We start from the raw sequence: 1,011,908 nt of genomic DNA, 5'->3' as shown, positions 1-1,011,908 counted from the left end.
AAAAATTCATATGTTGTGCCTCAAGGTTTTGTCTTTCTAATACTTATTTACAAATAAGTCTTTATTCCTTACGAGATAAATAGAGCCAGCAGTCTTAAAGTGACCGTAAGGCCACGTTCAGCCATATGGGTTTATTATGAAATTGTTATTCAAACTGCGACATGTTGCTAGTGTTAGAGTATGGGGAGAAAAGCAGCCAGCCAACACACACCTTGTACTTCATTCGCTTACGGACCAGAAATATCATCAAAATCGGTTTAGTAATTTATCTTTATAGTATTAATCCAAAGTTATGCTAAAGAGGGAAAGCATGTGTATGTAGTACATACAAAAAAAATATTATAAGAAAGTCAAAATGGTTTTTTTCCCATGCTAACAGTTTCGTAGTACAAACATGTTGTTTGAATTTCCTCTACGAATAAAAAAACACCCTGTATAATCATTAAATAGCGTCAGAACAGACTATTGAAGAATAGTCTTTATGTCAGACCAAGAAGGTCTTTAAGAAATACTATGTAAGTTTTTTAATGTTAAAGTTAATAAGTGACAATAGCCATGGCTCTACACATTATAAACCCACTATTGTTTGGGAACCCATGTAAGTATATAGACTGTATAAATTATGAAGGATTACATAAGTGCTCCTGTCACGTCTATATTCCTTATGGGTGAGACAGAATTAGTGAAAAGTGTCAAAGGTTGAAATTCACATTCAGTGACAGGTTGATAGGCTATCGAGGCTTGAACAGAAATAAAATACGTAATCTCACTATCGTAAGTATATAATTGGTTTATTTTACTTTCGTCACCTGGGTGTAGATAGTATACTGATTGGGATTGGGTTATACGTTAGGACACCTTTTGAACACCAGCTTAAGTTTCTGAGCAATTAAAAAAAAAACTGATAAACTATGAAACCTGAAACACAAAAAGTGGGGAAAAATGTTTTGTCATTAACATCCTCTGTAGATAATTCTGGTTCCGTCCCTTGCTTCTTCAAAAGGATTTTAGTAAACCCCGGACTGTGATATTGGACTGCAAATACATATTCTTTTGAAACGTTTTAACCAGCTTCGATGGTCGAATCGGTAAGGTCAATATGTGTGCATATAAGCACAGTTTGAAATCCCACTTCAGCGATACCAATGATTATTTTAGAATATATGTATTAATATTAACTGATGCTTGACGGCGAGGGAAAACATCGTGAGGAAACCTGCATATTCAGGCAACTGGATGTATGTATAATCATGATACAATGCGGGTTAGGTTCCCCTGCAAAGGTTGAGAAGGTCAGATGGAAGTCGCTTCATATAAAAACCTAACTCATCCAAGCCTGGATATATGTTATTTTTGGCTCAGCCCGGACTCCTCTTCAGAGTGGTGAGGAAATAACCGTAACTGTATCCAAGAGAAAGAAGATTCGTTCGGGTTAAAAAAAAATATATCTTTTTCATCAGCGTACATACTATATTTACTTTGAATAAGTTTTTGTCTACACGTACATAGATCGTGTGCCAGCTGCTTCTCTCTCTGCGCAGGTTGAAAAAGTCAATCAAGGGAAAGGCTTATAAACTTGGAATTCTTCTTCAATGCGATGAACTAAGCAACCTGTGAATCTTAATTCCATCATTATACATACATATGGTCACGTCTATATCCCTTGCGGGGTAGACAGAGCCAACAGTCAACAGATAGAATTGAGATTCAAATAGTGACAGGTTGCTAACCCATCGCCTAAAAAAGAATCCCAAATTTGTAAGCCTATCCCTTTGTCGCCTTTTACGACATCCATGGGAAAGAGATGGAGTGGTCCTATTCTGTTTTGAATTGGTGCCGGGAACCACACGGCATATTATTATTCCATCATTACATACGGGATATATGCGTGTATGTAAGAAAATAATTATGTTCGCCACTATTGTGTTACATACATTCATATAATCACGTCTATAACCCTTGCGGGGTAGACAGAGCCAACAGTCTTGAAAGACTGTCAAGCCACGTTCAGCTGTTACTAGTATTTTTTATGGACAAAGATTTTGATTATATAACGAAATATTTCACTGAGCCACAGGATTACAACTACTCCTAATATTTTGTACGCTTACAAAAATTCTGCTACTGAGGTAAAGCCCTCAGTCCCTCGCCATAAACGAAAATTGGAATTTGGGCGAAGGGCACACACGTGTCAGATTCTCACGGTTGAGAGGCACGTACCTGTTGGTTCCCGAGATTCGACTCCCAATTTGTAAACCAAAAGGGATAGGAATTATGTTTCTATACAAGTATTATAAATGTGAAAGTGTATTTGTTTATTTGTCCGGTTTAGCTTCATTAAATTATAGGTATATATAGTTAGAAGTTGCAACTGAAAGAAAATAGGTAACTTTAATTTCGGGAACCTATTTTTAAACTAGCCGGTGGGTATTCATAATAATTTCAGACCACCAGATCGACTCTAGAAAAAGTTTAAATCAATCAATTTACAATTAAAATAACCGATATGAAAAGTGTGTCTGTAAATTAAATAAATAAAAAAAAATAAGACACCTACATTGAATTTACGTTAAATATATCTGTGTTGAATATATTTAAAAAGTTAAATTAAATATCCGAAGAGTCCACCCATTAGTTCCAAAGGGAGCCCAGCGTTCAAATTAACAGTGCGGTCTTGTGATGGCCCGGTATAATTGGAAGACTGTTTGCTCCCATCCCCTCGATTGTGAATTTCACGAGGTCACGACATGACAAGGTTGAGGAATATCGATGAATTTAAAAGAAATTTAAGAATAAAGTCTAATAATGGCCGTGTGGTTCCCGGTACCAATATAAAATAGGCAGCGTTACATCTCTTACCCATGGATCTTGTAAAATGCGAGTAAGGGACAGGTTAATAAATTTGTGATTCTTCTTTTAGGCGATAGGCTAGCAACCTTTCACTTTTTGAATCTCAATTCTATCATTAAGCCTAGCAGCTGAACTTGGCCTGTCACTCTCTCAAGACGTCTGGCCGTGCAAGGGATATTGACGTGGTTATATGTACGAATATGAATGAATGAATGAAGTCTAATAATTCAATAACTAAAAATACTGCATCAGTTCGCTGGCATAACATAGGTATGTATTTCTAAAAATATACAAGTGACAAGGTTTTACCCAGGACTACGCTGCTCGTGATCAATTGGACATTTCCAGGGGCCGTCACCCTTATTGATGGGCCATCAGTCTCGTTTCGACTACTTTCAACGCACTCGCTGATTAACTGTTTTGTTATATGTTTACCATTTTCTTATTTTCTTAAGGTTGACTGCTAGAAAGTGCCTATAATATAATATAAGTATAAATATAAGTCAATTATACCTGCTGTAGCTGAAAAGCTAAATTAAGTTTTTAAATTATTAAGTTGTATTTCTATAATTAAAACTACCTATATTAAATAAATTATTTGAAATTTCGCTCGTTAAAAACGTTATGTTATCATCATATTGTCACGTCCTGACTAACTTGTCTAACTAAACAAATTCAAAAAAATATAGTAAACTTATTGCCGCTATAATTATTTTATTTATTAGTTCGGTCTTTTGGTTCTAGTTAGACGTCCGTTATAATTCACAATCAACCTTTAACAGCTAATCGTACCACAAACAACAAAATTCCGCTGACTGTCCATTAATTAGTACAATTGTGTTGTATAGAGAACGAATGCCCCACTAATGTGTATGGGACACGCTACACACGCATTACAACAAATATTTTTTAAAAGAAGGGAATGTTTACCTTTCAATCGTTGACTGATACATACTTTGAAAGTATTACTTTTCTTAATGTACTTATAAGTGTTAATAATAAGTCCACGTGTTGCTTTACGACTTATAATTCGTGTAATAAAGATTATGATTAAAAGCTCTGAATTAAGTAGATTTGACCCGAGTTTCAGAAAACCATTTGGTTATTATATTTTTTTTATATTTATTCTATTTTAATGAAAATGCATCAAGAACATTGAATAAGGTTATTAGATTTTAATTTATTCATAGCGGTTCAGAGGCCATTTTATTAAGAACCTTCTTTAAACCACTGGGCATTTTTATACAATGAGCAGTTTACCTTACCATCAAACTTCAGAATTTTTGGTTGCGATGTGGGTAATTTTATGAGACCAGGTAAATGAACCGAAGAGCTCAGATTTAATTGCTTGTAAAATCTTTGACGAATAGATTATAAATGATTTATTGTCCTGAAATAATGCAAAATGTAACATTTAATATTCACAGAATATATAATATGGTACTACAAAACCAGTTCAACGATAATATTAAATTTGGTAAACATGACTTTCTGTGCTTACTTTTACTGTGTGTTTGATGTGACCCGGGGCTGCCAACTATTTGGTGTTTATAACTGTTATCAAAGGAGGAATATTAAGTAACTTGACGATTAATTAGTTTCGTAATGTGATGATTGTAATGTAAATAATTAATTAAAAAAACATGGGGATATGAGTTTACACAAAAACATTTAAACACCCCTAGTTTATAAGCCTAACGATAGAAACCTTAGTGTTAGATATAAAGCAACTTCTGGATTTCAATTCGATGTTTAACCCCTCCAGTTATACATAGCTTTTTGAGTCTTATGGCTATGGGATAGTCTATCCTTTAAAAAAAGAGTGTACAATCATGTTGTCAATTTTAAACGGGCCTGTTATTGTTTCATTCCGTAAAACAGGTTGAAAACTTACAAATGACAATATAAATACGCAAGTCATTACCATATTTGATAGATACATTACACAGAATGTGCCAACTTGCTTTATTAAGGGCAAAGTTCTTCATTAAATTTAACGCACGGCCGTTAAAAATATTCAAATTAAGTATCAGTTACTACATACTACGTCCTTACCTCTTTTGAGAGCCCTGGGTTCCACCGTGTCTACAATCCAGCCCGGGTGCTGGTGTCTTACCCTAGATTACCTTGCAGGGTGTAATTACCTAACCTAACCCATATGCTATGATTACCCACCGATTTGACTGAATGTACTTTTCCTCACGATGTTTTCCACGTCTTTCATATCAGAGTACCTAAATTTAAAAAAAAATGTCTCAGAATTGCTAACAAATTAAAAAGATACAATTCTCAAAACGTATTCTGTGTCAAGTTTTCCATGACCTGCGAAATTGATGATACTTCTGTTGACTTTAAACTTATCGACAGAACATCTATTTTAACTTTACGGAAAAAAAATATCGATGCCAAAACGATTACATTGTAATCGAAATAAATTGGCGTAAGTATTTTCATTTCAAGTATGAAACGTTTTTTTGTTATTGCAAGCATATGGATATTCGAATAATACATACTCGTACGTATACATAAAATACGCCTTTACCACGATCTTGTTTCGGTTCATCGCTTCAACTCTCTTCATGCAAGGTCGGTTTCGGGTACTCTTGAACTAACCTTTTGCCAGGACGTCCTTAATTTGATCAAAGTACTCGTACGTTCGTCTAGACCTGCACACTCCTACTTTTCTATCCAGTCTCTTTGTAAGTACATTTGCTTAGTCAACCTGCTTCCATTCATCCTCTTCATATGCCCAAACCATCTGAGCATACCGTTTTCTATTCCCATCACGATATCTTCTTTCATATCGTTATATTCTCTTATTCACACTGTTTCTTATCCGGTCACTCAATTTCAGACCGATACTAATCATATCATCGTATAATAATGATGAATAGTTAAAAAAAATCAAAAAAAATAAGGCGGCACGCACACACGTGCATTTTTGACATTTGCGTGTTGGGTCTGAAGTCTGTAAAAGTCCGAATTGCGTGGAAATAGTTTAGGGTTGTTTGGAAATGTCAATGTTCCCGAGTTCAGGGGTGAAGATGTTGAAATATGCATCGGTACCTAGTTGTTGCTTAGTAATCTCAGAATTGATATGGAATAAAATTTAAGTAATGAATGTGTATTACTATCAGTTTCCACGTCACATTTAGTAAGAAAAACCACTAACCCCGTCTATTTTATATATTACTTACACACATATAATCAATTCTAGGTATATCCCTTGCGGGCCAACAACATAAAAGTTTTTATATATAATATAGTTTTTATTTCTATTTCAGAAATAACTATCGAATCAGCATTTATGTGGGACATTGAACGCTGTTAATTTACCAATTGTAGCTTTTATTTAAGTAAAGGAGTAATACAGCAATAAACTCATTAGTTTTACAAAACATATCTGTAAAGATTAAACGGGTAACTAAATATATTTGCAAATTTAATTATAATAGCACCGGCTTCTTCCACACAGAACAGAATTAAAAATTATGACATTGACCTTATCAGAACCATTTCATTTCCACAAAAGTAAAATGTATTGACATATACCACTTCGAGTCAGCTCACTGGCCGTTACGCAGAACATACGGACATAATTAACATGTATTGCAGTATTATGATAAAAGTTGATTATTCATTTCTGTAACGCAGATGTACTTATATTTGCATAAGTTGGTACAGGGTTTATTTACTTGTTTTAGTGGAAAAATAATTATGATGGATAAGAAACATATAAATCTCAAAAATTGAGAAATACTCAATTTATAATCTAGACTTGTAATTGATCTATACAGTATAATAAAACTAACTGTGAACTTTCTTGGTGCCTACTACCAAAGAATAGTTAGCATCATCTTTAAAGCTTTTTTTAAAATAAAGTCATTTATCCAAGATAATTTATTTTTAAGAAGATTTTTGCCTTCTATATCATTTTTTAAATCTTAGCTAAAACCAATATGTAAGTTAATTGACCACACTTAAGCTCATTATAGGTACCAACGATACATAGACTTATAAGGGCCTACTTCCATGAAAGCCATTTGAAGCCTTTCGTACAATTCTTCCGATTCCAGGCGACACTTCAAATCAAAAAAATGCACAGCGCCGACAATGTCACGATTAATTTTTAACGAGGACAATATATTCTAAATAATTTTGCAAAAAATTTGAACAGAGAATTTAAATACGAGAATTTTAATTATAAAAAAAATTTAACTTACTTGCCAGTATCGCAGAGTATTTTTTTTGGCTTTTCACAGGAACTTGCGTTGTAATTGTAACTTCTTAGTAGATTAGTCAATCTGAACTTCATACTTATGTTAGCATTACTTGCGATTTCGGAAAATTGATAGATAATTAAGCGTATATATTTTTTTATCCAGATTTTCTTAAGGATAAAGCTAAGATTAAAATAATGATTAAAACCAAATTCTAAATCACGAAAATGAGACGGTCAAACAAAATTTTATAAAAATAAACATTAATAAATCATTGCAATATTTCATGCCTTACGCACCTAGTTCACCTGTCCGAAAATATAAAAAAGTAAAGACGAATCCGCCTCGAAAATGCCACAGAGTAAAATTAATTATTTTTTTTCTGGGCCCTAAAACGCTATAGCAGAAATTATTTGGTGTTTAGCCGCCAGAGGGCGTGGTGAGTGGTGATTAATATATTTCTAAGGAAGAACATTTTAATGACTTTGCCGGCCACTGATGCTCGTTTTTGGAACTGGTAGAAAAGGGTATTTTTTATTTAAATGACCGTACTATTCTTATTGTTAACATTTTAAAACAATCATTTTGTACAGAAGTTCTTTCGATCGTGTGGTTTTAAATGAATCAAAACTCCTGTCCATACATATTTGCATCTAACTAATCACGCTTTATGTTTATTAGTGCACCTTAAAATTTAAAGCAAACAGATGAAAACAATCTATATTTCCAGTTTATATGCTAAAATAGCTGGTTATTCTTATGGGTTCAAATTGAAATGTATGAAGCTAGCTTTTTATAAAATGAAATAGAGAAGAGATTTCATATGAAAAACCTATAGTGTACCTTTGCACCTATTACTTTATTTTATATTATTGTTCTTGTGTACATTATTTGATAAGTTAATCACCCAAACTAACAAAGAAAATAGAATCTCCTGCGATATTTCAAATCAGTAAAAACTAATTAAATGCGCATTAAGTGTTAACATCACTTTGAGCACTTTTTAGTCAAAGACCCTGAGAACTGAAAAGTATCATCATTTCCATGAAGTCATTCGAGTTATTTTTTTACAAATCTTTTTGCACGTCTGGCCGAAATTCGGCGACCACGCCTCCTGGCTTGAGAATTTGCATCCAAAATCATCTGTCATTGTTGGAAATATAGACTATTTTAGTATAGGCTATTTTGGAATCCACTTGCTAAATCAATTTAAGGATGACTACAAAATACGAGCTTCAGCCTAAGATACAAAATATATGTAAATGTGCCAACAGGTTAAAACCCTAAGGTGACAACTGACTCTCTTCTCGTGTGGGTAGTGTCTTAAATTCAATAAAGGGAAAAGCTTCGATTAGGTGACTAAGGTTGTTGCTATCTCTAAAATTCCATCTTTTAGCATCCAGTTGAAGGTGGCTACATTTGAAGAGCAATAGATTTGGCATACATAGTTAAAAAAATCTTCTTCATATGTCGTGGATAGACATAATTTTCTTAATAGGCAGATATAATATACAATATCACTGGTTGAACAATGTTTAGTACTGATGTCAAAAATTTAAGTCATATTAAAGACAAATACGGTATTTTGAGTACTCTGTAAAACTTGACCCAGCCAATCCAGGTCAAAAAGCGCACCCCCGGCTGCTCTCCAGAGAGGTGAATATGTATCCGGGACTAACGCTAGTAGAGAGACTTGCTCCTATGATATCCACAAAAAGTAATTGCGGGCCGATCGCCGCTTCGTAAATTTTAGTCAGCCGTCTGTCAAACGCGACTTGGACCGTTATTACGATCAATTCCATGTTTCCATTGACTTAAACATTTATAAATTTTCCTCTCATGTTATGTGGAGAGGATGAATGAAAGCAGGTTGACTAGGCAGATATACAAGGAGAGTGTGGAGGGAAAGGTCGGAGTGGGAAGACCTAGACGAACGTATCTTGATCAAATTAAGGACGTCCTGTCAAATTAAGGACGTCCTGGTAAGGGGGCAGGTCAAAAGTACCCGAAACCGCCGAGCTTGCATGAAGAGAGTTATGAATGTGGATGAAGCGAAGGAAGTATGCAGAGATCGTGACAAGTGGAAAGAGGAAGTCTCTGCCTACCCCTCCGGGAAAGAGACGTGATTTTATGTATGTATGTATGTACATTTTCCTCTCTCTCTCCTGGCGTGTGTCCCGCTAATATCCTGACCTCACTGGAGAGGTTTTTACACGAAACGGCTTGACGAAACTATAGCGGCTACCTAAATTTCCATTGCATTATCACAATATAATAATCATAATCCAGTTGCCTGAATGTGGAGTTTCCTTCGTTGTTTTTCCCTTTACTGTAAGAACATTAGTAATTATTTAAACTAATAAACATAGGTCACGAAAGCTTGCTATCTGGAGAACAAATTTGAGTGAATTGACTCAAAACTGAGAATACCAAAAGCAAATTGAAGGAATCCGAAGAAATGCAACTAAAAACAATGTATGAGTAAGAATAGTATAACAGACAAACATAACAATGGAAACGCTCAGCGAAGGCAGACAAAAAAAATATCTTAATATTCATATTGCCGCTTCGCCCGCGGCGTCTTCGCGAAATTATAACAAAATAAAAACTAAACATGTTTGGGATTTATAATGAAAAAGGCATAAATAACATTGTCCACTAAATGCTGACCTCTCATTGTTCGAGTTTATAGAATTACTTGGAGTCTTAATAAACTGGTTTTTATTGCGAAACAATGCTTTGGAACGCGGTGAGACGTCCGCGGTGGATATATTTGTCTGTATGTCATTAACATATACGGACAGACAACCCGTAAACAAGATATGTAAATGATACGGCATTGCCTTGAGGACATATACATAATAGTATTACGCTTATTAAAGCTACGACAACATGTAATTTTCGCCTTTAAACTGTTGGGACTGTTTATTCTCAAGTCCATTTAAAAATAACTGCTAAGGGGTTTAACAGACCTTCTTGGAGTAATTTTACGTGTTATTCTCGCTATATATTTTTATCTAGTCTTAATTCTTACCGTCAATCACTTCATTAGCTCACTATCATCATCAATACTGATTTTCATGAGGAACACCACAAGACAACTGGATACATTACCTGTAGGTACATTTAGACAAATGGATATTATAACCACTATCCAAATAGTGTGAGGTTACTCTTGCAAGGTTTCGAAGATCAGAAAGAAATCCCTTTTATATAAAGGCCTGCCTTGGCCACTCCAGGGTTGTGAAGAAGGTGAAACCAGGACTATTCTGCAAAAAGATGATGACGTAACTGAAACTAAGATACGTCAGGAGTAACTACTCTTTTGCTTAAGACAAGATTAATTAAGAGAAAATTAGAGATTGACACTGAAGTGGATCCGTCACCCACCTTAAAAATTGACGAACACAATCACCTTTGTTCATGTGTTAAAAAGTACCACGTTTAAACTGTTAACGACAAACGTTTCAGAATTCGAGTACTTCGAGTACACGTTGAAAACATTGTCTCACCGTTTATTTAAACACGTCAAAAAATAAAATTAGAACGCTGTCATTTACCATACAATTGGGATCAATTATATGTATATCTTTCGGTAGCAATGCTAGCGGTGGTGGGCGTCTGGCTTCCATATAATATAAGAGGGAATTTGGCCCAAGGCGCCTCGATGTTTGCGCCTTTGCGTGGAACGAAATTTCGTTCTTTTTTTTCTATTTGCATGATTACTTTCCTTGAGAATTTTCTTTTTTTTTTATTATTTTCCGCGCGGGAAATGTATTCGTGATTTAAATTTAGAAATTGCTTACGTATTTTCGTTGGTTGAATTTCTTTTGTTTCGTGTAAGGGTTTTGTTGGAAAAGAAAAATTTAGATAAAGCAAGGTGTGTGTTCCGGAATAAGTAGAATAGGAGCACTTCATCTCTTTCTGCAAATGCCGTAGAAAGCGACTAAAGTACCAATAAATATAGTGCATCAAATTTATCAAAACATACTAGGTAAGTACCATACTAGTAAATTCAGCATACGGGACAAACTTTTACTTTTTGCTGTTTGCTCTTATTTTGTTTATCTATGGTACAGATGTTAGGGCGTGCACAGACTGTGTTCAAACCACAAACATCTCCTTCCAGATAATTCTACATGTTCACGCGGTTGCCTCGGGCGTTGGAGCCTGTGTATCGAATTGATTTCGAAAATATTATAATGTGATGAGTTTACTTCAAATTTATGAGATGTTATCAGTGAGAAAATGATGAAATTTTATTTAGCTATTAGCTATTTCTATAAAATTTTAAAATAATATACATAGGTAGGTAATAGGTATATGGGTAGGTATATAGTACTTAGCATACATTATTAATAGATATAAAATTCACGATATCTCTTACAACAGCGGGGTTATTTTTAACTGATCCAGTTATCGAAATTTAGTATAACGTGTAGGTACCTAAGTGTGTATAAACCATCATTTTCTAAAATCATTACTTTTACTATGAAAAAATTAATAACTATTCCAAAAAAACATATTATGACCTGAATGCTCTCCGAACAACATCAAATATACCTCAAAGACATTTTATATTCTACTCACCATTTTTAAAAAATTACAATGATGATTAGCCAACCTAAAAATAAAATTATAATTATGGAACAAATAAGAACCCTTTTACGATACCCCGAAGCGGAGGTGGAGACCGCATTATGCTTCCGCTACCAAATAAGAATGGTTCTGACTCGCCGGCGGCAGTGTGACCACACCCTTACATTAGTTGGAGCTTTAAGTTTTATTTTTTGTTCATGAAAATAGTAGATATAATTACTTAGAACATTCATATTGTATTTTCAAATCATTGCTAGTGGTTTCTTTCGCGTGAAGTTTAACTTTTTGTAAGGCATCTTTTTCTTTCTAGTTCTGGTTTATGAGGATTAAAAACAAAGTGAATAGGTAAACAAAATACTAATACTTATCATAGAAAGTAAATATATAATTAATTCATACATCAAATCAAATTGATTTTATTTAATGAAAGCATTTAACTTGTGACTCCTCATAAATTATTATAAAGTTTTAATATGGATAATGTGTACGAGTACTAGACAGATAATTACTGCTAGCTTTTGCCTGTGGCTTCTTTCGCGCAAATTTGATTAAACCAGAATACTAGACAGTGTTCCTATTCCTGTAATAGTCTGTTTTTGGCGGCCGCACACCATCATATCTCGTAAATCACGCGAACAAAGTCGCAGACATCCGCTATTCATCGTACCTATATACGAGATAACTACCTATCTATATAAGTAACAGAATATAAAACTTAAAAAAAAACAAACGTGGTCTACGTGTTTTATTTCTGCTGCCTTTCCCACAACCACGCCTCGTAAGAATCGCTTGGTCATCGTTACTTTTTTATAATGTAAAATAAAATTTTAATCACAGTTTAATCTGTTCTTTGAATAGATAGTTTTTGTACGCCTTAGCTTATTATATCGGCTACCGGCTAGTGTAGAAAGTTAGGTATTATTTGCTGTTGGTAGCCAGCACAGAGCTCAGAAGTTTAGGTACTCTGTGGCACGAGGCGTACGAGGTATTTAAATATTGTGAATAAATGTGTTACACTACTTTTAGGAGCTAAAGTAACTAAGTATTATTAATAATATATTATTTGTAAAAGAATATTTTTCAGCAAGATTTGGTTGCTATTCAGATTTCTCTCCTTCTCATCTTTGCATGAAGTCCCTTTGCTACTATGCTTCCGAGCTCTGAGGTCCGTCCGACATTTTTTTTCCACATTGTCCGGTCTCCTACGTCTTCAGAACTCTTATAGGTTTACCTACTTAAATTTTCACCGAATATAATAACACTTAAAAGTTATTTTATTTTTAACTCCATCTAATGTTCAAAACTCAGGCTCTAAATTTACATAGCTATGTCAAAACGAAATATAAAAAAAAATCCAACGATTTGAAATAAGTACTTACTGTTTTAATTGTAAAAAATGGCAACATACAACATATGTACATGATGATTTACAAAACACGCTACCTATCTATACTGTCCCACTAGTATCTATGAAATATTTATTCCAATTTTGAATTACTAGGTAGTTATCCTTAGAGAGGGAAAATTAAAAATATGAATTATCCGGTGAACAAAACATCAAAATTCGAATTGAGAAAAGTGTAATTGGGTTCAACCATCGACTACCTACTCGTATTTACGAGCATAAATTATTGTAGATGATTTTTTCGGCATAGGTACCTACTACTTACTAAACAAAACTGTTTTTTTTTTAATTTTTACCATGGAATTGCCGCTTATACTAAAACAATTCTGAATTTACAGACTATATTTACTGCAGTCTGCATTAATATCTGCCTCCAATCTCGTGCTCGGGCGGCGCTCCAGACTTATAATTACGGAGGCGGGCGCTTCCTGCCTTCATCTACTGGACTTTTTCTCGTTACAAAACCCTCTCTGGATTACCTATCTGAAATCTGGAATTTGTTGAGGTAGCATAGAAATAAGGAATGTTTATTAGTAACCAGACAAACGCATAAAGGCTTAGAGTTTTAGAATTCTGATTGCATTTGAAAAAAGAAAATTATTGTTGAAATATAAAACAAATATATATAATAAGCCATAGCAGCAATAGGATTTTTACCTACCATAATCTACCATACCTATTAAATAATTAAAAAAAATATTTTCCAACAAAAAGATGTAAGTTTGTTTCAAGATTGTTTACCTGACTGAATAGACTATAGACAACCAGAGAGATTCAGTTGTATTTTTTATAAGTATATAATGCTCAAACTCTTTCAATGAGTCTATGTGGAATGTGCTTCTACTGGATGCAGAGTTAAAAATACTAGATAGGAACACTTCGGGTCTGGCGAGTTTATTTGTTTGTTTGTTATATCTATATTGCATAGATATTTACACAATAAAAAGTAATAGTACATAGTTATAGTTAGTGAGTACTTCTTACATTTATAAATAATGGCATCTGTGCATTTGAAACGCCTACAAACTTACACAGTGCAAATGTTTAACTTTGCAATGTAAGTTTCTTATAACGGGATTTTCATTTACGTGTATCTGTGCTTAGAGTGCGTATTTCCAGAAAAGTGTATATTTTTAAATATTATGGAAAATTTCGTGAAAAAAAGGTCTAGACCGGTAGAATCGGTTTGGACCTGAAAGTAACTGCCAGGCAGTTATACGAGTATACTCTAACAATGATAATTTTATTAAAAGTGTTACGATCTGTTATTTTAAGGCGATGATGGGCTAGCATTTTAGCATAGGAATACTCTATTAGGATTTGAAATGCTAACAAACTCATTGGCTACCAACCAGTCCTTATTTAAATCTCAATTATGTCATCCAACTGAACGTGGTATTTTAGTTTTGAGACTGTCTACCTCGTAAGGGATAAAGACTTTTTAAGTATGTATTCATTATTAATTCCTCCTTAGCAATTAATTCCTCCCACATCACATATAGACACTTTTTAGTTTTCACAGAACGGTGTGAAAACGTATCGATATACATGATTAATTATTATCATTTAGAAATACATTATTGCTCTCACGATGCACATTATATTAAGCGTATAGTATGCCTTAAGAAAAAAAGAAAAATGCGTATAGGATGGAGGGCGGTGCGACCAGCAGTCTCTAATTATGGGGTAGTGTAGCTTCTTGGTTGAATCTGTTGTCATAGATATATTACATGACAGGGAATATTTTTTTGCTTTAAAAAATGATGCATAAAAAAATCTTGAAGTATAAACTATGTATGCTACGATGTTTTAACATGTAATTTTACTTAGAAGCGGAAAATGATAAATAAAGTTTTAAGAACATTTTAGGTTAAATTATACTATATATATATACTATATATAATGAAATATATAATAAAACAAGTTCTATATATATAAAACAAGCCAAATAGCTGAACGTGGCTATTCAGTCTTCTCAAGACTATTGGCTCTGTCTACCCCGCAAGGGATATAGACGTGACCATATGTACATAATGTATGTAATAGTAACAAGTTGAGATTTTATTTGCATGATAAATTATATGTCTCAATCTAGTTATCCACCATATATTTTTTTCCATAATTATTCGATGAATGTTGGTTATTAAAGTTATTTCTTTTTCTATAAGAAAAATGTAAAAATTCTACTAAGTACTTTGTAATCGTGTTAGTTAGTTTTACTCAGCCGAAGGACTATAAGCGTAGACTTTTCCATTTTCAAAATCATATCTAGTGCAAACATTTATGAACAAAGCACATCCACGGAATTCGTCCCTTCTAAGTAATTTTGAATCTATGGCACAGCTCAGTGGCATAACCTCTACACTAGTCTATGGTAAGAAAGTATAGGTATATAGAGTGGGCTCACCCGGTTGGCGTGAAGTATAAATATCTAGTGCTTATCTCTTTCAATCAGCGAGAGGAAAATGGAATATAATTAGAGAATGGGAGGATAATGATAAGGTTGTGAAGATTGGATAGATAGGCTGTAAGATTTACTGATAAACTCGTACATAACTAACAGTCCATCACATAGTCACAAAACCTGCTTTTGACAGATAAATCATGTTACATCTTTCTTTTATACAGGTTTGGTGATAGTATAATCAAGAAGTGATTTCAAGTTGTTCTGACAACAGCCTCTAACACTTCAGCTGCCTGACAATAAAATTATTCGTATTGAAAAAAACTTTACTCACTGTTTTTTTGGGAGTTTAATGAATAAAATATACTTAAGTATATAATCACGTCTATATCCTTTGCGGGGTAGGCAGAGCCAACAGTCTTGAAAAGTCTGATAGGCTACGTTCAGCTTTTTGGCTTGATTATAGAATTTAATCGAATTATTTAAATTTTGTTACTTTTATGTTAAGGAAAGTTCTTTTTGTCTTACGATAGCAACAGAAAGAGACAGGTAGTGACCCTGTTTGGTCTATCCTATATATAGCTTATCACAAGACGTTCTTCACACGACCTATCGGTAATTAAAATAATAAAAAAAAAATTCATGAATGAATGTTCCCAAGATAGGCTCATGTTTATTAAAATCTCGGATGGTATCTCAGTTCGGTTCCCGCCAATGATTTATGGTCGGGGGAGCGACCGCCTCCATTCATTTGTTGTTTTTTTAACCCTCTCTCGCGTTGTACTGTTTTGTTTGACCATTTTCGTATAGGCTTGATTAGTTTTAGTCCGGATTAATCGACTGACTTCTTTTTTCGTCGTGTGCTCCCATGTTTAGGTGTTTACGGGTTGTGGTTGCTAGTTTATTTCTAAAACTTCTCTTTTATTTTTCCACAGAGTTATGAAAAACTCTCAGATTTATATAACTTTTTAATGGTTATTCAAACCGTCTTTCTTATTTTCCTGGCGTTAGTTTCAGGCCTAGGTTACATCCTCTCTCTGGAGAAGAGCTCGGGGTGCGCCTTTGACCATGATGGGTAGGACAGGTTTTTACATAAAGCGCCTCCTATCTGACCTCCGCAACCTATGTAAACCTAATTCATATTGGATCATAGTCAAAGCTAAATGAGCCTTTTCCCTTAGTTGCCTTTTAAAGCATATGTAGGAAGGAAATAGAGTGGTCCTATTCTAAAGAGATCCATATTAGAATATGACTAAAATTTGACAATTGAAATTAAATTCAAATAAAGACTTTTCAGTCGTCAGACAGGTCTGAGCAAAAATAAAAATGCATTGGTTATGGTCGTGAGTGTGATTCATAGTACCTACTCTCTGGTTCATTTAGCTTGTAGGCAGTTTGTGTGACTATAGCACACGCTTAATGTAAGTACTATATAAATACTCGAAGCACATACACCCATAGTACCCATTGGAATTAATCGACTATACCTACTTATATAAAAGTAAAATTTAACTTTTATAAGTACCTACCTAAATAATATATATAAATATACAGCATACTGAAATTTCTCACGTATAAACTTTACGGTTTGTTATTTTTACAGAAATTGTCTCATCCAAACCGTCAAAAGGCGAGAATAACCGCAAGATTCGTTTCGAGCAAATTCATACTCCATAAAATGTGGTCGCCAGTCCTTTTTGTTCGGAAACAAATGAGGTTTTCTTGTGAACATACTCGCTTTTGTCAGTTGCCGAAAACATTTTACTTTGTCTACCTTAGTAGATAAATACTTCTTGCAAAATTTATTCACATTTACGCTATTAAATTTTCATGTCTACACTTATCAATTTTTTTTATAATTCCAAATCAATTAACTATGAAATCGGAAGCCCTATAAAAATTTGTGAAAAAACGGGAATGTTGTCATCCGTCACCTGACGTCATATGCGCAGGCGCCGATCGGACGACCGCTGTCAATTTTGAAATTGGAACGTTTACCAGTCTTCGATTCGCTACCACAAACAATTTCAAACTTTAATCCCTACTCTTAGGATTTGAAACTGTTATTTTACAAAATAGTTCCATTTTTGAAATTCAAAACTATTTCGTCTTAAAACTACAACTGCATTTATACAATTTTGAGTTGTGTGCTTTCAAAATTAGGGTTAAATTTAGTTTGAGTAATTTTTCTATTGTTTCGGTCGGGCGGGTATAATGACATAATGGGTCGCGGGTTCGATCCAGCGCAATTACGCGGCACACGATCGATTATTGTGATCAATACAGGGGTTAGCCGACGGTTCGCTGCCAATTTTACATCTTTTTTCATATAATTTGTTACAAATAATGCGGTTGAGATGCGGTATCGATAACTCTATTTTGAAACAGATGTTTGAAAGATAGTTGTAGATACAACATAACTTTAACAGGATACACCTTTTGATTTTATTTTATGATATCTGTGGTCATCATATCATGTATATACATACATACGTTTAGTCACGTCTATATTCTTTGCAGGGTAGACAAAGCATAGCTTTATGGTGAAATTGAGATTCAAATAGTGACAGATTGCTAGCCCGACGCCTACAATCGGAATCCCAAGTTTACAAGCCTATCCCTTAGTTACCTTTTACGATATCCATGGAAAAGATATGAAATAGTTCTATTCTAAAGTACGTAAACTACACGGCAAACAACAACAACAATTTGTAGATAAATAACATTGACAGATATAGGATTGTTTTTTATTTTATGGGATTCGTGGTCACATCACATCATATTTATCCCCTCCCTAATTGGGTAAACAGAACCAACAGTCTTTTTAAGACTGAAAAACCATTTCCATTTCATTTATTATGCCAAGTGAAAAAATGAAGGCTCTGCCTCTGGGAAAGAATCCGCAGCTTAAAATGGAAAATATAGTTTGGAGTAAACGAAGATTTGGGATATCCAGTCTTATTGCAAAAAAAACCAATCATGAAAAATTTCTGCTTCTTACGCTTATTAGTTTTGACTGTACCTACTTGTCCGGACGGTCTGCCAATGAGTAAAACTATATAAATAATAAACAAGGAGAATCTGAAGGAAACCTACATCTTTTACACCTACATCGGTTGGAAATGTCTAAAAAAAAGAAGAAATAATGAGCATACTGATTACTTTATTGATTCGTCGTAGCGTCATAAAAATCTTATTATCTGGCATAAAACTGATAAATAGAACCCAATACAAATTTTATTTCCAACATGACATTCGCGGATCAGTCAGAATTTTCAATAATTATTATGAGTACGATGAAATCTGAAATCTCGACTAACCAAAACTATCGATGAAAATCGATTGCGCTTCACTACGATCATCCGATCCGATACTGAGTTGCCGACATGGATCGACAATTTTGTAAATTGTGCACCGATTAGCGATCGATTACGACTATTACGGACAGACGGACACCCGAGCACCGATTAAAATAATCGGTAACCGATAAAAACTTATAAAATAGTCCCCGTTTAGCGGTAGTCGTTTTTGAACACATTTGGAGGTTTAGGAAATATTAAAGTAATTGTTTTATGGGTTTCCCGTTATTATCAAGGACGAATAGGACGGGAAGGCTTCATGTTATTTTAAAAATAAATTATTAAATCTAATTTAGATAACGTATAGACGTATAACCTAGCTAAAGAAAACTTTCGCATAGTTACGGCTGAGAAAATTTACAATAACGTAACTCTTTTCTGCTTTCACATGAAATTGTAACTTATATTCTACCAGAATATACTCGCAGCTCCGACAGCGTATGCAGAACAAATAATACAGTTATTGCCGTTCCCACGAGAAATTCGGGAAACCCTCTCTTAGACCACAAAGGAACCTTCATGCCAAATTTCTAGACCACTAGGCGAATCGGTAAGGTGCCCGGTTAAAATGCGTGAGGTGCAAAAAGGCACAGGTTCGAACCCCACCCCGGCCATGTACCAATGACTGCTTTAGAAGTTGTGTAAACATTAGTATTGACACGTTACTTACTAACGTTTCAATACTAACCGATGCTCTTAAGGTAAGGGAAAACATCGTGAGGAAACTTGCACATTCAGGCAACTGAATGTGTTACCATGAATTGATCCCATTCGGGTTCCCCTGCAAAGGTTACGGAGGTCAGACGGGAGTCGCTTTGTATAAAAACCTGACTCACCTAATCCAGGGTCCATGGTCAAAGGCATACCCCGGGCTCCTCTCTACAATAGTGAGGATGTAACCGGGACTAAAGTTAAGAAGAAGAAGATGCTTACCATTTTGTTATCTATTGCCGACAAAAAAAGAGAAGTGCAAAGTTCCCATTGAGACAGCTGCTCATCCAGCGTTTAGCTATAATCATAGGGCTATTGAGCCATTTGGGCAATTTCATAAATTGTTGTGTTTACGTTTAATCGTAAGTAATCACACGTCTTGATACGGAACGGTTTTTTATTATGAATATTATTATTATACAAACTGTTTGGTATGACTTGTCTATGCATTCAGACCACCGGGTTGAAGTTAAGTCAAATACTTTAAGTACTTTATTACTATAAAGTAAATAGTACTACTTACTTTGTATAGTACTATTTACTTTCAAGTAATAGTATTTGACTAAGAAATCTATATTGACACAGAAACGCCAATATTCGTCTCCCCTCTACTGGAAGAGATTTCTATTGAAATAAGTAGCACCTTTGTACTAAAATATCTGTGGTAAACATGAATAAATGAATAAGCTTATTTTAGACCTGGCTTATCGTTATGTATGGCTGTCGAAATCACTATACAGGAAGCTTCAAATATGAGTCGTTTGGAACCTACTCATCATCACTGACGGTTGCGTCCGCTCTGCACTGCAAGCCCAGGGTCTCACGACTATGACACAATTGGAGGGAAATAGGTAGTCTCTTTTGTATTTTTATTTATTAGCATAGTTCTGGATTATAAATGGATTGGTATTGAGGGCGATATGTACATACTGATTGCACGTTCTTATCCTTAGCTTAAGAATCACTTAAAATTGCAGGATTTATTAAGCTTTTATTACGCTTGGCCCTATATTATTTATTTAAAACTTTCTTGACCCTCAAAGGTACAGTAGGCGAATTTAATGTTAATAGCATTATCTACCAGTCAACAATTATAAATAACAAACAGATTAATAATCCTTGTCAATATAAGAGTAAAAAAAGTGTTATGGAAAGAAAATACAAACAAAAGCAAACACATCAGCTCACAAAAGCACGTTTTAAACTTTAATCTTCGAACCAAAGCATTGAAATAGAATTTCTACATCAGACTTAATTCAAATTCACCACTAGATAGGTATACCTACCTAGGCACAGGTGCTCGTCACACCATAGTTAAGAAGATATGTAGAAATCCTCACGAGACATGTCAAAGCCTATCCTAATTTAAACAGGCTGTTTACGTCGCGGGTCTTGGGTCACAGGGATGAGGTAGGGTGCCAGTGATAACGGTTGTAAAAATCATGCGACCTATAAACGACCTTAAGATTTTACTTTACACTCACATCACGACTAATTTCCTTACGGAATAGTTTGAAAATATTGTTACAAAATAGATGAAATTTTAAGGGAGCTGTGAGTTACTGTTGAATTAGAGAAAAAAACAAATGTTTTGTTGTATTAATGAAAAAATATTTTATTATTAAATGCAACTCGTTTATTGTTTAATTAAATGCAACTCGCATACATATCAAGCTCTGTTTAAAAAGAAAAGAGATAACTATTCGTAGCAATATCATTATTGTCCCCGATCTGTCCCAGTCCGTGAAAAATGCAAATGGGAGCACGCAAAGATAAGATTTCTTTACGTATGTATTTTTACCTACTTTACGTCTTTCCGTTTCTATAAGAATTTGTTACAAGAAATCTTATGCTTCATCTTTTGATTTTCAGCCTTTTTTTATAATTGTGAAAAACTCACTCACCCAGTTATGATAACTGAATTACATGCTTAATTTTTGTAATAATGTCATAATGCCTCTCATATTAACACATTTAAAACTGTGGAGATAGGGAAATAAATGTGGAGTTTTTTTATCGACAGCAATAAACAAATACGTTAGTGCAACGTCCAAAATATGTTCCAACTTTTATTTTGTCCACCATTGCGCTCTCATAAGGATTAAAAAGAGTGAAATATGCACAAAAACAAAATCTAACAAACCACTTTTCGGAAATCAACAAAGGTGAGCTGTTAGAGAAAATAATCGCGAGAGCAGCGCATGATTCGGCTCGTATAGTTTGGAAGAGACATTAGCGGTTGTGTCCCGCCAACACTGCGACCCCATCACACGCCAAACTCATTTCAGGGTTGAGCGCGCACCCATCCCGCCCACGGAACCCCTACGGCGGTTTGTCGAAACATTCAACATTATTGTAGGTACATGAAATCTGTCACGGTTGACAAAAACACCTACTTACAAACTTATGTGGCAGATTTCTTCCACATAATTTTAGTTATTGAGAAGTTTTAGATATGTTTATTATTAGCAATTCGAAATTAAAAATGATGTATGTTTGTAAATTTTCTTTAATAAGACACCAAGAAGTCTGGTAAACCACTGAACAAATATCTTAATTTCTTTAAATTTGATAAGAAGGTAACAACATTGATCAACAAAAATAATAGTTTTATATATAGTTTTATATAATAGTATCTAATGCCCGCAATTTTTATATAATATCTTTCAATCACTAGTTCTAAATAATTAAATAATAAATTCTTTTATATGCGGCGGTTAACACGTATTGTTTTCCAATTTCTATGGTCAAATCAATAAGTTATAAACTACGATAATGAAGTTGGTCAACATAACCTTTTTTGAATTACGAACAAATTTGCAATGCGGTTGGTAATACCTTACTTGTACCTAATATAACACCGAATACTACATCCACAACTAATTTAAAGAAGGAACTTTCTCAACCGCCGTAACTGACCACAACATTTATCCTACACCACAGATAAATCAGTGTTTTTTCTTAAAGCTCCGTACTTTAAAAGACAGAGAGAGACCAATCATGGAAAGGCCTTATATTGGTCTAGAAAGATGAACACTCACGCCAACAAAGCAGTACAATTTGATAATACTTAACCGTGTTAATAATATGTATATTTAATTGTAAAAAAAATATTTAAAAAAAAGTCCGATTTTTATCATTACTACATAATATAAAACGAAGTCGCATCACGATGTCTGTTTTATTAATTTTTAAATCTTAATCTAGACGTGACTAATTTAATGTAATGTGATTTTTAAATCTTAATCTAGGTATATAAAATCAGAATTAAATAAAATACCAAAAAAAAATACAATTAATTTAGAGTAGTATTAAAAAAATATGAACAACAGGCGCCAAATGTGCCCACTAATCTAACCCTTCTATTAACATTCGTCAAGGGGGCACTCAATTTTGCAACATTTTTGACAAATTTAGGGAACCACAGGGCGCTTTTACACCCTGAGGGTTGAATGGAGCCCCGCGGCGAGTATGAACAGACATATGGCCATACACTGAAGATATACTTTTAATCATGTTTTAGAGTTTTGAACGAGTTTTTAAGTTGACAAAGAATGGGCATATGTTACGCTATAGAGTATGCATGCTCGTATGTTTTTTTTATATTATGAATACCTATCTAAGTTTTTTGCGTGTGTGACAACGGATAACCAAGGTAGTTATAGGTTACCATAGACTGTAGTAAACATCCCTATTAAATAAAATTATAAACAAAAAATGATAAAATTTTTGTATTATTTCTATACAGGTTGCTTCCAATAGAGCGATGTGGAAATCATTGGTAGCCTTTGTTTATCACTGGACGTCCTATGGCTGATAAGATGATGATGATTATTATTTGTAACGTAAAATCTCAAAAATACAGATCTGTTAATGAGATTTATCACATAGATAAGACCTCCTGATAAACGTTAGGCTACTTGTTTCTCTTAATTACCACCGAAGCGAAGCCCCAGGAAAAAGTCTAATCATAAGATATGGAAGGGTATATAATCACGTCTATATCCGTTGAAGGGCAGATAGAGCTAACAATCTTGAAAAGACTGACTGAGATTCAAATAGTGGCAAGTTACCAACTAGCCCATCGCCAACAAGAATATTAACTTTGAGAAATTGATAGCGACCGGCAGAAACTTGTAGCAATCATCATAAGCTCAGCCGAAAGAACGCCTCTTTTTGATAGGAGGCTTATGTACAATAGTAGACTTCTTGCAAATGAAATACTCTATAGATTTCCAACTTTGGTCAAAATAAATCTTTTCCCTTCAAAGTTCGCCTAGTGAATGTATAAAAGAATACAAAAGAACAAATTAAAAAACGTATTTTTCACGAAGGGATAGTCAGAGATCACCTACATCTTTGTACTTGCCTCTTCTTCATACTTCTTTCACCTCATCTTGATACTTCTTTCACTTCATCTTCATTTATCAATCTCTTCATGCAAGTTCGTCATGCATGGACAATACAATACAAATTATCTGTATTGCCCATAAAAAATACTTTGCTACTTTACTTTGTTGGCTCTGTCTACCCCGCAAGGGATAAAGACATGACCATTTGTATGTATGTAAAAAATTACATATGTAGTAGAAACATACATTATGAATATGTTGACCAAAGGCGGACTTCGTAGATTTGATCAAATCTATTCCAAAATAAATATGGATTAGTTTTACGATGAAGGACAGTTTTATATGTCAATGACTAGAATTAGAGTTGGGCCATTAATTTACTGACGCGTAAGCTCGGACCCTGATAGACCAGCACGTGTACTGATTGTTTTACGTTAGTTTCTGTTACTAAAAGTGGATAGTAAGGGGCTGGATAAAATAAATAGAATGTGTACAAAAATAATTTAGACTTAGTGATGGGATATAACTTGGGATTAATCTTGTAGGCGATGGGCTCCTGTAGCTATTTGAATCTCAATTCCATCTTATAGTTCAACATGGCCTTTCAGTCTTTTCAAGACTGTTGCCTCTGTCTAATCCGCAAGTGATAATAATTACGTGACTGTGTATTTATATGAACAAAAAATAACTTTCTCTTTTGTAATAAAAATTAGGTTTTAGTTAGAAACCAGTTTTCCGCAACAATGTAAGAACGAAATCGATTACACCAATCTCTTTCCAACACAACATCATATTCCCGCCGAGTCTACATAAGCGCGTACCTAATACTAGTTACAGATACGGTAGTAAATACCTGTTCCAGTACTATCCGTCACGTACTATCCCACTGTAATCAGAATCTGCGAACACTATAATTTGTGATATTGCCCGCTACGGCGGTAGCTTGATTAAAAATCGGATGAAATTGGCTATGGATAGACGCGGTGGGGCTGTGGGAACAGCGAATGTATTACAGTTGATTGACTAGGCTCGGTGTTCAATTGCATAGCATTTGGTTTTTTTTTATTACTGAATTTACTGAAGCCGCGCCTAGGTACTTATGAGCCATTTCGGTAGGTACTGAAATAAAAGAAACATGTTGTTGAAAAATACATTTCTAAAAATAAAGTGCGGTTAATTGAAAACGTAAGTATTTCATTATGACATTTGTGATTTCATATTGATTTTTATCCGCAAAGGTATATATTAATTTTAAACGTATTTTTCAACGAAGATGGTTTGGAAAAAAAATAACTTAATCAAAATATTCTGCCGTGTACCTAGTTCAAAGCACTTTCGAATAGAACCACATCCCTTTTCCATAAATGTCGTATATAGCGACTAAGGGAATAAGCACTTTCATCATACTTTCATCATTCAAGCTCCACTAGAGCTTTTATCATCCAATATGAGTTAGGTTACGTAACAAATTTAACGGTCATTCAAGGGTCATTTCGTGTAAAAACCTGACACTCCAATCGGATATCTCTCCAGAGAAGTGAGAATGTAACCAGGATTAAAGCCAGGAGGCAGAAGGAGTGAAGGAGAAAGAAGTAGACCTTGATTGAATTTCAACAAACTCTCGGTCGCTCGGAAAAGTATTTATGTTTTTCTTCCAAACTCTTCTTCCAATCTTAATAATCAATTCCATAACAGGAACATGTTACTGAAAGTGGCCTTTCAGTCTTTTTTGAGACTATTGTCTCTGTCTACCCCATAAGGGATAAAGACGTAATCATATTATGTATATATGTTTTCTTCTGTGCGTGACCAGCATTAAATTTAAGTATATACCTATGTGCATCGAGGAAGAAAAAATACAATAAGAACATAGACTAAAGAAAAACTTTGTACAAGGCCAATAAGTAGTTATTTCAACAAAAAAAAATCTTTTATTTGTAAGTTATTGTAGCTTAGCTTATGAGTCGCACAAAGTAATGGCCTCTGCACTCAATGTCGCGTGTGATATGTGTCGAATGCAACATGATGCACGTGTTTTATGCAATTATGCACGCAAGTGCGCTCTACTCAATCGTTGTTGGAATGTTGTACGGAGGAAAATTTTGTTGATGCGATTTTTGAATGTGCCGGAAAAAAAAATAATAATGAAAGCTTATTTTACGATATGACATTTTCAAAGATCTTAATTCTAATTTACTGATCTATTTATAGTAGTAACACTTTATAATGAGAGTATGGGCATGGAATATTTTTCATTCAATTGTAACTATAAAGAAGTGATCGAGATTCTCCATCCATACATCCAGGACAATTGTCAAAGAGTTCCTCTTCAGTTCCTGCAGCCAATTGGATGACCTATATTCAAGTGTGAAATTTTAGAAATTTAGGCTGTAAAATAAGAAAACTATCTATATTTATATTATTGTCAGTTAATAACAATAACTCAAACATAATAAGATGTTTCATTCAGATTATTATGTAGATACGTTCTTCCATGAATCATAATTATACTTATCTATAATTAAAAGTTGCTTCCATATAAGTATTTAAAAAAAAACAGTAGTCAAAGGTCGAAATACAAATATGCAGCTGCAAACAATGGCCTTTATCAAATTATCTCTATTTTGTACTGGCAAAAGCAATTTTATTGAGCGAATAATCGAAACCAAAAACCAATGGGGCCTGACCATGATTATAACATAATATGCACAATTTGAGGGTGTGTTCCCTATGATCTTGTAGATTCCACCCTTGCTTCTAAATATATTTCCAAATATGACTCATTTCGTCACCTTTACTGATAGCAACTCTCAAATTATACCTATTTATGTCAGAAATTAAAATTATGGTAGAACCGGTGATCTTAAGAGAACATCGTGAGGAAACACATGGCATGAGTTTGGTTACCCTGTAAAAGTTGTGGAGATTGAACTAGCTCTTTGTGTAAAACCAGTTCATTCAGAATTATGTGTAGGCGCACCCCGGGCTCCTTTCTAAAGAGGTGAGGACGTAACAGGGACTAACAGGAGAAGGATGATGTAAAACTGGGTTAGTTTTAAATTAAAAAATAAAATAGCCAAGGTCCAACCAAAGGGAACAAGATACAAATATATACCAATTTGAACGATAAACATCAACAGGAAGTTGTAGGAAGCGAGTTGGGAGGCGCGCGCGCATCGTGCCGGCGAAAATAGCGGTCCAAACCTTTTTTTTACAAAATGGATGTTAACTTTTTTGTAACTTTTAATAAGTATTAATATTTTTATAAACTGTGCCCTGTATTTAGCCATACTGTGGCATCAGCAGTATGGCTAAATGATGGAATTGCGATTCAAATAGTGACAGGTTGCTAGCCTTCTTTGTATTTCTAAAATCAAGTCAAGTTCACGAATATGTTTCTTTTAAAAACCTTACAATTCCCAGACCCTATTCCTCAAACAAATAAAAATACATCTTCAGTATAAAAAATGACCTTATACGTTTGCTTTGCGCGACCTCCAACCTTAAAAATAAAAAAATCAAAAGTAACATATAATTTTCTGACCAACAGAATGACATGGGATGACATGTTCACGACGCCGGCTTCTCTCGTGAAATATTATTTCGCGATATATGAAGTATTTATTATTCTTTATCATTGTTATAGTCTTTGTGTGTATTTGGAGTTTAAAATTGTGTTATAACATTTAAAGAGGATTATAATATTTCATTCGTTATGTCGTTATATTTTTACAAAACTGGTTGCTTTATTTATTTGTAAAAAAATTCTAAGTACTTACATATTTACACAACAACAATTATTTAACATTTTTGTTTTACTAAAGGCCACCTTCAGCTATTTGATTTAATGATAGAATTTAAATTGAAATAGTGACCGGTTGCTAGCCCATCGCCTAAAAGAAGAAAAAGCCTAAGTATATAAGGATATCCCTCAGTCGTCTTTTACGACATCCATGGGAAAGAGACACGGCACTTTAAATTGATTTAAAAGTTTAAGAATTAAGTGCTGAGCACTTTTAAATAATTTTTCCCAGCAACATAAGTAAAATACGTATCATAAATAAGTATAACACGTTTCACAAACACAACTGTGTTGATTTTCTCACATTAGAGGCGGCTTATCAGCATTAGTATCAAAATTATTCCCCCATACTCGTAGTTGGCGCACAATCCGTCATAATGGCATTCTTTATGTACAGTATGATTAAACGACGTTTATGACATGCGACCTTTTTGACCCCCCGCTAAAAAGACTGGTGCCATTATAAGTTTCAAGTCACCGTTTGTCTTAATGTGGCACTATACTCCACACGATTGATATAGGTAGGTACGTTTTTTTATCAAAAATGATGAAGCAAACACGAAATGTATTTGGACCAAAAAGTATTTAAATCTACACTTATATTTTTCGTAGATTGCTTACAGTTTTAAGGATATAAATTAAATTAAGCTTAATCAAGTCAAACGTAACTACGTTTTACTTATTACTAAAGAGCAAGTGTAGAAAAGGGGGCCTTATACATTTAAGGGGAAGGTTTAAGAAATCGAGGAAGACCGAAAAAATTATGGATGGACAGCGTCAAGGAAAGTATGAGTAGATAAAGAGTGACCAGTGAGATGGAAAGTAACAAAAGTAACTGGAAAAAACTAACATACTGCGCTGATCTCGCGGAAAGAGTGGAAAAAGGTAACGACAAAGAAGAATTGTAGGAGAGCGAACCCCCGTAAAATAGAACGCGCGACGCCGTTTTTATCTATTTCGCTTTTTATTACAATATATAAAACTCTGCGATAAGAACGGCATCGCACGTGCCATCTATGTAGGCAGAAGTAATGTAAAAAAGACTATGAAAACGATATTCAAAGTCCTTGCTAGATCGAAAATTAAATTCTTAAATTATAATTGTCAATTTTATCGACTATTATTTTTCATATCGACTATTATTTTTCTTTTTATAAATAAGTAAGCACTTACTTTTTACTCGTCTCCTAAATTTATAATCTATAACGACATAATCCTACACAATTTTAGCACGTGATCAACACGTGTCTCTTCTGTAGCTCACGCTGGAGATTTATATGCATTGATATACATTCAAGTGCTAGATTGGGTTAAGCCTCCATGCTGGTCTGGTGGCAATGAGGAAACATAGTGTGTGCCATCTAATTCTATTGCAGTGCAGATTGTTTTGTTGATTGATTTGACGACTTCTGTGTTTGTCTGTGACACCGGAGGTCCCGGGTTCGAATCTTGGCCAGGCATAATGCGAAACGAACTTTCTTCTAAGAATAGAAGAAATTATTCATTACAAATATCATCATAATTAATATAGTATCGTTAAGTTATTATTTCGTAATACAAATCCCGAACTTACTTTACTAACTCAATGTGTGTAATATATGTATATAGATATATAATGTCCCGTATATATTTATTGTAAAATTCAATCAGAAGGAATGTTAATAAATTTGAGATTTTTCTTTGGTGTATCTGCAATATTTATCTAAATCCTATAATTATGCCATACAGCTGAGTGTGACTTTTCAATCTTTTTGTATACTGAGGTCGTAACCCGTAAGGGATAAAGTTGTGATTATAATGGTTTAACTCGAATTCAATGGTAAAGTGATTTACCTTATTTTATCCGAATAATTATTGCTATTTCATTGTTATTATTTTAACTTACATATCTTTGTATTTGATGGACCTAGCAGTTATTCTATTTATCATTAGATAGAACAAAAATTACGTGTATATACATTATTAAGTCATTTAAATATATAAAAAATGCATGTATCAAGTTTTACCGGTAAGCAGACGTCGTAATTTTTTTTTAATAAATGAAATTTTGACCTCAGAAATGGCTGTAATAAGACGATAGACTTCTGTGTGAATGACGTTAAACCGGTCTGCGTTTGATACATCGTCGGCCCTACGAAAAGGGCTGGTCAGGCCCCACGCAAGGCAAAAGGCAAACGTCTGGAAAACGGCTAGCAACCCAAGTGAATAGCAAAAATGTTAATTTCACGCAATGTTTAAATTTATTAAGGGTAGGCGTAAATATATTTATTTCTATTTCAAAAATGTTTGGTACGAATTTAATAATGCATATACTATATGTACGACATTAAGTCCATCTTTTATAAAATTTTAAATAAATTAATAAATGTTTATAGGTAGGTATGAGGAAAAAACCATAAGTGTAAAATAGTCTTTACCTATATTTCTTTATTTGTTAATATATATCTATTTAAAACAATGTTATCAATGTGATTTCAATTCGATATGTGTGTAATCTGTGTAGTTACCACTATACTTCTTTATAATAAAAATCTATTTACCAAACTAATCAAAAACCAGTTAACAAAATTCGAATTGCGATATCAAAGAAACTTCCCATAGAAATCGCCACGCGACCGATTTAGACACGGTTCTAATTCGAAAAATACTCGTTCCGACAATACAATTTGTACCCTTAACTTTTACATTTATGGTTTATTTTTCAATGATGTTACAGAGTATTAGGGAGTTTATAAGCATGAAATAGATAAATAAGATTTTGCTTGGGTGTATGAAATTGTGAATGTATCGTTTGGGCGTATCGGCGCGTGGCTTTAGTTATCCTACTTTCCCGTGACAAGGCTAATTATGGGCTATGCTCACAATAAGTAAAGCAATTGTATTTTGATAAAAAAAAGTTCGCACAGGCAAAAAGCTTGTCTAGGAATTTGCTAAGTTTCCGTCTTTTTTTTTACTTCATACAAAAGGTCAACTTTCTCAATTGCGGGTCTCGGATACCTAAGTAAGTAATAATATTTTAATAGATGCACCAGCTAAGTCCGCACAGAAAGTTCATGCAATAGCTGAAATTTTTCGTTCTTGGGCTTCAAACATTGTCCTTGTCATATCTATGGATGATTGTAACTGTGTATGATGATTGTTGTCTACAATTTCTTTGTGATTCCTACGGGAGTAAAGCCTCGCGCAAAAAATTGTAATTCATAATTAACACACATGTATGTCTTTTCAACACAGTTAGCTCTGCCTACTTTGTTTTAAATGTATCTCTCACGTCACGTATATATCATATGTCACATCTTTATACCATACGAGCAAACATAGACAATAGTCTTAAAACTCGGAGGCCTAATAAGTAATTAATACACTGCAGCATTAGCTATGTAAAGGTACCGGCAATGTTCTATTGTCCTAAAGTAATTGTTTCACGCCCTAAGGTACAAAGGCATTTAATATTTATACGCGTAATGGGGACTCATTATGAGAATTGCTTATATAAACTTCCTGCTAAGAATTTTCTGTTAAAAAAAGAATACAAGCTTTGTAAAAGTTGTTAGGAATTTTATTTTCTTTTGGAGAATTTGGAACTGGAACCCCAGCACTGACTGCCTATAGCGACATCAACGCGATATTTTTTTTAAACACGCGCATATTGCTTTATATAGGAATTTACTATGCTAATAATATAAAGAAAAAACGTTCTTAACTTTGTTTATTTGTAAGGACAAATCTTCGGAAATACCTACTGAACCGATCATGAAATACCTTTCACCATTAAAAAGGTACAGATAATGGTTTGTTGCTATTGTATTGCCTCTGTACTGTTCCACAGGCGAAGCCGTGGTGGGTGAGTAGTAGCTAAAGACTTAGTTAATGTGAGTTATACCCAAATTAAGGTCAAACATACGCTATACATAATGATTACACCTCATTCCTAGTAGGCGTAAATTAATTTTTCTATTTCAAAAATATTTGCCACAAAATTAAAAACGCATAGACTATCTGTACGGCTCAGGCGTATAAATAAAGCAAGAACCAAATTACATAATGTTTGGTGATCAATTTAGGTACTCCTGCAAAACTTCCAGGATGGTGGTCACAGGCTGACCCCTTTCTTGATAGGTAAGTGCGCATCCGGAGCTAAGAGGATTTTGGTGATGCTTGGTATAAAAATTACTATTTCTTGTTTGTTATTAAATTTAGTAAACAGATCCTTTAAATGCATACACTAAGTATAAATCGATTATCTTTCGGTAAGTCTTCTTAGGCTCAATTTTTACTTAAAGCAGATTTCGAAGTGGGCAAAGAAATGCATCTCCTTAAACGCGATTTTATGTTCGAAATGAGGTATTTAGTAAACTTTACACCGACGTTAAGTGCCTATTCTATGTTACAACTGAGACGTCGGCGTTTTCCAAAGGTCCGATCATAAAACATTCGAAGTACAGAAATAAGATTTACTTTTTAGTGCTAAAGAACATGGAAGGTATATAATACTCGGTCTTTCTCGCTTTTGCTGTTAACTAACTACATACATGCTTTAAACCGAGTTACTCTCTCAACTCAAATATAAAACTATTGTCTCTATTTATTTAAATGTTTATCAGGGTTTACAGTTTGAATAAAAATTTGAAGCATTCGCTTGATTAAGTATTATATATGATTTTTTAGAGGTGTCATTTCCATATTTCCTATAGTTTTAGTAGCACTATCATGATGCTATATCAGGTGTATTCAGATCTTAAATTTTTATTCTTCATCAGATAATGCTCATCAGGCTGAACAACTTTTTTTAAAGGCATCTTTTCATTATTTATTATAGTTCAACTATCATGGTTTTCAAAATCATTTAGAAAGCCCAATGTTGCCCAGGCCTCTCGTTACTATTTATCAAATAAATGTTTTATTACAATCCGTCCAGTAGTCCCGGAGATTAGTCTTTTTGTCTTACAAGCAAACGTTAGAAAACCTTTTCTCTGTATATCACTATACTCTGTGATACTCCGCCGGTTCCTTCTGCGCTATGACGTCGTAACTGGAAGAATAAATTGTCTAATTTATGGTGTTTTTTTTTTCTTGTCAAGTCAGCCTTTCGGCGAAGCTAGCCTTACGATACATTCCAAAGTTTAGTAGATAAGTACCTAATATTTTACTAAACAGAATTGCTATTTTCCAACATAGGGGAAAATCTTAGACGTACGATATATAATCATGCTCTCTCAACCTCGGACGTAATGACTACCGCTTCCCATATTTTCACTGACGATTAAGTAAACATCTACAAATTAAGAAAATGAAACCTACGAAGAAAGCTTAATTTGATATAATAATAAAAAATAACTTAAAGTTTGGAATTTTTCATGGGCAGATTTCAAAGATTTTGTGTAACAGGAAAGATATTTATTGACCTCAATGTCTTGGCTGTGCTGGACTGACTAATGTTAAGAATTTTCACTATCGCCGCCGACTCAAAAATGGCTAACTTTTCCTACGTGTACCAATTATTAGTATTCAACATTTGTAAAACGCCAAATGCTTTGGGTAATCTTTTCATTAAAACACAAGGGGGTAAACAGAGCCAAATATTTGACTAAAGACTCGAGGGTCATGTTTAGCTGTATGGATGAATGATTGAAGTGTGATTCAAAGATACTGACGTGTTGCTATCCCTTCGCCTAAAAGAAGAATCGCAAGTTCATTAGTCTTTTCCTTGATTGAATTTCTTTTTACTTATATCATCTTTCAAAATTATTAATGTGAACAATAAACTCGTAGAACCATACACGTTGTTACTTAAATCCTTTTAGGTGTAATTTTAACTTGTAAGGAAGTGATAGTGAACAAGACGTGATACAAAGTGACACAACGCAAGAATTTAAATTCCAAATTTTTATTCATTATTATGGAACATCACTTAAATATTAGTTGACGTCGAATAAATTACTTAAAAACCATTTTAATACCGCTTCCAAAGCGGTAACAAACTGCACTGTAGCATTTTCTTCAATAACCTCAACTTCCAAACTTAGAAATAAATGATAGAATATGACGAGAATATACATTGTTACAATATTTTAATATGCAATCCAGTACATTAGACGATTTGAAGTCAGGCTGTATTAGGGATAATTATCGGGACCGCTGAACTATCCATCATCAGGCATTGACGAGCATTCGTGATTGATGATAACGGACTGTCACTTGACCTGCGTCTTACATACGTCTCACCAACATCGACTACATACGTTTTTTTGAGGGCCAAATGACTGACTGTAAATTAATAGCCGTCTTGTCAAGACAGCGCGGCAAAAAATGTCTTTTTTTCTATACAGATATACAAATATAAAATCACGCCACTTTAAGAGGTATGCAGATATCAATCTGCAAACCACTATCTCATGATCTTATTCCACTAGTAACGAGCTTTTTATACTTTTAAAACATCGAGGAAGGTCAAAGTGAACGTTCCCAATCTGATCGTGGTCTGATGAATGATCAGGTCTAGCGTTACCTGTGCCAGCGAGCTTGCATGCATCCACAAAATCTCTCTTATTGTAACGTATTCCTGTGGAACTGTTTACAAAATAAGGCACATACATACAGACATGTAATCTCTCTTTACTTCTTCAACAACAACAGGACAAACAAGATGTTTAAACAGCCTTTAAGCCTGGCTAATCTGCCTGTGACTTCGGTCCTGCAATAGGTAAGTCGGGTTTTTACACCAAGCGATTCTCAATGGGTCGTGGCTATACACTGGAGGCGTGCTGAATATGTACTTCTACGTGTTGGTCTAAAATACTACTGAAACTAAAACTACCATAAAAAGGACCATATCTACTTCGTAATCAGATAAAGCCTTACACTTCATCACTCTATAAGCACCCAATCACACTAAACGACAGCGAGATTCTTATCTCAATGTTAACAAGACGAAATAAGAAAAAGGTGTCAACCAAAAGAACGTTATAGCCAAAGATTGTCACGTTACACCGGCTCGGTAATTCATTAGTCGTTACGAGACTACGATTATCATAAAACTCTAGTAGAAAATAATCTCAAACCGGCCGATATGAGAATAAATATGCCAAGAGGAAATTTAGTACCGAAAGTCGGACCCGAGCCCCGCTGGGCGCAAAGACACCGCGCGTCGACTGTGGCGCTTCGATGCCCATTTTTTATAAACCCCAGAAAAAAAATAATACACATATTTTTTGACTGTCATCGGGAACTAATTTCGTGAGGTTTTTTGTGGTTTTTCTGTTAATAATTAGTTTGTAAAGAGCCGCTTTGTGACCGATGTTCCCGTGCGTGAGTTTCATGCTACAATACTGTTATTTATGTTGGTATGGTTAATCAAAACTGTTTGAGTATTTATTGTGTGGATATTATTTGGTCGTCTGCTTGATTGTCACTTACGAACCTTGAGATTATTTGAGGGCCTAGATTTTAATTAGTCATCCTCACAAAACACATTGGAATCACAGAGAAATCAGCAATAATTAAAGTGGTTGTGACGACCTAAGTTTCGACTATGAACATCAGCCTTAAGTCTTAACCTATCTATACCCTAATAATTCAAAACCTCTTACTATTTTAGCAAATGACAGAAAAAAAATCAATTTAAGGCAGTACCTTACATGACAACATTAAGGCAGGTTCTACTTTGTATAATTATCCATTCACAACCTTTACAATCTAGTGTTGAACGTATTTATGAAACATGTCAGGTTCATAGTCTTCCGCCTCAGGAATAGGCATCCACTGGTGACCCTGGTATAAGTAGGACTTCCCGTTTGGACCCCGGAACCCAAGCTTGGCCGCCACATCTTGGATCACCCTCTTTTTAGGAATATCTTCCGGCCTGCTCATCATGTAGGTTTCTCTACTCTGTAAAATAAAAATACATATGTAATGGAGTAATGACACATTTATTAGCTTGTTTCAAAACTAGTTCGAGACATGTGTTATAGAATTAAGATTCAACTTTACAATATTTGTGGTGATCTGGTGATGAAGAAGTTACCGAACTATCCCATTAGAACACTAGTCCTATTGAGAACATCCGTGTGGTGTGGTTCCCGGGATCATTAAAAAAAAGATTAGGACCACTCCATGTCGTTCCCATGGATATCGTAAAAGGCGACTAAGGAAAAGCCTTATAATTTGGGATTCTTCTTTTAGACGATGGGCTAGCCCAACCTGTTACTATTTGAATCTCAATTCTGTCATTAAGCCAAACAGCTGAACGTGGCCTATCAGTCTTTTGAAGACTGTTGGCTCTGTCTACCCCCGAAGGGATATAGATGTGATATATGTATGTATGTATCTATGGAAGAAGAAGACCCAAAATAATCCTTTCTAGCTTTAGAATAACACAGTCTGGTGTTAGACAATATACTTACAGAACAAAGCATAAACCCGAGATATTTTCCATTTTCGACCTGCTTGAAATTTAGGTCTGCGGGTCGTATCAATGTGCCTTTCTTTATCTCTAGAATCAAAAGAAACAAAATGTGAATAAATATTTCAGCTTTTCAGCCAAAAACTCACTCAAAAAACAAAAAGGATCGTTGATTTGCCTACTACGATGCCAAAAATTTACCAGTAATTCAAGGGAAATATTTATTAGCTTGGGTTACTTTTTTTAGGCGTTGAACTTCTCAAAGTTTCCAAACCATACCCTTCAATGATGTGCTTGTGCATGTCCTACTCTTATATGTTTTATGCTTTCTAGATTACTACTTTATAAGGTTTCAGTGCGTTTGTCCTTAATGCGTGATAGAATACGCGCAAAAAATATTTTTTGAAAATGCCTAATCTGAACATATTGATTTTGAACATAGTGCCGTGTGGTTCCCGGCAGTGCCGTGTGGTTCCCGGCAGTGCCGTGTGGTTCCCGGCACCAATACAAAAAAGAATAGGATCTCTCACTCCATCTCTTGCCCATGGATGTCGTAGAAGGCGACTTTTTTAGACGTTGGGCTAGCAACCTGTCACTATTTGAATCTCAATTCTATCATTTAGCCAAATAGCTGAACGTGGCCATTCAGTCTTTTCAAGACGTTGTTGGCTCTGTCTACCTCGCAAGGGATATAGACGTGACCATATGTATGTATGTATGTTTGTTAATTTTAACTATTAAACTTACTTTTCACAATAGGGTATTTGAGGAACTCTCCCCTATCGCCCATCTGGACTATCAACTCCGAAATGTTCGTGTTCTTCTCCGTCATTATAAACATGTGGTTCGTCCAGTTGACAGGGTATGACAATCTCGTCTCATTTAGATATTTTTTTAAAACATTCTTGTACTGAAAATAATGAAGGAATACATACATACATACATACATAAAATCACACCTCTTTCCCGGAGGGGTAGGCAGAGACTACCTCTTTCCACTTGCCATGATCTCTGCATACTTCCTAATGAAGGAATAATTAGAAAAAACTCAAATTCACAAAGTTGTAAGAGAATCTGTGAAATCACTCAATCAAATTTGATTTATGAACAGTACAGATGTAAAAATTCAATTTGCGATTCCAAAGAAAATCGTGTTAGCTTGCTCGATTCGGGTCGATCGAGTGAAACTCCCACTAACCCTACCGCTCTCTACTGTTCTTCAGCTACTTTTTACGTGATGACGAAGCGATACACTAACAATAAGCTAAACGAAATTAAAGCTTCTCATAATCTTACATGGTTTTTATGATCAACGGTAATAGATAGGAACGGTTTAATACACAAACTCCGAAAAAGACGCAACAGAAGCAAACCGCTAAAATGAAGAAATAAAAATGAAAGCAAATGAATATCTACTAAAGAATATAAAATATGTACTCACTCTTGTTGAAGGTGCTGAAAATTTATATATCCTAAGTGGACTTTGTAGTCCCCAGTAGTAGAATACCACCCAAATACTATCCAGCACCGAATTCGGATTGAACCTTAAAAGTTTTTAATTAAGAAAGATGTGTAGTTCATACATAAAATCACGTCTTTATCCCTCACATGATAGACAATGCCGCCATTCTCATAAAGACGAAAATGAAATGCCACGTTCAACTGTAGTTAATCCAGCTTAAATGGTAATTACAAAATATAAAATAACTATTTTGAAGTATAATTGTAAACATTGGGGGCTTGGGTAGTGTAAGAGATTTACTTGTTGCTACTTTTGAAGGTTAATAAGGTCAAAATCTTTTAAGAATTTCTGAGATATTAATAATATTTTATACCAAATTACATTTAACCCTTACATTTAAAACAGATTTATGTTAGTTAAGAAATCAAAAAGACATTTTGATTAGAGTAGCATTTTTTACCTGGCATGTTTGGCAAACTGTCGGCAAGTCGTGATGTCCTCATCTTCTATTGAAGGTCCAAATTTGGTGTTAGAATTTGCTGGCACTAAGAAACACGTTAGCATCAAGTTTGATGCTACTAACTTCATGACTATTTTCATTATTAATGCCACTATTTTAAAGTTGAAAAGACAATTTTAAGACTTTTACAATATCTGGTTAATAAACGAATAAAACATTATGCAGATTCCTATTTGCAAAATCATGTGCTTTTTAACGCTTTTAACACCCTAAATGTAAACGAAAACTACAAAGTATTTGTTTTTCAAAACATTTTACATTGTTTGTCGTTAAGGGTGGATTCACATGAGCAACATCTGCTGTAGAGCAATTCATATTCTTACTACTTTATCCAAATCTTTAGCTATGGTAGTAGTAGTGGTAGGTACTTGCTGTACAGAGTAATGTTAAGCGATAGTTTAGACTCGACTGCCACTAAAGGGAAGATCTTCTGCCAAAGTAGGTGTAACGTATGCTTGGAAAACCGCAGCTCCGACGATGTTGAGTCAGCGGTTGTATTTATGTTCCACCATAATTTTTGCACCTGTTTTTAAGTAGGACTGAGCCAAACATATCTCAGAACACCGCATATAAATTGGAGCAATTGATTTTGCATAATGCGAATACAAATATACGGACTAAAATTTTAAGAATAACATTTTCGATTTCTATTTGTCAGATATATTGCTATCTCCATATTGACTTTTTGCCAATTGCTTTTAAAGTACAGACACCTGTCAGTTACAATTTTATTGTGTATGGATATGGTGATTGTGAATGGACCTTAGTGCAAGTAACGATTTTAGAGATGAAAACAAGCAAACTCGGTTCCATTGTCAAATTGATAAACAAGTGCCATTAATTTTGTAAACACACTTTTTGGTAAAGACAAGAAATATTAGTTGTGCCTATTGAGTAGGGTACTAACATTCAATTATAAATTTAAATGGTATAAAATTAAGTTTTAGAGTTAAGATTTTTTTCTGCTCAATTATTATCTTCTATACAAACGCCTCCATTTGTTTTTAATTTTTCAAATACACACGTTAAAATGAAAGATTTTATATGTAAGTAAAATTTGTTTCAATTTAATTATAGATATCTGTAAACCTTTCTCTATGGCATAAATTTGGCATAACATTCTATAATACCATTTTATTTAAAGTTATCACGAGTACCTCATGTTTACCACCTTTCTAAATACTTGTTTCTTTCGGGTACGTCATCTGTAATTTTTATATATTTAGATTCTTCTTCTCTGTCCTTCTCCATTTTCAGCCATTCATCTCTCCTGATTGCTGTTTCTGTATCCAAATGAACAGGATAACCAATACCAGTGAAATTGAGGAGTTTCGCTTCTTCAGTCTTTTCTTCGTCTGTCTTAGGCACCTGACCGTTGATTGCCATTATAGTTGCATAATAATCCTCACAGTACATCATGGCTAAGTAAGGATTCACGATCTTCATTCGTAGCTGGATCACGGGGTACTCCAATTCTGGATGACCTTAAGTTTAAATGAAGCAATTTACATAGATATAGTCACGTCTATATCTCTTGCGGGGTAGACAGAGCTATCTACATAGCCACATAAACGTTGCCTATCAGTCTTAAAAAGACTTTTCTCTATTGCATAAATTTGGCATAACAGTCTTAAAAAGACTGATAGGCCACATTCAGCTGTTGTTTGGCTTAATAAGAGAATTAAGATGCATATAGGGATAGGTTTCTAGCCCATCGCCTAAAAGAGCAATCCAAAGTTGACAAGCATATATCTGAGTCGCCTTTTGCGACATCCATGGGAAAGGGATGGAGTATTCCTATATTTTTTTCTTTTGGTGCCGGGAACCACACGGCAATGAAGGAATGTATTTTTATCATATTCAATACTGGTTTTAACTTCGCCTGCCATAAAAGGAAAGAAAGCTGACCTCTCATATAGTAACCCTTAGAAAAGCGGAGGAAAATATTATTGTGTATCAGTTTTTAACCAACCATGTCAACCTTATCTTAGAAAAATGCATTCAAATAAGTCTTCCCGTGATGCGAGTACAAACATACAGAGAAAAAAACAATAATCCTTAGGGATCCTAGAAAAATTTTCACTTTATCAAAATTATGTATAAAAAATTTATTATTATCTATTAAAAAATTCTTTATTGTATGTAAGTAATAATATTGCCATTCTTACTCTTTAAATAATCAGTATCCGTCTGGTGTCTAATACCATAAAACATGCCTCTCTTGTCACCAGCTATCAGTAACAAATCAAAATTAGCTTCTAGCAGTAACTTTGGCTGGTTCCAATTAACATATCTTGGTAAATATGGTCCAAATTTTTGTTTATATTCAGCAACTGCCTAAAAATTTTGTAAACAATTGTTATACATACTTACATCAAGTAATCATTATCTATAAAAACGTGCACACCCGACAGAAAGACAAGGATAGTTAAAACGTAGGAAGCTAAAATTTTGCATGATAAGTACAGTAAAGTAGTAGTAAAGTAGTTTTACTTTTTATTTAGCGACACCTACAAAAAGCAACGAATTTAGCACCACCTAGGTACAAAAAACAACAAATTAAGCGCTATTTACAAAAAGATACTAATTTTGCGCTCCACCTACTTAACATACAGGTTTATCTCTAATCCCACAGAAACTGTAGATTTCCCCGGGATGAAAGGTACCCTAAATGTCCTTCTCCAGACTCTTATTGATAAATACGCGCAATTTCAAGAAATTTGGTTCAGTATAGGTATAATGCGTGTGAATTGTAACAAACAATCTTACTTTCACATTTCTACTATTAGTTGGGAAAGTAGAAAGTACTAGTAATACTAATAGGCTTCGAAAAGGGTAAACACACATACGCCTGTAGAAATACACGATCCCAAGTTTTAAGAAACTACAACCATGAAAGCATTAGGTTTCTCGTACTGTGCAATGAAAAATTTACAAATAACTTACTGCTTTAGTAGGAATGCTAAACTTGTGGATCACTGATAAACTGTCATCTCTTACACTCCAAGTATAAAATGGTATCCATTCTATGTCCAGTAAGTCCTTGGGATGAAATAATGATCTTCGCTTGAACTCATCACATGTCGTCCAATTACGGTAAACCAAATCATCCGGATTGATCATAAATGTGTTCGGTTGGAAAATCCCATTAATTCTTTCTATATTTTCAGTTTTGCTAGGTGTTTTGGATTCATATCTCACAGGAGGTGCAGCAGGTTCTGAAGGAAGATCAATGTTCTTGGCTTGCAATGCTGCTAAATCCAAGTATAAAGGTTCCATTTTCGTTTGATTTCGATTATAATTTTCTCTGGGATCATAAATAAGAGGTCTGGATGTTGGTTTTTTTGCAAACTGAATGTTAACTAAGGGTCTAGTTTTTAGATAATATCGTTTCTCTTCTTCAGTTTCAGGATATATCATGTGCATTTCAAGTAAATCTATAGGCTCCTTAAGTCCTGTAGCTGGATCGATGTTGTTTTCATAAAATGAAGGTGTTAGAAAAACTCTACCGTTCTCTAGTGGAGGTTCAATGTTATTTGATAACTTGTGTTTCTTTCCTGAACTCTTCGGTAGAGGTGCTCTTGATTTTTCTCCATTTATCATATGTAAAATGAATAAAATCGGTATTGCATTCATTTTGATCAGTGATATGAGAAAGAAAGGTTGCATTGTTTAAATAATCAAGCCATGTGTCATTTCAGTACAGGATAACCTTTTTTGATTTTTAAAAATTGTATAGTTTTCCTGTATAATCGATTTATAGATGGCAAATACGAGTATATGCGGAAAGGAATAATACACACATAAAGATTGTTTATCTTCATTTTTATTATCGTTTTGAAAGGGTGATAACTCTCATTTGGGAGTCTTCCATTTTAAAAGTTCTTTTTACATTGAGCAAAATTTCCGTCAGTTTTCATAAATTCCTGTATTTAATACCATACCATAATTTCAGATAAAAACATAGTCTTGGCATGGGTTAGCAGCTAGTGAAACTGTCACTTTGTATGAACCTCTATTATATCAGGAAACCATACAGCTTATTGACTCTGCCTACCATTTAAACTACAAACGCGTGATATCTTATTCTGATAGAAAAGTTCTGGTTCTATCATGTTATCTCTGTGTATAACGAACATTGTTTTAAAAGATGGTAAAAGGTCAAAAAGAAAAAATATACATATATATCAAACCATGATTAAACCATAAGCATCCTGAAAAGGTAGGCAGAGACTACATCTTTCTACTTGCAGAAACAAATATTTTTCTAAAAAAAGGTTTATTAACTATGACTGAATCGTGTTCACATAAACGATATCTGACCCAACAACGATGAACTTCCTCGACTTGTTGACATTTCTTTGGTGCAGTGACAAACAACACAATAATGCATCGTGAGATGCGTGCATACCAAACTCATAACAGGTAATAATAGTGGGTGACATGGATAATAATTTATTCACTACTAGATCTACATGAAGGGGAAAAGGAGACTGAAACTGAATGACATCTGTAACCAGAGTGAACGGTGACCTTTCTGGTCCTCATTTTATTTTGAAAAAATAAAATGTGCCGTATTAGATAGTTATAATGATTAGTATATGTAGCTTAAAAAAATCAATAATCACATTTAATTTTCCTTAAATATATTAATATAATTAAAAAAAATATGTATGTTGTATGTGATTGTATATTAAGTTGAATGTTGTGATATTTTTCGATCGATAATGAAATATCTATTCACTATCGATCGATCTTTTTTTAATTGTTTCTCTTTTTTCATTTTTGATATTACTTTTTGCTTTTTTCTCTTTCTCTTATCTTTGTATTTTCCAGGTTGCATTTGACCGTTTTGCTTCGGTGAGGAATCAGTTTAGGTTAGATCAGAACGTCAGTCCGTCCTACATTATATATGTATATACATACAGCCACGGCTCTTTCCCAGAGGGATCGGCAGAGACTACATCTTTCCATTTGCCACTTTGACCTGACCATTCGCCCGGACATCCCCGAATTGGTCAAGATACTTTTGTCCAGGCCTTCCCACTCTGCACTATAGTCATGTACGAGTATTATTAAAAGTAGTGTCACTAAGCCAGCCAATCAGAGTAGAGAATTTTCGTGCATCGCAACTTCTACTTCCTCCTCATCTTCAACGTCGTCATTGGTTTCCATCGCCTTATGCTTGAGGAGGTCCGAATCAGTTTCTTGCACATTGTAAGGAAATCCGAAGGGATGAGACACGTTGAACAATTTGGCTGCTTGCTCCAACTGCAAATAAATCTATTTTTAAGTATGACGATCGACAAATTTTGAAACAGATTTTTTATCTGCCATAACTAACTATGTTTAACACTAGATATTGCTTTTTGTTAAAGTTATACTTAAAATGATGCCTATCAGATGGACTGTCTCAAATGCTTAATAAATTATATAAAAAAAAACTCTTTAAAGCTTACAAAATTTGATCTCCCTAAATTTTTGCCTAGTGGTTTTAGATTAAACTTTAACATAAAGTACCTGATTATCTTTCGGCATCTTGTTTATTGGAGCAAATGCCAAGCAAACCTTGACGTTGCAGTTCATTATCCCCAGATATCCTGGCTCCACTAATTTCATCGCAAACATAAGTTCTGGATCCACTTCGTCATCTGTGAAAGCAAAATTTTTATAGCCAATTTCTTAAAATAGTCAGGAAAACGTCAAATGATTTACGACAAAACCTTAGTATTTCACAAATACTGTGTACTAACTGTAACCTGCATCTGAACCTGAATATGTTATTCTAATGTCTAACGAATACAAAATTTCATAAATCATCTGTTCAGTAGTTTTTGTATCAAAGAATAATAAACACACATCCACCCACATTTCTTTGCAAACTTTCACATTTATAATATTACTGGGAAGTAGAATTTTTTAGGCTTTTGGAGTAGTGAGAGCCCATATTAGGATATCTATTTTTCATAAGACTTAAAGGCCACGTTTTACCGGAAGACTAAATGATAAAACTGAAATTCAGAGATAACAGGTTTTCTCCTTAAAGTACACAGTACAGGCGTGATATAGGTATTATTTATATACACCAAGGAAAAAATTAACTTTTTTTTTAAATTAATTAACTTAGACTAAGGAGAAATTTAGTACAGCGGCACTATTAATTTCTTGAGAAATTTCTTCCAATAGTTATAAGTCTCTAAAATCTCCTAAAGCATCTTTTAAAAGTTGTAAAACCTTAATAATAACAACTGTTAAAGTGATAATTACTAATTCAGGTACTCACATTCGAAAATCAGTGATGGTATCACATGATATATGCCCGGGGTGTCTGTTCGGAAGAACAGAGCGCTCAGGTCTATAGTGGTCTCCAAGAAAAATGCTGTTTCATTCCAGTTCACTTGAGGCATAGATTTTTTATTTGTTTTCCTTTCTATCAGGGATCGGAATCTGTCAATTAACTGAAAATGGGGAAGAATATCGTTGCAACTTCTCTTGGATGGATGGATTAAAAGCTTCTCTCTCATCATAAATTTGATAAAGAAAGCATATAAATTAATAGTTCTTAGGATTTCGTGCGGATCCCGGGACTTTAGAAAAGAATGAACCAAGAACTCTTTTAAACATCTCGTAAAGACTCTTAAAGATTGTAGAATTATTTTATTGGGTCATGCTTAACACTGAAAAGGTTTAGGAGTAGCACCGATAATATGGACGGGTATGATAAGAAATGACAGGCTAGTCAAACCACCGTTTTAAGTAAGTACCAACAGTGTTAAGTATCATTAGAATTAAGTATTAAGTATCATTGAGTTAGTATCCCATACCACAAGTCCCTGACTTGCCTAGTGGTTCCTCACCATCTCTTTCTCATGTTTTTCACACAGTTTTCATTTAGTTCTTTAACCAAGATCCAGTACAGGTTCCCCTGCAAAGATTACGAATTCAGAGTCGACATTCGGGAGGCGTTTTGTATATTATTGCCTGACTTGTGAAGTCCAGGATTATAATCATAAGGGGCACTTGGGCTTCTCTTCAGAGGTTAGGATGTACCAGGGGGAAGAAGATGACGCACAAGCACCCTTTCACTTATTTCAGGACTAGCTCAATGTGTGTTTTTTGTATTTTATATACACACCGTTGGTGCAGGTAAGCTGAATATAGCCTGATACGAGTCTTCATATCTTGTATTCCACATATAAAATATCCTCCATTGTATATCTAGAATGCTGGTTTCATTGAAATTGGTTCCTTCAAGAAATTGCTCACATGAAGTCCAGTTAAGTGACGCATTCGCCAATACCAGGGGATCTTCTATTTCACCAGCTTTAACATTATGAGCCGATACCGATATTAATAATAACCAAATCATTTTTAAAGTTTTTGCACAAGGAATCAATTTATCGATTTAAAAAAATCACTGAACACAGTTTTTTATGTTAAGTGTGTGTGTAACTAATAGTTACTTCAAAAATATGTAAACACGAAATATAATAGAAACACAAAATATATATGTCTATATTATAAAGACATTGCGAATTACGACTTTTTAATTTAACGTTACCAACAACTTATTGAATATTAATTGCGTTTTGTTTTATAGTAATACACATCTCATTAAAAGATTTAATACTGACATTTTCAAGATATGTATGAACACGAGTACTGATGGTTTTATATTCAGTGAATATATCATTGTTGTTAAATCATTCGTTTTTATTTGTAAAACAAATATATACAAAAGTTGATTTGTTGTTTTTCTTTCCAACTTTCATAAACAACGCATTCCAGTCTGTAAAGAATTTTTTTATCCAATAGAATTTGTTAGTGAGTGGAATGAATGAAATGTTAAGCAAATCATTTATTAAAATTTGAAAACACATTATTTCAGGATTCCGTTCGTTTGGAATAAATATAAATCATATAAATTATAAATTGGGAAAAATTCCATTGATGGTTATAAATGTTTATTTTCTGAATACTTAAACTTATAGGTAATAATACAACTATAAAAAGTAAATAATTTATTGACGATAAAATTGGACTTTCAAAACCTCACAGTACACCATCCTCGTAAATGTATGAATTCATTGGTTAAAACCTCATATTCCTTATTTCAAACTTTCAACGATTTAATCCAAAAGATCCTGTAGAAACTCTTTCTTGAGTCCAGTACAAGCAGGTGAACCTTCTCCTAAGTCCAACTTGGTTATCACGGTGTAAATTTCTTCTTTCGAAGGCCCGGAACTTCGTCGCACTGAGAGGGACCCCACTCCTATTTTACAGTCGATCATGACCAAAAACTTCCCTCTTTCCATCAACGTGAGGTAGAACGTCAAAAGTGGTACCGAGTGTCGTGGTGGAAATATACCTGAAAATGAAATAGAAACTGTAAAGTTGGGAACTACACCGTCCAGGTTTGAGACTATAACTATACTATAACTACTTCCTTTGAATAGCTTTATTTTGAGACGTCACCTAACAAATAACTTGGACCATTTCTTATAAAATTATAAACTATCTAGATCAAACTTTTTAAAAACATTAGTCAACTTACTGGCCTTCTTAACAACATTGGGCACTGCTGTGAAAGTCCCAGCTGATCCAGGCTGAGCGAACATCAGTAGCTCGTAACGGGTTGGGCCCATCGTCATCAGCATTGTGGCTCCCGGCCATACTGGCTGCTCTTCTAAATACTCATACATATCGTTCCAGACTTCATTGATTATCTGAGAGTAGAACGTCAATTGATTTTAGTTTTTATTCGTTGTAACTGTATCTGCTTTCATATAATTTTTGTCACTCAATTTTACACCGATAATTCTCCGTGTCGTCAATACATTAAAAATTATCTAAAGTCTTGAAATTATCTAAAGACCATAAAACTAACTTTAATCATAAAATTCACCAGCACTAATTTATGTATTACATTCTGCTGTATTTCAGCTATTCTCAAATAAGATTATTACTCACAAGGAGCCAGCCATTGATATCACGCTAAACACATAAAAAAGATCCTACCTTAGTTGTAGCATTAACAAATGTCATATCCACACATTTATCATCCAAAGACATGTTCCATGTGAAAACAATACGCCAAGGTTCTCCGACTACCAATTCCGAATCAAAATAAGACTTTCTTGTCATTTTTTCACACATAGATTCATTCTTCTTTAACAACGGTATCAAACATTTACTTTTTTCTATCAGACCTAGTATGAATATTACAAAATATAATCGAAACATATTGAAACTAGTTGACTGTAGGAGTACCACTGCAGTTATAAGGACTGTTAGAACCGTGTTTGGTTTCTATAGGGCCATTCTTTCGATATTATGTCAACACGGATAGTGAGTATCAAATATTATGGGTGTATTCTTAAAAATAGGTTACACATCCGCACATTGTAATAGTGTTTATATCTACGTCTGTAGAACCAAGGCCAGTGGGACAAAAGGGTTTTCAGTTCTAAAGATGATTGGCGTGCCGAGGAGGGATTCGAATCTGTGCTCTTATGCGCAGCACGCATTTTAACCGTGCACCTTACCGATTTGACCACCGACGCTCTACTCATAGACGGTTGGCGTACCCTGGGATTGCCATAGGAAATTTACTCAGGGAATATACGCCTAAGTGGAAATTTAGAAGGGAAGTGGATCGCTACATTATGCAGTATGATTTTGAAAAATAACTTAAGTCGCTTATTGTAATAATTCCAAAAACTTCTAGTCATCATTGTTAATGGATTGGAAAACAAAAATAATACAAAACATTTTTAACAAGCTGTAATTCTATCTCCTGTTAAAAAAAATACAACCCATCAAATTTGTAATGAAATCATCATTAAAAGCTGGTACATGTTACCATTGCAAAAGAAAAGAAATCTACGATGGAATACAGGCAAACCGTCCATGTTCTACTGGCAATATTTCATCAACCAGACTTATAATCTCCTTCACCGACACAGTCTCGTCATCAGGCCTCGCCATCAGGTATCCACTGAACAGGTCACATGCCAGTAACACCAAATACTTGTAAAAAATAAACCCTTTCATAGCATACTTCATCATGTCTGTGGGAGCGTTGAATGTGAAATCTGAAAAGAAAAATCTGTAATGAATGATGAACGGTATACATAATAATTACGCCTTTTTGCCGAAATACTCGTAGTAAGAAGAGATCACATCTTTTCAAGATATTCCATGATATATTATGCCTCATTCATTATTTTTAATGCAGATTTAGAGTTCCCCTTGTTCTTGTTTTAGAAAGTCTCCGATTAGAATAAAGTACTCACGTTCATCTATCATATCACTTTCAATCTTTCCATTTACACTCGCCATGTTACTGGCTAAGTTACTATTCTCAGATATTTTTATAAAGATTCATTACCAAATCTACGAGCATTGATCACAGCTTTGTATCGTCCTCTTACTTCACCAGGGAACATCAGCAGCTCTATAGACCCGATAATTACCAACAGTTCTGCATCATACCAATTAGGCTCTTCTGTTAATGTATGACGAGAACCAATAGCAAAGCGTTCTTTGGTCTGTAAGAAAATAACTTTTTTAACCGCGGATTTTCTGGAATCAATCAACGATCTCTGTTTATCGTATGCTCTTGAAAGAGCAGTTGTGATCAATGCAATTTTTCTTGAAAGTGTGCAATACTATATATATTTTATATCCATTTATCTCGCCGTGCCGTGTGGTTCCCGGCATCAATAGAATAAAAGAAAAGGACCACTCTATCTCTTTCCCATGGATGTCGTAAAAGGCGAATAAGGGATAGGCTTACAAACTTGGGATTCTTTTTTAGGCGATGGGCTAGCAACCTGTCACTATATGTGCGTGACCGTGGCCATTCAGTCTTTTCAAGACTATTGGCTCTGTCTATCCCGCAAGGGATATAGACGTGACCATATGTATGTATTTATCTCGCAAAGATGCTTGGGGGGCATCACTCATTTCATTTCATTGACCTGTTCGATCCACAACTCATGAGATCTCACCCGAGATATTATTCCATGCACTCTACTCTGCACTATCAGGAGTTCTATTTAGTCATGTAACCAAAGTAGCGAAGGATTCTTGTGTTGACTCTGGCATTCAATGTAATGTTATTATAGGCGCCGCTATGGTTACTGGCTTAATATAAAAAATTTGGTTAATGAAACAAAAGAATAAAACATTACTTACCGAATTACTCACAGGCTTTATCATAATAGTTGTACAATTATTCAGTCTTGTAGTCCAAGTATAATAGATACGCCATCGGCCTAAAATATCTATAGGATTATAAAAAGGCACTTGAGTCAGATTCGAACAAATTTCTTCAGCTTTCTCGAATTTTGACTTCGAATTTACACTACAAAACACCAATAGAACAAGGATTACATGTGATGGTACTGATGCCATATCGAAAAAGTGAGTTTTTCGTTTAAGAACTGACCGTTTATATTTGTAATCTCGATCCGATGTTATGTTTCCACATAGGTACTCCTATATTCTGTCTCATGTTGTATCTACAAACTATGTTAGTGATACAATCATTCTACTTCTGTTTCAAAGCATCATTTAACCTCTCTTTAGACTCTAAATAGATTTGGTATCTACCTACTCCTCCGAGAAAAATATATGAGTTTATATCATCTTTCTCCTTTCTAGTATAGACTCTATGCATTTTCGTCTATTATTCACCATGTAAGTCTATAAAATGTGATAATGAATGATCAAATACGGGTTAGGTTCCCCTGCCAAAGTTGCGGAGGTAACAAAATTTTCCCTGAAAATATAACATAACACGCGTTATTTTTTTTTTCAACATTAAAAAGAGGTAATGTTAGTAACTTTGATTGTTTGTTTGTAAGAGAACCGCTCACAAAAATATTTTTACCGTTAAAAAGGTACAATAGTACATTATATCTATGGGATTACCGTGTGGTTCCCGGCACCAATACAAAAAAGAATAGGACCACTCCATCTCTTTCCCATGGATGTCGTAAAAGGCGACTAAGGGATAGGCTTACAAACTTGGGATTCTTTTTAGGCGATGGGCTAGCAACCTGTCACTATTTGAATCTCAATTCTATCTTAAAGCCAAATAGCTGAACGTGGCCTGTCAGTCTTTGCAAGACTGTTGGCTATGTCTACCCCGCAAGGGATATAGACGTGATTATATGTGTGTATGTATGTATTAAGGATAGATTATGTATTATTTGGCCGCTTGCTTATAAATACGAAGGAATAGTAATATTTTAATTAAGCACGGACGTCGAGGCCCAGCGCAAAGCAAAGGTGAGTGACTGGGAATTCTCACAAAGCTGTCACTAAATTCTGTAGTAATGGATGACCTATGGAGTTTTTGAGAAGCCGTCTGTCCAATAATAAATATGAAATTACAGATTTATTCGCTTAATCCACATCTCATGCAAGATGTCTTGTCGATGTCTCTGTTCATTTAAAGTCTTAGGTTTACAGTATGCCTAACCCGTTGTATTATAAAGTGCCGTGTGGTTTCAGGCACTTTATAATAGAACCACTCTATATCTTCCCAATGGAATGAATGGAATGGGATAGCAACATGTCACTTTTTGAATTTAAATTCGATCATAAAGTCATACAGCTGAACGTGGCCTGTTGGCTGTGTCAGACGTGACTATAAGTATATATATATATGTTACACCTTCACTGTTGTAAAACGACGAAATAAAAGAAAAGAAGAATTTTAAAACAAATTAAATTTATTTTTACTCCTCATAGTCCAGTAATAAATGACGTACAGCCTAGGTAACCTTTTCCGATATTAACTATATCAGCTACATGTAGAACCTCTTTTTCTTCAACGGTATCATTAGCCTTGACCATGATATGACCTAGACCACCTGTGCAGTCCAACAAGACCAGAAACTTATCTGTATTTAGTAGCTTCATGGCAAACTTCATGAACTTAACATCTTTCAACGCGAAGTCATACAATGAACCTGTAAAAATAAATTTATCACGTATTATTTTTGCTGGTTAGAGATAATGTTCTAGAAAAGACTCGAAGAACACATTCAGTTGAAAAAAGATTAGTAGCCATGGATTAGTGGTTTTATGGATCAAGTGCTTAACCATCCTGTGATTCTATTAGGAAGATACAAAAGTCTGAGATGTTACTAGAAACAGGGAGGTGCATTATATTTTGGCGTAAGACTGCAAAAAAATAGTCTATAAATGTTCTACTACGGTCTTTTGGCCTGCAAATAATTCAACCACAAATTTTTTTCATCATCAGGATATTGGGCAACAGGACTTATCTTCTTTGAAGGATTTGTCAATAGAAAAATCCTGTCTACCGTTCTATCGTCGAAAGATTTCGATGATGTCGAAAAAATTCGGTCAAATGCTCGAACACAAAAAATTTTAGTCTCTTTTTAGTATCAATTAGTTTCAGATATTTAGGTATTACCGAATTTAGCGTAGTTTGGAATGCCAAAATACAACCCCGGTCGTTCACCATGGAACATCAGCATTTCATATTCACCACTCCTCGCCACCATACTGGCAATGTCCCACGCTGGTTGCTCTACTACAAATTCTTTCATTCCCTTCTCAAAACGCTTTTTCATCTATAATCAGAGAAGAATCTGTTTGTGAAAAGATAAATAGCTGAAAATGCAAGATTTTTTGATTGAATTGCACTCTTTTTGTTCTATAGGTCACCTTCTATTGTAGGTTTTATTATTCTATTCTGCAATAAACCAATCGGAGCCATTTTTTTTTCTTCTTCTAGGTAGTATTCATATTTTATTTAAATAGGATTCTTTTAACCAATTTTCATCAAAAGGGTATTGTTTTTAGTCTTTAAACGGTATGTAATGAATGATCGATATCTGTGTCCGGGAACAGATCAGTAACCCGGAGATAATTACCTGAGAGTAATTACCGATAAAACTCAAGTAAGCTATCAGGGAGCCATACCTATTATATTACGTTTTACGATATAATGTAAAATATTTAAAGTTACCTGAGACGTAGCCGCAAGGAATTCCGTCTCCACGCAATGTTTCGCCACCACATTCCAGCTATAATATTCGCGCCATACTTTGCCCACAACCATCTCCTCCTTAAAGTTTGGTTCTTTCAATAACCTAGCACAATTACGTTCAATCTTGTCTCGAATGTGCTGTGTGAACTGAAATCCTGGATGTATCATCACAAGAACAAGCAGTAATGTTGAATTCATCTTTGTTCTACTTAGATGACGTGACGGTGTGATGTGTTATAACGAATGGACTTTTAAACTGTTCGTATGTAATACAATCTGGTCATAATTCTGTTTTGCAAACATACCTGATGCTAGCCGTTGCCCGCAATTGTTACCAATTAAAATGAAAGTTTTTTTTTTATTATTATTTCTGAAGATTTCAGCCATTAGCTATGATAATCCATAGACGCACACCGTGCTCCTCTCCAGAGAGTTTACCGTTTGGATATAACCGGGAACGCCAAAAGGAAGAAGAAGCTATTATAATTCCCAAAAATCTGTTATGGTTTCGTATGAAAGATAGAAGAGCTATTCCAATGAATGTTTGATGAATAAAACAGCGCAAATATTTAAGAAGGTAAAAAAGTCTAAAGTTTTTAGGATATTTTATTATCAAAAGATCAATGTCGCTAGAGAAGGTACAACAATACTTACTACTACTTCAGTAAATAAATTTTTACCTATTTTTATTAAAATCTTTTTACTGTTAAATAAGCATAGTATGTCATTAACTTGCTTCATTATAAATTAGCAAAATGTATGCTCACCATATTTTCCCAATTTCCATTTATACAACGAATACAAAAGAGTTTTCGTACATATTCCTCATAACATGCACTAAATGCTTAAAGAATACGTATAAATTAAATACAAAATGAAGTACTAGAAAGATCTTTTAATAAATTCATTTTTAAGGCCTACTATTTCAGAATATCTCCATCTTATGACCTATACAACCATGGCCTCTGTTATAACATCCTGATAACACTGTTAACCAAATCAGAACTATGTTGTGATCAGTCAAACTTTATTAACCACAAGAAATATGTCCTCTGCGAAATTGAAGTGCCTTCACCATTGAAAATACATCGGTATCGTTGACAGTGCCCGGTCGTGCCATCAAGTGACCGACGCCGCCAATGCAATCCCATCTCAGAAGGAATAAGCCTTTACGCAACAATTTGAAACCAAACTGTAGGACTGACACGCCATCTTTAAGTATGTTTTCTGAAAGGAACACAATATTAGTTAAGTATATCAATTGTAATACAAATCTTATAAAGAGAAAGTTATTTGTATTTTTGTTTTTACAAGTTTTATTTGTAACGAATAAAATCAATGATTTTGCCTCACCGTTAGAGTATCGGATAGTTATTAAACTAACGTCAGTCAAATACTTTTAATTGAACCACATGGGTATGTTTTTTGGGTCACCATTTGAGAAACCTCAACTTATTTTTCCATTTAATGGATAATTTATAGGCCTGCTAGAAAATACAAATGTTTTCAATTATTTACCTCTTTCAGTGGAGTCATCCACTCCCTTCATGACGTCTAAAACAGCCATAAACCTTCCAGGTGGGCCGTTAGGAATCATCAGCATCTCGTGGTTGTAATTTTCAACGACCCCGAACAGTGTGGCCTGATTGTAAGGAATGCGGTTGTCATATTCCCCCATAATTTTTGTATAGTAATTGATGGTCTGAAACAATTGACAATCTATTATTTTTCTGTAAGATAAAAAGAGACAAGTTATGTTATCAAGTTATATTTTATCACAGCGTAGTAGTGATCCTCAAAAAAAATTCCTATTTATTCCGTTGTTATTTAATTATTTATTTTGAAAGGTTATATATACAAATATATTTTCACAGAATGTTTCGTTATTAATATTGAGCAAAATATACGAAAAAAACACGTTGTTTGTATGGAGACACCCCTCTTATTGTATATTTTCTTAATTTTTAGTATTTGTTGTTATATCGGCAAGAGAAATGCATAACGCAAGCAGCTTTCTAGCTGTCAGATGAACAAGCGGTGAGACTGACAATAAACAGCAGTAAAATGGTGTACGGAACCATTAAAATGAATTTTTATCTTGATAATCAAGCATTTATTTTGGCTCCACTTCTGGGCTATCGCTATACCTGACTTGTGAAACTTTAGAACTATACAGCTTTCCATTAAAATATTCTAAATTAGCATACCGAATTAGAAGGTCTTGTAAACTGTATTTCTATGCAAACCGATTTAAGTTTCACTTCCCAAGTGTAGTACGTCATCCACGGCAAGCCCAAGACGAAATCTTCTCGAAAACTTTTAGTTTTTGTCAATTTTCTGCACACTTGTTCATTTCTCGCACGTACGGTTGCCTTTGGTGTCAATTTCCCACAATTCCCTAGTATCACTATTAATGACAAAATACATAATGCAAATAAGTGTTCGGTTAATTTCATATTGATTGTGTATTTGACTAATTAACTGCGACTCAGTTATAAATACTTTGTGTGTAACTGTTTTTATTGCTTATTTGTGTATGGGATGTTATACATTTTGTTTTGCCTTTTACTTCCTAAAATCAACACAGTTTCGAGTTACATCCTCTTGAGTGCTATTGTGTTATACTTTTATTTATCACTAGCGAGACTGTAATTCAGTACTTTTTGATCTGCATCTGAGTGCATATTGTTAGTATATGTTCATATTTTTCAATAGTTATTTTTTTAAAGAACTGTTAAAGACAGGACAACAAATTAATAAATATAATTCAGAATCTCATCCTTAATATAAAGTGATATTCAACTCTGGCAAAGTTAAATACCTAACATGTTAATCTAAAGCAATATATAGGTATAATGAGTAGTCTCAGTGACGCGGCCAGAAAAGAAGATGGAGAACTTTTGGACACACGGGAGTGAGAGTGAGACTAAGGGAAAGACCTGCAACTGTAATCTAACTGCCCCAAACAGCGGAATTTAAAAGCGATTGGTTTAAGAAAGTAAAGTCAAGTAAAAAGAATTTATTCGTAAAACACCATTACAAATAAAAAAAAAAACAAAGAAACAAGTAAGATGGTGTTCCCGAAAGGGTTTCCATGCGGACGAAGTCGCGGGCGGCCTCTAGTACCAAATAAAACAAAATGCAACTTTAACGATCTTCAGTTTTATTCAACTTATCCATATCAAATAGAAATCCCTCAATTTCATTCTCGTTTTTCACCGTACAAGCAGGAAATCCTTCCTTTTGCCAGACTTCCTCCGCTGTGGATAGTATTTCAGACCAGTAAACTGACTGATCGACCCTGGCCAATAGGGCGGCCACGCCGGTGTCACAATCTGCCATCAATAGAAACTTCCCTTCTCGATATAGCTTCAGGAGACGATTTGATGCCGGCATAGAGTATTTTGGTAATTGAAAGTCTGAAAATAATGTTATTATTATTAAAAATTATTAATTTTTTGGCGCAAAATGATGTTAAGGTATTTACATACATATTATAATTATTTAAATAAATACACGTCAAGTCATATCCTCCCTATATACAGTATGGTTTTGGATAAATTAGCATTCTTTTGTTTTAGTATGTAATCCTTATTCTAAGTAATTTAAACATATTAATTAAAGAAGAATTCAAAGGTGAGTAGGTTTATAGATCCAAGCATGAATGCGAAAGTTTGTAAGTGTGTATGTATAGATGTTTATTACTTTTTCATGCAAATACTACTGAACCGATTACGATAAAATTTGGTATGTAGGTAAGCTAAAGACCCAGAAATAACACATAGTATGCCGGAGCTCTGGCAGAATTTATTCCAAGCGGATGAAGTCGCGGGCGGCCTCTAGTGTAAAATAAAGACACAAAACATACGCATTTAAAATTTTAGCTTAATTAAGAAGTTTTACTATTAAATAAGTCGTACGTCTGTCTATCATAATAGGTCTCAGAAACTATATCTACTGACCAACATTTTGTGCCATATTTGGTACCCCCCTGAACCTTCCCTGCTTGCCTTCCACCGGGATGAGCAGTACCTCCCTTGGTTTCGAGTCCTGTAGGATTACAGCCGGGGTTATGGAAAGCATCAAAGTTGCCTCTTCCCATGGTAAAGTATCCCGCATGTACTCAATCATGTTCATGCCGATTCGGTCTCTATCCTGGACAAAAGGGCAGTAGCATAATTAAAAAAAAGGAGGTTTTAATTGACTGTTTTTATTATGTTTATTACACGGTCACTCGGCCAATTCTGACCGGATTCAATTTTGTTTGAAAGAATTTACATTATGTTGTAAAACTTAAATAAAATAAGTAAATCCATAAAGTGATTGTTTGAAAAATACTTAAAAAAATGAGAAGTCGGTTGGTAACGTTATATGATGAAAGCTTTTTTAACAATTTCTATATGTCCATATGATTGTATTGTTGGTTACCACAGAATTAAATCTTTAAGAAATAAACTTCTTGTGCTGGGGCATTCCCTGAATTGAACCCGGGACCTCGGTGCAGAAGCTCCACAAAACTACATCACCTTCAGGTACCTACCGAACTTGTAGCCCTCACGAACTTAACATCTAAACAGCGATCCCCCATATCCAGTGCCCAAGTGTAGTAATACCGCCAAGACACACCCAAAACTATATCCACTTGAAAATTTGGACTTCTCGACAACTTCTCACATATAAAATCCGTATACAATTGTGTTTTAACATGAGTTAATAGCAAAAAATAAATCTTTAAAACGTATAGCACACGAGTTCTAGACTCCATGATGTATGTGATGGAAGAAATCGATCAATCTGTTTTATTGTCGAGTTATTTGTAAGCGAAACCATTGTTCTTGCTTTGTATGCTATTTGTGAGCGGATGAGTTAAAACTTTCCCAAGATTGGCTTCCTGAGTAGTACAGGAAAAAATACATAAGAATTGTCTGTGGATGAACCATAGAGCACTCAAGATTGATGATTAGTGGAAATGGCCTTGTTACTCGAGCTAAAAAAAGTTTTTAATACTTTTATGGACACTTGGAAATTGAGACAGTTATTGCGATGGATTCGAAGAGATCACAACAATAAGATTGTCTACCATAGTGTATATTCCTTAATATATCAGGACAGGCAGAATAGACTGGGACTATTCAAGATTTTGTTCATGTTGTGAGAATATTTAAAGACAGAGTGTATCTCACATTCTCCAGGCTGATTGTCAGTATTATCAAAACTGTAGATCAGGCAGCCAGAAAGTCTGCTTTTAAACAAACAGCTGAACATGCATCTTTAAATACCTACTAAAAGGATGTACCATCCACTTGTAAGTCATAATTTGGTAAACTCTTGTTTATTTTTAATCAGCATTTGTTCCCAAAACGTAATAAAGGTTCGCGTGCGCACACAAATGCCGCTAAGGCTCATTTGTTGTACAGTGGGCGTTCACGGAGCTGGCCACCGATCCGTATCTTGGAAATAGGTAGAATTGGTGGGCGGAATATTATTACCAGTTGTTATACTCAGTGACAGAAGAGCTGGCTGGCCGTAATGACTGCGCCGCCCAGCAGCGGCAGTGGAAAAAATTAAAAAGTATTGTTTTTATGATGGACGATTAGCGTTCCTTTTTCAAATTTTATTTTTATCGTGGTTTGCTTGTTTAGCTACCAACATATATAAGTAATTACAAGCAAGGAAAACATTTCCGTTTTTAAAACAAAATGTATTAATGTAGGTAAAGTCGATTTCGTCAGATACATAAAATAATTTTTTATCTCTTATGGGGTAGATAGAAACCAATAGTCTTGAAAAGACATGGCTGCTGGATGGGATTCATATTTAGTAGAAAGATTTCTACAAGCAAAGTTTTTTATGAATCAACCATGTCTTTTCAAGATTATATGTCAATGTACTTACATCATCTAAAAAGTAAAATCCCAAATGTATAATACCTAAACTTGTTCGTTGATTTACTTTTACAATTACTTCAAATATTTTTACTATCTGGGATATAAGTTATTCAAGCGAATAGTATAAATGCAAATATGTCATCATAAATATTACTAATGAATGGTCGACAATTCCTTCTGTATCCAATTAGTATTCGCTTGGCGCTTATTAAGTAGGTACTTATTAAATATAAATTTGTTAGTAATAATGAGAACATACGTAGATTAAATCATAAAAATTACGTTTTAAGAGATTTGCCCGCGTTGGAGTTTCCAGAAAAAAAATATAACTTAGACTACCTAGTAACGTGTGGCTCCCGGCACCAATAAAAATAATCTCGTTCCCATGCGTTCGTGCGTGTGACAGACGTAAAAGGCGATTAAGGGATAGACAAATTAACTTGGAATTTTTTTAAGGCGAAAGGCTAGCAGCCTGTCACTATTTAAATTTCACTTTCATTATAAATTAAGGACGTCCTGGTAAAGGGTCAGGTCAAAAGTACCCGAAACCGCCGAGCTTGTATGAAGAGAGTTATGAATGTGGAAAGAGGTAGTCTCTGCCTACCCCTTCGAGAAAGAGGCGTGATTTTATGTATGTATGTATGTATGTATAAACTAGACAGCTGAACGTGGCCCATCAGTCTTTTCAAGACTATTGGCTCTGTTTACCCCGCATAGGATATAGACGTGATTATATGTATGTATGTAGACTACCTAGTCGGTCTAACTTCGGAAGCTTCCCTGTACTTACCTTTTAAATTTCATCAAATACGGTTTTAGTTTATGAGTTAACGCGTTAGAAACATATATGTTTCTACGTGTGGTTACCGACACTTTAGAATGTCACCACAATATATGAAATATTTGCCATGGACGTCAAAAGGCTAATTAGTTTAGGACTTTTCTTATAGGCGATGTGCTAGCATCCTGTCACTTTTTGATTCCAGTTGAGAAACGAGCTCATTATTTTCAAAACTGTTGGTCATGTCTACCCCGCAGGGAATATAGACGTGATTATATGTCTGTATAATTATATAGTATAGAAAATGTATCTTTGTTCCGAGTACTTTTCTCTTACCTACTTAACTGTACAAAAACACATTAACTTTTTTCAGTATCGAGATTTAGTCAACAATATTTTTTAGTGAAATAGTCGAGTCGGGAACACAACTGCAGCCCCGTCTGGCAGGTGGAGGTGGCTTGAACACGGCCTGTCAAACACACGACCGGCGGAGCACGTCAACGCTGATTAGGGCTGACACAATATTTTCGTAAACGGTTATTTATATATACATACCTACATATGGTCACGTCTATATCCCTTGCGGGGTAGACAGAGCCAACAGTCTTGAAAGGACTGAATGGCCACGTTCAGCTATTTGGCTTAATGATAGAACTGAGATTCAAATAAAATAAAGCCTAAAAAAGAATCCCAAGTTTGTAAGCCTATCCCTTAGTCGCATTTTACGACATCCATGGGAAAGAGATGGAGTGGTTCTATTCTTTTTTGTTTAGGTGCCGGGAACCACACGGCACATATATCACGGGTTATTTATACATTTTTATTTAAAATTTATTTCAAAACAAATTTATGCTTATGGCACTTTTGAAGGTCTATTCTATATCTGTGCCAAATTTTATCAAAATCGGACCAGTAGTTTTTGAGTTTATTCCACACAAACATAGGTACTACAAAAATACAAATCTTTCCTCTTTATTATTAGTGTGGAGTGTGGATAAAGAATTGTGTATGCGTAAATATCAGCAAATCAAAAAAATAAATATGGTCAGCCCTAAACCAGTGGTGAGGCGAGTGCGGCGGACGAGTGGAGTGACGGACGGAGCTCCGAGCATAAAGGGTATAAATTAGAACCGTCGCAATACTTAATGAATCGGGCTTGACTCACTACCGTGTAGCATTTGTCATCATTGCATTTTTATCTGTCAAACTACAGGACGGACGCGGGTCTACAGGCGTTTAACGTTAGTTAAATCCCATTAATTTCCATTGCCACGGGGATTCCGGAAAATCTTCTGTTACTGCACCCACATATAGACCACAAAAGCCATCCCTATAATTGTTTCAATCAATCAATCAAACCAAACGACATAATTATAAAATTTGTCTAATCTATTCATAAATCAATACATAAATTAATACTTAAAATGTCACATCAAAAACCTATTTTTACTGCACAAAACTTAGCACAAAAATGAGCCTTAAATTACAAAAGAGTAAAAACCATTTCATTAATAACATACAAAGAACCCTTTCATTTGAACTTTCGATTCCGGTAACCACCGATCGTCCTTAGCAACTGATATCACTTTCGGTTCGACTTTTCCTTTCAATGCACCGAATAAGTTAGGAAAACATTTTCGCCTCCGTACCCTCCTATAATCCTGTACCTGCAAGATATACCGTACTTACCCCGCGCAGCCACTATCATCTATACCTACCAGATGATGTTCAACACTAGGAAATTTAACCCCAGGCCAATCATCAAACAAAAATAAATTCTAATTTTTTTATAAATAAGGTTCAAATTAGTATGAGTTAGTCAGCCGCTTACGCCGTTTTGTTTTATTCAGTTATCTCCCCACCAAGCGCCTCTTTCGCCCTGCCTCATGCATTTAAATTGCTTCATTACAGAACTAGACGGAGCGCAGGGTTGTCAACTGGGGAAAATGTTTAGTACTCTGGAGATACTAAAATTGTTTGCGGTGATATTAAGGTCGCTGAAATAGTTTCAGGGCGATGTATCTGGAACTTTTTGAATACTTTTTTGAATTTAAATGAATTGTGTATGAATAAAGATTGTTTTATTTTCTTGTGTGAACCTAAATAAACTATTTCTTTTCAGTAATATAAACTTTTGATACTTTAATATTTATGAGTATTATTTAAGTCCAAAATGAAATTTTTGATCAAATATTTGGAATTTTTGATTAATACAGCTCAAATATTGGAATAATGTAATTAGTTAAAACATAGTTTCATATCTAACAAAGTTAAAGGCAACAGCTAATAAACATTAGCTTGCTTATAATCTAACTAACTTTCAACATTCATTTAAACAGAGAAACTCACATTCAACACTGATCCCAACTCGTGCATGCCCAAAGTTTTACCTTATCTAATATTTTCAACACCCTAATAAAAATCGTACCTCAGGTAGGTGTTAACCCTACAGTCACATCGAGGAGGAAAGCAGAGGCGCTCTCCCCGCCGACCATTCGCCAAATGGTTGGAGCAGACCAAATTTTGCATGCGCTGATATGCTCGGACTTGCGACTACTTATAACTGATCTGATTACGTGAATACTTGTTTTTTTATTCTGGTATTTTATTTCCAAAACCTATATTAGTACCTATTCTTAACTAAACCCATCTTCTTTTAAATCTTTTTAATATAAGGAAGACACCGGCGGATTGATTGACTGACTAATATTGTGGTCTTTAATGTGGTCTTAAGATGCACCAAGAAAATACATACTTCTAATTTATTTGTCTAGAAAAATAAACAATTTAGAAATCAAACAAATTGAGAACATTGTCAAACTACTATCGTTTTCGCTATAGAAAGAAATTTTAAAAGTCTTTGTCATCTTAAATCCACCTTATTTCCCGTTTAGCGAAGGTTCGCGAAGAGCGCTGGGTTGGCAGATAACCATGACCCAAGTGCGGAACACCTTCGTGACTCTTGTGTTAAATTTTTAATTATTATATTTAAATAATTAAATATATTTAAATAATTTATTCGATTTTAAAATAATATTTGTAACAAAAATTTAGTACCATACCCTAGATATATGAGGTTTCTTGAAATAAATATAGACTACCTAGTTGAAATAACCAGGGTAGCCTCGGAAAATGCTACCAAAACTAAAGCATTGGTGTAAACTAAACGTTACTAACAAATTATTAATGAATACTTCCAAATGCTACCTCTGTTAATACCAACATTATCACCATGTCAAACACATCTACTGAACCTAATTAAAGCATATAAAGTAGCCAATTAATATCCCATTAGGCTGATGGGTCGTTGGTTCGAATCCGAATTTTTAATTAATAATTACGTCCATGTTAATTATTTCATGTCATCGGGCTACTAATGTACCCGTAAAAAGCCAATTTTGATTCACGTGTTTTAGTGATTTCATGATTACTTTAAAACATTACCTATATGTTTTAATTTGCAATAAACATCTTGTGGTTCTTGTCCTGCGATGACTTGAACCTTGACTGTTTCAGATTTTAAAATTCATTCTAGTTCTAACCCTTTAATGCGAAACGCCAGGCACATTAAAACGACAAATAAATACCTACAACAAATAGAGATGTTCAGTAGTACCTACCTATAGGTATCGATATTTCTTTCAAAAGGGACATGCGTCTCTTTTGAACACTTACTATTTTAGGTAAATATCGTAACAGATAGATAGAAAGCGTTAGTTTGTAATTTATTGTAATTTTATTTCCAATATTGGTAGGTACTCTTGGTAACACAATGAAACAAAAGCATAGATATAAAAAAAATATTGTTTTCAAAATAATTACGTAATAAACTCATTTATTTCTACAGTAACAATTGCTCTATTTGTTTTATAATAAATAAGTAAATATAAACGGTAGTAGTTTAATTAATGTGGATTTTTGTGTCAATCAATTATTATTTATGCCCCATCCCTACTAACGGAATATTCCGACCTTGGCGTTGGACATTAATATCTACCCTTTTCCATAAATACTATCAGTAATTTCTTTAACTTTAGACTTTAATTTTAAGTCTTCTAATTATGAAACTTAAGTGTAATCAATAGTAATTAATTACTTCATCATCTATTTATCAAATAATGACACCTATTTTATATAATACAGAATCTATCAAACAAAAAGGCAGATTAAATGAGTAGTGGTATTTGACCGTAAATATCCGTCCTTGGCGATTTTAGCACAAAATTTTTTGGCGGATTAATCCGTTCTTGGCGGTTAAAGGGCTAAGTAACTTGTGAAACTTGACTCTGACTATGTAATTTGTATGTTATTTCAAATTTAAATTAATTTTAAATATGTAGTTCATTTATGTTCGTTTACGTCTAGCAAATAAGTAGTATGAATTAGTGTAGACGCAACTTTACAACTTAGTTTGATGTCATCAAACACTCAAACAAAAAAGAAAAAGTGTTCTCTCATTCTCAATTCAAATTCGTGGAATAGGTATTACAGGTAAACCGCTGCTCTGCGGGGTACACAGTCACTTTCATTGCGAATTTGAAAATAGAATAGTATTGTTCGACTTTCAAAATTTCCACACGACTGCCTACCAATAGGCGAACTGGTAGTTTGTTCAACGTGTGTGGTCAAATCGGGCTAGTGTGATCACAGACATTAATACATAATATATGTTTTTTAATCTGTCAGTTAGATACACGGAAGTATATACTTAAACAATCTGTAAAACCAACTTAAAAAAGCAGTCGCAATGAAACAAAAGTGTTATTTTTTTAATTTTGATATACCTACGGAAAACATTCAAGGTCTGAAATTGTTGTTCCCGTGTAAGTATGAAGCTTACTTATTATATATACAAGTGTTTTTGCCAAGTTACACTGTTACTGTTACTTTCAAGCAAACTTCTACCACTAAGCCAAATAGTTGAACATGGCCTTTCAGACTTTTCGAGACTTTTGGCTCTGTCAACCCCGCAAAAATAATGTAAATAAAACTCATAAAATAACAAAGTAAATACTTAGTTGTATTAAATAAAATTTTAGTTTAATATAAGCATGTTTCGTCAAGTGATAACAGTATTTAAAAGAAATAATGATATCAGTAAGTACCTACTTACTTACCTTTCAAACGTGCTAACAAAAATAGCGTAAGGGAATCAGAAATTTGTTTCTAGTAAAATTCATTTTTTTTCATTAATATAGGTCATATAAAACATCACTTATAATAATTGTAATATCTTTTGGTTTCGAAACATTATTTGACATGTAATAAATAACTAAAAAAATATTTTACTGCCGCTTTTAAAATTATTTGCGAACATTTGCCTCCAATAAGAATCGAACCCAAGGCCTCCGAAACGATTGACAAGCGTGAATGCGCTACGAAGGTCGTTCAATCTAGGTTCAATATGCTTCTACATTATTATGATAACTATGGTTTCTACATTATTATAAAGTCATAATGTAAATTACCCAATATTTTCTAATCCCTTGACAATGAAATGCCTTGAAATACTTCTTGTTTCAGAACAATACTGAGTTGCAAGTATTGCTTAAATAAAACTCTGAGTTAGATAAAAGAACTCTCAACTCGCAGCCTTGAATGTATTAGAGATCGCGAACAGATATTGCAACTTTAAAGTAGGAAGGTTGCATTTGCATAGTATTGTAGAAAACAATCATCATGTTGACGAAAGCCGTTCAGCTAAACGTGGCCTTCGATTCTTATAACTATTGGCTCTGTTTAACCCGCAAAAGGCGTGATATGTTATCATAAAACGTATGCCTATGCCTACGTATGTATATTGTATTTAAATACAAAAAGAAGTAAGTAATTATCGCCTACTATAGGTTTTTAAAACGTTTCTGCTTCTGGCTGACCGACAGATAACATGCAACCAAAAACTACTGGACGTAGATTCAAATTTAGTAATTTTGTTCCTTTGGAAGGGCTTATTAACAGTGGCTCTACAACGGTAAAAACGAAAGTTAAGAATTTACAAGTATAATTTGGCTATTATAATTTTTTTAGTTTTATTGAACAAATCGTAGTATTTTTTTTTAATTTGGTTTGTCTATTTACTTAAATACCTATGTCTGAATGTAAGTACTGTGCCTATAAGTATGATTGACCTTGGCATTCATCTGTAAATAGTAATCTTCTTCGAATTCCAAAATCAAATTATAAAACGTTTTCAAACTCCGAACAGCTGTACCTATTTAGCGCGGCAAACGTCAACAATTTGCCCATTTTACCGCCAAATCGCGCCAATTTTGCCACAATACAAAAATCAGATATCAATAACGCTACTTAAAACATCCAATCAGGTAAAGGTGTCACATTACGATCCCCTATTATTGACGCTGTAGTTGTGTTTACAAACAAAATAAGTGCATGTCATAATCTGTTTTTGGATACGTCCTTTCTATTCTCGGTCTGGCAACTTTTGGTGAATTGTTTTTTTTTCGGCGGCTCAGCAAAGGTATGGATTTCAACGCCTCTTTGTTGGTTTATCCGTACATCTGACAATGGGCGTTTTCATGAAAAAGGAAGGTAATCGCACTAAGATGCTCTTTCAATGTTTGGTGGTCCTTTATAAGGCGTCAGTTGACACTTTTGATGGGCACTTTTGTCTGCTTCCAGAAATTTTACTTTCAATGCAATCCTTTCAGTTGAATTGTTTTACTCGGTTATTTTTACGTTAGTTCTTTCCATAGTGTTTGAAACCACAAAAGCACAATACACATGACGAAAACAAAATTTTATTTATGGCAGGTTTTGAATGTTTCTAATTCTTGAATGATTTTTACTTAAAAAATAGTAGTTTGATTTTATTAGTTAACTTACGTTTAAGGTATTGGCCTTATTGGCGCAAATCTATTTCTCAGTGTTATTTTTTTTTTGCAATGACTTAAAAATTGGGATTTTACTTTAATAAATTAAATCAGTAAATAGTAGGATGATCACTTAACAATAAACAACAAAAAGTGTTTTAATCAAGATAATTTGCAAATAAAATGTGGAGGAATCGTGGCAATTAAAAAAGTTGTGGTCAATCCCCTTAAAGGTAGGTATAATTATATAGGTATGTATGTATGTTGGTATACCTGTATAGTGCATGTCTCCTGTTTGGTTTCCGTCCACCCAAAGGGTGACGGGAAGAAATTCGTTAGAGATAAGTTCGCTTTTGTACCATCTCTGTCTGTTTTGTACTGTTTTTATGTATTACCCTTATAGTGCAATAAACAAATAATCTATCTATCTATGTATGTATGTATGTCTATGAATTTGCTAGTTCCTTAAAGTTCTGCTAAGATTGGCCAAAGGAAAGCACCCTTTGACAGAACCACGACGAGAACTAGCCGACTTCATAATGACTGTGTGATTACATCCTTGGCCGTAAAAACTATTCAAAAATCGACCCATAATTTTTATGTTTTTTAGACATGATTTCTATTACAGTTTAGGGTACAATTGCATATTTCCGGGAAAGAAAAAAAAAGAAGTGATAACCATCATTCACGTGAAACACGTTCCCACCTACGCAGCCATGCAAAAATTTCGCAAAACAAACTATACATTCATACAACAATTACATTACAAACCTCGAACGTCAGACCGATCTCGTTTTATTTACTCGTACAAAAACTCCATCTAACCATTAAGCATAAACCAATAAGGCCTAAATTGGTTTGCGAAAACGTGTATTAACGGTTTATATAAAATTGTAAAGATCGAAGCGCGCTGAAGCGTGATCCCTTGCAGAGGACGGAGGGGTCCGTGGGTTATTTTTTCTTTAATCCTAACCAGGATTAGTGAAGCCCTTTTGATTGGCAGTTGCCGTCAGCTCCAAGTCTGGGCTTCATGCGGGATCGTTTTAAGATGATTTTACGCGTGAACTAAGGCGATGTAGTTTGCGTGAAATTAAACACTTTTTGCGGAGCCATTTTGCGTTTTTTTATGTGCTTTGTTTATTTGTTGTTGATAAAATCTTGTAAGTACGTTAAACTTGAAATTAAATAAACGTTACTAGAGTCCACCTTCAATATTAATCAGTACCTAGGTATTGTTTAGGGTAAAAATATTTCAAATATGATTAATAAGTGGGTAAACCTCTCGGCAGCAGATAGGTATAAGACTAATGTCTAAATTAACGTTCGTGTTTCGTGGAAAATGCACAGTTATGATGCAAACAGGGATCATTTTGGTACTCAGGTTACTAGATTGCTCCTCTTCTATTACCAGCTTCTCGACAAAGACAAAGCAGTTTTATCTTTCCTCTCTATCACTTTTCCAACGTAGAGTAAAGAAAGCTAGAGGTGAAACATGTCATACTAACGTTCTTGAATCGAGCCCTTAATAAAAGTATCAGGCAACTGCCAGCCACCGCGATGATCTTACGGTAATGAAAAACATCGTGAAGAAACTAGTACTTTCTGGCAACTGGAAGTGTTGAAGTTTTCCAATACGGGTCAAGGTTCCCCAGCAAAAGTTGCGGAGGTCAGATGGCAGTCGCTTCGTGTAAAACCTTGACGCACTCTATCTCAGGATCCATGGTCAAGAACATACCCCGGGCTCCTCTCCAGAGGAGGAAGAAGAAATAACCGACAACCCCTTTTGTTTCTTCTTTTCTACCAGACAATATACCGAAAAAATACGTAAAAGCATGATTATCATGATATGTATGGTACTTATGTCCTTGATATTATAAGCAGTTTGTGGAGCGGCCGTCACGCTGTTCTCACGCGCTACCGTGCTGCTGACGGGATTATACTAATGCGGGTCAGGGTTGCCAGATTAAATATTTACGTTCATAAAGTACTTATTAAGGTACTGACCAACTTTTTAAGTTCATGTCCTAAGATTAACTGGGATTACGATACAGGGTAGACAGAGCCAACAGTTTAAAATAAGGCCACGTTTGCTAATGATGAAAAGTCACAAATGCTTATCGAATCCTCTTAACTTTAAATTACGAAGAGCTTCTAAGAAATACAGAAATGCCAATCATATTATTTATCTAAATGTAAAGTTGTTCTTATAGGTATAGATCTCAAAAATGAAGTGTCCAACGACAATTTCACATTAGTTATAATTTTTTTAATGATAAATTTTAATAAAAAGGTAGTCATTTCATTAATCGAGAGAACAAAAGTTGCTAGCCCTGAGAGGTCTGTCAGAGCTCGACAGTGACAATTCATTCAGGCTACCTGCGCGCGCGCCTAATCCAAGTGACACATGAAACGAGCAAAGAATAATGGTTGTACAGAAGAAATTAAGTAAGTTTAATTATTACATATTCTTACGTAAATCCATCTTTATCCATACTCTCTGTAACCTCTCCAAATTCCTTAATGTGGAAAGTGGAGAAGAATAAAGGGTACTTTTGACATGACGAAAACCAGTAGTAAAAAAATTATCTACTTGTATACCTAGCTTTTTCACTATTAGGATTAAAATAATATATTTTTCCACATCTTTTGTTGCCCAACAACATTACTAATTGCTTTTTCTACTTTCAACTAGTTAAGTTCCGTGGGATAGTTTCAATTAAATATGTGGTTTTTTTTTTACATACATACACATACATACCTATAAACTGTTCACATATGGAAACTATACATACTCACTTTTAGAGTTTTTGTTATTCGCTTGGAAGAAACATTAAATAATATTATTAATAGATAATCGTTTATTTTCCTCTTTACAAAGACAAAAAAAATACCTAAATACTTAGATAAAATATAAAGAGCAAACTGGAAATTTATTTACGACCTTTAAATTTTTTCATCTTTGACAGTCTTGTCGACGATTTAGAACATTTATTGGTATGTATTGATCCCTGAGTGGATTTATTAAGGATCCACGCCTCTGTAGCTTCGACACGCTGCACAGAGTATTATCTTTAAGATCTTCCCACGGCGATAAAAATGTAGGATCTGCGCAGAAACATATAGGTATAGACTTTTGATAGTAATATTCTCGATATATAACTTAGACTTGCGTTACGGACTCATCACTCGTCGGTGGTCGATTAGTTAACCGGAATAAAAGGTTTGAAGCCCAGGTTCAAATTCTACTGAGGTCATGTGACTATCTTTTCCAAGTTATATGCCTATTATTTTAATTGCTTACTATTAACTAACCATGCTTTTATGGAAAAGAGGGAAAACATTTTGAGAAAACCTGCACATTCAGACAACTGGATGTGTAACCATAATTCAAAATGAGTTAAGTTGCCCTATAAAAGTTTCGGAGGTCAGACGGGAGTCGCTTCGTGACAAATCCTGATTTAACCAATCCAGGATTATCGTCAAAAGAGACGCACCGAAGGTGAGGTGAGGATGTCACCGGGAATAACGCCTTACCTTACTAGAAGTTCAACAGCCGGTCAGTTTTAGTTTCTACGTGAGAATTATTTCTTTATCTAAAGGTAAACAAACTGCCCCTTAAAGTCATGAACTCATGAATGAAACCATCATCGTCAAGAACCGGAAGCGCAAACAATGGAGTATCACATGAAATAGTGTGATATACACTCGCAAGACAGATTACCTTCCCAGGAGAATCGGAGTTCGAGACTGAATGCACTGTATTTGGAAAACGCGGCGTATAAACGCCCGCTTGTGGTAAACGAGAAGCAACAATATGTAAGTGCATAAATGCATTCGATGCTAATCTGAACAGTAAGCTTCAAAGCTTGGAATCTGATAAAGAAAACATGGATGGAAAGGAAGTTATGGAATTTATTCCATTCGAACCAATTACTTCATCCACTGCGGACAAGTTGCGTTTTCTCTCGACTGCGTGTGTTCTTTTCTCCTGGTTCTATGCTATATCGGGCCGGATAAGTGGCCGATATAATAGGCCGGGCTTCTCTCTCAGGGATGCAACCAAGGCAAATTCCAAGATTATAATTACCCTTACATAATATTTTTCTCTCTTTTGGCACTGCAATACACTTAAACGGGAAAAAAATTAATGACATGACGGGTTATTCTATCTTATGGGGAATATAAGGAGAACGGTAATGGTGCGTTAAAATTATCGTGACTTGTACAGTGCGTAAACAAGATGCCAATCTGGGCCGGACGCATCCTATCGGCTTATGTGTAGCATCGTCACATAATCGCGTTTTTGTATTTAAATTTTGACGATTTGAATACAATGTTGTGCTACCAAGATCGATTCCATGACAATAATGGGATGGGCGAACCATTAATCATAACTTCAATGCATTTTATACTTTGAAGCCTTAGTTTAAAGATCAAAACGAACTTCGCTATTTAAAGACTAAACTAGGTCCAAAGACTTTACACAAATTATGAGTGCGTCAACGTGCGTAAAATACATTGCTGAAAGAATTTTTGAAGTAGGTTTTTGTTATTTTTGTTCTTCAAGCACACACAGGGCAATGAGTTAATCGGATGCTTAAACAACCATGTAAAGCTTAACAAATCATGCTCTGACTTTAATATTAGTTTGTAATAATATATTTTTATCGACAAAAAGTGAACAAGTTTTGCAAAATCGGGCCTGCGTGGACAAACGTTAGTTTTCGTGTATAGTTGAAACTTTTTTATATTGCGCTGCTATACAAAAACCTCAGATTATGATCACATCTCTAAGGATTGCAAAACAACAATGTCATTCACCTCTGTTATTTATAAAAAACGGTCAAAGTCAATAAAACCCATCGAAATACGCTTTAATATCGACCGCACACATTTCAAGGGTAGTTTCCCCAAAACCGCAGGGTCCGACAAAAAAATCATTTGAATACAGTAGCCGAATATCCAGGTGCCAGAGACAAGTCGGAGATGACAGTATTTTTTTTAATATTTTTTACTTTTAAACTGAAGGTGTCACAGATCTTTATCGGCGGATGGCTTTAACGATGTTGTAAGGCGCGTTCACGTCAACCTAAGTTTTTTATTTGTGATATTTTTACGCGTCAAGCCGTCACGTCGAATTAAGTAAATCCCTTGGCTTGGGAACTGATCCTTTTGGATGCGAGCTCTGGGACCTTTAAATACTGAGTAATGTCTAGGCAAATGTTATTTTAGATTTAAGATGTGATTATTATCTCGCGAGTTAAGCTGGCTTGTTTTATGCATCATTGATATCGCCAAAAGCTGTTATAGCGTATTATATAAAATTAGCTGCAACATGAAATTTATACTGAGTAGGTACTGTCTTTATTATTTTAAGCTGTTTATTGTCGTTGTCATATATTGTGTCTGTATTCTCTTAGTAAATATAGATTTACTACCACTGAGTTTAGATGGGTGGGAAACCTGGGAAGATCCGTCACAAGCTTTAAATCAAGTCTTGTTTCCATTATGACTTCCAGAAATAAAATGAGAAAAAAATCTTGAGTGTCTATAGTGACCAGAATGTAACTCCCAAATAACATCAAAATCGGTAGTGTCCATAAAATTGTGAAAAATATGAGACTAACTTAAAATAATTTCCTATGTACTAAGTAGGAACTCGAAACCCTAAGTGCAAACTGAATACATCTGTTAAATCTGAGCATTTCTATGAACATTTGTCAATGTAAACAAGCAATTAAACATTCAAGCTGTATGGATGAGCCCCAACAAGTGTCAGTTGACAAAAGACCCATTTAATTCGAACCCCCGACCCGCAGTCGGTGACAAATTGGTTCATCGTGTAAAAAAATCGATTCAGAAAGCATTCATCATTTGGTAACTACACTTCATATTTCAATAAGCACGTGTAATTTGATAATGTTACTTTTAAAAAGGTAAATATTCATTATGTCAAGTTGGATAAATATTACATACCTACGGCAGAATTGCGTAAGTTAATTGTTTGTATGAATATGATTTGATTAATTTGGTACAACAAGGCATAGTATTCATTTGAGTTATTGCTGTACACAATTTCAAAAAAAATTTGTTTCGACTAATCGAACTTTTAAAAAGACATTTATTTGCATTAAAGCAAAATATTTGCAGTGTTCTATTCGAGTGAACCTTTAAAAGACTCGAGGATGCGTTAATTTATTGATGTTGTCTATTAAGTTATTTAATTAAATAATTTTGACAATACCGTACTCCTAACAACCTCATATACAGTGGACTACACAGAAAAGTATATCACCTTCGAAACGTTTACCATAAGGAGCTAGTATAGTTTTGTAAGTAGCCCACCGTACTTACCTAAGTATTTAAAAAATAGCAAATGTTGCTCCCGCCGACAGGCTGCCCTATCTATCTGCAAATCCAATCAGGAGCGCATCTGCGCCTATCAGCCGACCATTTATAAAGTTACCACTGTGGCCCGACAGTGCAACTGGTGCCGCGGGGCAGACGCCCTTATGGTGAAAACATACGGGGACGTGTCTCGGTAGCAGCCGCCGCGGTTACATTCAACTGAGGCAATCGAGACTAGCATAGAAAATTTTGATTACTTTTTAGTGAGTAAGTAATAAGGTTAACGCGTATTTTCGTTGTGATAGAAATTATCAAGGCTTGAAATACTTCATAATCAGGTAAGTACTGCACGGGAATTACATTAAACTTAGTTTCATCCAATACCACGTTTCACAGACAGGTTCATTTTTTTCTAAAAACCATTTTAATTTTAATATTTAATCAATCCTACTCCCACTATTAACGTTATTAATAAAATAAATTCGAAAATGTAATAAATAAAAGGAGATGTGGAGTGTTTCACAGCAAAATTTTAAACTGTGTTTTTCAACTTAACGTGGGGAGATTTTGGGGAATTAAATGACGATTTTAACAGGACTGTTTGGTCGGAAATCTCCCATCTATCTATGTCGAGCTTTTAGAATTAAATCGCGTTTTAAAAAGTCAAGTACTCATCTGTTTTTGTATACCTATCATGGCTAACCACTTCTTATGGTGAATTACCGTATTCTCCTTCGGAGACAGGCCCCTCTTCCCCACTGGGCACTATGGGCATGTGCCCAGGGCCCCGCGATCGACTGGGGCCCCCTAGTTCCTGCCAGATTACCAAATGATAACCGATATTTAGGTATTACCGAAAAAAAAAATTAATTTTAAAAACATGAATTAAGGAAAAATATGAATTTGCCACCTTTATACCATGTGCGGGACATTCACTAAACTTGGTAGGTGTCCATGCTGCTGGGTGTGTACCGGAGGCATCACAGTTTTTTGAAATAGTTCAGAAGAGTACAACTTTTTTTCGGGCTCTACCCTCAGATGGGATATGTTTACAGAACATTTAGGTTCAAAAAAAGTTGTTAAAAGTCTTTCACAAACCAGATGGTCAGCCAGAGCTGATGCAGTAAGCGCTTTGCATGGGGGTTATAAACGAATAATAGAAGCTTAAATCACCATCGCAAACGATACTGAACAGGCACGAGAAACTAGAGACGAAGCCCTTAGTCTGTCTAGAAAAATGGGAAATCTAGAATTTAATATACTAACGGAAATTTGGAGCTCTATATTGGAAAGAATACACAAAACAAATAATTATCTTCAGAAAGAAACAATAACACTGGACGTTGCAACCAATTTGTTCACTTCACTTTATGATTTTATTACTAACCTCAGAGATAAATTTGATAACTTCGAATCATTTGCCAAAGAAAAGAACCCAGAATCTGACTACAAGGATCTATCTCAAAGAACAGGACGTAGAAGCTCACGGCAGAGTTTTTTTGATGGCTCTGCGCCATCAGTCCAATTGAATGGAAAAGAGCGATTCAACGTAGAAACCTTTCTTCCAATAATCTATACCTTGAGTGTTCATCTTAAACAGCGACTAAGTTCATATGAGACCGTTAGTCAACGTTTTAGTTTATTTTTTCACTTAAAAACTCTGAATTCCGAAGAGATAGGTACGACAAGGATGCAAAGAATTTTCTGAAATCTATCACGAAGATGTAAATGAAAAAGAGTTAGAAATAGAAGTTAACATTTAAAATAATACTTAAAAAATGTTCAGAGTGAAAATGAAGCACCTAACAGTGTACAGGAAGTATATAATCTATTAAAGCAAAACAAAATTGAAGACATATTTCCTAACGTAGAAATTGCATTGAGAATATTTTTAAGCATGATGGTCACTAACTGCAGCGGAGAGCGCTCCTTCTCCAAATTGAAAAGAATAAAAAATGAATTAAGAAGTACAATGCTTCAAGAGAGATTAACTAGTTTGTCGCTAATGTCCATAGAATGTGATATTCTCAATACCATCGATTTTGAAGAAGTGATTAACGATTTTGCTTATCTTAAATCTGGAAGGGTTATAGTTAGTAACTAAATAAAAATAAATTTAAAACCATGTTTGCCTAATTTCTTTATCTATTATAACTAAATAGAGTTTTCTCAAGGTCGAAGGGGCCCCATGATCCTAATGTGCCCAGGGCCTCAAATAGTTTAAAGACGGCCCTGTTCGGAGATTTGATGTTATGTAGATAGATAGATAAACTCTTTGCACCAAATGCGTAAAACATAACAACAGCACAAAAGAGACAGAGATGGTACAAATGCAGTCCGCATTTGTCATTTATCGCGAATGCAATCATAATGCTTTAGTGTTATGTACCTAATTTACTTGATAACATATTATTAAAAGAATGCTGCATTGTTGTAGAATAAGGTTATATACCTTGAAGACATTTTATAACCAATTTTGCGTCTATAAGTTTTATTTTTATTTCAAACATTAAAAAGTTATGCTATAACTCAGTACGTATACAAACCATAGTCAATATATATAAAGAAATTCAAAATAACAAATTAGCGTGTCGTCATCGGACCATCTGACACTGGCTGGTGATAAATTTATTTTTAACACTTTGAAATATAAAGAAAAACATTTCATAGGGCACTAACCCTCAATAGGCCGGCCCATCAAAATTGTCGGCGTTATACACCCCATTGTGACAATGTATGGCTTCTTAACCCTACCTAATACACACAATTCGAAGCCAAAATTGTATTCGTAATGGTTTTTTTTTTTTTGTAGTTGTTGTCAACCAGCATTGTATTTTTTAATTCTGTGTAAAAAATAAAATTCAGGCGTGATTGATCTTTTTTTAACAGGATGGGATTACTGTGTGAAAATTTAGAATATATAGCATCGATGCTTTATATTTATCAGCTAATATACCTACTTGTGTTGTAAAATGGTTCCAACCATTTACAGAGATACATGCTTTCAAGAACTGAGATACACTAAACAACCTTAGTCTTGAAAAGACTAGACTAGAAACAAAGAACACATCGTATTCATAGTCTTAGACAGGAAGAGAAGAAGAAAGAATCCTACTTATTTACTTTTTCTAGGAACCACAAAGTAAATAGATAATTCAGTTCATTTCAGTAGGCATCCTCAATAAATAATTTTGTATCGATTACATAGATACTTAAAACAAAATTTGGGGCAATATACAAAAGCCGCGAATTCACGGCAATTAATTACAAATGGCTCCACCAGTTGTCCAATACGAGGGTAATTCATACATCGTGTTTGTATCATATCGCAACAGTTGTGGATGCTGAGAATCGCCCTCCAGGGTGTGATCGGTTGGAAGACGCGGCCGTATGGCGCGAATTTCATCGTGTTTACAATGCTATCGAACCCTTATTGTAATGCTATCTGTTTTTAATCTACTTCAAAAAAGAGGAGGTTACCTTTACTGAAAATAGTAAAGTCAAAGTTAGTCATATAAAATTACTGTGCTATGTTTGAGATAATCTAAGTTTTTCCAAATACTAATTCGATTTGAACCAAATTATTTACTTACACTATTTACTTTTCTCTCCATCCCATAAGAAGCTGCATTAAAAAACGTGTCTGTCTAGATGGTTTATCGGAATCTTTCGGACGAAAAATTTACAATTATTTAGAAAAAAAATATGACAAAACCTACCATATCACATGCCTACACATCTCACATTCTACATTTGAAAATATGACGCGTTCCCCCTTCTGATTGGTGGAGAGATAACCAGTGAATCGGGGGAGGTTATTGTTACAAAATCTGGTAGTATCGCGATAAGCGTCGAAGGGTGCGGACGGCTGCGCATGCTGCAGATAAGCTGTAATGCTAGCAGAGTGAGGGTTGACTTTATGCCTATATAAACTAAGAGATGCAACTCATTGGGGCTCGCGATGGCATGGCATAAATATTTCAAGAAGAAATCTATTGTTGTTAGATTTTATACATTTGTTATGTTTTTTAAACGGTTTTATTTAGCTCACCCCGTTTATAGATGTTGTAGACGGCCTCTGTTCTCGGGGGTCTCGGGTTCGAATCCCGGCCAAGGCATGATGAGAAAAGATTTTTGAAATTTTTTGAAATAAACTGTTATCCAACTTATTTTTTTTCAAATTATTAATGGATGTTTTACTAGAATAAAAATTCGATGCCAAAGCTCATGGTATTACCTTACCGGAACAATAAAATTAATTTCTAAATGAATGCATATCTATCCCAAAAAGAAAAACAAAATCTTCTTACTTTTTTTTGTGTTCGTTTTCATGTTCAGTAGTGACCACTCATTTAATATGCTACAACTTTCTTCCTGAATTAAATTTAACAGGGCACACGAATATAGGTAAATAAAATAGGTTAACCTGAAAATCACTAACAATAAATTTGTTCTTACTGTATTATAAAGTTATCCCATACTCCCAATTTCATGCAAGTCTTTTATATTCATTATAACCTTTAGAAAACGTTTTCTATCTCATTTGCATGCCTCTGTCTATGTGTCAATCACCGTAACGTACACTCCGAATAAAACAATGATTGATTGATCGATCTACCATCGACCGGAATCATTCATTCAGAAGACCGGTTTCGTAAACCTTTGACCCCCGAGTATACGAGTCTATGAGGTGATGAGTTTGTCTATGATTAACCCGTGTGCGATATGTTAATGTGTAGCTAGTTACTAACCTTCTTCAAAAAAGCGCGGTACTTAATTCATACATACAAGAAATCAACCCTCTCTTGGGAGGGTTAAGCATAGAGACTACACCGTTCAACTTACTGCTATCCCTGCATACTTCCTTCGCTTAATCTACATTCATCACTGGTTCAATGCAAGCTCGCAACTTGACCTGACCATCCCCAGAACAAAATAGGGGGACCTATTACGTTTACCACTTACACTCTTAATTCGTCTGTAGGTAGGTACCTACTTTATATTTTTGTATGTCCGTTAAGCGAATCCCTTTTTATCAATCGAAGCTCCTTTTTGTCTTCTCTATAATTCACCTTTCATATCTTCCCGTCGATGTCGTAGGCAGTTACAAAAGGACTAAAGCTATTATTAACAGTTGTAATCGTATATATGTATGCTGGCCTATAAAAATGCATCAAGGGAAAATATCTATATTTTACAATATTGTTATCAACCAAATAGAAAAGTACCAAGTAGGTTGTAAGTATTCGATTCTTGCCACCAAAACGAGAAAAATATTTCATTTTATTATTCAGTTTTATTTAAAAATATATCAGTTATTTTCTTAATATAAAAATAAACATTTATATAATAAAACAGTTATTTTACGGAGACATTTAAAATAAATAATCTGTAAATTTTGCTCATTCCTCTACGAGCCAAATGAAATGAAAGGTACAAAGGACCACCACGATTAGCATTAAACTAACATTTACACGACACTTATTGAATTCGTAATATCATAGGTAATATCGTAGTTAACACAACGTGGGTGGGGCCCCTCGTCATAAATCTACTAAGAACATTAAAATACCGCCCATTACGAAGAAATTGCCTAAAATGCCCCAAACATGTGTCCTATAGGGATCTGTCATCGAAGTTGCCACTAACAAAGCGAACAATGGTAGTTATTGTAATTTTTATGTTGGCAACACAGCGACAGACGCGCTCTGCGGGACGCCACCACGCCTCCCCCTTGTAACCGATTTGTTTTGTACTCTATTAATTTTAAGATTATGAAATGTACAGTACTTGTTTAATGCCTACTTGAACTGCCCTCTCAGAGACTAACTTTATAGTTATTATCGTAACCTACTTATGTAGGTACTATAAAGAAAAAATGTTGTCATAAAATAATTACCTAAAGTGTAATGTAAAGTAATACTTGAGTACATTTATGTTGAGCCAGTCTCCTCAATCATCAAGGAAAGCACACACAATTCAACAGTAAGAAGCTACAATGTTTCATAAAATCAAGAAACCTGTGATAGTTGAACGTGGCCATTCAGTATTTTTAAGACTGTTGGCTCTGTCTACCCCGCAAGGTATATGCCTGACGTGACCATATGTATGTATGTAACCTGTGATATTATTGTATGGTATTTAATGTAAGTATACAACTTTTTTTAAAGTTAAAATAAGGCCGTTTACACCCACACTAAGTATTCCCTACTCTATACTAATTATGCCTAATCTTTGCCTCAATCTATGCTAACTAGGCGTAGAATGCGCACTGCGAAGGGCTCAGTTCAAGGGCTATGTTTTGTGGAGTAATTAGGCCTTTTGCCCTAATGGCAGGACAAACGCTAATCTATATTATGGTAATTCTGGTAATGCGGTCGCCGAGGTGCTTACAAAGGGTTTACAAAATAATTGATCCTGGGTTATATAAATGTATATCTTATTCATGTTGTTATATGAAATAAACTTCCTATTGCTTGCTTTTCTCAAGTACTTACTCAGAATACTGATAGTTATTGTTAACGCAAGTTATAGGTATATGTAAATCTATAATTTTAGTCTATAAATTTAAAATTTTATTGGAATGCTATCTTTCTATACCTCATACAAAATATAATAACTATTGTATGTTTTATTAGTAATTAAAAGCATGCTACGTCGTGGGCTCACGTAGGTTGCTACGACCTTGTAAATTCTTTGTGTTAGAGGCACAAGACCGCTAATTTAATTAAATTAGCCGTCTTGTGCCTTACTCCCGTTTAATGCCGTTTGTCCTGCCATTAGGGCAAAAAATGCAGTTATGTAAAGCCATAGCAATGCTATGGCTTTACATAACTGCATTTTTTAAAGCTTCTACCAAAGAATTTTTAATCTACAACTATTAGAAATTTTTATTGAAAATAAATATAAATATGACTAATTAAATCTATAATGTAGATCGTTTGACATATTCGTAGACATTAAATGTCTATGGATAAGTTAAACGATCTTCAAAACCTTGTAAATACATCTTTCAACGGCTTACAGACTTTTATCTAGCTATATATTGCGTCATTTATTTATTTATTTATTTATTTATTTATTTATTGTGACAAAAACGGTTTACACCTATTACAATTATCACACTTTACAATTTGAAACACAGGTATATCATATTAAGTTAACCATATTAAATCATATAAAAAATTTGAATAATGAAATTAAATTTGAATACACATAAATTAAAAACAACAAAAATAATATTTTAAAAATTTTGTCAATAAAAGTTTTGTCCGTCAGATCTTATATTTAATTCATCAGATCTTATATTTAGTCATTATGTTACCATATCTACCCGGTCAGCTGCTTTTATTTTCATGCTATGGGCTAGTACCTGTCACTGTCTAAATATCAAAACGATTATGCTGAACGTCGCATAAGAGTCTTATTTAGACAATTGGCTCTTTACGGGGTGTAAAGAGCCAATTGTCTCAATAAGACTCTTAAAGTAAAGGATAAAGACGTAAGATATTTCCCTCTCAATGTTTTTTTTTATATATCCCACTGTTTCAACCGGCAATTGGTGTCAATCATCATTAGAACAAAACAAATGATAATCATTTATAGAGTCAATAATAAAAATAAATTTCCAGGTCTGCTGGACATCCACTCATATATTTGTAAGCATGTGACTAAACCCTTCGGTGCCCAGTGGGGCGGCTTCCTAGCCCCGGGCCTAAATATTGTAAGGGCCCTCCAAGTATTGACGTGTGCTCAATAATTTTTATAATCCTGTCGAGTTGAAGAGGACACTCGCTATTTATGTTACTATTAGGGCGAAGAAATTTTTTTACGGTTCGTTTAATATAAGGACAATGTTTTTAGAAATACAATAGTTTGAAATAAGAATTGTTTAAAACTACTATTTTTATTACCTATTATTTCTTATATGTATTTGTATGATGTCGAAACTAAGTACGTTTATGAATTAACCTACCTAGGTATTAAATCAAAATACGAAAATGGAAACTAACATTAAATTAAGTTTTGGCTTCAGTTAAGCTTTTTACAAAAAAAAATATAATTTGAAATTCCCTTTTAATCATCGATAAATCTCCATACTTTGCATACTAATCTCTCCTATACAATTTCCATCGGGTAAATATTTAAGGTTAATATAAGCAGAATTTGCTATTCAAATCTTTAGCAAACAGCGGACCCTATGGGTCAAAAACCATTTCGATTTTGTATAAGTTGCATTTTCTATTTTACAATACGTAAGTATGTTTTTAATATAGGTATTCTTGCTTATTTTTTCTAAATTCTACCTCATTTTATCATTAAGCCAAATAGCTGATGGTGGCCATTCAGTCTTTTCAAGATTGTTGGCTCTGTCTACCCCGCAAGGGATATAGACGTGACCATATGTATGTATGTTTTTCTAAAGCCTGTGGACAATAACGGAAATTTAAAGGTGAAGGTAAGTATTATTATCTTGTATGTATTTACGCATTTTTTTTTTGGAATGTATGTATTTTGTCTGTATGCATGTGCACTTTATCGCACCACCAACTTAGTTTTTTCTGTTTGGTCAGCTGGTTGACTGGTAGAGAATGCCAAGCGGCATTAAGTCCGCCTTTTGTACATTTTTGTTTTTGTGCAATAAAGTTTAAATAAATAAATAAATAAATAAATAAGTGGTTAACTTTCATCGCATTTAGGCTTAGCGCTATTCCGCTTAAACCTTAGGTACTATCACTAACGTCGAAAACATATTTTTCTAAAAACACTGTAAATTACGTCAGTATTAAAATCTAAAAGTTCACCAATCTATTATTTAATCTCTTGCTCTGAAAGGAGATCCTTGTTGCATTTATTGTAATACCAATGTTACCAGGTTATACCTACCGGTGTTGCCAGCTTTAACTTATGATATTCATAAAAAGTAACGATTGCAGCGACTAGCAGCACAAACACGGCCCCTCTCCAATCATACTTAGATTATACTAATATCGTTTCGGCAAGTGCCGCTGGAGTGTGAAAATACTAGTGTCCGACCGAAGCTTCGGCTTCGGCTTCGGCTTCGGCCACCTTCGGCCAAAAAATCCACCTTCGGCGAAACATTCGGCTTCGGCCCAAAATCCGGCCGAAGCCGAAGGTTTCGCCGAAGGTCCGAGCGACCGTCGAGATTGAACGAACTGTTACGAAAGTCATGAGGCGGCGGGGAGTCACTGTCAAAATATCACATTGCTGATTGCATGCATCAAAACAAGTCCGTACGTGTATTTAAACGAGTGTTTTTGTATCAAATCAAATCAAATCATTATTTTTTACCAGTAGGTAAATCACAAACTTTTATCTATACATATAATAAAACAGTAAAAATATTTTGTCTGTACATTTAGTATTTTCGACTGAAATGGATAGAGGGACACTTAGAATGAATAATAGAAAGCAAAAATATTTTTTTTTAATTTCTTGTCTGTCTGTCTGTATGTATGATCACGATTATCTCCGAAAGTACTAAACCGATTTACTTCAAACTTTCACCAATTGCTTTGTTTTAACTCAGAATAACATTTAAAGTTTGTTTCATCAAAATCGGTTCACAAAAAAAAAGTTATCGACATTTGAATGAACTCAAGGCATCAGTATGCCTGCAAATAAGTTACGAAATTAAAAATTCAAAGTCATTTATCATTATACGACTGCATTATACCTATAACATATAAATATAAGTGAAAGGCGACTAAGGGATGGGCTTACAAACTTGGGATTCTTTTTTAGGCGATGGGCGAGCAACCTATCACTTTTTGAATCTCAATTCTATCATTAAGTCAAATAGCTGAACGTGGCCATTCAGTCTTTTCAAGTCTGTTGGCTCTGTCTACCCCGCAAGGGATAAAGACGTGACCATATGTATGTAGTCTACTTTAATTTCGACACCAACGCAACGGCTTCGATGGTCCAGTGGTTAGCCCGTGAGACTGTGAAGTTGGCGGTCCAAGTTCGAATCCCAACAATTACAAGATTTTTTTATTATTAAAAATATATTTTTTTTGTATTGTTTGAGTATTTTATGTAAAAAAACTGAAAATCAAAATACTACATATAATAAAACGGTAAAAATATTTTTTCTGTACATTTAATATTTTGACTGAAACGGATAGAGAATTTTTTTTACATTTTTTGTCTGTCTGTATCTGACTGTATGATTAAAATTCAACTCGAAATTTACGCGGACGAAGTCGCGGGCAACAGCTAGTTTATCTCTAAACCAACCACCTCTATGATATATCATCAACTTCTATATGAGACAGTCAATATATAAACCTTCAATATTGAGGTTTTGAAATGATTTTAATATTAATTGTAGCTTGTAGACAATATTGAACAAAATTAATTACTGAGTGCTGAGAGAATATAAACCTTCGGCTTCGGCTTCGGCCGAAGGTTGTGGCGATAGCCGATTAATCGGCTTCGGCTTCGGCTTCGGCCAAAAATAGACCTTCGGTCGGACACTAGAAAATACACATGCAGCTACTAAAAATGAATGTGCTACTTAGAATCCACGTGAAATAAAAATTCATCTCTTTCCAATGGATGTTGTAAAAGGCGACTAAGGGATAGGCCTATAAACTTTGGATTCTTCCTTTTAGACGAGGGACTAGCAACCTGTCACTGTTTGAATCCCAATTCTATCATTAAGCCAAATAGCTGAAAGTGGCGTATTAGTCTTTTCAAGACTGTTGGCTCTGTATACCCTGCAAGGGATGGTTGGTTGTGATGCGAAAGAAAAAATAGTGACAGAAATAGAAAAGAGAATGTTTAAGTGGTTTGGCCATGGCGAGAGGATGAGAGAAGGTAAGTTCACTAAGCAAATATACAATTAATGTGTATGCCAACGATTGGCCCATTTGTGGATGATTTTACTTGTGTCAAAATCGTAAATTATTAAATTCCTGCCGTAAAGCTAAAATTCATTGCGTTAAATAATACATTTCAAATACCGTTTGTTATATTTCGAAAGTTGATCAACTACCTAGAAAATTGATCTATTAACGATTCTTGCTATTTTCCGGTAACATATAATCTGAACGTCGTCGGAATTTCAACTTTCCCGGTGTAAGCGAAGGTGTCTTTGATCAAATCGACGACGGCGTGGCGAAATCTAATCAATAGTACCTACTACTTACCCTAAAGTGAAAAAAGTATGCAGGTAGGTATTGTGGGAAATAATCTGCTGTCTCCCCGAGAAAGAACGATTTTTTTCAAAATTTCTACTCCAATTTTGACATTCTTAAATTTGTTCCTCAGATTTTTTAAATTTATTTTAAAATAAACACAATTTCTTCCTAGCTCCTTGCAGTTTTAGCGTCGATGATCGCCCCCATGAATACGTGATCAGGTGGCGCCCCCGCGCGGGAAATACCTCATCTATATGCGGGGGTCAAACAGTTTCATATTTGTGAAAATACTAACAATTCCGGTTTTTTTCATTTTTATGAGATCACGTTTTTTTAAATAGGTACTTACTATATTAAACTATTGCTTCATTAAGAAGAATGGAGATGATTACTTTTACTTATGAATAAATAAATGAAAGATGAATTTTGCAGCAGCATCTTGCCTTACTAGTTAAGTATATAAATTTTGTTGGAGAGAAAAAGGTCCGTGACGCACTTACTTCAAGTTTTTAACAAATAATATTAAATAATTTCATTATTGAGATACCCTTCATGTACCTATACCTATTATAAATAAATAAATGTTATTTCGAAACTAGTACTATGTGTCAAACACAATACACAAAAACCATTTAACATATCCAAAACTGGTTCTTTGCTTTAGAAACAAACATTAATCCAAAAATAACTATTACGAACAAATCTGTTTACGTAATCCCCTATTTTATTACAAATGTCCCCAAATAAGGAACAAAGCTAATAATTAGATAGAAACATTTTTGGCAGATTTGAGCAAAAATCGGGAAAGGACAAAAGAAACCCAATATTGACATCAAAAAATCACTGTAATTTTGTTGCATGCCACGCCCCGTACCAGAAAACTTAATCAGGACATTGGGGCTGATTGGGGCTTATATTTCTGTTTCCGATACGATGTACTATAGCGTTTGAACACAGATTATCCAATCAGTTATGATAAAGGACACGCTTTTTACAGGTCGCCATTTTTATTGGAAGTAACGGCCAAAAATTGACAAGTAGGTTTTGACGTTAGTGTAAAGAGATTAAGGTTGCGTTCGGGGTGGTTGAATTTTAGATGAAAATTCTGTTCCGTAGGCTGGTCGTGTTTGGTGTCGTGTGCAGGAGAAGTGCACGTGTGTGTCACGTGACTAAGATTAGGAGCGGCATTCACGTCGCGCGCATAAATGCGAGGGTCGCGGGCGAAACGTCAATTGTGTGCGGGTTGAGGGTGGAAATTCGCTAAGTTAGGTTGAATTTGAATTATAAATGCGAAATTCTAGCTCTTCTATTTGCATATCCCACGATGTTCGTTTCGTATTTGTTCTTTTTATTGCGTTGCATTTTTAAGGTTTTCCATTTCGAATGACTTTTAAAAGCGTCGTTTTTTATCCATATTATAGTTAGATTTAAATTAAACACTTCATATTTCTGATGGTGTGCCTAGTCTCTACGAGTACCTTAATAATCATAGTATTTAGTTTTCAAAAAACACTCGAAACCAAAATTTTTTACCTAAATTTTGCAACAAATTTGATATCTTTCCTTACGGAAAAAATTTTAGAGGTGGTAAGTATTATATAAGTTACTTGTTTCTAACCTTACTTATAAAACTTTCTTTCCTTTTCCATAAAGTCGTAAACTACCTTCCCTACATGAACTCTTAAATATAACGTGACTGTCATTAAAGTTATCAAGTTTCCAAATTAAACAACATCTAAACAAACTCGTAAAAAATAGATAGCGAGTAAACAAAGCGACACCAGTGCGACGGCAAACACTTGAGCCTTCGGGGGCTTTGGGACCGGGGGCTCGGGCACGGGGCTATCTCCTGGGACTCACACCGATGTATGAAAGTGCACTGATTTTATTCGAAACCAAAGAAATTACTATGTGTTTAAAGTTGAATTTTAGGATTTCCAGCAACTTTTATACGACAATGTCGTTTTATTTCATAATACTAATAGGATGAGTGTCGCATTATTTGATATTTTTTCATTGGCAGCTCTTTCAGTTGGTAGTATTAGGATTTGCTTATCAAATATGCCTTACATGTTAATAGAAGTAATATTGTTATCTTTTTAGAAAATGCAAAATTACGAAGATAACAGATGAGACTTCTTTGGCGCCCAACGTGGTGCAACACCTACAAAGACGCTTTACATTTTATTACATCCAGGCTGACAACAAAAGTTTTTATCTTATTTTTTTATCATAACACTATGATAAAAAAAAATTTCTTCAGCCTACAGCGTCAACCGAACTTAGATACCTGAAAAAATGCCATATCAAATATTCTAAGTTTAACGTGTCAATGAATCCGTTGTCTCCAGAGACCGGGGCGCATATTGCACTCATTTCATTATGTACATACGATCCCGAGGATCCAGGACATGTGTCCCGTCCGGGTTGAAGTGTGGTCACAATACCCGCTGATTTTTATCGTTTTTGCAATTTCGTCGTGTAAGTTTCGAATCGGTTGCTCAAACTTTAGATGAGGCGAGACGTGAAGATAAAATTATATTTACTATCTAATGTTTTCGATTGGTTTAAAAATTTAAATATAGAATGTCATAGATTTAGAGATGGCCAGTCCGCATATCATCTGTATGATAACAAGAGTGTCATGTTCTTTCCACTTATTGTGAAATGGAAACTACGAGTACGTATAATAAACGGTTACTTATTGATTGATTTCGCAAATTGGTACAGCTTAATATGGGAAGATAATTTTAAAAAGAGGTTTATTAATCGTCCTTCCCCAATGTGACAGTTTGGCACCCAAAGTAGGTAAGTACATAACTTCTTACATACACTTGACTTGTAGCTTATATTATAGGTAAAATCCAAAGCGAATGAGTTAAACATCCGTGACATCGATAGATAAACTTAAAAAAATCGTACAAAAAATTTATCTTTTAGTCTGATCCTTTTGGTTTAACAGCAAAAGTAATTCATGACATATGACATCTGTTTTTCTAATATTTTTTCCGTTTTGTCATGGCTTTATTTGTTAAAATATTTAAAACAGGATTTTTAAAAATAATTAACTTTTATCGCACTAGGTAGGTACCTACTTAAAAAAATGGACCTACTTACCATCTATTATAACGAAAATTTACTTAAATAAACTCCCTGACAATCGTTCGTGACAATAGTTTACACGAGTGTAATCTAGTAATTTCGTATTTACAAAACCGCTATCACATTAGTGACCCTTAAATTAAACGTGGCAAGCAGTGCAAAGAGTCCCGCCTTGGGAATACGCTGTTAATCATAGCCAGTTGTGTCTGGTTATAACCGGTTAGGGCGAGGGCAGTTCTCAATAGAATTTAGTTAAAAAGTGATTTATTTTATTTGATGACTTGTCTAGACTTATTAATGGATCTATAAGTTTTGTGCTACCCACTTATTACTTTATTGGGTACTTACTCAAAAACGCACATTTTTTTACTCTGCCATCTTTGCGTGTTCCTTGTACCAATTTCCGCCGCTATGCCTCGAGATATGAGGTCCTGGACTGATTTTAATGTTATTTGCCACAGAGACCAACAAAACCACCAGGACTATTATTTGAAAATTCGTATGAGTGCGAAACTGAGTATGTAATATTTAAAATATCTTTACCTACTATCAGTTAATTTCTTCATATTTGCAAATCTCGCCGTACATCATTAAGCCCCACTTGTCACGTGCTGCTGATAAGAGTAATGTATTATTTACAGTGGCTGGGGAGCCGGTTCGTTACCCGGTTCACTGGGTCATAATAACTTCAGGGAATACTCTAACACCCGCGCGGGACGTGCGCCGAAATAAGGTGCGCTAAAATGTAACAAGCTAAGATTATTCAAACGAATGTGTCAAGTTTTCCGGCTATCATATTTGAATCCAGAACACATCTGATCACTTTTTTATTTAATATTTTCCCTAAATTACAGATAACGGGTAGTACAGTTAATGGCAAGAAGGTTAACATCAAATGCCTTGTTTACCGAGGCGGTTCTTAGCTGCATGATAACTAAATAATTAATGAAACAGAGTAATTTGTAAAAAATAAACGAGTGCACGTAGCAATTACGGATAAAAGGAGTTATTGGTAACTAAAGGATAAGTATTATGAAAATCAGCTCAAAAGATAAAATTGCATTGCATTGCATCAATTTACCATATTTTTTGTAATTACTTTGCAAAATCAAAACTGAAAACTTGATATTCTTCTTTTAGGCGATGGGCTAGCAACCTGTCACTGTTTAAATGACAATTCCATCATTAAGCTTTACAGCTGAATATGGCCATTTAGTCTTTGCGAGATCTTGTTGGCTTTATCTAGCCCGTAAGTGATAAAGACGTAATTATTTGTATGTTTTTGTAAAAAATGGCAATTTTCTTAGCCGTCCATTTAATTGCACCCTCTATTAGCGCACAGGGGTCGCGTCAACCGCATCTATCATCAATGACACATGTGCCGATCGCAGCTCATTCGATCCACTGCCTTATACATATTTTATATTTCCCAAAACGCTATGTAGCATTAGGGGTTAACGCTTAAGGTTAACCTCTAGCGTAAAACAAGGGTATGTAATTAAGAATCGAAAGACTGGTATCATATCAGACCTGATATATTTTTGTGAGAATAGAAAGCACTAATCGTACACTAATGTTGTATGATATGTCACTCATAACAGATTCGGCGCGCATTAATTTCTGTTATTGTTGTACTTAGGTACCTATAAAGATTTATGTTCGTCAATCCCAAATTTTTCAATTAGGTACTAGCAAACCAAATTTACTATAATTTTTATAACCGTAGGTAATTTCGTATAAGCTCCTCAAAAACCACTCTTTACGTCTTCAAAGCTTATTCCTGATTGCATCCTGTTTAATTCGTTCCAAAGCATAGACTCTGCCAACGACAGCAGAAAGGGACACCTTACTTAAAAGATTTGCATTCTGTTCCGTTCGTTCTAAGTCTTAAGACCTGCAAACGACAACAGAACACCTTAGAAGACAGAAGGACAATCCTTGTTAGAATTGACACTTAGTTATTAGTGATTTTGTCCTCTAGATATTTTCTGCGACATCGACTTAAGGTAATGGACAGATTAATTTACTCTGCCGGAAAACACTCTACTAGTTTATGGTAGGACTTGTGATAAAATCATAGAAAATTAGCACATATTAAAATTTCTGAGTTTGTTAAGAGTGCACTTGTTTTACGCCGAACACCATAGAAAAGGCCGTATTTTGACATCGAGTGTCGAAAACTTTTCCAGTAAAAGGCTAACCTTTAGCCTGTGCTGTAGGGCAGCCATCGACGGCGGCACGCGACGCTAACCGTAACCACTGATTCGCACGTCTGACACATGACTGTACTGTCGGGCACAAAAATCTTATTCATTTCAGAATTATCTGGAATACCACCCGTATTGGAACCTATTTTTGTACGTACATACACATAATCACGTTTTTATCTAAAAAGTAGACTTAAAGGCCACGTTAAGCTGTAAGCCATTGATGGTGTAGCGGGAGCGATGATTCGGCTCGACCGCCACCAAAGGGAAGATCTTCCGCCAGGCCAGGTGTTATGCCTGGGGAACCGCGGCTCCGACGATGTTGTGTCGGAGGTTGTATATATAGCTCCAATCCGTGAAATCTCTGAAATCGCGATTTAGATTCTTCGCTGCTATTGGTAGAGCGCGTCAATTTCTTCGCGATGATTGACAGTTGTTGTGAGATTGGATGTTGTGACGAGTGGCGTAGAGATGTCGCCACAATGGAATTGAGATTCAAATAGTGGCAGTAGGATAAATTGCTAGCCCATTATATTAATCTTTTTCTTTATTGACTTGCATATAAGAGCAGCAGATAGAACATACTTCTTCGCTTCAAGACCAGAAGAAAATAACGGGGTAAACAGAGACAGAAGTCTCGAAAAACTTCAGTTCCATCTGTTCCTTTGTAAGAAGTTTTAAATTTTAAACGATTTATACTTAGTTTTAATTTGTGTTATTAATATTTTATTATTGTTTCTTGTCTTAAGTCTTTAAATAAAACCTAAACGATTGTGTTTTCGCCTGTACCCTTGGGTCTTGTCTACACTGATTGGCAGGCACGCGAGGTGTCGACGCCCGGCGCACGCAGCTCTAACCATCCCTTATCACGTGCGGTTTGATACAACGTAGTGTGCACCCGGCTTTAGCATGTTCAATTCAAATGGTGATTATCTTGTTTAATAGATAAGCTTACATTGTACTGGTTTCTCTTTAAAAAGAGTATACAAATTACAACTGAAATTATACAAGTATCTGTTACTCGTAATGAAGAAGCATAAGCGCGCGGTTTTGGCCGCGTATAATGAAAAATTCTCTAAATTTTCGTAACTTTTCTTAATGTAGGAACCCTAGACAACAAAAGGAAGCCACTTTCATGCCAAGTTTCAAATCTTTAGACCCAGCGGTTTGGACTGTGTTTTGATCTTCAATCAATCAGTCAGTGTCCTGTTTTATATAATATTCTTTATTAAAAAATCTTCTTTCCTCAGGCTTTAGTCCCGGTTGCATCCCCACCACTCTGGACAGGAGCCCAGGGTATGCGTTTGACCAGGATCCTGAATTGGTTGAGTCAGGTTACACATCTAGTTCCCTGAACGTGTTTCCACGTTGCTTTCCCTCACCTTAAGAGTAACGGTTAGTTTTCAAACTAATATGCAATATTACAAAATTTTGCACATAAAAAGCTTAAACCTAGATACGTTGGAGGTTTCAATCAATAAAAAATAAATATAAATAGGTACATTAGACTCAAAGTAAGTGCAATCAACATTCATACACTAGAGTAGTAGAGTTATAAGGGGAAGGGCCTACATAGTCTTAAGTTCTTCCGATCAAAAATGTAATGAGTCTTAAAGTCTGAGTCTGAAAAATGAGCAATCAGGCTACCTAGCTAAGCGCCCATGTAACAAAACGTCTATTTAAAACATCATCAGGTTTTTAAAAAATATCAATTCTATCATTAAGCCAAATAGCTGAACGTGGCCTTCAGTCTCTTCAGGACTGTTGGCTCTGTCTACCCCGCAAGGGATATAGACGTGATTATATGTATGTATGTCAGTTTTTTAAGTACAATTATTCTTAAGAATATTTTTAATGAATATGGATGGAATGCCGTCACTTTTATTAAGTTAAAGTATGGCTTAATGTAATACAAAAATAATAAGCCCTGAGCCAGCCACAATACCAAAGTTCTATTGATAATCAAGTAGCAGGATTATTATTCGCAGAAATCTGTTATATTTCTAAATCATATATTGAGCGAAATAATGATATCTCATCAAAATTCTATTGCCATTTTGTCGGAAAGTGAGGAAAGCAGTTGACCATCTGTCGTTTTGCGGACACGTGGTGCACTACTGGAAGGGAAGCAGAATGAAGGAACGATACAGTTTAAACATACGTACTTACATACATATAATCGCGAATATGTCCCTTACGCGGTAGACTAAACCAACAGCCTTGAAAAGACTGAAGGCCACGTTTAGCTGTAGTTTGTATATTTACTTATTCATTATTATAGGTATCTATAAATGAGACGAGAGAGATAAGTAGGTACCTACTTAATTTAATAAAAGCGTATGTATATACCTACTTTACCAAAACAACGTGATAATATTCACATTTTTAATACAATACACATTTCTTACATAGCAAACCAAACATGTATTAGATACTTACTTTAAATTTCCTATATACCTAGGTATGAATTCTTGATGACAAATAATATTTTCATTATTTTAATAAAAATGATTACAGATCTTCAACTATATATCTAGATACTTTATAATATTTAGGGTCGACTGGCAGATAGAGAATGCCTTGTAGCATTAAGTCTACCTGTTGTCTTACATTTGCATAAAGTTGAAAAAAATAAATATTAATCTTCTTAATGTGTTATTAAACACAATAAAGAAACTTTACCTATTTGCTACTTAAGAACATGGGACTTAGTTGCGTTGCGAGATTGCACCAAGCCAGTTTTCATTTGCAATTGAAGTTCCAGCCTCTTTTTATAAAAAAATAAATACGATCACGGAGGTCGGGCCGTGGAGGCAGCATTTGACAAATCCCCTCGAGGTAGTGCTATTAACCATCTCACTCGCACCAGGTCAATTCGTTATCTTTTCTTTCACTCACACAGAGCCGTTAAGGTTATTTTTCCTCGACGCGTCTCCAAGCGCGACAACGTTTATTTTTCATTTCTCAGGGGTGAAGAAAATAATTTTCCGTGAGCTTTGAACTCGTGGCGAGGGAAAAATGGGAAATTTGGAAAATGTAATTGGATTCTGAGCTAATCTCGACGCCTCTCGTCTTGGAAGGGGACTGCCTGTTGAGATATAAAGACACCAGCCTACATCTTTCGAGGGAAATCGATTACCTTGTTTTCAATTTCAAGGCAATATAGAAAGATAAATATTTACGATATTTCGTCTCTATTAGTGTAACAACGATTATTAACATAACTTATCGTTGTTCCTACTAACTGTAGATTGGTAGCAACAAGGGCAAGAAACTTACTGTAACAGAAGGTTTTTTTATAACTTGCTTTTTTCCAGCTCTCCGTCCGCGTAAAATTAACTTTTTCTCGTTCCTCTACCTAACTTAATAACCTCTGAGATATTTTAATCTCATATCTACGAGTAGATAAGTATATTTATACAAAATCAAAATGGTTTCAAGCGGTTCAGCTGAATGTACTGCGTGAAAGCGATAGGTCTGTTATGCTTTAACAGTCAGTCAGTCTTTCACGCCAAAACCACTGAACCACTATCTGTGATAATTTGCATACTTTGGAGTACAGAAGACTTAGCGTTTTTTTCACGCGGACGGAGCCGCGGGCGACTGCTTATAGAAAATATAAATGCAGAAATCATTCTACTTTGTAAAACAGACATACAATCTTTTGCATTTATAATATTATGGATGGATTGTCCAGTATGGATTTTTACATTGGCTTGCTTCCGCTTGGCTTATTGTGTATCAATCATTTGTCTAAGATTAAGTATTTGTTTAAATATGCTCCATATTTCTGTCCTCACATTTTACTAAGTACCTAAGTAGGTACTATAGGTAATGTTAATCATGCTGAGTACACTTGTTTTTGGTTTTACAACTGGCCATGTTTCTATTGTTTATATTTATATTAAGTTTTGTTGTAAAACTGTTTTGTGTACCTAATAAATAAATAAATAAATAAGTATGAATTAGATAAATCTAGGACTCTAGCCTAGGAACTACTCTTATCATAACAAGATGATTCTAGACTAGAAACCGAAGGATGAATTGAGGTTGAAGGGTTTCGAATGAAATAGAAAACACAAAATTCATTGTAAATATTTATTTCAAATACTATAAGTGCTTATGGTAACCAATGATACAATGTTACTGCTTGTAAACGGGTCATTTCACAATAATATCGCTACCTATTTCGTTAACCTAGCCATTGGCTTTAATATCACCTTTCTTTCATTTCCGCCAACGACCGCCAACATGCGAGCTAGTTATCAAAAACTACTAAATACATTCTCCCTAACACCGCCATTAAAATTTTCAAAATCACAAATTTTGTCCTCATTGATGAAATGAAATATTTATCATCAGAAGGGATGCATCCGCTATGAAACTGCTGATGGTTTTAACTAATGGTTATAGAATTTTATTTCGTTGTAATAGTAATATAGTGGCCTCCGAAAGCCTCTCGGATGCCATTTGAAGGAGAATTTTATATGGTCTATATGAATATAGCTGTCCCAATGTGAAAATTTTGAAATATTTTGGTAGTTTTAAAAGAACAAAATTCTTATAACATTATAATGTATTGAAGTAATAACTTCGATTCGATGACTAAAAATTGGTCAAATGATATACCTAAAAGTTTTAATGGTGGCAGTTGGGAACTCACGAAAACTGCCTTGAAACGAAATCAAAACTCGCATCAAGGCCTCTTAAAAAACTAAATAATATCTATAATTATCTTACAATATACCAAATAGAATCATCAGCCACACATTTTCGATATAGTGTGATTAATGACTGTATTTAATTTAATATATTTTATTAACGATTCTTCTCTATTGCTAATTGTCTATACACTGAGGCACACAATTCTTAAAACTAGCTCAGTAATTATTGTAGACATTAGTCTCTAGTGGATCAGTGGAAACGTTACGGGATAACGGCCAACGTTATACACAGTGATATTATACTTGCGCTAGTCGAAAAAACATATTGACAGAATACCCTTTTTTATTGTGACATTTCATGAGTAAAGGTAGATCTTTTGACCTTTAAGATATCACAAATATCTTGCATTCTATATATCGGTTTATGTAGAAATGAAAAGACTCATTTATTATAAAAACTACTAAACATGCCTTTAGCAATACTTATAAAAACATTTCTTTACGTAGGTATAATCAAAATATATTTTTCAATTATCTGTATAATTCGACAAGCGTAGGCATAACCCACTAATCCGCGCATAAACTAATACTATAGGCGGCCCCCCGACCCCGCTTCAAATGACCAGAGTCGGTGTGCTTACAAACTATCAATGAGTTGTTCGATTATGTACAGCTGGGTGTTGTTATTCAAAGACATTGTATATAAAACAAACGGAACTGGATGAGACAATGTGTCTAGATGTTAAGAAATTAGTTGGAGAAGTTAATGTGTAGAATAGGAGAGGACGCAAAACCTTTTGTTTTTGGTACTGTTTCTAATTGTCTATGCTCCGAACCCATTATGCTCCGTTTATTCATAAACAAAATCCTGTATGACCGAATAAAAAAAACTGTTCGATTTGTAAAATAAGCATTTGTGACTATTGTGTGCGTCTTCAAAACGTATAATTTTATCAGTGTATATTGTAATAGTCAGAGAAATAAATAGCATAAACGCAATAATTACGAATACATATTTGGTAAATGAGTTTGAGATGCATCTGATTTCTACAACAAAAATATTAAGGGAATAAACATATTTGAATACCGAGCACTAATTGCAAGAAAATACAAAATATGCTATATCAGATCGAGAAGTTAATCAGTACAATTTATGTAGCATGTACCTGTAGGACGATCCCCACAGTTGGTAGATAATGAATCAGTTTAATAGCATATCTTCGACGGTGAGCGAAAGCCAACGTTTTTGCAATACTTAAAGAAATTACACGTGAAAAATCGCCAAAAAAAAACAGTTATTTACACAATATAGTAACAGCTTAACCTATAAAGCGACTAGAACTAAACAAAATACAACCTAAGCAATTTTGAATTGTCATGAAATAAAATAATGCTTTATCAATCTGTGTTTAATAAATAAATTTGTTATATACAAAATAAGTGATTTCAATTGATACATTAGAATATGGGCGATTAGGTCAAAATTACCTTGGAATAAGAAGAATTTACCAATGTCCTTTTTTTTCTTAAAAGAATCACAGCAATCTTGAGTTTACAACTCAGCTTGGCCAAAAATATAGTTCTGCAATTAGTGTTTCATATAGCTACACCTAATAGTTTTCTTTCATATAGCCACACATAATTGAGTGATAGTGAGGTGATTTGACAAAAGTGCGCTATTGTCTAATAAAAACCAATCTGTTTTAGAAAATTAAGGTAATGAAAAGAGCCGTAAATAAGACGGACTACTAAATAGCATTGGGTTATGCTTACTTTTTTTAGATGAACTAATGCCAGATTTTATTAAATTACTTATTATTCAGCATTACGGCGAAGTATACTATACTTCTGGTCAACTAAGATAATTTATTTTTAATCTTCTGAAATTGTATTTTTTCAGTACAAAAGCAAAATCAAATTCGAGCCAGCTATATCAAAACGCAAGATAATTCTGACATTAAGCCACTTCTAACACATTTTTACTGTTATTTTTAGAATTTCAGTCAATACTGAAGCCTCTCATAGTCGGCTTGTCTAACACAAAACTAACGATAAAATATAATATGATGCAACAGCATGCAATAAAATTAACATATATAACTTTTATATACTCATTGATTGTGCAGTAATAATGTGCTGAAATTGTTGGCACGGGAAATATATTTGAGTTAGTTGCACTTTTGCGACTTACTAGAGAAGGCCTACCATATTCCTTAGGGCTCCAAAACACTTGATTACGGAATAAGCCTCCTTGATAGTTACCGAACGTGCAAATACTTCTTATTTCTATTATTGCGTTACTAGAAACTTGTCAGGACAATAGAAATTTAAAACTATGTATTACAAAAATTAAATGACCTTATCGTCGCAACCACAGACACATTTTTAAGATATCTTGTTGTCTCTTTCTGGTCATGTAAACTTAGGCAAATTTAGTCTTTGTTTAAAATAATATTTATTTTTAAGGCGGTTAATTTAGTGTTAGTTTTCTCGCACCGTTATCAAGTGATGGGTTTTTATAAGAAAACTTGTAAACAAGGTTAGCGATTTAAGCTACCAAAATTATACTATAATTCAAAATAAGTACCGTTTCGCGATACATTAGGATAAAATACTTGAGAAATAAAACTAACTCACACACAAATATTGGACTAAAAATTACCAAAACTTTTTTTAAACTCGCCTATATCGAAACGTATTTTATTCACTAATCTTATAAATCGTATCACCTCAACATTATAATAGGCTTACTCAAGTCTTTGTTTCATTAACTACATTAATAATGTGGTGAGGAAATATATCATTTTGATATGTTGTCACTGTAGTAAAAATTAAGTAAAAACTGCCAATACGCTTTGTAAAATGGAACCTCCTAATATAATTGTAGATGAATATTGTCAATATTTGGTTATTATTAGTTATACCATATTTCGTACTGTATAAAATAAATGGTCAACGCTGTTCCCAAAATTGGGGCTTGTCTAATTTATTTTACAAAAGAAACCAAAGGAGATCATACAAAAGTGCCCTCAAAAATTTATATCTTGGGCGTTTTCATAAAATTCTTAAACAACTCATCATTAGTGTTCGTTAACAGAATTCTAATCATCCTTCAATGGGTACAGTTAAACACTTTTATCTTTGTTAGCTGACATCTACGGTTACAATGTATGACATCCCACGTTCATATTATATCATACGGTAACTCAACTGCATATGATTGTAAATCAAACGCCATTGAAGTGTACGCAACGCTTCAGTGGCGTTTGATCCGTATACCGTCAGCCAATGAGCATGGATTCCATTTTTAAATCGAAAAATAACAAAACACTGCTTGTTAGTACTAGTAACACGTCTATCAATCACAATCTGTAAGGTAGGTCAAGTTATAAAATAAAACGGACCTTTTCAGTCATCTCCCCACCACTTCACTAGTCTATTGTCTATGACACGGGCGTGGATACCTCCTCGGATCAAGTCTTCCTTAGCTCGACCAGTTTGACGTCTTTTACATGGAGGTTGTGTTTGGATTTCGCGGCGAATTTTATGACAGCTTGCGTTGACACCAGAGGCACGTGTCGGAGATCCAATCTGTGGAAGAATGTTGCCATTAGACATTTCCATTTAAAAAGTACAGTGAAATAATTGATTGTTAATGGAAAGGCTAGTCAAGCTATATATGTTATATCACGTAAGTCAAATAATACTTAAGTTTTAAGTTGATTCACAACTTCTGAATCTACTTACTCGAAGCAAGGCAGATCATCAGATTGATAGCAGTATCAACCCTATTGAAAGACGTATGTAGACATTTTGTGGATCTTCGATTTTTAATTTAATTCTAAATACTGAAAAAAATTTCAATATCATGTTTCTTTGCTATTAAGCCGGATTTACATAACGAAATTAGTGGCTTGAAATTGGTTTGATAAAACTAATTTGACCAGTAATTTCACGTGTAATCGTTCAGTTTTACAATGCATGCATACATTTCTGCCACTGGAGTAGTTTTGTGCTATGCGCATATTTTTACTACGCTTTTATTAGCTTGGGTTGTATGTATGTATGTATGTAACGGAATCTTTGAGCTTAATTTTCACTGATTTCTAAACATCTGATCAACTTGGAACTTTGCACACGTATCAAGGACCGATGACAATGCAATATTTTGATAAGAGTTTCTCATTATCCTTATTAAAACTGCCAGGATTAATAAATTCATTTTTAGATCCTTCGTATGAGAGTAAGAGAGACAGAGATAGCACCAGTGCCAGTAATCTCCATACAAGAAACCAAGAAGTTCTGACGTATAATGAGTCAAAAAGAGATGTAATATATTTCCATATAATGTTACTATTAACCTGAGGCTTCTTTATTTCATCGCATTGCTCCATTTAGAATTACCATTAGAAACCATAGTAGAATTAGTAGAATATTTTAAAACAATAAAAAATATATAAGTAATAAAACAAAAGTAATAAATGAAAATTGAACAACTAAATTTACAAAAATACAAGAATAAAGTTACTACCTACAGAACTTTGCGATATTTAATACGTATTTAACATATTAATGCAATTCTTGAATTAACATTAGGTATCTTTTGCCTATTTATAATAGCAACACTGTAATACTCGTTTGGAAAATGAGTGACAGTTTTTTATGTCAAATAAGTTTTGCAGTAAGTTTTGATTGAATTCGATTCGAACACCTGTAAACTTTCTTTCTGTTGTTTTTTACCGGTGCCTGTGTATTTACCTATTTGCACTTTGTTTTGTGCTGATAACTTGTCGTTATTTGGAGTTTGGAATCTTCCGTTGAGTCGAGCTTTGTTCTTCCGGATATTCGTGTGATTTTATCATCTGAGATTGGACTCTGACTGTGTTTACTGTGTTGTGCAGATATTTTGAGATAGGACTCCTGTAAAAAGTACCTTATTATTTGAGATAGGAGTCCCAAGTTTGTGTTTGTTTTTGTGAAAGACAGATTTTACAACAAAAGTGCCACGATGTCTTCAGATAAACTTTGTTGCGTTCCTGGTTGTAAAGGCAGTGGAGGTATGTTTGAAATATTTTTGTTCCTGTATCAATCTGCCTCTTAATCTTGTGGTTTGATTCCTGGCAAGGCCACAATCGAAAATTATTACGTTTGCTGGATAGTCAAAAATATTATTAACAGTGATTTATCACTATAAAATTCTTTTCAACTGGGTTTAACAATCATCATACATACATATAATCACGTCTATATCCCTTGCGGGGTAGACAGAGCCAACAGTCTTGTAAAGACTGATAGGCCACGTTCAGCTATTTGGCTTTAAGATAGAATTGAGATTCAAATAGTGACAGGTTGCAAGCCCATCGCCTTAAAAAGAATCATGATGATGAGAATATTATGAGATTTAATCCAATCAGGCCACATATAACTTTAAGAAAGTTAGTTGTGAAAACCTCCGGCGATGGGCGCATGGTTGCGAAAGTCTTTTCTAGTAAGATAGTTATACCAGAAGTGTTAACTTCCAAAAAATAATTGTATAAAAAAACTAGAAAACTACCCGTTTTATTGCAAATCTAACTAAAAAATAGAAAATAAATAATAGTTTAAAAAAAACTAAAAAACTACGCTTTTATTGCTAATCAAACTAAAAAATAGAAAATAAAAATTAATGACAAAGGAATTCAGTAGTAGCAAGTCGAACAATCAGTTATAGTCAGTTGTAGTAGTAATTACCTCGGATTAAAATTATAACAAAATTAAATTTATAAACAAAACAATTTAAATCAGAGTAAAAAGCGTGGGGTGCCTGATGTAGTAATTATTAAAATCATTCTATAAGCATATATTTATGACAAGAGAGTTATGAAAATGAAGTAAAATGCACCCCACGCTTTTTACTCTGATTTAAATTGTTTTGTTTATAAATTTAATTTTGTTATAATTTTAATCCGAGGTAATTACTACTACAACTGACTATAACTGATTGTTCGACTTGCTACTACTGAATTCCTTTGTCATTAATTTTTATTTTCTATTTTTTAGTTTGATTAGCAATAAAAGCGTAGTTTTTTAGTTTTTTTTAAACTATTATTTGTAAAACAAATGTCATGCAAGTAATTTCTTGATATAAATGCGTCACGCCAGCGCCTGCACAGAGTGGACGTATGGTTTTTTATTGGATAGCAGACAAATACGCGCCAAAAAATGGCTTACCAACGTTGGACAGGTGATAAAAATATACAAGTTTCACATGTAGGTACTACAATTTGTTTCACGAAACTAGTTTTTACATGCATGACACTTGTTTCGTAATGTAAATCCGGCTTTAAACGCACAGAATGTCGAGCCAGTGCGGCCCACAGTCTGTCAAACCTCGCAGGAACAGAACAGCAGCTGTCAGCCCGCTGGAGACAGCCGCTGCAGCCCACGGCGTGCTCGCTAGGGCGGCCTAGTCTGTCAGAACACGCGCCTAGTTCGCACCGTGCCGGCAGCACATACCGGACGAGGTTGTCGCAGCGCGCGAGGTGGTCGAGCGCGCACTCGGTGAGCAGCCGGCAGCCCGCCAGCGACAGCCGCTGCAGCCCGTGGTGCGCCAGCTGCGCCGCGCCGGCGTCCGTCAGTCGGGCGCACGAGGAAGCGTCCAGCTCGCACAGTTTGGGTAACGCCTGGGAATAATTAGACGGAAAGATTAAGCATTAGTATCAAACTGGATCGATGTATATTTTGAAAATATATAGGTATATATATAAAAATAAAACAAAATGTTTTTTTTTTAATTTTAAGAACGTAGTGATACTGGCCACTTTTTCGAAATTATATTTAAAAATAGAAAATAGAATGCGAGTAAGGGTCAGCGACTCGCCTCAACAACCCTCATTTCTATAACAGAGTACACACTGCGCCAACGAAGATATAGCTTGGCACAGACGTTCTTTACGGATACACAGCAAAATTTTCGAGCAGAATTTCTTTTTTTTTATTATTATCATTCTCAAACAGTCATTTTTATTTAAACTCTTAAATAATATCTAACAACTAATTCCTATTTACCTGCACAACATATCTCATCGCGACATCGGTGATATCAGTTCCAGGCAGCCTCAACACTGACAATGCGGCCAATCGACTAGGTTCCGCCCCTGTTCTTGCCCCTCCCCCGGGCCTGGAATTCTCTGGAGGCGCCAGGATCCCCCTTAACTTGGCATCGTCCAGACATCTTGCGAATGAGAGATCTAACGAGGTGAGTGGTGGACAAGTAGAAGAACGTAATGCTAATGCTGCCTCGGCGGGGGATCCGGCCAGTGAGAGGGAACGGAGAGCCGGCAGTCGCGCTAGTAACCTGAAAATAATAATAGTAATAATTGGATATCTATTGTATTTATTTTGTGTTAGTTTTTTATCTAGTTGTTACGCGGTGCTAATCTATGAAGATCGCCGATGCAGCGTTGACCTAAAACAACACTGCACACGGCCCGCGGTGCAGCGTCGGCATAACGTGCAGCGCGTGACTCGCTATGACGTCAACGGTGGCTTCGCAATATCGGAAATACGGAAATCATGTTACTTTTGATTCACACTTCGATCATTGTCATTGTCTTAGAAATAATTAACTAAATGTAATTTTTACTTTAAAATTAAATCTTTTCAAATAACTTTGGTTTTTTTTTGGGACCTCCGGTTGTAGCCCACATAATTGGCGCAGTCGGTAGGATAACTCGAGCCAGTGCGCGATCGGTTTTTACGAAACGTTGCTCCCAATCGCTACTGGTTGAGCTTTCAAGCCTTCATCGAGACTTCAAGAATCTACGGGCGCTGCAGTCCAGAGGTGAATCCAGCTATCGATTCGTCCAAGAAAAAGCTATGCTGTAAGTCCTTGAATCTTTCAAGTCCTTGCTCACTTAACCTTTTAAGTAATCCTCTAATATATTTTCATTCCTAAACCTATCCTTTTAATATATTTTAATATATCGTTTTCATATCTTGTTCAATCTCTATGCATGATATATTTGCCTTTTAATTTTTCTTTGTGTGTGTTTTATTTTAGCTTTCAAAATTTTTCATCCAAGTGAATCCCGTTCCAGTAGATTAAATATTAGCAATAGAGATAGAAGTAGGCTAGCAGTAATAGACGAGAATAGGAATTTAGAATCAAACGAAATGTCGAATAACGAAGTTGATATGATCTATAAATCTCTTAGATTAGTGCCGGAATTCGATGGCAATCCGCACATACTAACTCGATTTATTAGTTTATGTGACCAATTGGTACTTACTTACTTTAGAGCTGAACCGGGTCACGAGTTAACTAATCTAGCTCTCCTTAACGGAATTTTAAATAAGGTCACGGGACCCGCCGCGAGGTACATAAATGCTAATGGTATCCCGGATACCTGGAATGGTGTTAGAGCTGCGTTAATTAATAATTTCGCTGACCATCGAGATGAGACCGCTTTATACAGTGACTTATCCATGCAGACTCAAGGGTCCAGTAGTCCTCAGGAGTTTTACGAAAGATGCCAAAATCTTTTTAGTACGATAATGACTTTTATCTCGCTTCACGAGACGGTCCCTACCACGATCGAGGCTAAACGAACGCTTTACAAAAAATTAACCCTTCAAGCCTATTTGAGAGGCCTTAAAGACCCTCTTGGATCTAGAATTCGGTGCATGCGCCCAGAGTCTATGGAAAAGGCTCTAGAATTCGTACAAGAGGAATTAAATACCTTATATTTACAACACCGCAATGATGGTGGACCTGCTAGAAAGGACTGGTCTCATGCACATTCTAGTAATCAATTTAACTTGCCTTTAAATAATTTTACTCCTAAATTTACACCGTTTAACGCTCCTAATATACCGGGACCATCAAAACCTACACCTTTTAACATGGCTGGTCCTTATAGACCGCAACCAATACAGCCTCAGACACAAGGGTGGAGGTCTAACATGCCTATGAACCAGCCACCCCGCGGCTTAACACGTACTCAACAAATGATGCGTGCTCCCTTGCATGGTTATAACCCAAATAGTAATGTATTTAAAATACCTCCTAGGCCTCAGTTTCAACCTTCATTTAATGCCAATAATACACCTAAGCCTATGAGCGGCGTTAGTCATTTTGTGTCAAAACCTCTACCACCTTCGGGTCGTGATTGGAGACAGTTTGGTAATCCTCCTCCGAGTAATTATTTTAAAACACGCGAAGTTAACCTTAACGAGTTCGATTATTATAATGATTACAATGATTATAACTACACAGATTATGAACAAGAATACTATTATAATAATGAACAGTATCTGGACCCAAGATACTACGAGGATCCATATTCTTATCAGAGTACTCCGGTTGTGGAGGAAGTAGACCATGACACAGTCACTGAGCAAGCCGAAAATTTTCAAAAGGTTTCGAAATCAGAAAAACCAAAATAGAATTAAATTTTCATATACAGCGACAACTCGGATACATACAAATTAAAAATCCCCCACTTAAGTTTCTAATCGACACCGGGGCGAATCAGTCTTTTATAAGTCCGGAAGCAGTTAGCAAATTTTATAATCATATACCACTAAACTACGAGCCCTTCGAAGTAACGAATGTTCACGGCACTACTAAGAATGATTATTCAATTACTTTACCTTGTTTTTCTGAATTTAATGAAAATAGTAATATAAATCTATTTGTGTATAAATTCCACAACTACTTCGATGGACTCCTAGGTTTTGATTTACTTGAGAAGTGGGCTAGTAAGATTGATCTTAACCGTAAATTGTTAATAACCCCGCATGCCCAGTTACCTATTGAGATGTATGATTCTCGTAATGTTAACCTATACGAGGATATCATATCCGCTAACTCTTCGAAGTTGATCCGAGTACCTATTAATACGCTAGATGGGGAAGTGCTAATAAATGATCAAATTATTTGCAATTGCCTAGTATCCAATTGCTTTACTACCGTAAAAAGTAACCGTGGTTGGGTACAGGTTACTAACCCTACATCAAATGACGTTATTTTCTCAATGGATCGTCCAGTAGAAGCTGAACTATTTTGTATTGAAAGTGAAGGTATAGAGATTCCGTCTGATCGAGTTAACGCCGTACTATCTCGTCTCCGCACGGATCATTTAAATCCAGAGGAACTCGCTAATTTACGAAATCTTTGCGCAAAGTACGCGGACGTATTTTATATTGAGGGAGAGACATTAACATTTAACAATAAAGTCAAACATCGCATCCGAACAACTGATGAAATTCCAGTACATACTAAAACCTACAGATATCCTTACGTCCACAGACAAGAGGTCAGAGACCAAATTAATAAGATGCTTGAGCAAAACATTATACGACCTTCTGACTCTGCTTGGAGCTCTCCTATTTGGATTGTACCCAAAAAGGCAGATGCCTCCGGCAAGGTTAAATGGCGTCTTGTTGTGGACTTCCGCAAGGTTAACGAGAAAACGATTGACGACAAATACCCCATACCGAATATAACAGACGTACTTGACAAACTTGGTAAATGTCAGTATTTTAGCACCCTGGATTTGGCTAGTGGATTCTACCAAGTGGAGATGCACCCTGACGATATCCACAAAACAGCATTTAATGTGGAAAGCGGCCATTACGAATTTCTTCGTATGCCCATGGGTCTTAAGAATTCTCCATCCACATTCCAAAGAGCTATGGATAATATCCTTAGAGACCTTAACAACATCTGTCTTGTCTATTTGGACGATATCGTAGTATTTAGCACGTCCCTGCAGGAGCATATAGTAAACCTAGAAAAGGTATTCAAAAGACTGAGGGAATCTAACTTTAAAATTCAAATGGATAAGTCCGAATTTTTAAAGTTAGAAACCAGCTTTCTAGGTCATATTATATGTAATGAAGGGGTTAAGCCAAACCCAGACAAAATCAAGGCAATAGAAAACTATCCTATTCCTAAAACACCTACAGAAATCAAACGTTTTCTCAGCCTGATCGGATATTACAGGAAATTTATCCCCGATTTCGCTAAACTAACCAAACCTCTAACACAATGCTTAAAGAAGGGTAGTAAAATAACGTTAGATCAAAAATACATAAACTGCTTTGAACATTGTAAAAAACTCCTTACTAACGATCCCATCTTACAATATCCGGATTTTAATAAAGATTTCATTTTAACAACAGACGCTTCTAATGTGGCAATCGGAGCTGTTTTATCTCAAGGTCCAATAGGTTCTGACAAACCTATAGCATACGCTTCACGTACCCTTAATTCTAGCGAATTAAATTACAGCACCATTGAGAAGGAGCTTTTAGCCATCGTATGGGCCACCAAATATTTCCGGCCGTATTTGTTCGGAAGGAAATTTAAAATTATCACGGACCATAAGCCCCTTCAATGGATCATGAACTTGAAGGAGCCTAACTCCAGATTAACGAGATGGCGGTTAAAGCTGAGTGAGTACGATTTTACCATAGAGTACAAACAGGGTAAATCCAATACTAATGCAGATGCATTATCGCGATTGGAACTCAATAATGAGGAGCTTTTGTCCATCGTAGCTAACCCATCAGAAAAAACACCTTCACTTGACGAATCTAGAACTATCACAGCTAATGAACCTATCGATAACTCTGGTACCGCTACAGCTCACACAGATAACGAAAATCCCATTCTAGAAGTCCCGATTTCTGATGACCCTTTGAACAAATTCACAAAACAAATAATTTTCAACATAGTAGGTGATATCAAAGGCAGAACGATCGTTACTAAACCTTTTGATACTCACACCCGTATCACTATACAAGTGTCAGAATCTACTTTAGAAGAGGATGTTGTTAATGCCATTAAAGAATACGTTCATCCAAAAATTAAGACAGGCTTATTAATTAACCCAACATTAGGTATGTACAGCATAATCCCTATCATTCAAAAGCACTTTAAAAACTCATCAATGAACTTAGTACTAACAAAAAAGGAACTGGACAATGTACGAGAATATCTAAGGCAGCAGGAAATCATTAACAAATATCATGACGGTAAAACTAATCATAGGGGTATTAATGAGACTTACTTAGCTCTATCCCATAAGTATTACTGGCCGAAAATGCGTGAACAAATAACAAAATTTATAAACGAGTGCACTATTTGCGGTCAAGCAAAGTACGATCGCAACCCTATCAAACAACAATTTAAATTAGTTCCACCTTCTAGCAAACCATTTGAGACAGTGCATCTCGATTTACTAACTATTCAGAGTGAAAAGTTTTTGTCCATAGTTGATTCCTTCTCTAAATACGCTCAGGCATATCACTTAAGGGATGGAACTGCAATAAGTGTTGTACAAGCTTTGCTCATATTTTGCACTCACCACGGAATACCAATTACTATAGTTACCGATAACGGGCCGGAATTCACAAATCAACTTTTCTCTGAGTTTATAAGATTACATAAAATCCAGCATCATAGGGTGGCACCGAATACCCCTAATGAAAATGGTATTGTTGAAAAATTTCACGCCACGATTTTAGAACATCTTCGTATTCTCAAGCTCAGTCAAAAAGGAGAATCAGTAATCAATCTCATGCCTTATGCCCTTTTGGCTTATAACAGTAGTATTCACAGTTTCACGAAGTGTAAACCTATAGAAATTATCACTGGACATTTCGACCCACGCGATCCTTTTGATCTAGATTTATCCGCACATTTAATGCAACAATATGCGACTAATCATAAAGATAAAATGACCAAAGCATATAAAACGATTCACGAGTTATGTAACGAAACCCGCAAAGAGCTTACGGATAACCATAATCGTAATCGTGAGCCGGAAGTCTATCACTCGCCCGAGCAACAGATTTTCATAAAAAATCCATTTGCTTCTAGGCAAAAAGTAGCTCCCCGTTACACTCACGATATCGTCATGGCGGATCTTCCTATTCATATTTATACGAGGAAGAAACGTGGTCCCATCGCAAAATCTAGACTTAAAAGGGTTCCTAAAACCGCCCGATTGTTACAGGACGCTCCTGATCCTTCACCTGGTCCTGCCCATGGCTTTACCTCAAGAGATAAGACTTGAGAGCCTAGACAATGGACCCGGCATCTTACCTTTCAAACTAGGCGAGGCTAAAATCATATCCCATCATCACTCCTTCATTCAGAATGTTAACTTGGACCTTTTACAAGATAAAATTAACTCCGTAAATGACCAGTTATTAACTAGCAGCCCCGATCTTCACAATAAAACTAATTTATTATTCCAGCCTCATATAGACTATCTTAAAAATAAACTTAAAAACGTGTCTGAGCAACTTAAATCTTTTGAGACGGGTCGTGTAAAGAGAGGTCTCATAGATGGTCTCGGCAGTGTCGTAAAAAGCATTACAGGTAACCTTGATTACACCGATGCGCTACATTATAATCACGCAATAAAAGCTCTCGAAGAAGACGAACATAGGCTTGCTACCGAATTTAATCAACATGTTAGTTTAACAAAAGATCTCACTTCCCAATATTCCAAAATTATCAATGATATAGTAAAGAACCAGAACAAAATGGCGGACTTAATTAATAGAATTAACGAAAGTGATGCAAGTAGGGATTATGATTTAATAAAATATGCACATCTAGCTCAGATGCTTATCATTCTTAGCGATAACGTAGATTCTATCTCACAAGAATTAACTCGTTTACAAAACATCTTAGCATTCATAAGAACCTCTACTATGCACCATTCAGCTATTAGTTTAGATGAAATACGGAATATATTACACAAACTGACAGCTATATATGGCCGAGATAGAATAATTGATTTAGACATCAGAGAATATTATGAGTTAGTTAGATTAGGTTCATATTACGTAGGAAATAATATAGTAATAGTATATAAATTCCCAATTTTCCAGCTTCCTATATATGACTTATACAAGTTATCTATCATACCTAACAGATTTCATGAAGTCCTTATACCGCCTTCTCCTTTCCTAGCCATCTTCCAGAAAGATTTCAAGAACATAGAGGCTGAATGCCCGAAGTCTAGTAAATGGTTTATATGCGAGGAAAAACGAAGTTTGCAGAACCGCCCATCACAGAGCTGCATACCTGAACTTATCACCACACAGAAAAGGAATCCAACATGCCAGCCCATCGCGATCACTTTGGACCAAATAGCTTACGAGGAACTTGATGACAGATATTACACCATAAACTTCCCATCTCCTACGAAGATTCACCTATCCTGCGGACAAGACCTTTACAAAGAAGTTAACGGCAGCTATCTACTAACTATACCACAGAATTGCTATATAGAAACATCTCAACTACATATTACTAACAAGAAAGATCGTTTGAAAGGCCACGTGCTCAAAATCATGGATCTACCCCATAAAGAAACGAACATTCAGACTCCAGCTCCAACCCTGAAACTTAACTCAATAAATCTGGAACACTTACATACTACCAACACAAAAATTATGCAAGAATCCCCACATATTATACAAGCTACAAATGATTACGGAATCTATCACACTACGATCCCGCTATACCTATCATTGTTCGGTGCATGCGCACTCGTTAGCTACGTTGCCTATCGCAAATACGTGCTAAATTCTAAGGGGACTACAGATGACAATCCACAAAGCTGTCCAGATCAACCTGAAAGGATTTACACCATCCCGGAACCCAGCGAGAGGACAAGATGTAACCAACCCCCACCTCAATTTACTACGAAAATCATCGGTGGTGGCTGTTCTTCGGCGGGAGGTGTTACGCGGTGCTAATCTATGAAGATCGCCGATGCAGCGTTGACCTAAAACAACACTGCACACGGCCCGCGGTGCAGCGTCGGCATAACGTGCAGCGCGTGACTCGCTATGACGTCAACGGTGGCTTCGCAATATCGGAAATACGGAAATCATGTTACTTTTGATTCACACTTCGATCATTGTCATTGTCTTAGAAATAATTAACTAAATGTAATTTTTACTTTAAAATTAAATCTTTTCAAATAACTTTGGCTTTTTTTTGGGACCTCCGGTTGTAGCCCACATAATTTAGTATCATATGTATTTTATTTATGTATTGGTTTTTGTATGTCTATAGACAATTGTGTGGAGTGCTGTCTCCTGTCACCCTTTCCATCATGTCTCCTATCTCGGGTCTGCTGGTTTAATAATCAGAACCTATGTACTTTTGTTTTCTGTGTTTAACATGTTCTTCTTGTGTCTTACATGAATAATAATATAAATTTATATTTCAGTTTCCCTTAATTAGTTTTATTAAGATTTATTTTCGTTTTAATTAAACATTATATGATGTTATAAGCGAACACTAGCTTTATCTAACCCTTTCCTGTTCCCCTGCAAATGTTGCGGAGGTCAGACGGAAGTCGCTTCGTGTAAAAACTTTACTTACCTACCTACATGTTCAAAGGAACATGCTCCTCGTCTCCAGAGAGATGGGGATGTAAAGAAGCAAGGCTAATGGTAACTTTAGATATCATAAGGCTCATTTGCTCAGTGCGCTATTCATAGTATTTCTCTGAGATATCAAGAATAAACAGTAGAATTCTCATCTGTGCCGTAGATTTAGCTCGCTGAAGTAGCTTTGGTCAAGAACACAGCACAAATATAACATTCCCGTAGGGTCGTTAAGTTTTGCGTATACTTAAGTATATGCAAAAAGCCATCATAAATCCATACAGCTGTAGTTGGCCTTTCACTATTTTCAAGACTGTTGGCTCTGTCTACCCCGCAGGCTATATCGACGTGACTATATGTATGTACAAAGTAATTTGCCATTGCTCACCAAGCTAGCTGCCGCCTCGCCAGATGGCACCACTCGAGCCCCAGAGACAGGGGTTGTCTCCGTGCTATACCGGCCAACTGTGCCGCGGATACTCTGACTTGTACGAATGACATGCTACGCCATAATGACGGATCCATCTGGAAAAGGAATGAATGAATGAATAAATCTTATTATTGTTTATTTTCTTTTAATAATAAAGTATTAAGTTAAACACCTGAGTAAACACAAATAAAATATTCCTTCATCTCTAAATACTAGAATACCCCGCAGCGAATCTTATTGATTTCCCTTCCCGTTAGAATTTAAGGAAATCCTTTCTACTGCATTGTCAGCTCAATGACTGAAGACTATGTAGAATTGCGCTTATATACATTACAGATATATTCTTACCGAGTACTCCGCCCAGGCTTTGCACACAAGCGCACACGTTGCCAAGTCGGCTGGCAGCAGTTTGGCGAACACTTTCAGCATGGCCTCGCGGTCCAGCCACGGAGACCCCGCCAGGTTTGTGGGGGTCGCCATAGTTGGAGCAGGACGAATTGGGTATAGGGGTTTCTTGAGGACCTGAAAAAGAGATGATTTCCGAGTGCTTTCTTTTATCTTGAATCAATGACAGATTTACTGCAGAGAAAAAATTATATTATGATCTTCGTATAATTATTTGCTTAAAAAAGTATGATTTCAAGCTTGATCCTCAAAAATGCTTATATAAAAAACTTAATTTGAAAATTTCCAAGTAGGATAAGTGTGAGACAGGCAGCCGTTAATCTTATTCAGTTTAGAATCAAGACGCCTGAAAAGTACGGTATAATGAGAAAATCTCTCTGAGTTTAAAGGACGGTTTCTCTCTGTTTCTCGCTTTTTCTCTATGAAAGCGAGAAACGGAGAAGTAGTATGAAGAATAAACAGATTCTCACCTTAGTCGTATTATGGGTAATTTGCAAAGCGTGATGTGCCCTTAGAGCGTGTTTCTTCGGCGCATCATCTTCATCGGAAGGTCTTCGTTTTTTCGAAGCCGGCTCCCACTGACCCTCGCCATCAGCTTCTGCTAGCTCGCCTGATGATAGACCTTCCTCTTCGCGTTTTATTTCTGAAATAAACAATAGAGAAATTATAAGGGATATTGTTGGCAAATGGAAAATTCGTTGGAAAATAAGTTGATGTACGGGAAATCAAATGCAATCCAATGTTTCGCTCTGAATTGAAATGAAATTTTAAATGGTGTTCACCTCACTCTCGAAGGTTTTGAATTTTTATTTGAATGCTTTTCTCAATACATTCAAAACACTGCATATTCATTACCATCCACACCAAACTTATGGGATTTAAAAGTAATCCTGAAGGAAGTTTTTGTGTCTAATTTGTACGATAATAATTAATAATTCTTTGGTAACATACCGTCTTCGGTCTTGATATGTGACACGTCGTTCTTTGCCTCTGTGTCGGAGCCCGCCTCAGACTTCACGGGCCCGGCCGAAGGCGGAGGCAGCTTGTTCTACAAACATTACATATTTTTTTATTTATAATTGAAATAAAGAAAACAAACCAAATTATTAGTTTACCAAATGACCAACGTTACCAACCAAGTGATATTCATTCATCGGTCTGCAAATAAATTGAAACTTTAACTTAAAAATGGGCGACGCAACTACCGAAATTCAACCCGAAGACAGTGCAAACAACAACGTACCAGCAGACCCGAAGTCGGAGGAAAAAGACAATAAATTAAACAATGAACTAAAGAAAAGGCTACGAAGATACATAAAGAAATTAGACGAATCAGGCACAAGCGTAACAAAAGAGGAGAGTGAGAAAATAGAAATTGAAACATTCAAACAGCTGTACAAACCTCCATTGGACGCCAATCAAGAGTCTTACAAGAAAATACCTAAATTCTACTTCAAACTACCACGCAATGACGAGGTACTCAATCAGAAGCTTAGAGAGGAGACGAGAGCTCAGTTCTTGCAGAAGAAAAGTAAAGAATTACTGGATAATAGTGAGTTGAAACATCTGTGGGGGTTGATTGAGAAATCCAACGGTAGTTATAGTATGGCGAACAACCACGAGCTGACTATAGACTATTTCCAGTTTAGGAAGATTAGGGACGAGGCTGGACCTAAATATAGGCCATACTTCACGGCAGAAGTGTTTGGTCGCTTGCAAGCGGCGGAGGGGGGTGTGGGGCGGGTGCGGGGGGTGTCTCTCTTCAACTACGTGATGAGGAGGGTGTGGCTGCAGCAGACCAGGATCGGTTTGTCCCTCTATGACGTCACGGGGCAGGGATATCTCACCGAACATGACCTGGAGAGCTACATAGCAGAACTAGTGCCTTCCCTGGCGGCATTGGACGGCCTGGACTCGTCGTTCAGCTCGTTCTACGTGTGCACGGCCGCGAGGAAGTTCCTGTTCTTCCTCGACCCGCTCAGGGTCGGCCGCGTGCGGATCAGAGACGTGCTGTCGTGCTCCTTCCTCGATGATCTGTTAGAGCTTCGCGAGGAAGACCTTCCGATGGAGCTTCAAGAACAGAACTGGTTCAGCGCGGCGTCAGCGCTGCGGGTGTACGGGCAGTACCTCAATCTGGACAGGGACCACAACGGAATGCTGAGCATCAACGAATTAGCCGGTTACGGCTCGGGCACCCTGACCCGCGCGTTTCTCCAGCGTGTGTTCCAGCAGTGCCTCACGTACGACGGCGAGATGGATTACAAGACGTATTTGGACTTAGTCCTGGCGCTGGAGAACAGGCGGCAGCCGGCGGCGCTGGCGTACCTGTTTCGTGTGCTCGATATCAATTCGCAAGGATATTTGGACGCGTTCACGCTAAATTATTTTTTCAAGGCGATACAAGAACAAATGGTGGCCCACGGCGCCGAGCCGGTCAACTTTGAGGACGTGAAAGACGAAATATTCGACATGATCCGGCCCGTTCATCCGGCGAGAATAACTCTCAACGATCTAATAAAAAGCGGTCACGGGCATACGGCGGTGTCCATATTGTTGGAGTTGCACGGGTTTTGGGCGTACGAGAATAGAGAAGCTTTGGCGGCCGCGGACCATAGCGCTTGACCACTGGACCGGGGGGAGTTTGGGACCCTGAGGAGTAAGACTTTGAAAGATGATGTCATTGCCAAGATGATAAATTAACGCGTGTGTCAGCATACGTATGACAGAATGTGAAGGAGTGTAAATCTTGACCACTGGACCAAAGGGAGTTTGGAACTCTAATGTGTGTTTGTGCAAGACGGGGTGATAACAGAAATGATAATTTAAATTCACAAAAAAATACAATCTTTAAATAGTAAATCTTGACCACTGGACCGAAGGGAGTTTGGAACTCTAATGTGTGTTTGTGCAAGACGGGGTGATAACAGAAATGATTATTTAAATTCACAAAAAATTCCATCTTTAAATAGTAAATCTTGACCACTGGACCAAAGGGAGTTTGGAACTCTAACATGTGTTTGTGCAAGACGGGGTGATAACAGAAATGATTATTTAAATTCACAAAAAATTCCATCTTAAATAGTAAATGTTGACCACTGGACCAAAGGGAGTTAACGTATAAATGAAGATGACACGGGTGTGTACATACAAACATATAGTCACGTATAGTTCCCTTACGGGATAGACAGAGTCAACTCTTGAAAAGACTGAAACGTCACGTTCAGCTTTATGTCTGTTTTAATACTCTCACGTGTGGGTGATAACGTTAAAACCCAGTTTAACTGGACCAATGAGAGTTCTTCGTCCTATGATGCAAAACGCTAAAAGATAATGTGATGCATAGCTATAAGGTAATATGATAAATTAACCTGCCTTAAAATGCCGTGTGGTTCCCGGCACCATTACAAAAGAATAGGACCACTCCATCTCTTTCCCACGGATGTCGTAAGAGCCGACTAAGGGATAGACTTGGGATTCCTCTTTAATGTAAATCCCTGCCAATCTAAGGTCTGCCGCGCCGATGGATGCATGGCTAGGGGCGAGCCTAGTCTCGAGCGTGCCACTTCCGCCATGGGGTTGGGCGACCCCCAGGTAATGGCTAGCTTTACCCTGGCATGCGGGGCTCTGCTGGGGCGGACAAAATTTTTCCCTAGCGTCTCGTGGGAATCGCATGGATGCAAATTTTTTGAAAGAGCACCTAGATGGCGGCGATGGTGCCCGCACCCCATCACGTCTTGTTCCCGGCGGGAGCGGTATGCGGTCTGCTGAAAGCCGCTTTGCGACGATGAATGTAAGAGGAGGAATGAAGGATAAGATTGGGGAAGTATGCCAGATGATGGATGAAAGACGTTTGGATGTGTTGTGCGTGAATGAAACGAAGCGGAAAGGATGCGACGCGACGCAGCACGGCCCTTACACGGCGTATTGGTCTGGAATTTCCAGTACCAGCCGAGGCTGTCAAGGGGTCGGTCTAATTCTTTCTGCACGAATGGCTGAGTGCGTGAATGAGTATGAGTGTGTCAGCCCTCGTCTTCTATGGATTAGGCTGAAAGTTGGAATCACTCGGATCTTCGTTCTAGGTGTTTATGCACCTTGGGATGTGGGTTCGAGGGGTACAACATCAGCAAAAAGCGAAAACGAGGAGTTCTGGAATAGTGTAAGAGAAGTATTGAAAGTTACCAAGCCAAATGAGAAGATTATTATGTTAGGTGATTTTAATGGATGGGTGGGTGTAAAGCGTGATGGATATGAAAAGGTGCTTGGTGCGTTTGGTGACGAAAAGGTGAATGATAATGGAAGAAGTGTATTAGAAATTTGTCTAGAGTGGGATCTTTTTGTGTCGAACTCAATGTTTCAACATAAAGAGATCCACACCTACACAAGAGTGGAAGGTATTTTAAAAAGTATGATAGACTTTGTGATTGTAGATGAAAGATTGAAGAACAAAGTGCTGGATACCCGTGCATATCGCGGTGCTGGCATTGACTCGGACCATTTACTGGTGATATCCCGGATAAGGGGTATCTTCAATCGCTGGCGGCACAGGGTAAGGGAGCAAACCAGTGCTTTGGAAAGAGTAAAAGTAGAAAATTTGCAAGATATGGATGTAGGTAAGAAGTATATTAATAGACTGAAGGATGAATTTGAAGATTTAGAGGAAATGAGCGATATTGAAGATGGATGGAAGGAATTTAAAAAAAGAATTGTGAAAGTAGCTGTTGAAGTGTGTGGTGTAAGTAGAAGAAGGAAAGGAAAAAATCACAAAAATGCGTGGATGAGTAAAGATGTGCAAGAACTTGTGCGATTAAAGAAGAAAGCATGGCTGGATTTGTTAGCAGCAAAAGCTAACTTAAGAATGCAAGAGGTTATAGATGAAGATGTGAATGAAGCACGTAAGGAATATAAGAAAATGAAAGATTTGGTTAAGAAAGCTGTGATTAGAAAGAAAGAAGAGTATAAAGAGGATTTTGATAAAAGGCTATCAGAAGACTTTCAGTCAAATCTGAAAGTATTCTGGAAATCCGTAAGGTCAGCCCGAGGAAATACTATAACCAGAGAGCTGACTAGGATCAGATGCCAGGATGGTAGCGTTGTGAAAGGAGAAGAATGTGTACTAAAGATATGGAAGGACTATTTTGAAAGTTTATTTGAAAAAAAGGAAAGAAAGGAAGGTTCGAAATTGTGGAAGCACTTAAGAGTATGAAAGCGGGAAAGGCTGCTGGGTGTGATAGAGTGTCGGTCGAGATGCTTAAAGCAGGAAAAGGCGTAGTAGCTAGTCAGTTGTACTGCCTTTTCAATTTGTGTTGGAGAAGCGGCCGAGTACCAAAAGATTGGTGTAAGGCTGTTATCGTGCCACTTTACAAAGGAAAAGGGTCACAGCTGGACTGCAAAAATTATCGTGGTATAAGCCTGCTTAGCGTCGTCGGCAAATTGTATGCTAAGGTATTGATTAATAGAGTCAGGAATGAAACTGATGACAAAATATGGGATGCTCAAGCGGGATTTCGAAAGGGAATGGGATGTACTGATCAGGTCTTTTCCTTGCGGTGCATAGCCGAAAAGTTTTTGGCCAAGAGTCAAAAAGTCTATTGCACATTCGTAGATCTGGAAAAGGCCTATGACAGAGTTGAGAGGAATGAATTGTGGTCAGCACTTTCTATGCATGGGGTGAGCAGTCTCTTAATACGAGCACTGAAATCCTTATATGAGGATTCGAGTGCTTGTGTCAGGATAAACGGAGCGCACACTGAGTGGTTTAAGATTGAGAAAGGCGTTAGGCAAGGATGTGTTGCGTCACCGTGGCTGTTCAACCTATTTATGGATAGCTGTTTGACAGATTTGAAAGAGTCTAAAAGTGGATTAAGGATGAATGAGTTACTCGTCAAATGTCTGCTCTATGCCGACGATCAGGTTATACTGGCGTCATCAGCGGAGGAGTTACAGGAGATGGTAAACTGTATGCATGAAGCTTTAAAAGAGAAAGGAATGAAAGTGAACGTAAGTAAAACTAAAACACTGGTTTTTGAAATGGAGAAAGAAATGACAGCATGTAATATTTTGATTGGAGGAGAAAAAGTGGAGCAAGTGAAAGAGTTTGTATATCTAGGATCAAAGTTTACATCAGATGGCAAGTATGATAGTGATATTGAAAGGAGAGTGAACGCGGGGAACATGGTGAATGGAGCTTTGCATGCCTTTATGAGCAGTCAGAAACTATCCAAAAAGGCTCGACTGGCTGTGCACAGGGGCGTGTTGGTCCCGACATTAATGTATGGGAGTGAAAGTTGGGTATGGCAAAAGAAGCATGAAAGCAGAATAAATGCAGTGGAAATGAGAGCGTTAAGGAGTATGATGGGTGTGAAATTGAGTGACAGGATAAGGAACAGCGTGATAAGGGAATGTTGTGATGTGAAAGAAGATGTAGTTACAGGAATAGAAAAGGGTATGTTAAGATGGTTCGGTCATGTGGAGAGGATGAATGAAAGCAGGTTGACTAAGCAGATATACAAGGAGAGTGTGGAGGGAAAGGTCGGAGTGGGAAGACCTAGACGAACGTATCTTGATCAAATTAAGGACGTCCTGGTAAAGGGTCAGGTCAAAAGTACCCGAAACCGCCGAGCTTGTATGAAGAGAGTTATGAATGTGGACGAAGCGAAAGAAGTATGCAGAGATCGTGGCAAGTGGAAAGAGGTAGTCTCTGCCTACCCCTCCGGGAAAGAGGCGTGATTTTATGTATGTTATGTATGTATGTATAAAGAAAACATTTATCATATATGCATGTAACTAAATCAATGTAACTTAATAAATCTTAATAATTACATGTTAAGGTTATATATAAATTATATGCCGTGCTGTGTGGTTTCCAGAACTTTAGATTTCTTATCTATAAATTCCATATCTTTCGCATGATGTTGTATAAGGCAACTAAAAGAAAGAGGCTTATAAACTTGGGATTCCTTTTGTAGGCGCTGAGCTAGCAATCTCAATTCTATCATGAAGCCATACAGCTGAACGTGGTCTTTCAGTCAACCCCGCAAGAGATAAAGGCGTGACTATATATCTTTTCAAAGTATATGCCTTCTTACTGGAGGGGTAGAGACACTCCTTCCACTCAGCTTAGGTCTTTTTTCCAACCATCATTTTCATACAAGATCTTCAGTTTAAGGTTTACCTAATCTACCACAAATCGCCGTAAATACAATAAAATTTAATAATAAAATAATACCGATAAACTGCCGTGGTGCTGTCCAAGTTGACTGACATCGGAGCCGACGCTCATTCGCCGAAGATCCGACGATTTCTGACGCGCGCGGAAGTGACGGGGCTGGGAACAAATACGATAAACATTGAAGAAATTTTACTAACCACTCACCCTGTTTTATCTATAACATACCTATATACCTATATATTTTATATATAAACTATAAACAGCATCATATTCTGTATAATCACCGCGTCTCTATTGTGCCGTAAGCGCGAAAAGCAAGCGAAATGCCATAGACGGCGTGTAAAATGTAACATACATTTTTCACGTTCCATTTTCATTTATATAGCAAATTCGAAAGTTTTAAAAGTAGACTTCAATTTACTTAATTTCGAATGTCTTAAAAAAGGGTGATATTAAAAGTACCCAGAATCGTCGAATATACATGAAAAGAGGAAGTGTGGAGGAAGCGGGAAAAGTCTGTTAGGATCGTAACAAGTGGAAATCCATAGTCTCTGCCTACCTCAGTGGGAAACAGGCGTGACGTTATTCATGTATGTATATAAAAGTAACCGTACCTTGTAGTCGTGGTTGAGCCCCATCTGGGTGCACATGGGGCACTCCCAGGAGTTGGGGAGGTCCTCGTTGACCTGCCCGCCGGGCGGCACGCACGCGGGGTGCACGATGCTGTAGCAGACCGAACACTCGCGTAAGCACGACGGACCGTTACGACCTGGAACAGTTGATTAAGTTATACTGATCGATCGCCATGAACGTGGTCTACGTAATGATTAGTTTCAGTAAAAAAAAAATTGAGTTGGCCCCGAAATAAGTTCGAGACTTGTGTTACGAGATACTTACTCAACGATGCTATATTTTATAATTAATAGTTATATAGATCCAATACCCAGGACAATCAGAGTAAGATCGTTTCTCGTCGTGCCCTGGCGGGAATTGAACCCGGGACCTCCGGTGTCACAGACAAGTGCACTACCGCTGCGCCACAAAGGCTGTTAAAATTTCAAAACTATAAAAAGATCTCTCATCACCCTGACTTGCGACGTTTTACCTAAACGTCATACAAATTTTATCAAAAACAGCCCAACGGCTCGAAAACAAAAGTCAAATGTTAGTAAACCAAAAACCCTTGTGATTTTCAGACCCAATTGTTTTGCGACAGTAAGTGACAATATCAAAAAGTAGAGTACCCTTTGTTATGTAAGGTGAACTAAGTAAAGAATGATGTAATTTTGAAGTTAGTGATTTCTGCACATAACAGTCATTTACACCAGGGCAACACTGATTGAGGTCAGCCTATTTTCCACAATGGCAACATCATACAGAAAGCTATTGTACCTAGCAGAAAATTATAATTTTGAGCTACAAATTAAGTAAAACCTTTATATCCATATGCAATTTTGTGTCAACAAATAAAACAATAATATTAAACCATCCATGATATGACATGTTGACCCGGTGTAAAATAACCAAAATGGCCTCTACACAATGCTTGTAATGGTAGTGAATGAGCAATAATAGTTACCCGAGTTACCCTTGGCCTGGGGCGCGACCGGGGTCTGCATCCAGCCGTCCAGGTGGCACACAGCGCAGGACGCCGTCACGGGCAACATTGGCTGAGAAACAATTTAAAAATTAGGAATCAAATGCCTGAAACGCTACTGTAGCGTTTCAGAAATGTTTGTTCCAGTCGATTCTTTCAGCGCCATACAAAGAAAGAGAATTGCATCTTTTATGTCTAGGGTTTACGCGTGTAAGAACACTATTATTATTGGTCTGGCGTAAAGACTGATCGGAACCACAACATATAAGTGTTGGGTAAGGCTGACGCATGAGAAGCAGTAGTTTTATTTTATTTTATTTTTAATTTATGATTATTGTTATGGGCAAATTTTATTTTCATTTCATATAGATATATTAAGTGTTGGGTAAGGCTGACGCATGAAAAGCAGTAGTTTTATTTTATTTTATTTTTAATTTATGATTATTGTTATGGGCAAATTTTATTTTCATTTCATATAGATATATTAAGTGTTGGATAAGTCTGACGCATGAAAAGCAGTAGTTTTATTTTATTTTATTTTTAATTTATGATTATTGTTATGGGCAAATTTTATTTTCATTTCATATAGATATATAATCTTATTTTATTTTAAACATTTATTATTAAATGAGAAAAACGTCTTGCAAGCATCTCGGATTATGGGTAATACACACACATATGAAACATACAATGGTGTTTGTAATGAGGTCTTTTGTACTAGTAATGACTTTTGAATAGAATTAATCCAATTTAATTGAGTGATGAGCCACATGTTCAAATCTCACCTCTTATTTTATTTATTTACCAATGAAATGACACTTTTCTAAATAATGTAGGTACATCAACAAGACACCTAAATATTCAATTTATAGATATTTCATATGGGTTAAGTTCCCTGCAATTTTGCAGAAGTTAGACATGTCGCTTCTTGTTCTCGTTCGCTCTCTAAAGTGGTGAGGACGCTACCTGGTGGGGCTAACGTTAAGATGATCACCTGGACTAAGTCAAAGAGAATCTGAATAGAGAGGTCAAGAGCATACTTGAACGACGAGTTTCCATGAAAATATTTATGAATATGGATGAAGCAAACATGTAGTACACATGCATAATTGAATAATATAATGGTTGCTTCTTAGATATTCCCTCAAAAAATGAGTTCATGGTTATGTCTAGCTCAGTATAGATATGTCTTATTTTTATGCTATATAACATATATGTATATAATATCCTATATACCTGTAGACACTGCCTCATAATGCAGGTTTGCTTGGCGCGGCCGAGCCCACCGAACTTGACCATGTCGTGACAGAACACGCACTCGCCGCAGTCTGTGCGTTGGCAAGCCTCGCATTTCTTACATCTGAAATTTGATGAAAATATGTATTGTGATGAGTTTTAAAAGTGGGTGGCGTAGGAATATATAGAAGGGGCAGGATTAATTAATAACCCCGAAATTTATTGACCACATTTTTTTGCACACAGTTCACCAGACTACCAATAATAGACAAACGTTACAAAGTTAAGTTTAATCGCAAACTAGTGTTGGTTTACTATCAGTCATTATAACTGTCATTATAACGATGGGCTTATCACCTGTCACTATTTGAATCTCAATTTCATCATAAAGGTATACCAGCTGAATGTGGCCTTTCAGTCTTTTCAAGACTGTTGGCTCTGTCTACCCCGTAAGGAATATAGATGAGACTATATGTATTACAATTATCAGGAAGCGAAACCTTACAAATCTGTTACCGTGGTCGGGCTCACGGGCGAGCTCCTTGACACCAGAGCGCATGATGAGAAAAGAACTTTCTCTAATTAGCGTGGCTCTTGGATGTTTATCTATACAAGTATTTACTATATATAATAAAATATAGCATCGTTGGGTTAGTATCTCGCACTTACTTTCGAAGCTAACTCAATCTGTAGTGCAATGTGCCCCGTATATAGTATACTGGTAGTGTCACTGTTACCTGGTCCTCCGCCGCCTAGGCGCGTTGTTGGCGTGGTCGGGGCGCGGGCGGGCGGGCGCGCCGCGGGCGCCGCCGCGGCCGCCGCGCGCGCTGGGCTGGCGGCGTTCGGTGCTCACGGCCTCGTCTGGCCCTGAAAATACCAGTTTTAGAAATCCATACATTATATTCTAGTCTTTATGTATATTCAATTATATTTGAATCTCAATTCTATCATTAAGCCAAGCAGCTGAACGTGGCATTTTAGTATTTTTAAGATTGTTGGCTCTGTTCCCTGCATGGGATATAGACGTGGATTCAAGCGTTGCCGAAATATCGTTAATCCTATGGATTGGAAACTTTTGCTTTTACTTAACAACCGTGGTTTATCGCACGATAACACTAATCATATAACATTTTAAGTTTACATAAAATTCGCCAAAATCATGGCCATAATAATATTACTAAGTTTCAACGTCAATATCCTTCGATCAAATTTCCGTTCATACAACAAAATTAAAAAATTAAACAAAAAATCACCTGCACCTCTAAACTTGGTTTTACAGATGAATACCATTCGAAAATGGATCTTAAAGTGCTATGATAAAGCACACAATCCTTAAGTAGAAATTACTGACGCACAATGAGCAGTTTTTTTAAATTTTAGGATTGCGATTGTGTGTTTATTGATACTCAAATTCCTTACCTTTCAGTATAGGAATTCCTGTGATAGCCAGATGCTGTTTATCATGCCTATGTTGTTCGACCAGGGTTCGCACGTCGCGGACCAAAGCTATGGGGTCTGAAAGCAACTCCGGCACGGATTTGCGAGCGGCCGGCAGCTGATGTAAATACATTACTATGGCCTGAAAAGGAATGTAAAATGTTCAGTTTTATATTATTTTATGTGAAAAAATAAACCAAATGGAAGATACCTGAAATATATGCAATGTGCTTTGGGTTGCCGGCACTTTAGAATAGAACCACTCTATATCTTTCCCATGGATGTCGTAGTAAGGGCGATAAAGGGGCCTTTCCTTTGTAGGGAATGGGCTATTTGAATCTCAATTCCATCATGAAGTCATAAAGCTGAAAGTGGCCTTTCAGTCTTTTCGACACTGTTGGCTGTCTAGTCTACGCCGCAAGAGATATAGTCATGAATATATGTATGTATGCCTTGGAGTCTGGTATTCGCTATAAGTAAGTACATGTTGCTAAATACGAAATTTCTTCTTTTTACCTCTGAAAAAAGTCTTATTTCCAAACGAATATATTTCATTTGTACTGCAAAGAAAGCCGTGGATAACATCTAGTGAAATAGTCCTACCTTCAAATTCATCACCAAATGACATAACATACATAAAATCACGCCTCTTTCCCGGAGGGGTAGGCAGAGACTACCTCTTTCCACTTGCCACGATCTCTGCATACTTCCTTCGCTTCATCCACATTCATAACTCTCTTCATACAAGCTCGGCGGTTTCGGGTACTTTTGACCTGACCCTTTACCAGGACGTCCTTAATAATGACATAACAATAACAAAGTTTTATCTAACCCATGCAGTTCATTTCAAATAAGGATGTAACGAACCAAAACATTTAAGTATCTTCTCACCACAATAATAAAAGTCTTACCTTTAATCCATGTAATTCATTTTGCGTGAGATGCATATGGTCCTTCGGCGCGGATAGCGGGGTTGACTGCCCCTCGGCCGCCAGGTGGGAGCGGCCGAGAAGAGCGCTGACGTAACGATCCAACACGTACCACAGCATCTCAGTGAAGAACGGGTAGCGGAACTTCTGTGGCACCTACAAAAAATTTTTAAAAATACTAAATCTATCGTTTGGTGCAAGTAGCTTCTTCTTGTATCTTATAATGTGACTTATACACACACACCCTCTTGATTGCATTTTTTTGAGGCCATCATGTTGATTTTGGAAAAATTACGTCTAACAATAATTGGCCAGTAATAATACATACATATGGTCACGTCTATATCCCTTGCGGGGTAGACAGAGCCAACAGTCTTAAAAAAAACTTAATAGGCCACATACAGCTATTTGGCTTAACAATAGAATTGAGATTCAACTAGTGACAGGTTGCTAGCCCATCGCCTAAAAAAGAATCCCAAGTTTGTAAGCCTATCCCTTAGTCGCCTTTTACGACATCCATGGGAAAAAGATGGAGTGGTCCTATTCTTTTTTTGATTGGTGCCGGGAGCCACACGGCCAGTAATAATATGAGAAATAAATATGTTCTCTGGCTTCCTTAGGCATAGGGCCAACAAATATCCATCGTACTACAGAGATTAAGACTACATAGATAACAAAAATATTACTCACCTTAGTGACATCTTCAACTTGGGCAATCTTGAGCTGTTTCTCAATGCCAAACTGATGAAGAAAGTTGCCACCGAACACTAGAGAATCGCTTGGTGTGTAAACTGCGTGAATCCAACCGGTGGGGATGAAGAATGTGTAGCCGGCTTGCAGCTGTAATTGATAATAAATATTTGTAAATTACGAGTGTCATACCATTACACGACTTGGGAGAATGAATAAATTGACTTTAGAAAATTACGAATTGTTATTGAATAACGAAATATCAAGATAATTCCCATTCCAGTGCGAATTTTCAAAAACCCTTTATATATACAACCAAATTTCAACTTTCTACGCTCAGTTGTTTTGGCTGTGGGTTATCCGTCAGATACTTAATAATGGAAGAGTTTTATTTAAAACTTTACTGCACAAAAAAATTAACAAAACGGACTTAATGTCGTTTGGCATTCTCTATCAGTGTACCAGCTGACCAAATAGAAAAACTTTACGATAATAAATAAATATATACATATTTGTAATTGACAAAATCATAAATAAAATATATCGTTAAAAATAGAGATATTAAACGATTTTTTTTTAAATACTCTCTCCTTTCAATGTAAGTTTTATAAAGCACATTTAATGTTTTTGTTGAGCATTGCAATTTATAACTATACTCACATGGACTCTGATGCATTTCTCTACAGTATCACCAAAGAATACATCGGATTGCTTCCCAGAAAGCACCCATTTCTCATATAGCTGTAGATTTTTCTCAGTGGGAGGGATAAGCCAGAATACTTTTGCACCTGTAAATAAAGTTACATGTCCATAATATTAAAAAATCGGCGTTACGAATTAACTTAGCAAATTTATAACCTCGAATATGTACACGTTAATAGTAGAAAAAAAATTATTCTTTACTAAATTGATTATTTAAAAAAAATTACACTTTTTTAAAAATATATATCAAATTAATTACCTCTTAAAATGTGATACCACACGGAGGTACCACCAAAATCAATGTGAAAATCTGTGTAGCACCCTTTTACAGACATCAGGCAATATTTCTGGACTTTTGGGTACATCATCTCATCAAGTGCGTTTGTGGACTCAGTCTGAAATAAGAAATTAATATTCTCTGATAACTTGAATTAAATCAAAGAATGTAAGGAATTGCGGAACTAAAATTAGGCCAGAACTGTCACTATTTTAATCTCAATTCCATCTTTGAGCCATACAGCTGAACGTGGCCTTTCAGTCTTTATGAGACTGTTGGCTGTGACTTCCCCGTAAGAGATAAAACCGTGATAATTTATATTTATGTTAACTAGGTGATAAATAAGGGATGTCCTTATCAGACCTTTTAATGATTACTCACCTGTTGATCCTTCAAATGTCGTGGCCACACGGTATCCACCCAGTCAACCTGGCGCACTATACGCGGCGCTTGCACGTAATTCTCAAGGCGGGTGTGGGAGAACTCTAATGATATCACGTTCAGAAGACGCTCCTTGTTGGGATCGTCGTAATATCTTTGCCAATCCTGGTAACATGTTAAGTGTTCATTTAATTTTGATAAGACTAAAGTAATAATATCCTATTTGTGGGAACCCACTTTTAATAGTAACTGCAATATCAGAAGTGGGATGTCAGAAATAGGACCAAGAAGTGGGTTTACAAAGACATTAAAATTCGGCGCAAATTTTTGCCAGAACAAAAACAAAGTGAAATTTATGAGCGAATCCGCGACACTATCGCAAACACAAAATAGTTACAAAAGTCTTAAAGTTCTTATCATAATTTAATAAGTTCCAATTGAAACAAAGTAGATTTCTTAAGTAGGTACCTACTATCTGAAAATCGTGTAGACATAAAGTTTATAGACATTAGAATGTAAGAATAGTTTTAATTATTTCTCCTTTTTAGTGGAGTTTACCTACTCTACTGTAATAAGAAAACAAATTGTGGATATCCCACCTTCATGGTCATCTCGATATTTTTCTGAGTGTTGACGTCCATGACGTCGAGAAGACGGCGGGAGCCGACGCACATGCGCACATCGTTCACTGTGAAGTTGCTCGTCGGAACTCTGAAACAGAGCGGGAAATATTGTAACATTTTCCCGAAAACTCCTAATCCAATTTAATAATAAAAGTATATTATTTGACAAATATGTTTTTAGTGAAATTAGCAAAAATGGGAAAAATATCAAATCGCGCTCAGCATAAATTAATTGATAGGAGGCGACTATCTCATAAATATCTTTATCTCTCTCTCTCTCTGCTATTGCACCCTCAGCGCCAATATATACCTTGGGACCCGGGGGGATCTTCGATTACATATACCTAGCAAACAAACGATACTGTCAATAAACAAATATTTAAGTTATCTCATTATAAATAGGTACAAAGTATGAATCAGAAAAATTTCGGACTTTTTTCTGAATCGACTTCATCTTCTCCGTCAAAAGCAAAAAAAAATCAAAGTTTGTCAGAAAGTAGAAAAGTTGGTAGAAAAGTTGCGTAATAAAAATGAGCACAATCGTTTGCTCAATTTGACTCGCATCAAAGTCCAGTCCAGAATAGACAGACTGAATTCAAGCAAGGAAAGGGGAAAACAAGAGTTGCACATGCGCACTTTTTTTCACGAGAGTGGGGGAAGGGAAAGCGGGAATCATTTCACAGCAGTATGCAACTAGAGCTTCGCAGGGATCGCCGTTTCAGCGCACGCAAGTTAGAACGACGCGGAATTTCAGACGACATTCTAACATTCCTATTTTATCAGAACAATAGTCGTTAACCTACTTAGCTCAAGCTCTTTTTGCTCATGCCGTGGATATTAGATTAAAACATCGACACACAAAATTCTCACTTTTGTCGCCTGTTTTATTTTATTATATTTTGAACATACTTCAAAAAAGGACAAGGTACTTAATTCGACCGCCTTTTTTTTTTGTCATTTAGTAACGGTTAACTGGGGAAGAACTCTTTTACCACTAAAATCAACTTGTTGTAGCTTTGTTTGAGTGAAATCTTACCGTTATGTTATCTTTTCTCTATTCTTTATCTTTAATATTCGGTACGATTTACACGCTTACATATACAAATAGAAAAATGTTTTTAGCGTGTATACAATAAATGTGACCGAATGGCGTAATAAAAGACACTGATGATGTAAGTTTCATGGAGTCATTACACGACTTTTCAAAAATTTCTCATAGGTAATAAATATTTAAACCAAATTTGCTTTTAAACTTCCAAAAAAAATAGTCTTATTATATGCAGCAACTAAACGTATAAATAATGATAAAACTTGATTTCAACATTGAGTTTTACTTAATCATTATCAGTGAAAGGTAACACGGACGGATAGTTGGGACATCTTAGGGAGGACAAAGGGAGACGTAACGTACATGCGCAAACTGCCCAGGATGAAATTGCGGGGAAGGGGACACCCGCAATACAAGGAAGCGGGAACTGCCGGTAGTGGTAGCCGGTAGGCAGTATGCACACTGATTTTCACATGGATGGTCGTCTTGTTAGATGAGGAGACGACGCGAATGTAATAAACTTTACGTTTAACTTGTCCAAGCGGAATTTTATCCCTAAATTCAATTGATTACATGCATTCAATCACGTCTTTATCCCTTACAGAGTAGAAATAGCCAACAATCTTGAACCGTCCGTGTTTAGCTGTAGGTGCTGTACCTATTAATGATGCAATTGCGATTCAAATAGTGACAGTGTGATCATCGCCTAAAATTTATTAGGTTATTATTCCCTTGATTGATTTTTACAATCTGCACGATAAAAGAAGCATATGACACACACTTTAAAACTAGAAATATAATAAACTTCACGTTTAAGGTGTCCAAGCAGGCTTTAATTCAATATTTTTCTATGGAAAAGGTGTGGAATAAAGGTATCAGAAAAAGGGTTAATCAAAAGAAATTGATAGGATAGGTCCGCTGCTGCAAACTGATAGTGCAAACAAACACAATTAACTAATGGCTCTTCTGATGCAATGGCATCGAATTCAGGCATAAAAATCTACTTGGACTTGAACGTGTTCCAATTCTGAACAATGCGTTAGGATATCGTTAACATTATACATATTTTCTTCTTTTTATTTGAGGATTGTCACAACATTGTCATTAACAATGTTTGCATTTTACGAATAGTTTTCCCGCGTTTGCATCGACAACTAACCAAAAGTTATCATCATAGCGAGAAATCTTTAAAACCTACAAAAAGAAATTTTAAACTGTTCAGGGAACACGAGGCTCAAAAGGGAAAATTACATAACTAACGTGTGAGATACTTCGTTGATGTGGTGTGAAAACAAAGAACACCGAAACGACGCGACATATAAACAAGTCGATTGTACTTTGCATGCCTGTGCTGCTATTAAATAAACCTGTAATTTTAAGGCCATGATTATGATAGCGACAGTGGCTACGGAATGGAACAACAGTGATAAGACTTGATTTCAGTCTTAATTTGGTTTGATAAACTTGAAATGGTCGTATAATATTTGCACATGCGCACACTGGCCAATAAATTGGGAAGCAAAAGTAAAGCCAAGCCAGTTGTCGGCAGACGCCGAGAGTATGCTAACGTGTCTACGTGCAACACCACTCCGCTCATTTTGTTCGATAATATGATCGAGGACGGAAAAAAAGTAGCGACGGGTCGGTCAGGTTCTCATTACTTACTAGTTAATAACTTTCAACGTGCCATGCCGTAAATGCTATCCTATTTATATTTTAAAGGGCACGATAATGTGACGCTACTTTATCATGCTAACGTTGTGCGTCGTCATCAGGAGGAATGAAATTTGGTATTGTAATAAGAAATGATGAAGGCGGTCATTTCTAATGTTCTAAAAATAGATAAAAAAAATCAACCTAAGGGCTTTAATAGGCCAATATGTGGCAAGCAGTGTTAATTTGCCTACCTTTAGAGATAAGGGCCTTGAAAAATTTAAGCCTATATGTTGATTACAATCACAATACGATACGCCAGTTCCAAAGGAAAAGTATTGGAATATGATCGGAAAAGATGGCCACCAGTAAAGTATAAATATAAATGATCTATTTTTATTAATATTCAATCTCTTGATATTAAGAATGATAGAAAATTTTTGCAATATGGGTTCACGCTATGTATCTACCTATAGCGTGAAGTTTGGTTGGAAATTGAAAAGATTGAAAAAGAGTAAAACACATTATCGTAAAAAGTCCATAATATAGGTGGTCTTACACAGGCACAGGTAGTAATACCTTTTTTTTAAATTTTTTTTCCAATACCTGTTTAAATGAAATAAAAATTCACCAAACGTCGATAATTTATCACTTCATACAAATAAATACTTATTTTGGAAACACACGATTTAGTGCTCCGGTGTACCTTCAGGTTCCCAACTAGGTACCTGACTTCTAAAGTCCTACAGAAAATTCCGCAGCTAAATGACAAAAACGGAACCATTATACATTCGTCTTGTCCCTTGGTCCGTCCGTTCGTTCCCTATGTAACAGCCATTTTAATCGGACCAAGCAAACTAGAAAGTTGACATGTGGAAATAAGTAGGTATTCAATAAACCGCAAAAAAAATGTCCTGTATTATTTTTTATTCGTAAAATTAAATTATAATGAAATAACATGATTGAGTGCGAATCCGACACGCACTTGACCGATTTTTTATTAAGTGGGAAAACCACGCAAGTCCATGTCAAACCCAAAAACCCCAGTGTTGCTAAGTAGGTAGGTTGATATTTAATTTTCATTTCATTAAAAAAAAAATTCAGTCCATGTAAAAATTTATTATGATCCTGTTGTATAACAGACACTCAGCTATAAACCTACTAGTTGACATTATAGTAGGAAATAAGCTATCCTTCTTTAATTTCATATTTTTTGTTTTCTTCTACTTTTTACGTTAGATCAGCACAGTATGTTATTAGGTATGTAAGCTATCATGAGAGAGTTCTGTTTTTTCCTTTAGAACTATATTAATAGTTAATAATTTTATCTTTTTTTTTTCAATTAATAAACTCATAATCTATCCAAAAATCAGGCCCAAAGTTCATTAGGAGTAAAAATCATTCCTAATACCTACCTACTTGGTCATAAAAATAATTAACCACATGGTAACATTCATTTTATTGGCATTAAGTAAAAATTATTTCTACATCATCTGCATAGGTAACTACATAATCTATTAGGATTCTTACCTCAAGCCCAATCCAGTTTTTTCTTTGAACAGCAAAGGAGTTGTAAATCCATTCTTTTGCAGGTGAGCAACAGTGATCTCTGAACCGTGCATCTCCAGAACTGATCCGGCATGCTCGAACCTGGGGCTCTCCAACTTGTCTGCCAACGAAAAGCCCCGACCTCCTTCGGCTTCATCATCACCAAGAGCCCATTCATCTGAATAGAGTTTTCTTTGCTTGCGTTCACGCTGTTATAAAAATATTAATTGAGGTTCAAATGACACAAAGTTCTTTTATTAAATCTATTTGTTCTGTACTATTAATGTGTGTGTGAGTGTAAAAAGACTGTCCAAAATACTTTTTATGTGAGATTTTTTATATTTTCGACAATAGGATCATATATTTATTATTGTGTATTCAACTGTCATCAAAGGGAAGATCTGCTGCCAGTACAGGTGTAGTAATGGGGAACTGCAACTCTCATAAATTATTGTAGAATTTCTTTCTTACTTATCTACATAAACTTCAAGTAAGTTATTATGATACTAACATAACTGTGGTCTTTTATCAATAAAAAATATTAAATGCCTTTTTAACTCATTGATAATTAGGTAATTAGGTAGAGATTTTAGAATTTGGTAGTACCTACCTATATTGGTTTGGAAGCATTAAAATACTTTACTGCCTTAAATGAGTTAATAGATAGGCACTTTGTTATTACATTAGGTATGTTAAGTGTCACATTTAAGTGTGCTGATGTGAACAAGAAACCAATACAAGGACATTGAAATAAAACCAAGCAATAAGTGCACATAAAAGTTTTGATGTGCCTAGCTGTTGTTTTCGTTTGCAATCAGAACAAAGAGCGCTTCAAATATTCGTACTGAATTTTGCAAGCAATACAAAGAGGAACGTAATGTATAGGTGGCAATGTACCTTTTAGTGTACTTATTTAGGTTCGCCATCAAGTAATTGTTCGGTAGAACGGAAGATTAGTCGAGTAATAAACTAGATTAGAAGCGCGCGACGTGTGGCCGCACAGCGCACGCTCGGCTCGGTCGCCTGCCCTCTCGGCACTCTGTGACTTCGTCCGTCGCTCTGTCCTCCGACTGCCGCGGGAGGGATACGCCTTGCGCCTTCGTCCCTATCAGAACTTCAATATGCCCACTGGTTACGCCGAAGCGCGCACCTTTTTAACTCATTATCATTTTCGATATATGACATTATTTGGATCTCCGGAAATTATTATAGATTTTAATACCTTCTCGCATGCGCGAATGCATACGGCCGCCGCGTTTTAAACTCTGTCGCGAGCAGCATGATCGCAAATAAAAAATGAGTCCGATGACCCTCAATGACGATGATCATTTCTTACAAAACAACGTTTTCTTGAAATACTTAATTATCCAAACCTCAGAATTTCGCTTGATCGATACACGATGCAGCGATGCACCATTTCATGTTTACGTGATCCCAGATAAAGCCACCATGGCGTCACCCGGGACTAAATACGTAAAAAAATAACAATTAGCACTTACCAGCTGCCGCGGCACTTGTTTTTTAGCACTCGGCAGTGCTTCCGACATGTTTATGTTAGTCAGAAACACTGCAATATGAAATTAACACTATTTTACGTAAATATTTTACACAGAGCACGAGAAAAAGTAACGCAATCCACCATTTGCAATAGTCGACACTGCTGCCAACAGTGCGAGAAGCAATCACTCCGATTATTTACTTTTGGTTGGTAGAACGCAACATGCCCTATTGGTTTATTTATGAAACAAAGTGGCGGGCATATTTAAAACATCGTAAAATGGAAACAAAATATTAAATTAACTTAAATTTACATGAAGAATATGAGACTATCATTGTGAACCTCGGATAATCTAAATAAACAATAGTAGTAGTTATGCCTCGGACAAATAGTATCACTCGATCTTGAACTGTGTTAATTCTATGAGTTTGAGTACATAATGATTGTGAATAGTGTTAGAAAATAAGGAAGTTTCGAGTCGAATCTGGTCAACATGATTGAAGAAGATACGAATTGGGTATTTAGGTAATATCCTGGTCAAAGAATATTCTAAACGTGGGGTGAACGTACCCCAGACGACCGACCAGGGTATACAAGTCATTTAGGTTTGTAGGTACATTGTAATTATCTGATTCATTATGTATTTTTAATTAAAAATGTAGTCTTACTGACTTAAACGTAAACAAAGTCTTCTATTTATGTAAAACTCGCTGAGGCCCAAGGGTTCGCTCGCGCGTGAGACTTTCAGGATAAAAAGTACACATGTACCTACAAAATTTTATTAAAATCTGTCAAGTAGATTTTGCGTGTAAGAGTTACAAACATAAGAGTTATTATTTTTATCTTCGTGGATGAGGATACTAGAAAATCCCCTTTATCCAACCGGGTCCTAGGACCATACCCTAGGTGCAGAATAACAGTTAAGTCTAGGGTTGCAACAACAATATGAAATCCGATAGGTACCAAGTATCGATAATATCGCGCAGCTATAATATCCATAGCTTCATCGACATGATTTTTGACCACAATTTTGATATGATAATTTCAAATCATAATATGCAGAAAATTTTTAGGGTATTTCAGATATTCGTGTCTTTCGCCAGCGCCATCTAACTGGTTTCTCGGAACTTATTAAGAGTGGATTGTAATTCCACCTATTATGACTAGATGGCTTTGTTCCAGTTTACCGATTAAAAGTTTTACACACTTTGCTTTTCAAAAAATTTTAAATTCAAAAACTTTTATTCATTATTATAGGATACTTCATATCGCTTAATAATATTCAAATCTATTGGTTTCATGGCATTGGTTGACAAATAATAATTTATTTGTGAACTTAAACCTAAGTTTACTGCCGCTTCCAATGAGTCAAGTGCAGAAGAACTGGTAACAAACTGCACTGCAGCATTTTCTTAAACAACGTCAACTTCACAACTATCCAAACTTAGAATAAAAATGTGGACGAAAGAATACATTGTTCAGATTAATTTATTTATATGAGATTTTAATAATAATTTATGGATTGCCAATTTTAAATACATTTATGTACAGAGTGTACTGAATTTTGATTTAGGTTCAAATCAAACTACAATTCATTACGATATTCAATATTTCCGGTTCCGATAGTATCTATTATAAGTATTATAGATACTTCAAATTCAAACTTTTATTTGCATAATACGAGTACAACAAGGTCTTAAATATTATATATAACAGATCTTCATATTTACCCTTTCGATAAAGCTTTCAATATTGAGCTTCAATACTAACAATAGGTTCTATTATTGCTGCTGACTATTGCAATAACTATAGATAGTTTTAGCCTATCGATAGAGAAAGCAATACTATCGAGGGCAAGCACGCTGTTCATAGGCCAAAACTATAGTATCGATAAAATTGTTGGATGTCAATAGTATTGACGCCGTCAATACGCCGTCAATTTGACGGTAACTGAGCTGTCGATATTATCGATGGTATCGATACTGTTGATAGGCCTATCCTATGAGTAAAAACAATAGTGTTGTTACTCAACTATCGATAGTGGTCTATCGTTCGGAAACACTGGCTAGGGTGGTGAGGTGAGAATGAGTCATTGCGTAGGTATCTTTGTTTGTTACATCGCCAAACCGATGACAATAAGTAAAGTTCATCTAAAAGAGTAGCACCAGTACCCTAACTACATAAATAGTGATTCAAATATTTTTTATCGACACTATCGAATACATTGCTTTTACTCGACTATCGATAGTAGAACATCGAACGGCAACATTATATCCTCAATAATTTTGTTACTATCTTTCTAGGTATGTGATAAAAAATTTATAGCTGTGTGATCCGGCAATTTAGAATAGGACCACTCCATCTCTTTCCCATGGATCCCTAATACACATGGGATTCTTCTTTTAGGCGAGGGGTTAGCAACCTATCACTATTTGAATTCCAAGAATAAGCAATACAGCCAAACGGGGCTTTTCAATCTATGCGAGACTTTTTTTTTCTGCTGGTGATTTGTCAAGAAGTTTCTTTTTTTTATGGTACCTACTATGGTACTAGCTTTTGTTCTTCCTCTATTGTTGTTCCTTTTTTGTTCATCAAAATCCGTTCAGTGATTTAGACGTGAAAGCGTAAACAGACAGACAGAACTACTTTGGCATTTATAATATTAGTAGGTATTTTACTGTAAATCCTGTCAAATATCTGTAAGCAAATCCACAGTGCGACATAATTCTTTCTCATATATGGATCAGAGTGGAACAAATTAATGAATCAAAGTGAAACCAGATTCTTTTATAATATGTACACCTTTTTATTTATAATACGTACGTCTTTATTCTCACATAGTACAATTAATTCACCTGGGTTAGTTCACCTAGACAATTGATTCCTTGCTGCCCAATGCGGTATATAGAATAGACTGGACGCCTGAAAATCCACGGGTCAGCTGTATAAGTCGACATAACTGAGTGAGCTTATAATCAAAAACTTGTCAACACACACACAATCTGTGATGGCAGAGAAGCTGCTGGCACTCACTATTTTTCTTTTTATCTTAGTATATTATGTACTTACTAAGTTGTATTCTGTTATGTGTTATATAATTAAATAAAAAATAAATTCAAGTAATGAGTGGTGCTTATCAAAGTTTAAATATATACTTAATTTGATACATTTTATTTAATTTGAAGTTATAATTTTGAGTAGCAAATTAAAAAATTTGATGATGTGTCAGGTTCATTATTTACAGAAATCTGATTCAGTGAGCATTAAAAATAAGCAGTTTAGAAATAAATAAATGATTGTAGTAAAAAAAAAAACAATTAAATAGGAACATACAATATTTACATTTTATTGGAAATAGATTTGACTTTTTTAAAGACTTATCACGTAGGTAACCTACTTCTTCATTTCTAGAATCTATGGGCCTTCATATCATGTATTGTATTTTTTCTTTACTTTAAAACAACGGCAATTATTATAATAAAATGACCTTCGAACCTTTGACATGAACAATTTGAGAGGTAAACGACTTTGACATACTCGTACATACTTTTAAATAGGTAAAACGCTCAACATAAAAACATTGATTTAACTTATTAAGACTTAGCTGTAGTTATTCATGAACTTTTGGATAACATGATTTCTTGATCTTTTGACAGATTTAATTTTATTTTTATGTCTATAAAATACAATATCACAGATAGATTAACAACGTGATTTTAAAGGACTTACGTCCACAACTAAACTAGATACTATTTTATTGCATTTTAACACTTGATCACGCGTGCACTGTATTTCTGATTAATTTCTCAATGTGATACTATAATATTTCGCTACTGGATCCTCAATCATGCACTCACTATCCGTAACTCCATGGTCTTCAAGAAATTCCGTATGATTCCTCAACCAATCCAAATACAATCTCAGGTATCTATCCTCGGGATCTAAATCTGTATGACTTAAACAGAATATTCTATAGGCGTCTTCTCCATATTTTCCTATGCCAAATAAATCACTTGCTCGTCGCCATTTTGATGACACGAACTGGTAGCTCATCTTCCAAATCATGTGGCCTCGTTTTCTTAGGCCTAAGTTATCAAAATATCGCTCTAATGAGGTAGGATCCTCTTGTAGTACATGATAGGGCGTTGGATATTCTTCGAAAAAGGATTTCATGTAGGGTCTGGCAGTCCTGCCGGCTGTTTTGTTTAGGAAAATTGTAGCTGTCAACATCGCCCATGGGTTTGTGGCAAATTCCTCTTCTATGACATAATGGGGCGATAATGGCATTTTCCTAGGAGATATGTTATAGAACGGTTGAATGGGCAATGGTTCGTATTCTTCGATACACAGGTTCGATAAACTTAACATGTCTACATCGGAACCAAATGAACTGTGACTCAAATCTTGGGAAGAGTCGAGGGTTCCTTTTAACGGGTTAAGAATTATTTTTGGGCTCGTAGATGCTACATTAGATTTTTCAAAGAATCTGCTGATACAAGTGTCCTCCGCCATGATTAAATCTGAAAAAAAAACCATACTTAATTTTTTTTAAGTGAAAGAAAAACATTTAAGGAAAGATTTACACACATGTAGGTATGCAGATTTCACATCTACATATTATGCATGTTCCCATTGTAAAAAATGTAAGTACACAGAATTTACCCAGATTGGATTAAATTTTATTCATGGTCGCGCCATAATATTTTTCGGCTTATCTCGACAAGATTAAAAGTAAATTGACCTCATAATCTACTTAGACGATGTCTTATTTTACGGTTAATATATTAGACAAACAATATGTCTTTACATGAACACTTAAAATTTATATGAAAATGCGTCTCTTATTTCCATGCTATGGGTCGATTCAACTTTGTTCAAACTTTGTTAAGACTTATGACCACGATTAAATCTATACTAATATTTTAAAGCTGAAGAGCTTGTTTGTTTGAACGCGCTAATCTCAGGAACTACTGGTTCGAATTGAAAAATTCTTTTTGTGTTAAAAATACCATTTATCGAGGAAGGCTTTAGGCTATAAAACATCACGCTGCAACTATGAGGAGCGAAGAAATAATGGAAAATGTGAAGAAAACGGGGTAAATTATTCATCCTTGACGGCTTCAATGATGCCCAAAATAACTATTCCTATACATCAATATTCTCTATCAGTGCCTCAAGCATATTCGCCGACATTCGATCTACTTGCACCACTTGCAACTCTCATAACTTTAATTTGATCAAACATGTTTGACCGCACGTAAATTGCCTACAATAAAAAAAAATTGATATAGCTTCAGTTTGTGAGCTATGGGTTCACAGACAGACAGAAACGTCAAACTTATAACACCCCTATTTTCCGTCGGAGGTTAAAAAGATGCGCACTTACAGTTATAATTTAATCATCCAATTGTACATACATAAATAGATAATAAAGCAAACAATGATTCTAAATATAAAGATTTTACACGTGTAATAGGCATATTTGAACATTTGTTTTAATGTTATACCAAACTCATACATTTTAAATACAAATTATTACTTAAGAAATATACATTTATAATTTTTTTTAAGAAAAACGGTAATAATAGATTAAATTAAATTTAATACAAATCCGTACCCATGTACTTTCCCTGTCGAAATCCCGCTTCCTATCCCCTATGTTCCCATCAGTTTCTTCTTAAACTACTAATTAACACCTTCGCATACCCGGTTCCCGATGTGTGCGCCGTGTGGTTCCCGGCAGTTTAGAATAGAACCATTTAATATCTTTCAACTTTCTGTACAATACCGCATTTACATTGTACAACCACATAATGGAATATACTTATCTATTAATAAATAAATAAGGAACAGATAACACAGATTTAGTTAGCCTCGAAATAAGTTCGAATCTTGTGTTACGAAATACCAACCCAACGATGTTTTGTGAAAAATACTTATATAGATAAACATCATCAGACCCATGCCAATCAGAGAAAGTTTGTTCCTCTTCATGCCCTGGCCGGGATCTCCGGTGTTACAGATAAGCGCACTAAAATATTTGTATGTGAATTTTCAAAAATGACAGAAAATGTCGTTTCGACCCTGTTGGCTCTGTCTACCCAGCAAGGGATATAGACGTGATTATATATATAAAACGTGTAATTCGCAAGAAAATAAAGCCCCTAGCAAAATCTTGTTATTCTATACATAAATAATAATCACAAAGTGGGTGCAAACACCAAAGACTTCTACAACCTTTGACATCCTAACAATGTAGGTGTAACATGAGAGTATCAATTAAAGTAGAGACAAAACACAGACAATAGAGAAGCCGCTATTGTCCATTGTCCTTTTTCCGCATTTATTAATCTATAGTCGATAATAGATTCAATCGCGTGCAAACCGTCATACATTCCGACTACTTTTCTTCAGCAACTGACCAGCCTACCACACTCGCAAAATATGTATAGAACAGGGGAGTAATCTCATCGCATTAAAAAATGCAAATACATAAGCATTTTCTTTGATGTCTTATAAATAGGTACTAGTGACTTATAAAGAGTAGTGAACTGTTCAATTATAATAAATACCTACTTCCTTAAACACAAACCGTAATGTTCATTACAATACGACTGTGTTGAATTACAAGTTACAACTTTATACGGGGCTGTTAAAAACAAGTAAAAAACCGGAAGAACTGATAATTTGTCTTACGTCACTCAATAAATCCATTGGCAATAGTATTTAAACATTAAGGTACCTATTTTATGAATATATAATATATAATTATTTATTTGACACGGCGTTAACCTGTCTTATTTTCCAATCGCACGTGTGTTTCACTTTTGTAGTCTCTATATTTTGTGCAACCGGCTCTAGTCCGTAGGTATAAACGATTATTGAGAAGAGCTGCATCGCCGCGACAGCACGCACGTTGCCCCGTGCGATAGAATCGAAAAAAAAAACGCGTGTCAATCGAATGAATCGATAAAGTCGAATCAGCTTGAGAACGACTGCGTGAATTAAAATTATTATATTTTCGGAATCGCGGATCAATCGATTGTTGATTACGATTGCGGAAGTGTTAGTAAAGTTACGGCCTTTCTGGAAGGTCAAGGAACATTAGTGTTGTATATATCGATACTCGGATGCAAGTGAGTTATGCCGTGCGATGCGCTTTTGCCGGTGTGCAGCGAACGGTAAGTTAATTGGCATGACTCAATATGAAAATGCTTGGATTGCATATTAAGTAGGTATAGGTCTAGGTCCCGTAATTTTAATGACGTAAGTAAAGTCGGTAATTCTTCGTATAGGAAGTGAAGACAGGAAATAATTAAATGTGTACAAAAAATATCGATAAGGTAGACCACATCGAGTACCACTGAAATCATAAAAAATAACTTAAAAACATCAGACACCACATTTTAGAATAAAAAAATAGGGAGTTACCTTTATAATATCCGTATTAAAATAAAACTGCCGATTAAATACCTAACCTAATAAAGTATCAGCATCAACAAGGTATAATTTAGGCAGACAAATTGGTTCAAAAGAAGAAAAATTTTAATTATTTTATAATGTTCACTTCTTATCTTTTTCTAACTCTATAACTACGAAACTAATATTGATGAAAATAAAGAAAAATATATAAAGAAAAATAAGTTAATAGTTAGTTTTCGATACCTATTCTCTTTAAGAGAGAATGTGTAAGGCAGGAACTAGGAAAAGTTTTTCAGTGTGTGGTTATCGGAGCAAGTAGCTTAAAGGTTTTTCCTTCGATAACAGTTACCCTATTTTGAAAACAGCGTATAATTACGTGTTTAACTCATTTCACTAGCTTATCATTATCAAAAGCTTAAAATGCCAACTACTCAATAAACGTACCTAAATGTCAAGATTTAATAATGTCTTTCCTCAGATTGGAAATTAAATAGCTTTTATTTTTTTAAATTAAGAGATATAAGAATCAAAATATTTTTTTTATTTTAAAGTATGTGCAAGAAATATTGTATAAATACGTACTGAATTTAACAATAACATTATTATAATGCATTGATAACCGCCTTATCAAATTCTGTCATAACATTTCTCAATTTATGTTATAAAATATGACAGTTGGCGGTGTAATAATTGTTAAATAACCTACTAATGCAAATCATATGACATGCAATATGGGCGATAGACACAGTACTTACCTACAGTAAAGCATAAATTGCTGGCAAACCTATAGGTATAAAATTAATATTAGATGGTTTTGATTACCCGAAGCAAATGTCTGAAAAACTTTCGAAATTACATATATCTACTTTAAAAAACAATTACTACAATACTTACTACCTTTAAAATTGTAAGGGTTCCTTTGATATCCCAAAAATAAAGTCTCCATAATTATGTCATAATTCGTAGAGTACTTAATGGCATCAAAAACTATACAAAAATACAATTGAATTAATAATATCTTCTTTTTTTAAGTAGTTTCAAAACAATGTAAAATATCAAAAGCGATTGTCCTTTTGATACCTAAGTCCTTAGGTCGCTCTACATATTTTGACATAGCTGTATGTAACTCTTGAAAAAAATTACGACTATCGTAAATTTTCATTACTATTTGGTACTGTGCATATTTTTGTATTAATTTCGATTAGTTTTTGCTTATTTTATTGTCATAAAAAAAAAGAAAATTGTCTTTAAAACGAGATTAAAAGTTATAATAATTTCAAACTACTCGTTTAATGTAATATTTAAGCTAACCGTTACCGGAACCGTTAACAATATGCAAAATATTGCAATTAATAAAATTCCATAAAGATACATATAATATCTTTTATTAGTTTTGCCAATTTTTGGTCTAATTGATTAGTAACTCTACCGACATGAGCTAGGAATCTATGTATGCAAAATTCGCTCACTTCTTCACACGAAGAGAGCAGCATTAAAAAAAAACCCCAACAAAAACATAACATTTAAAAACTGATTGAAACTTGTGTTTAGTACTAACGACTATAAATAGATTGTGTTCGTGTATTTATTTACCATGACCATTTTGGTTCTGCAAAGCGCTACATAATTATTACCGTTGGGTAAAAAAGATCGAGTACATTACAACAGTACAGGAAATAATTATGACGTACAAAAATTTTATAAATACATCTTCGACGTATTCGCTAATAGGTGGTCTTTTTTAGAACAGGTCGTCCCTACTGATTATTGCTTTCTAACACCGTTTACCGTTAGCTGGAAGTATTGAAATCGTACATACAATCTAGTCTTTACCCCTCACGGAGTAGACAGAATATATAAAGCCACGTTTTTGTAATTTTTCTGTGCCTACGGAGACGGAATAAATACTTTTTTACTTTTTACTTTACTTTACTTTTACGTTCAGCTGTATTAGCTTGAGATGGAATTGAGATACAAATAGTGACAGGATGTGTCCGTAGTTACCTAGTGTTAAACTTAATATATTCTGTGTTTATTTTTTACAAAATAGTCCCGCGGTTGCTGCATAAAAAACGCGATCAGAAACGATCGTTTTATAAGAACAATATATCTTGATAAAAAAAAGATTCTTAAAGAATAAAAATAACTTCTCATTACAATGTCGCAGTTTGAATTGCCAATAGTTCGATTAATTAAATCAAGATGATTTGACGAATCTACAGTCTGAGGCTACATTCCGTACCTACTAAGCCTAGCTTCACAGTCCCGTGACAGAAATAAGAATTTTCAAGAATCTGGCGTAGTTAAGTTACTGAATGTATTTTGTAAACAAGCTCTCGCTTTACTGACCGACGACTCTCCAGTTTCCATTTCATATTCGATTTCATTTCCGCGACAACACGCCGGTAGCATGAGATTTATAGCATTAAAGCTTACTGACTCTTTCCCACAGCCGCGCCCGCGTTTCTCTCCCTTAGATATAATTACGGCACTTAAAAAGGTCAAAGACATCAACTTATATAATATGAATTTTATGAATTATTAATATTGATTGATAATTTGGATTGTTATGAATTTCAATAATAATTAGACTTTTATACTATCTTTGACCTGTCCCAAGTATTTAAAATGACCAAAAAAATCGGAATAATGTCCTGTTCATTCAGATTTCTGTAAAAAGCACTTATTCTCGGTAACAAATATAGCTTACGATTTCACTTAACATAATAATATTATCATAGTTTCAAGACCTTCGATTTTACGATGGTATGGGTAATTAACGTTTCTAGGTTGGACAAAAGTCGTGATGAAATTAACTGTTAGTATGTAAACACTTCTTGAAAACTAATAACATCATAGAAGAATCAGTAAAACATTAGTTTCTATATACTTAGTTAGGTATGCGACAAAATTCAATTAATTTGCATTAAAACTCTTATTAAGATAAATTTCAATGGTGTAACTTCTGACATCAAAGAAGAAGGGGTCACAGAAGGGGCTTGACTCTCATTATTGACTTTTAAGCATAATCTGCACGGGAAGGCTATATTCCGTATACTAATAATGCTATACTAATCGTATGCTCTTTTTTCGCTACAAGAGCATTATGGAATCTTGCACAAGATGAATATATTTACCAGCCTATTCCTTGTATTTAACGACATCCATGAAAAAAATATGGAATGGTTCTATTCTAAAAGAGTTAAACTCAAACTGAACATTTTCCAATGGTTTCAGTTTATTGCACTTTCACGCGTTTCCCCACGTGTTAGCAAGAATTCTTATCTAAAACGGAGAGCCATAGCTACAGATGGAATTTATGATTTCGATCTATAATTTTCATGCCTAATTATGTTCCACTAAATGTTCAGTTGTCATGAATTTTTAGTCTGTATAAGACACATTCATCGCTAATTCAGTCAGTCTGGACAACTTAGTTTCAGTTTTTATCCTTTAAGATCCCTAAAAAGTAAAAGAAATTTATGTCCGACGACGAAAAAATTTTCATGTTGCATACCTATACATAATTAAGTGTAAGCGTTTAGCATCAATTACTGCATCTGTATGGAGTGGAGCAGGTTAGTTTTCTTAGAAAATTATCGACGCATTTCCTAAACATTCAATATAACAAAAAGAAAACTGAATTCCCTTTGTAAAAAGCAACTTAATTTTCAAAGACAATTAAGTATAAAGAATAATTTATTTTTATTTGATCCAGAACAGAACACATGTTTAAACAAAGGGCGATGGCCACACCACAATAGTTATAGGTACTCGAACGACCTTAGGCCGCCTTAGACCAGAATTACTAATAGAACTAACATGCCAGAACACTAAACAAAGAATGCACTTATTTTGTTATTGCATAGAGACATGACATGACGCATAATTTTCAATTATAATATGCACCATTGACGTAATAATGACAAAGGAAAGAACAATTAGATAGTATTATTACGGCAAAGTCACAGTTTTGCTTGATTAGAACACGTCACGCCTTGAACGAGTATTTTAACATATTGACCGGTTTTCAAAATTATATAAAGGTTGAATGCTCTAGTCACCTCTAAGTTTTCTATCATAGTAAGGCATAATCAAAGTTTCCCGTATTTCAAAGTTCTATTGCCTCTTTAAGTATCTACTTATTTATTTATAAAAATAATGAATTGCTTTCCCAATTAACGTATTTAATTATATGTCCTATTCAAGTGATCACATTCCCTTTAGCTCTGTTGAGCCCTGCCGTGAAATGCATAATTTGACCAGAAATATAGCAGACCAATCAATTGGCGCAACAGTTCTGGATATCAAATAGCGACAGCAAATAGTTATGTCATATTGAGTAAGTTGACAACAGTCTTATAGTGTCAACTTAATTATATTAGTACACTGTTTAGTTCTTAGTTATAAGTCGATACTCTAAGCTATTTAGTCAAATATAAACCGTCATATTGGTTTAGATTGGACAACTAATAATAGCGTTAGGTTATGATTACTCTTATTGAGAAGCCAGCATATTTCATTTCACCTTTTATTCGTATCATAGCAAGGGCAACACGCCCAAATGGAAGCATTTCTTCGCGGAATAGCTAGATTTATTCTTTGAGCAAAAGTGCCCACGCTTCTGTAACCGTTTGCCTCGACGGTTTATCTCCCAAAAATATCTTTACTTCCAGGCCCCAGGGACCTATTGCCTTGTCAGCAATATTGTATGTAAGTCATGTTGCTACTGAGTCGGACCAACTGATGGCCCAACGGTCAATGAAGCAACGCAAAGGGCTGCCAAATGTCATAAATCTTCACTTGACAAAGAGACGCGATGTAACACATTGCCTATTAAGGTGTTAATGGTAACCACATAAACAGTATTGACGGTGAAACGCATATAAAGTTATCTGCATGGAACTCTATGACACAGTAATAGAGGCGAATTTGCAGGTACTTTGGTTGGTTGATATGCTGTTGACTATATAGTCATTTGCATTTAATCCTTGCTAGAATAGCCCTTATGCCATTGTAATAGTTGCTAAAAGCAGAAGGTGTGTGTGGTGTTAACTGTCACGAGTTACCATCGATAACTTAGGCTTCCAAAATTATGCAACGAACAGACCAATGCAAATCCATACCAGTTTTATTTATCTTTGGCGCTGACCCCCACATTTGTGTTGTTTTCAAACGATGAAATGAGATGTTAAAAAATGTAAAGCAATAAATACGCGAAAATCATCGTGAAAATAAAACTAAAAGATTAAGGTACATTATTCCTAAGACTATTATGTCCTTCCTTCTACGCATAGGACGGACTTGAAGTCATAATAATCAATCAGGCATCTAGATCATACAAACATTCATGTACCTATTACTTTGTTATCCTTCACGGGGAAAGCAGAGCTGATAGTGGCATAAGTCGCAGAAAACGTTCAGCTAAAACTCAGTAGTCAGTTGCTAAAACCGATCGCTTAAATAAACAAAAGCATAAAAGAAGTCAAACCATACGTCTTTCCTATGATAAATCTAGATCCGCCCTGCATAATATATTGAGTAGAACAATTTTCATAAATACTTTATGTTGTAAATATTTAACACAATGTTTGTTTAAATCAGTACAACACATGGAGTTTAAAGTAAGCAAATACTACGATAAGTAATGTCAATATACAGGAAGTTGAGATTCTAAAAGAGATATAATATTAATATTTAATAATAACGCGACAAAGCTTTAGATAATGGAAGAACTATGTATATTTTATTATTTACCACATAGGGTTTATTTTACTTTGAACGGTAATACCAACTGGAATGTCATCTGCCTGCATTTAAGAGCACCAGAACTAACCTTGAACAGTGTATTTATTTATATAAAATAGATAAAATCTCAATACACGCGAGACATGTTTATCAACAATGATTTTAATCATGGTTTTACATACGATAATAATATGATAATATGATCACATCTATATCCCTTGCGGGGAAGACAGAGCCAACAGTCTTGATACTCATAGACTGTTAGGCTTAATGATAGAATTGAGATTCAAATAATGGTTGCTAGCCCATCGCCTAAAAGAAGAATACCAAATTTATTAGCCTATTACGACATCCCCTTAGTAGCCTTTTACCACGTCCATGGGAAAGAGATGGAATGGTCCTATTCTTTTGTCTATTGGTGCCGGCAACCGGTTCACGGTTTTGGTTCTTTCTATTGGCTTCAGCAACTAAGTAAATCATCTTCTTGGTGATCTTACTTGCGTTATCACCTATAAAGATTCCTTCGTATTCTTCTGATTACTTCAGATGGAGTCGGTTACGCCCAAGGTACGCCCTTGACCATGGATCCTGAATTGATTTTGTATGTTTAAATAATATTCGGATATGTTTCTATGGTGCTTTAGTCTCGTTAACTATAACACAATTTACAAACTTACTTTTGGGGTTAACCCGGTCTGGGTACCTAATTTATCCTGTGTATATTTTTTTTAATTATTCATTATTCCTTTAAGGCTACCATGTACTCATTTCTAGTACCACTTAAACAGAGGTCCTTCTACTGTATTTAAACATTATATCAAGCCAAGGAACGAACGGCACCGTCTGTACAGGGGTCTATTAATTAAATTGATTAATTTCGCAACGGTATTCAGCAAACCTAACCGCTCAAACTAACCGTGTATGGTTGGTTATCTGATTATAATAAATTATTATACACAAGTAACGGAATTTGACCCCGAACATTTTAAGTTAGTACCAACCATAATCCAATGAAGGAAGGGCAAGCTGTAGCTTGGGATTGTTTTGTTAGAAATCTGTAATTATATCTAACTAAATCTCAATTCCATCATTAAGACTGAATATTCTGACTATTGTCTCTGTCTACCCCTTATATATAAAACACGTGATCTATGTAATCTTAATCTGAATTACCTTCCTCGAATAAGTGAGCTTCGTTCATGTGGGAACTTCGTGATATACCTGCGTATTCTGTTGTAAGTAGTTACTTGATAAAAGTAAGTAGGTGCTTACAATAAATGTATAATCACGTTTTTATTGCTTACGGAGTAGACAGAGCAAACAGTCGCGAAAAGACTGAAAGGCCACGTTCTGTATGTATGGCTCAATGACGGAATTATAATGTGTACGGGACGAGAAACAGCTAACACGCGCTGTATTCTTTTTTCTTTCGGCATGGAAGTTAGTAAGATACTATATTGAATGAATTACTTTATTCATTATTTCCTACGTAAGTATAATGTATAGAAATAAAATGTAATGGAGTACTATAAGTATATAAAGTAGCACTAGACTTGATGTACTGCATATCACGAGAATCGACATAATATTCCTTCGCGGGACTTCCGTAGCACTTAATCAAGTCTAAAGCCGGTTTCCAATCGGAAGTACGCAACTTTCATTAGCCTTCTAAGCAGATTCATTAGAATTAAATAATTAAACTAGCTTGCTGCAGAATTACCATTCGAATCAATAATTAAATATCTACTATTTACAATAAATCTATATTTTTTTAAATTTATTTTAAACGAAAAGAATGCGTGCTTGGGACTAAGTATTTTTTTAATGTGTCTCGGCACCTGGCTCTGCCTTTCATTATATTTTTTAATATTTCAATGTTCGAAACAAGTTTCGCAAACAAATCTATTTTCAGGTTAAATTTTTCATCAAACTGCCAGCAACAAAACTAATCGATTGCCCATATGCGTCGAATCGATTATACAAAACAAAAAAAAAAGAATAAGAATTCGCATTACACAATCAATCAAAAATTTAATATGAAGTTTTTCGCTAGATATGTTAGTAATGTACTCATGGTCAGGACTTGAAGTAATACTTGAAGACACTTAGACACACTGCTTGTCAATTTATAATAATCACTACATAGTATAAAGCAAAAACTAAACAACGGATTAAATGGCTTTTTTAAATAGATAGAGTGGTTCAAGTTCAAAGTTTTTATGTTTAAATAAATACTATCCGTTCGAAGTCTTTGCGGGTCGCTAGTATTATATAATTGTTTTAAATTTATTATTTTTTTTTCTCTTAGAACTCTTTTGCCCAAGGCAGGTTTGAAACAAGCACTGCAAAGTCGGAAGAGTTATAGAAGTTAATAAAAACATTTAAGTGATTCTGTTGAAGTAATGGAACACGTTTTGATATAAAATATGGACTCTTTTCTTTTGATTTAATAATATAATATCAAAAAGCCACTTCACAAGTTTAAACATTGGTATAGCTAGGTATACCGGTTTTGGTAAAATATAGTATTTGAAACTTCGGCAATAAATAGTGACATAATATTTTAGTAGCTGTGTGAACTTGAACGGTACTTACAAAACCCACACATTTTGGCATCATCAAGTCAATCAAGGCTCTTTTTTATTTACAACTAGCGCATTAATAAACCTTTGCTCATCATGCTAAAGGTAAAAACATACTCGTACAATTAAACTTCTTCAGTTCAAGGGTTAAAGTCCAAAATTCAACACAATTAAAGCTGAATGCAGAGATGAGCAAAACGTTCGTGGTGAATGAACCAGCAATTTTTTTCCCAATTGGCTAAATAAACTTTTTCCAACCTTTCAATTTTAATATTTTTTTCTTAAAGAAAAAGCTTATATTAAACCGTTCCCTTACTTTTAACTGATTATGAAATATCGTCTATCATAAATAAATTTGTATCGCCGTCCGCGTGATGACATATTTAGTAATACATACATTCATACATATGGTCACGTTTATATCCTTTGCGGGGCAAACAGAGCCAACAGTCTTGAAAAGACTGAATGGCCACGTTCAGCTATTTGGCTTAATGATAGAATTGAGATTCAAATAGTGACAGGTTGCTAGCCCATCGCCTATAAGAGAATCCCAAGTTTGTAAGCCTAACCCTTAGTCGCCTTTTACGACATCCATGGGAAAGAGATGAAGTGGTCCTATTTTTTTTTTGTATTGGTGCCGGGATCCACACGGCAATAGTACGGCACGGCTAATAGTAAATATGAAATAAACATAAATGAAACAACATGGGTAGTTTGTAGGTCATTTGATTTTGTATATTGTAAAATACAAAACCAAATGACCTGCTGAGAATGACAACAACAAGAAAATCTTCATAAAACGCTGACAAAATAAAAGGTCGTATTCAAATAAAGTTTTATTTTCGATGAAAAAAGAAAATATCAAGGTGAGGAAAACTTCACTTAGCGAATTGTTATGGCAAAAAGTTAATGTTTTATTCGGTGTCGTTGGGATGTAAAGGAGGCGGCACAAAAAATAATCATTGTATGTCCATACGCTCGATTTTTTAATGTGATGAACCGGATTTGGAAATACCCAATTCACAGTTACTTAATTAAACACATAAATAATGCAAATGCTTTAAATAAAATATTTTCGAGCGCATAGTTAAATCATAAAGGCATATAGTTATGGCATTTTGGTAGATTATAAAAATAATATGCCGAAATATCTGTGTAGATTTTTTCTGTATTGATTGGTGTTTATTAAAATCATACCCTATTTTCTTTGCATAACCTTTGAACACAGTCTTTGAAATAACCAGAAATGTTTTCCCCAATTGACTACATTTAATTTTTTTCAATACCCCAAAACAACCGTTTCTTCATTATACTATTCTAGTACCAAAAAACATCAACGATTTTTTTTTTAAATATTTATTTTTGAGAATATTCATAAAATCTAATATCATATCTGTGTCGTCATCTCTATGACGAGAGAAGTTAATAACATTATTATGATGTTTGAAACTAGTTCGTACAGATGACGTCATTGCGTCGTTATGCCCCTTGAGAATGAGCCAAATTTCAAACATAAAATTTAATAAATTACCGACACAAATCAAAATAAAAATATATATTTTAAGTTTGAAATGCTGTCTATTGGCAAAATTTTTTTCTAGCTTATCACCTTTTACTATTTCTTAAAGAACTCATTAAACCCGTCCCATATTAGTTTTCAGTGATTATAAATGATTTCATAATCCTAGCGAAGTTTCGATTAATTCAAGAAATATGAGGTAATCCCAAATGAAACAACATTACATTCATTGTAAAATCAAGTTATACTTGTGCCTTCAGACAATTCCCTCAGAATAAGTTTCATAAATAAATAGCCTCTTCGCTAGCATTCTAATTCATCGACTCAGCAGTAAACCTTGCCATATCGCTCCTTTGCAGAATACAAACGTACAATTGCAACCATTATTTAAATATATTGCACGTTACAAACAACGTATTTTGCGTAAACCTCAGTCTTTTCATTGCCATGTACTTAAAACTATTAATAATTCTGTGATTGTCATCGATATCAAGTAAGTTCCTTGTTTGGAATTGCCAGATTTCGTGCGAAAAGTTAAGCAATAACGTATATTTTTTAAAATGAATAAGTACTATAGCATATAAACAAAACATTAGTCAGAATATAACTTCACTTTTAAAGCCTTCATTCATAACTTAACATTTTTATTATTACACAAAATGCTTATTCAATCATTAATATGTTCAATTATTTGAACGTAGAGCAGTGAAATAAAATGTAAAAAGATTCATAACTTTTTCAAAACTGTTCTTGACTTCTGCAATCTGTAGCATATGAGTACTTACTCAAAGCATACAGTTTCCGAGGTGTATAAAAAACAACTTCCTTTATGACAAAGAGCAATGTTCGATATCTGGTAAATGAACTAGTTCTACTTCTGCCTTATACATATGTAGTCATATTAATAATTCTATAGTTCGACTATATGTTTAGAAGCGCCAATAAATGCAAAAGGTAATAACTAGGTTGGCACGGACACATCACGAAAAGAGAGGAAGGTCATGTTACTAAAAGAGCCTTAAATAGGGAAATGGAAGGTTTAAGAAATAGGGGAAAACCGAAAAAGAGATGAATTGACAGATAGTATGAGTAGAAAGGGAGTGACCAGTGAGATGGCAAGTAACAAATGTAATTGGAAAAATCTAACATGATGTGTTGACCCAACGTAAAAAGTGGGAAAAAGTAACAAAGAAGATGTTTAGTCAGAAACAAACAACTCGGCAACCAGTCACTACTTAACTGAATCTCAATTCCATCAGTTTTTTGACACTGTTAGCGCTGTCTATGGCCGCCTATTGTTGACGATATATGTATTTTGTACAAACTTTATGTATAAATCACGTAACAGCGAGAAATATAATTTAGATTAGAATTTTTTTAGCACTAAAATACATATATAAGATTTATATAATAAACATAAGAAGAAAGAAATGTTTGGGATTAGCCCGTGGAATCTCCGATCGTTATACCGTTAAATTTTAATCATTAGGTAATACATCCATATATCTATGATATAATATAATGTATATCCCGGATTTCAAATTACTCTCATGTAGTGACAGAAGAATTAAGCAATTAAAGAATGAATGAATGTAACTTAAAAAAAATAATTATTGGTGCATATGGCCTGGCCTGTGCATCACGCTATTTTGCAGCAACGATGCACATCAATCTTAACTATACTTCTACGGATAATAACGCAACAATATAAATACATAATTCACATACTGGTGGCACTTTTTATAGACATATATGTATAATAAACATAAGCTGGTGTTATTATAGAACACGTGTCAGACGAAAGGATGTCACGTTACAGCCGGTGCAAGAACTTAACACAACACAGAACCTTTAAGAGACATCTATAACTTCTACCCATTTTACTAAATCGATGCTTCTAATCAATGGCATTGTACTAACTTTATAAATGTGAAGGTTTGTTGGGATGTGTGTGTACGTTATCTTATTTGTCTATCACACGAAATCTACTTAAAGAATTTTAAAAAAATTTTATACGTGGGTATAATTTATAAGACCTGTAATTTCATCTAGAGTACTTTTTAGGCCAAAATTCGTACGAAAAAACGGAGGACAAAAATTTGATCCGCAATTAAATCTGAGATTTCTTTTACTTCTAGTTCAGTCTAGCTTGAAAAGGATCCCTTTTCTCCTTTAAACCTATATATTTATTGTTATATGTACTTATCTATAGTTACAACGAAGTTGTAGACATAGCGATTACATATCACGGCTTTATCCCTTTCGGAGTAGACAGCGCCTCTCGAGCCTCAAAGGTCTATAGTTGGATGGACATGACAATTATGACTCAATGTTGTAGTTAGCAACAAACATACATTGCATTATTGACATAAATGAAGGCACAATAAGCTGGCCTGTTATCTACAAACTGTCATATGTGGCAGGTGACCGATAATTACGCGTTGCAAAATACTAGGCGAATGGGAACTTCCTTATTTATAAGTCGGTTAAAAGACGGAGGACGGGCTTAAATAAAACTAACGCATCTTAAAAGATCTCGTAGCTAAATGTCGAATAGTTTTGATAAAGATGAATTTACGGTGTTCCCCTGGAGGACCAGCCAGAGGATCCTGCCTGGTGAACTAGATGTAAGCTCGTATGTAAAGTATTCGGAGACTGTCCATATAGGTGCATACTATACAGTGGTTTGGGAGATAGGTGTGTTCAGTGACCCTCAAAATATTAGTGCCGTATGATTTTGAGAATTAAAAAATACTATTCAAGGGTGTTCTACGTCCGTACAGTTGACTAGATCAAGTTCATAAGAGATATGGGAAGAATTCTCATATTAAATGAAATGCAAATATTTGAATCCCAATTCTATTATTAGCCACACAGCTTAACGTGGCCTATCATTTTTGATTGTGGGCTCTGTCTACCCCACCAGGGATACAGACGTAACTATATGTATGTATGTAAATATTTTAAGGGAATTAATTATACTAAAACCAATTGGCAATGCTTATAAAATTTGTAAAGTTAATTCGAATAATTAAGTAACTCCAAGCCTATCATCAAAAACTTTCGCATTAATAATTAATAAAGTAAAATAAACATACTCCAATTTTTTAGGTATCTACTTAAATAAAGGAAAATATGGTTCAATGTGTTTACATTCTTACCCTTATACCTAACTATCTCGAACTTATAATATATATTACTAACCGCTGTTGGCAGGCAAAGTATAGAATACGCCATTAACAGGACCATTACAACCTTTTCGTGGTAGAATGGGTCACTTCACCTATTCAATAATAACATGATCATTAAACATTCCAAGTGCGTGACGGCAATGACATAAAAGGGCTCTAAGTAGTCTTGTTCTTTTCGAGTCATGGAGAAATCAGAAAGTGGCAAGTAGACACTCAAGTAAAAGAAAGGCTTTGAAATGAAATTTGGGCCAAAAAATCAACTTAGAGCTAAAATACATTTTTGGTATGTATATTGTACCATGATAACATAATTAAATTTTAAAAGGTTTTTATGAGCTGTCAATAGAATTTTTTAATCTTGAAAATACTTGAATGTTAACTAACTCGAAAGTCTAGTCTATATTATCGCAGTTGACTTTAAAGAGGTTCTTCATAGTTCTAAAGACTTCTTCTTCTGCTATTGAAAGCAGGATTAGTAGGCAAGAAATGATGTATGAATATAAGCATCTAATACTAAAACACAATTAAAAATAGATTATAATTTGTAATAATTTATCATTCAAATCAATCAATATGTGTACAGGTGTGCTACATATTAATGAGCACCAGATAGCTTCCACCATTACATAAATTGATTTTAGTATTAATAGTGATAGAAAAGATACATTGACAAAATAGTTAAATAGATATGACGTGCATATTTTGTAATAAAAAAAAATTATTAAAATAGCTTAAAGTACCTACTGGGCTTAGGAAGCTCAAAGGCATGTGTAGCCTTTGAAATATGTAGGGGAACACTAAAAGATGATGCAGGTTTTTTCCATAGTAATAGAAAATAAACAAGTTTTCATGAACTTGCTAGGTGGAGCTATTGGAACTTTATTATCTTCCTCATCTCTCCCTTATCCATTATTTAAAAAAACATAGATATTACCTATATCGAAAAAGGTGTACGCTATTTGGTAGACAACATAATATAGGCATGTTAGAACCAACAAAACCACTGTTACTATTATAAAATATAAAGATGTAATGATATTACTGAATTCAAGAACCCACTTCAAGGATACAAATTTCATTACTTACCAGATACTGATCATTACTGATTCATAACTCCTAATTAGTTTTAGAATTTAGTAGACCGAACTGTATTTGATAAACTAATCTAATATTAATTAAAAAAACACTAAAAACAAAACTTTATTACAACCACAAACAAGCAAAACTTTTGCTTGACGTTGGTTCAGTTTTGACATTGACATCGGTTTGTCAGTGTCATCTTGAAACTTTTTTCATTTTACGTCGTAGTGTAGTACGCTATGCAGCCAACCGGAATAATTAGTTTATAACATATTATCACGTTTATATCTCTTGTGGAGACAGTCTTGAAAAGGTTAACAGGTTAAGCTGACGGGTTACGTTCAGCTCTATGGCTTAATGATAGAATTGAGACTCAAATTGTGACAGGTTGCTAGCCCATATCTCATGCATATTATAAAAGAATCCTATATTTAGGTATAAGCCTATCTCTACTATCTCTTAGTCGCATTTTACGACATCAGTGGGAAACCAATAAAAAAAGATATATGAAGATGAATTATACATTAATTAATAATTTGATTATAAATACGAATATGTATCTTATCCTTAACTTATATCAATATAAATCTTAAATTTAAAACGCTATGTTATTGTTTCAGATTCGACAACCAGTACGATGCCTCTCTGACAATATATAAAAATTCCAACATGCTGGATGTGCCCGATAATGTGAGTGTTTTAGCCCGTGGGCCTTGAAATGGTATTATTATTAAGAGAGAGTGATATTTGTATTTACGTGCATGAAGTGAAAGAAGTAAGTGTGGCTATCAAGCCACACTTACTTCTTTCGCTTTCAGATTGCTACTTGATAGTAGCAATCTGAAAGCGAAAGAAGTAAAAAAGAAGTAAGTCTTTTATCTGCATGCAGCTGTGCTGCAATGCATTCTTATTCAAAGAAAGTGGCGTGACTACTGGGACAAAATCGTATCGCAGTCTCACTTGTCCCAACATGAGACTAGTGGGAGATACCGAACATTTTCAAGACTGCTTTATTTATCGCAGATAGATATTCTTTGCTTTTCAATGTTTTGAGAAGGTACTTAGTTTTTAATGCTTGTTTGAACGGTCACATACCTACTACCATACCAAGATAGGTAATTTGTAGATAAACAGCGGAAAAATGCTTCATTATCGCCGTCATCATCCTTATTATCTAAATGTAGCAAGCATAGGCAAGCACTAAAGTAGGTAGTAAAAAAAAATATTCTTTTCTAATGCAGTCAATCACGGGAACTTAGTAATCTTCTTTTAGGCGATGGGTCTGTAACTGTTCACTTTTTGAATCTCAATTCCGGCTTTCGACTCTTACGATGACTGGCTATGTCTACTCTGCAAGGGTATAAGATGTGACATGTGTTGTGTATGCTATACAAATACAGTAGTTGAAGAATATATTAGACCACCTTTATGTTATTTGCTTAAATAGTCTAAAAGAATAATTACAGAAATATAAAGGAAAATTTTAATATAATACGTTGGTATCACAATTAAAATTTTATAGCCATAATTCTAATTTTTACGGCATGGGAACAATGTCTATAAATGTATGGTTGGCATAATATTCAGTGGTTTAATTTTAGTAACTTCTAAGACTCTCATCTAGTCATATTGGAGACTGGCCAAGTGCAGTACAGAAAATTGAATCCACTGCGCTTAAAAAAGAAATTAAAATAACTAATTGCTTCCGCAACATACCTAAACGGGTTTCTTTAAGCTTGCACTAACAAATTTACCGAAAGTGCTTTAAATTTAAATTAAATAACTGTGATTGTGTAATAAAATAAGCTAATTCAGCAGTATGAATTTAAAGCAGTTGATGATGAATTTATTATAATTGGTGTGTTGTGACCGCTGCGACTTTTAAATTGACATTTTGTTATCTATATGACAGTGTACCTATGAAATCAATAACAAAACAAATATATATATGCCAAATCCGGTGACAGGACTTTCGCAGGGAGACGACGTGCCCGGAACACTTGCAGCATTTCCTAGTTGGACTACAATTTTATGTGAATATAAATTATAATGCAAAAATAAATTGGTTTATTTCCTTATTTAAGTAAAAGAACTATTTACTACGATGTCATATCAGAAGAGAATTAGTAAACACCGCCTATTGTGGAAGGTCAGTTTCGCATGCTAAATAAAATAAGCAATCATTAGGTATTTGTTATTTACCCCTACCGGGAAGACAGACGCAAAGGTCTCTATGTAATACGTTCAGCTGGATGGTATAATGATGGAATTGAGATTCAGACTATGACAGGTCGCTAGCCAATTCTATCGGCTAAAACAAGAATCCCATATTAGCATTTCCATTCATGGGAAAAGAAGCAGCTGGCACACACACGTTATTTATTTATTTATTACTTTATTTATATGTTTATGTACATGAAGGAAAAACACTAGAACTTAGACTAAGGAGAAATTTAGTACAAGGGCAATTATTTTTTTTCTTCGCTCACAATATTTCTTTACTTTGAAACATTCTTAAAAATCATTTTAACCTACATCTACTACGTTACATGTAGAAACAATGCCAATGCTAACTCTCATGCGTAAACAGACGAAAATTGTTGACACAGCATTTATGTAAAATCTTCCCTGATTGTGGCGTAATAGGGTTGCCAGCTACATTATGTTGTTGCAGTTGGCATAACTATATCATTTCAAATGGACACCAATCAACTTATACCTACATATACATCAAATAACATATTTTTGATAAGTTTTGATAGATGTTATCTACAACTATATAGATACAAATTATTGTCTCTTCAAGGCGCAACCCCCCATAATTTTCAGTTCTTGTCCATTAGACAATTGAAATCCATTCAGCTTTTTTTCTTTTCACAATCCATTTACCGAAATATCGAAATTTGCTTTATCGGAAATAAAATAATATTTTTATTTAAAAAAAAAACCGGCAATAACTGCTATTAACTATCGACACATCATTAAACAAATTGTTTTTTTTTTTATAAATTGTAATAAAATCATTTTGCCTAGAGGCTACTCTACTCTTCCGCTTCCGTTTCGAATTTGGTCGGAACTAAATTATTTGTAAGTGGAAAATTCTTAGAAGTAAACAACGCTTAAGCTGAAACTAATTATTTACATTAATAATACAACGGTTACCTATAGTACGTAGGTACACTTTTCAAAGTATTTGGCAAAGAATTCATAAATAAAAAAATATAATATTGACTATGATATGACTATGTACCCATAAATAAAATACATACATACATACATATGATCCCGTCTTTATCCCTTACGGGGTAGACAGAGCCAACAGTCTTGAAAAGACTGATAGGCCACGTTCAGCTGTTTGGCTTAATGATAGAATTGAGATTCAAATAGTGACGGGTTGCTAGCCCATCTCCTAAAAGAAGAATCCCAAGTTTATAAGCCTATCCCTTAGTCGCCTTTTACGACATCCATGGGAACGAAATGGAGTGGTCCTATTCTTTTCTTGTATTGGTACCGGGAACCACACGGCACTATAAATAAAATACAGTTTTATAATAAATGCACAACCCTAAACTTATCGCGTAGCTCGTTTAGTTTTTCCACAACAGTCGGAGAAAAACCTCCAACTGAAAATGACATAATATCGAGAACTTTCACGATTTACGATATTTTTTTTCTGCTGTGTTCCAGTGTTAAGTGCGTGATATTATCTGAAATCAACAACAAAATTTATTTGTAAGTAGGTATATCTAGTTTACAGATTATTTAAAACAATTTATTTTATTTTATTTATTTATATTGAAAATATATCCCTTACGGGGTAGACAGAGCCAACAGTCTCGAAAAGACTGTATGCTACGTCACGTTCAGCTGTAGGTGTGGCTTTGATAATGATGGAATAAACAATCTTTGAACTAGACTAATAGGTACATTACGTACTTTTCAACAAAAGGATCAAGCCACTATACCCAACGTAAAATTGGGTAATAATCGGGTAACATTTTTTATTTTATTTTTTCTAAAAGACAGACCACATACCTACCTACATATATATGATTTACGAAAAGTTTAACCCATAAATGTATAATTTCCGTACCATCCGCGTAATGTAATACTTCGACCGCTCCTTATAGCTGTGACTGTGCTGTTTCCTTATTATACCGATATAATAATATGTATGTTGTATGTACATAGGTCAGTAAATTTTATTATTATTTAAAGAATTGTTAAATAACTTGTCAACAATTATGTACAATGTCACCATGTACAAAAACAAAATACTACGCAGTATGAAATGAAGACACACGGTATTTACTTACAATTGTGTAGGTACTTTTGTGATTGTAAGTCAAATATTTTAACAAAAAAAAAAATAAAAACAATATTTTATCAATAATTTAGACAACAGTATTATATTAAAGACTACTAGAGGAGGAAGAATTTGGTAGAGAATGCCAAACGGAATTAAGTCCGCCTTGAAATAAAATGTACATTTTCTTTTTGTGCAATAAAGTTTATATTTATTCCATCTATATGTCTACACAGTTATGCAATAAATATTTTGAGTTTGAGTTTGAGTTTATAAATAAATAAGTACCTATGTAGGTAGTTACCAGTCGTTGTATCGAAATTTACTGCTGGTTTTACATCGCCTATACTAGCCTATCTACATATATGTAAGCCGGTGAGTGATACCTTACTATGTTTTGTTTTGATTATAGGTATTTTGGAAAAATTTAAGAATAATAGGTACTATATCAAAGAATACGAGTATATAAAAATGCCATTGAAAAAGCACTATTGTTCTTAAGAGTACTGTCAACAACAAGCGTTATAGAAGCGAATTCGCACTAGATTCGGGAATATTTGTACTGCAGTTTCGAATCCGTTGGTACGAGTAGCTACACTTATGAAGGTCGACCTTTGACCCTAGGTTTAACCTGAATCTGTTACATGGCAGGTAAACAAGATGAAGTTTATGATGGTACAAGCAAGCTCAAATAATTTCTTTCATGCCCAGATTTACCTGTTAAATAACAAAATAACAAAACCAGCATGTACTCGGCTGAGTCACAGTTTATTTGAATTTAAAATGTGTTTTATGCAGATAGGTGCTTTTCAGCTCGGCTCATTCATGTCGGGGATTTTTTGCAATTGTAAGAAAATACTTACCTACATCAGAAGGAAAAAGGGCTAGGTACTACTAAAGTTTTCCTGTATTCTTTTTTGAAATCGATTAACAGGTAAATAAATCTTAAGGAAATAATATATCTACGTAGCTTCGATCAATAAAACTTTAAAATGAAAAAGCGATTTCATTCCGTTTCTATAGGTACGATCTGCATTTTTAACGTTTTCTTTGTAATTGTCTAAATTTAAGTATGCCTTGTTCTAATTTAACTAAGTATGACTTGAAATAAACAGTAAGAAATTGCAGAAAAACCTAAAGCTCAATGGATTACATATATTATTTATATAAGTATATATTATTTACATATATTATTATACAAAAACTGTACTTATCTTCAAATTAATTCGGCAAACAAAAAATCCGCCGGAAAAGAACTTTGGACATTCAGCAATTGGAATAACCTATCATCTTTTGATCTTTGGAGTCTCAGTTTTTAAAAGATAACGCTCAGACGATTAAAGGTTAATTGTGCAAAAAAATTGAGGAAGTCCAAGATTCTTTTCACAGGTGTTTTACGATGACGTGACGTACCGTGTCGAGTATAAGATTTTTTCTCAATTGCTTGGGAAGGTATCATAAATAGACTAACTTAATTTATTTATTGATTAATACACACTAGAAGTTTTAAGTTGATGCTTATATCACTGCACTTGTGTTTTTAAATATTTATCCGGTCTATTTTTAAAAGTGTTTACACTTGGAGCACTCATTATTCTCTCGGGTAGAGAGTTACACATTTGACATGACACGGTTTAGATAAAAGTGAATTTTGGTTTAGCTTGCATGAGAATATTGATGGATACATCCCCATACAGCAAAAAAGCAGCTGATCTTGAATCGTCTGAGAATGTTACTAGAAACCTAGGAAGGAACACACAAAGCTATGGAAGAGGAGGCAAGAGATTGGATCTATAAAAAACCTAAGTAATAAGGAAAAAAGGAGAAACTAATAGTACTTAATGCTTTAACTGGAAAAATAGAAATCGACGAAGGATTACTTTTTACATAAATACACATCACTTCTTTATCCCTAAGGGTGGGCAATAATGCGATTCCAAAGCCTGGTTTAACTAACTGGTGTTATTATGGAATTGGCATTTAGAGAAAGTGACAGTTGCTGACCCATTAACTAAAAGAAGAACCAATGCTGAAAAACCGATGCTTTTCGCAGGAAAAGCAACAGCTGGCTCACAATTTTTTTTCTGCGCCACCAGAGTCATATGAAAATTAGGTGACAAATCCCTCCCTGCGTCGTAAAAAAAACTAAGAGGTTTTAGCTGCCAGCTTCAGCTTTGGCATTTTTAGACTAAGACTTTTAGACAATTTGTTGCTCTTTATCTGAAAGAGTGATCATATTCTTCTCTGCCAAAACCAAACTGATATATTTAATTGCCAAGTTATTTGCTCTAGATACTTAGTACTTAAAAATAATTAAGGTATTATGGTTGATCGTTTAATAAAAATCTAATGAAATGTCCAAAAACACGAAACGTGGACTTTGAACAGCTGACCGCTTAGTGCCTGATCTTTGATTTCTCTTATTAAGACTTTTATGTTAACGGTGACCATAAAATATGGGAAATCCACGGCATATAGTAAACAAAAAGGTAATAAACTTCGTAACGGATTTTCTTTTACTAGAGTTAAAGTTGCGTCGGTTAAATTTCTTTTTCATTATGTAACTAACTATACCTTTAAAATAAACATATCAATAAAAATAGATGCACTCATTATTTAAGTACACCTGTGTCACGTCTGAAACACAACTTTCGTGCATTATTTAAATATGCACTGAAGTACTTACAAACAATTAAATCATGTATGACTAGTCTTCTTGTATATATGTATACGGTACTGAAATAAAATATTTTACTAAATGCATAAGTAGGTACGATATAGGTAATCAATCTGTAACGGGAACGATGATTCGGCTCGACCGCCACCAAAGGGAAGATCTTCCGCCAGGCTAGGTGTTACCTATGCCTGGGGAAACGCGGCTCCGACGATGTTAAGTCGGAGGTTCTTATGTTGTTCTTCTTCTCTTCGCTATGATTAGCGATGTCACCACAAATCTTATTTTAGTCCATTTTTGACGGGGACGGATATACTTCTGTGAATTAAATTTTATTAAGTAGGTAGCAGGAAAATCCTGAAGAATAAGATTAATAAAATAAATATAACTTATTGCAGGCAAATATTTTATCGTATTGTAAATAAAAAAATATCGATTTGGTTCTAATACCACAATAATTAAACAACTCATTTTGTCCAAAATATCGGGGTTTCATAATTATGTAACATTATGCAACATAGGTATCTATAATTTAACTGAAGGAAAATCTAAGATGTGGTAAAAACCCAAGCTTTTGCCCATCACTACTATCTTTACCTGCTCCTACGGTAACTAATCACCAGTGGTTTTGTTTAAAACATCGGCAATGCTGATAAACCGCGTCAGTCATCATCTGTGGCGCGAAGCGCGAAGTCATTCAAAACAAATGTCATTTTTCCCGCCATAGATCAATCCGCGCTTCTTTTATAAAGTTTTTTTTTTATAGTACTTAAGTGACAAAAATGTGAATGGTTTTATACATTATTACTCAGTGAACCTGTGATTTTCAAGTGTTACATTAAAATCGGATTTAACTTATTATTGTTTACTGCTACCGATATGAAAGAAGTAAGTATGGCAAAACCAGTGCATTGGATTATTAAAATACATTATCTACTTTTGTATAATATTCGTAATTATTCCTCTTAGCAGTCTTCTCGGTTACATTCTCACCTCCCTTATTTTCGAAAGGGAAATTTGGAAGGAACCTTTTATTTACAAAGCATTTCGAAATTTGGATCGAAGAAGCTGCATAAGCCCATCGCCTTCTACGCCAACCCTGAAAAAAATTTATCATGGATTACTTTGTCCTATTTAAAAGTGCCGGGAATCACACGGCACTGTATGTATCTGTAAGTGCAACGTGAAATTTTTTTGTGTAAGTTTAAGTGCACGCACATTTTATTACGATAGACAAATTACATGTTCAGTCCTTGCGACTACGGGCTATTTCTACCCCTTTAGGTATACAATTATCTATTTAATAAAAAGGAAGAATCATTTTTATTAAATAGATATTGTAGGTTTTCACAGGATGTAATAAATTAATTTTTATTACAAACACAATTTTGCAACACAAAACTTATTTCGAGGTTCATTCAATCTGTATAATTTGTCCCGTATTATTTATATTTATTTATTCATATGCTATCTTTTGAAAACCACTGGTTTAGGAACCTAGAGAAAAAGATGAGTTGTAGAACGCCGAAACAGAAAGATAGAACACATGTTATCTTTTGCAGACGTTATGCAAATATTTTTAAACAAGATAAAAACGTAAAACAAGTTAAAGCAAACAAGTAATGATTCTTTACACGTACTTATAAGAGAGGTAGTCATCTAAATATTTACACAGAAGCACATTTACGCCGTTTACTCAAATTATGGCATAATGAGCACAAACGATCACTTCGGAGTTGTTTAGTGTTTTTTAGGCGATGTAAATTGTCTTAGTTTGGACTCTTAAAGCTTCAAAATTTTATGTACCTAAACTTTCTTATGACTAGTATAATCAAAAAATTGGCATGAAGGTTCTATAATTGATCTAGGGGTTGCACTAAGAGAGGATTTTCCGTGAGAGGAAATGCTGAGGGAATGCAAATTAACCCGATTTTTTTGAAGACGGAGATTTTTTACAAATAAAATAGATTGAGCCGCGGTTGTAGGTACTCTTGTTCTCACTCGTACATACCTACATAAAATCTAACCTCTTTCCCATAGCCACCACTCTTCATCGAAACTTTTCGGCCTAGATTTAATTTCCATCCAGAACTTATGAGTATTTATTAATGTCCCTTGTGAAACTTGTTTCATTTGTTACGTTAAATTTAACATCACACGTAATAAAAATTGACATTCATCATTTTGTTAATCACATTTTTGACCGTCACTGCCAAATGTAAGGTCATGGTAACTTATTCAAATCCCAACTAATATTATAAATGCAAAAGTAAGTTTATTTGTTAACTGTCTATAGTTCCCGTGGGATTTGCGAATCTGTATTCTTTTACTCGTATAAGTAGCGCAAAATTTTTTGAAAGCTTTTGTTAGTCCGTCGTCATTAACATCCTTTCTCAACATCAAGTACTATATACCTAATTCATCATACTTCCTGTGTCCTGCTACGATTTATTACACTGTGGTCATACCGTGTATAGCCCTGTGAATAGGCGTAAACTTGAGCCGACCAAATAATTACATAGATTGTCGCCAAAAAATTGATTTACTTAGGTTCATATTCGTTACAAAATTAACTTAAAATTTTAAAGGTTGACTGGTAGAGATTGCTACTAGTACTAGCATTAAGTCTACCTATTGTACTTTTAAGGTCCAATAGAGTTTTAAATAAATAAATAAAATTGCAAGAAATGTAGAAACTTCCATACGTATAGTCGTTTACTAAAAACGCGAAATTTCACGTGGGGAAATCGGCGGGAAAATGTCGGTGAAAAATACGTTAGATAGGTACTGCTATTGGTAGGTAGGTAATAAGTATACACTTATGGACAAAATCGTGACTGAGATTTCCTTGTTCGTTCTTCGGCTACAAATAAATACGAAAAAGGAATACCCATGATTCAGCATTCAAATCCCAACAGCAATTTCTTGGGAAAAAGATTATCTTACTGGGATCCTATAGAATCACGTAAGTACTAAGTACATAACAGATATTCTGCACGCGACATAACCTGTCAATATCTTTCAAATTCAATCGAGCGTGGCCTTCGATTCTTGTCACTTATTCCTCTGTCTGCCTCGTTAGGAACATAGCTTCATATCGTACCTATTCAAATGGCATAACCAAAACCCGCATGTAATATAAACACGAGTGGTAAAAAAGATACTATAGAATCGTCAAGAAAAGTGCGTTGTTAGAAAAATCTAACGTGAGAGCATCGCCATAATTCGGCTCCTGTAAGCCGTGGTTGCTGTGATGTTGGGCTAGTGACTTTATCTTTTTATAAAATTCCGTAATGTAGACCTTGTTTGTAATTTCCCCTTACAAACACAAGCGCGGGCAATGTTAACTCTTTCACTACAGGGCATCCACTGCCCTATCCTTGTATCAACCACCCTGTCCTCAAAGAGTCATCATTAGCAGAATTTATTTTTAAACGTTGCAAAGGCATTGGTTTCTCTATTCGGATCCAAAATAAGAATAGAAAATATAATGTCTTATCAAAATAAATGAAAGCCCCACTGGGAGAGATCGTTTGATCAAGCTATGGTCTTAAATTCATTTCCCTCCGGACTTCCGAAGTTGTTACCTAAGTATAAGTAGTTATTACACTACTTACATGTATTAAGTTCTGTAAACAGGCATAAAGATCATGAATTGCAGAAAACTACAGAGCAATTAATGATGCAGCATTGCTAGACAATACGCGACCTCCTTGTTAAACCTCAATCAAATGACTCGACCACAACTCATTCCGCATCTACTAATTAAATTCATCCTAGTGATTGCTTCTATGCTCATCTTTGCAAAAAAGAAAACATGTCAGCTGCTTGTCTTCCCGCACAGATTTTAAAAATCAGCTTAGAGAAATCCCTAGCTGAGTAAATCACAAAACAACAAAATTAACAAGACAAAGGATCAAGATTTTCAATCATCCTCAAAAATGAGGAGATTCTCAATACATTGAGAATCTACGTTCATAATTTATCCCCCGTGGAATATCAAATAATTTAAAAGTGATGAGATTTAAAGTCTGTTGATTTTTAAACGCTATTATTATTTAAATCACATAAACTGCAACATAGGTAACAAAGAAAAAAAAAGAAACATTCATTGCAAAGTATTCGAGGATCCGAAACAAGCAAACCAACGACATTAAATTAAAATCACAATGAAATATATTAATGTTTCAAGTTTTTCAACCACAGGTACAAAAGAATATAAATAAATCAGCCTTATGTGTCAAATCCTTAAAGGTTGGGTATGTAGTAAAGTCAGGCTGAATCTGTAGAAATATCATCACTAAGTATGCTACTAGGTAAAAAAGTACACTACATAGTGCCTTCACACTCATCACAAACTCTCTCTCTGAGTTTACCTGAAAAAATAGAGGTATTAGAAATTAGGTCGTTAGTAAGGAAATCAGAATAAATAACACTATAAAAGGTATATGACGTGACAACTTCCGACCATAGGAATACCATAGCGTTTTCATAAATATTTTGACAGCTTCACATCTGCTCGAAAATTGGAAGAGTCTGAGAAAATACATTCAAATGACAGTCGGACAAACATTAAATTCATTTATTGGCTTCTGCTGGTGTTATTTAGACCACACATCAATTTTTTTCCAATATCTTTTATGTACAGACATCGGTCAGTATGTTTTATGTAATGTATGGATTAGCATTTAATTATATTATATTATTATTTAAAAAAATTTAAGCATATGCCTTACCGTCGTTAGCATCAAAGATGAATGAATAAATGAAATGCCCTTTGTACGGTCGCGTTCATAATTGCAGTCATAGTTCGCAAAACTTTATAGCTTGCAGTCACCGCTGTTACTCACACATTCACACAAATAACACAATAAACAACAAGTTGGGTAACCCACCATCAAGAAGAGGGTAGTGAAAAAAAAAAGTCGTCCGCTAATCAACACAGCGACACGCCACACAGCGGAGATCCATGGTGGAACAGTACGAAAATAATGGCTTCATACCGACCAGAATATTAGCGGAACAGTTCGACACATCAGTTTACTGTTTTATGTTTGCACCGTGAGGGACTACACCACAGACAGCCAGCAAGAAAGCCGTATTTATCAGAAATAAATAAGCAAAAACGTTTAGAATTTTCTCGGCAGTATTTGGATTTTGACTGGAAAAAAGCGATATTTACGGACGAAAAGTTCGTTTATTTTATGTCATCACAACACGGTAGACTTCATTTATTTATGGCGAAGAAATGCAACTCGGTATGAAGAAAAAAATATTGTGCCTAATATGGAGTCTGGACACATCTCTGTAAATATGTGGGGCTGGATGAGTGCTGCTGGACCTGGGGAACAGGTGTGGATAGCAGGACGCGCTACAGCTGATCATTATGTGCAAGTGCTGGAAGAAACCATGTTACCAACTGTGCGGTGTATTTATCCGATTGATGATATGCCAACAATATCATTTGTGCAAGACAACTGCCCTGTGCATCGAGTCCATATAGTGCGTGAAAGGTTCTGCCAATTTATATTAAAAGTACTAATTACTTAGATAGTATTTTAAGGACAGCTTCAATATCTTTTCTTAATGAAAACGAATAATTAAGCTGTAACCTTAATAACAGGAGATAAGTGGACGATACAATTAGTGTAATAAACTATATATGTATAGCTTTATATAATCATCAATATGTAAATAAAACTATAGGTAAACTGTTTCAATAAAATTTACTAATTTTAATTATTGAATGTTTTATTTTGCTCCCTCTTGTTTAATATTTCTTGCTGATTCCTGTGTTTGAAAACACGGGTATTGTAATTCTTAGATATCAGTTAGTTGGTTAGTCAGTCAGTTACTTAGTTCAAATGGCACCTTGAAACATTAAAAATTGTCTAACACTAAAATAGACAAAAAAATCCTTGAATAACTTCGGAATCCAAGTAACGCTAGTAACTAGAACAAGCGAGTGTGAGCAAGCGAGATTATCTCATATATCTTAGATCTCACTTGCTCACACGAAGTAATAAAATTGCTACTCAATAACTTTCAAAGGAACCACTACCTATGTTAGGGTCCTGTGTAGACAAACTTTCAACCTTATTGAAATGACATAAGTCTGGCAGGCTTTCCTCTATAGGCAAATCTTATGCAAATAATGAGAGACGACGATATTTCGATCGACAATTATCGGGCCCAGTTCGGCCATCGTTGATTACCGTCTCTTTCTGTTTTGTTATGTTATATGTCATAGAATAATAAACTCTTTTACTTAGTAATCATTGGTATTAAAGACCGTATTCATTTGAAGGAATATTTATTCTTTTAAATATGCATGTGTGTGTGTATCTAGTGGAACCACAGTGCACGCTATTTTAACCCGTAAGAATTTTAAAACTATGACTGCAGATATGAACGCGATCGTACATAAGAAAAACATTACAAACAAGTGATTACTATAAAAGTACCTACTCACCAACTCTATCAGAAGAAAATTGACTGCGGTCGCGTAACGTCCCATGCAAATCATAATAACGACTTTTCATTATTAGGTACAGAGTACATGCGCATGTATGTAACACAGTAATAACTATATTGAGCCTTTTATGTGACTTTATGACTATTAGTAGGTACCCTGTATAATTTTCCGCTGTGTGGTTATAATGAATTTGTAAATATGGACAAATCTTCTTTAGGAAAATATGAGTGAATGAAACTTTATTTGCGTTAAATTTAATACATTTAAACGAGAGATCTCTTAACAATAATACATAGGTTTACTTAAGCCAGATACAGCAAGTTTATTAATTTTATGTATAAAAATCACACATTAAATGAACGGTGCTTCTGCAAGATTAACAAGGCGAAATAAAAGATTAACCTATGCAAATATAAAATACACTACAAATCCCGCAGTTTGTAAATGAGGTCCGTTGGCAACTGTTTTGCCACACTAAGTAAGTAAAAACACTCGAGGCGTCTAGTCAGTCATAAGACTGACATAAAAAAATAATTACATAATAAATTTAAATAAAATTAGTTTCATAATAATTTTTTTTGTACGATTGTCAATTTTTTCTACCTGGAGTTATAAATTTTGTTCTAATTTATAAATTAATTAAGGCATAAGAATTGTAATACAATAACAACCAACCCAGAACTGGTAAACCTGAGCAAATATTATATCCACACACCTTTCAGCTGCATGGCAATTTGCAACGTCATACCGGTAGTATAGTAAGTATAATATGTCCGCGTGTAGTGCAATCACTACTAAACGGTGTAATTATCAAAATGACAGTTTTCTATGCATTTCCCACACTCCTACAATCCTCGCACTATAATAATATTCGTCAATGGTACATGACCTTATGACATCATCCTCTTGTTGTTAGTACCCGATGGCAAAAAGATCGTTATGTTTTTTATTTGTTAAAAATGAGCTCACGACGAGAGAGATACTTAGGTACTTGAAATTTAGAGTTAGTTGCGGATGATTCAGTCGATTTTATTGCTAAAATAACTACTATGAAATATATAATAATTATGATAGTACTATTGAATCGCATATTTGAGAGTTTGAGACATCTAATATGTTAGATATAAGTATACCATATTTAGATTAATTTGTATCTTACTGAATTAGGATGGAAGATTTGTCTCGTAATGTAGTGAACTTGGCACACAGATTTTATTTTTCATTTCACAAAAGAAACATTTCGACACCTTTTTACATTTCATCTTCTTGATGAAATTTAAGAATATGTCCGTTCTCTTCTTACTCCTGGCGTTATCTCTATTACAACCTCACATTTCCACCTGGAGATTCCTGGATTGGGTAAGTCAGGTTTTTACTCGAAGTGATTCCCGTCTGACGGAAAAGTCAAAAATGTCTTAATGATAGATTTGAGATTCAAATAGTGACAGGTAGATAGCCCATTGCCTAAAGAAGAATCCCAAGTATTTATTATTAGCCCTTGATTAACTGTTAGATACTATTTGTACTGAAACCAATCGACGATATTTAAAAAAAAAATTCATCTTTCCAGATATCGGAAGCGAGTTTCGTGACGAGCGTTGAAGAGGCTCCAAGCCGGGATCAATGTACCCAGACGCCCCCTAGCGGGAAGCCCAAGCCCCGATCTCTTCAAAGGTACAACACGTCAGACCACATCTACGAGAAATCCCATAGGACCCACAGGGAGAAGCACCACCTACGACCAAAGAGCTTAGGACTCAGTGATTCGTACCCTATGATAGGGAAACCGCCCAGCTATGATGGGCCCCCCAAGTAAGGAAATATGTAAAATTTTGAGTTGTTTTTTTATTTTTTAAATCTTACTGGAATGTGAATGTGGTGCTTTAAAATAGACCCCCGTTGTAAACGAGTGCCCAATGTCATGTTTCCCTGTATATAATTTGTCCATTATCTGTCAGTGTGTTACCAGTTGTACAGTCTCGTATGTTAGCTGTGTCGCTTCCTTATGTCGCTTCATCTTCACCATTTCTGTGATCTAAATCTATGTTACTAGTGTTTATTCTATCGTCTAGATAGTATATATTTAGTATAGAGGGACTATCGTCTGATCTCCACAACTTAAAGGCAGTATCAGAATCAATCCTAATAATATAGGTTTATTCTAATTGTTTACTTGCAACGCGCTAGGTTTTTATAAACCTTTATGAATAAATTACATCAAAATCAGTTGCATAGTTTAGAAACAGAGAAAGAAGGGCAACTTCGTTTAAATCTTTTTTCCAAGACCTGCTCTGAATAATTATTTTATGATATGAATGACTAAATCAAGTGTTCGTTGGTGGTAGGTATTTGCACAGATTTCTACCAAGAAATCCCATTGAAGTCATAATTTGTAAGAATGATTTACAAAATTGTGATTAGGATAGTGGTGTTAAAACGTTTTCCGAATGACACCCAAACGTTTTTCCCAATTAATTAAGAATACAATGGCACACTCCTCGGCAGGTGATAACTTTATGTCTATTTTAAGAGTTCTAAGAATACCTACCTATAACAATAAATTGATTTGTCATAATACATGTTTTATATAACTACACCGTATTCATATATTTTTAATGTACCTACATAAGTTCATAAAACAAGTGCGTTTATTTATTGAAGTAATTAGCAATTTCAGACTCGAATGAGAAATAAGATTGTTTACAAACGAATCTTTATAGCAATTCCTATAATTTCAAGTTATATGCGTGTACACTTACAGAAAATACTTTTTTAATATCAAAACAGTTAACTACTTTTTAATATCAAAACAAATAATTAGAGAGTTTAAGAATTTCTTGAAAAGTAAAATTCAAATGAAATACAACTTTGATTTTGAAAATGCTCGGCTAAGTAAGTAACTAGTCCGTTCTTTTTTTTTTGAAGCAATAACTTAGCCAACAGCACCGTTTAAACTTACTACAGCTAAACTGATTTCATTGTCTGGTCTCCATCATGATCCCTAAATTTTTATGACCACCAAAAAATAATGTCTATTTGATAAAACAACATCAAACTCCGTCGAGTAGTTTAAATTATTATGTCAGATACAAAAAGACGCGGGAAGCAACTTTATTGTTTCTGTGTAACGTATTAATTGATTTATTAACTTAATCTTTTCCTACTACCCTCCAAGTTTAAACATCTGTCAAATAAAAATAAAGTTTGTGTGTTGGAACACGTAAATTGTCTTATATGTATCTTTAAAACAATTTTTGGGTAAGTTCAATTCACATATAATTCGTCTAGCAACTTAGCACTTCTGCGAGGCCTGACATCTAACATCAAAATAACTATCTGCATGTCAAATTTCAGCCCTAATGGTCCTGTGGTGTGGGGTTTGCGATGATACCTTGATATAACAGTACCAGCACCACCTGCAAAAGAATACACGTTTTTCGCAAATCACACGGGAACTATAGTTTTTACCGGAATAAATAGTTTCCTATGTCCTTCTCTAGGCCCCTTTAATTATGTAGATTTTAATATTTAGAATTATGTACAAGGTTAATTCAGCAGATTATCCGCGAAGAGGTAACTAACCAACAAACATATAAACTCAATCTCGCATTTATAATATTACTTAGATTGAATTACATAGTCCCATTGTCGCTTACTCTAAGGCTAAGGATATAACGTGACCACGAAATAGGATGGCAAGAAATTGCTTACATTGGAGCGAGCTAAGCCGCTGAGCTACCCAAAACATCATAATGCACATTTTCGAAATTATATTCTCAAACACATTATATTCGGAAACACTACCTATTTTCTAAATAGGTAGGTACAATATATTGGCAAAAAAAAGTAATTCTCAGAATGATATAGATTTTACGAAATTCCCATGTACGGGATAACATTGATGATTGATTGACAAGCTAGGACACTCTTGTGATTGTTAAACAATGGCACATATTGGTCAGTTTATTGCTTGCGGTTGACGATTTGTGGTCAACGCGCTTACCTCGTGACCCTACTTATAGGAAAACTATAACATACTAGTTGCACCCCGGTGCTTCGTTCCCGTGGGAATTTTGGGATATAAAGTAATATCTTTTCGTATTTTCTTTCTGTATTCTTCTTTTCGTAAGTATATTAAATTTCATCGAAATCCGTTCATTAGTTTTTGCGTGAAAGAGTAACAAAGTAGGTATTGTAGCTCTTGCCCGCGACTTCGTTCGTTTTTATTAACCCGTAGGTTTAAAAACATCCAATCTGGATTAAATTGCAAAACAGTCGCTTACCTAGTATAATGCACAAAGAATATAATAATACAACATTACCGATTTTTACAACATTTACATTAAGCGACAAAGCCGCGAGACGAATGCTAGTACAAATCCATAGTAACAAAGTTGCTAGCCTGCGAGTGGATCCTTAGTTTATAAGCCTTTCCTTTATTCGCTTTTTATGAAATCCATGAAATGGTCCTATTCTAAAATGCGCGGGAACCACACACCAAGTAAACGGAGACACACGATTAAATCTTTCTCTCCTTGCCCCCAGGTTCAAAGTAACTTCAACAGACAGCCCCACGATCTCCATAACCCCACCTCATAGTCTAGATTACGTTTGTTCAAAATACGGCAGCACGAACGGCTGTGCCACTCCCGGGATGGTGTCCAATCCATCCGCCACTACAGTGCTGCTCAGTCCAGGATACTTGCAGAGCCCTTGCCAATGTAACCAGTCTTTTAAGGTGAGGTCAACTTCTTTTTACCTACAACATTTGGCCTGGTGACTGTTAAGGGAACTTTTGATTGTGATTGAAAGCGACGGCTAATGGCGATAAGGAGGTAGTTACATTTGGAGAACAGGTTAATGTATATAATGTAACTCCTATCTATTTTTACATAGTGAATGAAAGAAATTCTAGACTCGTGTTATTAAGACAATGTAAATAATATGCGATTGTGGCAGAATTTTTTTTTAACAAACTCTAAATTATAGAATAAAAACCGAAAGCAAGGTCATTCAGAGACTAGATCATTAGGAAAAATTTTCGAAATTAATTCAGTGTTTTAAATCGTATCTAATAGGTACTTTAGACCTCAATCTACTATTAGACCCAAGATCTAGGTCAGAATAATTAATAAAAGCTGATTGTTCCGCCCTGCTCCCCTGGGTCGAGTCGACAGTTAACGAGATCCAGTTATAGGAACGGGATACCTCGTTAATTAAAAAAGTGGGTATCTCCTCCTTAAAAGGGTTCTAAAGTCAATAAGGAACCTTTATAGCGTTATGATTATGATGAATAACGAACTATTTCAGAATATGGGATTATCTTCTATGATGAAAAAGGTAACGTGGGCCTATATACAAATGTTGACAAGGTCTTACCTTCTCTCTCTTACTTCTCATAGCCTCAGAGAAAGAGAGAGAGAGAGGGAAGATAGATAGACATATTCTTCGTTCATCAAAACCCCCTTATCAGCCTGTGCGACCAATAACCACAATTGCAAGTTTAAGAATTTGTTCTATTAATTTATGTATTCGCTGTATGTAATCTATGCCTCGACTTTTCAGAGTGTCAGCGAAGTGGCGCTGACCATGCCAGCTGCTAACGGCTGGAACGGAGACACTCCAGCCAATGGACTGTCAGATGGCTTGTCCTGGAGACGACTGCACATGTCCAGGGCAAAGTTGAAAGCCACTGCGACCACCTCCGAATTACTTTCAGGTACTTTTAAAACTAAGACTGAGAACAGGTTCACGATTTCCTGTGCACTTTAGAGCTGTGCCTGTAGTTAACCGTAATCGATATGCTATAAAACTTCTTTCTTTGCATTCGAAGAACCAAAGCTTTTGATCGTGATAATCTGAATGTTGACAATCGAAGAAACGGAGTCCTTAAAGAGGGTATATGAAAAAAACGAGGACTTGCAGGCCAAAGTTTATTCCATAATTTGAATTCTGATATGTATTGAGTTTATTAGTTGACATGAGAATTAAATAAATTGAGAACTGTAATTATCCTACAAATGTCTGTCAATTCTTCCAGGTTTCGCGATGGTGGCCATGGTAGAACTTCAGATAAACGAACCAACGAATGTTCCAGAATGGTTGTTTGTCATGTTCGCTGTATGCACGACGGTGCTGGTAGCCGTCCATATATTCGCTCTGATGATCTCAACATATTTACTACCTAATATCGACGCGGTCAGTAAAATGGAGTCACCAGGGGGCCCAGCGATCGCCTTGCGGGACTCCCCACACGAAAGGATGAGGGGGTTCATTGAACTGGCCTGGGCGTTTAGTACTGTCTTAGGTAAGATTTTATTGAATAAATTTAAAAAGTATTATCGAATATACAAATTGAAATAAAAAAAAATCAGCTTCTCTGTGTGTTTAGTTTTGGGATAATCTGTAGACTTACATAGATGATCGCTTATTATCGTTATACCTGGCATGGACTTGACCACCGTTCTGGCTATGATCACGAAGGCAGCATCAAAGGGAAGGTCAAATTACTACCTACCGTAAGAGTCGATATAAGTATCCCTAGATGTTAATAGGAAGGAGGAAAGGCTGTCTATGTAAGTACAATTGTACAAAGTGGTGTAAATAGAAACTTAACGGGTCCAGGCGAATGTAATATTTTGATCAAATCGGAACGTTCTGGTGAAAATTCGAATCAAGCAAGAGTACCCTAAACTGAGGAGCTTGCATGAAAATATTATTGATAAAGCAAAATAGTTATGTAGCTATTGTTGCAACTGGAAAGGGCTTCTGGACAAACGGCATGATGTATATAGGTATATAGTATGTAATGCACCTAGACTTATTGAACAGATAGGACAAGTGGAGATGTATTATGTGCGGTGGGACGTGAACAATACAACAAAACAAAGTAATAAAGCGAAGGTATGATTTTAATTAACCGACTAATAATGAGAAATTTTCCAAGTAAATATTTGCACACATGTCTTGTATGGAGTTTGGGCGTAAGACGTGCGTGACTCATAAAGATAAAAGATAACATACCTACCATATTTATTGTAGCTGAAACTAAATTGTAATGCAATGTAAATAAATATTAACCTATTGCAATAAAAGACGCTTTTTAATGGTGTGAAATTTTGTTGAAGCCATTTGGTTTCAGGTCGAGTAGAATATGACCACTCCATCTCTTTCTCGTAAATGTAAAACTAAAAGGACAGAAGCAAAAATAGTAGGTACAAAGACGAGTTGATTGGTAACAATCGTTCAGGCAGCCGACACAAAAATTTTAATTTTTTCACAATTGATTAGGTATTAAGGATTTCCGGCGTTCTAACCCTGGCACGGTAGTACGGTAGAGTTAAATAAAACAAAAGGACCAAGAGCTACTGTTAAAGTAAAATTAGCTCCATAATCCATTATTAAAAATGTTTAATCGTTTTAAAAAGAGAAGATTATAAAATTATGCGTAAAAACTAAGGCAGTAATACTATGCTTCAAAACCATGAAGTGAAGCATCGATATATCAGCGCGGGCCCTCAAAAAAATTTCACTTCTTTTTTTTATTTCAGGTCTATTCCTGTTCCTAGTTGAAATTGCGATTCTCTGCTGGGTGAAGTTCTGGGACTATTCTTTTGCAGCAGCCACCGCGGCCACCGTTATTGTCATACCAGGTAAATTGTTTATTTCAGTAGATTTTTTTTTTATATTATGCCAAATTTAAAAAATCCATGCTTCCAAACTAATATTATAAATACAAAAATCTCCATGATCCTGATAATCTCAGTTGCAAATTCTCGTAGTGAACCCCGGGGTGGTACCTACTCGTTACCACGAGCCTAATTTGGTGAGTTAGGTTTATACAAGAAGCGACTCTCGTCTGACCCATGACCTTTGCAGAGGAACATAATCCATATGGGATCATGGTTTACACATCCAGTCGTCTGAAAGTGATTTTGTTAACTCTGTCTTTCAGTCTGTTAAGTTTTCACTTCTAAACCGGTAAACCGATTTTGATGAAATTTGATACAGAGATAGAGTTTACCCTGAGGAAGAACAAAGGCTACTTTTTACTGCGTAAATAGGGCGAAGTTGGCGAAGTTGCGGATTTCGCCTAGCTTAACAATAAATAAATCCTCACCAGTATAATTTTTCACAGTGCTTATAGTATTTGTGGCGTTCGCGATCCACTTCTACCACTCCCTGGTGGTGCAGAAGTGCGAGACCTCGGTGCAGGACATCCAACAGCTGGAGAACATGAAGAGAGACCTGGACACAGCTACCGTTAAAGTCAACATGTTTTGAAAGTTTTGATTCGTTATAATAGATTTTCCAAATTGATATTCTTTGTTTTGCAACGAAAGAAAGCTATCGTTAAAACCATAGACGTTGGAATAATATAAGACAATAGAAATGCCATATTGCGTATGTGTCGTAATCTTGTATCGCACGCAGTTTTCTGAGCAGTTGTAAACTGACAAGCAAGTCGTTATGGTGTCACAACCATCAGCTACTATTTTTCTTGTATTTATATTATTTCGATTTCTAGGTTTAACAAATTTTCTAAGTTTCTTACAATTACAAAAAGCTTCTGAAAAAGTTTATATATTCACTCGATTTCCATAAAAGAGGAAGTTCTCTTGAGAATATTCTCTTCGTTACTTTTTTTGTAGAATTTTGGTCGTCGTAAAAACCTATATCTGGTTTGTAAAAAAACTATTTCAGACGATATATTTTTTCTGGATTGTCGAATAGTTTAAAAAAAAAGTGTCACAAATTTATAAAAAATGTATTAAAAATTTTCTTAGTTTAATTGGGCTGTAAGCTGGAAAGTTGAAAAATTATGTATTGTTTTCTAAAGAAAACAGCCTTTTAATTTTTAATTTCCATTTATTGTTTTCTAATGAAATATATTAATGAGATTTCATTTAAATTTTTTTTAAATATTAGGTCCATCCATGTGACTTGTGAAATTAGCGTATTCATTTACTAGCTACTTTAATCACAAATTTCTCCCATTTGGTTGGGATTTCCAAATTCATTTATACAGCTATTTACACATGTATTTGTGTTTCATTAACCGTCATTCATTTGCTGTTTTTGTCACTCAGTTTACAAAATGGAAAACTTGAAATATCGCGTTATTTACAAATACGAGTTCCACCGTGGCAGCAGCGCTGAGGTTCACAGGGTTAAAAAAAGAAAAATATTCAACTCCGATAGGGCAGTCCAAACCGCCTTCAAACCGATTGCATTGATTCCCGTCCGAATGGTTTTTTTTTAAGTAAAGCAATCAATGAACTTATGAAATAACAAGTGCATAGATAATAATGGTTCTTACTTTGATTAGGTAAATAATATTCCACGTTTTATTACTCCTATACCAGACGCCAATTTCATATGTAAGGACCTAATATTTAATCTTATGCATGTAAATATATTTATATTTCAAAGTGCCTATTACTCGAATGCTGAAGTAATAATAGGTAGTTATTAGTTTTTATTGTTAATTTTGACCACTTGTTAAAACGCTAGTATAATTTTAAACGTGTTTTACCGATAAATCATTCACAATTTTGACCTGACGCAAACTTCACTGACTTAATTTTCATTTATAATGATTTAATAGTACACATTTAGAAACTTTGTAAAAATAAATGTATCTTCTTACGACTAAGCAGACAGATAAAAAGAACCGCAACAACATTTTTTTGGCGTCAGTTCAGAACTGCACCATCAATGGCGCAAATGAGACTAATAAGTTACATTTGCACGATTAATATGAATACAACGACTTCAACTTACTTTTCTTGTCTCGATTGCATCATTGACTTACACCACCATGGTCGCGTCAGGTAGACATTACGAATAATAATAGCCAAAATTATTGTCAATACATTATTTAAGCTTTATAATATACGGCTTCGTCGTGTACTCTTAATATGCAATATAGTTCAAACCTGTGGCCCTGGATGGTTTGGTGCCTCTATAGTAGTAAGTCACTTAGGCCTTACTTTGAAGATGTAATCCACGACTTGTGCCTTACCCAGAAGATGTAGTGCACGGCTTGGACCTTACACTACAGATATAAGTAACTTGTATATCCCTATTCGTTACGTCCTCTGCTGCGAAATGAATCAACTAATTTAATACCATTATTTAAGACCTTCAATGGACATGATTGTTTCCTCTAGACACCTTATTCCCATTTTTATTGAGGTTTGCTTTCTTGACAAATTTTCTCTAAAGAATTTAACTCTGGTTTTGTTACATATTATTTGCTATGGCTTCTGCGTTTCAAAATAAATTTGACTTCGAAAATGATTAAAGTCACAGACGTGGTTCTATCTTCAAAGAGTATTGTGCCTGATTGTACTGGGCCAAGTCTTTGAATAAGTATAATTTAAAAAATTATGTAACTAGCAATCATAATGTACAACCAATAAAGACTGTATATGTATAATTATGTAAGTTACATGATATTTATTAGTATAATCGAATATATTACGATACGAAATAGAATAATATTAAATACTGCTTTCCTAAGAGGAGAGAGTTAGTGTAAATTCGCCTAAGGCAAAGTATTTTACAAAAATTTTAAAATCCAAATGTTGAATTATACTTAATGAAAAATTTATTGCAAATTTATAGAAGAATGTGCGAATTTAATCGGTGCTAGATTGTAGACAATGTAGGAAGTCAAACAGGGAAGTACTAACCGGCGGCCTAGGGATTAAGTCTGTAAAAAAATGTACCAAACCAATAGTATGTATGTAGACAGTAGTTTTTGAAAATACCTTTATTCGCAAAATGTTAAGATTAATAAATTCTGTACTACGAACTACCAAAATATTTGGAGAACCATTAATAAAAATACAAGACTTATCCGCGAGATTCAATCGATACCATAATGAGACAAAATTGGCACATTTGGTTATTTTACTGATTTATCTTACGCAATCGGAAGATCATCAATCATTTTTTACAAAAGTACTCGTACATACGTTTTATATTTAATCTTTGCCAGTGACCGACGGACAGGTGTGCTGAACACTAATCTACAAACCTTACCTCTACATTGCCTAGGATCTGCACGGAATATCAGTATTTTAGATTATAGAACCTAATTAAAATGTGAGCTTTGTGATTTGTAAGTAATAAAAGATTTTAGCAAATAATATACTGTAGTTTTCTTTTTTTAATAATTTTCTTTTTCCCTAGTTTTATGTTTCTATGTTCAAGTTCTAAGTTCCTGCGTTACCTTGTAGAAGAACCTATTTACAGTTGGTAAATTATTCAAAGAAAGTAAAAACTGTCAGATTTTCTAAAACATGATAAAAAAATCCAGTGACGAAGTGAATCCAGGGCTGAAAGTAGGTTATAAATAATTATATCGTCAAATATTTAATATGACGTTTATTCTTAAATTTCAACAATAAAAAACCAAACCTTATATTCACTCAATTCTTCAATACGCTCAAACAATTTGACTGCAAATATTTACATCTTATATATCTAAAATACGACTTATCATTGAATTGTGCTGCTGCTCAGTCTAGTTTAAATCTTACATAATACTATAGAAATCAGAATAATATATGACAATAGAAGTGTGGGGAACCAGACTACGTAACCGATTACCTATACGTTGGCCTAAACAAATTACAATTAACAATAAAATTAACAGTGGGAAACCGCGTATCAGACACTGTCAACAAGCAGAGATTACGGGAAATCGCGAGAAAAGAGGTGTTGCACTCTTCCTCATTGTGACCACAACCAAGTATAATAAAAAAAGAATGCCATTTATATGAAACTATAGTATGAGTTCATTTTGTGTCGATGTCTGGTTCGCAGTTTTCTGCGCAGATAGAAATTTGTCAAATAATGGTGGTGATTACCATCAGTTGCGACGGCATATTTACCTTTACTTACCACTTCTATAGTCTTATATTATTTCGAAATCTATACTTACATTATAAAATGCAGATTGACAGATATCGTAGTTTTTACTGTAATAGATAATCAGTACGAAAGTAAAATAACGATAAATAAAGTTATAATTTTAAAACTATTTAGTAGTGAAGAATATTTCGGAAAAGTTGTTATCGGTGGTCAGTACTTAGAATCTACCGTGATTGACATAGGAATTCGGATATAAGAAAGGCAGCCGGGACAAAAATCACAAAAAAAAGCAATAGTTATATTTGGCCACAATAAGTATAATTAATTTTGGGTATCATTTTTTGAATACTACACAAACATTGATTACAAAGATATAAAATTAAATTAATAATTTTTAAACTAAAAACCGATTTATTTTTCTACTAGTGGTTTTACATAATATGATTATCTAACCTATGGGTAAAAGTTCACTTTGCATAATTTTTTGCAAAGGAAGGAAGTAACATTAGAGAAAACTAATTTCCAAGCAAGTAAATAGCTTGTTTATTAAATTAATTTATTTTTTATCTTTACAAAAAAAGAGGGCATTGAATCTTCTTCCAAAGGTACAGTGAAGTGCACAAAAATCAGATACCATTATCAGTTAAATAAAGACATCATCTTATTGATATTATGGATCTAGACTTGGGTAATGTTAGATGCTGGGCATTTATTCCAAAGCGGGACTTCCAACATAATTATTGCAATTTGAAAAATTAGTTTGCTTGAAATATCATCATTACCATAATATATTGCCTTTTCTATACCTTCTCCACTATTAAAAATAACAATGGCGAGATTTTTGTTCCTCACTGTACATATATAGGCCAAAAAGTACAATAAACACCTTTTCTCAATATCCCTCTGTACACAAACAGATAAGAGTATCATCTAAGGCTCAGTTGACACACTAACAAGATGCAATGCTGCCACACACTCTTTAATAGACTGATTCAAAATTTTACATGAAATAATACACACACATACATTAGTTTTCACGACATCTCATCTTTATGTGAACTGACCCTTAATCAGCAGCCAGGAGGTAAGGTACTAAGTGTTACAAACTATGTAATGTCCATATTAAGCACACATCCTTAGGATAGTACCTATTATCACATTTCCACATCCATTCCACTGTGTTCAACCACCAAAACTCCGTTCCTCTTCTTAGGCTGCTCCTCTTCACATTCCTCTTTTTTGTCTTCTACCACTTCCTTTATCTTCTCCAAGATGTCTTCTTTAGGTTTCCATACTACCAGTGACATGTGCGGCTTTTCCAACCTGATAAGAAAGGTACATTAATTTCTTTATAAATATCAATTGGACAGTTTCCTGTCTATAGATTTAAATTTATTAAATATATACAAGACAAATTACATAGACTGAGCTAGCCCCAAAATAAGTTCACAAGTAAGTACTCATGGTATTGGATACTTACTCAACACTTAACAGGAATTATATTTCATAATAAAAGTAAAGATTAAATTACTGAACAATTTCACAAAAACTTACCTTTCTATCAGTGATGGAGGCAAAAGTGGCTCAGTCTGTATTTTTTTAACTTCTTCTGAAATTACCACTGTGAATTTGTCTTTTAATTTTTCACTGAAGTTTGCTGTAGTGGCAGAAGGGGTGTCCATGTTTACATCCATTAGTTCTTCAGTGGCAAGACGGTGTGGGGTGTATTCTGAGGATATGTGCAATCCATTGAGGTGAGCGGCCATTTTCTCTTCAGTAATTAACTGCTTAGCTGGTCTGTCAAAGATAGGTTACTTTAATTTGCTTACAAAAATTATTTACTTCATGGACTTAACTAAAAGAAAACAGTTGAGCTTTCACTTTTTATACCTGATTCGGAGAATTACATGTTTTTTTTTAATTTATTTTTCTCTAATAAGAATCACAACAGCCTAAAGCAGAATGAAAAAAATATTCCTAGAAGTATAGCTCAAATATACTTTAAAAACAAACCAAAAGCACTTACATGACAGGTTCGACATCTAAACTTTTTCTCTTAGAATGAACTAGTGGATATATTTTGCTTTCCAATTGGGGGTTCTGTCCAGTAAACTGTACCAAAGTGGGTGGAGATTGCATGCCCCAGGGCAATCCTTGCATGTTCCAAGGAGCCCCGGATGGGGCAGGCATCGTACTTGGACCAGGCATGGCACTTGGACCAGGTACTACATGTGGACTACGCATTTCCTGATTGTATGCGACTGAAGACGACAATGCTTGATGAGCAAACATCTGTTTCGCGAGCTCATCTGATTGAGTATATTGGTACGGTGGATACCCGTAGACATCCATGTTTGCTTATTTCAAGTTTATTTTTAAATTTAGGTATTACAGAATCACAATCACATTCACAAAAAAATTCGCAACACAACAACAATCACTTTCTCAGTTCACTTTTCACTCACAAATATCGCAATGACTTTGACAGTCGGAACGATTTTCTCGAAATAAAAATTAGGTCGAACGAAATTTCTTGAATGTTCTTTGTTGTGTCGATGGTCACAGATTAAACTAGTACCTATACCTACGTTGACCACGGAATACGTTAACACTTGGATGGAGTAGCATGTCCGCAGTTTGTTCATACAAAACCCAGTCACTCTTTAAATGTGTGCAGTCACTAAACCCACGGTTAGAAAAAAAAATACTTAAGTACCTACGACCAATGATCTAGCAGCGTGTTGAAAATTTTTTCATAACATTTGGCGACAACATTTTTTTATTCAGGAATATTATTTTTGAATCGACATTCTGTACGTATTTTGCAAAATTGTTTATGTAAAATTCGACTGTCAGATATACTTAACAGTTAAATAGAAAGAAAGAAATTATTTTATTTGACCATAAAATTCAAGTAAACATAACTTTAAAATCTTATTCTATATCTTATAGCTATTTAATAACATTTATTCATAGGTAGCTTAACCTATAAAATCGAGACATTTTAAGTTTTTGTAATGACTAAGGGAAAGGCTAGATATTAAAAACTTGAGATTCTTCTTGTTGGCAATGAGCTATTTAGCCATACAAGTTTAAGTATAAAGTTTATATCAGTAAAACTTGTTATATGCTTTTTACTTTGTTACGTTGACTATTATAATAGATTGCTAAGTTCTGTGGCGCACACAGAACGATGCTTTTGCCAGAAACAAAAAAAGCAAACGTCAATCAACAGCTGATTTCATTTCATGTTGTGCCGTGACAGTGGGTATTGTTTACTTTTACAGGATTTCGCGGACTTTCTAGTTGTTTTTTTTTTTGTGGGAGAACAAAAACCTTCGTTTAATTATATATAAGTAAGATAAAATGTTTAACCGAGCTAGGAATATTAATTTCAAAACTCTCTGTAGGCCAATAGTTTGCGTTCCAAAACACAAACCCCCGGATCATAAGGACATTCAAATATTGAGGGAGTTCCTCACAAAACACGAAAAAGTTTTAATTCTAACTGGTGCAGGAATATCTACAGAATCTGGTAAACATTATATAAAATAGAGTATATGTAGATTACCAAGACATATGTTGATGTATCCGCCTAATGAAGAACAACTGCAATTGTTGATTATTTGCAGGTATACCAGATTATAGATCTGAAGAAGTTGGTCTCTATGCTCGCAGTAATCACAAACCAATTCAATATCAAGAATTTGTGAAATATCCCAAAGCAAGGCAAAGGTATTGGGCAAGGAACTTTGTAGGTTGGCCTCGATTTAGTAGCATACAGCCAAATGCTACACATTTTTCTATTACAAAGATGCAAAAGGTATAATGCCAAATGGCCTTTAGTTCATCTGTTGTAAATAATACATATAAAATCTGTAAATAAAGTAAAGATGGAGACAAATAAGTTAATTAAATGTTTTTATTCTACTAGAAGTGCTTAAAGATGTGTAGGTATTCAAGTAGTATTACTTACTGTTCCACCCAGTGATTGAAAATAATTTCATTTTTCTAATAAACACTTGAAAAATTATAAAAAATTTATATATTCTTAACTAATAGAGGCTTTATCTTATAAAAGCTTTACATATTCATTTCAGGCAGGTAAAGTAACAGCAATTGTAACTCAAAATGTTGACCGTCTTCACCACAAAGCTGGGTCGTCTAATGTAATAGAGTTGCACGGAACAGGCTATATAGTGAAATGCTTGAAATGCCCCTACAAAGTCTCTAGGGATGAATTGCAAGAAGTCCTTTTGGAAAATAACCTAAATATGAAAAGCAACTTTGGAATGATTCGGCCAGATGGAGATGTTGATTTGACAAAGGTAAGTAGGACCTACCTATCCACACCAATAATAAAGAGGAAAGATTTGTATTTATGTAATGAATAAACTCAAAAACAATTGAACTCTGATTTTAATGATATTTGGTACACAGATAGAACTTGTCTATTTTTGTAGGAACAAGAAGACAACTTCAAAAGCCCATTATGTCCTAACTGTGAGAGCCCTCTGAAACCTGACATTATATTCTTTGGAGACAATGTTCCCAAACAAAGGGTAGAGCAGGTGAGAAAAGAAGTATCTTCTAGCGATGCAGTCTTCGTGCTAGGGACAAGTCTCACAGTGTATTCAAGCTATAGGATAATTCTACAAGCCAAAGAAGAAAAAAAGCATATAGCTGTGTTAAATATAGGATCTACAAGAGCCGATGACATTGTGGATATTAAAGTATCTGCAAAATGTGGAGACATTTTACCAGACTTATGCAATTCTTTATGATTATTTTTATAGATTTATTTTAGTGAAATTGTGTTTTAACTACCCCATAATATTTTTGTTTGTTTTGATTTGTTATAAAAATAAAAAAAACATACTTGACAATGGCATTTCATTTTAATAATTGTATAAAAAAAAGAAAGTAGGAATACAAAATGGTCAACATTTTTTGAAGTAATCCTTCACATAAATATTTAGTTTACATTTACTTCATTGAGGAATAGTTCAAACAACGAGGTGAGATATAAGGTTAATAGGCAAAATTCAGATTCATTGTCCAAAATATAGTTATGCGCAAGTCTTGAACTTCATGAATTTCAGAGAAATGAATTTCTTATCATAGAAAACAAAAAAGATGAATGAGATCAAAATGTGTACATTTTGATCATTGTTTTCTGTCAATTTACAGAAAAATTAATCCACCATCTTGATTATCCAGCAATTATTAAATTTATCTATAATGAACACTTATTTAACACTACTTTTTGAACAGTTTAGAATTATAGTGCTGACTTATCAAATAGGCCAATACTTTTTTTTTATATACACAATCAAAAATGCAATTATAATTTAGCAAATTAGTGTGCGACAAATCCAACCAAAAATTACATTATTCGTCCTTCACTATCGATAGGACAAGGACGGCATTGCAGAATGTCCGTCATGTATCATTTTTAATGCAGAATGTACGTTGTAATTCGACCCAAAAATTTATGTGTACTCAACTGCAGAGAAACCCCTTAAGGTAGGTCTCCCTTCTGGTGGCTGTACTGTAGTCACCTACAAAAGTTGTAAAAGATGTACAAGCATGGGATGCAGGTGTAGTACATAGATCAAATTACGTTCAGGGCACTTACTGAAGTCATATGTGGCACACGAATTTACCAGACGACATCAAAAAAAAGCAAAACTCTTTTTGTTTTGACCTTAGGTACATGATTTTAAATGCTAACACAAAATAATGGTTCAACACTATTCTTTATTTATTTTACACTACGGCAGTGTTCAGATGACCATATTTGTATGTAATAATTATTACTATTGAAAATGTCCATAATCTACTCATTGTTCTTTGTGTCACATGTTTTCTTGTCAAGTCTTAACATACGATCAGAAATATCAGCATAAACAATACAAAAACGATATGTGGTATAGTTTTGACAGACAAATATTGTTATCATGCCACATCTGTGTCTAGTTAATCATTTCAACTTAAAACTCTACTAGAAATCTTACACAATTATATTGTAAGATGACATTTATTTTCACACTAACACTTACGACTAATTTTTAGGGCTTACTTCATCATTGCAATAAACAGGGCCTACATATTTGTTAAAAACTATACCACATATAACAGCGCCTAAGAGAGTGGTCAGGCAGTGATATAAGTAAAGCACTTGTTTTATTTCACTAATTAAAGATGTCCGATTAACGATTCACTAATTTAAAAAATTCAGACAAGTAAATTAGCATTATTGTTTTTAACTTTCTAAAACTACTTACTGAGTTATTAAGAATGCCTATATTAATTCAACACGTTTTTGGTCTAGAGCATTTTGATCATTATTCAGAAAGTATCAAGATACATTAATAATTTTGATATTACTATTAATCTAAGTTCAATAATCTTTTAGGAGATTAACTGTCATATAAGAGGAAAGAAAGTTTGCTTAATCTCAAATTTTACAAAACACATAAATTATACAATCTATCTTGTTCTAAATTACATTACATACAACCACGCCTCTTATCGGAAGGCTAGGCAGAGACTACATCTTTCCACTAAATTACATTATTTATAAGAATTATCATAGTGTATTCCTGGTTGCATCATTAACAGAGTTACTTCAGAGCCTGACATTGGTACTGGTTCACACAGGGAAACCATTGTCTAATCTTCATAACCCAAAAATTAAATCAATACCAAGCTTAGGAATATTTAGTATTTTACAACATATCAAATTAGATTTATATTGAACTTGTGAAAAAGGGAATTGTTCCAACCCTAATTTAGAAATAAATTAACCACAAGGAACATCATATTAACTTTAAAAAAAGTCAATGCAAAAAATTTGGTGTGTCAAAACAATACCCTTTAAGAAATATTGAACAAGGTAAAATAACTTAAAACAAAAATCCTATATTTATTTTAAGTAAAGATGAGAAAAATGACCACACTCCAAGACTCTCAAAAACCTTTAGTATATCGCTCAATATAGTAGACTTAATTATTTTACAATGAAATTGGACAATGATTATATATTGGGTTTGACCCTAATTGAATACAAATTTAAATTCTATGTAACTCAGAATTAAGAAAACTCAACACCCTAATCAACTTCGTACAGGTGTTTGCAAGGCTCCACTGACACACTATAAAACATGTCTTCAGAAGAATGGGAGAGGCGAAATTAATAGCATTATCACTTTCTGTTGACCATTAAACCAACAACACTAAATACAATCTCGCCGCTCAAAATTGGTCACATTTTTGCCCAACTTGTTGAGAAACACACAAAAAAATTGTACAATAAACACATTCAAACTTGCTACACTTACCAGTCTTAAAATCACAATAAAATATTCCCACATTGAAATGACGGCTTTTTGTCATTGGTCAACATAACTGGCCATTACCATTTCACCTTTTGAAAATGGAACTTCAATCAGAATTTTTTTGGTTAATCGGCCAGTACTAAATCGAAATGTTTTGTCACTACGTTAAAAATCTGTAATACTAGAACGCGTCGATTCTTTTTCAAATTGTCTATTGTATGGAACATTATAAAAAGTAGTCCGCTTGGGGTTTCTTTGAGGGCACTCCTCGGGATTCTTGTGGGGCCGCTTCGAATATTGTGAACTCTCGTTGCAGATTCTCGTTTAGTTCTAATATTGCTGCTACATTGCCGCATCTGTGCAATACAATACAAAAGAATTATTGTTCTGCAACACAAGAAGACCAAACAAAAGTGCACTGGCTGCATAAAGATCATGAGTGTAACGGCAAGGCAAGCAAAAAGAGGACTTGAAGGAAAGCACTATATACTATACATACATACATAAAATCACGCCTCTTTCCCACATAAGAATTGGGATAAGGTATTGAAGAAGTGGGATGAAGGAGCTAAAAAAATCTGCAAACAATCAATTGAGATGGTTAAAACGAAATCTAAATACCTATAACAGTAGTTAGGAGCTGACCACACAGTAAGAACAGTCTCGTTGAAGTGCCACTTGTACCCTTCCATGACGAGCTGGTGGGCGCGACAGATCATGTCAATATCGTTGGAAACGTTGAACTGAGCCACTACATCAGAACCGAAAAGGTAGCCTGCGCCTCGAGGCGATACGCCCCAGCCTTGTGTGTCTGGAAAACAATCACATTTTTGTTATTTCTTGTATTACTTTGTACAGGAGTTATTTGATGCGGAGGTCAGATGGGAGATGCTTCGTGTAAAAACCTGACTACTTTTTCAATCCAAGATCGTGGTCACAGGCGAATTTTTGGCTCCTCTCTTGAGTGAGCAAAAAGGACGAACGCCAGAAATAGGAGTAAAAGGTGTGTAAAAGTAGGTGTTCTGTATTGATATCTCTCCAAAATGTTTGTTTGTTTCAGAAGTCACTTTTGTTACTGTCCCACCTAAACACAACTCTTCCATTATTGACGCGATAAAAATATAACTTAAAATCAGCATCATGGTTGAAAGTCCTGCAATAAAGTTCTTCATTCATAAGTAGTATCATCACATCATACATCAAGTACTTCCTTTTTATTACTAGCAGCCCCTTATGCGACGGCATGCTCGAAAAACTGTCTCATTTCATAACCGAATGCTTGTAAATTAGGTAAATAAAAAAATATATGAAACGGTAACTTGGTCAGTTTTAAAAATCAAATAGTTTTGGGAATTACTATACATAAGTACTATTCAGACATCCAGGTGACATCAGAATTGCGAAGTACGGAAACAGCAATTGTCGACCCACCTACCGCTACTGCTAGCAAACGATTTTATTATACACTTCCTTCATCTACATACGAACGTATGATGTTGGTATAGGAAACATGACATTGGGTATTTGTAGAACGAAAATAGGTTAAGTATTATCTTCATACATATGTAGTCTCTACAAAGTCGTCCGCCTCTGTTTCTAAGCTTTCTTCTTTTATACTATGAAACCGATTTTGATGCAGTTTACACGAGACTGTTTATACTTTAAAAATGTCTCTAGGTATACCGGGCAAGCCGGGTGGGATAGCTAGACAGATTATTAATCTCCCTATCTCATTTTGAGATTACTATGGGCACTTTTTAAAATGTATTTAGGTAAAATCATCATCATACATAAGGTAGTACGACTTACTCTCTCGCCTTAAAGGCAAACGACGTGATAATTTTTGAACGGACTTAATTAGTCAATTCAAAACATTATCACGCCTTTTGCCGTTGGTCGTTATTTGACCGACATTCAAGTCCAGATAATTTATGTCAATAAATCTTTGGGTTCATTAATTTACTTATTACGCATTATGTTGGTGATTATCTACGTTTAAACAATGTCCCTAGGTTAATTAAATTTTAATTAATACTAGATTATTTCCGCAGCTCCGCCCTCGTTAAACGATATTCCCGAAGGAATTTCTGGATGTCCTCTCTTGGAACTCCCTTACACCTTCAAGGAACATACTTAAATGTCAAAATTTAGCTTTCCATGCACCATAGTTTCGGATGTTCCTAATTAGTAGGAGTATACGTGGTCTATAGTACTCACGAAAATAGTTTAAAAAAAACTAAAAAACTACGCTTTATTGCTAATCAAACTAAAAAATAGAAAATAAAATTTAAAGACAAAGGAATTATAAAACAGTAGTAGCAAGTCGAACAATCGGTTATAGTCAATTACCTCCGATTAAAATTATAACAAAATTAAATTTATAAACAAAACAATTGAAATCTGAGTAAAAAGCGTGGGGTGCCTGATGTAGTAAATATTAAAATCATTCTATTAGCATATATTTATGACAAGAGAGTTATGAAAATGAAGTAAAATGCACCCCACGCTTTTTACTCTGATTTAAATTGTTTTGTTTATAAATTTAATTTTGTTATAATTTTAATCGGAGGTAATTGACTATAACCGATTGTTTGACTTGCTACTACTGTTTTATAATTCCTTTGTCTTTAAATTTTATTTTCTATTTTTTAGTTTGATTAGCAATAAAGCGTAGTTTTTTAGTTTTTTTTAAACTATTATTTATTTTCTATTTTTTAGTTTGATTAGCAATAAAACGCCTAGTTTTTTAGTTTTTTTATACAATTATTTTTTGGTAGAAGTGTTAACTTCCTACTACTTCTACTACGCTGTATAACTATCTTACTAGAAATGACTTTCGCAACCATGCGCCCATCACCGGAGGTTTTCACAACTAACTTTCTTAAAGTTATATGTGGCCTGATTGGATTAAATCTCATAATATTCTCATCATCATGATTCTTTTTTAGGCGATGGGCTAGCAACCTGTCACTATTTGAATCTCAATTCTATCTTAAAGCCCAATAGCTGAAGGTGGCCTATCAGTCTTTACAAGACTGTTGGCTCTGTCTACCCCGCAAGGGATATAGACGTGATTATATGTATGCATGTATGTATGATGATTGTTAAACCCAGTTGAAAAGAATTTTATAGTGATAAATCACTGTTAATTATATTTTTGACTATCCAGCAAACATAACAATTTTCGATTGTGGCCTTGCCAGGAATCAAACCACAAGATTAAGAGGCAGATTGATACAGGAACAAAAATATTTCAAACATACCTCCACTGCCTTTACAACCAGGAACGCAACAATGTTTATCTGAAGACATCGTGGCACTTTTGTAGTAAAATCTGTCTTTCACAAAAACAAACACAAACTTGGGACTCCTATCTCAAATAATCAGGTACTTTTTACAGGAGTCCTATCTCAAAATATCTGCACAACACAGTGAACACAGTCAGAGTCCAATCTCAGATGATAAAATCACACGAATATCCGGAAGAACAAAGCTCGACTCAACGGAAGATTCCAAACTCCAAATAACGACAAGTTATCAGCACAAAACAAAGTGCAAATAGGTAAATACACAGGCACCGGTAAAAAAACAGAAAGAAAGTTTACAGGTGTTAGAATCGAATTCAAAACTTACTGCAAAACTTATTTTACATAAATAAACAAACTGTCACTCATTTTACAAGCGAGTATTACAGTGTTGCTATTATAAATATGCAAAAGTTACATAATGTTAATTCAAGAATCGCATTAATATGTTAAATACGTATTAAATATCGCAAAGTTCTGTAGGTAGTAACTTTATTCTTGTATTGTTGTAAATTTAGTTGTTCAATTTTCATTTATTACTTTTGTTTTATTACTTATATATTTTTTATTGTTTTAAAATATTCTACTAATTCTACTATTGTTTCTAATGGTAATTCTAAATGGAGCGATGCGATGAAATAAAAAAGCCTCTGGTTAATAGTAACATTATATGGAAATATATTACATCTCTTTTTGGACTCCTTATACGTCAGAACTTCTTGGTTTCTTGTATGGAGATTACTGGCACTGGTGCTATCTCTGTCTCTCTTACTCTCATACGAAGGATCTAAAAATGAATTTATTAATCCTGGCAGTTTTAATAAGGATAATGAGAAACTCTTATCAAAATATTGCATTGTCATCGGTCCTTGATACGTGTGCAAAGTTTCAAGTTGATCAGACGTTTAGAAATCAGTGAAAATTAAGCTCAAAGATTCCGTTACATACATACATACATACATACATACATACATACAACCCAAGCTAATAAAAGCGTAGTAAAAAGACCAACATACCTTAAAATTAACTTTCCCTCTCGCAGGTCTATTAGAAGAAATTCTATTGAAATAAGTAGCACCTCTGTACTACAATTTCTGTACGTATTAATCCTCCTGCTTTCTGTACATAAATAAATAAATACCTTCCGGGTCGCTCCACAGCAAATCACACATTGGTCCGTCATGTGGAACCTCCTGTTTGCGGTCTATAGTGCGGATCTGATCCAAGGTCTGTATGGACGGGCTGAGTCCACCGTGAACGCAGAATATCCGCCCGTCGATGATGGCTGACAGTGATAGGTAGTCGAATATCTCTGTGCAATATCTGTGGGACAAGGATTTAATAAACTGACAGTGATCAAATTGAAAGCTTCTTCCTTCTGGCTTTAGACCCAGTTGCATCCTCATCACTCGGAGCAATGTGCATGTTTCCTCACTATGTTTTCCCTCACTGTAAAAGTATCAGTTAGTATTCAAACTAATGTACATAACTTTGAAAATAGTCATTGGTACATGGCTGAGGCATTTTAACCAGGCACCTTACTGATTCAATCAAATTGACAGCATTAAAAGGTTAATTGATTGAAGTAGAACCATACTTTGCTTTACTAATTTTTGCTCTCTGCTCTGCACGTTTTTACTATAATTTCCGTGCCTTGGGTAACTATAATCATAAAAAATTTCATACAAATCAGTCTTAGCCTCTAGTTTAGCCTCCGTGACAGATTAGTAAAAGCAGAGGGGATGGGAGTCACTTAGACCTATGCCACTGAGGATAATTTACTCAGAGGTTCACATAGAACAAAATTGGTTACACATAAATAAATACATTTCTGCTAACAGCTCACAGCAGATTTATGTTAAATAATTCTTTACTTCAATTGTATGATCATATATGCACATAATACTGATTCCAGTTAGTAATAAAATATTTATAAACTATACCACCTATCAGACGACAAACTAATAATAAAAGAACAAATTAATTTTATAGAAAATATTAGTTTAAGATAATAAGCTTACTAAAAGAATTGAACTTTGAGGCTCAGCTACAAGTTTCAACTTGGTCAAGCCATGAGTGGATTTGAGTTGGCATGTGTGGACCTTATCTTCACTTCCCATAGACTTATGGGGATAAACACACTAATAATAACAAATAAATAGTATTTAAAAAAAAGATAATGTTACCTCCAAACAGTAATTGAACCATATTTCCGTAAGCACTCGTCGTAGAAACCGTATACTTGTGTGATCTGTCTGGATTCATGGTTGCCACGAATAAGTGTGATGCGATCAGGATATCGTACCTTGAACAATGTTAATTCATCATTCAAATTAAAAAAATAATAGTTATTATTTGCACCAAAAACCTTATCTACTCTTTTGCATACATGTTGGTACTTAACAGGAAACGAAGTAGTCCCAATAGCAAAATAAAAAAAAATCATAATATGAAATTTTTTTTATCTCACGAAACACTATCAAAACATGTCATAATAAAAAGTGAAACAGAAATAATGTGTCCCGCTATACCAACAGCGACCTGCATGCTAGCCATTCTACTGGGGCTGGTTAAAATTCTATCAGTAAATGATTTTTTGAACTTACCTTTAAAGCAAGTAGTAATAAAAATGTTTCTACAGAATAAAACCCTCTATCGACAAAGTCACCCATAAATAAATAATTGGTTTCAGGAACATCACCACCCACTTTGAACAACTCCTTCAGATCATAAAACTGGCCATGTATATCTCCGCAGACCTAAAGAAAAAATAATATTAGACAAATAAAACACTTACTTCCTTGTGCAGTTACTTATTATACTTGAAACTATGAGAATAATTTACACAGTTGTAAAGCTGTCAAATAAATCTCTGAATTGAGATGCAATATGTAAATTTTATAGTGCAATTATCACTTTGATGACACATTCAATTAAGCTTCCTAATTCTATAATTTTATAATGTATCATATCATGCCTACCTCAACGCAAGACAACTGTCATTTCCTTGTCATTCCTTGGAACTTACACCCATATCAATAGAAATTAACACATGGGTTTCATTGTAGCACATGATATGTATTAGGTATCAAAAGAATTAATCCTACAGGTAGTTAAAGTCAGAGTTACAGACAAATTTGAAAGATTCATGTCAAAATTGAAAAGGAAAAAATTAATGTACATTAAATTATTCTAAGTTGTTAGACAGATAGACCACTTAAAGTGAAAATTGAAGCATCAGGTAAACATAAAAAAATACCGTACAATAAACATAGCAATAAAAAAAATGCATTACCGTAACGGGTGAATCCACACGTTGAACGTTGCTTTCTTCGACAAGGATTTCCCTGGCTTTCGCGCAGAGCGCTTTAACCTCTGCCTCCATTATTATTTCGCATCTCTTCAACTGTTCTATCTGGCGATCCAAGTCGCTCGTGTCCGACATCGTATGAAACTAATAACAACGGTAAATCTGTTTTGTAAAAATATAAGGTAAACGTTTGGAAGTTGGAACGGAGGGTACGTAAGCTACACGAAATGTGGAACAATTATTATTGAGTCTTTACTATTGAAAATAACAAAAAACATTAAATGATAAATATATACTTACAGATAATTAATAAATAAACAATATTTATTTGGGTTTTAGCGAGACAGCCTAATTTTCTTCACAAACAATCACAATCACAACCAGTCCGCCATTAACTAACACAGACGCCAGTGTGACCAACTCGAAATTTAGAAATCCTACCCTACTACTATCCTCCTTCCATTATGCCGGGAGAGCATTTCAAATTTCACAATAACGAAAATTAATTACCTATTAAGTTCTATTGGAAGTATAGTATTTTGATGGGCGTGATTTATGTGCCTATGTTCATTTCTTAAACAAATATTTCGCGTTTTTAAATCTGAGTATTTTTTACACTTTAATTTTAAATCATATTAAGAATTCTTCATATCTATATGTATTTCCAACTATTTATCTGAACCTATATGTTACAGACAAATTAAGTGCCGATCACAGATGAATAATTATGATTGTAGAACTGATACTAATTAAATTTAACTATCTACTAAAGTGGCACAATTAAGCTTTTGTTATGGTAAGACCAACTTGCACCTTACAGCCATCGCTTTTTCGTTCCTTCCCTGCACGAATCATCAAAGGCAGCTCTTGTCTACCTACCAATAGGAAAGCAGGAAACTTTCAGGGATCCAAAGTGTACATACATTTTACTGGACGTTAGGTTGTCAAACTTGACACTATAAAAGTATCTACAATTGGGATTGGATTAAATTTTTGGATTGTCAGTTGTCAATGTCAAGTCAATAGTCTTGTTTGTGATCGGCGCGTTAGTGAGTAACTATTAAAATATTGATTATTGTTAAATAATAACTTTAAATTAAAAGTGAATTACAAGTGTTCAGTGCAGTCCAGTGGTGCAATTTCTAAAATGGGCAATATTCACACTGTCGGACCTAACGAGGCGCTTATAGTTTCAGGTAAAATCCAAATCTAGTATGCAATATTTAAATAACACCGATTTGTTTATTTCTTTTTTTTATTTTGATATGTTTATTTCTTCGTTTACTGTGAATTATAATAACTTCGACTAACGTTTAAGTTAAAAATTCTTTAATATTATAGTATCTAGAGCTATCCTAATAAAAATGGGGAAATATTGAGTAGTATAAATTACACAGGTACCCAATCCAATGTTTGTTTTTTAGATCCGTCGTATAAAGGTCTATGAGGCACATTTCTTTAAGAGTACACATTATATATCAGTATATCTTTTAACTACCTACTACATTTTTCTAATGCTAATCGTCATTATAACAGTTAAGGTTTATAAAAATCCATTTTAAACTCTACCTATGAGATTCAAGGACAAATAGAAGATTCAATTCATACAAAATTACTTAGTGCATTTCATATTCTCGCTCATCTTATATTATTTTTGCTTTAATGTTTAATAAATAAATTTATCAAAAATTAAACAGCTGAATTGATTGAACTAAAATTAAGCATAGAGGTAGACAAAATCCATCTGTATTAAACTCTCATATTCTCATTCCTCTAAAAATTACTGGAAAAGTAATCAATGCCTTTTTCCAATATCTAAACTGTATTTGTATCAAGTTTCATCAAAATTAAGTCAGTCGGTAAAGTTGTTTAACATGAAAGAAAACTTAAAACTTACTTCATATGGAGTACAAACGTGACTATAAATAACTAATATTAGTTGGGATGGCATGGGATAACTGATTAGACGGAAAGAATTCCATTTGACCAAACCAAGCATGTATTAAATGTTAACTTCTATTTGTAACTGATATCTATTAGTTTATCTCACCAATAGCTAGTGATAAATTGTGACTCATAGGAATAAAATGTGTTTATATTTCTTGCACAATAATATTATAGCATATCTTTAGTATTTCCCCCTGAGTATCATATGAACATCCATATGAGTAATTGTTGATTTAAGTTGCATTTTCCTGTTGTTTCAGACACAAGATTTTTTATTTTATACTAGCTGTGCCCACGACTTTGTCCGCACACATTTTTCCATTATTTCTTTGCTCCTTATAGTTGCAACGTGATGTTATATAGCCTAAAGCCTTCCTCGATAAATTCAATGCAAAAATAATTTTTCAATTTGGACCAGTGGGTCCTAAGATTAACGCATTCAAATAAACAAACAAACTTTTCCGTTTTAAAATATTAGTATAGATTTGGTCTAATGTAAAATTAATACTGTAAATTTCTTTATTAAGCCCTCTAGCTCAACATGGCCCTTGGTATATTCGAGACTATTGTCTCTCCTTCCCCCAGCGCTGTTCTGTTTCACATCATCATTTATATCCATATAGTTTTTTGAAAAACAATTTTTAAGTACAGAAATTGGTCTATAATAATTTTATTATATATTTGGATTTGAAAACTAAGAAAGAGATAAATTTATGTATCAAAATGACTCACAGTTTCTTATTCAAACTGCTCATCTTGTCATGTTGGACTTCCAATTTCAGGCTTGATGTGACAACACAATTAGCTCAATAAAGGTTAAGTGGTATCATGTCATATGCTGCTTTTAGTGTCTCATGTTAGTCATCCCATACATATGTTTCTATGTATTCAAAAACAATCTGATAGCTCAAGCTCAAGCTCAGAGTATTAATAAAAAAAATATGAAAATAATCTGCCATAAATGAAAAAAAAAAATTAAGATGATTCCTTCTTTACAGATTGTGTCATGCTGCTATCCTGATTCTGCTCCAAAAAATCATAATCCAAACTCCTAGATATCCCGTAAAACCTTAAACCCGAAGAACCTTGGCAGCTTTCTATAAATGTCCCTACAGAAATTATTGCAATGATTGCGTAAATTTTATGTTTAATTTCGTGACATTTTAGTTTCAGACCACCTTTAATAGAAAACATACATATAATCACGTCTATATCCCTTGCGGGGTAGACAAAGCCAACAATCTTGTAAAGACTGATAGGCCACGTTCAGCTACTTGGCTTTAAGATAGAATTGAGATTCAAATAGTGACAGGTTGCTAGCCCATCGCCTAAAAAAGAATCCCAAGTATGTAAGCCTATCCCTTATCTGGGCACTGTCCACTTCGATTTTTACCCTGCACTCTGTTTTATCGCCTTGCTTTACTCGTTATATCTATTTGTTCTGTGGATGCCGCGCGGTTCCCGGCTTTTTACCTTCCCCGCAAGGAATATGGACGTGACTATATGCATATATGTTAATTTGCATCATACCAAATTTCTTTGCTTGCATGAATATAAAACACTAGCAAATTCTTTAAAACTATTTGTAGTAATAATAGCGCGGTAAAAATATAAATATAATGTTACAGTGCGGACAAGTGTTTATAGGTAAATAATTTTAAAGCGAACCTTCTGACCACTAATTGTAACCTTACAGTAAAAAAATCTCATAGAACAAATGTGGTTTGGTTTGGCAATACAGAGTGGGTTGAAGCGATATTGATAGCTTGATTGCAAACTTTACTTTCACTTCGACTGGTGGTAACGCCGAACATAAATTTATCATATGTCAAAAGCTGTATGATGGATATATTACATACTTACAGAAGATTACTTTAATTAAATGTAATACTAATTTTAATGTAATACTAAACTTAAGATTAGGGTTCCTTAAAATTATTTTACAATTTGCTATACATTGTTTCTGAGCTGTTTTAAAATGAGGAGTAAATTATAACAAGCGTAACTAATCAGACGTCGTGTCGTCGACATTTATTTCCTATACGTCTTCTTATGGTACTTACTTTTGGTTCTCAGATTTACTTATTATTATATCGATACACTTTCTTGTTAGCACTCCAACTGTCTTTTATCATGTCCGCAGCTTTTTCTCCGATCATTATCGCCGGTGCATTAGTATGTGCTGAAATTGTGCGTGGTATCACACTTGAATCCACTACACGTAAACTTGAAATACCGTGTACACGTAGTTCCGGATCTACTACAGCTAATGGATCGCCAACGGGTCCCATACGGCAAGTTGCAATCTGGTGATGAAGAGTCGCAGTCAGTGTCCGAATAGCGCATTCCCAGTATTCATCCGAGTCAAACACAGTAGAACGACAAGCTGGATAGTTTGCTGGGTAAACTCGTGCCCCGAACTTTTGAAATGGCTCCGTAGCAACCAATGCCTGAATGTGGCGTATGGCTGCCACAAATGTTGCTACATCACTTGGATCACTCAAATAATTTCCATACATTCTGGGATGACTGAATGGATTTCGATCTTTTAACTCCAAACGACCCACAGATTTCGGGTGTAGCAGCATGGGAAATGCACTCCACGCGTCTTTGTTATCTATTGGTCCGAATGCTTCATTAAAAACTTCTTCTCTTATTCTCATTCCTTTTCGAACAGCCTTGCTTCCACCAGGTCCTCCATCTGCTAATATTGATCCTCCAATACTGATTAGTTCTATGTCGGGAATCGGTTCAGGATCGCTGGAGACAGGAGTTTTTATATACCCTATTCCTTCTACTGCACCAGGACTTGCCAAGTCACTATCACCATCTCTAAGCCAAGAGAAAATAGAGGATAGATCTAAGGCTCTGTTCTCGCTTAGCGTAACTCCTGTTGTGTTAAGCTCGAATATTGCGCCCGGGAAGCATATATGATCATATAAAGTTTGACCGACAGGAAGGTCTTGTATAACATGTATACCCTTTGATATGAGGTGGTCTTTGGGACCTATACCAGACAGCATCAGAAGCTGAGGTGAGGCTATGGGCCCAGAGGACACAATTACTTCTTTCCTAGCCTTGATGACATGTGTTTTTCCTTTTCTTATAAATTCAACTCCAGTTGCTGTTTTGGTCTGTGCATCAATTAGTACTCTTGCAACAGTGCTTTCTGGGAGGATGTGGAGATTTCGTCGGTTTTTATGTTTGTGTAGAAATACTTTTGCCGCACTTTGTCTGTGGCCATTTTCAATTGTTACTTGGACGTGCCCAAAACCAAGTTCATCCGGAGAATTGTAGTCTATTGTTGGATGTCCAAGTAGTTTTCCAGCTTCTAAAAACGCCTTTATTAATTTGGTTCTGAAACGTGGAAAATATTATTGTTAATTGCCCGGTTTTTATGTAGCTAATAATAATAATAAGAACTATTATTATATAAATTTAAATGAGCTCTAAAAAAATGCGTAGTCGATTATTTATTATCAAAAAGTACTAGACTAGTGGAAAACCATTGATTACGGCTTGTACTCTTCTTGTTTTTCCATCATTGTTTTAATAATATAATACAATGTATTTACCTTCTTTGCACAAACTCCACTGGCATTTTACCATCTTTGTTCCGAGTTGGACTATTTTCATATCCATCAAGCTTGGCCTTTTCAGATTTTTTATAATATTCAAGGACATCATTGTAGGACCTGCAAAATAGTACATTTTCAAATATTATATCCGAGAATTTACATATATCCATAGAATATTATGACAAGCTAAATTTGTATACATTCAGTCAGAAAAGTATCGGGAATGGATTATTTATTTATGGTTCCAAATTCAAATTTTTGTTTTTTTTTGTTGTTGTTAGATTGGCACAACTGTTTTCCATTTTTAAAACTTCCAACTGTTGCATCTGTTGTTTACATTAAATACAGTGCTATTTTTAGTTATATCATATCTAGTGTGTATTGCTAATTTCATAATGGATAAAAACATCAAACAAAGAGTTTGTCTTAAATTTTGCATTGCCAATGGAATATCGTGTTTGGAGTCACTGAAAATGTTACAGAAGGCTTACGGTGAATCGACTTTATCAAAAACTCGTGCTTATGAGTGGTACAAAGCGTTCAAAAGCGGTCGAGATGTGATGGAAGATATGCCTCGCTCTGGTAGGCCATCAACGTCTGCAACTGAAGTTAACATCGCAAAAGTGAAGGAAATAGTGACTGAAAATCCTCATTCAACTTTGAGAGAGATAGCCACCGAACTTTCTGTATCTCACGAGTCGATCCGTACCATTTTAACTAATAATTTGGGTATGAAACATGTTGCCGCTCGGCTAGTCCCAAAAGACCTGAATTTTTTTCAAAAACTCAATCGCATGAGAGTCGCTGAGGACATGCTAGAACGAGTCAATTCCGACCCAACATTCATGAAACGCATTGTTACTGGTGACGAGACGTGGGTTTACGAGTTTGACATGCAAACTAGTCAACAAGCTTCGAAGTGGCGCCTTCCAACTGAACCGAAACCGAAAAAACCACGCCAAAGTCGTTCAAAAGTCAAAGTCATGTTGACTGTTTTCTTTGACTATCGCGGTGTTGTGCACTCGGAATTCTTGCCGGAAGGTCAAACGGTAAATAAGGAATATTATTTGAGTGTTATGCGGCGTTTAAGAGAGCAAATCCGACGAAAAAGGCCAGATTTGTGGAAAGAAAATTCTTGGATTTTGCACCATGATAATGCACCTTCGCACAAGGCCATCATTGTGAACGAATTTTTAACCAAACACTCAACAAATACCATCGAGCAACCACCATATTCACCAGATATGGCTCCAGCCGACTTTTTTCTTTTTCCTAAACTCAAATTACCACTTCGTGGCACCCGTTTTCAATCGGTAGAAGACATACAAGAGAATTCGCGGCGAGAACTGACCTCAATTCCGGAAACAGCGTTTAAAAAATGTTTTGATGATTAGATTATTCGTTGGCGTAAGTGTATCGTTTCTAAAGGAGCATATTTTGAAGGTGATAAAATAAATTTGGATGAATAACAAACAGTTTGTGTATTATTGATCTTTTCCTGCTACTTTCTTGACAGAGTAGTATAACGGTTTCAGGATAAGGGATGAAATTGTTTAAAACATCCTTGTGAAACACTTGCTCTTTTCTAGACAGATACGAAAATATTATTTTCTTTCAAAGTCTCATCTTTGCGTGGGCCCAAGGTCCGCCTTTCGATTTTTATTTTTACACTTATTCTGGACTTCGGCGTCTTCAGACTTAATTCCATTGGCTCGCATATCATCTTTCGAGACGTCTAGACGACTAGTCGGGATATTTGTTCTAGGTATGTTATGATTATCACGTTTTGATTGCAGAGCATAGATATTGTTTTTGGAATCGAAAATCTCTACGTGATGCGAATTGAAATCAGTCAATGAATAGACGTTGCCAATCCTTATTTGTTAGTTACCAAGGTTCAGGTATAAATGCAATAGTCTAACAGAGTTCCTGTTGCCTTTGTCGTCGGATCAACACTTGAAGATGTAAATGTCTAGATTTACATAAGAAAAGAACCAAGTAGAAATCTTTAATTTTTCTGTTCCGCTAACTTATGTTGCCTTTTTTCGTGGAGTAAGTCGAGTTTGTTCAATCACAATAGGTGTTTAAAGTATCCACTGTCAAACTGCGAAAAAGTGCGAGAAAAAGGTGGTTTTATGTATGAGTCCGTACCATCCATAATTGCCATCTGCCGCTATTCTGTCCCATTCTTGCGGCCTTCCTCTCGTGTAGATCATGTAATTGATGACACTGGTCCCTCCCACTGCCTTACCCCGTGGCCAAAAGCATCGCTGGTTTTCCATACCTGAAATATGATTGCATCAATATATAGACTTATTTTGCAACAGTGAGTTGATCTCAACTAACCGGTCTTCGCCAGTCGTGGTGGTCGAATTTCACGGTATGCGCAGGTAGTTTCACAGAAATCTGATTATTTTTCCGAATTCCATTACAATTTTTTTATTATTTGTTCCATGAGAGGTTCGATTATTAAAATATCGAACATATAAGTCACGATCCCTGTTGGATATTACCCGTTCCCCCAAAATTTTCTGGACTTATAATCCAACGTCGTTCCAAGGTCATTGGTCATTTATGGCTAATTTTCAGAACATGCTTGCTCCTTTTTGCGTCATTGCCCGTTTGTTTTATGGCGAGCTCTGTGTCTTAACTGAACTTACCCAAACAAACTCCAGGCTGGGGCTCCATGTAGTATTGCCAGGTGTAGTCAGTAGCCTGGAAGTAGGGAGCCATTGCTGGTATATCTGTAAGCAGCATCTCTGGCTTGCCAGCTTCCAGCAGTAGAACAGTAGTGTTCCTGTCTTCCGATAGCCGAGATGCTAGCACACTGCCGGCTGATCCAGCACCTACTATGATGAAGTCGTATTCGGGGAGTGGGGATGAAAGTCCTGGAATGGTTGGGAATATATAATTAGCTATAGTATATAAATATATTACATCTAAGGGACAGACTAATATACTTGGGGTTATTCTTTAAGGTGATGGGTGCGCAACCTGTCACTATTCGAATCTTAATTGCATCAGTGGGCCATTAGCAGTTTTATCAAGACTGTTGGCTTTGTATGCACCACAAGGGATAAAGACGTGACAATATGTGTATGTATAAGGTACATCGTCGTGCATTATATTGTGATGTGATTATGTATGCATATAGATTGTGATCTCAGAAATTATCTGTGAGAAGAGATATATGCTCTTTGAGTTGAGCTGCATAGAGATACATTTTCACAAAATAGGTGAATTCCTTAGGCAAATGTGAGGCAATTTGACTTAGAAAATCACAATTGATAACTTAAACTTGCATCCTGACATAAAATTTATTTAAGTAATTTGGTATATTACGGGGTAGGTGCTGTCTGTTTTTCTGTATGGAATTCAAGTCACTGTTATTAGGTCGGCCATAAAGTAACTAAGTACTCTATTCAACGCATTATGCAGAAAGACTAACTATGTACGTCATATTGCTTTGCTGTATTTTGTTGAAAACTTCTTAGAGTCGTATTTAGTTATTTCAACTGTTTGCTACTTTTAACGTAACGTAAGCAATATGTTCGGTGTAATTGAAAACAAATTGTTCCGCCAATATATTCCTCGTTATGCCGCACAAAGATTTATGTAGAAATGGCAATGAACTCTTTTGAGAGTCAAGTTTTGACTTTACATGTCCGTTATTTTAATGAATAACGGTGAGCGAAAGGAGAATAAAACATAACTTTATAAGGACACGCCTTTTGATGCCGCATTTCTCAAGCAAGATATCTACAAAATGTTGTTTACCAAGTTTTGTACAAAATAATATTTGAGTAAATACACATGTAATTAAATATCATTTAAACGAATATTTGTATGAAAAACTATACATTTAGACAACTTTTGATAATGCAAAGAAATATTTTAATGGACGATAACAGTGAATGTTGTTATTTGTTTTAATTTTTCTTAAAACAATTATTACATATTATAATGTTATAAGTTTTGACCCTGGCAGAAATATAATTTGAAATAAAGAAAAAAGTACAAAAGTATATAGCACCTTTTTTTTTTAAATTACTCGATGTATGTATATGATATGGTTTCATTAAATAATGCGAGCAAGGTCGACCGATGAAAAGAAGTATGATCTAATTGTTCTCTTTCATAAGATAGTTTACATATTGAAGGTTAAATAATATATTAAGGCAAGTGGATGTTGCTTAATACGTTTTTTTAAATTTCTTTGCGCAATTAACGGATTTATCTTGTAAACGATTTATAAAGGCGTTATACTACTAATTTCACTATTGAAGTATAATAAATTGATATAAAATCGAATAATGTGTTTTTTAATTCAAGTTTCTTTTTTTTATAAATTGCATGCGCTATAAAAATTAAAGCAACTCACCAGGGGGTAGTCCGTAGGGATCTCGTAGGAAATCAAAATAATTGCCAATGTTTTTTTTCGGTCCATGTTTGGCAGTATTGTAAATAGCATCTATAACAGATTCGTGGTAAGGCCAAAATAACTTCCCTTTCTTTGTACCCGTACTTGACCAGACGTCGTCATCTACGGTATTATCGTCATTTGAACATTTTACTCCGAATATTAATGAGAGTATTAAAAAGTTAAGTTTCATTTTGAAAATCGAAGAAACGAAGAATAATCTTTTTTTTCTTTATAATGTTCCGCGGCCAGTAAGGATGAAGCTAGTAGTACGAGTGCGTGCCAAGTTATGTGACGCCTTGAACTTGCGGGGCGTCCGGAAAACCGTAAGCGTTGATGGTATACATACCGTTTGGAAACAAGTTAAAAAAGTACTCGCCAGATCCTTTATTTACTTTTTTCAAATTGCCTTACAACCCTTGGCTGTGAATTCTACTCCTGGATCACAAAACAGGTTACTCTTATGTCAAGAAAGCAGTCTCAAATTTTGTATTGACTGCTTCTATCCTTTAATTTTAATCTTTATTTTGATTTAATTTGATTATTTACGTGTAATATGTAATTCCATATTTTTAGTAAATTAACTTATGAGATTAACGATCAATAAGTCGAAATTTAAATGCAAATCATGTTAAAGATTCATCTTGAGTTCAAAAACCTCCATCTGGTAGGTAACTTATAAGTTAGTGGTCATTCACATGATTGATTGAAGTGTGTAGTCTATTGTGAGAATGTATTTAATGACATCATCGCTGATGATTTTGTTTTCTACTCTAACACCTAGGTTAAAATTAGCACATCAATTAAAAAATATAAAAGACAAACCACACAGACGATTTCAATAACCAGTATAAAGTTAAAGGATATTAACTCGTCTGATATGAATATTTAAAAACATATAATATAATAAAAACAAAATTCAAAATTTACGTATAATAATTTAATTAGAAGTATTATCTCCAAGTCGCTTTTATCATATCGGCTGCTTTTTCTCCGATCATGATGGCTGGTGCATTAGTGTGCACGGAAACCGTACGTGGTATAATACTAGAATCTACCACCCTAAGCCCTGCTACGCCATACACTCTCAGTTCAGGATCTACTATAGCAAGTGGATCTGTGTCAGGGCCCATTCGACATGTAGCTATTTGATGATGAAGTGTCGCAGTCAGAGTTCTCACTGCACATTCCCAATATTCATCTGTGTCAAACGTGAGGTTCCTACACGCGGGATATTGTGCTCTGTGGATCTTAGCTCCCAGCCTTTGGAAAGGTTGTGTAGCTGCCAACGCTTGGATATGGCGAATAGATGCGACAAATGTAGCCACATCTCTAGGATCAGTTAAATAATTGCCGTACATCCTCGGATGGCTAAATGGATTATTATTTTTCAATTCTAAGTATCCTACAGATTTTGGATGTAACAACATTGGAAAAGCAGTCCATGTGTCTGTATTGTCGATTGAACCGTAAGCTCCATCGAAAACGTCATCTCTAATCATCATTCCTCTTCTTACCGCTTTACTGCCTGTAGGACCACCGTCGGATACTATAGATCCTCCGATGCTTATTAATTCCATATCAGGCACGTCATCGGGATCATCAGATACTGGAGTTTTGATGTATCCTATACCTTCTGCGGCGCCAGTTGTCGACACAGCAGTATCTCCATACTGAATCCATTGAATTATGGAGTCTAATCTTGTTTCTCTACTTTCTACGAAACTCAAATTTGATACGTTTAGTGTAAAAACTAATCCAGGAAATGTAATGTGGTCGTAAAGCGTGTGTCCGACTGGTAAATCTTGAATGACGGGAATACCAAGACGGCTAAGGTGGTCTTTTGGGCCAACGCCAGAGAGCATTAGTAATTGAGGTGATGCTATTGGTCCTGCTGAAAGTATAACTTCCCTTCGCGCTCGTACTTCGTAACGTAAACGATTCCTAGCATACTGGACTCCGTAAGCAGTTCTTGTTTTGGGGTCGATGAGGACTTTTGTTACTGTGCTCATTGGTAAAATATGGAGATTAGGTCTTCTTTTGTTCCGATGTAAGAACGCTTTTGCAGCGCTGACACGTTTTCCGCCATGGACGGTTCCCTGTAAATATCCAAATCCTAGACGTTCCGGAGCGTTATAATCGACAGTTGGATGCCCTAACTCTCTTCCTGCTTCTAAAAAGGCATCGATGAGAGGAGTCCTGAAATGAATATTATATAGTTTTTGATATGAAAGTGAAAATAATCCTGAAAACGGCAAATAGATTACCTACCAGTGTTTTCCCATGAGGCATTTAGTATAATACATTCTTTAATAATAAATTAATAAAAGCAATTATTACTTAAGTTACCTTAGACTCAAATCTCGTTACTACAGTTGACTAGAGCGTCATTGGAATTAGAAAAATCAAAGGAAGGTTTTTGAGTTTCAATTAAATCCTTATGCCATTCAGCTAAAGTTAGGCTTTTACTCCGGATTCTGTCTACCCGAAAGAGATAAAGGCGCGTTATGTGTGTGTATAAAAAGCAAAAAAAGAGGTCTGTTTTAGTTTATTTTTACCTTTCCGGCACGAACTCCACATTCAGCTCGCCAGAGTTGCCATGGTAAGGCGAATCTTCAAAACCTTCAAGGCTGGCCCTTTCTGACTTCATGTAGTAATGGAGCACTTCTTTGTACGACCTGTGAAGTAATTTTAAATCCTTTTTCGAACAGCAGTCTTTAAAAAATCGACTCAAGCAAGTTTAGAAATTAATTTAAAAAATATTCTTGACATTTTTCACCTCTAATTTTGCAGTCGTTGAACTTATAATTTGTACGTTCGGACTGGTCCAGGACAAAAGCAAGAACGGGTAAAAAAGGTCATTCACAAAAGAATTAATTGAAAGAAATATGGTAAAATTTTTTACAAGAACAAAAAAAAAATGTAAAAATTATGAGAAAAACTAGCCTATGTTACAACTGCGCAGAGGTTTTGGTTTAATGTTTTTCTCTCTGTATAATCATCATTCTCGGTCATCGGTTGTCGAATCGTATATTGTAGGCGATGGGCTAGCAACCTGTCACTGTTAAATCTCAATTCCATCACAAAGCCGTACAGCTAAACGTGGCTTTTCAGTCTGTTCAAGACTGTTAACTCTGCCTACCCCACAATGGATATAGACGTGACTATATGGATATATGTATGTTATGTACTTTAGTTTAAAATTAACCAATGCTTTTACTGTGAGGGAAAACTTCGAGAGGAAACCTAAAAATTCAGGCAACTGAATGTGTTTCTGTAATCCAGTATGGGTCAGGTTCCTCTGCAAAGTTTGCTCACTAATTCAGAGTCATGGTCGTAACGCGCATCCAGAAAAGTAGGATGTAGCAGGGACTAACGTCAAGGGGAAGAAGGATAGGTTCTTCGGTCGAAGTGGGTTAGTTACCATCCATAGTTCCCGTCTGCGGCGATCCTGTCCCACTCCTGCGGCCGCCCCCTCGTGTAGATCATGTAGTTTATGACGCTCGTGCCACCGACTGCCCGTCCTCGTGGCCAGAAGCATCGGTTGTTTTCCATACCTATGATTAACGAGGCTTTATGATTTATGCTTTTGCCCAGAGATTCGCTTAGATTTCAAGTACACAGAAGATAAAGGAATGTGATATGAGTATACGTTCAAAGGAAAATGGTGGACTGCCATTAATGTGGTAGACGGTGTAGTAATTGTATTATACCTTTGCGTGTTCCATTTGCGTGCGTTTTTGCTTTGGGCCCAAAGTCAACTATAATAAACAGTAACTAATAATTTAAACAAGTATTGAACATTTATCAATGGGCTGGTTAATCAACTTCTAGATTCTATAATACTAAAGATTAACGTGCGGTTTTCGTGTAGGTATTGCTTGTGAGTACCTAAACATACGCCAGGCTGGGGCTCCATGAAATACGGCCAGGAGTACTCCGTCCTCTGGAAGTACGGGGCTATGCTGGGTACATCAGTGAGGAGGTTCTCCGGTTTCCCCACTTCCAGGACCAATACTGTGATGTCGGGGTTTTCAGTTAACCGAGCGGCCAACACGCAGCCAGCTGAACCGGCGCCGACTATCACGTAGTCGTATTCTGAGAAAGGTGACTTGAGGCCTGGAATGATAGAAATATACAAACATACCATTATACGCAGAGCCAACAGTCTTGAAAAGACCGAAAAGTTGTAGCTGTATGGCTTGATGATGGATTTGATATTAATATTGTTGCTAACTCGTCGTTCAAAATTTAAAGATACATACATTCATTACAAAGGATACTACTTATTCTTGGTAACTTAGGATAACCTTTGTGACTTTGACCGAATTCCTTCATTCTATTAATTGTGCATTTACATAATATTATTATCTAAAACTATCAGCATCGCTATTGAAACCAGTATTTAGATTCGTCATTTAAGTTCAAATGATTCAACTACTTACGCAACAGTTTTATTTAAAACCAAACCATTTACTATAAATGAATAATTTTTTTGAATCTCCGGTAACCGTTCTATAAATAATTACCTATGTGTAAGTATATGGTACAAGATTTTTCTGTTCTCAATTTTCATATTCAAGGCAAGAATTAAATTAATTAATCTATTTAGAACTTTGGATTCTTTTCCATCCGATGATTTTGAATCCTAGTCAGATGTAGATCAAAGTCTACAAAATTTGAGATCAGAAAGGGGAGGACATTCGACTTGCAGTGGAGTAAGACAGAGATTAAGAAGATTAGTAAAGTGAAAATTTGTAAAAAGAAAATACAAAAATCTACGGAATAAAATATAAATTCCTCCATTAAGATTGAGTCTGAACATGGACCATACATTAGTTAGTAACTACGCACTTCATATGTCTGCTAGTTTGCCCCTTCCTTAACTTCGCAATCGCTGTTGAAATGTACAGCCATAGATTCTATATATGTTTATTTTTACCAACCTTCTCTTATATACTTTTGTCAGTGATAGTGGCGTATCAACTCGTATAATCATAAGCGGCCCCTAGGCTTTGTGTAGGTCTATTCACAATGTTTTCATTGTAAAAGTCAGTCAGCTCTCTTCCTTATAATGTTCGTTACTTAGTCAAGTTATGGGATTTGAACCTGCGCATCATGCTTTTTGCATATGCTGCTAATGTTTGATTAATAACTTAGGTACATATCATTAATACATAAGTACATTAAACCGCGTTTCTTTCCAGGTCGAGGGTGAGACTTCTCTGATCTTTCCTTTTTCCTGCATTGTATATTTTTCGCTTCATCCACATTCATAACTACGAGTATCATGCAAGCGTCGGTTTACGGTACTTCCTATCGTCAGCATATTAGATATTATATTTTTATTGTATGGATCTATTAACCAACAAAACCTTCCCTAAAAGTTGACACCCGATGGTTAATGGACCGAAGTGGGTAATCTCTTCTGATTATATGCTTTAAACGACACGATATATTGAGCGACTTAATGCGGTACTGGGTGGCAGCTTACCTCTTTATCTTCGGAACCTTCCCCAGTTGTAGGTGCTACTTGCGCATGATCCTTGCAGACGATTGGATTTAATATCATGATGTCAAATGTTAATTGATATACCTACATGTTCTAGCATTAATTTTGTCACAACACAGTAATTTATGTAATTAACTGTTATTATTGATGATTGTTTTCTATAGATATAATTAAATAACTTTAATGGGTTTCAATCAACTGTATGTATTATTTTAGTATTGTTAGTCGATGCTGAATTAATGTCGAGGTAATCGTAATACTTGGTATGTAGCCAATTTTCGAAATATTATGAACAATTGAGCATACAAAAATACTCATGGCATGGTCCCAGTATTGTCCAACATGTAGGTCAGTATATTTTGTTAGCTTGTCTGAGTGCTTATTATTTTTTACGTATCATGAGAGATAAAGCCTCACCTCCTGGCAAGAAAGTAATTAAATCCCAAGTTTATTAGGTAAGAGATGGAGTGGTCCTTTTCCATAAGAGTGCCGGAAACCACACGGCACGTGTTGAAATTGTTTTCTTTTATTTCAGTTGGTACCATATGAAATCGACTACGTTACAATATTTCTTCTATGTTATAAATACAGACTATGGACGAGAACAAAGTTTGTTTTTGCCTAAAAAATTCCGTGTGGAATCTGAAAAAGACAAATTCTTTTCCTGCAACTTACCATTAGGCAAAGGATATTTATCCCGCAGAATATCGAATAAGTCTCCAGGGTTTTGCTGAGCAATATTTGGCGCTATTGTCTGCGCTAATAGCTCCATCATAGGTGTTTGCGGGAATGATGTGTTCGGTCTCGTCAGTTTCCCATTCTTATTCTTCGAACGCACATTTTGACCACAAACAATTATTTGTGTTAATAACAAAATTGAGCAAAATCTGGCAACACTTAACATTTTTAAGTCTTTACACATCTCGATTAAAAAAAAAAAAGAATTTTTCCGGCACTTTGTATGACACTTTTCTGGCGGTATAATTTAAAAAAGGAACGGATAATTTTAAAATTACTCCCACATCGCTTGGTAATTTTATCCAATGATTACTGAGGAGGCTGACGCACGCGACACTCATTCACATGTTTAACTTCACTGCAATTAACCATAATTTAGACTTAGATACTCGTCTTGCTATATGTAACAGGTTCTGCCCAGACCCTACAACCTTGCCTGCCAAGCATCTACTGGCCGCAGTTCAGTGTAATATTGTTTATAACACGCAAACGTTTCGAAATTCAACGAAAGCATACTTATAAAGTTATAGGCCTCACTTGAGCACATGGACTCCAAAATTTGTACTTGATACCTACCTGATGTCTAAAGTAGTTCAAAGTAAAAGTATAACAGCTTGTGTAATTTCATTGGTATCTCGAAAACAAGTTTCAGAAAATTTGCGTGTTTCAAGAACTTATTGTTTCGATTTCTTCTCAATTTTCCTAAAGGAGTGAGGTTCCCGACACTTTAGAATAGAACCACTTCATATCTTTTCCATGGATGTCGTAACAGGCGACTAAGCGAAAGGTGAATAAACTTGGGATTCTTCTTGTAGGCGATGGGCTAGCAACCTGTCGCTATTTAAATCTCAATTCTTTTCAGTCTTTTCAAGACTAGGGTAAGTGAGTCGTCATTTCTCTAATGTAACCTCTGACCAATTATAAGGCGCGTTATACTTTGTAGGTACGTTTGTGGCACCAAAGCGACCAAACAATGAGTGGATCGTAAAGTAATCGTAATTCAAAAGCTTTTTTTGGTGAAGTTGGTTCTTAGCTACTAACGTAGTAGCTAAGAACCAATATATATAATAAATAAATAAATCTTTTAGCGATTTTCGACCTTTTCCTTATGGATGTGTAATTGGGATTAAATTGAACCCAAAGTCTGCAAATTTGTCTGCAGTAACTAATTCGGTAGGATTAATTTAAAATTAATTAAATCGACTTTCAAACCTTCAAAGTAAAATAACAAAATTAAGTCGGTTTGTGTAATAAGCAATTTCAATTTAAAAGGAACTTATTACAAATCAGGGTCGTTGTGTGAAGGTGCAAGTGGAAAGATGTAATTTTTGCTTATCCCCGGGAAAAATTGAAGTGCTTACACTAATATCCATCCATATCCGTACATACTATATCCAACCATATTCATAATAATATAATAAAAGCTATTAAATATTTTTTATTACTTAATTTCTTAAAAGGCAATATTTTTGACTATTTTTAAGTATGGCAACTGTACCTTCAGATATCATCTGTCAAAAATTCTCTCTCTCTGTTTCTCCTGTTCTCATGCCCCCTTGGTGGCGAATAAACGTATTTCGTAAACCGGTGTCTAGTTCAGCCGACCACATCCCAAGAACAGTACGTTTATTAGCTCTAGAGCTTCACAATTCCCCTTCCCGTATGAATTTCGGGAAATATCTTATTGCACCCCTAGGTAACAGAATACAGTATAATAATAGAAAGATATGTGCCAAATTTCAAATCTCCATACCCATCGGTTTGAGCTGTACATTGATATGTCAGTCAGTATCCTCATTATATGTTTAGGTAGATTTACTAAAAAATTCAACACGCTTTGATTATTTATAGATTGCGATTGAGCAAGCACGGTAGGTAGTGGATCTATTTTTACTCATCTATGTCTAAATCTTAAGGTTAATATAATTTTAATTTAAGCAATCAATACGGTGATTCTAATACAACTATCCAAGGTCAATGAGCCACACTCTGAGATATACGTTGTTTTCATTCATCTTCTTCCTCTTGGCGTTATTCCCGGTTACATTCTTCTCTGAAAAGGAGCCCGGGGTGCGCCTTTTTGACCATGATCTGGAATCGGGTGAGTCAGGTTTTTACACAACGCAACTTCTATGTTACCTCCGCAATCTTTCCAGGGGAACCTAACCCGTACTGTGTTATGTTTAGTTACATATTTAGTTGCGCGGATGTGCAGGTTTTCTCAGGATGTTTTTCCTCACCGTAAGAGCATCGCTTAGCACTGAAATTAATGTTCATAACTCAGAAAATGAGTCATTGGTCGAGTTTCTTACATTCATAATACCTGCGAAATGGACTGATAGTGATATTTGCATAAACATAATCATAAGGCACTTGTTAGCAACGCGCTCACTAAGAAAAAGGAGGTCTTTGTAAAATATAATTTTAGTTTATTCTTGTGGCAGTGTCACAATTAAGAATTACGGTAAAAGGGATGTTCTTCAAATATGTTTTTTTTTAAATAATGCAGACTGGCCTCACCTCTCGTTTTTGTGTATTATCGAGTTAGTCTCGCTTTGTGCATCCTGTTTGATTCACGTGTGGTCATAAGTTTAATTCGGAGGTTTTCAGAATACCAGATAGTAACTTAGGAAACTGATTTGATGAGATTTCATTTAATCGGTGGTAACAGTGGCTATCTTCATTCTTAGCATCACTTTTAGCGCCTTTGAAAATTTTACGGCAATCAGAATCGATGTAATTTTGCTTAAATTTCACTGAATATCTGTATGTCTTATGATAATTAAAAAAATATAAAACAACCTTTCTTTGTATTTCTGAGACGATTTTAATTATTTAATATTGATTGTTTGCACAATGGCGGCCACTGAAACTCCTTTTACAGAGGCGAAAGGCATAGGTCCTCCCTACTTTCCCAGTAGGGTAGGTAGGTGTGATATTAAAGAAAATACTTGTTATTTATTTTACGACAGTATTTTATTGCTCTTAAAATTAAAATCTATTCTGTCATTTTTCTTTTTTATAAAAAGTATTTATCTCATTACAGTAGGTCGAATTCATCCACATTCATTACTCTCTCCATGTAAGCCCGTCGATTTATGTATGTAAGGCTAATATTGATGCGTGATGATGCAAGGCCGATGTGATTTTATTACTTAACTACTACCGTTTTTTTTTGTCTCTAAAACAACTTGTAATTTGAGCTGGTAATTGTTCTTTTTTCAAAATAAACTTTTTCTTATTTATTCCCGAAGATCAATGAGTGTGATTCAATGCCTACACAAAGAAAAAAGCAATGATAACATAATGAAAATTTGCTATGAACGTTTAGTTTGTACATTACAAACGTTGGTTGCATTGCATGTCGTAATTCCGTATCCGTCAGCTTGGGGAGGACGTTAGGAATACTCGGATTTTGATACTTTTATTTTTTTTCGTACTTTCTGAAATATGAACCGATATTTTTCTTTTAACGTTTTTAAATATCCCTTAGATGAGTACACTTAACAGTTAAATTTATGCAGTTGAATTAAAAGTCACCTTGTATAAATTTTTTAATTGTGATCATATTAAGTACGCTCTTTTCACTTCTGGATTTTTTAATTTTTAAGCATGCGTCATTAAGGTTGAGTGAGAAACTTCAAAAAGCAAACAGATTTTAATTCCTAATATAGACCTTAAATTTGTATGGTGGTGGTTTGAAATAAGGGTAATAATAATAAAATATTAATAAATAATTATTTAATAAGTTTACCATTTAAGTACCTACTTAGTTCTTGAATAGTTCTCAAATAAATTAAGAATATTCTTGGATTAGGATTATAATTTAAATCACAGATTTGCTTCAATTTAACCTAGATTATTTTCTAATTAAAGCTATTACAGTTGACCCCAATCTTGCTTAATCATATCTGCACCTTTTTCAGCAATCATGTAAACTGGCGCATTTGTATGACTTGAAACTATTTCGGGCATAATACTAGCATCTATGACTCTCAGTCGTTCGATACCATGGACTCTTAACCTTGGATCTACAACCGCTGTAGGATCATCTTTTAGACCCATTTTACAAGTTCCACTTTGGTGGTAAATTGTAAAAGTAAACATCTGAGCTTGACATGCAAAATACGCGTCGCTTCCAAATGGCCCATATTCTAAACAGTTTTCTATGGGCACATCGTATAATTTAGTGCCGAGTTTTCTCAAAGCAGGTTGTCTAGCTATTTGAATGGCCGTTTTGATACCTTCAACAATTTTTTCCAAGTCTTCCGGATTATCAAAGTAATTTGGTATTAAAGTTGGATGTACTTTCGGATTTCTACTTTGCAACTTTACTCGGCCTTTTGATTTTGGTCTCATTAACATAGGAAAGACCATGAAAGTATCAGCTCGTCCTAACGGCCCGTAGGTTTCGGCATAAATTTGCTCATCAAAGCCAAAATTACGAGGTAACATGGGATCAGAATTTAAACCACCACCAATTAATAATAATTCCATATCAGGCCACCCTGTAGAGTTGAATTTGTCTTTTAAGTCCATAAACACAAGGGCTTCACAGCCACCTGGAAGGGATAGCGGCCCCTTATGTGTTTTCATCCATTTAAAAACAAATTCTAAATGATTAATGATATATTCTGTTCTTACGGTAATATTCTGGGTTTTAACTACAAATTGTAGTCCGCCAGCAGCGATATGATCCATCAAGTTGTAACCTACAGGTAAATCTCTAACAACTGGTATCTTCATCGATTCAAGATGAGCTCTTGGTCCTATGCCTGACAGCATCAGAAGCTGAGGAGAGTTTATTGCTCCTGCTGATACTATAACCTCTTTACTGGCTAGTATTTTATATTTTCTATTGTGTTTTTCTAACTCTACGCCTACAACTTCGGTCAAAGTATCATCGAAGATAAGTTTTGTAACCATGCTTCCTTTAGTTAAGTGAAGATTTGGTCGTCCTTTAATTGGATGTAAGTATGCTCTGCTAGAGCTATGTCTCGTCCCGTTTTTCATTGATAATTGTAAAAAAGAAACACCCGATGGGTTGGGTCCATTGTGATCCCCGTATGTAAAACCAAATTCTTTTGCAGCTTTTACCCAAGCTTTAGATTTTGAACTACGGAAGGGAGCATGTTCTATATTTAGATAGCCATCGTGTCCGTGGTACTGAGGGTTTTCAAATTTGGGAATGTTGAAATTTTCTATTTTCTTAAAATATGGTAGAACATCGTCCCATCCCCACCCTTCATTACCCATAGCTTCCCAGGCGTCATAGTCAGGTTTGGTTCCTCTTGTGTAAATCATATAATTCAAAACGCTTGATCCTCCGACGACTTTTCCTCGCGGCCAATTGCATTGTTGGTTTTCGAAGCCAGCACAATATTTGTTGGACGGCTTCGTTTTGTATTTCCAATTTGCTGATGTAAATTGTAGATAGTTAGCTACTATAGGGATGTCCATTACGAAATTTTCGTTGACTCCAGCTTCAACGAGTAAGACTTTCCATTGGGGTACTTCGCTTAGGCGATTAGCAAGAACACAACCAGCGGTGCCGGCGCCAACCACTATGAAGTCATATTCAGTTTCTAGATTAAATACATCAGGTGGCTCGTTGTCGAGATGATTCGTGCCTTCTTGAACAAATTTCATGAACGATGAGATCGGGTCGATGTTTTGTGGCTGTGTTGGTAGTAGAATATTTATCAACACGTATAACACCGGCACAAAGCTAGATTGGTGACACCGCATCTGAAACAATGTTTCCTCATGAGAAATTTGATATATCATACCTCGTATTGCCTCTCATTCTTAAAAGATCAATGAGCAAAACACTGTATGCTTTCCGAAATGAGACCGCTCTATCACTTTCGGTGTCCCATAAAACTACTAATTAATAATAGCTTCAACGTCTTATTGTATCGATTTTTATAAAATACGTTGTAAGTAGATAGTAGAACGTTAAATATTTGTCAAAGCCAACATATCGTTTTTGGCGCATCAACTATCATTAAAAAGAAAGATAAGAATAAAAATACATTGTTATTGCCAGGGATAGATTGGTAATGATTTTAATAAAAAACTAGACTTAAATAATATCGTAATAGTTGATCCACCTAATTGATCCATGAAACTCAGAGGAAGTAGTTGAACGATGACATATATGAATTAAATGGGATACTATTCGTTTAATAGATTACATAGGTATTGTTGATTCAATGTGATCGCACGCGCATGCATTTTAATCACACTCGGACCTTCATCGTCCAGCTGTGATCAATAACAACGTGAGTACTAGTTAGGATTTTCCTGTAATTATCCGAGATAGTCTATCTTGTTGATTTAATCAATGATTCGGAACAATTGAAACAGTTACAAGAGAAATCATTAAACAAAGAAATATAAATGGAGGATACTAAACTATATTTAAGTATCTAACAATTCAAATAATTAAATTAAATATATTACGTCACTACGGTTTAGTTTTAAAATTACTTTAAAAAAGAATAGTTTGTACATAAAAATCACTTAAAAATATGTTGAAATGACATTTAAATAAATTATAGACGTCTTGTTTGTTACATATTGTGTGCCAGGTTTTTCAATTTCAGCTCAGTAAAGGTCTCTCAAGGGACTTCTTTTGGACCATGAGGTAGCAACTTGTTACTCTCTCTGAATCTTAATACATACATAAAATCACGCCTCTTTCCCGGAGGGGTAGGCAGAGACTACCTCTTTCCACTTGCCACGATCTCTGCATATTTCCTTTGCTTCATCCACATTCATAACTCTCTTCATGCAAGCTCGGCGGTTTCGGGTACTTTTGACCTGACCCTTTACCAGGACGTCCTTAATTTGAACAAGATATGTTCGTCTAGGTCTTCCCACTCCGACCTTTCCCTCCACACTCTCCATGAACCTGAATCTTAATTCCTTCCATTATTTAGCCGTTCAGTTGAACGTGGTCTTTGAACTTCTGACTATTGATTCTGCCTGATTCGTAAGGGATAAAGATATGTGTCTTAAATGGGGCATGTGAAATTTAAAATTCTAAAGAATAAACAATAGGTTTCATTTTCTGCCTCACTTAAAACAGTCTAAAGGTCTTGGACAATGTTGCATAAGTAATTGCATGATCTCTTTCAGTGTTATTGAATAAGTGGCAGTGTGAGATGAGATAATTCTAGTATTGGGCATAATGACGAGACATTAGCGCAGTCCTTGGTGCAAAACCCAGTAACCTCGTTAAATACCATACTTATAGGTTAGAACTTTATGGAGAACCAACGCTAAGGCTGATATCGGGAATTCACTAAGGCGATCATAATATGTAAGATTATGGGGTGGCAATCTCGGTACCATATCGAAACATTTATTTTTTCTGAAGTGACCCTGAGAGTGAAAAATTTTAAACACGGAGACATTTTACACGGAGTGTCTCCCGTCTGAAAAGGGAACCTAACCTATTTTGAATTAAAGTCGTCATGATCATCTACCTAATTCCTTTTCGTCTCTTTATTCTTCCCGGGGGATCCACGAAAAAAAGAAGCAGTGGTTCAATTATAAAGTGCCTGGAACCACGTGGCATAAATTACAAGTTATAAAAGTACGTTTGATTATCTTTGAATTATTATTAAGGCAAGGAAAAATATAATAATTAATAAATAGCTCTGTCTGTATTTCGTAATTCTTATGTACATATTATTTTTAATTTTGTTTACAATAAAGTAAAACAATGGTCCTGGTTACGTTAACTTCTCTCATTTTATTTTTTTCAAGATTGGTTTTTAATTATTTTTAAAACTATTATAATGATCGTAGAGAAAAGACTTGACGAAAAAGATTTGCTCCATTTTTTAAAATATGTATACACATATACCTATCATATATTGCTTACACTTACTTGCTTTTAAGATAAATTGCATACCCAGTGATTAATTTCAAAAATTAAAACAAAGGAAACCGAAATCTCAATCAAAGCTTTCAACGTGTTAAAATCAAGGTACAAATGACTTACATGCGTCCATCGGCGACATATCTTCGCGTTCGTATAACAGTAATACATAATACAACATAGTTTTTGTGAAAACAATCTAAAAATCTATTGTTATCTATGTATTTATATTATGTCAGAATTACGAGGCGTTTGCGCAAGTATTGCACTTCCTACGGTTTCATTGTCGATTGCAAGTTCAAGGGCTGCTTGCTTCAGTTCTTTTATATTGCAATCAGAGCTAATGAAATTGACTACTAGTTTTTGCGTGTCATTAATCTATAAACTATCGAAGTTACAAGGAGGGAAAAATAATATGTCAATTTACCAACGGAATCTGATTGATTGACTGTCTGACTGGCATCAAGCCCAAACCGCCGGATCAAGAGGTTTTAAATTTGGCATGCCGGTTTTTATTTAGATGGTTTAGAGGTGCCTGTGCCGTGCAAGATTAGATATCCCAAAATTCCCGCGAGAACGTTAATTTTTTTTGTTGTACGCGGGTGGAGCAGCGGGCGTACTCTAGTATCGATATAAAGATTTAAACAAATGATTTATTGAATTTATGCCTTATCGCAAAGTAACGTGATCGTGAAAGAAGATATATTGATAGGTGTAATTGTTATCTATGTCAAGTGCAATGAAACAATTTGTCGAATTGTACGACATTGAAAAATTTGCATTTACATACAGTACGACCTTTTGTATTTGGATGACACAATGATCTCTGTCTTAGATCAATGCATTTGACCATGAATTAAAATCTATGGCTGGATTTTAGGATAGAAATAACAATAGTATGATTTAAAATATTGCTTAAAAAAACAATCCAATTTAAATCAATCATAATAACTGAAGAATGATGTGAAAAAAATCACTATGTGTTACTGTTACACTGTGTTCGTGGCAAACCTCTCTGCCTACCCGTTAGGGGAAGAGGTGTGATCGAATGAACGTATGAAGGCTCATATAGTTCGTTAACGGTCTATCCTGGGTTATATTAAAAATTTGAATGTATTAATTAAAATAAAATAATGTTTGTTTCAGGTTTGTAATTAATCTATCAGCCTACGAATTTGGGTACGTATGAATAGTATGGTGCCGTGTGGTACCCGGCACAAATAAAAAAAAGTAGGACCACTCCATCTCTTTCCCATGAATGTCGTTAAAGGCGACTAAGGGATAGGCTAATAAACTTGCGATTTTTTTTAGGCGATTCTATTAGCAACCTGTCACTATTTGAATTCAAATTCTATCATCAAGCCAAACAGCTGAACTTGGCCTATCAGTCTTTCCATACTGTTGGCTCTGCCTACCTCGCAAGGAATATCCCTTATGTCTATATATACATGACTATTTGTTTGTTTGTATGAATAGTATAGTAGTATGGTGCCGGCAGAGTAGAATAGCACCACATCTTCCCTTGGGTATCGTAAGGGGCAATTGAGGGATTAAGCGGAAGGTGGGCAGCAGCGCATACCACGCTGATATGACAACTTAGTCCAGAATCAATAGATACTGCCGATCACCAACCCGCCTGTCCAGCGTGATGACTATGGGTAAAATCCCCCCATTTCTGCGGAGGCCTTAGTCCAGTCACGGACTTTAATGGGCTATTAAGCTCTCTTGGAAAAGTTTACAAGGGAAGTGACGATCGTCGTGTTTATGCATTTCAACCCACTTTTAACCTGTGATTTCAACGAATAAATCCATATGGATCGGCTGTCATTGTTTATTAACTAAACTATATCATTAAAGGTCATCACGTTAATAATTAGAAAAACTAAACTAATTGGTTTTATATTTTTAAAAAGAATTCAATAAGGCCATATTTAAATTATTATAAAAAAAATATGGGTAGGCGTCGCAAAAGACGATATGCCAGCCAATGGAGCCAGTTTTCGACAAAAAAATGTTTGGAGTGAGTAAGTCGGAAGGCGGACCCCGGGTACCGAAGCTTTACAGTGGAGGGTGCAATTGGGATCACGCAGAGATTAGAGACAGAAAATGTTAGTCACTTTCGAGTTTCAGTTGGGAATTCAAGATTTGAGATCTAGAGGGAAAACGGATGTCTATCAAATGTTTTGAATTCTTGAGCCTCGCATGCTAGTCTGACGTCAATTATTAATTTATGTTATTACGCCCGGTGAATGTTATAAACATACCTAACTTTTAGAGCCGTAGGGTTTCAGGTACTTTAGAATGGGACCACTCCATCTCATCCCATGGATGTCGTGAAAGGCGACTAAGAGAATAGGCGCATATTTGCCTAGTGCAAACTTCCATGCTTCTCTGGCAGCGTAGATCAAATATGTCGCTTCTCTTCCCATGTAGATTTATAAGTCTATCAAGGGCAAACGCTAATAGATTTAAGATTATTTAAGGTATGCTGTGTGGTTTTCGACACCAATAACAAAAATAATAAGACCACTCCGTCTCTTTACCAAGCAAGTCAAAAAAGGCGACTATGGCATAGGCTTATAAACTAGTTATTCTTCTTTTAGGCGACGGGCTAGCAGCCTGTCACTATATGAATCTCAATTCGGTCATTAGGCCAAACAGCTGAACGAAGCCTATCAGTCTTATCAAGACTGTTGGCTCTGTCTATCCTGTCAGGGAAATAGACGTGATTATATGTATGTAAGTATGTTTTTTTAAGGCGATAGGCCACCTCAGTACGAATGGGATTTTTCACTAACTTTCCATTAGGTACATCAACGCAATTTATGAATGAGTCATAGTAATCAAGGTGTATTTATGTTGTTCATCACTCAAATTACTTGTTTAAATATGAAAAAAATATTTTTATTAAAGCAATACACATGACAAGTCCCTATCCCTTACGTGGTAAACAGAGCCAGACCAGCATGGGAGTAAAGGATTAATGAAATATGCAGTTGCCCGTAGTAAGCCCTCTAACTTCCATTCCCGCGGGAATATAGGGTAATCCTGTCTTGGTGCACCACATATAACCTAAATGCCTATTTCAAATCACTAGAACCAGCTATTTGGGATGTGCATTGACTATTTGTCGATCAGTTCACAGATCACTTTATTACTTTATATATAAGACAGATTTATTAATAATATACAAATGAGGAAAATCGAAATTATGAGATTATTTTAGGCAATAAGCTTGCAACTTGTTCCTATTTATAATAATAACTTAACCGCACCTCCGCCTGTGTGAATCCAGCGCCACCTATAAAGATTTTTCGCAAATCCCACGGGAACTATAGTTTTAAACGGCGTGAAAATACCCTATGTCATTCTGCAGAACGAACGAACCTTGATCAAATTAAGGACGTCTTGGCAAAAGGTCAGGTCAAGAGTACCAAAAACCGCCGAGCTTGCATAAAGAGAGTTAAAAGATGTAATCTCTGCCTACCCCTCAGAGAAAAAGGCGTGATTTTATGTATGTGTGTATTAGTTTAGTAGATAACCCGTGAAGAGGTACCTAAAAAATAAACAGACTTTACTTTCGCATTAATATATTAGTTGGGATTCAATCATTAAGACATCCAGCTAAACGTGGCCTTCAAGCATTGTGACTGTCTGTGTGTGTGTGTTATTTTGCCTTTACCCAGAGGGATATAGACTAGACGTGATTATTTATGTGTAAAAATTTGTGCCAAAAGGTTCCATGACAAGCTGCTTACGGGCCGTAAAAGCTTTGCCAAATCATTTTAAAAAGCCTGGTGTTTTTATAAAGGCTCCGAATAAAAGTAGCAAAGGTTCAAAATAGGGACACATACCGATACGAGACACAGAGAAAGACAAGAGATGGACTGCGGTAACTAGGAACTATTGAACCTTTAAATTCTAATAAATAGTATATTTTATCCCATTTTTAAGTCTACTAGCGACCCGCTCCAGCTTCCCACGAGTAACAGGTATAAACCAACATTTCAAACTGGATCCCAATCTATCCACAACTATCCGAGATTAGTGCATACATATAGCAAGATCAAATAAAAGGAGGATAAAAGGGACTTTAACTAAAGTGTTAGTAACATAGTTCCCAAACATGAGGATCTGCGAAAAACTTTTTTTTCAAAATATTTTTACGGCTATGGATATAAGTCCTTTAAGACCGTATTAATTTATTAAATTTCTTCTTTAGTCCTATGTTCTTAGTTATAGTCACAGAGACGATTAGTCGGTCCTCATCAAGGTCCAGGCTTGATGCTTTCTTTACTTCGCTTTCCTCCAGGGCTTTTTGGGACAATATTGTAACACTCTTCAACCCTTTTTTAAAAACAATTTTTGTAAAAATATTACAGTACGAGAAATTTTACGTCAGGTTTCCCGTCAAAAATCCAAAAAAAGCTAGTTTAGGAATTAAGTCGAATTTCTTCTATTTATAGTACTCACACCAATAAATTGGATAAATAACACTTAATATGTACCTACGTACTCATAATTTATTTTTAAAAACACAATCACCATTATATCACATACACAAATGACATGACAGAAACTTACGATATATTTTTTTAATTTTTGAATTCCGAACTTCCCAACGTCACACAACACAGGACCTCACTTCCAAGTTCAAATTGTGCACTGATACCGGTGAGGGTCAGCTATCGAGTTTTATTCATCAGAGGAAATCTGCCGGCGTACGGCGCGACCGTGGCCGTGACATAGCTCTCGTTCGGATTAGCATGATAAACAGGCTTAAAGGACCCGCTCCTTAATCGTTATCAACATCAATTTCTGGAAAGTATTCAACCTTTTTCTTTTTAATAGTCACATGACATATGTGCTTTTGTTTCTTCTTTATATCACGCTATACTTATATGCGGGAAGATTTGATGATGTGTTGCCTATTCAAGCAACTGGATGTGTAACCTCGATCCAATTTGGGTTGGGTTCCAATGCAAAAGTTGCAAAGGTCAAATGGGAGGTTCGAGTAAAAACCAATCCATCATCGTCGTCATAGGTGCACCATAAGGTCCTCTTCAGCGAGATACAAGATGGACAGAGCAAATTATTTTCTTTTTGTTCCAATGTTGATGTCTCTAAAGTGATTTAGTCATATTATTAATATGTTTAACTAGATTCTAATATAAAACCTTTAAGTTACGGAATAACTTACTTACTTTTAAGTTTGAATTTGAATACTTATTTAATTTTAAATCATATTCAAACTTAATTTTAACCTTGTAACAGGCACAAGCTTTTAATGTACTTATATCAAAATAATAATAGTGCAAAATGTTTGCAGACTTTTTGTTTCTTTTGTATTTAATTTTTGCTTCATTTGTATTCTATAAGGATTTGTTTTTGTATAACATGTTTTTGCATTTAAATTAATGTCTATAACGGCAGTACCTACTTGGTACAATCTGATCGGCATGAATGTTCATACTAATTGTCTTATTTCGTACCCTGTAAGGTAAATTATATTATGCACCTATAATTATCCTGCAATTTATTTTATTATCATCGGAAAATTTTCATGAAAAAATATATTGACTTTACAATTGTTTAGCTTTTTTAACAATTAATAAACCGATAGAGTGAGTAAAATTTAAATATGTTAATATTTCTGCTTAAATTAAATTATCTAAAACACCCAGTTCACCTTTATGTGTAGTGTTTATAAGAATACATCTTTTGGCAATACTATTGTTTAAAACTGGCCTTGAACCTGTATACGAGTACATCCACTATTCTTAGGTACTTGGGATTCTTCTTGAAGGTGATGGGCTAGCAACCTGTCACTATCTGAATCTTAATTCCATCGTTAAGCCATCCAGAACGTGGCAGTGCAGTCAGTTCAAGTCAGGATCTGTCCACCCCGTAAGAAATAAATACGTATATATGTTTATATATGTTTGTTTTCTCGATAAAAATTCTTTTAATAATTTATTTATGAAAACTATTTTAATTCTAAAAATAAATCTGACTTAATGATTTGAAATCAAAATTATAGATTAAGACTCGGCATCTATTCAATTCAGGTTTTCATTTATGAGCACACCATTTAGGCGATAATCGTAACAATGACTTGTTAATTTTTATCATATGAATCATGAAATCTCTTCAAACCGATGAGTGTTATTATATAGCCTAATGCACATGCACAGTTATTGCTTTTTCGTATTTTGGGTGCGAATTATAAAAAAATATATATTTAAGTAGCATCTTTATTATTTAGATAAAATGCAATTTAATAATAATAATTTATTTGATTCTTAAATCAGCATTAACGAATTAATGCACTTTGTACAATAAATAACAACAAATATTTATAAAAATGCATTAATTTACTTCTAAGTAGGTACATGATTAAAATTACATACATATCTACTTTGTAACCAAATTCATCAAATGACATCTTAATTAATAACGTTTTTAAACACGATTATTTACAAGTTTATGATATACCTAATGAATTTGAAGAATGAAAATCTGATTAAATTCATAATTTTGTGATAATCTGAGATAATATTACGTAAATACGAAACCTAATTTCAATTAATTGAAATTGAAACTTCGTTATGGCAGAGCTCTGACATCGTAGCGTTAACAAAAGAGTCCAGTTTAGCTGTCCCTAGCCCATACATGAGTTATACAGAAAAATTTTACTTAATAGAAAATACAGTCAAGTACTAAAAATACTGGGTAATTGTCATTTCTCTTAATTAAAATTATCTATAGGTTATTGGCACGCCCCAGTCTTCTTTGATCATGTCAGCTGCCTTCTCTGCGACCATCATAGTTGGAGCATTCGTATGGGCTGCAGGAACATGCGGCATTATACTAGCATCCACGACTCTTAGACCTCGCACACCATAAACTCTTAGTCGAGGATCTACCACAGCCTCTGGATCATCTCTCGGACCCATTTTATTTGTACAACAATGATGATAAATAGTATTCGTGATGGTCCTCATAGCGCAGTACCAATAATCGTCAGAATTGAATCTGTGACGAGCACAATTCGGTAATGGTATGTCATGCAATCTACTGTTGTACTTTTGGAATGCTTTTGTTTTCGACAGCTCTATAGCTTTTCTTATTCCCTTCAGTATCACTTTCTGATCGTGTCCGCCATCGGAGAAGTAATTTGCATAAATTATCGGTTTTTTGTACGGGTTCTTGTCTCTCAACATTATTCGACCTCTCGATTGTGGTAATAATAACATGGGAAATACCATCCACGTGTCCGATGCTTGAATAGGACCATAAACTTGTTCGTAAACCCGATTATCAATTGCAAAAGCTTCTTTGTATGTCGGTTGAGATACTAAGGAACCTCCAACAAAAAGCAATTCTAAATCAGGATATCCATCGTCATCATGCGGATTCTTTGTATCAAAAAATGCTATTGCCTCAGTACCGCTCGGAGCTGATAGCGGTCCAGTGTGATGGCTAAAATATTCAATTATATTATCAAAAGTCGCTACTCTCTCAGACCTAATAGAATCAGTTGTGTTTATAACAAAAGTCAGTCCTCCTAACGCCCAATGATCTTGAAGATTATATCCAACAGGCAAGTCCACTATAGTGGTTATGTTATGTTGCGTCAAATGATCTCTTGGTCCAATTCCACTAATCATTAATATTTGTGGTGAATTAATAGCTCCTGCGGATAAAATGACTTCACGTTTGGCCATTATGGAATATTTTTTACCATCCTTGGTGAATTTTACACCGTACGCTCTTTTCGACCATGGATCTATTAAAATTCGCGTCACCATCGCGTTTTTGGCTACATGGAAATTCCGGCGACCGTTTATTGGGTGTAAGAAGGCTTTATTTGCACTCATTCTTGTGCCGTTGTTCATTGTAAACTGAATGATTGAGTATCCAATTTGTTTTTCGGCGTTATAATCTACGACTTTACCACCAGTTTCAATTCCGGCCTGTAGGAATGCCTCCGATAAGGGCGTTCGCCAGTTTGGATGCTGAAGTGTCATTTCGCCTTTGGTTGAACGGTATTTCTTGTTCTTCGCTAATTTAGGTATTTGAATGTTCTCAGATTTCTTGAAATATTTCAGAACTGAATTGAAGTCCCAACCTGTAACAAACAAGTTTTTTTTTTAAGAAAACGGAGTGTAGTTTTTCATTTGTAAATAAATCTTTTAGTTAAATATCATCGAACTAAATTGATCATTTAACAAAAATGAGGAAATGTTTAACCGCGTAACATTATGCAGAGTGCATTTATGTTTCACTGACCGGTTTTGTGCGTATGCGCTTACTTAGCATTAATATAATAAGCAATAAAGTTAATACAATAATATAATGCAACTTATAGATATAATGGTAGAAACGCTTTTCATCAAAATTTTCAAATAAAACTAGAGAACATATGGTTTTATTTGTTGGTCAACTGAGTATTTGAAATTCTATCTTGTAAAATACACCCATTTTTTTTCAAGCATTAAGTGATTTTCAATAAAAACTCGATTACAAAGTTCGAGAATTTTTTTAAATTTAAGTTCTATATTATATTTTTAATGCGAAAAGAAAATGCAACCATTTACAAACTTTGCATTAAAATAATGTTTTAGGTATGTATATTAAAATACCTGATATTAAAATAATTCAATGTTTTAATAATAGTGTTACTAAATCACGGCTGTTTATAGTTTCAAACGGATTTATCTACATTTTTGGAACAGGTTTTTCATACCACATCACAGAAAAACGTGATAAACAAAAGAAATAGTTTAAATTTATACACGAAAAACATTTTAGTGCATAACGAAGTATCATGTAAAATTAGTAAGTACAGACGGGAGCAAATAAACGTATTGGTAAGGTACTAGGTTTATACACCGTACAGAAATGTCTGGCGCTGAATGTACATGAGTAGGTTTTCATTGATATCTTTTATATGTTGACAAGAAAAACAATTATGCAGTGAGAGGAATATTTAACAAAACAAGAATGTACAAGAAATAAGAACAAGTTTTTGATATAATCTTTTGCCTACTATAAATAGGTAAAATGTCACCAGGGCAACTTATTTACGGTATTAAGTTCCTTTGCGACTGTTAAGGATATCTTACCACTATTGACATTTGAAGAAATTATAATTTCTGTCTGTTGACGGAAAGTAAGGTAAAGTTTACATAACAAAAAAAAACTAAGTACACTATGAAGGAAACATACAGCTAAAACGACACTACACTTTCAGGTAAAATATTTGGTGCGATGATTCAGGCTCGACCGCCACCAAAGGGAAGATCTTCCGCCATACTAGGTGTTATGCCTGGAGAACCGAGGCTCCAACGATATTGTGTTGAAGGTTGTTTGCTCCAATCCGTTGGCATAGCTTCGTATTATTAGCTTAGTTTTCCATTTTTAGATTATGATCATAGTCGGCACACAGATCCACCAGAAGACACAATCGAGTCGAATGTCAGGATGATAAAGGTCATCTATTAAGTCTTGAAGATATTCCAGCTTATCTTTAGTCTACGCCAAAAGAAAGGTAACTATTATAAAAATGCCACAGTACCTGGATTCCCATTGGCTGCCCATCTGTCGTAGTCCCTTTTGTTGCCTCTTGTGTGCATCATGGAGTGAAGAACTGACGATCCTCCGACCACCCGACCTCGTGGCCAAGCGCAGCGCCCGCCTCTCATGCCTCTGCAGCCACCCTCCTGATAATGAAAAAGATTTTCTTATTATTTGATATACTTATTACTCTCAAAATAAGAGAGAGAGTATGTAAGCTTTAGTAGGCGAAGACCTTAATAGACGACATTGCATTGATCAAATCGTGGATGTCCTGCTGAAAACTTTCGCTCTCCCGTTTCACGTCATTATAAAAAAACGAAACAGCGATAGTTGGCGCGCGTGCCCGCAGGTAAAGAGTAGCCTAACCGAAGAACTTGCATGAAGGGAGATATGAATGTTGCTTAAAAATGTATATTTCTAAAACTAGTTTTTAAGCTGTACAAAGTTAAACACACCTGAGAAAACTGCATCGAAATCAAAGTAATAGTTATTCCGTGATGCGAGTACACACAGATAGAAGTTATAAATATCACATTTCAATCCCAATCCAATCCATTTCAATTTTTTGGCGATGTCTTTGAAGTATAAACATCAGTCGGTTACAATTTATGTGTAAGGAAATTGATTAGGCTTGGGCAGTCAGTTATAACATAATGCATAATTTGTACAACCTTCTTGTATCTACCTTAATAAATTTATTGACGTGTATTTTTACTCAGAATACTAATTACGTATCCGGTTGTGAGTCGTTATAAAAAGTAAGTTTTTAGTCTGCTTGCGTCACGATCGCTAATGTCGATGAAAAAGCAGCAAAAAACAAGTTATTTATTAGACATAACTTAAAATTGCATGTGTGGGAAATTTGCAAAGATTTTATTAGATTCCAGACTCGTAATTTCAGTATATATTTTATTTAAAGCTTATTGTTATACGGCATGTATTGTTGCCAAAACCAAAAACTTTCGGGTGAAGGGAAATATCGGGAGAATAAATAAAAACCTACGCGTTCTAGCAACCAAGTCTGCATTTACCTTTAGTTGCACACTGACCACAGAAATCTGAACATCGGTGGTTGTTGGCGGAGAAAGGAAACGTTTTATCCCAAGCACGCTGAAGGTCGGCGATGCCGGGTTACTCGTATGTACGGGGATTTACAATGCGTCAATTGGTGCAAAAATATCTTTTACGTGAATATGTACGATACACAGGTGCGGTAGAACCGGCTTGAAGAACTACTTGAGGAACTACACCAAATTAATCTTCAACTTAAATTATGTTCTGTAAAAGGGCGGCCGTATAACATTAAATCTCTTTCAGACAACCTTAAAAACATTGAATGAGAGAGGATAAGATGCGGGGTAGTGTATAGAAATCCGTTCAAGCGAAATGCCTCGCTAATATTTTCAAGGCGCCTAACCGCAATGGTAGAAAACAAGATAGGCTCTAATCGTATAGGCACATTCCTATTATTTGGCCCTGTATATAGTTCGTTCATTACATTGTTTTCTTTCCTCTACTTCGAAGAAAACAAGATTAGAATTTTAATCAAAACATGGACATAAATTCAAGAGCGAACAGAACTTCCTCTCTACAATATTTGTGAAACGATTGCGATGTATTTAAGTTTAACACTTTTACCAAAATACGTGTCGATACATACATACATATGGTCACGTCTATATACCTTTTGGGGTAGAGAGACAACAGTCTTGAAAAGACTGATCGGCCACGTTCAGCTATTTGGTTTAATGATAGAATTGAGATCTAAATATGTAGTGAAAGGTTGCTAGCCCATCGCCTAAAAAAATAATCTCAAGTTTGTAAGCCTATCCCTTAGTCGCCTTTTACGACATCCATGGGAAAGAGATGGAGTGGTCCTATTCTTTTTTGTATTGGTGCCGGGAACCACACGGCACACGTGTCGACGCTTAGTTATTCACAATTCAATTCGATATTTGAATTGATCAAGAGAAATAATACATTTTAGAGTCTAAAATAATGAAAAATAATATTATTCAAATGCTGCTGTCAGGTAATTACGCAGCTACTCTATGTTTTTGTGTTTATTTATCTGTATGTTCTTTATTTTATGAAAACAGTGACCCCTGGTTTTGCCTTCCAGTGTGACGTTTACTGAATAGCAATCATTGGACCATGATTCGATTGAACGCATGATAGGTCACGTTTGCCGGTTCCGAGTGGTTCCGGTGGAGAAGAAGAAAGGTTTTCGTAGATGTCTGTCTCTTACGTACTGCAGGGTGTACTACAGGATATTTGTCTCATATGACTCTTTCATTCCTTTTCAATTCGACCTTGATACGGTTCTAGACTAGGTCAGACCTGCCGTCTTTTTAATGCCCCAATCCTCAATCAATTTCAAGATCATTACCTATTCTCTTAGTTGCCTTTTACGACATCCACAGGAAAGATATGGAGTGGTCCTATTCTAAAGTACTACACGTGATATTGTATTCCTCTTATACCTCAGACACACTGGTCCCAGATGATTTTAATTGACTTAAGTAATATATAGCGATAAAACACGCATTGTTCTTTTGAATATAATATTTCTTACTAATGTACGAGTCTTTATTGTGCAATATTTTTATTCGTTACATTGTAGACTTATGGGTTGGCCTTTATCAAACAGTTTATAGACTTGGGTTAGTTTTAGATAGAATTAAAATTAAAATCGCGTGCTGCAAAACGACTTGATGTCAGAACTAATTGTGTACCTAATTACCCGATTTGCACTCGATTCAAAGATGAACAAAGCATCTGACCTGATCTTAGTAGGTGTTTGGCGAAAAGGTCTTACTTAGTACATTATGAAAGGTTGTATGTGTGAAGTTTGCCTAAAACGACGAAAACGTATGCAGGAATAGAAATAACTGACGGGAAGCAGAAGCTTTAATCTGTCTACCATGAAAAAAAATGGAAGGTCTAATTTTAAAGTGTCGGGAATCACACATCATAGTGTTATGTTAAAGCTATATGGAATGATTATTTTAGTCGATTGGCTAGCAACCTGTTACAATTGCTAAATTTTAATGCCTATTGTTTAGTAATGTGACTATTGTTTCTCTCTACTCCGAAAAGGATAAAAATGAGATGTGTGCGAGTGTAAAATGGAGATGTGTGTGGAGGAGTAAGAAAGCTTAGACGAACGCACCTTGATCAAATCGGAGACGATCTGGCAAAAGGTGAGGTCAAGAGTACCTGTAGCGGGAGTGTTTATTATTATTTACAGTACCCAAAACCGACGAGTTTGCATGAAGTATGCAGGGATCGTGAATGTGTGAAGATAGAGTAGTTCGACAAAACATTTATAAGATGGAGTAGTTCAACCAAGGCCGACCCGTCCAAACGGAAAAAAGGCGCCAATAATATCTCGTCATAAAAATGACTCCCGATATTGCTTGGCATGCATGACGGCATGTAATAACGTGCACTGCTTTCTTGGTATGGACCTGTTCGTTTACCAAACTAAATTTATATAGGAGTACGTGGGCTTAGGCACGTACTTAGGCAATTTAACGTTATAGAATGATAAGTGATTATCATTTTGTAATAATATCGATTAGTAACCTCGTATGATAGTTGTCATAATTTATAACTTGTTCCTGCCAATTTCGTAGGAACAACCGAAGGAAAATAGGAGTAAAATAAATTATCCTGCAAAATTTCAAACAGTTTTAAAGGGGGCCGACATTTTGCCAAATCTTTACAGAAAAGATTGGGACTCTTGGAAACCAAAAGATGTAAAATATATCGAAAATTTCAACGCTGTGGCGAGAGAGAGAGAGAGATATATATATATATATATAATTAAATTTAATTATTATAATGTGTAATTATAATATTTTTATTGATTTCATTAGTAAAAAAAACTTCGCGTATACCGCGTAGAATGAAAAAAGGCTTATTTTTTATATTCTATTTTAATGAAAATATTAACGGTAGATGTGACGTTATCGTGACTATAAATTCTATAATTTATGTCATATTATTGATCCTTAGTCACTGCAATGAATTTAATTACAAAAACATAGTTAAACATTTTATAATTTTGTACAAGGCCTTAGGTTATTCTACCGCAATGGTGATACAAAAATAATTTCGCAGAATTTTATAATTTTCCGTTGACAAAATTTTTTTTTTCAATTTGTTTATGATCGGAATATTGTTTATTATTATTTATTTATTATCATTACAAAAAAAAAACAATTACAATGGTACACATAATTTTTTGCTTTTTTTTTAATCCTGACTTATTTTTTAAATCAATGCAATTATAGTGATCATTTATAGTGAGCACGAGCCTAGTCCTACAAACGTTAATATCCTAAAATTTAAATTAAAAATGGTCATTGCCCGAAATTGGTGACAGAGTCTTATAGTAACGAGCATAAAAGAACAAATAGTTCTCAAATGGGACTGCAGTAATTAGGCATAACTCTGCTGGTACGAACTAGAAAATTCGCTGACATTAAAATAACTACACGTTGATTAAACTGTAACTCACCACAACTATGTGCTATTAGCAATTTATTGATTACGTTATCATCAATATACTTAATGGACAGTAACTTATTTACATTACATCAATATGGTTATATAACTTTTGTTTATATACTTGATTATTTTTATATTATTGAGGCTTAACCAATCTATGTAATTTGTCCCGTATATATATTTTATGCTTGCTTCGCTTTGTGTCGCCAGAAGCTTAACCTAACCTAACTAACCCAGTTACAAGATTTGAGAACATTTTTGGTAGTAGTATGAAGAATTGTTGAGAAACATAATTTGGTGATCATAAATCCATTTAGGGAAACAAAAATATTTCTGGTGAGCGTTGAAATAAGATCCTATTTTTTTTAGTCAATTCATTATTTTAATATTTCCCTTACAGCAAATACGAGTATAATAATCTTATTTTTTCTGACGACGAAAGATAAGAATGACCAAACAGGGATTTACCCTGTTTCGTCAAGGGTGCACTTATCCCACCACCACCCGCGGCTTTGCCTACCTTCCGGCTATAGGAGCAGAATCATGAGAAGTGTGCACTACTCTCACGTTTGCTCTCAAACAGCGCGCCCTTACTTAACTCCAAAATCTCATTTTTGTCCCTTTCTTTAGTGATCAAGGAATTCACTAAAGAAAGGGACAATAACAGGGATGCCTTCTTATTTTCACGATTCTGAAAAATCTAGCCCAGCTAGATAATGGTACATATTCAGCTACGAAAACAAAGTCAGCAAATGTTAATTGGTATTTAAATTATTTCACGCATGTCAGTTAAGTATCAAGTTATGTTTACATACTAAGATCTTTTGCATGTTATTTAATATTGCAGGTCATTTTAAAGTATTTTTGTTTTCATAGCAACACCTTTTTTTACAAGGTAGGTAATGCTTTTGGGACAGAGAAAGAGAGGCAGAGAAATTATACGTTTACTTTCGCGTACAATGACGCCAAATGTTTTCGCCAGAGTTTACAAAACACAGTCTAATTGAGAACCTTCTCCTTTTTAGTGGGTGACCTTAATACAAGCGTGAAAACATAAGAGTGCTGATGGGCTTCGTTAACCGCTTACCAGGTAGTTTATACTATCGTTATACTTATTATACGTAAAAGTGTAAAATTATTATCTTCAGGCCTGAAAGTTTAGATATCTTTACTTACTTGTGGTTCGGTGTGGTAGTTCCAATTGGCGTCCGTGAATTGCAGCAGCGTGGCCAGCACAGGGATGTCCATGTAGGGCTGCTCGCTACCTCCAGCTTCGATTAGAAGAACCTGAAATGGTAACACATTGTTTTTGTACGAAATGTGAACGGATCTTCTTCGGTAAAAAGATGAAACCGGAACGAAGCAAGTGGATGAAGACTGTGGAGTAACATTTTCTAAGGGAATTACATATTTATATTACTTACATATTTTTATATTACTTTTAAAGCCTCAAAAGAGCGTAAGGACTCGCTGGAGAAGAATCTTTTCGTCTCTGGAAGTTTTCTCGTTTGTACACAAATTGTTGTTTAACGTACTATATTTTTAGAAATGTTACCTTAAAATCTTTAACTTCTGTGAGTCTATTGCTCAGCACACACCCAGCTGTGCCAGCTCCGATGATGATGAAATCATACTCCGGCAAGATGACGGGAGCGTCAGGAGGCTCCCCTGAGAAGAATTCGTTCGTGTCCCGTAGGATTCCTGCTATGGCCTCTAGTATGGACCCTCTTTGGGCCAACACTGGAGTTGTTAGGATGCATAATGTACTGAAAAATAGGTTATTATTAGTTTTGACTTCGTCTCTCCATTCGTAAATGGATATTTTTGTATTTCAAAATTTGTAATTTCCAAGAAGTCACAGCAATCGAGCGGTCGTTTGCCTCAGATCAGACCTTAATGTTCACTAAAAAAGGACCTTGTTATAATAAATGATTTTGTAAATATTTAAATAATAGTCAATGTATCATGAAGTCGCTTCTCCCAAAGTTTGACTATAACTGATTTAATTAAAAATAATTTATTTGAAAAAAATTGGGCACTAAATATGTATATGCAGGTAAGATATTAGTACATTTTATTTTACTAATACACATACACATATGCCAATGAAATTCAAAGGTCAACTTACAACATGGTTACTGGCCATCGCTAATAGAAAATGCACAAATTTACCATTTCCCTTGATTGACTTATAAAATCTATGCGGGAAGAAAATCTGATGGCAAACACTTTTTCTGCATTACCATTTCAAAAAAAAAACCTAATAAGTAGGTATGTAAATGTTATTAATACTTCATACATTACTCTTGCGTTCCAGAACATTCTGTAATTTTCACTTGAGAATCACTTGTATAAGTATATTAAATGCACTTTCTTTTCAATGAAAATGTCTTTTAAATAAATTTATATACACCCTGCACTGAATCCTTCGAGAGACGACAAAAGAATAAAGTAAATAATAATACTGGACGACGAAAGTATGTTTAACCTTTGGCCTATCTGAAAATACCAGATTTAAGTGTAATTGTACCATACATCCTTAAATCACAAGGACAATAAGCGAATTTACAAAACATACACGTCAATCAGTGTAATTTCTCCTTTTTCGGAGTCTGCCCAAAAGTTTGCTATTGTTTTTGCTATTAACTAAGACTTTCTTTTTTTATGTTTCTTTATAAGGATTTCCTGTTAAAAATAATTTTACATAACGTCCTAAATGATAAAGTTCTAGAAATGACACACGCGATGCTGACACGGCGTAGGTTTTCATAAATCAGATTCCTAAAGGTTAAATTTACACAATCTTTGTTAATACGCGACCGGGAGTTTCGCGAGGGAAGTTATACTGCTTTTTCGAAAAGGTTTTATTATTTAATTAAACTGAATTTATAAATTACTTTATGTATTTATAAAAAAACAAATACCTAATAAAATTTGAATATCTATTTGCATGTGTTTCCAATTGCACCAGTCGTTTGTTTTGGCGCCCGAATGAATTCAACATAATTTTTTGCATTAGTATAACATTTTTTAGCATCACTTTAGTAAAATATGTTGTTTTTTCCTTGCAACAAAAGTTTTGCTATATTGATACGCACGTGGCGTGTTCACACTATTTTTTTCCGTCCGATCAAAGTTTATTTTCGACCATTCTTTCAAATTATAAATTTAGAATTGATGTCCTGTGGTTAGTATTACAATTGGTGTGTTTTTTTCCACTAACGTCATCAAAAAAAACAGATTAATTTTTATTACTGTTAACTTGTATATAATATTATGCAAATAATTAAACACCTAGTTTTAAGCACACTTCACCAATGAAATTTTAAATTTTATTTTTTAAAGTAATGTTGGGATTAGTCCTACCTTTCTCCTTAGTTGGAAAAGGAATGTTTAGTTTTTTCATCTTCAAGCTTTACTTTATCAATGTTCTTGAAATAGTATACACACATACAGCAAAAATACCTTTCATACCAAAAAATACTATTTCCATGGGATTTGTGATAAACGGCTCAGTACGCGAGCGAAGTCGCTTGCCAAAAACAAGTCTACTTCAATTTTCACCTCACCTTAACAGTATAAAATAATGACACATCTTGCTCACTTGTACACTTGGACAAAAATATTTGAACACAATTTGCAGGGCCGAATGCACTAACAAAATTGACAAATGTTGAAGTTGTTTTAAATTTAATAACCTTTTGATGGGTCTGCATACGTCAAATATCTATGCCATTAGTCTCTAATGGGTGAAATATAAGTAGGTACCTAACCAATTCGTTTCTTAATGATAATGAGTACTTACGTGTAATTCATTCACATAACGCGAAAGGTTGGACTGTCAAGTGTCAACCCGTTTGTTTAATAATTAAATCAAAGGCTTCAAAGATATATTGTTTATTTTAAAATCTGATGCTCACACTAGACTAGGAGTAAACTGCTTTCAGCCTTTATCAATGTCTGACCTCCGCAAGCTTTGCAAGGAAACCTTACCAATTTTTAAAAGCTGAACTGTTCAAATGCACTAGTTGTGCCTGGGTATTATTAATGAAAGGAATGGTAACATTTTAATCTGGTTTCTTTAATAGATTCTCAAGTAATTTATATACATCTTGAAGATTTCCATAGTCCTGGTGTTCTTGCGATCTGTGTTACAGTTTTCTTACGAAACCTTTTTCAGGCGCCAGTCCTTCATAGTAATTGGTTTTAGGAGAATCGATAATTTGGCCCCAATTTAGTGCATTTTTGTGCCCTTTTTGCACTCTTTTATTTTTATGTGTTCGCTGTATGTGTCTGTGAAGGAAAAATTTAACAAATTTATTATTGTTATTTTCATAGTCTATCAATATATTTACATCGAAGGTATTTTTTTATTCCATAGATTCACTATACTCGTACTCGTGATGTATGATTTTCCTATACATTGCTGGTCATACGATTAAGGTATCCGAATAAAAAGCGTCACGCGCAAGTGGGCACAGGTTCAAATCCTTCCACAACCATGTACCAGACCAATGACTCGTTTTAAGTTTACTGAACTGTACGATAAACTGTTAGCGATTCTGATATAATCTGTGCAATGTGGCGATACTTACGCATCCGCCATGACATTTTATCCGGAAGATAGGTACTTGTTCTTCCTTATAGCAGGTGACCTATGAATTCGTCTTATTGATGTGGCAGAGTTTATTTTGGCAGATTGTAAAATTATCGAAATTTATACTTCCGCACTTATAAATTCTAAAGTCTGTGTATCTGTCTGTTTTTATCCGTACATCGTATTGAATGCTAGTTTTACTGAATACGTGTCTATTCAAGGTGGGAATTCGTGAACTTCAGGAATAAAAACTCATTCATGTTACTTCTGATCTGCAGAACACATGTTGCTCGTAAAATTTCATTCAATTTTACACAAAAAAAAAAAAACAAATTTTTCATAATAGATAAAATTATTTATACATAAAAATTACACCTCTATCAAGAGTCTACACATTTCCACTCGCCACGATCCCTGCACACTTCTTCCACATTAATGACTCACTACAAGCTTATTGTTTTATAGTAGTCTTGACCAGACCTTTACCAGGACTTCCCCAATTCCTTTTATAGATATATAGATTTTGAAAAAAAATACACAGAAATGTTAGAATACAGTGGATGAAAAATTCAAAGAAAGTTTTTGGTAACATTTCATTTTTATTCCATTTAACTTACTTTTATTTATCATTATTTACATTTACTTAAATAAAAGTGTGGTAAATCAGTATGATACTCGTTAATATTTTTTAAATAATAAATTTCAAGTATGATACCGATCAAAGAATAAAACTTTACTTTCCAAAAAAGTACATATATTAGTCTTTATTTACATAAAAACAGAGTTTTTAACTTAAAACTATATAATAACAATGAATAGAGTCATATTTTATTAAAGCGTCTCATCAATATTTTTTTTTAATATATAGTTGTGGTATAACACTGAATAAATAAATATACCAACACGTTTTTCTTAGAATTGTCTAGCTATGTACAGACTTGCTTTCCATATTATATTTCATATATTTCATACAAATAAAAGAAACAGTAATTCAACACGACCTCTCGAGTGAATTATCAAGATGTTATTAATAGATTATGAAACTAATCAACAAATTGAGTCACCTTACATTGTTTGCATAATATCAAAGGTATAATTATCGTTGCACATCCGCGGAAGATTCTTGACCCAGACAGTTTGATCGGTAGTAACATCTACTTGTAGCTATGACGCACATTCTTTGTATAAATTTCCACGATTTAGTCGCGGGTTTGGAAAATAACAAAATTTGTAGGAAAAATTTACGTTATCACAAACTGAGTTCTAATAAAGCAACATCTTTTCCATAGCCCACAGTCATAGCAGAAACAGATATTGAAAAAAAAATGCTTTATTTGGATGATTAAAATACTTTCAAATGAAAGTGATCTACGCATTTAACTTTTTACCGTTAATTTTATGCAATTTTCGATGAATAATAATACGAATAATTGACGGGTAGGTTTTTGTACTTACTGCTAATTGAGGTTAAAGAAAATATGGAAATTACGTATGTAAGTATGTTATTTAATTTTTACTAATTTACGTAGCTTTTCTGGGCTTTTCCATTTACTAATGGTAATAAATTAGAAATGAAAGTACGCACAAGAGTAATTAAGTAATTTATCTATACAACTTTAATAACCTAACACTTAGTGCAGTATGTCAAAGATTACACAATATTTTTTAATAACTAAAAGATAAACTTAACATAATAAATCTCAAAGTAGTTACTAATACTAAACCAATCTCACTGGCTGAGCTAGTTAAAATTGCTTGTGTAGTGGGATACTAACTCAATGAAAATACTTGGTTTTTTTGTTCTTTTTTTTATAAATTAAATTATGATCCAAAAGTAAATCGCCGCAGTATGCGTTGAGAAAGCGAAAAACAAAGCAACATCGGATGTAATTCGGGTGTCTATCAGAATACAAGTCAAGATTGCTAAACGTAGCAAAACGTAGTCAATATAATTAAAGGGAATAGGTGAGCTATATCAGATACGATCTTTTCTTGTTTCTATCATTAGGTACACGAGGTTTTATACTAAAAGTATTTTTTAAAACTTCATCAGCCATCAATTATCAAAGTACATGGATAAGGCAAACAAAAATTTACAGAATATGGAAAATATTTTGACACCATAGAAATAAGAACTTAGTCTTAATTATTTCGATTTCTATGCTTGACAAAATATGAAACAATTAACATGGTAGCGGATGTCAACAAAATTAATTATGGCACTAGCTATAACAGTTGCAAAATAAAAATTAAATACAATCAAATTATTATTAACAAGTAAGTATTAAATATAATAATGATTTAATTGTGATTGTGACTTAAAAACATTAAGGGGAAAGATCCGTACTTTTGAAAGCTTTAGTCAAATTTTTAACTCAAATTGATATATTTTTGATTTAAAATCAAGGTTTTAGTAAAACCTATAGAATTTTAATAACGCTTAGGTTTAAAAACGTATTTGCAACGAAAACATACTGTACCAACCTATAAAAATATAATGTGGATGTGATAGCAAGAACTTTTTAATGTTACCTCGTCGATGACAAGCATAGACATAAATAAAAAAAATCTGGTATTTACGATTTAAGTACGGATCACCAATCAATATGAAAGAATGTTACGTGATGTATCTAATACCTACTATATTAAAATTTATATAATTTTAACCTTTAATTTATCCTAAACATTATTTACAATCTTTACAAACTAAACCTAAGATTGCTATGAAATCCCAGCACGGTTTTATTGAAATGTAGTTTAACTTAAAAATAGATTACAAATAAATTTTATTATATTATTGATTTATATATTTTTATAAAAAAAAATCATTTGGAGTAAGGTAACTATGGAATACACATTAACTTCTATAAAATCAGATGGATTTTTTTGGTAACATGAAAAGAACCACGTTAAGTAAGTTATACTTTTTAAATAATAAAAATTAAAAAGTAAAGTGAGTAAAAATTTGTATCATCATAAAGGATCTTTTAATTTATTTAGGTAGGTATCTAAAGTTTATGCACTGAAAAATGTAAAACAATATGATATTCACAGCTAGTCGAACCTTTGGATTTTAACAGCTTGATAATAAATAAATAATGGATCAAATAAAGGAGAATGCAGATATTTTCGTAAATAAATCTTTTGAATAAGTCTCAATAACTGAAGGTTGATAAAAATTATAAACGATTATCTTGATAGTGTATAATGCGTTGACATTTTTTTTACATTCAGTGACATGGTATGCTCATAAAAAAATATCAACGTAAAAGTAACTTTGTTAAGAGTGATAAATTAATAATTAATCTTTTGACTCATGACTTACAACTACACACCGTAAAATAATATTAAAAACAAAAATAGAAGTTGACGTCATCCCTGAAAGCTATATTGTTTCTCCAATTTATTAATCTATCACTAAGTACAGTGAGCGACTTAGAAAAACATATTGTAGATATATTGAAGGTGGTATACTTTCTATGTGTTCCCACAGTACATATATAGCATGAATTTGGGAGCTGAAATATATAAAACAAAAGTGTCTACTAATGGGGAACAGATTTTATCAAAATGGCTACTGATTATCATTAAACAATATTGGGAATTTTCCTAAAGGAAAATTTTATACAATTCAACGACTTAAATATAATTAAATTTGGCAAAACACAACAAATTGGCATTTATTGGTAACATGAACACTTCGTCACCGTTTTCCACTCAACCAGTCCTCCTTTATTAAATCCGCTCCCTTCTCTCCTATCATGATAACAGCAGCATTTGTGTTGCCACTTACTATCGTAGGCATTATACTAGCATCTATTACTCTAAGTCCTTCAACACCATACACTCTTAATCTAGGATCGACTACAGCTTCTTTGTCCCAATTTGGACCCATTTTCGCGGTCCCACATTGGTGGTATATCGTCATTGATATCGTCCGCACTTGACACTCAATATACTCGTCTGACATAAATTTAAACTGCTTACAATTTGGCAAAGGCTTCATGTACATCCTTGAGCCAAATTGCTTAAAGGGAGACGCATTAGCTACTTGCACAGCTATTTTAATTCCTTCAACTAGTCTCGCAACATCTAAAGCATTTTCGTGATAACGTGGATTCATGATCGGATAATGGAAAGGATTAGAACTTTTTAGTCTGACATATCCTCGTGTATTTGGACGAAGTAGTAGGGGCATTATAGTAAAGGCATCTTTATTAGCTATAGGTTTATATACAGTGTCGTAAACCTCATCAGTAAGACCCAGGATTTTTCTTACAATTTGTCCATTGTCTGAAGAAAAAGAGGCGGGGGCCATATGGAACTGAATATCAGGCCACAAACCACTACTATTTGCATATTTAGTATTGACGAAAGCAACACCCTCTAAACCACCGAGTGTAGTCATTGGTCCTCTTTCATTTATAACATAGTTCATAGTTACTGGAAACGCTTGAAAGCGATTCTGAACAATGGCCACGGGTTTGTCGACTAGAAAGGTTAATCCTCCAACTCCAACGTGATCTTGCAAATTTTCACCCACAGGCAAGTCTTTTAAGACTCTTATTCCAACATCTTTCAAATGTTCTTTAGGTCCTACACCCGATAACATTAGTAATTGCGGGCTGTTGATGGCTCCTGCAGATAGAATAACCTCCTTTCTGGCATATACCACTTTCCTTACGCCTCGTTTGATGTATTCAACTCCATATGCTTTCATTGTCATAGGGTTTATAAGGACTCTTGTTGCTTGTGTATTTAACGATACGTCTAGATTCCGGCGAGTCCGAACAGGTCTTAAGAAAGCTTTGGCTGTACTGCACCTTGACCCTCTTCTTATAGTACCTTGAGCAATCATGAATCCTGTTTGTACAGCGCCATTGATATCTCTATTCTCATACCCAATTTCAACTCCTGCTTCGACAAAAGCAGCTACTAAAGGCGTTCTCCAAGGCGCTTCTTGAACAGTAAGATATCCGCCTCTACCATGGTACTTGCTCTTAGCCAAGTAAGGGTTTCGGTTGTCTTCAGACTTGATGAAGTATTTCAGAACGTCTCGGTACCCCCAGCCAGGATTGCCAGAAGATTCCCATTGGTCGAAGTCGAATTTGTTTCCTCTTACATATATCATGTAGTTGAGAACACTCGACCCGCCAAGGACCTGAAAATTATCCAAGATACTGTTATGATTGCATTATCGATAAGTCACAAAGTTTGACAAATGTAAATCTAAATAATAAATAAACTAAATAATAAATAAATGACTGGTAGATAATGCTTCTAGCATTAAGTCCGCCAATTGTGTTTACATTTGTATTTCGTGAAATAAAGTTTAAATCAATAAATAATACAGAATTCAGGAAAGAGAAGGAGTGGTCCTATTGTTTTTTCTATTGATGGACGCGAACCACAAAGGACGGGCTTATAAATTTGGGATTCTTCTTTTGAGCGATGGGCTAGTAACCTGTCACTATTTGAATCTCAATTCTATCATTAAGCCAAGCTGCACGTGTATCAGTCTTTTCAAGACTGTTGGCTCTGTCTGCCCCGCAGGGGATATAGACGTGATTATACGTATGTATGTGTAAAATCTATATAGTGGTTATCGATAATGCTTTTTGACCAACCAAAAGTCTTCGTTTTGCCCTCTTAAGTATTGCAAATTGAATTCAACAGATGGCGCTAGCGTATCGAAAAGAAGAGATATTGATTTGGAAAATATATTTTTGGATTATTTTGATGTCTCTAAACTATATCATCAACTATTGTCTCTAAACTATTTCTTTCATGATTCAATAGAAATGTATACTAACTTTTCCCCGTGGCCAGCTGCACCTACGTTTCTTGAAGCCCAAACAGGCATAGTTGGTGGGCTCTGTCTTGTACTGCCAGTCCAACTTGGTCAGCTGAAGGTACCCGGCCAATGAAGGGACGTCCGTTATCTCGTTCTCGTCTGGACCTGGAATAGTTTAATGTGGGTTCTGGGTTCAAGTCTTGCAAAATTTAAATAAGATCGCAATTTTGTAAACAGTTTCTATCATAAAAGTGGGAACAATTTTCATATATTGTTCAATTTTCTATTCTTTCTAGCCTATCCATACATTCTCCTGACGTAAGTTAGTCTCTAGATCTTTGACTAAAAAGTCTTTTTTAATCAGTCAAAAACGTGGTAATTATATTCTCTTTGGTCGGCACCTTAAATGTACGACCAATGAAGTTCTTATGTATGTGAAAGCAAACTTGTTATCCAAATATTATTTGGATAACAAGTTTGCTTAATTCTCTATTAAAAGTAATGAGTTAACCTAAGTTTGGATAATTGTCTTTTAATTAATTTCGATACGTCAAAAGAAGAAAAAAAACATCTTACCGCTTTCCAATAAAAGAACATTCCAATTTTTCACTTCTGTCAGTCTGTTGGCGACAACTGCTCCAGCCGACCCTCCTCCAACGACTATGAAGTCATATTCCTTCCTCGGCTCTTTATCCAACACCTTAGCTTCAGGATCGTAAGAATTATAATTATGATACGTTAGCGCGCCAAGCAGCAGTGGAATCAACCAGAGTCCAGTTACGCTAATGGTCTTCAACGCTGTTGATGCTAAAAGAACGTGAACTCCCATTTTGAATTTCGAATTTTTAGAATTTTTATTTTTTTTATGGTAATATGTGTTGGCAGTTTAACTTTGGTGTTTCATAGACTAGGATTTTGAAGGTTTTATAGTCTTGTGTTTGTCCGGCGGTTTGCTTCTTCGGATCGGTTTGTTTGTGGTTGGTGGTGGATGCCGCAGCGGCGACATGTTAGGCACCATCGCAGTCGCTGATTCGAAAGTCTTTCGTTGTTGCTCGAATCTGAAATGAATTCAAGAATTCTTTTAATAAAAATTTTAAATCATTTTTTGAACAACGATCAAATTTATCAACGATAACGCGATTTATAAATATTAACATGTTCAATTCTTAAGGCGTAAATGGAAGAATTAAATAAATATTTGTTTAATTTACAGGTAAGCTTTTGATGCTGAAATTTCTAGAAGAACTAGGGGGAATAAATAAGTAAGTAAATTATTTTCTTTCATTGAAAGATCTTAGATAATTTGTAAATTGAGTTTTGTAAAGACAAAAATCTAGGTGAATGTCCTTTCTGTTCGACAGATATGAATGATAATTGTATTCATTAGAGATGTACCGGATGTACGGAAGTTATAAATTTATTTCATCGGAAAGGTGGTTTCAAAAGAATGAATAAAATAATTCCCGTGTCCGCCGCTACGCAACTTTGTGGCGCTGCAAGCAATTTGATATTGCGTATCTTCTAATGACACTGTTTACTGTTATAGCGTCAACAAACACATTAAATCTACTTCCGAAGCTTAGGTTTTAAGAGAAAGGATCAGCGACACGTAATTGCGAAAAAGAGACGGTTGTATATAATTTTGTTTGGAGGGTGCGAGATGGAGAATTTCCTAGTTGTACGGAAGATATGATCTATTTTCTAACGTAAGCTCTAGGCGATCTCGTGAAAGTATTTGTTGAATGGCATAACACCCGTAGATTACAATAACAAAAGACATTTTGTTGATGTCTCGCGGCGTCGGTGCTATATTTCTTGTAATTGCTCTTTGTGCAAGTCTTATTGTTATTTTAATATTCAATTATAGGTTTTTGAAATCGATTTCGCAGACTATTAAAGGGATAAAGGGAATTAATTATGTTGAATTGGAAAGTAGAGTCGCCAAAACAGTTTCTTACCAATTATTAAGAACCAAGTAGAGGTTTGTTTTTAGTAAAATTGCTATAGTACCTACGTAGGTACTTCTTCCTTATTATTATATCGTTCGATGACTTTGCTGTGATAAATACATTAAAATTATATTGACAAGTTCCTGATGAGAAAGGGAAGAAAAGAGTATATATGTTGAATTGTATAAAATTAAATCTGAATTGAACTGGGTTAGGTTACTCAAAGACTAGACCAACGTTAGTCGCTTTGATGTAAGACTTTATGCGTCCAAGCCCGTAAAGTACGCGCGACGCCGTAATTATCGCACGAAGATCTATCGCTGCTTCGCTCTTTATTATATCGTGAAACGGGACAGCGATAGTTATTCGCGCGATAAAAAAGGCATCACGAGTGCTAAGGGGTCTGGATCGTGGTAAAAGACCCACCACAGTCTCCTCTCCAGAGTACAAAACCTTATCAAAAGCCAAAGATAATGATTTAACTTGTCCATCTTACAGTGGTGAATGGAAGCAATTACGTTGCGAAATTGAGTGTTTGCATAAAAATTTATAGGAAATATAACGTTCCGAGTTACAGATCACATTTGGTCATTCCATTGATTATGTAATGAATGATATCGTATTTGTTATAGAGAAAGTACTGATCGTTTACGTATTTTCTTCGCCGCGGGTTTGGGAATTATGGTGATTTTTTGTTTTACGCGGGCGTCCTCTAGTAAATCATATAAAAAGTAAATCAAGGTAAAAGCTTCTAATTAGAGATTGTTTTTAGAGCATGAGCTCTCGACCTGCCACTATCTCTTCCATCAGGAAAACATCAAACCTCTTAGTCTTGTGACTACTGAATATGTCTAAACCTTAAGGGATAAATACGCGATATATGTATGTGTACCAATCACCAAGCCATCTCGAACCATAGAGTTGTATTGTTATAAAAATAAACTTTTGTCTATAGATAAAATGTTACCGTAAACAATGAGTTCGGAATCAGACCATGTCGGGCTGGTCGGTAACATGTGTTATCTAATACATAATGTTACGTGATATTTACATAGCTTAGGAAATTGTTAAGCAGTGTTAAATAACTAGTTTAGGGTTCATTAGAAGTTTTGTCGGGAGCGCGGGGTCATCACACCATGAAAAGGCATCAACCAACATATTATCATAAAATAAATCAAATTCATACATATTTAATTCTTACTATACGGACTATACACAGTTTCGCAAAGACCGTAAGGCCACGCTCAGCCGCATGGCCCAAAGAGTGAAATCAAATAGTGACAGGTTACTAGCCCATCGCCTAAAAGAAGAATAGCAAGGTTATTAGCCTATCCTTTCATCGCGTTTTCAGTTAGGATAAAAATTTTAGTTACATACCTATTTTTCACAACAATTACTAAAGCGGACGAAATGGAATTCATTGTGAGGATTCATCATGTCTTTGACTTTCTATTGTTCATACAACACTATTGGTTAATTGGTTAAGTTTTATCATACAATAACAAAACAAAACAATTCATGTAAAATAACCTGTAAAAGGGATTCCAGTTTTACAGAAATTGAGAAATGATTTGAGTTTCTAAAAATTCTACATTTTAACAACTACAATCACAATCTTATACAAAATTTTGACTTTTTACAATTCAAAAGCTTCAGCTGTGCTTAGACCAATGAATCAGTAAGTTTCTTTTTTTTTATTTCTAAAGAAACCTAATTTGATTAACATGCATATATTTCGGGCAATCCAGAAAATACCTATCATTCATGTAATGCTTATTATATCATCTTTCTATCACATTACATTGCATTTTACTTGTTAGCCGATGACATAAGTACGTTGTAAATAAACCACTGAAGTTATAAAATGTTAACATGATAAAGCATTAAGAATTCCGCATGGCAACAAGTGACTTAAACACTTTAGACACCTAAGAGTAGTCTGTTTGGCAAAATTGTCATGCAACGTAGTTTCGCTTCTATATTTTAAAACCCCGCCGGTTTTTGCACTGCCTTAAGTTGTATGCTGTGTATTGCTATTTTTTATTTTTAAATAAATGAAGATACAGCTTTCATTTCTAAAATATTCATTGAATTTCGATGCATTTTTTCCAGTCAGGAGAATCAAATATTTATATTCGATTTTTTAATCTAATTAAAAATTTACATTTATATGATATACATATATGTGATCGCTCTGCTTTGACAAAAATCGAAATTCATGCGTATTTTGAAAATGAAAGCGAAACGTTGGGAAAGTGTTGTGTACAAATTAAGCCATGCAGAAGACCCTTGCTGCGAAAGTCACTCTGTTTTTTGTTTCTTTACACTCAGCCTTTTTAATACACTTTTTCATTGAATTAGATCACATTTTTTCCTTCTATTTAAGCGTTATAATGTGTAAAATGTTTGTTATCTATAGATAAATACGCAGTTCGTGAGATGTCAAAGATTGGCTCTATTGTTCGCGGGGCGTAGCCCTGGTCGCTCGCCATGAAATCGATACTAAATCGATTACAACGCTATGATATAATCGTTAAATATTTTTTGGAATATTGTCAAGTTTTATTAAGTCGTTGTAGTGATTTGTTCGGGCGGTAACTTAACGTTTGGATGACCAAAATAGCTTCAAAAATGCCTAAAGTTATTTTGTTGTAGTTTTATACTTTATTTATATAAAATTAATTCGCCCTTCGCCGCGGTTTGTTAAGTTTTCTTCTTTTACAACAAAACAAATTGATGCAGTTGTCCTTATTATCAAGACAATTTTTTCCCGGAGGTTTAAATCTATGCCAGCAGAAAGTTCTAATATAGTAGGGGTCCGATAATAAAGATTTTCGATCATTTCCATGAAATCGAAGACTTGACAAAACCAGTAATTAAAAAAAATGTTTTCATACATATTAATCTACAAATCTGTTGTTCCAAAGTGTACAGAACTGTCTGGCAACATTTCTTCAAAATTGCAACATTAGAAGTATGTCACTATCACCATATCTTTGCATATTAACACAGAATCACGCCCATAAGGCATAGAGTGACGATACAAGTTTGGTCAATAAACAAACCTTACATAATTCGACCTGTACGAAAGAGTAGTGCGAAGGCCGTCGAGAATGTTCCGTCTGTCTCATCGTAATTAATTAGTGTATTTTAAATTCAGAATGTGGTCACGCTGATGACGATAGAAATGAAATTATGACACATGGCTGTAAGTTGCATAGATTAAATTTTTTTTATATTTTTTTGGTTAAAAAAAGCCCAGTAAAATCCTGAATTACTGCTTTGTTTTGTTCTTAATTATATTTAATTTTCCATCGTAAAAGTAATAATAGAGTAATTATCGGAACTTCTTATCAAACATGTACATTTCAAATTTGTGCAAAAATAAAACTTAAAATTTTCCTTTCAAGTTTCCTTTTTTTATAACAATACTTTGCTCACCGAATGGTATATTTTACGTTTTATGAACCCACTAAATGGGTTTAAATTATTTTTAATTTTCCATCGTCTAAGACTAAAAATCCTATACTATTAAACGAGCAATATTTGTATTACTCGGTCACCCAGGTACTTATTATTAATACTTCATCGTTTAAGACAAAAAGACTAAATTAATCATCGGCTATCATGACAAGACACTCTTTTAGTAGTCTCATACAAAGAACAGCTAAGTGCTTTCAAAACAGCGCGATGTCATAATACGTCCTACAAATGTGTTGGCGCCTTTGTACTATGTTTTCTCATCATTTAAGACTTCAAGATATAACGAAATGTAACTGATTATGATCGTTTTTCTAATAATGATGCTTGAGTAACTCTGTATTCACCATGAGACTTTATTTTAAACTTCATGGGACCTATAGTACGATTATAAATGGATTTGTAAAGTAAAATTAAATATAGGTTTATAATGGGTATTTGAATCTCAATTCCATCACAAAGCCATACAGTTGAACATTTCAGTCTTCTCGAGACTTTTAGCTCTGTCTACCCCTCAAGGGAGAAAGCCGGGACTATATATACATATGTATGCATATTTTACAGCTACCAAATTTAAACCGATAATATTTTTTTTAATATACGAAATTTTGTAAAAATAATTAAAGAACTCCTTAGAATCTGTGTAATGATTCCAAAAATAAAAAAAAAATAACCACAAATTCTGTGTCGTCTTGTCTTCGTCTTCTGTTTCAATTTTTTTTTGTTTACCACCGTATTAGATGTTGTTTGTTTATACAAATAAGTTTTTATAACTGGCCTTTTCAGATGTGCAATCTAGGATTTCCAAACGGTGTTGAAACGAAACACCAAAATTACGTCGTGGCGCAACAACAAGAATATATCGAAACTCATATCTTAATAAATAATTTGATATTGACCCACTAGGTACGGTTTGGTGACAATGACCGGAGTTAAAACTTTTCATATCAAACTGTAAAATCGTTTGTCTGTCTATATCATCCAAATGTCTCCAGATATGATCACTGAGCACTTTTATGATCTTAAATCTTTCAATATTCGCTGCTATACTTTGAGGGCTGTGGTCCATTTTGTATTGACCATGTTATTATTTTTATTCTTCAACTCTTATTGTTTATCTGATATTTACAGTGTAAATGTTTTTTGAGGCTGAGTGTTGAAAAAACGGTCTTTAAATACGAGATTTTTCTTTTAGGTAAGCTTCTCTGAATATCACTTTCATCATTCATCATCGAGCTAGGCTTTAAATCTAGTGTCTGCTCGCCGCTCTATCTGTAAGGCATAACGAACTGATATGTAGGTTTTTATGACCAATAAGATTGCCTCATTTTACTTTCACACGAGAAGAAGCTCCGACGATGCAAGGTTAAGTGACGTCACGGTGTCACTGACGCGTCGGGTCGCCGCATCGTTGCGCGACTCTTGCGCAACAGTGAAAGTAATTCGGCGCGGCCTTCACCTGGTGAAATACTTTGGTTAATCGAGTCATTATGATGTGATATCTGTCAAACGGCTTCTGTTTTGGTGTTTCTGGGTCCTTTTGTATATTTGTGAGAAAAATATCAGATTTTATCAGTCAGGTGAGGTCCGGAGTACCCTAGTCCAGGATATTGCATGAAAGTAAGGAAAGTGGATGATGCAGGAGAAAGATGTATGCAGGAGTCGTGCCAAGTGTGCCAAGATGTAGTCTCTGCCTATCCCTCCGACTATAAGGAGGCCTCATTTTATGTTTGTATCAGTTGGGCGTAAAAAGATACTCGGCCGCATAAGGTTACCGATCTCGTCTGTCTGTCAAAGCAATTTTCATGAATATATATAGTATCACTGAAGTTGAAAAGTGTTCAAATAAACTAAAAAATATAACCTTTAAGTTTATTACGAATTTCTTCATCACCACTACATACCATTACATAACGTTGTTTGATTTTACCTTCCCAATTAAAGCACTATCTATCCACTTAATTAAACCTACATAATTCAAAACAATACTCCATTTTCACACCTAATTATAAATTAATCCAAACAATAACCCCACTTCAAAGATAGTTATTTTGACAAAGATCTCACAATGTACAGTCAACGCCAAAGAATCACGGTGTTTATATTTATTTGTTTAAACTTAATGCACGTAAAATGTGCAACAGGCTTAATGCCATAAAGTATTGTCTACCAGTTAAATCTTGGACCAAACTGACTTTATACAAACCGAACAGTTTCAAATATAGTTGTCGTTTCTAAGTTATGAATATCGCCTCTTGCCTAGAGGGGTAGCCAGAGACAACATCTTTCTACTTGCCATATATTCCTGGTTTCTTCTTCACGTCATCTACAAACATCTCTTCATGTAAGGATGTCGGTTAAGGATACTCTTGACTTTATTTTATCTATCAATCTTAGTCCCTTTTTTAAATGCAACGCTACCTACACAACAACGCTCTATTTTGCCTTAATGTCGCATTGAATATATTAAGCTCCTCTTACTTTGTTCCGGATTAGATTCTTATGCAACCAGTCTTTGTTTTGCTCAAAAGTATTGCAGATAAATTGATCAGATAGTACTTAAAATAATGTCTGAAAGTTCTTATTTTTAAACCGAAGATGAGTTATATTTACTGCATAGAAGAGAGCTCAATAATCGAAATAATGTACTATTTTTTTTTTGGTTTTTATTAGTAATAATAATGTTTGTCGGGCTTAATAAAACTGTTCAATATTTCTTTTATCCTTTTCATAAATGTTTAGGTGAATCACCTACCATGTTGGCGTTTAAGATTAATAATTAAACATTATAACATTGCTGTATGTTTTCCGGCACTTTAGAATAAAACCACACCATATCATTCGCATGGATATCGTAAAATGTAACTAAAGAAAAGGCTTATAAACCTGGGATTAGTATTGTAGGCGATGGGCTAGCAACCTGTCACTGTTTGTGTCTTAGTTCCTCAAAAGCCGTACAGATGAACATAGCCTTCTAGTCTTGTCAAGACTGTTGGTTCTGCCTACCCCGCAAGAAAAATAGACTTGAATATATGTATAATATAATTGAGTAAACATTAGCTGTGTGAAATACCTTATTACATCACTGTGTGTATGTATGTTATGGTTTGAATGTAAGTCGCGCCCTAAAACGCGTGCGTTACGGGTTTCTAAATGTTCTTTAATAGATTGGGTGATTGTTATAACATTTTAACCAACTGCGGTTTAAAGAGAGTGATGTCGTAATCTTTCTATTTGTTAACTGTGCGTTTCGAATCTAGGGACATAAACAGCATGTCAATATATTAGATTAAACTGCAATGATAATTCTGTTTAATGAAAATATGATAAAATAATCTAGAAGGGGGTGTTTTTGATCGACTTAAAGCGCAGCGAAAGTCATACCATAAGTATTAATAGATTTTATCTACCTAATATAAAACCTCCCACAATGCGAAAAAAGTCGCAGGAAAAAGGAAGCATTTAACTTTACAGCTGGGCTAGCAAGACGCGCGACGCTGTTTTTATCGCGCGATAAACCATCGCTTTCCTTTTCACGTCATAATAAAAAGCGTAACAGCGATAGTTTGTCGCGCAATAAAAACGGGGCAGAAATCAATACATACGATTATCGAACACAGCCGAGATTTTGTTTGTGGTTAGCAATGTTTAAGTATATCGGAACTGAGAGGAACAAAGTGGTTAAATGCTTTTCTAACTACACGCTGGGTCGTGCTTCGCTTGCACGCACAATCTCATTGATTTCACGTCACATAATGTACATTGAATTATGCGGGAACCATTACGAAAGTGTTTTGCGACTTTTATAGTTTTAAATAACTAAATAGATCGAGGTTGGGATAATTTATATCCATACCAATGCGTAAATGGAAAAGTGTGTTTATTTGTCACCTTTTCTCGCCTTATGTAAATATATGACCTACATGAAATTTTGTACGTTCGTTTGGTAAAGTTAGGAGGAGTTGGAAGTACTTTTCTTCCAGGAAAAACTTTGTTCTTATTAGTTTCCAATTTACGACAATAAGCACGGGTGATGTTGAAGGCAAAAGTTAGTTTTGGAATAATGAAATAATCAATTCTTCGGACGCTTATCTTTGGAATCAGATATCTTGTCAAAGCCTTAATACGATAAATTATGTAAATTTAAGTGAATTGATAAAATCATTAATGTGTCATCACGCAACATCAGCAACCGGTCAGTACCAGGCGGTCAGAATGCAGTTAGCAGTGCATTCAGTGATGCAATACAAGTTATATAATAAAACAGCGGTTCTGCAACATGGCTGCCTTGCAAGGACTCGCGGTCGCGACACACTTTTTGAATATGGAACTGCCTGTTATAATTTTTAAATAGTTGTCGGTCGTGGATGGACACTATACAGTATTTATTCTGTTGGTGTATGTCATCTTCAGTCATAAATTTGTTATAAGCAAGGAGATTGTGTTCTGAGCGCTAGGGTAGCTTGTCATTATTTTAATTTTTATCCTAATGACCCCTAACAGCTGAACGTGGCCTTTCAATCTTTTTGAATCTGTTGGCTTTGCCAGCCCTGTCTATAAAGGATAAAGACGAAATTATATGTTTAGTAAAAAAATATCACAGAAAAAAACATGAATTTTGTGTTCCCGCCAAATTGCTCCTGCTGCGTTAAGAAGCTTTCAGGTCAGCTTTACCGGAACCGTAATAATTTTTTTAATAATTAACTTCTTAAAAGTACAAATTAAAAAAAAACTTAATTTTTGAAGTAGAAAAATATTTTTGAATGAAAAGAAAAGGTGTAACAAATGAAAATGACAGTGAATGACTGTAACGTAACCCAGATTACGTGGCCGCGACACTGCATTACTGCACGGCGCCACTGTCGTGTTGCAACCGACCATAGCCTTGCATACGGACAAGGACTTCAGATATGCTTCCTTTGCTTACCATTTCTTTATAAATAAACATATTAATTAAAAAAATATATGTCGATTTAATTCTTTGGTTAGTTGGTTTCCCCACAGTTAAAAGTCACTAATACCAATCCTATATTTATGCTAAAACAATGAAAATGAATACACCCAATTGACAACCATAAGAATGATGAGAAAGACAGCATGTTTTTTTTTATCACTAATATAAGTAGCAGCCGTAATTTCTTCATTAATCCTTATCCAAATCTGACGGCCTCGGTGGCGCAGCGGTAGTGTGGCAAAAAGAAGGTAGCTGATTGGCCTGGGGCTTGGATGTTTATCTATATAAGCATTTATTATAAAATATATAGTTATGTTAGTATCTCGTAACAAAAGTCTTGAACTTACTTTGAGGCTGACTCAACCTGTGTAATCTGTCCTGTATATACATATTTATTTTATATATTTAATAAATTGAAAGAATAAAGAAATGATAGATAAGGTAAATTAAAGTGTAAGTGTACGAAAATCAAAATAAATATTTATGAATCAAGTGGGTTTGTTTTGTTAGCAATTAATTCATAATTTATTAAATATTATAAATAACAATTTCTCATCGCGTATAATTATATCACTTAGAATAACTCTAATCATACTTATTGATTGATGTCAGTCAGTGAATTGACATCGACCTGATTTCGGTCGTGACACGGCAAGTGTGTGTGCACTTGCCATGAAGTGGCTATCTGTGTCACTTGTACTGATCACGAAGATAGTGTGATTTTCTTGTACCTACGAGTATCTTACTTACTGGTAACTTTGGACTCTGCCCGCCTTCGCAAGGTGTTTTGAGTCCAAATCCAAAATCATATATTGACTGGGGCCTTCAAAATATATTGATTTGGATGTAGCGTGGTAGACATCTTCAAGATAGTGCGCTGTAGACGGAGGATGGCTTTTTTTATAAGTATATAGGTTGTTGTGATATGCCTTTTAATATGTAACAATAAAGTGATTTAAAATTTGGAATTTTATTTTTATATATTTTGGAAAAAGACAAGTGGAAAGATGTAGTCTCTGCCTAACTCTCTATCAAAGAGGTATGAAGATGCATATGCATAAAAGTATTACAATTTTAAATTTTTAATCTTCAATGTAACTGAATATTTTAATTTGCAATTAGTAAAATAAAAAAACTGAACTGAACCACTCTCTATATACATACACTTACGGTCTACATTATTAAAATATCAACAACTTTTAAACTACAGTCATCTTACAAATCATTGCAATAAGTACCTATAATCATTTGGAGTTATCAGTGTCTACATTATTATCTAAATAAGATCTTGAGAACGGAAGTGAGTTTATCTATACCATATTATGCGTGAAAAAAAAGAAACAGTTATTCAAGGTACCATATAAGTAGATTTTAATATATAGTTTAGCAGGCACGATATAATAATTTATTGAGCCCTTTGTTAATTACTTGGGGGAAACTAACTCGTGTTGCCATATTATGGAAAAAAATATAAAATAAAAAAAAATATCAATAAACAGCGTTACTTATAGTTAGGTTAACATTCCGAATTTACTCATTTACGAAAAAATGCATGGACTATTACAAAAAATAATATATATAGTACAAACATAAGAATATAATTTTCTTTCTATATTACTCCATTCTTTTGCTGTGAATACATAAAAAGCTACATCACTTCCCAAAATACTCCACCGATTATTTATCATAATGACAATACTTATATACGCGGTCTAAATTTGGGTTGTTCTCAAGTAGTTATCTGTTTTAAAAGAAAAATTATAACCCGCAAAAATGTGAATGGAAAAAAATTATACCGTATCCCGGTTTTCGTTCACTTTTTAATTTTCAAAGTATGATATCAGAAAGTTTTACTTTTATTACTATGATCAATTATATTACTTGATGGATTTATCAATTCAATCTGTATTACGTCAGTCAGTTAACTTACCAAATAGTAGAAATAAAATGTTAGTACTTGGCAATAGAGTATTTATGTTTGGGTCTGTTTGATTGAGAGAAAAAAGTAAAAGCACTTCGTTGTGGTCATCCGGTTCTGACATTTTCAAGGTACTTTTTTTCTGTAATGAACAAAGACGTGAATATGAGCGTTTCGATCGCTCACTTTATTTAAAACAGCGTATTACACAAAAAATAATTAGAAAAATATTAAACATTTTAGACATATTTAAATGTGATATGAGCATGCTCAGCTCACAGAAAAAGTAGTCAATAAAACGCTAGCGTCGGATAAAGCTTTTATGACAACGACAGCATCATATAAAATATATATATTAATGTTATTTCAATTTCTATGATGTTGCTGCGGTTTTACTAATATTTCGACGACAAAATTCCAAACATACTTTTGACACCATGGGAATCACCGTTCGTTTATGTCCAAACAATTTTTACGGTATTGTGATTTTCCATAGAAAGTGGCAACAAAAATAACGCGAGTTCGCACTCAGCTACAATAGAAAAGTAAATAGCAGATACGTTTTCCATCGTTTCCTAGTTGCCGCGTTACGTCACTGTTCCGCTGAAGACATTTGCATGCTTTGATCCAGATTTCACGGCTAGATATGGTTTGTATTGTAGTTTGACTGTCGGAGTTATTGACTCTACCGGTTCTGAATTTGAATATTTGGAACATGAAAGTGTAATGCGGATTTGTAGCTTTAGTGGAGAGTAAGATAAAGGCGGAATATATATGCTAAATATTTTTGCGCCAATTCTTGGTTGTCATTTAGATAAAAATTTATAAGCGGTTAGATTATATTAAATAATAAATTGTAAAGATACATAGGTAAGTATATAACAAAAGGTCATCGTTCAGGGGCAGGTCTCTGATATTGACAAGATTGAGATATGGTCTCATCTCTCTGAAGTTATCCGAGAAGATAGAAAAAGAGAGAAGAAAACATAAGCATGTCAATGTTAGTGCATATCTTCGCACCCAAGTGTAGTTTAATCTCTTGATTGGTCGGTGATAGAATGAATAGCAGATTTTTGCTCGAAAACTAAGTCAAAATAGAGCAAGAGGTTTCGTAGGTCGAGGTATACTTTCCTCTGTGACTATTTAACTGTACACAATTTGTGCGTAAATGGTATACTTTTGTCTACAGCCCACTGTACACAGTTCACGGACAATATGGCTTAAAAGTAATTAAGTATTTAACTGTTATAGTACCCTATTTAACACTTTATAAACGGTTTATTGCAGCTATTACGTTTGTTTGGTGTCTGTTGGCGCTTCCGTGTGTCCAACTATGATTTGCGCTTTTACATATTATGCAATATTCACACATTCAAGTACTTTATTTTCTACCTTAGCTGTGTACCACGCAAATATGTACAGAATCTATTTAAAATCACTGACGGGAAATATTGTTCTGTCATTTAGACAAACAAACAGCTGAACTTGGCCTATAAGTATTTTCGGGAACTGTTGACTCTGTCTACCCCGCAAGGTATGTGGACGTGATTATATGTATGTATGTGAAATATTGTTAAAAAGCTAGTTTTGTTTCTCGAGTTTGAGGTATTTTAAGGTTTGTATATTTGAGGCGTCAAAGGGAAAAATAAAACGGACAGCATCCATAGAAAAGAGATGGAGTGGTCCTGTTCAGGTAATAATTAAATCGTGCCGTGTGGTTACACGGCACAATCTAATTAAATGAATTCTATTTTAAAGCTTACGATTAATTGTTTCATTCAAATTGGTTTCGGTTCCAATCAGGCAAACAACGTCGGGTAATTGTTGCTTTGTTACGCAATTCTAATAAAATACTCAAGTTAAATTCTGGTGACTTTTCACCGCTATTTTTAAAATGATCCATGATGGATTTTAAAGAACGAAGCGTCTCGAAGTAGACGCATCTAATCGGTTTGTGAGCATTGTAAATTTGACAGTGCTCTTCAACATTTTGGTTTGTATAAACAAATTCCATGTTAAATATACAATGGCCTCTTGCGCATTTATTTAGTCTAAATAGACTACATACTTAATTTTAAACCTTTAGACCCCGTAATTTAGGCTGGGCCATCAGTTAGTACTCGTAAATGTTCTCATTTTTATATTTATTCACCTTAACATGTGAACCCAGCTTTTGATAACTATACAAAAACTTATCTTTAAGTCACCGTTTTGAAGTCGTGTAGTATTAGACATCAACGCGCCACGCTATCTCATGCAAAAATTATAACACTGTAATTTTTTTAAAGAAAATTGTTAATATTTTTTTATTGGACCAAAGCAAGGACCTGCTTGAATGCTTCCTTGCTTTGGTGTGTGTCAAATTTAAAAAATATATTTTTATTTTATTATTTAAAATATAATATAAATATCTCTCTTCTTTTAGGCGACGGGTTAACAACCTGTCAATATCCGAATCCTAATAATTAAGGTGAACGTGACCTTTTAGGCTTTTCAAGACTGTTGGCTCTGTCTACCCCGCAGGGGATATAGACGTGATTATATGTATGTATATGTATAGATAAATTATCAATATTTACACAAAAGTATTTAAGTTTTATTAGCTGCTTACATTAAGCATCTATAGCCTTATTTCCAATTACGAGTGTAATTTTGCCATTAAAGCCAACGTAATTTAGTTCATAAAATTTGGAAAATTACAGGATGCGTCCATGTCGAAATGCTTACGAACCGTGATTTCAATGTCCATGACAGAGTCTCGTGAATTATTCCATGACAATCATCATAAGTAACGAACCTTATAGTACGACAAGGCCGGCTCACTTGAAATAATTATTTAAAAAATAAAAAACACCATCGACTTTTGATCTTACACAGAAGCAAAGAGATTAATATTTATTATAGATTTTCCTAAAAATTTGCGCAAGGCTAGACAAGAATAATTTAAGAATACAATTTTGAAATTCTCACAGAAGCGTAGACCTCGGGATATAAAGTGACAATACTTCCATTAACGGAAGAAGTATGCAGGAATTCGTAAATAGAAGGGTTTGGTCTCTGCGTACCCCTTCAGAAAAGAGGCGTTATTTTATGTCATGCGTGTATGAGCAATTAACTTTATTTACTCACAACTAAATGCATTATCGAAACATTTGACTGACTTCCACGAGTTTTAGTTAAACTTTAACCTCTCAACACGCACTATCAAATTAAAAGCTGTTTAAAATCTAATTTAGATCGTAAATGATGCCGCAGAATCTTCCGCGTTACTTTCATTAGCTGTGTTCCTGCGCAACAAAGTAAGTTCCGGAACTGAACTACCAGTGACAATAAAGGTGATAGATTGCGCTCCAAGTGGAAATGCTCTGTTGTAAATTCAGATAAAGGGAATAATTGGTTTATGTTAACAAGAAATAAAGAGTTATTAAAGTACTTACGTATTTAAAACGAAATTCAAAAATATCGTTTATAACTGCGTTTAATGCCTGCGAAGGTTTTATTTTAAATTTAATTTCATATTAAGTTCAATTATCTCATAAATTTGTGATTGTGTTGCGATTAAAAAATATATTTATTTAATAACTGTAGAAGTGATCCACAAGGTTTATTGTGTGCGTGTATATGTAAAAGACGAATAGGACTGACTTATCTAAAAACGCACTTTCAAATCAGCAAAATGGGTTGGAGACGTAGGTGTCCTGCAGATGGATTTTAAAATCTTTCTCTCCCAAAGATTTTAGACCTCGCGATCACTTAAAATTTCTAGAATATTGTGAATATCTCAAAAACGACAAGACCTATTTTGATGCCTTACGAACACAAAAATTGTATTGACATATCCTACATAAATTTGAAATTTTATCAACAAACCGTTCGATAAAATTATCGAGTTACAAACGTATATATAAAAAGTATTTTCACTTTTTTTATTTAAAAAAGTGATTGGTAAACAATCCTGTTTCTTATAGATATTCCTGTTTCGTTCACCTCTTTACAGAAATTTTACGTACTCTGACGCAATTCTACGCAACACGTACTACTTATGCTCTATGCGAGTCAGTTTTGCATAATCCACGCCTTGGCGCCACACACTGCCTGACTTACGCCTTATAATGTAACTAGTTATGTCTTTGTTTTTACCAGTGACTTTAATAAATGTCTTTCAATTTAGGAATATAGAGCATTGTTAGGTCACACAATGAGCGATTGTGTAAGTTTCGGTACATAGTTAATAAGTAAATTTTTGTGTTGATAAATATGCAGATAAAATTTATTGGACTTGTTTCAAATATTCTTAATACACATTTTTTTTAAATAGCTATTATAAGCGCCCGAAATTGTAGACAAATGTTTGTTTCTCTTTTCCTTATTCAAAATATTTTTGCAACTGGAAAATTTCCTTATTACAATTAATTTATTTTCTATACAGCGATGCCGAATAGTTATTTTAATTTATCGACAGTTCTTTCGATCTCATAATAGGTGGCTGTTATTACGAACTATTCATAGAACATATTGCATATTAAACAGTGTAACTTTTTCAATAGGCGAGCTCAAAATGCTTGCACTCGATCTGATTTGGCATTTAACAATCCTACTTATATTTTAAATGCAAAAATTTGTAAAGACGTGTTTGTGTTAACTGTGTTGTTATTATTTCGGCTTAATTAAAATTTAAAGCGGGTGAAGTCGCGGGCTTGCTGTTGCGAGTGTTACATTTAAAAAAACAATTTATGCCTCTCCTAAATTTAGCGATCAACAACATTTGACAGGCGGGTTGTGTAACCGCCAACGCATGTTTTAATATAAATTTAGATAACAAAACAAATGCAAGTATTATTTGGCCTTGGCACAGCTAGCCAATGTTATGCCATCGTCAATGTAGCTTTATAATGGTTATAATTGATGGCGTAATGTTGCAGGAGTAAGGATTATTGATTTGGAAGTGGTCCGTCCTAAAGTGTAAATGCAACCGCTTAAATTTAATTTAATGGCTGTTTGTTTATCCTGGGTCTTGGATGTTTGTCTATATAAGTATTTATTTTAAAATATAGAAGGTATCGTTGAGTTAGTATCTCGTAACACAAGTCCCGAACTTACTTTGAGGCTAACTCAATCCTTGTGATTTGTCCCGTATATATTTATTTATTATTATTTATACATTTAGATTAACATTATAAATGCAAAAGTTTGTGAGTGTGCACGTCTAACAACGTCTTATAGTATACAATTTCTAAGACAAAACATACTTACGATCATCTCTGACGATTTCAGTTTTCCACCTTCCAAACGATATTCTTCAAGGCTACACAGCCCACCACTAAAGTCACTTACACCACAATTCTCAAACTAGGTTACAACACTCACTTCTCGGTCAGATCTCATTCGAAATGAGTTTGAAAGTCACGAGTCAAATATCGAATATCAGTTACGCATGCGATATCATTGTCGTATGGTTTTCCCACGATGGATAGCACTGTCGATGCACTCTGAACTTGGTTGAAGAGTGAAAACCTTTGAACAAAAGTGTCCTGTGTTAATGAAGACATCTTAGTCTGTTTTGAATTTATGATAGAATCGAAACCACATTTAAGTCTAGTAATGGCCGCTCTTGAAATCATTTGTTTGAAACATGGTGAAAATAGGTAGATACTTTTTTTTAATAGTAGTAAACAAATTTGAAAGTTAAATATCGTTTTTCTTTTGTTCTCTTTCTCATCAATTAATGCAAACACTTGCAAAATTGCCAGCAATATTTCTTTAAATATACAAGATCTGCCAAAAGTGTTCTTAGGACAAGTAAGTTCATTATTATCAATATTTTTATTATATTGATAATAATTATGTATACAGAGCTTAAAGGAACAGTAAAAACGAATATCTAAAACAATGTTGTAATTGTAAAAACCTTTACATAATCGTTCATCAGTAATCTCATTAATTATTAATGTCGTGATTATTTTAATTGCTTTGTACTTATTACAATCTTTCTCGTTTCGTGATATATAGATTAAAAATATATCATAAAGTTATTAAACCATATAATTTTACTTTCACGAAAAAAATTCTGACATAATAAATCTTTATGACCCAACAGTTTTTTGAAAAAATACTTTTAAAGAAATTATGAATGACCTAAAGTACTTACTCCATTATGTAGTGGAGTTGCACTTACGTCATTTGACCTAAACGTTAGTTATCTAACAGACACACAAAGGAAAGACAATACGGATGAAGAAGAAAATGGTTAGATTGAGCAAGTGATGAATGTTTTCCACATTGGAAAATTTTGATTTATGACTATAGAATATTTTGATTTATGACTATAGAATTTTTTGAAAAATTCTAGTTCGATTTACGGTCAGATTAAGAGAAATGATCTAATACTAGATGTTATCCGATCCGTTTTACTAATTCCCATATACATACTATTATTATGTAGCGAGTCTATGATTTTTTTGATGTAAGAGCTTTAAATTTTATGTTTTAACAAGAGTTTGAGTTAACAAACGTGAAACTTCGAAAATCAACAAACAGTACTTATTGACCAAAATTTCTAACAAATTTTCATAAAGTTTAACAAGATATTATGTTAGAAATTAAGTTAACGGTAAAGGAAGGAAAACGCAGAAAATTGAGAAAATTAAGCAATTAAAGATTACGACTTACTAATGTAACTCTAGTGCGGTATGCTTACTTGCGTCACATGTAATAAGCATTTCCCCATTATGTAGAAGTAGGTAAAATTTAAATTGATATGAGTAGAATTTGATGCGCGTGCCTATGGTCTCAAAGACGCTGTAGACCGGACAAAATTGATGAGAAATGTCGGAAAGCGGACCCTGGGGTCTGAAACATAGCGGCGGAGGGTGCAACTGGGAACACGCTTAGATGAGAGAGAGAAATATATTAGAGATAGGTAAAATGGTAACGCTAGGTATTTACATATGTAAATAAAACATGTTCCTACAGAATCTGCTGCTGAATGGAATTGGCTGAAATCGGAATCCGTTGAGGAAGAACTTTGGATTAGTGCCATGGGTGTGCACAGGTGTGAAGCACTGGCCAAATAATAGTATAAAAGTAATTCGCAGTTACAAACCAAATTTAATTTAAATAAATTAATTTTAATTTAAACTTTTATGGAACAATCGACTTAAAATACAACAACAGAAGGAAAGTTTTTTAATTTAAGAAACTAAAAGTAAAATACAAATTTTAAGGTAACATTTAAAAGATGCTTAACTAAAGGATAAACTTAAGTAATGTTTTGGTTATGTCATTCAACTAAGCGATTACTATTATCTAACAGTGATTAGTGCTGACTTAGAATTTGGTGCAATTAAGAATATTTTTTTGGTATAGGTCAGGTCTGTAAAATAATGTTTTACATACAATACTATAATGATTGATCTTTATGTTGATATTTTGTATTTTAATTCAGATTATATCGAACTTAATGATTATAAATTAATTTTATAAAAAAACAGGATTAATTTTTTTATGGATAAGGTCAGAGTAGAGCAAGTGATTTCTTAATTGTATAATCCTCCTCTTATTATTTGTAACTCAGTATACAGTTAATGAATGGTGGTAAATACTAGGTTACAAAGTTTACCTAGGATTTATGTAATAGCAACTGGATCGTCCGGTCTGTTACGTCGTCTCTAGTAAGGTGGTATAACGTCATATTACAATAACACGTCTCTGCATAACTTAACTGAAAAATGTAACAATCGGTCAATGCGATAACCGATTTTGGCAACTTGTTTGATAAAAAAATGATCTATATCTATTCGTTTAAAAAACAAAAACAATCCAAATAGGCCTAAATAAGTTCTATTATCTTTTCAAAAGCGGCCAGCCATAAAAAAAAATTATATCAAACAAAACTGTCACAAGTTAATCAAGTAGGTTAAAAAAGGAATGTGATGTAATAAAAAAAAAATAAAAACAAAAAAACTAACGAGAAAAATATCGGTGCGTTCGTTCGATCGGCTCGCGACTATTGCGCGACGCGACTCCGCGTGGACTGTTGCGCGTGCGCCGAAACCAAACCCCCACGCCGGTTGCAGAAGCTGCTGTAATGTGTGTTACGAGGTCTATGTAGATCTCTGGGTCGAATTTTGACTGTTGTGGTCTACAATGTGACTTATGCGCGGTCAATCCATCATGGAGGCCTCCATGATGGATTGACCGTACATAATCAGAGTATGTGGCAGGTGTTTGCTTGGATCGCACACCTGTTCGATTTCGGTTTGAAAATCGCATGGGAAATAAAACTAATTTTACTGAAAATCTTGTGTTATTACTGCCAAAAATTGGTACTACATAAAAAAAGTAGTGACTGAGCTTATTCGCTACAAACAACAATACAAATATTTGATTATCAGTAATATGGCGAATATTTATTTAATTTGTTTAATTATTTCGTAAGTGTTTTGAAGATTAATATTAGAATCTTTTCCCTCATGTCATTATGAAAATTTAAATGATTTCCCTAAATGTCAAAATTGACTTGGCAACTGATTATGTAATCTCACGTCACGAGTGGTCGAGAAATTCGGGCGTGTTAAGTTCAAGGATATTTCTTAAACATTTTTTTATTAACATAAAAATATAATAAATAACTTCAATAAATTTTATATAATATCGGTATTTAATTTCCATAATATTTCTAAATATATATAAGTATCTAATGAATGTTCAGTCAATCATAAATTCCATTATTACTAAAGAGAACCTGCAAACCATTCTGACATAAACTATGATTTTTTTTATTAAAATATTCATTTTTCTTGTTCTTACGTAGACCACAGGCTCGAAATTTTAGTTGATGAAACTGTGCGCACGCAAAGTTGAGATGGCAAAATTGCTTTTTTTTATGTAAATTTTCAGAAAGTTAAGATAATCGCAATATCAACCAAAGAGAGATGACAATATTGTCTTGTTTTTCAAAAACAAGATTCAAATTACTTTTTTTAAACCGACAACAACAAAGGCGGGTCTTGGTTTTATAACAAAACAACAAAACATGTGCATCTAATTCAACACTACTGCTGGTTTGTTAAATCTTTAATCGATTATTTTGCTAAATAAAAAAAAATTTTTTTTTGATTCTCCACAATCCAACTTTCCAGCCAGTGCCATAGTAAAATAGTAATCAATGAGTGTCGAAAACCATCGCAATTAAATCGATTACTAAATCGATGCGTGCGGAATCCTCGTTGTGAAATCTGAAACGATTGTTGATAGGCCTTCCTGGTGCGTGACCCGACTACAATTATATCAAAATCGTAATAAGTACAAAATTAATTACGACTCTGATGTCTTTATTTTATTTCGATATTAATTATAATGTATTTTTGAAGCAAAGTATGTTGACTCCAAGGAAAAGATGAGGTTGCCAGAACTTTTATGTTGTTCTTGAATAAGATTCGATGTCTAATGTATAATGGATATTAAAAAACCGCACTCATTGTCGAACATGAAGAATTTCACGTTTTGCAAGAAAAAACCCTATGTTGTAATCTTGGGAAATCCATTCGACTAAGCAGTAAAATAAACGAGAATGGATTTTAACATATAAATTTTAATCCACGTATTTGGTGACATATTTAACCGTGACATTTAAACATTCCAGGATCCGGTTGTAATAAAGATAATAGTTAATTTATTATCTTGTGCCCTTTTTAAAATCCTTTCGAATCTAACATAGAAAAAAGGTTTATAACCAGTTCTTTGGAATGTATTTTAATGGCCAACGTTTAAGCCTTGGAGAATATGCTTTATTAATAGGTAGTAATAATATGTAGGTATGGTTTTCTAAGACTAATCTCGTTCTCATACATACATACATATAATCATGTCTTGCGGGGAAGTCAGAGCCAACAGTTATGAAAAGACTGATAAGCCACAATCTGCTTAATGATAGAATTGAGATTCAAAACAGTGATAGTGACAGGTTGCTAGCTCATCGCCTTAAAGAAGAATCCCAAGTTAGACTTATAGCCTATCCCTTAGTCGCTTTTTACGACATCCATGGGAACGAGATGAGGTGGTGCTATACTTTTTTTTATTGCTGCCGGGAACCACACTGATGATCTCAATCTCGGTCTCCTTTAAAAGAATATCTTATTGACACTGATACATAAAAAAAGATGGTGTTTTGTTTGTACAGTTATTATACATTCTGTGACCTATTCACGTAGGCTATAAATGAACCGGTGGTAGAGATTCAGGACATTCGTTATGTAACAGAAATGACCGGCGTTTGCTGTGTGGAGTTCGTCGAGTGAATGATAAACACAGTGTGTCAATCCATACTAATATATGTACTTACATATATTTAAACGCAAACACTGCCGAAGAGACTTCACTTTATAAATAATTATAAATAGATTTTCTATTCTTGTATTATTATACTTGTATTTTTTTAACAGTGCCGTGTGGTTCCCGGCATCAATACAAAAAAGAATAGGACCACTCCATCTCTTTCCCATGGATGTCGTAAAAGGCGACTTACAAACTTGGGATTCTTTTTTAGGCAATGGGCTAGCAACCTGTCACTAGTTGAATCACAATTCTATCGTTAAGCCAAATGGCTGAACGTGGCCATTCAGTCTTTTCAAGACTGTTGGCTCTGTCTACCCCGCAAGGGATATAGACGTGACCATATGTATGTATTTTTTAAACTTGAGATTCTTGTTGTAGGCGATGGGCTAGCAACCTGTCACTGTTTAAATCTCAATTCTAAGCTTAACGTGGCCTATCAGTCTTTTCGAGACGATTGGATTTATTTACCCTGCAAGGGATAGAGACGTGATTATGTTTATATTTATTTTTTTCTTGTATTTTCTAGTTCTATGAAATCTGTGTTAATTGTTTAATTCCTTTCCTTTCGGTGAGGAAAATATAGTAAGAAAACCATGATCTCAGATACGTTAGTATATCCACTTTAAGGTCGCTCGGGACGGGCCGGGAGACGCTTCGTGTAAAACCCTTACTAGCCCAATCCAGGATAGTGGTATCATGCTGACTCCGGGCTTCTCCCTAGAGAGGAGTAAATCCAATCGAGACTACCGCCAGGAGAATGATGAAGAATTTTTTTTTTTAGAGACTGTAAATTTATAAAAGAAGTCATTGATTGAAAGACATATCAATACACAAACCAAACTACTGGATCTTAACATTTGAAATTCTGCATGTAGGTTCTTTATATAGTCTAGGTGTGCACTAAGGGGATTTTCCTAAATTTCCATAAAAACGAAATTCACCAAGTTTTTTAGTACAAAATTAAACCTCATCCGATTACGGAAAAGTGAACATTAGTTACCACGCTATGAAAGTTATGTTATGTAAAATCTTAAATCAATCATCTGCCCGATGAATGCGTGATACTGTATTATTTATTCGACAGGGTGTATTTAACTTCAAAACATGATAGTGAGAAATAATTATACAGCTGAATGTTTATTTTTTAATTAGGCATCTATGACTGATGCTCTGACTGATGACCGTCTATAAAAATATAATAGAGTTTGGAATAGTTTTAGATAATTTGCGGTTTATTACCACGGCAAAGACTTGTAAAAAAACACCACTGAGACCATCGATACTACTGACACGTTTATTTTTACAGACTCATTATGTGATAGTGTTTTGTTTTTATCTAAACTTCTTATAATTCTCTGCTAGCAATAAATTATGACCATAACTGCTTTTCATCCCGACATCGAAAGTGCAGCCAGTTACGTCATAATGGGACGAATTTGTATAACGCAATAGAATAGTAAATAGGAATAAAATTGCAGCTTTACATATAAAATAGGAACAAATGACACAGATTAAGTTAGCTCCTAAGTTTTACTTTTCCGTCTGAGTAAGAAAAGATCCCGTTAATTTCATTTGCCGTGGGAATGTAGAGAAATCCTTCCGTAGTGCACCTCGAGACTAGGCACTTACAAACTGATTCTCTAGGTAGACCCAGCGGTTTGGGCTGTGTGTTAATATGTCAGTAAGTCAGTCTACTTCCTCATTAATATATTTTATGCAATATTATGTCCACGATACTTTATGTCCCAATTATAGGCGTATTTAATATATTAAAAATATATCACGATGATATGTACGATCGCGTTCATATCTGCAGTCATAGTTTTAAAATTCTTAAGAGTTAAAATAGCGTGCACTGTGGTTCCACTAGATACACACACACATGCATATTTAAAAAGAATAAATATTCCTTCAAATGAATACGGTCTTTAATACCAATGATTACTAAGGAAAACAGTCTATTATTCTTTGACATATAACATAACAAAACAGAAAGAGACGGTAATCAACGATGGCCGAACTGGACCCGATAATTGTCGATCGAGATATCGTCGTCTCTCATTATTTGCATAAGATTTGCCTATAAAGGGAAGCCTGCGACTGCCAGACTTATGCCATTTCAATAAGGTTGAAAGTTTGTCTGCACACGACCCTAACATAGGTAGTGGTTCCTTTGAAAGTTATTGGGTAGCAATTTTATTACTTCGTGTGAGCAAGTGAGATCTAAGATATATTAGATAATCTCGCTTGCTCACACTCGCTTGTTCTAGTTACTAGCGTTACTTGGATTCCGAAGTTATTCAAGGATTTTTTATTTTATTTTTTTACTGACAATTTTTAATGTTTCAAGGTGCCATTTGAACTAAGTAACTGACTGACTAACTAACTGATATCTAAGAATTACAATACCTACCCGTGTCTTCAAACACGGAAATCAGCAAGAAATATTAAAGAAGAGGGAGCAAAATAAAACATTCAATAATTAAAATTAGTAAATTTTATTAAAACAGTTTACCTATAGTTTTATTTACATATTGATGATTATATAAAGCTATACATATATAGTATATTACACTAATTGTATTATCCACTTATCTCCTGTTATTAAGGTTACAGCTTAATTATTCGTTTTCATAAAGAAAAGATATTGAAGCTGTCCTTAAAATACTATCCAAGTAATTATTACTTTTAATATATATTGGCAGAACCTTTCACGCACTATATGGACTCGATGCACAGGGCAGTTGTCTTGCACAAATGATATTGTTGGCATATCATCAATCGGATAAATACACCGCACAGTTGGTAACATGGTTTCTTGCAGCACTTGCACATAATTAGCAGCTGTAGCGCGTCCTGCTATCCACACCTGTTCCCCAGGTCCAGCAGCACTCATCCAGCCCCACATATTTACAGATATGTGTCCAGACTCCATATTTGGCACTAAATTTTTTTCTTCATACAGAGTTGCATTTCTTCGCCATAAATGAAGCATACCGTGTTGTGATGACATAAACGAACTTTTCGTCCGTAAATATCGTCCGTATATATTCCAGTAAAAATCCAAATACTGCCGAGCAAATTCTAAACGTCTTTGCTTATTTATTTCGGATAAATACGGCTTTCTTGCTGGCTGCCTGTTGTATAGTCTCTCACGATGAAAACTCGACGAACAGTAACCACTAATGTGTCGAACTGTTCCGCAAATATTCTGGTCGGTATGAAGCCATTATTTTCGTACTTTTCCACCATGGATCTCCGCTGTGTGGCGAGTCGCTGTGTTGATTATTAGCGGACGACGGTCGCTGCGCGGTCGACTTTTTAGACTACCCTCTTCTTGATGGCGCGTTACCCAACGTTTCACCGCTTGTTGTTTATTGTGTTATTTGTGTGAATGTGTGAGTGATAGCAGTGGTGCAAGCTATAAAGTTTTGCGAACTATGACTGCAATTATGAACGCGACCGTACGTTACTACGTACTACGTATTATTTGGCTGTCACAATATAAGAGTACATTTTGGTTGGTAGTATGCATTACTTATAACCGAACTCTTATTTTGGTTCCAATACTGAATGTTGATAAAATTGACTGACTTTCATAAAAAAAATTAAGGATGATAACATCCTTACCAAAAACATTAAAAATCGATGTAATTATACCATATAACTGATTGAACGTGAATCAATTACGATATTGCAATCGCGTATTTACATTTCTGTACGCGGTTTCTCGGCAAAGGATCTTATTTCTGTATTGTTTTTGTTGCATAATACTCGTAGCTAGATAACACTTCCTTAGTACGACGTGCTTTCCATTTTTTGTCACGTAGACATTGGATCTTCGATACTGTTTAAATTTGGAATATTATTGTTCTCTTTTTATTTGCTACCTGCTTGAGTTCTTATATTTAAGTGATAGTATATGATTTCTAATTTTGGTATTCTTCAAAACAGTGTTATACGTAATAAAACTTAGAAGGGCTTATAAATTATAAGAAATGAAAATTTCCCTGCACGTATGTCGTGGGTGTTTTGCGATAAAGATTAAAATAACTATTTTAAAAATTGTATTCAAATAAGTAGTTACATACATACATACATATGGTCACGTCTATATCCCTTGCGGCATAGACAGAGCCAACAGTCTCGAATAGACTGATTGGCCACGTTCAGCTATTTGGCTTAATGATAGAATTGAGATTTAAATAGTGACAGGTTGCTAGCCCATCGCCTAAAAAAGAATCCCAAGTTTATAAGCTTATCCCTTAGTCGCCTTTTACGACATCCATGGGAAAGAGATGGAGTGGTCTTATTCTTTTTTGTATTGCTGCCGGGAACAACACGGCACAATAAGTAGTTAACCAAATGTTAACTGTCACGTCGGTTCTTGCTTAATCCGCCTTGTACTTGCCCTGTATAAGACACGTACGTAATAATACTCCTTTTTTTCAGTCGTGCAAAAAGCACCACACCATCTGCGGTTGTTGGCGCGCCATACACTAATGCCTCGTTGCATAACTTCGCCACAGAATGCATAATGGCTGTCTGCACAGAGCACGTAACATTACCAACCGGCCCTAAGAGCCTGGCGTGGGCTTCGACGCTCTGTGGTTCACTTTTGGCATACGTGAGTGCGCGCACGCCACGCTTTACTTGCAGTAATTAATTCCGAAATAACACCTGTCATTTTACGGTCAAGTGAGCTAGTTATTCGTAGGCCTAGGATTCTAGCACATCAGTTTTTTTTTCTTCTAATAAAGATTTAACAAGAATAAAGTCGTCATGAGCATGATCATTGTCGATAAGAGTTAAGTGAATCAAAGCAAAAGATAAACAGGCAGGAATCGAAAAGAAAATGTTTGGATGGTTTGGTCATGTAGAGAAGATGAATGAAAGAATAGATTGATTGATGAAGAATAGAATTCGATGTTAGACGGGACTCGCTTTGTATCAAACCTGACTTATAAACTCTTAGATCGTAGTCATAGATGAAAACCAGGATTCTGATAATAAGAGGACGATAAAAATATAATTGGCAAGCATTGCAATGAAATGTAGATTTATATAAGGAGTAAATGTATATTTATGTTAGGCTAAAAAACTAAAGTTTCTTTTTGTAGGCGATAGGTAAGGAATTTGTGACTATTTAAATATCAATACTATCATTAAAACATGCAATTGAACGTACCTTTGTAGTCTATTCTAGACTGTGGCTCGTATATTTATGTATGGAGGTTTTATTGTAAACCGTAATCGTATAACGCATTGTTGGTTCAGATTACAGATATTAATATTTAATCGCTTTTTTCATATAATATTTTTTCTCGATAGGAAACAAAGTTCGAGAAATTGTGTAGATGAATAATTTAATTTATCTAAGGAACTTAATCATCATATTGCGTGAGTGAGTGATGTTTAGTTTCGTTCATCAAACCATTAGACATCTGCCAATTATGACTTTCATGCGCAAAAAATGCAAAAAGCTTAACTACTGAAGATTCTTTTAGCCGATGAACGAGCAAGCTGCCCCTTGTGAATCTCAATACCACCATTCAGCTAGACGCGACTTTCGAGTCGTGTAACTATTGACTTTGTAAGGGATGAAGACGTGCTAATGTGTATGTATAATGATTAATATGTATGTATGTATATATATATGCATATTATATGCTGTTCATGTTGGGTCTCACAAAACATTGATGACATAATTTAAAGACTGTATAACGTATTTCGCATTGTCATCGTTTCGCATAATATTTAAGATATGCAGTATGAAGTTATGTGAAATGGTAAAAACGCTTCTATAATTAAAGTTATCTTATATTTTGACTATGGCAAAACATGTTTACGTTTTCTACTAATTATGAAATTTCATCAAAATCAAATTATTGGCTGGTTTCTGTGGTGTAAGGCTCGAGAGTTATCGCGTTACAAACATACTTATTTAATAAAACTAAATTTTGTCACAACTCGCGTTGCAAATTTTTCAGTATTCTCTGAAGAAAAAATAATAAATTCTAATGCATTATGCATAGAAGGTTTGTTGTATAAGCTTGCACGCGAATGCATCTAAACCTGTTGGTTGCATGGCTATAGGTGTTGCACGTTGGTATTGATTACCACAGTAAAAAAATTCTGTTGTGCAGGTAATATTTATTTTGAATCTAGTTGTTGCCGAGTACTTTGTGCGTATTTTTTTTTCTAGTAATAAATTATAATTGATATGAAGAGTACGTTCCCTATATGGTCCATTTATGTTGCTAAATTTTAGGTACGCCAAAAAGTTTCATAAATCCGTCGAGCCAGTAGTTCTAGAGATTATATACCTATATTAAATTATATATAAGTATTATATTATATTATCTAACAGATACACTTTTCCTATTAAAATAAGTACCTACGAGAGCAAGGATATGATACATCCATATTTCTGTGAAAGGCACGGGCTGAAATCTGGCACACCAGTGGTTCAGTTCCTACACAATAATTATGGAGTCTGATTAGGCATTAGTACCTAAAATTAAAATTAGTATAAAAACACAAAGTATAATAAAAATTAAAAATAAATAATAATATCTTGATTCCCGCCAAAAATCCCAGTGAAAGTAAACTAAATTAGGTTACGTTCATAAAAATATTCTGATATCTCTCTAATTATTGGTGCACATCGCGTGCCCACTTCAGTAAAAAAGAGTGATCCATCTTACAGTATTTAATGAGCAGTTATGAAGAGCAAAAGTAATACTTACTGACTTCCGCCTGTTCAAAATGTAATTTACCAGCAAAAAAAAATAAGATCAGACGATTATCAATGTAATATTGAAATACTACCGCCCTATGTGTTATGTGAATATTTCTTGTAATTATTAGAGCGACTTAAGTGTTTTATAATTATGAAATTGTGTTGTTTTCTAAGTTATTGCCTAAATGTAGTTTAAAATTGTTTCAAGGCCATCTTGTATTATTTTGTAGAACTACTTACTGTCTGGAAGTGCTTTTCATGTGTACATGTACTATGTAGTGCTATTGTTCTTATGTATTATTTCTTTTGCTACTTGACAACAGATGGCGCTATACAATTTAACTTAGGACAAATTACCTGTGACAAGTACATATTCTAAAAAATAACTATGTACTAACATAGCAAACACCGATGGTTAAAAGGTTAATGAATTATGCCACCGCCCAAGTTATTTGTTTTTATTCTTTCCTATCTTTATGCCTATTCGTCTTCAAAGTTTTAGTGTCGCTTAATTTAAAAAAAATAACTGGATATTGAAAAAAATCTGTTTAATATTTTCTATTATGAGTAACTCTTACTTTACATATATTCAGATGAATGTTACATTATACAGTGGTAAAACTTGGCAAAATAAAAAATCTATGGTAATAACATCAGATTTTTCAATGTTTTTACGAAACGACGCAGCCTAGGTTTTCTTCATGAGTGTTTAGTTATTTGTGAATAACTAAAAATATATATATTTTACTATATCACGTAGCAAAATATTTAATTTTTCTTTGTTATTTTATTTGGTTCATTCTATTACTTTTCGACCTTTTCAAAAGTCTTTTGTTTGATAAAAGTGTGAAAAGCCCATAATTAATTAATTTAGGAAAACAATGAAACTACAAGTTATAATTTTAATCACCTCATTTATTAAGTACTACCTTAATTATACGTAGTTAATAAAGATTACAATTACAGACTTGCCTTAACGAAAACATTTGTTGATTATGTACAAGCTTAACGCAAACTAGTGAAGCATTACACTTAAGAGTATTTTGTAATGTCAATAGCTTTTGACTGAGTATTAAGTTCAATAAATAACACAAAACACTGTCATAACACAAGCCAGTCCTCTTTTATCATGTCCGAGGCCTTTTCAGCGATCATTATAACTGGAGCATTGGGATTCCCGCTTATAATAGTAGGCATGATACTAGCGTCAACGACCCTTAAATTTGCGATACCATGCACTCTTAATCGTGGATCTACTACGGCTTCTTGGTCATGCTTAGGACCCATCTTGCAAGTCCCTGTTGGGTGGTAGATTGTAAATGTAAAATGTTTTAGACTACATTCCCAGTACTCATCACTAAACAACACAAGATGTTGACACCCGGGCAGTGGTATGTTGTGAGGCTTAGACCCGTACCTCTGGAAAGCGGTAGTGTTCGATATAGCCATGGCTATCTTTATACCTTCAGTCAGCACTTTAATGTCTTCTTTATACGCGAAGTAGTTCGGTTCAATCGAAGGCGGTTGGAACGGGTTTCGACTTTTCAGTTTTATCCGTCCTGAACTCTTCGGCCTCAACAGCAGTGGCAGTATCGTCCATGTCTCAGCGTTTTCTATAGGTTTATACACAGTGTTGTATACTCTGTCGCGTAAGTTTAGAATTTTTCTTATCTGCTCGCCACTATCGGAGTTGACGGAACTTGGTGCAAAATGGAATTGTATGTCCGGCCAGTTACCTGATGTTGGGGCGTATTTTGTATTAACAAAAGCTAATCCTTCCACTCCTTGGGTAGTCATTGGACCTTTTTCGTATAAAATGTAGTTCATAGCCACCGAAAACGTCTGGAACCTGTTCTTTTTGAACGTAACTGGCTTATTAACTACGAATGTCAGACCGCCCAGTCCAACGTGATCTTGCAAATTGTGACCCACTTTAAGATTAGCTATAACCGGTATGTTATGTTCTCTCAAATGATCAGCGGGACCGATACCACTGAGCATCATTATTTGTGGCGTCGCTAACGACCCGGCCGACATGATGACCTCTCTCTTTATTCTTACTTTATGTTTCTGACCATTGCGAACAAATTCAACTCCGTAAGCTTGTTTTTTGACCGGATTAATTAGTATTCTCGTGACTTGGGCCCCAAGGGCGACATGGAGATTTGATCTTTGTCGCACTGGTCGTAAGAACGCCTTGGCGGTACTGCATCTGCTGCCGCGGCGCATCGTCGCCTGGGTCAGCATGAAACCGGTCTGTTTCGCTCCATTAATGTCTCGGTTTTCGTAACCGAGCTCCATGCCGGCTTTGATAAAGGTCACCGATAGCGGAGTCCGCCAGGGGGCTTCTTGAACCGTGAGGTACCCTCCCGAAGCATGGTAAGGCGTGTCTGCCAAGTACGGATTTCGATTGTCTTCGGATTTCAAGAAGTATGGTAGCACTTGATCGTAGGACCAGCCGGGGTTGCCTAGTGCTTCCCATAGATCGTAGTCGTTGCGGTTGCCCCTGACGTAGACCATAGCGTTGAGGACGCTACAGCCGCCGAGGACTTTGCCTCTGGGCCAGTTGCAGCGGTCTCCGTTCATGGCGAGGCAGTAGGACCTGTTGTTGGAGGGCGTGGTCTGGAACTGCCAGTCCATTTCAGAGAGCTGGTTGTAGCCGGCGAGGGCGGGGATGTCGGAGATCTCGTTCTCGTCGTAGCCGGCCTCCAGCAGCAGAACTGTCCAGTTGCCGATCTCGGAGAGGCGTGAAGCCACCACGGCGCCCGCTGAACCGCCACCGACTATTATGAAGTCGTAGATCGGCAACAACTGAAATTGAGAAAAAATATATTGTTAGGAATTTCATAAATTTCTATACATTCAAAATAAATCATAATATGTGAACTTTCAAGATAAAATACTATCACGTTTAGGTTGCTTAAGCGAAAACTATAACTTATTTTGACATCTTTTATAATACATGAAATAAATTCTAATCTACTCTTAGTTCTTAATCCATACCCCCAAAATACTAATGTTTTTACATTTGTAATGTACTCCTTTAGTGAACAATAAAGCATTTACTTACTTACTTAGTAATAATGAGAAAAGGTTTGTATTTTTGTGTATTGAAATTCAACTAAAACATTGCTAAAACTGCTGAACCGAGATAAATGAAATTTGGCAGCAAAAGTATATTATAAAGAAAATCATTTTATCTAACCAAAACATAGACATAAAAAAATTGGCAAACATAGACTACGCATATCAACATATAATACAATAAATAGATAAATGATTTTAACTTACAAAGCAAAGGATACTCACAGCATTGACTTCCGATATGTAAGACTCCGGGTCGTACTGCTGGTATCTGAAATACGTAATTCCTAGCGCCAGGAGTGGTATCAGTCCCAGCACTGTGATGGGCGACGGTGCCAAACTCGCCAATGCTCCAGCCGCCTCCATCTTCACCCACACAACTCATCTACTAACACTATTATTTACAACTAGTCTTATCTCTCTTAAATCCACTTATCAACCTGTTTCCTCTCGTCCTCCTCAGACAATATCTTAGGCGTGTAATTCCTTATACCACCCTTCTTTTGCGTATTACTCTTATGAGCTTCAGCGTCATTCAAGTAACTGTTCAATCTATCTTTTCTTATATCTTCTTTGTCAACTTCAAACGGCAATTTGTACCGTTTCTCTTTAGATATCTTTACGGGCTTATACAATTCTTTGTTGACGTCTTTGTAATGATCGTTTTTGTATAAAGACGTGCAATAATAATCGCTTTTATAGGATCTATCTGATCGGCATTCGTAAGCGCTTGATCCGCTTCGATAGCCGCTACTTTCCGTGGAGTTATCACTTTTAAAGCTTTCGGCGCTTCGTCTGGCTTTATGTCTTTTGAAGTCTTTGTCTTTCTCTTCGTAGTCAGTTCGGAAGTCTACTGGGGAGACTGTGAAGGGTGTAGGGTCGTATTTGTCCTTATATCTCCTGACCTGGGCGACGCTAGCGTGACCAGCGTATGACTGTTCTTGACCCATGGTGCGTAGCGCGGCGGCGGCGCTGAACAGATAGTTTCCTGGAATGATAAATGAATTATATTAAGTACTGTGATGTGATACTTACTATTTTATGAACAGTTTATTATTATTTATTTTAGTGGAAAGTGGTAGTCTCTGCCTACCCCTCCGGGAATGAGGCGTGATTTTATCAATGTATGTCTTAAATTTATTATACGAAACTTTCACAAAATATATTTGGTTACTTTGTACGTTATCTGCAGTTAGACAACGTACAAAGTTACCAAATATATTTGGTTCGTTTGGGCTGTTAGAGCTAGCTGAAATTTGGCACGGATTTTAAAGTGAAAAGTATATGAGAGCATATTTAAGTTCCAAGTAAGTGGAATATAAATTAGACTTATCGATTTACTACGGAAATAGTTAAGCTAGTAAAGTATAGAAGAAAAATATAATTAAAAAAGTAACATTGAGAACTGTGTTTCACAAAATATGTTTTTGTTACAGGTAATTTCAATAATAGTTGAAGATATGGATGGTATGGCTTAGATGAGTAACACTTCAAACTGTTAGTAGTGTTAGTTATAAATCAAATTCTCTGTATTTTTTTAAGTCATGTTAATCATGCCCACTCCTGAACAAAACACAATTTCATACTTTTATACCAACACCGAATTATTGTACAACTGCATAAATGGAAACTATTAAATTAAACCCGTTAATTTCCTTTCATTATTTAAACAACCTTACCAATTTGTACAGAAATATGGTACAAGCTTTTTGCGATACTCTTATTTCCGTCCAAGTCCTAGGAACTAATGTGTTTGTATTTAAAATTGGCCAAAAACAGCGTCAGCTCTTCATCCCACAGGTCTGCGATAGTTGACCTGTGAGCGAGCGGAGTGGAATCACAGAGATTCATTTCCGAGCTCATCACTCGCTGTTCAGTCGAGTCAGTTAAGACCCTCCTGATGGCAACGATTCAAAAGTATCACGATCCTCTTGTATTTTGTACAGAGCGAAACCATAGCGCGTTTTAAATCTGCACAGCGCCATCTAGTTTTTACGCGCGAAAACATAATGGTCGTTGACCTTGTCCTTGTACCGTTAGTGATCCATAAAAGTAACAAGATTATATATAACTGGCTGTAGATTTAGTAACACATGTTTGAGCGTTAGTGGGTCATATGATTTTAAAAATAGATCGCAGCACCCATTAGGATAACGATCGTATTTTAAGTGTATTTATCGTTATTTCCGTCAGAGTTTGCTCTATAGAAAACTCACTATGCCGCAAGTGCCAACTTTCTCTTTGGTATTTCCCCAATTAAACAACCAGACTGTTGTATAGTTTGCGGTTAAATTCAATTTTCACGGCGCGTTATTTTTTGATTTAGACTCAAATTACATGTTGTGGCCAAGCAATGAACTCGGTGACTGACGTTTATTTACAAACGATAGTTTTCACTCTCAGGTGTAAGGTCTGCGGAGAGTGTTAATTGCCATGATCATAGTCACTGTCACTTTTACTTGTAAAAACGATGTTTTATTGTCATGACATTTTCTGCTTTTTATATTCAGACAATTAGAAATTATAATCTAATTAGTTTTAATAATGTTGTAAAAACAATTAGATTTTTCGTATTTTATTTTTGTATGGTTTTTTGTAACTCCGAATCGCAGCTGAGGGCCAACTGGGAATACGCGAGTGATATTGAGTTTCCGAAACAATGGATTATTGTAATTCAAAAAATTCAAAACAATTACTCTTTACGTTAAAATAAAAAAAAACACATTATAATTTAAAATAAATATATGCTGTCTGTATGTCAAAAATGTATGTAGATGTCAAAAAGTAAAAAATAAATATAATTTCAGAAATAGATTTCTCTTTTTTGAATTCAAATTGTGATTTAAAGTACAGCTGTAATTATTGCAGGTGTTATGTAAGGCGAAAGTACGAATATAAAGCAACCACATCGAAAATGGAAATATTATTTTTAAACACGTAAATTTACACAATAAGAGATACAATAGAATAGAATCATCTTTTAGATGATAATTCATTAAGCAATATCAATAAAAGAATATACTAAAGAAAATGCTTATAATAGAGAGTAAACATAATATTTATCCCAATTTCATGAAATTCATAGGAGCAGAGCATTTTTTTTTATCTCTTTTGTGTTCCTCTTCAAACCTATTTGGTATTCAGATATAGTTTCTGCTTGTTTGTTCCTAGCCAGTCATATGTATACATCAACAAAACATACCGTGTAATTCAGTAATCTCTAACTAGCCATGGAATAATGACCGTGAAGTAATTCCTAACAAATGGGCTTGAACAAAACTCCTTTTAAAATACCGCGGATAAGAGCCCACTCTGCATTGTTAGCAAAACTTTTCCTTCGTGCGTACGATCATCTGTTTCATACTTTATGGCTGCCGCATTTTGATCCTTATCACTTGCAAAATAACGTTTTATTTAGAAAATTGCAGCTTTTAAAGATGTAAAAGCAAGTTCAATGTTGACAGACTTTAAAAGCTTTCAATATTGGTTTAGATGCGCTCCAACAAAATGTTGTTTGAAAGTGTTTCAACTTGAGTCATTGTCGATTGTGTCAACAATTTAATGTTACATTAATAAACATGCGATTTTCGTGTATCCACCCGCTTCTGCAGTTACTATATTTATTAAGCGGCAGGTAACTTTGATGCAGAGTTACGTAGAGTTAAAGCCTGTGGCGACATTACTAACGTCAAACACTATCTGTCAGTCATCGCAACGGAATTGACGCGCTCACCCAATATTACCCTATACCCTTTGGTGGCGGTAGAGCCGAAACTTTGCTCATCTGACTTATTATAAAAAAAGGTTACTGACAAATCTTTCAACACCATATAAAATCTGAAAGTTTTGTATTCAGGGGCATACGAAGTCAAAACTGACGATTAGTTGTAATAGCTAGGAATTTTAAATCCACGAGATCAAAACTCCAAAAGCTACTCAGAGCAGCAGCGAAAGACAACTGAGTGTTCATATCTATTTGTCTTCACAAAAGCGGAATATTTTGCAACTTACTATTGAGTAAGTAGTAATTTAATAATCGTTGAACAAATAGCTAGGTAGATTCGCGTAGTTCCGAATGCAACGCAACTGGCTTGAATATTCTAGTATAGATCGTTCCGCGTGACGACTAGGCTAGCTTGTAATACAGTTTGCACATGCAACTAATGTAATTTTATTGTATTTGCGTTATATGGAGTAAATATTTCAGACAAAAGAGGAATCAGGTGATCTATTGTGAATCACATCTTATCTTTGCTGCAATAATCGTAAAAGTTCTTTTTAATTTTAGACATGTGCAATTTCAAACAGCAGCATTGATTGTTGTATACTCTATTGAGAGATCAAATTCTTTTAAATAGTTGAAGGTTGTTAATATTAACCAACGTCTGAAGTGGTAGCTTTTGTTTGCTCTCTTACGCCCATAGGGTCACGTATTTAGCAATGCTACTTGTAATGTTTATTTGTATAGTTAATGTCAATGGAAATCTTAACTACAGCGATATGAACATGTGTATGCTTTACATCATCTTTCTTTTCTTACTAATTTATTTATTTATTTACATAGAAAACATCCAGAATGATAAATACAAGAATCAAAATTACATAGGTTCTGCTTATTTCAAAAGAAATCTCTTCCAGCAGACCCGAGATAGGAGACATGATGGAATGGATTTTCTTTTCTCTTTTTCTCTTCTTTTTCTGTAATAATCACTTTCCTAAATTTTTGTCCTTCCTGCTATCCACTATTGAGAAAATTTTCAACATTTCCATGGCAAATTGTTATTTAAGGCGTTATTCAGGATAAATGTTTACAATGTTCACTTCTCAACCGTCATAAACTAGGTAAAACACAGCATCAATCATCATAAAATCAAGCGTTTTTCATTGAGGGGTAGGCAGATAACATGTCGTTTCACTCACCACGATCCTTCCATACTTCTTTTCCTTCTTCCACCCACATACATAACTTTCTTTATGCAATGTCATCGTTTTCGGGTACTCTTGACCATAATTGCTGTCTTTATTCCGTTCTAAAATGTGCTAGACTTTAATGATAATAACAAAGCAATTTACTATTTCGAAATCACAACCAGTATAAACATCTGAGTTAACAGCCATGTATCCTGTAATTTGCTTCTTAGTTATTATTATGATGACTAATATTATCTGCATATTTTATCGTCTGCATCTCCTCAACTTTTTAGTTCAAGTAAGAAGAGAATTGGTATAATGTGTATAAATTGAAATACATAATTCGATACTTGGTTGCCTAAAGAAGTATTTAAAAATAATCAAATTACCTACTCCTGATATGTAATTGAATTCTAAAATGACATCAAGGCTTTTGCTCAGCAGTAACTTTCTACAGACAATATTTATCTGACAGCCACAAATGATTCTAGCAAGATTTTGAAATAAGGTGCTGAGTCGGGAGTCACGGCGGCCATAATAGATTACGCCAAAAGGTGACATTAGTATACCGTTATGCAAAACCAAAAGTAATCAACACTTTATTTTTTCACCTTGAATTGAAGAGAATGGCATAAAGTGACCTCTGTCGAACATCTTCAGACCTCTTTCATCATATTACATTTAAACTGAACATCATTTTTGACTCATCCTTTTTTAAATATGCTGTTTTGAACATCATTTTCAAAATTAAATTTATACTATGTAGAAATTCTTATCCAAATTTAAGTGTTTGGAAAAACGGTTTTTCCATCAGTACACTAACTCTAACGTCAATTACTTTTATACCTTAATTGTATTAAACAATGCGTTTCTTTTCTATCTATCTAATCTACATCGGATTTTAATTCTTATACGCCAGCATTGAAATATCTTACTGGATAACAGGATCCAAGGTACGTTGTATGATGGTGAGCGGATCTTTATTGAAACACCGCCAACTTATTTTTTACGCAAAGGCTGTACGTCAAGTCACTTCTTCACGTAAGTATAGCATATGGTGGAATCGATTTCAGATTGCTAGCCCATCGCCTAAAAGAATAATCAGAAGTTTCCCTTAATAAACTCGTACAATCTGCACGGGAAGGGAAGTATCTGGCACACACTATGTTATCTCTCATATCAAGCGTGGAAACTTGCATCAGATGAATGTATGCCTTATTCCCCTAGTCGCCTTTTACCACAACCACGCACTATCTGATGGACATTTTTAAGTTCAACTGGAAATAAACAGTTCCAAATAATCGGAATGCTATAACACCAGTAGCCTACACGTACTCAGAATAACAAAACCATACCCGATGCACATTTAAAGCGATTTTTTTGCAATAGCCGGTAGCGATGTCTGCGTGTTGTTCCTGACAAGCATACATAAGTAATACACCTAAGTGATTAGTCCATTCGTATGTTAAACCTGTAATGGCGTATGTAAATTTCCACGTATATAGTTGATAAAATCCAAAATGCTGAATCTAATTTATTGATTTTGACATGTATCTGTAATTGGCTTGAACTTAGAATTTTGAAGTTTTACATACATAGAGTTACATCTGTTGCTTGTCAAGGGATATCCTTGCGGGGTAAATAGAGCCCACAGTCTTCAAAAAGACTGATAAGCCACGTTCAGCTGTCTTTCTTGATAATCTAATGATGGAATTGAGATTCAAATAGTGCCGAGTACCCACAGGGTACATTTTGTAGTTTTATCTTAATTATTTATTGCTTGAATCTTACAAATATATGTCTTGATTGGATACTGTGTATATACAGCAGCTTTGCAATTTAGGTCAGCAAGTCTTAGTATAGTTTTCCAAGTTTGTAACATACGTAACATAAAGTTATTCAAATCCAGCCTCCTCTATTGAAATGTCAACTTTTGCTGTCAAATTTACACATATCTCTTCTCTATTTGCATAGAATAAACATGAGAAATAGCAAAAATTATTTTTAGCTTCTCAGCCTTTGTAATACGTAACTTAGTTAAGATTTGGCAACTTCATTACTTCTTTTCACTAACTGAATGTAGTTTAAAAATCACATAATGGAAAAGCTCAAATTCGGTGAAATATACTTCTACAAGCTTAATTCTAGGTTATTGTTATAATCGTCTTATTAAATTTTACAATATTTTTTATAACTTTTTTCTGCCCTGTCAAAATAAATTCATAAAGCTTTTTTAAATTCCATTGCTTTCATTAAGAAATGGCGGATTCCAACCCATCTCATTTGCGAAGGCACGTTTCTTTTTTTGGCAAATACTAATATACCTAAAATCACATCCTTTGACAGTGGTTTAGACTATTAACTGTCGCACTTCGAATGTCCTTTTCAAATTGTACTATTGCTAATGATTATAAGGTTTTAGCCCAACGTTTTCTTAATAATTTTATGATCTACGACCGTCCACCTAAGTACAGTTCATTCATAATTTATAACTGGCTATTTCATTACGCCACTTGTCCAAATGTTCATGCAAAACAGCAATATAAAGCGCAGGATATTTATGGCTGTGGCCGTCTAAAGGCTGGTTACACAATTTTTGGTCAATACAAATTTATCGCACGCGTCATTGTTTCCGTTCAAATTGTCTGATGAACATTATCAAGCTGTAATAAATATAAATACGGGGCAAATCACACAGATTAAGCTAACCTCAAATAAGGTATTTTCATACCGTAATTTGACTAATGCATGTACAATCACAACACAATCTCTGCCCAGAATAATAACACCGCTCATTAATTCACCATCGATTTCATTGCGATCTTTATTTGGGACGACTGCAGCGTCAAGTGTGCCGCCGGCATCATTTCTCATAGCCTACGTGCCGGTTGAATCGTACTGACCATTAAAATTTTCATCATCATCGTTTTCAACTTTATTATCAAGCGACAAAGTCTGATATTGACTGTCGGTTGGTTTAACTAATGTCTCCTGACTGACGTAAGTGATAGATTTGAGTTAGAGAAAGCCGAAGGCTCAGCTCACGATGTTTGTTTAGACGTTAGCAGCTAAACGTGGTATGGCGTAACATTAAAATTGGGCACTCTCATTTTCTATACCTATTAACAGGTTCGTTTTAGGAACATCATTGACACGTATCGTTGTGATAAGAATTTAAAAATAGTTGTATAATCATTTCGTCACTTTTACATTGTTAACATTGTATCTTTATAAAAATCCGCTGCTTCTTTCCTTGCGCTCTACAATTTTTCTTAGGAAAACTTTCCTCACGACTTCTGAATTTAATAAGCCGATAAAATTTGTGTAAGTATATAAAAATTCATCTATCCATGCAACACGGACTTTGCTTTGGAATTCTTTCTAAATTAGATCAAATAAGTTCAGAAAATTTGGCTGCATTTCAAAATCACCCTCTATCTTCAAGAAATGTAAAAAAACAGCATGTCATATAAGAATGAAGACTAAACAATAGTGTTCCCACAAGTAACGGTTGCAAGCTGACAGGCAAGGCTGTGATGATAATAACATCTGGTTCAATGTCATTATTAAGAGAATGTGTCTTATTTTTCCATAGGGTAAAGTATGTTTCATAGCAAACATGGTGAATTATTTATCATCAGCATCATTTTCTATTATGTTATGTTGACTGTTGGAACGTTTGTTAGACTAGTTTTGAACCTTTAGACGTCTCTAATGACATTCACGGGGAAGATAGAACTATATTCGCAAACGAACGATATTTATCAAAAGGCTTTGAATATTTTTGTACACCTATAAACTGTTGGAAAATTTGCAATTTTTGAAAGAATTTACGGATACGAGTATGGTCAGCCATTGAAAACCTTTAAAAATATACAAGAAATTATATTAAAAGCGCTGTTTCTAAATGGGAGAGAGGAGTTCTAATTCTACCATTTAGAAACTTCCTGCTACCTTAGACTGATGCAATATTTATTCGTCATAAATATTTTAATGTCACAGCGGTCAAAACACAGCCAAGTGCGAATGCTAATAGTGGCGTGTAACCGTTAGATAATCAAGATCTGCAGCGGGAAGCAAATAATGGCTGCGCACACGCAAGCTTCAGAGTTTGCAGAAACGGTAACTGCAAACTATTTGTCTCAATAAATGAACAATTTTTTGGTATATTACTTTTAAAGATTCTGAAATAAAGGATGAAACTATGATTCAATTTAGAGCTTGACCCTGCAAAAATCGTGGAGGTCATACAGGAGCCGGTTTGTGTGAAACCCTAACTTACCCAATCAAGAATCATGGTCAAAGGCGAACCCATGGGCTCGTATGCTCAGTCGGACTGTTGGGGTTATAAGGAGCCTGGCATTTAATGAATACTTCTTCTTCTTCTTTTACTTGCCCGTTCTTCAAGGATTGATGTTTAATATGATCAACGAGGGTTTTAATAGTGTTATTGTAATCTATCTTCCTTCAGTTCAGGGTTAAAAAAGAACTCACAATTTCGATAAATGTGACCCACTGGGTTAACCCAAAAAAATCAAACTCAGTTTTCAGTGTGCAGCCAAAAATTGTAGAAAATCTGACCAAATACAAAACAAAAGCAAGACCAAACGTAACTGTCTTAAAAGACGGTCTGTTTCTCATCTCGGACAAATGGTCGTGTGATCACAACACAATTGTTTCATTATATTCTCGATTTGTGTTGCTCACAAAATTACGTAGAATTAGACCAGAATTGAGTAAGATTGCCTAATTACTTATCAAAGAGAGTTTATCCCGGAGGCAAGACGCCTTTTCTATCTGTAACTGATTTTAAACTTTTGGGTTGCATTATACTATTTATAAATTCTTATTTTATTTCCAACGATTCGAATCGTGTTACAATGATCCGTGGTCACCAACCTTGGTAAGAAAGCTGACCATCATTATGATTTTCTTTGCTGTCAGACCAGCTTGGAAACTTCTTTGATGGTGGAACCTATTTTTGAAGAAATAACTCCATTCTGCGCTACCGACAGTGTGAATTGGAATAATCTGAATTGACATTGAATAAGATGAATCTGAAAAAAGATGAATTAATTTAATGGAAAGGAAGAGGTACCTAGGTACATTAATTATTAGAACTTTGTACCGCCTTGCATAGCGTGTTTGTCACTTCCATTAGCGTGATTGTAATAACAGACTTCTAAGTAGGTTACCGAAATTAGTCAAAGTATCAATTAATTAATTTAATTAATAAAATTATTAAGTAAATTAGTCACGAATTCACAATCACGAAAATGATTGATTACGTTTAAAAAATTAATAACTGTTGTAAATTAATTGTTTTTCCTAAGCATTGTATCTCTGAAACTACGTAACGGATTTTAATATTTTATTTTGTACCTATATCATGTAGAAAATTTAAGTCAAGTTTCATGGAGTCACGGGTACATACATAGTTTAGCTTATTTTTAATGATAAACTTATGATTCCTACATCTGCGGTCGTGTCAAAGTTCTGTCGTGACATTCACTGTAACCTTCATGACCTTAGAGCTTTTGCAGATATAGCGTGAGCTTTCGCCTGTGCACGGAATTTTCCGTATCAGAAATCTGAAATTGCAGTTTTTTTTAGATTACATTATGTCCCTATTTTTCATAAACTTGTTGTTACAAATAAAAATAAACAAAAAGGAACAGCATATGTATTGTGGAGTATATTAATAAATAAATAACAAAATAACAGTTGCAGACTTATGCTAAATATTATTTGTTCCAGACAACCGAAATATGTAGCGTAAAAACTATGTATAAATGTAACAAACTATGTATGTATAATAATAATAATAAACAACAAACTATGTATAAATTAAATAAATATATCTTTAATGGAACAAGTATTATAAGGTGCAATTCATTTTAATTAGCACTAATTTGCATTAATACTTTATTTAATATGCGTTGCCTGTCTATAAATAAAAATCTCCGTATCCCTTCTACATTTTAATGTGAAGGTCTGTTTGTGGCCTTTCCGCCTAATCCGCTTTTTCCGCGAAATCGATTTGAATGAGGTTGGCAAAAAGACTTCTGAATCAAATATTTGTATTTATCAATTGTACCAAATCGTAGTCAAAAATAAGAAAATTTGTTCAGTTCCAGAAAATTTCAATACTTACCATGAAAAAAAAAATACCTTATAAATATCACTTTGGAGTTTGACAGCTTATTCTTTCAAATTCAGCTTATTCAACAAAATGAAACATTTGCACTCAACCTTGTTTACTCCTACGGACATCCTTCACAAAACTTGCATTCATATTGCTCCATGACCTAAGTTCACTATTTTATGTACGAAAATTTTTGTGATCCTTTTTATGGTTGTTTGTATGTTATTCCAAGGATCCAAGGTCTCTCTTTGCTTCTGAAAACAGTCTTAATTTCTGATTCATTTCATCTAGTTTAAGTTCGTCTCTAATTTCCCACAATATTGAAATTGTGATTTATAACAACTGAAGGAGGAAGATTCCTTTGCGTTGTAAAAATTACGGCGTGACAAAAAATCAAAATAAACATACATACATAACATAGATATAGTCACGTCTATATCCCTTACGGGGTAGAGAGAGCCGACAGTCTTGAAAAGACAGAAAGGCCACGTTCAGTTTTATAGCTTAATGATGGAATTTGAAACAAAGTTTCCTCGAGCCTTATTTCAACAAGAAATAAGATCAGAAAGAGATAGCTACATTTAGAGACTACGGTAAAAGCGGTAATAGGACGAAAGTGGAATCCGGCTCGACCGGACCAGTCAATCAGGAAGAGGCTGCCTTGTCCAGGGTTGACGGAACTTTCTTCAGCTTTACGACCTTTGTAATAGAGCGCAAAGTTATATTGACACTTTTACTTTTTTTATTGTCGATGATAGTTTATTGGGCCCTTTTGTTAGAGCGGGGTTGTTAAATAATTATTTTTTATTACAAATGTATTAAGTGATTTTTACTAGAAATAATTCGATTCAATTAAACATATACGAGTATTTCTTAGTTTGATAAATAACGCACAGTTAAATTTCAAAGAACAATAAATACATACATGTCTTATAAAAGAAGAGGTTACTACTTATAGGTGGTATATAAAGATTAGCTTACCTTTAAAGTCAATTTTTTGTAAGAATTTAAACTCATTTTCTACAAAGTATACTCTAAATATTGATTTCTGTCCTTACGCAATATATGTGCCAAAATCGAACGCTCTTCCTTAAACCAGGAGCCCTGTGAGATAGCATACATACATAAAATCACGCCTCTTTCCCAGAGGGGAAGCAGAGGCTTAATCTTGCCACGATCCTTGCATACTTCTTTCGCTTTATCCACATTCTTAACTCTTTTCATGCAGGCTCGTCGGTTTCTGGTACTCCTGACCTGCGCTGTTGCCAGTTCCTGGATTTCATCATGCTGTGAGAGAAGCCGTGACTTTTTAAATGCATTGGAGTAATAATTGCTAAGATACGAAGGCCAGTTTTAAGCTTCCGACGTCTGTGAATAGTGGTTTTGAAAAGTTTGCAAAGATACCGGTTTGCACGCGATCGATACGGGCCGTGCCACTTGACGTGCATATAAATACATTAATTTATTGTAACGTTCCGTTGTGAAAGGTCAATTTAAACTCAAAAAAGGTTTTCGTCCTAATTTCCTTTGCTTAATAGTTATTTTATGGTTTTTAATGTTATAAGTCAAATAATGATGATAATAAAAAAATTTTTTTGCCAAGTTTTCACGCAAAATTAGGGGAACAAATACGGTATTATCATTTCGCTGCTATTTCTAATAATTAATGTTTAAATCACAGTTATTAATGTTTGATGTTTTAAGACTTTTAAGAAGAAACGTAGTGAAGAATCAGTAAAAATGGTAAAATCTAATGATTACCTTGGGCCCATTGTGATGTGTATCCAGTATAGAGGTACTCTTATTTCGTAGACAATGCACAATTTAGATTCACAGATCCACTTGGTAGATACCGCAACACAAAATATTCACTTTCTTTTCACTAAACCCGAATCTTTCATTCCTAACTTAAAAATTTGGCGATTTCCTTTTTTAAAAATGTCGCGATCATAGACTATCAGATTCTTTGGAGTTTTTATGTGTCAACTTTTTTCTTTTTAATTTGCCCGCGTTTTAGGTGTAGTTAGAAAGTTCCGGACTTTCTTTGCGCGCGTGCGTACTGTCGGTATAACTGGCAACGAATGAGGTGTGGCGTCCATTGATACCGGTATAGAAGCTGTTATTGCATTTTTCTCCTCTATAATTTAATCGGTTTGGAAGGAAAACACCTTTTTGCAAGCACTTAACGCTAGTATGGTACCTGTTCGCTTCGTCTCGGTACATGTTTTTGAGTAATGGGTGAAGACATTTTTGGATTAGCTAAACGGTTACAATAACCTTTAAATATTTATAAATCTACGTACGTATGGATTTTGAAATATTTGCGTACCGTTTGTATGAATTATTGAATTTTAAGCAGTTTACTATTATGTAGATAGTAAATAAAAACCATAAAATAAAAGTAAGTAGGTAGGTACATTGAACTCACAGAGCATCTTAACAATTGTACCACCGACACTATTTTTTTTGCATATAGACATAATAAATTCAAGAAAGAATTTTTAAGCGCTCTTATTTTAACGGCTCTAATTATAATTAACACAAAATTTACATTAACTTTCTAAATATAATTTTTCTTTTAAGAATAATGTTAACTACTTTTCTACAGCGCGTAGAAATCTTTTCTATGGCGGTAAGTTATACGAAGCTATTCAAACACTGCATCCTTCATAAATGTAATCTATTTAATGTTATTTTAACCTACTTCAAAAAAGTAGAAGGTAGGAAGGTAGGTAGGAATTCGACCGTATTTTTATTGTATAAAATACGAGTTGTCTTTTCGTTGTCGTCTTCGATTGTGTATCAAAAGCTTACAAAATTTAAATTATCAATTTCAATAGGTTTCTGACCTATTCATGTAGTACAAAATCACGAATTGGTAGATAATATTTCGTTGTAGTATTTATCTACTCGATAACAAACTGCGTTACATAATATATCACGTTCTTATTCCTTATCGGGTAGACAGAGCCACAGTCTCAAATAGACTTAAAGATCACATTTAGTTAGATGGCTTTATGGTGGAATTCATGTACATACTTAGTGACAGCTAGCCCATCACCTACAAAAGAGAATCCGAGATTCCTTCCCTTGATTGACTTTTACTTACCGATGCTCTTACGGTGATGGAAAACATTGTGAGGAAACCTGCACATTCAGGCAACTGGATGTGTAACAATGATCGATCCAATACGGGTTAGGTTCCCCTGCAAAGGTTGCGGAGGTCAGCCAGAAATCGCTTCGTGTAAAAACCTGACTCCCACAATCCAGGATCCATGGTCAACGGCGTACCCCGGGCTCCTCTACAGATGGTGGTGAGGATGCAACCGGGACTTATGCCAGGATGAAGGAGGAATTGACTTTAACAATCTGCACGACAAGAGAGCTGCTGGCACGCACTGTTGGTACTGTACCAGAACACCACTCAAAACATGAATACTGATGTGGCGACGCCACTCGTCAACAACATCAAATCACACAACAACTGTCAATCATCGCGAAGAAATTGACGCGCTCAACCAATAGCAGCGAAGAATCTAAGACGCGATTTCAGAGATTTCACGGATTGGAGCTATATATACAACCTCTGACACAACATTGTCGGAGCCGCGGTTCCCCAGGCATAACACCTAGCCTGGCGGAAGATCTTCCCTTTGGTGGCGGTCGAGCCGAATCATCGCTCCCGCTACACTGAGTTAATAAGTCAGTTACTATTAATTATTTTGTAGCTCTTCTCTAACATTCGATTGTAATATTAATCGCAACAAAACTGATGGCATATTCGACCTTTGGTCGTTTCGACACGACTTAAGGAACATGCTTGTTCGTTCGCGCAATTTTTAAAACTTGTTGTTGCCCGCAACTTCGTACATATAATCACGTCTATATCCCTTGCGGGGTAGACAGAACCACCAGACTTGAAAAGAGTGATGTGCCACGTTAAGTTGCATGGCTTTATGATAGAATTGAGATTCAAATAGGGACAGGTTGCTAGGCCATCGCCTACAAGAAGAATGCCATGTTTGTTAGCCTTTCCCTTAGTCGTCTTTTACGACATACATGGGATAGTGGTACTATTCTATACAGCCGGGAACAGAAATTTAAATAATTATGTTCTACCAAGATGACTAAGATCCTGGATTACAATTAATTATAATGTTAAATATCTTAGCCTGGTAAAAGCTCTTGCGATTCGATAAAAAAGCGATTGAGAGAGATTGTCAAAAACTTAATTGGCTATCTGTACAAATATAGGTTCCTTGGTTATCACTATTATTAGCTAGCATAGAACCTAGGGTCAAATTTTAAGTGGGTACTTAAGTAGCAATGCCACTTAGCGTATTTAGTGAGTTGTGTAATTTTTAAAGTTACTATGTAACCTAAATTTTTAGAGGACACTAAATGTGATTTTGTGGAAGAGCTATCGAAGTTTTTGATGTTATTAATGTGAACGGTAATATTGAAATAGGTTTTCTGCGACGTTGACGCCATCTATGAAGTGTTAACTATATTTAAAAACGTAACACTGCCATCTGTGGCCGAGTAACTAAGGCTAGCTTTGGTTGTTGTGAAAATGAAAAGCGATGGCGCTTTAGCCTTTTTTTTCATTAAGTCTACTAATTTTTATTTGTTATTGGATTGAATGTAAATAGCTGGACTTATTTTTCAACGTCCCTAACGACGTATACTTACATCAAATAACAAAAATTATAAACAAATATAAAGAATGTTTTATTATTGCATATTTTCGCGTTTCCATTTAAACAATCGTGCAACATTGTGACAACCTACTTACCCATTTACATTACCTGAATCCGAACTAATATTATAAATGCGAAAGTAAAGTTTCTTTGTCTCTAATCTTTAACTTGTTTTCTACAGAACCAATCTTAATAGGACATAGGCAAGGTTATCCCGATATAAACTACAGTTCCAGGATTTGCCAAAATTCTGTATTCTTTTGTAGGTGGCGCTAAATTCATACATACATACATACATATTATCACGTCTATATCCCTTGCGGGGTAGACAGAGCCAACAGTCTTGTAAAGCGCTAAATTCGCGCGGGCGAAATGCACATTTAGTTTTAGTTTAGTGAAATTTCAGTTTCTGTTTTCACTCACAATTGTAATAAATCATCTCGGCAGTGCGGCCGGTCGTGGTAACATTTCGACAACAATACACGTGTATTGTTACCGTGCGTGCTTTTATATTGATTAGTACTGCTTGTATCTTCACTTGATTAGAAATGGAACATTATATGCTCAATTATTAATTGAAAAACATGAAATAAAAGAAAAAAATCTTACAAGGTGATTCATAAATAGGAATGTTGGAAAAAGAAAACCACGAATTTTGCCACCTAGCGGCCATTTTGTTGCGGAAAGGAGAAATAGTTTCTTTAAAAAAAATTGAAGTTTTACGTGGCCTTTCAGTGGCTCATGCGCAAAAACCACGGGGACACTTTAAGAAATATACCTTTTGCGCATGAGCCATTGATGAACGTAATTTTTGTCGCCTTTTATTCTACGACATACCTAGTGGTCTTAATCTCAATTTTCCACAAAAAAGATGTCCGAAGTCTTTACACCTTATTCTAAAACAAAAAGAAGTGTAAACGAAAATTTTATTTAAAATAATTCAACGAAAGTATTAAATGCAGATTCTCCAAGCACGCCATTCTTCAACTCAATAACCCGTGAAATGCTTCAAAAGCGTCGTAACCGTGCTTGTGCGCAGTAAAACGTCATATTGTCTTTGTACACATAACTGCTTACTTACGTGTGGCCAGCTATACTTGATCTACCGTTGGACTACGAACGATTTGTCGTGAAATCGGCGGAGAAGATCGATGATCGCTCTAAGGCTGTCCACACATATATTTTTTAATCGATAAAAATAATATAGATTCTCAATATTATTTAAGAGGGCGACCGTGTGGACTGAAAAAAAGGCGTTAATCCGTCCACGCGGGAATTTCGATAAATCTTATATAATATAATTCTTGTGGTCATTTTAGGTACCAAACTCAAATAATATCACATAGATTTAAAAAAAAAAGTTTGGAAATTGATGAATAATAATTAGGTACTAATTGCATTAATAACATTTAACTCTATTAATTACCGCTTTTTCATCTTCGCGTGATGCCGGCTCGTCTTATAGGCGAAAAACATGCACTGAGTCGTTATAAATTGAATCAAGAGCAACTTGGTCAAAATTTACAACCATAAAATAGATTATGTAACTCTTAAATTATTGTTGATGAGGACGGATCGCGAACTTTCGATTTGAAACTGGGTCTTATAAGGAAAATTGTGTTCGTTAAGGCATCTATACATATTGGGTAGTCTATCTTAAAGCATGTGTAGTCAGGCAGGCAGTCTCTTAAATAATTCCAGTCATCTCTTAATACGTCACAACATAAACAAAATGCTGAAAAGCGCAAGCAAATTTTCTATGGACTGAAATATAAGTACAACCTCCGACTCAACATCGTCGCAGCCGCGGTTCCCTAGGCATAACACCCAGCCTGCCAAAAGATTTTCCCTTTGATGGCGGTCGAACCCGAAACATCGCTGCCGCTCCACATATTAAATAGTATGTTTTTTTTTAAATATTGGTTCCTTTGTATAAATCATAAATTGTAATTTGCATTATAATAACAGATTGTTTTATCACGGGAAATAGAATATTTCCTTGGAATACAATAGTAATATTAAAATTAATGACCGTGTTATGTTTTAATTATGTTTTAAGTTCATACTTGAATACTTAAATGTTACATTTATGTGAATAGGAACATTGCAAGGATAATGCCTAGATGAATGTATTTTGATCAAAACGGGGACGTACTAGTAGAAGGTCAGGTCAACTTATATGAAAATATTGATGAACGTTAATGAAGCAAAAGAAGTGTACGTATATCGTGGCAAGTGAAAAGGCAGTGACTATAAAACCTACCCCTCTAGGAAAGAGCACTGATTTTATTTCCGTTTTATAGCGCGAAAAATAACAGCTGTCCCGTTTCACGACGTAATAAAAAGCGAAACAGTGATAGTTTTTCGCGCGATAAAAACGGCGTCGCGCATGTCATTCAACGGGGGCTGGATCGGGTAAGTCAGGTTTACACGAAGCGAATCCAGTCTGACTTCCGTAACCCTCTGCAGGAGAACCTAATTTAAATTGAATCATGATTACACATTCTAATACCTAAAAGTGCATGGCTTCCATTTTATAAAAGAACTTACGAGTAACTTTGTATTTACATTTACATTAAATCCCGTGCCCGGCACCAATAGAAAAAAGAATGGGGCCATTTCATTTCTTTCCCAATGTGAAATGTGAATGTCGTAAAAGGCGACTAAAGGATAGGCTCATAAACTCGGGAATCTTTCATTGTTTGAATCTAAATTCTATCATTAAGTAAATCTTATCTTATATATAATAAAAAATATCAAAATTAAAATTCAAGAGTTCTATTTCGGCCAGTCTAGTGAAAGTACAACAATTGAAAGTCACTTTAGATTTACAGATAAATCTTCTAATGTTTTTGCAAACACATGTAAAAACATATGTTTTTGTTATCTCGTGTTAATAATCTTGTTACTGATCGTATTAAATAATTTTACGGTGATTTTTTCCTAATTTAATTTTTTAATTAATGTGTTATGTATTGGAAAGGATGAAATTAAAAAAAAAAGTCTTTTTCGTTACTCAATGATTTGAAGCCTAGGACGTAGAAATTTGGCATGAAATGGGCAGCACTAATAGAGGATGTCCCTCAAATTGTGCAACATTAAAAAAAAGTGGCTGAATCATCTTTCAATGTCGAAGCAAAACCACCGCCAACTATTAAACTAAACACAAGTTAGTATTTCGTTACACTTGTCAAAAATCAACAAAGTCGTTACTTTATTAATTGGCTAGGAATTACGTAAAATTAATTAACTTCAACATTTGCGCAGTATAATTACAATGAAGTTTTATGTATCTTTGCGTAGATTTACGAAATAAGTGGCGGATAGATTATCATATTTAGGAAATGTGACGTAGTATTTTTTTAATGCAAGATGTGACTATGCTGCTGATTTTGTACTAAAGAAAATACAAAGTGTGTGCTAGCTAGCTAGGTCAGGTCAAGCGTACCTTAAACCGACGAGCTTGCATGAAGAGAATTATGAATGTGGATGAAGCGAAAAAAAAGTGGGAAGGATGTAGTCTACCTCCGGGAAAGAGGCGTAATTTTATGTATGTATTTATGTATCAGCCACTTTTCTTCCCGCACTATTGTTAAAGTGTTTGAGGATCAAAAAATTATCAAAATTTTTTGTTTATCCAACTTGCGCGAATAGGAAAATATTGGAAAAAAATATGCTTATATATGAGCTATTAATGTCAGCTGTTTGTTTATTTGGCATAAAAAATATATCGCTTATTTAAGGCGAAGCATTTTATACCCGGAACTTAAGGTTTTTGATTTGTTTACCAGTATCAAAAAACTACCTAGGTAGTGAACTGAGTAAAAGGTATAAGTTTTCGTTTGTTATTGAAAATAATATCTGTTCTTTGTAGAATCTGTCTTACAAATAATCGGTTTATTATAGAATTTTTAAGTTTGAGTTCCAAAACATTATTTCAAATCAATCTAGTTTAACAACTGTTTTTATTTTCAACTCGTGTTTTTTTATTACTAATCTATTCTTTTCATCTTTATTAACAATCTTTATTTTATATACTAAAATAGTATACTTCTCTTTAAGCATTATATTAAGTGGCAATTTCGTCACTGTTTGCATATATTAATTTTGACAACTCTATTAGCAAACGGACAGCGAATAATTATAAAAATAGAGCCAACCAGTATATTGGTCTTTTGTTTCTATAGTTTTTTATTCTATTGATAAAAATACTTTTTAGGTTTTGGTACAGCTAAAATTGTGTAAGGTATAATGGAAATCACTGAAGAATTTAGCTTAAATATTTCGAACCCAGTTCATTTATTTTAACACGTCTGTGCCTTGTAGCCTTCATTTTTATGCTTTGTTATATCTTTTATGATAAAGTGTATTATTATCTCTCTATCCATCTATCTTTTTAATATAATCACAAAGATAAACAGAACTTAAAATTGTGACATCGGAAAAACCTTCCACAAAATCGTTTTAAATAAAAGGATAAGAAATTTAAATTAATTGAGCCATAAACAAGTGGATGAAGCGTAAAAGAGATAACCACATCCGCTAGAGAAGGAAAGGAGATGATGTTTAAGTAAGTATTCGTTGTCATTGTCACATGTCATTGGTCATTGGTGCGAAAAACATAAAAAATGTCTCTGCACAAGCGTTAGAATTTATTTTAATTTTCAATGGTATTTATAGGAGATTACACTTTCAGCGTTAAACACTTTGCTTAGTGTAAAATTGAAAGGATTAGGACAGCGTGATGGTGAAGTGATGTGACGAAATGAATATAAAAGGCAATGCTTAGTTAGATGATTTGGTCATGTGTAGAGAATGAATGAAAACAGGTTGATTTAGCAATTAAACATGGAGAGTGGGAATGGGAATGTGGAAAGGGGAAGGTCAGGCAAGACTACCCGAAACCGACAATCTTGCACAAGAGAATAATTAATGTGGATGAAGAAGAAGAGGTATGCAAAAAGTTGTAGTTTCTGCCTACCCCTCCGGAAAAGAGACGTGATTTTGTGTATAAATACAAAAAGAGCTGAAGTTTTAACTAGCACGTTGTGTTTCTCGTTATTTTCTGCCTACAGAACAAATGAAGGAGAATGGGTCGCGTGTTCTGCGCTCTGTGCCCTGCCCTGATCCACATAATTTTAATATAATTACATCACCCATCATAACATAATGCTTCTGACAAATTAGGTGCTTCATATTACACATTCTAAAGATAAATTACATTAACATACATCATATTATGTTAACACAACAAGTTATTGATATTTTAATTGGAAGATTAACACAGATTTATTGCATTGGATGATGGATTAAATTTTGATAGAGTTGTCGCTCAATGTATCTAAGGTTTAAGTTGAAAATACGTGTTTCTGGAAAAATCAAATATTTACACTTTTCAAACTACGAGTTTTATGACCTTTTTATATTTCGACACTCCTTCCTGGCGTTCATCCAGATAGCTTCCTCTTAAGAAACGGGTCTATTATATTACCTAGGATATTCGACGAACTAGTTGCATTACTCACTTTAACCTCACATTTTAAGATCCATGTTTTTGTCCTAAAACATATCGAAAAATGCGCAGAATATGATTCCTTCCTTTATCGAAAATTCTCACTTACAAGAAAGGGGCAATTCTAACCTCAGACCGAAAACAAAATGAATTGCTTTTTAAATTAGGTAGAAGCCACGGAACCAACCTATTTGCTTTGCTACAGAAAGTGAAAATTCAACATTCGTCTACACACAGTTACGTAACCAAAGCAGAAATATTATACCGCCCTTTGTTGATACCAGTGTAATCTGTGGTATTATATTATCTGTATTGCTTAATCAAAATCGTGGAGCATTACTGTTTGTATAATACCATTATTAATATAGTAAATGCCCTAAAAAACCGTATAAGGTTTTTACGTATATTTTGTCAAGAAGCGTGGTTAAATGATTGCTTGGGATTAATTTGGTTAATTATTTAAATTTACTGTATTTTTGTGTTCGTTCGTATTTACAATAAAGATATTACAAAAAAAAAACAAATTATAGAGCACAACTTCGTTATGTTTGTTTTTCAAAAAATTCAAAAACAGGGAAAGGCTAATAAAATTGAAATTATTATTTTAGTCACTATTGAATATCAGGCCGTTGCGTTTCATTTTTTATAAAACTGTAGACTGTCTATCCCACAAGGGATAAAGGCGTGTAGGCCCTCTCGTATTCGTGATTATACATATGTGTGCAAGTATATACATATATTGTTTTTCAGTGAGGTAGGCTGTTACCGTTAGAATGTAGACCTTGGTAAAGAAAACCCCAGTAGGAAGGCCAGAAATGAGTAGGAAAGAAATTAAAAGAACATTAGGCAGCAATGGGATCTCACCTGCCCAAAAAAGGAAAAGCGACCGACACTGAGGCCTACAAAATATATTTGGTTGAGCAAGGCCTTATATATTTTATTTCACCTATCTATTAGCGTTGTGACTACCCAATATACCTAAAATAAGTGGAAAATATAAAAATGACGTAAGTATTTGGGTTAAATTTTAAGTATGAACACAATTTGATTTAATCGGTACAATATTTGCAAAATTACGAGTAGCGAGTACGTGTAGAGACCATTTAAGTATTTTATGTGAATTCTTGTAATCATTAATTCTTGCTAAATATCACCTTTTACAAATTTTGATACAATGTAGTTGAAAAAATTTTGTTATTCTCTACAGAACCTCATCTTTCGAGAGAATTGGCCATCACCTAATAGTTTCAGATAGTTTAGGCGTAATTATTACCCCATTGAATAAAGACATTGCTTCCCTGTTGTAGTTTGTAGCAAACAGGCAATTTTCATACTTTTCGTTACGCACAATGCTTTCTTTCTTACAACCCATTAAACTGTATATAATTGTAATAACGCGGACGGAATAACGCTCCATGGACCGGCAAAATGAATATCATCAATACCCAATGCACTAATTTAAAACGGAATCTACGCAAAGAATAAAAACTTAAACACTAAAATAGAATAATTTGGACTTATGCTTAAGTGTACATACTCGAGTCATTTTTCAATTAAAATTTAATCGCGCATTGCGTAATTTCTGTTCGTTGCCATGTTCCATTTTCAAAATCCGCGCATAATTTTTGTTTTCTAGTTTGCTATCAGATAATTTTTTGTCTTTGCATTCAGCCAGCGTGATTAAATGTTAAGGAATTATTTACTCACCAAATAAAAATAAAATATCCGCTTAGCTGCGTGTTCCTCGTTAGAATTCAAGAGCACATGATTTCACTGTATGTCCGTGCGTTTGGTAGTGTGTCGCGGGCGCGCGCTGCCAACCCACTGGTCTCCGTACTCCGTAACTCTCACATAACTCCTACTAAGATCAAAACGATTGCAATTCTTACATTATGCGTGTTGATTGTATTGATTGTAAACATGTTCGTAATTTAATGGCACTACTTAAGTGTTACGTTATCTTTTGTAATGAGAGCTTCCTCGAGTTTTTCTTTACTTTTGGTCTACGCAAGGGACGTGTTATTACGGTAACGTGGGGTGTGTCTTGAGCATGCCCAAAGACAGGTTTTTGACAACTTGATACAATGAGGTCTAATTTTTAAAACTAGTTGCAGATGAAAAAAGAATCTTGAAGAAGTTTGTCGTTAAATAACTTAATAGAGCCTACTAAAGCTGAGCTTCATGACAGAGCCCGCAATGTTGCCCTTTGTAACAGGTGAAGTTAATACTAGAAACATTATAAATCAGATGCCACACCATGACACAGCAAGAAGTCTACCGCAGAGAAAATAAGCTTCCTCCTTCTTCAACTTGACCAGCTATCTTGATATTTAACTATAGCTTGAACATCAGAATAACAAGTGCTACACGCATAAAATTCCGGCATGATAACATACATAATTACAATCACGCCTCTTTTCCATTTACCGCGAACCTGCATACTTCTTTCGCTTCGTCCACATTCATATCCTCATGCAAGTTCGTTGATTGCGGGTACTCTTGACATATAAAACTCTTGAGATATAAACATGTAAAAATTGCATATAACTCTAGTGTATTGAGCACCCTAATCCTGATTCATCGTTTCCTCGTCCCCCTGCCTGTGACGAGAAAGTGATGGCTGCTAGTATAGATCACTGTCTTTGCACTGTGTTTGTACAGTCAGCATGAAAATTATAGTTATTATGTTATTCGGAATTGCATATTTAACTTCAACAAATAAAGTAAGTACTTATATCACGTATTAACTCTTTCAGGGTAGACAAATCCTTGAAACGACAAAATCTTGAAAAGGTTAAAATGCATGTTCAGCTGTAAGGCTTGATGTTATTTATAATCAAAGAGCGCATCGTCTAAAAGAATGCCAAGTTTATTAGCTTCAAATTATGCGTTTCTTGATTTCTCGCCTTTGTCCTAACGAGTCTGCTTTTTGAAATTTTTCAAATAGCCATTTGTAAAAACTTATGTGCTTCCATGATTTTGGTAGTGGAAAAAATACTTAGCGTGTGCCAATTGTTTCTTCTTCCCATGCAAATTGTTAGTTAATCAAGGAAAATACATAAACTTCGTGAATCTTAGGCTTTAATGAACCTGACTGTACCAATGATTCGTATCTGCGTCGTGCAGTTGCGTGAGAATGCGCTTGCGCCTCTATGCTCGTAAAATTTACTGTCATATTGAAAATATTTTTACATTTACCAACAATTTTTGTTAAAATTATTCACTGCTTAATAAGTAACGGATACGAAATATATAACGAATTTGTAAAAATCATAAGCAAATTCATAGGCAAATAATTGTTTAATATATATACATGAAATCACGCTTTTTTCCCGAAGGGGTAGGCAGGTAATCTTTCCATTGTATTCAATTTTATTGAATCTCAATTCTATCACTAAGCCAAACAGTTGGTGGCTCTGTCTACCCCGCTAGGGATATAGACGTGATCATATGTATGTATGTATTAAATTTTATAATGATGTGCCAAAACGCCAAGTCCTTATCAGTTTCACAATCATTAACGAGAATTAATTGTTCTTTGTTGTAATTTCATGCAATATTTTTTTTCTTATGTAATCATTTATAGTTAAAATAAAATGTAATCAGGTGGGATAATTTTCCAATTGAGTATTTAAACTTTATTATTTATATTTTAACTTCGAACGCGGAGTATATTTTTTTTGTTCCTTTCGACATATGGGTTGGTTGATTTTTTGTGGTATCACTGGCTTTTGCCCGTGACTTCATCTGCGTTGTAGCTTATATTCTTTCTCATAGTCGACTCCTTCTCTGTACCAAATGTCATTAAAATCGGTTCAATGGTTATGCGTATGGTATGCGTAATAGACAAACCGACAACAAAAATTCTTCTGCATTTATAATATTTGTAGGGTTTTGAGTTAGGTACCTTATAACCATTCGACCACTGATGCTCATGGTGGATTCAAATTATCATTATGTAATAGTTACGTGCATCTAATGGCACTTATAGTGCAGATGTGAATACATTATGTCATAAAGTAAACCTTGACAAACTAGATGTAAATTGTTATATTCACTGGACTAGTTTGAATGGTTCTAGTGCACTAAATTTCTATATACCTACCATAAAACGCGAAGCTCAAGACCGAGCGGGATGGCGACGCACTGTGGATGCCCTCTGCCCCAGCTAGGGGACATAGGACCTTAAGTCACCATAAATTATGGAGTTCCAGTATAAGTAGTCCGTTGTCTTTGGGTACTGAAATAAAAGTAAACAATCTTGATTCCTACGTGTTTTTGTTGAAAAGAAAATTTCTTAAATGTTCTTTCTTAAAAAGTATGGCTAACAAGCTTTTACCCCTAACTTCGGCCATGCGAATCTAGCCACGCCACCTACATGCGCCAATTAAACGCTAGTTTTTTTTTTGCAAATTCCACGGGAACTTTAGTTTCTACCAAGATGCAAAGTAACCGTTGTCCTTTTCCAAACTCTTAATTTTATATACGCAATTTTACAGCACAGAAGAGCTATTCACACAAAAAGAAGGTCATAACCACACCATTTAAACTAATATTTATTTTCTTTTTTTTCAGGTACTACTAAGCAAACACTGCAGATAATATTGCTAAGATCGCCTGGAACATAGATACATATAATCACATCTATGTCCCTTGCAGGGTAGACAAAGTCAATAGTCTTAAAAATACTATTGGGCTACGTTCAGCTGTTTGGCTTAATTAATGATGGGATTGAGATTTAAATACCGACAGGTTGCTAGCCCATCGCTTAAGAGTCTCAAATTCAAAGCCCATCCCTTAGTCGCCTTTTACAGCAATTTTTTCCTTGGGAAAGACATGGAGTGTTCTTATTTCTTTTTTATCGGTGCCGGAAATCACACGGCCCATAACCTCAAGCTCGCCTGGAAGATATTGCTTAATGCAGTAAGCCCACCTTCTGGACTACATAAGGAAACTACATGTCTAATTTCAGATTACTTGAACAAATGGTGTCTGACCTCCGCAATCTATGCAGGGGAAATCTAACCCATATTACATATTCAGTTGCCAATATTATAAAGCTGAAGAGTTTGTTTGTTCGTTTGTTTGAACGCGCTAATCTCAGGAACTACTTGTTCAAATAGTGAAAAAGAAATAATGGAAAATGTGAAAAAAAGCGGGGAAAATTATTCATCCTTGAGGGCAACAATGATGCCCAAAATAACTATTCCACGCAGACAAAGTCGCGGGCACAGCTAGTATAGTATACACACATTGTTCTTAATACGAACGCATAATTACAAAATCGGGTGGGGCTCGAATCTAGACTGGTGGTGAAAGTGAATCGGTCGTTTACCTGATCCGTCAGAATTCACTTTGAGCGACCTAAGAGTGAGTCAATGATATATTTAATGTTGGTACATGAAATGTTACAATGGCGTCAGTCCCGGTTGCATCCTCACCACCCTGAGAGGAGCCCGGGTTTCGCCAATAACCTTTCCTATTTTCCTATATTATGTGTCTGATGTCTTGTATGAATGAAAATCTTGCCGAATTATAAAAATGAAATCTCGGTAACTGTAACCCAATGTAACCATACCCTTTCTAAATATTAATGCAAGTATATCAACACTGATATGAACAGATTGCAGAGTGCGAGAGAAATTTTATATACTCGTACCATGATGGCTGCTGATTACTTCCCTATTATTTAGAATTTATTAGATTTCTCAACGGCGTCGTTTCTACAAAGTTATAGGGTGTTGTCCTTACGGAAGACAAGTTTCTTGCAATTACTTGGAGAGTTTCTGCTCGTTTCGAGCGATTAATCTCGGACACTTCACACTTTTAATTCACAGTATTTTCGTCATAGGTGAGTAATACAGAACTAAGTAAAGAGATATTGTAGGGAATCAAGAAAGGTTGCGCTATAAAAAGAGTAAATGCGATAATAGGTTATTCCTCCCATGAGTCGGCGAGGATAACAGGAAAGTTATCAGAGCTTTGGGCGGTGGTAGGATATCAATTTATAAAACTACATATGAAGTAGCCGGAATTTGTCTTGCGCATTATAAACAAATGTAGATATTCTTAAAGTGTAGTGGCTAACAAATGTGAAGAAAAAGATGATTTTCAATTCGTCAAATCTGTATTAAAAATTTCTCTCTAAGGTTGTTAAACCTGGTTTATAAATACTTAAAATTCGCTCCGTATTATTTTACCATACTAATGGTGTTTTCAATAGAAGCCCTACAGGGCACAGAGAACGGAGCTCCTCTGGACAAACGCCAGGTGGAAATGGATGCAAGTTTATTCATGACTTTCAGAAGGACAATACTCTCATAATATTGAATAAGTGTAATCAAATAACCAGTAGAACAAAGCTTTAACGAAAGCCTAACCGATGGTCACGGGGTGTATAACAAATTCTTGAAGCATCATCAATTTCCTGATGTCCTGACACTTCCTATAACTTTCCCTGTACGTTTTATATTCCTACTGCGCTGGGAAACGAGTAAATTGTTGCACTATTTGAATGCGTAATGTCTAGACGTTAGATTTATTTATGAACCTAGTCAGTGAATGATCTAGATTACCTACTAGTAGGCAGCAAGTAATGTTAACTACTCACTTCTGCGATATGTCCCTGCTTTTGTAGCGAACTCTATATTCTCCCAAGAAGTTTTCAAAATTAAAGTTACTTTAGCTATTTTGGAGTTGTGTTTGAAGTAAAAAGAAAAAAAGTTTATTGTTTCGAATGACTATGAAAATAACTTAAATAAAAAGTACGTTTTTAAAAGCCAAGAAAATGCTCAAATTTTAATCGCGAGGCTGTCTAAGTAAAAATATTGAAAACAACAAAAGAAGTGTTAAATTTAGTATAAATCTCTCTTCTTGGCTTTTAGCCCTGGTTCCTGGCTTTGGTCCTGGTTCATTCTCATCACTCTGGAGTGGAGCCCGGAGAATACCTTTGATCCTTGGACTGGATCCTTGACTGAGTGTTACCCTGAGTATTACACGAAGCGTGTCTCATCTGACCTCCCCAACCTTTGCAGGGGAACCAAACCCGTATAAGATCGATCATGGTTACATATCCAGTTGCCTGAATGTGCAGGCTTCTCACGATGTTTTCCCTCATCGTAAGAGCATCGGTTAGTATTCAAACTACAGTAGGTACTTCGAAAATAGTCATTGGTACATGGTCGAAGTGGGATTTGAACCTGTAACTTTATGCGCATCTCGCATTTTAACCGGCCACCTTAGCGTTACCTTACCGATTCGACCATCGACATTAAATTTAATATAAATGTGACTATAACATTTCACTATGTATAAACTCCAATAGGTTTGTTAATCCATCCCAAGCCATGACATAATCATAACTTACATTTTTTAATAAGTATATATTTCAATTCAGTCATAAATATTCGATGCCTGATTCTGCATATTATCATATTGATTGCATATCAGTTCCCTTAACAAAAGTTATTGGATGACATAACCTTTGACCGATTTGTAATTACGTTATGTAAATGCTAGATTAAATGTCTCGTTACTAGATTGAACCTACTGACCCGTTTTATAAAGTCACTTCCGATGTTCTATAGACGAATTGCAATTGTGATATTAACGCTTTGTAACAAAGGATCAGTTCACACCGAGGCGAGATGCAACGCGACGCAGCACACAAATTTTAAAGCGACTCATCATTTTATTTTAGATATTAACATATACATACTTTATGGTACCAAAATACAATACGTATACTACAATTGGCGGACTTATAACTTTAGGTATATTAAATGGGAAATGCTTATAATCGTGGATTCTTTTTCTGGCGTAGGGCTAGCAACATGTCACTATTTGAATGTCAATCCCATCATCCAGCCATAAAGCTGAACGTGGTCTTCCTGTCCTTTCAAGATTGTTGGCTCTATCAACCCCGTTTGGGATAAAGATTAAATGTATGTAGATAAGGATAAGTTTGGTAAGGATGTATTTATTGGTTTTGAGGAAGTTAAGAAATTATGCAACGACACCCATACTTGGAAATAGGTGTGTTGCATAATGCCATCGATTCCTAGAAATGCAAGTCATTGCACCAAACGGCAGTCGGTTATAAAGATCGGATGAGTGGATAAGTATTCGACACGTGCCAATTTTTTCAGGTCAAGATTAAATGTAGCTATTTTATTAAGAACTTCTTCTTGTATTAGACGAAAAATGTAATTTAAAAAAATTTGCTTGTAACGAGTGGCGCTTTCTATCTTTTTATTGGACATCAGCACTGAACGGTTCATCTTAGAACCAACAATGGACTTTTCCTTGCTTTTGAGTGCTATTGAGAACTTAGATTTATGTTCAATTCTACGTTCATACGATCATCTCGTTATTCTCAGTCAAACTAAAAAGCAACTGCAAAAGCAGTAAAGATTTTTCGAACAAGCACTTGTAAGTACACAATATTTTTCGTACCAACCACTAGATGTCACTACTAGCCTTACATATTTTGAATCATTCAGGTTTTGTTAAAATGCATGCAAATGCCTAGTGAAAATGTGTGTCAGTACAATGCAAATTAAGTAATAAAATCCCCATTACATATTAAGTGGTAATTGTAGAGGGTCCTCCTTAAGATAATGTTTATTTTTTATAATAATTTTCAACTCGCACACGTTTATAGGGATCTTGAACTTGACTTAGGTAATTAACATTCAAGAACTTTTACGTAACCTTAAATAAAGTTGTTTATTTTTGGGTCTCGGTAGATTAGCCTAAGGTCAGCGAGACATATAATGACTTAGACATGTATTTCAAACTAAAATGTATTTAGTATCTAAACAAATAAGTGAGAATATTGTTAAGTTTGTTTTTTTTCTCTTCTAAGCTTTATTTCATGATTAAGAATTAAATTGTTACATTTATGACCTAAGTATACTTAGGTACAATAAAAGAATATTGGAACGTAAAAGAAATAGATTTTAAATGAAAGTCATAGTTTTGAAATAAAAACAACTCTTCACTTTTTTACACAAATTTAATAGTAGACAATATGTCAGTAAGTACAGAAATTAATATTCCCTTTTATTATTTAAGTAAGTAATCTACATAGTAGACGTTCAAATGTTAAACTATTCAATTGTATTAATATTTGTAACTAAGTTCATGTGTTCAAAATTTTGCCAAATGCATCATTTACTAATTTTGTATAGAATTTACCCATTAATACAAAAAGGAACTAAAATTAAAACTAAACAACCACGTTACATATTTATCGTATTTTATAGACTAGAAAAGTGATGTTACTTGTAACTATATCTTTGTCAAATACCACTTATATCACAAACCACTATAATATTTTGGTATTTTTATTAAGGACTATAATATGGCCTAAATAAAAAATTATCTATGTCATCTTTCTATTCTGCATAACGGTAAATTAGTTATATTATTAGCTAGTAGCTCCATTTTCGAGCATTTTGTCGATCTTCGCCTTCTCTTTGGCAACCATGTTTCTTTAATCAGATCAGCTCCTTTTTCTCCTATCATTATGACGGGAGCATTAATATTCCCATTTGTAATGGTGGGCATTATACTAGCATCTATGACGCGAAGTCCCTCTATACCATAGACTCGTAACTGTGGATCGACAACAGCCATGGGATCACTAGAAGGCCCCATTTTTGCTGTACAAGAAACGTGATATATTGTCATAGTATATTGTCTTATAAAACAATCCCAATATTCATCAGTAAACAATGGTAGATGCTTGCAATTCGGCAAAGGTTTACTGTGGAACCTTGCGCCGAAACGTTTCATAGCTTGAGTCTCCCCTACAGCCACAGCAGCTTTTACACCTTCTCTTAAAACCCCTACATCATCAGGATGTGTCAAATAGTTGTGATACATCAGTGGATAATCGAAAGGGTTTTTAGATTTTAATTTGATAAAGCCTCTGCTCTTTGGGCGTAACATCATTGGGAAAATTCCGAATACGTCTTGATTATTGATTTCGGCGAAAACCTCATTGTAAAACTCGTCGGTAAGACTGTGGGCTTTTTTAACTTGCGTACCTCCGTCAGAAGGCGTCGAACAAGAAGTCATCATAAACTCCATATCTGGCCAATCATCTGTTTTATTAGCATATTTTGTGTTTATAAAAGCAACCACTTCAAGTCCAATGCTGGAGGTCAAAGGACCATCTTCAGTGACAGCATAACGTAGAGCTGCATTAATATTTACAAGTCTATTCATGACTAAGCTGACGGGATAATCTATTCTAAATAATATTCCTCCAACGGCTATATGATCTTGTAAGTTTTTGCCAACTCCAGGAGAATTATGTACTACATCTATACCCACTTCTTTAAGATGCTCTTCAGGTCCAATACCAGATAATAAAAGAAGTTGAGGGGATGCTATAGCACCTGCCGCTAGAATCACTTCTCTTTTAGCGTAAACAACTTGCATTTTACCATCTCTAAAGAATTCTACTCCAATCGCTCTCTTAGTTTCCTTATCTATTAGTACTTTGGTGACGTGTGCAAACAGTGCGACATGAAGGTTGTGTCGTAGTCTTACTGGACGAAGGAAGGCCTTTGCTGTTGAGCAACGGGTGCCTCGTCTGATGGTGAATTGGTACCAAGCAAATCCAGTTTGTTGTGCTCCATTGACGTCGACTATATCGTAGCCCATCTCTTCTCCGGCTTGGAGGAAAGCCGCGCCGAGAGGAGTGTTGTAAGGAGCATCTTGCACGGTAAGATAACCACCTGGAATTGGTAATTGGGAAACATTCAATTTTATCTATATAAGCAGTAAAGCAGCTATTAGCTCCATATCAGCAGCGATCGGAAGTTACTTATTACGAAAAAAAATATCTAATTTACTAGGGCGGATAGTTCTGATTGTAATCGAATGTTAGGGTTTTGCAATTTTAAGGCATTCGAAGTAAGGGGCATGCACTATAGATTTTTTTGACATTCATACATCAAAATCACGTCTCTCTGCCGGAGGGGTAGATAGAGACTACATCTTTCTACCTGCCATGATCTCTGCTTATGCTTTCAATATTTCAAGCTAGTGTCGCTAGAATTATTATATTCTGTAAATAGGTACACGACGTATCTTGTCAATGCACAGCCAGATTTGTCCCAAATTTTGCATTACCAGTTACAATATAATAACGGAGTAGATGTCGATTAAAGAATATAAAATCACCTGTAGCGTGATATCTTTTATCCCTCGCCAGATAAGGGTTCCTCTGGTCCATAGATTTCTTGAAGTAAGGCAGGACATCTTCATAGCCCCAGCCAGGGTTGCCAAACGACTCCCATTGGTCGAAGTCTCTCTTGTTCCCTCTGATGTACAGCATAGTGTTGAGAACCGAGGAGCCTCCGAGCACCTTCCCCTTGGTCCATGCACAGCGCTTGTCAATCATAGCTTGGCATGCCGTGTCTTGGGGCTGAGTTCTGTAAATTTTTAAATTATATTTCACTTCACAACAAATAAAGTATACCTCAAAGAAAGAGACATATGGCCTAAATACATTTTTGATTAATTTATATGGCGATTATATATATCATCAAAAGCGATCTAGCAGTTTGGCAAATCAAAATAATAGCCGTGAAAATCTATGAATTCTCATTCATGATCTTCTTTAAACAACCCGGCCATAAAGTCCACATAACATTAATTAAATACAGCCTTGCTATTATAATTAATGGACTCTAAACATATTCTTTAAACCTCAGAAACCATAAATACTATCGGAATGTTGGTATTTAATTGCATTATTTGATGTATTTTTCCATGAATTTTAACTTTATCAAATTAGCATTTGACCCAGTCACGGACGCGGGCAACATGAAAACCGGCCAAATGAATGTCAATTTAAATATTTACGGGTTCATTTTATTATACATATATATATTTTACAACAGGTGGATCCCGGGCCCCTACACATTTCTGTGGAGGGTGCGACCGAAAACACGCAGAGATGAGAGAGATTTAATGGAACCATATTTATCCTTTATATTTCTTTTTCTTTTCGAAGGGAGACCCTTTTGACGGACGGCATCTCCTCTCAGAGTGTGGGTCTCCTGGCATCTTGTGTGCCGGCCTACCCACTAAAACCCTTCTGGTGCTCTTTTCTTGCAATTTTGAGGGCATCATATAATAGTAAGGCATTCCACCACGATGCCATCTGGGTAAGTAAGCATAAACATAAGTCCTGACGGGTGATGTCAAAAATACTTTAGACCGCCAAGTTTGCATGAAAAGAGTTATGAATGAAGATTAAGCCAAAGAAGTAGGCAGTGACTGTGACAAATGAAAAGTATCTCTGCCTACCCCTCCGGAAAATAGTGTTTTTATATATGTATCAGTCTATAAAAACATAAGTAAGTCTACCTGTACTTCCAATCCAATTTGCTTTTATGCAAATACAGGGAGAGCAATGGGACATCGCTTATATCGTTCTCATGTCCTCCAGCCTCTAATAAAAGAACATTCCAGCCTTCCACTTCTGAAAGCCTATTGGCCAGCACCGAACCAGCTGACCCTCCCCCCACTATAACAAAATCATACATTTCTCGTAGATTTTTCTGGTTGAAAGGCCGGTTTTCTGGGTCTAACAAGTCGTAGTTGAAGTAAGCCATCATGGCCAGCATAAGGGGTATGAAGGTGAGTTTCCCAATGCCCGCGATGGTCAAGGCTGACTTTGCAGCCGCTGACGCCACTGATACTACCCCCATTGTTGATCAGTGTGTTGTCATTAGACCTGAAATGATATGAATGGTGTGGTTAATATACAAATATATCAAAGAAACATACATCGGTACATTGGCCATGTACTAATCACTCTTTTCTGAGTTGTGTCACTATATTAGTTTCGAGTGTTTATGGTGAGAAAAAAGCATAGTAAGGAGGCCTGCACAATATAGATTCCCCCCGTAAAGGTTGCGGAGGTAAGCGGTAGTCGCTACGTATAAAAACCTGATGTATCCAATCCAGGATCATGGGCTAAGGGGCAACCCGGGCTCCTCTCCAGAGAGATATGGATGTAAACGGGACTAATGCCAGTGGGAACAAGAAGTACACTATCGGCTTAAGATCGTATCTAATTTTATTTTTATACTAGCTGTCCTGCGACTTCGTCCGCGTGGAATAGTTACGAGTATTTTAGGCATCATTGAAGCCCTGAAGGAGGAATAATTATCCCCGTTTTTTTTCACATTTTCCATTATTTTTTGCTCCTTATAGTTGCAGCGTGATGATAAATAGCCTAAAGCCTTCCTCGATAAATCTATATATATAAAACTCTTCCGTTACTGAGTGACTGACTGACAGACAACGCACAGTCGAAACTACTGGTCGTAGACAGCTGAAATTTGGAATGTAGGTTCCTTGGGATATGTAGGGGAGCACTAAGAAAGGATTTTTGGAAATTCAACCCCCAAGGGGGGGAAAAGGGGTAAAAACGTTTCTATGAAAAATCTTATTCCTTGGGTTTATAAACTTGAAACTTGGCATGAACACGTACATAGGCAAGTAAATATGTTTGACATTATAAGTTTTTTCAAACTACCCTCCAATCGTGATTTAGGGGGTGCGATTGGGTGACTGATTTATTAACGCACAGCCGAAACCGCTCGGTATAGGAGTCTGAGATTTTGAACAGAGGTTCCTTTAGTAACATAAGTCAGCACTAAGAAGGGATTTTTGAAATGTCAACCCCCAAGGGGGGGAAACGGGATAAAGCCGGGGCTGCGGGAAAGTTCTAACGAGATACCGTGGCCCCGGAACGCAAAGGGCAACTGAAGGAACGAGGTGGGTTTTATTTTATTTTATTTATTTTATTTTATTTTATTCGGAAAACATACAGTCTTACAAATCTAAATATACAATCCAGTAAGAAACAAATGACCAATTACATGTTTTCGCATTTATATATCTAAAGAGCTTGTCTGTTAAGAGATGAAAAATAATAATAGAACTCGAAAAAACTTACGAGTAAGACCAAATATGTAGCTTACATGTTTAGGGATGAAAACGTTAAAAATACAGAGTTACGTAATATACAAAAAACAAATATCATAAATAAAGAAATATCAACTTTACAGGAGAGATCCATCAAACCACATCTGAGACATAACATTTTTGAATTTATTAACGTTAGAATTAAATAAATCCAATTCGGGGAGAACTGCAAGTTTATTTAAAGCCCTAGAAGATCTTATAAAGAATGAGTTTTGCCTATACTTAGTCAGTAGTTTTAGTCAGTAAAAGTCTGACACTCCCTTCCGTTCCACCCAGAGCGGGAGAGGTCATTTGATGATTTCCCATCCTTAAAAAAAAAGACTTTGTATGACAACTTTCAGTCGTCTCTTTAACATACATAATAACATACATAATTATGTACATACATGCATAACATTAATAACATCACGCCTTTAAATCCCTATTTTGTGTTAACACTACCCATACAAACAGCTAAAAGGAAACAAGTGAAAAGACGAAATTTGTCCGCATCCATTTTCACCTAAATTCTTAACGTTAATGAGATTTACTTTTTATTATCAGGTCAACCTAATAGCCTCACATGTACGTATAACTTCGTAAGAATTTTCTTTCAACTCCTAACCGTTGAGGAGTTGTACCTTCCATCATCAGCTCATTCACATGGGATGATGACTATCAGACTATATTTGTTTACACATGTAATCGATAAACTCCGAAACTACTGAATCGATTTCAAACATTCACCATTAGAAAGCTACATCATCCCTGAGTAACACAGGCTACCTATATTTAATTCCAGTTGTAACAAGATTTCAGCCTGTGGAAGAAAAAGCCCTGTCGAGATCATTAAAAAACGCTATATATAACCGAATTACACGTGGGCGAAGCCGCGGGCGGAAAGCTAGTTTATTTATAATTCAATTTGCTTTGTTTATTTAGTTCCCGTGGTTTAGATATTTATTATGTGACCACCCGATACGAGATGGCGCCTCATGAAAATTTAAGAAATAACATGATTGTATACGCTGGCAAAATTTTTAATTAATTAAAAATTCTTACGGAGATAATGTAACTGAATCCGATGAAAGAGTTATCAATCGTTGCCTTTGTTCGCTTCAAGATGTTGTCTTATCATTTGGTGGCCATTCTTTGAGTCAACTACGGTCTTCCGGAACCACAGGAAACCTCTGACGATCCACAAGTGAGTCGCGCATATTCAGCAGAGACAAGTTATGACGCTGTTGCAATGGCTGAGATCGTACATAATGGTATTGGGATGATTTCCGATGAGCAAAAGTCTGTGTTTGACAACGTATTGAGAAGTGTTAACGAAGAGCAGGGTGAAACATTTTTCCTTGACGCGCCCGGTGGTACAGGCAAAACCTTTTTGACTCGCCTATGGGCTGAGGTCAGAAGGCAAATTTGTGATGTCTCCAATGGGCAAGATAGCAAATGTTGTATACAAAGAGATACTTTAACTTTCCATTATTATAATTTCCTTTTTTTGTCTTTAGAATTTATTAGTTTTTTAACAGCTGCGCCCCCGGGACTTTGATTTTGTAGGAAAAATAAACTATGTTTTATTCCAGGCATTATTCTTCCCGTGTACGTAAATTTCCTCAAAATCCATCCAGTAGAATTTGCGTGATTGAATAGCATCCTCAAATACGCACCTACGTAGTAGGTACATCTTTTTTTTTGCATAATATTAGTTTATGTCAATACAATGCTCTTTATCTAAGCAATCTTTTTATGGAAGCGAAATTAACGCAGGCGAAGCCGCGGGCAAAAGCTAGTGGTCTATTAAAGACAGAATTTTTCAATTCGAAACAGTAGTTCCTGCGATTAGCGTATTCAAACACACAAACTTTTCAGCTTTATAATATTAGTATAGATGAGTGGACCTTTCCGACTTCGTTCATGGTATGTAGCTTTTTACACCCGTAGATAATGTACCTTTTAAACGGTGAAAGAATTTTGATGATCAGTTCAGTATTTGCGAATAACTAATAAGTCCTTTAAAAACAAACAACACCCAAGGATTAAGACAAGCACTAGCACATGCATAGAATTCCAAAGAAAAAAACGATACGTTATTAACGGCTCCGGCTAAACTTAATAAACAGGTTTTAGATGTAAGTCACGGTCAGTACAGTGGGCAACGGATTTAGCCGTTTCCTGGCCGATAGATTAGATGCATAATATACATAACTCAAGGTTGTTTCCTTTCAAATACTTTTTTCTCATTTTTATAACCAAATGAACTGAGAATTCAAAGTTGAAATATCTTGTCTATGCCTACCCCTCTGTGAAAGAAGCGTAATTATATGTTTGCATGTCCTGAGAAAAATTAATCAAAATATTATTATGATTGCCTTATTAAAAAAAAAATACTGCAACATTACTGTACAAACTCTTCTAGAACACAATATGAATAAAAGTTGTTTTTTATTTATATTTATTTAAGTATTTACATATTGCTGTAAGAATAACCAAACTATCAATTCTAGTGAACTATAATTTGTTTTGCACCACTTTTTATGTATACCATACTCGTACATTGTATGATGCTAAGATTTAACGTGTGTAAATAAAAAAGTGTGGTACAAATTATTATTCATCCTGTGACTTTCCATATTCATTTTCTTGTTATTCTGACAGAAACCATGTTTCATTTTTCTTTCTTTCCGTCTCCACTCTCGATTTTAAAAGAAATTCAGTGCACAGAGTGCTAGCAATGTAGGCCAAGTAAGCCGTTGTTATATTTGCAGAGTACTCGTACTCGAGTCGCATGTCGTACCGCGTAACGATTATGTAAGGAACTTGTGACATCGCACGGTACCGCTTGTAACCTTTGGGTCCTTCAATTGTATTGCGCAAGGAAGGGTAACTCGTCGAAGTGCCAATGTGTCTGTGATTAATACAAAATTAGACACACAAAAATATCTTATCAGTATTCGATCTTCGTAACTCTGGGTTTACCTTTAACCAGCTTTTAAAATATGGAGTTCTGTATTCGAACTGTAAGTAAGTATGTTTGTATGTTCGCATTTCCTCAACTATTGGTCCTTTTTTAGGAACTTACTTTATAACCTTCCTCCTGATTCCTCGGAACCTTGAATTACTCGTATGTTTATTATACCGAGCAATCATCCCCGATGCATGGCTGCCATTTCATACAGCATAGAAATTGTCACTTTTAATACGTTCTTATTACTAACACTAATTTGGAAAGTTAATATTGTTACTAACTTAGAATAATTTGGATACACTTCAAAAACGTTGAATACCCAAGTGGTTGTGACATACGGACGGTAGCCGGAAATGACGAAAATATAAAGGATCCGTTTATGAAATTTGTCTGTGGAACCCCCAAATGAAAGTCGTATTATTTTTTTTAAAATTATTTTCACTCTTTAGTCCTGAGATGTTAACAAAAGTTAAAACGCAGAAAGATCGCAGACAAAATCTATTTCGGTGAATTTAAAGCTTAATCATTAAAATTTTGCCATCATTTGTTATTTCGGGGTTATACGCACGTCTACGCCAACACGTGCCAATATCTCTCAATATTCATATAACTTATTCGGATAAATGACAACATGATTTACATAGGGTACTGTCAATATCCATTCTTCTTGAACCTTGGGTCTTCCCGTATAGGTTAATAGACATAATTACGCAAGTTAGGGCATGTATAATGTGGCATCTGCTAATTGTTTAGATTCATCCGTCAAACAGATTTACGTAATTGTCAATTACTTAACTTTTTTTCTAGGTATGGATTGGATATGTAGATGGGCAGAAAAGTTAATGAAACATATTTGTTTTCTGCCTGTATTAATCCAAATTCATTCTATGATCCAATCTATAATTCATATTTGTATTAACCAAAGGCAGCAAAAAAAAATTAAGTGATGTACTGTTAATTTTCTTCCCGTGTGGTTCCCGGCACCAATACAAAAAAGAATAGGACCACTCCATCTCTTTCCCATGGATGTCGTAAAAGGCGACTTAGAGATAGGCTTACAAACTTGGGATTCTTTTTTAGGCGATGGGCTAGCAACCTGTCACTATTTGAATCTCAATTCTATCATTAAGCCAAATAGCTGAACGTGGCCATTCAGTCTTTTCAAGACTTTTGGCTCTGTCTACCCCGCAAGGGATTTAGACGTGACCATATGTATGTATGTTTGTATGTAAAATGTACCATATTCAGTTAAACTGAAGTAAAAATCATATTTGAAAAGGGTTGTTTTAACAGTACAAATAATTAAAATAAGATAAGAGTTAAAAAATCAAATACAAACGTTGAAAAGGTATACCTTATCCGCGGGTGTTTATAATTACCACGTGCGAAGCAGTAGCCGGCTACTAGTGTAACTATAAGCGCATACAAGTTTAATTATTACTGCATCCGACCCCGTAACCTATGGATCCTTTTAGAGAGGATGGATTACGTAAACCAGACATTAAAAACTGATCTGCAGGGTATGTGATGGGAAAGGAAAATAACAACCAGATTCATAAGTTAAAATTATTAATAATTACTGACATCGCAACCAGATTCCGACCTTTCGACTTTTAAAGATGGATTTTGTAAGTATAATTTAAAACATTGATTTTTAAGATATCAACCTGATTGTTGTAAAAGAGCAATGTATTCAGTTTTTTACTTTAACATGTTTTGGGATTTTATGCAATCGAAAGTAACAACTCTATAAAACATCGATGTACAGTGGTGCTAATGAATCTGTTAAATGTCAACAATATTTGCATGTTAAATTGTTGATAGTTTCACGAATAAGCAAGTCATTCCATTTGATTCGTACGAAAGAGAATGGAAAAGTGCTCAAGTCACTTTTACAACATTTAGTTTACGTGTTTTGTACGTATAGCTTGCGGGTGGACAGAGGAAAGTGGGTGGAGCATTCGTAAAGTGATAAAAGAAGGAGCCTAGCCTTTATAAGAAAAATGTAGACTAGGCAAATTGTTCCCGTAAATCTCGTACACGCATTGACGTGTTCTCAGCGGCGCGCGCGCTTTCAGACACGAAAAAAAAACAATCTTTTCCAATAGGCACTATCTTGTTATCCGTTTTTTAAATAAAACATAGGGAGTTAATACATACCTATTTCTACAATTTTTTATTATTGCTGGAACCATATGTTTTACTTTAATTCCCCTCCACCCATTATCAAGATTCCACAAAAAACTTTTATCTTTGTTTTTCGCCCAACTAAATATTTTTTTTTGTTTAATTTATTGGTAGATTACACTATTCTAAACATTGTCTTTTTGAGACTTTTGACTCTGTCTACACCGTGTATGTATAAAGGCGTGATTTCTTTAGTTAACTAATTGTATTTGAATAAATAATTAAAGGAAAGAAGAATTCAATTTATTTTAACAAAGAAGAGAGATTCATCAAGCCAAACATATGTAACTCCTAAACACATCGATGCTATACGCATACTTGATACTATTGAACTAGTGAGAAAGAGGTCGGCTTTTTGCCGGAGTCTATTGCCTCACATCCACCAGACCTCCATCCTATCAAGAGTAATTAATATAGTTCTCATGGAATAAACTCAATAGTCACGGTATTTTTTAATTTTGATCGATTTTAAGCTTACTTTTGCCTATTCCTACGTCTCCAGAAACAAATCTGAAGTTACGAGTTAGTTTTTTTTACACTATAGTATAAATACTTTTGAAGTGAAAAATACATTGATCTATGCTCGAGTTCAGCTTTCTTACAAATGCTCTCTAAAAATAGTGTCAATATAAGTATATACATATGTGTATAATAGGACTGTGGATTCTTTGTTGACTTCTAAATTCCTGATATCTATTTTAAAACCCTCTTTCATAGATATGATCCTTTCACTTACCTGGTTAACTGAAAGAAATCCCTCCTCGGGATAAATCCGCTATTGTGCATTATTGTTTTTGCCGACTATACGTTTTCTGTCATTATGTTAGTACAATAAAGTATTCACTGTGTGTAACTGGCCAGTAACGATGCCTCATTGTGCGTGTTTTTAAAAAGTTACTTATTCATTACATAGAGCTTAGACAGCTCTCAAGAATGAATTGTTGAAAATGATTACGTAAAAGTCTTCCTCTAAATGAAGTCCTTGAAAGCGTAAGATTATATAACAAGGCTAACGCGGATGAGACTGTTGCAATAAGCCAAGTAATACTATGATACCTACGAATTATCTTTACAATTGCAACAGAAAATTATCATTTATTTATTGATTTATTTAAAACTTTATTGCACAAAAAAAATGTACTAAAGGCGGACTTAATGCCGTTTGGCATTCTCTACCAGTCAACCAGCTGACCAAACAGAAAAACTTTAAGTTCATTCATCATTGTTGGGTATTAATTATAAAAATATATATATTATAAACAGTGTTAAGTAAAGAAAATCTGACAAAAGCTTTTTGGAAAACGCAGTGGCTGGGATAATTTTAAATACTCATACAGAAACGGGTTCGACTCCTGATGCGGGAAAATATTTTTACATTGTAATTTGTCTGCGGAATTGGATTTTTATTGTTCTTGAATTCGCCAAAAAAATATGGTATTGGTCTAATAAAGAAAATATTATTAGTTTCTCTAGAGAAATAGTAGTTCGAAATTTTGGATAGAGCTTATTGATTGCAAAGTGTATTCATCGTATTTTGCAAGAGTAACAGAGGCATCATAATGCACTTTCACTGGTCTGCAAATGTAGTCATGTTCAGGTTGTGAGAGACCGCAGTCTTTATGATGCAACCTCCTTTTAAGCTGCATACACACCAGACCAAAAAACCCAACCAATGGCGTACGGCCTATGGCCTACGTTGATCCAATTGTGGCGGTTTAATGAATAATTATCGGAAACCGTGCCGTGTATTCCCTGGCAGATTAGGATATATCCACTCCCACTTTTTTTCCATGAATGTCGTAAAAGTAGACTAAGGGAGAGGGTAAAAACTTAAGATTCTTCTTCTGGGCGATGATAGGCTAGCAACCTGGCACTAATAATCTCAATAACATCATTAAGTCGTACAGCTGTACGTGGCCTTTCAGTCTCTTTAGGTCTGTTGGCTCTATGTACCCCGCGAGGGATAAAGACGTGGTTATATTTAAGTTTCAGACAAAAAACTCTGCTTTACTTCACTGTCGGAAACGACGTGAAAATGCAGCCATGTTGTGAGAACCCACAGGTATCTGTGATGCAACGCCTTCCACTTACCTTGGTCGGATTACCTTTTATAGCTCAGTAAACTCGTAAGTCGATATTGGTAGTTGCTGGTGTCAGGATAGACTTGCTTTTGGGATTGGTCAAGTGCATGCCGAATAAGGACTTACATTGCAATATTATGTTAGTTACAAAGTGTGTTTTCATGATTAACCACTATCATGTCTATAGGAAAAATGGAGAAGGGAAATGTACTGGTTCCATAAAGACGATACAATAATAATAAGGATACTTCTTCAAATAAAATAGTGGGCAGAGGTGGACCACCAATGGATTTGGTAAGCCAGGATTGCACACAAAGTTACTCCTGTCTGACGTTCGCAACCTTTGAAGAGTTTAGTTACACATTCAGTTACTCAAACTTTCTTTTTATAAGGGAACCTAACCTTATTTCCGACGCTCTTTAAAAAATGCAAATAAATGCGCTCTACAAATATCTAATAGTAACTCTTTACGTCACGAAGAATAAGCGCATGCGCATGCGCGTTGAACTCTTTTACTTAGACCGTTTTACCTTATACGCTGTAGCCTCGACGGCAGCCGAGTATGACAAAAAGATGACACAAAGAGTTAAATGCTTCACAACCGGCCCCAAATAGTTTTACGAGAATTGTATGTCACATAATGTTTAGTACATACATATGAATGTTTTTGTATAGTAAGAATGGTGTCCCCGTTTTGGCAACCTGTCTGTTATTGCATTCATAGCAAGCAGTGTGGTAGATTTCATTTTCTCTTAAAAAATATACAACAATATTTGTATTGCTGTATATTTTTTTGTATACGTAAAATATAATAACATGTTGCATTTGAAACTTTAGGAAGGACATACTTTATTAAAATTATTAATTTATTTCATATTGTATTTGAATGTCAATCAATAATATTTTGTTTAAGTGTACAAATTGCAATGCCCTTCAGGGTTCATTTGGGCACTGTATTGGATATTTTAAAAGAACTTTGCACATCAAGAAAAATCAATAAAGATTATGAGTCACGAGTCAATGTGCGAGCGTCTAGCACGCTGCACGCTTATTTCTTCGCGTAAAGCTGTCAAAAATATTAATATCGAATAGGCAGGTCCTGGAGTACCTAAATTAAACTGTACATTCAATTCAATTTCCTTAGCGTTTCGTTACATACATCTGTCTTTTTCCCACTTAAACACTTATTCTAATTGCAAGAAAAAGATAATAAATACACAATTCAGAAAAGGGTACTGATCAAGCAAATGTTGGATGTCATCAAATTATTGCATATTGATTGACGAAACACTAACTGGTAATTCACCTTTTTGGCACTTAAATTGACACACAACTTGAAATTTCACGGCTCATGTACATTGTACAATAATAAATATTGTGTAATATGAGTAGAAAGACGACAGTATTAAACGCCGCTTATTGATTAATGTCAAACGTTATTAATTTTCAGCACTTTACAAAACAGGACCTCTCTCTGTCTAATTTTTACGTGTTCCCAGTTGCACTCTCCGCTACACGAGTACACCATATCTTTCGCCGATAAAAGAAATAAACAATGTCATGTTGTGCAATAACCATAACCCAAGCTGAGTAAAATCCCCAAAAAAAAAGTAAAATTTGTAGAGTCACAGAGGTCAAAGAAAGTAGCTCCGAGTATTTATCTGACCCTATAAAGTAAAAGAGAGACTAGTATGAAAAGAGGTAAATATGGCCAGGTCTTATTTTTTAAATTCATCATTATGTAAGAGAAAATATGTAGGTCTCATTTATTATATAATACCTATATATATACATTAGGGACAATAGCAGAACACTTCATAAAACTGACGACAAAACCTATATTAATGAGCTTATTACGAAATTTTGCATGATTCATCTTCAATTGCAATCTCTAAGCAGTTTATTAATTTAAATTAAATAATTAACTAGCTATACTATTTAGTGCGATTGACGTTATAAGTAACTATAAGCAAATAGTTTGTAAGATTCCAACGATGGCTCGATTTTAAATTATATGCATTTATATCAACTAAATAAGTGGGCGACCTCCATAAAGCTAATAGTAAGGTTAATTCTGTGTCCAAATATCAAGTTTCACGTTATAATAAAAAGAAAAACTGCGATAGTTTTTCGCGCGATAAAAACGGCGTCGCGCTCGCCACGCTACGAGAGCAGATATGATTCACTTGCTGTGCCCGCAACTTCGTCTGCGTGGAATAGTTGTTTTGGGCATCATTGAAGCCTTCAAGGATGAATATTTTTTTCACATTTTCCATTATTTCATTGTTCCTTATAGTTGCAGCGTGATGTTATATATATGATAGCCTAAAGCCTTCCTCGATAAATGGTCTATTTAACAGAAAAATATTTTTTAAATTCGAACCAGTAGTTCCTGAGATTAGCGCGTTCAAACAAACAAACTCTTCAGCTTTACAATATTAGTATAGATAATAACTACAAGCGGAACCGACGGTGATTAACGTGATATGTGAGCACACTTTACCTTTATCGTGTCGGTTGTAATTCCTTTATTAGAACCTTGAAGTTCTTTTTCGCTGTTTAATTTGTTACTGATTATCTATAATAACTTATGTACTAAGAAAAGAGTAGTTGGGACATGGGCGCGGTAGAATTATATCTTTGAGTCGGTCGAACACGGTGAAACATCTAATTCGGCTATCTAGAAAACAAGCTATACTTATGTGTAGTTTGTTTTCTAGACGATCTAGGGGTTTTCTAGATCATCTGGATATGGAACCGTAATCCAAAATGGGTTAGGTTCCTCTTTAAAGGTTATGGATGTCAGATGGGAGTAGCTTCGTGTAAAAACTCCTCCATAATGGATAAATTTCAGAAAAACTCGTTATTCAAAATTCAAAAATCTAATTCTAAAACTATCTTTTTAATATGCGAGCCACAAAATATTTGTTTGTTGTTTCTAATTGTTAGGTATTTTTGCAAAGTTATACATAAAAATTCCCAAACTATTAAACTTAAGAAAGTAAAATCCCTTTCATTCTTAAATGTGTTCTATGAATGTATGTATGTATGTCGCATGTATCGTCAATCGCTTGATTGTTTTTATCGCATCACTAGAATCCGCATAGATTGAAAGGTTCTCACTAGTTGCAATATTACATGACTCTTCGTTCAAGGCCTATTGGTAATCGCGATGCATTACTCAATTGGTACTAAAGACAAACACATCATTTTATTGTTAACAACTTAACGTTGATAGCAGTCGAGTGTCATAATGGTTGGAGAAATTTCCCCCTACTATGCAAGTTAATAATATAAGTTGGCTTATGTTTTATCGCAAGTCAAAGATACATCAATCAAGTTCTATCAATGGAACTTCTTAAATGCAATGATCAAATTCGATTTATTGACAAAAACGTTATCACATTCGACTAAGCTACTTAACGTCCTTAAGTCAGACATATTGTCAGGTTGCTCATCGCCTAAATTAATTGCTTATTTTCGTAAAAGCTGCAGTGAACTTGTCACCGTCAATGATATGGTCACTCGACTATTCAGCCCGCCGCCATTTTGGCTCATTTAATGTTACATTTACGGATTAGTAAAGGAAATATCTTCCTCCCGTGGATTTCCAAAAGAGACGGTTAGAAAATCATCAAAAATAACTTGACTGCGCGTAACCAACTCTTAAGATATTTTTCTTTAGGATTGGTAATTCCGATACAATCTGCATTAAAGATTGGACAATTGACAAAAATATAAATAAAAACTTATTTTAACTTCTTAGATTATAAGTATTCAATATTGATAGATAATTGATTGAATTAAATAAAAATTATGTATCTTACTGAATCGAGTGAATAAGCTTATTATATATTTTTCTAGATAGGTTATATTACTCAACGTTAATTCGGTTCGATCAGAATTCTAAGTTATACTTAGACGTTGGCCTAGTCTAGTGGTACGAGTTAGCTAACATGTCCTTCGTAATGTATATCCGTAAAGATAATAGGAATACCAAAAAGGAAGACAGAGAAGTAGATTCGTTTGTCTCTGCCTGCAATATATTTAAAACGTATTACAGATTATTTTTATCCCATAAATACGAGTATATTGTATCTAGGTGTCTAATTATTTAAATATTGTTTGCGCACTTTACATTTAATTTGAAAGCAGTCGAGTTTAAGTTTTTTTTTGAGTTATGTTATCATTCATCTTTTCTATCAGTTTTGACTTGAATGTGGGGAACAGGTGAGTTCAAATACTCTCTTAGTTCATAACTCGACCCGGGCTCTAGAGGAGCGAAGAAGCAGCCAGTTCTGAGATGCTGAGTTAAAGAGATAGCGGTGGCAGTCAGCTTAGAAAAGGTGCCAAGGTTCAGGTTCCTCTCTGTAGTTATAAAACGTGCAACTATCTGTCATTCTAGTTCTGTAAATGAAACTAAGAAATATATATACAAAATCAAACAGGATATATTTTAAGCTCCTGTGGAACTTAATTCTGGAGAATATCGGAACAATATTAAATCTCATTATTATCCACACTAAGTTAAAAGAGTACATACAAATATAGAAAACTTACCAGAAAAAGTTTCCCCGCACGCCTTTCCAAAACACAGCCACTAAGATAATTTTCTCTTTAGAAATCACTCGTAACCTCGGAAATGTCTATACAACGATACTGCTACACCATATCGCGCATTTTCTGATCGAATTAGTTTACCGGGCTTTTTCAACTTTTTATGTAATTAATCCTTCATTGATAAACTACTTAAAATACTCTTAAAAACCTGCAAAACACAAATAAAAAAAAAATATCTAAATAAATCTGGCCACTAACACAAACGCAAAGAAAATAGTGAATTATTTTTTTAATTTTGTCCCGTGACGTTAAAAAAATAGGCCGCGACAATGCCGTACCACGGTTGCAACTTCCACGCATGCGCGCTCTCTGTACACTAAACTGCACTCGTGATGTCGCAGGCAGGGCTTGCGTAAAGCCGTGCCAAGTTGAACAGGGCGCTGTCAGGATCTTTTGGTTAGGTTTGTAGGTTAAGGTTTATAATAGTTAAATGACGGTTAACAATGAATGATGACACTGTTAAGACGTGTGCCCTCTTGATTGTACACTGTACCTTAACACAAGAGGGGGTGTTATAATGTTTCCACCACGCTTTAGGTCAACCAATCAGCACAAAACATTTAATTATTAATATGTAATCTTTCTTATTTACTTTTTTATATAAGAGAATAACAAACAGTTACTTGATAGCTTATATTATAGTTAAAATTATAAAAAAATACAAATTTCGTAATTACGTTACCCGCTACGTTGTTCACAAATCGAGTGTTTGATTATCAATTAAAAAAAAAATAACAAAATTCTTTTTGGTGGAAGAACTGAGGTGCACTATTTGCATCTAGCGGGAAGGTGTGAGTGTCTTTTCTATACGACAGAACTAATCAAATAATTATAAATGTGGCGTGTAGTATACATCTTGTTAAGGTGTGCAATAAAAGAGTATTGCAAAAATTTCTGCGGGAACAGAAATTTTCGAGGTTTTCCTTTTAACGGAGCCACTGACGTACTCATGAAGTTAATTCGAAAATGTGTTGTAACAATTAACACTAATATACTCGTAGTATGAACAATACGAAATGCATATATTTTATGAAGCAACTCAAATTTGGAAGTGTTACTAATCGGAAGGTTCTTATTAACCCAGTCATGCGCTTTCAATACTAATACAAAGTAGTCAGAAATTGCGATTCGCAAGGAAGGATAAGGATTTGAAGGTTAATCGAGGATGCGCAAACGGCACGAGCATACGTGCCTATTATCACCTGTATTTCCTTGCGCTTGGGCAAGTGTGTTATGAAATGTAAGTCACTATCCCAGCTTAGTTGCTTTCAACCAACGCGCGATGGGATAATGCGGAGTGTTATGAGTTTAATATAATCACGTTTTTACCCCTTTTGGAGTGGTCAGAGCCAAAACTATCCCACTACCAAATACCTTCCTTCCGAATGTACAAGCAAATCATGGGAGAAATGCCCTGCTCTCACGTTTGCACTCTTACTGAGCACCGTTTCTTGACTCCCTACAAATTTCTATAGAGTCCCTTTAGATCTGACAAAGCCAACAGGACTGAAACGCCTCGTTCAGCTGTATGGTTTACTAATACGTAAATACATATAGTCACGCCCATATCCCTTGCGGCATAGACAGAGCCAACGGTCCCAAAAAGACTGATAGGCCACGTTTAGCTGTGTGGCTAAATGATAGAGTTGAAATTCAAATAGTGACAGGTTGTTAGCCCATCGCCAAAAAAGAATCACAAGTTTATAAGCCTATCCCTTAGTCGCCATTTACGACATCTATAGGAAAGAGATGGAACCACATAGGTTGATTGGCTTGGCTTATTGATAAAATTCAGATTCAAATAGTGACAGGTTGCAGTTAATTAACCTTTCCGCGATTGTCTTTTACAATCTGTACCAAGAAGAGAAGCTGCAGCTGGCACACAATGATTATTTTTCTTCTCTACCAGATTAGATTACTGTTTTTTTTTCTTTACTCAAGAAACTTTCCAGCAAGAAGGCTCGGTCTCTCAGCACCTTAGCTTACTAACAACTTACTTAGCCTCCCGGAAGAAAAGACAGAGACTAGAACATCCCAGTAACCACGATCATTTCATACTATTTTCTTCATCCACTAAACTCTTTATGCAAGCTCATCGCTTCCACAGCAAGTTATTCTTAACAATTGCGCAATTCAAGTGTTGAAATAGTCAACTTGCCTCTTCACAAACCCATCTCTATATTGTTCAACCACATTGCACATTACATTCAATTTTGAATTAGAACCTCTTCGGTAAGGCATTGTCAAGTTATAGTTTCTCAATAGTTTGAAATTTTGCCAACAATAAAAACTTACTTTTTTATTTTATGGCACACGATTTGATTGTACTTTTCTATTAATTTACTTCTATGAAAAAGATACACAGTAGTATCAATCACTGTTAAGAGAAAATCAGTTTACAGATACATAATAGGCTCTACAAATTAAAATACAATAAGATTGTACAAAATAAAATAAAAACTTAGCCGCGTTCTGTCAGTCGCATCCCGCTGAAATAATTCATTTAAAAAGCATTTCTTATAAAAATAATTTATTTTGATAAAGAATCTACATAAGATTACAATTCCGTTAAGATTACAATTCACTATGTTGATCTAACCAAGTATTTTTAATCATATCAGCGCCTTTCTCTGCTATCATGATGGTAGGAGCATTAGTGTTTCCCCTTACTATCGAAGGCATTATGCTTGCATCAATAACTCTTAAACCTTTTATTTTTCTGACTCTGAGTTCTGGATCTACAACAGCTGTGTCATCATCGATTGGACCCATCTTCGCAGTACTTGTAGGATGATATAGTGAAAACGTTAATTCTCTTGAAATACATTCGAGAAATTCGTCTGTAGTTTTGTCGAATTTCTTACAAGCATCTAAATCAAGCCATTTTAGTTTAAATTCAGCTTCTTTGAATGGTTTGGTATCACCTAACTTGAGACTGTGCTGTTTTATTGCTCTTACAATCGTTTTTAAATCTTCAGGATCCTCAAAATAATTAGCGTAAATTAAAGGATAAACACTGGGATCTTTGCTTTGAAGAAGAATTCTCCCTTTTGATTTTGGTTTCAAAACTGAATTGTATACTTTCAGAACAAAATTATTGTCACACATTTTATGAAACTTTTGGATCACTTCATCAGACAGTTCGTGTTTTTTATACACATCTAATAAGTTGTTTATATTGGGTGGAAAAATAATATAATGGTATTGCATATCTGGGATTTCCGACTTTGGATTCTTTGTATCTACAAATGATACAACTCTATGCGGGCTAGTATCTGAAAGTGGGCCACGTTTTTCTAAAACATACTGGGCAAACGCAGCGATGATATTAGGTAAAGATGTTAAATTTCTGTCCCCTTCCTTAATGTAGTATATAGGAACAAAAACATGATCTTGTAGGTTCTCTCCTACAGGCAAATCTGCTACTACTGGAATGTCTAATTCTTCTAAATGCTTCTTTGGTCCAATACCTGAGAGTAGTAATAAATGTGGTGAATTGATAGCGCCCGCAGATAATACTATCTCCTTTTTCACTTTGATAATTATATCTTTGCCATCTTTACTAATAATAACGCCTTTCACTTTATTCGAGTTAGGCTCAAATAAAATTTTGGTAGCGTATGCGTTTTTGATAACATGCAAATTCTTTCTATCCTTAATTGGGCTGAGAAATGCCTTGGCAGTACTATGTCTAGCACCATTTAGAGTCGTGCTATGTGCCAACATTACCCCCATTTGAGAGTCTCCATTAACATCCAAATATTTTAATCCTAGTTCATTAGCAGCCTTAATCATAACGGTTTCAAAAGGATGCGGTTCTGATTGTTCTACATTTAAATAGCCTCCTGTAGCATGATATTTGTTTGTATTGTCAGTTAATACACCAGTGAAGTTTTCACTTTTCATAAAATAGGGCAATACTTCTTTGTAACTCCAACCAGTGTTGCCTTGTTGTGCCCATTCGTCGTAGTCACGCTTATTGCCTCTTATATAGAACATGGCATTAATGCTGCTACTTCCTCCAAGGGATTTACCTCGCGGCCAAGCGCATGACTTGCTTTTATAACCACGACAAGAGCCTTCTTGAGGCTGGTTCCGATAACTCCAATCTTTTTTGGTGCCCATGTTAGCGTAGAATAGTTGCGGCATCTGAAATAATAGGAAACAAAATTTTGTGATTTCATCGTTGAAATAGCTTATTTAAATTTTGTTTGTATTTCTACAAAGTTAGTTCCGTATTTTGTTTTGTATTTATTAAAACAATTACCTCTGTGGTCAAAGATGGATTATCGCCTGCTTCTACTAGCAATACTTTCCAGTGAGGAACTTCACTCAAGCGATTTGCGACCACCGACCCTGCTGAACCGGCTCCGATCACGATAAAGTCATAATTAGGATCTGAAAATAAATGATTTCAAAACTCATTATCATTTTTTTTTTATTTTTAAAATTAATTTTTAATTTTCGCGTTGCATTATATTATATTATTATTATTATATTAACGCGCGCGTAACGTATGTTTATTATTGGGTCGTTCGGTGACCTCGGATCATTGTTACATGATTTGAAACGTCCGAGATTAAATAAAGGTACGTAACGTGGGTGTTTAATACCTATTGTATTTTAATATATTTTTTCATTTTTTACTTATTTTCTTTACCCCAAGTAAAATTAATTAAGTGTGCGACACAGGTTACAAAGCTTACATGAGCATCATTTCGTTGAACATCATTGTTACATCTCTCTACCTCTTTTTGACATTTCTCTTTAGAGTTATATCTATAGAACGTCTGTGTTTCTACCTGCCTGGCAGTGGCGGCACGCCCAGACATTTGTTCCCCATATAGGCCTGCAGGCTTCTGCAAGCCGTGTTTTTTGCATTTTTTTAACCCATAAAGAAATAACCCTTCAATAGATTCGTAAACTTCTCTTTACTTATCCATTGCGCATTGTCATTTTGCAACATACATTTTAATTGGAAGTCCATACCTTCAAGAACTACTTGAGTTGCATCTTCAGGCCACAAATGGTCGCCAACTAACGCGCAGTGGGCTGCTAAGAACGCCTGAAGTGCGTTTACGAAGACGGGTCCAGCCACCTGGTAGCTGCTCACGATCTGTGCAGTTAGGGCTGGGTCACACGCCCACATTTTTGTGTACGTATCTGAAACTGAAATTAGGTTTATTTTTTTTTTGATGAAATACTAATATTATTAAGTATAACCTTTTACGGTATTTGCGGTTTCTTGGTTGCACTCTCCACTGTGTACGCTTCAAGTTCAAAATTAATTATTTTTATTCATGTTATTGAACATCTCGAACAATAATTGTCATATCTTTTTGTTCGACAACATTGATTGACGTCGAACAAATTACTTTAAACTAAGTTAAATCTTCTGTGAATAAGAAACGGTAACAAACTGTACTATAGCATTTTCTTCAATTCAATTCAATCCAGACTTAGGATTAGAAATATACGATGTAATGTGGACGAGAGAATACATTACTTAATCGAACGCTAGCTTAGACACCGAAAACTATCAGCAAAATCCCTTTTTTTAAAATTGCTCCACCTATAATTACAGGTGTTATACAGACAAGATACTTAAATCTGCAAACTTGTATCCTGCAGACTAATTCCTTTTATATATAAATTAATGATTTTCGATTAATTTTGGTAAATATTTAACAAATTACTTTCATTGACCGAACATCTTGTAAGATGTTTTGTATACTAAAACCGAAAACCAAAGCAAACAGCTTGTACTATATTATTTCATTCATTTGCGACCTTTTGTTTAAGATAGCATTATTTGCCTATTATTAACCATTACTATCTATTATCTCTCCCTTATCATAGCGTTGCATCCTAATAGTTTGCTTCAAAGCATTTTATTTGTAAATTATAACTTAAAGACACCGTGTAAGTATTTTATAATTTACAAGTTAAATGGTCTGGCAAAGTTTTTGGAAAAATAATAATTTCATGACATACCTAAGAAACTTATTTTGTTGAATGGATTATATTTTATGTTAGTACCTACTTAGAAGAAAATATACAAATATTTTCAAACGACTATGATAAAATCTTATGTATGTACATTTATCGCATCTTTATCTTTTAAGGGGTAGACAGAGCTGACAGTGCCAAGTGCCATCATAGCTTAAAAGAAAGTGCCCAGGTTTAAAAAAAAAACACTATATAATCCTTATAATTTTCTACCGTTCTTGTCAAGATACTTGTTGCTTGACTTCCCAAAATGGAGTGTAATGATTTCCAGTTTATGCATTGAGCACAAATGTACGTGCAGATTTAATATTGCACCATTACTACAAAATGCCTTAACCGGTTTTTTACTTGTCAGTAAAATAAAAAAATCCGACATCGTTTAAATAATCATAAATAAAAAGTGTAAAATCATAGATATGTGAATAAAAGCAAATTTTAATAGGTTAATAATACCTATATTGTAAAAGTCCATCAAGGGAAAGGCTTACAATCTTAGAATTCTTATTTAAGGCGATGTGCTTTCACACTTCCTTTTCTCTGGCTCTGTTTACCTCGTAACTGATAAAGATAATAATATGTATGTATGTAATAATATATAACACATTGAACGAGCCCTTACATGTTAACAGCTATACCTACAGCAAAAAATAGTTTAATCTTATTCGTCCAGTAATTCTAGAGATCAGCGTGATAAGCAGACATGACTTTTTTAAATTATTATACAAAATCACTTAATCGCGGCCAGTATTTTTTTTTAATATATTCATCATACCGAAAAATTTGAAATACTGGTTATACATATATACTAGCTTTCGCTCACGGTACCGCCCGCATGAAATGTATCCTCTATGTCCTCCGTACTCCATATACATATATGCGAAATTTAATGGAAATAGGTTCCGTGTTCCTATCCGCGACAAACGAACAAACACACTTTACAATCATAATATTAGTATTAATGGATGTTGGTATTCATAATAATTACCTCAATGACTTTCCAAAATCACTTAAAACACTTACGGTAAATAGAAATTTCACTGGACGTGTGACGGGTGCATCGTCCTCTCGCGAACTGCACACCGCATGAATGCAGTCACTTGGATGCATTTATAAACTCGCCTATAGATCTGCAATAGTTCCTATACTTAAGTGGTTAATTGTACTTAGATCACTGGTTTGATGCGTATATCTCTAGATGATGATAAAAAACAATTAAAAAATGATTGCAATGAGGCTATTTGTTTATTTAAAAGGAATCTTCATCTCATCTTAATTCTGAAGTTTGAATCTTCATTCATTGAAGTTTGTATAAATTAGCCTATAAGTCAAACAAAAAATCCAACTAAGGTTATAATATAGGTACTAACTAAAGTATCATTCCGTTTTCTATGGGTCAAATGCACTCACACTGAAATAAGATCATCACTGTTTATTATTAATCTAACTGAATTATTGCAACAAAATTATTACCAAATCGGAAACGTATTGTCAAAATATACGTACTTGGATCTATTATCAAAATAAAACGCAGAAATATGTTACTACAAACAATATATTAATAAATAACAATTACTGATCTAATCATTACACTGGGTCTATAATAGTTTAATCATTTCTAACGAGCTACAAAAATACTTCATATTTCACACCATCATAATATAACCAGACCTTACACTCACGCCCTTTTGGTGTGGCTACCTCCTTAGTTTCATAAAAAACATTTTTATCTTTGAATGATGATGTAAGATAATTATATGGATTTAATACTTCTTGAATACTTGGTTTCTGTTTTCGCGGTCCGTATTTCTTAAAAGGATTTTTCTTAACTCCAGGATAAATAAACTTATTATACCAATTACTATTATCATTGGTTTGACTTGGATCGCTCCAATATGGATATGGAGAATAAAATTGTCTTCCAAATTCGTCTATGTAAGGATAAACCGGGATGTAAGTGGGATTTGCTGTAGATTCTTTAAACTTCGTAGTTTGGAAAGGTTTCTGATTGAATTTTGAGTTTTGTCTATGTCGGCTACCATTTGTTTTCAAGAAAGTTTTATCATCTAACTGTTTAGGAACAGGCTTAATTTTATTAACCTGTTTGGTTTTATCATCTTTCATTTTAGATTTACTATTATTTTCAATGTCATCTAATTGTGGAAATAGTTCATAAGTTTCATTAAACAGATTAGGAGTCGGATGAGTGACATTAAGTTTATCTTTTCTTAACCCTTCACTTTCTTCTTTGTCTTCCTGTTGTCTTTTGTACGGTATTGCACAGCTAGTGAATTGATAGTTGGTAACGTCACTCCAGTCTTCCTTAATCATGTCAGATGCCTTCTCTGCGATCATGATGATTGGTGCGTTGGTGTTACCATTCACGATAGTGGGCATGATACTGCCGTCGACAACCCGCAAGTTTTTTATTCCGTAAACCTGGGATAATTGAAAAAATAATGTTAAAATTCCGTTGATGTCATGTGAAAATTAACGAGACGTTCGCTTTAAGTGAATAAAGTTCCTTGTAATTCAGATCACTATTAAATATGCAAACTATAACATAGCTTGGAGAGTTGAGTTTTTAGTGCGTTGCAAGGTTTTATTAATTTACCAATGTGTCTGTGTTCGTAAGTTTAAAGTCCCGTCGGTATTATTCGGAAAAATAGTCAAAATTTTTTCAACTTTTCAACAAAGGAACTACGTCAAAGTCTCCTTGTAAACAGGGCAAACAGGGCTTCACTCCCATAAAAATTTCTTGAATAAAATGTAGCTTATGTACTCCAGAACAACCTGTGCCTAATTACATTAAAATCTGTTCATTCGTTTTTGTGATTATTTGTTACTTACAAAAATAGTCTCTTTATACTCGAAATATTAATACGTATAGACTACAGCTGCTTACTACTATGAAGAAAAAACTAATGATAAGACCAAGGGAACAACGTTTAAACTTACCCTCAACCTTGGATCAACTACAGCATTAGAGCTATCAACGGGTCCCATTGCACAGGTGCCGACTGGATGGTATATCGTCAGGCTGTGATGCCTCGCTTGGCATTCCAAATGTTCTTGCGACATCAGGCTATATTTGGCGCAGCCTGGGTTTCGGTTTGGGTTCGGACGCGCATTGAGCTCTCTTAATACTGGCTGCTCCACTAGTTCTTGGACAATCCGAGCGCCTTCCGCCTGAAAATAAGAAATGATTATCGCATTTCACATATAAAATAAATTTGTTTTAATACAAATAAAACTCCAATAATATACATACCAAAACCTTTATATCCTGCGGATCTGAAAAGTAGTTCGGATATATAAGTGGTGGTGAATATGGATTTGAGTCTTTTAATTTCAAATAACCTCTACTTTTTGGTCTAAGCAACAATGGCACAACAGAAAATGATGAATCGAATAAAATATCTTCATACAATTCTGCGTATGTTTCATCTGTCAATCCATTAGCTCGCTTTCCGAACCAACCTCCGTCTAAGTTGTCTGCTGTTGGAGCAATAAACAATTGTATATCTGGATAATCTTCATTAGGATCTTGGTACTTTGTATTAACAAAGGCCATAGCTTCTGCTTCCATCATGCTATACAACATCCCACTTTTATGTAATGCGAAATCAACTAAACTGTTTATAGAAAGGGCAGTCTTGATATTAAAACAGTAATCAGTACCATTATCATAAGGATTGTCAAATAGAAAGGAATGTCCTCCCATTGCTATGTGGTCTTGCAGATTTCTTCCCACTCCTGGTAGATTGGCTATTGGGTAAATGCCGACTTCTTTGAGATGTTCCGCGTCTCCTATCCCTGATAACATCAACAGTTGTGGAGACTGAATGGCTCCAGCAGATAAAATCACTTCTTTGCCTGCTTTAACTATACGTTGTTGACCATGTTTAACAAATTTTACTCCATACGCTTTTTTGTGTTCATCTATAAGTATTTTTTCAACTAATGAATGAACACTAACATGCAGATTAGGTCTTTTACTAGCTGGCCTCAAAAAGGCCTTTGCTGTACTACACCGAAGTCCATCACGAACAGTTGCATGCGATCTTGTAAAGCCAGTTTGGTATTCTCCATTCACATCCAAGATGTTATAACCAAGTTGCTTACCAGCTTCTAAGATTTTACCAGTGATTGGGTGCTCGAATTTAAAATACTCAACCGTTAAAGGACCACCAGTTGAATGATAAGGGTCGGTTTGATAAGCAGGAATCGTCATGTCCTCTGCTTTTAAGAAATATGGTAACACACTCTTATACGACCAGCCTTGATTACCCAATTCCGCCCAGTAGTCGTAATCGCGTTTATTCCCCCTTATATATAGCATAGCGTTTAACACACTAGATCCACCGAGGACTTTACCACGTGGCCACTTACATTGGTTGTTCACCATACTTAAACAATATGAATCACTAGGTTCCGTCACAAACTGCCAGTCTATGGACGAACTCTGCAGCACAGGGAACATTGCCGGCACATCTGCTAATACGTTTTCATCTTGACCTGCTTCTAGGAGCAAGACTGTCCATTGTGGGTTTTCTGAAAGTCTGTTAGCTAGTACGCTACCTGCCGAACCACCTCCAACGATGATGAAGTCGTAACAATCGTACAAATGGTCGAACGGATAATCTTTAACTCTGTGTTCAGCATCTTCAATGTCTGGTCTGTACAAATGTATTGCCATTCTGAAGATTATCATAGCTCCGAGGCCAGGAAGGAGACTGAACATAATCCTGGTATTTGAGATGATGGGCCGAATCGGCGAAACTTGCCCGTAACTGGACATAGTTGCACTTTACAATTTACATGGACTTAATTTCCGACTGGCCAACGTCGTACGACTGATATAACAAATAATGAATGACGGCTGATTCAGCTAATTTGATGAAGCAAGTTATGTATTGTGCATCGAATCAGGTTGTCGCACTCTTTTTGTGTGTGTACAGAGTATGCTTATACTCAGAGCCATTTATCTTTTACATAAATTTTGAGTCAACAACTTTTTTTATCATAACTGGTAAATAATCCATATAAAAATACTATTTATTATACTCAATTACTATAGCATGCACAGCGTTATTAACAGTTATTATTAAATCATTAAAGCTGTTATGTATATCATATTTTTCATTGATTATATCGTAATATATTATATGTACGCCGTACATATTTTTTTATTTATTTATATATTTAGGTTCATCAAGGAAAAATACCTTATGTTATATTTTCCAGAAGTATGATGTATTTATAAGTTGATAATTTTAGTATCAATCGTTCATTTTCTATTATATAAAGCGCAAATCCTAAATAAAGAGGCTGTTAGAGGTTATGCTTAATTAATCCATAAGAGCTAGGTTTACTAGTTATAAAAGAATATAACAATATTTCAGCTCAGGAAAAAAACGATTTTACTCTGTTGTAGCGAATACTCTATGTTATTTTTTAAAACAAAGTGGCGCTGATCAGCAGTTTTGCGCATTCAGTCTTTTGTTTCCATTACGACATTTTGATGGGTTACAATATTATCGTTTGTTACTTGTGAGGCATTTGTTTAATATAGGGGTAGACAGAGTCTTTTATCTGACCGTCTTCCAGGTAAACATGGCTTTAAAGTCTTGTGCATCTCAATCCCAATCCAACTAATATTTTAATGCGAAAGTAAGTTTATTTGTTTGTTTGTTGTCCCTTCACGGTTTATCTACTGAACCAATCTTCTTGAAATTTTGCATATAATCTGCAACCCTTTAAAAACTGTAGGATTTGGGAATACCTGATTTCTTTTCTAGGTGGCCCTAAATTTGCACGATTAGGTGTCGCTTATTTCGCGCGGGCAAAACTGCGAGTAAAAGCTAATTTATTGTACAGTACTCCTAGTAATGCATTTATGTAAAGTTCTTCGAGTTTATTGCCCATTTGTTAATAAATAATCTTGACTAGTGTCAATGACCATGTGTACATAAGTCATATCTTTAAACATCATTTGTTTACAGAGTTATGTCATAATTAAATAATAATTATATAGGATCAAATGTAATATAACAATGACCTTTACGCTCCTTTACTCTTTCCTTATTGCGTTGAATGGTGATATACTGCATCAATGAATTCCATTTAAAAATATAAAAACTAAAAAAATAAAGTACCTACGTGCCAGCTTCTTTTGATCCCCAGATCGTAAGAGTCAAGCATCAGAATGGCTTTTTAACTTAAAATTTATCTTATATGTGTATGTGTTTGTGTGTGTAGCACCATTATATCCCATTTTTATCCTTGATATGATATGTCTTCTTAATAGTAAAGCGAAAACAACAAACGATTTTTTGTAATATCATTTAATTACACTTAAAATTAAATATAATTTATGGTCATCTTATTTTTAATTTATCGCTAGTCATTTGTATTTTCCCTAATTATTCTTTTTTACAGAAATTGAATTGATCTATGAAAAGAATATCAGCACGTGGTTCACAGTCAAGTGTCTATGTTCATAATGGTACTTAACATTTACTCGAAATCCTTTTCATGTAAAAAGTTTTTAGAAGTAGGTAAGTATATCATCCTAAAATAGATATGTCACATTTGTATGTTTTGGTTTAATTAAGAAATGAACAAACACACAAAAATTTTTGATGAACTCAATGGTTGTTCACAGTACTTCACTTTATGTAAAATAAATTAGAATAAATTAACTATTTACAAATAAATAATACTGACAAAATACTGAAGATTTGTACATCATCATCAGGCGTAGTACCTCGACATCCTTCTCTTCAACCAAAACTCTTTGATCATATCACTTCCCTTCTCACCAATCATGATGATTGGGGCATTGGTGTTGCCACTAACCAACGTAGGCATTATACTGCCATCGATCACTCTCAAACCTTTAACACCATACACCCTTAATTCAGGGTCAACGACCGCTTCATTGTCCCAGTAAGGTCCCATCTTCGCAGTTCCCACGGGATGGTAAATGGTACAAGTATATTGTCTTATCATACATTCCCAGAAGGTGTCCGAAAACCTCGGTATGCTTACACAGGCCGGAAATACATGCTTGTTGAATGATGACCCAAATCTTTGGAATGCCTTTGTCCTAGACACAGCAAAAGCAATTTTAGCACCTTCAACTAAAGTTTTAACATCCACTTCATCTGATAAATAGTTTGGATATATATAGGGGTAGTCGTATGGATTAGCACTGCGGAGTTGGACAAAACCTTTGCTTTTAGGTCTCAGCAACATGGGAATGATACTCCAGACATCCATATTGTTTATTGGCCTAAACACTGCATCGTAAAATTGCTCAGTAAGTCCGTGCACTTTTCGTAACTGTTCACCACCATCAGAATTTGTTGAGCCGGATATGAAATGAAATTCTATGTCTGGGAAATCGTCGGATGCATTTACATACTTTGTATTTACAAAACCCAAGCCTTCTACTCCTCCCATGATTGTCAAAGGACCTTCTCCTAACACTGCGTATTCCATTAACGTACTCATAGTGTGCAGTCTATGTTCAACAATAGAAATCGGTTTATTCACCATAAAAGCTAAACCCCCTAAACCTATGTGATCTTGAAGGTTTTGTCCAACAGGTAAATTTTGTATTACTGGTATCCTGTGTTTTGTCAACTCTTCAGCTGGTCCTATGCCGGAAAGCATTAGCAACTGAGCAGAGTTTACTGTTCCAGCTGATAAAATAACTTCCTTCCGGGCCCGTATTCTATGTATCATTTTGTTTCTGATAAATTCTACTCCAAAGGCAATTTTTGTTCTAGGATCTATCATCACCCTGGCGACATGACTATGCATAGCTATGTGAAGGTTTTTGCGTTCTTTTGCAGGTCTTAAGAAAGCTTTTGAAGTAGAACAGCGTCTGCCTCCTCTAATAGTTCCTTGCGCTACCATGAATCCAGTTTGGTTTTCTCCATTTATATCTCTGTTCATGTATCCCATTTCTAAACCAGCCTCTATGAAAGTTGAGACTAAAGGGGTATGATATGGAGCTTCAGCAACTGTTAGATACCCTCCAGTGCTGTGGTATGGTGTTTGTGCTAAATAAGGATTTTTATTGTCTTCAGATTTTTTGAAGTAGTACAGGACGTCTTTGTAACTCCATCCTTTATTTCCCATGGACTCCCATATGTCGTAGTCTTTCTTGTTGCCTCTTAGATACAGCATGTAATTTAACACAGAGCTGCCACCGAGTACTTTTCCGCGAGGCCAGTTACATCGTCCTCCTTCCATAGCTGAAAGCATAAAAAATATACTAAGTAATTTTTTGTACAATTTCAAGTCAAGAAATTCTTCATCCAATAACAAAAACCACTGAAATGAGCGAATGAAGAGAGATCTTTTACTTGTGACAAAAATTACTAGGCAGAACTCGGTAATTAAAATCGCCAGAAAATTTTTATATTTGCCATAACTTCACAACTCATACGTAGGCATGACTACGCTAGGTGTAATATAGTAATACAGAACGAAAGGGACACTAAAGAGACTTTGTAAGGAGTCAAGAAAGGGTGCGCTGTAAAGATAGCAAACGCGAGAGCAGTGCATTCCTTGAAGGTTGATAGAGGCATGGATGGGGCCATACAATTAGTTTATACCTAAACACGAAGTTCCTGAGGGCTCTGTCTTGTACTTCCAGTCCAGCTTGCTCAATTGCAGGTAGCCAGCCAAGAGCGGCACATCCGATATCTCCGTCTCATGTCCACCGGCTTCCAGCAGTAACACCTTCCAATGTCCAATCTCTGACAGTCGATTGGCTACCACTGCTCCTGAAATTACAGTAATAAATTCAATCAATATGGGTGTTAATATAATATGAATATTACTGTTTATACTGGCTTAAGGTTGGTTGTACTTCTCACGATCCCTCCTCTTATTCTTTCTTTCTCTATACCAGTATTAAATATACTGGTATAGAGAAAGAAAGAATACCAATAATTCCCTACGCCGGGAATGTAAATCAATTCAATCTTTACAGAGAATTGACATATTAACTGTTCGTTCGTCTGTTTTACGATGACAAATATTTTTGAGTCCACAAATTTGGTCCCTAAATGGCACTTATTGACTTATTGCTTATAATTAACAGTCCAAAGCGCACGTGCATATGCACGAGAATAAAGTAATACTAGAGGCCGCCCGCGACTTCGTCCGCATGGAAACCCTATCAATCCCGCGGGAACTCTGGGATAAAAAGTAGCCTATGTGTTATTTTGGGTCTTCAGCTACCTACATACCAAATTTCATGGTAATCGGTTCAGTAGTTTTTGCGTGAAAGAGTAACAAACATCCATACATCCATACAAACTTTCGCCTTTATAATAGTAGTAGGATTATAATAGTAGTAGGATTCACAATGAAGGGAAACTGAGCCTCGAAAGAACTGCAGTAACTGAAATGTACTGCATCTAAAAAATAAGATTTTCTTGTGTACTACTAGCCTATAAAAAAGTTAAAGCTACTCACTAACCAGCTGAGCCGGCCCCCACTACGATGAAATCGTACTCTGGCAGCAGTTCTGTTTCCGGGATGTCTCCCGGCCGACCCTCGGGATCGTTCTGGTCATACTGATAATACGCGATAGCCGCTACCAGCATTGGGATGAACCATGCCACCTGAAAGGGGAAAAGATAAACATAATACAATAGGCCCTTTCACAACACTAACCCATTGTCTAAAATAAAAATCCCAAATTCTTAACCCTTGCCCTTTATCGACTTTTACAATCTTTACAGGAAGAGAAACAAGTAAATATCATAACATAGGACAATATCTTATGGTGGAGGAACACTAAGATTATGATCATAGGAAACTAGTTCTTATAGCGTAAAAACTGCTGAAATTCTACGCGATTTGAAAAACAGACACATATTTCGTTAAAAGATGAGCTAATCAATAAAAGTTTTCGCAAATCAAGAACTCCACTTTCTATTGAATCAGGTTAATTGTTATATTGTTTTATAGCATGGTTAACTGTCTGTAAAGTTTGCCCGGCATTAAAAGTATTTTTTAATTTTTTGAAAACATGAATATTCCTTTGATTGAATCTCTCTTTTAACATAGTATGTTTGGTTTATTAATAGGAAACGTTATCAGATGTATCTTATTATTTTTCGCTGCTCAACAAGCGTTAAGAAATTAGTGCTTTTAATAACTATGTTAAGTTTCGTTAACACTTGGACATATTAGGTTGTTTATGCATCGAAATTTAAATGCCGAAAAAGAAACCGTTTTTTCTGTTAAAACCAATTTTTGGTCTGGACATCATATTTTGGAGACTGTTGGCTCTGTCTTACCCGCAAAGGATAAAGACGTGACTATATGAATGTATGTATGTTTCTTGAAAATGAAAACAAAATAAATTATTCACAAGGAAATATTCTATTGAATTTGTTAAATATATTAAAATCCTGTCCAGTTCTTTTCACAGACAAATAAACACGCTTACATTTATAAAGTCAGTATGGGTACCAACCTGTGAGCCCGCTGCAGCGGCGATGGCTGAACCTGACAGGACGTCGGCTGCGGCATTCACTATCGCGCTCATATTCACCTGTCGAAAAAAAAACAATCTTTATTTTGATAAAAAAGCTTATTATTTCACAGACTCAAGACGTGGTCAGTTATAATCAAAATAAATGTGTGAGGCACATCCTCGTTCGGGGTAACGGTTATCCATTGTTGACATACTTTTGAGGCATAACGACCAATGTGGCCCACTTTTAACCTTTTCCTTGTTAACAGGAGGCCGTATAAAAATTGGCACCTTCAGTTTGTTTTAATTAGGCATTATACTTTTGTATGACATGCTTTTGATTGACATTTCATTTATTGTTTTGCAGAATTCAAAGCCTCTTACTAACATCTGGGATTTCCTAAATTATATAAAATTAGACAAAACAGGGGCAGATCCTTTTTTGTCTAATTTTATAATTTAGGAAATCCCAGATGTTAGTAAGTTTATTATGTTAGTTCCATATATGGTAAAGAGATGCACTAAGAGAGGTTTTTTCGAAATTCCCACGATAACGGAAATATGTATTTTTGGGGGGCGGCTCCGCGGGCGTCAAAAAATGTATGAATTCCGCCATTTTTTTACCATATATACATACATATAATCACGTCTACATCTCTTACGGGGTAGACAGAGCCAAACAGTCTGTTTTTCTCATATCTCATGAAAATCCATCATCAGATCAAGAGCATAGAAAGTAGTGCCTTCAACCGTAACATAGTTTACACTTGTTTATATCGGTGTTGTAACTCAAAAGTTCCGGTGAAATTGTTACACAATCCACAGCACGTACGTTTCTGTAATTTTGACCAATAAATAAAAGGAAAACAACATAATTTTACGTAGGTATATCTATACTTTGGTGTAAATCCAAATTTCAACTAAGTAATTATTATAAATAAGTTTATTTGTTTGTTTGTTCTCTGTTTACATGTTATCTACTAAAACAATCTTCTTGAAATTTTGCGTATGTGTATGGACTAGGACGTAGGGTACTTTTCATCCCGATAAAAACTGAAGCCAGAACAAAGCCCCGTTGGATTTGCGAAAGATCCGTATTCTTTTGTAGGTGGCGGTAAATTAGCGCGGGCGAAGCTGCGGGTAAAATACTTTTTAATATAATCGCAAGTCAAAGATAACTTACTAGCTATTCTTATATGTTCAATCTCATGGGATTTTCTATCTCACTTATATTTTGAATTTTTTTATTCAATAATTAATAAAAACACAAAATTTCACACAATCTTTCTCCATATGCATATAAATATAACACAGAAGCAAAACAAACTAGTAGTAATTGGAAATATGAGGTCTTTATTTACACGTTCGGGAATGTTTTTTTGTTTACATAATAACACCTGCATCGTTATCATAGGCGAATCCTACTTAGTACTACGTAGATTTCTTAAATTTTCCTATCTCTTTATGATAGAACCTATGGAAAATGCCTTAAGATAATTTAGCTAACTCATTGGCATTACTGATTAGAAAGTTGTGATATGGATCGTCAAAGCTGATGTAAGAAGTCACCTGTTTGAATTATTTAATAAATTAGTTTTAGGCACCATCACTTGTCACTTATGGTGGTGTTATTTAATATGATTACTTAAAATTCAGAGTGTGTTCAGAGGTTTGGAAAATTACTAACCTTAGATCTATTATATTACTTAACTATATTTCTTGTGAAAACTGACACGTGATATCTGAGTGGTTGGCAGTGGAGTTCTTGTCCGATGCCGAATAAGTATGTTTCAGGACAATGGGTAGCTAAGAGAAGCAATATGGAAGTTCAGTTCAGTGCTAAATATGCTGAGTGACCGGTCATTCTGATGCACACAAATTCCCTCTAGTCACGAGAAAATTCATCTATATTGCCCTTCAGCCTTTGAGCTGTTTATATATACCTAGGTATGATATTTAAGATGATAACAATTAGACGTAAGACAAGGATAAATTGGCTTTCTTTCCAAGGCACGATAAGCCGATGATTTTTGTAATAGTGCTTCAACACCAATTTTCTTTTTAGCAACGATTAGTTCTACCTTGTATCATTAGTACTTACGTTGTTATCAGTATTAAGTTTAGATTGTGTCTGTTATTCGTAATGCTCTTTGTGAGCTGCCTATAACAGGTCCGCAGGTCCCGGGTTCCCGGCCGGCCATGATAAGAAACGAATTTATTATGTTTCTTTTGAAATTAGGATTGAAATAGTCATGTGAGTCATGTTTATATTATAAGTCTTTAAAAAAACTATTCTAACATTATAAAAAATAAATAAACAAGAAATGTAATTACACTTACCTAGAACAACAATTTTCAACAAAAACAACAACACAAAACATAATAACAAATTTCACTATACACTTTCACCGTTCGGAAACGAATTCGCGCGTAAATTTAGTCTTTTTGGCTTCAAATCATTCGTTGAGACTGCAAGTTATGTGCCGACCACTTTCTTTGCTCGCCGAGACTGGAGTACGTAGGCCAATGGCTTGATGTTAGCGGGGTCTATGTCATACATTAAAGAGTCTACAGAAAATAAAGCCGAACTACACAAAATTGATGTAATTGGATGAACAGAAACGATTTCTACTGTCGAACTAGTTACTACTATACGATGTCAATAAATATATGATTCATCTGAAAAAAATCCGCCTAGTTTTTTTAAGATTTTGGTGTCCTTGGAGGCGTTTGTTTACCTTGGGTTCCCAAAGGCGCTAAAGATTTTTAGGTATCAAATAGCTAGGAAAAAAATGCCCCCTGCCATACTCTGAACGCGGCATTGCTAGGTTTTTTTTGTGTTTTTGATTTTTACTCGTACTACTTAGTTTGGTTTGAAATTAATAAAGCCTGCCGTAATCCAAGTTATTTACCTTTATCCGAACTAATGATGAAATCCAATTCCTTCCATATCCTTGTGCGTTTTACATCTATGTGTGTCTTTAATTTGTGTTCTCGTAAAGGTGTACTCAAATGTGTGCCAAATAGCGGTCGAGTGATCTCACTCACGGAGGTTTGTCATTTTTAATTGTTTTCAGGAATTTTGTCAAAGTTAGACGTAGTTGGTTTTAGTAAGTAGAGGATACTGACACTAACTGCCTAACTTTATTTAACTAAAGAACCAAATGTATTTGCAGTAACTGAAATAAGGATTTTATTTCAGTTATTGCAAATTTATGAACAAAATATTAAGCAGTAGTTTATTTTTATACATACTTATATTACATGTGTGAAAGAGTTTTTGTTAATCCGTCTATTACGACAAAGCCACTTAACCGATCTCAATGAAATTTATACATTTAGTGTGTGGAGTGCAGAGAGGTACGGTACATAGGATACTTTTCACGCGGGTGGAGCCGCGGGTTTAGCCCGTGGCTACACATTATATAACTATGAAAATTGGAGAAAACATTAATTTTACTTTTATTATATTCCTTGAGAACCTTAAGCAGTGAAGAAGAGTTATCTGATCCATTCAATTTCAGATATTTTTTTTTGTAAAAGTGGCTAACATATTTATTGCAACAATATAAAATTATTTGATTGCTTTCATGATATTTTAATTAAATAAAAAATCTTTTAATGTTGTATGATTTATTTAAAATGTCCCTATACGATCTATCATCAACCACTCAAACATCTAAAATTGCAATCACGCTATAGTTACGCGAACATTCGATGTGGTAGCGGAAAACTGGTAGTTATCAGGCAAAGCACGTCAACCTGCGATTTACGGAATAGTGAGTAGGTACTGTGACGTAACAGGCACACTTTCTCTTGTCCACACTCCGGAATTGATTGGGTTGAAGTTCAAAATTTCAAAATACAGATGTTATCGTGTGGAAAATTACTTGGTTCTTAGGGTTCCGAATCTAAAGGGTTAAGACACCCACTTACTAAGACTTCGTTGTCGGTCAGACACAATGTAACCTCGTAAGTCGTGACGGTGAAACAGCCGCAATTTACGAAAATAAAAAAAAATACTATAAAAAAAAGAATAATGTAAATTGGAGAGAGTTCCCATTTAACAAACAAATATTACACTTTATGCGCAAGTTCTATTGTAACCGATATTATTTTCTCATAATTAAAAAATTTGATTCCGTAAAGCTTACAATTTTAGTAGTAATAACGCCCTCGTATATTCACGAGACCAATACCAGGAAGAGGATAATTTGGTGTTCTTTTCCTTCAAATTGGTTACATCAATATTATTTTTTGTATCATTCTGCACTTACAAAGCCAGGGAAAATCGGTAGTAGAAATAGCATTTTAGTAGTCATCGACTCTGGAATATGGTGAGATACCAAATTTGTTGTTCCGGCCCCAATAGAAAGTAAAAGGCGTTATGAGATTATTCACTCAAACGGGAAATAAACCTGTTCTAAGGTAGTCCCAAGAGGTGAATGATCTACAATGATTAATGGTTCCTATACCTTTATTATGTTTTTTTGGACGTAAAAGCTCATCTAAAACGACTACTTAATTTTCCATAAAAAAAGTGTGAACAGAATCCTTCTCTCAACTTCGTACGATCCTAGTTTGTACTCCTCGGTGCTCGGGATCCACATACCGAATTTTTCCTTCTCATTTGGTGTCTTTTCGAAGAAACATGTGGTATTTTTTTTACGATTTTTTTAAATATTTCAACGAAATTACTGGATTAAAAGTGATCAGAAAAAAATCCAGTTAAAAGCAACGGCAACCCGCCCTACGCAGAGAGCGAACATTTTAATTACCACTTCTAATTCAACGTTTGCTTGTCCCCAGGTGGATGCTGCGGGTCCACGCAGAAGCGCACGATCGTGGGGGGCTGGGCTTGGGCCTGGTGGCTCGTCACTGACGTCCAGAGGATCTCACTTGAGGTATACCTTCTAATCTTTTACTGTGTCCACTTAAGTCTGCTTAACCACACACATTAATCACTCAGGAAACTTACAGAATTATTATATACCTACATACATAAATATGGTCATGTCTTTATCCCTTGTGGGGTAGACAGAGCCAACAGTCTTGAAAAGATTGATATGCCACGCTCAGCTTTTTGGTTTAATGATAGAATTGAGATTCAAATAGTGACAAGTTGCTAGCCCATCGCCTAAAAAAAGAATCCCAAGTGTGTAAGCCTATCCCTTAGTCGCCTTTTACGACATCCATAGGAAAGAGATGGAGTGGATCTATTCTTTTTTGTACTGGTGCCGGGAACCACACGGCACATATATGTACATATATTTATTCTATTCTATTCTATCCTATTCTATTCAATGTACTTTTTTCGTAGGTTATGACACTTAACCCCATGTGTGAGAATGTGGAAACGGCCCAGGGGGTGCCTCTCACGGTCACGGGGGTAGCCCAGTGCAAGATCATGAACGAAGATGAGTTGCTCACCACCGCCTGCGAGCAGTTCCTGGGGAAGACGGTCAGGGAAGTCAAGATGACGATCCTTCAAACTCTTGAGGGCCATTTGAGAGCTATACTTGGTAAGTATAGAGATACAATAATTTTACCCATATTTCAGTTTTTGTGAAACTGCTATAAACACCGAAACGAAAGTCAGTAAATGCCTATGATGACTAATATTTGTAGAGTTCGAAATATAATAATATACTAATCATAGGCCAAGTTGCCAATAGACCAGGTTTTTCTGCAGGCGACTAATAATATGCAGGTATATTTTAAAGTTATGAACATGTGATTTTTCAGAGTTTTACATTAATGTTTTCCTTTGAAGTTTCAATATAGCGCCATCTATTGGTTGTTACAGAAATTAACTGGTAGAGGTATATGTAAGGCGCGCAATGTTTATGTGCAGGGTTCAAAGTCTTTAAGTTGTTTTCTTTTCTTAATTCTGTACCATCTATCGTTCTTTTTTTTTCATCATCTATCAATCGTTGTTTTTGTATTCCGATTTCTTTAATAGGCTTTAAATATTAGTTCATGATTATTGCGCTCTTTAAGTGATCTCACAGATGTCGCTAGTATGAAGTAACATCAAATTAGTAGGTCACATATTTGGTTCCAAAATAAAAAGACTAGAGACCACTATGAAAAGTATTTAAATGTTTACTAGGCAAATCCATCAGTGGGGCTATTCCTTAACAGTAACTATGATAGGAATAATATAAGGGGAATATTATCTATTCCGATTTGTATAGGCGTTACGCCTTATCTTTATCTCTCCAGTTCCGATGGAGAGCTCTGATTTAGGACAGTCCCTCAATTTTAATACAAATAGTGGAAAATGATATATTCTGTAGGTATACCTAATATCTAGGGTTACCAACTATGTTTAAGAAACCTGGAAGGAGAGTGCCCCATTTCTTTTTTCTGGGACTTAACTGGGCTATTTCTTTTTTATTGTCTAGATTGAAAAGTATCATGCGTCCATGAGCCGAAATATATAAATTAATTTGGCTGATTTCTGTAATTCGGTGACAGTTGGGAACCCTATTAATTACCTTATGTTCATTTTAAAACAATGAACCATTTCTGTATTATGCTTATTTAAATTACTGCATACTTGAAGAGAGTTAGGTAATAGCTATATTTATTTTAAATCAATGTCATCAGTTACGGAAATACCAGCTGTGTAATTGGGCCTTCGCTGACAAGGCACTTACAACTGATACCATAGCAAGCCTTTGTTTCTATAGTTCCGACCGATCAGATAATTTTCCTGTATCCTCGCCTTAGTTGAATTCTTTAGAATCTATAGCTAAATATATACAATACAATACATAAAACCACGCCACTTTCCCGGAGAGGTAGACAGAGATTACATATTTCCACTTTTCACGACCCCTAACCACTTCTTTCGCATCATCCACAACTTTGTGTCTTTATGCAAGCAGGTCAGTTTCTAGTATTCTTGACCTGACCTTAGTCAACCTGCTTTAGTTCATTCTCTCGACATGACCAAACCATCTATCCCATTCCTAATAACATTCCTATATCACGCTGTTATATCCTGTCTCAAAATTTTACACCTATCAATCTCCTTAATCCATTTCATCGTTGGGCAGGCCGAAACGAAAGCCGTGTATAAGTGTAATCAATATTGTGCGTATTCTACCCTCAAAATGTCAACCAAATGTGATATGTGTAACAAAAACATAACTAAATCTAAACCAGGATTAGAGTGTAATCGTTGTGAAAAGGTAGTGCATCTAACTAATCAGTGTACTGGTCTCACCAACAAACAACTCTCAGCTGTGAGAGCTACCGACAACCTGGAATGGACCTGCCAAGAGTGCCAAAATAATTCCGCTCAACGTCGATCTATCATTGTACCTAGCGACGACGAGGCCGATGAGGATTGTCCGGTACCTCCAACCATGCAAATAGACATGAAAAGATTGCTCAGTGACATTTCGAAAGAAATGGAAAAAACTATGAAGAAAGAGATGAAAGAAGTAACTCAATCGTTGCAGTATCAGTCAGACAAAATGGATGAGCTGGTGTCAAGCATAGATATAATGCAGGGTATTATTTCTGATCTACAAAAGAAGAATACTGAGCTTACAAATAGGAACAACCACCTCGAGACAAGAGTGGGGGCACTCGAGCAGCATATTCAAATGATGGAGCAACAAAAACTAGGTAATCTCATCGAAATACATAACGTTCCAACGACTGATAATGAGAACTTACTAGAAATTACTACCAAAGTGGCTGACGTCCTATCTGTAAACAGCAGTGACATCAAACAAACAAAAAGGTTGCCTGGACATAACACACGCCCAGGCCCGGTGCTGGTAGAACTCCAGTCGGAGCAGACACAATCATCATGGCTGGCGGCAATAAAATCTAATAATGTTAAGATAACTGTCTCAGATATTATTAACCATCCGAACAAAGCGAATGAAAGAGTGTTTATAAGCGAAGCCTTAACATCTTACAACAAACATCTACTTTGGTATACAAAGCAGGAGCTGAAGGACATTTACAAGTTCATATGGATAAAAAAAGGAGTCCTTCGGGTGCGGAAAGAGGGAGAGGATCAGAAGCCCATTATAATTCGCTCGGTAGAAGACGTCAAGAAAATAAAAACCACCAACTTGATCAAAGCACAACACATTTCTAACTCACAACGTAATCGTAAGTGGTGAAAATTAAAAATTGGCATAATAACGTTAAAGTTACTTTCACATCTATATGGATATTAACTTAGAAGATATATCAGAACAAGTTAATTGTTTAGACTTAAACGAATTTGTAAAGCCAATAAACTTAAATCAAATTTCACTTTTATGTATTCACATGAACATTAGGTCAATCATAAAAAATTTTGCCACATTAGAACAATGTATAAGCGTCTCACCAAGGATTGTCGATGTTGTAATGTTAAGTGAAGTAAACATATCTGAACCTCTCAGTACATTATATCAGCTCAAAGGATACGATATGTATACGGAGTTGCGGAGGAATCAGAAGGGCGGAGGTATCATTATTTATATACACAAAAAACATAAATTTCAGAGAAAAAATCAAAAATTAAAACATTGCGAAAATCTCATAGGAACGATATCTACGCCTTTCGGTTATTCCGCAACACTGTGCTGTATTTACCGTCCTCCTAAAAATAGCAAACATTTATTTGTTAAAGAACTTGATTCCCTATTACGTAACATAGGCAATGCATGTGATCTATACCTACTGGGAGACATAAACATTGACTTGCGTAACAATAGTCCTGTAAAACATATTTATAATACCACTATGTACAGTCACGGATTAGCTTGCGGGATCAATGAGTACACACGAATAGAACTAGTAAACAACAGAATTTGTAAATCTTGTATCGACCATATTTATGCCCGATCCCGCTCACTAGCTTTGTACACAGGGGCACTCGGAACGACACTGGCTGATCATCGCCTCATAGCATTAGTAGCCATACAAAATGGATTGTCGGCAGGTGACACACGGGTGAATTTCAATTATGTTACAAAATATGATATAAAAACGCTCAACAATAGTTTACAACAAATAGATTGGAAACCGATCAAAAATATTATATGCCCAATGAAAATATATAAAATTATAGTAGATAATTTACAGAAATGCTATAATAAAGCTATGATTAAAATTAAGAAACCAATTAATAATACTCGAGTAAATAGTAAATGGATGAACAAAAAAATTAAAAACGCGTGTGAATATAGAGATAAGTTATTTATAAAATGGACATTGGATTCATCAAATTTAATTCTAAAACAAAAATACAATTCATCTAGAAACTTTGCAAATAAATTAATAAATAAAAATAAAAATAAACAACTGCGTCTTGACATAATTAAAAATAAAAACAATCCTAGACTTTTGTGGCAATTACTGAACCAAATAACAGGCAGAGATAAAGCACCTGCAGATACAATTATATTAAATGCTTTTTTGAAAAATAAAATTACCACAAAAGAAATAGCAAATAGTTTTGCTTCGTGTTTTTCAAATAGTATTAAAAACATTATCCCAAAATGCAACGTTAGACTTCTTAACAAACAACTATACACAAGTCCAGTAAATGTATCATGTAGATTTCAAAACGTAACCGCTAAAGAAGTAAGTAAAGAAATAGTATCTTTGAACTCATCAAAAGCACCAGGGGTAGATAAGATAAGAACACAAGATTTAAAATATATTGAGAAAGATATAGCAGAAGTTATGGCACATTTCATTAATAGTACTATAAAAGAAGGGAAATATCCGGATCAACTTAAAACAGGAATAGTTAGACCTATCCATAAAAAAGGCAATATTGGTGACTATAATAATTATCGTCAAATAACAATACTTTCAGCTATAGACAAAATAGTAGAAAAATGTATCTCAAAGCAAATAAATAAGTTCTATACTGAAAACAACATTATTACGGATAGGCAATTTGGTTTTCAGACGGGCAAAAGCACAACACAATTACTTGCCAAATTCACAGATACTATAGATGAACACCTGAACAATCGAAAACATGTTCTAGTAGTATTCATTGACTACAGTAAAGCTTTCGATACACTAGACCATGAAACCTTGCTAGATAAGCTTGATAACTGTGGTATACGTGGTCCTCTAAAGGTCTGGTGCCAAGATTATCTGAAAAATAGGTCTTACATGGTAAAAATTGACGAGAATGTCAGCGATAAGGTAGACGTTAGAAAAGGCACGGCCCAAGGTTCTGTTCTGGGACCCTTGCATTACATCACTTATGTAAACGATGCAACAAAACTAGTTACAAAAAGTGACATCTACCAGTTTGCAGACGACACATGTCTTATATCAGCAAATAAAAACTTAAAGACAGCACTGGAAGAACTACAAACTGACTTCACATTATTGATGAAATGGTCCCATGACGCTGGTTTAGTCCTCAACGCTGACAAAACAAAGTTGATGTATATAAGCTCAAGCCAAAATAGACTTGCTGAACATCCTAAGTTGATAGCTCATAACCACACATGCCTTCATAATGAACCTAATAACTGCTTATGTCCCCCAGTAGAAGTAGTTCAAAGACATAAATACCTGGGGCTGGTGATTGATGATAGATTAAAATGGTCTGACCATTCTCATTACGTAAGTGACAAGTTGCGAGCTATCTTAGGAAAATTTTCTTTGGTTAGAAATAAAATTCCATATAAAATATTACTTAACTTATATAAAGCATTAGGCGAAACAATAATTCAATATGGTTTAAGTAGCTACGGTAGAACGAGCAAATCACACCTTGACGAAATATACCACTTGCAATGTAGAATATTAAAGGCAATAGTACCAATTAAAATAAAAAATAAATATCATAACAACTATCATCAACTTTTCTATTATTGTAAGATATTACCAGTCCACGATCAGGTTAAATTTATGATTTTAACAGAAAACTACTTTGATCAAAAATTTCAAAACGTAGTAATTAGAAATAAAAACACACGCGGTTCTTCCAAAATCACTTTTAGTGTACCAAAATTTAACAATCTTTATGGAAAACAACTTTTACAATACCAAATACCAAAATTACTTAATAACGTACCATCAACATTAAAAGAAGAAATTAATACCAAAAATCTTAAAACAAAATTAAAAAAATACTTTCTTTATAAAATTCAGCAAGCATAATTCACCCCGTGTGGTACCGAGACATTCTTCACTTGTGTTTTACTGGGTGCGATGCGTAGCATTGCATTTGTAAAACTACCTACATCTTATGGATGTTCAACGATGAGTGCCAGTGTACGTTCAAACCTACATATTATGGTTTTTGTTACACTGTAGCAGTTAAATGTATGTAATGTAAAAATATCTAAGTTTAATAATAAATAAATAAATAAATAACGCTCTTATTTACACCGTTACAATTACATTTTTAAAACTCACATCCTTTACATTTCTTGTCGAATAGCGAAATGAGACTATAATATCTTCTTTATAAAACGTGGTCTAAACAAAATTAATTGCTAACCCAGCCCGTATAGCCATCACTTCACTTCCGACAAGACATCGGAAATGCTCACTGATTGCATTAGTTCCGTATTTTATCGTGACATGTTTCTTATAAACTACTCGTATCGTATGTGTTTTGTCGGTCCTTGTGTTATATATGTAAGTCATTGGTTTATTTCTGATTAATCCATACTTCTATCAATAATCCATCATTAATATGTCAGGAGGAAAATATATATATCAGTTGCTCTTTAATGAAATTTGAATTTTTAGCTATCTTTATAATCAAACTGAAAAGGGTCTGTCGAATCATCATACTACTCGTACATTATCTTTTTAATAGTAAAGTTTTTTGTTTCTTTTGTAGCTTTCTCTTTTATATGTGACACCTTATGTGTTACATAAAGGGGTATAATTTATTTTGAGTATTTTTTAAAAATTTCGTTGTTAGAAGCCATTTTGTGAATCTGAAGAAAATGAGATTCCGTTAGCAACAATAGTTTGTTCAGGGAATAAATATTGATGTTTATTTCTTGAAATGCATTTCCGTAATTCATCTTGCGCAGTGCTTATATTTTATTCATCACGTGGTGCATCCTTTACGAATTTCCTAATTTAATATGCTCAATCTCCGTTTAGCAATAAAGAACTATAAAAATTACTAGGTCTGTCTATCAGTCTGTTAGTTACTCAGTAACGGAAAAACTTTAGACAGTCAACGGTCCATAACCATTTAGAATTTGTAAGTATATAGAAGATAATGAATACCGATAGAGGAAACATTTTTTTTAACAAAAGATTTGAGAAACATTGAAAGTTTTGAGAAAGAAAAAGGAATTCTCTTCACATTATTTATCTGGGTCGATGACTGTGTGATCCGTTTGAGTCACTGGCCCGGAGGAGTCCCCGGTCGCGTGAAACCTGCCGTCGTCGGAGTACCGTCAGCAAAACTAGAGGAAATTCGAAAGGTAGTTAAAACTTTGAGGACCGTCGGATTTGTACAGTTTACAAAAAATATTACATATATTCAATTTATTAAGAAGTGATTGGTCTATTTATTTGTTTAAATAACGGTAATATTGGTTACAAGATATTCTTAAAAAAATTATAATGTTTATGAGCAACATTATACCTACTACTTCGAGTAGGTATGTTACTATTTTATTTTATTTATTTATTTTATTTTATTCAGAAAATATACAGTCTTAAATAATGATTTAAAAACTATATGAGAGACTATTGACCATTTACATATTTTCACATGTAAAAATCTAAACAGCCTGTCAGCAAAACCATACTACATACGTAATTACTAGGACAAAAGGAACCAGAAAAAAAAAAAAAAATAGATTCGACAAATAGATTTGAACCATTTGAGAGTCATTAAGCCACCGGACTAAACCAAGCCTTGGACATCCCATTTACAAACTGTCTCGGGCTGGAGTTGAACAGATCCAGCTCGGAGCCTACAGCTAGTTTATTCAGCTCTTTTGCTGATCTTATAAAGTAGCTATTTTGTCTATAGTTACTAGAACTGAAAGGTACGCTAAGAAACGATGGAATTCGCACTGTACGACTGGGTACTTTTAAATTGATTTTACTAAGTAAATTTGGAGTATCTACAGAACTCTGAGCTATTTTTACAAGAAATGATACATCTGCAATTTTTCTTCTTATTTGAAGAGGTAAGATATGATGTCTTTTACATATTGCATCATAGGTTGGATCATAACATTTTGCTTTAAACTGTAAGAACTTCAAGAATTTACACTGGACTGATTCAAGTCTGTCTATATAAACGTTATATAGAGGGTTCCAGATCTGAGAACAATACTCTAACGAGCTACGCACAAACGCACAGTAAAGAATTTTATAAATTTTTATGTTATTAAACTGCGAACAAGATCTTTTAACAAAACCAAGAAATTTAAGAGCCTTTTTAACAATATAATTAATATGTCTCTCGTAAGACATTTCAGAATCATGCATGACTCCTAGGTCTTTAACCTCCTTTACTTGATTCAAATTTTGATTTTTTAAAGTATAAACATTTAAAACTGGATTAAATTTTCTCGTGAACGATATGGTTAAGCACTTATCAACATTAAGATCAAGTTTATTAATGCGACAGTACTTATCAAATCTGTTAAGGTCCTCTTGAAGCAGTTGACAATCCGAAACATCATTAATACTTTTAAATATCTTCATATCGTCTGCGTACAATAAAAATTTTGAGTGAACAAAACATGAGCCAACATCATTAATAAAAATGTTAAAGAGTAAAGGTCCCAAAAGAGAACCCTGGGGTACACCTGATGGTACATGTCGCCATTCCGAGGAAAAACCATTAATCGCAACGGCCTGTGACCGATTTTCTATGTAGGATACGAACCAACGATAAAGATTGCCATGAATTCCTGCAAGGTAAAGTTTTTGTAATAGAATGTCATGGTCAATGCGGTCAAATGCCTTACTATAGTCAGTAAATACAGCATCTACTTGACCTCCGGCGTCCATATTGTGTGTAACAAAGTCAGTAAAAGTCAAAAGATTAGTAGTAGTTGATCGCTTCTTTAAAAAACCATGTTGCTCTTCCATGAATGTGTTGGAAAGTGCATGATAAACATCCGCATGAACCAATTTTTCAAGAACTTTAACAAATATGCATAATTTGGATATCGGTCTATAATTCTTTATATCATTTTTATTACCACTCTTGTGCACAGGTGTGATAAATGCACTTTTCCAAATTTCCGGGACAACACCTTCATTAATTGATCGCTGGAAGAGAATGCACAACGGGCAAACTAGACCATCCGCACATCCAATTATAAGCCTTGCGTCAATCCCGTCAGGTCCAGCACCCTTGAATTTATCGAGATCTTTTAAAAGTTTCAGAACAAGATCATAGTTTATTTTAACGTCGCTAATAGTCGAGGAACTTGGCTCATCCGAGGCAGTATGCATAGCATGAGCATTCGGTCCGGTTTTATCAAGGAAATTGGACTGAAAGTAAGTAGCAAATAAGTTACAAATATCTTTTCCATTATGAACTGACTGACTTTCATACTGCAAAGAAGAAGGTAAGGAATGAAGACCAGACCTATTTGATTTAACAAATGACCAGAATAATTTAGGCTGATTAATAATATTATTTTCTGATTGAGCGATAAATTTATGATAACATTCTTGTTCCATTAATTTGGCCCTTTTGCGTAGAAGATTAAACGTTTCACGATCAGCGACATTACCATATGTCTTGAACTTTTTAAAAAATTTAAATTTTTCCTGTAACAGCTTCTTTAAGGGTGAAGAGTACCATGGCGGATATTGGCCTGGTGTAAACGTTTTCTGGGGGATATATTTATCTCTAAGACTGTATAAATGATTATAAAATGTATTGGTAGCTTCATCTAAAGTATTATTATATAAAGAGGCGTCCCAGTCAATGTCATTTAAAGAAGAACTAATAGCTGCGAAGTTAGCTTTATGATATAGATATTTCTGCCTAGTATTAGACTTAAGACCCTTAACACGAATGGAATTTAAAGTAACTTCCAAGGACTTGTGGTGCGGGTCTTCAGGTACTAACGAATGTTGAGAGTGTGATACATGTAGGTCATGATTAGATAATATGTAGTCCAAAATTCGATTATGTGTAGCATTCCTGTGAGAATTAAATTGATTGAGATTACATTCAGTTAACGTATCAAAAAATAACAATTGTGAATCACCGCATGTATTCCGCTAGGTTGATAAAATTTAATGTCACCCTGCCATTCGATATTACTCAAATTGAAATCCCCCATTATCAAAAATAAGTCATTCGGACACAAACTAAAAATATACGACAATTTTTCAGAAAAATTTGCAAGTTGTATGTTGAAAGAATTTCCCAAGTTTTCTTTACACAAGTATATTGTGCAAACGTGTAGTTTAACATCATTTTTGTTAAAAATGTTATTGTCTTTATTGTTGAGTGTTATCGTTATCCATAAATCCTCAGCCGACGAACGCCATTCCGGCCGCTCGACAGCTGATAGACCCCGATGTACTGCTAGCAGGACACCTCCTCCATAAAGCTCATTTGTCAATGCATAATTTCTATCCCGCCTGAATACTACATAACGGTCGTCGAATAGCTCACTATCGCTCAAGCCATCAAGTAGCCATGTCTCAGTCAACGAGATAATATCATAATTTGATAAAAGGAGGTTGCGTTTAAATATATGCGCTTTAGTACGTAGCCCTCGAGTATTTTGATAAGATGCTACTATATTCCGTGAATCCATATTATATCCCACATACTAATAAGACTACTGTGAACCTTTATACTAATATTAATATTAACAGTCCAATATTGTAAAATATTAGGATAAAAAATGCCAAACAATTCCAAGCCACAATGCAATACAAAAATTAATACCAATTCATCCTGCACAATATTTAAAGAATACTTTTCCAAAGGGTAATAGCATCTGGCGACTACGTTCAATAAAATAGCAATAAAAAATGTAAGTGGAAATATGTGTATAAAATAAACAAAGCTAATAATGTTATTGTTGTAACTACGGCAAGGTTTAGTAGCAAGTAAAAAATAAGAATGCAGGGTAACATAAAATAATGTTAACTTTCGAATAGCGCGAGAGATAGGCAAATAAAAATTTAAGTTGAGTAAAGTGCGTGCGAGACTCGACTTTAAATCATCGCTTAATCGGTTGCTAATGCGGGAGAACTGCGTATCTCGAGAATGCATATAAAGTATACAAAGGCGTGGCGACAAGCTGGCTACGCCGCGACTACCGACGTATGATTCAAAGCGATAAAGTAAACAAAAGGTTCGGAATGTGCCAATGACTCTCAAATTAGGTAGAACTTTAACAACGTAATTTAAATATAACACAACATAATATATATGACGTATTACATAAAAAAGTAAATTAAATAGTGAAAAAACTTGCACACATAAATAACTCAAACTAATAACAATAGGTCTCTTTCCTTTCTTAAGGCATAAAATGGTATAAATGTAATATAGTGGTAAAAGTAATGAATTATTAAAGTAAGTTAAACTATTTTTGAAAGGTCCCCTTCGCTTCTTATAAAAAATATAGGCGACGTGTCTGACTTCCGGGCCATGATTTTTGAATGTTTCACCCAAATATAGCGGAAATCCTTCTCCCGGGCCATTGCCCTCGCTCTGCTTAATAGGATTTTGTTTTTCTGGGTGAGGTGATCATTCACGTAGAACTGTCCCATAGTAGAAAAGCCCAAGTTGTTGATTTTGAGCCTATCACTCTTCCGCGCTGATGCCACCAGATCTTCCTTTATATACCTATTATTAAAGGCGATGATAATTGGCTTTTCAGCATTGGGGACACGTGTGGGAATCCGAGCAATATAGCTTATGTCCTCCTTCTTAAAGTGGAAATTGCTCAACTCACCAACCTTCTGTGCTATATCAAATAAGTTTTCATTTTTCTTCAAAGGGATGCCACGAATTTCCACGTTATTGGCCCTTGCCAACTGGTCCCTCTCCTCTAACTCCTGTTTAAGCCTATTGATATCAGTCTGTAAAGTCGGGATCTCATTAACCATCTTCTCAACACCTGAGACACGGATCTCTATGGCCGAAAAAGCTGCGGTGAAGTCACCAATAGATTTATGAGCCCATTCAATAGAATTTTTTAGTTCTGTCATCTCCGACTTGATGGTTTTAACTATGGGCTTATCGTTAAAAGCATTTTTTCCAAAAGTGTAATATAACAGAATTCTTATTTTGTTTTTTTTTTCTAATTGATGATGGAATAGTATGCTACTTATGTTCATTGTATATAAAATTCATTACTTTATTTTTTTCGGAATTACATTTTACAATCTGCTGAGTGCTTAGTTTTTGTAATAACTTTCCAAGTCAACGTCAGATAAATCAAAGTTCTTTCACAAGTTTACCATAAATATAAGTATCTCGTGGCAAGTCCAGAATTTTAAATTGTACACGGTTTGGTTTTCAACAATTTTTTTGGCAATTTATTTTTCTATTAATTATTTAACTTTAAAAGTATTTTTTTATCCGGTTTGCTGACCGTACTTTCGAAGGTAACGTGCAAAGGCTCACGTAGGCCACAGACGACGGGGCAAAAACCTCTAATTACTACCATGTGTGTGTGTATGTGCACCGCACAATTTATCTTTGCTACCTTTACCAAATCGTAACGGCCATTGATATTCAATCGATTAAATAATGAAAATGAAACATCATTAATTTTTTCTGACTTATTTTTCCTTTTTTGTACATATACTAGCTGTTCCCCGAAAAAGTGCAATCCATAAGAGTAGTAGACGTCCGTGAAGACTACTCGTAAATTGGACCACGCCTAACACATCTAAGAAAACAGCTATCGCACGGTGCAAATACAAACATACAGATAAATACTAAAAATCATCTTTTTGGCTTCTATTAGTCTCAAATATGCATGTAGATCCCCCATATCGATCCTGGTAGGGTAGGCAGAATCAATCCTTACATTTTCTTTTGTATCCGCCACATTCATTGCTCTTTTGAGAGCTAAGATTTACCTGACCTTGACTTGACCTTTCGACCCGATTGCTCAAATTTAATTCTTTGTTTTTTAACGAATTTCCAGAAACAACGGTAATATCGACCTGAGAAATCCTTTTTTTTGAAGTCTGTTCATAAATGATTACATGAATTAGACGGCATAAAAAGTGCGAATAGTAGGTACGAGTAACTACATAATTAACAAGACAATTTAGTATAATTTCCCGTTGCTAAAATAAATACTCAAAGCACCTAACGGAAAGAGCTATATATCATAATTTATTAATTATTCACGCGCATGCTTTAACGGATTATAAGACGCATAAACATGCCGTTTTCCACAACTTACAAAAGTCTGAGTTTGACTGAGAAATTTTTGTACATTTTATTCGAAATGGTAAACAGTGGAAATGTGATGAGTTATTTTATAAACCAACTCCAGGAACCTTTTGTTGGCCAGTCTAAACGCTATGGTGGTTATGGTTACCATAGGACATGCATGTAGCCTATCTACATACGGGGTAGACAGAGCCAACAGTCTTAAAAAAACTGAATGGTCACGTTCAGCTATTTGGCTTAATGATAGAATTGAGATTCAAATAGTGACAGGTTGTTAGCCCATCGCCTAAAAAAGAATCCCAAGTTTGTAAGCCTATCCCTTCGCCTTTAACGACAGCCATGGGAAAGAGATGGAGTGGTCCTATTCTTTTTTGTTTTGTAGCCTATATTATGTGTGCAATTATTAATTAGTAGGTATGGCTGAAACCAATTTGTGTCAAAAAAAAACCATTTTCTTTTCACGATGTGAATGGTACAAACCGGTTGTTAAAATAAATGAGTATATCGTAATATGAACAAGGAAGCGGGTCAAGATCAAGTTGAAGATCGCAGTGGAAATTGATTCCTCATAATATTTTCGCGCCCTATTTAATGAAAAGAGGTCACGATAACAGAGCAAATATATTTTTTTAGTTTATAGAATCAATAGATTGGAAAAATAAGAAAATTGATGTGTTTATGATGATGATATGATAAATAAAAATTCTTATACCTAGTACCAAGATGACCTACAATGTCAATTTCAAATCCGACCTCGAGTACCAATGTCCGTTTTCATATTTATATTAATTTATACTGATGCTCTTACAGTGTGGAGAAATATCGCGTGGAAACCTGCAGAATTATATCTTACTAATATTATAAATGCAAAAGTTTGTGAGTATGTCAGGATGTCAGTATGGATGTTTGTTACACTTTCACGCAAAAACTACTCAACCGATTACGATGAAATTTGGTATGTAGGTAGCTGAAGAACCAGAATAGCATATAGGCTACTTTTTATCCCGGAGTTCCCGCGGGATTGATTGTTAAGTTATGATAGGGTTCCCACGCGGACGAAGTTGCGAACGGCTTCTAGTAAATAATAAACAATAAAGACAAACAATTAAGAATAAAAAACCTGCAACTGAATGTGTAACCAAAAGATACAACATATGTAGGTAAGGTAACCTGCAGTGTTTGCGTAGGTCAAACAGAAGTCGCTTGAGAGAAGAAGAAGAATCTTCCTCTTCTTTCTTTTGGCAGAACAAGAGGTGGGAGTAAATTGAAAGACCTATGTAGACGGCGTAAAAGCCGACTAGTGTTTTTTTAAAGATTCTGAACGCGATATTCGTGACACAGTATTTAGGTTAGTATATAGAGAATATGCCGGGATTAAATAAAATAACTACGTGTTGGTAAATCAAAATATGACTATAATGTAAAAACTTTAAACATAAGAAGATTAAATATATTATTTACTTATTTTCTTAGCGGCCAGTGCGCTATACAATTTTAAACATTGGTAGATAGGGTTCTTTTTTTTATTTTCAACAATAAATTAAATTTGCTTTTTCATTTTTTGACGTAAAACAAATGTGTCAACTTATTTCATAATTGTTCCACTTAAAGTACGACCTATTTTTCTTCAAAATAAATGATGCGATGTGAAAATAAATTTTTCTTTTGAATTTTTATTTCAAAGCCTGTATTTTATTATCCTCCTCGTGTTTTTTATGTTCCTTTCTTGGTTTTTGAGATAAGTGATGTAGTTATATAAAAAGGTTAAATTTTTTACAATGATACTCGTAACATATTATATAAAAGAGCATTTTTTGTAGTATAAAGGTGCTTTTTATTAAATTAAAAATCTTTTTCAGGAGACCCATGAGAGGAGAGATAATTTTGTTTTTATTCATTTTTATTATGATGTAGAGATAAACTAAATTACTCACAAATAAACAATAAAAAATGCGCATGTATTAATTCTGTTTATGCAAAATATTTATATCAAGTTTGAGTAATTTTGATCAGGTTACTCTACGATATTTAGCAAAAGCACAATATTTGTTTTTTTTTTACTCTTTGCCTTCAACCTATTAGCATACTTAATTATAATTTAATACAAAGACTGGAGCGAACTCAATTACAAAAAGGCCAGCAGCTTCTAATTTCAAGAATTCACAACGAGTATTTCCTTCGTCTGGACGCTTTGTACTTTTTTCGCTTCGCAAGGAAACGTTTCGAGTTGCAGACATTCAACATTATTTCTGAAGGTCGATGTTGTTTTAAATTAACAAAAAGTTTCATTTACTTTTTATTGCGAACGTTTTGTTTGTTGTCAGCGTTGATAAAGTAGTTAATTCCGAGTGATTCGATTTTTTCCATGGTTCGTTACGTTGATTCTTGAGTTGAGGCGTATTTACAACCTTACAAAAGTATCTATGCCATGGCTGTATGACATACAATTTTACTTGTAGTTTGAAGTCATTACTTAATACCGCAGAAAACAGTGATACCTTGTATCCTATTTTGAAAATAAATCTACTCCTATATGTGTAGATGTTCACATTTTAGTCAATGTAAGCTTCAATGCATAAAATTACAGATAAAATGCAGAGATCTCTAATCTAATTAAAAAATAAATAAAATGCAGAGGTTAAACAATGCATGTTGAAAATCGAAACTTCTTACTTAAAGTTTGTACTACAAGTAGGTCACCTTTTAAAAAGTATGTGTGCCATGGCTGGACGTGACGCAGTATCTTGTTACTATTACTATGCAATCGTCCTATATCTAATGATAGTAAACACGGTGATTTTCCAACGTACATATTTAGAGCAATTTTTGTTTGATGACGTCGGAAAGAGGAGTTGTTTTTTTGCCACACATATTTCATTAACAAAAATGAATATTTTTTAATAAATTCTTTATCATCGAAATATAAGAACATAGACAATTATTACAGCTGAGACAACTGAACTTATATTGTTGAAATTAAGCGAAAAGATAGTCATAATGGCAGTCTGTCATAAGCATTAACTACAGATCCATCATCACTATAATACTGTAACTATATCAATTAATTATTGATTGATCACACTTCTTTGTTGCATACGGTCAGAGACTACGTCTTTCCTCCTGATACGATCCCTGCATACTTTTTTTTTTACTTACATCAATATTGTCATGAACGCTCGTCGTTGTATACTCTTACTTGACCTGACCTTTTACCGGAACGCCCCCAATTTGATCAAGGTATGTTCATCTCGACCTTTCCCTTCCCAAAGTTCTATAATATACATTCATATATATATATATATTAATAAAATCGCGTCTATATCACTTACGGCGTAGACACCGCCTACAGTCTCGAAAAGACTGAAGACCACGTTCCACGTCCACTTTTTTGTTTGGCTTATAGAATTCAGCAGGAGTGGTCATCACCTAAAAGAGAAATCCCAAGTTAATATGCCTTTCCCTTAGTCGCCTTTTCCGACATCCATGGGAATGCAAATAATAACATATTGCTATGTGGGTAATGTGTACATATAAAACTTCGTTTGCCTTCCTGTCGTTCAAAAGCAAGGCTTTATGACGTCTGCAATATGAAGAAACTCATTTCGGGAGTTCTTTACTTACTTACTTTATTTTTTTGCATCTGCTGCGACAACCTATATGAGGGATATAATTTATTGTATACTCGTATCAGTGGATGTAGTTATGTCAGGGTCTGTTAGTATCGTTATTATTTATTTTTAAGTCATAAGCATCCTGCATTAGAAATCAATCATTATACTCTTGCTTTACTGAGTAACTGTCAGTTAACGTATTATAGTCGCAACAACTATGGGTAGAAGAAGTGTAGAAGAGCACTGGAAAAGAACATCGTAGAATTTCCACGGGAACGGAAAATAAACGAAATTGTTTATTTAAGGTAGGCGGAGTTGCGAGCATAATTAAGTTTTGATATGAAACAGTCAAGCTTTTAGGTAACAATTACACATTGGCTTATCAGCCACTAATGAACAAAATCAATTTGATTTAATGCATTGATAATGATATTTTATACTTTTCGTTTCATGTATCAGTAAAGTGTGTTAAATATAAATTCCATTTAAATTTTTCCATCAATCATTATAGAGTTTAACACTAAGGCTATTTTTAATCACAACTTCTCGACTTTATTTGTCTCTTTTGCATTGAATTCTCGATGTATAAAATCTGACCTACTTAGTATTTCAGTTCTTCCATAAAAAATCAACATTGATTGCATTTATATTGCATCATATTGTCAAGAGACTAAGCGTTCGTATAACAACCATAGAGCGGGGAAAATTTACTTTATATTGTATGGTATTGCGAGTAGCCGCCATTCGTTCACGATCGTTCACTGCATACTCTCTGTTGTATTCGAAGTTGGATTGGTTTTATCGATTTATCGCTTGCCGGTTACTTTTCTTCGTTCAACTTTAATCTCCGAAATTAGATTTAAGTGTTGCTTTTTAAAAAATCGAACGTTTTATTTTTCATACGTACAATATTTTTGTGTTTTAAATTTTTTTGGTTTGTTTTTTGAACATCGAACTATTTTTAATCCTTATTAAATATATCTTTTTTTGCTTTTGGTTTTAAAACTATATTTATTTCTTTTGTGCCAGTGTTACACGAATGAGTGCAATAAGTGTCCGTTGTATTCCGTTACGCTTTTGAGGCTGTGTAAAAATGTCTCTGCTATGGATGAGCGCCTTTAATTTGGGATTAACTGTTGGTGCCACTTTTGCTGTTGTTAAAAGGTACGTTTATTTAAACTCTTTTAGGTATATTAGAGTCACAACATTTTTTTTATTAATTCCCTTACTAATTAAGGTAACTATGTTTGGTAAGAAGAAGAGTCCCTAGATTTAAATGTCTAGATTATTAATAAAACTTTTTAACCATAAATAAAACACCACAACTACAACAAAAGTATATAACAACAAATAGTTCTTAAAAAAGTTACTGTATGAGTATAATGACTGTTTCGCATGTTAGTAAATTCCCAAAACTAGAATTTTATAGCATGTACACAACGGTGACCATTCCACTTAAAACACAAGACAAATACGAGTATGCCACGGGGACCGACATATCTTTAAACATTAAATAATTAATTCACAATGAGATTGACAACTTTAAACTTTTGTACTCATTAAATTAAACAAACAAAAACGTCAGCCTTCCGCAGCCTTTACAGAGGAGCTTAACTCTCAGGTCATGGCTACACATCCTGTTGCCTGAATGTTTCTTCACGATATTATCCCTTAACGTAGGATCATCGGTTAGTGATCAAACTAATATATATATATATATAGCCCATAAAGTCATTGGTACTTTGACCGTAGTAGGATTTAACCTTTCAGTCCTTTATTAGTCGAATAACATAATCAGAAAAAGTTCTTTATCCATCACGAACTGATCGGAGATCCGCCTACTACGCCAAAATATGTCGTATAAACTAAATACATTAGCCACGCCATGCCATTATGGTTCTGGGTAGACGGAACGTCCTCCAACAATGTGGTGAGATAATTTACCACCTGCGAAATTAACTTCAATTTACTGTAATAAAGTTTATGACCATAGTTCCGTCAGGGTAATAGTCAAGAATGAACGAATGAACATTGTCGTTGACAAATAGTCCTTAGATTCAGTTTGTCGGTCTTTATGTCATAGTGGTTGGGTCCTCTGAGTCCTATGGGCGACTCCGGTTATTTTTATTTTATTATATTTATTGAGAGCAAAAAACATAACCTTAAATTATTTTTGATCTATTACAAAACAGCGTATCATATAGACATTTTAACTGTAGGTATTTTTTATGTTAGTACATGATGTGATAATTATTACAGTTAGTATTCCTTAACATCTACAACATTTGAGGGTGGTAAAATAATAATAAGGTCGATCCATTATGGGTGAGAACTTAACAGGATGTTAAGGTTGTTAATGTTAGTCGGGAGAATTTGCGTAAAAGCTGACTTGCCAAAACTAAGATCATATTATAGGCTGACCTAGGGCCTCTTCTCCAGATATGTGAGGACGAAACGGCGCCTATCGGCAGTACAAAGCCCCGGGTGACACAAGAGAGCTTTCATGACCTTTGCTATTCACATACATTATTTGCCGGTTGCAAACAATGTATTTGAAGTTCTGAAACTAAAATTCCCAGTGCTCTGAATACTGAAAACAAACATGGCATTCATAGTTACAGTATAATAACAATAAACAGTATCGATATGTTCCACATTGTCCGAGAACTATTTCCAGCTCGGAATTCTAGATAAAGCTCAACAACGTGGAATACAGAACAACTTGAATATTTTTTTAAATCGTAAGTATTATAGATTTTTCGAATCACAGAAATTAGGATTTCTGAGGATAAGTGGGATCATAAGTGTGATTCAGGTAAAGAAGGTAACTTGTAGACCACTCTTGTATGGAGTACTATGTAAATATATTTTGATCCCAGCATCATCCCCGTAAACGTTTGCATAAAACCTGATTTAGCGAACGCCGATTTTAAAATTTTAGCGTAATTTGTTTGTTGAGAATCGACTATGTGCTGAGATTTTTTATCAGTCCAGTCGCCTTTTCTTTTTCCTATTTAGAACAAACAGAGAAATGTCTACCTTTGAATTCTAATGCTTAACCCTTAAAATATCCTGATACGATAGGATATTTTTTTGGTACAAAATAAATCACGATCACAAAAACCGTAATTCAATTTTAACGTTATCAGTTCTGCGATTTCAAAGTAACAAAGATGGCAAATTGTAAAAAGTACCAAGTTAATAAAACTTACTTAGCCGCTAATATTAGGCAAAGTCTAACTTTTGTTCGGTTCCTACAAAATTGTCCTAACTTTAACTCGAAATTTCACCTGAGCCATTAATTACAGCACACACGGGCACGTGCTTATGGACGTTAACAAATGGTTTGAGACTACCAAATTCTGAGAGTTTATGTGCTTATTATATACTAGCTTGTTCACAGGGCTTGCCTCGCGCACTTTGTCATTTGTCGCAAATACGGGTACCTATAACTTTTCAAAAGTAAAACGGGTCTGCGCGTATGAAGTCGCGGGAAAAATCTATGCAAAGCGCACCTAAAGTTTTAAGGTATCTTACCTCTTTGGAAAAAACTTTTTGCGTAGGATTTGTCGATAAAATATATACATAAATAGATAGACAGTCAAGGAAACTCCATATTGGAGTTGAAGTGGTCATACCTCTTTTATTGCGCACATATTTAATTTATTCAACCGTGAACTTGGCCGAGTCGCCGCGGCCTTACATCGGGTTAGCGCGTCAATGTCAATGTCAATTTAAGAGCTTGTACTTGTAGCTTGTAACGTCATTCTACAATACTAGAGAATTTGGAATATTATGTGACGTTCGAGGGGAAAGGCCGCAATGAACGTACAATCAACAACATATCCAACCGACCCAAATTTACACTGTATACAGGGTAACTTGATATGCCTGTTGTATCTTGATCTAAGACGTTCTGGCATATCATTCGATCAGAAATACCCTAAACGGACGACCTTGTAACAAGAGAATTATGAATATGAAATAAGCAAAAAAAGTATGCAGGTATCGTGGAAAGAGAAAGAGTGATAGAAGGGGCGTTATTTTATGTGTGTATGTATGTATAGAAGTGGTTTACGAGGTTGTTGTCACCTCAATTCTTTTTTATATTTGACAGCATTATAACTGCACAGAAAACTGCGTGCTATCAAATACGACGCATCATTCGAGTTTCATGTACAAATCGGCTTTTCTATTGTCTTATTTTATTCCGATTTCTGTTAGTACATAACAATTATACAACTTACTTTACAATACAATTATTGTTGCCTTTGAAATACGGAAGTGTTTATGTTTTAACGCTAATGTAAGTACGTAGTTACTAGACTACCTCTAGACTTTGTAATTGTCTGTGGGCGTATAAATTATTTCCTGGTTTTAGTCTACGCGTCTAGATATATCGTCCGCTTGTGGTATTTTTATTGATAATTTAAGAATTTTTCTTACTCTTAATTCAATCTTTATTGCACGTAAATTCTTTGCCAAAACTTTACGCAACATACGAATTAAATGTCAATCAAAAAATATTTTGCTCCCGTGATAGTAAAATATATTTAAATTGGGTGATTACCTACTTAATCTTAATTATATCCATACAAAATGTCTTCAAAGACTGTAAGTATAAATACAAATAACAATGGATTGATTACCGTGATTTCTATTTATTTCACATGAATTGTTAACGTCCAATACGACATAGAATATTTTAAAACTTATCCAGTGTTCTAATAGGGTTTTGAAAAGCGATATCCTATTAACATTAAACTAATCGAGGATGACCGCTTTTAAATTGGCAACCTTAAGAATTGAAGGTTGAGCATAATTACAGGTTAAACGTGCAATTTTGGTATAACGAAGATAAAACGAGCTTGTTTTAGTTTAAAATGGCCTTTAAGTTTTATCTTATAACTTAAACACATCCTTTTCAGTACTCCAAACTATAGACACATTAAGTAATAGATATAATGTAAAAAAGAAAACAAATTATGAATAAGGATTTTATTGATAATCTCAATAAATCAATGTGCTGGTTACTATATGGATAGTTGCGAAATGGAATAATCGTGAAGAACTGTCAACAGTAATATTAATACTATTGTCAAAACTGACTAGGGTGTGACGTTATCTATACCGAAATGTGACGAGGGCAGCTTTTCCGATGCGATATAAATTTTTCATATTTTTATCTTAGTAAGTAGAACACGCTTGGGTGGTGAAAATTTCGAAAAAATCTTAGCCCGTTCTGAAAAAAATTGTCAAATATCGTCAAATTTGGTCGAGTAATGTTTGAGTTACGACCAAAAATACGAAAACACAAATCTTTTCTTTTTATAATATTAATATGAAAGTATGGTTATCATTTATTTTTCTTTTTGTTCTCAGTGTTACAATTTAAGTTAAAAATATTTTTTTTTTAAATAATACTTTTTACGATTGTTTTCCTTTATTTCAGTAGCTAAAGAAGTTGTCTATAGTGATCTTATGAATCACGATACACTTTTAAAATCATCTGTACCAACAAGGTAGCAACTTAAAGACTCGTATTTTAAAGCCTGTGAATCCTCAATTTTACCATTTCGATAATGACGGCGAGACGAGGTGGTAGTGACAGCTCATCAGTCTTCGTAAAAGGTTTTTCGCCACCCGATAATGCCCTCAGAACGTTATTTACGCGTGAAAAAAAGTACGTTAATGTTGCATTCATAAAAAAATTATAGTGCTGCTTCATTAAATATTTTTTTTTATTATCAACATTCCGTTTTCCGTATCCTGAATGTGCAAGATTACATAAGATGTTATTTCTTGAAATAATAACGCACAAAATATGAGTAATTTTTAGTTATTTTCTTATTTTACACTTAGGTAGATACTATTTTTGTACATAAGTAGGAAGTTCAATAGGTAATTATGGTACCTTGGTGAACAAATAACCACATAGCTAATAACACTTATCATTATTAACAGATACGCAATCGAAATATTTATAGAACTGCATTATTAAATATCAAATAGATATCAAATCCAAGGAAATGAAATACTGATAAAGTATCCGCTGGCTATAAATCTTGAAAGGTATCTATCATGATAAATCAAGCAGTTTACACAGCTGCCACTTCATGCCACAGGCTGTGAACGCGACAATACTACACACTTTGCAACGAACAAATTATACCATACTACACATTACGCCTGTGACAAATGACAAATCTTTATTTATTTATTTATGTACACAAAATTATATACAGGAGCATTTTATATAGTTATAAAAGGTATGTCTTTCTCCGTACTCCACACTTTTAATTATGAAAAATTGCATGTAGTTCGATTGACTGGTATAACTTTAAATAGGTAACTGTATAAAAAAATCTTGGTAATCTTGAGTGTATCATTTATCTTTGAGTGTCTGCGATGGTTAATGAATGTTAGCAACGTATTGCCTTTTTATCCACGATAAATAAGCAAAAAGAAAAGCTTTACATAGATAATGTAGGATAAGTATTTCTGGAACTTCCTTACTGATATAAAAGATAGATAAATCATTTGTTTTATTGACACACAATATATAACAACTTTATACTAGTGCCTATAAGTAGCACAACCCCAATAAGAAGATACAATTCTACAGTCTCGTTACTTTATAGTTTTCAGGGCCTCATAAAACTCTGAGAGTACGGATTTCCAATCTGTTTGCGACGTGCCGCCACATTTGGCGAGGACAAGTAGCTGTGAACATAATAGGTGCTAATTTTGATAAGGGAAACCTTGGAGCAAAAATGGAACATTTCGGCCTCTTTACTGACTAACCAGATTGATCGAGTCTTTTCATAAATATACGTTGTTCTTTTTTTTTGTTAAAAAAATACTCCATTTTAACTTTTAAATTATGGAGTGGTTTAGTTTTTAAAATTTAAAATCATGGAATTTCGGCAGTTTTGGAAAACGCTTAGCCCCTTTTACAATGACTGAATAACTTTCGACACCGGTTAACTATTAATCTGTGCCATGAATCATCCTTTTTTTTATGGATTATGGTATGGCATTATGGATTGTCACTGCTAGCGAATTTTAGACTTATTTTGTGGTAAAATTAATTTTTAAAATACCTACCTGTTCGCGTTCATTAACAATTTTATCATTAATTGACTTGTATATGTGCGCCAATCAAAACGATCAAAAAAGTAAAGACTTCTAAATTTAAACGATTCGAATATATGTAAATGAAATCACCAATTAAAATGTTTATTTATACGTTCGTTAACATATAATATTTAAAATCATCTTCGTGGCTGCCTCACATTAAAATTGCACACGATTTAAAAATTGTAAAATTACGCTTAAAATTTTTGTAACTCTGCAAAATTAAGAGTCATTTGTTTTCGTGCGCCACTCTTTCGATTTTGGTCACATTTTACGCAGTAAAAAGTATCGTGAGCCAAGTATAAGTTTTGATACTAAATATTTCATTTGCTCATAAAATTATGTGTTTACTTCGTTTACTTTTATTTAAAACCCTTCATTTATTTTCCACCAAAACAATTTACATTGGTTTAACGAAACAACTAGGTATGCAATATTTTGTTGTAATAGATTGCTTTAGATTAAAACTGATGGAATGCAGTGAGCACCATATAAACATGGTTATGGTTACGACCTACTTATCGGCGGCTCTGTCTATTGTAACCACGTAATAAAGGGCTATATGTGGGGCTGACTGACATAGAAAATGGCCACTCGCCACTGCCCTAATTCCGATTGAACAGAAATGAGCCGTAGTTACAAGATCCCGGTCTGATATATTGCTTTCTTGTTACTGAAAAGAAGGTGGCGTGATTGGTGATTTAGAACGACTTTTTATTCGTAAAAGGAAAATAATAGCCTCTAAAGAGATGAAATAGAAAAATGACATAAATAAATTTACTTTCTTAAGATTTTCCTGTCGGTTACTGTAAAAAATTTCTTTACAAATAAGTAGAGCCCTTGTACTAAGTTTCTCCTTTATCTAAGTTCTAGTTTTGTTTATTTTCCTTGATGTAAAAATAAATGTGTAATAGTAAAATATACACTAGCCAAAAGCAGTTTTCAAATATCTACTCCGTCTTAGCACTATAGATCACCCATGTAAATAACCACGTAATAGAAACATAATAAAACACATTCTTTTAAAATTCTTTGTGAAGGGTTGTGTGGTGCACGATCTTTTAGGTCTTAAAGTAATTGTAAAAAAAATTTCATTGGACGGCCTGCCATTTACCTCCTGTCAAGAGGTGTCAGCAACCTGTCACTCTTTAGTCTCAATTCCGATATTAAGCCATACAGCTGAACGTGGCTTATCAGGCTTTCGCGACTGTTATGGCTCTGTCTACTCCGCAAGGTATATATTCTTCTTCATTTTGCCTACGTTTCCAGCCTGAAAATACGAGTAAATAATCATTGTTTGAATCAAAGTCGACCTTTTATGGCGTATCGAAGGCTGAGTTGTAAATTTTTATGACCCGAACGATAAGATATTTAATTGTTCGTTACCCTAATAAAATATATATGAGTGCCTTAAGTGCATTCCTTTATACCTTGAGGTAAAAACCAATCCTACTACCAGATATTTAAGAATGTTTTTAAAAATCATTCTAAAATAATTGGTTTGTTGTCGAAAGATGACATCATCGTCATCCTCTTGGTGACCCGTTTGCCTTCTCATCTCATCTGGTGAATCATCGTCATAATATCTCAAAGAGAGGTGGTTTCCTAGGGAGGAGCCTGGGAAGAAAAAGTAATCTATGTCTTTCCCCGTACCTTCTCCACACTATAGGTATATCTTTTTCTTCTTTAATTTAAGACCTAACTCATGTCGGTGGAGTTAAGTGGAGCGGCCTCCATTGATCTTTTGTACGGTAATTTTTTTGAATGGTATATCCATTTTTTGATAAAAATATTTATTCTTTGTCTTCCTCTTCTTTCCTTCGAATAGTAGAAGGAAAAATTAATTAAAAGAAGAAAGAGAGGAAGAGGAAAGATATCGAATGGTCCTCTTCTTAAAGTTCCACCACACAGCAACTGCAGAATTCATGGTAAGAAGAAAGATGTAGTCTCTGCCTACCCCTCCAGGAAATAGACGTGATTTTTATATATGAAAATCTATGATAGTCCTGTGTATAAAAATCCAGTACCGGGTTAGCAATTAGTGGGCGATTTTTCCACACAAAAGCAGCTTTCAAAGCTCTGTCCCGGTGTTGACTACATTGTCGGGCCTGTGCCTGAGCAAACCTCCCGTTTCATCTCTCTTTTTTCTGTTTGTTACAAAAGCAAATATTGGAAGGTATTTTTTGTGTTTTGTTCAAAATCATCACTTATTAACGCTAAAGCTAGGTTGTACCCGCTTAGGCCCTGTGGAAATTTGTCGCCCTAAAATTAGCTGTTTTTATTATACAAATGTTACTTTAATTAAAGCAATGTTGTTAAAGCATAAAGCAAGGAAAAATTGTGTTGTCGCCTATATAATAAACCAAGTTTTTTATCACAAAATCTTTAAGACCTGGACAAGATATGCTCTTTCTGTATTTAATGTCTACCAAATGTCATGAAAACTAATCATGTAGATTTCGTACCGAAAGTAAAAGTATAAATATCTGGCCTTAAAGGACTAAGCAACTGAGACAAACAAAAAAAAATGAAAGTGAGCAAAAAGTTCGTTATCACTTTTCATGACTGTGCTCATAACCGCGCGGAGCCAAAATGAGTTACTTCTATATCTTACAAATATTAACCAAAGATAATATACATCAATCAAATTATCGCCATATACGGGTAGACGCACGCTATTCTACAATCAAGTGCACCATAAATATTACGTATTAGTACTGTAACAGAAAAAGGAACAGTACACATACGTAGTACAGATTACTTTCCAGAAGAGTTGTTCGTTATATTAAGTAGAAGAATAAATATTACTAATATATTTTTTAATTTTTTTTTGTTCAAAAAAATATCATAAATATTAAAATAACTTTTGTAAAAAAAAAGAACCGCCTCCAATCAATATCAACAATTGCGGATAAACTTACATACCTATATACTTACATTCAGGCACAAACAGAGTACCGCCTTTTTCCGAAGGCGGTTAATCAGCACACCGTCCGTACGAACGATTTCGCAACTAACCCTCGACGAATTTATAATATGAGACAAAGCAGTTTGAACTAATACATTAGTGCTTGATAAATATTACGTTAAAAATTAATAACATTCACATAACGCGTTGGCAAAATATACTTACCCGTTGTGAACACCCTTACTTTTCAGTCCCGCCGCGGCCGCCGAGGGCTGCGCGGGCCTCTGCTGAGGCTCGGAATCGCGGAACCGTGTAATACGAATTTCAAATCGAGTAATCGAAACCAAGTATTATTGAATATTGATACTTCATAATCAAAATCGAGAACATTTTTGTTTTAATTTTTGTGGTTTGTTGGAGATTGTGATATTTTCTGAAAATATTTATGGATTCTTTTTTATTATTTCACATACATATAATCATGTCTATATCCCATGCGGGGTAGAAGAGCCAACAGTCTTGAAAATAATGATATTTTACACATGTGAGATATTTAATATTTATAATAAGTAATCGAGTATTATGCAAGAAATGTAGTAGGTTATCAGTTGCAAAATAAAACTATTATCTAATAAATAATCACGGAAGCAATCCGAAATATAAATTTGACATAAATTATATTCTATGATGGATGTTACTGATAACATAATTTTTATAAGATAATTATACTCATTCTACGACACTTATAATTGAACTATATGATATCTAGATTAGATAGTTTCAATATTTTTAATACTGTTCTTTTCAAATAAAAAATTTTTCAGACAAGTGATCAGTGTGTAGATGTAGGATTTAATTCCTTTGCTAAATTCCAAACATTGAGAATTACAATAGCTGTCCTCATTCCACAAGTCCATACTTATATACATGTGTTTATATAATGTAAAGAGTAGAGATTCGTTTTTTGCATAGGAATTATAATTAAAGTTATTAATTTAACCTATATTAATATTTTGTTTATAACCGGTAAATTAAAATCAAGATAAAATATGGGACACGAATATACATGTCATACAGTAGAAATGAAGACTTTATTTCTTAAAATACCTAAGGGAACGAAGCCCGGCATATAGTTTAATCTTTTTACTAACGTTACTAGAGTTTCATCCACGCTTCATGTCACGGATTAAGGATAATTTCAAGAAAATTAGGTCAGATATATTACTAGCAAGCTCGTACGGTACGGTGCGAGAAAATATCGTGAAACCTGCACATTAAGCCAACTGGATATATAACCATGAGCTAATAATATGGATTTTAACCTTTTTCCTATTCTTTTCCTCTGCAAGGCTGCAGTGGTCAGACGTATCATATTAACTAGCGGTGACATGACCTAACACAACACTTGAGTTAAGCATATGGGAGTCGCGTTGTGTAAAAACCTGAATTACCTATCCTAGGATCATGTAGGCAGGTCTATGGCTCCTCACCATAAAAAAGAATGATGATTACCATCTCTGACAAGAATAAGAGAGGCAAACGCCCGTAAATACTTTTGCAAAATGTTGTGCACAAGAAACTATTTACAAGTAAAATGTAAATGATGGAAAGTTAACACATAAATGATTTATTTCTTCTTGTAATGTCAGCTGAGTGCGTATTTTTTAAATTCCTACTTTAGCGAATCTTGGAGCATACCCCTATTTTGCCTTAAGAGGGAAAATTAATCTTTTTGTTACCAAAGGTCTTGTACTTAGACCTTTTCAATAGCTAAGTTCAGGAACGCGGTTTATGTGTCAAGGGCGCGTTCTTAACGTCTTTCACAGTTCCACAATGATGAATGACTTTGTGACTTGTTTATTTTGCATTAATGTCAAATAAATGACCCTAGTTTACATGGTTCTCGGGTTCTATCCTAGGAGGCGGGGCAATGTTTGTTTATTAATGACAAAAGACGGAAAGCAAAGACTGAAATTATGAAGTTTTTAATTTATTTAACTATTTTGTATTATCAAGTTATCAAAAACATTTATTCATAATTCGTAATAAAAAATATAAGACATGAGAAACTCAATAATTGTTTATGTGCCATTTTAAAAAAAAACATTTACGTAAAATATCTAAATAGATATAAATATTTATTTAAACATTGTGCCTGAGGATGCCACTTGAAAATTTAAGAAGCGCTCTTTCAATTAGAAAATTATGTCAAGGCATTAATTTAGGACAATTGGGGACATATGTATGTGATGTTATGTGGTATGTGAATGTCAAGATCAAAAATTTTCCTGCTCTAATTCTCTAAGACTTGCATCACTGACACATACATATGTAAATGTAAATTACGGCCTCTGTGGCGCAGCGGTAGTACACTTGTGACACCGAAGGTCCCAGGTTCGAATCCCGGCCAGAAACATAGTACAAAGGTACAGTTTATTTCAAATGAAATATCTCCCAGCAGACCCGTTAATGGTGAAGTTAAAAGAAAGGCAACAAGCGTGTGCATTAATAATACATTCAGCATAAAAATAAAATCACTCTTAATACACTACATAAAAAAATAAATTACACCGATACACTAAATACTACTTAAATATTACTACAATAAAAACTACTTACTTACTTTTTTTATTATTGGAGATATTTTTAATGATTTATCTCCGGATATCTTTATCACCTTATTGTAACGTCTCTCATTTAAAAAAAATGGATAAAGAATCTAATTAAGTATGTGTATTTTTGCGTACAAACTATTTATATCATTTCATTTCCTTATGCCCGCCCATCCTAATGATTTCCCGTTAGGTATATTATTTATTCAACTTACGCGATTACTAAACACTTGTGCAAATTGTATCAAGATAGGGATCGTTTATCATTATCATATTTATATCATTGCAAATATAAATAATGATAATGAAATCCAAGCAATACTCAACAGCACTGCATGATCGCATATAAATATGCCGCATGTAGTTTGCCGCATTTTGCGCATATATTTTAATGTAGATAGCGTTAGTTTGTTTAGTTACGCGAACGAGGTTTGACATTCATCCCTGTGTTATGTGTAACAATTATAAAAAAAAGTGAACGTGTGTCTCTAAAAAGTTTTTAATAATTTAATCTATCTTTAAATTTTTTTTATGAAATTAATTATATTTACTGATGTATCTTTTTTATTTTCTTACACTCATTTTTAAGTGGTACTTACATAAAATTATTTTACTGGATTCCTGTCGGTTATATTAATTATTCACATTGTTTCTATGTGAAGATAATTCCATCAATAAATTTATCTATAGATAATAAAAAAGCATGGCGAGAGATAAGAGAAATAACGATTTCTTGCCATCGCGACTGTGTATGACATGGATTAAAAAAGTATGTTACTTTTTTGTTAGTTAATAGTGTAACTTTCAAATTATCCAAAATTTCTTTTTAATCGGGCTACTAAGCAATTTTCTTTTAACATTTTTTTATATAATGTTCATAAAGCAAAAACTTAATGTTCGTTTTCTTTTTTCTCGGTTTAAATGTTGCAAAGATTTCCCTAAGGCAAATATGTGTGCAATGAACTAATAAATGTGTGCATATAGGGCCGGTGGTTTTAGGACTTATGAGATAGCAAAATGGAGCAAGTTTTATTGAAAATTAAAATTTAATAGTAAAAAGAAGTAGCTGATCTCATACTCACACAAATCTTAATTTAAGTAAACAATTTATTACATTTATTCCACACAAAACTTTTTTAGGAAACAGATGATTTTTTTTAATTAAAATAATTTTTTTTAAGTTTCATTATTTTAGAAATACAGATTGTAATTGGACAAGCATCCCACTAGTCTAGTCTTCCAAAAACAAATAAGAATTCAATTAATATAGTGAAACGATAGTGAGTTTAGTATACGTGTAGTAGCGTAGTAGTAAAATGGAGATGATCCGGCTCGCTTTGTTTCCGATCGTGCTTACTATTGGACTCACTTGCCTCAACGTGAAAAGGTACGTTATAAACTGACCAATGAAACTGATAGTTTTTAGACATTTACCAAAGCACAGCTTTGAAAAAAAGGGGCCTTACAAAAAACACACAGATGTTTCTAATTGTTATCGACGAGAAAACAAAATTTTAAAAGTTAAAACTCTAGTAATAACATGTATGAAATCTCATGAAAAACGAATGGAAATACCCAAGCCGTCATGCATTTTCTTGTCTCTTGCTGCAGTTCTGCAGATGACCTTAGTTCTTGTTGTGCGAGAGTTCTTGAATCAGATTGATTGAGACCTCAATCATAAAACGCTGAAAACATGGCGCTAGTCGAACAGCTGGCGTTGGCTTTAAATTAATGTAAAGATATTCTCAGCAAAGAGTTTGTACCGAAAGGCCAAAAAGATTTTTATATGAAAATAGCCTTCTTCGCGTAGTTTATACGCCCTATCCTTACATATACTAACATTATCTCCCATCCTTGCCCACAGGAACTCTTACAGTCGAAGAGGTGTACAAGGACAGAGACCAATTCGCGGGCTTGGTCCGCGAGGTGGCAGCACCAGACGTGGGCCGGATGGGCATCGAGATCCTGTCGTTCACGATCAAGGATGTATACGATGACGTCCAGTACCTGGCCAGCCTGGGCAAGGCGCAGACGGCGGTGGTGAAGCGGGACGCCGATATTGGGGTGGCGCAGGCTAACAGAGACGCTGGCATCAGGGTGAGTTTGTAGTGCTATCTTGGATGAGAAGTAACTCGACAAAATTTCGCCAACATGGATTCCCTTTCATAATAATTCCCGGAAACCATAGAAAGCATACTCGTAAAGTATCGAGTTGCAAATGATACAAGCAGACCAAATAAAAAGAAAGCACTAAATTATTTTCTCTTTTGAATTATGACTAGAAATATTATTCTGTAATAACTAGGGACGGCGTACGATGTGCTAGAATTATGCAGTTGGTCTAAAATAATACTAGGAACGGTTCCTGTGATGATACCATTGTGAAACGGGTTCTTCATTTGTAAAGAATGAGCAAAAGCTGTAAGATATGATATACTCGCATTCTATTCTCGTGTGACACGTTATTTTGACTATATAGAATTTTATTGACATAAATTTCTTTTTCTGGGAATTCCCACGGGAGCGGGACGGGAACGAATTAAATCAAAAATTACTATCCGATTTCGGTGGAACTAGACTGGACCTATAGAACTTCAGGAATTACATAGGGTTCTTCCGGAAGTGGTTATTGCTATAAATAACGACCTACAACCGAATGTGAAATGATTTACTAATTTATCAGCATTCAGCACTATCTTTCAGTTTCTTGACAAAACAACGTTTACGTAAGTGCCTGTTGGACTAAACATTAGAATACTGATTGAACATTTGACCATGAAAATACACGTGCTGACCTTATCTCGTCGATATAGGGTCAATTTGTGCGATATTATAGTAACCCGGAATGGAACTCATGTATATTTGCACAAATCGTTATTTTTTATCATAGTATCAAGTTTCTTCTAAGAATGTTTTCCCCTCTTATTTAGATACATACATAAATCACGCCTTATTCCGGAGGGGTAGGCAGAGATTACATATTTCCTGGTATAATCTAGTCATAAAAAACATTTTTGTCTATTAAAAAACAAACAATACATAGGCGGGCGAAGTTGCTGGCAAAAAGTAATCCAATAATATTCTTAATTAATATTGCAAAAACACTAAGGTCTGTTACTTCATTGCGGTGACGCCTTGAAAAATAGTCTCAAAAACGTTCAGTTTCATCTTTTTACTTTAGACTTTTTGGGATTATACTGCTCTAATTACCGCTTCGATATGTTTAATACGTTCATACCTACAAAGGTGATTAGATGATGATGTAAATGAAAGAAAAATGCATGCAAAGGGCTTATTTAATTGAAATATTACAATAAAAACATTTTTTTAAATTATTCTTACATATCAATTTTTGATTGACTGACTAAGTTCTGCTGACTAAGTAACGTTCAGCTGAATACCGATCTACTTGACATTGATGTGCCTTAGTAAATAAGAGGAACATTTTCGAAAATAATCATAGGAATTTATTCGGAAATTTCTTCAAAGAAACGTAATAGCTAATCCAAAATATCAATACTATGGTTATAGATAATAAGGGTTTGAATAAAACATTAGCACTAATTGAATGGAATCGGATTGGATAGGGGAAGGAACAGCGAGCTAATGTTATTGCCTCTTCATATCGAGATTACACAGATAAAGAACGGAAAATATTAGGTTTATTCTCGTTTTATTTGTGGTTGCCCAATTTTTTTTCTAACTACGATGATATTTTCCATTACTTAGTAAATAAACCAAATGCATCAGCTGAACGCGGTCTTTCAGTCTTTTGGCTTTGTCTTCCATACAAGGGATACACGTAATTATATGTATGTGTGTACTTGGTTATGGTATTTTGAAATATAATTCGTACATTAAAATGCTTTAGGGTATCGGAATAATCAACTACATAGTATCAATTCTAATAACCAACCAATTTTTATGAAAATTAGCACAAATACGAGTATAAATAAGATATTCAGTAGTAAGGAAGTCACGGGAATGAAGATGCAGGAAAACGTAAGTCAAAATCAGAAATAACAAAGCATACTTTTATAAGCCTAGTCTTAAATAATTTCAAAAAGCCTGTGTCTATATACCTACCTTTTTATAGGCTGTATCTGATTGACACTATGCAAATCCCCCTCCATTTGAGAGCGTATCGCTTCATAAAATTGCGCATTTTTAGATCGCGAAGTGCACATCACACAAATGGAATCCATTTACGATTCCGGCCTTGTCAATATATAAAAAAAAAAACTGTGGAAACTTTGTATGTAAGACACGCATTTTAAGAAAAATGTGTAAAACTTATTCTCTTAGCGTTTTTATCGGTTTCTTCCTTCCTTGCTAATGAGGTATTTTACAATAAGACCAAGGTGGGAAAGTCAGGAAATTACGCAAAGCTTCTGTGAACCTTTGTGACCATGATAAAAGGGGAATCCAAACCCATGGTTACATATTCAGTTGCCTAAATGTGATATGACTATTATCAATTAAAAAATCTTGTTTCTTTAAGTTTAAGTAAAATATTATGAGTGGTTCTCCTGCAAAAATTGCGGAAGTCAAACGTGAGACACTTCATGTAAAACCTTACTTTACAGAGGGGTAAGTGTATTTTTACTCGAACAAACGAGTCGAGGAAGTAAACGCGAATTTTTATGTGATTTTATCAGCGCCACCTAGCGGTAACGCGATGGCACTCCCGTTTACTTGCTTGATGCGTTTCTCGAGTAAAACTCGCACTAACCTCTCCGGCGGCTCCGGTGACGTGAGGGCGCAACCGAGACTAACGGTCCAGGATGATCTCTTCTAGTCAACCAGTAAATAATTGAAAAAGGGATTTACATGACTATGAGTTGACTTTTTTTAATAATAAAATTATTTCTGTATTTCCAGGAAGCGGAATGCGAGAAGAGTGCGATGGACGTAAAGTATGCCATGGACACCAAGATAGAGGACAACACGAGACTTTACAAACTACAGAAGGCACAGTTTGACCAAGAGATCAACACTGCTGTAAGTAATGATTATTCCATGTATGAACACATTATTGAACAGGGAAAAGGGCATATAAAAAGGCAAATAGGTATATAAAAAGACAATACTAGGAACTTTAAAAGGAAAGGTTCTCTACTAATCCATTCCTACCGTTTTTTATCACGCGAAAATCTATTGCTTTTTATTATGATGCGAAACGGGACAGCGATAGTTCTTTGCGCGATAAAAATGACGTCGCGCGTGTTACACTTACTACGGGGGCTGTACAAAACAAATACCTAAAATAGACCTGATGTGATGTGTTCAGAATTTCCACCTATCCTCTCCTCCGGAAACCGGGCCTCATAAGATATAACGTGTTTCAGAAAGCCGAAGCTGCCTTAGCATACGAACTGCAAGCCGCCAAAATAAAGCAGAAGATTCGAAACGAAGAAATCCAGATCGAAGTGGTGGAGCGCCGCAAGCAAATCGAGGTAAGTCCAAAAAAAAAAGATTAGTTTAAATATACTAAAGACAACATTTATAAATTTAATAAAAAAAAAAGAAGAATAGATTTCAACTTACATTTCAGCAATCATTTAGTTAGTATATTATTTCGGAATATTCTTATTTAGTGTAAAAGTAGTACTTAGATATTGATTTATGGCTAAACCTTGATAAGTTTTTGACGAGACATTTTGTTAGGATTTTTCTTAATTCTCTAATAACAGGAATATGTTGTTATGTTCAGGTGGAGAACCAAGAAATCCAACGTCGTGAGGAAGAACTGATAGCCACCGTACGACTACCAGCCGAGGCTGAAGCTTACCGTCTGCAGGCCATCGCTGAAGGGAAACGGTTTGTTTTTTATTTTTCTTATCCAAGAAATATCTCAGATTGAAAATTATGTATACTTTCATAAATTAGTAGAATTATCCTGTGGTATTAAAGCTGGCTGAGAAACCTACGTGTCTGGTTCGGTAGTATAGTACCGACTTGCTGTTTAGTATCGTCATGGTGCACTCCAATCTATGAATGTAGATGTCCTTAGAAAGAAAAATTACTGAATTTTGCTGAAGACACTGTCACAAAATTTGTTATTTGCTGATAAATGTATTATGAATTAACCTACTCCAGACAGATGAAAACTAGGGCCAGTGGAGGAAGAATCTTTCTTTCCACCTTGAAGAACAGTCATTACTTAGGCCCTGTGACAGTGGAACATATTAATTATTAAAGGCATGACTACATCGATTTTTTATTTATTTTAAACCATCTGTGCCCGCAACTTCGTCCGCGTGGAATAGGCATAATTTTGGGCATTATTGAAGGATGAAGGCCTTCAAAGATGAATAATTTTCCCCGTTTTTTCACATTTTCCATTATATCTTTGCTCCTTATCGTTGCAGCGTGATGTTATATAGCCTAAAGCCTTCCTCGATAAATGGTCCGTTCAACGCAAAAAGAATTAAACTTTTAATTTTATTAATTGTTATATTTAGAATTAAACGCCAATTTTCAATTGGAACCAGTAGTTCCTGAGATAAGCGCAAACAAACAAACAAACAAACTCTTCAGCTTTATAATATTAGTATAGAATATTATAAACTTATGTCATCTTGTAATCATCCAGCACACAAACCGTGGAGACAGCCAAGGCGGACGCCGAGCGCATCAAGGTGGTCGGTCTTGCTGAGGCCACGGCCATCGGGGACGTGGGCAAGGCTGATGCTGAGCGCATGCTGGCCAAAGCTAAAGTCTACAAGCAATATGGCGAAGCTGCTATTATGGCGCTGGTGTTGGAAGCACTGCCGAAGGTAGGAGAATTTGTTAAAAATACCTTTTAACATAATTATACGTATGTGTCGGATGAAAGCCACGCACAACCTCTTCGCCTCTGTTTATCCTTAACATTTTAGATATTAAAGCTTTTTTTTTTATGCAGAGCCTAATGATTAGCCAATATTTTATTTAACTGATTGTTGGTTGTATTTTATATTTACGCATTATAAACAAGCCAAAACCCTCTCCAGGCTAAAATAAATATTGATGAAAAAATATAAGATATGCCTTGATTTCAAAAACAGAACACTTAACATATTTCTTTTTTTCTTCAGATCGCCGCAGAAGTGTCTGCGCCGCTGGCGCGCACGGACGAGATCGTGCTGGTGGGAGACACGGGGGCCACCGGCGAGCTGGCGCGGCTCGCCGGAGGCCTGCCCCCCGCGGTGAAGACCCTCACTGGCCTGGATCTCAATGCTGTGCTGAAGAGACTCCACCCGACCAATGGCGCTGGTAAGTTGTTTTAAATAAAAATATAATCCTAAAAATCCCGCTGACCCGTGGATATACATACATACATACATAAAATCACGCCTCTTTCCCGGAGGGGTAGGCAGAGACTACCTCCTTCCACTTGCCACGATCCCTGCATACTTCCTTCGCTTCATCCACATTCATAACTCTCTTCATACAAAGTCTGCGGTTTCGGGTATTTTTGACCTGACCCTTTACCGTTTCCCGTGGGCATATAGGCGGGCAATCCCGGGTAGTATGAAATCAGGACAAAGCCGATATAATTACAGATGGTTAGGTGAATGTGGCCGGAAGGCACGCCATTGCCAACTGGTCAAGTTAGATAATTTCTTGCTGTTGATGATGTTGATGTTGACGGTAGTGCCCCCGCCAAGACGAGCCAAGCGAAGCACAAGGGCTCTACCTACTTTTTCTACGAAAGGTTTCGTCGTTTTTTTATACTTTAGTTATTTTCGTCGCCCCACTTTAACCTTTTTTGTATACTTGTTTTCAGCCGAACCCAATTTGGCAGCTACGGCGAGCAAAAAAGTGGCAGCTTGTTAACTCATAGTGACCAGAAGAAGTCACCGATTTGTTTATCTAATTAAATCGATAAAATCGAGTGATTTTAATATATTTGAAGTTTCTTTTACTTTTAGTTGAAAGTAACAGAAAACACAAATGCCATACCTCTTTGAGTACAAATAGATTTTACTTTTTGTATTAATCTGATTTGTTCGATAAGTGTATATTTTAAAAATTTATTATTTAAGTTTTTCACATAATTCAATGATGTTACCATAATGGCAAATTAAAACTGAATTATTTAACTGTGACTGTATGTAATGCATTTATCAAGAATGTGAGATTTGAATCCATATGTATTTTTTTATGATTTCTGTAGATTATCTTTTAATTATCTTGGAAAGGCAAGAAAGTGATTTATTATTGAAATTGTATAATGGTACCAACCTTGTACTGAGATCAAAACTAAGTAGATTTCCAACATTTAATAGGTACTTTTCTAACTAGTACTAAAAATCAATACGTCTTAGACATAATTTAAAAACTGAATGTAAGTTACCTTAAGACAGTTATCACTCGCTTTTTAGCCAATCTTACCGTTTAGAAAAAAACCGCGTAAATACAAGGAGACTAGGGCCATTCAAGGATCTTGCAATTATTTGTCCAGTATTAGTTACACGATCTATAAAGTAAATCTGGTAAATTCCTTAAGTTACATTATATAAAATGGACCAAGATATTGTTTTCTATTTCACTTTCTTGTTTTACAGACATTACTCATAACAAGTTATTGTACACCAAATTAGAAGTAGTTATCGATGTTTACACCTGTAACTAAAATAATATATAGAACAATGTGTAGGTTTTCGTAAGATAGATTTTGTACCGTAGTGTCGTCTGTTTAGACAATGTGTTCTTTAAGGCACTGCCTATTTACTAGAATGTTTACAACTTGGATAGTTTGTGTGAGCATAGAAGCGTTATTTTAGATAAACATTGGAGTAAAATAATCAGAAATGTATGTATTCTTGTGAATGGATATTGTAGCAAAGGGAATGTTTTGAAGTGTGTATTTCGCCAAAAATTAAATTAAAATTGTTTTGTAATTAAAAAAAATCGGATGTGAATTTATTTGGATTATGTTATGATTTGTGTGGTATTAAAATGAAAATAAACATTTATTCTTCGAATAGGTTTTTTTATTTGCTAACTATTTATTACTTAAATTATTCTAATGTACAAATCGGCCATTTTTGTTGCATAATTTTAGTGTTGTGGGTTGTAAAGTTCGCCTCGGATATTTGTCTTCATTAACTGCAACAAAAAATAGATATATATTATATATATTTTTTGTCTTTTGCTACAAAAAGTCACAAAAATGAGTTCTTTGCTAGCAGCATCGGTAGGTACCTACTAGATAAGTTAAATACTATTCAGAACAAATAAACAATGTGCGATCTACTTATATCGTAATCAGTCAAATAATTCTTTGGTACCTGGTGTAAGTTGAAATAAGTACGATACCTCGACTTTCTGCTGATAACTGAGCTCTGTCTTGGACAAAACGTAGGACAGCTTAGCCAGCACCGCCTCTGAGGTCATGTCAAACGCGGGTACCACGCCGCACTCAACTAATAGCTGAAACAATTGAATTTAAGGGTGCCTTCCTTATCAATATATAATTAGGTTGTGAATGAGAACCGCGTGTTCAACTTTCTATTTTTAGGGTTCCGGTACTAAAATATAAAAATGGGGCCCTTTTACTAAGCCTTCGCTGTCTGTCTGTCTGTCACCAGGCTGTACCTTAAAAACAGTGATAGCTAGAAAGATGATTTTTTTATTATGTATTTCCGTTGCCGCTATAACAGCAAGTACTGAAAATTTTAAAATATATATTGAGGTTATGTCCCCATACAATAAACGTGTTTTTTTCGTGTAATTGCTCAATATTAAAAACGGAAACATTTAGACGTTTAAAATTTTCACAGGATATTTTCTTATATGTTGACCACTACACACACACATAGCCAAGAACAATGTCCTAACATTGCTTTTGGCTTCTCAGACCAATCATGTGACTAAAACAGAACTGAAAGGTCATATACTTTCTAGGGAGTCAAGAAAGAGTGCGCCGTTAAGGAGCAAACGCGAGAGCTGGCCATGATCGGTTCCTATAACTGAAAAGTTGTAAGAGCCCTAGGTGGTGGTCGTATAGCTCACTAGTCCAGTCTCATAGATAGCCTTCCCCAGCACAGTCCCGTTTATGCACTGCGTGACGTTGACCACTAGGACATTGTTCTTGGTGTCTCAAGTCACTCAGCTGACTAACACAGAACTAAAGGGATTTATAGGGAGTCGAGAAAGGGTGCGCTGTAAGAGAGCAAACGCTAGAGCAGCGCTCATCCCAAGATTGGTTCCTATAACTTTCCAGTTGGTTGTAAGAGCCCTAGGTGGTGGTCCGGTAGCTCACCAGTCCAGTCTCATAGATAGCCTTCCCCAGCACAGTCCCGTTGAAGCACTGCGTCACGTTGACCACTAGGACATTGTTCTTCACGGCTCGCTCGATCTCTCTGTAGATGTCGCGGCGTTTGATCGGCATGTTCCCATTGCCGTACGTTTCTAGTACTACACCTGAAAGCATTATATAAGTAAAATTGTAGAAATATTCCAGTAGACCATAGCAATTTAAAACTGTCTTTTATACCACTCCTTGCATCGTCAGTAGGTACTAGCTAACCTAAGCGAGATTCTCACACAAAAAATGGCTAGATAAGTGAAATTGAATGATCTTCTTTCAAATGCAATCTGCAAGCATTTTAGCGATCCATACACCATATTTCCTGCATATACTATACCTACCTTACTCATTCCACATTTTTTCAGATCAATCAATTTCACTTTCTCATCTATACTTATAATAAATCTTTTATATTTCTCATATGAACTCAACCTGATAATTTAGCAATTGTTGTTCACTACCAATGCTTTATTTTCCATACCTTCCATATTGTCAAATACAGCTCTTATTACTTCAGGAGTAATGGTAGGAGCAACCTTCAGCACATACACCTTTCTTGACAGTTTATCGTGGATTCGGCACTCGTTAGGGACCGACCCTGCAGGGTGAATCAGCATCTTCGGGTCCACATCCAAGGTGGTCTTGGCTTCTAGGAGCGGGGGGAAGTTTGGCGAGTCGAATGCGTGAATTCGTGTATTCGATACTTTCTTCACCCTGTAAAATAACAAATTTGTTAGGTGTCATACGAAATATCCTATAGCGATTATGGATATAATAATCGTTGATACACATACTACCTATATCAACCAAAGGTTGACGTAACCCATGGGGGGTTACGTCAACCTTTGGTCCTCCTGATAAACAGGGCAAAGAAAAAAAATCATAGAATTTTATCTTGTTTAACTGCCATTTTTTATTTTGACGATTTTTTCAAAATTTGGTAGATCTGGTAATTGTCTAAATATTTTTATCGATATTATGATTCCTTCCACTGACGTCAAAATTGTATCTCATCACTACTAATAGTTCCGAAGACTTTCCCGCTGATTTCCAAAATGTCGAAAATCAATATCTAGTAGGTAATTTTTACATCGCCAATATGAGATCCAGTGGTCTTACATCATTCACGTCAGTGAAGTAATCCTTCTAAGATACCTATGAACCTACGTACCTGATAATTCTCAAAAGCTTGCACCCAAAGAACAATGTAACTTCAGGTGTTATTGTTGCCACTGATTCTCACATACAATAAAAAGAGACGTCTTCTCCTGCTAGAAAGACATCGTTCTAAGAAACTTATATGCTCACCTGGTACCTCTGAAGAGCTTAGACCCAAAGAACACAGTGACCTCAGGAATGTGCTGCGTGGCAGCGATCAGAACAGCACAGAGCAAGTTGTTGCTGCCGTCGCTTCGGGGTTGGAATATCGGTATCTGTGAAATATAATCATCGATACTAGTAACTTTTAGCTCAGTAAGTACTTGCATAATCTAGAAATCTACCTTCTTCTAAATCTAAAGTATGTACATCTTTCTCACGATAGGGTTTCTCTGTAAGCATTACCAGCCGTTATGTGGCTTCGTAACAGCATGTAAGTGATATCAAGATGTACTGTTAGCTACGATTGCCGACTACCAACTAATACTGAAATAATTGATTTAAATTTTAAACACTAGTTTTAAATGGTAATGATTAGTGGTTGCTATCTAAGTCGAAACATTTGGATTGAATGTATTTATTTTTATCAGATGAAAAAAGGATGAAAGAGGTTCTCAAGTCCACTTCAATTCGCCCTATTCAAGATTAAGTTTTTAATCTAGTTAAATTTTTAACAGAAAATATTATTTTCAAATATATTTAATTTTTTTTCGCTAACTTTCGAAAAAACGTTAGGTAACATCATACCTGTGCTCCCGTCAGCACCACAGTCTTCCCCACCACCTCCAGCATGAACGACAGGATTGAAGCACCGTACGCCGTGGTGTCAGTGCCGTGCAGTACCACGAACCCATCATAATCGTGGTAAAATCTCTTCAAATATGAATAAAAGGAACGAATTTCAATTAGGATAGGCTGACTGCCTTTAATTTTATTTTCTTTTTTGGCGTCGTCTTATGTTCTTTATAATAAGTAATAAAAATAATAAGCGTTAAGGAGTATGATGGGTGTGAAATTGAGTGACAGGATAAGGAACAGCGTGATAAGGGAATGTTGTGATGTGAAAGAAGATGTAGTTACAGGAATAGAAAAGGATATGTTAAGATGGTTCGGTCATGTGGAGAGGATGAATGAAAGCCGGTTGACTAAGCAGATATACAAGGAGAGTGTGGAGGGAAAGGTCGGAGTGGGAAGACCTAGACGAATGTATCTTGATCAAATTAAGGACGTCCTGGTAAAGGGTCAGGTCAAAAGTACCCCAAACGGCCGAACTTGTATGAAGAGAGTTATGAATGTGGATGAAGCGAAGGAAGTATGCAGAGATCGTGGCAAGTGGAAAGAGGTAGTCTCTGCCTACCCCTCCGGGAAAGAGGCGTGATTTATGTATGTATGTAAAATAATAAATTATTAATTTGATAACATACGTAGCATAAATAGAATGACACTCTAAAATATGTTTAATTGTGCTACTTCTAACTTCTACGACTTCAAACTTTCCACACTGTTGACCGTTCTTCTAAAGTTTTTGAATTTTTTCATCATATGAAAATGACTAAGTATGTAAAATTGACGTAACGACAAGATTAAATATATATCAGTATGATTCATTCATTAAACATGAGGTAGGTTCTCCTGCAAAGGTTGCGAAAGTCGCTTCGTGTAACAACCTGACTCACCCAATCTAGAATCAATGGTGAAGGGTTCTCTCCAGAGTGGTGAGGATGTAACCGGGACTAACTCCAGGAAGAAAACGAAGGATTAATGATTTGAAATTATGGGCACAGTCTAATTTTACCTAAGAGGAAATTATTTCTCCTATCAAATTTACTTATCATCAGAGTTTATTCATAAAATCTTATCGTATTTAATTTCACAACATTAAGAAATCAAGAATGGAAATTTGTTAACAAAATGAGTCCGGTTTTACCTTGATGTCCCTGGCCATTTTGATCCAATCATCGAGTGTGAAGTCAGAGGAATCCTTCAGTTCTTCATATTCGTAAATTTTGTACAGTACTTTCAATTCTGTATCTTTTCCGTCTAAAGTAGAGAAATCGTTTTTTATATTTTCTTTTTATTAAAACTTTATACATGTGAAATGGACAACGGTGGTCTTAATGCCATATGGCATTCTCTGTCAGTCAAGCCAACTGCCACGTGGTCCTGGCAATAAAGAATAGGACCACCCCATCTCTTTCCCAAGGATGTCGTAAAAGGCGACTAAAGAATAGAAGAAATTTTAGGCGATGGGCTAGCATCCTGTGACTATTGGGTCTCAATTCTATCATTATGCCAAACAGACAAACGTGGTCTTTCAGTCTTTTCTTTTTCTTTGGTTCTGTCTACCCCGCAAGGGATCTATATCCCTTGCGGGGTAGACAGAACCATCTATCTATATAACTAAATATCTGTCTATACAGATAGGGATATGTCTATATTTAATGTATGTATGTTCAAATCTTTGCACCACAGTGAGATGAAATCCACACATAAAATATACGTTTTTATATAATAATGAAATGAAAAAAATAATTCTTACTCTTTCTGTTCAGTAAATACTATATAATCGTTCCTATTACCTATGACATTCTATTATATGTATAACTGATGGTTTAACGGAAAACCAATTGAACAAACAGACAAACAACTTTTTTTATTAATTTTTGGTTCGATATCGACCGTGTAACACCTGCTTACATTTTCAAAATTGCATCCCACACCATATCTACATCTAAAAATTATGACAAACAATTCGGCATTATATATTTTTTACGAGCACATACATATTATAAATATGTATGTGCTCGTATAAAAAACTTACCGGGTAATACCAGATAGTCCTTCACATTAGTATTGGCGAAGTTCTCCGTCCAGTATTCCTCATCGTGCAGCTGAGGCAGCCTCCTGACCACCTGCTCTATGTTCTTTTGTGGCACCAGAACTGTTATTGAATGTTATTAAATTTTAATGGATATTTAATAAAAAAAATTAAGAAAAATACCAAATATTGTTATAAATCCTTGTCTATTAAATAGTATTTACCCCTGTGGTTCCCAGAACTTTAAAACACGATCATCGCATCTCTTTTCCATTGGCGTAAAATGCGACTTAGGAAATAGACACATTCATCTAAAAACTAACTCATTGTTACATGAACGTTCTGTCTGTCTCTGCCAAATATCATCAAAATCGGTCCAGTTGCTTTTGTGTAAAAACAAACATACACACAAATATTCCATCTATATCATAATATTAGTATATATAGGTTTGTATGTAACCTGCTAACCGCTATGATAACCTATTTGCTTATGTTTACGAACTTTTGATTACGATATGAGGCAAGACAAGGGACTTATTTGCTTTGTATGTTAATACCCAATACTGCCAAATTTAGTTTCTGAAACAGTAAAGTCTTACTGACTATCAGACTCAGTAAACGGCACCTAAATTGCCATGTAATTAAAGTAAGTATGATAACGGCAACCTGTATACCTCGGCAATATAAACAATACTAGGCCACATATACTCGTAGAATTCATAAAACGCAACTCGTTTTAACTTTATAGGCGCAAATCTCTTGTGTTTCTTGAAAATTCCAGTGGCCTTTTCAAGTAAATGATGCATACAGCAAAATTTTAAATTTATCTTTTAACTCTATAAAAAAAGAAAGATCTATTCACATCTGAAGCAAATATAGCGCGCGTAGTTTCAAAATATCACCCGATATTTTTGAAACTGCGCGCATTTACATACCTATTTTGAATTAAAATTTCTCACCTCCTTTCTCATTTTTGAGCATTCCAAAAGTTCCTCCGGTGTATATAACTAAAATTCTTTTCATTTGCGCCATTTCCACACACTATTATTTGTTATTTTTCTACACAAATAACACAAAGTCGTTTATCAATGACCGACCTCAACACAAAAATATGTAAACGGGAATAACGCGCTTATTATAAGTAAATCTTCATATCAACATGATATAATACTTGTGCAATAGCATAAAGTCTTTATTAGAATCAATATAACTGTTATCTACGATTAAAGTGTATGTAAATTACATTTAACCTCGAGTCTAGATAGCGGCCGGAGAATTTGTTCACATCTTGCCTTATAGCGGAATTGTGTGAATATTGTGAATCCAGTCCAGTAGTGTGACCATATGTAGAAGGCCCTGCCTATTTGGCAGAACTGGTCTCTTTTAGCTTTCCCAATCAAGATATACAACAAAAAAAAATACTACATACACTGTGCCTTTTTTCTGGATAGACCACATGCGTGTAAAAACCGGGGTCATCCAATTCAGGATCATGGTCAAAAGACGAACCCGGGGCTCCAGAAAAGAGAAGACGTAACCGGGACTAACGCCAGAAGGAAGACATTATAAAAGTGAAAGAATTTTGTGAATTGTATATCACAAAACATTACATCATTTCTGACGCAACCAATAAAACCAATTTAATTTGTATACAATTTATTAATCTTATTTTGATCATCATTTGTTCATGTAGACTAGATTCTATAACATTTAAGTATATGAATTATCTAAATACCTAATTACAGTCTTTCTTTTTATACTTTTAAAACAAATTTCAGTATATTGTCACTCTTGTTTAATTACCATTTTTTTTTCACAGGCGTACGTAGGCGGTTCTGGGTATAATTTTTTTAATTTGTGTTTTTACCATCCCTCAATTAAAACTTGGAAGTAAATGTTTGCCCGTTACTTTTCTTCTGTTAATTTTATATCAAAACTAATTGCTTGTTAAATCAATGGGATTATTGTAGGTATAATAATTGTACTTTTTACACTTAAATTACCCAAGTTTTGAAATTGAAAGAATTTACGTTATAAGTTGTTCTCAAACTTAACGAAATAAGTGGTTTCTTAGTGCCTTGATTCAGAAACTTTGTATATTATATTTTCTATGTGGATATAATTACTTCTATCTTCTTCAGTTACTTCTGTAGGCCCTGAAACATCTTTATCGTAAATTCTCCCCCACACACCGAATGAAATCAAATCATTTTGGGGAGCGTTTATTTTGTAAATTATCTTTTCGCGTCCACTTTTATCCAAAGTATTTACGCCATCTTGATTTAACTCCGTATACGTAAAGTTACGGGAATCAAGAGGGAATTTGTTTATTCTTAGAGAAACTGGGAAGTAAACTATGTTGTCACAATCCAAGGTGGAATTATGGCGATGTGAGTAGGTCGTCATTTCTATTTGAAGTTCTTCAAATTCCAATTTTGCGTCTTGAGGACTGAATCTGTAACAACATTTGGAAAACTCATCAGAATATCGAATAAAATATTATACCTACCTATTGCATTGGATACTAATATTATAAAGCTGAAGAGTTTGTTTGTTTGAACGCGCTAATCTCAGGAACTACTGGTTCGAATAGAAATTATTTTTGTGTTTAATAGACTATTTATCGAGGAAGGCTTTAGGGTATTTATCATCACGCTGCAACTATTAGAAGCGAAGAAATAATGGAAAATGTGAAAAAAACGGGGAAAAATTATTCCTCCTTGAGGGCTTCAATGATGCCCAAAATAACTATTCCACGCGAACGAAGTCGCGGGCACAGCTAGTTGTGGATAAGATAGCGCAACGTTTTTTTGTAAGAATATAATAAAGTGTATGGTAAACTTAAAGAATATTTTATCCCCCATAGAAATCTAAATACCTTTAAGACAATATTCCAACTTCTATGAAATCCAACACATTAATTGTGCGCTGCTTATTGTATAAAAGTTCGGTTCAGTCAATTCTTAACAACTATCATGAATTTATTTTCCGCATATCAATAATATCTCGTTACACAAGTTTCTAACATCGAGGCTAACACAGTCTATGTAATTTGCCCCGTAAGTATATATTTATTATTATTTATTTAAAGATTATTCAGGGATAGGCTTATAAATTTGAGATTGCTCTTTTATGCGATGGGCTAGCAACCTGTCACTATTTGAATCTCAATTCTATCATTAAGCCAAATAGCTGAACGTGGCCATTCAGTCTTTTCAAGACTGTTGGCTCTGTCTACCCCGTAAGGGATATAGACGCGTGACCAATATGTATGTTTATTTATCGATTGATTAATTGGCACGCACCGGTACGGACAGCTGACCACGTCCTCGTATCTGCAAGCCACCACTGAACACGAGGCCACTCCCACCTGCCGCTTCGCGTACGTGTTGCTGGAGTCTTGAATGAAGGCACGGTATTTGTGGGCCTGCAACATATATAATCATTCATACATACATATAGTCAAGTCCCTTACGGGGTAGACAGAGCCAATAGTCCCGAAAAGACTGAATGGCCACATTTAGCTGCTCGGCTTAATGATGGAATTGAGATTCAAATAGTGACAGGTTGCTAGCCCATCGCCTAAAAAAAGAATCACAAGTATGTAAGCCTATCCCTTAGTCGCCTTTTACGACATCCATGGGAAAGAAATGGAGTGGTCCTATTCTTTTTTGTATTGGTGCCGGGAACCACACGGCACTTTTATAATCATTCATATGACATGTTTATATCCCTTTCAGGGTAGACAGGGCCAACAGTCTTGAAATTAATGAAAGGCCAAATTCACCTGTATGGTTTTATGATGGAATTGAGATTTAAATGCCTACAAGAGAAATACTAAGTTCAAAAGCCTATCTCTTAGTCGCCTTTTACGTCATCTATGGAAAAGATATGTAGTGGTTCTATTCATAAGTACCGAAAACAGCACGGCACAAATATATTAATGATCTTTAAAATTTTCGTTTCTTCTACGTCATTATCATTAAATAAATAATTTTAATATAATTAAAAATGGGATAGGCACATCTATTCTATTTAGCGTATTTTTACCTTTTGTGGTAAGATTTACGAAATACGCATAAATTCATTCTTTCTTTCCCGGAGGCAGAGACTACCTACGTCTCTCCTCTAACTATGGATTTTTAGTCTTTCGCTTATTGGACGCCTTACGCCTAGACCCCGATGATTTATGAAACTTTTTTATGAATTTGTAAATAATAAAAGATTTACCTGGCTAGTCTGCTTAATCCTGACAGTGAATTTGCAGCTGACGTCCTTCTCCGTTAGTGTGAACTCCTGAAATCCTGGGACCAGCTCCTTGGAGACCCGGCTTGCCAAGGATATATCTTTATTGAGTAAAAGATCGTCAGTGTCGGAGGGCTTGTCAAAAAGCGGCCCTGGGTATGTTCCTGAAAGCTGAAATATATAACACCACTTGTAATTAATCTATACTAATATTATAAAACTGAAGAGTTTGTTTGTTTGTTTGAACGCGCTAATCTCAGGAACTACTGGTTCGAATTGAAAAATTCTTTTTGCGTTGAATAGACCATTTATCGAGGAAGGCTTTAGGCTATAAACCATCACGCTGCAACTATAATAAGCAAATAAATAATGAAAAGTGTGAAAAAAACGGGGAACATTATTCATCCTTGAGGGTTTCAATGATGCCGTAAATAACTATTCCACGCGGACGAAGTCGCGAGCACAGCTAGTTATCTTATAAATCAGTCATTATAATGTATTTCCCACGAATAACCTAATACTATATATTTATATACGATAGGTTTGATATTTTTAAAAGATAGGTGTTTATAATAACTAAAAAATACTCGTAAATGGTGATTCCGCTGACACCATTTGCTGATTTTGTACTTACCCTTCCTGGAATTTTAGGGACCCTTTCGACCAAGAGCCTCGTGGCTGGGACGCCGGGCATGATGCTGACCAAAGCACCAGCTCTTCCTGAGTAGATGCCAGAACCTGAAATAAGTGCTTATTTTTTAGGAAATAAAAATTTAGTTAAAGTTTATGGTCAAGAGTAACCGGAACCGCCGAACTTGCATGACGATGAAGCGAAAGAAGTATGCAGAAATCGTGACAAGTGGAAACATGTTATCTCTGCCCACCCCTTCAAGAAAAAGGCGTTATTTTATGTATGTATGTTTAAGGGCACTGATTTATCTAGATAATTGCTAAATATTCAAATTTTAAATATGATTGAAGGTAACAATTTTTTTACTGTCTGCAAAAAGCAATAAAGTTCTTAATTTGTCTGAATGGTTTATATATTTATTAAACAAATTACTAGGCTAATTGTGAACCGAATTCCGAAAAACCGAGGCAACTATGCAAATTTCATAGTCTTAGCAATAATATAATCCTATCACAAGCAGATTCGAAAATTTTAATTAAAGACTTTAAACGACTTACCAGCGGTACCGACGAGTACATTATTAGCATTAGCGGCTATGAAGTTCACGTTCATGATGTACGCGTAAGCTTCCTGGATCTGAACAGCTGAAAAATAAATCATACTTTCGTATTCTCCATATTTATATTGTAAAAGTTTGCATTCCAGGCTTTAACATACAGATTTTAACGCCAATCGAAATCCATGGATACTTCATTTACTTCTCCAGCACAGAGGTTAAAAAGAAGAGTCGCTCTCTCGTGAATTTGTCACAAGAAAAACTCTAACCTAACCATTGGCATTATTTATGATAGATGATGACCATAGATTTATGATAGCAACCTGGAGTACCCGGCCTCAAACTTGATATAACCTCACTTAGTACCGAAAAATAGATAATTTTGCCAACATATTCGTCCATGATTTGGCTATAGCCGGAAGTTATAGCCAAATCATGGTAGGAGTGCGCTGCTTTGTTTGCTGTTTGATCTTTTACAGCTGTAACACCTTTATTTGACTATTTATATAGTGTCCCTTTAGTTCTATATTACTAACCTACTTATACTAGAAGGTGGCTGATACAATACTCACCAGTCAAAAACGGCATCTCTGAAAACCACATAGTCGGGAAGATGACGTCGGTCAGGTTATACTTCTGGACGAGCTGGATGGCCGGCACCTGGAACATGAGGTCGAAGCAGATGAAGTGGCCGAAGGTCACGCCGAAGTCTGTGTGGAACAAGCCGAAGTCTGGCTCCAGGGCGGGATAGCGTGTAGCCTCGCCGAATAAATTGATCTTGCGGTATCTGAAAATGAAATATAGGTAGATATGTACTTATAGAAAATCTGTCTGCGTCAATATGATAGATAAATGTAATGTCGTACATATCCGTAAATTTTCAACATCTTTCTTATTAGAATTTTTAAGAAAGTTTTGTTCTCTTTTGTTTGTAAGTGAGCAATCTCAAAAATTTCTAAATAAATTTTGATGAATTATAAGAGTGATGGACTAACGCTTCATGAGTTCCAATGAAAGTGGAGCCCCAGGTAAGTAAATAAGTAAATTAAGAAAAAAAGAAGTTTCATAATATTGATTCTTTTTAATATAAACATATACTTTTAATAAATAATTTCAAACTTAGTGAAACTAACGTTCTAACGAAACTAAGTTTCTGCGGAATTGCCAATTTAGCAGACACAACACTTCAAAACGTTGAAGAACATTAGAGTAGGACCTTACAATACCTGTCAAGAACCGCCCCAGTTCTATCAAACACCACGTTCGTGTTGAAGTGGTAGGTCTTCTTCTCGGGACAGTACTCCCCTGGACAGTAGACCGAGCAGTCCATCTGTTCCTGCACGTTTATCACCACGTAAATCTGGTTGTCTCGAGCCGCTTTTGAAATAGCGACTAATGGCTGAAAACATATTTAATGATATTTATATGTTTTAATCCATCTATACTAATATGATAAATGTGAAAGAATGTTTGATTGTTGGTATTTCATATCAAAACTACTTAACCGATTTCCATGAAAATTTGAAAACATATATTGTTGGAGTACGGAGAACGACACAGGATACTTTTCACGCAACGGAGCCGCGGGCGGAAGCTAGTTAATATAATTTTACAAGATCTTTGGTACCTTATGATATCAAATTTGATCCAATATTAGTCGGTTTAAATTATACTTTCTACTAATTCGTCCCATTCTACAGTTTCTACGTACCTCGTCGTACAAGTTTGGACTCAGAGCTGGTACCGGGTGTTCCCGCAACAGGCCGTGTATGGGGACCCTGACGAACTCAGACTTCCTCACCAGGGTCATCTCAGGGAACACCACCACGTCCGCATCCTAGAAATATAAACATATTTTTTGTAAGCAAATACAAAAATTAAATGGCGTTCGTAGACATTCTTACAATGTTTATTTTCTTGGAATGCCAAGTAACAAAGATGTTTGCGCCGCCGCCGTGTGAATACTGTATTTCTTTTGGTGAACAACTAAGAAATTAGAATACGTTTTTATTTAATCCATCCCAATCCAAAAAGCAGAAGCTATGGTAGCTTTTATTTTTTTTTAAATATACATGGGCATATTTGCCAGATCCATAATTATTCAATGAAAATATCACCTTTTCAGCTGCCTTTCGTATGTAATGGACATATTCCTTCAGCGCCTGCGAGGAGTTTCTGGTCAGCTTGAACTCCACCACGGCCGCCACATAGCTGTCACTCTCTGGAGTCGATTTCTGAAAAAGAATATTTTTTATTTTGAGACTATTGGCTGTGGCTATACGTCTACCCTGCATATGATATGTATTTTATTTACATATTCAATGTTCTTACCTATAATTTGAAGCCATCTGTTCATCCCTTACGAGATAGACGTAGCCAACAGTTTCAAAAAGAATTGAGGTTGAAATACCAGCCATCGAAATTGTCGTTTTTCATCTTGACTTATTCAGGAACCAAATTTACGCCCGTTTCAAGATTTCTCGTCATATTGTGCATTGTAAGGCAATTAACTATCTTATAATATTAGCCGCCTTTATTTTTATAAATAATGAAATGCATATCTCAGATATAAATAAGAGAAAAATAGAAGGATAAGAGTACTACAATACAAAAAACAGTCTTAATTATATATGAGGTCAATAACTTGTGTACCTACATGCATGCATATTGTATGACAGTCACATCGCTATCACGCGCATTCACGCTCGGGGCTTCCCTTTATCCAAGCAAAACGATGAATATTCTCAATGATTTTCCCTATACCTACGTTTAAAACACAGTGATTCCACTTGAATTGCAATTTGAGAAAATTGAACAACGAAGTAACGTCATTTTTCGAATTAAATTGGTCATATCTATGCAATTGTTACGGGTGCAAATTTACAAATTTGCAGGTCGACTACCTAAAACTTTTCCTTGTAGTGATTATTTTCCTCATGGATGAGAAGACATGGAATGACCATCGTTTTTCCCGCAATGGAGAATTTAGCATTTATGGAGGATTTTGTACTAGGTTTAAAGTGCTTATTAAGAATAAAAAAAAAACACAATAAATAATAATAAGCTAATTAATAAACCATAACCAAAGCTTAGGTGAGACAGGCAAATTATTGCAGGATTAATTCGTAAATCGTGTAACAAAGTTTAATAGCCGCATAAATTATGCGAAACTAAGTTTATCATGCAACAAACTAGTCGTCGCGGTGAACTTTGAAACGATATTGTTTATTCTTTGTTTTCCGAAACTGCTTACCTACTATAATTGGATACAATGTGCAATATATTAAGTAGTATTTATTTAGGTATCGTGTATGCATAAACCGTAGGTATTTATAAATTACTGAGATCTGATAACAAACAAGTAGTAAAGTTACCTACCTTATTTACCGACGGAAAGTTTGGAACAAAACAAAAGAATGATAAATCAAGATTATGCCAAAAAAAATTCTTTCGACAAACTGAAATACAATTTAACATAATCTACCTAGTTACTTAAGACCTCGCTCCAGTTAGAATTTCGGGATAAATACAAACAAATAATACCTAGGTCATAATTTGGAATTTAAGGCAGTCTCCTTTTGTTACAATTACCGGTACTCTAATAAATATTAAAATTAATAAAATGGTACATTTACCTGGTATGAAATCGGAATTACAAGTAAAAGACACAAAATCACTAGACCCCTCATAATATCACTAACAAATAAATGATCACATTAAGATAGATACGGGCGTCTCATTCAAACACACTTTTAGTTCTGGCCTTGTTTGTTTGTCTGGGGCTCGGCTGCGTCGCGGCAGAATGCTAAATCGGTAAATATAATAATAAACTTTAGGCTCTCACCAAGAGAGCCTAAAGTTTATTGAATAATAATTCATCGACGTATTGACATTTCTCTGTAGGTATTGCCTTGTCGGTTTATCAGAAAAATATACCTTGGCCTGAGAATCTTTCGGGGCGCTTTGCTCTGTCTACCACATAAGAGATTGGCAAACATATATGTATATGCCAATTTTAACAGCTTTTTGATACATTTATCAATCCATTAACAACCAAGCAAACCTCTCTCATTTATAAGCGTACTAACCTATCTATTTAAAATATTAAAATAATAGTTTTAAATACATGCTCACTCGTAAAAATGTAACAAGGCAAGCATGCAAGTAGGTACCTACCTACAAATTGCAGGATATGTAAGATGAAGTAATTACACTCCTTACATTTGAAACAATTTCATTGTTGTTTTGAATTGACTACGGTACGGGCATTGATTAGGTAGCATTTTCGCAATTCGTCACCTTTTAATTGTTATTATTTAATTATTTTCGTTTCGCTCATTTTTAAATTTGTTGACGCTTTCATAGTTTGCCTACAACATGCATGAGTATTGATTACTGCATAAAATGTATTACACCGCAGTAAGGGTCACGCCTCGCTGGCTTCCGTAAACACGTCGATAATTTTCGTGAGGAAAAAAGTCAATGTATTGCAACCTAATAAAATTTCACATTGACACTTGTTATTCTTGGATCACAGGAATCGGAATCATAAGCGAATTCTTATTGTTTAAATGATAGATAACTAAATCATCTGCTTTATTTATTTATTATTTATTCACACAAGAACAGATTACAACAATATTAAAAATATACAAGAAAAGTAAGATGTTAGACTATAACAGATACCAAACTAAAATAAAATACAGATTAAGTAAAAGAAAAATTCGAAACTAAAGATATGAAAAAATAAATTGTAAATGAAAGAGTTATTGTGCATTGCTGACACTTCGTTCGCTATAAAGTTAGAAGTGACTATTTATAATTAAAAATAAAATAAACTTAAAAATTAATAAATAGAATACATACTTATTATAATACCTGGATTATTATATTTTAACTGAATGTCCATTAAAGTAACTTTTAGCTTACCCTGTGTACTTATAGCATAGTGTTCATTTTTTTTCAGCGTTTTGTCATACCATCACCAAATATAACTAGGTACATATTGTAAAATTATTAAAAAAAATAATTAACTTTATAAATTTTCCCACACCCATTTTATACCATAATCATCACAACTAGCTTCGTTAACTTATTATTACTAATCTAATAAATCTAAAGGGAACTGAATATCTTATTAAATACTAATCTTAAACATTAAACAATATAAGTACATAATCATAATTTAATGTGGAACTTATTTACCTGTTAAGACTAGAAGAATTAATATAAAACCATCAAAACAAAATAAAAAGACCATACATTTTATAACTAACGATAGAACCTATTCCTATATTTTCACAGCCTGAAATAGCAATTTTATTCCTTTAAAATATTTTAAACTTAAGTAAACTATAACATTAAAATCATATTTTAACTTACGTTTAAACAAATACAGTAAATATATAGCTACGCAATAATTAATTTATTGTTAAATTAAAAAGATTTATTTTTAGGGGTTTTTAAATTGACCAGTAATATTAATGTCAAAAACAACAACAACATTAAACATACATATAGTCACGTCCACATCCCTTGCGGGCTAGACAGAGCCAACAGTCTTGAAAAGACTGATAGGCCTAGTTCAGCTTTTTGGCTTAATGATAGAATTGAGATTAAAATAGTGACAGGTTGCTAGTCCATCGCCTAAAAGAAGAATCCCAAGCTTGTGAGCCTATCCCTTAGTCGCCTTTTACGACATCCATGGGAAAACGATGGAGTGGTCCTATTCTTTTTTCATTGGTGCCGGGAATCACACGGCACCAATGAAAAAAGAACACACATTAAACACATAGATTTAATATAGCAATAACGTATTAAAGCAAGTTTGTACGAGTACTTTGAATAGGTAACATAAATACATATATTCTTCTGTTATTATAAAGGGGATAATGATGTTTTTAAAGAAGTAATATTTTATAGAAACTGGAATAATACTTTGTAAAGTTACTTAATTTAAAATATACCTACTTTAATTAAAGGCTTAATTAACTACTTAAACTAATTATAAGTGAGGTCTTTGGTATTAGGTATTATATGTTATATTTATAATAAAAAAAACTTTATAATTTTTTGCTTGCATAGTTAAGTTGTAGTTTGGAAACCAAATATATATATATATGGTAGGTATATAAAACAATATTTAGATCAAGCAGCTCATAATTATTGTAAATTAATTAAAATAAAACAAAAAATGTTTACAAGTTTGTCTGTACTCAGAAAAGACAATTTTCAATCAATTTTATAAACGCTGACATTATGCCTAATTTACAAAACTCAACAATGCCAGAGCTGGCAACAGCAATAATTTAAATAAAAGATTGACGGATGAAGAATCTGGCAGACCAGGGTCAGGAGATCCTGTATCTAAATCCCAGTCTATTTCCCCCACTGGTGGGCTCTCATCGTCTCCGTCCCAACCGAACACCCTGCCCCAAATTGAGAACGCGTACAACTTCACATCATGATTATTTAGAGTAAAAGTAAAAATAGTGTTTTCCCCTTGAATTTCTTCAGTGAACGTGGTATCTTGAACTTCCAGAGGCATGATGGCGACACTGAGAGATATAGGAAAGAATTCTGAATCTTGAGCTGACAAAGTTGTGTCTAAGATAGGTGTTGGTACTGTGGCGACGATCGTTAGCTCTTCGAAAGTGGCTGATGCATCTTCAACGTAAGTGGGGTATCTGAGAATGTAAAACAAAATTTTATATGTACTTTATAAAAGCACAAGCGCCCACAAATCGACTCGATCGAAATGCTTTTGTTGCTAAAGAAGAGATCTAAGAATCTTATTGTCTCCCCTATGTCAATACTACAGGTCTACCAAGTGATACAAGCCAATGCATGGCTAATTCTCTGCTTACGTTAAATATGCATGCATGGGTACAGTCTTTCGCAAATGACCCATCCTTATTGCGAAAGTCCGTTATCATACGGTAAAGTTTTATTTTTAACATGTACAAACCTTTTCCCGCACGTGTCTATGGTGTCGCCAGCGCAGGCCACCACAGAGCAAAGTCTGCTGCCACCCGTAGCCACGCCGGTGAACGATCGCACCCCGGAAAACGCTGCAGCGCGGTACTTGTATTGCTGAAATTAATAAGACAACATTTGAAACCCATTTTCAGCGTTATTACTATTTAATTAATTACATGTTACAAGTAGGTATAAACCTATTTACCATATCTCTTTTCTGAGGTGATGAGTACTGACGAGCAGAGATTAGGATGTTTGTAAGTAATATACATATGTTCTTAACTGTTTTAAGCTTCCTTCGCATCTGTCTAAGCGGTGATTCTTCAAAATGCGTCTTTTAATTCTAAAATATTGTAGTTACGAAATTCAGTGAACTGAATTATTCTGAATTAACTATTAATAAGAACCCTTTGTTAATCCCTATGTACTCGTAGGTAATTTCAAATAAAACTTCGAATTTCCATTTTTCTTTTATTCCAAAATCTGGGATGGGATACGTCTAACTTAGATACTTAGATAAATAATTTATTCGAATTTTTATTACTAATTATTACTAGTATAAATAAAGTACTTAATAAATTAACAATATTCACGGTATTCAGCCTTATAAAAATAAAAAAGATTTACAAAAATTTAGTAGCTAGCTTTTTGATGATTCATAAGATTTACAATCTGTAAATTCTATTTTCTAACTCATCATATTCATTCATCAGTTCTTGAGTAACCTCAAGACTATAACGATTCACATCCTTATAATAAATTCTTCCATATATTGCAAAGGAGACCAAATCAATTTGTGGTGCATTTAGCTTCATAGTAAGATTAGTACGTCCGCCTTTTCTCTTTTTGCCGCCATCTTGTGATGCTCGGCCATTTGTAATTTCGCCGCCATCTTGTGGTGCATCTACGAATGTGAAGTTTTCGGGTTTCAACGGATGAAGTTTGTTGGTAAGTGACAATGGGTAGTATATTATGTCATTGCATTCTAGAGAAGTGTTGTAGTGGGATCCAAATGTATCCATTTTAATTTCTAGTTCTTGCACTTCAACGTTCCTTTCGTTGTCGTTAAACCTAGAAATATCTTTAACATTAAGCATCAATTAACTTTATGCAAGATTTAAAATAACAGACCAATATTTTACGAAATATTTATGTTGTAAAGTGGATATGTGCTTTAACTTATTAATGGTTAACAAAGATTATTATTTAAAAGTTTACTAATTGATTAAAAGAAGTGTATAGTTATAGTAGATCTCTATTACATAGCATATTTTTCAAGAATTTCTATTAAAGTTCTTATTTACTTACTTATACACGCAGCTATCTACTGTGTCGTTTTTGCAGGCCACTACTACACACGCGGCGATACCCATCTCTCTCCTCGAGTATATGTTGATTCCATCAGTCACAATTGCACGATATTTGTGACTCTGAAAAATAAAACACCTTATTATTATGTTAGTTGTCTATTGAGACAAATATAAAATCTTAGGAAGATCAAGACGTAATCAAAAATAAATTTCGAAGTTAAGATCGTCGTCATTTTTAAGTCGGTAAAGACACATGTTACCTATTTAAATAATACACATAAATTAAAGATACAATGAGTGCACTAAAACTAATTTTTAGTACAATAAATAAATTAACCCATTTAGTTGTTAGAGCGCACATAGCACCAATTACAAAAGATAATTTAATGAAAGTACTTACTTACCCATATATGAATCACACACAATATTTTCCCGCATGCAATTAATTATTTCTTTCGAAACATGCATAACTTAATCTTACTACACAGATAATAATTAAACTCCCATATTTCGAAACTTCCCTGTAAAAGTGACTTGCTTATAGTTAATTAAACCGGATTATCTATAGGTATTTTCTTTAGCCATTTACGAAATATAAATTTACTTAAATGCGTATTTTTCAATTTTGATGGTTAGGTACCAATACAAATGTTACCATGAACATGCTTTGACATAAAAGCGAGTAGGTATTATCAAACAAATAAATAATGTTTTAAAAATATATTGATATTTAATTTCGTGTTAATCAATTAAGTTTTTATGGACACTACCTGTAGGTACTTACCACATCTGCTCCTGTCTGGTTGAGCCTCACAGTGAAGTGGCAGGAGACATCCTTGTCGGTGATGGTGAACTCCTGGAAGCCGTGAACGAGTTCCCTGCTTATGTGCGAGCGGACGGACGGGTCGGTGATGAGGTAGAGGGAGTCGTGGTCTTCAGGACTGTCGTAGATGGGCCCTGGGTAGGGGCCGGTCACCTTCAATTTGGAAAGATGCTATTGTTTAATGCCGTAAAAATTCAGTAGTTAATTCACTTAACCTCCTCGGCGTGACAGTCAGCTTTTTCAAACTAGACCGCGAGGATTGTACCTATTTCCAAATATTTTAATAGGTTTTCTGTTCTGGGCTTGTTCTTGTCCCAAACGTATTTACGAGCCAATGCTTTTTGATTTTAATGTCCAAAATTTCAAACTTTTTCAATACTACTTAGTTACACAGTTCAAATCTGTATTTTATTTATTATGGTCAGTTATCCTGTTAATTTCTTACCAGTTTCCAAATTTGGTTACCTCTTAAACTCGCTTAAAAATCGTAGTTGCAAAAGAAAGCAGTATACACACCTTATTTAAATATCATAAGGAGAGCTATAAATGGGGCTAGAGCTCCCAACAAAAATTTTGCCGCAACGTAAAAATAAGTTAGGTAAAGAATAATGCATCATATGACCCACCTGTCCGGGAGCTTTAGGGACTGTGGCGACCATTAGTCTGGTAGTGGGCACACCTGGCATCGTGCTCACCAATGCTCCTGCCTTCCCGGAGTAAATTCCAGAGCCTAAAAATAAAAGTAAATATTAGTATATCAGAAAAGGAAATAAAAAAAATATATATAAAGTATACTCATATTAAGGATTAGTAACAACAGAATAATAATTATGTTTGCCGAGAACTCTTATTCTAAATTTAAAAGGACATGTCCCTTGTAAGTGTAAGGAGTAGGTGTGATGTAATTTATAAAAAAAAACACATTATTAATGAAAATACCTGCGCTGCCAATGCCTACGTTATTAGCTCCAGATGCCAAGAAGTTGACGTTCATCCTGTATGCGTACGCTTCCTGAATTTGGACGGCTGGAAAGAAATGCGTTTCATGCTGTACTGACGATTTTGAACCAACACTAAACTATTCGACGTCAACCAATGTTGTGAAACCAAAAGATATGAATGTACTACAATTATAAATATTATTTTACTAGGCTAGGCCTAGGTTTATGCACCTGTCTTTCCACATATTTGGAAAAATGAAGAAAAATAAGGCATTTATTTACTCAGTAGTTAAAAACCTCGCTTCTAGCTAGATTCTTATTGCATCCAGGAATCATTTACGCAACGATAAAAGATACCGCGACGGGAAAAACTTCATATAAAATAATTATATGTATAATGAACTTACCGGTCAAATAAGGCAGCTCTGAGAACCACATGGTGGTGAATATGACATCAGTGATCTGATTCTTCTCAACGACTTGTATAGCGGGGATCTGGAACATCAGATCGAAGCAGATGAAGTGACCGAATTTCACGCCGAAGTCCGTCTCGAAGAAACCCAGATAGTTATCTAGGGAAGGAGTACGGGTGATCTCTCCGAATAAATTGATCTTACGATACCTGAAAGGGAAATAATATTGACACAAATAGAAAAAGGCATGTAGTATTACGGGTAATACTTTTTGTGACATGTTTTCAAGGCATTGATTTCTATCCTTTACAAAATTATCGGTTGAATGTGAATTGAATGAGATCAAACGGTACTTACATGAACTTACATGGGTAAAACTATTTTACCCATGTACATAAGTTCAGATAGAAAATTTGTTAAAATTTTTGACAAACCTATCAACAACAGTCCCACTCCTATCGTACACCACGTTCTACTGTTCATGTTATCAACCCTCAATATCACTCAAAAACAAAGAGTATTTTAGTCAATTTTAATAACAACAAACCTATCAACAACAGCCCCACTTCTGTCAAAGACCACGTTGGTGTTAAACAGGTACACCTTCTGCTCGGGGCAGAGTTCCCCGGGCGCGACGCTGCAGTCCACCCGCTCCTGAACGTTCACCACCACGTAGATCTGGTTCTCTCGGGCGGCCCTGGATATTGATACCATACCCTGTTAAGATAGAAATGATCGTTTAGATATTACAGCTCTGGGAAACAGTATTCCGCTTTTGCACTTGGTCTTGTGATCCAAGATAGAGCCTTCTTCATAAAATACGCAACAATCATAATAGTAAGTTGCAGTAAACTCAATCGCTTTTTCTTATTGTATATAGGTATTCAAAGTACCTACATGCTGGGAAAAAAATCATGTCCTCTCTGAAAACAACGCTAAAAAGGGTAATTAATTGTAGCAATACTAACATTGTCGTATAAATCCGGGCTTATAGCAGGTATCGGGTATTCCTTCAGCAGAGAATTTATAGGGACGGTAAAATACTCTCCTCCCCTTGTCAAAGTCATCTCCGGGAACACTATGATGTCAGCATTCTGAAACAATCGCAACAGAAATTATTTTATTTATTAATATTTCTATTATATCATCATCATTCTCTTTTGCGATTCTGTTCTTTTATTCACGAACGTTGACAAGACGTCGATCTTCTCTTGCTTCTATCACTTAGATTTGAAGAGAGAAGGAAAGAGTAGTTAAGACAAATGCATTGCCAAAATTTTGTGAACCGGTCGATCCTTATTATAGAATTCGACATAATATTAACTATTCTTATATCCATGGTGCTAAAGCACTCGCTCGCGGTGTAAACCGAATCGTCTAGCTTATACGAGTAGTTTCGTTCGTCTCGCTTATTTACTGCCAATTACATAATAATTTTTAATCAAGCATAAACTTAAAATAAACAATTCACTTTTAAGAGTAGTGGTTTGATACACAACGCTCAAGACAAAATGCCCCGATCTCTGTAATGTAAACCTAACAATGTATTCCAAAATCATGCAACTACATTAACAAGTTCTCAAGTTTTTCAACCAAAGAACTGCTAAAAGTACTACTTAATGTTTTACATTACATAAAGTTACGTAAGTAAAAATAATTCCAAGATTTACCAACCTGTTCAGCCGCCTCGTTGATGAGACGGATGTAGTCTTCCATTGCTTCTGAGGAGTTCCGCGTCACCTGGAACTCTACTACAGCTGCGATATAACTGCCATCTTCAGGCGTCGACCGCTGAAGCAAATAATTCACACTAATCAGTACAAATTGAACTTCAAAAGTTCTATTTTAAATAATAAAAAAGAACAAAACTCCGTTTTACACAGTATTACGTTAGGTAGCTTCGATTACATCCACATTTTCCAAACTCATGATTCGTCTCAACCAAAAGAAGTTAACATGGACATGGTGTTCCATAAACATCTACATATGATTATCAGTTTTAATTGAAAGCAGCCTGCTTCTAACAATTTTATTAGCTTTGGCACTAAGGTGTTCGTTTCGTGATCATTGTCACTCCGTTCGTTCAAGAAGTATAGAATTGTAGTTTTACTAGCCTCTATAGAAAGGTTAATATTTCTTATTTTCTATATCATGCACATTAGTTTACTTACTATCCGCCGCTCTTACGAAAACCATCATGAGGAAATCTGCCACATGTCAAAACCTGACTCACCCGACACAGGATGGTGATTCGTGGTCATAGGATGCACCCTGAGCTCCTCTCTAGAGGTAAGGACGCAACCTGGACTAACGTCAGACGAATAATTTACTGATATAAACCAAAATAATTTTTAATTTTGACCTTTACTCGAAACTTACTTCGTCATCGTTATTCCTACATCTTGCCTTTAATATTATACAACTAACCATTAAGCAGCTAAGTCAGTAGGTCACTAATGTGTGAACTCATTTGATTGATAGACATAATATATACATAGATTAAATTTAGCAAAACTTTTATCTACAAACCTCTTTATTTACTAAAGTCAGCTTGTTAATCGTTGGGGATGTTAATTAACTAGAATACACCCGTGGCTTCCCCGCGCGTAAGAAAAAACGAAGAACTTGTGAACGTAGACCACATAGTGTTCTTTTATTATGTGAAGAGGATTTTTGGGTAATTGACATAAGTGTTATCGGAAGTAAGAACTGAAACAATTTGTTCATAGCACAAAAACATAATATCATACATACCAAAACCTATTTATAATAAATAACCTAATTGTTTAAATTTGACAGAATAAAATTTATTTGTGCAAATTCTAGAATTAAATTATCTTCACGTCTTATTTGCTAATTCCCGGCTACACTTCAAAGTGATATATTTATTGTAAGAATCAATATATTTTATTTACATTACATAAATAAATGTAAAAATTGTATTATGTCCGTACATTAAATATTTTCCATTTACTCTATTCAGAATCAAAAGTTTGGAAAAGGAAGACCACATACAGGAATGGTTGTTAAATGATAGAATTGAGATTCTGATGGTGTCAGGTTACTATACGTCGTATCCTTTTCTGATTGACTTATACCTACCTACAATCTGCGCAGCTGAAGAAAACCAACACACTATAAACCTACTTTCTTCCCTAACACAACAGCATAGAAAGTTGCACTAGATGGATGTGCATGTATGGTATCATTGTTTTTCAACCTTCTCGGTTTTTAGGCTTCAAAAAGAGGAAAGCCTGAGTTGTGTGAATTGTGGTCAACCCGGTCTGAGAAAAATATTGTAAAGAACTGTGATTTCAAATCTTTTTTTATTAAAAAAATTACAAAAAATAACTCTAATCTGTAGAGACCTTTTTGACATCTATCACAGATAGATTTTGTAAAACATACTTAATTTATCTTTACGTTTTTAAGGCCATTATGTGATTTCTGGCAGAATATTAACACTCCATGCGCTTTTTATTTTTTATATATTACAATTTAGTAATACAAACATTGCAGCTAACTCTAAATCGTATTAATTATTATTCCACAAAAAGAGTATAAAATAAAGAATTTTTAATTTTTTTTTATTAACTTTTACAAATTTAAGCAACGAAATTTATTTAAATGTATTTATGTACCTAGTAAGAAAAAACCTAATTAAAAATTATTTCTCATTTAGTATTCAATTATTAAGTATATCCTTTTTCATTATAATTCAGTCAAAAACTTACTTGTATCGTAATTTTCACGAGGCACGCCAGAACCGCCAGCAACACAGACCGCGCCATCCTTCACGCTGCCACTGAGGTGTAATACCTGTCTTGTTCTTTATATGCAGCCAGATAGATAAACTAACATCGTCTATTCATATCACACGTATGATGATACATAATTTTGACTGAAGCAAAGTCCAACTAAGCTCTCTTATGTGAATTACAACAAATTTCAATTTTAAAAACCTACCATTACTTATTTCCAATATTCCACGGTTAAAAGTTGCTTTCTAGAGCTCTATATTATTTTCGTTAGGAACTCAACTCAGACTATCATTAATATTTAAAAAACCTCCGAAACATCTTCATTTTGTTCGGCATTTTTAAACTACTTATAGTGAGAGTTCCTATAATAGGTAGGTAAACTTTCATATAATAATCGGAGAACTAATGCCTACCTGAAACAATATAAGTAAATAGGTCATACAAAAATATTTTATTGCTATGTCAAAATTAGTAAGTATCTAATATTTGCATCTGTACTGTATGATAAAAACCAGCAAAATTCAGGTAGGTAGAAAGAAGATGTGATTTTATTATACTGGTAGGTAACTGATAATAAACACAAATGCATATTACATACTAAGTAGCTTAATATTTTACAATGTTTCCTCTACATAGTACCTACATAGACAAAACGTTAGGACAAGTGTTTTATCTACCACAGACACCCGATCAGGCGGATTCTGTACTGATAAGCTTATCAAACGGCAACAATCAAGCAAAACACGCCGTTATCGTCACAAGAAATTATATTGACACCTATATCTTTATCAAATAATCCCGAATTCTGTTCCTGCACATTTCCTATATTATCTCCCGTGTTTTTAACGATAAACAGTTGCAACCTTCACCGATAAGCTTTTCGGAAAACTTTCTACAAGATGCCAAGACAACCATTTTGAGATTTAAAAAGAAAGCATTCTTGTTTTAAAATAATAATATATATCCGACGCTGATAACAAATAACAATTAAGATAAAACATTTTCAGTGCTTTATTTCGAGGGCTTATCGCGTGATCAGTGTTGTAGTATTGCATTTACACTAATCCTGTGTGTCCCGCAGATTTTCTTTAAAATCTCTTCTTTTACTGATTTTTCTCTTACGATCAAAATTTCGATAAGCTATTTGAAATACTGGCTACCGGATCGAGTAATTAAATTTGTAATTAATCAATATTTTAAGTTGTAATGACGTATTAATCTGGATGTGTAACTGATAAGAAGCAAAACATTGACTAATACATAACTACCTAGGGGAGAAGGGCCCAAAGCAGGTCACTTAAAGTAAACTATATAATAAAAATGCAATTTTAACTATTAGGTTCCTTTTAATTAAACATTTACGAAAAGTATTTATTAAACTTAATTTATAAAAACAAAAAGTATGCACTTATAAGTATTTTTCAAGTTATATCAAAATCAAGTGAATGTATAGTTTTACCCGCTTTGCCCGTAGGCAGTGCCCAAAGCAGGTATGCTGTCTGGGCAAAGCGAGTATGCGAAAATAATATCTTATTCTAGGAAACTTTGGCAGCAAATCAAAAAGGTAACTCATATCGTGCGCATACCTGACAATGAAATGAAGATCACGTGGTTTTTTGAAGCATAATCCAGAGCTGGCAAATATTTGTGTGAGGAATGATTGTCCAATATAAGAATAACTTTCTTTTCTTGAGTTGGTCTTGTCATTGCCACGAAATGTCGCAGCCAATCCAAGAAAGTTGGACCAGAAATCCATCCATTATCAGTACAAACGGCTTCAGTGCCTAGTGGTGATCCATCCAACAGTCGTTCCTGCATGCGTTTTCGTCCAAATATCATAAACGGTGGTATAAAACCGCCAGCTGCATTGCAACAGCATACGATTGTTGTCAATTTTCCTCTTTCGACACTAGATATGACTCCTACTTGCTTTTTGCCTGTTTTTGAGAGAACTTTTGGAGGCTTGTTGCTGGTTGTTTGGATGCCCGTTTCGTCAACATTATAAATTCTCGTAGCATCTACTTTGTGTTTGTCAATCTGCTCTTCTAGGAGATTGAAGAATCTTTCCACCTGTGGCCTATTAAATCCTCGGGCACGAGCTACTGAGGTCGGTTCGGGTTGTCTCAATGTAACTTCAGGATGTCTGATTCTAAAACTTTTGTACCAATCATCTGCAGTATTTTGTTTGAATGGATGAGGTATATTATTGGCTGTTGCATACTCGAAAGCCAGACGGCAAAATTCTTGTTTGTTCAGGCCATAAAACAAGTTGTCCATGTGAAATAAATATTCAATTGATTCTGTTTCTTGTTCTTCTGTAAAAACGCAACGAAATCGGCCAAGACTTTTTTCCGCAGAACCTTTTTTAATATGTCTTTGTAGTGTTGACAAATTAATACCATATCTTTTAGCAGCATTCCTGACTGATGTTTTTCCTGCCTCTTCCATTGCTAGCTTCATGGTTGTAACATCCCACGATGCCTGTTGAGTTTTTCTTTTGTATTTCTGAACCATCTGGAAAGGAAATAAAAGTAATAATTTATATTATTAAATATAGGGCAAAACGGGTAGGGGCAAATCAGGTACCCGTTTTACCCCTACCCTCTTTGCCTAAAAACACGTTTTAAATGTTCGACAACATAACCTGAAAGCCTTAATCGATAATGAAACAGTTTATTAGGAATTCAAAGCTAAATTCATGAACAAAAACACATGCAAACTTACAAAAAGACTATTCAAGCCACAATAGAATAATTCGAGTTCACATACCTTGATATTTTTTAACAAAATCTCCGAAAAACAACTTTTGTCACTCCCACAAAAACTACGCGACTCCGGCGCCTCGGCCAAACTGACGCTTGTTGGGATTTGTTCGGGTGTTCCCGCACACTTTTGCTTTTGCTATAATTCATTGAACATATTGACAATCGCGCTGACCTGCTTTGGACCATGTACCCGCTTTGGGCCCCCTTCCCCTACACTATTGAGTTTAGAATGTGGGTTAATGAACGCTGTTTTCTAGATCAAAGTGTAGTAGACTAATATCCTAATAAATTAGTAAAGATGTAAATCATATGTTTGTCTTCTTCCTTATTCTGAGAGCCGTGACAACCACGTCTCCACTCAACAATATTTCTCCAACAGGCAGTGCCCCAGGTTCCTTTTTTTATCACATAAGTAGTATAAAGCAAAGTCGCTTCCTACGTCTGTCCCTAAGTCTGTAGGTATGTATGGTTAGATCTCTAAAACTACACAACGGATTTTGATGCAGTATTTTTTATATATAGAGTAATACAAGAGTAAAGTTTGTATGTACCTACTCGTACATGCTATAAAGTGCTAAGCCGGGGCGCTTGTATTTAAGAATATAAAGTTGGTCATGACTGTTTTATTAAAACCATTACAAAGATATTTGTGCCGATTATTATCTTTTAACTCATTTTTTTTATAACCAATTTTTGTGCCTAGAAGTACCAAAGACAAATAAGCAAGCAAATACTTAATTTAAAAGTAGTAAAAAACCAACAGTGCATAATGTCACGAGAAAAATGTTTTAAGAATACCTACCTACCTATTTATTTACTTTGTACCTCTTCATTTAAACCATAAACTCATTTTCTTCTAATTTTATGCATTTTGTTATCATTTTAACAATGACTTGACGGTTACTGAACCTACAACTTATCTTACCTTTGTAGTTAATACTTTTGTAATGGGATTTTTGCTTACGTATGTCGGTAATGTATGTAGTGAAGGTCTAAAAACACTAGTTTAATAGGGGAACCCGTGAAACAAAAATAAGTGCCTTTCATGAAATATAGGTAATATCCTAGTGCGGTCACCAGTCTTACGAAATTGTATAAGGCTTAATGTATAAGACCCTTTTTTTAATAATAGGAACACTCCATCCCATTCCCATAGATGCCGTAAAAGGCGACTAAGGCTTATAGGCTAATAGGCTTATAAATATGGGATTCTTAGTTAAGGCGGTGGGCTAGCAACCTGTCACTATTTGATTCTTTATTCTATGATTAAGCCAAACAGCTGATCGGGGCATAGCAGTCTTTCTGAGACTGTTGGCTATGTCTACCCCCCAAGGTATGTATGTATAAACATTAGTAGGTTTACAAATACAACAACTGCATCAACCTCTATGTGTTTGTCCCTTAAGACCACAGTGCAGACGAATCCTATCTCCCAATGTGAAATGTTTATTTCTTCGTATATTCACCTTTCGCGATATCGCCTCAACGGAGAAGAGATGGAGTGCTCCTGCGGGATTATTCACCATAGTTGTCAAGGTAATGTCTTATCTTACCTCTCCTCTCTCTAATTATTTTATTTATTTAGGTTGATTTATTATTGGTGAACTTAACAAAAACAATTATACCAAAATTTAATCAATGTGAATAATTACTTATATCGTCTTACAAGTAATATAAATCCGTCTGCCGGTTCATATTTATTTTATAATCGCAATACCCAAAAGGGTTCGTAGTTATTACGGGCGTACCTAAACAATTTTGGCAGAAATATGTTATATATTAGCTTTAAAACTATAAGTTTTTTATAACTTACTTTTCAAACTTAAAACTCAAACACAAAATATATATTGCATTCTAACTGTGCAGACATGCAGATGGAAATACATTTAACAGTAGGTACCCTTCAGGTATGCAATATTTTTGTCTATAGAAAATACTACTATATAAAAATAATACAGACATAAAACTTTTTTTCAACATAACATTACATAGAATATTGTTTAAATGTAATCTAAGTTTTTATGCTTAATTTATGATGATAAGCGACAGACAGCGCCTACGCTGATTTATCAGCAAATGCGGAGTGATGAGTGAGAATGGGAGAAACAATTGGTGAAGACATTTAACTTTATTATAAATTACGTTGATTACTGCTTTTTTTTCATTGTAAAAAATTAAACGTTTCTCACTAAATGTATTGACAATATTTCAGAAAAAAAATTACACCTATAAAAAAATCATAGAAGTTACTTCGTTAATCCCATTCCTATGTGCTGGTTACACGGCAACAAGTCTTATTATATTTTTTCTTTGCTTCTAAGCAGTTTTCTTAATATGCTGGAGGTGGTTCCTCAAGCTTTGTCCATTGAGTTTCTCTCTCCGCAGAGCCCTGTTCTGATGACGTCTCTGCTGTGACGTGGAGCGTAACAACAACCCACGGCGTCTTGCCAGACCACCTGAACATAAAGCACACACACTTTAATTTATGAATAATCAGGACTTTTTCCCTTACGGAATGGACAAATAAGATAAGGACAAAGAAATTTTACGTTCCTTAAATGTTGGTGGTATTTCAGAACAAGACCACTCCATCTTTTCCCCTTTTCCCGTGTCGGACGCGTCACCGACGCTTAAAAGCGACACTCTCTTATGATCTAAGTATTGAATGACCTATTGCTACCTTCTTTGATCATCATAACGTTGTCTTCTCCAATAATTCTTTTCAGTCTCTTCTCTTCCTCAGATCCTAATGTTTCATCAACAACCCTGGTCATTTTCATCATCTCCTGGTACAGTTCCATAAAGTTTCGGTCAAGATGGTCGTCTTTTCGCTTCCCGTTAGTGAAATTCGTTGATATCGCCAACGATTTCGTGAGAGGTATTTCTTTTATGTCCATTTTTTTGGTGGTTGTGATGGTATTCTTAAACAATAAATTGATAATAGGTACTTTATTATTTATTGTAAATATAATAAGTTCCTATAAAGCCGTGGTTGCGTCGAAAATCAGCATTTAAAATTTGTGCAATTAATTCTTTGGTTATCCACATAAAAATCACACGTACCACATTAAAATTATCTGAAGACTAAAAACTTGATATTAAAATTGAGAGTGCATGCTCCCCATCCCAATTTACACCATATAGGTATAGATAAAGTCATGTTATACGTCGTAGATACCTCGAAAAGTGATACGAAAATTACAAAAACAGGTAAAATACTGGCCATCACATCACAATTATTTAAAAGAAAAAGAAAGAAATAAAATTGAAAATGGAACCTCTAAACTCGTGGATGTCCACTGTCAAAATGAGGAGTGAATGTAATACAATCAGAAAGTACAGGGTATTTCGTTTCTGAACACGAATCAAAGCACGACAATACTGTTTACATAGGTACAATACAGTCACACGAAACCAAATTATGATTCTCTTGAAAAATTATCCGCGTCGGTCAAGTGTGATATCTTCCTGAGCAAGAGGTTCTTTTTTAACCCATCTTTGAGTCCGAATGGTCCGTGATCCTGAAGTACCAAGTTTTGATAGTCATGTGATTACAAATGCAGGTGCAGTAACTATGCAAGATTGCATAGTCTCTCGCAAATCAAACATTCTTAGATTTAGCAAAACTAGGTCTGTGCAATGGGTTTTACCCTAGTAGTATAGGGCCATAGGGGTATAATACCATAGGTATTACAGTAAGGGTTTATGCAGTAGAGTATGTATATGGTCTATACATATAGGAACACTTACTCTTATGTATATCACATAGCCCTCGTTTTTCTACCTCTACTCTCATTTGGGCCCCAGTCCCGGTATTCAATCTTGAAGCAACAATATGAGACTTGTTGCTAGGCTCTCACAGTAACATAACAAAAGAAACATAAATTGCTTAAAAATAAACCGAATACGTACTTGAATTCAATATAATTGTCCAGTAAACAATAAATACATATCAGTCTTATCTTGGGTCAAGAGAGTCACGATACTAGAGCAAGCACAAATACGAATTCATTCTCAACCGGATTTTACCGGTTTCCAACGGGTACCCCCTGTTATCAGCCCGTCAATATGACTTGTTATTACTTTCAAGGAATATTCTTTACCGACCCCAAAGGAGCGAGGTGCGTTTCGACACGTTTTGAAGCACAGGCAATGGCATGCATTTTTCTTTTTCCTTGTCGTATAATTGATAATAGGTTTAGTATTACAATATTAACCACCCCATCAGGAGTGTACGACTCAGAAGTAGATAATCAATAGACAACCAAACGGCTTGTTTGGCGCTTTGGTAGTGTGCCATGATAGAAAAAGGACTTATTCTGATTCCCGTTGGATGTTTATATACCTTCATATATTTGTAAGAGAACATATTTATTTGATAATATTTACTTTATTTGAACAAAAATTGGCGCCAAAATGTTCTTTGTGCTTAACTCAACACAGACACATTTATCACGTTATATGCCTTACAGCATAGACAGAGCCATAAGGTAGTCTCTTTTTTAAGTTAACGTTTTACCTAAGTACCTACCTAAATATAAACCGTAAATAATTCTTTTTCATAAATCCAGGCTTCATAAATCTAGAAGAGAAAATGGAAATCGCGTATTCAAAACGGTATTCTATTCTTTGTAACCCACTGTACAAGGTTTGTACAGTGGACGTTTTGTACATACATAAGTCACACCACCAAGCACATAATGTTTTGTTAACCTCGTGCGTAAACAATTTCATATCTGCTTTTAACCGGTTTGGAAATTATCTTTAGTTTAAGCAGATGATTAAATAATACCGTAAGAGATAAACTTACGAAAATATACGAGAAAATATGTCGCAACAACTTAACAATGGAATGTTAGGAAATTAAATTTATTTTTTAGATATAACGGTACTTTTTTTCCAACTTACATTGTTAAAATTAGGCTATCTTTCAATAAGGGAATCATATTATATTGTGGTACCTGGAAAGATGCCCAGGGCCCAAAAGATCAAATACCTAATTGAAACATCAGGTATGGTATGGACAAAAATTTCTTTGGTATGGACAAAAAATTGTATTATTTTTTGAGTTAAGTACTCGTAATTTATAAAGTGTAATTTTTTTTAAGGATCTATATGTGTGCCTTTTTAAATTTCTGCCCAATATGTCAGAAATATGCAGACTGCTCCATCAAGGACATTTTTTAACCAATTAGAATAAATAATTATCACTTAAATACAAATAAAATGATTGTGGGAATAGAAGAAGAAATATGAATGAAATGTTTGACATTTGTATTCTATTTGATGTATAAAATAAAAAAACACTGGTACACAATATATTGACTACTTTTTTCTTTACCATCCTTTGATTATAATAAAATAGGTAGGTCCTCCTCGGTTTCCATTCATTTAATAGCGACGAACTTGAAAGAAGAAGATAAATGCAAATTTTTTGGAGTATGTACTGTAATTGAAAAAATAAGTAGAGCTTTTTTACGCCTATACTTCTCATTTGGAGAAGTATCAAATGTATGCCAAATACATAAAAACGTAATTATAATGTAAAAACACATTTATAATTAAGTGGATACTCTAAGGAAAACACCTTTGCCAGGTATGCCATAGCCTGCCAGGTTACTGACGTCAATGTCATAAAGAGCCGGCTGCATTACCAGCTGTTTCTGAAAAAAAGGCGGGAGTTCTTTTTTCTTCATACTTATTTATTTACTACGTCTTAAACTTATTCTTTCTTTTCTCCCAAATCATTCTTTGAATTTAAGATTTATTTATATAAAATCGGCATAAGCTTCTAATTATCACGTAATATGTGATAAGTTATGTCAAGGCTGATGTCGGCAATCTCCATTAAAAAGGAGCGCCTAGCTGTGCTCGAGTTAGTCGAATTACGGTAGAGTTATCGGTAGGGTTTCCTCTACTGGTGTATTTGTTTATTTTGGTGAATTTATTTTAATTTAATATGCCTCCAGTCTCACTCACGGATGAGGTAACTATTTTTGATAATTCAAAAACATTCCCTACTTTTTTTAAATAATACTACTAAGTATACCTTGATTTTTTTGATATAAGAAAAATAATAAAGTTCTAAGTTTGCTGCTATAATTATTAACTGTTATTATACCTACTGATAATAATCAAAACAAACATTATTTTATTTTATTAATACTTGCATATTATTTGGATTATATTTATATTTTGCTTTTCCACCTTACCTACTCTACACTACTAAAAATATATTTTCTTTATTTTAGGCTCCAAAAAAGTCTCTGCGAGTAGCCATCATTGGTCAAAGCACATTTGCTGCGGAAGTTTTTAAACTGCTTGAACGGGATGGTCATGAAGTGGTCGGTGTGTTCACTGTTCAGGACAAAGGAAACCGAGAGGACCCACTAGGTAAGACATTTAAGGAATTTATTGAAAATGCTATTATATTATTATTTTATTTTTTGTAAACTACATTATTTTGGTGGGCTACGCTCCTTTGTGTAGTACTAGATTTCAACTTTATCTATAATACTTCTAAAAGTTTTGGCTATTACTGTTTTAATTGAATAAAAATTTAAATAAAAATATTTATTTATTCCTGAGTTCCAGAGTATTTATATTATTATTCTTTTCAGCCACAATTGCTGCACAGAACGGCAAACCAGTGTACAAGTACAAAACATGGAGAGTTAAGGGAAAAGTTATTCCAGAAGTGTTTGAACAATACAAATCTGTAAGTACTTTTCAAATTATTTTTAACTGGTGAGTTTTTTCAGAACTGTTGGCTCTGTCTACCCTGTAAGAGATATGTATGTGATAATATGAAAGTATGTATTTAACTGGTTATCTAAGATTTTATTTTCCTTATAGTATCTTCTACGTTACTATAATATGAGAGACAGGCTCTTCAATCTAGTTATTTGTTTATATCTGTCCCATCTTCGGATTATCCCCAAGGCGTTTTCGTATATTTGTATGTATTTCCAAACAATCTTTGATTAACATACAAGTATCTTTCCCTAGCAGATAGTTTCGGCTATTAGCCTCACTTTAATGACCCATATGGATAAGTCTTGTGTACCACGCCACTACATCGTGTTAGGATATCGTGCAGTGCGCCAAGCAAAACACTCTGCTGCACCCGTGACCTCTCTTATCAATTCTATACCAAAGATGCCAACCTCATCAAAATCGTACTTCCGATAACAGATGGCCTATTTTAAGTATATTTAGAACTGGCTGGTAACAAAATTTCGAAATCCAACTTCTTTTTTCGAGTAACTATGAAACTATATATGTATAACGAGTAAATCGAAGTCTTTCTAATCTAAATAGTAGGGTCTTATCGTATGCGTTCTTTGCTGCTACAATTTCGCTTGTCTCTAGGATGGTGTATATAGAGCCCTTGATGGCGTAAATATAGCCCGTTTATTTTTTTAATTTGAGTAACAGTAGAACGACCCACAGAAGAAATCCAAATACCTGATTATGGAATCAGCTCCTTTATCGATATACCAAATGCAATACTCAATCTTGAAATATGCGGGGCTGTTTTTGCTCACGCCTGTATCCTGTGTAGACGAATAACCCAACCTTAGAACGGAAATAGCTAGACTAGAACCAGTTAATACCAGACAGTTATCGACATGTTGTGATTAAGGCTAGTTAATATAAATAAATACGTCTCTTTAATTGTATGTTACTAGGGCAGCCACATACACAGGCCAGTTAATCCAAATTGCTTTAATAAATTTTAACTTGCAGTAGGTACCTACCTATTACCTGAAAAAGGATAATGGCTTTTAGTATTCGCCCGATTATATCCGTAGATATATTTTTAGATTATCTAGTCTTCTATAGCTAAGACCTGTAATAAAATCATATTCACCACCGGCACCTAACTCGACTAAGGAGTTTCATACAATACTCTTTACAGTTCTAAGGAGAGTACCATAGAACCCTCCTCAAACTAGACCGTCCTTACATACGCCATGGAATAACACCTTAAATTTGTAGATTTTTAGTCAATCGAGCCTATGAAAATGCACCCATGATGTATCAAAGTTTAAGTTGCATTTAATTTCGTGATATCTTCGACCTGCACGGAGAAACGAAGGTCCACGTAGTTTATTAAAACCTCAATTAAAACAATGTTTATGCACGCAAGCAGTGTTTTTATTTGATAATTTGGATTATACCCGTGTGGTTCGTATAATTGAGTTTATTCGTAGATACCGTATTTTTATGTTCCAGTCTGATTGTTGTTATTATTTATTATCTCATGTTAGTGACTTTAACATAAACATAAATGTCATATGTTCGGCACGTGTTAACTAGAAGTCCAGATAATCCCGATCAATATTATGAAAACTAAAATTAGTAATGTTTAACCACTTCTCGCTTGACACCAGGGCCGTCTTTAAACTATTTGAGGCCCTGGGCACATGATCAGCACAGGATCATGGGGCCCCCATGACTTTGAGAAAACACTATTTAGTTATAATATGTAGATAAAGAAAGTAGACAAAGTAGGATCTAATTTATTTTTATTTAGTTACTAACTATAAAATATAAGGAAATATAAAAAATTATTTACAAAAGTAAATCGCTTAGCTTAGCTTCGCTAAGGATTTATATCCTTAGATTCATTCTATGTTGATTGCAAAGGTTCTTTCTAGATTTAAGATGAGCAAAATCGTTAATCACTTCTTCAAAATCTATGGAATTGAGGATATCACATTCTATGGACATCAGCGACAAACTAGTTAATCTCTCCTGAAGCATTGTACTTCTTAATTAATTTTTTATTCGTTTCGTAGTTATGACGTCCAAATAAGTTTCTATAAGACCATAACCATAACATAAACCACACCGTATCAAATTGTATTGTTTTAATTGTATTCTTATACCTACATATAGGTATTTAAATTAACTAAATTATACTAATATCGGAAAACCTCATTTTTGAGCAAGAGTGGAGTACTTATATCCTGTTTATAGTTGCATTTAATAATTTGATCTTTTTACGGATATCAAATCTGAAATCGATGTGACTTTGCAACGACGAACAATATTTTATTTCAATAACTTTAAAAATTGTTATTAATCTTAAGAATAGACACACAACACAAAAGTGCCTGTTAAACACTCAAGCATTTTCTGAAAGTCTTAACTGAAAACAATGGTCTTTTACCTACCCAATGTTTTTATGTCTAGTGCAATAAAATTGTTTGATGAATGAATTAATTTATTTTGAATAGTTTCACACATACATACAGCCACATATTTAGCTAACATAATTATTTATACCAATAGATATTTTCTGTTTCGCATCTCTGAACCATCTTTCAAAAAGTTCAAGCTGTGTTGTACAAGGTACAGCTATGTGCATGCAGCAAACTAAAGCGAATAAGCGTAGGTATTGTAGTAAGTCACTATTAACAGATTTTTCAAAATTAATGTTTTTCTGTAATCTGGCAGGAACTAGGGGGCCCCATTCGATCGCGGGGCCCTGGGCACGTGCCCATAGTGCCCAGTGGGGAAGAGGGGCCTGCTTGACACCATAGGATTGAACCTACATGCTTTTCACAACGAATCTCCTTAAATTTTCGCATATTCATACCTACTTAGGAGTAGATGATACTGGAAAAGCATGTTTCTTTTTATCCCGGACTGGATCCAGTTGCCTGAGCGGGTTTTCTTACGATATTGTCCATCACCATAAAATCATCGGTCAAACTAACGCGTAAAAATCAGAAAAGAGCGATTGGTACATGGAAACAGTAGAATTGGAACTTGAGTATCATAGGTACTTTTTACGGCTACTAACTTTAAACGGCCTTATCGAATTTGTGTAAATGTTTTAATCTTGATTCCAGGTAAATGCGGACATCAACATCTTACCATTCTGCACCCAATTCATACCCATGGAGGTGATCACTTACCCGAAATTCGAGAGTATTTGCTACCACCCCAGCATACTGCCTAGGCATAGAGGAGCTTCATCTATTAACTGGTAAGATTTTATTTAATTAACTTTTTTAAGTAATAAATAAGTAACATAATTGTGAAGTTGACGTTGTTGAAGAAAATGCTGCAGTGTAGTTTGTAACCGCTTCTTCTGCACCAACGCTTTGGAAGTGGCGGTAATCATCGTCAATGTTGTGAAACCAAAAAATATTACAATTATTAAATGATATTGAAATGTCCCATAGTAATAAAATATAATTTTAAATTTTATCCGATATCGTAAAAGAAAAAGTATTTAATTATTATAACTTATTATCACAGAGTTATAATAATTACTTACGCAGTACAATGGCGAAGAAATAAAACGCCATTAATTTGATATCGGGCTGATTGTCACCCATAGGTTACATAAGCTTTTCATTAGCAATAATGAGATTATGTAAGTTGTCAGTGTTACTTTGTCGTTGTACCTACGTTACATTGAAGTTGTCTACAATGTAACGTAGGTAACGTCTTCTCGTTTGCATATTCAGCTGTCAAGTTTATAGATTAAGGTCTGCTTATAACAGCATGTAAACTATAAAGCGACAATAGTCAGATGGCAGTTAAGTGCCATAGGAATAAGTGAGCACTATTGGCTCTGTCTACCCCCATAAGGAATAAAGACGTGATATGTGTGTGTAAACTTACGTTCGTGAGTTCCTAAGTGGTCTCCTAAGACACCGCAGAAAGAGATGGTTATTAAATATCCTTTCAATGGTGTTTTACATATTTAGGTAGATACTTTGATGTTTATGTATATCATTCTATCAAAAAATTAAAATCCTATGCATTTGAAAGAATCTCCTCGAATAGTCCTAGTAATAACCAGTTTTATTAAGTTCAGAGGAGATTTCTCGTAACCTACACCATGACATTGATAATAAGACAAAACAACCAACTTATCAATGGTGTCATAAGTTATCATGGAATACTTATTGGTACTTTTCCAAGGCGACCATAAGATACTTGGTTTATAGAATCTTCATTACCAAAGTGAGCTTATCAAAAGTCACGAAGTTATCATGGAGACCATAGCGCGTAGAATCGACGCAGCACGTATGGTGCTTATCGGGAGACACAAGTTATCATGGGGTCGAATTCTTATAAAAAATACCTCTTATTGATATAGCCTATGCGAATATCAACCGTGAGTTGTGTAAACTGTTGACGTCGGAAAGTTCCGACAATTCAACCATCAAATTATCAAAGTAAATCGAATTTTTCATACGTTGACGCAAACTAATAGATATCAAAACAATTTGGTCAATTAACACGTTTTTATCAAATGCATCGCTGGTGTAAACCTTGCGCAATGGTTAATATGGTTACATTACCAATTGTTTGGTAATTGAATAGGTGATACCAATCAGGTGGAAAAGTTTTCAATCTAATCCAAGTTTAGGTATCCCACGTAAGTGAACTCCTGATTCGGGCCGACCGGAACTTTGGCGTTACTTGATACAACTTTATACATGAATCTACCAACTTTTCTCTGATAGAGATGCATCCTGCTTGAAAACTAGTTCGCTTTTGTTGAGGACCAAGAAAACAGCTTATATCTCTTGATAATTAAGAGATTTATCCTTTATGGATCGTGGAAATCAAACGGGACTCATGTTGTTATAGGACGCTTATCGAAGGCGACACAACTTGTGGCCTGACGATATTCTGGGCGGACGACGGCTTGGACACCGGGCCGATCCTGCTGCAGGAAACCTTTCCGGTCACAATGGACGACACTGTGGACACGCTATACAACAAATATCTCTATCCCGAAGGTAAGATTATCATCTTACTGCTAGAAGTTACTGCCACTGGACATAAGCCTCCCTCAAAATTGAACAGTTTGGAAATAGCTTGCATCTAACTTCTACGCGCAACTTTTATTGTATCGTGCTTGGACTTTTATCGCTTTAAGAAAGTCCTTTAGCATCAGAGGTTTACAAAATTAAATAAAAAAAATTGATGCTTTTGTTAATTTACTAATTTTCCTTTAGGTATCAAGGCATTAGCTAAATCTGTGAACATGGTTGCAAACGGCACGGCGCCAAAAATCGTTCAAACAGAAGAGGGAGCCACCTACGACCCAGCGCTGTTCAAACCAGAGACACACCAGGTAAATCTGCATTACAGTCTTAACCGGAATTCTACTGAACTCCTTCTTTGTGTCCTCCATCTCTCATCGAAAACCTACTAATAAAACCTGACCCCTCAATGGTAAAATGGAAGTTCATCCACAGGGGTCATATTTTTGCAGGCGGTCAAATTCTTCATAGTATAGTACTAATTCTTCATAGTATAGAAGAATTTGACCGCTCGAAAGAATAATACTGTTCATACATATGTTCAAAACATAAATTCACGCTTCTTAACTGGTAACCCTAACTGGTAGGAAAAAGTACTTGTCTCCACTTGTCATAAAACTTTTAAAACTTCTTAGGCATCACTTACATACATTAGTTACAAATTCGTAAATTATCTTCCATTTCTAAAAATAAAACTATCCATTTCAGATCGACTGGTCGAAAGGCGGCGTTGCACTGCACAATTTTATCAGGGGCCTCGATTCTTCCCCCGGGGCAACTACTACTATCAAACCACAGACTAAAGACGGCTTCGTAGAGGGCAGCGAAGATACCATAGAGCTGAAACTCTTCGGATCTACCCTATGGGAGGGCGAGTATGAGGCGAAAGGGGATAAATTGGTGATTTCTGGATTGAAAGCACCCGCGGTGGTGCATGAAGCTGGGTTGATGATTACTGCTAATGATGGCGTTAAGGTAATGTATTTTTAATATAAAACTTTTTATACGAAATAAGTATACCTACGTAATGTTAATGTGAGACAATCAAATTCATTGGTCTTAGCGCAAGAAGTAGTTCCAATGAAGAATTTGAAAGCCTCTATACTTTCAACAGCCTTAACCGCGCAATGAACAAAGTATACAAAAAATTGAAACATCATTTATATTATAAGCTTAACAATTAATTTTTCCTTTTTTCCTAAAAAAATATTTTTCCTCGCAGCTCAACATCCAAAGGCTAAAAGTGAACGGCAAAATGATAAACGCTCAAAACTTCTTCAAAGCTGGCGAGAAAAAAGTCACCCTAGAACTAACTGCCGAAGAAAAAGTATTCGTTGAAAACGTGCGGGAAATATGGAAAGCTATTCTTCGCATAGACATTGAAGATGACACAGATTTCTTCAACTCAGGCGCGGGAAGTATGGACGTCGTCAGACTAGTCGAAGAAGTTAAAGATATTTCTAATTTAGAACTACAAAACGAAGATATTTACATGAATACTACTTTTGAAGAATTCTATACAATGGCAGTAACGAAATCTAGAGGTGGTTCGGGTAGTAGTGAAATAACTTACGAAGGTGTTGAATTAGATGTAAACAAAATGAAGATTAAATTCCCTACGCAGTTGTTTATAAATGGGGAGTTTGTTAATTCGGACGGTAGTGAGAAAGTGATGAGTTTGATAAATCCTAGTGATGAAAGCGAAATTTGTAAAGTGCAGAGTGCGTCGGCCAGTGATGTAGATAGAGCTGTGATGGCGGCAAAGAAGGCATTCGAAGAGGGAGAGTGGTCGAAAATCAGCGCGAGGGAGAGAGGAACACTTATGTTCAGGTAATTATATTAAATTGTTTTCAAAACTTCTCATTTAACCTGCATTTCCTTAATATGTCCCTTGAGTTTGTAACACAGGGATAAAAAATTGATACAATCAATAACTAAATTTCCACAGGTTAGCAGACCTAATGGAGCAGCACAAAGAAGAGCTAGCGACCATAGAGTCCATAGACTCCGGCGCGGTGTACACACTAGCGCTTAAAACTCACATCGGCATGTCCATAGAGACGTGGCGCTACTTCGCGGGCTGGTGCGACAAGATTCAAGGCACCAGCATACCTATAAATCATGCTAGACCGAACAGGTAAATGAATAAGGAAACATTTTTTTATAGTAGTTACAATCTGTGACCTAAATGTGAAAATGTTTCCAAAAATTACTGTACTGAAATACAGAAACTCCTACAAAATTTATGTAACTATATAGCTCTTCTGCCAGCAGTTCCAAGCTGTTCGTTGTGTGCAAAAAGTCAATCAATAACATTGAATAATTCACTTTTTCATAAAATCTTCTGAAAATGTTAACTTTTATTTTCTGGCCTGTAACGTAACTAAAATTTTTCCAATTATCTGAAACAGTTCCATGTATCTATTTACAATGTCGGAAAGCGGTACAGCGAACTAAAAGATTACAATACTTAATTACTAATTTTAATCTTTTCACCAGCTGCCAGTATTTGTATTACTCTACATAAAAAATTCCCTTATTAATAGAAACCTCACCATAACGAAGAAGGAGCCAATCGGCGTGTGCGCACTCATCACCCCCTGGAACTACCCTCTCATGATGCTGTCCTGGAAGATGGCCGCTTGTCTTGCAGCTGGCAACACCGTCGTTATGAAACCTGCCGCTGTAAGTGGTTCTTTTGTCCAGAACATATCTTTTCCTAAGAAATCTTTTTTAGTGGATGCTTTTGTATCGATGGATAAATCAACTCGTTTACCATCCATACAAGAAGCTTAGTTAAATTTTGCAAAAGTTGCTTAAAAAGCTTTCGACATTGTAGCTGCTTTTTCTTTCATAGAAACTAAGCTAATGAAAGGGATTTATTGAAATTTATTCACCTCATCGATTTCCCTGCGATGTTCTAAATATTGACACAATGTTATCATTTTATTTAAAGGAGTACCGCAAGGAAGTCAGTTAGGACCAGTAACTTTTTATTTTTTCTTTATACTTATTAACATATTTTTATGGTAAGCGCAACTTTGAACGCATGTGATCATGTGAACATGTGATCTGTTTTTTTTTTGGGAGAAAACTGTACATTTTTTCTTAGAAACCGATTAATATTTAAATATATATATTGAATATTACATATTTATATTGAATCTGTCTCAGGTATGTCCCCTAACGGCTCTGAAGTTCGCCGAGCTATCAGCCAAGGCCGGCTTTCCCCCGGGAGTCATCAACATAGTCCCAGGAAGCGGAAGCGTTTGCGGACAATCGTTAGCCGACCACCCCGCCGTCAGGAAACTAGGATTCACAGGGAGCACTCCTGTTGGTAAGTTTCTTTCTTTATTTTAGGCATTAGACCCGGTTACATCCTCACCACTCTGGAGAGGAGCCCGGGGTAAGCCCTTGACCATGGATCCTTAATTGGGTGAGTCAGATTTTTACACGAAGCGTCTCTTTGAGTTTCATCTGAGTTCCGCAACCTTTGCAGGAGAACCTTACCTTATATTTGATTATGGTTACACATCCAGGTGCATGAATGTGCAACTCCTCACAATGTTATCCCTCATCGTAAGAGCATGCGCGCATGTGGTAATTATGTATCAATTTATTATTTCAGGTCAAACAATTATGAAGTCGTGTGCGCAGTCCAACATGAAGAAAGTGTCGTTAGAGCTGGGAGGAAAGTCGCCGCTGGTCATATTCGAGGACTGCGATCTCGACAAGGCAGTCAGAAATGTACGTATCATGAATATAATTTATTAGTAACTTACCTACTTTATGCATACTTGTGATTGATAGAATTCATAGATATTACGAAGTTTTTTTTTTCTACTCCGGATGAAACGCGTTCCGGTCACAACCCGGGTACGGGCTAGATATGTTAGCTATAAGCCTTTCTATTCTTTAAGAAACACACGTTTACATTAATAAGTATAACTATCGAGTCAGAATTTTATTTTGGTTTGATAAAATGAAATCAATTTTTGCAAAAAATTTAATACAAATTAAATAAAAATCTAATTAAGCCATGACATTGTCATGACGCTGATTTTTAGTGGAATGTCGTTTGCATCATCAAGCCATAAAGATTTTTAATATCATTTCTTTTAATCATTACACAGGGAATGGCATCAGTATTCTTCAACAAAGGCGAGAACTGCATCGCGGCCGGCCGATTGTTTGTAGAGGAGAGAATACATGACGAATTCATAAGGAGAGTTATTGAGGAAACCAAGAAAATCGCGATAGGAGACCCACTCAACAGGGGAACGTCACATGGCCCACAAAATCATAAGGCGCATTTAGACAAGCTTATTGAGGTATGAATATATCTACATAATACATAATATTCCACTCTTTTTTAAAGATTTTATTTAGTTTCTGCTTTATTGTTTGTAGTTTGTCTGTCGGAAGCCCGCGTTGCTCTAAATTTTCAGTTATTAAATCTTGCAATTCATTAATTATTTATGGTAACAAGAGTGCGCCCGCGTGAAAAGGAAATAGCGTCAATTTCCCTTCTCGAAAGAAGTTCGATAATTGTTCTCTTAGTAAAACAAGAAACCTACATGCACAATTCTCTAGACTGTACTTTTGTCTTTTGGGCTGTTTACGTCAGTGCCGTCTTTTATTCTGTTCTTTATTATTATTACTAGACACTAAAAAACAGAATACTTTGAAATAGTCGACCATTTAACGACAAAAACAGAGCCAGAGCTCCGCTCGGTAGTCCAGGTATAATTTTAGAAAATAGTACTTCAACTTTTATTCTATTTAACATTCCTAAATGATTTTCAGTACTGTGATCGCGGCGTAAAAGAAGGTGCCACATTATTATACGGCGGGGGCAGAGTCCCCCGTCCGGGGTACTTCTTCTCTCCGACCATATTCTGTGACGTCACCGATGACATGTACATCGCGAAGGAGGAGTCTTTCGGTCCCGTCATGATTATAAGCAAGTTTAGTAGCAAGTAAGTTGTGCTTAACTAATGTCATTTAATTATCTGTATTTATATGGGTATTCAAACTTTTTAGAGCTCCGAAATCAATTTTTAAGGGATGAGTGAGGGAAAGTTCGGGAGTATCCTCCAATAGTATTTTTTTTTTATACAAAGATCTCCTTTATTCTGTCTTATATATAAGTATTATTCAATGTTAAATATTCATAAATATGATACCATTCCAGAAACATCGAGGACGTAATCCGTCGCGCCAACAACACTGAGTACGGCTTAGCTAGCGGCGTTTTCACAAAAGACGTTTCTAGAGCGTTAACGTTCGCGGAACGAATCGAGGCGGGCACCGTGTTCGTCAATACCTACAACAAAACCGACGTGGCCGCTCCTTTTGGCGGGTTCAAGCAGTCTGGCTTCGGAAAGGATTTAGGTAATTTAATATTTCTCAATTTTGCTTAATGTAACTGGTATTTGTTAATGACACTCAACAAATCAAGTCTCACAATAAACTAGACGTGTAATCCTGTGATGTGCTCAGTATTTTTAGATCTTTGCGAAATTAACAAAAGACGAAGGTGAAGAAGTAACAAACTTAATTGGCTATTTTAAATATTTGTAATCATTTTAGACAAATATTATCGAGTTAAACCATTTGGTGGAATGTATGGTTCGTTGATACTAGTACGATAGTGGAATTATTTATAATATTTTTTTATAACTATTCACAATGGATCTCGTAATAATGGAGTAGTGGGGATAGCAAGTAATTACAGCATAATAATTTTATTTTTTGTTTCAGGTCAAGAGGCACTAAACGAATACCTCAAGACAAAATGCATCACTATAGAATACTGATGAAATTAATTAGTGACAAATAAGTACCCTTACTTACATACCTACTTACAATCATGCCTCATACTAACATTAGTTTCAATATTGACTTTACATCAATGTGTATACTTTTATTCTGTAAATGCTCATTTAGGCTGTCTGTTTCATATGATAATTGCTTTGTATAATTTAAGTTTAATGCTATTTTAGTTTTGGAAAGGTATACTTATTTTTATGCATTCAATACCTTAAGGCCAATACTACCAAAAATGATCTGATCTTGAAATTGTAAATAACATTATTTGTGATAAATTTATGTAGAATAAGTTAAATATAAATAATTTTTTTGTTGATACACGGCATTTTATTTAAAAACAAAACTGACGATACATTTTACATTTTTTTAGTTAATAAGTGAATGTGTGTTTCACCATCTCCTTGTATTTGTCCTTCTCGGGCTTCTGATTCCATTTATCTAAGATGTCATTTCTAAAAAATTTTGAAACTATATTACTATAGGTATGTTAATTTAAAAATAAACTATGCACTGAATTAAGGCAGTCGATATGAAAATAGGCGGATCTCAGCCAAGACTGTATATTAACTGGTGGCGCGTAGTTCCTAGCACATCATCCAAAGTGGTAAAGGTTTCCTTCTTACCAGGATCAAACAGGAAACGGGTGGACACGGGGCTCCTCAGAGCGCAAACGGGTCGTATGCTACAAGGCACCACGAAAGTCGAAAACCATAGATTTTGAATTTATGGACAAGGCATAAGTCTCATCTCTCTCTTGCACTTCGGTTTAACTTAAAAATACAAGGAAAATAATGTCCGGTCATTATGCAGCTGATAAATGTGACCTATCGTAAAAAACCATTTGTTTAAAAAATTACCTCAGGTTTGAAAAAGCGGTCGGCACTTCTTTGGGTTGCCCCGCGAGTGAACATTGTCTCTCGTTTGACGGTGGGGGTGGCGCCGGCTTACGAAGCGGATACAGGAAATCTAGTTTTACCACACACCTACAAAACGTAATAAATGAATAATAAAGAACATCACACCAATGTAGTAATGTATAAGTTAGTAAGGAAGAACTGGTTCTTAAATAATATCCTTCATTCTTTCTGCAAAATCAAGCTATAGATCTTTCGAACTATAAATAGTAGCAGAAACTTGAACCCGGTATGGCTTTGGTTTTGTAGCAGGAGCGATGTATCGGCTCGACCGCCACAAAAGGGAAGATCTTAAGCCGGCTAAGCTACGCAACGTGTAGGTATATGCCCGGGAAAAAGCGATCCCGACGATGTTGTTGAACCGGAGGTTGCATTTAGCTTCAATCCGTGGAAATTTAGATACTCTGAGCTACTATTGGCTGAGCGAGTCACCTTCTCCATTGTAGGTAATACCCTGTACCTAAAGATTGTTGGTGTGTGTCGTTAGAGATAAGAGATGCCGCCACAGTTTGTATGAACAGTGGGTCTCTCTGCAGGTAACTGTACCTACAAATCAGAATTTAATTGAAACTTACTTTTCATTTAGAATATGAAGATCGGGTATTGGCACGGAACTCATACATTTGTACTAAAAAATAATGTAAATTTTTATTAGAATTTCCATTGTCCAAGTTGGAATCAAGAATCGTTGCTTTTAAATTTACACAGTGATGTTCGTCATTTGGCCAGAAGATTTAATAGAAGAATTGGTCCGATTTCTCTAAAATTACTACCTAAGTCTGAAGCATAAGCCACCGTTACGATTAAAATGAAATTATGGGTGTAAAATTGCTCTTATTACTTTTGCAGTAGGTAGGTAAGCTACATTAACTGCGGGTGTTATAATATGTATATAGGCTATGTAAGTCCACCTCGGGCAGATCTGGCAGGCCGTTACTTCTGTCTGATTTTACATGAAGTTTATAAACTTACTACAAATAAATTATTTCTAAATCTTCCGCTATTGTTTAGCAACATCCGCATATTTAATATTGTTTTCAAATTAATACAATTCAATTTTATTCTCAGAATAATAACATTATCTATGTCATTATTCTGAGCCGAAGCTAAAACTTGACAATCAGAATTATCAATTTTGATATTCTCTAACTCGGTTCTTTACCCTGCACACGCCCCTTTATATAATATTGTCCAATGATTTTTTTCAAAATCAATTTAGTGGTGAACTTGATATAGGTATATGTACAATATTTTTAATTCATACGTACATAAGTACATGTACAAATCATTGAAGAAAATTTACTCGGTAATTTTTGTAGGTACTGTATTTTATTCTACTTATTTAGTTCCTCTTTTTTATGAAACTTATAACACGAATTAATCAAATAGGAAACTCTAAATAGATGCCTGTCCATGCCATGCTAATGCCTCCCGTAACGTTACAAAAAAATCTTGTTTTTTGTCAACGTCAATGTCGAGTTGAATTGTCATTGAATAAAAATTTGATTCTCGTTGAATTTAATTCAACACAGATTGTACTTGAACTTATATTTTTCAGTGAAATCTGAATCCAAACAACTATTCGTTTACATTTAGATTTAAAAATAAACATGGGCAAGCAAATACCACCGCTACGGGACGTTTCCCCAGTCCTCCAAGCCGTTAGAAATTTTCTTTTAGGAGTCAGTACTTTGTTTTGATTTTTATTATGTAATGTAACCTATGGATGGAAATTAAATAATATTGTTTTATCTCGTAGAGAAAACATACAAATGCTTTGAGGTTCGAGCCTTTGCTGGCCGACAGGACTCAGCCGCCTCCTAAGCTGCCTGACGGGGTGGCGCATAAGTAAGTAAACAATGTGCCAAATTATAAACCTTCCACTTCACTCCCTTTGGAATTTCCTGAAATACTGGACAATACTCTTGCTCAACGAAACCCTTTCAATGCTTTTAGCTTTTATAAATTACTGCTATTTATAGTACACCTACTGATTCTTCTTCATTTTTATTTTGCCAGTTGACAGAAGTTTCTTTTCTGAAACTAACAAAATATTATCACTGTCGTGTAATTGCATCCAAAATCTATTTCTAAAACACCCAATCACATATGCCATATGATTGCACATGATTACCTTGCACCTCCCTGAGAGGCTTTCAAAAATGTTTTCATATAGAAGCAAACAAGTAACTAAAAAACGTTAAAGATTTTAAACTGCATAAACCTAAGCCGGACTTTCTACACACAACCTTAATAGGTTATATTAATATATGTGATGGGTAATTACAGACATGCTCAGAACTATTATTATACAAGAGATGCAAGAAGGACAGTAGCTCCACCTCTAGATGTGACTAAGCAGCTCATTGAAGCCAGCTCAGATAAAGGGTATGTATTTTCATAGAGTTATTAAATTTGTAAAAAATATTTATTTTCTATATTTTTGGCATTCCTTTTGGTTTGGCGTTGTTTTATAATTACAAATATTTTTGTGAAGCTAAATCTTCCTGCAAATTTTCCTCCTTAAAATTCACCTATGTGTTTCAAAGATTAGTCTATTATTAGTAATTAAATTATTCAAGATTAACAAATAAATTATTCTAGTTGATTAAGTGTAATTTGTGACAAAATGAATGCACTTTGCCATGTATAATATTATTAGTGAAACCCTTTATATGACAACAATCACAAGGCAAATATGTAATGTACAAAAATCTAATTTCATAATACTGGTTTTCAGGGCTCCCAAAGAAGCAGTGAATGTACGACCTACCCCTGGGAGGGTATACCTGTGGGATAAGCACTATGACTAGATTTATGATTTGTTAAGTTAAATATATAGATCAATGATATGAATTATATTATGTATTTCAAATTACAATAGTGCAATTTCTTTGATTTCTCTGAAATAGTTATTTTTAAAGGTTAAAAATAAGTAGATCAACAGTTGTTTGAGCAAATAACAGTTGTTTTTATTACCCCTATGGCCTTGTCTTTTAAAAATTAATTACTATTTTCTGCATAAATGAACAAAAAAACTGCCTGATATAAGTACAATACATCATTAAGAGGCAAAATGCTTGTCACACTTGAGTATTTTGTTCTGATCATGAACCTTATTTGACAATTTTTTTATACCTTTTAATTTCTACATAACTAATTGTTAAAACTTGTTCAATATTTTTTTTCACAGATGATAATTTGTAATGAAACACCTTACCGGCTACAGAGCCATAAAATGAAACTCAACTTATTCAATAATTCATTTTATTTATCAAAAACAGCATGTATACCAACCACTACATAATTACAAAATAAAAAAAAACAAGGGAGATACTTTTAATTTACCCTTTGTACCTATGGTTTTCAACACCTTTACCAGAATCATACAACCACATACAACCCAAACATGAACACAAACTTAAGGGGGCGCACTGCTCTTGAACCTCAATTCATATTTTTTATATGTTAATTTGAATCCTATTAGTCCAAGAGCCCGTGAACGCCAGACATACCTTATTTTGTAAAAGCTGAAAGTTTCTGTTTAATATGCCTCTAGTACAAGTAGGAACGATCCCCACCTGTATTTTACTTGATCTTGATACTAGAAAAATAATTTATTTTTCAGACATTTATATACATGTTTAGTTTTAATTTATTGATATTAAAGCTAAATTTTTTGATATTTAAATAAATATCAAAAAATTGAGCTTTACAAATTAATGAATTTCAGGTTGAAAAAAGTATACCTTTATTACCTGCTACCTGCCAAAGCAACCACTGCCTGAGTACCATAGGTGGGGATCGTTCCTACCTGTACTAGAGGCATATTTACAGAAACTTTCAGCTTTTACAAAATAAGGTATGTCTGGCGTTCACGGGCTCTTGCTCTATATCTGCTGTGAGCTGTGACGATATTGTTTGATGGTCTAAATTTTATATAAGTATTTGAAGAATACACCAATTTTCTATTTTTCAAATTCATTTCCAAAATACGCTGGCGTCCTAAGTTTAGTATGCATATTCAAAACTACATATACAAATTCATTTTGCTTCATACATGTCTAAGGATTACTTGGTTCACAGATCTTTGAATATTAATTACGCAAAAATCGTCAAATTTAACAAATTTTAGTAGGCTTAAAATTAATCAAACTATTCACATCACGTACGTCAAAACTTAGAGAATTGTTATAGCACATACCGTTTTCCAATTAAAATATTACCCTATTCTGTAACGCTTACAAAGACAACATTAGCCTTAATCTTTAATCATTATGATTTTACTTATTATAGCCCCTTTACAATTTTTGTTTCTTATGTTGTTCATACTTACGTTTTTTATATTCTAATTATAGTTTTAACACACCTACCTACATCCATAGATATTATATTCCAACACGGCAAGTTCTCACCCCACATCCTTCTAACCTTTATAGTACTTTATATACAGAATGATTTTGATAAATTTTACCATACCATCCCGCTATTTGTATGGCAACAGTTATTTCTAATGTAAAGATTTCACAAAGACTTAGAAACTTATGATCATTTTTATTTGATGTATCTCTCTTATTTCATTTGGTTTGCAAAACGAGAAAATAACAAATAAATAAAAGCAAAAAAAGACCAACCTAATCACTAGAATCTGTAGTGTCATCAGGCGTCCTGATATGCATCAAGGAGAAATTCCCAAAAGTGAATGTTCTATTCCTAGGAGGTCTCCGAGACCTGCAGCGAAACCTTTGTCATTTGTCGTCTCCATCCACCTGTTTTCTGAACTGCATGGCGTCGCCATAAGCTTTTTTAACCGCCTTCCTGTCTGTGGGTTTCCGAGATTCTATGAGTTTTGCCTGGTCTACGCTCTTGTCTATGCCTAAGAGCTCGAGTTTATTCGGAGGCAGCCACTGCCAAGTTCTTTTGACGTCGAAGAAGAGAACCAAGTAGAGGATGGGTTCGTGGGAATGATTCTTCTTAAGGTTGAGTACGTCTTGCGGAGGGACAGGCAGTGGAACACCGTTGTACACGAAGCCTTTTGGTATTTTCGGATCGATGATTAGTGCTGGGTACCATGGGTACCCTCTGAAATGGAAACGTTACAGTTAGATATGCGAAACTAGTATGATTTCGTTGTACGCTAGTTATTCAACCAATGTGCTTCCGTTTTTGTGAAAGTTCTCCGAAACTCCGAATGATGCGACATCATTTTTATCGGGAGATCCGATAGGATTTTTCATAGTTTAACGATTCGTCGATAAAGTGGGAGTCCATCCATGCATGGTTCAACGATGAGAAGGCTTATTGCCCAACATCCCGATGACAAAAAATTATGCCGTGAACCTGTAGTCCTAGTATAAGCGACTCTCGTGAACAGTTTGACTCAACTACCTGGTGTCAGAGCTAATACCGTCCGTTTTACTTAAATGTGCGTACAGTCTGAAATAAATAACTTCATTTAATTTCGATACGGACCTGCACTTGGCCCACACGAGTTGCAAGGGCTCGAGATGGAGTTCCGGCGAGTTCTTCACCGGCGTCTTACACGACGAACGAGTGCCGCGACCCTATAGACAGTATGATAATATATCGGAAACATCTATATGGGGGATTCCAGATCTTATGGTAAACTTTGTCAGTCATTTTGTTCGGCGGAATGTTAAATGAGTATTACGAGCAAGAAAAATATTGCCAAATCTTTTTGGACCATTGCTTACATTTTGAAAGGGAGACCTCACTGTAGCTGATTTTTGTTTTATCGCCTTGCGAGAAGAAATACTTTAAACAGAATTTGGAAGACCGCCATTAGCTAACAAATGGATCTACTGTCCAACATTGAATATTTGTTCCATAAATTTTCATAATATTTCCGATAATTTTATTTCCACACTTGAAAGAAAATATTATCATTAATTTATATGTTTCATTGTTACGCACTGCGATGAAGTGGTTGATGTTTAACAAGTAACCCTGTATATTAATTAAGTTTAATCTCACACAAATCAACACGGAATAGTTCTTAAATTTTTACACGTGTGCTTTCTGGGAAGTTGACACTCGGGAGCTGGGACATTCAAGCAAATGGACGTAAGAAACCTACTGGACATCCGAGAGGAGGGAATAGAACCTGTAATTAGCGCACCTTGCGTGGGGAGCTGTCGGCGAGGTCCTGCCGGCGGGTGCGGCGGCGCTCGGGGCCGCTGCCGCCCGACACCGTGGACTCCAGCGTCTCGTTGTAACTCGACCTGCGATATTTTATACATTTCCAAACTTGGCTTCATGTCAATGTCACGCTTAATTAGCTAAGGTCGACATTTGTTTGTTCTCGGGAATTCGTGTACTGTCTTTCCGGTGGATCAGTGATATTAAACAAAAATAGTCTTAGTCTCTAGAAATTGCGGTAATTCGCAATCCCAAGAGGAAATGCAGCCTGTAAACTTTGAGCTTGTGATGGGTCACGCCTATCTTATAGGTATAGTTGAATGTGGATTGATTTTTCTTTTCTTTGGCGAAACATGTTTTAACTTCTTAACCACATTCACACTAAAAATAAAGGAAAATATTTGTATTATTGTTGTGTATGTTTCTAACGAATAAACTCAAAACCATTGGATTGATTGTCACGAAATTTGGCACAGATATCTTCAGAAGTGACATAGGCCATTTTTTTTCTGGAATTTCCCAAGGGAGCGAAGCCCCGCGCAAATGCTAGTATGTGATATAAATAGTTACCCGTCGGAGGTGGAGAGATCGCAGGAGTGGTCTGACGCGTTGTCTTCATCGTAGTGTGTGCAGGACGAACACGACTGAGACCACACCGAGCTGCTGCTGGACGATCTGAACGGAGGGGAAACTAATGAAGTGAGAAGTGAAGTTTCTGAAAAAGTGGCTGGTCCGATTACCTCATAAAATAGACACTGTCTTATCTATTTTACTAATAAAAGCCCAATTTGTATAGCCTATAGCGATTTGAAATTGCACCTACAAAAATCCGTTAATTTCCATGAATGCGGAAATTGCAGGAAATCTTAAATCTCTAAAAAGACCCAAGTAGAAAGATATAGCCTCAGCCTTTTTCATCGCGCGAAAAACTATAGCTGTCCCGTTTCACGACACAATAAAAAGCGAAACAACATTCGTTTTTCGCGAGATAAAAACGGCATCGCGCGTCTCTTACTGCGGGGGTTGGCATCCTTTTATATAAGTTACATGGTTGTACTGGTAAAGGGTCAGGTCAAATGTACCCGAAACCGCCGAGTTTGCATGAAGAGAGTTATCAATGTGGATGAAGCGAAGGAAGTATGCATAGATCGTGGCAAGTGGAAAGAGGTAATCTCTACCTACCCCCCTCCGGGAAAGAGGCGTCATTTTATGTATGTTTGTACGTGTGAGTACCTTGATAACGCGAGGTCGCTGTCGGAGCCCACTTCCCCGGGCGGGCCGCGGTACTGCAGGAACGACGCCGGCACTGGAGTAGACGCCGGCTTGCCCGCGGAGTTCCTGGGACATTAATATATCATCACGGCGTCTGGGGCGAAGCTCTAGTGAGCTTGGCTGTGACACCGAAGGTTTCGAATCCCGACGAGGGCATGATGACAAACGAATTTTCTCTGATTGGCCTGGGTCTTGGATGGTTATCTACATAAGTATTTCTATAGTATTTTAAAATATAGTATCGTTGGGTTAGTATCTATTACTTCTAGGCTAACTCAATCTGTGTGATCTGTCCTGTATATGGTCACACATCCAGTTGTCTTGAATGTGCAGGTTTCTTCACGATGTTTTCCCTCACCATAAGAGCATCGGTTAGTATTTAAACATAACTTCTAAAATAGGCATTGGTACATGGCCGAAGTGGGATTTGAACTTGTACAACGTGCGTTTTTTTGTTTTGGTACCATTGAACCACTGACTCTAACTTTAGAATTTAGCCCGTAATGCCTCACCTGTGCCGCACCAATACAATTAAGAATAGGACCACTCCCATCTCTTTACCATGGATGTCGTAAAAGGCGACTAAGGGATAGGCTTACAAACTTGGGATTCTTTTTTAGGCGATGGGCTAGCAACCTGTCACTATTTGAACCTCAATTCTATCATTAAGCCAAATAGCTGAACGTGGCCATTCAGTCTTTTCAAGACTGTTGACTCTGTCTACCCCGCAAGGGATATAGACGTGACCATATGTATGTATGCCTCACCTGAACAGGTCCGGCGAGGAGGCGGCCTTGCCCTTGTCGTGCTTGCGCGGGCGGCCGCGGCCCTTCTTCTTGGGGGACTCCGCGGGCAGCCCGAGGCTCGCCGACAGCGTCGGCAGGGTTGCTACACAAATATATTACATTGAAAATGAAACATTATAATTTTATTATTTTAGACGATTACTGTAAGTATTGGAATAATATACTTATTAATCAATATTGCCTTATTAAAAATTTCCGGTTGGAAACATCAGTGTGTAATTAGCATTACAAGAATCAGGTTAGGTAAAAACAGTGGAGCGTTTGGCGTAAAATAAAAGCTGAGAGAATCTTGATAAAGATGCTGTTTTTGAAATCTGCCTGAAAGAATTTATTTAATATACCGTCAGATCCGAAACTTTTCGGCGGAGTAGCGAGTGTAGATGGCGACACTAGCAAAGTCGGCTTTCTGAGACCTCCCATCAGACCGAGACCTGTTTACAACAAAAATTTTTATTTCTACAGCATATAGTTAAATTTGTTAATATTACATAAAAATTTAATACTTCAGCAGACAAAAAATAAAATTGTGCCATTTTTATACGTTTACAAATAACGAAATTCCTAATTCTCTGCTTTACATTTAATAGTTTTCCCAAAATTCACAGCTTAAAAAAATCTTAGCGGTTTAGACCAGTTTTCGAAATATTACAGTACAAGGGATACATACGTGATAAAATGCATGAAAATTACAGATTTAAGGACAATTTAACAAACTGGGCGTTCATAAGTTTTGCATAAAAGAATGGAACTTATGTTCATAATAACTTACTGGTAGTAGATTCACTCTTGACTGGCGACTTCTCCGGCGTGGACAGTTTGTGTGTTCTCTCCACACTCTTGCGCGGCGCCACGGGCGTCTCTGAACCGGATGTCGGAGTTTCTGGAATGAATGAAAAACATTTAACAAAGTAATTTAAAAAAATGACACACATGTTTATCTAGGATATTCATCTAATGTACATATAATCATGTCTTTATCATTTGCGAGGTAGACAGAGCTAACTAACAGTCTTGAAAAAACTGAAAGGCCACGTTCAGCAGGATGAAAGCGAGATATCTTACGGAGATGACGATTGAGAACTACAAAATACTTAAATTATCCAAGCACGGATCACTTGGGCTTGTAGTTTGTTTTCCGAACATATAACGTCACGCGATCTGAATTGACATAAAGTGCTGTTTTCGCTGCAATGTTAAATAAATTACATTTTTGACGTTTTTAAATACTCCAAAAGATTTATTTCATTAAAATATTATTTTTATGGATATATCTTACATATAAATAAATAAAGATTATTTTCAAACACAATCTGAAAATTTGTCCGGTGCCCTATTCCCCTTAGTCGTCTTTATCGTTACCGTCATGCGGCCGCCGGGCCGTGCTGTGCGCGATCCGCCCGCGACCGCGCCGCCCGCGCCCGCGCCCCCGCCCGCGCCCGCGCCGCCAGCTGCGGCCCGCGGCGCCCGCCGGAGATTCGTCTCGCTGCTACACACGGACATATCATGATTATTTAGTAACAAGGGTGTCGTAAAAGGCTGCCAAGGCACACACATTTCAAAAGTTCAAACTTTCATGTTTGTCTGTTAACAAAGAAAAAACATTGCCAGCTGCTTTTCTTTCTGTGTAGGTCGGAAAATTTAATTGAGCTGTTGACTTGTTCTAATATAGGTACGTATTATAAAGACGTAATACACGTATGCGTGTATTGTATCGTTAGTATACTTAGTAGTAAGTAGCTTTTTTAAACCCATTAAAATACTATCTTCCAGTTGAATAAGTTGAAACTTTTACAAAGTTATACAGAAAGTATATTAATATAAATGTTACCGATTTGTTATCTTCGTCAGAGTCTCGTACACTGGAGCGTCTCCTCTCACTGCGAGCTACCGACACGCCACGCTCGCTCCTAGTATCTGTATCGAGTTATAATAAAAAATATATATAAACTTAATATTTCTAACAGATAAGTGTAGTAGAGTTTTATTATACAATCGCCAACTGCAGAGAAATATAACGTCCTGTTCATGGCCCTCCCATCCTTATAGTTTGTAAAAGGATAGGAGGGCAAGGTTTCTTAACAGGCGACTGTACTCGTACATATAAGCTTTTTGTGAACAGTCTCTCAAAAAAGGCTTTACAAAGTTGAGAAGGTCAGATAATAACAGTGTTGCAACTCTGACTGCACTCCAGATTAGACACATTGTTAATGTGCGTTTGTCTTTGTTTGTGAGTCACAATATTTTGCCTAAGAGTATCAGTTAGAATTCAACTTAATAATAATCATGATAATCATTCGAAAATCCGTCTCACTTACGAGTTAGTCTACTCCCAAAAGAATAAATATAAATAAATTCATACGGGACCCAAACTTCACAGATTTGAGCGAGCAACAAATAGCTACTACAAAACTCACCTGCAGTTCTATCACTATCACTGCTACTCCTTCGACTTCTGCTGGCTCTGCTCCTTACATCAAGACTCCTTCTCCGTTCCATTCGCTCGACACGCTCCGCTCGCTCACTGCGCTCCGATCTCTCACTTCGGTCCGCTCGCTCGTTGCGCTCCGCTCGCTCATTACGCTCCGCTCGCTCATTCCGTTCTGCTCGCTCGTTTCGTTCAGGACTAGAACTAGCGGAGCCCACGCCCGCTATATCTGAAAGTCCCGCCTCGCGAACGTCTCTGCGCGCTTGACGGAATATTGGCAGACATTGCTCGCGCATTTTTATACCCGCCCTGTGAGCAAAAGATGTTTTTTAAATAACCGTTCTATAGTCATGGTAACCGATAACTAGCAAGTCGGCTGCCTTATGTTTATTGAAATAATTTGTTTTTAAATATAATCGACTCATAAACTTTATGATCATGTCGTCGGTTCGACACGGATATAATATGCCCAGAACCATAGATAATAATATATTGTGAAAATGAATACAATAACTTTAATGCGTAAAATAAAAAAAAGACAAAATTCTTTACGGTCACTCACTTGTAAAACACGGTGTCCTTGTTGTTGTATGTGAGACAGTTGTCTATCATGAGTTTGAAGTCTGCCTCTACATCGTCTATGGTCTTGTAAGCCCCTCGGTCGAGTTTCTTGCCCATAGTACTTAAGTCCATCGGGTGTTTCACTATGGTACTGTAGTCTGGTACCTGAAGGATCAATAGATTTCGGAGATTATTTAAAGAAGAATGTGGAAATAACATACATACAAGTACATATATGCATATGCACACACATATTATAAATATCTTTTAGATTTTTCTGGTTTCAATCCCTGATAAAGATTAAAATAAATATACATGCAAAATTCAGGTTCCTACCCCTTACCCCGCAAGGGATATATTTATGTTTGTAAACCTAAAGGTTTCCAAATGGTGATGGCTTCCAGAAGTTTGCATTTAGCATTAATGGTGTAGCCAACATTCAATAATGGACGAGTGAGAATAATTTAAATTCATCAGTTGCCTCCACATTCATCGTTTGGAAATATTAGCCCATTGTGAAAAAAAAAACAATTAAAAAAACATATTTGATCAAGAGACGAAAATTATTACAATTTGACACTTCTTGTCAACCCATTATAAAAAAAAAAAACAATTAAAAAAAAAAACATATTCAATCAAGAGAACGAAAAGGAACACAATTGGACACGTTACGAGTACCTCCTGCAGATCCACCGGCTCGGTGAAGATGTCGCTGGCGTCGCGGCGGCGCAGCGCGCGCAGCAGCTGGTGCAGCGCGGCGCGCGCGGGCCGCAGCGAGTGCAGCACGCAGCGCTCCCACACGCGCGTGTACTCCGCCTTCAGCCGCTCGCGCTTGCGGACCAGCTCGCACAGCAACCTGGGGAGGGGTATAACGAGGACTTGTATTGTAAAAGTTTAGAGGTTACTACTTACTTCTTCTTAAATCTATACCAATATTATAAAGCTGAAGTGTTTGTTTGTTTGAACGCGCTTATCTCAGGAAGTAGTGGTTCGATTTGAAAAAAAATTCTGCTTTGAATAGCCCATTTATCGAGGAAGGCATTAGTCTATATAACATCACGCTGCAACTATAAGAAGTAAAGAAATAATGGAATATGTAAAAAAACGGGGAAAAAACAAAAATGTGTTTACCTTGCTCTCTCTAAATCCTGCCGTATCCTTTGCCAGTACTTCAGTTGGTTGCAGAGCTCCCGGACGTTCACAGTGCCGTCTGGGATGCCTCGGGTACCTGTGGGGCAAGGAGATGACTTATAAGCCATTTTTATCGAACAAAATTTATTTCGAAATGGCCTGGGTCTTTGATGTTATATAGAACTATTTACTATAAAATGTAGTATCGTTGAATTAGTATCGCTTGACACAAGTTTCGAACTTACTTCGAGGCTTACTCAATCTGTGTAATTTGTTTCAGAAAAAACTCTGTAGGTATGTTCGAGGAAAAGTTGCTGGGATGTTAATCAACCGACACTAGTTTGACAGAGAAGGTAAATGATCTTAATTCCGCTCATAAAGTTTAAATTCCAACAACGGTATGAAATTAAGCATTATCTAAAATAAGCTATCTATCTATCTTTTAGTCTCTTCATGAGTTGCGACTGGCAAATTTGACTTTAAACATCCGTTCCGATCATTAACCTATAAGAAACTAGGCCAAATCTTACCCTTGCGACCTCGCTTGTACATCTATATATCACGTAGAAAAAGCTAGACCAAATCTAACTCTAGTAACACCAAACTTACCATGATGGCTGGTCAAACTCTGCAACCGTCTCAACAACGGTACCCCATTACGACTGTGCCTCTTCAGAGTCCAGTAAGGTAACAGTCTTTTCATGAGTTGCGCCCGCGCGGTTGGCGGCCCTGGCGCGAGTCGAGCCACTTCCGACACCCGTTCCGCTGGCAAGGTTGGCACTAACACAACAGGGGACCATGTGCGTTTTAGTGCTAGGACTCGTCGGGCCTAAAATGAAGACAACATTTTATAATTTAATTATCTCATCTTTTATATTGTGTTGACACATGTGATTATTATTGGTTTGGGTTGACAATGCTCTTTAGACTGTTTTTGAATGACACTAATGTAATTTTAATACAATATGGCGGAAATTAAATTACAAGATGAGGAAACTTTTCTATTTGTGAATATTACTTGGGTATTAAATTAAAAACATTTGCTTAAAAGTTCTTAGAAAATGTAATTTTAATGCAAAAAACACGTCACTTTTTATTTAAAATGGGTGACGTTAAAAGCTTAGTCGAGTTCGTGACATGAAATGGATTTAATTCTTTTGTGAATAGTCATTGACAGTTTGTTGATTTGCTTACCTGTATTATTTTCTCTCTGCCTTTTTGTCTAATAGCTGTCAAGTCTACTGATTTCGAATCCCCTTCAGAGTCTAGAGCTCTTCGTTCCTATAAAATAAATTAATTAAAATTTCCCACAATTCACGCGCTTAGCAGATATTTAGAGATAGCTGCATTTGTATTAACTAAAGTTATAAATCGCATTGTTCACTAAAGCCGATAAATTAAGTTCGCAAAGAAGGTAAGACTTGAGAAGTGAACATTGTGAGCAAACCTATACAGGTAAATGGAAGTGTAACCTATAATCCAAGCTGGGTTAGGTTTCCCCAACCCACTGACGTGACCTGACTGTCACACTGGTGTGTGAGACTCAGAAATCAGAACCAACCCGGGCTCCTCCCTGGAGAGATTAGGATATTACCAGGTTTAACACCCGGATGAACTCACCTAATCCAGGATTATGATCGTAAAAGCGCACCCCGGGCTTCTCTCTGAAGAGGATAGGATACATACATAAAATCTCGCCTCCTTCCCGGAGGGGTAGGCAGAGACTACCTCTTTCCACTTGCCACGATCTCTGCATACTTCCTTCGCTTCATCCACATTCATAACTCTCTTCATGCAAACTCGGCGGTTTCGGGTACTCTTGACCTGACCCTTTACCAGGACGTCCTTAATTTGATGAAGATACGTTCGTCTAGACCTTCCCACTCCGACCTTTCCCTCCACACTCTCTTTGTGTATCTGCTAAGTCAACCTGCTTTCATTCATCCTCTCCACATGACCAAACCATCTTAACATACCCTTTTCTATTCCTGTAACTACATCTTCTTTCACGTCACAAAAAGAATAGGATATAATCAGGATTTACGCCAGGAGATGATTCCTAGCGATAGATAATCTTTTCTATGGTGAAATAAGCAATGCCTTGCCTGCAGTATGTGCGGTGGGGTGTGAGCGTCGCAGTACGCCATCTTGGCGACTTGCACCGGCTGGCTCGGGTCCCGCCCGGAACCTGCCGCCTCCATCTTCATGTACAGCCTGCGATAAATATCACTTTATTTTATTTCATTCGTTGTGGAAATTAAACTTCTTTTGAAACTTAAGTTTGCCAGTGTTGAGTTTCAGAAATGTTTCGGTTAAGTCGACAAACTACAGAGCGTGTCAACCCGCGTAGAAAAAAATATCACGTTGATTTCCGAGCTCGTGGATACATATTTCGAGAAATCCTCTCTTTGTGCGCCCCTAGACCACATAAGGAACCTACATGTCAAATCTAGACCTAGCAGTTTGGGTTGAGGTAGAAGATTTTTCAAGCAGTAGACTTCGTGCAGAGTACTGCGACTTTAAAGGAAGCATCAGCAATTTCCGACGGTGCAGAATAGTGCAACTTACCGCTGAATGAAAACTCAATAAAATTAAAAACCTTATTGCAAGTTCACTGAACTTAAAATCCAAAAAACAAAATGTATCGTGCAATTATGCCTATAATAGCGCAGTTCAGTTCGCAGATAGATTTTTTAAAATTTCGCGCCAAACAAAAATTCGACAATGCGCTGTAACTGAAGTTAATATATGATGTACTGACCCGGCTTGCTGAGCGCATGTGACGTGGAAGGCGGAGTAGCAGCTGGTCTTGTGGCACTGAATGCAGGCCCCCGCTCCCCGCTGCTTGCACACCATGCACTGGAGCTTCCAACGAGCCGCTGGGATCATCTCGATTGAGTCTGCGTAAATAAATAATATATATATATATATACAATCATACATACATGACTCACCAGCTAGACAACCGTTTATCTGTCATAACAAACTAGTTTACTCGTGAACATCTTTTTTTATTCGGTACCACGCGCAACGCGACTATAAACGCCCATAAACGGTCTCGTTGCATCGACGGAAAAATTGTCAACGACCCACTTAGATTAGTACTAAGGAGCCCGAGAGCCCAATTGGCGTTTGGCGTGAGCGTTTGAAACGCTTGCGCACGAAAGCAACCCCGGGTGTAGTCTCCATTTAGATGGGTGACGAAAACCGAGTTAATCCATTGGCAGGTGATCATAACAAAACAAAAGATGTAGTAAGCTAGGTAGAGACCTACCGTCCAAAAGAGAGATGTGATGTATGTATGTAAATTTGCAGTGTGTATAACTTACAATTTAAAAATAATATATGTATTAAACTTGCACATAACATACCATTATTTTATCTCAGACATTTCATCATGTTACAATGATCCGTATTCACTGAGCGACTGAAAACCACATAGTCAAATACAACGCGATAGTTTAAAAATGTGTGTATCTTACCAATGGGCTCCAAGAAGACAGTGTTGGCGAAACGCACTTCTGGGATCCATAGCGCGCAGACCACGTGCGCCCATGTGCCTTGATCTGTTTGTTTAAATGCACCTAGAAAAGAAGAGGAAAAGTTTATCTTCTATGATGAAGAAAGCTTAAATCTATACGTAAATATTACAAAGAGGTAAAGTTTGTAATTTTGATTATTTGTTTGTGTGTAATGGGTTTATCTTAGGAAAAATTGAACCGATCATGAAAATAAATTGTTAAAATAGTAAATTTTCTGCGTGTTTTATAGTCTATCACAGGCGTAATAAAAAGTGAAGAACTTTCTTACCACCAGTGTTGGGACAAAGCACACAGTTGACAAGACGCGATGGCGACTGAAGACAGCGCCGGCAGAGCCATTGACCTTCCGGGATGTATGGGACCTTGAATGAAGGATTGAAATTGCAATCATAGTCTCAATTTACATAGTTTTGAAAAAACATGTTTATAGCACCAATATTGCACAATTTTAGAAAAAAAAGTCAAGTTTATTAATTTGCCTTCAAAAAGTTACATCTGCTATGAATGAAATAATTTTTTTTGTTTTACGCGGTTTATATTCTAATTTAACGAATATGAACCTGTAACCCATACAGCTAATAAAGTTCTCAGTGAAATATTTAGATTAGGATGTTTTATATACCTCACATCTTTATGTTAACAAAAATTTTAAGGATAAAGTACACACCCTCATAAATATAAATACAAATGTAGTAAACATATTTTTTTATTATTGTCATTAATTAGGTACAAAGCAAACAGAGAGGTGGAGGTGGGGGTTTGTTTACATCTGCCACACTGTTAAATAACTTCTGCAGATGTCACCATTATCCTAAGTGATTTAATTGTACATGTTCTTGGTTTCAAATAAATATTATTTCATTTTCTTTAATATAATTTTTAAAAATATTAATATAATACAAACCCCATAACAATCCTGATGCACAGCCAGGTTGCACATGTCACAGAACAGTATGACATTGGTGTTCTGACACTCGCCATCCATGCAAATACAGCACACTGCATCTTCGTCCACTATGGCGGCGGTCTGCTGCCCTGTTTGTGAGGCCTGGAGAAACATTATTTATTATTAAATATAAAACCGTGTTTTGTAACACTCAAAGGCAATTCACAGGTGCTACTTGAATTCTATATATGATCTAAATAAACATGACAAAACAATTAAAGACAAATATAATTTAATTGAAAAAATTATATATTTTTGAGAAATTTTCAGCATAAAATTTAAAACACCTGAAAATAAGATTCCTTCTCCAATCTGTCCATCAACAGCTCCAACGTATCAACGGAAACAACCGGCAGGCCCTGCTTCACTCGCTGCTTGTTGATGAGGGCCAGCCACTCAGTGTCTTCCTCATCAACATCATACTCCACTTCTCCATCAAGCTCTTCTGCTGATTTCTCAATGAACCGAATATAGGCATTGGGACGAGCAGGGGCGTCACATACGCGCTCATTGTAGTCTGGTATAAGCTGTGAATGTGAAATGTAAAAATTCAAATATATTTATTTGCATCAAATTGGGTTAATTTTGGGTGAGTAAACTTATGTGAGCTGGCCCCAGGCCATGAAGCATAGCGGCAGAAGGTGCAATTGGGGCAAAAGTAAGATGGAATAGAGAGCAGAAAGATAAAAGTCCTTTAAACTTTGTTCAAATCAAAATCTTTTATTTGTTATACTTTTTTCCATTTTTTTTTCCTTGCGTTACAAACAAAAGATTACTATAGAAATTGTGAGAATAGAAAAAAAAAACAGTATTGTGTAGATACTATACTGATTTGGAGATGCTTTAATTTTTATTTATTAATTTTACACCAACAATGTATCTTACCTTAAAGCTAGCTTCAGGCAATTTGACATGGGGTTCTCGAATGGGCTCGACAAACGGAATCGGTTTCTCAAGTTCTGCATTCTTCTTTTCCCAATCATCAAGCGACATTATCGCGAGAGGCTGGTCTATGGGTATACGACTGATCTTGCCATCGATCTCAAATTGCACGACTTTCTGCGCTTCAGCGAACGTTAGAGCTTCTTTCGGAGGACTCTGTAGAGCTATATCCCCTGTGGACACTGGCGCTCGTGTTCTGCCGCCCTTTTTTCGATTACTGGCCACAGCTGGCGTCGCCGGTGTGGGATTGTCGTGATCATAATTTACAAGATGATATTGTAAGCCGCACAAACTCTTGTATACTTTATCGCACTTCTCCAAAGGACACTTGTATGGTGGAGGACGATTCTGTCTAAGTTTTTTACAAAATTCTAAAACATCGAAATCCAAACCCATTTTGACTGCTTAATTAGGCATGTTATTTTAGTTGTATGGTAAAGCTAATGAATATTTTTTATTTGATTATAGGCACACAATATAATCAAATCCGTTTCAACGACGTATTTTCATTTTAAATAAATAAGTTTTTAAAAAATATAAATTTTAGTAGTGAAAGGGGAATGGGAAAGACAAGCGGATTCCAGACCCAGAGAAACGTAATTTGACAACTTGACATTGGTTGACAGTTTATTACAAAATTTCCATTTTTTAAAGCACAGATGTAAATTACATCAGCCTATTGACATAAAGGACTAAACAATAAACAAAAATGTTTACCAACCATTGCGGCCGATTTCAACATGTTAGTAATATAGATAAAAATGCGCTAAAAATAGATATAAATCGTCATAGTACCATCATAAAAACCATCCTCGATCTTTAAATTAGTCAATACTATAAGTATCAGCCCTACGCATATCTCAGTGTCAAAGTCGAGATTTGAAGTATGAAGAAACGTCATTCGCACGAGTAAACATTGCATTGTGTTTTTCTTTTCCAAAGTGTAAAGTAAAACTGTAGTACTTTTCTTACAACCAAGAAATTTCTCATTTTCATGTTTCCATACATTAAATTACTAAGGTTCTGTCGTGAGGTTAAATAAATTTAGTAATCGACATGGAAGAACGTATTTCTACACCCAGAGCTGGCGAAGCAGCACTCCGAAACATGAAATTGTTGAAAAGTGAAAGCACAGTTTTCAAAATTCCAAAAGTTCCCAAAAAGAAAACCAAACACAAGGCTCAAGTATTAGATGAAGATGTTTACGTTGAGGTTTGTCTTTGTAACAACATTTATTTACTTAGCAAATTAAGCTACAAAATAATAATGTCGATGATTTCAACTTCTTGTGTTCACAGGGAATTGCAAAAATTATTCAAAGGGATTTCTTCCCTGACTTAGAGAAACTAAATGCGCAAAATGAATTCTTGGAAGCTACTGAAAACAAAGACTATGCGAAGTTACAAGAGATCACCAGAAAATACAGCGGGAGCAGACCACCAACAGAACCTTGTAAGTAGCATTTCCTATTTTTTTGGTTTGAACTGGCTTGTGATGGGCCGAAAGCTTAGTCTTTCTCAGAATCTAAATTCTATAGTCAAGACACACAACCTTTTACCAACTTCCCCTTGATTTGTTCTTATATAAATAAGTATATTATTGACAGGTTTTACATTTGATGTTAATGTTAAAACAAATATTTCAGATAATTCACCAGCCACATTTGATACCCCAGGAGTGGACAGACTAGCCTCTCCATGTGCACCAACAGTGAGAGAACAGAGACCAGACCCTAACAAAGAGAGCAAACAAGGAAAACCAAAAGACATTACAGATAATCATACTTTAGGTGAGGCAAAGTAACATTACCTTTTTTTCTATCTTAAAAAAATTATCCATACATTATTATAATACTGTAAAACTTAACAATGTCTATACTTGAAAGATATTTCCAAAAAATTTATATTAGTATCTTATAAGGCCAAAAGAAACAACAATATGATTTTATTTGTTTGTGTTGTTTTTTGCACCAATCTGAATCCCATTTTTCCCTCCTTCAAAATAAGAGGTGGTTTTTAGTTGGACCTGTATGTATTATGTTTGACTACAATTACCTTGTGTATCGCTGAACCAATTTGGATTGGGTTTTCAGGAAAGAGTTTGTTATACTAAGAAGGTTTTAAAAATCTAACTGACTTCAAAATGGAATATAGGTTTGAAGCAGTTCTCTTTTTACAAAAGTTAGATGTGTTTGGCTTAATCCAACTTAAAAATGAGTATACAATAATTCTCCCCCATCCGTCTCGGGGGGATTTCATATTATGGCAGCAGAGGAAATTTTCTAGTGAATTGAAATTATATTTTTTTGTAAATACATACATAAATGAACTCAGTGTAGAGATTTCTTCCATACAACCAATGAGCTACTAAAGGAATAATTGAAACATCCATAGAAATAGTTTAAGGTTTGTTTGGTGTTCCAAAATTCCTAATAGCTACAAACCAACTGAATTTTACTTCTATTCTTGCAGACTCATTCCTAGCCAGTCATACGAGTGAAGACAATGCCAGTTACGATCGTGTGATCGCACTTGAAAACAAGAAGCGAGCAACCAAACTAGCCTCTCAGTTTGAGTCTGAAGTGAAGTCTATAGCCCTGGCGGATGCGGCCTTGGCCTTGCCTTCCATAGAGCAGCAAGCTGATCAGACTGACAGACAAACTGAGGTAATAATTTTACTTCTGATTGGATCGGTCTTTTATATGAGTATAGAAATAATATATGTAATAGAATGAAATGAATATATTGTACCTACTCTAAACTATAGAAGTCACGTTTCGTAAACTTGCATTTTTAGCGCAGGCTGTTAAATAAATCTCAGATATTAGAGGTAATATGAAATCGTTATGGTGTCACAACCATCATTTGCGATGTTACATTTACCTCAATAATCTTATTTTATTCCAAATTCTGTTATGTACACTTATTACATATTTATATTGTCTCATTTTTCCCCATTAACCGATTGGATAAGTAGTAGTAGACCAAGTAATATGTGACTTCAATACAAATCACCCTCCTTTAAAATACCCCTACACACTATTTCTCAATGACCTGACAATCAATGCCATGACGTTGTCTGTGACACCGGAGGTCCCGGGTTTGAATCCTGGCCAAGGCATGACGAGAAACGAACATTTTATAATTGGCCTGGGTCTTGGATGTTTTTCTATATACTTATTTATTATGAAATATAGTATCATTGAGTTAGTATCTTGTAACACAAGTTTCGAACTTACTTCGAGGCTAACTCAATCTGTGTATTTTGTCCCGTTAATATTTATATTATTTTAAAAATGTCCCAGTAATTCTCAGTAACAACTTTGTGTCTATCCTTAATTTTTCAGTTAGACACCTGGCGCTACAAAGCCAAGAACTACATAATGTACGTCCCAGATGGTGCAAATCAACAAACCCCGGCCAAGCCAGAGCTGCAGCATCACAACACGAGGCTTAAAGCGGAGCCCTTTGACCACGTCAAGAATAAGGAGGCTATCACTGCTATAGCCAAGAGCCAGGTAAACCTGACTTTCCTTAGGGAGCATCCTCTTATCGTGATCATTGGATTGGATAAGTCAGGCTTATCCAAACCAGGACAAAGCTACGCCTGACCTCCGCAACCTTTCCAGGGGAACCTAGCTTATATTGCATCAATATCACACATCCAATTAAATGTGCAGGTCGCTAGTAGCGAGGACTCTTCTCCGCAATGAAGCTGCCCTGCGCAGTTTTCCTCACGATGTTTTTTCGTCACCGGTTAAGCATGTTATGTATCTTTTATAAGCATGGTTAACAACCAAAGTAAGGCGTCTGTTTCGCAGAGATAGTGCGCTTTTCCGTGCCGTCGGAGGTCCCGTGTACGAATCCCGAGAGGGTATGATGAAAAAGAGCTTGATCTGATTGACCTGGGTCTCGGATGTTTATCTATATAAGTATTAAATATAAATTATAGTAAGGTTGAGGTAGTATCTCGTTAGAAAGGAAGAAAGAAAAATTGTTCATTTCGTAAAAAAACCAAAGAACACATTAGCACAACTTTCGAAGCTATATACTTCGAGTCTAATATTTATATTATATATTTATATTTATTTAAAATGTTCGATTTTAATCGGTATTTTTTCTCAGACACCGCACCGTAATATTTTTATGTTTATGATAAATCCGTGTTGTTTAATATCCAGGGAGCAACAGTAACAGGCAAGATAGGCGTGGACGGCACCAGCATTGCAGCGGAGAAGGAGTGTGAGTACCCACTCGTGGGCACCCCGAGCCCGCGCCCCGGGTCCGCGGCGGACGCGTCGCCGCTCATGACGTGGGGGGAAATCGAGGGCACGCCCTTCCGCCTCGACGGGGGAGACACACCTTTGCCTGCGTGAGTATATTGTACAATGTTATGTATATGTGCTGTGTGGTTCCCGGCACCAATAAAAAAAAGAATACGACTACTCCATCTCGTTCCCATGGATGTTGTAAAAGGCGACCAAGGGATAGGCTTACAAACTTGGGATTTTCCTTTTAGGCGATGGGCTAGCAACCTTTCACTATTTGAATCTCAATTCTATTATTAAGCCAAATAGCTCAAAGCCCTATCAGTCTTTTCAAGACTGTTGGCTCTGTCTACCCCGCAAGGGATATAGACGTAATTATATGTATGTATGTATGTTATGTATCTTTTATAACCAGCCCCTTAATATACAACAATGTGGAATTTAATCACCCATCATCATCAAAGTGGGACAAACCCATTATATATAGCATTGTATTAGATTAATGAATAGATAGAATATAAATAAATAAATAATTATAACAAAAATAACGTATCCTTAACTTTTGTTAAAGTGGTATACAAAAGTCGGCCTTATCGCATTATATAATCTCTTCATGTAACCACGGGGCGGGGTAGTAAGATAATATTTAGAAAATTTGTTACTAACATGTACCTACATACATATTATAGTAAAGTTTGATATTGAGTTATTAGTTATTATAGGTACCTATGTCAAAACAAAAATAAGTCATCATACAATTTATTTATTTTATTATTAATTTAGTTTCACAGCAACTTGGTGAAATAATCGCATTAATTAACAAAATACCGTCTAAATGATAACGAAGTACATATAACACATTATTTGGGCGGGTGCAAAACGCCCCTTATAAAACGTTATTTTATGTAGATGACGACACACCTGAGTTTTTTGTTTGTATCGTGAAGTATCTGTTTGGCATTTATGGATAAGATGTCTAAATATAAGTTGTTCCACATTTTTAATTCACAGATGGCGTTTAGTTATTAATTAGATAATAATAATGAATTTTTAAAATGGACTTTCCCAATGTGTTTTGAATGAATATAATACATATATGGCGTCAAAATAAAAATTTCACGTGATGTATTTAATAGGCTATTTGACTGTATTAAAAATATACATTTCTTTTATGTCATCAGTCTTAATATTATTTTTTTGGAGCGATTTGTATTAACGCGAGATAAAAATATTGCATTATTTTAACATAATCCGTCTCAGAAAATTAGGGTTTTTTATGCAGCTGTCACGTGACTAAAAACGAACGTGATTGGCTATTTCTATTATGACGTCAATTATCCATAAACAGACTGTGGATCGTACCGTTCCTTAGTGTTCGCTATTATTTTTCAAGATTTTATAAGTGTTTGATCGCTCAGGATTACTCAGATAACATAGGTATTTAATAATGGAAACCAATTCCGCGAAAGCTGACAGTCGAAACCTACCAAAAGTGGACGCAATAATGGTTGGCGTCTTCTTCTAAAACAATCCAGATTTCTATGCTGCCGAACTGAGGAATGTGAAAACATCAATGTAAGTATATCTTGGTAACCACTGATCTTAGATCCTGATCTGAAACCACTTCTTGCGAATATTCAAATCCATCGGCATAGAAAAAAACAGTTTCGTAGGAGATTTTATTGTTGTATTAGTGTATTGAGGCACTGCACAACATTTATAGGAACTCATTTTAATAATTTTCACACATATGACGTGGCACAAGTTAAATAAAACAAGAGAAAATAAAAACTTTTCGAAACACCAACAAGCTTTGTATGATATTTACACGAAATTCACGTCATTGCATGCAATGGCCGCCATATTGCTAAAAGTCGCGTTTTAGCGGCATATTTGAATATTTCATTTTCTTTTTCGATTTTTTAATAAAATAGCTGTAATAAAGGCAGAAAAGTATTTTTGTAGGGCTCCTTATAAACAAATAAATACCCTAAGATAGTTTTTAGAACTTTGTCAAATAGCCTATTACGTGTTAACTAATTTATATTATTTTCTATCATTAAGTCAAATAGCTGAACGTGGCCATTCAGTCTTTTCAAGACTGTTGGCTCTGTCTACCCCGCAAGGGATATAGACGTGACCGTATGTATGTATGTATGTTAATTAATTTATATTGTTTTAAAAAGCTATTATAATAAAAGTTGGTATTAGCGTATATACCTATATGTAAATGTATGAATGTTGCGGCAGCGTGGGCGCGGGCGCCGCGTACCGCATGCTGGAGACGGGCGCGCGCGAGCGCACGGCGCTGCGTTTGGCAGAGCGGGTCGCGCGCGCGCGCCGCCCCACCACGCCGCGCCGCCCGCCCTCCGCGCCCAGGTTAGTGGTGCAGACAGAAAACAACTGTTTGTTTCTTTATTTAAATTTTGTGGTGTGGTTCCCGCCACTTTAGAATAGAGCCACTCCACGTCTTACCCACGGGTGTCTTATAAGGCGACTGAGGGAAAGGCTAATAAACTTGAGATTTTACTTGTAAGCGATTGGCTAGCAACCTGTCCTTTTGGCCTTTAAGTCTTTTCAAGACTATTGGTTATGTCTACCCCGAAATGGATATAGACGTGTATGTATGTGTTCCGTTTAAATTTTGTCTGGAAAAGAGAGAGAAAGAGAGGGACAATTTTTTCGATCAAATTTTTTTTCATTATTTCTCAGAGCAAGAACCGATATTTGTAGGGTCCAAAAGTGCACCCTGGCTAGGGTCTTTCTACCTATTCGTTTTCATGAGGTTCATACATTTTTACAAGGGATTTCAATTTAAAAACTGTATTCTATCATAAATAGAACTAAGAAGCTAACTCAATCTGTGTAATTTGTCTCGCATACTATATTTTTATTTATTTAGAAATTGTATTTGCAATTTGGCTAGGGTTCCTGGTCTCCATCTCTATACAATAATAACCTAAATCGCTACAATTTTAAGTTGCAAACCAGTCGGGGCTGCCCGCGGTCTAAGTACACGGGGTACTTATACGACGATTTATCTAAAAAAGCAAGATTTATTGTTCCAGCCGGGTACCACACGGCATTGATCTCCCCGACATAGCAGCGGAATCTAAATCCTTGCTTGAATCACAGTTTTAATACATCTAACTATGAATACGCTCTTCTTCCTTCCTATGGAGGAGAGCCCGGTGTACGACTTTTAACCGTTATCCTGAATTTATAAATAAATATAATAAATATATACGGGACAAATTACACTGATTGAGTTAGCGTCGAAGTAAGTTCGAGAGTTATGTTACGAGATAGTAACTCAACAATACTATATTTTATAATAAATACTTATATAGATAAACATCCAAGACCTAGGCCAATCAGAAAAAGTTCTTTTCTCATCATGCCCTGGCCGGGATTCGAACCCGGGACTTCCGGTGTCACAGAAAGGCGTACTACCGCTGCGCCACAGAGGCCGTCAAATTTAGGCCGGCAAATTAGATAAGCCAGATAATTATCAAAAAATTTTTTTTTCAGTTTCAGAACGAACACGGAACGCCTAGCCAGCATGTCGCCGGCCGCAAGGAAATTGGCCGCCAAGCATCTCCTATCGCCGCGTCTTAAACTGACCCCGCGGGACGTGGGCATCTCCCACGGGACCCCCAAGCGGACCCCCACGAGTGGGCCCCTCGTCGCGACCCCCAACGCGAAGACCCCACAACGACCTTCCAACACTGGCAATGTAAACAACAGTGCGAATATGACAGAGAATAACAATTTGACTGATAATCTACTGCAAATCAATTTGGCGAAAAGGACCAGGTTAAAAGCGCAGGACTTCTTCGGCTAGGTTAGTTGAAATAAATATTGTTTTTTTTTTTTATTTAGTGTTTGCTTTTTAATACGTCTTTAGATCTACCTGTCTACTAAAATCCATGTTTTACTATTGCATTGACACGTTAACTACACTACCCGAGTGTAGTAGCGTAGTGTAGCGAAGAACAAACATAGTGTGTGCCAGCTGCTTCTCTTCCGGTGCAGTCAAAGCCAATCAAGGGAAAGGCAATACGTGCAGTGATGGTAATCAATGGCATACTCTTCAAAGCGATTTAGATTTTTTTATTTGACGATTTTTGTTATAAATTTGTTGACGTTCGACGCACAGATTCAATTCTCAAACTTAACTTTGTTTAAATACCTACTCTATCTGCGAGAAAAAAAAATAGTTAAGAATCTGAAATAGATCTTAATGAATAGAGAGGCGTTATAGACGCTATCCATCTCAAATTAAGACAAGACCTTTAGTTCAGCTAGCAGAATGACTCAAAAAAACAATAGAAAAACAATATTTTTAATACATTTAATAATAAAATGTAATTTTGTCAATTCAAATGCAACAATATAAACTTTGAGCGTAAAATATAAAATTTGTCACAAATTAAATAAAGTTGATTAATAAATTAAAATTTTATAACTTTGTACAATTTTGTTATATCTTCCAACACCTAGCTAAATAAAACAGTCTACGAGTATGTTAAAAATTTACAATACAACTATGTTCTTCTAATTCAAGCCCCCTGTACGTAAAAGACATGGTTCAAATGTGATTGAACCTAGTAGAAAATCATTAACAAATTCATCTCAATATACCTATTAAAACATTTCAGGTTTTTACGCAATTCGAATGCTTTGTTCTAGTAATTTCCTTTGTCATTGCGTAAACATGCCCTTGTTCTAAGTCTTATAAATACCTTATTACTTTCTTACAAAATAAACGTAGGTAATCATAAATATTTCAAAACGTGTCAATCATAACATAAATTAAGAATAGATAAATACTTAATTGTTATTTTATCAATATAATTATAAAAATACAATACACACAGAATCTCACAATTTTCAAAATAGAATATTAAATTATCAATTCAAAGTGATAAGACGGTAGTTAAATGTCAATCAGATATAATTTGATGCACTACGTCGATGCAATTAGCATATACGTAAATACTCGAAGTTACGCAACCAGTAATATGCGTAATGATAGACTTTAGAAATGATTGACATTGCTTAATTTAATCTATAATCGGTATGACACCTGTAATCATATAATACTCATTGTCATAAGGCGTTTGTCCCACTGCCGCCTTCCTTAGGAAGGTCCCAGAACTTCCTCAATTGTAAGGGAAGGTCAAAGAAAATAATACCTTTGCACGCTAATATATCATTTAGAAATTTACTATAGTTAAATTAGCTATTTATAGTTTATTAACTTTGTTATAGTTGTAGCTAATTTTGTTGATTACAAGCTGATTGAACAAAAGTGGAGTAGCGCAATAGTAACGGTAGGTAATTAGGTAACTTACAGTGTGAGATCAAGTGGTTTGCAGTCAAAAATATGAACTTTCTCTGTAAACCTCCCAACTAGTTAACATCTACTGTTTTTGTCATAAACGATATGACAGTCGAAAAGCCCAAAAAGACTAATGAATGTAAAAGTAAAAAAAAAATTCAACAAATCTGGATCTGTACATCTAACATTGTCACCATATTAAAGATAGCCACTCCTGATACCACGGCTCTGGCGGTCGCGGCTTAGTATATTCCGAATTAGGCTTCGGCTTCTCATCATCAATAGGATCCTCTACAAATATGTTAACAAAAGAGGCTTTAATTCCGAAGCTGAAAAAGGCAAGATATGGGCAATATTTCATAAGGAGCAAGCTAAACAGATAATTCAAGTTAAAGTATAGCCGGCCTAAGTATGTGCTGTAGAACGTTGCAGCAAAGGCTCCGAAGGCAAGTTTTCGTTTGCCTTTGGAAGTCAGTCTTTTGTACTCAGGGACTGATTCGAGGGTTTCGTAGTCCTTGTAGTAGAGAAGCCGAGCAGGTCTGTCTGGTAGGCCGTTGACTGCTGGCTTTGATATAAGCAATGTGGAGTCGACTCCTGAAATAATATTTAATATTGCTATACAAAAATACAAACACATTTTTGACTCTCCAGTCCAAACTGTACCGACAGACAGGCTTACACTCTAAAACAAAGTAATTTTGTTACAAACTGACTGTAAATAAAGTAAAACACCCTATTTCTCAGAGGCGTAGGCAGAGACTACATCTTACCATGATCCCTGCACGCTTCATTCGCTCAATCACACTGTTCTTGTACATATGTTTGCTTAGTCAACCTGCTCCCATTTATCCTCTCCACACGATCAATCCCTCTAAGCGTTCCAGCATTTTAGGATATACTTTTGGAAATAGAATGTTTACATCTATTGACACATAATAAAAACAAATGATCCTCTATTCTCACCAGTACTTAGGTCCTTTCCTTTCAACTGTCCTATCAGCCTCTTCTGGAATTCCATTCTGTCATTATCAGTATAAATATACCCTGGTACATCGGCCAAGTAACGACACCAGTATATAGTGGCTTCTGCGTCTAAAGTCGGGTTCACGTGCCACATCCCGTCCAGCATGACTCTGGCTGAATGCTCGAAGTATTCTGGAGCGTTCTCTAAGGCTGGAGTAAAGACTCGATCGAGGAGTATCTGACAAACTTCACGGGTCTCCGCGAAGGTTTTACGGCATATGTTGTACCTGCAAGGAATATGGGTCGTAAAGTTAGAGGATATCGCTTTAGAAGTAGTGAAGCGGTAGTTGCATGGTTGCTGTATAAAATCTAGCATATTTGTATAGCAAAAATTCTTTAAAAGTTCACTCCCAATCTCGCCAAACTTTTGATGTTTTTCTTCTTAATTGTCAAAAGTAATATGAAATTATAACTTAAAGTCAAAGACTATAATGAAATTAGTATATAACCTTACCTGTCTTCCAATCCAATCATATATCCAATAGTCCTCCACACGTGGTTATATGCCTCCCACTCGCCAGGCTTCAGCTGGTTGATTCCGAACTTCTCTGGCTTCAGCACGGAAAACCCGATGAAACCGAACTGCGTTAGTGCTATATCTCGTTGGGACAGTACACCTAGGCCTTTGGTCTTGGCGGCCATGCTGGCTCGAACGTGACGGGTCCGCACAGCGGTCAGCGATTTCCATGAACTGAAATAGGTTATAATCAGGTCTTTAGTATCAATCTTTAAATTCTGTCACTTCAGCCAAACTGGCAACTGACGGCGTGATTTTAAATACTCGCTGCTATTAGCATGGTTCGCTGAGATTGGCTTATGTCATGTAGCGTAAAGATGTTGCCACTATTTGTTTTAAAGTGAGACATTCAATGACACTCACATACTGCCTGGCTTGAGCTCATTCTCGAACCAAGACGTAGTATGCAGTAACGTAGACAGGTATCTCCTGTACGCGGTGAACATAGAGTTGGAGCGGCGGGTGCTGACCAGGATCCTCAAGATGGACGGCACTGAGAACACCGCGATCAGCCCGAGTAGCATTGACGTGGATAACATGAAGCAGTTGTCCCAGAAGAAACGCCGGCCTCTGGGGAAGAAAAGCAGACAGGAGACATAATACATGCAGGTAAGGACACAAAAATTATGGACTCGAGAAAGAGTGCGCTTTTTAAGAGCAAACGCTATAGCTCTCATGATTTGGCTCGTTGAACGGAAGGTTGGGTAGAGGTAAATTTGGTGGTCGGATACATGCGAGTACCTTCTTTATTTCTTGAGTGATGATCTTTATTCAATTTTATTGTTGTCTACTAAATATATTTTTCTTCGAAATAGTTTATAGATCCCCTTCTTTTCCTGTGCGATGAAGATGCGGCACTTTTAAGAAATTTAATACTGTGTTGTGTCCGAAACATCTCCGAGTAAACAAAATGCTACAGTCTTGAAAAGACTGATCCACGGCCACGGCCACGTTCAGCTATTTGGCTGAATGATATAATTACGATTCAAATAGTGACAGGTTGCTAGCCCATCGCCTAAGAAAAGAATCCAATGTTTGAAAGCCTATTCCTTAGTCGCATTTACGACATCCATGGGAAAAAGATGGAGTGGTCTTATTCTTTTTTGTATTGGTGCCGGGAACCACATGGCACTACAGACTAAAAATATGCACCAAATATACTCATTTCCGTCGAATCTGGGGCGAACACAATCGCAATGTTGTCCTTATCAGTCCTTATTATCAAGGAAAGGGACGGAATGGAATTTGACAGAAATTGTATTTGCTTAGTTATAATTACAACTTCATTACGCGCTACTCCTAAGTATCCAAATATTGTTAAATTCCTGTGATCCTTCTTGGATTTGGATGTAAAAATAAGTATGTTTTAGTCCGAACTTACTTGTCAAATTCTTTTTCATCGTACCAATCCGGCAATTCCAACACTAATTCTTCTGGTTTCGCCGTGTCGGAAGGCGTTTCATGCGATTTCTCCGATAATATACCTTCCACCACTTGTTCCACTGCAAACAAAATGTTAGTTACAGAATTTATCATATGCTGTAATTTATATGTGCCGTGTGGTTCTCGGCACCAATACAAAAAAGAATAGGACCACTCCATCTCTTTCCTATGGATGTCGTAAAAAGCGACTAAGGAACAGGCTTACAAACTTGGGATTCTTTTTTAGGCGATGGGCTAGCAACCTGTCACTATTTGAATCTCAATTCTATCATTAAGCCAAATAGCTGAACGTGGCCATTCAGTCTTCTAGACTGTTGGCTCTGTCAACCCGGTAAGGGATATAGACGTGACCATATGTATGTATGTATGTATTTATCATTATGTAGTTAGTACCTTATGCCCCTTTAGTCGCGGCTAAAGGGGCATAAGGTACTAACGACAAATGCATCCAAATTTCGTTATTTGATTGCCTTTTACAGGCGCGTTACTGGTTACACAACGTAAACAGTCACCAGAAATATAGAGGTATAAGCAGCTTACTATCTGCAGTAAAAAAAATGTCTTCTAAGTACGTTAATAAAACAATGCAGTAAAGTTGTCATTTAAAACATAACCCTTTCCTTGCGGTCGTAAAAAAATTTTTAGTAGTTTTTGAGAACATTTTAAAACATATAAACATACAGGTCGAATAAGAACCTCTTATTTTGAAATCTCTAGTTAAATATCTACTCGTGTGACATTTTTTATACTGAGGAGCATGTTACCGTGTTGGGTAATATTTAACAAAAATACGACAACCGACCAGTTAGTGTGTAGTGACCGATGCAACCTTGAAATCAATGGGTGAGCAACTCATGTTGTTTTGAAACCTACTAAACTACTAGTTTGATGCTACCTACCTTCTTGATTATTTATTCAAACTTAATATATTTAAGCGGGCCTATCATTGTACCTTGCGGCATACCACATGTATTCAAAGGACGAATTATACGACCGTGAAGATTTAAATTTATAAGTGTTAGCCTAACGAAAAAAAAACATTGCGTGTGCCAGATGCTTCTCTTCCCGTGCAGATTGTAAAAGTCAGTCAAGGGAAACAGCTGAACGTGGCCTTTCAGGCCTTTTCTGGACTGTCGGCTTTGTCTACCCAGTGGTGGTTGGGGACGTGATTATATGAATGTATTTATGATAAAATAAAGGTATTTTAAGTACCTGCAATTAACTTAGATATAATTGATTAGATTAGGAATGATTAGATTTTTTCCGTCAAATCATAATGAGTGAGCGTAAAAATAATGTAATTCTTACTTAGTTAATTGTTCCTAATAACTTTTACTGTTTGCGATAAAGAGTGTGTATTATAGAACTAAAGGGACACTACAGACATTGTGTAGGGAGTTAAGATAGGGTGAACTGATAGGGCACATACGCCCTCGTCCGAAGTTTGGTAAAGCTATTCAAAATCTACATACATGTAGTCACGTCTATATCCTTTGCAAAATAGACATAGCCAATGGTCTTGAAAAGTCTGAAAGGCCACGTTTAGCTATATGGCTTTATGCTGGAATTGAAATTCAAATAGTGACAGGTTGCTAGCCCATTGCCAACAAGGGGAATCTCAAGTTTATAAACTTATCCCTTAGGCGTCTTTCACGACTTCCATTGGAAGATATGGAGTGGTTCGATTCTAAAGTGCCGAAAACCACACAGCAAAATCTTGCAATTCCAATTGTCAATATTAATGGAGACATGTTTGCTTAACTTCAATTATAATTATCAATCAGCATTAGACACAGTCGCAACACCAGTAGATTAATGAGATTATATGTACTGAGCTACCTATTGGGTACCTACGTTAAAAGCTTATCAAGCGGCGTATTGGATTCGTCGCGGATTCTAAATTGTAAAGATTTTGTGTCCAAAACAGATACCATCAAATTGTCGAAATTCGAAAATTTTACGTACGTACATATATTTAGCTTATATTCATAGAAAATACTCTAAAGACAAAAAAATTTGCACCAACCTACATTGTTTGTAATGAATAAAGGGAAAAACTACAGTACGATTTCTTTAAATTTTGGCACAGATATAATCATTCAGTAGTAACATAGGTATCCCACAGGAGCTGAACATGTTAGTATGTTTCGTGCTTGTTTTTATCGAAAAATACTTAGTTACTTTCCAATTCTATCAATAAGCCATACAGATGAACGTGGCCTTTCAGTCTTTTCAAGACTCCATTCTAAGGCTTAAATGACATAAAATAAAGAGCAACCTTCAACGTAGTTCCCAAATGGAGATGAGATTATCGTTTTTTGCCTGATACCTACCTAATAGATTGAATGCACGAGAAATGAGAACAATGCATACAATAGGCATGCAAACGGCTGCGGGTGCACTTATCAGTACGTTTTGTAAACATCCTCGGAAAATAGCTTTCCTTAGATTGCAAGACCAACGTTAGACTAGCTTGCAATGGACTCAAGAGGAATGTTCCTCACAAAGTTATATTTATTTACTTTAGTTTTTAATTTAGGCTTATGTGATTGGGTAATAACTTTTACACCACATTTGATTATTATTTGTTTCTAAAAATATTATTTTGTTCTATCTTGGACACTTGAATACCTTAAATAAAATATTTTTTTTCTAGGCATCTGAATGGATGGCTCCAGTACAAGACCAGTTGTAAGTAAAACTTTTATGTTATCTGTGTAATATGAAATAGCTTAAATTTAATATTCATTTTCACATTTATTACATCTTGACAGAGGTTACAAAGACAACGCACCATCAAGAAGCAGTAACTTTGATGGCGAACTTTATGACGAAGATAACGATCATGTGACTCCAATTTATGAAAGTGAAAATTTTCCTAATCCAAGATCGAACTTGGATCTGTCTGTAACTAGTCTTAAACTGAAACTAGAGAATACTCTACAAACCGCTAAGAGGTTAACGGAGACCTTGAAGATGCAAATCAACGCGCTGACTGCACAAGAGATTGAATTGAAGGAGGCAATTACTAACGGCAGGTAAAAATAACTTTTGTTGGAGGTTTCTTAAACAATATAGGTATGCTATGCATTGCTAGAAGAAACATACTAAGTTTGTTTTAGGATTTAACGTCGTTGGGAATAATGATAATTGGCCTTATGATGTGCCATGAATATCATTTTTAAAAAATGTGCATTGATCAAATAGTTACTTACTTAAATATTCATTTCGACCAATACGTGCAAAAAGGTTTTATAGCACCTTTTTTAAGTAATTAAATAATTGTGTGAATAGATCTGGAGTAACAGCAGTAACAGTGACGTCCCTGGGCCGTCTGCCCAGAACCTACTTGATAAGAGATGGGTATTGGACGAGATGCAACGGTATGGTCCAACTGCCCAGCCAAGATCAGTCGCCCAAGAATGTGTTCAATGAAATGTTTCTCGCGCCGAGGTGTATTGGACAAGAGGTATAAATTTAATCATTTTGATAACATCAATCTTATATTTTTTTATTTATATTTATTTTTATTTATATTTATTTAATCTGTATCATCTTCACTCTGGCGTTTGCCCTCATTATGTTCTCCATGCGGAGACCAAACCTGAATTCCACCTATCGTTATGGAAAATGTATAAGTCAAGTAATTTAACTGAGTAACACATACCTACTAAGCTTTTATTTGAACAAAAAAGAGATTATATAAAATTACAAAGAATCGACGTAGTGAGTCTGATATCTGTTATCCTGTACCTTGACCAGTTTGGGACATGGTTGTAAATTTATTTGTCTGTTCCTGACATCAGTTTGCATCTTTTCTCTCATCACACGTAGGTACTCTGTTTTTAGCTGCAGTCACATCAATTACTTCCGCATGTAATTGATACTTATAGCTTTGAATGTCAATGATATGAACGAGTATTAATGCCGGATATTAAATCAAATGACTGTGAGAGCGCAACCGGAAACCAAAATTATTACTAAGCAAAGCAAAAAAGCGCGGCAAATTACGCGGACAGTCAAGGAAAAGGATCCGGAGTTTCTGAAAGAAAAAAAAAGAAAAATTCTAATTTATATCTAGATAGGGATAAATAATATAATGACACAGATAAATTATGCAAGTATATTTTAAAAGTTAGGTGAAATTACTTTTTACACGTTTTCATTTTTTTTTAGCAATGAATTTTGCCTATTAGAAGAGTGGGATTGTTCTGTTCTATGTATTATCCATAAAAAGCGTTAGTATAAAATCAATCAAATCGGAACTTTTGAAGATAAGATTGTGTAAAACAAACAGACAGACAGATCATTATAGATTTTTTTTATATTATCAATGTACAGATACTTTTTTTACTGTTTTATTAGATGTAAGTAGTTATGTACCTATATTTGATTTGACACGAATCTATATTTTAAACCTTCTTTACCTACTCATAGTAAGAGTTCGTTATCGGTCGTTAACGGATTATTGGTTTTGATATTGACTTTAGAATTAATAATCATCATTATAATGCAAGGATACCATATCAGGATTATATAAGTTATTGTGATTGAATAGTCTTAAGGAGATTATGAAAATTATAGGTAAGGTGACTAACACAATAACACTGAAGATCAAGGATATTGTTTAGTTACCTTATCAATTAACAATTATACGTGCCAAGGAACTGTTTCTCAGTTAGGCAGTAAATGTACAATTTGAAAAAAATTACCACCACCACCAGGCAGCTATTTTTTAAAAGTTTACCGGACAACATAGGTACCTTATTCATACCAATCTTATCGTCATCAGCTTGGACTTTATAATATAAAGCTGTTAGTAGTTAGTTACTAAGTATAGCAAATTACAAAACCGTGCATGACTTGTGTTTTTTCTGCACGTCATGTAATTTTCGTAATTGTTTGCTTGAATACCCATGCGGCCTATACAATGCCCTTTTTTTATAAAATAAACGCATTTAAACGGAATATATTTTATCCAAAAAAAATATGATGGATAATTTACTCATTTTATCGATGAAAATTACGGATTACTAAATAACATGTAGGTAACTAAACTTTACTTCTCATAATAAAGAGGTAAAGTTATTGTAACTTTGTTTGTTTGTTAGGGCTAATCATTGGCAATACTGAACCAATCATTAAATCATTCATCATCAGTTTTTATCAAGATTGTTGGCTCTGTCTACACCATAACGAAAAAAACGTGATTATATTATGTTTGTAGATATATATGAAAGTTAGCATGAAGACAAAGGTTACAATAGTACAGAATACATCCATATTAATATTACAAATGTGAAAATGTGTTTGTATATTTGTTAGTCCACCTTTCGCGTCAAAATCAAACTTAACCGATCTCCATTTTATTTTGCATACATCAAGTGTAAGTATGGACAGCCAGCCTAATGACCTTCTTAGGGTACTTTTTGTGCTGGCGGAGTCGCGGGCGAAAGCATGTTCAGATTAATACAGATTGCGTGGTTTTCTTTTTTTGAATATTTTTTATTATTCTGTACTTTAAAATGTTAACAATCAATAATAGATTAGGAGTCGGAGTAGTACCCTTTTATTGCGTAAAACTGACATCTGCCGCTAATTCGTAGCTAGTAAAGAAACGCGCGAATTCCAATGCGGTCATCGATAACACGGTTTTTTGAATTACCTTCATTTGAATGCAAATTAATGTTTTCAAGGTGAAGAAAAACATAAAGCCCATGAATTTACCATCCTAGGACAACGAAGATAAGACGAGAGAAACAAAGCAATTGTTTATTGAATCCTGGATTATGATTATAAGCGAACCCGGACTTGTCCCAAAGGAAGGTGCAAACGTGGGAATAGCCAGGAAGTTATATAATTCTTCGGAATATATCCCTAGGCGAATTGCAATTAGAGAAAATGTTCCACAAACTCCCTACACAACTTATTTATTGCTAAGGTATCATCGGCGCCGGACCCTTGCGTGTTCAACTCCATCATCAAGTACGAAACGATCCCTACGTACCGAAGGTTCGAGTACTATGAGGACGACTACCTGTGCCTCAAGCAGGCCTTCAACAGTAGCATGGAGCAGTACCTCAGTGTGCCGAGGCAGCTGGTAAACGATACGTGTACTAATGGTAAGAGTCGACTTCTTCCACTTACATACGAGTACATACATATGTACATATGGTCACGTCTATATCCCTTGCGGGGTAGACAGAGCCAACAGTCTTGCAAAGACGGAATGGCCACGTTCAGCTATTTGGCTTAATTATAGAATTGAGATTCAAATAGTGACAGGTTGCCCATCGCGTAAAAAAAATCCCAAGTTTGTAAGCCTATCTCTTAGTCTATATGTATGTGTATGTATGTCTATGTATATGTATGTATGTCAAATTTTTTTTTTCTGATCCTGTGTGAGCATAAGATTAAAAAGTAAGTAGAGACTAGACGTTGATAGTTATATTTAGTTGATCGAAAATGTGTGCAAACAAAATACAGTAAGGGCGTTCAAATCTGACAAGAAATTTAGCAATGTTCTGACCAAATGTAACGTACCTACTAGAACATTATCGCCTGCAATGCGTGATGGATTGTCTACCCCATGAATTTTTACTTTGCGCGAAACTAATCCCAAGTTTTGTTTGTACAAAAGGGATGGGAACCAAGAAGAAACTCTAAATTTATTTTCTCTTTTGTGTATTTGTACAGTTACAACCTGATATTTTTAAACCAATGGATCTACATGCCTATAAATAGATATGTATGTTGTTTCAGCTGACCTTTTTACTACATTAATATGTGATCTTTATAGATCAGTGGTGATAAATATTGCCGAATAAGCTTCGCGCAGACATTAATCTGGGGTCTTAAGAGGATTGTTTATGGATCCGATAAAAATGTCCTAATTTTGTAGAGGGTCGGGCAAGGGCAGGATCATGGCGGAAACATAGTTGGTTGAAACTTTTCACACGTATGCTGTCTCAGCGTGCTAAGTGTGAAGAAAATCCCACTAGGAATATTGCTATCTAACCTATGGTGACAATCAATGAAATTTAAATACTGTACCTGATCGCGACTTGATAACTTTTGCCCTTGTTTTACCTAATTCATCCTCTTGGTCTTGGTAGGTAAAATATTCTTACTATATATCTATTCAGACAACTGGATCAGGTTAAGCTTAACGATTAATTTTACTAGCTACCTATAATAGCGGGGATGACAGAGTAACTTCCAAAGTACGGAGGGGGAGTTTTAAATATTCTGCAGTTATAATTAGATTTTCTGAACAAAGGCTACAGTGTGTCTACACATAAAGACGTATTTTTTATTACAGGCGTCATAAGATCCCTGACAGAGAACTCAATGGAGTGTGGAATCCGAATATTGGCGGACTATACCTACTTCCCCCAAAGAAGTTACACGTCTCTTCTTCCACTGGAGTATTGCATTGAAAAAGATGGCTCCTGCAAGCTCATCGTGGCTTGGCACGTCTCGAACACAACCATAGAAAATTTTGAATTTCTTAAAAACCAACAGAATTTCAAAAAATACTTCATCAATGCAAACTATTTAGAACAAGTTATTTGATTTCTTGGATTTTTGAAAGGTTTCCATTTAGCGTATCTGCATTATAAATATATTTTTTTAAAAAACATCTGAACATTATTTATTTGTTTAATTAATAAATGTTATAACGATTGACATTTTTTTACTTATAACATCGAAGAACAACAAATGTGTAGGAATTCATGAATGAATTCCTTCAAACAAACCATCTTATTTTGAAGTCGGTCAAAGAATACGGCTGGTGATATTGTACTACTAGGTACTACTAGGAATAAGTACCTATGTAATATGTCCAATATACATCATTAAGACATAAAAAAACTCACCACTTAGATCCATTTTTGTGTCGATTTATCCAGTCATATATTGATCCACTTCACACGAACGCTGCCAGTATCTGGGACATTTAATATAACTTTCCCTCGTATAACGAGGCTCGCTGGATAAAATAGAACTGTACAGATACCGTGCGGCGCGTTTACCGACTTACGGCTAACTGTTGTTTTATTTAGATAGAGGTGGGGGGGAAGGCGTCGATGGCACGTGTACTTGCCTTGCAAGTTGCATACTATATCACAATCACAAATATGGGGGATGACAGGAGCAACTTGACAGACTAGATTTACGACGATATTAACTAACGTATCTTGATCAAATTAAGGACGTCCTGGTAAAGGGTCAGGTCAAGAGTACCAGAAACCGCCAAGCTTGCATGAAGAGAGTTATGAATGTGAATGAAGCGAAGGAAGTATACAGAGATCGTGGCAAGTGGAAATATGTAGTCTCCGCCTACCCCTCCGGGAAAGAGGCGTGATTTTATGTATGTATGTATTAACTGGAGCTTTCATGCTAGTTGCGTAGAAAATACAGTCGTGCCAGCTGCTTCTTCTTTCAGTGCTGATTGGGAAGAACAAGCTAGCTAACGATTTAGTTTAAAAATAGAATAGATTTATTTTCAAAATTGGATACAAGGTTATCACTTATTGACGTCAAATAACTGAAATCTAATTACATATAATTACTACCACTTTCAAAGCGCATGTGTAGAAGCGGCGGAACAAACTACACTGCAGCATTTTCATCGGACGTCAATTTACAAATATAGATCTCTTAAATCTAAATCGTGGACAAATGCACATTGTCATTTAAAAACATGAATGAATGTAGAACTAATCATATCAATACGAATATTTCGTCAAACGACGTCAAACATCGTCACATCGACGGCCTCTGTGGCGCAGCGGTAGTGCGCTTGCTGTGTCACCGGAAGTCCCGGGTTCGAATCTCGGCCAGGGCATGATGAGAAACTAACTTTCTCTAATTGGCCTGGGTCTTTGATGTTTATCTATATAAGTATTTATTATAAAATATAGTATCGTTGAATTAGTATCTCGTAAAACAAGTCTCGAACTTACTTCGAGGCTAACTCAATCTGTGTAATTTGTCCCGTATATATTTATTTATTTATAACAGTCGATAAACTTGCGATCTATGACTATTTGAATCTTAATACCATTTTATTAACCATACAGCTGAACGTGGCCTTTTAGTCTTTTTGAGACTGTTGGCTCTGTTTACCTCGCAAGGAATATAGAAAATATCACTATTCTATCCTACTGTTCCACCATGAAGCCATACAGCGAAACGTGGCCCTTTAAGTCTTTGAAGACTCTTGGTCTGTCTACCCAGTAATGGATAAAGACGTGATACTTATGTAGATAACCCCAGCCTTTGCATTACCATCAGTCTTGTCGTCGTCAGCAGTTGAATCTTAACTGACTTTAAGACGTAGTATTTATAGAAATAGCAATACTCCACTTAAAGTTCGCGTTTAGGGTCGATGAATATAACACAAACACATCCAGAACCACAGAGAAATATTTCTGAAAACATAGTAGGTATTTCTAAAAAAATTTAAATACTGGTGAACTTTAATATGTATTTCGGTTCGGGCACATATTTCCCTAGATAATTTAAATACCTGTTTCATCCATGATCATTTAATCATGTCTTTATCCCGGGGTAAAAACAAAGATTATTTATCTAATTCATCCAACATGCATCCAATCATCGTACATCCATCATCTTACATAACTGCCACTGTCAAAATGGGTGACACATTTATTGACACTGACAGCAGCCGCTATTTTGATCGGAAAGAAAATAAACTCGCGCCGGAGGACAAGTTTCGATTACAATAAAATATATTTTTATTATTATTTCCGTGTTAACAAAATAAATCAAAATGAAATGTCATGTGCCTGGGGCTAATGTTAAAGGTATAATATTGTCTTCGTACTATTCAAATTGGAAAAACTGTTTGTTTACCATGGTTAATTATTATTGTTTTCAGTTTTAGGAAGAACTGTTCATGCTTTGGCAAGATTCGGTGACGAACTTTATCTGGAATCACTTCCTGATAGTATACTACTAAGAACTCTCAATGCTGCAGAATCAGCATATGCTATGGTGAAATTTAATAAGAACTTTTTCGCATATTTCAACTACAATTATTATTCAACTGATGATAACGAAGGTCTTAAATGTAAGATTTCAATGAAATCCGCTTTAAATACGTTTAAGTCCCCAACACACATGGACAAACAAGTAGAAAATTTAGAAATTAAACTTGATACAGAGTCATGCAAGTTGATATTCCAACTGAAGTGCAAACATGGGATTGTCAAGACTCACTATGTATCTATATTGGATTGTAAAGCAATGCAGGCAGTCTACACCAAAGATTCAGTACCAAACAGGTATATTGCTATTTCATATCAATTCATGTGTAAAATTACTTTTGTCTTAAAATAGGTAACAGATTTTAATCTTTTTTTCAGAATGACAAGTTCACAAAGAATATTATCAGAAGCTTTAGGCAACTTCCAAAGTTCTGATGATCAAATAACACTAGAAGCTTCAAGTCAATCTCTTATTTTACGTAATTACATTGACACCAGTGCAGATATTCTGAAAATAATACGAACACAAATTAGCTTGAAGCCTGCAGAATTTGACAGTTATGTTATAGGAGCAGAGACAACAATCACATTCACAATGAAAGAATTTAGGGCTCTCTTAGCCTTTGCAGAAGCACTGAGTTTACCTATACAGTTACATTTTGAGACAACAGGACGCCCTGCTGTATTCATTGTCCACAATGGCTCTACATTTGAAGCCCACTTTGTGTTAGCCACTTCAAAACCTGATGGTGCTACTCAAGCTACCTCCACACAAAATACTACTGCTACGAGAAAGAGAAAGGATTCCATCAACCAAGGGTCAGCCAAAAAGAAACTTCATGTAGATGCAGAAATATCAAAATGCCTAGATCAAGACTCTCATCTGTTCAATTTCATAGATATACCTGAATTGGATCAAAATGGATGCAATGGGCAAAATGGAAGTGTTCATGTGAATAACAGCATTGTTCAAGACTGTGACAACATACCTGCCTCTCCTACTTCCAAAACTATGATCAAATCTGTGTTTAGGAGGTGTTTTGAAAGTACTTTTGATCCTAGAGCAATACAAGGTGTAGTGTTAGCGGAGAACTCTGATAGTGAATAACTGTTTTTGATATTTAAAAATGAAATGTAAATAAACTATTTAAATATTCTTTACACATAGTATTGGTAATGTCAAATGCACATAAAATAGAAAAACTAAATATTTTGTATTGCAAATTTAATTATTGATTAATACATTTTAATAACATTAGGTTCACATTCATATCAGTTATAAGGCCTTATCATAAGAGGAATAAGGAATGCAAATGAAATAGCATCATTATCACCGCATTATAATTTTATAGCAAAAAATATACATACATAGGTAAAAATATGTTACACGTCACAAATCAGTATTCGATGATAGGTTTAAATGGGGTTCATTTAGATCATCCTACATGCACAGGCAAAATGGTAACACATTCTAGATAATGAGATAGTACACAGAATAAGATTTCAAATAGAAGAACTTAAATAAAACCTTGAAAATTTTATGCAATTAGTGAAAGAATAGTAAATTTGTTCATTATTGTTAACCAATGGAAACAAAATAGGTACTACAATGCACACAATTGACAAATTCTAAATTCCATTTCTTCTATAATATTGATATTTTACAAAATATTACAATAAAGTGAATATCATGGTTCCTTGGACATTCAAATTCCAATCTCTTGTGGAAAGCAAAGTGAACAAGATTACTCCCAACTCACACATTTTTATCTACAAAGAAAAAAGCCAACATTGACTCTAGATAAGGTCACAAAATTTGTTTTCTTTTTAGTAAAAACTATAATTATAAAAGTATTAACTAATAAAAATAGCACTAATATTAAAATCATGGTTTGAAGAGAAGCAAACAATGTTCGAGTTGTGTAATTCGGTAACTAAAAATTAACACACAATTTAAACCTTTTACAATTTTTTTTAATATTTATATCCTGTCTTTGAACTGCATGTTAACAATATAACAACTGACATGCTAGTAATTAATTGTTGTTAAATTAGCTCAGATTTGGTTTCTACTATACAGAGATCAAACTTTTAAATAAGTATTTAAGAAAAAAGAACAAATGCAGATTTGTTTTTCTATAAAAATTACCGTACACATTTCATATTATAACAATAGCTAGCTAACACGTCTTAAAAAAGATGAAAAAGACCTTGAATTCTATTTTAATTTATTATTTATAAAATACGGCAGCGATATCATTTAATTACAATAAGTATTTATTTTAAATCAATTTCAATATTGTCTCTGGCCGGGTGGAGGTGCCGCACTAGGATCACGCCGGGGCCTGCTCTCAACAACGTTCTAACTGAATCACCAAACACTCACTATTCAACTAAATCAATGAAAAAGGGCACTGTTACTTAGGAACAATCCTCTTGGCTCTTTCTCACACACTGTGCTACTTTCCTTTTAAACTCCGAATACGATTCTCTCCATTCTTTCTGTAAAAAGAAACAGAATAAGCACACATGTACAAGTGTCGCTACCGGCGATGGCAGCCACGGGCGGAGACGGGTGCTGGAGGCTGTCTCAATGTGTGTTGTGTTACTATGGTGTCACATGGCCCTTTTCTGTGATTTTTGTACCCCTCACACTCCTAAAAGCAATCTTCTTGACTTTTCCTAACACATCTGGCGACTTTCTTTTTGAAATCCGAATATCGCTCTCGCCATTCTTTCTGTGGATATAAATAACAAAAGAAAATAAGGACAGGTAAAGGCAGCATAGGTATAATTACACATTACTAAAGAACTATTGTAACCTAACCAGAAGGTTGTGGTTGCATTACACTAAAATGTGGCAGTTCAGTTACATAAATTTATTTTCATTCACCTTAAATCTTACACTATGTATTTCATAATATCTAAAACTCCCATGATCCATGGTGATGTACTTATGTATTCCCTTAGTTATCTCACGTCCTTGGGAACATGTTCTTATTTTAAAATGCTAGGAATATTAGTCAAGTATCAAAATCTGAATTTAATTTCTCAAGAGAAAAAAATTTAAAGAGAAAAATAGGGTTTGTAATTTGCAGAATTGTGTTCAAAATAAATAAATATATAGGGATCTTGTTTTAAAAAAAAAGGATGATTAGGATCATGTTTTACCTTTTCAAAAGCAGTGTCATGACTATTTCAAAAATTGGGACAATATTTCAACATTCAAATCTTGATCTGAGAGTTGGTGGCAAAAATACAACAAAAACTGTAATAGTTGCATTTTCGAAAGACTTCGCATTTAGGACTTCAAATTAAAAAACCAATAGTACTTATATACTTCATGATTCAACTTATTTGTATTTATGTATTAATCTTCATTTATAGTAAGTAGAGTGCACTGCCTTTAATGAAAGAAAATAAATTAATTAAAATTCAAGTCTGTTACCATGCGAATACACTCACCGCTGCATCAACATTAGCTGGACTCTCATCGTTTGGATCGGCCAGCATAGATATCACGCTAATTAAAATTGTCTCCACTGTGTGTACGGGCAGCCACCGTTCTGATGCCTTTTCATAGCCCCATTTGTCATCGCCCGGCTCGTGCAATATTGATATGCATACATCACCATTCTTCTCAACTGAAATTATTCAACAATATTTTTTAGAATATGTTGTTGCACTACACAAGATGTGTTGCACTACACATGATTGATTTATAAACACCTAATAATAAAAAAAATCAATAACTTAACTGACCAAGATATTTATGGCACAATCTAATGTTCAATTTGTATAGACTAAGAAAAAAAATATCATGCAGGTGTCTTTAAGTTTATTTGATGTATGGACTTTGATTTGGCTCAATAAATTTGGTAGGTGAATACAAAGCAAACCTATTAAGATTCCCAGACCCAGCACATAAAAAAGATATTTAAACCCTAATGCAGTTTGGATCATGCTGTTACAAAAATATAAATAAGACCTCCATCTATATAATGTTAAACTTTATTACTTAAGCAATAAACTGACTTACTAACTGCAGTTTAGTCAACATGGTATTGACATACTAAAACTATAAAGATTATTTTGTCTACATGTTGTCACACATCAAATTTATTAGGATAGACATATTTATAATTGTTTTTAGTTATAGGAACTTACTATTTGGATGCCATATTTCAGTTACAAATTTCATCCGCGGCGGCCTCAGTGGATATTCCTTTGGAAAATGTAAATGTGCTTTGAAGAATCCACCCTCACTGGAAGTTGAAATATGTATTATTGTTACATTAGAGTTTGAATAAATAAGTGTTATTTTAGGCTATACTGTCTTTGTAAAGCCTAAAACTCTATAATCCTAATATCTTGTATATTACTTCTATAGATTATTTTTGTCACAACAATCTTGTCTGTGGTGATGGTCTAGCAAACTTAAGAGATTGTTGGCCTTCTTTACCACTAATGGTGATTCAGACGATCTTATTTATGTATAACAATCTTGTGATTATGTAAAGTTCATTGCTTAGCTCAATGGTAGACTATTAGTTTAATGCCTTCAGCATTAAGTGCATACAGATTGTATAGATTATGAACAAGAAGTATACCTATGATTGTTTATCATTATTTATTAAAAGATTATATTAATGTTACTAGTGATTCAAATAAAGGCGCTACTCACTACAGTGTGTCTGGAGGTCCAATAATGAGAACTTCCCATCTGTAAATGTCATTGTCGTCTATCAATCCAGCAGAAAAGCCTTCTACTGGATTTTTGTTCAGTTCTGTAAACAATGAAAATATAATTAACCCGAAAGCGGACTACTTAGCATTCAGTTTGTGAAAACTTTCGCACGTGTTAAAAAAAAGAAATGTGAATCATTGCCAAGTATCCACCGTAAATACACATCGAAATAGCCATCGACTTCGGTAAAGAATCTGTCATTGCGACAACTATTGATTTTATTACCAGCCCACCAAATATACCGGTGGTATACTCAATTAATGTAGGATAGTTAGGATGTAAATTCACAACTTATTACCCAGTAAAATGTCAAAGATTCTAAAAATTCTCTCTGTAAGGTCAATGATACCACGACAAGTCATTTGACGCTAGATTATGAGTGACTCGCACAAACAGTTTTATAGGAAAAATACACATACCTGCTAATTGCTTTTTTAGTAAAAGCGAAGACTGTGGCTCTGACATTAATTACAATTGTGAAATTTACCCTGACGACACGAAACAAATGATTTTTCGACAAAAGATGGCTGGCTGAGTTTTGAGCAGGTTGCAGTGTTGACAGCAGACAGACTTAAAAGTTCCGTAAGACTGTCAAAAATTACCCCATCTTTTTTGTGTCAAACAAAGAACACACACAGCAAACAAAGAATATAAAAACGTCTTTCAGTTTCTGCGCCAATATTTGGGAAGTTCACAGACGAATAAAGGTTAAGTTTTCTATGTAATAGCATTGTTCAGAAAGCAGAGAAATTTTGTTTGGTAACAAAGGTGTTGCTTTTAAATATGACATTTATAAAATATCGTGATTTTTTACAGAAAGCCGCTAAATATTTTATAAAGTAAGTTATTAATTAGGGATTAAGTAATATATATTGTTTCTCAGAAAGTATTCTAATTATGGGTAAATTATTTATACTGGCAATGTTGACAGAGAGTTTGAGAAACATCGGAAACATCTGAGTTGCTACTTGTTTCCGGTGAATTGTTGCCATATGCATAATTTTTTAAAGTATCGATTACACTTTGCAATCGATTAAGACTCGTGATCGGTGAGCGCAAGATAAGCATCTTGCTTGAATTTATTGTCCCTCTCCTCATGGATTAGAATTCTTAGTTGTATCCTCCACCGCTATGTTTCGAAGTCTTCTGTACTGTCACTTTCCGATATTTCTCTTTCGACGCAAAGTAGGATAGTGTTTATATGATTATGTATGTATGTTTGTTTGTACCTTTAATCTATATATATAAAACTCTTCCGTTACTGAGTGACTGACTGACAGACAACGCACAGTCGAAACTACTGGTCGTAGACAGCTGAAATTTGGAATGTAGGTTCCTTGGGATATGTAGGGGAGCACTAAGAAAGGATTTTTGGAAATTCAACCCCCAAGGGGGGGAAAAGGGGTAAAAACGTTTCTATGAAAAATCTTATTCCTTGGGGTTATTAACTTGAAACTTGGCATGAACACGTACATAGGCAAGTAAATATGTTTGACATTATAAGTTTTTTCAAACTACCCTCCAATCGTGATTTAGGGGGTGCGATTGGGTGACTGATTTATTAACGCACAGCCGAAACCGCTCGGTATAGGAGTCTGAGATTTTGAACAGAGGTTCCTTTAGTAACATAAGTGAGCACTAAGAAGGGATTTTTGAAATGTCAACCCCCAAGGGGGGGAAACGGGATAAACTGAGCCGGGGCTGCGGGAAAGTTCTAACGAGATACCGTGGCCCCGGAACGCAAAGGGCAACTGAAGGAACGAGGTGGGTTTTAGTCAGTAAAAGTCTGACACTCCCTTCCGTTCCACCCAGAGCGGGAGAGGTCATTTGATGATTTCCCATCCTTAAAAAAAAAGACTTTGTATGACAACTTTCAGTCGTCTCTTTAACATACATAATAACATACATAATTATGTACATACATGCATAACATTAATAACATCACGCCTTTAAATACCTATTTTGTGTTAACACTACCCATACAAACAGCTAAAAGGAAACAAGTGAAGAGACGAAATTTGTCCGCATCCATTTTCACCTAAATTCTTAACGTTAATGAGATTTACTTTTTATTATCAGGTCAACCTAATAGCCTCACATGTACGTATAACTTCGTAAGAATTTTCTTTCAACTCCTAACCGTTGAGGAGTTGTACCTTCCATCATCAGCTCATTCACATGGGATGATGACTATCAGACGCAAATACTTAAACAGATCTATGAAATTGTCAAAAACGTAATTGCCTGTAAATTTGAGGTTTGCCCTTGATTTCCCTGGAATACCATCATCAGATCCTGACTAGGTAACAACGGGACCAACTTGAAAGTATACTCTACCGAACAAAAAAAGAATCACGTAAATCGGTCCATAAATCTCGGCGTAATCGGTATGCATAAATAAAACACCCGAATTTTATTTTCTATTAACTATCACGAGGCTACATCATCCCTGAGTAACACAGGCTATATTTAATTCCAGTTGTAACAAGATTTCAGCCTGTGGAAGAAAAAGCCCTGTCGAGATCATTAAAAAACGCTATATATAACCGAATTACACGTGGGCGAAGCCGCGGGCGGAAAGCTAGTTCATTATAATTGATTTGTCTTTAAAATGCGAGTGACACTAAACACATAACATGCGAAGTGTCTGTACTCCTCCAGCTCGAGATAAGGCGATATAGTTCTAAGAATCATAAATTCATAAATAGGATAGAAGTAATTGTGATACTTCTAATCTTCTTTTGAATTTATGATTTGTTTTATTTGTGTAAAGATTAAATAATTATTTACATTTATACATACATATAATCACAATTTTCAAATAGTGACAGGTTACTATCGCCTAAATAGTTTATAAACCTATCCCTTAGTCGCCCTTAGTTAGATGGAGTGTAGGACCACATTTTTTTTTATTAGTGCCAAGAACCACACCGCACTATTAAGGCGATACATCATAGATTTTGGGTCATTTTCACTTGGTTTTTTTTCATAAAATATAACTTGCATCGTTTCAATATTTTTGGATATGAAAGTAAATATATTCAATTATATTTGTGGAAGATGAAAACACGATTGGAACAAAAATCCTCGATCAAAAAAATTCAGGAACACAAGTCTAGATTTCGATTATTTATCTCAAACTATAAGGATTTAAAATTTGAATTTTGTACCAAATTGAAGATCATTAAAAAATAATAACTTCTGGAAGATGAAATTTCGATTGGATGTTTTGTTTAGACGTAATTAAACTAAATAGATGAAAACAGGAATTAAAATTGTTGCGACAATAGTACTGGACAGTAGAGTGTTGACACTTTATCTCTGTCTCATTCCTACACGACCGGGTGGGATAAAGCGCTATCCTTTGTAAGCGTGCCTTCACTCCGCGGATCACATTCTCCGACGCAGGACCTGTGCCAGTCGCTCCGAGCGTCGTTGAAAAATATTCTGCGAAGTATTTAATTTCTCACATTCATTTTGTTTGAATTTGTTTCTGTACATCATTGTCAGCTCAGCTTATTGAATTGTGTTGTTGATCTCTGAATCTTACGCGTCGCTTTTCCGCCGGACGGGGTGATATTACGTAGGTATTTAGGATCGTGGATTTTGATACTTTTTTTTTTTTTGGTACTTTCTGAAATATACCTATTATAGATAGTTTAGGTTAGTTTTTAATACAGTTTTTTTGTTTCGTTTAGTGTAAATAGGTGTATAATTTTACGTCATGATAGCATGTTAAATGTTAGCATGTTAAAAAAAAACCTTGAAAGAGCTTCCCATATGGGACAATTTAGATGGTGGGTACTAATTACACTTACTAATAGATAGACATATAGATGCCTACTGAGATTTTCTCCGCAAACACTGAAGGTGAAAAATATTTCATTTGATACCGGCTTGTGGCGGGGCGGCAGTAGGTAGATAGATAGATAAAACAACAACAAACAACAGCTCCGCCGCCGCGGCGGCGATCTAGCGGGGTAAGCGTGGTCGGGGGTGAGCCCCGCGCGGGGTGAGCCTCTCGCCCGCATCGAGGTACATGTAATCTGAATGTAGCGCCTTAACTATTTCAATGGTGTAATATATTCAGCAGGTAGTACTTAATTATCAAGCGCTCTAGTTTAATTGTATTAATATTTTTATTTTTTTTATTTCCAAAGAAAAATTGTCTCATTGGGAACACTTAGTCACATTTTACGAGCTGTTCCACGAAAAAGATATGGTGCTATTAAACTCACAGCTTGAAATGCCAACTGACTGTGCAGAATGCTTCTCTTTATTATAACAGTATGTCCTTTTCCCTCACGAGGTAGAGCGCGTAGACTAGAATTTAAGCCATCCACATTCAGCTCAATCTAATAGAATTTATATTTAGATCACAGATTCAGAAAGTAATAATTAATCGTTTCAGATTTGACAGGTTGCTAGCTATACAAAGAACTCTTGTGTTTAGACTTCTTATAAATCGAGATTAGTTTTAAAAACAATGCTCAATAAATAAGTTTCTAAGTCAAAGATTGGTGGGCTCTTTTTATTGCATTTTTCTATTCGCCGGAAAAATTATAGATGCGTAAGCAGGATACATAAATAAACCAACAAATGTTAAGAAAAAAATAACAAAAGGTTAAATAAAGTTTTATCAATATGATTTATTGTCGCTTAAAATAAAAAAAAATCTGTTACGTACGTACTTAAATAAGTAACAAAACATTATGTGTTAATCATTCATTCACTTTGATTTGAATCTTTCCTCAATTTTTTAGGATTAGACTCGGCATGACCATTCATTTCTCTTTTACGTTTCTTTTTATTCTTTTTTGTTTTTTGAGTTTTTACATTCTCTGTTTGTACTCCAGAGGACTCTGGTTTTCCTTTAATTTTATTTGTACCTTTACATGAGCCTACGATATCTAACAACGATTTAAAATCTAAATGGGTTTCAAGATGACAATTTTCATGAAACATTCTTATTACGTTAACAAGTTTCCTCAATAGCACAAAATAATTGTTCTTAGCTTCAAAATCTGTGCCATCTTTCAAAGTTCTTACTAATGTATTTTCAAATATGGTTTCCAAATTAGATAGCTTAGTAGCAGTTTTATCATCAGGTTTATTCCTTTTCAGTGCGCGATAGAATCCAGCTAGCAACTCAAGACCTTCATTTCGGCGAAACTGCCGCACCTCGCTATTGAATACATTCTCAATAATAATAGGCACAAGTTCGTAGCTACCTTCCCACTCGGTTTGTAAAACATTGTGGAAAAATATTATAGGCAAAAGACAGTTACGATTCTTAAAATAACTTTGGAGGGCATCTTTCAGAATAACTACCAAAGGAGAGACATTTTTCTTCTTCTTAGGCGACACGGGTGCTTTGACTTCCAGCTTTTGGGAACAATGGATGATGAATATAGTGAAATAAGTAACAACATCACCCACAGCTTGAAATATGAAATGCGACCGCTCTCCTTTATCGATAGTCGACTTTAAATAGTCACACAAAACATCAAGAGTGACCCCTTCAGAAGAAGCGAATTTCCTGATCTTAGTTAAAGTCTTTATAGTTTTCCTGACCCTGTTTTCTAACTCACTGAATTGATTGTCTCGCATACAGAATTCTAAACATCTCATAAGAGGTGCCATCATATTTAAACAGATATCCATAGCAGGATCTTTCTCTAAATAAATATCAATCAAATCTAGTACTCTTATTCTAAAGTCTGACAATGCCTTTTTGTCTTTCCTTTCTTTTTTATTCTTTTTTCCTTTTGCTTTCCCCGATTGGAATTGTTTGAAGGCTTCTGCTAGGGCTTCGTCTAGTTTTTTCCCTTCCTCCTCATCTATCATGTCAGCATCTACACTCTCTGTATCAGATTCAGGTACAGCTGTACCCAGTGCTTTCTGAACAGCCATTCTCAACTGATCGGGTATTTTCATTTCTTCATCTTCTTCTTCATCAGCCTCACTGTTGATGCCATCGCTGTCATCGTCATTTTTGTCACTGCTGTCTTCTTTATCAGCTTCTCCATCATCATCGTCGTTGTCGGAATCATCTTCGGAATCATCATTTTCAGTGAGTGGATTCGATTCGCTCTCTGGATCCAACACTGATATAATTTGACCAATGGCAGTTGGTGTCAAAAATTCCCAAATTAACCTAAAGACACATTGTACTACAGACCTAAGTACGCTCGATTCTACTGATAATATAGACAGGAGAACTTCAATTAACACCTCTATCCACTCTGGCTCCTCACTATCTATCTTGCCTGGTTTCTTTTTCCTGCCTTTTCTGTAATGTTCATAACAACTTTTAAGTTCTTTTATAGAACTTCTTGATACTTTAACATGAGTGGGTTCAGAAAACAGAAAGAGGCCTAACTGATAGAGTAAGATCAGGAATACTTTATCAACTTTCGATTTGGAGTCATTTTGTTCTATATCTTGGCATATATGTGTCAGCATCTGCCAACATTCCATGCTTTCTGCTGGGAATTGTTTCTCAAGTTTTTTCCTGACCTCCTCTTTCTCCAAGATACTGCAAACGAAATTGCAGAGGGAGGACAGGACGGTAACTAATCCGTCCACATTGGAGAAGCGAGACGAGAAGCATCGGTAGAAGCACGACTTGATGGATGCTGTGAAATAAAAAAAATACATAAGAAATAGAAATTACGTCTGAGATGTTCCCCCTGCTGAAAAATATGTTAATTTTCAAGTAAAATTAAAAAATATACTGATTTTGAAAATGGCAGTAAAATTTAATTTGCGACCAATTTCTTTGTATTTGTATATGGTCTTCATTCATTAAAAATACATACCTGACAAATCAATACTAATGGCAACATTAACATCACCGCCAATTTTGAAAAACCCGAAGCACATTAGAAGCTTCATGTAAGTTAGTTTGAATTCCGTGTCATCTTTCACTGCCTCGTGGCTAACCAGGAAAGACAATAATTCTGCCGCCTTTACTCTTTCATTGTTATACCAGTTCCTCTCAACATCTTCTTTAACAAACTTCTTTGATGTATTCAAAAGCACACCTTTGAACAACTTGGCCATTTTCTTTACACCATCCTTGTCTAGATCAGATATTATTGATTTGATTACACTTGTACCGGTAACTTCGCCAAAATTCATTTCGCCAGGGTTGAAGAGCAGCTTAATCAAAGTCTCCACTCGTATGGAATTTGTCACTTGTTCCGATTTAAGAACTTTGGCTAACAAATTCAATAGTTCCTTGCCTTTCTTGATCATAATTTTATGGTCATCCTCATCATCCCTTTTATTCCTTATCTTACTTGCTGTCTTCAGTCCTTTGAACCAATCCATGAGTAATTTAAAGATGTTTGTGCTTATCAACTCTGGTATAACTTCATGGTTTTCGTGAATGTTTTCGAGTATTGTACTAAGTAAGTTCATAGCTGCTAATTCCCTGTTCCTATTGTGCTTCGAAAGCTGGCTATCAATGCCTGAAGTCCAGAATAATTTTAAATGTGGTGAGTTGGCAATTTGTGTGCCTATTTCTTTGTAAACAGGATGACGAACCGAATTGAAATCTATACCCATCTGAAAAAGATAAGCTTTAATTATTTTATCATATTTTTTTTTAATGTGTAAGTTTTTCTTTGTATTGCGGAAAGTACATTTAGGGTATACAATAGTTACACTCTGAGAAATTAATTGAAATCTATTATATCCCTACTTATAAATGCGAAGTTTGCATAATTTTAATATGTGTCATTTGTTTGTTGACTTTTCACTCATTCACCAGAGTCTGGGCATGAGGTAGTTTTAATTCCAGTAAAACTCCTGATTCCCGTAGCTATTGCGAAAATTCTTTTCTAGGTGGCGAAATTCGCGCAGGTGAAGCCACGGGTAAAAGTTAGTATATTATAAACTTACCATCAGTTTCTCACATATCACATGAATGTTGTCTTCACACAAGATTTCCGTTACGCCAATAAGTTTCCGCAGCTTGACCTTACTTGAAAACTTAGAGTTGGCTACCAGCAGAAAATAGAGAGAGTCAAGGCTATGCTCTTTCAAGTCCTTTTTGAATTCCGCTTTTATGTTTGACCACACTATAGACGAAAACTGTTCTTCATCCAACTAAAGACAAATTAATAATGGTGAACAGAGTTATATGTGATAAAATTTTACTTAAATAATAATTGTTAAGAAAATCTAGATATATTTTCTTTACTACAAAAATTACCAGACAAATGATAATTAGAGATCTTTAAAAACAATACAAAATATAAGTAACAATGAGGTAAAAACTAGAAATAAAAACAGTGAAGTGCCAGTCATAACTTAATTTTTTTTTATTCACTTTTCTACTTATTTATTGAAGTCAACAAGTGCTTTGTATGTTTAAAAAGTAGAAAATAAAAAGAGTGTGGCTCGTCTCCATGTTTATTTCAGAATATTCTTACCTCAAATCTGAATTGGAAATGCATGGGATATAAAAACAGTACATATCAGTAAAACACATAACAACGCCATCAAGCGCAAATTGGTGAAACTACATTGGGGTCAATACATACCATGTTGCACTTCCAATCCTAATAAATTCAGAGAAATTAATAAGATGACGCTGTTAATAGATTAAAGATTTTGTTGTATGGGAGCCCCCTTCAATAATTACTTTATTGTTATTTTTAATTATTTATTTAAATAATAATAATAAAACATTTAGTCAATTTACCTCAGTGATAAAATCCAGAAGTACAAGGTAAGTCACCGTACTCAAATAAGACTTCTTTTTGCTAGCATTAAGTAGCAACTCCATCACTGCCTTCTGCTCCTCATCTGTGCATTGAATCATTAGCCCCGAGCGGAAAATAGCACCACACACGAGTATTTGTCCAAGGGCTACATCTCCGACTTCCTGAGGAATATAAATACTTTTATAAATGCCTTCCTATTTTTTATTGCCATGCTCTTTCCCATGGATATCATATAAGGCTACTAAGGTATAGGTTAATAAATTTGGGATTCTTGTTATAGGCAATGGGCTAGCAACCTGTCACTATTTGAATCTCAATTCCATTATAGTAGAGCCATATGAATGTGGCCTTTCGGTCTTTTCAAGACTGTTCTCCCTGTCTCTGCCTGCAAGGTATATAGACTACTTGCAAAGTAAAGTTGTTTACATTGAATAAATTAATTAATTACCAAATTCAATTTTAAAAGTGAACTGTGAAAATATTGTAAGTGACAGGGTAAGCCTCCTTGTGCCAACAACTTCTTTGCTGAATCCAAGGCCAGCTTAATCCAATTCTTATAACTACTGTATATATTAAGAATATACTAATATATATGGAACAAATCTTGCTGATTGAGCTAATCCCAAAGCAAGTTCGAAACATGTGTTACCCATAACACAAATATATCATAGAGATAAATACAATATTTTATAATAAATACTTAATAAAATATTATCCATAGAATAAAAGAGTACTTACACTTTTAGACGATTTACTCGCATGCAGCTCTTTCTTGATTAGATCAAGAAGAGTAGACACAGTTATTTGACTGTGTTTTTTTAATAAGGTCACAAGAGCTGCAAAGTAACCCGTTCTCATGTCCGGCACATTGGCGCCTAAGCTTCTGACCAGTCTCTTCAACGCATAATTAATATCCTTTTCATTCTACAACACAAATATAAATATCACAAATGCGTTCTTTGAGGTTATGATCGAAACAATACTATAACTTTGGACTGAAAGGTTATAAGTAAGCAAATTGGCTATTTTTATAAATACATAAAAATCTACATTCAAAACTCACCTCGCTTTTCTGTAGCTGGAAAATAATTTTAACACCACCGCTGAGTTTATCATCATCTTTGGATGCCCTAAGTAAATCAAATGCGTCCAAAACTGAAGGAGTTACTTTTGTTTCCGTTTTTGGTATTCCTTCACTTTCATCATCCATTTTGATTTGCATTATCGTTTCAAAGTTACATTACCAATTCTTCAGAAAAACTGAGAATACGATCTACACCAAAGAATTTCACGCAGATTTTGGACTTCATCCACACCACACCACGTTTGTTTGACATTGATTTGACAGTTTGGGGGCTTGACATTTCTTGAAAGTAGCCAATACATTGAATTTTTTATAATCTCGATAATTAGTCGTTCCGATGAATCGGTATTTAACGATAATTACAATACTTGCAACATTTTAACAAATTATTACATTAAAACAAAACTAGATTAATAAATACCTTTTTCAATTAGTTGTAATATTTGTTTAAAAAAAAACAAAAATAAGCAATCGACTTGGTTATAAATTTTTGACTAAAATGTCGATCGGTTTGGATTTCTCTATTCTTCTAATGCCCGCGTTTGTCCCAACTCTAGTTCCCATTCTAACATGGCAGGACGTAGTGGGTTTGACGATGGTAATCCCAGGTATTAATTGTGTTATATTATTAAGAACGTGATATTTGTCACTGTTTAGACGCAGTTCAATCATTCTGTGGTTTTCTTTCGCATAAATATGCATTTCGCTCGCTGCCACTGATTAAATACCGTTGTTTTGAGTGTGCGATAACATTGAATAAAAGTGTGGTTTTTAGAAAGGCATAATGAATTATAATCGGTTTGTTGTCAATTTTCTTGTCTTTAGTGAATAAAATACGAATATTATTGAAATATTTAGTGTATAGTTTGTATTTTTAGGTTATAACATTTCATTTTTATGGTTATGCCTACAGGGATTTTGGTGGCGGCAGAAGGGCGGTCGGCGGGCGCCCGCTGCCGACCGAGCCCCCATACAAAGCGTACGTTGGAAATTTACCTGGCGGTATCATTCAAGGCGATATAAACAGAATTTTTCCGGTAAGTAAAACTTACTTGTTGATATAAATTTCATAGAAATATCAATGGCTCACAAGCATTGACATATCTATTCCTTCAGTACTGGTAACGTTTGTTATTTTTAAAAAGTAAATTTAAAAAGATAAACAAGTTTAAATTCTGTAAATTTTAAAATATAAATTACAAAGTGGTTGTTTTTTTAACAACACAAAAGGCAGAATTGTGATCAAGTTATTTTGTTTCTGCAAGCACCAGACAATCACATTACTTTTATTGCCTGAGATATCATTTAAAATAAAAACAGACATACATAGTAAAACAAACAATTATGTTGTTCAATCTCGATCATTATGTTGTACATCAAAGTAGGTTTCTGCTTTTTAAACTAATGTATACCTACTCTGATGTCAAAATTATTTTTAATGGATCCAGTAACATTAATTAATATAAACAGAACAGATTATACAGATTGAGTAAGCCTCAAAGTAAGTTTGTTACAAGAATGAAAACAATGAAACAACTAACCCAATCCAGGCCAATCAGGGAAAGTTTGTTTCTTATCATGCCAGCCTGGGTTGAAACCCAGGACCTCCAGTCAGTCAGTCTGTCACAGACAAACACAGTACCGCTGGGCCACAGAGGCCATCATGTATAGATGTAATAAAGAAATACAATTTCCCTTATGTACACATGGCTTAGGATCTGTGTTATTATAGTGAAAAGAAAAGAAATGAGTATGATAATAGCATACCCCTAATAAACTTTTACTCAGGTAGGCAGGTACTTTTTTAGGGTTATTCTGTTAATGCTTTTAACAGAATAACCCTAAAAAAGTACCTGCTTAAATTATTTGCAGTAAAAAAATACCCCTCATTAACTAAGTATACCTCCATAGGGCCTAACTGCTATTTTTAAAATTTTACCTAACTTACAAAAGGATACCTGGAAGAGATTGCTTTCTGGTTACAAGCACCTTTTACTTATAATCTTTTCTGTTCTACAAAGATTTATTGTATCGTTCTCAAATAGTTGCAATAATAATAAAATACTCCTAATATTGCCTTTGGTTAACAATAGGATTGCTATGTTTTTGCCCATGAAGTAAAAGGCAACAAAGGGAAAATAGCATATTGATCACTATATCTATGTAGTGCAAGTTAGTCATGCTCATATGCTGCTTTGTTAGCAAGCAGCTTATAGGTAAACTAAGATTAATGTGCGGATGAGCAACATGTAACTAAAATATGAATCAAAATTTTATCAGGCCATCCAGTTTATTGTGACCTTTATGTCTTAAGACTAGTTTTTTTTGGTCTATCTCGTGAGGAATAAAAACATGTTCAATAAATTTGTCTGTGTAACCTCTTCACGGTTGCACTACACAAGCCACTGAGTCGATTATAATGAAACTTTTTAGAACTTAGGCTTATTTTTCCCTTCATCCATTACAGTTGTACCATTTGGTAATTTAAATTTTATATGACGACCTACAAACGAAAGCACACAATAAATCTTTGAGCTAATAATGTTTCTTATTTCCTTCCAGGATTTGGCAATAAAAAATGTACGATTGGTTATGGACAAAGAGACAGATAAATTCAAAGGGTTCTGCTACGTAGAATTTGAATATTTGGATGATCTTGTTAAAGCCATTGAAATGAATGGCGCTATTAATGTAGAGGGTAATATTATCAAAATTGATGTGGCCGAAGAAAAAAGAAGTGGCGGGTGAGTATGTTTATTTTACTTTTACTAATAATATTGTGATACACATACTATTTCACCACGCTATAGACAGAGTATGTGTATGTCCAATAAAATAAAACTTTAAGATTGGACTGTATTGGTTTCATTTCCAAATTTTAAATTTTTTATTTCATATGCTTCTCCCATTTTTGTGTGTGGGTGGGTGAATGCTATAGTTTTAACTAAATAAATTTACTGATGTGTAGCCAGTATGATAAATAAATACTATCATACTGGGTGAACTGGGAAAAGGTAACGCCAAAGAAGATTGATAATGATGATATAATCTGTCGCCAGCGGCGGAGGCTTCGACCGCGGCCGGCGGGACGGGCGAGACGGGCGCGACGGCGGGCGGGAGGGCCGCGGCGGCGGGTTCCGGCGCGAGGCCGGCGGCCGCGGTATGTACGACCACTTCGACGGGAACGACCGCCGGGGACCGCGCCACCAGGGTGGAGGTTTCACACATGGTAACACTGGTATACTAACATTGGTATAGGGTTGCCAGTTTCATAGTAATAGTATCATATTTCGCGTTAGAGGATGACGCAAACCACGGGCAGGGTCGCACAGTTAATCATAAAGATTATTTACTTGCAAAATTATGTAGACAATTCTGTGTTAATATGTTATACAATACGTTTTACAAATAAGCACACGTCATATGCTACGTATGTGATACGCGTACCCTGGGTCCCCCCCTTTACAAACCAGCACAAGAATTGTAAGACCAAAACTGAATAACATTTTAAAACGGTTTGTGTATGAAACTGGCAATCACTAACTTAATAATTGTTAATATTTTGTTGCCTTACATACAAATATCATTAATTTTTACATAACACATACTGTAAAAATAAAAATTAGTAATATTTGGCACTAAACCTATTCTACTTGCAACAATATTACCAATTATTTATCATCATTTCACACTCTTATTTTTCAAGGTTTGGGTGTTTTTAGATAATTTCATACATTTCACTTAAACTTTGTTTCAAATTGATTTAGATAGAAGATTATGTAATTATTTATATTATCTGTCTTATATCTTACTAATAACAAAGTTCATTAAAAAGGACTAAGGTTTATAAATCTTCTAAAGGTTTATATCTATACTAATATTATAAAGCTGAAGAGTTTGTTTGTTTGAACGCGCTAATCTCAAGAACTACTGGTTCGAATTGAAAAATTCTTTTTGCGTTGAATAGACCATTTATCGAGCAAGGCTTTAGGCTATATAAAATCACGCTGCAACTATTAGGAGCGAAGAAATCATGGAAAATGGAAAAAAAAAATCGGGGGTAATTATTCATCCTTGAAGGCGTCAATGATGCCCAATATTCCACGCGGACGAAGTCGTGGGCACAGCTAGTTTATTCATACAAGTTATAGATGATCTTTGTCTTTTTTTTATTTGTATGCAATATAGGCATCTTTAAATTCAAAGATTTCAACTAAACCTATTGATTTAGAACAGACTATTAGGTAATTGGGGTTCTTTTCACATTATCACCTAGTATTAATTATTGAATTTATTCTCCATTACTTAACTATTTTGCGCGTATTTTAATAAATAATTATTTAAAAAACAATTAATATCTATGTAATTGTTTGTTCTTTAATTTTAATAATTAGCTGATGTGTTTGTTCGGAATTTGTCGAATATTAACTAATGATATCCATCATCATTAACAATTGAGGTGCTAATGTAATTTATCGTTAAAATAATGATTTCTATTTGTTCTCGCTCATTTATAATGGGCCCAAATCTGCACAAAATAAATGTTCCAATAGTTTGTTGATAGAGCCCGATGGTACATAAAGTTTTTGACATTTGGATAGTAAAACTAAAACATAGTAAATTTAGAATGTTTCATCATTGCATTGCATTGATTTAAAATTGATACACGGCTCAAATATGTTACAACTCTAATGATTCATGATTTATACCTGTCGTTTCTGAGATCACCATTTTCATTCATACATATTATCACATCTTCATAGCTCACATTCAAGCAAGAATGAACTCATGCCATCTTTGTCTAGTTAGTAACCATTATGTGTCCAAACAAGGACAGCCTAAAAGTAGGGGTTTGCTTATTACATGGATTTTAAAAATGTACGTAGCAACCCCTTTTCTCTATTCCCATACGAATTTAGAGAGTTTTTTTATTAGTTAGACTAGACTATAGACTGTGCAATCATTCGACAGTACTAATACCAGCAGGAGAATTTTTATTTTAGGAGCATTTGTCCTATCACCTAGTGGGATTTGGTTTCCACTTTTTCCTTAAAATTTATCCCAATTTTCTTATCGTTTATGAAACCATCCTAATTATCGTTTTATAATTTATATTCAGTCAGTCGTTTAGGTTTGATTTATATTATTCTGGTTTCGGCTGTTAAAAAAATACAATAAAATTCATACTTACTAATAAAATCACGATCATGGGTTCATTTCAAGGCATTTCATATATTTTGGGTCTTGTCACTGATATATGTATATGGTTTTGGATGTGCCATACTCATAATTTTTGTGTGCCCATACATAACAATAACATTCTGTCATAATGTTGTAACAAAACTGAAGGTTGACTGGCAAAGAGAGAAGCTCATCTGTTGTAGCTTTAAATAAAGGTTTTAAAAAAATAACGCAGTTCTCTGTGGTTTGTTAGTGTTGCCCCCAGTTGTTATTTATTTGTCTATGTTGGTTTGTTCTCATGTCACTTTAACACACTAATTTAATAATGTATTTTATCTAATATGTAATTAAGTTACAGGAGCTATATTTCGGTGAATCAATTCCTAGGTTTCGTTTAGTTATTTAAGTATTTGGTCCTTTAATCAATTTTGAATCTTAATTCCTTAGCTGAAAAGCCAATGTCATCCAGCCGAATGCAGCCTCTTCTCAAGGCTTTTGGCACTGTCTGCCCATAAACTATAAATTTTCTTTGGATTACTTCTGTATACATACATAATATAGTCACCTCTACATCCCCTGCAGGGTAGGTAGAGCCACCAGCCATGCAAAGACTGAAAGGTCACGTTTAGCTGTATGGCTTTATGTTAGAATTGAGATTTAAATAGTGACAGGTTGCTAGCCCATCGCCTACAAGAATAATCCCAAGTTTATATAACCCTATCTCTTAGTCCCCTTTCACGAAATCGACGGGAAAGATATGGGAGTGGTTCAGTTCTAAAAATGCCGTATACCACACGGCACTACTGCACTACTTCTATATTCGTGTGGTTAAAATAGTATGCGTATTGCAGACCGCGAGCGAGGAGGCGGCGGCGCGGGGGGCGCGGGCGGGGCGGGCGGCGAGCGGTGGGAGCGCGAGGCGGCGCGCGAGGCGGGGCGCGGCTCGCGCGGCGCGTCGGAGGAGCCCCGCGCCGAGTGGGGCGCGCCGCGCCGGCCCGGGCCCGGGGCGCCGCCCGCGCGCGCGCCGCCCGCCGGCCAGGGCCCTCCGCGGCGCAACTACGATGATATGCCCCCTTCGCGACCCGGTATGTCGATCATTTCATTTCTTTTACTGTGAGAGTGTGTGCGAGAGGCGTGTATGATGCTTTATTGTACCGTTTTTCTATGTTTATGTTCAGTCAATTGGATGTACAACTATTACATTATGGGTAAGACTGCAAGATTGCGAAGCGAGAAGGGAGCCACTTCGTTTAAAAACTGTACCGAACCGTGAACACATTCTAATTTCAACAAAAATAATGATCAGAATAAGCACGAAAGTAGAATAAACGCGGTGGAAATGAAAGCGTTAAGGAGTATGATAGGTGTAAAATTGAGTAACAGGATAATAAACAGCGCGATAAGGGAATGTTGTGATTTGTGATGTAAAAGATAAAGTCACAGGAATCGAAAAGGGAATGCTTAGATGGTTTGGTCATGTCGAGAGGATGAATGAAAGCAGGTTGACTAAGCAAATATACAAACAAAGGGAGTGTGAGTGGCACTGTTGCAGTGGAAAGGCCTAGATGAACGTACCTTGATCAAATTGAAGACGTTTAGCAAATGGTCAGGTCAAGAGTACCCGAAACCGACGAGCTTGCATAAAGAGCTATGAATGTGGATGAAGCGAAAGAAGTATGCAGGGATTGTGGTTAGTGGAAAGATGTGGTTTCTACTTACCCCTCCGGGAAAGAGGCGTGATTTATTAATGTATGTAATCATTCAGAATCAGACTATTAATTATAATATTTTAAACTTTTCTGGAAACAGATAAACTGGTATATCCCCTTACTGATAACTAAGAAGTGTTTATCACAACATAATATATTATATCATCTACTATAAAATTATTGCGTTTGCCGTAAATTCCCTAATTACTTCGTGATGTGCATAATATTACCATATCATAGACAACAATTTTGTATGAAAATATCTGTGAAAAGGGGAATCCCACAGTACAACAAAAAATTGATAAACGAAACTTAACATATATATATAAACATAGTATTGATGTTTGTAAGATAACTGGGCCATCTTCAAACCTATTATTCTACGTAAAAGTTTATTCATATTTTAGGGTCTCCTGTAAAGAGATTGCTTAAATTGTTGAAGCCATCTTTTGGTGCAATGTTTACAGTGAAATGTGAATTTGCTGTAATTTCTTGTAGCGCAATAATGAGTTAATGTTTGTGCTCGTTTCCAGACACAACGGGCAGACCAAAGCTGGTGCTACAGCCGCGCACGGTGAAGGAGCCCGTGAACTCGCTGGCGTCCACCTCGCAGACGTCGTCGATATTCGGCGGCGCCCGGCCCCGGGAAGAACGGCTCAAAGAGCTCACCCGCGCCGACTAAACCTCACTGTACATGTATAACCCTGCCCTAATACGTGCTCCCCTAGTGCAGACTCAAATTGTATATGAACTCGATGGGTTTCGTTAGGTTATGAGGTTGTAAATCGTTTTTTATCGTATATTTTGTTAGCTTTATTACGTGTATTTGAGCTTGTTGATGCCGGTTAGTTTCGCAGTATTTAAATTGCTAGCATTTGTTTCCCAAATTGTCAGGGCTTGTGTGTACGATATAGGCTTGCATAATAACTTGTCTCTAAATTAAAAACCATTTGGTTTACAGTTACAAATTGTAATGCAGATAATAATTATTATTTTTACTGTATGTGGCTATTTTAGGGGTTCGTAAATGATTCTCTGTTGTAATTGTTTATCATTTATTGATTGTTTAGTTTGATAGGTCATGAAAATAAATCATTGAAGGAGTAATTATGAACATAATTTAAGAGTTGATATGTGGTGATGTAATTACGGATTCATTAATAAAATTAACTTCCACGTACTTGGATTTCTACTTTATTAGATATTGTGTAATGTAATGAGTTACGTGGCAAAGTAAATAAAAAAAAATCGCAAAATTGTAACAACATAGAAAAAAAATAAATAAAACATGAATTCTTTGTAACCGAGGGTTTGTCTACTAAATCTAACCTTTATCCTTATTACCTCAAAAAGCCAAAGAATCATTGCCAAATAATATAATATTCAATCTTATGTGAATAAATGGTAATCAAAGTTTTAAAAATATACATTTACGTTTTAATTTATACCCAACTAGATAAAAAAAGGATAAATATTTTGCTTGTATGTATGCCCAACAAGTCTTGTGGGTTCTTTTTTTTATCAATAAATTTATAAACGTTGCCTATGAGGGAATGGCGTGTTCATTTAAAATTAGAACAAAATTTCTAAACATTGATAAAATACAATAAAATAAATAATCTTTTGATAAAAACAATTCCTTTTTTCAGTGAAGTATACTGGAACAATAAATGCTAAAAATGCACTTATTCCCAACAATATTAAAAGTTTCTATTTATATACAATTGTATGTTCTTCTGATATACGTATGAGCTATATTTCTAAAATCTTATTCAAATCTGTTCAGTAGATTTTGAATGGAAGAGTTATAGTGCAACACTACCCGGACACCTACGTGAAGCCGAGGGCAATTCGTGATTTCTAGTTTTTCAAAGGATTCTTTGTATTATAGTCTAAGGGATAATGTCTTAAATTATATGATATTGAAACTACTCCTTGCTTTGCTTTCATCTTGGTGTGAATTGAGCCCGAATTGGAAACACTTTACATCAAAAGCTGTTGTTTTGTATTTCTAATGTTTTATGACTAAATTATAGAAAATTAAAAGCTGCAGTTTTAAATGCTTTATTTAGAATTTTAGGCCCATCCTGATAAGCCCTAGTTGGTTCTATCACTTGTACTCTACAGCTTTGTAAACAGTATTAGCTTTGATTAATAAGTAATCTTTGATGACAATAATTAAACATTTTATCCTACATGCATTCAAACAAACAAATAATAAAATAGTAAAGTAACTGGAAATTGTACAGGTGGCAATCACTATATATCAAGGTCTTCATCTGGATCCTCTTCATCCCAGTCATCAACGGCATCTGGTTCATAAAACACCTTGCTCTCACCTTCATTAATCTTGCTCATGTACGGTAACTTTAATTTATATTTCTCCAATTTCTCAGTCTGGTCTACTTCGATTTTAAATGTAGTAAGGTTTGCTGGAAGTGGCTTCTCTGGTTCATCATCCTTTTTACTCTCTTTTACGACGGGGACACATTTCAGAAGACCCAATTTATAATCGTAAGTCAAAATTTCCTCACTCCGTTCCAATTTTCCTCCTTTTTTCAACTTCACTTTTATTTTGTTACTGTCGGGAGAATCATAGGAAACTACCGCACAAGCGAAGTGATTTAAATTTAACTGTAACTTAGGAAACGGCAGGCAGTCCGTATGGAGCACCATAACTAGTTTATTTACATTGGGATCAATGTAAAGCCGTTTCAAACATCTTAGACATTCATTCCATCCTATGCTAAAACACATTTGATTTAATGAATCTATAACCACTGTACATTTCGTGTTGATGTACTTGTTATACTCTTCCGTGCAAAAGTCTTCATAAAATATTACATTCATATGAGTTTTGAGTACAGGCTTCCACAATGTTTCAGGTTGTTCGAAACAGAACATCTTCAATTCACTTTTCTCTTGTTGTACTATATTCAGCAACAGTGGTAAGATATTTTTGTTTGTGTCATCTTCAATTAATATTATTGGTGCTGCTTTCAATTTAAATAAAGTCATTTTCTGAGTAAAAACATGAAACAGTTGTATGTATTGTAATACAAAACCTCTGAAAGTGCTCTGAATATACAAAACAATAAAGATAGGTTATATAGGTTTAAGTAAATGTCACTGACAAATTAAGTGACAGATGTCAATCGATTTTTTTTAAATAGCCGACCAAGACTTCATTTTACTCTGCTTCATTTACATTATACGGAAAAGTTCAAATCAATGAATAAACACATTTTTGTGGAAGTGCGATGAAACGCCTATTAGATTTGATATTCTGTTGACTGTCCACGAAGAAATAGTTTTCTATACTGCGAGTCCAACCTAAGCATCTCGACGACAAAAACCAGTCGATCACCGTCAACGAAGTGAACCCTTGAATTTTCTACAAAATTGTGAATATCTTAAAAACTACATCCTTCATGCTTTCATCAAAATCAACCAACAGTTCGGAAAATGGGTTCAATTTTGTTCACACACACTTCACTCGCTTCGCTTGGTCAATTAAAAATGCATAGTTTATTATAATAACTTATATTATTTTTTCACTATCTAACTACCTATTTAATTCTTTTTATTTTTCTTAAGAATATACTCTTTGATGTAAAAATCGGAAAATAAGAATAGAATGAAGATATTATGCGGCAGGAACATGAAAGATATCCACTTTGGGTACTCGCACGAGGGCTCGAACAACACATGGCCGAAGTGCAGGATTAGGATCAAAAACTGCAACTGAAAAAAAATCAAAAGAAAATTAACGATGAGGGTTTATGAAGAACAAGACTAGCACCGTTTAAACGTGGGGGTATTGTTGTGGTAAAATGGAGAGATGAAAAAATAAGGTCAAATTTAGAACCTCCTCTTTTTTGTGAAGTCAGTTAAATAAAAAATCATGCGGCAAATAGGGTAGGAGTACAATAACGAAAAGAGAGTCTGGCACTCACTTGGAGAGCGCCTTTAAACAATTTTCAAGAGTGGGAAAGGTCAGCTTTTTATAGTAAGTGAGGCAACTGAGTCACCATGTTATTGACCTCTGACCCTGATTGTATCATAATTAGTCATTCTTTTACCTGAATATTATGTTCATTAAAATTTAAATAAGTAAGTTTATAAGTAAAAATTGATCAAGGGAAAGGCTTGTGATTCTTCTGTTGATAGGCTATAGCAACCTATTAGGTAGGTACTATTTGAGTCTCAACACCATCATTGGGCCATTTCACTAAACGTAGCTGTCTTTTTGAGGCTGATGGTAATGTTTACCCCGTAAGGGATAAAGACGTGACATGTCTAGGGGAGAAGTAAAAAAGTAAGTATACTTACAATCTGCAACTGCGTGATATATTTCTTCCACCACTGACGTACCCACTGCGGTCTCACGATGGAGATCAGGTAGTAGGTATACATGACGGCGTGCACCATAGAGTTGATGAAGCCCAGCATTATGCCGTGACCGCCTGAAACCGTACAGTGACGAACATTTACTAATATTTTTTACTTATTTTTCATTTGAATTTAATTCCATCATTAAGACACAGCTGAACGTGGCCTTACGGTCTTTTCAGGATTTCCGGTTCTTTCTATTCTGCAAGGGATGTAAACATGATTATATTTGTATGTTTTCTTTAAAGTGTGTGTGACCTCAATCTGCTTGATGGTAATTAAAATGTGGGGTAAAGTAGTGCACGCAAGTTTGTCTTGAAAATCCCTTCCTATATAGGAATCGGAAACAGAGAAGCAGGGAGGCTATTCTAGATTTAAGAAGTTTGATAGCTCTTATCTGTCTTTGGTTTAAACCTAACTTGAAAAAAAGGGGACAAGTGCGAGTTGAACTCGCGTGAAGAGGGTTCCGTACGATGTTACCTATCATGTTTTTTTAAATCTGACCCAAATTTGTTTGTGGTAACTAAAAATATGTTCTCCCACACATTCCACCTGCAAATGTAAGTTGGTTCGCACAATATTGAGTGATTTACCATGTTATTTTAATATCATGGACTTCTTATAGGTTTTCCTATAATCTATAAGGAGAAAACTAATTTCTGTATTTTTTTCAAAATTTTAGGTTCAGTAGTTTCGGAGATGGTAAATTTTCGTCTATTTTCTTGAATAACTTGGAAACTATTTATTTAAAAATTACAAAAAAATACATTTAAGATCTTCTCAACAAGACCTTTCATTTGATATGCCACACGATGCAGTTTTCAGATTTTTTTTTAATTTTCCCCTTCCCCCCCTTAAATGACCCCCCATATACAGATTTAATCTGCTCACGTCACACCTCTGTGTTTGGGTCACAGGAATTGATATGTGTACCAAATTTCAACTTAATCGGTCTAATAGATTCGGAGATAATTGACTTACAGTCAATTATCTCCAACGGCAACGGACGGACAGACACACGAGTGATCCTGTAAGGGTTCCGTTTTTGTATTCAGACGTACGGAACCCTAAAAATGGAGACATGATATTTTTTATTTAATCCCAACTAATATTAGTAAAGCGAAAGTAAATTTATTTGTTTGTTAGTTAGTCTCTTCATGCGTTATCTTCCGAACCAATCTTCTTGAAGAATGTGAAGGATTAGGGTACTTTTAAACCATAGTTTCCGTTCGATTTGCGAATAACATGGATTTTTCGTTGGTGGCGCTAAATTCGCGCGGGCGAAGCTGCTGTAAAACATAAAGAGTAAAAACTAGTAATTAATAATCGGTGACGCAATTAAACTACCTATTGGATATTCAAAATTGTAATTTTCGCGATAGCGGCTCTACTTCACGGTCGTGGGCGGTGGAACACCCATAGGAACGCCTATATTTGCTGTCTAGGACCCGTTTGTAATTTAAGTATTTTACTAATAATTATATAAACTTATTCAGATTTTTTTTAAGGTAGGTATGTGGTAGCGAAGTAGAAACTACTTCGGAAACAAACTCATATTGGTACTGCGACATTGAAAGGATTTATGTAGTTAATCTTTTATTATGACGGAGTCCTAATATATTCCTTCGTAAATATAAACCTTGAATTATAATGGTCTCAACCTTAACCACCTATCTACACGCGAGCATATTGCGCAAACAATTGTTGAAGTGTGACGATGCTTCACTGCAAGGCAACACTAGCAGTAGTCCCCGAGCCCCGAGCCTACTACTGCCTATACCTACTGCCAAACTTTGTTTTGTGCTGTGTGGTTCCCGACACTTTAGAAAAGGACTACTTTCTCATGGGTGTCATAAAAGGCGACTAAGGGAAAGGCTGAAAAAAAATTGGGATTCTCTTTTTAGGCGATGGGCTAGCAAATTGCTGCCACTATTTTAATTTAAATTCCATTAATACGGTGAACAGCTGAACGTGGCCTTTAAGTCTTTGCGAGTCTTTTCAGAAAGGGCGGAGTCTCTTTATAATATTACTTCACCATATAGGTTAAAAATAATAGTTTAAGTAGATGATATTCTAAGTAATGGGACTAACGCTACCCATGGCATTCCACAAGGATGTATTTCTGGCCCAACACGCTTTCTATGATCCTGTAGTCAATATGGAAGGAAGTCCCTATTTATTCTAGACATACCTGCTGAATGTACTTAAATGTTAACAAGTGGAAAAATTAAATGGTGGTAAAGTAAGATAAAACCATGGAGAACAGCTACACTGCAAACGTTTATAAATAAATATAAATCTATACGGGACAAGTTACACATATTGAGTTAGCCTCGAAGTAAGTTCGAGACTTGTGTTACGTGATACTAACTAAACGATTATATATTTTATAATAAATACTTATATAGATGAACATCCAAGACCCAGGCCAATCAGAAAAAGTTATTTTCTCTTCATGCCCTGGCCGGGATTCGAACCCGGGACTTCCGGTAGCGTAGGTCTACCGCTGCGCCACAGACGCCGTATATATAAAAGTAATAAGTGTAAATAATGTGTTATTCATACCTGGAACATATTTGGTGCCTATGAACCCGAGCAGACACATGCCCAGGTGGTGGTACACATGCAGGAACGACACCTGGGAGAACTTCTTGCGCAGAACAAAGAACACCTGACAATAAAAAGTCCTTGGTATGAATTTTACAATCACAATCACAAGAGATGAATCCAACGCCGCATTTAGCTAGATGAAATTGATTCTGCAGATCTCAAATATTCAAACATACCTAGTGAATTACTATGTATTTTTTTTATTCATTCCCAAATTGTTGTTCTCCTAGTGTCATAAAACCATGGTCTAACCAGGGAGTGGGGTCGCCAGGATTACGGCACTTGGTGTAAACCTGACTTGCCCAGTTTTGAGTTATGTTTAAAGGCGGAACTAGGGTTCCTTTTTAGGAGGACAAACTGTACGTAGTTTTAAGCTATCGAAATCTTTGAGTCTAGTGACTCTGTGGCTACAAGAGAAGACGTGGTATGTGCGTGTGTATAATTTTGCCAACGAGTACGTAACATTACGAAAACGCAATATGTAAGGATCGAGCACGAGCAGTTCCTTCGACCTCGAGAACGGCGGCACGCCAGCCGATTCGTGGCTGGTGAAACGGAGGAAACTCGCCAGTAATGAGCGATGCACCAGGGTTACATCGGGAAAAGATAATTTTCTTACTCTGTATGACTACGAAAGGAACGCAATTTAAAAAAATTAAGGTACCACGTAAAAATTATATAAGTACGTTGAAATACATATCCTTAATTTTTTTATACTACTACTATGACTAATCAGCTGATTAAAAAAATTAAATGGGAGGATTCCTACACCTACTTCGAAAATTATTACTAAACTAAGGAAAGTCGCAGGTACTTATAAGTTTGCAACATGTGCAGTCATAATACGACTACAACCAGTATAATCGATTCAGGTGAATGCGCAGGCGTACCTACAGCACTTTCCGAATTGCTATAGTGCATAGTCATGCAAATACTGATTGGCTCATAGTATTGTTGACATTTTACTTCTGACCTCTTAGTCTTTCCTCCTTCCTGCTGGTAAAATAACACACCTAAGGAATAAGTTAAGTGTTGCCATGAAGATGTAAGTTCAAGACCTTGTTGTACTCATATTAACAAAACAATTTTGAATTTGTTCAGGTAAAATGCCATATCATTCTGATGCGATTATGAAGAGCTTGAACTTTAACCTAAAATTCGACCTTAAAGCTTAACTTCCATTAAAGCTGTGAATGTGTCAATAAGTAATATACGGAACTACGTATTCGAATCGATTACATGAATGCTATTTAAGAGCAGTTTTCGTAAAAAACTTATATTGGAGTTTAATCAAATAGATGAACAGACAGGATGATGCAAGAGACTTCAGATTCAAAAGTTCTGTACGTATATCTAAAAGATGAATATCACCAGAACATAGTCAACACATTGTAATTCTTTGATGGTTGACTAGATGAGATCCCTGATTACGATAAGAAAGTTCGTCTCTCTGTCTAATAATTGATTCATAAAAAAAAGGCAAACAAACCATTATGTTTATGCAAAATAAAGAAAGAAACAAGCATAAACAAGAAACAAACATAAACCAATGAAATAGATAAATAATTTTACCGTGTCTAATAAATCGACGAGTTTGATCATGTAGTAGAGCCAAACCCGGTGGACTACCATCCTCTCCAGCGGCGTGTCGTCGTAGATGATCTTCTGACACCACAGGCTGTAGTAGCCCGACAAGTATAGCCGGGTCAGGCACTGCCAACAACAATTTATTAGGAGCTGAAATTTGTCTTGATTTCACACCCGATAAAGGATCTAATTACTAAAAAATGGCAGAATATAATAGTAGAATTTTTATTATTGTTCAAAGGATGTCGAGTCTGTCGCCTGAAGACGTCTGTGTAATATTAGTTTTTTAATTTTACGATTTCTATGGATCAACAGCTTTTGCCGCATATAGTCCACTGCCAGACATTAGGCTTTAAAGATGAACCTTGACCGGTCAAAAGCCGCCTGCATTTAGCGTCTTCATTCACCTTTAAAAATTCGTCAATAATATAAACATCACATGACTTAGAAATTTCAACCATCGTTTAAATATTCAATTGTTTCTTAATATGGTTCTTATTTGTTTCAAACACCTTTTCATAAAGTTTATTTACCTGTAGACTTAAATATCCTGACAAGAAAATCTGTAATACATTATAACATATAATCAGCTTCTTCAGTTTGTACGGCGGCCTGTTGGCCATGAAGGCGGGGCCCCACGAGCGCACGAAGCGGTGGTAGACGTACATGATCAGCATCACGGGGAGCGGACTCGACACCAGCGGGAACTGGTTCGTCCGAGGGTCTGAAAACAAGATAAATAAAAGTATTTTGACTGAATGACTATTACATTGGACATAAAACTTTTAAAACAAAGTCCATTTTTTAGACAGAAAATTCCGACTAAGTTTAAGGCTGTGATAAAAATCATCACTAGTGCCTTTTGACTGTCGACACTCTATCTTTTTCAAATTTCGAAGAGGTGATGACTGAAGGCCACATGTTCGTATTATTAATAGTACGTAGGGTACTTTATTTAAGTTGGTAGGTAGTTAGAATAATGATAGATTGTGCTTTACCTGCAAGTTCTTCATTAACATAATAGTAATATTGTGTTATGTTATTAACTAAGGTTCCCATTATCTCCCTGTCTCTGAAACAAAAAGAAACAATAAATTTTATCATGATCTAACCCTATCCAAAGTTATGAAACGCAGTGATGATTACGATGATGATGTAAATCATTTTCGGGTTTATGCTTTTTTATAGGCTCATGTTATATATCATACCAACAAAAAAAAACAACTAAATATTTAAGTATTATGTATATATTTAAAATGGTGCTGTCAGTCATCTGTTTTATATTGGCTGACCACACAACGGATTTTGATGCGGTTTTCACTATCATTCAGATATGACTATCGGATATTGTTTTGGTGCGGTCGATAGTATCTATGCAAAACTAAATAAAACTGAATAAAGAGTGACCGTTACTATTACAATTCTGTATGACGAAGCATTTTAAGGAATAAATCAACGTTAATAGCCTTTTGTGACCAACGGTAAAACAATAACGAAAATATTCAGTTGATCAATTATTCATGGAAATACTAATTAAATTGAAAGTCAATGACTGTCCAGCCAAAACGATACATGAGATAGTAACGAGTACCTATTATAATTTTACTAGTAATCCGCCTCTGCCTCGCTTTCTACGTGTTAAGGCACCGTAAAGTAGAAAATGTATGTTGATGAAGTTGAAGTATTCTCGGAAGGCTAAAAGCTCTTTGTAGGAAAAATAATGCGAAAAACTGTGTAGAAAATACTAGGGAATAAAGACCTCTGAAATGATATATTTTTATGTGTCGGAGATAAGCAGTCCGATCTTATCCATTTTAATTTTATAATGAAAATAGGTCTGTATGTTTGTAACAAATGAATTGTGCACAAAGATAGATAAGACCTCTAGGAGTAACAATTAATTTTGGCTTTTATTCCTAGAAATATTTGCAGGAGACCCAAAATTGTACCCTGTAGTATGCCAATCTTATTCGAACTAGGGCGATACAAATAACATGTAATTTCTTTCTAACCGGATGAACTTTAAGTAAGAACTTTAGTAGTATTTTTTAAAAACAAAACTAATATCTAATCTCTTATGTAATAGGTATTTCTAGCATTGTATCAAAATGTGTGTTGATGACTTCACCAAAAAACTTGATGCTACTCAAGGTCATTTGGTTTTAATTTATGTACTTATAATTCGTACAAATCATATAACCAAAGACCACATTGATTGAAAAGGTCTCCGAATAAAAGACCTTTTTTGCGAGATATTTTTTAATGCTCTATCTATGTGGAAGCTTGAGGCTCAGATGGACATTGTAGACAAAAATCCTTTAAAATAAATCAAGATTACGTGAGCACTATATAAATAAATAAGTATTTACTAATAGGATTGTTTTTGTTGAAACTCTTCAGTCAGGTAACAATAGCTTTTAAATTTGGACTCATTGTTTTTTTACTATTTTTGGTTAACAATTTTTTAATTAATATCGTCAACTTCACAATATTAAATTATATTCTAAGTATAATTTAATATTGTGAAGTTGACGTTGTTAAAGAAAATGCTGCAGTGCAGTTTGTTACCGCTTCTTCTGCACTGACGCCTTGGAAGCGGCAGTAAACTTAGTTTTTAAGTAATATATTTGACGTCAACCAAGTTGTTAAACCATACGACAATTATTAAGCGATATAATAATATCCTATAATAATGAATAAAAAATTTTGAATTTTTTTTTTTTTTTTTTTGAATATAATTATGGGGCAGATTAAATGCATTGTCTTTTTCGGGTACTATATTTTTTGCGAATTTTCACTGTTTAAGTTTCTCATCCTCGTTAATTTCTATGTCTTCCGGCACAGAATTTTTCTAGCAAAAAATGTAGCTGTACCTGGCTCAATAAATAAAGTTAACAGTAGATGTTCATGTCAAGGTCTGGTTTCGCAGCACACTTTTTGAGGTCTACCACAAACACCAAGCTAATTGCTCAAGACATCATTGTGGTAAAATAACGCGACACCGTTTTATTTTAACTGTTGTTACAGGGAAGCAAGCGCAACTCATCTCGATATGTAGGAGGCGATTATTGGATAAAAGCATACTAACAAAGTAAAGTGGATACAAACTTAGTTTGTGACCCAGAGGCAGCCGATAGAGGAAACTTTATCATATAATTTTCAAACCAAGTTGGTATATGCGGAATTATGCTTTGACTGTGGGACTGCTTCCCACAAGCTTGAAGAAAATGAAGAAAGTAATACAGGATATTGACAAACAGCATTTACAGGACGATGAGAGGCGTATGAACAAAGTATGACTTAAATGTTTATTTTATAAGCTATGAGCATATAGGTGTAGGTCATCAAAATGTATAAAATTTAATAAATTAGGTACATACCTAATAAATTTTTTCTGCAACCTTCGGATCAGAGACAGCCTCGCCAAAGTTATGCTAAACTTGGTTGACTTTTACAATATGTACGGGAAGAAATTGCCTCACGCCATATTTTTCTTCCCTATTAAAATTGTCATAGGCTAAATAAATCAAAGGATTTTAAATTTGGCTTAAAGGTAACTAAGTAGTGTGTTTTAGGGATACACTAAGAAAGGAATTCCCGCGGAACTATAATGGGAGTTTTTACGTAAGCGGAGCCGTTGGCGTACTATTAAATAAGTACAATAAAATGATACACGGGTTCATTTATTTCTATTAGACAATGGTCTGTAGTATAATACTTGCGGCATGAACCTACATACATAAGTATTGGCGCGCACCAAAACCCCGGGGTCACTTATGCCTGCTCGTTATACATTCAATTCAAATTGTATTCAAACACCTCGCATAGAATTTAATTTACCTAACTTGACTACAATGTCGATCATTTGAATTTTTTTTTATTGCTTAAAATGATTTTAAAAAAATAATAATTTGGAAGTGATTAAAAATAAATATTTGTTTGTTAGAGAGTAGGCAATACCTTCATCAAAAAGTAAGTGCATACTTATCTTGAGAGATTTGCACAATTCGGCTACCTAACTAAGTATGCTCTTCGCGAAAAAAAAATCAAATTGGTGCTTCATAATTTACTCATTAATTTATAATTCATAATTAATCTTCATTCATTCCATAGGTAATTTGAACAAGTAACTTGTGCGACTAAGTGCAGATTCAATGATTTCTCCTGTTGTTCTCTTCCAACTACCAAATTAAATGTAGGAAAAGCATAATCGACGAGTAGCACGTTGCCTCCCATATTGCTGTTATTTCAATTATAAGGTGAAATTAATAAGATATTTCCTTTATGAGATGGCAGAAAGGTCAGACGGTCAATGCCTTTAAAGTGCAAGGTGGTACGAAGGGCGAGTCCTGATAAATTGACCAAAAAATGAGGAACGAACCATGATATCATTCCTCATATCGGAAATCGGAACGTACCTATGGTATTTTAGCGGGCACCGACTCCAAAAATTTAAGTAGATACTAATTTAACTAGATACCAAACCAAGCTACTAATCTCCTAGGTACGACGACGTATTGTTAATTTATTTTTTAATTATTTTTAGCTTGTTGGTGTTTTATTTAAGTCGGCTTTATGTTTTAAATTCTTTCTTTAACCGCACGTTTTTATAACAGAGAAAAGACATGAATGGTGGAAGCTCAACTTAACTCCACCAAGAGTTAGCTTTTAAATTTGACATACATATGGTCACGTCTATGTCCCTTGCGGGGTAGACAAAGACAAAGCTACTTGGCTTAATGATAGAATTGAGATTTAAATAGTGACAAATTGCTAGCCCATCGCCTAAAAAAGTATCCCAAGTTTGTAAGCTTATCCCTAAGTCGCCTTTTACGACATCCATGGGAAAGAGATGTAGTGGTCCTATTCTTTTTTATATTGGTACCGGGAACCACACGGCACTGCCGGGAACCACACGAAGTTAAATTTAGAAGAACAAAATTTTTCAAATACGAACAGTATCTACAGCATACTGCCCAAATTAATTCATAGTTGAGTCCCACTAAATACCTTCCCTATAAAACACTTATTATTGAAATAGGTGACATAATTTTTGCTTTCCTTTTAGTGGTCATAAACGAAGAAAGGTGATAATCCCTGCGCGCCTCATTTTAGGTAAAAGTAATAAACTGAGGCCAGAGCACCTCTTACATATATTATGAAGCATATAAATTCGATTTTAGTTGATAGTAGGTACCTATATGCTTAGACCTAAAGATAATCAAAATACGTTATTTACGATTTGTTTACTAATGCATATTTTTTATCCATGATCAAGCTGTGCGTCCGATTCTGAAATTGTTCGAAATAATCTGAACCGGAACGATTTTCTACCGTGTATAAATTCGTATAATGCGAAAATAAATTCTTACCAGACAAACGTGTTCCTCTTTTACGTTGCACCACTAGATTGAGACGTCCCCGACACCACACCGCAAGCAACGTGAGTGACTGAATGAATAAACTGAATTAATTTTTACCGCAATCCACTATTACAATAAGGTACACATTTTATAATCAAACTTGCGATGAACTACGGTTGAACTTCCAAATTACTTTCGATCGCCTGTAAATAATGTGTGTTAGGTGTTTACTTATTAATTCGACGGCATGTTAGGTTAGCGTAGTGACAGTAAGCATGTGGTCCAGCCACATAAGGTCATGGGTCACGGTCATGGCATACGATCACCAGGTCAAGATAGAAACTGTTTTTCTTTTTAAAAGAACCTAACCACGGTGTTCAATGTTTCCTGTACAGATATATCCATGTATTTATTATCATATATTTTATTGAGGGAAAGACAAATAATTACCAACTTAGTATAAGTAGTAAAGTGGTGGGTTTGATGACCACGGCGAATAAATAGAGTTGACAAAAGCTTTGTAACTTTATTATGCAGAGGGAATCGGTGGTTGAAATCCCGCACAAACCTGATGTCGTGAATTTTTATAGTTTGCTTTAGTAGGTACTCAGACGCCTCCAGTTTACGAAACGGACTAATTCCTTGATAAACTTTTCTGTGCCTGTTCTATTGGTCAAAGGTAATATTTTTCTGGTACTATTTTTAAGATATAATCTCTCATTATTTTTCAATCGTCGACACTAACCATTATCTAAATAAGTAAGCTTAAGGTCCGTCACCACGCAAATGACCTTTTACTTTCGGCGGTAATATGCAGAATCATCGTGAGACTTCAAACTATTACTTCAAATAACACTTACTTAATTGTGCAATGTTTCAATGCACTTGCAAGAGATATATTCCATGGCTTAATGATGGAAAAAATATTTAGTAACGTCTTTGCTATATTATTATATTTCTTATGATCGAGGAGAATAACGTAATCTTCAAACGTAACCTTTAAAACTGGCTAAGTGCGTGTCGGGCCCTGCACATAGTTGACAAACAATGTATATTGTGGGTTGAATGGCTTATTCTATATAACGGTTAAAAGCCTTCAAATTTACATACATACTCGTACTATATTCACATCTTTATTCCTTGCTTAGCTGAAAGGCCACGTTCAGCTGTATAAAATGTTAAATTTCTAGTAGATCGATTTCTTTCAAATACCGTTTTTTCGACTGAATTTCATATTAGTACTTAGACTGAATTTTATATTTATTCTGTGTGCATTTTATTATGTTTAAACATTTATTTATCTTGCTCTGCGCCAACGCCAATCTCCTGTTTGGTTTTCTTCCACCCAAAAGTTGACTGGAAGAGATTGCATTAGCGACAAGTCCGCCTTTGTACCATTGTTTTGTGCTGTTTTGTATGTTTTACTCTTGTGGTGCAATAAAGAGTTTTATCTATCTATTAATGTTCTTTTTGCACTTTATAGGACAGACAAAGATAATCGAATGGGGAAAGATTTAAATTTAAAGGGAAGTCCTAGGTAATTGTTACTTATATAATACTTATTTCAGAGCAATAGGTAGATACATACCTAATATGAAATACCAATACGTAATACGGGATAGCACAAAACGAATATTTTTGTTGTCACTGTCTATTTGATGTTTATTTATGATATTTCGCCAACGTTTGAGGTGAGAGCTGAATTTCTGAAATTTGAGTCCCCAGTTTAAGACGAAGATATTGTAACTATAGTCACCAATGGTCATGAAGGGCATAATAAAATAGTTTGTAGGTAGAAGATGGTAACATTTGAAATACCATATTAACTACAAGCTATGCAAAGTAAAATCATCTCAGCATTAATTCTGACTAATACTTTAAGGTCTTCCTCTTTTATCTTATCAAGGTCTGCCGCTAACTTATCATTTAAAGTGCTGGGAACAACTTCTGCAGATCCAGAAAAGACGCCTATTATGCTGTTACACGGTTTTTTAGGGAATAAAAAGATATGGCATTCTATGGGGAAGGTAATGAAGAATACGATGAAACGTTTAGTCGTGACTGTGGATCTTAGAAACCACGGAGTTAGCCCGCACACCAAGTCACATACCTACGAGAAGATGGTGGGGGATATCCAACAATTGTACAAGAAGCTCTCGATTGACGAGGCCTTCTTGGTTGGTTACTGCATGGGTGGTATGACTGCGATGTGCCTATCTCTCTTAGCGGTGAGTTAATCTTATTTTACCGAAGTATAGGGCTCCAAAAGATAAATAGGTCTTCTCACATTGATTCTTTTCCATTGTAGATATGTACGCCATATTTTATTATGTCAATAAATATGTTGTACCGCTAATACTAAATATACTAAATAGAAATTCATTTGTAAACCAATAAAACGAAATAATAAAATATTGTTTTATATTAATGTAATAAGTATTTTGAAAACACTGGTTATTGGTGATCTGGTAATGTTATAAATAACCAGTGTTTGCGAAACATAAAATGATTATAAAACCATATTTCCTTTAATACAGCCAAAACTAGTGTCTGGTCTGGTCATAGTAGAAGTGTCCCCAGCGTCTCCATCACCTTTCTTCGTAAACAACTATCCCGAAGTATTGAAGGCTATGAAAGCAGTAGACTTCAAACATCCAAAAACCGTACGGAAAGCGAGAAAACGAGCAAAAGAACAGCTGAAGAAAATCATCACTGACGACAATATGATGACTGGTGTGCTTTCAAATATTAATCTAAGAGACGACAATACTATTGGATGGACCTGTAACCTTGAAGTTCTGCAAAAGCATTTTGACCACATAAGCACGTTTCCGAAAAAATTTAAAGGGATGAAGTACCGCGGACCGACGTTGTTTATCGGCGGCCAGACTTCTGATGCAATTCCGTGAGTCTCAGAGATTCTCCCTTTGTCTAGGTTCTCTTTCTATGTCTAGTTTTGCGTGTTCATCATTAGCGCTATGCTTTGGGCTCGGCGCCTTTCAGCCTTTGTCTGGTTTTCGACATCCTCAATTTTAAGTGAGCCAGTTTATTTTAGCCATTGAGGGAAAAAATGTGTCATTAAATGACTTTATTGTTTTGTAAGTATATACAAAATTTTTAAACTTGTAAGATCTTAAAGCTTTAGCATTTTCTTGATGAGAAATATGATTTTAGCCCAGATGACCTCACGAAGATCCGGATGATGTTTCCCCAAGCCATTGTCCACTATGTGCCACAAAGCGGGCATTTCGTCCACGTGGATGACCCGAAGACCTTTATGGAGCTAGTCATGAACTTTGTAAGAGAAACTCAGACGGCATGAAATATAATTTCAAGACATATACAATTTGTGAATTTATTTTTTAACAACCGATGCAAATACCGTCGGGTCGGCTATATACCTGGCACAAATAGAACAATAAAGTGTATTATTAGATAAATAGTCATTATGAGGAATATTCTATGAGGAAGAGATGCAGTGTTCCAATTATTCTCAAACCTACTTCATATACAACCATTCTCGGTACATTCTGATGTAGGTACCTTACTAAGTGACACCTAACCATCAATAAACCACAGAAATCCAAAAGACGGCGGTTTTGTATAAACCGAATTGAGAGAAGACCTGACTTATTAATTGAAGTATTACATCCGTGAATCTTACCGGATCTTGCTTCACAGTAGGATAAGCGCGAAGGCCTCCGTCGCAGGGACTTTAGAAAAAAATAATCCGTGCCCATAAAAAAACTAAGAGAAAACTGATTGGCATTTAGTGTAATTGTCAAACGTTAGGTAAATCGAATGATGAAATCCTTTGATAGGTATACCTATCTTTGCTCAATTCGCGAAATGAAGCGAGGTCCTCAATACATATTAACGACAATATTTTTATAATCATGAGAATCGCATCTTCACAAATTGAATAAATGGAATGGGTACATTGTGTTTTTGCTGCGCCCAAATTCAGTTCTTATTAAAATTGACACGTCCTATCCCAAAACATGTAGTAAAACGATCGGCTGTTGATTTGGCGTACAAAATCCACGGGAGACGGCCCACCGACGGTATTCCTGTGATCGTCCTCCATGGACTACTTGGGTCTAAAAGAAACTGGGACACCATGTCGAAGAATATTTCTCATGGGCTGAATAGATCCGTAGTTGCTGTGGACATTCGAAACCACGGTGATAGTCCTCATGTGAACTCGCACACTTACGCTGAATTAGCTGAAGATGTGGTGAAACTACTGGGAAAGTTGTCTGTCAGTAAAGCCGATTTAATTGGCCACAGCATGGGCGGGAGAACGGCCATGGTGTTGGCGCTGTCTGAGGTGGGATTTCTAGTTTTTAGCAAGTTAATGACAAGTACATACACACATATAATCACATCTACATATATTCTTTGCGGGGTAGCCAGAGCTCGCAGTCCCAAAAATACTGAAAGACCACGTTTAGCTGTTCGGCTCGATATGGCATTGAGATTCAAATAGTGACAGTTTGCTAACCCATCGCCTACAAAAAGAAACGTTAGTTACGTTACCCAAGTTAACTAGCCTTTAGTCGCCTTTTACGACATCCATACGAAAGATATACCTAGTGATCCTATTTTAGGTTGGTATTTGGTGATTCACTTGAAAAGTCTTCCCGAAAAAAGCATGAATGAATGGCGTAAATGGAGACTTGTTTTTGGCAGTGTTTATAAGTTGTGTGATTGGTTCACCTTTCTCTCTAAGTACCACCAGGTTGCAATATTATCTTTAAGTCTTAACAAAAGCTATTTTCTTGTGAAAACCGCGTCTTCAGGCACTATTATTTTCTCTCAGTTAAAACGAGGTGTTTGCAGTGAACAACTTTTACTATAATTTATTTCTTACAGCCCTCAAAAATATCACATTTAGTAGTGGTTGACATATCTCCGGTATCCACAGCTGGTATTTTGAACGATTTTTTCCCAAAACTGATTGATGTTATGAAATCCTGCAACATCGAGAGCCAACCCGACGAGGCGGCCGCCAAAAATGTGGCGAAAGAGAAAATTTATGCTTCAGGAATAGTGCCTCCTAACGCTCCTATACATTTTATCCTGATGAACATAGGGACCCGTGCGAATAAAGTAGCTTGGAAATGCAATTTGGACGTGTTAAAGCATCATTTTACAGATATCGCGTCGTTTCCTAGCGAAATGGCGGGAAAGACATTTGATGGTCCTACGTTGTTCGTTGGAGGACGTAATTCAAATTATATTCCGTTAGTATATTATAATAATATATAATAGTAGGTATATAGGTAAACACTTAATTTTGCCTTTGCTCGAGGTTTGCTTTCCCTGCGTGAAATGTACCTAATGTCCTACACCGAACTTCACACTATAATTCTGTAAGATTGGTAGTGGTGTCCTTCCGAACATTCTGAGACTATGTGCCAGGTGCACCGACCTAATTTTTATCTTACAAATGTTTGTTGGTTTTATATTTTATTAAGTTAAGCGTGTTCATGACTCAATTTACAGAGACATCCTGAAGAATGTGAGCAATGCGTTGATTTTGTGTTTACAGGCCTGACGACATAACTGGAATCAAAGGCTTCTTCCCGAAAGCCGATTTAGTATATGTACAAGGAGTAGGCCACAATCCTCATGCCGAAGATCCTAATGCGTTCTTCAACATCGTCACAAATTTTTTGTCAAAGTGATGGCGATGATTGATGAACCTTTGGTCCGTGTACTGTTCAAATTGTGGCTGAATGTCTTTTAGAAAATAAACTGATTTATTTTATATTGTTATTGCAGTCAACCATATAAGTTACCACCATAAACAAAGACGAGTTTGCACTAAATTGGATAGCTTGATAGTTATTTATTTGAGTTGTGACACTATCATTTTTTTACTGGCTAGCTCAATGCGATAGTATAGCTATATAAAATTTAATTTAGTAACTATTTATAGTTAGTGCTAAACGTGTGAATAATTCACTTCTGAGTGTAAAAAAAATATGGTGCTGTCAGTACTTGATTTCACAAAATTTTATAATATATGTACTTAACTAATGTATTAGCTTACATACTTACGGTAGGTATTTGCAGTATAAATACCTACTAGCTTTCCCGGCAAACGTTGTTGTGCCATATAAATATTTTTAAAGTACTTTCTAGTTAAAAAAAAATGTAAAGGGTGGCCTTATCACTAAGGGGTACGAAAAATAAATGTTAGCCGATTCTCAGACCTACTCAATATGCTCACAAAATTTCATAAGAATCGGTCAAGCCGTTTCAGAGAAGTACGGGAACGAACATTGTGACACGAGAATTTTATATACATACTAGCATTTGCCCGCGGCTTCGCCTGCGTTAATTTCGCTTCCATAAAAAGATTGGTTAGAATAAGAGCCTTGCATTGACATAAACTAATATTATGCAAAAAAAAATAGATGTACCTACGTGAGTGCGTGTTTGAGGATGCTATTCAATCACGCAAATTCTACTGGATGGATTTTGATGAAACTTACGTACACGGGAAGAATATGCCTGGAATAGAACATAGTTTATTTTTCCTACAAAAGCAAAGTCCCGGGAGCGCAGCTGTTAAAAAACGAATAAATTCTAAAGACAAAAAAAAAGGAAATTATAATAATGGAAAGTTAAAGTATCTCTTTGTATACAACATTTGCTGTCTTGCCCATAATATAATATAGATAAACTGTCATAGCTGGTGACCCGCCAGCAAGCGACGTAGCTGTCCGTGTGAGAAGCAATTCGTCCTGAGGTCGACTCCGGCTGCTCCAAGACCTTGCGATTTGTTAATTGTCATCGCGAAACATATAGCCACTGGAAACTGTACACGCTTAAATTGAAATGGAAAGTTGTTGGGAATGAGGGGAATGCGCGGTATAAAAACAATTTCACCAGCTGCACAACCAGTAAGAATTTTAGCTTCTATAATATTGTTATGAAGCGACACCACTTTAAGGCGAGTCCCATTACAACGTTTCGGCGGCGTTAAGTTGCGTAGCAACATAATTGGAATGCCTACTTTTAGTGCAATTGTATGCACGGGCAGTCCAGATGCCGAAAGTGAATTAAAGAACTCTACCGGATAAGTTGTAGCATCGGTACTATCTAAAACTGTATTTATGGATTGGTATATAATTTTTTTTCCAAAATACTTAAATTATTAGCAGCTGGTTGCTCATTTTTGGGTGTTAGGATTGCTCGCTCGCATATCCAAGAATCCTCGTGATGAATTATTTGAGATAGGTCTCCATAAACGAAATGGATAAGTTCCTCCACCGAAGTGACTACTTGACAAAGGTTCTCTGGCAGAGTCACCAATCCGTTCGATTCAGGCAACGTACCATTACCGATTTTTAATAACACATTTGTGAATTCTTGCGCTAGAGGGTTACCACCTAACGTATTACGTGTTAGACTTAATTTCCTAACCTGAGGCCAGAGTATGGATCGTTTGAGACATGCGCTTACTTCATCAGCTCTAGTACCTCGGCTTATTACGGGTAGAGTCTGGCGGAAATCACCACAAAAGAATACAGTGGTACCACCCATAATGCGATTCCCTGTTATTTTCTCCAAATAAGTAAATGTCTTAACCATGGAAACTAAATCAATGAAAAAAGAATTTTTAATTAATTAAAAAAATTGCCAGCGGCTACAATCGCGTTATTTCTTAAATTCTCATGTGGCGCCATCTCGTATCGGGTGGTCAAAAAATAAATATCTAAACCACGGGAACTAAATCAATGGTGAAACGGTAAGTACTGACGTTGCTATATGTGTGTTATTCCTGCTAATCTTGAGGAACATGGCAACCGTCGCCGATGCGGGGTGCGTCAAACTACCTACATAAAAAAATCTTCTCATACATAAAAAAAATCTTCTTAAAGATGTGGTGAAACAGTAAGTACTGGCGAAACTAAAATTACTTAATTAAAACCTAATTAATTAAAAATTTTGCCGGCGGCTACAATCGTGTTATTTCTAAAATTCTCATGAGGCGCCATCTCGTATCGGGTGGTCAAAAAATAAATACCTAAACCACGGGAACTAAATCAATAAACAAAGCATAATGAATTAAATCAATAAAATGCTATTTTTAATCATCATCATCATAATAAATATAAAAATTAATTATTTATAGTGCCGTGTGGTTCCCGGCACCAACACAAAAAAGAATAGGACCACTCCAGCTCTTTTCCATGGATGTCGTAAAAGGCGACTAAGGGATAGGCTTACAAACTTGGGATTCTTTTTTAGGCGTTGGGTTAGCAACCTGTCACTATTTGAATCTCAATTCTATCATTAAGCCAAATAGCTGAACGTGGCCATTCAGCCTTTTTAAGACTGTTGGCTCTGTCTACCCCGCAAGGGATATAGACGTGACCATATGTATGTATGTATGTATAATTATTTATAACTTTTTATATCGATTCAAATCAAAAATGACGAAGTTCCATACAAACTTGCACCCCCTATTTCATCCCCTTGGGATAGAATTTCAGGATAAAATGTAGCCTATATTCTAATCCAGGTTACTAACTATATCTGTGCCGAATTTCGTTCAGATCCGTTCGGTAGATTTTGCGTGATGCGCGTACAAACATACAGACAGACAGACGGACAGACAGACAGACAGACAAAAATTCTAAAAAAAATTGTTTTGGCTTCTATTGACCCTAAAAAGACCCCTTATAATTTTTTTTCTTAAATATCTTCAATGTACAGATGTACAGACAAAGTTACAGTTTTATTATATGTATGGATATGTATGGATTAGAGATAGAGATTTAACGACGCTCGATATTTTTTCTAGACAAGTAGGTAGGTACATAGTTGACTTTTTTTCATTCTCATAGAACTCTGAGATATATTTGGTCTTTAAATGCCGTCCGTAATAATCTAATTTTCATCCTTGGCATACAAAATGTTTACAAAAAAAACTTCGCTGTCAATGTCAAAGATTCATTAATGTCAAATCGGGCGTATAATGTCACAAAATTTTGTTTTCCTTTTAAAACCGATACAATACAAAAATGTTATTCAATAAATTAGGCTTCAAAAATGTATTTCGGTGCTGCAATTTTCACTCTAGATATCTACAAAATGTGCTTCAAAGGGGTTTGGCTACCAACATGAACCATTCTGAAGCTGTAGACCTGGCGTATGCTTCATACGAGAGCACCTCTGATGCGGAAAATTCTCAGCCACCTCTCGTCATATTACATGGTTTGTTGGGTTCCAAGAACAACTGGAACAGTATGAGTAAAGCCATTCATAGGACGACCGGCAGAAAAGTAATAAGCGTAGACGCGCGCAACCATGGTGATAGCAGGCATTCTTCGCAACATACATACATACATATGGCTCACGACGTTATGAAATTGCTAAAGAAGTTGGAATTGTCTAAGGTGTCCGTCCTCGGTCACAGTATGGGCGGCCGCACCGCCATGGTTCTGTCTCTGCTATGTGTAAGTTGTACGTACGTTATTTGTTTCATGTCGAAAATGTTTATATCTTTTACTCAGTAAATTAACCTTATATGAATGCCAGTAAATCACAAATATGTTTTGTCTGATGATGATCCTGATATATACAAAGACAGCAGTGCAAATAGAATAAAATGTTCTTATTTCTCATTTCAGTCTGATCTCATTTCAAGCCTAATTGTGGTTGACATATCTCCAGTGAGAACCAGTCCTCAGATTTCATCAATGGCCAACCTTTTTGATGCTATGACTGCAGTGTCAGTCAGGGCTGGTATAGCAATGTCGAAGGCTCGGAAGTTGGCTGATGATCAGTTAAAAAACATAACTCCGGATATAAACTTGCGGAATTTTTTGATAACAAATCTAGTCCAAACCAACTCTGGTGCTTACACCTGGAGAGTGAACCTGCCTGCTTTGAAAGATAACTTCCAGAACCACATCTGCTGTTTCCCGTCCAACCTGAAGGGCCTACAGTACTGTGGACCAACATTATTTATTGGAGGGTCCTTGTCAGATTATATTGGGTAATATTTATATTTTTCATACATAAGTTATTTATGTCCTTCCTAACTTACATTTTCAAAAATACTGACAATTAATCTTTAAGAGTCAACTTATAAAACTTTTATAAAAGGGAATTATTTTTTACCCACTCTTCACAATATCCACAGGAGCAATCATCATAATGGTAAAAAAATATCAATTAATTTTTCAGAAAGAATGACTTACCTGAAATCCAAGAGTACTTTCCTCTAGCTGAACTGGTGTTTGTGGAAGGCGCCGGCCACTGGGTGCACAGCCAGAAACCGGAAAAATTCCTGGATATTGTCTGCAAATTCCTAACAGAGAAATAAACTTGTATCAAACATTTTCTAGTACAATTATTGTGATTCTTATATACAATTTGTTATTTATTTAAATTTTACAATTTTACCAGTTTTTTTTTTAGTTATAGTGTAATTAAACAAATGTTATTACAATATTTTTCATTTTGACCCCAATATTTGGTTACGTTTATTTAGATATGCAAGCAAATGTTTCATCTCTGATGACTGGCGGTTGCAGTCATAAGATATCCTGATAAAATATACCTCAAACTATTGTACACTCTAAAGAGTAAAAGTAAATCAATTGCCCCGCCACTTGTTTGCGCCTTGTTTTTTCAATGTTTACGCTATATTACTATAAAGTTTCATTAAAATCCGTTCAGTAGTTTTTGCGTGAAAGAATAAACCCCCATTTCCACGCAACCCTTACAAACTTTTGCATTCATAGTTCCTAAATAAGTAGGATAGACATACATATACTCACGTCTATATCCCTTGCAGGGTAGACAGAGCCAACAGTCTTGAAAACTCTGTTTGGCTTAATGATAGAATTGAGATTCAAATAGTGACAGGTTGCCATTCCATCGCCCAAAAAAAGAAACCCAAGTGTATAAGCCTATCTCTTAGTCGCCTTTTACGACATCCACGGGAAAGAGACGGAGTGGTCCTATTCTTTTTTTGTATTAGTGCTGGGAACCACACGGCACACAGGATAGACATACTGCCTTTAAATATCCTTTTAATCTTTCCCCTGTATTATTATGTGGGGTAAAAAGATGGCTATTGCCATAAAGTCTTCTTGCACAGGTTTACAAAATAACAATGACCCATGGACTCCAGCCCAGATACATCCCTAATTTTATACTGTAATTGGAATGTAAATTTCAATGTCAAATAACTATTTAACCAAAGATAAGCAACTTGAACGAGCTTAACAGAACAAGTCAGGAAGATGATGCTTGAAATCTCATTGCTTCTCTGAAAAATATCCTCAAACGGCACGTCCGCGATTGAATATATAGAAAACAATATACAACCATACCTTCCTACTAGAAAACTGCGAAAACATATTTTTTCTGTTCTCACGCAATGCTGGTTTTATCAGCGAGTGCGGTTGCTACGCTGCGGTTTTGCACTCAGACCGTCAGGGAACTAACTTGATGCACACACCCGAAAACTGATAGCTTCTACCACTGATAGTATTTCGTATAAAAACTGCCGCTAGGCCCATAATCGTCACTACCACTTCACAGCTCCTGTGAAGTGTGAACGTTATTTTTTTTTTATTTAAATAATTTTATTAATTTTCAACATGGCTCAGTTGGTGAAGAGTTTCCAACTTCTGTTCGATCGCCCTAATGAGCCCCTTATCACGCCGAAGGGCGACAAAGGGACTCTCTTCCAGCTTACTGAGGACCTGTTGGTACGTAACTTTGATTCGATCTTCCAAACTGTTTTAATTAATTTTGTTTGTAATAATTAATTAATTTCATCTTTTATTGAGAAACATATTCCGAAACAAAAATTCAGAAACATTAAAAGCCTATCCCCTTGTGCTGAATTTCGTCAATATCATGTCTAGTTCCTTTCATTTATCTATTCTTATTCCTAATTTATACGAGCAAAACAGACATATTTAAAACCCTGCCTTCATTTACCAGCGTTGTTTTTATGAGTAGCTTATTAATTCATGCTAACTAAAATTACAACTGTTCCTTCTACAGCCAAAAGACTACGAAGCTAATGGCCTGGAGCTGAACAACCGCTTCGGCGACGACGCCGAGGACAAGATTCCGCTGAAGCCTCTTCGGAGCCCCCCGAGATTCCCCATCGCCTCTCAGCTGCCAGTCGACGCGGACTTCTCTCTATTCCTGCCAAGACACCAAGAGATGGCCACGGAGGTCATTGACACACTCTTGAGTGAGTATGTTGCAGAAACCAGGCCCCCTGGCATGTCAAAATTCAGCGTATTCAAATAAACGGAGTAGAGTGAGGAAGAAACACCAGGAGTTGGTTGGAGAAATCTAGCCAAAACAGAAGTGGCTGAAGTTTTTCAATCTTTCGAGACTGCTAAACCGTAAGGCTAAAGACGCGGTATGCGTATTGTATGTACGTACGTGAATATTTTCCATAAATTATAAGGTTGTAGTCAAGTCTGAGTAGGTACTACTCAATAGTGAATTTTCCTAAAATGACTATCACGTCACAACAAACGTGATCATAAAAAAATATCGACTTAATCCACTTACGAAGTAGAAAGAACTTGATTTTTTTACCCTTAACTCTTCAAAAGGAAGGTACCCTTTGTGATCATGTATGTAAGTAACAAAAACTACATTAATATAAATAATAAAAATTTATTTCATTTCATTTAGTAACACATTTTTCTAGGTGTCCCAACGGACCAGTTGCAGGACTTGCTGTCGACATGCGTGTACGCACGGGGCAACTTGAACCCTCAGCTCTTCAACTATTGCTACTCAGTAGCTCTCATGCACAGGTACATATATTTTACATATTTTTGAAGCTTTTTATAATATTTGCCTCACAATAAAATTTTAAATCATTTTTATACATCTTTTAAAGTATAGTAGGTTTGATTTAATATTAATTTCTCCCGATTATTAAAGACCAAACAACATAAACATATTTAAAGTTCTAGTGAATCAATATTGCCAAGTGTTATTTATTACATACTCGTTAGTATGTTTTTGATGTTTGTGTGGCTGATTACTTTTGTTATATACATAACTTTAATTATGGTGATTATAAACATCACACACAAAATAAGCAGTCCCTTGTTTTGATTGATAAAAAATTTCATCAATTTGCCACCTTTTGTCCTCTACTACCGCTCTTATCTAGCTCTAAAATGCCATAGACTCATCTCTAGAGTATCAATTTGGGGTACACTATCACATTTGAGAATTTGTTTCATCCACATTTTAAATATGTAATGGAAAAAATCATTACAATCAACTTATCTATGTAGGGAATTTATATCATCACCTTTTCAGACCTGACACCAAGAACATTCCAATTCAGAACTTTGCCGAAACATTTCCTTCAAAGTTCTTGGATTCGCAAGTGTTTGCCCAAGCCAGAGAAACGGCCGCTGTAGTACCCCGAGATGTTGCCGTAAGTACTCTATTTTCCTTTTCCTCCGCAACAGTTATCACACTTTTTATCTGTACCAGAACATAACACTGGCTTGTAATTAGGAGTCCATGGCCCAAGACTGTCATTTGAATAAAAATCCATAGGATACGTCCCATCTTCTTTTAACCATTTACTATTTCCTAAAGTTACAGAAAATTCATATGGAGTAAGTAAAGGCTTTGGGAAAGCCATGCCCCAGTCGATTGACAGCCTAGGACATGCAACTTGCACAAATGCATCTAGTCTAAATAACGCTAGTTTACTTGGAAATATTTCAGACAAAAGAATCTTTACATATTTTCTGTCTGAATTCCGTATCTGTTTTTCTAAATTACTCAATACTTTAGTACTCCCTTGCCTGCCTAGAGTTCCCAAAATCAAACCAAAGCTTCCAGAGCCTTCTGCTGTTTTAATCTGATTCTGCCTATTTTCTTGCATCAATTCATGTTCATATATTTCTGATGTAAATTTTTTATCATAGGGATCATATTTGTAAGCAAGAACTTTTGGATTTGCAATCATTATAGATTCTAAATGGAACCGTCCATCACCAAGGTACACAATGGCATCTGCACTTAACTTTGGTGCGGTACAGCCAAGAATCTCCCCAGGAGATAGTGGTTTACACTGTGGCACCGTGACTATGTATTCTTCGGTCCTCAGATTTTTAGCTACAGAATGTAATGTTGTAACAAATTGTATAGTACTAACTAAAGCCAAGTGGGTTCTCTTGGGGAAGTTTAATTTAATAGTTTCTACAAAATGTGATGGATCTATTTTTATATCTACAAATATGTACAGAACCTTGATATCACCAGTTTGGTCAATGGGAATAAGACAAGAATGTCCGTAGTGTACGAGAAGGTCGACACCGAGGGCGAGTGCTGTAAAATCATCGATACAGCAGGCTCCATATGTAACATCACCCATAATAACCGTGTCTGCTTCAGTGAAGGTTTCAATAATATCACACAAAGTTGTTGCGAACATCGTTAGGCCTGGAAATATAAAAATAGTAATTAATTAAAAGCTTGAATATGAAGAAACTCAAGATAAACAAAACATAATATTGTCTGCACCTTCTGGCAGTTGCAACGCCACTCTCTTCGCTCCTAACGATCTTATCCTCCATATCGTTTTGTGAACCTCAAAATTATAATTTTGAGGTAATGATTCACAAGCTCTATTTAGCATAGGATCATTTAATAATTCATCAGGAATTTTATTAACAGCGCGAATGTTCGGCTTAAAAGTTTTCCTCTGCCCTTCGGGTTTAGCTCGAACTACTACCACTCCTGGATTGTTCGTGAAGTCTTCCATTTCGTCAATTTAACGGAAACACATTTCTTTTGCACGTAACTTAGTTATATTTATCAGGTTATAATTTATAATAATACAAACACGCGCGCTCTCGAATCGGTGGCCTACGTGACTTTTCGCTAGAAATACGTTCCGTTCGTATGAGTGGTAGCAACTTGGAATAATATAAACAAAGATTAGTCACAGGAATTTTGTAGCTTTCCGTTATGGTGTTAAACAATTTTTATTCAACTGTGTCCATAATTCCTTTGGCTGTAGTAATAAGCGCAGAGATTTCGTTATTCACTTTATAAGTTTGTACATTCAAATCAAAATAATAAAATTTGTGAACTAAAATTAAATGTACTTACATTTTGTATAACGAAATAGTAATAACATATGACATTGACATGCATGTAAATGACAGCAGCTTCCCATGTGAGTTTTTAAACTTCTAGGCAAAGAAACTAAAATATATAATTTTTTATTAGCGAACTCCTATCATCATTCCGAGAGATTACACGGCAACTGACTTAGAAGAGGAACATCGTTTAGCTTATTGGCGTGAAGACATCGGCATCAATCTTCACCATTGGCATTGGCACTTGGTGTACCCATTCACTGCCACTAATAGAGCCATCGTAGCTAAAGACCGAAGAGGTGAACTATTCTTCTACATGCATCAACAAATTATAGCACGGTAAGTTGATTTCATTATAGAAGTTCACGTGAAAAATTATTTTCTGGCATCTATTTCGTGTGTATGTACGAAACATACTTTTATTTATCTGCAGCTACAACTGTGAGCGTCTAAATAACGCTCTAAAAAGAGTAAAGAAGTTCAGCAACTGGAGGGAGCCTATCCCAGAAGCGTACTTCCCAAAGTTAGACAGCCTGACTTCATCGCGTGGTTGGCCTCCGCGCCAGGCCAACATGACTTGGCAGGACTTGAACCGGCCGGTAGATGGCCTTAACGTGACCATCTCCGACATGGAACGCTGGAGGAGGAATCTTGAGGAAGCTGTATCAACAGGCTCTGTAACGTTGGTAAGTTATGGTATGGTGGAACCTGGAAACCAAAAACCGGGGAAAATAGTACTTCTGTTCTCCTTTTCATACACATTCTTTATGTTTTTCATTTTAAACACATTTTAACAATTTTGAGCATAAATAATAGCACCTACTTTAACATTTTCCTTCCATTAGACGCTAAGTTAATCGTATTCAACGCGGTAAGTACAGTCATTTGGAAAAGAGTGAAATAAATTTTGAATTTCAAAATCAAAATACGAGAGTGAAATAAATTTTTATACGAGCATACAATTCTAATCCATGCATAACAATCTACCATATTCAGCCAAACGGAACGAAGCAGCCCTTAGATATCGACACGCTCGGCAACATGGTGGAGTCCAGTATCCTGTCCCCCAACCGGGACCTGTACGGCAGCGTGCACAACAACGGACACAGCTTCTCCGCGTACGTGCATGACCCGAATCATCGTTACTTGGTGGGTGTTTAATGTGTATGAAATCACATAAATCTAAGATTTTTGTAAACCATGTACATAAAAAATGCTCTCCCTCTTGGTCTCGCAACCCAGGTGCCTTCTGGAAAAGCGCAATCATCAAAATCGGGCATAAATACCTACTCCAAATACTAAAATCAACCCATATTATGTTTCAGTTGTCGAATTTTCATTAAATGTCTCGATACATACATACATACATATAATCACGTCTATATCCCTTGCGGGGTAGACAGAGCCAACAGTCTTGAAAAGACTGATAGGCCACGTTCAGCTGTTTGGCTTTATGATGGAATTGAGATTCAAATAGTGACAGGTTGCTAGCCCATCGCCTAAAAGAAGAACCCATGTTTATAAGCCTATCCCTTAGTCGCCTTTTACGACATCCATGGGAACGAGATGGAGTGGTGATCGATGATTGGTTTAACCAATGTAAACCGTGATGTTGTGCACGGAACCAAATTTAAACCGAAATTTCTAGTAATATTTGATGAACAGATAGATAATGTAAAATATACCTAAGCTAAAAGAGATATCTTACTAATTAAAATATTCAGGAATCTTTCGGCGTCATTGCGGACGAGGCTACTACGATGCGCGATCCATTCTTCTACCGCTGGCATGCGTGGATCGACGACTTCTTCCAGAAGTATAAGGAGTCCAGCTATGTTCGTCCATACACACGATCTGAGGCAAGTTCCACTTTTAATTAGCTCAAGGAATAAAAGAATATTTTGCCTGGTGAGCTAACGTACAGTCGTATAAAATTTATATGTAAGTACATATTCGGATTTAAACCAAAATTAAAGTTATGATAAATCAAAATGATTGATAAACTGATAACATACTGAATTGTATTATAAAATCTGCACTAAAATTGTTGCTGATTGATGGTTCATTAGAATGCACAAAACTCTTCTCTCTCACCGGTAGCGGACGCGCTGAATACCTACATAGATACCTACTTGAAAAAAGTACGGTGCAATTCTTGTAGAAAACATAAGAGAATTTCTCTATATTTCCACGGAAATGAGATCTGCGTGGGTTTGGGGTGATCCACATAATTTATATATGCCTTCTAAACAGCTCGAGAACCCAGGCGTGCAAGTGACATCAGCAGCCATAGAGACGACAGGAGGAAACAGGAACACACTAAGCACCTTCTGGATGTCCAGTGACGTGGATCTATCACGAGGCTTGGACTTCTCTAACAGAGGGCCTGTGTACGCGCGCTTCACGCATCTAAACCATAGACCTTTCAGATATGTGTGAGTACCTACCGGTGTATTCAATAATAAGTAATAATTCACTATAAATAAATCTCTTCATTGCACTAGGAAGAACAAATACTACAGGGAATATTTAATAAACAAAGCTAGTTAAATGCTGAGATAAATTAACAAAATCGATTTTCTCGATCTCAAGACCTTCTTCGATTCCAAAAGCAACCTGTTAGTGACCCCATTAAACATCTAAAAAGTTGCTTAATCGACACGACAACCAATTGATTATGTATATTAAATATGATTGGTTATCGATAAGGATAGGTACAAGAAGGGGAGGAGTCGATAATTCCGATAAGGTACCACAATCTTAAACTTATCGTATCACTCAGGTAGATTATTTACGCCCATTTACCTTACCCAATTTATATACATTACATAAGTTTATCAACATAGCGAATCTTTAGTCTGATATTATATTTGTATGTATTTGTATGGATGAAGCGAAAAAATAATTCTTATGTAAGGATCCTAGCAAGTGAAAGAACGTTGTCTCTACCCAGGCATGGATTTTTGTATGTATAAATACACGTTTATTTTACCTATTTCCACCAGAATCAACGTTAACAACTCGGGCAACGCGCGACGCACCACTGTCCGAATCTTCATCTGTCCGAAATTCGACGAGCGCAACCTTGCCTGGACCCTCTCTGACCAGCGGAAGATGTTCATCGAGATGGACCGATTCGTAACGCCTTGTACGTAGACAATTGATGGAAATGTATAGGTTCCGCCACTTTTTTTAACCATCACTTTTTCACGTGACTGAACTTTACAAAAGTACCTATTAGTATACAACCTTAACTACTTAACATATGTATCTGATGTCTTAAGCTGAAAGTCGTTGTGGTAGCGACTTAAACTTGCCCAAACACGTATCAGGAAACCCAGAAGCACTAGGTTCATAATATATTTTCTAATGTTGGTCAGATGAGAATAGCGAATCACCAATCACCGATCAAATGCAGGGTAACCGGCCTTTGCCCAATCATTAAAGAACCAGTAAAAATGAGGATTAAAAATGAGGATGAGGATTCATTCTTTGGACACGTTACAAGGAGAGGCAACCGATCCATAGAACGGCTTGTTGTCCAGGGTAAAGTGGAAGGCTCTCGACCGCGCGGGAGGTCACCCATGCGATGGACCGACCAAATAAAGTCTGTGATTGGCGGTTCACTTAACGAGTGCAGCAGGATGACTTCCAGCAGGGAGAAATGGCGGGACATCGTGAGGCGCACATTGGCGCCCGCCTCCAACACTACATGATGACCACGACCACTCTGTCAAGAGTGACACGACTAAAAAGAAAAAAAAATGAGGAACTGTTAATAATACCTACTACGATTATTTAATGGAACAACTAAATAAAGTGCTTGCTTGAGATTATAGAATTGGTGTCCCACAAGGTAGTATCTTAGGTTCTTTATTATTTTTACTCCCATCATTGCCTTTAATATTTCAGTGAAATCAGGCCAGAACACCATCACCCGTCAGTCCACGGACTCCAGCTTCACTATCCCGTTCGAGCAGACGTTCCGCGACCTTTCCGTCCAGGGCGACGACCCCCGACGTCAAGACCTGGCTGGCTTTAACTTCTGCGGGTGTGGATGGCCTCAACATATGCTGGTGCCGAAAGGATCAGAAGCCGGGGCTCCGTATGTGCTGTTCGTCATGCTTTCAAACTACGAACTGGACAAGGTATCGTCGTCAGTTCTCAATTTTTTTTCGATTTAATAGTCGAAATGGTGTACCTACTACACACTACACTTCTTCAATTTCATTTAGCGTGATAGAGGACAAAGCTTGCGATCTCTCTTATCACGCTTATCATTTAAGCGGGGGAGTCATGATGGATATTTTGTATAAGCTTGTATTAGAAACCCTTACGTCACAAGTAAAAAGTTAGTCACTGAGAATCATAATGTCATAAGAGTGTAGTTTTTTAACAATTCTTACAGATTGAGCAAGCAGATGGAAAGGAGCTGTCCTGCAAAGAGGCGTCCAGCTTTTGCGGTCTCCGCGACAGGAAATACCCTGACGCGCGCGCCATGGGTTTCCCCTTCGACCGGCCTTCACGTACTGCCACTAATATTGAAGACTTCATTCTGCCTAACATGGCTCTCACTGATATCACAATACGGCTGAATAACGTGACGGAACCCAACCCAAGGAACCCACAGCAATAACCTTAAAAAGCAAGTCTTTCAAATACAAACAACTAATTAAGACTTAATGGAATCTTTTTAGTGGCATATAGAGAATAGAATTGATGTCAAAAAATGTATGCAATATAAAAAAATAAAGGCTGATTTTAAACAAGTTTATGAATAAGTATTGTATATAATGTAATTATTTAGGAGGTAGAGCTACTTTAAAATTATATGACCCATTTGTAAATATAAATAAGTGTTCAAATAAAATAATGCAATAAAAATAGTTTTTTAATTTTTCAATACACAATACAGGCCCCTCCCTACTTCATCTTATTATGTTTTGCTAACATTTGGTCAGTGTTTTACTTTAAGTATTAATTTAGGTAAATTCATTTTCAAAAACAGTTAAATCTCTTCATCCGCAGTCCAAAGTCTCCCTACATTTACGTACAGCACCATTCTTGAACATCTGAAAATAAACAATAAAAAAATGTTACAATATAAATATGTAATTTAACAACAGCTAAGTAGTTTTACCACAATCAGGCCTATCATTTTTAGTATCATGTTGTTATCAAATAACACATATTCGGCTCGTGTTTTGTCTCATCATGTTTTGATTTTTTTATCTATTCCACTGATCCCAAAAATCAACTGTAAAAAGTGTGATGTCTGTCCATAAAACCTAAAATTACATAATAGCTTTTCCCCTTCATATAAATAGCTTTAAAAATTACTACTAAGTAAGCATATAAATACCAATACAATAATTTATTTATTACCTCTTTTATACACGTTGAAGCTAATAGTCAGCAATATTCAAACCCCTGAAAGCAAAATACGACATTGCAGTATCTTATAAGATTATGAAAGGCGTTTTAAGTTGCTATATGCTGGAAATCAGGCCTATAATTTATTGATATCATGTGTTTATGTCAAAATAACACTTTTCGGCTCGTGTTTGTTCTCATCATGTAAAGTTGGTCTATCTACAATGTTTGCTATTGGTCAAGCTTGTATAGTGATAAGATTATTTATATTAATATACCTATTTACTTATGATAAGACATCGCCACCCACCTATAAATCGATTCTATTGACAATTTTAAGATTATTAAAATGGGTAATTAAATAAATTTTAAGTACAAGCTTTTTTATAGTCTAACCATGTTTGTCTGGCTCTTTAGCTTGGCTATCAATCGAGCGCGTGGCACCTCACATGAAATTTTAGGTTAGTATTGGTACTCGACACAAATTCAATAAGAAAGACCAGACATAATTATCAAGGTCATTAGTTATTGTTGAATAAGAAGATTCAAAATAAATTAAAAATGTAATAAAACGAGAAAAATAAAAAAATAGAGAACGATTTACTTACCACACTTAACACTGCACGCACGCCTCTGAGCTGAGCTGAGAGTTTAGTTTAAGGTTAGGGATGGCGAATGGCGATCTGAAATCGATTAATCGAATAATCGATTAATCAAAGTATCTATTTTTCAAGTCCAAAAGATCGATTTTTTAATTAATATTATTTCATTAACGATAAAACTGTCTTATTTACAAAATTATAATAAAAATGAGAAGGATGTTTGTAACGAATAAACTAAAAAACTACTAAAGATGAACGAATTTTTGGAATCGTCAAAAATTCTTTCACCATTAGAAATTTAGATTATTCCAAGGTGCTAAAGGCATTTATTTGTTTTGAAATAAATTAGATTTCAGACAGATTAATCAATAGGTATTTGTAAAATATCCAGGAAAAAGGGTTGCGTGCACTGCCCACATGATTGATTAGTTAAATATAGGAGGAAGCCTTTCATCTAACTCCTATAACTAAGTAAGTAACTATATGGTAATTTATATGTTAAACATTGCTGTAAATTCAGAGATGCATTTTCAGCATTACTTCTTCACAAGGATATTAATCCTTATGATTAAAAATATTTTACCATCAAGATAATTAAAAATTTTGCCCTTTTAAATAACACTTTTCGGCTCGTGTCTGTTTTCATCATGTAAAGTTGGTCCATCTACAATGTTTGCTATTGGTCAAGCTTGTATAGTGATAAGATTATTTATATACCTATTTATTATGTACCAACAGCATTTTAACTGGATTTATAGATTCTGAAATCTCCGAATTATTTTTAGTAGGTATCTACTTATTGTGACCGCTGCACTGGAGCGTCTGCATCGGGTTTGAATGCATATTACAAACAATTTGTATTGAAGCACAGGTTCAAATCCTTCCTTCCTATAGCGATGAAATTTCATATCTCCGCGGGTTCTTTCGCGAAAATTTTCCTCGGCTTTGTACGAAGTATGAGTTATGTAAGTAGCTATGTATTAAATTTTGGCAGCAGGTATTAACTTTACCTGCCCTAAAAAATTATGCATTTAGAAATAATTCCTAATAAGTTACATGCAAAGATTCAATACTCATAGGTTGAGTCGATAAAGCATGAAACTAAAGAACTGAGAATGATATATAAGGGTATCATTTATCCCGAAAAAGGAAATGTATGTCTATGAACGACAATGTGCCGAGTAAAACCGCGGCAAATGCTATTTAATTATAAAATCGATAATTTGGCACGATTCTTAAATAGTGTAGTGAACACTTATAGGATTTTTAAGAATACCTACGGGAGCGGAAAAATGATCTTAGTACGAATTCGCGAGCAAAAATTATCTAAAGCACGCCTAGGCACGCTAGCCACGCTTTAGGGTACTCCCTAAAGGCTTTAGGCGTGCTTTAGATAATTTTTGGAAAAAGGTATAAGGTTCTTTTGTTCTTCTTAGAGTACTAAGAAGAACAAAAGTACCTGATACCTTTTTCCAGCAAAAAGACTGTTAGTGTAGGATTTGCGTAATAATATAATAATAACATTTTGGAAATAAATGTCTTCTTTATGTTATCTGAATTTGATATGGTAATGATTGTTATAATCGAATTACCTAAAATAAAAAAAAAACTGATTTTACTGACGTGATCAGTTATTTATTAGGTTATCCATATATTTCGTTATTGAGATTGACATTTTTGCTCTGATATTTTTGAAATGACAATTAATATGAAAGTTTTGTGTTGCCTACTGCTTTTGATGAAAAGTAATTAAATTTTGACTCTTTATCAACGGTCGACGCCGTTGTATTGCAAATATTTACAAATAGCAGACTTGGCCTGCCCGAAAGATTACCAAAATGATTGTGATAGCAAAAGAAAGGCGTCGTAGTCGTAGCTATACATTAGTACCGCCTTTTTAAAAATATACCTATGTTGGAGAAGCGGCCGGATGCAAAAATAGTTAATCCTACTACCTACTATTATAAAGGCGAAAGTTTGTATGGATGTTTGTTATTCTTTCACGCATAAACTACTGAACCGTTTACCATGAAATTTGGTATGTATAGAAGATGCAGAATAACACATAGGCTACTTTTTATCCCAGAGTTCCCGCGGGATTGATAGGGTTTCCATGCGGACGAAGTCGCGGGCGGCCTCTAGTGATGATATAAATATATAAAGGATAACAAGAATAGCTAAACTGCAAAAATTTCATCGCGATTTATACGCCTTCATAATGCTTTTGGAATAGTTCGTTCTTTATCTATATGAGCTATCAGAAGTAGTCCAAAAGGACTCTTCGGACGACGCATATCTTGCATTATATTGTATGAGAATGAAACTTGAGTAATGAAAGCAGCATAAATATGGTGGAAATTAGAGCACCGATTGAATTATTGAACTCCCTTATGGAGTTCAATCGGTGAAAATTTTGTGTCAGGATGAGAAACATTGTTATAATTATGCAAGAATTGTTAGGTACTTACATTACATGACAGGTCAAGAGTACCCGAAACTGCCGAGCTTCCTTGAAGACAGTTATAAATGTGGTTGAAGCGAAGGAAGTATGCAGAAATCGTGGCAAGTGGAAAGATGTAGTCTCTGCCTACCCCTCCGGGAAAGAGACGTGATTTTATGTATGTATGTACGTATATCCATGGTCAAATCTGTAGGGGTATAAAGTATAAAAACGTAATATAACGTGATGTAACTATGTCAGTCGTTTCAGAATCAAAGTGTAATAAACCGAATAAACATGCAGTAACCTATCAACAGCCTTGGTTCTCCAATCAAAAGAAATCCTAATATACATACATTAAGTATGATCTCTTTTGATTTGTGATTTGATTGATAATTTTTAATACTATTATTTCGGATTCCGCCTACACTACCTACTAAAGAAAACCTATCTACTCGTATTATAATCATGGTCGTACCCAATGCCGTGAGGATGATTATGAACAATCGAATAGATTTAGTATCTATCTGAGTGCATTTCATATACGAGTATCATAAGGAAAGAGTGGCAGTTGGTACTTTAATAATCAATTTAATAACAAGCTTATGTAAAGCTAACACTACATGACATACGTTAATTAGAACCTCCTTTCTCCTGGCGTTAGTTCTGGTAACATCCTTACCTCTCTGGAGCCCGAAGATTTTTAGATTTTACACGAAGCTCTTCCATCTGAGCTCTGCAACATATTTCGAGAGAAACTACACATCTATTAAGGAGTTGCCTGAATGTGCTGGTTTCTTCACGATTTTTTCCCTCACCGTAAAAACATCAGTTAGCACTAGCACTCAAACTTATGTACTTAACAACTCAGAAAAGGGTAAGCAATTGATACATGGCTAATAATTTTTTGCACTTCATAATCTCCAAGACGCCTATTGTGATCTAAATCTGGTGGATCACTGTTGCGAATGTCGGTTCTACTCGATATGTCAGTTATCCTTATGTAAATTTATGTTTTTAATTTTGCGCTTGTTAAGTATATTAAACTTATTAAATAAAATTTAATGACCTATTTCATTGTTTTAAGAGAGAAACAAGTTTCTAGAAAGAAACTTCTTACTTAAGTACCTACGTAGGTACATTTAACTATGTTAGTTGCTGGATAAAGTTATTGATTTTTATCCAAAGACATGAGCTCCTACCTAATATACGATGATATCTACGACCGTCTACACAGTCAGTGTAGCATAGCAGTCTAGGCGTTGTATGTAGCGATATAGGTAATTCCTGTTTTAAACATTAGAGTAGATTTTTGGAGATAGCTACCTATATAACTAGGTATATATGTGGTATACATATATACCTAGTTATGTACTCTTATTTTAATATACTGCCTTTCGACTATCGACCTTCGTTCCATCAGTTGGGCCTGCCAAATTCGAAATACTAAAGTTATATTTAGACTTCGCTAAGGCTGGTCAGGGGCAGGCAGCCTCGCGGGGGGTAGGGACGGAGGGGAAGTTACCTACTTAGTACTATGTATGTGTGCATCTGTGTATGAGGCTCCACCCAACGGAGCCCCTTCTAGCTAAGTAACGCTGCGCGGAACTAGGGGACCGAACACCTGACCATATTCTGAATGAAAAAAAAAAACGCCAGAGTCGTAAAAAAAGTTCTGGATACTTTCAACTTTATCGATTTTTACTGCGTCAAAACTGTACTTGATAGAATAGACTGTTAGGTATTTTTCTGTATCTACCTGTCTATGTCCAATGGCATTCGAAGGTGAATTTATGACCAGTCGGTAAACCTACGAAATACATCCTGAAATAGATTCTGTTTCTCAAAAAATGATCAGCAACCGCCGTCAACACAGAAGCAACGTGCATTCCATGGAGTTTAATTTTTCCAGATTAAAATTTAAGATTAAGAATCGTTGCAAGGCACAGATTACCCCCGTAACCTGGGATGCAAGGAGTTAAAAAACATGTTTCACAAATTAACTTCAGAGTGTATTTTCGTTTTTTGCTTGCCGAACGTCGTTATAAAGAAGATAGGTACAAAAAATAATTGCGACATTATTGAATAAAAAGAAGCAAACATTGTTTACAATGGTATTTTTAATTAAATAAAAAAAATACATCATTTGCGGTTCTATAAGTACATTAACAATTTAGTAAACCTTTACCAAATCAACATTCCAGTCTGTTGACCTGAGATCAGAAATAAATAAGATGAATCCTGCGCGGCGCGACGTGGCGCCGGCTCTGTGGGGCTGGGAGGGCAAAATTCACTTCAAATTATTATTATTCACTTAGTCAAGAATATAATCTAAGAGTTTCTTAATTCCGTAATTTATAATAAGATAATCTTAGTCATAATTAATTTATTATACATTCATAATGGAAAGTATCTACCTAAAATTTAATTATTTTACAATAATTTGAAAACACAGCAGTTGATCTATTTAAATTTAAAAAAGGCGTGACACATAATTCATAAAATCAGCCTATAAATACGAATAGCGATTCTGCAATAAATAAAGACTACTTATGGAAAAGAAATGCAACTTGCGCGACTCACAATGCACTTCCCTGCACACCATTCACTAATACATCATATACATCAAGGGTACAGATCTATCAACTTTGTGACATTCAACAGCATTTATCAGTACGCAAGTTGCGATACATAGTGCTAAAGTAAAAGCCTATGATGCAAAACTCACAATTCGATTGATATCTATGTAGTTTTATACATTGAATTTACAACTTATGCTATGCTGTAATTTGATTTTATTAAAAATAAAATTCACACTTATTCCATTAACTACATTGTCACTATGTCTCAGCTTGCAACATGAATATTTAAATAGTGTTTATAATGTATGATTTAGTTCTATGTACACAATACTGCTTGTGGTGGTTAGATGCATCAAGGCTTGTAGGCGTCCGCCGGCTCACGCCCTCCTCTTTACTGCTATTTCCCTTTCGCGGTAATGGTAACTGTGGATTTCGCGGGCTGCGGGATAATAGTTATTTCGTCGCTTATTTTTAAAGGCTTCAGCAATGAATCCTCCATGGGCTTGGCAGACGTAGTTTTAGTTTTGTCCATCACACGCTTGGCGACAACGCTGTGCGCAGAGTATACGTGATTTTCAAATTGTTTGTACATGCCGAACGTGGCAGTGCATACTGTGCACTTATATGACAAATGAGCGGGCTTGAGTGTCATATTATGGTCGCGAGAAACGTGGTTCAGTAGTTTCCACTGGTACACGCGGCCGCACACGGGGCAGCGCCCTGCATCCTTGCCTTTGTTGGCCGCCTCCTGCATAGAGCTGGTCACCAAGCCGTGCGAGCCGAGAAGATGACGTTCTAGACCCTGGTCTGTGAAAAACCTAAACTGACACTTTTGGCAGTTTAGAGGGGGTCGGTTATAAATCATTTTAGGATGGATTTTAACTTTGTGAATCCATTGCATGTGATTTCTCAGCTGCTCTAAATCCTTGATATAACCATCACATATTTCACAAATGACGAATGCCGCTTTCGAGTTTTGTGTCAATTGTGAAGAGGAAGGTTGTGGCGGACGAGGAAGTGGGGTGATGGATATCTTAGGTGTGGCTGAAGCATTATTATTGCCTAGATTGTTTTGAATCAGGGGATAATTAGAAATTGTGGTACCCGGGGGAGGATTATTATGCATAATCATGAGGCCGCTGCGAATGATAGGCACGCCTGAGACGGCGGCTGGGCGCGGCGTGGACAAGGGAGGGCGCCCGCGCGGGCGGCCCAGCACCGGCATGCCGGGGATCACATTGCCCATGTTTAGTGGAGGCCTGCCGAGGTTCATACCTACTTGGGATCGGCTAAAGTTGGACTGATAGGGGGCCACCATATTGTTACGCGCACGGGTTAACTTTGGTATTTTCGCAGGTGGCTCCCACTCTAACGGAGGTCCGAGATTAAATTCTGGCTTGAATTTCTTAGCACAAGCGATAAGATGCCTTGCCAGTTTGGTTTTGCTGTTGTCCTCAAAGTGACAATTAGCACACTGTTGGTAGGCTGGGGCCCTTTCCAGCCTGCCTCTGATATTATGCTCGGCCTCCATGTGAAATAGAATGTCATGGGGACTCCTAATTTCAAATGCACAAGTGTTACATTTATAAATATTGTTACGCATATGAGGTGCTTCTAAGTGATGGGCCATCACTAATATAGACTCTGTCTTAAAACTACATATTTCACATCTCTTCATTTTTAAAGCATATGGAGCGTTTGTTCGTTTGCTGAATTCTAAGTTTTGAGTTAGGGAAACTATGGCCCCTTCTGTGGCCTTTGTGCTACGTCCAGATTTCTTTTCCTTATATAATTTACGATTTTGTTGCTTTAGTAGGTCACTTTGTACAAATTCTTGTACTAAATTTAACCCAATGTTGATGAAGAACTGTCCCAAAGTACAATCGAAGTAGCTATCAGATTTTCCTGATATGCTTTTCGGAAATAAGCCCATAGGGTCTCTAATATTGGAGTCATCTTTGTCTTTGATAACAACGGTGTCATCGTCACTAATCGGCTCGTCTTCAGACTCTGTACTTGACTCGCCATCCCAGGAATCATCATCTTCCTCAGTTCTTTGTTTTCTTTTCCGTTTTTCTGCTTTCTTCTCCTTAGCTCCCTCAGTTTTGGAACCAGCTTCTGGCTCCTCTTCCACTTCCTCCCCCCTTTCGATCCTCTCTTGCCGTTCTTTCTCTTTCCTCTCTTTTTCAGCTTTCTCCTTTTCTTGCCTTTCTTGGTCTTCCTTGAGTTTTATTTCTTCAAGCTCCTTGCCCAATTTATCCACAAACTCTCTAAAAGGCTTGATAGAAGGCTTTTCATAAACATAAGGAACAATGAATGACGGGGCTTCCACGACAAACATGTCATCTGTGAGGGAGGGCAATATATTGGGCTGTGGGGTGGGCACACTGTTAGCCTGGGAGCCTTGGTTTAAAACACTAGATTTACAACTCACTGGTGTTATAGTGGTTCCACGGGCAGCAATGCTCTGGCACAAATTGTGAGCATCTAAAACACTTGATGAAGGTTTACTTGATATAGAAGTCTGGCTCTTCCCAGAAAGTATAGAGTTGGTATCAATTATAACAACAGTAGGCTCCTTCTGATCTCCGTTGCTGTTTGACTGTTTGTTTGCCAGTTCTGCTAAGCTTTTAGTATCATTGATTACAATTGGTTTATTTTTATGTGATTGGTTCAGAGGATCCTCCATAGAAACCTCTTCAATATCTGACTCTTCCTCACCATTTTCCATCTGTTCTTCTTTTTTCTGATCTATTTGCTTATTGCTATGTTGTGATTCTTCAGAACTGTCATTACTGTCTGAACTTGAGTTTGAAGAGTCATCATCATTGGAGACTCCGTCTCCGGCATCCTCTTCTTCATCACTGGTAATCTCATGGACTTCAGGGCTTGGTGTGCCCCCATTTTGGCTTTGAGGATCATTGCCATTTTCATTTTCGTTCTCATTCTCAGAATCACTGCTGTCATCTTTGGGTTGGCTTCCTTGTGATGTATCGTCGTCGCCCTCTGTTCGTTCATCTACAATAAATAATTTAAAATGTTAGGACAGCTTTAGAAAACAAAAATAAACTGTACAATGTGTAGTGTTAACAAAACACTAAGTATCATTAAACATTTGGTTAAGTCTTGTTTTTGTAACCTACGAACACATAACGGAAATATAAAATATAGATTGAACAAAGACGTAAAAAGATTTCTTGTTTTTGAGGCGAAGACGCCTAGAACTCCAGAAAAAACTGGATAATCCAAGTAACCTAAATGCGGCAAAACCAACGGTAAAACGTCAATTATATGCTCAAGTTAAGGTTTTATGAATTGGTTAGGCAAAGCTGTGATGAGATTGCTCCAATAGCGTCATCCTATCATGTGGTGTATGGACCGCCATATGGGATTCCATGGCATTTCTCCGAAAACCTTATGCGAACTGCTTCATTAGCATTCACTGAACAACAAGGTTAAAATTATTTTAATTAACAAGTGTAAAGATCAAATGCGTACCTGTAGCTGTAGAAATAGACATTTTCTTGCGATTTTCGTATTAAAAACCGAAAAATATTACAATAGCACAGTAGCGGAAACCAAACCAAATCAAGCTGTCATTTAAGAGGTTCTTAGCGTGTCACGTTCCGAAACCACCATTAACAAGTTAGATTTTTGTTATTATTTTATAATTTTTTTGTAAAATGCATTATTTATTTGTCTTTATGAACGTATAATAACAAATTTAACGAAAACATAATAAATATGATGCTATTACTATTTCAAATTAAAAAGTACTCAAATTATCCCGAGTGTAACATCTAGCGTTCACTATAAAAGACCCTTACTTAAAAATGGTAGGAATGAGAGGGAGCCCGGAGGGGGAAGGACGCGGTATTCCATATTGGAAAGATTGGAATAAAAAAGCGGGAAATTTAAAATGAAATTCCAGACATTGGAAATATTCCATTTTTACCAATTTTTGGGAATTCGAACAAAAATAAATTATTTTTTAATGTAATTATATTATTTTATTAATAAATATATAGGTAAACTCGAATATTCGCGATATGGTCGATAAGTTATGCTTGTATCGATGTATCATCTCTTAATTTTGTTAAGTTTTTCGTAGTTTCTTACAATTCAGAAATAGACATTTTACTTAAAGAAAAATATATAGTTATTTTACTATTTAGCACATACATGCATATAATCACATCTATTTTCCTCGCGAGGTAGACAGAGCCAACAGTCTTGAAAAGACTGATAGGCCACATTCAGCATTGGCATAATGATAGAATCGAGATTCAAAGTATTAATAAGTATTAAGTATTTTATTTACTATAATGTATTTATAAATATTATTATTTATTGAATATTCAGTTGCTACATTTATATTACGATTATTTTCCTTAACTACTAAATACTCGTATGACCTACTAATGTTAACATGGTTTCAACTTTAAGGTCTAATAGCTAAACCAATTTTGATGAAAAAAAATTATGTATTAATTAACCATAACCATAACTTCAGCTATTGAAGGAAATATATTTTTTGTACAATAAAATTTAAAAAAGCGCTGATCAATCACTTAGTATAGGTACTTATCCTCAATTGATACCTGCGCTCCATCCTTAGAGAAGGTATGTACTTAATTATCTTTGATCAATTTAATTTTAAATAAAGGCGCGTTAACTGCGCTTAGGTCAACTTTTTACTACGTGCCTACTACTGTAAGCAGATAGCAAATTGAGGTGTTAACAAAAATAGCTGAATAGTTTTAAGAATTTACATGTTTTCCAAATTCTGTTTACAAAATTCTTATCATACAATATTTTTATAGATATATCATAAATAAAATTTTATATAAACTATACCAAAAAAATGAACATTTAAGTACATTCATATTATCATTAATAAATACATAGTATGGGCAAAATAAACATAACAGATTAATCTTCATCTTCTTCATTAGGGACTTCAGCAAAGGGATCTACCATGGCATTTCCATCAGGTTTCCTTATAACTCCCATTTTCTCTGCAGCACTTAAACACTTTTGGGCTAATTCTTTTGTTTTAGCCTGATCTGGTTCTTCAATTTTGGTCAGTGCCATCAATATCTCCATCACATCAGTTTCAAATATTTTAAAGGCAATGTCTTTATCACCTCTGATAATATTATACAGCATGTAGGCTCCTCTATACTGAATCTCCTTGTCCGGGTTGGCAAGTAAGCACCTCAGGGTTTCTAACCAAGGCTGAACATCCATAAGCTTCCTGCAGCATACTTTGCTGACTGATGTTAATACACACAGAGCTCCAGCTGCAGCTTTCACTGTATCAACATCCTCCTCTTGACAAAGGATGTATAAATATTTGGTTTTATCATTGTTGCCCTCATAGGTTTTTATCACATCTTCAGACTGCACCAAATTACATATACACTGTGTTGCTGCTCTTATTAACATTGTATGGTCTTCATACAAGTAGTGCTCAATTTTGGACAGTCCACCTTCTTTGAGTATCCTTTTCCTTGTTGTCTCATTCATCCCAGCCAAGTTGCAGAGAGCCATTAGAGCTTCAAAGTTCTCCAAAGCACTGCATTCTGGATGTAGAAGTGCTATCAATGGCCTGACAACTTCTAGATTTCTTTGTCCAGGAAATGCTACTTCTGGATTAATTGTGATGCCAATTCTAGCCAATGCTTGAGCAGCTTGTTTCTTTCCCTTGTCAGTACCTTCTAATGCCATGGGAATCAGCACTTTAGCACCTCCTTGTTGAACAACTATACCTCTCAATTCTTGCAAACTACAGATTGCATTGAAAACTCTGGCAATAAGTTCTCTGGAATTGTGACTTTCAGTTTTTGAGAGTGCAACTAAACCTGATGTGACTCCAGCTTTAGCAAGAACTGTTAATCTCTTGTTGACAAAGTCCTGGTCATCCAGTTCATGCTGCTCAGGAATGTGATGTTTAGCAAATTTGGCTAATTCCAACATTTCAGGCAAGACTTCTTGTTTTTCATAAGCATTGCATAAATTGACAAGTGTAGTTACAACACCATAAAGAGATGACTGATCTCCTGATCTAGCTAGTTCAATAAGTGCTTGAATAGCTGCTCTGTCATCAACCAATGCCTCCTTCACATCTGCATCAAGTGTGAGGTAAGACAGACCTTCAGCAGCCCATTTCCTTGTATCGTTGTCTTTGGCTGGATTCACCAAAAACTTTCTACATGCTTCTGCCAATTTCTTAGTGGAACCATCAGCAAATGGCCGGATAGAAGCATCATCTCCACCAAAACTTCCAATTTTACAAAGTCCAACAAGCGCTCTCACTCTGACGGCATCATTTTTACACTGATATAACTTTTTCAAAATATCCACACCTTTATTGATGATTGATCTTGCTTTATCTTTCTTAGATGCAGCAGCAATAATACATTCACAGGCCACTTTCTGTTGTAGAGGGTCATCTGTCTGAGCCATCACTAAGATCATCTCCAAAATGCCTTCTTTAGATATAACATAATTTCCAACATCCAAAGGTCCACGTAGTAACGAAGTAATTGCTACTGTCACTCTGACCTTCGACTCCAGATCAGGAGACATCAATTTATCTTTTACAAAGTCATCCACCTGATTATTGAAGCGTTCCCTAGCTTGATCATAATACATATTCTCATAAATTCTGGCAAGACATGCTGCAGCAATAGTCCTTGAAGAAGCAGTAATGTTCATGGCAGACTCATACTTGTATTCTTCCAGTTCACTGCATACTTCCAATAACCGCTGCAACCCTTTTATCTCTACAAAGCGTTCAGCCCAATTGATAGCATTGTAGTGGCAGTTCCTCATAATCAACTCCATTATAGCATCTCTAGCTAGTCCGGTGATGACTGCATTAGTGATGGAGTAGGTCAAGCAAGTTAGAAGAACATCAATTTCACTTTTGTTTTCCTCACATAGCTTAGGATCAGGTTTTGTCTCTTTTTTGGTGTCCATTCCTGAAAATGCATTTAATATAATCTGAAGACAATACTGAGCTGCATTCACCCTTTCTTCATGGCTACTGTCTATGATTTCAAGAAACCAAGGAATGCCAACAATTTTAATGATACTCCTAGTCCTCTCTGTATTCCTCTTGCACAGCTGACTGATAACCCTTACTGCATTGCAATAAATATCAAGATTCTTTTCTATCTTTAGTAACTGTTGTATTTTTTGGACGACTCCATTTTTAATCATAATTTCAGCACCACTATTCTCCTTGGCCAGAACTAATAAATTTGCCATTGCTTTTTCTCGTTTCTCCTTATCTTCACCAAGCTCAAAAGCAAGCTTGAACATCTGTTCGACTTTGCTGCTGGTCTGCGCACTCTGCCTCGCTCGTTCTTGGACGATTGCGTGCAATCGCGAGAGCATAGGTTGCACCGCCTTGTTTGTAGGTTCAACTGTAAATATTGTTTTGGCGTCCCTGTAAGCTTCTTCATAACGCTGTAGGTTTTCCAACGCTTGTGCCCGACGAAATAGTGCCTTGGGGTCTTCAGGAATTATTTTCAGAGCTTCATCACAATCACTTATAACCTTATCGTAATCTTTAGTTTTCAGGTATGCAGCTGCGCGGTTTTTTAAGTACGTAGCCAAATCTCTACTGTCTTTTTCAGCGAGGTTAATTGCCTTTGTGTATAAACTGATAGCCTCGACGAAATTATCCACTTTGAATGCCTCGTTACCCTTATTCTTGAAAATTTCTGCTTCGTCGTTATGAACTCCCATTTTTGTAGTTTTTGTAACAATTATTAAACTTGATGCAGAAAGTTTCTCGGGCGACTCTTTTATACTACTGTTGAAGAACCTTCTGGTAAGATCTGGTAGGTTCCTCTCATGTTTATGAGCCAAAATAGAAATTTATTTTTGATCTCCAATCTCCATATGTGGAGTAGGTATGCGTATGTATATACATATTCAATGACAACAACCGTTCAGAAACTAGATTAAATTAGGCAAAGTAAAGTAACAAAACTAAAGTTGAAAAGATTTAAGATATAAACAATGAGCACATGCATAAAATGAAATAAAAATTGAAGACTGAACTAATTATAACTTAAAGGTACCTATGTATCTGACCTGACAAAAGAGAATAAAACCTACACCTGAAACCTGACCCATAACTAAACTGATAGGAATCTTGGTTTCTAAACCGACGCACTTAACGATTTTAACTTTTAACATGACAATGACACGAAACGTCAATTCAATATGGCCTTTGCAAAGACTGAGGCAAAAACATTCTATTGGGCTCCCAGAGCTTACCCTGCATACATAAGTTAGCAAGCTTAAAAGTAAGTTGAGATACCTAAGTAATGTCGCTAGTGGCGTCATCACTAAAGTCACACCACAACTGTCAATCATAGCGAAGAAAACGACGCGCTCAGCCAATAGCAGCGAAGAATCTAAATCGCGATTATAAGGATTTCACGGATAGGAGCATCAAGACAACCTCCGACCCACCATCGTCGGAGCTGCGGTTCCAGACATTATACCTAACCTGTTGGAAGATTTTTCCTTGGGTGGCGGTCGAGTCGAATCATTAATCCCGCCCGCTAAATATCTAATGTGGTCGGACTCTCGTTATTTTGCCATAATTTCAAGTGCGAAACTCACAATACAATACAATGCAAAGTAATGCGATACAATAGAATAACTCTATTTTGCATCACTATCATGTAGGTATTAAAAAAATAGTAGCAGGAGGAGACTTATCATTCAAACCGATCTCTTCAAATATTTAAATTGAGTACAAAACTTCACGCAGAGAAAAAATAAGCAAGTAAAGCTGAGTTAACTTATAGCTTTAATCTATTTTCTAATATTATAAACCTAAACATACTTATAATATGGATGGACACTGAACCAGAGCTTTAAGTGAGAAGGTGTGAAGAAAGAAAATGAAGTTGATTTAATGATGAAACTCACAAATTTTATCTAGGCATAGTCGCTGCGAACCGAAGACAGCGTGAGAGACCCTTGCTGGCGGGGACGATAAAGGAGCGCAGTAGAAACATGTTGCGGTGACGTTTTAAGAGTATACCTTGCAACTTGTTTACGCATAAAGCATCTTTTTTGACATCATATATTAATATCTGTGCCACAGATTATTAATTTTAACTTATAGCTTTCCTCTGTCAAATCAAAAGTGAAGCGAACAGGGTTGCCAACTTAGTGGAATTTCCACTAAATCTGGTGGTTTTGACTTGCCTTTTAGCGAACAAATATGAGTTTTAGTGGCTAGTGGATTTAACTAGTGGAATTTAAGAATTTTGTATTTTTTTTAATTATTGGTATAACGCCTATAAAATTCACTCGTATCGTTGTTGGAGTTCAATTTCTAGACTCATCAATCAATAATTTGCCAACCATCAATTTAGTAGTGAGTAAAACGCCCAAAAGGACCGGCATCCAGGCCAGAAACTGTTAAAAAAATTACAATACATTATTATCGGAGATATCCCGTGATTATCGGGGATTCCCCGTGTAGGAGTCTTGGGAAATCCCCGAATTCTCTCAAATATCAATCAATCACTTTACGTTCGTGCTCGCTCAGTGCGTTGGTGTTCTTTGTTTTGTTCCGTGTTTCATCATTGATCAATGACATGCCAAAACCACAGTATACCCAAAAGTTTCGGGGTTCTTGGCTTCAGGACCCACATTTAAAAGATTGGCTTCAAGTAATTGAAAGATGGCTTTTCCCAAAAGTCTCAAGTGCCACAACATTTCATTTCAAACTTAATGTCTCTGAGAATTCGACAACAAATTTGTGAAGGCTTTGTGACTTTTTATTGTCAACTACTTACTTTAATTTATGATCGTAACGAATTATTTTAAACATCATTTATTTTTATTTAATTGTAACTAAACTTATAACAATTTGTTTATTCTGATTAATTTGAATATCTAATATTTGCCGCTTAATCCACCAACAGCGACATCAGGTGCAAATTTCGACACAACAGAAATAAAGTTAGTGGAAAATTTAGTGCTTTTTTTTGATGGTGCGATTTTTTTTAGTGGATTTCTAGTGGTTTAAGAGGTCGATTCTAGTGGGGAGGTTGATTTGATACGTCGTTGGCAACACTGGAAGCGAATTGCGATTTGTGCAACCCTCGTAAAAAAACCCAATTCCTCGTGTTTGAAGGAATTATTCACATTGCTTAGATTTTTCTTGTAAAAAATGGCTTCAATTAGTTTACTGAACCCAAAAGCTGAATTTGCTAGGGCTGCTCAAGCTTTAGCGGTCAACATATCTGCAGCAAAAGGTATTCAAGATGTCATGAAAACTAACCTCGGTCCTAAAGGAACTATGAAAATGTAAGTGGAAAATTTAAATCTGTTAAGTGGTTAATATTCGATCGAGTTATTTCACATATGAATGTTACATTAAATGTCATATTTTATTTTTTATTTTTGTAAGAACAGTGCAAAATGGTTTTCAAAAATCATATGTCTGTCACTTCACGTGATTTGTTTCCTATCATCAGTTTCACTCTTCAATAACCATCCTGTAAAACCATTCTATTAAATTGTAAAACTACCCTATTTAGACTTTTAAAGAAATATTTAACATAATCTTATAATAAACATTCTTCAATGTTTTGGTTCTCATCACATTTCTTGTTCCTTGTGAGAAGCCTAAAAACATATGAAAAGCTAGGTACCTATATCTGCGCGAATTTAGCGCTTCCTATAAAAGAATACACTTTTTTGTTTTTCGCAAATTCCACAGAAATTGTATTTTTACTGGAATAAAAAGTACCTTACCTATGTCCTTCTCCAGATTCATAAATAATTATATGATTGGTTCAGAAGATAACACATGAAGAGAGTTATGAATGTGGATGAAGCGAAAGAAGTGTGCAGAGATCAGAGATGTAGTCTCTGCCTATGCTTCTGGGAAAAAGGTTTGATTTTTTGTATGTATGTATGTAACTTTCTGAGATTAGTGCATACAGACAGAGAAAATAGTGGGACTTTATAACATGTTCTGAAAGTGATAGTGATGAAAGTGGGATTTTTAATAGAATGTATTCTATTTGAGGTGGACACAATGTTTTTGAAGAACACATTACTTGCTATGACAGTGTCTTTTAAAATAATAATCTTTGTGTGAAATTTTAGGTTGGTGTCTGGTGCAGGTGATATTAAAATCACCAAAGATGGCAATGTGTTGCTCCATGAGATGCAGATCCAACATCCGACTGCCTCATTGATCGCCCGTGCCTCCACTGCACAAGACGATGCCACTGGAGATGGAACCACCTCCACTGTCCTCCTGATTGGAGAGCTCCTAAAGCAGGCTGACATTTACATTAGCGAAGGTTATTTCGATACTGATTCATCTTGTTATATTTCAATATAAGCTCTTACCAAAAAGGATTGCAAAAAAGCCACTACGCCTGTGCTGAAATCTCTTGACTGACATTGACCAATTAAGCTATTGGAAGTTTCTTGAATATTCATATACTAGCGACCCGCCCCGGCTCGCACGAGTACAAAATTCGGAAATAATTATACATAAAAACCTTCCTCTTGAATCACTCTACCTGTTACAAAAAACCGCATCAAAATCTGTTGCGTAATTTTAAAGATTTAAGCATACAGACAAACAGACTAAAATAGCGACTTTGTTTTATACTATGTAGTGATTATTTATACTAATAATTACATTATAGTATAATCATTCTAAATATTCTAAGATTACTTGGATTTTGTGATATCCTATTGTTGATGTTTCTCATGAAAATGTCTTCATTTAAATTTAATTTTGTTGTTGGTCACCAGGCCTAGAGATGGTGGCTGGTAATCTGTAATACGGACATGTCCAGTCCACACATGCATGGGGAATGTTTTATTGTTTAGAATTGTATTATTTCTGTGTGAGAGAAGAAAATAAAGATAAATACAAATTTGTATATTGCCCTTGTTCAAGCCCTCCAAGAGGAAGTGAAGAATTCTTCCAGTTCTTTCCAAATTCAAGCAATTTTTATTTATTACAAGGGTTTTCATTTTCATATTGTTTTTTTTACTAGTATGTTTAACATAATGTATTCCACAGGTCTTCACCCAAGAATCATCACTGAGGGTTATGATGTAGCCCGAGCAAAGGCATTGGAGATTTTGGAGTCTTTAAAGATACCCATTGAAATTAAACGAGAGAGTCTGCTCGACGTAGCGCGCACGTCTCTAAAGACCAAGGTACTGTTAAGTTAAAATTGTTTTGTAACAGAATTGTGCTTTTGACGAATGAATGAAATATTAAAAAAAATATTCAATTCCAGGCACATTGTGTACATAAACAAAAAAAAAGAAATATACATGGTTTTATACCGGGATCCAATCCAGTATTTTGTTTGTTATCTGAAATCATGAAGGATATCCTCTCTTAGTGCCCTGAAGAACACCTACAAGCCAAAGCCTAATTTGTCCAGTTTAAAGTAGTTGTAGCGTGTTGGAGTATAATATTGGAACTCTTTTGCCGATGTAAACATGATAGCTAAGAAATAAGATATTGTAAAATTTGACGAATTGCAGTTTTAGTAACTGTCGTACATATAAATTTTTAACCAAACTACTGATATTTGTACCCAGGTGCACCCGAGCCTGGCCGACGTGCTGACAGCCGCGTGCGTGGATGCCGTGTTGGCCATCCGCACGCCAGACAAGCCTGTAGACCTTCACATGGTGGAACTCATGGAAATGCAGCACAAAACTGCCACTGAAACCACTCTTATCAGAGGTATTATTCTATTTCAAATGCATAGAAACAGTTTTTTCATGGATTATGGCCTTGAAAACTTCATTTGTCAAGACGCCAGTGTGCAACTAGATGTGAACGAAATCATGATACAATTTAATCTTTATCAAACTCACATAAATTCCGCCGTGCTTGCTTCCACTTGCCCGGATCTTGTAGAGCATTCTCACCGCTTTGAAAAGACCATTCTGTATTGGGTCAATCAGGTTTTTGCACAAAGTCACTGCCGTCTGACACAACCTTTGCAGTGCAAACTAACTCGTATTGCATCATGGCTACACATACAGTTTGCTAAATGTAAATCTACACATTGTATCAATCACATATCATCAATAGGTATTGTAATGGACCACGGCGCGCGCCACCCCGACATGCCGAAGCGCGTGGAGAACGCCTACATCTTGACCTGCAACGTGTCTCTGGAGTACGAGAAGACAGAAGTAAACTCCGGATTTTTCTACAAGTCTGCGGAGGATCGCGAAAAGCTGATTGCGGCCGAGCGCGAGTTCATTGACCAGAGAGTCAAGAAGGTAAAAGATGGATCATTATGTAAATAATTCTCTGTATTGGAAACCTTCTCTACAAATCTTTGGCCTATTAGATTCTGTCATCGTTGTTTTCTTTTGTAGCTTGCTAAAATGTACACTGTGTTTATATAAAGTTATGTCATTCCAGATTATTGAACTGAAGAAGAAACTCTGTGATGGAACTGACAAAACATTTGTTGTCATCAACCAAAAGGGTATTGACCCTCTATCTTTAGACGCTTTCGCCAAGGAGGGTATAATTGCGCTGCGCAGAGCCAAGAGGCGTAACATGGAGCGCCTGGCGCTTGCTTGCGGCGGCTCCGCTATGAATTCTGTCGATGAGCTGACTGAGGAGAACCTTGGATATGCTGGTTTGGTCTACGAACACATCCTCGGTGAAGATAAATATACATTTGTTGAAAAATGCAAAAATCCCCAGTCTGTGACTATTCTCATCAAGGGTCCTAACAAGCATACACTGACACAGATCAAAGACGCCATCCGTGACGGCTTGCGAGCCATCAACAACGCAATTGAAGACAAAGCCGTGATTCCGGGCGCGGGCGCCTTCGAAATCAAGGCAAACATGGAGCTGCAGAAATTCAAGGACACAGTCAAAGGCAAGGCTCGTCTGGGCATTCAAGCTTATGCCGAAGCCCTACTCGTCATTCCAAAGACCCTCTCTGTAAACTCTGGTTATGATGCTCAGGATACAATAGTTAAACTTCAAGAAGAGGCGCGGCTAAGCCCGGATCCTATCGGTTTGGACTTGAGCACCGGCGAGGCTATCAAGCCAGTGGACATCGGTATCGTTGATAATTATGTGGTCAAGAAGCAAATCATCAACTCTTGTTCGGTGATCGCTAGCAACCTTCTCCTTGTTGACGAGATAATGAGAGCAGGAATGAGCAGTTTGAAAGGATAACTGAATATTTGTGAGACCTTACAAAAAGTGCTTTATCTAGCAATAATGCTTTATTAATATGAAAATGCATTTCCCTTACTTATTATTCTTGTATTGAAAACGGTATTGGGCATTGACATGCCACTAACATGATGTTTAATTCTAGTAATGCTATGTAATAAAATTAAATATACCAAATCGTCTAGTTTTATTATAAAGTTTCCGAACCCAACGAATGCAGATAGCACTTTAAAGACAAAAAAAGCCTCGTGAGCCAAATAAAACAAATTTATGACATAAAAATACATTTATTGAGATAACCAAATTAAAAAATTACTCAGGACCACTTGATTTGTTTTAATAAAATAGACATCCCTTTAACTCTAATTTTTTATTCGCAATGGTGGTAAATCCATTATTCATTACCCTAAGAAGTGCTGAATCTCCCATCTAAAATTAAATAGGATCCAAAATTAAAATATTGATATTTATCACATTTCTTTGATCTTGTTGTTTGAGAAAATTAAAAATTGTTTAAGTAGGAATGTTTAAGAAAAAATAAATGCAGTATTAACGAAAAAAATTAAGTCAAAAATAAATATCTATACCTGGTATTGTAAGTTTAGAATAACTTATAATCTAAAGACTAGTAATTATTTTCAGAGATTATTAGTAATTATTATACACAACAAAATGATATAATTCTAACCATTATTACACAACAATTAAGTTAAACATACGCTTAATTTAACGATCTAACAACCACAAATATATGTACTTCTAGTACTTGACAATAATACATAATTTTGAAAAAAATAACGTCTATATCGTAATAATTGCATTTCTCTATATTTCTTAAATGCTATCATGAATTCTTAAATTACTCCTAATGTTAGCAAATCAGCTATTATTAGAAAGGCTAACCTTCAGTATTTAGATTCGAGAACTAAATGATCTTGTATGTCAATAATGATTTGTTTTTTGGTTAATATTGACTCACATAAAAAAAGTCTGAAGGTAAGTTAAAGATTAATAAAATAAGTTAACAGGTTTCTTATGGTAACACACACCTTATAGCTGAAATTACTCAGGAGAAAATACCATTCAAATTGCAAAGGTATATAATTATTTACTTAACTTATTGAAAGCAATTAATAACCTATGTTTTGAAATAAAAAGAATATACTAAAAGAACTTTAAAAAAATTATTACAAATATCATATTGTAGGTAGATAAAAACTGGAATCCGTTTTTGTAAACTTTGGTAACTGTTATCTTAATTCTTCTGTTTTTCGGCCAGCGCGGCTCGTTCTTTTATATCAATATTTGCCAAATTGATAGAAGCTACAATGCCATGTATAACAGAAATGCCGGCCTTGACGACAGCCACCGGCAGGCACATAAACGCTATCAGCTTCCATAAACCGATCCCCAGTACTGTAAAAAAACGATAAGATTATTGCAATAAAGATACAAATGTCATTTAAGAATTATAGGTATACTTTTTTATTTTTGATAACAATTTTAAACTTAATATCGAAAATGTTTAAAACCCAAAAAAAAAAACATTTTTATCACATAAACCAAACACAAATAAAAAAAAAAATAGGAATATGTCTTAAAAAATGCAAATATCTATTATTAACATTTGAGAACATCGTATCTATTTGCATAAATATACTATGTTGTGATGTGGATGTCTAGTAGATAGCAGTATAACATGAAAATCCATTACTTGTAGCAGATACTATCAAAAATAAAACAATAAAAGCACACATTTTATATTTATTATTTACAGTACAAATCTCTCTGATTACAACATAATCGCAAAACCTCCATAACCTTTGCAGGGAAATTTAATTAATGTCTACGCACCCAGTTGGCTTTTGTGTAGTTTTCAATATTTTCATAACAATGATTTCCTTCACTGTATGTGTACAAAATATTGTGCATTAGGATTTGAAACTGTGCCTCAAAAAATGCCTGTGAATTATGTTTTTTCAATCACCCTAACTATTCCACCACTGGCGTTAAAATCCCAAACCTATTCTAAACTATTATTTGCTTCAAGACTTAAATAGGGTAAATATTATTGAGATGAGAAAAAAAAGTCAGATGAGAAAATACTCTGCAGAGAAAATTGATCTATCTATGATTCTCTGTAGCTAAAATAACTGATGGAATTCTTGAGTAAGTAAAGACACTTACCTAGAGGCCCGGTATAAAAGTGCATGACATACAAAGCTGCATAAAAAGCCTCATTGCCTGCACACATACAGAACAAGACCGTTTTGTTAGTGTAATACACATGCATGATTGGGTTCTCCGACATGTCAATGAACTTGTGTGATGTCTTCCCTTGCAGTGTCACAGTGTGGAGGTAAAGCCAATGGCAGGTAACATCGATTGCCATGGATATTTGTAGCCAGAAAGTATATTCAGGGTAGAAGGTGGCCAAAGTCATCATCAGGCATGCCGTGCCTGCACGGTCAGTCAGCTGATCCAACATGCCTCCAAACTTTGTACCTGAAAATGGTGAATAACAAAGACAATGAAATCAACTGAGAAATTTCCTCTCAGTAGAATTAATTGCCCAAAAAACTTGTCATGTTATTTGAAGGCCAAATAAAGTGTTTCTCGAAACTCCCACAGGAAATAGGAAACATTTGAAGTATCAGTAGAACGCACAAACAAAATAAAACATATTTAAAAAAAAAAGATAAGTAGTTAATATGCAAAATTTAAGAAACAAATTATGAAGTACTAATTACTATGTAAGTAGAGAATCCCAAATATGAAGTCTATCTCATTCAGTTTATTGAATTTTGCTTGTGTTTTTATTGCAATGAAATTACAGCATTACCTTAAAATTATATTTTGTGTCTCATTATAGTAGACAGTAAACAATAAAATCTTAAATTATTATGGTATACATTTAGTATACCATTTCAATCATTTCAACTGAACACGAATTGTGTCAAATGTGTAATGTTATTTAAGTTGACCTTAATCTGCATATTAAAATTTGTACCTACTCAAAGTGTTACCAAGACTTGAGTCATTTTAATTTAAAATCAATTGGCAATTCCTGTTGTATTGTTCGAGGCTAATCAAATTAACTGATACCATATAATGTTACAAATGCAGGGGTTATGGCAAGTGGAAAGATAGTTCTGTCTACCCTTCGGGGAAATGTGTGAATTTATGTATAGATACAATATTACTTACTCTGATTAAAATATCTGGCTGCATGTCCATCAAATGCATCTAAAAGCGCAGAAGTAATATAACAAGTACAAGCCAAGATGCAATGCGTCGGCATGTAATAAAAGGAAATTATGGCTAGAATCACTCTTCCGAAGCCTGCAAAGAAGTAAAAGGTAAACTTTAGAAAGGAAAGTGACATTTAAAAGTTTTCTTTTAATATTTACTTACCAATGATATTTGGCACAAATAAGAACACATTTTCTTTAGTTTCCGCCATTGCAATTGATATAGAAAATTACGGATAATATACTTAACGATAGATAACACTTAACACGGTAAGTAAAAAAATATGCGCAAAACAACACAACGCAATTCAATGTGATTTAAAAAATAATTCGCTTCGCAAATCAATACCTATTTCGTTAAAGTTGACTCGACTAGCTGTTAAAACCGAGTGACAGTGACAGATTGACAGTAGGTAGTCGTTTTGATATTTGCCGCTACTAATTCTGAGGTTGCCATATTACTTGTTCACATTCTCTTGCTGATATAATGCAATGAATATGATTGAATTCGTGTGTGAATAGCCTTTATCCATCCATAGATATTCCATTCAATGCTGGATGCTAGTGACATAGGTTTTCTGAGTTATCTGTGGCGTAGAGTAGAGTAGTTTGTGGTTGAAAATGTTAGTCGGAAGCTGTCGAAAATGTTAAATTCAATTTTATTAAATATTAGAACTTTATCCAATTTGGACTTCATTTAGTTAATCATGTCGTATTAATGGCTAGTTTGTGTCTTCTTTTAAGTAAAACGAGGTAGAGAGTGCTTTTGGTGTATAAAAGTCATAAGACTTGGTGTCATCTGACTGCTCTTCCTTCAAGATGGCTCCTCCGCCGGAGTATGATAAGGAACCGAAAGCCCCGGATAAAAATTCACCGACTGTAGCAAATGAAGAAATAAAAGTTCACACTTTAGTTAACGACGTGCCAACGTTTTCCGACCATAAAACTGCAAATTCAACTTCCAACATTGAAGTAGAGGTAAGTTGATCTCTGCATATTTTTTATTTTGACCATTTATGTGGCCGTGAACGATTTGCAAGGACATTTTTATTCAAAAATTACGCGTATGGATTGTATTTAAGTTTAATTACACAATTAATGTAATCATTAGACGCAAAGATTGACATGTTCGTTGCAAGTAGGCGAAGTGTGTGGCGAAATGTATCTAAATGTCAAAATTTAATGCATCGAAACGATGTGTGGACGAAGCCGAAAGTAGGTATGATTGTGCAATTTATTTACGTGTATGTTGTGTAATTATTATATGAAGGTAGCTAGTAAAATCTCAATAGTTCTTATAGCTAAGATACATTATGGCATCAATATCAGTTTGTGAAATGGAACAAAATTATTACAAAGAAATAAGGCATAAGACTTACTGGCATCATGAGCACTAAAAAGTTTGGTCGCTCTAAGCATTGCAGGATAACTTATTATTAAATTGGCTTATTTGAAAATAATGTGTGCTTTTCCACAAGTTACATTCCATAATGTATGAAAAATATATAACAGCTGTAATTGGGATAGAAAAATATACATGTATGCCAGTAGAGTAACTCAGCGGAGTAATTTAAGAATTTTGATAAGACGTTAGTCTTACCTTACCTTTCTTTTTCTCTGAGGTAATGCAAAAATATAGAAAGAGAGAGAAGAAACCATGGTACCAATATATTAGTTGTATGAAGTTGAACCTACTAAAGAACACATCAGGAAATTCTGCCGGTGTGAAAGGGTCCTACTAAACTAGGGTATTGAAAAATTTTGCTTGTGGCCACTCACTCTTGATTAGAGATAATAATGTTAGCCACTATAATGTAGGATTATTTTGGTAGCAAAAATCAGCTAAGTAATCAACTGTAATTATTTTTAAATGGTCATCAAGTTTGGTCATTGGTTTATTGTAAAGACAGACTTCCTTGCGAATGTTTTAGTTAGTTGTTTTCGTACCACATAGTTTACATTGTTTTTTTGCAAATTATGCATTGTATTTTAAGAAATTTTGCCTAAGTAGACTAGTGGTAGATAATCTACAATTAAAAATTTTTCTTTCTCCTTTTTGTTATTAAAAATTTCAAAGTCTTTTATTTGTCTGTAATTTTATATAAGCTGTGTTTTATCTATTGTTTGTGTTTCATTTATGTTAAAATCTTTTAACTGTGTTTTGGACCACAGTCCTTCAATGTTTGCAATAAAATTTATTCTATTCTTATCACTGTATCAAACAAAAAGACAGAATTTTATTTGAATTTATCTTTTAGGTAACACAACTTTCTGGGAGGTTTGTTGGGAAGCTGTGAAAATAAGATCATTTAAATAATTCATAAAAAGTACTTTTTACAATAATACATACATACATATAATCACATCTATATCCATTATGGGGTAAACAGAGCCAACAGTCTTGAAAGACTAAAGGCCAGGGTCAGTTGTATGAACTTTTACAATAATTCAATCCATATTTGGTTACAAGACAGAAAATTCTTGGTACTTGTGGCAGGTTCATCTATCTTTGTTTGCCACTATTGGTTTGGTTACAAAATATGAACATTTCTCATATTTCTTCTTGTCAAATTCCATGTTACTAGTAAATAAGATGTAATATTTAGATTTTAATTTTCATGTTCTTATAGTATGCAAAAATAGTTAACAAAAGAGTGTGCTGACTTTGCATAATGACTTATTTAATTATTCACCATTGCAAGTGATTTAGTTCTTTTATAACTTATGTACTATTTCTGTGCAATAAAAATATTACAAACAATCAAACATGATTACCATCTCGACTTAATCACTATAGGGTAGGCTTAATGTATAGTAATAAAAATGTATAATAATGTGGGGTGTATACAGATACAGTGAAAAGAGAATGGATTCCTCATAATAAAATTATTTTGCTATTAACCATAATTTATTTTAAAAATGAAATTTGAAAACAATATTTCAAGATTGTCATTCTTCCCCTTGGCATCAAATCCTCACCTTTTTGAGAAGAGCCCAAGTTGCACTGGTTAATTGGTTGGCTGCATTGTAGCGGACAATTAGGAGGCTTCTAACGTAACGACACCTCTTTTATCTTATTATGATAACTAGAAGTTATGAGGGAACAGATAAACATCTGTACTGACATACATACATACAGGTCAAAGTCATAACCCTCCTTTTGTTTTGCCATAGTGGGGTAAAAATTGATGAAAAGTGCCTATTCCGTTAGACGCCGCCAAAGAGATAGTGTAGCGGCCGTTCAGCCTCCATGGACAAACAAGACTCTTTGACTTGACAAATTTAGATGACTAAAACCGACTGACAGACTGAAAAAAAGGACAATCGACTTGGACACTAAGAAGACCATAAGACGACAAGACATCTTGAACAGCCGAAATTCTTTTCTATTTTTATTCAGACTAGACCCAAAAGACCCTTGGCCCGTTCAGATGGTTCAATTCTTATGTGCCGGGAACTACACGGCACTAGAAACAAATTGTTTGTTAACTTTATTTAAGCACCCAAAAATGGACCGTACCTAGGGACATAACTTTTTCTTTCAAATTTCAACTATACTGTACACTGGGGCTGCCAAGTGGTCAGCCTTCATTCCTATCAAAAATTTCCTTATTTTAGGTACACATATATGTTGCCTTGCTTGTCATTATTACTTTTGCCCACGATAGGCTATTTGACTGTAATAAAAATATACATTTCTTTTATGTCATCACTCTTAATATTATTTTTTTGGAGCGATTTGTAATAACGCGAGATAAAAATATTGCATTATTTTAACAAAATCCGTCTCAGAAAATTAGGCTCTTTTATGCAGCTGTCACGTGACTAAAAACGAACGTGATTGGCTATTTCTATTATGACGTCAATTATCCATAAACAGACTGTGGATCGTACTGTTCCTTAGTATTCGCTATTATTTTTCAAGATTTTATAAGTGTTTGATCGCTCAGGATTACTCAGATAACATAGGTATTTAATAATGGAAACCAATTTCGCGAAAGCTGACAGTCGAAACCTACCAAAAGACTTTTGGTAGGTCCACTTTTGCCAAAAGTGGACCCAATAATGGTAGGCGTCTTCTTCAAAGACAATCCAGATTTCTATGCTGCCGAACTGAGGAATGTGAAAACATCAATGTAAGTATATCTTGGTAACCACTGATCTTAGATCATGATCTGAAACCACTTCATGCGAATATTCAAATCCATCGGCATAGAAAAAAACGATTTCGTAGGAGATTTTATTGTTGTATTAGTGCATTTAGGCACTGCACAACATTTATAGGAACTCATTTTAAAAATTTTCACACATGACGTGGCACAAGTTAAATAAAACAAGAGAAAATCAAAACTTTTCGAAACACCAACAAGCTTTGTATGATATTTACACGAAATTTACGTCACTGCATGCCAGGGCCGCCATATTGCTAAAAGTCGCGTTTTGGCGGCATATTTGAATATTGCATTTTCTTTTTCGATTTTTTAATAAAATAGCTGTAATAAAGGCAGAAAAGTATTTTTGTAGGGCTCCTTATAAACAAATAAATAGCCTAAGATAGTTTTTAGAACTTTGTCAAATAGCCTATTATGATATAATTCTTTATAGGTCGCACGTATCATTAAGTTTTTTTTTCTTGAGTTCTCCATCAGCAATATAAAAAGCCGGACTTGGACTCCGTAAATTTTGGCCGGCCATGCACTAAAAAGCCTGCTAGAGGGCCGCCTAGCAAACCTACATACGTAGTCTCCAAATAAACTGGCCGTGACATAAGGATGGATAATGGACACCGTTTTTGCTATTTAAAAATTATAAGATGGGCTGCATGGTGAATTCATTCCCTAATAGGGGATTTGCTCTTCTTGACTTCCTGCCAAATCTTCTGGTTCGATATTACTTATCCCCTTTTCTAGTCGGGGCTGGCGATTCACATTATGCCTCGGGTTAGCGACAATAGGTTGCGAAGCGCCACTAACCGCTTGTGGTCGTGCCGTGTAGGTTTACATGATACGTAACGGAAGCCTGCGGTATACATTTGTGCCAGCCGATAGTTGTTGCAGCCATAGAGTATTTATCTAGTAGAAGTGCTGTCTCAGGCTAGGTATGATGTGAGAAATATGGAAATAGCTTAATCTTTGCAAAAGTCGTCTAGATTGATGATAATATGAAAATCGACGGGCTAGTAACCTGTCAATGTTTGAATCTTAATTCCAACATTATGCCATAGAGCTGTATGTAGCCTTTCAGTCTTTTCAAAACTGTGACTTTAGTATTGTGAACTTTTACCTTATTTGAGGGTATAGTATGCTAGCTCGAACTAGAAAAGGCATTTTAGCGGTTTAACGTAGCTGGTAAGTTTCAAAGTGACAAAATGAACAACATGCGTACTCATGACCGCATAATTCGTGTTGACACTGGCCATGCCACTTCTATCTTGTTTTTGTATTCTGTAAATCTGTACTTTACTATTGTCTATACTTGTGCTGTGGTCGACGGCTTCACGGAGCAAGGCCGGCCGCCCGGTCGCCGCTGCGCCCGCGCCGGGCCAGCTCTCACCGCAGACCAAGTATTGCTCAGGATGGCTACAATTCGTGTGACCTATTTAGTCTATGAAGCGTTTTGCTTTGTTTTACAGTTTTGTACAATATTTCTTAGGTCCTACTTGACAGATAAATTGAACTTTGTCTTGACGATACTAAAGTTCTGACATTGAAAGGCAATAAGGTTCAGAGATGTGTGACTTTCCACAGATGGACTAGATATGACATATCGCTTTAGTGATAAGTCCGCTTTTGTACCAGTAGTTTATTTTATGTCTATAAAGTATATGGAAGTATGCAGAGATCGTGGCAAGTGGAAAGATGTAGTCTCGGCCTATCCCTTCGGGAAAAAGGCGTGTTTTATGTATGTATAAAGTATATAGTATAATAAGTATTGTGAGTATATAATGTATAAAGTGTTTTATCTATCTACTAGCAAACCGCCCCGGCTTCGTACGGGTAGCATTATAGATAAATTATAAATGTTACCCTTATCAGAAAACCCTCTTTGAAACATTTCAGACGAGGACAAATTCCGTCCACAGCCAGGCCGAGATTAGCGCATACATACAGACAGAAAAAAGGGGGACTTTTTATAATATGTAGTGATATATTTTCTAAACAATAAAAAATATGATTAGTGTTGAAAATGTATGGTTTCGGTTACAAGAAGTTATTATAGTACGTAAAGAACAATTTTTATGAATCTGTATCTACATCTACAGGTGGGATGCGATGAGTTTGACTGATTTATTTTGGGAGCGTGGCTCATTAGACGCATTACAAATATGTAATTCCCGAAATATCCAGACTATGATACACGTGAGCGAATTGCAGTCCCCTGTCCATCCAGAAATATTAATGTATCTGCAATCGGTCATACTGAATGAAACAGATCTTATTTCTACTAATATTCCAGTGCGAGTCTGGTTGGTAACAGGTAGGCAGGCGACCGTAAACATTCTGCAAAATCTACAGCCTTAAAGCAAAAAGCAGCAAAATGCAATATGGGATAATAGAGTATGAGCCGAGTGAGAATATAGTTATACTTACCAATGTAACCCATAAATGGAAACATTATACTTGATGCAAAATAAATAAGGCAACGTTAATCAGTGTACCTATTGTGCTATTATATATGATAGATGAACGTTTCAAGGCGTTTAATGTACTTTCCCCGTATTAGGCGAAGGAAAGGCTTCTACGACAATTATAGATCGAAAGCCTGTGATATTTAACTGTAATAAAATATTTGGTCGCCATAAGCAATCTTATTTCTTTTTTATTCTTTTTATATTTAATTAAGTAATATTTCTTGCCGTTGTCTCAAAAATATAATTGGCAATAAAACCTAGTAACGTCTATTAGATTAATATAGCAAATTGGTGCACTAGCCCGTCTCAAATATTCAGGTTGTTTCTGAATTTCCAAAGTGGAGCATTTTTGCTGCAGTTTATTCTGCTTTCTAGTTTTAATGTTTTTTTCTTTGACTCAAACACACAAAAATCACGCCTCTTTCCCGTAGGGTTAGGTAGAGCCCACATCTTTTTACTTGCCTCAATCCCTGCATACTTTTTTCGCTTCATCCATATTCATAACTCTCTTCATGCAAGTTCGTCGGTTTCGGGTAGGTACTCTTGACCTAACCTTTTGCTAGAACGTCTCCGATTTGATCAAGGTACGTTCGTCTTAGCCTTCCCACTCCACTTTCTTTAACTTAAACATAAAAATACTAATTAATCATTGCATGCATCCTCTAAATATTCATTAAGTAAGTATAATTTCTTGCCATTGTCTCAAACATAAAATTAGCAATAAAAGTAGTAACGCCTATTATATTAATATCGCAAATTGGTGCACTGGCCGGACTCCAATATTCAGGTTGTGTCTGAGTTTCCAAAGTGGCGCATTTCTGCTGCTTTCGAATTTTAATGTCTTTTATTTAACTTCTCATTTTGGCACCGGTTTCCGTCAGCTAAAGCATCTTATATTTCTTTTCATTCAATTTGTGGGATCACTTCGTTTGTTTGTAAACTCTTTATTGCACACTAGCGGCCCGCCCCGGCTTCGCACGGGTGGACATATTTTTGTGTTTTATATTTTGGAATAAATTTATTTTAAAACAAATTTATGCCTATGTCACTTTTGTAGGTCTATTCTATAGTTTTTGAGTTTATTCCACACAAAAATACAAATCTTTCCTCTTTATTATTAGTGTGGATAAAAAGAAATACATATAACAAATTACAACACAGTTATTGAAATAAGAAGAATAAATACAATGGTGGACTTATCCCAATTGGGATTTCTTCAGTCAACCAAAATTTAAAGGAGAATCTATAATCAAAAAGGCATCGCACATTAAACGCACAGGATGCGTTATAATAATCTATTAATTTCTGAATAATCAATGATTACAATATACTAACTATTTAGGTATCGTTACATTTAACCATCAACCATCGCTATAGTATGGTTTGCCAACCGAGATGCAAATTCATCCGCAAACAAAGAAAAATCCCAGAACGGCATTTATCCATCGATACAAAAGTCTGAGCCCAACAGGTGGTGTCGTTCATCCAAATGTATCTCAAACGGGTGGCTGCAACTCGGAAATGAATTCTCGGGACAAGGGCGCCCCCATCGATCCCGGTCGGCTCCTGCGGCCCGACCCTGACCTGCGGGAGAGCCACGCACCCGGCGGGCCCGCTGAGATTTGTGACGTCAATACTCGATGCCAACGGGACGTGATGATCGGTGCTCATGCCCTAAATAAGGTTACCTTTTGTGCCTCGTCGTTATAGCATCAATGCTCACTTTGTATTTATTTGTGGATTAGGATAAATATAGTTTATGTTTATATTATTAAAACCTTTTTTCAGTCTATCAAACAAAACTTTAAAAAACAATTAAATTATTTATGATTGTTTTATATTTTGTTATATTTTCTTTTATGTGCAATAAAAAGTTTCAAACAAACAATAAAAATGTATGATCGTAATGTAAACGCACGACCTTATGAAAGGATAAAAAAATATCACGGGTGAAATTGCGGGCAATGGCTAGTTTAAAATAAATTAAGCTTGTCGACACTCACAAACAGAACATTAACGGTATTAACATTATTATGAGCTTTGAGAATACACAGTAACAATGAGCCGTTGAATTTCATTACATTCATTATTTCTTAAAATATGCAAATGGATGATGTGTGTGCGACATGTAGATAGAAAGCCTCCATTATATTTACTTTAATGTCCCAGGTTAACTCATTTATCACACTGAGTTAAAGTTGATTTTAAGTTAGTTTAAACCGTCTTAAGTTTATATTAGCACGATAAGTATTTGTGGCAGATGTTTTAGCCTAACTTAAAAGCAATATTTCACCCTCCCATTGCACCATATTTTTATTGTACATTAACATTTAATGTTGTTTGGAATAGGTTGTTTTAAGGCTTATTATTTTTTTGTGACATAATGAAAATATTGGAAGATGAAAGATTTTATTTTTCCTTTTTAAAATTGTTTGTCGTCAAGCATAAATAGGTATTATTTTGCTGATGAGCGTTCCAGTTCACTAAGTACCTTCTAAGAATCTTTGTGACCTAATTTTCCAAAGGTACCAATGCCTTTTCGGTTCTGATTTTTTCGGCTGAAAATAGTAATCCGGTCATCAGTTTCCGCACTCATCAGCGCCTCTCTAATTTTCATGCATGGCTTAATTGGAATTTTAGAAACTCAGTGTTATTTTTAGCAAAACCACAATTCATAAATAGTGCTAACACAAAGAACTCGTCTTATCCCAAAAACGGATAAGAATAGAAGTCAACATGCACATTAATACTAATGAATGTGTATATAATCCAAGCTGGGCTAAGTTCTCTCCTAAGGTTGCGGAGGTCAGATAGACTTCTGACTGCTCCCAGCAAAAGAGAACCTGGCGTTAGCGCCAAGAGTTAAAAATACTCTTATAGGTATAATTTTACAATTCTACCAAAACTATCACCTGTTGAGGTTCCCTTGATACGATGAATATTGACTTTTATAATCCCGAATGGATAAAATGAGCTTATTTGAAATTTCCTGTGTAATATCAATTCAATTGCGCAAATACCCGACTTAATTATGAAGCGCCCATTAATTTACTCAGTTCTCTGGTGCGTCAATGGCGTGGGTGGAGCGTTTCCCCAGCTATATGTCACAGGTTAAACTATTTTTCCCTTTCTACCCTTTGAACTTCAACAGGTCTATTATTTAATTCTATCTTCATATGGCGACGAACCCAACTTCCTATAACATACATATATATAATCACGTCTGTATCCCCTGCGGGGTAGTCGGAGCCAACAGTCTTGAAAATACTACGTTTAGCTGTTTGGCTTAATAATAGAGTTGAGATTTAAATAGCAACAGGTTGCTAAAAGTCCTTCGCCTAAAAGAAGATTCCCAAGTTCCTATAATAAAACGTTAAAAGGGATGTGGACTATTTTTGGGAAAGTGTTTAAAACCACGCATAAGTACCAAATATAACCCAAACTATTTATTATTATTTTTTTATTTCAAGTAATTCCTTTAAAATATTGTATTTAAAATTCCATTTAACATATCGCGCCAAAACGCGGATACCTGTCAAACGGCCGCTGTGATGTCACGCGTTACAAAATATTGTCGAAGTTGTATGTAATGAATAGTTATTTCGTAGTTGTGTGATAATAATATTAATTCAAAATTTTATAAATATTGTGCGGTGCCGCAGTGTAAAAGTACAACTATTAAAACACCTGAAAAACTGTTTATTCACGTTCCACGTACAAAAACGATGCGGAAAAAGTGGCTTCAATTAGCCCGTCGGGATCCGGCACTTGTATCTACACAAAGTAAAATGTATTTCTGTGAGGATGATTTTGATGTAAGTTTGATAATATTTGTTATATTTTCTTGTATTAAAATAATTTTTCCCTTCAAGTATTCAAAGACGAAAACTCGAATTTTTAGGTTAGAAATAAAGTAAACAATGTTTCGTTCTTTCATTATAGTTGGCCAATGATAAGGCAAAATCATATTATTTCATTTTTTCCTTATAATTTACCTTTTCGAGTTTAAAAATACCTACTATTACTATAATACACATTATTATAGTAATAGTAGGTATTTTTAAACTCGAAAAGGTAAATTATAAGGTAAAAATGAAATAATATGATTTTGCCTTATCTTGAGAACATTACTTACATGGATGTCTTCACATTTTATAAATTCAGCAAAGCAGAAGTTACTATTCGTTGCGAAGAAATTTTTTTTTTTTATATACGTGACAAATTACACTGATTGAGTTAGCCTCGAAGTAAGTTCGAAACTTGTGTTACGAGATACCAACTCAACGATACTATATTTTATAATAAATACTTATATAGATAAACATCCAAGACCCAGGACAATCAGAAAAAGTTCTTTTCTCATCACGCCCTGGCCGGGATTCGAACCCGGGACCTCCGGTGTCACAGACAAGCGTACTACCGCTGAGCCACAGAGGCCGTCTAAAATTAGCCACCGTAAAGCAATCAATTCTTGGCAAATTTAAACTATCTGCCTTAACATATCCACTTTCCATTATGGGAAAACCTTTAAAAATTTATTCACAAAGGTAATCGGACGGAAATCACGGTAATAATATGATCCAAATATCAACAAACACCATAATACTTGACAGCGAAAATTCTTGTATTGCAACGCGTGACGTCACGCATTCTGATTGGTGTTCATTGTGACGTGACTTTAGGGTGAAATATTTAATTACATTTTATTAAATAAAGAAATAATTCCTTGATTATTGAGGAAAATATTGTGTTTTTTATTATTTTTACTATAGAAACTACCTTTTAGTGGTAAAATTTTATACTTATTTGAGTACAGTCCACATCCCTATTATTATTGGAAAAGTGGTAAAAGCCGACCCTTATTAACAACTTGCTTTTAGATTATTTCATTTTGTAAAACCCCAGCAACAATATAATAATCAATATACATTTATAAAAGATCGCACAGGTAACTGTTGGCAATTATTCATTTGGGATGGTTCCGGTTGGAATATTACCTGAAAAGTGGGATACCTGCGACACAATGTTCCGTGTTAAACACTCAAGTGCATTGTTAAGGTTTACCTGCCCTTAATTACATTTCAACCTAGCTATCCATAAACCCAAATTGTATTACGTTACATACATAAATACATATAATTACGTCCATATCCCTTGCGGCGTAGACAGAACCAACAGTCTTAAAATTACTAACTACTTAGATCCCGTTCAGCTGTTTGGATTAAGACTTAACTGAGATTCAAATAGCGACAGGTCTTTTCCTTAGTCGGCTTTAACGTTATCCATGCGAAAGATATGGAGTGGTCTTATCCTAAAGTTTTGGGAACCACACGTCTTTTTTAATATTGTTCACCAATATTTATTATTTTTAATATTCCAGTCCACCAATGTTTTTAAATATTCCAGAATTGAAGATAATCCTCTTAGCCTCTTCCTTACCAGTAGACACTGTTTATTGTCATCAACTTTCAAACAACTAATAATTAAAGCTTAAAACTAAGATTCTTCGTATAATTTACGTTTCGCGGAGACAGTGTGTCTCGTTTTCGTCAGCGTTTTGGCATGTGGCCACGGAGTCGAGCGGTCGTCGCAACCTAGAGACCCACGTTGGCTCTATCGACAGAACATTCAGAAAGTTCTTCTTTCTTCTACATACCTGCCAAGCACTGAGACTATATTTAGTACTACGTGTTGCCCGCGACTACGTTCGACTTAACGTTCTGAATAATAAACAGCTGCGGCACGGGGCTTCGCTACCGTGGGAATTTCGGGATACAAAGTATAATATACCCGTGTACATATGAAATTTCATCAAAACCGTTCAGTAGATATAGCGTAAAATAATAGCAAACACAACGAGCCGTGTAGTTTCCAGCACTTAAGAATAGGACCACGCCATCTCTTTCCCATGAATGTCGTATATAAATAAATAATAAATAATTAAGTCATTCAGCTGAACGTGGCCTTGCAGTATTTTTGAATTGTGGGCTTTGTCTATCCCGTAAAGAATAAAGACGTGACTATATGTATTTATGTAAGATTATTGCACGCGGTTCTAGATATTGTGTAGTCTTGTCGTCTAGTCGTTGTGAGTGGTATGGCGATACGTGTTCTTATCTCGAACTAATTACACGCCGTTTACTATGCAACTGTAAATAGGCTACGACAGTCTCAATGAGGTCGGCTGACGTAGCCTGCCACCAGGAAAGAATTCGTCGTTTTTCATCGATATAATTAGAATTTACATATTATTAAAATTCGTTATAATCTTTGAGAAAGCTCTAGAGATGCATTGTAGTTGTTGTTAGGGGAATATTTGCGATATTTTTCGATCATATCAATGTTATCCAGATTTTAAGTATTTTTTCACTTAAGATTCTCATTGAAATATTAATGAAACAATAGAATCAAAATAAAGTCGAAACGTAGTAGCGTACAGGTACTCGTAGGACAGAACAGCTGATTTTATACGATTTGTCCTACTAAAAAAAAAATAAACGAATATTTTTCTCCGTTTAGTCCTTCCTATTAATAGAACGACAGAACATTACGGACAGAATCATCTTATAGGATCTATTGTAGAGGTAGGGCCAAAACTAATTTGACAGCTGAGAGACTAAGCAAAAATGTTAATGATTGGCTACGAATCTTTATTGTTGCGAGATATATTAATTGCTGTACAATATACAGATGGATTCGGTAAGAACGCGGAACGTACTGAATATCTTAAATAGTTTAGGATGAATAAAGGCATTATTAATCAATTGTGTAGATATCAAAGGCGTGGTGACTTGTTACAGTCGATTGGATGCTGAAACGTAAAGTCAAGGCGAATAGTTAGCACGGCACTGGGTCGCGGACGGCGTACCAAGTCAAGGTGAATTGTGCTTGGTCCAAGACTTGCTCACGCTAAGATTGATTCATCTATGATAATAGGCCACGATATTTTCAAGTAACTGGATCTTGGACCTATGCCCAAGACCCTATGGTCTTTGCTAGGTGCATTGGCCACTTTAAGGATAGTTTAACTCCGGCACGGCACTTTTTGACCGTTCTCGGTTAATTCTGTCCGGTAAATATAGACTGAAAATCTAATGAAGATACAAAGAAAGAATGGATGAAAATACTTATTTTAATTTCATTCCCATAAAACGGCGAAGAAATTTTCCAAAGTAATTTTTTTTCCTCTCATGTTTAATGATTCCCTTTGTTTAACTTCGTTTACTCTTTATATTTGTCAAAACTTAAACTTTTGACTATCACAACAACATTCACATTTTGAATATACTTACCTGAGTATTTTTACAGCGATCCTACTCATTCGCCTCTAGGAGTTCAATACGTATTATATTATTTGTACACGACTACTTACCCTGATTCAGCAAAAACTCGAAAGGCTGAAGTTATGAATTATTAAGACCGGACCGCAGCGCAGCTCAATGATACCGGTTGCTATGCTAGGGATGTTTTCGGGGAAACAATAATTTAGAGGCAATAAAAATATATTTTTTATATTTAGGTTTAAGTATGTATAGCAGCAGTTTATATTGTTAGGCTTTTCGACCTCAAATAGGGAAAGGCAATCTCAATTATATAACTCTGTGAGGAGAGAAAACTTTTTCTATTTCGAAAATTTATAGGTTTGCATTGCTATTTTGTGTGGTAGCGAACGTGTATAGCTGAACGTGGCCCATCCGTCTTTACAAGACTGTTGGCTCTGTCTACCCCGCAAGGGATTTCGACGTGACCATATGTATGTATGTATGTAGATGAAAGTATTAAGTAGCTTGTTTGCATCAAGGTAACATTCACCAGTGCACAGAATTATTGCCATTTTAGGTTAGGTGCGCGGTTTACGTGAAATCTACTTAACAAGGTCGGTGGTTTGCGTCTGTTTGTGATTATTAGCTAGGCAAACAGATAAACATCGGCTCAGTTACCTTACCAGAGATGTTAGTCAAGCTTTTCCTTAAGGAGTGGATCCTAGTCCTTTACAACTATTCATTTGTACTAGCTGTTAGCTCACGACGTCGTTCGCACTTTAATCTCTATACATTTTAACTTTTTATGGTATCCTAATGTTTAAGCGATATTATCGCAAGGTTCAGATTACTTACTTAGTTAACACTAGGTTTTGTTTTATTTCGTACAAATTATCACTAACATTTTTTAATGATTACGAGAATCTCTTCCTAAGGTCTTTTACACTTAACGGTTTTAACACACCCAAGTCCCGTGTTCATTTCACATCCCTCACTCTCCCAAAATTGCACAAACGAACTATCGGTTCAATCATCTTGAATTAGTAAGTACTATTGATAACATTTAAGCGGGATTTCGAAAGGGAATGGGATGTACTGATCAGGTCTTTTCCTTGCGGTGCATAGCCGAAAAGTTTTTGGCCAAGAGTCAAAAAGTCTATTGCACATTCGTAGATCTGGAAAAGGCCTATGACAGAGTTGAGAGGAATGAATTGTGGTCAGCACTTTCTATGCATGGGGTGAGCAGTCTCTTAATACGAGCACTGAAATCCTTATATGAGGATTCGAGTGCTTGTGTCAGGATAAACGGAGCGCACACTGAGTGGTTTAAGATTGAGAAAGGCGTTAGGCAAGGATGTGTTGCGTCACCGTGGCTGTTCAACCTATTTATGGATAGCTGCTTGACAGATTTGAAAGAGTCTAAAAGTGGATTAAGGATGAATGAGTTACTCGTCAAATGTCTGCTCTATGCCGACGATCAGGTTATACTGGCGTCATCAGCGGAGGAGTTACAGGAGATGGTAAACTGTATGCATGAAGCTTTAAAAGAGAAAGGAATGAAAGTGAACGTAAGTAAAACTAAAACACTGGTTTTTGAAATGGAGAAAGAAATGACAGCATGTAATATTTTGATTGGAGGAGAAAGAGTGGAGCAAGTGAAAGAGTTTGTATATCTAGGATCAAAGTTTACATCAGATGGCAAGTATGATAGTGATATTGAAAGGAGAGTGAACGCGGGGAACATGGTGAATGGAGCTTTGCATGCCTTTATGAGCAGTCAGAAACTATCCAAAAAGGCTCGACTGGCTGTGCACAGGGGCGTGTTGGTCCCGACATTAATGTATGGGAGTGAAAGTTGGGTATGGCAAAAGAAGCATGAAAGCAGAATAAATGCAGTGGAAATGAGAGCGTTAAGGAGTATGATGGGTGTGAAATTGAGTGACAGGATAAGGAACAGCGTGATAAGGGAATGTTGTGATGTGAAAGAAGATGTAGTTACAGGAATAGAAAAGGGTATGTTAAGATGGTTCGGTCATGTGGAGAGGATGAATGAAAGCAGGTTGACTAAGCAGATATACAAGGAGAGTGTGGAGGGAAGGGTCGGAGTGGGAAGACCTAGACGAACGTATCTTGATCAAATTAAGGACGTCCTGGTAAAGGGTCAGGTCAAAAGTACCCGAAACCGCCGAGCTTGTATGAAGAGAGTTATGAATGTGGACGAAGCGAAAGAAGTATGCAGAGATCGTGGCAAGTGGAAAGAGGTAGTCTCTGCCTACCCCTCCGGGAAAGAGGCGTGATTTTATGTATGTATGTATGTATGTATAACATTTACTGATAACCTCATTAAGATATGGTCATATACATACATAGTGTCCTAGCTGTGCCGTGTGATTCCCGGCACTTAACAATAGGACCACTGTATCTCTATTCCATAGATGTCGTTAAAAGCGTCCAAGGGAATAAATATGTAAGAAAATTTTTGACCCTGATCCAATATGAGTCAAATGTAGGAATGTGGCCCTGAAGCACTATGGTGGAGGGTGGTGCACTGAACTGAATTAAGTTCCCCTGGTGGTGTAAGGTTGGAACTTAACTCGTCTTATTTATATTTCGAACACAGTGAGGTTTGTCGCCGGACCTTTCGTTGCAAATGTCGTCGGTCAATGATAAAAGTTCTGTTATGAACTTTCTAACCTTGACATTATTATGTTTCGCACTGATACGTATGTGTTGATATGGGCTACTTACTCCCTTTTCGTGCATTGGTCATAGCATGCGTCAATATGTTCGATTATTCAAGCTAGGTGGTTGTATCAAACGACCTTAAAATTTATTGACGCGCGCCTAAATTTGTAAGCGGCGGAAAATAATGCGGCTCTGTTATTAGGTTTTCTAATTAGCACTATTTTGTACAAACAGTAGCGAGTTCATTTGGATAATGAAACCCTGAACAGTTCGTGTTCATCAAGAAAATTGCACTGCTTACTGCGTTTTAATGTTATTAGGATATATATGCTCTATTCTATTAGGGCTCTGCTTGTATGATCGCAAATTAAGAGAGGTAATTTCTTGTTACAGAATAACAAACACGTGGAAAGCCTGGACGACGGACAACTGCGTGCACTCCTAGATGAAGCTATACAATATAAATGTCCTAAGGATCGCGAGGGTAAAAGCAGCCTCTTCAAGGTATGAAATGTAATTTACTCTAATGATACACAAAGTACTTACAAAATGTACGTCGTTTTTAATTACACCTTAATTACAACAAACGCATTTAGTGCTCTTAATTGTTAAAAATACTTAGGGTGGTGTTTTATTAAATGGCGACTCATTTGACAGGTTTTTTTCATTACTAATGATGTATTTAGGCATTTCATACAGGGAAAGTTTCCAATGATGATGTAGATTGTCATTTCTGGAGAATTAAGTTTAATAATAACAAAATCAGAAAATCTTATCAAAGAATAACAAGTAAATGGTGTTCGTTTGCGGAGTTTTAAATAAACACTGGAAGCTGGGAAGAGAGTGCCTAACTAAGAAGAATGGGTGAATTTCACATCCCATTTGATGCAGTGAGTTCGAAAATATATCGAGAGCTTCCATGCTGTTCTGGTACTTACTTTAAGCCAGATACTTTTCTTCGTGTGCAGATTGTAAAAGTCAGTCAAGGGAAAAGCGAATAAACAAGGGATTCGTTTTGCCTGCCTGCCTCTATTTGAATATGAATTCCACCATTAAGCGTTACAGCTAAACGTGGCCTTTCAATATTATCAAGACTGCTGACTCCGTCTACCCCGATAGGGATAAAGACGTCGTTAATTGTATGTTTTTATGTATTATATTGGGAACAGTGAAGTATAAGCGTATGGAATGTTAATAGGTAGATTAGAAATATGCAGTTAGCTTATTGTTATGACACACATTACCCATTTAATGATTTGTTTTTACTCCATTTGAGACTAATTAATTATTAACCGGCGAAAGAAATTGTCAGTAAATTGATGTTGAAAGCTAATTTTAGCTAAATATATTGTATCTTCTACATTTATATAAATAACTATGTATATACCGGTCAAATTACACAGATTGAACTATTTTATAATTAATACATATATAATTATACATCCAAGACTAAGGTCAATCAGAATAAGTTCATTTTTGCATTATGTCCTGACCGGGATTCGAACCCTGGACCTTACATGAGCACTGTGAGCCACAGAGGCCGATGACGCCGATTATTAATTATTAGAAGGGAGAAATTGTTAGCAAATTAATTTTGTCAGGAACTCCTGGAGGAGGTGGAACACCAAGACGAGGTGAGCGAAGCGGCTTCCCGCGGGTTTATAGCCCGCGGCGGGCCGCACGCCAACTCTCTGCAAGACCTCATGGCCGCTTTGAAAGTGGAGTCGACCTCGAGGCCGGTGCGCCACCAACCCCCTCCGCACTCGCAGACCTCCGTCTCTGCTCGAGCTATCCACGGTGGCAGCTTGCCCTCAGGAGTAGACACATGTGAGAGCAGCTGTATTAATTTAAAAAAATTCGTTGGCATGTTGTATTTTAGCCATACAATTACCACGTGAGAAACTTATTTTTAAAGAGCATTCGTTGTAAAGTGCCCGAAACCGCCGAGCTTGCATGAGGAGAGTTATGAATGTGGATGAAGCAAAGGAAGTATGCAGGGATCGTGGCAAGTGGAAAGAGGTAGTCTCTGCCTACCCCTCCGGGAAAGAGGCGTGAGTTTATGTATGTATGTATGTTCGTTGTAAAGATGGTATGAATGGACACCAATAAACAACTCTTTTTAGGGTGCCATCTAGATACGATTGTTTTGTTTTTATTGTTAGCAGCTATACAGGTATAGATTGTAGACAGGATTGTAAAATTTGAACAATTGCATAAATAAAAATCGAGTACCTGCTCTTATCACTACCACCAAGATTATTATGAAGCAGGTAATTAGGTAAATGACTCAAATAAGGGGACGACTCCTTAAAATGCCTGCATCGGTGTCAATTTCATCAGTCTAGCTCCTGCTAAGCTCTGGTACAGTTCAGTTCTCAAGAATCTCCTGGAAGTTTCCAAGTGCATTTTCTGAGTTCTATTCCACCGTATCGTCATGGCAAGTAAGTATCTTTCAAGTACATACTTATAACGTCTCAGCGATGAACGGTTTGCGAATTACTATTGCTTTATATTATCGTCCACGTGGTTAGCATATATATAACTCAGTATTTTTCTAATCTTGTTCCTGTATTATTAAATGTTAACTAGCTTTTGTCCGCGGCTTTGACCGCGTAATCGTTAGAAATTTTACATATTTTATGGTATAGTTTAAAACCTAGTTTATCGTTGTATTCCATTCTAAATTGTTATAATAATGCGAAGTTCCCAGAAAAAAGAAGCCTATGTTTGGTTTATCTAGACATTTGTGAGCCCCGGTTTACATAGCTACGCCAATTGCACTAAAATTCGCATACATTCAAATTATAAAATTAAATTGGATTTCTTTTCTTTTCCAAAATGTCATCAGTATAGAAAGTAAAGTAAAGCTTAACAGACAGACAGTTATAATATTAAGTATAGAATACAGATTAATGTATGATTTATGATTTAGCTTCTGTGAACATAATGCCTGGATAAACAAATAAAATAGTCGTAGAATATTTGTCTAATTTATCATTATCAGACCACGCCGTCTGTGTGGTCAATCGTAAGTGTTTACTATCTTTGTTTCACGACACAATCTTATCAATTGATCGACTTTTGATTGCTATTCCGTCCGATACCTTAGTTTTATTGGTATTGTTATGAACAGCGAACTCGTGTTTATTGATTATTATAAAATTTAAAAATACTATTTGTAAAGGCAATGTGAGACTTAATGTTAAAACCATTATCTTACGGGCAACCTTTTGCTCGAACAAGAAATTAAGTGGGTGTAAAATGTGTATTTTGTTAGGAAAAGTAGCGATCGTCTAATTTTTTGGTGTTTTTCCGCGCTTGAGGGAGAATTGAAGTAAATGTAGCAGGTGGGTTTCATCGCTGCTATAAAACCAAGTTATTCACATGATTTTCAAGGGGATAACTTATGTAATATACGATACCCCGGGAATTTATCATTTATGATCATGTAGCCATCTAAAGTGTGGAGTTATCACACAACTATTTTATGTAGTTAAAATGTAATGCTAAGAGTTTACTGTCTTGCTTATTTCCGATATAACACACATAACGTGTTCTTAAATATAACACATAATATGTATAGGCAACTAGATGTGTATATAAAAGCATGATCCAATAAAGGTTAGGTTTCCGTGCAAACTTGCAGAGGTCAGACGGATGTCGCTTCGTGTAAAAACCGGACACAATCTAGGATCGCACTCATAGACACGCCTCGGACCTCTCTTCAGTAAGATGAAGACTATCGCCAGAATGATGAGATAATATCTAATAAAAATATAAGTCATAAGGATAGCTCGCTGACCTTTAATTTCGAATACCGTTGTCCGTAGTAGTGATAAGATAACATTACCGTCGTGGTCCGAAAGGTAGCATTTAACGATCACTTAACAATTCTTTCTTAACGTGGCTACAGATTATTATATAATGGTTACTTTAAAACGAGGCTGTTAATTGACATATCATACTAAGTTATAAAGAGTATAGAATATATTTAATGTTTTGATGTAACTTATTAAAACAGACAAGTCTTAAGACAGTAGTTAAAAATTGTGTTTATTAAGATGCATTAAACTTAATCTTTTCACTTAAAGTTTTAAATAATTTAAATTAGATATTATTTATAAAATTCAGATTCTAAATCTATTAGTTTGTCCCAGCAAAGGTGTTTATGAAGATATCTTTTAAAATAATAATTGTCAGATTATCTACTGTGGATTAAGTGAGTGTTGAGTTCGTAATTGTTTCTTGTGCACGTTGGGTCAAAGTAGTGCCCAGTGGAAACGGTGGCGACGCATACATTCGTAGTTGTATGTGTAAAAAGCTCTGCACTTATTAGTAAACCAAAATAATAATAAATCATTTGATATTTTAATTAATGCATATATTGTTTCCAGCGTTCATGTTAGCGGAGGAGCCGACTCGTGGCGGGTACTTAGCGACGGTGCGGTGCGTGAACCCGCCGCCGCTCGCCGAGCGCCGAGTCTCCGCCAGCGACGCCAATACGCCACAAGAAATGGAGCTGCTCAACAAGTACGATATAAAGACACCTTAATTATTCTAGCTTTAAGGTGATTTTCGTTAAAAAGGGGCGTGCACAGTAAAAAAAACCGTGAACATTACATCGTGCTCACTGACCTCAATCAAATTCTTTCCATCATGTCAAAAATTACAATCTATTGTTTTTCGCCATTTTGGCATAAGTCTATGAATCTTATAATAAATATCTTTCCCATGGATGTCGTAAAAGGAGACTAAGGGAAAGGCGTATAAACTTGAGATTCCTCTTGTAGGTAGGTAGGTTTGTATTCCTCCTGTCACTACTTGAAAGTCGATTCCATCATGAAGCCATACAGCTGAACGCGGCCTTTCAATCTTCGAGACTCTCGGCTCTGTCTACCCCGCAAAAGATACAGACGTGACTATATGTATGTATGTCTATGAAACTACTTGTGGCAAGTCATTCGGCTTTTTCTTTGATTGCGAATTTTGCAATATAGGTTCACATACTCTGTTGATTAACATCTCAAAATAAATTACATTTTTTTTACTCATAGATAAAGGCAAGCTATGTTTGTGATATGGAAATTTAAAAATTAGGCAAGTTTTTATCGACATGTCAAAACTTGTTCATACTACATGCAGACGCCTTGTCCACAGAAGGAGTAAACCCATGTTTCCTATGTACACGGCGCGCGCGTCGCTGGAAATCGGCAGCGGCAGCGTCAGCTCAGGCCGCGCGGTCACCACCACTACTCCCTCCAACCAGGTGCGTAAGCCCTTCTCCCTGCGACGAGAACCCTTTCACCACACGAATAACCATCGCTGTCAGGATGACACGATCCATGACAGTAAGAAATTTGAACTCTTCGACCGGATACCTACGATGGGACCACCAGAGCGGATATTCGCCCCTAACCGCTATCAACAACCAAAGAAGTCGCGCAAACGAGTTAGACTATTGAGCGATATGAGCCCCGATTGCGCTGAAATAAGTTGGGATAACACCGGCCATTTTGAACGAGCGCAAGACGCAGAGAAGACTTCCGACGACCCTGACAATGCATTACATGAAGAAAACGCAGACGGAACTGAAGAAAATGCAGATATCCCAGATCCATCTAATTCCCACAAAACATGGAAGAGTATAGAAATACCTGATAGTACTATTATCCATTGGTACAACGAGTTGACACCCTATTTTAATAATTTCAATATTATGACATCCGGTTATAGTGACCACAACGAAACAACAAATAGAACTTACGGAGATATCCGCCCCAGAATTGATCAAAACCATAATGCCAAAGTCATAGATGTGGATAATTCATTGACTGCTGAATTCGAAAATAATTGTCAATTAGAAAACAATTTAGAACAAGCGCCAGTATATTCAACAATGTTTAGAAAAAGGCAAAATGTGAAGAAAGAAAATTCTGAAGAAATTATTAAAACTGAAATAAGAAATACTAAACCAAATTCGGAAAAAGAGTCAATAAAGAAAATAAACCCAGACAGTACTTCCAATCAACCCAACGAAGACCAAAATAAAGATAAAGTTGTCTTTTGGGATATTGCGAAATATAGAAGATGGGTTGGTAAAATAGAACGACCTACCTCCTATTTGGATCTTAGAAGTAGCAGAAAAATTACTATAGGAAGTCCTGAGGAAATGAACAAAAGTAATAAAACATTAGATAAAGCAGAGTAAGAAAAAGAGTATAACACCTAATCCAACCATTTATTTTTAATTTTGACAGCTCAGTTAGTTGTTTACTGTGAAGATATCGATGCGCTTTCTTACGATATATAAATTATATTTTTTTTTTAACCAAATTTTTTAATACTGTTCTTATACCTATTTAAAGTATGTATGCCATTCATTTTTTTTATATTTAAGGAAAACCGACAACTTTACATAACGAAACTTATAATATGTATAGGTCACGAAACATTAAACATGTACCTAGAACGTAATTGCAGCTACAGCTGTCAGAAGTAAAATAAACAAATGAACACTGTATAATAAAAAAAAAACAACAAGAAAATAATTGGGAACGAGCTTCATCATCTTTAATGTCTCCTAGGAACACCAGAACCGAAATCTGAAGAAACAGCAACAAAGTATTTAAAAAGTGAAAAAGTGGTACAAATAAAACCTATCATAACTAATTCAAATCTCCTTCAAAGTGATTGTCGAAGGCCGTGAAGTTAAACCTGAATGTAGTTAACCCATAGGACTTATTAGTAATGTGGAAGATCCAAAACTAAGAAAGTCTTGTGTCGTAACAGAGCTTTCTAACTACTATATCATTCCAACAATTCCTAAAGACTCACCGACAGTCCTAGGACAAATCACTAAGGTGTTAAAAGAAGTACAAAACCAATAGGTGAAATCCACTGACTCCAAGGAGAATAACGTTCTCAGTAAAAAAAAAAAATAAGAAAAATTTAGAAGGTAGAAGTAGCAAGAGTAAGAAGGAAAATAATCAAAATTGTCTTGAAATTGTTTTCTTAAACAGTCCAGTCAGAGCGGGGACTGCTAGCGTCTCAAATGTGGTAGGAGACCCTGATATTTTAAATAAAAAAAAAAAAAAAATACAACAGCGATCTCTATATATCTAGGCGTTATTATTTTTTTCGTTTATTTTAAAATAATTACAGTTATCAGTCAGGGATAACTTTGTAGATCGTAGTTTATAAGTCGGGGATCGGTTACATAGAGGTCGTTCCTAAGTATGAGGCTGGTTGCAGAGTGACGCTGGGGAACAGTTGAACAGTGCGTTTTGACAGACGTGGTGGAGACGAAACGAGTACCGCGTTTCCTTGCAAACTACAGGCGCTTAACCAGCGCTAGTGACTGGCGCGTATGAATTGCATTCCTATAAAACTACTATCTAGTAAGCACGCGCGTGTCGCCGGCGTTGAACAATCGCGTGACTCTGAAGCCAGCCTTAGAGTTGGTCATGACGGTGACGATGTGGGTGGTTGCAGGTGGATTCCACCATTCCGTTCAGCTGCATCACAACACCGGAGGTTGTGGCCAGTTGCAACACCATTTCCTCTTCGGCACAGTCTGCCGTCGCTATCGATCCTAAGGTAATACACCCTTCAGGTGAAAGCTTATGAAACGCACTTTCTATGTCTTTCGCACACGTTTCGTAAAATATAATAATAATGAGAAACTTCTTACCTTTAAATCTCAGCTTCGAAATTTGCAAAGAGTGAGACAAAATGTGTACGAGTGATATAGAATGCCGAATGTAGATTTTACTAGCAATGTATCTTGTAGTTTGACTTTGAGTGGTAGTTGTTATAAGTGTGCTTATTCACTAACTGTTCCCACCATTTGCATACTTGTAGATTTAGTTTCAGTTAGTTATTAAGTTGTCCAAATATTAAGTAAGCAAACAAAATTCTTTTCGACTTTTATTTCCCTACCCAAATGAATTCTCTGATACTAGTTAACACAAATTATACACAGGTTTTTACACGAAGCGATTTTATATATATTTAAATATATAAAATCGCTTCGTGTAAAAACCTGACTTACCCAATCTAGAATCCATAGCCAAAGGCATACCGGCTCCTCTCCAGAGAGGTAAGGATACAATCGAGTCTAAAGCCAGAAAGACAAATGTGTACTACATGATATATTTTATAAAATGATGTTAAATAAATAAATAGTTAAATTAAGTTAAATATTTTTTTTGTTCTTATACCGTAACTTAGCTTACAAATTGTATTCTTGTAATTAATGAGATTTCTAGCTCTTTGTAGTATATAATACAGAAATTACACCAAATATGTACTTTTATTTAACTTATAAGGTTGTTGTTCATGTGTTCCTAGGTTTTATTGCAAAGTTTGTAAATGGTAGAGCATGCTGTAAAACCCGCTGTTGCGAAGCAATAAAAACAATGCTGTGTACTTTGTTGATGCTTTTATTTATCGCTTATTTAATCTTGATACTTGCTAGGATCAAGTAACAATCATTTTTATGGTGTGCGACTAATCCATCATTTGGGGAAGCCAGACAGAACAGAAATATAGTAAAAGTGATGTGGTATTGGTAAAATATTCCACAACTGACAAAAACATGAACTATCTTTCTACCAAATAAAAGATTCGTGTTCGTTAGATCAATAGATCTCTTCTATAAATTTAAGGTATAATTTTTATTAAATAATGCCCTGTAATATATAGTTATTAGCAATTAAATAATGACCATAATTTCTACTATTATGTAATTAACTAATAAACTCATTAAACATGAATAAATAGCACGGTAGAAATGCAGTACCACAGTAGTAGCTCCACAAACATGAATGTGTCGTGCTATAGTGAAGCTCAAGGGTCGTGTTCTGAGTATTTTAAAGAAGTAAATTTGTAAGTAGATAAAGTTTCTCAACTTTTATTCTCTCTCTTACCATCAGCATATTGAGTAACTGTTGTTTAGTGTGGACATCATATGCAACTAAAAGGTCATTTTTATGCCGTGTTTCTAAGAGATTACGAAGCTTCTATTCTTCACATAAGAAAGACTGATATAGTAATCAATTTTGCAGAGCGATATTAAATCTAAGAAAACGAAAAAAAATAGTCTCCTCACACCTCGCCTACTTGCCGGTTCCACTGACTATACTTCTGTTCTGAAGGGATCGCAAAGCTTATTACAAGTATTTATAGTATTATAAACAAGGCTTATCCGCAAGGACGCGGTTGTGGGTGAAAATAAGCGAGACCAATCAACTGATTGTGGGAAAGCCGCCCATGCAATGGCGTAAAAAACTAAAATAAACGTAAAAATTATCTTATCAATTTAATCATGTTGTACCGGTAGCCATTTAGAGACTTTGCCTAGCAATGACAGAGATCTGGTCTCACTGTGATTAGTATACTTTAGTAAATTTATTACTAGAATTAATAAATGATACCTATTTTCATTTGAAAAATCATGTATTGAAAACCTTATTTTTATCATAAAGCAGCCCCGCAGCGTGATTTCGAGTACGTTCAACGGGCTGCCGCTGTCGCGACCCAACTACGGCGCCACCGGCGCGGTCGCGTCCTCCGACGAGTACAAGGTGGGTGCCCGCTCTCTCCTCACGCACCGCCGCCGCTACAGCACGCCGCTCACCACACCTCCACGCTGACGTGAAACTACGAGTACGGTGGTGGGGCTTTTGTCATCCAGCATGTCGCTGGCACGCTACTTTTTTTATGAGTACGAGTAATTTCACGTCAGTCCCGCCATCAAACAACTCGCGGTAATCACACATCATCATAATATGCCATGCACTGTGGGTTCGCGACGCACGACAATAAACACATAATTACTACTGACATATTCTAATGCGTGTTGTTTTTTCCTATTCAGGTGCCTATATTCACTGTGCACTACCGTTTACAGAAATCTCTAGACGAAAACGGGAACGCCGTACAAGGAATCGGCTCACCCGTCTCGGGGTCTAGTCAGCACAAGAAGCCGCGGAGGAAAAAGTCCTCTAAGAACGAGACCGTGATCAAATCGCACCAGATCGACGGATACCAGGGCAACAAGGATCTCAACGAGGTGCTCAGGTTCATAGAGTCCAACGCCGACGCGGGCCGCGGCGGCAAGCTGCGCGGGAAGCACAAAGACGACGACGACAAGGGCAAGAAGCGGTCCACCGAGCGGCGCAAGGCGCAGGAGAAAGTGAAGCGCGCCTCCTCGCTCGAGGAGCTGTCGCGCACCAAGCTCGAGGACCTCACCGACGCGCCCGAGCCGCCGCCCGCCAAGCCCGAGCGCCGCTCCTGGGGCGACGACGCCCGCGACGGCTTCTACTTCCGCGCGGCCGACGCCGAGCCCGCTCCCGACCAGGACTTCCAGACCGTCACCAAGCGCCGCAAGCCGCGCCGCGAGCGCGCCGAGCGCGACGAGCGGCCCGAGCGGGACCCGCGGCGCGCGCGCCCGCCCGAGCCGCGCGCCCGCCGCGAGTCCGCGCCGCCCTCCGACCGCAGCAACGACTCCAACGACGACATGGACTCGGTGCACTCGCTGCCCGCGCCGCCGCGCGCGCCGCTGGCCGCGCCGCACGCCTCGTACGCGGACATCGCGCGCACGCGGCACAACATCCCCGACCTCATCGAGTCGTGCAACTTCTACGCGGAGGGCGCGGGCGGCGGCGACTCCAAGCGCGCCGAGCCCGCGCCGCAGCCGGCCGACGCGGACGGCTACCCGGCGCTGGAGCCGCGCGTCGCCGCTCGCCGCGCCAAGCCGCCGGCGCCGGGCGCGGCGCGGCGCGAGCGCAAGGAGCGGGCCGCGGCGGCGCCGGCCGAGTGCCCGGCGCCGGACGTGGTGTCGGACCGGCGGCCGCCCGTGATCCTGCTGGACGCGCAGGCGCAGGCGCGCGACATGGACGGCGTGACGTTCGGGTTCGACATCAACGAGACGCTGCTGGCGGGCGCGCGGCCGCGCTGCGACCTGGTGGCGGGCGCGGACGCGGGGCGCGCGGTGGCGGTGAGCGCGGGCTGCGCGGCGCTGCGCTTCCTGCTGCCGGACCCGCCGCCCGACACGCATCACCTGCACCAGATCATCGATTACGTCGGATCAGGTACGATTCACTCATTGTTTCAACTAATTTGCAATGTATTTAGGTCCCATAATATCTCTTTACATACAAGCGAACTTTTAAATTGTGTGCGGAGTGTGTTGCATGGCTCTTGTTGTTGACCAACGTCACCAACCGGCGTGCAATACAATCGATGACCAGCCACAGCGCCTTTATTTTACCGGACAATTAATATATTTTTTTATTTATTATTATATCATCGACTGACGAAGAACTCTTATCTTTAAAGATATACCTATGTGGGTTTAAAAGTACTACAGTATAGTAAAGTATTTTATAAATCTATCTACTTACTTATCTTTTCAATTCCAGCATGGGAGGACGTGATCCGCTGCGGGTCCGGCAAGGTGCGCTACTTCAGCGAGTAGCCGCGACACGGACGTTCAATATCTAAGAATTCTCTCCGAAATGGAACCAAAACATACAGTCTTAAGTGAATGACATACGGATGATAATCGAGTGTAAATATGAAAGTGTCGCGATCGACTCGTGTGTGCACACGTTCGTATATTTTGTCGTTGCTTTAGATAAAATAAGTCAAAACGAAAAATCTTCCATAGTGCAGCGAGTGAGTCGAAAGACGAAACATGGTGAAAATGTAAAAGTGAACTTAGACAAGAACGCCACCAAACGATTACACCTTCTTAATTAGTGTGTTCGCTGTGATTAAAGGTAATGATTGTTTTCGCTTATGAATAGGAACGAGAGCTACCTTAAGCATTTAATCATTAAACATGCACATATAAAAAAAACTAAAAAAAATATTGAAATTGTTATTGATTAGTCACCTCGTAAATTGTTAAGTATTTTCGGCCCGGGGCGACGACCTATTTCAGTTTTGAATTAATTAATTAAATTTCTCTTGCACATAATGACTACAATAAGAATAAAAAAAAACACTGAAATTAGGACTGACTAAGGGATAGGCTTACAAACTTGGGATTCTATTTTAAGGCGATTGGCTGTCAATATTGGATCTCAATTTTATCATTAAGCCAAAAAGCTGAACGTGGCCTATTAGTCTTTTCAAGACTGTTGGCGCTGTCTACCCCACAAGGGATATATATGAGACTGTGACTTGATATATATGTATGAATGTACTGAAATTAGGCGATGCGCAAACGGCGGCCTTAATCTTAATCTCTTTCAACAACCTTTTGCAAATTGTTACAGAGACCCAAAGTGCGGGGTTGTTAATTAATTATTCAAATGCAATTCATTACATTAACATACAATTCATAATATTCCATACGTTATATTATGAATTGTATGGAGTAACATTTGTTATGACTATACATAACATGAATATTATGGAGTAACATTTGTGTCAGATGTTATTCATCTTGAAATGAGAAACGTAACAATTATAAGTAATGACTGAAAATATTTTGTTTTTTTAACAATTATAAGTCTTCTGCCCCTATTCAAGACTTGTTTCAAAATGTATAATATTTAACATGAATAAATGTGAAGAGTCATAAAAAAGGAGTTTTCTTCATTATCCTCTGGTAAAACGATATTTAATCTGGGTTTTTATAATCTTTAAACATGACTATAAACTTCTCATATATTTTGTATATTTGATGGAAATACAGCATTGAAATGAGAATGGAAGGTGGTCGCGCCGGGCTCTCGTCAGAATTGTTTTAGTTTGAGTTGAGTGTAACTACTGTTTCTGTTGTTGTTTACCGCGCTTGAGTTTTGTTATATAATCACAAATATTCGATTTTTCTAATTAGCTACTCATATCTTATTTTGTTATGTATTTCTAAGTTTTACCATTTTGAACTGTAAATATGATAAAGATCTTTGAAGTGTAAAATAGCCATATTTTTAATATGTGGAGTCATTCGAGTAGGTCTTGCTCGTTCGTGTTCTCATTGTAACCCTAGTATACGTCATTTTCCTACTATGATAAGTTTTAGCCTCATGTAAAAATAATGTAAGGTTTTAGCTGTACAATGAGTTCATCAAGCACGTTATTTTTGGGTTTGAACAATTCATTATTCAATCAAAATTAATTTTTTTCTTGTTTTCGAGAAGGATTAAGTACATAAGAGATTTAATTGCTAAAAACATTAATGATAGAAATTATCATTGCTAATTTTCAATGAGAAAATGACCAAATATGTTGGAATATTTGAAGCTAACATGAATGATAATAGTTATTGAAATTAAGGCGTGTTTGTGAGAGTGTGTGTAAACCCGTCATTTTCAAATGTTTCATTATCACACATTATACAATGAGATTCATGCGCTCAGGAGTTCGTAGCGACCAAACTACATGAATAACTCACTTATACGTTGTGGCATATGCAACTTTCGAATGGCTCGCATTTACAATGAAATGTTTGTGTAGATAATATGTAGTTTACTGCCACAAGAAAAAAATACAATTCGAACAATCATTTGTCGAAACGAATTAATGAAAAATTATTATAATTATTTTTTTTTATAATAAAAAGAATTCAATTGTTTTATTTTAATTAAGGAACAGAGCTGTGTTTGTAAAATGTTTTCTCCATGTAAACGTTTTCTTTCAAGTTCACCTTTGTAACTCACTAACGTACATTCAATCAGTTTTGGTCTCAGTATTGCGTCTGTTGCAATGCTGGGGGGCGAGAAGCTAGTCGAATGAGTTTTATTATAATATTTATATACATATAACCGAATCTTTAATAAGATTGCTTGTGTTTTTGTACTTTTATTTTATTTACAAATGTCAAACTAATTTTTGATTATTGTCAAAACCCTTACTAACGCCAGGTGTATTTACGAGTACTATGTAGCAAGCTTGGGGATTCGGTGTGTATCAATCGAAGAATCGTAAAAAGTCACAAAAAATAATTTGAAAGCCAAAATGCAAAAATAATAAATATATATATATATATATATTATTCAAATCGAAATATATTTACATTAAGGCTGTTATTACACTACAAATTGTTTTGGAAAACAATTTAGGATTCCCATTTGAAGATAAAAAATAAATATAGGATTGCAAAGGACCGGCACCCTTTATCGGCACGACGTGGCAAGGGATCTTTCTGCACACGTAATGTACAATAAGGAATATGCATGTGGTTTGGAAATGGACATTTCTTTACTGCTAAAGTATAATTAAAAATTTGTTTAAAATCACCTATGAATTCTGAAGAATATAAACATTATCCTTACTATTGTCTTAAGTCATTTTTCCGATTGAATTACGAATATGAAATAACTAAATTTATGAACTACCGACCCGTGCCAATAATTTGTCCCGTGTTCCGACCCAAACAAAGCTTTAATTCACTAGATCTTGTCGATACCCTCATGTACGAACATGCCATCACTGCTTTCTATTCGGGGTCCTAAATCGTTTTGAATCGAATCACTCCTACGAAACAATTCAGATCACCGTATTTATATTTATAATAGTTCTAAATGCAGTTAGTAGTATAATAACTGTCTTATCTCGCTAATCTTGATCTATGTAAAATATTCTACACCAAGAAACCTTTTCTCTTTACCCAATTATTTTTTCAATGTTTCATAAAATTAGATATGTGAATACAGCAAAGATGGTGGCACACATATTGTAAATATTATGTACATTAATTTCATTTAAATTGAAAGAAATACATGTTTCCAATATATGTAGCATTATTTGTTTCGTCATTGTACTAAAGGGACGACCTCATATCAAAGGTGTAGAAATATTATTTATTATTTCTTTTCCTTGTAAAAAATGTAAATAATTGTGCAGAAAAAAATATTGGATTTTTTTTTAAAGTTTAGTTAATAATAGTTTGGTTTTAAGATCCCTGGATGGATTTTACTATAACAATGAACACGGAGATGAAGTACCAATTGTGCTACACTTTCATATACTGTTATTTTATCCATTCGAACAGCTCGCAGTAACGAAAAACGACGTGTCACAAAACACACAACTTGATACAAATAATGAGCATAATACTACTTGTATGCCCTATGTATTGTCATTATATTGAATAATATTTTAAAGTTTTCCTGTAACTTTAACTGTACTACAAACTGTTTGAATGGATAAAATAACAATGTTCGCTAAGTAGCGTAGTCACCAAAACAGATCTATATGCGTGGTGTCGACTATCTCTCGAAAGGCTATTTGAATATATTTTATGCAGTAATGCTAGTAATTCTATTAATACCTTATTGGCGTATATTTTAAAGTATGTATGAGCATATTTGCAATGCTAATTAAGTAAAACATACAATATTAGAAACTGGAGTGGAGCTGTTTAGAAAAGCTATTTGGCAAAGTGTAAATGTATAAATAAAATTAATACTGAAATATAAGTTTCAAAGATTGTCTCATTATCTGATTAAATCGACGAAAAATTCAGGAAGTCTCAATGTTTTATTTCTGAATTATTAAAAAAATATCAATTATTTTTATTTTATTCAGGCAATGAGACTATTGAGAATATGTATGAGAATTATTTATCTGCTTTACAGCTTACTGTTTATTATAACTGTACTTTTTACTCTGTTCTTTAATCATTTTATGCTTCAAACTGGTGATTTTATATGAAATAATTTAATATGTTAAATAACACCTTTTGCAAGTCATAATATAGGAAATAGGATAATAAATCTTGTTTCATTTCGTCTTGTAGATTTAACTACAGTCAACCGCATATCAAATTACCCTGCAAAGAACTCTATGGTGCAGTAATAGAGGCGAATTTGCAATGAATTAGGTAGGTTGATGTGTTTTTGACTGTACCAGTCGGTCGCCAACTAAACAGTGTCAGTGACTACTTTTATGGATATTAGAGACCTGTCCCCGTAGTACGCGCAACGCCGTTTTTTATCGCGCTAAATACTATTGCTGCCCTGTTCCACGGCCTGTCCATAGCAAAACAAAGATAGTTTTTTTGCACGATAATTAAGGTGTCTTTACCGGGGCTGGTTACTTTAATCACGGTTATTTTTTACTTTAAAATTTTTATGAACCTAAATGTTAAAAACAGAGTAAAAATTACAACTGTAAATGATTTGTTGATCAAACAATATTATTATAACCAACTGCAATTTACAGTTATGTACTTTTTCACTGTTTCCGTTTTCTAAATAAAAAAATATTGAAAATATTCAATGTGTTTGTTCATAATTCCCGTAAGCTTTCCCAACCTACACGAACACAAGTCATAGTCATCAAGGTCATAAATAGGTGACTAGAAAGGGAAACAATAAAAATCATACTGCGCAATTATATTTTATTTTCATAATAATCATCAACATGATACAGATGTTATGGCTTTGTATTCAAATATTATTCTATTATAATAATAAAAATATTAACAAATATCTTACATCCACTTGAAAATGTACACTTTGTAATAGATCTTACAAAATATTCTAGAGCACTACAAGTTGTTATCAACAGTAAATCAGTCGCCGGTCACTTCATTACAATCACAAATACATTCGTTACAAACGATTGTACTTTGATATCAACTTGTATATTTTAACACTTACATTGCTCCTACCATAAGGCATTAAAGATAGTTTACGATTTTGTCATTTCATTAATTGGACGTAAAGAGCTACTTTTAATGCCCGTTATAATTCAATATTTTGTCATTTTCTATACATATTATTAGTAGCGTGACGAAGCTTTACAAAATTGAAATCTATTATTATAAGCACCTGACATTTTAATTTCAGTGATTGAGGACCGCGACCGAGACTCGGGATCGAACGGGAATGACACGCAACACAAGTCACAACATTTCGTTTATCCTAATCTTCCACATTAATATCATCGGACCAACAGCGTCTCTCGCATTCATTTCACTTCGTAATTTAAGACGCATCAACTTAACCTCGAACGCTATTTTACACTTAATTCCGGTACAGCGAGAGCGACTTCGTTGTACGCGATTCGGTTAGTGAGGTATCGTAAAGCTATTTCGTTATTAGGCCACGACAAACTAAACGAACGAAACGATATTTACATCCTTGTGAGGGTCAGAAGGAAACTAGTAGGGAGGTAGCGGTCCTAATAGATGTCGGGGCACGCGCTCCAGTCCTGGCGCTCCTTGCTCTCCCAGTAGCGGTGGTTGTAGAGGTGCCGCAGGTGCGGCTGGCCGGGCTCGGCCTCGCGCGAGAACCAGGCGGGCGCGGGCGCGGGCGCGGGCGGCGCCCCGCTGGCGGCCGCCGCCTCCGCCTCGGCCTCCATCTGCCGCCGCTTGGCGCGCTGCTTCTCCTCGAGGCGCAGCTTCTCCGCGTTGGCCTCGTTCCAGAGCCCCTCCTCCATGAGGCGCTGGTCAGGGCGCAGCCGCGAGTCTGTGGGCGCGACGCCGTTCTCGAGCTCGTTCAGCTGCGCCGCCAGTAGTGTGAAGTAGTACCACCTGCGAAAGTTTATACAAACTTATTTTACTTCCGAAATTAACAGATTGATCTTATATATTATTATAAATGTACGACTATGCATCCTACTAACTTATGGGATGAAAACATGCACTAAACAATTAGGTGTTAAAAAGGCTATGTAGATCAAATTTATTCAGTCTGTCAGTAGATCAGTCTATTCAGTGGCAGAAAATCGTAAGCCTGAACGTAAATCAATTCATGATAAAGAGAAATTTTCATGCAAGCATTTTACGCTAATAAACTATGCCGTTTGGGTATATTTCGTGCGCAGTGTGAGCGAGGTGAGGCCACTAACTTGTCGGAGTCGGGCGGCGCGGGCACGCGCTCCCAGGCGACGCAGAACTTGCCGGTCTTGCACACGGTGTTGTCGGGCGACGCCGACGTCACCGGCGCCACCTCCACCTTGCTGTCCCAGTAGCCTTGCAGCACGTACCGCGGCTGAAAATATTTCATTGTTTTTAATAAAAGCTTCTGTTCGATGCACATCAATATGCTGACTGCGCTCGTTCACCGTGTGAACACACATAGTTTTAACCATAATTTTTAGGTTATTTTATCATCTTTTAGTATTAACATTGAATACCTACATTTATCATCATTAAGTTCCGGGATATTATTGATCAGCAGTTCACCTCTTTAGGGCCACACCCGCACGCAAGAAGTTATTTTGTTAATCGCATTTTAATGCAAAATGTCTGAGCTTCTTGAGCCACTTAGTAGGGAAAGATTACCACAGTGTGGACCATAGTTAAACACCCAGTTGCCGCCGTAGGCAGGTTTTCCATTATGTTTTCCCTCACGAGTATCAAATCAAGTATCCAAAATAATGTAGGATTTCAATTGAACCTTAAATGCGAGTATTTGTTTGATTCAGTAAGTTATTTCTTTAAGATTAAAGTTGGCTAGCTCGTTCTCGACCGGGAAAAAGCCTTTAAATTATCTACTTGTAATACTATGCTCACCACTCCATCAGGATCCTTGATGATGCCGGTAACTTTCCTCTGCGTGTCCTTGCTGAAGTAGCTGTAGGGCTGGTACTTGAGGTGCGCCACGTAGCCCTTGGCCGGGCCCGCCTCGCCCACGATGTCCATGTCGCCGTGGTTGTCCACCCACAGCTTGCCCACTATGATGTTGTGCACTGTCGTCGTCACCTGAAATTGGAAGAGACGGTACAATCTCTGATCGATTTGCTTACTAGAAGCTATTCTAGGCTCACTATCGCTTGAATGTAAACTCCAGAATTTTGAATATGTAGCAATAGTTTGCCTGAAGTAAGTACAGGCAATACATTACCTACCAGCGGAGAGCAAAAAAGGCGCATCCCGACTGCTCTCCAGAGATTTGAGAATTTATTGCTTCTTCCTACTAGCTTGAGTCCCGGTTACATCGGTTGACCATGGGATCCTGTATTGGGTGAGTCAGTTGACAATGTTTTGCAACTCGTACTAACTTCAGGAGGAAGACTAAATCAGATGGTTCCGCTGGCATTTTTCGTGAAAATGAGAGAAAAGTGTAACTACAAAAACCTTTTAAAAGTATAGTGTAAAACAAACGAGCTCGGGTACCCTGTCCCAGCTGTACCGGCTGCCGTTGTTGGTGAAGACGCAGGTGGGGAACACCAGCGGGTGGATCGTGATGAACTGGCCGCGGAAGTAGCTCTGGTACGAGAACTCCTGCTGCAGCACCCAGCCCGCCGCGCCCTCGCAGTGGTGCACCGCCGTGGGCGGGTGGTGCACCACCTGCCTCCGCCCGGCATGAAGTCATTGTGGGGACTGCTCATTGACACTGGGGCAATCCTCCAACTACAGTCTAGTGGTTCCACCAATTTATAAGTCGCGTCGGCAATTATAGACAGCGCAACCTACCGCCGAATCAAACCGAATGTAACTCGACAAAGTTACAAGTAGGTACATCAAATCCAAAAACAAAATATATCCTGCCATAATGGCGGACAGTGTAGTTCGCGGGTTCGAACGGCGCTGTCTGATAGGCTCAACCGCTCAAATATTTTCACGCCATACAAAGATTGAACTTCTGCAAGGATACATCGGCGTAACTTATAAATCTCATAATGTAACACAATGCGACATTGTTGAAACATCCTCTTTTTTATTTGGAGACAAGAACTCGGTCGGTTACCTCACAAACAAATCGAAGACATATTTTTTTTCCCTCAGGCTGATGTGAATCAGATTTTGCCCTCAGGCATTCACATCAGAAGATATGTTATTTTAGACCTATTCTTTAACAGATAGGTACTTGTTAATGCAGCGTTGCCCTGGTGTCAATAAGCCTTTACATACTACCTATATGCGTGGACCCTGTGATATTCCTACCTGCATCCACCTGGACCCTAATGATTAAACACATATTCATCCTCCACAAGTTTTTGTTTCTGGAACCCCTTAACATCCGTGCTACCTGGATCCGCCTGAACCGTCATCGCACCACGAACCCACCTTCCTCCACATGTACTTGTTCCCGGAGCTGCGGAACATGGCGGAGGCGGACCCCAGGGGCACGACCTGGAGGTACTTCCCGCGGAACTTGGTGGTCATGGTGAACTCCTGCCAGCATTGCCAGCCCGCCTGCCCCTCGCAGAACTGCGCCACCATCGGCGGGTGGTGAGACACCTACACCCCAATTTTTATGGTCAATTTTGCAATTTTGTTTATTGGTTCGGTATCGGAAACGATTTGCCAAAGAAAAAAATAAAAATATAAGTTCTTGTCAAAAACGTTAGATTTAGCTATATATAACAAACACTGAGGTGAGTAAAATAAAGATTTGTTAATTTTTAACATTATAAGTTAAATTTTAGAATAAAAAGTTTACGCCATAAAAATTTTGAATACTATTTCTAACGTACCATGTCACACATGACTAATTATTTCGACTATAAAAAGAAAAAATAAAATTTTAAATATATTTTAAATTCCTTACATTACAAAAACAATTCACCAAAAGCAGTATTATTAAACGGAGACGTTGAGGCGAGGAATGCTGGAAGGAGAAGGAATGGTGGGGAATTGCAGGTAGGAATATTAATGAGGGATATAATATAGCATATATTTTAAAAGAAAATTAACAAAAAAAAATATGACTATAATAAAATAAGTGACTGAAAAAATAATAATAACACAATGTTAAATAATATGGTATTTGTATTATCAACTGTGCCTACACCCTAGTTGGTACTTTTATGCACATAATAAATATAGAATTTGATGGAGATGATAAGTGACGACTGAAGGGATAAGCCCTTTCACTCGTATTTCTGTATCAAAAAGAACGTCAGATTAAGATACTATAAACAAAATAGGTACCGGCTCAAAACAATAAACTTCGAAATGAAAATGATGCATTTTCTTTGTTTGGTTTAAATGAAATTATCCCTTACCCCTCTGTCTCTTTCTTATTGGTGTCATTTGGAAGAGAGAATCATCATAAAGAAACAGATTGACGGGTTGGAAAAAACTAAAATAATCACGTCTTTATCCCTAGCGGAGTAGACATACATACATATAATCACGTCTATATCCCTTGCGGGGTAGACAGAGCCAACAGTCTTGAAAAGACTTATAGGCCACGTTCAGCTGTTTGGCTTTATGATGGAATTGAGATTCAAATAGTGACAGGTTGCTAGCACATCGCCTAAAAGAAGAATCCCAAGTAATAATATAAGCCTATCCTTTAGTCGCCTTTTACGACATCCATAGGAACGAGATGGAGTGGTCCTATTCTTTTTTTATTGGTGTTTATAAGCCTATCCCTTAAGACGCCGTTTACGACATCCATGAGAAGGAAATGGCGTGGTAAGACCATTGATTCTTTCTCATGGATGTCGTTCTTATTTCCTTTTTGTCGGGAACCCCGCGGTCATTTATCGTACCGAAACATTAGTTCATTGAATTTACTAACTAGTTAAAGTGTTAATAATGGTCACTATAACTCGCCTGCTCAGATATGGCGCGCCAGCCGAGGTCGGCCATGCGGTCGCACTCGTACGTCTCGCCCAGCAGCGGGTTGAACGGCTTGTTCGTTCTGAAACCATACGTCACATTTCAACTATTGTAAATGTTGGGTTGTAGGGGTGAGTTTGGATTGTATGGACTTTAATCTGCAGCCATTATGTACGCTAGCATGGATTTATACAGATATATATTTAGCTTTTACTAGAAAACTATAAACGGTACGTGGAGCTTAAAATATTTATGTGACAAGTCAAATTAAACTTTTAAAAAGACTAAAGGCAAAAGTATCCAGGGATCGCTCCAAGTGGAAAGACGTACGAGTAGTCCCTGCCTCTAAACATACATACATACATATATAACGTCAGGTCTACATCCCCTGCGGGGCAGACAGAGCCAACAGTCTTGAAAAGACTGATAGGCCACGTTCAGCTATTTGGCTTAATAATAGAATTGAGATCCAAATAGTGACAGGTTGCTAGGCCATCACCTATAAAAGGAATCCCAAGTTTGTAAGCCAATCCCTTAGTCGCCTTTTACGACATCGACGAGATGGAGTGATCCTATTCTTTTTTTGTATCGGTGCCGGGAACCACACGGCATTATAATGTAAACACGTCACCTGCAAGATGTAGTGGCGTAGGAAGACACAGTGAAGGCGGCCACGTAGGCCAGCTGCTGCGCGGGGTCCGAGAACTGAGCGGCCCGGTCCAGTATACTTGAGTATTCGTAGTCCTCCACCAGCCTCTGCAGCATCGATAGCGGCTCGCTGAAGTTCACAGGGATCGGAATCTTCGAGAGCTCTTTGCCTATGAATATTTTTTTTTACGTTAATACTTTCAATTTAAGACAATATTTTTTTTTTAATTCTAAAGCGAATGTTCAAGTCTAGAGTACCCTAATCAGACGGAAGAGCTTACATGAAGATACTTATGAATGTGGATAAAAGTAAGCAGGGATCGTGATAAATAGAGAAATGTATTTTCTGCCTACCCGTCTGGGAAAAAGGCGAGATTTTTAGTATTAAATTTAAGAGATCATCACCCTCCTTACGTTACCTAGTAGTAAACAAAAATAATAATCAAAACTTAAATAATAAAATAAAACAGTATAAAGTATATTTGTTTGGGCGAAATCTGAAACAGAAATATAAGCTAACCAGCTGTTTGTATACAAACATATAAATAAATAAACAATTATTTTTAGATACGGAGAGTTATCTAAATGTATCAATGAACCACCCATATAACAGTCACAACAGTAAGTTTATCAGCCGGCAATGTTATCTAATGCCAGATTGTTTAGATTAGTAAATCAATGGCGATGTAAAGACACGATTCACTGCCAACTAATTAGAATATATGTAAATTAGTATAGATTATGTACCTAGTCCAAAATCCAAATTTATTCATTCATATAATCACGTTTATATTTCTTGCGGGGTAGACAAACTGATAAACGTTTAGCTGTTAGGCTTAATGATAGAATTGAGACTTAAATAGTGGTTGCTTGCTCATCGTATAAAAGAATCCCAAGTTAATAAGCCTATCCCTAAGTAGCCTTTTACGACATTCATGGGAAAGAGATGGAGTGATCCTATTCTTTGTTATACTGGTGCCGGGAACCACAAGGCTTCAAAATTTATGAATGCGAAATTACTTGAATTTTAAATATCTCAATTCTGCGGTCACATCATGAAGCCAATTTTTCATGAAGTTTTGTAGCCATAAAAAATTGGAAGACTTTTATTTAAAAAAGGGATAGTAGATTGGTTTAGATTAAGATTTATTAGGAAAAATTAACTGATATAAACCATAATCTAAAACCGTTAAGTGGTTTACTTACGTAACCAAAGGTAACTTATTTAAACTATTCAGATAACTCAATACAAGATATGAAATTAAATTTAGCTTAACATAACAAATACAGAAATGGTTTTCGATTCAAGCTCATGTTGTCTTATCTCAGCCAATTGACAATTCATGTCATGATTATCATTTCCGTTTGCAAAGTCATACTACCAATCGTAAAAATAACTGCATCACGGCTGATATCTAATCTCAATCTAGTACAGCCGTACTTGTTGAACTGTAGGTATATGTGATGTTTCTAAACATAGTATAGACGAAAACTTATTTCAGATTGTGACTGAGAAAGATCAGACATCACTGAGAAAGAGGCGTGATTATCTCAATTATGTTTGATGCAACTCGGAAAAACTGTATGTTGGTCATTCAAAAAAAAAAGCTCATAAAATTGGGATTCACTTTTTAGGCGAAATCTTCAATTCCATCATTTAAACTGTATAGGTCTTCACTGGTTTTGTTTATCGTTTTATTCTTAAAAAAATGGATGTGATTAATTTTGGGTGTTTAGTATACATCCTAGCAAATACCTCAACATTAAGACCAGGACATTATATATATGAGGCGTGTTTATTATCACTGTGCAAAAATAAAATTAATTTCCATTTTCGCGGGAATTTCGGAAATCCTCTCTTAGTGTATTAGTAGCATGACTAATATATCAATTACTCAGTTAGTCCTTTGTATATTGAGATGATAGTAAACATATTGTTACCTATACAGTTCTTCATGATGGACCACAAACTGAGCGGGTAGTTGGGCTTGTCGGGCACGCGGGTCCGGCGCGGGTGCCCGTCCACCGTCGAGTTGGTCACTTGCGACACGTGGGGCTGCCGAATTTTTATTAAGGAATAAATTATCATCATTCTCCTGGCGTTACTCCTGTTTGCGAACTCAATCGAGAGGAGTCCGGGAGTTTGGATATGATCCTGGATTGGGTAAGGCAGGTTTTTACACGAAGTGACTCCCTTCTAACAACCGCTACCTTTGCGGAAAATAAAAAATACATCGGCTTATTATTTTAATCTTTGAAATAGCGATAATTGCACGACGACTGCGCGAAAGCTTGCTGATCGTTCAAAAAATTATATTACGTATGCGATCGTTCGCTTACTGTTAGTTTAAATACATACATAAAATCACACCTCTATCCCAGAGGAGAAGCAGAGACTACATCTAAGTTCATATATTCACATTTTAAAAACTTTGAATGTAATTTTTGCAAAGACACTTGCGCCAACAGCGGTTTGGTAATAAACAGAAACTATTTTAGAAAAGTCAATCTCAAACAAATGTTTTTGTTTGAATGTACGATTAAATCTTAGTAAGGCTACTCCTAATCGAAAAAACATGCTGCAGTATAGTTTTAGTTTAGTATAGAAAACAATCTCACCCATATTTTCTGTTCGACTGCGCCAGCCTTAGAGGCGGTCGCCTCCGGTCCGCCCATGGCGGCTTCTGCACGCTCCTTGTCTTCCAAGAATAATACCTACGAACAATAATAATTGTAAATGGACACTCTTCTGCTGGCAGAGTAAATTGGAAAATGCTATTATGAGTTATAATTATTCTTATGGTGCAATAAAGAGTTTAAATCTAAGTATCTATGTGTGTCAAAGTGTGGTATTTAAAACAAAACAGACATATATATTTACAAACATACGTATGATCAAGCCTATTTACAGAAGAAGGCAGAGACTACACCTTTCCCTTTGTCACGATTTTTGCGTACATTGTTTGCTTAATCTTCAATTATCAATCTAAGCAAGTTCCGTCAGTATAGAGAATCTACTTTTAAACAGACCTTTCACCAGAATATACCTAATTTTATCAAAGTACTTTTGTTTAGGTGTTCCTCTTCCAACATTCCCATTTTCACACACTTTGTATATTTGATTAGTCAACCTGCTTTCATTCATCCTCTTAACATGACCAAACCATTTTAGCATTCCCTTTTGTATTCCTTTGACTATGACTTCTTTCAAATCACAGCTTGTATATTTTAAATCTAAGTATTTGCCTCCTTCATGTGTACAATGGATTCAAGTAAACAATAAGAACAATGGCTTTGTTAAAAATTTATTATGCTCATTGGTGGTCAGTGAAACGATCAGATTATTGAAATGGCAAGTCAATTATACCAAAGTACCATAATAATAATATTAACTGGTTCATTATTAGATTAACAATTAATTCTATTGTGCGTTAAAAAAACATAAAATTCAAGATTATATCAGCCACAAAAAACATAGCATAAATACACTGTTTGGTTTGGAAGTTGCCAGCATCCATAGCCAAGTCATCACTACCTCTACATGTGGATTGTAATTGTAATTGACATAAAAGTAACTTCATATCCCTAAATTGCCGCAGAAATCGCTTAAATAACTAATGAATAATATCAGAGACTAACCTGTTGCGTTTCCGTCACAGTCTCACCCTCCGACTCATCAGAGCTTTCTCCGGCTTTAACTTTATTTTTCCTATTTACCTGTAATGGGACATGAACAATGTATGAAATGTGAATGAAAATCAAAAATAGCATCATTGAACCTTCGAATATACAGTATTAAATGCAGCTCGGCTTTATTATTATGATTAATTATAATGACCTTGTGGTTGTTAAAAATGGCTGAATAAAATCGGGCGTCGACTTAGTTAAATGATTTGTTAATGCAAGGGCATATTTCAGACCACAAGGTGTCATGATTTTCAACTTCTTCATAAAAGCGGTTTTCTGTAGTATTTTTGATTACACTATCAACCTCATGTATGATAGTGTATTCTTCGAAAGAATCGGCCAAAGACCTGCTTTTCTATTAATTTTACTGAACAAGCTTAATTAGTCTTAAAATACAATTAGTGTTTCAAACCACAACTAAACAACAAATCTAAGATACATTCACGCCTGTTTCAAATATTCAAGACCAAAGAATTCTAGTGTACAGTTCACAGCATATCAAGTTACCCTTCATGGACACCTGTGAATAGAGGTGAATATGCAGTGAACTTTTGGTAAGTTGATATGCTGTTGACCGTAACCCAAAGAGTCATGTACTCACAGGCACTTTCATTACAAATGAAGTCTTATCATCTCTGGTTGTAGAGACACCTTCTTCCATGGCATCGAAGAACTCATGATCCTCATCCTCTGTGTCGTTACCTTGCCCTGACCCGGTCCCACCTGTGTAACAGACACAAATGATCTTAAACCTTTAAACTTACTGTGTTATTTTCATACTACCACCATCACATCTGCTTAAAGCTAACACGGCTGATTGCAAGATCCAATGAGGAAAAAATTTGAACCATTTAATTATTTTTTTTATAATGGATGATGTTTGATTGATATGTGTCCACTAGACTTCAATTATGATTGAACAGGGGTCAGTCGATCATAGCTTCCTAATGCTACAATTAGATTTTACCTAAAATTGCATCTCAATGGATTCAATTCAAAATCCAGGTTTTGATACTGATAATATAGATATTTTAATAAAACCGTAAATGAGCCTATCTAATAAATAATCTAATAAATTAAGGCTTCATAATAATTAATTGTGTGTAAAGTATAAAACAATAATCAGTACAGTTCTATAATGAAGCAATCTATTAAACATTTGAAAAACAAAATAATATGCAAAATAAAAAAAATATACCTCTCCACTGATAAAAAATGTTTAAATAATAGTTAAACCATTCCTTTATAACAGAAAACATAGAAGACATTTCTTGTTGTGCAAGCCAAATGGATGTTTTGGTACCTACAACAGGAGATAATAAGTGTATGACACAATGCCCTGTATTATAATACACATTAGGGGAACATTCAACTGTTTACAATCCCCTATAGATATTTATTTTGGACATTAAATGAAATAAATGATTTTTTTTTATTTGAACATTGAACAAAATATTCTCTCGATAGCAATAGACATTCATGGTTTGTACACTGAATTTTGCAGAAAATTAACCAATATTCCCCAGTAGGTCTACGAAAAATATTTAAAAATTAAATTTGCTTGCTGTCTTATAAGAATTCTACACATTATCTTATTCCCCATTCATATAATGAATCAGTGCTGGTTAGAAATGTAATGAGATTTGTGCTTGGTGTAAACATTTAACAGTGCCATTCAATAATATCGGAGCCACATCAATATACACCTATTATATGTACAAACTAACTAAACACTTGGAACCAACTCTTCTATAGTTTGTCTCACTTTAATATGTTGGTAGGTATATGTAATTGTTGATTGAGTAGATGATCATTCCGTACATGTAGCAAAGAAATCACCCAGGCGATGCGTGAATAGTGCTGTGTCTAACAGTATTTGCAAACACAACCTCTGTTCTAGATGACACAAGCTTGCCAAACCAGCCAAAGGGACATTTGTCCCCACTTACCGCCCATGATGTATTATATTGATGTATCATCCAAAATTAGTCATATGATATAACCATAAGCACATAATATTTATAACCGAAACAAAATTACTACACAAGGCCAAGATCACAATACGAACGAGATCACACAGGAGCTCTTCACATAGGAACTACCAAAAGAAAAATAACTCTGCGTACGCGGCAGACGAGACGATAATTAAATAAACGAATGCAAAATATTGTACCAATTACTATTGCTACGCTTTGAATAGCATAGCAACCTTGAGAGGGTACATTATACTCAAAAAATCTACGAAAAGAGGACCGTCAAAGAATTCGTATCACGATATTTTACGTACCGACAAAAATATTTTTATTGTATCAACATTTTACTTAATTTTTAAGCACTTTTCGCACAAATATTACTTTAAATTTAAGAAAAAACTAGGTATTCAACAATTGCAAATTTTATTTTCTTTCGATTTTTCACATCCGTCATCCACAAAACCAAACCAACCATCAATTTATTTACGTTCCGTTCCGCACAAACAGAATACTGCCATTAGACATTGACATAGTTTTTTCTTTTACTGTACATCACTGAGTTGTCATTGTAGTATTTAAGGATTAATTAAAATAAGAAATTATTATAATATATCGATTATAAAATATAATATATAGTTGATTAAGACATTAACAGGTAAAAAATTACTGTCCGTAACTGCGGGTTAAAATATTGTGACGATCTCGATATATGTGCATAAAACGGAACATGTACGTAAATGTCAAGTCAATACTATTTCATGGCTCATTGAGGCTTTCACCTGTGATTAGTGCGAGTATTTAGTACACTAAACTAAACAGTTACATGAGGTACCTTTATTTATTTAAAACTTTATGGCACAAAAACAAATGTACAAAGGGCAGAGTTATTGCCGTTTGGCATCCTCTCCCAGTCTACCAGCTGAACAATCAGAAAACCTTTAAGTCGGTGGTGCGATAAAGTGCACATGCATACTGGAAAATACATACATTACAAACAAAATACATAGAAGATACATAGAATACATACAAAATACTTTATAAATACATATACATACATAAAATATCAAATTACCTAGGACGCCTCATTGTCGATCTATCTTTAGTTTATTTTCTTTGAATTAAATCTAATCCAATTAGCACATATTGACGGCCTGGGGGTCTTATTCAACAAAGTTTACACGAAGATTCCTACTGGACCACGAAATGGAGATTTTCCATTACGGCAGGTTTCATTTTTTTTTCTTTACACATAACTAGTGAGCAGCAACATGAAAAACTACTCTCAAACCAAAAAAATTACTTTAATTTTTGGAATCTCATCATCTCTGGTTAAATACACGAATAAGAGTGATGTGGGGTTCACCAATAAAAAATATATATAGGACAATTCCATCTTTTTCCCACGGATTTCGCAAAAAGCGACTAAGGGATAGGTTGATAAACTTGGAATTCTTCTTTTATGCGATAGGCTAGCAACCTGTCACTAATCGAATTTATATCTCAATTATATAATTAATCCAAACAGCTGAACGTGAAGTTCGTGAAGCCGAACGTTCAGCTGATGTCTTGTTTCAGTTATAGGAATATAGCGTGATAAGGGAATGTTGTAATGTAAAATATACGTATATTGATAGGAATAGAAAAGGGAATGCTTAGATGGTAAAAGAATGAATGAAAGCAAGTTCACTAAGCAAATATACAAAGGTAGTGTGAAGACCTAGACGAAGGTACACTGATCATATTAGAGATGTTCTGACAAAAGGTCAGGTCAAGATTCCCGAAATCCGAGTTATGAAATTAAAAGAATCGAAAAAAGTATGCAGGAACGTGGCAAGTGCAATGATGTTGTATCGGCCTTCCCCTGCGGGAAAGAGGCGTGATTTTATGTATGTAATTAGTTGTAATTAGAAATAGACAGAAGGTACGGAAAAGTTTCAAGGTTCTGAAACTTGCATAAATGACTGTTTTCCACGTTGTTTATACTTGCAATTTAAGAACAATGTTAGCTTCTAGTTCGAAAGCGCTACCCTTCTGTCATACAGTTTTTAACCTAGTACGGAGGGTAGATGTCAATGATATAGTCACTTTATTTATTTTAACACGTGCATAAAGCACGTAAAATATATAAAAGTTGGTCTTAATGCCACATGGCATTCTCCGCCAGTCGAACCTTTGGACTAAACTGAGATGGATGCTATGGGCTTATAAATTAAAAAATAAATCATAAAAACAAACATACGTAAGTAAAAAACAGCTACTGCGTACGAATTAGATATACCTACCTAGGATAAATAAAGTTATTTATTATAATCATTAAAATATACTAACCAGAATTGGCCGTGGAGCGCCCTGTGACGGTCTTCTCGAGATTGTCGTGCTGTCGGGCCAGCTGTTCCACGATCTCCTGCAACCTCATCTTTTGTTCCCTTTCATGCTGCAACGCGCGGTTCATGCGGGCGCTCGAGGCGGCCGCCGCGTTCATGAACTCCGAACAAGCCTGAACGGAGATTATGAGCATAAGTCAATTTTCAACCTACAACGCTAAAAGATGGGTGAAATATGACATGTCCGTCTGTCTTATCATCGTAGCTTCCTATTTTTTAGTTTCTTTTGCTAAACTGTGTATAATTGACTCTAGTGCGCGTGCTTTAAGTTTCATAAAAATCATTTTAATCGTTAAAAAATTGTGGAGGGCTGAAAGTGGGGAATAACCGAATGGCTGCAAATATACTTGAGTGGGGTCTCAAATGAAAAATAACTTTTTAAAGGGAACTTAGGTATTGATGTGGGGAATTTTTTAAACCTTCACCTTTTTTTACCAAATTATCTGTTGGAGATGATTAAATTATATGTGTTTAATAATTTAATTTTTATTATATCTAAGTAAATTTTTGTGAATGCACAAACTAGGGAAATACATACTCTTAGGCAAATTGGATTTATTTATTATCTATTTATTGATATTTGTAAGTTAAAAGAAGCAAGAAAAATCTTAAATATTTTCAAGGAAGCCTAACCTTGGAAAAGATTTGAGTGTAAATTATCTAAACGGCAAGCAAATCATCGGCCGTCAAGGTCAAGAGGGGAACTTAGGTCGGTGTCAGGTTAAAACAAATGCTATGACAAGATGGAGGAATATGCCTAAAGTATTTCAAAGCATCTTCATTTGAACATCTTAAAAAATAGTCACAACATTTGTTTTAATTATGCGTAGTCCATGATTGCACACTCACATTCATCATAGCATTGCAGGATATCCTGAACAACGTGGCTCTTTCGGACACCTGCTTAGTGTTGTCCGTTGGCGGTATCTCAAGGTCCACAAGGGACCTCTGCAGCGCCGCGCCATGCCTCGCCACGAGCTCGGAACACGTCCGAAGGTCGTGAAACCTCGCGCCCAACTCCCGCGCGATCCCCCCCGCGTCCTCGCCTTCACCCTCCGGTCCCCCCGCCACCGCAGCGCCGGATGACATCTGGTCTTCATCATCGTCTGATTCTTGTGCTCTTCTGTAGGAAAGAGTTTGAGTTACAGGAAAAATGTGATTTTTATTGTGTTTCAAAGTAACAGTAAAAAATACGGACTAATAGTCAGGCAGGGATAATAGTCACTGGACTAAAAGGCCGCTTTACTGAATGGTTTTACAATGGAATTGACATTCAGAGATAATAGGAAGTTAGAAGCCCAAGTTTTGGACATTTCCCTTGTTTGACTTTTACAATTATGATAATATTTAAAACTTCCGCTTTATTAAAATTGTTTTATTTACATGTTAGTCAGTTAGCTGCGGCTGCGAAGCAAAAGGTCAGGTGTAGTCAATTAATTATATACAGCTACTGATTAAATATCTATTGTTATCATTAATTAAATTCATATTGTAGAGCTGCCACGCTAGAGGAGAGACGCGACTATACTTCCTACACATATTAACTAATACTTATTGGAACTTATAATTTACTAGCGACCCGCCCCGGCTTCGCACGGATGCACAGCCGATACAAAATATATCTCTATTAGATAGAACTAACTAAAGGACCGCCCGCAAAGCGGCTAAGTCTTGCTCACTTCGCAACGGGCCGTGCAGCAGAAATCGTAATATTTTAATTTCACCACAACTTCAAAACCAAACGTCATATTTTAATCATTCAAAGACCAAATACTATCTACATAAACTGTACTTATTGATGAAATTATTTATTTTGATAAGGATTAATAGCATGAGTAAAAAAAACGCGTTTAAATGTAGACCAAAAAAAATTCAAGATTTTTAAATAAAAATGTGGTTGTTGTGCCTCACTCGACATAGATAGGTATAGTGTGTCGCGGACTTTTTTGTAGATATTTATAAGATCTACAATTAATTAAAACATTTTATGGTTCTATCTTTTGTAGTTTAGGCAGCGTACGCAAAATAAGTAACTTTTTGGTTGGTTTTTTTCAGTTTGTGTCCGAAAAATCCAAATATATTACGGAACCCTATTTTTTCCAAAATAAAATATAGTCTATGTTACTCGTGGATAATGTAGCTTTCGAATGGTGAAAGAATTTTTAAAATCGGTCCAGTAGTTTTTGTGCCTATTCATTACAACCAAACAAACAAAGTTTTCCTCTTTATAATATTAGTGTTGAAGTGTACATTGAAAGAATATACTTTGTCTTCTTTTGTTTTTTTTGTTTTTGAGAAAAATATTACAGTGAAAGTCATAGTAATATTTGAAAGTGAAAAGATTTTTTTGTTTGTATACAAATGAACTCAAAAAGTTCGAGGCCGATTTTTACAAAATTTGGCATAATGATAGAACAGGCCTTCAGAAGCGAGCGAATCTGAGGTTTTTATCTTTTATTTTGACAGATATCAGGTACTGAATATGAAAGACAACCTTTTTGTCTCCAGCTTAAAAAAAATCAGTTTGGATTTATTCTTGCCTCCTCTCCAGATAGGTGTAACCTCAATTTACGCAAGAAGGAAGAAGATTCCATATGGCACTGAATGCTAAGCTATGTGTTAATTAATATTTTCAATGATATGTTAATTTATACATTTACATTACTACCTCAATAGAGTCCTCCATTCAAAGTTCATAAACTACTTACAGATTTTAAACATAGTGTTTTAAAACAAAAACTAATTGTAAATGCATTGAGTGTAAAATTAAGTTCATACAAACTTCAGTAGCTGTCTGTAACCAATGTTGCTGTTAGGAACAGTTAATTATTTTAATTACTAAAAATTAGTACTGTCGGCCTATATCTTTCTCTTTTCATTTCAATGTTAAGCTATCAGACTTTCAAGACTCCCTCTGTCTACCCCGTAAGTGATATAGACGCGATTATATGAATGAATGATAAGTCCATTGAATCCTACTACTATTATAAAGGCGAAAGTTTGTATGGATGTATGGATGTTTGTTACTCTTTCACGCAAAAACTACTGAACCGATTACCATGAAATTTGGTATGTAGGTAGCTGAAGACCCAGAATAACACATAGGCTACTTTTTATCCCAGAGTTCCCGCGGGATTGATAGGGTTTCCATGCGGACGAAGTCGCGGGCGGCCTCTAGTACTGCATAATTTAAAGCGTTGACTCAGAAAGTGTCCTTGCTTTACATGTAAGAGAAAACTCTTAATAAAGATTAAGGCGTTTAACATGCTTATCACATGATGTCTCATAAAAAGGTATATCGGAATATCAAACATGCTGACTTTGTCGCCATTTGTGAATAAACAGAGATAGAACTAGTGGTGAGGACATTCTTGTACAAAGTCCACTTGTTCTGTTGTTGTAATACTAAATCCATCACCGTCATAATTGAACCACTTTATCTATATCCATACATATAATAAAATAGAAAATGACCGAAGTCTGTACTTGGAAGTTATTGGCAAAAAATCGATATGGGGGATCTATATTAGACCAGCAGCAGCCAATTTTTAAATTTCTATCTGTACGTTTTTCCTTGGAATAAAATTGTTACTCCGATTTAAATGCGATTTTCTCAAATGTGTTGGCTTGGTCCAACTTAATAACAACAAATAACTTCCCCCACCCCTCTAAGGGGCAATACATAGGATCAGCTTTTTCCGTGAACTTTTACGGCGAACGAAGTCGCGGGCATCAGCTAGTAAGATATAAGATAGAGAATAGATAACTTACTTTCATGTCATAAAACATGGTAGATAGAAGATTTTATCCAAATCCATTATAAGGTTTAGAAGAAATTAGTGACTAAATATCGACTGAAGAGGCATCAGACTAAAAGGAACAAAAGGAGGAAAAAAGACGTGAAGAGGCGGCCTAATTAACAGACATACAGTTACAAGTAAGCAAGAGCTCTAGCTGGTTTGCTAAAACTATCGGTATTTCGCTTTTTATTATGACGTGAAACGGGACAGCGTTAGTTTTTCGAGCGATTAAAACGGCGTCGCGCATGACGTCCTACGAAGGCTAGTAATAGTATCCACTAACATTGTGTTGTAAAGCAGGAAGAAAAGTTTTTAGAAAATTGTAAGTGCAAGCGGCCCTCAACCAGCACCTGATACAAATGTCGGACTAACACTAACATAGCTTTCGCCTTCGCGAGCTCGAGGGCAGTGACCCAGCTCTGGCGTTCCACCTCGTCGTGCGCGCGGATGTGGAAGGTCTGAGTGCCGCCGTTGCTGATCACGAAGGTGCACGAGTCCGCGGTGTGGATCAGCGCGCCGAGAAGGGAGATCATGCCGCGGCAGGTGTGCACCATCTCCGCTTGGTTCCTGAAACAATGAAATTAAATGTATTAGACAACTTACAGCGAACAGCGTGATAAGGGAATGTTGTGATGTGAAAGAAGATGTAGTTACAGGAATAGAAAAGGGTATGTTGAGATGGTTCGGTCATGTGGAGAGGATGAATGAAAACAGGTTGACTAAGCAGATATACAAGGAGAGTGTGGAGGGAAAGGTCGGGGTGGGAAGACCTAGACGAACATATCTTGATCAAATTAAGGACGTCCTGGTGAAGGGTCAGGTCAAAAGTGCCCGAAACCGCCGAGCTTGCATGAAGAGAGTTATGAATGTGGATGAAGCAAAGGAAGTATGCAGGGATCGTGGCAAGTGGAAAGAGGTAGTCTCTGCCTACCCCTCCGGGAAAGAGGCGTGAGTTTATGTATGTATGTATGTAGACACATAATATGTGGTCAACAGTCCAACTTAACAAACTTTGCTAAGTTGCACTGTTAAGGGGTCACAAGGTCTAACGTTGAATCACTACATAGTATAAAACAAAGTCTATTATTATTTTATTCTGTTTGTCTGTATGCTTAAATCTTTAAAATTACGCAACGGATTTTGATGCGGTTTTTTGTAACAGGTAGAGTGATTCAAGAGGAAGGTTTTTATGTATAATAACATTTATAATTTTGCACCCGTGCGAAGCCGGGGCGGGTCGCTAGTAACTAATATAGTTAAATGCTATACAAAACCACTATCAAAGATACGTGTTTAATAAGTGCCAGGCACCACATGGCACTAACCAGGATTTTGAATAATGCACATCAGTTAATTTGCACAACGATCAGCCGATCAGCGAACATTACAGATCTAACTTTCTTATCAGTGTGCGTGTTTCATTTTTAAGGATCATCTCGATGTGACGATTTAGTGACTTACTTAATGCATGATAAAGACTTTTTTGCATGTTCGACTTGATAGCCTCAATAAAACATTTAACTTTGGCTAATGGAATCAACAGTAACACCAATGCTGAGTTGCTTTGCTAGTATCCGAACAAAACAATACACTGACAGAAGAAATTTTAACAAGTGAACAGAGTGCGGTAATTCCCCGAATCGATTCTAAAGCGAACATCAACTTTAGCGGGAATTCCCGAAAAAATGCCTTCATGCATAGACAATGTGAGGGTTGCCATTTGTGGAAAAAAGTAAATAACTACAGATGACGTAATCATCATCTAGACTCCCCTACCTCCAATGTAATCCAAAATAAACAAAACAAAGACCCCCCCCCATAGTGCTTATGTAATACTTGAATGGCCCCTTATCAAACATTGTTCAGTGTGACCTCCTTGTTACAATATTAAATATGTAAAAAGTTTAATGACACTGATGTTTAAAAATATATTTATTTTTTGTTATTCAAAATATGTAGTTCATGAAATGGTTTATAAGATCAATTAATAAAGTATTCTGTGTTCATTAAAAATGTCTAAGATTTATTTAGTGCTTTAACAAACATTAAATTTGATAATTCATACATACATAATTTAGCCAATGAGATAACAATATGTGTTTTAAATGGAATCACTATTAAAAAACTGGGCTTCTAACCTCGGCAGTAACTTTCAAGTCTAAACAAGACCAAACAAGATTTCAAGCCTTAACTGCTGATGCTCAAATTGCATATCCATGGTTGTTGTTAATTTTAGAAAAGGCAAACAAGAACATACAATGTCTACCACCTGCCCCATGTGCAAGTGTCAATTAGAATTTCACATTTACTATCTAATGATTCAACCTTGAAGACTGTTTATTACACCCAATTATGAACACTGAACTCATCATTCTGTATTTGTTTTATACTATGAGTTGCAGATAGAATAGAGGCCCCCTACTATTCAAATGAAGGACTAGTTACATATAATCACATCTTTATAAGCCAAGCCTATAAAAGAATTTTAAGATTGTTAGCCTTTTCATTGATTGACTTACATTATGTATTTTTTTCACTACCAGATTTACAGACCAGTATGGAAAGACTTGTAAGATAAAGAATTATTTCCTTTACTTTGTTACTGTAATAATATAAGCAGGTACCAGATATTATCTACAAGTATGACTTAGAATTAGATATGACATACACATAAAATAATCACATAATTACCTACACTGCAATGCAATAGATTTAAAAAAATATCATATCTTATTATTAAAAATGCAAATTGTGATATCTGTAGGAGATATTATGTCATTGTTTAGTTTGATTATAAATACATTCATATAGTGTAATATAAAATACATTTTCTAGTTATCTTAAGAGCTTGGTGTAATAAAGGGGTTTCAAGGCAGTATGATTCCAGTTAGAACCTCAGCACCACTTATTAATAGGAAAACATCGCTGCGTCATAGCGAATCTATCGTTCAAGAAAATCGATGCAGTATTATGTAGGGAAAATGAGCCTCAGATTTTAATGAGTTTATGAGATGACAAAATATCAAAATATTAAAGCAAACAACAACTTGTATTTACCTGTAATAAGATAACGATCCATTTGAAAGAACGAACCATCTTCGTTGGTAACCCTTCAAGTAATTGGTCCATTTAAAAAGCCACCCTTTCTTCTCTGGGTCGCCTGGAATCGGCTGACCCTTAGGCACAATTGCGTCGGACATTTTTATAATTATATAGCAGAAACTAATGAAAAAACCATAATATAAGTTACTATCAGCCACGTACGTCGACTACCACCATTATCAATTGGTAAAAAAATTACACGCTATTTTCACGATAGAAAAGTTTCCAAATTTGACTTGGAGACTGACACGTGACATGGCATCTGACATTGATACCAGCAGAGCTATGAAGTAAGTCTTTTAAAGACACCGTGACATCGAACTTCGTGAATAAACAGTCACATTCCATGAAAGGTAACATGTTCTTAGTCTGCTTTTTTCAGCTTAAAAAGAGAAGTGACATGAGACAATGCTTTCAAAGTTTTTAAATTGTGTCATGATGCTTTGAGTGTCTACTTAATTATCAATGGTCTCATGTTTAAGTTGCATGAATGTTTTTAAATCTATGGTTTCATGTCTGTTATCATGCCCTACAATTCGCGATTGATATCTTCGTCAGCGGGGCGTAAAAATACTTTGCTTGACGTTGACAGTTTATTGACACTCAAATTGTCTTGTCAACGTCACAAGAATTTGAATGGAATTTGTGTAGCAAAAAAAAACATGGTTGTGGTCATTCGTAAAACAGGCATTTTGAGTTACGGATTTGTAAAGCGAGTAATTGCTCAAGGTGAATCCTTTCCCTTTCATTACATAGTTTTCATAAGCTTTGAACAACTATTTTTATTCTTATATTTATCTGGTACGTTAATTAAAGTTAATTGTGTGTTCCATGAATTACTGATTACTGATAGGCGCTTTATTTATAATCATAGATAGATTTTAAGTTTATTAACTTTTTTTTACTTGTAGGACCAGTGTTAAAAATGGGTAGTTCATTTTCAAGATCATATTCTCCTAATAGTGGTCAAAACAAAGACAAAGATGTTTGTGGAAAACGTAAGTATCAATTAAAAACTACTCATTTAGTAAAATAATTTATTTTGTTAACATAGGTATATTTGGCCTCAATTTGGAAGCATAATATAATTGCTCGACATATTCAGGACCGCCGCAGAACCTATAGGTTCACACATCAATAAATAATTAAAATAATTATTCAGGACCAAAGTAATTAGTGACAATAAATAACATTCATTAATTACATCCAAGCACTCGTTATAACTGTTTTATTATTTACAAAAAATAACATGAAAACAGTTTATTTTTGTACAGGTATTTCCTAGTAAACTTTCTAGGTTGAAACATAACTTATGTTACTTTAAAAAGTGTAGTCTTTACATATATGTGTGAAATTCCATCGAAATTGTTTAGCACTTTTAATTTTGAGATTCTTATACAATTGTGTAAAAAAGTTAAACATGTTTTTCTCTTCACAGCAGGAACAATATCCAGAATGGACTCTAATATTCAATATGTGGAGTCAGTAGTCTGCAATGAAGGTGATCTCAAAGACAATGAAATGAAAGTTTTTGACATTGGTGAAGATGGGAAAGTACTTCTAGTCAAGCAGAAAGGCGAATTTAGTGCATTGGGTACAAAATGTACACACTATGGAGCACCATTAGTTTCTGGAGCTTTGGGCGATGGCAGAATTCGCTGCCAGTGGCACGGAGCCTGCTTTAACATCAAAACTGGAGATATTGAAGATTTTCCTGGGTTTGATTCACTGCCATGCTATCAAGTTACTGTTACTGAAAAAGGGCAAGTCAAAGTGAGTATCTATTTTATTTTCCTAGTCCTTTGAACCCAGGTTTTAGAAGCATGTCCATTATCAGGTTTTTTGAACAGAGACTGCATAAACTGATTTATGAATTTAAAAGGTCAAAGATGCTCTTATCTTTACCAATATTATGGTGCTGAAGCTGAAGACTTTGTTTGTTTGTTTGAACACGCTTATCTCAGGCCCTACCCTACTGGTTAGAATTGAAAAAATCTTTAATGTTGAATAGACCATTTATCGAGGAAGGCTTAAGGCTATATAACATTACACTACAACTTTTACGAGTGAAGAAGTAATGGAAAATATGAAAAAAAAACAGGGAAAATTATTCATACTTAAGGGCATCAATGATGCCCAAAATAACTATTCCACGCGGACGAAGTCGCCGGCATAGCTAGTGTTGATATAGAATGAGGAAACCTATACATTCATGTAACTGTTGAGCGCCATTTTATTTAAGGAAAGTGGAAGTTTAATGCCACACTGTTATTACCTGTCAACCTCTATCTCCTTCTTACATCATAATCATAACTTCATCATAAATTAAAGAGACATCAGTCAGGTATAATTAATGCACTACATATTAAGAAACAACAACCGCAATAGTACTGAACGGATTTACATACAGTTTTTAACAGATAGAGTAACTTCTGAGGAAGGTTTTAGTGTATAACAAGTTTAGATTTTGTGTTAGAACAGACAATATTACGTTTAGTAGTTCTACTTTGCATTATCCTTACTCTGTATGTATATAATATGCCACAATCAATGTTGACGTTGAGGTAATTTTTGAGTCACCTTGCATTTGAGTCACATTCTGAGTAATGGCGGATTTGTCTTCACGCTATGTTTAGATTAAACACTTAGACGACGGTTTACGTGCTGACAGATATTTAAATATATTTAGAGTATAATGACAAGAGAGATAAGAAAATTCAGAATTAAAGGGTTTATGCTTTTACGAGTTATGTGAAAGATTAGAGTAACTTTTAATGTGAAAATTCGGAAATAATGTGAAACAGACATTCACAGGAGTTTCTTTTTCCTCTCGAGGAGCAAAAATACAAACTGCTCTCATGCCGTGAAACTTTAATTTTTCCTCAATGTTACGTAAGATAAATGCATTGAACCCACACTTTTGAACCTATAATAAGTCTAAAAGTATGCCGTGCACGTCTCTGCAATCCTGCATCGTCTTTCCTCCTTGCAAGCGAAAGTCTACATATAAAGACTATGAAGATAAAGATGCCGTTGATACAGCTGCATTCTAATTTCATGCAGTCGGAATGACGTACTCGTCTCGTATAATGCGGGTATAGCTATTTTGCTAGGTGAGGTCTTGCATCAAAGCCGATATTTGTTGTTTTGGCTGTCTGTGTCATGAAAGTCTTTATAGATACTTTTTTCTTATATCCCTTCGGAGCTTTTACACGCAACTATGACGCAAAAATTTGTACCCTATGTTTAACATTTGCTGAAAATCGGTTCAGTTCTTATGATATGAAACAGATGGCATTCGCATTTAAAATATTAAGTTTAGCTTTCTCGCGAATCATTGTTTTTTTTTTCCAAGAATTGTCGGTTTGGTTTTATATAGTTTTTTTCATCATCAACGCTGTCTCTGACCGCCTGTGTAAATTCTATCTGAAATCTGTTTCCAGTTTTCACTTCACAATGAACATTTATCTAGGTAATAAATGTTCTAGTTCTATTACTTCGTGCAGATCTTGCCCTTAATATTCAGTTAACTTGAACAAACTGTGCCAGATACTACGAAGTCGTAAGCTGACGACCTTGAATCGCCTTGACCGATTGTAAAACTATACATAATTTTTACCCACGTACTAATAAGTACGTGTTTTTATTGTAAACCTACATGGTCACCATGAGTCAGTATTGTAAAAAAGTAGTCTCTAATGACCAGTAGGTTATACTTCTTCGATATGAATAGGGTATTACGTAATTCTTATTTAAAAATTGGCTCATCTTGCGTACATACATACATACATAAAATCACGCTTCTTTCCCGGAGGGGTAGGCAGAGACTACCTCTTACCACTTGCCACGATCTCTGCACATTTCCTTTGCTTCATCCACATTCATAACTTATTATCTATGACTATCTTGCGTACAAAGTCATTTATCGCAAATCCAACGGTAACAGTATTTGTACATATACTACATATAGTCACGTCTTGCGAGATAGACGGAGCTAACATAACATAACAGTCTTGAAAAAACTGATATGCCACGTTCAGGAGTACACAGGTTCAAATTCCATCTCGGCCATGTACCAATGATTATTTTCGAAGTTATGTACATTCGTTTGAATACTTACTGATGTTCTTACAGTGAGGGAAAACATCGTGAGGAAACCTGCGCATTCAGGCAACTGGATGTGTAACCATGATCAATCCAATAATTAGGTTCCCCTGCAAAGGTTACGGAAGTCAGGTGGGAGTCACTTCGTGTAAAAACCTTACTCACCCAATCCAGGGTCCATTGTCAAAGGCATACCCCGGCCTCCATCCTTAGAGTGGTGAGGATGCAACCGGGACTAAAGCCAGGAGGAAGACGAAGAGGTTTTTAGCCCTTCTCCTACAAGAGTAATTCCAAGTTTAAACGCCTATCCCTTATTCGTCTTTTACGACATCCATGGAAAAATATGGAGTGGTTCTCTTCTTAAGTGCCGGAAACTACAAGGCACGAAACAGCCGGCATGAAAGTAAGATATCTTTCTTTTTTAACGTCTACTAAGTAGACATGAGAAATACAAAGATTGATGAAGTAGCTACGCAAAGCGAATAGTTTACAAACACATAGGTACCCAGTGCCATTTTTGTATTTATATTTTAGTTGGGTAGTTTGTCTGTTCAAGCTTAGAATTTAGTTTTAACACTGACTGATCTGAATATGTTTTATGGGTCAGCGTTATTATGTCACTATTGCATTGTCAAGAATACTTACATATATGTAAGTATACCTACGAGAGTAAATACGTACTTGTTCTACATATTTTTATCGAAACTATGACATGAACGACCATGACAAAAACCTTGAGTGGAACAAAAGTATTGAGGACAATCTTAGCTAAAATATGTACGTCGACTTGATTGATACTAAGTAAATTAGTAACCTTGCCGTCTATGTAATAATATGTAAAGGTTTTTTATTTATTATTAAATCTACGCTTCACTAACACGTGCGTGTGGCGCAAAAAGGCACAGGTTCGAATCCCACCTCGGCTGTGTAAAAGGCAAAAGCATACCCTGAGCTCCTCTGGAGCGTGGTGAGGATGCAACCGGGATTTAAGCCAGGAGGAAGAAGACATCTCCGCCTCAGTTCGAATGATATAATTTAAACCTCTTTTAATATTAAGCATATGCATACTAGACGGATTATGAGCTACATATTATTTCCTTAAGAATTAGTCATATTTATGTATATTGTAGATACATTGTGCTGAGTGCGATTTAAACGCTGATTTTTTAAATCATAGATGCCCTACAGGTGGATGGTTCAGATATCAAGAGTTGTTCTAGGGGAACCACTGTAGTGTTCCACGGGTCAAAAATGGTAATTTTAAAAACTACTAGATGAATAGGCACCAGAGCAGTTGATGGTATGCCGTTACGATTATAACAATTTTTTATTTATTCCAGGTTCGAGCTAAGGTGAGCGACTTGCAGACAAACAAGCGTATCAAAGATATAGGGGCAGTGCGGCCCTGCGAGAGCACCTCCGTAGTGATCGTAGGCGGTGGGCCCTCGGGCGCCACGTGCGCGGAGACCCTGCGCAGCGAGGGCTTCAACGGACGCATCACCGTCGTGGCCAAGGAACCCTACTTACCCTACGACAGGATCAAAGTCTCCAAAATAGGCGTGGTCACAGACATAAAAACTTTACAGGCACGAACGGACGAATACTACGATAACGCCAACATCGAAATTATAAAGGGCGTGGAAGCAACCAAAGTAGACCCCGAAAATAGATTCGTATACCTTAATGATTCGACAAAACTTAAATATAGCGCCCTCTATTTAGCCACGGGCTGCAAACCTCGCGTGCCTGACGTACCGGGCATAGACTTGGAAAACGTCTTTACTGTCAGAAATTACGAAGACGCCATAAGCATTTTAACAAAGTTAGGCGACAAAAATGATAAGGACGTTGTTGTTCTCGGATTAAGTTTCATCGGATTAGAATCGGCCGCGTCCTGCAGCAGCAAAGCAAGATCTGTAACCGTAGTCGGGAAAGACACTGCACCGTTGGGGCAGATATTTGGCCATGAAATAGGTAGAAGCTTGCAAAAGCTTTTTGAAGATAAAGGAATCAGATTCGAATTTGATACAACAATAGCGAAATGCAATGGTGAGAATGGAGTGTTAAAATCTGTAGTGTTGACCAACGAGTGCACGCTAGCGGCGGACATACTAATTTTGGGCGTGGGAACCACGTTCTATACTGATTTCCTTGGAGATAGCGGTATCGAGCTGCAGCCGAACGGTGCGGTTACCGTCAATGATAAACTGGAAACCAACATTAAAAATGTGTACGCGGGCGGTGATATAGCTTACGCGCCGGTGTTCGCGCACGGGAATAAACAAATGAGTATTGGACACGTGGGGTTAGCACAGTACCACGGCAGAGTAGCAGCCCTGAACATACTGAGAAAAGATACTCCACTGCGGACGGTTCCATATTTCTGGACAATGCTCTTCGGTAAATCCATTCGTTACGCCGGATGCGGCAAGTCGGCAAATATTCTCGTGGATGGCGATGTGGATGCTTTGAAATTCGTTGTTTTCTTCTTCGATGAGTCGGATAAAGTTATAGCTGTAGCTTCTTGTATGAGAGACCCGGTGGTATCCCAGTTCGCCGAATTATTATATCAAGGCAAATCTCTTTATAAAAAAGATCTTAAAGACGATATGTTTGGCTGGACCAAGACCATTAATTAATTTTTTATAAAAATAAAACATGAGCTTGTGTAAGGTATAGTATATGTTTAAAAAAATGCACTATGCAATCTCAATATACAATTACTCAAAATCCCGTTCTCGACTTGTATCATATTTAATTTTTACACAATCTTAAAGTACTCATAATAAAATTGCGGCAACAAATGTTTGGCTTAAGTTTATACTTGTAGTTGAATATCTTTATGAATGTTATATTTATTGATAAATGTAAGTGTTTATTTGCTTTTCTTATGATAAGGTTTATGTAAAAAAACTATATGTGTACCAACAAAGACAATATAGATTATTCTCGAATTTCTAGGTATGTATAATAAGAAGTTCTATTTTATGAATGATAATTACGTAAGCACATTTTTGTGAAAGGAATAATATTATGTCATCACAAAATTAGCTGTGATAAATTAGTCCAATAGTATTATAATACTTGTCACCGCTCACACATGTCACAACAAACGGCACCACTTGTTATGTTAGCTGTTTCACATTTTTCTACCAACATTATGAAATATGTATATATAGATTAATTTTTCAGAATAGAATATTAATTGCTTGAATATTTTCATCCGCGCTGCTGTTTCGTTCGACATGGTGGGGACACTATGGTGTCCCCAGATAAGTTTAGTCCAAGTTTAGTCTGTGGATTCAAGGTATCACCTAATCAAAAACTACTTACATATAAATCTATTATTGAATATACTTGCAGCCACATTATTATTGGCTTGGAAAGCCACGCAAAGCGTTTAATATTTTATTTATTGCCATCATGCCTTGTCAACGCCATTAAATGGTTAAATAATTTAAGTTTTGTTTATATTGTTTTTCTCGTACATCACTTCATTCCAAGGTCTAGCTTAGTTTTAATTCTTATAAGTTCTCATTTTATTTAATGCCTGATAACTACAACAAAACAGATGCTGTCCTATGCATACAACAGAAATCTTTAATTTTATTACAATAATAGGTCATGAAATTTAAATAAACAGTACCTTACAAAATTCTTACATATTATTTAACAAATTGAGAGTTCATTGTAAAACTCAATCAGTTTTATTTGAACAGATTAAATTGAGTAAAACTCATTGCCCATTTGTAAGAAATGATTAGCCAAAAGACTCCAATTTTAGACTCCATTTATTGTTCAAACCAGTGCTTTTTATTAGTGAATTTTCTTTGCTTTTTATATGTATATTTTAGTTTCTATTCATATTAGGCAAACTATTTACAAATGAGTAGGTAGTGATGTGTTATAAAATAATTGTAAAATGTAGTAGTGTAAGTATCTCATTACACAAATCTCAACTTGCTTTATATTTCACTTGATCAGTAAGAATTCTTGTTGCACCTGTTTTACACCTAGCTCTTGAGAGAAAGACTCAATAAATAACAATAACAACGAACAAACAACAACATAGATTATAACACTTAAAATCTCTGTTGATAAAGCAATATGTATATTTATGTATTTTGAAAAAGTACTATCATTATTTAGGTGTGTGTTTGTTTGAAATATTAAATGTATGCAAAGTAACTTATTGATGTGAGTAGGAGAAGTGATATGAATTTTATATCAGATGGTATAATATGTTGCTAAATAAATAAATAACTATTTGAAAATTAACTTTTATGTATTACCTTTGGTCTTTTTCCTGTTGAAAAACCACAATGTTCCATGAAATTATTTATGGTTTGGTTTATGTGAAAAGGGATATTTAGCTAATAATAAGATATTAATTTGTTAAAATATTTTAATACATACAGAATAGCCTACCTAGGTAAGACCTTTACTGGACCTGGCTTGGAAAATTATAACCTACTATCTAAACTAACACATTTTATTAACATTTCATAATTTTACTTATCCCAACCCTCATTTACTCTTAAATGTTGGAATCTTTCATATAATGTGACATCTTCTTTGAAGATCCTTCTTGTCGATTCTGAGAACTTTCTCTTCCTTTCCTCTTGCTTTTTCAAAGCTTTGGCGTGGCCTGCACTCTCAGCCTAAAATAACAAAAATAAAAATTGTTGGCAAGACATTCAAACACTGTATGATTCCTATAAATTCTAATAATCTTAAAACTCAACTAACCATAACAATAATATTTGGTTCATATATGTTGGACAACAGCATTGCAGAACTACTATATTTAGGACTTATAGAAAAGGTTACCTATTTTGGTATTTCACATTTTTGTAACAACAATACAGCATAGAATTAAACAGACAGCTAACCTAACAATCTTTTCAAGATTGTTAGCTCTATGATAGAGCCGTCTTTATGTTTAGCTTGTATTTATTCCGGAAGGCATAAAGACAAGACTATGGGTTCCTATGCACAAAATTAATTCGGGTTACTAACCTCTGTAAGATATGGAAATCTCAAATAAAACATATTCTGTTCTTCAATAGCGAAATCTTGCTTGATTTGATTCAAATGCTTTGTTTCCACTTTTTTTACTAAGCGATCTTTACCTCGAAATAAATGACCATTTGGCAAGTAATTACGCCGGAACAAGATTGAAGATATTTTCATTTTTAAATAACCACGAATTTTATAATAAGTTAAAACTTTTGCGTAAAAATCTGTGAAATATTGAAAATGACAAGACATGCAGTAAAATTTTTGACGTTGTGTGTTTGACGTTTCCAAGACGTTGATTGATGGTTGTGACATGACATTGACTGATCGAGCCTTTTTCGAGTTGTGTTGCCATTTGCCATGGCAAAAAGTCTTATTTTCATAAAAATTTCATCGTCATGTCGACAATGTTAAAGGAATGTGTTCAGCAGTTTAGACAGTTTAGGCAGTTTAGACTCAAGAATCTTAACTTGCAACATCTGTCATGCACTCTTTTCTTCATCTTTACTCTTTACATCTGCGCCCGGGGTGCTCTTATATATTAATACCTGTGGGCTGCGTCTGGGCCATGTTCCTGAATTATGTAAGTCAGTTTCACGGATCAATGAAAACTGCATTTTATGAATGTGCCCAGTCCCTTAGTTGTCTTATACGACATTCATGAAAAAGAAGAAATTAAGTAGTCCTATGTTCTTTGAGTGCTAACATAAGACTGGCGGCATTTAGTGTCTTTTGAAATTGTTGTTATCTGTAATTATTTAATTATCCTTTTCTAAAATACTGATTTAAAAAATTAAGTTTATTTAATAGATGATAAATTCCAAATAGTAAAAACAAACAAGACAAATTAATTATATTTCCTTTTCCCTCTGTACCTATAGCTACTCGCCACTAAGTTGGTGTAAATAGAAGTTAATAAGTTTGAATGACACTATGTCATGACAGTATGGCTGTCGATAGAGCGTAAGATAGAGGTGTTTTCTCGTAAATAAGTTGTGTAAATCAATTAATCCAATGTATTCTGAATGGTTTACTTTTAACTTTTATTATTAAGCATGGAATCGTAAGATTAATCATATTGTGATAATTGGAACAGTCCTTGTAATTGGTAAGTAGATAATTAAAAAAAACAATTATTTGCTTGTTTGGTATTCGTATTTTTACGCTTTCTGCAATGAATTATTGAGATTATATGAAATACAAGTGAAGTTCATTATTGTTTCATATAAAAGATGCATGTTTTGAGCTCCTTCCGCAGTTATTTTCAGTCCGACAATGTGTCCATATCGGTACCCTTTCACTTTATTGTCTTCACTATTTTCGTGCTCTACTTATTTTGAACTTTGTTTTTGATTCTCTCTTAAAGTTTAATGGCTTTACTAGAAAATTAACATTGACAATACATTTATTGAAATAGACTCTGAATAAGTATTTATTTATTTTTTAAATTTATGAGGGAGGGCCTTAGAGTATCCACATAATTAAAAGTTAAGTTACAATAATTCCTGTCATTTCAGGTTTCTATTTTGAACACATTTTATTGCACCTATATCCTTTAACTTTATTCTTTACTCAATGTTGATATAAATAAAATCAGGCCCAAGCATCAGATTTTAGTTGAGATAATTCTGCATTATCAAAAACATCAAATTTATTGGAGTATGTAATCACTTAAAGTGGCAGTTAAATTATCAGAGTGAGTATTGACCTCTTATCCCTTATCAGGATTGTTACTTAATTAGAAGTAGGTATTTTATTGCCTTATTGTACAATTCTTTCCTTCCTTTAACAGAAATGTAATGACTAAGTCTGCTTTTTTTACACAAAGAAAATATTTACAAATAGAATAAATCTTTTGCTTAGAATAACAAATTTAACTAAAATAAATTGTCATCAATCAATTGATATCAATTGCAGACCAGTTATAAACACATTGAAAATGATTACCAAAAATATGTAAAACAAATTTTAGCCAGCAGCTCGTGTCTGTATGTACCATTGTGCTTCTCTATACTCCACATATATGTGCAAAATTTCATGAAGATGAGTTCAGTGGTTTTGACATGAGAATGATCTACGAACAAATACACTTTCACATTGATAATTTTAGCATGGATGGACACAATAGAGAGAAAGAATAAGAAATGAACAATCATATACTTATTTACGATAGCATACTATTTTTGTTGACTGTACTAACTACATTGTTATCAATTGAGGTTACAAGGCCTGCAGCAAAAATATAATTCTATCTTAAAAACTTCTGTAGAGTTTCACTGTAGTGTAAGAGAAGTTGTATTTAATACATTATCAAGTAATTGTTATTTTTGTTTCAACTTGAAGTCACAAGCACATTATTTCCTGTACAATTAGCTAAACCTGTTAAGTGGGCATATGCAAGTAAATAAAAACAAGTATCCTTATTGTGTAACATTTATCAGCATTTTCCTGGTGTTAGTCCCAGTTGCAACCCATAGTGTTTGAGGTCTGTATGGGACCTTGGTCCTGCCATACCAGTGTGAGCCCCGGAAAAGGGGCCATTTTATACCAATTTGTGTGAATGTGGACAAATTAACTTATCTTCTATTTAAATTAAAGAATGAATTTATAACAAAAAATAATTGGTGACGTCCTAAGATGAACAATTTAATATTCTTTCTTAGATATTTTTTCATTTATATGTTATGTGTGACCATTTGCAGTAGAATTTCACAAGGTATCATAATTTGACAACACTCAATGTTATTAAATTTGCATGACTTACTAATGTTATGAGATGAACTGTAATTGTTGATGTAGTCTTAATATCAGCTGCGCTATGCACAGTTGCATACATCTGCCATTAGTGAAGTACAGGTTGACTCAACATAGGGATTTTACATTTCAACATAGAGTTTTCTTCATTATTTTTTTATGGTGAAGTAATTGCTATCAAAGTATTATTAATAATTCTTAAATAAAAATTTATGTGTTAATGACAAGTTTGATTTACAGTAGAAAATTAATGGCCTGAGTGAGATGAGCCCATTAAAATTATTATAAATCCTTTTTGTTGACAGTGGTGTTATTGAGTAACTTGTACTCTTTTGTGTTATTTAATAATCTAAATGGATGAAGCTTGAATTTTATCAGGATGGAATTCTTGCATATGGAACTGAATATTTTTGGAAAAATGAAAATTTTGCATTTTGAGTTTTCTTTATTTAAATATTGTAGTAAAATACATTAAATAAATATAATTAATTTGTCCAATGTGATTTATGAGACAAGGTAACCTATTAAATATTGTCATCGTGATTTTAATGAAACAAAAAATTTATAGAGTGCTCAACACTCCCGGTCCTTGGGTCCTCTTGGGAGGCGGCCACCAACTGGCGCGGTTGATCACGTGGTCTCAAGATGGCGCAAGTCGGGGCCAACATGGAGTACCAGGAGTACAAGTGGGCCTACTCAATTATGGACTCTTCCAAGTGAGTATATTTTTCTTTTGTTTTCCATAAAAGCATGTTATAAGTTTTAATGGTGTTTTCTGTGTCATCCTCCTGGTTTAAGTCAGGGTTGCATGTTACCTCTCTGGAGACGAGCCTTAGGACCGTCTATTACCAGGATCCTTGTCTTTATGCATAACTTTGCACAATATGTGTATTTGTATGACTTTTTATATTATAGCAACACTAATGCCTACTTATATCAAAATTTGTAAGTAACCTGCAAAAGAGAAAACAAATAAAACCAACAACATTATTGACTTGAGTTTTTATTTTGAACGCTTAAAAAGAGGAAAGATCGCCCAGCCGCAGACTAAATGACACAAAATGCAACAGTATTAAATTAAATGTCTCATTGTTTTCCGTAAATATTGTTTGTAATTAAACGTTACTGTTGTTATTTACAATTAAGAATAAGTTATTTGTACTCATGCTGATTCAATACTGGTTTTACCCGTGTGCCGCACTGTCTGTTTAGTGGAGATGATGAAGAACAAAGAGAAGTCTGATAATACTAATGTAACACCATGATTCAGTATGGGGTAGAGGTTGCTGAGGTCACACGGGCGTTGCTTCGTGTAAAAACTTACCCAACCCAGGATCATAGTCAATAAGCGCATCCCGGGCTGCTTTCCAGAGAGGTGAGGATGTGACCGGCATTAACGCCAGGAGGAATAGAGGAGAATTAAGGAATGAAATCGATCTAGCCGGTTTCTTCAGTTGGGAGTTTGAAATTCCTGGGCCTTAAAGGCTTTTTGGTCTAGGTACAGTTCGAGTTCGATCGACAGCATAATTTTTCGTCCTCGTGCGTTCAGCCGACAGGAATTTCGTATACGAACCACTCATTGATAGAATTTCTTTCCTGTCGGCGAATTATTCAAAGATAAATCTTCGAGTCGTCGTACCATTCTTAGCCCAAACAACCGTCGGAAAACAGTTTCATACGCTCTGTATGTATTTTTTTATATAATAAATGTTCATTTTTCTGACTTTATGCTTAATGTACAGTTATAATCATTGAAGTGGGAAACAGTCATTTCAATAACAACGTGTCGAATTTTCAAATTGCAATTAGCTGGTAAATTAATGGTGGGCCGGATATATTTAGGAACCGACGTTATTATTGTTTAAGACTCGGCGATATTTCGACAGTATTACCATACTGTCAGGTAATGGAGCTTTAGCTGTCAGTAGGTGTACGTCCAGTGTAGAGCGGAGAAAAGGAGGGATGAATTTTATTACATTTTGTTATCATTGTATATGCATAAATTAATATTACAACTATTTTGATATACTAGATTTAGAATGCACTAGTGTATCAAAAATAGAAGACATGGTCAAATAGCTAACCATATTAGATACTTAAATTAATTTTGTATAGGATTAAAATTTTAAGATTGATGAATGCCAGAAAAATAAACTTCATTTCACTTTCTCCATGTCGCATGTTTTTTTACTATAAATGTTACAATCCAATCGGTAAAGAAAAGCAGTCACTTATTGTCGCACAATTTGATAGGCTGAAAAAAAATACCAATTGGTAGTTTCACTTCGCGAGGTGAAGGTTCTGTTAGTTTTAACTTTCATTTGCAGTTTTCAAGATGAAGTCAATCACTTTGCGCAAGTAAATTTTGTTTTACTGCGTTAATATCTCTAATAGGTATTCTATGCCGTAATGTTGTCCTCGTGGTATAATATACCCCTTGTGGTCTTTGCAATAAGTTTATTATTTGGAAAATTATGAAAGCCCCAATTTTTTTTATTTATCTCTGTATTCAATATTAATCATTTACATAATCTTCCAATACCTATGTTTAAGTTACTATTAGAACCTCAATTTTATCATTAAATCGTGCAGCTAAACATTGCTTTCAGTATTCCTGAGACTGGCTAGCTCTGTTGATCCTGTAAAGGATAAAGGATAAGCTCTATGTGAAGGTGACGATGTGTGATAAGATACAGAGCAATTAGCGGAAGCGGTTCCGTTTATACACTCTGCAACCCCCCTTAAAGAAGTGCTAGAGGGGAGCCATAATTGTGTGTAGGAGTCAACACCCGCATCCTTAGTGAAATGAAGTTAATTAATTCATAAAGTCGATTAAAGTTCGTCTCTGCCTAAATCTATTATGTACAGACTATTAATATGGGAACACTCTCGGGGCATTTGGTCGAATATGGGCTTAAGGAGTTTCAGCTACTAACCAAGTTAGGGATTATCTAAACTGTTTTTTATGTGCGCAAGTGACTCTGAATACATAAATTTAATAAAAGAAATCCCAACATTTTACCGGTCAATAGAATAGTACGCAGGAATTATTTGCTATTGTGGAAAGGACCTCATGGAGGCTACACCAAATGCAGTTAATCCAAGTGGCAATACATACCTGCTTTGTATGCACTGCGCTGATAAAATTTAACTTTTTGATTCTTATTCTTCCTAATGGAGACAAGATTATTAAGTAGTCGGTGTAGATTTCTTGCAAATGTGTAATCTTTCAAATGGAAACCAGTATTGGGAGAATGAAAGCCAAAGTTTATATAAAATTAGCACCCTCTCGTTGCAATAAAGTTATCAAATAACACCAGGTCAAGACGAGTCAATAAATATCGCCAGAATGACCCGCTAATGAGTGACCAGACGCTCGACGCCAGGCGCTCCAATTAGTACGTTAATCATCTCAGACAATGTGCTGGAGCCTGAGGGTCTATTGTTGAAACGTGCTCGGTAACAGAAGATACTATTTCAGTTTTTAGTTGATTAAATATCTATTGTTTATTTTACACACTAGAATACGCCCGCGGCTTCGCTCGCGTCACGCTAACAATGCTGATAGGCATAGATTAGGGCTGTCCGTCGATTGGTCAGTCAATCAGTAAGTCAGTATCCTGGGTCATTCCCAGGGAAGGCTTGTACAGGACATATACCACAGTATGAATATATAAAAAAAATCTGTCTCGCGATTGATTACCTGAGAGAGCCTGGTTATATTTAGTTTGTTTGCATGACCTTCTTGTGCGTTTATCACCGGCACAGACGATTGCCAAAATAAATACCTAGGTGCAAAACTAGATATATGTATAACTACATTGTACGTGTATATAGGTACTACGTGTTAAGAAGCGAGAGAAAAATATAAATTAGTATAAATTTAAAACGATTATCGTGTTAGATGGGCATGTTTCGCAGTTTAGTCCATCAGTTTAAGATTTTAAATGAAAATAAATAAATAAATTATTACTAGATTGAGCTGGAGATCAACTGTGAGGACGTTCACAGCAAGTGCGACATGTTTTATAAGAATGCAATCGTATAAAGTGAATGAAAAGAAATTTTTGTTGGCAGGGTTTCAGCGTGTCTGATCTCCATGCTGCTGATAGTGTACGGCAGCTTCCGCTCACTCAACATGGAGCGCGAGGCTCGCGAGCGGGCGGAGAGAGAGCGGGAGGCGACGCTGCTGGGCGGGAACGGAAAACCGGTCACGGCATCCTGCACTAACAGCAGTGAGTGTTATCAGTGGGTTTTATTAGATCGATATGAATATAAAATGTTTTTTTTTCTCTGTCTGTAAATTCAAGCATCGCGCAACGTCTACGAGTTGGGATACGATGAATCTTGGTACCTTTATAATTTAGCATTCTGGGCTGGCAACTGGCTATTTTAATTCCTGGGAAAAAGTACTGTTCCCGTTGTTTTGCGTTAACAATAGCTATTTTTTTTTTAATTATGAGAGTGTTTGCGATGAATTCTCCCGCAAGATAGCACTTTGAACTTGAGATTTTGTCAGTCGTCCTGCTGAGACGGTGCGAAGTCCTGAGGTGAAGTCTAATCAAATCTGACCAATGACAAAAAAATATTTCTTCAAATGTTACATAGAGCTTTTACCTTTCAGTACGTACGCTTTATTTTAGCCATTAGATTCAATCACTCTACCTATCTCCATATAGGCGTTCAGCGAGCTGTGAGGAAGCCTTATTTAATTTACAGGGCCATGTAACTTGATACGCCAAGCACTATCTGATATCACTATTTGAAGACAGGCTTTAATTGATTTCAGCATTTACTGCCATTTAAGGGTTCCAAAGTCAACAAGGCACCTGTACAGTTCCGCCATATCTATCCCGTTCTGATGTTACATCATAGAAATAGCATTCGTTTTGTTATTTTAATTATATATTAGTAGACCTTTAGTATTATTAGTTTTGTAAAGTTAGCTGTGTTTTCTGTTTAAATATTGTTTATTTGTTTCCATAAATACCTAACTTTTAAAACAAAACACAATTAAAAATATGTTTTGCTTAGTACAAAAATAGAACCAATACCGACCAACGCAATGTTTTTATTATAATAATGATGAGTTTAATTCAAAGAAAATTAAACGCAACAAGGATAAAACTCATTTAAAATTATAATAATAATGGATGTTTAACCGTGTGGTGTAATCTACCTATATAACTTCACAATGCAAACGAACAACATGACTGTTTAAAAATAACATGTTAATTTCTCGAAACTTTATAACAACAATTCATCTTTGTAGGTTTTATCAACGAGGCGACAGTATGCCTTTAGCGAAGTGGGCGTCTTCTTACTATTCCAATAAAAACTTGGAGAATATGTAATGCCATCCATTGTTCTATTCACAACTTAGAGATTTATAAAAACTCTGTCAATGATCGCGAGGTTATTGCTGAGAAATTATTGTCAATGCATACATATGTTTGGTAAAGATGGCGCAAGGACATTGTAGACATGAAAACCGTAATGTAGACATGAAAACCGTAGGTTTTTTAATCAAAATTAAACAGTAATCTTCTTAGTTTGATTAACCTGCATATTTTTTCTAAAGCGGACATAGAGCTTTGAATCTCATTAGAGCGTATTTCCGATGGTCGAGCGAGCGCTGCCTGACACAAACCTTTGGGAATTATTCAAGCAAAAGTTTTTAGTAATTTTTTCATAAGAATTATTTGCAATCTTAACATGAAATTTAAAATCTGAATATAATGGAGATATAAAATTTCAAGAGATTAGCGCGCTCACACAAACAAAATTTTTTATTTTATTAGTATATGTAGATATATTAATATTTTGTGCTTACAATGATTTATAGGCATAATAAACTCTTCGTGAAAGCATTCAAAAACCTCGCGTTTCTAAATAATGTTTCAATCGTGATCAACTATAACAGGCACATAAAAATGATTATTTTTTATTACATATAACGATTATTTTAAAGCCTTTTAATTGTTTTATGTTGAAATGACCAGAAATTTATTTGCGTCGTGTCGTGTATAAGCTTTACACTTTAAAATTAATGCATCATAGAAAATTGGATGACAATGCAAGCAATAGTCGTATTGACTTGGTTTTGTCATACATATTTACAAACATTTATTTACAGAAGTATGGTTTGTCTACATTCATATATTTAGAGGAACATTCATCTAGTGCAAGTTACCATGATCCAGTTAGGTTTCCCTGTAAAGGTTGTTGAGGTCAGCCGAGGTCATTGTTGAAACTTGATTTACCCAATCTTGGATCATGGTCAAAGGCGCTCCGGCCTTCTCTACGCAGAGGTGAGGTCGTAACCGGGAACAACGACAGGTGGAAGACGGTTTGTTTATAAGTTTCTATCAAGGAAACCAAGCAACTCAATTCTTGGCCAATGACGTCGCCTGCGCCATATCTCTTTAAATACATACAAACATACATACATAAAATCACGCCTCTTTCCCGGAGGGGTAGGCAGAGACTACCTCTTTCCACTTGCCACGATCTCTGCATACTTCCTTCGCTTCATCCACATTCATAACTCTCTTCATGCAAGCTCGGCGGTTTCGGGTACTGTTGACCTGACCCTTTACCAGGACGTCCTTAATTTGATCAAGATACGTTCGTCTAGGTCTCTCTTTAAATACTTTAAGTAATAAATTAAAAGCATAATTTCTGTACCTATTACGTAACACACCACTGCGAAACATACAATGAATTACCATGTAAATGCTATTCAAACAGTATTTTTTTATGAATAGGGAAATTTAATTTAGTCAATATCCGTGACCCTCGTGTTTTCGCCAGGTTTTGTGTTTGTTATTGTCTATAGACACAGCTGTTTTCTCTGTGGGTGAAATATTGTATTGATCGTAGCTAATTAGCGGCGGGGAAAAAACACTGTACAAAATACATTGTTTATGGCTGAGGGTGAAAGCGTTCTGGCTGTTTGGTCTAGTAAATGTTAAAAAAGGAAAAGTTTGTAAGTTCCAATGCTGGTCCGACAGAATGGAGGCCAGATGGGAGTCGTTTGGTCTAAAAACTGATTTACCCAATCCAGGGTCTTTCCCAGAGACCTACCGGGACGTACGCCGGGAGGATGAACATTACACAAGTCAGTGGCCGAATTGGTTTGGGTTCAAATCCCACGACAAGTTATACCTTACCGAGTACCAACCGATGATCTTACGATAAAACTAAATGTGAACGAGGAAAACATCGTGAGGAAACCGGACACACAGGCAACTGGATGTGATCTGGATCCAATACGGGTTAGGTTTACCTGCAAAGGTTGCGGAGGTCAATTGGGTGTCGCTTCGTGGTTAATTTGACTCACCCAATCCAGGATCCAAGGTCGAAGTCATACCCCGGGCTCTTCCGGGTGATGACGATGCAACCGGGGACTAAAGCCAGGAGGACGAAGAAGATAAAGGCAATGTTATTTAGCTTTTTTGGATTCTTATGAATGTATTTACATACATACATACATAAAATCACGCCTCTTTCCCGGAGGGGTAGACAGAGACTACCTCTTTCCACTTGCCACGATCTCTGCATTAAGTCCGCCGTTTGTAAATTTTTTTGTGCAATAAAGTTTCAAATAAATAAATATTTTGTTTTCTTTCAGACGTTCAAACCCTAAACACGATGCAGGCGTTGTGTTTCCCCCTGGGTTCGTCGGTGGCGCTACTGGTCATGTTTTTCTTCTTCGACTCCATGCAGACCCTCGTCGCGATATGTACTGCCAGTAAGTAGCTGCTACTGTTTATCATATATTGATAGTATTGAATTTGAAAATAAATTTGTTTCATAAACAACCATAAGGTATTTTAAAATCGATGTTTCCTCGTATAGATATCCGACTTGCCCACTCCAGCATTGTGGTCTCATATCCTGGACTTCTCCAGAAAATATGAATAAGGAAAATACAATAATTATGTATATTATAATCGTCATCTGAATTCCCTCGCACCTTTCCATCCATCCATGAATGGTCAATATACCTACCACACCTTTCGCGAAATGTTTATTATGCGATCGGCCAAGATATGGTTTTCTAGATTCTCTCCCCCACGTTTCTGTTCCCCAACTGTACCCACCTCTTCCACTTACATGCATTCATAATGAACACGGTAATTCGAGTAGTCTAGTAGTAAGTAACAAGAGTAGCAACATAACACGAAGTTAAATATTGATAGAATTTAGTTTCAAAGTTAATTTTCATACATATTTTAAATTTGTAATTGAATATACATACATAAAATCACGCCTCTTTCCCGGAGGGGTAGGCAGAGACTACCTCTTTCCACTTGCCACGATCTTTGATCAAGATACGTTCGTCTAAGTCTTCCCACTCCGAGTATTATTATTGCGTATTGTTCACAAACAATTCCGTCCGCAGTAATAGCGTGCGCGGCGCTGGCGTTCCTGCTGACGCCGCTGTGCCAGTACGTGGCGGGCAGCGCGGGCGTGGGGCGCGGCGCCGTGTGCGGCCGCTACAGCGCGCCCGAGCTGGCCGCCGCGCTGCTGGCCGCCGGCATCGTCGCCGTGTGGGTGCTCACCGGCCACTGGCTGCTCATGGACGGTAATTGTACACAGTTAACACGGCTGCCCGCAATCGTCACTGACTGGACCGTGTAGACATCTCTGCCCCACAAGATTGTGTTCGACCTTCAGACGTCCTTGGCCGTGCCGTGTCGACCGCTTTCGAGATGGTTGGTTTGCAATCGTGTTGCAGCCGACCAAATCTAGCCAAAACACTCGGGACAAGCCCCACCCAAGGTCACTCTGTCGACAATCTTGTAGGTTTACTGTGTAGTGGCGTCGTGGGTAGTAACAGGTGTCGATACAAATAGCGGTGACGCAGGCTTAGAGATGATTATGTCTCAGAAGGCGGTTTGTAGACTTCTAGGCGGCAAAGTTATTCTGATGCGCGTTGTAGGAAGCTGGAAGAACTCGACTACCACAACACGAAGCGGATGGGAAGGTCTCGATTAACCTAATCGGAAACGTTTTGAGGAAAAGTCGGGTCTGAACAATATAATATCCTAATCTGACAAGCTTGTATGAGAAGATTGAAGATGGATGAAGCAAAAGTAGACTTTGCAACTGGTTAGTATGGTTCTTCCTACCATCTAGTAGATAATGAATGTGCGTTGGGATATGTAAACATTTGCACAAACCACAGATTAAAATCAATGTTTCTGTTCCAGCCATGGGCATGGGGCTATGCGTGACATTCATCGCGTTGATCCGACTGCCTTCTCTGAAAGTGTCCACGTTGTTGCTCACCGGTCTGCTGCTCTACGACGTGTTCTGGGTGTTCTTCTCGTCCTACATCTTCACCACCAACGTGATGGTCAAGGTTGCCACAAGGTTAGTTCCTGGGGCCTATATTTTTTTTACCCTTTTTGTCATATTACATCTAATCTTCACTATTGATAAAAAACAACAACAGTGCCGTGTGGTTACCGGCACCAATACAAAAAAGAATAGACCCAGTCCATCTGTTTCCCATGAATGTTGTAAAGGGCGACTAAGGGATAGGCTTACAACTTGGGACTCTTTTTTAGGCGATGGACCAGCAACCTGTCACTAATTGAATCTCAATTCTATCGTTAAGCCAAATAGCTGAATGTGGTCATTCAGTTTTTTCAAGACTGTTGGCCCTGTCTACCCCGCAAGGGATATACACGTGACCATATTTATGTATGTATGTATAAAAAATAATAAGAATCGTCTCTTTAATTAAAGCTCTCAAATTGTAGCTAGCTGACCTAACATCAATGTCTATAGCGGCCTATGAATAGTATATTATCTGGTTATGTGCCCGGCAGGCCGGCCGAGAACCCGATGAACGTGGTGGCGCGCCGGCTGCAGCTCGGCGGCGCCATGCGGGACGCGCCCAAGCTCTCGTTGCCCGCCAAGCTGGTGTTCCCTTCTATGCATCAGCAGGGACACTTTTCTATGCTGGGTGAGTGTAAAAAAATACCACTGCAGATTCAAAAACCGTACCATTTTCCATTTGACAGAAAGATCTGTCACATAGCATGGCGTTTTTATTGTGTCTTGAATGGGGACAGCGATGGTTTTTCGGGCGATAAAAACGGCGTCGCGCGTTTTATGTTACGGGGGCTGGTCAACTTGTTCACTTGTTGTGGGGCATTAAGTATGTTACTTTCCGAGATTTCATTAGAAACCGCCTTTTCACTCTTGCTTTATGTTGTCGCTTCGTATTTTTTTCTCGGGTATGTGAAATCCGCTACTGCCATACTATCTTTATGTATTCTTATGAGCTTTTTTGTAAAGCCTGCGGACTTTTTATTTTCGTTATTTATTAATACAAAAATTTGTACAAAGGGCGGTTATTAAATGAGTAACAAAAAAACTTATCATTAAATCGGTCAATATTATTTTTATTCCTCTTCAACGAAAATAATAATTAAATAGAATAGTAATCTATTAATAGCTTTCCTTTAAACTTGGTCAATTAAGGTTACCACTAGAATTCAACATTAAACAAATCTGTATTTTGATTCCAGGTCTAGGCGACATAGTGATGCCAGGTCTGCTGCTTTGCTTTGTGCTGCGCTACGACGCCTACAAGAAGGCCACGCTGGTCTGCCAAATGGGACAAGTTCCCGGCCCTCGCTCTATGGTGAGTTATTTAAATTTTATTTTTTAATTTATTTATTAAACTTTTATGCAAGTAAAATGTACAACAGTGGAACCTTTGGAACGAAACTTCATTACTTTATCGAAACAATAATTTTTAACAATATTTTCTTTTTTACAGACGATCATAAATTTGTACAAATATAGTCTATAAGCACTACTTATGACTAATTGTTACTTGAAATAAATAAAATTTTCAATTCTAAATTCAATTAATTTCCCATTGACAAACAACCTCGGTATTCACGGCTACAGCTAGTATTAAAAATAAGGTAATAGAGTGCTTACTGAATGTATACTGTAGTAGATATATTTTGGAAGCGGTAGTAGTTATAATTAGATTAAAGTGATGTGACGTCAATAAGTGATACCTTGTATCCAATTTTGAAAATAAATCTATTCCATTCTATAATGTATGCAGGGGTCCCGGCTCACGTACTTCCACTGCTCGCTGCTGGGCTACTTCCTGGGGCTGCTCACGGCCACGGTGTCGGCCGAGGTGTTCAAGGCGGCGCAGCCGGCGCTGCTGTACCTGGTGCCCTTCACCTTGCTGCCGCTGCTCACTATGGCTTACGTCAAGGTAACGTACATATAGTCACGGCTATATAAAACGTCTGTGTAAACAGAGCCAAGTCTTGAAAATTCGGTAAGGCCACGTTCAGCTGTATAGCTTAATGGTGGAAAAAAATTCAAATAGTGACAGGTTGCTAGCCCATCGCCTACAAAAGGAATCCCAAGTTTACTAGCCTATCCCTGAGTCACCTTTTACGACATACGTGGGAAAGAGATGGAGAATTCTAAAGTGCCGAAAACCATACGTCACGTCGAGGTAACTTATGTGCCTTACTGTACCTCAGTCAGTGTACAGTTACCTGTAGATTCAGGCTCGACCCCAACCAAAGGGAAGATCTTCCTCCAGGCTGGTATTATTACAGGCCACCGCGCCGGAGACGATGTTGAGTTGGAGGGTGTATTTACACTCCTATAAGTGGAAATGTTACTTGCGCAAATTAGTACACTCGCTGTCATTGGCTGATGGCGTAACAGACCGTACTGTGATTGGCTGGCGATTTGTGGCGTAGAGATCTCGATACAGTTCACTTTGCTGCCTTTGCACTTATGTCGCTTGTACGTACAGTAAGGATGCTAACATAAATCTAGTCTGATATATGAAAATAAAATGCAGGTGTATGAAAAGTAATTTTTATATATTAATATACAAATAAATTATTATCTTTTGTAGGGTGATCTCAGAAGAATGTGGAGTGAACCGTTCATGACGCCTCCACCAGGGAAAGGCGGCGCCGACTTCGATGTGTGACTTTCTACTCTCAACACACACATACTCTCCGCCTAAGGACCTTCGCCCTCACGCGTCTACTAGAAAACTGTCAGCAAATGTGTAACTCGATGTAATTATATGCCGGTTTGAAGATCGTCAAAATGGTGGCAAATTAGGGTAGCTGGGCACATTTTGTCAAATGAAATCTGAAACAAATTCTACGAAATTGGCACAGACGAGATGACAAACCTATGAGGTATGGAATGGTTGAAAATGAATATTTTATTATACTACATATTTTAATAATGCTTCTGCTGCCCTATTCTGTCCAGAAAGCAAATTATGATTAAAATCAGTAATTGACTTGAAACAATTTTGTACTTTCCGATCGCTCATTTTGATTTTCTCAGATCCTTGTAAATATAAATACTAAAGTTCTTTATTTCACTGAGGAATTATCTATTTTAAAGTAATGCAAATTTAATTCAGGATTTCTGTTTATGCGATCTGTACAAGTGCAGGCTTCTGTGAATTGATCGCTGTAATTGGATGTGAAGTGTATGTTAGGTTAGAAATATGCTTTGGTTTTCTAATATTTTATTTGAAAGTTACACAGGGTAACTTTGAAACCTCTAAATATAGCATCTTATGCTAAGTAAGGACCAGTGACTCGCACATATTATTATTTTTACAGGAATGATATTAACTTAATACTCAGATGTGGTTATGTAACCCGCGCCATTTTACTTTTACGAATTGAAAATTACTATCATTGTGTGTACGAAGGCTTTCGTCTTAAATATGTCAGTGTTATGATAATGTAAACTGCACGCAAACAAATCGTTAAATAATTATAAATGCAAGAGAACTTTTTGTAGAGTATGGTTTCGATCCAGTGTCCATGATATTTTGGCGCAACTTTAAAAAAATTAATGGAAATTAGACTGGAACTACTGAAAGTGTATGGTGCCAAATAAAGTACATGTATTGTGGTTCCAACAATAGTCTTGTTTATCAGTTCATCCTGCAATCAGCCCTTTTGGCTTTATAAGCAGATTGATGGTATTATTATATATTTTGTCTCAGACACTGGAGTTGCTTCGTTTGTGAGAGGTGCTAATGTTTACATTACTCCTAGTGTCGATGTTGTTCTCAGGGTGGAATGGAGGGTTCAGTGCGAACAAATCAGCAATCACGAGTAGAACATAGGATAAGAACTTTCTGTGAGTCTCATTTTTAAAATTTAAGATATGATTCGTACAAAAATTGTACTTTACCACGATACTATAAACTACTTTCGAGTAAACTTGAACCCATGACATCATTTAGTTTATCATAATTTGTTGTCACTGCCTTAGACTGATGTTTTCAATGAAGATTTTTTCTATATGTTAAAGTATTATAAACAAATGTTAGTTCTAAATAGAGTAAGCTACTAACTATCGTTGTTATTATTATAACAACTGTATTGTTGTTGTAAATTATTTGATTGAATTTAATGAAACATGTTAAGACACTATGTTGTAAGAGATAGATATACTTTGTATGTGTGATTTGATTTTTATAACTTTTTATAACATTTTTGATTTACTTTATGAATCATTACTTTAATTACGTAGTTTAATTGGTAAGTTTACGCGTGAAGTTATGAATGCAATTAACCTATGAACAGTATTTGTATTAATATTGAAAAAGTGATATAATTTTATTGACGCTGGAAGAAAATTGTTTGAACTATACTTTTTGTAGGTCCTGTTCACACTAAATGAAATTGTTTTGGAGTTATTGGTGGTTAATATAAATCATGATATGGACAAATACTATAAAATTAATTTTGGTGTATTTTTTAGATATATATTTATATATATAATATTATATTCAGTCCTATGCAGGTATTTTCATTGATGTATATAATGACATAAGAAAATTAGTTTGTAAAATGCAAAACATTGGTCTGTTATACCATATTACAAACAAATTATTCAAGATGTGTTGAAAAGTCTTCAATTTATAAAAGAATAGTATTTTCAAAATACACAATCATAAAGACAAAAATGGGGTAAAACATCACAAAGGATATGGTATAAGCTTCATATGTTTGTGTTAAAACTAATTGGTGTCACATGATCTGAATCACCCATTTCAAAAATGTAAATATTACTCATTTCATTACCTATCCACAAAGGAAAAAGGCATTTAATATTTTTATATGTATCTGCGAGTGTAAATTGCTATCAAATACTGAATAAAAATATTAGATGAAATTATTTGTGTGTTTGATTAAAGTGTCGTGTGGTGCCCAGCACTTCAATAGGACCACTTCCCCACGGATGTCGTAAAAAACGATTAAGGATATAAGGCTAATATTATGTATGTAATAAACATTGGGATTCATCTTGTAGGCGATTGACTAGCAACCTGTCACTGAATCTCAGATCTAACATAAAGCCTATCAATCTCTTCAAGACTGTTGGCTGTATATGTACATACGTACAATATGAACCCTGTAGGGAATCGCAATTATAATATAATATTGACGACGCGCAGGTTTCTATTGATTATTATGATGAATATAAAAATAATAAATCATTTTGTTGTATTATAAATTCCATCTATAATCCATGCAGCTGATTGTAGCCTTTCAGACTGTCTGTCTTTTCTGCAAGGGATAAAGATGTGATTATATGCATGTATAATATGTTAATTAAAAACTAGTTTCTTATTTAATTAAAGCTTCCTTTTTCCTGGCTGTTGATAAAGAAATATGGAAATTACCAATAGATCAACTCTAAGAGATAAAGATGTGATATGGGTATGTGTGGATGGGTTATCAGATAACTGTTGCATTGAGAAGGTTAAATAGAAAAAAGTGTACAGCTAACTGAAGAATAACTTGACCCCTTATAGTTTTAACTTGTATGACAAGCCTTTGCCATTATAACAACCTTCCGAAATAAATTTGTATTGGCCAACTCTTATTATCTACAGGTACATGGATTGTTTTATTGCAACCTGTAATTATGTATACTGTAAAAATGTGTATGAACAAGATCACACAGAGAATAAATGTGAATGAAGTGAGATGTAAAGAAGGCATCATAGCAAGGTGCGATGTAGTCTCTACTGTCTGCCTGTCTGGGAAAAAGATGTGATTTTACATTTGTAGGCATTTAATTTTATACCCTATTTGGAGTGCAGTTGCATGAAATAAATAGAATTTAAAAATACATTTTTTATTTATTAGCTTCCACCTGCTTATTTGTGTCTCTCTTTTGTATAAACCTAAGCTGCTTCTTCTTCATTCGCTTCAGTTTTGCTGTGTTAGTAATAACTTGCACAATCTCTGCTTTACGTTTGTTCTCTTCTGATCTTGCTAAGTTTTGCCGTCTCCGTTCTTTACGTTCTGCTTCTTTCTGTTTTAACTGCTCCATCGCTTGTTTAGCCAACTCTTTGGTTCGTTGTAACTCCAATCGCAATGCAGTCTTTTTCTGGAAATCTTGCTTTAATCCTTTTGTCTTATTTATAGTTGAGAACCTGGGACAGAAAAAAGGTTAAGACATTATGCTAAAGCTACTTGACATCATCAGCTTTTATAAGGTAGGTAGCTTACTTTTCTTTTTGTGATTTCCAAAATCTACCAGATTTTGGTTTTCCTCTAAGGGTTTCATTCTTTTTTTCGGTGATATTTTTATTAGAAGTAACATCAGTTGATGATTCTATGGTATTATCATTTCCACCGTCGTTCGTTTTTTTTAAACTTGCTATGATGGATAACACTTTATCATTAGTTTCTTCTGCAGACATTTCTTACACAAAATCTTGCAAAAATTGAAGAAAAATTTTGCAGCTTTTTACATTTCACTTTACATTAAAAAAGCAAATAACACGTGTTTTGTAAACTTTGAGTTGAGCGACAGTAACGACGTGCGTAGGTGACGTTTATATTAATTGACTTTAACAGCTGACCTCATTGCGTGCGTCCTATTTAACCCTTTCCACGCCAAGAGTTTTCGTCAAAAACGTTCACCACACGCCACGGCAATAAACGTGGTTGATTTACTAGTGTTGACAATATTGAGTATCGATATTATTAATTTGTATTAAATAAATCATTATAAAACAGTTATATTTTAAGTTCATGGGTTTTATTTTATTATTGTTACTCCTTGAAACATTTTAAAATGTATTGAAATCTCAGTGGCGTATTAATACAGCGAAAAAACGCACAAGTAATCATGATAATTAATTGCATCACTACGTGTCTGATAAATCAGACAGTGGCGTACGCTTAATATGAATTTTTAACGAGTGTTAGTGATGTGTCAACTTCCGGTCATAAACTTCGATACCTTACGAAAGATATACATTTAACTTATTGATTTAATTAATTAAATGATGGAGACAATTATTATTTTACTAATATTGATGATCGTATTATTATTATTTAAAAATCCTTCAATCAGGTTATTTTTATTTTAAAGACAAAAACCGATTGAATGTTGTAAAAATTTTACCTACCCTACATGACTAACTTGAATCATCTGAAAGTGTAATTTTTCGTTTCGTCGTCTCAATTTTGTTTTACTTACAATTGCCATGGCTAAAAGGTAAATCCTAATCAACTCCTTTGCAGTGGTCATATTTCAATAAATATTAATTTGCAATTATAATAAATCTACACAGCAACGCAGAGATGATAACCCAGAAAATAACATGACAGGGTACTTCCATAATTTATCGATACCTCCTACCCTCATTGTACAGCACGAAATAAATAGTTCTAGAAACATCTAACGCCTCTGAGGTCACTTCCGCGTCTTATATATCAGTCGTTGGCGTACGAGACAGATGCATGATCGTGTCGCTATAGTGTTGTGACATACCATGCAATTTACTGAGTTCGATGCAAAACATCATTTGAAAATAAATGCATTTTCTGTGCTAAAACTTGGTAAAATTACGACACACTAAAAAGTTTTATGGCCAAAACAAAAACCTGTAATATTTTTAATTTCTTAGACGTTTCTTTTGAGAGTTCCAGATTTCTGGTTTAAGTAGTAACATTGTAATGTAACATCACTAATGTCTGATATATAAGACATTGGCGCTGAGGGTTCAAATAAAAAAAAAGTCAGAATCTCTGATAAACATGGTTTTGTTTTTGATAATTTATTATTCAAATAACATTATAATAAATCGTGAAATTGTTATTTTTGATTAACTAAAGTATGAACTGTCTAAAAATGTTATGCATATGTCGTCAGGTACTATAAAGATAAGAAAAAATACAGCTAAATTGGTAAGATTTATTTGACTGATATATCAGACTTTGGCGGCGAGGGCACGAAACTTAAACGTCTGATATATCAGACTTTGGCGCTGAAAAGGTTAAACACCCCTTTGCCTCCTAAATATGAGGAGCAAAAAAAATTTTTTTTTTGTTTTTTTTAGCAGTTAACTTCTTTGTCAATGTCAAGTTGACAAAAGTTTATTTGTAAGAATTGCTCTGATTCATTGATAATTATCATAAAATTATTTTCCTTGTATATTTCTCATTAATTCAAAAATTAGTTTAATTGTACATCATACACATATATCTTTTCTATGAAGATATCAAAATTATCAAATCTATAAGTATTATCGAGGTTATCTGTGGTCTATTTCAAGTGCTGTAAGCTGCGAGGCAGACTTTAATGTTTTATTACCGCTAAAAAGAAACTTAGCAATAAAGATGCCCGTAAATATATTTTTAATACCCTGTGTAGGTTTGAATTTTGCTGTGAAACCATTAAATTCGTATTAATTGCAGGCTTATCATTCGACTTTGACGGACTACACCCAATCGGTCGGCAACCTGGCACTCCTTCCGATACGGACCACATTCAGAGGCCCAGCACCAACAAATCCTAAACTGGAACTTGATATTATTGACGAAGCGTTAAATTATTTCAAAGCCAATGTTTTTTTTAGATTTTACGAGATTAAGGTTTGTAGATTATAAATAACTTCCTGGCATACTTGTTACAAACTTAAATATAATGATAACGCCTCAGTTCTGGACGAGTAGGCAGAGATTACATTTAACCACATTTCGTGATCCCTGCATACCTCCTAACATGCTTCATACACATCAATGCTTTGCATGCCTTAACAAATTTGTTTGATAAAATGTAGTGCATGGCAACTGAATTGTAAAAGTTAATTAATGGAAAGCCTTCTTAATTGAGATTCTTTTTGATGATGGACAAGCAAGCAATATCTGTATCTGAACTAAGACAGCCTAAGTGACCTTTCAGACTGTTTGCTGTTTACCCCGTCAGGGAAAAAGACATTTTATGTGATGTAGGATTTTTTATTTTCTAGTCTGATGCTGACCGTGTGCTCATCTATTTAACTCTGTACATCTCTGAGTGTCTGAAGAAGCTGCAGAAATGCTCCAACAAGAACCAGGGTCAGCAGGAGATGTACATGCTGGCCATTTCTAAGTTCGACATTCCTGGCGAGTCAGGTTTCCCATTGAATTCTGTCTACGCTAAACCCTCTTCTCCCCAAGAAGCTGGTAAATTTTAATGCTTTCATAACTATAATATTATTAGGTATTTCTATGTATGTATGTGCATATTGCATTTGCTCCCATGGGATATTTTAGTAGCCTCCTAAAGGAGTATTTTTTTCTCAGTGCCATATTTTATCAAAATTAGTTCTGAAGTTATTGAGTTTATATGTCACAAACAGAAATACAAATCTTTTCTCTTATTGGCATGTTTGCCTCATTCATCTATACCAAAAATTATTACCCTCCTGTCCCTCTCTACATCCTTTTTGCTGCAATAAAGTTTAAAAAAAAAATAAAGCCATACTTAACTAAAATAAAAAAAAATATGTATACATTCCCATTTTCAGTATACTACACAAATTGCAGACATTAATTAGCTGCTTTTTGTTTTTCTCATACAGAAAATTCAAATTTTTCATTTACAGATATAATGAGACAGTACCTGCAGCAGCTCAGACACGAGACAGGCAATCGAGTATGTGAAAAGGTAAACATAACTACATGTATATAAAGTGTTATGTTGTATGTATGTGTGGTCCGTGGTCCAAGGGCCACTCCTACAGAATTCTTTGAAAATGTGTTCAGGATTTAGTGAAAATGCCAAAAACAAAGTTGGAAACAGATTTTGTGAAAATCAAATAAGCAAGTTAGGGGCTTGGAAGCCAGACCCTCAGTCCTCACATAGAGGATTGAGGACTTGTACTGCAGAAACTAAAGCCAAACTAAAATTGGAGAAACAAGTCAATATAGCATATTTGAAAGAAAAAAAAAATATTATTTTATATATTTTCCTTCAAAATGGATCCTCCTGTGAAAAGTTTATATAGCTAAATACATATAAGAAAAACATTTACTACTGGCTACTGGTATAGTAATTAAAATGAGAAATTTGGTGAAAGCAATAGTAGATCATGTTATCATTTTGTTTAAAAATTATCACCTTGTTAAAATTAATTCTATCATTAAGCAAAACAACTGAATGTGGCCTATAATTCATTTCAAGGCTGTTGGCTCTGTCTACCCCGCAAGGTATAGATAGACGTGATTATATTTATGTATGTTGTCAAAATGAGGATCCTCAGTTCTCCACTTTTATGTTTAATTACGCTTTACGTTTGATATATCACGTGTGTAAAGTGATGATGATAAAAAATTCATACATATGTATGTATAACTTCATCAAAATCGGTTGTGTAGTTTTAAAGATCCAAGCGTACATACATATAAACATAGGGACAGACGCGGGGAGCGACTGTATTTCATACTTTTCTGTGGCGGAAATGGCAGGCAACAGTTAGACATATCCGTCAAATATTATAGAGACCCGCTGATCTTTTAGCCTCTTAGTGCACCCACTGAAAGAGATAGCATGGTCCTTTACTACTTTAGGAAACCACTCGCGTTTACAGACAACAGGACATCCTAGTACGCCCCGCTGAAGAAATGCTATCCCCACCTAAACTTCTCTAATAGTTATATGGTCCATATCAATTAAATATTAACAAACCTTTTTTAATTCCAGGTGTTTGCTACAGAAGATGGCAAGCCAAGCAAGTGGTGGCTGTGCTTTGCCAAAAGGAAATTCATGGACAAGTCCTTGTCGGGGCCAGGTCAATAAAACACCTTTAGTTATATAAATAAACTTTATTTTCGCTTAACCAATGTATTTCTTCTGCATTTAATCTTAAGTTTGTACTGGCAACATTTATAATTGTTAACCATTTCAGCAGTTCAAGATGAATATAAATTTGTTGTAAAAAATTATACACATAATTACTTTCTTATTAAAAGGGTTAAAAAGACCTATTAAAATGTAGATAATTTTATATCCAAGACTCAGTGTATATTAAAATGTATTAAAAATATTTACTAATATTGGATTTTGTTTTTTGATTGTTAATTCCTTACAAAATTCGTTTTCAATAGTAGAAAACTGATTTTCACTTCAACTTGAAAAGATTTTATTTCTTATAAAAAAATGTAGTTGCTTTGAAAGATTAAAGAAGATGTTGTCCTTCTTATGTTTTAAAAGGCAATCTCTTATTTATATTGCTTCATTGGCTCTTAGTAAAAGTTTTCTATGGGTATATCTCTCATAAATAATTTGTGTAATAAAAAAAGTGTGCTTATGTACAGTGGTTATCAACCTTACTTCGAGGTTAACTCAATCTGTGTAATCTGTCCGGTATATATTTATTTATTAAAAAATTCTTATAGATGTGTAACTATACCCTCGATCGTGGTCACAGGCGGGCCCCGGCGCCAGGACAGGACAGGACTTTTGGCAGTAGTTAGGGTAGTAATAGGGAAAGAACACCATTTTTGTTTATGGACCGCACTGTACCAGCCAAGCATACATGATTCTACTTACAATAATGTTTAATTAATACTCTTATGATCTTACAGTATATGGCGATCTTATCATGATCTTATCTGTCTAAGTTGCAATACTTTATTATAGATATAACTATAAACAAAAATCTTTAAATTACATGGATGGACTGTACCAGAAGTTGCATTCTTTGAGTATTGAAAAGTAACTACAGGTAGACCGCTTAGAAGTCTTCGTTTGCGGGGAATAGACGGGAGAGAATGGAGAGGGTTATGTCGACAAACAGCACAGAGTCAAAGCTGTGGGCGGCAGAAATACGTATCTTACTCGGAACATAAGTTGACCGAAAATGGCGGCCGGTCTACACAGATGCGTCACTCGTCAACCTCGACCCTACGATTGTAGGCGGTCTACTTATAAGCCCATTTAACCTGTTAGTGAGTATATGGGACCACGCATAGAAATCATAATAATATTAGACAATAGAAAAGGCATATTGTACTGTATCGTTGTCTCGCATTGCATGCAATAACGTTGTTGTAAAGCTGTCAATTAAATCTCAGAATCGCGATGTAAGACAAAAGTATGTCACTACACAACTGTTATTCACCAGTACTTACCACTTCTACAGTGTAATATTATTCCGAATTCTATAGGTTTATCTCGCCATCGTGTTCATATTTAGTTCAGATCGTATTCTTTGATGAGCTGGCCTGCGATGACCAATCGTTGTATTTCCGATGTTCCCTCGTAGATCTCCGTGATGCGGGCGTCACGGTAGTGCCTCTCCGCCGGCATGTCCGTCACGTAGCCCATGCCGCCTAGTATCTGCAAATATAACAAAGAAATGATAGTACTGTTGGTTTAGAAACATGTATATATGCTCATTTGATAATTGTTTGCTTATTTAAATTGAATTGTAGGAATTGAGAGGAAAAGGAAGACTAGTCATAAAATATTTTGATCAAATAAAGAAAAGAGTAAACATAAAGACATAGTTAACAACTAATAGTAATATTAACAGAGGAAAGAGATGAACGGATGACACTCCACCAGTAACAGTTAGCTCTAAAATTTAAGATGAAGGTGGCTATTGAGAATGATCGAAAATTTTAATTTAAACTAATGCTACCTAGAAAGGATAAACTTACTTCTTTAGATTTAGTTCTATTCAGACATGTGATTGGTATAAAAGCCTAAAAAACATGTGGTACCCATTTTTATGGTATGAAATGGAAACTAAAGGATAGGCTTACAAACTTGGGATTCTTTTTTAGGCGATGGGCTAGCAACCTGTCACTATTTGAATATCAATTCTATCATTAAGCCAAATAGCTGAGCGTGGCTTATCAGTCTTTTCAAGACTGTTGGCTCTGTCTACCCCACAAGGGATATAGGCGTGACCAAATGTATGTAAGTATGTATGAAATGGGAACTAGTTTGCCTTTCGATTTAAGACTGTAATATTCTTACCTGTATGCATTGATGTGATAAGTACGTAGCTGCTTCAGACGCCGCTAATTTAGCCATGGCGGCTTCCTTAGTGTAGGGTTGCTTGTTGTCCTTCAACCACGCTGCGCGCCAAGTGAGCAGCCGTGCCGACTCCAGCCTCATTGCCATATCGGCCAACTTGTTCTGAATTGACTGTAGCTTCATTATCGGCCTGTTGAATGCTATTCTCTTTGAAGCATATTCAATTGCTACATCCAGGGATGCCTGAAAAATAAATAAGTAATTTACAAATATACCACATGACATTTACTGAATTAAATAAAAAAAAAATTGGTTTGTGAAACATTTTTCTTGGTAAAAATTCATGTCAAAATAGTGAGTGAAATTTTTGTCATTGTTCGTTTTCTTGAAACTGGTGCTTGTGGTCTACCCCTAAGGGATAATGGTGTGATGTAATGTAAGTACATTTAGCTTTTTTATATAGATACTAGCTGTTGCTCGCGACTTCGTCCGCGTAAATTAAGAATTTTTCCGCGTAAACTTATTTACAGGCAAACTCATGCCTTGAGTGCATTCAAATGACGACAACTTTTTTAGTGAACCGATTTTGATGAAACAAACTTTAAATGATTTTCTGAGTTAAAACAAAGCAATTGGTCATAAGCGTGATCATTCATACAGACAGACAGACAGATAAAAAATAAATTCTTGCTTTCTACTATTCATTCTAATTGTCCCTCTATCCATTTTAGTCAAAAATACTAAATGTACAGACAAAATATTTTTACTGTTTTATTACATGTATAGGATATCTGCCATCTGTCACTCTCTTTGCTTGCTTATATATTTAGTATGTTTTTTTCCTGGCACTCTCCTATGGATGTCGTAGAAGGCGACTAAAGGATAGGCATATAACTTGGAATTCCCCTTGTAGGTAATGGGCTAGCAACCTGACACTTTTTGAATCTTAATTCCTTGACAGCCATACAGTTAAAGTCGCCTTTCAGTCTTTTCAAGACTGTTGGCTCTGTCTACACCACGAGGAATATACTAGACCTGACTATATGTATGTATGTATTTATTGTTTTAAATATGTGTGTATGTATATCTAAAAAACATTATTATATACAAAATTTATAAATTCAACACTTATTGCACTATTTTTGTGCTTTATTTATAATTACCTGTGCAATACCTAATGCCTGTGAAGCAATTCCAATTCTTCCAGCATCTAATGTCATCATTGCAATCTTAAATCCAAATCCTGGTTCGCCTAAAATATTCTCTTTTGGTATCTCACAGTCTTCATACATTAAAGAACAAGTGGACGAACCTCTAATGCCCAGTTTATCTTCCTTCTTCCCCAGTTCCAAACCTTTGATCGGCTTTGGCACAACAAATGCTGATATGCCCTTATGTTTCAAACTTTTGTCAGTAGTTGCAAATACTACTGCGGCTTTGCTCTCATAGCCATTAGTAATCCAGCATTTTGTGCCGTTTAAAACCCATTTGTCACCCCCGTCTTTGGCTGTGGTTGATGCAGCACCAGCATCTGACCCATTCCCTGGTTCTGATAGAGCAAAACAACCTATTGTCTTTCCTAAAAAATACAATTTGAAATGTAACAATTCTGTATATACAATTTTGTAATAATCTCTAATAAATAATACACATGCCATCCTGTTTGGTAAATAAAAAATCTTTTGAAATGTTAAAGAAATGTTTATATTTACCATTAAAAAGTGTAAAATTAATTAAGGAACTTATATACTTTATGTGTTTTTTTTATTTAGTTTATATAAGTTTAATACTGCCAAACTCAAATCTCCAAATCAAAATATTTAAAGGGATTCAATACTGACCATCACAAAATGGTGTGACAAAATCTTCTTTTTGTTTATCTGTGCCCCATCCCAATAGTGGTCCAAGATACAGTGAGTTATTCACAGACATTATGACTCCAGCCGATGCACAGCCTCTGGAAATCTCTTCTAATGCTATAGAATACGCTAAGTAGTCCAATCCAGCCCCACCAAGCTCCTCTGGGGTGGCTATTGCCATCAAACCAAGTTCTCCCATTTTTTTAATTGCGTCTTCTGGGTATAAATGGTCCCGGTCATATTTAGCTGCGTTGGGCTTTAGTTCCGCTTCAGCAAAGTCTCTACAAGTCTTGTATAACATCTGGTAAGTATCCGGTAAAGCAGAGAGCGAGGCTATACATCTTGAATGACGAACACTTGGAACTGAAAAGTTTCAATTAAACTTTGAAACGTGAAAGTTACGAAACAATCAGATACTTTTGATAGAAGTTTAAGTAGTTTTAGATGTCGCTTACCGAGTAACTGAACTGTTTTGGTGATAGAACACAACATTTTCTATTTACAAGGTAGAATTTAAAATAAATCGAAAAAATAAATCCTATTTTAGCACTTTGAACTCTTCATTTGTCGTTTAGAAAATTAGAAATGATTGTTTTGACAGCAGTCAGTGGGCACAGCATAGATTTGACATTTCTTGACGTTGACGTTGTCATCACGGCATTAGAAATATCACGGGAATCCAATTAAGTTTCCGTTCCTCTTAATGAAACAAGCTTAAAATCCGAAAAGACTAAAAATATTTTAAAGATTGGAATTTGAGAACCATAGGATTATTTTGAGAAACATTTCTTCATAAATCCTTCGTACAAATATTTACAAACGCCTATCTATTTAATAAAGTTTTGTCACGCATAGATGTAAGTAATGTCAGATTTGAGCTGTCATTTCTGTCAAATTAAAGCTAATCCTAAAAAACTCGAAAAAAAATAGCAAATAACAATGATAAAATGGAGATATTGTTGAGATTTGTACCAACAAATCCCTTAAGATTAACGGCATCTAGAATATTATTAACTCATGTAGCTCATTATACAAGGTGAGTGCGAAAATCAAGTTCAACTTTCAATGTTACTGTTACGTACATAACCTATAAAAATATTTTGATTTTGTAGATTGGCCGAAGTAGGAAAACTAGAATCGCCAAAAACATCTGGTAAATATGACACTGGACAACTTATTTTACACAAAGTCTTTGGATACAGAGGAGTAATACTCTTCCCGTGGCTAGCTCGAGTTTATGACAGAGATGCCACTAACAAGAAGGAAAATACAGATTCTTCAAGTACTGGTGACGCACCTAGTGATTCTCTGTCTAACGTGAGCAAAGAAGTCAAGGGCAGAACCCATACTTTTTATCAAGTCCTTATAGATACCAGAGATGCCCCTTACATAGTAAGTGTTTTTATCTTTTGCTGTTTCTTTGCCTCAATAGCTTATTTTGAGATAGGTACATGCTTGACTTTACAAATATTTTAATGAATGTAAGTTTTAAACAAAAATATAGAATCTAGTTGGAAAGAAATGCACATAATACCTTTGTGAGGGAAAGTGTATTGACCATGGGTAAAGGGCAGATAATTTTCCCCCCTGGATACTTCAAGTCACAAAAGGTACATGATCAAACATATTTGTTTTTATTCTTCTAATATTTGATGTCTAAATAATGATTTAGATAAATTTTTATACTGCATAATAAATATTTTATATTTTTGTTCCACTGCCACCACTGTAGAATGCTATATGCTGTGAGAAATATATTATGTATATTAAGTATTTACCTATTGGGATAAAATAATAAATGAAGTTAAAATTTTTGACCGTGCAATCAACCGACATGCGACCCGAGTGGAAGAAGAAGGTATAATGACAAAATTACTATAACTCTATGTTGTGTTTGTGGACTCATGAGGATAATACATCCATGGCTTGTAGTCATGCTTTTCTCTATCAAATAAACTTAACTAAATAACCTTATCTTTAAAAGTATGATCTTACAAAAAAACAGTATGATGTGCATTCTGCACTGCAATTCAAATAAAACAAAAGCACCAAGAAGAAAACATATTAACATAAAAAAAGAATATAAAACACTCAGTTAGCAGTGTTAACATGGATAAAAATTAAATTTCCGTAAAAATTATGGTATATCTGCTATTGTGGCCTGCATTGTGATCAAGCCGTCAGTTTTCTTTTCAGCAGAACAAATTTAAACTTCTTGATTTCATATTTACCACTTAGTATTATTAAATTCATGTGTTTTGATCTAAAACTAAAATTAACCCAAGTTTTACATGGTTCAGAGAACTGTGCTCTATCCTGATCACTAACAAGCCATTTTGAATCAATACATACTAAAAAAATTAATCACTATTGAGCTTTGCTAAAATATACAAAATAATGTCTTTTTACAAACCCTCAGTTTTTCATTTTAATGTAAAAATCTCCAAAAACGGGTCATGCAAAATCTCACTATCATCTTTTTTCAAAGAAACAAAAAAAACCTCTATAAACAAATATTTTTTTTACATATTGATCACACATACTACAAATATTAATCAGTACATAATCTCACATTAACACATTATTTATCAGCATTAACATTGTGCTCATTAGTTTCTTATCATAACAATTATACATTTGATACTATTATGACCAAAATCATATAGTCTCTTCTAGTTTAAAAGAATTATTCTAAGAAATATTTGTGACAAATGTTGACAGAGGAAACAAACATTTTTCAATTTGGTCTGTTAGAGATCCAGGTCAGTCAGATATGTTTAACATTGCATTGACCATAAATTCTTCTGCTTCGTGATCAAAGGTGGACCTAGGTCTCTTAGCCAGAAAGGCAAAACTTGACAAACACCTAGATTATGATGAGATAATATTCTAGAAGATAAATAATTTTATTGAAACACTAACAGCTAAACTTGTACAGCTGATAATGGTCTTTTTGTCTTTTCGAGTCTGTTCTGGCTCTGTCTATCCCCTGCAAGGGATAAAGATGAATTTAATGAATGTGTAAACTTCTTCCTGGCGTTAGACCTGGTTACATTCTTTCTTCTCAGGGGAGGATCCAGGGTGCGCCTTCTGACGTATGTATGTATCCATACTAATATTATGAATGTGTGTGTTTGTTTATCCGTCTTTCACATTTAAACTTCTGAACGGATCTCCATGAAATTTTGCTTAAATATGTTGTGGTGGAGTATGGAGAAGGCCTAACGAAATAACACATTTTCATATTCCAGAGAGCTCAAACAGAAGCGGTGACCTTTCTTGGCAACCAGGAGTCCAGCAGGAGTTTGTACGCTATCCCGGGGCTGGACTACGTGGCTCACGACGACATCATCCCCTACACCTCGGTGGAGAGGGTGCCGCTGCAGCATGAGCTCTTCGACAAGTTTCTTATGCATAATCCTGATAAAGGTAGGTCAATTAATGTGATCACAAAATTACTGTAGGCCGTCCATCTTACTAATATTATTAATGCGATTTGTGAGTACGCATATTATTTGTTTGTTACTCAATCACACAAAAACGACTTTATTCATTAGAATATACAGTCTTGTCGCCGCCCAATTCTTTTACTTTCAGATACATTTACATCTTATGTAGGTACGTTTACAATCGTCAGATGTGAATGTATCTTAAACGTATACATATACGTTTTGGATCTGTGTCTTTCCGATTTCAGGGTTGGATTAGTCCTTAACATGTTATTTTATCATTGAAATTAAATGACCTGATATGCTCCAAAATCATAAGCATTTCTATATATTGTCATACTTCCAGATCCACCATTTATAGCTCAAGAGACACTGCGCGCGTGGCAGAAAAAGAATCACCCATGGTTGGAATTGAGCGACGTTCACCGCGAGACCACAGAGGGCGTTAGGGTGACCGTCATACCATTTTACATGGGCAGTCGGGAGTCGCAAAATTCCGCCGTATATTGGGTAAGTGGTGATTTGTAATGGGTCGAATGTACGATGGGTCACATAGAACAATATACCACCTCAATATGCACCATGTAGGGAATGTGGTATACTTTTCTACATTATGCACTTCTATTTAGGCCCGAAAAGGCGCAGGGTGTAATCGGGACCACATAAAAATGAAAAAGAGAATATGGTTTTATTTGGTATGCAAACAAATACCTACTGCAGATTCGCCTCATTCGATTTGTTTACTGTAATTTATTTAGCCTAAAAAAATCTTAGCTAGACGTCGCAAAAAAAATTAAATAAATAAAAATGTTGAAATCTAGTCAAAGTCGACAGAAAATCTTCAGGCGCTAAAGCAACACGGCTAAGGTTGGCAGGCTATGGACAAAACGCGCGTATATTTGATTGAAGAAGTGAGTCTGAAAAATTACTCATGCGCGCTCTTCTAACCCAGTAACATATTGTACTCATTGTCGTGTGCACAGTGGCGCTACTGCATCCGCCTCGAGAACCTGGGCCCCCAGGCGGTACAGCTGCGCGAACGCCACTGGCGGATCTTCTCGCTGAGCGGCACGCTGGAGACCGTGCGCGGGCGCGGCGTGGTGGGGCAGGAGCCCGTGCTGGCGCGGCACTCGCCCGCCTTCCAGTACAGCAGCCACGTCAGCTTGCAGGCTCCCAGCGGGCACATGTGGTGAGTCTGCTGTGGTTATCTATGGTATTATACTCATAATAGACGTCATTGGCGGATCTTCTCGCTGAGCGGTACACTTGAGTAGTACTGGGATGGTGCGGCAGTAGCCCCATTTACATATGAGTGGGTTTTATGCATTTAGTTAAAGGCTTTAATAATGTTTATTGTATTTTTTGGATTGCTTTTAATTTCAATAGGCCAGATTGTAAGTAAGCAAGTAAGACACTCTTATTTCACCACGAGTGTTCTAGGGTTATAATGTATGTGATGTGTCACCAGGGGCACATTCCGCATGGAGCGCGAGGACGGCTACACATTCGACTGCCGCATCCCGCCCTTCTCGCTCGAGAGCAAACCCGACGAGGGCGCGCCGGTGGCGCCCTCGTCCGCCGCGTGATCTCGCTGCCGAACTACTATCTGTCAAGAAATGGTTGACGAGAACACAATGTAGCAAAGATATTTAATTCTCATGACATTACATTTTTCAATCACGTGCAAGTTCTTTTACGGAGTCACGAAAGAAAATAAAAGAAATATAATAATGGAAGAAAAATAAATAGTAGGTACAATTTTTTTTTAAATGCAGCCCGTTTTTCTATTTGATATTGAATAAAGAATTACTACTTTTCGTCGTTCGTGGGATCTTAACTCTTTCTTGACAGATTATCTGGTTATACACACAGTTATGTTAATTTATAATTTAATTAAACCAAAAATATAGACATGTGTAATAAAATCTCGCAATGGGAAATAATTGGCCACACAAAAATCTTCTCTGTATAAATTTAAAAATTGTGTCAAGTGTTGCGGTGGAAAATAAACAGACAAATGGAAAGACAGTTTCGTACAATTCACATATGACTGTAGGTCTGTCATGAAATTTGCGCGCTATGATTGGTAGGTACTGTAAATATTTGCAAATATTCGTATACAGCGCCTCTAGTGGACAGTTGAGGAAATTTTGTTATTGTTTGCATTATATTAACCAGAGTATAGAAAAGCAATGCTCATGATATGACGTACTATAAGACCTTTGAGAATGGGTAAGCGAGCATGTATTTTTATCGAGTCATTAATTTTACTTCTTATGCCACATATATCATCTCAAATAAATAAACAGGCATGAGGATACATTGGTAATTAAGAGCATATATCTAGTATTACTAGTATCTTCAATACCTGAACAAGCAAAAAATTGACAGTCCAGTGACATGAACAAGTAGGCGAAACTTTAAATCTCGCGCTTATTTAACATACATCTTTGACAAGCATGAAAGTGAAAACGATTAAAGATAATTTCGATTACACTTGGCTTACACATTTCAATTTGTAAGATTGGCTAGCTTAAAACTTTACATTGCCTCTTAATTGACATTAGAATTAACATATGATTTCACGATACAAGGTAGATTTTCATGTAGTATCCCAGACGCCCAACCGTCGGCCGGTTTCCAAAAAATCTAGTGCTTTTAAATGGTTAAGATAAAAAGTGGAAAATCAAATTCTAAGCTGATGGATGATACAATTAACAAAAACAAATTCCAATTATTATTTTAATACTCAGAAATACTGATATTTATGTTGAATCAAAATGAGAGTTTTAGGGTAAGAGTTGACGCTAGCCGATCATCCTTTTCAAGAGATTATTGTGTAATATTTATAGCTTAATTGTTTTCATACGACTTATAATAATTTATAATGTAATAGCCTTCTCCAGTACAACTGTTTTATTAATTTATTCCGGCCAAAATAAGTAACGGATTTACACGAAATTAAACTGTATGCTGCAGGATTTAAAGTATAGATCAATTTGGTGTCCCACGCGCCTGTAAAATTATTTATGATCATTTATATAATGTAAGTACAATTTAATTTCGTATTCTTCCATGTAATTTGTGGAACCTGCTAGAAACATAGATGAACCGGTAGGGTCATATTAATCCATTTGTTTGTCCCAAACATTTAGTCATTTTTAAAATTTATAGATCTGTAATAAATTACAGTATTCTGTTAGTGTTGATTTTTTATTTATATCATATTATTGACCAGTCCTGGATGTTCACTGAATATCCTATACCTGAATATTACTCTCACGGTGATTGACCCCTACGCATCCAGGCAACTTACAGTTATCATCTTAAAGCTCTTTTTAGTTTAATACTCAGCGAGTTATGCCATGCCCACTCGATGGTTTGTGGTAATAGCCAGATAATGGTCTTCTTCAAAATCATTCCGGACCCAAGGCTCCCTTTTAGGACGCCCCTGGCGATGCAACTGAATGCGTACACAGCGGAAGACCCACGCACGTTTCGTTATGAGGTTATCCAATGTATATTTTTCCGTTTGCCGGCGAAATACCAACAAATGCGGAACCCCATTCCGGTGTGACAAACGCTATCAGGTTGATAATTTTCCTGCTTATAAATCTTATGACAAGCAATGATTTTCTACATATTTTACCTTGAAGATATCAATGTGTTTGAAGGTGGGCTGAAACACAAAGACCAGGTATTTCCTGATATTTGTGATCTGTTCAAAAAGGTTTAGGAAAAGAATAAACACGCTTATTATCTCTATGAGATTAAATATTTATTTGTACAATGGAAGTAGAACTTTGGAATTGCACTAACACACTCAAATAAAGCTGTACAATACATATTTTGTACATTGTTTAAATAACAATTAAATTAGCTTAATTATATCTAGTGGGTCTACTCTAGTCCAAATCACCCTGGCCAAAAATAAAACTTAATTAAAAAACATATATTGAAATAACATTTGAATTTAAGGATAAGCGCGTATTCCATTTGTTTAGATAATAAATTAAAGTGAAACAATCTTGATAAATATTTTTTTTTGTATTTAAATTTTTTATAGCCCTGGGAAGAAAAAGCGTAATGAAATAACAGTTATTTCATTTAATTACTTCTCATATTACCCATTCTATATTTTTACAAACGTATTGTTTGATAAAAAGACATTTAAAGATTCTTTTGGTACCTAAAGAAATGGACTATATGAGTCCTTAGGGCGCTTTTTATATCACGCGTTTTTTGCCCTGTCTGTAATGATTCAGTAACTCATTCAGAAAAGTGACATAGCATTGTCATAAATTGTAAGTAAATGATTTACAACGCCTGAATTTGATCATGTAGAAAACGCGCTTCAGGGGGTAGTTTCTATACGGGATTAACGTTTATAAATAAGTTATTATATTACTATTTTTTTCTATAGTATGTGCGGTGGGCTCAGGAGATAGCTGTGCCACCTTGCCTTGATTGGTGTATGGGAGGTGATCCAGGTATCTTTTGAGCCATGTATACTACCCAAACTGCTCTGCCTACAAACATACTGCATTCGATAGCGACTTACAAATATAAAAGGCACTTTGTTACTTGCTGTTTGATTCGTCGTATAACGCGCATAGAAAAAAAAAATAGAAAAATTTTGATTAAAAAACAATTTTTGTATCTGGAATACATAACAGTACCAAATTGTTTAAGCTTTATCTCGACACAATCAATATCATATTATATACATAATTTCATGTTTTATATTTATTAAAGGAAAAAAGGTATTACGCGACTTTGAAAGACAACCGATATCGAAAAATGAAAATTTCAAATTATAAGAAATATTTAACGTTTCATATTTCATAATTTAATTCTATTATTAAGGTTGAAAGTACAAATATAAGTAGGTAGATGATCGTGTTTTCATAGAAATTCCTACAAGTATTTAACCATAAGTGAATGATTTCTATTTGCTAGTAAGAAGCAAAATAATGAATTTTAAGAACAACACTGATTTGATAATTTTGTAACTACTTCGTAGATTGTTAATTGATAAAAAAAGGTCTAAACATAAATTAGTTTTAAAAAAAGTTAATAAGAGTAAGTATATAAGCTTAGCAGAGTGGATGTTGAAGCTACCACTTCAAATAGATTTGATAAGAGACTGCAGTGTATTTTTGTATTAAGTATTGGATAAATCTGTAATGTAACAAAGATTAAACTAAACAAAACGCCAGCCTATCTGGCGAGCTGAATAATAAGTGCTGCGCACATCTCAAAGAATTCCATAGTATGATGGCCGCTCGGTTTCCCCGTCGGCGCCGGCGGGGGCAGCACCGGCAACATGGGAGACGCGGCCTCTTCCTCGGTCTCCTCTTTCTCTCCAGAGAGCGACTTGAAGTCCAGTAAATACGATTTGTAATCAACTTGATACAGTTGGAGGGACATTTTCACGTATTTCTCCGTCATTTTGTTCAGTGTGCGTACCCTGGGAAGAATGTTTTGTATCAGTTTGGTGTCGGATGTACCACGTCATATGCAATGACTTTTGGAAGTGTTAACATAGATTATTGCATTTAACAATTTGTTCAAACTTCTATGAATGGAACATTCAACCTCTTTGTGTTGCTGTTTGTTTGTTGCTAGCCAAGTGCTGGCCAGTTATAAAAACAATACTTCCTTTTTTATTTGATGGAATGTTAGTGAAAAAAATTCAAATTTTTTTGGCATCTAAACAAAACCAGATTAATAAGTGCATGTTTATAAGAATTATATACTATTTTAGTTCATTTCATCTAACCAAGTTTCATTTTCTCCAATTCAAACATTTCAAAAGTAAACATTGGTCCTAAATCGATCCGGATAGTTTTGAATAACAGCAGTTCTTTCCAATATAATGTATATATAGCCATCAGTTGCTGTAAATAGTTCTTGTGCAGAGTTCCTAATGAGTATGAGTATTGCCAATTTATGTGAGTACCTTTGTTAAGTCATTTGTTTAAAGAGAAAAGAGAAAGAACACTATGAAGCATTTTTGCAAATAGTTAATGCAATAAGAAGTACAGCTTATTAAAATCTGCAGCATATAATTGACAAATAACATGGAGGAACTATTAAATATTCAAAAGAAATTGAAACATTCTTTATATAATGCTTTTGTAAAATTTAATGATTATCCAAAAGACAGATTATCTCAGGAATATATAGAAATAAGATTAGAAAATTTAGAGAGAGATTGGTTATTATACAGAGAAAATGACATCAAGCTGTGTAGTTCAACTGAGTTTGAAATAGAGAACACGGATTATATACGTAAAAGATTGTATGATGAAGCTGAAGAATTGTACATTGAGTGCAAAACGAACATGAAACTAAATTTGAAGAAAATCGGCTCGGCAAGCGCCCCTCTAACGTCACACAATAACCATTTCATTAGTTCAGAATTAAGTATTAAGTTACCTAAAATTGCACTTCCAATATTTTCAGGAAATTATTTAGAATGGACTTCATTTCGTGACCTTTTTGTTTCATTAGTCCACAATAATAGTAAAATAAGCAACATACACAAATTGCATTATCTCAAATGTCATCTCACAGGAGAAGCAGAACAGTTATTGAGACACACCCCCACTACTGACTCAAATTATAATGTTTGTTGGGAATTGTTAGAGCATAGGTATAATAATAAAAAATATTTGATTAGCTGTGTCCTAAGAAGGTTACTAGGTCAAAAATGTATAACAAAGGAGTCAGGTTATTTATTAAAGAATCTTCTAGATACTACCACTGATTGCTTGAGTTCACTTCGCAGTTTAGGCATAGATATTAGTTCGTGGGATGTGTTTATCATACACATCGTTGCTAGTAAACTTGATGTAGAGACACGAAAAGAGTGGGAATTAAACTCACAAAGCCGTGACACAAATGAAATGCCTTCATTTAACGATTTTAGGTCATTTATGGAGAAACGTTTTCGCGCCTTAGAGTCTTTAGAGCTAGAAACAATTAGTGATAGTCAGTCTATTTATTCACCTAGCCATACAATACTAAAGTCCATGATTGCCACTAAAATGCTCATTCCTAAATTGCGATGTGAATATTGTTCAGAGTTTCACAAGCTGTGTTTCTGTAAAAAGTTTTCAAAAATATCCTTACAAAGTAAACATAAGTTTGTAGATAAGAATAACATATGCATTAATTGCTTAGGTAGCAATCACAATATATATAATTGTAGAAGTAATAGAAATTGTCAAATATGTAATGATCGTCATCATTCTCTGTTACATAATGTTACGAAATCAGAAAATACTGAAAAGATGCCGACATTTTATTCCACACGACCAACTGGTTTGTTAATAAATACTAGAAAACCACGGCAAATACAGACAAACCAAACTTTGTTACCAACAGCACTAGTGTGTGCTAAGTCTGACACCGGAGAGTTTCAAGTTACAAGGGCTTTAATCGATCAAGGTTCACAGTGCTCCTTTATAACCAGTGATACGGTACATCGTCTGGGCCTCGAAAGGATACCAGTGCGGGAATCTGTCAGCGGGCTAGGCGCTGGCACCGCGACAAAAGTAAACCATATGGTTCAACTATCTGTTAGCTCTAGAATAGATCAAAAATGTAAATTAAATTTTACCGCTTATGTTTTAGATGATATAAGTACGATACCAGATCAGGACATTAATATATGTACAAATGATTTAACGTGGTTAAAAGGCAAGAAATATTATCTTGCTGACCCAAAGTTTAACCTTTCAAATAAAATTGATGTATTACTTGGTGCAAATATTTATAGTTCAATCTTAAGTACTGGCATAATTAAGAACCCTTCCAATTCCATGATAGCACAGAACACTATATTTGGGTGGATTCTATCAGGCACAGCTGTTTAACTTACCCTACTGTTGTGCACCCAATTTGCTAGACAATATCTGTATTTAATTTCAGTGTTAAGTCAAAATATGTAGTGAAATAATACTTGCAATATTGTATCTAGGTAAACACACCTTATACGTTTCATATTAATTATTTATGTAATAGATAATTTAGTCAATATTGTTCAAATTGTAATTAACAGTTCTTGTTTAATGTAAATATAAGTCTTTAGATTTTTCATTAAAGGACATCCTTCAATTGATGTCCTTGGCGGGCGGTATGTTCAAACTTCTATGAATGGAACATTCAACCTCTTTGTGTTGCTGTTTGTTTGTTGCTAGCCAAGTGCTGGCCAGTTATAAAAACAATACTTCCTTTTTTATTTGATGGAATGTTAGTGAAAAAAATTCAAATTTTTTTGGCATCTAAACAAAACCAGATTAATAAGTGCATGTTTATAAGAATTATATACTACTAGCTTTTGCCCGCGGCTTCGCCCGCGCAAATGTATTTTAGATTATAAGGATACGACATAAAATTTCACCCATGTTTTAATCCCGTATCGTGCGGTTTAAGTTTATATTTGATTTAAATTCATATGGCTTCTCCCGTCTCTTCTCGTTCTGTCCCGTCCGGCTCCATCCAGTCCTCCTATCCTGTCCCATCCCATCCTATTTAGTGCCATCCCGCTTTCCGCAACTGACACGTATTTTTTACTAACCAATATATTTTAAATACAAATGAACAAAACACAACGAAACGTCTTCAAGCATGAATACGAAACGACCAACAACTTATTAACTGAGGGTAAAAATGCTTTCAAAATCATAGAAGTCTTATTGATTGTCGAACGACAAACGATAGCGACTTTTACATTACATGGTGACGCCATCTATTGCTACATTATCAAACAAATTATTCATTGAAGGAATAAATTTTCTAATCTTTTGCATATCAAAAATTAACACTTATTAGGGTTCCGTCGTACCTTAAGGGTAAAAATGGGACCCTATTACTCGACTTCGGTGTCCGTCTGTCTGTTAGTTCGTCTGTCCGCTCACCCATCCTCCTGTCACCAGGCGTGTCTCATGATCCGTATTAGCTAGACAGGTGACATTTTCACAGATTATAAATTTCTGTTGACGTTAAAATAAAAATACTAAAACTGTATACATACCAAATTTCATCAAAATCGGCCTACCGGTTAGGCCGTAAAATCGGAACGATGATTCACCCCCCCCCCCCCTTTAACTGTTTTGGGGGTTGTTTTTTGAAAAAAAAGTAGCCTATGTTTGAACTCGTATCTCAATCTATATGCATTTCAAATTTCATCAAAATCGGTTCAGCGGTTCAGGCGTGAAAGCGGAACGATGATTTTCATACAAACTTTCACCCCCCCATTTGACTATTTTGGGGGTCGAATTTTGAAAAAAAAAACGTAGCCTATGTTTGAACGCGGATCTTAAACTATATACATACCAAATTTCATCAAAATCGGTTCAGCGGGTCAGGCGTGAAAGCGGAACGATGATTTTCATACAAACTTTCAACCCCCCATTTGACTATTTTGGGGGTCAATTTTTGAAAAAAAAAAAATAGCCTATGTTTGAACGCGGGTTTTAAACTATATACATACCAAATTTCATCAAAATCGGATCAGCGGGTCAGGCGTGAAAGCGGAACGATGATTTTTATACAAACTTTCAACCCCCATTTGACTATTTTGGGGGTCAATTTTTGAAAAAAAAAATAGCCTATGTTTGAACGCGGGTCTTAAACTATATACATACCAAATTTCATCAAAATCGGTTCAGTGGTTCGGCCGTGAAAGAGGAACAGACAGACAGACAGACAGACAGACAGACAGACTTTCGCATTTATAATATTAGTACGGATTTTAGTTCATTTCATCTAACCAAGTTTCATTTTCTCCAATTCAAACATTTCAAAAGTAAACACAATTATTTTATGAAACAAACTGTAATTAGGGTTCATTTTTGTCTGTGGCGCCTTTTTATACGTATAGCAAAACGACTACGTTTATAAATGTATATACCTACTGTCTTACATAAGTGCCTTTTACAATAACAATTGGAGGTAACCTCAAGTAAAAAAACGAGGTAAAATTACTATAGAAAGTTAGATGGGTGATCTTACACGAAAAAACATGTAAAATGTAATAAGTCACTCAATCTCTTAACATTTTTATATATACATAGATATGGTATGGAATATAGATTGAATGCTCACCTGACATGGTAGGGGTTGATGACCTTCCACTCGTAGTCCAGCGCCTTCATGGCGCGGAACACCTCTAGCATGATGTCGTTGGGCTTGCTCTGAGACCTGATGCCCAAGTGCCATTTAGCCCTGAGCAAATAAATGAATACTATTGCTATTGACAGAATTTTATTTGTATTTATGAGTGTACATTTGTCAGACATGCCTTTTCCATATGTTACAAAAACGAAACTTCTTAAAAATGGCGGAGGGCTAATACTGAATTCCATCATGAAGCCATACAGCTGACGGTGGTTCCGAGACTGTTGGCTCTTTGTACGCCCCCGGTATATGTATAGTCGTGACTATAGGTATGTAGGTACTATATGGGCGTTTACCTCTTGACGGGCGTGCCCTTGGCGGCGGCGAGCGCGGGCGGCGCGGCGCCGTCCCGCAGCGGCGCGATGCGCTCCGGGTGCGGCCGCGACGACGACTCCGGCACCGTCGGCGGGGAGCTGCCTGTGGACATCGCACTGGTGTGATACAGTAGCTTCCAATTTTGAATTTTCAAAAATAAATTTAAGTTCGATCGCGTTTTGCCGTTTGGCTACATTAAAACAGGTTGTTGAAATTGTAGCGGTAGCGATTGTTCGATAGATTTGACATCGCGGTTGACGGGTTTTACGAGTAATGTAACCACACAAATGAACAAAAAATACTTAATACAGGGCACAGGATGTGTGGTGGACGTGCAACTAAGATCAAACCAAAATAAAGACATTTTCCTTGGCTTAGCTTAGATAAATAAATATTAATGACAAAGGCAAATAGATGGTAGACAGTGAATTATTTGTCATTGTGCATAATTACAGTACAATGACAACGAAACGTTTGTTGTAACATGTGATCTGATCAGCGACATAGCTTATTTAAAATCTGCATTGAAAAACACTTACTGGCAACATAGAAGTCCTTTATTTCCGCTTTGGCAGCCTCGTCCGCGATGCGTTTGTTGTCTATGATCAGATGGTAGGCTATAGCCAGTTGGTCGTGAGGATCGCCACTAAGCAATGCGTTGTGGACCTCATGCTCCTTTACGCCGAATTTGTCGCACACTTCCCCTATAGCTTCGGTGTCGATTACACTGCTATCCTGGGAATAAAATAGACAGTCATATACAAAATTTCTAGAAGAAAGCTTCTGTCATTGCAGAAAGAGAATATTTTATTAATTTTATATTAATATTAATACTAAATAAGCAAGCACTCTTGTCTTGCACTGTATGCGGCTGGATATGTATTGTGCCTAAAGAAAGTAAGAACTTGTTACCTCTTATATACATTTTTTATTTAATTTCTCGCAATTTATTATTAGGATGTATATGTGTGATTAGGAGCGAGAGTGCTGGCTTGTGAGATTGTCAATAAATAATTTTATTCATACATATATGCCAGTAACTGAAACACTGGGCCAACATTAGTACCTATGACATAAAATTCTGATTGTGATAGGGTTTGTTTTACCTGCTCAACAGGAGACGGGAACAGATACCCGGGCAACTCCTTCTGGAACCATTCATGTTTCTTCACATCTTCAATAGTAGCCCTCTTCATAGGGTCCACTTGTAACATCATGCACAGCAGACTGACAACACTCTTGTTCAAATACTCCGGGATGGGGAATATCCCCGATTTGATCTTCCTGAATAGTGTTGGTACATGTTCATCGTCAAATGGCAGTGTGCCACAGAGTAAAGCATAGAGAATTACTCCGCAGGACCAGACGTCGACTTCGGGACCAGCATAAAGTTTCCCTGATATAACCTGAAATTGGATTTATATGATGAATAAGAATACAATACAAAAATATTTAAAGCTAGTACAATAGCTTTTATTGGTGATTTTTACAAAACAATTCTCTCTTAAGATAAATAATGTTTATTTGACTGTAAAAAAAACAAAAAGGAAGCAGCAATTATGAAAAGTACTAGATTCCCGTTATAAGTATATGCATACTTAAATATCAGATTTAACTAACCAGTTGATAAATCAATGGTCAAGACAGTCAAGTCCATTAAAATCTTCAAATTTTTTCTGATAAAATAACTACCCACTCAAGTTGGTTTAGTATTTTTTATAGATAAGATATAAAAATCAATTGAATTCTCATGAGAATTAAGAGGAATGTCTTATAAATAACCCTTCATAAGTTGACAGCAGAGGACTATCTTAAGATATTTAGTTATCCAGGTAGTAACCTGGATAACTACATATCTTAAGATTACCCCTACTATCCCATCCTACCTATTAAGGTTGTATAGCACAAGCAAGAAATAAAAAAGAAAGACACTGTCATGTCACTCGTGACTTCTGAAAAAACTGTGATGTGTGAATATTCTAATATCTTTATAACTTAATAAAATATATCTATTATATTGTGTAGTGTATTTAAATAAAAGTATAAAATCTATTGTGTGCTACGCGGGCTTCTATTCCACTGCAGGTAACGATTCTCAGCCTTTATCAGGTTCTGTGCCCCACTGGAAGATCGAAGCGAAGTATCATGGATTTTTCTACAAAAATTGAAATTGGAAAGTTAACAGGAAAGGAAAACTGGGCTACCTGGAAATATAAAATTTCTATTATGCTTGAAGGCACGGAAGGTGCTTTAGAAGCAGTAGAGGGTAAGCTTATGAAACCTATTCTTAATGACGGAGCAGGTGACGCCGAAATCAGCACCTATAATTCTGCGATGGCTAAATATAGGCGGACTGAGAGTGGTGCTCTACTCATGTTGACAACCAATATGTCAGAGGATACACTCAAAAAAGTTATGAGATTTAGAACCGCACATGAAGTTTGGCAAGAGCTGCATAGACTATTTGATGGACAAACAGACGACAGAGCGTATAATTTATGTTTAGAATTCTTTGGGTTTCGGCATAAAAAAGAGGATGACATTCCAACACATATGTCACATCTCAAGAATTTATGGACAGAATTAAAGGTAGAGATTTCAAAAATCGACCCTGACGCTAAACTCCCTGAAATGTTCCTCATATGTAAAGTCTTAGATACGCTTGATGACAAATATTTTAACTTTAAGTCAAGTTGGCTAATGCTCAAACAGTCAGAGAGAACGATCGATAGTTTGACGAGTCATCTGTGTACGTTCGAAAGAGAGTTAGGTAGTCAAGAGTCAGACTCAAAACAAGAGACGCTAGTGATTACACCTAATGAACGTAAAGGAAAAAAGACTGTGGATGAACAACTGATCTGTAACTATTGTTCGGGAAAAGGACATAGAGTTCGGAAGTGTAAGAAGTGGATTAAGGACGGGAGGCCACCAAAACCAACTTCAGGCACATCAGCATCCAGTTCAAAGTTTAAGCAAGTGCAACAGATTTCGTTAATGGTAAATGCTTGCTCTAATAATCAGATGCAAGATAGAGAAAATTGGTACGTTGATAACGGCGCGACGGTACACATTGCTGTCAAGAAAAGTTTCTTCAATGATTTTCATGAATTTGATTCAGATCACACTGTCAATACGGCAGATGGAACTACAATACCAGCTTTAGGAACGGGTTCTGTAGAGGTGGAATCAAATGTCAATGGGCAGAAAGAAATAATAACTTTGAACAATGTGTGGCTAGTACCATCCTTAACGAAAAATCTGTTTTCACCATTGGCTGCACAAGATAAGGTGCAAAATAGTGTGTTTACTTCTACAACCAGAGAGTGCAAGCTGGACATTGCCGGCACGACTAAAGTTGTTGGAAGCAGGTCCCATTGTGGTGGACTTTATAAGTTGGAAATAAAGACAATTGTTCCGACTAAGCATTCAGCTATAGAAATAAACGCTGTGACAGGCTCTAATTTGCTACAGTTATATCATGAACGACTTGGGCACCAGGACAAACGACATGTTATTCGCGTGGTAAAACGTGAGTTAGGCATTCAACTTAGTCCAGATAAAATGACGTGTGAAGGTTGTATTTATGGAAAGTCTCAGCGAAAGCCGTTTGGGACAAGGGAAAGAGCTAAAGCAGTTGGAGAGCTAATTCACACAGACGTTTGTGGTCCCTTCGCAAAAAGCATCTCGAAATATCAATACTACGTTTTATTTAAGGACGATTATTCGAGTTATCGCATGGTTTACTTCATTAGACACAAATCGGAAGTTAAAGATAAACTCCTTTTAATGCTTCAAGAAGTAAAGAATGCTGGGCATACTGTCAAAACTCTTCTGAGTGACAATGGTGGCGAATTCAATAATGAAAACGTTCGTAAAATATTACAGAGATATGGTATTCAGCAGCGATTAACAATGCCATACACGCCAGAGCAGAATGGCTGTAGTGAGAGAGAAAATCGGACATTAGTAGAGGCTGCTAGATCGATTATGCATGCAAGAGGAGAGTTACCACAAGTACTATGGGCTGAATTAATTAACACAGTTGCGTATGTTCTAAATAGGACTGGGCCTACAAGAGAAGCAGATAAGGTACCACATGAACTGTGGTTTGGGAAAAAGCCTAAAATATCCCATCTTAAGATTATTGGTAGTACATGTTACGCACATGTTCCAAAACAGAATCGTAAGAAAATGGAGAAAAAAGCGATTAAAGGCATTTTAGTCGGCTACGAGAATGATGATGGCTATCGTGTTTGGGATGGAGTCAAGACGTTGAAGTCGAGGGACATAACGTTTGAATCTGATGTTGAATTCAAGACTATCATCAATAATCCTATTTCGTCAGAGGGAGTGCCAAACAACGATTATTGTGAAAACATTCAAGAATTGCCTGAAAATGCAGATCGTCTTGATCATGGTCTAGAGGGAGAAAATAGTCTAACTAGAGAAGACCAAGATCAAAGAACTCAAGATAGAGAGAACTCTGAAGTAACACCTATGATGATTGACAATCCACATTATAATTCAAGGGAAAGCTTACACGAGGAAGAAGTATTTGTTGATGCTGATCAAAATCAGTTGGAAATAGTAGAGCCTCTTGAAACAGAAGTGGTGCCTCGTTATAATCTGAGAGATAGATCAACAATTCTGCGTCCTAAGAAGTTTGATGATTATGTGTGTTTTGTGGGTGTAGAGAGATTTCCTGAGACCTATAAGGAAGCTCTTGAGAGAGAAGATAGAGCTGAATGGCAAAAGGCCATGGCTAGTGAACTTAAGTCTCTTGAAGATAATGAAGTTTGGACGTTGTGTGATTTGCCGCCAAACAAAAGAGCGCTTCCATGTAAATGGGTCTTTACAATTAAACGCCAACCAGATGGCACAATAGACAAATACAAGGCAAGACTTGTAGCAAAAGGGTTCAAGCAACGAAAAGGGATTGACTATGAACAGACCTATAGTCCGGTGGCCCGGATGGCTACAATAAGAGCTTTGTTAAGTGTCAGCGCCAAAGAAAAACTACATCTGATGCAATTTGACGTGTCGACTGCATTTCTAAATGGCAAGGTCGAAGAAGAGATTTACATGAGTCAGCCTGATGGATTTAGCGATGGCACATTAAAAGTCTGTCGATTAAAGAGAAGCCTATACGGACTTAAGCAAGCACCACGCTGCTGGAATTCTTGCTTTGCGGAAATCCTGCTAGAAAAAGGTTTCGTACAGAGTTCTTCTGATAATTGTCTATTCACAAAGATTATGAAAGGCAAGAAAATTTTGATAACTCTTTATGTGGACGATGGACTTGTAGCAACAACAGATGAAGCTTTGGCACACCAGTTCCTAAAAGAATTAGGAAGTACAATAAAAATCACAATAAAACCTGCTTCTTACTATCTAGGTTTGGAAATTGAGAGATCTGAAGACAGTTCTGTATATGTTAAACAAGAAGCTTATACAAGGAAGATTTTAGATCGGTTTAGAATGTCAGAATGTAATCCAGTATCGACACCAATTGAAAGAAATCAGATTTCTGAATCAGGGAAAGTGCGAAATGGAGATTCTGAGAAGCAATTTCCATACAGAGAAGCAGTAGCTGCTTTAGCATACCTTATGACAGGCACGCGGCCTGATATAGCTTATGCTGTTGGAGTAGTTTCTAGAAAACTGGAAAACCCAACCGAAAGTGATTGGCTAAGAGTAAAAAGGATATTCAGATATCTGAAGGGAACAATATCCTTTGGCTTAAGATATGAAGCAAATTCTGTTAGAAACTTGGTTGAAGGTTACAGTGATGCAGATCACGGAGGTGATGATATGACTGGACGTTCAACAACAGGAGTCGCTTGTCTTTTTGCTGGAGGAGCTGTTTCGTGGTTAAGCCAACGGCAACCATCGGTAGCGATTTCAACGACTGAAGCTGAGATTGTTGCAGCAAGTGAAGGAGCACGAGAGTTGGTCTGGCTTCAAAGAATTTTCAGTCAACTAACATGCTTGGAAAATGTACCAACATTAAAAGTAGACAATGAAGCAGCCATACAGCTTGCAAACAATCCCGTATTTCATAAGCGAACTAAGCATATCCGAGTGAGACACTTTTTTGTTAGAGAGACAGTGCAAGAGGGACTGGTTCATATTATGAAGACAAGCTCAGTTGAACAATTAGCTGATTTATTGACGAAGGCTGTTCCAAAGCCCAGGCTCATCAAGTTAAGAGCCAACTTGGGGCTACAAACTTTTCTAGCTAGTGAGGGAAAGTATTAAGGTTGTATAGCACAAGCAAGAAATAAAAAAGAAAGACACTGTCATGTCACTCGTGACTTCTGAAAAAACTGTGATGTGTGAATATTCTAATATCTTTATAACTTAATAAAATATATCTATTATATTGTGTAGTGTATTTAAATAAAAGTATAAAATCTATTGTGTGCTACGCGGGCTTCTATTCCACTGCAGGTAACGATTCTCAGCCTTTATCACTACCTACTAGTAGTGTCTTCCCAAAAATACAAAATAAAACTTTGATTACCAGATGATCAGTTTCTTTTTATCATCTCATGAATGTTTATAGCACAACTGTCATCATATTTATACCAATGTTATCCCTCAGTATACCAACCTCCGGTGCAGCATAATTGGGTGACCCACATGAGGTCCTCAAAAACTCGCCATCCATCATCATATTGGAGAGACCAAAGTCTGCAATCTTCACATGCATGTTATGATCCAACAGCAAGTTTTCCGGCTTCAGATCCCTGTGCACGATCATGTGCCGGTGACAGTAGTCTACTCCGGAGATGATCTGCTGGAAAAACCGCCTTGCCTCGTGTTCTTGCAGCTTGCCCCTCTTGACAATGTAGTCAAATAGCTCACCTCCAGAAACATATTCCATTATCATGAAGATGTCTGTTGGGGTCGATATTACCTGAAATGGCAATGTGGTTTTACTTTACATTGGATTGTTTAATTTTTCAATGAACAAACAATTAAATAGTATTACTATTAGAAAGAATGCATTTATAGAAGAGCCATTTGATTACAACCTGAAGAATTCATATCTAGGTTTTTCAGAGGTGGCATATGAGTTATTAAATGTTGGGGTTTTAATAATATGATTGCAGATGTGTGCAAGATTGAGGATATGACTCACACACTAGAATTAAATAATCAGTACTTTACCTGATAAAGTTTAATAATATGAGGGTGTCTGAATAGCTTGAGATTCTGTATCTCTCTTTTGATCTTTCCGACAACATCGAGAGACTTGATCTTTTGTCTGTTTAGAATCTTCACGGCGACCTTGTGTTTTGTTAGCTGGTGTTCACCAATCTTCACCTTGCCAAAGGTGCCAACTCCAAGCGTGGCACCAAGGGTGTAATGACCGATCTTTACAATCGGCTGAGCTCCACTAGCCACCACTGGTTTCTCAGACATCTTTGGTGACAATAATAATGTTTAATGAAAAGTCCACAAACAACTCAAGGCAAACTGTAACCTTACATAAGAATATCAGTTATAATATTTTATGTAGTCAAGAAATTAAATACGTTGCTTCATCACATTTCAATTATACTATGTATGTACAGATTCTATCCTAAGACGTAATTTTATTCCGAAAATAACATGAATGAAAGACTTCGGTCTGTTCTAGTCGAAGAAATCCAACCAAAACACGAGATCTCTACTTTATACCAAGCACATGACATAAATGACAATGACATTTGATGTCTTGTAATTTGGTTCTTTTTGGCCATAGATACAAGTTTTCAAACTTCTGAAGCATTGGGCTCATGCGGCGTGCCTCCGACTGTACGGTCTTGGTCACATCGACAGACTTTGAACGAAGTTGCCTTCTGATGACAAAGAACTAAAGCGCTAAAAAAGGGCAGCATGCTAAAGTTAAGACGCATCGTTCTACATATTTATTAAACTATATTATGCAAATAAAAGTTTGAATTTGAATTTGAACTATTGTAAATGTGAGTGCCAATGTGCGTACGGAATTATAATTTAATCTTATATATAATTTTACAATTACGTGCTGTTGTTATGCTATTAACGTGTGTTGCGTAAAACTTTCATCAATTTTATTACCAGATTTATAAGGGACAGCAAACTCAATAAAAAAATATCATTACTTTTATCTGCCATTTTACAAAAACATTACATATATAATTGGGTTGGGGTCACTTTTCAGCAGGATTGTTAGTGTATGGTAAATATTACGTTGATGGTCGTATGTCATGAATTTAATGTGAGTTAAGCGTCAGGGTTCTGTAAACTAAGTTAAAGCGCACCTTCCATTAAAAGTTTACTTTCTTTGAATGATATGTATGTATCTATGGTTGATAGATGCATAGAGATGCCGCCTTCTTGCCCCGCCTTGCACCCCATTCCCCCCAATCAATTGTCTTTTTTTCAGATGCTGTCGTAAGAAGTAAAATTTTTAAATATTTCCGATTTTCTTGGATGAATTAAGTATATATTAGTGGATTTGTGACTAATTATAATGGATAAGTGTGGTATCTGCGAAAAACCTGCTAGTGTAAGTAATATAATGCTTTTACTATGTGTCCTTTCATGTTATTACTCTTGTTTTTTTTTTTGTTTTCTTTACGAGCTGGTTATAAAAATAACGCTACTGGTACAAAATGTCTAGTTTTATTGCTATAGGAGTACTTTACTACTAATAAGAAAGTATTACCCGTACTTTCATGTAAGAAATTTACAGCGATGCAACTTAGAACAACAAAAAAAAAATATGCATCGAAAACCTGCTCGCTTTTTTGTGCCTACCTCTTGTTCGGACTGTTTTTTTATGTCTGGCTCAGGCTAGCGCCCTATAAAAAACAACAGGCTGGGTTTTTTTTTTATTTGGAGACCATGATGTGCATGAATGGTGATTCTTGGATGAGGAAAATATGTATAAAGTAACATATCACTATGTAACCCATTAACTTAGTGGACTACTCATTATAATTTATATAGCATTATGTTGTGTGCAAATGTTAAGTTCCAAGTAACTCTAAATTCTTATTAATTCTTGAACACACTAGCAGCATATAAAGCTGATGCATGAGCTGTTAACAGAAACGCGGTGACAATATTCTCAGGAAGCTTGTTCCAGTCTATAACAACACAATTTATAGTATTATACAATATACTCCTAGTTCATGTGTTTGGGTTAAGTGTTGAATGAAAGTCTTCTAAATTTATTAGTTACCTACTACTAATAAATATAAATAACACAGTGCCATAATTTTTTTACACACTACCATATTGAGTGGGCCTTGAAGTAAGTTGCAAACTTTGTTACAAAATATGAATGCAACTTTTCTTTAATTTATATCAAATACTTCCAAACATCCAAGACCCAGGCCAATAAGAAAAATATTGTTTTTCATAATGCCCTTGCCTAAAACCTAACAAAGTACTAATTTTTGTTTCAGCAACTATTTGAAACAGGGCGGGAAGGAGTGTATGCATGTTTTAAATGCCAGCCATTAGTGCCAGAAGTAACCCTAGAAGATAATGCAGAAACAGGAACCGAGACAAATATGGTAGAAATTGAAGTAGAAGCTACCAGTGCAGAGGTTTTTATAAGCTTAATAAAAAGATATAGGTCTTAAATAATTTCTGTCAGCTATCATAGTATGTAAAGAGCCACTGACATTTTGTCTTTGGAAGAACTTAAATTAATTAATTTTTCTTTGCAACATTAATTTATTTTATATTGACTTACTTATAAGATTCTGATTAGGTTAACTTGAATTCTGATTCTAAGGTTGAAGTAAGCAGCTTACACCAATATTTTTGTTGTTATATTATTTAGTATGTAGGCACCATTCTTTATGTATATATATTTCTTATATTTAAATATTCACAGGCAAAGTCAATTGTTGTTGGTTACCATTGAGGCAATTTGTTCACTCAGTATGGTTTTCTTGATGTTAAGTGGTCACCACAGCCTTTGATATTTAACTTGAAAATGTGTTTTGTGGTTCCCAGCATCAATAAAAAAAATAATAGGACCACTCCTTCTCTTGAATGTCATAAAGGCGACTAATGACTAAGGCCCATAAGTTTATAAAACTTAGGATTCTTCTTTTTGGCGATGGGCTAAAAGAAGAACCAATCACTCTTTGAATCTCAATTCTGTCATTTAGCCAAACAGCTAAATGTGTCTGTCAGTCTTATTAAGATTAAAAGGCTAAATACAGCTTGAGAACTTGAAAATGAGAGCTTCTAAATTGAGTGTCTTATTTTAAGTTTAATGTAGTAGTAGGTTTGGTTCGGCGGCAGGTTGCACTATTCCGCACCGTCGAATATTCCCGAGGCGTCCTTAAACGTAGTAGTGCTATAATTTAATTACTCATGACATGAGCAACCCTGTTTCTTTTGCTTCCCATTTCATACAGAACTAGATTAAAAGTGAAAGTGAGTGGGATATTTCATTGCAGGGGTGCAATGAGTCCCACTACTGTGGTATTTGTGACAAAACGTTCCAGAAGGCCCTGCAGCTCCAGAACCACCTGCGCAACCACCGCGCCGAGAGGAGATTCGTATGCACTTTCTGCAGTAAAGGTTGGTGTGAATTTTGTTATGAAGATAAAGAAAAACGACAAATATTCAACTTTAAACTCTGCTCACTCACAATGAGCAATATTCAAAATTAAAGGATTGTGTGTTTTATTCCAATATGTTAAGATTTAAGATCCATTTTTGAAAGGTCTTTAAAATTGCGGATAAATAATTCGTAGTTTTTTTTGTATTTTGTTCTCATCTGTGTATCTTATATACAGTTGATCGAAGCTAGCTTTATTTCAATATATTAATTAGATATACTTTGTGGTGGTTGCAGCTTTCTCACAATCGAATAACTTGCGAGCTCACCTCCGCATTCACACAAACGAGCGACCGTTCAAATGTACAGAATGTGGGAAAGCTTTCACCCAGGTACGTATTCAATTGTCGTATACGCCTGAAGGCAAGAAGTAGAGCACTGATTTCACCAAATTTTCTTACCTTGTTACCTTTTCATTTTAAAAAATAAATATATATTGATTGATTGTGTATAGAACACGCCTATAGGTTATAACAGTAATAAATAAATAAATATATATGGGACAAATTACACTGATTGAGTTAGCCCCAAAGTAAGTTCGAGACTTGTTACGAGATACTAACTCAACGATACTATATTTTATACTCGTAATAAATACTTATATAGATAAACATCCAAGACCCAGGCCAATCAGAAAAAGTAATGTAAAGAAACAGCCAAATTTAATACTTTTTTTAAGCTAAATAAGGCAAGTGAAAGAGAATATAACTAAAAATTTTAAATATGTACATGCGATTTCATTTATACTTACCTACTGGCAGTTTCATTTCCAGTTTCCAGTCTTTTCTAGCCTGCTGGCTCTGTCTACTTTGTAAGGGATAAAGAAGTGATTATATGTATGTAGGTATGTGTGTATTCTAAGAAATTATGAATTTTGTCAGGTGACAAACTTGAACAACCACGTGCGTCTACACACCGGCGAGCGACCGTTCGTGTGTCCCGAGGCCGGCTGCAACAAAGCGTATGCGCAGGTCAGTAGTGGAACCTAGTAGATGAACCTAGGAGGGGGCTATGTTTGGATTTTATTCTACTATTTCTTCTTTCTGGATCAAACTAGGCGCGCAAGTAATTTGTATGACATTGCATTAGTGTCAGCTTGTTACCACTAGATGGCGCTGATTAAACCACAAACAGATTCTAGTTTATTTGCTCGACTGGTTTGATCGAGTACAACTCGCACTAATCCTCATTAACCTTTGTTTATCTATTAGTATAATTTTTTAAAATCTTACACCTCCGTCAATTTTGTTTTTACTTTTCCTAGACCACGGTGTAGCCAGAAAGAGATCGCATTTGCGATAAGGCCGCCTTTTGTACTTTTTATATTCTTTTCTTTTGTGCGTTTTTCTATTTGGTGCAATAAAGCTTTTTTACTTACTTAACAGTTAAAAAAAACTTGTTTGTGTTTATGTTGTATGTGTATGTTTCTTGTCTATTATTTTTACAAAATTTATATAAAACTTTTGTATTTTTCAGGTAACGAACCTAAATCAACATCGTAAGAGACATCTCAACGGCCGGCCCGTAGAAAACACGTATGACTGCAACATTTGTGGGGAACAGTTCCAGCAGCGAAACCACATGTATACTCACAGGTATTTTTATTTATTTATCAAGTTTAAGGCGTTAACGTACTGTCTAAATGTTAACTCACACCCCGCGCATAATGTGTCAAATAGTAACAAAATTTCCGTTTGATCTAATTTAATAGTCTGCTTATTCACTATGAACAGAGTTTATATTTATGGATTGTGTGCTTTATTGCAATAAATTAACGGCCATTTTAGTACTAGACCAATCTTCTTTAAATTTGAACAAGGACATAGGGTACTTTTCATTCCGGTAAAGACTATAGATAGTTCCCGTAGGATTTACGAAAAGCCTGTATTCTTTTGTAGGTGGCGCTTCATTCGCGTTCGATCGTGTTAGTTAGGTATAAAACTGAGGACTTTTTGTTGAATTTTTCTCTCATTTATGAATGAAATGAAATGAAAAAGATTCAAGGGGCTATAAACTTGCAATTAATATTTTAATTTAAAACTTTTTACCCTCAGTTGTTTCTGTTGTAAATATTTTGTCTGTTTTTTGTAAATCCGTAACGAAATTTAAATTTTATTCGACAGACGAGAAGTACACCCCAAGGCTTCAAATCCACCAGTGAGACAACGCCACGTCTGCAGCTTATGCGACGCTGTGTTACCCAGTGAGAAACTACTGCTACGGCATGTAAATCACCATGTCGAGCAAAACAATGAGAAAGAGTCCGGAGATCAGAGTAAGTATTATTACGATGTGCAGAACCCGCGCTTATATTACTTACAAATACTACAGGTATTAAACGCGCACGTAACATATTTTATCTCATCTTTATTTTATCTCTGATATAGTGTTTCGAATCGTGTTACAATGATCCATGGTCACCATGGTAGTTACCGCTCGATCGAGTGAGTCGCTCAGTGTCAGCTCAAGTTTAAAATCAGTTACCCGCGCTTATGTTTGCGAAACCCTGGTAAATCATCCGAGCAGGGAAGCGATAGAGATGGACATATACGTGAGAGCAGGATAGCAATATACTAGTGTCGATTTATCTCGACGATCTATCTGTCAATTGAACCGTTCAGGTGCCCCATTAAAAAGTGATTTACAATATGGCATTGGTTCAAACATTACATAGGCTATTTGCCAATGATTTATCTGAGTACTGAGTAGGTTGATTGTCAATCAATGCTCTTTTATGGCGAGGGAAAATTCAACCCGAATTTGTAACCATGATCCAATTTCCTGCAAAGGTTGTTGAGGCAGACGGGATCATGGTCATGTACACCTTGGTCTTCTTTGAGTTTAGGTCTGAGGGTGTAACTGGGACAATATATAAAAGAGGAAGAATATTTTGTTATTTATATAGACGACTCTGACTCGAAGAGATCTCTTTATGGGATAAGTCCGCCATTGCAAGTGATTTATTTTCTTTGTAAAGGCGTGTTGGTCCCGCATTAATGTATGGCAGTGAAAGTTGGCTGTTGCAAAAGAAGCATGAAAGCAGAATAAATGCAGTGGAAATGAGAGCGTTAAGGAGTATGATCGGTGTGAAATATTGTGATGTGAAAGAAGATGTAGTTACAGGAATAGAAAAGGGTATTAAGTTGGTTTGATCATGTGGAGAGGATGAATGAAAGCAGGTTGACTAAGCAGTTATACAAGGAGAGGGTGGAGGGAAAGGTCAGAGTGGGAAGGCCTAGACGAACGTATTTTGATCAAATTAAGGACGTCCTGGCAATGGGTCAGGTCAAGAGTACCCGAAACCGCCGAGCTTGCATGAAGAGAGTTATGAATGTGGATGAAGCGAAGGAAGTGTGCAGAGATCATTGCAAGTGGAAAGTGGCAGTCTCTGCTAACCCTTCCGGGAAAGAGGCGTGATTTTATGTATGTATGTATGTAAAGATATAACAAAATGTATGTATGTGTTCAGAAGCGGACGAGGGCTCCCTGCCGTGCGTGTTCCCGTCGTGCGGCGCGCGGCTGCCGTCGGCGCGCGCGCACACCGAGCACCTGCTGCGCGCGCACCAGCTGCGCGTGCTGGCCGCCGCCGCGCCGCGCCGCCGCGGCCGCCCGCCCAAGGTGCGACAACTGGCCATTATACCCGTAGCCAATTTGTTATAGATCATCAAATTAAGACCACTCCCTTTATTTCCTACGGATGTCATTAAAAGCGAATAAAGGGTAGGCTTATATACTTTTGATTGCTATTTAAAGCGATGGGCTAGCAATTTGCCACTATTTGAATCTCATTTCAATCTTTGAGCCAAGCAACTGGGCGTGGCCTTTCAGTCATTTGATGACTGTTAGATCTACCTGCCCCACAGGGAATATAGATGTGATTGTATCTAATGTTATCAAAAAATTAGGATAAATATTTGGGAATCATAAAGAATATTATTTTACCAAATTTCGCAGTTGTATATCAAATATACTCTTTTATACGATCATTTATATGTTTGGGGGTATTCAAAAATTTTTAAAAAAGTATGTCTACAAGCAAAATCTTTGTACATTAAAAACAAAATAAGTAATGCTTATATAAATAATAAAAAAATATTGATGAAATTAAATTTGATAACAGGAAAAATAAACAACAGAAATAGTAAATTTATTTGACATTGACACAAATTAATTTTTTTACAAATATACCGTTGGAATTAACTTCTAATATTGAATTATGCCCTAAATTCTCACATATTGGCCCTACTGACATTATTAATACCTTTAAAGAACTTAATCTGAAAAAGTCGGAGGATCATCGGCTTTTGTGATTACTTTAAGTCTTATATATTATTTCATTAGTCAGCAATACGGCTTTACTGAGGGGAAATGTACATCAGATGCGGGTGTGGCTCTTGTCACTCATATTCAATGCATGGGAAGACTCACAGGATGCCATCGGAGTTTTTTGCGATCTGACTAAAGCATTTGATTGCGTAGATCATAGAACTCTTCTGCTCAAGATCGCACATTACGGGTTCGACACTGTTTCCGTTGAACTAATATAATCATATCTTAGTGATAGATTACAGACGGTAGATTTAAATAACACATAATCAAAAGGAGCTAAGGTAAAAATAGGGGGTACCGCAAGGTTCCATTTTGGGACCTTTTCTCTTTCTGGTGTATATTAACGACCTGCCTTGCATGATTGAGAAATAGACTGGCATCGTGTTGTTTGCAGAAGATACGTCACTAATTTTTAAGATAAACCGCCGTACTGAAATCTGTGATGATGTGAATAGCACTTTTTCCGCCATTTTTAACTAGTTTACAGTCAACAACTTACTGTTAAATGCAAATAAGTTACACTTCCTAATGTGCGGCAGGCAAAAAAGGGCAATTTGAGCTATCTACGGTATAAAGCAAAGAGATTCACTTAGAGAATTTAACAGAAACCTAAAAATTGTAACATTAATCTCCCAGTATATATTCGATAACATTATGCATGTTAGGAAAAACTTGAGACTTTCAAAAAAATAGTTGAATGTACTAGTAAATTACCAGGGAACAATTATAAGTTGTCGATCCTAGCGCATCGGCTGGCTATTGTAGGAAAATCATTTCTGATTAATTGTATAAGATTTTATAATAAATTACCAAAAAGTGTTCTTGAAATGAATGAAAAAATTTAAAAAGTACATCAAAGATGAGCTTTGTAGGAAAGCCTATTAAAGTACGGAGGATTATATTAATGATTTACATCACAAAAATCTGCCTAACTAAAAGTGATTATGTGAATTGTCCATTACATGATAATCCAACAATGTTTTTTTTTTTCTCTCCAGGTGTCCCAGAAACAAGAAATGGAAGTGGACCCGCTGGAAATTACAGATTCAGATTTTACACAGGTATGTGCATGCAATGTGATGAAACTATTATTGTTCTAATAAAAATCTAGTTATTGTTCTTTAGCATTAAGATAAAGGTATATATTTATTATAATGCTTTATATCTGTTAATTATTTGTTTCAGGTGAAATCAATGAAAGTACAATTCTTGCCCAAGTTAAAAATTCAAAGCTTGTTCCAATGAGTGGCCGTGAGCTGTTGTTGATATTGATTATAACTGAATAATAAAAATGATCTTTCATACAATTATATCGGCGTCCCTCTCTAGGGATACCAGTGTGACAAGGACGACGATGGATTGCAGGTTGGACGATTCATTATGTGAAATTGAGTATGAGTGCAGTGCGTACTTAAAATTTTATTAATTCACTTCACTGCACTTTGTATAGAATTTATCAATTTGTACAGCTTATTATTTTGGTAATGTAGGTAAGCCTAACTTTTATATATCGTGAGATCAGTTTGATTATGAGGTGAAGACGGGTTTGTGCAGAAAATGTACAGGGAAGTTTCCAGTGAGGTAAATACTAAAATAGCGCCCGAAATAAAAGTAATTCTACTTGTTATTTGGACCAAATAATTTCTCTTCTTCAAATATGGCGATAATCGAAATACATGAAATCGAAAATCCGTGAAAACGACGGAAAATTATGAAAACTTCGTTAAAAAATATACCATAAATCTTCTTCATTTTGTCTAGTAAGTAGGCAAAGGTCGAGGCAGGCCGAAGAAATCATTGCTAAAGTTGGAAAGTGGACCCTGGGTCCCGAAGGTTTACAGTGGAGGGTGCAACTAACACAAAGATGAGAGAAGTGAAATGTAACCCTGGAAACGTCCCTATTTAAAATGATCTCCAAATTATGAATAACTCGACTCGAATTATGAATGCTCGTTTAGATTTGCATTTATTTTGAAAATTTTATTATTATCATGGTACTTCCGCAAATACAAGGCACCCCAGTGCGTTATGGCGACTGTACATTTTGGGCGAGATGAACTAGGCGATGCTGAATGTTTTACCATTATTGGCGTACAAAAAATCATCATCAATCAAAATCATATTGTTTACATTAGAACTACGAATAATACATTAGAATATGTTATTAGTCCCTATCTTCAGGAATGTAGTAATTCGAGTTAGGGGATAACAAAGCATTGGCAAGTAAAAGGTTTTTACAATATCTGACCGTAAAAGGTGACTCCTAGGTGCCTCGCCCAAATAAGTACATTGGCCTGTAGAGTTAATAGTTATATAGCTTCATAAGTGATAAAATAAGTGCAATTGTTTTAAGGTTGATGTTTTGCCGTGTGGTGGGAAATTGTAATAGGTACTTGTTTTTTTAATAGAATTTATTTATATTAGTTCTTGATTGCCTAGTATCGAAATAGTTGGACTGCTATAGCGCTCACTAGGAATGTGACATTGCTGATAAAAAATCGATTTTTATCTAATCGATTTATTTTTTAAGTATGTAAAATCGATTAATAAATAATCGATTTTTCTTAAGAAAATAATCGATTTTATTTTATTGATTGATTTTTTCCTAATTTTTCAATTAATGTCAAAATAAACGCTATATACATTATATCAATAGATTTATTCATTAAAAATAAACAACAGAAACAGTAAGTTCTTATTTAATCAACACAAATTAAAGTTTTTAACAATCAAGTTTGAAAAATGAAGTTTCAGCAACGAATAATGAATAACATATCAACCGAATGTCGGTAAAATACTGTTCATCGACTAACTCCATCTAGAGAATGTTTGATTAAATGAATCATCTAAACTGTTTTAAAAGCACAGAAAAAATGCACAGATGGCGTTAATGTAATATTATAATGGAGCTATCATAGTATTCTTTGGTAGTTCGCGTTCCAGGCTCCAAGCCAGAAGACAGAAACGTAATGTCGGAGTGCATTTGTTGCATGATTATAAAAATCGATTTTTAATCGATTATTAATTTTAAAAAAATCACTTATAAAAATCGATTTTTACTAAAAATAAAAACGATTTTTAATCGTTTTTTTCCATAATCGATTTTTTTCACATTCCTAGTGTCCTCACCTCACCAAGTCGCTCGCTATCCTCCGGCGTCTGGCGGCTTACTTCTTGTAAATAAACCTAAAATGGAATGTTAGAATGTATCGCTGACCTGCTCACAGACATTGGGTATCTTTTTCGCACATGACTGACGGTTCTGCAGTACATTAATATGACAATAGAATATGTAAAGAGTCACTTCTAGCCACACAGTGAAGCTTCAATCTTAATAATTATCAATTAATATTAGGGTTAGAATACTTTATCAAATGATATAAAAAATATTTGTATTGCGCTTACTTTGTTAGTGTTTGGCGTTGTAGCGGGTTTAAGAGGTGAAGAAATACAATACATTTTGTATAAATTTATCTAGTATATTGTGCATAATGAGATTATTCAATAGATCAGCACGACACGATTTGAATATATGAAGTTGCATAGTTTTTTTTTAGTAAATAAGAGTGAGGTCTGGTTCGAGCTTTGGTCCGATCAAAACCGAAAATTAACTACGCCAGATAGACCTTGTTCTTTTTAAAATTTTCTTTAAAAATTTGCTTAACCAGGGAATTTGTGATTCGACAAACTGTAGATTGTTTCACATAAATTATGTCGAAAGTACAATCGTGTTATTCTGAATCTATTATAAAAGATGAAATAAAATACTGCAGTTTATTTCATCAATATATTATTAGATTAATTTGAAGCGGGCAAAATTATATGATGATACATTTTAAAGTATTATAAAGTGGTGATTATGAAAAGTGTAAATTATTAATGGCATTTTAAAAAAGCGTTTTATTAGAAATTTGTGATTTTTGAGAATTTTATTTATGTGCGTTTCTTTCGTTAAATTTTGTATGTTAGATATCTACACAAGCGTATATTTGTTTTACATGAAATGAGACCGCGTGTTAAGTCGAAAATTGCCTGCGAAAAAGTTATTATTAAAGCTTTTCCTTCAATGTTCTTTAAGAAGTTCGTTTTGTTGCCACTCTTACGAAAATGATCATGCAAGTTTAAAAAAAATATAGATCACTGCCAAAAATATAATTTATAATAACATGCCTTTTTTGTATTGCCTGTTATTAAAACAAAAAGAAACATTTGTAAACCCTGATTTGGGTTTTTACATGAAGCGAAGGGAAGCGATGATTTCCTCCCTATGCAGTGCATTGCCTGCATTCAAACTAATGTACATATCTCAGAAGTACCTATCTATGGTAGTATGGCCGTTGTATAAATTTGACAAGTGCTTTGAAGCGCGCGCAAAACGCGTTTTAGTCTAGCACAGTAACGGTTTCCCAATTTATAGTTTAAAAAAAAAAACTTGCTTTGACGCGAAATTCATTATCGCATTTAAAAGTAATGTTTTCCTTGTGCTAAAATATGTTGTTGAATTAATAATTTTCGTGTGAGTGGTAGTCTCGTAACTTACCCGTCGCTGTCAGCTCGTAGTTTATGATTAGACTAAGGTGCAAATGTTCCTATGAGTGTGTCAGAGTATTCGTAAATATTATATGGATATATGCCGCGTGTTGTATAGTCGACCATTTCAATATCTAGCCTTGTTAAGTGTCAGTATGTCGGAGATTTTTCTATTAACATACACTATCTTAACGAAATATACCATTTTAAAATTATCATATCTTTTTCTTTTTAAGTCCTATTCCCATAAATTTATAGATACACTAACTTTTGCGCGGGACTTCGCTTCCGTAAGAATTTCCAGAAAAAATGTTTCTTCTATGTCAGCCTATGTTATTCCTAAAGGTTTATTCTGTGTATCAAATTTCATCAAAGTCGGGTCAGTAGGTTTTGAGTTAATTCGTTATAAACTTACAACAATACAAATATTTTTTCTTTATTCTTAGTGTGATGGTGCATTATAATTAAGCCTCTTACCTTAGCTTATTGGGTGCAGATATTGAATTAACATAATCGGAGAGACATCAAGTAAGCCAAGGGACAAATCTTCATTGAAATAATTTTCTGATATAATTCAAGGCAATATTCCGAAATTCTTTGTTTTACAACAACAGAGGTGACAGACAAACGTATAAATATTATTTTTCTGACGTTGTTTCCTAGTGTCATTGCTCTTAAATCAGTTAATAACCAATGGGACTTGATCGGTTATCATAGCGTTAACGGGACTTATACTTACTGTTACACGGTCAATCGATACTAAATTTTACTCTTAAACGTGCTTTTGAGAAGGAGGACTCAGTATTGTGGCGCTCTTTACGGAATAAGCCTCCTAGCAATGGTCATCAGAAGTGGAGCTGCCTCTTATTCTATGTCGTCACAATAACTTGTTACAATAACAACATAGGACAACCGACACAGTCTGGTGCAGGCGCGCGCGCAAACCGGTCTCCTTGTATCATTATACACTTTCTAGGTCAGTATAATTTTTATAATCATAATTCGAATGAGATTTGTGTAAAATTTTATTAAAAAATAAATGTGTTCCGGGCTATTAAACATGTGAGAATTAAAAATACCTTTCGCCAAATAATTTCTAAATAAATGCAGCTATCGGATACTACTAGCTACGAAAGTATTTTAAATTGGTTCATTAGTTTCAGAATAGTCTTTTAATAAGTGAAAAAAATCTGTGATAGGTATGAGGAAAATTTATAACAATATGCTAAGCCACGCGATCAGAAATATTCGAAAGTGAGAGTTGTTTTCAATTTCAATCTTATTTGACTAGGTGATATGGGACCATTGGAACTGTATGCAAACTACCTATATAAACTTACGTAAGTTGTTTTTATAGCAATGTTTCAAAATGCTGGTTATAAGACCTTAGAAAGTCAAGTTTTTTAGGAGCTATGAATGCAATAAAAAAACATTACAAATACTTTATACTTACTTACTTATAAACAGCTTACAATAAAGTCAAAAGGGTTTATCCTCAATTTCGTCTAAACTATTTAATAGAAAATATAGTTATTTACGATAACTTTAATTTCCGAAAAGTACTGTTCCTGTGGGTTTTGCTTTAAAATAATAGCTACCTACGCGAGTGTATTTATGCATCTATAGATTAAAGCTAGTTGAGAAATATGTAGATAATTGGAAAAGTATTTTGATAGAAATTACATTATGTTTAGTAAGTAAGTAGTTTTAGTTATGGAACATATGAGACCTCCAGATGTCGTATCTCAGTAGCGGAGAGTGCAATCGTTACGGTAATCCCAATTACATCCTCATCTCTCTGGAGAGAAGCCGCGGTCCATCTTTGCCCATGATCTTTGATTGGGTTTCTAGGTTTTTATACGAAGCAACTCTCATATGTCTCCGCAAACTTATCATGGGGTCTTAATCCTTATTGGATCATAGTAGCGTTTGATGCAGCTGAGATGGCTTAAAGGTGACAAAGAGAGAGATAAGAAACAATTCATTCATATTCATATAATCACGTCTACATCGCCCAGCGCAGCGGGGCAGACAGAGCCAGCAGTCTTGAAAGACCGAAGAGCTGCTAGGCTTAATGATCGAATTGAGAGTAGAAATAGTGACAGGTTGTCAGCCTATCGCCTTTGAAGAAATAACTGGACAAATATTACAGAAATTATGGACCGTTGGACGGGTAAGACCGCAGTGGTGACAGGAGCCAGCGCCGGCATCGGAGCGGCGATCTGTGTGGCGCTGGCCAACGCTGGGATGACAGTCGTTGGCTTGGCCAGGAGAGCCCCTCTAGTAGATGTGAGTACTCAGCCGATTATTGTTACTCTAAGAAAAAGGCGTGAAACTTAAATAAGTACCTACTACATCTATTATGATAGGTAGGTACCTATTTAGTAAGTAGGTGATATCGTAGTAACAACATACACACAGCATGTACCTACGTTCTTTAATCAACTGTACTCAATTATGAGATCCGCTCGCTATATTAATCAATCGCTCGTTGATCTTTGAATTACGGCAATTTATTGATTATGAACAATCATTCCAATGTACTGTCTACTTACTATAAAATGTGCAATGCAGAAAAAGGGAAAATTTTGCTGGTTTGCCATCAACTTTATAAAATTTTGGCAAAACGTCGGCGTTTTACCAAATATCTACCTTATAGAATTTGGGTTTTGAATGCAAATCAAAACAAAATAAATTTCAGAATTTGAAAAGCCAACTAAATGGCAAGGGCAGCCTGCACTCTAAGCAATGTGACGTGTCAAAGTTGGAGGACATCACGGCCGCCTTCCAGTGGGTGGAGGACACCTTCGGAGGCACCGACGTGTTGGTCAACAACGCCGGCGTGTTCCACCAGGGACAGTTTACTGGTAACCAAACATTTTGATACATGACAATTGAAATGCGAGCTTAGTAACAAAGGCAGCTTGATGATAAAACGGTACAAGTTAAGATATTATATACAACTTCGGCTTTCGGTCGGCGGATGACATGTTTCAGGAAATGTATTTATTTTACCAAAAAAAGATTACTTACTAGTAGGTAACTAAACATTCGCATTGCAAGAATCATTTTGAAAGGGGAAATTAATGACTATCTTTCTATATGTGAAATTGTAAGTACAACATTACTAGTTACAAGAAACTACGAATAAATTATTGATTAACAAGAAGCGGATTATAAAAAATGGCAAATTATTAATTTAATTAAACGACGACCATCTGACCTACGATCAAGAAATTGCATGACGTGTACACCGTTTAGTTAAGACACGAAAAACAACCAACATCCTTATGAACTTAAAGACAGAAAACATAATCGAAATAAAATCTCAAAATTGGTCTCTCTGCGATGAAATTCTACAAAATCGGCAAAAGTATTTAGTACCTAGCTTCCTGTGGCGTTAATAAAAGTTTACGATTTCAGATTTGGGTGACAAGATGATGAGCGATGAGGAAATTATATCGACTATCGATACCAACCTCAAAGCGGTCGTCTTTTGCACACGGCGAGCCCTTGCTTCCATGAAGAAGAGGAACTTTGACGGCCATATAGTCAACATTAACAGGTAATTTATGATTAATGAGGTCAAATTGTAAGGGACAGATTGACCTAATTATAGATTACATCACATAGTATTTGGATAAGAAGAATAGATGTTCACTGGACCCGAATGGCTAACAATTATCTGTATATTAAAAATTAAAAGAAAATTTCAAAATGTATTAAACTAAGCAAGGTATTTCACATAAGATATATTTTCTTTTTAATCAAAAAAAAAAATATATAAACATCATACAAAATTAGGCCGTATATGTCTTAGAGACACACTAAATACTACAAATATATCCATAACCGAAAAAATAAGATTAACTTTTCAGAACTACAGAAGTTTAGAGAAAGTTTATCTCAAAATAAAATATGTTGTTGGCCATAGAATTGGGCGTTGTACAAGTATACGTTGATGAACCAATATTTGTTATTTCAGCATCGCTGGTCACTACATCCCCTTCTCCTCTTTGTTCAACCTCTACCCGAGCACGAAGCACGCGTCCTGTGCTTTCACAGCCTCGCTGCTCAACGAGTTAGCGGATTTCAAGAACAAGATCAAAGTTACGGTGAGAACCACTTAAAAGGATATGTGAAGATATTCAATGTGTGAGGTCTGAGAAAATGTAAAAAAAAAAATTAACTCGTTGAAGTCTTTTGTTGAATATACTATTTTTTAATTTAGTACCTATGTAATATACTCTCTTTCTTAACTATCGTGATCTAATTGAACTAATGCATTAAAATCCGAGGTCGCTTTGGACATACATACGTATAATTACGTCTATATCCTTTGCGGGGTAGACAGAGCCAACAGTCTTGAAAAGAATTAAAGGCCACGTTCAGCTGTATGGCTCAATGATAAAATCGGATTAAAATGCAGTCAAAAATATGATAAGAGCAAAAAAATAAAACTAAAAATAGTTTATTCATTACTTTGGTACTCGAAGAAAAAAATTGATAATTAGGTAAATTGAAATATTTTTTTTTCTAAATTAACGGTTGTCGGCAAAGCAAACTCGCATAAAATTTCTAAAGCCCCTGTATGATGTTATATCTGTAGCATCGATTTTTTAAATAAAATTTATTCTTTTTTTAATATTTTTAACAGAGCATTGCCCCAGGACTAGTGGACACCGCTATGGCGGAGGAGGCAGCCAAATACTTCCCTACATTGAGAGCAAGCGACGTCGCCGACGCTGTACTGTACGTCGTCTCGACGCCGCCTAACGTTAATGTGAGTAGTGAAATTAAATTTAATGTTTTTTTTTTCCTGGAAGTCCTTTCCGTACCCGCTGCATCCTGGCGTGAGTCCCAGTTACTATTATACAACCTTATCTCTCTGGAAGTTTAGAACATACTTATTTACCTTAGCAAGTTTAGTATTAGTGCCGTATGTAATGTGACCCCTCTATCTCTTAGGAATAGGCTTATAACTTCTTGGACCCGTTTGGCAAGAAACCTATTTGAATATCAATTCTATCATTTAAGTCTGTCACAGACCGTCTGTGAATGTGGGCTATCAGTTTTTTCGAGACTATTAGTTCTATCTACCCCGCAAGAGATATAGACGTGATTATATGTATTCGTATTTATAGAAATGGGATAAGCATTCAGATTAATTGCTATGGCTTACAGTAGAAGCACCTATGTACATGTACCTTTACTAATCAGATTCATTTGTATGGAATTATATTTTAATCAGAAATACCTACCGAAAATTTTAGAGTCATGCTTATACGAGTAGGTATCATTCAGTTAACTAAGAGTATCATCGTGACATTCTCCTTGACATTTTCCTTTTCAGATCAACGAATTGAGTATTTCCCCGGTGTCGGAGAAAAGGCTTTGATATCAACGCTTTGCTGCAATCAATATTCTAATATTGTTATCATTATCACTACATATTATAAAGCCTTCTGTTTTCTTTGTCTGTATGTATGAGATAATCTCGGAATGTTATGGACGGATTTTGTTCCTATTTTAAATATTGGAAAGAGGTTTTTCTGGGGAAGGTCCGGGACCGGGACCGGGATAAGTGACCCTTATTGGCGAAAAATTAGGTAACTTCTATTTCCATATATTAAACATGTTGACGAAGCACTAAGTAAGTATATAAATGAAGTCCGACCAAAAGTGTTATGAAGAAATTGTTATAATTTTACGAATAAATGATAACTAATTTTTTTTAAACCACGTTTCACTTTCAACTCAGTTTACAATGTTTTCCAATTCTGTCAAAAGAAAATATATATGTAGACAGATTTTGGCTTCATGAAAAAGATGACGGTTTTTCGGGCATTAGTACATTGTAATACGTCTTTATCCCTTACGGGATAGACAGAGCCAACGTTAAACTCGATGCAGCAATATACATAAGTGTACTATTTTAATATGACAGTGAATAAAAAACAGATTTTAAGTTTTGTTTGTTATGAATATGTATATCAAAAACTATGAAGCGCAATTTTTATGGAATTTCACACTAGCTCGGTACTAGACTTTCTAAAGTAACAAAAGCTACGTTTATGTCCGGAAAACCAGGGGAGCGAAAAAGTTGAGACATTCAGACGAAGTACAGGTGAACGTGGCCTTCCAGTGTTTTTGAGATTGTTGGCTTTGTTTATCCCGTAAGGAATGAAGACGTGATTATATATGTGTGTGCATAGTACCTATCTGTACATAGGGTTGGTATATTTAATTAAAAAGAAACAAGTCATATAGATAAAATCATGTATTATGGCACTAATGGACTATGGAGCAGCTTTCGTCAGGATGTGATTGCTGCTAATGAGGTAAAGGAAGCCAGCCTGGTTTTAAGTGTGCCCATCTTAAAGGTTCTATAGAGAAGAAGAGTATTCTTAGCTATTTCTTAGCTTAGGGTTGTCATTTTACTAAATTTTCCGCGATCGTGGGTAAGTCTAATGTGGGGGACATTAGACTTACCTTTCGCAAGTCAATTAGGTACATTACAAGTCAAATGGTATCTCTTGGATACGTTAATGATAGCAAATTTTATAAAAATATTTTGTTAATATATCCTTATAAAGAAAAAATGTCAGAAAGAATAATTCTCCTTCCTTACAACTCAGTGGTATCTCTTGGATACTTGGTTAATTATAGCAAATATTGGACAAAAAATATTCAATTTTGGGTACTTATAGAGAAACAATTTGTCATAAATAATAATAACTCCATTTACAAGTCAAGGTATCTCTTGGATACGTGACATCAATGATAATAAAAGCAAATCATGTAATAAAAATATTCAGTTACGGATTCTTATAACGACTAAAGCTTCATAACTATAATGGCACTAATGGGCTACGGAGCAGCATTCGTCAAGGTGTGGTGGCGGCTGCTGAAGAAGATGAAAAAGCCATGCCCAACACGCTAGTGCCGAACTGCAGGATCGCTCGGAGAATGTCCATCTTCAGCGTCCAAAGAGGAGACGAGGGCGTCTCGCTTGATGTAGACGACGGGTTCTGAAAATTTTGGATAACATTGAAGAAATTACATTTATTGCACGGTGTAAGCTTAAATATTTCAGCTTTGTGGCTTATGAACATTATATTCGGCTATACGCTAGCATTATATGCTGTATTTTACGCTGCAAAACATATAATAGGTATAGGTATATTATTTAGTTAACTTACGCTGTGGTTTGAAGTTGCACATGGGAATGTAATAAAAGTCTTAATTTGTTTATCACAAGTAAAAAAATATTCAGCTTTTTACTCTATAAAATTGTCGTGACTAATTTTATTCAAATAGACAGATGGATAGAATTTTATCCTCTTATAATCCTATTAAAAAAATTTATTATCTTACAATAATAGTTAAGAGTAGTAAAAATAGAACAAGGCAATAATTTTATTAGTTATATATGTTAGGTGTATGTGTTTCTCGTCTCCAAGGGCTGGAGCTTCCTCCAGAGCTGGTCTTGGACATTTCCCCAAGTAGGGACATGAGGAGGCTCGCGAAGAATCCTGCGGAGTCTGCCATCGGCATCTTGTTGCCATTTTCTTCTGAACTCGCGTCGGGGTCACCCGCCTGCAAACAGTGTTGTAGCCAGAGAAATCGAACTTCTATTACCTGTGCCGAACTCTAACTTTTTTATATTTTATAAAGCGAGCAATGTATCAGATATAAAAACTACTAGAGACCTTATAATATACTTCAATCCATAAGCAAATAAAATGGTAATGATAGGTTCAAAACGTTGATTTTCATGCTTTTGCTGTATTATGTAGAATTTTTTTTCCTTTTCATGCATCGGAATAAACATGCAATATCTATAATGATCAGAAAACTAGTTTATTTATTTACGTAGATAGATAAATTACATACCGCACTGGTTCCTTTGACTAATTTTGATATAAGATTTCCAAAGAAGGCTCCATTGTTATTCTGAAAGGAATATAAAAATAACTATTAAATCGGTTCATCATTCCTAAAGACTAATTAAACAACAGCGTTCCTTACCGCTCCGCCTCCTGTCAAAGATTCCAATGACGTCAAAAGATAACTAGCTAGTATAGCTCCGGGATTCTCTTCACCTTCCGACTGTAGAATAAAAGCATTACTTAAAATTATGGTCTATCGGGAGAACTTATTTTTGAATTCATAAAATAAATAAATATTTATTTACCAGAAGTCCCACGAATAGACCTAAACCAGATGCGATGAGAGCGTTTAAGTCGAATCCATCTCCCTAAAATTACCAAAATTTAATATTAAAATGTTTCGGCACTTTGTAAAAAAAATATGTAGTGCAACATCATTGTAAATTAACTTACGCTCAAATTTACTACAATTCCACTGACTGCAGCTAATAATGACCCTAAATCTGATTGTCCATCTTCCTAAAAAAAGATAATTCATTTAATTATGTACTTGATTATCAAATTTACCTGTTTAATTCAAGTATTCCATCAATTGACTTACGCCTCCACTCAGCCCTGCCAGCAACCCCAATACGCCACCTCCTTGCCCATCACTTTCTGGAGGTTCATCGTCGTCATCCTCATCAGACTCCGCATTTGAATCGGAATCTTGTTTGTCATTACCATTATCATTACTATTTTTAGTATCGTTATCACTATCATGTTCAGAACTTTCCTCCTCGGCACTGTCATTCTCTTCAGATTCATCGTTGTCACTTTCATTGCTCTCAGAACTATCTCCGTCACTTTCTTCGATCTCTTGTCTTTGCAATGGTGGTGGTTTTAAATCTATGGTATCGTCGATCTCAATTTCATTATCGCGGAGTGTATCACGTCGAGGCTGGGCGACTTTTTTGTCTAATTTCATGAACTCTCGTATGATCTTCAGGATCATCGGATTTGATATTACTTTTTGTTGCTGTAAAAGTTATTTTCAATATCAAACTATGTAAGAAGGCAAGAGGTAGATTTGAAAAGCGTTCAAGTCAAACTGAATGCAAGCATAGTGATTTATAGTATTAGTGCAGTGGGTACTTACTTGTTTTTAAGCAGTTTTATTTTTGATATTAGTTTTAGTAGATATTAAACACAGTGCACCAGTTCGAAATCGCCAAGTTCAAGTTCTTCTTTCACCGTGTGCGTGAAGTCATTTCAAAGTGCAACAGAATTCGTGTTCAGCGGGTAATCCATTAAAAAAAACACTCATGTAAAAATACCTGGTGCCGTCAGGAAAAACTCCGGATCTGTCCTCTAAATAATAGAGTTAATTTTGTAGAAAATTAAAGAAACAAGGCAAAAATTTGAACAGTGCGCGTTTCAATACGTGAATACGTTATCTCAAAATGTGCGGCATATAAAGTGAAGAGAGAGAGAGAGTGTGTGGAAAACACAAACATATCATCATCTTCCTGCAAACTTGTCAGTTTAGGGTATTCTTGAACTTCACCAGGCTTCCCCGATTTAAACAAGGTAAGTTTGCCTTCTGTTAATTTTGGCTGATAGTTCTACTTACATTAGAAGCGCTGAGGCCTGGTAAGAGCGCGCCGGCCAGACGGAGCAGGCTGAAGATGTTACTACCAGACGGAGGAGACGTGGTGTTGTCGCTGAAGTCCTCGTCATCATCGTCGAACTTCTCTACCGCGGGGGAGTAGGTGGTGGTCGATACCTGGAAAGTTGATTTAGAAGCAATTCATTTTTTAGAGGTGACAAAACTAAATTGCTCAATAATTTTGTATTACAGATGTAGGTAGTTCTTACTTGGTTTTGTTGTACAAAAACTGAAACTGAAAACGGAAAAATGACACGCCCGAGTTCATGAGTTGACACACATTCGAGTATTCAACCAAGGGCGCATAAATAACACTAAAATAGAACTTATAATTACTAGAAAAGTTGTAAAAGGGACACGTATGTACATTACACAAACTTACTTTGCAATGAATTTAATTGCAAGTTTAAGACTGAACAGGTTTTAAAATTGGCACGGATTTTACGACACCTATGTGAATAAATAAACTGAGAGTGCAACATCGAGAAAAATCTTACATAATTAGCTATAGATGATTAGTTTATGAAAAGGTAGGTATATTGCACTAAATACGAGTAGTTGCCGTGTGGTTCCCGGCACCAATACAAAAAAGAATAGGACCACTCCATCTCTTTCCCGTTGATGTCGTAAAAGGCGACTAAGAGATAGGCTTACAAACTTGGGATTCTTTTTTAGGCGATGGGCTAGCAACCTGTCACCAAATAGTTGAATGTGGCCATTCAGTCTTTTCAAGACTGTTGGCTCTGTCTACCCCGCAAGGGATATAGTCGTGACTATATGTATGTATGTAATACGAGTATTGAGTGCAATGGAAATGGAATGTTCTCTTAAAATAAAAGGACTTTCTTCTCTTCCTTCTTCACGATTTATTGAACCGGCTAAATAATATTTTGGAGTCTTATCATATATATTCTATATTCTATGACAAACGAATTTCTATTATTATCGTGAAATATGTATCTACGTGGGTAATCTAAAATAACACCCTACGGAGCTTAAAGATATTTCAAAAATCTTTTTCTTTAGTTGATAGTTTTGAACCAGGCAACAAGAAGGATAAACATATGCATGCAGAACCTCTTCTAAGTCTGTGACGTTCACGAATAAATCTACTTTTTGAAGTCTTAAAAAATGGTACTCACCGATCTCCCATTGTAATCCTCCCTAGAGTCCACATCATTATCTCCTCTTCTCCATCTGTATACATCTGAGGGTGCACTAAGGGCATTTGCCAGTAGACACGCCACCAGAAGCAACGAGAAAAAGCGCCCTTCCGCCATCGTAGACTCCAAACTAATGACTAACCAAGTAAGACTTTTAACTTTGACGCGCGATCACCCAAAACCTGTACTTTATATTCCAACAATCAAGCGATCAGGTTGTGGAATTAATACAGCAATGATACGATTATAATGGCTTAATTGCGCTGTAATGAGATTCGGGTGATTGTGATCTGGTTAAATAGGTTACAAGAAATATTATGAGGGTAGACAATTAATTTATGAATTGTGCAATGCTTGATGATTGATGACACATAGGTACAGTACAGCTGCCGGCAGAGAAAGTTGACTCCTCTATGGTTTTGGTTAGTGTTTTCCCGAGTTCGAATCCCGCTGTGATTGATTACTTTTTTCCGCAAATATTTTCTTTAATCACGCCAGCTTTTACCATTATATATTTTTTTTAAATTATGCATTAAAATTTATTCCACCCCCCGCCTAGTTAGCTCTTTAAAAGTACTTAGTCGTAGATAAAAAGATAATATCTTTAAAATAAAAAAATATGTAGGTACAGGTAGATAAGCATTTTTCGTATTTATTGTTTTTGTTTACTGTACCTATTCTTTTTTCTAGTTATGACAAAAATAATAAAATATTACAGAAAAATACCTTAGTGACTAGATGTAACGGTATCTGAGCCTGTTTTACACTGAGGATGGTCAGGCCAGGCAAATCTATACTTATAACGTCGTAGTTCCTGTGTAAGCCACAGGCTGTTACAAAACTAGTTGATAATTTTAATTGACTGGATGGACCAGTACCTACTTAATTTGGCAAATACCTACCTACAATTGTACTCGAATATTTATTAGAAGACTTCAAAGGAAAGTAATCTCTTTTAAAACAAGTACCTGCCTAAACAGGTTTTGTTTGAGGAAAAGTAACGACATATACCTAATTAACAAACAAAGCTTTGCATTTTCTATAACGAAATATAAAAAAAAAATATACAAGACATTTAAATTAATTTAGTAAGTAAGTACCTATAAAAACTTGTATACTTTTGTCGTTGACCTAAAACGTTACCAATAAAATTAAGGCAAAGAGAGATTTCTAGTAAGGTAAAGGCAAGGAAATGTTCACAGCATTGCAACAGTAATCATAATATTGGGATAGATATTCTTTTCGCATGTTTATGTTGGATTAAGTGTTTAAGATACATATTTATAGTTTGTCAGGTCAGTATAAAAAGTCAGTCAAAATGAAAACTACACCCTCTATATCAAGGCGTGGTAGTGTCAAATAGAAGGACTTCAAAACCGTGCGTACGCGCAGTATGACACGACCACGCCTTCTTGGCCGTTGCGCCACTCGAGTTGCCAAACGCGATGGCGTTCCGGTCACAAATTATCCATTGCTGCGTTGATACCTCGCTTCCTGAGGACAGTTCCTGTCGATGGATCAATGTGCAATACCGTCATATTGATATGTTATTATAGTCTTTATCCTCCTGGCGTTTGCCTCGGCTGTTTAGTGTCCTCCTTAGGCAGGAGACCGAGGTGAACCTTACGATCCAGGAGTGGGTAAGCCAGGTTCCGTCTGCCTTTCCTGCCTGACCTTACCTATAGAGGAACCAGTTTAACCCAGCATGGATCATGATTAAAAGTACAGGTTACTTCCAAGATTTTTGAGCGTTCAGAAAAGCAGACAAATATCTGTGAAAGATTCACAAAACGTACTACATACAATCGATTGTATTGGTGTACGATACAATCGATCTTATGTATTTCAATGTCGAAATGAAAAATATTTTTTTGCTTATATGTATAATCTCATTAGTTTTTGCCCGCTTTTTTTAACCCCTTTTTCCCACCGTATTCCGCAATCAAGCCTATGTTTTTCCTTAGGGCCTCTGTACCCAATTTAATCAAAATCAGTTTAGTCTATGCGCGCAAGCGTAACAGACAGACAAAATTACTTTCAGATTTGTAATATTTGTTGGGTTGGGTATAAGTACAATAAAGGCGCATCTGTTTACAGCTATCTCTCCCGTCATCATTGTTTATTCTTGCGTACCTATATGTAAGATTCGTGCAAAGTTTACAGTCGGCTGTCTGACTACCATCCTACTTTAGTCTTCTATAGTCCCTACTGACCCTCTTGGTAGATACCTTAGTCGCCTTTTACGACATCCATGGAAAAGATATGGAGCGATCCTAATCTAAAATGCTGGGAATCACACGACACTGAAATTATACAAATGATTGGCATTAAGTTTGAACCGCAGAAATCAAAATAATATACTTAGTATTAGTTATAATAAATATAGTTAGGACTAATTGTGACGATTTATATGGTTTGTACATAGTACAAGTAAACATACTCGTATTAGTTGTATAGTTAGTACTAGTATGTATTTTATAATTCAAAATGTTACCGCCTGTTTGCCAGTGTAGGCAAAAACCTAAAACGATTATTCGAAGTATTATCCAAAGGAATCAATGGCGGGAAGCAAATGAAAATTATACTTATAAGTGTTTGAACTATTTTATTGACTAGTAATTATATGAAAATCGGTATATTACATGTATATTTATTAAGTACTACATTTAATAATCGTGTATGTTTGTACAGAAACTACTTACAGCATGTACCTATTTGTAAAAAGGAATTTCTTTATTTATGGTACTTATCTACTTACGAACATGATTAAACAAAAAAAGAAAATTTAAAAAACGAAGAGGTTCCTCCGTAAACTTTATCGGAATTAGGCAACGGAAAAAGAAAGTACAAACATATAAAGACAAGGTTCGAAATAAGTATTTGTTCGTTTCGTCGCAAATCGTCATTTTGGTAAACATCGATTAGGAACGTCGCTTTCGTAAAACTAGGATCCATTTCAATCCGTGCCTACCGAGGCATCAGCTCTAGGCGGCCTGAGTTTCTCCAGCAGTGGTATAGCTACGCCCACCAGTTCCTCCCACTCTGCCAGTCTCCTGCAAGGCTGACACTCGCACTCCTCCCCATCTTCTACATCCCCCTCCTCGAAGCCAAGGTCCTCGCCTGAACAAGCGTTATCTTGATCAGGGTCTAGCCCTGGTTCGACGCTGTAAGCCTTTGTGAAGGTCGGACGCGCCTTCAGATCATAGTCTTCGGTGCCTAAATTGTTATTGTCGCCGATTTCGAATTTAACCTGGAATGTAGAGGGAAATTATATTAGAAATATTTATGTGAAGTGCATTTTATGGGAAAGTAGACAAGTGCCTTTATATAAAAGATAACTGTGATAATCGGTAATAATAAGCAAATAATATAAGTAAGTAGGTACGTCTTTGTTTGTAATAGTTTTATTGCACAAACATTTAAACAGTTACAAGAAATAGTGCATTGTTATAATAAAAATAAATCACTTGCAATATTTTTATTGTTTCTTTATTACTCAAACTTTTATTTAAGAGACATTTAAGACAACACATAATAAAAAGATTTTTTAACTATAAATTAAATATATAAAGAATATGTATTATTATGATAACTATCATTCTAACTTAATTGTACTAGAATCTTACTCGACTTTTAGCCACTGCTGGATCACTGGCGCGGCGGTTCCCACTACGAGATACTTCACAAGCTTCGAAAACCGATTCATCATCTAACATAACAAAGAAATAATAATTTTAATTAGTCAAGTTAATAAAAAGCAAAATATTAAAAATGATCACTTTGACCCCGACGTGATTTGAACACGCAACCTTCTGATCTGGAGTCAGACGCGCTACCGTTGCGCCACGGAGTCGTTGAGCAATGCCGGCGAAATATGCGTAGTGTTAACATTTGTGTGTTATAAATAGAATTGAAATAAATTTGAAGAGGGGCACACGGAGTAAATTGAAATGTAGACAGGAATGAAGTTTGTAGGATATTGAATATCGTGGTCAATTTCAACCATAAAAATTATTTGATAAAATGCCCAATTATTATAAAAAAAGAAATAAGTAAGTACCTAGTCAGTAATAAGTTCATTAAAAAATTAGGATAGAAATACGGACCAGCGAAATTAAAATTTATAAGTATGTAAGTACTTTGGTATTTACTAAATCCAAATTATTATGAAAACTTTTGTATGAATGTCATGAGATTTAGATCTAGATCCTTTACTAAGGTCTTCCTTTCCTTCTGGACTGGGTGAGACGGACATGTTTTAAACAAAGTAAATAGTGTTATTAAAATTTATTTAAAAAAAATGTGAATATGAATGAAATGCGAAATAAACTTTGGGGCAACTTTAACTATTCTGGGACAGGCTGGACTATAATAAAATAAGTATGCTCTTTATTGTCCACATAAAATACTACAAGATAGTGTACGTCCGTTTCATATTTTTGAAGCCTTACGAGAAATTACATATTTTCATAAACGTTGACAAGGCAATATTGCGATTCAAAGATTGCCTTTCATATCTCAGAATTAGAGGGAGAAAGACAACTTTCGGGAATAAACCCCAAATCTCAATCAATTCACCAATAAACTCTGCTAGAGCCACATGCGCCTGCTGCGCGACGGCGGGCGTGAGCGGCGCGTGCGCGTGCGCGTTCCAGAGCGCGCGCGCCAGCAGCGCGGCCGCGCCCGCGTCGCGGCTCGCGGCCGCCGCCGACAGCGCGCGCGCCGCCAGCGCGCCGCCCAGCGCGCTCTCCGCGCCGGCGCCGCACACGTTCACTAACACGCCGGCGGCTGCGCAACGGACGCTGGCGTCGTCTAGAAATGCGTTTCTTTTTTGTAGAATGTTTGGATCGACTGTGTGGATTCTCGCAAAATACTCTTAAATACTCTTAATAAATCTTTAAATTAGAATTAAATCACCACCATCATTCCAATATTTGTTTATAACAGTTGCACCGCTGCCATAATATATGTACAGATTCCTTAATTATTGGTACATATCCATTTGCCTGAATGTGCAGCCTTCCATTTAATGTTTCCCTTACTGTAAGATCATTGCAATCAGAAGTGTACAGTTAGTGTGTGGTAGAAAATAGGAATGCTGACCGTGATGCAAGAAAGGCACGAGCGAAGGCAGCACGCCGTCGAGCACGATCAGCTGCGCGGCGCGCGGCGAGCGCGACAAGTTGCCGAGCGCGCGCACCGCTTCGCATGCCGCCACGCCTTGCTCTCTCAGCCAGCGACATGTTGCTAAGGAAGTAACATGATCATTATTATAGTGGGAGAATTGCGTAATAACTAATAGTCAGTTATGTATATTGATTTGTTAATCTCAAAAATCTCTTTCCCTCTCATGTTTACTTGTTGCCAGTTGGGCTCTCTACGGCTGCGCTTCGGGATACAAACTATTGATGCTGTGTTCATGCATTTGTTTGTTATTTAGTTCTTTGACTATATACAATCTCCACTCCAGTAGTTCATTAAGCGAACGTCATATCGTCGTTAAAAATTAAGTGTAGCGATTGCGGCCGACGCTCTCCTCGCATTGCCGTGGCTCCTGTATTAGTTCTCTAATTAAGAAAAATAAAATTAATCTATGACAATATTGACCTCTACACACGGTGTCCAGTAGCTCATCGAGTGTCTCAGGCGGCTCCCGATAGAACGTTATATTGTTCAGCGTTGCGAGCGCAGCAGTCGCCAACTCCTCTCGCCGCTCCAAACTATTGCTGTGCTCTTCTTTCTCCTCTTCTAAATCTATCACCTGACAAAAGCAATTCAGTTGGTTAAAAATAGGATACTATTTTAATGTATTTCACGGTGCAAAGGGAAAAGTAGAACCTGTTCAATTGTATCTCACTTCTTGTTATTGATATTGTGTTGAAAAAGTTTTGCAGATGAGCTCAATAGGGCAGCAGTCGTCTTAGCTACTTGTCGGTAACAAACATTCTTTTAAAAATCCTTTAAGACTTGCTTAAACCAGCTGTTTATTAAAAACTCGATTTACTTTTATTTTATGGTGCAACAAGGTTTCCTTAACTTAACTACCTACCTATTCCGACTCGAGAAGAAATTCTTTGATTAAAAACGTACCACCGTATCAACAGGCTGTTTCTCAGCCAGCTCCAGGCAAGCCAGCAGAGCTCGGATCGTCCTTTCAGCGTGTGTCGCCGCTAAACTTCGGCCAGCCCGTTCAGCTAAGCATATATTGGCTACCACTCGAACTGTCTGAAAAGTGGAAAAATATTAAGATATCCGAGTTAGGTACCTGGTATGGAAATATAGTATTTTATTACTTGTACAGACGCACCTTTATTAAAACATCTTCGTTTGATCCGTCGGACCCACCTAGGTCTGTACCTGAAAATGTAACCATTAATAAATGCGGTTTATTTTATCACCACAATTTCTGCATACATACATACATACAGTCACGTCTATATCCCTTGCAGGGTAGACAGAGACAGCAGACAGAAAAGACTGATTGGCCATGTTCAGCTCTTTGACTAGAATTAAGATTCAAATAGTGACAGTCGCAGGCCTATAGCCTTAAAGAAGAAGAAGAAGAAGAATACTCAAGTTTACAAACCTATCCCTTAGTCGCCTATTACGACATCTATGGGAACGAGATGGACTGTCTTATTTGTTTTTTTTTCTTGGTGGTGGCACACCGCCACCATACATACTGCATATTATAGCAAATTAGCTTGTTTCTTACCAACTAAATGTAGATCAGGATCTGCATCAGGGTCGACCTCTCTGCTCTCCTGGTTCCGCGTCGTGTATGACTCCAGGATCGTAAGCAGCACGTCCACTCCGCCTTCTTCGTTGTAAATCTAAAAAGAAAAAAATTAAAGGCTACAAGAATTTACTTATTCTACCACTACCTACTACCGCTCTAGTAGTCTACTAAGTATATATATATATACGCACCACCGCTACGCCACAAATGCCGTCAACGCCGTGATGGTGCGATAAAGTGCACTTATCTTGATTTTGTGGCAAATAATCCCAAGATAAGGATTAAGTGATAGGTAAGCTGGGATGTAACCTGGGATTCTTCATTTAGCCTATCGCGCTAGCAACCTATCACTATTTTACGTTGACTCTGACTACTCCGCAAGTGATATAGACATGATTATGCGTGCTAACATTGAGCCCCGCTTGTGGGTCAGCGGCGGCCATGTTGCCGAGCGTGTACGCGAGCCGCACGGCCAGCGCAGCGCGCGCCGCGCACGCCGCCAGCGCGCGGAGCACGGCGCGCGCGGACCACGGGCACGCGCACAGCCACGCGCAACAGCACTCGTCCGCTGATAACACGCTGAAATCAAACATTCCGGTTATTTGTTCTGGTTTTTTAATCAGCTTATTAAGAATATGGGTTGGCTTTATAATCACTTCCTAATATTCTAAAACAATAATTCTTAATCTTCTTAAGAAGACGGCTTCTTATGTAATAAATCAGCCGTCCGATATTTTAAAATTCAAATTCGCCTCCGGTCTTCATGACAATAACATAACAAATCTAATAATACAAAAAAAAACAAATTAATTTAGTTTCTTTATAAGGTCATCGGACATCGTTGGAGCGGTTCCCCAGGTGGATCCGTTCGCATGTTTGCATTGCTCGCATCGCTCAAAAGCAAAGTCTCAAAAGAAAAGGCTGTGGGAGGAGCGTCGAGCCTTCGCCTAAAACTGTCCCGCTGTAATAGTAAATGCCCATCAGGCAAACTCTGTTCTCATCATAGTTATAAAAAAAGACAGTTCTCCAGGCATAACACCTAGCCTGGCGGAAGATCTTCCCTTTATCGCTCCCGCTACTCATATACATGTAGGTTTGCTTGCCTCAGACATCTCGCAACATTGGTGAGCACATCACGGTCCGTATGGTGCAGCAGCGCGGCGAGCAGCTCGGCGAGCGCGCCGCTGGCCACGAACGCGGCGCGCGCCTGCGAGCCCGCGCCCGCCAGGTTGCGGAGCGCGCCCGTCAGCTGGTACAGCGCGTGCGTGGACTGCTCCGATACATCGCGGGGGTTCTCTGCTTTCTGTAACAGAAATCTTAACAGGTCACCTTTGATAAAATAGTGATACATCAAATTTGTTAGAGACTGCCGTTTGGTTTCCGGCTTGGTTTAGAATAGAACCACTAGATATATATCTTTCCAATGGACGTCATAAAAGGCGATTCAGGGATAGGTGTTGTGCAGAAAATTGGAATCACATCTCGGCCATGTATCAATAACTATTTTCGAAGTTGTGCAAATTAGTTTGGATATAAACCGGTGAGAGAAAACATCGTGAGGAAACCTGCACATTCAGATAACTGAATGTGTAACCATGATCGATCCAATATGGGTTAGGTTTACCTGCAAAGGTTGTAAAGGTCAGATAGGAGTCGTTTCGAGTAAAAGCCTGACTCACCAAGATCCATAGTTAAAGGCATACTCCGGAGTGATAAGAGTATTATGGATAGAACCGGCACTAAAGCCAGGAGGACGAGACGTGTGAAGTTGAACAAACTCAAAATGGAAATCAAAATACCGCATTGTTCAGTATCTTGAGATGCAACGCGATGAGATGCAGTGCGCCCGCGCGGTGCGCCTGCGCACACAGGCGCGGCTCCAGCGCGAGGAAGCGCAGCGCGCCCGCACCGTACACGCAGCACTCGCCCTCCGACACCGGGTCTGCGCGGCCGCATCCCTCCACTAACAGTTCTGTTACAATTGAAGGTACCTATGTTACTGTGAACTAAATATGTTTGTTTTGTAAACCAAATTAAAAAATTGCAGCAAGTAAGTGTAGAATATGTGGAAAAACTACGGGAGATCATAATTGATCTTCATGCAAGCTAAGGGTATTGTAGTTCGCCTGACTCTGACCCTGAGTCCTATGCCAAAAATAAATTTTTAATGGGGTGAGAAAAACAAAGTTTTGTAAACACATTCGTACGTAGCCTAAATTAGTCCTACCTACTTTTATATTATTTTCAGAATAAATGTTGAAAATACATTGCGCTCCTTTGCATTACGCGACCATGGAAAAAGTTTAATATTTACCCAGTAAATTTGTGTTCCTGAAGAAATGGTCGTTTTTGTCATTCCTCGCAATTTTGAAGACAAGTTTGCATGCAGCAGCTAGATGCGTCCCAGTCACGCGCATCTGAAAAAAAATGTTTATAACTGAAAAAGGTAAAAATGCAGCTATCTGAATTTACTACTTACAGCGTCATTAGAAAATTATAACCCTAATTAAAAAAGAAAACTGAGTGACTCTGTGACGTTTCTGGCCTTGAGGTGTCTTTTACTCACAACCGAATTGTGCGTTTGTGTATTTGTGTTTTCTCATCACCAACTCCGAGAGATTTCCTAAAGGTGATGAAAACAAACCGAATCGACCAATGTAGAAAATCCTCACCGTTAACATAGCCCTGGCTATAGCAACAAGTACTGCCTCCTGGTCACTGTCGACGTGGGTATACAATGCCCGCATCACCAGCTCACGGAGACTTCCTGAAGGAGCTGACTGCTCCAGACGTCTCTGCAGACAATCTAGCAGGTGAACTGTGCGTTCTGAGTCTCTACTTCGTTGCGACAGGGCCTCTGCTAGTTCTAGGAAACTCATTCTGTTCGGATAGAGAAGATGAAAGTTAGTAGATTGTACAAATTTGTTTCTTCTTCATTCATCACAGCACAGGAAGAAATCACCTTTCATAGTCCCCGGATGTGTTGGGGAGCTGAACCTCCAAGTGCTTGACTGGAATCTCCCCAAGGTCATCAGTTGGGGGAACGTCGTATGTCAGCGATTTGGAGAGAGCAAACTGCCGTCTCTTACCCATTGGGTCAGGGCTGAGAGCTGAAATCGTAAAATGTACCTAAAGTTTGTTGGTTGGAAATTGTAAGAATATATACCACTGTTGAACTAATAAAAGATATGCGACATTTTCTATGTGAAAAGTTGTTGTTTTATTATAAAAAACAACTTTGCTAGATAAGGTATCTTTAAGCACAGAAATCTTCCACAATAATACATACTACTTATTACCTTTTACTAAGCTTCTTGAAAAACAAATCAACAATTCTAGCTCTACTATATTTTTAAACAGTTCATGTCATAATGAAAAACTGTTTCAATGTGACATTCTTACATTTACTGCTACAGCAGTTACCAGCTGTTACGCTGTCGCCGCTTGCGCAGGCTAATGGTCTCGAAATTGTTAACGCGTGGGAGAGATCAATAGTCTTGTTTTCTGAAATATGGAATATTCCGTCATGATCTTCTTCCCTTAACGTATTTAGAGCTTACTCTTGTCGATGAAGTTAAATGGAACATCCTCCATTCTTTATAAAGCGCGTCTTAATTTTATCAAAACGAAGCTCTAACAGTTCACAGGCACTTTTGAGCTTGAAAAAGTAGAAAAATATATAAAAATAATAAATATTAAACATCGATTCTTGTGAGATATACGTAATTTAAGGTTTCCCATTTCATCAAATTTTTTCATCTTTGCGCATTCCGCGGCTACACTCTCCATCGCAATGTTTCGGGGCAGGGGTTTGCCTTCCAATATTTATCTCTCTCCACTTTGTCCAATCTTCGGCGTAGGTACTCAGGCTTCACTATAGAGAAAATATAGGTCTTATGAATAAAATTGTTTATACTTGCCTTCTGGCGACTGTCCCGTGGTATTCCGTCTGTGCAAAGGCTTACTGCGTCCGCTCAGATGTGGTAGCTTCGGGAAACCTGACCAGCCTTCCACCGGGCGATCATGAGCTGGCCGGGCCGGTCGTAACTTTAACATAAGTTTATGTCTATACCTTTCTTTAAATAAATAATGCTTTTGTCTATCTGATTACATTTCTGACCTCATCTTCTAGTTTTATGGCTGTACAGAATTGGCATCAATAATATAGGGGTCAAAACATTTCACAGTAGGATACAGTTACTTCTACTTCTGTGACTTGTATGTTAATGAGCTGTCTTTTGCAGCCTGTTGTAGGCTTATTTTGCTGATCTGAAACGTTCATAACGCGGCGTATTCTAGTGGATATCAAGTGGACACAAAGCGAAAGAGGTGGTGGTTTTAATGAGTTTTGACTTACAAGTGGCTTCTTCTTGACATTGTTCTGCAGCTCGGTGAGCAGGACGCCGTTCAGGCTGTCCTCTTCTAATGTGGATACTTGTGCGCCGAGGATCGCTGACGTCACGTCCATGTTCGTGTCCGATAGGCTTAGGTACTTGAGGCTGTGAAAGATATAGGAACAGAATGTTTAAAATGATATGATGAAGAATATACATACCTAGGTTGGTAAGTGCCTTTCGATAAGGGAAAACATCGTGAGAAAAAAAATTGACAACTAAAAGTGCAACCATGTTCTAAGCTGGGTTACCCCGGGAGATTGCTTATTCTCTTCATTCTCTGGGCGTTAGTTTTGGTAACATTCTTACCTCTCTGGAGATGAGCCAGGGTTGCACTTTTGACCACGATCCTGGATCGGGTGTGTCAGGTTTTTAAACGACGCGACTCTCGCCTTATCTCTGCAAATATTGGATCGTGGTTGGATGTATGCTGCATCCAGTCAATTGCTTGGAAGATAGGTAACCAAAAATGGTACAAACCTGTTTTTTACATGAAAATACCTACTCAAAAGCACTAGGCGGTCGTGGGTCCTTCTTGCGCGCCCTGTCGTTGAACAGGGTACGTTGGGGTTCCCTCGGCGTGAAGGGGCGCCGCGTGCGTAATGGCCGTAGGGCGCCGCCCCCCACACTGGACGATGCGCTGCTCATTTCTGAAATATGATTTAGATGTGGCATTCCAAGAAGAAGGATTCCGGCAGGACATTTTTGCTTAAAAAGACAAAATACTTTCTTGCATTGAATTGTGATGTGTCCATTTGAAGTGCAAATGTATCGTGTGTCCATTTTTTGGTATTATTATAGCTGCTAAATTGGACATTCATACATAAAACAACGCCTCTCTCCCGGACGGTTAGGCAGACTACATCTTTCTCCTTGCCACAATCATTACATAATTCTTTTCTTTCATCCACATTCATAACTATTTCCATGCAAGCAACGGTTTCAGGTATCTACTCTAGACTTGACATTTTACTCGTACTTACTCCAAAACGTCTTCGATTTGAGCAAGGTACGTTTGTCTAGTCGTTTATCTAGACTTCTCACTCGAACGTTCCCATTCACACTCCCCTTGTATATTTGCTTAGTAAACCTGCATTGATTTCAGACTGATTGTGATTTCATAAATGATTGTCTTAGCTGTGTTTCTATTAATCGAAATTATTTGATAAAACAAATAAAAATTCATATTTTTTGCTTTCTGGAACAGGGTATAGATCAACAAAAGTTAATCTTACAAATATGTATAAACAGACCAGTTAAAATCCTCTTTTTTCCGGTTTTAAGCCTCATGAAACTAATACTCATAAGCCAATTTGTGCTTAATTACTATATGCTTATGAGTTAAATTACCCTGGGAGCGTATGGCGTGTGATTGCTGGTTTTCACCTTGGTTACCAAGCAGGTCGATTTGACCGACCCTCGGTTCAATCACCTTGAAGAAACACCCCCTAACTTAAGGAGAAAGCTGTAATGAAAGTTTTATTGCTACTGTTTACAATTACAATACGTAAATTACGGAGCATTGAACAGTAGGTACACAAATGAACGTGTATTTCGGGCAGAGTGGAAAAGAAACGTTCTACTGCATTGCATGGATATTTTGAGTTTTTTTGACAACAATTTACGTTTTTTTAAACATATTAATATAATTTATAATCATACGTATCTACAGTCTTAAAGGTCTATGTGTCTTAAATAAAATGTTAATTATTATTAGGTCTATGATAATCTGTATGTGTTTGTTTTTATTAAGTTAGGTACATAACCAATCTAGTTTAGGTACTTTGTGTGTTTGTGACAAACAAATAAAACGAAAAGATTCAAAAGTTTTATCAAAATTTTGAATTAGGTTTTAACTAAACCTAATTCAAAATAGTAGTTTATTTTATAGATAGGTATAAGTAGCACTAACTACCAGAACCACAAAAAAATCTTTGAGCGACCAAAACCAAAGTCTGACGTGGCATGGCAGAAAATAAATGTATCCAATTCGCGTGACTACAACTCATTTATACGGCATTGTGATCACGAGCGATGTAGCGCGAATTATTAACTTTTTTACCATATATAATTTTATACCACAGATTTCGTAAAAATTATGGAATTGCAGGCTGATAAAATTAAACATCTAACGAAAGCAAATGGTTATCGTGACTTACATTATCCATACCCACACACTGCACACTATTCAAGGCTATAAGTATCTTTTATAAAGAGAGAAGTTTTGCATATTTGTTTTAACGAAAAAACATGCACGACGGGGCCGGATTAAGAAAACATGAGCACATTTTATGGCTTTCAAAAGTTATATATAAACTCAAATTAAGTGCCTACTTTTGTTTTGTGGAATTTATCATCGAAGGGAAGTTGAGTTGCGGGCAGTATAGGTGATTAAACTTACTGTTTAAATTTTTTTTTATACATATACTTATTATGTTACCTACATGGAATCAGCTGATAGAACTTTTACAGATAAACTTTATTTAATTGTATCTATATAGGTATACTCGTATTGATGATGATGTTAAGTTGAAAATAAAAATATCAACCTTTTTTGTTCTATTTCTAATGTATTTCCGACAGAAACTCGGAAATAGCTACCTAACACGACAAAAGGCGTATTCATTGGAATTGCTTCATCATCTTTTATTCGAATTTAGAATCGTTCTAGTCAAATAATAAATGTGTTTGCGTAAATGTAGGTCAAGGACATTCGCTGACAAGATGGACAGATATGATGACCGTAGAGCCACCGATAGGTACAGTGAAATGTTCTGAAAATACCACTGACGAGTGTACTGTTTAACTAAAGCATAACATTTGACTATAAGGCCATAGATCAGTCGTCATCTGGAGACATTATTTCAAGAGAACAAATAAAATAATAATATATATATACAAGTGGCAAGAAGTAATTAAAAAATAGAAGAGCTTATCATAATAGATATTAAGATCAAGTAGATTTTCTATAGCGATCACAAAGGTTGATTATACCGATCGTGGATTTGGTATAAAATCTTGTTGGGTGTTTTGGTTTTAAATGTTGAGTTTTTCTTAATTTTAATATAGATGAAGCGAACGAAGTATGCAGAGCGCGTGGCAAGTAGAACGATGTCTCTGCCTAGGCGTGATTTTATGTACGCTACGTCTGGGTCCCTCGCTTCTAAGCCATATATATTTAAGGCTATGATCTTTTGATTTTTTTGTGTTATCAAATGGGAAACCTTTTATGGATGACCCCCCAGGTCTTTACCCGGGAGAGTGTGGGACTCCTGGCGCCTAGTGTACCAACCTACCCACTAAAACCCATCCGTGTGCCTTTTCTTGCCATTTTGAGGGCATCATGGTATCGCAAGCCTATTGAAATGATCAATTCTTGAATAATGTACCACCATCTGTGTCTAATACAGTGAAGCTTGGTGTTCAGGATCTAGAAAATTTCAGACTATAGAATTGGGCTTTGACTTCTGACTGAACGTTGCTGATCCCCGACCAGTGCAAAATGCTAACCAGATAGTAACTGCTCATCACTATCACCTACTCGAAATTATGTCTAGGTATCATACAATAAACAACAGAACAAGGTACTTTTGAAAACTGCTTCTTGTACTCGTTTATAATTTTGTGCCAAACATACCTATTAAGCATAAGCTATTAAGGAAGAAAAGAGAATTGAGCTACGTTTCACATTGTGACGTGAGTTACCTCCATATATGGCAGCTCTCGCTTCGCTGATGATTTCAGCCGAAGTTTTCCTACGCGGGGGCGCGTAGAAAGGTGCGCCCGCGCCGCGTCGCGCGCCTCGGTCGCTCATTCCCTGTTAAGAAAAGATTTATGTATAATTTTCAAACGGTATGTAATTCAGTACGTTTTATTGATTAACAGGTTCCTTTTGCGAATTTTTAAATTTTTTTCATCAACCTACGTTCATATTTTATTGATTAACTAGCGACCCGCCCCGGGTGCAAAATTATAAATGTTATTATAAATAAAAACCTTCCTCTTGAATACTACCTCTACCTGTTACAAAAAACCGCATCAAAATCCGTTGCGTAATTTTAAAGATTTAAGCATACAGACAAACAGACTAAAATAGCGACTTTGTTTTGTACTATGTAGTGATGAATTCGAAAACACAAACATGTTTTTATCAAAACTATCTTCTAATACCTATATGAATCTCAATTGTATCAAATAATCATCCAAGTATACTTATCACGTACTTTGCGTCTTTTCGAGACTTTTGGCTCTGTCTACCAGGTAAGACGTAAGATGTGTATGATAAAATTGATATTGATACAAAGCAATCGTGGAATATTCTGTCAGTCTATCTGAACCACACAAACAGACGGAAACAATCATATAAATTGTTGTTATGGCGGTCATTGTCTCGCATTATAAATAAAGTTCGGTAACTAGGGCGCCATGAATGTCGAACTAATGAGTTTTATGTCAACTAGGTCATTTTAAATCAGATGAGATCGATGGATTGACAATCTGTTATGTTATCCACTAAGAGATCTTACTTGTCAAGTAAAGAAAATTAAAACTTAGTTTTATAAGTACTAGTAAGATACTTGAAATATTTTCTGATTATTTATTTTTATTCTAAACTTTAAATTCAATAATGCGTACCTTAAAAGATTATTTATATTGCCGTTCACCATAAAATATTTTGTGAAAGGTTGCCTGCGTGTCACAAATTTCTTCACAAGAAAGGTTTTTTAATGATAATATATATATACGAGACTTTCTTTAACTGAAGAACTTTAACTATTCATCGTCAATAATTTTATTCAAAACTTCGTTAACTCAAAATCAGTATTTGTTTAACCTACCTTAAAACAACATTTACAAACTACCTAGCTAATGAACAAGAAAATTATTTTGTTTACAATGTTTTAGTAAACATAAACATCACAATATAGCTGAAACAAAATTCCGACTTTCGTAGAGGGCGCGTTGCTCGTAGCGAGCGGTTCGTAGGACGCGCTACGAGGAACTGCTGTCGTAGAGCCACCGTAGCGGCGTAACAAATTACTACGAAAAATCACTTCTATTTAAAAGACATAGGGTTTTGAATATTTTAGATATGAATCATATACTGACGTTAAAAATATGTGATATTTTAGTAGGTCCGTCGTAGTACGTCAGTAACGTATTTATTCCGTCCGTTATTTAATTGTAAGTGTATATTATTTTTGGGTCTATGAGAGCATATCAGAAAGAAGAACAGAAAAGTAGTAGTTATAACTAGATTTAAGTTATGTGACGTCAATAAGTGATACCTTGTATCCAATTTTGAAAATAAATCTATTCTATTTTATTCTAAAAGTTAATATAGGAAATGTATCAACTTAATTATTTTATTATTTAATTTCATAACGTCATCGTTTTTTTTTTTATTTTATCTGTTTTCAACTAACAATTAATGCTAATCCGAATCTTATGAGTAACTACTATTACGTTGAATAGTTACCGTACAAATAATGATTCTATTTTTACTAAACCCGATGAGAAACTATTGAAAAAAACTCAAAAACTTGGGCGTATTCATCACTTCCGAACCGCAAAAAATAAATTAAATAACCGTATCTGTTGCCTTGATGTTATCGCTTCATCAGTTTACGGTCGACGAGCTTTGAAGGGTAACGCCAATTTATCGCTCGCAAAAACGCGAAATTATCTTTACTAATATTGACAATAACAAAAGCAGTAATAACTTGTTAGTTATCGATTGGTTAAAAACAGGAGAAATCTAAAAATCTTGGGATTCTACTTTTAAGCGATGTGCTGTACTGTCAATATTTCAATCTGAATTATATAGCTGAACGTGACCTTTCAGTCCTTTCGAAACTTCTGGCTCTGTCCATCCTGCAAGGGATATAGACGTGATCATTTGTTTGTATGTATCATTTCTTGTCAAAAAGACACTTAAAAGGACTATTGGGCTTATTCACGATAGTAATAAGGTATCTATCTTATATTCTCTCTTTCATCTGGCCAATTCCCTGGTGCACCCTCTACCATTACCCGCAGATAATGTACCTTTATAACGGCTAAAAAATAAAAAAATAATGGTTTCCATATTTCTGAAAATCAATCATCGTTACAAAATTTACCACTTTGTAATATCAGTAACTATTCATAAATTTTGCAAGGGGCGGTATCCTGAAAATTCTCAGAAATGAGAGCTTGTCACCCCACCAGAAGCTTCTAATATCTGTATTCAATTTATATGGAAAATCTATGAAAGTAGTTGTTTTTCAGTTTATTGGTTAGAAACTATATAACCATCTTTTAACACTAGTATGGAATTATGAATATCACTATCACTACAAAGTATAAAGCAAAGTAGCTTCCCGCGTCTGTCTCTATGTCTGTATATGTATGCTGCTTAGATCTTCAAAACTCCACAACGGATTTTGATGTAGATTTTTATAATAGATACAGTGATTTTTTAAGACGCAGAGCAACCCGTCAGGGGTGGGTCGCTAGTAATAAATAATTCATTTAAAATTTGTCCTTGCTTTACTTGCGCGATTTTAATTATTAATTGTTTCCTTGTTGTTCGTTATCTATCGTGGACAAATCGATTAGTTTGAAGTCAGTGCGTTGCCTTGGCTACGACGTGCAAACATAGATGCCTAGGCCTTTTATTTAGCTAGATGGCTGGTGGATTTAGACTAGATTAAGATAAAATATTCATAATTTGAATAACATTAAAATTCATATTATTGATTTATGAGGACAGCGTGTAGGATGGATGTTTATGACTATGTGTCTTGTGTAAGTATGAATGAACTAATGACTATGAATAATTTTATTCCAAAATTTCAACGTGAACAGAGCTTAAGATAAAACTTTATAACTTTATACATCTTCTAACTACATTGCCTACTAATAAAATCAATATTAACTACTTAATACTTTTTTTTTCTATTCCAGTCCCGCCGCTGTGGAAATTTCCAGGAAAAATTGGATTATACAAGCTGTGCCCGCGACGTCGTCCGCATGAAATAGTTATTTTGAGCATCATTGAAGCCCTCAAGGATGAATAATTTTCCCCGTTTTTTTCACATATTCCATTATTTATTTGCTCCTTATAGTTGCAGCGTGAAGAATTTTTCAATTCGAACCAGTAGTTCCTGAGATTCGTGTTCAAACAAACAAACAAACTCTTCAGATTTATAATATTAGTATAAGATATGCTACCAAAAGATAACGGTTAACTTACGAATCACAGTGGAGAAATCATGCTAAATATTCAATGATTAATGAAATTGTTATCAGAAAACCATGGATGCGATTTTTAGGAATTTTAATGAATATTGTATTTAATTGTAATGTTTTGGATTTTGCTTCCACTTTGTTGTGGTTTCGCTGTCACTATGACTGCTATTAGTAAAAATCTAAGAAGTTTGAGGTTCCTAAGTCTAGTTATACATAGGTAATCTTTAAATATTATTTTATAAAGCGTTATTTAATTCCATACATATAATCACGTCTATATCCCTTGCGGGGCAGACAGAGCCAACACTCTTGAAATGAATGAAGATTCATATAGCGACAGGTTGCTAGCCCATCGCCTAAAAGAACAAACTCTTAAACCAAGATTAATTTAATCTCAATCCCAACTATGTTACCTATATGTGCGAAAGTAAGTTTGTTACCTCTTTCCGCGATATCTACTAAACCGATCTTTTTGAAATGTTGCTTTGAATTAACTTAAACGTTGTTAAAAAAATTATGCAAGTAAAAATAAATGATCTTCATGTTTTTTATTTTCCCTCGCCAAAGCCCAGACCGCTTCAGAAACTTACATGTCAAATTTAAAACCCAGCGGTTTGGGCTATATAGCCAGATAGACATTGTCTTCTTAAAAAATATTTAGTAGATGTACCTATTCTATAAGCTGACTAACTTTTACCCACAGCTTCGCTTGCGCGACCAACAAAAGAATACAGGTTTTTCGTAAATCCCACGGAAATCATCGTTTTTAATTTAGAAACGGATCAAGAAATAGTGTTCTCCACCTCCATTTGTAAAGAACCTTTTCAATGAAGCCCCAAACGATGTGTAAATGGAGAAAAAAATAACCCTAGTATAGGAGCGAAACAAACTTTTTGCCATGATTTTACTACCCATACCAAGTTACAGCTTTCTATTATATAGTCTGAGTAAAACCGCGGACAGTCAGGCAGACATGGCGAAACTACGTGGGTTCCTTGTTTATTTAAAAAGCTAGGCACTTTTGGCTTCTTAGGGTTCCGCCTTAAGAAGCCAAAAGTGCCTAGCTTTAGCGCTAAAATCTCAAAATCTGGCAACACTGGAAACATGTGATGACGTGACATGGTGACAGTCATTGACAGCTATTTTGCTGTTTGCTGTCAGCTGCCAATGCCAAACATACATACATTGCCAATGCCAAGCCAACCAAATTCATTTTCAATCAATCTCTTGGTTTGTTTTGTATTTTGATCTTGAATTTTAAAATGTATTGCATGTGGCTTAGAACGTAAAAATAGTATTTATTTGACATGCAATCTCAAGTTATTTTATTCTATGAAAAATGTAGGCTATGTCTCGACAAGCCTGGAGTGCAAAACATATTCCAGAGCGAGGGTCTGGCACAAGATATTCTGCTGTGCACCGGAGTAAATGTACGTATCTATTAAACTAAAAAAGTATAATTTGACTACACAACACCACGCACTATCAATGCTCATTTGTAATTCACAAATCCCTAGTTTCGCCATAATTAAATTTTCATATTTCCAGTCACTTAAATGTGGAATAATTAAACTCTGATTGAATGATAGGTACTTAGTCGACAGCACAAATAAATTTTATTTATTATGCTGTGATTTTGCCTCTTTTTCGCATAAAATACATTCCCTGTAGCATCTGTCGGCTGTTGCTTTAAAGCAAACAATTTTATTTACATATCAAAATACTGACTCATTTTGTGCTATTGAGATATTCACTACATTATCCCACTTATTTTCTAGTAGTAGATAGTTGTTTGTTTGTCTGACCAATCTCCATGAAATTCAGACTTATCTGTACCTAATTTAATTTTTATATTTTCAGCTCAAACAGTCTGACAACCTTCCTCAAAAAATTTGTTCCAAATGTTTAAAGATCACTCTGAATGCAAAAGAGTTAAGACTACTCGCTACAAAGAATGATACACATCTTAAATCTCTTTTTGATGCTGATGTACCTGATGATGAAATGGTAAATATTATTTTATTAATTCTTTTAGTTTCTTGGTATAAAGGCCCGAGCACAACAAACACTGGCCAGAGGCAGCACAGTGTGAAAGCAGATTTGCTCCAAGTCACGATACAATAAACTCTTAAAATTTTTCATATTAATTTGAAACGCCACATTTATACTGCTGCTTCTGATTGGGGTTTGGTGTTCCGAGTCCTAATAACTATAAAACATTTGCAGTTTTAGTTCAATAAATGATTTCTCAAACCATTACAATTCACTTACAAAGATGACAAAAATTACCAATACATACTAAAATTAACAGTAGACCATTTATTTTGCTTTTCCAGAACTTTGAAGATGAGGATTCTGATAGGCTAGTGATTGTGGAAGACATAACAGAAACTGTTCAGAAGGAAACTCAAAGAAAAAAGGTGGGAAATTAAAATGTGATTCTGATTTTTGATATTGATACTATCTTACTCTCTCATATTCATACTGTAATTGTTTGTCTGGTCTTCCTAATTCATCTACTCAAAGACATTTTGGGCTCTCACATCACATTAGTACTAAGAAAAACAATCGCTATTTTTAAACTTTTTTTATTGCTTTATGCACTTTTGACACTCCAAGCAATAATTTATGAATAAACAAAAATGGTACAATTTTTTTTGAACTTTACCAACATAGTTGATGTGGATCACGGACCTGGAGAGAGAGAGATAGTTTTTAGCATTACAAATTGGAGTTATTAATTAAGAAGGTTCATTAAAATATGTATTTGTCATTTACAGGCAACTCCACCGAAAACAAGACATCAAATTAAAGTGAGAAAAGATTTGTTTGAAACACAGACTGTGGTAAGCATAACCACTTTTACATTTTCTGATGATCACTTCTTTTTTTGATACACGATAATTAAGGTCACCTGCTCCTGTAGCATAGAAAGCGCAGCACTGTTTTTATGTTCTTCCAGCTCCCCTTATCGTTAAACCAATACTTAGACACATGTCAAACAAATTAATTTTTCTTTTTCTGTGAGAAGAAGCTATGAATAATGGACTTTAGAATGAAGGACTAAAAGAAGATAAGCAAGTCTGACGTTAATTACTACAAGAATTAAAGAGGAATATATTTACTTTCTCCTGAATTTTGTATTTATCATTAAGAAGACATGTATAATAGTTTTTTTCTTTCAGACATCATCTACCAAATTACAAGTGGACTCTGGCTCCCCCGTAAAAGCTACTCCCACACAAACCAATGTCTGTGTGAAAAAGTTTAAGAAAGAATTGAAAGACAATGATGAATTGAGATGTGAGGTAAGCCCCACCATATGTAAAATATAATATTTTTAAACAATTATTTTATATGTTTTCTTCATTTTGTCATGTCATTGTGCAATATGTACTTAAACAATTAAAAACTTAACTTTCTTCAATTTCAGGTATGTAACAAAGTATTCGACAAATGGAAAAAGCTGTATCTCCATCGGCGATTGCACAACAAGACCATTGCCTGTCCACTAGACGGTTGTGGAAAGTCGTTTGCTACAAAAGGAGACTTGGAGAAGCACCTAAGGATACATACGGGGGTCAAACCTTACCATTGTGACGTCTGTGGCCAAAGCTTTACCCAGAATAGTTCGTTGAAATCTCATCTAAAAAATGTGCATAAAGAATTGGATTCCTGACGTCAGTAAAGTGCAACGCACGAAAGTAATGGCTAGTGATCGGGACTTTGGTGGGTGAAGTTCTATTTATTTGAATTTACTTAAATAAAACCCATCTACATGCGTGCACGAGTCCACTGCGACGCGGGGTTAGTGTTGTTGAACTATCAAGAACATATCAACCTATCTCTTCGACGAGGGAAAATTTAAAAAATAACTACCCTAGTTCCGATGTGAACTCGCATCTATTATGGAGTTTTGTGCAGGGTAACTTTACATACAAAAGGGACTATACTGAACGTACCAGTCGACCAGACGTGTGAATGTTAAAGTTAATGACGGGATTACGAACTACCAGATGTTTCATTCAAATTAGTTTTTTGTATAATAGATGTTTTGTGGTTGAACGAGGAATTTGTTCTTCATCCCGAAAAAATCCAGAACAATATAGGTTTTAAACAATGTTTTCTAGTTACACTTCAATATTTGAAGCTCGAGCATTTCAGAGGCGCAATCGGGACTGATGCCAGGAGGAATAAGACTTAATTTCTCTTTTTTCGTTCTATATAATTCTCTTTTTGTATAACACATATATGTATAAAATGATGTTAAAAGTGGTGATTACAACTTGTAAGTGTACTATTTTGTGTACCTACCTTTTTGTTTGGTGTAAGTGTAAATATTTCCAATAATGGCAAATATTTTTAAGCGAAGATTGAATAGCCATTATAGTATTGTACTAAGTATTTATTTTCAAAGTTTTGTTTATACCTGTATATGGTTAGATACAGCGTATTTGATTACATTACACACCATTATGTAGCAAATTATACCAGCGCCCGTTGCTTTTTGTAGATAAACATGACTCTTATTATTTTATACAAACCAAAACCATAGAGGTCAAGTTTCTCCGCACGCGACTGTAGAGATACGAGTACGGCTGGCAACACCACAAGGCCACTATTTTTATTCAACTTACCAGGTGTATCAGTACCGTATACAATAGGAATAATCGGTTTGACAAGACGTATTTAACGAAATAAAAACATAAACTTCATAAGACCTTTTTTTATTTATCAATTATTATGTTATTTATATATTTTTACATTGATATATTCTTATGATCCCCAATCCTAGGCCTTCTGCCTCTAATAAATAAAAATATTCTGTACATTCAAATTTATATTATATAGATTGACATCAAAATTCTCAAAAAAACACCCCCGACCGTACAACCTTATTTCTCTTTTTATGTAGTGTAAGTATTTTCACTGAGACTATTAGAAAATAGTTAAAATTGTTTTCTATTTCTTTTTTCGTTCTTGGTACTGAAAATACGAAAAAAGAACTGCTGTTTCGTACATTTTTCTCGACTAAGTTTTAAACTTCTTGATTTTAGAGTTCCAATAGCAGAATATATTTCGCCGAAACAACTATGCAATTATACTAAAAAATGTTAAAAAATAATTTAATAATACAAAACGAAAAATAGGGGTATACCGGTGAGTAATACATATTGCCCCTGAGGAGTCTGGTGTAAGTATCTACTTTCATAATATCTCTAGCAGTGTACATATATTTGGTTGAAAGAAAAGTATTTCTGTATAGTTTCTAATATTTCCTCTTAATTTATCAAATGAAATTAAGAAGCATAATTTTGATAATAAGTAATTATGACACGTTTATGCATGTACAGTCAACTGCAAAGAAATATGAACCCAGACTCCATAGCTAACCTTTATAATAGGCAAGTTTAAGTTTCTCCGCAGTTGACTATACAGTGTACCACAATACATGCAAATTTAAAAGTTGTTCCCATAATAGTTATTAAAAAGACAAACAAAACACAGCCTATAATTAAATATAAATGATTTCTTCCTATTTGCTAGGTCTATATGTTACGTAAGTAAGTCAATAAGTTTCAGTTAATTTAGTACTTTCAGTTTCTATGCAGAGCAAAAGCCATAACTTTTAATAACAGTTAGAGATAACCATTGTGTGTTTATTTTTGAACATTGCACCGTTAGTAAGAAAACATAAAATTGACATTTGAACGCTTTTGTTTGAGTTAACTCTGCCTTTATTCTGTACAAAATACCAAAAGTTTTTGAAAGAATATTGTATGAATATGGAAATTATAAATTATGTGCAATGGGCCACAGACAAAATTGTACCATCTATGATAGGTAGCTGATATTTATATGTGGTCCACTGTTACCCTACCTGTTCTACTTTTGATCACTTATAAACTTGCTATTTTATATGTGCAATAATTAATTCCAAAAACAAAACTTAAGTCACATAGCTATCTGGTGAAAAGAAACAATTATGTAAGTAAATTTGTTATTATTTTTTTACAAAAAAAGAAACTTATTATACGAGTAGTTTAACAAATAAAATCATAGATTACAAATACATAAATAAATAATGCAGGTAATAACTCAATGGAATGCGTAGAGTAGTAAGAGGAAAGTGCAGACCGCCACCACGACCCCGAGGATGAGGGAATCGCGACGTTTTCGCGCGTTTATTCTGTATATTAGACTATTTAACATGGGGAACCTGGAAAAAAGAGAAAAATCGATTAATGCTAATACATGTTGTCCATTATATTTCAACATAAATAAAAGAGTATGCTGATTGTAACATAGCGACGTACAGCCCAAACTGCTGGAGCTAAAGATTTCAAATTTGGTATACAGAAAAGAAAGGTGAAGAATTTCCCGCAGGAACGGGAGTAAGGATGGTGAAAGGTCACAAAACATTATAAATTAATTAATAACATGAAAGAATACACGTAATTTAATACACTATGTGAATTATTGACACCAATAAAGTTTTATATTCATTTAAAGTACGATGAGAAAGGTCCATTTCAAAAATTCAAGATTATTTTTATATAATCATACATGTGTGTGTGTTACCTGTTTGTGATGTCATTGAACCTCGTCTGCATTCGTTTGAACGTTTGCCGCTGCGATGTGAGGTGCTCGCGAGCCTCCATCGCTATGTTTATCTGTTCGTCCACTAGGATATGTGAACTAGAAATTAAGAAAAAATACGATCAAATTGAAGGTTGCACCAACTGGATGTGTAACCATGACCAATTCAAAGCGGGTTTAGGTTTACCTGCAAAAGTTACGGACGTCAGATGGGAGTCGCTTCGAGTAAAAACCTGACACACCTAATCCAGGATCCATGGTAAAAGGCATACCCCAGCCTCCTCTGCAGAGTTTTGGGGATGCAACCGGGACTAAAGCCACGAGGACGAAGAAGAAAACAATCAAATTGAAGGTGGATAAGATTGCATTTTAACATAGCTATCAGTGTTCTCATGGTAAGGAAACTTTCCCATGACCAATATTATAAGTATTATCTCTTATATGAATAAAATTTATGTTTATTTATCTATATTCTTATTTTTGTATGTCAATGGATAAAACGTGTTTCTTTTTTCCAACTTAAAATGTTTTCTATCAATCTGTCAATAGTGCTGCCATCTACCTACAGTGATTTCTATCAACAAAGTTTCAGGCAAAATGTGGTGTCTATGAATAGAGGTGACAGCAAGCTGTGCTCTCTGTATGTACCACCTGTGCAAGTGGCTGGCCTCCTTGGCGTACTGGTCGCGGCGGCTGAGCCCGGCGGCGGGCGGCGGGCTGCTGCCGCGGAGCAGCTCCTCGCGCTCGCGACGCGCGTTCACGCGCGCAGACGTCTTCGTGAACTCTTGTTGGTAGTCCTGGAATTATCAAAAAAAATAAAAATATTTTATTGGGTAACAAAATCATTACAAATAATAGTAATATTAATTATCAATATCAATACATACACACGTATTGTTACGTCTATATCTCTTGCGGAATAGACAGAATTAACAGTTTTGAAAAGTCTGATAGGCCCCTTTCAGTTATTTGCCTTATTGATAGAATTGAGATTCAAATAGTGATAGGTTGCTAGTCAATCGCCTAAAAGAGGAATCCCAAGTGGCTGTACAGTTTTTTCAAGACTGTTGGCTTTGTCTTGCTTGCAGGGGACGACGTGACGGTGTGTATGCACCATTAATTCTCTATCAGACCGGACCAGTAGACTGCTCTCACAAAAAAATTATATTTTCTGTTGTTTTCGTTACTATATTTCTCTAAATTCATACATTTTCTTAATAAATTAATTGAAATCACAGTAGGTATTTATAGATCTAATGGAAATAAGAAGCATTCTTGTCTGCTTAATCATAACATAATACGATCTCAAGCGTTTTTTTCAAATTTTATGGATTTTCCAAAAACCAAATGAGATAATCTCAAGAAATTTAGTTTTTATTTAGGATTCTTGTTCCTCTATAGCTTAGAGTATATATGAACACATGAATATAAGATCTAAGCTCCATTACTCATGTAACCAAAAAATATTATAATAGCTTACCATTAATATTTCTCTATGCCTTTTGATTGTATGCATTGTAGCAGCCCCACTCGGAGCTAAATCTGCCATTTTATCATTTATAGAAGAAAGCTGAAAACAAAGCATTTTCTTTAAAGTACTAAGTTTATTACTATGAATAATCCCGTGATTCAGTTTTTACTGTTTTTTTTCTAGAATGAGGACAATTTTAATCTAAAGCAGTACACTTCAAAGTTAGATTAAAGTCTTTTAAAATTGAATTGCATTAGTGCCATCGCGTTACCAGAAGATGTTGCTGAGTAAAACACATACTTGCTCGACTCACTTGATCAAGTAAAACTCGTGCTAACACCAGAGAAATCTATCTCTTTATGAGGTGTGTACTAACCTTATTTAACAACTGTTGCAGTTCCATAGACATTGTGTCGAACATATCCTCGCTGTTGATGAGTGGGACACTCTCCGCACTTAGACCAGACGGGGCTGAACTCATTCCCAGTTTGCTAAATGCAACTAATTTCATGTCTATATCATTCTCAAGCATGCGAGCCTGCTTACGCAACTCTGAAAACAATATGGTAAAAAACATGTTATTTTTATATGAGATATTCAGAGAAATTTAGTTATTCCAGTCAGATCCTCAAAATCTGATACTTGATTATTCCTTGGATCCCTTCAGGGTATATATAATAATAATAAACATTATTCAGATTATCATTACAATTCCTAATACTCCATTTTCCTCCAGGGATCAGAAAAATCAATAAAATATTGTATTCTGGACAGACCCCTAAGCATATTTTTGGTACAGTCAAACAGTACAGTCAATTATTTGTACTGAATCTTAAATTTTGCCGATCTTTTCTATTGAAATGTTGCAACAAAAAGGTCTTCATTAAAAGGAATTTATCTGAAAAATAGTAGCAGGTAATACCTTACTTGCTACTATTTTTCAGATAAATTTTTTTTTACCTTACCAGGTAGTATCTAAGAAAATTGTTTTTTTGTCAACCAAATTACCAGGACTTTTAATTAAACCAGTGCTGTTGCTATTGTTTCGTATGAAATTATTCACACAAAATACTGATTATTTTTCATTAGAATCAATCTGATTTTCAGAATTTTTTAATAAATTTTAGAGTGGATCACAGGGACAAAAGTAATAATAATAATTTATCAGTGAATGAGTACTTAAGAACTGTACCTAAGTAAGTAGGGACTATGAGTTTTCAAGTGTGAGTAATTAGGCAGGTATAACTTAGGTCAATATTTTATTTTATTTTGAAATAACAAACAGTTCAAAATAAGTCTTAAATTATTAAATATAATCGAATGATTTGGTTGACCCCCCCGTGCCGGGGGGGGGGCTGCTCATACTAACCCTCCCCCACCCTCCCCAACCTCTCTGGCGGTGGCCCGTTTTAAGAGTTAAGCCATTCTAGATTCTAAGGCCTACGATCACAAAGTGTTGCTCGCCAAATCTTATCAGCAGCAAGTTATATTATTCATTACCCCTGTGGTTCATGTCAATAAATAAAGATATTGTGATCTGACTCATTTTGCTCTTTCAGCTTAGTGGTCTTATATTTTTCATAGTTACAAACAATCACTCCTCACTAAGTTACTTTATGAATAATAATTTCAATTGTATACCCGTGTGCTACGTCATATAGGAACCCCAACCGGTACATCGTAAAATGGTGTTTATTGCTTACCTTCCCAAGACGAGCCGCCAAGAGCAGACATTTTCTGCGTGATGTTAAGATAATATTTACAAAAACATTAAAAAATAAAATTAATAGACTCGATATTTATTTATCCTTAAAAATAAATATTCGCGACAGATATTTGCTTGTTGATTACACCAAAAGCTAAATGACAGTGACAGACCTGACCTGACTGACAGTAGACAGATGTTTGTTGATGACAAATGACAAAGGTGAAAGGACCATGACGAATCACTGTCTTTTTTTCGTTAAAATGACGAATCATGGGCGAATTTGTTCCTTGGAATTTGTTAACGAATGGATAGAAAACGCTCCAGACAACCAACTGTCTCGAAAAGACCGAAAGACCGCGTTCAGCTGTAGGTATAGCTTATGACAGAATTGAGTTTCAGATAGTGACAGTTTGCTAGCTCATCATCGCCTAAAATAATAATCCGAAGTTTCCTTTATTTGACCCCTACAATCTGCACGGGAGCAGAAGCCGCTGGCAGATACTGTTTTATCTTTGCTATCAGGCTAGCATGGAAACTTGGCTGAGATGAATGTGTGCCTTATACCCTAGTCGCTTTTTACGACATCCGTGGGATAGAGATGGAGTGGTCCTATTCTAAAGTGCTGAAAACAACACAGCATAATAACTAAACATGTATACATACATATAATCTCATCTATATCCCTTGCGGGGTAGACAGAGCCAACAGTCTAGAAAAGACTAAAATGGCACGTTCAGCTGTATGACTTTATGGTCGCCTACATGAGGAATCTCAAATTTTAAAGCCTTTCCCTTAGTCAATTTTAACGTCATCCATGGGAATCTTCTGGTAGGCGATGGGCTAGGAACCTGTCACAATTTGAATCTCAATTCCATAATAAGCCGAACAGCTAAACGTGGCCTTTCAGTCTTTTTAGGACTATTAGCTCTATCTACCCCGCAAGGGATATAAGACGTGATTATTTATATGCATGTATGCCACTGCAGCCTTAGTACTTCCATAATCAAAGCGCCAATGCACAAAGAACAGGTAAGCAAATGTGTGTGAACAGCTACACACCGCGATCGCCAACGTGTTTTCCCAATATATTGGCCCAATGTATACAGGGCCCATGGCTAACTTTGCTACAATAAACTGTATTTTTTTCATTCTGTTGCCGCAATTCATAATTTGCACTTGATTTGCTGTTACACTCAATAATTAATTCATATTAAGTGCATACATGTAGGTATGCAAGTGTTAATATAATAAGAGTACGGTTTTCTATCGTACTCTCTTATCTTCTTTCTTTCTTCTTTAGATACCTACCTACTTTTGTTTCAATTCATAAATACGAAAGTGCTAAATTTGCCTGCTTTTCGCAATTTGGAAATCAGGTGGTATCTGCTCATAACTCATCATTACATCTATCAAATGACATGATCTCTTTTCAACATACGGGTTTTATTATTTGTTGGACAAGGCCAATATACCCACTTGCAACATGCTTACAATGATAAAATGTGAATATATAATTATAAAATATTGATCCGAAAAACCACTAAAAACCAATTGACAGTCATTAGTAAGTAAGACATGTCATTATTATGTATTCAGTTTAATTTTTCATTACATTTCAAATTTTTCTAGCAAAATCAAAGGTTGGCTCAGATCACACGTTTACGTTAACAAAAAATATTTCACGCCATCTCCCTTACTCGTACGTACATTTTATTGGACATATTTAACATTTATCTATCTCTTTCGCACTTAGAGCCCATGCAACTCAACAGTATCTTGTGTTCTCGCTCGTAGACTGGCGTCACGCTACTACTTTCCACACCCATTTCGTCAGAATGTTTCTTTCCTTCTTTGGTTTCGCAAGTATTGGTGTAAATTGACTTTAATAAATAATCCTATTGAAAAAAGAGAAGTTACTTTGTGTAAAATATGTTGAAAATATGAATAGATATTATTTATCTTTTGAGAAGATAAAGCTAAAATTTGCAGTGAGTTTTATTTTGTGAGTGTTACCCAATACCGTACAACAAGGACAAAACGAGCTCGATAACTGCACATCAAAATGGCTGCTACTGGGAATAAATTGCAAAATTTGAACTTCGACAAAATATGTCGTGCTTGTTTGGAAATAAAAAAGGACATGCGACCATTGTTTGAACAATTAACTGCGACGATGCTAATGGGAATATCAAAAGTGCAGGTAAATTACCGACATTTCTATTTTGGGATTTTAATTTCATAAGTACTATTGTTGTCACTTTCACTCCTTAGGGTTAAGATAAAGGCGAAGAGCGTGTGTGACGATGACTGTCGAGGTCAAGTCGCGCCATCTTTATAATTCATCGGGCTACGGATTCCTTCAATAGTGTGTAGGTTTGTATTCTCGAAATTCGATTGAGACGTTATATCTGTCTCTTTTTGCCCACTGTTGCAGAGGGGAACGCTCATACAAAACAAAACGTTACCATGGGAATGACCGAGATGGCTAGTAGTGATAATTACCAAGGTGACAACTGTTCTCTATTCTATACTAATATTATAAAGCTGAAGAGTTTGTTTGTTTGAACGCGCTAATCTCAGGAACTACAGGTTCGAATTGAAAAATTCTTTTTGTGTTGAATAAACCATTTATCGAGGAAAGACTTTAGGCTATAAAATATCACGCTGCAACTATTAGAAGCGAAGAAATAATGGAGGACGTGAAAAAAAATCGGGGAAAATCATTCATCCTTGAGGGCTTCAATGATGCCCAAAATAACTATTCCACGCGGACGAAGTCGCGGGCACAGCTAGTCATTTTATATAGGTAACTACAACCGTAGAATACAACCAACATAATTATTTTTTGAACTTCCTATTGAATGTCCTTCATAGGTTCCATTAAATTTTAGAATAATATTTTAATTATGCCGTATTCCGGCACTTTAGGATAGAACCAATCTTTCCCATGGATGTCGTATAAACTTGGGATTCCTCTTATAGGCAATGGGATAGCAACCTGTCACAATTTGAATCTCAATTCTAGCATTAAATTCAACAGCTGAACGTGTCAGTCTTTTCAAGACTGTTGGCTCTGTCTACCCCGCAAGGGTTAAAGACATGTCATATGTATGCTCGCGGGAATAATATTCACTCTTTTTCTTTATTACTATACTATTAATCTAGCATATGAACTTGCAAGCTTGGACTAAATAAATAGGTAGTGTTATGGATTCGTTATACCCGGTAGACCCGCAGCTCTCCTTGTTCCAGAAATGCCACTATATGTATAGCGGCAGGAATAAATGAAATACAGAGATTGGGAAAATACCTACTGTCTTTACTTTTCCGCTGACAAAACGAGACAAAAAACAAAACAATATTAAAAAAATGATATTAGATATAAAAGAAACATCATTTTTGGTCATCCATCCCCCACATGTAGCCTCATTATCAAAGCCCCGTTTTAAGGCATCCACTGGAAAGAGATTGAACAATTCTACTCTAACCACACAGCATTGAAAAGAAAAGTTTTATTTTTTATTCGGATGCGTCATATAAAAGACATCAACGTAAATACCTCTATTTTCAACCTATCGAGCGAGCTGTGTGAATTAACCCTTATAGGTAGGTATTCAATGACTGTATTTAAGTGGGTGGGTAATTAAAAGTATTCGATTCTCCTACTCTCCTATTGCGCTGGGTGCCCATAGTTTCACCATCGACAGCTATTTACATACATATATATATATAAACATATACATACATAGGTATGTAGGTATGGCAATGGCTGATCGGATCTCCAACGCGAAGAACTAATGGTAAGGGTTGCAAATCCCTATAATAATTTAAAGTGTTTGAATTGATTTTTAAATATATTATTTGATACAGACTGCGGCGATAATGCCATGTATTTAATCGATTTATGAATTAGAATAGGTCTAATATAAATGAGGACCACGAGACTAAAAGACTGAGGGAAAAGCTAATAAACTTAGATTCTTGTAGGCGATGGGCCGGCGACCTGTCACTATTTGAGTTTCAATTGCAAGCCATATCTACGGCTGAACGTGGCCTTTTAGCCTTTTCAAGACTGCGTAGCCGTCAACCCTGCAAGGAATATAGACGTGATTAAATATGTGTGTACTATAAGAGGATACTGACTGAACTCCAAATTTCTGGGTCAAGAAATTTGTATTCTGGTATGTAGGTACGTTCGTTATGTAGTCAAGGGGTGCACGAAATGAGGATTTCTTGGAAAACCCGCGGTAAAGGTCAATTAGTCAGTGAGTATCCTCTTTTCTATATTTTGTAGATGAAATATATGATTTGGAAATATATTCCGCGTATAATCGTCAATGCAATAATTATCATCCTTGTTTGTTCTCGTTGCGTCCCGAGAGCCTCGACGTAAACGATTCTTGATTCCAAACGTGCCTTCTTGGTATGCTTAGTTTTTCTTTAAAAATATTTATTGCTCGTAGGTGGCTGTGGGAGACGGTCTGCCCTCTCAGCTGTGTCTGCAGTGCGTTCACCAGATCTCTCGTTGCAACGCCTTCAAGGACATGGTTGAGAGAAACGACGCCACCCTGCGGCAACAAGCCAAAGTTAAGGCAGAGATGGCGCTCAAAGAGAGGGAAGAGGTAACTATGGTAACAGAATTACATGGTCGGAATAGGCTGTAAGAGACGGCCTGTCCTCACTCTTCGCCTTTAAGGACATGATAGAGAGGAACGACGTGACTTTGCGGCAACACGCTAAAATTAAGGCGGAGATGGCGCTCAAAGAGAGGGAAGAGATAACCGTTATCACAGATTAACTATAGTTGTAGGTGGTTGTAGAAGACGGCCTCTCCTTTCAGCTTTGGCCAGATCTCTCGCTGCAAAATCTTCAGAGACTGATAGAGAGGAACGACGCCACTCTGCGGCAACACGCTGAAATGATCGCTCAAAGAGTGGGAAGAAGTAAGTAGTCGTTGCCAAACAATTACGTGATTGTAGTAGGTGGATTAATAGATGATCTACCCTCACAGCTGTATCTGCCGTGCGTTCACCAGATCTCCCAGATCCAAGATCGGTAGAGAAACGACACCACTCTGCGGTTACACGCCAAAGTAAAGCCGGAGATGGCGCCCATTGAGTGGGAAGAGGTAACAGTTACCACAGAATTTTCTCTAATTCTTACGGGGTAGACAAATCTAACGGCGAGGTCAAAAAGCTCATCCAAAATTGAGCCCGCTGGCCGCAGCGTCATGAACCTTATTTTTAAAACTTGTGAAAGTGGAAAAATATAGGACTTGGAATATAATTCCGAATTTTGTATTCTTAAAACACAAAATTAAATCATTTTCAGCGGAATTTGGAGGCCTTTATTCCTCAAATCAGAAGTACCTATTGATTAAGAAATCAATTCAATTCCACGCTATTGAACTACCTTTCATCACTTATCTGTTTCAGAAAGAAAAATTACTGAACCTAAATTGTCCAGAGCCCGCTTTCATCCAATATATGGAGGTGCCGATAGTCAACAGCGCTGGACAAATGCTGGAGAGCTTCTTCGACACGGCACCTGATGAGAATGATAAGTCCAATGTTAAGGATAAAGAACAGGAAGATAAAGTAATTTCTTAAAATAAGTCACTATGTTTATAAGTGAGATGAATTAATTATAACATTATACTTAGTATCGTTGAGTTAGTATCTCGTAACACAAGTCTCGAACTGACTTCGAGGCTAACTCGATCCTTGTAGGTTATCTTAATTTGTCCCATATATACCTACTTATTTATATTTATTTATTTATAGGTTATCACGTCTTTATACCTTACGGGTTAGCCAAAAGTCTCCAAAATACATACATACATATGGTCACGTCTATATCCCTTGCGGGGTAAACAGAGCCAACAGTCTTGAAAAGCCTGATAGGCCGCGTTCAGCTGTTTGGCTAAATTTTAGAATTGAGGTTCAAATAGTGACAGGTTGCTAGCCCATCGTCTAAAAGAAGAATCCCAAGTTTACAAGCCTATCCCTTAGTCGCCTTTAACGACATCCATGGGAAAGAGATGGAGTAGTCCTTTTCTTTTTTATTTTGGTGCCGTGTAGTTCCTGGTTAAAAAAAAAACTCTAAAATACTGGATGTAAATGAGCTTCAGATAATGATAGGTAGCTAGCGCCTATTGACTTCCTTAGTTTTATCATAATCCTAAGTTTTAGAATATCCCTTGATTGACTTTTACAATTTGCACGGGAAAATAAGCAGCTGTATTCTGTAAGAACACACTAAGTACGTTTTGTTGAACGATGGAGCTTTAATATTAAAAAGTGAAGTGAAGTATGTTTTTTCTTCGCCACCAAACTACCATGTAAACTTGCACTAGCGTTTTTTGATAATATGATAGAATCAATATTTTGTTTATTTTCTAAATTCAATCGCTTTCCTCAGGAACAAGCCAATGACACCCAAACGCAGACCAATCAAGTGTCCAGCACCAAAAGCGACGAAGCCTTGAACTCTGATGAGGAGAACTACCTCCAACTGGTTGTATTTCAAGCCACGTCCTCGGTCTCCCCTGGACGTCACGTGTGCAATCTGTGCCATAAGGAGTTTAAAAATGCGAGGTTCCTGAAACAACACATGAGGTCCCATTCCAACTGGATAAAGGCTAATTGCAAGAAACCCCCCATGTGCCCGATTTGTGAGAGGACTTTCAAGGTAAGTTTTATTTTATCCAAACAATATAAGTACTATAATTAACTTGTCAACAACAAATTTATCGTAAATTTCAAAATCTTCACAACCAAAATAGTGTTAAGTTGTAGGTATTTGAAGAGATAATGAAATTTCTACATTATCTCTTTCTTTTAACGACCAATTGTCAAGGTGATCTTTTAATCCAACTAAGGGTCAGGTCAAGAGTACTCGAAACTGCCGAGTTTGCATGAAAAGAGTTATGAATGTGGATGAAGCGAAGGAAGTATGCAGAGATCGTGGCAAGTGGAAGGATGTAGTCTCTGCCTACCTCTCCGGGAAAGAGGCGTGATTTTATGTAAGTATGTATGTATGTTTAACGACCAATTTTAAAATGTTGCTAGGTAGGTATATCTACTATTTCTAAACACGTTACATCTTAACCACAACAAACCAAAAAAATATTGTTACAGTTGTATTTCTGAACACCTTTCATTAGCTCCTCAACAACAACAAATCAGAAATTATTGTTGTTTAATGTTTAAATAATTCATTTTGGCAGGGTCCTGGCATGCTCAAAATGCACATGCGGACACACGAGGAGCGGCCTCCCAAGCAGCCGACATGTTCCGTCTGCCAGCGCACGTTTCCCACCAAAACATTACTCTACCGCCATAGACAAACTCACTTTGAACAGAAAACCCATCAGTGTACAGTATGCGATAAGAGATTCTTCAGCGGTTACGCTCTGAGATCTCATATGGCGAGGCATAGGGGTGAAAGGCCCTATGTTTGTTCCATGTGCAATAAGAGCTTCTATAACCCGACGGATTTGAAGGTAAGCTAATATTTTGATATACCGATTCCCCGTCAATGAAATATAACAATAGGTATTAAAAAAATGATTTGTTTGCAAGTAATTCATCGGGCAGGGAATCTATTAAAGTACCTACACAGGTACAGACTCAAGGTTGAAAACCCATTTTTGTTCTAAGTGGAATAAGAACGACCACAGCCAGACAATAACTTCAATGTATGAAAATAGCCATTTTATGTTGATTGAATGTATTTACTGCTAAATTAAATTTAACGTTTTCTATTTCTCTCAAAGAAATGACGACGTGGCCATCAAATAATAGAAGGAATGGATATAGTTCCACATGGCAATTTTTCGAACTTCTCGTTTTCATCATCCATCACTCTGAACGCTTCTTCAAAAGCACTTTTCGTTTTCGTGGACAGATATTCGGGGAATGTAACGGTGAACCTGATAATCAAATTTCCTTTTGCCTTCAAAGGACATTTCGGTACCGGTAGCCCCTCATCTTCGATTATCTTCTCGTACGTCGGATGGATGACGTCATCGATTTTAACTCTTAAAACCCTGTCGTCCAAAGTTTTCAATGTTATAGTAAATCCACATAATGCCTCTTCTAATGACACATTGTGAACGTACAATAAATCGCTTAGGCCCGACCTTACATAGGTCTCGTTAGGACGGTCCTCAGTAATAAAAATAACATCGGCCGGTATCCTGGTAGGACCTTGATCGCCTTCCTCTTTGAATTTGATTTCAGTATTCGGATATATTCCAGGTTTGATAGGAATGGAGAGCACCTTCTCTCTTAGTTTTAATTCTGAACAAGTTTCGTCTGTAAAGACCAATCGCTGGATCTTCATTTTCTTCAAACCGCCTTTGTAAACTTCTTCGAGGGATAAAGCTAGCGGTCTAACTATAGTTGGATCTTTTTCTTTGTAACCTTTGCCTAACGGCGACTCGAACATTGGTGGCGGATTCTCGTAATAATCCAGTAAATCAGCATACGGGTTAGCAGTGCCAAAGAATTCGTGGAATGTCCTCAAAGATTCTCCGTGATAAGCGTATGGTTGTATGTATTCCTTCGGTCCAGGAACTCCTCTTTTGAGTCCCTCTTCTCCGTATTGGTCGTAAACGGCTCTTCTTTTATGGTCTACTAGTACTTCATAAGCCTCTCCGATGAGGGCGAATATTTTCTTCATGTTTTCGTCATTATCGTGGCGCTCCGGGTTGTATTTGAGCGCGAGGCGCCGGTACGCCTTCTTCACTTCAATCTGTGCACAATTCCGCTTTATGCCCAATATTCCGTAGTAATCGAAGCCCATTTTTTGTTTGTTAATTGATAAATGCTTTTATAAAACTTTTATGTGATTGACTGGTGCCATTTTTGACGGTTGACAATTTAAGTTTTAGGTACTTATGTATTTTTTACGAAACGCCGTCTGATCTCTTTTCATCTTTCTCAATTTTACTTAGAGATTTTATACATAATCAAATTTAAAATACCTGAATACACTATAATTAATGCAATCAAAAAATAAATAAAATATTTATAGCTTTATTTATGGTATAATGAGATTTGAAGTTTTTTTAATTTTTTTATTTGATTGCTATCCACTAGGTCCACTTCCGCCTTCACACCGGCGAGAAACCACTGAAGTGTTCGGAATGCAACAAAACCTTCCGCCGCCACTCCACACTGTGCCAGCACATGAAGAAGCATCGCGGCATTCGCAACCACGTGTGCAACGTCTGCAACAAAGGTTTCTACGAGGTCTCCAAGCTGAACGCTCACATGAGAGTCCACACTGGTAGTTACTTACGTCATTATTTTATTGAGTATCTTTTACGCTCCACACTGTGCCAGCACATGAAGAAGCATCGCGGCATTCGCAACCACGTGTGCAATGTCTGCAACAAAGGTTTCTACGAGGTCTCCAAGCTGAACGCGCACATGAGAGTCCACACTGGTAGCTACTTACGTCATTATTTTATAGAGTATCTTTTAGGCATCTTAGTATCTTTTGACGGCTTCTGTGGCGCAGCGGAAGTACGCTTGTCTGAGACACCGGAGGTCCCTGGGTTCGAATCCCGGCCAGGGCATGATTAGAAAAGAACTTTTTCTGATTGGCCTGGGTCTTGGATAGTTTATTTATATCAGTATTTATTATAAAATATAGTATCGTTGAGTTAGTATCTCGTAAACACAAGTCTCGGACTTACTTCGAGGCTAACTCAATCTGTGAAAAAAAATAATCTTTGTCCCTCAGGGAAGACACGGCTGAGTGGGCCTTTGTCCAAAATAACTAACTATAACTAGGAGTAGTAATTACATGAAGTAGATAAGTCCGATCTGCCTTCCGTGACCCTGGTTTGAGGGGAGCCTAACATAACTTGCACAGTTCCTTGACCATCTTCACCTTGCTGCAGTGTAGTTTGTTCCGCCGCTTCTTCTACACATGCGCTTTAGAAGCGGTAGTAGTAGTTATTATTAGATTTAAGTGATGTGACGTCAATAAGTGGTCCTTGTATCCAATTTTGAAAATAAATCTATTCTTTTCACCACAAGAAAATTTTTTCGTTCATTTTCTTCAACCTCATTATGACGTGTGGTTTCCGGGAGGTTCGAATAGAGCTACTCCATATCTTTCCCATTAATGTCGTAAAAGGCGACTAAGGGACAAATTACATAACTTGGGAATCCTCTTGTAGGCGATGGGCTAGCAACATGTCACTATTTGAATCTCAATTCCATCATTAAGATATACAGCAAAACGTGGCCTTTCAATCTTTTCAAGACTGTTGGCTGTGTTTACCCCGTAATGCATATCGATGTGACTTTATGTATGTATGTTTCTTCAATGTATGCATGTATGCATATGATCACATCTATATCCCTAGGGGGGAGGACAGAGCCAACAGTCTTGAAAAGACTGATAGGCCACGCTCAGCTGTTTGGCTTTGTGATGGAATTGTGATTCAAATAGTGACTGGTTGCTAGCCCATCGCCTAAAAGAGGAATCCTAAGTTTATAAGCCTATCCCATAGTCGCCTTTTACGACATCCGTGGGAAAGAGATGGAGTGGTCCTATTCTTTTTTGTAATGGTGCCGGGAACCACACGGCAATCAATCTTGTGTTTAAAGACAAAGTTTCTTGTAACCTCCATACTGCAGCCTATTTTGTTCAACTCTAATTCCGAGTATTGTTTCGTTTTTTTTTTTTTTAATGAAACTCATTCTCTATCCCAGGCGAGCGTCCATTCGAGTGTCAATTCTGCGAGCGTAAATTCGCCCAGCAGTCCGCCCTGATCTACCACCGGCGCACGCACACCGGGGAGAAGCCGTACAGCTGCAAGATGTGCTTCGCCAGGTTCACCACGTCATCGGCGAGGAATAATCACATGGTCACACATACTGGGAACAAGAGGTAGGGGTAATGTTTGTGTGATTTTGAGTGCCGTGTGGTTCCGTTCCATTCCCGGCACTGATAAAAAAAATATAGGACCACTCCGTCTCGTTCCCATGGATGTCGTAAAAGGCGACTAAGGGATAGGCTTATAAACTTGGGATTCTTCTTTTGGTCGATGGGCTAGCAACCTGTCACTATTTGAATCTCAATTCCATCATAAAGCCAAACAGCTGAACGTGGCCTATCAATGTTTTCAAGACTGCTGGCTCTGTCTACCCCGCAAGGGATAAAGACGTGATTATATGTATGTATGTTTTGGGGATAGCTGCTTTTTTGTGACGTTGAATAGGAAACTGATTAGTAAGTGGTTGATATCTGTTGGAAGGTATTTAGTGTCGCACCTAATGCAGGTAACTTATTTTTTAACGTGAGGTTTACGATTTAACCAACGTAAATTAGATAAAATAAGTTTTTAATTTAATAATAGTATAATATAAGAAAATACGATGTAAGTAGTAATTTAAGGGAGCTCTAGCTGCTATTTTGGTAACTATATCCAGGAATCTTATATTTGTCTAATTACGGAATGGATGACCAGTATTGTGACGGCATATTTTAGCAGGAGAGCTCACCATTTACAACACTGGATTTAATAAAAATTCGCTACATGTTATTCAAAAGTTTTTATAAATGATTTGTAAATATGGATGCACATTCGAGGTAGGGCTGGGTCCTCATAAGAAGAGACTTTTAAAGTTCGCCTTGAACATGACCCTCAACCGAAATCATTATTTTACAACGATTACTTGTTTTCAGATTCATCTGCCCCATCTGCATGAAAGGTTGCACGTCCCGCGCGGAGCTGCGCGTGCACACGAGCAAACACACGGGCGAGAAGTTGTTCGCCTGCGAGATCTGCGACCAGAGGTTCAGCTCCGCCTCGTATCTGGCGGTGCACAGGCGGCATCACACCGGCGAATACAAGTATACTTGCGACGTGTGTGGTAAAGGTGAGATTTAAATACATGATTTTGTGTAAACATTTTAGATTATTTGTTGGCAATGAGTCAAATTCCGCCAACAACAGAGTTCCAGCAACAACTCTCTCGTATTTGCGTGCTACCGGTTGCAGCTTTACTGCGTTGCTTTAAAGCCTGCAGTCCAAAATTCAGCACCAAACAAAATTCATGAACGCAATTAAACTACTTATAAAGAACTGATTATCTCGATATTAAAAAGAACTTTTACGAGAAGTCATAAGTAATCACACATACATATAATCTTGAAAAGACTGTAAGGCCACGTTCAGCTACATTGCTTAATGATGGAATTCAGATTCAAATAGAAAAATGAAACAAGCCGATTAAATAAAAAAAATCTTAGTCTTAGGCATACTAAGCCTTTCCCTTAATCGACTTTTGCAATTTGCACGGGTAGAGAAAAAGCCGGAAAAAATTTTGTTTTCTTTTGCCAGACCAACATGGAATTAAGAGACATGAGTACCCAAACATGACTGAACCCTATAATTTTTAACTCTACAGGTTTCATAGAGTCAAGTTCATACAAAAAGCATTCGAAAACCCACGAGGTGAAAAACGAAACGGAATCATCAAACTCCGAGAACGGCTCGGCAACTAAGTCGGACGCTGAGTCGAAGGCAGCGGCTCAAACGTTAAGTCCAGTCAATGAAAACCAAGAGGCGAAGAATAATTCCGATGCACCACAATCGCAAAGTCCACAAGAAACGCCCCAAAAGAGATATAAGTGCGGAGTGTGCGTGAAGACTTATATGTATTTGCATAGTTTGAAGAAACACATGATGACTCACATTCAAGTAAGTGATGTCATAAGTTTTATAACATTTATCTCTCAAAATGAATCTTTACAATTCTCTTACATGAGGCAATATTTCTTACAAATTCCGTAATATAAACATGTACGAGACGTTGTTGTCGACTTTTAACAATATAGCGGCTTATTTAATTGTAACTTTAATAATATATAAGCAAAATTAATAACCAAATACATTACCCATAATTTAAACTTGTTTATTAAAAAACCCAAAAGGGTAGAATAATATTAGGGTGTTAACACACAGCGTGAAATAAAATCGAAAGTCAGTTTTACATACATATTAAATAACTGAAAATAATGGAATTGAGACCTGGGTAGTAGCAGGTTGCTAGTCTTAAATAATGTCCATTATTGTAGTTTCTTTTTTTTATGAAAATAAACTTCATATTAATTTTTAAGAGAACGAAGGACAGAGGTGACTTAACATTTCCACACACGTTACAGTGTAAAATTGAAAATCAACATACCTAGCAATATCGTAATTAATGAAAAATTGGTTTAAAATTTGAAAAAAATTTAAAAATCTCTGCATACACATTTGTGTTAATGCGGCTTTCTCCTTGTACCACGCAATTTCTGCTTGTTTTCTTATTTTATCTATGTAAGCCTTAGATAGGCTTTTTCAAACTTATTTCCCTCTAATAACGACCATAAAACAATTCACAGCAACAACAAGAGCAAAATCAGCAGCAGCAGCAGCAGCAACAACAACAACAACAGCAGCAGCCGCAACATCAACAACAACAACAGCAGATACAGCAAGTGCACGTGCAACAACAACAACAGCAGTTGCAACAACAAGTGCTGCAGGTGGGCAGCGTGCAACAACTCGCAGTGCCTATACACGCGCAACAACTGCAACAAGCCATCACTGTTTCTGGAGTGGTAAGTTTTTATTAGTTTAAATAAAATAGCAAGTGTTGAAAAACTTCAGCTCTGAGGGAATAGGAAGAAAACGTTTTCATATTTTATGTGCAAAAAATAATTAACTTAAGAAATAAATCAATTAAAGGACACCTACATTTCGTCGTAAACTTTTCTTCTAATTGTACATAATGAAAGTCTCATTTGTATCATATTTTTTGACCTTTTAAAAGCTACATTACACCGCAGAATTGATAATGATCAACGAAATATAAATTACAATGTCTACGTTATTTGTAGAGATTTCTGTTTTCCCTACTTATTTCTTGTATTTACTTCAAAAGGGCGCGCCTCACTCGTATCCCGTTATATCGTCCGTGCAGTCGCTACAATTGCAGCAAACTCAGCAACAAGTCAATACGGTAATTATTTTTCTATCTCTTCTCAAATATTTCAAAACTAAATCTATTTCTCATTTCAATGCTGATTTATTATTATGTTTCTAACTCAAGTTCATACTTCTTTACTTCATAATCTATGGCACTACGTGGTACCAGGTGGTATTCGAGAGAGATGTTGAGTTCTCAACACAAAATCTCTCCATTAGAGTCCACTCAAAACGGCATATGTAATTTTGCATACTGAAAAAAGATTTGGAAAGGTAAAATGATCTGACTTACAGGCCTTTAAACTATGCACGGATTCTTAATATTTAACTTTTAAATCATTTTATGAAATGCGATTAACACAAATTAATAAAATGTTTTCACATTTTCACTGTAAAATATTTGTTGCAGCAACAACAGCCTCAACAACTCCAAGTTCAAACGATACAAATTCATCCGCAACATCAACCAATACAAATTCATGTAAGTATTCTTTTAATGAAAGTTAGGGCAAATGCTTAAATAATTCATTCATTTGTAAACTTATTTATTTATTTACGCCAATAATACAAAGTGGTAGTAACTAGTGACCTCTTAAAGTATTTGGCAAAAAATTCTTATATAACAAAATATACTTAAAATTAAATAAATTGCAATACATAAGAACTACATAATTATCCTTAACTAAAACTTAATTTATGACTGCATTTTAAGCTGTAAAAAAAAAACTATTATCAAACAATGCTTGACAAATTGCATAGTTTTATTGTATTGTACAATTGGTTCCCGGCACCAATACAAAAAAGAATAGGACCACTCCATCTCTTTCCCATGGATGTCGTAAAAGGCGACTAAGGGATAGGCTAATAAACTTGGGATTCCTCTTTTAGGCGATGGGCTAGCAACCTGTCACTATTTGAATTTCAATTCTATCATTAAGCCAAATAGCTGAACGTGGCCATTCAGTCTATTCGAGACTGTTGGCTCTGTCTACCCCGCAAGGGATATAGACCTGACCATATGTATGTATGTATGTAATTAAAAAAAAAATGTATCTTAGGCGGTGGGCGTACAGCAAGTTCAACAACAGCAGTTGCATGTGGCCACCTCCACGTGTCAGACGATGATCCCCAATATCTTACAGGTGAGCTGCCTCATAAACTTGCGCTGTTATTTACGTTGTCTACAATTTTGTGGACACACTCGAATCATTCAAGTGAATTCTAAGAACAATAGTTTCAAGGTCTTGTTCTTCTGGCGTTCGTTTTGTGTTGTCTTGTCAAGATATTATGGTGCGCTGTTAGTGTATATTTATTTATACACTGGAATGAAATTAAACTACAAATAAAGTGTTACAACTGCTGAATGACGAATGAATTTGGTACTTAGTTATTATGTGAAAAACGTGCTGTGTGGTTCCCGGCACCAATAGGTAAAAGAATAGGAACCCTCCATCTCTCTCCCATGGATGTCGCAAAAGGCGACTAAGGGGTAGGCTTATAAACTTGGGTTTCTTCTTTTAGGCGATGGGCTAGCAACCTGTCAATGTTTGAATCTCAATTCAATCCTAAAGTCAAATAGCTGAACGTGGCCTATCAGTCTTTACAAGACTGTTGGGTCTGTCTACCCCGCAAGGGATATAGACGTGATTATATGTATGTATGTATGTGAAAAACATTTGCGTCTAACGAGGTTTGAGCAAAGCTAGTGCAGTTTTGTTCAAACCTAGTAGGCGCAAGTAGTTCACGATTCTTCTCTTTATGATTTGAATGGTTTGTACAAGACAAAACAAATATACTCCGAATTTGATTCGGCTATGATAATCGGAAGGCAAGTAGACCAACTGGTGATGGTGGGATATTCCCTTTCTGTATATTATTTATTTATTTATTGTAACAATTACAATTTGTAAAGTACAATAGGCGGAATTATTACTTATTATTATGTACTCTCGACGTTGTGAATCGTTCCGGTACACCATCTACCAACCTTCCGATTATCGTCGCTGAACCATGAGAGGCGCACGCGCAGCGCACATTGTTGAGCCCCGTTCAAATTCAAAAATTTTATTCATTATTATAGGATATAGGATACTATATATCGCTTAATAATTGTCAAAACGTATGGTTTAACAACATTGGTTGACGTCAAATAAATTACTTAAAAACTAAGTTAACTGCCGCTTCCAAGGCGTCAGTGCAGAAGAAGCGGTAACAAACTGCACTGCAGCATTTTCTTCAACAACGTCAACTTCACAATATTAATTATACTTAGAATAGAATGTGGACGAGAGAATACATTGTTCAATATTGTTCAATTGAATACGTTGCTGCGCAGCTGCAGCCGACGGCGGTGGCGGTGCCGGAGCTGGGCGCGGGCGTGGCGCACCGCATCATCCTGCAGCCGCAGCAGCCGCACCAGGCCGTCTACACCATACACCACTGATCCAACATCTCACTACAAGTATACTCATCTGACGTTAACAACCATATGATAACACTAACCTGAGATTGAGGCGTTTACTACATACACCACTAATTCCACACCACACGGCAAGTTATGTCACACCCACTACACTTTATACACCAAATCTGACATTATACCACTAACATAACAATAGCTACTTCTCCATACACCAATGGGGTCACACATCATACAACAAGTCATATATACTTATATACTAATCTGAAACAGGCACATACATTACTGATTCGATACCACACGACAAGTTATACAGCCAAATATAACACTAACTTAGCTGACATTAAGTCGGCGGTAAGTAGGTACACTAATTAACCTAATAATAAACCACTAACTTGACACTAGGCATAGACCACTGCTTTCACAATACATACATAAAACGACGCCGCTTTCTCGAAGGGATTGGCAGAGATTAGGTAGGTACATACCACGATTCCTGCATACTTTTTTCGTTTCATCCACATCCATAACTCTTGTCATACAAGTTCGCCGGTTTCGGGTACTCTTGACCTGACCTTTTTCCAGAGCGTCCCTGATTTGATCAGGGTACGTTCGTCTTGGCCTTGCCATTCCACACACCTACATCAAGTTATTATTAAGAAGATACTCTAAGCATTTTCCACATACACCACAGACCAAACGTAACCCATCAAGGTCCAAAACTGGTCTGATATGACATCACTACATCAAAACAAGATCAGTGGGATCTTAAACCATCTACACGTCGTTCACGGTGGTCAGATCTTCGATCGATTACATAATAATAGCACTTACTTAGGTACCTATTAGATAATTCTTTATTTACTAAAGTTTTAGAAATACATGTGTATTATTTCTCCTTTCCGATGAATCTGTTTTAGGATTTTTGTAATCAATAAGTGTCCATTTTTATCTAAGTCAATACAATGTCTTAAAACAAAAAAAAAGAACATTTAAAAATAATACATTTAATAATAACTTAGAATAGAATGGATTTATATACAAAATTGGATACAATGAAATGAAATGTAGTTAGCTCTAGAAACTGTCAAGATCCTCGCTGTAAGTACTTGGCCCTTGTTATAAAACAGGTTTTTTTTTAAGATTATATTATTTAAGTACAGTTTTTGTTCATTTGTTGTGTATTTTTATAGAAGAAATAAAAATTAATATATCCATAAAAATTGTTTTTTCTTTAAAGATTTCTCCCTTATTTTTTAAATATATGTATAACAGAGTTTGAAGCTAGAAAATACATTCTTGCTCTTTTGTTGGTTCCGGTATAAGAATTGAAGATAGAATAGGAAATATAGAAATGCCGTCCTAATTTAAAAAAATAGTTATAAATAATAGTTAAGACATGATATATAAACCATGTGAATAAATTACTTACAGTTGCTGGCAAACGTATATGGCGCCAAGCATAAATGTAATGAACTGTAAAAGAATTATGGAATTTATAAATAAAACACCTTGTATAAATAAAATAGTCAATTATATTTTACAAGTTAACCCGACTTCTACATCATAATACTAAATTAAATCCTTATCGATCATGGACATCAATTACCAATAAATGCAATTCATTATAATCCAATAATATTGTGCCGCTCCTGCGTATTTACGAGGTACCTTATATTTTTATGTGTGTCAGAATGGCGGGTGTACCTCACGGATTTTAATATCTGTTTTGGATTAAAAACGTACCTGATGTGTACCTCAGTGTACCTCTCCTAAAAATCTGTGTACCTCCTTCTATGTAAAGATTTTAAATAAAATAGGTACACCCGCCATCCTGACGTCAGGACCGCGGGTGTACTTCTAATTAGCATATGTAGGTAAGTAAACTGTATATGTAGATTTGGTACCTCTTGTGTACCTGCAGAAACAAATATTAATTAAATAAAAAATATTAAGGGTGCTGAGAAAATGATAAAAAAAAAAGTTTTTTGTCTTTGACGTAGTTTTTATTTTATAAAAATAACTACAGTATAAGTAACTAAAAATAAATTAATTGTAACAGGTGTCATTAATTTAATTTATTTTAAGTTATTAATACTGTAGTTATTTTTATGTAATAAAAACCGGCCAAGTGTGAGTCGGACTCGCGCACAAAGGGTTCCGTACTATCATTTTTAGTTTTTGTTGTCATAGCGGCAACAGAAATACATCATTTGTGAAAATTTCAGCTCTCTAGCTATCACGGTTTATTTACAGCCTGGAGACAGACGGACAGATAGACAAACAGTGGAGGCTTAGTAATAGGGTCCCGTTTTACCCTTTGGGTACGTAACCCTAAAAATGACGTCATAGAAAATTTTTTTTTTTCATTTTCTCAGCACCCTTAATATTTTTTATTTAATTAATATTTGTTTCTGCAGGTACACAAGAGGTACCAAATCTACATATACAGTTTACTTACCTACATATGCTAATTAGAAGTACACCCGCGGTCCTGACGTCAGGATGGCGGGTGTACCTATTTTATTTAAAATCTTTACATAGAAGGAGGTACACAGATTTTTAGGAGAGGTACACCGAGGTACACATCAGGTACGTTTTTAATCCAAAACAGATATTAAAATCCGTGAGGTACACCCGCCATTCTGACACACATATATTTTTGGCAATGTCTATTTACAATGATGACGTCACGTCTATGACGAAATCTAAACTATATTTTAATACATTAAACTAGTCTTAATAAAAATAAATACAGTGAAAGCTGTTAAAAATTCACATTATTAGCGTTTAATATTGACACAAAATCCAATACTTTGTGCACCGAACGCACTTGCGACCCGACGCGACGCGACAAATTAGATTTTCCTCAGTCTGCAAGTTAACTGACAAATAGGTCTATAGAAACAGCAGCACCAATAACACGCAGATTCCAATAAGTTGTCTCGTTCTATTATTATCTATGAGAGCAAGCAATGTATACACAGCTAATCTGAAGCCCAACAATTTTTGTTCAATTCTAGTTACAGAAACTTCAATGGAAGCAGCTGGGAAATTATTTTTTTCATAGTATGTACCTCGTCTCTATACGTTAAAGCACGTCATATACTTGACCATATCCAGACGTGTTAAACGATTAATTAACTAATTCAGACAAGTAGAATAAGAGTTTTGTTTTTATGCAATGTCCAGGGATATAAATGAATAATTTTTGTCATCGACGTGGGACAAGTTAGTGAAATTCCAAATTAGAAAACAGATGCGTCGTAGTTGCGTCAATTCAGCACCAATTATTCTAATGGCATTTGAAGGGTTGAGTCGTATCATGTCGGTGTCTTGTAGCAAGTGCGTTCAAAACTTTATCCGCGTACCAGACGCATATACTAGACATCAAACTTATAATAAGTCCGCACTTAAATATCTTACAACTAAAACTATGCATCCCCGCTCATACTTAAATTGAGAAGCCTTTCAAGGCTAAAAGAAAAAAGTTTATCCAATTAACGACTTAAATCGACGAAAATGGAAAATATATTAAAGTCACATCAAATATAATCATAATCAAGCAATTAACGCATTCTTGGTACAAACTGACAATTACAATGTTAAAGGTAAAATTAGCTGTTGCCCGCGACTTCGTCTGGGTAAATTAAAGTCCCAGTAAGAAAAACTATAACGGATATACGGATTTCCAATTGCTATGATCTTAAAAACTTTTCACACAAGCTTGATGATTCCGTCGTAATGGCAGTGAGAATTATTCTATTATGGAATCCCCAACGTTAACTTAGTACAATAAAAAACAAATTTATTACTGCCTATATATAGTTAGGTAATTTCCTTCAAGCACCATGTCTTCGTCTAAGATAATAGTAAATATATTTTGGGCACATATCGGTATTAACTTCGAGTTGTTCGGCGTATCAAACACTTTATATATGTATATACACCTTGATTAGTGTTTAGTGCAGTTGGTCTTTTGGTATTTAAAATGGTCCGAGAGTATTTGTATAAGTTCAAATGAATAAGCCAATTGCACTAAACATCATTCTCACTCATAAATTTGTAACTACCATAACTGTTTTCTCAGATTTTATCTCCAAATTACTAGTATAAAAATATAAATATATATATATAATTTTCAGTTACTTTTGTTAATATAAGTCATTTTCAGTCCACAAAGTCGCTCCAATCACTTCATCTTAAAACTTAATTCAAATTACAACGAATATTCTCTCTGCATACTGCTAAGTGAAGGTCAAATTACCAAGACTACTCACAGAATCGATGTCGAGATATTGATAATTTAGAACTTTAAACTATCAATACTTCGAGAACAATACTTATATCGAAATTATGTAAAAATAAATCATTCTCAGTCCACAAAGCCGCTTCAACCATAAATTTAAAATTCCAGTTCCATCTTAGTAAAAACTCCGTAAAAGTTACCAATCTATTAGATTATACGCTCTGCGCAATTTTATTCATATCCAGTTTACAATTAAATTTTATCGGATGTAAGTATTAAGTAACCAAAGACAATCAAACCAATCGATATTTTACTGATAATTTGGCTTATTCCCGTGAAAATTAGATAATTCAATGACACTGCTAATATAAAATAAAATATAAAATTGAAAATCTACTGTAAATAATAACTCAAGAGTTCTACAAAGACGATTCAACTGTTTGTGTTAAGTAACTTGACCTTTACAGAGTTTTACAATAAAACTCCGTATAGGATAGGTCATCCATCATGAAGCCATACAGCTGAACTTAGCCTTTCAGTCTTTCCAAGACTGTTGGCTCTGTCTACCCCGCAAGGGACGTGACATGACTATATGTATGTAAAGGTCAATTTACTTAGACGACCTATTGTTATTATGTGGAAAAGTAAAACTATAACTTCTTGTGAGAACATACCAAATCATTATCTTTATCTACATATCAAAACATACATACATACATACATACATATGATCACGTCTTTATCCCTTACGGGGTAGACAGAGCCAACAGTCTGAGACTGATAGGCCACGTTCAGCTGTTTGACTTAATGATAGAATTGAGATTCAAATAGTGACGGGTTGCTAGCCCATCGCCTAAAAGAAGAATCCCAAGTTTATAAGCCTACCCCTTAGTCGCCTTTTACGACATCCATGGGAACGAGATGGAGTGGTCCTATTCTTTTTTTTATTGGTACAGGGAACCACACGGCACATATCAAAACTCCTTAAAATTTTAGCAAAACTATACACTCTGAACGCTGCTGTCGGTGTCCGAAGAGCCGTTGGCCACGTAACGGATGTAAGCGGAGTTGACAGCGAGGCCGGGGGGCAGCTTCACGTCCTTGAAGTAACGGTGTCTACGGGCCTCTTTGGCTGATATGCGTTTCACCGGGTCGTAGACCAACATCTTTTGTAGGAGGTCCATTCCGACTTCATCTAGATTTTGGACCTGGAAATTTAGAAGTTTTAAATGTAAAATGTAAAAAGTGTAAAAAAAACATGTTGAAGTCATATGGGAGTTGCCTATTTGAGAAACATGTACTCATTATGAGTAGGCAATGTGATACGATACATTAGGAGAAAAAAAAGCACTTTTACCATCGAGCAGTCATGTCATATAAATATGTATGTATCCCAAAGTATCGAAAAATGGTTCCCGGCCATTTTATTCAAATATTAGACCTAACTAGCATGGCTGTATGACTATTAATTAATTAAAAGCGCAGTAGCAATTTCTCTTAATATTTTCTTACTACCCGACAACAAAGTCTCGTTGACGAAATGTTCTTATGGTTGCCTAGAATTTGGAAATTACCTTAACATAAGCTTTGAAAAATTGATTGTTATAAATTTATGTGCAATAAAGGGCAGTATATCTATCCATCTAATTATCATGAGAGTAAACTTGTTCATCGACTTCAAAAAAGAAGGACATGGATTGGAGGCAGTTGTCATTTTTACATACATACATACATATGGTCACGTCTATATCCCTTGCGGGGTAGACAGAGCCAGTAGTCTTGAAAAGACTGAATGGGGCGACATTCGGCTTAATAATAGAATTGAGATTCAAATAGTGACAGGTTGCTAGCCCATCGCCTAAAAAAAGAATCCCAAGTTTGTTTGCCTATCCCTGAGTCGCCTTTTTACGACATCCATTGGAAAGAGATGGAGTGGTCCTATTCTTTTTTGTATTGGTGCCGGGAACCATACGGCACCAATACAAAAAAGTTGTCATTTTTTACAAAAGTTATTACAGTTGTGACGTGAATACTGACATGATTGTGAAGGTTGAATGTGTTCCAGTTAGGGAATGTGGGCTTGTAGTCGGGCAGAGCAGACACGCCTGGCCAGATGTCCTCAGTGGGGGTGCGCAGCATTCTGCAACAAACAAATGTTACATTTTATTGGTAAAGTTTATCAATGGATCATACTGGACAGGCCATAGCGACCCGCCCCGGCTTCGAACGGGTTGCATTAATACATATTAAGCTTCCTGTTTGCTCGGTCTTAGGGGTAAGCCAAGACTTGCACTTTGCACTTACTTTTAAGTTAGAATATACTTAATATACCGTTCATAGAAGTTTGAAGAAACTGGGGATTTTGAAATGAATTTGTAATTAAAATAAACATGTCGCATAAGAAAATACATAAACCTTTAAAGTACGTCTTTATCCATGGTGGTCTTCAAAGACAATAAGTGTATGGCTTTTTGAATTTCAATCCTATCATAAAGCCCATAACCTCGTAGGGGTAAATACCGGTTTTCCGTTGCGAAATCCTCCTTTATTTCTTTCTTACGGTCTATACATCTTTTCACGCGGGTGGTTATACAATGATTTGACTGTGGACTGTATATTTTGTTATCAGTAAAACAATATTTAAAATATACCTGAAAATGCGGAAGAGCTGATCGATCTCCGAGTCTCCCTGGAACAGTGGCCTCTTGGACGACATCTCAGAGAAAATGCAGCCCACAGACCAGATGTCTATCGGGCATGAATACCTTGAAAACAAGAATATTTCTTACATAAGTCAAAATCATAATATGAGAACATACATATGTACATATAGTCACGTCTATATCCCCTACGGGGTAGACAGAGCCAATAGTCTCGAAAAGACTGAATGGCCACATTCAGCTGCTCGGCTTAATGATGGAATTGAGATCCAAATAGTGACAGGTCGCTAGCCCATCGCCTAAAAGAAGAAACCCAAGTTTTTAAGCCTAACCCTTAGTCGCCTTTTACGACATCCATGGGAAAGGGATGGAGTGGTACTATTATTTCTTGTATTGGTACCGGGAACCACACAGCACGCGGCATAATATGAGAAATGGTTCCCAATATTGCAATACAATAGCGGAACCACACAACTATACCCCAACTGGATCGACATTTTTAACTGTGCACATTAACAAGTCAGCTGATGTGCCGGGCATAATGTGAAAAAGGTTACCTCTGGCTTCCGAGCAGGACCTCCGGAGCCCTGTACCAGAGCGTCACCACCTCGTGCGTGTACACGCGCACCGGCACGCCGAACGCGCGCCCGAGGCCGAAGTCAGCCACCTGCAAATATCCAAACTAATATTATAATTGCGAAAGTAAATTTATTCCTTTGTTTGTTTGTCTCTTCAGGTGTTATCTACTGATCTAAATGATACAAATCTATGTTACAGATAGACTTGATTGGCCAATCTTCAAAAATTTAAAACTTAAAAACTATAATTACAGGTTGTGACAATAGCGGAAGTCTATAATAATATTATCTACTACATACTTATGTAATTATTACTTATGTAAGATATTGCAGCATATGCCACTCTTGTAAATTCATTCAGAGAACAAGAGATGTCTAACACATTGCCATGAGGTTCTTAGGGCGGAGTGTGCGCCTTGGTACATAAAAATAAAACCATGCCTGTTTTCCCTAGGAGTTGTATCCTTATAATAAAAGTTAAAGAGAATAATGACCTTTATAATACCAGTCTTATCAATGAGCAAGTTCTGCGGCTTGAGGTCCCGATGTAGGATGCGTCGCTGATGGCAGTACAGGATTGCATTGTTAATCTGATACAGGTAGCTCTTCACCATCGCAGGATCCATAAACTGAAAAAGGAATTCACTGGTTGTGGATTTTGAAATAAAAATAAAATTACACAGTTTATACGCCCTCCCTCAACAGTTCAACAGCGCTCCCTCAACAGTTCAACAGTACCCTCCCTCCTCTTCCTTTCCAAATTATAAGAACAAATCCCTGGACTTTTAAATTTTAACATGAATAAAGTGAACAAATCACTTTATTCATGTTAAAATTTAAAAGCTTGCTAATGTTTTGTTATTAAATTATACTCGACTTTGATATAATTTTATTTAAATATGTATAAGAAATAGTTTTATTGAAATATCAGAACTATTATTTATAACTTATTGAAATATATTTCGTTATATACAACTCGTTTAAATAAAATAACATTTGCATTGTGCTTTTAAATAATTAATAAATATATTTTTTTGTACTAAATCCTAAAGGCCTAGAACTATTTTGAAGTAAAGTTTTCGTTTAATACATTTTGCTATAATTAATCACAAGTTTTCGTTTAATACATTTTGCTATAATTAATCACAGGCACTTCTGTCATTTTCTTTTTGTTAATTATTTTCTTAAAAAACGATTATAGCGATAAGATCTTGGGAGGTACTAACCTGGTACTAAGTGTCCGTGTGGTCATCTCGACGGTATACATTATATTTTTATAAGAAACGAAGGTGGTTCCACCATTTTGACGTCAAGATGGAGGAACCACATATCACAATCAATATTTTTGAATTCTTTGAGGTACAAAATTTTTTGATATAGGTACCAACAGGTACAAACCAGGTACTAAGAGCTGGTTCGACAATATTTGCGAGGTGGCTCCGTCATCTTGACATTCATTTCCCTTTTCAGGCAATTAAATAACAACAGCAGAGGGCCTAGTGCAAGTTTTGCTTGATTAAATGAGTTGAACAAATGAATGCAAACATGTATGTGATTTAATCATGTCAACTAGTGGTAATGTAATGGCACAAATCCCAAATGATTTCGCATTTACTTGCTCTACTTGTTTGTGTAAACTAACCCAACAGCACTTTTATTACTAGTCTTTTTGAGTCTATTAGGCCTGTTAACTCTACTGAGTAAGGGGTTACATGTAGGTACATGTAGGTTGCACACTCACTTTTCCTGATCCAAGAGAGTCCATGTATTTCTTCAGATCCATAGAGAGGAACTCGAAAATTAGGTAAAGCCGAGACTCTTCCATGAGAACATCTTCAAGTTTCACTATATTGGGGTGGTTCAACTCCTTCAAGAGGGAAATTTCTCTGAAAGGGCCAGTGTTTTGTCAAAACAAGATTATAATTTGTACTGAACAATACCTATCTGTATAAATATTGAAAATTTATTATGAGGTTTGCAGATAACATTTGATAGAAAGGCATTAATTTTGGTCTACATTAAACACTGGGACTAATGAATATTTGGTTGTAGACAGACATGAGAAGTTGACTTGCAATAGTAAAAAGCATTTATTGTGATCTGTGTACCTGAATACTTACAGCAATTACTGATCACCTCTAGACTGGGAATGGATAAAGATTCACAATTGAGTGTGTAACAATAAAAATCTTAAAGCTGCTTTAATATTAGTACAATTGACTAACATAACAATAATGCACCACTACTACACTACTACTAAACACACTAGATCTTGAGATTTGAAATTTAGCATATCAGTTAATCACCTATATGGTCTAGGGATGGTATTAATGAGATATTTCCAAAATTCCAATGGGAAGTTTACTTGTTACTTTAAAGGATTTTTACTTTTTACGCGGGAGACCGCGAAAATACTGTAGTTATAAATACACCACTCATTTTGTTTGCTCGAACCTGCTCTTTATAATGATTTTAGTCGCAAACGTATAAAAATAGAAAACAATTTATTCATAACACACCTGATAGCCGTGGATGGTATGCCTTCATCTTCCGATTCAAGTCGAATTTTTTTCATAGCCACAAATTGGCCGGTTATCTTGTTTTTCCCTTTGTACACAACACCATAAGTACCTTCACCAATCTTCTCAATTTTCAAAAAATCATCCATTTTGTAATGCAGAATTTTGATAGATTTTTTAGACAAAACGCGGCAGAGTTGGTTGCTTAACTGAAGATAACCGCGTGTCCTAAACCTTTATTTGGTTATTGTTACAAATGCATGAAAGAGGTAACAAAATACACTTATTCCACATGAAACAAAAACGAAGAACCAGGAGGAATTATCACTTTGCTGAAAACATGGATAAAATTATTTTAGTGCTTGTTCGTTTTCAGGCACAACCTAACGACTTTCAAACGAATTTTTTTAAATCGAACTGTCACAGTGACAATTCCGAGTGAAAACAAAAGATGTTTGTATGTTTTTTTAAATAGCTATCATGAATTCCGGTAATTTTGCGTCTGATTTCCTGAATACAGCTCAATATGCACATTACTACTGCAATAGCTGTCAGTATGGACGTATTGTCAGTGCCAAATGCTAAATGTTACTGTCAGATTGCCACGATTGTCACAACCAACACTGAAATCGCGTCATTCATTTCATTCATTCTCTCTTTGTTTTTGCCGAAAGAACACAGCCGTTTCTTATCAATTTATTTATCATTTCTTATCAGTTTACCTTTAGTTTAACTTTTTATTTCATGTATGCCTCACGCCAACTAAGCCGCATTGTTTTGTAATTAAGATCAGATCAAGGTCAAATCTTTATCAATATCCATTTCAAATAATAGTTACAAATATGGTTGCAAAAGCGCCTACTGTTAGGTTATCGAGTGGATTCGTAATGCCTGTTGTGGGCTTAGGCACTTATGCGGTAAGTGTTTGCCAAATTTATACTCAAAGAAGTTATAAATAAATTGACTGAATCTCATCTTGAATCTTAACATTTATATATTATAGAGAAAGGCAGAACCTGGACAATTCAGGCAGGCAGTAGAATGGGGCATAGAATTGGGGTATCGACATATAGACACAGCATCATGCTATAAAAATGAAGAGGAAGTTGGAGAAGCGATTGGCAATAAAATTAAACAAGGTGTTGTTACACGGGTAGAGCTTTTTGTTACTACTAAGGTATGAAAGGATTTATTTCTACTGTTTCTTCTCTATATATAAAAAGTGAATGTGAATAACATATCTAACCACAGAGCACCAAGAGAAAATCTTTAAGTGAACAAAATTATTTTAAGTGAAAAAGTCTTATAAGCTAAACAGCATTATATTATTTTAAACACCAAAATATATGTAGCTCTTGAATCTATGAAATTAAAATTAAATTTGAAAAAAAAAACTTCTTGATAATTTCTTTTTTAATTTTAGTAACTATTTTTATGTTTTTATACGATCAGCTGTGGAGTGACAAGCATGCAGAAGCAGATGTATTGCCTTCCCTGAAGGAGTCCCTTGCTAAGCTACGGTTGGACTATGTCGACCTCTATTTAATTCACTGGCCAGTATCTTTTAATGTAAGTTAAGAACAACAACAGGATAATAAAGAAACTTTCTTGAGTTTTACTAGTGTCATTCTATTAAAAGTACTTCACTTTAAAAAAAATAATTGTTTATACTGTATTTCATAAACACACTATCAATATTCCATGCCGTTTGGTTTCCTGCACTTCTTGTTTTGTTGGATAATTAGGTAAACATTTAATATGTATTCCAAAGGTTGACTGGAAGAGATTGCATAGAAAAAAGTCTGCCTTTGTACCATCTCTATTTGCTTTGTGCTGTTTTGTATGTTTTACTCTTATGGTGCAATAAAGAGTTTTATCTATCTATCTATGTTTTGGAATGAGAATCTGATACTGAGTGCCCCTCGTTATAATAAAATTCAATCTTATTGAACAAGAAAGTGTTATTTGGCAACTAAATATTTTGACAGGATAAAGGGGAAGATGCTGAAATAGATTATTTAGAAACCTGGAAGGGTATGGAGAAGCTCGTTGATCTGGGTCTTACGAAGTCGATAGGCGTCTCAAACTTCAATGAGGAGCAGTTAGAAAGACTACTTAAGGTGGCTACAATTAAACCTGTTGTTAATCAAATTGAGGTGAGATAAATTTTAATCTTTTCGTTCAAAGATTTATTTATTATATTCCAAAATTATTTGACTGCTTTGTGGTTTTTGACACCTTACATTTAGACACCTCCATCTCTTTATCATTGACGTCGTAAAAGGCGACTTAGGGGGAATTGGCAAATTCACCTGGTGCAACCTATGGAAGATTGCATTAGGTAAATGAGCCAAATATGTGTGTTGGTCTGGTGGCAATGAAAAAATGTAGTGTACCTGTTGCTTCTCTTCCCGTCCAGATTGTAAAGGCTGATTAAGGGAACAGTAAAAACACTTGGCTTTCTTCTTTTAAATGGGCTAGTATCTGTGCAGTAATTACAATTTAATCATATTTTTCGAGAGTGTAGGCTTTCACGAAACTAAGCTTAATTACTGAATTTCTTTTTATTTTACCTTTCATTCTTATTTTCCTTGATGTACATAAATATATAAAATATTCCAGATTAACCCGACACTAACGCAACACTCTCTAGTGGACTACTGCAAGACACATTCCATTATACCTGTGGCTTATACACCACTCGGTCTAATATCTGAGGCGAGGCCGGAGTTTGCCGGGAAAGATGCTATCAAAACGGATCCCAAGTTGGGAGAAATCGCAGACAAATATGGGAACACTAGGGCGCAGATAGCCTTGAAATATTTGGTATGTTTAATAATTTTTTATTTTTTGCAAATGTATACCGTACTGCCTTACAACACGGTTTATTTTCCTGTTTCTTACAAGTTTGCTTACTGCGCAGTGATTGAGATTTCATTACTTAGCTGGTACTATACCAAAGGGCCTTCGATCGGCCATGAATACAAGTATAATTAGTTTTTTTACAGAGACGTTTGGTAACCCATAGGCTTGACGTGCTTCTGATGATTACATCTTTAACGTCATAATGATTACTTAGAGCAGAATAACGTCACTTGTGTAGAAGTTAACCTTTAATTAGCTTAGTATTGCCATACTAATAAAACAATTTTCTTCCACAGGTACAACGCGGCATCGCGGTGGTTCCGAAATCATTCACAAAGTCGCGCATAGCTCAGAACATTGATATCTTCGATTTTCAGCTGACGCCCGAAGAGATGGCTGTTGTCGATAGTTATAATATCGATCACAGATGTGTGCCCGGGCTAGCTCTGTCGAAACTTAAATACTTCCCGTTCTAGATGGACCATGAAGATGTAGCCAATCTGGAAAACCAGTTGGAACCTAACAATATTTGAATGAAAATAACTCTTCCGAAATAGGCAAATTTAAAAGACAAAACAGTAACGGATTTTTTCTGTCCATCAATAAATTAAAAGAAAAAAATATCCGTCACTTATTTTTCCAGGTTGGTCATAATATCTTGTACGAGTAATTTATACTAGCCTTTTCAGTTAAACTAAAATGATGGGTCGGTTGTCTTAACGACTAAACAGATGTTGTTGTCGATTATATGGTTAAAATATGGTTAAGAGTAACTAACTGTTTATTTCTACTACGTATTTTATTTTTTTGTAAATTGTGTAGTTGTCCAAAATAGAAGAATATTATATATTGTTGTGATAATATAAAATGGATGTATGTAGCCTATATTTTTGTTATTTATATAAGTGTTATTTGTACATATGGAATTCGTTTAATACTGTTATATTAAATGTAAAAAATAAGGTTGAAATATACTTACATTTTTTGTTCATAATATTTTATTTTTATTATCAGCTCTTACCAATAGTAGTAGTAGTTTAAAATTGATTTGAAATTGGATCGATCATAGAAACACATCCAGTTGCCTGAATGTGCAAGTTTCCTCACGAAGTTTCCTTCACCGTAGGAGCATCGGTTAGTATTTAAGCTATGTATGTATGCTAGAATATAAGATAGAAGTATAATATTTTAGGTGGATGAAGACTAGAAAGCGTCAGTTGACAATTTTCAAGTTTTCTGATTTATTTTGACGTGAAACTATCGCTGTTCCTGAGCGATAGTTTTTCGCGTGATTATAACGGCGGCGTCGCGCGTGCCGTACTACGAGGGCTGATTTGATCAATAACAGGTAAGTATTTACCTATTCTAAAATCACCGATGACTATTTTGAGTACTTAGATAGATAAAACTGGATACAGTCAAATAACCTACATAAATGAGTAACTATCTATATAGGCAAGTTAAATACATACATAACTCAGAATGTATTTATCTTGGTATATGACTAAAATTACGCTTAATATTTGACGTACCTAATAATTGATGACGAAATTGCCCGAATTGCATCATGTTATGTAAGTAATTTTATAACGCACCTGCACAAAATACTAATGTTTATCTGATAATAATATGTCTACCACGGCATTAGATAAAATATTTACGTTTTATTTTAAATTGATGGGCTATATAGTACGCGTTAATATCGTTTCAATATTAGTGGTATTTATTTAGTCTTTGAATAAACTTGGATAGAATGGTTGGGAAAGCGCCAACAGTTAAGTTATCGAATGGTTATGTAATGCCTGTCGTTGGCTTGGGTACTTATGCAGTAAGTTATTCATAGTATTTTGCCGTAAAAATTTTAGAAGATATCGTGCTCAGCAGTCTCTAAAAAAGATCTCAAATCATCAATAATAAATACCTATGTTAATTAAATACTTACTCTATTTCTTCAAATACTTAGTTATACTTATCTATTCATTGATTTTGAAATATATATATTTACTACTTAATTGATATTTTTAGAAAACCTGACTTAATTTTAAAGTAATATGCAGAATGTAAGACGTAAGTAAGTACCTATATTGATGAATAGGAATAAGCAACATGACTGTAGCTTCCATGCTGGTCTCTGTTAGCGAAGAAAAACATACCTACCTAGTGTGTGTCAGCTACTTACTTCTTACATACTTCTCTTCCCGCGCAGATTGTAAAGTCAAAGGGAAAGGCTAATACATTTGGGATTCTTTTTATAGGCGATAGGCTAGAAACCTGTCAGAATCTGAATCTCAAATTCACTAATAAGCTATACAGCTGAACGTTGCATTTCAATATTTTCGAGACTGTTGGATATCTCGTAAAGGGATAAAGACGTGATTATAAGTATTTAAGATGTAGGTAATTTTAGATGCAGATTGCTGAATAGTGCTGAGTAGGTACGTTTTATTATTTGCAGGCTAAATCAGAACCAGGACAATACAGGCAGGCGGTTGAATGGAGCATAGATCTTGGGTATCGCCACATAGACACTGCATCGATTTATAAAAATGAAGAGGAGGTCGGAGAAGGAATTGACAATAAAATCAAAGACGGCGTTGTTAAACGAGAAGAACTTTTTGTCACTACAAAGGTGAAAATTTTTGACTATCGTAATCCGCGTTCATCAATCAGAGACAATCATTAAGTACCTACCTTTTATTTTTATCACGCTGTTACCTGAATATATCATGTTCAACGAACACCTGTGTTTGAATATTTGTTCAAAGGTGTTCTGGCCATTTTCCATTTAGGGAATAATTCAATTTACAAAAAGTTTTATTTTCTATCTCTCTGTGGCCAGTATTAGCAGTGTTCTAATTTGCTTTTTCTTCACATTTAGTTATGGAACGATCGTCACGCAGAAGCGGACGTGTTGCCGTCTTTGAAGGCGTCCCTCGCCCGGCTTCGGCTGGACTATGTAGACCTATATTTAGTGCATTGGCCAGTCTCCACAGATGTAAGTAGTACTTACAAGAATCTCACTTTGTACTAGGTAAATTGGTAATGTTCATCTTATTTCATTTCGAACAGTCAGCCCCGTTTCGTGTCATCAACCTGAATTTTATTGATATTGGCTAGGTATCGTAAGAATTCTGCCTTAGTTTAAAAATCAATCCTGAATTTGTCTACCCTGTGAAAAATTAAGACCCATCCACATAGTCGTCTCGTCTACCGAAACATGTAGGTACTTACGTACCTACAACGGCTACATGTTCATACAAAAAGAAACATAATATGGGGGTTTAAGTTTCACTGTAGACGACTACTTACATGGTTTTTATTTTGCAGGAAAACGATAAAGATACGGGCATAGACTATCTGGAAACTTGGAGGGGTATGGAGAAGCTCATTAGTCTGGGCCTAACGAAGTCTATAGGCGTCTCAAACTTCAATGAGGAGCAGTTGGAAAGACTTCTACAGGCGGCTACTATTAAACCTGTGGTGAATCAAATTGAGGTGAGATTATGAGGCGATTCTTTTAGTAAGTTCATAATTTAAATGTCTTTGACAATTTAAGCCAACGTAAAAATTGAAATTGCGTTACTTCTATTTAAAAAAAATATAATGGCTAAACTCTCTTTGTCGACAGTAGGGTGAGCTAGATTCCATTTTTTTTTTTCAATTTTCAGATAAGTCCAACCTTAACCCAGCATGGATTAGTCGATTTCTGCAAGTCCCGGTCTGTGATTCCCGTGGCGTACACACCGCTAGGCCTGATCTCCGTGGCTTGGCCCGAGCCCACTGGAAAAGACATCATCAAGTCTGACCCAAAGTTGGGAGAGCTCGCCAAGAAATATGGGAGAAGTCGGTCGCAGATTGCATTGAAATATTTGGTGAGTTTTTGCATAGGTAATGTATTCCTAGTCCTTTGAAGCCGAAGAACAGTCCCCGTATAATAACACTCCCCTTCTTAAAGTGGAAACACCTTGTTTTGTCACGTTTTGTTTGTGTCCATCGTACACCGTACCCCTCAAAGTGAAATTTAAGTTTATAATATGTTACACCCATGTAGGTCCAGCGCAGAAGTCTTATTATTGTATGGCGCGAAATATTTGAGACTATCAGCCTATCGGAGCTCGCCATTTTTACCCGTGAACTGTCCGCTGTATTACGAGTATACGGAGTTTAATTCGGCGGTTCACCGTCCAATATTGCCGATATAAGTGGTCTAGCTATACGCCCCTATCAGATTCATGTTTCGGTTTTTATTAAACAGATATTTTATACTTAAGTATATTATATTTAATGCGAGACCGATTGTTTTAAATAGGCTTAGTATTTATATTTTTGTACGTTTTCTAGCTACAGCGTGGCATCCCGGTGATACCGAAATCTTTCACAAAGGCGCGGATAGCTGAGAACATCGATCTCTTTGATTTCCAGCTAACGGACGACGAGATCGCACTAGTAGACAGCTATAATATCAACCACAGATGTGTGCCGAAATTAGAATGGACCGATAACAAGAACTACCCATTTTAATTATGTTTTTATTAACTTAATAATTTTCACTTTATTTCACTAATCTGTGCAAAAAAAACAGTTATTTGGTGTGTTTATTCAGCAGAGTAATAATGTAATTTACCACCGAATAAATATTTTACATATTACTTACTGATAAGTTTTATTAATGGAGTGAAAATTAGAAAATTAATCCCTTATTTAAAAAAGGTAATAAATAGATATCACAAGACTGAGATTACGACGCATGCTATTGGTTAAAATATAATATTGTGTACTTGTTTAAGTACCTTCTTTAAACTGCCCGAAACAGACAACAAGTTAAAGGAATCAAATAACACACATTATTAAATTAATTTTCAATATACCATTTATTCAATTAAAACATAAATAATATAAAACCATGTCAACATTCGATGCAGAATAAAATAAATAAGAAAATACAGTTCTTGAAATCAAAAAATATTCTGGAATGCCCCTTTAACATCTTAAGACTGAATTTATTGACTCTTTAAAAAAAATAAACTTCAAATAAAGGACTTCATAAACTTGGGAGTACAAAAGAAAATGCATTATTTAAATAATTACAACAATATATCAGATGTTTTGTCAAAAGACTAGAAACTTAACAAAAGAAACACAATCTAAAAATAAATAACTGAAGCCATGCTTTCGTAAAATTATTTAACACAGATGTTGAAATATTGTTTACAAATTCCAGAAATAGAGTGATTTTAAACAAAAATAAATAAAGTAATTTATTTCATGTAATACAAAAAACGTAACATTAAAACTTAATTTGTGACTAAATCCTATTTCAGAGTTATAAGTAAAATTATTTGAACAAAAGTAACAATTTTGTTTTACAAAATAAATTATTGAAAAAAGTACTTAGTACAGTCAAAAAAACCAACACATATATGTAGACTTTAAATGCAGAATACGAAATACAATATAAATGTCAAAAGATCACAATAGAAATATAAACTTTAAAAAATCCGGGAAGAGTATAAAAGTAAATAAATATAAGATCCGAGCAAATCAAGCACCAATTCTTTAGATTTTGAATACCTGTTACCGATGCTTTCGAAAGAAGCTTTTTAAATTTTTGTATATCAATTCATATATCTTTATTTTTAAACAAACATGTGTACTTAATTCACACGGATCTTGTACAAAGAAACCCTGAAGTCAGTATCAATATATCAACAACATTACGAACATTTAAGCATCCTACAAAAATATATCTTTCGATGTTAGAAAACCATCGGGTGTAGCACATAATGTACCTATTTTCTTTTTATTTAAATGTATTACTTAAAGTATATACGGAATTACCGCTTCTATCACATCATTACATGGTAGTAACCTTTGTTTTAGTTTTATTAAATATTAACTCAGGTAAAGACTGAAAAATATATCAATGGCAGTAAATTATAAAACTTCTCCAGGCTTTAGTTCCGGTTGGATCCTCACCAATTTGGAGAGGAGCCCGGGGTAAGCCCTTCACCATGGGTCCTGGATTGGGTGATTCAGGTTTTTACACGAAGAGATTCCCGTCTGACTTCCAGAACCTTTGCAGGAGAACCTAACCCGTATTGGACCGAACATGGTTACACATCCAGTTGCCTGAATGTGCAGGTTTCCTTTACAGTAAGAGCTTCGGTTAGTTATCAAACTAATGTACATAACTTCGAAAATCGTAATTGGTACAGTAAATTATAAAACATTTGCCCTTAATATACACGAACCTTATAGTAAAACTGTCAACATACCGCCCAACAAACTGCGTCAAATACATGAGTGTATTTCCTGCATTATTTCATTTTAATTACGCTTACGTATTAAATTAATTGTGACGTCAACATAAGCAACATCTAACGGTGAAAAATGTGTGCCACACCCAAATATTCAATCTTCCTACTTAAAACTAGCCCGAGCGCTGCCCGAGATATTTGTACAACTATAAAGCACTTTTAACGCTTGACCGGAAATATAGCAGACCTGTTAATGAGGGCGCTAGTTCTGCGTTTCATAGAGCAACATCATATAGATATGTCATATTGAGTGATAGTGATGTGATTTGAAAATAGTGCACTATCGTCGAATATAAACCGACCTGTTTTAGTACATTTTAAGCTTATTTCTGAGAAATTATAAACTAACCTGTAATATAAACTGACTAATAATATAAACTGACCTGTTATAGTACATTTTAAGATTATTTCTGAGAAATTATAGCGTTGTACCTAGTTTTATACTTTAATTCTGCTTTATTTCTGGGCAAGCATACATATGAAGCTACAATTGAATGCTTCCATTTCTTATAACAAACATCATTTGGGATGAAATTCAACGTCACTTGGAGATAAAATTCGATGATTGGTCTTTTTATACGATGACGAAATGGCCGCCATAATGTTACAACATTTTTATTAACGTGTTCGTTGTCTTAAAATTTATAAATTGTTAATAATAATTGTTTTTGCTTCAACCAAGCAGTTTCAGAATCAATTAATTATATTTCTAACGGGACTGTCCGCGATTTGAACAAATTATCGCTTATACGTATTGTATTAGCGATATTTTATAATTACAAGATGGCGGCCATTTTCAACAATCCCATACCATTAACGCACATCACTACTTCCAAACTAGATTGAACATGTCCATTATACTGTCGTATATAGTAAACGTGATGGCCACATCGAACACTACCCTGCTGAGGCGAGGCACTGTACCTTTGTAGAAGGCCAGGGGGCCTTCGTGTTTCCAGATCTTGAGGAAACAGTCAAGAGTGTTCTTGTATTTAGCAGCTTCGAGACCTTGCATGCGGGTTTTGACTACGTCGATTGGCGTGTTGCCGAATACCGAGGCCGCACCTGCAAGAGAAAATTTGCGTTAAATAAAGTCTCGATTAATTTTTGTCTAAATATTATAAGGTAAACTCCTCAACAGGAAAAATGTAAGCGGGGTTAAAGTCAAAAAGAAGATGATATTAAATTAAAATTCAAAATTTTTATTTCCTTTTTATTTGAATAAAACAAGTTATAAGGTTGTAACTAACCAGCATTATAACATCCACATTTTTTTTATTTTTCTTCAAACAACATTAAGTGTATCTTAATTCTGTTTTAAGAACTACATAATATGGATGTTAAAATTTTGGTAAGTTACAACGTGACATAGTTAAAACGTTGATAAATTAAATTGCATCATTAATGAATCAAACAATTATGACAAACCTCAGTGCCACTTTTGTATACATGATCATCCTTTCACAGTATAATCAATTTATATTTATATGTAATATACTAATATTAATACCCGACTGTGTAAGAGTATGATTATTAAGAAAGCCACTTACCAGCAACACCACCAAACAATCCGACGATGTACTTAGGCACGGGCTTGTCCCTGTCCCCGCCCTTGTACCAGTCCCTGAGGGACTCCATCACGAAGAACCTGATGGCTTGGTTGCTGCCCTGCTTCATCACAGTCGCTGTCACACCTTTGTACACTCCGCCAACACCTGGAAGTTGGAAAATTATCATAAATATATTATACATGTGCACTTTAAAGGTTTTCTGTTTGGTCAGCTGGTAAACTGACAGAGAATGCCAAACGGCATTAAGTCCGCCTTTTGTAGAACGCAAAGATGATTGACTGATATCAACACTCAAACTACTGGACCGATCGTGCTGAAATGAATTGGCATGCGGACAGTAACTTTAATATGGGAATGCGCTCAAAAAGGATTTTTAGGATATCTCACGGGAATGGAAATAAGGGGGAATTTCCTTTCATTCATGTTTTTTGCGGGCGGACCCCGGGCATGCTCTAGTAAATATGAATTATAATATCAGATTATTTAGCTCTAAAGTTGGAGGTTCGTGTTATAGAATCCAGCGAATCCATAAAGTTACCCATCCTCCCGGCGCAAGTGACCGGACTATAGAAAGCAGTTTTCGATTAAAAGGTAAGAATGTCTATTGTCTTACTGAGGGTATATTGTAAACCACCAAAAAGTTCTTTAAAACAAACTTTTTTCTTAAACAATAGTCCTGACACCATGGAAAATCCCTTTTAATCTCGGCTTTTTCGGCCTCATGTCGATAATAAACTTAACCTTGACATGGTGGTAACGGCGATGACCTAGCCCAAATGTATTTTTTTAAATACGTAAAGTATTCGAGACACTTACCTTCCTCTCTCACAATAGTCCTGACTCCGTGGAAGAACCCCTTAAACCTCGGCTTCTCCGTCCTCATGTCGTTTATGAACTTGACTTTGACGGTCTCCATGGGGGTGACGGCGAAGACCGCCTCGGCGACGCCGGCGGCCAAACCGCAACCAAGTTTGCCGGCGGTGGTGAGAGTACCATCCGCAGTGACCATGAACTGTTTCGCTTGCTCGAATACGCCGAATCTGGAAATAAGAGTATCGAGTATATCATCAATACTGATATTTGGGAATAAAAGGTCTGTTTCAGTTTTACGACAAAAACCAGCATGGAGTGGCATGTATAAACTTCGGGATGGAGACGGTTCAAAACTGGTGGTGGTGGTCAAACATTATTTAGGTAATTTTTTTTAATCGCCCTAATGCAAGTTAGAGATTTGCGTTGACATTACGAAGAGACAAAATTATCTTTTTTTAAATCACTCGATTTCTGAAAAGATAATTTTCCATCTAGAGCTGATGCGACAGGAGTGCCACAGACTAATTTATAGAAAAATAATGAGTGGCCTCATTTCACTCTGCCTACATTATATACTCATAAACACAACAAACTATAATCAGCGTATATGTATGTATAACCATAGACAATGACACCGTAACTAAGGCAGAGAAGCCTCAACAATTGGGAATAACGTGTCGTGTGACATACTTTCTTACGTTGACGAGTTTTATTACACATTCATTGATGTAACACAGAGCAAGGAATCGATGGCGGATCAGTTGGTCTGTGTCACAGGTTTGTGTTGTATGTTTTGTTGTTGTTAAGTTATTATTGTATGTTAGTCCCGGTTGCGTCTTCACCTGTCTGAAAGCCTATGCTAGACCTAGACCCTAGCTTGTGTAACAAATATTGTAATACTCGTAAAAACATATGGAATAGAAGTTGTGGACAGTAAAAGGTAGGGGCAGAGACTGAATCTTTCCACATTCGTCAGGTTTTTCTTGCAAGCTATTCTGTTAGAATACTCTTTACTGGGAAGTTTATCAAGTTTCAGACTTAATTTGTCTTAATTTGTTGGCTCTGTCTACCCCGTACGGGAGCAAGAGGTGATTAATGTGTGTACAACTTAAAACGGGCAGAATCTAAGCGCAAGCATTTAGTTGCCAAATGCACGAGTTTACCCAGAAAATGGGCGAAATGTCTTTGAATGAAAGGCATTCCTCCCATTTTCTGGGTAGAGTTTCAATCAAGTTTTTTTAATTGCGTATTTAGTAAATGACTTGTTTCATACTACGCTATCTAAGTATACATTACAACTCATTAATATTAAATGCAGTGTCGTTGTAATTTGGAACCGATTAAGGTCAATGCAAGGTGGTCGAGTATTTTAATGACATTGTAGTAATTATTACCTACTAAATAATTTTGCGCTAACGGAATTAATTTTACTCAGTAACCTATTCATTCCACGTTGAACAAACAAAAGGAAAAATTATAACTTAGGTGTAGTAGGTATTTCCTATATTTGCGCAGACGCATGAGTGGGGGCAGAATAAATTAAGGAAAACACCAGAAAAACCCTTTGCGCATTCGCCTAATGTGAACGTTTCCTAATCGCTAAGCAATTTACGCACGCGGTACGTTTCCGTAAAATAAATACCTACATCTATTCAATACTGATACAAAACAAGCGCTAAACGGGACGTTTGGTGATATATGTCGTGTCATACATATATGTAAATAATGGCTTATAAACTTGGAATTCTTTTTTACGCGATGGGCTAGCAACCTGTCACTATTTTAATGTCAATTCTATCACCAAGGCAAACAGCTGAACGAGGCCTTTTAGTCTTTACAAACTGTTGGCTCTTTTTACCCCGCAAGGGATACAGACGTGACTATAATGTATGTAGGTATGTCGCGTCATGTATAAATTGGTACTCTCCTAAAGACTATTGTATTTCAAAGGCGTACTTTTTAGAGCCTTCTGGTTTCGGACACTTTAGAATAGAACCATTCCATAGCATCCCATGGACGTCTTATAAGGCAACTAAGGTATAGGCTTATATACTTGGGATTCCTCTTGTAGGCATTTTTCATATACATTAGGCATATAGGCACATTTCATAATCACTATAATCTCAATTCCATCATGAAGCCCTACAACTGAACGTGGCCTTTCAAGACTGTTGGATATAGTATACGCGTGACTATATGTATGTACTAGAGGCCGCCCGCGACTTCGTCCGCATGGAAACCCTATCAATCCCGCGAGAACTCTGGGATAAAAAGTAGCCTATGTGTTATTCTGGGTCTTCAGCTACCTACATACCAAATTTCATGGTAATCGGTTCAGTAGTTTTTGCGTGAAAGAGTAACAAACATCCATACAAACTTTCGCCTTTATAATAGTAGTAGGATTTTTAATTACTTTACGAAAATAATAATCTTAGTAAACCATTTCACCAGAAGAAAGACAGAAGGAAACCGATCTCCTTTGAGTTGGTTCCAGAAGAGAGTCAGGTTTAATACACCTGATGCGTCCTTCATATGACCTCCGTTTATTTTAATGAGGTAAAAGCCTAATTCAATTCGAATAAAGGTGGTTTTAGTCAAAATGCTAATTTGCCTCATTGTCTCATTCGCTTCTCATGACCCGACATGGAGTGCTTACACATTTTTCAGTGGCGGGAATGATTCTGCACAACCATTCATTCTAAAGTTACGTTTAATTTATTACTTCTTCTAATGTTACTGCATGTGAGTTTGTGCTTCGTTTGTTGGGTGTCTATTGCAGTGAAGTATTACATTACGGCGGCGGCGTGTGCAATATGCGAGTAATTTAAATTCCTAAACTGACACGCTTTTTGTTTCCAAATACAGTACATACCTACATAAGTAGTTAAGACCAATAAAGACAAAATAAGTTAAAAACTGACGGATCGAGTTTTTTTTACATATAGGTTGATGCGCTGTTGGGTAATTGGTACCTATTGGAAAAGAGAGACTGCTTGACCTTTAAATTTTCATTTAGAAAACATTATTTGTATCCAGAAAAGTTTCGTATCACATCCAGATCGCATCCCTTACATATTTTCCTCGAAGAGTTTTGAATCAGAAAAAAAGCTTCTCATGACCCTGTTGACCTGACAAAATTTTATCTGGGTCATGGCCGAAGCCAACGGGGACAGGGGCGAACACCGACAAGATGGACGGACATGACACGCACCAATCTCTAGAAGGCTTTGGAGCAGGCACAATTCAATGGCCGGGAGCGCATTGTGAAGACAGCAAGTGTACTTGGTCATAACCCTCATGAATACACGTTGAAAAAAACTTTCTTACACCACCAATGATTCTACCTCTCTCTGTCTCTTTCTCTCATGTTTGCGTGTTTACAGTTGCACCCTTCGCCACTTTGCCCCGGGGCCTCGTGTCCGCATCATGGTTCTACCAACCCTCCGGTTAACCCAATTCGAATCATGAGAAGAGCGCGCTGCTCTCGCGTTTGCATTCTCTAACAGTGCACCCTTTCTTAACACCCTACAAAATCTCTTAATTTCAAGAAAGCCTAGAAGTGAAGCTTGGAAATGTGATACTTAAATCATAATGTTGCCATGTGGTTCCCGGCACCAACCATTTTCCCGGCAGAAACCTTTCAGTTTTTTAAAGACTGTTGGCTCTGTCTACCCCGCAATGGATATGGATGTGACCATATGTATGCATGTAAATCATAATCTAGCGTAGTGCACACTCAGGCCATTCGTCCTTCTTGTCATTGAGTATTATGTTGCATCTGCCAGCCACGCGACATTGCTGACATAATGAACCCACGCTATCAGTCATTACATTCGAGATAAACTGGAGAAACGTGACACTCACGATTAGCTTAAATTAAAGGTTAACTCAGATGTGACGCTTCGTTACAAGATTGATTTTGTAATTTGACTTTTTTGTCTTGATTCCGAAACATATGTATTGTATTTAATTTATATATGATTAATTTATGATGACAGTTTTAATTCAGATGTTCGCCTCCTTTAAACGAATGTTTTTTTTTATAAAACACCGCGTTTTGAAGTTACCTGTTTCATGATGATTTCGTATTGTAGCAAAGATTTAATCCTATGTCGACTAAGCAAATGCGAAAAAATGCTAGTAATTTTTTTTGGCAAATTCCATTAATAATTCCATATTAAGTTCTAAACTCATAAGATATTGTCACATAATTATTGATAGTACAAAAGTTATTATTACTATCACTATGCCATGATCAGTGATATAGCATGACCAAGCTGGCACAAATCTTTGCGTGATTATAACGACATTAAAAAGTAAATATGATAATGATTTCTTGTGTAATAGATAACAAGATGGCCACGCAAATACATCGTGATAAGATTATTGGGATACAATTTTTTTAACGAATGATTTATTGACAATATTTCTATCAAATGATATACAGGGACAGCAATAAAACTGGTTCAATTCATGTCAATTGTGTTATTTAGTTTCCATGCCGGTTTGGTAGTGATAATAAAAACATAGCTGCTTTTCTTTCCGCGCAAATTGTAAAACCCAATCAAGGGAAGGGATGGGCTTATAAACTTAATAATAGATATTATACTTTAACACTGACTGGGCGATGTTTATACTGAAAACGTAGCAATATACAAAAGGTGAAGTCAAAGAAAAAAGCCAATGTGACATCATTATTCTCTTGCTGTAAATCCCGGTTACATTCTCACCTCTCAGAAGACGGAGCATAGGGTCCGCCTATGATCACGACTGGAGTAGGTACAAAACGACTCTCGTCTGACCTCCACAATCTTTGCAAGGAAACCTAACCCATATTTGTACATAGTTACATGTCCAGTTGTATGCGCAGGTTTCCTCACGATATTTTCCCTCACCTTTTTACGACATCTTTTTACGCCAATATGTAAATTCGACTATAAGATCGATAGATACGTATCTCAAGTTTATGTTTGATAATGCACTCGACATGATTACGATAATGTAGTGCGACCCTGAACAGAACTTGTTGATCGTTATATTATATGTTGAGATCATGATTTTCTTTTTATATTACTGGGTGAATGTTTACATACATATAGTCACATCTATACCACTTGCGGGGTAGACAGAGTCCACAGTTTTGAAAATACTGATATATTTATTTATTTAAAGAGTGAATGTTTATTTTTTAAGAATTACTATTATTAGGCCGCACTGATAAATTAGTAACCCTGTAAGTAGTACTATTAAGAGACGGATCCGAAGCTCCGAAGCATAGTGGCTCCTTGAGGGGGTAGACAGCGTCAACAGTCTCGAAAAGGCGTCGTATGGTTGAGTGAATGGAAATTCAAATGGTGACAGCCCATCGCCTACAAACGTCCATGGGAAAGATATGGAGTGGTCCTATTTTAAAGTACCGAAAACCACACGGCTTGATGACTGCTTTGGAAATTATATAATGTCAGTGACCAAAGAAAAGCTTGTCATGTAAATTAAGCCAATCATAAATACGTTTTTAGGATGGTAGTCAAACATTGTGTAACGCACTTAATGCTGTTATCATATGACAGGATAAGATTTGGGCGGTAAATATTTGTGAATTACATAAGATACGGATTGTGAAATGTTAGACATGGTTGTTTAGGCTTAGGATATACAGTGCGTAGCACGAAAGAATTGTTAGAAACAGTGTTATAATAAACGTTTAGCCTTGTGTAGTATTATTTTCTCGTTCGTGTTTGAATTTCGGGATATGATTTCTTAGTGATGTTTTTTCTTCACCTTTGAAATTAAAAAAAACAAGTATATTCTTTACCTGACAGCCGATTTCGGTATAGATCCGTACAACAGCACACTGAGCCCTCTATATAAACCGAAGAATCCATGGCCTTTGACCGTCTTTGTGACGCAATCCCATATGCCGGTGTACTTTCTGGTGCCACCTGAAAATTGTAATGTATGTCTACATGCATCACTTTAGGTTTGGTTCATAAACAGGTTCACTATGCTAAGCAGATACTACAATTATTCCTAGACTAGGCGCTAGGCTAGTGATGCTTGTTTACAATCATACAATCACGGCTCTTTCCCGGGGGAATGGACAGACATTACATCTTGCCACTTGCCACGAACCTTGTACTTCTTCGCTTCATGCACATTCATAATTCTCTGCATGCAAACTCTAAAAAAAAACCCTAAATTCATCACAGACATCAGTTTTCCAAATTGCGTCAGGACGAACCTTTTTTTGCATCGTAAATTTATATCCCATTTGTCTCATTCGTATCGTGGCCTGGCTAAGTTAAGCGAAGGTCCCTCCAATAGAGTGGTGGGCGAGGTCGACTATGTTTATAGTATGTTACCTAGCACCTGACTATATTATTAACGATCAAGAGCAACAGTAAACAAAATATAATACATTTAAGTAAAGATTCCTACTATTTTTCGATGGTAAATTGGATTTCCTTAATTTTGTCGGGTTAATTGTGCCCTCGTGTTATTTTTGTTTTTACAGGTTCACTAATATCCACTGGTTGTCCTATCCAACTGTTGCCAATTATCGCCTAAACAGCAAAAATAGAATTAAAAATCTTGTCAGCTTATAACCTTATATGACTGTACGGTATCCGAGGATAAACTGGCAGGTCAGTGTAAAAACCTGACTCACACAACCCAGGGTCATGGTGAAAAGGGTCAAAACGCACAACAGGCTCCTCTCCAGAGAGGTGAGAATATAACAGGGTCTAACGCCAGATGGAAGACTTAGGTATTTTCCTGCGTTTATCGATCGAGTCAAACCCAAAATATTTCAGTGGTGCGCCGGCGCTTTCACTTCAACTAAATATAAATACGTGAAGGCCGGCCAGAGATCAGTATATTTTTATTTCCGACGATTTTCGGATGCGGTTTCCTTTTTAACCCACAATAAATAAGAGGGGTATTCTAAGATAAAAATCAAGTGTTAGAATGAATGATAAATAATGATGATACCTCGTAAATATAGAATCAACATTGTTATATTTTCGTTGATTTTACATCTATAGCTACAAAATAATAAAAAAAGAAAAGTAAAAATAACTAGCTTTTGCGCGGGGTTTCGTCCGAAAAAAGTAGCCTATGTTTTTCCGAAAGGTATTTTCTATCTTTTCTATCACACTAAACTACAGATATGTAGTTTCAGAATTTACTGGATACAAAATACAAATCTTCACTCTTTTTTATTAGTGTGGTTTTGAAACGAACGAAATTAATATACCTAAATACAAAATTAATTAACTAGGTATTCAAAGTTTTTAAACCTCACAATATAACAAGGTAGGGCTTTACCTATCTAGTTACAAAAAATTATGAATTGGGCCCTGTAAAATGCCATTAGAAGAAAACAGACTTATGAAACAATCAATATTCTAATTAAGTAGAAAAAAAAAAATCTAATCATACCACATTATTTTGTCACAATATTTTTTTATAATAAGACAGATTTCAAATAATCTTTTGACCATTGGACAAGTCTAATCTATGAACAATGTCCATCTTTCATGCTTTTATCAGCAGTGAGACAGACAGTGCTTAAAACACACAGATGTATTTTTACATACCTATATGCAAGCTTTTGAGTATAAGTGTATATGACATTATTATAAAAATAAAGACAAGAACTAAAAAAAGGAACAAAAAGTGACAAAAGAATTACAAAAAAATTACAATTAGATATTTGTCATAATTTAAAAAGATGCACACATTTAAAAGTTTTCTCTAACAAGATTCTTGTAAGAATTGTCATAAATTTAAAGTAATATATAAGAATAGAACAGAATCACTCTCTTTCTTCATCTTAAAATTATGCAGAAGGTGAAACAAATCTATTCACAGCACATTTAAAAACTCAAAAGTTTAATAATAAAAATAACCACTAAGAAAGAGCAATTAAAAAAAATATTTAATGCAACAGGTTATAGACAAGCCCATGGGGGTGTAATCTGTAAATTATATAAATTTGTCTAAAGTGTGTGAATTTGATGTAAGTAGAATAGTTTTTGTGTGCCATAGTAATTGAATACAAGATATTTTAAAACTATTCCATTGAGACTCCATTGACACAAATATCAACATAATGTTTGCACATTTTTTTACGGTTTTTTAGGGTGTCTCCCTCGGCACTGAACCAAATTCAATAGTGGAGGGCACACACAGCATATGTGTTTACAGGTGATTATGTGAGAGAGTTATATTAAAATTCTAGTGTAAAATGTGGATAGCATTGTTTGTTGATTATCCGACTGTTATCAGAATTCTTTTATCTGAACATTACATTTGGCTGTTCAAAGTTTATCAATATATGTATACCTATATAGATGTCATAAACAAATTTTATTTCATGTTCACTTGGAAACTATGATATTTATAAATTTTTTTGTGGAAGGAAATACAAGAGCAGGTATCAATAATGCCTTCAAAAGCCCAAAGGGGGAGGTGAGAGAGGAGAGACATGTGATTTTAGTTACTTGATAATTAATTCAGCTTTAATAACAATAAGTATTGTTATAGCTGGGTAAATATTAATTAGCTATGTTGTGGAATGATTTCTAGAATAATAACTGCTTATCATTTTTAGAATTAAAAATACTTTTACTGAACTTTACTGTTAAGAAATAGAGCTATTTTATAATTTAAATATTTTAAGTTTAGGTATATTCTTGCCGTGTTAATAGACCTTGAATATCTACGACCGACAACAACATAAACAAAATGTAAGCAAAGACCAAAGTCCAAAACATTGAGAAAAAATTGTTACTAGCTGATATATTGTTCGGGTGCGACACGCCAAAAAAGATAATTATATTACCAAATAAATTCTAATTGACAAATAAAAGTAACCGGATTCGTTTTGAAGTAAGTGATAAATAGGACAATTTATTAACACCACTATTGATGCGCATCTTCAAAATAGGTTCTCCTTATTTTCTATTTTTAAGAAACATAACACGATAATAAAAAACTGATGTAACTTTACGATAAATTAAAAGGGAACTAACCTTTTTCATCTAATTGGAGCTGTGTTTTTACATATTCTGTTGGGAATGTGATACAAATTTCAATGCCTCCTGTTATACCACCGGCTACAACTCCTTTAGCACCAACTGCTCCACCACCTCCGGCCGCAGCCGCTGCACCAGAATCTTTCATCCATGGCCTAGGAAAAGGGTTCTTGAAGTTTCCAGTCCCAGAAGACATGATATTATTTTCAACCACACTTGCCGTGTGCAACAGCGACTGCGACGTAAATTCCCCTTTGCCACTAAATACTAACTGAAGAGAAAATGAATGAAGTTGAATTTGAATGAACACTATGAATTGTGTATGAATGACTGAATGACGCCGCTATTGCGTAATAATAATTAAACAGACTCTGAATTCCGACTGCAAGACCGGGCTCGACGAATCTTACTGTCGACGAATCTGAATATCGAATAGTGTAATAAGAGTCAGTTAGCGTTCACGTCTGCAGAGAGTGGACGAGTCCGTGCGTTACGCATGTGTACCTATGTCAAGAAAATGGCGAGCTTATTAATTAATTAATGTATTATATAATATCCATTCTAGTATACTCATTAATGTATATGCATACATACATTAGTAATCATGTAATATGAATGTTTATAAGTATTGACAATGGCGTGCTCCAAAAAAGGAGACAATTTTGCGCGTCTTTAATTTATATTAAAAGATGCCATATTTATTATTTACGGCAAAAAAATCATAAACCCATATATACATTTATATAATCACGTCTTAATCCCTCTGGGGGTAGACAGAACCAACAATCTTGAAAAAACGAAAAGGCCACGTGCAGCTGTACTATATGGCATAATGATAGAATTGAGATTCAAATATTGAGATTGCTAGCCCATTGCCTAGAGAATCTCAAGTTTATTAGCCTATCCCTTAGCTTATTCAGCTCCGACTCGAAGGTAGTTTCATAAGTCGGATAGTTCCAACATTATTATTATTAGCCAAATCAATACAGCAAGGGCTACGGGTGTGTAATAATAATGCAAAACCAAATGTATTGGTTTTATTCTAGTTAAAACACAACTATGACAGTAACAATAAAGACTAGATTATTTTTAAAATATCATAGATAACATGTCATTCTCCCCCCCTTAAATAATCCCTTAAATAAGCTGGTGGTCTGCGATCTCTCCTAGAACGACGTAGAACAGGTTCTTCGGACTCGGCTGTCCGTCCTTCATTTGACACGTCAGGTTCCACAGTGTCATTTATAGTTCCCTGGACATCCGGCTCCATATCAGCACTTTCTTCACTCTCCTGATTAAGTTGCGGCAAAGGAGCTAAATGTTTATTAGAAACTACTGTTTCACGACCATCAGGAAGCTTGACATATGAATACATGGGATTAGGTTGTAATAATTCCACTTCATCAACTAATGGGTCATATTTAGAATTTCTTACGTGTCGTTTAAGTAGTACAGGTCCTGGATTAAGTAACCACGTTGGCATAGATTGTCCATTTAGTGATCGTCTAGGATGATGAAACATACGTTCATGAGGGGTTGCATTGGTACTTGTACATAACAACGAGCGTATTGAGTGAAGAGCAAAAGGCAAAACTTTTTCCCATTCTTCGATTCGCATACTTTTGGACCGAATGCTTAGTTGAATACTCTTCCATAATGTTCCATTTAGTCTTTCTATTTGTCCGTTACCTTCTGGATTGTAGGGAGAGCTTCTGCTAGTAGCTATTCCAAGGGAATGAAGATATTGTTGGACTTCTTCTGATAAAAATGATGTTCCTCTGTCAGAGTGAATATATTGTGGTATACCAAATAGATAAAAGATATCTTTCAGACAATGAACAACAGTTGAAGCAGTTATATCTTTACATGGATAAGCGAAGGGAAATCTAGAGTATTCGTCGATTACTGTTAATATATAACGATTAGTAGTGTTACTTGGCACAGGCCCTTTGAAATCTATATTAAGTCTTTCAAAACACGAAGTTGCTTTTATGAGATGGCCGTGTGTCTGACCAAATCTTGGTTTTATTTCTGAACAAATAGGGCAAGACGAAACCATGGATCTTATTTCATTAATCGAATATGGCAGATTCTTTTGACGTACCCAATGTGCCATTCTCACTATTCCAGGATGGCACAAAGCATCGTGTATTTCATAAAGTTTATTTGTAGATATACTAGCGCTTATTCTAGACAAAGCATCAGCAGTGAAATTTTCTTTCCCTGGTCTATATATAATGTCGTATTTATAACACGACAACTCAAGGCGCCATCGTTCAACTTTCTCGTTTTTAACTTTGCTTGTATGATTTTGATTCAGCATAAATGAAACTGACTGTTGATCGGTGATGAGAAGAAAATGTCGACCCAAGGGATAGTGTCGCCACTTGCGTAAAGATTCTACAATTGCGTAAGCTTCTTTTTCAATAGCAGAGTGACGGCGTTCTGAATCGGAAAGACTTCTAGAAAAAAATGCCACTGGTCTTCCATTTTGTGTAAGAGATGCTGCAATTGTATGCTCAGAAGCATCAGTTTCAACGACGAATCTTTCTTCATTGTCTATTGCAGTCAAACATGACTTAGCAATAGTAGATTTAAGAGAATTAAAACTAGAAATAGCTGTTTCATCGAGTGGAAAGCTTTTGCTTGAGATTAAAGGCCTTACCTTTTCAGAAAAATTTTGTACCCATTTTGAATAATGCGCAAAAAGCCCGAGAGTTCTTTTCAGTGAAGGTCCATCTGATGGGACTGGTAAGTCAAGAAGTGGCTTAAGACGAGTTGAATCTGGTTTAATAGTGTTATTATGAACATTATAACCAAGTAAATTTATAGAGCTAGAAGAAAAGGTACATTTGTCTTTGTTAAGTGTCAAACTGTTTTTCTCGGCTGCCATCATAAATCTTTCCAAATTTTTGTCATGATCGTCTTTTGTTTTGCCGCATACGGTAATATCATCTAAATAAGCAAATGTGCCGTTAAGTTTCTCTGACTCTATTATAAATTGCAGTGTACGTTGAAAAGCAGCTACGCCATTGGTTACTCCAAATGGAATGCGAGTAAACTGATATAAATTACCACATGCTTCGAATGCTGTATACTTTTTTTCTTTTTCTAATATTGGAATTTGGTGGTAAGCACTTTTCAAATCAATTTGACTAAAATAATTGTATTTAGCTACATTAGCAACTACCAGTTCTATGCTAGGCAGTGGATGAGCATCAAGTTTTGTATATTTGTTAATAGTTCGCGAATAATCAATAACCATGCGGCGCCGGTGATGATCTCCCCCAATAATTATTACTTGTGCCCTCCAAGGAGATACAGATGGTTCAATCACTCCATCTTGTAAAAGATTATGTATCTCTTGTCTTATAAAAGTTTCTTCATCAGTGCTATAGCGTCTCGACCGGACTGCTATTGGTTTTATGTTAGGAGATAAATTTGTAAAAACAGACACAGCTGGAACAGTTGCTTGCATGACATTGCAGATTTGAAGGCTTTCTCTTTTTCCACCAAAATGTAATTCTACTGACGAATGATCCTTAAGAACATCATGTCCAATAATTACATCAGAACATAAGTTATTTACAATAAGTAATGGTATGTTTTTGTACGTACAGTTATTCAGTCGAATAGTAGGATAGCAGATACCATCTACATGTGATACATGATTCAATGATGCCAGTGTAATCGTTTGATGGCATGGTTTAATTTTGAGATTCATAGCTTGCACCAGATTACGATCAATAAAGCTCACGGAACTGCCAGTGTCAATAAGTGCATCAGCTCTTGTATCATTGACAAATATAGTAATTGTAGCTTTTCGTAAATTAGACGGAGAAGCAGCTATTATTCCAGACATATTGTTCTCAATTTCAGTTTCTACGGAATTTATAGTTGGTCTACTTCTACATACATTAGCGAAATGACCTTTCTTAGAACATAATTGGCAACAGGAATTAAAAGCAGGACATTTGTTCCTTTGATGTACATTTCCTCCACAGAAAAAACATTTTCGCTGAGAATAATAATTTTTCTTAGTTTCATTTCTGTTTTGTACTAAGTCTATAGTGTTTTTAGACATATTGAGAGCATTAAGAGTCGTTGGAGTTGAATAAGATTTCGTGTTATTTATTGCTGTTTCAAGCGAAATTGCTACATTAAGTGCTTCGTCTAAAGTAAGTGATAAATGCTCAAGGAGTCTTTCACGTATCTGTTGAGATTGAATACCTGAGATAAATGCGTCACGAATATATTCATTTCTTTATTCTTCAGCTGATACTTCTCTAAAATTACAATTATGAGATAACAGTTTGAGTGCTTGTACATATTCTGAAATACTTACACTTATTTGTTGTTTTCTTATAGTAAGAGAATGTCGAGCATGTATCTCATTTTGTGGTTTTATGTAAATATTATTTAGTGCTTCTATAGCTTTAGTATAGGTTTGGTATTCTTTTATATATGAATATACAGTTGGCGAAAGATGGTTGACTAAGAGTTTTAATTTGAGTGATTCGTCTTTAAATTCTGTTAATTCTTCAGATAAGAAATTTATAAAAGTATACCGCCAGTGAGTCCAACGAAGATCAGCTCCACATATATTAGGTTCCACATCAAAACGTTCCGGACGCAAATACCGTGCGATATTTCCTGTGGAAGTGGAAGCCATTTTTTTTCCAAAGAAATTTATTTTATTTTGTAAAATAATGTTTTGCTGATATAGAATAAATTTGACTAAGCGTCGATATACATTATTGATAAGGTTTAACTAGAATAAATTGTAATAATAATGCAAAACCAAATGTATTGGTTTTATTCTAGTTAAAACACAACTATGACAGTAACAATAAAGACAAGATTATTTTTAAAATATCATAGATAACATGTCAGGGTGCTACAACTTTTTTTTGGGCTCCGAAAGTGTAGGTGCCATACAACCGACTAAGTTAACAGATGGCGACGCCATCTGTTAACGTAGTCGCATGCCATCATGCCGTGTGACTGAGCAAGCGTTCGTTTTTCAGACTGGTGTAATAGCAACCAGTCTAGTTAGACTCTCAGACAGTGTTAATATTGCATGCTTAAAACGAATAGTGTAATCTCGGCATTATTCAGAAATTCAGCAAAAAATAGAAGTCGCTTTTGGAGTCCTTATCAAACACCGCCATTTTGACAGTTACTATTTCATTCGTTCATTCATTTTATGTTTGTGTTCGTGTTGCAATGAAATTTATTTTTTACACAGTACTATTTTCTGATTAACTATTATTTTGTGTAAAACAGAGAAAAATAAACAGAACAAAAATGGCACTAAGAACTTACGGCGATAAGCCAATTAGTTTTCAAATAGAGGAGGGTGGAGATTTCTACTGTGTTGGATCAGAGGTAAATCATGTATTTTTTGTCCACCCATTTATCTTCAGCCGATTTCGGCATACTATCTGAAGAATCATTAATGAAATCTTTGTCTAGTTCCAAGTGAATTTTATTTGATGACGAAATTTGCTTTTTATTGATGAATTTACATATTGTCTCAAAATGCCCATGTCTCCATTCCGTACTGTTTAGACGTTATGCATGTTACGGTATACCTACTTGTGTCCCGGGTTTGGTTCTCGACATTTATTTTTAAATTGGGAATTTTAAGCAAGTAAACAAGTATTTGTTTAATAGGTTCAGTCTGTTCTATGTTTTCTAATGTTTTATGTCTAGGTTGCACAGGTCTCTTGATATTAGATCATTAGAACGCAGGAAATGATGATTTTATTTAAATAAAACCAATTTTAGGTTGGAAATTACCTGCGCCTGTTCCGCGGGTCTCTCTACAAGAAGTATCCTGGCATGGCCAGAAGGACCCTCACCAATGAGGAGAGGAAACGTCTTGTTGACAACGGTCTCGGACCCCATGTTCTGTCCAGCTCAGTGTCATTGCTGAAGGCTTCAGAAGTTGAGGACATTATTGAAGGGAATGATGATAAGTAAGATTTTGATTCCTTTATTCTAGCTGAACTGGCCATAAAGTGACCTTCTTAGCTTTTCAACTTAGTAAATCATAATTTCGTCAAGCACTTAATATTATATCATGGTTAAACTAAATTAAAAAAATTGCTTCTTAACACATATTTGACCAGACAAGGGCAAATATAACAAAAAAATTTTTTGTTATAAATTAACAAAAAATTTTTTTGTTATATTTGCCCTTGTCTGGTCAAACTTTACACTTTTTTAAAACACATACTTACACATCAATTTTTATTATTTTATACAATTTTCAGATACAAAGCAGTGTCGGTGAGTCAGGAACTGGCGACTCCTCGAGAGAGCAAGAGTAAGAAGCCACACAACCCATCATGGCTGCCGGTGATGCCCAACTCATCCCACTTGGATGCTGTTCCCCAGGCTACACCTATCAGTAGGACCAGGGTGCATAATAAAAAGGTTTGTTGCTAAACATAATTTGTTAAATACATACATACATATTATCACGTCTATATCCCTTACAATAGAAGATTCAAATAGTGCTAGTTGCTAAGTAGTTGTTAAATATGTATATAATTCTAGTGGTAGACAATAGGTGATGGCCATGATTACCTACCAAGAAATACTGAAATTGTTTTTCTTTCTGAAGTCCTCATAATGGGAGACTGTGATACAAAAATGTCATTTACACAAATAAGGCAAAATTTTAAAAAGATTTTATGAATGTGGATGTAGGAAAACATAGTTTTGGTCTTGGCGAGATTATACATTGGTATGTTTACAATCACTTTTTTATAACTTGTTAAAAAAAAAACTGTTTACTGTCAGGTCCGTACATTCCCTCTATGCTTCGATGACACGGACATGACAGCGATGCTGGAGAACGCTTCTCAGAAGCAGGTGCTCGTGCCCATCAGACTCGACATGGAGATTGAGGGACAGAAGCTAAGGGACACATTCACTTGGAATAAAAATGGTATATATTTTATTAAAACCAATAATCACTCATATGCCCAAAATGCTGATGATTTGGCTACAGAATAAGCCAGATTGCTGACCAATAGTACAGAGGCGTGAAAATACATACCTACATATAATACTCCTATGTTCAAATAGTAAAAGGTTGCTAGCCCATGGCCTACAAGAATCCCCAGTTTATTAGTCATTCCCTTAGTCGCCTTTTAAGATATCCATGTAATAAATGTGGAGTGGTCCTATTCCAAAGTGCCAAGAACCACACAGCATGTGAAGGATAATATGTATGTTATAATACTAATGACTACTAAGAACCATGCCAGAATAACTTGGGGCTGAAAACCTACAATAGAGCAAGGTGGAAAGATACTAATGATGCTCATTATAATATACATAATTTGAAGCATATCTGTCTACTTCCATCCTCTCAACGAACTCAGACTAGTGATGTTAAAGTTCTAATAAAAACTATAACAAAACTTTTTGCGTCTTTAGGGTAAAAATGGTCACTTGAGTATTACGTAACGTTTAGAGGGAGAGGAGGGCGTAACGTTTAGAGGGAGGGGAGTGTACAGAAAAACGTTTCAGTGCGTTACAAAGCAAAGGGGTTGGAGGGGGGACAAAAATCTCCAAAAAATTGCGTTACGTAATACTTGAACGCCCCCATAGGCGGACTTAATGTTAATAGCATTATCTAACAACAGTCTGCAGTTAAACAGAGATCCTTTGTTTTACCATATAAACTATTATTTTAATATATATATATATATTGTTACAGAATCGATAATAACACCAGAGCAGTTTGCTGAAGTATTGTGTGATGACTTGGAACTGAATACAAGCACATTCATTCCGGCTATAGCCACATCTATCAGGCAACAGATTGATGCTTTCCCGAGCGAACCGCCTGCCATATTGGACGAGCAGTCCGACCAGAGAGTTGTCATCAAGTTGAACATCCATGTTGGGAACACTTCTTTGGTAGATCAGGTATGTTTGGTTCCTTAGAATAAAGTGGGAATAGTTACGAGAGACATAATTAACGGCGTTGCAGCTTGTGATGTCGTGCGGTCTACCCTGCGCCCCTGTTCCCAGCTCGGGAGCCCTATATAAAGCGCTCTGGGCCCGCCTTTGGTCTATTTCAGTGCCCAGTAGCTTGTATCCGGCAGCAGCTTGCTGCTTCGTGTCTAGCTAAAATCACGCTCTTTTAAATACATATTGTGAAACCAGTCCTAATAAACATACAAACATACATATGGTCACGTCTATATCCCTTGTTGGGGTAGACAGAGCCAACAGTCTTGAAAAGACTAATAGGCCACGCTCAGCTATTTGGCTTAATGATAGAATTGAGATTCAAAAAGTGACAGGTTGCTAGCCCATCGCTTAATAAAAGAATCCCAAGTTTGTAAGCCTGTCCCTTAGTCGCCTTTTACGACATCCATAGGAAAGAGATGGAGTGATCCTATTCTTTTTTGTACTGGTGCCGGGAATCACACGATCCCAATAAAGGTTGTAGTTATTCTATTGAGTTAAAACTCAATAGAATAACTACAACCTTTAACCTTTTTTGACCTGTGAGGTTTTAGTTAAAAAATAATTTACAGGTGGAATGGGACATGTCCGAAAAAGAGAACAACCCCGAGCAATTCGCGACGAAGCTCTGCGCCGAGTTGGGGCTCGGCGGGGAGTTCGTGACCGGCATCGCGTACAGCGTGCGCGGCCAGCTGGGCTGGCACCAGCGGACGTACGCCTTCAGCGAGGCGCCGCTGCCCGTTGTCGAGGTAAACAGATATGCTTTCAGCGGAAGAGGTGGAAAAGAACATCATTATTTGTTTGTTCAAAATTAAATACATACATACATATGGTCACGTCTATATCCCTTGCGGGGTAGACAGAGCCAACAGTCTTGAAAAGGCTGAAAGGCCACGTTCAGCTATTGGGCTTTACGATAGAATTAAGATACAAATAGTGACAGGTTGCTAGCCCATCGCCCAAAAAATTTGTAAGCCTATCCCTTAGTCGCCTTTTACGACATCCATGGGAAACAGATGGAGTGGTTTCTATTCTATTCTTTTTGTATTGGTGCCGGGAACCACACGGACTCGGTTGTTCAAAATTTATGCACATAAAATGTACAACAGGTGGAAATAATGCAACAAGGCATTCTCTGCCAGTCGAACCTTTGGATTAAAGTGAGATGGATGTTCAGGTGGTAGGATAACTGTAAAAGAAATAATAATATAAATATGAATAATATGTTACTTAATACACTTGCTTAAAAATGTGGATTAAATGTGGGATATACTGTGGAAGGTTTCATTTCTAGTGTATTGAAACTTGCCAACAAGAAAATTGCCTATCCCGTTCGGGAAATAGGCATGATCTTGATGAATGAATCAAATATTATAAAATATATTACTTTAGTAACTGTCTTTTTAACACCAATTTTGTACAACCAGTACGATTGATCAACTATTTTGGGTTTGTGGTGATTAAATATCCGAAAATTCAATTACATAAATATTTAGGTTTTATGGCTCTTAATTCCCCATAGTCAAATGTTATTCATGAGTATTTTTTACCCACAGACGCCGTACCGCCAGCCCTCGGAGGCCGAGCAATGGGCACCACACTTGGAGACGCTCACCAACGCCGAAATGGAGAAGAAGATTCGCGACCAGGACCGGAACACGAGGCGCATGCGACGTCTCGCCAACACCACACCCGGTTGGTAGACTTAGTCAGTCAGTTAATGACAATATTATTTACGTATTTAAAATGTGTTACGACAAGTTTTCCAATAGGCGGATAAAAGTTATCCGATAAATAAATTTTAATACGGCCAAAAAAGGAAGTTGTGTAACTAGTATGAAGAGACTACATTGGTTTGAAACTGCTTTTGTTATTGGTCCTTTTGTTATTTAACTTTATCATATATTTTATCTGCCTATTTGAAAGCTAGTCCTAAGGTTTCCTGTCATTTATGTCATTGACATTTTTTTTTGCATTTTAAATTCATGTTATTAGAGATAATTATGGATGTTTTATCTCTAATACTGCCCAAAAGCTTCAGAAAAAAAATTGACGAAGAAAGGGTCTTAATTGCATGAAAGTAAAAATATTATAGTTTGAAATGGTATTACAATATCCATATATGGTCTGATAAAGGTATTAATACTTTCATTTGAAGAAAATTTTTTTGGAATCATAAAGGAACTTTTGTTTGATATGTTCAAACGGGTAAATGCTAGCTAGAGTTTAATCTTAATTGGACCATAATATAATTGGGGGGCTAGGGTTAGGTGATGCACGATTTAGTATATTGGGGCTATTTAATACCTGGGGGGTTACCATGAGTGTTGTCTCGCTACGATCGTTAGCGTGCATAGTTAAGTATTTGTAAAAGTTGGGAGTAAAATCAGATTCAACATACTTATGACGAAACAAAACGCCTAGACATTATTCTTTAATAGAAATGGTGTTTTTTCTTAGATCTGACATGTTCACTATTGTCGCTCGACTATAGCCAATACTCGCGGTAGATGTACTGATAAATTATTGCTTTTCATGTTATACGAGTATGCTATTGACACAAGTACTTAATTTATTACGAGATATTAAGAAAAAGTATTTTAGATAATATTTATACACCAATTTGGTAGTAGTTTTTAATTCGTTTAAACTTAATACAATTCTTGTCATTTTGTTTTTCTGTTGTACAATTTTATAACCTCGAAAATGTGTTACATTTTTAATAGCAAATTAAAGTACATATAAAAGTTATAAAAACTATTTAAAGGACTTCCTTTGGAGATATATATAAATTAAAAAAAAAACAAATTGTACAACAGAGTCGTTACATCTGAATATTTATATGATTTTTTGTTTATCTGTATGTCTCTTCCGATGATTTTCAGAATCAGAAATAAAAGTTTGTATGATGTATCAATGCATCAAGTTTTAATATTTTAAATCACATAATAATATTAAGTTTTATTTATTAAATTAAATATTTAAGTAAATGAATTTAATGAATTTTTAAATCTTGACTTATAATTTGCATTTTTTAGCTGAGATATTCTGTTCTAGTTAGAAATTTGACAATAAAAAAATATTTTATTGTTGTTTTTCTAAATGGAAAAGATAATAGAGTTATTAGTCTTCAATTTGCTACCTATTATTGGTATTTTTTATATTATTATTAAAATGTAAGTCAAAACAATATGATGCCTTTAATAAGTACAATTTCTTAAATTCTATAAGGATGTAATATCTGCAGGAAAATTTACCATCGGTTTAGGCCTTTTGAGATTATTCAAGGGTGTCAAATAGGGCAAGCAAAATTATTGCTTGAAGTCATTATGCAATGGGGTTGATGAGAGAAAGATAAGGAGAGGGAAAGGAGAAAGAGGGAGAGAGAAGAACGATAGAGGAGGGAGAATGAAAGAAATCAGAAGTGTCCACACACACTTCTTTCAACCCAAATTTTCATGCAGGTATTACAAAACAAATGTATTAATGATGTAAGTGGACTGTTAAAATTATATCACATTAAAGATTTTTCCAAAATTTTACTGTTTCATTTGTTAACCATTCATCGGAACTAACAAACGCGTTTCAAATTGCAATGGGTGATTAAATTGACACAATCTGCTTACCATCGCCGTCTTTGTTTTCATTTGATGCAATATTTTCATACAGTAAAATTGTGCATGTATAAATGTAACATTCTTATTTCATTTTTATTCATTAAGCACAACCTGCTTAGTATCTATATATTTCAGGGTGAATTTTTGAAAAATGTAAAGAATAGTTGAATATTTTATCGTATCATGAACACAATATTACAGTACAGTACAGTACTCTGAATTATGATTATTAATGGATAAAGTCAAATGAGAATCTGCACAAACGGACACGTGGCTTAAGCCCAAGTGAAGTTCACTCAAAGTACTGACGAGTAGCATATTGTGTTAACACCAATCATGAGTAAATTTTCAACTTCCTAATTTCTTTGAAAATTTTATTTAATTCATTACTTGTTGAAACATCAACCTCTATTGCGTATCTATGTCAGTACAAAACGAATCAATGCGTATGTGAAGTATTGCATCAAATGAAAAAGTCATCTATATAGCATGGCACCGACTCCTAACCATCTGTTTTCTCACAGATGTATCGCTGAGTCGCGCAGTCAACCGACTGATACGGGCCGACGAAGCGATGTTCCAAACGACCCCGGAAAAGAGAAGAAAAAAGATTTAATCACCCACTGATGAGATGCAGCACCTAGTTTAGTATAGTCGGTTAAGGGCAGTTTACACTTTCGTAATGTGTGTACAGTGTTTCGTGTCATCGTGCACTGACCCTAAGGTACAGTTGCATTTTTAGTTACTAGGTAAATTTTTGAATCCAATTCCGTTAACTTGGTGCCCTTTTTCTGGTGTGATTGGTGAGTGAATGTAGGAACCCCGTCTGATGCTGGTAGAATTTGAATACCAGCATTTTGAATTTTACCCAAGTTTTATCTTTTTCGGAATCTTGGAAAAACTGTTTCTACATGACGGTGAGTTCTTTTTCTTAAACCACACTATCATCATACTCGCTACCGGAAGGTTCCATGCCCCATAATTACGAGATCCTAGCGATCGAAAGTGCAGCTGTATCTTGAAATAATACTTTATAATCAATTCGAGTTGGTAAATTTTCTTTTTGTAACTTTTTTATATAAGTAGTAAATTTCAGTAGGTATTGTTGACGCAGTTCTGCCTGAAGGTAAGACGAGGTGGTTCACATAAGCTATTAGAAATGTTTCCCTTTTCCCTTTCCATCAACCCCGTATTTGCCCATTTATTGCCCTTTATCATTTTTCAAAAGAATTTGACGTGCTTTGAAAAAAAAAGTTTATTTTTGTTTGTTTTATTTGACCGACTTGAATATGTTAACCTAAATTCATAAATAATTGAAATGTCACTACATATCTATTCTATTAAATTAAACTTCCGAATGATAGCTTAAAAATTAATAGCAACCATTTTGTTGCCATAAAAATATTATACGATTATCTAAAACACAATTCGTTCGCCTATTACGCCTAATCGGTTTAAACGATGACTTTGTAAATTAAACTTAGTTTTCATAGATTCTTATTTAAAATATGGCAAATAAATGTTTCAATCTTTGAATATTGGGGCTCGAGTAAAAGTTTTGCTATTCTAAATGTCATATATACTATTCCATCATCACCTAAGGTTTTGCCAACCTTCCGGTTATACGATCCGAATCATGAAAGGAGTGTGCCGCACCATACCCTTTCTGGACTCCCTACAAAATCTCTTTAGTCCCTTAGATTTAAGTCTCGTACATAAGGTCGGTGCGGTAGTAATATGTGATTTCTAAAGGAGATGGTTTCTAAACAAGCATCTATGACTTTTTCCAATTTAATGGGAACGAATAAGGAATTTCAGTATTATTCCTACATTCGATTTAGCGTAGATGTTTTCTCAACGAAATGCTGTTGATTTCCTTAGACATAGCTGTCCTTATAACATAAGTATCTATGTAAAATGTGTTAAATAATTGTATGCACTTTTTTGACCATTATATTATTTCGATTTCTATAAGGTAGAACTTTTCATAAATTTCGACATACAAATTATTAAGTTCTTATGTATTAAGTTCGTCGAAGGTTTGATTTTTTCTAATTAATAAAGCTTGTAAAAAGTATGCTCGCTTAAGAATGTGAGTGATATTGTTAGTTCTTAAGTCAGCCATTATGATAACGATTTTCAGGCTAAACTGAGAACGTAATAAAGTCTGTACCTAAGTATGTATGAGTAAATAGTCCCTTTACGTAATAAAGCCTTTAAGCTCTCTTTACGTATTTTCAGGATAAAAAATAAAGAAGCATGTTCATTAATTTGGTGTTTTATTTTTAAAAAAGTCAAATATTTTTAAATAAATAGGTATATATTATTTACGAAAACAGCATCCATAGTACCTACCTATATCTTAATGGAAGTTATTATTAGATCACGATTTTGCTTAGTGACAAAACATTGTTATTTTAGTAACCAATTTCTCCGAAAATTGTTTCTTAAGTAGCTTCAGCTCCCCTAGCATGGCACGCGCGATGCCGTTTTGATCGACCGAAAAGCTATCGCTGTTTCGCTTTTTAGTACGACTTAAAACGGGACAGTGATTGCGATTTTTGGTTTGCTGCGATTCCACGTTAGTGTACAGTGTTTAAAACACTTTCGTTGTTACACAATTTCTAAGCCTCTTCACACAGCTACACTGACTTATGTAAAACAAGATGGATGCTCTTGGACGGCTGCCAAACCGCCACGACTGACAAAATGTATCCCAAATCTCCGGCGGGGTGGCGGAAACAAGCGGGCCACTTGTGTTTTTAGCCTGCAGTTCGAGTGAAAATGATTTGGTGCGCGACTCGGTGACAATGCTGTTAAGTTTTACTATAATTTTCACTATTCTATTCTTATTTTAATTAATATTGTGAAGTTGACGTTGTTGAAGAAAATGCTGCAGTGCAGTTTGTTACCGCTTCTTCTGCACTGACGCCTTGGAAGCGGCAGTAAACTTAGTTTTTAAGTAATTTATTTGACGTCAACCAATGTTGTTAAACCATACGTTTTGACAATTATTAAGCGATATATAGTATCCTATAGTAATGAATAAAAAATTTTGAATTTTGACTCAAAATACTCAAAGTTCTGCAGTAACGAGATTCTGAGTTAGTTAAGAGTTTGATAACAAAGTAGCGTCTTTTATGCTACAATATGTTGCAGAAGTATTCAGTAGTTAATATTGTAGGCGTCAGACGCATTAGGTTAAGTTTTTGAAAAATAAAACTATATATGATTTACTTTAAGAACCTGCCCGTACAGAGAAGTACCTACCTCGTCTACACTATGATTTACCAATCAGACCTTGGCTAGAAAACTTGGAATTCTTTTTTTAGGCGATGGGCTTGCAACTTTTCACTCACTATTGAGGTTCTCGGCACCAATAGAACGGCACCAATAGAAAAGCGTAGTAAAAAATAATAGGACCACACCATTTCTTTCCGATGAATGTCGCAAAAGGCGACTAAATGATAGGCTAAAACATAGGGATACATCTTATAGGCGATGGCCTAATAACTTTTCATTATTTGAATCTCAATTTCTATCATTAGATCAGAATTTATATTTTTTACTAGCTTTTGCCCGCGGCTTCGCCTACGTTAATTTCGCTTCCATAAAAAGATTGCTTAGATTAAGAGCCTTGCATTGACATAAACTAATATTATGCAAAAAAATAGATGTGCCTACGTGAGTGCGTGTTTGAGGATGCTATTCAATCATGCAAATTCAACTGGATAGATTTTGATGAAACTTACGTACACGGGAAGAATAATGCCTGGAATAGAACATAACTTATTTTTCCTACAAAAGCAAAGTCCCGGGGGCGCAGCTGTTAAAAAACGAATAAATTCTAAAGACAAAAAAAGATAAGTATAATAATGGAAGTAAGTACTGGCGAAACTAAAATTACTTAATTAAAACTTAATTAATTAAAAATTTTGCCGGCGGCTACAATCGTGTTATTTCTTAAATTCTCATGAGGCGCCATCTCGTAACGGGTGGTCAAAAAATAAATACCTAAACCACGGGAACTAAATCAATAAACAAAGCATAATGAATTAAATCAATAAAATGCTATTTTTTTAATCATTATCATCATTTTTCATTATAATAAACATAAGAATTAATTATTTATGGTGCCGTGTGGTTCCCGGCACCAACACAAAAAAGAATAGGACCACTCCAGCTCTTTTCCATGGATGTCGTAAAAGGCGACTAAGGGATAGGCTTACAAACTTGGGATTCTTTTTTAGGCGTTGGGTTAGCAACCTGTCACTATTTGAATCTCAATTCTATCATTAAGCCAAATAGCTGAACGTGGCCATTCAGCCTTTTTAAGACTGTTGGCTCTGTCTACCCCGCAAGGGATATAGACGTGACCATATGTATGTATGTATGTATAATTATTTATAGCTTTTTATATCGATTCAAATCAAAAATGACGAAGTTCCATACAAACTTGCACCCCCTATTTCATCCCCTTGGGATAGAATTTCAGGATAAAAAGTAGCCTATATTCTAATCCAGGTTACTAACTATATCTGTGCCGAATTTCTTTCAGATCCGTTCGGTAGATTTTGCGTGATGCGCGTACAAACATACAGACAGACAGACGGACAGACAGACATACAGACAGACAGATAAAAATTAAAAAAAAAAATTGTTTTGGCTTCTATTGACCCTAAAAAGACCCCTTATAATTTTTTTTCTTAAATATCTTCAATGTACAGACAAAGTTGAGTTACAGTTTTATTATATGTATGGATTAAACAAACTTCTACCTCAACATCATTTGTTTGGTCGGCAGGTAGAAAAAATATATAAGGGACTTACTTTATTGGAATATTTTGATTAAAATAGCATTTTAAGTAAAGCATTAGCATTTTTATTAAAATGGCTTATTTCACGAACAATAACAAGGTTAATTCCCTTTATTCGCAAAATAGTAGATGCTCAAAATATCAGATTATCATAATAGCCGATGTACAATCAATAACAAAATGGCAAATAGTGGTTGAATAATACTTCTTTCTTTATTTTTGCCTATGCTCGGTATTGACGAAAATTAAGACATAGGTACTTATAATACCTACCTATGTGCATTGTGGATAGCCAGGCAGGTCGTGGAGAATGATGAGACAAGCATAGAGGTGCTATCACCTCTATACTTGTCTATACCTAAACATACACAGTATACATAGTGAGTGAATCTTTCTTCCTCATCCTTGCGCATTCGCAGTTGCACCCTCCACCATTGTGGTTCAGGGCTTGGGGTCCGCTTTCTTTCTTTATTTATCTTTCCACTTCGTCCGGTCGGTCCGGTAAGAATCATTAGCACGCATATCATTTTTGACGACATCATGTTATTCAGAGTGAGATGAGTAAATAAGTAATATATATGATATATAATAATATGGTTTCAACTTCAAGTGCATCGTGCGCGAGAGTCATATTTTTCAATTTAATATAACATTTTCATAAGAAAAATTGCACCAAATTGATTGCTGTACCGACATATATGTAAATTCGTGAGACAAACGCTGCTGGCCGCGTGCCAAGCCGTTACGTCGGCGCCCGGTGAAGTATTGCGATTCGACGATAGGCGGAACCAAATATTTGGTCCATGTCACGTCATTACGCTCCTTTCGTAAAGTCTCCTTTGTCTAACTTATGTTTTTGTCTGCCATAACTTTTTTCACAATTTTGTCATAGTTTTTAAATTGAATAACTATTTTGAACTAATTAATAGAAGAAAAAAGTTGCATCAATTAAATTCATGAACATTTCATTTATAAAGCAAAGTTCCGTTAAAGTTCCCTCTCGTGATAATTCCGGGAAATCATCTCTTAGGTCTAGAGATTTCTAAACTTGGCAACTATGTTTCATTGTGTGGTCTAGGTGAGTAACCTCATGTCTAACTTAGTATGCTATAAACAGCTATGGTTTAATAGGCCTAATTAGACGGTCAATTAGGAACTATTGTGTATAGTTTAAGCAAATAAACTACAATATACGATGTTAAAATATACATTGAAAACAGTGGTATAAGAAAAATAAAAACAAAAAAAAAATATTTACTTTACATTTTCGCAATAAAAAAACGCAGGTATCTCTTTTAGATGGACGCCGAAATCCTAGGAATTTTAACGTGAGAAAACATAATGTAGATTAATAACGAACCTCTGATTTGGAACTCTGAAAAAAAAAGAGTATTAAGTTAACCATTCTGTCGTAAAAAAATAACGGAGAAAATAATTATGAAGTCCGTAGATGAGAGAAATATGGAAGTGCTGTTGTTTTTCAATAAATAGGACACAAAAGCGCTTATAACTCAAGAGACGCCGTAAACTTTATGTTAAGTAATAAACATATACTCCTACAACCGTTTGCGCATTACACTATTAACAACTTTGAAAAATAAGTAAAGTACGGAAGCATCAATACTTTAATTGCGTCGGTGATGACATTAAACAAATTATAAACGCGAAACTTTATAAGGACGTGTGTGTGTTTTGTTACTCTTACACGTCAAAACTACTGAATCAATTTCATGAAACTTTGCAATAATATTGCTAAGAAATTGGAATAACATAATAAGTTAAAATAAATTTTATATATTCCGTGTGGCTCCCGGCATTTTAGAATAATTCCCAAGAATTTGTAAAAGGCGACTAAGGAAAAGGCTAACAAACTTTGAATTCTTTTTAAAGGCGATTAGGTAACCTGTTACTGTTTGAATCTCAATTCCATCATACAGCTGAACGTGGTATTACAATCTTTTCAAGGCTGTTAGCTCTGTCTACCCCGCAACGTATATGAGTATGTCCATTTTTGATAAGGTAAATAAATTGATTTATACACTGCATCCAGTACATTCAGCAAATATAACGATAGACTTAATAATGTTTTTGACTGTACTTTAAAAGACACTTATTCGCTCTATGTTTCCATTATTTTGTAACGCAAACTGGGATGCAAGCATTGTTTAATGTCTGTTGGATGATGTGCATGACTGCATCTTTATGTCATGCACTAAAATGTTTTATGGAGATTAGCAGATATGACACTATCACCACAAGGTCCTACCCACCTTCCGGTTACACGAGCTGATCATGAGAGGCACTCCTCTCATGCTGCTCTCGCGTTTGCTCCCTAACAGATGATGATATCGAGCTTGCATGAAGAGAGTTATGAATGTGGATGAAGCAAAGGAAGTATGCAGGGATCGTGGCAAGTGGAAAGAGGTAGTCTCTGCCTACCCCTCTGGGAAAGAGGCGTGATTTTATGTATGTATGTATGTATTGCCTGACGATACACGTTACTCCTCGCGTATCCATACTATCGCCGAATGGTCACCCTGATTGAAAATTTTCTTGTTTGAAAATAAAAATCCTAAACACAATCCTGGTTAATTTGGTTTCTATAGTTTCCTCTCTCGAAGCCGCTCCGAATATTTGCCACCGATGCGCGAATTCTTGGAGCCGCGCGAAGTTCCACTCACGAGGTCGGAGTAGTATACCGAACCCACCCCGAGGGGTTCAACGTTATACAGAAGATTCCTACCCGCTTTCCCATAAATAGAGAACTCCAGTAGTAAATGGTGAACCTATCCTCGATAACTGCTTCCTCGCAGAAGAAGAGCTCCGTGTCGCTGAGCTTCATGCAGTGAAGCCTGCCCCTGAAGCAGCCATATCCTGACAAGGTCTGCGAGGTCCCATAATCCGGCTTCACCCAGGTGAACCCGTGTCGAGCCGCCATGTTCTGGAAAAATCGATATAAATCCCTCCCACCTCTGTGCCCAACGCGCCTGCCATTCTTTCAGCGCGTATTCTACAATGGCGAGTTGGAGAGCTGGTAATTCTCCCTGGTGTCTGCCAGCTCGAGTCACCTCGAGGTTGGCCGACACCACGCCGGCCAAGACCGGTAAGGCGACAGTGCTCATCGAACGGTACGCTTTGGTCAAAAGTATCAAGGCGGGTCTGTGAGTCCGCAAAAGTGCGCTACGCACGCAGTACAATGACGCACGGTGGAACCAGCTCACCACAGCATACTTAACTTACTCCAGAGATGAGGATATAACCGGGGCTAACATTAGGAGAAAGATGAGTGTGTTTGAAAAACGGTTAGGATCGTAGCGGCGGCGTAGCAACGTCGTAGCCTTGACGTGCTACGAGGCTACGAGAGTGCGCAGGTGTGTGAGACATGTCTGTCTTTGCTCTTAAAGTATTGAATCGATAGATTATTATAGGTATTATGTACTGAATCCGTATGATGATTACATTATTTAAGTACTTGTCAATGTAGATTAAAGTTTTTAGTATAAGTGGTGTTCAAATCCTATCGAACACTTTTGACTTTTAACATCCTTTAAAAGTCTTTCCTGTTTTCTATCCATTAATAAAGCATATAGTAAAAGTGGTTCTACCTTATGATTGTTAACCTATCGCAGATAAAGAAAGAAGAAGACTTTTAACTGACTTTAGAAAAGGTTTTAATTATGTTGCATTTTATACTTGCTACAGATTAAATTTTAATGTTTCACTTAAGTGAAATCTATTAATTTAACTATATTAAATAACTTATTAAAAGTTTTACAATAGTTTCTGTCTTCTCGACCAAGACGCCTCTAAAGATATCGGTTTAAGATCCCAAATTAGTAGAAGTTAATAAGTCCGAATTTAGGAACAATTTCTTTCTTCGTATTCATGAAACGTATATTACCAAGATGTTTTCGTAAAAAATTGGTGACGCTAATGGGACCCTAAGATTTAGAAGATTTATAGGGTTCGCAGATGTAGAAAGAATTCAAGTTTCCGACGAAAAACATGATGTGCGCATGCGCGGAGCCGACCAATGTTGTTCCCGAGCCGCGGACCGTGCGTGACGGCTGCCCGAGATGCAAAGGGAAAGGAATTGTCGATAATGTTATATCGATAAATGGGAAGATTATTGCGATTATGCATGATATATGATGATAGTAAAGTTGTTTTAAAGTTGGTAGCAGCTATTTGTTAACTGAAAACTGTACTTTCAGTGGTTATCATGGTTATAAGTTTAACTCTTTCTTAGCGAACATCACCTAGTAACTTTATTTTGTGTATGTAACGTTTATTTGGCACATAAGTTTTTGAGTTTTCGACTTCAGTGAGCGATAGAATGAGTGAGTGTTTTTCGCCTTATAAAAGGCGAAAAACAAAAACGAAATTTTCAATTTGTTGTCGTTCAATAGTATGCCTTTAGGGCTGGTCTTAATTTTAAATGATCAACTATGAATCAGAAACTTTATGTGTGCTTACAAATAATAGCGTATTTTCAGTGTCTATCGAAATTTAACAGCGGTAGCAACATGTCATCTTTTTATTTAGCAAAATGAAAAATTACGATAACCCCCGTAAAAAGATATATAAAATTTGCGCTCTAAATAAAGTCTTCAAACAAAGTTTATGACTAACGGAGTATTTATTTACAACATGTTTAAGAAGGGAACATTTTATGTTCGCTGATAATAAAATTATTACGAACAATAAAGTCGACGTGCAGGACGTCCCTAACGACAGATTTTCCTACGTTCAGTGTGATAAAATGTTTGGCACAAGCGGAGGCAAGCGCGCGGGCCAGCGCCCCTCTCCCGCCATCGGAAAATTCAAATTTGGAATCATAAACGGTAGATAAAAAAATTAACAAAATATGTGTTTACACTCTATAAATAGGTGCCGTCTTTAAAGCCTACCTTTTTTAATTGGTGTCGTAACTTTGTTGTGTAGGATTTTTTTTGTGATAATTAATCTGTGCAAGTTTTCGAAACGATTGGAAACTGTGTAAATATGTGTGACAGTATGACTTTTAATAACGAGATGATCCCACAGAGTTGAGAATAAGGTAAGTGCATAGTACCAAGCAAATAAACCTACTTACGTACTTTTAAAGTTTATTATTATAATTTAAGAAATTAAACTTTTTCAGTTTTTCAATGTCTAATATGTATGAATGGCACGTGCACACACGTAATGAAGCCATAAAAGCTGACATTTGAGTTGACATAGTAGTTAAAATTAACCTTTAGTCTAGTTAAAAAATACTTTTATTGAATAAGCAAAAATTGCCCATAACCGAACAAATATATATTAATTATTTTTTCGGTTATGGGCTAAAGTTTTATTTAATAGGAATCGGGATAAAATATTTACTGACGCTGGGATTCGAACCCAGGATATCCGGTGTGGAGGTCGAGCGTATCCACTACGCTATCGAGGCAGACAATTCTTATCATTATAAGTGCAATTCCCGGCACTTCAGAAAAGGACCATTCCGTCTTATTCCCATGGATGTCGTAAAAGGCGCCTAAGGGTAATAAAATCTAATAAACTTGGGATTTTTCTATTAGGCGGTGGGCAAGCAACCTGTCACTATTTGAATCTCAATTCCATCATTACAGCTGACCGCGGCCGTGCAGTCTTTGTGAGTCTGTTGGCTGTAAAGGATAAAGTGTCCCCGTAAGAAATAAATATGTGATTATATGTATCTTTAGAAGCAACGCAGAGCAAGGAACAGTTATTTATTCTTTAAAAAATTGTACATTTTGATCTTGAGCAATTATGTGTACATACATACATACAACACGTTTCTATCCCTTGCGGGATAGGCAACGCCAAAAGTCTTGAAAATCCGCACCAAAAGGAAAATATATATAAATAAAAAAAAATATTTTTTATGGATAAATGAAGGCAGGTTGACCAAGCAAATATAAAAGAAGAGTATGAATATGTCAATAGTGTGAATGGAAACGTTAGAAGGGGTAGGCCTACACGATCCAACCTTGATTTATCATCATGCACCGAGAAGAGTGGTGAATATGGGCAAATAGAAATACATAGTTTGCAGATATCCTACCCTATCCTAGCCTACCCCTCAGGAATAGAAGCGTATGTTATCTGCAAGCTTCTATCGTTGAAGGGTAAAAACCTTTTATATTACCATAAAATTTTATTCAATAAACAATAACAATTACAATGTTAAACCATCATTTATGGTATTTCTACGAAGAAGCTTTTTACGTACCTGCGTATTCACATTACAGGTCATTATAATCGCATAATATGATACGTCCCTGAGTTTGAAAATGGAATTCCCAATCGTACATAGAGTGCGCATTCGGAGTATTTAGTTAAGCGTTCTAATGTGAACCATATTGTTTCGAACCCCTGTACCGAACGCCATGTACCAATGAGTTTAAAAGTTAGACTCTTACTCGGGTTGCCAAAGTTACCCGCTAGTAGTAAGTAGTACTTAGTTACTTAGAAGGAAGGAAAAAAAGTGTTAATGGTACTCCTAAACGTTTAATCTAACTTTTTTGCCATCATTTTTAATTATTTTTTCTATAACAGATTATTTAGCAATTTAACTAATTAAAGTATCTCAGAAAATGGTATTGCCACAGTCAAATTTGTGCACCTTGTAAATGGCACGCTTTTTTGACTCTCTACAGATGCTAAAATTAATGAGATTACTTCAGAAATATTTGTTTGGAAGTTGACTATAAAATAAATGAAAGCATTTTTTTGGACATTGAGAACATAATTTGCCTAAAGGGCATTTACTATTATAGTGAGACGTTGACAAGCGAGGGCTTAACTCTTCGTAACAGCCTTTTCGGCAAAAGCGCGCAATAGGCTTCCAGGTGGAGCGAACCTCGGTTATGGACTTTGCTTTTTTGCAATGCGAGCAATGCAAACTCGCGAACGTATGCAACTTTCATAACCTTTGCTTTGCCGTGGTTAACCTATCTTGCCTTTAGGGCCTATCGTGTCAATATCAAAGCATAAAATTACTTGGTTTGATATAGAGAAAGGGTCTTACGTAATCTAACTGATAGATAAGTCTAATATCTGTATGATGATATATACAATATACTTACATATGTACATATTTCCCCGTCTTCATCCCTTGTACGTTGTTGTCACGGTGCAGACAAGTCAATAATCTCGAAAATACTGGAAGGCCACAAACAGCTGTATGTATGAAATTGAGATTTAAATAGTGACGGTTGCTAGCCCGTTTTTTTTATTTCTCTCTTTTCTTCTTCTTTCCTTGATTGGCGTTTACAATCTGCACAGAAACAGAAGCAGCTTTTTAATGATAGTACTTTATATTCGCGACATCCTGCTCAAACGACGCAAATCAATACAATGTACTCGTGTTCAGATTATGTCATAACATAATGCCTCAGGGAAAATTGCGGGCGCAAAAATGGCAGGTGACAAACAATTTGTTATTTAGGGGTCGGTGGTCGAGCGGTTAAGGGCTTCTCTTGTTTGTCGTAATCTCTGATCATCACTGAGCAATCGTGGTCAATCTGCTTTACTTATTGCATTACAGGTTCGAATCCTTTCCCAATTATTAACGTACAAGTGTTTTTTTTTGCGCTTAACGTGAACGTCGCCTTTCAGTACTGTGGAGAACTTTGGGCGCAAACCGATGTGGTAAGCAAAAAGATTGCGAGAAAACTTACATTTTAAGAAGCTATGTAAGGCGAAGTTGCGGATTTTTGATAATGAAGAATTGAATTTCACACGGATTAAGCATTGAGCAATATATACCTTAGCTTCCCCCGGGACTGCGGTTTGGCGAGAATTTTCAGAATGTAGTTTAGTCTGGCATGTTAAAATTATGAGTATAGTCGTCCTGGTCCTGTGAAAGGTAGAGTATTCTAAATCGAAATAGGGGAATTTAATATATGTACTCTCTACCTATCCGACTGGGAAATACGTGTTATTTTATATTTGTTTAAATGTAAGTCAACTCTATCTCTGTTCGAAACATCAACATCCGAATATTGGTACCATACATTAAACATTACAAAAGCCTTTTGAATAGTCGTTTAGGTTTGGCGGGCTACCAAAAGTCATTTGGCAATATTAAAAGAACAGACTGCTATTGATTTGGAGAAAACGCTATGTTTCATAGTGGTATCATTTTTAATAAGCTTTTTTCTAATAGATAAGCAATAATACTGTAAAGTAACAAATGGGATATGATTCTTAAACAATGAGCTAATTTAAAAATGTAAAAAAGATAAGTATTTTTTTCTATAAAAATTTTGCTAGTGTCAATAATAATTAGGTGTTAAGTCTATTTTATTATCTTATCTCAATATCATTTTTGGGCATCTAGTTTCCAATAGATCGTCGAAAAGAACACACGTAAATATTCCAAAAAGTCAAGTGCAGCAACTATAACACCTTATAAAATCTTCTACGTGTACAATGGGTACAAAATATATTTTATATATTCGACTTGATTTATATTGAATTTTAATTGAATTTAATTGAAATAAGAAAATGTTTATAAGTAGTAACTTAAAAAAATTGCCAGCCCATGCTCATGTCTGTAATATTATGATAGTTGTAGCAATAAATACTTCAGCCAATCTCTAAACTGGTTAAAAATTACAGTATTTTCGGCTGTACTAGTGGCTTCACGCAAAAATATTCCCATCTTTGCGTGAGAGAGACTAAGGGTGCTTCGGATCCCTAAGCCCTCTGAAGATGTTCAATCAATCAAATGTTAACATATTTATTGATTCGTAAAATACACACGTTTCTGAAGAGTTCACCTCGCCTCAAATATTTCATTCGTTTGCAATTTATTTCTGTGAGAATCTTGGGTAATATTTCAACTTAGAGCGACGGCGGTTGAACGGTTAAGGTCCCTAAATAAAAAAGTGTGCGAGTTAGGTTCAAATCCTACTGCAGCTATGTACCAATTACCTTCTCCCATTTTAAATAAAATTTTTGTAAGTTTTTACAAATACAATTTTTTATCCCTCCCGGGACTAGACTAGACACCGCCATAGTCACAAAACACGAACGTAACGTTTGGTGCTGATTCAATAAATAAGACAGTTAATTACAGATTGGCCAACGCCTAATAAAGCCCAAGTTTATAAAAAAAACTTCCTTGAAGTTTCTTCTTTACAATAAGCGCGGGAAGAGAACAAAAGATAAATAATAGATAAATTAAAGATAAAATACAGAATCGGTGAGATCTTATTTCTTCCGTGTTTTATCAATATTATCGGAATTCTATATTGCTTCCGCGAAAAGTTATATAACGGCGTAATACACTAAGTCCTATATAATTGGCAATTCGCGGACTTGAAGTGCTCTCAAATGAGAGAATTATAAGGAAATCTCTCTTCAGATATTCAATAAATATGTAGATGTCAGAAAAGAAGTTATTTAATAAATACTTGCGTTTGTTGTAAGTTCTGTGACGGACTTTCACGTTGGCTCTGTCTGACCTGTAGGAATAGAGCCAAGGAAATAAAAAAAATGTAATGTAATATTTTTTCTTTACTCTTTACGGTACGTACGAGTAAGTTCAGTGCTAATGTAACAACATCTTACATTGCAAGCAAACAGTAGCAAAGAATTCCTGAAAGTGCAGGTATTCTCACGGTGTTTTCTCTGTCTGTAAGAGGAGTAATATTTAAACTACTTTAATTACGTTACTCAGAAAAGAGTACTCTGAAAATGGCCTATAGAGGTATTTTAATACAGGTCTAAATGACATACCTAACTATATATGTGGTATGTATATGTGGTGTGTGGTAGTAACTATATATACTATATACTACTACTATACTGAATAACACGTGTACATCTTATCTAAAAGCTATCAAACTAATCAAGTTACAAGTATACACAAACTCATTTCCATTAAGAAAATAGCTCTATTAATTCATCTGAGTTAATCCCCACAACAGTCGGTTGAAAGCGGGTAGAAATCTTGTAGGTTTCTCGTAAACATTGAGTTGTTACGTTTTTATTGCTACTCCATAAAGGATGGCGGGTAATTGCATCCTAACCAATTACGCGTTGAACGTTGAATACCTACTTGTGTAGGGAAGTTCCCGGAATGTATACATTTATGTCACGTTAGGAGTAAAATAATCTCCATTGTAGTGGTCAAGGGTTTTCTGGAGACTTTGATAGGGTTGGTATTAGGTACTGGATGTAAAAACTTTTCAAAATTATTACAAAAATTACATTTTGGCATACGATCGTGCATACAAAAAAAACCAGTACAATGTACCTACCAACCAATGACAGAGTTTGAATTTTGTATATCGCTCAAAACCAACAAGAGAAGAGATTGTTTGAACTTGTGATTCCACTTAATTTGACTTATCTCGAGAATTTCGAGTACCTAAATCACCATTGTTAAAAGCATTTCAAATACAGTGAAATAATAATAGTAATTATGATGTAAAAACACAATAATGGTTGTGCCTTTTTTGAGATAACAATTGATAAAGCATTAACACTGAAAGGAAACTTGCTAATAATGTAATAATACTGCGAAATATCTGAAGCCGACTTCAAGTTTGTCAACTTGCATTTGCATTGTTTCCGCTTCACAACGCGTCTTTGTGCTTATGAATTGTTCATGTCGCAGAGGTTTCGAAAGTTTAAGGCATTTTTATCTCTCTTGCTTTAGGTTTTCTAAAATAAAGAGAGAGTTTAAATAAAACATATGCCTTTTTGTGAATAACCCCGTTGGTATCGGGGACAATTGTAACTTACGCCTATGACGTCTTCAGTACTTATAAAAATGCAACAAATAAAATCAATCTTTTCCAAATTTGATTCTTTTTCCGCCTGGCGTTATTTCAGGTTACATCCTAACCTCTCTGGACAGGAGCCTGCGACGTGACTTTTCCGAATCTGATTAAAGTTTAGAAATCTTCTACTGTCACCTGTCTTATTTCGGTTCCAAGAAAGCACAGAGATCTGGATAAAGCAGGTTCGTGGAATGTACTCGTAAGTAGTCACATGGATTGCCAGAATTTGAACATTAATAAGTGGGTGACATCTAAAGATCTTAACAGAAAAAATAATCTAAGTATAAAACCTAAAAATAAAACTTTTCATTCTTGTATAATACATAACAATAAATTTTTATTTTCGATTCTAATATAGAATCATTATTATTCAGGAAGGTCATAATCTTTGCAACAAACATGAATAATTAGTGAGAATCCTCTCGATAAGCTCTGAAACAGTACTTTCAGTGACATTTGACATTAATTTTGCCCCCTCTCTCATGTCGACATTAACATTATAAGTTATTTAACTCTGTTTATTATCTGTTTGCCATTTTCTGAAGGTGGACTGGCAGAGAATTCTTTTAGCATTAAGTTCATGTGTTTTCACTTCACATAAAGTTTGTTTTAAATTTGTATAAAGTATTTGTGAACACTGAACTTCTCACCATTGTAATTTTGTACACATATGCATTATAATACAAAAAAGGTCAAATCTTATTTTTTAGGCAGGCGGGCCCCGGACGAAAGTTAGTACAATTAGTGTGGTAGAAGGTATCAATATGCTATGCTATCTGTGATATTACTCGTGACAATGAGAGAGAAAACTTGAACAACTCCGCAAAGTTATAATGGCGACTATGAAATTCAAGGATGTCGACGCGACGTGCTACTTCATAATGACGTAATCTGGTGAACTGAATAACCTCCGTTAAACCGTTTAAAACATGAATAATTTAGATGGAGCCACTCCGGACAAAAATTGTTAGGCAATTTGTGCTACTAATTTTTTGTTTTGGAGAAAAAAATGGTTTTACTTCGCTAGTTAAAACGAAAAAACGTTTATAATATACATAATTTTTACATCTTATTCAGAATAGTGTAATATATACGCAGTTAACATGCAAACGAAGCCGCGTGCGTACGCTAGTGGGTAGGTAGGGTAATAATTGCATGCAATAAGTTTTTACGAAATTGAATTTTGTGAGCTTATAGCGGGTAAAACTTGGCTCAGTGGTAAACTTTAAATATTTAGTAAACATACTAAAATTATGTAATAAGATTTAATGCACAAGATGCAGTTATCTGTAATTTGTTAAAATAGTTATAAGTAGGTAGGTAAATAAGTAGAAATGTTCGGAACAGACAGTAACAGAAAATTTGAAATATATTTTAATCGATTACGTATTGAACACCTTTTTACTATTTTGTTGAGGTTAATTTGGTCTGAAAGTTTAAATAATTTAATATATCGTATGTTTTCCTACTCAGATAAGAAAATAAAAGTTAGAGTAATGATGGCTTACATTTCCACTCCCTCTTTCAATCGAGGCACTTGAATTATTCATCGTTTTCTAAAATCTTAATTATCGACTTCAAAGCCCGAAAATAAATTATATTTATAGGATTCTTAAAATAAATAATATGAACTTGTACTGAAGTATAGGTGTATTTAATTTAAATTACTTGATAGACTTGTTTTAAATTGGCTATGATTTGATTTATAAAATATTTTATGTGTTTCGCTTAAAAAGTTTATTTGCAATTTTTTTTAATGACTTTATGCTATCTGATTGCATTTAACTTATGATAGCGATAAAATCCGAATATTCCATTGTGGCCTCTCAGTCTTTTCAAGACTTGCTGGCTCTATCTACCCCTTAAGGAATAAGACATGATATTTGGATGTGTATGTATGAAAGGGGAGGATAACTGCACTATTTTCATTGTGTCCGCGTGGTTCCCGGCACCAATACAAAAAAGAATAGGACCACTCCATCTCTTTCCCATGGATGTCGTAAAAGGCGACTAAGGGATGGGCTTACAAACTTGGGATTCTTTTTTAGGCGATGGGCCAGCAACCTGTCACTAGTTGAATCTCAATTCTATCATTAAGCCAAATAGCTGAACGTGGCCATTCAGTCTTTCAAGACTGTTGGCTCAGTCTAGCCCGCAAGGGATATAGACGTGACCATATGTATGTATGTTTTCATTGTATATATGTAAATTTATTTGGGTAAAAACCCAAGACACTTAAAATGACTTTTAATTCCGTAAATTTTTAGTAAAAGGTAAAATAAGGAAAATCGTCGCTTTCAGTTTCGAATTTCTTTTGACATTGATATGGATTCAAGTTAAATTGAATTGAAGAAACCTTAACTTAAAAGCTTGCAATTTGATACTAAGAAATAAGAGCCAATAATTGGGCACCGTTTTATACTTATCAGTATTTGATGAAAATATCTCCTTAAATAGCTTTTGTGCCCTTTCTGTGAACAAATTCTGAATAATTTTGATCAATCATTGGCAAAATTAAATTGGTCATACGGTTTTCGGCAGACTAAAAAATAATCGTCACCTATCGCTTTCTGTAAATGTCGTACTAATAAAAATTTAATTCACTTTTATTTGAGTTAAATTGCAAAAAATAAATAAAATTGAATTAACTTTCCAAAAGCTTACCCCTCCTGGAAAGATAAATTTTATTCTATTGGCAATTATATAATACCAGTACAGACTTCATTTTTCTATAAACACCGATTCTTACCTACTTCTTTGCTTTATCCGGATCTTTTCATTTAGCTAGATCATTCCAGATTCGATGACTTGGTACTTTTGTATATTTAAGCACTAATAGACTAAGAAGAATGATGAAAATATCACATATACACTCTCCCTCCCTCTCATCACAACAACAACTCAACTCATTAAAAAAATCGGATACCGCAATAGTTTCTTTATGCAATTCACGGAGCTAGAAACCATAGCCATTCCATTTCCTATGAAATTCAGTTAATCCCTTAAGAAGATCTAGTTTGTTAAACCCTTTTCAATGAGTTTATGTAGCATTCGTAAGACGATTAGAGTTGAGCAGCTACGTAGAGCTAATTTTAGGTTTATTTGGTTATAGTACCTACTATGTTTATTCTTGAGTTAGTACGGTAGTTACAGTAGCAGTAGTAGTTAAGTTATTCTTCCTCCTGGTTTTAGTCCCGGTTGCATCCTCACCATTCTGGAGAGGAGCCCAGGGTGTAGGTTTTTACACGAAGCGACTTCCGTCTGACTATATATATGTTCGAAAAAAAAGTGTGTTGCATAGAGTGGCACAGTATCCAATACTATCGCGCCGTAATATGTACTTTAAAATTTTATGTACAACTAGCTGTGCCCGCAACTTCGTCCGCGTGGAATAGTTACTTTGGGCATCATTGAAGCCCTCAAGGATGAATAATTTTCCCCGTTTTTTTTCACATTTTCCATTAAGTATTTCTTTGCTTCTTATAGTTGCAGCGTGATGTAATATAGCCTAAAGCCTTCCTCGATTAATGTTCTATTCAACGCAAAAATAATTTTTCAATTCAAACCAGTAGTTCCAGAGATTAGCGCGATCAAACAAACAAACAAACTATTCAGCTTTATAATATTAGTACACATAGTTAAATTGCTAACCTGCGACGGAAAAACCTCGTAAGGAAATTTACACATCTTGTCAACTGATTGTCTAACCATGATCCAATACTAGATGCAAGAGTTTGGTTCCTCTGCAAAGGTTCTGGAGATCAGACGTGGACTTTACCTCAAATCATCATCCTACGGGAGCCAGGAATGACCCGGTTTAATATTCACCTCACTGAAGTCATTCACTTATACCACGGTATCATGAAATTAAAAAAATACTGTATTCATGACCAAAGAGGTTGCTATGGCCTGACAGAAGAATCCCAAGTTTGTAAGTGATTTGTCACTATGTCAATGATGTATCTCACGAAGGGCTTTAATATCTGCCAATATACCTTGTCAGCTGGAACCGCCGGGCCTGTCGCGTACGGACGGGAAGCGACCTGATGGACTCACTTTGGTGCCGTGGCAGAGAGGACGTTGCCTGTTGTGGGACGCGACGTGTGTTAGCACGTATGCGGCGTCCTATCTCACTAACACTGAGCGTACACCCGGCGCAGCCGCTAAGATGGCTGCTGAACAAAAGATTAATAAATACTCGGTACTAGCAACTCAGTATGAGTTTGTTCCGGTGGCCGTAGAAACAGCCGGTCCATGGTGTCCTCAGGCGAGGCTCTTTATTGGTGAGATAGGACGGCGTTTAAGGGTACGTGGTTATGACTACCGCTCGGGATGGTACCTGGTGCAAAGGCTCTCCATAGCTATCCAAAGATGCGGCAAGTTTAATGGGTACTTTTGAGCCGGGTGCAGTCCGGGGTGGTATTTTTGATTAAATGTATTTGTTTGTTTGGTGATTGTTTCTATTTTGTATTACCTTGATGTTGACGAAGCTGTTGTGAATATTTTGTAATATTTTGATAAATAAAGTACTTGCCATCTCACTGAACGTATATCTTATTATTGCTGATAAGTTGAACTAATCCTGATTCCTACTAATATGATACTGGTAATTAATATGAGTGCTAAGGTTTGTAAGGATGTGTGTTTTTCTTTTAATTAACGCTTTTAAGCTAGAAACGCTGAACGGATTTCGATGAAGACGAGTGGAATGTTACCTGGAGAGTTACTTTTTATCCCGAAATTCCCATGAGGGTGAAGCCCCGGGGCACAGCTGGTATTATGTATATATATTGTGTATGTAATATGCCTGTAAAAAAAGAACAAGTTTGGCAAAATATTTTATATTGTTAGAATATATTGGTGATGGAAATAAATAAATAATGAAAACAACTTGACAATCAGCGCGTGAAGAGAAAAAGGTACATTGTTCCGGTCATGTTAATTTAAAATATAACATGTAATTGAGTTCTGTTTGCCACTAATCTCGTTAGGCGCCGACGAAGCCGTAGAAAGGTGGCAATCATTGACCGCTCCTTTAAGATTGCATATCTACTTGTAGTTTGATATACGCACTTTGCATTTTACATATCACGCCTTATGGGAACATAATACTAACAAATAATTATAAAAAAAGAAAAAGAAAGAAAGATATTATTATATTGCAGCATAAAAAACAGGTAAACATAACTTAAAACTCTTATTCTAATTTATATGCTACCAAAAAGGTTCCACTCAGCTTTATGGCAGGCTGGTTTTCAGTGGAAACTTAAAAATAGTTAGAAATCAGTTGTTGATTCTTCAAATGGCTAGAGAAGTAAATTGTATTTTAATTATGTAGGTGTTTTGAAGAAAAAAGCGAATAATGATAAATGTTCAATACTCTTTGTACATTTAATATTGTTTAAGTTTTAGATACATAAAATTCAAATATGACATATATTATACATATAGGTATAGATTAATTCACTAGCTACTGTCCGCTTCTAAGGTCGGACAACTAAGTATCACGCAAAATATCATCACAAAAGTGTCACAGACTAATATTTAGCGTACATCAACTGCAATTACTATTACCGCATCACAATTAATATGAGTGTGGATTCGTCTCGACCAACAATCGTAAAATTAAACGCCACATCGTCTGTTCTCATCCCGATAGCTCGTTGGCCGTGTAAAATAAATTGTATGAAATGTATTTATTTGAAAAAGCTGTCCGTACATTGTGTCCAAAGCTGTAAAATGGTCGTAAACGCCGTGATGCTTGCCACTTTACGGTTTCAATTCAATTTTGATTGCGAACGCATGAATAAAACGGTTGTCATATTTATGTGACTTGCGTCTTTGTAGTCGTATTCCGGTATCATTTTGGAAAAGTAAAGTTAAAATATATCGATTCTGATTTGATTGACGTAGGTACATAACAGGTAAATTAATTAATACAAAAGAAATAGAAGACATAAAAAAATCAAATGAAATGGCACCGTTTTTAATGAAGCATTCCATACATACATATAGTCATGTCTTTATACCTTGCGGGGTAGACAGAGCCAACAGTCTCGATAAGACATCCATGGAAAGGATATGGAGTGGTTCTAGTCTATAGTGACGGAAACCAAACGGCATTCCACAGTTGTTTTCGTTATACTTTTATACAATGATTCTTCTTAAGTTCCATACATATATACGAGCATATAACAATCATGTTTTTATACTTTACGGGGTAAACAGAGGGTGTCTGACTGAGAAGCCATGCTCAGTTGCACGGCTCAATGACAAAACTAATATTCAAATAGTGACTTGTTGTTAGCTCATCGCCTAAAAGAATCCGTAGTTTAAGAGCCGATTCTTAAGTTCCAGCGTTACAAAATACCTTTGATCTTACTTTCTTGCTGGCGGTCATTATTTTGCGCCTGCGGTTTCTCTCGGTTATGTCTTACTTGAGAAGGTGACCAGGGTCTGCTATATCAAGAAAAATTACGTCATCAAAATAGGATCATAAACGATGAAGTTATCCGCAAATACACGGGATAAGTATGTTATGTGGTCAAATTAAAGAGACCTCCTTTGCGAAGACGGTTAATAAAGTTAACACAGTTGCAAAATTGATAGCACGTTCATTCTTCAATGGTATTTTGTTATCGGAAGCTGATCTTAAAGACCGTTGTAATGATCCATAAATTTAGGATTTTTACGATAGATAACCCAAGTCCCAACCCTAACCTATATATTTATATTTTCAAAGGCCTAATTATAATAGTCTAATTCCTGGCTTAAATTCTTGTTCAATCCGGGATTTTCGGGAAAGGTGGCCGGGATGAGCCGTTGACCATATTACTGATTAGGTAACGTTTATCAGTAGATAACCATAATATTGTCCTGGCCATTATTTGTTATTGTTTGTCGCCTTTTTCCTAAAAACGTCTGATTATGACCACTTTAAGAGTCAGTCAGATTAATATTAATTACACGAAATGAGTCCCGTCTGACTTCCGTGACCACGCAAACAACCCTAACCAGTTTGGAAATGAAATTCATTAGTGCATCTCCTCCAAAAGATTAGTGGTCTGTAGATACAGAAATTTTAATAAGTTATTAGATTTGAATATATATTGACATTTCTGTTTGATAACAAAAGTTTGCACTGAAAAAGTTATAACCATTTTAACACGTAGCTTTTTTTATCTTTTCATCCCTTTTCGGCTAACTTTGTGCAGAGTGAAAAAGCAATAAAATCGCCTCTAATGTTGAACTCTGGTAATCCGGCCGAGTTCGGGAGGTCAGCGCTTGTCCGAGAATCCGCAGCGTTATCTCTCGTTCCCACTTTTACAGTTTTATTTCCGGTAACTTTGTTTTACGAGTTAATGTAATGCTTGGGTGAACTGAAAGCTATAAGTTATGTTAATGTTGGTTCGAAGTTCCAATGTGCTTAAGTAGACTAGGGTAACGCCTAACTTAAAATTTTTGGACCCACTATTTCGGGCTGTGTGTTGATATGTCAGTCAACAGTAAGCTTACATACTTTTTCATACATTCAGGTAGACAGAGTCAATAGTCTCGAAAAGACTGAAAGGCCACGTTCAGCTTGGCTTAATGATGAACATTAATAATTTTATGAACTCCATGGAAAAATATGGAGTGGTCCTATTCTAGTACCTTTTTCCAATTGATTTATTAAATGTATTGATAGTGTGTGTATTGAGAGTGGAACCTACGAGCCGGGCGTTGGCGCCGCGTCACGAGAGTCCGCTCCGACGCTGACTCCCATAATCACGTTTGGAACGCGTTCCCAATACCTAATGATAATGTATTGCCGGGGATAATATGGTGTTTCTATCTATATACATTTATAGATATAATAAATCTGTAGAAGAGTCAATTATATTTTATTATACATAGATGAAAACTATTATAATATATAAATAGTAGGGATGCGACTAGATTAGTGCCGTGTGGTTCCCGGCACCAATAAAAAAAGAATAGGATCACTCCATCACTTTCCCATGGATGTCGGAAAAGGCGACTAAGGCTTATAAACATGGGACTCTTCTTTTAGTCGATGGGCTAGCAATTTGTCACTATTTGAATCTCAATTCAATCATCAAGCCAAACAGCCGAACGTGGCTTACCAGTCTTATTCAGGCTGTTGGCTATGTCTCCCCCGCAAGGGATACTGATGTGATTTTATGTATGAATAAATGTTACTAGATCGAACGAAAGCGTCCATTATTGCATTATTTTTTCCAGAATAAAACATTAACTAATAATTTCTCCATGTAGAAAAAAGCAGTCAAGTAACAGTTAGTAAGTAAGTCTTGCCTATTAAGGGTTCCATAGCAACAAGTAAGTTTGTCACGGTTTTGGTCAAATTTCAGTAATCCGATCTCACAATATTAACATTGGTGAAAATGACAGCTCAAGGCACTGACTGATGATACAACTTTGCGCATTTCAACTAAATTAAAACAAGAATCTTTTTTGTCCAGTTATAAAAAGTTTCACTTCGTTTCTTTTATCTCAATAAATTAGCGTCCCGCCTCGCTTTTTCAAGGTACATCAAAAATCGAGGTCGCTTCAAACTCAAATTGTTTTGAGGAAAATCCTCGGAATTTACACAAAATAATTTTCGATTGTTTTTCTAATTTGGGGTCGAAATGACAACGTACCCTAGGGGAGTATTTAAGAGGAAGTCTGAAGAACATTAACTTTTAAAATAGGTATAAGGCAAGTACAGTGGCTAAATTTGTGCAGTACAACTCTGCTGTTCTTTATTCAAAATCTAGATCAAGGACCTGTTTTCTGTAAAATGTTACTTGTCTGTCTATATACACGCTTATAAACTGATCTACTTGACAGATCAGTAAAATATAGGATCCAATTCATTCCACGATTCTCTTCCACGCGTACGAAAGTCGCTGGAAACAGCAAGTGTTAAATAAATTATTTACACATTGGATCAGTTTTTCTGTCTGTACACAGACACGTGTAAATATATCTATGTTTTATCGTTACAAGTTGGAAGTTGTAACATCCGCGCCATTGAGTCCGCAACACATCCGGAACTTTGTCTGCCACACGCTCGGCGGATTTAACGTGTCGCCACAGTATTAGGTTAATCTCTGCGTTCTTGGTGTCTTGGGTCAGTGTGTTCATGAATTAGACTATGTTTCTATTAATGTAGAACAAGACCATTACCATAATGAACCTTTTCTTTGAGAAAGAGGTTCACCTTAAAGGTCATCTTTTCCCTGTTACATCGTTCGTACATTGCAATAGCCATTATCCAAGATCGAAGAGGTAGGACAAACGGGAGTCGCTTTATTTAGTTAGTTACTTGACTTACCAAATCTTATACCTCTACTTATATAGTTGTTTTTTTCAGAGTTTGAACATGCATAAGATTAAATAAAATCAACATTTTAACTGACAGTATGTTTGTTGAAGAGTACGTAACGTAAATAAGAGCTGCCAAGAACACATTTCCTGCAGTGAAATGTTTGAGTTTATTCTGAAAAAAGACGATTTCTAATTGAACTGTGCATTCAGAGATCAGGAAAAATGTAGTTCGGAATTCAATGCAAAATTTCAAGGGAAATTTAAAAATATCTTTATGCTGAAAATTAATATCGGGTCGTTATGAAACGTGTGGATGGCGTGTGGGCGACGAATAAGTCTCGATCGTTCTCCCACTCAAAGATTATATATGTTAAGGAGAAGGCTAAACGTGTAAAACTAGGTGTATTTCTCGAGTTAGGAAGGTACTTGTATACACTGACAAGCGTTGGAGGTCGTATCGGTAAGTGTTCGGTTAAAATGCGTGATGCGCTGAAAGGCACAGGTTCAAATCCCACCTCGATCCTGTAACAAAGAATATTTTTTTAAGTTATGTGCGTTAGTTTAAATACTAATAAATGCTCTTACGGTGAGGAAAAACGTTGTGAAGATACCTGCACATTTACGCATTCGGATATAATTAATGAATGTAGGATTTGAACCCGTTTTATTCGCGCACTTTATTAATTCGACCACTGTTCCTGTTCAACAAAAGTTTGTATATCCCAACTAATATTATAATGTTACAATGGTGCCGTGTGGTTCAAGTCACCAATAAAAAAAAGAATAAGCCCGCTTCTTCTCTTTCCCATGGATGTCGTAAAAGGGATTGGCTTATAAATTTGGAATTTTTCTAAAGGCGATGGACTTGCGACCTGTCACTATTTGAATCTCATTCCTCTTATCAAGCCAAAGAGCTGAACGTGGCCTATCAGTTGTTTTCAAGCATGTTGGCCTTTTCTACCCAGCAAAGGATATAGACGTGACTATATGTATGATGTATGTTATAATTGCGAAAGTGAGTTTATTTATTTCTATGTTGACGGGTTATCCACTGTAAAAATTAAAAACCTGTATTCTTTTGTAGGGACGCTAAATTCGTCGCTTTTTGTACGTGGCGGTTAATTAGTAGATTTTTGTAGGTGGTGTTAATTTTTCAGTTTTTTTATAAATAGCGGTAAATTCACGTAACTACGTGTACAAACTAATTGCATTATTATAACATGATACAGATTGAATACGGAATATCAAAGGCTTGTCCTTCATTTCTAATGAAGCAAACGCCCAGCTTGCCTGCAGTCGTCTTTGCGATAGCTCTCGCTCGCTAGTATTTTCTCATTTTCCATCGTCCCACGAGATTGCCTCCGACTGCACTGGAAATAGATTATTTGCTATTGATTGAATTGTCGGCACTCGCTTCACGTAAACAACGGGTTTCGAAGCTCCTAGAAGCTCTTGGTATCCTGGTAGTTTTGATTCATTGATGCTATCATAATTAACGTTGAATGTGTGTGTGTGTGTGGTTCTCTCCCAAAAATCCCAAAAAATGTTATAGATGAGAAAGTAAGTATATTTTTTTGTTTCTTGCCTCTTCACCCGTCATTTACTGAACCAATTTCCTATTTAAGAGTCTGAAGAAGGACATATATCACTTTTCATTCCGGTAGAATAGAATAGAATAGATTTATTTTCAAAATTGAATACAAGGTATCACTTATTGACGTCACATCGCTTCGACGCTATCGACGCTTCCAAAGCGCATGTGTAGAAGAAGCGGCGGAACAAACTACACTGCAGCATTTTCATCGCTCCTAAATCTAAATCATGGACGAATGCACATTGTCTACATTAATAAACATGAATGAATGTAGAACTAGTTATTTCAATAGGAATATTTCGTCAAAAACGGTAAAATACGGTTTTCGGTAAAAACTATAGTTCGTGTAGGGTTTGCTTAAAACTGCTATTCTTTTGTTGGTGGCATTAAATTCGCACGGGCGAAACTGGGGGTAAAAGCTAGTTAACTATAAGCCTATAAAGGTCTGGATAATTGTAGTTTCTACAAGTTACGTGGAAAGTGAACTACACGCGGGCGGACAACAGCTAGGTACGATAATGTTGAGTAAGTAAATTTCTACAATATTTTAGGCGATGGGCTAGTAACCTGTCATTAATCTAATTTCTTTTATCAAGTCTTCCAACAAAATGCTACCGTTGAGTCTTGAGACTACAACACTCACGTAAAAAGGTACGTGGTCATCTCTTCAAATTAATTAATCTTCATAGAAATAAAATTACCTTCTATTATATTTTTTTATAATACATATGCTGTTACAAATATTTAATACTAGAGGCCGCCCGCGACTTCGTCCGCATGGAAACCCTATCAATCCCGCGGGAACTCTGGGATAAAAAGTAGCCTATGTGTTATTCTGGGTCCTCAGCTACCTACATACCAAATTTCATGGTAATCGGTTCAGTAGTTTTTGCGTGAAAGAGTAACAAACATCCATACATCCATACAAACTTTCGCCTTTATAATTAAATAGTAGTAGGATTTATTTAATATGCAATATTTACTTATTTATTTTTGGTTTTTCAGTCAGTTCATACCGAGACGAGACTAGATGCGACGTTTTAAAAGAGCGAAATAAAATTAATTATGAATTAAATTTTGAGTACCTACCTACACATTATTACCTCTTGAAATATTTATAAACGTCCCAAAAATAAATTCATATTCCAATTTCAAATACTTGTATTCAACTTGTAGTGAAACTTGCTTCGCTGTCAACAAACTTCTAGATGTTTCTATTTTGGAAACTTTCCCGCGCACTGCAGGCGACTATTTCGTTAGGAGTCAGTTTGTCGACATATTGCACTCGTTTGCCAGTTTCAGATATATTTTATACGTTTGTTACCTTCACAGATTATTTACAAAACTATATATATTTCTATTTTTTATTTCGCGAACATCTATATCATTAAGAGTCTGGATAAGGAAATAGGATGACCTTTCAACCCAGCAAAAATTCGTCAATTTACTGTTCACAAAAGTTATTAAAACTGTAAATCATAAGTCTATCCTTTCACCTTTGACCTCGATCTTACATTACTCGTAACATATACACTACATGCTAGTTGTCAACGTTATTCAGCTGAATAAAACTGATATATCACATTACTCACGTCAGTTTGAGTTACCGTTAGGTTACCGTACAGTTTTTGTAATAGGATTGTAGTAGGCTTTGAGTACATTTGTGTAACTAGATGATGCGGTCAGACTCGTGTATTGATATGTATACATTTCCTATTAATTAAAATATATCACCACGTATTTATCCCTACCCGTACGTGGCCTTTAAGTCTTTTCAAGGCTGTTGGCTCTGTCTACCCTTTATTAATTTATTTTCATTAAATTTACTTTTAGCAAGACTATCTAGTTACCTACTTCAAGTCTATGTGTCTGACAGATGCAGATTAAGGCTTTAATTAGGCACATTGAAAGGTTTAGTTCATGAATCTTTTGTTGCTTTTAACCAGTAGAGTAGAGGGCCTAATTTGAAACAAATATGTTTTATGCCCTTCCTAATTTAAATGGAAATTAAAATATTTCTTTCTCATAGTCGCTTAAAACATTTCATCCTTTCCCATCAAATTAATAACTACTCTCCCCACATGAAAAAGCAATTCGCTTATCATTACACCTATAATTTAATTAAACACGGAGATTAACGCTGAAAATAAATATAACAGCCCATTCACGGTTACGATTATTACCCGTTGTCGCACGTGCGATGTGGGAAAATTTATCTCCGTGAAATTATACGGTCATTATTTTAAGTTGAAACGTTTTAAAATTATTTATCAACATAAATCCATACTTATATAGTAAAGAGAAATTATTTTTTTAAACGATTTAGCTAAGAAAACTACTTAACCGATTGGATTTGGCCCAAATACTGAAAAAAAACTATCAGGCGTTATATTTTTTATATCACAGAATTCGAGTCCTTATACTTGTATTTGTTTCGCTTCACTAAATGAATGAATCTAGTTCATATTAAATTCGTGAACTATAAAATCTCACATAACCCTAACTTAACGTTAGCATATCTGTACCATCAAATGTAACAAACAAATAAGTTTTAAGCTATTTTTGCGTAGTTAAATTTTCCATGGTTACAAATTCTCAGGCAATTTTTAGTTTTTTTTTTATTTTTAGACGTTCATAAATACAATTAAGTGCTTTCCCTTATCAATTCGATAAGTAATGCGTATAGAATAAAAATTAGCCGTCGCCATCTGTACCTGACCAGAATATATTACGCTCTGGACTCAAGCTACACGTCGCCTGGAATTACAGGAAGCGAGTCTCGATTGACCTCCGTAACCTTATTAATAGAGGAACCTCATCCATATATAAACATTAATAAATATCCATATATAAACATTAACAGTGCCGTGTGGTTCCCGGCACTATTACAAAAAAGAATAGGACCACTCCATCTCTTTCCCATGGATGTCGTAAAAGGCGACTAAGGGATAGGCTTATAAACTTAGGAATTCTCTTTTAGGCGATGGGCTAGCAACCTGTCACTATTTGAATCTCGGTTCTATCATTAAGCCAAATAGCTGAACGTGGCCATTCAGTCTTTTCAAGACTGTTGGCTCTGTCTACCCCGCAAGGGATATAGACGTGACCATATGTATGTATGTATGTATGTATGTATGTATATAAACATTAATATATATACACGGGGCAAATAACACGGATTGAGTTAGCCCCGAAGTAAGGTCGAGACTTGTGTTCCAAGATACTAACTTTTATAAAAAATAAGCTATAAACCGAAGATCATTCAAGATCCAGGCCAATCCCAAAAAATCGTTTCTTATCTTGCCCTGGTCGGGATTTGAACTCCGGACCTACTATCTCCGATGATATACTTATTGCATAATTATTATACACCATTTGAATCTAAATTTCTTCATTGAGACATAATAGCTGAAAATGGCTTTCAGTCAAAAATATTGGCTCTGTTTACCTTAGTAAGGGAGACGAGATTCCATCGGCAAAAGGGGCGTGATGTATGATTGTATAAGTTTACACACAACTTGAACACAGACTTAGAATAGCCTCGCCATTGGCAGCTAAACATAGCGACGTCCACTCGGTTTTAGAATATAAACCTTTTATCGTCCAGCAAATGTTGATTTGAAAGCACGACCTTAGATGTCAAGTAAAAATACCATTCACTCAGTAAATTGAAACTTTATCTACGGCGAATGAAATGCACACAAAAATAAATATCCAATAGATGTATAAAATCCCGCCTTCTGACTTTTAGTGTGTTAGTGCCGTGTGGTTCCCGGCTCTTTAGAATAGGAACACTGTAAATCTTTCCCATCGACGTCGTTAAAGGCGACTAAGGGAACAAATACTTACATCTTGTGCATTTCTAAATAAGGTTGATGTCAGGTCGGTCTCAAAAATTTTTGACAAATGAAATATGGGCAGAACAAAGATTATCTTTGTCCTTGAAAATTTGCAAACAACTGTACTACAGCTTATAAGAAGAAAATAATTATTCCAAAAAATGGCTGAACATGACGTGTTCTTCACTCACAGTTACTGTCAACAGTTTAATGCAAATACACAATTTTGATTTGATTTGAAAGAATTGAAGAAAATATATGGGAAAGTAGTTTGTACCAATCATAATATATGTCATTCCGATGGTACCTGTAAATATTAATTCACGTTGGTCTACTCCCCTTACTGCCAGGCCTTTGCGAGTATATTGAAAATTGCGTGAATATCACGCGCATACCGTGTGGAATACTATGTTTATCGTATTTCAATTGAAGGATTCTAGTCTCTACTGCAGATAAACTTTATCTTCCTATGATTTGGTTTGTGTAAACAGAATACTCGTATTAGATAATTTGCTAAGCTGATTTTAAACTTTCGCTTTGCATTATACTATTTATAAATACTACGGATATTAAACGCAGACGTAACATACCTCTATTTTTTTTCGGACGTTTCGAAACATGTAACAATGATCCGTGCTCTCCGAACGCTTCATTTTAACATGATACGAACGGTCTGAGTTATAATAAAGGTACGTTACGTGCGCATTTAATATCTGTTATAATTATATAGCGTTGTGGTATATACCACGACAAATGCTGAGGGGGGGCCATTTTGGTACAAATGTTGTTATAGATTAAGGTTTTATGTTCTTGATATATTATTATGTACCAAATAAATATTTTTTCTTTCCTTCTTTCTTTCTTTCTTTCTTTCTTTATAAGTTGCTTAGCTGTTTATATGAGAGAATATGTAATTGGTCTTTAGTTATTAATAAGCTAACTTTGTGTTAATGATGACTGTTTGCTTTCCGAAGAAAATATAATAAATATAGTACTTATGGTAGTAAGTAGACCTAAAGAATACTAACTAAGAAGCCAGTAAAATACTCGCTTGGAGTGGAGTCTTTTCCCAGACTATGGATATCTCTGATAATATTATTTTTATCATTTGTCACATAGTGGCTAATAAAATGCGCAAGAGATGACTTGAGGAAAAAACTTACTACATATGGTTCAATTTACTCAAGTGTTACGAGAAGAGTGGAGAGAAGAAGAAGTTCTGAATGACTAGATCATGGCTAGTGAAAAAAAATTTAGTCTCTGCTTAACCCTCCGGAAAGGAGGCGAGCTTGTACGAGTATGTATACATATTCAATTTACACGCAAGTGAAGCTAGCTAGTTGTGTTAACCCTTCGCATGAGATAAATGGCCACTAATGTCCCAGTACAGTTCAAACAACCGCCTCCTAACTGGACCTCTCGTGGGCATAGCAAACAAACTGGTTGCGGAGGTAAATTTAGTTGTGCTCGTGTAAAACTTGCTTTAGTCTTTCTTCAGTAAACTTTCTGATCTATGCGTACGCGGTGCTGTCAATAATCTAAGGCAAACATACAAAAAATTTCTGTTTAAACACGAGTGCACAATACAAATTAAATCAATGTTACACACATTATATAATATTTATTGATCATCAAATTCGGTACGATTTTAAATATCCTACTACTATTATAAAGGCGAAAGTTTGTATGGATGTTTGTTACTCTTTCTCGCAAAAACTACTGAACCGATTACCATGAAATTTGGTATGTAGGTAGCTGAAGACCCAGAATAACACATAGGCTACTTTTTATCCCAGAGTTCCCGCGGGATTGATAGGGTTTCCATGCGGACGAAGTCGCGGGCGGCCTCTAGTATTTTTATAAATGTAAATGTTCAAAGACACAGAGACTCGTCATGGCCCAGTCAATATTGGCTGCTAATACTTTACTTCGGTATTCATACTATCACTTATCCATTGTAATTAACAAACCATAATCTAACACATTTATTTGGATTCCCGCCAAAGTAATCGCAAGTCGTAGCAAGTCCCCCGCTACGCAAGCATCTTTCGTAGCACAACCCAACGCTACATACGCTACGATTTTGCTCTCGTAGCCTTTTCCTCATTTTTGCATAAATATAATAACAAAAGGAAAGAGTGATGTCATATGAAGCGAATAAGGTAGCAACAAAATGTGAGATTTGTCCTTATAATATTTAGATAAAGGAATATTTCCTGCTAGATTTTTTCTTATATTTAAAGTTAAACGGCTTTTTCCCATTCGTTTACAAACCGTTGAGTAGTTTTTGCTGTTCGGTAGAAAAGAAATTTGTGTAAGTGTATTTTTAATATACATATTACGTACATATAATAATGTCTTTATCCCTTGTGGGAAAGACAGAGCTAACAGTCTTGAAAAGACGAAAAGGCCACGCTCAGTGTCATGGTTTTATGATGGAAATTATAAGCCTATCCCTTAGTCGATTTTTACAATCCATGGGAAAGATACGGAGTGATTCTTTTCTAAACCACACGGCACAAATGGCACAATATTTTTAATACGAGTATGTGTGTAATAAATAAAGGTTTGTTGTTTACGTTATTCAATGATACAAAAATATTTGATCTTTATCTTATTAATAGCATATTGGACAAGTTATTTATAAATCTCCAATTTAGATTTCTATACCTATCTCCACTTTATTCGATAAGTGAGAAGAGGATGACAGAAAAAAATTGCCACACGAATAAATACAGAATATCAGAACATGGTCATTATAACAAGTGGGACGACGCCCAATGTTGGATTATAGTATTTGGGTGCCCTGGACACAATATTTTTTAGGCCCAATACGAAGTATAATGCGGTGTATGTGACCAACAAATTAACGTACGCTTTATCGCCACCCGTTCTATTTTAATAACTCGTCCTTCTTACATAACATCAACATACATTACAGCGAAACGTAAACTATTTTGAGTTACCTATCTAGTTGCCTCATTGTGAACGTTTTCACGTTATTTTATGTCCCCGTATAAGCAAAAAAGTAAGCACATACATAACTTTGAAAATTTGAACTTATAGGTATGCGTCACGCTACTTAATTCGAGCATCTTCAAAGTTCGACCATCGACGCTCATCACATTACTTCAAATCAAGCCTTTTTCCGAGAAGGCTACACTTCATACTAGCAATTCGGTTTAGGTCTTCCTCCTGGCTTTAGTCTAGTTGAGTCAGAAGCGACTCAGACTTTGCAGGTAAAACTAACCGATACTGGATCACTGGTTACACATTTAGTTGCCTGAATGTACAGATTTTTCCACGATATTTTTCCCTCACTGTAAGGGCATCGATAAGCATTCAAACTAATGTACATAACTATATATATTTAATTCAAGCATCATAAAATTTCAACCACCGACGCTTTTTACATTACATCAAATCAAGCCTCTTTCCCAGAAGACCACTTTCCCTACTCTTCATATAAGCACTTCAGTTGAGGTACTTTAATATTTATTTACTTCTTACAAATATATTACAAGCTGTATTCACTCATGTGTTGACCGACTGTCATGATTGGAAAAGTTTGTCGAGGCGAGATCGCGAATCCCAACGATAACTTCGCAAGAAACAGATTATGATAAATAAATATTATATGGCAAACGTATAATTTATAGGAACATTAGGGACGAGCTTTCATATTTTACTTGTTTAGTAATTAGTATCGTATTTATTTATTTTATTTTTATGTAGTACGTAATAAAGTTTAGTTCATGATAAAAACACACATTCACTCTTTCTTTTATTTTTGCGTTTTCCTTTTTCTTATATTTAACTCTTGTCGTTAAGTTGGACCTTCAAAAATTTCCGCCCATAACTAGTTAATATCACCAACCAACGCACCTTTCGATACACTAAATAATAGTTATACGAGTAGTGCTTTGTTGTCCTGATAGCCTGTAGGCTTCTGCAAGACATGCATTGCATTTTGTCTACTAGGTCACAGATATGAAGGCTACTCTTTAGGGAGGTGACGTCACGTAATTGACACTAACGCTAGTATTATATTATATAGTCACATATCTCGCCATTTCAATCGACAAGCGGCAGATCAAATGACGAGGTGTGAGCAATACAAAACTATATTTCAGTATATCGAGCACTCCCCATTGTCATCCGACAAAGGCGCCCTCACAATGGGTGACTGACCGAGATATCTGGCTATCACTCCACATTCTTTCCATTCAACATCATTGATTAAGTACGGAACGGGTGAAGAAAAATTCATTAAGTCGGCAACTTAAATTTTCATGGCTTCTTTATTGTAAGTTGAACTTTTTCTCTAAATATTTATAGTCTATTTTGATTAAGTTTTTAACTTTTGGTCCCAAACTTAGGGATATACTAAAATAGCGCATAAGTGACAGTTTCTTAGTATGAAATATTAACAATGTTTCTTACAATGTTTCAAAACAGGCTGCCTGTTGTTTTATATAAAAAGAACACTTACATATGCTTGAATGGCATAAGAGCTAACAATTGAAATTTTAATCAGAGCATTTCTAAATCAGAGTTTTCTCCTACCCGCAAAAGTTTTTAAACTGAGCTGCGCATGTTAATATAGTTTACTATTTGTTTATCTCTTTCAAGAGACACTAAAAAATATTCACTTTACACTCCGTGAACAGTCTGATAAAAGCCTTGCATCACGTATAACATAGTGAAAATCGCCAGAAAAGAGAATTGAAAAGCCTTTCGCTGAATCACAGTTTTCTAGTACCTACAAAGAGTCTGAGCGGCGCGCGTCGGTATAGCAAAAACGAACAAGGGGCACTAGCAAACATTCACTAATCATTACCAACACTCCCTTTAAAAATCGTGAATATGCCGAACTTACTCTTTTTTGTTTCAACTATTTATAGTTGAAACAAAAAAGAGAATTGGAGAGCCCGGCTAAATATAGCGTGCAGTAAAGATGAGCGGTCAGTGTATTGCTGCCGAATTACATGGCACCCCGTCGCGTGGGAATCTATATTCCGGCGCCGGGGCTAACATACGAGATTAGTACGGATAATACTTTATGACATTTTCGGTAGTATTTGTATTTTTGCTGCTTTAGGTATTCGGTCAGTCTACGTACTTATGTCTTCTGCAAGGTAGACAGAGCACGTTTACGTCAGTAGCCTGTCACTAATTGAATCTCAGTTCCATTATAAAGCCATAGAACAGCATGTGGCATTTCAATCTTTCCAAGACTTTCGACTCTATCTACCGCGTAAGAAATAAAGACGTGACAAATGTAATGTCTGAGTATGAGACTGACGGATAATTAAATCGAACTTTGTACTTGTTAACATTGTGTGCATCCGGCACTATATAGTCACATTTACACCGGAAGGACAGTTGAAAACAAAGTTCGCTGTACTTTTGGCTTCCGCCTAGGAACGCCTATAAGTTATATATGTTACAGTTAAAACTAGTTTTTAGATAGAACGCGTTTTCCTTAGTTAGAACTAGTTTTTACTAAATGCCTTTGTTAAAACTAGAATTAACTAATGCTCAAAACTAAATATCAGTTAAAACAAGTTCTTACTAGACAACACGCGTCATTCCGAAAAGAGCCAGTTAAAACTGTTCCAGTTAAAATTGTATTGCAGGTATGTAACTATGTATTACTTAATTGTTTTAACATATAATTATATGGCGATTAGATAAAAGATGACTACATATTTTAATTTGATTTTCAGGTCAGAATTGAACAAGTGCGAAGAAAAATTTTTGCTTGAAGTAGATGTTCCGAATACAAATTTACCTTTGAGAACTGATGCTAAGGAAACAGCCATAGGAACAGGCCAAGGATTTATGCGCTGCGTAGTTCTAACTAGGGAAAACGCGTTCTATCTAAAAACTAGTTTTAACTGTAACATATATAAAGCGACTTCCGTCTGAATTCGGCAAACTTTACAACGAACCCTTATTGGATCTCGAATACTGGATATATATATATATATACATTTGATTGAACGTGCAGGTTTCCTCACTTTCCTACTAAACCGATTTGAAGAGACTTAGCACAGAGTATAGCCTTGTATAGTGTACCCCTCCAGGAGTTTTGTCTGTAAATACACACGCGAGCGAAGCCCACGCAAAAGCTAGCATACTATAAAGAATGAAAGAGAACTAAAACATGACCTTCCAGTTCATACAGCAAACCAAAACCAAAGAAGGGTTATGTTTATCTGCAGACTGTATCTGTCTTTATATTCACACTAATGGGAAAAGATTTGTGTTTGTGTATGTTGTGACGAATAAACTCAAAAACTCGCGTGATAGTTAGTCTATCTATCTATACTTACATAAAAAAGCGAAGCTCACTCATTCATTCACTCACCCTCTGATCACGAGGAATCCCAATAACTGTAACTAGAGGACGTCCGCTAAAAAGGATTTTTGCAAAATCCCGCGGGAACGGGAGATAATGGGAGTTTTCACGAGGGCGGAGCCGCAGGCACACTCTAATAAAAATATATATCAGTCCATTTCTCTTAAGCTTTACTGGAGTGTTTCCTGATATATTTAGGTCGTATCTAACTGTATTTGTCTCTTTCATTCTCGATGAGATAATTAATCTTTTAATCATCACTTGTGTGCCAGCTACTTCTTCCCAAGCAAATTGCTAAAGTCAATCAAGGGAGAAGATAATACATTTGGGATTCTTTTACATGAACTATTTTAATCTAAATTTTATCATTAAGTCATACAGTCTTTTCAAGACTATTGGCTCTGTGTATCCGTGACAGATAAAGACGTGATTGTGTAACGTATCTTCAGTCCACTGACTCGAATACACGTTGGATAGAACGTAATCCTTTGACATGCGAGCTTGTGTTGATATTTACGCAAAGGTAAATAAGAGAGGCTATTTACCGTTGCGCAAAACGTGTTTTAACTTCTTGTTTTATGTAATTCCCATTTGGACAAATAAATGACCAAGTAAATAAATGATGACAAATCACACAGATTAAGCCCAAAGTAAGTTTGAGACTTGTGTAACGGGATACGATCTAATATGTTCATGCTAATATTGTAAATGTGAAAGTGTGTTTTTGTGTTTGTTTGTCCGTCTTTTGCATCAAAATCAATTTTTGTATACTACAATACAAAAATATATGGAATAGGACAGGGTACTTTTTACATGAGCGAAAGATAGTTTACTAAATACGTATAACTATATGTATAGCGCGTTTCAAAATACGGTCTCTTAAACAGGTTTATAAAGCTACTTGCGGCTCCACCCGCACAAAGTAAAATTGCGGTTAATTTCCCTTCGAGAAATCTTTTCTTGCTGCTGCCCTAGACTACATAAGGAACCTGAACCTTCCTAATAAATATCAAAGTAGATATCACAGTATTTACTAGTATCGCTTTACGAAACAAAAAGTAAATAACGCTCACAATAATCCTAAACCCAAAGTGGGTACAAGTTAAGCCAATTACACAACTTATAATTGTCTTAGCATCCTTTACAGTTGTCAGTTTAAATCCGCTTCCAGATATAAACAGGATAAGGGGTTCGGCGTAAGGTAAGACCATTTCAAAACTCACAAAAGCAAGGCTTCGGTATAAAGAGAATGTAAATATAGCCGCTTTGTATTTCAATTTTATGGAGAACTTTTTCCGTTTGATGTTTTGACAAGGACGTTCGACTTTCGATCGTTGTATGAGAGTCATGAGATTATCTGTTGCATAAATGTATGTCTGTACTTTTATGTTCAAATTTTAATTTGATGACAAAAAAATGTGTACGTACTATACATATATTATATTATAAACTTATTCTTAAACTAAGAACTGTAATATTTGCAATAAAAATTAAGTCAGCATTCTCGTAAAGCTGAGTAAGAAAAAACTGGATCTCAGGAAACAGGAGTGTTCATGACGAAGCATCGAAATAAATCTATGGTTTTTTCTAGATATTTCCTTCACTATTAGAAGCATCGTTTAGCAATTAACCTACACGCTTTTTTGAGTTGCAAGTTTTAACCACTCGACCACCATTACTAATATTGGATTTACGAATTCAGTGCCTTGAATTTTCTAGTTTCTATAAACTTTATTAATGTTCAAATTGAACCTTAATTTTATTTTGGTTTAATTTAATGAAAACTGAATTTTTGTTAAATTGTTTAATAATAGATAAGAGTGTTACTAATAGGATATTCAGAGCCAATAATTTTGATGTACTCGTAGTATGCACATCACAATATAAAGTAATGACATCTAAATTTTGCAGAACTGTACGTAATTCAGAACGGTTGTACTTTACCACTGGTTAAAATATCGTAAAATGAAGAGATGAAATTATTCAATTACAATCTAGTGCTTTCATCAAGTATAACAAATCTATGAATAAAATTGTTCTCAAAAAACAAACACAGAATATGCATAACAAGTAACCATAAATGACATATAGAAACATAAAGCATGTACAGAAAATAAAATTTTCTCTTTATGGCCAATACCCAGATCCAATAGTTAGGTCTTTATTTATTCCAGTGAAATTAATATATGTACATCTAACAGCTAACTAATAGAATAGTGGTAAATCAAATCAATCTATAGGAATTAACTCCTCGAAATGACTTAAGTACAGTCAATCGCATAACTCTTATATTTTGTAGCTTCGGTACGCCCATCCGTGTTCATAGTTCGAACCTAACGATGATTAAACTGAGGTGTGACTAACAGGCAATTTATATAAAGAAACTACTAGATGTAGGCCGTTATGAATATATTTTTTTATGATATTTCTATGGGGCTATAAGGAGTGGAGCATTAAGATGTAATATAACATAACATACAACACAACATAATATATACAGACATATAATGACGTCTATATCCCTTGCGGGGTAGACAGAGCCAATAGTATTAAAAATACTGATAGGCCACGTTTAGATGATGGGCTTAATGATAGAGTTGAAATCTAATTAGTGACAGGTTGCTATATAATTGTGATAGTAATAATTAAAGAAATATATAATTATTGATAATAAATATTAATAAAAAAGGATAATTGAAAAAACGTAATAAAAATATTATTGAAGAAGGTAAAAATTCGGTAATTTTTAAATTCATCAACACTTTTGTTGCCAACTGTACGCAGAGATGTGGTGGATATAAACGAGGTAGATTGGACGTGATTCAACGTGACGTCACATCAGTCTAACGAGATCTAACGCCTCGCAGAATTACCGGACCGGAGGTGATTCTGTCAATCTGAATGACTTTCAGGGTTCCGTGGCTAAATAAAGCCCATATAATTTCCTTATGCCCACTGTCACTCTGTGTGTCAAAACCTTTTTCAGAGACAGTGTAGTCTCTCTCTTTTATCTTTGCCTGTTTTCAGTTGCACTTTTTACCGGAATGGATCCTACACGAGGTCGCATACACTTATGTAAAATAAGGTTGAAATTTGAAAGGTAGGTATGCGTATTATTTTAATCCCTATACTAAAGCGTAATGCTTAACATGATTCTGAAATAAAAGTAACTAATGTATATATTTTTGGAAACTTTCGCTTTCCATGGTTTTTATAGGTATAAATGATCTTTTACCAATAGCGGCAGTATTATTACTGCTTTAGTGAAGATATGTTTCCATCTCTTAAACTTAAACTTCAAACGATTATCGATAACAGTTTATGAGATACGGAATAATTTCGATGTAAATTACGGAACAATTCATTCGCGAGACCAACCCGCACTTCGCCAGTTTTTTGTTGTGCGACCGACTTCATGAAATGGTGATTCTGTTGCCCGACACGTTTGAAATCCGCTGGTAGTCGTTTGATTGGCGGCCATTTGAAATCTTATTGCCTCAACTGGACATCGCACATCGCGACGGGAATGAAATTCCCGAATGAAATGTGAGGTGTGAGGTTTAAATTTGTAATGAACAGGCCAGCTGTGTGCGAGTTAATTCTATGTGCTCGATATATCAGTAGCCAATGGAATGTACCGATTTTTTTTTACTTCTTTTCTTAAAAATTAAAATTTTTTTATTCACTATTACGGGACATTACAACATCATTTAATAATTTTCATAGCTTTTGTTGTCACAACACGTCAAATAAGTTTATTGCTGCTGTCAAACCGTCCGTGCAGAAGAAGCGGTAACAAACTGCACTGTATTTTCTTCAATAACGTCAACTTCATAATTATCCAAACTTATTAGCAAGTCCAAAACATGCAATATCAAATGAAAAAAAACATTTGTTGATTTAGTTTAACTTGGGCTTTTTCTTTTGCAATGGGCTAGCAACTTGTCACTATTTGAATCTCGGTTCCATCATTGAGCTATTCAGATGAGCGTGGCCTTCCAGTCTTTTCGAGAGTGTTGTTATTAATGAAATATTTGTATATACTAAAATTTGCTCTAAAGAGGAAGTGGAATAAGATCCCACAAATAGTTCTTTAGACGCTAACTATATCAGTGCAATCAGCGTCACTTACTTATAATGTCCAGGAGAGCATAGAGGTCAGTGGTGTTTTCTTAAACAACACACAATCAACTGTTAGTTTGAAGTTAGTATAATATCTAGTACCCAACAACAACAGTAAGTTTAAGGCAGATAGAACACGAAGTCTAACTATACATTGTGTTGTATCTATGTCAGGATTATCTAAGTTCATCTGAGTAAACAATAGACGGATCCCGAACTCTGAAGCAGCTGAAGCTTCAATTAGGAATAAGCAAAAATTGGAGAGAAATTTGAGTGCAATGATATAAAGTAGTAAGAAACGTAGAGAATATGATTTAAATGATTATAATATCTTAGTGGTAAACCTGTAGGTCCATCTCTTACAGCGGCGATGTACCAATGACTCTTTTCTGAATTATGTTCAAAAGTATGCAAAAAGTCAGGTCAAAAGAACCCGAAACAGCCGTGCTTCTATGAAGAGAGTTATGAATGTGGATGGATGGATGTGGGAATATGAAATCTCCGCCTAACTTCCCTGGGAAAGAGGCGTGATTTTATGAAAAGCAGTAAATACTTAATATTTTAGTACAATAATTTGCAACTGTGTCTGAAATAGATGTTTAGTGAAAACCAAGAAACCTGTTCAGATCTCAGTGCTTCTTTTGATTGTTAACTGATGCTCTTACGGTGAGTGAAAAACGTGAGAAATCCTGTATATTCTTAGGTAAGTGAATGTGTAACCATGATCAAATATAGTTAAGGTAGCGGCGATCAGACAGGAGTCGCTTCGTGTAAAACCGGACACAATCCAGGTTTGTGGTTAGAATGAATCCCGGGATTCCCTTCAAGTATTAAGTACTTATAATGTCCTAGTGAGGTATCAAGTTACTGGATTATGTGATAGAAGAGGATAATCGACTTATATAAAGTCACATAAACAAAGAGTAAATTAATCTTATAAATGTACGTACATATGTACTGACAACTAATTAATGAAATGTGTTGCCAGCGATAAAATTGTCTGTATAAAAAGTCTATTTGTCGGATGGAATGAAGTTTCTATGAAATACATATTTCCAGTTGTAGAAATATAAAGCTTTATGTTTAACATATTATTATGTCTAAATCCCTTGTGGGGGTAGACAAAGCCATGAAACTTGAAAAGACTAATGGGCCACGTTCAGGTGTTTGGCTTAATAAGAGAATTGGGATTCAAATACTTGATAGCCCATCGCCTAACAGAAGAATACTAAGTTTATAAGTATATCCCTTAGTCGCCTTTTACGATATCAAAGGGAAAGAGATATAGATATATTTTTAAGACACAAATACTACGAACATAGTAGAACATAGAAAAAACATTTCACAAAAAGATCGTTCGGAACTGTGAAGAGTTATTGATTCATGGTGGAGGTAGAATATCTCGTTACTTCTACTTATTCTATTTAATATCCAGGAAAATATTGGGTCAAAGGACTATATAGGTCAAACTAAAATATAGTGCATAAAAGTCAATTAAATTCATCAGAGCTGTCTCTCCTGATCTATTATGCACATATTGCTGAAGTTATGACAACTATGCCCGTCTGATCGCAGGGCGCTCTGATTACTTCGGCACAGTTCAGCTATCTGAACTCAAACTAAGTTATAGCTAGTGCCATTGAGATAATGCCCTGTCTGATAGACATATAACTCTCGGATGTTACATGAGACATAAACGTATATCCGCTCTGTTTTATTATATTTTATGTTTGTACATCTTATTAAAGTTTATAATTTTATTTTATGCTTTTTTACTATTTTTTTTAATGTAAATAATGTACATTAATCCACGATTAATATTTAAGAGATCTTTATTTGTAAATTGACGTCCAGTGAAAATGCTGCTGTGTTGTTTATTCCGCCGCTTCTTCTACATATGCACTTTGGAAGCGAATATAATGAAATGAAATTAAGAGAGTTTTAAATGTATAATCAATATGAGAAAGGTAAACTATAAACATGTCTGCATAAATGAAATCTTTTATTTTACTTATCTTTTATGCAATAATAGGTTTTATTTTAGAAAAACCTAAAAACGGCCTCGGCTTTTTTGACCTTATCCCAGAAATAATGAAATTTTCTTGGTATTCTTGCACTATAAGCGTTCCTACCTACGATAACTAAGTTAAATAGATCAACATGCTTATCCCACGTTAGCTGAATACCGTATATGCTTCCTGTTGCATCCGATGGTCCGTGCTAGTGATGGTGACAATGTGTTATGTTCGTTCGTTAACAGTTATTGTCTAAGTTATTAAGTCTTTGACGCCCTCTGTGGTACAGTGGTAGTGCGCTTGTCTGTGACACAGTATGTACTGGGTTCGAATCACGGCCAGTGATCTTGGGTGTACATTAATATTTATTATAAAATATAGTGACGTTAACTTACTTGTAGTATCTCGTAACACAAGTCTCAATCTTACTTTCAAGCTAACTCAAACTGTGTAATTTTTTCTATATAGTTTTAATACTATATTTTTTTTTATGTTTGACTTCAAGAATCTGCGCTGCCAATGAAAATATGCGTATGCGATAAAGAGATAGAAGAAGAAGCAGCTTGTAAACTAGCTGCTGTAGCTGTAGTAAGCTGCATCTCCTTCTTCCTCTTAACACCACCAAATAAGCATTCATGAAAGGAATGTCTTTCTTTGTATCATAATTTGTATCGATTCGAAGCGAACTCTGTATAACTTGCAAACAAATTTGAACCGATCAACAAGCTTACCCCACGTTAGCTAAATAACGTAAAGCGTGCTTTCTGTTACAGCACATTGCTTCGTGTTAGTGATGGCGGCAATGTGTTTATGTCCTACGAGAATAGAATATGTCGTCCCTAGTGCATTTATAGTGACGTATTTCCGGTTGCTTGCTAATCGAGTGAGGTGAGATAGAAGGTAAGCTACGTATAATAATTATTATTACCTATGAGATTTAATTTTATTCTAATATGTAGTTATTCTTCTTGTAGGCGATGAGCTAGCAACATGTCACTATTTGTATCTTAATTCTATCATAAAGCCATACAGCTGAACGTAGCCATTCAGTTTTTTAGAGACCGTTACCTCTATCTACTACCTCGTAATAAATAAAGACGTGATAGTTGCATATAATGTATAACAAGGTGATTTTTTTTATCTCATGGTCTATAACTGCCGCAAAAAAGAGTTCCAAGTTTATAAGCCTTTTTTTAATTCAGTATTTGTCTTCCATCTCACCTGGTGGTAAGTGATGATGAAAATGAAGATGTTATATGCCTATCCAAAAGTTATCCATTTATTCTACTTTTGAATGTTCGCAGACAAGGCTTTCACTCGACTGCAAATCTGCATGTAAAGGGAAGCGACTGGTACGCTATATTTTACGACTAACAAGGCCCAAAAATACATACATATGATCACGTCTTTATTCTCTACGGGGTAGACAGAGCCAACATTCTTGAAAAGATTGATAGGCCACGTTCAGCTGTTAGGCTTAATGATAAAATTGTGATTCAAATAGTGACGGGTTGCAAGCCCTTCGCCTAAAAGCAGAATCCCAAGTTTAAAAGCCTATCCCTTAATCGCCTTTTACGACATCCATGGGAACGAGATGGAGTGGTCCTATTCTTTTTTTTATTGGTGCCGGGAACCACACGGCACCAAACCAAAGAGTTTTAATAACCAAACTACTGAATGCATAGGTACTTAATCGAACTCATTTGCCTGACACGTAAACAATAAGGACTTATAAGTCTTAAATATTGTGATCAAAAAGCCATTTCCAAATGTCACCAACAACCTTCGTCTTCTTCTAAAGGATTGGCGTCGATTGGGTGTCGAAAACTTGCGTAAAACTTATTGTAAGTTGATTCTTGTCTTCGGGTTTGTCTGTATAAATCTATCGGACTATTATTGTGTATATTTACTATAAATACTTGAAGTAGTTTAAGTTTTCAATGTAACGTAAAATTTTGCTTTATTGCCAGTTAACTTTAAAAAAGCTACCGCCATTTCAGAACAAATAATTTTTAGCGGAATTCAAGTGACGAAAATTTTCTTATTGTATATGTTTAGGAGATGTTAAATACATTAGCTAGTCAAAGTTTTTCAATTTTTTCTATGATCAAATCTAAAAGGAAAAAAACATTTTTTTTCCTATGAAATGGTAATGATCATCTCCATTTTAATTATAAAAAACGCAAGTTAACCTACCTGTGTTACGCTTAAAAACTTTACATAGTCGTTCAGTTGGAATTATTAATTTTATGCAATGAAATATTCAGCCATTCTCAATCGCATTGACAAGAACTCGACTGTTTATTAAAAATTCAATATAAAAGTTTGAGATTCGCTCAGTTCTCGGCGCTGAAAGATTACGTAGGCGCCGGTCGAATGTTAGGACGGAAATGAGAAATATCTCACAATTCCTACTCTTTTAAGAGTTCATATCAGTTTAACTGTTACTGGATATCTTGGTTTTAGTTTCATTTAAGAAAAAGATGCTTGTGTGATAGTCATACCATTTTTATTTCTTTGTTAAAAGAAAAAACAAATTTTACAGATACAATAAAAATATGGCGCCATGAAAATTTTAAATTGATATAGAATATTTTTAAAACAATTAATGCAGTAAAATAAACATAGACAGGATACTTTTAAATATTACTTTACGGATGATTCGCTCAAGTGGAAATTTCAGAAAAAGATTCTTATATTGAAGGTCTGTAAGAATAAAAACACCAATAAAATTCACATTAATTGTAAAAAAAAAAAACAAATATTTTTTTATTTCTGTGGCAACATTGAATAGATCGAACGTCACGTTAAATCAACCTTTGCGATAGAACACTGTGTTTGCAGGACACCTCATTACCATCTCATCACTAAGCTGTAGACGTGTCATAATGACAAGGGGACGATGGAGTACTAAAAGGGGGTAATTTCGCCCCGTTTGACCTTGACCCTGGTGACTTTCGACGTATCTGTCGCGAGGAATACTCTATAGAGTATATCTATTTCGTAAGTAGAGGAAAAAAGGTTAAATTGATATGATAAGAATCTAAACATGTGTGGGCGGTACTTGAGTCCTTTCGATGTTTTGAAAATGTTTGGAGATTTGCTATTTCGAACAAAAAAATATAAGCATGAATAAACACAATTTAAAACAAAAATAGATCATAATTGTATACAAGACATATGATAACGTCTTTATCCCTTATGGGCTAGACAGAGCCTACAGTATCAAAAAAAGACCACGTTCAGCTGCATGGCTGTGATGTTGTAACTTGAGATTCAGATAGTGACAAATTGCTACCTCGTCGCCTAAAAGAAGAATCTGTCGTATTATATTCTTTTTTTATAATAACCTTATTATAATAAGCTCTTGTGGCCTTACAATCTGTGCGGAAAGAGAAGTTGGCTTATACAATGTTTTTTTTTACGCTGCCTGACAGGAATGGAAGCTTATTTTTATTCTACATGATTAATCATACTGTTATACATTGTTATTTTACTTTCAACATTGAAATTTTATACGATGTTGCTTTTATCTTGGAAAATATTTTCTGTTTTCCCTGATACAGTACGAGATTTTATTAAAAACAGGACAAGTAAGAAAGTAGCTGCTTTTAAAATTGTGAAAAGTTGAAAAGCAGCTGAACAAACGCGCATGTTATAGTTTCATGTTTGTTTTATGTAAATTTTTGGAACATAATCTCATGGAGTAATAACACAAAACTTCCCCTAACTTCACATACTTAGTTATATAATAATCCCATTCTAATTATATTAGTTTCTGCCCGACTTTGCTCCCTTAGAATTTGGAGGACATTCTGGGAGAAAAGTATAAAATCTAACTAGCGGCGTTCCAGATAGACAAACAGTATGTTGAGGTTTAGTATCGTCAGATGTACTGAGAAAAGATCAAGAAAGTGGAAAATGAAGAAGGCCTACATTCTAAAGTGGATAAGGTAAATTACTGCCGATGTTAACATAAGCGAAATACAATAATTTAAAGCATTTTCTTATCTTTCGGCGATGACCCTGAATTATTCATCATCCCAACTTATATTATAAATGGAGAATTAAGTTAGTTGGTTTGTTGTCAATTCATGAGTACCTACACTACGCGCGCGTAGGTGGCGAAAAATACACGCGTGGAGGTGGCGCAAGCGTGTGTAGGTAGCGCTAAATTCGCGCGGTCGAAACTGTGGGCAAAAACTAGTAGTAGAGAAATATGTCAATCACTGCCTTTTGTTCAAACGGCCTATATTGTTCGTATTATTATCTTCAAGGAAAGTTTACAGCACAAAACTGATATTTCAATACATTATTCAAGCGAGCCGGAGTGGCGCCAGCGTCTAGTAAAATGGGCTCATTATAATGAATCTTAATATAGGTATTTATACAAACAGAGATCTCTTCTTAATGATTCCTGTCAGGGTAATGGAGGTGGTCCGGCGTAATTGGCCTCTTGGCGAGTTTCCTAATGTTGTTGGAACTACTGAGTCTTACTGTTTTTATTGACGATCTAATTATGAGCGAAAAACGTAATGGTTGATACAAATGATGTTTGAAGAAAATTAGACCAAGATTTTGGCTGTAAAAGCAAGTGAAAAGATTAAACATAGGTTGCTTCTGCATATTAGTTAGAGGCGAAGGCATTATCTGACCTAATGTTTACCACGTAAGATCTCATCTTGCTTACCATCTAGCAGATTGAGATAAACACACTTCAGTTCGTAATAAAAAAATGATACATTTTTGGCTTTAATAGTCACAAAAATATTGTAATTGTCCGACAACGAAAATATTTATCTCCGTGTATTAATAAAAAAAAAAAAAACATTGGGCATAGAATAAAGACAACGTCTGATTTAAATGCATTTCTATGGACATTTTCATCTCAAAGAAAAGTGGAACTTGTATTTTTTCGCAACGAAGCCGTTACAGAAATAAATATCTTACAAAAGCGTCTTCTGAGTAAATTTATCTGTTCCTCACTTCTCCGGATGATGGATGTTTGTTTATGCTGATATTGCTGATGCGATCATGTAATATAACACTTGTTATATAACGCGGCGACGGCTGCCTTTCACGAGTTTAGACGGGATAACATGAGTGATGGGGATTTGCGAGGGTTAAGTCGGCGACCTTCGAAACCCTTCAAGGTTTTTAGACAGACATGCTTCTAAGTAGGGAAGCGGCGTGATTATACTTATATAGAGTATAAGTAAGTTGAGTTTATATACTGTGAGTTGAATTATTATTTTTGAATGTAAATCTGCACAAACGAAATCTTCGAGCGCGCGTATATTTTTAAATTGCCGCAAATGCTTTATTTATTTAATGTTTATTGTACAAAATACAAATGTTAAGCACAATAGAAGAATTATCTACCAGTAAACACACACAGAACTTTAATCCTTCTTTAAGGATTTTAATTATGAAATAAGTTATTGAAATCCATGCACATTTTGTGTAGTTATGTATTTTTGTGTGTTACTTCGTACGTAAACTTAATTTGTTCCATCTTCCGACGAAATAATTAGCGCATGGAGACGGCAATCTTTCACAAAAATCTTACTTAATCCCCTTGATGCCATCTTAAGTAGATAATCACAGAATGAATTAGGATAATTTCCCTGTATGTGAATCCCGCATCAGAATCTGCCTTCTATATTTAACCGAATAAATTGGTTCAATTCAATTCATTCATTCATATAATCACGGGGTAGACAGAGCCAGCAGCCTTGAAAGACTGATAGACCACGTTCAGCTGTTAGGCTTTATTATATATGTAATTGAGATTCAAATAGTGACAGGTAGCTAGCTATCGCCTAAAAGTACAATACCCAGTTTATAAGCGTATGCGTACTCAATTTTGTATGCGATCCTCTTATTTTCAGATTGGCTGGAAGAGATCCCACTTAGGGATAAACCCGCCTTTGTACTGTACTACTGTTTTATATTTGTATTTTCGTGAACAATAAAGCATTTTCTTACTTACTTATAAGCCTATCCCTTAGTCGTCGTTTACGACATCCATGAACAAGAGATGAGTGGTTCTTTTTTATATTTGTGCTGGGAACCACACGGCACAACTGGTTCAGTTAATTTTGAAATCGTTTGTTTTGCGTCACAACACAAACACACAAATCTAAGGAAAAATTTAATAAACCAAGCGAAAATTGAAAAAATAGTAAAATAAAAAAAAAGATTTATCAGTGTACGCATATTTATTCATCTAATAATTATAATTTTTTATATAATTTTACGCTTACTCAACTGAGTAAGCGTAAACAAGTAACTACTTGTTTCAAGTACAGACGACCTCAAATCTAGGTGATTTAGCTCCGCGGTTAGTCATCTCCGGAGCTCTAGCCTCTAGTCTACAACTGGCGGTCTACTGCGATCCCAGACTTAATTGGATTCTACTGTATAATTCCGAGTAGGCAAGCGTCAATAAAAATAATCTCGCTTTTGCCCGCAAATCCCGTCGAGTAAACTGAATTTCCTGATTTTTTACCAGTGGAAATTTCCTGAAGATATGAAACAAATTCATCAAAATCGGTTCAGCGGTTGAGTCTTAAAAGCTTACAGAAAGTTAGTTAATGTTAACTTTTTCGAGAGATGTTTAAAGACAAAATATTATTCGATAAAGCATAGACAAACACTTATTTTTTTTAATTTTATGTTGTTGTAGATAGTAACTTAAGAAATTGTTTTGTAAAGTGTCCACAGAAAAATTGTTAAATGATCTTATTCTACATACACACATACATATTGTCACGCCTATATCCCTTGCAGGGTAGACAGAGCCAACAGTTTTGAAAAGACTGAATGGCCACGTTCAGCTGTCTTATTCTACTCTGTTTAAAACACAAGAATATGATTAATAATATACAGAATTTTGGTATACTATATATTACTATACATAGAATACTATTCGCACATATCCGGAGCCACCAGGCACTACTGGTTTATCATAAAATACTTCATAAGAGAACGTCAAACGCAAGAAATATAGAGTAAAGAGTAAAGGGCGTTTTCTAAACAAATGAAAGATGCAACCTAGCAAACTTAGACTGTGCGGCGCCCGAGGTATCGCTACACGAGGGGGCGAGGAAAATGGTACAAACGTATTAAATCTCTAGCTTTTACGCAGAGCTTCGCTCCTGTGGGTTGTTATAATAATATAATATATAAAATAAATTCTTTAGGGGTTTCTATGGGGATGTGCCAATGTGTTTTTGTGTTAAATAGTTTCAAGCAAAATCCTATCCTACTAATATTATAAATGCGAAAGTTTATGAGTATGTCAGTATGGATGTTTGTTACTTTTTCACGCAAAAACTACTGAACCGATTACGATGAAATTTGGTATGTAGGTAGCTGAAGATCCAGAATAACTTATAGGCTACTTTATTCCGGATTTCCCGAGGGACTGATAGGGTTTCTATGCGTACGAGGTCGCGGGCGGCCCTAGTTATAAATTAATTAAAAATCCTTTTTTTATTCCTGAAGGAGAAGTCAGAGTTTGCATACCTTTTCTGTCAATATCTTGTTTTCGCTTAATTTACATTCATTACCTATCTTGATACCAGCTTGTTAAATTTAACCGGACCCGAGACCCTTGATCTGAACTAAGGATTGAAAGTGCGCTCAGGGTACTATGACTCCGATTTAGCAGGGAAAGTTAGGTCTTTGATGAGCATTAATTGAAGCTGCATAACCATGTACCAATATGGGTAAAAATCTGACCTACCCAAACTAAGATCGTAGTTCTTTAACTACGAATGTCTTTACATTCCTCGATCTTTTCCAGAGAGAAGAGACCACAACTGGAACAAAATGTTAAAAAACGATCATAGATTCAATTCGTGATTTACATACACATTGTCACGGCTATATTCCTTACGGGTAGACAGCGCCAGCAGTCTTCAAAAAACTGAAAGGCCACGTTCAGCTGTATAGCTAAATGATGGAATTGAGATTCAAATAGTGACAGCTTGCCATCCCATCGCCTACAAGAAGAATCCAAAATTTATAAGCTTTTCCCTTAGTCGCCTTTTATGACATCCATGGGAAAGATAAGGAGTGGTCCTATTATAAAGTGATATAAGTTGGTTTTAGAAAATCTTTTAAATATTTCTTTACTTAGTTTATAATGTACCTAACTTTTCCTCAAAGTGTACGCGTAAGTGCTGACTAACAAAGGTGGAGCTAGATAAGAGTGGAATTAATTATCACGAGAGTATTACGCTTTGTCCAATTAAAGTTCAGACGCTAAACACGATTAAGGCAAGACTGAGGATTAATTTATCTTTTGTTTTTATTTAATTCTAGGTTTTGCTTCTGTGGGTTTTCAGAATACTATGTCGTTTTTCTTTCAGGTAGAGAAGAATCACATAGTGAGTGCCAGCTACCTCTATTCTCAAGTAGAACCGAAAAGCTTATAAACTGTGCAATAAACTTTTTAGGCGATGAGCTAGTAACCTTTTCCCTCCTGGCTTTAGTCCTGGTTGCATGCTCACCTCTCTAGGGAGGAGCCCGGGGTAAGGCATTTGACTATGGATGCTAAATTAAGTGAGTCAGGTTTGTACACGAAGCGACTCCCATCTGAGCTCCGCAACCTTTGCAGAAAAATCTAACCAATATTGGATCCATGGTTACATATCCAGTTGCCTGAATGTGCAGATTTTCACACAGTTTTTTTACCTTACCGTAATTAGCGCAATGAGCGAGTAACCTATATAAAAAGTATACTAATAAAAGTATGAACCTATACTTCAAAGCTGTCCACAATAATAATAAAATTTACCATCTCTCTCGCTAATTTTTCTAGGGCCATGACTACATTATGTAGCTACTATAGCATACTAATGCCAAGTCGCAATTTGTTGCAAGAGATGTGCAAGCTGGCGAAAATACTTTTAATTGAGTAGAATTTTAGTGTTCCAAGTAATTTGATGAAACAATTTCCTACCGAGGAAATCGTTTTGGACCGTGTCTTTAATTGTAAGAAAATTAAGAGGGTATCGTTTTATGAAAATGTTCATTGAAATGTTTATTAGTTTATTATATTTATTAGAGGTTTTACACACAGGTTATGATGATATTTAAATTCAAATTTAATACAATAAATATATATCCGACGCAAAAGGAAATCTTTCTCATTTATACGTAGTAGCGATATAATAATTTTAAACATAGTATTACAAAAAAAAGAATGCACATCTGTTACGCACTACTTTTTATAAATTTAGATATTTCGACTTGTGACAATCAGACAATTCGATTTTAGTGGCAAAGGAACAAAAGCAGAGCAACATAAAAATAAGCGGAGTCATCTCCTCTTTCAGCCAAACTTAACATTTAAAAAGAGAAAGTACTTCAACAACTCATAAAAGTTTTACACAAAAAATACACTATAGGAATCGGTACCTAACTAAATTGGTAAAATAGGAAAAGTCTAGGTTTCCATGTTTGCAGTCTAGATGGTATTTGAGCTGGGCTAGGTTTTAGATAACGAAAATTCTTTTACAAAAAAGCGGTCCTGCTGACATCGGTCTAAACCCAGGGTGAATTATTGACTTTCTCGTGCATATATTAGACGGTTAGAGCAATAATATCTTGCTAGCTTAGACCCGCGGCTTTGTCCCGTTGGAGATTAAATATATTTCTTCATCCGTTTTTACGTCATCATAATTCTTGAGAAACGTGAGGTTCCCGGCACTTGGATTAGAACATACATTGATTCCGTAAAAGGCGACTACACTTTCAAAGACGAAAGTCACTACGTGTAAACACCTGACGCACTCAATCCAGGATCATGGGCAAGGTATGAGTTCTGAGCTCCTTTTCAGAGAGATGCAGATGGAAACATGGATTTACGTCAGGATAGAGAAGAAGAAACTATCTTTAAGATAAATTACAACGGTATTCGTTTAAAATTTAAAAACAAAACCGTAGAGAAAACGTGATTTAGCACTCTAAATGAGTGTTTCCCAGAGGCAAACTTAAAATGAAAGCAAAATAAGTAAATCTTTAGTTTAAAGTGTAATAAAATAGTATGCAGGATTTAGAGATTTTAAAATACAATTCCCGCTTTAGGATATCACTTAAGAATCGCTGTACACAGTCTTTTCGACCTTAAACCCGACTTAGAGCTTAATCAAAAACTTATTCAATTCTCAACTTTATTCCTAGGCATAAAGTTTTATATTTGCATACGAAAACTTTTGCGAATCTGCAAAATTTTAATTACATAAACATTTGTTTAGTGGTGAGATCTTTACCTTTTGAGGTTGTTTTGGGTTGATTGAGAAAACTTTTCTTGTACTAGAAAATTAAGAAATAAGTAACTTTTAAGTATCGAACGAGTCTTTGAATGGAATTATTCTACCCTCGCTTGTTAATTTTATTTGTACGATGTTCACTGAAAAGATAATCTTGTCCAAATTTTGAATAGTATTGGAATTCTGGTATTTCTCCCTCAAAACCAAAACAAACCAAAATATATACATAAAATAAGTCCACTTTCCTACTTCCCTCGCTTCAGCCACAGTCTCTTCATGCAAGCTCGTGCATTTAGGTATTCTTGAATTAACCTTTTGTCAGAACGTTGCCTATTTGGTCAAGGATTAAATCATGTGTATCGGCAGAATTACCTAAAGGGTTTCAAAATGGCTAGTTAGTAGTCAAATTGCAAGTAGCTCAGGAAAGTCTTTATGACATGGCTGCTGTATGGGATCCGAACCTTATTTTAACATTAACCATTCGACCGCCTCTGCTTTATGCTACCGATGATAGACCTATAATTATAATTAGTATGGATTAAACCCGTCAACATTAACACATCGGGTAATGCAACCCTAACCATATAAAACGGATTTGATCGAGAATATTCTATGACGTGCTATATTGCCCGGGGCGCTAGTCTACAAATCGATCCCCCGGGGCGAGGCGAGGGTATTACAAATCATCGGCGGCGGTCGTCAGCTCTGAATTACAGACATCACACCGATATTAGTTGTTTGAAAATGTGGTCCCGGATCGTGTTTGACTTGCAGAAGATGGGATGACATGATGACCTAAATATAGGTAGATATATACATAATATCACGTCCCTATATCTCACTGGGAACACAGACTAATACTTTCGAAAACACTGAAAGTTATAGAAATATATATTTTTTTACAAACTTCACATATAATCATAAACGGGGAATTGAGATTCAAATAGTGACAGGTTGCTAGCATCGTTAATATTTAATTCTTAAAAAAAAGTCGTATGTTGCTCAAATTAAGGATGTTCTGGTAAAGGGTCAGGTCAAAAGTACCCGAAACCGCCGAGCTTGCATGAAGAGAGTTATGAATGTGGATGAAGCGAAGGAAGTATGCAGAGATCTTGGCAAGTGGAAAGATGTAGTCTCTGCCTACCCCTCCGGGAAAGAGGCGCGATTTTATGTATGTATTATGTAAAAAAACATTAATAATTTAAAAACATTATTTTAATTATATCGGTATATCGTATTCCAAACCTTTCATAAAAAATAAGTTTTGTTTGTTAGCCTCGTAACAAGTTTACGAGGAAGCTCTCATAACAAAAGTTTACCGCATATTGTGTTTTCGTTAGTAAACCAAATGAAAGTTGATATTCACTATCGATAACGAATTCTGAAAACCGTTAGTCGAATTGTAATGAAATTTATTCCCTTTTGAAAGATAAAATATTTGCTACCAATCAACTTGGCGCATAAATACATTTTTGTATGTATTTATGTATGTTTATAAAGCCATAAATTTCGAACTTATTCTGACAATATTTTAAAATGTAGGATCTGTCAATAGAATTTTTAAGTTCGTAGGGCATCAAATAGGTGTAGTAGTTTTTAAGATATTCATAATTTTCTTGTAATTGATATATTTTTGAAAAAAAACGCAAAGTTTGTCAAATCGCAGAACTGCGGGAAAAGTGAATGAAAACTATAACAATCCTTTACTAATATTATAAATGCGAAAGTCTGTTTGTCTGTCTGTTTCGCGTGTACAGCTAAACCGCTGGACCGATTCGAATGAAATTTGGAATGCAAATAGTTAAAAACCCGTATTTCAACAAAGAATACTTTACAAAAGAAATCACTACCTGAAATACTAAGATTAGAGTAGAAGGTTCGTATTCAAATTAATGAGGCTTCCCGTACGAAGCCAGCCGGGACGGGTCGCTAGTTATAAATAAATAATTGTGCTACCTCTTGAGTTTATGTTTAACATTGTTCTTGTTTATTTCAGGTAAATCTACTTAATTGTATGAACCATCAAGATAACATACAGTAAGTGATATTAATATGTCTGTCTGTGCTGTTAAGTAGCATTATCAAAGTAATTATGCTTGATATACAGTTATACGGGATCTAATTTGAAGTAAGGGATAATGTGTCACTTTAGGCTAACCCCTACGTTAATTATACTTACCACATATTATCCTTTGGTGATATAATTAAGAGGAAAGATTAATTTTTTTGAAGAATAAAGTCAAAATTTTCGGGATCCACGAGTATTTTCATGAAATTTACCACATCGATAGATAGGTAATACTTCAACACAGGCAACATTTATAAATGGAAATTCCCACGTAAGCAAAACCTGGAGCAAAAATGTTCATACTATAAGTATTATACAGTAAAAAGAATAAGCTTAATATTTTTCTTTTTCGCTCACAATTTTCATTGAACTTTTGATGCTTAAATTAGCCATTGTCCCCATGATTTAATCTACTTTAATGCACCAACTAGTTTTTGCTCAAGACTTCGATCGTGTTTTGTGCCATATATTTCACGGGAATAAGTAGCTCTATGGATGCCGATTGTGCAAGATATTTGTAATAACTAATTTTAAACCTTCGCGTTACATTTGTTGTAGTCGCTCGGTGACCACGGATCATAGTAACGTGATTTAAATAATCCGAAAAAAAAATAAAGGTACGCGTTTAATATCTGTAGTATTTATAAATAGTATTTGTAATAATGCACAAACTCATAAGGGTACGCAAACCTCTTTTATCTACAATCAGATTTACAGTAAGTATATATTTTTAAGTCCTTTTATTTCACTCGAGAAGTCACGACTTGAGCGGGCTTGAGACGTAGGCGTGGTACGAAGCACTCATGTTAGGGACACGCTATGCTTAAACCTTTCACCTTTTCACAATAGTTGGAATGTAGTAAAAATTCTGAGCTCAGGAAATAAACATGAAGAGTGTGAATGAGAACTGAACGTCGTTGGTCGAAGTGTAAGGTGCGAGTTTAAAAAACGCGATGGACAGTTTCAAATCTTACCCTGGCCATGGAATTTTATTTGTTGCGGGAATTTTGAGCTACGCTATGGTTGATGTTTTAGCACAGTTTGTCGTAATCTTCTTTTATATAAAGTTACATACATACATACATATGATCACGTCTATGTCCCTTGCGGGGTAGACAGAGCCAATAGTCTTGAAAAGACTGAATGACCACGTTCAGCTATTTGGCTTAATGATAGAATTGAGATTCAAATAGTGACAGGTTGCTAGCCCATCGCCTAAAAAAGAATCCAAAGTTTGTAAGCCTATCCCTTAGTCGCCTTTTACATCCATGGGAAAGAAATGGAGTGGTCCTATTCTTTATGTATTGGTGCCGGGAACCACACGGCAACAATTTATATATAGTATATAGTTAAAGACTAGAATACGCCTGTGGCTACCCTCGTGGAACCGAAAGTTCCTTTCATTTCCATTTTACTATGTGACAGAATTTACACGCAAATTTTCAAATCTATAAACATACATACATACATAAAATCACGCTTCTTTCCCGGAGGGTTAGGCAGAGACTACCTCTTTTTACTTGCCACGATCTCTGCACACTTCCTTCGCTTCATCCACATTCATAACTCTCTTCATGCAAGCTCGGCGGTTTCGGGTACAAATCTATAAAAGATGTTAATATGTCTATCAGTAGTTTCTTCTTTTATATATATAAAGATACTGAACTGCCAAGGAAAAGACGACACACTGCTGTGATGTTTTTCTGCACGTCTCCGCGTCCGCGGTGTAAGATAAATGCACTCTGGTGCGGCACTGAATTTGTTAGATAACTTAGAACGTAATTTGCTTTTAGTGCCGTATTTATTTCGTTAGTTAAAGTTTGTTGGGTAATTAAGTTAAGTTTTTATACGGTAGCTACTGCATCGTAAAACTAGTGAGTTAATAAAAGCTGTGAAATAGTTGTAGGTTGACCAGTAATATATATAAGAAGGCACTTCAGCTAGAAAGATAAGATTTTGGTAGTTTCTATTCCGCATTTGTTTTTGAATTTTAAGTGTTTCTAGTTGCTTACTAATTTCAGCACTAAGAGGACTCCAGGATCGTCTTTCCGACCTCTCTGTCCACATGACCCGTTTTCGTTATAACTTGTAAATTTTAAAACCTCATATCACGTATTTATCCATTGCTGGTAAAACAAAGCAAAATTTACTGACATATGTACAAAATTTGGCTGGTGTTTAAAGAGTCAGGGTGATTTTTTATAATTTTTCCATATAACAATTTACTACAACAACAAAAACAAATTACTAACTTATAAAAGTCTTACGCTCTGAACATGTAGTGGCTATCAAGTAAGCTTTATGAACATACAAGTTGTTTCACTTGACTTGGCGCACACTCAACCGTGCACGTTGTCTGAAGGAAAATTGAAAAACTAGAATGAACCGATAATTTATCTTGTCAAGAAGCTCCACAATGAATTACGTCTCAGCTTAAGACTAACTATTAAACTCTATGAAAGTGGCGTTTTTATTCGTTATTATCACAGATTATTTACTTGTATATAACCTTTGAATTAAATAACAATAAAGTAAATATGAAAGGAAAGCTCCCTCCCATACAACAAACGTATTTTGTCTATCGATAGTGCTAATTAATTTATCTGAACTTATCAGTAGTGGGCCAGGACATGCAACGTGGTATGTACGTGCGCGAGTCCTACTTGCCCTTGGCCGGATTTTATTTGCATTATTGTGGTATTACGAGTACTAAGCAATAAGGTAAGTATTACTTAATACTAAGGTCAGGTTAAAACTACCGGGAACCGACGAGCTTGTATAGAATTACGAGTATAAATGTGGACGAAGCAAAAGAAAAAAGTTTTTTCTGTTTGGTCAGCTGGTTGACTGGTAGAGAATGCCAAACGGCATTAAGTCCGCCTTTTGTACATTTTTGTTTTTTGTGCAATAAAGTTTAAATAAATAAATAAGAAATATGCAGAGGGGGAAGGGGTAGAATTTTAAGTATGGTTGTTAAATATTTTGTCCAATTCGCAAAATTGGGTTCTTAATATCTAGAAACAAAAATAAGTAAATCAGAACATAAAAATCTTTCCTTTTTTGTTATTTAAGTAAGATGTCTAATATTTTTGATAAATGTCCTTTGAACCCTTACAAAAGATTACATCGGTTACAATACGCGTTGTTGAGCTAGTGTAAGATATTTATAGCTTGAGACAGATCCGGTCGGATCCGGATATCTTGACAGATCACTTACGGAAAATGGCCTTCAGTTAAGGTTGGGCATCGGCTAATGCTTTCTGGATTAAGCATAGGTTTCATTATGTTGATTTCTTCCTACTTACCGAAAATGGGTAAAATACCAATTTTTTGGCGTTTTTTTATGAACTAGCGACCCGCCCCGCACGTGTAGCATTAATACATATAATCCTTCCTCTTGAATCACTCTATCTATAAAAAATACATCAAAATCCGTTGTGTAGTTTTAAAAATCTAAGCTTATATACATAGGGACAGACGTGGGAAGCAGCTTTATTTTATACTATCTAGTGAAGTGATATTGAGTTTGTTATTGGGTGTGTATCGAGTTTACTATAATATTACTTAAGTGTACAACTGTCACACAATAGACGATAGGACAGATGAGGAGAACGAAAAAGCGGGCTGTCTCATAGAAGTGATCGCTGTGTCAGTGGCAGAGTGAAGAAGATGGACACTTATTCTAGAATCCTATTCGTCTTAACGAAGAGCAATTTATCCAAGATGAACATACCAAGAACATAATATATAAATTCTCGTGTCACAATGTTCGTTCCCGTGCTCTTCCGAAACGGCTTGACCGATTCTCATGAAATTTTGTGAGCATATTGAGTAATTGAGAAACGGCCAACATCTATTTTCATACCCCTTAGTGATAAAGGTTGTCCACCCTCAACACTTTTTAAACTAGAAAGTACTTAAAAATTATTTATATGGCAAAACGACGTTTGCCAGGACAGCGAGTATAATATAATTATATTGAAAAGGACGTCGAGTCTCCCTCTTCCTAAGGGTGAAGAAGGGCGGGAATTCGACAAGGAACCGACTCCAAGGCCGTGAAAATAAAACATCTAGAAATATAAATATGATAACAGTCGTTTGGTGACCACGGATCATTGTAACATGACTCGAAACGTCGATAAAATAAAGGTACGTATACGTAACGTACTCGTTTAATATCTGTATTATGTACCAAGAAAAAACTGTAGAGTACTTTAAACCGGCGATTAAATGGCTAAATCTAAAAACAGTATACAGGGAACATGGCCAGGGTAAAGACGAAGTCTCCGTCTCCCGGTCTATTCATTCGTTATAAATACCTTTGAATTCTTGCTCTTAAAATTACGAGAATGATATCGTACAAAAAGTGTGGGAAAATGTTTTCAAAGAAAATCATGCATAAGAAATAATCTGTGATGTGATGCCAAATTGTACGTAAAATTGTTATTTTATAAATACATACACAATCACCGCAAGACAGGTAGTAAATCTATGTTGTTGGAGTGGAAAAGATTTGTGCGAAAGAGGATTGATACCAATATTTCTATAGGTAAATCTTAAATAGTATTTAATGTTTTTGTTTGTTTGTACAGTGTACAAACAAACAAAAACATTAAAATACTATTTAATTTAATTGCACATCTTGTACAGTACAATACAAGAGTGTACATTGTACTGTACAAGATGTGCAATAAGCTGAACTATCGTGATATCTTACTAGGTCGGAAACAACCATTCAACCCTTTTTTTTAATTCACCGTAAAGTGAGGTTAAATGTTATCTTATTTTAATGTTTTTTTCTTTTTACAGATAGGTATAGGTATAATCTTAATACTTAAGAAATATAAATTAAGAGTTCTTAACTTATGAAGTTTCATTTGGAACAACTTGGGAACAACTCAATACTCAACAAGTTATAATTATTCATTTTATAGAATGAACTAAAAAATAAATTGAAAATTCTGTATTTTCAATTTTATATTTCTGACTGTTATTCTTTTATTTTATTATATTTTATTTTATTCTCGTTATTCTGACTGCACTGTTAAGTATTAAGATTTCATTCAACACAACTGGTTGATCTATTTGTTAGGTAGGAATAGAAAAAGTATTCTCGAGACATCACTGGAGTGTGATTGTGAAGCTTCCCAGTAGAAACCCTATCGCACCGTAAACGGTTCTACAGAATTGAATTGACGACTCCGATATCGTTATTTGCCAATCGTAGCTACAAAACGGAGTTTGGGAGATTGTGCTGAGAAAAAAGGAATATTCGGTGATGATATAATCTTTGTGTCGCTTCGTCGTATTCTATTTTGTAGTTTGGACACTTTGATAAATGAATTTATTAACATTTATTCATTTATCTTTTACGTTTTCACAAGTAATAGGAGTAGCTTTGTAGAGAACGCTGTCGGAGAAACGCTAGGAGGAGAATAACGATGTCATTAATCGGAATACGACAAAAGAAGCGCCATTTCAATTGCAGAATTGAGTAAGATGAAAAAAATAATTTGCTCTGGTGGTCACACAGTGATCACTTGCGGCCTTATATTCTCTCTTTTTTCAGCAGTACTTACGAGCAGTACTAAGTATAATTATCTATAATCTTGTTTCATTTCAAATTTAATGACGATAACATAATATATCTACCGACATAAAGTTATAGACGTATTATAAACAACCCTATAATATGCTTTATTAGAGCGAAGAACGCAAAAATGAAATCCAAGTTACAATGTAGATATCGATATCATAATCTCAATGTTTTATCAACCTGATACAGTTATTTTCAATACGATTACCTGCTTTCTAGAGCAACATGTTCCTACATCAGGGCTGAGGAATATGGAAAGGAATTGAGCTCACCCCGCGGGAATATCGTGAAGATGTATCATCACATTATCGTAGCCCAATTCGGGCAGCCCGTCCCGGGGGTGGAACATGACAAAACATGTTTGGATGAGCACCGATGTAGACTTTTTTCCTTTTATTATCTCATTGTAGAGAGCCCAAAGTTGCTGTGTAACCATATATATTATTTAGATTTATGCGAATTATAAATTACCTTGATAAATTCACCTGCTTTCTTTACGTTTTAAAGTCTTTAAAGATGTGATTTGCAGAATAGTTTTCAGTTGAAATTTTGTACGCATTTTATAAACAAGGGAGTTAATTTAAAGTGCCTAGGGATACTTGGTAGATATAAATCATAGAAATAAAGATTTGATAAGATGGCCAAAAATTGTAATACTGAATTGCATGCAACTTTTTTGTGTATAAATAAATCATCATCTTTTTGGTGGCATCTGTCTGTATCCAAGAATGGTAAATCACGCGTTATCTTTCAAACACGGTGATATTTTACAAAATTTGAATATTGTTTTCGTTACATTACATCTTTCAGTAAATGCACTGCGTCATAATAATTATGAAGAACATTATCAATAATATAGTAAAAGTACATGAGATATACGAGTACTAAATTTGTCTGCATGACGTTAAAGATTTTTTTTAGTTGTTCAACTATTAAGTCTGGTGGCGGGAATCAACTAGCTTACACATTTACTCTTGTTTTTTTCGGAATAAAAGGGCATGATGTATCGCATTAAGCCACAGAGCTCGGCATGGCACGAGTATCATCATTTTGCCCGATCTTGCTCTGTGCACAAAGCCTTGGATAAACTTGATTTATAAGGGAGATTGATGTTGTTGAATCATTAGCGGGATTGCTATTTATTGTATTTCATCGTAATCGCTTTTTTAAAGCGTAAAGGGGATTTCATGTGAATGATCGCCTAATTCGGAATACTTACTGTTAGTTTTTTTATTAGAAGGTTTCTGTGAAATGATTGAACAAAATATAACCGGTCAACTCTGCTTGTCAAGTGAAACATTTATACCGTTTCCAGAAAAACAAATGGATTTTGTCCTACTTATTTTGAAATTTTAGTTATCACAACCGTGGCTTCATTAAAAGTAAAAGAACATGCAAGAAAGAGTATATTTCAAATCAAAATCTCATAATCAAAGAAACGACATCAATCCTCAATTTTATACGTGCCACGTAATTGGACTGTGATGTCATAATTTCGCAAAAAGCTAAAGACCTGAAGAAAAAAAAAGTTACTGGTCGTGTTATACATACGGACTGTTCAGTGTTTTACATTGAATATCGTTGTGTGTATAACTAAATGATGTTTGTTAAACGTGAAAGTCTATCTAGAAAGCCAAGCCTATCAGAAGAAGTTCATTACTCATCATGCCCTGGCTGGGATTTGAACCTGGGAAATCCTCTGTCACAGACAAGCGCACTGCCATTGCGCCACAGAGGCGGCTGCGCCAACCAGTGCTCTTACGCTGCGGGAATCTCAGGCCCAGCGAAAACGAGTCTTATTTAAATAAATATTTGACTAAAGTTATATACTACTTCTTCTTGGCCACATCCTTTATTGCTATATGACGCGACCGACTTAGATAGACTTAGCTTTTGGAGAAGTCGACTCGTATACCCTTTTCCGTCTTCTTGTCACAAGGCAGCATTAATAAAAAAAAACTCGATTATCATCTTTTTATACTTTGCTTTAGCAATTTTTGAAGTATTTTCTAGTCTGATAGGAATGTTATTTTTTCTTCCATTCTTTTCAAGTATTTTCACAAAATAATATATAAACTAAACGTAGTATTTCTAAAAATTTCCACAGCTTGAACAATTATCTACTACTATAATACTACAATAATAATGGGATAACTTTCGACAAATTACCGAAAATAAATGCCTGAGAAGGCCTCATTTCTGAGTAATTTCGAATATTTGAATTAATTTGGAGAGACCATCGACGAAAACAATAAAATTGTATTGACTCAACCAACAAGGGAAATAAAATTTAAGTTAGTTGTTCAGCGAAATAGGAATTCATTTGTCGTGTAAGTACTACGCAATCGAGGAACTTTTGATAGCGTCTGTACTGAGAAATGAAAAAAGTTCTGTCAATTTATCTCCAGGTATAGTTAAAGGTCGGCAAGTTTTGGTCATACTTTGCTTTTTTAATACTACTAAGACTTTGTTTAATAGTTGTACTTGTAATTTAAGTAGGAAATATCAAAACTCCGAGAAAAAAAAATTTACAAATACTAGTGTAAGTACCAAATTTCGGTTTTTGTTTAGTGGTTAAGTGAGATGTGAGTGCTTTAGACACAAAACAAATATAACAATAACAAATCCTTAAAACTAACACATGTGTGCTGTAGCAAGTCGCAATAGTCATAACCCAGAGATCTTTTTTATAGACTTATTATTTCCTTTTACAAATACGTATGACTTTTGTCGAGTTAGTTTTGGTATTATTTTTTAAACAATCAATCTTTTCTGATGTGGTTATACGAGATGTAACATTTGGTCATGAATGTAGGCCAGTGTGTTGGGCTGTATGTTGGAAGATGACAAGTCCTCTTAACACTTGTACTTACTTTTACCTAATTACTTTTCAAAAGTCATATTTTATACCATTAATGCTTATAAAAATACAATGTTAAATTTAAATGTAATATTATTAACCCAATGGTAGACTGTTAGACAATGCTATTAGCATTAAGTCCGCCTATTGTACTTTACAAATTGTAATAGTCACAAAAAGAATAAATAATAAATAAAATAAATAAACAAAATAATAACGGAATAGACGTATTGATAAATATGCGGTTTTGTGTAACGATTCGTCTTGTTTACATTTCGGTGAGTTTAATCTGAGTTCGGCGAATTATGCAGATTAATGGCCTTTCGAGGCGATATTAATTTGGCTAAACAATTGCCTTGTTGCCCACTTGATTACACTAATTAAGATATTTCCGTAGATGTTGTTTACAAATTAATTTACCCGAAAATATAAATTGATATATACATACAGTCACGTCTAATAATCCATTGCGGGGCAACAGTCTTGAAAATCGTAATAGGAAGACATACTTGCAATTGTGAGTATAAAAAATTAAAAATACTGGCTAAATATTAAATTTGTATATTAGGTATATATTTAGTATATATATAAGGTAACGTGTATATATATATATATATATATGTATATATAGACTATTATTGGATTTATCCAAAGCACAGATATACTTATGTACATTATTCAACTATTCATATTTACGATTCAACCTGAGTCATTCTTCGCTCGGTGTAAAAATCAAAGAGAAGTTTATTCATGAAATAGTTTCAGATGTAAGTGTGTATTCTAAGCTGAATTGTTATTATAATAATAACGCTGCTTTTAGTAAAATCTTCTATTTACATTCTTAGCTTCTATCAGAAAAATGAAGGCGGTGTAAATGATAGCGTTGAGGAGTATGATCGGTGTAAAATTGGATAAGGAGAGTGTGATGTTAGAGATGATATAGTGATAGGAATAAAAAAGGAAAGCTTATATGGTTCGGTCTTGTCTCTTGTCTTGCAGTGAGGATGAATAAAAGCAGTTTGACTGAGCAAATATAAAAAGAGTGTGGGCAGGCCTAGACGGACGTACCTTGATCAAATTGGGAAAGTCTTAGCAGAAGGTTAGGTCAAGAGTACCTACCCTAAATAGATGAGCTTGCATGAAGAGAGTGATGAACGAATTAATAAAGCGAAAGGAGAATGCAGGGATCGTGACAAGATGAAAGATATCGTCTTTCATGCATACAATAAAGCCTGCGCAAGATTTACTGCCCTGAGGTACTCCGTTGACCCAACAGTTACAAAAACTAATATCTAAAAGGTCGTTCTTTACTTTAATATTTTCACAATTGTGATTTACGATTGTGATTTAAACAAAAAAAAATCTTTCCTGATACCCAGGAAAGATTTTTTTTTGTTTAAAAGAAATATATTTTTTAAGATATTACAAAAGGATTGTCACCTTGTTTCCGGTCTATTTTGAGCTTAGATCGTAGTTGCTTTTTGAATAAAAATATTACCTGAATAAATTTATTCTCTATTGTAACATTTACAATTTGTAAATTATAATAGGCGGAATAAATGATAATAAAAATAAAATATAAATATACATTAACTAACACCTACTGTTTATTATACGAGTACATTATTTATTATCACCCAAACAACGGTTGTCTGCTTAACTCAATGGTTTCATCAAATTATTTCATTAAGCAATTTTAACAATATAAAACTATGAAACTTTCAGCTTCACCGGTCTAATTAGATTATTTTTCACTATCCACACTCAGTTTTATCTCATAACAAAATGAAAAGCAGACGAAGATAAGCAACCCTGCACATAAGATTAGCTAAATCCACGGCAGCGTGAGCAAAAATCTTGAAATAAACAAAGTTTCAACACACGGCGGGCGCAGTTTAGTCACGTCGCGGACTTTGACCCTTGCTTTATTGAGTTACCCCCTTAGCTATTCTTATTATTTTTGCTTTACCTCTGCACATTTGGATTATAAGCTGTTTACGTGTTTACGTAACGTGTATCGTCAGCCCTAGACTAGGGGGTGAGTAATCCAGAACTAAAATGACACTAAAAAGATTGGGTAGATAGTCTGTTGGCAAACGCTAGAGCGCTTTCCTCCTATAATTTGGCTCGTACAATCGACAGGTTGGTAGAACCTTGGGTGGTAGGATAGTGTTTAAGGTTGTATTTTTTTGGGTTACACATTGTTAGAGTACAATCGTAGAGCTATGCAACTTTCTTCTCCGGAAAGATGAAGATACAACCGGGACTAAACCCTGAAGGATGAGGAGATTAGAAGTAGGTATTTGTCGCAGTGTCAAGTCATCACAATAATATGTTGTGATATCAATTTTATGGAAGCATCAAGTATTTTTTCTACAATAATATCAGTTATGAATTACATGTTCACAAGAGAGATGAAGTGATAAATATTTAAAGCTAGCCGGCTATTGTAGTGTATTAGGAATACTCATGATACGTCATGCTTCCTGTAGGAAGTAAATAATTATTGTCAATTATTGCATGTATACCGCGTAACTCAGCAAGCTACCCTACTTCTACATACGATTTACTTAATTCTATAAGCTGTTGATTAACCTTTAATAAAATTCATTGATTCGTCAATTCTCATTTTTCTTACTATGGTCGCCATAGCGTTAAATGCATGTTCTTCATAATTACTACAAATTAATCCTAAACGCGTTGAGATTCATATCCGACATCAGAGTAAACATTTCATTCACTTCATATAGCTCCATATTTTCCTTTTCTTAAAGACTAAGTAGGTACATTGAAAGCGCTCGGCACACAGACTTTTGTATTCTGAAGAGGTCGTTCATTTGAGACGACTAAGAGCTGGAAAATTCTGTTACGAAACTCGTATTTTAAAGTATTTTGAAGATCTGTAGTTCGTGAAATAGAATTCATATAAGGACATCCATATATTGACTGACAAACCGACGGACTAACAGTCCCATTGACTGGCAGAATAATTGTTATATTAATTTATATGATTGTTAAATAAACGTATATTACTTTTTACAATTTTATATGTATAACTTTCCATTTAAACCGATGCTTTGACTTTTATTTTAATTTTAATTTATCAACTGCTTCCAAAGCGAAAGCGAAGTAGAAGCGGCGGAACAAACTATACTACAGCGTTGCATAATAATACACCTAATAATAATTTAAATCTTTATTTGAATCTGTTTTGTAACCTTAATCTAAATGCTACCGTAACATTAAAAAAAAAAGATATTGTTTATTGGTCGCGTCGTTAAAAAATAATAGGTAAACATTTCCAAGGGTGATGAATGAAATATCAATGTTATCTTTTCACGATCGTTTATAAGGTCCGGAGATTTTGGGACCCCTCGAATGGCATTTTAATGTCCCTCGCAGTCTGGAAACGCCGCGCCCTTGATAAAAGTCGCCTAATGTCTGTACAAAGTTATGTGAGATATTAAAATGGCAATTATTTCTTATCGACTGCTCGATATTGGGCAGTTATAATATGTATTGAAAGGGAATACACTTATTATCTTGTAAAAACCCAGACCGATCCAAAAGGGTTTGAGAAACAACTTAAAAAAAAGAAACCCTGAATACTTTTCAATAATACAAATATATAATTTTAAGTATAAAACATTTTCCTAGTGATTGACGACAAAGAAAATTGAAGTGTCAGTATTGCCATGGAAGTTTTCGTCTAAAATTCAATTAAGAATATTCGAAATAACAATTTTTTAAATTTTCGTAAGATCATTTACCAAAATAACTGTAATATATCGTTGAGTTGTTACGAATTCCATAACATCAGTACTTTAATGGTAACACAATTTGTATAATTTCTAAATATTATAAGTATTTAAGTTTACTACGGTACTTAAATTTTATCTGTTTATCACAAAAACGTGTTTCTAATTAGCGCGGATTGTCGCGGCCATGTTTCGCATTTTCCCGCTTTTTCCTGCGAAAAGTTTCCTTATCTCCAGCCAAGTTTGGCGATTACAACAACTTCATTAATTACCGACCTTGGTAATCTAAAAAAAATTACCAACACTCCAAAAAAAAAACCCGTATTTTCAAACTCGAAAATTGTTCAATCAAGTTAGATTTTTCTTTTCGGCGATTTCGTAATTAAGTAAAAAAGAGAGTCGAACTTCGTAAATTTCATTATGTTTATTACGGAATTTGTTTGAGAACAATCCATAACAGGTACGGAATAAATATTTGAAGATGTTCTATACTTAAACACATCAACTCCATTTTATTATTCACCGCATTTTAATGAATGTGTTTCTTTTTAAATAATAAAAATTATACGTTCCTATGTAAACAATTACTCCTCTACTCCTTCCTGGCTTTAGTCTTAAAAATGTTTTCTCGTTTTTAATAAAAAACTGACATCTCCTTATCGATCCAATATAAGTATTTCCCAGAACACATTTTCCTCTGATTAACAATCCTTTGTGAAACTAATATAAAATAAAATGAGGAATATCTCGGAACTAACTTTAAATTATCCTTCGTTACACAGGCATTTCATTACGTCGGCTAAAATAATAAAAATTTAAAAATTCTCTCTACTCGCAGTTAGTGATTTTTCATTTATTAGCAAAATAAACACAATTATTATTCTTAAATAGCAAAACATGGAACTTTGAACTAAATAGAAAAATTGGCTTAATGATAGAATTGATATCCGTCACCAATAGAAAAATAATGTCGTAGAAGGCGACTAAGGAATTACCTTATAAACTTGGCATTCTTCTTTTAGGCGATGGGCTAGCAACCTGTCACTATTTGAATCTCAATTCTATTATTCAGAATAATAGTTATATATAATATATAATAAACATAAGAAGAGTTTCCTTTACAAAAGCGGTCAACACCTTACGGCTAAAATCTCCGTTGACAACTAAACCCTTCCGATCATCGCATAGCAACAATGGCTTTCAAAATACACACTTTATAACATCAACGACTGTTTAATTAAGATAGGGCTGCAGAATCGACCTTAATTGTGAGTCGGCCTTCGCCCCCAAATAATCGGGAAAGCAAATTGAGCTTGAATTTCCTTGTGCACGATTGCTCCTTAACTTGTCTCGTTTTTAAAAGACGGTCGAGTAATTTCTTCAGTATTGGCTAGAATTGCTAGAAAGATGTGTATTTCTATTTAACTTACACTTGTCCTTCGAAAGGTTAAGTGATTGTTAAAAATGAATCATCTTTTCTGTAGTTAAGGTTACCTTTTGAATAAGACTCATAATTGGGATTCTTTTTTAAGTGATATGCCCTATGTCCCTATTTGAATCTCATAACATATAATCACGTCTATGCGGGTAATAATACCCTTGCGGGGTAGATAGAGCTAACAGTCATCAAAAGACTGAAAGGCCACGCTGTTTGGCCCAATGACAGAATTGAGATTCAAATAGTGACAGGTTGCTAGCCCATCGTCTAAAAGAGGAATCCCAATTATATAAGCCTATCCCTTAGTCACATTTTATGACATCCATGGGAAAGAGACGGAGTGGTCCTATTCTTTTTTATATTTGTGCCGGGAACCACACGGCACTATCATATCTATTTCAATCTCAATTCCATCATTTAGCTTTACAGAAAGTGGATTTCCAGTATTTTTGGGATTTCTGGCTCTACACTACACCGTAAAAGATGAAGACGTGATAATATGAACGTTATATTTTACAGCAACGGTGATTGACGAGTTTGTATGAAGAGAAAAAATATGAATGTTGTTGCAGCGAAAGAGGTATGCAGGGATACCGAGACCATGTACCTATCGCTTACAATTACTGCCGCATTTACCTTGCAGAAATTTCCTATTTCTTTTCGATTATAAAGCTTTATTTATCCACTTTTCTTTCGAGTTTGAGAGCGATAACACAATTTCCTAGATGCGTTTGAAACAAATTTCCACTTTCACAGCTGTTTTTGCTTAGTTAGATCCGTTTCAATATGGTCTTTCTGGAATACGGAAATCTTTATAGTTAAAAGTGAAATCTATTACGAAAACACAAAAAACTACATAGCCAATAAACATAAAAAATTGTAAAAAGGTAGATTGTAATTAGGAAATCTCCGTTAAGTAAGAATTTTTGAAGAAACTTTTGGCTCTTGCTACCCCGTTAAAGGCTTTATATATGTACCTACGTAACGACAAATGAACCTAAGTAAAGCACGTTTCCAGTGGGCGCCAAGTAGTCACATATCATGGAATAACGACGCTTTTCTATATTTGGCAAATGGAGTAAGTATAGAAATATAACAACTCATATTAAAGGGCTATTGTTTGAGGATTGGGTTTGAATATTATAAATGCGAGAGTGAGTTTGTTTGTTTGTAATCTTTTCACGCGTTATCTATTGAACTGATACATACATACATAAAATCACGCCTCTTTCCTGGAGGGGTAGGCAGAGACTACCTCTTTCCACTTCCCACGATCTCTGCATACTTCCTTCGCTTCATCCACATTCATAACTCTCTTCATGCAAGCTCGGCGGTTTCGGGTACTGTTGACTTGACCCTTTACCAGGACGTCCATAATTTGATCTACGTTCGTCGTAAGTCTTCCCACTCCGACCTTTTCCTCCACACTCTCCTTGTATATCTGCTTAGTCAACCTTATTGAACTGATCTTCTTGAAATTTGACGTAAGTATATACATATGTATAATTAAGAGCCTAGAAAAGAACAAAGGCTACCTTTCGTCACGTTACGTGGGGTTTGCGAAAAACCTGTTGCAGGTGGCGCTAAATTCGTGCGGGCGGAGCTGATGATAAAAGCTAGTACCTATATTAAATGCTGTGGGATCTTTGGCAATTTCTATAGGAACACGTCATTTGATACGATACAAAAGTATTATACATATAAGAGAGAGCGTGTCACATCAATCACAAGGTTCGTGATTGTGCACTTTACCGAAATTAAGCATGGTCGACTTTGATATATCCACCAGGCTAAATATTTTTCGCTGTTAGGCGCACTTTCTTTCATTGTTTACTCTTAAGTCGTTATTATGTACAGTTGTGGTAAAGTTAAAAATATCCGATTACTACCTACTTACGGAACCCAATCATTTTCATAGAATAAAAAAAAATGTTTAGAAAATTCATGTGAGGTGGCGAATGATAATTGAATATCCTTTATTAATATACTTTATTTTATTTATTTACCAATTTAAATACAGAGAAAACAATTACATACAAGAAACAATAAACATAGGTTCTGCTCATTTCAGAAGAAATCTATTAAAATTTATGGCACATAAATTAACTCAGAAAGAGTGATTAGTACATGGAGGTAGTAATATATTCGAAGTTTTTCACCTTATAACGGGCACGGTATGTATATAACCACCCGACTCCCTTAAACACGTTAACCCAAACTATATCTAAATGATTTCAATATACCTTATTCCAGAAACGAAAGATTCGGGGTCAAGATTCCCATATTCCGTATACAGTACAATATGATAGATACGTATCACACGGTTGACCAAAACGGTGTGTCAAAAACAACGTATGAATCATAAGTTTCCGGGCACGGTTATTGGATTTGTCTGCTCTGACGTTTTTGCACACTCAGCTTTATTTTTTATGCCGACTGTACGGAAAAAGAAGTGTTATGTTGTATGTGTATTAATGTATGAACCTTGAGTTTTAGTAAAAGGTGAAAGTGTGGGTTCCACCATTAAGTATAGCGATAACAAAACAGTAACATGGCTGTTGCAATATAAGTGCCGTTATAGTTAAATTTTATGTAAATTATAATTATAATTTTGTTGCAATTTGATTTTTGTATAAACAGGTGTATAACCGTTGTGACTGATGTACGTAAATTAATTATCGACTGGCTCCACGGACGACTTTCTCATTAGATAGCAAAATTCTGCCTCAATTAGAATTTTATGGAAGGAGTTATGGGGATTTTGTTCAGTAGTAGGATACAAAATCACTCTAATAAAACTTTTGCACACTGCGACAAAAACCAATTACCTCTAGACTTATCATGTTTAATATCAAATTCTTTTACAGTAAAATAATGATAATTCCACATTACGAGAAGATAAAATGAACCTCTATAACAAGAACGGGATAAAAGCTAACGATCCAATCGAACGCGACCAAGAGAGCTATATACAATATCTAGAAAGATCTAGAAACAAGATAGTCTAGAATCGGTGGGACGTGTAAACCTATATTCCCAGTGGTCGTGCTGTGAAAACTTTTACATTTACCGGCCAGTTGAGAGTTTTAAAAAGTCTTAAAAATACGGTGTGGATTGTGTGATTTTAACTGTTTCTGTAGTTCTCCGGACTCAGGCGTTGTACTAATGAACTGGAAGGCCACTGGTATAAATTGTGCAGGAATAATACTATTTATAAATTGTTTCTGTCCCCCGTAGTACGGTACGAGCGACGCCATTTATCGCGCGAATAACTATGGTTGTTTCGCTTTGTATTATGACGTGAAACGGGACAGCGACTGTTTTCCGCGCGATAAAAACGGCATCGCGGAAGCCATGGTACGGGGGTAGGTATACATTATTAGCCTGAATTACCTGGTCGTCCGTTCAGAAATAACTAAATACCACTTCTTGACTTATTAAACAAATTGATCAACCTCTGAAGTATGATAAGTTGAATGTAATGGCATTGTCATTTCTATTCCTTTGTACCTACTTACATTAATTGCAAAATAACATTTTCTTTCGTTTTGTAGGAGGGTACATACCTAACGACAGTATACCTTTTCCGGTTTCCGGCACTGAAGAATAGGACCAATCCCTCTCTTTTCTGTGAATTTCGTAAAAGGCGAATAAGGGATAACTTTATAAACTTGAGATTCTTCTTATAGGCGATGAGCTGGCAAACTGTCACTATTTGAGTCTCAATTGCATCATTAAACTATACAGCTGAACGTGGCTTTTCAGTCTTTGATTAGGTACCCCGTAAGGGATAAATAGATTATTATATGTATGTATGTGTCGTGTGGTTCCCGGCACCAATACAAAAAAGAATAGGACCACTCCATCTCTTTCCCATGGATGTCGTAAAAGGCGACTAAGGGATCGGCTTACAAACTTGGGATTCTTTTTTAGGCGATGGGCTAGCAACCTGTCACTATTTGAATCTCAATTCTATCATTAAGCCAAATAGCTGAACGTGGCCATTCAGTCCTTTCAAGACTGTTGGCTCTGTCTACCCCGCAAGGGATATAGACGTGAACATATGTATGTATGTATGTATGTATGTATGTGTGTAAGCTCATTTTCAAAATTTTAAATTGTGAACATGAACACAATTACTGCTGTTGAATTTTTAGAATCATGATGATTTTTATTTTCCTTTTGATAACATCTACCAATCTAAAATGTTCCTATATATCTTTGCTTAAAACCACATCACATTGTAAGAAATCATTTTTTTCTTCGTACACATGTACACATGTGGGAGAGTTGAGCAATGCAACGCCTGTGCACCTCCAACTACCGGTAAATGGAAAAAAGTTTCCGTTTTGAGAAAACACCGCGAGAATTTCACACTTATCGGGGTCGAGGTTATTATTACTTGGTGTTTTTATTCTATGCTTAGTAACATAAAACAGATTTTTATTGTGCCGTGTGGTTCCCGGCACCAATAGAAAAAGGACTATTCCATCTTTTTCCCATGGATATCGTAAAAGGTGACTAAGGGATAGGCTTATAAACTTGCGATTCTTTTTTTTGGCGATGGGCTAGCAACCTGTCACTATTTGAATCTCGATTTTATCATTTAGCCAAACAGCTGAAAGTGGTCTTTTGGTCTTTCTGAGACTGTTGGCTCCGTCTTCCCCACATGGGATATATAAGTATGTTACATGCATAGAAGTAATTCCGAGTTCTGCTTAGTATTTTTTTTAGTCTTACTAATTAAATAGATTATTTTTAAGATTGTATGACTTTATACAATTAGTTGCCTAATATCGTGAAAAAGATGTCGCAAGTTACAAAATAGGTAATTACATACATACATATGATCACGTCTATATCCCTTGCGGGGTAGACAGAGCCAACAGTCTTGAAAAGACTGAATGGCCACGTTCAGCTATTTGGCTTAATGATAGAACCGAGATTCAAATAGTGACAGGTTGCTAGCCCATCGCCTAAAAGAGGAATCCTAAGTTTATAAGCCTATCCCTTAGTCGCCTTTTACGACATCCATGGGAAAGAGATGGAGTGGTCCTATTCTTTTTTGTAATAGTGCCGGGAACCACACGGCACCAAATAGGTAATTCAATTTTCCAAATGAACGGGCCGAGGAGGGTCTGTTGTCTGTCTGTCTGTGTCTGTGTCTAGATATATCTAAATTAAAACCGAATTTAGCCTGTTCAAGTTACGTCTTGTCGTCTTAGTGTCGATGTCGATTGTCCTTTTTTCACAGCCTGTCAGTCAGTTTTGGTCATCTAAATTGTCAAATCAAAAAGTGTTTGTCCATGAAGGCTGAACGGCCGCTACACCAAAATATTAAAGGAATCAGAATACTGGAAATAATGAATAAACAGAGATACCTTTGTATAAATTGCAGTCTTAATTTAAAAAAAGATAAGTAGGACATTCGTAAAATATTCATACTATTTTATGTCAAAATCAAAGGTAAATCTGCCGTACAAAATAACTGAGTATTACTGAAACTCAGTGTTTGTGCACTCACAACTCGCTTTGTACTGAATTTCGATCGCTGAAAAGTTGTCAGGTCGAGAGCACAGTCAACATTCAACTTTTACCATTACTGATATTAATATTACATGCAATAAGTTTTTGAGAACTGAATTATTTACGGTTTTTTACGAATTTTCTAAAGGTTTTTCGTATTTTGTATGTTAAGCAAAATAATATTTGATCAGTACGTTATTGTAAGTTTGAATACAAAATGTATTAACCTGAAAACTCAATATTAATACTAATAGATAATAAATAAACGTAGTATTCACAAATAAATTCTAAAGCCTCGTCGTGGGCATGGTTCGAATTATCAACAAATAAGTACAATTTATTATTATTCTACATATTATATACTTTATCTCATAAAGGTTAGACAGAGCTAATAGTCTCGAAATAACTCGAAGGCCACGTTCAGATGAATTGAGATTCAGATAGTGACAGGTCGCTCGCTCATCAGCCATTCAGCTTAATATTCTCTTCCAGTCTTCTCTAGATTGTTGGCTCTGTCTATTCCACAAGAGATAAATACGTGATTTTATGTATGCATGGGTCTGTTTTCATTTGGTTTTATCAAAAATCTTGTTAATTGTGGTTCTTATGTTTGAATGAAAACCGGGTTAGTGGTTTAGCGGAATAAGTTATGAGCCAACCAAAGCATGCAAATATGCCTGAGTAGGGTAGCAAATGAATAATTTTTAGGTTATGAAACCGGTCTTCCGAGTTTTGAAGTTATTGGGGGTGGAATGTGAAATATTACTTTATTAGGTTTTCTGACAGATTATTTAAGTAAAGGATATTAATTTAGTAAATAGAAAAGGTAAATGGGAATGTTGGAAGGGCAAGCCTAGAAGAAGCCTTGATCGAAACAGGAATGTTCTCGTTATAGGTCAGGTGTCATACGCTTGATGAAAAGACTCATCAATTGTGGGTAAAAAAAAAAGGAAATGTATCATGGTAAAAAGAAATGTGTGTATTGACTCCAAACCTCAAAACCATGATTAAAATATTTGGCATAATCATCGCTTCCCAATTTTTTTTTATGTGTCATTATAAAACATGTCAAGCGTTGGTTATTCCAAAAAAAATTAGATTTAAAAGTATGCCATTTAATATTTTAAATACAGGTACAGTTATTTGCAAAAACCTGTCACTATTTGAATCTCAATTTTATCATTAAGCCAACCAGCTGAACGTGGCCTATCAGTGTATTCAAGATTGTTGGCTCTGTCTACCCCGCAAGGGATATAGACTTAGATATAATCAAGTCTATATCCCTTGCGGGGTAGGTAGGTATGTATATTGTATGTATGTATTTGTAAAAATGTTAATTTAAATTTATGAGACTCAATGAAAATATATAGCCTTGACTTTTCGTCTAACTAGCCGTCCAGAAAGGTGTGATCAAACCTCATAGGAAAGATTGCCTAACGAATGATTCCTCGATTCCCATATTTCCCACCTCCGCGCCATCTGAGGTCGCAATAAATCAAAACTTCGCGACGCTCGCTATCTGTGACAGATGGTATTTAGAGCTGTATTACAGTTCCAAGTTTATGGATGATATTACTATCGAAACAGGGCGATATCGTTTTGATTTGAGCTAGAGAACGGATGAAATAGGATTTCTGTTCCTTGACACTTACATGTACGAGTAAAAGTTATGAGTTAAGAATGGGGTGCAGCGATCATGGCAAGAGGAAAAATGTAGTCTCTGTACAAACTTTTGGGAAAGAGGCGTGTTATCTATGTTTCGGTAATAACATACATACATACATACATATTGTCACGTCTATATCCCTTGCGGGATAGACAGAGCCAACAGTCTTGAAAAGACTGAATGGCCACGTTCAGCTATTGGGCTTTATGATAGAATTGAGATTCAAATAGTGACAGGTTGCTAGCCGATCGCCTAAAAAAAAGAATCTCAATTTTGTAAGCCTATACCTTAGTCGCCTTTTACGACATCCATGGGAAAGAGATGGAGTGGTCCTATTATTTTTTCATTGGTGCCGGGAACCACACGGCACTTTCGGTAATAACACTTTCTTTAATATTTTCAAGGCAAAAGTGAATATGTATTATTTGAGTATGTGTGTACTAATTTGGTTCTCATCTTGTTTATCTAAATTACGCGTCTTTCCCGGAGGGGCTAGCAGAAACTACATATTGTCGCTTGCCATGATCCCTGCATACTTCATCTCATTATGCTTTTTATGCAAGGTCTTTGGTTTAGGGTACTGTTTTGACCTCACGTTTTCTACCAAGTCGTCCCCATGGCGATACTTTTGTATCTTATCCAACTCCATGTCTACACTAATAACAAAGAGAAAAGATTTCTATTTTTGTACGTTCTTAACGAATAAACTAAAAAATACCGGACTTATTTTCACGAAATTTGGCACAAATGTTGAATGGACCTTCGTAAGTAACATCGGCTACCTTTTATACTATTCTGTAATTTTCCACAAGCGAAGCACCGCGCAAAAGCTAGTATCTGAAAAATCGATATGAAATCGACTAAAATCGAGTTCGCCGGTCGGAACCATTACATCGACGAAGAGTGATGAGCAGCGAACCGGTGTCACATTACCCACATCCTACAAAATGTCACTATACGGGAACGAACTAATTTGAAACTTTAATGTCTATACCTGTGCGTTAATACCGTTTATATATCTTGTATTGAAACTGTTTCCCGCGTTGGAATTAAACTTAATATTTTACAATGAAAGCGTGGGGTCAACCCATGTTTTTGTCGTATAATAAGTTACTTCAGTACTTTTGGAAAAACACCGTATTTTATATGTAAGATATTATACAGACAGTAAGAAGTAAAGATATACTTCGGTATAAGAGGAGGACTGGAATTAATGTGCATGTAGTCTTTGCCTACCCCTGCGATAAGGTGTGATTCCATGTATGAATAAATAAATGGCTAAAATCCATAAATAGTAAAGTAAATTTTATACATACCTAATAAATAAGATTACTTAATTTCAATGTCAAAAAGTTTGACAATATTAGTTTTATAATTTATAACTTTTCTTTACGATATCGTGATATTTTAACAAAGAAATCTTATTCTTATAAATATTTAGTTTTGCCAACTAACAAATTCAAGAAGTATATTTTTAATATTTTTACGATCTTTGAAAAAACGTCTTTGTCTTTGAAAAGTTTTGCCAAAAGGACACTCGAAATCTCTGAATTCGACGAACATTAAATAATCATTACGGTCCTTTGATAAAACACATTCAATATTATATGAAAAGCATATTCGATATTCCATTACGCTAATCCATCTATAAACAAGACCATTTACATACGAACGAATAGGATTATTTATTTCGTAAATCTTATCATACCGAATGCATTCTCAGTCTCAGCTTGATAAGGTTTTTAGCATGCATTACAGTTCCAAGTTTATGGATGATACATACACACATACATATAATCACGTCTATATCCCTTGCGGGGTAGACAGAGCCTACAGTCTTGTAAAGACTGATAGGCCACGTTCAGCTATTTGGCTTTAAGATAGGATTGAGATTCAAATAGTGACAGGTTGCTAGCCTATCGCCTAAAAGAAGAATCCCAAGTTTATAAGCCTACCCCTTATTATGGATGATATATGATTGATTCTCATTAGAGCGGGACACACCCATTTGTAATATACGACATCTTCCTTACCCTCTAGCGTTGGTCCCGGTTACATTCTCATCTCTCTGGAGAGGAGCCAAGGGTGCGTCTTTGACCATATTTTTAGGTTTTTCCGCGAAAGGACACCCTACTGACTTCCGCAACCTTTGCAGGTAAACTAATCCTTATTGGTTAAAAGTTAGCCATCCATCTAAATATATTATAACGCACATAACTCAATAAAGAGTAATTACTATATACAACTCTTCATTGCTACTCTTTCACACAAAAATCGCTGAGCTTATTTAGATGTTAACATGATGAGAAAAAAAGATTCCTTACTTAAAAATAACAGCAAGTTTTCTAAAATTTTATAAACATTTCAGAAAACCGCTGAACAAATCATTTCACACCGCTCGGTGAGAAACTAAAGGCTCAAGTGGAAAGTTTCTCAAATTGTTTTAGTTGTAGTTCTCACTCCAGATAAAAGGATCGATGGCACCTCGCGTAGATCAAAATAAAAGAAAGATCATGCATCACTGTGATTTAAGACTGCCTCGCAAGTAATTGGAAATGTATATGTTTGTTAATTATACATTGGACTTCAATTGACGACTGGTGATAATTAATTTTAATGATTTTTGAAGTACCTCTGTTCTGGAAATTATGTTGTATGATATTTACCTTGACCCATAAATATAAAATCTATGCTACCCCTGATAACACTGATTTTGACAAAAATCTACTACAAAGAAAAACTAGTCAAAGTTAATTAACATTTGAGATATTTTCTCGGGAGCGGAGTCCCGGAAAAAAATAGTGTAAAAGGTATTTTATAAAAATCATAATACAGTGTTTTTGTTCGTAACGTATCTCACCCTTTTCACTCTACGGCTTGTTTTCCAACAGTATTGAAATGTTTTCAATTTCTTTAGCAAACTCAGTCACGTTTTCATTTATCTATATACACACGAAGAACACTCTATGGTACATTTGTGCCTGGTGCATGGTATGGGTTGAGTTTTATGTCTTTTGAACTTTTAAAGGCTAAGCACTCTTAATTAATTTTTCAGATAGACAGTATAGGCCATTTTTTTTTAGAAATCAAGTGATCAAGGTGTCAAAAATACAGTAGGTGTAATACAACATACTCTGCATTTCAGGTGTCGTAAAATATATAAAAACGCGTAGTTTTCTATTTAATTTATTTCAATGATTACCATATGATTTCTTTCTCTTTATTTTTCCCTCTCCTCCACATCTTTGTATGTTCCCAGTAGCACTCATGTAGTGCTGTGTTATTATTTGTAATCGATCGTAATCTAAGGTGGTACACCTTAACACAAATAATATATATTCATTATTTTTTTGAATATCCCAAAATTGTATGTACAACTTATCTGGAACCAGATACGCGGGCAGGGAATTCCTTATCTTTCGGTTCGCATAATAAATGAGCTTTTAAGAATTGTGTCTTGAATTTACATACAGGCACAGCTGACGTAGCGATGCTGTGTAGCGAGATCAAATGGATGGCAGTTGTCTGTTTCTGCGAGCACGTCGTCTCGCAGAAGGAGGCCGCTGAGAGGGCGCGTGAACAAGATCCTAACGCGCCCCTACATCGTCGGGGACGGGGGGGCAGAAGGCGTGCGCGATATCGCGCGCGCTTACAGCCTCATTAGGGGCAAATTTTGACCCTGAAGTAAAAAGGGCGGCCAGCAACTTACTGGTCGCCTAAACGGTAAGAGTCTCTGGCAAGTCGCACAGGGGAGCTGGAGGGCATTGTGGTGAAATGCCATGCGATCCCATGATGTCCTCAAAATGGCGAAAAGGGCGCACCGGAGGGGTTTTAGTGGGTAGGCTGACACATTAGATGCCAGGAGTCCCACACTCTCCCGGGTGAAGACCCGGGAGGCAGTCCGTTAAAAGGATTTCCCCTCCGGAGAAAAAAAAAAAAAAAAAAAAAAAAAAAAAAAAAAAAAAAAAAAAAAAAAAAAAGGCACAGCTGACGTTTTATTCCGGTAGACAGAGCTATTACTCAGAAGATTTAAAGGCCACGTTTAGCTGAATGGCTAAATGAGGATAGACTGGATATTCAGATAGTGAAAAAAGAATCTCAAATTTAGAAGCCCGTGCCTAGATTGACTCGTACAAGCTGCACTGAAAAGTAGCTGCTGGCACACACTTTATTTCTTCTTTGGTACCAGGACAGCACGAGAGCAAAGTAGGTTGGTAGGTAGGTATATGTTTAAATCTCGGACAAGGAGACTTACGACTACAGCCGTATAACTTGGCGGTCGTTTCACGATCACAAACCATTGAGGATGTTTATTACTCAGAAATAGTAGGAAACTCGGGAATGAGACACGTATTAGGAATTGTTTTATTTGGAGAATAGTACAGATTTTATCGCTCACTAAATTGTGTTGAGAGATCCATGCGCATAAATTGAAAAGCCTTTTTGTCGTTATGTGTAAAATCAGGAGGAAGAGGAAGACCGTAATTCACCTGGTGGTCCAATAACAGGAGAGACATGCGGAACCTGGACATCGCACATGAGGCAACTCAGAATCACCCACTGTGACGCAAGTTAACAAGGATTGTGTGAACTTGTCCACGGGACAAGGGGAGGTCACGTGGGGTCGGGTCGAGGCAGAAAAAAATAATTAAAAAAAATATTAAATTTGTTTTTTGTACAGGAGAAATGAGAGCGTGTGAAAACCTGACTTACTCAAACCAAGGTAGCGGTAATTACAGACCCCTGGACTCCTTTCCAGAGAGTTGAGGACGCAACTAAGACAATTGCCAGGATGTATAAAAGAGGAAGGAGAAAGGCCTTTATTCTTTTCCTGTTGGGCAAAGGCCTTACATAATCCCTCATTTAAATTTAAGTCCAAAATCCCCTGAGCCTGGATTTACCTTAAACTAAATGTATTGACTCTCAGAGACCTGTAAATCGGGCGGAAAGCTTCAATTATCGTCCTTTGGATATAATCAAAGTGTATGCCCGCAACAAGGGCCATAGCCTTAGATCAAAGAAAAAGGAGATATGAAACATTTTAAATGAGTCAAGTAAAATAAAATTGCAGATGCTGTGAATGAAGAGAGACCACAAATAATAATATAATAATCATAATGATAAAATATTGTTTCTGTGGTTTTGGTCTAAAGGCGATTCTAACGTCAACCAATTTACCAATTTTCTTAGAAATTTGTTTATTGGTCTTCGTTGTAATTCTGTTCTTATAAATGTTCATCATAAAGAATAGGCTTCTGGAAGATGTAACTAACCATAGCAGCGTAGGCAGCTCTCATATTATTTTGTCTGTAGTGTAACGGACACGAAGATTCGTCTCCGTATAATATTTGATGGCAAAATGATTTACGCGGGTGCGGCGGCAGTTCTTTATTGCTTTTTATATTGGTTTTATATTCGCTCTTTTCTGTGATCATAGGATCCCCACCATCCGTAAACAAGATTGTCTGGGGACGATGCGATCCCTTACTAATTAATTGAAAACGCCGTCAAATATTTGTAAGTTCAAGTTCACTTACCATACCCGTATTAACCGTAAGTAAGATATAATGCGCGGTCAGCATAGACTAGCCGCTTCTTTTATCGCAATGTTATGTAAAATTATCCAGTATGATACCCAGGAAGTTAGTAGTGGGAGGTATAAAATTATACCAAGATTCATCATTATTGAACCAGTTTCAATAACTTTTGTTTGGTGATTGTAAAAAAAGACAGACTTCAACCTAAAAATTATTTCACACTTTTTCTGACCTACATATACCTACATGGATACATATATGGCGGCGATGGTGTCCGCACCCCATCACGTCTCGTTCCCGGCGGGAGCGGTATGCGGTCTGCTGAAAGCCGCTTTGCGACGATGAATGTAAGAGGAGGAATGAAGGATAAAATTGAGGAAGTATGTCAGATGATGGGTGAAAGACGGTTGGATGTGTTGTGTGTGAATGAAACGAAGCGGAAAGGATGCGACGCGACGCAGCACGGCCCTTACACGGCGTATTGGTCTGGAATTTCCAGTACCAGCCGAGGCTGTCAAGGGGTCGGTCTAATCCTTTCTGCACGAATGGCTGAGTGTGTGAATGAGTATGAGTGTGTCAGCCCTCGTCTTCTATGGATTAGGCTGAAAGTTGGAATCACTCGGATCTTCGTTTTAGGTGTTTATGCACCGTGGGATGTGGGTTCGAGGGGTACAACATCAGCAAAAAGCGAAAACGAGGAGTTCTGGAATAGTGTAAGAGAAGTATTGAAAGTTACCAAGCCAAATGAGAAGATTATTATGTTAGGTGATTTTAATGGATGGGTGGGTGTAAAGCGTGATGGATATGAAAAGGTGCTTGGTGCGTTTGGTGACGAAAAGGTGAATGATAATGGAAGAAGTGTATTAGAAATCTAGAGTGGGATCTTTTTGTGTCGAACTCAATGTTTCAACATAAAGAGATCCACACCTACACAAGAGTGGAAGGTATTTTAAAAAGTATGATAGACTTTGTGATTGTAGATGAAAGATTGAAGAACAAAGTGCTGGATACCCGTGCATATCGCGGTGCTGGCATTGACTCGGACCATTTACTGGTGATATCCCGGATAAGGGGTATCTTCAATCGCTGGCGGCACAGGGTAAGGGAGCAAACCAGCGCTTTGGAAAGAGTGAAAGTAGAAAATTTGCAAGATATGGATGTAGGTAAGAAGTATATTAATAGACTGAAGGATGAAATTGAAGATTTAGATGAGAGGAGCAATATTGAAGAAGGATGGAAGGAATTTAAAGAAAGAATTGTGAAAGTAGCTGTTGAAGTGTGTGGTGTAAGTAGAAGAAGGAAAGGGAAAAATCACAAAAATGCGTGGATGAGTAAAGATGTGCAAGAACTTGTGCGATTAAAGAAGAAAGCATGGCTAGATTTGTTAGCAGCAAAAGCTAACTTAAGAATGCAAGAGGTTATAGATGAGGATGTGAATGAAGCACGTAAGGAATATAAAAAAATGAAAGATTTGGTTAAGAAAGCTGTGATTAGAAAGAAAGAAGAGTATAAAGAGGATTTTGATAAAAGGCTATCAGAAGACTTTCAGTCAAATCTGAAAGTATTCTGGAAATCCGTAAGGTCAGCCCGAGGAAAAACTATAACCAGAGAGCTGACTAGGATCAGATGCCAGGATGGTAGCGTTGTGAAAGGAGAAGAATGTGTGCTAAAGATATGGAAGGACTATTTTGAGAGTTTATTTGAAAAAAAGGAAGAAAATAAGAAAGAGTTCTGCTATAGCGAAGAAAAAGAGAATGAGATGGAAGGCGAAATTGAAATGTTTGAAATTGTGGAAGCGCTTAAGAGTATGAAAGCGGGTAAGGCTGCCGGGTATGATAGAGTGTCGGCCGAGATGCTTAAAGCAGGGAAAGGCGTCGTAGCTAGACAGTTGTACTGCCTTTTCAATTTGTGTTGGAGAAGCGGCCGAGTACGAAAAGATTGGTGTAAGGCTGTTATAGTGCCACTTTACAAAGGAAAAGGGTCACAACTGGACTGCAAAAATTATCGTGGTATAAGCCTGCTTAGCGTCGTCGGCAAATTGTATGCTAAGGTATTGATTAATAGAGTCAGGAATGAAACTGATGACAAAATATGGGATGCTCAAGCGGGATTTCGAAAGGGAATGGGATGTACTGATCAGGTCTTTTCTTTGCGGTGCATAGCCGAAAAGTTTTTGGCCAAGAGTCAAAAAGTCTATTGCACATTCGTGGATTTGGAAAAGGCCTATGACAGAGTTGAGAGGAATGAATTGTGGTCAGCACTTTCTATGCATGGGGTGAGCAGTCTCTTGATACGAGCACTGAAATCCTTATATGAGGATTCGAGTGCTTGTGTCAGGATAAACGGAGCGCACACTGAGTGGTTTAAGATTGAGAAAGGTGTTAGGCAGGGATGTGTTGCGTCACCGTGGCTGTTCAACCTATTTATGGATAGTTGTTTGACAGATTTGAAAGAGTCTGAAAGTGGATTAAGGATGAATGAATTACTCGTCAAATGTCTGCTCTATGCCGACGATCAGGTTATACTGGTGTCATCAGCGGAGGAGTTACAGGAGATGGTAAACTGTATGCATGAAGCTTTAAAAGAGAAAGGAATGAAAGTGAACGTAAGTAAAACTAAAACACTGGTTTTTGAAATGGAGAAAGAAATGACAGCATGTAATATTTTGATTGGAGGAGAAAAAGTTGAGCAAGTGAAAGAGTTTGTATATCTAGGATCAAAGTTTACATCAGATGGCAAGTGTGATAGTGATATTGAAAGGAGAGTGAACGCGGGGAACATGGTGAATGGAGCTTTGCATGCCTTTATGAGCAGTCAGAAACTATCCAAAAAGGCTCGACTGTCTGTGCACAGGGGCGTGTTGGTCCCGACATTAATGTATGGGAGTGAAAGTTGGGTATGGCAAAAGAAGCACGAAAGCAGAATAAATGCAGTGGAAATGAGAGCGTTAAGGAGTATGTTGGGTGTGAAATTGAGTGACCGGATAAGGAACAGCGTGATAAGGGAATGTTGTGATGTGAAAGAAGATGTAGTTACAGGAATAGAAAAGGGTATGTTGAGATGGTTCGGTCATGTGGAGAGGATGAATGAAAACAGGTTGACTAAGCAGATATACAAGGAGAGTGTGGAGGGAAAGGTCGGGGTGGGAAGACCTAGACGAACATATCTTGATCAAATTAAGGACGTCCTGGTGAAGGGTCAGGTCAAAAGTGCCCGAAACCGCCGAGCTTGCATGAAGAGAGTTATGAATGTGGATGAAGCAAAGGAAGTATGCAGGGATCGTGGCAAGTGGAAAGAGGTAGTCTCTGCCTACCCCTCCAGGAAAGAGGCGTGAGTTTATGTATGTATGTATGTATACATAGAAAACCAAAGATTTTGAGTAAGTAATATAATTGGCTTTAATGTTATCCCGAGAACAGAATCAGGACATAAAAGGTTTTCGAAACAAAAAATTGGCTTCATACAAAATAACTTAAAATTCAAAATCAGAAATCAGTTTAGGTTCATCCACACACAGGAAATAAAAACAGATCACTAAAGTAGTGCTTATCAATCCATCAATATACGAAGAATCTAAGGGTCGAAGAAGAATCTACAACGCTGTAGCGTTTTGTAGCGAAAGTATTGAACGACGCCGCGGATTGCCGAGACGTGAAGCTAAGCACTCATCTGTTAAGTGCCTATTTCTTTTGACGAAGTATGTTGCTGATTTTAGAGTAACTGAGGAGGTTGCAATACTGCGTGCTTGGGGTATAAATAAACATGTTTTTATATGGGACAAATATCACAGATTGAATTAGTCCCGAAGAATGTTCGAGAGTTATGTGAGATTCACCAATGAATACTATATTTTAAAATACTTATATATAAACATTCAATATCGGTTATGCCGTAAATTTCTTGAAGTTTCGTGAACAGCTGAGGGCTATATAATCAAAAGAGCTTCGCAAAATATAGTATTAATATAAATAGTTCGGATTAGTCGCGTCATGCCGACCTAGTGGCGGGGCTCCTTACCAAAACCGTCGCTTCACATTTGAAGACCCGTGTCAACCTCGTATAGGTTATGTAAGAGATTCGTCTACATTTTGAGGAAGACAAGCCTTCATAGGCTTAACTTATAATATGATGACTTTTTAATTCATATTTTTTAAATGGTTCAGTATAAGTATTTTTTTAAACTTAGTCATTTATTTGGCAACTAACTGTTAAGTCCGAAATTTAGGAGTACAGCTTAAAAATTAGCGACTTTAAATAATCTGTAACGAACTAGAGGGGTCTAATTTTGCAATACGGTCTAATTTTGCATTTACCTACGTAAGTATAGGCAATAAAATAGTTTCAGATACCCCAGCACTTCGTTTCTCTTATGCGATCACCAAAAACTTAGAAGGGATTGTAGCCTGTATTTTGCGCATGCTTAACTTTTAAGTGACTGCTTTTAGGAAAAAAGTTTCATTTAAGTATTCGAAAATTAACAATTCTGAAATAATACATACATACATACTCTTTCCCGAAGGGGTAGGCAGAGACTACCTCTTTCCACTTGCCATGAAATAATGACAGAAAGTAAGTCATATAAAGTCAATACAAACAAATTTTCCTCTTCACATTACTGCAAATTGGTTAGGATTGGGCAAGCCAGTTAGATGTAACATTAGACATCAAATTTTCACGAAGCCACAATTAGTTTCGTGTAAACTGAGAGTACGGTTTCTAGAGAATATTAAATTATCTCTCATATACATATAAATAAACGAACGTACCTACTTTAATCAAATCGGAAACATTCTGGCAAAAGTTTAGGTTAGTAGTACCCGAAACCGATGTGCTTGCATGGAGAGAGTTATGAATTTGAATGAAGTGAAAGAAGTATTTAGTAGATTATAAGCGAAGACCAGTATGTTTTTTGTGATGTTTCCATTAAAACTCAAGCTTTAAAAGCCGAGGAGAATGTTATAGAGAAATGGGAGAAAACTTAACCCAACAACAAACATTAGGAATGCTTTCTTACGTCTACTATTTTAATATTTTCAACATTTTTTAGAATAAAAATACTTACATTATAAGAACACAAACAGTATCAAGATAACCGGATCCGATGCCATTTGTAATATCGTGATACATCACGCGAAGATAACACAAGTCATCGACTTGTGACAGACGTGCCGAGACTACGATCCTCTGAAGTCTTGTACCAGTAATGATCTTATACCTTACGCATACAAAACGTTGAGACTTGTAATTTATACAGATTCCAACGTCGTGAATTCTGAGCAGTGTTTATGTGTTTTGCTATATTTTTATTACAAACATTATACACTCTTTTTCGTGTTATAAATTTTAAGTTGATTGCGGAAAAGAGTGTATATAGTGTGTAATAAAAATATTAAACTAACTTATCCCGGTGCGTTGTTCTTATTACCAGAAGTAAAAGTACTTATATAGCCTATATTAACTATGTCTTGTTTGTCTTTGTACACAGTTTGTAAGTTGTTACATATAAAAATACAAATTCCCTCTTTATCGAATCTCACGGAGATAACACAAGTCATCGACTTGTGACAGACGTGCCAAGACTACGATTTTGTGAAATCTTGTACCAGTAATGATCTTGTACTTTACGCATACGAAACGATGAGACGTATACAGTTTCAAACGTCGTGAATTTTGAGCAGCGTTTGTTTGTTTTCGATACCTTTTTTTTGGAAAAGAATATAATTGTATTACATACAAACATTTTTGATTTTCAGGTATAACCTCGAGCCCAGTATGCGATTAAGGTACTGATACATGCGCGTAATATCGTAAGACATAAGTCCGTAATGATTAAAATTCCCCTACAATTTTACACAAAGTATGCCATAAAGGTGTGTCTACACTGCATTGGAGAGCCCTAGAGCGTCCCGCTGAGAGTTAGTGCTAATGAACACTGCCGTGAAGAATGCTCCAACTGCGAGGGCCCGTGTCCTAATTCTGGAATAGGACATCGTGTAAAAACTGCTTTACATTGTCTGTTATGTAATGTGACTTTATTCGTTTCCAGTATATGTATAAGTTTTTATTGTCACCAGGCAGGCTTAAAGGAATGCTTTATATAAAAAGAGAAATTATATTAACAGAATAGTAACAAAAACATACCTATTAGACTACATTATAAATGTTATAAATGGAACATTGGATCTGTCTATCTGTAATTCACGGCTAAACCACTGGTGGACCGATTTCCTGTCAAAATAATAAAAAATACAAAACTAACAAGCGGTTTTCAATAAAGGATATAAATTTATGAGGCAGATTTATACATCCCGTAGCTAAAGCGGAGGTAATAACTGAGTATCATATATTTCTCATGTATTTTTTAAAGTACAGCCATCAATATTCAGTACCGCGGTCGGCAATCGCGCACTGAGATTTATCATGAGCGAGCTTCAAACGGAGTGCTGACATGGATATATTGTTGTTGGATACAGTTTATATGTTCGGGGTAACATACATTTAGAATGCGTGTAGTAAGATATATAGGTCTAAATTTATATGGACATCAGCTTCCATTGTGTTAAGTATGTAGCGAGGAAGATACATTATATTATGCTAGCTCAAGCGTAAAAGTCAATTAAGGGATAGGGTAGAAGAGCTGTGTTTTCATCGGAGTCACGATCCTTACTAGTGAGGGAATGACTTGAGGAGAAGACGAAACTTGGGTTAATTCTTTACATTGGTCTAGCAACCTGTCACTGTATCAGAATTTCAGTTCCAACTTTAAACTCTCCATTAAATATACATGTTTCCTTTTTGCTCTGTCAACCCAGCAAGGTATGAAGTGTGACCCAAGTTTATAAACTGCCCTATCTGCTTACACCTTTTTACGCATTATTAACTAATCGACTAATCTTGAAACTGTCTCAAACTTATAATCAAGGCCACTTGTCCTGCAAAAACTTAATCCCTGATCTTCCCAAATTGATTTTGCTAACGCCTATCAAGTTAACCTGTCTGATACAATGGATATCATCAGGATTATCCATTCTCCGAAGGCGGTCCTTAGCTGTCAGGCCACAGTGCCTTTCGAAAATAGATTAATCATATTGAGGCCAACCCATCGGAGGCATTGGTTACTTTGTAAGATTAGGGAAAATGTACCTTGGGATGTAAAGTATAAGTTGTAATTTGAATGTGGGAAATTGCCCTTTCTGGATTATTGTTTAATAGATGGTACAAGTGACACAAAGTTGTACTTCGAACGTTTTATGACAACTAGGTATAATATGTACTTTGACTTTTAGGGGAAGGACCGGCAACATTTCTGGATTTCATGTAATACATACACAAAATCACCCCTAATTCTGCGAGGGGCAGGCGGAGACATCTCTCCACTTGCCACGATACCTGCATACTTGTTTCGCTTCGCCCATATTCATAACTCTCTTCATGCAAGCTCGTCAGGTTACAGGGCCCTGACCTGAACTTTTGCCATTACGTTCCCGATGTTATTGGGTACGTTCATTAGGTTTGTCCCTTTCTCTTTGATTGGAATATGTTCCCAATCTCTTGGCTTAGTCAACCTGCACCCGTCATGGCACGTACGACGCCGTTTTTACAGCGTCAAATATTATCGCTGTCCCGTTTCATTTCATAATAAAAAGCGAAATAGCGATAGTAGCGCGTACCATGCTACGGGGGCTACTTTCATTAATCTTTTCCACATGATCAAATCTAAGCATTCCGTTTTCTAGTTCTATCACTATACCTTCTTTCACATTACAGCTTTGCTTTTTCATCTTTGGTTCTTGTCTGTACCGTAGTTTAGCACACAATCGACATGAACTTGATTGTCGTAAATCCCATTGCTTTACCGATCTTTTCCTGTCTTGCTGTCTCGCTCACACACAAGCTTATGAAAGGAACCAGGGACAATCCCGGACTTTCGCTCCATTACTCTGGCCATCAATTAGTCGTCTTTTTTTCCTTGGATTCTAATGTTACATATGTACGTTTTACTGTTTATTTCCTATTTGAATATAGAGGCACATTTACTTATTTGGTAATTTTTCATACAAACTAGTTGAAATTTCAATTGTTGCTGCGTGTCTTTTTCACTCCTCGTTATGGTCAGAAGTAATTAAATGCCTATTCAGACAACTGGATGTGTAATATAAGTAAATATGTGTTTAATTTGATTTTAACATGCTACATAACAACATAGAGTACCGTTAAGTGAGTTCGAACATATGTACTTCGAGACGGAAAAGTCGACTAGTTTGGTATAGGTCATAGATACTCGTAGCTTGTCGGTAGTAAAACGTAATTTACGATGTATGTCCTTATATAATGCGCACGTGAGTACCCACCTGTTTTCACATTATATGCATTAAATACGAGGGCCTTTTTAAAAAAGTCTCCACTTAGTTTTGTTGGGTCGAAAAGTAAGATAGAAAATTAGAGGGTTTCTAGAAGCAAGATTCCACACTTTTAACTATACTTATACTACAAATACATTATTTTTGTACAGGGCTTTGTTCCCGTTCCAACCTAGCTTATATTACTCCTGAAAGTCTTATATACTTGAGTTTATAAACATGTATACTTCATGATGAAGAATCTCATACAAAGATGAAGCATTCATTGTTAGGGCCGCCTGTTCCTGTTTTATGAAATCTGTCAATAATTTGATGTCCACATTTCTGAAAAAAAAAAAACAATACTTACGACATGAACTTAGTTTAACGTGAAAGTTTGCACAAGGGTGCTACTTATTTCTAAAGATTTTTTTCCAGTAAGCTCACGATACTAATTGATTGTGTTATCAAGTATTTTTTTATTGAATATATTTTCTTGAACCGAGAAAAATATTATTGTAAAAGAAATAAAAAACTGTAAAACTGTTAATAAGCTCTATTCTCAAACGTTACATTTTACTACTAAATAACATTTTAAACAGACAGAATTGGTAATAGCTACCAACTTTTAGCAATATCAAGGGTTAAATTGATTCATAATAACCGACACAGCGATGAGAGGAACCACAATTGTGCAAAGTTGTGCGTTTGTCATGTTCTCCTTGGATCCTGAACTTGAAATCAGAATTAAGATAGGTATTTAGACGCTTTCATTTCAAAAATATATTTAAAATTATGTCTACCAGATATGTGTCTGGTTAGATTTAAAACTTATACTGAAAATAATCTTAATGTTGAAAAAGTTAAAGATATTTTCTATTAAAGATTATTTTTAATATTATTTATTTATTTATGTACACAAAAGAACATGATTGGAGTATTCATATATAAATGGTTATACTCGTACAAAAGTGCTGCTTATTTCAATTGAAATCTCTTCCAGTAGATCCGTGGGACGAGATATTAATATTGCAGTAGTTTGACGAGTGTTTAAATATTGTCTTGAAAAAAATTAAATCCCCAGAATTACTTCAAAAACATACAAATACGATGGTCACGCAACAGTCTTCCTATTTCTTACAGTAACTACTAAGCAACCTGTCACTATTTGCATCTAATTTTATCAAAAAGCCAAACAGTTGAACGAGGCTTATCAGTAATTTCAATACTTTTGGCTCCGTCTACCTCGTAAGGAATATAGACATGATTATATGTATGTATCTAAGTACTAAACAGGTAATAATATAAAGCTACAAAGGGACAAACCAACGTTTTAACTTGGTAATTGTATTCGCGAAAGTTTAGGGTCCGTCGACACGAAAACTCTTGACCCCGCACACAATATCAGGTTGTTACATAAGTACAATCACACGAATGTTTATGTCATGTTAAGAGTTTTGTGAGTGTTTTAACAAAGCTTCTTCAACTTTGAACAACCTTTGGGAATTAAAAATTTCGTTAAAATATTATAAGGTTTGCGCGGTGATTTACTTCAAATTGATATACTAAAATGTAATATGTGAAAGTGTGTTTGTTTGTCGTGTCTATAAGATTTATTAACTGGACCAATTTTGCATAGATATATGGATATAGCTAGGTCGAAACTGAAAAAGGACTGTTCTCGTGGTACAAACAACAATAGTTAAAGCCATATGAAGTATGTTTAAAAGAACCTGGATTTATTCTATTTCTAATAAAAATTTAACTCATTTACCATACAACGGATAAAAATCTCTTAGTCACACTTGGTCCCCGGTTCGAATCCCGGCCAGGGCATCATGAGAACGAACCTTCTCCGATTGGCCTGGGTCTTGGATATTTATCTTTATAAAGTATTTATTATAAAATATACTACCGTTGAGTTAGTATCTCGTAAAACAAGTCTCGAACTTACTTCGAGGGAAACTCAATCTATGTAATTTGTCCCGTATATATTCATTTATTTACTTAATTTAAACTAATATATATATGTTAATTAACTTTTAATATCATGTCAATATAGGTAGGTATATTAAAGCCAGAACTATCCACCACCCAGTGAGAAGCCGCAGCCAAATTACCCCTCGTACATGATTAAGGACAGCTGGGATACGACGGTAAGTGATCCGTCGTCTGCGCGCTACCACAGACAGACACAGCGGTCATTGTCGGAAAAAGCCCACAATTTCCTGTTATCTATATATGACGCTTCTTTCCTGAAAAGGTAGGTAGAGACTGCATCTTACAGTTTACGGTGTTTCCTGCATAATATCCACTTCTTTCGCAGAGACGCATCAAGATATGTCAAAAGGACGATTTTTTTACAACCCAGAGTAATTAGTGTCTGAGCAGGCGGTTTTTTTTTCTAAAAGACTGTGAAATGTAAGGAGTTAATCTATTGTTCTAAAGGCATATAGTCACTATTGTGTTTATTAACGAATTTAGTAGTAAAACGTGTCATTACACAAAGTTCACTAAGTAGCTACATAACAGTTGCTAATGAAATTCCACAAGAAAACGAACAGAAATGTACGAGATGAGGAAGAAAGAAGATAAATGATTTAATTATGTTCCCGAGCTAGGACAAACTACGGAGATCGTTCATTTATTAGTTAACCTACTTATAGTTTTCCCTTCTCATAGTTTGCGGAAACTATGACATTGACGTCAATTTTAGTGTGATACTGGATTGAATTTATCATGTGAGTTTATCAAAGGAAGCTTTAACCAAGAAAGGGGTTCTATATATAAAGCGTATGATTATGTTTGTTAATATATTAATTTCAAAACTATATTGAGACTTAAAGCTTCAACAACTTAACTGCGCTTAATTAATCTCATTTGCCTTCTTCTTCTTTTCTTGCCTACCCTACGAAACAGCAATTTAAAACCAAATACATGCATGTATATATCCAGATTTAAAAAAAAAGGTTTTATAATTGCTTCAAGCAGTAATTTTAATACTTTAATTTAAGCAAAATTTTTGTGATTGAATTTATTTCTATCACGGGTATTTAATATCACACATAAGCCGAGTCGAGTCTTATTCCATAGAATGCTTTTACAAAAAGAAAGTTCATATAGGGAAAGATAGACGACATTGTCTATTATGTTATCTTTTATGTAAATGAATAAAAGTTAGTCATTTTCTCATGATAAAAATATATTTCATATGTTATATATTAAATGAGTTTGACCGATTGATTTTTCGTAGAAAAAATAAATCACGCTTACATATTCATAAAATTATATAAAATCTATAGCCTTTACCCGCAGCTTCGCTCGTGCAAATTAAGTGCCAACTATACGCGCGAATTTAGTACCAACTACAAAAGAATACGCAGGTTTTTCGCAAATCCGAACTTTAGTTATTGCCGGATTGTAAAGTCAATTTCCAAACTTTTAATTAAATATAGGCAAAATTTTAAAACTTGGTAAAGAAGAAAACGCGACAACAAACTAACAAACAAACATTTACTTTCGCATTAATAATATAAATCGGGATTTCTGTTTTATCCGATGTCTCTCTATTCTGTGAATCAGAAGAAGCTTTTCCTTGAACCAATATTTATTTCTTGGTAGAAGGAATTAGTTCTGTCAGAATTTTTATGATATAACGAGTTCATGGAAAAAACAAGATACATGGAAAATAACACGCATTAATTAGAAAACCCGCATTAATAAAAATCATAAAATATAAAGAATATAAATAAATTATAAATACATAGAAAACATTTTATTTTTCCATGAATTTATAATTTTATTTTCTCACGGATCTTGACAATAGCCATTATAAGATCAACAATGTCCACAGATAAACATACATACATACATATCATCACGTCTATATCCCTTACGGGGTAGACAGAGCCAACAGTCTTGAAAAGACTGAAAGGCCACGTTCAGCTATTTGGCTTAATGATAGAATTGAGATTCAAATAGTGACAGGTTGCTAGCCTGTCGCCTAAAAAAGAATCCCAAGTTTGTAAGCCTATCCCTTAGTCGCCTTTTACGACATCCATGGGAAAGAGATGGAGTGGTCCTATTCTTTTTTCTATTGGTGCCGGGAACCACACGGCAAGATAAAGAATAATTGAAATATCAAATTTCAACAACATGAGATGGTTTATTAACTATCGCTAATTACAAAATATCCCTTAGTCTACTACATTTCCTTATGTTTCTTTGCATTCGTGTAAATACTTTGTTTCTCATAAATTTTGACCACCCTCTCTTTCTTGTGATACCTTACCATTTCTCCGTATTTTTTACAAATCTTTAACTCTTTAATAATATATACAGACTATAGAAGTATGGATTTAAATTTATTGTTTCATATTTTTCATTTCTATTATAAACACGTTTCATTTGATATAACGATATTTCTATGAACAAAATTGAAATCTGAGCCAAAGTACTCAACGCGAGTGTATTCCAATATAGGAGCTTTCGTAAAAGCTCATATGGACGACAGAGAAATAAGTTTATAGGTATTGGATGAGATAATTTATCATTTGTGGATTGATACACATATACGAACATATACTCACGTCTATATCCCTTGCGGGGTAGATCGAGCCAACAGTCTCGAAAAGACTGAAAGGCCACGTAAAGCTGTATAGAATTGAGATTCAAATTGTGATCGGTTGCTAGCCTATCGCCTACAAGAGTAATCCCAAGTTTATAAGCCCTTAGTGGCCTTTTACGATATCTACGGGTTAGATATGAAGTGGTTCTATTCACGTTTCACGCGGTATTGTATTTAATTTAACACCTTGTGTTTAATATTTTATAAGCCTGCAAATAAACTCGTTTACTTTCGTTTTTGCAAACAAATTGACAAAAAAAAAACTTTTATGTTTGATATTAAATTTCAGTTCGATGCCAAGTACCTGCTAGTAGATTATATTTTACGTTGTCTATTAGTCAAACAGTAACAAAAGATTTTAATAACATTGATGATACGTAAGAACTGAAAGTGAAAAGATAAGAAACCTAACCTTAAAAATTTGTTAAAGGTAATCTAATGTAAATTTTTGGAGATTCGCGTGACGTATCTATCCCGGCGTGATCCCGTGATTAATGCGGGACAACAGCGGGATCAGGGTAATCCCCACTCTGATTACTCTCATGGCACAACCCTAATTTGCCGAAGAGAAGTTGGTTTTTAATACGCTCTTCATTTTAAATCCATATACATACTAATATAAAGAAGATAAAGTATTTGTATGGTTCCCGGCACCATTAGAAAGAAGAATAGGGCCACCCCATCTCTTCCTCATGGATATAGTAAAAGGCGACTAAGGGATAGGCTTATAAACTTGGGATTTTTCTTTTAGGCGACAGGCTAGCAACCTGTCACTATTTGAATCTCAATTCTACTCGTATCATTAAGCCAAACAGCTGAACGTGGCCTATCAGTCTTTTTAAGACTGTTGGCTGTCTACCCCACAAGCGATATAGACGTGACCTTATTATGTATATATGTATGTATGACACATAAAAAATTAGATGCAAACGTACTGCGTCTACAATATGCAGTCAGAGTTATTGAAATCTCAAACTAAATACATTTCCAACTCGATAAATCAATCACAATGATTAAAAACAAAAAACTTTATTAATGAAACATCAAGTGTCGTTGAAACGTATCCAATCGGGAATCAGATCGGGGAATTTAATCTCACGGAGAGGAATCACGGAAAAATCCCTCCAGATTTAATTTATATTTGCCGCTATCCGAAAGTTTGTTCCCGTGAATACAGTTTTACTTTCTTTTATTTGTCTTTTTTCGCAAATCTTGAGGAAAATTCCTAATAATTTATTTTTAAATAGGACCACTCCATCTCTGGTCAGGTCAGGTAAACATAAGCATCCGGTTACTATATTTGGCACAAATTATGTTTTTATATACTAATAAATGGATTTAGTACATAGTTTCACTAATAAAATAATTAAAACATTGAAACGAACAAAATTACAAAAGACCAAGACCGAGCGATTCCAAATACAAAATTTGCGCGGCGTGCGTCACCATAAACAAATGGTATTTACTTTTTTTTGCAAACAATATTTCGCGCCACGTTTTTTAAAAGTAACAAATGTTTTATTAAACCTAACAGTAAATATTGAAATTATGACAACTTAAATTTACAAAAGATGACCTAAGTAAACGAGTTGCAAACAATATCTTTTGCGTGGATTTCAATGGAGCAATTCAGGGATTGAGCACTGGGATAAGTATCTTTTTTCCTAGTGAGAGAGAGAGAGAGAGAGAGAGAAATAATGCAGGCGCAATTCGTCAGAAATTGACAACGAATTAATTACCGTTGAAAATGTTTCGAAGTTTCCGCGTTTATACTATCAATTCTGTTGTAGGTACCGAGTCGTTTCGTTCAATTAACAGATCAATCACTTAGCTATTTTATGTGTATCTTAACTGTGTATCGTTTAAGGAGAAGTCGGGTCTAGAGTACCCTAAACCGACGAACTCGTGTAAAGAGAGTTATGAGTGTAGAAAAAAGAAGTACCTATGCAGGGATCTTAGCAAGAGGAAAGATGTACCACTGCCTTCTTTTGAGAAAATGCCGTGCAGTTCCTAGCACTTTAGAATAGAACCACTCCTCTCTCTGCCATGGCTGTCGTAATAAGCGACTTAGGGATAGTCTAATAAACTTGGAGTTTTTTTAGGGGATGGGCTAGCAACCTGCCACTTTTTAAACTCAATTCCATCATTAAGTTATACAGCTGAAGGTGGCCTCTCAGTCTTTGCAAGACTGTTGGTTCTGTCTACCCCGTAGAGCATAAAGACGTAATTATATATATAACTTTTACCAGACAAATCTGTAAATACCAAAGAAAAATGAAATTCATAGTCTCTGCCTACCCCTGTAGTATAACGCGACCTGATGGTTATTTTTAAACAAAGTTAAAAAAAAAACCGCTAAAAATGCATTCCAATTTGCGAAACAGGCTTCGGGAACCGAAATAATTTGCAATAAGCTCCAAACGTTCGTGAATTACGAATGTTTCGACCAAAAATATGGAAATTGGTACCAATTTGTAACAATACGATTTTAGACCCCTCACAAATTGTGTGACAGGTGAACAATGGGACAAATTTGATGAATTGTGGGTGTAAATAACATCCAATTAGCAGAATAGCTTCCCAAGGCCTTTGAAGAGTATGGATTCAATCCATACTCTTCAAAGACTGAAGGTAAGTTTGAGACAATTATTGTTAATGACTTTGGCCTTTATATTTTTCAGATGGCTTTTAAAAGACCAGTCAAAGTTGATGTTTTTGTTCTGTTCTATTCTATTCTGCTCTGATATTATGTTAGAAATTTTTGTACCTTACCAATGGTATTAACATGACCATCTCACAACAGCTCTTCAAAAAGGATGTATGTTTTTAAAGGTGCATAGACTTAAATAAGATTCTAATTGATTCCTTTACTTCTCGTAACACAAGACTCGAACTTACTTCGAGGCTAACTCAGTATGTGCAATTTATCCTGTATATATTTATATTATATTTATTTATAAATAGATATTAGAAAAAATAATATATGTAGAATAATTTAAAAAAAACCATGGTATACGCTTAGTCCAACTCTCACTCATAAACTGATCACCACCCCTTTTTACAATTTGACCATTTCTGTATTTTCCTAGACCCGTTCCTTCTTTGAATAAAATGACCGTAATAATGATAATTAACAAATTCATTATTCCTTTTTGAATCTCAATTCTATCATTGAGCCAGGCAACTGAATGTGGCATATCGGTCTTTTCAAGACTGTTGGCTCTGACTACCACGCAAGGGATATAGACGTGATTATAATGTATGTATGTAATTATTCCTTGATGCATGTTATACTCTTTGTTAATAGTACCTACCTACACTGTGCCAAGGAGATTTGATCTCAATTCTATCGTAAAGCCATACAGCTGAACGTGGCAATCTTTTCAAGACTGTTGGCTCTGTCTACCTCGCAAGGGATGACGACGAAACGAAGACAAAGGATTATTAAAGTCATTCTTTTGTATATATTTTTTACTTCTTAAGTTCTCATTATAATTTTGGTCTTACAAGTCGTATTACACACAATCTTAATATTGGCGTAGATACTTATGTTTTATTTTCATATGTCGAAAAAAACTTGCGATATAAGTAATTCCACGCATACGAAGTTCACATCCAAAGTAAAATATAAGAATAATAAAGTTGATTGTTTCAGGCATTACATTGGGGTAAGGAAACCAATATTGTAACAATGTTATTACATTACATCTCGTCCTATGCAGATTGTAAAAGTATATTAAAGGAAAAGATTACACGCTTTATATTCTTTTAGGCGATAAGCTAGCAATCTCACACACTATTTGAATTCCAATTTCATCATTAAGCCATGCAGCTGAACTTGGTCTTTCAGTCTTTTCAAGATTATTGTGTCTGTCTACCTCGTAAGGAATGAGGACGCGATTAGACAAATCATATGTAGCAGTATAAAATATCTATGAAAAAAACCGACTTTTTAACAAATGTTGATGTAATGAAAATAAATTACTTTGAATTTTTGCCGAGAAATTTCCTTATACATTTTTGTAACCGGAAGTGCCGTTTCAAATAAGCTTTTCGCAAAGCGTCCCGCGTAAGCTTCGAAAGCACTATGAATCTTGAGAGATAAGACTCGCCGTCCGAACAATGTAGGATTCCATTCTGCTCTCTAATATATTATAACGTAGTAGGTATAATTAGATTTAAGTGATGTGCTCTCAATAAGTGATACCTCCTATCCAATTTTAAAAATAAATCTATTCTATTCGTACCTAGCTGTTGCCCGCGACTTCGTCTGCGTGACGTAACAACGCAGCCGAGATAGCAACTACATATAGGGCTAATATTTTCCCTACATACTTACTTACAGTAAGTAACAGACGACATATGAAAATAATGCCGTGTGGTTGCCGGCACTTGAGAAAAAGTACACTCCATTTCTTTCATTTAAAGTGTGTAGAGGTCAGACTGGAGTCGCTTCGTGCGAAAATGTCATCCAATTTAGGGTTAATTATTTTGTCTTAATATTTTTTCGCACAACGGTGTTCGCATAATATATTTTGCCAAAATGGTTCTAAAGCATAATAGATTTTTGGCATACGGGTATATATGGCATAAATCACTTTAAGGCTTGGTTAGGTTTTGTCAATCACTATTAAATACAAATCGCGTAATGATTTACGCGAAAGAAACTGAAATAAAAAATAATAGGACCACTCCATCTCTTTCCCATGGATGTCGTAAAAGGGGACTAAGGGATAGGCTTACAAACTTGGGATTCTTTTCTAGGCGATAGGTTAGCAACATGTCACTATTTGAATCTCAATTCTATCATTAAGCCAAATAGCTGAACGTGGCCATTCAGTCTTTTCGAAACTGTTGGCTCTGTCTACTCCGCAAGGGATATAGACGAATGTTTATGTACGTATGAAAGAAATATATGCTTTGAAATCAATGTCATTGTACGGTTTGCTACATTTTAATAGAGTCCCGCATTGGTCTAGGTACTCCGCTTACAACGCTTTTTTTATGGCGGGAGAAAATAACTTGAAATCGTAAACACTGTGTTACATTAATCAACTTTGTAAATATTGCAATTTAAATCACACAAATGTTTTTCAGCTACAAACCATTTTATTGCCGTCTTGAATCTGCATTTTTATTGAGTATATGCTGTTAACTGCAAGATTGTATTATGGAAGACAAAATCTAAGATTAAAACTTATCATTTAAATCAGGACATTAACCGAATGATTAGAATTTTTAGTATCGCAGTCAACATGATTGAAAAATATATTACAAGACACTTAACCATACCTAGTTATCTATACTAATATTATAAAGCTGAAGAGTTTGTTTGTTTGAACGCGCTAATCTCAGCTACTACTGGATCGAAATGAAAAATTATTTTTGTGTTGAACAGACCATTTGGCGAGGAAGGCTTGAGGCTATATAACATCACGCTGCAACTATAATGGAAAATGTGAAAAAAAACGGGGTAAATTATTCATCCTTGAGGGCTTCAATGATGCCCAAAATAAGTATTCCACGCGGACGAAGTCGCGGGCACAGCAAGTATTAAATAAATCACTGATTGACTAACATATAAACACGTTCAGTTGCATGGTCAGGTGATACAACTGAAATTTAAATACACATAGATATATAAAACGACACGAGTAATATATTAAAATAGAGTATCCTAAATAGATTAAAATAGTCAAAACGCTTTGAAAAGAAAAGATTATAAATCTCATTGTAATAAGAAAACCAATGCTTTTGATCCACATCAATGGGTTTCTGTTAAAGTTAGTTGGAAGCCTTAAGTTTGAAGCTTCTGTGACGCCCAGAGCGCTCATCTAAATTCTTAACTATACCAATTTGGCACACCTTTCCTCCATTGAACATTAAACCTTATAATCGCTGAATTGTTATTTCAGATTTTTTACATTGAACAGAAAATTGCGTTCAGAATTTCCATGGCAGTCAGGTTCCGTAGAAAAACCTAATAATATTGTGTGCCAGCAGCTTCTTTTTCGCGCATATTGCAAAAGTCTATCAAAGGAAAGGCTTATAAACTTAGCTTGGTATTTAATAGTGGATAGGTGTCCATAATTGGCAAGTTTTTAAATAAAAAAATGATGATGTAGCCTTTTATTCCAAACTTATGATATAACAAACATAATTCCATCATCTCTGCGTGTTCCCCGTTGCATCCTATACAGAAGTGTTTCGGGGCCCGGGGTCTGCCTAGTAAACATAATTAGTCATCCATAAAAAGTCCCGCCGAAGTCCTCTTGACCTACAAACATTTGTTTCATTTCAACATTTATGCCGTTACACAAACACACTTCCTCATTGCAAATTACATTTTTCCCATTCCGAGACAGCGTTAAATCTTTCCCCATTGTTTCAAATTAAAACACCTACGTTTTAATATCGCTTAGACACCCAACGGAAAGATTGGATCTATTGTTGGGGGTGAGACGGAGTATTTTCATTGAAAACGAGCCAAGCGACAAATTTTTCGCGCCTACATTTATGTACCGAGTTATTTGCGCTTTTATTCAGATGCCACCTTATATTCTGCTGGAAGTGAAAAATGGAGGTGTTAACAATTTCATGAATAGTAGAATTCTTTTGTTGGAATAAGACATACACTGAAAAACAATAAATTATGTAATCATAATATGAACTTTTTATAAATAATACAGATATTAAATCAGCACGTAACGTTTCTTCTTTATATCTCGGACGTTGAGTCATGTCAAGTCACAATGATCCGTGGTCACCGAGTAAAAATGAAATCTGTCATAACAAAGTATGTACGTATCTTCGTTTGTTATTGCTGTACACTTAGCAAGTCCTACGTAGTCATGTGACAATTACCCTTTTTTTAGTGAGGAAATCTGCATGTAACTCGATGTATAATGATGATTCAATATCAGGTTATTTTCAGGGGAACTTACGAGTACTAATTAAATTCGAGACATGTGTTCTAATGAAGTTTTTTACTTGATTGACTAGCCGGGAATCGAACCTTAGACTTTGAGCCTCAGAAGTAAGACCATACTACTGCGCTAAACAGACTGTCAAATATTTAGTTTAATTTTTTTAAGTTGTTTAAAAAATATATTGAAACTATAGTTACATCTAGTGCTATCGGCTCGTTGTTATTTTGTTTACGAACGCCTTCATTGCTCAAAGTGTATGTTTTATTCAGGAGACGCAACCCGATAGGGCACGGGATTCAAAACAGAAATATTTACTGAATATTGTTATATCCGATTCATTCGATCGATAATGCAGACACTGGTCTTGACTAGATTGAATCACCTGATTGTCTGATAAGATTATTCAGTTCTTATAAAGGCAGGACGCGGGTGGATCAAATCAGAGTCGTTTAGACGAGAGGTCAGGTCAAGATTGTCCTAAAAAAATTATGAATTTGAATAATTCAGACTCTGTCTACTCCTCAAAGAAAGAAGCGTGATTATTTGTAAGTTATGTATGTATGTTTTAAGGCTACGCCCACGATACTATTTTCGTAAGAATTTTGGGAAATGTGTCACTCCTTTCCTCGCTTTTTTTCTTTTCTTCTTTTTGACAATCAAACTTCTTCATGAGCTTATTTTTGCCAGTGACGAGTTAAGTCAGTTTTAGACATAGTCAGAATTATACTTTGTTTTATTCGGGGAATAGCAGTAGGTTCTTAACTTCGCTCTTGCTCGGGATATACATAGATAGGTTTGTGTTTAATTGTAATTTGGAGTTGCCAGTAGGTTACTCCTAAGTTATTCATATTATGTTGTTATAATGAATATTGTATACTACTTGTACTTGTGGTTATATATACTGTCTCTGATTCTTAAGGAAAATACCGAATCGCAAAACTTTATATAGGTACTAACTATGATACATACAGGTGTGCCAAACGCCCTCGTAAAGTTCATGGCCTCCTCTCAAAGTATGTCAATAAATAACCCAAAGAACTGAGACACGAATAACATTGTGACACTTACAACTTTTCAACTAAATTAACTTTTTGTACCATAAAATACTTTGTAAACAAGTATTATATCACTAGCTGCGCCCCGAGGTTTGGCTCCATTGAATTTCGGTAAAAAAAGTATATTTATCAAGTTAATCCAAGTTATATTCCACCCATGTAACCAATTTCATCAAAATCCGTCCAGTCCATAATCCACACATCCTTAAAAACTTGATAGAAGATGAAATTTGAGCCAATAGTTTATTATTAAATAATACATTTTTCATTATTTCTTTGGAATCAAACTTCAGGCAAACATTATATGTAGTAGTAATTATATAAGTAAGTCAAGTTTATATACGAAGCGACGCCCGACTGATCCCCACAACCATTGCAGGAGAAATAAAATGGACAATGGTCACTTGATTATGGTACAATCAGTTGCCTGAAAGAACTGGTTTTCTCATGGCACTTACTTGTTCCAACGGTGCGTAAGAGCATCGGTTAGAAATGAAAAAAAATCAGAAGATAGTGTTATTGGTACATGGCCGTAGTAGGATTTGAACAAGTGCTTAAGGCTGTATGCCGGAAATTTTTTAGTCGTTAAACCATCGGCGCTCTGAAGGGTTATGTAAAACATGTATACATAATAGACCTAGACGAACGTGTCTTGATCAAATTAAGGACGTTCTGGTAAAGGGTCAGGTCAAAAGTACCTGAAACCGCAGAGCCTGCATGAAGAGAGTTATGAATGTGGATGAAGCGAAGGAAGTATGCAGAGATCGTGGCAAGTGGGAAGAGGTAGTCTCTGCCTCTCCGGGAAAGAGGCGTGATTTTATGTTACATAATTTAGATTATAAAATCCAAATACCCATACTTGTAATTATATAATGCCTTATACCGTCCTCTATATGAACTGATGACTGACTCTATACAAACATATATTCGACATAAACAGAAGATGATTAAATCAATACAGTTCATCAGATGTACAGGTTTCAATAAGATAATCTAATCATCTTAATGTTACGTGCCATACATATAAATGGTTAGCAGGAATCATGAATGGATAGGTAATGTTATTATTGTCAACAGCTCTAGGCTTACAAAGTTAATGCAATACCAAGGTGTTTCCAGGAACGCCCCCATGGAAATTCCCTAGAATCTTTATTTATTGGGCGTTATTTTCGTAAAATCCATTTAATGGTTTCAACTAGGTATGACATGATTAATTTAAGTTAAATATGTCGTTATCCCTTACGGGGAGACAGAGCCAACTGTCTAAATGAAGCTAAAAGGCCTCCTTCAGTTGTATTGCGTAAAAATAGGACTATTCGTGATTAGTGATTTAATTAGGGATTTTTTAATTTTTAAGGAAATTCTTTTTATCAGGAATTGAACCTACATGAACTTATTTTAATTTTCAGTTCAGATCAAAGCAAAAAAGGCAACTTAGAAGGTTAGATATACCTTTTCAAATTATTTTTTTCTTTCGCGTTGCATTATATTTATTAATACTACATTACCTTTACTTTACCTCGGATGTCGCTCGGTGATCACGGATCATAGTAACATGATTCGAAACGTCGGAGATTAAATAAAGGTACGTTATGTGTGCGTTTAATATCTGTAGTATTTATAACAAGTACACCTACTAAAACTTTCGAATAGGTATATAATGTTAGTTGGGAAGGAAAATGATTGCGTACCAGTATCCTAAAACGAGTAAACTTAGGAACAGTTTATTTTTTAGCCATAAAATCTTTCTTTATGTCCACAATAAGATAATGCCAAGGAAATATGAGGGTAGAGAAGCGATTATTTTGATTTATATTGCATACCGGATAAACAAGTTCTTTAACTAAACGCTTTTTCTTTGGATGACTTTATGGTGAGTGGGTTGCCAAGATATGGGTTAGGTTCTCTCTGCAAAAGGTTGCGGAGGTCAGACGCGAGGCGCTTCGTGTAAAAACATGACTTACCCAATCCAGGTTCATAGTCAAAAGCGCTCCCTGGGGAAGCCCAGGGTAATACTTTAAATATCTCAGGAGAGAAGTCTTCTGAGGTATTTAAAGTGTTACCAATACTAACACCATGTAAAATAATGAAATATAAATAATTGTAATATTTTCATGAAGATTTTATCAGGATATTTAGCGTCACAACATTTACTAAAGCGAGAAAAATTAAATCATAAGAGGTTTTGCTTGAACTATACGTCTATAGTGATGGAACTGAGATTCAAATAGTGCTCGTAATAGGTTACGTATCTTAGAATAATCCCAAGGTTTAATTGGCCTTTTCATTGACTGTCTTTCATAATCTGCACAAAAAGAGAACATCACGCACACGCTCTATTTTTTTTTGCTACAAGTACATGACGAAAGAACTCATTCTATTATATTTGTACATTCATTGTTTGAAATACAAATATATATTAAATTAAACAACAAAATGGCGTAGAGATGTCGCCACAGATATATCACCAAAAGTCATTTCACGCGCGAAGGTTCGCGGGCGCGTTCGTACTTAAATAATAAATCGTTTTTAAAACAAAGGTCCCTTTGTAATTGAAGCAGAAGTGGCGGCTTTACAAAGTGTTTGGTCTGCCGGGGAATAATGCGAAGAAAACAACTACTCCAGTGATAAAAACCTTTTGTTTAGACTCACAGGGAACCGTCGTACAAGCAATGTTTTGACGAACCTTTGTTCTCCATTCGTTTTAGGTTACAACACTTATTGTCCAAATTGTTTGATTGATTTTTTTTGTTTTATTGATTTGAAAGGCCTGATATGTCTTGTACCTAATGCATATTTGGATATTTGGAAAAAATGTACGCAATTTGTTTGAATTTCAGAACCACAATTGTTTTTTGTGATTGGCCTATCTGCATATAACATTTAAATTATGAAGCATTTGAAAATTAACTAGATTGCGACCGTGTCCCTTTTCACCTAATTGCGACTGAAAGAGAGAACATATATACTTTTTTAGAAAGGTAGTGAAAGACAAATAGATTTAAGATTTACTAGGCAACACAAAAAATGTCGCACAGACCTTACACTTCACAAAAAATCTTGGTCGCACATAATGTGTGTTTCGGAAAAATGGCTTTTCTCGTCATATTGAGGGAAGTCAGTACATTAATCAATTTTACGAACAGCTTTTAACGTTATTGTGCCTGGCTACAATCCGCGGTTGTACTATTTATAAAAAAGGTTTATTATTATCAGGTTTCTCTCTTTTAATAAATATTTTCCAGAATTACAAACAATTATTGTAATATATGTAATTTATGTACGCGTGATTTCGTAAATATGGACTTTAGAGGGATTTGATCAAATTGATGCCAAGTATTGAAAAAAATGTTATTGCTTTTTTCCACATTGTATACATTTAGATAATAATTATCTCACAGCTCGGCTCTATCTACCCCCACTAGGGATATAAAACATGATATATTCAGGTGAAAATAAAAAAAAAACCTCAAAATTCAGCTCGAGTTCATAATTCAATTTGCAAAGTTCAATCCCCATGACAATAACGCTAACGAACGGTTTATAAAGTTCGGAATTTCATACAAACAATCGTAATTGTGCGTTTTGACCTTCAGATTTCGTTTATATCATTTTTCATGTGGTATATTTTATTCGACATAAAATTTCAGTTATCGGTTGAGAATATCTTAATACCTGTCCGTAATTTTCAAAAAGTTTATATGTAAGTTATGTTCTAGATAATTATGTAAATCGGTAAAAGGCAATAGAAATGCCATATTGTACTTAGTAACTTGAACCTACAGGAAAGATGTGTCGTCATCTTGCAATGCACGCAGTTTACTGCACATTTGCAATTATGCTGTGAAATAAGACGAAATCGTAAGTTGTAAAACTGCGAAATAAGATGAAAATGATGATTTAAGAGATATTTGAGACATGTCATCACGTCTATATCTGTTGCGGGTTGGACCGAGCCACCAGTCTTGAAAAGACTGAAAGTCCACGTTCACGTATGGCTTAATCATCTGTTTGCAAAATACTTGTATCTAATTTAGTTTTAACAGAAGAGAAACTCGTATAGATTGTGTGAAAAATAAACAAAGCATTGCCGACTACATTCGATATGATACGAGTACTTGATGCAGTTCAGCTTACGTCTATATGCACAAGATCGCATCGCAAATAGAGCTGATGAGAATACCGGGTTTGTGATTCAGAGACAAAACATATTTCTTCTACTTCTTTTTAATTATTCTCTACATACGTACATATAATCACATCTATATCCTTAGGGGGTAGACAGAGCTAACGGTTTTGAAAAGACTTATAGACCACTCAACTATTTGGCTTAATGATAATGATGATGCGACTAAGGGATACGCTGATAAAGTGATTTTTCTTGTGGGCGATGGGCTAATAACTATCACTATTAGAATCTCAATTCCATCATTAATCCAACAGCTGAACCACCTGAATGAACCACGATGATTTGAAGGTACTAGAATAATACTTGTAATTTATTGGAAAAAATAATAAATTGACTGATAAAATATTTTAAAAGGTTTTACTAATGTAAAGAAAACATGTTTTTCGGTCTTAAAATTTTTAATAATACAATGTCAAAATACACTCTGTTTTATTATAAGTAACAAAACGTACAGTTTATTAAATTAAACAAACTAATTAAGACTCAAATGAATGCCACAATGTTTGTTAAACGAAAAATAACTTTAACATTTTCCCTTTACAACCTTTTCTTTATCAACATACCAGTTAATTACTGTATAAGTGGCCATTAAGGATAACTATGGGTGCTTTTGACAGCTTAAAGTAATTAACGCTTAGTTTTGAGTGATTGTTTGAGAAAATCTCTTAATAGCTTTAGTGTAAATAAGTAAGTTAAAACACTTTTATGCACTAAAAAGTAATTACAATTCGATCAAAATAAAGAATCGTATAAACAGTACGAAAGTCTGCCTTATAGTAGCTATTGTTCATTTACTGTTACGTATATAGTCTTTCTGATATAAATAATTAAACTATACCGTACAATTCAGTCAAATAATCACGTCTATATCTCTTGGGGGTAGACAGAGCCAGAAGTCTTGAAAGACTGGTAGGCCACGTTCAAATAGTGGCAGGTTGCCGGCTCATCGCCTAAAAGAAGAATCCCAATTTTATAAGCTTATCCCTTAGTTGCCTTTTACGACATCCATGGGAAAGAGATGGAGTGGTCCTATTCTTTTTCCTATTGATGACGGGAACCTGTAAATATTTAAACACAGGAGCCCTAAGCCTTTATCCATGGATTCTGGATTTGATAAAGTCAATTTTTACATTAAGCGACTACTGAGTTGTATATTGGTGCTGGGAACCACAGGGCACATCAGCATCTTTTTGTGATTGACTGATTGGTTGACTAATAAGACTTTTGGGTTGGCAAATGTCGGACTTCTCGTAGGGGAATATCAACCAATGATTCCTAAAATTATTTAATATGCGAGGGAGCCTATTAAAACTTATTTGAAAACAACGTTATATTTGCTTTAGCTAAACATACAATTAGTAGGTTGTATATTTACCTGGAATACCTACGACATCGTTTGCTCTAGATTCCTTAAAACAGGAAGCTTCTAAGAATACGGGTAGTAATTTGATGTTCCGCTTTCCACACGAGCGGAACTGACGATAGGAAGGTAATCTCATGAGAATTTAAACCTTTAAGAAAGCCTTTTTATAACGAAGCCTTTATACGAGCCTATTTGTGTTAAGCAGAATATGTAATACGGTGTAATACATTTTCAAATTCTCTCATTATTGGTAGTTTGAAAGGTTTTGAAATTGGCGATTGAAGATTTAAATGCCGCTTAAGTGAAAATGATAGTCATAATTAAGTTTTTACATTGCGCTGTTTTCTTCTATTACCTTATTTTGTTGCGCTATGTTATTCTGTCTAGGAATGTTGGATCGCGTAGATTTTGTGTAAGAATTATGATACAGATGTACCACGTGTTGGGAGGGCGTCCCCTGCCACTCTTTTTATCCAGCAGGTTTAAGGCATTGAGCTGTCTATGTGACTATAAATCTAGGGAGGCAGCCCTGTAATGTATTTAATGTTCGTCTATTTCTTCAAAACATTTGTATTTTACGACAACTACGCTATGATTTAAGAATAAAGAGACTTTAATTTAGCAGTATAAAATAAATGTAATTGTAGTGAAAAATCAACTTTACGTCAAAATTGAAATGGATGACAAGCTTTTCATACAAATCAGGCAAGCCTAGTTAAAGAAGGTTTTATGTCTAGTTTTTACCTCTAATTCCTCCAGTTTCTCGGTAAAATTAGGCAAAATATTAACCTATTTTCTCCTCGATATTAACACCGGGAAAATAATAATTATGTCGTGTCATGGCGGGTTATATTCCTATAGGGATTTGGATCAGTTCTTATCGCTTGTTTTCACTATAAAGCCTGTCAAATTAATTCAGTAGTTTTGCCTTGCATTATCTTTGCCTTATTACATACATAAAATCACACCAATCCTTGTATATCTGCTTAGTCAACCTGCTTTTATTCATCCTCTCCACCACATGACCAAACCATCTTAACATACCTTTTTCTATTCCCGTAACTACATCTTCTTTCACATCACAACATTCCCTTATCACGCTGTTCCTTTTCCGGTCACTCAGTTTCACACCGATCATACTTCTTAACGCTCTTATTTCCACCGCATTTATTCTGCTTTCGTGCTTCTTTTTCCACACCCAACTTTCACTCCCATACATTAATGTCGGCACCAACAGCTATAATTCAATTACATTTTAATAATATTCTATGCAGAGATATTCATAGTTATGTTCAAGTTTTCCTCGAATATAGGACATATTTTCGTTTTTAAATCATAATTAATTGATTTTCCATAAAGACGCACAAGCAGAACATTATACTTAATCCTTTCATCATCCGTAGGACGTCCACTGTTAAACATGGGCCTCCTCCAAAGACTTCCACTTCGCTCTGTAGGGAGGTGGAAGCGTTCTGCATCCAAAGTTTCATTTCAGCAGATCATCGGTCCATCTCGCGAGTCATCTCCACTTAATCCCTTACAGGCTAAATAAACAATAGCTTAATGACGAAAGTATAATAATGATATTCAGAGTGATTTCCAAATTTAAGAAATAACCCGGAGCTGTACTTAATATTCAATCATTACATATCATGTGTTTATATATTTGTATTGGTCAGATAGACAATTCAATTTGCACACATTTATATACTTAATTTATGCCTTTCAGGCTATGAAATATGACCTAAATGAAGTTAACAAAAGTCCTAGTTACCATCAAATAATGTTTCCAAATGAATCTAATCTAATAAAATGTTTCCAGCATCAAAATATATTCGTATAAAATGCAACTAAATTTGTTGAAATCTGCATTTGAGCGAGCGGCGGCGTGGTTCGCTTACATTAGCATTTCATTATGTTATGTGTGATAAGATTTAACGTGTGACATACACGCCCTTAACTCTATTAGAACAGCATTTGATCAAAATGTATGTAAGTTAACGATTGATTGCTTTTTTGATGTGATTAGTTTTATTCATAGGCATATTAAGTATATTTAAACTAACAATACAGAATAATATAAACTTTAAAATTGTATTAACAATTAAAATGTACTCACAGTAAAAGGGAGCCTTTAGATTCAAGCCAGCAGTTTCTTTTAATTTCACCCTTAACAATTTCACTTGACGCCTCAAATTAATTTTTTAAAATTAAAAGGTTAATGTAAATGAAATTTAAACATTGGGCATCAAGTTAGGGAGCACTTCAGTTAATGTACGAACCGAAAGTAATTTACATATAAAATGGATTCCGTACGCAGTCAGTAACATGTGTTGAATAATTATATTATCTGTCAATTTGAAAGTTAAGTTTATGTACGGAGCGGAATGTATTTCGCTATCGAAATTGTTCATTTTAAAGTCTTGTTTTATTAAAGGTAAGATCGTACGGAATCCATTTTATATTTAATTACTTTAAACTTTTTAAGATTTTGATAAATCTGTACGATCTTGAAGTAGTATACAAAAGTCTGTATTATGTTATCTTTTTTTAGACAACCTTCAACGACAATTTCATGAGAGATAATGACAAATAGATATATAACAGAAAAATAAACGTAACACTGCCATAGCGTAGTCCTAACTGAAATGATCCATCCAAAATGTGCATTAAATATTAAAGCATGTTCCAGAATAACAAACAATACGCATTTAATGCTATACAGTAGCGACCGATAGATAATTAATAGTTAATTAGTACTTGGAAATCATTACGATGCAACGGCAATTAACTGCTGCAGCCTATCATCTGCCTGACTGCAAAACGAGGGTTAGGTATGCTTTTAATAATTTTATTTGTAAATCGTTGCCTATTATATTGGACTTTATTAGAATAAATTGTTAGGGAAAAGAGAAAGGGTAATTTTGACGTGTATAGATAAAACAAAGTATAAAGAATACACATTTTCCGCATTACATCTTCACATGTCATAATATTGATAACTATCTTTATCTTTTACAAAGAGTCAAAAGTATCGAAAAGACTTGTAGCCCACCTTCAGCTGACAGGGTGTGTGCTACTACTGTGTTAGCCCACTGCCTAAAATAGTTTTAAAAATATTTCTCTTGACTGACTAAAAACGCAGTATCTGATGAGTTTAATTTTACAAACTTATAATATTTTTCTGCAGTAATATTTGGCAGAATCACCGAAAATACTCAATACAATAACTTATATATATAATTATTATTTCAAACTTTTAGTCCCGCACCCTCGACACCTACACCTCTACATTTCCTACACTATTGTGCACTTGGAAGTGGTATATTTATCTTTCCTGCAGATTCATTTGCAAAAGAATACAGGTATTTTATAAATCCCACGGGGTCTATAGGTTTTACCGAGACGAAAGGTACCCCATGCCCATCTCCAGACTTTACTCAAAATTTCAGAAATATCAGTAGATAACCCTTGAAGAGGTAACAAACAAACAAACATACCTACATTCGCATTTATTGTATTATTTGGGTATAAGGTAATTTGATGATGAACGATATACAGTTTTTAATGTTGAGAAATTAAGTTTAAATGCACGCTCAAGTAAGAGTATAACGTTAAGGGTTATAAGAATATCTGCTTAGGGAAAACCCAATAAGTTACCTAGCTTACTAGAATTTGCGATCAACATTTTCGACCGACCGCTATAGCTCGGCATCTGCTAATGACATGTGCTAAGTGATCCATGCCTAGTAAATCCAATACCTGAAAATGCGACTGGGGCTCGGTATGGCGACAGGGTAAATTATATTTAAGGCTGGCAACGCGTTGACACCCCACGGCGGGCGTCCGAAAATTTAATTTTGATCCAGGTGGCCATCGGCAATTCGTGCTGCCCACACAGTTACACTTCACTTAGTTGATCCGCATGCAGTGATTTTCGATAATTCACTGATCTTCGAGCCAAGTGAGTTAAGAATGCTCAGTGAGCTATGAAGATTTGAGCCTTTATAGGAAACCCACATAAGAAGTTAGTTTTAGAGGCGTAATAAGTACCTAAGCTGGTTATTTATTTTTGTGGTAGAGGTATTTGTTGTGGAGCGGTGTTTTGACCTCGACCGTCGCAAAAGGAAGATCTTCATCCAGGATAGGTAACGTTTAAGTTAAGTCGAAGGTTGTTTTAACGCTCCATAAAAACTTTGCTTGCGTGATTAAGCACATTTGATGCTCATTTCATTGAGGTGAAGCATACTTGTGACGTCAAGATATTTCGCAATATGTATACGATAACTTGTAAAAAGAACCGCCTCCAATATATATCCTCCTTTTTTGACGTCTGTTGAATTTCTTAAACCTTCTTCTAAGTGGAACAAACACTTTCCTGAAAACCGCATCAAAATCAATTCAGCGAAACGCGAGATAATCGCGGACAAACGCATACATACAGGTCAAACTGAGTAAAGTCAAACCCATCTTAGCATCACGAACTAAACACTTCGACGCTTTGTGCAACATTTAAGATCCAGTCAAAGTTAATAATAAATAGCTTTATCTCAAACTATCAGTCCCAAATGCCATATTTCAATTAAATTAAGAAAAGATGAACTGTGCACATTCTCTTACAGAATGTGCGGTTCCCTGGCCGGCATTTATCATTAATTCTGAGTTTGGACGTCTGCCAGCTCTTAAATCTCACCACAGTGGGCCGGTGATAAAACTAGATAAATTGTTAAGCTGGACATGACATGCTGATCCTATTCTACATACCGCTATTTCATGATCACGCCGTAATTTATCTCTGGCAAACCTTAACATGTGCCATTACTTTTTACATATATATAAAGAAATTGAGATTCAAATAGTGATAGGTTGCTAGCCCATCGCCTTAAAGACGAATCCCAAGTTTACAAGCCTTTCCCTTAATCGCATTTTTCGACATCCATGCGAGTGAGGTGGCGTGGTCCTATTCTTTTCTCTATTGATGGAACTTGTTGTGTATCTCAATTCCAACTAAACGAAGCCATTCAGCCTTTTCGAGACTTTTAGCTCTGTTTACCCCGTAAGGACTAGAGCATACAGTGTGACTTATGTTAAAAATGTATTTTTCGAGTAGGTACTCGTAATTTTTGTGTACGTATAGATATATTTATTTAGTTTGACCCAACATGAAGTTCTTTGTCAGCGCCTTCTTAAGATTCATAAAAGAACTTACCCTATCTTTTGTCGTCGTCAAAGGCAACCCTAGGTTTTTCCCAAGGGAGACCGAAACTCGTATATACACTAGGACGACAATGAGTAGTTTGCGGACTTTCATCTCATGTACAATAACAACACAAATACAAGTATAAGAATAATGAATAATATGCCACATTTTTTATCCATTACGAAGCAGACGCTGACATAGTCTCGAAAATACTCGAAAGCAAATTCAGCTGCACGGCTTAATGATGGAATTGTATTTCACATAGGGACAGATAGGCCTATCGCCTACAAGAAAAATCCCAAGTTTATCAGTCTGTGCCTCAGTTGCCTTTTACGACATCTAAATGCCGTGTGGTTCCCACCACCAATACAAAAAAGAATAGGACCACTCCATCTCTTTCTCATGGATGTCGTAAAAGGCGACTAAGGGATAAAATTCAAAATTCAAAATTCAAAATTCGTTTATTCAGTAAAACAGTTTTACAAAGCCAGTTGTTGAGGCCCTCTAGTAAGTATAGAATACTCGTGTCAGAGGACCTCGCTCCCTCGTTACGTAACTATTACTGAATACTAAAATAATACAAAATGAATACAAAAATAAAAAAAATATATGCAAACTGTATTTGTATGTGAAAGTGTGTATTTGGTACGAGTATATACCAACATATATAAATCACTCTATTCTAAGCGATGGAATAGATTTTCAACCTCATCATATGTTAATGTTTTTAGCCAATTTTTCACTAATAATTTACAATTGTGTGTTGTTTTAGAATAAATTGAAATTTTTTTATTAATAATATTATAAAGGTAAGTACTTTGTGAGTTGTATTGTCGTCTTGCGGTAGCTGTTTTTACTATGTTATTTTTGAATGTGGGATTGTTTCTTCTAGATAAGTTATGTGGGTCAAATATTAAAGATTTATGTAATTTTAAAATTGAGTTTAGTATATATATTTTCCGAATGGATAGAAGGTCACATTGCTGGTATAATAAATTCGTAGGGAATCTAAATTTTTTTAAATACATAGTCTTAATCAATGATCGTTGTGTTCTTTCTAATTGTATTAACTTAGTTTTTATTGCACCTCCCCATACAGGGATACAATAAGTTATAATTGATTGCGCTAGTGCGATGTAAATTTGTTTTAGCAGGACTTTATCAGCTACATATCGGAGTGCTTTGAAAATCCATATCAGTTTTCTAATGCGACTATTGACTAGTTCGATATGGTCGTGCCACGAGAGACGTTGATCAAGTATTACTCCTAGGTACTTTGTTTTGGATACTTTTTCAATAAGTGGACAGTCGCAAGTTGAGTCATTATCGTTAGTGCAAATGTGTATTTTAATACTAAAGGAAGTATCAGGTTGGGTTCTATTGCTAGGAGAGAAACAAATATAGTTTGTTTTCAGTGTATTAAGGGTAAGTAGATTTGCATTTAACCAGTTCCTAATACTATACATTCCCATCTCGGTACACTTGCGAACATTTTCCCAATCAGGTCCGGAAAAAACAACTACAGTATCATCTGCGTAACAGAAGATTTTACCACCCCCGCCTTCCAACTTACAAAGGTCGTTTATGTAAATTAGAAATAGGGTTGGCCCTAGCACACTACCTTGAGGCACGCCAAAGGTTACATCATACTCGTCACTAATTTCCTGGCCGATTTTAACTTTTTGGGAGCGATTAGTAAGGTAGCTCTTAAAAAGGTCTAGTGATGTGCCTCTTATTCCAATTTGTTCCAGTTTTTGGATAAGGATGGGGACAGAGACTGTGTCAAAAGCCTTTTTCAGGTCGAGAAAAACTGTTAAGCATTTTTTACCTTTATCAATTTGTTCTGTTATATAAGTTGTTATATCAGTTACGGCATTTTCTGTTGAAATATTTGATCTGAAACCATATTGAGAGTCCGATAGTATATTAAATTTATTGAAGTAATTTATTAAGCGTTTGTTTAGAATTTTTTCTATTATTTTTGATATAGCAGGGAGAACCGAGATCGGCCTGTAATTGCCGACACAGCCTCTGTCTCCACTCTTGTATACTGGAGTTACAATAGACTTTTTTAGAAGTGTCGGAAATGTTCCACTACTAAAGCAGACGTTGACTAAGTGAACAATGACGGGAATAATTATAGGCTTAGCCAGTTTAAGAAATTTGGTTGGAATTTCATCCCAACCAGGGGCACTATTTGATTTTAAATTAACTAGGATATCGTGAACCTCTTCTGAGCTTGTCTCTAATAGAACAAAGGAGTTTAGCTGCGTGTTATAAGCATTAAGTAAAGGGGTATTTGGTTTATTTTTAGATAAAATGTCCTCCGCAAGCAATTTACCCGTTTGAACGAAATAATCATTGACATAATTTATTGATTCCGTTGATGTAGGCCTCACTTCTAATAATTTTGCATTTTCAGTTTTCCTTACATTTGTATGAGTTATATTTTTGATGTTATTCCAAAGAGATTTATTATTTGTAAGTGATTCTGCCAAAAGTTCCCTTTCATACTTCTGTTTTAGATTTTTAAGTAGTTTTGTACAATAATTTCGATATCTCTTATAACTAATTACCAAAATTTCATTATGTGGGTCTTTTTTAAGTTTATTTTGTAGTTTATTGCGATGTCTTATACATTTGAGAATACCCGGAGTGACCCATGGTTTTATAGTTCTATTCCTTTTAGGTATAGTTTGTATGGATGTGTTCTCTTTTAAGGCGTCTTGAATTTTCCAGGTTAAATTTTGCACTAGAATATTTGGATCATCCAGAAAAAGTAAATCATTAAGGTTATTATCCATTAATAATTGTAATGCTTTGTTGAAGTCAGTTACGACTCTAGTTTTTGCACATGTATTAACTATATTAACTTTGGAAAGTTTTAAAAATATTAAGGAGTGGTCTGTCACCGAGGTGTTTAGAACCGCAATATGAGCAGAATGTTTTGACTTGTTCAGTTTTATCATTGCGTGATCTAAACAAGAACCCAGTCTAGTGGGGAAGTTATGTCCGGTCATAAGTCCATGAGTAGATAACATAGACAGATAATTAAGCCTGTTATTTGTTTCATAAGACTTTTCATTTAGTGTAGGTATGAGATTTATATTTATATCACCAGTCAGAGTAACACAATTGTAGGATTTGATATTACTTAAATGAGCATTCAAAGAATCAAGGAATGTATCTGCATTTGTATTGGAAGGAGATCTATAGATGCCTAGTATAATATTGTTATTATTTACTTTTATTTCCAGACACGATGCCTGGTTAAGTCTTATTTCTCTTACACTTGTATGAATGTTATTAGTGACATATGCAACTACACCATCATTTTTATTTATATGAAAAGTCGTTTGATATCCTGTGTAGTTGGGGATAACTGGTAGTGGTTTTTCTGAGTTTAGTTGACATTCAGTTAAAATAAGTATGTCAGGAGAAAAATTTAAAGAGGCTAATGTCAATTGCAGATCCTCCAAGTTCTTATAAATGCTCCTAATATTTTGGGAAAATATTTTTAGATCATTTTTATTTATTTTTAGATTATTATTTAGGTCTTCGATATTACAATTTAATGATTGTGCAATTTTAAGGCTATCTATATCTTTTAAGGTATTTAAGGAACTATCCATAATTTACAGTTAAATTGGTGCGAGTCAATGTAACATGTACAACAAGTTTATATTTATGCATTATCTGTAAAAGTACTATATTCTGCAGACAGACTAAAATAGTAATGGTTTTAAATAGTAGATAATTTGTATAAAGTGAGATGATAATATAAATTAAATTATGTAAGTATGTGATTTCATGTACAAGGGTTAGAGTGACATTAGATGTAGAATTTTTGTTATTGATTATATACAAGTGACGCGTGTGAAGTGTAATAAATCTTAACCATAGATACAGAATTATGCTATAAGTTTGAGCATAAACCAGAATACATAATAAATATCTTCCATCCAGAAAGCAACCACTCTCCAACAGAACTAGTCAGGACTCCTGAAGAAGATGTTGAACCTGAGCCTCAGATGTAATTAATATAATCGGGGAATGATCATCCTTCCTTACATAAATCTTGCCGTACGCCGTCCAGCAATACTTTAAATTCTTTGTCTTCGCCAGATCTCGTGCAAGATAATGTAATCGCGAGCCCTTGGGTGTCAAATTCTCTGAAAGAAAGATGGGTGTGTCTTCTCTCTTGCGCATCCCAAGATGTTTGGCACAGAGTTTAGTCTTGTGTTTGACGTTGAAGGATTTACACGACTTCATAAACTCCGTTTTTAGGATAGTAGACGATGTTTCAACAGGGATAGGCTTATAAACTTGGGATTCTTCTTTTAGGCGATGGGCTAGCAACCAGTCACTATTTGAATCTCAATTCTATCATTAAGCCAAATAGCTGAACGTGGCCATTTAGTCTTCAAGACTGTTGGCTCTGTCTACCCTGCATGGGATATAGACGTGACCATATGTATGTATGGAAAAGATATGGAGTGGTTCTATTCTCAAGTCCGGGAACCACACGGCACTAAAAATGCAAAAATATAAAAACGGTAAAAGAATAATCATTTGTAATAGGGAGGATTCGTAGGCAACTTCACACAAGGATACACTCTAACAGCTATGGAGAGAACAATAGGAATGGAGCTATATGTATGTGTCTAAAGCCAGTTCAATGCGGTTGTAACCGGTCGGAACTGGATGTGGTACAATTTTAGTTGTTCTATTGTTGGTTTGCAATTTTTACTAAAATGTTGCGGAGAATTTTAAAAATGAATCAAGCAATCACAAGGTTGTGGGGGTAGACAGAGCCTTGAAAAGACTGAAAGGCCACGTTCAGCTGTATGGCTTTATGATGGATTTGAAATTCAAATAGTGACAGGGTGCTAGTCCATCGCCTACAAGAGTAATCCGAAATTTATAGGCCTATCCCTTAGTTGCCTTTTACAACATTGGAAAGATATGGAGTGGTTCTATTCTAAAGTGATGGAAACCACACTTTTGCTTTAATATTTAATAAGTCGATTTTATAACGATCATCGATACACCGCCCAGCGATTAAAAACATGGCCCTTGCGAATGAAGTGTGAACGTGAACGATATTATTTTGGTCCGCTGAATTGACAAATGTGTATTGGTATTGCGAAACGTTTGCGGATCGAGCCTCCATCGATACAGGATCGTGCTGGCGATGACTCATTTGCTCCCGATGATTAATGCCCATTGCTCGTATTGCGTAGCGTTGGGTACCATTGGTTTTCGAAAACGAGTAGGCAACTTTTGCTTTGTAATTTTTTTTTTAATTTTGCTCTTGAATAGAGTAATATGAATAGAGAGAGGGTTGGCAAATACTAAGTTATAAACCAATTAGTTGTAGTTCTATACATAGATGCATACATTAAAGGGATTTCATCTAGGTACATCTTTGACTCTCTTCATGTAAACTAGTCGGTTTCAGTTTTGCCAGAATGTCTCTGATTTGATCAAGGTACCCGATTTGCTGTCGTTCTAATGTTTATTATTCGTAACTAATAAAATCTCAGACTACTTGACTGATTTTGACGACATGGGAATCCCTACAGACGCGAAGCATCGCACAAAAGCCAGAGCAATAAGCAAAATTCACTCATTCAATCTCCGATGCAAGTTTTTGTCATATAACTTCATCTTTCATGAGTCGGTGGTAAGGAAAAAGTGAGAATACGTGTCACGCATACTACAGCGAGTGTGAATAGGGGGGGATTTAAATAAAATGATGTAGCAATGGGATTCTGGGGCCTTGGATACGCCTCCATACAGAATGGGTCCCGCAAACATCAGGTTTGTTTGCTAAGCAAAACTCTTTGATGTGTCGTTCGCCTATACGAGTATAATTTGAGAACGATTATAGGAAAAGTGAGTGACTTTAGCGAAAAAGTGCGAAATTGTAAAATTCAGTTAAGGGCTGTCCCTTAACTGAATTTTACAATTTCGCACTTTCGCTTATAAATTTCATACATACACACATATAATCATGTCTATACTACCTGTGGGGTAGACAGAGCCAACAGTCTCGAAAAGACCAATAGGCCACGTTCAGCTGGTTGACTTAATGATAGAATTGAGATTTAAAGAATTATAAACTACAAATTATTTTTAGGCGTGTTCTAAGTAAGTCTTACTTAAATTTGCCCGCGGCTCCACCTACGAAGTTCTTGTTTTAGAAATAAAATTAAAAAAAAAAACTTTTCATTTATTTATCTAGTATAGTGGTCAAATCTATCAATGGATTAGATTCCGCTTTTGTGTACCTACACTCTAATCCACTTATAAGGTCGATAAATCACGTAAATTTTCCTTTCCGTGGGAATTCGGGAAATTTTACTCTTAGTTGTACCCTTAGACCATGAAACTTAAATGACAAAGAAGATTGGCGAAACTGGACGCATTTATTTACAAAAGCGTGCGCGAACGAAAATGTATTAAATAAAAAGAGTTTAATTCGTATTATTTATTACCACAAAATCGTGATTTAAAAAGTAGGGATTATTAAGATAAATTAGTTCATAATTTTATTAAAACCAATTAAAACAAAACGTATTGAAGTGCAAAAATCATGCACAACTAAACGTTTTTTCTTTTCAATAATGTATGCTCCAATCAGCGTAAAGCAATAATTGTCATGTCATTACATACATTCACGTCAAACGTCAAATCGCTATTCAAATCTACTTTCGTGACTTACTGTGATCGTTCATGCTCGAGTTTTATTAGTGGTTTTTAAATTATTTGACGATTTAACGCGTGTTTTTGGACTTCAACGATTCTTGATTTAATATTAACATTTAGCATTGCCTTCTGGATTTCGATTTGCAAGTGATTGGTTTAGTAATTTATGTAAAATGCCACTTAGATGTTGTTAACAACACTTAAATAATAACCTCACTTGTTACATTCAAGTGTAAATATTTTTGAAATCCCAACTTTAATATAATTAACACCATTAACTTTTTTGTTTGTCTAGATTAGTTCTATAAGTATCAATAGATTTCTTTCGTGAACGGGACTCCTAAGTCCAGGTCTGAAATTGTATAGAAGTTCGCCATTTTCAATGCTTGAGACCCAGCGGTTGAGTTGAATTTTAAATGCTCAAAAGTCTTAACGTGCAGCGTTTACCTGAAATGCTTATTTTTTTCATAATATTAGTATTATTATATTTGTCACACACACCCATTTATGCTTATATATATCTATATTGTATATAATACATACAACTACAATTTCATACTATATATTATATAATTGTATATATTATATATATATATATACCTATTTATATATTTTAATTATTTATACCTTGTAAATTTTATTGCATTAAGTAGACACAGTGTGCTTGTTTTATCTTTTTGTTTTAGACTATTAGTGTATAATTTTAATTTTTAAAAAAAAAAGGTGTCCTCGGAAGACCAGCGTTGTGGTTACCACCGCAACATTATGCTGAGAGGAAGCCTTTTTGATATTCACAAAAACGCACAAATTGTAAAATCTGTTACTTAGTATAGTTAAGTTTGTGATATCAAATAAAATATTTTTCTTTCTTTCTTTCTTTAGTTGTAGGTACGTTGAAATGTCACTCAATTATTCATTAAAACAATTTTGTTTTATGTAGAAAATGTGCATTAGTCCACGGTATAGATTTAAGATCTTTTAAAAATTATGTATGTTCCTATTACATATGTAATTTTTATGGGCATTAAAGCTTAGCAATAAATTTTTTCCGCCGCTGTTTCTATAACTGAGCTTTGGAAGCTGTAGTAAATATAATAGTTATGTTTACTTTAATAAGCGAAACCTTCTATTCTTTTTTGAAAATAAATATAGTTTCTATTTATAGTCAGCCGTGATTCTGTCGTAGCTACAAAATTTCAGTGTTATACATACATACATATTATCACGTCTATATTGCGGGGTAGACAGAGCCTACAGTCTTGAAAAGACTGAAACGCCACGTTCAGCTGTTTGGCTTAAAGATAGAATTCAGTGTTATATGACCAAATATCTATCTAAGCCCATGCCTTATACATACGATAGTGATATTAATCAAAGGAATGGACACTGAGACCGTATTGGGTCGGCTTTCAAGATTACAGGGCTGTAGTACTGTAAAGCCTTCTATTCGAAATAGGCAATAGCCAATCTATAAGGCGACTAAGGGATAGGCTTACAAACTTGGGATTCTTTTTTAGGCGATGGGCTAGCAACCTGTCACTATTTGAATCTCAATTATATCATTAAGCCAAATAGCTGAACGTGGCCATTCAGTCTTTTCAAGACTGTTGGCTCTGTCTACCCCGCAAGGGATATAGACGTGACCATATGTATGTATGTATGTATAAGTCAAAATCTATGGCCATTCAATATCTTGTAACTAAGACAAATACCTGTTGGCGTCGGATTTGACAGTGTAAATTTTTATTTGTACGTGCTTTTCGCCACCCACTTGAGACACTCAAAAAATTGAGCCCGTTTCTAAGTTAAAAAAGGTTCAAATATCCTAGCGACCGTCAACAGATAACGCTTTTCTGAGTTAACAGACGCTCTCACAGTAACTGATAACATCGTGGCACCTGAAACTCACGAAATCTTAAAATTATTTACTAAACTTAATAAAGAGACATTAGTACATAGGTACCTCTATAGCAAGTAATATAATAATCATATTGTTGTATAGCACTAAATTCGTTAAGACCTTTTTTAATTTATATGTACATTGTAAATTGTGTGTTACAAATCAAATAAATGAATTATCTATCTATCTATCTGAATAGGATGAAGAATTGAACCTATGTATGTCCTGTGCCTCACACTTTTTTATTCAGGCATCTAAACCATTCGACCATCAACAGTTCCGATTTATCTCAACAACATAACACATGTGCCGTGTGGTTCCCGGCACCAGTACAAAAAAGAACCACTCCATCTCTTTCCCATGAATGTCGTAAAAGGCGACTAAGGGATAGGCTTACAAACTTGGGATTCTTTTTTTAGGCGATGGGCTAACAACCTGTCACTATTTGAATCTCAATTCTATTATTAAGCCAAATAGCTGAGCGTGGCCTCTCAGTCTTTTCCAGACTGTTGGCTCTGTCTACCCCGCAAGGCATATAGACGTGACCGTATGTATGTACATAACACATAGAATACCCAGAACAGGTCGTTAATTTCATCTCCTATCATAATTAATTCTATGAGATACATACATACATATAATCACGTCTATATCCCTTGCGGGGTAGACAGAGCCAACAGTCCTGAGCGGACTGATAGGCCACGTTCAGCTATTTGGCTATTCTATGAGATGTTACCCCGAACCCCTTCTCACAGTCATTAAGGATAAATTAGTGGGGATCAGAGGTAAAGCTGAGTAATAAACATAGAAATATGTAGATAAAATACTTTATTGAACTAGGACATAAACTAATAAATCTTCTTCATACTGACTTTAGTCCCGGTTGCATCCTCACCACTCCGGAGAGGAACCCGGATTATGTCTTTGACTATAGACGGCCTCTGTGGCGCAGCGGTAGTGCGCTTGTCTGTGTCGCCGGAGGTCCCGGGTTCGAATCTCGGCCAGCGCATGATGAGAAACGAACTTTCTCTGACTGGCCCGGGTCTTGGATGTTTATCTATATAAGTATTATCTATAGTAGTATCTCGTAACACAAGGCTAACTCAATCTGTGTAATTTGTCCCGTATATGATTACTATAGACCCTGGATTGGGCGAGTCAGGTTTTTACAGGAAGCGACTCCCTGCTACTAGCTTGCAAGCTAGCAACCTGTCACTATTTGCACCCCAATTCATCATGAAGCCATACAGCTGAACGTGGCCATTCAATTTTTTCGAGACTGTTGGTTCTGTCTACCCCGTAAGAGGAATAGACGTGACTATATGTATGTAGGTAAGTATGCATTGTATAGTTGGCGTTTCAAGTGTCTTACTTTATTGCAACCTTTCCTAACAGTTTCTTTCAATCCGTACCTGTTAAATGAGCCGTATATTTATTTGTTTTCCTTACAGTAAATATGATTACAAAATCTTTTAATCACATTTCATTCGCGTAAATAGGTTTATTCGATATGACCAGACCAGATAACAATGCAACGGATTTTCTCGCTGTGGAAACGAGCTTCCCCTTTCAACTTAAACGGATTTCATACAGAACGGGGTTAATGGGGCCTTTTAACTATTTTCCCAGTAAAACCATTCAGCCTTTAATCAAGTTATAACTGGAAAAGAAACTGCTGAAGGCTGGACAAAGTGGAGAGTGAACGGTCCCAAAGCTGATGGAACGAAGTTGGTAGTAGGCACTATGCTTTATGGAAGGCTTTATGCGTGTGATAATGATACGATCAAATTGAAATAGCGTGGTAATGTTGCGATTTGAAAGAAGTTTAAATTAAATTAAATTTTTAATTTACAGTAACAGGAATAGAAAAAAGTATGCAAATACTGTTGAATGGATGAGAGCCCTGCATGGGTGGGATAAGTCTGCCATTGCAAGTGATTTATTTATTTTATAAATGTATGTACTATTCCTTGTAACTGTGTAAATTTCTGTGCAATAGAGATATTACAAAGAAACAAACAAAGATGGTTCGGTCATGTAGAGAGAATGAATGAAAGCAGGTTGAATAAGTAAATATATACACGGAGATTGTGAATGGAAAGTAGGAGTGAGAAGGCCTAGATAATATTATAATTATGCAATAACTAAATTAATTAATTATTTCAAACTTAAACTACTTATAAAAGAACAAAAAAAAAACACACTAAAACTAAATTTATTAATTATATATCACTGCATAGCATCAACCAGCGGTAGTGTGCCAAGAAGGCTGGCCAGATAATTTCCAGCCCTCCGGAATACAGATACAAATCTAAAATCTATAGTATGAGTAATCGTATCTTGATCTACACTGACCACACCAGTCCAGCAAGGAACTAATCTATGAATAAATTGTCAAGTCGGATACGTGTTTCGAGCTATCAAAGGCTAGATATAGGACTGTTGATTAAGACGACAGGGTTTGACCGAGCTCTTATTGTGAGTAGGCTGTGCCTGAGCCTGTAAGGAATTATACGTCGTCTGTTCAAAAGCCTTGAAGTAAGTTTAGATTAAACTGTGAAGTAAGACAAAGATGAGTTTTATTACCTACTAGCTGTGCCCGCAACTTCGTCCGCGTGGAATTGTTATTTTGGGCATCATTGAAGCCCTCAAGGGTATATAATTTTCCCATTTCTTTTTTCACATTTTCCATTATTTCTTTGCTCCTTATAGTTGCAGCGTGATGTTATAGCCTTAAGCCTTCCTCGATAAATGATCAATTCAACGCAAGAAGAAATTTTCAATTCGACAAAAATTTTACTTATACATCTCTTTTTTGCACCGAGGGTTAAGCTAAGAATACTCTTGATCAAATCATCAATATTCTCTAATATATTTAAAGACTAAAAGTCGCGCTGATAAGCACGGATTATAATAATAATATCAATTATTGTCTGTCAATAAAGTCGAACGCTGAACGCATCAACAGCTAAATATTGAATGAAGCTTGCATCATCTTCGGGTCTTCCCATACTCCCTGAGGGGAGTCGGAGTAGATTGGTCAGGGCTTTTGGCCCTCTTCAATAGCATCATCGCTGCCTACGACTGTAGGCAGATCGATGGGCCGGACGTGGCGGCCTGGGTCTTCAGGTCTTCGTTGGGAGTTCCCATCGGCGGCGGCGTCGTCACTGGTCGACGACGTCTGCCGCAAGGCAGCGAGGGGAGGGTTTCACCCGACGGTCCTGAGGGCGGGCGTGGAGCGGCGCGATGCCGCGTAGGTGGCTGTGTGATGACGCGTCCGCCCTCTCGAATATCGTCGTGGCCAGCCGAGCCACGAAGTCGTCTAGGCGCGGGGCTTCGACGACTGCTCAGAGACTTTGGTTCTCTTGGGCTTTGAGTCTTCTCCTGTTGGTCTCAGAGTAGTATGCGTACCACGCCGGGGCCCCGTACGTGAGGTGGGATCTGACGTACGTTTGGTAGATCCCGAGCTTCGTCCTCAGGGGGAGGCTGGAGGAGAGAACTGCGTAAAGTCTCCTTTTGGCTGCCTTGGTCTTCGCCACGACGTCTCCGACATGTTGCTTGAAAGTGAGACGCCGGTCGATGGTCACTCCCAGGTATTTGACGTGCGGCCGCCACGGCACCGATTCGCCGAGCAGTCGCAGTGGAGGCGGCTGGGGTCTTGCCGACGTTTACAGAGAGCCTCCATTTGGAGAGCCAGGCCGGTAGAGCATCCAGTGTGGGCTGCAGTCCCTTGGCGGCGTACAGCCGGCGCATGGATGAAGCTTGCGCTTGCCTCCGCCGCCGCGAGCCGAGTCGAGCGCGGCAACCGTTACGCAAAAATAATCCTTATAGCATGATTCAGTATTTACGCGCGATGACTTGTTAGGGTATTTCATTTCATGTAGGTATAAGTTAGGTGTTTCTATACCGATTTCGATGATTCTTTTTTTATTGAATAGGTACTTACATAAATTTTTAAGAATTACGAATGAGTGTGAATGTTATTGGTATTATAAACGTCAGAGTAAAGAAATATAATCAGAAATCTCCGAACTGCTAAGCTATTAGGAATTACACGTGTTATTGTGAGTCAACCATAAAAGATAGACTTATGCTCTCTTGGGATATTTTTTAAATAATTTTATGTAGAATATTTCCGTTATACATGGTTTCGTTGTAGCTCTAAACATTAAGGCTGCACACGCGACGGGAGCTTAAAAAATCAAGTAACTTCTCCCGTTTTCCCAACATTTCCTTTCACTGCTCTGCTCCTACTGATTGTAGGATAATGAAAAGTATACTATAACCTGCTCAGGAGTATGAAGAATAACTGAACCAAGTTTCGTTAAAATCCGTTAAGTAGTTTTTGTTTCTATAAAGAACATACAGACAGACAGACAGACAGACAGACAAAAATTTTACTGATTGCATTTTTGGCATCAGTATCGATCACTAATCACCCCCTGATAGTTATTTTGAAAATATATTCCATGTACAGAATTGACCTCTCTACAGATTTATTATAAGTATAGATAGATGTATAAGAGAGATTATTTTTAGGCGATAGGCTAGCATTTATTACAATGTGCATTCTTTCATTAAGTCATAAAACCTTAAACCCAAAAAAAGAACGTGGCTTTCCAATCTATTCGAGATTCGAGGGGCTTTATATACCTCGTGATGGATAAACGAGATTATATGTTTGTATCTAAATATAATAAAGAAGAAATTTTACTACTAACTGCAATATCAACGCCCAACCCAAGCCACTAGTCACCTAGGGGCGTCTAATTTGGCATACATACATACATATGATCACGTCTTTATCCCTTACGGGGTAGACAGAGCCAACAGTCTTGAAAAGACTGATAGGCCACGTTCAGCTGTTTGGCTTAATGATAGAATTGAGATTCAAATAGTGACGGGTTGCTAGCCCATCGCCTAAAAGAAGAATCCCAAATTTATAAGCCTATCCCTTAGTCGCCTTTTACGACATACATGGGAACGAGATGGAGTGGTCCTATTCTTTTTTTTTATTGGAGCCGAGAACCACACGGCACTAATTTGGCATGTAAGTTCTTTTGTTTGTTCTAGGGGTGCATTAAGGGAGTATTTCCCGCGGGAACGGGAATTTTGTAGATTTTCGTTTTATTCGAGTAAATAAATGCATTCTCTAGTGTATGTATAAAAGAGGAAACTTAATTGATTGACTGACATATTAACGGACAGCCCAAACCACCAAGTCTAGATATGTGTGCAATCAGAACGGATTTGCACTGACTTTTCACGAGAACAGAACTGGGGGTTTTTAACCGCAGGCGTACGAACTCTAGTTTTCTACAAATACACAAATCACATCTTTATTTCTTCTATTATAAAACTATTAAAGCTTTAGATAGCATTAAAATATATAAAAGCAAGTACCTTTATTTTTCTTAAGATGATGATTGAACCAGATGAAAATGAATTGAACGATTTAAATTATAAAAAAAAAAACATTTTTTTAAAGATCTCCCATTTCTGTCATTGGTTCAAAATTGCCCTAATAATTATGTAAAAGTTCCATTCTCTTTTGAGTCTGATGAAAATAAAGACAACCCAATCATTTGTAACAAGAATTAACCGAAATAATCTTTAACCTTTAAAAAAGCAACCAAAATAATATCGTATCGCGTTAGCTTAAGGTTCCATACTGTCCTAATAAACAACAAATACACCTTCCATTTGGAATATAAAACCAGTTAACATGCAAAATTGTACTCTATTGTGTTCGTATTTCGGGTGTCAATATATTAAAGCGTGTGCAAAAAGATGTTTGTTGGGTTAAATACGTTGTCATTTTCATTCGCATAGCCAGCTGGGTGAGAAATGAAAATTGAAAGGTAAATTGCGTCAATGTGCCGTGTCGGTAAACTTTGGTTTCGATTTTGCAACCTATCAATCAGGATTAAGATTAAAACCGGTCAAGTGCGAGTTGAATTCCCGCGAAAATGATAAAATAATAATTGTACATACTTATTCTTCTAAATCCAATATCTGTTTTATAATTTGTTATATTTATTTTTAAGTGCAATGAAGAGTTTCCAAAAAAAAAAACAAAAGGTTATCTTAATACTATGCTGATTAAAGTTTAATTCTGAAGGAGGATTTTATTATCCCGTTTGAAAACTACAGCTCCCGTGGAATTTGTGAAAAACCTGTATTTTTTTTGTATGTGGCGCTAAATTCGAAATAGTTGGAGGCGCACAATACGCGCGGGCGAAGCTGCGATTAAATCTTTAAAATCTATATAAGATTGCACCATAATTATGTGGTATCAAAGGGATAAAAATCAGAACGTGTCATATCTCTACCACTCAGAGCTGCTCTTGCGACATAGCAGATTCTTTTCATTTTCATATTTTAGCCATAAATAATTAAATTTTCCTGCACTAAAGTAATGTACAGAGATAGAGAATACTTAGGTAAGTAGATATTAATACAATAAAAAAGCAAAAGTCACTGATGTGTTTTAGTAGAAAAACGGGTAAACAAATAATGGTAATGTCGAAACAGTCGGCCTTTGGTACACCGGCAAAATTATTTCTCATTACCCTTCGTCTAATAATTTTTGAAATTCCGTCCTTGAATATTGTCAATCACATATTATTTTGAAAACTTCATTACACCCGATACTAAAGTAAGCAAGAAGCAGTAATTTCTGTTTTTAAAATTGTAATAACAAAAAAATTATACTTTCAAATGATGAACTAGTGCGTTTCATTTGTTAATATTAAAGTTTTTTCATTACTTTACGTTCGGCTTTTTTTTTATTATTTGCCATGTATAATATAGTTTTCCATTATTTCATCTATATACATTGAAAAAAGTGGATCTTACGTTTATATATTATTGAAAAATACAATAGACAAAAATCTCGGGCATTCGTTAATGATTCCCATTACGGCTTTGTAATTAAAAGACGGCAAAGAATTCGACAATAAACGGTGCCATTTGGAATTTCTTTAACGGCTAACTGCGGTTTGACGACCGAACTCAATTACATTATCGAGTTAATTGGTTTTAGATTTAAAAGAAAATACATTGGTATTTTGTATTGTTTTGGATTCTTTTGATAGATACTATGATTAGAATTACTAAGTGATACGAACTTGTCACACAAAATTGTATAGGTTCGAAAATTTATATATACATATATGCAATCATACAATATTAATGACATGTCTAGGTTGATATTTCAGGTTCGTCACAAACACATCCAACAATTGCAGTGATGATGAGGAAGATGAATCATGCACAATATTGAAAAATTGAATAAACGCCAATAATATTTTGAAAATGCCATGACTTGCAGATTTATGGCTTGATTTTGAAACCGAGTCTAAAAGAAGAGTCTCAAGTTTATTTGCATACATACATATAGTCACGTCTTTATCTCTTGCGGGGTAGACAGATCCAACAGTCTAGTAAAGACTGAAAGGCCACGTACAACGGTATGGCTTCATGATTGAATTGAGATTCAAATAGTGACAGGTCACTAACCCATCGCCTACAAAAGGAATCCCAAGTTAAGGCTTATGAGTTTATTTGCCTCTAAATTACCTTTGCCTGCAAAAACTGAAACAACTATATAAAAAATAATGCTGGTCTTACAAAAAGCATACCTACTGTTCCAGTAAGATAGTGAAGTGTCAGCTAGCTTTATTGCACTAAATATAAGAGTTATAAATCAAAATCCAAACAATTTTTACAACATTTTTTGGAAAAGCTAATGAGATAACAGGTTTTTTTTGTTGTGAAAAAGTTTCATGTCGAGTCACTGCTGTAAAAACATGATTGATGACACATCGAAGCCGTTTGGTAAAACTTGTGCCTGTATTTATTATATACCTCTCTTTTATTCGCACTCACAATGTACTCGTACTTTTACTTTTACTTTTATTTGCCTATACTTGTATTAAACCTTGTGAACATAATATGACCATTTTTCTTGGGGTGGAGGGTTGATAACCTGAGATACAGGACTAGTCCTAGTTCAGGTGTCAATCCGCCATAATTTTTTGAAGGTACTGTTTTATTAGCCTAACACCTTAATAAGAATAAAAATTGTTAATGTACCAATTGTCTTAGAATTAAGTTTTTAATATTGTTCTATTTAACTTAAATAAATAAATAATAAATATATACGGGACAAATTACACTGATTGAGTTAGCCTCGAAGTAAGTTCGAAACTTGTGTTACGAGATACTAACTCAACGATACTATATTTTATAAAAAATACTTATATAGATAAACATCCAAGACCCAGGACAATCAGAAAAAGATCTTTTCTCATCGTGCCTGACCGGGATTCGAACCCGGGACCTCCGGTGTCACAGACAAGCGTACTACCGCTGAGTCACAGAGGCCGCCTTAACTGTAATTGATTATGGTGAGCAATAAACTTATATTATATATTATATATACTGAGTTTGAAAAGTAATTTTTCTAGTAATAATTACCATTAACAGAGAATCTCTCTTTTTTAAGTTGAATAATAGTGAACACAGTTTGCAGCGATGTGGAACGTACGATTGCGAGGCTTTTGCGCGAGTAATGAGACTCTTAACCTTCGCCCACAGATGGGGTCACAAACGTTATAGTATAGTTTCTGTGCCTACAACATAATATGTCTTGCTGCTCTAAAAAAAATATGACAATAAGTTTTTTGTTGCCTATCTATACTAATATTATAAAGCTGAAGAGTTTGTTTGTTTGAATGAGCTAATCTCAAGAACTACAGGTTCAAATTGAAAAATTCTTTTTGTGTTGAATAACCATTTATCGAGGAAGGCATTAGGCTTTATAACATCACGCTGCAATTATCAGCAGCGAATAAATAATGGAAAATGTGAAAAAAAGGGGAAAGTTAATAATCCTTGAGGGCTTCAAAGATTCCCAAAATAACTATTCCACGCGGACGAAATCGCGGGCACAGTTGGTCATAAATTATCGGTACTAAGGTAAAGAACCACTACATATCTTCCCATGGATGTCGTAAAAGGCGACTAAGAAAAGGCTAATAAACTTAGGATTCTTCTTGCAGGCAATGGGCTAGCAATAAAAAAATTATAAAGAAAAATAACGATTTGTTGGATCAGGAACGGCAGAAGTAAACATTTTAATATTAAATGAAATTCATATCCATTGACCTATTTTTCTATGTTAAAATCGTATGATAAGACATTAACGAATTTTGTATTAGATCACGTAGCCTCGTAGCATGGCACGCGCGACGAGGTTTATATCGCACGAAAAACTATCGCTGTCCCGTTTTACGTTTAAAAAAAAAGCGAAACAGCGATAGTTTTTCGTGAGATAAAAACAGCGTCGCGCATGCTATGCTGAGGAAACTGCCTCGATCGTAACATTTTTTATATGACGAGGGATAATTTTAAAAAATATTGTTTTTTTACACATTGCAAAAAGTGTACAACGCCGCTAAAAAGTTTTCGCTTCAATAATAATAATTAAAATGTATCAAATGGTGTTACCATTTTTGAAAGCTTTCAGGAGAAACAAAAAAGAAATACTTCTTACGAAGCTAAAAAGTCTCTTCACACGAAGTTAAGTGAAAAACCAGGACTACCCGAGCTAAGTGTCACTTCACGCCATTCCAGAATTCCCGAAGGTTGAAATGCTCAAAATTTCCTTTTTTTTTTCTTTTTGGTCTTGTTTTATTTGTCATTCAAATGGTAACATTTGGTGTTATTTTAAATTCGTATACCCACTTTTTTACGATAAATCAAAAGTTTAATTTAGATACTTAGATTTTTTTTCTAGTTATTCAATCAATTTACTAACATACATACATATATATGGTCACGTCTATAACCCTTGCGGGGTAGACAGAGCCAACAGTCTTTAAAAGACTGAATGGTCACGTTCAGCTAATTTGGCTTAATGATAGAATTGAGATTCAAATAGTGACAGGTTGCTTACCCATCGCCTAAAAAAGAATCCCAAGTTTGTAAGCCTATCCCTTAGTTGCCTTTTACGACATCCACATTGTGATTTCAATTAAACATACACAGGTAGAGAGGCAGTTGGCACACACTGTGATTTCTTTTCGCTAATAGACCAGCGTGGAATCATCCATACGAATTTAAATAAATTTTATTAATTATATCTCCACCCTAACATATTTTTTCACAATGCATTCTACATTTCATTTAACGCGGGCGAAGCTGCGGTCAAAAGCTAGTAAAGGATAAAGATATAATAAAATGTATGAGGTGTACCTACTCGTATATAATCATAAATTAAGTATGCTCTCAGGATACGGAGAAGATTATGTAATCAAAATATAATTACAACTCGTTAATTTGCTTTAGTACCGCTGTTCAAATTAAATTACATAAATTATTACGGCCCTTTAATAAAATTGCAAAGACTTGAATTCATCCGCTTATAATAAACACAAACGTGCACATATAAATCAATATCTTAATAAAATAATAAGACTATAATATAACTAATTATCACTGGTTCGCATTCAGACTAATGTAAGTGAGAAGATTTCTTATTCTTAGAAAAGGTCATTGGCACAAAGCATATTAAAACCAGTCGTCCTCGGTAGCTCAAGTAAAGAAGTTGTGTTATTATATGTACAGGGTACATATAAAAAAATACACCTCCTCCTCAGAGTAACAAACTTGTCACAATCCCTGCATACTTCTTTTGCTTTATCCACATTAGTAACTCTTTTCATGCAACCTTGTCGGTTTACGGTACTCCTGACTTGAACTGAAAGTCTTTACAAATTCCTTGTTGTCATGATTGAGCAATAAAAATGATGAATGAACGCAGAATCAATAATCAATTCTTTCATTAATAAAACAAAAGAGTATTTCACTCAGTCACCACACCGTTAAAGGTATGATATTCTGAAAGCAGTCATTTCCTATGCAAAAGTTGAGAAAGATTCGGCGGAGATCCCTTCGGAGGCGGCCGAAAATAAACACAGAATATTAAAAACGGGTGATTTTAACTCCACTTTTCCTCGTCATTTCGCAGTGATGGACCGTGAAATTATAATTGTTTGTCGATAAAACTCGACAAGAAATAAATGGACATTATTTTGAGAGGTGCCTTTCCATGTATTTCCTAATATTTTAGAATAAGAATTCTTCATTTCACTCCCGTGGAACTTGATTAAGCATGTTGATTAAGTGCAAATCCTTTATGAGGTCAGGTTGTTGACAGTCAGCAGGGAAGTATCAGTGTAATTAAGTACCTTCATATCACACTTATACAACATGTATAAACTTTTACTGTTTATCCACCTATTCTCATTTATCGATACGTCAACATCGATAAATCGTTCGCCCCTAGTAGGCGCCGCGATGTCGAGTAAGATGAGTGAGCAGTGGGGGAGTCAACAGCGATTATTGATCTTACTAATGTCGGTACGAGAATCGAGTGATTCGAATTACGAGTGGTTTGAGAATTTGCGATGAATTAAAAATTGCTTTAGCCGAAATATTTATTTGATTAAGCCAAAAAGCTGAACGTCATCCTGTGACTATACTCTGTGCAACCCGGTAGAAACGTTAGGAAAAAACGTAAATTACCAATCATGCAGCATGAAAGTTTAAGGATTTAATGTGGCTGACATAAATCAATGTGTAGTCAAAACTACTAATCAGAATTTGTCTAAATTCATCATCGTTCGTTCGTCAAATTGAATTTGTTGTTGTCAATTAGTAGAACCATTTGACAGTTTTAGTGACATAGGTTTCACCTGAAAAGCGGCGTCATGATGATGTTTAAGAAGTTGCAATAAAATACAAAATGAAGGTGAGAAACTTCTTAAAAAAGAAAATTTAAATCTTTTCTAAACACATTTAAAAACGGAAACATACATCCTCTGTTTTGTTTTACGAAGAGCCGAGAGCAAAGGTCAGTTCGAGTACAAACAGAGAATTCATAAAACTGGACAGGTGGCCGATTCCCACGCATTCGAAAAAATTTCGTTCGAAATGAGCCCATGAATAAATTTGTTTTCATTTGAAGACTATAATAAGGGTGAAATTATTAGCATAATATAACACTATTTAGCATAATATATAACTTTATTTCGAATCTAAATTGAAAAAATGTTTTGCATTCTCTAATGTACACAAACAGCGGGGTTTATGGATTTTTTCTATTATAAATTTATTGGAGTGATTGTGAAAACAAAAAGGTTAGGGTTAAAAGAACTGTTGGCCCCTTTGAACTGTGTTCCATCCCAAGACAGGTCAAGCTGCCTACTACTCCAGGAAGGGGCGTGCTTTTATGTACGAAATAAGTTTTCACGACGCGTCAGAGTCGGATTCCAGATGTGGGAAAATACCGCATTCCACCCAGTATTGGAAAGGCTTTAGAGTGACGCGTGGAAGTAATAGTTTCGGTCGTTCACTAACATTTTTCGAACTTTTCATGCGGAATTTTAAAAAATCCTGTCTGACAATTTTTTTTACGCTTATGAAACTCAGTTTTTTTATTACTACTATGAATGAACAAGGACCACTCAGGACTAGATAACTCTATGGCTTGACCCGTGCACGTGTAAAATCCCGATATAATAGATTTGTTGGAGTTTTAGGAAATCCCGAAATTTTACGAATTTTAGTTTCCTACGCTCCGTAGTTTCCGTTATGCGTCAGTCATTCATCATCTCTCAGTAACATAGTTTTAATGAATTGATTGATAATATACAATAGATAATCATATAAGTTTATTATAATTTTCCTTTTTTTCTTTGTTTCAGATAAAATTGGTGCCAATCGTACTGGTCATATTATAATGGATCCTAAACGGTCATACAAATTTGGACCCGTGCCAAGCAAACTAATCTTACAAAAAAAAAATATGTGCTCAAATAAAAATAAATTAAAACGTTAGAGATTCTAACAAGTGGTACAAACAAGTACAACAATTTAAATTGTAAAATAAATATTGTGAAATTCCAAATATGAAGCTAAGTGTGAGTGCGTTTCGTGCGCAAGCGACGGCGCACAAGAAGATTCTGACGTCATCGTACCAGCAACACTACGGCAGTACCGCGGCGCCGCCCGCGTGCACCAACTTTACGCCGACGCAGGTATGTTAAAGAAGTACCTACTACAGGAATTTATAAAACTACTTTCAAGTATTTTGAAGTGTTTTAACTAGTTTAATAAGATACATTTTTAAACTAAGGTAATTCCTTTTCTCGCTTTTCACCAAATGTATAAATAGAATACACACTTACAGATGAATAGATCTAGATCAAATCGGAGACGTTCTAGTGAAAAACCGGGTTATGAGTAAAAATTTAATAAATTATTATAACTAACTGGCATAAAATGTAGGATCGTGGTAAGTAGAAAGATGTCGTCTCTGCCTTTCCATTCGGCGAAGAGGCGTGATTTACGAATTGATTGATCATGTACTTATATTTTTCCTCATGCTTGGAAAATAACTTTATGTCTGTAATAGAGTATGCAAATGTGAAACTAGTAACACAATTGGAAATTAAAAGGTTATCTTCAATGGCCATTGGTCGCGTCAGATGGGCTCTCATAGTTATGTAACAGTTGGCCAACTTGGGTGCTATTGAATTTCCTAGGTCGAGGCTAGACGAGTTCGCAACTACGTGACTTAATTGGCTTAGTTAAGTTTTCTAACTTTAAAAAGTATTTTTTATTGTTCTCTGCAAATTAATCTGTTTTTACCTCGACTAAATCCATTATTTTTTCACCTTTTTTTACATATACTCGTTATATATATTTTTTTCACTCGTTCTTTATATCAGGTCACAAATGTGTTAAATAAATTCTCTTCTTGTTTTTAATACATATAATAGATAAATAAATATAAACGCGACAAATTACACACATTGAGTTTGCCTCGAAGTAAGTTCGAAGCTGATGTTACGAGATCTTAGATCAACGATTATTTTATTTTATAAAAAATACTCATTTATATATAAACATACAAGATTCAGACCAAGAAAAAATTCCTTTCATCATGCCCTGACCGAGATTCGAACCCGGGACCTCTGGTGTCCACAGACAAGCGTATTACCGCTGCGCCGCAGAGGCCATCAATAGAATCTCTCTGTCACCTCGTGATGAGTAAAGACGTGAGTCATTACTCATCACGAGGTGACAGAGCTCAAATTCTCAAGACTCGAAGACCATGTTTGGCCAGATGGCAGGTTACGAGTACATTTAGACTTAGTTTACCTATCGCCTAAAAGAAGTATCCCAAATTCATAATACCTCCTCTACAATCTGTGTGTTTCCCGGCACCAATACAAAAAAGAATAGGACCACTCCATGTCTTTCCCATGGATGTCGCAAAAGGCGACTTAGGGATAGGCTTACAAATTTAAGATTATTTTTTTAGGCGATGGGCTAGCAACTTGTCTCTATTTGAATCTCAATTCTATCATCAAGCCGAAAAACTGAATGTGGCCAATCAGTCGCTTCAAGATTGTTGGCTCTGTCTACCCCGAAAGGGATAAAGACGTGACTATATGAATGAATGAATGAATTATATGTATGTATGTACAATCTGTGTGGGAAGAACAGTAGCTGGCACAGACTAATTTCTATATTTGCTAACAGTCCATTATGTACGATTTCGTAAAATATCCCATTAGACATTAAACGATCCAATAAATATCAATCAAAATGTAGAATAGTTAATACGGTTAAAGTCTAAGAAGGGGCGACATTTACTTATCTCAGAGACATTCAATAGTAAATCTACTAATTCCTATCTACCCTTACTCGCGATCGGGTTATATTGACAGTTTAATAGTAGCTATTCGTTCCCTTCGAAGGTCTTTGAAACGTTTTGGGTATTCAGGCTAATTAATTCTTGTAGCTTGGATAATATTCGTAATATTGTTTGTAGATATGAAAGATTTATTTTCAACCTTATAATTAAATGACGTGTATTATAACCTTATAATTAAGTGACAGAATATTTAATTATTTTATTAAAGTTATCAGATACAATTATCATTAAGCCACACAGCTGAACGTGGCCGTTAAGTCTTTGTAAGACTGTCGGCTCTGTCTACCCCGTAAGAAATAAAGATAGATTATTTGTTTGTTGTATTTGAATCCTCAATTCTACAATTGAGTCTAACATCTGAACGTGTCCTGTCAGTCATTTAAGACTGCTGGCTCCTGTCTGCCTCGCAAAGGTTTATAGAAGAGACTATATGCATGAACGAATTGTTTGTTGTCTCTTAACGCGTGAATCTCAATTCTATCATTAAGCCAAACAGCTGAGCGTGGCCTACCAGTCTTTTCAAGACTGTTGGCTCTGTCTACCCCGCTGGGGATATAGACGTGATCATATGTATGTATGTGTGTAACGCGTTATCTTCTTGAAATTTTGCGTATTTAATTAAAAGTCTGGGGCAGGACTTAGGGTACTTTTCATCACTGTAAAAACTATAGTTCCAGTGGGATTTGTAAACAACCTGTATTCGTTTGAAGGTGGCGCTATATTCGCCCGTATAGGTGGCGCCAAATTCGCGCGGGCGAATCTCAACGGTCCAACTGGCTTGAGATTCAGATAGTGAAAAGTTGTTAGCTCAACGAGAGAATGGTACTCATACATACATACATATAAACACGTCTATATCCATTGCGGGGTAGACAGACCCAACAGTCTTGTAAAGACTAACAGGCCACGTTCAGCTATTTGGCTTTAAGATAGAAAGAAGGGTACTCCCTGCCTAGAATAACTTTAACAGTAAAACTGTGTGAGGTAAAAATTGACAAAAATGTTTTTTTTTAAGAATCTATACGCACTTACTATTTTTTATTCGTTTCTAGACTAGCATAAAAGCTAGTAAATGTCAATACCGCTATGTCCACTACGCAATATCTGAACTACATTTCAGTGTTATGGACTTTTCAGTTGGTATTCACAATGATAGCACAATGTACGAGTGTGGTTATAAGTCTCTTGTGAGTTTTAAATATGGTTTTAGATTGGGCGAGTATCGAAAAGCACTGAGGTATCTCACGTAAGGGCCGTGTGGTTCCTCGCACTTTAGGATAGGACCACTACATCTTTTTTCCAAAGATGTCGTAAAAGGGGACTAGGACTGAGGGAATAAGGACATAATTTGTCTAGTGCAGCGCTTACCATGATCCAATATGAGATAGGTTCCATTGCAAAGATAGCGGAGGTCAGACGGGAGTCGCTTAACATTAATTCGAGATTAACGCTTGGAAGAAGAATCCTACTACTATTATAAAGGCGAAAGTTTGTATGGATGTTTGTTACTCTTTCACGCAAAAACTAATGAACCGATTACCATGAAATTTGGTATGTAGGTAGCTGAAGTCCCAGAATAACACATAGGCTACTTTTTATCCCAGAGTTCCCGCGGGATTGATAGGGTTTCCATGCGGACGAAGTCGCGGGCGGCCTCTAGTAAATAATAATAATATAATCAATTTTACCCTCACAGATTAAGAGCTTACAGTCTCCCAAAGACTGAAAGGCCACGTTCAGCTAATTCAGATTCAAATAGTGACAAGTTGCTAGTCCTAAAGACGAATCTCACGTTTATTTGAATAAAATTTTGAAAAATATAACGGGTTATGAATAGTATAAGTAGTAGAATAGCTTGTATGAGCTATTGAAATATGAACTAATTATTACTTTGAAGTTAAAAATAGTCTACATTTTAGCCTAGTTGAAAGGCGGTTAGCAGCGTTATTTCAGTATTTCCTACAACGGCTGCCTTTTGCAATTTGTCACTTCCGCCCATTCCCGCTTCGTCGCTCGTAATTGGATGAATCTTTAAATTTATTGTTTCAATAATATTTAAGGTAATGGTTTGAGTTAGCCTCGTATAGAGCTTTGTAACGTAGTGATATTTTCTTTTGATAAATAACATTTTAAACAAACCATGCCGTGTGATTCCCGCCACTTTAAAACAAGACGGCTACATCTCTTTCCCATGAATATCATAAAAGGCGACTAAGAGAATGGCCATATTTATCTAAAGCTGTTTTAACATACATACATACATATTATCACGTCTATATCCCTTACGGGGTAGACAGAGCCAATAGTCCCGAAAAGACTGAATGGCCACGTTCAGCTGCTCGGCTTAATGATGGAATTGAGATCTAAATAGTGACAGGTTGCTAGCCCATCTCCTAAAAAAAAGATCGCAATTTTATAAGCCTATCCCTTAGTCGCCTTTTACGACATCCATGGGAAAGAGATGGAGTGGTCTTATTCGTTTATGTATTGGTGCCGGGAACCACACGGCACACGGCAGGAGAAACTTAAGGAGGATAACTTTAAACAAACTCCATATAGTAACGTCTCTATCTTTTAGAGGTAGGAGGAAACTAAATGGTCACAGTATGTAGTTTAAAGAAAAAAAAAACTTAAGTAATAAGATTAATATCGAAACAAAATTACAAAACGAACTAACTTTAATTTCAAATCAATCAACACAATAAACCTGTACCAATTAGATGAAACATTTCCATCGTGAACCAGATTAATTCGGATTATGTGAATGGATTGAGTTCAGACTAAGGCATATCGTACCTACGAATTGTCTAGCTGAGTGCTTTGGAAATAATACTTATTCAATTTGCCATTGAGGTATTTTACAGTGCGTATTACATTAATAGTTGAACGTGGCCATTCAGTCTTTTTAAGACTGTTGACTCTGTCTACCCCGCAAGGGATATAGACGTGACAATATGTATGTATGTATTACATTAATATAATCACTATATCCCTTATGGGGTAGACAGAGTCAACAGTCTTAAAAACATTGAAAGGCCACGTTCTGCTGATGGAAGTGAGATACAAATAATGGCAGGTTGCTAGCCCATTATCTTCGAGAAGAATCTCATGTTTATAAGCCTTTCTATCAGAACAGCAATAAGAAATAATAATAATAAAAAAATAGTATACATACATACCTACTTAAAATCACGCCTCTTTCCCGGAGGGGTAGGCAGAGACTACCTGTTCCCACTTGCCACGATCTCTGCATACTTCCTTCGCTTCATCCACATTCATAACTCTCTTCATGCAAGCTCGGCGGTTTCGGGTACTTTTGACCTGACCCTTTAACAGGACGTCCTTAATTTGATCAAGATACGTTCGTCTAGGTCTTCCCACTCCGACCTTTCCGTCCACACTCTCCTTGTATATCTGCTTAGTTAACCTGCTTTCATTCATCCTCTCCACATGACCGAACCATCTTTATATACCCTTTTCTTAAAAAATAGTATACAAAAAATAAATAAGTAAATAGTATACAAAAAATAGTATACAAACACCATAATGAAAACGGTGAAACATTTCTTTATTAAAATGTTACACTATCTGTTATGAACAGGCTATCAATTTCACTTCCCATAGGAGCGGACCCTCTGGGAATATCTAGTAAATAAGACTTGAGCATGATTTGTGTGCAAATTTTAACCCCGATAGGATAGATCACTACCTTCACTTTCTGCTCACGTAAACTTTATTACCATGTCATATATATCATACATATATATCATATAATACACGATATGTTACTAACTCGATTATAAATTCAGGTCATGAATACATAGTATCTCCAGGTGACTCGTAAAACAAAAACATTGGTTCTTGAAAAAAGGGAAATGTCAAAGGTTTATATTTTGATTGCCTTAAGAGTGAAATCAGTGAAAAGTTATTGTATCTAGGGGAAGGTTCATATAAAGATTGCTGAGAGAGTGAAAACAGTGAAAAGACTTGGGTCGATGTTTATAGTAGACTAACTGCGCCCTGGGGCTTCGCTTTCGTGGAAATTTCGGGATAAAAAGCACCTTATAAGTTTAATTTGTTCAAAATCTATCTTTGTATTTAAATTCATCAATGGAGAAAATTTTAAGCGAAAGAATTCCAAACATCTATTTCACAAACTTTCGGAATTATAATATTACTAACATTTACCTGTGGCTCCGCCCGCGCGAATTTAACGCCACCTACAAAAGAATACAGCTTTTTCGCAAATCTCACGGGAACTGAGGAATATCCCTATGTTTGTTCAAAAAGATTGATTCAGTAGATAATGCGTGAAAAGGTTACAAACAAACGTAATTTGTACGTAAAATGTACATACATATATATGGTCACGTCTATATCCCTTGCGGGGTAGACAGAGCCAACAGTCTTAAAAAGACTGAATGGCCACGTTCAGCTATTTGACTTAATGATAGAATTGAGATTTAAATAGTGACAGGTTGCTAGCCCATCGCCTAAAAAAGAATCCCAAGTTTGTAAGCCTGTCCCTTAGTCGCCTTTTACGACATCCATGGGAAAGAGATGTAGTGGTCCTATTCTTTTTTGTATTGGTGCCAGGAACCACACGGCTCTACGTAAAATGTAATGTTTCAAATTCCGTTCAAATTCTATGTAAAATTTAAAGTTAGTATAATTAGCGTGAATGACGTTATTATAATAATAATATTTTGTTACGTGCATCGCTGGCTCAAGTGGTTTGAGATAATTGGCCGTACGAGAACACCCGTTTGGAATTGCATGCGCAGTAATTTCATACAAAATGGTTGATACAAATGTTGGTTATTTCCATGAATTTACAAATGATGAACACGATTATATTATAAATATACATACATACATATGGTCACGTCTATATCCCATGCGGGGTAGACAGAGCCAACAGCCTTGAAGACTGATAGGCCACGCTCAGCTATTTGGCTTAATGATAGAATTGAGATTCAAATAGTGACAGGTTGCTAGCCCATCGCCTAAAAACAGAATCCCCAGTTTGTAAGCCTATCCCTTAGTCGCCTTTTACGACATCCATGGGAAAGAGATGGAGTGGTCCTATTCTTTTTTGTACTGGTGCCACCACCATACGGCACTTATAAATATAATTACTTATATTATTATGAATATAATTATGTCTGAATATTTTTCTACTTGATTCAGTCTCTGTCCGATATTTTACGAATTCGGCGATTTTTCATTTTAATTAGCTTTTTCTTTCTTTATTATTTTCTTACTAAGACTTGTTACATAGCTGTAAGGCTTCCAAAATATAAATACTTATACGGCAATTAATTTAAGCGAATTCCCGATAAGTATCTTTTAATCAGAATTTCATTCAACAACGTAACTATCTAATTTATATGGAGTAAATCAGACGAAACTACATACATCTAGGTAGTCTGTATAGAACGAAAATTACTAAGACCTCGCAATTAGTGCGTTAATACGTCTCCCCCGCCGCAGTTCCATTGAATCGGTCGCCGCAAACTGCCCAGGGCAATGGGTCGAGAAATTGGACAATTTAAGCCATTCCTGCCGCCACTGTGATGTGGAGTGCGCTAAATAACTTGTAAGAGTGGGTGTAATGGGCTAGGAATTTAAGTTAATACACAGTTCCACACCTTTGATCCAGAGCAAGAGCAGGTCTGGTAGATTTGCGATGGGTAACTTCTATATGCAGGATGGAAGGATGCAGGGAATATCTCAATTTAACAGATTGAATAGTTAGGAAACAATAAAAATAATTTAAGGCAAGGATTAAACCTTTTCTTAGGTAGACATTATTATATCTCTCTCTCCCTCTTATACCAGCATGTTCCCAGTTGTAACTTCTGTCATTAAGCCTTGGGGCCTAGGTTCCTCTAGTTTGATCAATATTTTATCTCTTACGGGGTAGACAGAGCCAATAGTTTTGAAAATACTGATAGGCCACGTTCAGCTGTTTGGCTTAATGCTAGAATTGAGATTCAAATAAAGTGACAGATTGCCAGGTCATTAGTTTTAAGAAGACTAATATTTATAAAAGTTTATTTTGGATTCTTTCTAAAATGTTATGGTATCAACTTACAATTAAAGCATCCTCTTTCACGTAAATAGTGAAGCGGTCCCAATAATGTGAAAGGGGGTAAATCTCATTTGATCAATAATATACTACACTCGTACAATTGGATAGTCGAGGATAAAGATTGCTGGTTGCGGGGTTTTTGCGAGTCGTATGTGACTTTCTTTTGTTGGCGATATATGAGGCGATTTATTGCCAAACTTCGCTGGAATTTCCCATCAAGCTTTAATACACTCTGTTTTTATACAACATACATACATACATACATATGATCACGTCTATATCCCTTGCGGGGTAGACAGAGCCAACAGTCTTGAAAAGACTGAATGGCCACGCTCAGCTATTTGGCTCAATGATAGAACCGAGATTCAAATAGTGACAGGTTGCTAGCCCATCGCCTAAAAGAGGAATCCTAAGTTTATAAGCCTATCCCTTAGTCGCCTTTTACGACATCCATGGGAAAGAGATGGAGTGGTCCTATTCTTTTTTGTAATAGTGCCGGGAACCACACGGCACGTTTTATACAACCGTTGAATAAATAGTGTTTTATTTTTATTTTATTTTCGTCATGTTGTGTATTCGTGTGTTAGGTGAAAGTTTTGTCGATTCACAAGTTTATACGTACTTACATAATAACGTAAGGAATAACACGTGTTTATTCCATAAGGGATAGATAAAATCAAGGGTTCAGCTATATGCTAACAAAAGTTAAAGTTTCATTTAATTCTTATTGGGTCAGACTAGCTTTAGACCATAAAAACTTACCTATAGAACGACTAAGGAAAGTCTAAAAAACTTGAGTCTTCTTGTAGGCGACGGGCTTGTGACCCGTCACTATTTGAATCGTAACAATCAGAACAGGCCTTTTAGTCTTTTCGAAACTGTTTGCTCTGTCTACCCTGCAAGGAGTATAGACGTGATTAATGTATGTATTTTAGAGGTATCTATTTACCTTGTGGTTTCCCGGCACCAATAAAAAACCATAGGACCACTCCATCTCGTTCCCATGGATGTCGTAAAAGGCGACTAAGGGATAGGCTTATCAACTTGGGATTCTTCTTTAATTTTTTCACTATTTGAATCTCAATTCAATTATAAAGCCAAAAAGCTGAACGTGGCCTATCAGTCTTTTCTCTGTTGGCTCTGTCTACCCCGCAAGGGATATAGACGTGATTATATGTATGTATGTATTTACCGGATCGCGCCCGGGTCCGGATGGCCGCAGTCGGAAATGCCCACCTGACGGCACTATGGCAACCAACCGATCGTTTTGGAAGCGCGCCCAATTTAAATCACATATTTCCGGTTTGATCTGGTATAAGCCAGATTTAGCTGGAATTATGTTTTATATACATAGTTATATTATTATTTTTTGCCTATAATTTTGTACCACTGCTGGGATTACTTTAGGACATTTGAGCATATAGACGGTAACTAAAGGGATAGGCTTATAAACTTGAGATTCCTCTTTTAGGCTATTAGCTGGCAAACTGTCACTATTTGAATCTCAATTGTATCATCAAGCTAAAAAGCAGAACGTGGCCTATAAGTCTCTTCAAGACTGTCGGCTCTGTCTACCCCGTAAGGGATATAGACGTGACTAAATATATGTAGGTATGTTCGGGAACTAAAAATAAATTAAAAATCCTTATTGAACATCGCACACGTTCTGTAATATTTACTTAACAGGTATTAATAGACATCGAGACCATCAAAGTCAACCCTAACAATTACGTTTGCTGCAGCTGAAGTTGCCTCTACGAAGTTTGAGCAAATATTCACTTGAATGCAACTGCGCTGAACGGCTGGTCGGCAATTATACGGTGTACACTATTGATGGAATTATTAGTTAGAATTAATTAATTTCTGATGTTAAAAGTGTGAATGAAAGCAGGTTGATTGAGCAGGGATATATGGAATACACAGGGATCGTGAGAGGGAAGACATACATACATACATACACCGGTCACGTCTATTTCCCTTGCGGGGTAGACAGAGCTAACAGTCTTGAAAAGACTGAATGGTAACGTTCAGCTATTTGGCTTAATGGTTAGCAACCTGCCACTATTTGAATCTCAATTCTTTCTCAAAAGCCGATGGCTTAAAAAAGAATCCCAAGTTTGTAAGCCCACCCCATCCACCTTTTACGACATCCATGGGAAAGGGAAGATCTAGCGGAACATACCTTGTTAACGGGAACGACTTGACAAATGGTCAGGTTAATAATATTCGTGAAGACTAAGAAGAGAGAAAGTGAATGAAGCGACTACGTAGTCAAGTGGAAAAATATAGTATGTGCTTTCTTGTTTGTTTGAAAAAAGGCCTCATGTGTATGAATTATAACCAACTTAAGTACGCCGCAAATTCCCCCGCGTCAAACGATTAATCTCTTGAATATCTATTCTCGTGGGAATAATGGGATTACTTTTTAAAGATCTCTTAGATTCCTTTTAACGACATAACACGTTTGGTTTTAAAGATTTAAAATTTAGCATGCATATTTTGCCTGAATTTCAAATCTCTAAACCTCTACTAGAAACTAATTGCTGTGCTTTGATATGTTGCTTTATATTTAGGTATATCGTTTGGTTTCGCTCACATATATGTGTCATATATGTAGGTTCGTGAATAAAATGACTAATAGCTCTCAGTAAATAGTAGAGAATCGTCTCAATCCCACACGAGACAGTGAATCTGACGCTTTCCTTGATTGGGAAATTATACAAGAGATTTGAGTCGAGTTATTGGCTCATTTACTGCCGACTTGCAGGGGACGCAGACGAATGGACGGATTAAGACGTTCACACAGTGTTTGTAGTCTTTTTACTTATAAATCATAATGTGATTTTCTAGTGACAATTATCTTAAATGTGTTTTAACAATATATTTAAGTCAAAGTGTAATACGGTTATGTACATAAATAAGAAGGAATAATATATGACAAAGAAGAACATTACATAACTACAATTTAATATTATGCTGAGATGTGTTTAAGTCATTAAAATACAACAGATTATAATGGTCGCTTTTTTGGTTAAATTAGAACTGTTGTAGTTAAGACAAGATAATAGAAACAGAAATGGAGTAAGCAGAGGTAGGTATTCCATCAAGAGAACAAGAACGGAAGAAAAAGAAAAAATGGAGAATGCACCGGTGCTCTGCTCCTCAGGCCATGCAGGCGAAGGAATATGTGCATCCCACTGTGTACTCTCTCGCCTCCATGACCTGAGGAACCGGGCTGATTCGTCGGGAAGACCTGGATAGAAGAATACCAACTAGCTGGGGAACAGATGTCTGTCTATGCTCGGGTCCAGTTAGATGGGGCAGGTTGAAAAGATCCTGGCTTGACGTCGTGAATGATGATATTCATGCCAATGGCCTTAATACTGAAGACGCTGCTAGCGGGGAAAACTGGAAGGAAAAATGTCGGAAAGCGGACGCTTATGGTCGGAACTGTCAAAAAGTTACAATCTTACTCAAGGTTATCCGGTTTCATGTTTTACCTTTCACTACAAGGATTGGCTGAAATTGCTTAGCAATAAGTCCGCCTTTGCTCAATATATTCTTAATGTCTGTTTCTACTACATACATTTGTATTTTTTACGGGCAATAAAGATAATTTGTATTGTATTGTATTGTTACCGTTTAAGACGACTCATTTCTGTAATTCAATAAACACATGGCAGCAGTAAAAGGATATTGCTGAGTTCCTGTTGTATATACTTTCTGTATGTAAATTATTACTTGTTAATGAAAGACGGTTATCATTGTACAATTTAATTGAATTCAATTGTACAATTATATTATATTACAAACATTAAATATTTTAATGCGGTCATAAATATTTTATTGCTGATTATTTAACTTTTTGGAAAGCCTTTTGAATATTTAAATGTTTTGTTTGGTACAATTTATTACGGTTTTAAATACATTCGTGTTCCAAATAATATGAGATTTCGGATTTATACTAGTTGGATATAGCCTGAGATTTATTCTTAAGAGTAGAATAATTAATTTTAAGCCTATACAAGAACTAGACTCTACAATGTAGGTCTGTATTAACCCTTGCAAAGTAATGTCAATTTACGACTTGTACAGTACATACATTTCACAAGCCTATATGTCGCAGTCATCTAGTTGAATTAGCTATTTTATTTTATGACTAGGTCGTTAATTGAATGATGGTATTCAACTAATCGACCAAATGACAACTCCGAACCATTCAAGGATTTGAATGGGATATAGCCTGCTTTGTAATGTTTGCTTAGACTGACCATGAGTTCACAACTTGAAATAATAGGTAAATTCATACTGTCACACTATTTTATCATAAATGAACTACTTTTATAGTAAATCAATCGAAAAATACCAATACAGTCTTTTCTGTGCGAACTTTTTGACGCCATATTTGTTATGGTGACTACTTGCTAGTAGTCACCACAGTGGGAAAAATTAACTAAATTTGAATCATTTGACTAAATTTACATCCGCTCTGCTCATAGGTCTATAGCTCAATGCAAATAATTAGCTAACTAGTTGGACATTGAGTAAGGTTTGTTCAATCAATGTTTATCCTAATCATTTAATTTTTTAAGTATATAGTATAAATATATAAGTATAATTTAAGTATATATTAAATACCTTCATTCAATGAACGAGCAAGTCATTCAATAAAATAGCAGATATAACCAGATGACTGCAACATTATACATAATGTCGTATTCACTTACCAATCCCTAAAAGCCTACAATATGTTCTCCCTTGAGGCAGCGGGGCAAAGTTCCTCTCCACGGCATCCGGCCTCTTTTGTTAGAATTCCCGGATCATATATTATGTTGAAAATAAGTAACTTAATAATGTAGTATGTTTGATAAGTGGGTAACTATGACGTTTTCATGTCAGTGTATGTAACGGGCATAGAAATCGGTATAATAGAAGACTATAGACATGCTAAATTGTATTTGAGTCTATACGAATGAAGTGCCATCGAAATAAACTCATTCATTCATTATTTTTACAAATGTCCATTTTGTGAAGTAGACATCTGGGGAATGGACGTTAAAGAAAAAAGACCTTAGAAACTGACTGGACATTTCGTTAATGTTCTTACATTCTGAAAGGGTCTTGAATTCACTTGTAAAATTGACAAATATGTATAATATAATCATAAATTGAGATGCAATTTGTGAAAATGTTATAATCTCTCCAGTTATAATACATTCACCAGTATTTACCACTTCTACTGTTTTATATTATTCCGAATCTATGGTAACAAGTTTGTTCGTTGTTCTGTTAAAACGAAACTCCAAAATTCATGTTCAGTGTTTCGGACATTTCTCTGTATGTTAATGTAGCTAAAATATGTTAGGTGTGATTAACTTTATAATTCGTGTTATCGTAATTTTTTTTTTGTACTTTCCAAATTTTATTTCTCACATACAGACATTTAGCATGTTTGCAAACTTTGTTGTGCAAAAATTTTTGTTGCACAACAAAGAAAATTGTTTTAATATTAAGTTGAAAAATATTATAATTTCCATTACAATAAAAGTTTAGGGTTATTAAACTTAGCGAATTGAGTTCATAGCAATAATCTACGGTCCGTAAGGTGTTTAGGCGTCAAAGCTAAATATTCAAAGTTGTAATCTATTAGAATGGAATCCGACGTGCCTAAATAGTTCTCATTTCATGGCAGTAATTCCGTTGTAAGGCTCAAGATTGTGAATTTGCATTTATAAGACGGGTCGAGCGCGGAGGTTCAATTTACCACTATTCAAGGTCCAATTTCAATAAATTATTCTAAGGGCCACTTCGCCTGGGCCCACCTGGTTATCACGAATGTTAGCACTTTTCAACGCTCGTTCAATTTTGAGGGCTCTTAAGGGATTGCGGAAGGAGTATCGTTTAGTTATACGATTCCCTAATCGTGAATAAATAAATAAACACATTTTATATATACGAGAGAAATTACATAGATTGAGTAAGCCTGTCAAAGTAAGTTCGAGACTTGTGATATGAGACTAATTCGAAGGCAACAGCTTCTATGTTGGTCTGGTGGTGAAAAAAATCATAGTGTGTGTCAGCTGCTTGGCTTCCCTTGCAGATAGTAAAAGCCAATCATGGGAGAGGCTTATAAACTTGAGATTCGCCTTTTAGGCGATGGGCTTCCAACCTGTCGCTATAGAAATCTCGATTCTATCCATTAAGCCATACAGCTGGATGTGGCCTGACAATCTATTTAGTACTGTTGACTCTGTTTACCTCATAAGGGATAAGGACGTGATTTTATGTATGAGGTTCTTGTAAAATAATTGCTTACAAAGAACTTTCACTTTGACTTTACCGATGTGATAAGCCCTGATAAAGAAATAATTAGTTATCATGAATGTTAAAAATGAGAAAGAGACCAGAACACAGAGAAATAAAGTGACCACATTAAATCGACTTAAAATCATTCGATTTTAAATTTTATCAGCACGAATTACGTAATCACTAATGACTTGAAATTCACAAAGTTGGTTAGACTCCAAACGAAAACATGCAGCAACAAACTTTATTACGATAAGAAGATACGAATCTTTTTGAGTCACTTTGATTTGTGTTCCAATAGATATAATTAAAACATATTTTTAATAGCTGAACGTGGCCATTCAGTCTTTTCAAGAGACGTGACCATATGTATGTATATTTTTTAAACTATACCCCTTGCGGGGTAGACAGAGCTAGCAGTCTTGAAAGACTGAAAAGCCGACGTTTAGCTGCTAGGCCTAATGATAGAATTGAGATTCAATTAGTGACAGGTTGCTAGCCCATCGCCTAAAAGAAGAATCCCAGATTTATAAGCCTATCCCTTAGTCGCCCTTAACAATATCCATGGAAAGGATATGGATTGGTCCTATTCTTTTTTTATATTGGTGCCGGGAACCACACGGCTCTCAAAAAGCTTACAAACTTGGGATTCTCTTTTAGGCGTTTGGCTAGCAACCTGTCACTATTTGAATATCAATTCTATCATTAAGCCGAATAGCTGTGCGTGGCCTGTCGGTCTTTTCAAGACTGTTAGCTCTGTCTACCCCGCAAGGGATATAGACGTGAATATATGTATGTATGTATTTTTCTTCGTTACCAAATCATGTTGAAAGTATATATCCTATTACTTAAAATAAAAGCGTAGTAATAAGACATCTTTATTTAAATGAACATCTTTTTATGCAGACAATTGCATTTGCAAGCAAAGTAGAGAAACCATCGAGAAAGTTGGCCACTCGACCGCCGGCGTGAGGAGTGGTGTAACTAATTTCCAACTACTCTAATAAAACATGAGACTTCACGTTTCGCTTGTAGGTACAGTGGGCTACAGTATAAAGTACCTATGCTAACTGAATATATTCGTATCAAGGGTACGAAGGTAAAATATTTGTTTCAATGTACGTGACTCACTGTACTTTAATAACTTAGAGTAAGTCTAGAAAGTATTTTTTTCTTACGAAGTGCGCAATGCTGAGATCTTCGAGCATTTAAACATAATCATCTTCATTCCTTTTTTGGATTGGTGCCGTGTGGTTCCCGGCACCAATACAAAAAAGAATAGGACCACTCCTTCTCTTTCCCATGAGTGTCGTATAAGACGACTAAGGGATAAGCTTACAAACTTGGGATTCTTTTTAAGGCGATGGGGTTGTAACCTGTCACTATTTGAATCTCAATTCTATCATTAAGCCAAATAGCTCAACGTGGCCATTCTGGCTTTTCAAGACTGTTGGCTCTGTCTACCCCGCAAGGGATATAGACGTGACCATATGTATGTATGTATCTTCATTCCATCATTGGGTCATGCAGTTGAATGTGGCTTTTCAGTCTTATCGAGACTGTTGCCTCTGTCTATCCCGCGAGGGACATAGACGTGACTTTATGTATGTATGTTACCTTAATACACAGTATCAATACTAACCACGTTAAGCTTAACAAAGGTATAATGAATTAAATGGAGTTTATTATGTCTCGTTAGTGTTACTATAATAACTGTTTCATGATATTTAATACAATAATTTCTTGGGATTGTGATATAATTATTATTTGTCGACAATTTCAGAGTTATAAACAGTACTTATATAACTAAGTATTTTGTTTTCAGTCTATTTTTAATAGACTGGAAACAAAATACTTAGTTATATGGATGTGTTGTGCGTGAATGAAACGAAGCGGAAAGGATGCGACGCGACGCAGCACGGCCCTTACACGGCGTATTGGTCTGGAATTTCCAGTACCAGCCGAGGCTGTCAAGGGGTCGGTCTAATTCTTTCTGCACGAATGGCTGAGTGCGTGAATGAGTATGAGTGTGTCAGCCCTCGTCTTCTATGGATTAGGCTGAAAGTTGGAATCACTCGGATCTTCGTTCTAGGTGTTTATGCACCTTGGGATGTGGGTTCGAGGGGTACAACATCAGCAAAAAGCGAAAACGAGGAGTTCTGGAATAGTGTAAGAGAAGTATTGAAAGTTACCAAGCCAAATGAGAAGATTATTATGTTAGGTGATTTTAATGGATGGGTGGGTGTAAAGCGTGATGGATATGAAAAGGTGCTTGGTGCGTTTGGTGACGAAAAGGTGAATGATAATGGAAGAAGTGTATTAGAAATTTGTCTAGAGTGGGATCTTTTTGTGTCGAACTCAATGTTTCAACATAAAGAGATCCACACCTACACAAGAGTGGAAGGTATTTTAAAAAGTATGATAGACTTTGTGATTGTAGATGAAAGATTGAAGAACAAAGTGCTGGATACCCGTGCATATCGCGGTGCTGGCATTGACTCGGACCATTTACTGGTGATATCCCGGATAAGGGGTATCTTCAATCGCTGGCGGCACAGGGTAAGGGAGCAAACCAGCGCTTTGGAAAGAGTAAAAGTAGAAAATTTGCAAGATATGGATGTAGGTAAGAAGTATATTAATAGACTGAAGGATGAATTTGAAGATTTAGAGGAAATGAGCGATATTGAAGATGGATGGAAGGAATTTAAAGAAAGAATTGTGAAAGTAGCTGTTGAAGTGTGTGGTGTAAGTAGAAGAAGGAAAGGAAAAAATCACAAAAATGCGTGGATGAGTAAAGATGTGCAAGAACTTGTGCGATTAAAGAAGAAAGCATGGCTGGATTTGTTAGCAGCAAAAGCTAACTTAAGAATGCAAGAGGTTATAGATGAAGATGTGAATGAAGCACGTAAGGAATATAAGAAAATGAAAGATTTGGTTAAGAAAGCTGTGATTAGAAAGAAAGAAGAGTATAAAGAGGATTTTGATAAAAGGCTATCAGAAGACTTTCAGTCAAATCTGAAAGTATTCTGGAAATCCGTAAGGTCAGCCCGAGGAAGTACTATAACCAGAGAGCTGACTAGGATCAGATGCCAGGATGGTAGCGTTGTGAAAGGAGAAGAATGTGTACTAAAGATATGGAAGGACTATTTTGAAAGTTTATTTGAAAAAAAGGAAGGAAATAAGAAAGATTTCTGCTATAGCGAAGAAAAAGAGAATGAGATGGAAGGCGAAATTGAAATGTTCGAAATTGTGGAAGCACTTAAGAGTATGAAAGCGGGAAAGGCTGCTGGGTGTGATAGAGTGTCGGTCGAGATGCTTAAAGCAGGAAAAGGCGTAGTAGCTAGTCAGTTGTACTGCCTTTTCAATTTGTGTTGGAGAAGCGGCCGAGTACCAAAAGATTGGTGTAAGGCTGTTATCGTGCCACTTTACAAAGGAAAAGGGTCACAGCTGGACTGCAAAAATTATCGTGGTATAAGCCTGCTTAGCGTCGTCGGCAAATTGTATGCTAAGGTATTGATTAATAGAGTCAGGAATGAAACTGATGACAAAATATGGGATGCTCAAGCGGGATTTCGAAAGGGAATGGGATGTACTGATCAGGTCTTTTCCTTGCGGTGCATAGCCGAAAAGTTTTTGGCCAAGAGTCAAAAAGTCTATTGCACATTCGTAGATCTGGAAAAGGCCTATGACAGAGTTGAGAGGAATGAATTGTGGTCAGCACTTTCTATGCATGGGGTGAGCAGTCTCTTAATACGAGCACTGAAATCCTTATATGAGGATTCGAGTGCTTGTGTCAGGATAAACGGAGCGCACACTGAGTGGTTTAAGATTGAGAAAGGCGTTAGGCAAGGATGTGTTGCGTCACCGTGGCTGTTCAACCTATTTATGGATAGCTGTTTGACAGATTTGAAAGAGTCTAAAAGTGGATTAAGGATGAATGAGTTACTCGTCAAATGTCTGCTCTATGCCGACGATCAGGTTATACTGGCGTCATCAGCGGAGGAGTTACAGGAGATGGTAAACTGTATGCATGAAGCTTTAAAAGAGAAAGGAATGAAAGTGAACGTAAGTAAAACTAAAACACTGGTTTTTGAAATGGAGAAAGAAATGACAGCATGTAATATTTTGATTGGAGGAGAAAAAGTGGAGCAAGTGAAAGAGTTTGTATATCTAGGATCAAAGTTTACATCAGATGGCAAGTATGATAGTGATATTGAAAGGAGAGTGAACGCGGGGAACATGGTGAATGGAGCTTTGCATGCCTTTATGAGCAGTCAGAAACTATCCAAAAAGGCTCGACTGGCTGTGCACAGGGGCGTGTTGGTCCCGACATTAATGTATGGGAGTGAAAGTTGGGTATGGCAAAAGAAGCATGAAAGCAGAATAAATGCAGTGGAAATGAGAGCGTTAAGGAGTATGATGGGTGTGAAATTGAGTGACAGGATAAGGAACAGCGTGATAAGGGAATGTTGTGATGTGAAAGAAGATGTAGTTACAGGAATAGAAAAGGGTATGTTACGATGGTTCGGTCATGTGGAGAGGATGAATGAAAGCAGGTTGACTAAGCAGATATACAAGGAGAGTGTGGAGGGAAAGGTCGGAGTGGGAAGACCTAGACGAACGTATCTTGATCAAATTAAGGACGTCCTGGTAAAGGGTCAGGTCAAAAGTACCCGAAACCGCCGAGCTTGTATGAAGAGAGTTATGAATGTGGACGAAGCGAAAGAAGTATGCAGAGATCGTGGCAAGTGGAAAGAGGTAGTCTCTGCCTACCCCTCCGGGAAAGAGGCGTGATTTTATGTATGTATGTATGTATGTATTTTTAATAGACTTTGAGCTCAACGCGCACTCTATGTATAAAGTGAACTCGAATCTGAACGGGGTACAAACTTCATCGTTTGCATTTCCCAGAGTTGAAATAGGATTGGAAAACCGCACGCCGTCACCGAATTATAATGCATGGAGAATTTAATTCCGTATGAAATGAACAAGCTTTGATGTTTTATATTAAAACGCACGTGCGACGCGACACGATGCGATTATGTTACTTTTTATGCAAACAACGCTACAGGTGAATTACAATAATCGCAGTACTTTTTTTCCTTTGCTCCCTTTGATATTAATTAGTATAAAACTTGTTGATTTCTTCAATTATTCCCACTATTTTAATTAATATGTTAAAAAAAGTTTACTCTCCCATGTAAATTGGTTGATAGTAAATTATTTATTTTTTGTTTTTGCTATAATGTTTTCTCGGTTTCCATTCATTCATGTGACTTTAATAGCGTTTGATTGCCAATTTTCGACTTATATTAACTCTGTTATCGATTGATGGCGCTAAGTTGCGACTCAAAGATTTAATAACTCAAACAGTAGCCTCATAAATATGCAGAGTCATTTTCAAGTTGACCTTATACATTTTGAGAGAAATGATGCATAATCCATAATAATTCTTTATTATAATAAGATTTAACTTACATATTCTTTTAATAATAAGAATCAGAGTAAGATCTGTTTTTCTTTTTAGAAACCTAGTTTTTATGTTTGTTTATCTCAGAACGTGTACAAAGCATTTACAAAATTTCTAATGAAAACATTTGTTTGTTATACTTGATTAGGTATTTAATTTTAGTTATTCATATACGAATAAAGTATCTTCGTCCGACGAAGCATTATATTAAAAATATTTAAATTTTGGATCATGACGAATAAACTCAAAACTCCTGAATTTATTTATTGTGTTACTATGGTATAAACTATTATTTTTAAAACTTCGCACAGAAACGAAAGCCCGTGCAAAATTCCAGTATCTTTCTTTTGCGAATTTTACTTGAAAATTGTAAGTTCGTCATTGCATGAATTCTGCAAAACATAATCCCTAAGAAATTGTGGTTTTCATTCAATTTCTTATCACGGTGGCATCAAAGGACGCCCTACCTGACCAATAAGGGCTTCATTAGCATTGCGATCTGACTCAAGGGAACCCCAATTCGTACATATATTTATATACACATATTGTGTAAACAACGTCCTATTTCGACCCTTGATCCAAGAAACATAGATATCGAGTAAAGTGTCCTCAATATCATTGATGTAAGCTTTAAACAGTGCGTAATTTTAAAAGTCAGAACCAGTATTGTACCTATGGATAATAAGGTTACACTTTGTCAAGAATAGTGAAAATCCACTCTTCATACTCTTATAGATTTGACCTGATCTAGGTTTTCGTCTGTTCTCTCGAAAAACAAAAATATTGGTATCTTGCAGCGTTTTTGCAAAATGGATGTTGTGTTGCCATTATTTATGGACGCCATTTTTTCTCCAAAACAGTCAGCGCGGGTTTCGCGTCATCTACGCCCAGATTCCAATAGGGCTGTCAGCAATAAATTATTATGATTCTAAACAAAACAAAGTTGCTATTAATTGGTTGTTTTTGTTGAACATTTCAACACGAAGTATGTCGTCATTTTTGACATCAGAGCCCTCTTTTGTTCTTTTAAATTTTGTGATCTGAATGCATTTCGCTTTAATCTGGATATCCCACGAGACCTTTTGGAATTTTCAGTAAGAAGCCAAAGTCAAACTCGCATAAATAATAGCATAGTATCAAAATCGCCTATCAGTCTAACGTTTTAGCTGTCGCAGTAAAACAAACTGATAAGAGATACGGATTATGTTATTATGGATTAAGTACATTTACTTCTCAGCTATGGTATATTCCCCTGTGTATAAGTTGTTTAAAAAAATTAATATGTGATCTATTTTTTTGTTCTTTTACTCCGTAAAATTGTTTTTTTTTTGCCACCAACTCAACTTGGGTAGAAAATACATTTTTTGTATGTAGGTACCTATGTATGTAAGTAAATACATCCGAGTATGTTTGTAATGCGATAACATGCGAACCGGTTGTCTGATTTTAAAGAAATTTTAAATGATCCGTCAATAGAACATTTAAGTTCGTAGAGCATCAAAATCGGTTCAGTTTTTGAGATATTAACAATTTCATAAAACCTGAAAGATTTCGCGAAGTCTAAGTTCGTTGCGAACATCTAATTATTTTATATAGAAGATTCTGAACACGACTAATGTGCATTTGACAGCAACAACCCTGCGGTTCCAATCGTCATCACTCATCAATCTAATGAGAGCTGGCTTGGCTACCGCACCCTGGGCCATTAATTCCCTGGCGCACTGTCATGGAAATTACATTATTTTCGATAAAGCGTCTAATACCAGAGAATTTTTAACCCTCAAGGATCGAAAAGGTTTCAAAATATTTTTTTTTCTACGCTTTGGGGGGTTTTTTTTATAAAGATTCAGCGGGGCTAGATAGGCACGCGCGTCGCGCGTCGTTACAAACATACTCGTATGTATTTACTTACATACATAGGTACCTACATACAAAAAATGTATTTTGTCAAAAAATATGAACAAATCAAAAATTTTGAAACTGGTTGCAGTTTCGTTGTTGTTATAAATATAGTGCAAACATTCGTGATAATTTAAAACCGAAAAATTTCAGTTCCCGGTATTAAATTATCACGAACAAAACGACACGTACGACAGTAGCGTGATCTGCAAAAATTCAGTTACAAAAAGTTTCTGTTTTCTCCAGGAACCTCGACTTACTGTACATTTTCTTAGTTCTGAAAACTCTGCAGAGATGGCGTTGGAGGTTTGACGGTTTTCTCAGACTAAAGATCTATATAATTGTTCTCTACTGTGAATAAAAATGGCAATAAATTTCTGTCTGGACTGAGTTTTGGATGCTTCAGCATTGCAATTATCTTCTTTTAAACAGTATATTTAAAATTAGTTCCGTGTAACACAAGTTTTAAACTAACTTCGAATTAGCTCAATGTGTTTTATTGGCTTCTGATTATGTATAAACAGAAAAAAATACATAAATTAGTCTGAGCTAATCTAAATTGTAATGCTGTTATATCTATGTCTATTTTTATTTATTTATTTAACAATTTATGTACACAGAAACAGTGTTTTATGAAAAAAGAACAAAGAAAAGAAACAGTTCAAACCATTCTTTATAAAATGGTGATTTAATCTTATATTTACCTCTCTCTAATTTTTGCATAATACCCTTATCTGCTAAACTTTGGGCCAAGGTGCTTTATTAATTTCTTTTTTAATTTCCTATACAGCTGAGCGTAGATTTCCAGTATTTTACCCTGGCTCTGTCTTCTCCGTAAGGTATAAAGCCGTGATTATATTTATGTCTGTTATTTTCCTTTTTAAGTTCCCGGACCGTGTACGTTACACTGAGGCTGTGTTTGTGTTTCACTAGAGTTCGCATGGATTACATCGTTATAGCATAAAGCTTTGTTGCTTAAACTGCCGCTGAAAATCAAGCTAAAACACAAAAGGAATTCGTGTACCTAATATGTATATAACAATAATAATATAACAGGTAGGCAATATGAATAAAGTACCTGAGTGACTGGTGTTTTTTGTTGACAACAGAAAAAGCGCAAGTAGCGTAGAAAAATTATTTTGGGTTGGAAAAATATAGGAAAAACGAATTTTCCAGATGTGGGGCACAACCAGATCGATTTTTGCTAACGTGTGCCTTAAACTAACAAGACTAGGGTGCAATTTACACAAAGGCACCTGTCACTTAAATAGCTTGTATGAGTAAACTAGGCAGGGCTGCCAATTTAGTTCAACTTACATATATTCCGCTTATAGTATTATGAACGCTACTTATTGGAACAGTCATAAAACATTTTAGCCAATCCATCGCTCATGACTCAATGAATCGATCTATCAACTGTCATCCAACTTTATGTCCTTGAGAGAAAAAACGTAAGCCATTTCATTCAATCCCTTGTTATCACCTGCTTTATAGGATTATATTCACGAATGAGACCGTACTTATCATAATAAAGCAATTTCCATGCATTAAGTACCTGCGTTTGGTTTATACGAACATGTTAATTTTGGTTGATACAGACATACAACAGTAAATATAACATGTATTTATCTCTTTGTACGGGGTAGACAGACCCAACAAATATCAAAACTTTAGCAAGCAAATATGGATTACAATATTTTTATTAGTCGGCTCTCGTGGTGATCGGTGGAAATTCTTCGTAACCTCAATGTAATATATCAATACTCATTAAATCAAACAATCAATTCATTTATTTACATTAAAGAAATCATCTTATTTTGTCTTTGTTTTAAAGATAAGACATCATCAACCAACAAGTTCTTTTAGGCCTTTCCTAATTGATATTTTTTGCAATCCCCAATTAGTGACATAAATTTAAAAGTCAATTTCTAATAAATAATTGTCGGTTATAACTGTAAAACGGCATTATCCGCTACTGTTACACTTTCCAACTGGGACAAACGATTACAACGATATAATGCCTCAGAATTACTCATAATACCTACATAAATCGTGACAACAACTTTCCCAAAGAGCTTCAACTTTTCAGATCTAATCTCTCTCTCAGAGGCCTCTATAAAGGGTTGTGATGCCCAGCTCAATAAAATAGAAACTAATTTAATAACAAAATTAATCTGCCTACACCTTTTCGCACAACTAAATTTGCATCACCATATTAAGATTGATTGTCCAAATTTTCTCATGAAATGGCCACCCCGTTGTAGCATAAAATAAATGTTGTACATTATTGAAAGTTTTCGTCATTAATTTACGTAACAATTAAAACTTGTATGAAGCTCAGGACAAGTTTCAGGGAGGAAAAGCAATTAATCAACGTGTAAAACCGCATGTTAACACTTAGTGTGTGTCACTGACAATAGACATTGTGTATTTGTACAATGTATGCAAGTAAATTCGCAAATTTGTTAACGGGGCTCTTCTCTGTCGGGGTCATAATTTATTTTCCGACTGAGGTGTGTAATTTGTTAAAATAATGTATAAATAGTTAAATAACATACAATTGTACTAATGGCCTGACAGTCTCAGAGATACAACAATTTAACTTTTATAATTTCTGCAATTAATTACCTGCATCAACTCAGAGCAACCAGATGGCGCTCTTATCAATTTTAATTGCTTAGAAAGTTTGCCAATGAACTGGGCATTTTGTTACATTATTTTAGGTAACAATTCATTAGGAATGAATACTAATTTAATTTACTCCTATGCTCTTACGACGAGGGAAAAATATCGTGAGGAATCCTGCATGGTACTCCTATGCTCTTACGATAAGGGAAGATATCGTGAGGAAACCTGCAAATTTAGACAATTTAATGTACAACCATAATTCAATATAATATGAGTTAGGTTTCCCTGTAAAGATTGCGGAGGTCACACAGGAGTCGCTTAATGTAAAAATTGACCTCATCCAATCCAGGATCCATGAGCATAAAGGCATATCTTAGGCTCCTCTATTTATATATATATATACAGGTTCCAGGCATCAATTGGAAAATGAATAGGACCGCTCCATCTCATCTCTTATTCGCCTTTTACGACATCCATGAGAATGGGAAGCCTTTGTGGCCATGTATCCTTGATTGGGTGAAGTAAATTTTTACGGAGATAAGCTTATAAACTTAGGATTCTTCTTTAAGGCGACAGGCTAGCAACCTGTCACTATTTGAATCTCAATTCTATCAGCCAAGCAGCTGATAAGTATTTTTAAGACTGTCGGCTCTGTCTACCCCGCAAGAGATATAGATGTGATTTTATGTATGTATGTATGTTAAAAAAATGTCAATAAACCACAACATTAGCTCGACGAGCCCTATCGGGAATTTCATAACTTTTCAATTTCCGTATCGCGCCTCCGTAGGTACTTATCATCGAGTAATATTGAAGTTGTACCTCAGATATTTTTATACGTGTACCTATAATGCCGAAGTCTGTGTTATATTTCATCGCTTACACACATGTATGGGACGGAAAGAGCTATGAGAAGTAATCATGACTTGATGATTACGTTTAGCTAGATGATGAAATGAATAAGGAAACTTTGCCAGCACATCGCCAGAATCCCAAGTTTTAGATTTTTGCTATCTGCAAGCATCTGTCGCTTACATTTCTTTAATTTTTAAGCACATAAATAATATTTTTTGCGAAAACCAGTATTAGAAGTAGGTACAATTTCTTAATCGTGTGGATCCAATCACTCTAATACTGTGCACAATTTAAACGAAATGGTCGGGTAGTTTTTCAGTTTATTCGTTACTATTATTTATTTAAAAAATAATTAAATATCTACGCGTAGTATTAAATTCCGGCGCTAAAAATAGTACTAGTCCATTTCTTTCCCGTGGATGTCTTACGAGGCGACTAAAGGATAATCACTTACGCACCTAGTGCAACTAGATAACTCCCAAAGAGGTTTAAAGTCAGCCTGCCTAACTTCAAAGCCGTTCGTAAAAACCAAAAGCCAATCAATTTCATAATTGTTTTTCTCACAATGACTTTAGTCCTCGCTTATGAGTTGCCAGCAGTGTAAGGTTTATTATAAAATGTCTATGTCATGTCTATATCCCTTGCGGGGAAGACAGAGCCAAGAGTCTTAAAAAGACTGAATGGCCACGTTCAGTTATTTGGCTTTATGATAGAATTGAGATTCAAATAGTGACAGGTTGTTAACCCATCGCCTAAAAAGAATACCAAGTTTGTCTATCCCTTAGTCGCCTTTTACGACATCCATGGGAAAGAGATGGAGTGGTCCTATTCTTTTTTGTATTGGTGCCGGGAACCACACGGCACAGTGATTAAATAGTACACAACAGATAAAAAAAAACAAACTGACCATAGCTTACGTAACACCTACTAATGAAACTGTTTGTTCACTAACTCAGCCCTAGAGAGTTATAAATCCGTCTTTCTTGACAGCAATGTAAGGTAACTCGACATAAGGCATCTTACTCGTAGTAAAGCAACGTGGATAAAAGTTGAGGAAATGCAGTTTTTGTAGTGAAAACTTCTTAAGCGGTGTTGTACCTAATTTTGTGATGAGTAAAAATGTTAAACTCGCGCCATGACACATGACCTGATCGAAAATTTTTAAGACCGTCATCCGGTGTCAGCGTTAAAGGACTGCAACCCGTTGTTTTTTTTTTATTTTTCCTTCAAATGTTAGATCTGGTTACATCCTCACAAACATAACATAAAATCACGCCTCTTTCCCGGAGGAAAGGCAGAGACTACATCTTTCCACTTGCCATGATCTCTGCATACTTCCTTCGCTTCATCCACATTCATAACTCTCTTCATGCAAGCTCGGCGGTTTCGGGTACTCTTGACCTGACTCTCACTTTTCTCATAAACACCAGGATGGTGAATAAATGACGCCATTTTGTTGCAGACACAAAAATAAAGGTAAAGACAGCTAAATACGACTACAGACACAAAAAAATTTAATTTTCTTCTACCATTTACGACTAACTTTATTTTCTTTCACCTGCTGAAGTCACCAATGTTCGATCCAATCTAGATAACAGGCAAAACTACTTACATTTAACTCTAACAATTTAGTTTATTGTCAGTGCCAACTATCTAAATAATGTACGGTTCAATGACCCTTGAATGACTGCTTTCGCAAATGCACTTTTTTTTTCTAAACCCGTATAAATACAATTTTTACATTTCTATTCTGGATTCGAATTTCCAATATAAAGAGATTTTAGGATTTGCGTTCAAAATGAATATTGGACGTGGTATATGGTAGATTGGAAAATAAAAAAAAAATTTCAGAATTCTCAAATTTTTATTTAAAATAAAGGACCATTTTTGCATTCGGTTTGTATTGATTTAGCCTTGCGTATTTAACAAAACCATAAAAAATAACGGTAACTGGAATTTGAAAAAAAAATCTGTACTACATATATAGGTACATTTAAAAACGCAGGTACCTTCGTCTAGTCATTACTCACTAAATCTAGAAAAATTATCCGTCAAATTTAGATTTAAAACACCAGTATTTACCATCCAACTTTTTGAGGCTAACTAATGTTAAGTCATCCCTATTTTTTGCAAAATACGTATCACCCGTTTCATGTAAATTCATCTTTGCCACTTCAAATACTAGTAAACATTGCAGTACAGCATCGCTCTCTCAGCCTGCTCTTAATCCGCATTGTCTGCACTTTATGATCGTAGTTTATTGCAGTCTACTGTACTTGGTAGATAATGTTGGTCCACTAGATTTTGCAATTGCAACATTTATGACTGCAATCCGGCACCGTGCAAATCAAATACTTAATTTGAAATAGAGACATTATAATGTCGTATGCAACAAAAATTAAAAAAACAAAAAACATTGAAAACAATGATATTAAGAAATATAAGATATTTTTGAGAAAATAATAACATGTCGATTTTTATTTTTTAAGTTTTTAAAAGTCATCAGTCAAATAAGCGAGCAACACATAAATTTAAAAGGATACTCCTAAGTCGACAGGCTACCACCCTGTCACTAAGTATATAAATCTCACTTTCATCTAGATAGCTTAATATATAGATGAAAGTGAGATTAGCCCAAATAGTTTGTAGACTATTGGCTGTCCATTCCGTAAGGAATAAAATGTAATATTGTAAGTGTAGTGCATGTAGAACTTTTTGGCTACCTATATATTCACTACACCTTGATTTCTCTAATATCTATGAATCGTAATAAAAGAAAAACGATATGTAAAATTTTGTTAAATTGTATTCAAAGTGGCAACTAAATAATTGCTTCACAGTTTGTAGGGAATCACTTAATTCTACTTATCTATTTACTAATGATTTGTAATCGAATTAATATAACAGAATACTCTAACACTGCTTCAGTCACGATTACTGCAATACTTCCAAGTTCTTTTCCCGTAATTGCCTCTTACAACCACATGAAAGAACTGTCGTTCTATGCATTAGTCCTATTATTTATTCTGAACCGGTAGCGGCCGGCAATCTGAATTGGGTTATCTCCTATTTTGGGACAAAGGTCAGGCGGCAAGGTCTCGCCATTTGCAGGTTAGGTTCACGGTTTTACCTTTTTTTTAGCGATGTCGTAATGAGTAATTAATTGTTGTAAATATCATGAAAAAGATATACATACATCCCAACTAATATTATAAATGCGAAAGCAAGTTTATTTGTTTGTTTGTTGCCTCTTCACGCGTTATCTACTGATTCTTCTTGAATTTTTTTGTATATAATAATATATTACATTAAAGTACTAATCATCACGGTAAAAATAATAGTTCCTAATTTACGAAAATCCTCTATTCTTTTGTAAGTGGCGTTAAATTCGCGCGGGCGAAGCTGGGGGTAAATAGTAGTACTTACATAAAACCACGCCACTTTCCAGGAGAGATAGAAGAGACTATATAAATCCACTCGCCACGATCCGTGCATACTTCTTTCGCTTCATCGACATTCTTAAGTCTCATCATGAAAGAAAAATAATATGTGAGGGTAGATTTAATCTTTCCTCTCCTGATGTTTCCCTTACTTTTTCTAAGATACTTGAAATACCCGACCCCCTTCTCTGCGGCACGATTTTAACAAATTAGGAAGTTAAAAGGTAAGTGTGATTACGCATTATTTGAGTATGCTTGCTCAACCGTTTTCACCTTATCTTGCTTACCGTCACGTAGAATAAAGTCAACGCACTCAAAATAAAAAATAATAACAAAGTTCCTACACCCTATAGTAAGGTGCTATATTGTACTTTAGTCGCACACCTTCAGTGATTTAATGCTTGTTTTTATACTACAAAGATTAAAAGCCAGAAAACATATAATAATATATTTAGGAAAATACCTTAAATAATTCTCTGGTACATAAGTTTAAACTACTTTGAAGGCGGGTGAAGGAAAACTCTCTAGCCCCAAAGTTTTAGAGCGTGACCTTTCTACTCGATTAAATCTTTTGGAACTCCGGTCGTTCATTAATTAATCTGTTAATATATAAAGAGGAAAAAGTGATTAACAGGTAATGAAAATAAATATAGCACACTAGGCTGTGAACACGGATGTATTTGTGTAAAACAAAAAAGAAATCGTTTTCTTCCCGCATCTCTGTTCCCCGATTTTGTCATTGATTACTATTAGAGCTTACGTGCACCACTTTAGTTCTCTTACTTATCACCAGGCAGATTGAAGTCAAGCGTACTGAAATCTTTTAGATAAAAAACAGTATAAAAGTTGAGTTTACATTTAATAAATTAAAAAGGGGATGTTAAAAAAATCCCCTAAACCAACGAGATTCGTTTCCATCATGTACGAAAATAAAAATAAAATAGTTAAAAATACAACTTATAAATGTGTCTACCACGTCTTCCCAAAATGAGTCCCAACAGAATATACCGAGTATATTATACCAACAGACAGAAGATAAGAAAAACCGAAAAATATATCCATCCGATAAGCTTCCCAATAAATACGAGAATCGCATACATTATTACGCAGCCTTCAGACGATTTGGAAAGCGTCACGCCTCAAAAGCATTTTTCTTTGAGGAAAGTGTAATTTAGAGAATTCCCTCGGGATTCGCCACTCGATTGTCGGGCTGAGGTGTGCCGGGAGACAATTTTGTAACCTGAGGCGAAATATTTGAAGGTGGCATACGGTAGGTTACTGTTACATTTATTAGAACTTGTTTTGAGAACAACGGCAGTAGTTCGAGGAATCAGAATAAAAAAAGGTTATCGTTATAATATTTGTGGCTTGGTATAAGAGCGTCTTTCAAACGAGCTACCGAAAATAAAAACGTGCTAGACAGGTTCAGATCCTGCCGTGTACCAATGACTCTTATCTGTATTATTGAGTACATAAGTTTTATTGGTTACTGACGCTCTTAGGGTCTTCACTTACCTTTAACTCAGAAGTATTAGGGTAACCTGCGTATTAAGACAACTGGATGTAAAACCATGATCAAGTATGGCTTAAGTTAAGAGGTGTCAGAGGTCGGACGAGAGTTGCTTCGTGCAAAAACCTGACAGATCTTTTGACCTCATTTTCTTTGGTTAATGTTTGATCAAAGCAGATTCCAAGCTGAGGAAAGCAAAAAATAAGAAAATAACAAAGTCGAACTTTTAAAAGTTTGTGGAAAGTAGTGAAAAATTCAAACCCCTTTGTTTTTGCTTAAAGTCGGATGAACAACTACAGGTCGGTGTGTCAGGAGCAAAATTGTCTCCAAAACAAAATATCCGGTGTGAAGGAATCCGATATCGAATCCCATGTTTATTGATACCAGTATAAACAACAATATGTTTTATTGCAATGCGAATGCGCTTTTATTAAACTTTGTGAGTTTTGGATCTAAAATCCATTTTACATGTCTTCCATGCATCCATCATACCAGTCGGTAGCGAAGAAAAAACATAGTAGATGTGTATGTCTTACATAAAACTTAATATTTATATTTTTTGTTACAGGTAAAACCCCAGGTAATAAATGAACTCGTCGTATTATTAATAAGGTTTGTAAATAGCAAGTAGAATAGAATAGACACATGCATATTTAAATATTAATTTTTGCATGTAGCTACTTGAGATTATAATATAAGACTTAATCGTTAAATAAGTAGTTTTACCCTCATTTCCAAAGGACTTTCGAAGAAGGGTTTTTCGATTATCTTGATAATCCCATGCCTATCTTATCTATCTAGTTATAAGATACAGCGTGCATAAAAACTTAAGAATTTGCTTACCTTTTTTTTTATCTAAGCTATCTGTGAACCTCAATTCCTAAAGAATAAACACGTAATATGTTTTAGTGTGTTTAAAATTTTCATACATTATTAAACAACTTTAGCCCTTAATTACGAAATAAGTAGCGAAGTCAACAGCTTCGCGTTGGAAATAGGGCAATCTTCAAAGAGACAGACACAAAAGGCGAGACTAGTTTTTTTTTTACACGAGAGACATTTTTTTTTGTATAAGGAGGCACGTAACGTATTTGATTGAATTGAGATGTATAATATTTATTTTCTTATTTCAGGTTTTTTAAGATTCTTTACATGTTTGAATAGGATTTGTCTCACATTTAAATAATCACGCCTCTTTCCCGGAGGGGTAGGCAGAGGCTGCATTTCAGTTGTCACGATAATTGCATACTTCTTTTATTTCATATAGTTTACGAGTCTAGTGTAAGAGTACTCTTGATTTGACTCTGTTAAAAATAAATACATACATACATACATACATAAAATCACGCCTCTTTCCCGGAGGGGTAGGCAGAGACTACCTCTTTCCACTTGCCACGATCTCTGCATACTTCTTTCGCTTCGTCCACATTCATAACTCTCTTCATACAAGCTCGGCGGTTTCGGGTACTTTTGACCTGACCCTTTACCAGGACGTCCTTAATTTGATCAAGATACGTTCGTCTAGGTCTTCCCACTCCGACCTTTCCCTCCACACTCTCCTTGTATATCTGCTTAGTCAACCTGCTTTCATTCATCCTCTCCACATGACCGAACCATCTTAACATACCCTTTTCTATTCCTGTAACTACATCTTCTTTCACATCACAACATTCCCTTATCACGCTGTTCCTTATCCTGTCACTCAATTTCACACCCATCATACTCCTTAACGCTCTCATTTCCACTGCATTTATTCTGCTTTCATGCTTCTTTTGCCATACCCAACTTTCACTCCCATACATTAATGTCGGGACCAACACGCCCCTGTGCACAGCCAGTCGAGCCTTTTTGGATAGTTTCTGACTGCTCATAAAGGCATGCAAAGCTCCATTCACCATGTTCCCCGCGTTCACTCTCCTTTCAATATCACTATCATACTTGCCATCTGATGTAAACTTTGATCCTAGATATACAAACTCTTTCACTTGCTCCACTTTTTCTCCTCCAATCAAAATATTACATGCTGTCATTTCTTTCTCCATTTCAAAAACCAGTGTTTTAGTTTTACTTACGTTCACTTTCATTCCTTTCTCTTTTAAAGCTTCATGCATACAGTTTACCATCTCCTGTAACTCCTCCGCTGATGACGCCAGTATAACCTGATCGTCGGCATAGAGCAGACATTTGACGAGTAACTCATTCATCCTTAATCCACTTTTAGACTCTTTCAAATCTGTCAAACAGCTATCCATAAATAGGTTGAACAGCCACGGTGACGCAACACATCCTTGCCTAACGCCTTTCTCAATCTTAAACCACTCAGTGTGCGCTCCGTTTATCCTGACACAAGCACTCGAATCCTCATATAAGGATTTCAGTGCTCGTATTAAGAGACTGCTCACCCCATGCATAGAAAGTGCTGACCACAATTCATTCCTCTCAACTCTGTCATAGGCCTTTTCCAGATCTACGAATGTGCAATAGACTTTTTGACTCTTGGCCAAAAACTTTTCGGCTATGCACCGCAAGGAAAAGACCTGATCAGTACATCCCATTCCCTTTCGAAATCCCGCTTGAGCATCCCATATTTTGTCATCAGTTTCATTCCTGACTCTATTAATCAATACCTTAGCATACAATTTGCCGACGACGCTAAGCAGGCTTATACCACGATAATTTTTGCAGTCCAGCTGTGACCCTTTTCCTTTGTAAAGTGGCACGATAACAGCCTTACACCAATCTTTTGGTACTCGGCCGCTTCTCCAACACAAATTGAAAAGGCAGTACAACTGACTAGCTACTACGCCTTTTCCTGCTTTAAGCATCTCGACCGACACTCTATCACACCCAGCAGCCTTTCCCGCTTTCATACTCTTAAGTGCTTCCACAATTTCGAACATTTCAATTTCGCCTTCCATCTCATTCTCTTTTTCTTCGCTATAGCAGAAATCTTTCTTATTTCCTTCCTTTTGTTCAAATAGACTTTCAAAATAGTCCTTCCATATCTTTAGTACACATTCTTCTCCTTTCACAACGCTACCATCCTGGCATCTGATCCTAGTCAGCTCTCTGGTTATAGTATTTCCTCGGGCTGACCTTACGGATTTCCAGAATACTTTCAGATTTGACTGAAAGTCTTCTGATAGCCTTTTATCAAAATCCTCTTTATACTCTTCTTTCTTTCTAATCACAGCTTTCTTAACCAAATCTTTCATTTTCTTATATTCCTTACGTGCTTCATTCACATCTTCATCTATAACCTCTTGCATTCTTAAGTTAGCTTTTGCTGCTAACAAATCCAGCCATGCTTTCTTCTTTAATCGCACAAGTTCTTGCACATCTTTACTCATCCACGCATTTTTGTGATTTTTTCCTTTCCTTCTTCTACTTACACCACACACTTCAACAGCTACTTTCACAATTCTTTCTTTAAATTCCTTCCATCCATCTTCAATATCGCTCATTTCCTCTAAATCTTCAAATTCAAATTAAAAATAAATTTATATACTTATGCACAATTTCCCGAAGGGGTAAGCGAATAATAAACAAACATTTTAATAACTTACATTTCAACGATCGCTTTCCAATATGAATTGAGAGCGAATCGTTCGCAACTGGACCCAATAAACTGGGGCTATGATGAAACTCAGGTATTTATAGCCAATAACGTTAATATGATCGGGATGTCTCTAACGTAATTAGTTTTGTGTTTATAGTCAAGCCATAAATAAATAGACTATTAAACCATATAAATCCGAATCTAATGCAATGCTTCTATACTGGTCTGGTAACCAAGGAAAAACAGTTTGCGCCGGCTGTATTTGTTCTCGTGCAGATTGTAAAAATTCGATTAAAGAATCGGCTTATAAAGTTGAGATTCTTCTTTTAGGAGATGGGCTTTATGGTACTGAACCTCTTCATGAAATGTTGCATACTTAAAGTAGAGAGTACGGGTAAAGACATAGGGTTGTTCTCACGCGGTCAGATCCGTGGGTTAAAGCTAGTTCAGGTATAAATACAAAAAAATCCCAAAGGAATTCACTTGTAAATGCCGGTATTAACATTGTTTAATCGTCAACTATCTCAATTGTGTTAATACATACATACATATATGGTCACGTCTATATCCCTTCCAGGGTAGAGCCAACAGTCTTGAAAAGACTGAATGGCCACGTTCTGCTATTTGGCTTAATGATAGAATTGAGATTCAAATAGTGACAGGTTGCTAGCCCATCGCCTAAAAAAGAATCCCAAGTTTGTAAGCCTATCATTTAGTCGCCTCTTATGATATCCATGGGAAAGAGATGGAGTGGTCCTATTCTTTTTTGTATTGGTGCCAGTAACCACACGGCACTTAACTCATTATGTACTCAAGTTATTATGTATACCGAACTTGTCTTTAGACGCAACTCTGCCCGCGTACATTTGTGTTTAACGCTAACTCCATGGTTACAGTAGTTTTTCCGGAATAAAAATTACTCTATGACCTTCTCAGCACTCTTCCACCTGGCGTTATTCTCGATTACACCTGAAGGGGAGCTCGGGGCAGGCCCTTTTTGACCAGGACCCAGGATTAGCTAGGTCAGGCTGCTACGAAGCTGCTCCCGTCTGACTTTCACAATCTTTGTAATAGAAACTAGAAACTAAACCCATAATTGATCATGGTTACACATCCATTGCCTGAAGGAAGAGGTTTCAACCTAACTATGTACGTGCGAAATATCATTAAGATGTGTCCTTTAAAAACGAACAAACAAACACACTTTCACATTTATAATATTAGTACGCACTATGGATTGGTATACGACACGTGAAGTTGAAATAATGATGTTAATCTTGGATTCAGGTCAATATGTATGACTTCCTATATTAATTGCGCCCGCGGAAAACGTAGTCCGTTGGTATTACCTATAATAGTCACGTCTATATTCTTTGCGGGGTGGACAGAACCACCAGTCTTAGAAAGACTGAAAGGCTAAGTTTAGCTGTATGGATTATTATGGGATTGAGATTCAAATAGTGACAGGTTGCTAGCCCATCTTCCACAAGATAACCTATTCCTATATATAATATATATAAAATAATATATATATAACCTAATACCAATTCAGTATCGTCTCAACTTGTAATTGTAAAGTTACATAGGGTAAGGGCACATTGTAGATAGTTTGGAATTTATGATAGTATATTACTAGAATTACTATTAGTATTAGTACTATTAGTAAGTATATTACTCTCTCCTGCTTTCACCGCCGGGGGGGTTTGTGGGAAACTTTGAGGTTTCATTCCTAGCAGTGATTTGGGTTAAGGGCTGTCATTAGCAGATGGCGAATATTAACTTGCAGTTGACAATGCAATCTTGAATATGCTATGATGTGGGAGAGAGAGACTATCTGACTACCCCGCAAGGGATATAGACGTATTTATTTGTATGAACGATACTAAATATTTCAAAAAAACATAAATATGATGACGCCTCTTTCCTAAAAGGGTAGGCAGAGACTACATCTTTCAATCTGCCGCCCTACGTTTAAATTCTTTTGCTCTACGAGTTTTTACATTCATCCCTCTTTTCATACATGTTCAATGTGCATTCTTGATCTGACCTCCGATATATTAGTATTGGCGACACACACCTTTTAATCGCCAGACACGCTATTTCGGACAATCTCTGACTGCTCATAAATATATACATATATATATAGGAGCTTAAAGATAAGATCTTAAATAAAGATATTATATACATATATATATTGTAAAGATATTTTGTATATATATATCTTTAATATATATATTTACAAAATATCTTTGTTAAGAAACGCGTAAATCAAATATTCAAAGTACATATAACTATAAATCAACATAAACACACTTCTATATATGTATATTTTTGTGCAGAACAAATTGCCTCCCCACAGGAGCTCTACTGTAACAAAGGCGGTGCACAAATTCACAGTGTGTGACCATTACTGATAATATTACTAGTTATTTTTCACTTTAAATGGATGTGTTTATTGTATTTTTTATCAACTCATATAGTTAAATCGATTGACAGCTATTTCTTCATTCAAAAATCCGTGGTGACAAAATAAATTTGTTAGTGAAATTATCTGCCTTTACCGAGTACCGAAACACGATTGGAAATAAAAACACTTTAGAAAAGGCCCACTTCATAAGGATGTCGTTAAAGGCGATTAAGGGATAATCTAATAAAATGGGGTTCTTCTTTTAAGAGATGAGCTAGCGATCTGTTCCTATTTTAATCTTAATTCCATTATTGAAAGTTGCCTTCTAGTCTTTTTGAGACTGTTGGCTCTGTCTACCCCGTACGGGATAAAGATGTGTATGTGACATTTTACATATACAAAAATCACACCTCTTTTCCGAAACGGTTGTCAGTGACTACATCTTTCCACTTGTTACAATCCCTGCATATAATAGGTATACTTCTATCGCTTCATCCAAATTTTGGAAACTCGTTGGTTTACGGTACTCTTGACCTCTTATTTTACTAAGTACTTCGTTAAAATTTGTACCCATGTTCAGCAAATACTTATCTGATTGATAAAGCTTCTAGCATGAAGTCTGTCTTTTTGCCTTTGTACAATTAAGTTTTAGTAAATAAAAATTAACTTAACAGCCAACTATCTAAAGAGACCGAAAGGCCACGTTCTGCTGTATCACTATATAATTGAACTGAGATTCAAATAGTGACAGTTTGCTAGCCCTGTCGTTGCTAGACTGTTGGTTTTGTCCCCGCAAGGGATATAAACGTGGTAATACGTATGTATGTAACTTAATAGATATTTCCAAAAAAAAATGAGATATGTCTAGCAAATTTTCCAGTGAAACAAAACATAGAAGTGACGTTTCTTTTTATGACGGCCTCTAATGATGAGTCGGGAGCACTCGACTCGACGTGGCCGCAAATAAAAGTGATTTACAGATATCACCGACCATAGACTTACCTATTTTTTATACCATAAAGGCATACTAGTGTGAATTCCGAAAGGACGTAGGGTTTTTTACACGCGCGCGGTGTCTCAGGTAGAACCGCGATAGTAGAGTTAATTTGTTACTTCTTCACAGTTAAACCAGTGAACCGATTTTGATGAAACTATTATACATACATACATACAAATCACGTCAAGTCACGTCTATATCCCTTGGGGGGTAGACAGAGCCAACAGGCTTGAAAAAACTGGATGACCACGTTCAGCTATTTGGCTTAATGATAGAATTGAGATTCAAATAGACATAGGTTGCTCGCCCATCGCCTAAAAAAATCCCAAGTTTGTAAGCCTATCCCTTAGTCGCCTTTTATGACATCCACGGGAAAGAGATGGAGTGGTCCAATTCTTTTTTGTATTGGTGCCGGGAACGACACGGTACTATTATCTATATAATATTTATTAAAAAACATAGTATCGTTATGTTTGTATCTTGTAAAAGAGTTTACAAACAAACCACAAGTCTCAAACATAGTTCAAGGTAACTCAATCTGTGTAATTTGTCCCGTATATATTTATTTAAAAAACATAAAGTGCACACCTTGGGAAATGACAAGGGAAATGATATTAAGTAATTCCTACGATACGAAAAAAAGGGAATCGTAATTTTACGTAGGCAAAGTAGCAGGCGGCATCTCGTTTAGTAAGCATATTTAACATTTATTTTTCGTACATACATAGTCTTCATGATGTATTTTTAACGACTATCATGATCGATTTGATATTTCGAGAATGAATGATAGTAGTTTATAAATAAAGTACAAATTAAGATGGGATGACTAAGTTAAGATTTTTTGGGCTTTATACCTCTTTACCTTCTCCCTGTCTATACATCATAAGGTATCTTCTGTTCCGTCCATATTTATTCCTCTACTGTATCTGAAAGTGATGAAGAAGCTTCGTTACTCGTTGACATAAAACAGATAAAGTTTTTGTCATGAGTTTTTAAGAGAAATAGTGTTAATTCTATTGAACTTTTGAAACTGAACATTTAAATTGACCTGGACGTGGCCAGTTCGTAGTCTTTACCACTACTGACTTTGTCGACCCCGTAAGAGAACATGTAACTTATTGGAAAACAACTGAATTTGATCAAGTTTATATGTAAGTACTGTAAATGATCCCAGTAAGAGTATAAATTGAACCGATAAATTATAATATCATTAGGTTATGTCATGTTAAATAATTTGGGAAATAAAGTTATACTTTTTCTTAGAGTTCGCTCTTAGTAAATCAGGTCGCCTTTTGCTGCAATGTCTTTTCATACGATTACATGTGAACTTGCTGAATTTTATTGCGGTGTAATAAAAAGTAATTGTATACTTGCAAAGTTTACCTATTACAAACAAAACCAGTTCTACATTGTACATAGACATATATATATATACATATATATATATATATTCCAATGTCTACAAAGAAAGGCGCCTAACGAAAAGCTTCTGCATTGGCGAAACTAATTGAATTTTGTGGGAAGCGCTCATCAATTTATTATATGAGCTGGTCTATAGTAAAGTTCGTCCATGTAATCTTTATTGCGATGAAATAGAGTGTCTTTTGAGGCACCAGGTAATAAACTAATGGTCTGTCCAAGAAGAAATATTGCTCTGCTAAGTTTTGCTCGCATTTATAGTCGCATTACTGCAAATCTCACGGTGGCTGTATGTTTTCGGGATAAAAGGTACCCTATGTCCTTCTCAGTACATACATACATATGGTCACGTCTATATCCCTTGCGGGGTAGACAGTCCCTTAGTAGCCTTTTACGACATCCATGGGAAAGAGATGCTGGGAAAGAGATGCAGTAGTCCTATTCTATTTTGTATTGGTGCCGAGAACCACACGGCACAATACTTCTCAGTATTACAACCAATGTGTGTACTTAATTAATTAGATTAGTCAAGGAACTTATAGAGAGAGAATTATAGATTTAAGCAGTTCGCTTAAAATTTTCGGCAAATCGAGGGGCGTTGAGTGAGGATAATGACTCAGAAAATATTCTTTAGTCGCAATGATATTTCACGTCGGGTAGTAACAAAAATTTTCACGCTTAAACCTTATTTTCAGATAATACCTACAACGATATCCAATAATTCGCTAAATAAACCTTTTTTCAACCTGTCATATTATTTTTATTTCATAAGGGCAAAGCTCACTTAAAACCGTTCCTTCATTTTTTTAAGTTATTTAGAAAGTTTTTTATTCATAAATAAATAATTTCTAGCGCCATCCGCCTGTTGTCATATATTGAGCAGTGACTGTGTTTTCCTAAAACACAGCTATTTATTCATTCAAGAAATAAGGAGGAAATAAACATCTTTATTTAAAGTGTTAAATTTGATGAAGAGATAAGGGTGTTAAAACACATGACGCTAAATATGACCTGCTAAATAGATGAGACGTCATGCTACGAAAACTGATAGTTTATTTCATAAAAATCAGTTATCGACATAAATCATTTAGAATTAACTAAAGCCTATCACTTTAACTCATAAGTGATAAGCTTATTAACTTAGGATTCCTCTTGTGAGCGATGGGCTAGCAACTTAATAACGCCATACAGCTAAACGTGGTCTTTAAGTTTCCTTTCCGAGACTGATGGCTCTGTCTACCTCGCAAGGAATATAGACGTTACTATATGAATGTACCACTTAATAACATGCAACGTTACTCTAAAATATGTTTAACTTTAAAAAAATAGAATATGTAGGTCAGAAAAACTTAGCCAATATATTTACAAAATATTTTGTTTAAAAATAAAAGTCATAATCCTTTCTTAATAAGCTTAATATATTTTTGGATAATCGTATCGGGGGTTGAAAATTAGTAAGGATTGTTGAAAAAAAAATGTTATTAGAAGATATTTCTACGTAAAAGCCATTTCGTACCTACATATTTATTTTATTTTTTCCTTACCCTTATTAATGAAGCGTTAATTTAATGCTCCAGAGACGTGTATAATTTATATAATAATGGATGAAGACATTGAAATATATCTTCTTTGTTCATATTAAATCATATCGAACTATCGAGTCTCAGGTTTCTAATAGATAACAGTTCCCTTGATATTGGGCTGAAACAAATGATACCTTAAACTTCGATCGCACCACGAAATTGGATATATTTCAGTTTTTTGTACACAAAAGATTCCCACATCATTTCATACGTCTCGTATTCTATAGAAATCTGGTACAAGTAAGTTTTGAGAACATTTTTGCGTGTGCTATATTGCGCATCTTAGTGTGTTGCCATTGGATTTTTTTTTCGGTGTCCGAGATTCATTACCATAGCTTTAATGATCTGTTCTTAGAGTTCCGTACTTAAAAGGTAAAATGAGACTTATTACCATGCCTCCGCTGTCTATCTGTCTGTCACCAGGCTGTATCTCATAAACTGTGATAGCGAGAAAGCTCAAATTTCCACCAATTATACATATTTTGTCACTATAACAACATATATTTAAAATTTAAAAAAAATATAATATAAAGTGATTTTTTATTTTCTCAAGTAATTTAAAACAATATCTGGCATTTAACATGAAATGTTTTTGTGGGATTTTTACAAATTTTCTCAAAATATTTACTTATACATTTCCTTTCAAAATAAATAATTAAATAACAAAAAAGTGATTTTAACAAGCGTAATTATTAAGAAAATTACCTAAGACATTTCTTGTTCCATATTGGGTTGAAGGTTTTACCAAACGCTAGTTTACATTCCAAAACCACAACTGAATGTGAGCGAAGCAAGATTCCTATATTCATTGAATAATTACACCAACATTAAAAATACTTGAGCAAAATAATGACATAATATGAAAAAGTGGAAGGAAAAGTACAAAAAGATATATGAAAATATTTTTTAACTTTCCAAAAAACCCGAAAACCCACTCATATACCGTCATAATTAAACGTGTTAATACATCAAGCGCCCGCTTTCAGTCAATGTAATGCATAAAATTAATTCTGACCCGGGCCGTGACATACGGTCAGTTATATATGAAGGTCTGATCCATAGTCATCGCGTTTAATTGGGACGTTCATGGAACTTAACCGGATTATATTAAGCCTTTCGCATTTTATAATGATTGGTGAAGTATTGCTTCTAGCATAAAAGCAGTAGGTTTTGAAGTGAAAGACGGACAAATAAACATACAAACATAATAAATAATAAATAAATAAATATATACGGGACAAATTACACTGATTGAGTTAGCCTCGAAGTAAGTTCGAGACTTGTGTTACGAGATACTAACTCAACGATACTATATTTTATAATAAGTATTATATAGATAAACATCCCAGACCCAGGCCAATCAGAAAAAGTTCTTTTCTCATCATGCCCTGACCAGGATTCGAACCCGGGACCTCCGGTGTCACAGACAAGCGTACTACCGCTGAGCCACAGAGGCCGTCTAAACATACTTTCACATTTCTATAATTAGTATACATACATACATACATAAAATCACGCCTCTTAGTAATTGGTATAGATAACAATAAATCTTTATCAATATAACGGAAATGAAGGGAGTCATAGTTAACTAAGAACCAAATTAGTTTTTCCTCACAGACCATATAACTCGCTCTTTAACTTCATTCGTATATCGTTTCTCGTAATTTTGTACCTAACGCTCGTATCGTAAAGTAATTTTATTGAGTTCTATAACACGATGCCATTGAAGATAAGTCTTTTTTATACTACGTATTTAATACTGTTACTTAGTCTAGTATTGAGGAGACAAACAACTTTGTAGTTTCCAGAAATTAAGAATGAGACTTTTTTAAGTCGTAAGAGAATGGCTCGTAAGAGGCGAGAGAGGGAATAAATACTTTCTTTAAAAAGAACCTGCTTATTCGTGGTCCAAGGTTGGTCCCAAGGAGAATACAAACAATCGAACATGAGAAGATTGATAATAATATTACCGGACAAATTACACAGATTGAGCTAAAAATAAAGTATATAAAAATTAAGCATTTGTAATAATTTGTCAAATAATATATTCCGTCGTAGATGGTCTACAATATTTTGCTACGGCGTAGACGTGTCGTAGCTGCTACGCGTTTGCGAGAATTTCGTAGCATGTTACTTTTTAAATTCTGGTAAATGTTTACAGTATTAAATGTAGGAATAATTATGTTTCTTTTGAAGTAGCATGTTTGGATAAATATTTGTGAACGTTTTGCCAAAGTATGTTAGAGATAGAGATATGTATTATTAATTGATAAGTTACAACTTTTTTTATTTAATAAATAATAATTAGGCGCGCACTTTTACGGTTTAATCCCTAGTTTTATACCTTTCAAGCTAACTCGTTGGTTAAAGGACAGGACATAATCGTTGATCAATACATATTATAAAAGAAAATCAATTATCAATTAGTGACAAAATACCTCGGTGATGATATAATAATTTTCCGTCGCGCCATGTGTGCAAAAGTACAGTTGGGCGCAAAAGTTTCTGTATTTTTGACGGATGGATCGAAGTTTAATCTATTTTTGATCTAAAAATGGTAAAACTCCTTTTGGAATTTTGTGACCTTTTTTGACCTCGTATCATATTTATGTATTAATATACGAATATTCAGTTCAAACTTTTTTATACTGACTATGATTGAAAGGAACATATTTTATATGAATTTCGACATGCTGTCTAAATCTGTTTATATAGATATTATTGACAAGATTATTATAATTAAGTGGGGTAATTAACACTTCCAAATAGTTTACACAATTAAGCTTCAATAAGAAAACAAACAAACGCGATATTATCTCCTCACATTTGTATTTAATACTACTTGTACATTCGCGAGTATTTATTCAAAACAATGGGCCAATTAAGACTAGGCCACTAAGAACGTTAATCAAATATACCGAAAACAAACAACTTCAGCCCTCGAATGTACAGTTTTAAGAGCGTCTATTCAGTACTACGTCGGCGACGGCGGGAGAGACACCCTGTCGTAGAGTCGCGCATTCCCTCGCCTAAAACCGAAAAAAAAAACAAAACTATAAATAAAAAAGTACTAAGTGCCAATAGTTGTAAAAGTAAAGTTTAAAAAGAAAAAAATGTGTCAGTGATAGAATGCGTTAAATTCAAAAGTTGCCAGTTTTAATGGCAACCAAAAAAAATAATGTAGTCCGTTTGCCTTCAGTGGTAAGATAGTGTTTCGAAATTTGAAATGCACAGATTTAAAATGATGATCTTATAGTGGCATGTTTACAGGTTTTTACATAATGCAACGTAATGTTTGGCTTTGTATAAAAAAAGTTTTATATTTTTTTACAGCTCGTCTTCACACCATTGCTCGTATGTATTTTGATTTAATTTCTATCTTTTAACTTACATTTCTTTGCTTATTTTCAAATAAATAAGAAATTAAATATTCGTACTCATAATTATTAAGAAAAATGCGTGTGTTAAAAAAATACAAAATTATACAATGTTAATATTGTACAAAATAAAAAATTAACTACTCTAATACTAATAATACTTTATTGCATTAATTACGTTAGACATTTATTTTAAAAAAAGTTCTACAAAAGGCCTAATATACAAACGTTACTTAATGTAATCGGGGATGTTAGGGTACAAGATTAGTTCGAGAGTACCTTAAACCGACGAGTTTGTATTCATAGATTCAAATATTCAAAAATTAATTTGACAACTATAAGTCACAAAAATCACAATTTTTGTTTTTTTTTTTCATAGCAACTCAGCGGTTATTGCAAATGTTGTCAATGTTATAACTGATGAATAAATGAATGACTATAATGTAGGTACTATAAATAAAAAAATATTTAATTCATGAATTTGAAAACTATAAGAGAGATTGATGAATGCAGATAAAGTAAAAGAAGTATTAAATAAAGTATTTATCATTCAACTATTCCCATTAACATAGCTTCTCAGTCAGAGATAATTGGCTCGGTCAACTCTGTAAGGCAAAAACACGTGATTCAATGTATGTGGGCAAATTTTGACCAAACAATAAACGTGCAAAAAATAAATAATGCAAAACAGCTACACGTGGCCTATCAATCGCTCCTAGACTGTTGGCTCTGTCTACCCCGCAAGGCATATAGACTTAACTATATATGCAAATTTAGATTTTTTAATGAAATCAACCTTTTGTTTTTCAAATACTTTATCTGTTACAATGAAAGCTCATTCAAAGAACCTTAATTCCCGACACACTTATCTCAAGTGCATCAACCGAGAGAACTGCCGAACTTCTTATTAATTCCGACATAGATAGGTGAGTCGATGGCTCAGATAATGTGTAAACAACTTTCAGTCGATAGAAGAAAAATACAACTCACAAGGTCACCCCTCAGGGAGGCGCCTTTAGCGAAAACAGGCTTGATTCATGTAGGTTTAGATTAATAATATTAAATCTCGTGATTCACATTTGAATTGAAAATTAACTATTTGAATTCGAAAGTGAATATTTGAATTCAAAATTGAATTTACAAGGAGTATTTAATTATGTGCCGTGTGGTTCCCGGTACCATTAGAAAAAGAATAGGACCACTTCATCTCTTTCCCATGAATCGTAAAACACGACTAAGGGATAGGATTAATAAACTTAGGGTTCTTTCTTTTAGACGATGGGCTAGCAACCTGTCACTATTTGAATCTCAATTCTATCAATTATCCAAGCAGCTCAATGTGGCCTATCAGTTTTTTTAAGACTGTCGGCTCTGTCTACCCCGCAAGGGTTATAGACGTGATTATATGTATGTATGTAATTAATACTCACTACCTCTACGAATATAACACTTTATTGGATCAAACTAGCTGGTGCCCTTGACTTCATCCATCTATCTTACTTTATACTTTTCAAGAAGGACAATGTCGGGGTTTAGATTAAATACGATTAATATAGAAAAGAAAAACATAGTTTGTGCCATCTTCTTCTCTTCTCGTGCAGATCGTAAAAGTCAATCAAGGGATAAACTATGGATTTTTTTTAAAGGATGGAATGGTCTGTCTGTCACAATTTGAATCTCATTTCCACTATTAAGCGATACCTACATCTGAACGTGGTCTTTTAGTGTTTTCAAAACTGTTGTCTCTGTCTTCCCCACAAAGGATATATATGGGACTAAATGTATGTATTTCTCTTTGAAAGTTATGTTGGCAACTATGAAGAATAGAACAGAAATGTTCAATCTGTATGTTTAGATTCAATATTTTTAATAACATTTTAATTTAATTAGTATTATGTTGACACACTCGCGTAGTTTCGGCAAATCGGCAACTACCGTAAGTGCAAGTTTACGACACTTTTACTGCTATCGAACTGTTATATCTTCTCGTGCATTTGAGATACCTCCCGCTACTTTGAAATGGATTTGTTATTCGTATTGGATGGCTTTTTATTGAATTATACGATACGGAAAATAGAGAACATATATAATTTATTTAACGACTTAAAATAGATGGTGTGTATTAGGTTAATGTCTTTTTTTATTTTCACACTAGAGTAAGCTCACGCGATATAAATAAATAAAAAAGAAAATTCGCAATTTTGAAGAAAAAACCAGATAAATATATACTGGACATATTACACAGACAACAAATCCTTTAAAATTGCATAGTCAGTGTCCTCTTCTATCAGTCCTATTAATTAACAGAAAAAAAATGTATTTTAGTATGTATTTGTAACGAATGAACTCAAACTACTGCACTGATTTTGATGAAATGTATACTAAACAAACCGAATGGATCTTTACCTACTACCTACCTACTTTTTTCTGGAAATTCCCGAAGCAAAGTTTAAGATAAATGTGTAATGATGTTTGCATATCAGGCCAAGGGAAGACACACATTTACATAGAACTCGTACAAAAATTGGCAACTCTCAAGAAATACTATGTGATATCACACTATTCACTACAAGCACACCTCCAAATCTTCGCTTATTCCTTAGAAATGTAAAGCAACAGAAATACCTCGTATCGATGATTTCTAATCTGCGTAATTGAATTATGTCAAATTAATCTCAAATTATAGGTGCAACATCAATCAATTTGAGATAAACTTGACCGACATTATGGTGACATAAACTTCAGTTGCAACGTCCACCATTTATCATTTATATGTATATTATTATATAATATATTTTTAATTATATAGGATTCTATATTCAGCTGATCCACTTGAATAAGTAGTTTGCCTCCCTTTTTTATCTTAATGCATTTAAAATGTGCAATTGTGCAACAGGTGAACTTAATGACACAGTCCATTGCAAATAGGCCTATTATCAAGTCAGTCACCGATCAGTTGGCTTCTATTTTGACTGTCAAATTGACTATGTACATAGTTCAGTATATACACTTACCAAGAATACTCGTTAAAAGTAAATCCACGTTAAGCCTTGAAGATGGAATTGAGATATAAAAGTTCGAAGTAAGTATTGGCAGCTTGTACCCCATCGCCTATTATAAGAATATGATAAACTTTTCCCTTCGTCGACGTTTACAATCTGTGCGGGCAGAAAAGCTGTTGTATTGCATAAGTACCTATTCTGTTATTTTAGCTGTAGCTAAAATAACAGAATGTAATGTAAATAACAGAACTTTATGTATACAGACTAACAACATTGCATGAAAATGAATACATACAAAAAATATGTTGAGGTCACTGTTCAGCAAAATCCTAGTCATATGTAAAACACAGTGTATGAATACTGTACAAATCTGTAAAGAACTTCAATCTACATACAGAACCTTCATCACGCGAGTAATACTCTAACTTGGCAGCTTATTTGAAATCGAATTTAGATAATATGATAAACCGTACGCCCAAGGGTCATCTAATATGCACTGTTTAGCTCTCAGATGGGTATAAAAAGAAGGAAAATTATAACAAAAAAGGTCCGACCTACTTTCCCTCGAGTCCTTTCTCATTTGATAAACAGATCTGGAAATTGTGTTTTGCAAAATGTTAAATCATAAATATTATATATACTGCCGAATTTAGCTCGTCATATCCTACCGGAAAATTTATTTTTATTTTGCCAATTTTAACCGTAAAATTTACTTCGAGATTATTTTGATCACTACTACACTGCATTAGAAATTACTGTACCAATCTTTTTACATTTTTACTATAAATAAAACTATGGAATGAATTTGATATCCAACGAAAACTGAAAATATATTTTTTTGCATAAAGGCAAACAAAGTGTTCTTTAGAAAGTGAAGCATCGTAAGGGCGGCGTTGTACGCATGTGTGAGTGAAAAAACTTGCCATTTCGTGAGATGATGATATTTGACGTAGCGGTCGACTGGCACTGCATGGGCATACTATTGGTGCTTCATTTTGCCGTATAGCAAAACTCCTTCTGCCTCTTTTTTCTAAGTCTATGTTTTATATATAGTAGTATATTTTGATTTAAATACCAAAAACAAATCATACGCTGGCTGAGTAAACATTATTTTATTTAAAAAAAATTATTCTCTCTTCCTCTAAGAATGTATATAAACGCAAAAATAATTAAATATTATTAAACTGATAACAAACTTATGAACAATTAAGTTGAAACGCATTCATTTTTTGTATTAATTTTTCACTGTTTCAAAATAGACGAAACTAAATAGAAAATGAAAATAAGTACCTACGGATTGAATTCATAATAAAAGTTAGCCACTTATAGCGAAATGTCAAGATGAAACTTTTAATTAACTGTTAAGAAAATTGTTCGTATCCGTAGCCAATTAATTTTAACAGTGTTTTTATCAATAGAAACAACTTTAGCTGCATCATTAGGAACTTCTAGAAAGTCACTGATTGGTTTCTAGTTTATGGCCAAGACTGTATAAAAACTTTGATACTGGATTTTCCTTTTTATTTTGGTTAACTGGAAGAAATCCCGATTGGGATATTATACATATTGGCCTTTATACATATTCTTCTAAATTCCAATGACTGTTTTATATTTTATTATATTTCTTTTTATTGTACAATGAAGAGTTTACAAACAAACAAACTGTTTACGATCTTACAAAATATATTCCATTCTTGTGAAGAAAAATATGTTCCAACTGCTTGTCTCCCTGCGTGAATTGTTAGTAGGTAACTATTTTTATAAATATTCTCTTACTACCCCGCACCAAATTCCCGCTTCATGAAATGTTTTTATGGTTGTCTAAAAGAGATTGCATAATGCGGTAAAGCCGCCTTTTTGTACGTACATCACCTTAGCATGAGTTTAGGAGAAGTTATTTTTGTTATTTACTTGCAATAAAGGGTTATTCTATTTTCAATAAAGTGAGGGACTTTAATAATTCTAATTCTTCTTATAATCGATGGAAAAGCATATCACTCTGAATAACAAATTTATTATTTAGCTTTCGAGATTGGGCAAGTTAACCACGAAGGGATAAGACGTGAAACTTCACGAAAATCATTGATTGGTTTTTGTTTTAGTTAATATCGGACATTCAGGATGAATAATGTCATGAACAAGTTTAACCTTAATTTTTTTTTCTTGTGTTCAAGTCATAGAATAGCGCCACATTAGCGCTATCCTTGTAGTTCGTAACTTTGTGTTAAGATTCTTAAAAAAAAAATATTTTACTTATTAAAATACTTATTTAGATACGCATCCAAGACCCAAATCTAAAAATAATAATCATTTACAATCTTGATCCAACCCCAGACCTTATATCTCTGAGGCCTACATGTCTCACTCACTGTGCCACAGAGTTGACAAACATATTTGCTCATCATTTCATATCACTTTATTCTTAAGGTATGGAATCCAAAAAATAATAATTTCATTTTTCTTTAGCATTAGCATTAGAGTATAGTAGCGGCTGTGATTTCAACACAGCTGCTACCATACTGATACTAATGGTTTTCTCAATATCAGTAAAGTACTTTACATTTTTACTTACCTCTTATTAAGAGGAGACACTAACTGCCTGATAACTGACATATCAACGCATTGCCTAAACTACTGGGTCTAGATTTGAAATTTTATTGATTTGTCTTATCTGGAAGTGCCGGGTTCAATCCTGGTCCGATTAAGAGATAAAATAGTGGATGACCGATTTGGACCATTAGAATAGATAAATCAGGTAATAACAATATGTAAAAAAAATTAACCGATATATTTTCTCCGCAAAATAAATACATCTTCTTCACAAATAAAGTATCTCAGAGTATTTTTTAAATTAATGGATCTAAAAATAAAGTAATTTGTCCTCTCTTCCTTTTCTAAACTTTTTAAACTTATTCTGGATCAACTTCAAAATTGACTAAAGTCAACTTCCAACTTTATTGAAAAGAAAATGCATCGTTAAAATCACAGCCGCTAAAATATCGCCATTAAAAAGTAAGATGGCAGTAAAAGCGAGTGTATTTTGCAGTCGATAAAACAGTACTATGATTTTGTTAAACCTTTCCTAGATTTTACAATGATTTTACCATTTACTATAAGTAATTGTCTTTTTTTTGTGAGGATATCTTTTCGTAGAAATTATTCGAATAGAAATAGTGTCGTAGAAATGATGACTTAATTCTCACGGGCAATGAAAGATTTCTTTTTTTTATATTACGCGGATAGAGCTGCTGGTATAATAGAGTTTTTATATTATCAAGTCAACACCCAAGCATAAAAGCTTCGGTATTGCGTAGGTGGCAGATCTGTTGGTTAATGATTCTAAATCCCAAAGTAATCTCACATTGTATGAATAAACAAGATAGGTATGCAAATAAAAGGAGAGTCTCGTTTGTAGACAACATCAAACATTACATCGAACATTCAAATTTATGCGGATTATACCGGACGCAAACATCAAACGAGAAACGACATCTGTCATTCGGCAAATTTTAAATTTGGAACGGAATAATATTGAATAAATTAATACGATATTAATAGATACCAAATTTATAATTTTCTGTTCCATTTCTAAAAACAAAAATTTTCAAATTCGTCTGAAAAAGTAGTCGAAAAGTATTTGTAAGTCTAAAAATATTGGGATATTTTTTGTTCTCCATTTGACAACAGTATCAAAAACTGATCCCATTTAATTAGGAAATAATATAAGTTTAACAAATTCTAGAACTCATAAGTTATTTCATAGATAAGTCAGTCATATTTATCTTGTATCCAGATTATTTAAAGCTCTTCACAAATTTTGTAATAAGTAGGTACTTGATAAATCTTTTCAATTCGAAACAACCTCTCAGCTTTCTTAATTTTGCGGTAATACAGATAAGATCGTATTTTCTCCTCGGTAGCTTTGTAGGAAATGTTTTTGAAATATTTCAAGCAAAAGATTAAATTCATGGCTCTATAAAATATTTTTTTTTACAAATAAATAAGTATTTTTGTAATTTCTTAATGATTTTCTCAAAGATCGTCTACCTAATTACGCCCAGATTGGATAACATACATATAATCACTACCCGGATGGAGCTTGGAAAATTCTTTTTAATCAGTGAATACTGTAATTTTCATTCTATTTATAAATTGTAACTAATTGACATTGAAAGTTAGTGCCACACATTTTAATGGATATTTTCTACTTTAGTCCAATGGCTTCTTCTGTCTCTTTCTCTGAACAACAATAGGTCCGGTCTTCCCCGTAAGGGATTAAGACGTGAAATGTGCATGTAAGAACTGGCCAATAATGTGTTAACATCATAATCTAGTACACATATCGTGGTCTTGAAACCATAAGAACGGTGTCCCTAATTGGCTTAACGTTACTCAGAACTAACACACCTATTTTAAATAATGACAACACTATCATAACGCTTGCTATAAATACATTGACTGGTGTTACCAGGCCAGAGAACGTAAAATGCAAAGCGGAAGAGTAATGTACGTTGAAAAATGTTTTCAGTTTTTTACAGAATTTGTGAAGGGTTAATTTAGTAGGCGTTGTTTTGACTGACGTACAGGTTAAGGTTATAACACCCTCTGGTTGAAAACTGTTTTGTGAGAATGCTGTTTTAAAAGTCATACCTAAAACACTTTCAAAATTTATTTTTCCTCTGCATTTTGTTACTTTAAACTGTTCTTACAAACATGTGTAAATTCATTGTGAATTAATTAAAAGTCCTTACAGACATTTTTTTAAGTTAGACAAAGTTTCAGTTCTTGCGCGAAACGTTTTCAATTCAATTACAAGTCGCGCAACCTTATCAAAACAAAACTTTTACGATTATCCACCCACTCACTTCTTTATTATGAGGGTGAAAATACTCTGCATCCTGGCGTATAAATTTCAGTTTTAAATCCCGATTCACAGCAAAGCCACAAAACTTCGATTCGAAGAATGTTATAGGTAGCGAGCCCATTGCCTAAGAGAATCCCTAGTTTAAAATATTTTTCTTATGGTTTACTTTCTAATCTGCACTGACAGACAAGGATCAAGTCCACAGTATTTCTGGCTTTCATGAAATATCTATTCTATTTAGTATTGGTGCCGTGTGGTTCTAGGCACTGGTAAAAAAAGAATAAGACCAGTCCATCTCTTTACCGTGGTTGGCATAAAAGGCTATTAAAGGTTAGGCTTATTAACTTGTTTAGGCGATGGGCTAGTAACCTGTCGCTATTTGAATCTCAATTCTATCACATAAGAGCTGAACGTTATATATCAGTTTTTTCAAGACTGTTAGCTCCGTCTCTGTAATCCGTGGATAGAAGACAGTAGACTATTAGATTATTCCAAAATACAGGGAACCTTTGAACCAGGCGGATTATGAATTATATTGACCACGCCAGTTGAATTTACATCGAAAACTGAATAAATTTATGAAAACTGATTTCAAACCTTTTCAATTTATCCCAAATGTATTCTGGTCGCGACTCATTTTACTTCAATATCCATGAAATGAATCCTGTAGCTGGATTTAGTCAAAATGTTGATTACGTTTTAAAAAGCTGCAAGGACTTATTGGTTGTTACTTTTAAAATATTCCTATAATAATAATAAAAGTATACCGTGTGGTTTCCAAAAAAAATTAAAAGGACCACTCCTTTTCTTTCCAATGGATGGATGGATGTCGTAAAAAGCGACTAAGTGATAAGCTTATAAACTTGGATTCTTCTTTAAAGCGATACGCTTGTCACTATTTGAATCTCAATTCTGAACGTGGCCTATCACTCTTTTCAATATTGCTTATTGGCTCTGTCTACCCCGCATGGCATATAGACGTGACTATATGTCACTTGTCTCGATCCCTGCATTATTCTTTTTCTGCGTCGTCGCTTAAGGCCCTTGTCTTTGTCTGGGCCTTCCCATTGACACTTACATTGTACCACTATTTACGTTTTACTGTTTTCATTCATAATAATAACTGTGGGCCTGCTGGAAGAAATTACTCTTGAAATAGGTAGTGCCCTTGTACTGAATTTCTCTTTATTTTAAGTTTTATTTTTATTTTCCTTGATGAATATAATTATATAAAAAAAAAATAACGTAACTCACTCAAAAAATAAAAGACGATAATGATGAAAAAACATAAAAGGCGACTAAATTCTCAAAATTACACTGTCAACATTACAAAATGTTGACGTGTGCCGCAAACGTTATAAATTTGATTGAAGTACGTAAATACGAAGTTTCCCATTTCAATTTGGAGTTTCCTGACCCAAATCTGCATATAATGAAAACAACTCCATCCTCTCGGTTAGGTCGGCAGTGCTTCTCAAACTGCAACATCCGCTACTTCAAACGACCCTGTCAAATTGGATTGCCTTAATGAGGGATTACGAAAGAAAAGTTTGAAAATCGACACGTCGTCGGCTAAAAATAAACACGCAGATGTCGTCTAATTTTTGTTTTTTAAGTCGTCCTGTCATGCGTTTTGCTTAATGAAAAACACGGTATTTTTTTATTACGGGCAATATAATCCTCTCCTCTTCACTCCGCCCTTCATTATTTTGCATTTTTTTTTTGAGTAATCTTAGACACTATCAAGCATTAACTCTTTGACAAATGACTGTAGGCTCGACCCTTCAGATGAAATCCTTGGCTATCTGGACCTAAAGATTGATGGTACGGTACTTAAACTCGTGTTAGTGATTGATAAGGACTGGTATTTAAATTTGTTGGAACAAGAAAAACATAATACAAAAATCTCAAAACTGAGATATTTCTTTCTTCGACTTGTGGCGACATCTCTACGCCACACGTCACAACAACTATCAATCGTCACGAAGAAATTGACGCGCTCAACTAATAGCAGCGAAGAATCTTAATCACGCAAACAGATATTTCACGGATTGGAATATAAATACAACCTCCGACACAACATCGCAGGAGCCGCGTTTCCCCAGGCACAACACCTAGCCTGAATGATCTTTGGATAAGACCCTTTGTCCACGCGACCTACCATCTATGCGCTGGACAAACCAATTAAAATCAGCTGTGGAAAAGCGCGTATCGGACTGCGCCAGACCATCTACTCGGTCGAACAGAAAAAAAAAGCGCAGAAAGTGCTGGCCTCATTTTGACCACGAGCGCCCAGCAAAGAGCGAAACGACAAAGAAGAAGAAATGTAAAAGTACACTTGAATGTGGCCTTTCATACTTTTTTAGACTGCGATGATGACTACGAGATGGATTAGTGTCAGATTTTTCAGATCGCCTAAAAGCATCTGACTGATTTTACAATTGCTATCAGAAGTCTGATGACAGTCGAAGTCAACGGCTTCAAGTACTTTGGAAGCGCGTTAAACCAGTCGTTAAGTCATGTCAGACGCCTTTAGGCGGCCTGAAGAATTTTACACAAAGTTGGCAACTTACACTTACGAAGAAAGTAAGATGTCAATAAGATTTCAGAAGCATAGCGGTATCAACATCATAATTTCTATTGTCATTCAAGCCGCCTATTTAAGCTGATAATAGGTAAATTCATATGGATTCCTTTCGTAGGTAACTGCCGTCGGGTCGCCATTTGTTCTCGCTTAGTTTCATTTGTAGGAATTATGCCAGCTTATAAATAAAGATCGACGGACCTTTGAGTATTTAACCAACAGGAGACGACAAAAATAAAAGTTATATTTGATCTATACTTTAATATTCACTTTTTTAATCCAGACATTGTACATTGATCCACGCCGTGGATTCCACCGTTAAGATTTAAGACCTATAATTGACGTCCTTGGTGAAAATTCTGCAGTGTAGTTTGGTCCGCCGTTTCTTCTACACTTGCGCTTTGAAAGCGGTAGTACGAGTAGATTTAATTCAGAGTACCTATAAATTGTGTTGACGTCATTAAGTGATACCTTTTGTATCCTATTTTTAATATATAAATATAAAAATTGAATGCATCAGATATTTGGTTGAAGTCAGCACTAATGTATAAGCATCGTATCCAGTGAAACGTTATAATTGATAAGGTGTAATTTCTACTCGGGTGAACTGATAATATGATCACTATTGTCATGACCTTTAAAAGGTCATGGTCATGTCTATAAGTTATTCATATAAAATGAATTGAAATGAAGGGTAAGGCAATTTTTTAATAATTCTAATAATAAAACTTAAGAAAAAATATTGATTGGGCTTAATGCTATGAGAGTCAGTATCATCACAGTCATCAATTACCACTTCTATGGTCTTAAATTATTGTTAATTCTATAGTTGCAACAAACATAGTGGTTGTATACAGTTTTGTATGAATATGTCGGTGGTCGAATCGGTAAGGAGCCTGGTTAAAATGCGTGTTGCGCAACAAAAGGCACCCGTCCGAATCCCACTCCGGCCATGTACGAGTACATTAGTTTGAATACTAACAGATGCTCTTACAGTAATGGAAATATCGTTAGGAAACCTGCACCCCGCAAAGGTTGCGCAGTTTAGACGGGAGTCGCTTCGCGTAAAAACTTGACTCACCCAATCCAGGATTCATGGTCTAGGGCTTACCCCGGGTTCCCCTCCAGTGCTGAGAACGCAACCGGGACTAAAGCCAGGAGGAAGAAGAACCTAAGTTGTTCTTACGGCGGATCCCCAGCTTAAAAAGCTAGTGAAATATAAATGTAAATAAAAATTTAATGCATCAGATATTCAGTTGAAGGCAGCAATAACGTACATTGTGCTTCATATCCAGTGATACGTAATAATTGATAAGGTGTAGTTTCTACTCGGGTGGTTTATAGGTTACTGACGTTTTGAATAAAACATCAAATAACGTCTTCTTCTCTTACGGGGTAGACAGAGCCAGAAGTCTTGAAAAGATTGAAAAGGCCATATTTGAATCAAATAGTGACTGGTTTCTAGACCATCGCTTAAGAAAAGACCCAAGTTTAAAATTCTTCTCCAAGCGCTGCTCTTGATTTACTTTTGCAATCTGATTTTTATGGGAATAGAAGCATCTCTATGTATTTTTATTTTTGCTACCGTTCGGTAGTTTTTAATAAGACATTAAAAAATGCAACGTTTTCATGTTTTTAATAATTCAAATAGAGCAACTTTACCAAATCAAAACGAAACGTGCTTAAAGCTGTATCATACTCATAGTTAGCACTGAGCATTTCTATAGTCTAATATTATTCCGAATTCTATGGTTACAATACATATGGGACTAACACTATATATACAGTACCTTTTCAAAATTACTTGAAAATATATTTTCTTTGTATAAAAAAATGATACTTTAAAAAAAACATCTGGATACGTCAGTTGCCTACAGTAAAAAGGTTTTATGTTATCAAAACCTCTTTGACCAGACAGTGCTTCAGGGGATGGCCGATCTAAAGGGCTTTTCCAATTTCAAATTGTTTATACATTAATTTTTTACATTTAAATATGTATTGGTTTTAAAGACTTAAAATTTTTTTTTTATAAATTTATGATCAGGTGAAGTATTCTAGTGCATGACGGCATGCCTTGTGGTTCCTGGTACATTAATAGAATGGACCCACTCTCTTTCTTTCCCATGGGCGTCTATAACTTATGACGGCGTAATGCGATGTAGGAAATTAAGTACACCTAGAGTATTTTTTATCATGTTTCAATCCAATGTGGATTAGGTTCTCCTGCAAACGTTGCGTAGGACAGACAAGAGTGGCTTCGTTTAAAATTCTGAATTTCTAATCCAGGATGTGGACAAATAAGCCCTTTCCTAAGAGGTATAAGAATAGTGAGAAGGTGGTTAGAATAAGAGTAACAATAAAATAAAACATAACAATATGCCGTGGGATTCTCGGCACTTTAGAATAGGACCATATCTTTCCCATGGATGTCGTAAAAGGCGACTATGGTAATAGCTGATAAACTTGGAATTCTCCTTTTATGCGATGGGCTAGCAACCTGTCACTACTTGAATCACAATTTCTTTACTAAGCCATACAGCTGAGCGCGGCCTTTCGGTCTTTTCGAGACTGTTGGCTCTGTCTACCCCGCAAGTAATATAGACGTGATTATATTCATGTCAATCAGTGTCGTAAAGTCAGTTTTCCAGCGCACAGCAACCCTGGTATGATGAGATATCGACAAGTTCTTGGCGTGGTGCCAGACTGTCGCGCATACAAAGGTTTAGCAGTTTTGTTCTATTTACGAGATGCTATGATTCTATTGTTAAAATGTCATCGTTAAAATTTATGTCTTTATAAAATGCTCGGAGTTTTTCCGTAAATAATGAAGCATATGTCTGCCGTGTGGTTTCCCACACTTTAGAAAAGATGATGAAAATACTATGTTTGTGTGAAGAATGTAGTTTGCGATAAAAATCTTACAAACCTACTTCTGGATGAATAAGGTTTAATGCAGGTTTGGAATGAATAAGGTGCGCAGGTTGTTATCAATGACTATTTTCGAATGTATGTACATTATTTCGAAAATTAAACGATGCTCTAATGATGAGTGACGAAGATTTTCTCACGATGTAAAGCTGCACTCGTCTGATGGTCCACTTTAGTCGAATATTTTAAGGAATAACTAGTATTCTATTCCAGTTCCTAAAAGTATTAACCGAAAGTCATAATATTTTACAGAATTAGGGGAAAAAAATATAAGCTCTTAAATTATGGACAAAACTTTGATGGCACAAAATAGAGAACCAATACACGCATGCTAACTAAATTAGCTTGACTAAAAGCAAGCCCTGCTAAAAAATCAATCCTAACGTACCTAAGTAATTACAAAAATAGTGAACTTGGCGCTCATTTTCACATTTGTATTTTTAATGTTATTCTGATTTACCTAACGAAATCACGACCCGAAAAATAGGGTTAAAACAGCTGCAGGGCATAATTCAAAATGTCTGAAAAGAGAACTCCTTTTGACTACAAGGAAAATGGGATAATTTCATTCAATTATACTATACCGGAGCAATTTTATTCCGTTCCGATTGCATTTAATCTGTTCCAGATGAAGTCTGCAGATAATATAGGAAACTAGACTAGTAGTTTTCAACTATTACTGCTCGTTTTCACTCCGGACGATTGGCTCTTTATCTATGTAGTTAACAGCATTGATTTTCAATTGAGAATAATTGATTGAAAGAGAATAATTTGACTAAGCAAATTATAGGAAAGTGTGAACGGTAACTTTGGAAGTAAATGGTCAGACGTACATACCTAGCGTTTCTTGTTGTCTTTTATCATATTGCAATCCAAACCATTGTTTTCAAAAAAAAAAAAAAAGAAATTCAAGATAAATAGATATCAGAATTCCGTCAACAATATCTGCATTCGCAATGGAAAATAAAGCGGCAACAACTGATATAGTGCTGCCAACTGAAGCAACTCGAAAAATATCGCTTAGTTGGCAGCCCTTATTTCTTGATTTATGCCCCGATGTGATTTATAAGCTGCACACAAATAGGTCCGTAACTTTATCTGTGGTTCGTTTCAATAATTTTTGATTATTTGAGACAAATAGGTGTAGGCTCCCGCTAATACTTCTGTGTGCCTTTTTGTCTATCACACAAAGTCCGTCCGATTTTTTTCGTCCTACTAATAAGTAAATACATACTTGGTAAACGCTAAAACCAATAAATAAAATTTCCCTACAGTTACTCTGTTAGTATAGGCTTCCCATTGACTAAAGTAACATAGCCTTGCTTTCTCACTCGTGTTTATTTAAGCAGGTGAATTTGGGTTGAATTTGTTTATACGTCTGTATTTATACAAAGAGAAGCGATTTGTCTGACAGTTTTGTCTGTATCTTTAACACTGTAGATCAAGAAATTCTTCGTCGAATATGCTTTATTTTCTGCAAAAATTTTACAAATCGTCTTAATCTGGAAACTGTTTTAGCAAAAATCGGTTTATGCAATAAGACAAAAAATATTTTTTGTTTTTTATTTCCTAATGAATGTATCATTTATAAATTAAGGCGAAACTACGTTTGTATAAAATTTTCCTACCTTAATTATTTTCGCGCTGAGATAGTATTTTTTTATATACGTTTACTATTTTCGATACCTTTTTTCGTGAATATTTATGACATAATTATTCACGAAAAAACGTACATAAAAAAGTAATGTGCATTAATTAGTGTTTTTGGTCATAATTTTAAAATTAGGTCCATCATAGCAACGTCGGAAACTACCTTTCCTTCTAATCCCTGGAAACAGTTGGGATGATGAGGTCGTTAAAGTGGTCAATAGAAATTAAGTTACCCTCATGAATTATTAGCCTTCATTGGAGTTTGGATTGCAAAATGGTATCCTATTTTGACGATTGGTAGGTTCTAGTTCGCCGGTTATTTATAATCTCATTCGGCAAAGAGTTATAAACTGTGTCCTACCCCTAAAATAGACATGAATATAAGTATCGAAAAGACCGTTAAATGAACACCCATAATGACGTGAACGTAAATTGAACATAACAATAACTAATGTACTCTCAGATAGCCAGTAGCGCACTTAATGGTGCCATCGTAAAATATCGGATAACATATAAACAGTAGAAATTTTACAGCGCTCAGCTTATTGTATCTATATCATAGCTATCATTACATATTGTGTTTATGAGTTTGTACGTTTCAGCTGCCTTTTTGATAATAAATATATATAGCAACGCATATTATCAAGAAGTATGACCGAGCGATGCTCGGTGGATGTCACAAATCATAAGAAATATTTAATACAAAAAAGGTACTTAGGTTGCTGAGAATGGTTTTTTACTCTTCCAGACCAGTATGAAAGCTTCAACCGGCATCTGATCATGATCAAATAGACAAGATTGAGTAACAAACAACTTCAATACAAAAACATGCTATAGCCAACATATCCGGAATGAATAATATAAATTCCAAAATGTATTATATATGTATAAAACTTCCTAATAGATACAGGCGTACTGCTCTTACGCAGATAAAAAATTTAAGGATATTTTTTGTACACAAAATTTAAAATGTATTGTTTGACTGTACCTAAGTAATAATTAAAATGGTGGTTATTATTCAACTAACAACTATATATTTTTGAATATTCTGACGTGTAAACGACTGTAAGACTGAACGTCTTCGATAAGCAGAAATAAATAAAAAAATGATTCAGAATTGAACGTGAATTTGGATCGTACAACATACCACTCGCAAGATTACGGCTTGTAAGTTTATCCGTCGATGTGCAGGCTCGACTTATTTGATAGCAATGACGTACATCCAAAAACGGACACTCAAAACTTTCTTATTGATACAGGCGCTGGACTGATCGTCTGCAGACTTAAATTGAAAAGTGTAGATAAGTAGATAAATACAATATAATGCAAATTATCTTAATTTCCCATAAAAATTACATATGTAGTAGAAACATATATTTAGAGTATGTTGAGCAAAGGCGGACTTATCGCTTATCAATCTTTTCCGGCCAACTTTTGTGTAGTGTAAGGTAAAACATTGAACCGGGGCAGCAAACATACATAAAATCACGCCTCTTTCCCGGAGGTGTAGGCAGAGACTACATCTTTCCACTTGTCACGATCTCTGCATACTTCCTTCGTTTCATCCACATTCATAACTCTTTTCATGCAAGCTGCATGAAAAGAGCGGGGCAGCACATAAATGAAAATATTGGAAAATATGTAACAAGCCTGTAAGACTAACATAACGTTGCTTCTAAAAATTAAAAAAAAAAGTAAAAAAACCATTGAAAGTCGAATGCGAAATTGGAACGTCCAATACACCACTCGTTAGATCACGGCTTGTTGGTTTATCCGCCGATGTGGAGGCTCGACTTCTGATAGCAATGACCTACTTTATATGCTCGACGATAAAACAGGGGTGCTATATGTCTGGCGTCTTTGTCACTGTAACATAAATGTAGATCGATTTGGACGCAATTTTATTGAGATTCACCCATTTCTTGTGTACTTTTGAAGCATAGAATAAAAATATTGACATCCCATATACAAAACGGCAAATGAAAATGAATGTATTTTTTCCAAATCACGCTATAAATACGCATACATAATACGTGATACGTATCCCTTATGGCATATGCAGTGCCAATAACAAAATAAGTAACAGATTGCTAGATAGATAGATGCCAAGGCTACCTTTAAGCCAGATAGACTTTTACAATCTACACGGGCAGAGAAACAGCTGGAACATGTTTTTATTGTCAGATAAACATTCTACACAAATAAGGTTATAAACAGATAATTATTAATCATTTTAATCCAACTAAAACTTAACCATCAGGGGTACAAGGCAAAAACATTGTTAGTGTGTGACATGTATATTCATTACTCTACAATAATGCTATGGATAACAATAACGGTCCCTTTATCATAGAATAATATGATCCTCCTGGCGCTAGTCCCGGTTGCGTCCTCTCCTCACCTCTGATGAGGAGGCGGAGGAAGCCTTTGACCTAATATCCCTTTATATACATACTTATATTATAAACTTAGTGGCGGCCCGCGTCTCGGTTCGCGTGGAATTCAGTTTTAATATATGAAAAATAATAAAGATGACCACTGTGAGGAGGAGAAATATTTATATATGAACCTGTTTTATAATTGGAGTTGTTTACACCCTGAGAAAACCGCATTCAAATCGAAGCAATAGTTTTCTCGTAATGCAAGTACAAACACACAGGGACGTAAATTATTTTTATGCTTCTTTTAGTCATACATAATTCTGCCGCAGCAAAAATCACTTATTGAAAAAAATATTATCAATAACACGAAATAAAAATGCAACAGTCCTTGCATTGTTATTGCATGTCATCCACATTCAGTCAAAGATGTATTCGCTGTCTCAAAGAGGCATGATAAAGTTTAGTATGTATTATGTCATAACCTGAAATGTGTACACTATAATTATCTTTATTTCAATAATATGTCAGGCCTATATCAAAGTAATTTACTATCTGCAAACGGCAGACACAGCTAGCACACGAGACCCTAAAATTATTTTCTACCTGTCATGAGGCCCACTATTTATGATATTAGCAAAATATAAAACACACGCGTATATATCACTAGCATATGCCCGCGACGTCGTGTGCCAACTTACAATAATAGAATGTTTCAATGTCTGAGCATATATCTGTCTGAGTATATTCAAAAATTCTTGAAAATCCGTGAAAAATATATAAAATAGTCACAAAGACACGCACATCCACACAAACAAACTTTCGGGGCTTTTCTCCCGTAGAATTTTTGAATAAAAAGTAACCTATATGTTATTTCAGTTTATACCCGTGCAACAAATTTCATCAGAATCTGTCCAGTTGATTGTGCGTGAAAAGTAAAAACACACATCCTAAAATACTTACAAACATTCGAATATATAAAATTACTTGGATAGGAAGTAGAACTAATAATAAGTAGAAAGGATAGGATATCTTTTACAGTAGACAGAGTATTTTGTTGAATTGTAAAATAAACTTCTTGCATGTTTTGCAATTAATCAATTTAAATTTTTGGCATTTAAATTGCTATTTAGCAGCTTTTCTGATATTAATTTAAGCTGTGTTTCTACTTTATTAAGTCTTTCTGCTTTTTACTAGTATATTTTTTATACTTTATATTGCACTTTTTAAATCTGCTAAGAACGATAATATGATAAAAGTAAATTTTAGTACGCTTTAGCAATTAAATAATTTATTACAAATTAAATTAGTATTAGCATTTCTTTTTCCTAACATTCTTTAACATTAGTTTAGTTTACTCTGACTCACTTTTGCTATGTAAATGCCTGTAATGGTTTAAAATAAATAAATACACTTAACTGAAACAGATTGATTTTATCTGATAATGGCCACTGCCACTGAATAAGTTCCCAGGAAGTCATAATACGCACTCATAAAAAAAAGCGAAGGACAGTTTTTATTTTTTTTATTTCACCCGAAGAAATGCCATTTTTTGGAAGTTCATTCTTTTTCATTAATCTTGAGCGCAAAAGAGAGAACCAGTTTATTTTATCTATACGCAACAGTTAAATTATGAATCAATAATAAAAATGTACACAGATACCGTAAACACTAGGTACTCTTTTTAAACTGATCTTACCTGTCAAAGAGGCGATACAGGAGAAAAAATACACCGCTTAGTTGGTCAATTTCAGTGATTCGTTTTAAAAAACGATTTAATTCTCAAGCTGGCCACTAACAAAAAAATATTAAAAATGGAATGTAACGTAAAATATTGTTTTGGCGCGTAAGAAAATATTTAAAAAACAATTAACAAATTTCAGGTTCTTTCTTTTTTACAGTAATTTTAATTAATTAGAATAATACATAATAGTAACAGTTAATTATATTTCAATATTTTAACATGTACATATATTTTTTTCAATAATGTTTAAATCAAATATTAAAAGTCTGAATTTCTTTTACGCCATAAACTTTTAACAAAACTATGAATTTAATTGAAATAGTCGCCACTTCTAATTTACAAAATCTTGTACTTGTAACACAACATTTTAAACCATTCTACTTTGAAAAACAGTGCACTTACAATCCATGAACTGTAAATACAGATTATGTACAAAAATATCGAAGAAACAATACCACTTATACGAATACAGGTGAGTTTAGTTAGGTTCATTTTAATTTCACACATTTCTAAATAATAAGTTTGTTTTTTTTTCACATTTCTGTATTTTTATTGAAAACTTTATAGTTCACGAAACCAGAACTACAGCACGATATTACTGCTAGCCCTTCGACTATAAACTGACAGTTTTATTTAATGACCTGATCTTTTAGGTTGGATTTTATAAAAGTTGCCATTGTCCCGATTTTTAATGATTCGTACATTGCATGAGGTTATGAAGTATGGAACCAAATTGCATGAAATCCTATGCACAGGCATGTGTAAAATTCTTGAATGTATTGTTATAATAACTAGTTAAATTTAAATAATCTTATATTGCCAAGCCTTGACCAAATGTATGTATTTATACTAGCACAAATTTAATGCATGAAAATGTTAAAATAAGAAATCATTTTGCCATAAAAAATAAAACCTTTATTGGAGTCCAAAACAAAAGTCGATTTGAAATTCGTATTATTTATTAATGTGACTTTTAGAAGACGAACAGTCTTATTGTTCATTATTTAAATTCGTAGCAATATTCACGTTGAAAGCAAAGACAATGTTTTCTTTAAATTTTCAGGCAGAAGAAGGCACAGGTAGAACTTCTGAAGGTGAAGACAATGATGAGAGTGAGATCAATCTCGGATCATCCAGGGTCCTCTCAGCCGCCACCTCCAGAGAAGAAGACGACGATTCCAGCAATAATGCCAGCAGTGAAAGCAAGAGTCCTGGTCAGAGGTCAGTATCAAACTGATTTTTAGACTAGTGTATATTGTGTAGGAGCGACAGAGATCTGATATATTCTCCGCTAGATAGATAACAGCTACAGTCGTTTTAACAAAGGAAGATTGATCTTTGAAGGCACCATTAAATTTAAATTCGATTGATAAAAGTGATATATGTATGTTTATTAATGTAACTACCTAAAGCATCTTCTTCAATCTTTTAATTTGATTCGAACGCACGTGATTTTCACGTGCGTTCCAGGTATAGGATATTAGTTATTATTGGCATAGGATATTAGACAAAGTAACTTTTGTTTATAGGTCTGTAACGCTACTCGATATTTATTCAAATTAAATTCATTCTTGACGGCTTGTTACTTACGAGATAAAGAGATTCTAACGCAGCTATTATTAACCTTTACATACCAACCACTTGCAAGTTACTTTTGTGTCACTATTTCCAAGTAAGCAATGATATTATTGATATCTTGACAGCTGTCTCAGTATCGAAGTTAAGTGAATTCAATAGCTAGTTTTACAAAAATAATATTAAAAGTTCTGAAATTATTAATAGAAAGAAATAAATTATCTTATTAGAGCATAAAATACAAGTAAATTTATGACGGTTATGTTGGTACTAATTTTCAAAATTATCATAATCTTTTATTTTTAACATGGATATTTTTATGTTCTGAAGTTTTACATTATAACAACTAACCGTCATGTTATTTAACTAATACTACTAACTAACTAACTAAGTTAATTTAACTTAAAATCATCATTCGATAAAAATCAGGTTCGACTGGCAGGAAAGGCCTTGTGGCATTAATTACACCTTTTGTACATTTTACGTGCATAAAGTTTAAATAAATTAATCAGTAGTGCAAGAGTTAATATCCCATTTTGTCAAGTTCTGAAAAGGTACAAAAAATTAAAAAGTATTGATGAGACGATTTAAGAAGAAGAAGAACCTCAAATAGGTTTAATGGGTTACTTAATAACACCTAAAGCTACAAGTGTAATAACTTTTGTATTTGCATAATTTTTTTTTAGTAGCAATCTACTTTGCTAAGAGCTCATACGCCTAAAAACCTATTTCTGCCTAAAAATATAAATTCAGTATAGAAATTCAAACACCAATTCCAAAATTTATACTCGTTCGTGTATGTTTGACCTGGTTCAACGAAAAATTGGTTGGTTATAAAATTGGCAAAATACTCTTCTTACTTAATGATATTTTCTATCGGGACAGATCTAGATAACGATGTCAAGTTTGAAAATGTTATTGACACATTTAGATGGGGTTTTTGCAAGTTTTTTGTGAATATCCTTTTATGACGACCATTTGCTCATAGGTGTATTAATTTTTAGGTCTTTATAGTTCTTTTTTACAATTCACCTATTGTATATTTTGCAAAAGTATTGATTGAATTGATTGTACTTGAAAATTTACGCCGTAAGGAGCTAACCAGTGATCAATATTATTGATTTTTATTAAGTAGGTGTTGCAGTTAAGCAGGCATCGCTCTGCAAGTTTCATTTTCATTATTTCCATTTCTTGTATTTTTCTGATCGTAACTTTTCAATAATTGTAGTTGACCACCAGCAATATAAAGGTAGGCATCCACGGTCGTTAAGTTCTACGTTCACCAAACCGTTTTAACATGACCAAAAATTCTAGCTAAACCCATTCGTCGGCATTCATTGGCCTCTTGATCGTAGCCTATATAAAATCTAAAAAAAGACTATTTATATGGAGAATAAAAAAGAACAGTTGAAAAAGTAATTCAAGTCGTGGCGGTTTGCAAACTTCATAACTTTTTATTAAACCAAATGTAAAAAGCTGGCACATATCTTCAACTTGACATAATCATCACTTCATATCATAGAAGATCGATAAAATGCACCATACAATTTTCTAAATCGAGGTCGCGTAGAAAATATAGAGAGGTAATAATAGATGGGCCCGAATAAATATCAGTGTTGCCGTTCAATAACAGACGGCTTTCCAATAAATATTGTCTTTTTTCGTGAAAGTTCTAATGCCTATAAGTTAATGTGAAATTGATTGCATAGCTAATATTATCATTCCGTAAAGAACTCGGCTAAGTGCTTGTAAAACAAGGAAAATTTCGCTGTCAAGCTAAAATTACTAATAAATGAACGCATTTAGGAGATTAAAAAAAATTGTGTGTTCTCCAGCTTTAATGAGAGCAAACCTGTCAATGAAAAAAACTGGATTCTCTTACTAATTGGATTAATCCATATAATTTTTATCTGCATTGGGAAATAAAACATTTTTTACTGGACTAATCTACTTCATATGTTTTTCAATTGGACAACAGGTATATTTACACTGTTTTTATTAGCCATTTATATTAGGGAATTTTATTAATATTATTTATCTGATAATCTCGACTTATCTAGTAATTCTGATTCCTAAAGTATACACTTAAAAGCTGCCTCAAATTGCTGGTAAGTTGAATAAATGCCTATATATTTTGGAAATTCAATCCATCTTTTTGCCTACTGCTAACAAGAAGCCATATGTGTACTTTGTAGGCTATCGTAACGATATGTCTCACACAGATACTATAGAGGTAGATGATCGTAGTCACTGTCTATCGATTTGGTTTATTCTGGGATTAAGGGCGTCTACGGCATTGAAATATTATTATAGATAATGTCAAGGCATGTCCATTCTGAATCAATAGCCTTCGAATATTCTATCTTCATATTTTATTAAGATTAATAATAATTAAAACGGCGGTAAAGAAGGGTGAGATGAAGGAAGTCGGTTCCCAGGTTTAGAGTTTAACCAATCGTAAACATACATATAAAAAATTACGCCTCTTTCCCGGATGGGAAGGCAGTGAGATTTCACTTGCCACAATTCCTGCATACTCTTTAACACTGAGCGCCACCATATTTTTTTCAATTTTAATTATATTCACATTAAATTTTGACGGAAATCCTTTTAAACACCAAATATTTTTTGTCACTACACAAGGGTATAATAATATAATTTTCTTCACTCAATTAGAGCCGCTAATATATTAAAAAAAAAATATTCCTTCTCTTCAGTGTCAATTTGAATTGATTGCTAATTTTAATTACAAATTTTATTGCCTTGTTAATTGATTGCCATCCTTTAAATTGTTAATTCCATTCCAATCAATGCTACTTGATGTTCTCAACCATTTTCTTCTATCAATTTAAGCTTTAGGGGAATTCCTACAAATAAATACAGAAAAATAACCTTTAATAACACACTGTATACAGAATTTTCTTTTTGTAATAACAATGGTATCGGGAATGTTCTTGTTACTGCTTAATCTAATTTTACCGGAAAATTATAGAAGCCCTATCTTCTATAATTTTCCAGGAAAAGAGACTTGGGTGTGATCGGACTTAATATCTAAGTCATTTACTATCTTTGATGGGGTTTCTAGAAAAACATGATTATTTTAAATTTTACTCGTTTTATTTTAATCGTCTTTTATTTTAATTATATATCGCAGTTTTATTAATAATTGTACGTTTTGTGTGTACAAAAAGGTCAGATAGTCATGTTTGGAGTCTATCGAAATTAGTTTTTATTAGAATCAAATTGGATAGACGATGTCTAGACTCTTGATTGTGTTCTAAAAATATCATGCGAACTGTGGGATGTACCTGAATGTATACATATTGGTAAATTTAGCTCAAGATAATTTAAATCATCTTTAATCACCTACATGGTTTTCATCAAATCTTCTTCTTTCTCCTGGCGTTAATCTGGGTAACGTCTTCTCACCTCTCTGAAGAGGAGTCCGGGGTGACCATGATCCTAGATCGGATGATCAGGTTTTCACACGAAGCGACTTCCATCTGATCTTCTTTGCAGAGGCACTTTACCCACATTGGATCATAGTATAAGCTGCACTAGATTGCCTGTTCATTCAAATTCACTATTATCAATGTAGGTAATAATCAATTGATGACTTTTACGAAACATCCAAGTAACTAAAAAAAAAATTTTTGGTGTCAAGAAAATTTAATCGTCTAACAAAGTTTTTCATTTTATCGCAACCTTGAAATATTCATTCTTCACAAAATACCATGAAATAAAAGCAACCATTTCGCTCCTAGATTCTTGAGCAAGTTGACTCCATTCGGCACGAATGGAAGACAAGACGACATGTAAGTCGCTAAGGCGTATGATAAGGCATCCATAGCTTTGGGAACGCTTAGCTGACATGCTGCGACCCTAGCAGAGCACGATCCAATCTCGATTACGTATGATATAGGTCTTGCTGTCGAGTTACGCAGAGAATGGCCTTAAAATGACAGGGTGACTAATATTGTTCGGGGATATCCTAAAGTTTACATAACAAAGAGGTTACATATATAAATGAATATTTTTACAGAAGTATTAATACTTCTCAAAGTTTCACTTGTTGAAGTTCTATCAAGGAAACATTGAAATTTAGTTAATTGTTTTGTTTAAAGATATTATTCGTTAAATTTAGCAACTGGTATCTCCGATTTAAATTTCGAACAATTTCCAGAACTCTTTGAAGAATTGTCTTTAGTTTTATTATTTTTTTTTATTGAAGAACTTGTCATTGGTTATTCCCTGCGTACTTTGAGCGTACCATTTCACCACAGCTGATACGTAATCGGCGCCCTAACCGCCTACCACGAGAACTTGCATAATGCATAGTGTAAACTTAGTTACACGACCTTGAACTTACGAACTTAGCGCACAGCTGGACGATAGTCACTAATGCTAAACACTTGTACTGTCCCAGAACGAAGTAGGCTGAATTTTGTTATATGCATGTTATATTGTGGAGTCTCGATTTAAAGCTACGTTGGAACCGTGAGTCACTATACCGCTTTCTATTTTAAACTCTTGACTGTTTTGTTTACTGTGCTTCTGTCTTCTTTTATTTTACTTTTTCCAAACAATGCTTTTTCTTACGCTGCACAGAACTAGTTGGCCGCATCACTAGAATACTAAATAGAGTCATCTGAACTAAATGTACTTTTAATTCTTTTTTGAACAATCTTTTTAAAATCTAGGAAATACGTGGCTAACTACGAATCTGCATCGGGTCAGCGTTGTTTAATGAGCCAATTGTTTTACAATTTTATAAAAATCCTGTGTATTGAAATAAGAAAATACCTACTCTTTTTATCACTGTTGCGTGGTAAAATTCTGAATACTACAAAATTGTAACAAAGAATTTACAAGATGATTTTTTGTTACAATTTTGAACATAATGAATTCAAATTTAATCTAAGTTTCCAGAAATAAATGAAAATTAAGTGCATAGATGCAAATTAAAATGATTTACATGGCATTCAGTAGAGCATAAACTCAATTAAAAATTGTTGCTTTTGTCAGAGGAACAAAAATATTTCCACTTGTATTTACATATAAATCTACTTTGATTTTGTACTTTATACTTACTATATATGTTAAAAACGCATTATAGATACTTATAGCATATATTCTAAAGTTGTAATAACACGGCCAACAAGTTTCAAGCGGTCCTCCCCTCCGGTGGAGACTCACGGTGCACTAACACTACACTGTCTACGTATAACACATACATCCCTTTGTAGGCGACCAATCATTGCATCGAGCTCATCAAGCTCTCACAAGTCCTTGCACTATGAGAGACCAGGATCTGACTCAGACAAATTGGGACATAAATGGAGACACGTCCAAGCGGTCATGGCATACTACCAAGCACTCAGGAAAATTAAAAGGTTCGCCACCGCGTACCGGCAGCGGTAAAACCGTTGTCTTTTCTAATTGTTTGTTTAATTTCCCACTAATGTGCTACCTGTGTTAGGATCTTCGGGAATGGTATTTAAATTCACTGGATTTTGTGTGTTTTTCTTGTGGATACTGTGTCTATACTAGCTCACCTTAACAATGATCTTTCCTTTCAATAAATCGTCTTTCATGTTTAATGTTTTTCATTTCGATTGATAGAACAATTAGATAACTCTTGACTTTTTAGAAGCAGTTAGACAATAGTTTTAGATACGTTAGATTCGTCTCACTAATCTTACTCTACAAATATACTTTTATCGATCTAACTTTTTATTTCTCTAGTATAAACTGCCATGCCGCATGAAAATAACGGTAGAATATTTGTTTTGCACGTTACTTAAATTAAAATTTAAGCCCCACAGCTCAACGGACTAAACATTGATTCCCAAATTGAAACGCTAACAAGCTTTGTGAATGAAAATAAAGGAACTATATTACATTCATGCAAAATTTGTGATATTTGATTTTTGAAATTTTGTCCGTCTTTGACGTTAATTTAATATTTTTTCTTTCGTATTAAATATTAAAGTTATAAGATTTAATAACACATAATGTAATAAAATAGTGCATACCTAATGTATACCTTCCATTCGTATCATCTCTTCAAGTTAAATATAATATTCATATTCAATCAAATATATATTAAAGAGGGAAATAGTTCGGTTAAGATTATTACGTCTGTTCAAAATTTATACAACTAAAAACGTTTTTGCTTTTTTTATTTTCAATCGTATCAGATTCTGCGTTTTACCTTGCGTTTCAATGTAAGGCCGCTTTGCAAGAGGGGCTGATAGTGCGAACCAACAAAAAAATAATAGATATTACTTAGCATATTTTTTAAATAGAGTTTTGGATTTTTATACATTTCTCTATCTTTAAGAAATTTCCCAATTCTCCAGTAATGACGCATAACTTTAACTATTCTTTTTTGAGGAAAATTTTTATATTGAAATTCGATTTGAATTTTATCTTCCTCCAAACATTTAAATAATCCGATAGCATGGCTCCTCTCGCTTACTTCCCTTCAAGTAGTTATTTAGCTAGAGCTATATTAATATTTATGAATGGAAATTCAGAACAAAGTCCAACCAAAGGTGGAGGAAGCTTCGCACGACGGTGCAAATTGGCTCGGCGATCCAGAAGAAACCGACCTTGAAGAGAGAAGATTCCTTCTTGAAGAGATTCTCGACGAGGCAGACGCCGGCGACGCAGGAAACTGTGAGATTTTTCAATTTCTTTTTATTCCTCGATACATTGTTCGAATAGGGGGGTTCTAGCAAAAGGTCTGGTCAAGATTACCAAAAACCCACGAACTTGCATGAAGAGATGTATAATGAGAGAGAAAAAATGTATGCAAAATTTATTTTTAAATTTTAACATGTTGACCTTGAACAAAAATTAATTGAATAGCAGAAATTACTTAACTTAACATAAACCAGTATGTTTTTAACGTACCTCTAACATTCACATAACAAACAGGTGGAAGACACCGGTTCAGAGGGCGCCACCGGCGACGGCCACAGAAGTACGAACAGACAGAGGCGGCGGAAAGTCAGAGTTCCTAAAACTGTAGTGAATCCGGACGAGAACTTCTACTTCTATTGGTTGTGGCTGATAACACTCTGTGTGCTGTACAACTTCTGGACACTAATTGTGAGGCAGAGCTTCCCAGAGTTACAGGTGAGTATATATTTTGGAACCCAATGTTTTCTTGTGTAAAAAGTACAGTATTAAGGCATCGAACCACTAACTTGTCGTAACATAGAGATGTAGTTGAAGACTATCATTCTGAATTTGGACAGCTAATTTTTTTGATATGGTCTCAATATCGAAAATAGTGTTTGACACTTATAATGCTCGACTAGCTAGAACAAGTGCTTTTTGAAGGAGAATTCTACCGAAATAGTATAATTCGAAGTTGCGTCTTATGTCGATGTATAAGGTTCTTTAGGGCTCATACTATTCAATACATTTTACTCGAAGCAATAAATATCGAGTTATTGATTTCCAGCCGTAATCACCCCCAACACATATTTACTTACAATAAAAACACATAGGTTAAAAGTACTAAAGGTAAACCTCAACTCAAAGGTGCTTATAATTCAAATGAAATCTGTCCAAGTAGACCCGAGACAGGTGAATAATAGAGCATAATGGCGTGTGCATAAAACAAAAGACAGTTAAATGAAAGGAATGAAGGATTATTCAGTACAGACGCACATAGAAGGTCTAACTTCTTGGGGAAATATAATAGTAATTCATGGTGTCTTTTGTATCTTGTGTGCATTCAAAACCAGTGCATTTAACTATTTTTAAATATTAATTGGGTTTCAATTGAGACATCTAAAAATTTATCTTCACTAATTGACAAAATGAAGAAAAACAGAACAAGTAATCTATTTTTACGAGTAATCTCAAGAAGAAGTTAGATTCTTAGAAATTAATAGTGAAAAAGTTAATTAAAACATAGGAATACACAACCTGTGTTAGATTAAAAAAAAATATACGAAAGGTTTCTTGAACGTAAATAGCGAAATAAAACTTTCATAATTCCCATAAAAGTCGCTTGCAATGCTAAATTTCCATACAAGGTAATAATTGATTTACTTTGAAAAGTACATATTAGATTTCCATAAAATAAGCCAAAGAAGAGAACTCACTATATATCTTCACTAGATTTATAATTGATACTTACAACCCGTTCTTACCGTAGAACCACTTACTTAAACCGTAAATAGGTCTGATTTGATTACTATGGTAAAATTTCATCGGAATGAACAATGAACGCTTTCGAAATAAAACCAAAACTAGATAAGTACCAGTAAATTCTATGAGTTTATCAATGTAGTCCTTTTCTTTAAAAAAAAAAAAGAAAGTACATTAGTACATCAGGCGTGTTGGCAAAACGTCAGATTAAGAGTATCCAAATTTTATAGTTTAACAGTAGGTTCATCTTTTTTTTGGGCAAAGATTCCATTGTAAGTGTGTCTTAAGAAATATGTTCTGGATGTTTTATCTCGCAAGATAGAGTTAACCAAAGTTAAAGGTAAGGAAAAAGTTAACTTAGCCATTTCGCCGTACTGAAGTGGTGCGGTTTTTTCGCTTCAGTTGCGGCAACTTTAAATTGAAATTTTATATTGAGCTGCCCACTCACTCGCGATATATTTACCGGCTTTCTTGAAATATAATTCAAGTTATATTTCTTTATGTACTATACATATGTATAACATAGACGACTAATATTTCATTCCCTTTTAGTCCCAATTTATCTCTTCAATTATTATAAGACACTTAGAGCAGCATCATCTTTGACCTCAGTTGAAAGAAAATATTTAGAAAAAATAGATAAAATAGATATAGTAAATTTTTTTGAGTATTCGTACTACACCCTGATTACTAATTTAAATGAATTGCACCCTTTAAATTGCTTAGGTTTAATTGCCATACATCAAAATCCGCCCATTAGTTCCAGAGACTAGCGTGCATAAACAGACATACAGAGAGACATTTCTCTTTTATTACCTATTCAATGTAATATACCCACCCCAACTTACCCAAATGCGAAAGAAGTTAGTTCCTCTGGATAGGAAAAATAGGGTACTATTTTTAATTTCTACAGGCACAGAAATAACAATTTAGTAAAACGCAGATGAAACTGCGGGCGAAAAAAGTTGATAAGACTACAATAACAAGTCAGTTCAAATCAATACCCCACCCGGAAATCGAACTCGTAAACCGCACAATCTTTCTCACTATATACCCAGCCCTTATAGGGATCTTTAACGTGGAGCCATTCGGGACACCCTCCTTTCAAGGAATTGTGTCATCTCCTTGGGGAACACTCAAACATAATAGTTCCGTTTGGTTAGTAACATCCACCACTTCGTTTGAGAAAACAAAATACTATATAGATTTGTATACATAGATTTGTGAACAAGGGGTTTTTATAAAAAAAACTAGTTTTCATCCGCAACTTCTCTAGCGTGATTTTAACGCCACCTACAATAAATAACAGATTTTTTACAAATCCCACGGGAACCAAAGCTTTTACCGGGATAAACAGTACTATCTGTCCTTAAAATTCATTAATTCAAAATACCCGCCATAAAATAATAGGTCAACCCGGAAGTGAAGCTCCAGGAAACAGCTAGTTTGATATCAATTTCATCCAGTTATCTATTATAAACCAGAATCCACGGTTTGTTATTCTAAGTCCACCGGCGTTTACTCGAGATAAAATGTCAGACACAACATAGGAGAGCTTTAGTAACTGACGTATCAGTTACCAGCGATATTGGAAGCGTACGAACCATTTATTGGTTTTGACATATAAAATCCGGTTCATCTTTCTGCCCTCAAGAATAAAAGATCAAATGGTTTGTGTCGGGTTTGTTTTCAATGGAAACAATTCAGTCAGATGATAAGAGAGTATATGTTTTATGGCATTATACAAACTTTTTTGTGTAAGAAGAATATTTCAACCTGTATGCAATCTTGCAAAAACAGTTTTACCTACAGAAAATCTAAATACCTAATAAACCGACTCAGTAGAGGTGAAGCAGGTAAATATGATAATTAACTTACTAATACTATTTCTACCGTTATTGGAGTTAGATTTGAAATTTTCAATCATTTTGTTCTTGATGTTTTTGAACTAGTTCTTGACGGATTAGGTTCCCTAAATCTATGAGTTCTTAATTCGGCTTTTATATCATTACATCCTTACAATTATGTATCTTTATTCGTCCTACAGATAATGTGCCACTACTTCTGGCTAACTTGCGACGGGATCAGCGACGTGGTCTTCGCTCTGGACCTGGTGGTGCAGCTGCGGACTGGCTACCTGGAGCAGGGGCTGATGGTAAGCAATTACCTTCTCACGTATTTCGAGATCAAATCGAAGTTTCGCACCCTGATATCCGAGCACACTTCTCTAATACTGACTCAAAATCAAAGCTATTTTCTATTCTATTCTTTCTTGGAATCCACTAAAACTGATGATTTGAATTCTGGAAAAATATTCTTATTTCAGACTACCCCTAGCGTAGCCTAGCCACTAGGCTTCGCTCCCGAGGGAATTTCGTGATAAGACATACCCTATATATTCTTCTCAGTACCATTCTAGCCGGACACTAAATTACCTCTACATAAAATCCGTCCAAATTTCTGATACATACTTTGTAATAATGGTAGGGTAGGAAGTATAAAAAAACAAGAATGAAGCTAACTAAAGCGAGTTTTTCTATCATATAAGTACCTACTTCATGATATGTTAATTTGTTAGTTACAGTCAATTTCCATCACCAGGTATACGACTCGAAGAAACTAGCGAAACATTACCTGTCTTCGCGGTCGTTCCTGCTGGACATTGCGTCCCTGACTCCGTTGGACCTCATCCAGCTGAAGATCGGCACCAATCCTATGATAAGGTTCCCTAGGTTTCTTAAGGTGAGCTGCTTTTATTATTGTCTGACCAAACCATGTTAAATTTGTAATAACTCATAGTGGCTCTTTATGAATAAGGGTAATTTCATCATCTTTCTCTTAAACTTAAATCCCGGTTACATCCTCACCATTTTGGAGAAAAACACAGGAGTCAACCCATGACCAAGGTCCTGGATTGGGTTAATCAAGTGTTTATACGAAGCAACCGTCTGACCTCCCCAACTTTGTGGAGAAACCTAACCCAGCTTGAACTATGGCTTGCCTAAATGTGCACATTTCTTACGATATTTTCCCTACCTTTGGCGCCCTGGGCATTTACTCTTACGTAAATATATAATCAGCACGTCTATTATGATTAGAAATGGAATCATTATTTATTCAAGCAACCTGATTGCTGTTGTACTTTGTGTATTTGTTTATCCCCAAACGGTTTTGGCTTCGCAAAGTTTGTAAGCCTGTTTATTTTATAAGACTTTAGCCTGGGGCTTCCATTCCGTGACATTTTAAGAATCGATCGTGACTAATTCAAACGTGGAGCGAAGAACCAGGCAAAATGTTCATAAATTACAATCAGTTTATGTAGTTTTTTGTTGCAAATAACTGTAATAATACTGACCATGACCTTTAATTTAATAATATCGCACCTTCGGTGCAACAAAGTAACAAAAACTCTTTTTTAAATTTTACAGAAGACTTTTAATTTCTTTTTCTCATGTATTTGTTTATTTCTGGATTACTATTTATAGTAGGTAGGTAGGTATTAATTATTAATATTGCAAAGATGTTAAACTTACTATAAATAGTAATCCAGAAATGAATAAATACATGAGAAAAAAAAATTAAAAGTCTTCTCCTGTAAAATTTAAAAAAGAGTTGTTGTGACTTTGTTTCACCGAAAGTGCGATATATGAATAGCTGATAGGTAAATAGTAAATGACGTTGGAAGCTTTCTAGTTAAATATATTCGATATAGTTTACAATGTAAAGGAAAAATATGTAATACGTGTACTTTGTGTTTACTTACGTTAATTACTGATAAATCGAATATAATTCAAACAAAAGTACATTAAGGGTACGTTTCCCTAAAACTGATTACACTTAAAAGGAATTTTCACCTTAAACAGAATTAATTAACTTCGTTTAAGACTAATTACCTTTGTAATGAACGTTTTTAAATTGTATTTACATGTTAAATCTTTTTTTATCGCTTTTATTTTACAACTAAATTTCGCTTTTTTGTAAAAATGCAATGGCGCTGAGTCTAGAGTTTTTAAATTTGAAATGTAGGTTCCGTGGTTAAGTAGAATTAAAAGAAGATTTTTAGTTGACGTATATTTTATTTTCACAGGTATACAGAGCAGTGAATTGCTACTACATAGTGGAGTCGAGAACGGTGTACCCGAATTTCTGGAGGGTCATCAACCTCATCCATATCCTGCTCATCCTGGCGCATTGGTTCGGGTGCTTCTACTTCCTTCTGTCAGAGTTTGAGGGATTTCAGGTGAATTTCTTTTCCATTAACTTTACACCTTGTAACTGAAATACTTTACTAGGATATGTATGAATTGTACGACTAAAAGTTGTCCAAGTTTTATTTTATTTTATGCGCTTTAGTAAGTTAAAGATATAGAAAATTTAATAATTTGCCCTCATAAAATACCTAAAATTTAACCTAGTGGCTTTATGATAAGTTCCTCGTATACTTAGTTCAGATAGCAGTTGTCTACGAAATTTTGTAACCGTTTTAGTACGTATCGAACCATGTGTTGTGGATAAAACAAACTTTTATTTTTATTATAAAAAATATTTAAGACAAAAGAAATTAACATAGCGATTGCTCGACATTTCACTTGAGTACTAGCAATATTCATTAAAATGTTTTATAATTCGTCACATCTCTATCGAATCTAGTCACACAAATATGAATTTTATTTAAAACAAGCTTTTGCGCGGAGCTTCGCTCACGTGGGAAATTCGAGAAAGAGTGACTTCCGACGATTTATTCTACATATCGACGGGTGCAAAGTAAAAAGACTTAACTGCAAAATAGCTACTTTACAGTAGAGCAAAAAGAAAGAAAAAGTTTTATATTTTTTTAATGGATATGAATTTAATTTTCTAACTTTGCAATTTCTTTGTTTATACTCTAAGGCATATTTTTATTATGTCGGGGTTAGTAATTTGTTGTTAATTTACGAGATTTTGCAGTTAACCCTATCTACGTTGAATTAAAAATAAAGTTAAATAAGTCAACTGCCTGTTGGTCGTGTATACAAGGGACATTAATTTTATTAAATAAAAAAAAATCCTTTTAATTAATTTTATTGAATCTTTAATAAAACGTTTCATTTTAAGTAAAGCAACTTCCAATTCGTATTAATTAACAATATAATATAAGAAACAACAAAATAATGCACATAACTTTTTATGCTTCGTTTTTGAAAAATGATGATTAAAGTACAATGAGGTCAAATGAAGTATCATATTTTGTGTAGTAACGTTTTTGTTAGGAGCAAAATTTTTAAATAACATGTAACATAAACGAGAAACTCTAAACCCGTGAACATAACAGGAAATAACTTTTTTTTCCATAAAGCAAAGATTTAACTTACATTAATCAGTCTTATTAATCAGTCTATTAATTCAGAATCACAGAAATCAACAAGAAACTTATCTTTTCATGATGATTAATGATTAGCCAAACACTAGAATCGACATTCACACTCCAGCAGGAATATAATTACTAGTAATAACAATTAATTAGTTGTTTTCTTGTGTATAAGAATTACATGCATGTTTCAAATTTTTGTAAAATTCGTGATACCTAAAAGGAATTAAATTTTGCTCACAAAGATTAACCAAGTCATTGTATTTAGAATGTGTTATCATCAAAGTATCATCATAACAAACATTGGGTTCGTTTAAAATATTATCTCGACGGGATCGCGTATTTCGTTTTTGTAATAAATCAATTCTCTTAGATTCTTCTTCATGTAAATTATATTTATAAAATATGGTGTTGGGAAAATCCGATTTTACTACAACTTCACGTATTTTACTCCATTTTACAGTTTCGTTGTCTGTGTTTTTATCCCACTTTAAATTATCCAAACATCCTTTGAAGTCAAGAAACATGTTTTGTGTTATATTTATTACTTCATAGGGATCTCCAGAGGTTTTGCACCACCTTACAAGTGTATACCATTCTTCCGGACTGTAAATTGATTTTCTTTTGGAAGACTTTTCTATCATTGCGTGTACACTGTCCCCTTCTTGTTGGGTATGCCCCTTTTCTAAGAACCTATGACAGATATCGATTTTAAATTTTGAAGAACAGAATGCGTACATAAAAAATACTGCTCGGTTTCTATTCTGTCCGCCGCAATTATCCGACCAAAGACGGACATCCTTGATTCCTTTTCTAGCAGAATTTTCAATAAAATGAAGCAGGCAACTAGCCACTTCATTGGACCCCCTTTTAGCTATCGTTTCAGGCCACATATAACATATTCCTTTTTTAAGACCCATTTCAAATACTGTAAAATTAAATATAGAGAGTTTGCGTTTATAATAAAATGAACTAGTTTCGCCATGAGGAGTAGATAATATTTTTTGAAAGTCAAATGTAGCTGAAGTTATAGTTTCAGGATGTGTAGTGGCTTTGATTTTATCTTGTTTCTTTAAAGACCTAGCAACATCTTTATTTTTCATATGTTCTTCAAACTTCTCGGCGGGTTGAGTATCAGGGCAATTTTTAAATGCAGTACATACATCGCATTGGTCTTTTTTGGGGATAAAAAAGCATATGTTCATTTCCTTGTTAACAATGTCTCGATATTGGCGAACTGTACGTACTCTTTCTAAAATATTATTTTCCTCTGCCCATTCCTTATACAATTGAAACATAATTGAGAAGTTCAAGTCACCAGACAGATATAATTTACTTGAATCTTTCCTTATATAATGAGACTCTACGGGCTGGAATGATCTTACATGATCACAAACACCTTGTATGACAGCCGCTGTGTTTATTTTGGTTTTATTATTATGATGACCTCTCAAATCCTTCGAACAGTTACCAGTAGTTTTATCATATTTATCTAAAGCGCTCATTATAAATTGATTACTGATAGATAAGGTGTTTTTAAACATTGTTTTGCAAACTTTCACACTTCTAGGGCTAGACTTGTCTAAATCGACCGGAAGATTGTAAGTTACACTGAAATTGCGTTTAGAATCATTTTCGGTTGTTATTCGTTTTTTTGAATAACGTTTGGCATATTTACTGATAAATACCCATTGCTGTTCATGATTTGAAAGGCCCCAAAAACGATCAAAAATATTTTTTCTTTCCTGAAAAGATATCTTTGAATTACATTTAAATTTACAAACATCACATGGTGGCTTAATACATTTAGCGGGTTGAATTTTACCGTTTCTTGACAAGTGTTGTTTTCCAGAATTCAACAGTAATTTTCGTTTTATATCAATCCAATTATCTTTGTTTCTCAATCTCTTCTTTTTCGACCTATCTATATAAAACTGTCGTCGTTTTCGTCCACTTGCATTAGTTGGAGTAGAACATTCACTTGATGCGTCAGCTGCAGAGGACGCGTCTGTGGTAGTTATTATAGGAGACTGACAAGTGACAACTGACTCAATTGAATCAATGTCGAAATTCACTGATTGACCTGTTTGATTTGGTTCTAATAAATCATGTGATGGGCTGGAAGTAAATGAATTGTTCTCTGACGGAATAGGTGTGATTGACATTTTTTCAGTGATATCATCTTCAATATGATTAGCATGAATTTGTGTAGATTGGGAATTAGAAGGCGTCAATATAGGAGGAGAGATACACGGCGTCGTCGGTTCGATTCGATCTGTTTGAGGTTTAGTTTTATTCAAAACTGATACGCCAAGATCGTCCATAAGTCTAGTCATTACTTCATCTTCCAATGGTTGATGTTTATCGAAAAATCCAGTACTTATATTTGGTAAACTTTCATTATATTCCTCTTGAAAATTTAAAATTGAATTTTCTGTAAATAAGAACAACAAACCTACATACAAAAAAATTATAAAAATATCCTGACTCTGCCTCCTGATTCCGTATAAACTAGTAGTTTCAATTAGAGGTTTCGATGCCTTATAAGGCTATATATTTATGATTTACTTAACTATTTTGCAGTAAAAATATAACAATGTAACTTTTTGAATTTGATATTTCTAAGTCAACGGCCTATTAAATTTGATTTCTTTGAGAGTGTTGAAATTTGCGTTTTATGCAAGGCCCTATAATTTTTTTTTTAATTTAGAAGTATTTTTTAGTAGCGTCAATTGATTGTAAACCTAACTACGAGTACTTATATGATTTTAATAAATTACTACTTGATATCTCAACACAGACTTGACAGAGGGACAAACGAACAAACAACCAAATTATCCTATAAGAGTTTCTTTTTTTGAGGTAGGGAACCCTAAAAATAATATATTTGTATAAAAATAATTACGGAGTAAATCGTAACATCTACTATAACAGCGAAGTAGAAAGAGTTAAATGGCAGATGTTCGTTTATGCGCCGGAACGTAAGTAAAAACGAAATCACATACATTGTTATTCATTCAAAGACAAAAATAAGAGAAATAGAACTTCAAAAAGTATAATAAACTAGAATACATACCAGCCACAGTTTCACAATTATATTTTGTGAGGTTTAATAGCTCGTTTGTGTCTGTGATAGCAATTTGTTTTCTTGTTTTTCCTAATTTTACCAACAGCTTGCGTCGTTCTTTATTCATTTTAAGGATTATAACAATGAACTCAAATGAGGACTACAATGAAAACCTCGAAATATCACTGATATCCAACAAAAACCCTCACTTAACCTAAAAATGTGCGCTAGCCGGCGAAGTTCGTGTCAACTGACTGATAACGTTTTGTGTTTGCGCGCGGGAAGTCCCGCGCCCCGCGTCAATGCGGCCAACGTAACTTGGTCGCATTCACTACGTACTATTTGAAAAAAATGTGTAGTTGGCTTTTTGTACGTACGAAAATAAATTGAAATAAAGTGATTTGAGAAAAAAGAAAAATGTCACATTGTAGAGCATTTTTTAATTAAAACGATAATGATAAAAACCGAAAATCGTGAATTTTGTAGTTGACACATTTTACTTTGCACCCGTCGATATGTACGTGTGAGTGTGTTTGTGTACCAAACGTAAAAATCAGTCCAGTAGTTTTTGAGTTAATTCGTTACAATCATACAAAAATACGAATCCTTTCTCTTATTATTAGTGTGGATTAAAATTCTCAAGGCATTTAATTAGATTTCTACAGAAACAAAAGGATTAATTGTCTCGAATAACTTGGGAAATTAAGCCGTTCCCACAAAATGTGACTAACGCAATAGATGGTGGAACAGATAAGGATGAACAATTGGAAAGAAGGATCCAAGAGATTGATGGCCGCAGACGAGAGAATGATTAATCAAGTTGAACAATTGGAGCTTACTTACAAGAAGATTTAAGCCACTTCTCGAAAACCAGTATCATTCCTCTGCATCTTTATATCGTTAACAAGCATTCCGCAGTAATATCTAATAGTACCTAGTCTTTCACATTCATTCTTAGTTGGTGCACAAAAGACAGCATATTTATTATATTGTTACATTCATTTAATCAGAAAGCGGAATGTTTTAAACCATCGGTGGTCGAGCGGTTAAGATGCCCGACTGAAATGCGTTAGAAATGCGCGTAGAGGCACAGGTTCAAATCCTACATCGGCCATGTACTAGTGACTCTTTTGTGAGTTATGTAGGTACATTGTATTTACGAGGACATTGGCGAGTGGGTAATGTACTATAGTCTTTGCCTACCACGTGAAAAGAAAGATTAACCATCGGTCGTATCGGCTATTTTAACTAGAATTTACATAAATACTGTATGTATTTATGTAAATTCTAGTTAAAATAGTATATAATATAATCACGTTTATATCCCTTGTGGGTTTGACAGAGCCAACAATCTTGATAAGACTAATAGGCCATGTCCAGCTGTTTGGCTTAATGATAGAATTGGGATTCAAATAGTGACAGGTTGCTAACCCTTCACCTTGAAGGAGAATCTCAAGTTTGTAAACCTATCTCTTAGTCGCCATTTACGACATCCATAGAAACGAGATTATCCTATTCTTGTTTAATAAAAAAAGCAAAAACTAGAATTTGATGTTTAAAAATAGGAATTAATTTTAAAAGCATTGTCAGATTGATAAAAGTTTGATTGACTTCTTAAGTCCCGGACTTTCAATAATTGTATCCTAAGTTACGTTAAGTTAGGTCAGATAAGTTTGATTCATTGCCAAGTTGTTTTAAATTTGAAAAGTAGTAGGTAGTAAGTATTAAAATGTCTATAAATAAGCTCACAAAGATGTATGCCTATATTTTAGGAAGTTTTTTAGATAAACTCTGATTGATTACGGGATTATAATAGTAGCCAGAAGTTATTGTCTGAGTCTGAGCCAAATATCATCAAAAGCGATATAGTGATTTTTGGAATTTATTCGTTACGAATAAAAATACAAATCTTTTATCTAATAATAGGATCACTCCATCTCTTCCCCGTAGATGTTGTAAAAGGCAACTAAGCGAAAGGCTTTAAAACATGGGATTCTTCATTTAGGCGATGGGCTAGCAACCTGCTCACTATTTGAATCTCAATTCCATCATTAATTCAAACAGCTGAACGTGGCCTTTCAGTTTTCAAGACTGTTGGCTCTGTCTGCCCCGCAAGGGATAAAGACGTGACTATATGTATGCATGGTATTATCTTTATAATATTAGTAAAGAAGTAAATATATAAATGACTAGAGTAGACAGGCCTCGCCCGCATCAAACAAAAAAAAATCTGTTTCGTGTCTCCAGGATAAAATCGGAACACCTTACTAAAGGCTAAATAAGATAGGAATCTTGGGGCGCCCCTATAGCCGGGCTCCTTTTATCCAGAAACTTCTCTAAAGCGAACATGTCCAAACACGCCGTGATTAGGAATCCAATTCAGGCCTATCAAATACGTCCTATAGAATTGTTTGGATGAAAAGGGTCAAATTTAAACGAAAATTTGGGTACATGGGTTGCTACGTCTAGATATTAAACCACTCATATAAACATATTTCTGAATTTATACTTATTATAATAATTATAAGACTAAGGGATAGGCTTATTTATTTGGGATTCTTCTTTTAGGCGATGGGCTTGCAACCTGTAACAATTAAAATCTCAATTCTATCATTAAGTCAAACAGCTGAACGTGGTCTTTCAGTCTTTTGGTGACGGTTGGCTCTGTCTACCCCGCGGTGGATATAGACGTGATTATATGTTTTGTTTTATAATTTTGTTTTAATGAAGGTTGGTAGTGAAGAGATCCCTTTTAGGGTTTAAATCCGCTTCTGCTGTTACTGTTGCTCTTTTTCTGGACAAAATAAAGTATTTACTTCTTTGCATAGTACGTACAATTTCGAATAAGCAGGTTATTCAAAATACAGACTGTAAATTGAAATAAATACAAGAATAAATTATAGGTAATTTTGCAAAAGAAGAGGAAGCGGGAGAGGTCTGTAAGGATCGTAGCAAGTGGAATTGCATAGTCTATGCCTACCTTAATGGGAAACAGGCGTGATGGTATGTATGTATGTATGTATGTAACATCTGCATAGCTGCTATCATATACTGCATACTTATTACGCTTCATCCACATTCCTAAATGTAAGTTCGGCAGTAGCAGGTACATACATACATACATATGGTCACGTCTATATCCCTTCCGGGGTAGACAGAGCCAAAAGTCTTGAAAAGACTGAATGGCCACGTTCAGCTATTTGGCTTAACGATAGTATTATTGAGATTCAACTAGTGACAGGTTACTAGCCCATCCCTAAAAAAGAATCCTAAACGCCTTTTACGACATCCATGGGAAAGAGATGGAGTGGTCCTATTCATTTTTGTATTGGTGCCGGGAACCACACGGCCAGTATCAGGTACTCCTGACTAAACCTTTCTTTTGACTTGATCAAAGTACTTTCGTTTAGGCCGTCCCACTCCAACTTTTCTATGATTTTTTGTATATTTACAGGGTGACTGGGCGTACCCACACCGACCTGGTGACTACGCCACTCTTACCAGAAAATACCTCGGCTCGCTATACTGGTCCACCCTCACGCTTACCACTATTGGGGATCTTCCCACGCCTGAAACTAACTCTGAGTAAGTACTCATATTGTTTGATATTGAAGCATTATTAATTTTATTTGCGATTGAGATTTTTTATCAGTAACGAACGTGATGTTAACAAATATTTTTGTTGGGAAATTATTGGATTTGAAATTAGTTTTTTTTTTGTGTTATACAAACATACATAGAGTATAAAATTGAAACATTATAATTTCTCTTTCTTTTAGAGTAAAATGCTTCTTTATTCCATAAATTAATTAAGTGTACCTCATTAAAATAAAATATAATTTTCCTTTGATATTAAACGTATGAAAATATTTTTATGGTAACATAATGTGGACAGTAGAAGAAGAATTGATCTAAAATTGAATCAATTCTTGTACTCTATTATTTTTTTTAATGATAAAACATTTTTAGTAGATCATCTCGTCCGCGCGCCGAGTCGGTTAGCAGTAACTTTTTGTGTTCCGAACAAATTAAATTGTAAAGTATGTAATTTTATTACGATCTCGGACAAAATGTATATCATGGTGCAGACAAAATAGTGGCCGATCTTTCCCTACTGTCAGTGTCCATTAAATCACTTCTATTGTGCTACTAATAAGTGAATTATAACCCGCTCATATTGGTGTAATCTTCGTGCATTGTTTACGCGACACAAGGCGGTGAGTCACAGCGAGCGACCGAGCTACCTGCATCCTACCTTCTATCGCTCGCTAATTTAGTTACGTTTATTAAGTTGTATTTATTGCTGCGCTGACACTTCTCATTATACTACTTACTAATTGCTATCATGGAGAAATGCTTGGGCTGTAATTCGAACATTATATCGACCGAGTTGCTTCGTTGCGACCATTGTCAAGGAGCTTATCACTATAAATGTTTGAATATGGATTTAATCACATATAAAACGATCTTGAATAGCAAAAATACGTGGAGTTGCCCCACTTGCGCCAATATAACGAGACGTAAAGGTGATAACACTCATACCCCGGTGCGCCGTGTGCACGGGCTTAATGACTCATCGATGTCCTGCGATAACTCAATAATTGATCAAACTGATGTCACTCAAGAAAGCGGGTCCGTCACACTTCGTCAGATAAGCCTATTATTGGATTCAAAATTTAAAACATTCAAGGATGACATCTTTACAGAAATAAAGGCAGTGGTGAAATTAGAAGTGCAGGCTGCGATCACTGACTGGAAGAGTGACTTTAGTAGCACGACTCACCTGTTAGAAGATGGACAAAAAGAAATCAAATGCAATTTAAGCTCTATTGATGTGAGGGTTCGAGATCTGGATTCCCAAAAAACAAAGTTATTAAACGACATTTGTGACCTTGACCGTAGGGTTAAGTCACATGAAATGTTATCTCGTAGCTCAAATTTAGAGATTCAAGCTTTACCAGAAAAGCGAGGAGAAAATGTTGTGACTATATTTAAAAAAATATGCGACATCGTTGGTTACTCAATCTCAGACTCGGAAATATATGCATGCCGCAGAGTCGCGAAAATTGATAGTACGTCAAGTCGCCCACGCAATTTATTGGTCACTCTCCCCTCTCCGCGTCACCGGGATAGCATCCTGTCGGCCGTCAGGCGTTTCAACAAATCGAACTCCTCTAATCCACTGAACACAGATCACCTCGAAATAAGTGGCACTAGGCAAAAAGTATACGTGGTGGAGCACTTGTCACCTGACTGCAAGAAACTTTATGCAGCCGCACGAAAAGTGGCTAAAGAAAAGGCTCACACATTTGTATGGGTTAAATTCGGTCAAATTTTCATGAGAAAGAATGAGAAATCTCCTGCCATTTTGATCCGAGACTTGGAAAGTTTAAAGAAAGTAGTTTAAGTCACATTAAATATTACGTAGTTTTCTTTTGTATTTTTAATGTTTATATATTACCAAAATGTTAATCGCATGAGAACAAAAACGACCGAACTATTTTTAAATGTGTTGAATAATGATTACGACCTAATTTGTTTGAACGAAACTAATCTCAACTCTAGTGTTTTCGATGCGGAATTGTTTGATAAGCGGTATAATATTTTTCGTAGAGATCGATCCGACTGCTCATCTGCTGAAAAAGTTGAAGGAGGTGGTATTGTTATGGCAGCTAAAAAATACCTTAAAATAGTACGTAGGCATGAATGGGAAAGTCAATTTGAAGACATTTGGCTATCTTTGATTCCGAACTCAAATAAACGATCGCCATTTCATATATGTCTCTGTTATTTACCACCCGACATGAGCTTGAACAACGTTATTCAGTTTTTTGAGCACTGCCAGAATGTAATACTAAGTAATGGTCTAAATGACTCATTCCTATTGCTCGGAGATTTTAATATCCCTAAAGTATCTTGGAAGAAAAGTAACTCTCATAACTATCTTGAACCGAACGACGTGACTCATGCTCGTGGCCCTATCCTGTTGGAAACAATGACGCTGTGCGATTTGCAGCAGTATAATCACTTACTAAATGTTAATGACAGACTGCTTGATCTTATTTTATATAATAACAATAATATAAAAGTAGACAGTGTTGAACCTCTTCTCAAATTGGAAGGACATCACCCATCCATATTAGTGGAGATCATTGAATCGCAGCCATTTTCATGTATTAATCATAATCCTAATTCCCATAGACTTAATTATTGGAAATGTCAATATACTCAAATAAAGGAATCTTTAGCATCTATCGACTGGCAAGATCTTCTATCCGATCCCAACATTGATGTTGCCCTTAACATTTTTTACAAAAAACTGAATAACATAATACGCAGATACACTCCTTTGCAAAAATGTAAGTCTCCTAAATTTCCACACTGGTATAGTAATGCTTTAATTAATTGTTTAAAAGAAAAACATAAATATCACATAAAATTTAAAAAGTACGGGAACCCTCGGGATTACGATACATTTGATTTGTTGCGTCATAGAAGCAAAAAGATGATACATGAATGCTATAAACATTTTATACAAACTACAGAAAGTGATATGCGACATAATGTAAAAGCTTTTTGGAGGTATGTCAATAGTAAGAAGACTTCTAATTCCATTCCCCAGAATATGTCCCATATGAATGAAACATCGTCAGACCCTCAGGGTGTCTGTGAATTATTTGCGAATTATTTTAAATCTGTATACGAGTTACCTACAGTTTGTCCCACTGATACAACCCATATGTCGAACCAAATTATTTTAGATCATATTTATATTAAACACGAGGATATTATCAGGTCTATCAAGGAACTTGACCCTAACAAGGGTGCTGGACCTGATGCAATACCGGTTAGATTTATTAAAACTTGTGCTAATGAATTGAGTATCCCATTAGAAATCCTATTTAATAAATCACTGAAAGCTGGTCGCTTTCCAGATTATTGGAAATCAAGTTATTTAATACCTATATTTAAATCTGGAGACAAACATAAGTGCGAAAATTACCGTCCCATAAGCATACTGTCATGTCTGGCTAAGCTTTTTGAGTTCCTTGTTTATCCCTTTCTCTTAAGTCATTTTAAACATCATATATCACAATTTCAGCATGGTTTTATCCCTGGTCGATCCACTATTAGTAATTTATTGGTTTACAAATCTTACATATGCAATGCCTTTGATAAGCGGCATCAAGTAGACTCCATATATACCGACTTCTCGAAGGCATTCGATAAGGTGAATCACCCTTTGTTGATCAGGAAACTTGCACGTTATGGAGTTCACGGTTCACTCTTACGTTGGATTAATTCATACATCTCCAATCGTAGTCTAATGGTAGCTGTCAAGGGTTATTTGTCGGGTCCAATAGCAGTTACATCTGGCGTGCCACAGGGCTCAATTCTAGGCCCATTACTCTTCATAATTTTTATAAACGATTTGGTTGATGCTATTGACAGCAATTGCTTACTATACGCAGATGATTTAAAATTGTTTCGATCCATTTCTAATTACAGTGATTGTAATACATTACAATCCGATATTGATAAAGTACATGAATGGTGTCTTTTAAACTCCATGTACCTAAATATTAATAAATGTTTTGTTATATCATTTTGCACGAAAGAACCAAAATTTAGATTTAACTACAACATCAATTGCCAAAATTTGGAACGTAAGAACGTAGCTAGGGACTTGGGAGTAATGTTTGATTATCAGCTTTCCTTCCGTACTCATTTTAGCCAAATCATGAACAAAAGCAATAGACTTAATGGTTTTATCCTTCGTATATCAAAAGAGTTTCGAAATCCAAATACTGCAAATTACCTATACACAGCCATAGTGCGTCCATTGGTAGAATATGGTTCTATAATTTGGTCACCATATTATAAGGTTCACCAGGATAATATTGAGAGAATCCAAAAGCGATATTTAACTGCTGTTTGTCGCAGATATAGACTTTGTAGAGAATTAGATTGTTACGATGCTAAGTTACATTACTTTAAAACGTCTTCCTTGATATGTCGCAGGCAAAGAAATGAGCTTATATTTTTATATAAAATCATAAATTCCGATATTGATTGCCCTGAACTCTTAATGCAAATAAATTTTAATACCAATCACCGTTCTCGCCATGCTCCAACATTTTTTGTTCCGTTTTTCCGAAACAGGATCTCCTTCAACAATCCGCTCTCGGTCATGTGTAGATCGTATAATAAAGCTAATATTAATGGATTAGATATTTTTAGCCAGAGTATCAAGCAATTCCGAAATTTTTTAATTATGTTGTTCCCCTAGAGTCTATTTTATTTTATTTTATTTTTGTATCCTTTTCCTCACTTTCTATAAAAACCATTGATTTGTGATAACTTTCTGAGCTACTTCGTTGTTTTTGTTTTAATGTCTTGTTGTTTGAGTTCATGTTCTGTTAATGACTCATTTTACATGATCATGCTGTGTACACTAAAGTTGGACATTTTACTTGTTCATTATATATACATTTCCTAAGGATAATAATGCAATTCTGTAATCTGTCTGTATGTGTACCTTAATAAATAAATAAAAATAAATTAGTTTCGTAGGAAATTCTGTCCCTCTCACTTTAAAAAGTACAAGAAGAAAGCGTAAACTCCACGAAAAACTCTAATAAGTTTAAAAGAGAAATATGCGCCTATTTGTGCAATTTGGGCAACCTCTTAAACTATGTAAATCGCTTTCATAATTTATTTCCCTGCTCAAGTGTCACATTATCTTAATATACCCCAACGGGAACATATTCCCAGGGAACAGTTAGTAAATAATAATGAAAAATACAATTTTCTAGAAATTCCGAAACGAATTTTGAGATAAAAGAATTGGATCCTCTCCACGACCTTTTTAATATTTAATTGATTCGTCCAAAATGAGGTTACCGTCTGAATTTAGATAGAGTTTTACATTCCGCGAAGTTGCGGCGACATTTTACCTCTGTTTACTCGAAATATAACGTAAATGACTTGAGAGTTTTCAAAATAGTTCATAATTTTTATTTACTCTTATATCGAATATAAAGTCGATTATAAGAAAAACTTTTATTATTTTTCAAACTATTAGTAGTAGTAGTTCAAAATGAGTGAAGGGGTCATCTATAATTTTTATTTAATTTGAAGGAAGTGAATCCTCTGGGTCAAATATACTTATTTAATAATATCATATAAAAGACATATGATAATAATAACATAATTAATATTGCCTTAATGTTATGCGATTAGAAAGAGATTCATACAAATTTTATTAATAATAATTATCCGAAAATACGTGGAATACTCGTTAAAAGTTCCCTGGAATTCCAATAATTATTCCCTAATGGTAAATACGATCCAGGTTGATAAGGGCTAGACCACACCCGACGCAAAAATTACAATAATCAAATTGAATAAGAATTATTTATTTGAAAATGGAATACAACTAAAAAACATTTCTTTTTTTAAATTTGATCCCTTAAGCTTCTACAGGTATGCATGCATTATGTAAAAAGCATTCTCTGCAAGTCAACCTTTTCAAAAATGGCAAACAGTTCATGTGTTATTTTATTTTTGTACACAAATCAAATTGTCTTAAAAAAATATTTTTTTACTGCTAAACTAATAATTAGAAAATCACATACTCGTATAGTGATAGTTAAGTATTGATCTCTTTACCTACATATGTAAAATGTATGTAATTACATGCAATTCTTAAAAGTAAGAATAAATAATCTGTTTAGACTTAGTAAATACAAAATAGGTTCATTCTCAAGAAATTAATTATTCCACAAAGCGGATCAAAAAGGATTGAGGGGTACGTTCTGAACATAATAGAAAGTAGTTTTTCACTGACATCCGCCAATTCCGTCGAGTGTGGTTAGACCCTAACTCGTAGTCTGAGTAATTAACGTCAAGTGGGCGATTCTGAACGTTCGCTATACGAACTAGGCATTTAAGGATAATTTTGTAGACGTCGGCCATGTTTAGACGGCGTCAGGAATTTATTAGGTAATTTGTTATAGAGGAATTAGATTTTATTTTATTTTTTCTACAAAAAAATAAAATGCTTTTTATGCTAATGAAAAGAACTATTTTTAATCCATATTTTTTTTTTTTGGGTTTTTAAATTGTCAAATACTTTTTATGACTATTTAAAAAAATATTTAATACCTATTCTTGTTTTGCGATATAATTTTAATATTTGAAGGTAACATTTAGGTATTTTATTAAGGATAAAATAACTAAATTAACCATAGTATTTGGAATAATTTGATTTCTATCTAGAAAATGAAGTTATATATAAAATAATTTTATATTAAAGTAAATATATTATTTATCGAAATAGCATCATCATTTATCTATCAGATGCTATCATATTTATGTTATTCTTTATTTAATACCCTTTTGATGTAAGTAGGTACCTAATAGATATAAGTTTTTACTAACACGTGTCATAATTATAATGAGAAACTGACATTTCAATCAACCTCCGTAGAAATGTCAGTCACAGTTACATATAGTTTGAAATAGGTCAGCATTAGATCAAAGGATTATTGGAATACCAGAGAAATCTGAATACTTTTTTATAAGGTGGGGGGGTAAACATTCAATTTTTTTTCTTAATCTTTACTACTCTTTGATACCTAACAAAGAAATCATGTGCCATTTTTACATATGGAACATTCGGTAAAGAGTTTTTACGAAAATTCACAATGAACCGATTAATGTAGGACCGCGACTAGATGAACTGTTCTTCAGCGTTTTTAGTTAGGCGAAGAATTCATTCAAATTCAAATTCAAAATTTTAATTCATTATTATAGAATACTTCATAACGCTTAATAATTGTCAAATCTTTTGTTTTCACAACATTGGTTGACGTAAAATAAATTACTAATGATTCGTAGAACGGAGGACTAACCGTGTAGTGGTGCACATTAAAATCGGAGTTGAGAAATTCTAAATAGAATTCGGAGCTCCTGTATATTAAGATATTATATATTTATACTTACTAACAAATTATTCGGCAACTTTTAAGTTAAACTTTGGCAAATCCCTGAATAATAATGTTTGTTAACATTATCAAGATAGCTGCAAAGTTTGTGTTACTATAATAGTGTGCCAAAGTTTAGATTAAACTTAGAATAATCAAAACTTTGAAATTAGATTAAATTTTTTAAATAATAAAAATTAACTTTATTCAATTTACTTAACTAAACTGAAGAATAAAGTGATAGTGTTTACATGTAAGAGTTATTAAAATGTGTAAATTTATACATAGTATATTCTTTTTTACATTTCTGTAATCTGCATTATTTTATTCATCATATTATTCTAATAAACTGAAACTTAGGGTTAATACTAAGTAAAATAACAGATTATTTTCAAATTGAATTCTAAGACAATATGCATTTTTCTTTCTTTCATTTTAATAAATTTAAATATACAGACTAATGAATAAACTAGCTGATAAGCACTCACTTTACTAAATTATATTTTCTTCTATAACCCTTATAACAAAAAAAAATATCTCTTATAAATAAGCACTATCTCAGTAGAATTTTTGTCCTACATAAAAATAAAACCTTTAGAATCTAACATAGAGTAACAAACTAACAGAAAGGTTGTTATTAGCACTCAAGGAGGCCCCAAATTTCTGCCACGGCGCGGGCTTAAATCCCGCCTCCTCCAGTTCAAGTCAAACCGAGGGTATGTCTATACTAACACGCGATTGGTCAGATCATACGCAGAATTTAGAACTCTTATTTACTTCAAACTTTTTGAAAATGTTCTGTTTTTGAAATTTATGATGATTTTTTTTTTAGCTTTGGAGCACTTTTTTTTTAAAACTCTTATTATCGTTATTACGATGTCTTTTCCCTTTCATATTATTTCTGTAGAATTATGTTTTTTTTTTAGTAGCGGCTCTAATACTTCTTACACGTTCGGTTTGCCTAATAATTTACAGCGCAGGAAACATATAAAGTAGTACAATGTTTATTCACTTTTCTTTTATACCACACATTTATTCGTATCCTCCAAGATATATGTCACAGCGATCAGGAGGGATTCAGTCAGTCCCAAAAGATTACTTACCGTAACGTTTCCGACACTGCACGTATTTTCTAAGGGAGTATTTTAAAAGTAATTCATGAATTAATTTTCTTAAGTAACGAAACGTTTTCAATATTTTTTGTTCTTAACTTTTTTACAATTCTAATTTCAATCCAAATGTGTTAGTTAAATGGGTACATACATACATATGGTCACTTCTATATTCCTTGTGGGGTAGACAGAGCCAACAGTCTTGAAAAGACTGATAGGCCACGTTCAGATACTTGGCTAAATGACAGAATTGAGATTCAAATAGTGACAGGTTGCTAGCCCATCGCCTAAAAAGAATCCCAAGTTTGAAAGCCTATCCCTTAGTTGCCTTTAACGACATCCATGGGAACGAGATGGAGTGGTCCTATTATATGCTTTTTTTTAATAAACATGATTATGTATTACTAAACTACTGATATGTCTAAATGCTTAACTTGTCGCAAAAGAGCCAAGGAAAAAAGATTGATGATTGATCGATTTTGATTATTGAAAATGATTTGATTAATTGGTGACATTAGTAAAAATCTTTTTATTTGATTAATCAATTATTTTTAATTTAAAAAATCACTTAACATATGTCAACCAGACAATAATTTAACTTAATATTCAATTTTGACCAACATTTATCCTACAATACATTGTTAAAGTTCAGATCAAAATATTGAATGTAGATAATAATGCTGATTTAGATTTTTTTTATCCTTTGATCCTGTATCGTTCGAACATCAAAGAACTCTTCTATAAATTATGGTCAGACCCTCTTCAAATGCGTAAGGAATGTGTCTCATCTCACCATCTCTTGTCAAATTCCTCGCGTTTTATGAGCGCTAAATAAATAATTCTTTCGTCTTGTCATACTTACTTTATACGTAGTTTTGTTGAGCGGTGTCACTCCAAAAGTTCAAGGTAAATAAATGACCAAGAATTTCATTAATATGAGGAGAAGAAATAAGTTATTAATATTATGAATAAGTAAAGTTTGTAACTTTGTTTTAAAGAAACCTTTAGAAATAATGAACTGATCATTAAAATAATTTACCTTTAGAAAGGTAAATTATCCCGCCGCCCGCGACTTTGTCCGCTCGGAAACTTATCAATCCCGCGGGAACTCCGTTATAAAAATATGCCTATGTGTAATTCTGGGTCTTCATCTACCTCCATACAAATTTTATCGTAATCAGTTCAGAAGTTTTTGCGTGAAAGAGTAACAAACATCCATACTAACATACTCACAAACTTTCGCATTTATAATATTAGTAGGATGTGATTTCTGACAAGAAAGTCGAAAATCTTTTTTAAATTGACCTATGTCTATTAACTGCAAAATAAACTTTTACATTCAACTTTAAAAAACAAATCTGTTTCATATTTTTTGTATCTTAACATAAAAATCGGAGTCGAAAGTTCCGACGAAACTGCTTAAAGGGACATGTCTGTAAGTTATTGCCTCTATTTAGGGGTTAAAGGCTATTTAGACTACGATATAGCCCATGGAAGACTCGTAAAATCGTGATCTGGTCAAAGCTGAGGTCAATGTGCATAAAATACATTTTGTTGTCAACAATTTTTAACCACAAATAAAAAAAATATACCAAATATTATAAATCCACATTTTTATAAGGTTTATTGGATAAAGGTGCGTTAGTATTGCGAAGACACACTTATACTCGTATTCACATTAAAATATATTTCTTGTATATATATAATCAGGATCTCGGAAACGGCTCCAACGATTTTCATGAAAGTTACAGATTAGGGGCTTTTCGGCTCAAGGAATCGATTTATCCTAGGTTCGAGAAAAGCTCGGTTCCCAAGATATATAAACATTTTAAAAACCGCGTCTTAAGAAACTATATCAGCGCCATCTCTGGTAGACCGAGCAAAGCTCGGTCATGACATGTCATGTCGTGGCATGTCATGGCGATCCTGAAACGAGTAGATTAGGCAATCACACAAATATATTCCCATCTGAACTAACTCATCCAGTTACTTGAACGTGCAGGATTCCTCATAATGTCGCTCTCATAAGAACATATTCAATCATGATGTATCAATTTAGAATAGTCATTGGTTTGGCTGTGGTAGGTTTCGAACACGAGCACCTTGAAATGGGTAATGGGATTATAATTGCTCCTCAACCGACCAAAAGTCAGTTATATTACTATCAGAAATAATAGCCGCTATAAAAACTAAACTTGAGACCGTATGAAACAGTTGACCGCTACGCCACAGAGTTCGGCGAAAGTTTTATTAGAACGAAGTCCCTAAGGAACCTCTTGGGAACAAAACGAATTGCACAATAATTACCGGGTATTGAAACTAAAGGGATGTTTCCACTGTAGGCCGTATATTTTCTTCAATCTTTTTTCTTCTTAGCTTGTATGCTGATATAGTGGCGAAGAACAGTATGTTTTAGCTGCTACTCTTCCCTTCTTGCATAGATTATATAAATCAATCTTTTCCACTAACATCCATGGCTCTGAGGTGACATCTCTACGCAACAAATCACAACAGCCAATCACGCGACGCTATCAGCCAATAACAGCGAAGAGTCTTAATCACGCAAGTAAAGATTTTACGGATTAGAGCATAAATACAACTTCTCGACTCGACATCGTCAGAGCCGCGTTTCCCCAGGCATAACATCTAGCCTGACGGAAGATCTTCCCCTTGGTGGCAGTCGAATCGAACCATCGCTCCTGCTACAACTCTACCAACCGCCCAGTTATCGTCTCCAAAAAATGGGAGGACTGCGCTGTTCTTGCGTTTGCGTTCTCCAACAACGAGCCTTGTCTTGATTCCCTACAAAATCTCTTTAGTGTCTATAACTTAATGAGTCCAGCAATATATGACCTATGGATATTATGGCTAACTCTGTGTACCTCGTAAACGATAAAAGACATGACAAATCAGAAAAGAGTTATTTATACATGACTGAGGTACATCACACTTTTAGTCACCTAATACCTTAACCATTCCACCACCGTTCTTCACATTTTTCTCGTTTTCTATGCCTATGGTATGATAGGCTTAAGAGATAGCTTTGATAACTCGCCTTGTTTGGTGTAGGGGATGTTGCGCAGGCATCTTCTGAGCCATGTGTTCATCACGCTTTTTAGTCGGACATCTTAACCATTCGACCACCGTTCTTAACTTTCTTCCCGTAACTTACGTTCTACGGAATCTCCCCTTAAGAGGTCACTCGGAATGTCTATCACGTCCTCACCGACCCACCTCGCACGCTCCACATTATTGCATTGCTCTCGTAATTGAGGATGAAGTGTTAAAGCATTTCTATATTACTGCACGGAACTACCAATTGTATCTTGTACTGGTTTGAGCAAAAAAGGAACTGCGAGATATTTCTTTGGTACCATCTAAAGTGATAACCACTAGCCTCATAGCCAAATGATTTATACGCCCTGTCAATAATTTCGCAGAACTGTGCTACAAATTTCGTAGCGTTGCTACGGATCTCGTAGGACTATATTATGATTTTCGTAGCGCTGTCATATTTTTCATAGGAGTTTCTTAGCGACTTCTACTTTCTATCATAATACCATTACCCTTTTTCATACAAAATCATAAGAGTCAGGTTTCATGAACAAAAACTCTCAGAAATACAGTAAAAAGTAAGCACAGTACAGGGACGTAAGTTAATGTTCTCAAAACTGCCAGCCATATGTTACCAGACGTTGCAGTTGCGCAGTTTAAATGTACCATTCAGACAAAGCAAATAGTTCTGCACAAGACTGTATTACTAAGAAAACGGGACGAAAATAGTCGTACTTATTTTTGTGAATTGTAAACATTCTTTTGTTTATTTAAAAAATATATCTGTTTTTATAGACACGATCCATTCAATGTTCAAAAGTAATATAAAGAAAGAATGTGAATTCGTCTCTTGCTTGATCTCTTGAATTAATTTCCTCCTCGAATCAATCAATAACCCATAGGAAATATATTAAAGCAGAATGGCGTTTGGATTTTCGCCACAAAGACCCAAAGGCGCTTGAAAAAATATCCCCAACGCAACTTAAATTTGAACATGCAAGTAAAATTACTGATGGTGTTAAAATATAACTTATAACTTTTTTTTTCAAAATATTTTCATTATTTCAATTCTATTGTCTTTTCAATTCTTCCAAGAAATTACGCACAATTTTTATTTCTTCTTTAAAGTGAATAATGGTTATGACTTAGATATAACATGAGTTTTATTGGTGTTTGTAACATTTGTCATTTTAACACAGCTATAAATACGTAGTTACTGTAGCATAATTTTGGTCAGTTTGTTGCTTCAGTAGAACTACTTTGGGAATTTTTAAAAATATATATTGTAATATATGGGAATCTTCAAATTTGCAGAAAACCTCATTATGCGATAATTTGACTGGCAGTTAAGTCAATATGAAAATTCCTTCAGAGGCATTATGTGTTTTAATTACGTCATTCCTCTTATCTTCATTACCGGTTTAATATCTCATAAATTGAGTTCTGTGGGTTGTGAGATATTTGATTGTGTCCCATAGATACTCCTTGTTTATCTGTGGGACACAATCAAATCCAATGCTCGATTAATTTTGTCCTTCCGGGCTTTGGCGGGATTACTGAATTTTAAAATTAGAATTTTATTTATGGTTTGTGTTGATGAAGGCATGTTCTAAATTCGGATACAATGAGATAGGACAATATGAACGTATATTTAAAAAACATCCTTTTTTAATGGAAAGAATAGAAGCGGCATATTGACATTTTCCTTAATCTTCTTTATTTAGTCGATATCATTAATTTTTAACATAATAAATTTCTAAATATTTTATTAATCTTTCTTTAATATTAGAAAACTAATTCAATTATTATTTTTATTTAAAATAATATCACATGATCTGACCAATCGCAATTCTACTAAAAAGATAAAACCATTCAACACTTTTATATACTTAGTTCACCTGTTTTCTTTCCACAAGTACACTAGCACGAAGTGTTTCTTTTGCTCGACAGTAAAGTGATTTCTCTCGCGAGATAAACTATCAAACATTTTGTCGGAGGAAAACAGCCAGTGTGGAGTGTAATAACATAAAAATATGACGAAAATGGCGGCGGCAGAAATTTGGAGGCTGTTCGCTCGGCGAGTGACAAAGTTTTTTTTTTGTATTTTTCGATGACAATAAAGCCTTGTGCTCAATGAGAGAAATATCCCGCGACACTTCCTCGAGACGGTGAATCGAGTTGAGCGACATCAAAAGTCTTGTGCCAGTTCGATACATTCTCAAGTTCCCAGTACACAAAAGACGTACAACAAAGTAAACTGAATTGATGAGTATTTTTCTTTATATTGTGCATGAGATGAGAATGTATCTCATCGCATCTGTCTGGTATTTTACAAAGTTGCCTTACATAAGGACCATAACACTGTGTAGGTGTACTGGGCGTGATATGGTCCTTCTTGAATATAGCCTCACTTTGTCAATTCATTGTTCAAAATTACTCTCCTTTCAATGGAATTTCGTAGAACCACTTTGCTATTGTGTCGCTCTCGTCTATCTATCGTTTTTGCGGTTTTGTCTTTCGATATTTCTCTCCTAGTGAGTAACGGGCTTAATGTGAATAGTCCTTTATCATGAAACTGTGTTTTTATTTCTTCTCTTTATTTATTACTCATCGATACCGTCGCGAAGTTTATGAAAGTTTTCGAACAGCCTTCAGTGTTTGAAACCGCCATTTGGTAACATCGCTTTTTCTGTATGCTTTTGGGGTATTTCGTAATGTTTATAGCAACTGTTCGAAAACTTTGCACAATCATTTTAACTTTAATTTGGCCATTGCTATTTTTATATTTTAACCCCTGACTCATACAGAAATTTCAAAAAATTATATTTCCAATTATGCTATTTGCACTTTATATGTTTTATTGGTTGAGGGTTGAAATATAATACAAATTTATTTTGCAGAAGTATTATTTAATTATATGTTAATTTGCCAATCATTAATAATCTAATATGTAATGAAACAAAATAAAACAAGTTTATCATAGATTAAAAAAAAATCAACGATTAATTTTCAGCACTATTTTATTTTTTAGAAAAAGTCTACAATCTTTGATTCTAATCATAGACAAAATCATATTTTTTCGACAGGTACGTGTTCACTATAGTGAGCTATCTGATTGGCGTGTTCATATTCGCCACTATAGTCGGGCAGGTTGGCAATGTTATCACAAACAGGAATGCCAACCGTTTGGAGTTCGAAAGACTTCTGGATGGCGCCAAAACGTACATGCGACATCACAAGGTATAATAAATTAAAGCAATTTCGTACCTTATTTTGTATTCATCTCAATTATAATAGAAAGTAAGTGTGCTTTTTTAAATATGAAATGTAATGTTTAGACGAAAATTTCAAGATAATTTTTCCCATCTTAAACTTGCTATGTAAATGATTTATCTAAGGTGGTTTTAATTCCATATCCATAATTCTTTATCTTGTGTTCTTGTATCAAACCTTGATTTTCTTAGGTGCCAGGTGGGATGAAGCGGCGCGTACTCCGATGGTACGACTACTCGTGGTCCCGAGGGAGGATCCAGGGAGGGGGGGACATCAATACCGCCCTGGGCCTCCTCCCTGATAAACTGAAGACTGAACTAGCCCTGCACGTGAACCTGAGTGTGCTGAAAAAGGTTATTATTTATTAAGACTGGGGGAAAAACTAATATGCTTTTTTTAAGGATATTTTTATTACCTTGACCAATAAACCGGACGTCAAAGTCATGTTCACTACCTACCGTAAGTTTCCTAGTTCTACACTTTCCATCTATTAACTTTTCTTTTAACCCCGATTGCATTTGCATTATGATTTAATCTCAATCCCCAAAGACCTTTGCGTCATTATCAATACTTGACGTTTATCAATATGAGGCCTAGGTGCTACGTTTTCATAGCAAACACTAAACTTTATTTTTTACCCTGTGTGGCAGAAAAGTAAGTGATGTAGGCAAAATCCTTCAATTGTAATTAGGTTTTAATCAGGCATTTAGCAAATAGGATTTTGTCAACCTTTGTTAAATAATATCAATAATAATAATATTATTAATATAGGTGACGATATTCCAAGAATGTCAACCAGAGTTCCTTCATGACCTCGTGCTCAAAATGAAGGCCTATATTTTTACACCTGGCGATTCAATATGCAGGAAAGGTACGATTAATTTGATAAATTCAACCTATTATTAAACCTTTATAATAATATGTTAAGTAAGCTTAAAAGCAGTTGCTGATATGCTGAGAAGAAGAAGAATGTGTTATAACCATATAAATATTTTATTACTCAATTTTAGGTGAAGTAGCAAGAGAAATGTTCATTATAGCTGACGGCATCCTCGAGGTCATATCAGAAACCGGCCGAGTCCTGACCACCATGAAAGCAGGGGACTTCTTTGGAGAAATAGGGATACTTAATTTGGACGGATTAAACAAGTTAGTTATGATTGATTTTACTTAAAAATTTTGCTATCTAATGTTAATATAAAGGATATAAATATGTCCTCAGTATAGCACAAAGTTAATATCTACAAGCTGTTTGTAAATTTTATCCTAGATACAAATTTAGGAAAAAGTGAGTACAGCAATCTTTGCACCGGCGACTGGTTTCTTATTATTAGTATAGATATGTATCATGTACTTACATATAGTTCTAACCTTGGAGATGAGCCTCTGTGAGCATCGTCTTAGGGATTTAATCTTGCATATAGCCGACAGCTAACGTTTGAAAAACAAAGACAGTCTTACAAAAACCACATACAAATCTGTAGGTATGTGAAAAATCAATGCTTAATTATTTTTCTATAGACGCACAGCAGATGTCCGCTCGGTTGGTTATTCGGAGCTATTCTCCTTGTCCCGGGAAGACGTGCTGGCCGCCATGAAGGACTACCCAGAAGCCCAGGAGATCCTGCAGACCCTGGGCAGGAAGCGGCTGCAGGAAGCCAAGAATATGTCCAGGCAAAAAGTTAAAGGTGATTGAACAATTTATTTGATAACTTTTTCTGTTTTTTTTCCGAAATTTTGAGGGCTTTTATCGTGTTCACATGTCAGCCCATTTGATGACTACTATGAACAATGAAATTACTTTGGCTAACACTTCAGTGAAACTAAAAAGATATCAAAAAGATTCATTTCATTTAATTTTTAGTTTCACTATTCACATTTCAATTTCCCACTTCAAAAATTTTCACACTTGTTCAAATTTCACACCTGATTTCTTAACTGTGTACTAAATGTATGCTGTTCTCTTGTTGTAGCATTAAAGCTCAATGAAATCTTATAAACTTTTATAGAATATAAAGCAGATATTTTGTTATTTACTTATTCTAGGGATATTTTTTCAGGGGAAGTTAGTCCAGACAAAATGGGTGAAGATAGCACTTCAAAGAGGATCGTCCATAAACTGAGAAGTGATGTCAAGGTGAGATTTACATCTAAGTATTAATCAACAAGCCTAAGCAAGGAGCGCTGCGTTCATTCTCGAATTCACATCAAGTGATAATGTTCTTGCGCCTTTTCCACATGAAAACCCTTTATTAAGAGAGTGCATACATACATAGATATGGTGGATAGAATTGAGATTCAAATAGTGACAAGTTGCTAGCCCATCGCCTAAAAGAGAATCCCAAGTTTGTAAGCCTATCCCTTAGTCGTCTGTTAGTTTAAGAGAGTGCTTTAACTGAAACGGTTGTTAAAATTAAGCGTCAAAGTCCCTCAAAGAACGGGCTCATCAATCGGTCAACATAGAGAATACAAAATGTGAAATAATATCGTTCAAATGTTATTAAAAATGATCAATTTCAGGGTATCCGCAACGCAATCCGTAGCAGATCAAGAGCCGGGCGTCGTTCTGGCGAATCCCTTGAGCTGCAAGCCTTAGCTGGTGCCGAACGAGCGGCCACAGACGGAAAGGTTCTGAGGAGGATGCCAAGGGTCGAGAGCGATGATTCACATACACATGCCCATGAGGTAAGTGTATAGGAACATTTATCTAGAGCAGCTTTTACCGTGATCCTATATTGGTTAGGTTCTCTACAAATGTTGAGGAGGCCAGACGACAGTTGTTTCGTGTAAACATGGTTGATTGATTTACTCAATCCAGGATCATAGTCAAAAGGCGTATCCTGGACTCCTCTCCAGAGAATTTAGAATGTATCCGGAATAAACGCCAGGAGAAGAAGAAGCAGATGTAAGCCCATGAGGTTAGTTGATTTTGTCAAAACTATTCTGTATGTAGGTTGTACGTACCTTTGTTTCTAATAAAATACTTGTACCTTCTAACATTTGTCCTAGTTGTGTTCCTCCCTAAGAAGGAGCTATAAACAAGACTCAGGATTGGAAGTATTTTGGGCGAGTCTCGCCTGTATTTAAATCAGAAACCTGATTCAGCTTTCGCTTTTCAGGACAACAACGGTGAAACTACGTCAGGTGAAAAATGCATATCACCAATTGGTGCTGGTCTTCCTTTGCTAACACGACTGAAGATGCTTAAAGAAAAACAGGTAAAACAAATATAGCTTTTAAGTGTGCGTTATATTCTAGTTTGATCAAATTGATAAAATAACATTCTGGTTTTAGGATCGTGAAGAAAAAGTTGCAAAACAGAGGCATTCCTCATCACCTGTCTCTTTGAATCAACCCACACCATCGACCAGTTCCGCTCCAGATGGTGAACCGGAAGTAGTAGGAGCTGGCCTCCCTCTTATTCAAAGACTATTGCTACTCAAAGCCAAAGAAGAAAGAGAAAAGAACCAACTCACTCCAACAACAAGCAACCAACCATCTAGTTCCGATACAATAAGTCCAAGTTCAATTAAAAGTCCTTTAAGTCCAACAATAAAAACTTTAAGTCCGATAAGAAAAGGTTCAGAATCTAGCTCCCCAGGAAAACTACAGAGTCCTACAACAAAAACATCGAGAAAAAATTCCTCGGGTTCAAGTGACGGCACTTCACGGCCAAAAGTCAGTTTTAGAGATAAAATACTACAAGTTCAAAGTGATGGTACTGCGGTTTGTCAGCCACTCAACAAAGACGTGAGTGAAAAGCCAGCGGCTGTAGTAGAACCTACGCCAAAAACAGAAAGTAATTTAATATCCATACCCCATTCGGTAGTTAGCAAAATAAAGTCACCAGCAAAATCAGTTGGTTCTACATTCAGAGACAAGTTAAAATTATTACAAGGCGGTCAAAAAGAATCTGATAATTCACAAGAAAAAAATAAATCTTCGTCATTAGATAAAGCACCCGTTGAAATCACTCCTGTACAAAGTACAGAAACAAAAGAAGAAGCAAAACCAAAGAAGCCTTGGTCTAAATTAAAGAAAGCCGCGATATTAGGAGAGTCTAAAAGCCAAAGTAAATCTAGTGTAGAAGAGAAAAAAGATAGTGAGATTAAAGATGAAAGTAAGGCAGAAGCGGTTGTAAATATAAGTGTTACTACGGCGGAGCTTGTTAAAATAGACAATAATAATCTTCAAATTTGTAGTGATAATGTTAAGCAAGATAAACCTAAGATTTGCTTAACAGGCCCTTTGGAACCCGTCCAAGAAAAATCTTTAGATTTATTAACTCTATCGCCAAAGAGAAGTTTCAAAACTGTTGAACCAAAGGTAATAAGTTCTGGGACACTTTTACCAAAAGTTAAAAAATATAAGTCCATCGATGACTTGTCACCAGAATATGGCGGATTACCCTTTGTAAAAAAATTAAAGATATTAAATGAGCGCCAAAAACTGGCTGAATTAGAAAAGGTTGTCAAAATTCGTAGTTCAAGTCTAGATTGTACGAGTTCTTCTGAAGATTTACTCGCCGACACTCTGACCAGAAGTCATTCTGAAGGTAGTACAATGGACAAAAGAAAATATAAGAGAAAATCAATAGACTCTGTGAGTAGTCATGGATCAAACGAAACGCTTGAAAGAAAAACGCTTAAATCGATATTAAAGAAACTTTCGGAGGACGTTACTCCATCCGAAAGTCCCGAAAGAAATAACGAAATAAGAAGATTGATCCGAGCACCTACTTTAGAAGGATATGCTGCGAGGCATTCTAAGTTTGCTAAAAGTGTAACCTTTCATCGTCACACCCTACCTTCACCTCCAGGCAGTGCGCCAGCCGACGCCAGACCTGGAATATTTCAAATGCCTGATCCAGCTGCAGAACTTACAATATCTACACAAACTACTTTAGAAACAGAAGAAACAGTTTGTACACCAAACCAAATAGCTAGAAATGCTAATGAAACTGTAGTTACATCACAAGAATTAAACATAAGAGCTGAATACGAATTACAAAATTCAGATCAATTATATGATTTCAAAACATTGAGACCGGAGGAAATAAAAGTGCCTTCAGAGAAACCAAAATTAACGCTAATATCAGCGGTAGCAAATCAAAGAAAACTATTGCGAGGTAAATGACTTTAAAATTGTAATTTACTGATTCACCTTTTAAAGGCATGTTCAAATTAAAATTATTTGCAGGTTCCCTTGAAGAACAAGAATATTTCGGAGAAGTTCTATTAGGTATTAAGCAAGTCATACAAGGCCATTTACATGATGTCCAAGGAAAATTCCAAGAAAGGTAAACATCTTCAGCTTTTTTAAAGTATATCTTTATTGGTGTTACAGTAATAATATCACTTCATATAAAATTTACTTTTTTCAGATTCAACAGCTTAGAAAACGAAGTAAGAAAACGAGATGAAATAATATCGCAACTCCAAAAACGCATTCAGGAACTTGAAAGACTTGGTCTTCCAGGAGTACCTAATCAAGTAGCTGAATCAGAACAAGTACCTAACGAGGAAAATGTGGCAAGTCAACCTTTGAAAAATGGTAGTTCGGGCAGTGAAGACCTTTCTGGTGCTGAAGAAGGTTTTATGGTATAAGATTTTCCTTTTTTTATCTCCGCAATCATTACCTTTAGTAGCATATTCTCGTTTTAATTGTAAGCTACCTACGTAAGCAAAAACAGAATTCCTTAAGCATCTTCTAGAAAGTTTACTCCTTTAAAATATACTTCATGGTTGCAGAGGGGTGATTCACTGGACACTGTTTTCGCCACATCACCTCCAACTGTTAGTGTCGATGATGAAGAAAAAGAAAAACCTGAGGAACCTGAAACTGAAGTAGATCCAACTACGTTATCAACAGAGGAACTCACAGAAGAAAAACTTACTGAAATCACTGAATTAGAACTGGGGAAGTTGTCTTATTCAGAATTGCAGAGTTTAGCTGAATCTCTATCGAGTAGAATGGATAAAACGTCTTCGAATAAGGAAGAGTGGACGGCGAGCAAATCGAAGAGGTTGGATCTGAATTTGGATGGAAAAGCCGGGACATATTCGAGAAAGCGAGCAGCCAAGCTGAGGCAGAGGAAGTCGTGGGAAGATCAAAGTGACCAGGAGAGCATGGAGATGCATGATCTGACTCGGTATGAAAAGATACATAACATATTGAGCTTCTGTGACATAGATTGTGTTTTATCAAGCTTAATGGTGCCAGTGAAAATGATAAGGCCATTGTAATTTGTGATCTAAAAAATGAACTTTCATTTTTATTTAAATACCCATTTATTGCGATTTGTTTGGTAACTTTTAGTTAGAAAATTTGGTCGTACATCATCGTTTTGAAAAGACGATGAAATACTAATACGAAACGCTTTACAGGCCAATGTCCCCACAAATGACGGCTGAAGATCGTTCCCTGCTGAGTCCCGAGCAATCGTCACTGGGAGCAACACGCCGCGGGATCCATCCCTTCCATTTCTTTGGGTCCCATCTGGATACCACCAAGTCGAAGATCAAAAAAACTTTGTCGGTGGACACCGGGATGCATCACACTGGACGGAACGAGAGAAGTTTGTACTTTTTCTATTTAAGAAACAATTAGGGCTGATTAAACAAAAATTCCTTGTAGGTTCGCGACTTAAAGGTACGAGTGTTCAAATATAAATTGTTTCAAAATTTGTTGCGTATTTTTAATACTTTGATAGAGATGTTTTTTTCGAGATTTCGAGGAGATACGTTTTGAATAATCAATCAGATATCGTTATATCCACATCTCCTCTCCGCTTAGCTTCGGTGGTCATGGACCTTCTCTCGTTTCAGGACCTGAGCGCCATAGCCGGCAGCATCGCAAGTTCAGTTTAGGCTCGATCTTCGGCTACAAAAGCGGGGCCACTGCCCACAAGCCTAGCTGTAACGAAGTCATCTTGGACATCGGCAGTGATTATAGTTGGAGCGATACGTGAGTTTTCTTAATGCAGTTTTAGTGTCTTTAACTGTAACTCAAATATACGATTCATCATTATTTCTGCATGGGTAGTTACTAATTAACTGATTGTAAATCGGGAATTCACTAAAGTACCCTCTTCTTGTATTTATTTCCACATGCCCCCTTCACTATACTTCGGAGCTAAAGTCCGCTTTCCGACATTTATCTGTCCACTTTGACCTACTTCGGGCGCTTCCAGTAGAATGTTTGGCGAATTCATATTACGATTCTTAAAGTTCTCTCGGTTAAGAATGTTCATCATTAATGATTATTTCTTACAGGACATCAACATCATCTAGCAGCGATTCCGAGTCAATCCCGCGCACGCCCATGTTTGAGGAGTTTGTGGAGAACACCAGGAGAGTTCGCGCCGGAAGTTCCAGTCACGATAGCTTGTCTCCTATCAGAGGTAATTTAGTATTATATTTTTTTTTTACGTTAGGTTTGGAGCTCCAAATTAAGTGACAGGATAAGAAACAACAAATGCTGAGATGTGAATGAAGATGACAGGAATATAGAAAGGAATGCTTAGTTTGGTCATATAGAGCGGATAAGTATATAAAACCATGTTTACTTAGTCGATGAACAAGGAGAGTGTGAACACGTATACTCTTACACAAAGTGATAAGAGCCTTAGTTTTTATAATCGTAGACCGAACAGTGGTATTCTCGACTGGGAATACGCGGCAATAGGAAATTGATTTAATTATATAAATGACGTGAAGACTCAACGGGGCATTACAGTAGCTGGGTACATTACACTAATTTAATTCCTCACAGCAAGTGGAGGAGATTGGGAAGTGATGATGTTAGCCGATGAGCTGGAGAAGAGGGAACGAGAGAAAGAAAGAGAAGAAGCGAGACGGCACCACTACCCAACCACGCTGAGAGATTTGGAAGAGGTAATGTCTATAATTGTCAAAACACCATATATATTCGTATAAACATTTCCCATAAAGGCTAATGAAAATTACGTGATTATTTATTTTCATTATGATCTTCCTGACTTTTATCCCTTTCTTTCCTAATTCTCTTGCCTGAATAACCGATCCAGGAATGGAAAATAAAGTAACTCCTGTAATGAATACCAGCGGGACCCAGTTTATTCGCTCGGCTTGGGTCACGATTTTTTCAATATATAAAATTGCTTTGTCGTTATTATTTATTTCATCACGATCAAGCAAAAGGACTCTGCACCGGTCCATCTTCAAAGAAGAAGATGCGATACTGGAATCCACACTCATAAAAACGAATGTTTGTGCGGGAATTTTTGAGTGTTAGTCGATGAAACTACCTACTCAGAAGTAAAATCTTTTATTGTTTTTTTCTTTTTTTTAAACTAAGTACTCAAATCGATTCCTAACTCCAGGAATCTGACACTCCCCAGCGCGACGACAGCCCCGACGAGTACTCCAACATGGAGGACTCTAACTCCTCATCCACGACACAGCTTCTCTCGCAGTCTATCAGCGACCCCTCACAAAGGTCCTTGGAGACCTCCTTCACGGAGGGAAGGTCTGGGAGGGAGTCGAGGCAGCAACGAGGTGGATCTTTGGTGGAAGCGGTGAGTTTTCGACTGTTACGCGCCTTTTAGTTCATTGGTCATGTTTTTGTGCCTGGATCTAAGAACATTCATTCTGAATATATACATACATACATATCATCACGTCTATGTCCCTTACTGGGTAGACAGAGCCAACAGTCTTGAAAAGACCGAAAGGCCACGCTCAGCTGTTTGGCTTTTTGATAGAATTGAGATTCAAATTGTGACAGGCTGCTAGCCCATCGCCTAAAAGAAGAATCCCAAGTTTTTAAACCAGTCCCAAGTTTATAGTCGCCTTTTACGACATCCGTGGGGAAGAGATGGAGTAGTCCTATTCTTTTTTCTATTGTTTCCGGGAACCACACGGCACTCATTCTGAATCTCTCGATAAAAATATGGTTCGTTGGTGGAAACGGTGTGTATTCAACTCACACTATCATGTATTTTTTACTATCCAATTTGAATTAGCTTTCCCTTGCAAAGGTTGCAGAGGTCAGACAGGAGTGGCTTCGACTAAAAACGTGACTACCATAATTAAGGATTATGATCAAGGCACACCACGGGCAAAAGATGAGTTGAGTTGAAAATTATGACCAGTTGTGACTTATTCGTTTAATTTATTCGATCCCCTTTTCAGGTAAGACCCGATTCGTCCCTTCGCCAATCAAGAGGTCTGATACTACGGGCAGCAAGTCTGGACCGAGAGACCACACCCACCACCTCCCAAACCAGGAGATTTGGCTCCCTCAAGAGTTCCAGTACAGATTCCCACAAGAGACTCTGATCCGTTTCGCTAAGCGGGCCTCTGAGGTCAAAAAAATATGATCCAAATTTGCTTAAAATCAAAAGACCTCGAGGATCCGATGATGCTAAAGGTCATTTCGCCAAAGAAAATAAAGATAGGACTAAATCGGGTAAACCTGATAATGAGAATGAGAGAAATAATGTGATAGATGTAGCTCAATGTATCGAAGCGAATGATGCAAATACAGATGATAGCGATAGAATAAGAAATGTAAGAGAGAATGACCAAGCGCTTAGCGGTCAATTATTGGTGGTTATTATGTTGTTCTATGAAAACTACGACTATTTGATACTTCTGTTCCTAGATTAAGAATGCGATATTGATATGAGAGATTTTTTTTACCTATTTCTTAGTCTTGTAGTTTCTATTAAAGAACGTTGAAAACGAAGTGATAGCGTCCTAGTATAATTTTATTGTAGTTAGAATTTTATTTATTTAATATTCTTGAAATTATGGCACAAAGCAAATTATGGAAATGATATTAGAATTAATTCACCGAATTGAAGTATTTGTACAATTAAAATTGAAGATACAATCATTACCAAAGTACTAAATCAACACACATCACTAGATTGATGAGACTACAATCTTTATCAGTAAATCTACATATAATAAGTACATAACATAAAACGCAAAGGTGTCTGATTGACCGATCATCCACGCACAGCCCAAACTACTGATCGGGCTGAAATTTGGCATGCAGATATGTATTAACTACGACGTAGGCTCCCGGTAAGAAAGGAATTCCCAAAATTCCCGCGGGAACGGAAATGAGCGATCCATCAGCCAACATAACTTAAGTCTAAACCGCTGAACATATTATATTTCGCTTAAATTTGGCATACGGATAGTTTAAAGTGGTTGATACGGAAAGTTTAAAGTGGTTGATACGGATAGTTTAAAGTGGTCAGGCATAATTCTTTGCTACGAGTATAAGAATTGTATTCAATTCAAAAAGTTTCCCAAAATAACTGATAATCTACTCCATCAAAAGTTTAGTGTTACCATAATCTTAACAAAACCTATAAATGAAGTCCCTTAAACGCTATCTATCTACTTAATAGTAGATAGATAGATAGTCCTAATGGACTATAAGGAGAAACTGATAAAGAAAAATGGTGTATTACCTACATCTTGATCCTATAGGTACTGTTTAAAATATCCAATAATGAATTGCAAAATTTTAACCATTTGAATTGTCGTTTAATTTTTGCATTAGAAATTTAAATGTTTTAATTTTCAGAGATTATAATTATTACAATTCGATATATTAACTATTTGCTAAGCACAAGGTTTGGGTCGACGACTACGAGTACCATCAGGATGGATTAGTTATATCCTCAAATACTATGACGATATAATAAAGTTCATACAAATTATGTACAATTTATCTATAGGGTGCCGTGTGAACCCGTCAGCAATAAAAAAAGAATAGGACCACTCCTTCTCTTTCCCGTGGATGTCGTAAAAGGCGACTAAGAGCCCATCCCTTCTAATAATCTAAAATAGAATTTTTATTTAGGCGATGGGCTAGAAACCTGTCACTATTTTGAATCTTAATTCTATCATCAAGCCAAATAGCTGAACGGCCTATCAGTCTTTTCAAGGTCTGATATGTCTACGCCGCAAGGAATATAGACCTGATTATATGTATGTATGTTTAAAAGGGGCTGGAACTAAATTATAACGCTCTTCGTACACCTACCTACTATGGCGTATTACCAAATTGACCTTCAATAATTTGTACTTTAATTTGTACGGAACTTTAATAGTGCCAAATTATAAATTTATATCTTGTAGACTTTTCAAATTCTAATAGATGTTTTAATAAAATGATAACAATTTAAGAAAATTGTAAATAATATTTAACGGACTTCCTATAGGTATATAAATTGATAGATAGATATTAATATTCATAAGTAGTTATAAATAAATAACGTACTTAGTTAGACTAGATTTTTAAGAATAATAAATATGAATGTACTTACAAGTGCAGATTTTATTCACTAATAATAAAAAGTATTTGTGTTAATTTTACGAACAAAACAAAAAATTCAAATTATTTATACAACAACAACAATGATTTAAATAAATAAAGTTTTTATGAAATAGTCTAAAACTTTAGAAACAAAATAATTACAGTCATTATTAATATCTGTTATATTTTTTTCTAATATAAAAAAATAAATTTTAACTGCGTGTTCTATATTTATTTTAAAAGTTTCAATAAGTACTTATATACATAAATAAAACAATTTAATGTACATGAATTCCTTTGTTATTATTACGTACATGATAAATTCTTATTCTTATGTTCTTTATTTTACAAAGACAATTTGCACAGGCAGTATAAAAATAATCAGCAAAATCTGAAGTGTAAACCGAATTTTAAAAATGGACATAATCTTAAATAGGTATAACTGGGTACAATTTTACATTTTGTATAAATAAATATATACCTAGACTACATACCTTAGCACAAGATATAGAAAATAAAATAAATCTGCGTGTAATTTATTCAAAACTTATTTAGACGATAACACAGCCCAATTAATTTAAGGCTTATACGATTGTTAAAGATACATACATAAGAATCTTAATTATTTTTATTTTAAGAGCACGTTAGTGTGATAATAAAATTATTAAATTATAAAGAATACCTAGTCAGAAATAAATATTAACATAGTTGTATAGTTTTAGGTGTAAACTGAAGATGATGAAATAAAATTTATCAAAAGAAAAACTTTATTTTATTCATTATTCTAGATTTTACAGCAAGTAGCAAAAAATATTTTTGTCAGTTACAGATGTATTATTTAATATATATGACACGAAGCGACTCGGGACCTATCTAACACACTATTATATCTATGAAAATAGTAACAAGTGTAAATCCAAAGCTATGCAGATTTGACTTTGGCCCAAGCTCCGTGAAATTTTATGCAACGTGAATCGAAACTGTTACGAAATAAGAAATTAATTT

At 35.3% G+C, this 1,011,908-nt stretch overlaps 69 protein-coding genes, 1 long non-coding RNA gene and 1 other non-coding gene across 96 annotated transcripts; 27 read left to right on the top strand and 44 right to left on the bottom strand.

Moving 5' to 3' along the window:
• Positions 1-92,522: 92,522 nt before the first annotated feature.
• On the bottom strand, positions 92,523-130,273 carry LOC106134191 (jmjC domain-containing histone demethylation protein 1). Of its 2 annotated transcripts, none has more exons than XM_013334176.2 (21): positions 130,128-130,273; positions 128,611-128,837; positions 124,356-124,467; positions 123,757-123,921; positions 123,358-123,493; positions 123,057-123,184; positions 122,397-122,546; positions 121,689-121,862; positions 120,760-120,919; positions 120,078-120,207; positions 119,341-119,464; positions 118,087-118,177; positions 117,122-117,276; positions 116,565-116,663; positions 110,291-110,387; positions 109,810-109,982; positions 109,283-109,456; positions 108,893-109,029; positions 100,150-100,438; positions 99,598-99,764; positions 92,523-96,693 (listed from the first exon to the last, which is right to left on the bottom strand). In XM_013334176.2, exons 1-21 carry the CDS (start codon positions 130,173-130,175, stop codon positions 96,576-96,578), a joined length of 3,054 nt encoding a protein of 1,017 aa, XP_013189630.2. In that variant the 5' UTR covers positions 130,176-130,273; the 3' UTR covers positions 92,523-96,575. The 2 variants fall into 2 exon arrangements, with proteins under 2 accessions (XP_013189630.2, XP_013189631.2); XM_013334177.2 differs by having other exon boundaries at positions 118,096-118,177.
• Positions 110,469-112,352, top strand: LOC132903163 (serine/threonine-protein phosphatase 2A regulatory subunit B'' subunit gamma-like). Its single transcript, XM_060950554.1, has one exon. The coding sequence runs from the start codon at positions 110,528-110,530 to the stop codon at positions 111,959-111,961; it is 1,434 nt and encodes a 477-aa protein (XP_060806537.1). The 5' UTR covers positions 110,469-110,527; the 3' UTR covers positions 111,962-112,352.
• A 2,662-nt stretch (positions 130,274-132,935) lies between the features above and the next one.
• LOC106134178 (methyl-CpG-binding domain protein 4) lies at positions 132,936-151,813 on the bottom strand. The gene is made up of 2 exons (XM_013334154.2): positions 151,675-151,813; positions 132,936-134,646 (listed from the first exon to the last, which is right to left on the bottom strand). The coding sequence occupies exon 2, from the start codon at positions 134,636-134,638 to the stop codon at positions 133,925-133,927; it is 714 nt and encodes a 237-aa protein (XP_013189608.2). The 5' UTR covers positions 134,639-134,646; positions 151,675-151,813; the 3' UTR covers positions 132,936-133,924.
• On the top strand, positions 137,140-176,281 carry LOC106134175 (calcium release-activated calcium channel protein 1). Of its 3 annotated transcripts, none has more exons than XM_013334152.2 (8): positions 137,140-137,307; positions 152,289-152,358; positions 166,694-166,797; positions 169,669-169,861; positions 170,689-170,842; positions 171,164-171,430; positions 172,674-172,775; positions 173,261-176,281. In XM_013334152.2, exons 1-8 carry the CDS (start codon positions 137,270-137,272, stop codon positions 173,404-173,406), a joined length of 1,074 nt encoding a protein of 357 aa, XP_013189606.2. In that variant the 5' UTR covers positions 137,140-137,269; the 3' UTR covers positions 173,407-176,281. The 3 variants fall into 3 exon arrangements, with proteins under 3 accessions (XP_013189606.2, XP_013189604.2, XP_013189605.1); XM_013334150.2 differs by having other exon boundaries at positions 137,150-137,307; positions 166,694-166,935; XM_013334151.2 differs by lacking the exons at positions 137,140-137,307; positions 152,289-152,358 and adding an exon at positions 159,325-159,536 and having other exon boundaries at positions 166,694-166,935.
• On the bottom strand, positions 176,098-179,486 carry LOC106134177 (uncharacterized). The gene is made up of 3 exons (XM_013334153.2): positions 179,033-179,486; positions 178,561-178,803; positions 176,098-178,329 (listed from the first exon to the last, which is right to left on the bottom strand). Exons 1-3 carry the CDS (start codon positions 179,356-179,358, stop codon positions 178,161-178,163), a joined length of 738 nt encoding a protein of 245 aa, XP_013189607.2. The 5' UTR covers positions 179,359-179,486; the 3' UTR covers positions 176,098-178,160.
• Positions 179,487-180,291: 805 nt separating this feature from the next.
• On the top strand, positions 180,292-181,884 carry LOC106134187 (NAD-dependent protein deacylase Sirt4). Its single transcript, XM_013334167.2, has 4 exons — positions 180,292-180,541; positions 180,639-180,829; positions 181,107-181,334; positions 181,470-181,884. Exons 1-4 carry the CDS (start codon positions 180,373-180,375, stop codon positions 181,788-181,790), a joined length of 909 nt encoding a protein of 302 aa, XP_013189621.2. The 5' UTR covers positions 180,292-180,372; the 3' UTR covers positions 181,791-181,884.
• A 1-nt stretch (position 181,885) lies between these two features.
• LOC106134186 (serine/threonine-protein phosphatase 4 catalytic subunit) lies at positions 181,886-191,391 on the bottom strand. 2 transcript variants are annotated; one of them, XM_013334164.2, is made up of 7 exons: positions 191,262-191,391; positions 190,947-191,123; positions 190,258-190,410; positions 189,838-189,956; positions 188,793-188,974; positions 184,968-185,157; positions 181,886-184,702 (listed from the first exon to the last, which is right to left on the bottom strand). In XM_013334164.2, the coding sequence occupies exons 2-7, from the start codon at positions 191,094-191,096 to the stop codon at positions 184,573-184,575; spliced, it is 924 nt and encodes a 307-aa protein (XP_013189618.1). In that variant the 5' UTR covers positions 191,097-191,123; positions 191,262-191,391; the 3' UTR covers positions 181,886-184,572. The 2 variants fall into 2 exon arrangements, with proteins under 2 accessions (XP_013189618.1, XP_013189620.1); XM_013334166.2 differs by having other exon boundaries at positions 190,947-191,105; positions 191,262-191,384.
• Positions 191,392-191,967: 576 nt separating this feature from the next.
• On the top strand, positions 191,968-379,251 carry LOC106134167 (flotillin-2). Of its 3 annotated transcripts, XM_013334139.2 has the most exons (10): positions 191,968-192,157; positions 340,445-340,539; positions 340,956-341,157; positions 372,144-372,376; positions 375,161-375,280; positions 375,628-375,735; positions 375,993-376,099; positions 376,875-377,058; positions 377,359-377,536; positions 378,051-379,251. In XM_013334139.2, the coding sequence occupies exons 1-10, from the start codon at positions 192,109-192,111 to the stop codon at positions 378,098-378,100; spliced, it is 1,326 nt and encodes a 441-aa protein (XP_013189593.2). In that variant the 5' UTR covers positions 191,968-192,108; the 3' UTR covers positions 378,101-379,251. The 3 variants fall into 3 exon arrangements, with proteins under 3 accessions (XP_013189593.2, XP_013189595.2, XP_013189594.2); XM_013334140.2 differs by lacking the exons at positions 191,968-192,157; positions 340,445-340,539; positions 340,956-341,157 and adding exons at positions 367,914-368,076; positions 371,461-371,666; XM_013334141.2 differs by lacking the exons at positions 191,968-192,157; positions 340,445-340,539; positions 340,956-341,157 and adding an exon at positions 358,677-358,786.
• LOC132903164 (glucose dehydrogenase [FAD, quinone]-like) lies at positions 194,651-201,133 on the bottom strand. Its single transcript, XM_060950569.1, has 5 exons — positions 200,868-201,133; positions 199,147-199,374; positions 198,638-198,770; positions 196,484-196,603; positions 194,651-196,265 (listed from the first exon to the last, which is right to left on the bottom strand). The coding sequence occupies exons 1-5, from the start codon at positions 201,097-201,099 to the stop codon at positions 194,987-194,989; spliced, it is 1,992 nt and encodes a 663-aa protein (XP_060806552.1). The 5' UTR covers positions 201,100-201,133; the 3' UTR covers positions 194,651-194,986.
• On the bottom strand, positions 201,860-207,322 carry LOC132903193 (glucose dehydrogenase [FAD, quinone]-like). The gene is made up of 5 exons (XM_060950813.1): positions 207,094-207,322; positions 204,798-205,025; positions 204,331-204,463; positions 203,465-203,584; positions 201,860-203,105 (listed from the first exon to the last, which is right to left on the bottom strand). The coding sequence occupies exons 1-5, from the start codon at positions 207,320-207,322 to the stop codon at positions 201,860-201,862; spliced, it is 1,956 nt and encodes a 651-aa protein (XP_060806796.1).
• LOC106134165 (glucose dehydrogenase [FAD, quinone]) lies at positions 210,883-219,744 on the bottom strand. 2 transcript variants are annotated; one of them, XM_013334134.2, is made up of 2 exons: positions 219,632-219,744; positions 210,883-212,904 (listed from the first exon to the last, which is right to left on the bottom strand). In XM_013334134.2, exon 2 carries the CDS (start codon positions 212,902-212,904, stop codon positions 211,036-211,038), a length of 1,869 nt encoding a protein of 622 aa, XP_013189588.2. In that variant the 5' UTR covers positions 219,632-219,744; the 3' UTR covers positions 210,883-211,035. The 2 variants fall into 2 exon arrangements, with proteins under 2 accessions (XP_013189588.2, XP_013189590.2); XM_013334136.2 differs by lacking the exon at positions 219,632-219,744 and adding an exon at positions 215,171-215,250.
• Positions 221,538-230,431, bottom strand: LOC132903176 (glucose dehydrogenase [FAD, quinone]-like). Its single transcript, XM_060950698.1, has 3 exons — positions 230,321-230,431; positions 224,628-224,772; positions 221,538-223,178 (listed from the first exon to the last, which is right to left on the bottom strand). Exons 1-3 carry the CDS (start codon positions 230,390-230,392, stop codon positions 221,806-221,808), a joined length of 1,590 nt encoding a protein of 529 aa, XP_060806681.1. The 5' UTR covers positions 230,393-230,431; the 3' UTR covers positions 221,538-221,805.
• LOC106134129 (glucose dehydrogenase [FAD, quinone]) lies at positions 236,902-240,369 on the bottom strand. Its single transcript, XM_013334097.2, has 3 exons — positions 240,112-240,369; positions 239,555-239,700; positions 236,902-238,902 (listed from the first exon to the last, which is right to left on the bottom strand). Exons 1-3 carry the CDS (start codon positions 240,362-240,364, stop codon positions 237,445-237,447), a joined length of 1,857 nt encoding a protein of 618 aa, XP_013189551.1. The 5' UTR covers positions 240,365-240,369; the 3' UTR covers positions 236,902-237,444.
• LOC106134166 (glucose dehydrogenase [FAD, quinone]) lies at positions 269,830-272,363 on the bottom strand. Its single transcript, XM_013334138.2, has 2 exons — positions 272,223-272,363; positions 269,830-271,724 (listed from the first exon to the last, which is right to left on the bottom strand). The coding sequence occupies exons 1-2, from the start codon at positions 272,361-272,363 to the stop codon at positions 270,015-270,017; spliced, it is 1,851 nt and encodes a 616-aa protein (XP_013189592.1). The 3' UTR covers positions 269,830-270,014.
• Positions 272,420-285,119, bottom strand: LOC106134169 (uncharacterized). The gene is made up of 2 exons (XM_013334142.2): positions 284,815-285,119; positions 272,420-272,985 (listed from the first exon to the last, which is right to left on the bottom strand). The coding sequence occupies exon 2, from the start codon at positions 272,945-272,947 to the stop codon at positions 272,420-272,422; it is 528 nt and encodes a 175-aa protein (XP_013189596.1). The 5' UTR covers positions 272,948-272,985; positions 284,815-285,119.
• On the bottom strand, positions 302,417-319,460 carry LOC106142715 (glucose dehydrogenase [FAD, quinone]-like). Its single transcript, XM_060950642.1, has 5 exons — positions 319,401-319,460; positions 319,063-319,270; positions 305,653-306,022; positions 304,462-304,712; positions 302,417-304,013 (listed from the first exon to the last, which is right to left on the bottom strand). The coding sequence occupies exons 3-5, from the start codon at positions 305,994-305,996 to the stop codon at positions 302,656-302,658; spliced, it is 1,953 nt and encodes a 650-aa protein (XP_060806625.1). The 5' UTR covers positions 305,997-306,022; positions 319,063-319,270; positions 319,401-319,460; the 3' UTR covers positions 302,417-302,655.
• On the bottom strand, positions 321,691-324,271 carry LOC132903180 (glucose dehydrogenase [FAD, quinone]-like). Its single transcript, XM_060950720.1, has 3 exons — positions 324,112-324,271; positions 323,390-323,520; positions 321,691-323,271 (listed from the first exon to the last, which is right to left on the bottom strand). The coding sequence occupies exons 1-3, from the start codon at positions 324,269-324,271 to the stop codon at positions 321,697-321,699; spliced, it is 1,866 nt and encodes a 621-aa protein (XP_060806703.1). The 3' UTR covers positions 321,691-321,696.
• On the bottom strand, positions 326,755-329,929 carry LOC132903192 (glucose dehydrogenase [FAD, quinone]-like). The gene is made up of 3 exons (XM_060950812.1): positions 328,400-329,929; positions 328,087-328,317; positions 326,755-327,567 (listed from the first exon to the last, which is right to left on the bottom strand). The coding sequence occupies exons 1-3, from the start codon at positions 329,927-329,929 to the stop codon at positions 326,755-326,757; spliced, it is 2,574 nt and encodes an 857-aa protein (XP_060806795.1).
• Positions 331,791-338,085, bottom strand: LOC106134164 (glucose dehydrogenase [FAD, quinone]). Its single transcript, XM_013334133.2, has 5 exons — positions 337,976-338,085; positions 335,636-335,713; positions 334,631-334,775; positions 333,759-333,929; positions 331,791-333,395 (listed from the first exon to the last, which is right to left on the bottom strand). The coding sequence occupies exons 2-5, from the start codon at positions 335,705-335,707 to the stop codon at positions 331,885-331,887; spliced, it is 1,899 nt and encodes a 632-aa protein (XP_013189587.2). The 5' UTR covers positions 335,708-335,713; positions 337,976-338,085; the 3' UTR covers positions 331,791-331,884.
• LOC106134162 (L-asparaginase) lies at positions 379,245-385,739 on the bottom strand. The gene is made up of 9 exons (XM_013334130.2): positions 385,515-385,739; positions 384,559-384,678; positions 383,665-383,777; positions 382,485-382,610; positions 381,888-382,012; positions 381,061-381,293; positions 380,532-380,692; positions 379,586-379,699; positions 379,245-379,375 (listed from the first exon to the last, which is right to left on the bottom strand). The coding sequence occupies exons 1-9, from the start codon at positions 385,585-385,587 to the stop codon at positions 379,328-379,330; spliced, it is 1,113 nt and encodes a 370-aa protein (XP_013189584.2). The 5' UTR covers positions 385,588-385,739; the 3' UTR covers positions 379,245-379,327.
• A 455-nt stretch (positions 385,740-386,194) lies between these two features.
• Positions 386,195-393,781, bottom strand: LOC106134207 (vanin-like protein 1). Its single transcript, XM_013334197.2, has 10 exons — positions 393,623-393,781; positions 392,105-392,221; positions 391,699-391,824; positions 391,214-391,386; positions 390,560-390,774; positions 389,989-390,075; positions 389,435-389,538; positions 388,786-388,971; positions 387,861-387,982; positions 386,195-387,010 (listed from the first exon to the last, which is right to left on the bottom strand). The coding sequence occupies exons 1-10, from the start codon at positions 393,674-393,676 to the stop codon at positions 386,626-386,628; spliced, it is 1,569 nt and encodes a 522-aa protein (XP_013189651.2). The 5' UTR covers positions 393,677-393,781; the 3' UTR covers positions 386,195-386,625.
• Positions 393,782-396,181: 2,400 nt separating this feature from the next.
• On the bottom strand, positions 396,182-404,343 carry LOC106134201 (vanin-like protein 1). Of its 2 annotated transcripts, none has more exons than XM_013334189.2 (10): positions 404,187-404,343; positions 402,127-402,243; positions 401,421-401,546; positions 401,000-401,169; positions 400,447-400,661; positions 400,038-400,124; positions 399,725-399,828; positions 399,060-399,251; positions 396,955-397,079; positions 396,182-396,673 (listed from the first exon to the last, which is right to left on the bottom strand). In XM_013334189.2, the coding sequence occupies exons 1-10, from the start codon at positions 404,241-404,243 to the stop codon at positions 396,250-396,252; spliced, it is 1,617 nt and encodes a 538-aa protein (XP_013189643.2). In that variant the 5' UTR covers positions 404,244-404,343; the 3' UTR covers positions 396,182-396,249. The 2 variants fall into 2 exon arrangements, with proteins under 2 accessions (XP_013189643.2, XP_013189645.2); XM_013334191.2 differs by lacking the exons at positions 396,182-396,673; positions 396,955-397,079 and adding exons at positions 397,549-398,036; positions 398,274-398,395.
• Positions 404,344-405,782: 1,439 nt separating this feature from the next.
• LOC132903205 (uncharacterized) lies at positions 405,783-406,673 on the bottom strand. The gene has a single exon (XM_060950846.1). The coding sequence runs from the start codon at positions 406,671-406,673 to the stop codon at positions 405,783-405,785; it is 891 nt and encodes a 296-aa protein (XP_060806829.1).
• Positions 406,674-409,207: 2,534 nt separating this feature from the next.
• LOC106134133 (uncharacterized) lies at positions 409,208-410,895 on the bottom strand. 3 transcript variants are annotated; one of them, XM_013334100.2, is made up of 3 exons: positions 410,729-410,895; positions 409,659-409,899; positions 409,208-409,434 (listed from the first exon to the last, which is right to left on the bottom strand). In XM_013334100.2, exons 2-3 carry the CDS (start codon positions 409,873-409,875, stop codon positions 409,295-409,297), a joined length of 357 nt encoding a protein of 118 aa, XP_013189554.2. In that variant the 5' UTR covers positions 409,876-409,899; positions 410,729-410,895; the 3' UTR covers positions 409,208-409,294. The 3 variants fall into 3 exon arrangements, with proteins under 3 accessions (XP_013189554.2, XP_060806805.1, XP_060806806.1); XM_060950822.1 differs by lacking the exon at positions 410,729-410,895 and adding an exon at positions 410,157-410,267; XM_060950823.1 differs by lacking the exon at positions 410,729-410,895 and adding an exon at positions 410,042-410,163.
• Positions 410,896-412,809: 1,914 nt separating this feature from the next.
• On the top strand, positions 412,810-424,927 carry LOC106134214 (cytosolic 10-formyltetrahydrofolate dehydrogenase). Its single transcript, XM_013334208.2, has 16 exons — positions 412,810-412,964; positions 413,230-413,371; positions 413,599-413,696; positions 416,842-416,978; positions 418,601-418,752; positions 418,972-419,090; positions 419,488-419,754; positions 420,002-420,609; positions 420,728-420,916; positions 421,326-421,464; positions 421,954-422,116; positions 422,408-422,526; positions 422,913-423,110; positions 423,586-423,758; positions 423,974-424,173; positions 424,543-424,927. Exons 1-16 carry the CDS (start codon positions 412,938-412,940, stop codon positions 424,596-424,598), a joined length of 2,787 nt encoding a protein of 928 aa, XP_013189662.2. The 5' UTR covers positions 412,810-412,937; the 3' UTR covers positions 424,599-424,927.
• Positions 424,928-424,931: 4 nt separating this feature from the next.
• On the bottom strand, positions 424,932-426,659 carry LOC132903178 (uncharacterized). Its single transcript, XM_060950708.1, has 4 exons — positions 426,498-426,659; positions 426,101-426,153; positions 425,469-425,594; positions 424,932-425,063 (listed from the first exon to the last, which is right to left on the bottom strand). The coding sequence occupies exons 1-4, from the start codon at positions 426,546-426,548 to the stop codon at positions 424,982-424,984; spliced, it is 312 nt and encodes a 103-aa protein (XP_060806691.1). The 5' UTR covers positions 426,549-426,659; the 3' UTR covers positions 424,932-424,981.
• Positions 426,660-427,008: 349 nt separating this feature from the next.
• Positions 427,009-428,408, top strand: LOC106134156 (NADH dehydrogenase [ubiquinone] 1 alpha subcomplex subunit 7). The gene is made up of 4 exons (XM_013334125.2): positions 427,009-427,207; positions 427,285-427,373; positions 427,815-427,913; positions 428,266-428,408. Exons 1-4 carry the CDS (start codon positions 427,136-427,138, stop codon positions 428,336-428,338), a joined length of 333 nt encoding a protein of 110 aa, XP_013189579.1. The 5' UTR covers positions 427,009-427,135; the 3' UTR covers positions 428,339-428,408.
• Positions 428,409-429,019: 611 nt separating this feature from the next.
• Positions 429,020-443,893, bottom strand: LOC106134132 (bromodomain-containing protein homolog). Its single transcript, XM_060950655.1, has 23 exons — positions 443,253-443,893; positions 442,655-442,894; positions 442,326-442,469; positions 441,690-441,783; positions 441,362-441,463; positions 440,641-440,779; positions 439,985-440,093; positions 439,074-439,160; positions 438,489-438,708; positions 437,880-437,976; positions 437,427-437,604; positions 436,750-436,913; positions 436,177-436,496; positions 435,591-435,676; positions 435,122-435,248; positions 434,532-434,642; positions 434,104-434,193; positions 433,724-433,844; positions 432,918-433,022; positions 432,255-432,359; positions 431,665-431,767; positions 430,998-431,089; positions 429,020-430,607 (listed from the first exon to the last, which is right to left on the bottom strand). Exons 1-23 carry the CDS (start codon positions 443,703-443,705, stop codon positions 430,274-430,276), a joined length of 3,621 nt encoding a protein of 1,206 aa, XP_060806638.1. The 5' UTR covers positions 443,706-443,893; the 3' UTR covers positions 429,020-430,273.
• A 325-nt stretch (positions 443,894-444,218) lies between these two features.
• LOC106141923 (splicing factor ESS-2 homolog) lies at positions 444,219-451,453 on the top strand. The gene is made up of 8 exons (XM_060950659.1): positions 444,219-444,521; positions 444,608-444,761; positions 444,955-445,098; positions 445,781-445,974; positions 446,656-446,826; positions 447,490-447,680; positions 449,827-449,955; positions 451,108-451,453. The coding sequence occupies exons 1-8, from the start codon at positions 444,366-444,368 to the stop codon at positions 451,418-451,420; spliced, it is 1,452 nt and encodes a 483-aa protein (XP_060806642.1). The 5' UTR covers positions 444,219-444,365; the 3' UTR covers positions 451,421-451,453.
• A 778-nt stretch (positions 451,454-452,231) lies between these two features.
• LOC106135229 (uncharacterized) lies at positions 452,232-464,002 on the bottom strand. The gene is made up of 6 exons (XM_060950661.1): positions 463,784-464,002; positions 455,842-455,962; positions 454,824-455,030; positions 454,398-454,634; positions 453,884-454,170; positions 452,232-453,514 (listed from the first exon to the last, which is right to left on the bottom strand). The coding sequence occupies exons 1-6, from the start codon at positions 463,794-463,796 to the stop codon at positions 453,111-453,113; spliced, it is 1,269 nt and encodes a 422-aa protein (XP_060806644.1). The 5' UTR covers positions 463,797-464,002; the 3' UTR covers positions 452,232-453,110.
• LOC106135234 (uncharacterized) lies at positions 458,362-463,497 on the top strand. The gene is made up of 6 exons (XM_060950745.1): positions 458,362-458,456; positions 458,560-458,594; positions 458,678-458,941; positions 459,198-459,372; positions 461,845-462,025; positions 463,225-463,497. The coding sequence occupies exons 1-6, from the start codon at positions 458,382-458,384 to the stop codon at positions 463,476-463,478; spliced, it is 984 nt and encodes a 327-aa protein (XP_060806728.1). The 5' UTR covers positions 458,362-458,381; the 3' UTR covers positions 463,479-463,497.
• Positions 464,003-465,605: 1,603 nt separating the features above from the next.
• Positions 465,606-467,742, top strand: LOC106135232 (cell cycle checkpoint control protein RAD9A). The gene is made up of 3 exons (XM_013335472.2): positions 465,606-465,736; positions 465,811-466,216; positions 466,298-467,742. Exons 1-3 carry the CDS (start codon positions 465,703-465,705, stop codon positions 467,025-467,027), a joined length of 1,170 nt encoding a protein of 389 aa, XP_013190926.1. The 5' UTR covers positions 465,606-465,702; the 3' UTR covers positions 467,028-467,742.
• On the bottom strand, positions 467,247-471,252 carry LOC106140632 (ubiquitin-conjugating enzyme E2 G1). Of its 2 annotated transcripts, none has more exons than XM_060950635.1 (5): positions 471,086-471,252; positions 470,604-470,706; positions 470,087-470,184; positions 469,385-469,563; positions 467,247-468,421 (listed from the first exon to the last, which is right to left on the bottom strand). In XM_060950635.1, the coding sequence occupies exons 1-5, from the start codon at positions 471,129-471,131 to the stop codon at positions 468,341-468,343; spliced, it is 507 nt and encodes a 168-aa protein (XP_060806618.1). In that variant the 5' UTR covers positions 471,132-471,252; the 3' UTR covers positions 467,247-468,340. The 2 variants fall into 2 exon arrangements, with proteins under 2 accessions (XP_060806618.1, XP_060806617.1); XM_060950634.1 differs by having other exon boundaries at positions 467,247-468,657; positions 471,086-471,249.
• A 4,043-nt stretch (positions 471,253-475,295) lies between these two features.
• Positions 475,296-480,759, bottom strand: LOC106141961 (myb-binding protein 1A-like protein). Its single transcript, XM_060950541.1, has 6 exons — positions 480,465-480,759; positions 480,140-480,325; positions 479,380-479,562; positions 478,575-478,781; positions 477,488-478,238; positions 475,296-477,304 (listed from the first exon to the last, which is right to left on the bottom strand). Exons 1-6 carry the CDS (start codon positions 480,621-480,623, stop codon positions 475,392-475,394), a joined length of 3,399 nt encoding a protein of 1,132 aa, XP_060806524.1. The 5' UTR covers positions 480,624-480,759; the 3' UTR covers positions 475,296-475,391.
• A 193-nt stretch (positions 480,760-480,952) lies between these two features.
• LOC106141798 (eukaryotic translation initiation factor 4H) lies at positions 480,953-488,678 on the top strand. Of its 3 annotated transcripts, none has more exons than XM_060950544.1 (6): positions 480,953-481,093; positions 481,399-481,522; positions 483,048-483,229; positions 483,545-483,645; positions 486,518-486,751; positions 487,909-488,678. In XM_060950544.1, exons 1-6 carry the CDS (start codon positions 481,056-481,058, stop codon positions 488,055-488,057), a joined length of 828 nt encoding a protein of 275 aa, XP_060806527.1. In that variant the 5' UTR covers positions 480,953-481,055; the 3' UTR covers positions 488,058-488,678. The 3 variants fall into 3 exon arrangements, with proteins under 3 accessions (XP_060806527.1, XP_060806525.1, XP_060806526.1); XM_060950542.1 differs by having other exon boundaries at positions 483,545-483,714; XM_060950543.1 differs by lacking the exon at positions 480,953-481,093 and adding an exon at positions 481,102-481,283 and having other exon boundaries at positions 483,545-483,714.
• Positions 488,679-489,425: 747 nt separating this feature from the next.
• Positions 489,426-490,485, bottom strand: LOC106140887 (elongator complex protein 5). The gene has a single exon (XM_013342531.2). It carries the CDS (start codon positions 490,391-490,393, stop codon positions 489,635-489,637), a length of 759 nt encoding a protein of 252 aa, XP_013197985.2. The 5' UTR covers positions 490,394-490,485; the 3' UTR covers positions 489,426-489,634.
• Positions 490,486-490,942: 457 nt separating this feature from the next.
• On the bottom strand, positions 490,943-501,434 carry LOC106140889 (elongation of very long chain fatty acids protein AAEL008004). The gene is made up of 7 exons (XM_060950687.1): positions 501,337-501,434; positions 496,963-497,036; positions 496,498-496,688; positions 495,950-496,090; positions 494,333-494,438; positions 491,708-491,841; positions 490,943-491,119 (listed from the first exon to the last, which is right to left on the bottom strand). The coding sequence occupies exons 2-7, from the start codon at positions 497,021-497,023 to the stop codon at positions 490,949-490,951; spliced, it is 804 nt and encodes a 267-aa protein (XP_060806670.1). The 5' UTR covers positions 497,024-497,036; positions 501,337-501,434; the 3' UTR covers positions 490,943-490,948.
• A 1,687-nt stretch (positions 501,435-503,121) lies between these two features.
• On the top strand, positions 503,122-504,649 carry LOC132903204 (protein ABHD11-like). Its single transcript, XM_060950845.1, has 3 exons — positions 503,122-503,555; positions 503,865-504,232; positions 504,502-504,649. The coding sequence occupies exons 1-3, from the start codon at positions 503,163-503,165 to the stop codon at positions 504,647-504,649; spliced, it is 909 nt and encodes a 302-aa protein (XP_060806828.1). The 5' UTR covers positions 503,122-503,162.
• A 609-nt stretch (positions 504,650-505,258) lies between these two features.
• On the top strand, positions 505,259-507,017 carry LOC106135226 (protein ABHD11-like). Its single transcript, XM_013335467.2, has 3 exons — positions 505,259-505,657; positions 506,203-506,573; positions 506,882-507,017. Exons 1-3 carry the CDS (start codon positions 505,259-505,261, stop codon positions 507,015-507,017), a joined length of 906 nt encoding a protein of 301 aa, XP_013190921.2.
• A 3,294-nt stretch (positions 507,018-510,311) lies between these two features.
• Positions 510,312-511,781, top strand: LOC106135233 (protein ABHD11). Its single transcript, XM_013335473.2, has 3 exons — positions 510,312-510,803; positions 510,978-511,345; positions 511,537-511,781. The coding sequence occupies exons 1-3, from the start codon at positions 510,369-510,371 to the stop codon at positions 511,673-511,675; spliced, it is 942 nt and encodes a 313-aa protein (XP_013190927.1). The 5' UTR covers positions 510,312-510,368; the 3' UTR covers positions 511,676-511,781.
• Positions 511,782-512,745: 964 nt separating this feature from the next.
• LOC106141604 (phenoloxidase subunit 2) lies at positions 512,746-521,308 on the top strand. The gene is made up of 12 exons (XM_060950565.1): positions 512,746-513,071; positions 513,373-513,568; positions 514,040-514,148; positions 514,666-514,786; positions 516,598-516,806; positions 516,901-517,153; positions 517,464-517,616; positions 518,192-518,326; positions 518,721-518,902; positions 519,473-519,615; positions 520,380-520,615; positions 520,876-521,308. Exons 1-12 carry the CDS (start codon positions 512,961-512,963, stop codon positions 521,101-521,103), a joined length of 2,076 nt encoding a protein of 691 aa, XP_060806548.1. The 5' UTR covers positions 512,746-512,960; the 3' UTR covers positions 521,104-521,308.
• On the bottom strand, positions 513,990-516,438 carry LOC106141602 (2-(3-amino-3-carboxypropyl)histidine synthase subunit 1). The gene is made up of 2 exons (XM_013343245.2): positions 515,887-516,438; positions 513,990-515,805 (listed from the first exon to the last, which is right to left on the bottom strand). The coding sequence occupies exons 1-2, from the start codon at positions 516,125-516,127 to the stop codon at positions 514,796-514,798; spliced, it is 1,251 nt and encodes a 416-aa protein (XP_013198699.1). The 5' UTR covers positions 516,128-516,438; the 3' UTR covers positions 513,990-514,795.
• A 37-nt stretch (positions 521,309-521,345) lies between the features above and the next one.
• On the bottom strand, positions 521,346-525,829 carry LOC106141601 (uncharacterized). The gene is made up of 5 exons (XR_001228829.2): positions 525,565-525,829; positions 524,911-525,090; positions 522,449-522,523; positions 521,853-521,897; positions 521,346-521,539 (listed from the first exon to the last, which is right to left on the bottom strand). It is a non-coding gene; the product is annotated as an uncharacterized LOC106141601 (long non-coding RNA).
• A 1,153-nt stretch (positions 525,830-526,982) lies between these two features.
• On the bottom strand, positions 526,983-531,147 carry LOC106140440 (MOG interacting and ectopic P-granules protein 1). The gene is made up of 2 exons (XM_013342031.2): positions 530,963-531,147; positions 526,983-530,482 (listed from the first exon to the last, which is right to left on the bottom strand). Exons 1-2 carry the CDS (start codon positions 530,982-530,984, stop codon positions 527,862-527,864), a joined length of 2,643 nt encoding a protein of 880 aa, XP_013197485.2. The 5' UTR covers positions 530,985-531,147; the 3' UTR covers positions 526,983-527,861.
• A 732-nt stretch (positions 531,148-531,879) lies between these two features.
• Positions 531,880-535,425, bottom strand: LOC106140443 (protein unc-45 homolog B). The gene has a single exon (XM_013342033.2). It carries the CDS (start codon positions 535,220-535,222, stop codon positions 532,397-532,399), a length of 2,826 nt encoding a protein of 941 aa, XP_013197487.2. The 5' UTR covers positions 535,223-535,425; the 3' UTR covers positions 531,880-532,396.
• Positions 535,426-537,548: 2,123 nt separating this feature from the next.
• Positions 537,549-541,886, top strand: LOC106140439 (T-complex protein 1 subunit zeta). Its single transcript, XM_060950607.1, has 6 exons — positions 537,549-537,814; positions 538,622-538,821; positions 539,559-539,698; positions 540,092-540,239; positions 540,594-540,787; positions 540,933-541,886. Exons 1-6 carry the CDS (start codon positions 537,678-537,680, stop codon positions 541,707-541,709), a joined length of 1,596 nt encoding a protein of 531 aa, XP_060806590.1. The 5' UTR covers positions 537,549-537,677; the 3' UTR covers positions 541,710-541,886.
• Positions 541,887-541,988: 102 nt separating this feature from the next.
• Positions 541,989-545,355, bottom strand: LOC106140442 (CDP-diacylglycerol--inositol 3-phosphatidyltransferase). Its single transcript, XM_013342032.2, has 4 exons — positions 545,124-545,355; positions 544,917-545,051; positions 543,897-544,214; positions 541,989-543,125 (listed from the first exon to the last, which is right to left on the bottom strand). Exons 1-4 carry the CDS (start codon positions 545,170-545,172, stop codon positions 542,965-542,967), a joined length of 663 nt encoding a protein of 220 aa, XP_013197486.1. The 5' UTR covers positions 545,173-545,355; the 3' UTR covers positions 541,989-542,964.
• A 173-nt stretch (positions 545,356-545,528) lies between these two features.
• Positions 545,529-573,568, top strand: LOC106141972 (uncharacterized). 5 transcript variants are annotated; one of them, XM_060950671.1, is made up of 9 exons: positions 545,529-545,938; positions 561,932-562,042; positions 563,140-563,365; positions 565,933-566,068; positions 566,699-566,804; positions 569,030-569,134; positions 571,024-571,122; positions 571,416-572,631; positions 572,962-573,568. In XM_060950671.1, the coding sequence occupies exons 1-9, from the start codon at positions 545,780-545,782 to the stop codon at positions 573,015-573,017; spliced, it is 2,214 nt and encodes a 737-aa protein (XP_060806654.1). In that variant the 5' UTR covers positions 545,529-545,779; the 3' UTR covers positions 573,018-573,568. The 5 variants fall into 5 exon arrangements, with proteins under 5 accessions (XP_060806654.1, XP_060806657.1, XP_060806655.1 ...); XM_060950674.1 differs by having other exon boundaries at positions 566,696-566,804; positions 571,027-571,122; positions 571,449-572,631; XM_060950672.1 differs by having other exon boundaries at positions 566,696-566,804; positions 571,027-571,122.
• Positions 573,569-577,875: 4,307 nt separating this feature from the next.
• Positions 577,876-598,814, bottom strand: LOC106141672 (oxysterol-binding protein 1). Of its 2 annotated transcripts, none has more exons than XM_060950668.1 (14): positions 598,566-598,814; positions 595,881-596,075; positions 592,558-592,831; positions 591,653-591,821; positions 587,953-588,074; positions 587,304-587,381; positions 586,284-586,379; positions 585,606-585,720; positions 583,648-583,834; positions 583,011-583,098; positions 581,514-581,687; positions 580,017-580,205; positions 579,350-579,492; positions 577,876-579,032 (listed from the first exon to the last, which is right to left on the bottom strand). In XM_060950668.1, exons 1-14 carry the CDS (start codon positions 598,706-598,708, stop codon positions 578,681-578,683), a joined length of 2,325 nt encoding a protein of 774 aa, XP_060806651.1. In that variant the 5' UTR covers positions 598,709-598,814; the 3' UTR covers positions 577,876-578,680. The 2 variants fall into 2 exon arrangements, with proteins under 2 accessions (XP_060806651.1, XP_060806652.1); XM_060950669.1 differs by having other exon boundaries at positions 595,887-596,075; positions 598,566-598,811.
• Positions 598,815-599,236: 422 nt separating this feature from the next.
• On the top strand, positions 599,237-607,373 carry LOC106141890 (apoptosis-inducing factor 3). 3 transcript variants are annotated; one of them, XM_060950563.1, is made up of 4 exons: positions 599,237-599,339; positions 599,522-599,608; positions 600,052-600,383; positions 604,055-607,373. In XM_060950563.1, exons 1-4 carry the CDS (start codon positions 599,273-599,275, stop codon positions 605,351-605,353), a joined length of 1,785 nt encoding a protein of 594 aa, XP_060806546.1. In that variant the 5' UTR covers positions 599,237-599,272; the 3' UTR covers positions 605,354-607,373. The 3 variants fall into 3 exon arrangements, with proteins under 3 accessions (XP_060806546.1, XP_060806545.1, XP_060806547.1); XM_060950562.1 differs by having other exon boundaries at positions 600,049-600,383; XM_060950564.1 differs by having other exon boundaries at positions 599,290-599,411; positions 600,049-600,383.
• A 1,304-nt stretch (positions 607,374-608,677) lies between these two features.
• On the top strand, positions 608,678-624,716 carry LOC106137082 (signal peptide peptidase-like 3). Its single transcript, XM_060950561.1, has 10 exons — positions 608,678-608,841; positions 611,056-611,203; positions 614,565-614,722; positions 618,121-618,240; positions 618,895-619,077; positions 619,706-619,868; positions 620,330-620,466; positions 621,035-621,150; positions 621,589-621,747; positions 622,411-624,716. The coding sequence occupies exons 2-10, from the start codon at positions 611,133-611,135 to the stop codon at positions 622,486-622,488; spliced, it is 1,185 nt and encodes a 394-aa protein (XP_060806544.1). The 5' UTR covers positions 608,678-608,841; positions 611,056-611,132; the 3' UTR covers positions 622,489-624,716.
• A 950-nt stretch (positions 624,717-625,666) lies between these two features.
• On the bottom strand, positions 625,667-626,370 carry LOC106141087 (coiled-coil domain-containing protein 86). The gene is made up of 2 exons (XM_013342741.2): positions 626,060-626,370; positions 625,667-625,983 (listed from the first exon to the last, which is right to left on the bottom strand). The coding sequence occupies exons 1-2, from the start codon at positions 626,251-626,253 to the stop codon at positions 625,683-625,685; spliced, it is 495 nt and encodes a 164-aa protein (XP_013198195.2). The 5' UTR covers positions 626,254-626,370; the 3' UTR covers positions 625,667-625,682.
• Positions 626,371-627,921: 1,551 nt separating this feature from the next.
• Positions 627,922-630,885, top strand: LOC106141084 (actin-related protein 2/3 complex subunit 3). The gene is made up of 5 exons (XM_013342739.2): positions 627,922-628,186; positions 628,259-628,435; positions 628,813-629,008; positions 629,431-629,492; positions 630,528-630,885. The coding sequence occupies exons 1-5, from the start codon at positions 628,181-628,183 to the stop codon at positions 630,621-630,623; spliced, it is 537 nt and encodes a 178-aa protein (XP_013198193.1). The 5' UTR covers positions 627,922-628,180; the 3' UTR covers positions 630,624-630,885.
• LOC106137098 (short-chain specific acyl-CoA dehydrogenase, mitochondrial) lies at positions 630,874-635,283 on the bottom strand. The gene is made up of 5 exons (XM_060950558.1): positions 635,125-635,283; positions 634,652-635,032; positions 633,974-634,389; positions 632,811-633,053; positions 630,874-632,165 (listed from the first exon to the last, which is right to left on the bottom strand). The coding sequence occupies exons 1-5, from the start codon at positions 635,159-635,161 to the stop codon at positions 632,019-632,021; spliced, it is 1,224 nt and encodes a 407-aa protein (XP_060806541.1). The 5' UTR covers positions 635,162-635,283; the 3' UTR covers positions 630,874-632,018.
• A 244-nt stretch (positions 635,284-635,527) lies between these two features.
• On the top strand, positions 635,528-639,927 carry LOC106133337 (polymerase delta-interacting protein 2). 2 transcript variants are annotated; one of them, XM_060950559.1, is made up of 7 exons: positions 635,528-635,705; positions 635,782-636,061; positions 636,486-636,527; positions 637,921-638,098; positions 638,465-638,628; positions 639,102-639,307; positions 639,587-639,927. In XM_060950559.1, exons 1-7 carry the CDS (start codon positions 635,617-635,619, stop codon positions 639,702-639,704), a joined length of 1,077 nt encoding a protein of 358 aa, XP_060806542.1. In that variant the 5' UTR covers positions 635,528-635,616; the 3' UTR covers positions 639,705-639,927. The 2 variants fall into 2 exon arrangements, with proteins under 2 accessions (XP_060806542.1, XP_060806543.1); XM_060950560.1 differs by lacking the exon at positions 636,486-636,527 and having other exon boundaries at positions 635,529-635,705.
• Positions 639,928-641,871: 1,944 nt separating this feature from the next.
• On the bottom strand, positions 641,872-656,306 carry LOC106133338 (5'-AMP-activated protein kinase catalytic subunit alpha-2). Its single transcript, XM_013333039.2, has 7 exons — positions 655,795-656,306; positions 655,235-655,540; positions 649,728-650,027; positions 649,161-649,356; positions 648,603-648,723; positions 648,235-648,354; positions 641,872-643,588 (listed from the first exon to the last, which is right to left on the bottom strand). Exons 1-7 carry the CDS (start codon positions 656,047-656,049, stop codon positions 643,339-643,341), a joined length of 1,548 nt encoding a protein of 515 aa, XP_013188493.2. The 5' UTR covers positions 656,050-656,306; the 3' UTR covers positions 641,872-643,338.
• Positions 656,307-657,009: 703 nt separating this feature from the next.
• LOC106141158 (gastrula zinc finger protein XlCGF7.1-like) lies at positions 657,010-665,663 on the top strand. Of its 2 annotated transcripts, none has more exons than XM_060950689.1 (10): positions 657,010-657,160; positions 658,065-658,208; positions 659,124-659,199; positions 659,477-659,571; positions 660,121-660,210; positions 660,716-660,834; positions 661,363-661,514; positions 662,709-662,857; positions 664,567-664,629; positions 664,754-665,663. In XM_060950689.1, exons 1-10 carry the CDS (start codon positions 657,125-657,127, stop codon positions 664,811-664,813), a joined length of 984 nt encoding a protein of 327 aa, XP_060806672.1. In that variant the 5' UTR covers positions 657,010-657,124; the 3' UTR covers positions 664,814-665,663. The 2 variants fall into 2 exon arrangements, with proteins under 2 accessions (XP_060806672.1, XP_060806671.1); XM_060950688.1 differs by having other exon boundaries at positions 659,076-659,199.
• Positions 665,664-668,839: 3,176 nt separating this feature from the next.
• Positions 668,840-673,837, top strand: LOC106137102 (farnesol dehydrogenase). Its single transcript, XM_060950727.1, has 8 exons — positions 668,840-669,074; positions 669,390-669,438; positions 670,251-670,387; positions 670,800-670,965; positions 671,522-671,663; positions 672,084-672,213; positions 672,756-672,881; positions 673,452-673,837. Exons 2-8 carry the CDS (start codon positions 669,414-669,416, stop codon positions 673,494-673,496), a joined length of 771 nt encoding a protein of 256 aa, XP_060806710.1. The 5' UTR covers positions 668,840-669,074; positions 669,390-669,413; the 3' UTR covers positions 673,497-673,837.
• An 841-nt stretch (positions 673,838-674,678) lies between these two features.
• Positions 674,679-678,918, bottom strand: LOC106141157 (uncharacterized). The gene is made up of 3 exons (XM_060950844.1): positions 678,781-678,918; positions 677,603-677,755; positions 674,679-675,129 (listed from the first exon to the last, which is right to left on the bottom strand). The coding sequence occupies exons 1-3, from the start codon at positions 678,916-678,918 to the stop codon at positions 674,986-674,988; spliced, it is 435 nt and encodes a 144-aa protein (XP_060806827.1). The 3' UTR covers positions 674,679-674,985.
• Positions 678,919-681,706: 2,788 nt separating this feature from the next.
• On the bottom strand, positions 681,707-694,767 carry LOC106137069 (armadillo repeat-containing protein 2). The gene is made up of 19 exons (XM_060950843.1): positions 694,570-694,767; positions 693,640-693,751; positions 690,440-690,584; positions 689,898-690,039; positions 689,461-689,587; positions 688,503-688,650; positions 688,213-688,420; positions 687,855-687,957; positions 687,340-687,512; positions 686,644-686,843; positions 685,951-686,119; positions 685,517-685,634; positions 685,109-685,158; positions 684,892-685,026; positions 684,409-684,562; positions 683,905-684,048; positions 683,380-683,613; positions 682,428-682,510; positions 681,707-682,051 (listed from the first exon to the last, which is right to left on the bottom strand). The coding sequence occupies exons 2-19, from the start codon at positions 693,746-693,748 to the stop codon at positions 681,758-681,760; spliced, it is 2,736 nt and encodes a 911-aa protein (XP_060806826.1). The 5' UTR covers positions 693,749-693,751; positions 694,570-694,767; the 3' UTR covers positions 681,707-681,757.
• Positions 682,583-682,654, bottom strand: Trnaw-cca (transfer RNA tryptophan (anticodon CCA)). The gene has a single exon. It is a non-coding gene; the product is annotated as a tRNA-Trp (tRNA).
• A 3,578-nt stretch (positions 694,768-698,345) lies between the features above and the next one.
• On the top strand, positions 698,346-700,999 carry LOC106141426 (zinc finger protein 2-like). The gene is made up of 6 exons (XM_013343080.2): positions 698,346-698,597; positions 699,028-699,174; positions 699,504-699,587; positions 699,948-700,013; positions 700,353-700,475; positions 700,601-700,999. Exons 1-6 carry the CDS (start codon positions 698,475-698,477, stop codon positions 700,844-700,846), a joined length of 789 nt encoding a protein of 262 aa, XP_013198534.2. The 5' UTR covers positions 698,346-698,474; the 3' UTR covers positions 700,847-700,999.
• Positions 701,000-701,878: 879 nt separating this feature from the next.
• LOC106137090 (Golgi SNAP receptor complex member 1) lies at positions 701,879-707,096 on the bottom strand. The gene is made up of 6 exons (XM_013337848.2): positions 706,942-707,096; positions 705,615-705,790; positions 705,248-705,337; positions 704,419-704,564; positions 703,750-703,866; positions 701,879-703,387 (listed from the first exon to the last, which is right to left on the bottom strand). The coding sequence occupies exons 1-6, from the start codon at positions 706,970-706,972 to the stop codon at positions 703,267-703,269; spliced, it is 681 nt and encodes a 226-aa protein (XP_013193302.2). The 5' UTR covers positions 706,973-707,096; the 3' UTR covers positions 701,879-703,266.
• A 1,646-nt stretch (positions 707,097-708,742) lies between these two features.
• Positions 708,743-724,574, top strand: LOC106137089 (zinc finger protein 345). Of its 3 annotated transcripts, none has more exons than XM_060950709.1 (14): positions 708,743-709,146; positions 711,410-711,568; positions 712,382-712,543; positions 713,367-713,636; positions 714,175-714,450; positions 716,051-716,399; positions 717,680-717,857; positions 718,656-718,849; positions 719,381-719,673; positions 720,360-720,578; positions 720,902-720,979; positions 721,355-721,426; positions 722,004-722,087; positions 723,281-724,574. In XM_060950709.1, the coding sequence occupies exons 1-14, from the start codon at positions 709,009-709,011 to the stop codon at positions 723,386-723,388; spliced, it is 2,580 nt and encodes an 859-aa protein (XP_060806692.1). In that variant the 5' UTR covers positions 708,743-709,008; the 3' UTR covers positions 723,389-724,574. The 3 variants fall into 3 exon arrangements, with proteins under 3 accessions (XP_060806692.1, XP_060806693.1, XP_060806695.1); XM_060950710.1 differs by lacking the exon at positions 708,743-709,146 and adding an exon at positions 710,697-710,746; XM_060950712.1 differs by lacking the exons at positions 708,743-709,146; positions 711,410-711,568 and adding an exon at positions 711,605-711,724 and having other exon boundaries at positions 712,383-712,543.
• Positions 714,741-715,754, bottom strand: LOC132903172 (dnaJ homolog subfamily B member 13-like). The gene has a single exon (XM_060950650.1). The coding sequence runs from the start codon at positions 715,752-715,754 to the stop codon at positions 714,741-714,743; it is 1,014 nt and encodes a 337-aa protein (XP_060806633.1).
• A 1,451-nt stretch (positions 724,575-726,025) lies between the features above and the next one.
• LOC106137076 (cyclin-dependent kinase 1) lies at positions 726,026-733,797 on the bottom strand. The gene is made up of 7 exons (XM_013337830.2): positions 733,371-733,797; positions 732,593-732,737; positions 731,346-731,480; positions 730,831-730,940; positions 730,265-730,378; positions 729,651-729,753; positions 726,026-728,821 (listed from the first exon to the last, which is right to left on the bottom strand). The coding sequence occupies exons 1-7, from the start codon at positions 733,517-733,519 to the stop codon at positions 728,615-728,617; spliced, it is 963 nt and encodes a 320-aa protein (XP_013193284.1). The 5' UTR covers positions 733,520-733,797; the 3' UTR covers positions 726,026-728,614.
• A 233-nt stretch (positions 733,798-734,030) lies between these two features.
• LOC106137092 (uncharacterized) lies at positions 734,031-740,884 on the top strand. Its single transcript, XM_013337850.2, has 12 exons — positions 734,031-734,287; positions 734,374-734,547; positions 734,823-734,939; positions 735,359-735,526; positions 735,993-736,196; positions 736,532-736,708; positions 737,980-738,063; positions 738,691-738,864; positions 739,114-739,230; positions 739,563-739,730; positions 739,904-740,107; positions 740,577-740,884. The coding sequence occupies exons 1-12, from the start codon at positions 734,213-734,215 to the stop codon at positions 740,754-740,756; spliced, it is 1,842 nt and encodes a 613-aa protein (XP_013193304.2). The 5' UTR covers positions 734,031-734,212; the 3' UTR covers positions 740,757-740,884.
• Positions 740,885-741,877: 993 nt separating this feature from the next.
• LOC106137091 (putative tricarboxylate transport protein, mitochondrial) lies at positions 741,878-754,256 on the bottom strand. Its single transcript, XM_013337849.2, has 5 exons — positions 753,972-754,256; positions 750,752-750,878; positions 744,940-745,163; positions 744,103-744,267; positions 741,878-743,617 (listed from the first exon to the last, which is right to left on the bottom strand). Exons 1-5 carry the CDS (start codon positions 754,168-754,170, stop codon positions 743,379-743,381), a joined length of 954 nt encoding a protein of 317 aa, XP_013193303.1. The 5' UTR covers positions 754,171-754,256; the 3' UTR covers positions 741,878-743,378.
• Positions 754,257-759,168: 4,912 nt separating this feature from the next.
• Positions 759,169-766,401, top strand: LOC106137097 (SWI/SNF-related matrix-associated actin-dependent regulator of chromatin subfamily B member 1-A). 2 transcript variants are annotated; one of them, XM_013337858.2, is made up of 8 exons: positions 759,169-759,362; positions 759,765-759,955; positions 760,253-760,415; positions 760,785-760,932; positions 761,710-761,921; positions 762,539-762,715; positions 763,523-763,661; positions 766,108-766,401. In XM_013337858.2, exons 1-8 carry the CDS (start codon positions 759,282-759,284, stop codon positions 766,197-766,199), a joined length of 1,203 nt encoding a protein of 400 aa, XP_013193312.1. In that variant the 5' UTR covers positions 759,169-759,281; the 3' UTR covers positions 766,200-766,401. The 2 variants fall into 2 exon arrangements, with proteins under 2 accessions (XP_013193312.1, XP_013193313.1); XM_013337859.2 differs by lacking the exon at positions 766,108-766,401 and having other exon boundaries at positions 763,523-763,753.
• A 134,090-nt stretch (positions 766,402-900,491) lies between these two features.
• On the top strand, positions 900,492-1,008,904 carry LOC106137067 (uncharacterized). The gene is made up of 29 exons (XM_060950842.1): positions 900,492-900,620; positions 907,949-907,978; positions 964,063-964,220; positions 968,339-968,389; positions 971,114-971,255; positions 971,517-971,717; positions 974,791-974,898; positions 975,345-975,485; positions 976,831-976,983; positions 984,612-984,742; positions 992,787-992,861; positions 999,398-999,551; positions 999,776-999,937; positions 1,000,356-1,000,455; positions 1,000,595-1,000,733; positions 1,001,106-1,001,272; positions 1,001,645-1,001,721; positions 1,002,105-1,002,269; positions 1,002,704-1,002,802; positions 1,002,879-1,004,712; positions 1,004,784-1,004,883; positions 1,004,968-1,005,184; positions 1,005,335-1,005,735; positions 1,005,971-1,006,161; positions 1,006,412-1,006,550; positions 1,006,859-1,006,986; positions 1,007,358-1,007,479; positions 1,007,947-1,008,141; positions 1,008,758-1,008,904. The coding sequence occupies exons 1-29, from the start codon at positions 900,492-900,494 to the stop codon at positions 1,008,902-1,008,904; spliced, it is 5,856 nt and encodes a 1,951-aa protein (XP_060806825.1).
• On the bottom strand, positions 977,824-981,413 carry LOC132903184 (uncharacterized). Its single transcript, XM_060950746.1, has 2 exons — positions 981,167-981,413; positions 977,824-980,524 (listed from the first exon to the last, which is right to left on the bottom strand). Exons 1-2 carry the CDS (start codon positions 981,282-981,284, stop codon positions 978,243-978,245), a joined length of 2,400 nt encoding a protein of 799 aa, XP_060806729.1. The 5' UTR covers positions 981,285-981,413; the 3' UTR covers positions 977,824-978,242.
• Positions 1,008,905-1,011,908: the final 3,004 nt, after the last annotated feature.

Source organism: Amyelois transitella, chromosome 22 (genome assembly GCF_032362555.1).
Source record: "Amyelois transitella isolate CPQ chromosome 22, ilAmyTran1.1, whole genome shotgun sequence".
Classification (NCBI taxonomy): domain Eukaryota; kingdom Metazoa; phylum Arthropoda; class Insecta; order Lepidoptera; family Pyralidae; genus Amyelois; species Amyelois transitella.
This window is presented reverse-complemented; position numbering and strand designations above follow the sequence as displayed.

What these genes read in the sequence shown, in the direction of transcription:
- LOC132903163 (XM_060950554.1), top strand. Translation starts at nt 110,528, where the DNA reads ATGGGCGACGCAACTACCGAAATTCAACCCGAAGACAGTGCAAACAAC.
- LOC106134191 (XM_013334176.2), bottom strand. Translation starts at nt 130,175, where the DNA reads ATGTCGGAAGCACTGCCGAGTGCTAAAAAACAAGTGCCGCGGCAGCTG. An exon ending in CCTAGGCGGCGGAGGACCAG is followed by an intron (nt 119,465 to 120,077) that starts GTAACAGTGACA and finishes ATCAAATTTCAG; the next exon opens with ATGTAAGAAATGCGAGGCTT. An exon ending in GGCTCAACCACGACTACAAG is followed by an intron (nt 116,664 to 117,121) that starts GTACGGTTACTT and finishes ATTTGTTCCCAG; the next exon opens with CCCCGTCACTTCCGCGCGCG.
- LOC106134178 (XM_013334154.2), bottom strand. Translation starts at nt 134,638, where the DNA reads ATGGCGGAGGACACTTGTATCAGCAGATTCTTTGAAAAATCTAATGTA.
- LOC106134175 (XM_013334150.2), top strand. Translation starts at nt 137,270, where the DNA reads ATGCCGTGCGATGCGCTTTTGCCGGTGTGCAGCGAACG. An exon ending in TGCTGGATGTGCCCGATAAT is followed by an intron (nt 152,359 to 166,693) that starts GTGAGTGTTTTA and finishes TCATCTTTCCAG; the next exon opens with ATATCGGAAGCGAGTTTCGT. An exon ending in CACCTCCGAATTACTTTCAG is followed by an intron (nt 170,843 to 171,163) that starts GTACTTTTAAAA and finishes CAATTCTTCCAG; the next exon opens with GTTTCGCGATGGTGGCCATG.
- LOC106134177 (XM_013334153.2), bottom strand. Translation starts at nt 179,358, where the DNA reads ATGGATGTCTACGGGTATCCACCGTACCAATATACTCAATCAGATGAG. An exon ending in TTAGATGTCGAACCTGTCAT is followed by an intron (nt 178,804 to 179,032) that starts GTAAGTGCTTTT and finishes TATCTTTGACAG; the next exon opens with ACCAGCTAAGCAGTTAATTA. An exon ending in CCTCCATCACTGATAGAAAG is followed by an intron (nt 178,330 to 178,560) that starts GTAAGTTTTTGT and finishes CTTTCTTATCAG; the next exon opens with GTTGGAAAAGCCGCACATGT.
- LOC106134187 (XM_013334167.2), top strand. Translation starts at nt 180,373, where the DNA reads ATGTTTAACCGAGCTAGGAATATTAATTTCAAAACTCTCTGTAGGCCA. An exon ending in CTATTACAAAGATGCAAAAG is followed by an intron (nt 180,830 to 181,106) that starts GTATAATGCCAA and finishes TATTCATTTCAG; the next exon opens with GCAGGTAAAGTAACAGCAAT. An exon ending in GAGATGTTGATTTGACAAAG is followed by an intron (nt 181,335 to 181,469) that starts GTAAGTAGGACC and finishes CTATTTTTGTAG; the next exon opens with GAACAAGAAGACAACTTCAA.
- LOC106134186 (XM_013334164.2), bottom strand. Translation starts at nt 191,096, where the DNA reads ATGTCGGACACGAGCGACTTGGATCGCCAGATAGAACAGTTGAAGAGA. An exon ending in TATTACTACTTGCTTTAAAG is followed by an intron (nt 189,957 to 190,257) that starts GTAAGTTCAAAA and finishes ACATTGTTCAAG; the next exon opens with GTACGATATCCTGATCGCAT. An exon ending in GCTGTGGAGCGACCCGGAAG is followed by an intron (nt 185,158 to 188,792) that starts GTATTTATTTAT and finishes ATTGTTTTCCAG; the next exon opens with ACACACAAGGCTGGGGCGTA.
- LOC106134167 (XM_013334139.2), top strand. Translation starts at nt 192,109, where the DNA reads ATGGGCAATATTCACACTGTCGGACCTAACGAGGCGCTTATAGTTTCA. An exon ending in ACCAAGAGATCAACACTGCT is followed by an intron (nt 375,281 to 375,627) that starts GTAAGTAATGAT and finishes AACGTGTTTCAG; the next exon opens with AAAGCCGAAGCTGCCTTAGC. An exon ending in TGTTGGAAGCACTGCCGAAG is followed by an intron (nt 377,059 to 377,358) that starts GTAGGAGAATTT and finishes TTTTTTCTTCAG; the next exon opens with ATCGCCGCAGAAGTGTCTGC.
- LOC132903164 (XM_060950569.1), bottom strand. Translation starts at nt 201,099, where the DNA reads ATGAAACTTAACTTTTTAATACTCTCATTAATATTCGGAGTAAAATGT. An exon ending in CCAGCCTGGAGTTTGTTTGG is followed by an intron (nt 198,771 to 199,146) that starts GTAAGTTCAGTT and finishes ATCATATTTCAG; the next exon opens with GTATGGAAAACCAGCGATGC. An exon ending in GTGGAGTTTGTGCAAAGAAG is followed by an intron (nt 196,266 to 196,483) that starts GTAAATACATTG and finishes TCCACGTTTCAG; the next exon opens with AACCAAATTAATAAAGGCGT.
- LOC132903193 (XM_060950813.1), bottom strand. Translation starts at nt 207,322, where the DNA reads ATGTTAAGTGTTGCCAGATTTTGCTCAATTTTGTTATTAACACAAATA. An exon ending in TAAATATCCTTTGCCTAATG is followed by an intron (nt 205,026 to 207,093) that starts GTAAGTTGCAGG and finishes CTATCATTCCAG; the next exon opens with GCCTCAAGTCACCTTTCTCA. An exon ending in GCAGACGGGAACTATGGATG is followed by an intron (nt 203,585 to 204,330) that starts GTAACTAACCCA and finishes ATTACTTCACAG; the next exon opens with GTCGTACAAAGAAGTGCTCC.
- LOC106134165 (XM_013334136.2), bottom strand. Translation starts at nt 215,218, where the DNA reads ATGTATTACTGTTATACGAACGCGAAGATATGTCGCCGATGGACGCAT. An exon ending in TATGTCGCCGATGGACGCAT is followed by an intron (nt 212,905 to 215,170) that starts GTAAGTCATTTG and finishes ACATTGTTTCAG; the next exon opens with ATGCGGTGTCACCAATCTAG.
- LOC132903176 (XM_060950698.1), bottom strand. Translation starts at nt 230,392, where the DNA reads ATGGACATCCCTGTGCTGGCCACGCTGCTGCAATTCACGGACGCCAAT. An exon ending in ACTACCACACCGAACCACAA is followed by an intron (nt 224,773 to 230,320) that starts GTAAGTAAAGAT and finishes TTTCATTATCAG; the next exon opens with GAGGGTGGCTGCAGAGGCAT. An exon ending in GGCAGCCAATGGGAATCCAG is followed by an intron (nt 223,179 to 224,627) that starts GTACTGTGGCAT and finishes TGTTTGTTACAG; the next exon opens with GTTGGGACTTCAATTCAGTT.
- LOC106134129 (XM_013334097.2), bottom strand. Translation starts at nt 240,364, where the DNA reads ATGGGAGTTCACGTTCTTTTAGCATCAACAGCGTTGAAGACCATTAGC. An exon ending in TGTTCTTTTATTGGAAAGCG is followed by an intron (nt 239,701 to 240,111) that starts GTAAGATGTTTT and finishes AAACTATTCCAG; the next exon opens with GTCCAGACGAGAACGAGATA. An exon ending in GCAGCTGGCCACGGGGAAAA is followed by an intron (nt 238,903 to 239,554) that starts GTTAGTATACAT and finishes GATAATTTTCAG; the next exon opens with GTCCTTGGCGGGTCGAGTGT.
- LOC106134166 (XM_013334138.2), bottom strand. Translation starts at nt 272,363, where the DNA reads ATGGAGGCGGCTGGAGCATTGGCGAGTTTGGCACCGTCGCCCATCACA. An exon ending in ACATATCGGAAGTCAATGCT is followed by an intron (nt 271,725 to 272,222) that starts GTGAGTATCCTT and finishes TCTCAATTTCAG; the next exon opens with TTGTTGCCGATCTACGACTT.
- LOC106134169 (XM_013334142.2), bottom strand. Translation starts at nt 272,947, where the DNA reads ATGGGTCAAGAACAGTCATACGCTGGTCACGCTAGCGTCGCCCAGGTC.
- LOC106142715 (XM_060950642.1), bottom strand. Translation starts at nt 305,996, where the DNA reads ATGGGGGTAGTATCAGTGGCGTCAGCGGCTGCAAAGTCAGCCTTGACC. An exon ending in AAATTGGATTGGAAGTACAG is followed by an intron (nt 304,713 to 305,652) that starts GTAGACTTACTT and finishes AAAAATTTACAG; the next exon opens with AACTCAGCCCCAAGACACGG. An exon ending in TAAAAGATATCACGCTACAG is followed by an intron (nt 304,014 to 304,461) that starts GTGATTTTATAT and finishes TACCAATTCCAG; the next exon opens with GTGGTTATCTTACCGTGCAA.
- LOC132903180 (XM_060950720.1), bottom strand. Translation starts at nt 324,271, where the DNA reads ATGTGGGCGTGTGACCCAGCCCTAACTGCACAGATCGTGAGCAGCTAC. An exon ending in AACTCAAGTAGTTCTTGAAG is followed by an intron (nt 323,521 to 324,111) that starts GTATGGACTTCC and finishes ATTTATTTTCAG; the next exon opens with ATCCTAATTATGACTTTATC. An exon ending in ATCCATCTTTGACCACAGAG is followed by an intron (nt 323,272 to 323,389) that starts GTAATTGTTTTA and finishes CTATTATTTCAG; the next exon opens with ATGCCGCAACTATTCTACGC.
- LOC132903192 (XM_060950812.1), bottom strand. Translation starts at nt 329,929, where the DNA reads ATGTCCAGTTACGGGCAAGTTTCGCCGATTCGGCCCATCATCTCAAAT. An exon ending in CGCAGGATATAAAGGTTTTG is followed by an intron (nt 328,318 to 328,399) that starts GTATGTATATTA and finishes TCTTATTTTCAG; the next exon opens with GCGGAAGGCGCTCGGATTGT. An exon ending in TAGTTGATCCAAGGTTGAGG is followed by an intron (nt 327,568 to 328,086) that starts GTAAGTTTAAAC and finishes CAATTATCCCAG; the next exon opens with GTTTACGGAATAAAAAACTT.
- LOC106134164 (XM_013334133.2), bottom strand. Translation starts at nt 335,707, where the DNA reads ATGAGCGCGATAGTGAATGCCGCAGCCGACGTCCTGTCAGGTTCAGCC. An exon ending in CCGCTGCAGCGGGCTCACAG is followed by an intron (nt 334,776 to 335,635) that starts GTTGGTACCCAT and finishes TTCCCCTTTCAG; the next exon opens with GTGGCATGGTTCATCCCAAT. An exon ending in AGTGGGGGCCGGCTCAGCTG is followed by an intron (nt 333,930 to 334,630) that starts GTTAGTGAGTAG and finishes CTGTAATTTCAG; the next exon opens with GAGCAGTGGTAGCCAATCGA.
- LOC106134162 (XM_013334130.2), bottom strand. Translation starts at nt 385,587, where the DNA reads ATGGCGCAAATGAAAAGAATTTTAGTTATATACACCGGAGGAACTTTT. An exon ending in GCTCAAAAATGAGAAAGGAG is followed by an intron (nt 384,679 to 385,514) that starts GTGAGAAATTTT and finishes ATTCAATAACAG; the next exon opens with TTCTGGTGCCACAAAAGAAC. An exon ending in GGACTATCTGGTATTACCCG is followed by an intron (nt 383,778 to 384,558) that starts GTAAGTTTTTTA and finishes TCTCTACTTTAG; the next exon opens with ACGGAAAAGATACAGAATTG.
- LOC106134207 (XM_013334197.2), bottom strand. Translation starts at nt 393,676, where the DNA reads ATGAGGGGTCTAGTGATTTTGTGTCTTTTACTTGTAATTCCGATTTCA. An exon ending in TACGAAAGGCAGCTGAAAAG is followed by an intron (nt 391,825 to 392,104) that starts GTGATATTTTCA and finishes TTATATTTCTAG; the next exon opens with GATGCGGACGTGGTGGTGTT. An exon ending in TCCCTAAAATTCCAGGAAGG is followed by an intron (nt 388,972 to 389,434) that starts GTAAGTACAAAA and finishes TATATATTTCAG; the next exon opens with CTTTCAGGAACATACCCAGG.
- LOC106134201 (XM_013334189.2), bottom strand. Translation starts at nt 404,243, where the DNA reads ATGGCGCGGTCTGTGTTGCTGGCGGTTCTGGCGTGCCTCGTGAAAATT. An exon ending in TCAACGAGGCGGCTGAACAG is followed by an intron (nt 401,547 to 402,126) that starts GTTGGTAAATCT and finishes CGATTGTTTCAG; the next exon opens with AATGCTGACATCATAGTGTT. An exon ending in AGTGGGGCTGTTGTTGATAG is followed by an intron (nt 400,662 to 400,999) that starts GTTTGTTGTTAT and finishes TTTCCCTTTCAG; the next exon opens with GTATCGTAAGATCAATTTAT.
- LOC132903205 (XM_060950846.1), bottom strand. Translation starts at nt 406,673, where the DNA reads ATGAAGCTAGCAATGGAAGAGGCAGGAAAAACATCAGTCAGGAATGCT.
- LOC106134133 (XM_060950822.1), bottom strand. Translation starts at nt 410,204, where the DNA reads ATGGCCAGTATTTTACCTGTTTTTGTAATTTTCGTATCACTTTTCGAG. An exon ending in TTTTCGTATCACTTTTCGAG is followed by an intron (nt 409,900 to 410,156) that starts GTATCTACGACG and finishes TTATTGTTTAAG; the next exon opens with AATACCATCACAACCACCAA. An exon ending in CGTTATGATGATCAAAGAAG is followed by an intron (nt 409,435 to 409,658) that starts GTAGCAATAGGT and finishes CTTTATGTTCAG; the next exon opens with GTGGTCTGGCAAGACGCCGT.
- LOC106134214 (XM_013334208.2), top strand. Translation starts at nt 412,938, where the DNA reads ATGCCTCCAGTCTCACTCACGGATGAG. An exon ending in GGAGCTTCATCTATTAACTG is followed by an intron (nt 416,979 to 418,600) that starts GTAAGATTTTAT and finishes ATGTTGTTATAG; the next exon opens with GACGCTTATCGAAGGCGACA. An exon ending in TCGTTATGAAACCTGCCGCT is followed by an intron (nt 421,465 to 421,953) that starts GTAAGTGGTTCT and finishes AATCTGTCTCAG; the next exon opens with GTATGTCCCCTAACGGCTCT.
- LOC132903178 (XM_060950708.1), bottom strand. Translation starts at nt 426,548, where the DNA reads ATGCGGATGTTGCTAAACAATAGCGGAAGATTTAGAAATAATTTATTT. An exon ending in TTAGAAATAATTTATTTGTA is followed by an intron (nt 426,154 to 426,497) that starts GTAAGTTTATAA and finishes ATTATTTTTTAG; the next exon opens with TACAAATGTATGAGTTCCGT. An exon ending in CTTCATATTCTAAATGAAAA is followed by an intron (nt 425,595 to 426,100) that starts GTAAGTTTCAAT and finishes TACGTTTTGTAG; the next exon opens with GTGTGTGGTAAAACTAGATT.
- LOC106134156 (XM_013334125.2), top strand. Translation starts at nt 427,136, where the DNA reads ATGGGCAAGCAAATACCACCGCTACGGGACGTTTCCCCAGTCCTCCAA. An exon ending in CCTGACGGGGTGGCGCATAA is followed by an intron (nt 427,374 to 427,814) that starts GTAAGTAAACAA and finishes GGGTAATTACAG; the next exon opens with ACATGCTCAGAACTATTATT. An exon ending in GAAGCCAGCTCAGATAAAGG is followed by an intron (nt 427,914 to 428,265) that starts GTATGTATTTTC and finishes ACTGGTTTTCAG; the next exon opens with GGCTCCCAAAGAAGCAGTGA.
- LOC106134132 (XM_060950655.1), bottom strand. Translation starts at nt 443,705, where the DNA reads ATGGGTTTGGATTTCGATGTTTTAGAATTTTGTAAAAAACTTAGACAG. An exon ending in CAAGAGTGAATCTACTACCA is followed by an intron (nt 434,194 to 434,531) that starts GTAAGTTATTAT and finishes TGTTGTAAACAG; the next exon opens with GTCTCGGTCTGATGGGAGGT. An exon ending in GATCTCTCCACCTCCGACGG is followed by an intron (nt 431,768 to 432,254) that starts GTAACTATTTAT and finishes AAAATATCGCAG; the next exon opens with GTCGAGTTACAACGAGACGC.
- LOC106141923 (XM_060950659.1), top strand. Translation starts at nt 444,366, where the DNA reads ATGGAAGAACGTATTTCTACACCCAGAGCTGGCGAAGCAGCACTCCGA. An exon ending in ATGAAGATGTTTACGTTGAG is followed by an intron (nt 444,522 to 444,607) that starts GTTTGTCTTTGT and finishes TTGTGTTCACAG; the next exon opens with GGAATTGCAAAAATTATTCA. An exon ending in CTGCTATAGCCAAGAGCCAG is followed by an intron (nt 446,827 to 447,489) that starts GTAAACCTGACT and finishes TTTAATATCCAG; the next exon opens with GGAGCAACAGTAACAGGCAA.
- LOC106135234 (XM_060950745.1), top strand. Translation starts at nt 458,382, where the DNA reads ATGGACTCAAGAGGAATGTTCCTCACAAAGTTATATTTATTTACTTTA. An exon ending in GAGGCAATTACTAACGGCAG is followed by an intron (nt 458,942 to 459,197) that starts GTAAAAATAACT and finishes TTGTGTGAATAG; the next exon opens with ATCTGGAGTAACAGCAGTAA. An exon ending in AAACGATACGTGTACTAATG is followed by an intron (nt 462,026 to 463,224) that starts GTAAGAGTCGAC and finishes TTTTTATTACAG; the next exon opens with GCGTCATAAGATCCCTGACA.
- LOC106135229 (XM_060950661.1), bottom strand. An exon ending in GAGCTCAAGCCAGGCAGTAT is followed by an intron (nt 454,635 to 454,823) that starts GTGAGTGTCATT and finishes AACCTATTTCAG; the next exon opens with TTCATGGAAATCGCTGACCG. An exon ending in AGGAAAGGACCTAAGTACTG is followed by an intron (nt 453,515 to 453,883) that starts GTGAGAATAGAG and finishes ATATTATTTCAG; the next exon opens with GAGTCGACTCCACATTGCTT.
- LOC106135232 (XM_013335472.2), top strand. Translation starts at nt 465,703, where the DNA reads ATGAAATGTCATGTGCCTGGGGCTAATGTTAAAG. An exon ending in GCCTGGGGCTAATGTTAAAG is followed by an intron (nt 465,737 to 465,810) that starts GTATAATATTGT and finishes TATTGTTTTCAG; the next exon opens with TTTTAGGAAGAACTGTTCAT. An exon ending in AAAGATTCAGTACCAAACAG is followed by an intron (nt 466,217 to 466,297) that starts GTATATTGCTAT and finishes TCTTTTTTTCAG; the next exon opens with AATGACAAGTTCACAAAGAA.
- LOC106140632 (XM_060950635.1), bottom strand. Translation starts at nt 471,131, where the DNA reads ATGTCAGAGCCACAGTCTTCGCTTTTACTAAAAAAGCAATTAGCAG. An exon ending in ACTAAAAAAGCAATTAGCAG is followed by an intron (nt 470,707 to 471,085) that starts GTATGTGTATTT and finishes CATTGTTTACAG; the next exon opens with AACTGAACAAAAATCCAGTA. An exon ending in GGACCTCCAGACACACTGTA is followed by an intron (nt 470,185 to 470,603) that starts GTGAGTAGCGCC and finishes TTCAACTTCCAG; the next exon opens with TGAGGGTGGATTCTTCAAAG.
- LOC106141961 (XM_060950541.1), bottom strand. Translation starts at nt 480,623, where the DNA reads ATGCAAATCAAAATGGATGATGAAAGTGAAGGAATACCAAAAACGGAA. An exon ending in TCCAGCTACAGAAAAGCGAG is followed by an intron (nt 480,326 to 480,464) that starts GTGAGTTTTGAA and finishes TTTGTGTTGTAG; the next exon opens with AATGAAAAGGATATTAATTA. An exon ending in CATTAGTATTGATTTGTCAG is followed by an intron (nt 477,305 to 477,487) that starts GTATGTATTTTT and finishes TTTATTTCACAG; the next exon opens with CATCCATCAAGTCGTGCTTC.
- LOC106141798 (XM_060950542.1), top strand. Translation starts at nt 481,056, where the DNA reads ATGGCAGGACGTAGTGGGTTTGACGATGGTAATCCCAG. An exon ending in ATATAAACAGAATTTTTCCG is followed by an intron (nt 481,523 to 483,047) that starts GTAAGTAAAACT and finishes ATTTCCTTCCAG; the next exon opens with GATTTGGCAATAAAAAATGT. An exon ending in GAAGAAAAAAGAAGTGGCGG is followed by an intron (nt 483,230 to 483,544) that starts GTGAGTATGTTT and finishes ATCTGTCGCCAG; the next exon opens with CGGCGGAGGCTTCGACCGCG.
- LOC106140887 (XM_013342531.2), bottom strand. Translation starts at nt 490,393, where the DNA reads ATGACTTTATTTAAATTGAAAGCAGCACCAATAATATTAATTGAAGAT.
- LOC106140889 (XM_060950687.1), bottom strand. Translation starts at nt 497,023, where the DNA reads ATGGGAACCTTAGTTAATAACATAACACAATATTACTATTATGTTAAT. An exon ending in TCGTCGATTTATTAGACACG is followed by an intron (nt 494,439 to 495,949) that starts GTAAAATTATTT and finishes TTTTATTGTCAG; the next exon opens with GTGTTCTTTGTTCTGCGCAA. An exon ending in ATATCACGCAGTTGCAGATT is followed by an intron (nt 491,120 to 491,707) that starts GTAAGTATACTT and finishes ATTTTTTTTCAG; the next exon opens with TTGCAGTTTTTGATCCTAAT.
- LOC132903204 (XM_060950845.1), top strand. Translation starts at nt 503,163, where the DNA reads ATGCAAAGTAAAATCATCTCAGCATTAATTCTGACTAATACTTTAAGG. An exon ending in TGTGCCTATCTCTCTTAGCG is followed by an intron (nt 503,556 to 503,864) that starts GTGAGTTAATCT and finishes CCTTTAATACAG; the next exon opens with CCAAAACTAGTGTCTGGTCT. An exon ending in CAGACTTCTGATGCAATTCC is followed by an intron (nt 504,233 to 504,501) that starts GTGAGTCTCAGA and finishes ATATGATTTTAG; the next exon opens with CCCAGATGACCTCACGAAGA.
- LOC106135226 (XM_013335467.2), top strand. Translation starts at nt 505,259, where the DNA reads ATGGGTACATTGTGTTTTTGCTGCGCCCAAATTCAGTTCTTATTAAAA. An exon ending in TGGTGTTGGCGCTGTCTGAG is followed by an intron (nt 505,658 to 506,202) that starts GTGGGATTTCTA and finishes TATTTCTTACAG; the next exon opens with CCCTCAAAAATATCACATTT. An exon ending in CGTAATTCAAATTATATTCC is followed by an intron (nt 506,574 to 506,881) that starts GTTAGTATATTA and finishes TTGTGTTTACAG; the next exon opens with GCCTGACGACATAACTGGAA.
- LOC106135233 (XM_013335473.2), top strand. Translation starts at nt 510,369, where the DNA reads ATGTTATTCAATAAATTAGGCTTCAAAAATGTATTTCGGTGCTGCAAT. An exon ending in TGGTTCTGTCTCTGCTATGT is followed by an intron (nt 510,804 to 510,977) that starts GTAAGTTGTACG and finishes TTCTCATTTCAG; the next exon opens with TCTGATCTCATTTCAAGCCT. An exon ending in TCCTTGTCAGATTATATTGG is followed by an intron (nt 511,346 to 511,536) that starts GTAATATTTATA and finishes TTAATTTTTCAG; the next exon opens with AAAGAATGACTTACCTGAAA.
- LOC106141604 (XM_060950565.1), top strand. Translation starts at nt 512,961, where the DNA reads ATGGCTCAGTTGGTGAAGAGTTTCCAACTTCTGTTCGATCGCCCTAAT. An exon ending in GGTCATTGACACACTCTTGA is followed by an intron (nt 513,569 to 514,039) that starts GTGAGTATGTTG and finishes ACATTTTTCTAG; the next exon opens with GTGTCCCAACGGACCAGTTG. An exon ending in GGACCGATTCGTAACGCCTT is followed by an intron (nt 519,616 to 520,379) that starts GTACGTAGACAA and finishes TTAATATTTCAG; the next exon opens with TGAAATCAGGCCAGAACACC.
- LOC106141602 (XM_013343245.2), bottom strand. Translation starts at nt 516,127, where the DNA reads ATGGAAGACTTCACGAACAATCCAGGAGTGGTAGTAGTTCGAGCTAAA. An exon ending in GGCGTTGCAACTGCCAGAAG is followed by an intron (nt 515,806 to 515,886) that starts GTGCAGACAATA and finishes TTATATTTCCAG; the next exon opens with GCCTAACGATGTTCGCAACA.
- LOC106140440 (XM_013342031.2), bottom strand. Translation starts at nt 530,984, where the DNA reads ATGTCTATTTCTACAGCTACAG. An exon ending in GTCTATTTCTACAGCTACAG is followed by an intron (nt 530,483 to 530,962) that starts GTACGCATTTGA and finishes TATTTATTGTAG; the next exon opens with ATGAACGAACAGAGGGCGAC.
- LOC106140443 (XM_013342033.2), bottom strand. Translation starts at nt 535,222, where the DNA reads ATGGGAGTTCATAACGACGAAGCAGAAATTTTCAAGAATAAGGGTAAC.
- LOC106140439 (XM_060950607.1), top strand. Translation starts at nt 537,678, where the DNA reads ATGGCTTCAATTAGTTTACTGAACCCAAAAGCTGAATTTGCTAGGGCT. An exon ending in CCTAAAGGAACTATGAAAAT is followed by an intron (nt 537,815 to 538,621) that starts GTAAGTGGAAAA and finishes GTGAAATTTTAG; the next exon opens with GTTGGTGTCTGGTGCAGGTG. An exon ending in GCACGTCTCTAAAGACCAAG is followed by an intron (nt 539,699 to 540,091) that starts GTACTGTTAAGT and finishes ATTTGTACCCAG; the next exon opens with GTGCACCCGAGCCTGGCCGA.
- LOC106140442 (XM_013342032.2), bottom strand. Translation starts at nt 545,172, where the DNA reads ATGGCGGAAACTAAAGAAAATGTGTTCTTATTTGTGCCAAATATCATT. An exon ending in ATTTGTGCCAAATATCATTG is followed by an intron (nt 545,052 to 545,123) that starts GTAAGTAAATAT and finishes ACTTCTTTGCAG; the next exon opens with GCTTCGGAAGAGTGATTCTA. An exon ending in CTTTTATACCGGGCCTCTAG is followed by an intron (nt 543,126 to 543,896) that starts GTAAGTGTCTTT and finishes GTTTTTTTACAG; the next exon opens with TACTGGGGATCGGTTTATGG.
- LOC106141972 (XM_060950670.1), top strand. Translation starts at nt 545,780, where the DNA reads ATGGCTCCTCCGCCGGAGTATGATAAGGAACCGAAAGCCCCGGATAAA. An exon ending in GCCCTCAGGAGTAGACACAT is followed by an intron (nt 563,366 to 565,932) that starts GTGAGAGCAGCT and finishes TATTGTTTCCAG; the next exon opens with CGTTCATGTTAGCGGAGGAG. An exon ending in CGTCCTCCGACGAGTACAAG is followed by an intron (nt 571,123 to 571,415) that starts GTGGGTGCCCGC and finishes TTTCCTATTCAG; the next exon opens with GTGCCTATATTCACTGTGCA.
- LOC106141672 (XM_060950668.1), bottom strand. Translation starts at nt 598,708, where the DNA reads ATGTCCGACGCAATTGTGCCTAAGGGTCAGCCGATTCCAGGCGACCCA. An exon ending in CAGTCGAACAGAAAATATGG is followed by an intron (nt 585,721 to 586,283) that starts GTGAGATTGTTT and finishes AAAATTCGGCAG; the next exon opens with CCCCACGTGTCGCAAGTGAC. An exon ending in TACGCCACTACATCTTGCAG is followed by an intron (nt 583,099 to 583,647) that starts GTGACGTGTTTA and finishes GTATGGTTTCAG; the next exon opens with AACGAACAAGCCGTTCAACC.
- LOC106141890 (XM_060950562.1), top strand. Translation starts at nt 599,273, where the DNA reads ATGGTTGTGGTCATTCGTAAAACAGGCATTTTGAGTTACGGATTTGTA. An exon ending in AAAGCGAGTAATTGCTCAAG is followed by an intron (nt 599,340 to 599,521) that starts GTGAATCCTTTC and finishes TTTTACTTGTAG; the next exon opens with GACCAGTGTTAAAAATGGGT. An exon ending in CTGAAAAAGGGCAAGTCAAA is followed by an intron (nt 600,384 to 604,054) that starts GTGAGTATCTAT and finishes TATTTATTCCAG; the next exon opens with GTTCGAGCTAAGGTGAGCGA.
- LOC106137082 (XM_060950561.1), top strand. Translation starts at nt 611,133, where the DNA reads ATGGCGCAAGTCGGGGCCAACATGGAGTACCAGGAGTACAAGTGGGCC. An exon ending in ATGGTCAAGGTTGCCACAAG is followed by an intron (nt 619,869 to 620,329) that starts GTTAGTTCCTGG and finishes TGTGCCCGGCAG; the next exon opens with GCCGGCCGAGAACCCGATGA. An exon ending in GGGACACTTTTCTATGCTGG is followed by an intron (nt 620,467 to 621,034) that starts GTGAGTGTAAAA and finishes TTTTGATTCCAG; the next exon opens with GTCTAGGCGACATAGTGATG.
- LOC106141087 (XM_013342741.2), bottom strand. Translation starts at nt 626,253, where the DNA reads ATGTCTGCAGAAGAAACTAATGATAAAGTGTTATCCATCATAGCAAGT. An exon ending in TGGAAATCACAAAAAGAAAA is followed by an intron (nt 625,984 to 626,059) that starts GTAAGCTACCTA and finishes TTTCTGTCCCAG; the next exon opens with GTTCTCAACTATAAATAAGA.
- LOC106141084 (XM_013342739.2), top strand. An exon ending in TTAGATTTTACGAGATTAAG is followed by an intron (nt 628,436 to 628,812) that starts GTTTGTAGATTA and finishes TTTATTTTCTAG; the next exon opens with TCTGATGCTGACCGTGTGCT. An exon ending in GCAATCGAGTATGTGAAAAG is followed by an intron (nt 629,493 to 630,527) that starts GTAAACATAACT and finishes TTTTAATTCCAG; the next exon opens with GTGTTTGCTACAGAAGATGG.
- LOC106137098 (XM_060950558.1), bottom strand. Translation starts at nt 635,161, where the DNA reads ATGTTGTGTTCTATCACCAAAACAGTTCAGTTACTCG. An exon ending in CAAAACAGTTCAGTTACTCG is followed by an intron (nt 635,033 to 635,124) that starts GTAAGCGACATC and finishes GAAACTTTTCAG; the next exon opens with TTCCAAGTGTTCGTCATTCA. An exon ending in TGTCACACCATTTTGTGATG is followed by an intron (nt 634,390 to 634,651) that starts GTCAGTATTGAA and finishes TGTATTTTTTAG; the next exon opens with GAAAGACAATAGGTTGTTTT.
- LOC106133337 (XM_060950559.1), top strand. Translation starts at nt 635,617, where the DNA reads ATGGAGATATTGTTGAGATTTGTACCAACAAATCCCTTAAGATTAACG. An exon ending in CCAGAGATGCCCCTTACATA is followed by an intron (nt 636,062 to 636,485) that starts GTAAGTGTTTTT and finishes TTAAAATTTTTG; the next exon opens with ACCGTGCAATCAACCGACAT. An exon ending in GCTCCCAGCGGGCACATGTG is followed by an intron (nt 639,308 to 639,586) that starts GTGAGTCTGCTG and finishes ATGTGTCACCAG; the next exon opens with GGGCACATTCCGCATGGAGC.
- LOC106133338 (XM_013333039.2), bottom strand. Translation starts at nt 656,049, where the DNA reads ATGTCTGAGAAACCAGTGGTGGCTAGTGGAGCTCAGCCGATTGTAAAG. An exon ending in TCCCGTCTCCTGTTGAGCAG is followed by an intron (nt 649,357 to 649,727) that starts GTAAAACAAACC and finishes TTTTATTCCCAG; the next exon opens with GATAGCAGTGTAATCGACAC. An exon ending in AAGGGCACGCCCGTCAAGAG is followed by an intron (nt 648,355 to 648,602) that starts GTAAACGCCCAT and finishes TTATTTGCTCAG; the next exon opens with GGCTAAATGGCACTTGGGCA.
- LOC106141158 (XM_060950688.1), top strand. Translation starts at nt 657,125, where the DNA reads ATGGATAAGTGTGGTATCTGCGAAAAACCTGCTAGT. An exon ending in TAGAAGCTACCAGTGCAGAG is followed by an intron (nt 658,209 to 659,075) that starts GTTTTTATAAGC and finishes ATTTCATTGCAG; the next exon opens with GGGTGCAATGAGTCCCACTA. An exon ending in GAAAGAGTCCGGAGATCAGA is followed by an intron (nt 661,515 to 662,708) that starts GTAAGTATTATT and finishes GTATGTGTTCAG; the next exon opens with AAGCGGACGAGGGCTCCCTG.
- LOC106137102 (XM_060950727.1), top strand. Translation starts at nt 669,414, where the DNA reads ATGCAAACTACCTATATAAACTTAC. An exon ending in AACTACCTATATAAACTTAC is followed by an intron (nt 669,439 to 670,250) that starts GTAAGTTGTTTT and finishes CAAATATTACAG; the next exon opens with AAATTATGGACCGTTGGACG. An exon ending in CCACCAGGGACAGTTTACTG is followed by an intron (nt 670,966 to 671,521) that starts GTAACCAAACAT and finishes TTACGATTTCAG; the next exon opens with ATTTGGGTGACAAGATGATG.
- LOC106141157 (XM_060950844.1), bottom strand. Translation starts at nt 678,918, where the DNA reads ATGGCGGAAGGGCGCTTTTTCTCGTTGCTTCTGGTGGCGTGTCTACTG. An exon ending in AGGATTACAATGGGAGATCG is followed by an intron (nt 677,756 to 678,780) that starts GTGAGTACCATT and finishes TCAACTTTCCAG; the next exon opens with GTATCGACCACCACCTACTC. An exon ending in CAGGCCTCAGCGCTTCTAAT is followed by an intron (nt 675,130 to 677,602) that starts GTAAGTAGAACT and finishes CAAAATTTTCAG; the next exon opens with AACCCGTCGTCTACATCAAG.
- LOC106137069 (XM_060950843.1), bottom strand. Translation starts at nt 693,748, where the DNA reads ATGAGCGACCGAGGCGCGCGACGCGGCGCGGGCGCACCTTTCTACGCG. An exon ending in TCCTGATCTACATTTAGTTG is followed by an intron (nt 685,159 to 685,516) that starts GTAAGAAACAAG and finishes TTACATTTTCAG; the next exon opens with GTACAGACCTAGGTGGGTCC. An exon ending in CGTGCCTTTCTTGCATCACG is followed by an intron (nt 683,614 to 683,904) that starts GTCAGCATTCCT and finishes ACGCATTTCTAG; the next exon opens with ACGACGCCAGCGTCCGTTGC.
- LOC106141426 (XM_013343080.2), top strand. Translation starts at nt 698,475, where the DNA reads ATGCAATCTCAAGTTATTTTATTCTATGAAAAATGTAGGCTATGTCTC. An exon ending in TGCTGTGCACCGGAGTAAAT is followed by an intron (nt 698,598 to 699,027) that starts GTACGTATCTAT and finishes TTATATTTTCAG; the next exon opens with CTCAAACAGTCTGACAACCT. An exon ending in ATGATGAATTGAGATGTGAG is followed by an intron (nt 700,476 to 700,600) that starts GTAAGCCCCACC and finishes CTTCAATTTCAG; the next exon opens with GTATGTAACAAAGTATTCGA.
- LOC106137090 (XM_013337848.2), bottom strand. Translation starts at nt 706,972, where the DNA reads ATGTCTGCTCTTGGCGGCTCGTCTTGGGAAG. An exon ending in TGGCGGCTCGTCTTGGGAAG is followed by an intron (nt 705,791 to 706,941) that starts GTAAGCAATAAA and finishes TATTGTTTTCAG; the next exon opens with AGTTGCGTAAGCAGGCTCGC. An exon ending in GGCATAGAGAAATATTAATG is followed by an intron (nt 704,565 to 705,247) that starts GTAAGCTATTAT and finishes TGATAATTCCAG; the next exon opens with GACTACCAACAAGAGTTCAC.
- LOC106137089 (XM_060950709.1), top strand. Translation starts at nt 709,009, where the DNA reads ATGGCTGCTACTGGGAATAAATTGCAAAATTTGAACTTCGACAAAATA. An exon ending in ATAAAGAACAGGAAGATAAA is followed by an intron (nt 712,544 to 713,366) that starts GTAATTTCTTAA and finishes CGCTTTCCTCAG; the next exon opens with GAACAAGCCAATGACACCCA. An exon ending in CTCAGCAACAAGTCAATACG is followed by an intron (nt 720,980 to 721,354) that starts GTAATTATTTTT and finishes TATTTGTTGCAG; the next exon opens with CAACAACAGCCTCAACAACT.
- LOC132903172 (XM_060950650.1), bottom strand. Translation starts at nt 715,754, where the DNA reads ATGGGCTTCGATTACTACGGAATATTGGGCATAAAGCGGAATTGTGCA.
- LOC106137076 (XM_013337830.2), bottom strand. Translation starts at nt 733,519, where the DNA reads ATGGATGATTTTTTGAAAATTGAGAAGATTGGTGAAGGTACTTATGGT. An exon ending in ACTCTCTTGGATCAGGAAAA is followed by an intron (nt 731,481 to 732,592) that starts GTGAGTGTGCAA and finishes TTCCTTTTTCAG; the next exon opens with TTTATGGATCCTGCGATGGT. An exon ending in CATTCAACCTTCACAATCAT is followed by an intron (nt 728,822 to 729,650) that starts GTCAGTATTCAC and finishes CTAAATTTCCAG; the next exon opens with GTCCAAAATCTAGATGAAGT.
- LOC106137092 (XM_013337850.2), top strand. Translation starts at nt 734,213, where the DNA reads ATGGTTGCAAAAGCGCCTACTGTTAGGTTATCGAGTGGATTCGTAATG. An exon ending in AGCTTTTTGTTACTACTAAG is followed by an intron (nt 734,548 to 734,822) that starts GTATGAAAGGAT and finishes TTATACGATCAG; the next exon opens with CTGTGGAGTGACAAGCATGC. An exon ending in ATTGGCCAGTCTCCACAGAT is followed by an intron (nt 739,231 to 739,562) that starts GTAAGTAGTACT and finishes TTTATTTTGCAG; the next exon opens with GAAAACGATAAAGATACGGG.
- LOC106137091 (XM_013337849.2), bottom strand. Translation starts at nt 754,170, where the DNA reads ATGTCTTCTGGGACTGGAAACTTCAAGAACCCTTTTCCTAGGCCATGG. An exon ending in GCTCCAATTAGATGAAAAAG is followed by an intron (nt 750,879 to 753,971) that starts GTTAGTTCCCTT and finishes TACAATTTTCAG; the next exon opens with GTGGCACCAGAAAGTACACC. An exon ending in ATTGTTTGGTGGTGTTGCTG is followed by an intron (nt 743,618 to 744,102) that starts GTAAGTGGCTTT and finishes TTTCTCTTGCAG; the next exon opens with GTGCGGCCTCGGTATTCGGC.
- LOC106137097 (XM_013337858.2), top strand. Translation starts at nt 759,282, where the DNA reads ATGGCACTAAGAACTTACGGCGATAAGCCAATTAGTTTTCAAATAGAG. An exon ending in ATTGAAGGGAATGATGATAA is followed by an intron (nt 759,956 to 760,252) that starts GTAAGATTTTGA and finishes TACAATTTTCAG; the next exon opens with ATACAAAGCAGTGTCGGTGA. An exon ending in ATTCACTTGGAATAAAAATG is followed by an intron (nt 760,933 to 761,709) that starts GTATATATTTTA and finishes ATATTGTTACAG; the next exon opens with AATCGATAATAACACCAGAG.
- LOC106137067 (XM_060950842.1), top strand. Translation starts at nt 900,492, where the DNA reads ATGAAGCTAAGTGTGAGTGCGTTTCGTGCGCAAGCGACGGCGCACAAG. An exon ending in AGCAAGAGTCCTGGTCAGAG is followed by an intron (nt 964,221 to 968,338) that starts GTCAGTATCAAA and finishes TTTCGCTCCTAG; the next exon opens with ATTCTTGAGCAAGTTGACTC. An exon ending in AGATGCTTAAAGAAAAACAG is followed by an intron (nt 1,002,803 to 1,002,878) that starts GTAAAACAAATA and finishes TTCTGGTTTTAG; the next exon opens with GATCGTGAAGAAAAAGTTGC.
- LOC132903184 (XM_060950746.1), bottom strand. Translation starts at nt 981,284, where the DNA reads ATGAATAAAGAACGACGCAAGCTGTTGGTAAAATTAGGAAAAACAAGA. An exon ending in TAATTGTGAAACTGTGGCTG is followed by an intron (nt 980,525 to 981,166) that starts GTATGTATTCTA and finishes TCTTATTTACAG; the next exon opens with AAAATTCAATTTTAAATTTT.